The 1,078,899-nt window shown below is 31.8% G+C and overlaps 41 protein-coding genes across 75 annotated transcripts in view; 18 read left to right on the top strand and 23 right to left on the bottom strand.

The window, feature by feature from the left end:
• LOC130444637 (juvenile hormone esterase-like) overlaps nt 1–11,997 on the bottom strand; it is a 13,845-nt gene extending 1,848 nt beyond the window's left edge. The window contains exons 1-10 of one of the 2 annotated variants that reach the window (XM_056779887.1): nt 11,862–11,997; nt 4,803–4,937; nt 4,554–4,694; nt 4,295–4,448; nt 2,268–2,453; nt 1,999–2,201; nt 1,736–1,907; nt 1,449–1,618; nt 827–959; nt 235–376 (exon numbers count right to left, since the gene is read on the bottom strand). In XM_056779887.1, the coding sequence (XP_056635865.1) occupies nt 235–376; nt 827–959; nt 1,449–1,618; nt 1,736–1,907; nt 1,999–2,201; nt 2,268–2,453; nt 4,295–4,448; nt 4,554–4,694; nt 4,803–4,937; nt 11,862–11,912 (1,487 nt within the window). In that variant the 5' untranslated portion in view covers nt 11,913–11,997. The remainder of the gene's footprint in view (nt 1–234; nt 377–826; nt 960–1,448; nt 1,619–1,735; nt 1,908–1,998; nt 2,202–2,267; nt 2,454–4,294; nt 4,449–4,553; nt 4,695–4,802; nt 4,938–11,861) is intronic. The other variant, XM_056779888.1, reaches the window with a different exon arrangement.
• Nucleotides 11,998–14,326: 2,329 nt separating this feature from the next.
• Nucleotides 14,327–34,846, bottom strand: LOC130443787 (histidine decarboxylase). Of its 3 annotated transcripts, none has more exons than XM_056778617.1 (14): nt 34,794–34,846; nt 34,161–34,196; nt 31,328–31,614; nt 28,619–28,738; nt 28,271–28,549; nt 25,006–25,235; nt 21,567–21,637; nt 21,489–21,508; nt 21,337–21,435; nt 18,678–18,877; nt 18,037–18,167; nt 16,807–16,974; nt 16,589–16,747; nt 14,327–15,073 (listed from the first exon to the last, which is right to left on the bottom strand). In XM_056778617.1, the coding sequence occupies exons 2-14, from the start codon at nt 34,186–34,188 to the stop codon at nt 14,898–14,900; spliced, it is 1,968 nt and encodes a 655-aa protein (XP_056634595.1). In that variant the 5' UTR covers nt 34,189–34,196; nt 34,794–34,846; the 3' UTR covers nt 14,327–14,897. The 3 variants fall into 3 exon arrangements, with proteins under 3 accessions (XP_056634595.1, XP_056634597.1, XP_056634598.1); XM_056778619.1 differs by having other exon boundaries at nt 34,691–34,812; XM_056778620.1 differs by lacking the exon at nt 31,328–31,614 and having other exon boundaries at nt 34,794–34,815.
• A 1,009-nt stretch (nt 34,847–35,855) lies between these two features.
• Nucleotides 35,856–55,569, top strand: LOC130444407 (DC-STAMP domain-containing protein 2-like). Its single transcript, XM_056779526.1, has 15 exons — nt 35,856–36,259; nt 39,563–39,713; nt 42,641–42,800; nt 42,893–43,156; nt 44,885–45,098; nt 45,202–45,355; nt 47,588–47,756; nt 49,420–49,584; nt 51,734–51,980; nt 52,028–52,240; nt 52,626–52,984; nt 53,037–53,474; nt 53,595–53,813; nt 53,903–54,180; nt 55,258–55,569. Exons 1-15 carry the CDS (start codon nt 35,856–35,858, stop codon nt 55,567–55,569), a joined length of 3,747 nt encoding a protein of 1,248 aa, XP_056635504.1.
• Nucleotides 55,570–57,752: 2,183 nt separating this feature from the next.
• LOC130443820 (fatty acyl-CoA reductase wat-like) lies at nt 57,753–83,101 on the bottom strand. 7 transcript variants are annotated; one of them, XM_056778675.1, is made up of 9 exons: nt 78,354–78,454; nt 73,427–73,630; nt 73,158–73,367; nt 69,917–70,165; nt 68,060–68,205; nt 66,214–66,323; nt 63,130–63,559; nt 60,812–61,069; nt 57,753–57,932 (listed from the first exon to the last, which is right to left on the bottom strand). In XM_056778675.1, exons 3-9 carry the CDS (start codon nt 73,347–73,349, stop codon nt 57,854–57,856), a joined length of 1,464 nt encoding a protein of 487 aa, XP_056634653.1. In that variant the 5' UTR covers nt 73,350–73,367; nt 73,427–73,630; nt 78,354–78,454; the 3' UTR covers nt 57,753–57,853. The 7 variants fall into 7 exon arrangements, with proteins under 7 accessions (XP_056634653.1, XP_056634658.1, XP_056634654.1 ...); XM_056778680.1 differs by lacking the exon at nt 78,354–78,454 and adding an exon at nt 78,125–78,322; XM_056778676.1 differs by lacking the exons at nt 73,427–73,630; nt 78,354–78,454 and adding an exon at nt 82,705–83,101.
• A 4,807-nt stretch (nt 83,102–87,908) lies between these two features.
• LOC130443974 (cyclin-dependent kinase 10) lies at nt 87,909–92,700 on the bottom strand. Of its 2 annotated transcripts, XM_056778907.1 has the most exons (9): nt 92,546–92,700; nt 92,377–92,495; nt 92,103–92,175; nt 91,872–92,046; nt 91,610–91,812; nt 90,856–91,083; nt 90,572–90,790; nt 88,174–88,304; nt 87,909–88,064 (listed from the first exon to the last, which is right to left on the bottom strand). In XM_056778907.1, exons 1-9 carry the CDS (start codon nt 92,568–92,570, stop codon nt 88,029–88,031), a joined length of 1,209 nt encoding a protein of 402 aa, XP_056634885.1. In that variant the 5' UTR covers nt 92,571–92,700; the 3' UTR covers nt 87,909–88,028. The 2 variants fall into 2 exon arrangements, with proteins under 2 accessions (XP_056634885.1, XP_056634884.1); XM_056778906.1 differs by having other exon boundaries at nt 87,909–88,304; nt 92,546–92,683.
• Nucleotides 92,701–92,909: 209 nt separating this feature from the next.
• On the top strand, nt 92,910–95,366 carry LOC130443947 (protein TFG-like). Its single transcript, XM_056778857.1, has 6 exons — nt 92,910–93,067; nt 93,118–93,313; nt 93,859–94,098; nt 94,153–94,311; nt 94,386–94,572; nt 94,624–95,366. The coding sequence occupies exons 2-6, from the start codon at nt 93,124–93,126 to the stop codon at nt 94,829–94,831; spliced, it is 984 nt and encodes a 327-aa protein (XP_056634835.1). The 5' UTR covers nt 92,910–93,067; nt 93,118–93,123; the 3' UTR covers nt 94,832–95,366.
• A 2,440-nt stretch (nt 95,367–97,806) lies between these two features.
• LOC130444406 (uncharacterized) lies at nt 97,807–101,225 on the bottom strand. The gene is made up of 5 exons (XM_056779525.1): nt 100,979–101,225; nt 100,471–100,663; nt 100,072–100,329; nt 99,857–99,940; nt 97,807–97,853 (listed from the first exon to the last, which is right to left on the bottom strand). Exons 1-5 carry the CDS (start codon nt 101,144–101,146, stop codon nt 97,807–97,809), a joined length of 750 nt encoding a protein of 249 aa, XP_056635503.1. The 5' UTR covers nt 101,147–101,225.
• Nucleotides 101,226–104,476: 3,251 nt separating this feature from the next.
• LOC130444103 (palmitoyltransferase ZDHHC8) lies at nt 104,477–135,943 on the top strand. 2 transcript variants are annotated; one of them, XM_056779107.1, is made up of 9 exons: nt 104,477–104,720; nt 104,780–104,898; nt 105,135–105,292; nt 110,688–110,860; nt 112,657–112,851; nt 115,301–115,445; nt 117,051–117,202; nt 119,303–119,512; nt 125,948–135,943. In XM_056779107.1, exons 1-9 carry the CDS (start codon nt 104,629–104,631, stop codon nt 126,555–126,557), a joined length of 1,854 nt encoding a protein of 617 aa, XP_056635085.1. In that variant the 5' UTR covers nt 104,477–104,628; the 3' UTR covers nt 126,558–135,943. The 2 variants fall into 2 exon arrangements, with proteins under 2 accessions (XP_056635085.1, XP_056635086.1); XM_056779108.1 differs by lacking the exon at nt 125,948–135,943 and adding an exon at nt 120,809–123,599 and having other exon boundaries at nt 104,522–104,720.
• Nucleotides 135,944–153,562: 17,619 nt separating this feature from the next.
• Nucleotides 153,563–155,953, bottom strand: LOC130444277 (centromere/kinetochore protein zw10 homolog). The gene has a single exon (XM_056779346.1). It carries the CDS (start codon nt 155,760–155,762, stop codon nt 153,651–153,653), a length of 2,112 nt encoding a protein of 703 aa, XP_056635324.1. The 5' UTR covers nt 155,763–155,953; the 3' UTR covers nt 153,563–153,650.
• A 1,562-nt stretch (nt 155,954–157,515) lies between these two features.
• Nucleotides 157,516–197,796, top strand: LOC130444577 (V-type proton ATPase 116 kDa subunit a 1). Of its 5 annotated transcripts, none has more exons than XM_056779788.1 (13): nt 157,516–157,588; nt 181,665–181,804; nt 181,863–182,039; nt 182,094–182,438; nt 182,496–182,672; nt 187,433–187,645; nt 188,320–188,470; nt 190,419–190,792; nt 191,860–191,969; nt 193,384–193,517; nt 194,716–194,975; nt 195,033–195,261; nt 197,398–197,795. In XM_056779788.1, the coding sequence occupies exons 2-13, from the start codon at nt 181,688–181,690 to the stop codon at nt 197,667–197,669; spliced, it is 2,559 nt and encodes an 852-aa protein (XP_056635766.1). In that variant the 5' UTR covers nt 157,516–157,588; nt 181,665–181,687; the 3' UTR covers nt 197,670–197,795. The 5 variants fall into 5 exon arrangements, with proteins under 5 accessions (XP_056635766.1, XP_056635767.1, XP_056635769.1 ...); XM_056779789.1 differs by lacking the exon at nt 157,516–157,588 and adding an exon at nt 167,592–168,149 and having other exon boundaries at nt 197,398–197,796; XM_056779791.1 differs by lacking the exon at nt 157,516–157,588 and adding an exon at nt 167,832–168,149 and having other exon boundaries at nt 194,716–194,969; nt 197,398–197,796.
• LOC130444404 (uncharacterized) lies at nt 164,082–164,429 on the top strand. The gene has a single exon (XM_056779524.1). The coding sequence runs from the start codon at nt 164,082–164,084 to the stop codon at nt 164,427–164,429; it is 348 nt and encodes a 115-aa protein (XP_056635502.1).
• A 2,285-nt stretch (nt 197,797–200,081) lies between the features above and the next one.
• On the top strand, nt 200,082–203,042 carry LOC130443830 (charged multivesicular body protein 5). The gene is made up of 4 exons (XM_056778693.1): nt 200,082–200,267; nt 200,336–200,653; nt 200,710–200,955; nt 201,012–203,042. Exons 1-4 carry the CDS (start codon nt 200,199–200,201, stop codon nt 201,054–201,056), a joined length of 678 nt encoding a protein of 225 aa, XP_056634671.1. The 5' UTR covers nt 200,082–200,198; the 3' UTR covers nt 201,057–203,042.
• Nucleotides 203,037–204,658, bottom strand: LOC130443829 (putative lipoyltransferase 2, mitochondrial). Its single transcript, XM_056778692.1, has 3 exons — nt 204,347–204,658; nt 204,076–204,290; nt 203,037–203,349 (listed from the first exon to the last, which is right to left on the bottom strand). Exons 1-3 carry the CDS (start codon nt 204,549–204,551, stop codon nt 203,077–203,079), a joined length of 693 nt encoding a protein of 230 aa, XP_056634670.1. The 5' UTR covers nt 204,552–204,658; the 3' UTR covers nt 203,037–203,076.
• Nucleotides 204,659–204,681: 23 nt separating this feature from the next.
• Nucleotides 204,682–209,521, top strand: LOC130443828 (nuclear envelope integral membrane protein). The gene is made up of 8 exons (XM_056778690.1): nt 204,682–205,023; nt 205,078–205,199; nt 205,253–205,460; nt 206,460–206,626; nt 206,703–206,853; nt 206,913–207,102; nt 208,654–208,815; nt 209,283–209,521. Exons 1-8 carry the CDS (start codon nt 204,951–204,953, stop codon nt 209,404–209,406), a joined length of 1,197 nt encoding a protein of 398 aa, XP_056634668.1. The 5' UTR covers nt 204,682–204,950; the 3' UTR covers nt 209,407–209,521.
• A 2,073-nt stretch (nt 209,522–211,594) lies between these two features.
• Nucleotides 211,595–215,938, top strand: LOC130443768 (golgin-45). Its single transcript, XM_056778574.1, has 4 exons — nt 211,595–212,316; nt 212,400–212,599; nt 212,695–213,025; nt 213,094–215,938. The coding sequence occupies exons 1-4, from the start codon at nt 211,780–211,782 to the stop codon at nt 213,250–213,252; spliced, it is 1,227 nt and encodes a 408-aa protein (XP_056634552.1). The 5' UTR covers nt 211,595–211,779; the 3' UTR covers nt 213,253–215,938.
• An 8,554-nt stretch (nt 215,939–224,492) lies between these two features.
• On the bottom strand, nt 224,493–613,910 carry LOC130443766 (peripheral plasma membrane protein CASK). 4 transcript variants are annotated; one of them, XM_056778569.1, is made up of 21 exons: nt 613,357–613,910; nt 608,011–608,123; nt 596,634–596,739; nt 594,610–594,687; nt 575,600–575,778; nt 547,701–547,876; nt 543,469–543,594; nt 541,854–542,037; nt 520,110–520,228; nt 514,291–514,464; nt 265,323–265,514; nt 263,892–264,056; nt 262,669–262,737; nt 256,475–256,504; nt 250,424–250,522; nt 246,671–246,809; nt 234,333–234,383; nt 230,528–230,647; nt 228,888–229,010; nt 228,537–228,820; nt 224,493–224,985 (listed from the first exon to the last, which is right to left on the bottom strand). In XM_056778569.1, the coding sequence occupies exons 1-21, from the start codon at nt 613,413–613,415 to the stop codon at nt 224,806–224,808; spliced, it is 2,766 nt and encodes a 921-aa protein (XP_056634547.1). In that variant the 5' UTR covers nt 613,416–613,910; the 3' UTR covers nt 224,493–224,805. The 4 variants fall into 4 exon arrangements, with proteins under 4 accessions (XP_056634547.1, XP_056634549.1, XP_056634548.1 ...); XM_056778571.1 differs by lacking the exon at nt 234,333–234,383 and having other exon boundaries at nt 613,357–613,862; XM_056778570.1 differs by lacking the exon at nt 256,475–256,504 and having other exon boundaries at nt 613,357–613,862.
• LOC130443767 (beta-galactosidase-1-like protein 2) lies at nt 280,193–284,466 on the top strand. Its single transcript, XM_056778573.1, has 5 exons — nt 280,193–280,478; nt 280,542–280,761; nt 280,811–281,133; nt 282,460–282,573; nt 283,168–284,466. The coding sequence occupies exons 1-5, from the start codon at nt 280,229–280,231 to the stop codon at nt 284,214–284,216; spliced, it is 1,956 nt and encodes a 651-aa protein (XP_056634551.1). The 5' UTR covers nt 280,193–280,228; the 3' UTR covers nt 284,217–284,466.
• A 2,986-nt stretch (nt 613,911–616,896) lies between the features above and the next one.
• Nucleotides 616,897–623,311, bottom strand: LOC130443946 (probable peptidyl-tRNA hydrolase 2). Its single transcript, XM_056778856.1, has 5 exons — nt 623,049–623,311; nt 617,764–617,955; nt 617,530–617,706; nt 617,392–617,471; nt 616,897–617,329 (listed from the first exon to the last, which is right to left on the bottom strand). The coding sequence occupies exons 2-5, from the start codon at nt 617,854–617,856 to the stop codon at nt 617,128–617,130; spliced, it is 552 nt and encodes a 183-aa protein (XP_056634834.1). The 5' UTR covers nt 617,857–617,955; nt 623,049–623,311; the 3' UTR covers nt 616,897–617,127.
• LOC130443945 (ADP-ribosylation factor-like protein 6-interacting protein 4) lies at nt 617,920–620,336 on the top strand. 3 transcript variants are annotated; one of them, XM_056778855.1, is made up of 4 exons: nt 617,920–617,934; nt 618,564–618,914; nt 618,968–619,221; nt 620,012–620,335. In XM_056778855.1, the coding sequence occupies exons 2-4, from the start codon at nt 618,576–618,578 to the stop codon at nt 620,142–620,144; spliced, it is 726 nt and encodes a 241-aa protein (XP_056634833.1). In that variant the 5' UTR covers nt 617,920–617,934; nt 618,564–618,575; the 3' UTR covers nt 620,145–620,335. The 3 variants fall into 3 exon arrangements, with proteins under 3 accessions (XP_056634833.1, XP_056634831.1, XP_056634832.1); XM_056778853.1 differs by having other exon boundaries at nt 617,928–618,199; nt 620,012–620,276; XM_056778854.1 differs by lacking the exon at nt 617,920–617,934 and adding an exon at nt 618,189–618,491 and having other exon boundaries at nt 620,012–620,336.
• A 2,631-nt stretch (nt 623,312–625,942) lies between the features above and the next one.
• Nucleotides 625,943–631,226, bottom strand: LOC130443943 (RING finger and transmembrane domain-containing protein 2). Its single transcript, XM_056778850.1, has 3 exons — nt 630,016–631,226; nt 627,268–627,483; nt 625,943–626,656 (listed from the first exon to the last, which is right to left on the bottom strand). The coding sequence occupies exons 1-3, from the start codon at nt 630,892–630,894 to the stop codon at nt 626,423–626,425; spliced, it is 1,329 nt and encodes a 442-aa protein (XP_056634828.1). The 5' UTR covers nt 630,895–631,226; the 3' UTR covers nt 625,943–626,422.
• Nucleotides 631,227–631,245: 19 nt separating this feature from the next.
• On the top strand, nt 631,246–639,642 carry LOC130443942 (repetitive organellar protein). Of its 3 annotated transcripts, none has more exons than XM_056778849.1 (10): nt 631,246–631,260; nt 631,410–632,566; nt 633,083–633,316; nt 633,377–633,598; nt 634,554–634,757; nt 635,422–635,648; nt 635,961–636,211; nt 637,437–637,681; nt 638,744–638,827; nt 639,508–639,642. In XM_056778849.1, exons 2-10 carry the CDS (start codon nt 631,469–631,471, stop codon nt 639,577–639,579), a joined length of 2,637 nt encoding a protein of 878 aa, XP_056634827.1. In that variant the 5' UTR covers nt 631,246–631,260; nt 631,410–631,468; the 3' UTR covers nt 639,580–639,642. The 3 variants fall into 3 exon arrangements, with proteins under 3 accessions (XP_056634827.1, XP_056634825.1, XP_056634826.1); XM_056778848.1 differs by lacking the exon at nt 631,246–631,260 and adding an exon at nt 631,263–631,330; XM_056778847.1 differs by having other exon boundaries at nt 631,250–632,566.
• On the bottom strand, nt 638,228–645,593 carry LOC130443944 (apolipoprotein D). Its single transcript, XM_056778851.1, has 3 exons — nt 645,432–645,593; nt 641,924–642,149; nt 638,228–640,198 (listed from the first exon to the last, which is right to left on the bottom strand). Exons 1-3 carry the CDS (start codon nt 645,567–645,569, stop codon nt 639,882–639,884), a joined length of 681 nt encoding a protein of 226 aa, XP_056634829.1. The 5' UTR covers nt 645,570–645,593; the 3' UTR covers nt 638,228–639,881.
• Nucleotides 645,594–650,598: 5,005 nt separating this feature from the next.
• Nucleotides 650,599–663,302, top strand: LOC130443938 (beta-galactosidase-1-like protein 3). Its single transcript, XM_056778842.1, has 5 exons — nt 650,599–650,795; nt 656,561–656,981; nt 659,209–659,441; nt 660,961–661,366; nt 661,470–663,302. Exons 1-5 carry the CDS (start codon nt 650,744–650,746, stop codon nt 662,317–662,319), a joined length of 1,962 nt encoding a protein of 653 aa, XP_056634820.1. The 5' UTR covers nt 650,599–650,743; the 3' UTR covers nt 662,320–663,302.
• On the bottom strand, nt 663,295–666,450 carry LOC130443939 (zinc finger protein 761-like). Its single transcript, XM_056778843.1, has 3 exons — nt 665,875–666,450; nt 665,609–665,804; nt 663,295–664,294 (listed from the first exon to the last, which is right to left on the bottom strand). The coding sequence occupies exons 1-3, from the start codon at nt 665,884–665,886 to the stop codon at nt 663,567–663,569; spliced, it is 936 nt and encodes a 311-aa protein (XP_056634821.1). The 5' UTR covers nt 665,887–666,450; the 3' UTR covers nt 663,295–663,566.
• A 681-nt stretch (nt 666,451–667,131) lies between these two features.
• Nucleotides 667,132–667,891, bottom strand: LOC130444193 (uncharacterized). The gene is made up of 2 exons (XM_056779242.1): nt 667,768–667,891; nt 667,132–667,620 (listed from the first exon to the last, which is right to left on the bottom strand). The coding sequence occupies exon 2, from the start codon at nt 667,608–667,610 to the stop codon at nt 667,299–667,301; it is 312 nt and encodes a 103-aa protein (XP_056635220.1). The 5' UTR covers nt 667,611–667,620; nt 667,768–667,891; the 3' UTR covers nt 667,132–667,298.
• A 1,812-nt stretch (nt 667,892–669,703) lies between these two features.
• On the bottom strand, nt 669,704–674,763 carry LOC130444143 (uncharacterized). Of its 2 annotated transcripts, XR_008909915.1 has the most exons (3): nt 674,691–674,758; nt 670,365–670,433; nt 669,704–670,106 (listed from the first exon to the last, which is right to left on the bottom strand). XR_008909915.1 is itself a non-coding variant. In XM_056779182.1 (2 exons), exon 2 carries the CDS (start codon nt 670,085–670,087, stop codon nt 669,785–669,787), a length of 303 nt encoding a protein of 100 aa, XP_056635160.1. In that variant the 5' UTR covers nt 670,088–670,106; nt 674,691–674,763; the 3' UTR covers nt 669,704–669,784. The 2 variants fall into 2 exon arrangements, 1 of the variants encoding a protein (XP_056635160.1); XM_056779182.1 differs by lacking the exon at nt 670,365–670,433 and having other exon boundaries at nt 674,691–674,763.
• Nucleotides 674,764–691,281: 16,518 nt separating this feature from the next.
• Nucleotides 691,282–698,393, bottom strand: LOC130443734 (histone acetyltransferase KAT8). Its single transcript, XM_056778508.1, has 7 exons — nt 698,013–698,393; nt 697,753–697,850; nt 697,512–697,696; nt 697,238–697,454; nt 696,952–697,182; nt 694,703–694,947; nt 691,282–691,566 (listed from the first exon to the last, which is right to left on the bottom strand). The coding sequence occupies exons 1-7, from the start codon at nt 698,173–698,175 to the stop codon at nt 691,347–691,349; spliced, it is 1,359 nt and encodes a 452-aa protein (XP_056634486.1). The 5' UTR covers nt 698,176–698,393; the 3' UTR covers nt 691,282–691,346.
• A 592-nt stretch (nt 698,394–698,985) lies between these two features.
• LOC130444289 (sphingosine kinase 2-like) lies at nt 698,986–721,777 on the top strand. Of its 2 annotated transcripts, none has more exons than XM_056779361.1 (5): nt 698,986–700,020; nt 704,001–704,335; nt 712,002–712,174; nt 716,012–716,309; nt 716,371–721,777. In XM_056779361.1, exons 1-5 carry the CDS (start codon nt 699,310–699,312, stop codon nt 716,615–716,617), a joined length of 1,764 nt encoding a protein of 587 aa, XP_056635339.1. In that variant the 5' UTR covers nt 698,986–699,309; the 3' UTR covers nt 716,618–721,777. The 2 variants fall into 2 exon arrangements, with proteins under 2 accessions (XP_056635339.1, XP_056635340.1); XM_056779362.1 differs by having other exon boundaries at nt 699,014–700,020; nt 716,012–716,316; nt 716,371–716,487.
• A 5,214-nt stretch (nt 721,778–726,991) lies between these two features.
• On the top strand, nt 726,992–775,977 carry LOC130444363 (probable Na(+)/H(+) antiporter nhx-9). Of its 4 annotated transcripts, none has more exons than XM_056779452.1 (16): nt 726,992–727,474; nt 735,062–735,328; nt 739,502–739,955; nt 743,354–743,571; nt 748,451–748,743; nt 749,220–749,290; nt 754,562–754,774; nt 756,894–756,929; nt 758,161–758,299; nt 759,493–759,636; nt 762,145–762,214; nt 766,088–766,189; nt 766,339–766,398; nt 768,105–768,263; nt 768,344–768,614; nt 770,187–775,977. In XM_056779452.1, exons 1-16 carry the CDS (start codon nt 727,066–727,068, stop codon nt 770,404–770,406), a joined length of 3,126 nt encoding a protein of 1,041 aa, XP_056635430.1. In that variant the 5' UTR covers nt 726,992–727,065; the 3' UTR covers nt 770,407–775,977. The 4 variants fall into 4 exon arrangements, with proteins under 4 accessions (XP_056635430.1, XP_056635432.1, XP_056635431.1 ...); XM_056779454.1 differs by having other exon boundaries at nt 727,015–727,474; nt 766,103–766,189; XM_056779453.1 differs by having other exon boundaries at nt 727,015–727,474; nt 766,345–766,398.
• Nucleotides 775,978–777,248: 1,271 nt separating this feature from the next.
• LOC130444649 (translocon-associated protein subunit alpha) lies at nt 777,249–781,318 on the bottom strand. 2 transcript variants are annotated; one of them, XM_056779903.1, is made up of 6 exons: nt 780,863–781,318; nt 780,471–780,659; nt 780,250–780,397; nt 780,010–780,185; nt 779,734–779,949; nt 777,249–777,900 (listed from the first exon to the last, which is right to left on the bottom strand). In XM_056779903.1, the coding sequence occupies exons 1-6, from the start codon at nt 780,924–780,926 to the stop codon at nt 777,815–777,817; spliced, it is 879 nt and encodes a 292-aa protein (XP_056635881.1). In that variant the 5' UTR covers nt 780,927–781,318; the 3' UTR covers nt 777,249–777,814. The 2 variants fall into 2 exon arrangements, with proteins under 2 accessions (XP_056635881.1, XP_056635880.1); XM_056779902.1 differs by having other exon boundaries at nt 777,249–779,949; nt 780,863–781,088.
• A 3,103-nt stretch (nt 781,319–784,421) lies between these two features.
• LOC130443997 (uncharacterized) lies at nt 784,422–797,308 on the top strand. Its single transcript, XM_056778943.1, has 8 exons — nt 784,422–784,736; nt 786,371–786,433; nt 789,563–789,649; nt 790,544–790,704; nt 791,951–792,059; nt 792,176–792,322; nt 796,683–796,954; nt 797,007–797,308. Exons 1-8 carry the CDS (start codon nt 784,559–784,561, stop codon nt 797,214–797,216), a joined length of 1,227 nt encoding a protein of 408 aa, XP_056634921.1. The 5' UTR covers nt 784,422–784,558; the 3' UTR covers nt 797,217–797,308.
• Nucleotides 797,309–798,649: 1,341 nt separating this feature from the next.
• Nucleotides 798,650–804,199, bottom strand: LOC130443750 (cathepsin L-like proteinase). Of its 2 annotated transcripts, XM_056778530.1 has the most exons (6): nt 803,282–803,458; nt 801,931–802,032; nt 801,067–801,157; nt 799,666–800,001; nt 799,034–799,319; nt 798,650–798,946 (listed from the first exon to the last, which is right to left on the bottom strand). In XM_056778530.1, exons 2-6 carry the CDS (start codon nt 801,978–801,980, stop codon nt 798,687–798,689), a joined length of 1,023 nt encoding a protein of 340 aa, XP_056634508.1. In that variant the 5' UTR covers nt 801,981–802,032; nt 803,282–803,458; the 3' UTR covers nt 798,650–798,686. The 2 variants fall into 2 exon arrangements, with proteins under 2 accessions (XP_056634508.1, XP_056634509.1); XM_056778531.1 differs by having other exon boundaries at nt 801,931–804,199.
• Nucleotides 804,200–808,322: 4,123 nt separating this feature from the next.
• LOC130443929 (neuropeptide CCHamide-1 receptor) lies at nt 808,323–932,046 on the bottom strand. The gene is made up of 6 exons (XM_056778829.1): nt 931,847–932,046; nt 817,040–817,336; nt 816,000–816,226; nt 812,070–812,386; nt 809,801–810,042; nt 808,323–808,858 (listed from the first exon to the last, which is right to left on the bottom strand). The coding sequence occupies exons 2-6, from the start codon at nt 817,252–817,254 to the stop codon at nt 808,648–808,650; spliced, it is 1,212 nt and encodes a 403-aa protein (XP_056634807.1). The 5' UTR covers nt 817,255–817,336; nt 931,847–932,046; the 3' UTR covers nt 808,323–808,647.
• LOC130444396 (uncharacterized) lies at nt 890,880–891,624 on the bottom strand. The gene is made up of 2 exons (XM_056779499.1): nt 891,275–891,624; nt 890,880–891,123 (listed from the first exon to the last, which is right to left on the bottom strand). Exons 1-2 carry the CDS (start codon nt 891,622–891,624, stop codon nt 890,880–890,882), a joined length of 594 nt encoding a protein of 197 aa, XP_056635477.1.
• Nucleotides 898,082–913,462, top strand: LOC130444390 (uncharacterized). The gene is made up of 2 exons (XM_056779485.1): nt 898,082–898,135; nt 912,719–913,462. The coding sequence occupies exons 1-2, from the start codon at nt 898,082–898,084 to the stop codon at nt 913,460–913,462; spliced, it is 798 nt and encodes a 265-aa protein (XP_056635463.1).
• On the top strand, nt 915,036–917,144 carry LOC130444389 (uncharacterized). The gene has a single exon (XM_056779484.1). It carries the CDS (start codon nt 915,036–915,038, stop codon nt 917,142–917,144), a length of 2,109 nt encoding a protein of 702 aa, XP_056635462.1.
• A 16,164-nt stretch (nt 932,047–948,210) lies between the features above and the next one.
• LOC130444175 (facilitated trehalose transporter Tret1-like) lies at nt 948,211–959,145 on the bottom strand. Its single transcript, XM_056779222.1, has 3 exons — nt 958,948–959,145; nt 951,677–951,956; nt 948,211–951,012 (listed from the first exon to the last, which is right to left on the bottom strand). Exons 1-3 carry the CDS (start codon nt 959,021–959,023, stop codon nt 949,959–949,961), a joined length of 1,410 nt encoding a protein of 469 aa, XP_056635200.1. The 5' UTR covers nt 959,024–959,145; the 3' UTR covers nt 948,211–949,958.
• Nucleotides 959,146–963,602: 4,457 nt separating this feature from the next.
• On the bottom strand, nt 963,603–977,361 carry LOC130444104 (neuropeptide CCHamide-1 receptor-like). Of its 2 annotated transcripts, none has more exons than XM_056779110.1 (6): nt 977,304–977,361; nt 967,680–967,974; nt 967,262–967,488; nt 966,886–967,208; nt 965,002–965,243; nt 963,603–963,957 (listed from the first exon to the last, which is right to left on the bottom strand). In XM_056779110.1, exons 2-6 carry the CDS (start codon nt 967,904–967,906, stop codon nt 963,741–963,743), a joined length of 1,236 nt encoding a protein of 411 aa, XP_056635088.1. In that variant the 5' UTR covers nt 967,907–967,974; nt 977,304–977,361; the 3' UTR covers nt 963,603–963,740. The 2 variants fall into 2 exon arrangements, with proteins under 2 accessions (XP_056635088.1, XP_056635087.1); XM_056779109.1 differs by having other exon boundaries at nt 967,680–967,931; nt 977,304–977,314.
• A 6,793-nt stretch (nt 977,362–984,154) lies between these two features.
• Nucleotides 984,155–1,026,587, bottom strand: LOC130443864 (adenylate cyclase type 2-like). 4 transcript variants are annotated; one of them, XM_056778740.1, is made up of 20 exons: nt 1,018,284–1,018,322; nt 1,016,164–1,016,328; nt 1,015,962–1,016,102; nt 1,013,320–1,013,673; nt 1,012,973–1,013,122; nt 1,011,048–1,011,166; nt 1,007,020–1,007,164; nt 1,006,824–1,006,963; nt 1,004,602–1,004,751; nt 1,003,428–1,003,557; nt 997,739–998,148; nt 996,841–997,005; nt 994,512–994,758; nt 992,208–992,330; nt 990,599–990,742; nt 988,400–988,619; nt 987,258–987,427; nt 985,759–985,978; nt 985,079–985,399; nt 984,155–984,214 (listed from the first exon to the last, which is right to left on the bottom strand). In XM_056778740.1, exons 2-19 carry the CDS (start codon nt 1,016,314–1,016,316, stop codon nt 985,095–985,097), a joined length of 3,486 nt encoding a protein of 1,161 aa, XP_056634718.1. In that variant the 5' UTR covers nt 1,016,317–1,016,328; nt 1,018,284–1,018,322; the 3' UTR covers nt 984,155–984,214; nt 985,079–985,094. The 4 variants fall into 4 exon arrangements, with proteins under 4 accessions (XP_056634718.1, XP_056634717.1, XP_056634716.1 ...); XM_056778739.1 differs by lacking the exons at nt 984,155–984,214; nt 1,018,284–1,018,322 and adding an exon at nt 1,026,357–1,026,587 and having other exon boundaries at nt 985,036–985,399; XM_056778738.1 differs by lacking the exon at nt 984,155–984,214 and having other exon boundaries at nt 985,036–985,399.
• A 271-nt stretch (nt 1,026,588–1,026,858) lies between these two features.
• Nucleotides 1,026,859–1,065,610, top strand: LOC130443866 (uncharacterized). Its single transcript, XM_056778744.1, has 4 exons — nt 1,026,859–1,026,975; nt 1,057,396–1,057,464; nt 1,058,782–1,058,871; nt 1,065,359–1,065,610. Exons 1-4 carry the CDS (start codon nt 1,026,964–1,026,966, stop codon nt 1,065,461–1,065,463), a joined length of 276 nt encoding a protein of 91 aa, XP_056634722.1. The 5' UTR covers nt 1,026,859–1,026,963; the 3' UTR covers nt 1,065,464–1,065,610.
• On the bottom strand, nt 1,059,520–1,070,801 carry LOC130443865 (membrane-bound transcription factor site-1 protease). 2 transcript variants are annotated; one of them, XM_056778743.1, is made up of 11 exons: nt 1,070,433–1,070,801; nt 1,068,073–1,068,822; nt 1,067,557–1,067,761; nt 1,066,849–1,067,147; nt 1,064,501–1,064,880; nt 1,064,238–1,064,443; nt 1,062,908–1,063,123; nt 1,062,396–1,062,583; nt 1,061,948–1,062,231; nt 1,060,829–1,061,019; nt 1,059,520–1,060,465 (listed from the first exon to the last, which is right to left on the bottom strand). In XM_056778743.1, exons 1-11 carry the CDS (start codon nt 1,070,583–1,070,585, stop codon nt 1,060,461–1,060,463), a joined length of 2,877 nt encoding a protein of 958 aa, XP_056634721.1. In that variant the 5' UTR covers nt 1,070,586–1,070,801; the 3' UTR covers nt 1,059,520–1,060,460. The 2 variants fall into 2 exon arrangements, with proteins under 2 accessions (XP_056634721.1, XP_056634720.1); XM_056778742.1 differs by having other exon boundaries at nt 1,059,520–1,060,448.
• Between the last annotated feature and the right edge of the window lie 8,098 nt (nt 1,070,802–1,078,899).

Raw genomic sequence — 1,078,899 nt, 5'->3', positions numbered from 1 at the left:
AAAATGCATTCATTGTATTTTTCCATTGTACCTTGTTATTTCCAATAAATGACCGTTTAATCATCTTTTAAAATTAGATATAGAAAAAATCCCCTCTCTATTAAAAACTTTTAGAATATCGTGGGAAACGATAAAAGAATTGATTTGTCTATAAATAAATTTTATGTTAAGAAACTAGTATTTCCAAATGATGCTGTTGTTATGGGTTATTATTCTATATAAACAACTACTTACAGAGTTTTTGCAAAATTTGTTAATAACGTTCTATATCGAACACTAGACAATATGTCAGCAGGGGGCATTGTATCCAAATTAGAATTGTTTTTCGTTACAAACAAATATGCTAAATCATCGGCATGGTTTATTCTATCAGCTCCTAAAAATAACGTACATAAAGTAACGAAAATTATTCTACTCAATCGTAGAACAAAACAATTAGTCGAATTTGAGATACAAAATACATAAAAAGTGAGTGTGTATCTCAACCCCTTAAAACTTAAAACTATATAATAAGAGAAGCTATTCCAAGCTTTGGAAAATACTTATAAACAATACCACTTTATAAGTGATAAATATATATATAGAGTGTGGATGAAAAATGTAATTAATGTGAGTTCAGCAGCTCTGGAAAACAGACAAAATTCATTGGATATGATCCACAAAAACACCACTATCGCAAACATTTGCAGCTCTGAAATTGGATAACAGCGCGGAATAGCCAATATTCAGAAAACTGTTCAAGATAAACTGAGTCTTTCCAGTTCTGTTGGAAAAGCTCTTGAAATATGAATTGACTTTGAAGTAATAATTTATATACAATGCTTACCTTCCACATACGGTCTCCATCCAGCTAGTTCTCGACCATAATAAGAAAATTCGTAAAAATACACATCACTAAATTGTGATTGTAATTTAGCATGTTGAATAATACCTCGACCAAATGAATTATCGCTGAAGTACTTAAAGAAAAAGTAATAAAATCTTTTGTCAATACATCAATATTATTGAGAAGAAACTACTGAATACACTGTTTACACCAACACTCACGATTACAGTGTATGACTCGCGTTTCGATAACCAAGTTAACGTCTTCAGAGACTGAGTTTATGTGCAGACAGTGTAATCGTGTAGTGGTGATGTATTCAATAAGAATATCGCCAACGGTTCCAGACATTTCAGCTTAATAAGAAGAACGACATATTTTTCATGATATGTCTCAATATCTGTCTTTATAGTTATTATTATAAAATATTAACACAACTTAAAAATTTGTGTGAAAGATGAAACTGATGGGCTATGAAAAGAGAAGAAGCAATTAGTAATAAAGTATAAAATGAATCCTTTGGCTTAGTTCAATTAAAAGATGAAAGTCAATACAGCAAAAATTCTAGAGCAATGGTAAAAGTTTGTGTCAAAAAAGAGCCTTCACTAATAATTAATATCCTCACTTTGATAGTTTTTCCGGGATTATCCTGTATCAGTCCATCTACATATACTTTCCTTATCGCTTCACCTACTACTTCTCTCACGTTTTGGTCAGTTATGTGCATATCGTCATGTACAAATCTGGTTATGTTATTGTCATACATCTCACCCTTTTCTTTGCATACCGTTAAATCTAAAATATTGTTAATTTTAATTTTAGAACAATATTAATTCTCTCAAACCCTCAAAAAATTATTTAACATTGTTAACATAATCATTAATCGAACGTTAAGTTTTATCTGATACTCACTTGATCCAATATCCCAAAGTCTTTCCTCAGAACAAATACCAATAATTAGAGGTACTCTGGACATATGTCCGTTTTCAATAGCACCATATTGGTACTCTGTAATGAAAGCATCTTCATGTTCTGGCTCTATAACTGGAGAAAATAAGTAACCTCCTATCATTTGATCTTCTGTCTAAGAAACACAAGTTAGTGATCGTTTTTTTTTTATAATGAAACTATCACTATTGAAAAATGGATAAATTGCGTTTACGAAAATAACTTACAGCTTCTATCTGGAAACTAGCCATTTTGAGCTGATCAAATGTGACACTTAAAAACAATTCACGTATTGCCTCAGAATTGGTGTATTCATTAAAACTGGAATTTAGGTATCTTGCCATTTGGTAAGCGTATTTTCTAGCGTTTCTTTGATAACCCCATGGACAGAGAATAGAACCACTAAGTGCTATAGCACCTCTGAATAACCCTAAAAGATACCAATGATTCTTCATACTTCTCTGTATATTTTCATGTACTATAAAACAAATTGTACCTTTAGATTTTTGACTCATTAACTGATAAGTTACTGCAGCTGCTCCTGCACTTTGACCAAATATCGTTACTTTAGTAGGATCACCTCCAAAGTATTTAATATTCTCCTGAACCCATTTCAACGCATGTTGTTGATCCTTCAGTCCGTAGTTACCAGGAATTACTGCATCTTCGGTTGATAAAAATCCTTAAATAAATTTTCATTGAAAAATGCTCATAAATAATTCTCATGATAATAATTATAAGCCTCATTGCAAATCCAAACCCTTCTAATAAAATATTGAATTAAACTGGACCTAACCAGTTCGTCAGAGCTGCACAGATACTGTATAAATATAATTTCATTTTCTTCGTCATGTGTTTTTGGCTGCTCATTTGGTCATTCAAATCTTTCATAATTTCTTTTTCCTCACTAACGTTCAGATCCAACAAATGATGATGCGTAATGTGATGTTCCATGATAGATAATTGGAAGTGGAAAGTCGTTTATGAGATGTTAATCAATTCATTCCATATATAAGTATATTGAGTTCTAAATATTTGATATTGTTTCAGAGCCTAGCAAATTCACAACCCAATGATCACAGATTTAATTCATGATTACAATGTTTTCAACTTTAATATTGTAATTTATCAGCTCTCTTACCAAGACTTAGTTATAACATACGCACTATTGAAAAAAAATGGGGCAGTTCTTATTCACAAATATTTTTTCAAAGAACGTTTTTCCTATTCCTCTTGGACAGATATATACAGCTGTTCCACTCTTCATGAAAATATTGGAAATCTTCTAGTGATATATTTTTTCACTTTTCTGTCACAGTCTTTCAAATGTACTGAAAAGATCCAAAATGGCGTCCTTAAAAACATGTTTCAACTCCGGAAAAAAAATTCACATGGACGCAAACAAATGTAGGGATTGAAGAACAACAGAAATATATTTTGGAGCCAACAAATTACTGATGTGAGACAAGTCGATAACATCATGTATGAAGCTTGTATCAAAAGTCTGTTTTCTTATAAATCATTCTTTTTCTTAGCTTATCAAGAAAACTTCCATAAAATAATTGGTTTACGGTTTGAATTGATAGAAAAAAAATTACATTATATTATAACTTTGAAGAAACAAATCAGCTTGGTCTTTTTTGGCCATCAAATTCAACTACTCAGGTTGTTTCATCTTCTCAACATCAACATACACTATTTTGAAACAAATATTTCCCATAACCAGATCTTTTGTCAAATTTTAATATACGTCGAAAGTGTTTAATTGTCCACTTGTTAATAGAGCTCTCACACATAAAACAGTTTCGTCAATTCTAAAGTTGGATCTTTCTGAGCGACGTTGGTCTTGGTTTGCCCGTCAAAAATGTGTTGAGCTCTTGAGAAGAAAGTTTCACTCACAGCAAAAATACAGTTTGGCTAATTACACGTCCAAGTTTGGCTGTACGGAATTGAATGAAACTGGCTAGCACAAGTCAGTAGACACAATATTTCCAGATCACCTGCAGTTGTTTCGGTCTCTGACGTAGCTCGTAATCCAAAACACAGCATTTCTATATCTTATTTGGTTCTACAAAATACAAAGAAAAACTAGCAAAATCCTTACGGGAGGTATATCATGAGTTTACAGCTATTATCCAGAAAAAAGCGACAGTCTTTACAGCGGTGGAAGCTTTCTAAAGTGCCTAAATCAAATTAAACACGTCTGAGAAAGTGCAGACTGTTTTCTCTTATGAAAATATTGCATATAAGCTCCCAGTAATCACACGATCACTACGATGAACTGTTGGAAAGAGACGGTTGAAAGTAATATACTGAAGGCAATTCTTGAAACTGATTTCCAGGAACGCATCGGAAGTAGAAAAATTACTGGGACATTATCAATCAAATGAATTTTGGGAGAAACCTCGTACTACTAAGCTTATCTTCCAGAACTTTCTAGAATATGCAAATATTAAGAAACTTTGAATATAGAGATGTTCTAAAATTTGGAATAATCGTTCGAAATATTTGAAACTTTTGTACCTAATAGTCCAATTCTATAATTCAACGTCACCAAAATCACATCATGCTCCATAAAGTAGTGCGGTCCTTTAGTATTGAAAGTTCCATCTCCGACAACGAAGCCTCCTCCGTGGAAATATACTATTACTGGTAGAGAGAGTTCTTGCGAAGGATACTAAAAACATGAAGTAAATACCAATCATTATAAAACTTTTGAGAGTATAGCCACGATTTATAGAGAAATTCAAACTATTTTGAAAATTCCAATCGATATACTCACTCTAGGTGTATAAATATTGAGATATAGACAATCTTCAGATTCTACAAGAGTTGGCTCTTGTATATATCCTTGTATAACACAAACCTTGGTATTTACTGTTGCATTCAAAATACCTTCCCATCTTTCAGCTGGTTGTGGTGACTATCAAACAAAAAATCACGTTTACAATTAAGATATATTATATCTTTAGAAGGCTACTTAAGTATGAACGTGCAGAATCCACCAAATCAAAATGAAGAAACTACTTACCTGGAACCTCAAATTCCCGATAGGTGGTTTTGCGTAAGGAATTTGTTGGAAGGCATAAAACGTTATTCCTCTTTGAGAATATTCCTGTCGGCCTAGGATTGTACCGTTTGGGATATTTACTAGTATATCTGCATTCTAAGAATCATATTAACTTTATTAGTTTATGTTTATCATGATTGAAAAGTCGAAATTAGTCAAGATGTAACCAAGGGAGATTTAGAGGACGCCTTCATAGTATGATATTTCTGAATCTGGCAAAGATGGAGTTTGGCAGCTATAGAAAAGATGTGAGTTCGAAATGTCAATTAGCTTCAAGACTCTGACACATTAAAAAAATGAAAACCAGATCATTCTTACACTTTGTCGAATTTTTTAAAATTGAATGAAAATAATTGTCGGAATTAACATTCCATTGTCACATCGAGCTAGAATAATTATGGTTCAACCGTAACTTAGGTAGAACCTAAATTAGTTTTGACCATTTCCAACATAGAATAAAGTGTTTTCAATTGTCTATGCCTAGTTCTGCTATCATCTTGTGTTTTGTTCCCCAGTATTTGACATCGTTACATTCTTCACAATAGTTGCCGTTGTTACTTTTTATTCTTGTGCCAACAGTACAAAATCTAGTGATCACTTCAATAGTATTAAGTGTTTTGAAGTTATCATGTATATATCCTCATATTTGTCTCTTATTTCTGTGTCAGTAGTATCCATTCCATAGGTAGTAGCACGGCAACCGTCTCTCTCTTCGGCATCCTTTCTCATCGTTACACTTTCTGCCTGACTATCTGCTTGAGAAATCTTCTTCGCTTTATAGAGTTCATGTACCTAGGAGAGCTTTTAGTATCACGAATCCGGGAGATTACCTAATATAGCTCTTCCAATATCAATTGCAGGTCATAAAAACCCTTGCCAACAATTTTGTTTGATCTACCATAGACGTAGATATCTCATTCTATAAATTTATCATTTTTATAAATATTTTAAAAAATATGTATATCTTCTGTGATAAAGTATTTGTTATAAGGCATTCGAATCATCCTTAATTGGACGGCATTATACGCCGTTATTTAGATAGACGCACTTAATTTTAGTCCTACTTGGAACTTAACTACTTAACTTGCTACAACTGGATATTATTAGGCATGAATAGACGAGTAAAATGTACCAGCCTGTAAGGGAGTTTGGTTTAAACAGGGTACCAGTCGTGAACTGAGCTCTTTTTGTACCTCATTTGTTTTCTTTTCTCGAAAACAAAATTTCAAAGCAAAAGCCATAAAGGAAAATAAATTCTTTGCAAATAAAACAAAACTAAAAAACATTTCAATTCCAAAGTATCTTTATAAAATAATAATGGTAGTCAGAATCGTCATAAATGGAGTCATCATATCTTGGAATGGTGAAGGGTTGTAAAGTATACTCGTCTTCTTCTTTGATAACATGTTTAGCGCAGTGTTTCCAAAGCTCTTGGCGGATTGCTGCTAAAACTTTCTTTACCAGTTCTACAACTTCTTTACTCAGTTCTGGAGACTGATTACATTTTGGGAGTTCTGTTTTTACATTTGCCCACATTAACTCTATAGGGTTGAATATGTAATAATAAGGAGGTAGTATGGGAAGAGTATAATATAAGAAATTTCCTCCAACTTTAGACCTTTAATAACAGTAAGCAATTCTTTGTTTGTTGGGCCTTTTTTACGATCGCTGAGAGGAATAGGAATAGGAATATTTTTTTTTTAAATTTGAGCGGTGCAACTACTACTATTTGCTATCCTAAGGAGTTGCCACGAGTGGTAGGATGCGTTGTCCATAACGATTTCTGACTGTGGTGGAATGTTAGGTGAAGGCTGTTATCTTCATGAAAATCAGCAGCACAGTTTTTAATGTATTATATAGGTTATAGATTAGATATTTGTTTAATAGCTATCCCGCCACCTTTGTACGAGTCAATTAATTGGCTCAACAGGCATGGGGGGTTGAGGCCAGTGTTTTGGACTCGAGAAAAGACGACTCTAATACGCGGCTTTTCGTCGAGACATTTCAATAAAGACACATGGTGTTACATTTACAGTTTCGTTTTATTTTAATAAACTAGCGCCGATCATGGTATAATACATGGTGTCAGGTGTAAAAACTTGATAAAAAAGCTTGAGTAAATTTCGTACAGTCGTACTTAGACATTAGTAAGCTGGACTTTGCTGCGATATAAGTAGAAGCCAACAGCAATGGAATCATACTTCAAACCTCCAGATCCTTTATCCATTGAAGGAAGCCTAGCTGATAACTGGCAAAAATTTGAACAAAAATTCCGAAATTTTCTGACTGCTACAAGTTTAAGCAATGAAAATGATGAAAAAAAGGTTGCAATTCTATTGAACTTAGTTGGTGATGATGGTCTTGATTTATTTAACTCTTTTGACCCGTTACCGGAGGCCCAGAAAACTCTTGATAATGTCTTGAAAAAATTTAGAGATCACTGTGAACCAAAGAGAAATGTTATATATGAAAGGTTCTTATTTAACAGTATAACACAAGAAGAGGGACAAAGTTTTGATAGTTTCCTGACAGAACTAAGAACAGCGGGAAAAACAACTGGTTATGGTAATTTATTAGAAGAATTTTTAAGAGATAGGATTGTAATGGGCATCTACGACCAAAGCACTAGAGAAGAATTGTTAAGAAAATCTGATCTAAAGTTGACACAAGCAATAGACATCTGTAGAACAAGAGAAGTTAGTCAAAAACAGCTGAAGGCTTTGCAGAATGAAGCTAGTGTAAGCTCTGTAAAATCTAAGCATTTTTTGAAAGAAATAAAAGAAGGGAAATGTGAATTCTGTGGCTATGTACATCGAGAGAAAAATTCATGTCCTGCTTGGAATAAAACATGCGCAAAATGTCAGGGACGCAATCATTTTGCGAATGTGTGTAAAAAAGAGTATAATATTAATCAGTCTGAGAAGAAATGAGAGAAAAAGAAGAGCTATAGAAGATTGGGCAGAAGAAAAGTGAATAAAGTAGAAACTGAAGCTTTTAGTGATAGTGAATCAGAAAATATTGAATGTGAGAGCAGTTCAAATGAGTTATATGTTCAGTCTATAAAAAAAGTTGGTTCTGTTAGTAGTATAAAGAAACCATTGTCATGGTTGAAGAAAATTATTGTAGAAGGTCATAAGGTAACATTTAAGCTAGATACAGGGTGCGAAGTAAGCATTTTGATTTTAAATATTGTTAAAAAACTAGGGCTTCTTGATAAAATGCAAAAATCTAAAGTCAAACTAGCTCCGTATGGCAGTCGTGATTATGTATTCGCTCCATTAGGAGAAATCACTTTAAAATGTCAAGTTAATGATAATGTTAGAAACCTATTCTTTGCAGTTTGTGATAATAACGAATTGCCACTACTGAGTTGTGCTGATTGCGTTGATTTAAACTTAGTAAAAAGAGTAGACTCAATTGTTGAAAATTCTGGTCAATTTATATCACTCGATCATGTTGTTAAAAGATATCCAGTAGTTTTTGAAGGTCTTGGTTCTTTTCCTAGAGAACATCACATTACTTTAAAAGAAGATACAGTTTCAGTAGTTCAACCACTCAGACGGATTCCAATTGCATTGCATGATCGTTTAAAACTTAAGCTTGATGATCTTGAAAAACAAGGTATTATAAGGAAGATTGATAAGCCGACTGAATGGTTGAATCCTCTGGTGATAGTTGAAAAGAAAAATAAGGATTTACGCTTGTGTCTTGACCCAAAATATTTGAATTTAGCAATAAAACGAGAAAGATTTTTGATTCCTTCAGCCGAGGAAATAGCTGTTAAACTTAATAATAAAGAATATTTCACAGTTTTAGATATGAAAGACGGGTACTTTCAAATTCGAATTGATGAACAAAGTCAAGAATATTGTGTCTTTGGAACACCCTTTGGAAGGTATGCATTTTGTCGTCTACCTTTTGGAATTTGCTCAGCCCCTGAAGTCTTTCAAAAACAAAACTATGAAATATTTGGTGACATTGAAGGTGTAGGTCTTTACTTTGATGATTTGATTATAACTGGCAGTAATGAAAAGGAACATGATAATAATCTACGGTTAGTTTTGGAAAGGGCACAAAAATATAATATAAAATTTAATAGAGACAAAATTCAATTTAAATCTAGAAGTGTTAAGTTTATGGGTCAAATTTACTCAAAGGAAGGTGTCAAACTGAACAGAAATTATGTGAAACCAATTCTAGAGATGCCAAAACCCAAAGATAAAACTGAACTATTAAGAATATTAGGCATGGCTAAGTATTTAGGAAAGTTCTTGCCCAACATGTCGAAAATAACAGCTCCACTTAGAAATTTGACCAGGAATAATATTGATTGGCAATGGACTAAATTGCATGATGAATCTTTAACTAGACTTAAAGATACATTAACCAATGCCCCAATTTTGTCATTTTTTGATCCAACAAAACCTATAGAAATAGACACTGACGCGTCCAAGGACGGTCTAGGTGCTTGTCTATCTCAAGAAGGTCACCCAATAGCTTTTGCATCCAGGAGCTTAACCCCCTGCGAGCAAAAGTACGCGCAGATAGAGAAAGAGATGCTGGCGATTGTGTTTGCTACTCAAAAGTTTCATTATTTTATTTATGGATTTGATGTGAAAATCAACACTGATCATAAACCCTTGGAATCGATCATGAAAAAAGATCTAGCATCTATTTCTTCCCGCCTACAAAGGATGAGACTCCGCTTACTAAATTATAAAATAATTGTGAATTACAAACCTGGAAAATTTTTGTATGTGGCAGACACACTGTCAAGAGCGTTTTTACCAGAAACTGGGCTAAAGTCTGATCAAGAATTTAATTTTGCAGTACACTCTTTATCAAAAAATTTAACCATGTCTGAAGAGCGGAAGGAACAATTCAGGCAGGAAATCGAGAAAGATGAGATTCTGAAACAAGTTATCAACTTCCATATAAAAGGCTGGCCCAATAATAAACATCACATGTCTCCTTCTTTGAGGCATTATTTTAAAATCAAAGACAACCTCAGCTATGTTGATAAATTGCTGTTTTTTGGTGAGAAAATTGTTGTCCCAACTGCCATAAAGGGTGATATGCTCAAATTATTGCACGAGGGTCACTTTGGGATTGAAAAATGCAAAAATCGTGCAAGACGTATATTTTATTGGCCAGGGCAATCTGTTGATGTTGAAGCCTACATAAAAAAATGCAGTATCTGCGAAACTTTTGCGAAGAAACAGCCAAAAGAATCGCTATTACCATATGAGTTACCGAATCGGCCATGGGAGAGATTGGGATTAGATATTTTTTCGCATGCCAACAAAATTTTTCTCATTGTGTTTGATTCATACTCCAATTGGTTGGAAACCACTCAAATTAAAGACAAGTCGATGAAATCAGTTATTTTAGCTTTGAAGTCTATTTTTTCTGTTCATGGGTCACCAGATAAAATAACTGCTGATAACGTGCCTTTTGATAGTAGAGAGTTTAAGACGTTTGCAAAAAACTGGAATTTTGAAATCATTTTGCGCAGCCCGTATTATGCACAATCTAATGGATTGGCAGAAAAAGGGGTAGATATAGGTAAAAATATGCTAAAAAAATGTTTGAAAGAAAACTCTGATATACATACTGCTTTATTGCAATACAGAAATTCACCACTTAAGTATATTGGCTATTCACCTGCAGAGTTATTGATGAGCAGGATTTGCAAGACAAAAGTACCTATCAATTCCAGTCTTTTGCACCCGAAACTCTGTGAAGACGTTTCTGAGAAACTATTGCGAAGACAGAATATTTATAGGTCTTACTATGACAAGAAAAGTAAAGATCTAAAACCTTTGGAACCTAAAACCAATGTGACGATTTTTGACCATGTAAAGAATAAGTGGGAGCCTGCACAAATTGTATCCAAGCATAGCTCTCCTAGATCTTACCTTGTGAAAGATTCCTTTGGTAATGTGATTAGGCGTAATCGCATTGACCTTAAGGAATCCCTAAATGAGTATGTGTCTAAAAGCAACGAGCCTGACATAAATGAGAGTAGTGGTGAACCTTTAGTTCAGCCTGCTGTGTCACTCAAGAATAAAAAACCTTTGCTGGAGGCTCCCCCAGAATGTTTATTATCCAGTCCAAAAGTTTTAGATCAGGATATCAAAACCAGATGTGGTCGTGTGATAAAAAAACCGGACAAACTAAACTTATAGGAGGAGATGTATTATATAGGTTATAGATTAGATATTTGTTTAATAGCTATCCCGCCACCTTTGTACGAGTCAATTAATTGGCTCAACAGGCATGGGGGGTTGAGGCCAGTGTTTTGGACTCGAGAAAAGACGACTCTAATACGCGGCTTTTCGTCGAGACATTTCAATAAAGACACATGGTGTTACATTTACAGTTTCGTTTTATTTTAATAAACTAGCGCCGATCATGGTATAATACATTTAATATATTGAGCACATATTAATAAAGCATTAGGCACGAAACCGTCTTTGCTTCCAGCGTGTACTATTATAATGCGTTACCCTTTAGAACATGGCCCATTCAAACAGCAATTTTTACTATTGTCAACCCAACCAAAATTTACTACATCGTGACTGTCAAACCATGTATCATCTGGATAAATTATGTGTCTATTAGAACTTCGGTAATTTCTTAATCTCAAGCCACGACATTGCTTATCGCAGACTTTCTAGCAGGAATATTTCGAGGAAATTGTGAACGTACTGCTTCGGCCATGTTTTCATTGGTAAACAGTGGAGATTATGAGTCCACGTAGACTGACGGTTTGTTACATATTCACGAAATTTATACGGGTAGTAAATATTATTTTTCATTCCTTAATTTGGTATTAGTGCCGGGCGTATTTATCAAATATTGATTATTCCTCGCATAACTGTCTTCTACAATTGATATAGAAAGAAATCTAACAGCTCATTACTATTTTTGATTCCATTGCATAGGCAAAGAAGATAAAGTCAATTACGCATATTGTAATGAATATAATTATCGATATTCATATAATTTTCTACTTACCACATTTAAAAATATCAAGGAGATATACACCAAATTGGAAGTCACGTACATTTTTCCGTTTGATTCTTAGTCCAATTTTTGATATACTGAAGAAAATAAATGATCCAAAATTTGACATGGAATCATATCTTCAGATACCAAAAAAATACTTGAACAGATTAAGTTGAGAGTGCTTGAAAAAAGTGTTATTTACGATAATGATGAGATCGAGAGATTGTAGTAATGTTTACTTATTTTGAACATACCTACAATGTAATCAGGTAACATTGAAACTAGTGAATATCGAGGAAAATTAATGTTTAAATTTCAGTCAATTCATTTTAAGATTTAACATGAGACTTGAAGATTATTTTCAATCTTATTTCTTAGATAATTATGAGAGGTTCTGTTTTCAGTGTTTCAATCTTTCACGCTGGGTACTATCTTAATTGCTGTCCAATTCCACTTGCGAAATGATCAAGTATAATATAAATAAAAGTGATTAGAAAATTTTGCAACAAAAAACATTCCTTTTATAATTGAAGAAATTATACAAAATTTGTCGATTAATTACAAAATTTCCAGAACTAAACTAAAATTAAAACTCATTTTAATTAACAAAAAAATTAACATCGATAATTTTGTTATTAAATTTTAGATGGATGCTTGAGGAATGTTTTCTCATTCGTAGTGAACAACACGATCCAAATCTAGCAGGTTAATTGGAGCAGTGCGGAGAAGTGGCCACTCTAAATCTGCATATTGATTTTATTTAAGTAGGTAGTTCGATACATTCTCTTTTCTTTTTTTAATGTCTGTGACTTTTAGCTTTTTACCTTATTCTAATTCATTCTTTTCCACTGTTGATCTTATTTCTAACGTCTTGAATTTTCAATTTTCTTGGCTATCCTCTTAGTCTACATTCAGTATAATGCTAGACTTTTTTTATTTCTATATTCATTCTCATCTATTTTTCTTTAACCCTTTCGAACATTCTAAGGTTTGTACCTAATTTTTGCACTTGAATTACTGTCTCTTATAAATCCTCTGTATATCCAGTAAGTGTCAATATTGCCAATTTATATAGGAGTCGATCGTGATTGAATCGCTAATAGTGACTTAACCAAATATCGTATCCTAGAGAAATATAAGTAGTGGCCAGGAGACAGACGGGGTAGGATTGATCTTTCTCTTGTCCCAAAAACGGGGGGGAAAGAAGAAAGAGAAGGAACCATTTCGATTATCCCCCGAATACAGTTTTCACATAACTTAAGGTAATAAGTACCATAATCTTCAACCAGTACAGCACGGCAAAGATTTGCCGGTCCCTGATCCATCAAATAACTCAAATTCTATTCCAATGGAATTTTCTTCTGATGTACAATCAAAGTAAGATGAACAATATGATGTAATTCCGATAAATTACAGGAAATTTTCAACCTAAATTTGCTCCAATTGAACTTGGTTAGGCAACTGGATCTAACTAACAATATGAGAGGATGTAAAAAGTAAGAGGAAGCAAACTAAGTTTGATTTTGAGGATAATCATAAAAAATAGTTGCGAAAATGCTGAGACTTAAATAATTTACTGATATACACATAAAACACGATTACATTTCATTACATGCACTTTGAATATATTTTCCAAGTAACTAACAAGTATCAACTGTTTACTTTTCAAACAAAGTTCTTGCTAACGGATTATTGAAATTCAAATATGGAGTTATCTCACAAAATATTTTGATTAAGACAGATTTTGTAAATTAACCGATATTATGCTGATGTAGTATGAAAACTTCAGTTTTTTCAGAAATTTGTTATTTGAGATGCATTTTCTCAGGTTTTTAAGTTTAAACTGCCGCAACAAAAAAGAGTTCCAGATAACGTCAAAGAAAAACTGTCAAAATTAGAATAAGATCAACACTTAATAGTTTGCTGACATATAAGATTACTTCAAAACAAAGTTTGATGCTGTTTAGATACGATCCAAAGAAGTTTCTGAATCGTTTCATGAGAGTAAATGAAACAAGAATCCACTAGCTCACACCAGAGTCTAAATAATGGTCGCGAAATTGAACGTTAATCGGCAAAAATGCTCCAAATAAGACGAAGACTGTCGTATCGGCGGGATAGTCATAGTGATAGTCATTGTATCCTGAAATTCACAAGTGAGATCTATATGGGCTACCGGGAGAAGGAATAACACACCACCTCACACCTCCACTCTCGCAACGGTCAAATTGGTTGAGTTGGGCTATGAAGTACTACCTGATTCACAGTATTCATCAGATTTGTCCTGTGCTACTTCTGTTTGTTTCTAAACTTCTAAACACTGGACAGAAATTGAGTCCACTGAGGAGATAATCGGCATTCTGAAGGCCTACTTAGCACACTTCAAGAAAACATATTTTTTAAACCGTTCAAAGAAGTTGGAGTATATTAGAGAATATATCAGATATATATCATATCATATAGAGAATATATATATTATCAAAATGATAAGAACATTGAGCAATGAAGAATTTTACAAAATGCATTAGAAAGTTGGACTAATCGGACAACATTTTGGACAACTGCTGTAATTTCATTTTCTGTATGTTTTTTGAATTCACAACCTAATGAAATCTTGAGCTGCAAGGTTTTTGTGGCATGATGTGAAAAAATATCCTACTACTAATTATCTAATCAGAACCATCATTATGTAATATTCCAGCATCGGCGGATATATTGCCAATCTAACATAACTCTGGCAATAAAAGACAAATAATTAGCATTTTTTGAAGATTTCAGTAATCAATGAAACTGTGGGATGATCTATTTGAAATAACAAAGTTTTAAAATGACGGAATATAAATAAATGCCATCATAATATCAGCCATATCACAAAATCTTCACAAACGAAAGTTTATAAAAATCATTCAATCTGTTCTGAAATGAATGATGTATACTTCTGAATATTCCAGTAAGAAATTAAATGTATAAATTATTAAAAATGATTTCTCTATCTACGTTGTCACTTGGATATTTAAAGAAATTCAAATTACAAATTATAAATATCTATTTGTCTCTTGTTGCTTCGCATTGGTTGACAAGATGTCCGCATTTGGTACAAACTTGTTTCATTTCTATAAAGTTTATGGCTCGCTGATCCACTGATATTGGTCTAGTAATAGAATCGTGATATAACATATCCGGTTCACTACACGGTGACTGGAGACATTCAAAATCGCTTTCTAAAAAAATAACAATCAATCTGAAACGCACTTTATCCCGATAATTGGTTCTAAGTAGTTTTCAATAAACTTTCTCAAATTAAACTACTTATTTTTGAAACATACTTGTATCACCTACATTTAACTACGTTCTTGGTTATTGAATAATTTTGGAATATTTTAGTGGTTGAAAATGGTCGTTATAATCTAAGCGATTATGATTAAACACTCCACGTACTTTCCGATTTCTAATTACTCACTGTCAGCTTCGATGTTTATAAAGTAGAATGTATTTGTCCCAAAAATGGGTGAATGTTCGAAAAAAAAGAAAAATCTGATTAACCCTTTGTTGAAAATTTACTACAGAGAGCAAAAGAACAACAGCAAAACATAAAAATCTAAAGGATCTAAAGATACACCAGATTGGTTCATATAAAGTGAAAAGTGAGTGAATCATAACAGTTTCTTATTTGTACTATTCCCATGAAAAAAAAAGTTTTATACTTTCTTGATACTTTTCGTTTCCATTATAAGAACAAAATGTTCAATAAATTAGAACGATAGATAATGTTTCCGAACAAACAAACCAATTTTTAATCAAAATAATTATTCCATAATCTATTTATCTTGCTACTACTAAGTAGAATCAACTAAAAACTCTCGGAATCGTTGGAATTTGACCCAATACTATAATAACATCCTTATATAGCCTTGAATATAACGTATTCATCTTTTTTCCGGTTTATGCTTCCAATTTCCTTATTTTGAATGTGTTAAAATAATTCCCTAGTTGTTATAGAAACATATGCAATTCATAAATCCATTTCATTTCAATCATCCTAAGAAGTAATAACCATTTCACGATATTTGAATACATCTCCTGGCACATTTGAGGAGAAGGCATCTGTAGAAATTCTATGAAAAAAATTTTCCGATTCGATCCCTCCAAAACAGATTCCAGTATCGATCGCTGAATTATTTTAAATCCCGAACAAAAAGGTTACTTGCAAAGCGTTTATATTGGCGAATTCCAGAACATCATTTATGATTTCAAATTTATATCCCACCACCACAAACATACGAGTATACTATATTTTTTCCCAAATTCCCTCAGTCAAAAGTATTTTCACCCACTACCCATTAGCCCAATATATGATATCTGCAACAATATGCGTTTTGAATGCAAAACCAGCATCGAACATCGTTGATCTCGTTTTTTGTTTGTGATGAATGACTTATCATCTTAATCTTCCGGATTTTATGAATTTTATGAATTTTATGAAGTTTATGAATTCATTTGTTTAAGTAGCAGTGTGCATGACATTTTTTTTGGCGTTTCTCGCTTTAGCTTCTGGCAAGTAAATGATTGTGTACCATTTACAGTGGTAATTTTAGCAACCGGGTCAATTTTATTTTCGTAAGCACTACTCTGCAATTATTTGCAAACAGCAATCATGTTAAGTTTATACCGGAGAGTGTGAAGGTGTAGAATATAAATTATAGCCCTCGTATAGTTCGATAAGTACTCATTCTTACCAGTACAGCTAGTATCTTCACCTTCATTCGTATCTTCAAGTAACGGTAACTTTGTTTCCGATTGCTTAGTAGTTTCAATACCATGAAATAGATCAAGTCTTGAATCTAACGAGAACTGTTTGCCCGACATGAGAATGCCCTTTATTCTTCTTCGCATTGCTAAAACAGAGAAATTTTTGATATTATTATCATCACAATGTTCTATATTTTCAACAAACCTGGACTGTCTTTAGCATCTTTTCGCAACTTGACAGTTTTCATAAATTCATCCAAAACATCACCTTGATCGTATATTGCGGCAAATGAGCCGTTCACAATTTTTGGGGATGTTGGAATATTAGATAGAAGTAAACTTGTACCGAAATTTTCATTTTTTTCTCGTGTATCTAAAACAGCGAAATTACGTATGATAAATGAAGGATATCCTAAAAATGGGTATTATTTTACACATTTTGAACCCAGAAGTAATAAGCAAAAAGGAAATATGGGCAGCACAGCTCTCAAAATGATGAAATTGCTGGGCAATGGTTTGAACAATATGGAAAGAGGCATAGAAAAAACAAATACTACCGAGAGAATCACTGGATAATAACATGATATAAAAAATATCAAAAGACGCAATGTGATAATTATAGAGCCACTTGCACAGCAAAAATAGACTATAAACTTTACCCTAGAATTCATACGCAATAAGTTAGAGAAAACGTACAATATAAATTAGAGGGAAAGGTCACATTTAAACCGTACAGACAAAAACTGACAATATATTTATATATAAAGTTAACAAAACGTAGGAGGAAACATTTATTGATCGACATGCAGAATCGACACAGTAGAAAGAACAGGAAGAAATATCTGGGTGGCTGAATGATGGTACCACAAATACATACGAGACCATGGAGGCTGAAATACAAACTACAGGGATGAAATCAGGAATATCTTAGTGAAGAAAGAAATAAAACCACTATTATTCATATTACAACAGGGCACTGGAACGAGTAACTGTATTGACAAAGGATGGCAAGACAGAGACAGAAATAACAAATAAGAATAGTAAACAAACGATATTGGGCAATACACTAAACAAGGCTATACTCAAACATACAGATATGGACATTGAAGTGAAAATAAGATCCACAGTGCAATAAAGATACCAATAACAACATTCAAGACAAAATTGAAGATGGAGAGAAAAAAGACGAAGACAGTGTCAATGAAAGTCTTATCAACAAAGTGTTACATTAGGTACAAGAGGAACCAGAAGCTTCATTGGACTCCTGTAGAATTAGAAGGAGAATATTGGAAAAAAGTTTTGAAAACGCATATAAATCATCCAGCTTCCATTGCCATTTACAATTCTTTTTGCAAAAATGATTCCAACACTAAATTGAAATTGAATTTATGATATCATATATCATTTAAATGACTCATTACTATTTAATTCTTACCTGCAAGTGGTACCTTTGTTCTGGATGATATGGTTGCTCTTTCTTTTAGCAGATCATCTGCAACCGAAACAATTTCCTTCCAAGCCACGATAATATCATCAACAGTTGATCTTGGTGATGTAACAGTGAATCTAAATAAAGATGATATGAAGTCAGAATTAGATTGATGATGTTTATTTAATATCATTCAATGGACAAAGCCCTCCATATAACTCTTAACGTCAGCAGCGAGAACGTTCGTGAAAAAATAATCAATTTTCAAAAAAAAAAAAGAATTTCGATTTTCTCACTATATATGCTTTTGCCGTACTTTAAAATTTAGAATTTATCAGCAATCATAGACCTTTAGAATGCATTTTCTAGAAAATATTTTGTATTGGTGAATTCTGAAATATATTGAATGTATTGGCACTTCGTAGCGCTTTAGTACAAAAATTTTCAAGTAAGTATGAAAGTATCTATCTCAAAGTAAATATTAAATTGTGAAAATCGATAAATTCATCACAATATTAAGAGCTATTGCACAAATTGTTTTTGTTTTTCATTTCAATCATTTCTATATGAATTTTTTTATTGCAACATCAAAATTTGATGAAAGATTAATTCGGATCCTTCAACTTTTAAGAATACACTTTTTATACCTAATAACGTATTTTCCTTTCAAACTAGCTGGTACACAATGGATCTTTCCTCTCGCATTTAACCTTTTCCACAAAGTCTCGGTGATAACATTATCGCCAATCAATCTAAAAACTACCAAACCCAAATATCTTTGGCATGGTATCTCAAATCTGCTGTCGCCTGCTATAAGAGACTCGAATTTTTCTGCTAGACGGATACCCTAGAACATCAAAAACTACTAAATATTGTTTCTTTAGATATTCGGAAAGCTGTTAAGTTACCAAATTGCATATATTTCAACTATTATGTACAGTAGTGATAAGTTTGAACCCATTAAAGCCTGCAACCTGCTACTGTAGTTTTAGAGAGATAACGTTTGCAGTATTCGACATGAAATATGGATATTGAACAATGTATTTACTAAGTTTTGTTTCAAGTTGAAAAAAGAAGTCGATGAAATGTTATAATCAGTCTAAGATGTGAAAACTCTTTATGGTGCTGTGAGAGATATGAAATTAAAGTGAAAAAAGATTATCATTCGACCTCTAAACAAATAACAATGTGCAAAAAGTGGACAAACGTTCGATCAAATAAACAATTAGGATTTGAGAACGTTTATGAAAAATAACTAAGAAATGAGACGTTTATATTATTTATCATTTCAACACGTCGTATCATAAGCTTTTGATGCGCAAATTTTAGACAACTGAAAATCTTCCTGTCAGTCCAAATGCATCTTACTCAGCAGATAAAACACAATGGCAGCCATAAATGCTTCCAATTATGGATTCATTGGATAAGTGCATTGATAGCCATGGGCAGTATATTGATGGAGATTAATAAACTTCAGCTAATTAACTTTGTTTTCAGTAATTGGTTAGGTTAGGTTAGTCGCATTATTTTATCACAACTCTCACTCAATAAAGATATCTATAGAACATTCATGAGAAATGCCTCACGAGATTTGTAAAAATGCAATGATAGTCCCAAGAGTACCCGGCACAACAAAGAAAACACAAAAATTAGAAAAATATATATTTATTTTATAACGTAATATCCTACTAGCTCCATACACTTTTCCTAGCGATGTTCAATAAGTTCGATATCCTTTTTATAATAAGAATCATCAAGCTCCTCAAAATAGCCATTAACTGTCGACATTACCTCTTCATTGTTGGAAAATATATGACCATCGAGCTACCATTTTCATATTAACCAAATGTGACCGCTTTTACTGTATTTCTTATCTACAGATGGAACGGTCTTGAACGACCCACACTTCATCTATGGTTATGAGAAGGCGCAATAATTCGGCTTTTCTTATTTTGTGAGTAAATGCTGACACCATCTTGTGCACAGCATTCTCATGTCCAAAATTTCAGTTAAAATGAGATGTACCGCACTTTTTAAAATACTTACTTTGTCTGCTAACTGGCGCCCTTTCAGTCGACGATCATCCAATACCGCTTTGTGGATTTTCTTTCTGGATTCATCACCTCATTTGGTCAACCACTGCTATATTGGTCTTCACATAAAGAAGGAGCAGTCTCACTCAGAATAGAATCTAGTTCAGCTTTTATATTGTTTAGGCTGCGGCTTTTCAAATAAATGTATTGTATCACATAACGATGACCAATTTTTTCCATCCTTACAAATTTACTGAAAACGTTCACTATTGATAGCTGTACACTTTTTGAAATGCCCTACTATGTCTGCTAGCTCACGCAATTTCAGTCGACGATAATACAGTACCACTTTGTGGATTTTCTTCAATATTTCATTTGGTCGACCACTGCTATATTGGTCTTCACAGGTCATACAGCCTCGTTTAAACTCTGCTACTCAATATTTTACTGTTGATAAAGAAGGAACAGTCTCACTCAGAATAGAACCTAGTTTAGCTTTTATATTGGTTGGGTTCAAATAAATGTACTGTATCATATAACAATGACCAATTTTTCATATAACAATGACCAATTTTTTTCATGCTTACAAATTTACTGAAAACTGAAAACAAATACTAAACAAGGTGGCATGTTCAAACTTGAAACATATGCTGTATAGATTGTGAACTTTCTAATACAGTGGTATTTTTCAAGCAACTACCGCCATTTCTAGGTCGGGCCAGGTATTTTTGGGACGATCCTCGTAGTTGTTTGAGTTATGGTTACGAGTTTGTATTTTAATTTAAAGAATGAAATATTTAACGATGTCAAAATTGAGTTAAATGATTTGTATAAAATATTATTCTTAAAAACTTTTGTTCAATCTTGGAAACCTAGGGAAATAATTTGTTTATATCTAGTGGATTGTAAAAATAAATAACATCAAAATCTGACAATCTCTATCAATAGTAACTACAAAAATAATAAGTATCACATTGATATACGTTGAAAACAGGATATTTTCCGTGTATTTTTAGTTCGATAACATTTATTGGATTTCATTGAACTTATTGCTACGAACGCGTTTCCTTTGCATTCGCTGTTTGTTTATTGTTGTGACAAAAATCATTTATTCGCTACTTAATATCTAGTCATAGCTAAAAAAGTTACAAATATCTTAACATGAAAGGGATGATGATGTCTAGGTATGGGGGGCATTATTATAGTTAATAAAAACTATTGAAAATGTTATCTCGAATTGTCAAATAAATAATAGAACATAATTTATTATTACCTTCCTTATATGTTGTTGTAATCCGCTTATTCCATAGTTGCGAATAACAAACCATAATTTCAAAGCTCGAAATCTTTTACTCAAAGGAATCTGCCAATGCTATGAAAATAATGTTGAATATATGAAAGATATAAGAAGATCTGGAAACTTACCATAAAATCTATTGCAAAACCTGCCACATGAAAAGATATTATCAAATTACAATAATAATATATGAATAGAATATGTACCTGAATATTCATGTGTTAAATATAGTGGATTGACATTAAAAGCACCGTGTAAAGCTCCACTGTTTTTAACCCTGAAATTGAAAATGCATAGATGGAATTAGAAAAAAAATTAATAAGGCTAATGATACTTTGAACCAATCTTATTATAAAGAAATGCTGAATAGCATTATTCAATGTTATAAAATTTTGCACATATAATATATTTCGCTTCTGTACAATTTGTTTATAGTGTATTTTTATATACAATCCAAAATTATATGGTAATTTTAAATATTATTACATAATGATCTGTATATTTCTTCAGATTAACTTTCATAAATGTCCCTGAGCTTATACAAGTTTTCGGTATTTTATAACCATAAGCTGTACGGAACAAAAGAAAGAAATTCTGTTTTATTCCAATTCCAAGAATTTTTCTCCACAAATTTCACCCAATAGGGGTGATTTTAGAATTTTCCATTCCAAGTTGTTCACTATAGTTCCAACATGCAAAGTGCAGTATAAAGTCTAGTGTGGTTCTTAAGAAGTAAATGAAAAAACAATGATATCTAATTGTTTCAAATCATTTACAGACAAACATTTATGTAAAAGTGTTGATGACACAGTGGAATTGGTAGTGCGCTTGGTGTTGGCAAATCTACTATTTACAGAGTTTCAAACAGACAGAAAAACCAAATTTTAAATGGAAAATTATTGGGAGGAAAGTACATAGGTTCATATTTAGAAAAGAATTACCGACAGTAAGCAAAGTTCATATTACGGTTCGAAGTGATAAATATTACTCTGAACTGAGTCGAAGCGTATTAAGGAAACTTTTAAAAGAAATATTGATCAATGAAGAACATACACCAGATAAATTTTTGCGAGATTAAACTATTACAAATTGAAGACAAGCTTTTTTGAATAATTTATCTACTGTTTTATATACACCATAGATACGGAGCGCAGTCTGGTAATAGTATACATGGGCAGCTTAAACGGTTTTGTTTCTGTTTACGGATGCTTAATCATTTTATTACTTTTGTCATTCATACAAATAGACTATAGGTCCATCAAAGAACCATCCTTGGTACGGTAACAATTTTGCGCAATAGAGATTACGCGTTTCAACCGTTATACGGTTTTGTATTCTTTTGTATTCTAGCCGACTTAGGTATCGTTTGTGAACTGTTTCCGGGACGGTCTTTTCGATACTTGATTGATGGTAAGTACTGTTACCAAAACCATGCAAAGCCGGAGATTGCGCAGAAAATATCATTTTAAACGCTTCCAGACTAGCAGATTGGAATTCCATTTTGTCTCTGAGTTTCGAATGCGCGTTGGTAAAGCGTGCCAACAATTATAGCAGATACCATTCGTAAACATAAAGCCGTAGAGTGAAAATCGTTTATCAAAATAGTGGTACATTCTACTGGATGCGAAATCAGCTTAAGATTTTAAACGCAGTCGTGAAATAATACATGGTGTATTTAAATTTATGACATTGGAGGCGCAACTTGGCGAGACATCAAGACAATTTGTTACCATTACAATGAAAAAATCGTTACCAACCTGCTCTCAAATATGAAAAAGATTTTTTAAATTAACAATAGATCAAATTATTATTAATCTTTATGAGGATAACATTTCACAATACAGTATTTTAGTTTGCCAACAAACGCCAACAAAGTTTCGATGATGGGACGTGTTATATTTTGTTTATGTTTTTTGTTCATGTTTAAAGTGATAAATAAATAAAATAAGCAACAGCCATTGACATTTAACTTATGACCCAAATTTTCTATAACTATTATAGCATATTTTTTAAGTAAGTACCGTTTTGCGATTCCGCCGCCGCAACCTCAAGGTCGGCGTTCCGCACATACGAGCTGGTTACCTACATCTCATAACTACGCACTGACGCCTTTACAGTCTGATTCTTCATTGTGGACGTTATTTACTGAGTGTTTAAGATGCCTCCGACAATCGTGAGTCCCGCCGATTGTGAAGTACGGGCTGTTATACGATTTCTTAGTGCTAAAGGCGTAAAACCGATCGATATTCATCGTGAGATCTGTGATGTTTACGGACAAAACATTATGAGTGATGGAATGGTAAGGAAATGGGTGAGAGTATTTAAAGATAGCCGCACAAATGTGCATGAAGAAGATTTGGTGCAGAAAGTGAACGAAAAGGTGAGAGAAAACAGACGCATTACAATTTCATCATTGTGCGACTACATTCCTCAATATTCTCGTAGTGTTTTGTATCGCATTGTGACTGAGAACTTGAAATACTGGAAATTGTGATCAAGTTGGGTTCTAAAAATGTTGATGGATTTGCGCAAAACTCAACGTGAAGGCAGTGCATTAACTTTCCTTGAACGTTACCACAATGAAGGTGAAGACTTTAGACCAAATTGTTACTGGTGACAAAACATGGGTGGCCTACGTCACACCAGAATCGACAAAACAATCCATGGAATGGCGACATTCATCATCACTCAAAAAAGTGAAGTTTAAGCAAACAATTTTTTTCCGGAAAATCATATGCACAGTTTTTTGGGACAGAAAAGGAGTATTGCTTGTGGAGTTTCGGCCTAGTAAAGAGACAATCATGCAGTGTCTTATTGTGAGACATTGATTAATCTGCGTCGTGCAATCCAGAACAAAAGACGTGGCGAGTTGAATAAGGGTATCGTTTTGCTGCATGACATTGCCCGTCCACATGTGGCTAATCGGCCAAAGATCTCATCAAATCTTTCAAATGAGAAACTCTAAATCATCCTCCCTACAGCCCTGATCTGGCGCACAGCGACTACCATTTGTTCCTGCGCTTGAAGAAACACCTGGGCGGTCATCGTCTTCAAGACGATAACGAAGTCAAAACAGTTGTGATACAGTGGTTAACAAGTCAGACGGCACAATTTTATGAGGAGGGTATTCAAAAACTGGTGCCACGTTATGACAAGTGCCTCAATATTCACGGAAATTATGTAGAAAAGTGGATTAAGGTACAGGCTTTCATGTAAAAATAAAATTATTGCGATATCTTTGCACTACCTCGTAGCTTTAGTTGAATACTGTAATTTTTCTCAATACGATATTAGACTGTTAAAAAATTTTCCTAAATGTTTACTTACATATTTATTCTGTATCCCAATTTTCGTTTTAAACTATTAGAGAACTACAGTTTTGGTCTCAGTTTTCGAAACATATAGTCTAACAAACTAAAAATGAAATTAGTTAGCTATATTATCGATACTTAAACACATTCGAAATCAATTGCTCATGGCGTATCGATGATAATGTTGACTAATTTCATTCTCAGTTTCAGTTTATAATACTGCTTATAATCAATATAAAAAAAATATATCCGTCCAATATTATTTTCCGTTCGAAAAATATTTTCATTGAGATTTGTATTATCTAAGCTACTGAATAATATTAGAATTAATTACCACATAGCTGTGCAATCAAAATGCACCATTAACCATTTTGAAGGATTAAATGCTATTGAATCTGCCTTCTCGATTCCTTTCAACCATATTCTATGTTCTGGGCAAATAAATGCAGACCCTGCATAAGCTGCATCCACGTGACACCACAACAACTCTTTTTCGCAAATGATAGCAATTTCCTCTAAATTATCAAATGCACAAGATCCAGTAGTTCCCAAAGTAGCGCACACCTAAATTTGGATATAATTATAATGTTTAGTTTCAAATTAAACAATTATTGAATGTGCTTTTCAAAATTGGAAAAGGTATTTTGAAAGCATTTACTATGAAGCTTATATAAAAATTAAAATTTTCACATAATTCCAAATTCAGATATTAATTTTTTTAAGAAATCTTCTGATTCTAAATGACTGCATGTAGTAGTACGAGAAAAATAAATAATCATTGAAATAAAGGGTCTAATCTTATTAACTTCCGTCTTCATGAAATTTTTTGTGCGTTGTCGTCAACCGACGCCAAAACGTATTCTTTCAAACCAATAATTCATTTGATAGAACAGTCAAGTCAATTAAATAACTCCGAAAAGGATTATGGTTATGTATCAACCGCAAACAACTAATTGGAACAATCTTCTTGAAATGATCCTTGGAGATTTACGTAAAATCCCAGAGGGTGCAATTAATATCAACTTACTTTTCACCATCTGTTGTTCAGTTTTCATTCCTTCTAGTGAGATTGGGTTTTTAACAGAATGTACCAGATTTTTGTTGAATAATTATATAAAAATATTTTGAGATCGTATGATTCATGTTATCTTCAAAAAATATATTTCATGGAAAATGTAGTTGAATATTTATGTTTAAAAAATTTTCATGTGGACAATCGTACGGATTGGTGTACTTGATTAGATATTACGAGGGTTGCTACTTAAGTTTTCAGATATATCAACATTGATGTGAATATGTCATATCTGACATATTTTTAAAGGTCAACGTACTCAGAACGTGTTGTCATGCGAGTGTTATTATTTTTATTCGATGATTTTCTATGACGTTCGAGGTGGATTAAACCAAAATCAACTCGCTTTGATTTTTGGTGATGAAACACCATCTTGAGCTACCGTATTTCGTTGGTTTTTCGAATTAAATCGTAGTTTCAAGTCACTACACGATAAATTTCGTGAAATTAGTCCAAAATTTGCTATTGTGCAAATAAACATCGATGCTGTGCGTACTAATATTGCAAGATCGACGTGTTACATACCGTGAGATTAGACATACTTGGAATTAGTTCCACTCGCATACTTGTTTATTTGTTCACGTTTGATATCGCATAAATTAACAATCGGTCAAAAAAAGCTAGTGTCGATGGACTATTGCAGATTGCAGAGAAATGTTCAGAAATTCAATCGCGGTGCTCAAAAAGATCGTGACAGGAGACAAATCATGGATCTATACATATGAAGCATTTCGAAGCAATTTTTTTCGAAATAACTGGACGCCACCATTCCATAAGAGCCACGTAGAACGATCAATTCTGAATGGTACTACAGTATTTATTTACCAGAAGTGTTCGAAATAATCAGGGAAACCAATCGCAGAAGACGAATCATTCCACAATGCGAACTCTCACACATCAGCTCAACTAAAAACATCTTTGAATAGTCAAAACATCAAATTGATGGGTCATACGCTGTACAGTCCTTGATTGGCATCCAATGATTCCTCCTTATACTCACAGATCAAAAATAAATTGCGAGGTCAACGTTTTTCTACTCCTGAAAACGCGGTTGACGGTTTCCAATCACATGTTTTTGGAGGTTTCAAATGCATGCAGAAGTATTTTGATCTTAAAGGAGAATATTTTGAAAAATAATAAAGCCATATCCAATTATAAAATTTGTCTCTCTTAAAAACTTGAGTAGCAGCTCAGTTTTTAATAAATAAATCTCCAGTCACTATAATTTATAGGATCAGAATTCTGAAAGTCAAGGTACAACTAATGTTAATGTGTTAATGTGTTAATGCGTATTAGTATATCTGAAGTCAATGTGAAGAGATGAAAAACAAGGCTTTCTAATATTCTAATATTCTGATTTCTGATAGATTTACGAAAACAAAATGTTAACTAATAGTATATCATTTAACAAACACATAATGACGGCTATTACTCACGAAAATGAAATTGCAATTCAATCCGGAGGCGAGTGTTGTAAAATCTGCATGAGTAATATCTATTATACACGTATTGAATACTACAGTTTATCCACAACGTCAAACCAAATGCAATAAATTTATTATTTAGTGTGAAATGCGTTATGTTAAATACTGGAAATAATTAGATTAACAGTAATGCATAAAACAGCGGTTTTAGAAATGTTTTGTTACAGAGATAAAACCCCAAACCCAACGTATTTCATGAGAAATTTACTGATTTACCGGCTATATTAAAAGGAACAATTAGTAAAATTGGAATCAGTTTCGCGAGTTTAATGCAGATAAAATAGCTGCCAATGCACTATCTACTTCTAGCTAACGATCAAATGCTTTTTCCTGACAAAAAAGCACGTACTTTACCATACTCAAATAGCCTAACTCAATGTACAGAAAATTATATAATAATTATTTTAATGTTATTTTAATTTCCAAAATTCATGACTTTCAAATTTATAAAAAATAAATGCATGACATTAGTTAGCCTTTGGCATCAACGGAATTGAGAATGTCTCCCTTGATAATGACTTTAGAAAGACTATATTCTCTTCGATCTAATATGAATGAGATTGTTACAATAATATTTTATTTTTAAAACAGCTCAAAATTGCATGATGAACTAAAATTCGTCACTCTTTGTTCAGTGTTTACGTAATATAATCTATGGTGCTTTCGATTGCGACGTTTGTTATTTTTAAAAAACAAATAATAGGACATAAACATTAGTTTGAAATCCAGATTACGACTTTATAAATTATCCTCTAATATGGAACCAGTTGGTTTGTAGTTGAAATTGTAATGTGAAACTTTATTAATCATAATTCTACATAAAATAGTTGGAAGATTATAATATATCCTTAAGCATGAATTATGATGATTTCACATTCTTTATATCAAAATATGATAAATTATAACAAATGCAAAAATAGTACTTATGGAATACGAATTATGATATAAAATAAATTAAATACAAACGAGCGTTTTGTCTGATGCATCTAATAATTACAATAAATATCTAAAACTAAATCATATAGTCATTTTGTTCGACTCACCCAAAACGGAATTAAACCTTTATCCTTGTCTTCCTTAATAGCTTTCTCCAAAGCTGTACCCCTCATTGCATAGTCATCATCTGCATCGATATATCTAAGAGTAACCAATCCTATAAGAGCAGCTTTTTCTATGCTAGAATGTGCTTGGTCAGAGCAGTAGGCTACTAGTTTTCCATGTATTTCATGTTTACTCACATCTGGATAAAGATCCATGTATCGTTTTAATACAACGTACCGACCAGCCAGGAGACTGATCAAAGTACTCTCACTAGCTGTCGTCTGGAAATTACAATATTTATTTTATCTGACTTAGTATATTGAAGTATTTTACGAAAAAAAATCACCAACTTGTATAACTCCTCCTCCTTTTCCACCTTTCTTATGTAAATAATCATCTGGAAGTCCTATCATTTTCGCCAACCAATTCATCACCATCATTTCTAGTTCTGTACAAGCTGGACTAGATGCCTACAACATGCGATAAATGTGTGTGTATTTTCTAAGGAATAAATAATCATTGAATGTGTATAAAGAAACGTCTGCAATATTGGAGAAATTCAATGATTAGTATTCTAATAGAGATACTGGTTGAAGGACTGCCTCAAAAATTAAATATTTAGACAGGTAATGTAGCAATTCTAATTATATGCCCAACATTGTTACCATTTAACCTCCTCCTACACCATATACTCATATATATCATAATCAATTACCTGCAGCCCTATTAATAAGATTTTTCACGTAGGGACTTTCCTTACATATTTATATATTGATCCTTCATATGTTGTCTATTCTTGGCAACTCTGGTCCATGTTGTTTCCGCAAATTTTCTAATATCAGGATCCCATCTTGAGATGGGTATTTTTTGGGTCACTTTTTGCTTCGTGAGTACTATCGCCTTATTCATATGTTGCCACTTAAATGCTTTCACACTGTGGATAACTTTTGTAATCTGGGTCTTCTGTCTTATCCACTTGATCCTCTATCTCTTTATTGTTATTCCTAGAGTGCTTGGCTTCATAGATCTTTGTATTACCTGGAGGAATTTTCTTATGATGTTAGTTTTCAGTGTCCAGGTTTCAAACTAATACGCACTGGTAAGGTGTCATTCTTGATCATTATTAATTTCTGGTAGTAAAGATCCTGATTTGTGTATAGTTGACACAAGTATATGTATTCTTTTACTACTTCTAGTATCGTACTGTTTCTTTATATACCTTCTTGTTGATATATCAGTTCGTTTTGCATTACCCCTGTCTTCACTAGGTTCATTTTGAGACTTATTTCCATTTCTCGTTATATTTAGCTCATTTATTTGTTGTCGTAATTCCTTGCATATAATTTCTCTATCTTCAGTTTCCTTGTATATGTTGGCTAAAGTTTCTATATATTGTAACGTTTCGCGAGCTTGTTTGCAACAATATGATTTTTTGGCAGGCTAAGGCTAATGGTAATGATAATTTTCCTTTGTTCGGCTGATAACCTTTCTAAGTGTTTGAGTATGATTTATTGTACTGAAGCCACTCCTAACTCCAGTATGCTCTCTTGATTGTGACGCATCTAGAATCTTTTTTATTTTGTTGCTACTGGTTCTGAGAATATTTTATATACTACAGGCAGCCTTCTTCTTTACTGTCTTGCAATTATTCCAGTTCTGTGGTATCCTTCTGTTATTAAGACAGTTTTTATATATAATAACTAGGATTTATCAAGTTTATGTTTCAGTATGTTTCAGGTGGTATGTTTTGGCTATCATACCATCGTTACCTGCTGCCACGCCATTCTTCATATCTATGAGAACCTTTTCTACTTCTTCAATGAAAACTTCTGGAATGATGTCTTGTGACGGTTGTCAATATTATATCCAGTGTTTTTGGAGAATTGTATAGGTCGCTATAGACTTTATAGTCTCTAGATTAATTATGTCTAATTTGTTATTTTAATGTTGTCATCTGCTACATTTCGTTAACCATTGCCATTCCAATTAACAGTTCAATGTAGTTCTTAATATTCCCAGCAATCTTCTTCCTTATAATTGTGTGTGTGCCTGGTAAAATTTGGTATTGATCAGTGTTTTCTTTTAGCTTGTTCATATCTATTCCGGTTATTCAGGGTTTTCTAACAAATTTTACTCTTTCAAAACATGGATTGAAGAAAAAATATGCTTTAATCAATCAATGACCTCTAACTTTTTGGAATTTGTGGAAAAGCCCACATCTTTTGTTATGTCTATTTTATTAGTTATTTAAAAGTTGTAATCTATCCGTCCAAATATTTCAATAAAATTGTTATCCTTCAATTGAACTTTCCTCCAAATTGCATTATCTCACTATATAACAGCTATTCAACAAAACCTTGACAGCTGCTTTGGTAGAAAATTGAAATGTACCTTATTTATCTAGTTAAAACAAGTTAGTATTTGGGATATCTTAAAGATAAATACCAAAACACCAATTGGAAAATATTGATGGATGCTAGCAATTATATTGCATCTTTCTTCTTTATGATCAGAGAATTAAAGCATAAAGCACATTTATGTTAATTTAACATCTCACAAGTCGCGGCCCATTCGACCTAGAGGTAAATCCGTCACTGATATTTGGGTAAAATGATAAAAAAGCTACAACTTTCATTGAAAATACTTCTGACTGAAATTTGCTCTAAATCCTGATACGTTCCAAGACTTGCATACTTCTATATTTTTTAAAAAAACGCCCATAGTTTAATAATGCGATTAGACGAAAAAATGACGCTTCAGAGATTGATCCTTCTTTAGAAACCATCCGTCAAAATAAAACATTCTCACGTAAAAGAAAAGAAATGTGGTGACTTCAAAAGTATGTATGTATCTCATAAATGGATATTTGTTAAAAGAAAATTATCTAAAAGCCATATAATTCTGGTATGCCATTTCATTGAAACTATTCACACTTTCAATGAAAGCTTCCAAACATACTCGTAAATACAATCCAAAGATTTCCAAATAAGTTAATAATTAAGAGTGAAAAGAAATCGTTAAGAGTCCAAAAATAGTTTATAAACATATAAAGTATTTACCCATGTGAATCCTAAACAATTTATTGCGTTGGTAATCATTTCTCCTAACATAGAAGGATAACTATTAAGTGCAGGAAAATAGGCATGCATATGTGGACTCTGCCAGTGAGTAACTCCAGGCATTATAATTCTTTCCACATCTTCGAAAATCTCTGACCATTTCTCACCCTCAACGGGAGCCGAATCAGGTATTTGTTCTCCAATAAATCCCGGTTTTTTATCGGGGAATACTCTTCTATCTCTTATGTTTTCCAAGTAGTTTGTGATGTAGTCTATCAATACTTTTCCTAGGCAAAAAAGCAAATTATATTCCAAGAGGTAAACACCCATCATTTAATAACAGGTTTTGTAATATTTCCAACAATTCTCTATATAAAAGTAAAATAATTGTGGAAGTAAAATTCTACAAAATAAACTTATTTCTTTCTATTAACTAATTTGTTTGTTTGTTTTATAGGAAAGGTTCGATAATTTATATCGGCAGTTGCAAAATTTCCGATTATTTTTCTGATGAATCTCGTGAACAGTAAATTGAAACGTATATTTTTGTTCTTAATACGTTGATCCCCAACTTGATAAACTTTCACCTGGGCCCAAAAATTTTTTTGTGTTTATACATTCCATATGGGGTGTGGATCTAAGAAAAAATAAAGATAAAATGCATTTGAAATGAAAAGTGAGAAAAAATGATGGTTTTTGTGTGCGATCCATGGACCCGCTCTGGGCTCGAGAGAAAATTTACGGCTAAAAGTTTCTCAAGGGCCCAGATTGGTCCTATGGACCGTACATAAAAATATGATATTTTTCACTTTTCATTCTAAATAAATCTTTTCATTAGATCTATTTAAAAAAACACCCGACTTGTAGCATGGAAAAACAAAATTTAGTTTGCTTTTTTATCCTTTTAACGATGATTTATGCTTTCGTGTAAAGTGTACAAAAATGTGCGAAATTTTTCGAAAAATATTATATAAGATCAAAGTAACAAGAAGGTAGCGATTATTTAAATTATGTTGAAGGAATCAAAAAAATGTAAAGTAAGGCTTTTTGTTTTACAATGGAGTTGAAGATCATGCAAAAAAATCAAATGAACCGAGTGTAGGGTAATGTTTCAAGGACCCAGGACGGTCCAACCAAACTGTAAAACACATTTAAATACAGTTTCTTGAGCCGTGTAGAAGGTTTGAAATAAAATACGTCGTACAGTCCATAGTACCGCTCTGGGCTGTTGGGAAAGTTCAGTTGCGGGCCTATGGGCCCCACTGGGGCTCAACTATACTTTACTCCCTATATATTATTTCCAGTAGTTGTCCGTACTGAATACTGATTTTTATACCAGATAATTTTTAATCATGTTTTTATTGTTTGTTGAACTGCAATGTACTGTTGTCATTTTAACACAATTTATTTCAGTTTCTCACCAAAACTATCTCAGATAACATTAAGTATTTTATTTATTCCCTATTTTCAATACAGTTTTGTGTACTAACAATACTAACGTATGAAGTTCCATATCCGAACCGTATTAAAAACGATATACAATGGTTAAAGTGACGTTTATGTATTGTTTTTAGCAGAGAAATCGTGTCAGACAGTTTGCTCCTCAGAATCCCTATATTTTCATATTATTAAGTTTGTATACGATATTGAATTACATTCGATGTAAGGCTTAGTATAAATCTTTATATATACAGTTCACAATGTAATCTTTTTTGAAGTGATTTATTCAAAATATCTTATTTTTAGCTTCGCGTATTGATTGTTCATTATAAATCACAATTATCATCTTTCATAACTTTCATAACTAAAAAATGTTAATGAACTTTTGCACAGTATTTCTTATATCCGCATTATTGGAATTATCTATTACGTGTCTATCATGAAACATGGAGCTTTATTAACACATTGAGTTTTTTCCAAATTGAAAAAACTTCTAGCGAAGCTGATAACATGTTAACTTCTATGACCAGGTATTTACTTTGAATACCTTTTAGTATTTTTATGTGCCATTCATAAGTAAAAAGAAGACAATTGAGGATGTGAAATGATTGGAACTTCTTCAAAAAGTAGTTTCTCTCAGATAACTGGTTTAACTCTAAAAATATTTAGGCGCTGTTTGCCTTCTACCATCCTATACAGTTCGCTCGATCATTGAATTATGATTCAGAAACTTGTCCTACATAGATAATAGAGATGAAAGTTGGGTCAATAGCTGTAGCAATGAGATTAAAATTCAGATTTATACATGGAAAATTAGTGACTTGCATCGTTTAGAACAAGACCGTCAATCAATATCGGAAATCAAACTCATGGTAATGGCTATTTTCCATTCTAAAAGCTTAGTACGATCATTATTATGAATTTTATGAGGGGACAAGTAATGTTTGATATCCGAGCTTTTGAACACTTGAACTCTTTTTGTGCAGCACCATTCTACTTCTGATATCATTCTTGCCTCTGATAAGAACAGACGAAAAACGCTTGCAGTCATAGATTCGACGTTTGGAATAGTGTATTGTTAGCAAACGGCGAAACGTCTAACGAACGACAACAAATCGTGATCTTCTTATGTGTACTTTGGGTTCCTTTCCTTTTGAAATTTAAGGATAACGGTATTAGAAAATTCAACGCATAGAAGATTTTCAATACTCATTTGTGAGAAAAAAATTCAGACATTTATCATTTATTTTTCTCGTTTATTTGGATTTTTGTAGAGAAATATGTTAAACATTGATCAATATAAAAAATATTAATAGCATTTAATACTAGTCGAACAATTTTTATAAAATTTTTAATTGTATTTCAAATAGAGAAAATATCAGTTATTGCTTACCTTCTTTTCTAAATTCAGTTGCATCCATAGTGAATACTATGTAAATAAACATATATCAATTAAACATTGTTAAACAAAACTAACACCATATGACAATGAATTTTCTTAAACAGGCTTCTAGTCGACTTAATCAGATATTAGAATTATTTAAGAAAATAAACTAGTCTCCAACATTTTTGTCGTTAATATTACTAAACTTTAAATATCAGCTTACATTACTTTATAAACTTTTATACGTGTTTTATATGTGTGAAAACTGTGAATAAAAACAATACCAGTAATCGTAAAAACCCTTAGGTGTATTAGTTCTTCTAAAAAACAACCTTATTTTCAAAATTGTGTCTTGCTGAAGAAAGAATGGTCATTAAATATTACAATCAAGAGTTTGTACACCATTAAACTATTTGAAATGTTTCTAAACTTTTCCGAAAATGTCCGCACCACCTCAACTAGAGTTAAAGCAAATAGTTCAGCCAAAGAACAAAGTTATGAAAAAAGTTCTATGTACTATAATTAAGTATGTAATATACCTGGATGAAAACGTTTCTATTTCAACACTATACCTGATGAATTTGTAATTATCGAATACCTCCCACACATTTTACGATAACAAATAGTGAAGAAAACACTCACCCTATATCTTGACAAAACTGACTTTATCACAAAACCAAACCAAAACAAATAAGCCGAAGCCAAATGAAACGCAAGAATTGTCTGGCATCTTTATATAAGGATTCCCTCCACCCTTTTCCGATAGGAAGTGATTCCTAGTATCCATAATATTAGTGGCCCTTAAACAAGTATTAAACTAATATTTAGTTCACACCAACACAAATTATCGAAATGTATACAGTGTAAAAAATTATTGGATTGTAAAGTGAAATGGATAAGCACTTGATGTTAATTTTTATTCAGTCTACATATCTACCTTTGAAATAAGTTCAAGTGAAATATGAATATAAAAAGTAGAAAAGTAAGATCTTTTGTCAAGAATGTAAATTTAAACAAAATTTTATCTTAATCAAGAAAAAAAGTAGTAAATACCGAGAGCCTTCCCTTATTTATTTATTATCCACAAACAAAATTCTGCACTGCAAGTAGATAATTTGTCATCATAAGTATTTCATGAACTAAATAAATGTAGTTTAAAAAGCACACCAAACTAAAAAGTTAAAAACAATTTTTGAAATAAGTTTTGAACAGAAATGAATGAAAAATACTAGTATAATATGGAATAAAACACCACACGTATAATTACTTCACTGCTTATATATCAACATCTCATCAAAACTTGTATCGAATCATAACGGTGTAGTTGGTAAGGTTGTCAAAGTGCTGAACTCCCAATACGAAGATCGGAGATTCGAATCCTCTATCGAACGATATTTCTATCAAATAAGCCACTTGCTCTTAGTCCAAAGGAGAGTTACACATAAACAAACAAAGTTACAAACTCACATACATCTGACATCCACTTGGAAGTTTTTCATATTCATTGTTGTGAAAGTCCTTGGATTTTCTCGGTATAGGTTTTGCATTGCCGTTGCAGTCTTCTTTGCAATTTCCCCAGCAACAGAAACACAAATTATAGTAATCTACTCAGTACCATTGATACATGAATAACTATAATTTGTTTCTAAATCTGACACTCGTGACATAATCGGTGTCAGAATTAATTTAAAAATAAAATAAATAATGGCGTTTGTACGATTGCTTCTAACTTCCCAAAGACTGCAAAGCTATAAGAATGCATTAATAGAGGAAAAGCAAGAAGCTATTAAATATGAAACTACGAAAAGAAGAAGGTTCAAATTTGCCTATGTTGGAATCAAAATTCAACAACGATTAAAACAATTAAGGAGAAGAATAGGATACTGTTGTTGTTGCAAAAAATTTTGCTTTAATCTGAAACATTCGGGAAGCGTGCAGAACTATGTTTTCAAAAGTATCGTTGGGTTTTTCGGAGGATTATTTTTGACTTATATATTGTTTATGTTTTTCATTTTTCAATTGAATTTAACTTTTTCCACTGCTACTATCATATGCTCCATTTTGGGATGCATTTTGGTTAACGGATTGGCCTTCAGTTCTAAAGTCAGGTAAGTGAACACAAACAAATAATTTAATTTAATGACCATAAAAAAATATTGTTCACATGATAGGTCGTGACGAAAATTTCCTCATGAGGTTGTTCATTCATCTTTCGCGAATGTAGTGTAAATACCTATAACTCATATGTATACCATACGAAATATTTCCACAAAGGTTTTAAGTTAAGTTACTATTAGTTTTTTATAGGAAAATGAACTTATTTAAAATTATATATACAAAACGGGGTATGCAGGATTAAAACATGATGTCGCTTTCTCAAATCAAGTTCTTATTTTTAATCAATAATAATAATTTAGTTAAGGTATTGTTAACCAATATTTTATATATAGTTAAATGATAGTTAAGAGGAAACTACTATGTAGCATTAAACAAGTTGTAAAGATTACCATAAGAAGTAATTAAGATTCAATCATGTAATAACTAGAAAATATTCATTTTAATAAAGTGAAATACTTACTACAGCTAAGACAGAATAGAAATGACATACAAATATATTGAATGAAGCCTAGAATCCAGAGAGATACGGAATAATTTTTTTTATTACAATGGTAAACTGTAGCGACCAAATCTGTGCATAAGATATTGATACGAGTGACTTACATATTTATTACCAAAAGTTCATACTTTCATACACTTTCATAATACAAATGCAATTCAATAGTGACTTCCATCACTACCATTAGACAGAAGACGTACTAAAGATGTTTTATCCGAAAATATGATGATTGGAATCTTCAAAAAAATCCAATGGATAATTGACAAAACACGACAGTGTTTGTTAAGTTTTCTTTCTATGTCAAATTAATTGAATTGAAGTTCATTACTCTAACTTATTAACGTATAAATGTAACAATGGTGGTATGGTAAAGACAGCTTGTCGTCTTCATAAACAGAAAAATGATCAATTAACGTTGAGATTGAGTTCGATTTTTTGATGTAACTTATATGATATCTTACCGTAATTTTCACATTTCCCATCGCAACAGTTCTAAATCATTGAAGTTTGGATGTTTGCACTTGTTGTACATACATTTTATTTATATAATAAGCGTGATCAACCAACTATTGTAATTTTTCTCTTATTTAAAAAAACAAACCCCTTTATAAAAATCAACACAATCCCAGCCCTGAAAAGGAAAATCTCTTATGAACCTTCCACCCAAAACACAATCCCACCACTCTCTTTCTCAGAACTTATCTTAATTTAGCTTCATCTTTGAAAGATCGTGGATTTTTAAAAATCATACATATACAGAAAAGTGTATATTCAGTGCTTATTATTATTCTAACTTCATTGAATGGTGACTCAAATTAATTGCATTTATGGTAATTGCTTGTTGAATGCATTCATCTCTTCAATTATTCTCCAGCACTTTTGTTTAATGAATTTACTCGCATATTTTAATTTGAAAGGAGTGTTTGTCATGTGACTCAATTTTTACCTACTATAAATAATATATAGAACCATGAAATGATTTATTTGATACTTTTTTTCTTACGAGATATATAAATCGATTACGAAAACATCCCCATCAAGCATATTTTGCTAAAAGAACGAGACACAGCCGTTGAAGCAACTGCTTCGGCTTGAACTGTGTAAGAAAAAAGAAATTTCCGGAAGACGAAATGCAAACTATGTGTGCGAGTCGTGATTTCATGATAACTAAGTGAATTAAGTAAACAAACTTTGGTTGCAAAAAGCTATAAACCATGATATTTATTAGCAAGCTGATTTAAAAATTTGTCACTCCACTTTATTAATAGATTTTGTAGCTATTTTGTTTTAAACAACAGTAGCTCTACTTAGTATTTTCAAAAAGTGATTGTACGGACAGATAGTATAGTTGATTATATTATTGATAACATATTAATAATGGAAAATTGACAACTAAACAATATTTAAACATAGATTAAGTTTTAGTTCATTTAGTCAATCCATATCCCTTCTTAATTTCTCCGAGCCGCTAGCTAGAAAATGTGTGATTTCAACAGAATAGAGTAGGACCTAAGCAATCTTTTATAGTACCAACTCGCTAAAGATGAAATTTTTCTAAGCGAATGGATAGGACGAAGAGGTAATAAAGATTGGGCAGCTATAGATTCCCGAACCTTAGACCATTGGATTGTTTCTATTTTATGTGTAGCACAGGCAACTAGCATTTGAAACCAATCATATAAATTGGAAACATTGAATCCCAAACTTTGAATATAGTTCGAAGAGGGTTGTATGGTCACCACATGTGGGAGTAACTGGCTGTTCAATAAGAGAGAATGTTGTGAGGGTCGTCTTTTTAGTTTCTTCAAAGCAGCTTTACGTTCTTACAAACACGTGTGAAAAGTCGAGTTGATCAACTCATTAATATATTATCACTTATGATAAATTTGATCATAAAGTCTTGATTATAATTCACGTTAATCACGTTTACAAAGTGCATCAACGCCAAAAACATAATAAAAAAATACAATAATAGTAGGGTATCGTCGATTAAGCAAGAAAAATTTAGTGAAAGTCCTATGCTACTCCCTCAACAACATTTAGAGCATTTCAGAAAAATAAAAAGGATTTTATGCATCTTTTTTATGATATACGACTTGATTCTACCGCAATCCACAGCTACCGTGTTCAAAAATGAGGCAAGAAGCTATTAATATCAGTTTTTAAGGATACAAAAGTTATTTTGCTTGTGGATTATCTCCATACTGGTGAAACAATAAAAGTTATTATTGTCATCAATTGGATGTGGAAATTTGTGAAAAATATAGTTTACATAAGAAAAACAATCAATATTCATCAAGCACATCTCATCACATGGTTCAAAAAACGAATGTTATTGAAATGAGGTACAAACTACTACACTATCACATTCTTATTTGGCAGATTTGGCACCTTGTGATTTCTGACTGTTCTCCTATCTCAGAAATTCCACGCACAGACAAAGATTTCTATCAAACGAAAAATAACACCATCGTGGACATCCTTCCAGATTTCCACCTCTTGGATGAAATCCATAAATTTACACTTGTCTGTAATGAGGGCACCGAGGTTCAAAGATAGTATATTTGATAATGAAATATATTTTAAACCATAAAAATGTATTTTTCGTATCGAAAGACAAAATTTATTGAACAACTAGGTATTTGAAAATTATAAATATTTTAAATGTCACCTTGTATTCTGCAGATGATACATTATAAAATTCAATTTAAAAACTCAGCATATTTATAATTCCCCAAAATAACATTGTATTCATGGATTCAACGATTTATAAATAATTCGTTATAACTTTTAGGTGTGTGGTGTTATTAACATTGCCTCATTTTTTCTCCGAAAGAGGTCGCCAATTACTAGTTGCTTATGCTTTAATTTTGGTTGTTTCTGGTCCTGTTAAAAATATTTTAAATAATCTTGGGATTCTGAGTGAGTCTCTTGCATGTGGACAAGTAAGTATGAACCTCAGTATCCATTAAATAGAGTCTTGAATTGGGATCAGATATTTATTTGAATATTAATTACTGGTATATTATGTCAATGCCTACCACTAAAATCTCAAATTAAGAGACGTCTGCAAGAAATTGGTAAATTTTATTCATATAGATAGTGCGGTCTGTGACTTCTTAGCCTATAAAAGAAAAGAAAGGTGATAAATAAAAAATAACTGTGATTATTTATTGTCCCATCATTTCATCGCAATTTTTGGAATATATGACCAATTATGGCCATTATAAAAATATTATGCATCTTTAGATTCGTACACCGCCTCTTTAATTTCATCGTCTGTGTCAAATTTTTTATCCTTTAAATTGACCTTCAGCATCGCGAACAAAAAATACTCGGACAGACTCAGATCAGGGCTGGTGATTGTTCAATATCAGTAAAGCCACATTCGTGTTCAGAAGCCATATAAAGCCAAGCAATGTAGCCTAGACCATTTTCGTGAAACACTCGTACACCTCGCTGATTTTGACGCGCCTTTTCTCGATAATATTTTTTTCTACGACCGTGCGTTTTAACCCACTTTCCCGCACGCATTTCAGCTTTGAAAGTGTCACTTTCCCGCACTAGTGTGGGAAAGTAAAATTATGCATATTTTGACCTTATTAGATAGTTTTTTACTTCTGAGATTATAACTATTGTTACTACAGGTAAATAAATATTTACGAAATAGTCCAATAAAATTTAAACATTTTCTAGCTTTTTGTAGCATTTTTAATTTTTTGAAAATATAAAATACTACAAGATATTTTTTATATAACCATGTAATTATTACTAAAACGTCAAAGTTGTTCAAAACGTCTTGGAAGTGACCGAATAAGTGCAATCTTCTTCTAAATTAAACCACATTAAACCGAATCCGATACAATAATATTAATGGATTCATCCAACGAAGAACTTCCCGAAGCCATTTTGAAGGCTGCAAATGAAACTAATTCCGAGCTGTTATCTGCCAAATGACTTAAAACCGTTGCCGTCACCGTCATCGTCATCTTTATGCGACCTGTAACCGATGCCATCCTCATCGACGTCATCTACCTTCCAGCTGAAACCAAATAACTCCACTGGGCCGGCAATTCTTACTAGTCTACAGAATACAACAAATTGTGTTTTCAATATTAATATTTATAATAATTTGTAGTTTTTAGTTATATTTTTATAGTTTTATATAAATTTTGTATATTATTATGTTTGTGGAAATAAAATAATTTTAGAAAAATGGGTTGGTATACTTTTTTGTATATACGGTCGTAGAAAAAATAATGTTCCTAACTCATGCGTAAAGTGTCTTTCCCGCACTTGACCGCTTGCCCGAACTCCGCTCCGCGTCGTTCGGGACAACTGCAGTCGCGTGCGGGAAAGTACAATTCCCTAATACATACAATATCTCGGCGATGATGGACGCGGATTTTGCCAAATTATGCGTGTATTTGGCGATCCAAGTTCACCGGATATTAATTAAACAGACACTACAGAAGTTGTAAACATGTAACCATAACAATGTTCTTCATTTTCAAAATGTTGTTTATATATTGAATGACTGCCAGATCCATCACAACCCCATTTTGATATAAGGCACATATTTTTTTGCTCATTTTTTGGAATTGATTTTATTACGTCAAACAACGATAAAAATAACCTGTTACTGGTATGGTCCATCAAATTCTGCAGAGAAGCTTCAGCGCTAGATTCCGTGCAAACTATATTTTTGGGGTAACAGAGCTTTTTTGCTGCTATTATGGATTCGTAATTTGGGAACATATTGCAGTTAATATTGTATTGAAATTTAGTTAACTGTGCTTCAATAACTAAAGATAAAGCTTTTTCCGCAGCAAGCGTTTCATGTAATGGTTTTCTGCACCATGAAGAGCAACATCTTTCATTATGTTTACGATTTTTACTTGGCCACGAGCTCTGTACTTCACTAGCAGCAAATGCTAACTGAGAAGGTTCCACTTCTTTTCGGATAACCTCCGTTTTCCGACGTTTAGTGCGATCAGTGCAATCCTCAAAAGGTTTCAAGGGGCGTCCTCCACATTCTCTGCTCTTCCGAATAGGTTTTGCAATAGGAAAGCTGATGTTTTGTTCAATCCAAGTTTTGTTTTTTTCGTAAAAACGTACAAAATTCCTGAGATGCTAATAACCTCGATTTGTATTCCGAGATTAATTGACTCAGCAAATACTTGCTTTCAAGAGACAAATCATCTACCTGTAGGGCAGTTTGCACTTTAGCTTGCAAGTAGGCCAGTTTGGCATCGTGGTTCTTGGAATCGAAGTCCTTATAATAGCCAATAAGTGTTTTTCTGCTTAAAAGTACGGTTTCTGAATTGGATCCTGCAACGAAATATTAAGAGCCATTCCCCACATGCGCCATTTTAGATACGGGTCGCGAAAGGTCGCATGAGAATATTGTCTTATTAGTAAGTAAAAAGTGCATATTCACGTGGAAATACAATTAACAACAAGATCTAACAAGATCATTCACTTTATCTCCATACATAGATAAATAATAAAAAACCAAATTAAAATATTGCAATATTTTATTTCAACCATAAAAATTACGCTAATATTAAATTTACATAAATAAAAAAACACATCCTCACCTCCAGGAAGGCAATCCATTTTATATATACAATAGTTGAAAATAGTTTTTATAAAACAGTCGGAAAATCAAATTGATAGTGGTCTTAAAGAATAAATAAATAATACCTATTATATATTTTCCTTCTACATATATTTGTTGCCATATTTCAGTTCAGTTTGAATCAGCGGCATCACCTCAATCTCAGTGATTAAATAGACAACAACACTGCGGATTCAGCAAAAAATCCTGAATTATTTTTTCACAGATAACGAATGCAAAAATATTTTTTAGGAGCAACTTAAATCAATTGTTAGACAAATCGTGGAAGTTATAAAAAAACCATTTTATGCTCTAAAAGATGCTATTAAAAAGGTAATAGAAACTGTGAAGAAAATCATCAAAAAAATCAAAGAAATATTAATAAAAATAAAAAGAATTGTTATGGCGATACGTAAGTTTGTTCAGTGTGCACAATTATTTTGTATTACTACTATCAGTTCTTTCCTTTTTTTTTAAAATCTATCTCGATTTAAACTATTTTAGTTAGAGTGATAAAAGCAGCTTTTATGTTTCTGGCGAAGATAATAAATATTTGCAATAAAGAGCTCGGTACACCTTTTGAAAGATGTAGCAGAGTTTTTGACAACGCGATTACCGACTGCAATGCTAAACTGGGCTCTTTCTTCAGCTGGATGTGTTCTATCACATATATAGTTAAATCTGTCTGCTACTTAGTGAAGATATTCGATTTTGTCTGTATGATCGTTGATTTTTTCAAAGATTCAATTATCGGTGTAGTAGTCAGAAGTGAGTATATCTATTGATGCACAATTAGAAACCACATTCCGATTCATTTCAAGTAATGGCAGTAAATTTATATTTATTACGCTACTAATTCATTCACACCTCCAGAATATTACACTAGTGTTCTCAGACCGCATCTTTAAATTATTAAATTAGTATACTCTTATCGTTATTTTCTTATTATGCAAAGTTTCTCCTTACATGCTATCCTGGTAGGCCTGGGAACGATAGTAGTATGATTTTATGAAATTATTGTTCACCAAGTTCAAAGATTCCATTACATACATAAATACAAGTGAAGTTAATAAAACTTGTCAATAAGGTGCTTAAACTTCAACAAAACAATCTCCGATATTGGTTTCGCAATGACGAACTAATAATTAGTAGTGCACGTTCGTCAATCGTCCTGGATTTCCCGGAACAATCCCTATTTCCACTCGCTTATCCTGTATCCTGCACATTGAGAAGTAAAAATGTAATAGGAAAATTGATGCTTTGCTACTGAACCAGTTTTTTCTGAAGTTAGAAAGCGTTCAACAAGTTCGGGAGAAATGAGGTTAGACTTTCGTTTGTGCTATAACAGCAAATTTGGGCACATTAAAAACCATCCATTGTGGCCTGCGTACTGAGTATCCCTCTCTCTGTAACGCCTATGTCATATGCAGTTCAAATACACGAAGTCTAGAAACCACTACAGCGTGGCTATGAACCGAACTTCTCATAACATCAAATTTAGAGATGAGTTGCACAGATTTTGGCCTATTTGGCCATATAAAGACTTGATGTATGCTTCATGTCCCGGATTTTTCTGACCGGGAGTTGGCAACTCTAGTGTAATGTTTATCCAGTATAAAAATATATCGCTATATGTACTCTTTCTTGGACAGTTTAGAGCATAGAACAAACAGATGCTCTTCCGAGCTGTCTAGCATAATCCTACCGAGAGCAGTTTTTGCAAGACCTTTTCTTTGGAGAAATGCAAGCCTGTGGTATCAGCTACCGGCATGTCTTTCCCGAACACTACAACCTACAGAAATTCAATATCAATATCCACAGGTATCTTCACACGGCAGGCACCACTCGAGTTACTCTTGTGCTTGCTTTTTACATAAAATAGATCTCATGTAATGCATCATGTATTTTTCATATTTTTTGTTGTTCTTGAATCAGAATTTAAAAACAAAAATCAAAGTATCAATATCCATTTGGTAAGAGGATTGTTTAGCTAATTATAAGCACTCCTGCCATTAAACTTGTAATCTTTTAAAGTTTCATTTAAAAGAATTCTTGACATACTGTATACTGCTTTAATTTTTGCTATGGAGTTATTTCCCTATTATTACCTATAAATCAGTTAGTCATTGTGGTTTTCTTATGTATATTGAAATTTTATTGCTTTTGTATCTTTATTTATTTATTTTTATGTTTGTTTTTTAGTTTTTACAAGCTTTTGTTTACAAATTGTGAAATTTTTTTGATAAAAATCATTTCTCTCTCTCATTCTCAATTGATATTATATTATATAACTTCTACTATACACCACTAAAAATTATTTTGAAATTTTAATATTCCGAAAAATTCGTTCTACCATTCTTGAAATGAACTACTTTCCTGACTAATAACCCAACGAATTGAATTACATCTCCAATATGACAAAATAGAACTTACACCTTATGTTTGGTTCATTTGAATGTGTTTGGAAAATAAATTTAATATTTAAAACATTTTCAGAAATAAAAGGATTCATACGACACATACGTACAATGTTCTACGTTAGGATAAGATTTTCACACTCGTACCATTTTGAAAGTAAAGCTTCGAAGAGTATATCTGTGATATCTAAGGAAATATTGGAGGAAATAAGAGAAAGAACACGGGTTCTTTCGACTGTTTTCAATTTTTTTTCGTCGACAGCTTCGTTGTTCTTCATATTTATGATTGTGAAGTAAGAGTATTATAATTTATCTCTAAATTAACTTTGTTTTTCTATATTATTAGTAGGAAACTAAAAGCTCGATTATTCCATAAACTAGCTTTGTATGTTTCAGAGTTATCATTTATAGATACAGATTCCTGACAAATGATAGCTTCGACAACAAATTCATTACCAAAGATTTTTTCAAAATTGATATGAAAAGGGCGAAAATTAATAGAGAAACAGTTCTTCCACTCAATTCAAGGGAACGGAAGATATATGTTAATGTAAGTATAAATGCTTTTGGAAAATTATGACCGGGGATCAATATTACAACCGTCTGGATGTCGGCGAAGGTGTTATTTGGTAATCCTAGTTTGGCGTGCAGGTTCTTAGACATTTTCGCTGTGCCACATCTGTTTAATCTCAATTGCGAGATCCGCGTATTTGACTAGTTTCTCCTGGTGTTTTTTGAGAACGTATTGAGTGTTCGGTATAGCTACGACAAGAAGGACTGAATTGACTCTTTTATCAAACACTATGATGTTAGGTCTATTATTCGTCGCCTGTCTATCGGTGATAACGGACCTATCGTAGTAGAGACTAAAAATTTCATTCTCGACCACCTTCTGCGGCTGGTACTTGTAATACGGTGTACAAGTATTGAGAAGACGGAGCTTGTTGTCCAGTTTGTGGTGAATGTTGCTGCACATTTGTTTATGCCGGTGTAGATAATCGGTATTAGCTAACACACAACAAGTGGGATGTTTATGTTGAATTGTCTCTGATGTTTGTTGGTACTTTCTGCATTTGTCATATCGAGTGTTCGTATCCTCAATAACATTTTTCTTGTAGCTATTCGTAACTTGATCCTGGATAGCCATCATGAAGCCTTCGGTCTTCTGAAAGAGATTGCTGCTAGTATGCCATATGCTTGAAGCTCCCTTGTCAACATGCGGCTGGTTGAGATCGTGATGATGTCTACCGTGTAGTACCTTTCGTGACCGCTGTTCGAGCTTCTCAGTGTCCAATACTATATTCAAGTCAGATTCTGGCGATGGAGGGTTGAGGGGTGAGTAATCCTTATTCGTCTTGGATATGATATGGTGTAGGATTCAGGTTTCTGATTTCCTATGAAATTGTGTTGTTCTAATAGTGGTTAACTTCGGGTGTTGGTTGTTGCTTTTCGTCATCATTGCTTGTGTCTACCTCTGAATACATTCTAGCTCTGTTTTCGTCCACTCTAGAATTCCAGAAGAATACGTTAAAACAGGCGTGTTGTTGTGATGATTACCTGGACTAAGTTGTTTGCATTTAGTTCGGACTTCATAAATGGCTTCACTTTTTTGGTGTATTGATCCTGGTGTTATTATTATTATTATTATTATTATTATTATTATTATTATTATTATTATTATTATCATTATATGTAATTATATATTCTAGTAGGTTAATTAGAATAAACTAGTAAATTTATAAATTACGGTTAAACGTTGATTCAGAATTAATTGATATCTATCTTTCGGCAAAATCGATTAAACAATATGGACAACATTTTGTTTGTAGGGAATTTTTTATCTCTATTCTAAATTAAATGTTCATCATTAAACTGGTTAATATGTTATACATGAGGGTATTTTTGTTCTCTGAATTATTCTTAGAATTAGCAAATGAATAATCTGTTAGATAAATCTTTGTCACTAAAAAAAACATCTTATATTCATCAAGTCAAATCTTAATGAATAATTTCATCATCTCTATCCACATCTTATGTTATGTTATCCTTGAAGTACTGCAGAAGATTTCTGTCAGTCTAACATATTTAATGAAATAACGTTGCATTTGATGCTATATAAACTAGTCGAATCTGTCCATCATGTAATGTAATAACAAGTAAAAAAGTCGTCGCACTCTCGGCGCGGCATTTTTTTAAATATTAACAAAAATTAATTTATAAGTTTCTTTGAAAAATTTGACGTTTCGACCTGTTGTGGTCTGTATCAAAATAGTATACATTAATAACAACTGAAAAAAAATATTTTCATTAAAACAGATTTCTATTTTATTATATTTTGATAAAAAACGCCACAGATCAAATTTTTAATTGTCTTTAGAATCACATTTTGATTTATTTAATTAATTTTTCCCTGATAATGCTCAAAATTTCTTTCATATTGGCTCATCTAAAGCTACACAGGAATTAAATGCAAAAAACACAAGACGGTATATTCTTCCCGTGAGGAGATATCGCTGCTATAGATAGACGGACGGACAAAAAGTAGTAAATCAAGAATAACTTAATTCTGTGGGTTGTTTTATTATATTAACTTGTCTCGGAATTTATTGCCAGCCCTTTTGATCACAATTATCGACGGAAATTTCAAACACAAAACATGTCTACAAAAACCTTTTTGTGAGTTAATTTTTCTATCATAGTTTCCAAAAATCCCTATTCCCTATTAAGTTGACAAAAAAAACTGTAAAATTTCTTGCCGTCGTTTAGCAATAGCTTGTTACAGATAAAATCAACAAAATTAACTGATGTTGAGAAGAAAAAATTGAAGAAAGCTGTAACAACTTTGGCTACTATCAACATGAAGGCCGCAATTTACATTGGTATAGATTACTGTTTATACTGGATTTTGAATTTAATAAGCTATTATGGAAGGTTTCAGTCCAAGGTTCAAGGTAAATACGCATTAATATATACACATTTTGATTTTCCATAATCTTATTACAGTGTGTACATAAAGTAACGTAACTTGCTGATATTTCGTTCTGTTAGGTATTCATCAAAATGTGGTACAGGGTACAAAATAACCTAGCAAATGGTGAATTTTATTTATTCCATGGTTAGCAAAATTTTTTCTGAAATCATTTTAAGTCTACACAATGTGTCTTTCTTTTTATTTCTAATGACCAAAGCTTAAAAATTTTTTTGCAACAAAAACATATTTTCGTCGAATTTAAATTATAAATTAACGGGAAAATACAATCAACCCCCTTCTAATCTCAATAATTCTCAATTTCTTAAATGAGAAATATAGACTTGTGGTAAATCGTTTGAAAAGTCTCATCATTTTCAATTCAAAAATGTTTCGTTTCAAAATTTTTTTCAGTAATTGAGATAATAAAATAAAATTATATGATAAAAATTCGCTACAATAAAATCGAAAACTAAAATATAATGCAAAATGGAAAACATTGAAGAGAACTTTTAATATTAATGAAATAGATGTTCAGAATTTCATATAAATCGAAAAGTATAATTTAGACAATGCTATACAAAGTGGTGGTGCTCCATTGTATATATTGCACTATATTCATTGAAACTTGAGTATTTCGTGGGTCATGATATGAATTTGCTAAGATGGAATAACATCATTTAGAAGTATAACCATTCTAAAACCATGTAAACAAAGCATCTTCTACAACAAATATCAAGAGTTTATACTTGTTCTTCCCTATATTCTTTGTTAGTTGATCTTCTAAGCAATGGCAACGAGTTATTATTATTTCTACAATAATTTGTCTTTTATTGACAATGTAGAATGTTGGAACCGTTTTCTGAGTGAACTTAAATTAAGTAACACTCCGGAATAAATACACACAAATGATTGATACGTTGCAGCCTGCAGCTACTACCCTCGAGAAAATCCCCCGCCCGTCCAGATTTTACTACCGAAGGTCCAGATTACCGAAGTCCTACGTACTTCTCATATTACATACATTGTCTATAAAGTCTGTCTTTATTTACAATGCCTATGAATTTTATGGAATACTGGCGTTTCATAATTTGACGGTAATATATACAAAGTGTCATTTTAATATGTCAATAAGTAACTTTGGAGTCACGTTGGTCCTTTTATACTTCTAATCGACTTATGCGGATGTTCTGAATTGTTTGACAAATCATTTATTTTGTATATCTCACAGAAATAACATTACTTTATAAACGCATTGTATCATTTATCATATAAAGCGAATATTGTCATTCCACTATATCAATATCAATATCAATTCCACTAAATTATGATTATAAAGGCCGCTTGACATAATGTAATACAACGTGCAAGAAATAGCATGCAAGTCTCTGTAAACAGTAAAAGTAAACAAATTTCTAACCTCAAATTTTTACTTTTAATATTTTGTACATAGTTTAACGAAGCTAAGTTTTAAGAGCTGATAAATAAAAACGGCACAAAACCAATAATGTCAAGATCTTGCATGAAACAATCAGATGAACTTCATTTGTACATACTTTTGATCAAGAAATATTGAGTCTTGCGTTTCAATGCACGTTGTATTGCATCATGTCAAGCGGCCTTAAGAAAACCTAAACATTTTGCAGCACCGAATATACCTTCTCCTCATATAAGTGGTAAAGGACTATTAGCTGATCTTCTGAGAAGTATTGTTTTGGCGTTTCAACCAATGGGTTTACAAATTGAAGTCGATACAGTACCATGTTTGCCTACCCCTTTGCCACCTGATTTAGATCGCTACATTCAGATAGGTAGGTTTAATTATTATAAAATAATACGTTTTATTTCTATTATTGCTTTATCTAGAAACATTGTACAAATTCGACTTAAAACTGACCGCATATGAGCTTTTTCTAAATCTTTGATCGTATAATCATTTCAATTACTTAATATTGGTACGGCTTGTTAATATGAACCCAGCGGTTGATGGTTACGTGATAATTCTCACATAGTACTTCTGAAAATAGTTTCTAATTGAATAGTGAAATATTCTAATAGAATTTCGAATCCAGATGGAGGTCCAGCCGCTTAAAATTGAAAACTTCAATACTGTATCCTCTAAACTACTAGCAACAGAAGTTGAACTTTATTTATTGTCCGTTATCTTTTTTAAAAATAAACTTGATACCTATGCCGAAAGCTGTGTATCAATACTGATCTTATTCTAATAAAAACAAACTATGTGTTAGTGGAGCAACCAATCGAGCACATAAGTGCGTAATGGTTCAAACCCATGCATTGTTTTGCCCCTCAAACACCAGATGAGTTTTTGGGCTCAATGAGTTTCAAAATTGTATTATAAACACAAAGTGCGGAATTTGCGTTATGTGGGTTTTTATCTTCGAAGTCATTCCGATATATTATTGGATTCAGAGACAAATTCAAAATATGCATTATTACTTCATAAATAAGACTATTGAATGGTTTAGAAGGAATACGAGCATGGTCCCAGAAGTAGTCAGAGTTAGAAGTGGCGTAGCTGCTAAAATATACCACTGTAATAGAAAGTACACATCGTGATACAATACTTTTATATGAAAGGCATTAGCCCAACCAATATAAAAGCTGAACTAGATTCTACTCTTATTGAGACTGCTCGTTCGTAATCAACAGTAAAATATTGGGTAGCAGAGCTTAAACGAACCTGCGGCGAAAACCAGCATCGCAGTGGCCAACCACATGAAGTGACGACTCCAAAAATGTTGAAGAAAATCTACAAACTGGTACTGGATGGTCGTCGACTGGAAATGCACATAATGGACATTTTAAAAAATGAGGTACATCGCATATTAACTGAAAATTTAGACTAGAGAATGCTGTGCGCAAGATAGGTATCGCGTTTTCTCACACAGAAAAACGTCGCGAAGATGTTTCCAGCGAGTGTTGGCAATATTTCACAGAAATAAAGCCAAATATTCTCGTCGTTTCATAGCCATCGATGAAAAGTGCGTCTATCACTTCACACCCTAAACAAAATAACATTCAAAACAATAAACAAGAAAGGGAGAACCGACTCCAAAGAAGGCAAAGACCGTTCCATCTGCAGGTAAGATCATGGCGTTGCTATGTAGGGATGGGCGAGAGATAATTTCCATTGACTATCTTGAAAAAGGAAAAATTATCAACGGCGAGTATTATGCGAACTTATTGCAACGTTTGAGCGAAGAAATCAAACAAAAACGGCCGAATTCGGCTAAGAAGGAAATGTTGTTCCATCAAGACAATGCAACAGCTCACACATCCGTTGTTGCAATTGCCAAAATTAATGAATTAAATGTTTAATTGCTACCTATTCGACAGATTCAGCTCCTTCGCATTATTTTCTGCTTCCAGACTTAAAAAAATGGCTCGGTGGTCAAAGATTTTACAACAATGAAGAGGTGATGTCGGCGGTGGATGGCTATTTTGAGAAGCTTGACGATTCTTATTATAAAAAGGGTATCGAACCTATTGAACATCGCTAGGAAGTGTATGGAGCTAAAAGTAGGTTACGTGGAAAAGTGCTTCCATAGTATTCGTATTTTATATTCAATTAATCAGGTATCTTGTATTTCAAACACGGCAAAAAATAAATAAATAATTTGTGATATGTTTCTTCCAATTGATTTTTGTGTGTCAAGCACATGAGCGTCATCGTGCTCGTACTATACACTAATAAATTTAAACGTCAAATTTGAAAGTAAGCTTCTAAAGTAACAACCCTTCCCAGTCTCCCTATATACCTTTAATATGAACCAGTTTAGTTTTTTCTCGATTTCATTTCATCCATTCCATCCATAGATATTAAAGTTAATTCCAGAAAATTTGAAATCTATGTATTTTCTTTAAATCAGTCAGATTATCAATTTTTGCCATAATCTAATTAACAAATTTGTTATATTCGTTTATCTTATTTTTTAGCTGCGTTATTGATGCTTTGTTGGTTACTGACTCTTTTCGAACCTTATGGTTTAAGATTTAGGACATTTATAATGTGCTATTATCATCCGCTAAGAGGGAAACAAAGGGCAATTTGGTTATATAATAATATTTTGAGAAAAAGGACATCGTTTTTGAAATTTGCAAGAAGACAGCTAAGAAGAACAGTACTTTCCGACAAAACAGTTGAAAAAGTTAAGATATCAGAGTTTTTGGCAGCTAATTTCAGGTAATAAGTTAGAGGATCAATTTTGAATCTCATTGAATTATTTTCAGGTGTTTTGCAATGTGTCTGGATAAACAGCAATTAGCGTGTCTGCTTTGTGGAAAGATCTTTCGAGAAAATGATACAGAAAAACCAATAAGATGTCAAACCCCAAACTGTCCCGGTTTGTATTGCGAAGAATGCTTCGCTGATTTGAGGAATTTATGTACTGTTTGCCTATCCCCCATTGATTATGGTGATTTATCTGATTTAAGCGAAGAAAAGTTAGTTAAAATAAAGATAAAATAACAAAAGTTTTATGAAATATGTATACTTTGAAAATAATTTAATCTTATTAAAAAATGACTTGACTTCTGTGAGATATAAATAATATTCAACAAACGATAAGTTGTTTCACCACAATAGATTATATTAGTTTTACTACGATCAATATCGCAAGAAGTTAAAATAGTAGTTTCATAGTAAATGGTAGATTTTACCAATCTTCTTCATTAGTTAGTATCTAAAATCAAACGTGACAAATTTTGTAAGCTAGTAAAATATAGTTCTAAGAACAGCATTTTTAGAATGAGGTACGATGATGATCTTGTTTTTGATTAAGGAATCAGAGTATGCTGAGATCATTGAAGAATTTTATTTCTTACTTAGGGATTCTTCTGAGGAAGAAATACCGCCAATACGAGAAAGAAAAATCAAAGATGGCAAACGAAAGCAAACAAAACGTTGTATATCCGCTTTCAAAATATGTTCAAGGAAACGGGAAACCTTAGAAGAAGAACCATTGTTACCCATCACAGCTCAAGACAAACAAAAAAGAGGATTTTTTACAAGAATTTTCTGTAGAGAACAGAAAAAGAATAGTGCACAAATAGAAGATTTTCCTCTTTATAAACAAAAATCGAAAAGTCATGTATCGAAACTTTCCCAAGTTGAGTTTAACGAAGAGGAAGAAGGTAACGTAGAAGAATATTCGAGCAAAGAAGAATTGGAAGAAGCAGACATGGAAGGTTATTTTGGAATATCTTAATACTTATTAATTGATAATTATTTATTTTTTAGTCGTGAATCTCTTGGAAAGCACAGACACAGAAACAGACTCGGGTCAAGTTACTGGAACCGATACATCTACGGATTATTCTTATTCTTATCAATACTCCAAAGATAAGAACGGAATAGATCCATTGGAAATTCCATCCCGAGACGTAGAAAAGCAGTCCATTCCGGATTATGCCAGTATGGACAGTTTTAGACAAGGAATAGATCAATACAAGCAAGAATTTACTTCTGATGAAGAAAATGTTTCATTGGTCTCAAATGGAAACGATACTGATATAGAAGAAAATGAAGAACTTCAGAGACTTCTGGTAGGAACGGATTCTTCGAAAATCAGTACAAGCGACGGTACACTCGATAATACGTCTGCTCAGAAAAGTTTTACAGAGTTGACGTCTACTGAAAAAGTTGAAGAACGAATAGATATAGGAACTACTATTTCAGGTATTGTTTCCCATTATCATTATACCTATTTGTCTAATTAGCTGTCAGAAATTCATTTGAAACTTTACGTTGATAGTTGTTTCAGACATAATAAATAAAAAGTTACAATTTCTGTTGCAGGTGACACTATGGCTAGATTGAGACAAAATCAGCACATCGAGTTCATTGGTGTGAAAAACACTGACATGGAAAAATCAAAAATAAAACGTAAAAGAAAGAAGAAACCAAAAAATGATGACAGTATATGCAGTTGCCTGGATTCTGAAGATGCAATTAGATATCTGGAGAAACCATCAGCAGCTGTAATAAGAAAAAGTACTACCTTTACAAGTACCCAACGTAAGTTTTCTTTTAGTTTAAACATTTGGTATTATTCCTAGATGTTCATGGAAATTTGTGATACTGAAAAACTGGTTTATTTCTATTAGGTGAAAGACGCCCTAATAGGAAAAGAAGATTATGTGAATGTAGACAAAAAATGTGTAAATGTAATATATCATTAAGTTCTGATGAACCCAACAGTAGTGATTCTTTTCCATTCAAGTCTTCAACTGATTTAAGTTCATCACTTCATCATAAAAGAGAAGAAAATTATGAGGAATTCGAAATGAAAGAGAAGGAGGAACGGCATAAAAGCACCCAAGTTAGACAAAAACCAAGGAAACCTAATATGCTGAAGATGTTTATGAAAAAAATTAGACCAAAGGTAAATAGTCACATTATTACTACCATGAACTCTATTATATCAATTTTATTAGATGAAAGGAAAAAGTTATAATCGAAAAGGGGAAAGGGTATCCAGGAACTCAAGCTAAATTTTAGCAAACGAATAAAAAAATCATAGTTACGTTAAAAAATCACATTTATTTTTCCTTGGCGATTAAGGGTTTATAAACGTTTTAAATCCAGATAATTTCAATAAAGTATAGTTCATTTTGTTTTGAGAGGTATTTGACTGTATACCTTTGTAAACACAACCATGAAGCTTTTCACAAAAATCATTGAAACAACATTAAATGAACATGTAAACATATCGGAAGAACAACAAGGATTCAGGAGAAACCGATCAACCGTAGATGCCATCTTCACAATGAAGTAGTTGAAAAAGCTATAAAATATGGCAAGCCGGCGTATATGTGCTTCATAGATCACCAAAGCATTCGACAGTGTAAGGCTAAACGACGTAGTAGACATCCTAAAACTAAAAAAGAAATACGTTCCGAAAACCATAATAGACATCATAAGACATTTAAACTATAACAAATTCACATATTAGTTAACCAAAACCAGACAGAGGAAACACCAACGGGTATCCGACAGGGAGACTCCTTAAGCCCACAACTGTTCAGCCTAATGATAGACGAAATAATAAATCATGTCAAGAATACAGCAAGAGGATATTCACTTACAACGGGCGCAATAAAAATAATCTGTTATCCAGATGACGCTGTAATTGTGGCAGAGAGCGAAGACGACTTACAGCAGCTCCTATATTCATTGCAATATGTAATGACAATATATATTGTCATTACTAAAGAACCAATGAGGTGCAAACTCGCCTTAGAAAATAAAACCATAGAACAGGTAATGTCATTTGACTACATAGGCACACACATCAGCGCAGACCAAAACATATATATCCATATATATCCATAAAAGAAGTAAAAGCACAAGCAAACAAAGCCAGCCGAATATCAGGCGCACTCCGGGACATTATCTATAATACCAGTTTGAACAAAAGGGCAAAAGTTAAAATATACAAAACCTACGTTAGATCCGTTAGATATATGCTATAGATACAAGAGCGGACAACAAAAAAACTAAAAACATCATTCGAACAACGGAAATGAAAATACTATGCGGGTGCACACTAAGAGACAGAAAGAGAAACACAGACATAAGACACGAATGTGAGGTAGAAGACATAGTCAGATGGGGACGTAAACGTAGAAGAGCTTGGAACGAACACGTGGGCAGGATGACCAAAGAAAGATTAGAAAAGATGGCACGAGACGGTAAACCAGGGACCCGACGACCTTTAGAAAGACCTACAAAAAGATGGATCGATTCATGGACATCAACATCTCAAGGATGACAAGTTGGAAACTACAGGCTTAAGTTGAAGAAGAAGAAGATTTGAATTTATTGTAGTCTTTTGAGATAAAATTACTTCCATCTATAGTATGAACGTCAGAAATACGACGTACTTTTAAGCCTGAAATCATCAGTTACCCTTTTCTATTTGATTTTTTAAATAAGTAATTATTACCTCCAGGAGGTAAGAGGATGATTTATAATTCATAGAGTGTAGTTTTATTTACAAATATTTGATTTCTCACTTGCTTCATTACTGAAATACTTTATTTTAATAATATATTCATTTTTAGTACAAAATCCAAAAGGAAAAATAAGACTATTAGCAAGAAGAATAAGAATATTGTAATAATATAACACTTTTATTATAATATTTCAATCAGTTTTTGGTGGAAGAATCAAACAAGGTGAAGTTATTCAAATAAACCTAAATGAACAGTCATAAGAGATCAAAATGGACGGGGAACTTGGAATCATTGATATTGTCATACCACTCCTCTGAACAAAATCAGCCTTAATATCCTTTAATGTCGCCGAGTGAGGTTTTAGAATTAGAATTGTGTAAAGTGAAAATAAATTCCATAAACTTATTTAAAGCCAATTAACGTTAACATTCGACCCCACTTTCATGAACGTGGAAAAATTTTATACAGGGATTAGAGTGAAACTAAAACAGATCTTAGCCTCATAGGTGGCAATATACAAGGTGTCACAAGGCTAATGAGAAAAGTCAGGAACTAAAAGAATGTTTGTACTTTAAACAGAATTATAAGTATTGAACGCCTCAATGATCTCGGAAACGGCTTGTACGATTTTTATAAATTTTTGAGTACAAAGGTCTTGTAATACGACTGGTATTATGGTGGTATCCACATTGTTGTCAGATCTTTGCTTTTTTCGGAAAAATATTGAACTTTGTTATTTCAAATAGATCACCCTGTATATTTTTCGCTTTTCGAACTCCAAGTTTCAAAAATCGCGTTGCTTGTTGTATTTGAATGAATGGACAACATTTTGAGATATGCCGTAATCACTTTTAGTGTATGTTTTCTAAAATTCCTAATTTTTCCACTTCACAAATGTGAATCTACTTCTAACATAACCCAAACATTTGAAGATTTGTCTAGTCAAGTTGTTGTAGGTTTTCTGCGCCATGGTTTGGATAAATATTTTACTGCACCAGTTTCGTTTAACTTTCTACGAACTTACTGTTACTAGACCCTGTATAACTACGAAATTATGGCATTTAGATATAGAGAATATCACATGAATATTTCTCAAGGATTTCTTAAAACCCAAAATATATAGGGTGATCCATTTGAAATAACAAAAGTTCATTATTTTTCCGAAAAAAGGAAAGATCTGACAACAATATAGATACCACCATAATACCGGCCGTATCACAAGACCCTTGTAAACAAAAATTTATAAAAATTGTACAAACCGATTACGAGATCATTGAGGCGTTTCATACATAATAACTCACTCTGTATAAACTTTTCCAATACTGGCCCTCATTTTCGAATTATAGACATCGAAAGTTTTATTTTCAATTTTCATACTATTAATTTCATCTTCTTAAATTTTTAGTATGTTCATAAAGTTAAGTTTGGTATGACAGATTTACAGTATTGCCTTGAAGCAAAGGACGGAATAATCGTAATAGTTATAGCTTCAATTTTTTTACATGGATGACAACCCTTGTATGGAAATATTGAACATAACTTTTCAAAGCTATGTACTTTTAATAGAATTTGATAAAATGAACCGATTGGCTGATATTTGCCATCTTATTAATGCTCCTACCAATTTTCGCAAAATACAAGTTTCATCAACAAACAAAAAACTAACGTCCGACTAATAAGTGTTCAATATAAGATCTTTTCAATTCCATGCACTTTCTAAGTCTATATCTTGAAAAAATCATCGCATATTTTGTTTAATAGAATTGGACTATAGCACATCAACTCTCCCATTGATTCTAATCTCGGTGAAAAATTAAAATAACAGATAGAAGATAAGCTTTCAATTAACATTATTCAACAAAAAAAATAAAGATTATAGTTTTAATTTTCCAATTGTCTCCCTAGTTTTATGTGATCTAAAATTTTTTCATGTATGGGAAATTCATTATTCACCTAGTAAACTCCTATTAAAATCAAACGGAAATAATAAAACAATGTAGAACTTCTATAAAAATTTATTTGCATAAGTTTAATGAACAATTCTATTTACATAATTATTAAATATATTATAACATATAAACCTATTACTGAAAATAACCATCAAGTTATCATTCTCATCACTGTATTGTACGCCATAAATATCAGAAGATATTTGCTGATGAAATTTAATAGATTGAACCTAAAATCAAAGATTTTATTAAACATTTTTTTCATTCAAATATTTTCTTTTGTTTTGAGATATGGCAACACTGATGTGAATATGTCAAATCTGACATTGCCATCATAAAGTTTGACATTTCTAATGTTCTCAGAGCGTGAAAATTTTGGTGTGATGACTTTCTACGACTTCCAACGTGGATTAAATCAACAAGCAGTGTACCGATCAACTCGTTTCGACTTTTGTTGATAAAGCCACATCTCGAACCTCCCATAATTCAATCGTGATTGCACTTCGCAACAGGATGAAATTCGTGAAGGTCCTTCAAAATCGGCTGTTGTGCCAGAAAACATCGATGCTAGGCGTAAACTGATATTGCAGCATCGTCATGTGACATGCCGTGATATTGCATATTTACTTCCACTCGCATACATTCAATATTGTATGAACATTTGGCTTTTAAAGAGATTTCATCGCGTTGGATACCGCATAATTTGACAATCACTCGAAAAAAGCGCGTGTCCGTCTGGTGCAAGGAAATATTGAAAAAATCAATCGCTCAAAAGACGTCTATAAAATCGTGATAGTCTACGAATCATGGATCTATGCATATGAACATAAAACTAAATAACAGTCGACTATGACGAGCCAAATCCAAAAAGTTGTTCGCGCATGCAGCACTTCGAAGCAAATGGTCGCCTGTTTTTTCGGAATAACTCGACATGTCGCCATCATTTCATCAGAGCAGTGTTTCTCAATGTAGGCCCCACGCCCTACAGAGGGGAAATTTGATTTTTCAAAGGGGCAATTCGAAAATTGACTCGACACCAGTTTAACCCTATGATCTGTCTTAAGGAAACCAAAATATCAACGTAAAGTAAACTGCGGCAGACAATAGGCTTCGCAGGATTTTTTTCTTTATCTTTGAAAACCTAAATATATTAGATGAAGGAGCAAATAGAACTCTTGTCGATGCAAAAGCAAATATATTTGGGTTCATTACCTTTATTGAGTTGAACAGTGAAGTGACTCATACCACTTTTCTCATCATTATAAATTATTTGAATATTCCATCAGCTGATGTGAAGAAAATATTTTGTGATTGTCTAATTAATTTATTAACAGGTATAATGCAGGCAATGTTAGTGTATTTGTCAATTATACCGAATATGTAGTATCAAGAAGAACTCACAAAATGATAAATCCTTTTAAACTATCTTTAATATCAAATGAGGGTTTTGTTAAGGAAAAGAAATGAAATACTCAAATTCAACAAATAAAACTATTGCTACCGATTCCATCTTCATATTTAGCTGAATGTTGATTTAGGGCTGTGAATGATTTACTGGCGAAAAAAGAACACAATGTGAAGACTTCAGACTGAAGTTAGCAAATTGAAACCTTATATAAAATCTCTTTGCATCAACCATCAAGCATAAGGATCTGAATAAAGTAAAATAATAAATTAATATAATGAAGTTATATCAAAATTATTTGAATTCCATTTTCTCATTATATGTTTTTTTTAATTTAAGTTTCTTTAGTAATCAATTAAATTTGTTATGTGTGATACATAGGGGAGGCATAAGAATTTTAGAAAGGCTAAAGTGGAGCATGGCACAAAAAAGGTTGGGAAACACTACATTATAGCAACGTAGAACTGTCAGCTCTGAATGATACACCAGCATTTATTTACCAGAAGGGTTCGAAAAAGTCAGGGAAACCAATCGCAGAAAACTAATTACTTCACCAAGACTATTCAAGATCTAACAAATCAGTTCAAACCAAAATATTTTTGAGCAGTCAAAACATCGAATTAATCGGTCATCTGCCATTCAGTTCTTGTTTGGCACCCAATAATTTCTTTTTATTTCCGCAGATCAAAAATAAATTGCAAGTTCAATGTTTTTCTATGCCCGAAGAAGCAGTTTATGCGTTCAAATCCCATATTTTGGAGGTACCTCTATCGGAATGGTAAATTAGTTCAAACCAATGCAAATCTGTATTAATCTCAATAGAGAATGATAAGCCCAAATTCAATTACACATATTTATTTTTATTTCCCTCAAAACTTGATTAGCAACCCTCGTAGATATACTTTTAATCGACACATTACAGAATGTTTTTATTAAATAACGAGAATGACACTGTAGAATATTTTATTTTAAATTAATGAATTTTTACTAATTATCTGTCACTCTACACTATTTCCCACTTCCCATATCCAAAAAAAATTATAACATACAGACGACATTTACCAGTTTTAAGAAATAAAATATACAAACATAGATGATTAACGTTTACGTCAAATTTTGTCAACACTAATTGAGGAAATGTAATAGTTTAATATTGAATATGGTTTACAATAAATGTCACAAAATTACTCCGTTTTATTTAATTAAATTTGTATAGGGAATGCTTGACAAAAATAGAAGATACATAACCGAAGATTCTATTTGTAATATAATATACAAAATATTCCATTTATAAAAAAAAGGAAATGAAATGTTCGAGTTGCCACCCTATCTATATACTAAACAGAAATTAACTAACATTCAATCGAATACGAAGATATTACGTCGGATTAAAAAACTTTGTATAATTCGAATCAATTTCCCAAGTAAAAGATATTTATTATTTTTATCAATAACATTACTACGATAACATAACTACGATTACTCGTAGTTGCAATGTTGTAGAGATTTCCAATTTTTTGAGGTGGTCAAACCACCGAAAAACCGAAGTGCATGAACCACATCGTCAAGGGTATAGTGACATATCATCTACACACTAGACTCTGAACAATTCGTAATTTCTATTGATTTTATTTTATCATGAATTATAATTGGGTAAAACATATGATACTTATTGAAGTAACTTAATTTTCGTTTTCAACTCACCATCTCGCCCTTTTTCTAGCAGCAACCAAGGTGCTATCAGGATCCTTCAGTATATACTTTCTAATGCCTTTTATGTACGTACCACAGAAGCTCATCCAATTCACATCAGCTATATTGAAGTTGAATAGATGTTTGTCCTTTTGTTGCATTTTTTGCCAGACATTTCTCATATTGTTATTTGAAAATTCCCAAGATCTACTCGAGAAGACGTAAAGCGCTTCGTTAGCTTTGTGGATTTTTCTATAGGTACTGAACATTCTGAGAAAAAAATATTTCTATACATGAATTGCTATGAAATGAGAAATAATTTTTTGCCATAATATGACATAAACTGCACAAACAGAGCATCATTGAAGACCGCTTGAAGTCAAGTTCAATTTACTCCTCAGACACTCAGACTATATGATCGGAGTCGGATCGGAAGTAGGTATGATATATGTATCCTACCTTTTACAAGTGAAACCACAGAAGTAGCAATTATACGTCATAATTTAAGTCCTACAAGTATTAGAAAATTGACCAAAGAATACGTTTTTCAAATACTACCGTTCCTAGTATTATGAAGCATGCTACATGAATTTTACACAAGAAATTTACCCAACGTACAACTTAAATTTTAAGTTTAGGTGGGAATTTTATAGGGATCCCTTTGTTGGGATATTTTTTGACAAAATATGAACGGAGCAGCATATTTCCATTATTTATCCAACAAATCATATATATATATATATATATATATTGTTAAAACTTCACTTTCTTTGTTTCATATCTTTATTTTTATGTAGTTACTTTGTTAGGTATCTATATTTGCAGAATACAAAAAATCACACCGTTAGCAGGAATGAGACATCTAAATCTATTAGGTATACTCTAGATCAAAAAATTAACGAATATTTGTATAAGCTGGTTAATTCAGTTTCATATGACATCCTCTGCCAACTCATAGAGTGTATTAATTGGTTACTCTAAGATATTCAATTGTCTAGATAATGCGACCAAGACATGTCTTGTGACCTAGCGGGCCACTCAAATTTAACCATCTCTAATATTTCTGTCAAAAACGCGTTGTTATCAATTGAAAATTTCGCCAATTATACCCGCAAATTGTAAGTACGACCATTAAAATAAATTCCACTCAAATCGCTAATCGAACCTTTATCAAAACCTAGATAATTTTATCACAGTTACTGAAACGGAACTTGGACTAATCGTGAATAAACAATTTCTCCGTTCTCCATTAAATAACTTATGCTCTATAGTTTCAGACGGTACACTTTTGCTTGCCATTAAACTAACTACATATAACGGAAGTAATATATGAGGTAAGCACAAAGGGATTCCTTCTTGCACTAATACGAAGGTAACGGTCCTCGGCTCAAGTTGTGGTGCATTATCCCCATCCAATCGGAACGTATGAGGTTGCACTATTGGTTACAAACCGATTTCAGACGTCACTAATTACAATTTGTGTAAGTCTCACTAGGTGGGAATTTCTGGTACCGTTGGTGATATTCGTAATGATCACATTGTTTACACTACCGCTACTTTATCACCAATACACTGTCTGAGGCGCATTTTGATGACAAAGTTATCGTCTTCAGAGACTGGAGGTAAACTAAAACCTATTAACTTGAGTTACCTTTTTATACTGAATTTTCCCACCCGCCGAAAAAAGTTTATTGTTCTTTGAAGACGATAACTTGGTTAACAAAATACGCGTCAGACAGTGTATTGGTGATAAAGTAGCGGTAGTGTAAGGTGTCAGTAATGCCAGCTTAGTTAAACTTTTACTCAAATTCTAATTAGTAACGTCTGAAATCGATATCTAACGAATAGTGCAACCTCATACGTTCTGTGGAAGAAAGTTTATTGGTGAGAAAATTCAGTATAAAGCAGATAAATCAAGTTATTAGGTTTTAGTTTACCGTCAGTCTATGAAACCGATAACTTCGTTAACGAAACGCGCGTCATACAGTGTAATTATGAGTGTTGGTGTAGTGGTGGAGGTAAAAGTGTGTTATATGAAGTCCGACGTTAAGTAACTTCACAGGCAATAAGTTAGGTTAGATCTCCAAGACATATTTAACAATGAGAATTAACACACCAATAATTTTTTTTTTAAATTGAATCAAAACCAAGGCAATAAAGAAACGTAACTTCAGAAGTTGGTTATCAACTTTTTTGTAAAGGCGAAGCAAAAACATGTAAAAAAATAAATTTTATTTATCATTGTGTAAAATTGAATATTATTTTTTGAAATGGCCATTAACAATTAACGGAAATCTAAAATCAGCATACTATAGCTTTTTTTAACTTACCTTGGTTTTTTTCCCATACATATACAAAAGAAATCCATAACAACAGCGGGTATTAAATGGAAGATGAACGCTAGGAACCAATAATTATAATAATTTTGGGTCAAAACTACAAACGGTTTCCACATTGAATGAATAGTAGGATTTTTTTGCATATTGAATACATTCATTATGATAATTTCCTTCAAGGATACTGGATTCTCAGCTCCAGAAACATAATTATAAATTTGGACTTCATTTTTGCCATCAGAAATATCCCAAGCAGTAGCGATTAGACCAGATATACACATATCGGCAGGAACAATATCAAGGATTATTTCCGGATTTCCATAGTATACTCTCATTAATCCTAGTAATATAGTAGTAAATACTCCAGTTGGACCATAATAGTTATTTTTCCAGCCTGTTAATGGTTCTCTGTACGTTGATACAACTGAAATATCAAAATATTATATTCTTTAAAAGGAGAAAACGAGTTGAAATTCTAAGTTGTCGACTAATAAAAACCGCATATTGAGAAGCGAAAGGTTTTCAACCTCAACCTGAAGATGTCAGCACTTATCAATATATGTTGGGAAATATTTTATCGGATGCGTTGGGAGATTTCATAAAAATTTCAACCATTTTGAACGCCTAGTTGACAAATGGAATGCAAATGGAAAAAATTCAGTATTTATCTGTCATCAAAGATGAAAGACAATACACCTGAGAAAGTAAAAGATGAGTTAGAAACTGAATTCGGAGGATCTGCAACAACATTTAAGATCGTCAAATTTTGGGCTGCTGGATACAAGTGTGGCTTATCAACTTGACTAACGAAGACCGTCGAGGACAACCAAAAACTGTCTCAACTAGCGATATCATCGCAAATGATAACCAGATAGTACTGGACGACCGTCGGATTGAGAATAAAAAGATAAAAGAGACTATCGGCTTATTTGCTCACTTTGGACCAAAAGCGCATTGGAATGAACATTTTACGGAAACGGTTGAAGCGAAACGAGTCACATTTTATTCGTCGATTCATAACTTTAAATGCAATCTGGGTACACTCCTACATTTCTGAAATCTACTCCGAAAAAGGGAAAGACGGTTTTATCGACCGAAAAAGTGATGGTAACCGTTTTTTAACTTGTAAAAAAGCGACCATATTTGAAAAAACAAGGTGTTTTTCCATCAGGAGAGCACACCTTGCCATTTTTCAGAAATCGCCGAATTGGTTGACCATCAACCGTGTTCAAAGCCTATTTTGGCGAGAGAGACGACAACTATTACTTAAAATTAGAGCATTTCCGAACAAAATAAGAATTAAAATGAGACTATGTGGAAAAATACATATGATTATAGATAAAAAATGTCTTGCTTCTTGGTTAGTCATGAACGGAACCTTCCAGAGCAATCAAATAATAAATAATAGGGTGTCTGGTGACATAGAAGGGGTGAAGGAGTAGCGTTGGCATTGGAGGGGTAGTGAAGAGGTAACGTTGGCGTCGTCATTCGTGCGGGCTATTTAGTCGTGATGTCGCAGTGGTCGAATGAACAACGTTCGTTTGCAATCGAAGCGTATTTCAAAGCCAATGATTATGCAATTGCTTGTCTGTTCACGTTACAATATTCGACGGTTACGTGACGCCTCAAGTTAAGATTCAATTCAGTCATGGGTGGGAAAGTTCCAAGCGACAAGTTCAGCAGAAAACAACCCACGACCGAGTCGCAGCAAGTTTGTGCGATAATCCAATCAAGAGAGCGGCAACCTTGGAGCTTCCAGAAACTATAGTGCACAAAATATTGAAAAAGCATCTTAAATTTCATATGTTTAAAATTCAAATTGTCTAAGCGCTTAACCTAATGATCACAACATGCGTAAAAATTTCTGAGAGACAATGTAGCAATTTCGAACAGTGAACACTAACTTTTGTACTGAGGAAGCCCATTTTCATTTGAACGGAAGTGTAAACAAGCAAAATTCACATTATTGCTACGCTAAAAGATAAAACCCCCGCTTAAAACATCAACAGCCACTTCACAGTTCCAAAGTGATGGTTTGGTGTGCGTTGTCAAGCAAGAACCCTATTTTTTTGAAAATCTTCAAGGGCAAATAATTTCCGTAGACGATGTTGCTTATAGGCGAATGCTTAACGATTATATATATCCAACATTGAGAGAATATTCTGCTTTCACTTCACAGATATCGTTTCAGCAAGATAGCGCAACGCCACACACTGCTAGGGAGACCATGGCACTGCTTCATGATTTCTTTACTAGCAAATTGATAAGCCGTTTCGATAACATCCTTTGAACACCTAAGTCTTACCTCCATGGACTTTTTTCTGTAGGGTATCTCAAAAGTAAAGTGTAAGAAACAAGCCGGGCAACAATCTCTGAACTGAGAGAAAACATCGTTCGCTAAGTCAAAGGCATCTCGGCGGTCTTTCTTAAAGTCATAACGGTCATAGGTTTTTTGTTATATAGATTTTAAATTATGCCATCGGACACCCTGTAGATGGGAATTTATATTTTATTATTCGGTTAATGAAGAATAAGTTAATATAAAACTGTTTTTTTGTGCCTTAATGCCTGATCAGGCCATAATGTGTATTTTATGCTCGAATGGGCATAAAGTATTATTCCATTGTGTACCTTAGATGGCATTTTAGGTACAAAACACAATAACGTACTTGTTTGACATGGAATGTATTACACAATTCAATATTTCAAGGTTTATAAAAATTATTAAAAATTTAACACAACCTGATTTTTTTAGATTGTTTTTTAAACTGGAATTTTCGATAAAAACAGAACGTGATATTCGAAAATTCCGATAAACATCCCGATCTAGCTTATATTCCGTAATCAGTTAATCAATCTAATCCAGAATCACAGTTTTCGAAAAACTCTAACCAGTCTTAACCTACCGATTTTCCATGGTAAATAACCAAATTTTTGATTCCTCTTCTGAAATTTACGACATCGGTACTTTGTTAAACTCTCTATTCATATATATTTTTAAATTGTTATGACGAAATTTATTTTAATTTTCTACAAACCGTTTAACGTTCTAGATGAAATTTTTAGAATGGTACCTACCAATGGAGGGCCTAAATATTGCTATAGGTAATTCTCCAGCTACTTTTTTAATCAATGATTCAGCCATACATTTTGTAAAAGAGTATGTATTTGGCCATTTTCCTATTAATCTGAAAACAACATCGTGAATGAATTAATATTAGACAGTTTAATAAATAATAGGTGAGTTTGTATACATATAGTTGATAGTTTTTAAAATTTATGATAAGTATACTCTTGTAAATTACTATATGAAACTTGAACAATGCTACAAAATCATGTATGGATATATTTCTTTGAATGAAGTGCTAACTCCAGCACTTCGGAAGACCTTGGCGTACACACATGTACTTGGTGTGGGAGTGAAACAACGAGACCATCATATGCCAGCCAAATGGAGTCAAAACCAAAAAAATTGATCCGAAGTTTTAGCGCAAAATTCATTCAGGGATAAGACTTGATGGATATGTTAATGAACAGATTCCCATGAAACGTATCCACAACATTACTATTAAATCCAGAGAGCTCAAATGATGGTATCGTTACACCATATTATCTATAAATGAAACCAGGACTCGCTGTCAATGGAGATCGTTGTCGTGGCTTTAATAATAATTTTTTGTTTGAAAATATAAACTACGTGCTATACGCCGACTGCACAGCTATATGGCCGAAATTATTTTTAAATATTAATACTTTTCCCAACAAAAAACTAATGAATATAGTTGAGTTTTGTTAATACAATTAAAAATTCCATCTGGTTTAAAAAACTATATAAATATTACGTGTAATTTTGAATTTATAAAAATTCAGGAAGCAAATGATAATTGCACGTACAATTACCCCGATTCATGAGTGGACAGAATGTACAATTGCCTAGGAGTGTACGTGTTTTGGGGATGTAGAAGGGGCTTAAATAAAAACTTGATGATATGTAGTAAATGCGGCAAATACAAATATTCCGTATCTTCTGAGAGATAATCGACATAATCTTTATTATTTTAGAGAAGGCAGGATAATATCCCCATAATAGTACAAAGAAGATTGCACCTGTTCAGTAAATATGAAATTCAACACAGTCAATATCTGAAGACGATAACTTGGTTATCGAAACGCGCTTCAGACAAGTGTAATCGAGTGTTGGTGTAGTGGTGGTGTAAACAGTGTATTCAGTACAAAACATAATGTCAAAAAAAATTTGAACAAAGAAATATTACAAATCAAATATTACTACGAAAACTGAAAGAAATAATATACGAAGATAATAATATATATCAAGCTCAATTTTGTAAATAATCAGTATACTGCAGAAAAGTTGATGAATAAAGAAACTAATTATAGGCTGGCAAAAAGTATTGACAGAAAATTAAGGAGATATGTGCCATATGATGCCATATCATAATGGTAAATGTTGAACTCCACCGCTTTTCTCATCAGTCTTGTTTGAAATAAGGAAAGCATTAAAAAAGTATTGACGAATAAAGATAATTAATGACTAGGAGGAAGTTGACTAAATGACAAAAAAGCCTATCACAAGATTAAAACATAGAAATTGATATGTTCAAATCCGCAAACCATGAATATTGAATCAGACAAAAACACATTAAAGGCAGTCCTGAGAAAAATGAAAAATACAAAAGAACAATTAGATTGAAGGACATAATTAGAAGAACTCAAGATTGAACTTATGATATATTGTGTATTTATTTTATACGAGTAAAAAAATAAAGAAATATTAAGGAAGGGTAAAAAGAGAATGCTTAACAGAAGAGTAATGGGAGAATTACAAACTGATAAGAAGTGGAGAGAGCCACACTTACGCTATTGAGCTTGCTCAGTAAAACAACAATGTGATATGGAAACATACCTTGGGGTTATCCTTTCGATTTCGCTGTAACTCAATTTATCTAAGGTGCTTTTAAGTTCTTCATATGAGGCTGGAGATTCATAAATCATTTCTCTTATTATTTTTTGAGGGCAATTCGAGTATGCTGTAGATACGTAGACGATAGACTGAAAAATAATTAATTAATATATTAACAAATCTTCTAACTTCTCTGTATATGTATTTGTTTTTTGATCACACAATTATTGCAATACATACAGAGTGGAGTTTGATGTATGGAACGCCTCAATTATTTCGGAAACAGCTTGTACAATTTTTATAAATTTTTGTGCGCAAGGGTCTTGTGATAAGGCCGGTATTGTGGTGGTATCTACATTGTTGTCAGATCTTTTCTTTTCCATAAAAATAATGAACTCTGTTATTTCAAAAGGATCTCCCTATATACTTTGTGTTTTTAGAAATCATTAAGAAATACTGATTATTTTTCACGTGATATTCTCTATACCTAAATGCCATAATTTCGTAGTTATACAAGGTTTAGTGACAGTAAGTTAGTGAAGTTTAACGAAACTAGTGCAGAATGATAAAACGTATGAAAACTTGTTTTATTTCAAGGAATCTAGAATATAATAAGTTTTAGACAATGCATCCAACAAGCTTGAATGTACTAATACTTATGCAAAACAATGGATGTTTTCTACAACCGACAGAACTCACCAAAGAGTTAACTATAACTGAATTAACATACTGCGTTTATTTCTTGATATTTTAGATCAGGATTCTGAACAACGGTACTGTATTATCCAGATTTACTTTAAAAATCATCAATTCACGCAATGTGATTTTGTTGATGCACGCTATCTTCTATTTGAGCAATGTATCCGTCGAACTGGGGCTCATTTTTTGCCAGCAAAATTCAGCGGTTAGTGCGGCTTATAGATGTTTTCTTTTTTTGGAAATACATATTTCCTCATAAATGATTGCTATAGTATGCTTTTTGTATAATATAAATCAATTAGGATGTCGATTAGTTCATTTGTCCTCGTTATAGACATGTTCCTGTTTCCAACCAAGCAACCGTCCAAATGTCGTTGAAACTAATACAGTAATAATAAAATACAAGAAACTTTTATATTGCCAAACACTGCTTCTTCTTGTGTAAATCGGAAAAAGCCAAAAAACTTTTTGTTTTATGAATGTTAAGTCAAAGTAATTATATATTAACACATCACGTTATAACCTACTAGAAATAGCACAGGCTAGAAGCAGACAAGTATAAACCTTTACAAGCAGCAAATCTGTAGTCTTCAGAAGTTGAGCAGTTGAGGCAAATACGTTAACCTTAATGGAGGTTATGGAGAGTTGTATTCGTAAATTTTTAATTTTACATGGGTCGGGGTTGAAGCGAAGGGATCTACCATTGTCCACTGATAGATATATTATACCTAGAACAACTTAACGAATACAGAATGGATCACGAGCTTCCCGTAAATGTTTTCTCTATACATCAGATTTCTAGAAGAATATGAGGAAAAGGAAAAATTAAGTAGAATTAAATATAATGAAATGTATATGTAGATTGTTTATGACAGATAATTATGATGAGAAAATGATCTTACTAAATTTGTATCGAGAGTAGAAATTTTTCTTGCTTCTAGTACGTTATCGGCGTATGGTGTGCGTTTGCCATTAAGGTCTAGCACATTTTTCATTTGCAGAAGTATGTTTTAATGTTCTATGTACATTTATATTGAAGTTTAATAGAAAAACATTAATTCTTTGGATTTGGATCACTCACCGCATAAAAATTATAAACATTCTTCTAAACAGAATTTCAGTGAGACGTTTAGTAATAAACAATTATTGTTACTTACTTACTTTTAAATCGCGCATCTGTTTAGCTAAATCTAAAATATTCTGCGTTGCTCTTACATTTACTTCGAGAGCGCTTTTGAGATTTTCATTAAATTTGATAGTAGCAGCCATATGAAATACAATATTTATATTCAGTTTAAGGAATTCCTCATCTGTTTTGCTAATACCTAAATTTGGAATTCCTAAATCGCCCGAAATAGTTTTAACCCTGTGTTCAAATTTGGGTCTCTCCTCTTTCAACCTATTGAAAATCTAAAATAGGAAAGGAAGTAGTAGTAGTTTTTTTACTGAAATCATGATCCTAACTTTTTTTTCAATAGTAACTATTGCGCCAAACCGCCCTCATTTTACATCACGGTATCTCGTCGTTCTCGGAAAGACGGAAGTGCTTCGAGGCTGGTCCCTGAAGTACCTGGCCTGACCTATAGATGGCGGTAGTTGCTTGAGAAATACCACTGTATTAGAAATTTCACAATCTATACAGCATATGTTTCAAGTTGCCACGTTGTTGAGTATTTGCTTGACAACTATCAATAACAAACGTTTTCAGTGAATTTGTAAACATGGAAAAAATTGGTCATCGTTATGTGATACAGTACTTTTATTTGAAAGGCATTAGCCCAACCAATGTAAAAGCTGAACTAGATTTTACTCTGGGTGAGACTGCTCCTTGGTTATCAACAGTAAAATATTAGGTAGCAGGTTCAAATGAGACCGTTCAACCTGCGAAAACCAGCGTCGAAATGATCTACCAGATGAGGTGACGACCCCAGAAATGTTGAAGACAATCCACAAAGTGGTACTGGATGTTTGTCGACTGAAAGTACGGGAGCTAGCAGACTTGCCGTGTGCAAGATGGGTGCCGCGGTTGATTACCATGGAACGAAAACTGTGTGGTAAAAATGTTTCTATCGAGTGTTTGTCGATGTTTCTCAGAAATAAAGTAGAATTTTTGCGCCGTTTCATAGCCATGGATAAAACATGGGTATATCACTTCACACCCCAAACAAAACAACAATCAAAACAATGAACAAGAAAGGGAGAACCGACTCCAAAGAAGGCAAAGAGTGCGGTACATCACATATTATCTGAAAATTTGGAGATGAGAAAGCTAAACACAAGATGGACGCCGCGTTTGATCACTATGGAACAAAAACTGCGTCGTGAAGGCAAAGAAGGCAAAAACCGTTGCATCTGTAAGCATGGTCTAGGAGTAATTTTTTTGGGGTTTGCGAAGGATAATTTTCATTGACTACATTAAAAAAGAAAAAACCATCAACAGCAAGTATTATACGAACTTATTGCAACGTTTGAGCGAAGAAATCAAGCAAAAACGTCCGCAATTAGGTAAGAAGAAAATGCTGTTTCATCAAGACAATACACTAGCTCACACATTCATTATTGCAATAGCCAGAATTAAGTAATTAAAGTTTGAATTGCTACCTCATACACACCATTTGCCAGTTTTAGCTCCCTCGGATTATTTTCTATTCCCAGACTTGAAAAAATGGCCAGGTAATAAAAGATTTTCCAGCAATGAAGAAGTGTTTGGTAGTTAATGGCTATTTTGAGGAACTTGACGATTCTTATTATAAAAAATGTATCGAACTTATTGAACATCCCTAGAAAAAGTGTATGGAGCTGATTTGTTTGTTGGGCCAGGAACTTCTGGGACCTTCCTCGTAAGTTGAAATTTTGGGAACCGTTGATGATATTCATACCGAAAACACTGTTTACCTTCAGTTTTTGAAGACGATAATTTGGTTATCGAAGCAAGCATCAGATAAGGTAATTGTAAGTGTTGGTGTAGTAATAAACAATAAACAGTAAGATGGAAGAAACATTAAAGGAGCACGGAGCATCGGGGTGGGGATCGGTTAGCAACTTTATGGATAAAATTATTTTAGTGTTGCTTTAAACTTTGTCTTACAGTAGTCCAGTCATCTAGGAATTTCATCTCGTAATAAATTTATGTGATGACATTTTTTTAGACAAATTAATTCAATATATTTATACATCTTTATTTTTATCTATATACATTTAGATTGATTCAAATTTATTAAATTTTATCTCATAAATAATTCAAAGCTACTGAAATGTTAATGAAGTCAATATGAATAAATATTCAAAGTCTGCGTCCTCTACTTTATTGTCTATAATTTTGATAAGAAAGGCAAACCCGACAGGGTGCATAGATAACAAGGTATTTTCAAAAAACCGATTTTTGTGACCTATATCCTTACATATCTAAGAACTGTTACATGTTGGCATATGAGTAAGGCTGCCATTCGTTCGCGTTTCCTCGAATTTGTTCTTGTTTAACGGACTTCCGGGGAGTGTCCGGGCGTGGATTCGTGGATTTGTAGTCCGGGTTCAAGCATTTGGAAAATATAGAACCAACAAAGTTTTCCACAAGTTTAAAGAAAATTTGAAAAATATGGTGGTGTCGGATGCTCTGCACATGTCACTGGAATCTACATGGAATTCATGAACTGAAAAATTTATAATTTTTTTTTTGCCCCCACACAATAAGAATCGATGCTCAAATAATTTCATGAAATAGCTGCTGTTTACAAGTTAAAGAAGAGAATTATTATTGGGTTAAAAAAATTATCTATTTTTTTAGGTTTAATATTTTGATGAGGTTTTGTTTTCATAACATAGTATATTAATAATTTGTGTTTCATTATAGGAATGAAAAAAATGAGTATTATAACAATAAATATTAAGTTTATTTATGACATTTTCAACTGTTTTTTTTTCGCCTTGATAATATTTAAATAAAACCTGGTGAAATGTCCGGGTTCTGGGCTCTTCGTGTTTTTTATGCTTCTTGCATTGCTTGTCAAATTTTACAGATGGTAACCCAACATATGAGACACCATTTGTAATACTAAAATGAAGGTCTAAAACACCGTTAGATTCCGAATTGGACTCCGTTTTTGGTTCAAGGCGGCTTAGTTATAGATCGATTTCTTTAAATAATTTTATAAGCATTTTGATTGAAACTATATATCTTTAGAAGAATTTGAGTTGAATTTTTTTTCTTAATTTTGCAGATGGGTTCAGTCTTACTTATTTTATGGTTAATGACCTAACAAAATATCTCATAGTCGTTCCTATAACTTAGAGACCAATAATAAATAATAAATAAAATAAAACTTAAAGACCAATTATTTAATTTTGTCATATTCTTGAATCCAAAATTTTCTATGAATTTTTTCAATGATAAATGCATATTTACCTTATCTTCAAATAGAATATTTAATCTGTCCTGGACATTTTTACCTCGTTTATCTCTAACAAGTAAATATAATGTGCCTACATCTGTCGATCTAAGTAATTTTTCTATGAGAATTTTTCCCATAAAACCTGTTCCACCCGTAATTAGAACATTTGCGTTTTTGTAAAAAGATTGGATGGGCGTTTCGTCCATTTTCTTATGTCTTTAAATCTGAAATCATAAAAAGATTTTGAATTAAAAAAATATATATCGAGTTAAATGCTTCTGACCTTCACGTTCAGCAAAAGATAAGAATATTCACGGTCAGCACTTAAATTAGAATAAAAACTATTCACCAATGGAATCTACTAGATTATTGAACTTGAAAATTGGCAGCATATTAATACTTGTTTATTTTTTTTGATTAATAATAACAAGTGTAAAGATTTTTTTGAGATTAAATCCATTATTTCCGTTCCAATGATTACTGTTACCTGATAACAAAACAAACAGTAGGGGTTAAAAGTAATGCCTTGTATCGCCTTTATACTATTTTTAATTTGATATAAAATAACGAATAAATCTTATGATTATTATATAGATTGTCTCGCGAGGTTTTGCCCATTTTATAACCCGCAAATTATTTGAATTGCGATATTAAAATTTGGCAGTTTATCCCTCACTCAATAAGTCGTGTGACTAACTAAGAAAAACATTTTTTTGCCAAGAATCGATTTTATTCATCAATGTAATCTCCTTCAAGAACAATATAATCATTCCAAGGCTTCTCTAACTTCTCGATGCCGTGCTTGTAGAAGGATTGGTCTTTTGCGTGAAAATAGGCTTCAGTTTTAGCAATTGCTTCTTCATTTGAGCAAGCATGTTTTTGAGAGCAGTGAATAGCCAGTAGTCACTAGTGGCCATCGTTGCCATCGACTTGTGAATCGGTGCATTGTCTAGATGAAATAGTGGTTTTTTCTTCGACATATGAGTCCGTTTCTTCATGATTTTTGCATTCTTACGATCCAACAACTCTAAGTTGTATTCGCTATTAATTGTGTCTCCCTTTTGGAGATCGTCGATGAACAATATTCCATGTTCATCTGCGTTTTATTTCCGGAATGAAGTGATGGATCCAGGTTTTATCCATTGTCACATAGCGATACAAAAAATCTGATGTATCACGTGTAAACATTACCAAACACTACTCTGAATCATCAAGTTGTTGTTTTTGATCGACCATGAGAGCGGCACCCACTCTTACGTACTTAGAAACGATAAAGTTTTTTATTTGAAAAACAAAAAGCTAGGGACCCAAAAATATATCCTAGTAAGAGTTGATTTGGTTAAGTTAAGAGATGATTCTTTTTTGACCAAAAAACCTCAAAATCCTCGACGTAACCTTTCGTTTCAGAGAATAATATTATCAACATTTTTGTTGCTATCAAAGTCATTTACCACATTTTTACTAGATATCTGGAATAAGTAAACCTACCAACCACGGGATGTTAAAGTAATAATTTTTTCAAAATATATTTATTGCGAGATCTGACTCCTGCGAGATCTGCCTTGATAAAGGTGAATATCCGCTTAAGTATCAAGTGTGGTGAAAGATTGTGTACTTTCTAATACAATGGTATTTTTCAAGCAACTACCGCCATCTCTAGGTCAGGCCAGATACTTCTGGGATCATCCTCGTATATACGATACTCTATAGATAAAATACACAATCTGTGGTGCATTTTGGACTTATTTTTGAACATTTTTATAATCCAATACTTTATTGATTATATTGCTTTATCAATCCAAGCACATTATCGACATTTACTGACTCTATGATCGATTCTTCATTATCTTGACGGCTTTTGGGATGTAATAAACACCAATCGCAATTTATTTTTGCACATTGGGTGCCAAACAAGGACTGTATGGCCGATGACCAATCAATTCGATGTTATGACTATACTATTTAAAAACGTTTTTCTTCAAACTGACTTGTGAGAGCTCGCATTGTCGTGGTGGAGAATAATTCATCTACTGCGATTGGTTTCCTGATTTTTTCGAACACTTCTTACAAATGAATACTGATGTACCATTCAGAATTAAATCTTCTACGTTGCTTCAAAGTGCTTCGTGCGCGAACAACTTTTGTTGGAATCGACCAGAGCTTTGTTTGAGAGCGATTGTTCAACGTGAAGAAATATTTTTCACATTCAAAGGTTCATGTAATATTAAATGAATGCGAGTGGATCTAATGCCCAAATATGCCTCAATCTCACGGTATGTGACATGGCGATCTTGCAATATCAGTTTACGCACAGCATCGATGTTTTCTGGCACAACGGCCGATTTTAAACAACTTTCACGCAATTAATCCTGTAGCGAAGTACGACTACGATTAATTCAGAAAACCAGCGAAACACAGTGACTCGAGATGGTGCTTAATCACCAAAAGTCGAAGCGAGCGGACCAGCAAACAGGTGATTTAACCCACGCCGAAAGTCATAGAAAATCACAACACGTTCTGAGTACGTTCACCATTAATAAGATCAAACTTTATGATGCCAATGTTTGATTTGACATATTCACATCAGTGTTGCCACAGTTTGATGAAGTCACCACGAAATATATCAAAGAACGTCAAATTTTCAATGAAACGATTAGGCGTGAAAAAAATTTGTATAGCTATAAACTTTCATAACTTTTCACAATCAATGATTGTGTTAATTATATTGCGGGGTGTCGATTAACCACAATAAGTATTGCTTGAATAATTCAGTCAATTAGAATAATAAATTTTATATATTCAAGACCAACCAACCAACCAACCAAATAATTTAAATGCGGATTTATCTGTTATATACGACTTTCTATTTCTTCTACAATCAAAAATGTATATTTTGTGCCGGAGGAACACAATTGCTCCTTTTTCTATTCTATTCTCCGGATAAATCCTCTAGTGACCATAATGAATACACTGTTTACATTGCCACTACTCCCTGACGCGCATTATGGTCTTCAGACTTAGTTTACTTCAGAAAAAGATATGTTTATGAAAATCCGCGTCAGAAGATGTGATTGTGAGTGTTGTTGTAGTTGCTGTCTAAATAGTGTGTTCCGTATGAATATCACCAGCGGTTCTAGAAATTCGAGCATGATTATTATAGCCCCATTTTGGTTAAGTAGGTAAGATTATGTAGGTAGTTCTGAGTTTAAATGCTCTGCGATGATTTCATGAGTAAATCAACTAATTGTAGAACAGGAATTGAAAAAAGGTGTAAATTTATTTTTTGAAATATTTATTCATAAATTAAAAATCGCTGTCGATTGAAAAGTCATTACTCATATTCTCCAACATCCATGATCCTCTCTTGGATTACAGTTTTTTATCCGCGTCACATCGTTGGACATTTATTAAATTGCCTACTATAATACGATGTATATTCCATTAAAATGCAACATTTTGTTCCAACCTGCTCGTTTCTTTTTCGAAACAATTTCCAAAAACCTTGACATAATTGTCATTGTCATAATTCTCAATCTGTTTTGATTCGATGAGCAACAAGCCTTCATAGACGAAACAGTCTGCTAATCCTTTATATATTATAATAAAACGTCCACCTTTACGGGAAAGATGTTTTAGTTTAGTAGATAATCCTTCTAAGTTTGTCTGGAAAAATTGTAACGTCGTTGTCTACACACATTTTCTTTACAGTATCGCCAACATTAATCCAAGTTTAATTTAAATAATAAATCTTATGTTCATCATTATGTTCCTAATTTCACGCATATATTTTGAATGCCAAGATACGATATCTTTTCTTTTTTCCAAACAACTGTCTTCAAAATTAAAAAATGTAATATATAAGCATATATTCGTTTTTTAAGGAGCAGCATTTTTTAGCTAAAATTCAATTTCCTCGCCCACAAGTATAAGGCTCTGTTTGTATTAGGTAAATGACGATCGTTCCTAATTTCTGATAGTATGTTTTTCTAGTATTGGTATTTCAATCTCTAAAAAAAATATGTATGATCATCTCTACAGAAGTTTCTATTTCTTCAAAAATCTTTTTGAGGCACTAAATGAACCGTTGACTTTCATTCCTTCTAATATTTTATAAGCTTCGCTAAGACTCCTATAATGGAAAAACGTCATTCCCTTTATAAATCAGACTTAATAAAAACTTTTGCAACAAATTTTACACATTCGTTTGTTTTTCTCTAACATTATTGTCTTTATGAGTGATGAAAATTTTTAAAATTGTCTTTCCGAAACAGTGAAACCTTTATTTTCACAGAAGAAATCACAATTTGTCACTTCACCAGGTAACCCACTTCTTACCATGTTTAAACAGAATAAACAAAATATATGTTACATTGTTATTGGACGAAACTTTAAAAACCATTTGATATACGCTACTGATCCAATTGAATTTATTACCCTATAGGATTTCCCGGAACCTATGATCGGTTTAACCCAATCACGATATGAATGTTCGGAAACTAACAAGGATCAGTTGAATCAGATCGTAATCGTATAATATGATCTTCTCTACACTGGTAGATCAACTGACGGGTTGTTTCATTGGTCTGTGATTTTTTGAACTTTGAAAATCATTTATTATGGTGTCATAGGTTACTGAGGTTTGCGGTTTTTATACTTTTGGCATTTCAAGATCAAAATAACTTAATGGTATTAAACTGTAGTACCAAATCTGCGTGAGTGGGTAGATCGTTGATAACTGCTCAATGATGACGCATGAAAAAGTAATCGAAGTTCGAAAAATGAACGCAACGTTAGGAAACTGGTTTTTGGTTAGAATCATAGTCTCCGAAAAGCCCTAATAAGTGTTGCTTCAAACGCCTCGTCCTATTTTATTTAACAATAGACTATTGTCTTTCTTGTTCGGCTCCACGTATTTTATAAATAGAGTTTAGTAAATTCTTGAAAATATTATAAAACTTAATATAAAATAAAACTTACTTACAATTTAGAAATATTAATAATATTTAATAGGATGTTCTATTTAAATACACTTCTTCACTTCATTTTATCACCATCAAATCCTTGGTTTACCACGACACTGTTTTTTTCTTTTTTTTTTTGGTGAACAAACAAAATTGATTGCTTCAAAGTATTTCATACAAGAATAGTTTTATTTCTGCTTCTATGAACTTTTGACTAATATTACATTACTAGCGTAAAAATTTACGCACCTCTGAGATCCTTGTATTAATCACCTTTTCACGGTATCACACCTGTGATATCCATTTTTGTTTTATTAGTTTTACCTTTATCTGGTGCTCTAAGCAATATTGTATCACGGAGTTTCCGTCTGAACTATTATTATCTGCTCTGTTTATTTATTCGCGAGTTATTCATAATACCAACCACGCTTCATGTGATATAAATAGCTATTATTGTATCAGACAAATTAGGCTACAATTAAAAACGTAGACCCAATTTAACCTTACACAGCAATTGACTGTTGGAATGTTTCGAACAAAAATCTTGTGATTGATATTGAGATGTTTTTTAGAAATTTTTAAAAATGTTTTTAGAGAACGGTGTTTTAATAATTAATATTATTTTGCTCCCGCTCAAAATCCTTCATAATAATAGTGCATTGGTATTGAAATAGCTAAAAATAATTATACGTAAAAGAAAACTGATGTTAAATGCCCTGAAAGACCAAGGGATAGGAACGAAATTCAGATGACTTATAGCAATGAGTATGAAGCAATCAAAAGCTAATTCACTGTCCAACAAAGGAGAAGCTGAAGAATTCCTAATTAATAAATGAGTAGACAACAGGGCCGGATTAAGCCAGGGGCTTGGGGGGGCTATAGCTCTGGGCCCCAGGTCCAAGAGGGCCCCATCATTTGGAAATCATTTTGTATTTTTTGATATGTTGATACCACAAATCTAACGTATTGATATTATTTTGTGAATTTTTCCGGGTTTTCGAATTCCTTAAGGGGGCCCCGTCATTATTTTAGCCCCGGGCCTTATAAATCTTAATCCGGCCCTGGTAGTCAAAGTGAGTCACTATCTTCAACGCTATTCAATCAATAGCTAGAGTACTCCATAAAACCAAATTTTACAGTAGACGTAAGACTTAACAATGAAAGAAATTGATCTTTTTTTTAATAAAGGCCATATATCAAAATTCGAAAAAATAATTGAAAAACAGTTCAAGTAAATTAATAGGGAGTGAGGTTAGATTTAAGCAAAATAACGGTCCCGAGTTTCAATTTTTTTTATTTAGACTCTCAATTTGTCCTGTATTTTTTGAGTCTTTGCGAGTATTTATGCTGCGCTTAGAAATTATCTACCTAATGATATCAAAATGTTGATAAAAACGAAGTTTCGAGGTTTACGACTTAAGCCGAAGATAAAATAATACTGCTTTCTAGCGATTAAAAATCTACTTTTAATTTTTTTGTACCACGTACCTAAGGTTATTTTTCCAAAACACTGAAATCCAAAAATATATAGAAAACAAAATTAATTATTAATTTCGTATATAGCTATTTTTATAATATATTAAAGAAAATAATACAAAATATCCATACAGAAACATTTTTTTATTTTTACGTTCCTTAAATAATGTTTTGTTGGTTGAAGAAAACTTCTTTTGTATGTTTTTTTGTCACACTCAGCTGAATAAAGATCTCTCCTTAATGTTCAACAGTAATCGGCCATCGTTTTCATATCCCAGCGCTCTTGGTATATCTTTTTCATATCCAGAATATCTTGATAAAATATTTACTTTGCTCTTCAATCACATCATCAAAATTATCGGAAAATAGTCCATTTGGGAATGGTAAAAGTGAATTTTCATGCCCATATTACAACAAATAATCCTCAATTTTTTCAAGATATTTTTAACGACCTCGGCATAGTTTGGTCTTTATGAATTTCTAGACATTGATGTACAGCGTCTTTAAAAATACTCCATACAGCATGCGCACACGACATAGTCCTTGTTATATTAAAAGAAGTCATAATAATAAGTATGTTAAAGAAACTGACAACAGATGGAAAAGAAATGGGATTAAAAATAAATGAGAATAAAGCAAAAATTTTGAGATATAGCAAACAATTCAAGGAGTGAACAATAAAAATAGGAGATTATGAATATGAAGAAGTACAAAACTTCAAATATCTGGGACTAACCATTAACAGTGATGAGGAAACAAGATCAAAAATACGAGGGCACATCAAATATGATCGAGACACACGCTATAGATGGCGCGCCTGTATGATTTGAAGTTCGCGGCTTGATTATGTGTGAGCCGGATTTCTTACTAACAATGTGACACAGCTTTAATCGCGAAAGTGCCGACTGGCGTTGCGCAACATATGCTTTTTAGTATGAGAAGGCATTAGAAACATGAAAATTCTTCGGCGTTTACGAAATCAATTCGGTAGTGAGTGCCTCAGTAGGTCTGTTGTATTTAAATACCATCAAGAATGAGCCGCGTAGAACAACTCATTTTGGAGAACCGTAGGATGAATGCTCGAAAAATTTCGGATGAACTAGACATTAGTATTCATGCTCCCCTCACGTTTCTTAATAACTGTGATGGTTAACAATGGATATTCCAACAGAATATCGCACGGATTTATGTCATTTGAGAGCCATTGGACTGCTTCGAAGTAAGAAATATCGAACAATTGAAATGGCCCAAGTGTTCCCCAGAAATGAACCCAATAAAAAATATATATAATGCAGAATATCGGGTTGGTTAGTTGACATCTCTTTAGGAATTTATTGTTAATCAGAAAAAACGGAGGGCCAACCCACAATTAATTCAACAGTTTTGTTTGAACGTTTTTGTATGTGTGGAGTAGAGCAAGAGCAAGAGCAAAACTGATTTGATTTATTTGGAGAAATTGTTGTAATCGTTTGGTTCATATCTCGCAGAACTTGTAGTAAATGCTTAAAGCGGCTTCTCAGTTTATACGACTCTCTCAACTAGCGTCTCTTCCTCTTCTCTTTTGTGTTGGCTTTTATTTTGGCCGTTTATTGCCAACGTTATAACCAAAACGCCAAAATCGATTTTGGAAACTATATCATTCACAAAAATAACTCGAGATGTTAATTGAATTGTCAAATTAATTGATCGTGTAGAGGGCACTTTTTCTTAGCGCCTTACAGCTGTATAATAAATTAATACTCTTTGTCTTGATTCTAACGATTTTTCTGAACATACCTCGTAGTTACAGCTGCAAGGTATGAGAATTTACATTGTAAAATAAAAGTTAAGTAAACAAATAACGTTATAGTTTGTTTATGGTTTTACTTCAAATACTGCTGGTCTAATTTTGAATACATGACATCAAGTTAATGCTATATTGAACACAATGATATTCGCAATATTTAACATGCAGTTCATTGGAAATTGATTAAAGTAATAAAGAATAAATATCATTTTATGTAACTGTAAGATAAATATACTTACTGGTCACTAAGTTAGTCGTTTAAACGGAACAACAAAATGTGTTCATAAATTACTTCACTATTTGATGAAATATTTATCAAAAACGAAATACATAATTCGTTTAAATCAGTAAATTTGGGAATATACGCCCTTAAAACTTAAATTTGATACCGATATCGTAGTGAATATGTATCGGTCAGGAAATAAAGCCGGAACACAGATAACGCTAACAACGAGATTGAAAAACATAAAAATTGGATATTCAAAGCAAAATAAATTATTTTTAGAATATATTTGGAGTCATTATAATAATTCAAATATGATTTACTACACACACATTAGATTATATTAGGTTAGGTTAAGAACTTATCTTGTCAAGCGATTCTGCACTAATCTAGATTTTGAACAATGTATTAAACAATGGGATGAAATAAAGTTAAACTCACTTGTATTCTCGCACTTATTGACATCAAATAAACACTTGATTTATCATGAGAAATGGCAAAACTTAAGTACTTACTAAGTTTTAATAAAGTTTTTGATAGAATTTAAGAACGGCGTAACATTACTACGTCAAGTCTATATTTCTGGATAACTTCACTTTATTTGAGGAAAATCCATTTTACAAAATTGACAAGTGGTTTGATATGTCAATTTTCTTGGATATTAGAAATAACAGTTTGAATTCATGCGATAGATTGCATTGTTTATATGGCTAAAATAATATACTGATGTCATAAATGACAGTTTGATTAATTGTTTTGAAGAAGACTCTGTATTTTATATTTATGTTGATTTTATTAAACATAATCTGGAAGTATATTTTAATTTTTTTAAATTGAAAAATGTGAGGTTATAAACTTGTCCCTCTCGGCGAAAACTCAAATTTTTATAGTTTCGGGATGTTGTAAAATATCAACAATTAAATGATTATACTTAAAATAAAAAAATCATTTTTAAAAATATTTTTCATATTATTTCATTAGACATTGATTGAATTATTTAATTTAAATTGATTTTTATGAAAACTCGTGACTATTATGCATTGAATTTTCATTTTTTGGTACTGTCTTAGGTACAGTTAATTCCACAATTAAATAAAAATATTGTTGTTACTCACCTACAATTTTTTATACACAAACTAGGGTTTGTTAAATCGTGAGTCACGTTACAGAATTAACAGGTTAAAACTAACTAAGAAACAGCTATTGACAAATTGATAATAGTTATCGCACCATGAGTCGCTTATCAGATTCGTGCCATAAAACGAAATTCTAGATGGTCGAACCTTACCATTATCTCTGTCGATTATGTGGCGATAACAAATATTTATATATCCAAATAACCAAAAGTAATGTTTAAATTATACAATGTAATATTCCAGCATTGCTATTATTACACTCTGCAGCAAAATAACGCATAATTTGTTGTTTAGCTAAAACTTATGAGAAACATTTCTGTTACTTATGTTGCCGCCTATATTTCTATCGTATTTTATTTTAAATTGATAAAAGCTTAATCAATATTTTTTACTGCTATGCAAAACATGTAAATTTACTAGATAAAAGAACCTGTTTAGTTTTAATTTATATGCGAAGCAATGTATCTAATTACTCAACATATTTCTTGAATTCAATTAAAACATTAATTAAACTCTATCATATGCCACAGCTATCGCTTTAATTGGAGACTTATTACAAGTAGCACAGTTATCGATAGACTATTAAGAAAAGAAGAACTGGAATAAATCAAAGACCATTCAGGGACGTGGGTGTGTATAGTATTTTAATATTTTTCATAATCTAAGAAAATGCCTTTACTAACGAAACCATCATAAATATCGCTAAGACCTAAAAGTCGTAAATTTATGGCTATATATCGGAAGGGCATTGAGCATGGTCGCACTATTATAATACTTGGCGTTTTCTATTATAATACAGGGTATATTTGGTTTACATTGTAGTATAATAATAAAATGAAACATAATATATTAATAATAATAATAATTAATAATAATAATATATTAATACATACATGCTGGTTTTTTAAGGGAGATAATAAACTTTATATTTTTGTACATACATCTATATGAGTTCCCAATTTTTTTCACGTGATAAATAAAATTTCTCCAGTTTTCAGCGGTTACATTGTCTTTATAAACTCGATCACACTACTGTTTAAGGTAGGTGTGAACTCTAATTTATGCCGTATTAAAAATAAAAAATAATTTGATAGAAGTCGAATTATTACTTTGTGACCTGCTTCCTTTGCAATTTTGTCATAAACGAATTCCTTTAACAAAATATAACTCCTTGCAGTTTCTAGCAATTGTTGAACATTATAATTTTCGTGGAAATAAATATCATGTTCACAAGAAAAGTCTTGTATTGAAAACAAAATAAATTCTATTTATTCACAATAGGGCACTTGCATGATTTGGGAAAAAAACAGTTTTGGAAAGTTTATATACAACTTTTATTACATATTTTTTTAATTCTTTGATCAATATTTGTAGAGAAAAAAATTATTGAAAATTCAAAAATTTTATAGGTAGTTTAAACATTTCAGTAAGGTCTCCTTATTGCGTGGTTTAAAATAAATACTCAACATATGCTACAAAGTAAATACGACAGTTATTCCCTCGGTTATTTTAAAATAAGCGTTATTATTAAACTTTGATGAATCTGAAATATTCATGTTTTGTGCCAGAATGTAAAAAAACACGACTAAAACATCTAATAAAATTTTTTATGATGCCAAGAAATTCTAATTAACAACAAAAATTTGAAAGTGTTGGTCTGTGAGATGTAATTATTTTTGTTGTCAGTATCATTTTAATGTGAAAGAGATTCAAATTTACTTTATTTTGATATAGTATAGTTTATTATATTTTAATTTTCAACGTGATTATGTAATAATGTAAAAACATAACCTATAAAAGGTTTATTCACTTTATTTTTATATATAGGAATTTTTTTTATTCATACATAATGGATAAATAAAAACTGTATTATAACAGCACAATGCTACGTTGCCGGTAACGATAACTTCGTGATCATCAAGCAGACAACTGCTCAATGTTTTTATTAAGCCTATGACGTCACAACTGAGAACCAATGAGAATCGTTTTCTTATGTATTAGATATTATTTTTCAACTTTTAATTAAATATTTCACTATATGACATTATTTCATATCAAGAACTTATAAAATAAACAAAAAATTACTTTTTAATCAATGAAAGTACCCTATTGTCTGTGCTGTGTAAAACCAGCTGCAATTTGACCAATTAGGAATCTATAGTATCTTAGATTCAAATCAGTTCTCCTAGTTTAAAAATGGGGTATAGAAGTTGTCAAGCTGTAATTATTTTTGTATAATTATTTTTTAAATTCTGTATATTCTATAAGAGTGATTTCAATAAAAAATAAATTTATTTTTTCAAGTTTTAATTTCGCATTTATATAATAATTTGTTACTATTATTATGCATTTTTTTTATATTAATCAATGTAAATTATACCGTAATTTTTCTAGGGACTGTATTTTGAATTCTACTCGACCTTTGTCAAGGCACAAATTAATAGAGAAAATAAATTAAGTTATAAACGCAAAAATAACAATAATTAACTGTAATAATTTCTAAAAAAGTAAACATGTGGTATTTTTACGAAATGCTGCTACTACTACTCTCATGTGTTTTCATAAATTTGGATTTTTTATTTTAAACCGAATAAACTTTATCAAATATCAGTCGTCTACTTATTAGTATTTATAGAGCATTAATCTTTTATAAAGTTTCAAACTACCTTAATAAATTGAAAAATGGATGCTCAAAAAATGTTCAGAGAAATAAATATGATGAAAAGGTTTTGGATGCCTTGTTTACAAATCACGCAAAAAAACAAAATTCTGGTATGTTGGTGATTTGTCTTGATTTTAGGTTCCACTTCATGAAAAATCAGTATAAACTGGAAACTATGAAAAAAGTCCTGAAATCGAGACAAATCATTGTGAAACAGGGGCGGTTTCAGTATTTCTTCTCGGTGAGGGCACATGGGGGAAGGGAATCCGAAGGCAGACCCCTGAGAAGAAAATTGTGTTGATGATTTTGTTTCAGAGTATCTAAGTAAATAAATTTCAGTCAAGGATTTTTTGTTTCACCTTATCTTAGTCAATATTCAAAAATTGTTTTGACTGACTGACTTACAGAAAAAAAAGCAATTGCTATACTCAAATATATTTAAGAATATAAAGTTATAAGAATTTAAAAAACAACGTTAAAGTGTTAGAGATAGTTAAAGAGCTCCATGCCAGCAATATCATGGTGCGATTTCTTTGATCAGATGTTCGTATCAATATCAATGCTCCACCTTAAAATACACAGAGACGAAGTTTTGTCACGTACACAGATTTATCACTAATAAAATTAGGCATAACAGAATCGTGGAAAAACTCATGATTCGAGATTCAATCATCGAAATATACAAGTTAAAAAAAATTCCCAGATTCTCGGAGAAAGGGAACGAGTGTATCTAAGCTTATCAATAAAATACGAGGATGGTTCAAATATAAACCGGAATCTTTGAAACGAAAACATTTAGTCGTAAAATTGTCTGCACTGGATTTTATACTGGTCTATTATAAAGAGTAGAAAACAACCGAGACCGCGTAACCTCTGTTTTTAGTGTACTTATAGCCACGAGCAAGAAAGATGTCTAGTGTCTGTTGCGCAGCGCATCATTCATTTTTTGGTCAAAGATAATGTAAACTCAGCGGAAATTTATCGAAAATTAAGGTCGGTTCAGCGGAAAAAAAATTTCGGCTGACGAAATTCTTAGTAACCTAAAGGGGGAAAACGGTTCAAACATGAATGGCAACGTGACAACTTGGGGTCCTTCATATTGTAAATAACTGATCGTTCCCGAACCAACTCAATGAGAAGTTCATCGTCCATATTACAAAAATGAGGTACACACAGAAAATATTGCAAAGTGAATCGAGCAAACACGGATATGTATGGATAGACCTTTACTCGCAATTCGGGGATGACTACCTCTCCTAGACTCAAGTTAATGTGTGAGGTTCCACTTCCACTTCTGAGAAGTGGTGACTAGGGCTGGGCAATCATCAAAAAATATAATCGATTATATAAAATAATCGATTAATCGAAAATAATCAAAAATAATCGATTTATCGAAAATAATCTATCAATCCAAAATAATCGATTAATCGGAAATTATCGATTAATCAAAAATAGAAATAAAGCTTCAAAAGAACGATTGTGGTTTGATTCCTACAAAAAACAAGATAAAGAGCGAGTATACCATTAGGAACATACAGAAGACATTATGGTTTGATTCTCAATAAAAACAAACCAAATAATGAACCTACAGAAGATATTTGGAAGTAAGATTCTGATATTGAATTATGTTGAAATAATTATTCAGAAAATAATTTTTTTAATCTTTAAATTGATGATTATATTATTTGATTATTTTAACGATTGTACGAAAAACAATGTGTATGCTATAGCCGCCAAACTTTTTAACGACCTCACGATATTATCTTGCCTCGGCCGCAATCGGTCTCGGCCATATTTGTCGATTATTTGATTATTTTCGATTAATCGATTACCGATTATTTTTAAAAATATATATCGATTAATCGATTATTTTGCCCACCCCTAGTGGTGACAAACTTACCACGCGCGCGGCGCCCCAGAAGAAAATATATGATCAAATAATCTTACAAACTGATAATAAAAATCAAATTTGAAAATGATTTTCACAGCATTTAATTTTATTGTAGTCTTTCAGAAATTGAAATTGATTAAATCACCTGTGTTTACCCCATTTGTCGCTAGTGGCACAAGAAATCTTGAAGTATACCTGTAAAAATATTTTATTACGCGCGAGAAAACAATTCAAAAATATCATTTCTTAATAGCATTAAAAAAAATTTCAATGCCAAAGTGTCACATGATTTTTTTTAGAAAATAAAGATCACATTTCCAAAAAACTAAAATGTTTATAACAGTAGTTACTAGTAATTTGCAAGGACCCCGTAAAAAGTTTTTCCCTGGCGATGATACGTTACCTAAGGAACTTACTACAAAAAAACTACCGTAATTGATTAGATACTGCAAAATATTTACATCGGTAATAATTAATTTAATAAATAACCACGCATTTGATCCAGCAAACAAACATTGTAATGCTCTTTACATCTCAATACTTGGAAAATTTCGTTCGTATGTTTTATTTAAAATTGGGCATTTTATTATATCAAAAAAATCACATAGTCCAAAATGAAACAAATCAATGTTTAATATAAAACTTTAATTGATCCTAAGAAGTAGGTTTGTATTAAAGAAAGAACATTTATTTTAGGAATCACACAAATAAAAAATCAAATTCTTACACATGAATAAAAAGTTGTTTACATCATTCAATTCTTCTCTTCTTTACAATGGAGCCCAACTAAAAACAAAAATAACCAATATACAAAAAAGAATAAATTATATAAAATTTTTCATTAAAACATATACTTTTAGAAGTATAAATAAAAATATTTCAATTGGTGACTCACCAAATCAGATATTGCTGGCAAATTATTTGTTTGATCACCAGCTCCAGTGTTGGTAGGTTCAGGTGCTGATTGTTTATTTCCTTTAATATTTCTATGTTGAGGAAAACTTGGCATCAACTTTGGGTCACAAGCTAAAAAAATGCATTGAATTTTAATATACACACTATTCAATTTGCCTAGTTTATTAAAATTAAAAAAAAGGATATTCATATTTCCATAAAAAAACAATCGAATAATGGAAGAAATAAATAAAAAATAGCTAACCTGGAACTTTAATTCTACACCTTGAAAGGTAATAAAGAGAAGTAGATAAAGATAGAAATGTGAATTTGGAAAACATTTCAATCAATGAAATGAAAAACGTTTGGTATTTTCTAAAAATATAGATAATATCAAAGACAAAAATATGTGTATGTTATATACCCAAAACGTCAAGTTTTTCTTGCATTATTAATTAAAATTCTGATTCAAATTATAAATTCAAAATAGTATCCCATCAGCATAGATTCAGTTACCGACATTTCTCACATTAGCTACAATCACTGTGGTTGTTTCTTCCAACTCAGTATTAACTAGAAATTATTTTTTGAAAATATATTAAATGAGAAATCTTGGAAATAATAACTATTCAATAGGTGCAAACTAACTAATTTAAACTAGACATATGATGCTGATACCAGCAAGGGAGCACTATCATCTGAAGACATACATATACCAATTAGGGTGAGTTAGAACAAAGTAACAAAAAATTTCAACAAGGGTTAGAACAAACAACAAATCAGTACCACTACAAGAAAAATTGAGACATTTGAGAAAACCAATATATACAAAATCATGATTATTTAATAATAATATTGGAAATAATCGTATGAGTTCAAGAATTTTAACAAAAAACTAAATTAATACTAATATTATCAAATAAAGTGGGAAAGTGGAAACTATTATCTGGAGAATAGTATGAATAAACCAAAATTAGGTATAGATCTTCACAATGGATGACTCTATTAGACTCTCTGTCAAAATCTAATACCCTCTTTGTTAATCGATTTATTAGCAGATAAATTCATTCATTCATTCAGTCAATTCACTGATCAAAATCAGGCTATTTCTGTGTCTCTATGTTAATCAAATGGTTTTGTATAATTTGTTGTTTTCTTTCATAATTTTTTGGATAGTATCGATCAGGTATAATTCTACCTATATGTGAGATTAAAATGTTTAAGTTCAATTGTAGCCTTTCTCATTTTAATAATTTTTATTATGTAATTACTTATTGGATTTGTTTTGTGAAGTTTGATGAAATAATGAAAATGTTGAATATATAGATTATTGGAAAATTATGGACAAAATAATTGATGAATATTCATAACTTCTCTATAATGAGAAATGGTTAGATTTTGTTACACCAACAAAATAATGAAAAATATTTATTCACAGGAAAGGATAAGTTCAGAAGTGCTGTAACTTGCTGTAAAAACGCACATCCAATACATAAGTTTAGAGCCAAAGCACTGGGACATTTTTTGGTAACAAAAAAATATGCGAATCAGATTGTTTGATACACCATAGGCGTACAGTATGGAAATTATAATTATTTGATAGGACTCCTGTATAGAATTTTATTATTTAAATATTTTAGAGAAATGAAATAAATGAATACTAATATAATCAAATAAATTTTAAATGAAGGAGAGAAAGAAAACTTTTATTTGATCAGTTGTCTGAATAAACAAAAATGACAAATAGGTCTTTTCAAGAAAAACTCTATTAGTGACAACTGCCCTCCATAAGTCAGTGTATGCATAATTCAAATGTTTCAAACCAAACAAATTCGCAGCTTTTGAAAGTCTGTTTAGAATTTATATCTGAACTGTAGTTCATAGCAGACTATAATTAACTCTATTGTGATCATTTGCCAGTCAATGAAAAGGCCAATAGGAAGGAATATTTCAAAACATTTAGTTCTATTTATATATTAAGAAAAGAGAGAACAAACAGATGAGTTTTTTGCTTTCCAAACTATTTACTTTCCAGAACTTTAAAAAAAGGTACTTTTTTAGGAAGAACAAATATGACTGGAACTGTTGACAAGAATAATACTGAACACACTATTAGCTACCAGTACACCAACTCTCAAAATTACACTGTCTGAACTGTATTCCAAGAGCCACCTCTAATTGTATATGTGCAAGGCAATGAAAATCCACACTAATTAATAGATACATTAGATGCCAACTTTTCAAGATATAAATAGTTTAAGTGATTAAAACAATTTAATTATTTATTTTTCAATTTTAATTGTATGATAACCCACATCTATAAAGTGCATTATCCAATTATTTGAAAAATTATTGATTTTATGTGAGCAGTACAATTTCAATTTATATTTTATACTTACGTTGTGGTGGCTCTTTGAAATAACTACTTTGTAAACATTCTTCTGCAGTAGCCCTCTTTCTTGGATCATACATGAATAAGAAATTGAGTAAACGTAAGCCAGCAGCAGACAACCAAGGAAACCTCTGTTTCAAATTGTTATATGGCTGTTGCTTCAAACTATAATTTTGCAGAGCCGGAAGCTGGCTAAAACCTGGCCAGATAGCATCAGATGGTGTACCTAAAACAAATATATCCAATTTTATTAGTTTAAAATTACAATATTAATTGTGAATTCCAACTTACCAAGTAAATCCACAATAAGTTCAAGCTGTTGAATTTCTGACCTTCCAGGTAGTAGAGGCTTGTGTCCAAGTAATTCTCCTAAAATACACCCAGCTGCCCACATGTCAACACTTGTAGTTTGTGTAGGGGCTTGCAACAATAGCTCTGGTGCTCTATACCAAAGAGTCACAACATGAGGTGTCATAGGTTTCAATGGAACTCCAAACCATCTAGCAAGTCCAAAGTCAGCTAAAGATTGTAACAAATTATACTATTAACTATTATTCAGTTTAACATTTCACTTCAATAAAAGATCTTACATGGATTTTGCTGTACCTAACCTTTGAAGAGTCTTTTATATTTTGATAATCAGCAATTATTTTTTAACCCGATGGATCAAGCACAGATTCTTTTTAATCTACTAAATTAAGAAAAAATTCATGATTGGAATTATGTTTTAACCACTGGAAACATGAAATAATTTTTGATATGATATGATATAATGATATATGATAAAATAATTTGATTATGTTTTTCTAACATATTATATGTGAAATTTTTCAGTGAAGGTTTTGGCCACTGGTCAAATCTCAAAGATAACCTCTCAGGACAATACCACCAAAGATTAAACTTTGCTAACTGACCTTGTAAAAGACAACATGTCATTAAATGACTTGGATTTTCAATATTTGGAATGTAATACCAGCTGTTGGGATTAGTTAATGTTTGAATTTCTGATATAGATGTGTTTACATACAAACATTAATCAACTTACCAATTTTTACACATCCTTTGTCAGTCATAAGTAAATTCGAAACTTTTAAATCCCTATGTACAACAAAATTATGATGTAAATATCTCAAGCCTCGCAATACTTGCAGCATAATACATTTAACTTGTGATTCAGTAAAAGGAGCTTGCATATTATCCAATAAAGATGCTAAATCTTGTTCACAGTATTCCATAACCAAAAAAATGCTAAAATGTGAAATATTTAAAGTGTTTGAGTCTATTTAAAGTAAATAGTTATTTGAAACCTTTCTAAACTTCGGCCTACAACTACTTCCTTTAAATGCACAATATTCTCATGTTGGCAGTTCAATAATACTTGAATTTCTCTCAAACTACTAATAGGAATACCATCCCTCTCCAAATCCATTCTCACTTTTTTTAGTGCAACAATTTTGTCAGATTGTTGATCTTTTGCTCTATCTAAGAAAAAAAGGGTGGTAATGGCTATTATGGGACAAAAATCATATTATACTCACAAACAATGCCATATGATCCTTCTCCAATTCTGTTCAATTTATCGAACTCAGAAACAAACCTACACCGTCCTAACTAAAAAATAATATGCATTATGTGAGGAAGTTAAAACTATTAGGCTGGTATTAAATCAATATACTTGTAATTAAAAGATTTAGAAATCAGATAATATAACTGTTTTGATCCAAACTAAATGAACTTTTATCAGCGGGAAAACTGAACTGTCAAAAACATTTTTATGAAGACAAAAAAAATGTACAAAACCGAACGACTCACCAAATCGTTTTCGGGTATATTCATAAATTTTCCAGTTACAAACGACGTGAGGATGCCTTTTCTAATAACAGGAGCAGAGGGTTCAGCGCCATTCTCAATTTCCTTTGCTTTTTGAGGAGCTAAAATATCGAATATTATTTCAAGATACTAACAAACAAAAAAAACTTACATTTTCTCAAGACATCGGTCGCCATAGTGCAAATAAAAAAGTTGCTCAAATTAATTTCATGCGATTATCAAATAAAATCAATGCTTAAATTTGCTTATATTCTTAGGTTAACTAATCGTCAAGTTTGTTGTTAACAGTATCGCCAACAGAAGTTTGTTATTTATTATAGAGTTATTAGGGATAGTCCAAAACAGTACATTTGAAGTACACAAATAATTTGATAGAGAAAGTAATGTAAAATTGGAGATAATTAACTCATAATTAATCAGATTTTAATAGGATATCTGAATTTAGTCAATAAATGAGATAAGAATTTTATATTAAATAGAGAATGAATTTGAAAAAGTGCCTAATAACTTTTTTCGATTTGACAGCACCGGTATTTTGACAGCTCATAAAAAACTTTTGACGTTGCGGCTACATTTTGTGTTTTTGTCCATTTTTAATCGTTTCACTCACCTCCCGTTAATAAATTGTTGACTTTTCATACTATTTTTGTAAATTAAACCATTTAATGAAATAGTGAGTAACTTATTTTTCATATGATAAATGCTGAAATATTGGATTTTTAGTTTAAGATGGAGATCAAAAGTGAGTTGGATTTAAGTGGTAAATTAATAATTAAGGTACAACTAGGAGATGATATTAGACGAATCCCAATCCACAACGAATCTTTAACGTACGACGAATTGGTTTTAATGATGCAAAGGGTTTTTAGGGGCAAATTATCCGCTAACGATGACATCACAATCAAATACAAAGATGAAGGTAGTTATGCAAATAATTAATTGGATTTACTATGTATATTCTTTGTTTGTCGGATAATTATGACGAAATCTATTCAATTAATATATTTTCCAGATGGAAATTTGATATATGTAATTGGAATATTTAATAAACACAACTGGGCCAAGATAATGAAGTGGTGACAAAAGAAAAAATTGAAATTGTACAATATATTTTATGTAAATTTTAATTATAGTGTTGATTTCAGATACATAAACTAAAAATGAAAATAGTTTCTAATCAATGTTTATCATTGAAAATTATAATCAAATTATTTAAAGTTGATAAAAACATATTCAAACTATTTAAAATTATTCACCTTAAATGGAACAGTTGTTGGCGTTATAATAGACAATATTCAAATTTAGATCAATTTCCACTTTTTCTAAATAATTGTAAGAACAAATTGATGAAATATTAATGTTTACTGTCACTTTTTTTTCAATTTTTTCCTGTACTATAGATGGTGATTTAGTATATTTAGATTTATCTTTAAAAAAATGCTCACAAACTATAATTTATTTCAGACGGTGATCTAATAACAATATTTGAAAGTAATGATTTATCATTTGCAATACAATGCAGTCGTATTTTAAAATTACAAATTTTACTTAATTCTGATATGAAAAATGACTCTGGGAATGCTTTGTCATCTAATGAAGTAACTAATCTCAAGAAGCAGCTCCGAAATATAAGAGATCAAGTAAATAACCTGCTTGATACCATTGATATACAGGAAAACAAAACTGTCAATAGCGGGCATCAAGGTATAATTTTTCTGTATATGAGAGATATCAAAAATTAATATTTAAATATTACAGAAGGAGGTGAGACATCAAATATAGATCTGAATCAATCCAGTTCATCTTTAAACAAAGTTAACTCAAGTGAATTTGATCCACTTCAAGACAAAAATCAGAAAAATGGTACTGAAGATGTTAAAGATTCAAAACCATCTACTCCACAAATTAATAATGAAGGTGATTATTTCTTGCAATGTTTCAGTTGATTTTAAAAGGATTCATACAATAATAACATGGGGTGTATTTTTCAGGATCTGGTAGTAGACCTCAGTCAGTATCAATGGCAACAACTCCAGGTCAGCAATCTGTTGTAACATCAGCAGCAAATCCACATGGAATGAGCGATTATTTTGCAAGATCATCGAGCGCTACTAATTTTCCAGGAATGCAATACAGCTCTTTACCCTATCACCAACAATACAACTTTCAATCAACTGGGTAAGTTATAATAAATATTTCTGATGTTATGATAATTTTGTTTTTTTCTAGACGCTATGTTCCTCAAGTAATGGATAGCTCCCAGGTTCCAAGCTCTAATGCTTATTCAAATCCACCACAAGGTAGCATCTCATATCAACAACAACCACAATATGGTCATCCTCCAGTTGTATACCCTCCATCAGCTCAAGGCAACCCCTACTCAAAGGGTTTCACTCAACCATCCCCACAACACGGTTTCATGCCTCCACGTCAATAGGCAACCCACTTATATTAAGACTATTTTAGACTAGTCTATGGAGCGAACTTAAATTCTGTTCAATTATCTGTTATCATTCTGTTTGAACTTTATAAATTAATGTTGAGTCATTGATTTAAAATTCAGATAATAATCAAGATTAACTACCGAAAAAGATAATAAGTAGGATTGGAGATAAAAACTAATATTAATTTCATTTACAAAGTACATTAATATTATGTGAAGAATGAATATAGATTTTAAGTATGAAAGTAAATATTACAGTTTTGAATAGCTTTCAACAGTTCATCTGAAACAGGTATAGACTGGTTTATTGATAAATCATGTTTTTCATATCCATTAGCATGAGATAATTGTAGTTCATTGTTATTTGAAATTAAAGCCAAAATCTTGCTCTAATAATGCCAACTCATCTTTTTGTTTGTCATACTAAGTATTTCTCTATTTACCTTTGTTAGACACATCATAAATAGTTTCACAGAATAAACACTGAGGTGAGCCACAGTATAATGGTTTGGTTAATTTTGTCAGTATTAGTAATGATGGTCTTATTGTTATTTAAAAAAACTCAGCATCAGAACATCAAACGTTTTAGAAACCTTGTTGTTTTACCAATATATATTTTATTTAGATGGTGAAGTCCTCAAACAGATTGTTTTTCCACATTCTCTATCACAAAGATTAAACAGTTTATTTCTACTTCAAACTTATTGATAGTCAAACAAAACTTTCAAGAAACTTATCATACCAAAACAGTTAAATTCAAGTTACTTCTATGTATGGTGAAACCAGATATTAAAAAAATGAACAAAAAAACAAAAACTACCACTTTGGTACTTAGCTGCTGAAATTCTAAAGCTGATAAAAATCTTGAAATATAACGATATGGTAGTAAAAAGAATAAGCTGAATTTAAATGACATTGCCGGTTTGTATCATGAACTTTTCATAAGTTTATTTTCTCAGAATAAATACTAAATTCTTTTTATAAGTTTGAATATTGACAATACAATACTGTTTAATATAATTACTGAATTGCGAGGCTGTTCATTTATTGTGAAGAAACGTAAATTTTAGTGTAATTTACATTTATTAACTGGTTTCATTATTTCATTGTCTTCATCATCATTTTTTTGAATCATGTAATTGTCTTAGGATCACTCTTTGTATTGCAAATAATCCAAAAATATCAAAATACTGAATAAATATAATATTACAAATTTGACCTTCTGATGATATAAGGAACAAAGAAATAGATTTTGCATATCCAATTTTCGAAGATTTTGATTATCCATATTAATTTGTATTTTTTCTTGTGTTTGTTTCTGTTCCTTTAATTTGATATAAGATAGAACATCCATGAAACTGGAATAATTCCGAAACAAAGCAAAGGTGAGTTTTCTTACCTTATGCACTTTAAAGTCAATTATTCATACCATAGTTTAGTATCAGTTCTTTTAAAGCACTGGATTGAAAACAATTTAATTTGATTAGAACAATTTGTTCAAAATATATTTAATATATTCTAAACAGATATAGATAAATTGGCTTTGAAGTACCTTATTTGAAACATCAACGAAACCTAATTTGATCAATTCCCAAACACCAACATTGAAAGCTGCATTACTCTCAATTTTTTTAGTGGAGTATTGAAAATGGGTTTCTTGCCTTATGAACTTAAAGTCAAATAATTGTACCACAGTGTAGTGTCAATTTTGTTTGAAACAGTCTATATTCGTTTAGTAGAACTTTTATGTAAGTTGGGAGAACAATATTGATTTAAAGCCATTAAAAGACTGTGTAATATCCATTCTTTTATAGCACTGGCTTGAAGACATTTTAATTTTATTTGATCAATTTATTTAAAATATATTTGATATATTCTACACAAACGTAGATAAATTGGCTTCGAAGTACCATATTTGGGACGTCAATGAAACCTAATTTAATCAATTCTGAAACACCAACATTGAAGGCTGCATTACTCTCAATTTTTTTAGTGGAATATTGAAAAAAAGGTTAGTTTTTTGCCTTAGTCAAGTAATTGTAACACAGTGTAGTATCAATTTGGTTTAAAACAGTTTATATTCGTTTAGTAGAACTTTTATGGATATGTTAATTGCTGGTGATCACATTTACCATTCTTGCAAAGTTGGGAAACAATACGGATTTAAGGCCATTAAAACACTGATAAAATTTATATTCTAAAAATCACTTTTTTATTGGAACTTGTAATATTTTTGAATGAATTACTTGGAAGAGAGAGTTTGGACACAATTTGGGTTTGTTTGCACAGACTTTCTATTTATGACTAAAATTTATTTAAGAATTTTAAAAATTTTTAGTGGTCGTTTAAGAGGATTTGTATGTTAAAACTGATATTGATATTAAATGTTATTTTTAATCGTTTTATGTATGATTGCATTTTTACTATCTATTCTGATGAAGCTCTAGAAATTAAGCAATAAATAAATTAATATTTTTTGAAGAGTTTTTCTCCCCTAAGCTAAGCAATCTGTGGATATTATTTATTCAGTTTTGTGAAATAATTGATAATACAAAAATAATTCTCTGCTTTAGTTTTATGAGTGATTAAATATTTTTTTAATGTTGATGGGGATGTGGTCAACATATCTAGCAATAAAAGATATTTAGCAGCTTGATACAATTATTGTGTATCAGTTTGTTGTTTACTTATAATTTTGAGATTTCCCATTCTTTGGTTATATTTTGCCTTGTTTCATATCTGTACAAATCTATTATTTTTTTTCCAAAATAAATATCAAATTAATATTTTAAACTAATGTATGTTAAATAATTACAGATCGTTGCTTTAATCAAATATGTTAAAAAAAAAGTGTAACATCCAGAAAAAGATAAATCATATAATGTAAGTTTAGAAAAAATTTTTTTCAAATTTAATAAAGAAAATAATAGAATAGTGTATTTGTTATAGTCTTTCCGAAGTGAGTTTAATTAGATATTTTTACTAGAAGCTTGATGATTATTCGAAGCTCCAAACCCTATAGACACAAAAAACTCAAAATATATAATATAACCATTTATGGTAGCTCTGCACCAAACATCACAGACAGCGATTCCTATTTTCGCCTTCTTAATACTTTCCAAGGGAGGACGATTGCTTGGTTTTCTCTGCATGCCACTAATATAATGACCAGTGAATGCCAAGTTTTAGAAATCTAAATAATTGAAATTGCAACAGCCCGAGGATGTCAACAGTATCGGTGACAGTAAGTCAATGTTGCGGATTTTAAACAAGCGTTACATAAAAACAGGGGTGGTAGTTTCTTAACGTTGTGTTTTCGTTTCCAACACATTTTAACCTTTGTAGTAAAAAGAACTCTTCAAATAATCATTAATACATAAGGAAGATTTAAATCTCATATTGAATGAAAAGTATATTGACATGGACATGTCATGTATTAAGGTTGACAACTAAGTACTTTCTGATTGCTTAACAGAGCGCACGTGTCAGAATTGGTATGGAAATTCCATTCTGGAAATTTTTTCCTCAAAGATGAGCAGCCTTCTGAAGTCATAATTGAAAAAGATCGTTAAATAACTGTTCGAGAGGTTGAGAAAAGGCTAAATGTATCGCACACAATTGAAAAACACTTAACATCCCTTGATATTTGGGCATCTCACGAATTGAAATAAATTTATTTAACACAAAGAATCAACTTTTGCGATATGCGCCTTAAATGAAATGAAACCGACCCTATCTTGAAAAAATTATCACTGGTGATGAAAAATGAATCCTCTACAGTAACATAGTTAGGTGTTAAATTTTTTTAGCTGCTTCCAAGAAACCAAACGATCAATTCTGATGTTTACTGCCAACAATTAAAGAAAAACGTCCAGAATTGTCTAATCGGAAAAGTTTAGTGTTCCATCATGATAATGCAAGGCTAAGACCTTCAATCGTTCCTGGTTCAGTTTTTTTCTAATAAGGACCAGAAATTTTATGAGCGTGGAAGCTGAATGTAATTATTTGTTAAAAAAAGTGTTTTATTTTATACTAGAAAACCGAAATTACTTTGTTGCGAAAATACCAGGAGTCAATACATGTATATATTTAGCTTCCTGTGGTGGGAGGAAGCGTATGATTAATAATTCTAATAAATGGCGAATGGAAATTTTGTCTGCTAGTAGCTGGTAAATTTGGTTGGAAGAGAAGAAAAATAGTCGCTACTGGAGTTAGAGCTCTAGTATGTGGGAGGAAAGAGGTGCTACAAAGGAGTATCATATTATAAAAAATGATTCATGGATAAAATTAGCGCACTATAAAAAAGATATTCAAGTTTAGGAAATATATAAACATTTGGCCAAATCTGTTAATGCCTTCACCACATGAAACGCAGGAGAAGAAACTTTTCAACCCATACAGTCGCAAATGAGCTCTTATGAAAGTCCCAGAGTGTTTTTTGTCTGTTTCCAAAATGCATATTGTCTACTTGTATTCCCCACGCAAAAAGGGGTGGCTCTTCTTTTTTTCGTACAGAAAACACGAATGGCATCATTTCTATTTGTATTCCTCACCCAAAAGGGGTGGTTCTTCTTTTTTTCGTACAGAAACACGAACGGCATCATTTCTACTTATATTCCTCGCCCAAAACGGGGTGATCCTTCTTTTTTTCGTACAGAAACACGAACGTCACCTTTACGTGATTCGATATCAACCCGGACAGTCGCAACTGAGCTCTTAACATAGATGAATCACATCCTGCTCTTACTACATACACTGTGGAAGACCCAGTGTGTTTATTGTTTGTTTTCAAAATGCATAATTTCTACTGGTGTTTGTGATGCAAAGATGAGTGGTCGTTATTTTTCTATGTTTAAAAAGTTTCAAATTTTTTTGATAGATGGTGGTAGCTACGCCTTTTGCATTAATGTGTGACTATGGCATATTATAGTACTATTTTACTATCGCCGCAGAAGATATTTTGATTTTATTTTAATCTAAATGAGTTGAATAATCCACGGAAAAAATTCGATTACTTACAAATTATAACATAACCTCTTAAAGCTTCCGCTTTATATTGTCGTTGGTGCTGAGTGGAATGCACTCCTTGTTGTATATAAGGATCTATTTAAGGCTAATAAGATATTAAAAATTGATTCCATAAAATTTGTCGCTATCAATATATTTTTCTTAGAACCGATCTAACAATTAAAAAAATAAATCTTTCAAATTATTAAACACCATCTTTAAAGCACCTATCACACTCCAAATTGTAAGAAGAATAACCAACGAATTTATAGTTATTAATTCGGTGTCGGAAACGTAACTAGTAAAGCTTGATTTGTCTATTGCTAGAATGATAGATGTCATTCCAATAGTATAACACGACAAACCTAAACATGAATGTAATGTTTTTAAAACAACTGGTCGCACATAATTCTTCAATTTAGGTGAATAAATAGTTATAACTCCTGTTAATGTCAGTACAAAACATAAGATCCATGAGACCAAACCTGAAAAACGAAATTTTCAATCATGGATTGATTGATATTTTCTTTTTTCCACTTTTTATTTGTGGGTATGAGATAATGTACAACTTATTTATTGTAATGGTATACAAATCAACTTCTTTCAGTAATATTTGTTTGACTCACCTGTTATAGCATGGGTAGTTTTAAAATGATCATCTTTGGCATTAATTTGAAACGCTATACCAATAGTAAGTAGGATAAGGCTAAGAGATAATAAAACTCCATGTATCCAAGCTTTTCTACTTCTATTTATTTGAAAAGACCATGTATTTGTTTCGTTAAATAATATTATTCCTTCTGCCATCAAAGGTATATACTAAAATCCAAATAATTCTATTTTTTTAATTTTCTCGTTCGTTTTCGTAGTTGTTAAAATTTCAAACTAAAACTTATTCTATAGTAAGTAGTATCAGTCAGCTACACGATCAATAAGTAGGCAACTCACTATACATCTTGGGTGAAGTATTAAAAGTTTCCTATACATATTTGATAGAATCCTATTATATGATATTTTTATTTGAAAAGATTTGTGGAAAATTAACTGTAAGAATACTTTCTTTGAATTGCAGTAGTTATGGATATTAAATATAAAATATGAAAAAATGAAATTATAAAAGAAATATATACTTACAGCTCCAGTACTGAAAGAATAATGAATAATTCTTGTAGGATTTAGATCGTTATATTTTATTATAACATAAGAAATATAAACGAATATAATGAGGATCAGTTGATGAAAAACTGTATTACTTATGAAACCAAGCCTTTGGCTAAATTTCAAGCCGGTTTCTGCTGTCATTCTGTATTTAGAAAATGTATTTGTAAAAAACTGAGTAACAATTTACTTTTATAAAGCAATTAGTTTTATTAGTATAATCTACGTATTTCCATTTTTTGATAAGTAAATTTTCTTTTTATGATAGTTTCTACTTATTTTATTGATGTACCATATTGGAAATTGGACTTATTTTCCTGTCTAAACATTCAATTTATAGCTATCCCACTAAATTAAAATTATGTCTCTTCTAGACTATAACAATATCCAATATTTATATAAATTTTAGGATATATATTCATTAATCTTCTAAATACTGGCTGCATTTTTGAATCAATTTATTTATAAGAAATTATCTTTATTCTTTGTATCTATTGAATTTGCCTAATACAATGTACATAAGAGCATAGTTTTATATCTTCTGCTTAAGAAGTTACTAACTCTACTTAGCAATTTTCCCCCCATACCTTCCATTAACAAACCAATAACTCGTACAAAATATCCCTATTATCTTCCTATTACATTTATCATTCACAGCTATTTTGAAAAAATTTATTCATGAATATCATCTTCAATCTATTTGAGATTTTCAAACCATTTTCAAAATCAATATCAAAATACATATTATTCTACTTTCTAATTTTCACATAGAAAATATCTACGTCATTTTGGTCATCAAGTTTGTTTGATTTTTCATTAAAGCAACTAAACGGTGAGAGATTTAAACAAAGGAACAATAAGAAAACGTACAATCCTTTATAATTCGCACAATTCCTAAAATATCAACTGAAACGGGGTTGATTGAGGCTGCATTCTCAAGGTTTAAGGTTTTTAGTTAAATTACCTCTTTGAAAATACCTTTTGTGTAGCAGTTTTAGAACAGTTTTATTATTAATATCTGACAAAATCTGAAAAATGATTATTAGAAAGAGTATAATTCACCTAAAGCACTACAGTATGTCCATTTGATATTTTAATAGTTGTGTCCGCTCCCCCTAAAGTTAACGTAAGTTAATGGAAAACAGCCTAAAAACTGTATATATGAGTCAGTAAACTCATTTTGGTCGTCTAAGTGAAACAAGATATTTTGTAGTCCAAAAATGTTTTTGAATATTTTAACTATGTACTTCTCATAATACAATTTTTTTTAGTTATTCATCTAAATACTATATGTATATTTATTTCAGTAAATAGGCAATAACTTTCCTAATCTTTTGTTTTATTTTTATCAATTTCGAGTAAGATCCTTAATGATTTTTATTATATATGATTAAATTTTTATGAATCTATTGTTTACAAAAGTTTCCCAATTACGATAAATCCTATAATAAAAGTAATAAAGATTATTACTTTTTATTGAATAAAAACGATTGTTACTGTTTATATTTCAAAAAAGTTTAATAAAAAACTTTCACTAGTAGAACATGTATAGATTTGGAGATTTCTACTCAAGTTTCTTTAATTATATTTTTTAATTTTCTCTCTCGAATTTAACACATTAGTACTATGTACCTAATTAGGCTATAATAACACATGAGAATATAAATTGTTTTAAAAATTATTTTTTAATTGAATAAAAATTATTTGCTTAGGTCAATATACTGTTTAAATTATTGAAAGGAGATAATATAGCACCCAATGAACACCATATTGCAATTTTTTCTTGTAAAAAGCAATCACATGAGGTTAAACCCCATTACACTGAAGTAGTTCATGTGGTGCCTACCGTGTTCGGGAAAGACGTGCTTTGGTAGTTGATTCCCAGGCTTACACTTCTCCTAAGAAGGAGTCCCGATAAATTAATGTTCTGGGCCTCTGCATGCAAACTAGATGTTAATGAGCCTCATCTGCCTGTCAAGTAGGTCTTGGAAATACTGCTCTAGGTGGTATTATGCTGGAGAGCTCGGAAAAGCATCTACCTTTGTAGTACCTATCGGTAAAACAGAGTCAGGTCGGCAACGTTTCTTCTATGCGCTAAGCTTTCTGGTTAACTCTGGATGCGAGCAGTTAGGAGCAATACCAGACATATTGCTCCTAACCTCGACACCTAACAGGCGAATTTGCGGTGCTGGTGATATTCTATGTGCAGACAGGATCAAATCCTGAGCCACCAACCTTTTTTGTAAAAACAGCAGTTTGGTCTTTGCTGCATTCAACTCAATTAGATTGCTTCCACCCCAATATAGAATGTTTTCAGGATCGGTGTTGGCGATAGTGATCTGTTACTGCCTTCGTATTTGGGTGTTAGCAGAGTTTATTGGGGCGGTTGATTTGAACGACGACACCTGTGTGCTATTGTTGGCGAAGCTATAGATCGGGTTTGCAGTTTTGTCAAGTAGATCGTTGATGTACAGAAGAAAGAGAGTAAGTGACAAGTAGGTGACAAGATGCATCCTTGGGGAGCACCAGTGATGACCTCAAACCTCTCTCAGGTATGTCCATCGATAGCGACCTCGATAGATCAGTCTTTGAGAAAGCTACTAAGCCAGTCGATAAGTGAAGACGATAAATGAATTTATTTAGAAGGCTGGCATGTCAAAATGTCAAAAATCTTCAATATGTCCAGTGCGATTGCTCGGGATTCCCCATATTTATCTATAGCTTCAGTTCATACGTTGGTGACATAGGACAGGAGATCCCCGGTTGATCTATGTTTACGAAAGCCGAGCACGTTTCCAATCTGCAGAGAAGAGAACTCTTTTATATGACAGGAAAGAGAATTTGTATAGCGGACTTGCTGTTTTTGTTATAAATTGTATTACATTAGATTGAGAATAATTGATGTCGAATACCGTTGTTTATTCTTTAAGTAACTAATTTCTCTTTTTTAATCGTTTATGACACCTATAATCTGTGTTCAAAGCACGATGAAAGTCACTAAACTATCACCACTGACAGATTTCAGTGTCTCGGACATACTTTAATATCTATCTATCTGTATATGTGACGAAACCTTTGGACTCGATTTTCGCAGACTTAAAAATCGATTTGAAACTTTGTATACGAAAAAATGGCAACGTAATAATTAAATTATTTTGACTATGATCATCAGGGTATCAAAAAAATATAAAGTGCTTTACTGGTTGCATACTAAGCATTATCTAATGATAAATTATAAACAAGGAGAGAGAGGGAGTTTCGATGGTTTTTTTTGGATAGGTTAAGGAAATTTTTCTTGTTGAGAATGGGATTTATTGAGTTTTGCCCTGATAAAACAATTACTCCTCTGTATGGCTTGAAGAAGTATAAGCCATGGTCTTATATACAGGTCTTGAAACGAAGGTAGCGGGGTGGGTTTAATTCACAGACGCTAAATTATCTAACTCTGTAGCGTGATACACACCAAGTTCAAGAGTTCGACAGCTGGCATTGACAATGATTTGACATGCCTGTAACTAGCTTCACACCGTAGTGTTTGCTTCTGCCAGCCATGTTGACCTGTGTGAGACTGTATTTTCAGAATTTCGCTAGAACTTAAGGGTGCATCTGTTTAAATAAGAAACATTATGCCCAAGTGTGATGTTAAAACTAGATATATACCGGCTACATTTGCATGGACGTTGCTCATCGTTGCCACCTCTTTATTCTTTTATTATCCGTAAGTTATTTATGTATATGTTTGTACTTCCAAATATAGCTGTTATGTTTTACTTTTAGGGCCCAGTATTATCTCGCAGATCACCCATGGGTTCCAGCGTGCCAAGGTGTTATCACTTTCTTCGTCTTAGCGAATTTCACTTTAGCAACTTTTATGGACCCAGGAGTTATACCCAAAGGTGAATGAACACTTTGTTTTTTCACTTTTTTCCTATGTAATTTTAAATTTATCGTGGATTTCATATGCAATTGAATCATATTGTCATTCAATATCGACGAATTTTTAATGTGTATGCATATTTGATACTTAATGGGCAAATTTATATATGATTCAATATAATGAGATGTAAAATTTTCAGAAAAAAAAATGATAATTATTTTTCATGTTAATGTGAAACTTTAATTTCTCTTCCAGCACCTCCTGATGAAGATAGGGAAGATGATTTTAGAGCACCTCTTTACAAAAATGTTGACATAAATGGTATTACTGTCAGAATGAAATGGTGTGTTACATGTAAATTTTACAGACCACCAAGGTGTTCTCATTGTAGTGTATGTAATCATTGTATAGAGGTAAGTGATTAAATACATTATTAAGTAATATCTAAGTATGTTCTTTGAATTTTTAAACACAATGTACACCTATTAGTTTTCTATACATGTACAAATACAAAGTATGTGATAAAATTATATTTCAACAGTCAGTATATGAATATTTTCTCATTGCTTAACACACTTTTTATCATTAGAATCAGTAGTATATTCTTTTTATTTTTGAGGGTGTAATACTGTTGTTCTTTTATGTTGCTAAGAATATAATCACCTCATACCTCTAATTTTTTTACTTAATCTTACAAGTTTCATTATTTATAATAATATTTAGACTCAAGTTTCTATTTCATTTGAGAAAAGTATTGAATAGAATGTCAACAAAAAATCGTTGGGGATGAAAGTAACTAATGTCGTGCCAAGTAATGCATGTATGTGGACTTTGTAAACTTATTTCAGACAAATTATTATTATTTATGTTTTTCTCAAAGCCAATGTGTTCATACAGTTCACTATATCGATCTTTTTTTTTCAACATTCACTATTACTCCTAACAGAATCAAACTGTGACTTGAACAGTTCTGTAACTAGTTCAAACTGTATAAATTTAGAGTTATCATGTTACAAGACTAGAACCCTCATTTTCCTATATATCAAGATCTTCCAGATAATTTTTATTAATTAATATATACTCGCCTGCACATATTCAGTTTTAATTAACTGATATATTTGTCAGTTGAAAAAAAACATTTGTAGGGTCAAAAGTAACTATAGTCATGCCAAATAATGCACATATGGAGACTTTCAGTTGGCTTATTATAATTAAATTATTATTTATATATTTTCCATACAGTTCACTTTTTCCATATATTTTTTTAATTCACTATTATTCTCACACATACTTCAAACTGTATAAACTCAAAATTAGCTTGCTTCTAATAAAACATAATTCCATCTCAACTCTTTAATTTTTTATTTTTTTAATTGCATCAAACAAATTCAAATATAATTTTTACAGTATTGTGTGCAATTGCATAGTAATGTTATATTTTAATAGTCAATTATGTTGATAACAAACTTGGCTCATCTACTACAAAGTTAGCTAATTAAATCATGAATCATGTAAGATACTCATTTTTATAATCCATCTATTAATTTTGTAATTATAGTATAGACAAAATACAACAGAAAAGCATAACAATTTTTTCCAAATGGAGAACACATTGTAGTAGACTTTGACAACAGCTGTTGTAAAGAAGAATATTTCCTACCTCTTCCATTGTATCTAGTGAATCCTAAAATTTAATATGCCCAATTTACGTCCATCATGTTAAAATTAATATGTTCAGTTTGTTTACCAAAGTGTTTTGAGAGTTTTTCATCAATGAAGAAAAGCTTGTCTTCCGCATTAAGTTATAATTTTTCCCAAAAGGTAATGAAATCAAAATTTGTTTGAATACAAAGTTTGGCAGGGAAATGAATTTTAAAAATAAAGATTGGGAAATGAGTCATAAAATACATGAAAATTTTCATTGCATTCACCTGAAGATAATTTTTATGAAAAAAATGAACCTCAATAGAGACAAAAATAATTAGGATGAAGAAAACAACTAATTGTTTAGAATACAGTTCATTTCTTCACCTTCAAAATAAGTCATTTAACTACTTGTTCTGATTTTTGTAATACTTATTATTACTAATTTTAAAAATAAATTGAAAATAAAAACAACAAGCAACATCAAACTTCAAAATACAACTAAAACCAAAGAATTTATCAATCAAAATCAAAATATTGAGAGCAAATCAATCTAATTGAAAACAAAAGTAATCTTATATATCAAGTGCCTTGTACTGATTGTGATGCTGTCTGCATAGAGCAGACATCTCAGTATTTCGAAAAAAGACTAAAACTTTAACATTAATTCATATATGACAAAAAGGGATATTCATATTTTGCATATTTTGCCATTGTGGAATTTAAATTACTGTGTGGTTTATGATATTTATTCAAACACAAAAAATGTAAAAATGGTTATAAGAAATAATTGATCATTAAATTTTCTATGCATGGCACATCAGTAACATGAAATATATGTTTAAGATATTCCCAAATCTATTTTAAGAAAATATAGCTATTTGTGTTCTCACAAAGAAGGTGTTTGACTCATATTAACCCAAGTTACTGACTATTTTAGACTTTATACAAACAATGATTGTCTTTGTTTCATAGTTTCATGTACTCCAATATTGACTTGTAACATGACTTGAACTGTTTATACATTTACTAATTGATACTTTCTATGTAGTTGGAAGTGAAAATCTAATTTGGTTCTATTAATAATTATGATTTACACTTGGATGATTTCAGAAATTGAAATATAATTGCAATTATTTAAATACACGAACTATAATCTGCTGTGAATTGATAAAAAACAGATGAATTCACAAGAAATATCAGGAATGAATCATTGATTCGAATTAAGTTATGATTGCTATAAATACAGAGTGGGCAACAAAAAACATTTCATCTTGATATTTGGTAGTGTGTATCAAATTTTAGGAAACATGATTTTTCTCCGAATTGGGATACATTTTTTTGATACAGATATGTCATTACTTAATCATCCTCCTTTCAGTTTTCTAACTGATTATATTTAAGTAGATTATATACAATGTACGGCACATCATTATAAAGGCATGTAAATGAAGTATTTACACACAAAGATCATTGATTTGCTCCAATGTTTACAGAGTCTTTGTAAAAAAGCTATAATTTCAAGTGTCTTGTATCTAGAACTTGAAACATCTATGGTTTTCACCCATATCACTCATAAGTCAAATTAATAACTATAAAAATAGTGTATGTATTGTATTATTGTCTTGTTATATTTTTATGAATAAAACATAGTCTCACTTGTTGAGCACATTTTTATTAATCTTCACTCATTGATTTTTATGACAGGAAAGAAGGGAAATTTTACATATGTCCCACTATTTATACTTCATACAATAAAGTCATTGTCAATATTCAATGGTACCAACTTATAACTATAAATTAATAGAGTACAATATATATATATGGTTGCATATGCTTAATACCTATTTAGGTACAATCATTAAATAAAGTAGGTATCATAAACACTAAAAATAATCATAATACATGAAGACATGTAGATTATGTTACAAGGACTGAAGCAGCAGAAGAAGCAACTTTCAAACAATGATTCTACAATTGTATAGAAATCGATTTGAACATTTAATTCATTAATTTAAAATGTTTTATTTATCAAAACTTCTTACTTTTTAGGTAATTTTTGTCATATCACCATTAATTATCTTTCCTTTATTAATTTATTTTTTGTGACAGAAAAAAATGACACATTAGCAGAATATTTATGTGTTTCATTTTTAAAAGATGATGCTTCATACCTTTCTAATGATTGTATATTTCGTATTTAAAATAAAATGATGGAGAAGTGGAAGAGAAGGGTTGACAAATGTGTACTCTTTAGACATGCTTCAGAATCTCTTTCAAATCTACAGAATACTGCCACATGGAGTGTCTTCTGTAGTTGACTCTTTATATTGATAATGATAGGATAAAAGGAACTGATTAATGAAGAGTAAATGTGAGGAGGAGTATCTAATATGGAAAAAAAGTTGGAAAAGTGTCCAATTGTATACGATACATAACAATTCAAAAATCTTCCAGACTGGCACTGGTGTAGACAAAGCGTGTGGTGTGAATGTAGAAATTTTAGATAAATTCAATATCATTTTTTACGCTTTGGTCCAACTTCCATTTTTATTGAAATGAATACAAAAATATAATCTGTTTCAACCATAGAAAGATGTTTTGTCATTGAGTGTTCAATTTGAATAAAGGATCAAGTACATATCGCACTCCATTTCAATAGTGCCATATCACAAAAAAAATTAAAATTCTCCAATGTATAATTTAAGATGATGTTCACAGGATTTAATAGTGCTAAATTATTAGTACTAACAGATTCCGCGTAAGGCGCTAGTACAATGAGTTACTCGCGACTGTATGCAACAAAAACAGTGTCGTAAGCTACTATGTCATCTCATTTCGTCCAGAGATGTTACAAAAATCAAAGCTGTAGTGCCATAACCGACATTATATTTTTTATAATGTAAAGAATCTTCAGGTGAAAATCAGCAACAACTTTGACAGAGACATAATTGAAATACAAGTTTTATTTTCAAATGTCAGATAGTCAGATATGAGCAGGAAAAACCCTTTTCCTTTCAAGTGAAAACCTCCTATGAGAGAGAAGATTTCCAAAAGGTGGTGATAAGAAAAAGAGGAAGAAGAATTGACTAATGTAATTCTGATCACGGCCTACACGACTAAATCAGAGTGACGCAAATAAAAAGGAAAACTTATTATCTTTATTTAAAGCCATTGTGATTTTCGAGTCGTACCTATCTATTTTAATTTAAAATCCTCAAGTTGCTCCCCATGTTGCTCAATATCAGTTTTTTCTTACATTACGGAGATTTACTTAGTTTGAAAATAACATTCTTGGGTTTGATATTTTCGTGTTATTTTTTTAAATTAAACTAAAATACAAATAAAGATATATTTCGTTTTATGCGCAAAAGTCCTAACTCAACAAAACAACTATAAATATAATTAACATCAACAGTAGTTCCATGTCATGCCTAAGTACCGAATTAACTGACACAGCAACATTTTATTTACAATCGTTTTTGTTTTAATCTTCCTGTAAAATTAGGATTTATGAGCTAATGGTATTATTGAAATTGGTGTGCGATATTAGGGTGGTCGTTATAAAGTTTCTTTTTGATGAAAAATCACTGAGAAATATTTTTTAATTCAAAACAACAGGTGCCGATCAATTTGTCCTTTTTCAGATAAACGATCCATTGTAACTTTTAACATAAACTTCACTAATAATAATTTATTGAAATGTCAAATTTGTTATTGTGGCGGTCATAGCCCCCTAAATGTATTATTTTAACTGCAGCGGAGATACTGTAAATGTAGCTTCAACTCCGAAATTCGGTTTAGGTATAGAAAATATTATATGAAAAATCTTTTTATTTCTTAATGATTTCTAAAAATACAAAGTATATAGGGAGATCCTTTTAAAGTAAGAAAGTTCATTATTTTTCCGGAAAAAAGAAAGATCTGACAACAATGTAGATACCACCATAATACCGGCCCTATCAGAAGACTCTTGCGCACAAAATTTCCATACATAAAACTCACTCTGTACAAATAGTAACAGTATAACCTAACAATGAGATAGATAAAAAGTGTATTTGGATTATGTTTAAAATTTGACAAATCATATCACTAATTGTTCAGATAGAATGTTCCATGATCACTTGTGGTTATTATTGGAAACTATTAAATTTTTTCTTTCAGACTTTTGACCATCATTGTCCATGGGTCAATAATTGTATTGGAAGAAGGAACTACCGATTCTTCTTTTTCTTCCTCATATCATTAAGTATACACATGATTAGTATCTTCACATTGAGCCTCATCTTTATACTAAAGAATGGGGACGTTTATACTAAACCACAGCCAATTATAGCGTATCCTTTTTCATATGACTTATCATTGTATTAACTTTATATTAAGAAATTCATACTCACGAACTCTGTACTTAGTGGTCTTCACAAAGCAAAGGATTACAGGGTTATCTTTACATCTAATAATAGAAAAATCTTGAAATATTTTTTCTGTGTGATTTTATGTTTTTTACTTAAGTTTCATTTGTTCTATAATTATTTTAAATGAATTCTAATAGTATTTTTCAGGCACAGTTTTTTTTTTATTTTGATTCTATATTTACAAAAATTTATAACAGTGTCCTAGTCCAGGAAATGAAGCATTTTGGCCCGCAATTTTTTCGTCCCGTCTGAAGTAGGGAATAGCCCAAGGATCATTTTCTATATCATGTCAATGTACGCTAAAACCTTGGTGGGTGGGGACATCCCTTCTCGGTGGTAGATATTTTTTATATTCTGACTATAGGAATCGATGGAAAAGCGATTCTAAGAAAAAAATGCTCTTTACGTCTTCTTCGTAAAACTAATATTTTAAAGAGTATTTTTTTGCTTTTTATCAAAAAACTGTAGAGAGCAAAATTGTAGCTTTTGAACAAACAAATAAAATCCTTTTTTTATAATTTTTCTACGACCAACGAACCATTTAGTTTTTTTCGTTAAATGTATAATTTGAAAGATTCAAAGCCAAATAATGGGAAAACTGCATTTTTCAATGAAAATTTATAGAACTTTTTTTAGCATAATAATTGAGCGACTAATAATCAAAATAAAGTAAGGTAAATCAGTGAAAACAACCTTCTAACAACCCCTCTACTAAAAATAGATCTTCACTCTTCTCTGATTCTCTTTATATATGTATTTTTGATCAATTTAAAATTCGTAATACTAGAAATATAGGATTTTAAAGATTCAACGATTTTTTTGAAATTTCGTATTTTTCATCCCTATATCACCGAAAATACGAAAAAAATCATAAAATTTTAGCTTTTTTAATAACTAAAATTTTCCTGTCTGTGCACAGTGAGTATTTGGAGAGATATAGCCTTTAAAAACCTTTATTTACGAGCGAACACAACCTTATCGGAGCCCTTTAACTCACCTCGTTTTAAAATTGAGAGATATCTAAGAATTTAATTGACATCGTATCTCTTGAAAAGCCCCACAAAATCATGTCTGAAAAAAATTTCTATCACTAAAAATAAAGGAGCTAATTTTATAAAAAACTTGGATTGTACAGAAATCCACTTGTTCTGGGTACTGAGGTGAAGACTGCAATAATAGTCCACCACCATTAATTGAAGTGGACGAAGACGTCATCGACATCGATGAAAATAAAATTAATGACCCAGATTTCTAAATTTCATCGTATGTAATGTGTAACTATGTATGTATTTTTTTCTATGGAAATCCAAGTCAAATTTTACCCATGTTAAAGTTTAAAATGTTATTTTATAATTTTTTTCAATTAGTTCTCACTCTTAAAAAGCAAAAAAGCGTACAACAACACAATATAGAAAATGAAGTAGAGGGTGAAATGAGCTTAATCCCAAATCGATCCAGAACGAAAAAATTGCGAGATTTTCCCTTTTTTGAGTTTATTTCCTGGACTATCCTTTTCTCTCTTTTAATGATAATAGGTTCTATATATCAGTTAAAGTTTTTTAATATTTTTGACGGAGAGATATATTATTATAACAACTTATTATTCTAGTTTTATGAAAAACGAGTTACAAACTATTTGAAAAATTACCATTGTTCATTGCAAGTTTCTTTAATCTATTTAATTTCAATAGCATTAATTTTCCTTAGTTTTTCATTAGTATGGTATTAATGGCACTTGTGGCCTTACTTTCCATACCAATATTTGGGTTGACAGGTTTTCACATGGTATTGGTATCCAGAGGTCGAACTACGAACGAACAAGTAACTGGGAAATTCAAAGGTGGTTACAACCCTTTTTCTAGAGGTTGTTGGGACAATTGTTGTTATACTCAGTTTGGTCCACAATTTCCAAGGTAAGAATTCCAAATTTTGTTGCGTGAATTCAGAGTTATATTAATATTATTACACCAAAATGTTTAATAGCCCTACACTGCTGAATAAAAGTGAAAGTATATAGAGTATATACAAAAAGTAATGTTACTATAAGAAGTATCAAAATTTGCGTTGCTATCTGAACTTTTGGTGAATTTATTACGTAATCTATTGATACCTTTTGTGACATGGTAGTGATCATAATGACATCCAACTACTACTACCACTAGTACTACGGCCCTCAATGTGCCTTGGCCTCGTCTACCACATTCCTTTAGTCATCGCTGGGCATCTCCACCCCCCTCATACCTAGCTGCCGAATATCCTCTTCGACATCGTTTGTGCCGTCGTCGGTCCTCGGGCTTCCGCTATCCAGGCATACGCTCCAAATGAACTAGGCTTCTGAGTCTGGCCTTCTTGACTTCTGTCACCCGGATGGGGTCTTCATAGAGCCGGTGTTCGTACGGCTGCGCCACACGCTCTGTTCGCACACTGGTCTGTATATTCGATGTAAGTTCTTCGCTCCCAAGTGTCAACACCTAACCTAACAAAGGTCTCGCTAGCGTACATGAGAACTGTGCGATAGATCCGCTTTTTCGTTTTCCAATTCAGTAAAGGTGAATTTAGTAGTCGTTGGAGACTGAAGTATGCTCTTTCACACGTTCTCTTATTTCCATAGAGTTGGCATTATTTTCGGTCGCTAGTGATCCCAGGTATTTAAATGAATGTACATTTTAGAAAGTTCCAAGCTTCAATTCAATTTGATCAAAATTTAATAAAGAAATTCCTAGTAAAAATGGGATAGGACATATTTTTGACAAATTAGTTCAATGACTACAACGAATTCTTGTAAAAAATGTTTGTTATCTCAACTTACTGTCATTTCCATTTTTGATTTCTAGATCAATGGTAGTTAGCGATACCATAATCAAACTATTGTAATAACTGCAGAAAAATAAAACACTGAACTAATAATTGTATATTTTGAACAGGAGTCAATCTTTGATTTTGTCATCACATATTGTGGCGCAGCGTTGGTGTTTGTAGGTCTGTTTTTGCTGCTTCTTGGAGCGTTCAGTACTTCTATAGCATGTGGTACACCTACAACTGATTAATTGATTTTAGTGTAGGTAGAATTTTCTTTATTTATCTTTAGCACAACTTCAATTACGAAACAAAGACAAAAAAACTAATACGAGGTCTGGCTATTAAATAACGAGACTGGTTACGAAAAAGGGTTTTATTATAATAATTATTCTACATTCGAATGCTCCCCATTAATATACTCCCTTCTCCTCGCCACACTCTTTTCTATACGTTTTTTTTTGTGATCGAAACAGTGCTGGAAGTCTTCTTTGGTGAGGGCCTTTAGGAGCTCTGCCGCTTTTTGGTTTAACGCTTCAATCGATTCAAATTGGGCCTCTTTCAAAGCAGATCTTTTTCTAACCTTTCAAGGAAATCTGAGCAGACCCGTCGACCCATGAGCTTTTGGTCAGGAGTCAGATTTTTGGCACCAATTTCGCACATACTTTTGTCATACGTAATTCTAATTGTAATTGTGTAATTTTTCTAACCGTTTCTTTATCGGCGTTTATAGCCTCGACAATCATCCGGATGCTCATTCGATGATCTGCACGCACAATTTGGTTGATTTTGGTCACTGTTTCCGGAGTTGAAATAGTCGTAGGGTGACCTAGGTGCTGGTCATCTTTAGTGTTTTCTCGGGCCTCAATAAAGCTCCCACACGCGTACGAGATAGAGGAATGTCCCTATAGGCCTCTTACAATAATTTATAGCACCCAGTCGGAGTTTTTTTCAATTTAACGAGAAATTTGAGATTGATACATTGCTCCTGTTTTACTTCACAATTGGTTTTTGTCACGAGAAGAAAACACGTTCGTTTCAAACCTCTACTGAACAAATATTATAATAGTGACGGGAACGTGTTTTGGGACGTGCATAGACAAGATATCTAGATACCCAACGCACGACTCTGTTTTACCCCACTTGTCTAGGGCACCCTGTAGGCACGCAGCCTCGTTACTTCATAACCAGACCTCGTATAATAAAATAGGTTGAACTGTTAACAAAGTTAAAATTGAAGTCACACATTTTGTGTTGGCGCCGTTCGGCACACATAATTTTTCCGTCCCCTTTTCACCCACGGTGGTCGGCTAATTGAAGACTTGAAGGTTCGAGTAGAGCGGTAAATTGGTGTGATGTTACGACACATTATTATAGGCATAAAAAATTGTTTAATTAATATTCTCCCGTTGACAAATGTCGAAATCAAATGAAATTCGTGTACTCATAATTCTTGTAGCAATCTCACTTATAAAGCCAACACCAAAATTAGAACAAATAAAAATTAAAGGAAATGAAGTTTAGTGAAAATTAAAGATATAATGTTGTGTGTTTATTATTTTTCAGTTTAATAAAACCACATAAATATCACATAAAACGAAAGCATTGTCCACATGGTCCAATTGCTACGATTACGAACGAAAGTCAAGTCAAAACTTATATGGATAATAGTAATGGAGTTAGAAATATTAATTCTAATGCATATAATAAAGTAAGTAATAAAAAATGTGTTGAATATAATATACTAAATGCTTAAGGTAGACAAATGCAGGTTTTATTTTTTAAAAATTACATGGCCGTTACGTCGGACACATTCTTTGAACCTGACTTCAGTATTTCTTGCCACATACTTTACTTTTGAGATACTTCTACAGAAAAAAGTCCATTGGGGTTCGAGGACCTAGGTGGCCAAAGGATGTCACCAAAAGGGCTTATCAGTTTGAAGAAATCATGAAGCAGGGCCATGGTCTCCCTAGCAGTGTGGCGTGGCGCTGCGCCAGCTTGCTGAAACCATGTCTGTGAAGTGAAAGCAGAATATTATCTCAATGTTGGAAATAAATAATCGTTAAGCATTCGCTTAAAAGCAACACCGTCAATGGAAATTGCTTGTCCTTGACGATTTGCAAAATAATAGGGTTCAATTATTCCCCTTATTGACAACACACACCAAACCGTCAATTTGAGACTGTGAAGTGGCCGTTACCCTTTTGGGGGACCAATAACGACAATTTTGTTTTTTAGGGGACCAATAACGAGAATTTTGTTTGTTTACGCTTCCAGTCAGATGAAAATGGGTTTCATCACTCCAAAACAAGATAGTGATCACTGTGCGAAATCGCTCCAATATTATCTCACAGAAATTTTCACGTATATTGTGATCATAAAATAGATGAAATTTAAAATACTTATTCAATATTTTGTACAGTATAGTTTTTGGAAGTATCCAAGGTAGCCGCTCTCTTGCGAACGGACTGACGCGGATTATCGCGCAAACTTGCCGCGACGAGTTAAATGTTTTCATTTGGTCTCGTCTTCCTGCTGGGTCCCGTGGGTTGTTTTCTGCTGAACTTATTGATCGGAACCTTCGCACCCGTGATAGAATCAAATCTTCACTTGGGTGGTCACGTAACCGTCGAATATTGGAACGTGAACAATATCTTCGACGAGCAATTGTATACGAATCATTGGCTTTGAAATACGCTTCGATTGCAAACGCACGTTGTTCACTCGTCCACTGCGACTAAATAACCCGCACGCATGAAGATGCCAACGCTGCTCCTTCACCGCCTTTTCGTTCAATGGTTAAGAAGAAATTCGAAATTCAAATCCCAATTCTGCTACCGGACACCCATTATATAACTTTAAATTCCTCGGCAGGAGATTTTTTCTCTAGACTGGTATTCAGTCTCAGTTGAAGTATGTAAATAACTGGTACTCAGATCAATGAATAAAACTAAAACAATCCTCGGACACGATTATCCAAATCATTAACTGCGTATCCAAAAGAGTGCAACGAACAAAACAGTTATATATCAAAAACAACTCACTGGAACTTATCTATGGAAATCCGAGATAGTTGCAGCCCTCAACCGAATTTCCAGTTGTTGGAGTGAGTTGAATTTGTAATCTGGTGGATGGATCCTTTGTGAAGTCGTCTGAATTTACCTTCAGTCTCTGAAGACGGTAATTTTGTTATTGAAACGCGCGTCAGACAGTGTAATTGTGACTGTTGGTGTAAACAGTGTGCTCATGTTCAGTATGAATATTACCAACAGTTCCAGAAATTCCAACTCAGTTATTATTATTCTTGTTATAGATGTCACCGGGTCGTGACGGGTGCGAATTAGACATGGAACCTTCAGCGTCCCAATCTCAAGACTGTGAACCGACGCCCCCATTACAGAGGCACGGCTCAAAAAGCAATTTCTTCCTACCGTCGGCGGCTACTGTCGACGTCGAATCTCCAAGGTAAGATTTTGTTATTAGCTACTTGAATTAAAAACTGTCCTAAAAAATTTAATTATTATATTTGATGTTTTGACCTAACTTTAATCATTATCACAATATTACCTAACTTAGACTATGGATTAGTAAAGTATTTCCCAACTTCTCTTTTTCTTTGTGAAGCAAAAGAAAAAATTTGACGAGCCCTCTAAGTAGACTTAATAACAGGTAAAAAAAAAGCAAAAAAATTGATAGAATAAATATTTTTCATATTGCAGTACAATTGATTATATTATATGTGAAACATTTTAATAAAACATCAATAAGACTAAAATGATGGTTATAAAAGTTGATAACAAGATAAATTTAACAAACTGGTTCTTATGTTTCAGATCTTGACATTATTACAATTTAGTGATAGGAATTTGTATATTTATGTTAGAAAAATTGGATCATGAAGTTCAGTTACCCGAACTCGCACTTCTCAATTTTTTGTAAATATTGTTAATCTAAGGTTCAAATCATTGAATCTAATATGAATGTTCTGTGGCACAACATATGGTCGAAGAATGAAGGACAATTTCAGCAAACACATTTGAAAAATTAAGACAAGATAACTTCGATATAACATAGTTGTTGATCATTGAACTTTAATTAAAACTATTGTAAGTTTACTCTAGAATGTTGTATGAATACGATCTGCTAATCTACCCAGCCTTCACAGATTTCTAAAAAGGTTACAATACTGTAAACAGAAACTATTTGTACAACATTTTGAACGATCTTAGTATTCTAAAAAAGCATAAAAGGCTTACCAAAATGACACTTGAACATATAATAACGAAGATAAAGGCAAACCAAAAAATCAAAATGTTTTCAGACCAACAGAGGACTAAAACAGGGAGATCCTTTATCCACTACGCTGTTCAATATAAGGTTTGTTCATGAATGGATAAAATTAATTCGATCGTATACAAAGAACAATATAGTGCAGAGAGCGAAGAAGTATTTGTTGATCGTTGTATTTGAGGTTATTTGATGTGATTCAGGCCTTGTGGTATTAACAATAATGGAAAACGATTTAGTACTTTTTTATATTTTACATTCGTCCGATGACGCAGATATTGTGCCACCGTTTCCAAATTACACTATCTTGCACTGCACTTGCTGAACTGACTTTAGACCCAGTACAAGCAGTACAGACTGTGAACTGAGTGAAATAATTCTCTTGAACTGCTACTAAGAACAGCGACACTAACTCTGGTTCTGATACACTTATACACTTCTTGAGTTAGTTCTGTTAGTGCAGCTACCAAGAACAAACCTATAGTATTAGAATGGATAGTACGTAAAATCGGTTTGAACAGAACAGGGACACTAAAAACAAGGAAAATTCAACATCTGAACTACTGACATACGTAAATATGATAGTAATCCTTTCAACATCTGGAAAAGAGCTTAAGGAAATTTGCGGAGCCTTCATAGTAACAGCAGACACAGGAATCTACGAGTCAACGAAGATAAATCGAAGTTCATGATAATGAGAACACCACAAAGGAAACGAGTAATGAAACGTTTTTCATTACAATTGAACAAAAGAAAAGCAATGAACTTAGAGCAAGTTCAAAGTCAAGTATATCTTGGAGTGGTTATCAAGCACGACAGTGACGAGGGAGGAAATCTGGTAAAAAAGAGGAAGAATTATGGCTGAGAAGAACAAAAATGATGGACATAGAACAAGGAGGAACAAGAAAAAAGAAAGACCAAGGAATAGACGGTATGCAGAAGTGATGGAAGACCTAATACGGAGGGAGGAATTCAAAACTGGACAACGAAATTAAAAAATAGGAAAGAGTGGAAAAGAATCACTTCCATGCTATGGGCCTAAAAGGTCTGCACCATGAGTTTATTGTTTACCAATTAAATCCATAAAAAATTGCCATAGATACAAACAATAATGTGTCTAATTGAAAAATGTTATTCTCAAAATCTTACAAGGGCTTACTATATATTTCTAATAATTAGTGACATTGTATGTTACCTCTGATCATTTGGAAGCAATTTCGCTACTTTTACTGAGGTACATATTATGTACCGAAATTTGATTAGACTGTTTTTTTCCAGGCACCCAACACAAGTGTTGCCAACTCCAGGCAGGCCGATGCCTCTTTACACTCGTAGCAGTCCCCATCCTCGACCGAGAGGATTAGATTCGAATCGCAGCGGTACTCCCGATGCTTTAGGAGGACAACAAAGGCCGTCGCCTACGATGCAGCAGAGGATAAAAGCGTTAGGAGTACCAACACCTTTGACTCTTTCTACACCAGTCAGACGGTAAGTGTTTTTTTTAACTGCACGATATCTATTTTTTTTTATTTTGTAGATTGTTTATGTGTTTGTTAAAGCTGGAAGGTAGAATTTGCAATTGAGGAAAATATACAAATTCTTTTTTCAATTAAAATTTTGTATTTATTCTTTCAACTTTCTGTTGTGTCTTCTTATTAAATTTCTGCAAATAATCAATTACTTCTGCAAAACATCTATTTTAATTTCTTCAACCATATTTTATAATAAAGACACTTGTAGAAAGCTTTAGTGGTGTGGAGATCTTCCCTCCCTACAATAAGCCACATTGAATGAATTTATGTTCAATGTAGTAAGAAATGTTCTAAATAATGAAAATCATTGCAAATGCAATTAATATTTAATAAAGTATATGAAAGCTATTCAAAAAAAAAGGAATTTAGAATTTGTATTATAACTTATAGAATTCTTTCATGAAATAAACCCTTCAGTTTTTATGTTGATATTGTAAGTCAATAGGGATGGTATAAATTAAAAAATAATGACCAGCCAGGCAAATATACTTATAATTTTTGTGAATTAAAAATAGTATTGTTAGTTGAAGTTTTCTAAAGATAGGACTGGGCTCGGGTTAAATAGTAAATCTTAGATACATATCTAACAGTTTATGATTATTTTAATTTCTATACCTTAAAGGCATTATAGAAGATGTGAAAATTTGTTTAATACAGAAATGCTACTTATTCATTTGCTTAAGAGCCATTACTAAAATGTTTGGTTCTTTTACTGTACTGATTTTAATGAAAACGAAACTGTAAAATCGACAAATAAATTATGGGAGCTAAAAAAGATGAAAAAATGGTTTCCGTTGATTTGAAATACAAACAAGCCAGGAACTCTATCCCCTAATTTGGAATATACTTATAATTTGTGAAGCGATCAAATAATCTCCAGGTTCACCAAATTCATCTCGAATCTATTTTATTTCCAAATTAATGTTTAAAAATTTCACTTTTGTAGACTTGTATGCATCCTTACTGTTATGTTGATATAAATTGATATCGATTCTATTAAAATTTCAGAAAAGTTGGGCATATAAAAAGTGGAACAGTTTATTATAATTTAACACGATAAGTTGGTTGCATATTTTTATGTTCCTGTGTACCTAAGAGCTGGCAAGTAGAGCCATCGAATAGAGCTTTCTATATAGTGAATAGCATTTCAAAAAAAAAAACTCTTTACTTTCCTTCTTTGCGAATTTCTACATTTTTCGTGCTGTTCCTTTTTGTAATGCTAACAGTTTTTTTTTATTTTCTTTACGCTCAGGTAATGTTTCTGGTCGTGCATGAAAACAAGGAATTAGCGAATTAGCGACTGAGTGCCTATATAAAGTGATAAAAACACTAGTTTGTTAGGATTCCAAGAGCATATCAATAACTTTATAGAGACTTTCCAACTGATATTTTTCTCAATTATTAGAACATCTCCACATTTTTCAAGTATTTGTACATATAAATTTATTTAATGTATTATTAAACAGAAAAAAATTGTGTTATGTGGTAACAATGGTGAAAATCAAATTTTTATTAATACAAAATACAAGTTTTATTTTTCTTAATATATTTTTCAGTTGTTAACAGAGTTGGTATTTTTATTATTAGATGTTTTTTTAGATTTCCTATGAGTCCTTTTCTAAGATAGGTTCATGATTGAATTTTAATTACTTTTGTAATTTTTCTTATTAGTCTGAAAATATCATAGTTTCATTAATTATATATAAATCCCTATTTATTATTTATTTAAAATGAGTGAAAATAAATTAATTATTATTTTTAATGTCATTCTTGATATTATTGTTCTTCCTAGTATGTAATTTCGAATGGTGTCCGAAAAGTTTTTTAAAATGCCAACGTTTCGAACTTTTGGCCTTTATCAAATATATGGTACATTTTAACTCAAACATTGACGAAGATAAACAAGTAAACAAAAAATTGTGAAGTTAGAAGTAGAACAATAATCAATCATTCAATAGTAATATATAAATGTGCCTCCTATTCATTCTGATTATTGTTTTACTTCTAATTTCACAATTTTTTATTTACCTGTTTTTCTTCATCAACGCTTGAGTTATAATGTATTTTTAGCATTGATAAGTATCAAATGAAAAATCTGAACGTTGGCATTTTAAAAAACTCTAAACAGTTTTAACCCACAACACCGTTCGTAATTATTATCGACGTTTAATATTTTTGAAAATATTCATATTGATTACTGCAAACGTATTTTTTAAATACAAGTATTTCCATCAAAATTATATCCAACTCTATTGCCATGTTGATCATTTCTTTATAATATATTTAAAAATCTTGATTTCTAGAAATAAAAATACCAATACCTTTTCAATTATTAAATTAACTTAAAAACACATTTTTTTCAATATAAGTTCTTGATTTTACATCTATTTTAGTTAATAACGGTTTTTTTATTTATAGAAATTATTTTTGATGTGTGGACCTAACTTTGCTCATCAATATATGAAATAAAAGCAATTATCAACTTAAATTAATAATGTATTGATATGCTTGCTTCAATAGCTCTTTTATAAATTTATTCTTATGTTTGACCCTGTTTCAAGCATTTCATGGTTTGTAATCTAGATTTTTTTTTATTGTATTGATGACTTCTTAATCTATTTTATCACTTATATGAGGATATTTTGATTTTTGAAAAAAAAAATTGATTCACAATTGGTTGCAACAAATCCAAAATTACTAGAAGCATCCCTAAAGCTAAATCCTTCTCTAATTTAGATTACTTTTAAAAAAATGTGCATTTGATGTCTGTTATAAGTCCTTAGACCAATTTTGTGCCAGAACCTATAAACAATTTTGTTCAAATTAGAACCATCACATATTAATGGTGTAAATAGAATCTTTGAACCCCAAAAGAAACTTGATTTATTGCAAAGATTCTCATATATAAAATTTATTTTTTGATGTTTTGGTTAATAATTCTGTTTTATATATTTTGATGCAACTTTAAATAATTTAAACTACTGATTTTTCGTTTATACATAAAGATGGAAAATTTTGTATACTTAAAATGATATTTATTTTATTATTCATATCATGAGGGGTAATATTTTGATAAACCAAAATTTAGTCAAAAATTATTTTTGTAAATAAACCTTATTTTTAAAAATAGACCTTAAATCGAGAACATATATCCAAGAAATTGAATACAGAAAGGTATAAGAAGTGAAAAATTTAAGAAAATTACAATTCCTACATTATTTTGAAAAAAAAAATATTTTAAATAAATGCATTTATAATATCTAGTCTACCAGGAGAAATTCGAAATATCTCTTTACTGCCTTTAAATCTCATTTAAAATATTTTGAATTTTTCATGGAACATAATATATCACGATGCAAGCTTACAAATTAATATAAAATGCCTATTTGTATTAACTTACCAAAATGTCTTGAGGTTTGGTAGTGCTGCTAGCTTATTGCTAATTTATCAGGATAACGCAGCTTTTAGCTAAAGTATAATTATTTGTTACGAATAACTGAAAAAAATACAATTATTTGTTTTGTATTTATTGTTCTGTTTATCTCGAATGTAAATAAACGTTTTTGTTGCAACAATAAATTTTGGTTATTTCTAACACTGCTATAATAAATTTATGAGAATACATATTTCATTAATTCGTTTGTCAGAACTTTCACATTAATATTTCCCTGAAAAAATATCCTGTTATAGCTCCATTGAACTACTGACTAGTATCAGTGACAGATTGGTGATACTTAACTGGCTTAGATAGGTTTAAGCAACCGTAAATGGTCATTGGAGGTAAGTTGTTGCTAAACTGGGCAGGTATTCTCAGCTCACTGCTCTCACAAGCGAGCGATCACCAAAAGGGGTGATTTTATTAGCAGCGATATGCAATTTTTCAAATCAGGAATTGTTTGGGGAAATTTTATGAATGCATATCCATTATTTCCTGTTTTTTTTTAATATCTTAATAATTTTGTGAATACATCGACTCACTGATGATTGGGAGATACCCAAAAAAAATTATTACCTACTACCAGTACCAAAACATTTTAACATTTAAAGAGCATTAAGAGCATTAAGTCCATGTCAAGAAATTTTCGGAAAAGTGGAAAGAACAGAGACAATGTATGATCGAGATTCCCAAAATAGTTTCATAAATATTTAGAAAGTTTTAAAATCAATATTTGGACTTATCGGATTTTGATACTAAGATTGGAATTTAGAGGGATCTGGAACAAAAATAAGCTTAGGCTGCAAAGAGGTTGAACTATAAAAGGTATACTAATTGTAATTTTTATTTTTTTTTACACTTTAATTACGTAAAGGCTTAGTAAAACAAATCTTCAGTAAAAAATCTTGACTTTAATTATTACAAAAATTGCAAAGTAAAAAAGTAAACAGTCTTTATGGTTATAGTGGATCACACAATATCTGTATCAATTTCCTCATCAACCAATAATGTTTTCATCTTCTTCATTGTTGAGATCTTCGGCGTTTTTATTGAGACCTTCGGTTTCTTGGATTTCCAAATCTCGATAAATATTTAGCTTCTAGTGATTTCTCCACCTTGTCCAAAGTGCTTTGTTAGCAATTTCGCAACATACTTTATTTTTGCACCTTTTGCATAATCCTTTTAGATAGATTGATCTTAAAGTGCCACGAGTCCGGTTTTTTTGCACTTTATTGGATTTAGACTTCCAGTCTTTAACCAGGACAGTGACTCCAACATGACGAACGGTTCCATGTTTCTCCAGAACTTCTACATACTCTTCTGGCTTAAGAATAGTCCTTCTTTTTCAAATTTTTCTCAATAAATCCAAACACCCTGTGGAAAATAAAGCATATATGGTAAAAACTCGCGGAGGAACATGGGAAGTCATGTGACAAAAATAGGCACTTCTATTGGTCGATTTTGATTTGGCAGATATTGCAACTGAAAATGGCGTAACTCCCTTTGACTCGATTTCGAAAAAATATGGACTTGGCGGTTTTTCATTCTTGGCACCTCACGTATTAAATACCTAGCAGTTACATATTTGTAATGAGTTTATAAAAATCAGAACCAAAGAAAAAGTGTACTACTGTAGTGTTTAAAGGTTCGTCTAGATATATTCTTATTGTGTCAAAACATATCTGAAATTTTCTTTGGTTAGCCGAAATATTTTTTTAATCGGTCATCACTGAATTGTATTAGAGGGTCTCTTGAAACAACTCAATGATGCACTGCAACAGTTTCTTCTAGTTCTTCCAGCAGTCCAATATACAGAAGGTCATCCATATATACAATTCTAATTTTTAAAAAAATGTTTTAATAAAAATGAAAGGTTAGAGTTGTCTATTTAGCAGGAGCGTTCCTATTGCATGAGAACAATGAATTTGATATCACTCCAAGCGAGAACCAGAATACCAGCCCATGACGAGGGCATTGAAATTCACTGTTGTCTCGATACTCATGCCCTCTCCTTGCAATAGGAACGCACACGCCAAACGGATTGTTTTATTTCACTGTCATTCGCATGTAAATAGACAATTCTAACCTTCCATTTTTATTGAAACGGTGTTTTAAAAATTGTAATTATATGTATGGATGATATTCTGTATATTGGACTGCTGAAAGAACTAGACGAAGCTGAGGAAATTGTAGCAGAGCCCCATTGAGTAGTTTTAAGACACCGTTTCAAAAAAATATTTCGGCTAACCAAACACGATTTATATACTATAATTAAGATTAATCAAAGTTTGATAATAACGCTTATTTTAGAATAATCGAGAAAATAACTGTCGCATTTACTTTGTATCATATGTTCAGTGTTTATTTTATACCTATAACGACACGCAATATGTTTAAACTACCTAAAAAATTCTCTACAAATATTGGTCAAAGAATTAAAAACAATTATAATAAAATTTGTATATAAAAAATCCGAAACTATTTTTTTCTTAAACCATGCACCCTATTCTTGAACGGTCTTTCCATATACCAGATAGTGACGGTGGATTTTCCTGGAATATACTCACCAATATACTTTCCAAAATGGAAAAATGTATTCTTAAAAATAGGTACTTTCTGAATTTGTTGCTGACTAGGATTGGTAAAAATATGCTTTCTAAAAATGACAAGATTATTTATTGAAATATAGATGCTATACTGCAATATTTATATTCCCCAGTTCCAATAATACTGATAAACAGAATTTTATAAATACAAAACTATTACCTTGAAACATTCAAAAATAATCATGCATAAAATAACTTAAGATCGATTTATATAAGAAATTATTTCAAATGCTCTTGCTAACTGATTGAAACTGTTTATTCATATATCAAAAAACAAAAATTTAAAAGCTCTGCTTTGCTTGTGTGGACTTGTACCTGCTAGTACAGTAGTTGCTTGTGCTATTCACAGATCTAACCCAAGTACTCCGACTCAGCCTCGAAGACCAGACTTCATCGGTGTGGTTTACTCAAACCAAACCCCCCAGTACTACGACTTCCAGTCCCAGGATAACCCTGTCCAACGCCAGATGATGCCCCAAGGATACGGTAGTCCTCAACGTCGCTTCATGTCCGAAGGAGAATTGGTAAGACAAGAAGCCCAACTTTCGTACCCTAGATCAAATAATACTGTGGATAATATTAGAGAATTAGCAAATTCGCCCCAAAGAGGTGTTTATATGTGGAAAGACACTTCTCCCGGCTATCCCCCATCAGATTTTTATCGTTCGAACCCTACTAGTCCTACACAACAGTACACTACTCCTCCTAGAACCTACCACCCCGCTGCGAGAGGCGGCGTACCCGTTTATCCGCCGCAAAGTCCTCAGGTGCATAGAAAACAGTTGGGAGCGGGTACACCCACCATAACGGATAATAGAAGAAGACCAATGTCGTTTGTAAGGGCGTTGGAAATGTCCGATACAGTAGATACTTCCCAGTGCTCAAGTCACATGTCCCAAAGGCCCGCCACTCCAGATCGTACTAGTATTTATGACATGAACTATGAAATTTCGGTATAGGGTCGGTGTAGGCACTCTCGCTACGCCGAATGAGTGCATCTAGTTTCTCTGCATCAGAGAATGAGGTAAACATTCCGTTTACTGTTTTATTTTATTTTCATTCGGGTATTGTGAATTTTGCGGACGTGATTATTTATGCACCTAAAAAAAAAATAGCATTTTAGAGTAATTGAAAGGAATCACGTTAGCAAAATTCACTCAGTCTGTTCTCCATCCCACGGACCTTAAATAAATAGAGATCAAAAGTAGGGTGTGCTGGAAGCAAGTGTGGTGTATTCATATTTCAATTTAAATTTCGAATGTAATTTTTAACGGGTTTAAAATGATCGTTCTTAAGTAAACGGTGTATTCTTGGTGCTAATAATAGAATACCCACTCAACGTAATTAAATAGTTTCTTTTTCGGTGGAAGTAAGTTTATGTAGCAACAAATATAACCTGACATGACACATTTTGAAACTAACTACTAATTTTCCCCATGTATAATTAACAAAAAACCGTTGGACTAATAGTTATGTGGAAATAATAAGTATGTTTGTGATTAGGATGTCATGTACACTGCGAAGTTGGAATTTCTGGAACCGTTGGCGATATTCATACTGAATACAATGTTTACACAAACACTCACAATTACAGTGTCTGTCGCGCGTTTCGATAACCAAGTTATCGTCTTGAAGGTAAATAGTCTCTGAAGACGATAACTTGGTTATTGAAACGCGCGCCAGACAGTGTAATTGTGAGTGTTGGATGTATTGTGACCCCTTGTCATTGTGTGCCATTGGGGGTAGTCATTCCAGTGGATCTAGTAACACTGGTTAACAAATTTTAAACTTCTGTCACGCGACAATTTATACCTAATTTTGAATGTACTATGGCAACCAAACAATAATATATCAATGGAAAAAAATTGATACATCATTTCTCTTCGTCACATCAATACGTATATTTTTATAAACAATACAAAAATCACTAACATTAAAAATATTCCTCAATGTACAATAAATAACTATGATTTTCGTGAAGGTTTGGCTTCTGGTCGGTCCCTTTTAAGTCTCCAAATGTTAGTTGCTAGCATACCTGCTCTTTTTTTTCCTTGATAACACTTTTCTATTAAGGAAATGTCCTGATGATAAATTTCGCTTTACTCGTCATTAACAGCACCCAAATCCTCGGATAAGAAATCCAGATGAAAGTGCGTGTATTTTCAAATATATTATATTCCAAAGGTTTGTATGAAATTATAAGCTCATTGATTAAGTCTCTGTAAGCTTTTTGTTTATGGTTTCCTAGGCAATTTTGGACAGCATTTACAAAACATTTCCAGACGAGTTTTTCCAGATCATTCAGTTTTCCTTCAAAGTTTGTATCCTACATTAGTTCCCGTATTTGTGGACCAATAAATATTCCTTCTTTAATTTTTACCTCGCTGAGTTTGGGAAATTTCCCTTTCACTAAAGGATCATCTTTAACATTCTTCTGCCCTGGATTAAGTGATCTACGCTTGGGCGATACTTTCTCTATGTAGTGACTTTTTCTGTCTCTGCTGTCCCATACGAAGATGAAACAGCAATATTTTGTGTAACCAAGTTATAGCCTGAGCAATGACTTTAAAATCTCCACAAATCTTCCAAACATGTATTTAATTTTTCCAAGAAAGAACCTCATGATCTCGTAAGTCTCTTTCATATTAGATCCATGGGCACTGAAGGACATTTGTTCCCGATGCATAGTAACATGCTTTCAAGCTACTTTTTGAGGTGTCATTGAACAGTCTCCAATGGCTTGTTTGTGTGTGTGTATGTGCGTTTGCGAGAGAGAAAATGGCTTGGAAGCAAGTCCATCAGCCACATAATTTTTCAATGATACTATTTGAATACTAATTTTAATATCCTTGATAAAATTTACTAATAGATCTAAAGTTTGTAGGGTATCAATGCTTAAAATGTGTGTGAGGTCTAAAGGTAACCAATAGTTTTGTCGACAAGTGATTGTAACAAATTGTTTGCTTTATAAATGTGATTGCTGCATCTGAAAAAACATGATTGAGATCATCACAAGAATTATCAAAACCTGTACGCAGATTGTATAATACCCAGCTTGGCAAGATAGGGGGTGGGGTATCTCCCATGACCAGTCTTCATTCTATGTATACTTATTGAGGAAAATTTCGAAGTTGTGTATTTGAAATTATAGTTCTGAGGTGAGGGTAAGGTAAGAATATAAAGCTGTTACAAAAAAACTGGATGTGTCTGTGAAACAAAATAATATTTTTTTTTTGAATGAAGGTACATCAAAACAATTAAAAATTATCACAAAGCTCATATGACCATTGTAATTACACTCATCTTGGAAAGTTCAGGATGTGGGATGACTCTAGTTACCAGAAATCTTCGTCTCCTATTTCATACATTCATAGGTGTAAATGCTCTGAAATTCCAGAGTCTCCGAAACTTCGAGAGAATATGGATAAAGGTTTTGTTCTCAGCGTATCAGAATCTGCACGTTGCACTCACTCTATATGGGCTCTAATCAGTATCGGTGGACCATCAATGATGCAATTGTTTTGAAACAAAATCCAATGAAACAAATGACTAATAAACGGTTGTTAACATTATGACGAGCTTACTATTGTTTATGCTGAAAATAAATTCAATTTACTATTTAATTGGGATGCCTTCATTCATATTTCCAACTTTATTTTCATTTAATCTGCGTTTTCATATCAACTTCCCAATTTGAGAGAGAAGAGACTAGTTTTTCTTTTATTTTTGACAATACTGTCAATAAATATTTTTCCGATAATGAAAATTTGGCAGCTACATAATCAATATTTCTGTCAAATCCGTAGTAAGTTTAATTAAAAATTGAATACACCGCACTTAAATAATTGTTGTTCAACTCCTATGTTTATATTTTTAGTTATTATACTCTTGTAAAGACCCCGTATTCGAGGCTTGTGTTGTTTTGTTGTTTTAATGTTTTTTTTTGTTTATGTTTCCTTAGCTCTAAGAAATATCACATTTGTTTCTAATTATTAGATTTATGTACAAATAAAATTCTAACAAAAGTGAGAGGCTGAAGTGTTCCACTATATATATTTTATTTACAGGCGGAATTCTTACCGTTGACGGTAACAAAAATTTATTAAAAAAAACTTTTGTTTTAATTCTTGAACCATTAAATACAGTTTTATATATCGTGACATGTTTTTTCTATTTCTCCCTTACTACTTTTTCATCGAACCCGAATATGTTGCAAGGATAAAAATTAACAGCTTAAACAAATTACAAAAAATATGTTTTCTACTTGTCAAATTTTTATGCCAATTGGGATTCGGTGTCCTCTTCCTATGCTCTTCTATTCCTAGTAAGTATTTTCATATCCCTGGAACAGTGATTCCCAATGTGATTTAGGTGAATCCCCAGAGGATCACAAAAGACTCGATAAGGTCTAACGAAATTTCCTTCGTGAGATCTCTTTTTATGAACATTGGGATTATAGTAAACATTTAACAGCAGAAACTGGTCTATGAAAACAACCGGAGCATCTGGTCTAAAATTTTCCTTTATATGGTCATTCGGTTATCTTCTTGGTTTTCGTTCTCGCCTTTTCTTTAATTTGTCTACTTACATTATTTTCCTTGCCATTTTTTATTGGCTCTTATATCTTATGACTATTTTTTATTTATTGATGTTTGCCACTTTGCCATGTCATTTCTCGTTTATGCTCGTTTCTGATTATATTTTTTCTTTTATGTTCTTTGGTGGTAGTACGTAAACCGGGGTTACTTGAGCATCTTTTCGAAACATTTTTTCGAATAAGGCACAATGTGGTTCGATTATTTCGAAAAAAAATAGTTATACCGACATATCTAAAGGGCATCGTCAGACATAACAAAAAGGTGAAATATAAATGGATTTTTAGAAAAATGAATATTGATTGTTACCAAACTCCAAAACTTCCTGGATTCCTAAGAAAATCCTCGAGTTTCCATTGACATTTTCCCGAGAAAATGAGAAATGAGTCCAAAAACAAAAAAAGGATTACCTGCCGCGATTTTCTAATGACGGAACAAACTTTTTTTTGCTCTTAATCTGTTCTTTGTCTCGAATCTTTTAAACAGCAATCGTCTACATTTACGTGTTTTTTCCAAATATCAATCAAAAATTCTAAAAAGATGATTTTTTCCAACATTTAAACCGATTCTGAGCAGTAAATATGTAAATTAGATGCACGATATACGAGGTAAACGATAAATTATTATTGCATATTAATTTTTATACTGATCGGAATGGATTTATTTTTATTGCATGTAAACGGTGAGATTTCCATATTAAAACAACTTGTAAGATTTTTTTTTGTTATAACTAGTCATTTTCGCGTATTTTTCTTTAAGAAAGTCCTCTAGTTTCACGACCGTTTTTGCGGCTTTTTTACGGGCTAACAATTGAAATAATCAATCTCATTGTTTTTGTATAATCTTTATTACCATTTAAGTGAGCTTTATAAATGTTTTGAAGTCAAAATATATAACCAAAAAAAGTTCTAGTGACCGACGGGAAGATATCAAGTAAAAGGGGTGCTTGACGGTGACCAAGATTGCGGCGATTTTACTTATCCGAAATTAAAAAAACCAAACGGTATTTTAATCTTCATATTTGAGACTAGCGATTGAACTAGAATGAATTCTCGATTACAAAAATTGACTTTTGAAAATTACATTCTAATTTTAACTAATTTCTTTCGCTTGTAAAAAAAAACTGTCGAAGCAATCATGGAAATACTTCATCAATCGCTGGCTTATAACGTATTAAAGATTCTGTATAAATTTGATCAAGATTGGTCCAGTAGTTTCTGAAATATCGTGGTCACCCTTTCGAAAAATGATGTTTCAAAAAAACGCATTTGAAAGTTCACTCATGTGATTTATACTAAAATTTGCCACTGCCACAGTAAAACTGAACTAACCGACGCTTCACGGCGTCTTAGTCAATATTCGAAAGCGTCTGTCAACGATCTCAACTCCCTTTTACTTGGACCTAATTCGCAAAAGGTTCAGGTAGCAATTAGCTTCGTATACCTGGTCTGTTCCGGGACCATAATTCGTGAACCACTTTGAATATCGAAAAATTCTTTGGTACACATTTTGAAAATGTGATTTATAAAAAATTTTTTTCGACCCGAGAAACTGGAGGACGCCCTTAATAAGAATAATCCAAAAAAATTTTTCATTAAACAGGAAAACATTTCACGTCTGGAAATATTTGGTATTTAAGTCCATTCGACTACTATTGATCTAAATAATAAAAAAATTCATGTGAGTTTAATAAAAATAAGATAATAAATAAAATAAAAATAAAAAAAAGATAATACAAAACATACATTGTTTGGTATCATATTCTATTATGGTTTTAACTATAGTTTACCTGGTTTCGAAAGAAAATTTCCCTTCTCTTAGACTTAATTGGGAAATGCTTTAATTATGGAATTGAAAATATAGAGATCGGCATGTCAGGCAACATATTAGCATTAAGAGAAAAAATTGCGGCGTAAAAATGAATTTATTAAAAGAAATTACAAAATGGATTCGGAAAGGGTTCAAATTGATGCCTATTTTGATCAATGCATTTACGGCAACGATTCTTAACGGAGAAGCAGATCTGACGAAGCATGTCAAGATGTCTGTGAAAAGTTTCAAATTCTTCTTCAATTGCAGTTCCGGAGGTCGGAAAGGGTGCTTGGTTCTTGATACTGATCTCAAAAGAGAGTTGATGAGTTTTCAAATTATTGGCTTCTATCTTATATGGGATTTAAATAAAAAATTCAAAGTTGACACTTATTGATAAATCAAATTGAAAATTTTAAGAGAGAAGAACAAATTATGGAGAATCCGGTATATTGAAAATATCAGTTTTAAAAGTAGTAGGATTTAATGAATATTTAATTGATAAATTTGAAAAAAATTTTACGACGAAAAGAAAAAAACGAAGTATTTAAATACCTTGACTGATTCGTCAACGATTTGTGAAAACAGAAAATAAAACGAAAGAACTTAAATAACTTCAAACCATAAAAAGGACCTAGAACCAAATAAAAAAATATAGTTGCTCTACCTAATTAATGATGAATTAATCCTTCTAAATGTTCTTGATTTTAGGTTTCTTCTGTTTTAAAATTAGTTCTTTTAATAATTTTTGAAAGATTGATAAAAAATTGACCTTTCGACTTAAGAGTCTTTATCAAAATATATTTTTTTTCAATCTCACAAAAATTATTAAAAAAATCAGATCGTTGCCTGATTTATACCGACCTCTGTATAAATTGTTTACATTTCAAATCTAATTTTGCTATTAATATAATTTATTCTTTAGTTAGGTGGAGTAATAAATCTTCGCGACACTTGAAAAACCTATAGAGGATACCATTTAACTAATATTAAAATACTTTTATGGCAACGAACGTAGTTTCTAAACTTACTTGGAGCAATCAACAAAATTACTTTTGTGTGGGAGGTCTATCGCACCGTACAGTACACGGCAATGAACAATCTGATCCCCTTGCAAAGATCAGCGGGCTCTAACCAAAACCTTTTTAAGTTTCCTTGTGTCATTAACTCAAACAAGAGGAAATTAGAAACATAAATGTAAGACCTATTTTCATTAACTAAAGAAGACCTAATGGAAGATACTGGTATGTTCACTGGATACAGTCTAATGAATTACCACGTAAAAAAGATCGGAGTAATTCCCAACAGCTCTTGCCGTTTCTGCAAGAAACAAAGGAAACAGCTGAGCACCTCCTTTGGGAGAACGGGTCTTTCCATCGAAAAAGGGTACGTTACTTAAATTCACTTATATCAAATTGTAATTTGCAAAATAATAAATGAAGAATAAACAAAGGTACTTTAACAGAAACTAAGAGCCGGCGCTGAAATTGTTTTTCTGATAGAGGGCTTCGCTTTATTTTTTGAATAACTTATGTTAGTGCTGCATTTTGGCGTTTGCTGTCTTGAAAAAAATCATCACTGATGATGAAAAATGAGTCCTGTACAGTAACGTAATTCGAAAACGATCATGAAGCAAACACGATGAACCAGCACAAACCACATCGAAAGCTGAAAACCAACAAAAAAAGCTCATGCTGTCAGTTTGATGGGATTACAAAGTTGTTACGTTTTTTGAGCTGCTTCCAAGGGATCAAACGATCAATTCTGATGTTAACTGTCAATAATTAATGAAACTGGATGAAGCAATCAGAAAAACGGCCAGAATTGTCATATCAGAAAAGTTTAGTGTTCCACCATGATAATGTAAGGCATCACACATCGATGACTTAACCTGGTAATGAATTTTTCTAAATCGTTTTTGTAGCATAGTAGGTGTTACGTTCTAAATTTCTTGACTAGTTCCAGCTTTTATGTAGATTCTATCAGATTTTTTAGTATATTTTATTTAAAAAGAAGTCGAATGGGGTAAAATCAGGTGATTTAGCAGATCATGTCACCGTTTTATTTAAGAATTAACTTTTTGGAAATGTTATCATTTAATCATGTATTTAAATATTCCTATGGGTAAACATAATTTTGGATGAAAAAAGTATTTTTCAAATTCTAACTTTAGTTCACATAAAACTAGAGACGTGATTTTTTCCCGTTTATTATTGCCAAATTTTAGCATTTGAAATTAAACTTTATGAGTATTTTTGTTTCTCAATTCAATATATATAAATATAAATAATGTCATTATGTTTATATAAAAAAAATGTTAACTAACAATGTATCAATTAATTTTTGAATGGAAATTAAACGTATTTTTCCGGAAATATATTTGTCTTTGGATGTTTGTGCGATCAACAAATTACGATTATGTTGTTATATCCCTACAATAAATTCAAATTTGTTGTTAAAATTAACGAAATTATAAAATTGGTTTCGAATATCTAGTATTATGAAATTTTGTTCTTTGTATGTATATGATATAGTCAAACTTCGAAATCCGGACACTTCTAAGTTTAATTAGCCAATCCTCAAGTCTAGCTTAAAGTCTTAATCAAAGTTTGGCGAATGATGAATTTAGTTAGGCAAGGGTCGAATCTGAATTTTATAAAATACATTATAATTTTTATTGTTTAAATATTCTGCATTATAACATGGGTTACCATATTAGTAGGATGTTAAATGCTAGTAAATATTCACCAGAAGACGAAGTTCAGCATTCTCGCCATCATTTAAGTGGTCCTCCTTCTTCTGGGCTTTCCATGTTTTCCTTCTTAACAAGTCTACTGTCTCCTATTCTTTTTATATATTTGTTCCACAATTTTCTTCTCTATCTCACCCACCATGTGCTGTATTCCACTTTGCTGTTTAATATATTGATTCCGATACCTTGATTGGTATTTGTTCTTCCAAACTGTATCTTTCAGGCATCCCTAAATTCGAGCCGCGTACATTGTTTTTTTCCTTACTTCGTTAAAAAGGTTTTCAAACCTTCTGATTTCATTATATCAGTTCTTTGGACGTCCTTAAGTATTTGGTCTTCTCGGTCTTGATGAGCATGTTTAGTTGTTTTGCTTTAGTGTTAAAGAAATGTAGTAGCCCTTGGAGATTTTCTTCACATTGGCAATAGGGACAGCATAGTTGGCATAGCAGACGACGTGAAAGGATGTATTTCCCATTTTGAATCCCGCTTCTTTTGGTAGGGTTTTCTAGTATGAAATATTGGCATCATTAAAATAAAAATTCATCTTCATTCTTACGTCGTGAGCCATTTAGAATTGCACATTATATTAGATTACTCAAATTTGCATAATTTTAAACAGTGCCATTTTCTCTTAAGAATAGCGCACATCTTCGAAATTAAAAAGATTCCTTTGCTTTCTTTTATTCGATCCCTCGAAAAAATTTATCATCAATTGCTCTTTGCTGTGAATAGGTATGGTTGCAGTTTTCCTAATCACGATTTGTGGAAATTTTTGTTCAGTTAATTGTTTCATAACATTAGTGTGAGCTTAAAGTTCTTAAGTTGCCTTTGCCTTATTTATGGAAATCCTGCAAGACACATGTACACCTGTTACGATTGCAGTACAGATCTACCGAGTCTAGCAATCTAGTCCTGGAAAGTAAAATCGACAAATGAATCTATTCGGAGTTGAAATATTATGTATCTAATTGAAAATACATCGACCTCTAAAAGTTTTCCATTTTTTCCTGTAGAAAAAAATAGTAGGCATAAAAATTTTCCTGGATTAGTCCCTTCTAGGATTGTCTAAGCAAAGCCCGAAACAAAGTATTTATCTGTTGACGTTTAACATTGAAAACTTCTGAGAAATTGGAATTTCTTTGTTTTTTTTAAAGCTTTGATTAAACTTAAGGTAAATCAGTAATTTCGCGAGGAGACTCTATATCGAACTTTTACTATAACGTATACACGTCTGATTAAAAACTTTCTAATTCTCATACAGATGGTTTTAACAGGTTTGACTAAATTCAAATATTGAAATATACGAAATTATTAAACTTTTTATTAAATGGATGATGAGTAGATTTTTTCAAAGCTATAAATGATACACCGAATAGAAAAGTGAAAAACGTGAATTTCATCATCATCATCATATATATATATATATATATATATATATATATATATATATATATATATATATATATATATATATATATATATATATATATATATATATATATATATATATATATATATGGGTAGTCAGCCCACATTTTATTATCCTTATATTGTTTTCCATTTTTCTCTGTCCGGCATCTGTTTGTTCCAGTTACGTACTACCAGATTTTCCATATCTTGCACAATCTGATTTTCCCATCTTTATTTTTTGGTCTACCAGGCAATCTTTTCTCGCTCGGTCTCCATTCTGTGATTTTCCTTGTGCCCTGCTATTTTTCCATTCTTTTAATGTGCCCGTACCATTGTATTCTTTTTGCTGTAATTGTATTTACCATATCCTCAGTTTCTAATATATTCTTAATTTCATTGTTCATTAGTCTTCTATAGTCATTATTTCCAACTTTTAGTAGTCCATGAATTTTCCTAATTATTCTCCTCTCATATTTATGTATGTAACTACTGGTCTTATCGCAGTCTTGGTTTCTCTGCTTATTCTTTTGCTCTGCATTATAGTTTTGTACTTATTATATACCCTATATCCCGCATGAATTCTTTGTTTTGTCTCGTTCTCTGTGTGTTTTTTGTTGCTTATCATTGTTCCTAAGTACTTAAAGGTGTAGACTACTTCGAAGATGAGTTCATTTATGTTCACTGTTTCCTTTTTGCGGATTTCCTTCCTTTTTTCAATTTCCATATATTTTTTTTCTGATTTATTTTCAATCCTCTTTTACCTGCCTCTCTTACAATGTTCTCTAATGTGTTCTCTGGACTCTTTCGGTCTCTTGCTATTAGGGTTAAATTATCAGCATATGCTATTATTTGTATTGATTTATTAATGATACTTCCATTGATATTACATTCTCTTATTTTGCCTTCAACAATACCGCTGAGATTCCGTCACCCAGTCTTATCCCAGCATTTATTTCGATAAGACATACATTTTGTTAATACGCCATGTTTTAGTGGATAGGATTTGTCATGTCCCACTAAACGTACAATAAGACCGTGCAAACCGACCTTAAGAACTTTTATTTAGTATTTTGTTAAGGTAAAGATAGTTATAATATCTAGTAATAATTGAACGTAGAGGGAAGTAAAAGTTTATAAAATAGAATTTATGAAAGGAGCATGCGCGAAGGAAGTTCAGTGAACAGGGGCATAGACGTCTGAATGACTGACAGAAAAGCAGGCTTCCAGGTAAGAAAAGGGAAGAAGGATAATTCAAAAAGAAGACTTGGTGTGTTAACCCTAGAATACTATATTGGTTTTTATATACTTAATTACTGTACTGACGTTAATTTTAGTTTGTATTTCCATTTCTTCATTAGAGTATTATTCGACCATGTCATCAGAAATGATCCTGAACAGTTAAACTCTCTTTAGCTCGACCTTTACTGCTTGCCAGAAAATGAATATTTCTACTAGCTCTTCTTTTGGACCTTAGAGGTAATTTAGCCGACCATTCATGGTGTTTCCATTGAGTTTAGTTGAATTTAGCTGAATTTAGCGTAATTATGCTCGCCATCTTCCGAGGGTTCTTAGACAAAGGAATATCATCTTCTATCGAACTACTGTCAGTTTTATTCACAACGCTTTCTGTTGAAATGCGCCTTTCAGCAACATCTTTGGCAAAATTTGAATTTCCCTGTGTTGATGGACCTGCTATTACATCTTCGTTAAGTCCGGTGCTATCATCGTCGTCTGAATTAGGCTATTCGACTTGCAAATTATCTTCTTCCCCATCATTTCCGCTTTTACTACTTAGTTCTAAAATACTTTCTTACTCATTCATTATTCGGTCCACTTCACTTTGCAACTCAAATCCTACGAAAGTATTCTGGCCGACATTTTACTAAATGATTGATTATTACTACAAAAATGATGGATAATTGACGGCACTTTTTTAAAATCACCAATTCTCGAGACTATACCTTCACCTACGTTCACGTATATGTTACGACTAGTCAGAAGGTACTGAGAACCTTGGAATGTCCAGTTCGTCGATAGAACCCGAAAATTAGTGAATATCACCGACAGCGGTAAATTTTACTGACGAATAGTATTCTAGGGTTAAACAAGGGGGGAAACCTGTCTTTTATAGGATTGATAGATAGTTGTTGAAATTGGTTAGAATCCTAGCTAACATGTTTTGTCGTTTAATTTAAAGGTAAGTATCCTGAACTTTCGCAGTATTAGTTCAGATATATCACTGCTTTGATTTCTCTCGAAACACCGCCGTTGCTTCGGACACTTAAATCGGGTATGTTCAGCGTTGTCTCACTATCCGATTGATCGCAGATTAAATACTACAGATGTCTCAGTAAGTCGGAAAGACGAAATTATGAAAATGATTCAAAATATATTTGATTAGTACATCAAAACGCACGTACACGATTTTAGATTGAAAACAACTGTGGAATAAACTTTCACGGTCGGATAGTGAGGCAACGCTGAACGAGATTACGGCGGCGTTTCGAGAGAAATCAAAGCTGTGATATTTTTGTAGTATTTAATCTGGGGTTTTACTATGTTGTCCCTTTAAATAAGATATCTTTAGCATTTTTTTCATAATTTCGTTTCTGTAGGATTTAATCTGAGATATTAGCATCTTTATAGATATTAAATTGGGATAAAGTGTCACACAGTACTCAATATCAGCTATGATTAATGTCGTTGTGGCAATTTTCAATAAAAAATGTTCACTAAATTTAATAACTGTGATAAATTTAGGTTCAGGGTGGTCTAAGTTGTAGAGACCAATTATATTTAATTTATTTTAATGATACGGCAATAGAATTGAACTAAAATTAAAAGTCTTGAGATAGCGGTTATTCTCCCTAACGATTTGGAAATCTGAAAATATTCTCCACGATCCTCTGCTGGACACTTTTATGTGAATTTACTTTACTACAAGCCTTTAATAAGTTCCAAGTGTGTGAGAGAGCATAGTATATTACACTACAAGGAAGGAAAGTTGAATTTTCGGCCCGTGTAGTGTATACGATTTTTCTTCATACCTCGGTCAAAGATATATACTTTCGACCAAGGTATGAAAAAAAAATGGATGAAGCGAGATCTAAACTATGACGGTTGTCTGTGCTAAAAAAGTTAAGTTAAAAGGCAGAGAGTAGTTTGATAGTAGACAATTGACAGTAGCAAAATATCTGTTCTATGAATGTAATTTGTACATAAAAAAATGTGATAAAGACCAGCATAAGCGTTGTCATTTCAGCTGCACGATGTTGATTTTATGATATCCAGCTTTGCAAGATGAGCGTAATAATTTCCAAAATACCTTCATCTTTGACTGTTATTTTTACCCCCCCAAAAAAATTGGAATTGTACTTTGAAATAATTTTTTTTCCTTGATAAGGCAACGAACTAGAAATGAAACTCAAATGTACCAATTACATCTAGGTAGTAACGTTTTAGTGATATAACTCTTACTTTTGTATGCATGGGAAAAAATTACAACTAGAAAAAAATTATTGCATATATATATATATATATATATATATATATATATATATATATATATATATATATATATATATATATATATATATATACAGTGCTTTTCAGATAAAAGTATCCACCTTTAATAACTTTTGTAATACTGGTATTTAGAAAAAATCCAAAAACACGTCAATTTATGTTGGAAGGGGCAAGCATTATGGCTTATTTAAACTTACTGGAAAAGCCACCCCCTCACCCCTAGCAGCATCCCCTTTATTTTTTTAAATTACTTTTCATATTTTTTATGTAAAATTTGGATACTCCTCTTTGACCTGATTTCAAAAATGTATAATACTTGTAGGTTAAAGAGGTTAGTTTATGAGATAAACAATTTTTCTTTTAAGAGCACAAATTTTACTTATTATTTACTTTCACCTTATTTGCCTGTACTAAAATGGGTTGTACAACAGTTCAAACTCTTTAATCTTTTTAACTGTGCTATTTATTATGAAGTTACAATAAGTGTTCAAAATGAGTACCATTCACTTCCATACAATGGTATAATCTATTTTGAAATGCCTCGCTGACATTGCTTAATACGGCTGGATTTAATTGTCGACATTCATTTTCTATCCTTTCTCGTAAATCATCCAGAGATTCTGGTTGGGTAGCATAAACTTTTGTTTTTAAATACCCCCATAAAAAGAAGTCTAGGGGTGTTAAATCCGGTGACCTAGGTGGCCACTCCATCATCTGCCCCCTTCTACCTATCCAACGAGCGGGGAATGTTTTGTTTAAAAATTGTCGGACAGGCATAGCATAGTGTGGGGGAGCTCCGTCTTGTTGAAATACCAGTAAATCTTCGGAAAGGTTATCATCATTTTCTATTATTGTTGTAATACGTGGGTCAACCCCTTCCCTGAGTAACTCAAGATATGATTCACCATTTAAATTTCCGTTGATGAAGAAAGGTCCGACAATGTGGTCACCTAGGATACCACACCAAACGTTTAACTTTTGGGGATGTTGTGTATGGAATTCACGCATAATATGTGGATCACTTTCAGCCCAATATCTACAATTATGCCTACTTACTAAGCCATTTAATGACCATGAGCATTCATCAGAAAAGCAAATATTGTTTAACAATTGTGGATTGTTATTGATAATTTGCGTCATTGATTCGCAAAACTCTAGACGACGATCAAAATCATCTTCATTCAACTCGTGCACCAACTTAACTTTGTATGGGTGGTACTTGAATTTATGTAGAACTCGGAAAACTGTAGAAAACTGTAGATGAAACACCGTTCGCTCTACTTATTGTTGTCAACGATTGGGGTTGTTGAGCCTCTAAGCTGACTTGCCCTAAAATTGCCACTTGGATTGCTTCGTTATTTACGAGTCCCTCTCGCTTATGCACTTTATTGCAAACAGACCCTGTTGTGGTAAATTTCTCCATCAGTTGAATTACATACTTATGAGTTGCATGTCTTCCGTCATGTAATTCGTTAAATATTCTAGCAGCAGCTCTTGCACAATTATTATTTTGGTAGTATAAACCTACAATTTCAATTCTTTCTTGCAAAGAGTAAACCATTTCAGAGAAACAAAATAAATAATGTATCAAATTACACTATCAATAGTGACTACAAATTCTAGTTGACAACGTCAAACTTTAATAAAAAGTAGAGTTTTCTGTTGTTTGGATTTTTTAAGTAGAATAAATAGCACAGTTAAAAAGATTAAAGAGTTTGAACTGTTGTACAACCCATTTTAGTACAGGCAAATAAGGTGAAAGTAAATAATAAGTAAAATTTGTGCTCTTAAAAGAAAAATTGTTCATCTCATAAACTAACCACATTAACCTACAAGTATTATACATTTTTGAAATCAGCTCAAAGAGGAGTATCCAAATTTTACATAAAAAATATGACAAGTAATTTAAAGAAATAAAGGGGATGCTGCTAGGGGTGAGGGGTTGGCTTTTCCAGTAAGTTTAAATAAGCCATAATGCTTGCCCCTTCCAACATAAATTGACGTGTTTTTGGATTTTTTCTAAATACCAGTATTACAAAAGTTATTAAAGGTGGATACTTTTATCTGAAAAGCACTGTATATATATATTTGACAATATAATCCAGTGTTGCTTGAATTTTTGAATTTATCACAACTGGTAATAATAAAATGAAACAAATGATTACATCATTACGTAAAAATTTCAATTACCGCAACTTATTTTCTAATTGTGTTTTCTACAAGCCATATCAAAAATGGATAAAAGTCAGACGCTATTACTACACGTACACTGAAGGTCATTGCGAAGCTTAAGTTATCATCTTCAGGGATTGAAGCAAATAGATAACTTGGTTTATTGGAACACACCTTAAACCTGGGATTCTAAAACTATTATATATTTCTACCAATCTAGCCAAATCTAGTTAAATATTGGTAAATTACAGCCTCAAATCTCTGCGTTTGTTGAATTTGAAATGGTTTTGTCAAAATATTTACAACTGTACCGAAGCCTTTTTCAATTAAGTGTGGTGATGGTAAAGAGACAAGGGATTTTTAATCTGTATTCAATAATTTATTATCCCGTGCTTCAATGTTGCGCTACAACTAAAAAATTTGATAGCCTTGTTTGACCTGCTCGTCTGTACTGATCGTGGTCAATCTTTCTGGTCATATTACTTTCTCATTAATGATTTCTTTCTAATCAATTAAAGATTGTTGAACATGTTAAAGATATCAGTTAATTAATAAATATGTTTAACAACTGTTAAGATTTTTTCTTTCAAATTAGAATATTTTTCTTGTGAGTTATTGAGCAAGAGCTTCTTCATAATAAGTAGTATCATACTAAGTTCTTTTTCATCACATATCTGTGCAAATAACCGAAAGAATAAAGAAATTTATTTTAATTTTGTTGACAGCATATATAACATATTTTAAAGTGGGTTGCACTCTAAGACTCAGATGTTTTGTTACAAAATAATGCATGTGAATAATATAGTTAATGACCAATTGTCGCTTTAGGTCAACAATAAAATCATGATTAGGTACGATTGTGCATCATCAGTTGCAACATAATTCTTCCATGCTATAAATTTACCAGTAAATCACTCAAATTTAATTATTTACTTTCTTGAAGTAGATTATTGAATTTACAGCGAATTTAAAATACAAATGAACTTTCAACCTACGTGGAAGTTTGTTAAATACAGTAAAATACCGGAAACATGTTTTGACATGATCTTTATCATGATTCCGACGAATCGATTTATTCAATTAGTATAAAGCCTGCTTCATACGTATGCGTTTCGTTAGTTTTAGATAGAAACCGAAAACGAATGAAACCTTGTCACGCATTCACGGTTGTCACAAGTTTATATTATGTTCCGTTTTTTCCGTGTCTATTCAGAATAATTGCATTGTGATGATTTGTGGTGTAGAAATCATAGAAAGTAGACAAGTTACGGCCTTGTTTTTTCTATATAGAAGGAGAAATTACTTTTAGATCTACTACCTATCAGGTTGATACCGAACCAAACCATGGACGTTTCAATTGGCATATGTTCACCAAACACGAACTTAGACCTGATAAAATCCTTTCGCAATCTGTTCGTGTCGAGGAAGTATTTGGTGTTGTACTATTTCTATTAGGTACCCAACAAAGACCGAAGCATCGTTGCATACCTTGACGGTATAGACCGAAAAACAACCGAATGAAACAAGTCTAACAGGGATACTAAGCTATTAATCATTCTTATAACAAGTTAGTACACGTACCACAACTGCATTTCCGTGTTGGCGATGTATATCTGCGTTGCTTAGTTTTTCACCTACCGTGTTATCTTTTTCAACTGCTATTTTTTTACATTTTATCATTTTTTCATCTTCGTCTTCATCACTGTTTCCATATGCAAGCGTTCGCTTTCTTTTGATGTTTGATAGGCTTTGTTGTTGATCAGCAGTTTATTAGACTTAGACAGATATTAGACTATCTCTTCGACAAGTTTATTCGATTCACTAGGTGCATCGAGTCTATCACGAGCAAGTGAACAACAGAATTTACATCAAAACCCTGATTAAAACACACAAATACTGCTTAGCCCCTTTCTCTTTGCTCCTACTTCAAGCGCCGACTGTAATGCTAATGACGAACGATAAAATTTGAGTTATCGCTTATTGAACTATGCAAGGAAGCAAGAAGAAGCTTGGTTGAAAACTTTTCATATAAAAGAGGGTGCCTATATAAGCTATCTACCACCTTACTTAAACTCTTTGGAATAATTAGAAACGAATATCTATTTGGCGAATTTTTTTACTAAAAAAAGAACGACAAAATTGTCTTTTTATGACTATAGAAAAAAATAGACAGATTAAGATGCTCGACACAGAAATATGTACTTAGGATATATAATTATTTTCATAAATATTCATATTTTCCAAATATTTATTTTCATAAAGGAGTGATGTATTTACCTATATAAAGTTCTAAAATGTTATTTAAAGTGTACAGAAATGGTTTTTCGCTGATTTATCAAAATTGTATCCAGAAATTGAGTCCTTAACTTATTTTATATAAATTTTATACTGATCTTCCCCTTTTATTTAATGGTAGTGTACATTTTGTCCAATCAAATTGTATTAAAAATAAACAAAATTCAATTTATAATTGTGTGTTATATCTTTTATACCTTTTGAATAAAACCCAAAAAACTGGTATCTTATATTGTAAGTATGTACATCTTAATTTTTATATAGGTTAATAATCAAAAATATATTTCACTGATATTAAATTATATATTTACAACTTTTATTTTACTAAAAAAAGACTGTATTCAAGTTAAAATATGCAAACATAAATAAATAACACAGTTATTATATAAATTACTAATTATTTGAGATCGTTATCTGAGACTATTGGAGTCTCTTTTTGGGTCATGAACGTCGGATGCTGTTTTTGTAACTTCTACACCTTCGAACGAGTTCAAATTTTCTATAACGCATGCAGTGCCATTGTGGAACTTGGGACATGACTTCCAAAGCCTGAAAGTAAATGACAGTTAGTACGTTTTACCTACTATTCATCAGAAGTTAAATGGCACACGAAATCTTAAACAGAAATATCTTCTCAAAGATGGGGCTTGCTTTGTGAAGTGAACCTGTATAATTGGGTTTTTTATTACTGTAAAGTGGATTATTATTAAAAATGGCTTCGTGTTGAACTAATGAATTAGTTTTGCAATTTCTGGAACTGTAATATTCTGTCAATTCTGTTTGAATTACATAAATAAAATGCTAAATATTTTATTCACTTGCTACGTATATGTTTTTTTTTGTTATGATAAGTTTGTAGCATGTCTAAAATATATACTTGTATAATTGAAATTATGCATAGCAACTATTACTTTGAAAAATAATGAACAATACATAGCAGATAATTACAACCCTTAAATCAATATTTCACCACACACGGCAACCAAGACTTTGGCGACCCTACTGATTTCGTAATCTATGAAGAGTTGTAACCAACCGTCTCGTTTCACGAGGACTTCTCTTTAGTTAAATTCAAAACATAGTTGTTTGTAGTCATTTAGACAAATGCACAAAACGCAATTTTTTTAAGCCTAGACATCTTAACGTTGGTCCGTAGCAGAAATAAATGACCTTGGTGCCAATGTATAGGCACTGTATTAAAACGTTCCACGAACATAGTCGAGTTGGTACAAACGTACCTAACATTGGTTCCAATGAGTGGAACCGGCGTTACGATTAACCTGATGCAGGTACTTTAGTAGATTTAAAATCATTATATGCAGATCCTCAACGTATTAAATCGAAAGGTGATTACAAATAAAAAACACATTTGCAGAAAATTTATAAAGCAGAATTTATTTATAATATACACTCGTGGTCAAAAATAACGCACCACCTCGATTTCTGAAAATATTTTTTTGCTTAATTAATTAATATTGCTATTGTTTAACTTCTTTTCAATCATTTTGACGCAATAATAAGAAATGTGTAGTAATTTTGAATGATTTTCAATGAGTAAAAAATAAAAACATTGCAATAAAACCAAATTTTTTTAAAAATAAAACTTGCGTTCTAAACAATAATATTCTTTTTTTCAAAACGCTAATAGCGTGTATTTCCGCCTCTGGATGTAATTGTTCCTAACATTCTCCTTAGCATGCTTTCAATTAGGTGCTGTATCACTTCTTAAAGTATGTTCTCCCATTCCTCTCATTTAAATTTTGAGGAGATGGATTTCGACGACGAATGCGGCGTTTTAAAATGTCCCAGACATGCTCGATAGGATTCATAACTGGCCAGTCCTAGGTATGAATTCCTACTTCGTTCAGGTAATTCAGAACAACAACGAAAATCATCACCAATAAATGGCTCAAACGGAACGACGTGATTTTCAAGAATGTGTTATGTATCTTGCTGCGTTAAGGGCGGGTCTAGGAAGAGACACTAATTCTGTGTGGGCATCAAAACAAATTCCTCCCCAAAACAATGATAGACCCTCCTTGGAACGGCTCCCTGGGAATGATACAAGATTGCTCAAATCTTTCTCCTCGCCGTCTTCGAATTTGATTACGTCCATCTGGACCTCTTAGACTGATTCTTGACTCAGTCATCAGTAAATAAAACTTGGCAATAATTTTCTAAATTCTAATCTAAATGTTGCTTTGCAAATCTTAGTCTACAACATGATGCTGCCTGGTTAGCAAAGGTGCCTGGAGAACTCTTCTTCTGTGTAGACCAGCATCCTAAAGGTCTTATTGATCTATCAGAGATATTTAAATTCCGGGCTTCTCGTAATAGGCTGTTGAGCTCGACACTTGTCATTGAACGATTTCTTAATGAATTTAATTGCAAAAAACGGTCATCTCGAGGAGTTAAAACTAAAGGACGTCCTTGTCCAGGCCTTCTGTCTCAGGTGAACCGGTCTCTCGAAATCTTTGCATCAATCTGCCAATGGTTGTGTGGTGTACGCCAAACAGATTTGCCACTTCACGATAACTTTGTGCCTGTCCAACTAACTCGACTATTCTTTCACGTTTCGCGTTTACTTAACTGCCTAACTCTATTCATTTTTTCATTAATTAGTCTCGACTTTAACACACCTTTATTGACTTAAATTACTGCTGTCCACAAGTTGGTACAACAATAGAATGAAAGAAACATTAAAATATGCATAAAATTAAAATTCTAAAAAAACCAAAAAAAAACAGTTATTTGCCGATAAGAAATCTTGCTACATTTATCGTTTACATTTAAAATACTTTAACTTTTTGTGATAGAAAGAAAGAAACTCAAAAGATTAACATTTTAGGTTTTGATATTAAAATGAAGGGTGGTGCGTTATTTATGGCCACGAGTTTATATTAAAATTTATCACACTCCAGAAGAATGTGCCGAAGTAAGACGATTGCAGTTCTATTTGTATTTAGGGGAGCTATATTTGAAAATAGATATTTTTATAAATTTTTTATTTTTTCTGATGAAAGTACTTTTATCATAAATGGTATTTCGTCTTCCCAAAACTGTCGATATTGGAGCGAAGACAATCCCTATTATGTAATTAAAGTCAGAACTATTCCAAAAAAATTAATGTTCGGTGTGCCATATTATACCAGCTAGAAACCATACGACCTTTCTTTATTGAGGGAATATCTTAAAAATCCGGATTGATTGATAAACTTCCTTTAAATATTCTACAGACTGATATCTTTCTACGAGTATATCACGGTTGCTTTGCTCATTCTACACAAAGTATTACTGATTAGTAAGATGAAACATGGTTTGGAAGAATGTGCAAAAGAAACCGTTTATCAAGAATACATTTCGTTTGATAGTGGAAAATTAAAAAACAGAATAACTTGTGCAGTTCTATCAATCACTAAAAAAACAAGTAAAGGCAATTTATGGACAATTCCGAAAATGTATTAATAAATGTGATAGAAAGATTAGTTGAACCTAGTATTTAATTTAAGGCTTATTAACTTAACACAAATGTTAATTTTTTTAGTTAATAAATGATTTCGATATTTTCTATATTAACCTAGATATTGATTCTGTAAACTTTTCGGAAGAATTTCATATTTTCCTTATAAAATTCACATTACTCTGCAGAAAATTTATGATAATTTATGAGTGATTCAACGAGCAAGGATGCAGTGTATATTATCAATTTTGATTAATGTAACTTGAATAACGTTTATGTAGTCCAATTCAAGCTTTTTGAAAAGATTAATGAGACAATTCATTTTTAATTAATGTTCAATCGTTAGAAAGAATAGATATCTACCTAAAAATAATAATATTCTTACGAAACTATTACGTACAAAAATCATTATAGTAAATATCAATAAACAATTATCTGTAGCCAAAGATTTTTTATCAATACTTACATTTTCAGGTTTTCCAACTGGCAATCCATTTAAAAATTTAAAAACCATCAGAAAAATAACCAAAAACAAAATATTCATAGACCATCTCATCTTGGACGGGCACTGAATGAATTGGTACTCGTTAACTAGTATGAAACTGTTGCAATGAAATGCACTTCAGTAATGGAATAAGTGTTTATCTTTTATACTTATATACTTCCTATGCAGAATAAAACCAACCTAAATAAAAACATTGAACTTAAGTTGATAGACCTACTTTTGAAGAATTACTTGTTTTTGTCCTACTTTTGTAATTGGGATGTCGAAAGGTCGAAAAATTTTAAAAGGCCTTGAGGTGAAGTGGAAAAGGGACAAGCTTATTCTTAATTCATGTTTAATAAAGGTACTCGTTTCAGGATATGTAGGATATTCTAAATCAATTTCTTATAAGAGAGAGAGTAATACTTTATTGTGAAAAAATTGATACAATTTTCAGACATAAGCTTGTAAAAACTTAAAAACAAACATAAAAATATCTAAATAAAGATAAATAAAATAAAATTTCAATATACAGAAGAAAACCACAATGAGTAACAATATTATAGGTAATAATTAGTATATAAGTCCACAGCAAAAATTAAACCAGTATGCAGCATGCCCGGAATTAAATTTTATTATTAGAATAAAAGTCGTTTACTGAGTAGAAGGTACTTTTCAGTAAATATGCTCTCAAATTAGTGCAAAATGCGATAAAAAGATTATATCGAATTGATATCAATTGGCAAGTGATTGTACATTTTTTTGCATTTTAAAATATTGAGCCTCTTAACTCATTCTGAACGTGGAGTAGGTAGGTAAAAGTCGTGCTCCGCGTTCCTCCGCAACGTCCTTTCTGAAATTGGTGAAGCCTGCAGTGAGCCTTGCTGTTTAGTTCGACTAAATATCTAAGAGCTCTCTTTTGTAATTTAAAGATTCGCTGAAATTGAGTCGCACCACATGTACCCCAGAAGGGAAACTGATCTCAGCTCAAAACAGGAGAAACTAAATTTTTTAGATAAGGCGACAATATGTAACTCCCATTACAAGGAATTGTCCACAACAAGCCCTAAGAAGTTTACAGATCCAACGACTTCATGGTGGTCTTATTTAATAAAAAAGGCTGCAGCATATTTTTATATGATAAAACTATGGTTTTAGAAACGTTGAGACAGAGAAGATCGCACCGTGAAATCAAAATTGCTGCAAGAGAAACTAGTGTCGTCTGCAAATAGACATACGAGTATTTTACCACTGATGTATAAGCGATGTCGTTTATAATCAGAAGAAACAAAATAGGGCCTAGTACTGAGCCTTGGGCTTGGGGCCCTCAACATTCTATTGGCTTGTAATAAAACATCGTTGTATCAACCCTTAAAAGCTGACTTCTGTTGGTAAGGTATGACTTGAACCATGCAAGAGGTATTCCCCTGAAACCGTAGTACTGCAATTTGTTGATGAAAATAATTTACGATCTAAAAGCAGCATTCGGTTAATATTAACAATACAATAATTTTTCAAAAATTTCCAATACTACAGCATATATGTATTACTCCAAAGATAAGTTTTATAGAGAACTTGGAACTTTTAATTGCCATGGAGTATCTTATGTTTATTTTGTATATAAGAATTTTGAAACAAAAACAAAACAAACTATACCTCCCCAACAAGATAACGTGTCTTGAGTTCGAGAATATTAAGAATGATGCGTTATGACTATTATTTCAGTTTTAATTTTTGAAAAAAAATCGCTCCCCCCCTCCTTATATCGATTTTTTATTGATGTTTGTTTGAAAATGAGAGGCTTAAGTGGTATTGACTCAAGTATTAATGCAAACGGCGTCTATCAAAAATGTTTCAAATTTTCTTATACATAGAGAAAGTAAAAACTCTATGAATTAATAATTATCTATGACTTAGAAACTTTGTTGTAGAAAAACTCAACTTTAAGTCTTACGAAAATAAATTATATCACATTTATCATAAGGGGTTGTATCTTACAAATACAAAACTATTTTTATAGCAAACTTTATTTTCTTAATATTTATATTAACATAATTTACAAATTATGAACATTACAAATCATACAGTCTGGGAAGACTGAATGAAATTTATTATTTCGGCCAATTTACAATCATTATAGAAAATCAAATTCAAATTATAAATTGACTTTCTTTAATACATAAATGAGATTTTTACCTGGTGACAGAATTCAAAATTTAGAAACCCAAATGTTATTCTTGTTTTATATTTATTATAACTAAGTTTTACTTCATTATTTGATATTTTATATTTATAATTTAATTTTATTGATAATTTCAATAACTTAATTATTTAGATACCTATTTATGACATTCTACTTTACCCATAAACTGAATAAAATTTCTATGATTGACTGATGTGTAATCTTTAACATATTGCTTAGAGCTGTATTGAGCTGCATTACGTTTTTTAATATGTATATTCATCAAAACAATTCTTTGACATAAACGATGTTGTAGGTGATAGGTATACTACCTAAAGTATTAGCCATCTATTCTTATTTATATCTATTATAGTATAATTTATTAGAAAATTGCTATAGTAACAATTTCCAGAAATACCAAATTTTACAGCAGCCTAAGACACGTTAAAAAAGATGTTAATTTCAAAAAATAACTCAATATAACCTATATCTTGTATTATTTTAATTCTTTCCAATAACAAATTTGAACCCGTTCTGGCTTGACAGTCTATACTCGTTTTAGTGATATCGTATAACATATCAAGTAACATGCTATTCTGCTTCTTACGTTTTTCTTTATTTTGAGTATTCCTTTGTTCACGTATTGTGGCACAGTAGTCACTTATGATTAATTTATTCTAATATTCGAGTTTTTAAAAAAATTAATTTGTTATCAGGGTTCGGATTAAGATTTATAAGGCCCGGGGCTAAAATAATGATGGGGCCCCCTTAAGGAATTCGGAAACCCGGAAAAAATCAGAAAATAATATCAATACGTTAAATTTGTGGTATCAACACATTAAAAAATACAGAATGATTTCCAAATGATATGGCCCTCTTGTTATCAACCTCCTACTCCATTCGAGAAATTCAATAAAACCTCGGAATGTATTCTGTAATTTATTAGGTATTACATTACATTCCGAGGTTTTATTGAATTTATCGAATGGTGTAGGAGGTTGATAACAAATTAATTTCTTTAAAAACTCGAATGTTAGAATAAATTAATCAGAAGTGACTACTGTGCCGCAATACGTGAACAAAGGAATATTCAAAATTTTTGAAGAAAAAAATTTAAATTTATTAACGAAAAACCAGTGAATCAGTGAAGCAATTCGGAAACGATTACAATTTAAATAAAAATGCTTTATTAGTATGAAACACCAATTTTTATCGATCATTTTTACATTTACATGAAAGTTAAATTTTATTTTTTACATTTGGGAACGAAAAGATGCTTTGAAAATGGCGCCTCTACAATACTGTCCTATTTTAACGACTTTCGGCGTTATGTGGAAAATTTCTCAATTTGTCTCAATCTGTCAATCAAAAGATGGTATGACCCAATAAGCATTCGGTCCAAGCGCAACAACTGGAACCTTTGTAAAACAATTTGTGAAGCAAGAAACCCAAAAGATAGCTCACGGCTTTCTTATTCATCATAATAACGTGCCGTGCCATAATTTGATTTTTATTTACACGCTTTTGGTCGCTAAAAGTCTTTTTGTCTGCCCACATTCACCAGATTCAGCTTCATACGATACCGAATATGAATTATATATTTTTTTAAACACACTTTATAATGTTTTAAAAATGCACTACAAAGTTAAAAAGTACAGGATAGGCGTAGTGGCCGACAAGTTTGGAACGTATGACGTCAGAAGTTGAAACAGTTGGAAAAAATTAAAAATTTATCATAACAATACCAAGAGTGTGGGCGCTTTATGAGAAGATATAATACAACATTTAATATTTTTGAAAGAGATAAAATTTAAGCACCTACACTTTTGGTATTGTTATAATAATTTTTTTTTTTTCACCTCTATTACTAATCTCTGACGTCAGTCGTACTATCCATCACGACCCCTATCCAGTCCTTATTTTTCACTTTTTAGAGCACTTTAAAACCTTTACCTATAAGTGTGGTTTTCAAAAAAGTTTATTTTGCATTATATCTTACTTTTTAGTCTTGTAATTGTATTAGCAAAATTTTGTAATTAATATTTAATATATAATATAATAGTATAATGTTACTGTTTCCATCTTTTGGTGAATTATATACAGATTTCTCCATATGAAATAATTAACTCATTATCAATAATTTTTCAATTAATTCGTAGATTTTTCAATTGATTGGAGTAAGTAAGCATACAAAATGTCATGTTTATTGGTTAATGATAAGTTAATAAAATATTGATTACAAAATTTGTACAATACAAACAGTGAGTTCAAAAAGTGTGGAAAAATGTATTAGTAAGGAGAACGTTATCACGTCAACCCTGACGATATTACCACTGGGCAGATATAATATAATAATGTTTATTTGCTAGAACAAAATTCATTCTTTTTATTTTATTTTTATATAATTTTACAATTATTTGAAGTATAAAGAGAACAATGGAAAGGAAAGAAAACGTTGTTGCCCCATTTACATTTGAGAATATTTTAACTATGATATAACTTTTTAATACTCAATAATACAAAACCTAATCCCATAAATACTAAATGTTGCGCATGGGATTCTGTTCATTTGAGTATCTATCTAAAATGTATTATGTATCTAAATAAAAACCTAATAGCATTTCTATTGCGAATTATTTTTGTTCCTATTTCTTAATCAATAAAATTTATTAAGATCGTTTCGATCTTACACATTTCAGTAATTATATAGTTTTGCTCCAAAATAGTAATGAAATCTTTGACTGAAAGACTTATTTGTTTTGATGGTTTGTCCATTAGAACTACTTTTTGTCTTAGTATTATAGTTGTGGTCAATATTAAGTAGTATATGTTAATTTTTGTAAATAGAGATTATTAAATTATATATATATATATATATATATATATATATATATATATATATATATATATAAGTTAATCTTATATCTACTAGGTTGGCTTCTTTAAGTAATAAATTAGACGAATATAAGTTGGGTTTATTGTACATAATACTGAAGACTTTTTTTGTAATACATAAGATCAGGACTGGGTAGATGAAAGCCATTCCCAAATAAAATTTCCATCTATGGGTTTAAAGTTAGAATAAGTGCATTTCTAATTATTGACAGGAGTTTTAAGAAACGTAATCCAAATATCATGCTACATCTCCACTTTCTTTTTGATAAAATAATTCACCATATTTCTGATCATACCATGTATTATCTACATTATATTTAAATGACATAGGAAAATTTTATGAAGATATAAAAATACTATATTAAATATCAAAATAAAGAAGCCATGAAATAAAATGTATTTTATTAAAACAATTTTTTTAATAGAAATTACAAATTTATCAAAATATATAATAGCAATAAGATGTAAAAAACTTAATCTTGAATCTTAGCCAACATTGCGTCCCTCCTATCAGACGCCTTGAACAAAGCTATAATAAGTTTTTTCAGCTCTAGAGGTTTGAACTGTAAAGCTAAAGGTCCTTTCCCATCTGCCCACCTATCATTTATATCAATCAAATTAGAATTTAACACAAAACTGATTTCGTTCAATTTGTACCATAAAGGAACATAGATACTGATTTCTCTGCTATTAGTAAACAATTTGGGTCCCCTACTAAGAACAATTTGGATAACTTCAACTAACTGCTCTGCCACAACCGAAGATATATCATTAAAATTTGTAATGGATTTAATCAGACAATTACAGAGAGAGTTCAGTATTATTCCTATTGTTTTATTATAAATAGAATAGGATAACACTTTGTGCCAAACAGTTCTTAATAATTCTTGTTGTCTAAGACATTGTTTGACACATTTTTCAGTAACTGGTTGCAACTCTTTTATTATATCACCAACCAATCCACTACCTTTCATTATTTCATTGATCTGATTAATTTGTCCTTTGACATATGAACTAAATAACTCTGAACCTGTTTGTCGTAATTGGCATATTTCTACTTCGAAATCTATACTAGAAATATTTAGAGTAGATGGAAGTTTCATCAAATAAATACCATTCCATTCAGTCAGTTTATGACTAATATACAAACAATTGTTATGGAATAGTGCTACTTGTTGGGGAATGGTCTTTAGCATTTTGTTATGATATTCAGGCACAAATTTTGTATAATTTCTAAAAATATTCTGTACAGTTACTAACAGTCTACCTGCATTTACATCAGTTCCCTTAATGGCTGTTTGTAATATCTTTTCGCAATAGTTCAATAATTCTAAAACATTTTTTGACACACAACATTGTAGAAATTGATCTACTTCACAACCCAATGGATTATCTGGATTATAAGGCACTCCAACTTCTGTTAAGTTATGTAAATCTTTTTTCATAATCTGTTCAGACTCTACAGAATATTCTTTACATTTTTTATTGATAAACAGAATGTCAATATTGCTGGCATATTCTATGAGCGATGTTGTGTTTTCAGCAAACATTTTATGTTGTCTTAAAGTCTCTTCTAATTTCTCAGTTTCTTCTATAACTACTTTATAATTTTTTAAACCTTCAACTGTAGAAGGAATTGTATCTTCCAAGCAATGCTTTATAAGTAATTCTGATAGGTTGTCTCTAATATCACAACCAATATACTCTAAAGTTGTGAAAGTAGAACTTAGAGGAAAATTTAAGTTTTCAAGGAATTCTAGTAAAATTTTTAAATTTGAAAATACTTCATTATAAACAGATTTTTTGTTATTATCTATAATCTCTAATTTGATTAGAAAATAAATTTCATTTTGCTCACATTTTATATCAACAATATTGTCGACAATAGGTATAAAAAAGTTATTCCATAAAAATTTTGCTAAATTACTGAGTACAAAAATTACAGATTCATTATAAAACATTGCTAAAAGTGCTTGTTCCAACGAGTCAGTTACAGATATAATTTTAATGGTAGCTACACTATCATCTTTGTCTATGATAATTTTTTGTTTGAATACATTTTCAATTTCATTTATTAGACCTATTCTCCTCTCTCTAACGACCCCTTTTAGTTCTTCCACAATTTGTAATTGTTCATCCTGTGGAATTGCATCTAAGGTATCTTCTAGATAGCATATTATCTGTTTACACTTCAAGTATTCTTTACGAGTTTGCAGAGTTGTATATTCTATTAGCTTCTCGTTTACTTCACAAAGTTTCAATACCAGCTTTAAACTGAGGTCGATTGTTTTCAAAGTATCTATATGTTCACCAAGTTCTTTATTTGATTTTAGGAGTTCTTTTTTTGTAACATTTTCCGCATGCTTATGTAACGTACCGATTTCCTCTTCAAGATTATGAGCTGTACGAAGTAAACTTCGATTTTCTTTTGGACGTCCACTATATTTAATGTATACATTATCAGTATATTCAACTAATTCACTTTTTATCTTCTCAATAGACAATTTCAATTCTGGTACCTTTTGATTGATCTGATCTATTTCTATTTTTTCTGCTGAAAATAAAACTTCAGCAAGCAAACTCATTTTAAAAGTAGTTTTATACTCAAGCGATTTTGATTTTAGTTGACGTTTACTATTTCCTCTTCTTTTTTAATGGACTCCAACCATACGTTCATGCAAGTAAGCAAATCAATCTATATTACGTGGGGAGTTCATGAACTACTGAATTTAATTCTCAAATAAAAGCGTTGATTGCATAAATTTTGGAAAAAATAAGACAAAGAAATATCTGTTTTTAATAAAGGTGAAGTAAATTTCCAAAATTTAGTTGAGCTTCTTAATATTGTTTTATAGTATATGAATCTTGATGTGAAACATATAAATGTGACTCTCATGTATTTACAAATATTTCTATTTTTATTCTTTTTTCCTATATTACCAATATTGGAATGAACTCAATTTTTATGTCTTTTGTATAGCATAGTAACACAAGCAGCTAGTAACTTTTCATGTTTATTATATTTAAAATGTATTTTCATCACTTTTAACGCTTGTTAACTAAGTGATGTCAACAGTTTTTAATATTAAATTAAAATTTGATAGTACTGATCAACATGTTGTTTATGACAGAATTATGAATACAGCTCTTAATTAACCTCAATCTCTTCAAGAAAAAAGGAAAAGAAAAACTCAAAGCTGGGACTTCAACAAGAACTTTGCAATTATAAGAATTTCCAATCTTTCACCTGAATAGAATGATTTATCGACTCATATTTTTGCCAATATCTTATATCAAGAATGAAATTATAACATTTCCATTAACTTGTGATTTTTCACAAGAAAAAATCTTTCCCAAAAATTCTCATTACTATGTTTTAGAATACATACAATTATTCGCGAAAAATTCATTTAACGCTCTGTATGTATATACGTTTATTTGATTCAAGAATTGGACTAAGACGGCCCCTAGACAATCAATTTTATTGTGCAATATTACGACCCTTTAGGGTTAATATTGAAGATTGCACAATAATTGAACAAAAGTTTGAGTGAATTTAATTTTTATTGCATCATATTTTTCCATTGCATTGTGTAGGGTCAGTATTGCGCAATATTTTTAGTCTGTGTTTCTTCTTGACGAGAAGTACAAGCGTGTGCATAATATTATCTTATTACTAAGCGCCTTTTTGTTCAATGAAATATATTGTACAATGTTATTGTAGTGCCTAGGGGCCTCCTGAGATACAGTCGCTCTTTATTACAATCAACAAGAAAAAAATATCAACAAGTTCTACCTCACGGACAACCGTGTTATTCTACAATTGTAAATGATAATAAAGACGTATTGCCTATAAAACGACCACTTATCAATATAAAAAGAATAAACTCTACCTGGAAATATCGTTAAATTATACGGAAAAATAATTCCTTGGACTCCAAGTGTATCTATCAACTCCCTGTGTCGATAAGAGTCAAAATCGACTTGTCCACGAATAGCGAAATGTGTATTACTTCGATTGAAGTATGAAGCGCGGATTGACGATATAATTTATTTAGTTGTCACTTTATGCGATCGTTTAGTGGAAATAATAAAAAACGTTAGAATAACGACGTCAAAAATATTTTGCGGTGTTTATTTACGAATTAAGGGGACACAACAAATAGGTGAGCGTTCCAGACAAAACATTTATTTATAGAAATCGTTTGTTACCTAGACAAGATGTACACTAAACCTGATTCTTAGTTGTCCTTACGTTAATAATCGCTCCGTCTACGATGGAATTAGATCTAGTATTTTGCAAAGGTCATCAATACACCTGACTTGAATGTTTATTCAACGTATAGAAATTGTTGTGATTGCTACGAATTTCCGTGAACAGGTTATTTGTTTACAATTTATTGTGGTTGGAGTAAGTATTCATAATAGAATATTTTGATTTGTTTGAGATCTAAATTTTTTGTTTTGTCATTTTCGTGTAGTGAATAGGTATATTTCAACCCCGCTAAAAAGAGAATGGATCCTTCATACAAGATGAAGCTCTAATTTGTATTTATTTTCTTTCTAAACTGAGAAAACTAATTTGTATTACAATCGAAATAATAAGAAAATCATTTTTTATAAATATTAGAGTTGAAAAGGGTGTCTGCATTATTCAATACGTTTATTACATAAAATAGAGAACATCAGTTGTCTATATAGATATAGAGTGTGTTAAAAAATACGGTAAATGAATTTTTATAGCAGAAATAACTTACGCTTCAACTATTTTAACTAGTTTGTCTCATAACATCGGATAACAAGACAAACAGTTCTTGTTTTTCATTCTAATACCATAGCCCAGATATGGGCGATCTTTTTAGAGGAAGAGACAGATGAAACAAAAAATTATATACGCGGGTCAAACAAAAACTACGGCTTTTTGCTTTCGTTCTTCTTCAGTCATACTTTCATGAGTGGCGTTGTTATGTTTTGTCATGAAGTGTCGTGAAGGTGACCTTGAAAACGGCTACAGCTTCTTTGCAAAGAAGGTTTATCCTTCATATTATATGCAAGTAAACCTTTCGCCACATTTAATTTATAAAATGAGTAGAATATATTTTGGTCTAACAAGTTTCTGAGTTTGACAACAGAGAGTAGACCTCCATCAATCTTCCCATTCACTTTCTAAGAGTTTAGAGACGCAAAGCCTACAGAGGTAACTGAATTCAAAGAATTTGTCAGATTACTCTGTCTGGCTGAGGTACTATGGAGTGATCGGCAATCCTTGGAAGAACTGAGAGGTTCGGACGGATATTGAGTGAAACGGTTTCATTTATTATAAGAGAATAAAATTTCTTGTGTCATGCACTCGATTTGGTAATATTAACATCAGAAAAACTCAAGAATAATTGGCCGTCCACCATGTGGTCCTATCATTTGTAAATAATTAGATAAAATTTTCCCTATTATTTGAATCTGGAAATGCCAGACTGCCATACAAAGTTGTTCCATATATTGCTCAGCCGTTAACTTCCCATAAAAGAAATATAGAATAATAAATTTCCCTTCCAAAATATAATTTTTTCGGAGCGCTGGATGTGTTTTGATCGAATCCAGTGGGGGTTTTCTTAAGGCCAATAGGGAGAATTATCTAGATTTACTGTACCACTTAAACAAAACGTTTCAAAATACTATGGTATTAATTTGGATTTTGATTACAATGCCTCATGAGTATTTTACAAAATTCCTTTCTCAAGAGTTCCTGAACAAGTAAAACTTTTTATGGGTACAGTTTTTATTTCTTCAAAATCTCTCTGGACGCAGCTCATCTCTCAGATGATGATTTTTGAAATCATCATAACAGTAAAAACCATGAATTTAAAGTTTCAACACAAACCTGATTAGAAAAAGAGGCATCTAAAGAAATTTTGATTGTAGCAAATACGTGATAATATTGATAATCGTCTCAATGATGTAAATAACACAATTTTTCATCAAGCTCTTCATGAAATTACAAAAATTACTAACTGAACAAAAATTTGGGGTACAGTACAGTACAGTAGTACAAGAAAAATTTACTAAGGATTCCTGTAAGAATAATACATTAAGCGGTTACAAGGCCAATAATAATTAACGAAGCTGATGTCTCTGGCTCGTCCCTGTTAAAAAGAATCATTAAGTGGAGCCCAATAGAAAAAAGACCGAGAGGGAATCCAAATATACGAAGATCTAAAAGTACTAGAAGCCGCGAATTGCAAGGAAATAGCAAGTGAAAAAAAATGTTTTGCCTTTGGTTTCACATTTATGTATTGTAGTTAGATTGGCCTTTAGATAAATGAAGGTTGTACCAACCTGATCTAATAGACACTGTTCATGAATCCTGTTTTTATTCCCATACCATCCCAGTCAAATACGAGTTTTTCTACATTATAATTAGAAAATCTTTCCGAATTTCTATGGATAATAGACGTTATAATTTGTTGTGATATTTGGGGATTCTATGCACATAAAAATTATACGTGAAACTAGCAATGAAACTAAAAATATTCGTTACGGATATCTTGCATTTTTTAGTAATAATTAAACTGCCGATCAATACAGTTATTGAATTTCATGTATAAACATAGTCGTTATTGATTTGGATAAAAATACAATGACCTCAATAAAAAGCTAGTTTTACTTTTCATTAAATAGTCTAAATATTCACGTTGGTGTGAAAATCATAGAAATATAGGAAATCGTGAGAAATAACTTTTGGCACAGTTAGTAACTATATGTTTATGTGCAACTCATTGTGAAAATCTACCAACAAAAAAACTGGTCTAAATATTTCAAGGACACATAAACGAACTGAAAACTGTGGTAAAAGGAAGTATTATATATGCGGTTTCCGCTCAAATAAACAATACAAAAATTAGGAGTTATTTAATCTATTTGATAAATTAAATGCAACTATTTAAATTGCTTTTACAATGAATCTCCTTTAAAAAAAGAATCTTCGGAAATGGGGCACTACCTCGGAAGGGATTTGAGGCGGAAGAATTTGGAGGGAACGCCTTTTCAAATGTAATGCTAAATGCTTGACACACTTAACATGTTATACATTTTTGAGTTTTCGAAAACGCGTTGGTTATATTGGGGTTAAGACACGAGTTTTTTGTTGAAAAACTAGTATATACATAGAAACATATATACAAAAAGAAATGTATTCACTCGCATAAACATACATGCATACAAAACACAAATAGCCACCTGCACTCACGCACATACAATCGGAAAGTGAGAATGTGTACGTGTACCGGAAATTCGATGCATACATATAAGAACCTGTATACAAAGTGATCAACATATTTCAAAACAAATCTTAGTCGATGTTATGAAACAATCGTTTAAGCCACAATCTCTTTAAAAATTAAGATTTCTGTTGAAAAACGTTTATTATTAGAATATGTAAAAAAATTCAACCAAATCCCAGAGAAATTCGTCATTTATATGTGGTAGTTCTAAGCAACTAATCGCGAATGCTGCTTCAAGACATTTGCAATAATGATCTGTACCACATATACAAGAGGAATAGGTTAGCAATTGCTATTATTAGTAAGGTATGTGAGAATTATTTTTAGGTAAATTTGATAAATACACATAAGGGGACGAAACAGTAGAAATATTGACTATCGATTTACAAAAAATCCATCTTTTTCCAAAGTAACCTACTAGAATTGTTTATTATAAGAGAAAACTGATCTTGGTATATTTGTTTGAACATCAGAGAAAGATATCTGTTCAGTTAGAGCATAAAGCAGGCAGAAGTACCAAGGAAGTCAATAAATTGTGGATGAAACTATGAAAGCGCCCGTGAACAGGTTACTTTTGTAGTCTGATTGTTGTGGAGGCCAGAACCGAAACAAGAAATTTGTTTTGATTCTCAATCACATCTTGCAATATTTTTCTTCTCTGAAATAAATCTCCTTAAAATGTTTGCTTTCGGATTACAGTTTCCTACCTAATAATAATAAAATTCATCAAAACTTTTGCGCCGTCGATGACTATTCAGATGTTATGAGGTCTTTCCTTAAAAGCAAGAGTTTATTGTTAAGTGCAGATATGATATAATCCAGCAATATGCAAAAAGCGATAACTAACCATACAACTGAGGTTAATAAAGAAGATATAAGCTGACTGACAACACGGTGTTTATGAAAAAACACGTCTCACATCCACAGTATATGGAGATTTCCATTGAAAAAGCAGGAAAAAGAACTAAAACCTATCTTAATAGAACCGCCTCTTCTTTGGTTACAGGAAAAAGCACTCTCAGTGGAAAACATAACAGACATTCTTGAACTGGTTCCACAAGAAGTAAAACCATTTTATGCTGTCCTAAGATCTGCTGGAGCTCAAGAATTTCAAGAGGAACTTGAAGTAATTGGATCCAGCTTAGATTCTAAGATTGACGAAATTTATCGAGAGTTTAATTCTATTCCAAGAAAGTTTTTCCACTTACTATTAAATCATAATTACCTTGATTGAAATGTTAATCATTATGTGTTCAATTCCTTATTGCAAAACTACTTTCTCCTCTTTTCAACCATTGTTTTTTGTGTCCCCGGCCTAAGGAGTTTGAACATGCACTACGACCGGAAAGAGAACAAGATCCATCCTTTATTAGGTCTAGTCTGGATTGATTTTATATTTTCATCTTCTCAATCTATTGTGATTGTAGATATATACAATATATACAATAACTTCTGTTGACAACAACCTTAAATAAGTACCATTTAAATATTTTAGCTTGTTGGAAATAAATTATTCATATTTAAGCCTTGAAACCACGTCCTTTGCTGGTAAAATGTTTATCACGCTTATTCGGAAACAATTTTCCATGCTAGCTTGTCAATGTTGTTTACAGGGTCGACTTCAGAAATGAATTTGTTAATTCCATATTAATTAATAATCGTTCATTTGACTGCTAGAGTTATCCAGATGCAAAACCAAAAACTACACCAATAAAAAATAAAAATAAATAAAAATAAACAATCTAATTTTAGTTAGCTACATAATTTAAATCATTTAGTCAGCATATAAAGATTTGGTTCCCATTAAAAATGTTGGATAACAGTACTTATTCTGTAAAGAGTTTTGATAATTATAAGGAATTAAATCGATAAGCAACTAAATGAGTTGTGTAATAAATAATACTAGTTAATCAGCAACATGACACAATATATTAGCATCTTTATTAATAGTATTATTTTAAATTATCTGCGTAATGTTTGGATGAACACCTTCTTGCTCTTGTTTTCATACTGATTAATTTCGATTCTAATGAGTAAGTGGCAATATTGTTTTCAGGATAAAAGTTGAGAGTTATAAGCTTCCAAAGTATACCTATCCATGGTAAGAAGGATGAGGGTCATCAAACTATTGTTGGCGCTGAGTCAGCTATCCTTTTCTTCAATTTGTGATGATCGCAACATTTGACTGTTCTGTTTATGTTTACTGCTGTTGAATGTAGTGTTTTTGTACTGGTTAATTTAGATTCTAATAAGTGGCAAAACTGTTTTCAGGATAAAAGTTAAGGGTAGAGAGTGTATAAGCTTCCAAAGTATACCTATCCATACTGACTAATTTCGATTTAAATATCTATGCTAATCCAAGAGTGGAACCCCAGTAGTAAACAGCTTTGTAATGTATAGTGACGTTCAATTTGAATGCACGTTGGTTTATTGGTTAAACGGTTGTTATTGAGATTTTTATCATTAACTTATATTGCAATTAATTATCTAGATAAAATAGATATGATGATATGAATATGAAGACAAATTGTGAGATGATGTTATTTGATATTTGTTTACAGAAAACATCAATATCGTTTACATACAGGGAAACAAATTTCAAATATTCATTCATTATAACGAAAATAACGAAACAACCATTTCGACTTCAATACTCGACACATTCTGTTTTGTCTTCTATCAACTGAAATAGGGTGCCTTGGAGTGCTAATTTTACTATAGTAGTGATAATAACAATAATCCAGATCACTCCCTTAGCTCCTAGCGACACGAAAACGTGATATCAACGTTTTTTAAACTGTTTCTGATATGCTAAAGTATATGGAGATGTATCTCTTTCTTCTAGGCTCCATGATAAAGATGAAGCCTTTAACAATCGATCCGGGTGAGACAAATATTTTAATCTTTTCATCACCAATGTAAAACTTCGATACAAAATTGAAAAAAACCCTAAAACGAACTATCAAGGCTGTGTTATTTTGCTCGACACGAATACTGTGTAGTCTTCTATTGAAAAAAAAACGGATGGGTTTTGTTGAATCCTCAATTCGTATATACATAATTAGGTATAAGCTAGTGCATATTTGCACTTATTAAAAGTAGTACAAATTAATTCGGTTTTAAGTGTCAGTTTTAAATTTTATTTCGTTTCCTGTAGCATTGTAGTCTTCAGGATTATTCCATTGTTCAAGCGATTTTATCAAGTTAAAGGAATTCGAAAAGGAAAACGGTGACAGTTAGATGGTCTGAGGATATATCAAGTGACTTTATAAATATTCACGAGAAATACGAGTATTTATGGAATACTAAATGTATTGAATATATAAATGGAGATGCTAGATCAAGAGCCATAATTAATGGTTGACATTCTAGAATTAGAAATACAGATGACGGCAGGCAAGGTGAAGAACAGAATAAAAGCAATTCATGCTACCTACATGGCAGGAGTTGGTGAAGTAGAAAATATCTCAATGTGTCCCATCAACATCAATAATCTGCTGATGAAGAAACATGAATTACTCCATCTTATACAACCATTCAAAATTATTGAAATATGTAATGTTCTTGTGATCAGTATATGGAACAATTATAAGAATTGAGCTACTCCAGACTTGTATCAGACCCATCATGACGTACGGCACGGAAGTCCGCGAGGACACCAACAAGACGAAACAAATGCTGAGGGAGGCCGAGATGAAAACACTGAGAACAATAGTTGGGAAAACAAGAAGAGACAGAGTAAGAAATACAGATGTCAAAGAGCAATACGGGATGCAAGACATTGTGAGATGGGGAAGACAACGTAAGAGGCAGTGGTACAACCATGTAAGACGGATGGACGAGAACAGACTTCCGAGAATAATCCTAGAAAACAACCCGCCCGGCTCAAGGCCTCCCGGGAGACCACCTAAAAGGTGGAAAGATAGTTGGCAATCCACCTCTCAGGAAAAGATGCAGAGGCAGCTTCAGAATTAACAGATCGACAGATCTCCAAGAAGTAGTAGAAGAAGATGAAGAGCTACTCCAATGCACAGTATTCTTATGATCACTGCATAAGAGAATCAATTGTACACAAGAACAATCAACCGAAGCCAATGAGATACTATTTAGTAAAACATTCTATTATGTAACTAAATTATGTTGTTTTTTAAGGAATTCAAAAGAAGAGAATAAAAGCTTTAGTTTCTAATACTGCTTATTGTACCGATTCTAAATTAACTGATTCCAGTAAAGCAACCAAAGCTGAAAATTACCATCAAAATAACAAATTAAATTATTAGTTGAAAGACACTAAAACAGTACTTGCAGAAAATTAATAGTAAATTTAAATTAAACTAAGAATCCGTCAACTTTTAACTTCTTAGTTTAATTCCTTAATTTTGTGAGGTTATAAGCGCAGAATCCGTTAGGTCAGTCTGTGTTAGCAGATTTTTTTTGTTTACAACATATTTGTTTTTTGGGTAATTGAAATATTATTTGCGTGATGCGCCGATTTCCCCTGATATAAAAAAATAGGAAAAAGCAAAGTTTGAAACACTGGTAGACAAATCAGGAACTTTCCACGTTTTTATTGGTTTACTTTTTACTGCAGAAGCCAAAAAATACTACCAAGAAATTTTAGTTTAATTTTAATTTCAATTGAGTTTTAACTTTGGCTAAAAACAAGCTTAAGTTTACAGAAAAGGCTATTTTAAGCTTATTGTGCACCACCGCGAGTTATCCACTCTCTAACCCATATTCTGTTCCTTTTATGTTTTTTTTCTTACGCACAATCCTTCAACTAGAACTAACTTATTTCGAGAATAACTTTATCTGCAATTACTTTTACCATCTTAAATCAAATTTATTTATCTTAAGAAAATGTTTGTATCCACAATTGAAAGCATGTCACTTGACTTGATCAACACACTTGAACAGTGTAAACGCCCCTTTCAGCTGAACACCTTGACAACCGGCCAGGGCGATACAAATATTTTGCAACAATTGCGAATGCACGTATCGCTCGTCTTATTTCACAATGTAAAATTTCAAAATATACTGAAACGAAATAACGTATCAATATTAATAATAAACTCAAATTATAAAGAATAATAATTCTAATAAATAATCATTCCAGTCGAACAGATATTTTAAGTGAAAACCACAGGAGGAAAAGTTGATGTTACAGTAATTTTGGATTGCAAACACCTTGTAGAAAACATTAGCATAACTGTTTTCAGAACAAAAGATGGGGGTAGAAAGCTATAAGCTCTTAAACTAGGCAGTGGAAAAAGGATAAGGGTGTTCGTGAATGTAAGCTAAAATGTTCAGGATCCTCAAACTATTGTTGATTACACTGAGTCCGGGTGCCATTTTCTTAATGTTCTTATGGTTACGACTGATAAAAATTTATGCAATCTTCCTTTGGCTGGACGCAAAATGCTGGCAAGAAAATAAGGTTATATACTCATAAGTTTGGTGTAAAGGTGGTAAAGGCTTACGTTTTGAATGGTTTATAAAATGCTCAATATACCGTAGACAGATATGCTAACAAACGATGCAGTCCTTAACAGAGCAAACGCGGTTCGTGAGTTGGTGGATAACATTAAATGCAGGAAAATAGCTTATTTGGGACAAATAATGCGTGGTAGCCGGTTTAATATCCTCCAGTTGATTATGTTGGGTAAAGTTGAGGCGTAGAGGAATTGGAAGGAAACAAGCCTTTTAGTTGAAGAATATTAGAGAATGGACTGGGATAAGAGAAGCAGGACAGTTATTTAGACTAGGTCAAGATAGGGAAAGTTTTGCCATGCAGATCGCCAACTTTAAGGGGACTTGATACGGTACGCTAAGAAGAAGAAGAAAATTGCTTTAGAAGAACAAAAAAAAACAAAGATTTAATGACATCAAGTTATATGATGAATAATTAGCGTAAATGTGTGGCCTTATAACCTGCGAACTCGTTTTAAAATGTCTGAAAATGAAGTAAGTTTTTACGCATACTCTTATTCCTATGAGATTAGAAATGGTGAGCTAAGAGAAGTTTCTATATGATAAAAAACTTTTTTATCATTACATGGTATTTCTGCCAAGCAGGTACAAACTTGGTCGAAACGCTTGAAAACAGCAAATGCCCTAAAAGACATGTGTGGAAAACATAGCTTGACGCAAAACAAGTTGTTCTATGTTTTTCTAAAAAAATCCAGTATAGAAAATTTGATACAGGATTTGGTTACCGAGGTATGACACTTGTAGCTTTTGTGATCAGTACAAAGTCCAAATGGGAGCTCTGAACTCTCTGAAAGTTGGCAGATACCTGCACCCAACAAAGCTTTATTTAAACTCGAAGTTGGGAAGCATAAATATCGAAAAAAAGTATCAGTTAAGAAAAAGCAAAGCTTTTTATAGTCGGAAACGATCAGAAAAATTGATATCTCAGTAAGTCAATACTTATAAGTATTATAAGGTTGTTATCCAAATTTTTAATGTTCCAAAAATGAGTACCAATGATGCCCACTCTAATTTTTTTCACGTATACAGAAACATCAGGAAAAAGGGCTTTGATGAGGTTTACTCTTTGTTTTGGTAAGACGTGAGTAATCATTTGTGAAGCGAACAAAATAAAAAACAAAAATTACACTGTTTTAGGATACTGCACTCTATTGTTCATTTTATTAAATAGTATCGCTGTCGTATTTTCAATTCGATTTGGTTAAGTTCATCAAGTTTATCTCACGTTCTTATCTAGAGCTTTTTGTCGTTATAGACTGTGAATAAGTGTTGGATAAAGTTTCTTTCCATATATTATGTCAAGAGATGTTTATTTCAAAGTAGGCGAATACGGTAAATCAAATTTGTGAGAGAACATCCCCGAACGGTTCTTCACAGAAACTCGTACAATGGTTCTTTCCAACAGAGTGTTATAACTACCCCGAAGAGGAAACATCTTACAATTTTTATTTACCTTCATTTGCATATGATGGCGTTCGACCCAAATCAAAGAAAAAGTTTGAGGATTTGCAGCACCTCAAGACATTTTGTTTCTTCATTATTCAAGAGTTGTATATTGAAATACCATATGCGCATGCGTTGTGAGTATTTAGTTAGACCCTCATCCTTCTTGTACTGATTCTCTGGGCATCTTTATTTTCATGTATCATTGAAGTGAAGCAAAAGCAATAAAGTGTTTTCTGTTATACTCTCCTTCAAATTCGCAGTGCCCCTCGTATATTAAAAAGTACTTTTGTATTCAAAACACGAATCATGATCAAATTGAAAATCGAAAGTGTAAAAATTAAGTGTTCTTGCTATCCTGTACCGTAAAAGGCTATCATAAATGATTTTCACTGTAAGAATAATTAACAATGTCATAAAAATCATCACGAGGCTCGTGACGCTAATACTGAATCAACAACAAAATCAACGAGTGTGAACGATTTTTATTGATTCAATAAATTATAGATAGTGATAATATAATATAAAAAAAATCCATCCACAATCTTGTGTGAATCAAAATATATCCAGACCATATAATCAGCTTATCAAACAATTGTTTTAATTCGTATAACCTCGTCTTAAGTATACATACTTCAGCGTTGTGTTTGGAAAATCATGTGACTAAAATTCTAGTTAACCATCTCAATTCATTACAACAGCTGCTTCATAGGTGTGGTGATTTAAAACAGTGAGCTCCGTTCAATTTTTTTTATTATAAGGGTAAGCTTCGTTTATAACTACTTTTTAATTTATATATTTTTTTCTAACGAAATTTTGATTAATTTTGAACACGTCATAAATATTCGACTGATAAATATTTTAATCAAATTCATATCGAAATATATTTGATTAAATATTTATAATTATAGTAAATTTGTAAATGTAATAATTTTTTAGATCACGTGCGATGTGGGTTTCATAAATAAACTGAGTTGATACTTTACTTTAAATTCATTTCTAATGATTTGTATATTTTTTTCTTCTAATTAATAAAACATTATTCTATTATTATGTGATATCTAATATTATTTATAATGAATCTAGGAATTTACAATGGCTTCTTAAGTCACGAGTGATATACACTCCCATTAAGTAATTCAGATATGATGCGACATTTTTTTCAAAATTTAAATCGTCAATGTCAATTAAAAAATTACGATGTCCGAATAAAAATGCCACATTCAATTGCTTATAATTTAGATGACCAGATAAGAATGGAATAATTGAGTCATTAATTAACTATATCTATAACTATGAGTTTACAAATTGAAATAAAAATTGTTTTTTGTCGTCCACAACTCGCTTTGGTCATAAAGGTCATGATTTAGAGTTTTCATGGAATAACTTACTCGAATTTTAATTTAAGCTCCTTATAATTTGAAGCAACTTCTTTTTAGTCCAGTCAATTTAGACTTTCGAAGTTACATAAACTCTCACCAAGCTGAAAATCAGTTGAATTGCTTAAAATATAACTAAAAATAAAATTTGAAAGTTCTCCATCATTCCTTATTCCAAGGGTCTGTTGAGATTATATTTAATTTGAAACTATTGCAAAATAAAGGATAAAAGCGTTTTAAATTAAAAAAAGTTGTGAGATTTAATCGTCAGCAGTCATGATTCTGTGGAAAATAATTATGTATATTAGTTTTAAATGATATAAATTTGATCATTTATTCTTTAAAATCACTTTTTCTACAAAATATGTCAACGATTCTGGGATTTTATAATTCAAATCCTCAAACATGCGACCGGGTGGAGGGTAGTTGGAATTATCAAACAAACTGAATTGTTTTTCTTTTTTGTTCTTTCTTTTTTGTATTAGGTTTGATTCAAAATATTATGATGATCATCTACTGAGCATATGAATGTTGATGCTCCCGATTTGATAATAAATTTTTCATACTTCATACGTCAGTTTTAGTCGTAGCTTTATCGTTCTGTTATCTAAAGTCGTAGTTTTGCAAACATTCTATAATTCGTGACCTTGTTTCTAAATTTTAAAATAGAAACATATTCAGACCAAAAACGATTATGAGGTTGCAATGGTTGTCGTCTCGATATCACCCATGATATTTTCCAAAACGTCAAGTCTTGGAAAAACGAGACGTGAACGAGAGGAGAAAACTCGCGCTCTCGTGGAAGCTGCAAATCAGCGTTAGATTAAATTTTACTTTTCACCCATTTGTACGAGTCAAGTTGTTGAAATATTTGATAATAAATCTACAATTGTTATATTCATGTTTCCAATAGCGCCGTTCAGGAAGGTTTTTGAACTGTTATTTATCATATACAGATAAATACTTTTCCAACTTTTGTCCCATATGAGATACTCTCCCTTCTTCTTTTCACCGGTATCAGAAAGACTAGCAAACTATTCTAAGCAGCTGAATGTATCAGCTTCTTCTTACTAATTGCTTACAGTTGTGGTGATATTTTTTTATATCAATGAAATACAATTGATATTGTATTTTTTGTATAATTTATTCAAAATTGCAAATTTGTTAATGAGACTTTCATACAATTTATGGAAACCATGTCTTTATGACCAATATTTCGAAAAAAAGGAAACGAATAGTTATAAGGCTTGCGTCAACCTCAAACGTTTTTACCGCACTTATAAAAATTACTCCTTTAGCTTCTTTATCTATTAAGATGAAATTACCGAATCAAATTTTCACTAACTTTTTATTAACCTATTGTAACGTTTTTCGTATTTATTTACACTCTCTATTCGTTGGGTGAATTAATAAACACGGTCTCTTACGTTTTTAATTTATTTACACACTATACAATACACTTAACTTATAATAATTTACTTAAAAATATCACGTAAACAATTTCTGCGATTCTTTTACTAATTCAATCTTTTCACTACGACTATTTATTTAAAACTAAACTTAGTGCGCTACCTAAACTTATTTATATACCACAAATAGAATTTTATAAAGTTCTAGAACAAAAAGAAACACAAGAAATAAATAAATAGACTTCACTAGAAATTATTTAAAAGAAATACTGTAATATACCGCCTTCTATAATAAAATTTTTCCCAAAAAACTCACACTAAAACTAGATTAAATAGAAAAATTAAGTAAAATATTTTTTTTTCAAAACTACACCTCATAATGAAAATGGACTAAAAAAAGAAAAAGAAAATTTTTAAGAATGATTTATATAATGGATACTGATAATAACAAAGTTGAAAAAGTATATTGTGAACATATAGGTACAGAAGTGTGAAGGGAAGTTTTACAAATACGATCTATTACTTTCTAATAGTTACCTGAAACATCCGCTATAGAATAAAGTTAAAATTCATTGTCATAGAGACAAATCTACAATGTGAAGTTTGGAAATGATTTTAATGGGTATAATGTGTGTTTTAATATCTATTTTTTCAAAATTATAGCGGATTTTCAGCTAATTATTGGAAAGTATTATATGACCAATTTTTTTTGTACCTTTATGTTCCCAATATATTTTTTCAGCTTTGTTATCATCAGCATCATTCTCAAAAAACAAGTATACCAGATTACGTAAAGATATTTTTTCAATTTTTAGTGCATTTTAAATAAATTTGAAAAAAAAATTATGTTAACTTCCTCAGAAGCAGTGTCGTTTTCTTTTATTGTTTTAAAGTCTTTTTCATTAGTTTTTATTTTTGCAAAGTTTCTGAATCCATTACATATTCTTGGGTATTGATCTAATCGCTTGATATTGCAGTTGCTTGAAAGTTATTTATATAAACTTAACTAATGTATACGAGATAACTAAATCTCGCTCAAGAAAAAAGATATTTGTTAATGATAAAAACGAACAACTTTATAAACAATCGTAGCTATATTTGATGATGTATATCAAATATTAAAAAGCCTATGTAATATTTGAGATAATTATGTGAAAAAAATGGTTAACAACATATTTCCCTGCAACCACATTGCTACTCAAAAACAACGATTTCCATGTGAAAGAGTCTTATGAAAATAAAATTTTATCGGTTTAAATACAACAAAGGTCAAATTTATAAAGTAAATTATGTTAGCGTGCAAACGAAATCCATAAGCGTACATTTTATTGATAATATCCATCGCCAAAATTGAGCTCATGAGATTATATTGCACATAAAATCATGTGGTACGATTAATATATTAAGATGTTTTTTATGTGTAAACATTTTGAATCGCATATGACTGTTGATAAGTTAATTAGAATTCATTTTCAAAACATTTCTATACGACATAATTCAAATTAAAGGAATGGATTGACATTTAAAAATAGAATAGCTAATTAAGCAAGGATTCCACAGAAACTGATCAGTATAAATCTTGAGTTTTTTAAGTTACTTCTACTTATAAATTAATTAACAGATGTTAAATGTCTTCAATTTTGAAATACAATAATCAATAAAACTCGTATTGTTCTTTTGGCACAGAAACAATATGTCACTTGAAAGTAAAGATACATTCCACTTATTTATAATTAGATAGTTCTGATTATTATTAAAAACAAAAGAAGATATAAAAAGTCTAAATTTTACAATATAAATAATGAAATGTTCTCTAAATCTGTTCTTAATCGCTTTTGATATATTTGCAATAAAAATTAACTTATTTGCTTTACTTTACTTTACTCTACATACTTTATTATACTTTACTATAATCATTAACTTATCACTACTTATATAATTTATTTAAATTTGCCGGTTACTTTTTACGTTCGATCTGTTCACTATGACATTGAATTATATACTGATATTCTTGCTGCTAAACAAGCACGTATTTATACTAAAAAGAATTTTTCATTTCATTCTTGAAAGTAAACAACAAACAAATACAAAGGCTTTTCTGAAAACAATAGAAACAATTCGCCGCTGTATATATAAAACTTGTAAAACAATATCAAACGGTTTCCGAGAACCGGAACATTCGCCAAACATAAGACACTTCCATCACGACCGGACAGGATCTGCTTCACGGTCCATGTTGTGGACGAGTTCGTAACATTATATTTTATTATATATTTTGATCAACTTAATGAAAAGTTGGTAATATGTAATATTTTGTAAATATGATTTATATCGAAAAAAAAATTAGGTGCAAACCTTAGAGGAATCTGGAAAAAATTGTCGCTTTCTTATATTACTTTCAAACGTATAATTTTACCTCTCTAAACAGTACTATAATCACCTTAGTTATCAACAGCGTTTTGCTATCTAGTGTGCAAATTTTCAGTGCCGGACTGACAAAAACCGATTCGCTCTTGAATAAAATCTTCAATGGTTATTTTGATATCATCCAAGTTTTAAATTTTTTTTCCACCAAAAATCTGTTGAAATAAGTGGAAATCTGAGACTGCGATATGGGTCGAGTATGGTAGATAAGACATTTCTTTATTTTTTGTCTAACACAGTATGGTCTTATATTGTTGTGTTAAAAAATAACGCCTTTTCTGTGACAATCGCTAGATATTTTTTGATTAAAATTAGTTCATTCGATCCAATCGTTTACAATGAAAATCTGCATCAATAGTTTGTCACATAAAAGGGCCTTTTTGAGATGTTAACCTGGCTTCGCAGAGCTTGCTGGTGATTCATTTGGAGTGAGCAATTGCCTTCTGTTTTTTGGATTATCATTTTTCGTTACCTTTGATCAAGCGATTAAAAAATACTCTGTATAGTGCCGTTGAAACAATACGTTGCTTGTAATGGATCTGTTCTCTCAGTACAGATTATGTTGGGCCTAAACACCTACTCTGCTTATTTTTTCAATCTGTTGGTTGGTCGAAGATGTTTAGGAGATCCAGGATCGTCTAATATGGATTTGTTTCTGCACTTAGCACGTTGTTGTCTAATATTTGGCATTTACCAAAAATAGTATTTGGCTGGCTATTTCACCCCAAATTGTAAAAAAGTCTGATATCTAATAATTTAGAAGTAAACAAGGCATAATAACCTTAAAATTTCTTTGAAATGAGTTTGACTGAGCTGACGAATGATAATCAAATATCGAAATATCGAGTTTAGTGTAATAACTATATGGAATAGGGCAAGGTTTGTAATTTAACATCGTTTCTCTTTCATCTTCTGAAGAATCGTGTAGTAATAACAAGTGAGATGATAAATTTTAAAATCTAAAGAGGCTTCAGTTTCGACGATAATATCTTCATTGGCACCATATTTCTATCAGCTAACATTCTCTTGAGATCTGGAAACAGAAAAAATTTACTATGGTCAAAATGTAGGGAATACGATGGATGCAATTCGAAATCCTGTAATTTTATCAGGGTTTTTATTTATTTGTGACATGGTGCATTGTCTTGATGAAATAGAATTTTCTTCTTCAAGTAATGCTACGTAATAGCTGCTGCTTGAGATTTTTCCACTTTTAAGATAGTCTTTGGGTTATTATACCATGTGCATCCTAAAATACTTGCATGAGGCTTTAGAGTTCTTAGGTTTGCCCAGAAAACTAATAAGAATGGCAAATCTGACTTTGATTAGAACTGATATCAAAGTATTATCTGGAGGAAGGTTATCAGAAGTTTTTAAAGAATAAGAGGACTGAAGCAGGGGGGCCTTATAGGATATAGTAGATTGAAAAAGGAATCAAAAATATTTGGCCTCAGAGTGAATGGCGAAAAAACTTAATACATGGAAATGCAATGGAAAAGGAAGAATAGGGTGGAAAACAGACCTTTCGAAAACGAGGAATATCACTTTAAAAAAGTTGAGCCCTTCGACTATTTAGGTATGCTAATTACGAATATAATAGAAAATCGGATAGCAAAGTGTAGTAGAATAATGAGGTTCGTGAATAATATTTTTAAAGCAAAAACAATTTCCAAAGCAACAAATATGAGATTGTACAAAACAATTATCAGACGGACGGTACTGTATGAATGTAAGTTCTGGGTGTTAACCAAGAAGAGTGCTGAAAAACATGTGAAAGAGGAAAGCACTGGTGGTGTGAAAATAAAGAATGAGTCATGGAAAAGAAGAAATGATGAGTTGAAATAAATATATATCACTCAAATCGTCAAATCCAAAGAATCAGGTGGTTGGGACATCTGTGCAGCATGAATGCAAACATAATTGCCAATATGGAGGAAGAGGAACTTAGACGAAGAAGGGAGAGGCCTAAAAAGACATGGATAGGAAAGATTACATCAGATGTGGGAAGAGTGGGAATAACTGAGTGGAGAGGAAGAACAGAGAGGACAGAAACGGATGGAGAGTTATAGTAAAAAGAGTAGAAGAAGCAGTAAAAAATAATTTAGTCCAAAATACTGAAGTCATAATCTTTCCAGCCGACTCTTGCGTCTTTCCACGTTTTGGTTGCAATCACGTTTTTAAAGATTTACTGTATTTTATTTCATGAACGATTTACTTACTTAAATAGTATTGATAAACAAATGTTTCGATGTCGTGTTATCCGTAAGATAATTAAGCGATAAAATGTTTGTGGTTGTATCAATTAATCAACTTTACTAGTTCCTTTATTATTATAGATAACAACTACTTAACGTATTTGTAGGAACGTGAATGTAAAATATATTTTAAGTTCGTTACGTACCCATTAATATATGAAATTCTGAAACAGTTTAAACGATCAAAAATACATTTAGTTGTTTTGCGGCCGTGAAAAAGTGAACTTTAGTTGTCTGTTTCAATTTATTATTTACAGACAGAAGTTTGTTTGTTTCATTATTTATGTAGTGAATTCCAGGAAATTTATGCAGTAATTAGGTATGTGTAATTAAAATTTAACAATTGTTATTTTTACTATTTATACCATCATGTTTCATATAAAAGATCTTCGAATGAATTGTGTCTTACTCTGTAAGTCCCGTGCTACTTCTTTTGGATTGTATTGATCTTATAATTCACTCGCATTTGTTATTATTCTATTAGATAGATAATTTCTTCCAGTGATTGATCATAGTTAAGTGTAGAGAAATTTTTAATCATGAAAATTGAATAATTTCTGTTATTATTGTCATGTTTTTGTCCTCCATTTTATTCCCATATTCCATGAGGTAGTTGAATATTTGTATCGTTTATCTTTTCATATATTTACGAGTCAGTAAATATTATTTCAGTTCCATACATTTTGTCCACTAATGTTCCAATTTTACGTTACTTGATGCTAAATTCGGATAATAGGAGAGATGAAGAATCAATTTTCAGCCAATTTCAAGAAACTTTTTTCAAATTAAAATCAGTGCAAATGGTCTCCATTTGATCTTCTCTTTGGTTCCTCTTCCCATGTTTCTGTATCAAACTTTCTTTTATCTGTCTTAATAACGTTTTCAACGACCATTATTTCTTTATTTGCTCTTCTTCTCCAGACCCCTTAATCATACTGAAGTGTTTCTCAGCAGCATTTTTCCTTCCCATACTTCCATTTTATTGCTAGATTTTTCGATTTTATCCATAGTTTGGAACTAGAGCACTGATAATCTTATTGTATTCAAAACTTGTTTCATGATTCTTGCTGCCTTGCTTTTCCTTCCAATTCTTTTTCCATCTCATGAATTTCAGTATTTCTGTTTCTAATAGACAGTATTCGTTTCCATTATCCATTTTTCTTGATAAGTTACTTGTTTTCGTTTTCTGTTCATTTATATGCAGTGCTTTCACTTTTAATTTATCTAGACATTTTTTGCATATTGGTATTTCTGTTAATCATTGCTGCCTACAGTGTTAATATAACTTTATAACTTTTCCTCATAATGTCTTCTAATATTAGGTTGAACAACGACGAAGAGAGTGTATCCGAGTGCCGTGGGGAGGCAAGAGCATTTTCTTCTAAGACAGAAGGATGGCACGGTATATTTAAATTTTAAAATCAAGGCAATGGATACTTTGTATCCCCTCGATTTTCAACAATTAGTATTACAATACTCCCCTTTGGGTGTATTAAAATAAATGTTTAATAAAAATAAAAATGCGTATAAAAGTTAAATAACCATGACGTATAAAAACCCGTTATTAAAATTGGCCAAGAAACATACTTACCTTGTCCTTATTGCCTAAAATAAAAGTGATCAATGTCAAAGTGAATCAACAATTAGTTTAGTACCTAGTTGATACTAAATTATAATTTCATACAAGATGCACCATTTAAAATTGCGGTCGAACGAAGGCTTATAATTTATTACAATCTTGTAGTTATCTAATAATAACACAAATACGACCAAAGAAAGATAAAAACCTAGATTATAGTTTCCAATTGAACAAGCGAAGCGAAGAAAGTGTCCTAGCGTTAACGAGATATCTATAAAACACTGTTAAAACATCAGATCAGGAGAATTTTAGGATTATTACGTTAGAATTATTTATTGCTATCCAAAAAAAGTAACACCAAAAAACTTAACTTCCAACTCACAAGTTAGAATCAGAAAGTATGGGGAATTATTTTATTAATAAATATAGTTTTAAGAAAAATTAAAAAACACGCTTTTTAGCACATCAAACTAAAAAGTTAAAAATAAGTTTCGACAAGATGTAGGCATATATGCTGTGAAGACATTAAGAAGCAGAAAAGTGAAAAGTAAATATAGTTAAAAAAAACTATAAAACACGCTTTTAAGGTACATCAAACTAAAAAGTTAAAAACAATTTTTTTAATAAGCTTAAAACAATAATGAATGAAAAATACGTCGAGAGCTCAATGTATGAGAAATATGGAACAGAGCGCCTCACAAAATTTTTATACAATACAATAATACTAGTATTTTTCATCCATTATTGTTTTAAGCTTATTTTAAAAATTATTTTCAACTTTTTAATTTGATGTACTTTAAAAACGAGTTTGATTTTTTTTAACTATATTTGTTTTCCATTTTTTAATTTCACAATTGATATCACCCTCGTATAATGGCTTCCCTGCTCATATACCTACATCTCTTCGAAACTTGTATCGAGCCATAACGGTGTTGTTGGCAAGGTTTTCAAAATGCTTGATTTCCAACACGTAGATTGGAATCTCGAATTCTATGTCGAACTCGCTCTTAGTTCAAAGGGGAGTTACAAATAAAAAAGCTCATAAACACGCCCACATGCAGATGCAGCTAATATAAGCGTGCTGAAGTGAAGTAAACAGGTGAAATAAATTTCAAATTAATCTCTTTTGAGGTACTACCCATGCATGGAAACATTTTTGAAAGACTTCTTACGAAATAACTTTAATCTACTCTGTCGTAGCATTCTTATTTTCATAAAACTTTTACATTTCAATACATTTTTCATTATCTGAAGAAGCCAGAAGTGGTAAATCTGATAAAAGATTTTTTAAACATCCAAATAAAAAAAATTGGATCGGTTGTTTGACATGATTAGGATCAAAGCTGTTCGTTGATTCTTCAGGTCATTTTTTTTTCCCGCGAATATTAGTTTTCAGTATCCTAATAATCCATAAAGCAACAACCATGACATTAATGTTTAATATTTGATTGACCTTTTTAGGGCGAGGTGAGTCATGGTTTTCCAGTTAAAACTCTGAATGCTGGTTTCATGGCCACAAACAGAAATCAAACTTTCATTTAAGATAAAAATTTTTGTAATGAAATACATATCATCTGTTAAAATGATTTGCACGGGTCTGTATGATTCTTCTTCATCGCCCATGAATGCATCGATTTGTCCAATTTTTGCATATTTACATCTGTACTTAAGGACAAAGGATAATTCGATCGTTCTTGATCCTGTTAAAGCGGATATAGTAGCAATCTGCTAAGCCAGAAAATTAAATGTTATCACTGCTTGCTTTGAAAAATGAAGCTATGAGACATACAAAGTGAAATTAATACTTAACATATGATTTATCTTGGACAAAGGCTTCATATCAATTCTCAAAAGTATGCATTTGTGCAAAAATATCAATTTTCACGTGGAAATTATCGTACTTGTTCTACTTAATTATTATGGCTGTTTCTAGAACATTAGGAACAGTCCGGTGAAGTTCCATGTTAAGAACATTAGAAAAATTTTCGACAGCTCTTAATGATAACAGCTGAGTACCTTCTCTGTAAGTGTGAGACTGTTCATCGACTCATATTCACGCTTCTTAAAACTAGAAGAGTTAAGTCGCATAGTCCTCAAGCAGTCCGGTGAAGATCAATAAGTCTAAGTGTTAGCGAAGTAGATACATGGCTTACACCGTAGCACACCTAATCTACTCTAATCGGACCTCGTATTTTCAAGATATGAAATCATCATATACCTATATCGATTCTGTGAAGTTAAAGAAAAACTTGATATTCGGAGAAGTGAGACGTTGCATAAGAAAAACTCGTACTTCGACAATGTACCGTATGCTGTGATAATACTCGAAGTTAAAAAATCTTGACTCTTATGATGCATGATTTGTCAAAAACCAACACTATAACTAATAGTAGATAGAGGCTAGAACAAGAGCTTTCAGATACATTTCCAATTACCTAAAAGATTCATTAGCTGATGTTCTTGGTGATGTTGTCAACTAAATAATAGATTAACTTAGGTCTAGAAGTGGTTAAAGTGGTAAATTTATTTTGTTTCAATTAATGAATAAGAAAATCTATTGATTAAAAACCATTTTGACGAGTATTTAGATTGTACATATTATCACAAAATATATTTAAACCCCATGTTTGTATTTCGAAAGCTAAATATCATCTTATAGGAACTTCTAATTTTTGGGAACCATCAGAATGTTATGCTAGGTACAATTTTACAACTGATGGTAAAACGGGAGATTAAACTTAAGTTTAAACTGTGGATAAGAATCTAGTTTAAACTAAGTTTTCTGCAGGTCACAGTTGAACCCTCGCGGAAATATAATTCTTTTTCTACATACTACATTAGCATGAATTAAATCGACAATTTTGATAATTTCTTCATCATTATCTTCAGTCATTTTAGCAAAACCAGAATACTTTATACAAAGTATGGAGGGTAAAGGGAAGAAGCAATAGTTCTTATGGGAGAAAAGTTGAAAAAGTATCTAACTGTACACGATAACGAATAACTATTCAAAAACCTTCCAGGATAGCGCTGGTATAGAAAAGGATTTAGTGTATGTAGCAATTATAGATGAATTGAAATATGCCCAATTGAAAATACTAATAATATATTTGGCTTTTCGTTTGCTGGGCTACCCTTATTTAACGCATTTCGATAGACATAACATATACACAGATGGCTCTCTATCTTCTATAATTGGAAGTAATATCGTAAAACAATTAACAATTTGGAGAAGCTTGGTTAGAATTCTCAGTCATTTAAACAAGTTTGTCGATAAATGCCTTCTATAAAACGTAAAAAATCAATATCTGTGGTTTAAATGACGTTAAAACTTCACTTGTAAAATTTCCCTCAGTACATAACGCGGAAAAAAATTCACCGAGGAATCGCTGGTTAAGCAAGGAATTTTAAGGTCTAAACTTTGATCTATAGTTTGTATGTAGTACCAATTCAAATTTTTTCTATTATATCGATTTAATGAAATTTCCAAAACATCTTAAAAATTTTTATTATTTGAAAAAAAAATATTACTACGTGCATAAGGAAGTTGAAATTGATGTAATTTTTGAAATACAAACATCCTTTAATGTAACAACATGAAATTTTACGATTGCCATTAAACCTTTTAATCGGCGGAAAATAGTACGATTTATGACAAATTCTGTTCATCAAATTTCTGTCGAATAAATATCAAAAGAAATAAAGTATTATTGAAGCTTCATAATTAGTAGCAATGAGCAACAAAACATGATTTCTTTCATCAATTAATTTTTTGAAAAACATTTAATTGACAACTAGATTGACAACAATGTTCCATTTCAGATTTTCCACTTCTTATCATGTTAGTCATAAGTTTATGAATAAATGTGCTTATATCTGAAGCAGTTCGCATTTGTGAGGTTTATATGAAACATTTGCTAGCATTGTAAAGTAAATAGGCAACTCGTATCGATGTACTCACAACGTTGTTTAGGTAAACTTCCACGGATTTCTAGCATCTAGCGAAAACTATTTAACCGATCCTCATAAAACTTGGAGGTATTAGAAATAACATTTTACCAGATATAAAACAATTTTTTGTTAAAAATCTCAAAATCTAGCTTTCTCAATGCCATCTAGCATTCCAGTAATGGAGTTTCAACCCTGAGTACTGTAATACCGTTCCAATGTGTTACCAACGGTCACGTCAACATCCAATCCAATTGACTATAGTTTCAGCTGTGTGGAATTTTTCTTTATTTATTGTTATTTTTCTCTATCATTATATATGCAATATAGAATTATTTGAATTTTGAGGTAAGGTGTCATTTTTGTGGTTACATTCATTATTTTAGATCTTACTCTTTGGTTTTAATTCTTACTCTGCTCTTCTTTAAAAATGCCTCGGAATCAAAAGCCCCGTGCAGCAAAAGTGGCACGAAATAAAAAATCTTCGGTTCACGTAGAGATGAGAAGACAACAACAAGCAGAGCGACAAAGTGTTTTGAGAGCAGCTGTTTTGAATTCGTTCCGAAAGACAAGCAATCGCAGGCGAGAAGAATTCATAACGCAGAAATGCAGACCACGCGTCGTCCAAATTTCATGCACAAGGATTATTCGGTATTTAATGGTACTAGGTTTCAACATGATCCTTCAATTTAATATCGACAACATCCTTTAATTGTTATTGGCTCAATGAATAAAAAATGTTACTATTGCGATGCTTTCAAACGTAAAGATGAAACTGTTGGAATGTGCTGTTCCAGTGGTAAACCATTACTTGGTGAACCAGAAGAGCCTTTAAAAACTTTATTGTTAAGTTTTACTTACCTTACAAAAGTAACCCCAGGTATACGGGCGCAAACAAGTGTAAAAACTAACCTCCTGTCACGAAATGTCTTAACGTTATTTTCAAATTCACTTTTAATAGAAGTGCTCCACATTTTACTATGTTTTGTTCCTTTTAACTGTTCTAAACTATCATCGGAGGTTTAATGAATTATCGATCGAACAAATAAAATCGATGCCTTTTTTAACATTGATATTGGTTTTCAGTTTTTAATCTACGAGTGAGCTAGAAATAAGTAACCTTAAACTCAATTTTAAATAAACCAACTGAGTTTGGTCAGTTGGCACGCGCTATGAACCATGAAACTCAAAATTTTTCCATACTATGTTGTGAAAGCACGTGATAAGGCACAAAACAGAACTATTTCTACTGATTTCCTTTTTAAATTATTGTTTTGTTTTAGAAAGACATTAAAACCTCCACAAAATGGGAGGGATGTTTAGAAGCGAGGAGATGGCACTCGCCCAAGTCTTCATCCAACCCGAAGCTGCTTATTACGCAATTTCAGAATTGGGAGAAACAGGATGTGTGCAATTCAGAGATGTAAGTAGTAACATGATCCTAAGATAAATTCGAGAATTTATTACGATTTTTTTCACAGTTAAATGAAGAAGTGAACGCTTTCCAAAGAAAATTCGTGCAAGAAGTACGACGATGCGACGAAATGGAAAGAAAATTAAGATACATAGAGACAGAAGTAAGAAAAGATAACGTTAAGATACCTGACGTCGGAGAGTTACCGAAAGCTCCGAATCCCCGTGAAATAATAGATTTAGAGGTAAGTAATAAGTAAAATCGGTCAATTTAAATGAGTTATGTGACAAATTTCCAGGCTCACCTCGAAAAAACTGAAGGGGATATAAAAGAATTATCAGAGAGTGCCGTAAATCTCAAATCAAATTATCTGGAACTAACAGAACTGAAACATGTTCTTGAAAAGACACTAGCATTTTTTAACGAACAAGATGAAGCCAACGGACTATCCGATTCCGTTCACAAGTCACTTATACCTACCGAAGAGCACAACGTCTCTATTAGAGGCCGGTTAGGATTCGTTGCTGGAGTAATCAACAGAGAAAGAGTACCCGCATTCGAAAGAATGCTGTGGCGTATATCAAGAGGTAACGTTTTCATTCGGCAAGCTGAAATAGAAAAACCCATGGAAGACCCAATTACAGTAAGTATTTTATTTATAATTAAAAATTGTTACGTTTTCCATTAACAATTATTTCAGGGAATCGAACATCACAAGACCGTTTTTGCAGCTTTTTTCCAAGGAGAACAACTCAAAACCAGAATTAAGAAAGTTTGTGCTGGTTTTCACGCTTCTTTGTATCCGTGCCCAAGTACTTTAGCTGAAAGAAATGACATGTTACAAGGAGTGCGAACACGTCTTGAGGATCTTAATTTGGTAAGTTGAATATATACGAAGGCTAAACCGGTTGCTCCGAATATACTTCGAAACTACTTATAATGAAAAATCACTGACTTACTATTCATATGAATGCATTATCTGAAGAAAATAATTTACAACATAAGTGTGACTTTTGCAAACAGTAGGTAATCACTGGTTGTGTTATCCTAATGCAAAAGAATACCTTTGTGCAACTTCTTTTGGTGTTTTCTCTTTTTTCCGCAAACGTAGGTTTGAAAATAAATTGGTATGATAAGCACTTGTAATTATGGCCCTTCTTTGCCAGTAATCTACTAAAATTGCGACTTCAGTATACTAAAATACGATTAGCATGAGCTATTCTGTTGAAGGTTGCATCTTAATTTTTTTCTTTGGTGGTGAACCTCGATGTTTCCATTTATACGAGGATATATTGAAAAATTCTTAGCCTACTATAGAACCAAACAAAATTTCAATGTCAAAATATTTTATTACTCAACATATTCCCCTCTTAATTAGATACATTTATTATAGCGAACCTGCAACGTCTCTTTCAAAAAAAATGTTTCTTCTTGCTGTGCAAACCAGACCTCCACAACTTTTATTACTTCCTCGTTGGAAGAAAATTTACGACCTTTTTTTCAGTTTAGGAGATGATAGTCGGACGGGGCCAAATCTGGTGAATAAGGGGGTTGTTCTAGTAAATCAAACCCTAAATCACGTATTTTTTGCATTGCAATATGAGTTTTGTGTGCAGGGGCGTTATTCTGCAGAAACAAAACACCTTTGGATAGATTTCCGCATCTTTCTCTTTAATTTTTTTAGTAGTGGGTAGTAGTGTCGAATAGTAATCGCCAGTTATTGTTCTACCCTTATCCAAAAAATCAATCATGATTACTCCATGGCAATCTCAAAAAACTGAAGCAAGAACTTTTCCAGCATATTTTTGCACACTTCTTAGGTCTTGGAGAACCAGAGTGTCGGTATTCCATCGATTGTTGCTTTGTTTCTGAATCGTAGAAATGTACCCAAGTCTCATCCATAGTAACAATTCGGTTTAAGAAGTCTACATCGTTTTCAAATCGAGCACAGATCGAACGCGATGCTTCTACCCTTGCACGCTTTTGGTCAACATTCAAACATTTAGGGATCCATTGAGCAACAATTTTTCTCATGTCCAAATTGACGTGAACTATATGATGAATGCGTTCGTATGAAATATTCAGTGCTTCAGATATCCGTTTTAGCCCAATTCGACGGTCTGATAAAATCATGTCATGAACATGCATCGATATTTTCGGGGACTGACACAGAAACCAGACTTCCCGATCGGTCATCATCTTCAATGGAAAATTTACCTCTTTTGAATTTTGCAGTCCAATTTTTCACGGTCGCATACGAAGGACATTGATCACCAAGGGTATTAAGCATTTCTTCGTAAATCTGCTTACCTCTTAACCCTTTTAAATACAGGTACTTTATGATGGCTCGATACTCCAAATTTTCGATTTTCACAATTTCGGTGGACATCTTTTTTCTTTTAATTTATTGCGTAACTCTGGTTAACGTCAAACTTCACACTGATACTTCTAATAAGTTATTGTTCGTTGCTATGTTAACGCAATATTTTGTTTATGCATGGAACTGGTCTAGGCTAACTATATATCAATACATCCTCGTAACTGTGATTTTTCTTAATTTCATAAAAATCAATCACTGCAGTATTACCATAGCTCTTGTAGTATTATTATTCATCTCCTGCTATGCGCACTCTTTTGATAACCCACGTTATAATCCCGCGTTATTTGAAGAAGTTCGCTGCATTCAGTTCAGCATAAGTATATTTAATATGGTAGATAGATAACGAAAACTTTTATTTCGTGATTGTCATAACTGTCTAGCTCGTTACGACGATTTTATCTAAATAACAATATACTATAATAGACTGTGTGTGGTTTTGTATAGTATGGAAGTGTTGTTAGTAGAGGACAAATATACAAAAATAATGACTCAAGATATTTATGGCAAAAGTGATTGGATGTGTGGTTGTAACAAGAAATTGCGTTATATTGTTTTCTCCTCCTCAGTTTTGTGACATCTTAAATTATACAGAGTGATAAACTATTTTTTTAATTCATATAAAAGGTTAGAAACGGAGCAAAGAAATCCTATTCTAAGTGCTTAATATCATTTGTAGTAAACCTGTCATAGCATCTGAAAGTAAAATTAACACAAATTTAAATTCTTTACTTGGAAAAAAGAGCTTATTTTGAGCGTGTCGCCTGGTATATTTTAGCTTCTGTTTTCTGGTATGAATTTTACGAGTGAAACAATAATATTTTTCTATTTTAATTTTGTATTATCACATAAATTTTAGGAGACTGGCTATTCTCTCAGTTAACTTACTGCCTCCATTTATAATAATTAGAAGTCGATAAAAGTGGACGTTTATAAATATATAAAAGATGTGTAATAACAATAAATCTTTTCGTTAAACAGATTATTACTGAACATAACGAGAAACAGTTAGTGGATAGAAGGTGATGTTTATTTTTATTTTCGTTTACCTGACAGATTTGCCGTACGGTAAATATCAGGTAAAACAAATACAGAGACGTTTAAAAATAGCAAGTTAATATAAATTATCTAATTCTTACATTTTGATATAAGATAAACTGCAATTTTTTATGTGATGTTCCAATTTTTCAAATTCTTTCAATGTAAAGTAAATCCATTTTAAAACAAAATTTACTAGTTTTTACACTCTTGTCCATTCTTATGTGTGAATAAAGTGAAAATTCGGAAGAAAATATACCCACAAGTAATAATATATTTTTGGAAATTAATATCAAATTTTTTGTAATGAATAAAGCAATAAACAATATTTTCTGTACCTAATTCTTGTTGTGTTCATTTCTGGTACTCTCTTTTCTTAGTTTTTCCCTTTATATATTACGTTAAATAGTCTATTCCACCATTATCTTTTCTTTATTTCATTCATATTATACGTCGCTTTTTATTCGCAATGGGTATAAACTAAATTAGGTGTTGATACAAAATGCTAAAGAAGAAAATTGTTTGGTTACCTTACAACAATACCTAATCTAATATTTTTTTCGAAAATTTTTTGTGCCTCAATTTATATCGTGTGCAACTTTTCCAACGTACAAGATGTGTGACGGTGATAAGAATTTGAGTTAATCTATTTCAAAGTAGTACCTTTGACTAAAAATGTATTTATTTCAACGTTAAATCCGTGCCTAAAGGCAGAAGCCATTTCTGAAGTACTCTGTCTTCTACCTGTTATCGTGGTCTTCTCAGCACAGTTTTTATTTTCTGAAAGAGCCATGGTGCTAAATGATATGAGGAGCTCTCTTTCTTCGCATATCATTTCAAAAATTTTCTTATAAAATTCGGAGTTGTAAGTTATCCCCCCAAGAACAAAGTCTTATCTCACTGCCTTCTCAATTGAAGAAAATAATGAGCACAACCCTGATTCACGCACTTCTTTAAATCTGGGAGACTGACTGATTTCTAAAACTTCTAGCAAAAAATGTTGTGATTGTTGTGTAGTTTCGGGTTCATATGCATAGGTCCATGAATAGTCGCCAGTCACGATCTTATAGACATCTTTTGAAATTGAATTTTTTCAGCATTTCTTTGCACCATCGGCACGAGCTTTTTTTCGAGCGATTGTCAAATTATGCAGTATCCTACGCGAAAAAAATCTTTTTGACAACGAAATGTTCATGCAATATTGAAGTGGATAGTGGAAATTATGCCCAAGTATGCCTCAATCTCATGGTATATCTCAAGACGATCTTGCAATATCAGTTTACGAACAGTATCGATGTTTTCTGGAATCTGGCAACAACACAGCCGATTTTGGACGACCTCCACGGTCATTCTGCAACGAAATGTGACCACAATTGAATTCGGAAAACCAGCGAAATACGGTGGCTAGAGATGGTGTTTCATCACCAAAAGTCGAAGTGATTTAATCGGCTCACTGATTTTTGTTTAATCCACTTTGAAAGTTATCGAAAATGTGCAAGATGAATGTTTCAAGTATCTGTAAACGACTCGTATGACAACACGTATGACAACACCATTAAAAATTCCAAACTTTATGATGACAATGTTGGATTTGACATATTCATATCAGTGTTGCCATATTTCAAAACTTAAGTAGCAACCTTCGTATTAACATTTTAAGAGAGATATAAAGAAAATTAATTTTTTTTAATTTACCACTGTAAATTATTTCCTTCTGAATATGTCATGTCATTTTTTTAGAAAATTTTTCTCTTTTGCTACAATTTTTATTCTCTTTTATCCAAATTCAGGATAGTAGTTAGCCAAACTATATTTTTCAAGGATAGGATAACATGAATTGTTTAAATACCTTGAAGACCACGTTAAGTTTGCAGTCTGATCAAGATTCCCCATCACTAATTATTGTGCTATACCACTTAAAACGGATGGCCCCATAGAGCTACTACTCACTTTTTTTTATAAATATCATATTCAAATTTGATGTGAGGTGAAAGTTAATTTAAAAGTTCTCGAGGAAATCTGTATTTGAATTCTATTTTATTTTTGTCCGACTCACAAGAATTTACATGGATTCTATGTGTGGTATGAATTCGGACAACATCAATTATTATAATAATAATTTGTACCTATATATCGGTATAATATGAAATGATTTTCTAAAGTTAGAAGTTTAGTAGGGACCTTTGTATTTTACAATATAACGTATGAACTTGAATTTTCAGGTGTTGAACCAAACTAGAGATCATCGCCAAAGAGTTCTCGTTAGTGTTGCTAAAGAATTACAAAATTGGAGTGTTATGGTATGCAAAATGAAAGCTATCTATCACACGCTGAATTTTTTCAACATGGATGTTACTAAAAAATGTTTGATCGGTGAATGTTGGGTACCGAGTAACGACATCAACACGGTTCAAAAAGCTTTAGCTGACGGATCCGTAAGTATCCTCATCATCATTATATTTTAAACAGAAAATAAAACAATCATAGAAGGAGGAATTTATAGGTGAAAACAATTCTTTTTTTTTGTCTCAAACTCATACTTTTACCGGTCTCTGATTGAGACTCTTTTTCTTCTTCTTCACCTATATTATCCATGCCTTTCTGTCCCTTATTCATTTCTGCGATAGTTTTCTCTCAGAAATCCATGCATTTAGTATTTTTAATACTAGTAATCAATAAATTCTGGTTTATAAAAAGTAATAAATATATAAATGGTGTTCCATTACAAATTTTCTTTATGGTAGCTGGAGAAATTTTACCACAAAATAAGAAGAGACAAGTTACAACTCTTGAATACAAAATTCATGTTTAAACGCAAATAATGTTATTCAAAAGATAAGAAGATGATGTTTAGGGAAAAAGTAACGAAGAATCATGAAACTAATTATAACAACAATGAAATAGAGAGGGAAAATAAAGTAACTGTCATTATCAAAATGTCCTAACATGTGTGATTTGTTTGCCAAGCTTGAACAAAGAAATTTGGAAGGTATTAAAGTGATAGACTAAAATCATTTTAGAATATTTGTAATAAAATTTTGTTCAGTTACTATATGGATAATGCTTAATAAAACATCCAATTACAAATCTATAATTTTTTACTTTATAGAAAGCTTGCGGAAGTTCAATTCCATCTTTCTTAAACATTATAAACACCACCGAATCTCCTCCAACTTTCAATAGAACCAACAAGTTCACCAGAGGATTCCAGAATTTGATTGATTCCTATGGTGTTGCATCATACAGGGAGGTAAATCCAGGTAATTATATATATACCTCTTTTGTAATTATACTCTAAGATAATCTAAATAATTATAATAACATAGATACGTGCTCAAGGATATGAACATTTTATCTGTATCTAATAGGAATCGCATAAAACTTGATTTCTCAGAAATCGTTCAATATCGCCATGAAATGTGCTAATTTCCTACTACTTTTCATATTAATGTTGAATGTATAAGCTTTTCTATGAAAACAACTCCTGACAGTAATATTGACATTTACATAAGACAAATCATTTGTTAATTGCCATTGAGCTATTTTCTAAGTTTTGGAACAGAAAGTAATCGGAAAGGACCAAATCTGGTGGTAGTGACGGATGAGGCAATAAATCTTTTTTTCTAATTTCTTTGCAACCATAATGTACGGGCAGACGATTTGTGGTTTTTCTTAAGCTCGATCAGTCATAGTATTTCCTTTTGTATATAATTAATAAATATTGCACTTTTGAAATCTTCAAACTCATTATCATCTAACTTTCATTCTCCGTGTGTATCGCTATGAATGTACACACACCCTATAATAAATCTGCGGATCAATGCGAAGAACATTCCACCATCCCCTGTCTTTTCGACAGGTCCTCATCCTCGTTCGCATCGCAATTTCGCGCGTAGACTCCTTCCTCTACGTTGAGTTCTATGGGAGATTTTGGAGGTCTTATCTTTTTATTAAGAGTTAGCCTGTTGGCTATATACTCTTGTCTTCTTAGTCTGGACGTCTTCATGTGTGTGTATGTGCTTTCGCTAATCTCTGCTAATCTCTGCTAATCTCCAACCTTCTTCGGCAAGAAAAGAACTAATCCCATTTTTTTTATTTTTGTTTTCTGGTGTGCGGTTTTGTGCTTTTTTATATTTTTGATATTTTTTACTAACCTAACTTAACCTATCGATTTAGCTGTTTTCTCGACCTTTCGTGCTTCGTATAATCTTCTCTGGTATACCTGATGAGTTCCCTCAATTCCTCGTTTGAATGTGTTGCCAGTTCCTCGAACAGATGTCCAATACTTTTTGAGGTCCTGCTTCTCCGTATAGTTTCTTCCTTCCTTGTTGTGCAGTGTTATGTTTTGTCCTGTTCGACTTGTAGTGTCTCCATGCAACCGAAGCGTATGTCATAATCGGTATTATTATACTCCTAATACATCTGAGTTTTGTTTCCGTCTTTAGCTTGCTTTTTCTACCGATTAATCCTAATAGTCTTGCTCTCACTTGTCTGATTTTGTCGACAAAGTTTTTCACGTGTTGAAAATGAGACCTTGATTTAACCTTATGCGTAGGTATTTGCCCTTTTCTGTCCACTGGATTTCTTCGTCGTTATTTTCATGCGAAGAGCGATGAGCTCTTATATGTGAGGCAGAACTCATACGCACGTCTCATCGCGAGTTATCTCAATGTAACATTCAAAGTTGTGTTATATTGTGTATAATAATGTTATTCTTATTAACAAGTTTTGATGTCGTAGTAAATTAAGATCCCGGATATTCACCATTAACCGTGTTAATAGGGTCACTTTTCAAAGCAGAGACCAGTTACAAACCGTTCGGAACACTTTCAGGAAAATATTTTATCAAATTTTCTTAGGATTTCTGTTTCATCTTTCCTTGTATAAAATAATGTTAATGCATACTCGAAATTCTTTTTCTCCATATTCACTTAAACATGACAGAAATTAGGAATAAAATCTCCGTAGCGAAAGTTTACAAATTTCTGGAATGTTATTATTCCGTGAAATCGTCATAATGTCAAATTCTTGCTTCTTTTTGAATTTCGAGCTTATGTAATAATGCCTTCGATTCTTCCAACTACATTTGATAGTATATTAAGAGTACTTGCAGTATTAAATAGCATTGACATTTTCTCTGTCAACTTTTGTAAAACTAATATTTATTAATTCTATTTAAATAGTTTGAAACTGAATTTTTATCTTTAGGTCTTTATACCATCATCACGTTTCCATTTTTATTTGCCGTGATGTTCGGTGACGTCGGCCACGCAATTATTATGTTCATTTTTGGTTTATGGATGGTTATATCAGAAAAAAAATTCCTCGCTCAAAAAAATAAAAGTGAAATATTTGCTATATTCTTTGGAGGCAGATACATTATCCTTCTTATGGGTTTATTCTCCTTTTACACTGGATTTATATACAACGATATATTTTCCAAATCTATGAACATATTTGGTACACGATGGTTTGTCAACCATACTTCAGAAGAAATACTAGCTGAAGATGAGATAGATTTAATACCCAGTACTAATTATAAAGGCACACCCTATGTATTTGGACTTGATCCAGTCTGGCAGGTATGTGAATTTTAATAATTGTCATAATATTGAAAACGAATAAATTGTGTATTCTATGTAACTATGTCTGCTGAGAATTCAATGAAAAGTAACAGATGAAAAATATAATTCTAAAAACAACACGACAGATGTGCAAATGTTGGATTGTGGGGTTATTACCACTATTCTTTACACCCAAATGCGGGTAATTTTAAGTCTTATCCTAGTTAATCAACCTCGTTCAACAATCAATACACCGTGAAAGATTCTATTTAGATTTTCTTCCTACATATTGTTAAAATATTGGTCGAAATATGTTAAGGAGTAAAGAGGTGTGTAAATTTCACGAAATGTATAAGAAACTCAAAGAAGTCCAAATTTTACATAATCGGGAAAAGAAATCCTAATTGAAAGCTATTCATATACTCCCTTAAGGTATACTTTATAGGCCTTATAGGTCAAAATATTCACTTATGCTCGTTCACAAAACCACGCCTTGAGTCAGAGAAATATAATTTGGATAAAAGTGACCTTGAAACATTCACTTTAGACCACGGCTCTCAAAAACACAACACGGAAACCACGGAGAATGCACTCCATGTTCACTGCTCGTCATCGGGGTACTTATTATCCTGACGTACAATTCGTGTTTATTATACTATCAATATAAATGTAAAATAAACCAATGAACCTTACCTCACCATTAAAAATGCACTTCTGCGAACACAAATTTGCTCAGGAAACTTTTAATTTATTATGGTCATTATCAATATCCTTTTTTATCTAGACTTTATACGATATCAAAATACCGGAACGTAATTTTGAAGGTACATTAATCCATTAAATTATCTTGGTTGCCTTCTGAGAAATTTGCCTCTAAACATCATTGAGTTGTTCTCCTTTGACAGCTCAGTACTTGTGACGAGTTGGTATCAGCGTCTAGGTTAGGTTTCGTTAGTACAGTCAATCTCGATCTAGATTGATCGTTGTGCACTCGGTATCTATTTTGATTAAAAAATTAGAAATTACACATTCTATTCTCCTTATTTTTAATTGTATCGTATTAATTCAAACGCTATGATTTTCAGTCAGCCACAAACAAAATTATATTTTTAAATTCTCTGAAGATGAAAATGTCCATAATTCTAGGAATAACACATATGTTGTTCGGTGTCATTTGCAGTACATTTAACTACATGTAAGTAATTATATTTCATACTATTCAATCAACGCACTATCATTTAAACTAATGAATTACGTAACATATTCATTTACATTATCTAGCGCAATAATTTCTTGAAATAGGAGGTGTCATGAAAAAACGGTGAATTATTTTGTTAAAAACAAAGTAAAAAGTAGCAGTCGAAACAGGTTCTAATCTGTCAATCCACACATACTAAATTTACGTGGAAAGAAATCGGCTCACTGGAATTTTTTGTCCTCTTTATGATGTAAACAATATATTTTAACACGGTTTTAAAAGATGTAAGTAACAGTTACCAAAAAGGTGTCGAATGCCTTTCACGTGACTTGTAATTCAACTTAACACCTATGGGTGGTAATAGTTTATGCTATATAAAATGTGTACCTTATTTATATATAGAACATCCTATAATCAATAAGATTCGAGTACGAACATACCTTTATTTTTCTTAATTCATTTTGATTAATATTGAGTTTGAACATTATTTTTAAAATTTGGATGTTTTCTTGTTCTTTCTCAATTTATATAAAATGTTGTGATTCCATAATTTCTCCACATCCAAGTTTTCTATTACTTAAGTACAGGACCGGATTAAGATTTATAAGGCCCGGGACTAAAATAATGACGGGACCCCCTTAAGGAATTCGGAAACCCGGAAAAATTAAAAAAATAATATCAATACGTTAAATTTGAGGTATTAACACGTTAAAAAATACAGAATGTTTTCCAAATGACGGGGGCCCTCTTGGACCTGGGGCCGGGGCTATAGCCCCCTCCCAAGTTTAGTCCGGCACTGCTTAAGTATCAAAGGAGACTTCTGGAAAGCAATATTTGCTGATTCTCCATATTATACAAATCAATAATTACAATCCTTCTCAATTTTTGATTCTTTTAACTTGATGTTGATAAAATAACAATTAATGAAAAATCAAAAGTAAATTCTGCGGGAATGAGCAAAGATATTATATACTTCTTGGGATGTAAGTATATTTACTGGTCTCGAACTTAATTGCCAGCCCTCGCTATAGAAGCAATATGAAGAGATGAGATTTTAACAAGTCCTAGGTCAATTAAAGACAGCTTTGCAGCTCTGTGATATCTGTGTTTTGTGTGTGAAATAGGATATTCGTTTTTCTCCATATCAAGCAACGAAAACAATTTTCTCTATATGAATATTAAAACTAATCTATTTGTGATATTTATTTAAAATTTTTACAGTTAACACTAGAAACTTGGTGGAAACTATGAATGCAACGTGAAAGTATTATCTTTTCCATCAAACCGACCTTGTAACTGGCTAAAAATTTGTCCAGCATCTCTAATCCATATCGTCATTACTCATTTTCATCGAAATCTTCCCAATAAAATTATATTTGGTCATCAAATATCTGAATTGTTATATTTTTAGACACTTCAAGAAATATTACAGTTTAGTACTTGAATTTATACCACAAATATTGTTGTTAATTTTCCTATTCTTGTACATGGTAATAATGATGTTTATGAAATGGGCATGGTATTCTGGAGAATATGACAACTCTAGTAAGTTTCCATATAACTTAAATAATAATTTAAATTGCTGATATGTATCCTAGATTGAAGATCGAAACCCCCTAGCAACAGGCCACGTGTCGAATATGTTTGCATGTGTTTTTCCATTTAATTCTATTGTATGCATACACGCTCAGTCCACTACACGCTACCCCACGCCACGCTATCTAATGTGGGACGAATCAAAATTCACAGATGTAACCGACGCGTGTTAAGACGTGTAAATGCCCCTCTCTTGCCTATGTATGCCATTCATGTATTCTCGGATTAATACCTGAAAATTACCATGTGCTTAACGATTTCTGTTGATTTTATGGACCCAAAATCTTCTGTTTCTCTTGCAGCCGCAGCAGCACATTCTTTTAAAAACTTTAGGTCACTAGACGAACAACTAGTGCTCTCCATAACGTACTCAAAGCTACTGAAAATTTTTCTGTTCAAAATTATAAAATAAAATGATTATGTCGTCACGTGGCGTGTACACAACAATGTACCACGTGAACCGACGTTGTATGGCATTAGGTAGCGTGGTGTGGCATGTTGCTGGTGGGTTTCGACCTTAAAGACTTTCTAAGATACACATTGTTAATTGCGATTTAATCAACATATTATTTATAAATATGAAATTCACAGATATATCTGGCAAATATTTTATACAATTTTCAAGCCAATTAGTAATTTATTGCTAGTTTTTTATATTCTTTCAAGACGAATATATTTTTTAAATTTAATCATATAAATGAGTCGTTGATTTAGTCAAGGTAACAGAAACTTCCAAAAATAATAATACATTTTTAAAAAATATACTTATTATAGTCAGTTTCATTACAAGTAGGCTGATCTATTGGCATCTGTATGAGACTTTCCAGGAATTATAGTCAGTGAACACATTGCCAGCTCTTAATATAAAATTTACATTTAGCAACTTCACTACCAAAAACCGAATACAAGTAAAAGAAATCTGCGAAATAATTTTTAGTTTGCGAATTATTAGCCAAACCAAAATTCATAGTCCCAAACGAACGTTACATAAAATGTATGAACGGTATGCATATAGAAATTTTTCCCTAAACATATTATTTCCCCCAACTCAAATATTTATAATTATATAGTTAATAGGATCTCAATTTAGCTATATCTAGCTTCTTACGGAATTATTCCAATATTAACAAGCTATATTATTTTTTAGCCGATAGCGAACTTCTAAAACATAGCTCCTCGTGTGCCCCTTCTGTACTTATCTACTTCATTAATATGATGTTAATGTCTGCAAGTACAGCGCCAAATGATAATTGCGATATTTACATGTATCCAGGACAAGACCTTGTTCAAAAAATTTTAGTGTTTGGTGCTCTAATATGTATACCTGTGATGTTACTAGGAAAACCTTTGTATATTATGCGTCAAAGGAAAAATCAAATGAAAAACGGAAGCGTCAAGCTAGTAAGTGTAAGTTTCTTCAAACGATACTCAAAAATCTCCCTAATTAATAATTATTTGTTTTAGAATAAAACCAACGGTGATGTAAACCTTGGAATGGAACTGGAAGAAGTCGATAACAATCACCAAAATGTTGCCGAAACGTCTTCCCAGCATCACGAGAAAGATGAAGATGAGGAACCTATTAGTGAAGTTTTCATTCATTCTGCAATTCACACTATTGAATATACGCTTAGTACGATATCTCATACAGCTTCGTACCTGCGTTTATGGGCCTTATCTCTTGCTCACGCCCGTAAGTATGTCAATAGGTTTTATTGATAGATCATTATTCACTGAAATAATCGAAAGCCATTAATAAAATTATTTATACGTCATTTTATAGTTCTTGCAATCTGATTTACAGCTTAGTAATAATCCAGTAAGTTTTGTTTACCATGTATCTACATTATTGTCAATAGTCGTTGGTTTTTTAACTGTAATAGAGAAAAAGCCAGCGACGGATTTACAGTTGTGATTTCAAATATCATGACTGACTTAATCTCCAGCATGTGCTCACTTTTGACAACCCCTAAAAGCCGGGATAAGAATTTAGAATGAGGTAGGGAAAAAAATTTGTTCTAGAGTGCGAAATCTGATGGAATCAGAGGAACAGCAGATCAAGGACATCTGGGTTTTGCGGTAGTATAATACATTTTGTCCTACAATATTTTCAATAGATAAGTTCTAGACCACCAAATACATTCTTCAGCATCCTTTTCAGGTGACTTTTTTCTCGTAACGAGAAAGAAATATCTAAAACCAATCAGCTGATGTTCCTGGACTGTTATAAGAATTGGAAGAACCTATAATAATCTACTTTTTTGTGATGCTATTTAGACTTAGGTTCGAATCTGCTGGAATCGAACGGGTTAAGAATTTTAAATGGGGTAGGAGAAAAAATAATTTTATCGTAGAATTCGGGATCTGATGGGATCAGAAAAACCGAAGATGATGTGGGAGTATAATACATTTTGACCTTTACAATATTTTCAATAGACAAGTTTTAGACCACTAAAGATATTCTTCTGCATCTTTTTCACCTGACTTTTTCTCTTACTGAAAACAAATATCTATAACCTACCAGCTGAAAGCTATTCTAATGTTCCGGGACTGGTATAAGGATTGGAAGTATATGTATTCTAGTTTTGTGTGATGTTATTTGGACTCTGCTGAAACAAAGCAGACACGTTTTATTATAAACTCTTACTACTCTTCATTGATTCCACATATATACTACAAATTAAACATATACATTGTTGCTTACTCTACAAATATGGATAATTCCATCTGCACTTATATTTAAAAACTCATACTATCACATCTGTCCTGTGAAAAATGAAAAAAAACTTATTTTGATATAGGTAACTTTTTTTATCATCAATTCTTAAGACTGTATCGTTTAATTGTGCTTTTATGCACTTCCCTTGATTTACCTTCTATATTCAAAATGTCAATCAAACCTTTGTCCTTAATCATATAAGGTCCTTAAAACAAACTATTCAATTTATTTACTTTATTATCGTTTCGCAATAACACGTTTTTAACTAGCTGATAATTAATTTCTTCAAAATTTTTGTCAAAATAATCCTTTTTGTTACATTTTGAATCTAAAATATTATTTCTCGCATCAACCTTGAGTTCTTATTGATAATTATCAAAGTTATACGAGGGATATATACTATTTGTAACAATATTTGTTATTAGACAAGATTGTTCGAAAACGAGTTCAAATATTGTATATTTTATAAAAAGGTACCCAGACACTCTAATTAAGTATTTATATTTTTGGCAACTTTAATTCGAAGATACGCTGTTACGCAATTATTCCAAAGCATCCAATGTTTTGTGAAGGTGTACGGTGGAATTAAATTCGTTAATTTTCAACAACTGGCAAGTTTTCTGAAAAATAATTGACAAAAATTCATTTCCCTGATCGAAGACAGTATTCCGAGGGATACCAAAACCCAAATACAGTTTTCCACGAATTACTTTGCTACGGTTATCGTTTCCTTGTCCGGCAACGTATAACATTCTACAAATTGGGAAAGATCACATTGGATTATTGTATGTAGTTATTATTTTGTAAGTCCCCAGCGTTAACTGAATTCTCAAATTTACTTTGTATGCTGAAAAATATCCGTATGTACTAATTGTACAGGACTTTAATGACATAATTTTGATTTTGAAAGAGGTTTAATTTTAATACAGATGAAATTGTTTAAACCAAAACTATCTGTATTGGACTAGAAAGAATTATCATTTTTCAAGTTACATGATATTAATAAACAATTTAAATAATTTGACTAATGCTTAAAGTTTATTCGACATATATAACCAACGAATAATTCATTAAACCTTTAGATTTCTTACAATTACTTTTATTTTTCAGAATTGTCAGAAGTACTGTGGAGTATGTTATTCTCTAAAATAGCCTTACAGAGATCTGGTTATGTAGGAGTAGCGTTCATTTTCATATTATTCGCAGCCTGGTCATTTTTCACAGTCGCCATTCTAGTACTCATGGAAGGATTGTCGGCGTTTTTGCACACTTTGCGTTTACATTGGGTGGAATTTATGAGCAAATTTTACGCTGGTGTCGGATACATATTCCAACCGTTCAGTTTTAAGAGAATTTTGGAAGAAGAAGATGCAGAAGCTTAAATCGAAGAGTATTTTCAAAAATGTTAATTAATTGTAGAAAAAAAAGCAATATATTTGTAATTAGATTGTCTCAACTTGTTTTAATTGAAGTTATTTTGTTGAATAATAAATGTTTGCAATAATCAATTCCGTTTTTTATTTTAATATCCTTTTTTCTGTTATAGATTTGGTATATAGATTTTTTAATTATATGCCATAATTGAGTGTGATTCTGCACCAAAAAGTTGTTTTTAATATTTGTTTAATTTTCAAATACCGACAAAAAGGAACGAGATTCAGTATTAGTTAAAAGAAAAGTAAATGAGTTCTAACAAAAAACTGTTTATGTTTCATAAAGTTATAAAATCCCTTTTCTTTTATGCACCCTACAAAGGCTATACGTTCAGGTAGTTCCTTGAAAATTGAGAAAATCGCTAACCTAACCTAACCTAAGCAATAATTTGACTACACTTTATTTTTAAGCTGTTCAAATGAAAATGAAACTTTCTCATCGTATGTGATTTAACTTGAATATATATATTTATCTAACAGTACAATAGATGAGATCATCAATGACGTCGCAAATTAAAGCTACGTAATCCTCAAAAATGCCATTTCAGTCGTTTTTTCACGTTTCGATTTTATATTTTTGCGTGGAGTACCTACTTATCGTCGAAGCTCGAAACATTGATAGTTTTCTAATTATAGATAACGCGACTTGGTGGTGCACAATGCCGAATTGTACTGATGCTTAATTTGAACGTGTATTAGTTTTCAAATACACCAGCAGAGTACGACTAAGTTCTATAAAATTAATTTGTTCCATACCATGTGATAAAAAAACATGGTGGCTTGTAAAGCTGATAATGAAAGTACTAATAAATAAAACTACTAGAAAATAAATATAGTTTTAATAGAACATATAAAAACAAGAAATTGAACAACAAAGTATCAAAAGTGTAATGACAAATGGAATACTTCAAGCCCCCGGAAGTGTTTAATGTAGAGGAGTCACATGGATGGCCAAAATGGTAGCAAAGATTTGATATATTTTTTTAGCTTCAGGAAAAAGCACTGCAGACGAAAAGATAAAAAATCTCCACTGTTGAATATTATTGGAGAAGCTTGCTTGGATATCTATAATACATTTGAAACAACAAAAACATCTTGCCATCTTGTTTTGATGATCATTTCTTACCCAAAAGAAATGTTAGTATGGAAAAAAATAGTCAATGTTTGTACCTTCATTAATACTTATATTTGTTTGCTTCACTCAATCTCAATTACCGAAATTTACAAAAAACTACAACATAACGAAAGCTTTAAGAACTTTTTAAACCATATTATTAAAGATAATACTCGTATATAATTGAAATTTCGATCAATCTTAAAGGCAAAACACTTTTTCTTCCTCTGAGTTGGTATCGATTTTATGCATCACGCGAAAGCAGTACTTTTCAGAGTGGAAAGCATTATTGTACTTGAAATATTCAACGTTGAACATTATGCCGCATAATGCGATTTAATGCTGTAATTGGAAAACTACTATTATTTATATCTTTATTTATATCTATAATAAAACTTGTATGGACTCAAATGAAAATTGAAGTAGCAGCAAACAATGTTACTGTCAACAATGTAACGTTACAGTCGTAAATATAATATAATATAGTGAAAGAATAATTGCAATGAAATTACACCATCGAACCCGTAGATGTGATTCTAGGCCAAGATACTACTGATGAATTTGGAAATTACATGAACAACTCATATTAAAATGAAGAATATTTATTACTGCTTTCATCCCAAAAGACTTTTACTTGTTTAAATCTGTTTTGTCCTGGATACTTTTTGTTATCATTCATAATAGTTCAATAATAATATATAACATTTTTTCGTGTTGAACTTATTTGATAATTATTATTTTCGCACACCGATTTTTTCCCTTTGGACTCGCAAAGGTGTAGGTTGAAAATATAAATCACCCTAGACATTTGGAGCATTCTACTACAGGTTGCGTGAAAGATGTATACATTCTGCATTAAATTATTAGGTTCTTGTTAGTGAGAAAGCTGCTAATTCAGTTTTTACAAATACCATTACTACATGTTTCTTTCAATTACTCTTCAATATACTTTATATGGATTCATGTTTCACAGTTGGCCGAATCTGAGATAATACAAAGATGTGTATTGCAACATACTCCATGTGTACGTGTCTAGAGCTTATACATTAGATTTAGTTCTAATATTTATTGGTTTTTGCAACTTTGTTCTCTAGGATTGATGTATACTAAAATTACCAGAGGTACAAAAAAGGAGATAAATAAGAATCTCTGCGGATAACTCCATGGTTTGAGGTATAGGCCATTATCAAATAAACAAATTTTTCGCCTACCCTCGTATTATTATAATATTGAAAAAAGAAGAAAATGCTTTTGTCAATGAATTTGACAGGTGGTGACTAATGACATTAAAGTCTAGGATTTTTAAGTGAAAAATTAAATATTTTTGTTCATTTTCAAGACCTTTGTCTGAAAAATATCTAAATATGAACCGATTATTTGGTAAAGGAAAACCCAAGGAGCCAGGACCAAGCATAAATGATGTTATCCAAGGGGTAATTACGGCAAAATTCTTAACAAAATCTATTTTAGGGCGAGACTAATTAGAATACTCTATTATTAGGTAGACCAAAGAGCTGAAGCTGTAGAAAAGAAAATAAATGCTTTAGAAAATGATTTACGTAAATTTAGAGATCAAATGGCCAAAATGCGAGAAGGCCCAGCAAAAAATGCTGTCAAGCAGAAAGCTCTTAGAATTCTTAAACAGAAAAAGATGTATGAAGGTCAACTAGAAAATTTAAGGGGTCAGTCGTTTAACATGGAACAAGCTAATTTCGCACATCAAACAATAAAGGATACCCAAATAACTGTGGCAGCTATGAAGGATGGAATGAAATCTATGAAAAAGGAATTTAAAAAAATAAATATAGATGATATTGATGTAGGTTTAAATTGTGACATAAGGATCATATCACTCATCAATGTCTGGTATTTTAGGAAGTTCAAGATGATTTAGCAGATATGCTGGATCAAGCTGATGAAGTACAAGAGGCATTAGGAAGAACATATAATACAGCAGAAGTTGATGAAGATGAGTTGGCAGCTGAGTTAGATGCTTTGGGAGATGAAATAGCCCTAGATGATGATCAGGGTTATTTAGATGATGTCCTGAATGCACCTGAAGCACCTTCTACCAAACCTGAAGCTGCCGGAATAGGAGTACCAGTAAATAAAGGGAGCAAGGTAAGAATATTTACAATTTATCTATACAGCAATACTTATATAAGAGTATGTTTCAGGACTCTATACCAGTTGATGAGTTTGGTTTACCTCAGCTAAAGTAAATAAAATCATGCCTACAATCTGTGAAAAAATATTTTAACCTTCTGTGAAAAGAAATATAAAGCTTAGCTTAAGTTTGTGAATATTTCTGGAATATCTCTAATTGCTTGTTGATATTTCAGCATGCACGTTGATGAGGTAGTATTTAGTGCATTAAAATTTACATATTTTTATATTAAAACATAGTTTTAGTTGATGTTGATTTATAGCTATTCATTTCAAGATCATATTATATTACAATTTTAATAGAAAATCTATTGATATTCTACTTTCAACGCAAATTTCCATTTCTTATCATATTTTTTTATAACTTTAAATTTACACAGGATGGCCAGAAACTCTCTTACCAAACACAAACTATAGATACTAGATGTAACTTTATGTCCAACTAACCTAATTTACCATTATCTAGATGGTTCTTTGCAAGTAAGACCATCATTTAAAGAAAATGCTATTAAGTCAAGTTATAAGCATAGGTATCTTGAATTTACACTGTTTACAAAGTTTGTTCTATGAACCCACGAAGCAAGTCACTAGTATATTTGATTTAAATTTGTGTATTCTCTACATGCTTCCTCTATTCTATCCTACGAAATAGTTGTTGGATTGAATCAGCAATATTTTGGGCTAATTTACCAGCATTTCTCGTCCTATTTGGAACCCTAATGACACACCAAAATGTATTGTTCATGCATGAATTTTGTCTTGTTCATTTTTGTTTGTCAATTTTTAGTCAGTAAAGTACCCCGCTCAATCCCTATGGAAATTGGGTTTCAGTAAATGTCTCTGAAACTTACAATGATAGTTTGGAGCATGCTAATTAAGTCTCTATGGGCACTAAACCCTTCAACCTCTTCAAAGCTTCCCTTGAAGTGTCTGCAGGTACCCTGGCAGGAAGGGAATTGGTTGTGGCCAATTGTTCTAAACCTTGGCACGATGATAGTTCAAAGTAAGCTGTTTAAGTCTCAATGGGCACAAAACCCCATAAATCTCCGAACCCCCACCCAAAGCCCCCGAAGGGTCCAAGAGTACCATAAGAGGAAGAGTTTCGCCTAGTTTTTCTAAAACTTGACACAATAATATTTTGATTTAATTTGAGAATAGAAGTGCCATTTAAAAATTTTTTAAAGAAAAATATTTATGCTTCTGAAAATACAAGAACATGTAGAACACTTCAGGGGTGGTTTTAAGGTTTCCTGCCCATCAAGACTTTAAATCAGCTTGCTTCAAACTGAAATTGTTCCAAATTTCAGAAAAAATCGCCAAAGCCCCTTCTTTAATGGTACACTTGAACTTTCAGGAGTAGTTTTGGGGTTTCATCCCCATTGAGACTTTTAATCAGCTTGCTTTGATTTATCATTGTGCCAAGTTTCAGAACAATGGGCCAAAACCAATTGCCTTCTTCCCAGGGACTTTTGGGCACTTCAGGGGTAGTTTTGTCATATCATATATGCGAAAAAATGAGAGTGCTTTCAATGAAATCAAGAATTTTTTACAATACTAAGACAATCTTGATAGAAACTATTAATGCATCAATGCAATGAAATATGCTTATCAGTAAATTCAATTTTTTCAGAAATAAAAATTAAATTGACTAAACATTGAAATGAGAGTACATTTTTCTGGAAAAAACATAGTGGTTTTCAAATGTACTGTGATATTTGTCAAAAATCATATATGCAAAAAATTTTTCTAAATTTGATCTTCCCATATTGAACACCTGTGATTAAATTAAATGGGGGTTTACAGTAAACACTTTTTCCCTACAGGCTATGTACAAACTTTGAATTTTGTGAAAAGACATGCTTATAAAAAATCTGATTCAAAAAGCAGATGGTTATAAAATCGCATCTAATTTGTTAGAAAAGTCTCATCTCTGGACACCCTTCATATTTAGTTATGTGCTATATTTTGTATGATATATTTTTAAATAAATGTTAATTTATGTATTTTGTTGTTTTTCAAATAATAAAAATCCCACATATTTTTTTATATTTTTATTAAAACAAACATAACACATAATCACTTGTCAATATTACTTAAAATGATTTCTACTTCTTGCTTGGAAACTTCAACAGTATCACAATCGAATGTATTTTTAAAACATTCTAAAAACTTTGGTATAGTTTCTTCAATCGTTACAGTTCGACCTAGTTCTTGACTTAAACTGGTAACACCTTTTCCTTCAATACCACATGGTACAATGTGGTCAAACCAAGACAAATCTGTCGAACAGTTCAAAGCTAGACCATGTGTTGTTATAAATCTACTTCCATGGACTCCAATTGCACATAACTAAAAAAATAACAATCTGCTTCAGAAAAGAAACATTTTATTTTTAAGTTAAAAATGATTAACTGTTCAATTTACACAGTACTATTTATTGAGATTTTATTTTACTTTTTAGAAGTTTATAAATTTATAGCAAGTTGTTTTTGTATTTTCAAGAATTACTATTGGTTCCTCAGTTAAAATAATAGGACTGTGTGATTGATTGAGGCAGATAAATTTTAAAAAGGAGTTGTAGATTTGTTCAGTCACTGAAAAACAACCCTTTGAATATTTGTACAAAGCTACACACAGCTCTCTTATATCCACAACTTATGAGAAGAGTTCCTTTAAAACAACCTTATAGACATACTTAATTGCAGTGTAGCCTAATCTATCAGAGATGGTATAGTTGCTGTAGATTAATTTACAAGCGATCAAAAGTGCAAAACATTTGTTTTTTCCACTACTAGATCAAATTTCTTTTAGACAAATCTGACTAGAGTAGTTAAAAATCTCTAGAAACCCATAGAAAATCCGGACTTTGGAAACAAATGGATCAAGATTACACCAACAACCTTATAAAGAGATATTGTTTAGCTGTAATTGACTTTAGAGGAAATCATTATTAATGTTTGTACTTCTATTTTCATGATGAAAATGGTATACCCTCCCAAAATACTTTTCTTAACTTTTGTGAAGCATTTAAAAATTAATTCCAATGTAATTTTAAAATGAACATTGTTAATTTACCTTTCTATCCTGTATCCACACTCCTGTGTGGGGAGATTTTTCACCTTTCAAATTGAAATGTTCACATAATTTGATAACAGTATCTTCCACACTACATACATACCAACGTATACTTGGTTTAAAGTATTTTAGATTTAAAATAGGATACACTACTAGCTGCCCTGGTCCATGAAAAGTAATCAAACCTCCACGATTAGTTCTAAAAAATTCTGCCCCTAAAAAAGTATTTCAAAATAAAGCAGTATGTTACCAAAATCTATATACTATTCACCTGTTTCTTTTAGTTTCTCTACTTGGCTTTCTGTGTATTGTTTATGTCTGATTCCAGTAGTGTATACAGGGGGATGTTCAATGCACAATAAAGTATTTTTAATCTCCGTCGAAGTGTTGTGAAGGTTTGCTAAATATTTCTGTAATACTAGACCTTTGGAATACGTTAGTTTTCCTACGTTTATAACCCTCACCAGTTTTTCCATTTCTTTCCATAATCAAAATTTAGAATTCTTCTTTCAAAATAATACCATTAATGTGTCTGCAGAAGAGGTGGTTGGGATGTAAGCATAAGTAACGTCAAAACTTATGAAAGAGGCTTTTGATTTATGCCATAGATAAATTTTTTGTTTGTCTATGCGGCTTAGTTGTAATCATATATGTAATACTTCGTTGTGGTTTAATTATTTCACGTTATTGTATGATTTGAAAAATACAAACTTAATTAATAACGGGATATATGATCTATAGAAGTCTGGAACACACTATATTGGTTTGTGTAAATTAAAATTGTGGCTGTTTGCTCTTCGGTAAACATAACCTTACACAACATTGTCCTAGTTTGGCTATAAGCATTACGAGAAAATTATTTTTAGATAAAAGAAATGTTTAATTTTATTTTTATTTTTAATACATTAACTCTCATTCAGTTCTCTTCAGCAGCATATGGTAGTACTGGTAAGTCTGAAATTTATTCTTATAAGAAATAATAAAATTAACTTTGCCATTTAGTCCATTATTTAGAACATGGGGAAACATTCCATTTTGAACCGTATAGCAAGGGTCTGGAGCTGCAAACATTTTGTTACAAGGGAAGAAAGAAATCTATTATTTATATTTGGCAAAGTGTACTGGTAAGCAGGTATAACTTTGAAAATCTATCCAAATATTGTATATTCTTTATTAGTTTCAGTTAAATCATCCAAATGAAGATTATACATTATATGAGGGATCCACTCCTGAAAATGTTGAACTGGAATATTCAAAAAATAGTCATTTCTGGTCGACCAACATATTTATGGTAAAACAAAAAAGTTTCAAAATCAATCCATTTAATACAACATGTATTGGGGTGAGCAGTGGTGATTCATATACAGTGCAGATTAGTGTAATAAGTAAGTCCCAAATCAATTTTTTTCTACAAATGCTACTAATTTAATCAACCTGGTAATCAATTGATTGACAGTACAGTATTAAACAAATAGTAAATTGTTGAATTTGTTTCGACTTATAACAATGGTAATATGAATATTGAAAGAGCATTGGATAACACTACTTACTGGGGCCTTTTAAAAACGAAATTTAAAAATGTAAAAATATAATAATATTATTTAGGAATTTTTATAACATAGTATTTTAACCCTTCAGAATATCTGTGTGGCAGACGGATTTAGTTTATAGATATGGTAATAAATCTCTCTAAGAAGCAAGTAGGTTTCATATGTGCCTCTTCTTACTTTTCACAGATACCAGCTGTTCACTGCTTTTCACCAGACCAGGTTTTCCTATATTTGGCTGATAATAATTGCTCAAGTTACCTTTTTTTTTAATTATTATAACTCTCATGTTTGTCTGATAGTCAGCAATTATGTTCCACATTCTATTTAAAGGATAAATAATTTTATGATTAATAAGTTTCTGTTACCTATGAACTAAGTAACAAAAAAAGTAAGATGTGGTTAATAAATGTAAAAAAAAGAAACTAAATTCCCATATCCATCTGTGAGATGGATGTTCCTTAACATGTTCTGTGTGAAGGGTTAAAGTACCTATCCAATCTCCCAGAAAGAATAAGCTTTTCAAATTTTGAAACATTTATCATCATTGCTGTATTTCTATTGGTCTCCACATTATAATCTATAGTCTCCTTCAAGACATGAATTCAACACTAAAATATTTTTTCAATTTGAACCAGTAGTCCCTGAGATTAGCTGGTTTGTACAAAGAAACAAACTCTTCAGTTGTATAATATTTGTTAATGAAAAAGCAGTTTTATAAAGATAAAGATATAATTTTGTAGTAATAATTTTCAACTATTTGTTTAAAACTGACATTAAAGTTGAAATCATTAGAAAAATCAGTATTTTCGATTTTTCAAAATAGTCATTTTGTAGATATGGATTTTTGGAAATTACTGATGCTGGGAATTGGTACATTTATATTTTTATCTGCAGATACTCTGAGCAAAAATACATTCTTTCATTATGTAACAGGTATTACATTTGGTGTATGTGCATCAGTGTTGGTTCTAATATATTTCATAAGTAAGATATTTCCAAGGGTATGTACATTTATTTTTTATTATTCAGTCCACAACTTTTACGTAATATCATTTATGAGTTCCATTGTTATTGTAGAAACCTTTTATGTATGGAGTTCTTGGAATGGGATGGTCTTTGGTAATATACATCTCAAGATTACTATGGGAAAACATACAAGTTGTGGTAAAATATTACAAATTTTATGTTACATGGTATATCCTGTTCACAGGATTAGTAAGTTTCATATGTGAGTACTATTATCAATAAATTGAATAAAATTTCACCTACATTTTCCAATTTTTGCAGTGTGCTACAGATGGGGTCCTGTAGAAAATCAACGCACCATCAATTTGATAAAATGGTCCCTGCAATGTGTGGGGTTATGCTTAATTTTTAACAGTAGTAGTTATCAAGAAGCTGCAATGGCTCAAATAGTGATATTACTGATAAGTTACCATTTACCACAAAAATGGAAATTGGCACCTAAAACCTACTGGTACATCAAATTCTATATGTGAATCTATTCAAATTAGTACTTGTAATAATTTTTAGCTCAGATTAATTTGTGAAATTACCTACAAATTAGGGATTGAAATGCATTGCAATATTTATTGTGTACCTTCATCAAAGTTGTTTTTAGCATCTACATATCCATTTTTAAACTTCCAATGAACTCCAGTATTTGTTCTGACTTCAAGAAGATTAGATATAAATTTCTATAGGTATTTTGTCAAAGCATTTTTCTGTATATCCCTTGTGAAGTGAATGCATTCTAGAACTAGGTGAACATCTTCTGCACACAATCTACATTTATCAGTTACTGCTAAACCACTGAGGGCGAGAAGGTGAAACTCGATCTAGCGGTATCAAAGTGCCTGGGAATGCTTCTTTTTTGGTTTTCTTCTCTTTTGAAAATTCTTTCTTATGGGAGTATTTTTCTGTACTACTGAAAGGATTTGGAGCAATAATAAGAGTACCTTGCTCCAAATATATATATATATATATATATATATATATATATATATATATATATATATATATGAATTTTGAAAAGTGTTGATTTAATATGATATTATTCCAAATGGAACTACAGATACCAACAACGAATCAGTGTTGATAGCACCATCTAATAGTTATGTATAGAATGAGAAAATTTAAAACAAAGATTAGAAAGGAAATTATAGATACAGTCGGTAAATGAATTTTCTGGCCTTGAAGGCATCTCGATTAGTTCTTTAATGTTGATCCAATACTAATATGATCGCTTCTGAATAGACACCTAACATAATAAATAATAGATAAAGGTTCAGATGAAAAAATATTTGATAACATATATGAAATTCTTAATGAGAACCACAGACCGCGTAAGCAAATTTTTATTTGGTTGAATAAATATGAATATAATCATTCAGCAGATATACTGCAAATAGATTCTGTCATTCTGATATTCGACCTCATAAATATTTAGTTTCTCAGAATATCTTCGAATTTGTAAGTAAATATAATGCAATGTATTGTTTATAGGAAAAATATATTTGCTTGTAGTGTTCATCATGATTTGTTAACTTTCTCGGCTATAATTGGTCTAGGAAACAGAATTTAAATACAGATTATACTAGTGTTGTCAGGCAACAAAAAAAAGTCATCAGAGGCAAGATCTGATGAATATGGTGGATAGCCAATCAATTTCAAGTGGAGATTTGTTATGATGGAAAATCACTTTCTTTTTCTTCAATTGTGGTCACTTAAGTTACTTTGATTCCTGCGTGACCAGGAACCATGACTTATTCTTGTCTATTTTACTAAGTTTTTTTCTGCATTCCTATGTCAGTTTTGTATTAATTACTTGATAGCTCTGTGCTTTGATAGCTGCTTGACTATCATGATGTATTGTAACATAAGAAACATTTCTGATAGTTTTTTTTTCATATATCATATAATTTCAAGGTAATGTTACATAATATTGATTTATATTTCTATTTGTTCAAAAGATTTATTCCACAATCAAATAATTTTGTTCCATAACACATTTTTCTATATAATGTAGGAAAAAGAAATTTCCACCAAAGATAAAATTACTTACTAACGAAGAATATTATCAGCAAGGAGTTGTTGAGACTGCAAAAGCTTTAAACTCATTAAGACAGTACTGTTCAAGTCCCGAATGTAACCAATGGGAAACTGTTTTAAAATTGAGCAATGTGAAGAGGTAAGTACTCGGTGAAGTTAAATATTTCTCAAAATTGTGGAAAGTATAGCTACAAATCTTTATGTCCTGGATATTTTATATCAGAATGACATAGATCAAAGACACCTAGATACATATAGTTGAAAAGAATTTGTTCAACACATTGTACAATTTAATATAAAAAATAATAAAATGTTAAATATTTTATCTTATCTTATAGCCTTTCCAAAGTCAGTTTATATAGATGATACCAGGATCATCTATAATTTGCATTTAAGCCCTATAGATACTTCAAAAACTTGACAAACAAATATAAAGCTATAGACATCTGTGAAAAAATTTAATTTGCTACAAATCGAAGATGTTTACAATATCAGTGGCAGATAGGAAAATTTCTGGGTCCCAAATATGAAAATTAAAATACATGGGCGATGTGTAACTAGGAAGTTTTCGATTTATTACAATCATAAGTAAATTATTTGTTGTAGGTTTGCTTCTTTTATGGAAGGTAATTCTCATCTTAGTGACGAGGAAGTATTGGAATATGATTCATTTATTCAAAATTTGACTGATGACGAGGAACACAATGAACTGACTGATGAAGAAGATTGAAAATTGTTTATTGAGATTTAAAATGAGCCAATAAAGTATTTTTTGCATATATTTTCATTTCTCTGAGAAATAAGTTTCTAATCAATAGAATACACATGGAAAAATGCAGAACAAATTTATTTAATTTGATTGTTAATAACAGTATGTTTAGGAAGCACATATCTTATAGTCACACTGTACTTAGTAATTCATCACTTTAAAGGGTTGTATCGCTCTAATTCAGTTTTAGCAGTACGAGGTGTGGCTATTAAGTAACTCTTTCGTGTGAGAAGTCTACCTGGTCTGTAGACAAACCAGTGTAGCCGAGGCCTTCGTTTGTATAGGAGGTGTTTTTTTGGTTTGCCATATAATAGAGCTGCGCATTGTTGTGAAATTTCACATGAAACTTGAAAAAACTGAAACTTATAATTTATTGAAACAGGAGTATGGCAATGAATGTTGGTAGCAACCAAGTGTTAATAGTGGTTAAGTGGTTAAAATTTCAAGATGGCCCAGAAGATGCTGGAGCTGAAAATATAGAAAAAGTCTCTAATCTTGTTCGATCTGACCGTCGGCTAAGTATTCGTACCATTGCTGAATCAATCAGAATTGTCAAAGAACGTGGCACATTTTACATGAAAATTGTAACATGCTAAAAGTGTGTGCAAAAGGTAATAACATGAGAAAAATCAAATCTACAGTAACAAGATTTGAGTCTGTCGAAGCCGTGAAAGAAAAAGCGGTGGAGGTCCTGAAGGAACTGACAAAAAAATACTTGTTTCGAATAATGGAATATCCGCATCGATCGATGTAAGGATAGAGGAGGGGTATATATATAGCCCTTATTACAACAAATCAATAAAGTTATAAGTATAAGCATTGTATAAAGAATAGGATAGTAGGTTAACCTTATGAAGATATCATTTGACGAGGTGGACTCCACCAATAGATGGCAGTAGAGAGTTGGCACCCACAGCACATCTTTTCTTACTGCACGTCATAGCTTGAATTACATGTTTTTTTAGCTTTGGTTGCCGAATTACCCCAATATCAGATGGCGCCAAAATTATTTAAAATATTATATTCAACCCTTAAGCTGTGTTGTAAAGTTTCTTATTTTGGGTGCCTATAGCAAAGTTGCAATTTGAGTTCATTATTGTATTGTGTTCGTTGAGTTTCGTTGATTGTGCATTTGGATTATTTTTTATTTGAGAATCTTTGAACTTAGATATATATTTAATTTTTAAGGTAAGTGGATATTATTACAATTAATATACATCACTACTCTCTATAGTCAATATATTCAAATTATAAGAGGCGCTAGATTTATAAATGCTACAGCTTACAATTACGAAAAAAAAACTGTATATTTAGCAAACTACTTACTAAAATGTATTTATATAACAAATAATTAGTTGCTCAAAACGTAAATTTATAGGGAATTTCATAACACTCGTGCAATAAAATAATCATTTGTTTAAATTTCTCAACGCTTTCTTGATGTATGTGTTACGTCCCAAGCCCGATCTTGTACGGAGTCGAGCTTCGTACAATGAATTTGTACGAAGTCCGATCTGTACAAGCCATTTTGTACGAAGCCGAGATTGGCGGACTTCGGACAGAGATGATTGTACGAAGTTGACTCTGTACAACGCTGGTTGTACGGAGTCGGAGCATCGATACTCACTCGGTAATGAGCGCGCTATTAAGATGTTAGTAAACACAAACGTAGTTATTGTGATTGAAAGTATGTTCTCCGGCTAGTTGACTACCATCTATTGTTAGGTTAGGTTAGGTTGCGTGTACTACTTCGGAATAACGCGCTCATGGCTTGTACAGATCGAACTTCGTACAAATTCATTGTACGAAGCTCGACTCCGTACAAGATAGGGCTTGGGACGTAACATATGCACTAAATGGAAAGAATTTTGTAAAATTCAATGCTTAAAATCAAATTATTGCTTGTGTGAGAATTATTTATTGGAAAGCGGTTTTACAAATTTCATTAAAAAATATTTGAAGTAAATCTAATCTTCAACATATGACAATTGTTATAGAGAAAATTGGTAGTTTTGACAATCAAAAATCGTGTTTTTTTATTGTAGCTGGATCATTTAGAAAGGGCAGGTGTCAATGCATAAATATTACTTTTCAGCTGAAGAGAATAATTCAATCAAAAAAAGACCATTGGGGAATATCAAAAAGAAGAAGCGTATCGAGGTTATATTTACACATATTGGTGACATATTTTTAATAGTATTTGGTAGTGAATAGCTATACATGTTTTTATGTTGGTGTATTGCTTAACTTACGGATTATTTAAATATTAATTCATTAGTTAAATTTTGTTTAATTTATTTTTCAAATTTCAAAATATTTTAAAAATTCTAAAACATGAAAAAAATCGAAAGAACTCAAGGAGATGGAATAGATAATGCTGCACTTAATGAAACTAATCATTTAGAATCTTTGAGAAATACTTTTTCTGCTTCCCAACGAAGTATGAAAATACTAAATTCTTTAAGACCTGTAGAGCCGAAAAGTAAAGTTATTTATTTGACACCAAAACATACATCTTCCACCAAGTCAGCTCCTAATTATTTTGTACAAAAACCAAAGGAACCCAAATTTGTGCCGTGCGAACCCTATAAGGCTGCAGTTGAACCTTTATCTACAGGTAAAAAAAATAACAACAAAATTCCAAAAAGAATGGGAAGAAATGATATGGAATTACAAAATCTAGTGGTTCAGTTGTCAGAAACTAGAAAAATTGAAATGAATAAGTTAAACATAAATGAGCAAGTAGATGATATTAATCACAATAAATTGTTACTGGCATGGAAAAAAGAAAAAGAACAGTATGAAGTTGATTTACAGAATTTGCGTTCTTCAAATACACTTTTAGAGAATCAATTGAAGTTTCAAGCACAGGTTTGACACATTTTGTATCTTTGGAATGTCTTTTTACATGGAGATATGATTAGATAGTCTATATAATTATATGTTTCTTCAAGGTTAACAGTGAATTAAAAACACTCTTGGTAGCTGCGGTGGGAGAAGATCTAGAAAACAGGGTACAACATCTCACTGAAGATAAACTATCACTGGCAAGAGCATTATTAAATTCTGCAAATCATTTAACTTCACACCAAGAACAGACAGAATGGCTATCAGGTCAATGTGAAGTATGGAGAAGTAAGTTTTTAGCTTCCAGGTAGGTTTTTATTAATTTTATTTGGCGATATTTATTGTAGAATCAGGTTTTCTATAGGTATTTAAATAATATAACAAATATTTGATTGATTTTAGTTTGATGGTTGAAGAATTAGCCAAATGGAAATCTGCATTATCAAACAGAACTAATGAGCTGCTTGAAGTAATTAAAACTCTTCTTACTGAAAGGAAGAAGATTCATTCTCAACTAGCTGAACTCATGAATAATTTAGATGATATAAACAAACATATCTGTAAAGAAAACTACCAACAGCCAGTTTTGAAATATGGAAATATATTGGAAGTGACTAATGTTTGTCTTGAATTAACAAAAATCCTTAGCACTAATTTGGGTGCAAAGACAAATGAAAGAATGGCAATGCTTAATAATTTACAACCAACAGTAGCAGAAAAGACTGCGGAAAGAGTAAGTTATGTTTAGAAAAATTAATAATTCTTACATAGGTTCATAAAAATATTCTATACTTATTTTAGCTGCTCAACAATCCTATATCTATTAGTAATAAACCAGATCTATTGTGTAATGCCGTAATAGGAGCTGCATCATCTTTAGGAAATGAACAAATGTTTCTACAGTATCCTTCTCTACATTCCTGTTGCTCTCATTGTACAGGAGAACTACAAACTATTTGATATTGTATAAAAGTGTAAAAATCAATTTTTAAGTTAGCAATAAATAAGGCAGATTGTTTACATTATATTTATTAAATAAATTGGAAAAAAATGTTTTTTTTTGTATATAATCCACTTGTTGAATTGAATTACAAAACTAATGTGCTTCAAAAAACCTTTTATGTTTTGTGATATCTTGCCATATTAGTATTAAAAGCAAAGAAGATGATAAATGTATCTACTTATGATGAGATTGTAAATATTAATGTTGAATTTATATCAATACGCATATCAAGTGACCTAACAAGGTTTATTTCAAAATAAGTATCAACAACTAGATGTTGTATTATTCACTTTGTGGATTAAAATCAACAGAACAAGAGATTATTATTACAAATTCTTTTTTAATTAAAATTAACAATATTGCATTTTATAATAATCCATCTAAAATTAGCAGAAGATAGTTTCTCTATAAACGGCACTTTGGTTCAACACCTGGTACATCTGCCATTAGTCAATTTCAAACTTTAGTGTTAATATATACAAATTATATTTCAACCATAGAATGTTTTTGAATATTATGATATGTTACCAGAAACTTTTAATTATAATCAGTTTCATAACATTTTTTATTATTTGGTCCCAAGGTGATGTTTTTCCAAAAACTCCCAAAATCGATTTTGTATACTTTTTTTAAACAAGTTTAAATTTGACTGTTCGGAATATGGGAAGAAATAATAGAAACAATTATTGCTTATATAATAATTTTATTTCAGAAATATTGAATCTACAGTTTCCTATTTTTTTTTTCAGTAAATTGTGAACTTTGGTATAACTATTACTATATAAATTATCAATTTATGTCATTTTAGTTAATTGTTTAGCATCTTTAATATTTGTTTGATTTTTTTTAATATCGAAATATTGTTTCTCGAAATATGGAAATAAATCGATATAATTTGTAATATTTTTATTTTTGATTTAGTCTAGTTTTATGCTCAAAATTTCAAGTTGAGAATTTCAATCATTTTAAAACTGAAAAAATCGCATTTTCTATTTGTAGGTGTTTCTTGTTCATTATTCGACTGAAATGAATGTTTTCCTTCATTACGTCAACAAAAAAAAAGAAACACTAATAAGATCTAGATTAAATCATCAATGTCTATATTCATTTACTTTCATATCTTGAGATTAATTATTTTTCTCTTATATAATCTATATGATGTAAATTTATTTAGGATTCTTTTATAAGTGCGGGTTTTATCATTTTTATCTTATTCTCACAAATATTAAACTATTTGTATAAAAAATAATAAATACTTCAGCAATAACAAAGGGTAAACTGTGGTTTCCTCACTTAAAATATTTTCTAGTTTCTACTTAGGTAGGTATATACATACATAGAATGATCATCAAAAAGATGTACTTACATCAAGGGGCTCTAAACATTTTATTGCTATACAAACCGTTGAGAATTTATTTTTACTTGAGACTTATTCCATCTGTATTATAATATTTGAAATAACTCTCCCTTTAAATAAGCTTTCTCTAATTTGAACTAAAATTTCTTTTTATTTCAGCACTTAACAGATATATGTTAAAACAGTTTGAAAATTAATATTCCAATCCAATAATTCATATTTTCTGTTTTAACATTGAGTTCAAATAGTGAACAAATTTCACAGAGCAGTGGTTACGAAAGTGGTTATGAAACCACATATTTTCTAGCATTCTCTAATACCGAGGTATTGAAAATATGTTTCAACGGCAAAAAACACGTTGAAAAATGCTTTGAAGTCTGTAGTTTGCCAATGTACCACTGGCACTACGGCCATCAAAGAGCCTTGGCTTCGTCCACCACATTCCTCCAGTCATCACGGTCCAACGCTCGGTGTTTCCATCCCCTTACACCAAGCTCCCGAAGATCCTCTTCGACATCATCCAGCCATCGTTTGCGCAGTCACCGGTAGTAGAGTCGGTAAAACCCAAGTGTTTGTATTTCTGCGTCATACGCCCTGCTCGCACACTGGTCTTATATTCGGCGTAAGATTTTTTGTTCCCACGTGTCAACACTCAGGTATCGCTAGCGTATATAACAACCGGGAGGAGAATTGTGCGATAGATCCACTTTTTAGTTCTCCAATTCAGTAAACGTGACTTTAGTAGTCGTTGAAGAATGAAATTGACTCTATTCCCCGATTTCAAACGTTCTATTATTTCCGTTGAATTATTATTTTCGATCACTAGTGATCCCAGATACACTTTCAAACTTATACGCTCTCGACTGAGTACATCAATGTCATCAGCGTAGAAATTACTAGATGATGATGATGAAGTTAGCCAAATCGGGAACATTAACAGAAGAAGAAATAACGTAAACCGTTATTCTTGGTGCTGAGAGGGATGATATAGACGAAGATTTAAACGACAAGCCACAAGATCCACCTACGATTATATAAATATAAGGACAGCTGTAAACATTTTACGAGTAATACAGAGGACGAAGTTTTCTATTCCTTATTTGAGATTGAAAATAAAATTCATGTAGGTGTGAATGGTTTGAAACGACCATTCACAAAATAACAGATTTTTTTTGTAGAATAAAATAAATTTCAATAAATGTATCTTTAAATTTAAATTAAATCCTTAGTAAGTGAAATCTCTATAGCTTCCCTTGGTCTTTATCTTTAGAGGCTCTACCGTATTTATTTTTCTAACTATTCTGAATGCGATAAATGCTATATAAATGTTTACTAAATATAATTTTATACCATTTTTGTGGAGCATAAATATTTTTGGGAGTATTGTAATAGACAAATAAACATGGACAATTTTTTTTAGTTATCCAAACTCAACTTCTTTGTGGCTTTTTATTATTTTACAACAACCATAAAGTGAGTTATTAAATAATCTTTTTGATGACCACCATTTTATGACAAGTTCCATTTTGTAAATTAGAACTTAAATATTTTTTAACACAAATCATATATACATTTCGTTTGTCATACTATACAAATTATTCATATGAGGAGCAAATAAAAAATATTTATTCTGCCCTTTTCTAGAGATTCGACTAGTTCTTTTTTCGATTGAGGAATTTGTGTTATTATAATCTTGTAAAATTACAGTTCAGTTTTTTAATGAATGAGAAAACAATTTTCAGTTGTATTTAGTGAATATTTGTATTTGAAGGTATGCTGTAAACTCCTTACAGTAAAATTATTTATTAAGTTGCGTTTTTCCTAATACTGGATGAAACACCAGTAACTGTGAATAGTTATTCCTCGTAAAGATAATAAAAATTTTTATTCGTCACAACGTTTGAAATTTCAGTTGGATTTTTCTCTAATAGGATACAATATATTTATTTATCGGCCCCAAGAATTTTTATTATTCACTTTTTTTCCTTTGGGGACTAGTTACATCCATCTCTGTTTCTACTTTTTCTAGCTTGTAATTTCATGTCCTCTAGTATATCAGTGTCTTATTTCATCGGACTTATTTTTGCCCAAGGAATTGTCAATTTCAGTCCTCCTACTACATCCATGTTTTTTCACAAACTATGCCATTTTTATGTTCACCATTTCATAGTATTCTCTTATCCTTTGATGTTGAACCCAATCACCGTCCTACACTAACTCTATACGTCAAAATAATGAAGCGCATACCACAAATATTCATTGATGGGCCATCACTTAAAAGTAGTAAGTGAAAAACGTAATATTTAACAAATGACGCAAGCAACATGTTTTGAAGCAATAAGCCAATTCGACGTAACGTATTTTTAAACAATTTTGACGAGTTGAACACTATACATTTCCTACAACCTAGTTTATATAACAGTGGTTTCAGCACAACTTGACAAATCCAAATGATGAAGAACTAACTAATAAAACAAGTCCATTAGATATAAATTGTTCTTAAATCTTGGTAATTTTACAATTATAATTGTTTTTTAATCGAGCGAGATTAAAAAAAAGTTATTTTATTACAGAAATGATTTCTGTCTTAGTTTATTTATAATTTAAGTTCTTGAAACATTGAAAGGGGGCAGCACATCATTGAGAAGGCAAACTGAATCATTAGCTGCTTTCCATTTACATTCAAGTGATTTGAGATACTCAGTGACGTCATTATCTGAGTATAATGACGTCACTGCTCAGTGGATAAAAGGAACAGTAATTCACATTAACCACATAAAATTCACCATTATCATTGGTGATCCAACCATTCGTCACAGCAAAAAAACTAAAATCATTTATAAGATTGCAATAATATAGTATTGTGTAATTATTTTGATGACAAGATCTGACAACGTGATGTCCTCAACCTCACTTTCAATCTGAGCTCACAAAACTCTGTTAGGTCTCACTTGTGAGACTGAATAGGAACATGCATTGAACTGAGTTATGATGTCACAAGTGAGAATAATCCGAGCTTTGGTGTAAATGGAAAGCAGCTATTGTCACTATACTATATTCATAAATGCAAAAGGATAATGAATCTTTGTGATTCTTGCAAATCCAAAACATAATGTAACATACAAGTATAATTAAATTATAGTGAACAATTATTTTTCTGTGTCGGGATGGTAATTTCACTTCGAATCAGGATGAAGATAGGTTATTTTCTATGTTCAAAAGTGATTAAAATGTAATACGATAATCAATGTTGTGTGTTGGGAATGATTTATGAATAAACTACAGAAATGGAAACAGGACAAAGTCAACCCAAACTGACAACTAAAGTGAATTCTTTATTTTTGTAAAGATCACAACAAATATCGGAGGCGTGGCTAGAAGTGTGAAATTAGATTATTCATTCATTAAATTTGCTTATATCAAGGAAGGATCACCTGTGATTCACAACGGGACTAACGAATAGTTATGCATGAGTCGTATGAGTCCTAGATGATAAGAGATAATATCTGTCAGTACGTCATTGATAACAAAATTATATATAATATTCACTAAAATTATACATTAGAACATGTTGCTAGGTTTACACTTTTTTCTAAACTGATACAATTAATAAACAGAAATAGTGATAATATAATTAGTTTCATTGAGTAAAAATGCTAACATAGCATTTATTCATATAATACCGCGTTTTCTATTCAAACACCAGAAAAAATGAGTTAATGTAATTTTCAAATTTGCACAAATATATCAAGTTTATAATTTTGCTCCAAAAACAAAATGTGTTATTTTCCTTCAAGTAATTCCGTCGACAGAATATATGGCAAGGAAAATATGAGATTATATGCACAAGTGTTAGGTTATACACTTGAATAATGTTAAGAATATACTTAAGAATGAATTTATTACTAAGTACACCATGCGTCATCTACGTAGGTCGGACTGGAAGTGTCGCTTTTTTCATCGCCGTGACAAATGACATATTGTTGTGTCTAAAACACCCAACCCCGTATCTACAAGGGTTGCCAACCGTCCTATTTTCCCAGCACATGTCCTAGACATACAGAGCTAGCTATCCACTCAGATTACTATTTAGTTGTAACTATATGTTATAGTATCTAATATCTAATAGTTATAGTCTATAACCTAAGTTCCAAATTTTGTGTTTGTGTTATATTTTAATAACTATTTTTCAACTTGTATAATTTTATTCAAATATTTTTATTAAAAAGTGTTATTATTTTAATTACTTGAATTTTATTTCACCTGTTTTCACTAGATATTTATTTAACTATTGCAACTCTATTAATGCGTCCTGTTTTTAAACTGAATTGTCCTGGTTTTTTTAACTTTAAATCCTGTTTTTTTAACTTTGAGGTTGGCAACCCTATAATATACCAGAATAAAGGTTTGTTCTAGGTAGCTGCACCGGAACTATACTGAACTGGACCAGTGATGCCAGTTCATGAGTGTATAGAATTAGTTCGATCAGATACAAAGAACGATAAAGTACTGAGAGCAATGGAGCATTTGTTGATTGTTGTATTTGGGGTTATTTCGTCCGATGAGGAAGATGTAGTGCCACCGTTTCCAGATTACACTTATTGCACTGTCCTGCACTCTACTGACTGTGCAGATTAAGTGCAAATAACCATCCAACTTTAGAAATAGTTGCAGATTTATAGCACTTATATAGATTAAAGCAACAGTTTTTTTTAGAAAACTTGTGTCGTTGGTGTTAACAGAGATTATAAATATTAAAAATAATCGTTATCACCCATAAATTATTTTGAAGTTAAACAGTTGAGCCCAAAAGTTGAATCAGGCATCCAATAACTGTAAATGACTTCAGGTTAGTTAGCCTCAGTTATTTTCTATTTCTGGAACCAGTATAGTACCGACAAAAATATTTCATAAATTTTAATTTTTACATATTAAAAATTAGTTTACAGTTTGATTCATCTTAAGACACTGACGAAAATTTGAAATTGTTGTTATTTCGAGTGCAAATTTGAAAAGCAACTTTTCGGTTATTAATCGTTTTTAGTTCTTTAAAACACATACAATTTAACGTTTTTAAGATAACAGTTGAACTAAGTAACACATATACATTATCAAGTTTTATTTTAAGTATCCTATGAGCACTTTTTTTTAGAAAATCACATTATATAATAATTACGTTTATAATACTTTAGATGTATTGCTGACATTTTTAGGAAATTTGTTTCTCCTTATTTTTTTTTCTATAATGTTATTTACAATGTTGTGCGTTGTTTATACAAATTCTTTAATTCTTTCTATTATTCTATAATAATAGTTACCTACTCTTACTCAAATGTCTATATATATTATTAATTAGATGTTAAAACGAATCACCCAATTTGAACTAAAATAAGCCAATATGGATAGGTAACAGTATTTTAAAGATTTTTGTAATTGATACTGTTAGTTTATATTCATAACATTTCACAATTGTATTATAACAAACGTAATAAACAAATTAATAAATGAAAAAATTGTTATCAATACTCCTTTATTCATAGAATGAAATATTTCAATTTAGTTCATAGAGGAAAAATGCACAGTAATTGATCAGACTCAATAGATTCGTATCAATGACCTGAGATGCAACATTTTCTCAAGTAATTACTAAAAGAAAAAGTGATTTAACATTTTTCTGCTCGGATATAGAGTTAGAAATAACTACAGTTTCAGTTAATAGAGTATAGAGAGCAAAAAAGAGAGTAATTACTGATTCAGAGTTACCCTGAAAAAAGTATTGCCACATATTTCTGCTGGGACATAAAGAACTGAAAATAAGAAGATATATAGCAAAAGCACTTTGGATTGTAAAGTATATGTAGACATTATGAGTAATTTGTCTTACTGAAATGTTTTAAGGAAGTCGAAATATTAGAACTATTATATTAAATTCTTTAATTTGTTTTTCCACTACAAACCTACACTGAAAGAAAAAGTATTTTCACATATTTCTGCTGGGATAAAAAGAGTTAAACATAAGAGAATACCTAGCAGAACCACAATACCATCCTCAGTTACAATTAATAGAGTAAGAACAAAAAAGAGAGTAATTACTGATTCATAGTTATCCCGAAAGAGAAAGTGTTGTCTCATATTTCTGATGGGATATAAAGAGCTCAAAAGAAGATATATAGCAAAAGTACAATACAAACTAGTTATAGCTGAAGATGTAAATCTGATAAGGTAAAAACAGCAGAAATAGGCAGTCCTACCTTTTGTGCAAACCACAATGAGAAGAGCAAAAAGACAATAATTTTTGATTCAGACTGTTTCCCTGAAAGACAAAGTTTTTACATATTTCTGCTGGGACGTAAAGAACTCAAAATAAGAAGATGTTTTAAAGAACCACAAAAAAGTACAGCTCCAGTTTAAGATGCAATTTGATAGGGTTTGAAGAGTAAAATATCTTCTAACGAAACTAGTGATGGAACTGTAACTCTGAAAGTATTTTTAAATTTAGCTGGAATGTGAAGAAACTAAAATAAGAAGTTACCTAAAAAACTATTATATAAACCACGGTTCCAGTTAAAGATGCAATTATGAAGGTTCAGAAGAGCAATGATGTTACTCATTGATTCTTCTAGAATAAGTATTCAAATCCTTTTCTTATCTATTAATCTATTGGATTGTATAATATATGTGGACATTTGTCTTATGAAATGTTCTAAGTAAGTCGAAAAATTTGTCCTATTATAATAAATTCTTTAATTTGTTTTTGTACGTTTTCACTACAAAGCTTCGAATTCAGTTATGCCTATAAAAAAGCCATGTTTGAAATTTTTAATTATTTTTATCATGAAACAAACATAAGTATTTTTAACTGAAGTCCCTGTAGATTGATTGATCCAATGTAAGTTATACAATATATGTATTAGTATTAGTCATTTTTAAAAAGATGGAGCAATCATTTATTTCATAGTAGCTTATAGAATAACAAAATTAATTAAATAATTTAAGAACAATCTTGCAACATTGGATAAATATGATATTATAGAATGATAAGATGTTGATAATAGGTTACATAAGGTTCGTTCCAACCCATCAAAAAACCGTCCTTGGTACTATGACGATTCATACGATATTACGTCTTCCAACCGGACAGTTACCGTTATACGAACGATTCTGTTTTGCACACAATTGGGTACCTAGAAGGTACCTAGAAGGTTTGTTGTAACCCATTAAAAAATCGTCCTTGGTATGGTTACGATTCTGCGCAATAGATATTACGTGTTCCAACTGGGCAATTACCGTTATACAAACTATGGAGGGTAGAGGTAAGGAGTACCATCTTATATGAAAGCTTAGCTTAAAAACTATCCGCTTGTAAATTATAATTCCAAATTTGACCAAAATAGCGCTCCTGTCAGACGAGATGTCATATGATCGTTCAGTTCAGTCTTCCGTGTTGAAAAATTTTAAATGACTAGAGTCGTCGCTTTATTTAAAATTTACACTCATGCGATAGTGGCGCCTCCCTAACGTAAAGAATTTGATGGACACTTTCTGTAACCCAGAGATGGTTCTCCTTACCTCTACCATCCATAATATGAACGATTCTGTTTTGTATTCCAACCGATTTGGGTATCGTTTCCGGATCGGTATTTTCGAGATTTGGTAGATAGCAAGTACTTCCAATAACCGTTTCAATAGTGGTCCAGATTAGCAGGTTGGAACAAATAATTAGTCCATGTCTATTATATTAATCAGCTTCAAGGGTTTTGACTATCTCTTTTTTCTTCTTTTGCATTCGTCTTCCCCACCTATCATGTTATGTGATCATCACATTTGTGGTTGTTCTTTCCAGCTTGTAATTCCATGATCTCTAATGTAACAATTATCTTACTTCATTGGTCTTCTTTTTGTCTAGCGAGTTTTCAGTTGTCTGAAGACATCCCTCACAAATCAAGCTTGATATCATCATTTGATTATCTCATCATCTATGGACATTATTATGTCTTAAATTGTAAGACAGGGATATTTACCATAATATTTTAGTAGCAGTATCTGTTTTTCATATATTAAATTACCTATTACAGCATTTCTTCATAACTTCTTACAATGGTTGAAATTTTGATTTTTCTGTTAATGCATTGCACGATGATATTTTATGTTAAATTATGAAATAGGTAGCTTATAAATAGACATAACTGATAAATCTACGTAACATAAAATTTTTCCAATTGATCAAAATTGAATATAATGATTAAAGTGGTTGGTATTATTTGGACCGTTGAAGAAGCGTTTCAATTTGAAAAACAGAATAAAAACATTTCAATTCCATTAAGTAGAATATGAAAAATAAATTGAAATAAGGAATCATTTTATTCATTTATTTTAGTTTGGTAATTAATTTAAAATCTAGATAACTTGTTTAATAAAAAGTTTCAAATTATCCTGAATTTATTTATAAGGCATTTTAATTATTTCAGTATAATATATAAAATAATTATCATTGTAATGGGGCCATGGACAGTTTTGGGGCTATAAGCTCAAAACCATCAGATAATATGAATGTCATAACAAAAAAATGTCATTGATGTGAAGGTTTATATTAGTTCTAAAAGTTTTATAAATTCTAAAAGTATCAGTTGACCGAATAAAGATTGCTCCTTGATAAAATTTTTGTTTTATTCCAATTGAGAAGGTACCAAAACCAGACATTTCCTTCCATTCCACAATATTTTCAAGAATGGAATATTTTATAACCTTTTATGAAAAAACATTTTTATATATTTGATTTAGTCTTATCAATATTCTCTAAAGGAAGCTTTCAGATGTAGAAAGACCAATAAAACTTGTTGAAGTCTCAATCTGACTTGATACAATCAACATTCACTGATTTAAATCATAATCGACAAGGTTGTGTAGGTCTCCATCATATCGAACATCTTCGAGATTCGATGTGACGAAGTCTTTTGCTTCAAAATGAGTGTCACACATGAGACAACATTTTTTTATTGTCTTTCTAATCTCTGAACCACCATCAACCAAGTGGAGATCGACAACCTCGTTTTCAGCAAACTTAAACCATGTCTACGGTATGGTAGGTACGTTTGTCTCTTTGATATGTTTTCCGAAATTTTGTATCAATTGAACTCAAAACAAAAATTCAGGTATGTACATACATTGCAAAGACTAAATTAAAACTTTTGGAATAATACAATACGTATTTTTTTGTTTTGTTTTGGAGGTTATACTGCCGCACTCTGTAAATTATTAATTTTTGTATACATAATATGAACCATCCTTGGTGTGGTCAAAAGCGCTGCCAAAGCTGGCTCGACAGAGATGGATGGAGACGCCAGGCACGAGACAAGCGAAGGCCCATATAGACGGACCCCGTTCGTCTCTCACCAAACAACTACTACAGCTAAATAGACGCGAAATCAGATTAGTGACCGGACTTCTAATCGGACACTGCCATCTAAGACGTTATCTGGTGGTGCATGGAAGAGGACGATTATATATAATATGAACTAAAATTATTATAATCATTTCCTCAACAGTTTTCAAAATACCAATTTCCTTATACTATTTGTTCCTGAAAAATTAACAGTTGAATAACGCCTAGAAAATGTAGATCAATTGAACTTCAAAATACATATTTGTAATAATATCCTTAGTTACCTAATATTAAAATCAGTGTCCTAATATATTTTTTGTGATCACGTTGTATAAACAGCACATTTGGTAAACAGTTTATAGAGATATATATATATATATATATATATATATATATATATATATATATATATATATATATATATATATATATAGAATGGTACTACGTAAATATCGATATCAAATTAACCAGACCTGTATTTTACATTCCTTAAAATTTGCTAACATGAAAAATTGAGAAAATATTAGATGGTTTTATAAAGCAGTTTTCATTGTAGTAATTACAAATTATAGATGGATGTTGGTTTTATTACATTTTGTATTCAAATCAGATTGATTTGACAAGACAATAATTACTGGAATCTTTCATAACATTTTTATATCAAATATTCCACATATATCTCAATAAACTGTATATATAAGTGAGGATAGGCTATTGGGGAAAACGGGTTTAAAAATTTTGGTAAGATCCCGAATCCGGTGACTGCTCCTGTCAGTAGACCCATGAAACTGGAATCCATTGGGGCGTTGTTTGAACGTGTTCGATTGCCGATTCTAAAGCAGCTATCGTTTCGTCTATATCGTTATTTATTATAGTTAGATCGAAATAGTGCCCGTATGCTAGGCGGAGCATATCGGATTCTTTGGCTAATCTTTCCAAGCTACCGTCAAACTATAACAAAAAAAGAATAATTAAAATTAAGTGTTATTAATTCAGACGAAATCTAGATGGCCAAAAATCAAGTTCAAAATAAATAAGACTAAATATTAAGCGATACGTTGCAATTTTTCTAGAGTTCTATATCAAATAGTTGGTTAATGTTCAGAAATTAGTAAAATGAGCGCCAATTTTTGCTCTAGCTGTGGAGATGAAGTCATTGGAAAAAAAATTGCTCCGATGATTTTTATACTGAACAAAAATTTATTGTTTCATTCACATTTTCAAAAACAAATCGAAAAAAATAATCGTCAGCTGTATGACGAAGGAGGTTATACGAGGCATACTTTTTAAGTAAGTACCGTTTTGGAATCAAAAAAAAAAAAATAAAGAAATGCAAAAATATCGCAATAACTTTCTTTTTACATGAAAGCCTGTACCTTAATCTACTTTTCTACATAATTTCCGTGAATATTGAGGTACTTGTCATAACGTGGCACCAGTTTTTGAATACCATCCTCATAAAATTCTGCCGCCTGACTTGTTAACCACTGTATCACAATTGTTTTGACTTCGTTATCGTCTTGAAGACGCTGACCGCCAAGGTGTTAATTCAAGTGCAGGAATAAATGGTAGTCGCTGGGCGCCAGATCAGGGTTGTAGGGAGGATGATCTAGAGTTTTCCTTTGAAAAGATTTGATGAGATCTTTGGTCCGATTCGCCACGTGTGGACGGGCATTGTCATGCAGCAAAATGATATCCTTACTCAGCTTGCCACGTCTTTTGTTCTGGATTGCACGACGCAGATTGTTCAATGTCTCACAATAAGACGCTGCATTGATTGTCTCATTACGAGGCCGAAACTCCACTAGCAATACTCCTTTTCTGTCCCAAAAAACTGTGCACATGATTTTCCGGGCAGAAACTGTTTGCTTAAACTTCACTTTTTTGGGTGATGATGAATGTCGCCATTCCATGGATTGTTGTTTAGATTCTGGTGTGACGTAGGCCATCCATGTTTCGTCACCAGTAACAATTTGGTCTAAAAAATCTTCACCTTCATTGTGGCACAGCTCAAGGAAAGTCAATGCACTGCTTAAACGTTGGGTTTTGTGCAAATCCGTCAACATTTTTGGAACACAACGTGAACACAATTTCCGTTATTTCAAGTTCTCGGTCACAATGCGATACAAACACACAAAGCATTGTTATTTCAACTGACAGTTTATTATCAAAAATTGAGAGAAAATGAAATGTATCCAAATTTTGTGAATAATATTCATATCACTCAATAATGAATATAATGAATTTTCTATTGCTACGAAAGTTGCTACGAACGGCCGACGGGAAAAGAGAAAATTGGTGTATGTTGAAAGTCACCAGTGGCAGCGGTCAAACGGCAACTAAGAACGGTCTTATGCATTTCAATGTTTTTAAATTTGTAACAGCAAACGTCAGGCAACGACAAACGGAAAGTCAACATTATGAATCGACCTTAAACCTTTGCAATCGCTTAATGTTACTACAGTTGTTCGATAATTCTAGTCCTCATAATCGTAGCTCTAGATTCTAGACTTAAGTTTATTTTGATTTAGATTTAGGTATATAATAAGTAAAATAACACGAAATGCTAATTGTAAGCAACAATTAAATAAACTAATTTGGATACCAAGTATCATTACGAACCTACTATTTTAATTTGAAATAAGTAGGGCAACCACTATGTCATGTTGGATTTTTGCTACTAGATTCAGATGTTTGAAAAACACGAGATCGTACAAAATGAGAGAATCGGTAACGAATGAGTAGACAGAACGCACGTGGCATATTTATCAAAAATTAACCGATCCATTTTGGAGTTTCTCTTTCTCTTTCTCACATCAATTGAATATATCGGTTGAGTTAATTGACTCCGTTTTCAAGTTTCTTCAGGACGAATTTGTTTTAAGGTTTACTTTAACAATAATTCAATCTAATTAACTTGTACAACAGAATCCAATATAATTCTAAGAGAAGATAAAGGTTAAATCATTATTAAAACTCTCCCCACGAATTGCAAAATTTTCAGAATAATAAGTAGGCTCTTGTGTTAATTCTGTTTTCTAAATTAGGGTAACAATACCAGCTGCTGGTGAAAGTGAAATAAATTATAACATGAAAGTGAGCGATGTGGAAGGTCACTTATTAAGGAAACAAATAATACTAGAGACACGTTCTTGTTATAACGTTTACAACATGTTACTTTAATGAATCCTCAAATATTAAATGTATTTTTCATAAACAAATATATTTTTTAAATGGAATTTTAGTGAAAATTTAGGTCATTCTCTTATATTGATTTTTTTCTACTTTTAAAAACCCGAGCGAATAAAAAAATTTGAGAACAAATACAAGCATCACACTTTTCAAAAAAATTAATACCATATACCATGAAGTTTCCCTTCATGGTATACTATGAGGTAATCGTCGGTATTGCAGGTTTTCTGTGGTTTTCCTGTAACCTGGTGAACCGGTTTAACAGCCAAATGGCCGACAATGGGGAATAATGTAGCTGCAGCTGAAAGAAAACTACAAAATATATCCTCAAACTGAAAAGACCCGTCATTTTAGGCTGCAGCTATCTTTTCTTCTTCTTCGAACTACGTTTGGTCGTAGCGCAGTTACAAACTTATCACTACAACCCCAGCCTTGCAGATGAGTAACTTGATGAGTAACTGATAATAAAATTACAAAAATTAAGATAATAAAAGGAATATATCAAAACGTACAAGATTGACAGAGTTAACGATGGAAGTGCGGATGAAATGAGAACACAGTTTTAGTTCTTTACTGTTTATACTAGTCATGCTTAGAATAATAATAACAATAAAACAGAAGACAATAATAGGCTACAGAAACCTAGAACTAGACAAAATAGACGTAGTAGTATATGCAGACGATATAATACTTGTAGCAGAGAGATTCATTTGATAAAACGGATAAAAAAGTAGACACATGGAGAAGCTTGATACTGGAAGCAAATGTCAAAAAAGCTAAAGAATAGTAAAAAATGAAAAACAGTAACATGAGAAAGATGGAAAAATAGACGGTACCGTTATCCGTAGACTTTCTTGTTTCCCATTTTATTAAATAGTAGAGCAATGAATTGAATTTTGAGATTTCACATAATACTTGAGAAGACCGCATCTGAAACTTATAATTTATTGAAAGAAATTTATGATGGTAAGTATTAATCGCGTGCACGTATGTTTGAGTGGTTTAAGCGTTCTGCAGATAGCCCAGAAGACGTTCTAGATAATCTTTAGCCGAGTCTCCCTTCTACATAAAAATGGTTGATAATATTGAGAAAATCTGCTATCTTATTCAACCTTATCACAAAATATTTTACAGCCTCAATCCAGTTAATCACTAACTACATCTCGTATTTTACAGGAGATACCACTTAGTAATGTTTTTATCAATTAAATCCATAATTTTTGTTATTTTTGATACAATTATGAGATTTGAAATATATTGGATAATCTAAGTTGCAAATTAATAAAGAAAATCAATTATAAATCACTTACATCCGCTATGTTTTGCAATGCAGGGGCAGCAATGAACACAACATATGGTGAGAACTCAGCCGTACGTAACACTTTAAGTGCTTGTGGTTCGACATCAAGTATGGCTATTTTACCATCTTGATGTATTCTTCTAATCGTATCTAATTTAGTGCCATACATGGCTTCTTCATGAGTACCGTATTCCAAGTACTCGTTAGCAGCAATATCCGCCATCATTTCGTCATGAGATACGAAAAAATAACTTCTACCGTTTTCTTCATCTGATCTGGGTTGTCTCGTTGTATCTGGAATGAATTTTTTAATTTATAATCATGAAACTTATCAATATAGAATCAAAAAATATTCACTTACGTGGTATCGGATAAGCATATTGATCTGGATGTTTCGCTATGAGAGTATTTTTTATATGTCTCCTTCCAACTCCATGGGCACCCAAAAGGACCAAAGTCTTCCTCTGGAATGCTGGGTCTGTCACTGCAAATACATTAAGTAAATACTTGTATAGTGTTTGGCATTTTTGAATAAGCTAAATTTTCTTGGTGTATTTCATTCATTCAATATTATCGAAAGGGAACAAATCATATATTACTTTAACGCAAATATCTTTACAAGATAAGCTGTTTCCAAACTAGAGAATCGAAACAAACAATGGAAAAAGTGTTCCGGATATTCAGTGTTTCGCAAACAGGCCTTCTGACAGGCCTATATTGTGCCCCACTAAAAACTACTAAAAAAACACCTAAAAATGACCATATCATTGGAAAAGTTGACCAGAGATCTTAGCTTGATCATTTTAACCTCACCGAGAAAAATTATTGCTTGCCTATGTATGTATATGAATCTCATATGTACAGATACTGGGCACTAAACGATAATGTGGTCTTCAGGTTCTTCCTCCTCCATGGACCAGCGTCACCCCAGAATTGTCTGTAATGTTTATAGCATCGAGATCGACGTATCTTGTTATTTTATTGCTATTTAAATGAAGCAGTTGATTTGTAACACAAACAGAAGGTCCATCTACATCTGTCTTAGCTTGTCTCATCCAGCTATTCCGATTCATCTTCGAAAAAACTCTCTTGCGTGAAGTTTTCTCAGAGATGTAATAGCTACACCAAGAATAGCCCTTGGGCCTACTGGCGAACGGATGAGCTTTGTCGTTGCCCGAGTAGCTGGTCACTCAAATGAGCTGGTCTTTGTAGACATCACTCACCAGTTCGTATAGAACTGTTTTACACTCCAACATAAGTTAGAGCAAACTACTTCAACCATTATCGCTTTTATAATAGGTCTGTATTCCTGTAGATTGTCAAATTTTATTTAAAAAATACTCAATTTGATAGTAAAATAATAATTTATGATGCCTACAGTTATCAGTCTTTAGGAGAACTTCAGTTTCGTTTTTGCTAATGCGAGTGGCCATATACAGAGATGTTCAAATTGTTATGGTACAGCTGATTTGAAGCATCGTATTGGAACAAATTTTAAGCATTAATCAATAGTTTATGTCAACAGTCAACGCACCAAACAGTTATTCTAGGGGAATGCAATGGTTTTTGGTGTTTCAGTCGAAGGTTACGTGCTCTTTCAGATCAGTAACAGAAATTCTATCTAAAAAATGAGTCTAAAACAATGGAATTAACAGTGCTAAAATGCTCCAAAATTGTTTAACGAAATATTTTCTATGAAACAAAGTCATTATGTTCCAACTCTTGGAAGATTTGGATTTTGGAAGTCCCAATGAGGTTACCTTTTTTCGTATTGGAAGTCATACATTTTCATGTGAGCTCTTTTCCACCAGTTCAATGTTTTTCCTGCAAATAGACTAGGCTTTGACCGAGTAGTGTTTATAGCTGAAGCAGTTGTGCTAAACCTTTGCACCCAGGAACGAATTAAATTTACCCTTAGTGATTCACTTAATATAATGATACCGAAGTGAGAACGAAGCTACGGATGAACAAAATATGATAAATATATAACTGGTCACTTACTTGGTAATTTCACAACCTCCTCATATGTAACTAAATCTAATTGGTCAAAAATAGCATTATGTTTCGCCAAATATTTATCCTTGTATTGTTTTTTCTTTCGACCAAAAATTGAGCAATTCACTGAAAAAGAAGAAAAAAATTACAAAAAGTTATCCAGGAAAATATTCCTTTCTCTATATCTGGAAATGTGGTAAATTATTGTGAAATGAAAGTTGAACAATGTTTTCATTCCATGCTTAGTAATGAGAGTGTAATCGAATAACATTTTTGGCATCTTCTGAAACATTTTGTTCAGATTGTACAAAACTTAAAGCATTTAACTTTGGACGAATCATTGTCAAAAGCTAGTAATAATAGCAATAAAGCGAGGAATGAGAAATAATTTAGAATAATAGGTAGTTTAGTTGAATATAAATAAATTAAAGATAAAAAAGTATGTCGTGTGAACAAATTTATCCAATCTATTATGATAAATGGTAATTGATAAAATAAAAATGAAGTATATATATATATATATATATATATATATATATATATATATATATATATATATATATATATATATTCATTTACATATTTACGAATCAATTTATATGTAGAACATTTTGAACATAAATCTTATTTATCATTGTTGTCGTTGAGGGATATTCTCTAGTAAAATAGTTGATAAAACTGTAATATAAAAAATTGTAATCTAGAAAGGAATATTTTTAGAAAAATTTGAAAGCGATTTAGCAAATTCAATTTTCTATTTCGATAAAAAGCACCAAAAAAATTATATACTTTCACGACTATTATATGCGTGCATTTTCAGTGTATATTTCTGTTAAAAATATTTAAGGCGTTCCATGTTTGTTCCTCAACAAAAAATGCAATTAAAGAAACATACTAGAAGTTCTGAGACCATTTGCTCAATATTTTTAGTACATTACCGTAAAAGTTTTAAGAGGTTATATCAGGCGATGAATTGTCGGATGTCTCATAGAAACCCAAATTTTAATTCTTTTATTAAATATTAAAAGTGTAAAAGAAAGACATGTGATGTAATGTAATTTCATATTCACTATGTTACTTGCTATAAGAGAATTATACAGAGCAATCCGAAAGAATATTTTAAAATTACTTCTTTCAGTATTACATTAACATTTAAGTCGAAATCTAGTCTTTAAACCAACAGAAACGAAAGCAGATTTTCTAGAATGTTATCTAGACCTCAAAAAGAAAAAAAAATCGAAGCTCGAAGAGTGAAAATGCCTGACAGTGAAAATATAATGGTTGGTTAATGCAGTTCTACTTTTTTTTAATCGTATTGAGGACCTCTTAGTCTATTTTCTAAATACTGAGATGCCTGCCCTATCAAAGAAACCATAAATTCAATTATAAAGATTAAGAAATTCTTGAAACGGAATCTAATACACGAAAAAGAGAATTTTTATAAATGGTTCACATTTATAAGAACGTAAAAGCTATGATTCTTATCTATCTTTTAAAAATTAAAAAAAAAAATTTATAAAATCAAGAACATTTAGAAACATAAAAAAATTTGTGACGACATTGTCTGGTCCTGTAGGAATTTTTGAATTTCGACGAAGCGCGAGGAATTTTGAGAGGATGAATTTTAAGAAATCGAATTTCAGAGACATTTTACCATATGAGGTGAAGAGTCACTGAATATTGGAAGTTTGGGTAGTGAATCAAATGATAGCTTGAATCCCGAGTATTGAATATGAATTTATGCTTGATGAATAGAGTATTTAAAATATAAATTAGTGCCATAGTTAACTCTCCCATCAGAATACATTGTGAATAATTAAGAAAAACAAAAATTGGTAATCAAATCATAACACAAGCTAATAATAAAAGTAATAATTTCTAGAAGAATTTTTTAAACGGTGACCATACATTGTTTTCTACTAGAAAAACACGCGTGGTATATTATCGTGATGAAAATTATTGTGATTCTTTTCTAGGAAATATGATCATCATTAACAATGCAGAGAATAAGATTTATTGATCCGGAGCGCTATTTGGAGCTGCTTAGGACACGGATATGTGACCATGGATGAAACCTGAATTCACTACTATACAATTGAATCAAAACGGCAGGTATATGAATGGCCTAGACCTGGCGAAAGGCTTCCGAAGCCAACAAAATAAGATAAATATTAAGATTATAGCTTCAATTAATTAATGACACTTTGTTAACATCTGATTTGCAAATGAGCAATCTAAGTTTTACTGCAAGTCTGATGTCGATAGCTTGATTTTTTTGACTATATTTTTCATAAGGAAACCATTTTTTGTGAAAATTAGTGACTCACATTACAAATAATGCATTCTGATTAAATTTTTACTGTAAATTGGGAAAAAAACCCACGGAAATTCTTTGCAAGTTACAGTTGGAGAATGAAGGTATTGTATATAAAAAACACACTTTTGATGAGCGAAGCTGTTCAAATAGAATCTGATCCACGTGAAGGAACTCCCGCTACCACACAATCCTGAGATATTACACGAGGAGACAGATTTGCGCAAAGACGACGCCAAAAGTTCTCACTCATGAACAAAAAAAAGCGTAATGCAAAAATTTATTGTGCTACATTCAAAACTACAGAAGAAGCTGGATGAGTCGGTTGATCACTGAAGATAAGATCTGGATATTCTGTAGGAACCTGAGAATCGTAAGTTAAATCAGCAGTGGATAGAAATAGAACCACCAACAAAAGCCGATATTTCCAAGCTGAGATTAGAGTCCACGGTATAGTTCATAATTAATATGCCCATGCAGGTCAAACAGTGACTAGATAATACTATATTAGGATCGGGCTTTGCGTTGACCCTATGATACCCGAACTCACTTAGTCAGGTTAGATATTGAAGGCGTCCAACTATGATTGCGCAAGAGTTTTTGATAAAAAGAGGCATTTTAATGATGTCGCAACAACTCTATTATTAACAACAAAGAAACATATCATAGTGATAGAAAAGGTCAAAGATGTTCTTCTTAACACATTTAGTCCAAACCATTACTGATGCTTTCAATCGTTTTGAAAAGCTGAATGGAGGCTTTTGTGAGATCTATAATGAAATTTTTTGTGAATCTTGTTTATTTTTTATTAAAATATTCTCAGAACTCTTTTATTATACATCGACTATTAGCAAAAGGGGCAAATAATTAACAGTGACTATTACTATATATAATTGAAGAAACTCAAATAGAAAGAGCCGCATATTTGGAAGAGAAAAATCTCTTTCATTTCGAAATTCCTTCAGAACGCATCATATCTACCAAATCTGGCAACTATCGCCAGATGCCTCATGTAAAAAAATATTAACGAATAAGGGACGTTGGACTGATCGGATCACTCACGAAAGACTATCTGATCAAAATTTAATTTAGCTTAATAACTTGTTTTTTTGTATGATGCTAGGATTTATTGATGGTGAATATGAAATTTTCTATTGATAAACAGTGTTTCAATAAACGCAGATTCTAATATTTTACATTAATAAAATTATATTAGATCTATAATAATTGGAGTGGAATTAAAAATTTTAGAACTATACGATTGGGTTTCTCATGTTACTTCCGACTATTCAACACTCTTTCAATATTAAAATGAGACTGAGAATTTAGAACCGGAGTAATTGAAATTGATTGAATTTAACGTAAACATAACCAATTTTTTCTAATATAAATCTGAAATCTTCTATCATGTTTCAATACAGATGAAATTGCTATTAAATGTCGTACATTACGTCGAGCATGCTCTAAATCGACACTAAATTAAGGTAATCTTTATACCTGTAGTACCATCACAACCATTAGCATGAGAAGAACATCCTTTTTCCACGTCTGGCATTCAACAAAAATACAGATCACACCAAATACGTTTTTAAAGTAATTTATTTTAATTAAATTGCTTTAGAGGTGGTGGTAAGGACCGTTTTAAAAAAATTATTGACCTTGGTAAACATTGTAATTTCAAAACAAACGAAAAAGAAAAGCTTTTCATTCATTTTAACACTTTATTGATAGAAAAAATGTTTCTCTCTCTTTCTTTAGTTGAATTTTGAAGTGATTAGATCTAATATTTTCGTGAGAGTTCCATTATCAAGCTTAGAGTTTAATAAAACCAAAATTCTGTTATTGAGACATCCCCATTTCTATGATGCACATATATATGGTGTATATAAATAATTAATGTCGTTTTTCCATACTCATCAATATAATTTATTAAAATAGGAGAACAATTTAATTAGCACAGCTTGTGTGGTTTTTTGAGGATTACGTCGAGTTACAAGTAAAAAATAATAATCGATTGTTTTTGATTGTTCGAGTAGTATTCGTTGGCGTTATTTAGATAATAATTTACTTAGTAATAATATTGGTATTATCATCAGTAATTTGTGAAGCATTGAATCTGTCGAGGAGCTTGATATTGATAGTGCATTGTATTGATGTTCATTGCTACGCTGTAGCTATGTCTAAGGACTCAGTTGAAGAATAATTAGAAAGGTCTAAAATCGAACCGATCTTGCGCGATTTTATATTCCTTGGCTGATTTTAAAAAGAATCGAGGAGTATTTTGAATGCTTTTATGGCTTTAATTCTTTTATGACAATTGAAAACATAGTGGTTTTGCAATGGCGTTGAGCTACGGGTGGATACTGATAATAAATAATCGATTATATCAAAGAGCTTGAGCTATCTGTATTGGTAATGCATTAATTATGATGTTCATTGCTCAGCTTTAGGTATACCTTGAGAGACTCAAGTGAATGCCCAATAATTTGAATAATGTCTTGTTACTTGGCTCCAGATTTTGCCAAATTGCTAACAGCGGAGGATCGAGTGGAATTATTATTTTGTCCTTGATATCAATTCCAAATATTCCGGGCACCTAGATGTCTCCACTTAAAGAAGAATTTTGGTATCAAATTCCTGTCTTCTAATACAATCCAATATTTGGAGCCAAGAATAATCTATTTGTTTCGATATTGCATCTTCTTTCATTTAACCTCTTCTCTATTAGATGCAATAGACCCTTGTTTTAAAATTCCGTGTTCGGTGTTAACAATTTAGATTCAGCGATACAGCTTTCTCCTGTTTTGGAAATGTTTTGGAAAATAGGATGTAGTATTTCACTTCGTTCCTAGAAAATTCTACTACAACCGTTATTTGAAATGTTGGAACATGTTAGCACATCAATATAAGAGAGTGTTTCACACAAATTGCAGCCATTTTGAATGCTCAGTTTCTGTTTGACAATCGTGAGTCGTCGAGAAAGTTTTTCTTATAATTGAGCAAATTCTGTATATATCTGTTATTAAATATTTGTTTTTGGAAGATAAAGACAAATTGAACAAGAGGTATATACCGTGTACGGAGATTCAATATCATCTTGTGAATTTAGGCAGCTGTATTAGAGTTCCGTTAACAAAATCAAAATCTATATTGATTGGTTGAGCATTATATTTATTAAAAAATCCGTTCTTCACTCTAAAGTTCCCAATTCATTCCACTTTACTCTCCTTATAAGATTTTAAGAAAATAATAACAAGATATCAAAGCTTTATAGCCAGATATCATTAATCTCAATAAAGAAGCATCAAGCATTTACATTCTAATGAAAATTTTGTTTCCTTATTCTGTATAGTGGGTATTTGAAATTTGGCAAACAAATTGATTCTAATCAATAGATTTTTTTTACCAAACGAATGCATTAAATATTTTCTTTATATGTAGAGATATTGAAAAAAATACAGTATATTATTCTCTATTACCAAGATATCGAATTATAGTTTTTATTACAAGTCAAAATTACCAACCACCTAACCCGCAACTTTTTATAAAAAATATTTAACTAACATTTTAATCAACTTCAGGTTCTCAATCATTTTTATTTAATATGAATCATGCCGATTTCTGACTCATGAATTTATTATTCATCAATTTTTACGATTCAAAATAGAATGATAATATTTTGTTAACGTGCGTAATGAAAGCTTATTGATAAAATACCCAGGAGTCTTATCGCCAAAGCGAGACCTTTCTACCACGAATTGCTAGTTACCTAATGAGAAAATTTTATCTTCTAGTATGCAGTTGCTAACATAAGGCTCCTGCTGATAGAAAAACGATTATTGTATTACATTTTGTATTTTTGAGGAAAATCATAAATTTAAAAGATGTTGTAATTTGGCAAGATAACTGTTTAAGGTAGAATAAAAACTGGTGTTTATACTGGAATAGCATTGTCGTGGTCAGAGTTGTTCAAGTAAGCAAACAGAAGATGGTTTTTCCTTTATCAAAACACACCTGAACACAATACCATCTCCATTCATCAGTTTTTAGTAAAAACTGGCTTTCTTTTGCGGTCCTGCACACCTTAATCGCCTGACCTGGCTGATGATGATATTTCGAAAAAATTTTAACTCAATTATTTTTTTAAAAATAATTTTGATAATCCTCTATTTCGAACGGTAATCCAAGGTAAACTTAACGTCAAAACTTTATTTATGACTGCAGATTCATTTCATCATAGAACTTATCACATAAATGAAAAGTTATTATTATTGGTGCAGTTGAAAAGATATTTCATAATTCCAAAATCAGAGAGATGGCAGTAGGCGATTTTTTAATGGAAAGATGAATCATTTCGGATTGAGTTAACAAGATCAGTTCTCTGACCATATACCAATGGAATGGTAGAAATTAAGTTTGCCAAAGGAGTAAAGACATTAGTTAATGATATTAATTTTTTGAAGAACAATTTTCATAAAGTAGATAAAACAATATCTTGATTCAAATAATCACCAAGGGGGACAACACTTAAGAGAACAGAAAACGTGATGCATCGATCGACTCAAGAACATCAAAGACATTCAATAGCGGTAACTGTGATTCCAAGACTTAGTGATACTAAAACCTACGCCTTTCTAATAACGTGTGGAATGATTCTCGAAAGAGTGCCATGTAAAAAACTGAGCGTGGATAAAAATAGAAGCAAGTAAACATTCATAATCGTGTTAGTGAAACTTCAACTATTGATATCTAATCGGAATTATAAAAGCAGATTCATGAGTCAAAATTGAAGTTGGAGTTTCTGGACCCATTGGTGAGATTCATATATAAATAAAGTTTTGAGTAGAGGTACAAACTTGACATAACTTGTTTCTATACATGATGATATGAAACTTACACGTAATTCTTGTATGTAAACATTAATTATTAAATTTGGAATTAATATACTAAATCCTTATAAAAACCCTAGAAAATATAATTATTCGATATTATACTTTTGCAAAGAATACAAGTCATTTTTATACTGAAGAAGTTTTAGGCAGTTAGGGGGGCGAGAAAATCCTTAAGTGATATAGGAGGAAAATTGCATATAAAAAACATTTGAAAGAAACATCCAAATATAAAGGAGATAGTAATGGTGTAGAGAAAAAGCTACATTGAGATAAACAGACCAGAAGAAATAATCATGAGAATCGTAGATTGATAGAAAGAAATCCCAAATAAATAAATTGTCAAATGGAGCCATTACCACGAGAATACTGTTAACATACTCATATCTCCATAAGTCTTGCCCCCCCTGGTTATTTAAATGAAAAATATTTTTAAGTTTATGAAATGTGTTCAATCTTATACTTTAGTGTAGTAACAATATATGTGAAGCAAACCAAGTAAAATGTGCAAAATAGCGTGAAAATTTTTATTATGAGAAAAAAGATATAATGTAATAGAAAAACAATTTAATAGTACGTATGACCGCCTCTTATTGCAATCAATTGGCCAACGCGTCTTGGCATCCCTCGAATCAAGTTAACGATAATATGGTCAGCCATATTGCCCCACTCTTCTTGAACGGCAGCAGTCTTGAAAGGTTCCAGGTGGGTTTTCTCGATTGGATATTGCTCTGCCAATATAATCCCACACATGTCTGGTGAATTTGTTGGCCAATTCATTCTTTGGATTTCTCATTCCTCTAAGATGTTTTGTACCATTTCCGTGTGATATGGTCTGGCTCCATATTCATTCCGCAAGTGCTGATCTGTCGGTTTTATAATGTTTTCAGCGTATATGGTACCTGTCATTGTTCGATCAATGAGAATAATGGTGTACGGCGACCGTAAAATTGAGTCGTTCCTGTCTACCTGGGCCTCGCTAGACCCTTTTCCGCTGACTATCATGTGGAAACCAAATCAAGACTCGTCGGAAAAAAGAACGTTATGCCATTGTGTAAAACCCAATCCCTGTGCTCTTGAGCTCATTGGAGACGGGCAGTTATATGACGTCGTGAAAGTTTAGGCACCCTTAAAGGTCTTCTTGTCATTAGATTTGATGAATCCAATCTCCTGATGGTACTTCTCGAAACTGCCTATCGGTATGTTAGCAAAAAGTGACTTCAATCAACTGTTACCTTTATAAATCGGTTTCTTCGGATGAAATTGGGTATGTAAAGGTCTCCCCTCTCTGATGTAATAGGCAGTATGTATAATTCCAAAAAAACGGGGAAATATGTTTTTTCAGGCTGATAGAATGACAAAAATCGCAGACTTTCAATGTTTTCTAACAGTCTATTACCGACCCATCAGGCACAAGCTTATTCGTTGTTAAAGAAACAAATCAGCAAACATTTGACCTATGTTAGCAAAAAGTGACTTCGTGACTTCGAACGACCGATACCGTTATAAATCGGTTTATTAGGATGAAATTAGCTATGTAACGGTCTCTTCTCTTTGATGTAACAGGCAATGTGATGATTAGATAAACCTTCTTGATGTAAGGCCACTACTCTTGCTCGAACAAACTAAAAAATCATATTACCCGGTATTTTCAACAAAGCTTATGTGAACTCGCTGTCAAGTTAAATCGTTAAATTTGATTTCTTTTACAAAAATTTATATATTTACGGACAAAAATATTTTGTTACGTTTTTATTTTTAAGTTAAGGTGGGCTCTATATATAGGCAAACTTAAAAGTTTACAAGGGGGGCCAAGACTTTTGGAGATTTGTGTATAATATTCCTACTGGACTTATAAAATGTTTCTTTATGCCGTATTGATAAAAACCTTTATAAAGGAAATTGTACATTTTGAATAAATATAATTTTGTCGGGATAAATAGTATTAGAAATTACGCGAACCTCTGTTATAGGAATGTTTCCAAAGCTGTGGCGTAAGCGAAAGGGTGAATAGGGATACACGAAGGAAATTATTCTATAATTAAAATACCAATAGAATGATACGCGCAGCTGTATGATTGGTTGCACCACATTATCGTCACACACACGTTCTGTTTACAGATTCTAATTTGCATATTCAATAAAATGAAAACAAAGTTTAGTAATCCGGTTAGTGAAGTTTCTCAATAAAACCAAAACGATAGATAAAGTGAGCTGATTTTTTTGGAAATTCAGGATTCTCATAAATTCTACACAATATATAAGGTATGCAACAAATACGTTTTATCTATCTCAACTAGTATGTTAATGAACTTCTTCTGGCTTGTCAGTCTGACTTAAGTAGTTTAAGCGAGATCCTTTATAGAGTGTCATTAAACATGGATCTTAAACAACGCAATAACTTTTGTTTAAACTTAAAAAAAAGTGCTAAAGAAGCTAACGACATAAATAAAAATATTTCTATATGAGTCTGGAAACTGAAACGTAACCGAATATCAACACAATTAAAATCGAATATCAAGGTCATGGTCATTGTTTTTTTCGATTGTAAAAGCATGGTGCAAGCAAAGTTTGTTCCACAGGGAATATATGCAAAACATTCCAGTACCCCGTTTACAAGTGGATACTGAAATAGTAGGCTTTCTTCTTCATTGTTAGCTAGCACGTCGAGAGAGCTCAGACAGATGAAAATGAATAAGAACTACACTTCAGATCACGGGTCACTTTTGATTCCCGAATTATGCGACTTTACCCAAAAATACAAAATAGAAGATGGAATCCATGTCAATAAAAGTATCTCAGAAACGTTTTAAGTTATTCATTAAGAGTTGGGATAAGTACATTGTAGGCCATTACTTTGAAGGGGAGTAATTAACTGATTTTTTAATCACATCTCTAATATTGTCTGATTTAAATAAGAAGGACAATAATTAATCATTCAATATCTCAATTCCTTACTGTTATGGAGTTGTTATGTCTACACCTACATTACTTCTATGCTGTGTTTGCAATCATATTGAGGTAACACTATTATCAATGTTTCTTAACACCTATTGACAATTTGATTTGTGGCTGCTACATTTTCTTTTTCACTCACCGAAAACTTTTGGAAAGAGCATTGGAAAAGGAGATTGGTTATGAAAGAATGTTTTGTTATAATAATTATTCTACATTCGAATGCTCCCCATCAATATTCTCCCCTCCCCTCGCCACGGATCTTTCCATACGTTTTTTTCATCAATCGAAGTGGTGCTGGAAGTCTTCTTCGGTGAGTGCCTTTAGAAGCTCTGCCGTTTTTTGCTTTACCGCTTCCATCGACTCAAATCGGGTCCCTTTCAAAGCAGATGGTTTTTCAAACTTTCTAACTTTTCAAGGAAATATGAGCAGATCCGTTGACACACAAATCATCCGGATGCTAATTCGACTATCTGCACGCGCAATTGGGTTTGTCCATTTCACTGTTTCCAGAGTTAAAGCAGTCACAGGGTGACCTGCGCGCTGGTTATTTTCAGTGCTATCTCGGCGCTTACATCAGTCAAAAACACGCGCACGAGATAGAGAGTTGTCCCCTTTGGCCTCTCGCAACAATTTATAGCACTCAGAAAAAAGCACGTTGGTGTCAAACCGCTACTGCACAAATACTATAATAGTGACGGAAACGTGTTTTGGGACATACTTAGATATTAGATATTTAGATGCCTAATGAACTACTTGTTTTTTACCCCACCCGTCTAGGCGTGCAGTCTTGTTATTTAAAAGCCAGACCTCGTAATAAAAATAAAAGAAAAAATAAATCTCGGGCGATATAAGGCTGGGAAGGAAGAGGGGGTGAGTTTTTGAGGGTAAAAAACGATTTATCTCGATTTCCGGTAAAACTACAAGTTCTATGGACAAAAAGTAAATAGAATTTTTTTTTAATTATTATGTATAATTATGTTCATCATTATAACGTGGAATCTAAAAAATTTTTATTAATAACTAAAAATTATACGGAATTTGTCGTTTTTTGTCTTTTCTGAGAAAATTTATTATGTTGATGGTAATATTTTTTCACACCATAAGAAAATAAAGATTTCAAATAACAAAAATCTCACCGACTTTTTGAAAGAAGGTGATATCTTGACGGTAGAATTTGAAATTGAAAATTAAGGTGCTTTTTCCATATTATGTCAATTTAATGTGACAAATAAATAATTGAAATCAAATAACTTACAGTCTAGTCTATATGGGACATAAAAAAGTAAGTATTCAAAATTTCGTGGAAAAATAATATTTTTTGTAAAAAACAGAAATAAAAAACCAAAAAATAAAAATTTTTTGTTTTTTACATAAATTTTGGGAGGAAGTGAAAAAAGTGTGATTACAAAAGTTGTAGATTTTTATGTTAACCACAACTTTGCCATTTAAATTTTTTCCTTATGACGTAATTTTGTGGAAAATTGAGATAAATCATTTTTTTACCCTTAAAAACTCACTCCTTTCCCCTTCTTTAACTCAGATCAGCCGTAAATTCTTTTTTCTTTCATGTTTATTATATTTTCCTCCTTTTCCAATGAGTTTCATAATTATTTTTGTTTTCGCTTAAAAAATTACCGGCCATGGTTTATTCGTTAATAATTCTGAAAAATCCTCAATACAATATGTTTAATTGTCGAAGTATATTGCTGAGATTTTATTTTCCTCAGAAAGAAAAATGTTTTAGCAGTTTATAAAATTTTGTTTATTCCAATGTTTCGACAAGGAAAACACACCCTTATCCGTATCCCTATTCTGTAGTTCTATTTGAAATTGGTATCATACGCATTAACATATCTCTATGATTCAGTGAAATATGATTAAATCCGTGATTCAATTTGGAAAATAATGATACACGAATAGATCAAAAACTAACAATTATAAGCTTTCTCATTACAATTAATCACTTAATTAAATTGTTTTCGTTGATTAGTTCAGTAAACACATGAGTCGGAACAATTGTTTATTAGTCTAATTATTTATTTATTACTTTGGTGAAATTCCATGCTACACATATATGAAAATAAAATGCAGGTTCTCGCATTGTCAAATTAGTAGGTAGTTGAATGTACCTGTTCAACTTAATTAACTATATACAGATTGTTTCGTAGGTCATGCAAACTTTTTAATAATTTAAAAGAGACATAATTTTGAATATATTTAGCATACTTACATTTTTGTGTTATTCTAAGTTGTAATGATATTCCAAAATAATATTATAAAAATCATTAAATCAATTAGTTTTTGCGAGTTTTTGGTTCTGAATACTGAACATACTATTCAATACATTTCGATAACCAAGCTATCGTCTTCAGAGACCGAGATTTACCTATAGAAACGTGCATCAGATAGTGTGATATTGTTTTTGTAGTGGTAGAAGTGAATATTGTTTTCAGTATTGAATATCAACTCATTTGAATTACAATTTAAATAATTATGAAGATAAGTGGCTGACAACCGCATTGTCGAATTGAGCTCGATTGCTGCATCTATTTTTTTAATAATATGGTCTCTATTGGATTTCTCTAAAGAACTACTCCTAAGCACGTCTCTAAATATCTGGAGATATGGGATTCCTTATCAATCCAGATATCAGGGAAGATACTTATAGAAATGCAAGGTGCCCATTTTCCAGAAACTCTAAATAATTTTGGTGCTAAGTAAGAAATTGGGATGTACCCCACGCGCACCGAAAATTTTTTCTGAAAAGTTGTTAACATCTTCGAATGTGGGCTTGAGTCTTTATTTTAAAACTGTGCTTTTGTCTTTCCGCAATATATTTTTGAGAAACCATGGATCATCAATATTGGAACCAGGATTCCATTTTACCTATCTTCTAATCTTTAGGTTTGGAAACCTTTTAGAACCATCTTTGCCTCCATTTTCATCTGCTCTTCCATACGTGTGAAGTGCGGTATACGCCAAAATATTCAATACTGTATATTATTTATAATTTATTATTTTTTCCCACTGCGCCATTGCGTAATCAACAGTTTTGGGGTAGGTCGTAGGCATCTAGTTGCGTAAGAGCAGATGAAAATGATGGATAACGGAGAAACTAGAAATGACGCATGCTTCAAAAGTTTCCTGCAGCAAAAAATCAGTTGTTGTCTCATCCTGTTAAAACCACTGATTTTCCATCCTTTTATTCCTGGCATGAAAAAACCTGAGATTCTGGATTAATGACTTTACCATCATGTTTCTATAATGTTATTGGGTAATAGTAAAAACATTATCATCCACAATGAAAGACGCACCAATCACATTGTGTGCGGACGTTGCATACCATACGCTACATGGTTACTAGGCAGCGGTCGAAATCCAAGTGAATTGTTTGCTTATCAATATAATTCTCCAAAAGAAATTTACCAAAAATAGAAAGAATAACTACATTGTTTAGTGCCTCTTTTTGAAATTGTTTACGATATTTTTAGCCATTAATTACAAACGGTCTACCTTGTTTACCGTTTCCGTACTAACGAACGTCATGCTAAACAACAAAAACTTTTTTCTCAGTGTTAAGGCTCATTCATAACATTCATACTACGTTTTATAATGTATTTGTTGACCACTTTTTACACCACCCCTACACCAACACTGATAATTACATTGTCTGACGCGCGTTTCGATAGTCAAGTTATCCTCTTCAGACTAACGGTTCCAGAAATTTCAACTTAGAGCACTTTTCAAACTGTTCCGAGAAGTAAAAACTCACTTGTTTGGGTTACACGTTGTACTAAAGAGCTCTCAATCTAGGGGTTTTTATGAAGTATATCAGATTACAAAATATTTTGTTATTTCATCAGTGCTTAGTTAATTTTAATACATATTATCTGTAAATTAAACACTTTCTAACTGTTTTCAATTGTTTTGCAAATAATAAAATATCCAAAAATTCGTGATCCACGAGACTAAGAAGACTATACTTAAATATATTTGAAACGATGCCTTCAAAATCAACGTTTAATCAACCCACCAAACACCCTGTATATACCTAAAGATAGGATAAAATATAATGAGGGGTATGGAATATTTAATTCTTTCTAGAAATGTAGGTAACTTTATATTCAAAATCTTTGTTTGTGGCAATTATAAGTAAAGTTAATGCATATATAAAACAGGTAATTTTGAGGAATTATCAGGAACTGGAAGAAAATTATTAAAATTGTTTGAACAATATCCATTACACCGATGGAGAAAAAATACAGTGAAAATGCGAAAAAAATACGGGAAATGTGTTTTTTCAGGCCGAAGGGATGACAAAAATCGCATATTTTCAATGCTTTCTAATAGTCTATTACTGACCCATCAGGCACAAACTTATTCCCTGTTAAAGGAATAAATCAGCATACATTTGACCTTTCAATTGCCAATTCTTGGTTTTTTGGATCTTGGGGAGTCTGGGGTGCGCCATCTCAAGCTCTGGTGAGCTGTTTCCGGATTCTATTCAAAAATTCAACTCTTTTCACAAGTGATGACACATTTTAAAAAATGGGAATCACTTTTACTCGATTCCAAGAAACCTTTTCCTCCTGATATCCTTTTATTCTTACTAACTGTCCACGCGGATAATAGGGAACAATATCTCTGGTAAAATTCAGTCGTTCCTGTCTACCTGGGCCTCTCTAGATCCTTTTCCACTGACTATCACTGTGGAAACCAAATCGGGACTCGTCGGAGAAAAGAACGTTACGATAATGTTGTAAAATCCAATATCTGTGCTCTCGAGCCCATTGGAGACGGGAAGTTATGTGTCGTTGTGAAAGTCTAGGCACCTTTAAAGCTCTTCTTGTCATTAGATTTGATGAATCCAATCTTCTTCTGATGGTACTTCACGAAACTGCCTATCGGTATGTTAGCAAAAAGTGACTTCAATCAACTGTTACCTTTATAAATCGGTTTCTTCGGATGAAATTGGGTTTGTAAAGGTCTCCCCTCTCTGATGTAATAGGCAGTATGTATAATTCCAAAAAAACGGGGAAATATGTTTTTTCAGGCTGATAGAATGACAAAAATCGCAGACTTTCAATGTTTTCTAACAGTCTATTACCGACCCATCAGGCACAAGCTTATTCGTTGTTAAAGAAACAAATCAGCAAACATTTGACCTTTAAATTGCTAATTCTTGGTTTTTTGGATCTTGGGGAGTCTGGTGTGCGCCATCTCATGCTCTGGTGAGCTGTTTCCGGATCCTATTCAAAAATTCAACTCTTTTCACAAGTGATGACACATTTTAAAAAATGGGAATCACTTTAACCCGATTCCAAGGAACCTTTTCCTCCTGATATCCTTTTATTCTTACAAACTGTCCATGCGGATCTTTCCCACCCTGAATTTTGATCGTCGTCCTTCTGAAAATGCTTTAAACTTCCATAACATCTCGGTTTTTGACAAAACACTTTCTCCGCAAATGCTTGATTAATGCACTCATTTTAAGAATGAACGAACGGTTTCGCTTGTCCATGTCGTATAATTCCAATTCTTCTGTTTGAAACGATACGTCGCGTGTCTCGACACTTAATTTTCCCACCTCTTATATTACAAGCAACGAAATATATTATTTGGTGGTTAAAATAAGATCATAGCAATTGAATTGTTTGCAAATACTTAAAAGATATTGAATATTTTCTAGTTACCACATTTCAGTGAATTAATATTTTTATCATGTCACAACTTTTGATGAAATTTTTTGGACAATCCAAATTAATATCTTTTGTGATATTAGTAAATATGATACAAAAGTAGTATTTTAAAATTTCACTTCCAATTTTAACAAATTACGAGTTATGACAATCATTTTGAAAAACTCAAACGCAACTCAATAATTTTATAAAATTGTAGTAAATATTTCAAGATTTTTTTTAAAGAACACGTGCCTACAAACAAAACACAAATTATAGAAACATCATTTCCCTTATATAACACCAGTACCTTGTTCCTGTTTGGATTTTTCCATTGCTGAACAAGCAGCCCTCCACTCTTGAAGTTCAGGAGATGGAATGAGGCCCGCAGATCCAGCAGCGTTATCTTTCCTGGCTTGCCACCAGTGATGATCATCTTTACTAATTATCTGCAACAAGAAAAAACCAATAAAAAGTAGTATACGGTAAGACGAAGGCATATCCCAACCAAATCATTGATAAACACTAGAAAGAAGACAAGCTCGTATTACTTCCAATGCTAGCAGCAAGTTTGGTTTGTCCCGATCCCATTTTGAACTAAGATCTCCAACAAACATTAAAGTGATGAATAATTTGAGTTAAAGTTACTATGTGATATTTGATCTAGTGTCGCACAAATGGCGCTAACATATGAAGTATATCCTAGGCAGTTAGGGTATGAAGTATGTGGCGTCATACTCTTCTACAGTTTAAAAACAAAAAATAAACTATGAAAGTTTGAGACGAATCACACTGTGACAGCACACAGTGGTTCAATAAGTAGTTCCTCTGATGAGTGTTTCTGTAGCAACACATTATCTTACTTATTTAAGTACATTTAGAAGGGTTTATAATCAAGAGAGATGCTGATGTACGTGGTTAGGTTATTGGATATATTTATAATGTACGATCCTTTAAGTTTACGCTTAAGAGAAGAGCAAGGCATAGACGTTGATAGACCATAATATATTCACGACATGTGAAATATCAATTACTGTACCAGTGTCAATAATAGATGAACGAAATTAATGACCCATTCAGATGAACAACTTTGTAGAGTGATGAAGATCATTCGTTTTATTATGCCGTAGTTTAGTTCGTTTATTGGCGCCCTAATCCCCACTAGGTAGTGGATGTATGAGCTTCGTCTTATTTTAATTAGCTCACCTACTAAAATTCTATACTGTACTGAAAATATGGAAATCTAGATACCGCGCACTTGATACAAAGTAACTATTATAGTGAAACCACTAAAATTCAGTTAGGATAAACGTCTTCTATTATTGTTCAACGTATTTTTGCTACAGAGTGAACAGTTTTAATAGGATAGGAATATGTAGCAACAATAAAAACTCCCCAGATCTCATGGATACCAATTGATAACTATCAAAGTGAAAGTTTTGAGGATACGCCGGTTACTTATTTTTTTGTGACCTATTACCTTATTTTGTGGCCATTTTCATTTCTAAAAAGTTATCTTTGTTTGTCTACGATATTCTAGAGGTCTATAAAGCAGAAAGTTAAGCAAGTTTAGAGTTCAATGGTGTTAGAAGTGGGAGCAAATAAATAAATAGATTCGAAATAAAGGTTAAGAGACTATGTGACTTAAAAGTGACGAAACTAGAAGCAGAATTGGAAAATCTTGAGCTGGATACGTCCGGAAGAAGAAGAGTGGGTTCTAATTCAATCTCGTCGATTTCTAGTAATATAGACGAGAAAATACATAAATAAGAGCCTTACACTATTTTATTTATAGATACTGCACCGCGTGATAAAACTGCCATTTTCATTGATTGATGTTATAGTACATTACGCAAACAATGTATGGTTATATTGTACGAGAATAAAGTTAACAACACGAGCGGAACACGAATGCAGATAATTCGGAATCAAAAATTTACTATGAATCGGATGAAGAAGATGAGGACTATATCATTGAACTTGTTTCGGAAATAGAGGTCAATACAGAAAAAGAAAGTGAAGAAGATTCAGATTAAGCACAACATCTCAAGATTCGAAATTGTCCGTATATACCTCAAAATCTGGTATAAAATGGCAAGCTGTACCATTTGGCCTTATCAACCGGTCTTACGGAATTTTTCAATTTGTTTCACTTGACGTAAGAGACCTATGGAAATAGACTTTAAATGTTTGTAGGTAAAAAACTAATTATCGGATGAGGTCACCTAAGTCACCACTATTTTCTTAATCTTAAATTTTATAGAAACTCATGTTAGACATTAATGAGAATCAAATGAAATTAAATTGTTCAAGTTTGTCGAGAAAATGGCGGGCGAATATTCCCACGAGAGTTTTGACTCGTATATTACATAAAGTTTATTGTAAAAACTTTATCCCTAGTCTGTAGTTTCATTAAAAAAGTATGTCTTTTCACCCCAATGAGATTGTTGTTAGTGCAATTTAGTCTCTTTTTGATACAAAACAAATTAAGAATGTATTAAAAACAGAATTAACTTAAAAACTAATTTCTCCGAAGGTAAAAGAAAAGTAATTTGGCGAGTCATTAAAATAAAATGCAATAAGTTAGTAATATTGATGAGATGTTACAAACTATGATATTCATATTAACTGATTGTTTAGTTAAGAGTATCATTAATGAAGTTCTCACAGTGTGTTTACTAAAACAGGAGAAGAATAAAAGTGTAAAATATTTTATTAGAATGTCTGTAATGATTAAGGTGTTGACACGATTCTCTTTATTAAATATTGCTGTGACTTACGTATATTTTTTATACAGAGTTGGGGTAATTGCAAAAACAATAATTGAAGGAATTACGCAAGTAAAAGAGTTTCAATAATGAATGAAACTTTTAATTCTTTGTGGGGATATTGATTTTGTACCTTTATTATAATGATTTTAATATGATTTTGGAAGTGAAGTTTTCTACTTTAAAACATCTGTTGAACATATTTTAAACTTGTCAAAGAATATATTTGGGTATTTCCTAAAATAAAATAAAAAGAGGTTTTCGAACTACAGGTTTATATATGTTTATAATGTTTTATAAAATGTTTTCATTTTAGGAAGTAGGTAGATAAGTTCTCTTCGAGAATTAACGTTGTAAGGACATACCTCCGAAACTCTAAATGAAATAAAATAATCTTCTAATTGATAACGTATTTAGTTTTTTTTCATAAATACATACTTATCCATAATCCCAACATTCTTAAACAAAATATTGCAATAAACTTAACGTTTGAATCAGTAAATTGAAACAGTGCTCGTAAAAGTGAATCAGAATTCTCTATATAGCAGAACAATGAAAAAATAAAATTTCTTCTAAATTTCTAACATTAATCAACAATAGTAACAATAAGAGATTATTAGCTTGTTAGAGAGACAAATTTGACGCCATTTACTTCTGGCTATTTTAAGTGCGTTTGGCGATGCTTTGGTGTGCTGGGTAAGTTTTCGGTAATAAACAGTCGAGGTCTGCCGCGGAGTATCTCTTGATACTTTCTCACCATGAATATAAAAATTCGTAACTTGAATATTCAACTATATAAGGTTGCATGGGTGTCACTTCCTAGGTGAGTACTGCATACTGAGAAAGCAGAAATATATCTTTTTTTGGTTTTTTTTTGTTTACTGGACTGTGTGCTGCATTAAATCCATCTGTTTAAGGACCTTCTCTACGGATTTCTATTAGATTGATAAATTTATTTCCATTGTTTATAGCGAAAAAACAATAGTAAGGAAAACATTGCTAATTTGTGCCGTGCAGCAATCGGGATGGATTTTTGCTTCAGTTTCAGCAAGTTTTCTAAGCGTGTGTACAATAAATGAAATAAATATGGAAGCAGATAGTTTAGCGTTAGTTTCTTGTAGTAGTAGTATTACAATTAGTTAATAATATTCTCAAGAATAAATGTCATTTTTGCTGTGAGATTACAAACAATACATTAATAATAACTAACTGTTTAGTCAAGAATAAGTAGTTGAAAGATTGGAAAACAAATCCTTACGTCAAATATCTATTATGTGGAATAAGAGAATACTCACTTGGAGAATATCACCCGTCTTGAAGGCAATACCAGCTTGGGCACATGGAATAAGATCGTCTTCTAATGGATCGTAGTCGAATTGTGCTCTAACGAATATCTGTAAAAAGATGACAAAATTACAACATGTAGTACGACGAGAATATTTTATAACAATTACATCAAACAATATGGATGATGACGTTTTTAAATTGAGGTAATTTAAATTTGCAGTCTCTCAATACACCTGCTGCAGTATACGAGTTAGTCATCGTTTTACCAATAGTGAAGAATCTCAACGGTTTTAATTTACCATGTTCAAGGACAGTTTGATGGAACGGCGACTTTTCAGGAGTTGACACTTTTGCTGCGGTGATTATAGTATTAGGTAGTTTTCCAATTAAAGCACCAGAGCATACAATGCCGCATTATGCGCAGTATTTCAACCACTTTTAGTTCGTAGTGAAATAGGTATCGGATTGTTGGAACACGAGAAAAATATGAGTCTTTACAGAGTTTGAAAAATTTTTCACTAAACTAAGTTATGCTTCGAGACATAGGACAGAGCCTGAGTTGTGACGTTACAATCTATTTTTTATAGACAATTTCTTCTTTCCTTTACAGTAATTATTGTTTAGTCAAATTAAAACCCCCTCGCTTCATCGGTGAATATGTACCTATTCTGAAGAAGGTTCTTTCGCCATCCACAGAGAATGAAATTTATTAAAAGAATGATGAAAATATATTTCTTTATATTAAGTAAATTTATGGTCTCATGGAATTGAAGTTTCTACCGTGCAAATTTTTAAAATTGTACCATATGTAGAAGTACGAATTGACAATATTGATAGTTTCTTAATTTGATAATAGAAAAAAAAATTAATAAACTGTTATTAATTATATTAGCTGTGGATAAGATGCAAAAACTAATAGAAATCAAAACTAAACAGTTAAACTTAAAAATCGAAAATCTGTAAAAATAAATTCACTGTTATAAGGAGATGATGTGATAAAGGCAGCAAACATCAGAAAGTTTTGCTGAAGTTGGCTAGTATATGGTTTAAACAATCAAAAAACATAAAACTAAAGTTATAAAATAAGAAGCAAAGACGCGACACTGGAAGATAAAGGAAAAAATAACAAATAAGCAGAAAGAATACCGAGAATATACTAAATACTGAGCAAGACCAAACTGAAATATGGAGATATTGATATGAAAATGGAACTCTACAATGAAAGATACCAATAGTAACATACGCAATGAAATGGAACACTTCAGAAGAATAGCGGGGAAAACGAAATGTGAAAATGAAAAGATGAGTAAAATGAGAAAACAAGATCCGATAATAAGAAAAATAAAGCTAAATTGATAGGAACAAAAATAAGGCAATAAAAGTGATGGGAGCAAGGAATATTATACAGAAAAGAGAGGTAGACTAAGAAGTGGATATACCAAATAAAGAACATAGGAGATAAGAAAGGTAGACCTTAATTGAAATGAAAATGATATCAGAAGATAGGAAAAAATGTAAATATTAAATACAGAAGCAATCAAATATCTCCTTGGATACCTGAAATAAGAAGTATTTGGTTATTTTTGTGAATTTTACCTTTCAAAACCATCTAAAACTTAAAGGGCATAGAATAATTTCATATGACAGAAACACTGAGGTAAATATTAATTGAAAGTACCTCACTATACAATATAGAGCAAAACACAGTTTCTATCGGACAAAAGAATATTTGATCGCATTAGCGACACATAAAGTAAAAATAAAAAAATTCAATCAAGATTGTATTAATTAGTATGAAGCTAATCTGAAGCGGACAGATAACCCCATTTTGAAATCAATAACCGCTTACTTATATAACCGCGAACTTATATTATCTTATGCCATAGAGAGAACTTTCTTCTATTCCAATTCCGAAAATAAGGTTATTTACCCCAAAAGAAGCTTTTAAAGAACTTAAATCACTGAACAAAAACGAAGCAGTTGGTATAGATTATGTCACTTCAAAAATGCTTCCAGAATTACCAAGAAAAGGTATAGTACTACGTACGTATATCTTTGATGCCATCCTTACACTAAACTTTTGGCTCAAGCTGTCAAAAAATGCCATAATCATTGTGATACAAAAGCCGGCAAAATCCAAATAAAGTGACTTCCTACCGCCCGATCAGCCTGCTATTCATAATATCAAAAATCTTAGGAAAACTACTACTTTACATAATACACTTCAACCAGCCAATCTGCGGTTTCCCTCTCATCAATTTGGATTCCCACAAGGGCTTTCTACTATCCAACAAATAACTCATGTTATCAATCAGGTAATTTAACAAATTCTCTGTTGGACTTTTGTATTCTTGGAAGTAAGTTAGGCATTTGATAAGGTTAGACATCCGGGACTCCTCTTAAAAGTTAAAGAAATCCTATCGTTGAAATACTTCACTATCTTAAAGTCATATCTTTCCGAAAGATGATTCAAAACTTGAGTAGGCAACGGAACTTCAAATAAATAACATCACAAGTCATCAAAATTAGAAGTACAAAACATCACTACAGAATAGAAAATCACCCATGTATCGTGTTGCAACCACTACTTGAACGCAATAAGGCTACAAAAATCTATCAATAGATGGAGTCTTATCACGCCAATGCAGAGTAGTAGCTCTGAAGCCATCAGATTAGCGCAGAAAACATTTTAATTCTGATTGCTGATTGTACTGAATAAAACAATGTGTGAGTAACTCCATAAACTTATAGTTTTTCTCACATCCCTTCGATCTTTTAGCTGTTGTGCACAATTATTAAACAATTATTTGGATTTACATCTTAATTATTTCCACCGAAAATAAACAAAGCCCTGGAAAACAAAGAATACTGCTTTGCTCCTCGATATCTGCAGAAGTTTGATAGAGTGTCGCATCAAGTGCTGCTATACAAAATTAAAAGAACTCTTCCCCCAAACTACTATCCACTTCTGAAATCTTACATAACCAACAGAAACTTCCAATAGCATTATAGCAGCAGAGGTGCCAAAAGGTAGCGTACCAGGCCCGTTATTTTACATACTATATACATCTGATATATCAGAGAGTCAGTATACAACAACAGGAACTTTTGCTAAGGATACAGTCATCTTCTCTACTGATCAAGAACCACAAACAGCAGCAAACAATGTCCAGGCTCATCATAACCATTTACAAGAGTGGCTACAAAAATGGAGGATTAAAATTAATAAGACCAAATCAATAATTGTAACATAAACGCTATGTAAGGGTATGTGCTCGCCATTTAAGTAAGAAATACAGAAATACCACAAGCAGATAGTGCTAAATAGGAATCCCCACAAAAAATTGAACTGGAAACAACACATCACAAAAAAATTATATAAAAGCAAGTTGATAGTGAGAAAATACAAATTTTCACTTGAAAACAAAGTCCTTGTCTACAAATCTGTCATCAAGCCTTTGTGAACATATAGAATAGAGCTGTGGGGCTGCGCTTGCAGATTTAAAAAAATATTATTCAGGGATCCCAATCTACAATACTTCGTCAACTAGTAGATGCTTCTTGGTATGTATGTACAAGAAGTTATTCAGGTGAGGATCATGAAATACCACAAAACTATAGAACCTACACAAATGCATTACTAGAGAAGTTGTTAACGCCAAGAAACGCAAGAAGTCTGAAAAAAAGTTTTCCAATAGACCTAATATGAGGTATAATAGGTTACATCAATGGATATAAGCCTCACCAAGACATTATAGATGTTAGATTATCTAACACTCGTGAGGAAATTAACCCATAGAATGTATTGAATATTCTGACACCAATAACAACATTCTAATGTATCATATAATTTATAAGTAATGCAATATATATATATATATATATATATATATATATATATATATATATATATATAGTTTTTTTCAAAAAATAAGGATGACTTGTGTATTTGGCCAAGAATTGTTGTTGGGCTAATCCGATATCTTTTTCTTCGCATATTGTATCCTCTTTTTTATGTAAAAAGTACACACAAGAGGGTAAACGATATTACACTCGAGTAGTTCGAGTGGTGCCTGCATGTGGTGATGCCTGTGGATATTGACCTTCAGCTTCTGTAGGTTGTAGTATTCGGCAAAGACGTGTCTTGGTAGCTATTCCATAGGCTTGCATTTCTTCAAAGTAGTCACAATAAATTGACATTCTTGCCGGATGCAGGTGAACTCGGTGTTTATGAGCCACGTATTCTTGTCGAGTAGCTCAAGTAAAAATAGCTTTAATGGGATTATGTTGCACAGCTCGAAAGAGCCGCGGTAACAGCGTCTGCTGTGGTAAGAGCATTTGCCGTGGTAGTATCGGTAAAACAGGCTCAGGTTAGTGACCTTTCGTCTATGATCCAAGTTTCTGGTTAAATTTGGATCGCTCATAAGTCGAATTGTTCTTTTCTGTATTGATTTGAGCATCGTTAGGGTATGCTTGGGAGTCGCGCTCTAAATATTTGAGCCATACTCCAAAGATGGACTTTAATTATCAATCTATACGCATTTTCTGTTAGTAAAATCTATATTGATGAGTTTTATTTCACTATATTCAATAATTGTTCCCTCTGCAATAATAGCAGTATCTAGGGCTGCATTAAGCTAGGGGCTTAGGGGGACTATAGCCCCGGGTCCCAGGTCCAAGAGGGCCCCATAATTTGGAAAACATTTTGTATTTTTTCATGTGTTGATATCCGCCATTATTTTAACTCCGGGCCTTATAAATCTTAATCTGGCCCTGGCAGTATGCAAAGTCTTTATGATTCTCTACTTTTGGGAAGTTGTACTTTAAATGTTGTACTGTACTATAAATTGGAAATTCATTTAGTTTAGGCTAGGTAATCAAACACTACAACAGTAGTTGTTGATGGTTCCATAAATTTGGATTGAATAACTAGAAAAAGAGATATTTCATAGGTCACTATTTAGAAAAAGAACCCGTAGGTAGTTTTTATCAAATGACCCGTCTTAAAAATTTGTCAATTTTGAGAATACAATCATAAACTTTATCTAACCAGATAAGAATGAATTATGAGCAGTAATTATAATAGGAATTTAGGAAAAGTGTAGTAAACTATTATAAGACTTCATTTTCTTATTTTTTTGTTTTATTCTGTTTTGATATTTCAACAAAGTATATATGATCTATAATTACGACATCCCATGATTTGATTTTTAAGAAAATTTTAAAATTCATATTTCATTCGATTCTATCAATTTAGAAAAAAATATACAGTAATCAAAATGCCAGTAATTAAAAAAATCCATATGAATAACCTCAGAAAAGTGTATTGATGAATCGACAATTTTCACACATATTGCCGTATAATTAATATTTTTAGCAATCAATGTTATATTACTGTCTTTATATTTTCCGTCGTTTTTATCGATTTTAGTATAAACATAGCTGTTATTATTTTGAATGATTTAATAATAACTGAAAATGCTTTCAAATTATTAAATTTAAGTTTTTTATATTTAATATCAATAAATTTAAATTGAATTCATCAATCAAGTAAATACAAGTTGTTACTAGCTTTATTGAGTCATATTTGGTGATACTATTTAATTGGAATTTCGATTGATCAATTTTCGAAATACTAGACATTTGATAAATCAGGGAATCAATTGGAAAGTGATTAACTATTAACAATGAATCCATGCGAGAAAATCACAAATTTACGGATTTTCATATAGTTTTACCCTCAAAATCTATAAAAGGAAAATAATAAGCAGAATCACTAAAAATTTGGTGAAAAATATTATTTCTGCAACTTATAGTATTGATTCTTTGAATACAAAAAATGTCTAACAAATAGATGTTTATACACTAATGTAGACCAAAATTTCAAAATGCAAAATGATTAGAATCTAATAGCTAATGATTATATGTATTTAATAAACATGCAGTGATCCTAAATCTACCTGATTTTTTAGATAGAATTCTAATGGTAATGTAGGATAATGATAAAAAATAAAGCACATAATACCAGCACCAGTGAAGTATTTTTTTGGTGTACTTACTAAAACTGGCAGAGGTTTTATCCGGAACAACTAGATCAAAAATAGAAAAATGAATATAACTTTCTATGTAAAATTCTATCTAATCATCTAATTGTTTTTTAGTACAGATACAAAACTTTCTTGAGTATTTTTAATCTAGAATACTGTGGTAATTAGTAACAGCTTCCATTTACTTAATTATAAAATTTTTTCACATAAAACAAACAAAAAGTAGATTATGGAGATACCCATGAGACAATTAGAGTTAACTTTACACTAAAATATCATTTAATGGTAGTAAATATCATATACATCCCATAACAGTTATTTTAATGTGAGCATTTCCATCTAAGGGAAAAACGGCACATTATTTGAAATTTATTTTCATTAATTTTTGAGTTTTATTCGCCTTCACAAGGAAAATGAAGATATCACGCCCGCAGCGTACTGGTATCGACCTCACAGTCGTTGACTATCAACCGCGACGGTTATGTCATTATAATAATCTAACAAACAGAAAATGAAATAAGTCAGCTACATTACCCGTACATAAAAATAATTCTACTCAAACGTCTAGGAATCCGACTTATATATCATATTCTAATAGAATTATTGGTTGTATTTTCTTCTTAAGATTATAGACAAGTTTGATATTTGACGAATAGAAAAATGTATTGTAAAATAATAATTTCAAAGTTCTCTTTTGAAGATGACAATAATAAAAAAACGAGAAATAATGATGCAAATAAAATTTCTACAGACAATAAAAGTTGACAAGAAGAACACAGGCAATGTATGAATTGTGGGATACTAAGAGATGTTAACGCTAAAGATGTAGTGAGAAAAGGAGATAAAGAATAGGAAGGTGCGGCCATGTATGGAGAAGAACAGAGTTCGAAATCGTTAGTCCATTGTCATAATGTTAACCAGAGGTCTCTTACCTCTGGTTCATTGAAGAGAGGAAACACCAGTTGTAGGTAACGTAAAGGAAATTATAAGAAGATAAAACTAAGAACAGGATAGGAAAGTTCTGGAAATTTCGTAGAAGTAGTAATGGTGAATTTGCGGTTTTCTTTAAACATACTGTAAACTCGTTGAACACAAATCACGTACAACACCATCATTCATGAAGATTTCCCCCTTCCACACGACTCCTCCTCCGATGGAGCTCTGCAGCTCTACGGCTTTCAGTCTGTAGAAAATGAATCACACTTCGCAATTAATACTTTTAATTAATACTAGTACGGCTTTTTTCTTCCCGCGTAGCGTCTCCGCGGAGTGATCGAAGGTTGAAATAAAAACGGCCTTAGTATATAGTCCAATCCCACAATCTCAATTGCATGTATATATAATTGTTTAAAGTGCTTATAGAGTGAATTATTTAATCCATTTTCTCTATGTTATCGATATCAACCTGTTATCCACTAGAAAATGCAATTCCCGGATGGCGCCTTTTCGAACTTGATTTATAGAGACCTTTCATGCTAATGGAGTAACTTCATATATTTTGTAATAGATCTTTCCAAGTGTTAAGTTTGCGATGATATGGTGGCAGTCGTAAATCTAACACCGTGACTACGAACTATTTCAACGACAACGTAGTAAATGTTGAATCGATGTATTTTGATAGTTGCTATTAACAATGTTTTAATTGCAATATTATCGTATCCAATCTCATTTCATGACAGCCATAGTTGCACTTCAGATTAATGTCTGCTTGAAGTGACATCAAGCTTTATCTATTACAAAAAAAGACTGATCTTCCACACGCTATAGGATGGAATTAAGCCGGAGCTGATGATATCTACTTTCCTCCAGATATTCACTGTCACTTCCTATATGAGTTACCAAAAGTCGCTGTTCTTTGTGAATCTACTTCTAGTTTTAAACTTTCAGTAGATTAGTAGACTGCTTGTAATGGATGTGTAAACCAATTATTGTTCAACTGTATATCTAATATTTTCCCATAACTTTCTAATAGTAAGTTTTTCATTTTTTTTACCATTTTCCGAGGAAAGCCCCGTTAAGTGATTATTTTTCATTTTTTTTTATTAATACTAGTTCCTGTTGTGTTAAGTAAAAGTTAATTGAGTTTGTAAATTATTTGCTGTTGTCTTCGATTGCAGCATTATTGACGATTGGAATATTGGTACGGAATCCTAAAAGTGTTTTTCATGTACAATCATACATATCGACACATGACATTTCTGATATGCTTTAGCAACGATTTAGTGTTTCTGTACTGTAAAAATGTCTTTCTCAAATATCCGTGAATATTATCTGTATGTATTGATGTTCTCGTATTATATTCTATAATAGAAACCTTGACAGTGCCGGTTCAGTATCGATAGTGTAAGCAATGAGGCAAGTAGAGAGCAAGTATTCCTGACATTGGAAATTGTCCCAACGAAATGAAAAATCACTTGAAACCACAATTTGGAGTTGAAGCTTCAATTAATTTGAGATGCTACACTTTTAGTGCTTTATATTAGCAGATTTCAGAGAGAGGGCGAAGCTATTTATGATGGGTCTCCCGATACTAAATGCTCACCAAAACTTTCGAATTAGTTATATTTATCATCGAAAGGAGCTGGTATTGTTGTTGAAATTTCCTATTGATTGCTTACTATTATGCCAATAGACTAATGAATGTTCGAGGGATACAAAATGAATAATTTCTGGGGTATAATTATCATATCAGGTGGTTTGAAAAGTTGGACTGTCGTGTAAATGATAGAGTAATTTTCATTCACTGTTTCTGAACAGCTCCAACCAAAATTCGTTATTATTGTGGTCGATTCTGAGCTCGCACGATATCCACTTTGTACAGTTTTCTCATAGTCAAATATGCCCAATATGTCCAACGGTTGATTTTCCTGGCGCAATTTCCGATTTTTACCACATAAAATTTTTTCCTTTTCAACCATTTGTTCAAATCAACAAAAATCGTTCCACTCAAAGTACTATAAACCACAAACTAATAGTACGACAGTAGTGAAATTCCTTTTGAAGATAGGGTTAACTGGAAATCATAAGGATTCAATTCTAGTAGCACCTTCTAATTGAATCGGTTTTTTTGAACCCGCGTAAGTCCATTTTTTTAGATTTTCTGATTTTGGTGGTTTTGTAGTCTAAAGAATACATCGATTTTTGTTAAAAGAGCGATTTTATCACGAGTGCAAATGGGTCAAATTAGCATTTTTGGTTTATTTTAGAAGGGCGTAAGTCCAAAAGAGTTTTTTTTAAAGGCGTAAGTCCACTTCCTCTATGGATTCTGTTGTCTGATTTTTGGACTCTCACCTGTTATCTGCAGTCAACTGTTATTGCTCATTTTTGTCTATTGTTATTATAACCTCCAAAATTTTATAGTGAATGTTACTAAACATCCTTGTACAGCCTTTGCAGGCTTACTTTACAGTTTTAATAGTTTAGTAGTTGTAGGTGATAAGTTCACTGTTCATGAGGTTACATCACCTGAAATAGTTTCAGATTTCAAGAAATGGTAAAATTGGTTTTACAAAAAATCGTGTGTATCATAAGAAACAAAAGGGAGAAAACACAGATAAGAAGAATAAAATGTACTTTAAGATTAGTAATTTCGTTAGGTTTGTTTATGAATATAAGTTAAGAGGATGACCCTACTATAAATGGTATTATTCATCATAACTTTTTACTGGCTAGTACAAAACCAGATACTCCCTCCCCATGGTCGAGTGCCAATAAAAACTGCAAAGATGGAAGATATTAAAAAACTGAGAGCCTACATACCAGACAATGACCCATAAATCAGAAATATGGCCTCCAATCTACATCTACATCTAATTTTACTATCTTTTTAGTAAATTGTAAACATTCTCTTACAATAAAAATAACAGCTTTTGATTTATTTTGATCTATTTAATGGTTTTTTATCTCCTTGCAGCTTGATTTTTTAAAAAGGGCAATAGTTTCACATTTTTAGAGATATATAACTAAATTATGGATAAAGATACAAGTGTAAAATTTTGAATCCTGTTGTAAATTTAATTTCTTTACATGTTGACATTTTTTTAAAAATGTATGTGAAATATTTTGATTTAAACAGTTTTTTTTTAGTTTTCCGTTTACTTTCTTGGACTTACGTCCGTTTAAAAAAACCAATTCCTATCTGTCATACCACGAACTTTTCTCCTATGCATAGGAGGAGTCTGTAGAATTGAATTAAATTTTCCATAACATACTTGTTATCTACTATACGTAATTTCTACACTCTAATTTCTATATTATTAACTATACTTCAACTAATTATCTAAATTTGATATGTTTTATAAAACTAGTCATCAAAAGCTGCTTTTTGAGCCTCCCAACTTGCTTTTACCTCCATCTTTTCCATTCTTCAAAAATAAATCTTACAGATTATGTTCATGTCATTAGTTTTATTTTCTTGATAAAGGCCAATATTTGTTCAAAATATTTCGAGTTAAATTTATTAATGTGTTTATTTATTACTCAAAAAGATTTTTTGAACTTTATTGGAGTGGAAAAATTTTATAATAGAAGTACTCTTACATATGATTAGCATCAACTTGTTACTATAATATGTGAACAGATGGACTCAAGGTGACGCGTTTTCACATACATTTAAGTTATTAAAATTTCCTCCTTAATGGACACAGCGTCCTCTGAAAATAACTTTTTTATATTTAAAAAAGTTACTACCAACAAACTTCAAGCCGGATACATTGCAAAAACATGAATTTTGTCAAGACAATAATACACAAAATATTTTACGACATTAGAGGGTGAACAATGTATCAAGGCTTGAGTTTATAGATAGCAACCTTATAAAATGTGCTTGTTTGAATTACAAATCCACCATAGAATCGAACGTATTAGGAAGGCCGTCAAGCAAATATCTTCGCCTCATACGTCATCTTCGCATTCGCAACCATTCACACATCTTCATACAATCTGCACATAATCGACTACCTTCAACCTAACTGTTTTCCACCCCTTTACCATACAAATTATTTTTTCATCTATTTCAACCTAATCGATATTTCTGATCACGTTATCTAAAAGATTTTCAAAACGCGAACCATCGCATTTCTTAATATAGTTGTGCAAATATAACAAAGTTAATTAAGTTTTCAAACTGATTAATGGCAACTTATGTCGACACTTCAAACACTAGATGACTCATGTTATTATAAGTTGTTGGTTGGCTTTGTATAATTATCTCATTTGTGGGACGATATAAGACCCGCGAAAGCGTTGAAGTTTGTTTTTCACTTATTTGTGTCATAAAATTATGATGGGAAAACGGCGAATGAAGCTCCGACTTCCGGAAAATTATTCAAATTCTTGTTAATTATTAAAATTAAGCTCTTAAAATCCAGTTGTATAAGAGATACCAAGAAGTACTGTCTATGGAGTGCATTTTTAATTTGGAAATAAAGCATAAAAATTGACTAATAGCTATAGTATATTACATACCGAGCGCGGAAAATGATGTTCAACACACGAGTGGGAATGTTTACGAGATTACACGCGAGTGTTTATTACTTTCCAGCGTGTTATTATATATTATATATATTTTTCTCGCAATCCCCACAGGGAAAAGAACATTCTTTTATTCACATATTTCGAGTTTCTAATTTTATCTTATTTGTCATTTTAAGAACTGATCATAGCAGATATGATGCATCGATACGTCTTTTGAGACTTTCTGCGTCAAATATTCAAAGTTGTATTTATAGCCGTCTGTGCGATATTTGGGGACGTGGATTCCTTAACAATTCATCATCACTTAAAGCGATATCTATATTTTAATAAAATACAGACCCTTTAAAATCGACAACAATAAACTAGATCTAATAATATTAGATATTCACCGACACATTTTAATTTTAGAATTCCAAAACAACACAGACGGAGAGAGTTAAACATTAAATAAGTTTGACAATTGAATTATTTGAATTTTATACTGCGACCAGAGAAAGCGACCAATTGCGCGTGATTTTCCAGAAACCTCTACAGCCCTATAGTCGCCGAATGTCCCAAATCGTAGCTACTACAACTTTCGTAGCCACTACATATATATCTAGACATTTTCTTACAGGGTCAATATACGGATATCAATTATCTCGAGTACAATTTTAATTGAATGCAAGTTGTTTTTGTATAAAAGCTTATATGCCAAAATAAATTCAATGTAATAAATAGAACTAACTTACCTCGCAGGGTGGTGGTGCACTTCGATACGAAGGTACAATTTTGAATGTAATTGACCCTCGGGCTTCCCTCTGTAAAATAAAGAGTACTATTAAACCCCAAGAACAAGTTATGATGTAATGGAGCACAGGAGGGTGGTTACATTAGAATTTGTTTGGGTGTTTCGTATAAGTGAATAAACTCAATAGATGGCCTGTCAAAATTGATAGGCTTGAGATTGAGTTTTTTCTCCTTAGCATGATCAATGTTGAATGCCTTTTTCTTAGTGAAGTTATTGAGTATTGCTTCGAAAGTATATGGACTGGTATTGGAAAAAAGTTTACAAGATATATAGAACAAATGTTTATATATTTAAAACCAGCTCTTGACCTAGTATTAGGAGAAATAGTCACGTATAATAGGCATTGAAATTAAATTAATAAATTAGTTATATTACCACTCTTTCGAAGGGAGCACCTACAACTGCTGCATATTGTATCGTATTCTCTTCTGATGCTATTTTCGATACAACATGTTTCTACATATTTTCCAGGAATATCCTCATGAATGTTTCTTATTTACTCTAAAGTAACCTCCAGAAATCTCAACATGTATTTCATGCAGGAATATGTCCCTCTTAGACTTCAGAACAATCAACCTAGACATTTTAGATTTTTTATAGGGATTGTCCTATAATCGTTTCAGTAATTCCTTCTGAAAAGTCGAAGTCTCCCAATGTGTCCACATAGCTTTCAGAGTTTTCGTTTGATAAGTTTATCATTCCAATGTGGTCTTGGTCGGACTTCGATTTTACATCTCTTCAAATCCTCATTATTCTCTCATTATTTCATCAGCATTCCAGTTATCTGCTTCATTAGAGGTTAGTCTAATATTTAGAATACTTACATTGGACTCAGTAGTAGACTCTACATTGTTCTTTTAAGTAAAGTAACGTACTCAGTGTTTTCTTAATAATTCTATCACAAGTTCACTCAGTAATGAAACGCTAAGGAATTTTTAGATCGAAAACCTCAATTAATGAATGGTCCAAAGCATATATTAGGTGATAGTATTTTTGTCAAAAACTCTGTTCAGTTCTAGTTTACAAAAATCCGATCAAAAAAATAATAACCCGCAAATTGAGAATCTAATCTCATTGTAACATTCAGTATTTAGTGAAATTCTTGTCAAATTAGAGCTAATCCTGTTTTATTTATATACAATAAGAAATCATTGTTATACGTACGAGAATTTTTTGAAGCGCGTTGACTGATTGATTCACCACGGGCATACCATTAATTTCTCTGATTTCATCTCCGACGTGTAGGGTAGCTTGCCTATGGATCATCCCTCCGTGCATTATCCTAGCTACAAAACATTTCCCATCTTCGTTCATTTTCAACGTGATACCCTATAGTGAAAAATATTAATTAATATATTTTGGAATATTAGATTAGAGAAAATACAAAAACGGAATAGACAAACAAACTGGGCTGCTAAAATATTATTGTTAGAATGGATATTATAAATTTGAGTTACTATCCAGTACAAAAAAACTAGCATTTAAATCTTTTTCCTTTCCATCGATAATTGCTTTCAAGGTTTTTTAATTGGAAATCTCACTCTTCTTTCTGGGTAGAATTCAATCTTCTATATTAATATTCTTGGTATTTCGTTATCTAGAAGCTCTTCAAATTAGATGTTGGGATAAATTCTTCTTATTAAAAATGCTCTCACACATTTGGTACTCATGATTTAATGTAAGTTTTTAGAAAATTCATCATTATGAGCAGTATCATTATTGTGATTATTTGCAATTTTGTCTTCAGTTCCCAATGAGAAATGCGTTATATCGTTTTTCTAGTTATCCTGGGTAAACCTCTTATTTGGTGTAGGTATGGAAAAGACATAAAATAATTGTTCTTATTAGAAATCTCGTTCTTCTATCTTGGTAGAACTGGACCTTCTATAAATGATTTCCATTTCTACTCATTCTTGGCTTAAATCTTTTTGCTGCGACCTCTTCAAATTAGACGTTGGGATGAATTCTCCTTATTGAATTTGCTTTAATACTTTTGATCTATATGACTCAACATAAGTATGTAGATATTCAGTATAATAACCTGTATTATCATAGTATTATCCGAAATTTGGACTTCAACTCCCAATATGATTATTTTAACGTTTATGTCCTCTTCTATCTCCTGGAACTTGCATTCTGTTGTTCTTCTAGTTACCTTGGGGGGCTGGCGTCAGACAGATGTAGACAGAATATAAATAAAGATCATTTTGATCCAAGAAGGAAGTTTACACTGGGTAGTAAATAACCTACTATAAATAACTCCTCTTAGTACTCGTTCTTAATCTTAATCTTCTTAGTATTTCCTTATGGTTTTCTCAAATTAGACGTCGGTATGAGAAGTTGCTTTCATATTTTCATAATATATGATTTAATATATCATAATGGTTACTTGAAATTTGTCCTCAGCGTTTAATGGGATTAATTAAACGTAGTGTCTCTTAAGTCTTTCAATGAGGAATCCATTTGTTTCTTTGATTTAAAACTTTACCAAAGAAGAATTTTTATCTCGATTCATCGTGGAGTTCCAACTATAAGTAATTGAAAATTGGTGTGTTTGGGTCAAACCGACAAGATCAAAAAATATTTTAAACTTACCATTGGTTCGTCAGTATTTTTCTGAAATTGAACGAGTCGAACTCGTGTCACGTTTTCCATCTCAACTTCACCATTCGCGCCGTCCAAATCGTCACCTCCATTGAGGTATGGGAGTAAAGGTGGCGGGGTGACTCGTATTGCGTCTTCGCTGTACACTTCGTGGGCCACCACATCATGAGCTTGAAGAAGGGACTACAACAAAAAGTATATTTTCAATTTCCGATATTAAGTTGAGAGAGAAACAATATTCAACAAAGATATTCAACCTAATAATTTTATCTTAAATAAAATTGGCCTCTTTCTGAATTAAAAATAATTATTGATTATATTTGTCTATTTTCAAACGAATTTACTAAGATTATAAAAACCTAGCGAGGCAAAAAATATATATCCTGATATGGAGCTATTAGATTTGGATTTTACAACTGCTACGTCTTTTAAATACCGTCCACGAATATCCCGGAAAACCCTCATGAAAATGTATTATGTCTAATAATAAAACTCCCCAGATTATTATCATTTTTATCGTTCTTCAAGCGTATAAAAGAGAATTGATGTGACAAAACCAAAATTAAATCTGCCGGTTTTTCCTATTTACAAAATGGCTTTTTCGGGGTAGATGAACATACAACTTAATTAGTTGCACAAAATTGAATCATTTTTACGGAGGATAAAGATTTTTGAATAAAAAATGAAACTGTACATATTAGAGCGAATATCAAGGCTAGGTTTGGTTAAAGAGCAAAATAAAAGAACGGCGTGACGAAAGAGATTTCGCAAGGATAATTAGCTATCTGTAAGGTATGTACTGGGATCTCTTAATTGTGCTCAAAAGTTCGGTTACATTGAAATCGAAGCGATGTTTGTATATCTTCAAACGTAATCCAAATGATTCAAGAAAGAAAGTTTTTTCCGTGCATTTAGGTCACAGTCTTCTGATATTCCAAATGTGTGCTCCTCATTTATCACGAGGGTTGCTATTAAGTTTGTGATTTGAACGCATCAATTGCTTCTTCAGGTGTGGAAAAACATTGACCTAGCAATTGATTTTTGATCTGCGGGAATGAAAAGAAACCATTGGGTGCAAAATCTGGACTGTAGGGCGGATTACCCATCAATTCGATGTTATTACTGTTCCAAAATGTTTGAATTGCTGTGTGAGAGTTCGCATTGTTGTAGTGGAGAATAATTTGTCTTCTGCGATTGGTTTCACTGATTTCAGTTTCAGTTTCACCTTTTGCAAACAAATGCTGGTGTTCCATTCAAAATTCACCATTCTACGTTGCTCTAGTAGAACGGTGGTGACATATCCAGTTGTTCCGAAAAAATAAAAAGCCAATTGCTTCGAAATACTTAAGTGTCACGATCTTATGGCCGTCGTCTTTTAAAGCACCGCGGTTAAAGTTTTTCAGCATATCTTTGCGCCAATCGACACGAGCTCCTTTTTGAGCGGTTGTCAAATTTATATGTGAGTGGAACTAATACTCAAGTATGCTTCATTTTCACAGTATGTCACATGACGATCTTGGAATATCAGTTTACACAAGCATCGATGGTTTTAGCCTATTTGGGATGACCTTAACGAAATTCATCCTGTACCGAAGTTTGACCATGATTTAATTGGTAAAACAATCGACATTCGGTGACTCGAGATGGTGCTTTATCACCAAAAGTCGAAGCGAGCTGATTGGCACAATACTGTTGGCTTAATCCACGTCATAGAAAATCATCGCACGAGTGCACGATTAAGTCCATAAGATATTTGACGTATCCACCTCAGTGTTGCCATGTTTCAAAATATGCAATATTATGCAGATTGTGATCATATTTCAATGCTGAAAATACCGCATTTGTAGAAGAGTTTGTTCTATCTCGACAATGCACTTGTCCATATATATTATTACATAGTAATGAGGAAAAGAAAGTTAAAAACCTCAGAATAAATGTTAGGTTTCTCTAGGTCCCTGTTATACATGCGTATTTTTCAATACGTTCCCGGAATTGTCCAAAATATGCCTATACTTATTTCTTAGTAATTAACCACACTGCACGAAAGCTGTTTTTTGTTATTTCACTCATTTGGATTGTGTTCTTGATAAACTTTTTCTTTCAAACACGCTTTTTTAGCTTCCTTTTATGTGAGTTTGTCCGTGAACTTGTTTATAACTCTCCTTTCTGGCTTATTACTGTTAGTATATCCCGTCACTTTAATTGCGTTCGGTAGCCGAACGGGCTAAAGCGTCATCCTCCGGATTCGCCAGCCGTGGGTTCAAATCCCTTTCACGATGTAAAAAAAATGTTTTTTCGACATATTATCACTGCAAATTTTCTCTTTACATCGAAACAAATTTTACAACAATCTGCCCTTTGTTGGAGAATTACTATCCTACCTTTATCAGTATTACTTTAAAATTTAACACTTTAAGCTTTATTATGTTGTTCGAGAAGAATTTTAGATTCGTGGGGCCTCTGTTAGAGATTTACAATACTAATGACTATAACTTTAAGAAACATTTTATTTTTGACAATAAATCTAAAACTAAAAAGTGGAAAATAAATATAGTTTAACAACGAACTAAAAAACACGCTTTTAAAGCACATAGAAATAAAAAATTAATTGATGTGTTTCAAAAGAGTGTTTTTCAGTTTTTTTAAACTAAATTTATTATCTTTTTGAAGAGTCGTTTTACTTATTCAGGAAAAGGTTATATTATAGTAACTATTGATTTGATATGAACATGCATGATTTTTGTGAAGGCTGTAAAAGTGAATATTTAGTTTCCAATCATCTTAAGTCAATATTTTATTAATTATTAATACTTTTATTTGATGAAATCGACACGTAACAAGCTGTTGCTTCAGTTTCGTTCAAGAAATAATAGTACAATTTCGATTAATCAACCTGCCACTTATTTCCAGTCAATTAAGTAGAACAGAAACACTTTTGGTGTTTGCCCGAATAATTTTTAGAGATCATTAAATCCGTATTAATCTGCCACTTTCACTACGCTTTAGAAATAACGATGATGAAAGAAGCATTTTTGAGAGCTGCGAGGGTTTTTTATACAACAAAAATCGAGAATATCTTTGTTGCCTACTGTTCAGCTTTGAAAAGTTATCAAGTCAGATTATAGAGGTTTTTTAAATTCTTAAGGCAGTTTTTAATCGTACTTGTGATAAAAATTGCAATTGGGTTTGTTTATATGTTTTACAACAGAATTATTTATTTTTTTGTCGTTGAAAAGTTGTAACGTACTAGTCATATAATTCCAACACATGTTGCATGATGCCACTAGTTGCGTGATTTTACGTCCAATTGTGCAAATAATTTGTAGTTTAGTATGGATTATGTTGTCTATCCAATTCAAGCACCAACTAATGGATAAGAAAACCATTTATTGAAATTTAAAATTATACCAAGTTGAATACTACAAATAAATAGTGATACATTCAGATACAGCCTCAATTATCTCCGACAATACTTGTACGATTTTTATAAATTTTTGTGCACAAAGTTTTGGGGGCTGGTATTATGGGGGTATTTACTTTGTTGTCAGATCTTTCCTTTTTCCGGAAAAATATGAACTTTGTTGTTTCAAATGGATCATCCTGTATATTGTTCGCTTTTCAAAATCCTTAAGAAATACGAGTACTTTTTATTTTTATCTAATGTTCCCTACAACTAAATGCCATATTTTCAATATTAATGTCCCGAGTGCATGTCAAATTGTCGATAATTTAATTTTCTCGAGTGCGCGAATGCGCACGAGAGGAAATTATGAGACAATTTGACATGCACGAAAGGGCATTTTGGCAGACTATTTTCTGAGAAAAATTTAATTTAAAATAAACAATAATTGTTCCTTTTCTTAAAATATAAAATTAAAACCAAATGATGTTTATTAATCCTAAACGAAAATTTGGCACTAGTGCAAATTATCGATAATTTGCACTAGTGCAGTATTATCGCTGAAATTTGATCGTTGCTAGATAAACATAAAATATTACAGCTTTTTGGTTGGCTTAAATTTTTCGAAGGAAATAGTCGGAGTTATAGCTACATTTCCGTTATCTAGCTGAAGTAAAATTAATACATGCTATGACTGTTACAACAACAAATTTGAGGTTTCAATAAATTATTATTGTTGTCACAAGTTTATTGAAATTCACAATGGATTGTTTATCTGAAAAAGAACGAATCCCATAACAAGATCTATTGTCAGTAAATTAGGAAAAAAGTTTAACGAAACTGGTTCAGTGAAAGATTTATCCCATTCATTGTACAGGAAAACTGCATCAACTGAAAACAAATCTTTAGATGTTTCTGTTATATTAGAAGACTATCTAAAACTTGAGTAATAGATAAATAATTATGAGAATAGATAGTAGATAGCCTTTTGAAAGGAATAATTAACTTCTAAAATATCTGTGTTTTTACTACAAACTATCCTTTCAATATTTTCTTTAACTGTTGAGACACGACCCATTTAAAAATATCTCATTTTAAAAACTGAACGTGTTGTCACGTATGAAAAACATACGTGACTTACGTGGATTAATTTCCGTATGTTTTCGATCAAATAAAATATCTAGAAATATCCGCACACATTTTTTTACGTGACGTGTAGGAAATGTATTTAAGTTTTTTGTCACCAAAGAACATAAAATGATGACAATTGAAATCCCATCTTGAAATATGTCGTTTTTTCACAGATTCAGAGAGGGCCCTCACAAAATTATCGATTTCCTTTTCAAGAACTTTATTTTAGTAACAATTTATTTATAAAATATGAAATATCGCATAATTTTATTTCGAAAAGTGGAAGTTGAAAATTTTTGTATCGCAGATATTTTGTATCTATAACTTGGTATCAATTAAGTAAAGAAAAAACCGTCCTGGAAACAGTTCTAAAAACGATACTTAAGTTGATTGAAACACAAAACAGAATCATTTGTATAACGGTAACTGTCCGGTTGGAACACGTAATCTCTATTGCGAAGAATCATCACCATACCGAGGTGATGGGTTGGAACAAATCTATTCTTTAATTCAATGTATTACCATTGAGAATTGAATGATAATGTCAGTTTGATTAAATAAAGCAGTACATTTTAAAAAGTATCATCCGATTTAAAAGGCCATAGCTAACATATCTTGATTGATGGATTCGATGGCTTCTATAATATGGTTCTCTAGTTCAATCGATTTTTTTCCGTAAAACATCGTTAGACTATGTGCTAGGATCTACGTATCTACGCCTAAATATCTACGGAACTCAGTGTTTTGTTTTAGTTATGTTCCAGAATTTCTGAATCCGGTCCTATTTTATTGTATTGATAGAAAAATGCGGTGGATGCGCAGGGTATAATTCTCAAAAGGAACATTTAAATTATGCTTTTTATACAAAGCGGCAATTTCTTTATATTGTTTTATTTTTCACAGTATGTTGTGGCCTTTTTATTTGTTAATGGCAAATTATATAGCCGTAACATCAGTTATTAAGCTGATATCATGTACACATCGGAATACTAAAAATTAAAAAGTGCGTTAAGGATTCGATTACTAATAAGTAATAAGACTTACGGTATAGTTTAGTGTATTTAGTGAGGCAGTAAGAAACGCCGTGTGTATAAATCTACTCTACCGCTTAAAAAACTGTTGGAATAAATAAGAAACTACATTACATTGGGGCCAGGAGTGGCATAATTGAATAAATACGAAGAAAAATATTACAAAAGAAAGAATATACCATAGCCGTGTCTTTAGATTCGAAGAGAGATCTAACTATTGAGTCACTCTATTTTATTCCTATAGTCTTGTTACGTTATTCTAGTATCTCTTTAAGCGAATTGCAGAGATTATGTAATTTGGGCAAGCTTCCAAACTCTCGAGTTTACACGATATATATGAATCCAAAATAATAATATTATATAACGATAGAAACATACATATATATTGATCCATTCCAAATCCAAATAATCTACAAAATCCACGTTGTATTCAAATAAATTTTCAAGAGAGAACAATTTTTAAAGTAGCATTGTACCTATTAGTTATTATCTTTATTTGGATGACGTTGATAGAAATGGTATCTAGTGGTTTTGATGTTATCATTTACGTGATTTTTATTGGTCAAAACTAGAGTTGTTCATCAACACTTTTTAATTTCTAGCAATTTTTTGGTTTTCGAATAAATATATGATATTGTAGTATCAAGGAGCAGAGCTCGATAAATTTTTGGTTTTTCCTATAAAATAGAAATAACAAAACTTCTCCTTAACTGTTCTTCCTTTTTTAGAAGTAATATTGCTTTTCAAAGTTTATCGACCAAAAAATCTGTAAAACTTCTAATTCGACGAATTTCCATAATACGAAGAAGCATTAGGAGTGTTTAGACGAAACTATTGGTCTCTAATTCGAATCCAGTTTGAAAATTGTTTTAGTAATTACTTAATGTTGTTCGTTTTGTCAGACTTTGTAGCAAACTGGAATTAAGCAATTATTGAGACAAATAATTTGGAAAACTTTGAAAGAAAGGAAAGATATTTTTTCCTACTCGACGCCGACAAAATAGGATTTGTTTTTTTTTATTTCTTCGTCGTTTATTAAAAACATAAAAAACTTAGTAAAAGCCCATGGACCGAAAAATATCTAAAACTTTCAACTCACCGACTTTTATAAAAACTTTTTAAAAAGTTTACCGATGTTCTATGATTTTGATTCTTTTATAATTTCACGGTGCAAAGAAGCATTAGAAATGGTTTTGTCGAGCTTTGAGTGAAATAAAACTAAAATGAAAAGTAAGATATCTAGAAGACTTCGTTCAGATTAAGAGAATCTATAATATCCAATTCCAAGTAACTTCATCAAACTATTGGAAAACGTTTTGACAATTATTGTTCATATTTCATATTTCTATATTAAGAAATGTAAGAATGTGTAATAAAATAGAAATACATACTAAAGTATTAATTTAGTAAAACTTTTCGATATATTAAAAAATTAGTTTTCGTTAAAATGGGTGCACATCTCATATTTTAAGTTGTTAAAGGGAGTGCAACCAATAAAAACCTAAAATGACAACGATTTTTCACCACTTGGACTAACCGTATCTGTGAATTTGGGTGGTTCAGCCTAGATCTTCTCTAGGCTTACCACTGATAATGAGTATCAAAATCCTCTAACCACTTTTTATGAATTCCGCTGATGTTTGCGAGACTGTTTAATGCCACAGCTTGGTGCTTTCATACTGTGGGTCGTTCACGATAATATCTCTTTCATATTTGGTGGTATCAAGAATTGTAGAAGTTTTATGCTCTATAACATGATTAGTTGGGTGGTTTAATCCATAATGTTACAAGGATCTATCATCATGATATGCTTCTTGATACTACGTTGTCGTCCATATACTCACACAAAATTATCACCCAATTCGTTACATATGGGATAATTTGCTTCGTGGAGTATTTTTAATGAGCCTTTAGAAATGATGTCGTTCGATGCCTATGACCATAATGCAAAAAACCATGATTCTCTCTTGCACCAAACACTCAAAGAAATTTATTACATAAAGCTTGTCATTATTTATTGACAATTTTTACAACTGTACACAGTGACAATAGAATTGTTAGTCTCAAAAATCAATTTTCACTTCTAATTCATTTCTAAAGAAACCTTCTAACGAGACTGGTTCCAAAAGTACCTGTCCTGATCTAGAGATGACGGTAGTTGCTTGAAAAATACCACTAAAGTTTTAAGTTTGAAGACACTATGTTGTTCTGGATTTCTTTTTCAGCCATCAATAGTGAATGTTTTCAGTGAATTTATAAACATGAAAAAAATTGGTCATCGTTATGTGACACAAAACTTTAATTTGAAAGACATAAGCCCAACCAATATAAAAACTGAACTAGATTCTATTTTTAGTAAGACTGCTTGTTCGTAATCAACAGTAAAATATTGGGTAACACAGTTTAAACGATGCTGTACCACCTGTGGAGACCAGCATCGCAGTGGTCGATCAAATGAGGACGACTCCAGAAATATTGAAGAATATACACAAAGCGGCAATGGATGATCATCGATTGAAAGTACGCGAGTTAGCAGATATAGGAGGCATTTCAAAATTTGCTGTAAATCAGATGATGCTGAAAATTTGAATATGAGAAAGTTTTTTATCCAAAATTTTTGTGTATCGCGAAATTGCTGTTCGAGTTATCTAAACTACAATAACGGTTATGCATGTGGGCAAATATAGAGGCACTGTCACTGTTTGAGTTTTGTGGAACATTTTTAAGAAGTTTTAATGATCAATTGTGATTAAACGAATGAGTCACCTTTGCTAATTATCATACCAGTGATATCTAGATAAAATGAATATTTTGTAGTAGTTTTGTAGTAACTTTCACCTAAATATTTTGAAACTGATTTTAATTATGGTAAATCGAACAAAAGAGATGCCTTGGTATTCCAATAGATCATAAAATCATAAAAATCTCAATTATGAAGTTTCATAATTTTGATAGTACAATTTCTTCAACTTATCGATTTATGTCATAACAAAATCCGCGTTCCTTGGCGTATAAAGGTATTATCTTCTGCTAAACGAACTGATGAGCGGTATAAATTTAAGGGTTACAAAGAGCCTGTCATTCAAATTATAATGCGTGATAATATCTTTAAAGCCTTCAAAGGTGTCTAATGTGCTCATTTTAATCCTCAAGTCTATCGTTTATCTCGAGATTTTATGGAGCAACTAGGTCAAGCAACATGTTGTCAATATTTTGAATTAACCACCTAGAATTTTCAGTTTACATGATTTATTCTTTGAGTACAAATCAAATAGTTTGCATTACACGCAAAGTCTTCTACGTATTAACGTAAATCCTACTTCTAGGAATTCATTGTTCGTTCTTGTGAACTCAGTCATATAAATGTACGACGTCTAGAATTTCGTCGTTTATTCATTTGAATAGATGCTACAGCTCAAGTGGGAAAACATTGTGTGTAACCTACCATTAGGGAATTTACAATGGATACATGTAATAATGGTCTTAGGTAATGTGTATTCATTACGGAAATCCCTTGACTGAATTTTCATGTCTTTGAATTGCGTTTCACTGTGATTAGACGAAAGCGGGAATTCGTGACTTGATATTCCAGATTATTTTTTAGTGAGTACATGTTTTATCTACAACTATTACATACTATATGGTTCACTAAGAGAAAATTGACAAATTATATCAATTCGTATTCTTGTCAATTGATCAGTATTCGTGAACTGATGGAATCTTATAAGCAGTGTCACTTCAGTTTGCACCATATTATGGGAAACTTTATTATTGTTAATATAACGAAAAAAGTTGTTGATCTTAAAAAGTTATGCATGGTTTAAAAACTAAAATACAACCCACAGATTTTGAAATTTTCCAATCGTATATGAGGTATGATGAAAAATTCGAATTTTACTCAAAATTGAAGACCTTCATTTTATATACGAGGATATATTGAAAAATTCTTACCCTACTATAGAATAAACAAAATTTAATGTCAAAATATTTTATTATTCAACATATTCTCCTCTTAATTGGATACATTTATTACAGCGAAACTGCAACGTCTCTAGACCTTTGCCTCTTCTTGCTCTGCAACTTCTAATAGTTATTGTTCGTTACTATGGTAACGCAATATTTTGTTTGTGCATGGAACTGGTCTAGGCCAACTAGATATCAATACATCCCCGTAACTAATAATAATTCACTTATTACTATCACTTAACTAACTTAAATAATTAATTCATTTTAATTCTTCGATTGCTTTGCCAATCGTTCTTTTGACTATGACTATTTATTATAAACTGAACTAACTGCGCTAAATAAACCCCTTATATGCCTATCCCAAAAGAATTCTGTACAACTAGAAAAATAAAGGAACAAAACATGTAAATAAATAGATCTTCCTGGAAATTATTCAAAAGAACCAATGTTAATAAACCACTTATTATAAAAAATTGTTTACACACAAACAACAAAGGCGCGTCCATTTAGAATTCCAAGTATTTAGAATTTAGATCGTACATCAAGTTTGCCGCCTTCACCGAATCTTAGAATTTTTATTATAGTTGGACAGGGCCGGCCTAGGGAACCATTTCACGAACTTGTTCGTAGCAATATTGATACATTTAATCAAGTTGCCATAATATTCACATATCTGACATTAAATGTCAAATACATAATATGTTGATTATTTGTAATACATATACACACTTAAACCCATCTTTGTGTCACCCCATGAGTTTTCAGTATAAAAATCATCAACATGTGACACTTGTATTTGTTAATAATCATTCAATAAATTATATAAGCCATTACAATGGCTATTCAACGTTTAAAACCAAGTATTTTTCTGAATACCAACTAGCATACTCTGTATACATCAGAACAACCACACATGAAATATTGTGTTCCATTAAAAAGGAAATTACGAGATTTGGTAACAGCCGACACATTAAAAAATAGGAATAAATTCAGTGAAACAAAGTATACCCACATTGCGGAAATTAAATGTGACAATATTAAACTGTCGACACTGTTCCCTCCTGTCAACTTCCTACCACTGAAATTATTTCCAGTGTTTCGATCGTGTTATGTCATCAGTAGTAGAAATATTCATTTGGAAAATGGGAAAAACTCCAAATATTTTTGATCCATTTAATTTCGTTGAACGAGTAATTAAAAACACACATACGTTATTAGACAATAAATCCCAATGTGAATATTCAGGATAATCACGTGATAGACATAAATTTTTTTCCGTTGTTTTTAATGAAAAATCCATCATTTTGCTTCTTTTTGAATATATTTGGTTCACGTTGATTATTGAAAACGTGCTCTTAGTGAGATGGGTTGGAATTTGATTTGAACGAATTATCTGATGCAGATGATTTTGTATTTTATAAAAAAATCAGTCCTGGTGATGCTCTTATTCTCATCAGCAGTGTTACTCACTTTCAACGTCCAACGTTCAGAATGGGTAACCAAGTAAAATATGCCTGGTAATATGCTGGAAAGAGTTGGTACGGCAACATGTGAACGCAGTTTTCCATAGGTCTCAGGAGATGATAACTTGGTTATCGAAACGTGAGTCAATACAACAATAAGTATTAGTGTTATAAAATTAATACAAGCTGGTACGAAAGCGAGTACAGTGAGTGAGTGAGTAGGGAGACCGCAATCCAAGTAATAGAATGATCCCATTTGGATTGTTTAGAACATTATAGTGTATATGTGCAGCTGCACATGTTAGGCCATTGTTTTTTCAAATACTCACTTGATATAAAACTAACACAAATATTAAATTAGTACTACATCAATACAAAATTCATCATTTAAGAACTGACTCGTTAAAAATTATAATTTAAAAAACTGAAGACATGTTTTACTAGCAACCAAACTGAAAATCAGAGTTTTTCACATGTCAATTAGAGGTAGATATGCCTGGATAACCCAGGTATGTCCATTTTGTTGATAAATTGTGTTTTTTAGAAATTATATTTAATTACGAATTACATACCTACTGATGTGATTATGATGAAATATAAATAATTTTTTTCGATCTTACCGACATAATAAAGAAAAAGAAGCTTTTTGGAGTGTTAGAGTCGGCCCTGATATAGAAATTGCTCTTCTGTGGGGCTGGGGTTGTGGTGGTTACTTGGAGCTGTGTTTGCTAACTTTTTTGGAGGAGAAGATTTAGGATTTTTGGCTAGAAGAAAACGAAGAGAGAGCAACTGAAAACGGCTTTTCTAGGTTTGATTTTTTGATTTTTTTATAAAATCAACTAACTAGTGAGGCAGCTGTTAATATAAATAGCTCGCATATTTAGGAAAAGGAAGCACCGAAAAAAAAACACGTCAGTAAGATTCGATGGTAGTAAGGCGTCAGCAGGGGGGTAAAAGCTGCCGAATCAATATCCCGGACGGGCAATTAAATGTAATATTGAGTTGACAATCATTCTACCATTACTATCCTGCTGCCATTTTTATTATTTACTACAATGTTTCAACTACCTCTTTCATTGTTTTCAAGTAACTTGAAATCCTTCTCACTTATAGCGTATAGAATATGAAAGATTTTTTGATCAAATAAGTTACAAGAAATTGTATTGGACAAGTAAACATGTTCATACACAACATTATTGTCCATCTTAAATGTGAAGTACAATCAAAATTATGTGAGATCTTTTCAAGGATACCCATATAGGGCCCAGTATAGGCTCAAACTTGAGCCAAGTGTGTACAACTCTGGCCCTAGCTTGGAAGCCATTATTCTCCCAGACTTGCTGGGACTCTGGGATTATAATAATGCCCCTCGCCCTTCGCTTGGTATGGATCAGGCCTGGTTACCTAGATAAACCCAAGACTGGTCTGCAACCCTGGACCAGGCTGTTTGGTTGTAAAAATATATTTTTAATATATTGTTGATAAAATTATAGTTTTATGACAAATTTCTATTGATTCACTCTACTTATTGATAAACATAAAAATATTAGTTACATAATTAAACATTTGAAGAAATGATACTACTTTTTATCATTTATTTTTTATTGTCTTTTATTCATAAAAGAATTTTACTCCTAAGAAATTATTACTTTTAATGTTAAGATTTGATTTGAATACGTTTTTATTTTCTCTATTTTCTACTCAAAACAAAACTCAAAATCTTTTTCCTGGAGTCTTATTTTCACATACCGTGTAATCTACAATCCAGTATTTACTTTGATCTTTATATCCACATCAATCCTAGTATTCATTTAAAAATATACAAGTTGGGGTAATTTTTAGAATGTTTCTGGACATAAATTCCCTTTGAATGATTCTATTGATATAATTATCGTAGAGCTATTTCACACTATATGATGAGATATAATTATTTAAATAATAAATCATTTAAATTGATAATAATTGATGATAACAATTGTAATCGGTTTTTTTATTTACACGTTTTATGATAATCTGGATAAATTCAAAAAAAAACAAAACACTCACTTTTTAATCACAAATAAATTTGTTTGGGTCTCTTTGCAAAGTAGTGAATAGACTGATACCGGTACTTTTATGAATCAAAACAATTTCTTAAACAGCTTAATAATGGAATGTATTCCTTCAAGCAATATTGAAGCTTAAAGATATGTGGCTTCTCATTTTATCATTTGTTTGTGACACATTCTGTACAATCTCAACATATTGTAATTTATTTCCTCAAAAAAATGTGTAACTACAAAGAAAACTGTCTATGCTTCATCTTTGATATTATTCATACCATCAAACCGTCGACATCAGCATAATAGATTCTATCAGCATACAATCTAGGCTTCCTAGACGATTTCCCTAAAGGAATAAGATGAACCCCAGTACTTAATGTAATGAAAATGCATAATCAGTATTTGCCAAAAACAGAAAGATCTACAGTGAGAGAAATATTTTACCAGAAAACCAAAATTAGAAATATGATTTAAGACAAAATGAGCAGCAAGTAGAACTTGGGAGTGACAACTGGTTTGAGGAAAACAGAATTCCATTTTGATCAGCTTTGCGATACATAAGCTGAAATTTGGGAGTGTATTCATTTCAAATAAAGAATTGACTTGTAGCAAATATTTTAAGTGTAGATTGGAGGTACTTTAAAACCGCAAAATCCATAGTTGCGTTGGCTTAATATAAGAAGCCTATTAAACATTTGTCGTGTTTTCTATATATTGAACATATTCATCAATACCTACGGGACCTCAGATGTCCACAAACGCGCAAAACCCAAATTAGAAACATCTGGACTATAGCTCAACAGAGTAGACTAATCCTATATAATTTCTAGCCAAAATAACATTTAAAAATCCATTTACCGATTGAATTAAAGTTTCTAAACATAACATTACTTGAGCTGAAAATTCTCATCCCTTTTTTTCATCTTCCTTTTAATAGTATTATATTACGAGAATCAGTGTCGCTGGCTTCGAACCAAGAATGGTTAAAACGTAGGATTTTCATCCATTCATAAGAGTTTGTCAGTTACATGGAATGTGTATCGTGATTTCTATTTTGTAAATATGAGTGCCCTATAATTTAGCATATCAGACTATTTGTTTCCTCACTCCTTAGCTGCAATATTTTCGCTGCCCAACTTCAGAAAAAAATTCCTAACTATGTATATAATCATAAAACTTTCATGAGACATCGATGCTTGACGACCAGGGAATAAAACCACTGAAGCTAACACTTTACTAAAAGAAAATACGTCCCGGTATCTCTAATTATGGACGTTCGGGGGTGGATGGTAAGGGATTTGTCTTCTCTGTGCATCTGAGTAAAAAAAAGAAAATGTGGAAAGTTTTTTTATTGAATATAATTTGGTAGAAATATAACTAATAGAAAGTTGAACCTTGGAAACCTAAATTTCAAAATTATTCAATCACGCGTGTTGATTTGAACACCACAAGTCTGTCACATTTCATGGCCTCAAACTGAATGTAGATGATGTAGATAGAAAAGAATTGAAAAAGATATATGATGATCCCCCTGATCCTGTTTCCAACTCAATGATTATTACCATCCATTTTCAGCAACTATATTGGTATATTGACTATATAAGTGGTACCAGAAGAACTTACTTTAAAGTAAAACTTCAGTCCTTACATCATGCTAGAGCGGGTCTAAAACTGAATGACGTAGACTACTCAAATCTTGGCATGTGTCAAAAGTGGTACTACTTTCCCCCAGGATTACGTTATCGAAAGATAATATAGATAACTGCTACTGATAATAATCGGAATAATTGTTCAAATAACCATATCTTTTCAATATATATTCAATCAAACAATCAATTATTTAGAAGTATTATTGAATAGTGAAATGTCTCTAACGAAGGACATATTGCCCACTCTATACGAGTACTATGCCGAAAATGGAATCAAGGCGGGTTTGTCTGATAAAACACCTCAGTTTACTCTCAATAACAAAAATATTACAATATATAGTGGAGCTTTCCACTATTTTAGAGTTCCAAGGGCTTACTGGAGAGATAGATTGAGAAAAATGAGAGCTGCAGGACTAAATACAGTTGAAACTTATATTCCATGGAATCTCCATGAACCTCAACCAGGTTAGTATATTTAGTATAATAAATGCAAGTACGAATAGAATTAATTGAAGGGTTATTTTGAAGGTGTTTACGATTTTGGTAGCGGTGGAACAGATATGGAAGACTTTCTACACTTGGAAGAGTTCTTGAAAGCTGCACAAGAAGAAGATTTGCTAGCACTTGTTAGACCTGGTCCTTATATTTGTGCTGAATTTGAGTTTGGCGGTTTTCCTAGTTGGATTTTAAGAGACACTGATACCGTAAGATCCTCCAATGACAAAAATTATATGTCACATGTGAAAAGGTAAGTTTGGAGAATTTCAAGCTTGAACAATCAACATTCACATTTGCAGATGGTTCAATGTACTATTACCGATCCTGGCACTTCTGCAATTTCAAAAGGGGGGGCCAATTGTTGGATTTCAAATTGAAAATGAATTCGGAAGTTTAGGAAGACATGATCCGCAATATTTAGGAACCCTGCAGCAGTTGTTCATAGATAATAATATTACTGAATTATTGTATACGGCAGATTCTCCTGGGAACACTAATGGTTCCATAGATGGAGTGTTACAGACGGGCAATGTGGGTAGTGTAATAGATATTCTAACGGGTTTAGCAAAATTGAGAGAATTACAACCGGAAAAACCACTTATGGTTATGGAAACTTACACAGGTTAGTTTAAGTAAAATGTGTAGATTGCCTTTGCTAATTTCAGCTTACAAAGATGGAACCCTGAAAATCCGTAATTAACGTTTTGCAAAATTCATTTATCGATGAGTGTGACTTGACAAGTTTGTGAATTCAAAATTAAAATTGGTACAAATACACCAACAGACTCAGGGGGAAAGTTCTAAGAATAATAATATATTAACCACAAAAATTGAATTAACTAACCAAGAGCCTTTTTTTTGCAACCTACAAGCACGAACTTTTTTGGAATTCTGTTTCTTACGGTGTGACATTAATTTATCGGTCGATATTTTCTCTTTATTCTTAGTGGGCAATTACGAGGGCCGTTTTTTTCAACCTCCGTTCGTTTCGTGCAGAAGAAAGCAGACATGCTCTGCTAAGCGACTATGAAGCTCTCACACTATGCACTCAACCATTATTGACATTCAGGCGTCAGTCGGCGTTGTGCTACACGTAAACATGTCCACCATTATTAATGATCCCGCCAAGTGTGATTCATTGTCTACAGGCTGAAGGCCATAGTGCTGCAGTTGAAGATGAAGATAATGCTGAAAGTTTGAAGATGGTCGTAATAGTGTGCATGATGAAGGGGACCAAGGACGCAAATCTGTCGTTTTAGATGACCTGGTTCAACGACATGACAGAATAATTAAATAAAACGTCAGATTAACCATTACTGCTTTTTCTACGGAATTTTCAAGAGTTTCAAGGTCTGTTTCGTACTCTACTTGAATTCATCGGGGGTAACTTTATTTGAAGAGGGTATTGAAAAGCTTGTCCACAGATATGACAAATGTCTCAATCTCCTCGGTGATTATGTCGAAAAGTAACTGTAAGTGTACCTTGTGAACTTGTCCTTTATTTATAGCCTATCAAAGGTTAAAAAAAACAGGCCCTCGTATATTCTACTCCGCAGGCAACTGGAATACGACATGCGATGAATGGACGAAATAATCCAAAACGATGGATAAAAAGTTTCAGTTGAAAAATTGAGGACAGAAAATATTTGAGAGAATAACTTTGAGAAGAGACAAATTATAATTTAGATAAAGTGAAATATAATTTAAAATTCCAGAATATCTATGGTTTCCCTGCGGATTAACGAGAAACTTTCTTTTGGTTTTTTTATTTAGTTGATAATTGAAATTCCAGCAATCCAGAAAAAAAAATGAAAGGAACATCATAAACTCATTTTTTGATGAAAATAAAAAATATCATTGTTTATAAATTTATTCATTCACTTATATACCAGTTTCTAATTCCTTTATTATTGTCAATTTATTGGCTTTACGGTTTTAACATTTTCAGGTTGGTTTGATCATTGGGGAGAGGAGCATCATACAACAACAACTATTGCATATTTAGCCATATTACATACCATCCTCGATTTTCCATCTTCGTTGAATATGTACATGTTTATTGGTAAGTTCAATAATGAATAATCAAAATTAATAATGCGTCAGTACCAAATTGAATACTTGGATTGATTTTATTCAAAAACGATATCAGACAAATACAGATTTGCAGTTTATCCATTAAAATTTTAAATCATTAACGTGAAGGTCCTATGACATTAAGCGAATTGATAAATAGATCAATTTAGTTCCGAATACAGGGCGATTTAGAAACATCCTTCACTTTTGATTAGGTGTATATTTCGTATTCTATGGACAACTCCTAATCTGCCGAAATTTGACTGTATTTTACCCTTACACTTAATAATTGGATTAATGCTGCGATTCTGTTATCATTTTCATTTTCTGTGTTATTTCATCATCTCTTTAGCATTTTTACCGCTGTTCTATATTCTTCCACTAAAAAGAGTATGCGCTTATGATCTTTGATTTCCTCATGTACTTTTTCTGTAAATTTTCTTCATTTAATTGACTCTTTAAAATGGTACTTTATAATTTTGTGATTTATGTCAAGTTTGATTGTTAAATATATTGGTGAAAATAACCTAATCTACTGCAGTACAATCATGGATTTGAGAAATTTACTTGTCATTTTTTGTAGGTAGTACGAGTTATGGTTTCATGAACGGAGCAAATGACGTTACGAGAGGTACAAATAACTCAGGCCTACAAATAGACACTACCAGCTACGATTACGATTCTCCCATAACAGAGTGGGGAACATACACTGATAAATACGAATTGATTCGAATATCAATTATAACTGATAACAAAATTAAAACTAAGCTTCCAGAAAAACCTAGCGTACGCGAACCTGTACATTATTCGGAATTGAAACCAGTGGGACAGATACTTTTAACCCAAATTATTGAAGACGCCAAATATAAAATAGAATCAGAAAACTTGCTACCTATGGAGATGCTGCCTATTAACAATAACTCCGGACAAAGTTACGGTTATGTGACTTACAGGAAAAATAAACTGAATTTATTGCCAAACGCTACTCTGAAAATTTCTGGTTACGTGCGTGATACTCTTTTAATTCTGGTGAATGGTGAACTAGTATCCCCAGTACCAAGGAAAGAAACTGACATTGATGGTATTGGATTTTGGAAACTGTACAATTCAACTATTGTTCTAACTGATAAGAAAATGAATAATGCTACTTTAGATTTAGTTATAGAAAATTTTGGAAGAAACAACTACGGTGGTTTGGATCAGTTTCATCAGTTCAAAGGACTTACTGATGATGTTTTCATCGATGATTATAAACTAACAAATTGGCAAATTATTCCTTTGGAATTCAAATCCGCGTGGACTAGGAAACTTAACGGATGGCATTCTATTGATAATAATAAAAGTATCCCCGCGCTATATAAATTTATTCTCAACGTAAACGACGAACCGGCCGATTCGTTTATTGACATGAGAGAATGGATTAAAGGTATAACAATTGTGAACGGATTCGTGTTAGGGAGACACTTTTTTATAGGCCCGCAGTTTACACTTTATTTGCCAGCACCACTATTGAAAGAGGGAGAGAATGAAATTGTGGTTTTTGAACATTATGACGCACCTGAGAATTTGCGTTTTTCCAATCAACCTATTTATAAGACTGGATCAAGATCGAATCGAAGATACAGCAACTGACGGTTAGCGATATATTTTCATTTTTCGAATTTCCTTCTGGTTAGAACGGAACAGGATTCCAAACCAAAATGTTGATGTGATATTTTTTCTGGACAATGTTTAATTTTTATCTCATTGGATACCCAAAATTTCGCCGCGGTTTTGTCTCAAAATTCTGTTCACGTTTGATTTTATTTTTTATTTTCTATATAATGAATTTCTTTAAGATAATACTACTAATCGAACCAGGAAAGTATAATACAATTACTCTTTTCCTTTCAAAAGACAGTCTTTATTGACTGATTTAACTCATAGAAATAATAATAATAATAATAATAATAATAATAATAATAATAATAATAATAATAATAACGTTTATTCATAAATCTAACAAAATACAGTAATAAAATACAATTAAAATTGAATAAAGTTGAATAAACATCTAGACATCCACAGAAGTATTGTACATACTTGTATGTGGTGAATATAGGCTGGTGTGCCTAACCTAAACATTATAAAAGAAAACAAAAAAAATGCAGTTAAAACATTATAAATACATTTTTACATGATTGTGTTTCAGACATACATTTCGTACATGAGTTTACTCTCCTCTGTTTTTGTTTCAGCATTCTATCATTTTGTGTATTTTTGTTTTGTCTGTTTCTTTAACAAATGTTACTAGTTGGGTTTTGAAGCGTTTAAAAGAAGTTTCATCGATAATTCTTTGTGGTAGTTGCCCGAATAATTTAGGTGTCAAGTAGGAGTAACCTTTTTGACCTATTGTTTTATGAGCTGTTGGTATACAGTATTGATTATTCGATCTTGTCGCGTATCTATGATTGTGAGTGGTAAGTTCGTATTTATTTTTATATTGATGGCATCCTATCTGAATAATGTATAGTTGTCTAACATCCAATATTTACGTTTCAGTATAGAGTAGTGAGCTTGAATACCTTGTTGGTTTGTTAAGAATCATTCGGAGGAATCGCTTTTGAGTCACTTCTAGGGCATTTAGATAGCTCCTTGAAACTCCTCCCCAGCCAATAATGCCATAATTGAGGTGTGACTCAACCAAACTGTGATACAGTATTTTTTTACATTTAAAGCTCAAAAATTGGCTTACTTGTTTAAATCGAAATTGGATACTCCGAAGTTTTTTAGTTAAATATTCCATATGATGGTTCCATCGTAAGTGATTGTCAATGTAAATGCCCAAATATTTAATTTTTTTTTGCAGGTTTTATTTTAAAATCTTGTTGGATATTAAGATTGTATTTTGGCAGAGACGTTTCATGACTACTGAACGGTAAATATACAGTTTTGTCAAAGTTCACTTTCCAGAAAAAATAATTGAATCAGGGGAAAATGAAATTCTAACAAGAGATGTCTGAAGAATTTGTATCTAAAACATTGTTAACAATTACGACACATTACGCCACATTCCTAGTTTGGCACTGTTTTCATTGTAAACTTCTCTGTTTTTGTTTTTATCAAGTGTAGGTATTACCACCCGGGTTGAGGTCAATATATGGGTGTAGCCTATTGTTATCCATTCACAAACAATGAAAATAGTGTGCCAAAGGCGTGCCGGTAGGATGCTCGTAAAAAGGAAAGAATTTTATTTTAATAGAATAAAAATTAAGTATAGTACATAGGTACACTTATTTTTTATTGAACATTGTACAAAAAATACATTATACAGAAATTGAATTATAAAAAATCATAATATTATTCGTCATCTGAGGAACTGTCATCTCCTCTTGACGTTATAATTAACGGGTGGACGTTCTGATTGATCAAGTAGTAGTCAAGATCCCACATTTTCTCCTCTTCTTTAATGACATGCTGGACTGCTTTTCGGCAGTTCTCTGATGTCACTTCCTTAATAGCTTGATCAAACAGTAGCTTAACATCTTTCATTTCGAATGTCCTGTTGTGTCCTGTTACAAATCCTTTCACTTGCGCTCATATAAGTTCTATAGTATTTAGTTCGCAATGACATGGCGGTGTGCGCAGCACAGTTAAACTATGTTTTTCTGCTATATCTTCCACGGCGTATTTCATAAAACAATGTTTGTGTAAATTTTTTTATCAAATTATCTTAAAATTCAATACTTTTGGTGGTTAATCAGTCAATAAGTTCTATGCGTCGAGAATGATAACACTATTTACGGCTTAACAGCAAATACTGATGCGTTAAACTAAACAATTATACTTATAAAGATCTAAAAATTTTGGGTAAGGCACCATTGCCCTTGCGGCGCATGGTTAAGCTGAATCTGAAATATGGTTGCAATTAGGCAGATGCACTAATAGAAGGTTAAACGGTACCTGTTAAACGCAAAACGTAACTGTATAATCTACTACCTAAGTAATCCCTACACAATATTTCGATATTGACACTTCAGGTCAGAAAACATACTTTTTCTAATTCTCTTACGCAATTACTTCAAATTTTAATATTACAAACAATACTATTTCAAGACGCCTATGGCCGAAATCTAGCCGAACCGGACGGAATTCCCCATTTTATTACTCTATACCTTTCTGAAATAGACTATAAAAATTAGTATTGAAAGTGGGGAAATTTCATTCCTCACATATTAATACCCACACAATGAAATTCGGTATCTCAAAGTACGAAAATACATAATAATTGATACTTTGTAAATTTATTAGTCAATATAGATTGAGTTACAGATTAATTGATAATAACGTAATATCTGTGAACGTAGAAATTCAATTAATAATATCAACATGAATTTAAGTGGAAATATATTGTAAGGAAGATAGACGGATTCTCAATTGGTCTTTACTTGTCACTCTGTCTTTTTGTACATGATTACATGGTTATGGAATATTTTGGAGTGTTTTCAAGTGTTCTAGAAAACTTTTAAAGATTCTACGTGACCAATCAAAAAAGAATCGGATTGGCTATAAAGTAAGCTTTCGACATGAAGGAATAGTGGCTAGAAAAAGGTAAAATTTGTTAAATAAACTCATCATATAATTTCAGTTAAATTGTGTTAATATATAATATCAAACCAATTTTTTTTATTTTCATAATGTGCTTGAAGCTATGTATCCAATTGAAAATTCTTTCTGAGATATTCCTGAAACACAAAACAAATAGTGAAGAAAATAAACCTGTTTGAGCACTACATACTGAACTATGTGTAACATAAAAACACCCTTCTAAACAAATGCCAATTGAGTTTTAGTTCCCATTAGAGGCATGATGAATTCTGTGAAAGATTTGATCGATTTTTTGAACACAACTAGTTCTCTTTCATAGTTCGGTACTATTCCATACTTTTTTCAGAAGAAAAAAATAAAATGAAAGTACTTGATTAGCCTGGTGATTCACTATATCTAAATCCGATTGAGAACTAGTGGAGTCACTGCTAAGACGTGTTTTTGTGGTCATTTCTGCCAATGGGGAATCTACTACAAACTAATATATATAAATTCTATCAGTATAGTAACAGCGCTTATTGTCGCATTGCCCTTTCCAACACTATGCGATGTGTTTGGTTGTTTTCGTCGCTTTTATCGAAAATTTATCATCTGTCAGGTCTTCTGAGTATCCTAAACAGTTACAATGACTATAAAGCTTTTCTTTAGTCTTCTTAGGCTTTTACAACTATTATACTGACATGTACCATAAGGCATTGTAAATGTCTCTTAAGATTTTATTCATACATTTTTCTGGTTGGCATGCCGGTAAGTTTTCCATATTGTTTGTGCCTTTTTTACCATTATTGTTATGCATCTAGTTTCAAAACTATTCATTTTGTTGCATATGTTTAAGAGAGCATCCGTTCGATTTTGTTTTTCGGTCCGTCAAATCGTTTTTTTTTCTTTTAGTTTTATTAACTATATTTTCTTATTTTCAGTTTCTTAAATTGTCGAAATTCATGTGTCATTAAGAAATATGTCTTTGTTGATAAATAGATCAATTTAGTTCCGAATACAGGGCGATTTAGAAACATCCTTCACTTTTGCATAGGTGTATATTTCGTATTCTATGGACAACTCCTAATCTGCCGAAATCTGACTGTATTTTGCCCTTACACTTAATAATTGGATTAATGCTACGATTCTGTTATCATTTTCATTTTCTGTGTTATTTCATCATCTCTTTAGCATTTTTACCGCTTTTCTATATTCTACCACTAAAAAGAGTATGCGCTTATGATCTTTGATTTCCTCATGTACTTTTTCTGTAAATTTTCCTCATTTAATTGATCCATTAAAATGGTACTTTATAATTTTGTGGTTCATGTCATTGAGAAATATGTCTTTGTTGTTGATAAAGTAATTTGTTAACAATATGAGGGATCTAAACGAAAAAATGAGTTGGGGCGACACAAAATTAGATGAAAATGAAAACAACTGGAAACTCCAAATTTTTGAAGAACGTATTGAAAAGTTTGTAGAGAACTATTCGGAAAAAGTATCCTGAAAATTGGACCAAACTCTTCATTATGACAAATCGCCTCTGATTGTTTCTGTCTGTACTTGATCACTTATTTTTCATATTGAGAACGGTGCGATAGAGCAGATGGAGGACAATTCAGGAAAAGCTCTTGGGTACCGTATCCAGTCTTAGTTTCAACTGCTAGTAAACGGCAGTAATTGGAGTTCAAGTCTTCATTTTAAGACCGTTGTATCGATAGTTCCTTCATGTTAAAGGGTAACATTATGAATAAACAATGCAAAGTTTCTCTGAAGCAACATATTTCAGTTAATATGGAACTTTTGCGCATGTTTCGCAAATTCCTCAATTACATTTCTACTTAGCAGTGACATGGATTCCGACGATTTCAATTTGAACAGGACCTCGAAGGCTTATAAATTTTCATAGTAAACTGCAAAAACCTCATAGAAGGTAAAAATAAAAGGATTCGTTGTCAAAACTTCATAATGTCAAGTCTAAAGTCAATTGAATGAATTAGTTAACATCATTATTGCTTTATTTCAAAATTTTCTTGTGTCACCTATGAATTATCACGCAAGTACTGGACACTGTTGACTTTGTAATTTCTCCCATACTATTAGACGAGAGTCTTCGTTTCTCTGTTGAATGGAATGACATATACAAATGACCAAAGTTATTGCTATCAAAGCTGACCTAAATTATTTACTTTTAATTGTAGAAAGCGAGAGTTTCCAAGAACAGAAACTGAAACTAATTTCAGCAAATAATGTTCATAAATAATAAAGTTTTGGTCATTACAGACACATCATAACCCAAGATATGAATAATGAACAATAGTGACTCACATAACTACAATTATGAGAACCCATTATTTGATTAAACGCTTATGGAGTTAATTTATAATAACAATGTAGAATATTAACATATTCGATGTGTGATATAGAATGAGATTAATTTGACAAAAACAAATTGAGCTATATTTGAAAAATTGATGACGAAACGAAGTACAAACTTTTTCTTACAGCTGGGTACGTTAATTTGCAATACAATAGTGGTTACGACCTTACCAACAGATTCATTGTTTCTGTACTGAATTATTTTATAGTAATATACCTACTAATTAATTCCTAGTCAAAGTAGATTATGAAAACTGAATAGAACGGAGCACGTCAGACGGAAAGTTTCTGAATAAATTATAACTTCATCCCTTGCAGAAAGTTTGAAATATACACGGTAAAATAATAACGAGTGGATTTCCAGGTGGTGAATATTAAGAGTTCACAAACAATACCATTTAGTCAAGAGTTGTTGACGCTTAATCGATGTAAACTCAGGTAGTTGTTTATAAAAAGATGCGTAGCATGGGCATGGGCTTGACATAATTTTAAGCGATTGTTTGAATAATAATTTAAATTATTTTGCCCTGGATCTCACTCTCTTTCTTCAACCTTACTACATCCAGTATTGAATATTCTTATTTTAATTAGCACTTGTCATCCATTGTTTTCAGTGACTGCCATCAAAACTAATCTGTCCATGATAACATTTACTCTGGTCATTCTACATATTCCAATAGCTGTTTAAGTTGTTGCAATATGCCAAAATTATTTCGATTTTATTTAATTAGATGCTTCTTAATATTGAATGCATCGAATCGCCGGCGAATATTCGTTCAATACTGTTAAACAAGGTTATATACCTTATATTGGGAATTATAGTTGTTCAAATCGAGCTCTGTTCACCCTGTATTTTATGGGAGGTCAGCTCACATTTAATCACTTCTTATTCATAGCTTATTATATACAGTTTCGACTTTTCTTCTCTATTTCTTTATATCCTGTATCTGTTAGTTTCAGTCACGCATCCCTATACTGTTCATATCCTATACTGTGATCTTTCCATCTACTTTTTGGTTTTCCTGGTAGTTTTTTCTTATTTGTTCTCTATTCTCTAATGTTTCTTATCCCTTGTCGTTTTTCCGTTCTTTTAATGTATATTGTTAATTTGTTAGTTCACAAGTCTACATTTTCAGCATTAAGAATTAAGTGAAATGAATTTACGCTTTTGATGAATTATCAGCATTTAGTTTAGCTAAAATAGTCAACTACTTAGTAGAGCGTTTTACATCGGCTTAAATTTCGAATCATTTGTAGGATGAGAAAATTATTCTCAAGATGTCCCGAAGGTATACATACATTCTCTTACATCACAATAATTCTTGACACATACGAAAACTTTACTTTTGGATTTATCTCCTAGTACTATTCGAACCATGTACAGGGTGTGACCCTGTCTCTAGGATGGGTAGAGAATTGAAAAATAATTGGAATTTGCTTAGAAAAAAAATTTAATTACGCTATTCGCATTCAAGAGAAACGGCATTGACGAAACAAAAAATGAGATCAATTTGTTACGATTTTGATGAAACTAATGGCAACATTGTAATAAAATGGTTTGGGAACTAATACATTCCACAATTTTTTATATTTGACTCTCATATTAATTAATAATAATAATTTACTAAACAAGCCCATATTTTTGTCAATATTCTACCTATTCTAGAGATGGAATCATTTTTTTTATCCTGTATTATCCTTTTATCCTGTATTAAAGTATGCCAACACTGTTAGTTCTACCTAGAGAGTTTCTGAGAACACATAAATCAATTGGTTAGGTTAGGTTAGTCAAGGGTTTTAGAAAAATCTTGAAAATCCATTGTCCCTAATATGAATATTTCAGCCTCGTTTCACATAATTCGTTTCCAGTTTTTTCAATTACTCTCGAACTGGAACTTTTATGAACTAATTTATAGCTTTCTAGTGTCGGTAAGCCGGAAAATGCCTAGCTCTTTAAGTAAGTTGTTTAAAAAAGTTCTTATAAAATCAGTTTCATGTGTCTTGGAACTGTGCACAAATTTGTTCTGGAAACATGAATGACCCCTGAAATTTATTGCATAAACTGTACAAATCCTCTACGGAAATTAATTAGGTTCATTACTCAGTCATTTTCATGCCCCTGCGAGCTGTGAGTATAGAGCGGCTTTTGTTGTGAAAAAAGTACCACCGTAAAACTTATTAATACAAAATAGTAAATAAAAAAATAAGTATATCAAAACATTTTTGCGCACATGAATTATGAATATAGAATGATTTTGCAAGTAATAAAGACAAAACAATATAAGTAAAACCCTATAACACCTTATAAGATGAAAATTAAAAAATATGCGAAACTACTGTTTACAGTATGGTTTTCAATTGAATTGAATCAAAACCTTAGCCTCGGCGGACACAACCTGAAATGAACATGAAGGTCATTTAAATACCTTTCCAAATAATTTACATTGGAAACGAATTTATATAATCTGTTTACCTTCAGTACCTACGTCACGAACGTATTTAGCTAGAATGTACCACGTATTAACCGTCTAAAAATCTTCCTAGGCTGCTACTTTTTTCTAGATAGGGTAGAAAACATGTATAAAATGTCCTCACTTAGTTGTCTTGAATTGAAACGAAAGTACGCAAAAAAAGGTTCCTGAAAAATGATAACTGAAGAGGATACAACTTGAGGTAAAAAACAAATTAATAATAAAAAATAATTAGGATCTTTGTCATGAGCTATATTGATGTTCATGTTAGTTGCCAACTTATGTTTCCTTTTTTTTTCTTTCACTGACTTCACTAGAAGCTGGAAGACCAATTGGCATTCGATTGCTGTCTCTTGCGACTTCAGCTTTTCTTTTGACCATTGTACTAAGATACAAATGAATGGCCTATTCTCGAACAGTGAAGAGATACCCATAACCGCTGGTAAAAGTAAGTAATTTTAATAAATATTTCTTGATGACTCCTCCGGAACAACCAATTTGTTCGCGATTGCGATTACGTAGGTATAAAAATTGTATGATTTGGAGAGAATTCATGCAAAAGATCAAAATTTGTTGGATAATTTCAGACGACCAGTATGGTGGGCAAATCTATAAAAACACTTACGAATATATTAACGTAATCAACTCAAACCCCACATAAAATCAATTGGAAGGACTTATTAACGTCAGTTTATCAAGGTTTGTTCATTTAATAACAAAAAATTTCTAACTTTTCCTTTTAAAGAATGTATATGAATGCGGTGAGCTCTAATCCAAAGTACACTAAATTTCCTAGATACCCATTCATATGCTTTAGTAAAACTTTGTTGAATTCTTGATAAAACCGAATTAAAACTGTACCCTTATTCGTTCTCAAACTACTAAAGAAACCGCGGAAACCAATTCATAATCGCATACTTAGTATAGGGACAAAGTTTTGTAACGCTACTCACGTTAATAATTATTGTTTATTGTAGCTTTGGTACAATAGATGACGTTGAAATCAATTGTGAATAAACGTCCATTTTCTTTATTATCCCCCTTATAGTGAAGAGTAATTTGACAGTTTTCATTTTTTACTACTTCATAGGTAAATTCTTACGGAATTAGTATTTGTATTTTCAAATATTTTTCGATTTTAACTAAGTCAAGTAAATACAATTGATAATCCTCTTATCAACTTAACTTAATAATCGGCGTACACAGTTGGAAGCTTGAATAAACTTAATGTACATCTATTGGTCTATATTTTATACTCAATGCGTTTTTGACCATATCTATCCAAAACGTGTTCAATTGCGGACCAATTTGCAAGACACATTTTTGGGCTATGGTTAGTACGTAGAAGATTTTGCCTAAATGTCTCCTGAACTAATATACTTCTCGCTTCATAACCTTGATGATTTCACAAATTCTTGATCCCAAATTTAGCTTGTCAGCTTCTCACATTTTATCCTCGCCTCATTGAAGATTCTGACAGATAATCTGGTATAACAATAAGTTTAATACATTTAGCAGGAAAATTTTACTTCCATTGTTTCCTGTCTTAAACCAGTATATCATTAAGTTTATACATTTCTTTCTTTTTCAATTTATCTGTAAACTCCCGAATTTGAAATTCGATGATTTTTTAAAATTACTAGATTACAATAAACTTAATTGACTGGGTTTTCTCTCTTTTGGAAGATACAAGATTAGTAACTAAATCGTAATTATATATTTCGATTCGGAAAAGCTGTTTCTCAAAAAACCTCATGTACTACAAAACACAACATTAGATGGATTCACAAATAACAATGTAATTTGTGAATCCAATATTTCATTGTTTTGATGTGAATAAAGTTTTATTTTATAAATAGATTTACGAATTGAAATATATAATTGGCGCAGTCAGTAGAATAATTACGATGTTGGTATGGTGAAGGTTCTATGTTAATCGATTGACTGTAATTATGATTATAATTATACTGATTATAGTCATTATTTCTAGGTTAATTAAATTCATTTTTTTTATTATTATTATGTTGATAATGATAGAATTATTTGCCAATTTATTATTATATTGATTATTTCTATCATTTGTCATTGATTCTATATTATTATTTCGAGTTTTGGGCTCATAGAACTGGCCGTAAAGTTCTTCGAAATTTTTAAACTCGTCAACATAGTATAGTTTTCTTTAAATGGATGTTGTTTTTTATTGTGCCTGAACATTCTGCCACGAATGTGTTCAGAGCAGTTTTCTCACAGTGATTAGTTTGGCATTTTTTATCAGTTTCGCTTAGACTAAAATTATTACTTTGTTATTATTGTTTGACTTTTTAATAATTTCAATCTATTTTTCAAAGCTACTAAATTTCATTTTTGAACGCCCTTGTTCTAGTTAATTCCTGTAAAATACAGTCTAGGTCGTGTGTATCCGCAAAACATTGTTTGAGTGCTTCTTTTATTTTAGGCCACACCAAAACCTCAGCTTTTCCGATTGATTTCTCCTGACTACACTCCAGGTTCATATACAATTAATGACTTTATTAATAAATTTTTTAATTCTTTCGTAAGAAATAAATATTTGTATGTAAAAGATAAGGAGAAGAAAAATACAAAAAAATATGGAACATGGCACTTACAGGCGATCTGAATGCTGGCATGTTCCCTCATGGGTTGTAAGTTTTCACACTATATATCAAAATATTGAGTCAAGTTTTTTATATCGACGTTGCGTAAAAATACACGACCGCATGAATCATACTGGGACTGCGCCTATTATACATTTCGATTCGGAAAAGCTTTTTCTTAAGAAAATCAGTATTCACAAGAAAACACTAAAACATATCAGAAATTACACTATTTATAATAAATGAGTTATTTTAATTAATAAATTGAAATTACTCAATTCATTCATAGTAAGAATTGTAATTTGTGAATATAATGTTTTAGTGTTTTGTTCTAAATGAAGTTTGAGTTGAATTACTTTTAGAATAATTATTTTCGGCTATCTAAAATAAAAAATATTGGTTCTGAATTATATTCATTCAGATAATTCTCAACATTTGAAAAAAAGGTATGATAGTTTATTTGGTTTATAGAGGATCTGAAGAGGAAGATAAAATCGATGTATGCCTGTCCGACACTTCAGCTTACAAGCAAGTCTGTGTCAGTGACATCATAAACTACATATACATACAGCTGAGTGGATCAGAAGTGATCATTATTTTCTCAAAAGTAATAAATCAGTCGGGAAAGTACGCCCGCGATTTACTGAAAATTGAAAAGCGGTGATAAATGACTAGGTGTTCATCATACGAGAGTCATTTAAAAGAGGTCGATGCATCACGAGAAAGTAGAAAAATTTAAATTAGATCTGACAACTGCATGAAATTTTATCCATCTGTCGAAAGCTAAACAAGAAATTCAGAATTTGATAAGACCGTAGGTTTACTAAAGTGATTTATTAATGTTAAAATTATGTAGATTCTCGAATATTATGGGCATTAATGTGGTTTTGTTATTTTGTGAAATTTTCTTTACGCGTGTCCATGTTGTGAACATTATCATGAAATTTTGATACCGAACATTTCAAGTTCCGTCGGAGACCTGATGCAGATTTCACGTTAAAAATATATTTCATGATAAAATCATCGATTTCCTTAATTTAACCACTTTTATAACGTGATACAAATTCATTACACTGCACTTTATTTCGTAATGGCTATACCTATACTTTGTCTAGCTTTGTTCTCTTTTATTTCACTTTTTTATACTTTTGGGATCTCATAAGTTAAGATAACGATAAAGTACAGGCCACAGAACTCCACCGACCTTCCATATCTTCAATTGTCGAATAGTTTTCTTTCTGTTTCATGCGGACAGTGTTGCAGATACATATTAGATCGGCCATTCACTTCGAAACCATCAATTAATTGAAAGTTTTCTATGAATTTTTGTTTATGGAACTGAAGCCTAATGGCATGACCCAATATTGTATGACAAATTCGCCAAATTTTCCAGAAGTTTCATAATTGCTTACCTGAAAACAAATATCACTTATTCAATTGCCAGCTCATATTTTTTATTAATGTTGATCTATAACCTTGTATTTTTTTAACTGAACTGATATTTGATGGCTCATAAATTTCTGACTTTCATCTCTTTATATTTTATTAATCGGATAAACAAAACGTTAATTCCAAATCAGTTGTGATATTTTTATGATAGAGACCATGAAAAATAAATTTTATAATTAAAAATTATATAAGAAACAATATTATGTTGATTATACATTACTAAAAACCTTAACCCAAAAAAAATTGATTCAATTGTAAATGTTGATGTAACATTTTTGTGTAGGCGTAATCTTAAATTATCTCTTCATGCAAAGACGGATTGTCGCTTAGATAAACTAGACACGTGCTTCAAACTCGCTTAAACTATTGAGAGTATTAGTTGAAATAATCCCAGTAATTACTCTGCCTGGCGCGCATTCACAACAGGCCTCAGAAGACTATAGTTTGATTATCGAAAGATAATTCACAGTTCATAATTGGGTAGTTATGCACGTATACCTTATAATTGGCCCCTCGTGCACCATTTAAAATTACCAACAGCCGTTGTCCTTAAAAAAATCATTGGTTTAACCTTTTCACTTCAAAAGATAAACTTCAAGGCCTGCTCAAGTGTTTGAACCTCGCTCTTGTGGGTGCTGGTTACTCATCTATGACATGATGTGTCGTTTCTTCTTACTCCATATAACAGCGTCATTCCTGATCATCCATGATGCCTATAGTCTAGAGATGGTGTCTTAGATGACCATGTACGATGAAAAGACCAGTGACAGTCGAATTTCGTGTGTATCTAAGTGTATCAGTTGATCGATAAGAGAGGAAGATCTTCACTTGTCTCATACCAGTTGTTTCCATCCATCCCCATAATGTTTGTCTTGCGAACGGACTAGTGAGAAATGTTATAGCTATACTTTTGACTTCAACAATAAGGGGTTCTAAGCCCATTAGTAGACTAGCTGATCGGAATTTCGCAAGAGAATGCCGCTCGTTGTTGCCTTTGAGGCTCGTCGGATCTGGCATCCAAACGAGCTGAACCTTGTAGCCACTTCAGCACACCATTAGGGCTTTCATAGCAGCTCTGCTGTATAAGCAGATACAGATTACTTTGGTTTGGAAGACGATATTATGTTTTCAAGCGGGTAAAATTTACTTATTTTCAAGTGTCTTCCGCAAAATCCATTCATCCTGGAATCATCTATGTACTAGGTAATTACATTATTTGTTGTTGGTTTTCAGTGGTGTTTGCCTTCAATCCCTTATTAAGACTAAGATATTAAACTTTTACCTCCTGTCCACATTGCCTCGAAATGTATGATTAGGTTAGAAGGTGGAAGATCCAGTAGGACTTCAGAGGATAGTTGACCGTACGCATGGATCCTATGATAGTGTGACATGTGCGATGTTGAACTCTGTCCAATGGGTAGGAAGTTTATATACAACAGAGGATCTTTAGTGAAAGACTCTATGTACAACTGAAGGATTATCTGCATACTCAGAGCTCACAGGTAGCCTTCTTCATTTTGGTTCGTGACATATTATCAGTTGTTGACCTCCAGATATCTCTTGAGTTAGTGTGATTGTTTAACTATGCAAGGCAAATCGACTGAGGTGATAGTGGCTAATGAACATGTGACCTGGGATATTGAATGGAGGGGATTCTACTTTTCATAAATTAAGCGAGACTAGAAAAAAGCAGTATAGGAAGGTTGCAGATGGTACAGTTACTGTTTGGGAAGACGTTTGTTTCAATATGCTAAGTTTATTTTAACGCAGCTAAGCTGTTTGACTGGAGTTCTATTTTTAGATGGGAAAATTATGTAATGCGTTCTCGCAATAATTGGTCGTTCTATTTATGCTTTAGAACTGAGCATCAGTACACAGCTTTTTTAGCATAGCCCAACTAGATATGGTTCTATATATGAATGAGTATACTCAAATATATACCTTGATAATCTAATTATATTTAATTTTCAATATTGCAATGTCTCCCGCGTTTTCTACAAGTAATAATAAAACCTCTATGCAAGTTGATCAACTTTTATGAATGCCGCCAATCAAAATTTGTCTTCCCAGAATTCCCTACAATAACCTGCTCTTTTAAAACGTTTATTGTAATCTATATACAAAGTAAGCTAAGCTTATAAAAATAACGATTTATCCAGATTCTCCTTCAGTTCATTTAAATAATTCATATCCAACGGAATAGCCTTCGTTTTGGATTCTCTGTAGTAATAAATTTTTATAATGGCACCTAATGGATTTTTTTACTCCTTGTCTCTTCTTTTATCCCGAATTAGCATGTCAGATAAGTGTTCAGTAGCGAATAAAACTTCTGTTTTTATCGATTACAAATATGTGTTTTGAGAAAATTCTTCATAAAGTACGTCCGTTTAATATACATTTGAACTTACCAATTATAGGTAGTAGTTCTGTGAGATGATTTTTTTCTATTCAAGTACATCTAAAATCTTTAGATGATTAGCGTTTCGTTTTTTTCATTGTTCCAATTGAAATCATACTCTGTTTATTAAACCAATTGAATCAATTTGATATTTGATAGTGCAACATTACAGTCTTGCTCTTTGAGTTTTACTATGATCATATTTCAATTCCGTAATATATTTTAGTACTGTAGCCTAACTTGGGTGTTCTGATTGATTGAATTATATTAGACGAGTGGAGGCCGAGATTTAGGCCAGCAATGACTCTTAAATATCGAGATCCAAGAAATAACTAAACCTAGCTGAAAGCGCTATCTGTCGTTTCGACTGTCCTGTAATTTCATGTTCATATTCATAGGCACAACAATGCTTGAACACTACTCAACACTCTAGTGTTAAGTAATGTTCATGATCTGTCACTTTTTCAGAATTTTTAGCTCCTTATTTTGTCTTACTATATTAAATAATGCTTCACGCATACCCAATTCATTGATAGAACCAAACTGAGTATTTTTTATTTCTTCTTCAATTTTTTTTATATTCTCTATTGTAAATTATTCTGTCTGCAATATTTTTAATACGTAAATCATAAGGCTAAAATCTCAATCAATTTGGTAGGATAATGTCAATTTTATAAATATTATTAAACAAGCAGCTCAAGTACTTTATAGCGCTCTTAATCTACCTTTACTGCTTTTCTGTTTTTAGCGCAGTTTATTGCCCTAGGCACTTCGTCTCCGGTGTTACTAGGAACAGTTGTTGCTCGAACGAGACGACATTTATTCGCAAGTTAGTGGTGAAGGTGGTTAATTCCAATAAGCACTTCTACAGAGCAACCAGAACGTATTGGTTTGGGCCACTTTCACTTCAAATATCTTTGTGATGAAGAGGAAGAACCGACTTGGCAGTTTACTGTTGACATCGATGAGAGAAACGGACAGAGCATTAATTGTTATTGACCTACGATGTGTCCTTGCTTGGTTCAACTCGTTATTTTTTACAAGAGGTATCTAGCACTTGAATTTAGTTCATGACAAAGTTGGTCTTAATGGGCAAAACGGATCCCTTCAAAAACGGCAGTACTATGAGCTCAGCCAGATAATTACAGAGAAAACACAGTATATTAACGAGAAAACCAACAGCAGACTAGCCTTCAAGGAAGTGAGCCCATATCTCATCCGATGATAAAATAAATATATTAAAGAGTTCAGGTAAGATGAGTCAGAAAAAACAAAGACAAAGAAGAGTCCAAATAGATAGAATGCCCGATGATAGACTACTTGAAACAGCAAACATGGACAAAACGATAGAATACCTCGAGGTTCGGGGAGAAAATTTTATATATTCGTAGAACATTTTCTTTGTTAAAATTACCATCACTCAACTAGATTGATAGATCCTATGAGATTGTGGACCATCACTTTCAATAATAAAACAGTTGTCGAAGCCGTAGAAGCATGCAAGATGTCAAAGATTCTGAGGGTCTAATTGAGATCTCTATAACCAAAAAACAATAAAATAATTCACGATATTCTCCGTTTGGGAGAATGAGTGGAAGGGATTGTGAAAACCACAGGCATCTAACATAGTTCATTGGTTCCAATTCCAATAACAACCTGAGTATGAGAGAGCTCACTTCAGAAGTTGAGTGGTACGTTTGCTCATAATCCATCACAATAGTAATTATTTGACAACCTTGTATTGTTCCACACCATACATACTAACCGTTGGTTGTGGTATGAACCATATTGTTTGCTAGCTTGAAAAGGGTAACACAAACTATGATGCCAAATTATTAAGTCCATTTAATATAGATTTGGAAAAAAAGATAGTATTTGGCGAAGAATCTAAAAGAAATAACTCAGATATTTGGCTCTAAAGTTGAAATAATCTCATAATCAAATGCTATATAATCTCTGTTTCATTTAAAAAGAGGATTCATGAAATTTGGAAGAATCAGAGGTATGTTTTTGGATGCGATGTAATTTTATAAATATTGGAATATTATGAAGCTTCCCCAATATTAGACCACCAGAAACACAATTCTGAAAAATACGCATGTTTAAAAATGCTATTATCAATCCGCATACGTATCTTTGCTAGTTACAAACATGAAATTGGCTATGAAACAGTGAAAAACGAGTGGCTGGATATTTGTAATGAATATTAAACTCGAAATGTACGTACAAAATACGTGGTGAAATTATGGTGATGCGTGATTCGACCCTACTAGTTTAATTTTTTTTATGAGATTAGCATGTTCGATGAAGAGAAGCCGAATCTAAATACAATATTGAATAGTTCATTCTAAACTTCCGAATGTTTAGGATTGATAGATATTCTCAGATTAATATGGTGTTTAAGAAAATAGACTCAACAAGAACTCATGCTGATCAAGAGTACTTAGAAATTGCTTGGTTTACCTTCGTTCTTTATGAATGATATAATGGTAATATTTTTAACATAATATCTGGATTCCAATTTGAAACTTTTTAGAAAATGTCAATCGAACGATTATGCAAAATTTGAAATAAGACATTACATATAATAAAACTATCTGCAAAACAGGTGTCGCGAAGACTTAAAGCTGATCAAAACTTCCCTCGCCAAATCAATTGAATGTTTGGATAAATTTGATATAATCCAAGTGATTTTTTTTTGTTAAAATGTGACAGTAGATAAAACTCGGCATATCATTGTGCCCCAGAAACCAAAGTACAGTCGAGTAAATTACTTCTGACGAAAGAGCTCCCAAGAAAGCAAAAATCAGTTGTCCACGGTGTCTTGAACTCCAAATTCTTATTTATCAGAGGAAAATGAAAATTGCCCAAATGTATGCTGATTTATTGATACATTTGGATGCCGAATTTAATAAAACGTCCAAAATTGTCAAACAAAAAAGTTTTCTTCGCTATGGTTTGCAGAATTTGGATTTATTGTTGCAAAAATTAGAACTACGTTGTACTGTGTTAATTTGAGAATGGATATCAACTTCCAACCGTATTATTACCATCTATCGCGTTATACAAGTGGAGGTTGTTACAAATCATACAAAAGAAAAGAAAATTAACTGGTACTGTTTAAATAGTCGATGCTACCAAAGATATTATTCGACGAATATAAAATAAACTGTGTAAGTATTCTAATTGGAGTAACAACAATATGGTTATCATGGAATCTTGTAACGTCGAACTTCAACAAGAATATTTACGAAGTTTTGTAAGACATACTGACACTCAAACAGAAATATAGTATCTATGTTTGATATACACGACGTAGTTGAATATGGCAGGGTTTCTTTTCAATCGTTACTTTGTTACTAATCTATTGGAATTTATTCGATCCATGTTTTAATGAAAAAATGAGTATTCATTATAGTCCTCTCCTTTCTTTGCTGAAATTTATTTCCAACACTTGATAGTATCTTATCATCATCACTGAATCTCATAAAATAAAAATCTTGTTCTCTACTACGTGCCTGAATTAAATATTCATTCTACTATAAAACTGAGATACCAGCACAATAAGAAAATTCATGAAAAGCAAAAAGAAAATTGTCAAGTACGTGATAACGTCCTTCATAGTGACCAGATAAACTAGGTCGCAACGAATGTTAACGATAAAATGCGAAGTTATATCAGGATGTTGCCAAATTTATTTTAATCGAATTGTGACATTATAATAGTTCAGTTTTTCGAATAGTTTTTCGCCGTTTGCCAAAACTTCTACTATGTTAGTTTTCATGAAAGTTACCAAATCGGAGAGAATCTGTTATGAATGAGGAATATTGACTGAAAATATATAAATAATTTGAAAGTATGTTTAAAGATAACGAATTAAATATAAGAATGATTATTCTGAAGAATGTAAATAAACAGAGCAGTCTTTATAGTTTCCTCTAATCGAAAAGTTTCTCCTCATATGTTTCCTAGTAATAATATTTGATTCAGTTCCAGCGACGCATCAGTGTGTGTGAACGAGATTTAAAGAGTAATATATCTAAGTATGGAAGTCTATATTCTTCTTCTTGAATGATTTTGCAAATAACAACTCATAATTTATTTGAAACTGTACTAGGTTATCGCAAATGGCGTACAAATCCTAGTACCTGAAATCCTACAAACTTTGTTGTCTTCAGTAATATCTACAATCAGACCAAATTGATGAGGATCTGTAAAATAAGACTTGTACTGAATCAAATTTCACCATTTACTAGAGAACATGGACAAAAGAGAAAGGGGACTTGTTAAGTCTCATTAAGTTACTTTAAACTTAACTTTTGAATCGTAGGGCAAAGTACCAAAGTACAACCCAGCCTACCTGGAGATGATTCATCTATACTAGAAATAGAATTCCGACACCGACAAAACATGTCAGAGATATGGATATCAATAAAGCTACTGGCCTTGAGAGAACACCCCCAATCGTATTAAAAAGATGTGGAATTAAACTATTAAGTCCGCTATATACATCAGTTTTCTATCAAACAGAAGAGGTATTTTTTTGCTCGAGTTCAATCCATATAAAAAAAAAGAAACAAGACAGTCCCCAACAACTACCGTTCGATTGTTTTAGTCCAAATGATTGCCAAGATTATGGAGAAAGTTGTTCACCAGCAAATTTTGAGTTATTTAGAGTTCGCTAACGTTGAACGTTATCACCGACCATCAATACGGCTTTTGTAAACAAATATCAATCGGGGACCTTTCACCTGCATTACTAACGTATGAACTAAAGCTATAGACAGATATAGGTAATTGCTCTGGTTTGATAAATACATTGAGATCATAGGTTTGTTGTTCTCATTCATCGATTAAATCAATAGTTTTCTCAAAGATTCATCCCTCTGGGGAATCAAAAAAAGATTTGAGTAAACGGTGGTGTTGCCCAGGGTAGTATAATGTCACCTATCAAATCCTCTTTTTCTTCCACATCAACGATCTACTGGACCAAACTGCAAACCTGTAGTTTCAACGATAATAGCACACTGGTATCGTCGTTCAAATAATCCCTCCCAATCAACATCCAATCCCTTAGACAAAAACCACTATCATCAATACTGATCTTAGAAATACAATTTCGAAAACCTATATATTCTGCAACAGCTTCTCTACCAGTCCCAGATTCGTACATCCTTGGAGTATTACTCCCGCAACTTCGGCAATTATACCCTGAGGATGCTCGACTCACTAATTTACTTAAAGTGATCTAGAGTTGACCAGAAAAAAAGGTCGCTGGCATCATACCTGACCTGACCTACCTAGAGCAGTATTTGCCAGATCTACTCGACAGGCAGCTATAAAGTTTCAATACTATAGGAATGTCTACAATGCAGGCACCACTTTCCTATTACAGTATAATAGAGTTAGCCAAAAGAGAGAAACTAGAGAGAGACCGCTTGATTCTAAGCTTGTACAGGAGTTACTCATTGAATTGGATATAAAGGTATGATTATGGGAAAAACGTAAGCTAAATTTACACTAGGTTGCCATTATATATTAGAATCCTTTAATGATTTATATGTACTTAAATACCGATTGTCTTTAAGTTTCTCCGATTGAAGTATTTTATAATTTAGTGGTTTTTTGTTATTGATGACTCTGTGAAGTATCACTAACGTGGGGAATTCTTGTTGTCTTTGTATCTTGTGTCTGTGTCTTAGGTATCACTTTTTCTTTTGTTCCCTTCATGACCAGAAACTCTTAGAAAGGAATTTAACTTTGACAAAAAGAAAAGATAAGTAACATCTTTTGGAAGTAGATTATATAAAAAGTAGGCAGAAGATAATGGCTACTGACTTCACGGGTGAACAACTCCTGCTTCCTGTTTTTCTCATGAGTTGATATTTTTGAATTATTGTGAACTGTTTTTACTTACATTAATGACATGACATGGACATATAGTAATATCGTAAAAAATGTTATACTTCTACTGACAATAAAATAAATTAAAAGATATCAACAAAAACTTAACTGAACGTGAAATTTTCCTCAAGATAATGTGAGTTGGCAACAAGGCATCATTAGATAGTGGTCGCAAATACTTCAACGTCACAATAATACATTCTTGCGTTTCCTAGTCACGTATTCGCTGCTTTCTTTCAGAGAAAATAGATAAAAATAGTCAAAGTTATATTGCAGTGTATTTTTTGAATTATGTACAACAAAGAAATTATCAATACCAGAATTAAGAAAACATGCAAAAAAAGGAATTGCTTCGAAAGTTTTAAATTGGAAAACCGGCATACCTTCTTGTGTATTTAATCCTATAGAAATGGTTACTGCATTAGAAGTAAAAATAAGCAAATATAATCATTTACCTTAGTTTATGTTTAGTCTTACTTTTGAGACTAATACGTTGGTAAGTTGTTTCAAGATTTAGTAGAGATTTATATTTTATAAAGCTTATAATTAAAAAGGTAACAGCGAAATGATATATACAAAATCATATATCATACATAATCCACGGTAAAATAGATCCGATGGCGCAATAGCTCATGATACGGCTTACAATCCTATGGTTAGTAGGACTAATGTCATTAGGGGCGTGAATAAAGCAGTGAATTTTTCTTAAAAAAGCTTGTTAATCTTCACTCTAGAACTTCTTTGTTTTATAACACTTGCGTCGGTCTATTGTTATCATTATGCTACATGTTCCCACGCAAACAGGTTCTGAATAACTAAGATTAAAAGCCAAATATGTTAGGTCTAGTTTAAAAAGTCATTGAAAATGGTCAGTTAATCTTAGCGATTTAAAATACCTCGCAAATCATTCAGAGTGAGGATGACCCTGCTTCGAATTCAGATAATGATGATAGTTCCTTGGAGAGTGTAATAGATTATCTGTTATCTCCTGATACTCCAGATGAAACTCCCCACCATGAAGAGGTATTATCCGATGATGTTTGAACTGACAATCCTCCTACACAATTTTTATTTTATTTGACCTACCATTTCTTCGAAAGCATCATTTCTACAACCAACGATTATATCGAACATTTATTTTTGAGTTAGAGTACAAGAGAAAAATCAAAGATTAGTGAGTGGAAGCTCCAAACTATGAAGGTTCTTATATAATTATAGTTTTACATAATGAATATACAAATAAAACGTATACATGATGTTTGGAAGACTGATGAATTGTTTGACATTAGGAAACACTTGGGCTACTCCCAGAGAACCAATGTCAAGGTAGCACTCATCAATATTCTGATGTTATTAGTAGTTTTTATATATTATGTTAATCTTTGCGTTTTTAAAAAAATTTTTAAAATATTCATCTATAAATGGAATTGTAACTTTTTGGTAAATTCGTTCATCGAAAGGAAAATTTTTCTTGAAAATCCTTAAGCAATTCTTCCTGGTATCGCAAGTTGTTTCAATTTATCACAGCGCTTCTCTTCCCAACTTTTTCACAAGCAAAGTAATTAGTTTAAGGAACATTACATATTTCATTAGTTATATCAGAATTCCTCGTAGAAACAATTCCATTTAAATTTAATTTGGATAATAAAATGTGAAACTCGCTGAATTGTGTAACAACGACGGATTTTAATGAAAACTGAAGTTATAACACACTATGACGTTTGCAGTATCTGCAATCCTTTCGGGAATATATTCATAAAAGCGCCACCTTACAAATTTCATCTAGTAAAATGGAATGGTCATTGTCTCAATTGATTAATTGGCATTACTTCAATAAAATGATAGAATTTTTTTGCAGGTAATCCTATATTAACGTGTTCGCAATAAATCAGCGTTTATATTTGTTTTCTATTATCCAATTAAGTAAAAGTAATTGATTGATATACCTGACACACAGTAGTGCATCTAGGTAGAATTATTAGAAATAGCATATCCGATTTTTTTAACCAAAACATTTTCAACATATTTTTCAATGTAATGAATTAATTGTGAAATATGTTTCATTCTATTATCAGCCAAGGTCGGATCTTCTACTGATTATATAAAGAATATCAAAATATGATGATAGCTCCGAAATCTATCAATGAAAACGGAAATGTAAAAACGTGAAATTCTTGAGGTCACTGAAAATTCACCAGGTATAATTTTTATCCGTTTTTTCAGATTTATTCTTATACTAGAGATAAACCAACTTCTCAGCTGCTTCTTAATGAAGAGCTAATGTTATGTGTTTCAAGCTTAGATCCTGTGCTATGCTGATGACGCCAAATTTATGTGCTGAAAATTAAGAGGATCTTCAAAGATTATTGAATAGCTTTAATATCAAGGTAAAACAGTATAATATCACTACTTCGACTAAAAAAACCATATGCATGACAACACCAAAAGAAGAAAGTCAAATAATACAACAGAGAATGGAATACAAATACCTTGAAATTGACATTACCAGTTATAGAAACGTAAGACGAGGTAAGAGGACAAGTAGAAAGAGCAAATAAGGTCACGGGATGTCTGCAGAACGTAGCATGGTGGAACAAATACCCAAGAAACAATGACGCGAATTTGCAAATCGACAATCAGACCTATGATAACCTATACATCAGAAGCAAGATCAGAAACAACTGTTAGAGATCAAAGATATGAAAATTCACACGCTTATCTCAGAAAAAACAGTAATAGACCAAGAAAGAAGCGAAAACATCAACCGATTATGTGACCCAGATATCATTCGAATGGGTATTACAGCCTAAAAAACAATGAAACCAACCTACCTTTGAAGATAGCAAGGGATAAGTCTCCAATTGGAACATGGAGTAGAGGTCGACCACGAAAGAGGTGGAGTGACAATCTAGAGACAGAATAAGAGAAGATATCGAAGAAGGAGCAACCGTTAGACCTATTATGGAAAACATACGGTTCTTAAAATATCCAATGAAAACAATCATGATTTATACATACCGTAGTAAGTAAGGTTAATTCATTTAAAAACTCTGCACTTTCGGATAAAAAATTACAACAATAACAATTGATGAAATCCTGGCGTTTTATTTGATAAACCCAACCTCCCCTTTAAAAAAAACGTATTTAAGATTCCAATAAGATAATATTCACTTTTATAATTCTAACCTCAAATAACAGTTGTGACGTAATAAAACACTAATTGGGTTATTAAAATACGTTTTGTTCTCATTTCATTACTATTTTCCCTGTTTATCATTTTTATTTTCTAAATTCTCAAAGATACAAATGTAATAAAAACATATTTTACTACTTATTGTCTTGTACAGAATTCAACTAGTTATGCACAGAAAACTTCCTACCTCGTTCTCATAACAAGTGAAGATAGTCGTCGGGTGTAATGTCGCTTTCAACTCAGCTACGTGTACATAATTTGTGAAATTAATGAGACATGTCATGACTTTATACATGTTGTAATAACATAACTGTCAAAAGCACGTAACATGATTGTAATATTTGGAAAGCAATATAACATTTACGTTGTGTGTATGTATGTGTGTGCGTTATGAAAACGAAAAGTTCTTGGTGTCATAAGCAACTAAATTTTTTGAAATTTTCTTGATAGTACTAGCCATCTTATCTATATTATGATAATTATATTGCATTTTAAATATATTTTAAATGATAACTAATTACTCGCGGTTCTAGTTCTCTAGCGACCAAGAGTTTTTCTCTTCTATTTATACTGAAAACATCGGAGCGAACTTCGACAAAGTTAGTGTAGCGGCGGTAAACAGTGACAATCGCCTGAAGTTGAAACGCGTTCATTTATGATTTGTTTTTGAATTTGATTCAGTCATAGCTCCAACATTTTCACCGTTTAATTGCATTTGACTACATTAATATTTATCCCTCGTCAACTCTAAGATAGAAATGACAAATTTCACTTGCCAACACGTAAATATAATCCTCGATCAATGTTTAAAGTATAACATTACTCAATAAGTCGTGTGACTGACACACAGATGGCGTTGTCATCGTCAAATCCATACGACGTCTGTGGAGTACTAGTTTTAAAAAGACTGTGTGTAAAATTTCATAACATTCGATTAGTCAGAAAAAAGTCACAGCCATTTAAGTGAAGCTACTTTTGTTATTTTGAAAACAATGGATTCAAAACAATTTCGTCTATTAATGTATCATTGCTACTGTATAAGCTCAGCAATGACTTTGAAAGTCAGCTCCATCGAAAAGGTAAACAATTTGTTATTGGTTTGCTGAATTTAAACGTGGTCGTACAAATACCGATAATAGTGAACGTTCTTGTTGTCCAATTGAGGTAGTTACTACAGAAAACATCACAAAAGGTCCACAAATTGGTTATATCTAATTGTAAATTAAAATTGCGTGAGATAGCTGAGGACACAAGGATATCAGAATTGGCTTGCAATTATGTTTGAATATTTGACCATGAGGAAGGTTTTTTCAAAATGGTTGAAGCGTTTACTCACAGTCGATCAAAAACAACGACGTGTTGATGACTCAGCAGTATTTGACCATATTTACACGTGAAAAACTAGATTTTTTGCGTCGATATGTGACAATGAATGAAACATGGATCCACCACTTTACTCCAGAATTAAAGCGATCATCATTTGAGTAGACTGCAGCCGGTGAACCACGTTCGAAGTTGTTGGATTGTTTGATGCAAAAATCAGGAAAAAAAATGCCTCATATGTCGAAGAAAAAAATCACTATTTCACCAAGACAATGCACCGATTCAAAAGTCGATAGCAACGATGGTTAAGTAGAACGAATAACACTTGGAATTGCTCCCTCCTCCACCGCATAGTCCAGATCCAGATCTATTGGTCGGTGATCTCAAAAAATGCTTGTCAGTAAGAAATTCAGCACAAATGAAGGAGCAATAGCTGGAACTGAAGCCTATTTTGAGGCAAAAGACAAATCCTTTTACACGGCATCGAGAAGCTAGAGAAGCGTTGGAATGATTGTATTGCTCTTGAAGAAGATTATATTGATGAATAAAAACGATTTTTGACAAGAAATGTGTTTTTCTTAGTTATTCACGCGACTCAACCGAACTTTACATCAGAATCAAGCAATATTAGTAGCCACCTTGCTGATAGCTTTTTTCGTGCAACATATTGCATAACCGTATAGTTGAAATTTTCACGTCATTAGTAATGATTATATGAAGTCTCACTTTCAAAAGCACAAAGCATCACTTTTCCCTGGTTTCTTTGCGTACAAAAATTCTTTTTTCGTTATATTACACACATCACTACAACAGTTTCCTTAATATAATTATATATTCCTATCAGATTTATGTCAAATTTTGAGAAATGACATCAGAAACTAGGCGGAAATTGATAAAGTAATAACCGTAGCAAAAGTTTTGTGCATATCCGTAGAAAATATTTATTCTCGCGGTATGTCTACACGATATACATTAATATGAACAACTAACAAAACAACTAAAGTAATTTCGATGAAAATTGCAATTTCCACTTTCCTCCACGAACGTAGCCTTCAGCTAATGAGAACCACAGCCCAGGTGGTAAGATCTACGACACTGCAGTTCTTTAAATCATCCCAAGACCACTGGATACTCTCAACTTGACTGTGCGGTTACAAATTGCATCCTTCTTTTGATGTCCCTGTTATAACTGAACTACCCGGAGGTTGATAAACATCCTCCAGGTTAATCTTCATAGATATAGCAATAGGGTGTTAACAGCTCTGAGCAGTGCTTTGGAAGCAACAGCTATCCAAAAATATGTGAACAATTCCCCCGCGGGGTCAAGAAACAAAAAACGACAAACTTGACAAAAAGGGGTTCTTACTGTTGTAGGGTAGAGAATATTTGAAAAAATTATTGGGACTGGTGAAGATATAACAAGATTAGTTCATACAAAGCAAAAGTGTCGTTTACTACTCCCTGCTTCGGTCGTTTTTCAGCAACAATTTTAGGGGAGAAACTGCAAGGGGAGAAACATTTAACTTTTAACCACTATTGACGATGTAAATTCTGTGCCGCCACAGAAGAATACATTGGAGAATGTATTAAAAATAAAGTTGATATTGCTGACTATTTCCTTCGAAAAATTTAAGCCAACCAAAAAGCTTTTATGTTTACCTAGCAACGATCAAATTTCAGCGATAATACTGCACTAGTGCAAATTATCGATAATTTGCACTAGTGCCAAATTTTCGTCTAGGATTAATAAACATCATTTGGTTTTAATTTTATATTTTAAGAAAAGGAACAATTATTGTTTATTTTAAATTAAATTTTTCTCAGGAAATAGTCTGCCAAAATGCCCTCTCGTGCATGTCAAATTGTCTCATAATTTCCTCTCGTGCGCATTCGCGCACTCGAGAAAATTAAATTATCGACAATTTGACATGCACTCGGGACATTAATATTAATAATTCGTCAACTTTACTAAAAGAATAGTGGAGCTCTTGGTTTGAATAATACCTAATTGAGAGAACATCTACTGAAGGGAAATGACGATCTACCTTATAAATTACAGATTTAAATACATAATCAACTGTAAAATGGATTTTAAGTTACCTCAATCTGTGAATTTTCCGCCGTTGCAGAGAAAGTATATTGTTTATGACATAGACCAACAACCATCTAATCCAAGAACGTATTCTGCGCACTCTTTAGATATCCTACGATCACCCGGCGGTCTACAGCATTGGCGAAATGATTGAAATGAAAAGGTTCGCTGTATGCAATTCATTTTTGCATACTATTTGAATCTAAATTCTAATTGTTTTCTACAATATTTCAATATATTTTTCTCACGACTGCTTATACTGGCTCAAGATTCAAATCCGCCTTCCACCAGTACCTCTGTTGGTAATTTGAAACGTATCGTACAGTATGATTCGTAGCTTTGAGCGTTCAGTTCTGATCTCGCGCAATGTAGGTTCGTATATCATAAAAACCGACCACATAAATAGTCACTCATAATACAGTTCATATTATTTGAAGTTCCCAGTTCTCTGAGTACTCTCAGTATGTTTGTCCACTTGTCGGAGTAAAATGCATTTTCAATGTCAGAGATTATCATTATGCATACAGGGCGAGGTTTTTGTAACCTATCCACCTGCGACTGGAAGGAAAACGTTATCAGGCAAGCCGCTCACTCCGGTTAACTCCTTTTTCAATCGATTTTGAATCAGACAATCAATAATTCTTTGCTGTATTCAATATATTCAGCGGTGTTTAAGAAGAAGGCGTGTAGGGCGGATCCGTGCCCTTCTCCAATAACTAAATTGGAATTTCTGGAACTCTTGGTGATATTCACACACTGTAAAATTAGTTAACGAATGGAAAAGAAATTTCCCGCTGGAATTGTTTTCCGCAGGAGGAAGTTCATTAGTGAGGAAATTGATTATGAATAAGTTTTAGTTTACTTTCAGTTCCAGAAGATGATGACTTCGTTATCAAAATGCGCGTCAGACAGTATAATTATGTGTTAGTGTATTGATAGTTGAAACAATGTATTTCAGTACTTGTTCAAAAATACTAGCCTTTGAAATTTTCATCTGTTTGAGTCGTTATGAACACGTATATAATAAATTCAAAGTAGCGGATCTTTAATGGGTACAATAATGAATTGACTTCCTTGTTAGAGTACCTACTAAAAAGTTATATGTTTCTGAGCTAGAATGTGCTAAAAAGGAAATATATCAAAATCCTGATGTGCTATATCAAAACTTATTGGAATTATATGCAAAGTCACGCAAAAGGCATGAAAAACGAATAGTTTTACAATCATCTCAATTTCATGTATCTCGTATGTCTCACAAACATACATTAGATTTTCTATTTTTGAAATCAAGTTTACAAACACGGATTTATCGTAACAAAAATCGAATTTACTAAGGAAATGTAAGATATGACATCAGATTCTACAATCATATTTTTACCTAATAGTACAGGTAAAATAGGATTAATCCCGAAATTAAATTGGGCGCTTCTAATTTTCTAGATTTTCAGAGGTTTTCGGTGCATAATACGCCTGGTAACTCTTAACAAAATTACGGGCACGGGTTTTCGAAATTTTGGAACTTCAACTCAAAAAAATTTTGAAACGTGAATAACTCGAAAACTGAGAGATATTAGGAAAACACTGTCCAAACAAAAAATGTAGAACATAAAATTTTCTACAAAAAAGGTCTCCAGTCATTTTTTCGTTGGAACCATTATTTCTGAGTATATATCCTGGAAAACTACTTCGTTTTCAAAAAATTGCGAGATGGTATTTTGGCCACAGAAGTACTTGACGTTTCGATGGATATATATCATCACTCGCCATATACTCGGTTGTACGTAGTTTTCAAGTTCGCGTTCCAACTCTATTTTGTGATGGAAATTTTGAGGTTAGAATGAATTGGAACTTTTTTTGTACAGAATGTGCTCCACATATTTTGTCCCGGTAGTTTGTGTCTAAATGTCTTCAAAATATTTTTGAGTATATGAACCCATTTTAAGATGAAAATTTCCGAACAAATATCTAGGATATTTTTTTGTAGAGAATTTTGTATTCTATATTTTTTGTTACGACAGTTGTTTTCGAATTCCTCATAGTTTTCGAGTTATTATATATTATATATTATTTTTTTGAATTTCAAATTTTGTTAATAGTTAAGAGTTGCTAGACTTATTCAGTGTACCAAAACCTCCCAGAATCTAGAAAATTAAAACCGCCCAATTTAAGTATTAGCTCAACATCGCCTAATTTGACTGTACTATACAGAATTTATGTTATAAACGTACACCTGCATCTTTTGAAAACAATACGCCATTTGCTGCAACAGTGTAAAATTTGGGATAATACGTATTTACAATGTAATTCGTATGAGAAATAAAAAGAGTCTTAATCGCCAAAAGGCAATTTATCGATTTGATACAGTTTAGACATTGAGGAAATGAGAATTCAGTCAAGGTCATCTAGTGCCCTATTTTAGTTGAAGTTGAAGATTAATAGTGTCGGAAATGAATGAATTCATTTCCCAGAATTTTCGATTGTTTTCCGTACGGTTTCCTTTGCTGTTTCTCCAACTTGTAGTTTATTACCTGACTTTGATAGTTAAGAATTTATTGCCGGCTGTAAATACCTTCATGAACTTGTAACTTTGCCCACGGTTTTCTAAATACGATATAGAAAGATAAATCAACGAAACGAGTGAAAGTTTCACACTCATAATCAGGAGATATTGAACTTTTTGATTGAATATGATATTTAAAGAGTTTGAAACATACAGTGATTAATCAAATATATAAAAAATAAATATCATTCGTTCGGTTCAGTGAAATTGTCCGTAAATTATTGTAAATAGGATTCACAATAAAAAGAAAAATGTCTTGTCTCTTAGTACTACATCCATTTTTCAATCAATTCGAAAGTAAACTGATAATACTAATGCTTTCTCGTTACCATCTGAGATACGTCAATTTAAGAAACTTCTAATGTTTAAAACGATCTGTTGGTATCTTTCCGATTCGGACGAGGCAATCCAATTAAGTAAATGGAAAAACAGCATAAATAAAATTGCTACATTTTCGGCATCGTTACTTGTGTAACTTTTCAACCATTCTTGACATCTAAGGAAACTCATATCTTTCGTTTATTGTTTTATTAATAATTTAGTCACCAAAATTTTGTAAAATTATCAGAGATTTTCCTATACGTGGAATGAATTTTTAATTCTAACAATATCATCTGTGAATTAAATTGTTAAAGTTTTTTGTAGTAGATATGGTGACGAAGAAGGTATAGACTACCTAACCTAACTTAACCTAACTTAACCTAACCTAGCCTAACCTTGTCTAAAGTGTAGAATGGAGAAGATTACTTCATGGAATAGTTATTTCTATGAATGTATAAATAGATTTTGAAAGTAGTTCTTGAAAAAACATTTTTTCTGTAACAAATAAATGAATGAGACTGATATATTTTTATTTTGGTAGCAACTATTCAAAATTCAACCGAAAAACATAGATAGATAGATAACAAGAAAAGGACCAAAGTTTTTTGTAGTAGATATGGTGACGAAGAAGGTATAGACAACCTAACCTAATTTAATCTAACCTAATTCAACCTAACCTAACCTAACCTAGCCTAACCTTGTCTAAAGTGTAGAATGGAGAAGATTACTTCATGGAATAGTTATTTCTATGAATGTATAAATAGATTTTGAAAGTAGTTCTTGAAAAAACATTTTTTCTGTAACAAATAAATGAATGAGACTGATATATTTTTATTTTGGTAACAACTATTCAAAATTCAACCGAATAACATAGATAGATAGATAACAAGAAAAGGACCAAATTTCACAAGTTTATACTGGAAAATCAAGTGCTAGAGAATAACCAACCCACAAGAGTAAACGAATTTCTTGCTACTAGACTTGTGACTACAACAAAATAATGATCTTTGGGATGCATAAAAATGAAAATGAGTTGATTGATTTTGAAATTGCAAAAGATTTTGCAATTTTACAACGAGTGCTATGTTCAACCAATGTTCTAACTAATGTTAACTGCCGAAGCAGTTGTTTAAAATAACACTTCAAAAGTAGCTTCGAATCTATTCACTTTTTTCGAGCTTTTGTAAAAATAAACAACCTACAAGTTTACACCTTTGTGGAAGCTTCAAAGCTAAAAGAATCCAATTAGAATTTTGTTACGATTACAAAGCGCTTTGTTAAACAATTTGGTAAAATGTTCACATAATCAACTCGTTTTTGAAGCCTATTACAGTTGTTTATATTGGAAAGAAGTGATTGTTTTGAAAGTTGAAATGTAATCCTACCAGTTAAAGAACCAGCATACGAGGGCAGTTTGACGCAAGAGTGACTTCGCCACGGTGATTATGTCCTTACTTTCCGCCGTGTTTCTGATGTCTTTTGCCAAAATTTTCCATAAATCTGACAAATTTGAAAACTAGTTTAGTTGTTGGACAAACACGGAGGATAAAGAATTTCGAGCGCAGAATTAGCGTACATTGGTAAGGGCAACTAGATTGGTCTTGATTCACTCACACCGAGGTGTGAGCCCCGTTGTGTTGCCCTACATTTACCACAATTTGGGAACTTAGTTGACTTCCTAATTTCCTCCTATCTTCTTCTCTTTTATAAGAATTTCAACTCAGAATATATTTTTTTACTTCTTCTATCTTTTTTGAGATAATCTATGACCAGAGCAGGGAGCTGGCAGAGCAGGTGCTTTATCATTCATTCTTCTTAGATCTTTTTGTTATAATAAATAGTACGCGAAGAAGAGTTTTATAGAGAATAATTTATTTTCCTAGATTACTTCATTCATTCACATGGGAAATAATTAATTAAGATTTTCGGAAGTTTCCAATTGTATTAATTGATTGATTAATTAATATTTGAAATTTTTACAAGAATTTATACAAATTGATCAATCTTTTAAAGGCTTAACCATATCATTTTTGAGATTGAAATTGAAATACGACGGTTGTACCAAAAGTAAGATTTCCAATGAGCTATAGCTTCGAGGTAAGGTACTAGGTAACATTCAACAACTGTACTGTACTCATTGGTTCCCCCACTCTTGAGCCCACCTGTTCGGGATTTACTGCGTCGCACATTGTTTGCTCGGCACCCTACAGATTTGGCAGAGTGTTAATGGCCACTCCCGCCGACTGCGAGGTTCGAACAGTAAACCGGTTTCTCCACGCAGGAAATTTACGATTCATGGAGATTCATTGGCAACAGAATGAGGTTTATGGTGAAAAGTGCATATCCGTTCAGCACGTCCGCAAACGTTGAGGGTAGTTCCGAAGAACGGAGTGAAAGACCACCGATTTCGGATGCAATTGGTCAGAAGATCAATAGTGAACTGCATAAAGATCAGAGGGTCACTGTCCGTGAGCTTGTGAAATGCATTCCCGAACCTTCCCAATGCACAATTGAAGAAAATTTAACAGAAACGTTGACTTATCGCAAGGCTAGGGCTCGTAAGGTCCCCCGGTTGCTGACTGACAGACCCAAGGAGCAACGCCTCGACTGTGCTCGCAAGATTATTCAACAATGTGGCGGAGTAGGCAATAAGGAGAAGTTGTTCGACTTTATCGTCATAGAAAAAGAAACGCAGCCGATAGGAAAGGTTACGATGACTGTGTTTTGGGATCGGAAGGGGGGATTCCGCATCGATTTCATGCAATATGGGACGACAATAAACCGAGACAGATATTATAAAACATTAAACTAACTCCGGCGACCAATCCAGGATCGCTACAGAAACATTTAGGTAGCAAACTTTTCAAGAGCGACGAGTAGAGGCCACACGCTTTCTCCACAAATTGACAGGAGACTCCTTCGACTTTAGAATACAAAAGCTGGAGGTCTTCAAAAGTTGGACACGGAGACTATGTATGATTGATGTATGAATTGAGATTTGTGGATAAATAAAATGAATGTATATACTGAAATTGTTGTAGTTGTGTATCAATTTCTCAAGGAAAAATCAAAATGTATTAAATAATTGCAGCTGAATTAGAAAACCGTCAAATTTTTTAATAATATGATATACACGACAAATGAAATTAAATAGTAGTTTGTGACTGAATGCAATGCTGTATAATATAAGAAAAGTCAGCAAAAGTGAGAAATATTTATACGAAGTAGTCGTTAAGAATAAAGTAATTTCCTCTAGGAAAATAATGTTAGTACCGTTGAAAATAAATTCAAGAGGTTGACATTGCGGTTAGTCCCACACTTGTTCGAAAATTCACAGGAAAGTTATGGTCCTTCGGGATCTTTGGACCACAGTTGGAATTAAAGAGTATTTATCTTTAATCTAAATTAAATGGCTCTGAAGAATAATTAACTCATTGCATCCCTAGACTGAAAAATTATCGACAAAGAGGTTCAAGAAATATTTTTGTAACTATTTTCACTCAAATTAATTCAATAACCCATTTACCTATATTATTGATATGTACCTACATTACTTCATGAATGAAGTACGATTTGTTCATTTCAGGATGTTACATAATTTAAGTTTGAATTAATTTCTGGAACCTGGTGAATCCGCTATTTACACTACCATTACACCAACACTCACAGTGTAATACCTTAGAGCTTAATTTTGGAAGCCCTCTTCAATGCAGTGTCTCCCCTATTTCTACAGCCAAGGGTTCATTTCTTCTATGTCACTGGACCGCTTTTCTCCAATATGGTGTCCAATGAAAGAGTGGTATTCTTTTTCCAGCTTTTCTCAGAAATGTTCGTTTCAGATGTATGCATCAAATTATTAATGATAACCGAGACGTTTTTCGTCATGGTCAATCGTATGCCTATCATCAAACTCGCCTTTCCATTTCCAAACTTTACTATGCCACGAACTCCTGTTATGCGGATAACTCGAAAGCTATGGGGGTTTAGACACACACTGCCCGGTATAAAAATGAGCACAAAATCCTCCGTAAAATGGTTCTCAGGCATTTTTTCCTAGCCTCAAAATTTGAATATTGTAATAACAATCGACCGAGAACGAAGATAGTGTTCATGAACGCGTTTGTTAAAAGTTAGTTCATTTGACACCAAGAATTAGTTCATGAAAATAATGATAATAATACGAACAACATATCTCTCCTTGGATTTGCTTGTTTATATGGCGAGTGATAAAATATATCCATTGAAACTTCAAGTGCTTATGTGGCCAATATACTTCTTCATTTCACACAAGATTTTCGAAAATTAGTTGCTAGCTCACCCGAGTGGAAAATAGAGATCTTAATCATCATAATGCATTTTGATTTTCTGGAAACGAAATAGTTTTCCAAGAACTAGAGCTGTTTCCATGTGCGCCTGAAATGTAAATTAGATTGAATTCGCACTGGCAGGAATTCGTGGGCGGATGCTCAGGCTTTCGGCGTGAGGGAGGTTTACTCAGAAATAGTGGCTCCAACGAAAAAATGACTGGAGACCTTTTTTGTAGAAAAATTAGTACTCCACATTTTTTGGTGGGGAAGTTTTTTCGAATTCCTCTTAGTTTTCGAGTTATTCGCGTTTAAAAATTTTTTTGAGTATAATTTCGAAAATCTCTCGTGAATTTAGAAAATCAGAAGTGCGCAATTTAATTTCGGGCTTAATCCTATTTTACCTGTACTACAATGAAACGGCGGCCGTCCTGAAACTACTATATCTCATTTATAAACCATTTTATTCATTAGTTATTTAATTAGGTCGATGTAGTCTTATGGTTGCCATTACCTATGCTTAAATTGCAGTAACCTCGTCAACAATTTTTAATGTTACAGTTTAGCATCTCATTTATAGCGCGTTTACAGCTAGGCTCAGATACGGTTAGTAATTTAATCAAGTAGTAAGTAATTTAATTGAGTATCCCACATTCAATACTGAGGTAGAGGTTGAAAAACCCTCTCCCACTGCGAAGTAGTCGAAATACTCAAGAATTATGGAAAATATACTTCAATACTGACCACTCAGTTCAAATTATTTAATTTTGATATCATTGGGAACATATATCAGGATATTTGTAATATGTTTCAGTCTATTCGTCAACTTCAATAAGTCCTTAAAACTCCAGTCCTTACTCCAGTTACTCTTTATATAATCTAAGATGAATATCTCATTCTATAGCATCACGTTTAAGAGTGATTAATGATTAAGAAAGGCGCTATAAAATTCTTCCTACCGATATGTCCTACATATTCTCAATTAGAAACAATACCGGAGATCTTTAAGACTAAAGGTAGAAGATTATATACTGTAGATAGAAGATACTGTATGTGGCACTATAGCAATATAAAGTTCAAGCAACATGACGAAATCAGATGAAGTTTCAATATTTCATCGCTTGAAAGTATCGATGTGCCATATAAGCCTTGATTAAGTTGATCTTGATAAGTAAATAACGGTACTTAATACCATAACTCCAACAGTGTGTCGTAGATGTCGTTTAATTAATCGAGGATTACGACATTCGGCTTCTCTACTTCTCACTATTGCTCGATGCATGACTAGGAAGAACATAACTTATCACTGAAGTTGATAGTGTTCTATTCTGCGTCCTAACTAGTTGTTCTTGACATCACTGAAGTCAATTAGAAATAAAGTTAAGGTCGGTATGAGAAAAACCCAAACTCTCTTATCGGTCTATAGCACTTCGCATTCGAAATACCTGTCCATTTTTCGAATTGATTTACTGATTAGAGTTGATAACTTAAGGCGACGATCTTGACCCTCTTTTCTTCTGTTCACTCATTCTATGCATCTGGCTCTTCGTATTCGGCCATCTTGTTGCCATGCCTGATAAAATTTAATAGTATCCACATTTATGTTTATTCTAATAACGTTGACCCAACTAATGAAAGACTAACAATTCAACCCCTTTCGAACCCAGTCAGCTATCGATAATTTGTATTTCTCCGCACTTTAGACACGATAAACACTGGTGAATTGTTATGAGGAAAAAAAACTGTATAGTGACATAAATTCTGTATTATATCAAAAAGGGTCGGTTGGTGAAGTAACTACAGCAGGTAGCACACACTGAAAAGAACTGATATAAATATTGACTAAGCCGTATTTAAATTTTATCGAGAGTTCTCGATAGGGAGGCATACTTATAGTCCAATATCAATTGCAAAAGACAGTTCATGAGAGGAACAATCAATATTTCATAAATAGGCACGTCACTTATACCAAATTAAGAAATGAAAAATAATGTTTATCCCCCGTATAAAATTCGTTAAACATCTGACAAACCATCAGTCCACGTGGACTCATCATCTCCACTGTTTACTGATGAAAACATCGAATTGTAAATATAAATGCATTTCTATTGGCCGAAACTGTCGGAAGGCGTATGTACACAATTTCTTCGGAATATTCCTGCTAATCAGTCTGCGCTAAGCAGTCGCAGCGCTAGGTTAGATTCATTTCATTTATAAATTTCTTTAAAGAAATATTATGTTCTTTAGACCATGTGCAAATGAAGACAATGCAATTGCACAGTGTAGTGAGAATAAAGACAGGTATGAATTTGATGATAAAGATTTATATATACAAACATAGCAAGTTATTCTAAATATATTCGAATGTTTAAAAAAGAAAAAAATCATTAATCTGATAATACCATCATAATAAGAATTGCTGAATTAACTAGAGTAAATAAATTTTCCATTTATCGATAAGTCGCGAAAGGGGTTGCTGTGGATCGTTCACAGAACCAGAAAACATGCAAAGAAAAACTGAAATCAGTTGACAAAACTACTCAAGATTTTATACATAGGGCAATTTATAGTTTATATAAGGAGAACATCGGCTTCAACCTTAGAAGTAATACAGTAAAAGGTAGTAGATTATCCAGAATACAATTATACCAATTCTGAAACATTGCGTCAAGTTTTTTCAACATGTGGTTTTAAACTGAATAAACTGATGACAATAACCGAATCGTCAAGGATCGTTCGATGGCGACAAGATTATTTGCATCAGATAAAAGACTACCGAGGTTTTAATAGACACATAATTTATCTAAATGAAACATGGTTTGACAGTCATGATGTACTAAATTTCGGTTGGGTTGACAATAGTAAACATTGCTGTTTGAATGGGCCATGTTCTAAAGGGAAACGTATTATGATAGTACACGCTGGAAGCAAAGACGGTTTCGTGCATAACGCTTTATTAATATATGCTCAAAATATTAAAAACTGTGCTGCTGATTATCATGAAGATATGACAGCAGAATTATTTGAAAAGTGGTTTAATGAACAGCTTTTACCTAACATTTCAACATAGTAAGTAATCGTTATAGACAATACATCCTAACACTCGCGGCAACTCCTTAAAATACCAAAAAGGAGTAGTAGCAAAGCTGAAAAGTTTAGCATTTATGCCTGAAAAAAATATTCCTATTCCTGATAGCGATAGTAAAAAAGGCCCAACAAACAAAGAATTGCTTACTGTTAAAGGTCTAAAGTTAGAGGAAATTCATTATATTGAGAAGCTGTGCAAAGAACAGGGTCATACTCTTCTCAGACTACTTCCTTAATATTGCATATTTAACCCTATAGAGTTAACACGGACGAACGTAAAATCAGAATTACGAAAAAGTAATCAGTCTCCAGAACTGAGTAAAGAACCTAGAGCTTTGGAAAAACTGGGTTATACATGTTATGGAAGAAGATGATGAGTATGTATCATCCTCTTCACCACCCTTCATAATTCGATCAACTTATGTTTCTAGTTCAGACATTTCTGACTATCATTATTATTTATGGAGATACTTTGGAATTGAAATGTTCTTCTTTTTTTGTTTTATTTGCACAGAATTAATTTTCCTTTATGGTTTTCGATTTGAAATTTCGTTTTCCAGAATGGATGTATGGATACAAATGGGGCTCAGTTCACATCTAGTACCCTATTTAAACTAAACTCCCTTACAGGCAGGTACATTTTACTCGTCTATATTCCTTTTTATAATTTAATATTCACTTGTAGCTAGTTAACGACGTTTAATAATGGTTGTTTTCTAAGTTCCAAGTATGACTACAATTAAGTGCATCTATCTAAATAACGGAATGCCTTTTAATGAATACTTTCTCGCATGAAATATACATATTTTTAAAAGTATTTATAAAAATAAATTTATATCTACGCCTATGGTAGATCAATCACAATTGTGGGTAAGGGTTATTATAATCTGCAATTGATATTGGAAAAACTATATCATTATTTGTGTTTTGAATGAATTCTAATTCATACAAACAAATAAATGAGATTTGGAATATTATAGCACCGACAAATAATTCATAATATTCACCCACAATTCCAAGAAAAAATTTATGAATTTAACTGTACTTATAGAATTAATGTTGTCAAAATATATTTTATTTTATTGGTATCAACAAAAACCGACTGCATCTACATTCGAAAGGAAAATAAACTGGTGGAAAGAATGTAAAATTATTTCCATTCGAAAAAAAAATCAAGTTGGAGCAATAAAACGAGAAAATGACTAAAACTTCTGCACACAATGTGTAAAAAAGCTATAAATATGCCAAAGATTGATGGAACACAACATAGCTTAACACAAAAACGAATGAATTACAATCAGAACCGTTGAGTTTTTTCGAATTTCGAACTACAACTCTGATCCTGCTCATATAAATTTCAAAATAACTACAAAAAGTGTTTGATAAGATCAAATAAAATGTAATAAATTTCTATATTATTTCCATTTCAAAATAATTAAATGAGAAATTATTTGACATATTTGATTCAATTCTACCACGAAGTAAATTTTATATTTTAGTATTCAGTACATAAAATATATTTATGTCACAAAAACATCATTCTTCAATCATTTGAATTCCTAATTTCACTATAAATTGAAAATAGGACATTGTATTTCTACAGTTTCTCACCTGGTGAGGATGATGCAGTCGATGATGATCTATCTCCCCGTTGAGAAACCGATACCTGAAGGGACTATGTACAGGACAACTATTATGAAACGGACTCTCGATACTCCGGAGAGGCCCTCCAACAGGAGTTACAGGATCGGATGACCTTCCGGGTTGGTCACACCAGTGTACAGGCCCTCCCGCCGCACCATACAACGAGTGCGGATGAGAAGGCCATCCACTGTGACCGTAAGGATCCAGGTCGTTTTAAGACGTCACACTTCTATTTCAATCACGTGAAACTTTCCTTAAACGACGAAATTATAGGTCAATAGAACGACGAAGTTCTATTCGTGGTTGGCCCTAGGTGGGCGCACACCACCTGGAAGAAGCGCCAGAGCACACTGGATGTACGTTCTCGATGCCTGCATGGAGAGAAGAGACGCGGGCAGAGGCGCATAGCGTCGACGCAAAAACAGTCACGAATTTTCAAGGACTGTTTTTATCATTTTTCTCGTCGATGCTTCAATAGGATTAAACATTTTTGAATGCGAATGGGAGATAAGGGAAAGGGTATGGAAACCGAAATGATAAGGAAATTGTGACAAAAGGAAATATTTTATATTCAAATAACATACGAAGGATTGAAGAAGTTAATACAATCAATATTTTGATTTTATTTTATCGCATTTTGGTACATTATACATTGTTTATTGATGTGTGGCATTGGTAAACATGTTTGTTATCAAATTTAAGTAAATGTTAGTACCGCTCTATTACAACTAAGCTAACGATATTTTTCTGACAAATGTATAAATTAAACATTTTATTTTATGTTAAAAAGACCGGAATTTTACAGATACCCGTACACCACATCCCTCCAAATACTTCTATAACAGCTAAATAACAATTAGTACATTTTGCAGGAGAGCGAATAAAATTTTTCATTTTTAGTAATTACTTAAATTCATTATAAACAAATTATTAATGATACTCTACATTCAAATCTTACTATTTTAATTCATTGTCATTATTGTCATCATTGTCATTATTTCAATTTTTTTTGTTGATTACGACCTATTAAAATTCAAAATCTATTCAAATTTGTAAGTTACGACATCCGAAAAATGACTTACCTTGTAAAGGATCGTACAGTAGCGAAAGTACACTCTTTGTTATAATGTTACATGTGTAAAGCAATTTATTCAATTTTGAAAGAAAATAATAAATCATAAAACAATATTTATCCTGATTCTTTTCACTCTCTTCACATTTCTTTGAACTCTGAACTGCATCTTTGTATTGGATTAAATCATAAAAATAATGTGTATCTTTGAAGTTTCTTTATGTTCTGAGGTAACTCTTGATAAATGTCATTATATTTGATTTTATGAAATATTTAGTAAATACTTAAAACAGTGAAGATCATTAACTTTATCACAATTTGCCTGGCCGCAAAAATGAATTTTTCAGAATTCTCCTTCCAATATAAGTGAAAAAATAAGTGTGATCCAAGTATCCGAATTGATTTTATTCTAACCTTCATTATTAATTATATATAAGCCGTAGGAAGGTAAATGTCTCTTCCTTCTATAATCATTTCTATTAAACTATGATTAGAATCAAACTCCATTTGTTTGTGTCCTTTCTCTAAATATTTTTGTTTTATATGAACTTATTTTGATGCGGTGTTAGATAGGGCATTAGATACCTTTCGGTTTTCTTATTCGCAGCCTCCTAAAAACAAAATAATCGGTGGGACCTGTTGACTTCCATATGCCTCTAAATGTTTAATAATGTATGATGTTTATAATGAAGAAGAAGTCAGCTTCTGTTCCATTCCATACGTAGTTTTTGCTATCATAATTATCTAGATTATATACGGTGAGATTATGTATTTGTAATTTGATTTTGTGGTAAGAAAATTTGATTTCAATTGAGAATATAATTTTATTGCTTGTACATTCACAAAATAGCAGTTAGTTTGGTCTTGTGCAGCTGTTTCTCTATCATTCCCTTTTTCCCTTACTGAATTCTTAGCATTAATATGGTTTTCTCTATCTATTTTATTTTATAAGCGCAACATAATTTACATCGATCTTTTGGGTATTTGAACAATGCTAATTTTATTTCATCCAATTTCTTAGTACTTATAAGAAAAGAAGTATCATGCACTGCATGCAAATTTAGCACTGTATATTTGTGGAATACGAGTTAAAAATTAGCTGAGTCTGAGTTTCTATATCCGACCGACAACGCTCTACCACAGAGAGATCTCAATAAATGATTCATTTTCATATAGGAATATGAACCCTTACGGGACCTACTTGCTGAGATATAGAGTGTTTAAAATTTTAAATCAAAATCAAAAATTTGCCATAAATCAAGAACGTCAAATTTGGTGACCAATATGCTCCTTAATGAAGTTATATTTTGACATAAACCAATTTTGGAAAAATTCAACCAGTGGCATGCTGTTACTTTTACCCCCTATTTTTTCGCCACTGTAGCAATTTTTTTTAAATTTAGTTTCAAATTGCCTGATTCTTTTTAGTCAAAAAACTAATATTTTTTTGGAGCTAAAATGAAAGGTGTTGTAGAAATTAACAAAAGTCTGCAAGCTCGTAAGTAATTTACAAATTAATTAATTATTCATTGTATTTTGAATAATGTTTAAGGGTAAGTAGTTTGAGCACCCTATATCTCAGCAACTAGGCCCCGTAAGGGTTCGTATTCCAGTTTTAAAAATAAATCATTTATTGAGATCTCTTTGTAGTAGAGAATGATTTTCAAAATTTTGTGTGTTACCCTGGGGTTTAGAAATAAGGTATGATATAATAACATGCTGATGATTGAGGAAACAATGATGAAAATTATGGTATAGACAACTGGATTTTCTAAAACACTGTATTTAAACCACTTTTGTTGACCGCCGCCTTCTTACTGGTTAATTTTTTAATTAATGTTTATATAACGGTTATATTCAGTAACTTTGCAAAGAAAAATGCTGCGCATACAAAAAATCTGACTGTAAGGCATCAGCTTATTTGCAACAATGAATACACGTTTTTTTGAATTTAATTGTTGAATCCACCCTTTCTGGATTTATTGTATTATAACTCAGATTTTTTTTGTCAACTGTTTGCATCAGTAAATTAAACTGCGTCAAATCGATTTTGACTGGCTAGCGAGATTAAGTCATCAATGAAGTCATCATTACCATGGTGTAAAATATATTGCTGTTCTTGCCACATTTTACTATAATGTTTTGTTCTCTTTATTTCTATTGATATTATATAAGTTATGATGCCAAATAAATTAGCAACATGCTTCGTAAAAGTCGATTTTAGTAATTGATATCCGATTTTTTTATGGAAAGTAAGTAACACAACTTTCCCTAAGTATGAGGGGTAACGTTTCATGCAAACTGTGATAAGAATTGGATGAATTTCATTCAATTGAATTGAATTGAATTAATAGATTTTTGCTAGAAAATATGAAGTTTCTGAAGAAAGTTTGGAAAGAAGCAAAACTTCATGTTAAGTTATTCTCAAATTTGCCCAGAACACCGTGCCCGAAAAAATAATTACAACGTTATAATTGATAAAAACGAAGAAATGATAATTTATGTAGAATGTAGAATCATAAAGTAATAAGTTACCGCAACGTAAATTTTTTACTAAAACCTACGATATTAATAGGATTGAGGTTGAATTTTATAGAAATATTGCATCTCCAACTGAAATTGAATGTTATTGGAGACCTTCACCACTGTAAACTTATGGTAAGGACAAGAAATCTACAATAGCAAGTGAATAGTCAAAACAATCTGTATTGAAATGTTTGACACAAGATATAACCAGTTTTCTTTCTGGTTGATCAATCAAATATTAAACAACTACAAGATACAATAAAACTATGTACTGTGCATCGATTCATTATATGCTGAAATTGATGAAAAAACTATAAAAAGATCTATTCTGATATGAAATGTGTTTTGACGAATTGATCAAGTAGATGTCAGAAGCTTGAGGAAAAAACTAGAACCTGAAGCTATATCTGAAACTAGAAAATTGGAAAAAGCGGCTTTTATATCATTCCTCCATTACCTACTAGTTTCCTAAGATGTAATTTGTTTTGGTTTTATAGATGAAGTTAAATATCTTTGTTGAAAAACTAATATTGAACACTTTGTTGTCAAAAATAAAAATAAAAAGAGACAACGTTAACGAAGATACAGGAAGCCGAACAGAGAAGAACTGAAACAACATGTATTGGAAGGAAGGCAATGCCTACAAAATAGAGAATTATCTACGTCTTCGAATACAATATTTACAAATGGACAGAATAAATCATAGATGAAATATATACAAATTATATAAGTGTAGCTGATTCAAAAGAAATACAGCATCTATTCGTCTAAAATCTCAAAGATTTGTAAGTGGAACAGAAATTCTGAAGAGCTACAATAAATCATCATCTTCTTCTTCAGATGCCATCTCCATTTAATGAAGGTTGGCAACAATTTTGGCATACTTATTTCGGTTCTGTTTGATGCGAATTAAAGATGATGTGTTCATACCAGTCTAATCGCGTATGTTATTTAACCATGAATGTTGTCTGCGACCAGGTCCACGTTTTCTTTCCCATACGTCTAAGCGTATGGTAAATATGTGCACAGAGTACATTTTAAACAATATTGGAGACAAAACACAGTCTTGTCGTACCCTCTTTTCTATACACACCGGTTCTGATGCCATTTGTCCATATCTAACCGTTGCTTCTTGGTTCCAATGAAGATTTCTAATAAGTTCGTCTTGTTTGTCTAACCCTTTTTTCAGTTGTAATATCAGATGGACGGTATGATTTACTAGATCGAAGGCTTTCTCGTAGTCTATGAAACAGGCACAGACATATATCTTCATGTCTCGACATTTCTGGAAGAGTATTAATAAGCTGGCTAGTGCTTCCCTTCTTCATAAACAATAAATCATACATTTGCTAATAAATATTTCAATATTTTGGTTTTTATCATGCCATATTCATTTACTTTTATAAATTATGGTTTTATGCATATTACTTGTATAAAATGATTTCGATAATAACTAAATTCGTTATAGCAAAAGTTTTGGGTAATGTGTGACAAAACTACAGCAAATTATGTCAGGATTTGTGAACTTTTTAACAATGCAAATATTTCCCTGTTTTGGACGCGCCGACCTAAATTATTGCGGCTGTTATAATAAAGTTGTGCGGAATGTGCGAGTCCGGAATTAAGTTATTACTTTGCAACCGGTAATTTGAAAGAAAACATCCAAACTAGTAATTTGATTTTACGTTGAACATACTTGTTGTCAATAAAATAAACTTTTTAATTCCATCTCTGAACTGCAAACAACTACACTTTTTTTTTCAAATGCAAAGGTATGTCATGTGTAGGGTCATTGGAAAAAAGAATTTCAGCATTGAAAACAACGAATATTATTTTAGTGCTAACTATTAAAATCAGGCGAGCCACTATATTTTATTAATATAATATGTTCAAACTGAAATCTGAATTGACATTTATAAAACAGTATACAAAGTTATTGCATCTTTTTATGTTCATAAATATTTGGGCTCTGTGTTTAGCATTTCTTGATAAACTAGTATTTAATTTGAGTATTGAAATTGTTCTCTTCTAATCAATTGAACGGAAATATATCATCAGAGAAATAGCTTCTTTAAGTTATGAGATTGTTGAAATGTGGGAATGGAATAGGAAGGCGAATGAAGTGCGCACTTTATGTAATTTTACTGGCTACTGTTAGTAAGATCTTCTACAAATATGAATGATATAGTGAAGTAAAACAAGTGGCTGGCCACATATTTTCGACGTAAACTGAGAACGAAACATTGTATCTCAGGAGAAAGATCAACACTTATCAACGGTTTCACGCTGCGTCTTGAACGTTATGTAAAGTATTTTTTGTCCAAAATCCTTTGCAATATAATTATGACATATATATACAATTTTGTGATGAAATTATTGTTTCTTTTGAATAATTTCTAGTAATTTACTATTAGATTCTTTATTTTTCTTAAAAACCTCCATTGGATATATAAGCGGGTTCGTTTAGCACAGTTTAGTTTAGTTTATAATAAAAAGTCGTAGTGAACAGACCGAAATAGACATAATCGAAGAATTCAAATAAATTATTTAAGTTAGTTAAGTGATAGTGATAAAGAAATTATTATAAGTTAGTGTAGTGTATAGTATTTGAATGAATTAAGAACGTAAGAGACAGTGTTTATCAATCAAATCCATGAGTAGAAATCATATAAATAGAACATTACACTACTAATTTAGAAGGTTGAGTACTTACATCTGACGATCCAGGAAAATGACAGCTTACCTGTAAGTAACAGAAAAAGTTAGTTTTCCTCAACAGAATCAAGTTATGCTTTACATAGAAATTTACCATATCGTTTTTTCTATTTTATGTAAGAGTATGTATACTTTTGAAATATCTCAAAGAAGAATTGATGCCGCAGAAAAATAAAACTCTATCGGTACATAAAAATATTTTATTTCAACCAACAGCTACGTGTTATAAACTAAGAGAGATAGGTTTTCCTGAATTTGCAATTCGTTTTTGTTTTTATATTTAGTTGTGTCTAAGTTTTCATTTAAAAATTACAATAATTATATCTTCATTTTTACGCAGAGTAAACGTAAAGAGTAAATGCATCCTCAAGGCCTATCCAGTAAAAGCAGTGACGATAGAATACATTGGCGTTTACTAGCAAACAATTAAGACTTCAAGTCCAGCAGATAGTGCGTAACGTTTATGAATATTTAAGATGAACATATCCATAGATGGTAGCAGTGCTATTATAAAAGTATGAGAAGAGTATCTTTGTCTAATATTTGAAGAGCGTTGTGGCGAAATTTAGATACCACAGAGATATAATCATCTGGTGATGAAGCTACTTGCGTAAAATAGAAAGATTTTCAAACAAAAACGGAAAATTAGGTGACACGCGCGTAAATGTTGGACATACAGCTGAAGAATTGTGAGTTGACACAATCATCACAAGTGGTCGCAAAGCTGTTCTTAAAGATTTGTTGTAAAGTGTTCAAGCACTACAGTCAAAAGACAGCTGTTTAAAGTTGCTCATATATCAAATCATCATCAAATCAAAACAAATGAAATCAGTGGTTGATTGAAGGGCATTAATCCGATATTTGTATCTTGGAAAATAACTATATAATATATATATATATATATATATATATATATATATATATATATATATTATATATAGTAGATAATTATCTACTACTACTACAAACGAAAAAGCAGTAGGAAAAACACTTGAGATGCTTAGTGAAAATGATGTGAAAGTACTACTAAACTTATTAAATAATATTCATGAAACTGACTTCATTCCACTTTGGTGGTAATTCGGAAAAAGCGTATGGCAACAAAATGCAGTGATTAAAGAACTATAAGTCTTATGAGTAACATGTTAAAAGCAGTTTTAAAATAATATACAACAGGGTATATAAAAAACTTGAGAAGACACTACAAATATTCAATTTGGTTCCCATTGGGTACGCTTGAAACATTGTTAATAACTTGCACGCTTGTTTCAAACATGATGGATATGAACCACGACGTTCGCACATCTGCTGTCGATTTTTAAATAGCGTTCGTTAGAGTAAGACATGATAAGATGCAATAAATTGTATGAATGATGAAGATATACGCATTGTTGCTAATCTCTACTGGTATCAAACTGTTAGCGTTCGCGTAGAGTTCACCTGAGGTTGAAATAAAAAGAGGAGTAAGATTATGATGCATTCTATCTCCATTGCTCCTCAAGAACTATTCTATGTTTTAGAGCACGCTAATGAAAGCATCTTGGTTTATAGTGAACTTGACAGGACGCTTATGATAATTTTTGAAAATATGCTCGTTTAAAGAACTTCAGAGGTTCACAGACCATATTTTTATATTCCGCATTAACGCAGTAAACCTTAACAGAAGAAAGACTAAACTAGACAATAAAATGTACCAGAGGAGATGAAAACTTACAAATAGATTGAATAGTGGAATAATAAAATTAACCGGGATAAACTTTGTAACCATGATCTTAGCTTTGATCTGTATTTGAGGATGGCTCGATGTTATGTCTTTCCTATACTCTTATACGGCGTAGAGACATGGACGCTTATAGAAAATCTGCTCAAACGTTCCGAAGCGTTTGGGACGTGGGTTTATCGGCGCATTTTGAAGATGAATTGAGTTATAGCGTTGGAAACGCCAAGATTCTTGAGCGCATGAACGGAACTTTAGAAATAATCAACACTATAAATTTCGTCACGTGATGCGCAATCTTGTGAAGTATGATATTCACTTAGTAACGCAAGGTAAAATAAAGGGTGAGACAAGCATAGGTCGGCATACAATATCGTAGTTAAAAAATCTACGTCAATAGTTAGAAAAATCAACAGCTGAGCTATTCCGCGCTGCAGTAAATGAAACAATGATAGTCGATATTGGAGCCAACGATTGCTGTCAGGACATGAGAAACTAGAAAGATCAAACTACATCGAGCCAATTATATTCAATGCTTCATTAATGAAATAGATCGCAGATGCGGTATTTCAGTTTTATGAGCGCCATTGCGAGCTTAACCATTGATTTTTGATATGGTGTTAATATGGCTGACCAATTTGAATTTTAGTATCTATTTCAATTGAACATTTCTTCTAAAATATTTAACACAATTTATTAGCCGCTGCATTTCTTGAAAGGTGTGGTCACAGGTTCAAAGTATCTTTTAATATCGGGATGCAAAATTTTGTTGGACTTCTCAATATTCGTTGTAATAGCAAAGAAAATAGGAGAAAATTTCCGAATATTTAAACAAAAATAAGATCGCGTTTTATGTATGTATGCCGCAAAGATCGTCGATTCACATTGCCTCGAAGAACATAATTGAAGTTTACATTTGTTGGGGTAGAACAGAAAAGCTGTTACCTACGTCATATTCACTTTCAGATCTTTGTATTTCTATTATAAGAAGATTCATGTTATACAAAAGACAACTCAATAAACCTTGGCAACAATTTTTACATAAACGATGAAATACATGTCCTTCTGATAAGATTGGCAATTTTTGTGAAATAGTTTATCTCAAACTCCCTTGAGAATCACTCGTCATTTCGGTAGTCGTGGAAAGTTTCTACCCCTCGGCGCGTCGATATAAATCCCATATGATTAGGAGGATAACATCAACAATTTCCAACGAACCAGTGTAAGCCAATAAAATCGGAGCGTTCCTTAACGTGGCTAGATTGGCACTTATTACAACTCAACTTCAGTGAAACTAATTGCGAAGGAAGAGGGAGAACTTTTCTTTATCTAGGTCAACAATCGTTTATAACATTTTGTGCCGTATTCAGGATATCCGTACAAGGAAACCGTTCGTAGTTGGAATTTTCAAGAGTCCAAGTACTGAAATTAAAATTCTGACAATGACGCCTCAGACTATTATTTTTGTGCACATCCATGAAATATTCGGAAGTTCTCGAGAACAAATTTCTATTCACTTTTTCTTGAACAAAACATCCAATCTAAATTGCAGTAATTAATTTGAGGCTAAAATAGCAAAACGCTGGTTACTTACAATAAAAAGAAGTGGAAGGGAACTACTTGGATTTTGAATTAACAATGACATTTTCAAATCCTAGAAATTTAGAACATATCCTGTTGTGTCCAATACTAAACGACGTCATTTGCATTGGTATTGTAGCAATGTGCTACTTCGAAATGTAGATCTTTCCAGAACGGACATGAGAATACTTATGATGATCCGCATTCTGTTAACTATGTGTGATCAGAGATGATTAAATTCGAAACGAAAAGTTTACATGTTAGGTTACCAGGTTATTTATTGAGGAACAGAAACTGAAGAGATGTATCGATATCATAAATAAGGAGATGAGGTTTAAGAAAAAGAAAATCACAAAAGACCAAACGTAGATTAAAGTATCAGTCAAGGGAGTAACGTGTAACAACATCACTAGTCAAGAGTCAATGCCAAGTAGAGAAATTCTTAACTTACAAGGTTATAGCAACGCTATTTTAGGACAGACATGGGTTTGTTAATAGAGTTAAAGTAGAGAGAGAGACAACAATTAATGCAGTGACTTAGTGCCTATCCTAACATAACTAAATTGTGTATAACAATATAAGTAACGTTATCTTGTTACGTCTCTAAAAAGTTTCTCGGCAGTAAGCGTTTTGCCACAAATGACTGGTTATTCTCACATTATGGCAAATGTTTGAACAAACATGGAAATTATGTAACAAAAATGGATAGATATGAAAAAAATTTAACATTTATATTTTAGTGAGAAGTCGTCGTTTTTGTCAGAAAATTACGAACATTCCCGAGCTTACTCGAATATAAAAAGACATTTTTACGTATTTTAATATCAATATACAAGCACGTCAACACATGTCCATACTATGGTAAGACTAGGGTATGAAAGCCATCAGTACCTTAAGGCAATCACTTTTTATGTCTTCAATAGACTTTGGTAAGTTGTCCAAAGCAGATTTTTGAGTTTTATAGAAGAAAAACGGTCACAGGGTGCGAAATCTGGCTGGGCGATGACTTTTGAATCATGTTTGTCCAACAAATCAGCCACAAACATGCAGGAATATGCCAGCGCATTATTGCAGTGAATTGGCTTTCCACAAATTCGATTGTGTACGTAGTTCACGAAGACTCTAAAAACCGGTCAAGTAGTACTCCTTATTGACCGCTTGATTTCCTGGAATGAATTAATCGTGAATGACACCAGCACAGAAATCGAAGACCACTATGAGGATCACTGTGATTCTCAATCAACTTTGACGTGGTTTTGTCAGTTTCATCTCATTTTTAGAGGGCCATGAGATAGATTTCCACGGGTCATCGTCATAATGATGCGTTTGATATCTTTCGCGACCTCTGCGTCTGCTCGACGTTGTTTTTGTGAAAGATTGAGATATTGTCTAAAAAACTATATACAAGCATTAGCCAAATATGTTGAAACGATCTATAAAAGATGTTAAGAGTATCTGTTATCTTTTGGATGAAGACTCGACGATTTTCGTCACTAAGTACTTTGTGCCACTCAAATATTTGTGATAAATGATACTTCCTGGAACACTTCAACATTTTTAACGATTTCGTAGTTTTAGTTCTATTGACAAGCTATTATAATCGTAGACAAATAGCTGACAAACACACAGTAATCAAAATATTGTGTTCAAAATTCACACGAACATCAAAAGATACATAGGTTACCTATCAGATTCACATGTGGAGTTTAAATGTATCATTAAGGGTCAAATTTGACAAGATAAGATCAACAGATAGTTCCAGGAAGATGTCTTTATGTCTTAAACGTCAAGTATTACTGCTACTACTAAATTCAAAACTATTAATTTGCCAGAAGAGCCTTATAATTATTGTCGTGCAAGAAGATACAATTCCAAATTACTCTCCTATATCCATCTTCACTACTTCCTCATTTTAGAATTATTCTACCTATATAAGAAGCTGTTTTATTCCATATTTCAGAGGATCACAATCATAAAAAGTGGGTCATATATTTTACAATACAAAATATATTTATACGTAATAACTAGGATTACAGCAAAACCTAGCGAGAATGGACGTTATGTGAACCGCAGATCATGAATTTTTATCAAAACATTCTGGTTTCCTCTGGATAATTTATTGTTTTAAAAGCTCGTATTTCTCTATCATCAAGATAGAATTATGTTTGTAATATTTGAAATAAATATGAACTGTAAAATCTATATCCATTATTTTCTAACGAATCCGAACAATCATCAACAAATAATTAATTCTCACATTTTTAACAGTAAATGAAAACAAAATAGAATTAATTGACGATTATGTTTAAAAAAATCGAGTAAATAGGCTCTTTTTTGGGATAAAAATAGAATTAATTGTATCTAGATTTCGTTTCACATGGGAGACTCTGAAGTATCAAATCAAATCAGCAAGGCTCGCTGCAGGGACTTCATTGAAATAATACAAATTCTGACTCTTCCTTTCTTATTCATTTCTTGAATCCGTTTGCCTAATTCGTCAGCAAACTTCTCCAATTTCAGAAAGGTCGTTGCACGGCTCTCCACTTAGGAACGCGTAGCACGACCTTTTTCTACCTACTCCACGTTCAGAATTAATTAAGGGCTCAATATTTTACAATGTAAAAAATGCACAATCACATTTGAGGGCACTGGAAAGTGCCTTCTACTCTGTAAACAACGACTCCTATTCTAATAGTAATATGTAATTCCGGACATGCTACATACTGGTTTAATTTTTGTTATGGACTTATACGACTTATATACTAATACTATATACCTATTACTATTACCTATAATTTTGTTACTCATTGTGATTTTCTTCTGCATATTGAAATTCTATTTCATTCGTTTTTCCTTTATTTACTTATTTTTATGTTTGTTGTTAAGTTTTTACAAGCCTTTGTCTACAAATTGTAACAATTTTTGACAATAAAGGATTTCTATTCCACTCACAAAAAATAGTTGTACTACGATTTAAAATAAGCAACAAAGTTGAAGAAGTTTGATAAGGAAATTTTCAATTAATACTATTGTTAGTAGAGTTCGACCAAAAACACGGTCAACCTCGGAATCTAACGTAATAAGATGGATTTTTGTATAGACCTCTATTTCAGAATTACAATTGTTGTCTAAAAGTGACATATACTAAAACGTGTGAGCTTCCTCAGATATTTAAAGACAAAGGTCGCATGAATGAATTGCGAAAATCCTTGTGCCTATATCGTAAATTTTAACGCCCTAATTGTTTCCATTCACAGGCGAGTTATATCCTTACTACAGGACAAAGAAGGACACATCAAATATTAATGCATTTATGATTTCGCTCTAAAGTAATAAACTTTTTGACTTATATGGATATGGATATTGTCCCATTTTGACAGTCATAGAGGGGTCCAAGAATTAGTGTTCGTTTTTTTATGAGTTGCAGAAAATAACCTCTTTTGAAAGTTAAATAATGAGATATCAATCTAAATAAATTGTAGGAGAGACATTAAGTGAGTTTGTTTAAAAGATGTTATCTCATCGATCCAAGTATTGCTTTTAACATTACAGACCTGGAAATACTAGCTATATATCTATCGTACATTTATATTTATAGCAAGTTGGGACAGATGTTTTCTTATATAAAGGGTTCTGTTTCTTCCTCAAGGGACTACTACTTACTGAACAAGCTCATTTTTCAGTTTTAAAGAGTCTCTTGGCATAGACGGACATAGAACTGTAGAGGTTATCATGACTAATTTATGGAACAAATTAAATTTTGTAACTGATTCTATAACTATTCTAAGCGGTGAAAAAACTTTTAATGAAGCAAGTATTGAAATAAATGAATTATCTAAATATGCTATTTTCTATGAACGTTCATATTGAGTATCGAAAAAAGTACACTAGTAAAACTTTAGCGTCATTAACTGTAAGACATAAAAAAAGGAATCATATGTTAGATAAGTGTTATTATTTTGTTGCGAAGTCGCAGATGACGCAATAGATGGAAATAATCTGCAAAGAACAGACACGTTATCAGTAAAATAAGTTCTCTTCAATTCAAAAATAAGATCATGAAAAGAGTAGAAGACTTGGAAGGACTAGTGATTATTACAACAATTATTTGACCATCTCTATTTCTATCAAATTGAAATTACTAAGAACTATAGTCGGACGAAATATTACTGGAGAAGGAGAGAGAAAATTGAAGAAAAATAAAGAAATAGGAGAAGAAATGGAAAGAGAAAATATAATGAGGCACATAAAAGCACAAAGACTAAATTGGTCAGGACAGATCATGAGAAGGAAACCTACAGAAATGGTGAGGAGGATAACAAAATGGATACCTCTATGGCTAGAGGTAAGGGGGCATACCAAGAAATACCTGGATAAACCAAATTGAAGAAGATACCAGAAATAGTAGACTGGTTAGCAAAATGAAGAAACTGAAAGTAATGGAATAAGATGACAAACGGGACAAGGGGAGTAATCTACTCCAATAAAGCGATTTGTAGGAGCACAAAGCGCTAGTCATAATCCAAAAGATTAAACGGCATATTGATAATTATGAATAATGATATTTAATCAATAATTAAGTAACGAAATTACGTAATAGGTCTGATCATATTGTCATTGGTATTTGATTGTGCATAATCCGAAATCAATTCATAATGTTGAAGTGGGCGTACATTGCATTGCAAGATACATACAGGATCAAAGGAAAGGCTAATAAAAACATGTTAAAATAAGCAACCATAATGGTAAGATACTACACGTTAACTACGGTTCACTAGAGAGGTCTACATGCGCAGGTAGACCATAACGTTTGTGGCAACAGAACTGTGCAGTTTTTTGTACGTTACCAACGTTTACTTAATTTGCGGTAACTTCTTCAGTATAGTGTATGGTTTATTAAATATGTACCCTTTATAATAAGGTTTTCATTTATCGGTTAACTTTTCTGTTCTGTGTAATTTCTTTCAACTTCAATCTGTGTATTTTGATATCAATTGAAGTTTTGACAATCTATAATAGTATAAGATCCTCAGTTCTCCACGGCACTGAAAACTTAAAATACATTTTTTGAGTGCAATAGCAAATTTATATGAAATAACTCTCGCAAAATTTGTACCTTCTTTGTTATATGAATTGGCACAAAGTCTCATGAAGTATTACACTATTTTTCATCTTAAAGAGGCAACTGTCATCAAAATAGAATCCATTAGTGCGAATAATATCCAGCAATTTTATTTCTCTCATGGTATACAAAAGCGCTTTGGGACTGTTATCAGTAATACGGTGTCGTTTCAGTCCTGATTAATAGTGGTAATATTAAATTGAGACTCTCAAGTTTATTCAGTAAATAAACAAAGAATACATGGCTATGACGAGGAATATTATGGTTTCAATAATCAGGTTACCTTGAAGAATGTATGAGATTCTTGTGATAAATATTAAGTTTTCATTTGACATAAATAAATACAGATTGGATGAAAAATTTAGAAACACTATTAACCATATTAATTTAATTTCGCAGTTTTACAATAAAAAATGTGCAATTAGAATAATATACAGGGTGTTAAGACATGGCTTAACTCTAAAATAAAGTTATCCCAACTATCCCCTATATCCGTTAAGGTAGAATGCTTCAAAGTTTTTCGAAAAAGAATAAATGTTTTCATGGCCTGATAATTTGCTCGTTTTGGGACAGTTTTGATACTCATGAATCAATTTAAAATGTTTCAAACAATCATCTGGTCGTACAAATTTGATAACAACGTATAAAGAGAGCATTTCATGCTATATACATTTGGAAAAGTCACATTCAATACATCAAACATAGCAAAAAAGGAGACGTTTTTTTGGTCAAAAGTACTTGCTAACACTGAATTATGGATAATTTCAAATAAACCTGTCGTGTTTCGTATTAAACAAAGTATATTCAACCAATTAAGACAAAAACATCATATCATAAGAATGTTACGAGGTCTAGCTATTAAATAACAAGACTGCGCGCCCAGAGGGCCCCCTAGACGGGTAGGGTAAAAAACAAGTAGTGCGTTGGGTATCTAGATATCTTGTCTATGAATATCCCAAAACACGTTTCCGTCACTATTATAGTATTTGTGCAGTAGCGGTTTTAAACGAGTGCGTTTTTTTCTCGTGCTGAAAACCATGTGTGAAGGAAAACAGGAGCAATGTATCAATCTCAAATTTCTCTTAAATTGAAAACAATTCCGACTTTGCGCTATAGCGCTATACATTATTGCAAGAGCCCTTTACGGACAATTCTCTATTTCGGGTCGAGAGAGCAAATCAAAATTCAATATTGATCCTTTTTTTCGATATTAATGGTATCGTGTTGACTGAATGGGTTCCAGAGGGTCAGACTTCCAACCAGACTTACTATTTTTGAGATTTGGCAGCATTGCGAGAACGAGTTAGTAAAGAACGGCCCGAGTTGTGGAAGAACAACTCGTGGATTTTGCACCAGGATAAGGCACCTGCCTAAAACGCGCTATCTGTGAACTAGGTTTTGGCCAGTAAGCGCACTCATATGCTCGAACACTCACCGAAGTATTTGGCAGCGTGCGACTTTTTTGTTTCCGAAGATAAAATCTGCATTGAAAGGGACCCGATTAGAGTCGATGGAAGCGGTATAGCAAAAAACGACAGAGCTCCTAAAGGCGCTCACCAAAGAAGACTTCCAGCACTGCTTCGATCAATGGAAAAAACGTATGAAAAGATGTGTAGATAGAGGAGGGAAGTATATTCAAGGGGAGCATTCAAGTGCAATGTAGAATAATTTTTATAATAAAACCAGTCTTGTTATTCAATAGCCAGACCTTGTATACGATTTACCAAATGGTTATCTTGGTACTTTAGCTAATATAAAGTGAGAGCGATGTACATTTTGGCATGAAATATTATGATTTTTCACTTCTGAAATAATAGCCATAGCGGTTTCTGTTTCTTTTATTCTTCTCGAAAGAACTGTTTAGAACGAGGTCATTTTAGGATAAAAATGAATATGGTACATTTCCGAGGTAGTGAGTTCTCTCGTTTTTTGCATAAATACAAATTCCATCTTCATAAATTAGTATAAGAGCTAAATGGAAACAATTTTGATATCGACGTCTGCCGTTCTATAACTTGATATTGTAACTGTCATCACATTAAGGCAGTTTATTCACTGATACAACACGACTAAATAGTTATAGCGGTTATTGAATATTTGGATACCATTTTTATAGTATGACGATTTTTCTTCAGGCTCCAAATAGGCTCCAGTTCGGCAATAACCTCTTCATCTGCTCCAAATTACAAATCAGCGAGCATCCTCTTAAGGTTTGAGATCAAAAACAGATCTAGGGGATACGATGAATGCGGAATTTTGCCATCGTTTTCATTGCTTTTTGATAAAGTACATTGCTTCTATGATATAGCACGTTTCTCATCACTTTTTTTTTAAATGGGGCCGTTTTTCAAATGCTATACTAATCTGTTATTAGCTATTTATGATTTCCCCTCTTATAAAGATAGTTGAATAATAGCGTACCATGTGCATCGCAAAAAAACTAATGTCATAACCTTGCCAACAAACCTTTGCGTCTTGTCACTTTTTGGAGTCGGTTTACCACGTACAGTCCACACGGCTGGCTGTCGATTAGACTTCGGTATGCAATTATAGAGCCTTATTTTACTCATTGTCAAATATTGAGGCAAAAATTCGGGTTTTTCCGTTTGAACAGCTTATCAATTCGTTGTTGTTTTTGGTCGACGCTAAGCTCGCGCGGCTTTCTCTTTGAACAGAGCTTTCGCTTAACTTGAATATTCATTCACGATATATCCAAAACGTTCCATAGATATTTTTCAAGCATCAGCTATCTCAATCATCTTCCTTGGCTTCAATAGCATTTTGTTGCCAAAAAACAATTCTTTATTAACACGCTAAATTCCTTTCCGCCCATTTTTTCAAACTAACAAAAGATGCTGCTTTCAAAATGCTATAACTTACAAAATAATAGTGGAGAGAAGGGTTAGTTGGAAGGAAAAAAGCAAAAGGAAGGGAGATGAAGAAGAGAAAAGAATAGTGGCCCAACAAATGAACCCTTCTTCGCACAATGTGATAGACGGGTAGACGGATACAGCTGAGGCTGTATTTTTTCCTGTGGTAGGCCATTTGACTGGTGAAGCTGGTCACCAAGTATCTGAATTTAACAGTCAGCGAAACTCAACAACAATTATACGGTAACAATACAGAAGTTTTCTTTCTCAAACCCTCTCATCATCATATTTGTTCCCATCTCCAATTTTAGAATCTTTTAAAGTCTTTTTAAAATTTTCACTGGAATTCAACAGTTCACTTTTCTGCTTGTATTTGAAAGAATAATAAACTAACGATTTTTTTTTCGACTCTTATTTTCTCGGAAACATTTTCATTTGCGTTTTCAGACTCATTCGCTTCACATAAAAAATATCGTTATCACAGTAATAAATTAACCTTATTACAAGCAATTTACTGGAGAGAGGACAACTGAACAGTGAACGAGGCGAACTGTTCGTAAAGGAGATAATACTGTATTGATTTGATTACTAAAATGTTTGATATACAAAGTCATCGGTTTTTAACTATGCCTTGAAATATATAAAATTGATCGGAACAATTTTACCAGCAATTTCATGCCTCATTACATGGAAATTGATGCAAAATGAAAAAACATATTTAATATTTATTCAAAAGTTCAAATTTCCACTAAAAAATATAAATTACTCACGTACGGTTTCGTCATAATTATCAAATTAACATATTACAACAAATTTATAATAATTTATTGTCGTGGTACACATTGCTAGTAAAGAAAAAATGTATATATTTCGTTGGTACTTGAAATCTAATTAGCTGTGTAGTTATTATAAACTTACTTAAAATGAACATCTCTTGCCGATAGTAAAACATTAGAATTTTCATTGTTTAATACATATACCTAAGTATACAATGAACATTTAATGAATAATTTGAAAAAATCATTTTATTATGGATAAGATGACTATTTTCATAATGTTGTTGCTTCAATCAGGTTTGATGGTTACTAAATTAAAATTTACCATAGACAAATGAATAGATTATATATTATAACATTTTGAAAACTAAATAGAAGAGATATTGCAGAGTGACCATTTCTAAAAGCAAAATAGAAGGTGGGAGACATACAGGAATTATATAAAAAATATTGTTACGAACAATACCAGGACACAGACCATGAAGCCGGTCCTGTTCGGTTATAATGAAAGTATAAAATTGGACGAAAACAGAATTTGTTTGTGTTTTGTTTTTATATAAAGATTTTTTTTAACTTATTTCTATGAAGGTCTTGTTATTTATTTTTTTTTGTTTGTTCACTTTCTGGAATTCTGGAAATGTGGTTTCTGCTATATATTCGAGTTTGTTTGGAGGCGAAGTCATAATGAAAGGAACGAAATAGAAAAGTAACCGGTAAATACATTGAATACATTAGATAATTTAGTAACGTATTACTGATAATTTAGTTAAGTCTAATGTTAGTGTTTAAATAAATTAAATAAGTGTTTATAAATTCACCCCACAGATATAAATAGTGTAAACAGAGAAACATTACAATATAAAGATTACAACTGAATCATATAAGTGAAGGGAGAAGGAAGTAGCTGAAAAATACAGATACATAATAAAAAAATACAGAGAATATACTGAAAAATTCAAATAAAAAACGTTAAAGACATTGTAATCGCAGCCATCGAAGCATAGAGAAAATTTGATGAAAAGATAGATAGACAATGAAGGAATTTGGAAAATTTTCTTCAAGATTCAAAGATATGAAGGAAGGGGATATCGAACAACGTGATAAATAAAAAATGATGTTGTATAGAGATAAAATAAAGAAACTATAGAACGACTAAGGAAGAAGAACAATTAGAAATCCAGGATGAACGGTATCTAGAGCCGTACAATTGAACAAACAGTAGAGGAGCGGAAAAGAGGTGAAGCAGCAGGCTACGACGCCAATATTACAACAGAAATGTTATTAAATTTGGGAGAGTCTACGAGTACAAACGCTAACATAGCGAAAGATGAAAGAGAGAGTTCCTACAGAAAAATTAATTTTACCAGTTTTTATAAAAGGTGACAAAATAGACAATAATTATAGAGGCATAGTACTGAAAGTTCACGTAAGTATCTTAGAGAATTTACTTTGCTCATGCAACTATTTACATTTTCATTGGCTAACGAAAGCTGGGAAAGAAGTGACTGATGCTGTGATATTACGTGATATTCTCAATGTATATAATGTTAAACTCTCATGCATTAAACGTTCTTTGATGTGAAAATTCCCTTGTTATTTTGATGTTAATTTTTTGGTTGCTTTTCTCTTTATTATTTTCGTATATGTAGGTTCATTAAGCCTCAAAAAATTATTTGAAAAAGTCCAATTCCTCAATTCATTTTTTCTTTTTCGAATTATCTGATATCATATCAAAAATACCCAAAGAGTGTTGAGTGACGCATGTCATTCTTCAAAAGTACAAAAATCAATTTTTTTGGCAAATAATTGGATCACTGAAATCGTTAACGACTGTGAATCGACTCTGTCAAATAAATATGTCATCGTAATTTGTCAAAATAAAACAGATTGATTTTGCGTTGAAATATTCATGTTTTGACATTTGTTTGATTATTCAAATGAAATGCATTATTCTATTTATTTTTCTATAATTGTTTTGGCGTGCATCGGATCCCTCCAAACAGCTAGGTAGTCATGTATAAAAAGTCACTACCGTCAATTTCAGTAATTTTGGACATAGATATACGACAGTGATTTTTTCTGTGATACATGTAAATTAGACCAATTTTGGCTATAAAATAAATGAATTTTTCTATTCAATTTCGCTCTCTACACAGAGTAATCTTAAAGATATCATTAAGACTATTGTCAAACAAACAGTCGCTTTTTTCATTCTTCAATTGTCCTCTCCCAAGTAAATTTCTCGGAATAAGGTTAATTTATTACTCTGATAACGATAATTTGTATGTGAAGCGAATGAGTATCGCAAATAAAAATTTTTGCGAAGAAACTCGAAAAAAGAAATTTATTAATTCATTATAATTTCAAATACAAGCAGAAAAGTGAACGAAATAACATAGAATATGTTGATAACTAATTAATAAAAGGAAGATCAGAAAGGTATAAAGGGATGAGGTGGGAACAATGAACAAACAGGTATACAGGTAACTAAATCTGATTATTTTAAGATTTATTGTGGACCACCTAGACCATTATTTAGGGTTATAACTATCTCAACTTTCTTTAGAAGGTTTTATTTCTCATCTCAGTCAAATAAAAGTTGGTTTTACATTATTGCTTTGTATTCGTTGAGCTTTCTTTGATAGTTAATTTTCAAATAAATATATAAATGATGAAACGTTTCTTATTATTTCTAGTAATTTATATTAATTTGTAGAATCGTCTTCGGAGATAGTTTCAACGTTTAAGTTAATAGCTGGTGGCGTCAAATATAATATTATTAATATAATATTAATATAGTTATATTAGATTCAACTGATTCCAGACATTATTTTCCCAGCCTTCAGCCAGGTTACAAAATACTTAAAAAATAGATAAAAAAATAGATAATAGAAATATCGTTCCGTTTCAACCAAGGGATCAAAATTAGCTTATATAGTTGAGTCAAATTAATTGTGGTGAATAACGCCAAAAAATTATGGAAGATGCTACAAAGGAAGCTGAAAATAGAATATGAAACGCTAATGCATGCGACGATAGGCACAAGATACGTGCAAATTTAAAAAACAATGTAGAATGAAATCGATAAAACTCTGTATAAAATTATATAGATATATAAAGTTATCTTAGTTAATCTAGGAACATGTGAAGACGATGCTAATTGAGGCATTTGTAATCCAAACCAAACTTAATTGAGCCGACAGCATTAAAGCACCACGTGTTGTATTCATTATGACATACATTAATTTCCTTAAATATCTCAACCCTTCTAGTAATTTGTTTGGCTTGAGTAAATTATTTCCAAAGTTTCATGAAATTCGGATGAAGACCCCAAAAATTACATAAAGTATAATTGTAGGCTTATACGATCTCATTTTCAGCACAGTTAATTGCTGAATGTATCAAAAATTCGAGAAGCTTCCGGAACGTTGAATTTATGTTATTACCACGGTAAATATGTACAACTGACCTTTAGTTCATTTATTGGACCTACTCTCAACATATTTTGCAAATGATATCCTTTTGGTCGTTGATTACTGTGGGTAATTACTTTCGTTATAAATTTTTTCTTTCTATTAATAAATTCAATAAAAACCATGAATCATAAAGATCGTTAGTGTTGTCACAATATTATTAAACATGACTATTCGAATCACTTAATTACAAAACGACTACTTCTTTACTAAAAAGAGTATAAAAAGTATCAAAGAGTTCGGATCAAACAACGGATACACCCAATATAATATATAAAACATTACTATATATTATAATAAAAGTTAGTTAATCTAACAACAGGATGCCGCTGTAGGCGTCAGATTATATACAATACTTAGAACTTAACTATACAAATTTCGAAATAGGGTAAAAATCTGAAAAGAATACATTTGATTCATATGACTGCGTAAAGGAGTGACTGTCTACAACAGGAATTTGCTTCTGTGTCATTCGAAACAAATGTTTTTAAAACAATCGTATCATTTCGGAAATATGCTTAAACCGCCTTTTCTACCTGTATATATCGCCCCTCTACCTTTTTAATACGATGTGTTAAAATCATTGGTATTATATAAAATCGCACATTGTTTCTGTTGCCTCCACTACTGCAGGTTATCACCGCACGAAATGTAGGCATTTAAAAATAAAATAAGAATAAAACAGTATCCTACAACTAATAACCGACTCATTGTAAATAATGCAATACTAATTCCCCAAGTCAATATGGCGGCTTAGCCCGAAATAATCTATTTGACTGTCAGGAAGTAGATTGACATCACTTCCTGCAATTACTACAGTAGATTATTCAATTCGTAATCTATATTAAACGTAAACTGCAAATTACGTTCAGTATGCATAAACACAAACATGTTTACTATACTAGTAGGGAACTTAACATCCCTTAATATTCATTTTCAAACTTTCACTAGCTCATGCATATCGATCAGAGATAAACACGAGTTTGATCTTGTGTGCAAACACCAAAATCGATCTGCAATGATCCTTTTAATGTCAAATTGATAGTTTGGATATGTTTTTCATTCAAAAAACCGTTTCAAAATTTATTTTTTCCAGTTGAGAATTTGTAATTTGAAAGCTTGACTTTCGAATTACGATATGATGTCATCATGACAACTGGTTCAACGCAGTGTCCATGTTAGGGTGCAGAATGAATGTTTGATTCATATGAAGTTATCAGATTTGCTTCCAACCCCTGAGTCACTTCGAAAATACAAAGTGTGGTAACGCATCGAACACTAATTAGTGGTTTCGTAATTAAGTATTGCTCGTTATATTGGAGTAATGATTATCGATTCAATTTAAATTATATTAAGATAGTATACGTACACTTTTTCTATTGATAGTTCTAGACAGAAGGGATGCAACATTCGGCAATTAGAGGGATGCGTTGTAGGTTATTAGAGATACCAGGAAGTAATGCCATTTCTGCGCATGTAGATATTTGATTGTTATCGAAGAAATGTATTAGTAGTTCGTTAATACCAGAAATAATTCTCCTAGTTCAGATCCGGTAATTTGGATCCCTCTGACTCCTATAGATCAAGAAGACCAGCATCAGAAAACGACATAATAACGGGAGAAGTGGATTCAAACTTATGTCAAAAAATCGAGGAATTATCAAGCACTCTTACTCAACATTGGTTCACCATTCAAGAATATTTGCAGCAATTTGAAAAAATAAGGAGAGCAGGTGATTAACTCCTCTATAATCTGCTTGATCAGAACGAATCCAACCGATCCATCACATGTAATGTATTGCTTCATCGGTTCTAGATTTACGTCCTAAAAAAGCACTTATATGTGTTTGCTGATGTAAGTGCGGAATTGTTCAATTTGATATGCTGAAACTTGGAAAACTGTTGATGCAGATCTTTATTAAGGACAACTGTATCGAGTGAATCAATAATTAATTTAAAAATCCGACGGTTGGCAATAGAAAAGTCGTTATTCTGTAATAGGAAACTGCAAAACTGCACTGTGCAAGTCAAACCTTGTTATCGCACCTTAAGATTTTCATATGTTTCGATCGGTACAACATTTTCTTTGTAATAAAGAATTTGACAATTGGATGGAATCTGAAACCTAACCATCCCGAAATATTTTACTCCAAAACCAATTTTTTATTGGTCTTATATCTAAATTGGATTTTCTGGAAACGTTGCAGATATTCATACTCACACACACCACTACATCAACAAACAATAACATACAGACTCTGAAGACGATAACTTGGTTATTGAAACATGCGTCATATAATGTAATTGTGCGTGGTAGTGTAAACAGTGTATCAGTATGGTCTAGCATTAAGAATTTGCTAGAAGGCTGAATGCGGTGCTTGAATATGGTCTGGTATCAAAAATATGCATACAAAATGGCGAAATTAAGATAAGGAAAGAATATGTTGGAAAGAAATTTAAGAAAGCACTCCTTTCCGTGTCCCTTTTTGTTACTCAACACGAAATAATAAATGGAGTGCGTGTGGAACAAAATTGAGAGTTAAAAAATTGAGCTGGTTGCTAACGAATTCTTTCATCATTATTTCTGATAAATTGAATAATAAAATTATGAATAAATAGTTACATAATATAGCGAAATAAGCTACAAAATAAAAGACATGGATCCAGAGTATTCCAAAAACGGATGTGAAAATATTTTTAATGGGTTAAATAAATGATAAATGCCAATAAAAAATGCTGGGTTCAATTTTTATATTCAAAGTATAAAATTATTCAACTGCCAATTTAATCCTATATAAATCATAAGTCCTATAAATAAAACTATCATGCTGGGTTTAAAATGGTTTTGAATTCTATATTTAGCATTTTCCGATTGATTGACATTCCCAAAAAGTGAGATAAACCTTTTTATGATATTGACTGATATTTTGTTATTGTTTATTCAGGAATATTAACGCTTTTTAGATCCGAACGAAAATTTATCTACATATTTTAAAAATGAGATTTCCTTATACAGAATTGCGATGTCGATAGTTGACTGAGTTACAGAAAAAACAATTGAGGAATCCCTCAATACATTCTCCCCTTGGACAATAGCTCTTCCTCTGCCGACATTGGTCTTTTCCACCTCAATAAATCAGAAACTCTAACAAGCGTAATAGAACAAGAATTCTCAAGACTCTTAAATAAATATGGTGGCCTTTATAATGTTTACACAAATGCTTTGAAAAACAAGGACGAAATTAGAGCTGACTTGAAAAGTGATATTTTTTCGTCTTCGTCCGTTAGTCATACTTGCCGGAAAACAACATAAATGTGCAAAATGTACATTAGTTATTTAAGTGTGAAACTCCTCTTAATTAACTGTTTAAGATACTGACCAAAAGAAAAATCAACTACCACATTCACTAAAGAAGAATCTCAAGAGAAACTTATAAACTATATAAACGACAGCAAATTAACTAATGAAATCTAGAGACAATTACCAATTTACCATGAGTCCTGTATACATCACAATTTAGTGAGACAGAGAATGAATTTGTTATAAAAGTATTGGAACTAAAAACAATAAGAATAATTATTGGGAAATAGATGAATTCGTATGGATATATTGTGAGAATACAGACAGAAATATTACAGAGAAAAATAATGGAGACTGAAAAATGATGAAGTATACAAAGGAAGAACTGAATTCATGAAATTAGCGAAACAAGACTAAAAGTGGGAAAATTTCACAGGAATTCGAGAAGATAGAAAAATAAAGGTAATAGAAGAAACAGGTACAACAGGAATCATTACCAATTTTTTAGTAGTTTTTCAGTGAAAAATGTTTTAGAAGTAGTTCTCACTAGGCTTAACAAGCAAGTAGGTAATTGATTCATTTCACAAATATAAATATAGACCTAACTTCAATGCGCAATTTTTACTTTGGGGATACTTTTGTAATGTCGCATAGTAGGAAATAAATTCCTTTGTTTTTTAAATTCAAGAAACTACGTAGAGGAACAATTTTCCGTTTAATTTTCTCTTCTAAAAAAAAATTGAGTATTCCATACAACTACAATCTTAACTTTGCTTTCCTGAGAATTTGCACGACTCGCCCCCACCCTTATACCAAGCACCGATTATATAAAGGAAATGTAAGCGTAGGCGATACCGTTCAATGTAAATTTCATTTTGAATTGATTGAAGAGTCGGAGTTACGTGAAACTTCGAATGATTTTTATTAATGACTTTATTCTAACAACTTTCAGTTGAGGGTGAATCATCGCCTATCACATCAAGAAGCTCGCTTGCGCCTACTGCATCCTTTCAAAAATTGATGAATTTTACAATGAACAAGCACATCGCACGGCCAAAAAGCGACTATCATAATGGGAGATTGTTTAATTAGATACGGTTAGATAAACAAGTAACTTTCCAATCAAAAAGCTACACGGATGTAAAAAAACTATTTTATTTTTTGAAATATCTTTTCAATGCGGTTCTCTGTCATCGCCAAATAAATTAATATCAGACGAATATGGCAGATGGACAAGAAATCGTAACGCAGTAATATTTTTCTTTTATACAATTTCAGTTTTACGTTTTTACAAAAATGTTCATCGTACCCTTTTATGTTAAATGAAGTACTTGAAAAATGATGAAAAAAGTTTCAGTACAACATATTAAAGGGTAATTTAAACCCCATCTGCTCTTTTAAGAAAACAAAACAGCGATTCAAAAAATTAGAATAATGAATAAAGTTTTAATGAGTTATGGGAACAGACTTGTTCTAAACTGATAAAATCTGTTTATTTTAAGCGTGGATAACCGTTTAACAGTATTATGATTCAGTACTTATGAGAGAAAAATTAGTATCTACAGTGTGTAATCAGTTTAATTTAAACAAGAACTCGGTATTCATAACATGAGAATCCAGAGAGTTGGGAATAACTGTATTACGTACTCTCAAATTTGCCTTTTACGTTATTTGTTAACAAACTTTAGTAATAATTTGCTATATATACTTGTCTTTATCATATATTGGTCAAATGCCACATCTCACTAATGTGTTATATCCGTCTCTCGGGTATAATAAAAAGAGACAAATAAAATTACCACAATAATTCTCGTCATTATACGAATATAATATAATTAGTTTTTGTTCCTTCATTTCTTCAGTGACTCAAAATTATCGTGTAATTCATTCCATTACTTAGTCTGAGAGCTGGTCGCCACTTCGGCTAAAGTACTTTCACAAGGTTGAAACTTTTTCTATATGTTATTTAATATATTTAAAGTAGAAAAATCAACTTCTGGCAGGTTTAGCGCGGTTGCAACAATATTCACTGTTTTTGGGTATTGTAATTATTTAAAAAAAAATGTATCTTCACAAATCTGGCTTTTGAGTATAAAAAAATTGGATTTGCTCAGTTGCAAGTATCTGTAAAATGGATCGAAAGCTGCTAACACGACTGGTACCATCTTCCAAATCTAATTCCTAAAGAAAATATCTTGTAAACTATTTTGTAAAGTTAGGCATTTACAATAAAATATCATGATACAGGTAATTTCTTATATATATTTCTTCAATTAAAAAAACTATCACACAAAGTATCTTCCATTTCGCGAGCTTATTCGTAACAAAAATAAAATCGAAATAGAAATCTTTTTAACAAGAAAAAATATTTTTTCCTCTGATTCTTCTCTGAAAAATATGTGTCAGCCATCAACTAAATTATATGTAGTTGTAATAAAATTTATGAAATAGAACTAAAATTGTTTAGATCTTTAGATATCAATGATTTAAGTAGTTCGAAACATAAAATTTTCACCTGTTATTAAAAAGAGACCTAAAATCAAAAACTATTTTTAATTATTTTCCCTAATCATTTCTACGAATGCCTCTAGCTGATATACAATTTACAAATTTATCAAATCACATTTCAGTATCAAAACTGACTATATCAAACAGTGCACGGTTATCATTCAAAAGACTTGACCCCTATGCGTGTTTTCAAAAATTTGAATTTGGTCGCAGCGAAAGAACCACCACCTCAAACGAAATGTTAAAGCAGTCCATCATCTCGTATTTCAAGTTCAACCTGTGACTGTTAGACAAATACCGAATCTTAACAGATATAACACATTACTGACTTTTTTCAAAATTTAAAGAATACTGATATTCTTCAGATAATGAAGTGCGCGATAAATCGATAGTTTGCGAAGGCTCGGCAATCTTTTTTCCGAGGCACATTGGAACTGCTAGAACATTGATGGGTAAAAGGGATAATTTCAATATAGACTGTATTTGAAAAGAAAATCTATCAATTTTTTATTATAAATGAATCAGGTTCGAAGCAAAAGGATTATCCTTGTAAATAGCAAATTTCACGTTTTGTTGATTTATAATCGATTGAAGTTTCTTTGATGAAGCTTTTTGTAGCCCCTGATCCAATATAAGAAAATTTGGAGAAGATCCTTGTTTTAATTATTAAATCATTGAAAATCCTATGTTTTGTATAAATATCTCCGATAAAGTATACAAGTTTATAACAGTGTATTTACCGTTACACTTGGTAAATTTTGTTATCTGTGTAGACACATTCTTTGGGAAAATCTGGCAGTGACAGGATGTTACACTATTATCTACAAGTCGAAGATCAGAGATCACGAGGACGCATAAACTCGTCTACAAAACTCCTGAGGCTTCTGCCGAGACGTGACAAAACGAAATAGGCTCACTACGAAGCAGATCACGGAGAATTTATTCAAAAGGCGGCATGTATAAGAAATAATGATAGTTAAACCGCTCCTAAAGATTCGGAAATTCACACAAATGATTGAAAATAACCATAAATAAGCAATCAGTTACTTTATAACGTATTGTTATTTAGTAGTGTTGATAAGAATTGAATGAAGAGTATGAGTAAATGAATTTGATTTTGGATTTTTTTGCATCATTTGCGTTCTATGAAACTGAAAGTGAATATATTTCGTTGATAACGTCTTAAAATCATATAGAGCGATTTAAATAAAGCGTCAAAACGTGTCTATTCCACCTTTCTATGAAACAAGACGGCGTTGTCTCGAGAAAAGATCAAAATATCTCTTGTCCTGCCTACTTGAAGCTATTAACAAAGTTGCTCACTTTCTAATTTTCAAAACTGTATGTCCAAAACGATTTTTCAATAGAAAAAAGATAAAACAGCATATTTTGCCAAGGTTCTGTACGTTTCAATTTTCATAACCTCTTAATTAAATGTGCAATATTGGAATATTGGCTAATATAAGAAATTTGAGCACTATTGCTAGCTTATAGAGAGATAAGTAACCGTTGTTTTGTTGTCCCCATTCCTCACTCGTCTTTATTTTTAAATTTCAGTTGGTTTATACTTTGATTCTTCGAGATGTCTACGGAAAATATACTTCGCCTGCGTTTGTCTGGTTCAATTAAACTTACCACCAATTTACTGCTTTTGCATTTAAGATTCCGTATTGCTAAAAATCTATCTCTTACTTTTAGAATTGACAAATCGTTTGATACATTGATCCAAACTAAAATTTTTGATAAATAAATTACGTTATAATAATCTTTCAGTATTAAAACATTCTAGATTTTGAATAAAATTATTTCATGGATTGTCGTAATTTCTAGACCACTGTGAGGTTTTTATGATTTTTCAAAACAAATAAGAAAAATTTTGTAGGCCAACTCCTCATATGTAGTATGTTTTTATATTTTTTTGATTTTATCAACATAGAATTGGCAATTCTGGAGGATACTGTAGATATCTGGATTTCCTGCGGCAAAGGTTAAGCGATAATTCATCTTCTGGGTCTCTTAATTTCTGTCTTTTTAATCCTCCAGATACTGCTATAAAGATTGTCGACGTAAATAATGGTTGTTTAAAACCAAATATTGTGATTGTACTCTTCATTTTCAATTCAAAACGTTCATTAAGGACAAAAATTTATCATACATACATGTGAATTCTGGTTAAAGTCTTAGGTTTTACAAAGATTTGTCCAGCAGCAGAATAAAAATAAACTTTTCAAATAATTTTGAGCCTTTTGGAAAGATAAAGAGTGTCGTTTTTTAGCTCTAATCTTAAATGTACCATCATGGTATTGAATCAAAACAAGGAATGGAACGAACCCAGAACTACTGCTTCAAAGTGGCTAAGGGTTCATCCAGAAGTTAACATAAGTTTTTAGGGACACAAAAAGAATTTTGGTTGTAAATGCCATCCACATTAGTAAAACTATGAACGTAGAGAAATATTATGATATTTTAGTTCAACTAGATGAGATAATTCATGAACAAAGGTCTCCTTCATACAAGAAGAAACCATAACGCAACGTTAAAACGATTGCGAAAATCAGTGATTAACATGCACACTATTCACCAGATTTGGTTTCCTTTTACAGACATTCATGCGTGGAAAACAATATTCGTAAAACTAAAAGATGATTGTATCTGTGAAAAATTACTTAAGATTATAAATTCCCACTTCAAGAACGGAATCAACAAATTTTAAGTTCATTGAGGATACATTGAATAATAAGAGCTCTTTAAAACCTGGAGTCACGTTTTTCTTCTCGAACAAACAAATAATTTCATCAATATCAATGAATATTTTGAAGCAAATATTGATGGTAACATAGTTTTTTTTTTTAAATTCAATTCCACACTTTTCATATAAAATGAGGGACAGCTTTGACCGGTTTCTGTATCATAATAAATTGCGGGACAATTGAAGTGTTGAATTAAAAAAACAACCAAATAGATATAGAAGAATTAGCAAATATCTATCTGTTGCTAGAAAAATCGAGGTAGAGGTCTGAAGCAACGTATCAATACTTCAAAAAATGGTGCATATAATTTTAATAATGATTAATACTCATATGACATAATACAATTTAATGTTTATACATCATTGCTAGATTAACGAGGTTGATGAAATAAAAAATTTGTTATAATTGTAGTTGAAGCGCATTGAATATAGGGTGATTTTCAAGAAAATAAGATACATCTAGTAGAAATGATTACATCCAAGGATGGTAAGTTGACTTGCAACTCGTCGTCAAAAGCAATCTATGCCATTTTGGTTTTTTTATTTACGTCCTCAAAACAGTGTCAAAATGCGTTGTTTACAATATAGAGAGGAGGAGAAAGACGTTTATTTATTCTCTACAAATTTATTTCAATTTATCTTCACTTTATACAACCCTATTTGAAAAAATACGCTTACAAATTAACTATATTTATCATGCCATTTCCGTACTTCTAAACTGAACTGAACTGAACTTTTTTTTTGATACCGTTGCTCTATTTATATTGGCAATGTGACGTTCCAGACCTGATTCAAACATTTTCAATCGATTTCCTCTATCCAAGCATTGACATCGCATTTTCAGATCTCTTGGAAGAATTAACAGGACCGGACGGACTTGAAAACTTCGTACGATAATAATATATGAAGAATTCTCTGGAAACAAGCAATTGGAATTGGAGAATTGGAGAATGTGAAAAACGAATATATGTTGGGTAACAAGTGTACATATAAAATTGAGAAAGATATACTCATAAATCTTCTCGTGCAGTGAAGCTAAAACAATTTCAACTCTACTGCGGAGAATTGCACACTTTCCGTAATAATAATGAAAAAGTTCAAATTCAAAATTGTGCCTTCGTTTTATAAACATTCATCAAAAACTAATTAAGGAATCTTCTTTTATTAATGCCATTAGCAGTGAAATATTTCGCAGGAATGTTGAAAACTTCGTTATCTGCAAGTACATTGGTGAAACTTAGTTTTAATTCATCTTCGTCTACCTTTTAAATTTGTTTTTCATGGAAAAACCAGCAAAGCTAATATTAAAAATTTCTCCACATTTTCATTTCAGAAATTAGCAAATGGAACAGAACCAAATTCAATTATCTATCAACAAAAGTAAACTAGTTATTTTTCTTTTTTGATTCATCAATTTGAGTTTCATATTTCATGATTTTTTTTATGAAAAAAGGGATATGTAAATTTTTACGATTCTATTAAAGTGATTAACTGTATTTCGACTGACACGTGCAACGAACAACATGTGACTTTGGTTATATTTTTTGTGTACCTATCACTTTTGTGACAAAAGTAAAGTTTTTCACTGCATAACGCATATTTTGGATATATAAAAACGCATAATTAAACTGTATCATATAGAGTAAGTCATAATTCACGCAAATGAAGTAAATTATGATTATGATGATTACCACAAGTAGAATAATTCACTTTTTCTACGATTATGACAGTCAATACTAAGATAGCAGTACACAGAAAGAACTTGCGTGCTCTATGTGCTCTATGTGAACATAAGAAGGTTCACATTCTAATCAATTACAAGTTTTTCTCTTCCTTGAATGACTTTATTTAATATAAATACTGTACTCTTTTATTACTAATAATGAAATATACACACTGTTGACCATTTTCTGATCAATCAAAAAGGTAAAACTTCTTTAGCAGATCTTGAGATTTTGCACAATTCTCAAATATAACCACGACCGATTAATTAATTTTAGTGATTGTTAATTTATTTTGTTTGGAATGAAACTGTCAATTTGGACCTTTAGATAGATGGAGCCTCGAAATTTTATATAAACGTCAGTTGTATATGTTTGTATATTTCATAATAGAATGAAATGTATTCAAGATGTGTATGTTCCATTTTTGATCTCTCAAAACATTTACGGCCAATTTTGTCGTAAGATTTGTACACCCTGTATAAAAATAGAAGCTAGTCTACTCAATTTTCAAGCACAATTCTACAAGGAATTGAAAATGGAGCTCTATTACATGAATTTATAGCTATTTCTGGAAATTTTGTCAATAATTGAAACCTTTGAAGAATTTATTGGTAATAAAAACATTTTATTCATATTGGTGAGGTTTTTTTTGTAATATTTTCCTAACACCATTCATATGTTTTATGAAAGAAAAGTAATTTCGAAGAAAGGATACGAAAGGGCGGCTATATTCCAGTAACTTATCCCATACAACTCGAGGTGAAGCCAATAAATTACATTTTAATAAGGCATTTTGCATGAATTATATTTTTTTGGTCCCAGAAATGTCACGTGAATTACATGACAATAAGAAAATATTGATTTATAGAAATTTTTTTTGTAAAAGCAGGTCTTAGATTGAATATGTTAACAAAAACATCTTGATCTCAGGCGAATCAGTAAGGATTTTAATAATCAGTGATTTTTTAAGAGGTATAGGATTTGACTTGGTGGAGCTCGGTGGAGTTATCTACCGTGAACGCTGCCGTATCTGCGTGGTCTCGGCTGAGCGATATGAGAATGTACTTTGTTTTAGTTTCGTTCACTCTCAGATTTACTCGATTGGATTCTTTATGGAACATCCGGGATCCTCTCTAAGCTCTATTTCCCTTCTTCTTAACAGGTCAACATAAACTGCATAGGATACCTTCTATCTTAATCGGTTGAGTAGTGTTCCTCCTGGGTTGGCCTGCAGCCTCCTAAATTTTCTTTCCAAGGTCGGGTTGAACAGAATACAAGAAGGAGTATCCCCTTGCTTCAGACCTTTTCTGACTTTGAATGAGCGTGACGGTGTGCCGTCTACCATCACTTTGCAGTTGGTGTTGTATAGGGTCATAACCACCAGTCTTATTAACTTGTTTGGCACACTGGCGTTTCATAAAGGCAACTTTTTTTTACGATGTCATAAGCTCGCCAGTAGTCTATGTACAGCTGACACACTTTTAAGTTGTATTCTTAGCAGTTTTTAAGGATACAGCTGTCTTGCTCTTCCTCATCTGAAACCACATGCGTACACCTTCAGCCTTCTAGACAGTATCCTGGTCATTACTTTGAAGGTGACGTTCAGTACGGAAATGCCTCTGTAGTTGGTGTAGTTTAGTCTTTAACCCTATTTGTAGGTAGGACAGATAAGTTATGTGCTGCATTCTTCAGATATGGACTCCTCATTCCACACTTTTCTGATAGATCCACGTCTAATGTTGTTCGCCTTCGTACTTAAGAATTTATATCGATATGAGATTTTTACCAGGAAACTTCTCTCTTGGTAGGTTCAGCTACGTGGATGCTGTTTTTACGTGGAGGGGCCATTGCTCTCCTCGGCATTCTCACATCCGAGGTTGAGCAGACCTTCACGTAATTCTTCTATTACGTGGAGAAATAGGCCAGCATGATGTTTTTTATCTCGGAAATATCACTGACCCGCAATGACACCCGATATGAATCACATATATAATATGTAGAATTGAATAACTACAGAAATTTTTAGACAAAATTATTCACGGTCAACGCCCAAGGTAGCAAATGTATCTACCCTATAATCATATCTCGGTATTGGTGAATATGTTTAATTTTTTTTATTTTTTTCTATCAATTAATTAAGTCTTTATACTATAGTTTCACTAGATATCTAGACAGGAGGGATTAAAATGGGACCTAGGGAACCAGTGTGTATCACATTACAAAATAAACACATTTTATTATAATCAATATTCAAATCAAATATTTCATTATATTTTCAATATTTCTCGAGGTGGTTTTAAATTCTCTATCCTCATTATTTCCTTTCACACGCTAAAAATGACTAACAAACTTATTTGCTCTACACTTTCGTTCTGTACCGTGAAGTATTTTGTGTAAGAGTCGGCATGCATAAATCAATTTCACTATGGGAAGCGTCTCGACGCCATTACCTACCACATTTCTTTGATACGACTAACCGACTGAACCAGGACTGATAATGGAAAAAATATATCTGGATTTTTGTCGCTATTTTGTTTGGAGTAATCGATAAGTATATTTCAACAACAGTTAATATTGCGGAATAGAATTTGTGTATTTGAAAAATGATTTTATTTTTGGACGTTTATAAAAGTGATTCATGTTCATTTGCATTACAAAAAAAAATGAATAAAGTGGAGATTCACTGACGAAAAACTAAATCACACAAAAAACTGAAGAAACGATTTCATGGTGTGGGATACCTTATACCATATTTTTCTTTTAAAACAAACTGCATTTCGAAATAAATCCTGACAAGGTTAGAAATGTCTTTGAAAAGCTTGCATTATTTCAAATTTATCTGAATTAAATTGAGAAAAATCGAGCTTAAAGATTGTGAGTATGCCGGCAAGGATAAGAAAGCAAATTTACCAAATTCTATTGCCATCTGTCCTTTATAACTGTGCAAAATTTCAAATGAATTCAACGTTTTCAATTAAATAAAAATTGACGTTGAAGGTTACGCTACAGATAAACGCAATCTGAGGAACAGAACAATTAAAACACAAAACTGAACAGTCAAACACGATAATTGGTAAAATAATGTGAAATCAGTAAACTCACCACTATATACAGATGATGTGGTATTGATACGAAATACCAGAAATAAGAGGTTGAGGCTAGTGAATACACGTTGTGATTATATGTAAAGCCAAAGTAATGAAATTGTGAACAATATGAAACAAATGAAATAAAAAGCAGAAACAAGAAACTGAAACAAAGTAGTAGCGTATGAATAGTTAGTAACCATATTGACAGGATGAAAATATTGAGGCGAAAATAATAAATAGGGACAATTAATCAACGAAAATATACTTTGAATAAATTATTCCATACTCAGATATATTGATATAAAAGTGAAAATGAAGATCAGCAATTCAATAATACCAATAACGATAACGATAAACGCAATTGAAATGTAATATCTAATTGGTATAAACAGATTTTCGGAATGAATAGAGACACAAAAGAGTTGGAAGCAAGACATACAAGTAACCAAATAAAGGATATTAACCATAAAAAAAAATTTTAAAGAATGGAAGAGTAAAAGAGAAACTGAAATTTTTGTCTGACACCCAAAAAGGTTGAAAGAACTAGAAAATTATCCAGAATATATATAATACTTTTTCTATATATTAAAATTGACTATTAATTGATAGAAACTTTTTTATTTCTCTAATTATCACTTGAGATAGTTTTTATATTGATATATAATTGTTGTACTTTCGATTAGTGATTCGAAAATTAGTGAGACAATTGTATGAAAATTGCTACTGTTTTTTCATGAAACAAACACTTAAGTCAAATTACTGTCCACGTGTTAAATATACAAACATGCTAAAGAAATGGAATATGTGCATTCAAATATTCTAAAAGATTCCATAACAAATTTTTTCTCTACAATAAGGTCCTCAAGATAGTTATTATCAAATTGTCTCATTTTGTTCTTAAAAAATAGAAGAGGGAGGTTGAAAAAGTGACTTTTTAGAGGATGATAACAATTGTGATTATAGATTATATAAACACATATGATGTTGATTCTCTGGGATTGTTATTTACAGTAACTAACCCGAAATGATTAACTCAAAGCCCATATTAAAAAAACGTGATCAAGTTGAAGTTTTTCATTTATAAGTCAAAGTAGAGGTAGTGTACCCAAATCATTATATCCCAAAAACAAAAATTCATTTGGAACAATAGAACTGATACGAGCGACGAGCAATTAAAAACTGTTTTCATCGTTTATATGAACACAGTGTAATGTAACTGTGTTACCCCATTGTTTCACCATATTTACCTGATCTGGTTCCTTTTGATTACTTTATATTACCAAAATTTGAAAAAAAGTTGATAGATACCGTTTTCAGACAAATGAGAAGATACTAGCAGAGACAAATGCGTACATTATGAAACCATTTTCCAGATATTTGGAAAATATTAAAAATTCGCTGGATTGATTGTTTAGAGTTAAATCTAAATATTTCTTCGAACCGTCCTCGTATTCATAACAATATTAAGATTGTTGACTTTCATTTGTAACAGTTTTTATTTTTGTTTTCAATCTTCTTCCAGTTTCTGAAGTAAAAAAGTGCCTCAAGGAAAAGGGCTTTGTCACCCTCAGTTCGAAGGTGACTCCCAGTCATCTAGCAGCGATAATTACTAGGAACAAATTCTCTCTAATTTACAAAGTGTTTCTAAGGTAATGAGAAAAATTATTTTGGGCGGGTGGTATTTTAACTAAGTTGGAATTTCTGGAACCGTTGGTTATATTCATAATGAACACACTGTTTACATTCCCTCCACAACAACACTCACAATTACACTGTCTGACGCGTGTTTCGATAACTAAGTTATCATCCTCAGAGACTGAAGGTAAGCTGTTAATACAAAGCTTTACATACCAGTTCTTTTTCGTTGACCGTGGAGTCATCACAACAACAGTGTGTTCAGGGTAGTATTTTAGACGAAAAGTTATTATAATTTTTATGTTGATAAGTAGGTGTGCTCTATACTTCTTTTTTTATGTAAGAAAAAACAGCACCAGAGAAGACGGAAGGGGTTATATTAATTTAGTTCGAGGAATGAGAGTAAAGATCGTTGTATGTAATGTAAAACTGCGGTCATCTGAATGTAGATTTCAGGTATCGGAAATTATCACCAAACCTTGAAAAAATGTGGTGTATAAATCAAGTTCATTCACAATTGATTACCTAGAAAAATATCTCAGTTTTTGTGAAAAATATTATCTGAGATTTGACAGTACAATCTACAGTGACGAAATAGAAGAATTCATTCACTTACAGGTTAGAGATATAGATGTGACATAATATTTACCGGGATATTTCATCCATGATAATGTAAATATTAAATAAATTTTAGATCCAGTGAACTGTGTTTTTCTGTAATGCATATATGATACCTTTTGTTCAGTTTTTATCGCTACCTTTCATGGAAACGAGGCGTTACAGTAATATAACCATCAATTTCTATTATTTTCATAAAAAGTACGATTTTATCCTACTCCACGAAGAATTGATAACGGTGCGTATTTGCATCTAAATATACATACATTGTTTCAGTATAAATATGAGAAATGGCTTCACGAACAAAGAGACAATAATTCGGCTTTGGTCAGTATTATTCACGAGCTATTTAGTAACATATTCAAGCGATAATAGGAAACGTTCTTGCTAGGTTCTCGTTCGCATTTTCATTTTCATTTGTGTAAAGTACGAATCAAATAAGAAAAACAGAAACACATCATACCTGACAAAGATCGTGAGAGTATTCTCATCCCTTTTGTTCATTGAATTTTTACTACATAGGCGTGCTTAAGTTTTCCGTATTATTATTATGTAGAACATGTTTTGCTAAATGAAGCGGCAACGTGCGCGATTTTTGCGTTAGTTAAATTAGAAGTTGAACAGAAGCGGTCTCGTTTACATGGATACTATATTATTGGCAGTATTTTTCCGATGTTGCCCGATTTCGTTCATGAAATAGGAAAGGGGTAATTATATTGTGTTGTTGTACATAGCCAGCGATAAGAAATTGTACATAACGTTAGTAACTTTGTGGAAAAAGAAGCAGAGGAAGTAATTACCATTCCTTTTATAAGTTACAGGTAAACACCTAGATTTTTTAAATAAGCAGGCCTTTTCGCATAGAATAATTGAATGTGAGGTTAGTATATTTTGTGCTTTTTTAATAGCAAATCTAAGCTGATTAAGAGGTGTTTTAAGTTTTGTATTAGCTTATTTTATACTTTACATTACTTTTGTTAAAAAATATGAAATAATATTGCAGAGAAAGGACACTAGCTATTACAGGTATGTCCCAATCTACTTATCATAAAATTAGTAAGGAAGCTCGAAAAGTTGAATGGAGTGGGCAAAGTACGAATCGCCGAAAAATATTTATTTGAATTTGATACGCCACTGATCTGGCTGTTCAGAGTAAAAGAGATGGATATACGTTAAAGTAAAATCGACAGTAACTGAGTGGACATAATTACGCTAGTTTTTCTTATTCGATTTATATTTTAGTAAAGAATTCTTTATAACACTTTTGCATCCCAAATAAATTGAAACAGCAATAATTGGAATTAGATAAGTATTAAAGACATCAAAAAGCTATGAAAAGAGGAGTCAGAAATCTAGTAGGCTATGAAAACATAAGAAAGAATAGAAATGCTAAAAATAGAGCTGAAAAGGTGTAAAATGTTGATTCAAGAGATGAAATATGAAGAAGATGACACCACGTAACAAATAGAAGATTATCGAAAATATTTGGGCATTGAGGAAAGCAAGAATTGATGTTATACACACGATAAAAAGGTAAGGATGATGGGTTCTTTTGAAAGTAATAAGAAGAGATATTATTTGATTTTTGGATCATGGAAGTGAAATTATTAAATTGACGGGGAAATTTAGACAGACCCTAAATAGTAGAAAAATACCTATACAACATATATAAGAAGGATAAGCAAAGTGCAAAGATGAAAAATAAGAAACTAGCAATAAATGGTTATGTGTAATATCAAAAAAAATTTCTAAATCTAAAAAAAGAAGATAATTTTAAGAAAAACAAAGAAGTAAGGAAGGCGCAAATCCGAAGAATAACGAAACAAGGAATTTAGTTTAAAATCTAAGACTGGGATGTACAGTGGAAAGTAATGATGTAAATACTGTGAAAAAAAGTGGAAGACATCAAAAAAACAGTAAGGCAAGGCGTAAATTGGGACACGTATTGCACGTGACACAAGAGACACGACTCGTACATGCTACACGACCTGCGTGGTGATCCGCGTCTTAAATATGAAACGATGGGGTTTGGATTTAATTGGCAGTTCGCGACTAGCCGGCATTAAAAAATGTCTGACATGTTTGACAATCGAACAAAACAATTGTTGTTATTGAACTTGTGTTCCGTATTATAATCGGATAATGCTGAGGAGGGAATGTAGTTTTATTCCTTGATAAGGAAGATTTAAATCGACCTGAATCCAATTCTTCAGTTACGTCTTCATATAATCACCATTTTTTGTATCGTAAAGCTCTCTATGTTCCCTTAACGCTTCTATTAACTTTACTTCTGTCATGTTTTCGTGAAAAAATTAAAGGACTTGCCAGGCACACAGACGTGTGGCATAGCAAGCTGTGTTTGAACTACAGGTCATGATGCTTCGTCAATTTGTGTCAATGTATTCGATCTTATAGATTACAAAACTACGTACTGTGCTGCATCACCTCACACGTGCTATACGTGTCCAAATTTGCGCCTTGCCTAACAAAAGTGGAACCAATAATGGACAAATGTATTAGTATGAATATATGACAAGAATAAAAACAGGTAGATTAACGAGGACAATATTGGGGGTTGTAAATGAAGTTATAGCCCAGATAGAAATAGATAGACCAACTAAAGGAAATAGGGCAAAAGAAACAGAAAACGGTTGAAGAAATTGGTACTAGAGGAACTGGGAAAGTATGAGGAATTTTTGAAATAGCGGGAACTGGAAAATGGCAGTAAACAGACAATTAATTCAAAGATATTGAGAATGTTGAAGTAAAAACAAAAAATATTGTAAGCTGAAAATATAATTGAGGAGAAATGGAGGAAAAGAGGACAAACTTTGAGATAATTCGAGGAGAATGACAAAAAAACAGAATTACAGTTCACCAATTGGTATTGGAAGAGCTATAATCTTAAGTTTAACTATTATATTGATGAAATTTAGAAAACAGCAAACTTTTTCGAAAATTAATTATTATAATTTGAAATTATCACTAAGAGGCCAACTAAACTTTTTAAACCACAAATTAACGTAACGTTTGGAATGAGTTCATCGATTTTAGGATGAGGTTATACTTCGCGTTAAGCTGTAGTAATTAAAATTTTACTTTCAGAAATTAAAAGTTTTCCAGGAGCTAGAACATACTTTTCCATTAATTAAAGAAATTTTGAAGTTAATATCTTAAGTATTAAATATACCTATTACAGTAGCAAATTTCGAATTTTATTTATTTATAAAGTTTTAGTTTTAAATGTAGATATGCTTGTTTAACTTCCAACTAGTTTTAAAGAGAAGTGGTGATGATATAATTTGATTTAATTATTAAATATTGATAGTATATGATCACTTAAAACTTGAATTCACGTTATTGGAGAACACATCGGATCCTATGAGAATTCATTTTTCTGTGGTATCTGGTAAACTATTTGCTATATAACAATCGTTTAAAAATGCGCAACAGCATACAAATTCACGCATAGCAATATGCATAGGTTCCTTATCAGCCCTAAATTCCATCAAAATAAAATGACCAGATATCCTTCATTCAAGTCGTACATTACATATACGAACCGCTAAGACATCAATTTACTTCGGTCACCATTATATGGGTCCTTCTAACGAAAAAGCCGATTGCTTCGTAATCGAAGCACCTGACAAATCAGATGAAGTTGCTTCATCTCAACATCTCCTCCACTATATTGCCAACATTACGACACTAAATATTCTCTCTTAGTACCCATACTACGCAACGAACTTGAATGACATGTTAAATTCCGCATGTAAAGTAAACACAGTCACTTAGGACAGCTACAACTTATTTCATCTCATTATTCTGTTAACCTGAATGTTTCAACTATTTCTATGTCAATTATACATAGAATACTACTGTGACAAATTTAAGCTGGAAGTAAATAATAGTAAAATTGAAATTATGATTTTCCATAGGAATGTTAGTATGGGTCGACCACCACAAATTCGTTATGAACTAGCTATTATTGAGCTCTAGAGTACCTATGAATATTTGGGAAACATCTTCACATTCAATGGGAAATTTTAAACTATGATCTACATGTAAATAGTTTTAACACAAGATATATTGATCAAATTCAATCACAATATTTTCATAAAAACTGCTGAAGGAATTTAAATAAATATTTTAAGTACCCGCCACGCATCCTATAAACTCCTTTTACAGAATCAGAATGAAATGAGCAATTATTTACCTCTATTATATATTAAAAGACATGTCGCATAAATAACTAGCAGCTATATCCAATATAATATCTATATATGTGAATAATACCACTAAAAAAATAGTACAGTGAGTACCGTAAAATATTGAACGTATAGTTGTAATGTGTCCAATGTATACGAGCATAAGAAACTATTTTGTTAAACCTATAAATCATTCAGATAACTTGAATTCACTATTTATATTAACATAATACATTTGAAAAAACTGTACACATTTATAACGGATACGATGATAATCAGATCGTTCATAATCAATACATGACATGTACGAGGATTGCTACTTAGATTTCAACCTTTTGACCTTGACTAAACCAACAGCAGTGTGCCATACAACTCGTTTCGATTCTAGGTGAAGAAGCCGCAGGATGAATTTCGTAAATATCGTCCAAAATCGTCTGTTGTGCCAAAAAACGTCGATGCAATGAGTAAGCTGATATAGCAAGATCGTCATGTCACATACCGAGGGATTTAGGCATACTTGGGCATTAGTTCCACTCGCATTTATTCAATATTGCATGAACATTTGGCTGATATCTAACTCGAACAGATTTGTTCGAAACTAAACAACAAACGACTGTATAGGTCTTTCAAGTCCTACAAAAGTTGGTCTCTTGTTTTTTCGGAATAACTGGACATTTAGCCACCGTTCCATTAGAGCAGCGTAGAATTCTGAATGGTAAACCAGCATTTGTTTGCCAGAAGTGTTCGAAGAAATCGGAGAAATCAATCGCAGAAGACGAATAATTCTTCACCACAACAATGCGAGCTCTCACACATCAATTGAAACAAAAATATTTTTGAACAAACAAAACATCGAAAAGCCTTTGTTTGTCACCCCTTCTTAATCCCGCAGATTAAAAATAAATTACAAAGTGTATTGATCTTAATAGAATATATTTTGAAAAATAATAAAGCCATATCAAATTATAAATATTTATCTTTTTCAAAACTTAAGTGGCAACTATAGTAGGTTTGTTAATGTATGTACATAACAATTACAGTGTAATCGTTTAGTATAGGCCAACTATAGTATGTTTGCCTTCAAAGACGTTCATTTTAGAATCTCTTATACAGAATCACTGGCTCTATCTAGTGGTAATGGTCAGAGCTATGACATGCACGTTAAATAACAAACATTTTGCAAATAAAATACTGTGAGAAAATTTCAATCCGCATATTATACACTTAACATGTTTTAAGCGCTTGTAGCTTCAACTTACAAAATTAAATACGATTTGCATGCAAAAAACACTTTAGAAAATTCGTAAAATCACCAGCCTTTGGTGTAAGTATTACAAATGTCTCGTTTCCACCCCGAGAACAGTCATTTGCTGTTTTTTGTCATAACTTTTTTATAAGGTTAGTCTAGACGCGTTGTAAGAGGAGAGCGACAAACATAAACCAAATAAAGTTGGTTTAATGCAGGTTCAAGGTCCTAAAGATATGATCAGCGATTACATTTTTTCCGAAAGCAACATGAAAAAACGTATATTCCTTATATTTAGTGAATACTGCGATCGTCGGCAACTCTTTTTCATGTACTCTTAGACCATATAAGCTCTAATTAAAAATCTGTAATTTTATTAACTAATCTATAAAATTTTGTCTTGCCATTCATAATTTTAAAATTCACGCACGTATTTTCAGAGAGCGAATTAATTTTTAAAAAAGCTTTAGAATCTACAGTCTTTAATCACATATTCAAATATCTTCTTTGCTTTTGAACCTAACTGATTACTAGTGATTAGTATTTATTCAGTTTCAATGAGATTCATTGAAATAGCCCAATCACAAAATTTATTTCTAATACGTGAATCTTAAACAAATAATTTAGTGTTTCAAACTACCAATTTGTCTTTCACTACCAATCCAAACCTCTTGAATCTTTCATTAACTTATAGGATATTCGTTTATTAACTGTCTGTTATCGATGAACACAACGGATATGTGTAAGTACCCTAACAATATCAGTGATCAATTCAATATTCTTTGAAATGAATACAGATTTATAGAAATTATAATTGTCAGACTATCATCAGCAACCGAAAAACGGTGAACGTTTCTTTCCAAAAAATTTCATATATCTGTATTTACCTGCACCTATTGTTTTTTTCAACATATTCCATTCAAATGGACCGATCAATCATCCGAACAATCCTACGTACCATTTAATTTGCTCAAATAATTTACAGAGATTTTCTGATCAATCATACCACCTGCTCCATTCATGTCATCAACTATAGTGAATACGTTCCGATGATGGGCTCTAATTTGATATATAAATAGAAAATACTTACGAATAATGTTAAGTAGTTTACTCCGAATTGGAGGAGTAATAGTGAAGGTTTTTGAGTTATCGATGACAAAAAGAGTTTTATTATAATAAATGTTATTAACGAGGTATGATCAAAAAATATGGTGAAGGATTTTTCTAGCAGCAATGATTTATGGTGCATCTAATTCGACTAGAATGTTCCATACATTCATGTGTTGAGACAAGCAGTGATAAGACTATACGGGCTTGTTAGTATAGCCACTTTGGCGAGATCGTATTTACATTGTCTTTCATGGAAAATAGATTTTGAATAATAAAAATTTTGTTGTAAGTGCGTCGTACCTCTATACAATGATGCGAATGCAGTAAAAGGTAAATGTTTCGATATTCTTGACATTGAGAAGGTTACTACAGAACAGATGGAAGCCATTCCAAAAGAAAGCTTCCAGTCATGAATTCAACGTTGAAATAAGTGCATTGCTAACCAATTGCAGTACTTTAAAGGTGATGCGTTGAAGAATTTCTATCTATCCATAGCTTATGCAATCATTACATATACTCAATTTGCTCAAATATGTCAGTGAGACTTGACAAAGAAGCCAATTTTGATAAGTTCTCAAGGATACCAGTATTTTTAGTAGAAATTTCTTTCTCAAATTAAATTCTAGCGAATAAATTTTTAACGGGTTTCTATTTGAAATCAATAATGTAAACACCTTCGTTATCAACAACATTTTGCTACATAGTGTAAAAATTTTCAATTCCGGACCTATCAAAATCTATTAGTTTTTGATTAAAATATCTCGAAATGAAATTTTGGGAGAGTATGGTGTTGGGTGGCTTCCACCACAAATCGTATGTTTTTTCAAAGTTCATCTAACATTTTCATATTGCAGAATAACGCCTTGTTTATTGACAATCGTCATATGTTTTTCGATTTAATATCAACAAACAGAGGAGTGTCTTCCTGGGATTTGACCCAAGCTCTGTAGCTTTGTCCCATTATGATTCTTTTGGAGGGAATCGGTGCCTTTTGCGTTTTGAATTATTGATTAAAAAAAGTAATACAGAATATTTTTAGCCTCCTCCTGCACTCTTCTTGATACGGTGGGCCTCATCTTTCATACCATCTTTTTCTTGTCTGCCTAGTAGTCTCCGTGATTTTCCCATCTATCTGGTATTCTTTTGACATGATATATCCACCTTCTTAAAGCTCTTGGGGAGAATTACTGCCTTTTCCGTTTTGGATTATTGATTAAGAAACATCATTCCAAATTTTTAGCCTCCTCTTGAGCACTCCTTAAGACGGTTCTTAGACAGTTCTTATACCACATTTATTTTTTTGTCTATTTGGCATTATTTTGATATGATCTATCCAACATCGCTGAAGTTCTTCCACTTTTGGTATTTGCAAAGATCCATGTTATATTCGCCGATGTTAGTGCTCTCACGTGTTGAGGAGCTCAGCTTTTTCAAGTAAAAGGACGACGAATTCAGAATACCAAATGCTTGCGAAGAGGAAACACCCAACGGTTTGCAAAAAAAGATGTTTTATCTACTTAGACCGTTTTTGCGTGGTTGAATCTAGGTGTTAGAAACATTATCTTAAAAAAGAACTAAATTATGTGGGTAGAAAGACGTATATTATAGCGTAATACGTTTTTGTATCAATATAGAGAAGAAGATAAGCTACATATTCGAAGTGGTTGTTCAGTAGTGAAGTCAACCCTAATATCTATCCCATCCGAGTATATGAGAAATTTGATTTGTAAATGAACCATTATACGAAGTAAATAGGTCTCGCCAATAAAAACACTTCAAAGCAAAATATTTTTAATCACAATATTTGCAATTTTCGTTGTAATTATTGTTGTGTTTACCATTTTGATATTTATCAAAAATTCTATCAGAAGCTGTAAAGTAAAAAATGTAAAGATCAAAACACTGAACCAAAATTCTCTCAAAAATATCATATCCTCACAATTTATCAATTTCAATCATCGGCATTCTAAAGAAATCGATCTATACTCTATAACTTCAATTAACTTATCTATTATATAATAAATTCACTGCAGACTAAATGACAAGGATGCAACGTAAGAGATTAAGAGAACAGAAAAAAAATCAGTTAGTATGTGAGTTAGATACTTATTATACTGAATTAGTAGGTTACCAAGCTTTTTATGAAAAAGTAGTATAATCAAGTTATTTTCCAAATATTATGACAACAGCAATATCTCAAGAACAAAACACAATTCTAAATTTAAAGTAACAGATGCAAAAGGTATATTTATGTTTGACAAAATCTACGTTTATTCAACTTTGTCCATCGTGCGCGGCTCTCTCTATACCGAATAGCTGAAAACTTTTACAGTCGTAAAGAAAACATAATTAAATTCCACAATGTTGACTTCAAAAGGTATGTCTGGAATTTTAATAGAACCATTCGTGTTCAGTGTTCAGGTCTTCATACACCTCAACCGTCCTTATGATATTTATAATTGAAATTTATCAATTTTCCTCTTCGACGCCACAGTAATTTTGACATTTGATAAGCATCAATATAAAAATTATGTTTCTTCACTAATGATTTTAATGGTAATAATAATATTTTTCCAGAACCATTTCCAATACAAAACATATAAAATGTTATTATCAGCATCAACAAAAAAATTCCGTAATATTTCTGCACTTGTCTTTATAATCAAGCGATCATTTACACTGTAGAAACTACATGAATTTCAGAACACTCTATTGTCATCACAAGATACAGGAATCAGCCCCAAATTTCTTTTTTGATTATACTCATTCTCAATATGTCTGTATACATAGACCTATAGATCTCTGAACCAGAATGAGATTTCCCACTGATTTTTTGTCCACAGTGACTTGTTCGTCAATCGCACTATTTATCAAACTCTGCCCCGGACCACCAAAAATCTCTCGGCGGCCTTGTCAGTATAGAACAAAGTGATCATACATTATAGCAGTGTAAGATAAACTGCCATTGACTTTGGCCAAGGATTTTGCAAAAAAATGAATTATTGCCATTAAGTACATTACGAAAATTAGGCTGAGCGGCTTTTAGGAACTACTGAAATGCGAACGCTGAGCTCAATAACGGAACACACATTATTTGACTACAAGAGAAATAATGAAATAAAGGAGACATGTGACATACAGGATGTAGTGAGAGAGGCGAGAAATCGGCGAAAGGAATGGAGAGACCACGTGGACAGAATGTCAGATGACTGGCTGGCAAAGACTACAAAAGAAGAAAACCGATTACAACCCGACCACCAGGACGACCACCTACAAGATGATATGAAAGCTGGTCTTCATTATCCCAGCTGCTGTTAGGCAACCATTGATGAAAACACAGGACTGAGTCCTAGCGTACGATGAAGAAGAAGAAGAAGACGTACATTCCCCCAAAAAGAATTTCAATTGAAATTTACAACAATTCAAGGAAAGGTACTGTAATGAAGTTGTCTGGATTCGAAATTTTTAAATTTCTAATTTTTGCATTTTGTATTTAATATGAATATTTATGTAAAAAACAGTTATGATTTGATGAAGTTCATTTGTAATGCTTTACCTTTTCATTACGCCATATCTGATTCCTATCGTGATATGTTCTTTTATCCACGACTGTTGTATAACATGCCCATTATACGTCTGCTCGATTGACCTTAATAATACCACGGCAGTGATGTATCAATTACTGCTATCAAATGCTAATTATACTATTTTGTTACAAAAAATTGGTTTTCATAATTTCATCATGTAAAATACATCAATTTAGTTCTGTACACATAAAAGAAATTGAAAAAGTAAATTTTCCTAGATCAGATTCGTACCCGGGACCTTCAGTCGGTAGGTACAGAGCATTAGCACTGGACTGTCAGCGTCATGAATGTATTTGTCGTATATCTGTTTTTAAACATAATGGTTTTTGAAACAATTTATAAATTGTAATAGCTTATGAAACAATATAAATTTAACTCGAATCTGTGAACATCATTGTGTGTTTAGATTTCTCAGGGTTTTAATATTTTGTTACCTTATGTTGAAAAACCTACTAAAAATGAATATAGAAAATGAAAGTGACTTTTTCTTAACACTACCAAAAATTAGATAAGCTGCTGAAGATGCCAATATTTGTTAAACTAATACATATATTTTTTCGTTGATTATTATGGAGATTTTATACGATTGGGCTATATTGAAATAAACAATTATATATTGGTACAAAATATTTGTTGGAATAGAATAATAGTGTTTCTTATAACTAATCATGTAATAAAATTTTTAAACAAAAAAACTTATAATACAGTAAAACCTCGATAAAAAAATGTGATAAAAACTAATTTTCTATTTATTGATAAGATAACAACATTTACATTTTTTTTAAATAAACAAGCAATGTACATTACTTAATCATAGCTCTATATACTTAGTTTATGGAAGTGTTATGCAAATAAATTGACCTCAGAGTACGTTCAAAACATAATCATTACTATATTATGATTCAAATATCAAGTAAACAAAATTCGGAGTTCAATTGTTTTCAGTAATTAACACATAAACGGACTTTTTATGTTTAATTTACATATTTATACCACAATTTTTATTTGTTCTATTTGATGATATATAGGAATTTGACAATTAGTATACCATATACATGCATAAATACAATCTATTTTATTGGAGATTAACGGCCACGGCGAGCTTGCCAACTACAATAACCGTATTACAATCAAAACGAATATTCGGAGGTTTGTATTCGATTCGAGAGCAATTAATTCCAAATATTTCAATTATAATGTCGTAAGGGCTTATTCAAACCTAGAACCCGAAATTCTTCAATTGTTATAAATTGAATGTCCACCTTCTGACATTGTTTTTAATATTTAATATTTAATGGAATCTACAATTACAATGAAAATATTAATGTGGATTCGAATGGTGTTAGAAGTTTTCTTACTATGGAAGTATTGGTACTACAGAAGCGATTAATTACTTGAAATGTCTTCACATAGCGAATATGTTTATAATTTATTATTAAATAAATCTGTTGCTTAGGTCGCAATGATAATAGGATTGAGGAAGAGCCTGCAGAAATGCTGAACTGACATTCCTACGAGAAGGAAACGTGAAAGCACTTTTTTTGAAATTACAATTCCAGAAATCAAAACACACGTTATTCATAAATTAGTATATATAAAAGTATATAAATATTAGACCTGCTGTAAAGCACGACAAATTTTTTGTGCGATATTATGGAAAATGTGACATACAATCCGTGGACATAAATACCATTGGAAAATTACCAGCAGAGATTGCTCAGTATCTAAGTCTACCTAATGTTAAAGGATACACAGGACATTGTTTCAGACGATCGTCCGCGTTTACCTGATAGACTCAGGTTCGCATATTCTGAAAATAAAGCAACACGGAGCTCATTAGAAAATGAGAGAAGAATTTCAGAAAACATTCTGGGCCAAGCCACTGGCATACATGAAGGTATCACAGCTTCAAATGGAATTAACATTAGACAAGAAGTTCAAGAGAATATTCACCCAGATAATGGACTTACTTCAAATAACTGTGTTGTTTTCAATGTTTATAAATCTTAAAATTAAGTATTGAATTGAAATAATGTATTGATTGTCAGTTTTTACAGTAATTAATAACTTATTCTTTGAAACTTGGGCAGTTATGTGAAGTTTTCACTATTCAAAACTGATATATGACGCTTATGAAAAATGTGACGTTTCCTAATGTGAATGATTTGATAACGGAATTAGATAAATGTAATTTCAGGACAATGTTATAGAAATGAAATGATTGTTACGTGCGCAATCCTTTGATCTATTTGCTAAAGGATATAATAATAGGTATATTAAAGTAACATTGTATCCTTTTTTAGGGGCGTATAGTCCTTTTTCTCATATGATAAGTTTTGAACTGTTTTGTTATAGTAATGCACTGGGAGCTAATAATAATACACTTCTTACCTTTATACTCTGTCTCCTATAACACTTCGTTCTTGCTAAATAATATTTGTAGACGTGGGGCGGTAAAGATTTTTTCGTCTCCTCCCCGATCCAGAGCTCGGGATGCGGTGGAAGGAGCTGCGAAAGCTGTTGGGTCGTATGATGATGATGCGTTGTACCCGACGCCGACGACACAGGACACAAAGGCGACTTCGACGGATAATAGTCCCTGATTAACGGGAATCGACTGCTCATAACAACTCACTATCAAACTATTAATTATACCTCCGCTATATGAACGAACCGATAACTACATGAAATTTTCACAGGTGACCGTAAATGACGATCTCATCATAGAATTTTTATGATCCCCTGACCTTTAAATATAATTTGGGAATAAAAAACAGTTGATTATCCTTATTTGTGAAGTGGAGTGATACTTTTCCGCACGAGTATCATACAATATTTTATTTACGACCACATTAAGAAATGCTTAATTATAAATTACATATCGTCGGCTCAATTCTAGCACCTCGCAATCCACAAATATAAAATTTCGAAAATTGATATAAAACTGATTCTGTAATGGACATTATGTAATTCCAATAGTTGAACGGAGAAAGTAGGAGATAATTTGTTGAGAACAGAATTATAAAGAAATATTTGTTAAAAAAATTTAAAACCTAAATTACATAATTGAACAATCTAACATAAAAATTGATTTTAATCACTCAATTTAATATTTACCGTGAAATTTGGACAATTGTTCACATTATTCATAATTACATTTTATAATTTTTTTTTCACAATAACCTTGCTACTCAAAAATTGTCATGATATAGTTTCTATTTTTGAGGTTAAAGGCGCCCCAGTATCGAGAAAATCGATTTGTGTTCTGTGTCTGTGTCGAGTGTCGATTTGGGCTCTGGCTACTCCAGTGCAGAAGTTTCTGTTCTGGGCATATCTTCAAATTCTTGGCTATCCACATTAAAATTTTGTTTGCCCGTTTCTTTTTTATTGTTGAGAGAATTTTAGATGTAGAGTTCTGCGACGGTAGAAAATTTTCACGTGTCATTTAACTGCTATTCCCGAATCGACGAGTAGAGAAGTAGACAATCTATTAAAACCGTAATATGTGTAGTCCTTGATGCTGGACAAATTTAAATATTTTGCTATAATGGATGGAATCTTCTCAATCTGGTAAATACCAACAGATTGTTTGGTACATTTATTCTTGCGATGCGTCAAAAATAACGTTTATTATTTAATTATGAAGTTCGCAAAGACCCAGATTTTCTGTAAATATCCAGGAGGTTCTCTAATTGTCGTTTTATGAAGGTAATAATTTTATGAAATTTACTTTCCGTGTAACTTTTGATTTTTTCAGTGTTATATTAATCCAAAAAATCACCATATGATATGTATATTTGACTTGACGGTTTTGAGTTACCTTGCAAGCGATTTCTGCAAATTCAGAAGAAGTGCAATCAGATTCCTCTTTCATGTTTATGTAGTGTAATAATCAATCTTTTATCAATCAAAATTTGCCAAATAACGATGACCTTTCACAATTTTTAATGAGAGTAAAAAATTATCATAATTATAGAACCTTTGAGAGCATAAGGCACAAAATTATCTAAGGTAACTTGAAAAATAAACAAATTTAAAAAAGAGTTATAATGATTCTCCCATTTAAAAAGCATTGTCCTTTTTCGCACGCTTTTAGACGTATGTATACTATGTAATTACACGTATTTATATGAGGTTTTAAATGCTTTATTTCAATTGTGTTCGTAGATGAATATGTATATTATTAATTAATAGAACATATTAAAATAGAAATATATAAATTTTTCGACACAATCTGTTATCAGTTATATACTTAGATTTTGCCAGCCTTGTTTAATATATTCAACACTCAACATAGCCATCAATCGCTGTCACTTATACATTTGAGGAGGTAAGTCAAACTATGATTCATCAACCCTGACGGAATTGTTAAGTTACTGCATGGTATTTGAAAACGCGGAATCTAGTAGATAGCTGCCTATTATCAGATAATATGCAACATACTACACTGTTTGAAATGCTTCAATGTGAACTAAGCCACGCACTTTCAAACGGCGAACGGTTTCTGTATTTTCTATCTACTTGTCTATATTTTAACGTTTCACATGATGCAATTCAATTTGCAATGCAATGCAAGGCACAATATTTCTTGATAAAAAGAATGCGCTCAGGAAGTTCAGCTCATTGTTTCAAGCAAGATCTCGCACTTGCAACATTATCGGTATATTGCGTGCAAGCTGCAATTTAGTTGGCTTAACCTATCCATCAGGCTCCTAAGCCAAGGCAGCAGCAGATATGATTATTGACAGTGATCCACTAACCACGTTTTCACTTCGTTACTTACATAGTTTTGTTATCATCATTGTAAAACCGATCACAAAATAATGAATCAAATTTTTGTTAAGGTATTTGTTATACTCATCTGTACCTAATCGTTTCATTTTTTTTTTATTTTCCGTAGAGCAAAGGTGGTAGTTAGCCATGTCTTGCGCCTCTTATCTCGTTATCCTTCACAATTTTTCTTCTTTTGTTAATGTTTCCAAATTTTCTTCTATTGTAATACCAAAATTCACACCTCCACCATTTTCTGATGATAATTGGCAAAATACTTCTCCCATAATTATTGTTCCTTTTGCTGTAATACTTTGGAACTGAAAAACTAAAATATGTTACCCTTATTACTTAAGAGAACATACTATTCATCAGTGGTTAACGGCAATATACCATCACAAAAACGCTTTAAATAAAAATAATCAACAGCTTTATATCAGTTTATTTCATTATTTTCATGAAATTAATATAAATTCCTTAAAAGGCTGTTGGGAATAAAAACAGCGTAATTGTTTCATAATCAGAATAGAAAACTCCTCCGAGGTTTTTGTTTTCTCCAAGAGTTTAGTAATGATTCTATGTTACTTGACATTAAAGTCAACAAAGTTTTGTACTTCTGTAATTATTAGCGAGAGATGTACAGCGTAGCAAACTCGAAGGTTTATAAATCCCGGACAACATGTAAAACTCCTCCCAGACGCCCACTAAACTAGGAAGAATCAGGAAAAAACTCTAGGTCAGACCAGTTACTTACGAGGCCACCCAGGTAACATCATTTTCATCGTTCCAATTAAACGCATATTTAACCAGTCACTAACAGATACAAAGCTTTGACTTTGCGCTGTGTCGACTATATTCCTAGTTATGAAATAACTCGATATTTTGGGTTATTGAAATATGAAATTTATGGCAGTATGTTGCCGAGATTTATGGATGTCATCATTCACAAAAAACATGTGTAGAATTTGAACATTTGACGTTCAGTATTGCTCTCCAATTTTCATGTAATTCTCGATTCCTGTCAGTGATTTGATCGAGTTTTGTGGAAAAATAGGATTAAAAAAATGAATGAATTGAATACGAATTCGAGTTGTCGTGGAATTTACATAAATAATAGTTCAAGAAAGCTATGAAACACGCTTCTATTGTCAATGAAACTGAAAAAAATAATAATAAAATGACAGATAGGGAAAATAATGTATTATAATAATCGTAATAATAATGTATTTATTTAATATCATACAATTCATCCCAGGACTTCACAATACGGGTATTAATTATCTCATCAATCATTTTATTCTTATACTGAGAGTTATTTTTCATTATTTCAGTTGAATAATAGTAATAAGCGAAATTGATCTTGGCGTTGATCTTGCAAAAACTCACTTCTCGGGATGATGAAACCGTCTTTGCTTTTTTCATAGCAGGTTTGCCCTATGCAATCCACTGTCTTGACTGTTTCCATTTCAGGCGTTTAGTGGTAGATCTACCGTTAACCATAACCATAACCATTAAAATCTGACTCATTTTGCTTAATCCGCTTCAATGGGAATGTTCATTCGAATGCGCTTTTGGTCCAAATAAAGCAAACGCGGCACCAAACGCGCGAATAGCTTACGTAGCCATAATTTTTCAATCAGTATATGGTAAATACATCCTTCTATCTCTCTAACCTTAATCCGACGGTATTGACTTTCCAAAATAAATAGTTCGATACTCAATTTTTTGCAATTTCAGAAAAATCTCCACAACGACTCATTTATATGATTGTCAAACACAAACTTAACTTCCAAAAGGGCTGAAATTTTATGCGTGAATTCATTTTCCAATTTATATGTGTATTTATAAGTGATGAGATTTTGAAGGTTGAGGTCTTGAACTTTTCAGACAATCCCCGTATATATTCAACCGCCTAAATAGAATTTTGTTACTCGAAATTATAATCTAATTACATACCTAGAATCTACTTATACAAAGTTAACTGGATCCGTTCAATTTCATGTTGTATATGACACCTCCGCTCAAATAGTGTCATAACTCAAAAAATTAGAAATCTCTCTTATTGTACTATTGGTGCTATTAAATTTGAAAATCTTATCCAAATTATGTTACGTAAATATTTGGCCGTTGCAGTAAATTTTTCAGTTTTTGAATTATCACCCAAAAAGTAAAAAATAAAATTTCAAATGCTAATTACTCGATACTTTTTTTTGGATTATGACACTATGTTCAAATTAGTTATAATACTTTTGCAATTGCCTATGCCTCAATTACCCCATACCTGCTTCATCCCCACTAATTTTGAAGACAGGTCCTATTTGATAAAGTATATCGTATAGTTTTGGAACGTGAATTTGTGTGAATTTTCGGCATTTTAATATTAAAATACTGAACCGAAACAATAACAGCCAAAGCAGACGGGACTGTTTGAATCAATATTTTTTGTGGTATATGTCGCGAATACGCTTCAAAAGAAAAAAGAAACTGTTTCTGACTCAATTTGAGGGATCAGACTATATAAAAAATATATAAAAACTATATAAAAAATGTGACATTTGGAAAAAACAAATAAATGCCTTGAATCTGGGGAACTTAAAGTTTGCTAAAAATCATGAAAAAATTATGACAATTATTATTGAATTACTATTCTTCTATTATAACCATCACTTAAAAAGTCGTGTGACTAACTAAGAAAACACACTTTGTACAAAAATCGATTTTATTCATCAATGTAATCTCCTTCTAGAGCAATATATTCATTCCAACGCTTCTCTAACGTCTTGATACCGTGCTTGTAGAAGAATTTGTCTTCTGCCTAAAAGCAGGCTCCAGTTTCAGCAAGTGCTTCTCTATTTGAGCTGAATTTCTTACCGGCGAGCATTTTTTGAGATCAGCGGATAGACAGTAGTTCAATTCGTTCAATTTAACCATCGTTGCCATCGTCTTGGTGAAACAGTGGTTTTCTCTTCGACATATGATGCCGTTTCTCCTTGATTCTTGCATCCAAACTATCCAATAACTCCAGTATTATTCGCTTTGGATTGTCTCTCACTTCTGGAGATAGTTGACGAACAATATTCTATGCGGATCCCAAGATACTGAAGCCATAACCATCTATTGCCACATATCGACCCAAAAAATTTTATTTATTATGTGTAAACATGGCCAAACACTGCTCTGAATCATCAACACTTTGTTGTTTTAGATAGACTGTGAGTAAACGCATCACCCACTTTGGAAAGAGCTTTCTTATGGTAAAATGTTCATGCATAATTGTGATTACTCCGTCTTCTGATATCTTAATAGCCTCAGCTATCTCACGTAATTTCAATTTACGGTTAGATATAACCAATTTGTGGACTTTTTTGATTTTTTCTGGAGTAACAACCTCAATTAGACGACCAGAACGTTCACCATCATCGGTGTCTGTACGACAACGTTTAAATTCAGCAAACCAATAACAAATGGTTCTTTTCGGTGTCCTGATAACACTTTTGAAGCCATTACTGAGCGTTTACAGTATTTTTTTTTTTTTTCATAAAGAAGCAATGATTTATTAACACACTAAATTGTTTTGAATCCATTATTTTGAAAATAACAAAAGTATTTCATGAAATCTTACACGTAGTCTTTTTGAAAGTTGGTATTTCACACGACTTATTGAGTGATGCTATATTATTGAACGCACAAATAGATCCAACATACACTATAAGACACAAATAGGCACGCCCTGATATACTCCTGCAATCGGAGGAACTACCAACTGATTATAACGTTCGTAGTAAATTCCTTCAGGTAGTACAGAATTTTGTGGCGAATCGTAAAGCAGAGAAATATGTACTTGGAAACTATGCTTTGAAATTTTAATATCTTCGGTTTTAACATGAGTATAAAGTTTCATACTTACATAGCCATTTAGATCATTTTGCAGGAAACTTGTGATGAAGAACAGGGGAGAAGATTCCATCAGGATATTAAAACTATGTAAGATCAATAACAAGGACTATGGGATATTCATTTAATGGACAGTTATTAGACTATTATTCCAAACTGCACGCTAAAGAGTCTTATAAAAGAGAAATTTCAAGTGATAAGTTACTAATTTATGTATATTTTTAATGTGTTCTTAAATCCAGGTGTTTTTCTTTTATTCTGGCAATGATATATAGTTATAGCGTGAAATATATAAAGCTAAAAATTAAAAATAGTAAATATCTAAAAATTACCAGGAAAAATAGAAAAATGGTGATTAAAAATTTCTGTTACATCCTGTTACAAATATTTTCCTAACATATAGGGTTATCTGGAACTATGAACGATAACCTGATCATAATCTAAATGTTCGAAAAGTAATCCGAATTCCATCAATGTCATTCGAAAACTAAACAAAGTAATAGAGTCATTTCATATCGTAGACAATATGTTAAAAATTTACGCAGAATATAAATCATGGAAGTGAGTATAAGGTTGCTAACTTTGAATCAAATTAATATCAACGTGTAATATGAAATTCTGCCCTGAAATAACTACGAGTGATTTTCCTAATTCGTAATGAAAAAAATATCTTTATAGGGGTATGTATTGAATTATAATATTTCACTCTCATTAACTCAATTCATATCAAACTAGTAATTTTAACGACCTCATACACATTTCACCCTACTGTAACTAGGTGCATTTGAATATCATTTAACACATCATTTGATCATCATATGATTTTACGAATCACCGAAAATGCAATTTTTTGAAATACCATATTTGTCGGGAATGTTTCCGACTTCAACCTGAATATTATCAATATAAGTTGGAAAATATATTTACACATGGATCGAGAGATTTTCATCAAAATTTCAGATATAAGTATAGTAGTTTTGTAGGTTAAGTTGTAAATTTGAAATTTCCACCTAAAACGGAACGCTACGTTCAAATTGTTCTAGGTTAGGATCCGCACCTATATCATAGTTTCTGAAAAGCCCTAAAATGTATATGACGACCTGAGAAATCGTGTGCACAAGAATGTTTAGCGCACACAACTATACCAAGGTTAAAAAAACACTTGTTAGTGAATTCAGTAGTTCGTACAAATTTCTAGTTCGTATGTTGAGAAAGGTTAACTTAATAACAAAAGCAGCATATGTAGTAATGTATTTAGTTTATGAAAAAAAACAGTTACTTCATTGGGGTAGAGAAATATATATCGGGTCTAATTTGCTGAGGGATATAAAAATTTGAGAAGCCAGTGGATATTTTTAAAAATTTATTCGTATGTCATCAACTGATTTAGAGATACATCTCAATAAAATTGGGCACATCATTTCTGAAATATATCTCATATTTTCCAGTGCTGACACTTTATTTTTCTTTTGCCTTTTCCGTTCTGAAACATCCCAGAAGACTATCTATTTTCTGCTCCGCCTCAAAAGATTCCTTTTTCGAATTATAGGCAATGCTATTCCAAGCATCACTTTTTTGTTGAAATGCTTCGGGTGTTTAGCATCCTACTTTATGGGTATTAAGTTGTAATACTAGCCACGGATAGCGTTCGTGACTGCAAATGCTTCAATTAGTACTCAGCTGAAGAGTGTACACGTGAAGGTTGGGATCTAACTAATCAAATATTCGTTGTTCAGTAAATTATTGTTTAATTGCACAGAGTTGCTTATGAACTAGTTGTTAAATTATTCTTTTGTCCTATTATTGCTCTTAGTTCGAAAATGATTTTTTCTAACTATTATCTGTGATTATTTATGTATTGGTAAGAAAAATAATAATGGTTGTTTTCGTGAAAAACTTGCTATTGTCTAATTTTTCTTGAAAAAACTAACAATATCGCTCTAGTCCTCTATTGTGGTCACATTTTAATATAATGGCATTGGAAAAGTCTGGTATTTAACACTTGGTTTGAGTTTGGCTTTTTGTCTGGCGTTAATATGTTGAAATAATAGATTGGGGAAAATAATTTCGCTTGTCCCCAATGAATGGGAATATACTTTATTAGAGACTAGGTGAAGCAAATTTTCCAAAATGTGTATAATGTGACCTGGAGCCAATTTTTAAACATATTTTAAACGTTGATATGTTAATTGCATTCGATGTTTTGCTTTCACTTGTTTAGTTTTTGAGTTATACTTTCAATATCGATGTTATCATTAAATGGACAAGGCAAAATCTTCAAGCCAACTAAATTAACGAAATCTTTGAAAATATCGAAATATTTTTTATAAATATACTTCTAGACTCATTAGCCAGATTTTGATACTACTTAAATTCACCATTGCATTGTACGCATATTTATTTTTATTTCAAATTACCTTTGTTCACCTTAATATTTTAATTAGGAATATAGATTACATTCAACTTCTGTATATGAGCATATTTGTGACAAAAAGTTCTTTAAATGTAAATATAATTTAATATAATTAACCATCTTATGTCTATATGTTCACTGTATTCAACGATATCCTTACAACAAAGCGCGAGACATGTTTTCCCGTACTTTTGAACAAAATACTTGAGCATTTATGATACAATCATATAAATTTGATCAAAAGAAAAGACATTGTCTCAGGACTATACCTCTGAGCTTGCTACGACGTACTAAGTCCGATTTCTGAAAAATACTTCTTCATGATGTGAAGAGTGGATTTTGATCAGTACATGGTTAAAAGAAATTCTGAATGCCCAATTGGCCAGATGTCTTTAATTAGAACGTTATATGATATTGATTAGTGTTTGAAGTTCAAAAAACGGAATTACTATCTTTCAAAATCAATTCAAATCAAAATATTCAAGATTATTATATTTATTAGTACCGCTATTGAAAGGAAAGTGAGTTGATTAGACCTTAGTGTTGTCAAAATATTCTAACAATGAATTATGATGATTCACACTGTAAAAGCTACAAATCCAAATTTGCTTTAATTATTAGACATCAATGTTGAAACGAATAGATGTATTTCAGATATATTTCGACGGTAAAATTATCTGAGCGGCTTTTAGGTTGGATTATCAACGTATTTAATGATGTCAATTGCATCAGCAAAGCCACCAATCAATCAATCAAAACATTGTTAGACGTATTGAATTCAGTTAAACTACAGAGATGGATGGAATCGATAACAATAGTTTATACGTATATACCTAATCTGATGTCTGCTGAATATAACAACAGTCATTGGAAATGCTGAAACTGTTCAATTTTCGAATACCTGATCAATATAGATTTGCTAACTAGAATAGTATATTCAATTTAGTTACATATAAGGAATTACGTCATTATATACTGAGTGATTGAGATGTGAGATACGAATGATCAAATAAAACATTTTAGGAATCTCAGAGTGATAAAAATGAAAGCTGGAGATTTCCCGTCCTAATACAGTTTTTATATTATAACTATTAGTAGTTAAAGCAATTATTTTCAAGTAATAAGTTCTGGCTGCATTTAGATCGCTTCTTTCACAGATTAAATAGTGCCGCATACGCTTTGTCATTGAAATGTACAGTGTGTCGCAATTAAACGTGCATTTATTATGTATAGACTAAAAAAATTCATAAGGTATTGTTGAAATAAAAGAAATGATGATAAGGTCATTAAATTAAGTTTATTTTTTAAAAATAACATTATCTAAATGACGGCCCTCTCGAAGACGGCACTCCTCTAAACCCAGATTTATGAAAACTCTTGTCAATACATCTGGGGTGATTGCTGCCATTCCCTGACGGATATTTTCCTTTAGTTGACTGATGTCCCTCGGATAGTTCATGTAAAATTTATGTTTAAGATGTCTCCACAAAAAAAAATCAAAAATCTTCAAGTCAAGGCTACGTAGCGGACATAAAAATATGATTGAAAAAATTGGCTTGGACCGAATGTGATGTTAAAAAAACACAAACCATTTTTTCGGCTAATAATAAATAGGATTTAAACTAGATTTGTAAATACTTTTTTGTACGATTGTATCATATAAGTCAAAATTTACTAGATAGAACGATTAAGATCAAACCCGAGATTCAGCTAATACTGAGTGCAAATATTTAGTTCTTGTGCTATTATTAGAAACTTCAATTTACAATCATCATATCATACAAAAAACAGTGATTAGACCCAACATTCAAATCCTAAATTTAAATGCAGAGCTATCGAAACAGAAAAAAAATGATGAGGTGAAAATAATAACGCAAAAGAAATTATTATAAATATATTCAGAAGAAGAAGAGAAAAAATAAGTCATAAAAGGTATAGAATATTATGAAAAGAAAAAGATAAACTGAAATCCAAATAGTAAAAGCAAAAATATTTACATAGGACAGATATCTCAATAATTAGAAACTATATTAAATGAGCATCAATAAGATGAAAAAAATTGAACTTGATCCAGAAAAAAAAACATATAATCAATTAAAAAATACGAAATTACTTACAACAGTGTTAAATACAAAAAGAAAATTTAGAAATGGGTCACATTCATATAAACGAGCAAGTTTTCAATGATAAAAATAAAATTTGAGTGAACCTCATAATTCTATTTTGTAAAATTAAATGTAACTGAATAATTTGAATTCATGGTTGCTTCTTTAAAATGACAATTGAGTAGAAAAATATTTAGTATGGTTAAAAATGACTCTGATATTCATGTGGTTGGTGATCTACGGATCAATATAATTATACAAGTTGTAATGTCTGATATGAAATTTTAATAAATACCAGAATTAGATCAAAGCGCCTACCTATTAAAAATGCCAATACAAATGAAAAAGACCTAAAATCAAAATTTATTGATTGAAATATATAAAAAATTAATTACATATAAACCTGCAATTTCATAGTTTATAGACATAAAAACAAAAAAAAATTGCCATAAGATCAATTATGTATTCCCTAAAATTGGAATGAAATTTTTTTTGTAACTTTTTATCAAAAAATAAATTGATACAAATCTAAATAGTTTGTACTTTCTCTAAGTAATTCTTTTGCATATGACAGAGGCTGAACTCATTTTGTACTAGACGTCTGATGATCAACGAATATTTGTTCTGCCAAAATAAAATTTCATCTAATTGGTTTAATTACGATTTGCTACATAGACTACCCGATACATCTAAACATTCTCAGGAAATTTATCTGACAAAACTCGATATTTACTCACACATTACAATGTGGAATGAAGTATTAAATAAAAACTCATTCCGTGCGCTTTGCACTATATGAATTTTTCTTTTGTATATTCTCCTTCTGCAATGCAAAACCTTGTAATTTTCAACGCGATCAACGGAAACAATAACTCAAAATGAAACATTTCATGCCTCTTTAATCACGTCCGCACTATTATTTTTATTTTTAATTAGTGAGCAGACTACAACAAAAGAATGAATTATTCTTACAAAAATTTATTTACTACAATCGAGTTGTATGTGAAAATGTGTATACTTCACCATAGCAGCTATAGACATTAAAAATTAATGACATTAGAATTGCAAAACGTTTAAGTTGGTCTTGGAAACTCGTTGTTGGCATTTCATGTATTTGTGATTAATGTTGTGTTAACGTCGTTTAGGGCTTCTTTTTTGGGCTCAGTAAAATTGAGTATCTCAATTTCAACAGTTGAATTTGTAGGATTTCTACAAAATTAGGAGCGGATTTTGGTACAGTTAATTATGTCGAATTTCCAGAATATGTATAGAGTTCATTTAGTTCGTTAGAAAATATGCCTTTGTATTTCTATTAGAAAGGACTCTGTGAATTCGTATAAGAAAAAAAACGTAAGGTATCATTGGAATACTCAAATCAAAATTAGCATCGTTGAAAAGTTTGAAAGTCTTAGAAAAATATTTCTCAAAGACGTATCGTAATAGTAACAATATGTTGAAACCAATTAACAAGTTATGTAAAACAAAAAAATATAATATTCATGTTCCACTGTGTAAAATTGATTATTTACTAATCCTACCTGGTTGAAGAATAAATAGCAGCAACCTCGATTTATATTGTCGTAATTCAGGCCCATTGTGTTTCCCTTCATTTTCCACAATTTGGAAACATATTTAACTAGCTAACTATCCCTTTTATAGCTTATTTTCAAGTGTTTCTAGTCCAGAAAGAAGTTTTTTACTTGTGTTATTTCCAATTCTACTATTTTCTGAGGCAATCTATCGTGTTTCGTGTCTCTTCTTCTCCGTTACACTTTTTGTAATAGTTTTCTGTTGTCACTTAGTATTTCTGGAGTATTGTACTAACAGTACAATGTCCAGCATACGTAAAAAAGAAAGTTCTTTAGTTAGCAATATTTTTGGAAATATTCAATTCCAAGTTTTGTACAAAATAACGATATTCTCTTAAAAAATCTCTGCAATGCAACTAATACATTTGTAGCACCGGTGCTTTTAATCCGGTAATTTTACAGCTGGAAATATTTTTTAGTAATCTGTAGAAATGACTGATAGTTCTGTACTTGTTTTTAGCTTTTTACAAAAAAAGAAAAAGTGAGAGGTTCACACAAGCAACAATTATTTATAAGAATAATTAATCATAGAAACTTATTTCTACTATAAATTTGGTTTGAAAAAATCATATTACAAGAAACATTTGATAAAAGCAAAAAACATTACTTTTTGGTAACATTTTTAAATAAACTATGAAAAACCAAATCATAAACACTGTCTCTTCATCCAATATTTCATATTATAAATGAGTCTCAAAATCATCAAAACGGTAATTTTGTTATTGCATCACTTGTTTCGACTAACCCTATCTTGAATTATATTTGTTGTTCACATCAATTTAATTTGTTCTACAAACAGTAATTTGTACTGTAATTTACAAAATTTCAATGTTAAGGACAAATTTTCCTAACTTCCTTACCACCATTCTAAAAAGAAGTAAAACAATTGCACATTTTCCCTCCCTGTAGCACGAGCTTTAGTTATGTTCTCCAGGGCGGAGATGAACCGGTCCTGCTATAGCAGAATTCTAAAATTCGCCGAAGGCACCACCTTTGATGAAATACCCGGAATTCGTTTGATCTCTTTCTTTTAAATAATTTCTAGGAAAATCTATTTATTTATTTGTTTTGTTCTCTCATTTTTCTAGAACTTTTAGAATTTTTTTTTGAAAAACATGTATATATATATATATATATATATATATATATATATATATATTATACTTCTAAAGCAATAGCTCCGTCACCAGCACACATCTACACCATAATAATCAGAGAACTATTATTTTTTAATCACTTCACTTGAATGTTTTTTTTTTCATTTCAATGTTTTTTTAAGTTATTTATATAATAAAAAACATTGAAATGAAAAAAAAACATTCAAGTGAAGTGATTAAAAAATAATAGTTTTCTGATTATTATGGTGTAGATGTATGTATATATATATATATATATATATATATATATATATATATATATATATATATATATATATATTATGATATCAACTATATTCAGATATTTCTAGTCCCGCTAAGATATTGATCTGGTTTAGATCGATATCAACTTCTCTTTATTTTATTCACGAACTGCCTCTCTTGAAATACTTTACACTTTAGGTTGATAACCAATTCAAAAGCCGAATGAATAAGCAATTTCTAAAAGTAAAATGAGACTACTGTTGTATTGAAATTTATACGAGGTTCAAATTGGATGGTTGAAAATGAAGGATTTGATAATAGAAATATTTGGGAAGAATTGACTTGAAAAAATATTATTTTTCCATTAAGGTAAACCTAATGTGATCCTAGTGTGGACCTCGTAGATAACCTGATAATAAATAGTCTCCATTTTATTGAGGTGATCTTGAGTGATGCATGGATATGACCAGGAAACCATTAAGAAAAATTAATTTATTTTCAAACCTAATGTAATCCTAGTGTATACGTTGTCAGGATAACCTGATAAGAAATGTTTTTCTTTTCAATAAGGGGTTCCTTATATGGATACGATCAGGGAAGCCTGATGTAAAATTAATTTATTTTAAAGAGGGTTATCCTGATGCGCTCCTAGCTTGGACCTCGTCGTCATGTTTGCTCTAATGATGTTATAACCTCATTTTTACCTGATAAGGTCATTATATTGTTTTAAGGAAATGAGAGAAAAATTCTAGTCGGGTATTTGGTTCTAATTTTTACAATTGACTTCACTCTTTCCCCAACTAGATTTTTTTTTAATTTTATTCTTTTATTCCAATTCCTAAGAAATATTAGACACACTTGTGTTTGTTAATTATATTTGCTTTGCTCTATTCACCATAAAATAGATGCTTCAACGTTTTTTTGCACATTTATATATGAAGTGTTTCACATACAAATCACCAAGGACGATTTTTCTTTATAAGATTGTGGAAATTTATCCTACAAGTACCTCAAGAATTGAAAGTGAAAAAAAAACATTCCAAAGTCCGTTAATAGATTAATCAATCACTCCATTTTTAGTGTCTTTGTAGGTTTCCCAACTCAGGTGTAGAAAGTGACCGGTTTATTGGGCAATTTCTCTTCACTACCATTTGTTCACAAGGACGATAAGATTAATTCTTGAATCTTTCGATTTCCAACTTTGTCGATAATTCATCAATCTTTCTACACCTGTGTCCTCTTTGAGGTCAGCGTATCGCTTTATCACGTAACTATCATATACCTTTCGCCTGTTTATTCATCATTGAAATGTGGTTTCAAATATTTTTTTGTTTTTACATTAATCAATTTTATTTGTGTCTAAAAAATATAAAAGCTCAATTCATAAAATTTAAATCCAGAATGTCGTGAAATTTCAACTTTTCTTGCGTGCTTTTGAAAATTCTCATTGCTGAGAGCATTAAAATTAGACGTTTAGAAATAGAAAGGAAAATAAAGAGAGTGAACGACATTCTATAATCTAGCTAGTAGGTAACTATTTCCGCATTTTCAGGTCTGCCTTTTCCGTTCTCTTCAATGGTAACCAGATACGAAGTTCCTTAAGATTTAACACATTAGATTTTTTGTCAATACACATTGTTCTTCCAGCTGTATAGATAGTTTAAAGTTGTGGAGTAGCACGTTTCTTTTGTCAAAAGGTTTCCAAAAAGAAATCTGAATTTTCATTAGAATTTTACTATGGCCATCAGTATAAATATCGAATGTCATCATGAAAATTAGCAAACCTCAAGATATTAATAAACTCTAATTATTATATATACACAGTTAAATTTCTTATTTCAGTGTCAATATCATATTTTGATAAAGACTATAAGAAGTCAAAACATCAAATTTTCATCTGTTTTACTAATATTGAATGTGAATGTAAGTGAATGTAAGTTTGTTACGCATTCAAGCGCAAACTACTTAACCGATCACTCTGAAACTATATATACATTTTCATGGAGGTATTACAACTAACATAGGATAGTTTTTATAAAAAAAATATTCTCGAGCCTTTCAGATCAAAGCATATTTTCAAACCTTAATCTTTATATTTTTTTTTAGAATTTGGGATGGATATTTCGTTCAAAACACAATAAGTTATGGGTACTGATAAATACTTATCACAGTTCTGGAATAATAGTACCTTTAGACTAATTGATAAATCTGACTGATAAATCATTCTATTAATTTTTATTTATCAGATTTTAACATCCAAAAGAACTTATAGAAAGTTAGTAAAGAAAAACAGATTTCTGTATTGTTAGGTACTGGCTTGGTTCCGACAGTAAAGGAACTTCAGAATACTGAATGCTGTACTAGATTCTCTTTGTAAAACAACGGATATTGGAAATACAAAAGTAGCAATCATTAAAATGCTCAGGTACTAGATTCAAGCCAAACAAATTATACACCGTATAGCATTTCAGAGTCTTGTTTCCTTTGAAGAGGGTACTTGTTTATGAAAAACAAAAGAATAAGGTGGACCCTCATATTCACGGAAACATTTTTTGTTTGGAGCTCACAATATTTTCTCCACAAACGTCATACTTATATTTTTAATACTAAATCACGTACAAATATTATTTGTATAAAATTATCATTACTCATCAATAAACAATTAGCAGCTTTTTCAAATTGTCAATAATCTGTGAATCTAATCCGAGCTTTATATTCAAACTATCTATAGAAATTTCATCACAAACCATCCCCAGCGCCCAATTTCGTTCCGATGACACAATATAAATAGCAATAAAACGAAATAGGTGTTGATAGATTCCGATTAGCTTTGGGACAAAGGTAGACCAGTACCTATGCTTGTGTATCCGAACCCTTCGGGATTTCTCTATACTATAATCTCATTATGCACAAACACAGTTTATCAGTTCACCCTATTGTTATCATAACACACTGGGGTTACAGTTCGTTGTTAATAGAGACCAAGGATTTCACAGAAATCAACTTTAACGACTATCCGCAGATATTATTCAATATATTTGTTTAATATGCAACTTTTATCAAGTAACAACAAGCAGTTCAATGAAATGATAGTAAATCGTTGTGTTGAATTTGACATAAAGTAATATGGTAGATTAGAAGAATGTCTATTAGTGAATCACCAAAAAATTATATACACTTTTGTTCTGAAGACGGTATCCAGGTGTTTTTTGGTAAGTTAAAAAATTTCATTATAATTAACATCTTATTGAATAGAACGGTATATTTAACCTACTGCATTCCTAAAAACTAAAAACTACAGTACGAGTGCCTTAGCTGGGAAATTTAGAAACTCTTATTTTCAAAGAGGTCAGTGTATTCATTAAAGAAACACTAAATGTCCAGTGATGAACATATCATATATTAAGTTTAGTCCTTCCTCATTAAAACAACTATTGTTTTAAGGTGGTCATGTGACAAATGAAAGCTGGTTAATTTACTTACATACTTAATCCTAAAGCCTTTCTACCATTTCAGGTGTAAGGGATGTCGGAGTTGTGTCATTACGAGAACTCCCTTTTACACGGCAGTTTTCTATCCTTCCTATCCTGTGTTCTGTCCAGATTCTCCTTGGTCTTCCTTTATGTTTTTGTAAGTTCAGCCATCATATACCTTCAGTATTAATCATTTTCCTGTCATTTTCATAAAATAGCCAAACCATCTTAATTGTCCTTCTTCCATTTTGTTTAATATTAAAATTTTCTCTTATTCTTGTCGATTTTATTAATTACATTCTATGAATATATGGAAAAATAACTCTCATAAGAAACAAAGATTTCTAGATCATTTATTTAATTGGGCAAATTTGACGATATTCGCAAAAAGTAAATATATACATTTTCAATATAGTTGTATCATCAGAATAGCAAATGTAGGTACAAAGAGTAGGTATGAACACATTAGTTTTTATGAAAAAAACCCATTGCTATATTTTTGGAACATGAAAACACCGATTTGTACACAGGATTGATCACTATTGACGATGACATTAGATTTTATGCCTTGGCTAACACTACCTGTTTGTAAAAAACTTTTGTGTCTTTTTGCCAAAGGAATGAACGTGGCACAACGTTGTGTCTGCAATGTCATAAATTTGACTAATTATGTTCTATTTCACGACTTCGTATATTCAAATTCCTTTCCCCATTTTGATAAACGATGTTTATTCTACGGCGTGGTACAAATGGTAACTTCAATGTTGGCTCGCGAAACCAACACGCTTCCAAAGCTCAAAGACACAATAGCTTTGGTCGCGGGTCTGATTCCAAATCAATTTAGGACCCATTGCATTCTGAAAGTGCGTATTCGATTGGTCCTATAATGGTTCGGAATTTGAACCGCGCACAGAGCTAATGATTTTAGACAAAATGTAAACTTGTTTTTCAGGAGTCTACAGTTAAACCCTGTTTCACTCACTTTTGGAGATACAGCGCGTAACAAAACTTTACTGGAATATAAATGTTGAAAATTCATATTTCTATCAACAGCTGAAGCCTAACCACGTGTGCTATAAATAATGACGGGTGAAAGGTTATATCCAGCGAGATTCAACTACTTTACTTCATGTCTTCGAGTCTTTTGTCTTGAAGCATTTTAAGAAGACGTATAGATACGATCATATTTCCCGGGTCGACTTGGAATTACGATCGGATAGTTTATCACCTACCTAAAAGCGTCAAGAATTGAATATGTCGCAGTCTCAACACCGCCATTTATTTCACCTAAGTAAACTATGAAGAAAGGAATATTTCGAGAAAATAATAGATCGGAATGTATTTGTGAGAGTGAGAATAATTAGAAAATATATGCGAGATTCAGAAGAATTATTTCTCTAGCTGTACTTCACAAATAGAATAGACTAAAATTTATTAGTACGTGTCGGAGGGAGATAAATATATAGAAACAACAGACTGAAATAATTATAATCAATTATTTCCATAAAACGAAGTTAAAAACCAAAAATACTTCAAATAAATTTTAGGGCTCTCCAAAATTTACCAATCTGTTAACTTGGTAACAAAGTAGTAACAAATTCTTCGGAAGAAAAGAGACTTCTGAAATCCATCATTTTTTTTATTTCATATCAATAACAAAATTATCAATTCATGTCAGTTGATAAGCTTTAGGTAATTGATTCACGAAGAAAATGTGATTATGACTCGATATGATAATTGGAGGCGTTGAAAATTTGTAACATCCAAAAAATTGGATAGGTTTGAGCAAAAAATATTTTTGAATAGATTTTTATTATATATATTTTTCACCTCTTTGATCAATATTTATAGAGAAGTAAAATAATGAAAATTTAAAAATTTTTTAGGTAGTTCAAACATTTCAGTAAGACATATTGCGTGACGTCATAGGTATAAAATAAACATTAAACATATGATACGTCGTACGTAAATACGACAGTTATTCCCTCGGTTATTTTAAAATAACCGTTATTATTAAACTTTGATTAATCTAATCTAATATATAAATCGTATTTGTGCCAGGATATGAAAATACCACGATAAATCAACTAATACAGTTTTTTTATGATGCCAAGAAATTCGAATATACAGCAAAAATGGTTAAAAAGTGTTGGTCGTTTTGACGATCCTGCGAGATGTATTTATTTTTGTTGACAGGATCATTTTATTGTAAGTAAGATTCAAATTATTATTCACGTTATTATGTAAAAATATAAGAACTTTACCTATAAAATGTTTATTCACTTTATTCTTTTATGTAGAATTATGCTTTATTTATAAGTAACTATTAAATAAAAACTGTATTATAACAGCACACAATACGTGGTCAGCAACGATAACCTCATGATTATCAAGAAGACAACTGCTCAATGTTCTTATTCAACCTAATACGTCATAACTGAAAACCAATGAGAATCGTTTTCTTATAAGTTGAAAATTTGAAATTTCACTTTTTGTTAAATATTTTACTTTTTGACATTATTTCATATCAAGAACTTATAAAATAAACAGAAATATTAATACTTTTTGAAAATTGCTTTATTATTAAGTATTAATTGGTATAAATTCCAAATTTTTTTATTGTGAAGATTCAGAAAAATAGTCGTGTCTTCATGTTTTCCAAATTTGTGAATATTGACTTTGGAAAGTTATGATTGGCGTGATTGGCACATTTCCATGAATTGATGTGATCAATTGTATAAATATGAAATACATAATAACAGTTTAAAAAATAGAGTTGAAAACATTACTCTAAAGAGCAGAGTATTGAAAGTATACTCAGATTACTAAATGCACTCAAAAACAAATTTCCATTTTCGCGTTTTCACAATTTATTTTTGATAATTGGTAATTCTACTTTTTGTGACATGGCATTGATAATTTAGATTGCTAATGGAGGGCGCACATATTTAGTGAATCAAACCAATTTTTTGTTTTATCCAAGTCAACTATGAGGGATGCTCGGCACGTTGTTTTTGTTTATGTATATTTCTTATCGCCTGACCCTTTTTTATAATAACCGACAGCAATCAGATGCCGGCATCTTCAAGACGACGGAGAAGCATGAAGCGCCAGTACGACCCATTTAGAAAACATTTTCTCCGGATTTTTTTGTAATTTAAGGTCGTATATATCAATAATTGATAACCTTTATTATTGTTTTATAATTTAAATTGGAAAATCAACCGCTATGGTTTTTATTAAATAAAATTAATAGGATAAAACGTAGTTAAGTAGCAGATGGCAAAAAGGCGCCATTTTGTATTCAGAAATTATAAGAAAGTATTAAAAAGCATTAAATTCTACAAACAAATTAATTGTTGCTCAATTATATTACTTGATAAGTTATTAAATTAACTGCTCGGAACAGTTCGATAGATTTTATTAAAAAATTTATTCTCCAAGTGTGTCAAAGTACCAAATTGAAAAATGAAGAAAATGAAGTTAATAGCCACCACTCATTTCCATAAACGAGAGTACTTCAAATATAAATCGGAATTTTGCTATAAAAATTTTTTCATTAAGTTGGAGCGCTGAAACTTTATAAAGTTTTTCTAGATAGTCTTCGTCACTCTACACACTTACACACTTTTGCAGCCACTCCGCAAACTTTCGGACGCCTTTTTTGTAAAAATCTCTCGGCTTCTCATGTAACCATTCGCGTACGCAGGATTCTACCTACACATTGCTTTCGAATCGCGGTCCGCCATGTCCCTCTTTCTCTGGAGCACAATAATAGTCGCATGGCGAAAAATCGGGACTATACGGAGGGTGCTTCAATGTTTGTCAACCCAATTCGCTCAACGTTTCCATCGTAAGCTGAACTCATTGAGTTGAACATAAAGGAATTTTTTTTCTCTACGCAGATGATTAGCTATAATACACATAAGTGATCTAACGATATAATTCAATAAAAATATCTAATAACATTCAAAGTATTTTAATATTTTGAAATTACTACTTCTTCTGATGGTAAAGAGAAGATGAAATAACAGCAAACCATAGGCATTGAATTACATGTTGCACTTCAAATTAATCAAGATTTGAAAAAGACGGTGTGCATATTCTAATTAATACCACAACGGTGGAATACTGAAATATAAGAATCCTTTATATAATTGGTATACTGTTCAGCAAGATAAATAGAGTGAGGAACTTCATAATAATGTTAAGCAAAGATTGTATATGTACATATAATTAATTATAGAGACGAAAGAATCAACATGAAAATTCAAAATAATGTATATAACCTATAAATTAATGTTGAATATTGAATTTTATATTTTTGTAATCTTATAATCATATAAATAAGAAAGAAGAAATAACGTATACTTTCAATGTATTACAAAAAACAGACATCGAAAAAGAATATAATTGAAAAAAGTGACAATCGTTAGAAAAAAACTATAAAAACGTAAGAAACACCCAAACGAAGGTAAATGAAAAGGTTTCGGGAGTACTAGTAGTAATTGGAAAACCAAACAATTACAAAAACAAGAATTGAAAATACTAAACTCCCGAAGCGAAGTGAAACACATTGGACTGAACTGTCACCGTAAATGTAAACATTTGTTAGATCATCATAAAGCTATTAGACATAGATATGATATAATTTGCACATGTCAAATTTTGATGCTATTTTCCAACATCTGTCATCAATGACAGACACAACAATGACAATTTATAACAATCCTTTTAATATTTGATCCCGATCATTATATCGAATCAACATAACTGTTTAGGATCATCAAACAAAATTTTATTATAAAGTTTTTCACATTATTATATTTATTATATGTTAATATTATTATTATACATTGTTAATAAATACTAAGTAAATATTATGGAACACGGAAAAAATCGAAATTTTTAGTTATTAAAATTTTAAAAATATTCCCGTTAAGTTTGTTCTTATTTTTCTTTGTATCGTGTGCGATCATTTTTCACGATTGGCACTCATCGTTTTTTCTTTTATTGATATTTCAATAAATTGTTATTTCAATCGATAGATGTTACCAAACGTTAAAACAGTACAAGATATATATAAAAAATGTCATTGATGATCATTATGTCTTAATACTTCATCAAAATACTTTGCCACACATTATATATTCTGGAATTGTGTTGAAAAATGATAGACATTAAGCATTCCAACAGACGAAAGAACATAAAAATTCGAAATAATGATATATGTATAACCTATAAATTTATGCTGAATATTGAATTTTCAATTTTTGTAACCTCATAATGTTATAAATAAGAAAGAAGAAATAACGAGAGTTTACTTTCTGTTTTATACAAAAAATAGACATCAGAACAAGAGCATAATTAAAAAAAGTGACAATAGTTGAAGAAAACTATAAAAAAGGAAGAAAAACCCGTGAGTTAGTTACGAGGGTACATGAAAAAGTACTAGTAGTAATGGGAGCACGGAACAGTTGGTTACAAAAAAAAGTGTAGTGACAAGAAAAACTAAACGGGGAATTTCGGAAATTTAGTGATTAAAGGACTCTAAACGATTAATTAGAATAAAAGAAATACAATGAAGAAGTGTGCAAGGACTCGAAGTTAAGTATCCAGTACGAAGTATCAAAACAAAATAGACTCCTGAAGCGTAATGAAACACATTGGACTGAACTGTAAATGTAAACATTTTCATTGTATACACTCTATTTAAAAATAATAAATGTTAATGATAGATGTTAAATATTTTAAATCCAATTAATTTTACTTGGTATCGGTTAGAGCTTTTTCTGCAGCGCACTCTGTATGTTCATGTCAATGACTAAACATGACTTTGAGTCAATCAAAATTGATGAATTTCACTTATTTATAGTGGTAAAAAGGAAAACATTCTGTTAGGGATGAAAAAATATCCACTAAAAACTTTGAGATAGAATCAAACGATTCGTAATTTTTTTCTCTATAACGAAAAACTTTTTTGCAGTTCAAGAGAAACTTAAATTGCGTTTTCAGCTGTGTCGTGCCATCAAATGCAACGTTTAACACAATTTCGTTGGAATCAATAAATAATCCGTCGATAAATGGCCCAGAACGTGTCTGTCATCTTTATTGATGTTATTTCCGACGAACTTTCCGCAAATTCAAAATACGAGATTTTCAGTCGACATGTTTCATGGGATTGGGAAAACTAGTTGCTTCATTTTTTGCTGTTTACTCAAATTACCAATGAAAACGTTTTATCCCCAACAAAAGTTTCGAATATACCGTATCTATCATCAAAACAAATAATATCCTAAATTAATTACAGAAAATGTTAATATGAGTGTGCAATTATAATAAAACAAAATAAAATACTAAGAGCAAATGACAATCGACAAAATTTATACGAGCCACGTCTTAGGGAAGTTGGTCCTGCTACTCAAAATAAGATGACTCCTAAGAAAATAACAATTTTATACTTAACGTAAAGTTTCTGATTTATCGATAACTAACAAAACTGATGAAAGTATTTTCAAAAAGGTTCTATATTGAAATGTTTTTAGTATTTATTAAGATATAAGATAAGGGAGAACTTGGGGTGAATTGTCGACTTATAGGATAAAGTAAAGGCATTTATTAAAGTGTTAACTAGTCGTTTATAGTAAGTAAGATATAACGAATTATACAAACATTCCAAAATTAAATTTGTAGTTTGAAAGTATTATCAAGCCTATTTTTTCTCCTTCTGTTCACATCTTTGAATCAGTATTTTATACGCAAAAAAAGCCTACACATCTAAAATTCAAAAAAAAAATAAACTAACGTAAATAAAAATATATTAGAGGTATATGTTATTGATAGTAGGAATCACGTCATGATATCTGAAGAACAATCGTTTCAGAAGATTGCTTCTAAAAGAAAGTTAAAATTCCGGATTCTGTTATGATTTGGGGATCAATATCAGCTAGTGAAGTGAGAGATTTACTTTTCATGTAAGGTATTACGAATGCTGATAAATACCTTCATGTCCTTCAAAGTAACATAACCTCAAATTAAAGACATACGTTCATATAATATTAAATGTATTTCTAGATTATCAATATTAATGTCCCGAGTGCATGTCAAATTGTCGATAATTTAATTATGAGACAATTTGACATGCACGAGAGGGCATTTTGGCAGATTATTTCCTGAGAAAAATTTAATTTAAAATAAACAATAAATGTTCCTTTTCTTAAAATATAAAATTAAAACCCAATGATGTTTATTAATCCTAGACGAAAATTTGGCACTAGTGCAAATTATCGATAATTTGCACTAGTGCAGTATTATCGCTGAAATTTGATTGTTGCTAGGTAAACATAAAATATTACAGCTTTTTGGTTGGCTTAAATTTTTCGAAGGAAATAGTCTGCATAATAAAATATAACGCCCCAAGAACTTGTTAAAGAATCCCGACTCTTCAGTTATTTTTGTAGCGGCTGTCTGTGGAAACTGTGGTTTTATCGTTCTGAGAGGTTGACGGTACTGCTTGAGACATTTAGTGCTGTCTGAGTTTGTTTATTTATTTATAATTTCTATGATAACTGTATGATATCCATGGTAACTGTAAGTTTTGTATCCGTCAGATATGACATGTTATCAGAAATATTTGAAAACTTTACTGGGACATGATATAGACATATTAATAAAAAGTATACGATAAATATGAATAATAGAGATTATTAGCAAGAAAAATGATCCTCCAAAACCGTTGTAGTATTGTACTTTATTGTTAATGATCTTAAGTACATTTAGAATAGTCGCCAGCAATGAGTTTTCAAGAAAGCCTTACGTCAACGTAGATATTGCGACTATCCAGTTTTACCAAACTAATCAAACGAGGAGCCTTAAGATAATAAAGCGTTTAATGACCAAAATCATTTATTAAATTTATTTACATATTTCCTTTAATTAATGTGGTAAGTCAGCACTATTCTATTATTATTAATATTGAAATATTAAAAAGGTGTAGGATAACAAATGATGACATGTATTATTACCAATTATAGTGCAGGTATCACAAATTTGTGTATTAATTTCTCATTTATCAAAACTTATTGTGACTATAAAATCTGTTTTTACACAATTTTTTATTGAGTTATTCTCTCGTAAGTATGAAATTGATTTGTAACAGCCTCAGAATAAAAGAATATTATAATATGAAATACGAGGGTTGCTACTTACGTTATGAAATATGGCAAAACTGATGTGAAAACGTGTTTTGATATGAGTACTATTTGAGTTGGTTTTCCGAATTCAATCATGGTCGCATTTTGCTACAGGATGAGTTTCGTGAATGTCATCCAAAATCAGCTAAAAAACATCGATGCTGTGCGTAAACTGATATCGCAAAATCGTTATGTGACATACTGTGATAGATTAAGGCATACAGAGGCATTAGTTCCACTCACATACATTAAATATTGCGTGAATCTTTAGCTGTATCAAAAAAACAGTTCGTGTCGATTGGTGCGAAGAAATGCTGCAAAAGAAATGTGTAAGATTGTAGCGCGCACGAAGCAATGAGAAGAAAATGGTCGCCTGTTTTTCCAGAATAACTAGACACCGTTCCATTTGAGCATTATAGAATGGTACACCAGCATTCGTTTGCCAGAAGTATTTGAAAATATTGGGGAAACCAATCGCAAAGGACGAATCATTCTCCACCACGACAATGCGAGTTCTCATTCATCAATTAAAAAAAAATTATTTTGAACAGTCAAAATATCGAATTTATGGATCATCCACTGTTTGGTACTCAATGATTTCTTCTTATTTCCACAAATTAAAAATAAATTTCGAGTTTTTCTACATCTGAAGAAGCGGTTCATGCGCTCAAATCACATACCTAAATCGAAATGGATAATATACTTCGACGTATTGTTCAGAATGGAGAAGATTGTGTACAACAATAAAACCATATCCAATTATTAATATTTTTTTATTTGTCTATCAAAACTCAAGTAGCAACCCTCGTATGAACAGGACTATTTCCTTAGAAAAATTGAAGCCAACCAAAAAGCTGTAATATTTCATGTTTATCTAGCAACAATCAAATTTCAGCGATAATACTGCACTAGTGCAAATTATCGATAATTTGCACTAGTGCCAAATTTTCGTTTAGGATTAATAAACATCATTTGGTTTTAATTTTATATTTTAAGAAAAGGAACAATTATTGTTTATTTTAAATTAAATTTTTCTCAGGAAATAGTCTGCCAAAATGCCCTCTTGTGCATGTCAAATTGTCTCATAATTTCCTCTCGTGCGCATTCGCGCACTCGAGAAAATTAAATTATCGACAATTTGACATGCACTCGGGACATTAATATTGATAATATTTTACAAGAGCCAAAATGATTGTGTCGTATTTTGCATTGACATTTAATAAAACCTATTTTTCCAGTCTTCTCCCGATTTTCCGCTTGAGTTTCGGATTTGTTCAACTACATATAATTCTATGAAATGCATCTCATTCGGAGAAATTCAATTCTACACAAAACGTTGAAATCCAAAGGTTTTCAAGGAAACCACTAATACAGCTCGCCCACACTGTCATGGATTCGACGTTTCAGCGCCGGATTCAATTCTAATATTGTGCAATTTCATAATATTTCACTGGAACCAAAGCAGATGTGTTAAATTACATCGCGTCACATGCATATCCATACTAAATGCACATGGTTCTAGTAACAATTCATACAGATATTAGTCGAATTGTTCTAATCGTCTCGAGTATAGTCTTCAACACTTTCATAATGTACCAGGAGTATTTGTGAGTTCCAGTTCCAGAGTATTAAATTGAAAACCAGATTTTTTTTACTTTTGGTAAGATGATAGAAAAACAAATCACCCATTCACAAAGTATTTCCTACTAGTTATGAGATAACAATTTGCTAATACTTGGCATATCGCTTAGGATAGCTTACGTGTCTTTATATAGAATATATTGATTAAGAGTTCTTTGAAGTAATCAGCACCAGTCGATTAGAATCATACACTATCATTCTAAAATAATTAATCAACATATTTCATATTTATAATGCACCAAGGTATAATATCTGTCCGGATAGATGAAACCACTCTTGTAAAAAATAAAAAAATTAGATTAAAATGTTCGTTTTTAACAATACACCCCAACTTGTTTAAAGACTAACGCCTAATATAATTTTAATTCCGAAAACTTTGTAGTAGGAAGTATTTGGAAATATTCAAAAATTCTATTTTTTTCTACAGCCTTTTATGTAGCTAATATACGACAAAAAATTTTTGAAATGAGTTATTCGAAAGAAATATTTAAATCTCTATATAAAAAGTTGCATGATTATTACTTTGTTTGTTGAAAAATATCCAAACACTAGTGATTATTTGCTTGTGACCTATTTACATTATGTTTTTTGTGACATGTTTGTATAGAGATGATTCTAAGAAGGTCTTTTTGTTTGTTTACGGCACCCAAGATTCACAGAAATCGAAGATTTTAGAATGTGTTGATAGTGTACATGAAACAAGTCTCTTACAAGTATTTAAATAAATTAGTTAGTGAATAGTTGAGTGTGTTTAGTATTAGTGAATAGTTATGTGATTACTAATTGTTCAGATAAATAAGAAGAATTTTACAATAGCTACAAATGTAAGTAAAACACATTTACAGAGTATTTATGAAGCAAAACTTGAGCAAAAGATTTTTTATGGCTTTAATGGAGTCATGGCATGTTTACTGTAGCGAATTTTTGGGTTTCGAAAAAGTTATAGGAAGTCAAATCTAGTTGATACAGTAGCTGAACGATGACTCTCGTTTCGTTTTCGGCCAAATATCTACTAAAATCATTTTGAAAGGTGACGACGCATTTCATGGTGAAAAGACCATTAATTTTTTAGATCGTTTATGATGAATTGCTTCACGTAGACGCATTACAACGATCAAGTGATACTTAATGACCGTTTAACCCTCCGAATCACATTCATGGTAAACCACACCACGGTAATCTAAGAAAACAATGAGCACTACCTTGATTTCAACCGACTTTGACGTGGTTTTTTCATTTTTTACTCATTTAAGAAGCGCCAGTTGCTAGATTGTTGGGCAGTTCCGACGTCATGTTCGTTATCCCACGGCTAGTCTCGTCAGTGAGGTGATAGACGAATATGGGGTCATCAACTACGTTGAGCATCTTCTTCTGTGACCTTATTTTTGCAAAAGATTTCGGTATTTTGGAATGAGTCTAGATTAACATACTCGTATGAGGCAAGTTTTCAAATATTTTACGACCTTCACAGAATGCTTTATGCTTGCGTTTGCAATAAAGTAGACTACATTTTCAACGATTACACAGCCCTAATTCAATTAGAAATATAAAATTTTCAGTAAACTTGATGAGCATTCTTCTCATAATTAAGTTTGCTAACAAGCACACTAAATCAAATATCATCAATCATCAAAAAAGTTTGTACTAATTTATAAAAAAAGTCACCGATTCGATTTTTGCACGAAATTCGAATGCACCAGAAATTTTGTGAGTAGTTCATTTAAAAAGCAAAGTGAAAAATATATTTTAAAAACTTACATACGAATATAAGGAAAAGTTTCAACAAAAATTTACTAAAATTTACTTTATGTTTACCTTTGATGGGTGTTGTAGATAGAGGACGTTTCAGAATCGACAATGAGATTTTATTGAACTTTAGGAATTGAGTGGAAGGTCGACAATAGATTAACATCTTTAAAAAGTTGAACGTATTAGTGAAACAAAAGGAAAACGTGACAGTTACAAACCACGGGATGAATCATTCAAACATTCAAATATTTTACTCTTTCTGAATCATTTTTTTGTCGTTAACATATTAAAACTCCGACTTTTCTTCTAATTTTTCTAGAATTCACCGATAGCATAGAAGTTCTCATTCGAAACTTTGTCCTATAAAACGAAAAGTCTCAATTAACTTGTCGTTTGTAAAAATGTAAAAGGCAGCCTCATTAAGAGATACTGAATAGTACTGAGAATGAAAAAGAGGCAGGAGATTTTTTAACAAATTGGTAAATTCCGACATCTTGTTAGATGGAAAATAAATTATGAACCAGTTCGTTTGAAACACACCATCGATAGGGGGAAGTTGAGATATTAGTTATCCAATTATCAAAAAGCCTCAAACTTTCAGACGATTTTGCATAATGGGATACCTCCATGTACATAAAAGTTTGCTAAAATGTTAACAACTCTTCACCGACATATACGCAATTTTAAGATGAATAAATTAGTTAAATGTTTGTACAAGTTGAAGTTTATTATTAAAACAAGAACGTTATTCAAAATGTTGATTAAACGTTGCTGTCTTCGAGAAAATGTTTTATCTGATTTGAGCTGTATCTACATAGTGATGTACACGTAGTAATTGAGTACATTCAACCAAATTAGATGCTGGTAAGAAAATGTAATTACCAACTTCTCGATAAATACTTGTGAAACATCTCAGCATTTGAAACAAATGCAAGTTTATTATGTATTGTTAGAAAAATTAATTGTAACACGAGTATTTCAATAAAGCTTAGCTCTAACTTGGATTGCTGGCTTTAAACGGTTGTTGAAATTAAAAATAAGACCATGGTTTTTTGAAGAACATATTGTAATAGTAATCTTATTTTTGGATATCGTTGGAAATTGTAAGTCTCCATATTACTGAAGGGATAGACACATCTATTTAAATTCCGACATATAAGAGAATATATTTTTCGTTCATTATCCAGAACCTGGTTTTTTATATGCGCCAGGTGTGTGACTAAGAAAGGTATTTCGTTGCATCTCATAAACTATTGATTGTACAACGAAGGAAACAACTTTGTACCGCAAAGTTGCGTAAGGAAAACTGACGAAGATGAGTTATATTTACTACTTCACTACTAAAGGGCATAATAAAACACGAAGTGCTTAGCGATAATACCGCAAACTTTAACTCTCAAATTGAAATGTAATGTTTGATAAAATATTTCGTGTCAGTTGTCATGGTAGAACCTCATCATGAAGGGAAAAACAAATGGTATAAATTGAACATTCTAATGAATTCTGATAGAACTAAAACTTGTTTGGATTACAGGTGATTATTAGTAAATTATCAGTCACCCTACCATACCAAAATTTGATTTTGGAAAAGTTTTATGGACTAAAGAAGAACAGACATGAAACCGATAGAATTCAGTTATGCAACATACTAATTAAGGTGCCTTATATAGGTTTGGAAAATTGTCCAACCTTGAATAAAGAATAAATAAATCTGAGTACTGACGGAACACCACAGGTCTTCCAGTGATTAACCTCTTGCCAAAGCGATAGTATTTGATATTTTACAAATATAATATTTGCATGCTAACAAAATACTTCAACATGACTATAAAATCATAAATAAGCCAAAGTATGTTAAATTTTGGAGGTCCTCTGTAAGGTATTATTTTTTTATTTCATCCTTGATAATGAAATACAATCTGTATTTTTCGAGACAATAAGAATTGGGATGAATTGTGTTATCCAATAATACCCTAAATATTAAAATGCTAACATATTATTTATTCAAAATGGATATGAAATTTGCAAATAATTGTGTAACATACACAAGCACTAATCCAACACTGACGTCTCTAGGTCATACCTCTTCATTCTCTTAGTTGGCTGATAGGTGAAGAGATTTTTCTACTTAGAAGAAAACTGTTTATAGTAATGCGTTGTTCAAGATCATGTTCCACGACAGTCAATGTGAACACAAACTCAATAAAAAGTTATAGTAGCAGACTGACAAGGTCATACGGATTCAAACTAAGTAAAATTTTTTAGGTTATTCTCAGTTTTAGTCATACATCTCAACCATCGTATTCATTATGGTTTTTACACTCTCATAAACTCAGATTCCTCAACTTTTTCATCTAATTGCGATCAAGATCATCTCTGGGAATAGTAAATACTCAATAGAAAATCTAATTCAAACCCTATACCCGTAGAATAAAGATCATTTAATATTATATCATTCCATAGGATTTCAAATAGATTTTGGTTTCATATTTATTCCAGTTTCTCTAACTTCTCAAAAGTAACAATCATTGTTTGCGATCTCCCTATTTGAGAAATAGTAAATGACTATTCATACGAGATATCAAGTTTAAATCGTGCTATTTCGGATCCTATAGAAAATTAAAAAATATGCAGAGCCACGTCAGACTTATTTTGTTAGCTTATTTTCAATTAAATTACAATAGCTCTTTAGCTGGGGCTGAGACAATCTCCGAATTGCTAAATGGAAAAGGGGGTGTTGTAATACCTTAATTTAAAGTCCGTTTAAGTACATTTGAAAAAATAGTAAACAATTGATCGTTCTTTTAAGTACTTTTAGATCTCTTTTTTCCATTTAATATTCTATAAAGTTGATATATTTTTAAATGAAAATAAGCCCATCCCGCTTGAAAATAAAAGAAATGTGGTTTTGTGTATTTCTGATACGAGAACCAAAATATAGATGGTGGCCCCTTTTCAAATTGATTAAAAATTAGCCGAGTCAGCGCATGGCTTTAAAGTTTCCTTTATTGTGTTAGCTCAATCTTCATTAGTTGATTTCTCCATTTAATCCTGTCGTGTAATTGATTTTTGATAGTAAACGGCGACCATTTCTTCATTCTTCTCCAAACCCCTTCATAAAAGTGAATACCTCCAAAAGATTCATCTCAGTAATTTCTTTTCTAACGCTATAAGTTTGTTAGTCACAAATTCCGATAATATTTTTAATATTATCAGTAGAGCACTGTTGAACTAATACTGTTTGATAAACTCGCTGATAATATTTTTGAATTCAACACTGCTTTCATTGTTCTTACTAGTCTCTCCTAATCAATCAAGTGATGATGTTCTGCTAATAATACATTGTATTTGATTCTAAATCCTTGATCGGTGGCAGCCCCATCTTGTCTGAACTTCGTTTCATACTTTCTAATAATATCCTAATACCAATTTTCCAATCTTTTCCCAATTATTTTTGATGTTATTTTCTATGTTACATCCAACTTTCAGATGCCTCCATAATTTCCGCATATAATTTGGCCACCTTTCTTTTCTATTGTGTAGATAACTGTGCTGTTCTTATTTCTTGTATTGATTTTGTGAACTTTGTTTACTTTACATATTCTACTAGCTATATTTATTGCAACTTTGATTATTCCCTACTTGTACCAGTCTGTTTTCTTGTTGTCTATTTCTTAACAGCTATTAAGCAGTCTGTGACACAGCTTCAACTATTTTTTTTTCAATCTCTCTTCTATTCCTTGGTTATCTTGAGCTTGCCCCAGTTTTTAAGGAATTTCTTCTGCAAGAAAAGTTTGTATCCCATCCTCTTGTAGTCGTTGAATATAATATTTATTTAATGTTCCGTCCTAATTTGGAGATCTCTATGCAGGTCACTGCTCCGAACCAAGAAGTACCTGCAATATTCCTCAATATTCGGTTTGTTTTGGGAGTTTTTAGGAGCGGGTAACTACTTTTTTCTGGCACAGCTCCATAGTTGCAGGCCCACAGTGGATTCAAAACCTGTTTGTAAATCAAAACTTTGTTTCGAATGGATATATAATTTTATACTTTCTTCTTAATATTTTCTTTCGACTTAAGTTTCATATCTAGATCAACTCCAGGTATTTAACAATTTTATTGTCATAACAGCATTTTGAAGCTTGACTGTAATTTCGTTTATAGTTGCTCCTACCGTTATGTAATCAGTAAATGTACCAAATTTTATGTTTTCTCGTCTGGAGATAAGAATAAAGAGTAAATCCAGTGGCAGGAAATCTTTGCTTCAAGTTTGTTTTCCATTTCGAGGGTAAATGTCTACTGGAAAAAATATGACTGCAATATTCCAACCAAACCAAATATAACTGTTCTTTGTTCTTTTGTATGAATATATGGCTAATTCTTATAAGTAGTAACCTCTCAAGCAGGCCAATCTCTTTACTACCAAAATTTTGTGATACGATAAAAGGAATGTCGGGAGAAGATGCGCGATAAGGTGTAAGAAAAAGTGGGGGAATGGTGCGCTCTAGTATAATTCTTTGTTTACAATAGCGCAATTCTTTAGGTTTCAAATGTTTTTAAGAAGCTCTCGTTCTAGTTTCTTTCGTTTTTTAGTTTTTGTCTTCCTGGCGATTCTTTATTAAAACATTCACGAACAATGATTTTCCTCCCATAAGTTCAGCATTGGTTAAGCTTCTTCCTATGCCTTTAAAATTAGTACAATTATTAAAATTACTGTTTCCATCGGGATTTTATGTTAACCGATTCGGCATTTTTTGTTGTTGTTAAATATGAATGGTTTTTTTGTATAGAGATTTTTTTAAGGACCAAAAAGTGTTAGGTCTAGAGGTTGTATATGATTGGAGGTATGAGATATGAGTATGAGGTATGGCTGTTGTGATGAAACTTCTCAAAATGTGATAATGTGTTAGTCCATCCATTTCTTGAGTGTTTGTGATAAATTCCTATTCCATTTTTTTTAGAGTGTAGCAGGTAGGTAGGTATAACAGCTCTAGAAACATTGGCTAGGGGATTTTTGCAGAAAATAGTTAAGTTCCTCCTCGGTTCCCTTAGCTCCATATAACTTAGGGCAATTCTGCTGCATCTTCGTGATACCGATCTCGATTATTTATCCGGTGCAGTTATACTTTTTTACTAGCTTCAGGGTTAGCATGAAATCAATTTTGTCTCTATAGAATGAAGTGATTACATTTAAATTTATTCCTTTCGGTTATCTTATTGTTATCTGAGATAATCATTGATAAAACCATGAAACAAATATTTTTCGGCCAATTTTGTCTTCTTATTAATATTATATTATACATTATGCTGTTCGGCATATCGAAATACCGTAAAATAATATTTTCGGTAAAAGAACGCTTTCTATTTTCTTTGAAAACATTGGTTAGCGGCTCAAACGGATTGGGCTTTTGTATTTATTTTCTTTCTCTTTTTTAAGTTAGATTATCGGGTTAATACAGTCAAATGAAAAATGTGGATTTACTGCTTTGTTTTTCACCATGCAAATTTTATAAATTGATGCTGGTTTTTTTACAAACACGTGTCACTCTCTTGATATTCACTCGACATGATATTACAGTAGTGTATAGTGTTTCAAAATATCAATTACTTCAATGGGCACTATTACCACTTGCAAATTATACCCCTACTCTTCCCTAATGTCGCATCATGCTAATATACCCAGTCACAGGTGATTAATAGCTCAGGCAGGCTTCGAATTAGTCGAGTATCCACATTATTCTCTAGATTTGGCTCTCAGCGGCTGTTTCCAAAATTTAAAGAGCACTTGCCTAGTAAACGAGTTTTTTCGGATAATGCAGTAACCGGTAAATCAGTAGTTTTCAGAAATTTTCTTCCGAGCCGCATTGGCAACGCTAGAACATCTATAGGAAAAATATGTTAACGTCAATGGAGATATAATTGAGAAATAGAAATCATATTTGAAGTTTTTTATTGTAAGTTGGTAATGGACGGAGCAAAGGGATCAGCCCTCGTAGAACTATTATAATAACGTATTCGCAAAGTTACAAAAGTTGGAGGTAGACACATGGTTGATTGTTAAATACAATTTAGTAAATCACCGAAACTTCACATAATACTAAGTTAAACAATTGTTCAAGATAGTTGACTAACTAGGAACTTTATTGAATTTGGATAAAGCATATCAAGACACGGCTTGATTGAATTGTGTGGAGAATTTGATAAAATGTCAACGTTACTTCAATGACTAGTTGTTAGGCTTAATTTGATTAAATTTGGGGTTGCAATCAGTTGATGGGATCCTAAGCTTAATAGGATTGTTACTGTAATCAATATACTTGATATGTTATAATAATAGTAATTAAATATGTAGAACTTGAAAAATATACAAAAATTACAGAAAACGGATCAAATGAAAAAAATTGTGGGCGTTTTGCCAACCCTTCGTATTCATGATCAGAGCTAATTATCATGAAAGAAACTTAGTTTCTTAATAAATAAACAATAATCAAATAATCATTCAAAAATTTCACTCGCTAATCCAATACGAGTGTTGCTACTTTGAGTTTTGAGATATAGCAACACTGATTGGAGTCAAATCCGACATTGCTATCATAGAGTTTAACATTTTTAATGGTAAAAGTACTCAGAACGTGTTACGAATGCTATTTGAGTTGTTTAGATACTTGAAACATTGTTTTGGCCAAAAGCACTTTCGTGCGATAATTTTTTATTACTTTCGTCGTGGATTAACAGAGTGCTGATCAACTCGCTTCGACTTTTGGTGATGAAGGTGGTCCAAAATCGATGGTTGTACCAAAAAACATCGATGCTGTGCGTAAATTCATATTGTAAGATCGTCATGGGACATGCCGTGAGGCATACTTAGGTGTTAACCGATTCGGCATTTTTTTGTTTAAAAATTGAAGCTACATCCAATGAGTTAGATGTAGATGGTTCATTACCTTGAATTGGTGGTGGACTCGCATCGGACCCACCTGCTCAAATAGCGATTGTATTTGTATTGAATTTTTCTGAAAAAGTGTTAAGTCTAGTTTGTATATGATTGGAGGTATGATATAAAAGTGAATGGATTTGCTTACAATAATTTTATGGCTGTTGTGATGAAACTTCTCAAAATGTGATAATGTGTTAGTCCATCCGTTTCTTGAGTATTTGTGATAAGTTCCTATTCCATTTTTTTAGAGTCAATAAGATTTGTTAGCGTAAGATTCCGCATAAATTGACAATAGCTCCACAAAAGCTCATATCAATTGGTACAAAGAAATGCTGAAAAATTCAATCGCGGTGCGTCGAAAGAAATCGAAAGTAAGCAACAATCTTTCAAGACGAGACAAATCCAATCTAAGTTGTTGCGGACGAAACACCTGGTCGCCTGTTGTTTCGGCATAACTGTTCCATTAGAGCAACGTAGAATGACCAATTCTGAATGGTTCACCAGCATTTGTTTGCTAGAAGTGTTCGAATAAATTAGGGAGACAAATCATTCTCCACAAAGACAATGCGAAGTCTCACACATCATTTCAAACAAAAGCGTTTTTGAACTGCCGAAACATCGAATTCATAAGTCATCCGCGACTTCATTCTAATTTATGTTTTCTAAGTACTAAAAACTGCTATTTTTGAGCACAAAAAAATCTAATATGATTGGTTATTCATCGGAAAACGGGTTTTAAAGCTTGTCGATCAACCTAGCTCCATATTAATTAATGCGTTACTTGAATTGAACGAAACGTAATTATTTTTTTATTAGTGAACATTGGAGGGAAATTAACGACAGCTTCCACCCGATTACGCTGACGCTGTACGTCTGAAATTAGCTTTTCAGAAGAATAATCAGAGATAGAGAGAAACACGATTAATCTAGCACAGAGAAAGTTCAACGGTTAAAATTGTTTCCTTAATAATGAATTGTTGAAAATTGAGGAAAATCTAGGAATATGATCTACATATAGTTATAAAAACATCTAACTATAATAGAAACTTACAAAAAGAACCATATATTTGGGCTATTACAGTTGAAATGAAGCTGTTTACTAATTTCAAAATTATGAAATTAACGGTTACTTACGAATACAATTTATAACATACTATATTGTAATATAGTAATTATTTGTTTTTTTCCTCCCTATGTATGTAGTCCTGTACAGAGTATTTTTCAACAAAAAACAACAAAACGTAACAGAGCAAGAATCTACGAGACAGTACTACTTCCAATGCTGATCCATGATTCTGAATCCTGGGGGCTATCCAAGAGATTAAAGCAGAAAATAACAACGTGCGAAATGAAAATACGCAGGAATGACGCAATTAGACGTGATTTACATGTAGTGATTTTACTGCAAAAAATCGAGCAACAGTTGAGATGACTTGAACACTTAGTGAGAATGGAGGAGGACAGAACAGTTAAGGTGATTGAGAAACCGAAACAAACAAAGAGAAGAGAAGAGGCAGACCCAGAGGAAAATTGAACACAGAAACAGTAAGAGGACTGAGTCTGAAACACAAAGTGAATTATAGAACCAAAATAGAGAAGAAACATCATTAACGGGAGAAAGTATGCGAAATTTTAAGTGAGGTTGATTGAAAATTAGTGAAAATTTGATTCAATCCAAATATTACAATCAACGGCCATTTCACATAAAAGTTGTTCATCCTGTACACTTCATATTTTTCTGTTCATATACAATTTTTTTGTTAATACCCAGTATGAATATAAACGACTTTTTTCAGAATGAAACAGAATACTAAAAAGTGCATGGAACGTGGCAAAGAAGGTTCTTACTTCCAATTCAACAAAAAATGCAAAACTACCGATGGCCTCAAAATTCAATAGTTCTTAAGCGTATGGAGAGTAAATAGAAGCCGGTTAAAGATATCTCTTGATTTTCTATTCAAATACTGGAGCTATCAACTGGAAAATTGAAAAAAAGCTTATCATTCAGTAGATTTGAAAAAAATTTATACCAATCGTTTCGGTAAGACTCACTACAAATTGCTTTTGTTTCACTAATTACAGAATGCGAGAATTGGAAAAAATCATACTATATGAATACTGCATCTATAAATCTGGTGAGCTACCAGGAAATACTGAACAAAGAAATGTACTGAAAATTAATTGATACTTTCTAGTATTAAAATTTTGATACATTCAATTTCAACCGTAGCCTGATCTCTACGAAAGAAGAGTTGACGATTGTGCAACAATCAATATTCATTCAAAATCTTGAAGTTGTTGATCAAATTATTGTCTTACGTTGGAAGGAGTTTCAACATATTCTTGGTTATTACTGGGATACCATGGACGATTTCCTCAACAATAATCATCATACTAGGAATATAATTATATTCAATATGGATAACTCCCACTTCGAGCTATTTGAAAAATGTCATTATATGTGTAATAATGCCCGTATCTTTTCCTGGAACCTGCAAGTTTGAACCGTTTAACTTCTCGATTATGACGTATGCAAACTTGGCATTTGTTAAGCCAATCTCTGTATAAAGCAACTAATCACCATACTGGCATTCCAACTCTTCTGTTAATTATCTGGAAAGTTGTTATTGGAGTGCATGCACTCTTATTCAGTTCACTACTTTCACAAATGTTTCACGACAATGTTGATACTTGAGAAAGTATCAACAATGACTTGTATTATGTAATTGCTAACACAAATTTTGATATGTCTCTGTTTTCACGACAAAAGGCAAACCATTGCAGGAGTTCTATCCACAGCTACGCCCATCAGCTTCTACACAGGAATGTTTCTACATTCAATAAGCTATTCGAATGCTAAAAATATATCATTTCTATTAGTATTTTCAGTAAACGGCACAATCTTTACCATATTCTCTTCAGAATCTTCAATAATATTATTTTCAAAACGGCCAACTGAACTGTATCAATTATATCACTGATTCGTCAAATTGTGAAAAAAATGAGGACAAAGATCAAAATCAGTTATGACTTCAACTCTTCGAGTCACTATATTAATTGAAGAGATTTAATATCAGACATAATCCCAGCTTTTTCTTAGTTATTGAATAATGTGTCTGCAGCTTCTGAACAAGCAACTTCAATCAACTCATCATCTTCGTACAGTTTCCCATGCCAACTGATTCGCTCAAGCTACAAAGCATTTATTTTTTACTTGCGCGAAAAAGTGATCGGTTTCCCTCTCTGCATAGTAGTTATAGGTTTTTCCAATAAAAAAAAAGAAAAAGCATAAATGTAAAGGCATTAATTGAACAAACACAGCACAGATATAACATCATTCTCGATACAATAATGACTCATGGGCTGCATCCAGATTACAAGTAACTCAAAGCTGCAAAGCCGAGCTTGGTGGTGAGCTACCTCGCGAGCTATCAATAGGCAGCAATCATTTGTTTGGCGTACATTAGAGAGCAGTAATGTTAGTTGTAGTACACCATAAACAACAGATCATTTAGTTATGTATTTCAATCACTTCTAAATCAAATACTTCGATAGTCAAAAGGTTGGGTTATAACTAATAACCTACCTTCTAGCTAAATAGCTACTGTAACAACGATTCAAATATTTTATTATGTGCATGTGTTATCAGTAAACATCGGTGACAAGCATTTTATCAAATACACTTGCATGGTAATAAATATATTATTTCGTAAGTGTGCACCTCAAAATGTAGTAATTTCTTATCAGACACTTATTCAATATTCTACTATTTCCATTTTCAATAAACAAAGAAATAGTGAGCAATATCGCTATAAAAGGTCTTTAAAAACGTCTACCACGTATTCATTTGACCAAAATAAGCCGATTTTAGTAACTTCACCTCAATCCAAAGTTGCTTACGAGTAGTTAAAATTCAATACGACTTAGAAGTATTTGATAAGAGTTGGCATTTTCGGTAAGTATTATTAGGGACAACTTCGAAAAAATACTAATACCGAAAGTAATTGTAACGCATGAGGTTATGAACGAAATAATTTTCAGCGACAGAATATTAAAAAACGTTTAAATTATCACTTGCAAAATTTTCTTATTTTGATTCGTTTTCGAGAAAAACGAGGAAAAGCTGTTCGTACGTCAAAAGAATGATCCAGTCTCCTATTAATCGGATGACCACTAATTGCAAAATACCAATTTTCATTAATGTTTAAAAGTATTCTTATAATTTAAATGGAGAAAATAACAATACAGTATTTATGTAAGAAAGATGATTGAGGTGTGTTCTGGAAGGTTTCCAAATTGTCGATCACAAAGTTTACAGCCGTTAAGAGACGTTTTCAGGGGTGTGCTGTTTGCGCTGCAAGCGCTTATTATGGAAGACAACGCTTCATGAGGGTTTGGAAGTTGGATAAGAAATTTCACTCCTAAAATAGATAAAAGTTTGTCAAATCTAGCGGAATTAAATCTACCAACCTACTATTCAGTAGTGGTGTCCCTCAAGGTTTAGTTTTGGGCCCAATTATTTCTTAGATATTCATTAACGATATTACCCACTTGAAAATCTTAACCACAAAATTTTTTTCATTACCTCCTCAATGATCTACTTCCCCTATTTGGAATCACACTCATATTTACTATGAGAAGTGAAAGAAGTTTCATTCAACCAGACACGCAGTACAAAAGTGGAACTTCTTATCGGATATTTATCAATATGTTTCGCACAAAAAACCACCGAACAATCAGATTTGAGGTCTTAAAGAGCTATTTGTATGCATAAACACTCGTTAGACTTCCGACCTAATCTAGCTTCAAGAGGTAAAAGAAACAAGAAAATTCGTTACAAGTGAAAATACTTTTTATCGCCGATCAAAGAGTTTCTTGCAACAGCTCATAAATCACCTTATTTTAAATCTGCTACATGAATCCGTGGAGAGATGCACTTTTTAGAATTAACTCCAGTTTAAATGTTTCCACTTTTCGTGAATATATTTCTTTTAGGGTATTCAGTGTCTTTAAACGGTCACTGATATACTATAGAACACGATAAATTAGCGTATATTATCAAATCATAGTATTTTCTGCTAATTTCAGTTTACAAAATATAATTGAAGTTATGTAAAGTTATGAAAACGGGAAAGGTAGAATAGTGAAAGCTAAATATTTTCTCTTCATTATTTGCGATCAGTAATCTATGTTTTAGAATGTTCTCAATACGAGGGATGTCTGTAAAGTGCTTAGACTTTCTCCCAAAATTGTGGACAATTTTAGATACTTAGTTTGAATTTGACAATCGTATAAGATGAACGTTGTGAAAATTTCACTCAAAATGAGGAAAATGAATGAGAGAATACTCTCTAATCCATTATTTAGGACTGTAACAGTCAAGACAGTGAATTGCAAAAGGGGATAGTCATGGGATTGTGATCATCAATAATTTTGTAAAAACATCATCGCTTCACAAAGCAAAGGGAGAAACTGCAAAAAAGGGACCGCTTTGAATGAAAAAATATTATTCTCATATAGAATAACCTACCACCTCATACTTAGATGATCTCCATTACTAAAATTCCACTTCGAATTGATTGACCAATCACCGAATTTATTTAATCTGCCCCTAGTCCCACGGAAAATATCTATTATTGAAATTGTTATAAGGTATGATGAATTTGGAGGGTTATTTTATTAACAATAAAGTGAAAGGACAGAATAACATTTTATTAATCTCTTCATAGGTTTTTCAAAATATTAAAATAAATTTTCCATTATTATATCCACAACTGGATGCATTTCAGGAATACTGCTTTTGAAATGACTTTTATCTGCTTTGTTAACAATTGTGTTGAAACCTTCCCCCATAGAGCGCAGGAAGCTTAATTTTGAGAGTACGATAAATGTAGCAAGACATAAAGATTAGCGAATTACGAGCGATGTGTGGCACGGCGCACTACCATAAAGAAGAAAGCCATTGGTAGATTTTCAATGTCTTTCATTTTCGTAATTCCCAGTTTAACATGTAAAGGGGATAGAATTATAGTTTTTGGGATCAAGCAATGACTATTTTTGATGATCATTTTGCTCGGAGTTTGATCGTTTTATATAGGCCATTCTTTTCCTAAATAATGATACTCGCTATCCCGAAATTTTCAATTTTTGCCATATATTTAAAATTTTTTAAGCTCCATTTAAATCTTTCGTACATTTTGTTTCATAAAAAATTAAGTTAATTAATTTACGCCATTAATTTTTTACTTATTTTTTTATTGAATCATGTTTTGTCACTAAAAGCGAAAAAGTGAGAGAAATAGGATGTGAAATAAAGTGTGGTGATATTTCAGGCATGTCTAAAACTACTATCAATATATAATGTTCTATCACTATAATATAATGTCAAAAATATGACTTTGAAGCTTCTCCCTATTTATTGAATATTTCTAATTGTTTATTCAATCAATGATAAATAAAATTTGAAATTAATAAAAAACGCAGCTTTCCGTTCAGTAATAGTATATTCTAAAAAAAACGGAAAAGGATCATGCGTGGTTTTTTCTAATTCCTATATTCATAGATCGTAAGACATGTATACCATAAGTTATTTTTCGACTGATCTCTAGTCATTTTCCCAGTTATCTTTAAGTTACTTCAACTGATTTTGCAAGTGCAAGGAGGTCATCATATGACCTTACGATTTTTTTTAACATATATTTCAATCAGACTTTGTAGTAGCGATACTTGAAGTTTAACTATCTCACTGGCAAATAACTGAAAAACCCAGTTGTTAATTAGTCGTTCTAGTTCTGGTTTTGACATTTTTTGTAACATTAATTTGCACCGAGATGGAGTGACCGAGATTGTGACGTTTTTTGTAATTATTTACACTCTTTCTATTTGTGGGGTGAATCAATAAATATTGTCCCTGTTTTCAATTCATTTACAGATTATACACTTAACTTATAATAATTTACTTATAAAGATCACTTGAATAATTTCTGCGATTACTTTCACTAATTCACTTTCAGTACGACTATTTACTTAAAACTAAATTACTGCGGTACATAAACTTATTTATGTACCATAAATAGAACAAAGTTCTAGAACAAAAAGAAGCACAAGAAATAAATTAATATACTTTCCTAGAGAGTATTTGAAAGATATACTGTAATAAACCGCCTGCTATAATCCGCATATCTTAAAAAACAGATGAACAGTGCCGCGCCAATTAGCCGAATTATAAAATACCATTATAGCTGGACAGGGCCGGCCTAAGGACCCATTTCCCTATAGATAACGAGAAGCAACGAAACGAAACAAAACATTTTTCAATTGCACTCCGAACTACAAGTTGCATAAATTGTTGCCAATTAACCAAACTGTTCCCCTCAGCACCCGTGACATAAGTCACGTCACCTTAAATGATCAATTAGTTCATTCTGATCAAGACTAAGCAAACAAGTAAGCTTGCGAAATGAATTCTTGACGTTATCAAATCATATCATATCAAAACTATATTAAGAAAATCAGAAAGGTTCGATTACGCGTACCAAAGTATACTCATCGTTATTAAATTGAGGTTCCTAAATGTTAACATTGAACACACCCTCAATAATGATAAAATGAAGACTTAAAACTCTCTAAAAATACATCATATATATCATTCTTCAATATTTTGTTCTTATTATTCCATAGATTTGAGGAATATCTTTAAATATTTCCCAAAATTTAACCACTGCATCTTGTATCTTGAATCAAAGCTCTGTTTAGATATAAGTAGAATTGAATTCAGATATTCTCGTTTAGAAGAGTAGATGGAGATTTTCATGAGAAATTGAATTCTTTCAGTAGCTTCGCAAAAATTATAGGCCCATATACTAACGTATTCCTTAGAAAATACAAAGCCGTTCATATACAACATTTTTCTCCATTCATCGCTGAATGTGCCAGTGTGATTTGCCTTCATTAAACAACGCCAGGTGGCGCGATGCCTTTTAGAATTTACTTGTCAGGTATTTTCAGCTTTATACGGAACGAAGCGAATTGAATGAGATGATAAATACATGTAGTTTATTTTGTTCGTAAATTGAATTCGGTTTTGCGTACACGTTCACAGATTTGTATGAAATTTTATGGAGAGCTCTTGTTCTCGATTTATTAGACGAAACTGCGGTCCATATTTGTCCATATTAGTGAAGAATGAACTGATGAAAAATTCGAAAGCGGTAACAGATCAGAGCGCTATAAATTATAAACAATAGAAATAAGGGTAGCAATTTATAAGAATGAATAGTATTGTTTTCACGATTAGAAAATAGAATTCAGGAGGCGATGAATGCATTGGACACAGAAAGAAACGACTGGTGATAAATTAATGGAACAAAATGACGACGAAATTAAAAAAAAAGTACCCAGGCATTAAGGTAATACATTACTGGATTACAGAGTCTATTCCTCGAAATATTAACAGAAAGGAACGGGTTAAGTGAAAAGTCGGTGGCTTTTTAAATAGGAAATCATTTTATCTTCAACGTAGTCTTCTATATACTTTTCCATCTTCTCATCTTTCAAAAAATGAGATATGTTGGAGGAAAATCATCGTTAGAATCAAATATCTATCAGTTAATCCATTTGCCAGCTTTGAAAACAAAGAATATACACACAAAGTTTCGGGAATAAGCCGAAAAAGGTAGTTTTGTGGCTTTCACCACATGTGTGAACCTTTGTATGATCATAGAACTTCGTGACTATATTTTCTGACAATCCTCCTTTAATCTTCTCTGATGCCAATTGATCCCGAGAAACCTCCTGCTTTGACAGCTGTTTGGGGTTTGGTTTGTTTTAGTGGAACTCCGTTTCATCCAAGGTTACGAAATGGCGTAGAAACTCAACCATATTGCAGAAGAGTATTGTTAAATATATCGAAGAGTTGTTATAAGACTGCGTTTGTAATCGATTGTGAGCACACACTTTGCGGAAAATGTTTTCAACTTCAAATGATCATACAATCTCTCACACTCTGAATCCCTGATCTACCCACACTACATACAAATTTTGACAATATGAAACCAATGGTTGTTGACAAAAGCAGTGTAGCTTTTTCAACTGAAATCCAAAAACATTAAAACATCTCGGATTCATTGACTAGCAATTTGATACTAATATTTGAAGAAAGAGAAACAGCAAATATTGAAGCGGTCAGGATAAAAAATGTGTAAAATCAAGCTTGATATATTTCATTTGAATTCAAGCACAATCTTTATAAATTAGTGTGGTGTGTATCGGTATGAATATACTTGCCGTAATAAATTGTGTCTTTGCCAGAATAAGTTTTATTATTCAATACGTTACAATACTGAATTTTTGGCAAATCGATCAACTTTTGTGCTACCATATATTCAATATCTTCTTCAAGTCAAATGAAAGTCATATTCAATTTAAAAAAAACTCATCACAACAACACGTCGCCACACAAAAAGTATGGTTTCTTTCAATATTGTTGGATATTTTTATAAGTGGTGTTAATAACTTCATAAGAGATTGTTTTGAGTATAACTTATTTATAACGAGTGATTTTTTTGGTGGTATCTTCTTGGCAACACTGTTTTTGACAGATTACGCATGAATCGTGTCTTGTGTCACTGTCAAACTTGTTCAGTTTGGTCATACAGTGAGGACCGAAGAAAATATTGCGGCTGTATCCGCCAGTGCTACTGAGGACCGTGAAATGTCAATTTGAAGTCGTTCGCAGCAACTTCGTGGAAAATTTTGCGAAAGGATTTGGGTGTAAAGCCTTATAAGATAGGGTTGGTGAAAAAATTGGAGCCATACGTCTAACATTTGGTGAATGGGCTCTGGCAAAGTTGGAGTGAGATCTACTTTTTTATCGAAAAATTGTGTTCAGCAACGAAGCTCATTTCTGGTTGAATGCATAAGTCAACAAGCAAAATTGCCACATCTGGAGTGAAGACCAGCTAGAAGGATTGGAAGAGCTACCAATACATCCGCAAAAAGTCATTGTTTGGTGTGGATTATGCGCAGTCGTCACTGTGAATGGCCAGCGCTACCGTGTGATAATTGACGATGTTTTTTGCTCAAATTAAAAGAATTGGACATGCCTGATGTGAACTGTTCATCTCACGTTTGAGGCGCGTCAATGGACCGCCTAGAACGCATTTGGACTATTTCTAATGGGGCCATGTTAAGATTAATGTCTATAGGAATAAACCAGCAACGAGAGATGCGATGGAAGCCAATATTCGTGAAATACCGGCTAATATGATGGACTGAGTGTGCCAAAAAATTGGATCTTGCGCGTAGACTATCTAAAGCGGAACCGCTGCCAACATTTGCATGAAATTATCTTCAAACATTAAATTATACTGATCGTTCTATCGATTCCAATAAAGATTTTTTCAAATTTTTTGAGGTTTTTTTCAAAATCAAATCTTATACCTCTCAAAAAATCACCGATTATTTTAAGTGTGACAGTTAGGAGAGTGATGAAGAAGTTCGGACAACAACATCTCAAATCTTGGAGTAGCTCATCCTGTAGTAAGATTAGCTTTCTCTTGATATTGGACATGACCAAAGTCATGTTTTTTTTTCAGTAACGGGAGCCGTTTTTACGTTAATTTAGTGTATGGGTGGGAAGAATTTGGAGCCTTGAAGCGAAGATTGTCAAAAAGTAAATTTCACTGAAACTGTGATACTGTTATGGTTAGTGGAAAAATTGGACAATACAACCACAAGAACTCATCGATAACGCAATCCAAAGCATTAGAAAAAGTGTATAAACTTTAACTAGAGCTCGCGACGGATACTATTAATGTTTCTTTTGTGTTTTTGTGAAAATTTAACAGATCTAAGTTTTGAGGAATAACAGCTAAACTTTCAATTCTGGTAATTTTAGGTCAATTTTTATAATTTATTGGGGGTATCGACTTTTACGTTCCCCTAATTATTGCGGTGCGGTTTTGATCATACATAAAGACTTTCCTCTTGAAAATTACTACATGACCTTGCATACCAAAGTATTCAACTTTACAAACTTGAATATGAACAAGTTGTAACAATATAGATTCTTCTGGTTTATTTATTGACGAAATCCCCTTCACAAGGCTGACTGTTTCAGGGATAAAAGGTTTTCGTGTTACCTTTGTTAATTGAAAAAGTACCAGTTACCCTGACAACAAAATGAGTAATATTAGATGATAAAAAATAAGTCATTAGATCTGCACTCGACTAAGCAGTTAGAAATGATTTGTTTAATAAAAAAAACTTCAACGAAGAGGTGAAAATTTTGCCTGAAATGGACTCCTTATTATTTTGTTGAAATCTAAATTTTAAATGAAAGTTATTCCAAGTTCATAATATGAAGTAATCACAACGAAATTCGAGCGTTGCGGTTCTATGCGGATTCTGCCAAAAAATCCATATTCATGTTTTGAACAAAGTAGCAGTCAGATAACACCAAACTTATTCCATACAAAAGGAATTATGATCCTTGAACAGTTAAAATTACATTTTTAGAATAAAAAAAAGGTTTCATATGTCATTCGGTTGATATAATTGGCAAGGAACTTTCATGAATATAGAAGCTACGGTAACTAGATATGTGCAAATTTCATACAGTTTCTGACTATGATTCATAATATAGCAGCGTTTCAACAAATTTCAACGTTTAATGATGCCTGAAACCGTCAGAATTTGGTATTTGGTAATTTGCATGAATAACCTCGCGAATTTGAAACTAAAGTGTGAAATATACGCAAGCTGCATAGAAATTCATTTTATATCAAATTCAAACCTGTTTCATCAAACGTGGCTATGAAAAAATATATTTTTAGGAATGTTTGGTCGTTTTCCACATCTGACATTTTATAGGGGTTGTGGAATTTCTAAATATATAGTTTTTCAATTCTATCGGCACTATACCAGATGTTTCTAAAATAATCTAGAGGTTTCGATTGATTTGTATGAGTGTCAACTAGTAGTAAAAATACTTTTATCCAAAGGCAGAAGCTATGAACGTGCGTTTGAGACTGAGGTCAGAAGTAAGTTGTGACCTCACATTATTTTATTTCGATGGGGATTTGTCTATAACCTGGTACATTTTTGTAAAAAACTTGCGATAAGAAATGCTCACACCGAATAAGTAAAGAATTATAATCCTAATCTTCATTAAAACATCTATACATTTGCAATAAAAATTTCAATGTTGGTGAACGAGTAAACCAAGTCCCAAATCAATTAAGATGGTAACTAATGATTTAAATCAAATATTAGTTATGACAACTAGAAAATTCTGTTGTTTATGATTTTCGTTCGTTAAAAAATATTCAAATGAATAGGTACTGTATCCAAATATTAAAGCGAGGACTCGATTCCATCATTTATCGCATCAAATTTCTTTTTCCTCCACACTGGTGCTTAGGATCAAAGTACAGGGTGAGGCAGCATAACTTCCTTTTTTCAAATGCGTACCATTCAATCGGTTTATGTCCTAACATCGGTCTTGTTCTAGAGGAGAGGTTATAAAGTTTTGTCTGTAATCGCAACTCAGCGCGTTTTTCGCAATGGCTTTAATTTAGCCCCGTTCCCGATTGGAAATCAATTGCTATGTGAAACACTATATTTAGACTGACAATGCGACAAAACTAATAAATTCCCTTTGGTCTATTAGTCTGCATAAGAACATTGGGGCAGTGGAGGATTCAATATTGCATTTTGCCCGGGACTTTCCACTCGTTTTGTAAAAAAATTTTTTATGGAGATTTAACTTTCTATCCAAATGTCTACAAGTGTTCGATGAACGCTTGTGATGTTGTTGACAAATATAATATGAAAATGGAAGACTGTATAAACATGTTTCCACGGCTACTAGTAAGTATATCTTCATTTGACGAACATCATTTACCTCGAATTTTTTGAGGTGTGAGAGAATCCACAAGACAAAAAGCGCCAGATATGGCAAATGTTGCAATAATTCCGTTTTAAATTTCGTGATGGTTTTTTGAGCTGTTTAAGTAGGTACTTCATCCTCGATAAAAATTCCTTTCACATGGTTTGACACTTTCTTATCTGATTTTTGTACCATAACTTGTGTTAGAGCAGAAGTTTCTTTGATTCAGCAAAGTTTGCACAAAATCCTTTTTGTACTTTCCAAAAATATGAGATGCCTAATACTTACATGAAATTTCTCTCATAATCAATCACCTCGCATAATCATATTCAGAATTTTACTGTTTTCTTGTGTATCTGTCTCTGTCCTCTTTATATTCTGTCACTTCCACGAGTTTACACTCGTTTAACAGTATTTTTTTGAGTAAAACATTGAAGAGGCTGGTTTTTAAGTGAATACATCCTTTTTATGAATTGTGGAGGTTCATATTTTGGAAATTTTGAATTGCTTTTGCAAGTTCACAAATCGCTTCCATTCTTACGCAATCATCAAAACGAGCAAAAGAAATTGGTTCCCATATCCAAATATGGAAGTTGTATGAGAAACTTTTATTATCTGATTTGACTTCATAAAAGTTTTCTTTAGTAAAATTAATATTCTGCCATGGTAGATCAAACACTAAGCTTTAACATGAAGATTGATGGAGAAAAAAGGTATCCTTCAAACCTTTACTTTCGTGCACTGTTAGCTTAAACTGGCTCCTGAAGAGGTACGGAACTACTATAATTATAAGAGTGAAACACATGTTTCGGTTCCTAAGCATAGACTGACTTTTATCTTTATTGTAAATACATAAAGGCACAAAACAGCCCCTTACAAGAAGAAGGGAAAAAATAATGTAAAACAGATGCCTATTACCAAAATACCATTCATTTGAGCTACATATATACATATTCCGAACTAAATTCAACAGGTATACCTCGTACATCATAGTTTTTAATTGATTCTAGTTAATTCCTTTGAAATTTTTTCAAATTCATTGCGACTGACATTATATAAACATAAAAGAATCAATTATAAGAAGTAACGAAAGTGTGAATATACGAAACAATAATTTAATAATATCACAATCATGCCAATAACAAATAACTGGAGAACAAAATATTAGAAGGATCACTAAATTTAGTACTTACGAATTAATAAGACCTGTGATGATGGATGAAGATAATAAGACAAAGAAGAAGAAGAAGAAGAATCTAAGGAAAGTGGAACAAAGAATGCTTTTAAATCTAATAAAAATTTCCATATGACATCGTCAAACGCTCAAATAATACGAAAAGATACTTTGATAAGATATTTATGATCATCTAGATATAACAAGTTTAATTATCAATGTCTTGTAAAATTTTCTAGAATAATAGCGAATTAAGAGAGAATAATGAGTTTTGCATATTTTTTAGTCGAGTTGATATAGTAGTTCCGCGTGAATTTTCAATAAATCTTTGGAATCCGATACAACTAAATGTACATCTATTCCTACCTAAGCATTCATTAAATTAAAAGAAAAACCGAAACTTTCTTCAGGTATATTCAAAGTTTTAAATATCACAATGGGAATGAGAACGACTTTTTTGCGTTTTCTTGTGAAACTTAAATGTTGTTCACGATTACGGAAACATTAAAACGAGTCGCTCTCAACAACTAACGTTTCAAACGACGTCTTTACAGTCTCTGCCAATCAAAGCAATTATACGTCAAAACTAAGAGTTTCTCTCTCACTATTTTGCCACATCAAAGGTATTTACATAAAAGCACAAAACTTTGACAAGAACAACAAAGTATATAGATAAATGAGAAGCCGTTTTGAAATTCTGGGTATATTTTATTTCTCTTTTCTTTCTCAAGTTAAAGTGAATCAATCTGCTATATCAGTTTATTAATTTTTTGAAAATACTAGAAATTTTTTGAGCGTTTTATATATACAATCAGTATATTATCCTACAACTACGTGTAAGAAAAATTTCATCAGCTGATGAATATTCAACAATTCTAATCATCAAAAAGATAAACTTTTATATTCTTCGCAGATAATATGAATTTAAAACTCATCCACTTGGAGTTGTACTTTAATCTTTTAGGAAATGTATTGAATATCATTAGATCGCGATTCTTATAAATTTCGAAATATATGCCACCAACATACTATTATGATTATTCAGGGTTCCTCTATCTCAAAACTGTCTATCAAATTGTCGAGCAAATTCAGATAAAGATCAGTTAGCAAACAGACCAATATCTGCAGAGCATAGTATCAAAACCAAACATTTACATTTTATACATAAAATTTATAAATAAATAATCTAATAATTCTACATTAGATATTGGTTCAGAATATAGACTGTACGTAAAATTTCGAGGCAATTGCTGAATGTTTATTGGACCGTTGAGCCGTCATTGAGAATAACTATTATTACTTGACGTGTCATCATTTCGTGCGGTTGGCATTTTCAGAAGTTGCTTGCTGTTCCGACTCATTCTGACTGCCTCGGAACACAATTATGAACCTTTTTTGAAGTATATGAAGCACCTACTGCAGAATTTAATACGTGATTGGTGGACCAAGCTCATTATGAACCATGTCGCAGAAAAGTCTATTTTCCACTTTCGACTTTTTTGGTCTTGGATCACTTAATCATACCGAAGAAAAATAATTTCATCACTGGTAAAATTGCTACGAAAAGTCTTCTGCGATTGACATTCATGTTGCGTTTGCTCTTTTGAAAGTTTTTGCGAAACTATTTTTGCACTAAGATTTTTCATCGCGAAATTCAAATTTAGATTTAATGACAGTTCCTCGCTAGATATTTGGTTCTTCTGCTTTCAGTTGAACCGTTAACTAACTATTTTGGTGAATTAGGGTGTGTATATGCTACTCGTTCGTATCAGTGCGAACTTCGACTGGTCTCCCTCCGTGCACTCAATCTTCCATGTATAAAACAAATAACCGCATCCCGCATTTCGTACGCCATACTTTTCTATCTATCTACTTGTTTTCCTGGTTAGCTCTGTTGGTCTGTTCGATACTTTCCTTTTAGGTCCTTTAAAGTCTTTCTCGTCTCTATTCTGCAGTTGATGCATGAAAGTTTTCTTCGGAGACTTGTTCTGCTCTATCCTCATCATATGTCCGTACCAAGATACCAGAGCAATTGTTTAGTCTATATTCTCTCTGAAGTCGTGTATACTTGACCTCTATATATATAGATAGATAGATAGAGCAGTAGATGATGTAGTAGACGTTTCATTGTCCTAAGTTTATTACAAGCGAGGCAGAAAATCAGTCTCATTACTCGTTATAAATAGATCAAAACATACCAAATCCTAAATTAGCCTGCTTATAAAAGCCCAAAGCTTTATCTTAATATCGTTCTCAACTGGTAATAACAAAAGAGATGAACTCCTTTTGAGGATTGAGAAAATTATGTTGATAAGAACGACGATTTAGACCAAAGTCTGTATTAAAAAGAAATTTGTGATATTCACTTTTCACGGTACAATCAATGTATTGCACAAAATCAATATACTTGACAAAAGTTTTGGAAACGTGACCCAATGTAACAGGTGTTAGCTAATATTCAAGAGCTTTAGATTTTTCAGTTAATGGAATTGCAGTAACCACCAAGCCCTCTTGTGAACCATTTCCATCAATACTGGTTATTGTTCTATAAAGTTAAATGAAACTAGTCATATTGCATAAGCCGATTTAATACTCTCGTTATCCATTTAACAATGTATTAAAATGTTCTATTATCAACAACATATTTAGAAAAATGGATTTTCATAATTTTTTCGGAAAAGAAATATAATGATTCTAATTGAAAATAGGTCGTCGACTTCCATTTTCCTGAAAAGTCTCATGAATTCCGCTGAAGTTTGCGAAGCAGTTTGCAAGTAGTTTACAGCTTAGGGTACTCGAAAATAAATGGAGAATTTCTACGATAATATTTCTTTGATTTTGGTCGTACTAAAAAGTTGTGAACATCAAATTTTTATTATAAGCCTTATATCATAATAAAACTAAATTTTCAAAAAAATCGAACCTTATTCCATTGATAAAAAAATTGTTTATGCGACAAGTATAGAAAAAAATCAAAATGCTGTTATATGGAAAAATAGTTGTTCTTAAATTTTAAAAATTTAAAATGGCTGACAGATAAAGTGAATTTTGTTTAATAAGCGTTTTATGTGATATAAGTAAAATAGTAAACGAACGTGAATTTCATTTATTTCCCACTTCAATCGTCATCCGTTATATCGGTTACTGACCGTCCTCTCGAGTTTCAACTACAGTTTGGCTCTTTCTTGAAGCAGAATTATTAATATTGGGAAAGTTACATTTCCCATAAGACAAGAAATATTACGATGATAAGATGGCGGAAAGTAGAAACATTGGTAAGTTTTTGATATCACCCGATTTAAATTCCTTTATACTTATTTGGGCAGGTATAAAAGAAGTTGAATAGAACTTGCTAATATTAGACGCTTGTTGTAGACGAATCTTGTACTCTCGATATTTATTTGATACTTTACGTTGATTATACCTGTTGTTGGATTTATTGTGAAATTACGAAGCACGAATTAGTAAAAATCGAAAGCAAACTATACTATATCAAATAAAATCATATGTCCAATTGGTAGAATTGTGGAAACGACTACTGCGAAGATGAGATGAGTGAACCATCCAATGGTTAGTGAAGGAATTAGTAGCGTAGGGCAAATTGATTGTGCTTACTCTCTTATACTCCAGTCAATACTACCGAAAAATCCTGACATCCTGAATAATATTATATACGCTAACTTGCAAATAAATGTGATTGCTATGGCAATAAAATGTCAGAGTAGTTATTCAAGCTTTCGAATGAATATGTAGCCATCATCGGGGAATTAATTAATCGAGAATTGTGGTATTACAAATTTTTTATCAAATACTAAATTCATATGATTTAAAGAGCATCCTTCAAAATTACTTCTTCTTCTTCTTCTTCTCCTTCTTCAACGTATTGTAGGCCAAAAGCCTGTAGTTTCCAACTTGTCATCCTTGAGATGTCGATATCCATGAATCCATCCACATTTTTTGAGGTCTTCCTAAAGATCGACGTGTCTCTAGTTTACGGTCTCGTGTAATCTCTGCTAATCTTTCTCTGATCATCCTGTCCACTTGTTCGTGCCAAGCTCTTCTACATTTACGTCCCCATCTGACTATGTCTTCCACCTCACATTCGTGTCTTCAAAATTACATAGATGTGAATACTGCTCAATTTTTGTTGGAAATTTAAATATTAAAATGTATCTAATAGAGATCTACACATCAATTCATTGAAATAGCATCCAGACTTGGGACATATTTTTGGAATTTTTCAGCTGTGTAAATTTACTTGACATTGCTTGCCGTGTTTACCAATATTAAGTTATTAGTTGATATATATTAGTCATAATACCATAATTATTAACCCCTACAATTGAGCCAACCCGGGTAAATTCTTACCATTCAAACCCATTTGTTCCTAACAAGGTATGCGTGAAAATAAATACTCCATCTTTCTGAATCGACATGAAGAGCTTGCGTTGATACGACCACCTGGTCCTTATGCACTAGAAAAAATACGCATGAGGTCTTCCGATGTTTTTACTATATAGCGACTGTATTATAACTGTAATATAACAATATAACGAAAACATTAATTTCCAAATTGAGGTTTTCCTGCTGCTTCTGGGACAGTTCCGTTCGTAAATTTTTTTTCCAACCACTCCACAAATTTTCAATGGGATTTATATCAGAACCATTTGCCGGTTACGGTGAAGTCTCAATATTAGTTTTTCGAAACCATTGTTAAATTATGCGGGCAGTGTGGGAAGGAAAATTATCATGTTTATAAATGAAATCGGTTCCATCCAAATTTGATTTACCGATGGCAACATAATGTCTAGAATAATAAGGTGAGTTTCAGACTTCAACCTAGCTCCAATTCTCAAATAAACGCCAGGTCTATAGATACTCATCCAAGTTCAAACATATACTGAACATTTGCTGAAGCTCCGTTAACATCTTGCTCTTCGAATCTTGAATTTGGGGGTTTGTAATCGTCTGTCATTGCAGGACTTGAATATGTTTTCATTTGTGAAGACAATTCATTCTCAAAAATCCGAATCACGATATACATGAATAAGTACAAACACAACTTTGTATTGCTCATTTCAAAGCCACAACTTTTCAAATCCGAAGCTTCGATTCGTCTACATGTCCTGGGACGGGATACAGAAAAGTTTGTTGCGTTTGCAGCACTAGCAGCCGTTTCAAAGGAATGTTCTCTTGAAAATTTAATCAATGCAACATCTTGAGCGTCAAATTAAATTTTATTTCTTTCAAATTCATCCTTTCAGCGCAAGGTCTCGTCTTGTTCCCATCCGCTCTTCACTCTGGGTGCGGTACTCGCATTAAGACTTGATGAGTTGCCGGTTTGTGGATAAACCAGCTATCCTCCAATTTAGCAATAACATCAACTGACCACGAATGAATCATAGAATTGAATAGATATCACAGGATAATTTATTTATACAGCAGTCCAAGAATATGTAAATGGTATCTATTACGGGGTTAGTGTGGGATTTGATAATTCAAGTATGGGGTTGTATCATCCAAAATGAATTATTGGAGACAATAACAACAATATCCGTACCAGTTTCCGATGAATTAATGGATACTCTATTTTGTAATCGTAATAATAGATTGGTCCACAGTAAGGATATAGAAAATTGGGATTATTATGTTTGCGATCATTGTCATGAGCCAGCTTACTTCAGTGCTATTTAATTACAAAGTAACTGTATGAAGAAGGGAGAAAACGGTATTCTACAAGGATTGAAAATAAAACAAATATGACTAAAGGATAGAAATTCTCAAATATCCTGTAAATGACAATAAGGATCAAGAAGATATATTGTTCTTCAAATTAATGAAAAATTATGGATTTTAAATAGTAATAGTTATTCCATAACGAAATTAAATTGCTTGAAAATGAGTTCAAAGGACGAGGGATTTTTTCTTCAACAATTTTAATCCAATTTAATACAAAACAGACACGAGATAAATTGAATGAAGAGAGGTATCTTTTTAGACTGATTTTATTAGATTATTTCACGAACAAAGTGAATTATTATGATTTCAATTTCAATAATTTCCAAACAATCGTTCCTTTATCCTTTCAAAATTATCTGAAGTTTGTAGTTTAGCTCTATAAAAAACAAGATAAATTTTCTCTTGAATTTCGATTATTTTGTTTCACTTGTCACATTCTCACCAATATTCAAGTTAATATCCTCGTTTAAAATATAACAGAAACGAGTGATTTGACGTCTACAACTCTAATATAACTTTATCAAACTCTGCGCATCCATGGTTATGTTGAAAGTGCCAAATTTGTTAGACCAATTCCACTTTTCGCGATAATACCAGCTGTCTTTGGTTCATGATTAGTCTGATAGTGTGAAATCTTCGATTCAAGGGAAATAGCCAGTTACAATATCACGAGATAATCCATTAACGAGTGAAGTAATTTGCAAAAAATCATAAGAGTAGTTTTTTCAGGATTACGTCAAGATACGAGTGAAAAATAATAATAGAACTGATATAAATAAATCCTTTATTTTGTATTAATACCAAACGTGCAATTATTTGTAAGTAATTTGAGGTAATTATACACGACAGAATTCTTTTTATCATCTTTCCAATGATTTTAAGATGATGAACATTGATGAGCTTTAGGTTTGGCTTAAGAGACTCAATTGAATAATGACTACTAATTGAAATAACTTCTTGTAAGTTGACTCCAGATTTCTCGAATTGCTTACAGAGATTGAAATTATTAATTATTTTTATTTTTTATAATCCTAATACTTCAAGTTAAAAACAATCGATTCGTTTTGATATTCGGTGCTTAATATCTTCTGTAGTATATGCACAGGACAATTCAAACATTATTTTTTCGATGTTAGTCATTTAGATGAAGCGGAAGGGCTGCTTTCAGCCCGTTCAGTTTCGGAGAATATGGTGTTGTATTCAATACGCCCTATAAATTCACAATAAATATTGACTTGACAGATTCTACAAGGCTGCTTCATTAACATACCACGCAAGTTCAACGGCATATGTTTACAATCTTACTCATCACTTCAGATGTCAAATCTGCAGAATTGATTCTTCTTTTCTCGGCAAGTAGTTGTAGCTCTTTTTGATCATACATGCGCTTCCGACATTATCATAGAATATGTCATAAAATAGGTCGATGTCCCGAGAAAAAACTTTGAAAAAACTTCGCGGAAATATTACAATTCGTTTCTACAAATGTGTTCTTATAATCGGTGCCTATTAGCTCATTCATATGGAGAGCTGACTTTAAGAATAACTGCGAGGTATTCGATTTCCTCAAGAAATTCATATTTTCGCTCTTCACAAATGTCTAAAGCTGCTTCCAAACGCATTTCTGCGTTTTCAGCTTGATCGGAGGCATTAAAAATCCGATTGCTTTATTTATTTTTAAACTCTAAACTATTTAGAAACATTTATTTATTATTTATTTATTTTTAGACTTTTAGGATTACTATTACTTTTGTGTGCTAAAGGGAATCGACTAATTCTTTTCAGTTAATTATTAATGAAGATAGTATATAACGGACTAGCTAGGGATGTGAATTTTTAGAATTATAATCGTTAACAACAGCAATTGGATCTATTTTATGGTAGTAAGGATCGATGTGGAATTCGCTTGAAATAACAAATTATTAAATTTTTGGAATTTTTATTCAAACTCCATCTAACTCTGGAATTTTCAAAAATTCTATGGATTCTACCATGCAGATATATAGTTTTAGAAATAAATTTTTCAACATAATTTCTACATCTGATGTATGTGTCATTATAATGAGAACATATTTTACTTTATTCTACATTGTTTATATTTTGCCTTTGTACTTTTGTTTACAGATCCTTTCTCTTGTAGCAATATTATACTTTGGAAATAAAGATTTGATAATTTGACTAAGAAAATCAATAATCATTTATTCAATATACACTAATAAAAACGAAGAGTGTAAGTCTTAAGAATGTTCCTAAGAGTGATTCTTACTGAGCTTATTGAAAAATTATCTCAAATAAAAATCGAAACTGTGATCGGAAACATAGAACTTAAAGAGTTAACAAACAAAAATATATATTAAAAGTAAAAACTCGAAGAAATTTGATTACTGACGAATATATTTGACGCTATTGTGCATTTTGTATGCTCAAATATTAATTAATATATTTATGCAATACCTCCTTCATTTTCAATTAATTTAGTGTGGTTCAGAAAAAAATCACGTGCTACATATACAATGTTTCCAAATTTAGTGATAAAAGGTAAAAATTTTCATGAAAGATGATGCCTGAAGTCCCGATTTAGCCCCATTGCCTTTTTTGTGTAGTTTTAGCGATCAGTTAGATGATTTTTCTCAGAATTTCTCTAGTATTTTGTTTATAGGTTTGAATCAATGTTTCAATATAAAAAAATGTGATAAACAATGAATATGAGAATGCAGCTTCTAGAAGAATAAAACGAATTTGCTATATTTATGAAATATGGGAAAACCTGCTTCAAACTAAATTCAATTGATTGAAGATTTGACAGCAAACCACATCGTTAAATACCAGATAGATGGAAAATCGAAAATGATAATCCTTATGCAGAATATGTCGTGAAAAGGAAAGCCCATTATCTAATGACAATGGAGTAAAAATAAATTGCACTCGGCTGAAATGAAGCAAAAAAACGCCTTACAATACAGCATCCGAAGAAAATCTCGTCAGTTTTGACCTAGTTTTCATCAAAAAAAGAAGTTCGCGGCAGGATTTTTCATCTCGTAGCAAAATAGGTTTCGTATAATATCCGTATTAATCAAACTATTTGGATCTACGGATTTATCATTCGAGTAATTATAATTATAAATTTTCTTTATTAGAGACGAAGTAAGTTCCTAACTAACTAAATTGGAATATTTCCAAAGAGATCATTAGGATCATGCCATTTTGATAAATACAATTATTTCCGACGGAAGGATTCCCTTGGTTGCTAATAACTACAAATTCTCGCTGTGAATCAGATTTATGTGAATATTTATCATAATATACAGAGTGTCCTAAGTTAATTTTACATCAGGTATCTTGATGATATAAAATTTAGTTAATTCTTAATATTATTAAGAATCCATGAGTTTTTGAATCATCAATCAATCTAACGCTGGAGAACTATAAAAAATAATGTTTATCGATGTGCAAAATATTACAGATGTTTAATGAGGAAAATTCTATTCTCCTTCTACATAAATAAGTACGTCAATCTCTTTGATGTTTATTTTTTGAGGGGAAATCGCACAGCGGAATTAAAGAACGCCTAGTATTTTTTCTCCTTCGATGACGATCAGCAAAACTGCAACGTCCAGGTGCTCCGAACACGTGACAAACATCGACAATCTCGTATTGGTAAAACACCGATTGAGGGTGTGCGAGATTGCTATGATAGTATAGAGTACAAAAAATCGCGTTGGTCATATGGAATTTTGCACATGAGAAAACTTTCAACGTGATAGTAAACGCAACCATAAGACCACTCCAAAGCATAGTTTGATGCTGATACTGCTCAAGTGCAATACGAAGGAATTTATGCACAATTTTGTGACATAGATCCGCCAGAGACCAGTTAAAACAGTAGATTTACCATAAGGAACGTGCTCCAAAGTAGGCGATACTGTTCTATAGATCGGAAAGTATATTACCATAGTTTTCTTGGATTCAGAAGGTCTAGTCTACATCATCTTACTGGAGAAAAGCAAAATGGTTTCAGGACTCTATTTTGAGGCCGATTTAATGCCAAATAGAATTAAAAACGCCCTTGCTCACACCTTCGCACTCGTCACGACATATCAATCAAAGTGGATCACGAACTGCTGCTCCTGATACCATATTGTCTTGATTGTACGACTTTGTTTTGTTTCCTAACTTGAAAAGTCACTAGCTAAGCAGAAATGTGAAGAGAATGAGTAGGTTATCGCCGCCGCAGAGATCTACTGTGCAGACCTCCCAAAGACGTAGTTTTCAGAAGGATTTAAAATATATCGAATTAAGAAGAGATTGTTCTAAAAACTAAATCGTCGCTCCAGGCGAAAGAGCTTAGTGGACGAATTTTGCACCTACATGACATTTTGTAGATGACCGAGTCATATTTATGCAAGAAAAAAACAGTGTTCAAATTTATGGACAAATACAAAAAGTAAAAATGTGATTAAATTTGTTCAAAAACGAAGCACCGGAACCCGACAACATATAAATGAAGAAAATAAAATTATCATTACTAGTGCTCAAAGAACATGGTAATAAAACAAAAGATATATTTATAGTGCAACTTTAAATAGTAAGGCATTGTTAGTCATATGAATGTCCAACTATTCAAAACGGAAATTTGCATGAGGTATTTTGATAACTAACGTAAATAGTTTGTTACAATATACTTGAGATTATTTCAGTTTTCATTGTCATCGTTTTTATTTTCATTCTATTTGCGGTATTTTCTAGGTAGTCTCGTGCATGTCATGTTCTTGTCTTCAGAATAGATCTGAAATAATTATTGATAACAAGATGTCATTTCATAACTCTTCTCAATGATCGCTTAGTTATCTGTACATGTTGGTAGTACCTCATATATTTTTCTTCTTTGATTTCTATTATATCCAATTCCACTTATGATTGACGTATTCAAAAGCTTGACTTACATTCTCTCTGTTCTAGATACCTATTCAATTATAGCACTCTGAAAACGACTATTTTCTCTCTGAAACTAATGAGCAACACTTCTTTTCAAGATTATGATAACTTCCCCTCTCATATGCTGCCTCATCATCCCTTATTTTGTCTAATTCTGTTCTCTTATTTTCAACCACAATGGTGTAGCTTCCAACTTATAACTTTATATATAAATATATGAAACGTCTAAGAAATAAGAAATTGAAGAAATATATTAACGAGTAGATATGAAGCATAACGTCAAGTAAAGACATTAAAGACAACTTGCATATTTATAAAAAGGGTTTCATACAAAAAAAATATACAAACCACTAACACTATCTATTTATGTCGATTATATATACTAAAGAATCGAGGGAAGTTTCGTAATACAGCGTATAGTCAAGGCTGAAATAAAACTATGAAAGTACGCATGCTACAACTCTAAGTCAATTACAAATTGTAATATTTTGGTTATTAACCTGCAAGAGATCCTTAACTATAAGTTCATCAAAGCTACCAATCTTAGCCATTAAATTGGAATGTAAGAGTTTCGATATTTCCTCGATTACGTTTTTTTTTTAATTATTACCATACTTTTCATTGAATGTGTTTTGTTTTGTTCCATGCTTGTCGCGTTATTGAATTTTTTATATTAATTATTTTTCATCACTTCTAACTGCTACTATAAGCTTTAATCTATTCATTCAGGTTGTGTTTTCGACTAGTAGTCATATATTTTATTTTTTCCTACCCATTTATGAAACTAGTTATATTTTTTGCTCTAACTTCTCTGGACTATAAATCTTATAAAAAGACAGTAATGCCACAATATCTGGACTGGTAAATCAAATTTTGTGCACTACAGTTGTAAACCGCAGAAGAAACTATAGTCACTTAAGAGTTAGGCGGGAGTTTGCGATATGTGGTTTTTGGCAAGAGCTGTCGTTCGATACTGTGTCGTATATCCTCTGAAAGTGACAACACGAAATGCGCTTCAAGTTTGTTAGTTTCGATTTCTGTATCCGTAGGTTATAGTTACACTCATGAAGAGGTTTCAAATGGGATATATTTATTGTTAACTGGTTTGATAGGACATGAAAATAAGTTTGAAATCAATGGATCAGTTTCTCGAAATTCATTCCAATTCTCCTATATTGTTGACGATGTTTTCTTTTAAATTCATTAATTTATATTCATCATTGAATAGGTATCCCTTGCTTCTAAGCTCACATTAGTCGGAGGGACTTCCCAATCACCACGACCATAAACGTCATCAAATAAATATGAATTATACTGTATAATAAAAATGCAAAATACGAGGTCTATGGTAAAGAAGCTCATGGAATGTTAAAATTGATTTAGCGATAATTCAGTAATTTTGACCCTATATAAGCGATTAATAAATAAAAATGAGTCAGTTGAGAATAAGAAGAGGATTTACTAAACGGGAGCTTGGTGAAGGACTTTCGGTATGGGTCCGTGAAAAGCACTTCGACTATTCATTTGTAAATCAAACCGGGCGGTGAGTGCAAGATTGTTGATGGATATGAATGTTGAGTCTATAACTATACACTTGGAAAAAGAATATTGTCAATGAGAAATCAGTGGGCTACCTTGCCCTGAAATCATCCGACAATCAAATACGGATATAGAAGTTACGGTGTTTTCATATTTTCTGTTGTAAGAGCCTTGGAGATCTTTCCACGAAAAGCAATAATGAACTTGGAATTTAACAAGGAAAGAAATAAACCTAAGAAATGAATAAATGACTTTCTTCTTCATCAAGTTTCTTATGTTTACATTCGCCTTACTAGGTATAGCTAAATGCGTCTTCTGGCTCTGTAATCAAAACGTGTTTGAGGTTTTCTAAAGACTTTTTCTTCAAAAAATATAAATTTTCGTAAAGCTTCACTCATTCAAAAATGAATAAAATTAAAATTTGGCGAATTCGCGAATACGCTCTCACCATAATATGAGAAAGATCGTCCAATAGAAGTTGATGCGGTCCTACCGCTGGCATTTCTGGTTCTTAGTTTTCTAGACAAATGTTTTTCTGCAACTGGAGTATGGTTCTTGGTTAATTCACGCTGACTCCACTTCCAAGGAAAGCCCCTTGAAAATAAATCAACTTGAGAAGAGGTTTGGCCTGAGTAGAGGTCATGGATAAATTTGTTTGAGAACCTTTCCTCAACCATAAACTTTTGTGTTGTATGTATAGTATGTAAGTTTCGCTATCTTGCTGTATTTATGTTATATTGTTGCTGTATGAAGAAGAACATTAACAAAAACATTCAAATGCTAAATTGCAGATTGCAGACCTATTAACAAGAATGAAATAGAGTCATAATAATATACTTAATATAATTTCAATTACTCTGACAGATGTTAGTGATATGAGACCTGCTTGAACTAATGTTAGCTTTGACCTTTCATTTACGTATAATAAATCTTTCTACGCTATATCTGTGTTTCCAAATCAATACTTTTGTGAGATTAATATATTTCAGCAGATCAATGACTCAACATCTGCACTTTTGTGTTTCCTATAAATTTGTTCTGTGATGTTTGGTTGAATTTGAAAAATTATAAATATTAACAATTGGGAAAATATAGAAGAAATATAATCATGAAAGCTAAACCACACATACGAGGATATATTGAAAAATTCTTAGCCTACTATGGAACCAAACAAAATTTCAATGTCAAAATATTTTATTACTTAACTTAAAATCCTCATAATTGGATACATTTATTACAGCGAACCTGCAATGTCTCTAGACCTTTTGAAAAAATTGTCCTATCTTGCTCTACAAACCAGACCTCCACAGCTTTTATTACCTCCTCGTTGGAAGAAAATTTACGAACTTTTTTTCAGTTGAAGAAAGATTATAGTAGGACTGAGCTAAATCTGGTGAATAAGGGGGGTGTTCTAGTAATTCAAACCCTAATTCACGAATTTTTTGCATGGCAACATCAGATTTGTGTGCAGGGGCATTGTCCCGCGTCTTTTCTCTTCAATTTTTTCCCGTAGAGTGGTCAGTAATGTCGATCAGTAATATCGAATAGTAATCTCCAGTTATTGTTCTACCCTTATCCAAAAAATCAATCATGATTACTCCATGGCAATCCCAAAAAACTGAAGCAAGAATTTTTCCAGCAGATTTTTGGTAATGAAACTTGTTGCTTTGTTTCTGAATCATAGAAATGTACCCAAGTTTCATCCATAGTAACAATTCGGTTTAAGAAGCCTACATCGTTTTCAAATCGACCACAGATCGAACGCGATGCTTGCACGCTTTTTATCAACATTCAAACATTTGGGGATCCATGTTGAAGCAATTTTTCTCATGTCCAAATTGATGTGAACTATATGATGAACGCGTTCGTATGAAATAATCAGTGCTTCAGATATTTGTTTTAACCCAATTCGACGGTCTGATAACATCATGTCATGATCTGCATCAATATTTTCGGGGACTGACACAGAAATTGGCCTTCCTGATCGGTCATCATCTTCAATGGAAAATTTACACATACGAAGGACATTGATCACAAGGGTATTTATTTTATATATTTTTGGTTCTTAGTCCTTAAAAGGACTATTATATTTTAATTTATTGCTTTTTAGTTTTTAGACACATTTAAGACACATCGGTGCAGTTTGAATGAAAGGCCGGTATAGGCTTGATTTTATGACCTCACGTACTTGAGTTGTAAAAACGACTGTTTATCGTTATACCAAAAGTACAACCAAGCACTATGGTCTTTGTTCAAGAAAATATGTGTTTTACTTAGTATAGGTTGGACCTTGAAATGAAATATATTTTTAAATAGTCTGCGACTAAACTCTGTCCTGTGACGACTCTTCTCGAAAAGTGATTATAAAAATAAAAGATTCATAGTGAATCAATATATATTTGCTCAGTAGAAAATTTTCGGAACGCCATCCGTATTCCGTTAGAGAAAAAAAAATTATACACAATTTTTACCATTTTGCCGCAACATTATATTGAAATTTTATACGAATATGTTTTGGAAACTGAAATTGGGACTGACGGCTTTCGTTTCTTATAACATTTCACAAAAATCCAGTCTAATTTGTATAATATCTATTACTGAGCTATTGGAGGCATTAGTATGAAAAACAAAAAACAATTTGATAATGTTACGCAGTCCGACAGAATATTAACTTATAACATTTTGCAATAATATATACAGAACTTTATGGATATATAACATTCCTTATCAAGCTATATTTGAAGTTCATAATTATATCTAGTCACATTAACTCTTGTTGAAATCCATACTAGCATAGTTTGATGACAAGACAAAAATAGTTGGATGTGCATGTGCATTCAGAATACAAAGTAATCTTTACGAATCAGATTACCCCATATATCTAGCCTATATACTGCAGAGCTGTGTGCTATTTTAGACGGTCTTTCCTGGTCAAATAAAAAAGATGGAGGTGTGATTTTATCTATCTAGCTCAGCACTCTTTGCTATAAAAGTAACGCATCTCGAAAAATGAAATGACCTATTTTATGTGACATCAAAACTATATTATTAAATTTTAGTGATATTTATTTGGGTTAAAGGAAATTTTGATATATATATGGTAAGTTAATCGATTAGCTACAGATTCAGTACTTAATTGAGCTTTTTGTAACGCACCTCCAAACTATATTTTTGAATACACAACTTCAAAGTTTAATCAGCAAGTATACTTAGAATGAAGACTGGTCACGGGTGATACTTCGCCCATCTGGCCAAACTGGGTATTATACAATCATCAGCCTGTATCTGCAATGATAGTTTTTGTCCTGATTTCAAACACATTTTTTTTCAGATGCAGCAATCACATTCATAAAACAAACAATTTGTTACAATCACTTATTAACCAATCTACTGCCTACCTTTAAATAACATACACATTTTAAGCATAGATAACCGACATACTTTAGATCTATTAGTAAATTTTATGAAGGATATTAAAATTAACACACACACACACACACACACACACACACACACACACACACACACACACACACAAACGCGCGCGCGCGCAATCTTCAATTCCTTGGTTTCAAACCAAATTCTTTAAGTGCCTCGTGTATGATTAAAGAGAAATCTTTTTAAAATGTATAGGCGACAAACCACTTACGACGTGCTGTATTTACCAAATTTGCAAATATCTTTCTAAGTCACTAGAAAAACCTATAGCTAATACCAACGTTACCATAATTTTCCTGTTTGTAGGCCAGTAAAACCTATGAAAATTTATGGAGAAACATGGTAATATTCAAATCCACCAAAAAATTAGAGGCAGTAACTTCTTTAGAAGCTATGTTTCTGGCATTTTTCTATTCATGTTGAATATATAATACAATCTGAAAGTGATTTTCCAAATGTGCTTTGGGTTATACATAACTCCGAAATTGAGACTTTGAATAAACATCCCTAAATGTATAAGAAAAAATGTGAAGTTTCTAGGGAACATTTTCATTTCTTTTCAATGTATTAATACTTTTATTCAATTCAGAGAGAAACTAATTTGTCTCATTTGTTCTGTTTTAAAAGAATTTAATATTAAAAGGGATTTTGAATCAAAACACAAGTCAAAATATGAAAGCATGAAAGATAAAAATTGCAAAACTCAGTTGCCTTTATTAAAAAAGAAAATCTCCGATGAAGCAAGCGTTGTAGAAAAGATTTTTTCACGACAATGGAAGGAAAGGATGACATCGTTTTATAATTCTTATTGCCAGACCAACAAGCTTTTGAGAGAGTGGAATTTAATAGCGGATACCAAAAAAATGTTCACTCGTGGTATAGAAAATATGAGTCAAAATTTACAAAACTAGTTGCAAACAAAAGCATACTGTTTTCATTTTTTCCTAGCACATATTTGACAAAACTTTGTAGAATTTGATTAAGTAAAACTTAATACAAGAAAGATTATTTCACGTGATAAGTACAAAAATGTACAAGAAGTAGACACCCAAAATTTGGGAAAATAGTTTATGTAATGAATGTTGTTCGAAACACTGTAAACTTCTTCTGTTTCCTTAGTATAAATCATTGGGAGTTCTGATCATTTCTGTAAAAAGTAAGTAGTGATATTTTGATTGACTGATAATTCTCTTTATATTGATGAAACTGCAATTCAAGAAAATGTTCACAAAGAAATACTAAAATCGAAATATAATACTTCCTTTAAAGATAAATAAAATTGAGAATACTTGCCAAATGGTTTTTCAATGTTTCATCGACTTATCTGCTTGAAATAAGGTTTTCAAGAATGTAATGCATCGAAAATAAAAAAAAAAAAAGATTTAAGGTTACATATTTTAACCGACTACGAACTATCAGTACAAAATATGAAAGTATGACGAAGGTGCAAACACAAAAATAATTTTTTCCGTACTTTTATTTGAACAAGTCTCGATTTCTTTGTGTTATTATTCTATTTGATTTATCTGCTCTGTTCTGGTTCATTTGTTTATTTCTGAATTAATCTGCAATCTCGCGACAAAATTTTGAATTGATTTCAAATCCCAAAACCTTTTCAAACTTGAAACACCTACTTAAATAACTATTTTGTTACTAATATTCTATTTTGATTTCAATCTCTCGCACTTAAGCTACAATTTGAGTATTTTTTACACAAATATACACTTTTGAGGCTTGATATTGAACTATATATATACTATATACATACTATATACATACTATATACATACTATATATACTATGGGAAAAGATTTCACATTTAGTTTTATTACTAGAATTATTCTGCTTAATCATACAGAACCATGAATAAATTATCGAAAACTGACTATGTGGGAAGCAATTGTATTTATATAACCCATCTTTTAAAGTTAACACTGTAGCCTGATAGTTTGAAAGGGAAATATTTTCTACATGTAGGCGAGAAATTCACAATTAACGTTATTCCTTCTCTCCGTTTATCAATAAATCCGCCTCCAAACATTTTATCTGTAGAAATGTATCTAATAAAAATTCTTAGAATACCCAACACCCAACGTCAAATGATCTGAAGAAAAAAAAAGATTTCTACCACTACGAATTACGATTTCGATTATTAATACCTAATAAAGGAAATCCTTTCGACCCACAAACCTAAAGTAAGTGAAATTTCATTCGGGCAGATTCAATAACGTTTCCAAATTTTCAAATTTTGTGTTCCCATTAAAATCAGTTGGAAAATTCGGAGTTTAAGCTCCGAGCATAACGGAGATTGTATGTTTTGTGGAGTTAAACTTGTATAAGGTTTAGCTACTAATTAGAAAAACTTTTTGAAACTCATAAAATGTTTGACCTCAATTAAGTTTTTCTGGAAATAATTTACAGTGAATAAAAATTAATGTATTTATGGAATTTTACAATAGTATATAACCAAAGTATATATAGAAAATATCAAGCTTCAAATCTGTTTAGAGGTGCATAAAGTTACAAGTACTTTATAATCATCCAACAAAATAATGATATCGCGCGATAAATACCTATTTTCGAATGATGATACATGTTTCTACAAAGTGAATATGATATCCAGGAAAAAGTTATGAAATGCTGCATTCAAAAACTACACATTGAGGAGAAATTTTCTTTCCCCAGTTTTACCTACGGTAGAAAATTGGTCTCGTGTGGAATTGTGAACCGTATTTCTATATTTTATCTATATATTTCTACATTTTATCAATCACAAGATTACAGTGGACGAAAATTGTCTCTACAATTATGTAATCAAAATTAGTATTATATGGTGTTACCTGGAGCGTAGCCAGATTATCAACGCATATCGTTTTTGTGCCACTTTAATAAGGTTACTAGAAGCCATCTCACACAAATTACTCGACATACGAACTAGAGTACCATGCTCTGGCATAGCAATGCCAGCAAAATATGAGGATGGTCCCAGAAGTACCTGGCGCAACAAAAAAACACAAAAATTTTCAAAAAAATATATTTATTTGTCAACGTAATCTTTTTTCCTCAAAGTCAGCGATTTTCTTTTATCAGCGATGTTCAATAAGTTCGATACCCTTTTTATAATAAGAATTGAGAAACTCCTCAAAATAGCCATTAACTGCCGAGATCACCTCTTCATTGACGGAAAATCTTTGACCACCGAGCCATTTTTTCAAATCTGGGAATAGAAAATAATCCGAGGGGGCTAAATTTGGTAAATAGGGCGCTTTAGGTAGCAATTCAATATTTAATTCATTAATTTTGGCCATTGCAATAACGGATGTGTGAACTGGTGCATTGTCTTGATAAAACAAGACTTCATTCTTAGCCGAAAGCGACCGTTTTTGCTTGATTTCTTCGCTTAAACGTTGTAATTTGCATAATACATAATAAATACCGACATCATGACATTGTCTGCAAGTCGGCTCTCCCTTTTCAGTCCATTGTTTTGATTGTTCTTTTGTTTCGGTAGTAAAGTGATAAGCCCATGTTTTATCCATTGTGATGAAACAGCACAAATATTTGGCTTGAAACATTACTCAACATTCTATGGAAACATCTTCACGACATTATTTTTGTTCCATTGTGAGCAAACCCATCTTGCGCACAGCTTTCTCATGTCCAAATTTTCAGTTAATATGCGCTTCAAAAAGTGCGGTACTTTTTGAAATACCTACTATGTCTTCTAGCTCGCGCAGTCAACGATCATCAAGTACCGCTTTGTGGAATTTCCTCAACATTTCTGGAGTCGTCATCTTATTTGGACGACCACTACGATGCTGGTCTCCGCAGGTCAAACGGCCATGTTTAATCTTTTCTACCCAATATTTAACTGATGATAACGATGGAGCAATCCCACTCAGAGTGGAATCTAATTCAGTTTATATATTGGTTGGGATAATGCCTTTCAAATAAAAGTATTGTATCACATAACGATGACCAATTTTTTCCATTTTTTCAAATTCATTTAAAACATTTACGATTGAAGGCAGCCAATCAAATACTAAACAACATGACGTGTCCAAACTTGGAACATATGCTCTATAGATTGTGGACTTTCTAGTACAGTGGTATTTTTTAAGCAGCTACCGGCTAGCAGCTATCTCTAGGTCAGTTCAGGTACTTCTGGGATCATCATCGTAATGTCAAAGATATGAAGAAATTGTTTATATAGCACCGATTTCGTACCCAGTAAGTATTTCTTGTTTCCGAAGGTGAAACAGCATTTATCTTGCGGACTTAACGAGCTCTCGTTTTGTGATAAATACCCAAATAAACTTATTCTGAAAAGAGCCACTTAGTTCCCTTTTGTATTTTCTATCTGTTAATAAATATAATTCTGTATGCGTGTATACAGTTCGGAAAGTTCAGCTGGGAGTAATTCTATACAAAAATAAATGAAGATTTGTTGCAAAATTTCTGATGCACGTAAATTTTCATTTTCTATTGGTCAAAAGAGAATTGTTCATTTTTCAATAATTCGGTGTATTTTAGCAGCCCCAAGATAATTTCAATGGAAATGTAGGCTGGTTATTTTTTCAATTACCAATATAAGCACATATTTGTTTATTAGCAATGTTTGGAAAAAAAAGTTATAACCCAGTTTTTACGGAAAGTACTTCAAAGCTTTCATAAGATTTTACTTTAGATCCTGTAGATCTTTTTAACTAGTAAAATAAATCTTTCGTGGCAGTATCTACTTCTAACCCGTCACAAATAGTCATCGTCACTTTGTTTTGTTTTCGGCGTGACCTGGTGATCTTAAAAATCAGGAGAACTATCGTAAGAGTAGCCACTAGCTTAAGCTACACATGATAGAAAAACACATATTTGTACATAAGTTGTATTTGCTGCGCCTCTTATCTATCTATAAAACCCAGCAACCTTTTATTTATAGACTCTAGACGTTAGAAACTGATGAGTCTGAAACTATTGACTGTGACTACAATAGACGCCCGAATTCGGGTTCTCAAAGCAAAGCAGCGGGGAGATTGAATACTTACGTTTAGAAGAGATGAACCAAAAGCAAATTCACAAAGATTCGATAGATAATGAAGAAACATCTGAAATCTGACACAGTGAAAAGGTGATGTCGTGTGATGAACATGATACCATACACTATAATATTAGAAAAACAAAACCAAAATCAGATATTGGAAAATTCTCGTATGACTATTAAATTAATAGTCGAAATATTCATTAAAAAGTGTTTACGTTTGGTACCACGAAGGTTAACAGATACCATTAGTAAATTCGATGGTATTTGCAGTCGTTTTCTAACGCATCAAAGAGTAGACAGAGAAAAAATATTTTTCAAGGTTCGTAACAATATATCCATCACCATGGTGTAGAGACCAAAATTCAGAGTGTAAATATAGAGACATGAACAATCAAAATGCATTTAGCAGCGAAAATCATACTAAATGAATCGATCGTAACATATATCCAATAAGTAAAATAAAAAACCCATCTTCTCTATAATTTACCATCATATATTTTTTTTTATATTTCTACAGGGTTTTGATAAGTTAATTCTACCAAAATATTTTATTTCTAATAAGTAAAAGTGTTGTTGTAGGTGTGTTGTTTCTCAAATGACTGACTAAACGATAAGTTATTTGCTAAAAGTGATGGAACATTTCAAAATATCAATAAATATCACATACCAAACATTGTGTTTTGCAATAGTTCAATTTTTTCCATATCGATAGTTGCCCAGTTATCAACTATTGAACAAAGTTCATCAACAATGCTTCGAGTAACTCCATTTTGATTAAAAATGAACATAAGATGTTCCTCAAATTACTGATTGATTTAATTGTATTTTAAGAAACTGATAAAAAAATTTAGTAGATTATCTGCAAAACGAAGTCACCATTACAAGTTCTTATCACGACATTTTAGTTATAAAATTACGTGAGACGATAAAATAAAAACGTTTTAGGTATTTGCGTAAAATTGTATTCTTTTGCTTCAATACAACGCACTCAATTACAGCTCAAACAGTGATTACCGGCCATATTCGAAACTTATACAATAAAAAAAGTTTTAGGTTCCGGCAATACCCTAGATAATTGAAAAAAATGAGCATACTACTTCGTAATATGCTTCAAAGAAAATACTATTTGCATTGCTGTATGAACCTAACTTGACTGGTATAAAATTCGTTAGATTGGTAAGTCTACAAACCTTATTTGTATTGTCAAATAAGAGCCGTATTTTCCCACGAACGATTCACGATAATTTCTAGGCAAATATAATGAGGAATACGTACTCTATTCAACTGTGATATCTATTTCTGAGGCCGAGAGATCAAAACTCGCCTAATTACTATTCCACGAAATCATTTATATGTTTACCTTTCAAATTTATTATGTTAAGCTAAATAACTAATTGAGGTCAACAATTATCGGAGTTATAATTCAATAACAAAATTTGTTCAAAATCATTACATAGATTGTTTATGCTCAATAATTAATATCTAGCAGCTATTATAGGATATGAATAAAGGATCAGTTCAAAAATTCAATTTATATCTTCATCCAATAAGCTCTATTTCAACAAGCTGCTTAATTTCGACAGTTTTTATGAAAAGCCTGGAAATTGGATTACGAATAATACGAAATGGGAAAACTTTTCATACAGTACAAATGAATACAATGATAAATTTCGTAAAAGGCATATTCTATATATCCAATTCTATTTTCAAATACGACGTATACCATTTTTAGTTCAACATAAATTGACCGTTAGTGTCCGCGATTTTTATTCAAACTGATAAAACTATTCCTTAATCTTATTTCGTAGCAGCAGAATGAGCAATACGAATTTAACCATATTTGTTTCCGTTAAGTGAAACAGCACATTCTAAACGACGTTTTGAACTGTCCAAATTTCTGGAATTTATCCTCTAGAACTCATTTATTCCTTATCTTTACAAACTACTAGCCAAAAATGCGCCAAATCTCTTTAATGATAAAATGTATTAGTATCTCGGCAAAGTGAGTTCTTTTCTTATAATCTGGATAGAAGAATTTCAACTGACTTTTTCGAGAGGGTCACGTCTATTATGAGATCGTTTGAAACACTGCGGAATTGTTAAATCTGTTTTTAATTTATTCCCGTCATTGGAATTCCTTGTACTTTATCTGATGATGTTTCTGTATCATCGCAAATTCGCTTGTTGGAACTAGAGCTTGGGAGCAATATGTCTTGGCATAGTCAGGTGGTTGGAATAACAAAGACAGATTATCAAAAACTTCTTCTTTAACATAAAAAATCTGTATACTACGCAATAGCTTTTAAATCACTACAAGAAACAGATTCGTCCATCCTGGAATATTGGTCATACATCTGGAGCTAAGTATATTCTGAGGAAAAACAGAACAAAAAATTCGACTAATAAAGGACCAAGATCTGGAAATCTCAGAATATACAAGAAAGGTCGCTGACTTGCATTTGTTTTACCGATACTACCTCGGCCGATGCTCATTTGAGCCATCCAACAAAATCATATCTATCTAGAGAAGTATTTGCAAGTTGTATTTGGCTCATGTTCGCTTGTAAACAACCAGAACGTCATTTTATTGGAACTCTATGGAATCGTCTATCAAAACCCATTTTCCAGAACACTAAAACCTACAGAAGTTCAAGAATATCCCCAGATGTCTCCACAATACAGGCACCACTCGAGGTACTCTAGTGTGATAGGGTTTATTTCTTGTGCTTGTTTTTCACATATAAAAAAACATTTTTCTCCCAATATACTACAGGGGTTTTTGCAAAATCTAAATTAATGTACATCTATTATTCCTAATTATGCATTAACAAGACAAAAATACGTCGTCATGATGGCCGTCAAGTCGGAAATATTTTTTATGCTTTCTTTCAAAGGTCACATATATCACAAAAAACATCGGCATGATTTATAAAGCTGCACCCGCTTGTGGATGTAATTGTTTTGGTCCATGTCTTGTTAGTATATTATCAAATTACATAAATTTACTCAGGTTAGAGTAATTATGGAAGAGTATAATATAATAAGTAATTTAAAGCATGAGCTTGAACAGATTCGGTGAAATTATAAAAAAGTAGATTCAGGTATAATTCTACCTATATAAATCATGTTAATTAAGTAATCTCATTTTGAGAAAATTTCAATTTTGGTCTTCAAAAATATATTTGTTCATATATTTTTAGCTAGACCAAACACTAAATAAGCTCGTAATATTGTTGAATTTAAAATCATTGAATCAAAAACTGCGACTCATTTGAAATAATCAGTTAAAATCATTTATGGCTCTAAAGGAAAACTGAAATCACATTCTTTAGGGAAGTTATTAAGAAAATAAAGTCAACATCAGTGACTGTTTTTTCGATTGAAACAATTTATAGCACTATCTTCGAATCGATCGCTAGGACTGTTGTAGACAAAGTTGTGTGAAATCTTGATCTAATTAGACATAAACTCAGAAAAATAGGTTATAAAAATGATGCATAGAGGTTGATTACAGTTAATTTCGAAAGTAGAGGTAATATATATAAAATTACACATACAGTTTATATAGTATGTAATTAGTGATTTAATTGGAGAAAGTATGCTTAAATATACGGAGCCATCAGAAAATGACAATTATGAGGTGCAATAAAAAAATACCGTGTGAAATTTTATAAATCCCATTGTGTAAAAAATTTGACAATAAACTGCACTTGTGTAACAATGCACGTATTCCAACGTTGAATCCAGGACTAAAAGCTCTGCTCTGTCGTTGCTTTTTCGATATCAGAATTGTTTTGTTTCACTAATCTCTCGAATAGTCGAACTTCTGTTCGAACAAACAAGTTTGTTTACTTTTTGCACAATTTCGTTTACTTTTGAGATCGTGTCTCGTCTCCTCCACTTTTAAATCGTCATACCACGTGTAAACAGCTTCAAAATAACTACATTATCAACATATAGAGATTTTAACATTTCCTGAAGTCATAACGCTTTTAATTTCAAACAGAAACACTCCTATATGTTTTCTCCATAGTAAACCCTATTGAACACTATCAGAAGTGGATTACAGTCTTTTGTTTATACTTTCATGGATTTTCCATAAAACTTATATAGAGTTTCAATTTTCACATTATATTCTTTTGCAACTCCCAAGAATCAATTCCATCTATAATCGTCGTCGTCGTTAAATACTTCACATGCAGTGAATTGAATGTTTGGATAAGAGTTGGAAAAATCACATTTACCAATGTATTTTAAATCAATTAATAGGATTGTTGGAGTATTTATACCCATTGAGTAACTAAAATATTTCTGTGGTTATATAAATTGTGTAAGTAGGACTCAATGAATATGTTTAATCTCTGATAGATCCTTGCGCGTAGGGTAATAGAGGTAATACTTTCATGTGATTTCCCGATGTCAAAATAATAAAATTACGTACTGTGTTTCGATGCAGGTTACTTCTAAATCCATGCGACAAAATTCTGGAGTTTCGTATGAAATTAAGATGGGTCTTTCCTGGGTGATAAATTTTTGAAATTTATGTTAAAACATGCTGTGCGAAACATTAAAGAAATTATTCTGTTGAGGTAGTTTAATAATCTATTCGAAAAAGTTTCGATAATAGAATATTATTTTTTATTTTCACAAATTGTTAGCATTTAAATTAAAGGGGTACTGAAAATACAATGTATTATCTAGAGAAAATATCCTAAATGTGTTCATCAAACACCAGATGAAACGTTTTCATGATTTGGTCTATTAGGTGGATGTCGGTTATACATGAGAAAATAACATTTTGGAGGTAAATTTTCATGTGTGAAACCCAGAGGAATACAATTTGTTTCACAAAAGAAAAAGGTTTAAAATTTATTAAAAAATAATACACAAACTTCCAGGCAATATCCTCGACCACAGCATGATTTCACAACATCCGCCTACTTAAAATTAGACTTTAAATTGTCAATTAATTATTTACAAATCTTCAATAATCACAATACACAATAAAATTTTGTCAAAAAACCGAATAATTTATCTAATAACCGATCGCAATAAATGCAAGAACTCCACAATACAATTTTTCGGCAGCCTCACAAGTATCCAAAAATCTCAAGCAAAGTATCAATGTTTTCAGGCTGAATCCAGAATGCTTAACTACTTAATCCATTGAACATGTATACATATGTATCCCAATAATTCAAATTGAACAATAACAAAGAGATCCATCTATAAATAATTTTAGAGGAACTAAACGTCCAATTTGAATTCTGAAGAAATTTACCAATGTCAATAACTAATAAAAACATGACCTGGAAAATAGTGACTATTCAAATAATTTTACTAGCTATAGGTTAAGTGCCAAGGAAAACCCACCTAACAATAACAATCCTAAAATAATACCTTTGACTGAATTCAAATCAAGTGAATTACCCTATATCATTATACACTGAAATTTTCAATCATGCTGATTATTTAAAAATACTTATTAAGCTGTCAAATATTATTTCAATGAAATGAAAAATGACCCAATCCTACTATTGCGAAAATCTGCATATAAATACAGTGCCGATATTTAGGTCTTTATCATATTTAATCACTCAATTTCAATAAAACTTCTACTTTTCCATCGATTTCTTGGCTATATAAAAATATTACAAGCTATACTATAGTTCCAAAAAGAATTTATTATCACTCCCCCTAGTGAAATTTCATCGCTACGACGTGAACACTGACCTAAATCTTGAAGTGAAGTTTAACTTTAAAACCTCAAGACTACCTTTGCTTCCTGTCAAGTACTCATAAGTCAACGACTTAAAGAATCCAACCATTAGACTGTCATCCTCCAGAAGAAAAGGCAAATTAGATTGAGATGTTATCAAAAATAAGAATTCTTCAATTACATCGGCATTTACCTAACCAACAGTCCGGCATCGTATCAAATACTTACTGTAGTTGAAAACCCGCCCAGTTTGATCCCAATAATTCATAAATGTTCTCTCGAGTATGTTGTACATGAAAAAATTAGTTTCATTCTTCCAAAGAAAATTTAGATGATCTCTGTACCAGAAATACTTCAATTTCCAGAGCTTACACACGTCATATGCTAAGTACTTGGACATTAATAATTTTTATCCTCTGCCTCTCCAGTGGACACTGAAAATCTAACGAAAAAAGCCAAGCTAAAAAATCAGTCCGAAAATTTTCACCCTTCTTAACTGTACCACACCAAAGATGAATTTCCTGTTCTAATAAAAATATTTTAAAAAAACTGGCAACAGTTTCAAGTTTTGTTTATCACTATAATATTCATGTGTATAGTTTTTAAAAGAATAATTCATTAGTGTTCAGTAAAAAATTATTGCAAAATCCTACCAAGTAATCATCTTAATCTGGATAAAAAAGTATTTTTTTAATTAAGTTATAATTGTGGAATGATGAGATAAAGTTCCAAAAATGAGTATTTACCTAGTAAATGGATAATTGAAGAGTCTACCAATATATTCAAAACCAAATAGTAGAGGTACATATTTAACAAAATCTGTAATCCCGCTCGCAAAATTTTCACTCACGTTTTTGATAAAAACCTACAGAAAAATCTAGACAATGAGAGAATGAAGCATAAGACCTTGAAGGGAGTAATCATTAGCCACACAATGATAAAACGTTTACGAAAACAGAAATTTAATGTGAATAATAATGAGCAGTATCACGCGTATGGAAAACATAATATCCACATAAACGGAATCATAAAAAAAGTTATAAATAATATATTTTACAAAAATTTCGACATTCCCATTTCCTCTTATTTTTTCAGTTCTGTGTATTCATATTTTCAAAACTAATTTCGAATAAAAAACTGCAAATCATCTTTTAGCAAAAGTCTTACGTAAGCGCACCCGTCACCTGGCGCCTTCTTGAGACACGTCCTCGCTATTTAAGAGAAAAAAAATGAGGGAAACACCATGTCTGAGCAACCGTCGCACGTGTCAATAAGTATAGCCGCGTGGCTTAGTCGCCAGCGCCGCTACGGCAAAGCACACGCACATAAAGACCCGGAGTAACGATAGAGAAACGCGTAATAGAAAAGCGTGGGGATCGAGCCGTTTTAGAGCAGCAATCCGGGCTCCGCTGTCGTAGCGTAACTGGGAATTGCGCCGGGTGAAAAGTCTCATTGAGGAGCCACCGTGGATATGCCGCATTGAAGCGCTCTCTCTGTTAGGAATTTTGTAGATGGATAAATTGATGGATGGTTGAATAGAGGTGTTTTTTTTTCTGAACACGAAACGTCGTGTGCATTTGACCCACCGACTCAGTTATTAATTTTTGTGGGCTGGTTGTATTCATATACGGTTCATTTATTTGAAATGTGATTTATCTACTTTTATTCTTGTGTTATATAAAAAATTATAATGCGGGTAAGCGAGTTTTGAGTTGATTTAAAATGAAATTAGGACGGATGTTGCATGAAAAATTATATATTTTCTCTATGGAAATACACATTTGGAATAGTTCGATCTTTGTCCAAATCAAATAAATTATTATTCACGTCGTAAATTCAGGGTGTCCTAGGAATCTTGCAGTATGTTCAGTAGGGTGCTTGAATTTTGTTTTAACTCTAAGTACCAAAAATTTCTTCTTTGGATGCCCTCTTCTAACGAAGGTTGGCGATAACCCCAGCAAAGTCATTTATTTCTCTGGTCCTTCTTATCAGCGACTGAAAGTCTATACCGGTCCAATCGTGAATATTCTTCAGCCATGAAACCTGTCGTCTGCTAGGACCACGTTTTCCCTCGAGTTTCCTTTCGATCAGAAGTTGAAGAAGTTGAGAAAGTCTGTATTTGTCATTTCTATATATGTGTCCCAGGTACGAGGTTTTTCGAGTTTTTATTAATTCTATAAATTTCCTGTCGGTGCCTATTACTTACTCGTTACTGATAGGGAATTCTCAGCATCCTTCGAAAGATCCACATTTCAAAACTGTCTAAACACCTTATTGAGTTCACCTTAAAGGTCCCAGCTTCCGTTCCGTATAATAAGGTGCTGTATACATAGCATTTCACCATCCGATACCGGATTTTAAGATCGAGTGCTCGGGGTGTAAACAATTGTCTCATTTTTTGAAAGACATTTTTTGCTTGCTCGATGCGTGATCTTATTTCTATACCTTTTGTTATCCAATACCCCAGATATTTAAATTTTCCGACATTTGCGATGATGCCACCATTTACGTTGATAGACATGGGTGGATGATTGGATGTTTTGGAGATAATAATGGTTTTTGTCTTTTTTATGTTGATGTTAAGGCCATAATCTTCTCCTATAATTTCTATGCGAACTAAGAGTACTTCCTGTTTACTGTTTGTAATTAAGATCGTGTCATCAGCGTACCTTATGTTAGTTATTAAGAATTTTCATCATTATCATCCGACCAATACCGCTAATTATGTCGATTTATAAATCGGTGCGAGCAAAATGTTTCTTCATCAGAAAACACAATGTTATTCATCAATGTATTATTCACATCAATTTCATTCATAATTGCTGCGCTGTAATCGTTTAACAGGATCATATTCGTTTAATGCTTGGTGTAATTGCACTTAATTTCGTTAAGTATCCTTGTCAGGATATGTATCGTTAAACAAATCGGCGGCTTCTTGTAACGATCTCTTTGTATCCCCAAAACCAAAAATCATCAATAAAGTGATTCTTCCCCGTTCACTTAGTTCCGATTTAATTAATAATACATTAACTTGAAGTTGTTAAATCGTAATCCTTGATTCCCATTAAACCTAGTATCAGGAGGTAGTTTCAACAGTATCTACACAATAAAATTATAAGTATGCATTTGAAATATGATCCGATGACGTCAAATCTCAGAAATGTGGCATTAACAGAAACTATGCAAATACCTTGAGACAGTATACAAAATATTCAAAAATATCTAGAGAAATTTTCATGAAAGTCTTAGTTGAACACCAAATTCGGTGTTCCGCCCATTTTACACGATCCGATACTTTGTATAATACCATGTTTATAATAGCTATCTGGCTGTACTATAGTGAACAACAGTTTTTATCTCAGATTTACATCAAGAGGATTTGATTTGCTTGAAATTTTAACTGTAAATATGTTAAAAAGAAAAGTCTACGCCATGCCGATATGTATTTTACTCTGAAGGTGAATGTCACCCCAACTAGGGAGTGGTGATTTTTTTGTTGAAACGAACAGTAGAAATCGATAGAAAAAAGCATTTTAACTACATTTAAGTTTTTTCGAAAAATCAATACATTTTGATTTATTCGTGATTGAAATTTTGAATTTTCGTTACAGAAAACGAAGTATCTATTGGCACCCTCCACGAAAAAATCCGCGACTCTAATTTCAACCACATAGACACGGACATTTTTAAAGAAATGAGCCGAATGAAGCTTTATCTGTGTCTCTAATTTCAGCCGTGCCTGTTACAATAATAAGCTTTAACTCACGAATGAATACTATCCACGGATAAATACCAGCCATGGACAAATATTATCCATGGATACCATCTACAGAAGAAATCTGATATATACGCTATTTCGAATCCCAATATATTTTTTTCCTTCATTTAAAACGAATTATACAAAAAAAATATTAATAAATAAATTGAATGTAAGAATAAGCTTAATAATAATGAATTTATGATAGTGCTGTGTATATCTTGTAATTTATTCTCTGACTCTTATTCTAAGCTTCCTGATAGTGCACAACGTTACACGAGTGACTAATATCCGTGGCAATTGGATACGGATTATTAGGTTAGGTGAGGTTAGGCTAGTTTTAAAATTTCCGTGTTTCTAAGATTAAAATTAGACCACGTTTTTTTTCCGTTGAAGGTGATGATTTTGGATCATATGATAAGATTAAGAAACACGGAAAAAGCTTCATTCTGATCCGATTCTATACAAATTTTCTGTGGAGGGTGCCAATAGCAACACCGTACAAAAAAGTATATATTTTGAATTGATTTTTGACAAACAATTCAAAAACTTAAGATGGTATCGAATAAACTGTAAGAAAGTTAAATTGAGCTTTCAAAAAAATATTTTTTTGGTTATGGACCTGATATAAACCGAGCCAATATTTAGTAAAGTTGAAACTTTAGTGAACCCAAGATTTCGAATAATTGAAAATTGAATAAATGGAAAACGGACTTTAAGGAACTTCAAAAAACAGTTCAAATGAGTCTTTATGAGACTTCTTAATAGATAAAATAAAGTAGTTATGACGAAAATAAAATAGAATAACTTCATTTCATGGAAAAATACTTCATATCTACCCTTGATATGACCACCCTAATTGAAATAGTATGCTATAAATTTGAAAATCACTTTAATTAAATACAAATAATAGACTCCAGAAATTTGAATGGTTCAGACAGATTAATTCTGAAAAAAATTATAATTACAAAATATGAAAGTTACGTTAAAACTGCTAGAAAACTCAAAGGTCGATTGATTTTTCCAAATTTAGATTTTTTATTATTTTCTTGACTTCAGAATTAACCCAGATATAATCTTAAAAAAATTCATAGTGTGTGACTAGTACCGTTTTAAAGTTGTTTGAACGTTTCCCTGTTATAAGTAAGATTTCAATGTATTCCAAACACTTTTAACATGATAGAATATAAATTTTCTGACAAAATGGTTTTTCAATCAACTACCTAGCTCAAAAATTAAAAGAATTATACCTGAAACAATCTAATACATTATTTTAAATTTCGGATATGATAAATTTTGGGGAATAGTGTATAAGTAATACAAATCGATATGGCACTGGCAACATCTGCTTTGTACATATACATGGATATAATATGGGTTGAAATACATTGATTAAGGATTGGAAAGTTTAAATAGTATCCTAAAATATCATGCGGTCCTTATCTTAATCCTACAAATGTTTTTCCAGCTTTCTAAATGTTTTAATTCTTGTTTTATTTAATTTTGACAATAAAAGGTAGTTTTCACTCTATAAAATAATTTGCACATATTGGCATAGGATGGATGGATTTGGAAATGAATGGTAGATAGAACTTAATTCCAAAATTTCATGCAAATTCATGCGTCTTGATAGAATTCTGAGGGATACCATATTTTTAGCGTTGTTCGCTAAACTACTGGTTTTGGCAATGGATATCAATTACAACAAAATCTTTGTGAGAAGAGGCTATTTCTATAGAACACCCATTTTAAGTGTCGAAAAAGGTTTTAATATGTTAAATTAATGGTGCTACAATAAATATCAAATTTTTATTGGCATTAACCACACTGAATACACTGTTTACATCGCCACTACACAAACACTCACAATTACACTGCTTCAGTGTACATTTTACCTTCAGTCTCTGTCAGACAGTGCAATTGTGAGTGTTGTTGTAAACAGTGTATTTAGTATGAATATCACCAACGGTTCCAGGAATTCCAACTGAGCATTAACCAGCTGGAGTAATTTTAAATAACAGTGTTCAACGAATTCGTTAGTTTTTTCCGGAAGCTCCTCAAATCTGCTAAGTCTTAACTATATTTGAATCCTTGAATAAAAAAAATTTTTGGGAGTTGAATATTAATATAATTTCATTTATGAAATAGTGGAAAATTTAAGTAAGGTGTAAGTGTGAGGTGTGATGTCTATTATGTTAAGTATTTTATGTATTTGCAACAAAATTCGAATAGAAATGCAGCGAAATTTTAGATTTTGATACAACAATTATTCTCTCGTCTCCTAGTTTCAAATCTACATGTTCCTTTTTATTCCTATTTTTCTTTACTTGTAGTGATTTTATACCAATATTAGAATTGCTTTATCACATAAATTGAAAGCACTATTACTCATACTTCCATTTTCTGTTTAGTTCCAAAGCAAACTCATGAAATATCCATTTTGACTGAGATCGATAATGGAAATGGGAATACGAAATGAGACTGATGTAGTTCGCCTCTTTCGAATGAAAATTTACATGAACAAACAGAACACACGACTTCTTCATTGTTTTCGTAATAAAATTGGTATATTTATTTGCACTGGATAGTATACAAAATTCTCAGTATAAGAACGATATTCTCCGTAACTAACAGACCCTCAATAAGACTCAAACATCAACACAAAACGTGTAAGAAACAGGAATTGGATTGCACATGTAGTATTAAAAAACAAACCTCGATACTAATGTAAATTTTTCGGATTACGGCGCAAATATAGAACAATTAATATCATAAAAGTATCTAAGGCATGAAATAATAATTGTTCGTGAAATACCATGAGTATATTGAGCCATCAGCGACTTGCAATATGCAAATGGTATATCTGTTTCTTCATACACCATGTTTTGAAACAATTTAAAAATGGAAGTATCTTTAAAAACAAAATAAATTTGACTCAACATTGATGTTTGTGTGCGTAGATATCTGTGTTGGAAAAGCAACTAAAAATGGATATAGAAAATTCAAATGACTTTTATTTAACCCCACAAGAAATTAGAGAAGCTGCTGATGTTGCCTCATAAAATTTATTGCCGGATAAGTCAAGAAAAGTATATGGCCAATGATTTTTTTTTGAACCGACAAAAGGAAAATAAAACCACTTTATTTTTTGAATTGACTTACTGACTTATCCGCAAAATATAAATCTTCAAAACAATGGACCTATTATTCAATGATTAGAACTACTTTTATCTTCCATCAATGTATAAATTTAGAAAATTATAAAAAATTAGGAGCATTATCAAAATGGAAACCAACAAGTTTTCAGCTTAAAAAAGTGAAAACTTTTTCTAGCGAAGATGTCAATAACATTTGAATAAAAGCATCTGATGCTGATAGAAGTACCTGGCAACAAAGGTGAGATTTTGAGTGAATCATTCACATAGTTATTATTCACGAGGTGAAGCTTATTGTCACGAGCGCTAGCTCACCTCGTGAATAATAACCTTCATTATACACACGTGTATAATATGCTACATCAAAGTTGCCAGAATTTGACTGAAAAAGTAACTAACAACCACTACTTACTTTGTAAAAAGTCCATTTTACACATAGAAAGCAGAATAAATCCCCTTTCAATGAGAACGTAAAATAAATAAATCATTTTATTTTTTGCAATATCGTACACCTCGAAATAATTAGGATTAAAAATACTCAGGATCAAATCCTATAGATTGAGGTCATTGATGAAATGGCGGTGATTTGATTTATTATACTTATACCTTGAAAGAAAATTTAGCTTTCACTAGAGATGTTAAACTTATCATTAATAGTTTGAAATAATGAGAAAAATCTGCGAAAGCATTAAAGTCTTTTATTTATAAATTTATCTCTCATAATTAAGTTGATAAACTCCATTAACCAATTCAGTTTGAGACGTCATAAATAAAATCCCTAATTTTATAAAAGTTTTCAAAGTCTACATTAAATTACAAATTAGTTAATTTGTACTTTGCGGAGGTGAGGTGAGTGTTTTAAGATAGGTCACCCGTAAACGATTATACGGAGCTAAAAACTAATTACTATGGAGTAAACGTGGAATCTCTAGTCTGAAAAATTAATCATTAAGCGGAATAAAAACTTAATTATTTGTTAACTAAAATTCACACATAAAATGTTGCATTGCTAATATGGGCAAAGGTGGTGATGAACTAATACTAGATTTGTTTTTTATTTACAACAGGTATGATGGAATTCCGAGAAAAAAGCATAGCACTGATTGCGGTAAATGAATGCAGGCATTACGACGTATTAGTGCTGACGTCACATAGCCATTTTTAAATATACGGATTCCAAACTCTATTTAAACTTGAATTCCTAGAGATGAATAGCTTATGGATAAATTGTTAGAGGCATATTTAAATTGCTGTGCGATTATGAAAGTGGATCTAATCAAAATAAATATTTCCAGTTTCAGTCATTTTAAACTTGCCCTTATTATAAGTGTTAATAAGATAATTTCTGTATACCACGATTTTAATGTATAGTACCTACCATGGCCTGGTAGGTCCTATACACTAAAATCCAAAGTGGTGGTCGGTCGATAAGTGTTCGTATAAAAATTAAGTAACAGTACAACGTGGAAGATTAGGATGAATACAAAGAAAACCCAATCAAAATGAGCAAGAAGAAATCACCTACATGACTCAAGCCAAATACGTGACGTTTAAGACCCACTTCGACTACATAGATAAGACACAGAAAGCCAGAAAACGACTAGCAGAATTCATTGGAAGACGATCAAAACTGGACTAAAGACCAAGCTGCAGCCATACAGGACTATCCTGATCCCAATCATCAATGATAGAAAGAGGGTAGAGGAACAGCAGATAGACTTGCTGAATAATGGCATTTGTAGGATATAAGTTTAACCAAAGAAGACTTTTCGAATGTGTCACATAAGTTTGAACCATACACTAAATATAATATCACTCTCATCGAAGTATTGCTACCTCAATGAACACCAGAAGTCGTTAATTTTAGTAGAGGATGCAACGTACAGATTCTGCTACATAGAGGACGAAAACTACATCCTCTCATATTGTGATAGATTTTGGAAATCAATAGTCTCACCTCCGAGAGTATATGAGATAGAAAATGAAGATCTGCAGTAGTCGGAGCCATCCCAATTAATGAACTAATACATTAGCTAAAAACACTGAGCATCACTAGTTCCACAGCAAGATAAGATGAAAAGGAGAAGGAACACAATAAATATCTGGAGTCTCAGTGTATATAGCACACTAAATTATACACAAATCATGGTGATACATTGTCAACTCATTACTAAGAGTTCGTAACTTAGCCTGAGACAAACACCTGATATACCAAAAGTATATCTAGCGAGAGTTCTACCAAAAGAAAATATCATTTCAATAGTTAATCTTCCTCAAATCCAGCTTAGAGAACTGCCAGATAACGCTAAAGAAAACTACGCTAGACATCTAAAGTCGAAAAGACATCTAGACTTTTACCAACAGTGGAGCCAAAGAAAAGAAACAAAAAAAGAGAGAATAGAAACCAACTATTAGATTATCTGCCAATCTGTGGTACGGCAAGATCTCGAGTAAGGTCAGCTTTAGTAAGTATATCCACTCGCTAAGGTTGTTTTTAGGAAAAATAAGTTGACAGGGAGCTTTCCTCTCCTATATTAAGAGAAAATAAACATTTGATTAATACGCCAAAACAGACGAAACTACTTCAAAGAGAAAAGAGGATTGTCGGTTACGTCAACTGAACCCATGAGAGTAGGATGAGAAGCTAGCTAAAAAGAAGACTAGAATGACAATCGGCCAATTCTTTAAAGATTTGCAGCTCTACTGAACTATAGAAAAATTGAATGTTCATAGTGTGTTAATGTTGTAACTGTAGCTTTCCGAGTGGCGATAGTAGCAAAGCAGTTTGAAAATCAAGAAGAGATATACAACTCTAAAATCCAAATAGAAATGGAAAACAGTAAATTTTCTATGTATGAATTAGAATTAATAGAAATAAAATTGTAAATGAATTATATACAAAAGGAACATAGTGATCAATATCCTATGAAGATCATTAATAGAAAAATTGGACAACAAATAGTTTTCACAATAACATTAACTTTAAACCAATTTGACAAATAAACCTAAAACGAGATAAAAATAATGAAGATATAGCTCTACCGTATATAAATCAATTATCTGAAAAACTGAAATACATCCTATCCAAACAAAACATCAATATTATATCATCAATCAAAACACACGTTATTTCCATTATATACTAAATTTCAAAATAAAGCTAATAATACGAAAAAATCGCATGTTTTATACTCTATACCACTATACATATATACATATATCATACCTTTCTAAACAAGAAATTATAGTCGAAAAATAAATAAATGCGCTCCTCAAGGCTCTGTTGTTGGCGTTAAACTTTTTACTATAAATATTTTGCCATATACAGATAGTTTTAACTCGTCGATATATTTCATTCGAACTATTTAATTCGATCTGAGTCAGTTATCTCAAACAGGTGTCGCTCATTTTGTTATGAAAAAATCCGTCTTCACTAATGTTCGTAAAACTACAGAAATATATTTTGTTAACGTTTCGGACTTATTACTTTACATACTTTTTTCCAGTGCTGTTCAGTTAATTGTTTGAAGTTAGTGAACCACAGTTATTGTTTGAAATGAAACCCCAAATTAAAAGCACTCAAAATAGCGTCGAGGAGTTATTATCAACTTTTCATTGTCAAATAGCAACAATGACACCTCATTTAAAAGTTGCTTCAACACTGTCAATGCTTTTATGACTAATTTAATTTTACTACACCATCAATCTTTTAGATAGCACTCCATGCACTATGATACGCATTAATATGCTACTTACGATCGCTCCCTACGTTAATATGAACGCACCCTTGCAGACATTTTCACTAAATTGATATCTAAGAAATGTGTAAAGGCAATTAATGGCAGTTTCAGGTGTGGTTAGTTGAGTAAAGGGTTTGTTTGCGGCTTTATTCATATCCTAAGGGTATGATATAAGCGTATAATGTTATGCCCAAATGGGCATTTGAACACTAATTACGTTTGGTATCAAATTAACGCAGTAACTAATATGTAATTTTTGATTGAGGTAAAGTAATATTGTAATTCAAATTTCAAGAAAATCGAATAACAAGTGTATTTGAAATAATAATTAGATATACTGGGGAATAGTGTATCTGAATCCTGGACGACAATATTTTGTTGAGGAGATAAAATATTTGAAGAAAAGAATGACAAATAAATTAATATCATACTGAATGAAAAAATGGAGATACATAATATACTACGTAAAATAGTTCCAATTCTTGATAACAGAGCTGGAATTTTTTTGAACAGCGATGGATTTAGTTTGAAAAATAGAAAATAAGAAAAGTACAAACTACCAATTAGAAATTAATAAAAATTCCTGTAGTAACCAGAATCAATATTTCAATTAATCACTATTTCTATCATCCTCAATTTGAATGATGAATTTTGAAACCTATGAATTTAAAATTTTTACAAGGATTAATGCAGCTCAAAAACACCGAAAATCTTAATTAGTTATTATAAGTAAAAATTTTATTATTTTTATACATTTATACATATTTCTTATATTATATTTGACCATTATTTCAGTTACAGACGATGAATACATAAGTATTCGAAAGCTCGGAAAATATATTAAAGTTAGTTCACTTTGGTGTTTCATTGCCACGTTCCCAACAAGAAACCGCTCTCATATGAAAGAAACTGCAATGACACAATGGACTTGAGCTAAATATCAGCTAGACTTACTGCAGACCTTTTGCCTTATTGATCTAAATTTCATTGTCGGGAAAAGCGCCTTAAGCTGACGAATATATAGAGAAGACCGTGCAATCTTGACTAATTATTTCCATTAAATAAATTTACACGTCTCGAATAATTCAATGAAGGAAATAGAGTATTTCTACATCCTAAAAGAAATTGACAAATGGCAATAGATTTTGATGTCAGTAGAATGGAAAACTTCGATAATTTAATGTAAATTACAGGAGGACGAAAATACTGTTTCTATGTTTTAATTTCCAAAAATTCCTCCACATTTTTTCGTACCAACTCTTTTTTTTTTTGAAATACAGGTTAATTGATGATAGTTGTGTTACTAATCAATAATAAAGAAATGAAAATATCTTCAATATCCAAAATAAACATTTCCTGTTGAAAATAATAATCCTGTTAGTCAAATATACACCTAATAATAGTTTAATCAGCCCCGCTTGATCTCATACTATAAATTACTTATTATAATCTCGGAACTGCGTTAATCTCTTTTTCTATACTTGCTTCATCCCCAGTCACATGACGATCTTGTAATATCAGTTCATCCTATAACAGAGTGCGACCACGATTGATTCAGCGAAAAATCAGCCCTACGCGGTGTCTACTTCCATTTTTATAACAAAATGAAAATGTCAAGTATCTGCTAACAACTCAAATTGCACTCGTATGACAACTTTCACGTTTGAATAAATTAAAAACATAAGAGACAGTGTTTATTCATTAACCCCTCAGAAGAAATCACATAAGTAAATATGAAAATGATTACATTGTGTATTGTGTTTCTATTATCATTTATTAACCAATTCCCTGTTAATTTTGACGTATTATTCTCAATCAAATAAAAGAGATATATGACAATGAGTAGCTTATATTTTTTTAATATTTATCAAGCGGAAAATGTTTAATTAAAAGTCGTACTATTAATTTACATAGCAAATTCGGGTTAAAACGCTCCTTATGAATAATGTAGGAAAGTTACATTAAGCTCTCAAGTTTCCATTTTCTTTGATTTTAAGTTGAGGTCTGTATTTAATAAAACGGATATCGCATGCTCATTACCTTTAATTATCTTTCAATAGTTCGGTTATTTACATTTTATGTCAGTTGTTTCATGAAATTTCAAAGGCTTGTAATTTGTTCTATTTTCATATAAACAAAACTATGCACTGTATTTATTCTCAAAAAATCCATTCCACTCACCTTATTTTCTATAATTTAGATTTTTAGTTAAGGGAAAGACGATTACCTGTAACAAAAATAAATAGATATAAAAAATAGGTATAAAAATATTAGAATTAAAGTAAATCGGAAAAATTTTTAGAATGTAATTACAAAATTACATTATTGTTTACTGATCCAAGTTTCCATTTTCTTATTTTCTTGATTCCAATTATGCTCATTGGGTCGTCAGTTATCCAATATATATTATACAGGCAGTAAAGGAACACATTTTTATGAAGCTTGATTAAATGCTCATACATGTGTGTGCTTGTGAAGAGAGAATACCCTTAAGACGAATTATCCTCCCCCTTCATGTGGCCGATAGTAATTGTTTGAGCTGAAAAGGCTCCGGGTGCACGCTATAACCTACACAGATAATGTTGCACTTCTGGACATGAACCAATAAGAAATAAAATGTAAGAAGCTCTCATCTCATTAAAGAATTGTGCGCATCCGGATCCTTGGAGTTTAACCCCATCAAAACCGAGAGGAAATTCTGTAACTCCGTAGATTTATGGGACTTAATCATGTTTCTTTAGTGAAGTGCGCTCTCTCGGCGTGACATTATATGAGAAGCTCAACTGATAAAGCACATAGATAAGCAGTTTCGAAAATCAACAGTCAATTTTAGGCTTGCAGAAAAATGGTTGGCGAAACATGGGTGCTGTAACCAATTGTAGTTGAGTGACCCACAAATCACCTACTCATCACTCTTATAATGGACCTTCTTGAAAAGAAAAATAAATGTCATTACTCTTGATAAAATGTATCACCTAGCGTTGCTCGGTATAACGTTGACCCGCTATCAATAAGAGGTATCTTAAATGTAAGGATCCCAAATCTTTATTTAACAGAGAAAATTTCAGTTACGTTGTAATCACAAGAAATCTGGAGAATACGGGATTATGGTCATGAGACTATACTGAAGAATAGGACCCTCGGAGTTTTTAACCTAAAGTTATGACCGTCGCCAAATATGATGGGTTAAATACAGAACTGGTAGTAGGATCAATTCATCAAACAAAAACTCTCAAGGTACTCGAGGCGGTGGTAATCACCTCGAAGGTGTCAACAAATTAAATGCATCTCATATGTGATCCTAGATATTTTGGTATCAGAGTAAATGTGAAGTGAAGGTGTTATCCTTCTCATAACAAAGCGAGACCTCATATATCACAAGTAAATCACGAATGTAGTTTAGGTAAAATATATGGTGATACGCCCTATACAGCTCATATTTGGAACCCGGTAAAGATATCTTTGCCAACTATATTATGAGCGGTTTTTTATTGGGAAAGTGGCAAGGAAAACTAAAAGTGGACTTCAATATATTTTGCGAGCTTTCGAATACTTATATATTCATCGCCTAGGACTGAAATTATGGTCAAATACAATATAAAAAATATGTATGAATGTATAACAATAATTAATTAAGATTTTCGGTGATTTTCGATATAGTTAATGCTTGTAAAAATTTCCACTAATCACCTCTATAATCATTTCGAAACTCAATATTTCAAAAATAAATTCTGACGTTCAACGAAGGAGAAAAAACTACTTTCGTGGCTACTACCTCGACGAATATTGTATTACAACTCATCTGAAAAACGTGATGTTAATCGACTCTTTTGTCGATATTAACATCCCCAATGGCTCGCAATTGGAAGGAGAGATTGTAACTACTAACTAGTTTCGACGTCATTACGTCTCATCAGAGCAGCCTCGTTCGTGCTGAGACCCGAACTGAAGACAACGTCGCTATTTGGTTCATGTAGTTGAACATTTCCCAGCGAATACTAAGTGGCGCCATCCTCACTTCTATTTGAGTATAAGCTTTATTTTTTTTTCTCTACTTTCTTGAGCTCATAGGTTGTTTGGTTGTTGGATGATATGTAATAATCAAACATCGATTAAATTTCACATTTTTATTCATACTCAAATTGAGCGAAGTCAGAATATATGATTAAATACACATGTGATATACTTGGTTTGAATTTTGTTACTTATTTCTCCACTTATATTGTAGTTTCCTTGAAGATGGGAAGAACACTTCTCGAAAGCTTGGATTTATAGATTAATAAAGAGTTCTGACTTTCCAAAGTTTGCTGCAAACTCCAATTTATTGGTTTCTTCTGTTATTTTCGAAGATAATTTAGCCAAACTGCGTCACTATATCCAGCTGATTTGGCTACCTCCGATAACTTTCTGTTTTAAAACTTGGAAATGTCTAGGCTGAAATATAATCTTTTGGACGGATGGGAAAAATTGAAAACTCGACTGAGCATGAAATAATATATATATAAAATATTTTTTTACATTAAAGTAACTTTATTATTTAGTCACCCCTGCGTTATATTGCCCTCGTATTTCTCGGCCTTGTGCTGAAAATATTATTTCCAGAACAGCAATTATTCGAAAAGATTCCCATTTTACAGAGTCTTAACGTATTTTTATAGAATTTTTATGTTATTTTAACGACCTAGATTAGTCTGAAGGTATTAAAATACGACCGATAAATATTTTCCAACTCAGACGAAGGAAATATATCTCGATTCCCGATAACGTATCAGTTACATATGGAAAATATATAATTTAGGACGAAGCATGGAAATGATGACTATTTTTTTTCATTCGAATAATTGGCAGCTTTCTAACAAAATATGATTTTTTTGAAATCTTGTTTGGTATGTCCCCTGCTAACCAAAAATAAAGTTTATTGTTACAAAAACGATTCAATATTTCTCATTTCCTTTTCAGAACGTTACTGACACTACCTAACACAAATAAAAATAATACAAATTTACTTTAACATCAGATTGTGACTTGTTATCTTTTTATTAAATGTGAATGAAATGTAATATTAAATTTATCACAGACTTCGGTCGATCTAAAAATGGAACATTCTATCTCTATTATATAGAGAAAGTTGGTTGTATTCACAATTCTTATAAAAAATATTTCAATTATATTTTAACTGAAATACTTTCATTTGCCTAAAATATCATTCTCTTGTCGAAAGTTCACATTCTGGATGTTCTAACAAGATCTTTGATACCACTTTGATGGTAAATATACTAAAGAGCTTTCTGAAATGATTAATCGTTTAAGAATATCTCGAATAATTGATTTTTCACTGCAATATGAAGAGAGAAAATAACGGAGAAGTTGATACACAGATCTTCATATAGATGGTTCACGACGATGTTATTTGTTCCAAATAAATTGACATCGACTGGGGGGTCCCAACTTGAAGTAATTCATATTGTTACCTGAGAAAAACTAATAAATTTTTTTAAGACATTGTTACGAAAGTTACGATATATCGAGAAACCGGAAGATATGATAGAAGACCAGTGCAGATTCGGCCGTCGGCAACTACACCTGCAGACAATAGATTTCTGAATCTACAAGTTTTACGAAGAAGACTTATAATAGCAAGACAGCTTTAAAGAGAGTTGGCTAGAAGCTTGAAATGTATGAGTTTGTGAGATTTGCTATATCAGATTGCGCCTTGTCTATAAAATAAGGTTCCCACCAAATTTTCACAATAAAAAACATGTTAATCGGCATTGAATAATACATGTTCGAAAATCTTAGATTTCCCTCCATTTTTCGACATAACCGCCATTTATATCAATGAATTTTTGCATGTGGTATACTATCTGTTTGCCTGAGTGGTCTAAGTATGCTGTTGCACCGCGAAATTAGCTAAAACCTCTTCTTTCAGCTCTTCGTCGGTTGTGAAATGCTTCCCTCCCAAGTGTTTCTATAATTCAGGGAAGAGATGGTAATCACTGGAAGCCGCTTCCATACATTACCATTTGTCAGCATTTTCGAGACTCACCTTGCGCATATCCTAAGCGGTCTCTCAAAATTCGGAATCATCTCGCTGATATTCCGAACCGTCACCCTTCAATAATTGTTCAGTATTGTTTCTTTCACTCTCGCAATCACTTCGTTGTTTGGCATGGATGTCTTTGAATTCTCTGTACCATTTGCGCACATATTGTACACTTATATACTTTTCCCCGTACTCTTCACACAGTTGAGTATAAATGTCCAACGGAGGAACGTTCTAAGCACAAAAAAAAACAAATTACAGTGAGCAATTCGCTCCTGGCATAAGAATCAAATGGAAGCTCCATTTTTCACGACAAGAATTAAGATTGTGGACAACTCGCCGAGGCAGGAACTGGAAGAGAAAGATAAGCTACACACCAATCTCGCCAAATTCCACCTAACAGCCTTCCTAGTCCTTGAGAGCCTTATTTTATGGACAATCCCTGTACTTTCATGAAATGTTCTATCCAAAGCCCAATTCATTGTTATTACAGATATATTTTTTGTTTTATTAGGATTTAAACTGCGAAAAAAAATCCCTAACATTATGTTTCTGTAATTTGGAATATATTTCATAGTTCATAACTATTCTCTGCTAAAAGTTTTCGGACATGTTTATTGGTATTTCAACAACAGGAAAAGTGATTGTTTGGATGAGACATGGTATGATATTAAGCTATTTTCTTAAACGGAATTCCTAATAGAGTACAATATTTGGAGTTATTGCAATAACGAAGAGAGATCTTCGCTGGGGTTGAGTTTTTTAATACGTGAGGAGTTGAGTCAATTTTGGATAACCTTGTTATAATTCATTTCTTCTCAATTGCAGTTTCTTATATGAGTTAAGTAATGCTGGTACATTTTCATGGTATACTTTGAGTTGAGACTTCCAAATTGTTTGTAGAAACAAACTATATCTTTGTTTTTCTCTAAACAACGTCGATCTCCTTGGATCTATCTTACGTTTTCATATATTTCTCTCGTCTTTCCATACCATTTTTCCCTGTTGAATCGAATGCATCTTTCAAATCGATGAATGTAATATATAATTCTTCCCCCTGTTCTGTTTTTCTGCTCTTCTTAATATGTATATGTTATCCATCGTCAACTGAAGATGAACATATTACTCTATATTTTTCGCACATTACGTCATCTCCTTTTTTATTTGTCCATGCTAAATGGAATATCTTTAATAACCATTCCTCTCCTGTGAAAGGCGATGAAAAAAATGATTCATAGATATGCAAAATTAGTGAAATATCCCTTGTATTGTTAACTAATGGATAAACCTTTTGTACTGTACGTTTTTTATGCAGTTTTTAGTTGTTCTATTAATAAAGCATAATAAATATTTTTGATTATTTTGACAACTCATGTGAAATGAAATTGGTAAATTTTAATAATCGGTCACAAAGGATTTGAAATAAAAGGGATCTATCATATCTGAAATTCACTTATCAAACCACAATCAGGGATATTTAGCATGATATATTTTCAAATTTGGATATACCCCAATGGTATATAACTCATTTCAAAAATATTGGAAATGATAATACATCAAATTTTTATGTGTTTTATTGATAGATAAAACAAGTTCTATGATAAAGTTCTGTAAAATTCATCATATTTTTATTTACTACGTTCGATACACCGAATATTAACCCCTTGTTATGCCTTCCTCACTTGATAATCGGATCTACTCTTTTTCGATCACTCGAAATAACCATGGATAAACCGGTAGTCCGCCACGTCGGGTCACAGAGAAAATTGTATAAATATACCGATTGTCTTTACTTATTTTCTGTTCTCAGTGAAATATATACCTCACTTAACAATAAATTTCCTACGGCTTCAGTTTTTTTGTGATTTCGTTAAGGTTTTCGATTGTGTTGATATGAAATTCTGATTAACAAACTAGAATATTATGGCATCCGAGGTGTTCCCTTCAAACGGTTTCAAATGTCGAAAAGAATTGGTAAGAGCTGATAGTAAAGTTTCAAGGAAATTGCCGGCTAGTAATAGTGTACCTCAGGGTTCAGTTTTGGGATCAGCTCTTTTTTTGCTATCCATTAATGATGTCACAGACTTGGTGTCCTAGTCTAACGCAAACGGTCTCTGTTTAAACACTACGAAAACTCAAATTTTATCCTATGAAGGAGCTTTACCAGCCCTAAAACTCCATATTGACGGTGCCCTTCAATGGTTTGTACTTGTAGAAAGAAAAAAAATTATCCTCTGCTTTTTTTGCGAATAAATCCGTTTCTGAACAGTTCGATTTTCGTATTGCTTCAACAACTTGATACTCGTTATTCGAATCGCATCTTCGGTTTACCTTACTGGGGGTCTTGTAGTCTGCACCTCTTCGATTCTATTATCAAATTATAAAAAATAGCTATTCGTTATATTTTTGGTTTGAGCAGTAGAACGCATTGCGAATTCTATTTTGAAAAATATAAAATTCTAACTCTTCCCTTTCATTTTAAAATCTGTTTGGTTCGCAAAAACTTTCACAACCCAACTGAGAGACCCATTCATACCTACCCTACTAGAAGAAAGAATTTGGACATTTGCCTAACTATATGCACGTCTGATCTGGTAAAAAATTCCATCTTTTTCAGCGCCAAAGAATGATTCAATCATCTACCTTCGGAATTAAAAATGGCAAAAACATTTAATAAGTTCCGACGATTGACAAAGAGATTTCTGCTTGAAAGACCGTATTATTCTGTGGCAGAATTCTACAATTTACCATAGACTCAATAGAATCGCATGATTCAATTTAGTATAAATTACAAGTAAGATATTATATACCTATATATTATAATTACTATATTAAGTCAAATTGTTATTTCATATTTTTTATATTCTCATATTATCTAATATAATAATATATAATTTGTATTGTTTTGTTGATAAATTTGTAAAATTTTTTAATGACAATAAAGCTAATCTCTCTTATAATATGCAACGTTGCCAGCTAGTTTTGTGTCATCTTATACTACTCAAGTTGCATTTTGATTGGCCAAGAAAATGATAGGTTTATTTATTTTTTTTATACAGATTTGAAAGCTTTTCCCAAATAAGTGAATTTATTTAATAATTTTTCAATTATACTCAACTGCAATTCGAGCTTACTACTTAAGAACTATGGTATTTGAGACTGCAGCGTTGCCAGCTAGTTTTGTGTCATCTTATACTACTCAAGTTGCATTTTGATTGGCCAAGAAACTGATAGGTTTATTTATTTTTTTTTATACATATTTGAAAGCATTTCCCAAATAAGTGAATTTATTTAATAATTTTTTAATTATACTCAACTGCAATTCGAGCTTACTACTTAAGAACTATGGTATTTGAGACTGCAGCGTTGCCAGCTAGTTTTATGTCATCTTATATTACTCAAGTTGCATTTCGATTGGCCAAGAAACTGCTAGGTTTATTTATTTTTTTATACAGATTAGAAAGCTTTTCCCAAATAAGTGAATTTATTTAATAATTTTTTATTATACTCAACTGCAATTCGAGCTTACTACTTAAGAACTATGGTATTTGAGACTGCAGCGTTGCCAACTAGTTTTGTGTCATCTTATACAGAGTTGTCCTCTTATACCGTTCTATCTTATTACCTTAACAATGAATCACTAATATGATTCATTGATATAGAAAAATTAACTGAACTATAATCAAAATCAAATTTCCTCATATCTCAAACATTAAATATCATTTCTGAATAAACATTTTATATAGAAATGGGCAGCTATAGTGAAACAAATATTTGTTTATTCGATTAGGTTAGGTTCCTGAGCATTTTTCTCTAGCTAAATAGAAAAAGTTTTTCTTGAAGTTAGTACTTAAATTGTTCTCATAAAATCTATTTCTTAATGCTTTGTCGACAAAATGTGTAGTATATTCTGAAAAGAAAAACATCTAGCTTCGTAATTTCTTTCTATCTAATTTGACCTAGTTTTAATGTTTTTCGTAGATTTAATTAAGATAGATCCAATATCTGCAACGAATCAATTTATTTCTTGTATCACATTTGAAGTTAACGAGTCCAAAAAAATAATATGATAATGGAAATTTGCGGAAATTTTGCTTCAATTTTTACGCCAGAACTACTCAATTAATTCATTAAAGAAACTTATAATGAGAAATATGTGGCGACAAAGGTAAAAGATTTTATAATAATTCAATCATTTTTATCATCTATTCAATTACATCATTTCTTTTTAATTGCTTTACTCTTTCTATGGTCAGTGTACTGAATACAAAAACAAATATTGTCAGAAAATTTCACTTGTACGGAAACTTATTATACCATATGCAACAAATAGTTCATTCTGCCGATTTATTACAAACGATATTCTTCAAAATTTAAATGGGAAAATATCACTCACAAGGAGTGGCATTAATATATATGGAGTAGTTTCAAAATTTAGTGTATTAACAAAATAGATGCATGAAATAAAAAAGAAACGATAACCTTGGATAGTTCCGTTATATTTATTCAGTTTCCTGGTCGTTCAAGATAATTTCATTACTAACGAAAAGGAGTAATTAGAAATAAAATTGTTATAAGTTCATATTAAACTCTGTGAATTGATCTTGATCGATTTTTATTAGAAGAATTAAAATTTTAATTATCTTCCTTTGTGCTAGACAACCCAAACATCAAGCTCTTGTGCTCGTGGTTGCCTTTATGCTCGAGTTTCACATTTCACATTTGAACTTCGAAGGACTGCCAGCAATTTTTAAAACAAAATTGAGCTGGTAGAATTCTGATGAAAAACTTTGAATTACTTACATGCGCGACTATCCATCATTTTCCTTTACTAGGTTCTTGAATTAAAATAACGATTAATTATGAGAAATGAAATGAAGAAATGTTGAAGAGAGCTCCCTAAAAGCATTTTTTTTACTGATTAAAATCGATTCCGTCCTTTTGTACTCTCGCTTATTTAGCATTAAAACACGATTTCAACTATTATTATAGAGTAAATTCTAGAGCTCGAAAACTTAACTCTCCAATAGGAGCTAAAAGAGGTGAAGATCTATAACACTGAATCGTATAAGATTTAATGATTTCAATTCATGGAGGATTACAGTAAACTTCAAAGCCGTGAATGATGACTGACATTAGCGCTTGTTAAATAATATCCTATTATTTATGTTTAGTAGCAACAATGTTGATGAGGGAATCAATTAATACGAAAAACCAGGTACCATTTTCTACAAATGAAAAATATTGATACAAGTACAAACTATCTTACTTATGTCAATAATATAAACGAAAAAAGCACAATCTGGGGCAATTGAACATTACATAAAATTAATATCATTGAATGCAGAGAATATAGGCAGATTTCTGAACAATTTTCAATGGACGCTTAAAAACGAGTAAAAGCATTTTTCGCTCGTTTCAGCATATTAAACAAATATCGTGGAAAAATTAAATTCTTTTCCGTCAACAAGAAACATAAAATCCATTTTTCCTTAGAAAATATGCATCTAGTTTTTCATATTTTCCTGAATTTTATTTTCGTAATGATTTTGAATGCTGTCTTTATTATTGGTCTCAATGTAAAAGACTGTTCTTAGATATAATTAGTGAATAGAATGAGTTTTTCATTTTTAAATCAGCCTCTTTTCTTACTAAAGCTTACTTCAAATGTGAGGTATCATTTAGTTCTAGGAATATCTAAAATTATGTAATTTCAAAAGTTATTTGTATCAATCGATAGTTTTTTATACCTGCATACGAGGTCTGGCTATTAAATAACGAGACTGATTACGAAAAAGCATTTTATTATAAAAATTATTCTACATTCGATTACTCCCCTTCAATATATTCCCCTCCCTCGCCATATACGTGTTTTCCATTGATCGAAGCAGTGCTGGATGTCTTCTTTGGTGAGGGTCTTTAGGAGCTCTGGCGTTTTTGGCTTTACCGCTTCCATCGACTCAAATCGGATCCCTTTCAAAGCAGAACTTTTTCTAACCTTTCAAGGAAATCTGAGCAGACCCGTTGACACAAGCGCTTTTGGTCAGGAGTCAGATTTTTTGACACCAACTTCGCACAGACTTTTCTCATGTGTAATTCCTCGTTTCTTTATCGGGGTTTACGGCCTCGACAATTATCATGTTTCGGGAGTTGAAACAGTCACAGGGCAACATCACTCAAAAAGACGCACACGAGATAGAGAATAGGCCTCTTGCAATAATTTATAAAACTCAGTCAGAGTTTTTTTCGATTTAACGAAAAATTTGAGATTGATACGTTACTCCTGTTTTTCGTCTTTTTCGGCATTCAAACCGCTACTGCACAAATACTATAATAAAGACAGAAACGTGTTTTGGAACGTGCATAGACAACTTATCTAGATACCCAACGCACTACTCGTTTTTCGCAAAAAACGTCTAGGGCGCCCTCTAGACGGTTATTTGTATGTATATGAAAAGTGAAACAATAATAATATGATCCTCAAATCAATCAAATCTTTCGGATAATTTAATTTTGAGAAAATTCAAGCATTGACGAGGTTATAAATTTAACGGATTCAGAATTCTCTAGAATTTCTGGAATTGCTCTAAGTGCTTCACAAGTCTTGTGAGCCCCAAAAATCACTTCTGTCATACTTTTGAAGGAACGGTTATTGTCGACCAATATTCCAAATTTTGAATTGCCTTTTCTTCTTCTTTATTGTTGTTATTGGAACGTTAGATATCCTGATATGAATCATGGATAAATTAAAAAATATTTCTAGACGTCATCAATGTCATCGTCTATTGTATAATACCTATTTTATTGCAATCCAGTCTCGTAGGCTTTCTAAATTCACACAGTTTGTTCAGTAAATACCACAAAAGACCTTAAGTCATGCTTCTTCAGTACCGTACACTGATGGGAGGATTAATAACACGAACTTATTGAGACGTGCAAGTAGAAACTTATTTAATCATAGAAGAGTGACTTCACCTACCTCAATATAACCAAATTTCAACTGAACGTACTTTAAAATGTCTGCAATTATCTGCATTTGGGATTTAATTCTCACTATTTCTGTGAAATGTTTAGTCTAATATGAGGATTGCTACTCAAGTTTTTAGACATGGCAACACTGATATGCATATGTCAAATCTGATATTGCCATCATGAAGTTTGACATTTTTAATTGTGAACGTAGTACTCAAACAATGCTATGGTTTTCTATAACTTTTGACGTGGATTAAACCAACAACAGTGTGCCGATTAAATCGCTTCGACTTTTGGTGATGTAGCACCATCTCTAGCAACCGTAATTTGCCGAATTCAATCGTGGGGGCACGTCGCTACAGGATGAATATTGTATCAATCGTATCAATTATTGTAAAGAAATGCTGAAAAAATTCAATCGCGGTGCTTACGAAGACGTCTAAAAGATCGTGACATGTGACGAATATTGGATCTATGCATATGAAACCGAAAGTAAACAACAATCGGCTGTATGGGTCTTTCAAGACCAGCCAAATCCAACAAATGTTGTTCGCACACGAAACACATTTTGCGAAATAACTGGACATATCGCTATCGCTCCATCAGAGCAACGTAGAACGGTCAATTCTGAATGGTACACAAGCATTTGTCTGCCCGAAGTGTTCAAGCAAATCAGAAAAACCATGCGCAAAAAACGAATCTTTCTCAACCACGGCAATGCGAGCTTCTGACACATCAGTTCGAACATAACTATTTTTGAACCGTCTAAACATCGAATTTTTGGGTATAGTATTTGTTTGGCACCTAATGATAGTTCTTCTTATTCCGCAGATCACAAATAAATTACGAGGTTAACGTTTTTCTACGTCTGAAGAAGCGGTTTATGAATATTTTGACAATGAAACCATATCCAATTATAAATTTTTGTTCTTATTTGCCCACCTCATCTCACCAGTGACCGAATAAGTGGACCCCCTAATATTCTAGCAAATCAGTTAAACTAAATACTTAAAGAAGTTTCTTCACTGGAAGACACTCCTACGCATCTGTTTTTAGTCATTCAAATTAATTATTGTCCTCATTATACTGGATAGATTGTAATTATATGGGAGAAATAAAAAAAATAAATTGTCCAACTCAAAATTTATGTAGCAAGCCTTGTATGACCTTTGATACCATCCCGTCAACGTCGAAGAAGAAAAAAGAAGCAAAGTTGACATAAAAACAAATAGAGAATATGAAAAAAACAGAGAAATATACAATAAATAAAATACAGGAACAAAAACATTGAAAGATCTGAATTTGAAAATTAGAATGCCCTTGGCATTTATCTTTACTTTGTAATCTACAACATACATATCGACTTGTTATCTTCTCTACTGAATACTGCTTTCACAATAAAGTAAATTCGAGTACAAAAGTTTCAAAATGAATAACTGAATATAGAAACTGTTTAACAATCAGTCATCCAAACATGTCAAAGAAAATTTGGAAATTATCTTGTCTGATGATGATGATGATCAATGAAAATACGATGAAAACGGATTTGAGATATATTTATCGATAAGATTTGATAAATATTTTCAAAATGTCGATTTTGGAATTAACAAAATTATATCAAGCTCAACAACACAGGTCCAAGAGAACTAGATTGATAATTCAATGGATTATTTCATATTGCACCAAATGAATTTTATTTTGGATCTTTCAAATTTCAAATATCTACTTTAGTACACAATAACTACTACTTATGATTAACAGCAAGTTATTGAATCATAAACCCCATTCTACGCTGTTATTAATTGATAAAAATGGATTCATCTAACCGGAAATCCTTATAGTCCAAACTTCGTTCCAGAAAATTCCAATATTTTCGATTTTTATAAAGGTATTTGTGCTAGAGTTTTATGATTTTGTATTCCGCCCAATTGCATTTGTATATATACAATTGTAAACAAGTTTCATGTTCGTGTTTTGAGGTTAACAAATAGAAATGGAGGAAGGAAGTCATCAAGTAAGTCTAAAGTATGTATCTGTGAAACTTTGTCAAGAAATTGAGATTTAAGAAAAGTAAATTCCATGAGAGAGAGAGAGAGAGAGAGAGAGAGCCCGTTGTAGAGTTATATAAATTTGGTGTTTTCAATTTTTCCAAACTGGACATTCGATACATCATAGTCTGAGAAATACTAATGTACTTTATTTCTTCAAAATTCATTAAATTACCTTATTTTGAATGAATTTTCTTGTATGTCTTTCGTCAACTGAATATGGGAGTGTCAACGAGGTACGTGTACAGTTTCTAAAATAGATGCGTAAATTTTCACTTAGGAATATAGAAGAAAATTGTTTCTATTTAGTGACACAAATAAGTACTGATTCACTCAACTGGTAGTTTGGAACTCATTTCTAATAATAAAATATTCAATTTTAGGAACAAAATTATATCAGATTTGATGAAATATCTTCGATATTAATTATTAAACTCAATTTAATTGTTTTCTGAGTCAGATATCAATGAACCTCATTTATTTTCTTATATCATTTCTAATACACCTTTTCTAATTCTAATCTCTTTAGAAATTACTAGAGCGGGTTATGAAATCCACTTTCTCCTCGATCCAGAGAAGGCACGACTTAGTTTCCAATAGGTTTTCTTTTCTTCATTGGAAAATCCTTACTTTCAAAAAGTTTCTTTCGTTATACTTAGTTACTTGAGGATTTCATTAACAAAGAATCCAATTCAGTTACGGAAAAAAGGAGCTTTTACGTATGCTGGTGTTGTAATTTGCAACAAAATTATTACAGTAATACTTCGCATCCGGAATTAACTGAACATCAGTTAACTTGGAATACAACTTGGATTTATAATTCTCAGTTACATGTCATGCGAAATTCTTGTTTGAACTCTGAACAAATGTTTAGATACTTTAATAGTTACCAGAGCTGATTTCTTGCTATAATAATCAACTTTTTATAATCGAAACAATTATTCATCGTGGCGTCATAATGTAACCGTTATACATTGATCTCTATATCAAAATAGATCGTGTCGAGCAGCGACTGATGATTAAATAATTCCATTAAGAGTTTATCATAACTGAAACTTTAGGAGAATCTGAAGTATCAATAATAAAGTGAAAAATTGATTTCGTGACTTTAAATATGGTTTATAGAAGAATATGCAGGTGGATATCATTATCTTGTATTTGGTCCACATTACTTTGCCACAAAAAAAAATACATGAAATAAAGCTTGCACTACTTTACATCCACAAAATAATTGTTTTTTTCGTACATATTTAGGTTGAAATTTATTTGGGCTTCCAATATTCCTAGTTCCTTCTAAAGTGGAAAACATTTTTTAATGAATTTAAAATTTTATTCATGTAAAATACACAAAAAATAAGGTAAACTCACAAGACTCGCGACGATATTTCTGCTATTAAACTAAATACGTGCTGGACCAAGGTCTAACTAGCAGAGGCCCACCATCTTGCTGGGCCTCCAAGTGATATTTTCATATGCCATGCCAGAATAACGGGTCAGTGATTTTTTAAAAACCTTTTCGGCTCTAAATAATTCAGAAAACTCATTCATAACAAATATTTGTTCTCCAATGATGGAAATTTTATCATATTAGCTTACGCGAGAAAATTATTAGCCTGAAAGTTTTGTTACGGTCCTTAAAACGCATCCATTTATCAACTTTGATCCGAACCGTTTCCAATATTCGCATAAACGAGGCTTTTTTTAGGATAGGGCCAATCTTCACGGTACGTTGAATTTCCATCCAACAACAGTTTGAATGAGGTTATTTTCTCACAAAAATGTAGACATAATAATATGATACGAGAATATTCAAAATTGGTAGTTTTGGAAAAAAATATAAAATGACAATAATAATCAATATGATTTTTTGTCAATTCCTATAAAAAAATTTCGTAACACGAGTAAGAAATGTCTCAAAAGTACTGTCTCCCAACACAATTACAATTGAATTGCTTTAAATATATACTCTGAATATTAAAACAACAAATATTTTCCTCAGTACAATCCACATTTGACAGAAGTGACTTCTGAATTCTGATCTCCCAATAATGATAACTTTGGTGCGTATTTCAGAAGTAAAAAGTAAGTACAAATAAAGAAAAATAATTTTGAAGTCGTCTCTAAACAAATCGCTTTATTTTCTCATTGTAGATGAAGTAATCATGGTTTTGGGAAGCAAAACAGATCTCGACAACTAGTTTTTAAAGTGCCCAAAAAAGAAAGGAAGGAAAAAAATTATGTCCTAAAGTATTTGCTTCTTTAAATGTTACCAGTTAGATATATTTATATCAAGCGAAGTTCAGTAACGCAAAATTTCACGTAATCCACGTACCTTTTGATAAATGGGTTTTCATATTTTATCAAATAAATAATAGAAATAGTGGAAAATTTGTTGAGCAAGTTAAAAAAAATATCAAAATAAGTTACCATCATAATAAATATACAACTCTTCTTGTAAAATTAAAAGAACGGTACGTAAAAGAATAATTATCGACCCCTCGTGAGCATGAATGGACAAAGCGGCTTAAAGAGGGTCGTAGATCGATGAGAGGTACACCGACGGTACACCGACCATAGAGCACACAGCAGTAAATGCTGTACGTTTATGATTGTTGATCCGTTTGGTTGTGTGCTATTATTTTTATTTTTCATTAAGAATTCAGCAGTTTTTGGCCAATAGACATAATGAAAAGCTTCCCCAATTTCTATATAGCCCTGATATGACGCGGATTTCTTTCTGTTCCCTAAAATGAAAGTGTCAATGGAAGGGGTGAGTCGATTAGATCTAAGAAGTGAAAGGATCTGTGGAACAAATATGTGGTACTTTACGGTGATTTCTGGAAAGTTTACCACTTTCTGTAAATACAATCAAATTCAATTCCTACGTCTCGGCATATTCACGCTAGGTATAATTCATTCACTTTTGTCTTGAGTCTAGTTGAATTCTCTAGATCTTGATAAAGTGGTCTATTTGAATCAAATAAGTATGGGTGTTTTGAAATAGCACTCCAGTCTCTCGGGAAAGGGTTCTATAGGTAACTATAAGGAAAAAAGTTGGTATAACAAAACCAAAAATGCTTCGTTATAGTGAGCAATAAATTTCGCCCGGATTCCTAATCCGCCAATAATAGGAAGCCATATTGAATGTCTCGGGTCTGAAAATGTCATGCAAATTTGTTTGGTCTATACGTATTTTGACCCAAAAAATTGAATAAAATAGGTCTCAGGACTGTAACATAGAAAAACATTGTTAAATGTAAGATTACTTACACAATTTGTTCATTTTTGTTTCGATTTTATTTCAGTAAAATAAAGATATTTCCAACTTGCTTTTATTTTTTATTGAGGTTGTACACATCATTCTCTTCAGAATGAAATTTTCTGTGAGTTTTATTTAAAAGTTTAATGCATTTAGTAGACATTTAACGAAGTTATTTTACTCCAATTTTACGTCAGTTAACATAAAAACTAATTCAGTTAAAGATCCGAGACCTTTTTATTTTTAATTTCGATTTTTCAGGTCAAAATAGGTAAAGAAATTCAATATGGTTTCCTGGCTTGGTGGGCCAGGAATCTGGGCGAAATCTATCGCTCACTATAACTAGCTTAGGAAGCGTTTTCGGAAGTTTTGTTGTACCAACTTTTTTTCCTTTTATAACCCTATTAAGACTGAGCTGGTGTGATTCATTTCTTCTGCTTCGCAACAACAAAGAATTTTACAATGCTTAGCAAACTTTAATCTTTGTTTTGAGAATAATGATAACAATTATATAATTCAGCGTTATTTAATGAAGTGATTTACAAAAATAACCGAATATGAAAGTTGTTTAGAAATTTCCCTATGTTACAAGAGCAACAACAACACCATTAGGAAAATATTAGCAGATAAAAAATGATTAGAACCTCGATAGTATAAAATTCATAGTTGCTTCCAGTTAAGTCCTAAAATTGAAATTAGTGATTTCCACCATTATTTAAGATCAAAAAGAGCTTTACATTCTTTTTTAGACTCATTTTTGTACCTCTACATATATCCATTTTGATTTGTTATCTCGCCTGTTAGCACGATGAAGTACTTTAACAAAAAACGCGAGTCGCTTTCATTAAAAACTTACCATTAATCAATCGATTGCATCGTGTAACAAGTTTATTTTTAGATATCTGACATATTTTATTATTTAAAATTGAAGTCAATTCATATGAATAAAATATCATATGGAAAAGATTGATCATCATATTAACGCTCAATTCAATTCCTTTGTCTCCAATAATTTGATAGAGAAGGCTTTTTGCTTGAATTTTTGACCTTATATTTGATTCATATAATTATAATGAAAGTAATCATTTGGAAATAGTTTCATTTATGTATGTCAACCCCCAATCATTTTCCTAAATTCTTAAAAAAATTTTTTTAAAGCTTGCGCAACTTATAAGCACAGCTCAAGGCACTCAAAATTTGAGACTTTTACAGAGATATCTCTTTTATTCCTACACGTACAAATAATTGAGGAAATAAAAATTGCAGAAAATTTTATGGCTCCTAATATGAAGAAAGTTACGTTATCGCTCTTCAACAGTATTCCAGTTTATAACGATTGTATTACAATTTTTTTACTAAACGTTTGGTCTTTAAAGGTCTATTCTTTTATAATTTGAAACGAGAGTTCAATTTAATTTGTCAAGAGTAAATTACGCGAGTTGAATAATATCGCTTCTTTCATAACGTGTTTACAATACAACGTTTTATCTAATACCACAGTTTTATAATATTTAACAGAATCTTAAATTACAATGAAAATATTAATATGGAATCAAATGGTGCTAGAAGTTTTGTTACTATGGAAGCAGGTCTTGAAGTATTTTTACTTTGGAAGCAAACAACGATTTTCAAGACAGACATTTCATTTGAAGTAAGAGAATGTGCAAATGCTGCAATGGGTAATTTAATACCATCGGAAAATTACCAGCAAAGATTGTTCAGTACCTAATTTTAAAGGATTCACAGGACATTGTTTGAGATGCTCGTCAAAGTCTCTCCTGGCAGACTCAGAAGCGGATAATCTGAAATGAAATGATATGGAAGATGGAAATCAAGCAGTTCACCCGATGGCAATGTTGAGAGTTCATTAGAAAATAAGAGAAGAATTTTAGAAAATATTCTGGGCCAAGCCAATGGCCCATATATACATGTAGATAACACAGCCTCAAATGTAATTAATTAGATAAGAAGTTCAAGAGAATACTCACCCAGAAAATGAACTTACTTGAAATAACTGAGTCTTTAATAATATTGTTTTCAATGTTTATAACTCTTAAACTGCATTTCGAAAATGTTGATATTAAAGAAACTAAAAGGAATCGAGAAAAATAAAACAATTTCAAATTTTTGATCAATTTTCGAAAACTTGAAGAATGAAAATTTTGATTCAAGCAGTAAAAAAAGATGTGGAAATTTGAGTATATCCTATAAGCAGTGTTTCCAAACTGCGTTGCTGGCTTTGAAAAAATTATTTTCAATTGGGGAAAATATTTCGTCCCCGAAACAATTGAAGCAATACATATTCCTTCGTTTTAAACGATACTTGTATGTTTCCAAGTATACTATAGCCAGAATGTTCTGGAATACATATGTTTTATTTTGGAAATCTGTACAAATGAGTTTGAATTTTAAAAATTAAGTTATCTTATCATGTAGTGCTTTAAGAAGCTGTAGAGATTTTAGTTGAATTATTTTTACCTTTTCACTTACACTACTATAAAATATATGTCCAATTTATTTTCCTACATTTTTCACAACTATTTCGAAAAACAAAGATTGAAATAGTTACCTATTACATCGATAAAAGTAAACGTCTAGAAATACAATTCTAATACAAGAATTTAATACCAAACTACAGTAATCTTTCTCAGAATAGAATCGTTTATCATCTGTCTCGGCAACATACATTCATTTGAACAATATATACGTTCAATAATGAAACTACATTTTAAAATGACGAATCCCGTATGAGACAACTTGAATTTATTCGTAGTTCTAATCTGTTGGCCATTTCATGACATAGAAAACCGAGAAATATCACCTCGAAATTTATTTATTTCAATTGCAATTTTTTCAAAATATTGTTGAGGCAAGTTTTTTTTTCAAATAATGTAAAATTATCCCTTCAGGAGATAGTTTATTCCAATTACGATCTGAACAAAATAGATCAATTAGTAATTTAATTCTTAATCTACTACTTACAAATAAGGTCTGTCTCTCCAGCAATCCTTAGGTTCCAACAATTATTTACACTAATGTTTTTGTGCACACAAACCGAAATATCGCTTTTTCTCTGACACTATACACCAAACTAGCTCGAAAGGTTTAATTCTCTTTAGTCTTCTGTTCAAGTTCACATTGTCCAGGAGCTGGATTGCCTCAAAGTTGATGTAGTGTAAAAGTCGTTGTTTTTGGCTTCCTGCGAATCTTTTGATGGTTTCACTAACAAAGTCTAAGTCAAAGTCCCCGTGGAGATCACTGTTTCTTTAGTATCAAGGGGCGTTGATTATGCTCCTCGGCACTTTATTCTGGAATCTCTGTATCATGTCTAACTTGTTCTTTCGTGTAACATTTTTGCACACAACTATTGTTATAATTTTCTAATTCATTGAAATTGTTATCCACATTTTCTCAGATATAATTTATAAATATATATTTAGAACTCTTCTGTTTCTATGCGTCGCTTAAGTAAACCAAATTCACAGACTTTCTGTTCAACTATATAAGCTGAAATAGCAGGTGATAAGTATGCAATCAAATACAACTTAATTGCACAATCTATGTCAAAATTATCAGTCTGTTTCGTTATTTACGCCTTCCAAAGTATCTAGCTAAAGTACCACGAACGAACCAGTACCATGCTAGTCTTGCAAGCAAAGATTGTTTTTTATTAGAAACCATAATCAAATTTATAACGATTCAAAAATATTTGAATCGAATTTGAAAAAGTATTAGGGTGGTTAGGTCCCTCAGTATTCAAATAAAAATTGTGTCGCATAGTTACGGATTCACTTACAAACAAATAAACAAACAACAAAGCAAAGTGAAGAAAAGTACGATGAAAAACAGCTCCAAACCTCCCATATACCCTAGTACTCAAACGTAAACTTCAATAAAACCTTTCATTTCTGCCAATAAAACAAGGTAATCATAAATAAACTTATTTCCAACGCTTTTATAGGTCCAGTACCCATCACCTATGGGATATATATTTATGAATATTGCCAAAGGTGGCAAAAAGGCACGTCTCAAATATATTTTACGATCTGTTATTGGATAGTTTTGATTTCTAAGGGATTTTGCTCAATATTTCTCGGGAAATTTATCGTTAAATACAAGTCTTGCGTTCGGAATAGACTTTTAATATTAGATGATTTACGTCCTGGTTTTATAGTCAATATTTTTTGATATACAATTTTGAATGCAAAAGATATCGATCAAAAACTTTCCATAAAAGATTATTACGAGGTGGGCTTTGAAATATAATCATCTGACGTCCTCATAATGAAAGCTGTGCGAAATATACTGAAGCGTGAGGTCCCTAATCATTCACGGATAATATCAGATTCTCAAATTCTCGGAATCATTGATACGACTGAAATATTTTAATGAATATGATATTCTACAGCCTTAGTAAGATAGAGCAAGGGATATCTTAATCTCATTATTATTATTTTGTACAGTGTTAATAATTGGGTTCAAATTTTCCTTATTTCGGAAAAAATGCCGGGACACGTCAAGGTGTAAATTTAGTTTGGCCTTTATACGTACTCCAAGATAATAAAGAGGTCGGCATAAGTCAGGCAATGCTCTTGAAAAATCGGTATAAGTCCGGCAACCCTATCAAAAAAGCCGGTCATTTCGGTTTCTTCCTGTGAGGTTTTCTCGAGAACCGCGTTCTCTATGCGATGACCACGCACACTTCCCGACCTCCGAACTGCAATTGCCCAAAAGTCCGGCAACGCTCATAAGCCTGTCAGCACTGTCGAAAAAGATTTGAATGAAGCATTTTCGTGCGTCAAACAGTTTTCGAAAATTTACGTGGGCAAATGGACAACGATCCAACACTCGTGAATATCCGACATTTCATGTAGGAAGGACCTTCGCCACACTACACGTTATGTGTGCCTCAATATGCATTTCAGAGAATGGATAAGCAGACTAGATTGGAGATGATGAAGATTTGATAGGAGCAGACGATGATGTTAAGTACTATTCTTTCCAATGTGTGGAGGGCAATGCTCTCGAAAAATCGGTATATGTCCTGCAACCCTATCGAAAAAGCTGGTAATTTCGATTTCTTCCTATGAGGTTTTCTCGAGAAACGCAGTTTTGTAAGAGGACCACGCACCCTTCCTCACCTCCGAACCGCAATATAAGAAGAATTTGAAGCTCTTCACGGACAGTTTGAAATGCCTCGCTGGACCTGCATCTCTCTTTTTTATGAGTTACGCCGAACTCTGTACTATCCATGAAAACCTTTGTTATGGCAAATTCAAACACTTAAGTAGAATCTGAAGCGATATGTATTACTATTAAACAATACAAGGTCTAACAAATAAGTAATGAAACTGACGCTGTAAAAATTATCGCAATAATACTTCAGCGATTTTTCCAAGAGTTAAAACAATTTTTAAGTCTTTGTTTGGAATATTCGACAAAATTCTCGAATTAATAGTTTGAATCTCTTCAATCGAATCAAAATACGTTCTTTTTAGGCGTTTTTTATTTTGGAAACAAGAACGAAGGCGCAGTGCTATAGATAAGACAAATACTCAACTAGCAGTAACAGGGTGCGTTATCATTATGCGGTACTCAAATTTCGCGGTGTTTAGCTGAATTTTATTGACCCTTTTTCGAAGTTTAACAATTAGTTCTTCATAGAAACCTTAGATCACGGCCTGTCTATATGGTATCAATTTGTCATGGACCACACGTGGTTGTCATAGAAGCAAATGATCTTGCTTTTAAAGGGTTTTTCCGGTCAAAGGCACTGTCTACTACTACTACTTACAGACTATTATACACATATAGCTTCTGTGGTTATTTATGTGTTTATTGAAATAAATCTATACTTAAATATTTCAACTGAATGTATTTTTATACCAATAAACAGTATACAAATACATAACTACTACTACTACTGAAATAGCTTCCATCAACTGTTTCAATGCGGTCGAACAGCGTAGGATCACTTTTTGCATGTTCCGAACAGTCTTTTGCGATTGACATTCGATGTTTTTTCTTGTTTTGATAACTTTCGGAACCATTTCTACAAAGCTTTCTCATCGTTGAATATTGAGTTGAATCTGTCTAACGATTTCGCGATTGATATTTAATTCGTCCAATATCACACTACAAGCGCAGCAAAAACAAATCAGTCATAGATCATAATTTTGGAGATAAGCTCTTCAATAATTAGTGAGACAGTTTCAAATGAATGTCAATTTTTAATAACTAAAACAAAAGTAATACCTGGTTGAGTACAAATCAGGTGATCAAAATTAGAGACTCAATTGCTACATCTAGAAATGTGAAACTAGAGCAAGAATCGTGAAATTCCGAATGTTTGTTCTTTCGTACTGGAGAAAACCATACGGCGATAAACATTTCTTCACGTTATATCAAGCAAATTCTTGGTCCCACTGGAACTAACCGAATTACAAACTGCTCCTTCGATTCTTTAATGCCGTCTTAAACAATATCATAATTAACAATGCGTCAATTTCTTTCTTGAAGAATCGCAATGTAGAATATTTCTTTTAATATTGTTCTTCTCAAGTATTACGAACGATAAAATTACAAATTGATAACTGTAATTAAAGTTTCGACGAATTGTAACCAATGCAGTAACTAATTACTTAATAATTTATTTGAACGCCAAAAATTTATATGTAAAAAAAACTTCCTTCTCTGAGTATCGTTCCAAACTTTTATTGTATATATGGGCGTTCGTGTATAAACATAACTAGTGCTCAACATGATTTCGTGTTATCTGGAGAAACTGCGAAAGAAAACTATAAAAATAAGAACGAACCAATTAATGGCCGTGAAACATGTTCTAGACGTGTTTCTGTTGATTTTACGGGTTTTGGAGTTTCGAATCAGATAATGCGAGATTGGATACAGAACTTTATTCAGGAAATTCAATTTTAAGTTTCATTTTATCGAGAATCAATATTTGGGGCATCTTTTAATGAATGTATTTCTTCATTGTTATCAATAATAGATAATACATTTCATGTTCAATCAATCCGTGATCTAGAACAAAGTGTTTGTTCTCACTACTCTCAACAGAGTGAACTCAATATTATATTTACATTTCCTTTGCGTCGATTGTAGCTATAGTATGTATATCCAAAAACTTACTGTACTTCCAGGAACTATCATACGGCGTAATATCGCTTCAATTATTCATACCGTAGATCAATTGCTCTTACTTGGACCATCGATATAAATATTCTAGTTTGGTCTTGTCAAAGTGAATAGGATATAACTGTTTGAATGAACATCTACTCAATTAGTGATATTACGAGTATACTCAATTTGATTTCTCTTAAATACAAACGAGGTATGGCTATCAAATAACGAGATTGGTGCTGTAATATATTTTTTTTGTAAAGGAAATATTGTAATTTGCATTTATCTATTCCATAATTTGAAACTATAATGCCAATAGACAGTTGACTTTTTTTAAATTTAAATTTAAAATGGCACAATCAATCAGACTTTCTTCTGACTGCTATTACGAGAAGTGGATAAAGAAATAAACAAATTTAATCGAATAACGTTTTTCATATTTATTGTGGACGATTATTTATGAACACTAGCAATGCATAATTTTAATTATTTTTGACAAGAAACTGAATTAATTATAAAAATTGAATTCCTAGAAAACACACACGACATAGCTCTCCAAACACAAACAACAATAAAGGGACATACGAGGATTATCTAAGAAGTTTCCGACCTAATAAACAAACACAACATTATATTCCATGATTATTTGTATTTTTCAACTTTAATCTCCTTTTGAGTCTATAGATTTAGTCTAGCGATGCACTAACCTTTGCAGCTGTTCCAAATAATAGTTGCTGTCTTCTCCACAAAATAGTTATGGGATAACGTCACCATATGAGGAAAATCTCTCCTTAAAGTGAAACTTTAAGGTTAGGAAACAAGAAAAAAGTCGCTGAGGGGCATTTCTTATGAATGTGTGGTGGTGTTCTTCTGATAGCCTCTTTTATATCTTAAACCTTAATTCGACAGCCATCCAGTATCATTTAGTTTTGCTGTATGTCAAGCTGATACGATCTTGTTCGAAGTGATCTAATCAAAATGTTACGGTCGCAAATAATGGCCCAGAGTCACCGTACACAATCTTCTTTCATTTGGTTAGGCATATTACTTATCAAAAACGAATATTTAACGTGAAATTTTAGAACAATCAGTTGTTAAATTCTACATTTCTCCGAGAAACTCAAAAGCTATTCTATTTTAGAGTGTACATGCACATCATTTCATTTATATTTTAACAAGTAGCATCGATTTGATTCTGAAAGTGTTGAGATGAAACTACCAGTTCATTACCACAATCTTATTATTTAACCAAATACAACCTTACTTTTTGTTTTTTATTGTGTATCTGTTTTTTGGTGAGTGATCATCACAGAATCTGTAAATTGTCGGCATACTTATCTAGTTTCATCTCGATTCTCTCCGGTAAATCCGAGCTTCAAGCTCCTAGAGGAAGTTGTGGGAATGTAAATTATAATACCTCAGAAGTACATAATGATGTTAATAACACTACAAAGAGACGTTGCTGTATCGTTTAATATGGCACAGAAAATATTAAATACAATAATGGTCCGTATGAGGTAAACAGCGAGGATATAGCTGAAATTAACATCTCAAGTTTTGAATTGAATAGGAAGTAAATGAGACTGTTGTTGAAATGTAAAATGAGATATATTGAATACTGAAAATATTGGTTAAATGGAAGTAGTTGATGAAAATAATGATTTGTTATGATTAAAGATCAATAATCATATTCAATATCAAATTCTAGTTCTAAAATATTTTGAGCAAGTATTGGAAGAAATTAACACTCACATCTACTGGTAATGATTTTATTGGATACTGTTTTTACCTTTCAACGCCTTTTCACTACTCAATTTCCAACCTTTCCAAATGTGTTCCATATTTGAAAATCCACTTTCTTATTTAGCTATTATGATTTATTTCAGCAACCCTGAAGAAGTTATGTTTTGGTCGGGATTACTGGAAACCATATCAATACCCCCTTTTTCATTGAGGTCAATTTGAATGCCGATCGCTATTTGGAACTACTTCAACAACTACGATTTATGGAAATCCTGAAGTTCCAGTGAACGCGATATGGTTTAAGCATTACCATGTTACCAACACAATGTCCGCCACTACCTTAATGCCATATCTTCTAATCAGTGTATAAATGAACAAGAATCGATAGAATGGCCAGTGCGATTACCCGAACTTCCATTATTAGATATCTTCCTATTGGGATATGAGGGAATTGTGTAGAAAAATAAAGCTTTTGTTTCAAATGACTTGAAACGACTAATAACGCTGGCGATTAGGCCGGATATGTTGAATAAGACAGACAGAAGACAGTTTTATATAATGCGCTCGCGGTGAACATTCACACCTACTTCACTGATATTAATAACGTTTCACATTTAAATACATTTCGCCTTATATTTCACTTTGTCATTGTGCTGCAGCAAATTTCTGGGATCATATGATTTTATTCTATTCTCAAGTTTCAGATTCAGTTAGCAGGTTATTTAAATTTCACAGTTTTTTATTCTATTATTTTCAATTGATACACAAAATGGATAATCACAATAAAATTTCCGTGGTATAGTTAAGTTTTTGTGAATTTCTCTTCTTGTGCTTGTATCCTAATATTTATTGTACTATTCAACTCACTTCATCTGCATGAGTTATCATCTACATTACCGCATGTTCAATAGCATAGAAATGCTATTGAAAAAGTATTGCATAACGACTTTAGTCATTACTCTCCCTCGGAGAAATTTCAAATGAGTTTAAATGAACTTCCAGATTAAATCGTCTTATCAGAAAGATTTCGTATTATATTACTATCAAGAAAGTTTTGACATTTTTAAAATATTCGCATACAAATTAATTTGGGAATTTGCAATCAGTTATTGAACTGTCAATGCTGATCTTACAGCTGCTGTTTGATAAGCATATTTCAATGCCCAATGTTTATACTTAAAATAGCTTTTTTGCAACTATTTAACAAATTAATGTTCAGACACTTTGTATCGAACTAATTACTAATTGAAAATATCTACGTAAAAAGAAAACGAGTTCATTACAGAGATACATTCTCGGGTTAGTCAAACGGAATCTCGGAAAACAAATACAAACGTTTCCTGTAATTGGAAACTACCAGCACCGAACAATCAATATCTCTTGATTTAGTGTCTCCGTTTGGGGACTGGATGCAACAAATTTCGCTACCCACAGGAGATGTCGGTATTTAAGGATTGCTACAATATGAATTTCAATGGAGAATTACCACAATGGAGAAATTATTGCATAGGATGCAGAGAGCACTTTGCGAATGAGACAAACTATATAATTAATTTGATTAGATTATATGCATTGAATTGCTCGATAAAGTACCATTTTTTAAATTAATATATATATATATATACTTTTCATTGAATATTGAGCGAGCGCTGCTATTTAGTTCATGTAGTTAAATATATCCCAGCTACTGTTGTTATCAGTGCAAAATTAAAGATTCCTAACAAGAGATTGTTACGCCGCTCTGATGAGAGGCAATAACGTCGAAACTAGTCAGCGGTTACGCCTCTCTCTTTGCATCGACATTGATTTCTCCAAAGCCAATATTGGAATTTCTAAGTTTAGCTAATACCAGTCGAGTGCTCGATAGTAGTGTACTGAGTCGTGTAATCACTATAGCCAAAAGTTAATAGTAAATTTCACAAAACTAAATTAATAAAAAAGAGCAATTATTCATTCATATTTATGTACATTTAGTTTATCTCATTTATAGAATATAAAAAAAATATTTGGATGATTGAAAATGCTATTTTTTTTTTCATTGTTTTCCAGTCGCTCGAAAATATTTTAAGAATTTCGAGATCGAACTATTCAGATCCCTCTCTTATGGCGAAGCAAGCCTGCCAATTATACTGGCCATAAGCTGAAGAATATTGCGAGACATCCACGGTGTAAATCAGAATCACTCTTGCAGTTACAAAATATTATATTCGCCGTAGGTGCTTTTAGATCTGTGTCCAACGCAATGAAATTGTCCTTCGGTTACTCAAAATCATCAAGTTCGGTGCAGTAATAAGACTAATGATAAGCGACATTGGAGGCGGTACAGAAAACCACATAAAAGAATATCGTAGATCTGCCCTCAAACTTCAATAATAATTTTATATGTATTGATTTTTTTTTATCTATTTTGTTTATTTGTTAAAAAAAACACTTTTATATAGTCATTCAAACATAAAGGCATATGTCGAAGTATAAATTATTAATAGCTACTTTTAATAAGGATAATTTCTGTTTATTTTATAAAAATTAAATCACTTCGGTATGTACCTTCGAAAGAAAGGAAGTTTTGCGTTTTTTAAATATAAGGAAAGTTGTTTTATCCTGCGATGTTTCAAAGAACGGCAGTCTCTAAAACAGTTCGATGTATAAAAAAACATTTCCATTTAAGTTTATAACAAATCCTATGCTCTACATTATTTACAATGAATGTAAATGTAGAATTGAACCCATAGGAATCGAAAAATTTTCGAATATGATTTTTAATGAGATTTCAGAGACAACTTAAAGAGTTGTATGTATGTGTTCTCAACCTATTTCTTTCGTTCCAATATTGACCTCTATTTGTTCCTATATCACTGGACTATTACGTTATACGGAATTCTTCAAAAGGAATGAAATGGAAAATTTTATGTGAAAGTAGTAGGTCGATAAATGTTGTGTATTTCACTATAAGTTAAAGAAAAAAAAGTATGTTTTACCTTTTACCTAATAGAGTTTCTTCAGTCCTTTACCATTTGTATAATTTACATTTCACAAAAATAGTATTGTCGCTATCATTTCATAATTTTTTCAATTTTTTAAAGTATTTAAGATGGATAGCTTGAATTTTTTCACTCAGAAGTGGTAGACATGGGTACAGAGTGAATGAAATAGAAACTGTTTGCTTGCATCGATTATCGGCAAGTAGTCCAGTGAACAACGTTAAAAATTATGGTATCACCTCCATCAAGAAGCATGGATTTGCGTGAACTTTTGAAATTAAATTCCATTTACCCCTCACTTCAAATTCTACCCTATGCTAATATGTGCAAACTAGTGTAAGGAGGGAAAACTATCCCAAAATACAATAAAATAGAAAAAGCATTTAAAATGTTAAGCCACCATTTGTGGGATTAAAATGAGGATCGCAGTTTTAGAAAACTATTTACGTTTTTCAACCCTTAATAAATGTATATTATATTCATGTATATAAAAGTACATTGTAACTATGGTTTTTTTCAGAATCAAGCTCTCTAAAATATTCAAAATTCTTGATTCTATTATTTGTATTCAATTAAAGTGATTTGCAAATTTATTACATTTCAATTAAGGTGGCAATGTCAAGAGGAGAAATGATGTTTTTGTCCAGGCAATTTTCGTCATAACTCTCTTATTTTATATATTTCAAATTCTTATAAAGCCTCATTTGAATGGTTTTCAAAAGTTCTCTAAATAAGGTTCAATACATTTTTTCATAGAATTGATCGTTTTCCATTTATTCAAGTCTTCGGTTTACTAAATTTCCACCTTTAATCAACCATAACACGGTTTCTATTAGGTCTATAATCAAAAAAAAACATTTTTAACATTTTTCTGAACGCTACATTCAATCTGCTTACAGTTTTACTGATACAATCTGAGTTATTTGTGAAAAATCGATTACACATCTTTTTTGTAACAAATATTCAATATTTTTATTACAAATAAGACAAAAGGTATTGATTTTTGAAAAAATCTCCATACAGTAATTTGTGCTTATAATACTCCTTTCTATCGATTTCTACAGTCAGTTTCAACAAAAAATTATCATTTAGTTGGGGTGAAAGAATAAAAGCACATAGGCTAGACTTATCTTTTTAAGGTATTTACTGTTAGAATTTCAATCAAATCGATGCGTCTTGTCGGAAATTTGGGGTAAAAACTGTTGTTAAGTGTACTAAGGACACTAAAGAAAAAAGCAATTGAAAAACTAAGAAATAGTTTCGATCGAACCGGTAAAGTATAATACAAAAAATATACGTATCAAAAACAATCTAAACTATGTGATATAAAATTTAAAAAAAAAATGTGGATAATATGCATCCCTATCATATAAACCTAAGAATTTCTTGAAATGGATGTGTTGATTGATTATTTTACAACCTGTAATAGCGCAATAGCCGCTGCAGTTGACATTGTAGGTGATAATTTGTATTTTCGCCGATCATCATAATATCGAATTAGAAAACAGATTGATAGGAAGATGAGACCAAACTGATTGGCTAGATCGGTCTCATCGGCCTGTATTAATAACAATTTATTTTTAAAAGGTTGTGAAAATTGATGCTAATAAAACTCCCGAATAATGCAGAGGATGTTAATTAATGTATGACGTATTGGCATGATCAAATATTTTTACCGTGTAGAATTTTACTCAGATGATTGTGAAATTTCGGGAAATGCGGAATATTTCCAAAACAAGCTTCTCATTTTAATATATGAAAATCGGAGGAAATTATATTAAAATTCAATAAAGTTCTACTTAGCTGTTTCAATAGAAGCTTCAGAAATTGAATGAAAACTTTTGGGTAGGCGTTTTAAAAAAAAGTTTCCGTCTCAATCGTTTGTGATGGTTTCACGAACAAGGACACTTCAAAATATTATATACATTGTTGTGTAAAGTGTTGAAACACCTTTCGTAAAATATGTCAAAAGTTTTGCAATTTTTGCCATTTCGTTTTCATACAACAAGTATTTGCTTTGGGGAGAAATCAAGCGTAATACATTTGGCTCGACGCGAAAAGAAACTTCGAAAGAAATATGCTTAAACTCTATTATAAATAGAAGTTCTAAGTTTATGCTAGAAAGTATATCGAAGGTAATTTGTAAATAAATTTATTTTTAGTGAACTTTCAACTCCTACATCGCGATTAGAAAATAAAAGATTATATTGGTTTTAGTAATGGAGACTAATTTTCCTAAACTTCACCTAAAGCTATTCCAAGTTTTAACGTACATCATAATTTCTGATCAGTAGCAAGCACACATTCATCTTAAACTATTTCTCATATTTACTATAGTAAACTTAGGAATCCGTTCTATCTAGAATGTTATGAGCAAGTATAGTTTTCCTGCAATGGTAAAGTAAATGTACACATCTACTACTGAAATCTAGCCTATTGTCTTAGACATAATGTTCAAAAGTATGTACATATCTATTTTTATTAAAGTGACAGTGAAGTCCATACATAAAAACAACAGCTAACATATTTTTGTAACGTGTTGCGTTTGTCGCTCACACAAAGGTTAGAAATATATTTTGTGGATGCTGGTATCGCGAAGATTGCGTGCAGCTGGAATTAAGCGAAGGTTGCATACAGCCCAGCAAATTGAAGGTGACACAAAGCCTAACCCTATCAGCGGAATGTAAAAGGCGAAGTGTGAGTTATAAGTGGTGGAGAATGATTCGTCTTCTACAATTGGTTTCCCTTATTTTTTCATTTCGAGTTATTCCAATGAAACAGGCGGCCATTTGCTTCGTGCGCTAACAATTTTTGTTGGATTTGGCTCGTCTTGAAAAATCTTTATGCATAGATCTATTATTCGTCGTCTGTCACGATCTTATAGACGTCTTTTGAAGTATAGCGAATAAATTTTTTCAGTACTTCTTTGCGCTAATTGGCAGGAGCTTTTTTTAAGCGATTATGACATTATGCGGTATCCAACGCGAACGAATCTTCTTGACAGCTTATTGTTCTTACAATATCAGTTTACGCATAGCATCGATGTTTTGTGGCACAACAGCCGATTTTGGACAACCTGGACATTCATCCTGTAGCGAAGTGCGACGAAGATTGAATTCGAAAAATCAACGAAATACTGTGGCTTGAGATAGTGTTTCATGACCAATGGTCGGAGCGAGTTGATCGGCACACAGCTATTGGTTTAGTCCACGTCGAAAGTCATAGAAAATCATCGCTCGAAAATTCCTTTCTTGACCAAGATGAATGTTGCAAGTAACTGTGAACAATTCAAATAGCAGTGGTATAACACGTTCTGAATACGTTCACCATTAAAAATGTCAAACTTTATGATGACTATGTCAGATTTGGCATATTCATATCAGTGTTGCCATATCTCAAAACTTAAGTAGCAACCGTTATATTGTGGACGCTGTTAATTGGTTCTTATGAATCTAATCATCATCGTTAGATATTATAATAAAATGAAATGCCTGTGTTCGTTTCCCATTCTACTGTAAATATTACACCAAGATTTCTTCTCTTGCTTTTTCAGACTCAATAACATTCAAATTTTCATTCTTCTATCTCAATATACCAGTTTTATTTGTCCTTTACCCTTGTATACACTTCCACTTCTATTCATTTATGTAGCGATCCAAAAATTTTATCTTATTTGAATGAGTCATGACCTAGTTTAAAATGCAATATATTCCAAGAAAATCAATTCAAGAACATGCAGAATTGCGAAAACTTGTGTAAATTCACGACCGCTCTCAATATTAGACTTGGGCGCAATTCCTTACACAGAGTCTAATCCAATTGCAAATGATGGTGTTTGAATATCCATTAAAATAAAATTACTTACGATCCTATGTCGAAGATCGTATGTTAAATCAATGTAAATGATGATTATGACACGAATTTGTATTTATCACTATAGTTAAATTATTGAAAATTTTATAGTTTTAACTTATTTAGAAAGTGGGAAAAGAAATTATGTTAAATGGATAAAAATTGTGTAGTATTGTTCAATATATATGCATCTTATCATATTAAGTGAATTTTTCTTTTCTCAGAATTATCAGACATAAACAATCATAGATGTCATCACAGATCAATAGTGTCTCAATTAAGTTTTTCAAAAATTTTTGGGCCTTTCTACTTTGAGACCCTATAACTCTCCAGGTTTACAATTCTGTATTCCATTTCCTTTTATTGAACCCTGCAAATTTCCTCATTACTTTTATCAGCCTGAAATCAAATACTTCCTTTCCTTCCTATCAATGTAACATCGAATAAATCTTCAGATATTCGTTTTATTTGCGTAGAAAGTAAATACTAACCATGTATTGGGATATTATTCCAATGCCGTATTTCGAAATTCATTATTCAGATGGTCGAGAATCGAAACGAAATTTAGAAAACTACCTTTTTTCTTATTATTCAAAACAACACAATAATGGAGAACAGTGCATAAAAAGATCATCTGATTTAGGAATATTCTATGATACGTGAAGGTTTTTCAGTTGATCTTCTGTTGTTCAATACTGCTTCATGTAAACATCTTCTAACGGTTCAAAACTATAAAACAATATATGGAACCGCTACTCATTCAGTTTTTAACAGATTGTTGTTTATTCTTTGTATCCCTGACAAATATCAATTGGATTCGTACGTTTTCTACGATTGTACGATTACGTTTCATAACATCGACTAACCATGAGACTGGACACTTTCAAATTTTTTCCTGTAAAATTTTTCAAATCAAATATTCAGTTTGTAGATCTTATACACTCTTTAGATTTTTCTCTTTCATAAACATTTTTCGGTTGCTCACTCTATCGTTCGAGGGAGGGGGACATATTTTTGATATAAGAAAAATCTTTTCGACTCACGTAATCGTTTTCGAAATATCAAGATAAAATTTTATTTTTCAATTATTTCCTGTAAAATTTTTCGAATAAAATATTCAATTTGTAGATCCAATACACTCGTTAGATTTTTCTCTTTCATAAACATTTTTTCGCTAGCTCAAATAGTAAAAAAGTGCATTTCGGTTGCTCCCTCTATCGTTCGAGGGAGGGGGACATATTTTTGATATAAGAAAAATCTTTTCGACTCACGTAATCGTTTTCGAAATATCAAGATAAAATTTTATTTTTCAATTATTTCCTGTAAAATTTTCCAAATAAAATATTCAGTTTGTAGATCCAATACACTCGTTAGATTTTTCTTTTTCATAAGCATTTTTTCGATAGCTCAAATAGTAAAAAAGTGCTTTTCAGTTGCTTCCTCTATCATATTTTTGAAATTGAAAATTTTTGTTTCCAATTTTTTCCTGTAAAATTTTTCAAATAAATTATTCAGCAAGCATCTCTAAAAAATAGGCAACTGAAGAACAACATGTCGCATTGAATAAATATCCTTCATTCAAGAGAATCGGTGCTCTCACAGCTTCCTGCAATGTGACATTGTGTGACATACTCACAAGCGTATATTTTTAGAAAATATTTTAGCCTAAAGCAACTATTAGAAATATTCATGTGGAAAACATCTAATTATTCATGGTAGTAATTATCGTTTAATATTGATAAGATTGTGAAAATGAGTGCTGCTCTTACTTTCTTTATGAGTTTATATTCTAACGGTTTATGTTTGACTAATGTCTTGACGTAAAATTTTAGGAGATCTTATGTGGGGATTTTCAGTCACGACTAGCAATACATCATATTTCTTTTCCTCGGTTGTAATAGTTTTTGTCTTTCCGGTTTTTTATGTGACTGAGCTGGTAAAAGCAAAGGAACAAAGCGATCCATTAATCTTTCAAATACTTCCGTATTTTGTTTGAGTAAACAATTTTTCATATGATTCTGGTACTCCAATGATTTCTATTGGTTTTTACACAAAATTAATTCATTCTCAAGTCAGAGAATAGACATAAATAGGTAATTCAAGAACAGTTTGTTTTCCATGGGTTTTCTGGAATTCGTATAAAATTATTGAAAATTTGTTCAGTATTACATCAAGCTCCAATTTTACTTCGATTGTAAGAATTCAGTAGGACTCAATTTTATTCAAACAATATACTAGCATTTAATCCAAGTTGTTAATACCCTCTAGGTTCTAGGCTTGCAGGTAATAATAACATCTGATATCAAAAGGGTTTTATTAAATTCTGAATGAGGTCATATTGAAACCAAGCGAGCATGGGTAGTCAGGATACCAGATTCCATTTATTCACTATGTTGAAAAATGATATGGCAAACTAGCATCAGCATTTATGGGAACTTATTAGAAGAGTACTAATCTTTCAACTGATTAAACGATAATGAAATTATCAGAGCAACGACGTATCGAAGTCTTGATATTGCTTTGTGGTAGCAATTGAATACAAACATTTAGTAAATTCATAATACAAATATCCGAAAAATGACATTTGACAGGATACTGTTACCAGAAAGTTGACAAACATAGTAAAATGAAGGACATGCCCAGAAGCAACCAGTCATATGTGTAGGACACAGTTCAAAATTAGACATTACCCTATCTATGCAAGGAGATCCATATTTGTCGACGGTTTTATTGAGTTTAAACAAACGATTGGACGTCGTGGTGAAGTTCAAGGGCCGCGAGGAATAAACCAGAATAAACAGTATGATATTAGGTTTACTAAACTAAGGTTGGGTTTCTTCACTTCCTCATAAAGTCAACTACCAACTATTATTTACCAAAAAATCGGTCTCTTCACCTTCTAATAGAATAAGCCTCCGAGTAAATCGAGTTATTTGCCAAATAAGTTATTAGGAAGTCACAAGTATCAATTAAAGAGATTAGTAGAAACTTAATCTAAAATATTATACATCGAAAGTGATTTGTTGATTTATTATACCTGATTTGATTAGTTCATTTTTGATTGTGATTGATTTTGATGATAATAATTGATTGAGGAAATACAGAAAATTTCAGAACAAGCTTATTCCGTTTATCATAAAATTGATCATTACAATTTTTTGTCCGATGATGAAATTTTTTGACCGATTTCTTTTTCCTTTTCAATAAATTTTTTTCAATATAAACTATAATTTTCAGACCAAAAAATATTTCTCCAACTAGCGACTACTTCAACATTAACGTTAACAAAACACGTGCAAATATAATTACGCACAGATCGTTGTCACAAACACAAATCATAGGAAACCGTCAATAGAAGAACGTTTTTCAACATACCTTTAAATTTGAAAAAATAAAAATAGTAATGTCCTATTTTTTTGAATGCTCTACTTTTTCTCTTTGTTTTTCGTACTCGTTTAGTATCTTCAATATTTCGGGGATTAATAAGTAAGACCAAGTTCACTTCCAAACAATATGGAACAACAATATGCTTGAAGCATGCTAATTTTTTTGTACTGATTCGAACCAACTATGTTCTAGTTCTGTTTTGTTCATTTTACTTTTGTTTCTTATCTCATCAGGATATGCAATGAAGGACAATAAAAAGATACTATTTAAGCTTGTTTTCTTGGGCTAACCCAAAGAAGATTGTCTCCTTTTTGTTCAAAAACTTAAAAAATGTTAATAATATTAAGCAAATTCATTTTAAATTACTTCTCTGCTGGTCCAGAAACGGTGATAAATACATAGATTATTATAAAAAATATACTACCTATAAATAGGAGAATGAAATAGTTCACGGAATGTTAATAAGTAATCACTACTATACCTTCTTGATGCTGATCACAATCTTTTTGTTTTGTTTTAGTTATAAAAATTATATGAAGCTTCAGAATGGATTACATTAAATAACCTAGAACAAATCTCGCTAACACCAATTTGATGTATACCCCGAGGTTACACCAGACTTTGCAAAGTAAGCTACCTGTTTAGAGGCTATGGGGCTTACCTCTTCTGGATTTAAAAAGTTTGAATGTAAGTACTGTAGCCTCTGTTTATGGATTACCTCGCACTCACAAAGGAGATGTTCGGTAGTTTCCTTTGGTTTCTTACAGAAACAACAAGAGCTGTTATGGGGTTTCTCCGATGTTCTTCAAACGGTAGTTCATCAAACAGTGTTCAGTAAACGTACCAGTAACTCTTCTTAGCTCGACTTTGTTCAATGAAAGGGCCTTTTCAAACCAGTTGGTGAAATAGGAGAGAAATATTTTTGATTTTTCAGATCTGGGATCTTATTCCATGTTTCTAATATCGTTTCGCTATGTTGTTTTCCCATTTGTCATCTCATTTCTTCAATGTATTCTCGTGGTAATTCGTATTTTGTATCTATTTGGGAAACAGAATCATTAGAGTGAAAAGTCGGCAGCGAATTAATTTTTTGTAAAAATTCGAAAATGTAAAACGATAAAACAGAAGTGACAACTCATCCACAATAATCTATCAACGAAACAGAAAAAATATTTGGTTAAAAACATAACAAGACGATTGGGATGTTACAGTCTTTAGCATATAACTAATGTTATACGTAATGTTATTAATTGAAAATAATATGTGAAGTCTTCAACAACAAACTTTGATCAATATATTGCATTTTGCTCTCAATTTAGAAAAACGTACTTTAATAAGTTTTCAATTTATCCTTCTTCTTCTTCTTATTCATTTTTATGAACTCATGATCTGTTAGTTTTGCAGGTTCCTCTGTATCAGTTCCTGGGAGGTGGACTGCCAGCTGTCCATCAATCTCTTAAGTGGTTGTCCGGGTTCTCTTTTCCCTATTGGTTTTCCTTCAAGTAAGATGCGTGGCAGTCTAGTCTCTTCCATTCTTCTCACGAGGGCGTACCAGTATCTTCTTCTTTGTCTCCCCCATCTTACGATGTCTTGCACCTAACATTGTTCCTGATTCGATATACTTTTCTTCTGTTTCCTCTCTGGTTTCTATTCCGTATGTCATGATTGGCCTGATACAAGTCTTATAGATCTTAACTTTGCTATCCTTTCGTGCATGTATTTATTCATTCGCCCATATTATATGCCTTAAGCAGCCCGATATGGCAGTCGCTCTGTTAATCTAGCTTCTTAGGTCCTTCACTGGGTCGTGATAACTCGACAGGTCCATACCTAGGTATTTGAATTGTTAGACTTGTTCGACGATTTTGTCCTGAACTACCAGCTTACATCGTACAGACTCTTTAGCAAAGGTTATGCTTTTCGTTATTTCTGTGGATATAGTCATGTTCATGGCTTGGCTGACCTGGCAGAATATGTATTGTTGTCTCTGTAAGTCGTCCTACGTTTCCGCGAAATTAACTGCATCGTCGGCGTAGCATGCCATGCTGATTATTGTATTCTGTCCTATTCGGTATCCCATATTTAGTGATGATACTCTCTCTATAATTCTGTCCATTAAGAGATTGAATAGAAATTTATACGAGAATTATTTTTATTATATTACCACACTGTTATTGCCAACTATCTTATTTGTTTTTCGCAAATTGAGTCTTTTGAGTAACAACCGTATTGATTTTAGTATACACAAACAATCTTCTCAACTATTGATCGGTATCATAATTAAATCTCATTGGCTCAGTAATATGCAGGAAATCCCAAGTCACTATTAATCCAAGCATACAATATAGTGAATTACCTTCCACTGGCGTGGCATTCAGATATTTGCGAAATGCATATTAACACACACAATTCATTCAAATTGTGTCTCTTGACTATGCGGAGATGCCAAAAACGACTTTTAGCTATTTTAAAGGCAGCTTGACAACGTGCAAATAATTGCATGCAATTTTTTCCAAAGTCAAATATTTCATATTGGACGTGGTTTGACAAGTCTCCTACCACTGCATGATAACTGCCCTTAACTAAATTTCCATAAGTAAATTAAACAAAATCATAATGTCAAATTTTATTTAATATTTTGTGACCGGCTTGAACCAATTTAAAATAACAAAGCTGAGTGAAATGAATAAGAACGAAGTAACTACCACAGTTGAACTTCATCTGCACACTCTTAATGGTAGTAGGGATTAGTACGGTCCCTCAAGCAGGTATACTTGACTACTATTGTCAGTTCTATTGTGTCTATTAGATAGTGAATAGCACTGCGTGGGTATCTACTTGTACATTGTTTTTACTGGATAAGGAGATAGCAGGGGCGTAGCTACCGCCGTATCAATGATACAAGGCCCCCGGACAACAGAGGCCCCTAACGTGTGTAAACAAAAATTAGTGAAATGTTACCCCCAATGTCACTCAATCTTGTGATTCCCGGTAAAAACGTAAAAAAACTGTCATACTTGCCTATAGAGTTTTTACTTCAGGGTTTAGCACTGCGAATCCAAGTGTGTTATTCTTGTAAATACTTTTAACACGCTAAGCTTCTTCAATTTTAAATGCCGTACACAAACTATAGATTTTTCACACACTATGAAACGTATACAAAGTGTCTACAAATCATGTGTAGTTTGTTTATGAACATTTTACGTTAAACGCATTTTATGCGTGTTATTTTTATGAAGTTTGTGAAATCTTGGGATTTGCAGTGAGCATGGGCCCAAAAGTTGGCAACATCCTACATCGGTTATTGCGGGATTTCCCCATTTAAGTCAAACCACGAGAAGCAATATATACGCGTTATATTTCATTCCTATTCAACTGTTATTACATTGTAATACAATTCAATCTTGTTCTTCTGATTATTTATTGGTTAATTAGTTTGATTTGTGAGTGAATGAGTGAAAGGAAAAGAGAATATTCCAGTGGAGCTATGACAAAAGTGTAAACAGAAAAGGGAGGAGGTTATAAAAAAATGCCCAAAATTTCTCCATTTTTTCAGCAATCAGCTTCTTCGATGGGGCAGGAACGGCTATCAGACTTGTCACTATTGTCTATACAGGCAGAAATGTTAGAAAAACTGAAATCGTCCTTAGCTATAGATGATTTATTAAATCAATTTGCCGAAAAAAAAGCATGAAAATTGTACATTTAATTTGAATTGTTTGGCTAGCTCAATTTATAGGAGGAAGCTATAACTTATAATCAATAAATATTTATTTTAATACAATGCAAGCATTTTTGTTTCTTTTGTGAGAGAATTTTCCCCTTCATTTGGGCCCACCAACTTATTTTGATACAGGGCCACTCCAAATCACGCTACGCCAGTGCGAGATAGAATATATATTTTATTCTGGGGTACAAAGTTTGGTACTTTGATTATAATCAAAGTTAATTATAATTAACTAACACTAAAAATTTATTTTGTTCAATATTTACACAAGTACAAAAACAATATGTCCACCGTAACGAAAGTGTTGTCAACTTTTGAAGTCACTCTTCCTTGAAACCAATCATATTTTGCCTTTAATCGTTGTATATATCTTTTTTATTGTTCGGAATGGGAACAAACTCAGTATATTCTCTTAGAATGAGCAACATTTCATCGTGGTACTTTCCTCCCTTCGGGTATACTCCTAATCAAATCCTTGTACACTTTCGAATTGTATTTTCCGAACAAACAGCCAAACACATTAACCTAATTTAGAAAAGAACCTTTTATCGAACATTTTGTTTCATTACATCGATTTCCTACATCCTATGGTGTTGGTTATTTAGTGAGCTATTTTCTTTTTTCCTGTAAGTGCCTATGCGGCCCACAAAGATTCAATTTACGAACTGATCGTATTTTATATAGAATTTTTAACGCAAGCCATATTTTTATTGTGTTTAGTTCTGTACAAAGAAACATCCGTTATACAGTATTGCGGAAATATGATTCAGAAATGTAGATCCTTACATTACAGAAGTTCCATAGAGGACATTGGCAAAATGTCTAGTACGAGCTGTACAATGAATGATTTCTCAAATAATGCTAGGCATATTTACGACTTTTTTGATGATAGAAAGATTGCCAATCAGGGTCAATCAGATTGCTAACCAGCTCACCTCTCCTAACTTGGATCGTTTAGAATTTGGTATTTGGGGTTACATTGAAAGTCGAGTACTTTCCGAACCAGTTACAACAAAAGAAAATATGATGCAGGGAGTCTCACTTGCTTTCAATTCACCCGATCATTTTCCAGAATTACATCACAGACATAATTTAATGAGAGGATTCATAAATGTTTAGAAAGCAGATGATGCTAAAGATGAGCTCTCATTATACTCGTAAACTTGGTTTATCAATACAATTAGTTACTTCAGTTTTTAGGAGTTGTTTAATTAAATTATTACAAAATACCTACTAAACTTTTTTAATGATATCCAGAATTAATAATCCTTTCACGTTATTGATTACGTTTCAGTATTAACGAATTTTCACCTTTTGCTAATATTGATATAACTTAATCATGAAATCCCTCAAAAATGGTTAGATTCAGGTATAGGCAATGCCAAACGAATTGCCTAAAAACATTCAGCTGGATCTCCTCAACAAGCCCTTGTTATTCATTGGTTACAATTTCACGTCACTAGCTTCGTTATTAATCGATATATTTTTCCAGAATTTTGAAAAAAATCGCAAATACTAGGATATCGCATGAAAATTTTATATAAAATTTGAAAATAAGTGAAAATATTTGGTTCCATTTAAAATGAACAGGTTGACGTCTACTCCGGGTATAACCGGAAGTGCCATAACATAACATACATGAATCACATCATGCGTCATCCACAACCAGTTTCATGATTTCAGATTTTTAGAATCCCAGCCTACTGTATCCAGCATTACGTTATGTTATGTAAGAAGTAATATGTTGAATTTATAACGTTCAATGTTCCAATAAGTATTTTTTGTGAATTTATTTTAATATTATTGAAATATACACCCCACAAAAATGATCGCATCACTGGTATTTTAGGATATTTTTAATACTTAACTTTAGTTTTTTGGGACAATCTGTATATATATAAATTAATAGATATTTCTGGTTTCTATCATGGGCAAAAAAATATCACAATTTCTTACAAATTTTTTTGGAAGCAAAAATTCTCAAGTAAATCATTTCGGACTTGGAGAATGCATTGAGATCGAGAACTTTCTAAGCAAATTGTGTTATTGTACAGTAAAAATTTAAATTTATTTTGTTAATAATTGATGTGCTTCAATGTTTAACAAGACATGGGACGATTAAAGAAGCCGCTGGAATCATCGCGCTCATACAAGATGGCCGCAGACAAAGATATGTCGCCGGTGTAATTGGCTTTCAACAAAGCAGAGTTGTTATTCGCTACCAAGAAACAGGGCAGCTAACCAGAAGACCCGGACAAGGCCGCGGAAGGATAACTTCGGTAGTAGATTATCGTTATTTGAGGTTAACGGCGTTAAGAATTAGGCATACCACCGCTCGAAGGCTGCAAACAGATCTGTTGGCTGCTCGTAATGTCCGAATAAGCCTAGAAACAGTTCAAAATAGGCTGAGAGAAGCAGGTATAATGAGCCAGAGTGCCAGCTAGAGGTCCACGTCTTACTAGAGAACATCGAGTAGCAAGATTGGAATTTGCTCGAGAACACGCTAATTGGAATTTTCAAGATTGGTCCAATATTTTATTCACGAATGAATCAAGATTTTGTCTGTATTCATCAAATAGGCGTGTACCAGTTTATAGGCGACGTGGTGAACGGCACGATCAGGTTAATTTTGGTCAAACTGAAAGCTTTGGTGGTGGCTCTATCATGGTTTGGGGAGGAATTTCTTTCGAGGGTCGCATGGAGTTAGTACTAGAGAATGATGGAAGACTAAATGCTGAAAGATACATAACCAATATCCTAGAACCCCATGTAGTGCTCTATATGACTCATATCGGTGACAACTCTGTCCTAATGCACGATAATGCTTGTCCACACTCTGCTACAGTGGTTCGGCAGTACTTAGAAGAGGTCGAGATACCCACCCTGAATTGCCCTGCACGTAGCCAGGACCTTAACCTAATAGAGCATGTCTTAGACCATCTAGGATGGCAAATTCAGCAACATCCGGCAACAATAAGGGCACTAGAAGATTTTCAAAATGTTTTTTTAACTTCTGGGAAAACATGCCACAAGGATACGCCCAGAACCTGTTTAGAAGCCTTCAAAGACGAATGGAAGCTTTAATTATAGCGAGGGGCGGCAACACACGCTATTAGAAATTTATTGGCCGGTTTCAGTTCAAGCACCGTTCATTTTTTTATGTAGATTTTTTGTACGATTTTTTTGATATGTTTTGGTAAATCAAACTTTTTGTCCTCTGTAGATTAAACTGATATAAAATAAATGTTGCAAAAGGCGGATCTATTGGTGTTTTAATCCATAATAATAATAAAATTCGTAAAACAGGCAACACATTTGAAATATTTGAAAAATAATGAGTAATACGATAATTTTTGTGGGGTGTATATTTTGAGTGCTTCAAAGTAGAAAACAAACGATAAATCTATCAGAAATCCGATCTAAAAGTGAACTGAAAACAGTGTCGAATTTGTCCAAGTTTTCTTGTTGCAAAGAAGGTAGCAATAATCACTGTGATTTGATTTCGTGTACTCCCAATAACCATTCATATAATAAAAACAAGAATTTCTTGTAGAACATGGACAAACTATGTGTTTTTTAAAAAGAATTAATGGAGATTATTAATATGACGTGGAGTGAAAACTTTTCAGTAATATTTTGTGGGAAAAAGTACTTATTGTTGTAAATTCGTTTTTACATTTGAAACACAGCATTTTGCTGTTCCCCTTAAAAAACAACGCTCGAAAAGCAAACGTGTCAGTTAAAAATTTGCGTGGGTCTGCAGAAAAAAATGAGTTTTTCTTTCACATTTTCAGTTCCCTAAGGCTAGTGGTTTCTTGACATTTACAGATTATACCACTGAATAAAAAAAAGTAGGGTAGATGTAAGAAAATGAGTTCTAGTTTCACAATAAATTCTAAAGATATTTTCTAGAAACTCACTGTAACTACCAACAAATTATAACGATCATGTTTACAACTTCATTTCATTTATTCTCTTAATTATTTCAATTGTTAGGACAGCTGATTTTCTAAAAGAGTATAGTAAAGTTGGAACGAATATATTTCGTTCTTGGAAAGTTACTTGTTCACTTTGGAATCCGATATGTTTTTATACATATAATTTATTCCCTATATCCAATAATTTATATATCCCATCCTATGTACAATGTTCCTGATCTTCAGTTGAAAACTTTGTGCCGCTACATATTAAAATATTATTAATATCTGCTCAAAAAATTAAAACTGTGCAGCTGATTATCATAAAGATGTGACAGCAGAATTATTTGAAAAGTGGTTTAATGAACAGCTTTTACCCAACATTCCCCCACAATCAGTAATCGTTATGGAGAACGCATCCTACCACTCGTGGCAACTCCTCAAGATACCAAATTGTGATAGTAACAAATTTTAGCATTTAAGTCTGAAAAAAATATTCCTATTTTTGTCAGCGATTATGAAAAAGGCCCATCAAAAAAAGAATTGCTTACTGTTATTAAAGATGCAATTTATTATATTGACAAGCTGTGCAAATAACATGGTCATACTCCTCTCAGACTACCTCCTTACTATAGCATATTTAATCCTATAGAGTGACTATGGGCAAACGTAAAATCAGAATTACGAAAATATAATCAGTCTCCAGAACTGAGTAAAGTGGTTGCAGAACTCTTAAAGAAAATTCTAGCAGCAGACCGCCAAGAGCTTTGGAAAAACTGTGTTGAATATGTCATCAAAGAAGAAGATCATCATAATTCAATCAATCTAGTTCAGACAATTCTGATACTATGATTATCTATAAAGATACTTTGAAATTGGAATATTTTTTTCTTTTGCCTTATTTACAAATAATTTATTTTCCTTTATGGTTTTTGCTTTGAAATTTCGTTTTACAGAAAAAACTGATGGATGGCGAACACAAAGGGTTTATTTCACCTGGTACCCTGTTTAAACCAAACGCCCTTACAGCTAGGTACAGTTTACTCGTCTATTTACGTTTTATAATTTAATATTCAGTTGTAGCAAGTTAGCGAGGTATAATAATGATTTTCTTCGAAGACGAATACTGAGGAAGAGTCTCCTGCCGGGGATTTAAGGTTAAAACATTTTTACGAAATCACATGCTTGTGCAGTTTGCTTAATAGTTCAACCAGTGCACAGTGGGCCTGATGTACTATACTGTAAATCTGGCCAAATTGTCAAGTGTAGAGGAATGATTCAGAACTTGCTGAACCTGCAAAAGGGATGTTTGTGTAGTGTCTAAATTATTCTTATTGAAAAGTTGAATTCAATGAAAAAACAATAAATAGTAAACTTTATATAGAATCAACTGGAACAAAAATTACCCGCTCATATTTGGCTTTTTCGAAAATATCATAACATTTCCTTTTAATCGTAAGAACATTTGGCACGAGCTGAAGGGTAAAAATATTACAGAGAAATGTCTATATATTCAGATTGTTATCTGTAATCATTTAATATCTGAAAGGCATGGTGAAGAACCTTTAAAATCTTTGGAACATAGCATTTATCAGTGTGTTTCGCATTTTCGAAGAGGTGGCAATATAATAGAAACAAGATTTCTGGAGTAAAATGCTGCTTGGCTTAATAAATTGTTTCGGCTCGAAGTAACTTTTAAGGTCATTAGCGAGGGAACTGAAAGAAGAAAAACCAAAGTTTGTAATTCGTCCCATAGTGCAACTATCTGAAGAAGCACAAGAATCCAGGAATAAGCATATGAGTTTGAAAAGTGTATGAAAGAGGCCAGACTAGAAAATCGTCAATAATCAGTCACTAATGCAGATCTTTTTAGTATTTTACTAGTGATATTCGATCCAGTTAATACTAGCTTAAGGACATTACCACAGAAATGAAGGAAAGCATCATATTTAAATTTTAGAATATTTGGCTCCAACTGATAAAGTAGAAACATCTGTGATTTAATTATATTCTCCTCGGAAGAAGTTCAACTGACCTCACAACGATTGATAGCGACGACAGTTTTAATATTTATTTGAAAAAACACACACAAATTATATTGCATTAATTGCATTATTTCAATATATTTTATGAAACTATATCAGTTTTTAACAATAAAAATTTCATGTGTACTTTTTAACACGTTTTGATGTCATCGGGCCCCACTGTGCAGTGCAGCAAACAGATTTAATCGCAATCTATGAATATAAGTAAGGAAATATCCTGTATTTGATGCGACCTATTTACAATTACAAATTTTAAATAAATAGAAAACATTACAGCATTGTAACTGTGTGTTTCTAATGTCGAATGATGGAGTGAGACAGTATAAAGTTTGTTGTTGCACAAGTGATGTATGTACATTATTAACAAGTAATTCAATGTAATAACTCGGCTTTTCGATTCCGGTTTAACGTGTTTCATCTTTTGATTTATGAAAAATTATAATACGCGCTGCTCAATATTTCAGTATAAATATAAACTCAACATATCAACGAACAACTGGAATTTTTTATATTTTCTCGTTGCGATTGACGCCGAATTACCCATTGTGGTATTTTTACCACAGAGCTACAGCTTTAAAAATGACGGATGTAGGTAATCCTCCACTTTTTCAGGGAAGAATAACGTGCGTCACCTAAAATAAGCCGAATGAATTGTGGAAGCTACGAACTTTTTGATAAAAAATTTCGTATTTTATGAAGAATTTGGTAACGAACATTAATGGAATATGTTATTATTCCATTCATATTAGTTGGCCCATCATATCATGATCACTCGAATTAGTTAACGATTTTTACAACTCGTGTAGTCAAATATCCTTGACTAAATGTGACAATTTGGTGGAATTACTCAATTAATTGGAAATTGGTAATGTTTTTCTTAATTAGCAGAAATCAAATTTATATTATTGTGACGAACTTGTCCACTGATATAAACCGTGAAACCGGTCCTGTTCTGATATGTAATCAAATTTAAAATTTGGCGAAGGCGGCGACTATTTGTATTTATTTTGAGCTAATTACATGAAACAGACAGACAGTTTCTAAAGAAACCATTTTGGTTTGTTTACGGCAAACCAGAGAATTCCAGAAGTTGAAGGATCTAGAATGTGCTTTTGTATATATATAAAGCGATAGCCTAGCAGCCTAAGAAAGTCAACAATTTGCCATAGTGAATGTATCGGAGCAGCGACGAGTGATCAAGGAAGCTTACTTGAATAAATTAAATGTTAAGTTAGTAAATGAATATGAGTGAATATTTTAGCGAGTATTATTGAATAGTTAATGTATAAATAAATTACGTAAGCTAAACCTAATATAGGGCGTATGTCTAAATATATACCAAGGTATTTAGGATCCTGCTCTTTTGAAAGCAGAAAATTATTTCAGTTTATTCGGAAATATGAAAACGTAATGTGGACGGATTTCGTTTCATTGACTGCAAGACACCAGAGGCTAATTTATGGTGACCACTATTCACAGTTTAAATAAATTGACTTTAAATTTTGGGTTTTTGTAAATCATCAATGCTCAAAAACAACCATAGTGATACGTATTGATAGAAAAATGTCTTGTATGTATTTTTATTATATTGATATACATTTTCTACAACTTACATATAATTGCGTTTTGGTTTGGAAGATAACAAACTACTATTGCATTCGCAGTGATTGTTTTTGAGCAGACTTTAGAAGAACTTCAAAATAAGAGTTTTGTCAATGATCGCGTTACCCATGGAAAGTTATAAATTTTACAAAGTAACCAATTCACATCTAAAATGCTTAGCTTAGACTCTGTGTTGCATGGAAAGTGAATTTATTCTGAAAATATAAGAGCCACAATGATACGACACGACACGAACTGAGTAGCCAGAATTTGGAATCCTTGCGGTATTTGGGTTGAGAGAAGACTGGACATAATGGATTTGGTGAATAATTTAGAACCATCACTCCAGTGACAGCTGGGTTATACCTGGCACATGTATAAATGTATGTTGGATCGATTTCAAAGTTTGAATATTTAATTCTCTGCTTTAAATGGGAAAAAGTTTCCAAAAACATTCTACAGTTTCACATGATAAATTAAGTGAACTCTCTATTAAGAATGGTATCATATAAGACTTAAATGATCTAGGTAGTTTGAATGCCACTGCCCACCCAAACAAGCTTTTCTATATAAATAACAACTCATGCATTGTTTTATGTACACAGAAATCATTTCTCTTTGTACCTTTGTAAAAGTAAATATATAAAACTTGAATTGGCAAATCTATGAGAAAATGTCATCTATATAAATTTATTATCAACCAAACCATTTGAATTCCACAGCTGATGTTAGAATGAAGTATGTTTAGAATACACGCCGAAAAAGAGTTTTTAATACGTATATAACTTGGGTAAGCGAAAACTGAATAAGGTATCTGCGACAAATAAGCCCCGGGGGATAATAAAGTCCGCATGTGAAAATTGAAGTCACCTCGAATCAAAGTCAAACCGTGTCTTTGTTCAATATAAAAATCTACGCATCATTTCCATGGAGCTGGTAGGTATCTTCAGCACAGTTGTCCGCTTATTCGTCAACATTAAGTTTAAGTTGATAAGAATTTTTGAAAAAATAATGTTTGACGTTGTTCCCTCAAGATGTTGAAGCGGATAAAATTGTAACGCATTCGAAGGTAAGTAGTCGCGACATAAAATTATGTGTAATTTTAAGTCAGAATCTTTTACAAAATTATTAAAACCAAAGTCTCCATGAAAAGAAGGATATGGAAATGTTAAAATAACCGACATGTTTGAATTTGCTTGGTCAAAAAGTATTTGTTAAGGGGTTATTCTAAAAGGCAACATCTCTCAAAAAAGCATTTGGGGCAAACAAAACAGTGGAACTTGTTTGCAATCAACGAACTAAAGATTTACAGAACAACATTGACATAGTCAACTATTTCCTCATTTGTTTTCATAAATATTACATCACTCAATAAGTCGTGTAACTAACACACAGATGGCACTGCCATTTTCAAATTCATATGACGTTTATGAAGTACCAAGCTTCGAAATACTATGTGTTATTTGTTTTTTTCAAATCATTGCTTCCTGGTGAAAAAAAATATTGTAAAAGCTCAGCAACGACTTCTAAAGTGTTACCCGAACTCTACTCTATCGAAAAGAACAATTTATTATTGGTATGCTGCTTAAACGTGGACATACAGACACCGATGATGGTGAACGTTCTGGTCGTCGAATTGAGGTGATTACTCCAGAAAACATCAGAAAATCCACAAATTGATTATATCCAATATTAAATTGAAATTGCTAAGGCCGTGAAGACATCAGAAGACAGTATGTTTACAATTATACATGAACATTTGACCATGAGAAAAATGTTTTCAAAGTGGGTTGCAACGTTTACAAGTAATTTTTACAAGATTTTTTTGTCGATAAGTGACAATGGATGAAATCGGAATCCATCACTTCACTCCGAAATCAAAACAATCATCACCTAAATGGACTGCAGCCGGTGAACCATGTCCAAAGCTATTGATTGACCCTTCGAAAGGGAGAGACAATCTATAGCGTATACTACATAGAGTTGTGGGATCGTTTGACTGCAAAAATCAAGGACAAACGGCCTCATATGTCGAAGAAAAAATTACTGTTTCACCAAGACAATGTACCGATTCACAAGTCGATGGCAACGATGGTTAAATTCAACGAATTACATTTCGGATTGCTTGCTCATCCACCGTATAGTCTAGATCTGGCATCCAGTGACTAATGGCTAATATAATAGGAAAAAAATTCTTAACGATAAAAAAACTTGAAAGACGATAAACTTTTCTTTCGAAAGAATTGACGGAGAAACTGCTGAAAAAATATTTTCCAAAAAAATTTTCACCGTGTATTCATAACATTTATACCAAAAGAAAAGTATATATCACAGTAATAATTTTATCACGTCAGGGTTGCTCCGGGTTAAATCCTTTTGGGTTGAATACGTACGAGGATCATTTCATGATGGAAAATTTAAATATTGATTTATATGGGGAAAAGTAGTATCTTTGGAGTATACAGCTCCATCTAGTACTCTCAAGCTCAACCATTTATAATCGAAGCTCTGGAAAACTAGGAAATTATTTTTGAGGTCAATATGGCTGCAATGTGAACTATCTGACATCTAGTGGCGAGAAGAACAGTTGAATCTATGCAGTTAATACAGCAAGACAATAGATTACTAGAATATAACACCGTTTTAAATAAATTTTTAAAACATGGTGCTTATTTTAAATAATTACTGTGACTAAAGTAAATTTTTTATTCAAAACTGAATATTAGAAACAGAAAATACATCGATTTTATGTATGTACTTCAAATTTAAGAAGTACTTTTTACGTTTTTTCACAAAACGTGGTCGAAAGCCAGGATGTGAGATTGTGTTCTAAGTTTCCTGCTGCTGTGGGATTGCTGCAGTACGGGTAAATAAACTTGAAAATGATCCTAGAGAGAAGCATCAAAGTTCGTTGTGCTTCTCAAGACCTCTGATTTATTTTCCAACGCTACTGTAAAATTGGTTTTTTATAAGTTAAAAGCTAAGCTAACCTTTTTCTGCTGTCTTCTTGACATTGATGAAATTCTCTTTCAATATATACAGGGTGGCCTTTTACTGTGTGGAAGTGCAATAACTTACTTAAGATAAAATATACTAAAAAAAATTTTCAAATAAAAGTTATATTTGTACAGATAAACATTTCTAAAAAATTTTGAGGTATACTTAGGTTCAGCCTAAGCGTGACAACATGAAGTAAAGTTTTTTGAAATAGGACACCCGTATATTTGTTTACCAACGTCACATTCAGTGTTTACTTGTTTAAAAGGTAAATATTTTTGAAGCATAAACTAGAAATGCAATTTTCTTAAAAACAGTCAATTTTAGACTGTACATTTTTTTTTACAAAAAATTACAAAATTCCCATCAACCGTGTACTGGTTATTAGCGTTTAGTTAGTAAAGATTAAGTATTTAATCTATGAATAATTATTAAATTAATTTTATGATAGAGATCTGTTTCAGGTAATTTTTAAGGTAAGTAATGTTGTATTTTGGTCCTAAAATTTCACGTATTGTTCCGAGTGGTAGATTTGATGATGATCTTTCTGAGTTAAGAGATGGACATTCTGCGATTATGTGTTTTATAGTTAATTTGCAATTGCAGTTGCTACATTTTGGTTCGGGTTTCGCATCAAATAAGTAGCTGTGCGTCAGTCGCGTATGGCCTAGACGCAGACGTGTTAGAAGAACTTCATCTCTGCGATTTTTCGGTAGTATTGACCATGGTGTACATTATCAGACATAATTTGAAGGGATAAAATAGTTTTATAAGAAGGTAAAATAATATACTGTGTGTCTCATTTAAAAAATTGAAGTTTCTGCTAATTGAAATATCCTGAATGAATGTTTATCTGAAAGACACCCCGAACCCCGAACGAAACTTCTTTACCTTCGTACTTACCAAACAAGTTTAGTTACTTCTCACTAATAACGTTCACTAGGCAGCATTTATAGTGCACCCATTTTCGTCAAAACTTCATATTTCGCTCGTCACAATTTATGGAAAAGAGAAGGCAGGGATATGTGCAGAATTTTACACTAAACTCGATTGTTAACAAATATAAAGGGTGTCCTATTTCAAAAAACTTTACTTCATGTTGTCACGCTTATGCTGAACACCCTTATATCTCAAAATATTTTAGAAATGTGTATCTGTGTAAATATAACTTTTTTTTAGAAATTTTTTTTTATATTTTATCTTATGTAAGTTATTGCACTTCCACACACTAATGGGCCACTATATTTACAATTTCTAGTGACAACTAGATCAGTCTCCGGGATGTTTTTAACAAATTAACCCCAAGTACGCAGTTTCTACTTGCCGGATATATGAAAAATTTAGTTTCACAAATTTTACTCTCTTGAATGGAACAAATTTTCCGGAGTTCCACAGTTAAAGTTTTACATGAAAAGTTTCAATATTACGCTTTGGATTTAACTATTCTGATTATAGATAAAGTAATCCGGAATAGAGTATGTACTTATCTCAAAATATTAACGGGACACAACAGATAAAAAAAATATGTTGATTGAAAATTACCAAATCCATATTACTCGCTTTTTATAATCTCAATATTGTTAGCCAAAAAGCCGCCGAGATTATGGCTTTGATCGAAAATGGACTTGATCTGTGAGCTGTTACTAGGCAGGATATGACCCGCGCAGCGGTTCAAAGAATGCGCCAAGGTTATGAGAAGACTGGATCCTTTCATAGGCGACCTGGAACAGGCAGAAGGCGATTTGCAACCGCTTTATTGTGTCAAGAAGGAAAGTGTACCAAAGACCAAGAGAGCAATTTGCAGATTGCTGCTTTGAAAACTGGAGTGCTTATGAAGGTTGTTCCTGCAAGATCTGAGGTGTAATTTCTATAGAATGAGAGATGTCATTAAAGCAAGAGGTCATACCCATTATTAAGAAATTAAGTATTACGTTTTAAATTGTTTTAAAGTTTTAAATAACCCCATTTATGTTAATAGTAAAAAAGCTTAAGCTGCTAAATGCATTGATTCAACTATGTTAAAAATAATTTTCCTATATTTATATTCACATTAAAGCATATTAAATCGTCTTTCAAACAGCATATATAAGTATATTGTATGTATAAGTAATATATAAGTATAATGATAAACCAGTTCTACAGTGGCGTTTCCAAAAATCTTTGATTGGAAAATCAACGGGAGATCTTAAGTAACACAACTTATTATGATGTTTTCCAAACAAATTTTTGAGAAGACTAAATAAGTCACTATAAATTAACTATATATAATTACGATCCTTTGTAAAGAATTTGAAAAATTACATAAAAGTCTTAAAGCAAATATAATGGAATCAGAATTTTTTTCTTTGCAAAAAATATTGTATGTAGGGCTTTAGATCATGATTTAAATGCTCGGAAACTAACCTGGATCGCGTTCATTTTGTTCGCAATCTGAGTTAATCGGGTCATTTGTTTACGTTTTTCTTTGAATTGAAAAAATTATTTATTCCTTTTAAATGGCTGACTATTAATTCTCATGAGCAGCGTCATTGATTGGTTACTGAAGTTTACGGTTTTTATACTTTTCGGAATTTCAGCATTAAAATCAAGTTCATGTAGATCATGTTTTAAATTTGAAATTTATATCAGCTGATGGATGATTTACCTGACATTTGATCATTTGTTAAAAGCCTTTACGTATCACTTGTATGATAAAATTATCAGAGCCATCTTTCGAGTTATTCACATGATCTATGACTGAAATTCCTTCAATTCATTATAGATTCTGTAGACTAGTACCATCTATGGTGAAACTGTTAAAGTAAACTTACCTTAAAATGAGGTCTACAGAGCAAGTCTCTCAGTTCTTGCAGGTCTCTGTAATCGATATCTCGACGATGTTCGAGTTCCCGGAGAATATCGGCGGCGTCGCGAGCGCACTGCACCGCGTCGTTCAACGGCGCCCGAAGAGGTGTCAGCACACGATTGTCAATGCGATCGAAAAGCTGGAAAAATTTTAAAGAAATGGAAATGAATGATGAGTCGACAAGTCTGGTGAATATTAGTAGACAATATAAAGTAATTTAAAGAACAGTGATAAATGATTTTTTCCAATGCAGAAATAATGTTATATTTTTCAAATCGTTAAAGATAAATGCATAAATGAGTGATCCGATGGGTCAAAATAAAATCAGTACTTTACGTCATATTAAATTCGTTAATGAAATCAGTAATAAAAATAATCTGTTCATATTTATTTTTCAAAACGACTCTGATGTAGTATTTTAATTAATTACACTATCGTTTGAGTCATATACAGAATGAGTCTTTGGGAATTCCACTTAGAACATTTTAGTGTACGCGCTATTGATTCACCACTATGGGCTAAAAATTTCACATAATTGTAGATCTAGCTTCCGCACCTAATGAATTTGAAATAGAAAATTGTTTTGAAAATAAGTAGAAAGTCAACTCATTCAAATGAAGCTTTAGGCAATAATAAAAATCTTCCTACCACATTTTATGAACTTTATGGTGAAAGATCCATCCATTAATCTTTGAAACTCCATTATTTAGGAGCAATATCGAAATATTAAAAGTATTGAGATATAATAAAGTTAGAAAAATGAGAAAACATCTCTAAAATCCAATTAATGGATCAAAAAAAGCAGAAAAACATTAACAAAACAACTAAGAATGAGGATTGATATTTTTCATGCATATAAGTGCATAAACCATGCATTCTGCTACAATATCTACAATATAACTTTTTCACAAATTGTCATTAGACACGGAGGCAAATTTTCTGAAGGAAAGAGTGCAAGAAATTGTTTATCATCCCTCTATATATAAACAGATCAGATTATTGCATATTATCGCAATGCGTGTATGTAACGTTAAAATATGTTTTTGTTGAAATTAATTATTGGGGAGTCGATTTAATTGACCTGGTAACAGCCCTGAATAGATGGAAGAAGTATAAATAGATCGCAATGAAGAATATGCTATTGACAAAGGAAATCGCGAGATACATTGGGACGTAACCAAATTACGAGATCCAAATTATACTGGAAACAGGAAAAGCGGGAAAGGAAAATTGAGAGCAATAGAAAGAGTCATAATCAATTTTTGTCAAAAAGGCATATCTGATAGTTGAAATCATAACCGAACACTGTCTAGCGCGCGTTTCTATAACCAAGTTATCATCTTCGGAGACTGAAGGTAAACTAAAACTTATTGACTTTTTTTTCAAAACACTTGACGCGGAAAATTAAACAGTCCTTAAATAATAAACTATTGATGAGTCGTGAGAGATGGGCGCTTTATTCCTTCTTAAACTTTTCTTACCTTTAACAGTATCGAATGCATCCACCACTTTTTTTAAATTTATAACAACAAAGTGCTCTATAAACCGAACATTAACAAACCTCGTAGTTTGCCCAACATACTTCTTGTCACAATAATCACAGCTAATTTGGTGAATATCACTGTTTTCCAAATCTAGTACTTCATCCTCGGGATTACTCAACAATTGTATGTTATGTATAAACTAATTTTCTACTTACGTTTTCTAATGTTTTTGTATAAACCAGATGAAAGGTATCAAAGCAAATTTTTTGTGTTTTTCTTTATGATTTTGGTAAAAGATGTAATGGTATTATGAACAGTGTCTTCAGTATGGATTTACATTAATTAAAATTGCATTTTTTATCACAATTAACGTGTTCAATTTCAAGTTGAACCATTACTGAATATTCTTGTAGATTACAAATCTAACCTAACCAAATATGTGAAGAAAGACTTGAAAATTCCACTAGTAAATTCATTTATATTTTAAAATAGTTGTTTAATGACATAAAGTGACTTGAGATCTATAAAAGAGTTGAGAAGAGGTGACAAAACTAATAACTGAGCTAACGCACTCGTAGACACTTCCACATAAAGCTTTTGAAAATGTCGACGCTGCTAAAGGTTGATGAAATATGTTTGGAAGGATTTTTCTGCTATAGACATGAGCTCAAATAAGAAAAATATTAGATGAAAAGCCCTCGATATCTTCTTGGAGATCTTTTGTCACACGCAAGCACGTCAATTAAAAATGATAAATATTTTCTAAAAACAGAGATTAGATTTTCACGAACAGGATTTAGTATTTTTGAACGTTCACTATTTCTCATTGGTTCGATCCCATGGGTGTGCTTTTGTTTTCGTCGTGTCTATCATGAAAATAAACTTACGATTGGGGGATGGGGGATCGAAATATTACAATATTATGTTTCGCTGATGAAGCCGTTCTAGTCGCAAAAAATGAGGATAATCTTCAGAGGCTTTTACATGTGTTTAACTGCACAGCTAAATCTTTCAATATGATAATATCTGCGTCCAAAACAAAGTATATGACCACATCCATACCTCAGATGTAAGATGTAAGCTAGTCGTAGACGACCAGATAATTCACCAAGTAATGAAATTCAAACACTTAGGAATCGAGATTTCAGGATTTGGAGACGTAGAGAACGAAGTAAGAGAGCAAACAATCAAAGGCTCAAGAATAGAAGCATGTTTGAACGAAATCATATGACAAGATAAACATATCGGAATAGAGGCCAAATCAAGAATATACAATGCCACGGCTAGACCCATAATGACCTACACCGTGGAGACACTGCCAGAAACGATGAAAACCAAAACAATGATTGGAACAGCAGAGATTAATGTGCTACGCATGATAGCCGGAAAAACCCTACTGGACAAGGGGGAAAGAACTGAGAACATCAGAAGATTGTGAAAAATAGATGTCAACGAATGGGTTCTATCAAGAAAGAAAGAATGAAATAAGCACATAAGTCGTATGGACAACAATAGACTGGTCAAGATAGCGCGCGATAAATCCTCATTGGGCCGAAGGAGTACCGGCCGATCCAGAAAAAGGTGGAGCGACAACCTTGAAGCAAGATAGGAGGCAAGGATGTCAAAGATAAAACAGGCGGCTACGCCTAATACACAGAAGAAGAAGAAGAAGAAGAAGAAGAAGAAGATTTGAATTTCACATTTTAACGATATTTATATTAAACAAAGGTAATTTCATATCTTTATAATTTTTTTCCACTCGTTTATATACTTAAATTTCACTCCTACGTCTTATATGAGTTTCGGTAATTTCGTTCCTAACGCGGTGACCATTTCATCCATATCTCTTTTCCAATTTCACTTTAAACTTTTAGTTGATAACACATTTGGTTTGCATTTAATGCATAAGTTTCCGAAGAAACATTTTTACTAGTTTCTTGATAATTATATCGTGATTCAATTTTTATTTAAATCTGTCGAAAACTCCTTAGAAATTTTGCTGAAATTGCGAAAAATATTGTGTATTTTAGGTCAGGTTCAGTGAAGCGGTTCAAAGAAGGGCATGAATCAGTAGAAGACGATTCTCGTGAAAGGGCTCTTCTTACAAATCGTACTGACGCGAATATCGATAGTTTGCACCAGGAGCTGTCAGAAACGAGGATTTAAAAATGTTAAAAATATGCCAAAGTTGGTGCAGAAAGTTTTTAATCATAGAAAGAAAAAAAGTAAAAAGCAATCTCCAAGTATTTTTTGTGTTCCATTCAAAGCGATATTAGAAATTAGAAAACCCAATAAGGGCGAACATGTCTAGTTGCAAACGAAGAAAATATTGACCGTTTCTTATATCCACAATATCATTCATTGAAAATATGTTTAGTAGGCTAACATTTATAGCTCTTCCAATATCAATTCCAGATTGGGTACCCCGAAACCGCACATTGGGACCTATGTTGGTGCCAACGTTGGGCTATTATATTTAAAAGCATCCAGACATTGGAAGTTATAGAAGCTAAGCTCAGTTAGCTCCCAGCAGAGCCATAAAACTGGTTCCACTTGATAAAGCTCCAACAGTAAAACGTTTTCATACGACCATATCTCCTTGGGTGACATTATTTACTTTAAATAATAATAAAGTTATCACGACGTTAACTCTCACTTCGCAGACGAAACAAGTTAAGACGATTCCCTTTGATGTCTCGTCAAAAAACCGACACAAGACAGCCAACTCCCAACGTTCGAGCCAACAGGCACCAACACGATAAATTTCGATCCACACATTGGACGAGCGTAGTTGGCGCTATTATTGGCCCCAATGTGCGGTGCCGGCCTTATATAAACATATAAAAAAACGCTTGCCGACAATTTTGATTGATCTACCATAGGCGTAGATAGCCTATTTTATAAATTATTTTTATAAATACTAACATGTCCAACACAGTTTTTCCAAAGCTCTTGGCGGTCTGCTAGAACTTTCTTGATGAGTTCTACAACCTCTTTACCCAGTTCTATAGGGTTAAATATGCACTAGCAAGAAGGTAGTCTGAGAAGAGTATGTCCCTGTTCTTGACAGCTTGTCAATATAAGAAATTTTCTCTAACTTTAGACCTTTAATAACAGTAAGCAATTCTTTTTTTGATGGGCCCTATTTTACGATCGTTGACAGGAATAGGAATATTTTTTTTAGACATAAATGCTAAAACTATTACTGACTGTGTTGGAATGTTAGGTAAAACCTGTTCATTAAACTATTTTTCAAATAATTCTGCTGTCTTATCTTCATGATAATCAGCTGTACAGTTTTAGGCATTAGACACGAAAATATAAACTATAAATTGTCATAGGTATAAAATCTTTAGTAGCTTTGTCAACTGATTTTAGTTTTTCTTTACATATTTTCGATACTGTAAATGATCCCCAGCAACCCCTTTCGTGACTACTCGATAAATGGAAAATTTATTTACTCTAGTTAATTCAGAAATTCTTATTATGATTGCATTATTAGATTGCTGAAAATGTTCCATTTTTAAACATTCGAATATATTTCAGATAACTTGCTGTGTTTGTATATCCAAATCTTTATTATGAAATTCATACCTGTCTTTATTCTCACTGCACTATGCAATTTCATCGCCTTCATTCGCCCTCGGTCTAAATCACGCCATATTTTTAATTTATTTAAAGAAATTTATGAATTAAATTAAAATCATCAATCCACGCCAATACTTATCGCAGAATTTCTGACGGGAATATTTCGAAGAAATTGTGTATATACTGCTTCGGCCAATAGAAATGCATTTATGTCCCCAATTTGATGTTTTCATCGGTAAACAGTGGAGATGATGGAGAGTCCACGTGGTCTGACGGTTTGTTACCGAATTTTATACGGGAAGTAAACATTATTTTTCATTTCTTAATTTGGTATGAGTGCCGTGCGTATTCATGAAAAAATATTGATTTTTACTCGCTTAACTATCTGCAAATTATATTGGAAGAACTATATTGAATAGTTCTACCTTATCGTCCTGGAATGGTATAACGTCGTGAAGATAAACTGGATCTTACATCAAGACACCCATTTCATAATCCCGATATTACTCCCCTTGACTCTTTTCTTTTCTGAGATGATTAAAAAGTTGTTATAAATTGTAGAAACATTCATTGTGTGATTTGAATGGAGACTAGAGGTCTACAATAAAATGTGTTAAACTTTATTTGCTTATTTTTAATTGAGAAATTTCCGGAACCTAAATCTCACGCTTTGTATTAAGAAATTAAAGATTAGAAAATGCAGTATACCCACCTCAAGTAATACGTGGAGACGAGTGTCTTCCAATAGTTCCAAAAGATGAGCTCTCTCGTGGGGTTGCGTTTCTTGTAGACAGTATATATCGTCTAAACAGTCAAGTATTTGCGAAACAGCTGAAACAAGAAGATCATCTATCAATATACAACTAGTGATTAATTTAGATATTACTTTGTTCAATCCTTATTTGACGTTTTGGTTCAGTCTCCTTTTTTTTTAGAAAATGGGAAAATTATCTAATTAAGATTCTGTGAAAATATTAAAAATGTTTCTTCGCCAAAGCATTCTGAATATCTTCATTTAAGACTAGAAATATTCTTGAAAAAATGATTTGTATATTATTTCCCCAACTCCTATGTGCTTTTATTACTTCAATCAAAGAGCAAATTTTCGAATTATTGCAAATCATGTAGTACAACTTCTTTTTTTCTATATAAGGATAAATCTCAAGAACCAGAATGAAGTAAAAAATGATATACCGGAATTTAGTACATATGTATATAAATTAACTATGGAAAATACTTCGTTTTGAATTGTTTTCTCAAGTACATCAAAAGAATGGAAAATGTTCTCTTTGAACAGTTCCATGTTGTGCAAAAGTTTTCCCCCTTAACGTGGAAACTTGTTTGCAAACTTGATTTTCTCAATTTTAACTACAGTTGAATATTTTTCCAGGCTCGGTGCAGTTTTCGAAAACGTCTTATTTTTGTAATGTTTCTTTTTTCTTTATTTTTACGATTTCTATTCGTTGGGTGAATTAATAAACACTGTCTCACACCTTCTTAATTCATTTAAATACGTTACACTACACAACTTATAATATTTCATTTATCAATAACACTCAACTAACTTAAATAATTTATTTAAATTCGTCTATTACTTCTATTTCGGTCTGTTCACTACGACTATTTATTATAAACTAGAAAAAAGTTTTAGAAAATAAAGAAACAAAGTAAATGAATAAATAGACCTTCCTAGGTATTAATCAAAAGAAACAATCTAAATAAACAAACTGCTATAATAAAAACATTTATAAAACAAACGTCAAACGGATTCCGGGTATTTGCAACGAACATCAAAGCTGTCGCATTTCCACCGAATTTTAGAATTCCAATAATCTAGGCAGGATTGGTTTCAGGGCGGAGACGCATTCGTAACATTTTGAACGAATTACCGAGATTCATAGAGAATATGATCTTGAAGAAAACATTGATATTAGAAACTGTCAGGTATATTTCTTTAATTGAGAGTCAATCCCCAATTCTTATGTATGTAAATTTTTGCTTTTGAGTGAGTGGAACGCAAATAGTTCTTTTAAGAACAGTAGTCCTTTCTAAGGCTCCTTTTTTTTCTAATATCTACATAGGGATTGTATGATTATTTGTATTGAAGATTACCAAGCAAAAAAGTATTATTATGACTCGGGCTTTCACACTCTCTCTACTAGGGGAACATTCGGTATAACAACTTTGTGTACTAGAAATTTTTAAACAAATTGAACTGTGAATAGAAGCACCGCTTTCCATAGTTTCGAGCTCTTTGATGTTTTTCAGAAAGATCTTATTATTAGTATAATCGATTTCCTCCATCTCTTGGGTTGTCGACATGACGGCATTGTTAGACCACAGGCATACCAAAACAATTTCATTTTTTGGTCGGTTTTATTGGTTAAGGATTTTCCGAACAATTATTGTATGTATTTGTTGTTATTTCTGTTGCCGATATTAACATTGTTGTTATTAATGTTTGTTCTTGTGCCATAGTGCTATTGCCAGTCGGATGTACTTTGTTCTTGTTCCTTTCGTATGACTTTTGCATCGTTTATAATTTCCATTTTCTAGAATTTTGAGTGTAATCTAGATCTAGGTTTATGCCTAATTGATATTATATCCCCATGTAGTTTGTGCCAATTAGTATTCTGCATTCTCCATATTCCCTTCTAAACAAATCTGATTCTATATTTTCTTCTATTATTTCATCGCATATTGCTGTTATAACTCCTTTATTGTTTACCAGTGAGATAACAACAACTTCATAAAGTGAGGTAGCTATCAGGGGGCTATGCGACTTGTCTCTCCTGGTCTTAAGATATAAGTACTGGAGCTTTTGTCAATGAGCAAAATACTATAAATCAAGGAAAAACGGACTCATATGTCAAAGACAAAAACAATGTTTCACCAAGATAATTCACCGATTTACAAATCGATGGCTACGATTGTTAAATTGCTTCCTCATCCACCGTATAGCCCGGATTTGGCTACAGTGACTACTGGCTATTCGCTGATCTCAAAAAAATGCCCTCCACTTAGAAATAATTGCTGAAACTGAAGCCTATTTTGAGGCAAAGACAAATCCTTTTCAAGCACGGCATCGAGAAGTAAGAGAAATGTTGGAATGATTGTATTGCTCTTTAAAGTGATTACATTGATGACTAAAATCGATTTTTGGCAAATAATTTGTTTTTCCTAGTTAGTCACACTACTTATTGAGTGATGTGTTATTTTTCTGTTTCATATAATTTGAACAACACATTTCGACACTGTTTTGAAGACAGTGTGTACCTTTCAGTTACCAAAAGGGTATCGATTGCCCTTAACGGGTTGTAAGACAGAAACTGATTAAAACGGTTCGTAATTTCATGTGAGAAGTTCAGAATTAAATGAATACAAATCTAGAAATAAATTCTGCGGAAACAAATGTTATATACTCCAAAGGATGTAAGTACATTTACTTGCCCCGAACTCCATTGCCATTAGTGTAAGGATGTCGAATTGTTTACTAAACCACCGTTATTTTCTATTGAACTGAACTCACCTGGCAAAGCCTAAACACAGAAAGTGGCAACTGGTAATGAAAAAACTAAATTACTCTCTTAACAAGAAGTAGCAGTTGATACTTATCTCTTCCAACTCCTAACCACTGTTTTACAAGTTAGCAAACTTTCTTCTCTGTAGTTTCACGTGCGGTTATATGTACATGCAATCAAAACTCGCATTCAATATTTGACGATTGGGGATCAAAGTTACATTCAAAATCAAAGGAAAGGAACTTTGGAGAGAAAAGTTGAACAAATCAAATTTCTATGTGCTGAAGGATGTTTGAAATATGTTTCAGAACTTTCATTCAACTGAAGAATATTTAGGATGATTTTTACTTGGACAACAGGCCATAACTCCTTTACTATGAAAATTATTTAAAAAAAAGAAAAAGAAACAAAGCAAACATGCTTTTGAATAATTCCACATACGTGGGTTGTCTTATATGGCAGTGATTATACGAGAGTTGTCTGAAAAGTTTCCGACCCAACAAATAAACAAAACATTCTATTACATAATCATTTTCATTTTTTAACATAATCTTTTTATGAGTATACAGAATTATTTGGTTATTTTAGACAGACTGAAAAATTTCGCTTAAGACAAAAATATCGGATAAAGAATCTGTCATAAATCTTTCGTTCCAAAAAAGTTTCATATGTAAATGCACTTATAGCGTATCGACTTTATCCAATCAAAATTTTTAAGCACTCGAGATTTGATAGGAGATTTTTTATGTACTGAACACACTTTTTACACTACCACTACACTTACACACTCAAAACTACACTATCTGAAGCGCATTTCTATAACAAAGTTATCGCCTTCAGATACTGAGGGTAAACTGGAAATTTACAGTGTAATTGTCATTGTTGGTGTAGTGATAGTGTAAACAGTGTGTTCAGTATGAATATCTCCAACGGTTCCAGATATTCCAGATTTGTTATATGATCATCTCCATTTAAAAAAAAGTAAATGTCGCTGGGGTATTAGTTCATCATGTAAACTCAACAAACCTTATCACTCACCTCTCATATTAGTTTAGAGAAAATCCGTAGTGTATTTTGCGATTCTGAAAAAAATAAGTCGATGTTTGCATGTGGGACCTTGTTCAAAGCAACTTAATGGATTGACTGAGCGAGAGTCTGTGGAGGATAGTGTAAGTTTTGATTACGGCAATACAGTGAACACCCAGCTATAGGACTACTTTCATCTTTAAACCATTATTCAGCAACTTGAGCATCATATCAAAACGGTTTTGCTGAAACAGTTGTTTGCAGGTAGCTTGATTAGGCTAGGTAAAATCCTGCTAAAATCGCTAAAAGATTTATACTTTTGAAAAAAGTAGACGAACTCATAATAACTGACAATATTTGTGGTATTCCCATTTCATTTCTTCTTCAGATCCAAATTGAAAGAAAACAAAATTGCTCTTGTAAAACTGGTCAACGATAAAACATTCACATTATAACCAAGATCATGATTTTCATGGTCAAGAAAGTATTTCTTCTGGGTGGGAAACTCATGTTACTGATTGTAACTATTCGATTATTATTTTTCACGTAACCCAATGCCACGTGTCTAAAATGTGTGCATATATTTTTCCATTTACAACTGAACATTTTGAATCGTCCCACATGGGTTGACGTAGCGTAGCTAGGGGTGGCGTTTGGTGGGTGTACGCGGACAATTGAATTATATATTCGACACATGGCGTGGGGTGGCGTGGCGTGTTGCTAGAAGGTTTCGACCTTTAATCCCTTCTTTTTTCGAAGGATCCAACAATATATGATACGATAGTAGCCATATTTTGAAGTATATGCAATCAAAAAACGTGTTATAATCACCTCGGAAATTTATTAGTTTAGAAATAAGCGAGGCAATTGGATGTTCATCGCCTCTATATACGCAGAAAACGCAGACGCAATTAATCAGTCAGTGGTGAGCGAAACTCTGAATTTCTTTAGGAAACATTGAATACTTAACATGTATTTATGAAGGCTTTTAATATGCAGTTAGTCGTTTCTTAGGAAAGAGTTTTGAAAACGAATTCCAAGAATTTAAAGACACGGTTTTTGAGTATACGAGAAACACACATTCGGACAAAATAACAGTTCCAGAAGCGCTTCCAGAGAAAAACAAATCTGATTATGTATGTATATAATTGATTATTATTTTTCACTTGTAACTCAATGTAATCCTTAATAAGTAATTAAAATTGATTATTTGGAAGCACTTGTGACGTTATAACATGTTATATAAGTATAGATAGATATAGATAGTAAGATTGTTAAAACAACTAAATTAGTTGTTGGACAATTTTTTATGATTTAATTTGTCAAAGCGCTTCCATTTGGAAAGGCCCACCATATTCGCCATATCGCTCTGTATACCTAGATAGTTCACTAGTTGCTCGCTCCAGGATTCCCAATTTAGGGGTTTACTTAGGATATCCCACCCCTTTCCGTATATTACCCTTAAAAGGTAGTAAGTTTTGTTTTTTTTTTCAAAATTTCAGTAATACTAAAACTGGAAATTCTGTAGTTTTCGTACACTCGCAAAGCACTAACTACGGGTATTTTTTCAATATTTCTGTTACATTATACGTGGGTGAAATTGAAAAAATACCAGTGATTAGTCCTTTGCGAGTGCACGAAATTTATACAATTTCAAGTTTGTATCTTTACTGAAATTTCAGAAAAAAAAATAAAAGCTCAATGGTAGTCACTACCTTTTAAGAGTGATATCTCGGAAAGAGTTTGGATGAGCAAATTTTGTTATAAGGAAGACCATCTTAATTTCATACAAGCGATCACCTTCTGAATTTTCTCGCATGAAACGCCCTACATTTTTGCGATTAAAAATCAAATACAATTGGGACGTCTCGGCCGTTGTCCAGTTTTCGTTTAGATATAATGCAAGTGCAAGCTTTGCTGATACGAGGAAGAGAGTATTCCAAAATTTTAAATTCTCATGCCACTTTCGTATATAGTCGCAAATCAAGACTGCACCTAACGCTGCAGCGCGCTGACTCCTCCAGAGATATAAAAAGTGCCTTATTTTGTTTTTATTTTTTTCCCTCTTCATCAAATTCAGTTTTCATCATTTATTGGATTAAAATATAATGTGTTTTATATATATTTTGGACCGAGTAAAGTGATGATTACTGCTTGAGCATTAACATTTCGGCCCTTAATTTGGCACAAACAGTATATAAAAGGAAATTTCAGTATTTTATCATTACAGTAGAGACTTCTTAATAGTCTCGAAATCAATGGTTCGCGACCAATTTATTAGAGAATAGTGCCCTGAAGCTCCTCTTATCAGATACGGGTATGACACTCGATCAGATGCTTCTCCATAGTCATTGTACGTCCTACATCCAATCAACTTAATTTCAGGAATCGACCTAAATTTGATGTAATGACAGAGATACGGAGAGGTCTCATATTAATCTGCTTCCAATTTCAGATATTGCAGTTTATAATTAGCAATTGTAATAACGTAGAGGAAAACTTTATTAGTCAAGATGAGTTATTGGTCAGATTAGAGATATGATGGTATCAGCAATTGATTTCTAAATTTTTCCTTAAGTAATTTAGGTTTATAAGGCACGTTTAATGCCCACACTACTATAATAATCAGTATATACTGTTCATTTCATGCGTAAAGTTTAACCATTAACAAATTATTAAATATACAAAGTTGTTTCTGTGTTCATTCGTTCTATGATCACGTTTGTTAAATAAATTCATTATAAAAGAGAGGGAGACAAAAGATTGTGAAAAGTAAAAAACCAACATAAAAATAACTAAAGAAAGATACAAATACAATAAAATTTCAATATACAAAAGAAATCTACAATGAATAACAAAATTATAGGTAATAATTAGTATATAAGTTCATAGCAAAATTAAACCAGTATGCAGCATACCCATACACTTTCCAGTAAATATTCCCTCCAATTATTGCGAAATGCGGGAAAAGATGATATCAATTTGATTTCAATTAGCAAGTGATTGTGCATTTTTTTACATTGTGAAATATTAAGCCCTTAACTAATTCTGAACGTGGAGTAGGTAGGTAAAGGTCGTGCTCCGTATTCCTAAGTGGATAGTCTTGCAACGATCTTTATGGAATTGGAGAAACGCGCTGACGAATTTGGCAAACGGATTCAAAGATTAATACGGAATTAAGAGTCAGAATTTTTAGTCCGAGTAAATATCTTACAGCTCTCTTTTGTAGTTTGAAGATTCACTCAAATTGAATCGCACCACATGTACCCCAAAAGGGAATGGCATATCAAAGATGCAACTCAATAAGGGCATAATAAACTGTTAAGGAGGTAGATAAGTTCAGTGCTTTCTAAACTTACCTCAGCGGAAAACAGGAGGATCTTAATTTTTTAGAAATTTGTCACTCCCATTTCAAGGAATTGTCCACAACAATTTTAGAGATTCGATGGTGGTCAGTGGTCAATGGTGGTATTATTAAAGAAACAAAGGAGCAATGTATTTTGATATGTTAAAACTTTGGTTTTAGAAACGTTGAGACAGAGAAGATATAAGATTTAAGGGTGATTAGGTCAATATATATGTTCCTATGAAGTGCCGTGAGATCAGGATTTCTCCAAGAGAAACTAGTATCGTCTCTAAACAGACATATTTTACCACTGATGTCTAGATAGGCGATGTCGTTCATAAACAGAATATTGATAAGAGTATTGATCATTCAGTGTATTCGATGTAGATTAAATTTCCACCAAAAGCATCCTTGGTAACTGATAAGACAAACCGAGCCCCTTGAGACATAATTAATAAAAGATCTAGTCACTTGTTTCAAGTTTGTAACGAAATCGATCAAAAACTAGACTTTTTGATAATAAGAGGTTTCCCGGATTTGGAAAAACATATTTAAATATCCAAGGTGGCTATTCTGAGATGATGTAATTAATATTTGAACGAAAAAGTAATCAAATAGTAACATAACCAATATATGATGAAGTAATATCTCTTTCTGCAATTTATGTTGAGATTAAGATTAAGATCAAATAGAGTAATAGAGCATTTAAGAAACTGGTTTCGGATATTGTGAAAAAATAACATCGAACACGAATCCCAGATAAATAGCAGATCACAAGGTGTTTTACTCATGTCAGTTGTCGTTGAAGCTAAATTAACTCAACAGTATTATTTGAGAAAAAAAAAAGTTGAGTGGATATTATGCGGCAAATCCTACATCCCATGGATGGATTTGTAATTATTTGGTTTGAAAAGTGTCCATGTAAACAAATATGATGCTTATCGTGCGGGACAATCATTCACTGTAACTACACCAGAAATAGTTAATAAAATCTGTGTCCCTATGCCTAGGTATCGACAAAAAGAAGTGATTGAGATAGATAATTTAGTAAATATCATAATCGAATGGGTATACATTATTTTCCTTTGAACATTACATACGGAAAACCTACCCCAATGCAAATGACGCTATTGCTTCATGTTGATCAATAGCTAACTTTTGTCAAGTGATATGTCACAGTAAATAAAGCTTGAATAGGTCTATGTTATTTAACTTGGTGGAGAGCAATTCAGACAAGTTTGGTGATAGCATAGACAAACGCATATTTTGCTGATCTTGCGAATAATATTTCTTGGGTGGTTTAAAAATTGAAAATTCGCTGTATTAAGTGTGTACAATTTTGAGAAATGAGATATTTTTATGAAACCCTCGTAACACTAAATGGTTATTAGTTATTTACTTAACTTATTTTCGAGATGATGTTCAAAGTGATCTGAATTCTCTTATAGCAAATAAACTTGATTCTAAAACTAGTCTTCAGAATGGTACACATAGATGTGTAGAAGTAAATACTCAATTCACGTTTCTCTAATCTCGTTCTGACAACAATCGAACGACACATTCGAACAGTATTGAAAAATTCACAGGATATGATTGAATGAAATCCTTTGAAGTATCTTTTATATTTTTTCCATCAACGTTCCTTCCAATACAATGGGCTTTCTTACAGGGTAGACAAAAAAGTTGCACGAAATCAATTATATTGTTTGAAAGTGTTATCACAACATGATGTATATTTTTCTACTCTTATTTGGTAGCTCTGTACTGTATTAGAAAGTACACAATCTATACAGCATATGTTTTAAATTTGAAGATGCCACGTTGTTTAGTATTTGATTCGCAACCATCATTATTGAACGAAAAATTGGTCGTCGTTTTGTGATAATACTTTTCTTGGAAGGGTGAGACTGTTTTTGCGTTATCAACAGTAAAAAATTGGGTAGTAGAGTGTGAACGAGATTGTACGACTTGCGGAGATCATCATCGCAGTGATCGACTAAATGAGGTGACGAAGACTACAGAAATATCGAGAAAAACCACAAATAGCTATGGAGCCAGGTAAAAATTTGGTTAGTTATTTCCTTTCGATAGATAATTGATGATATGTATCAGAGAATTGTGTAAAAAAGCCTAGTGAACGTCAGATGTGGATCGATGGATGGGATAAACGCACGACAAAAAAAAAAGAAATTCAGTCATTTCCTCCCAGCTGAATATTCCTCTTAAGAGAAACTTGGTCGTATATTTCTGTTGCTCCCGGACTAAAAGCGGTACTGGATGCGCTAAAGGTACGCAAGCTAGTAGACATAGTACGGTACATCACATATTATCCGAAAATTTGGAGAAAGAGAAAGCTGAATGCAAGACGCTGTCGCGTTTGCTCACTATGGAACAAAAACTGCGTCGTGAAGATGTTTCCATCGAGTATTTGGCATTGTTTCATAGAAATTGTTGCAACTTTTCGAAACCTTGGATAAAACGTGGATCCATAACTTCACACCAAAAACAAAAGAACAATCAAAACAATGAACCGAAAAAAGAGAATCGGGTACAAAGAAGGCAAAAACCGTTCCATCTGCAGGCAAGGTCATGTAGTCGGGATTTTGGGATGTGCGTGGGATAATTTTCATTCACTATCTTGGAAAAGGAGTAACTATCAATTTATTATTATTAGGCAAACTTATTGTACTGTTTGAACTAAAAAATTAAGCTAACACGGTCGCATTTGGCTAAGAAAAATTGTGGTTTCATCAAGACAATGCACCAGCTTACACATCCTTTATTGCAATGGCCAAAATTAATGAATTAAAGTTTGAATTGCCACATTTAGCCCCCTCGAGTTATTTTCTGTTCCGAGACTTTAAAAAAATGAACAGAAATTTTTTAACAAAGAAGTGTTGTCGGCATTTAATGTAAATTTGGAGGATCTTGACGATTCTTATTAGGAAAGGCGGTATGGAACTAAAATGAGATTACGTTGAAAATAATGATTATATATTTTTTCAAAACTTTTTGTGTTTTCTTTGTTGGACCAAATCCTTCTGGGACTATCCTCATGAGTTGGGATGTAATATATCCTTTTTACATTTCCACCTAAAGTTTTTTCATAAAATATGGGTGGTTCAAGGGACAAGCTTAGAGAGAGAGAACATATGAATCGTTCTAAAAAAACATGTTTTTTTAGTGCTGATAATAAAACCGGATATTCATAAACACTTAAGATTTTTTAAAAGAAAAAATTTATTTCTCACAAAAAGTGACTCAAATTTTTTTTCACTTATCTTATTTATTTTTTTCTATAAGAATTACAAATTACATAATCTTATCCAAGAGGAAAAAATATTTTTTTGTAGCCTAGTGTTATCCAATAAAATTAAACGATATTCTTTGAAAAACATTTGCCAGATTGTACATTTAACTAGTTTACTGACACGACATACTGCTTTTATACAAAAAGAGGTTGGGAAACACATCTTTGATGATAGAGAAAGCATCCCTTTAATGCGGTTTAAAATCTGATATTTCCGCCGCGTTCCATTTCAAGGGAATATAATACTTTAAGTTATCACGTGAATTAAACGTCAACCTTTTGGCGGGTTTGATAGATGGTTAAATGCGTAGTCACGTTACAAGGATAGAACTCAGGCGTGAGTTTTATATATAAGGTCAGTCCACTATCGTTAGGAATTTGACACAAAAAAATTATATTTATGCAGGAGGAACTTTGTCACTAAGAACTTGAAATTATTAGTTACTGAAGATTGATTCCCACTATATATGAAATATTCTTGACGGATGAAGCTATAGAAACCACTACTGGTTAGAAAACCATCTAAATTATGTCTATCTCAAAAAGTGCAACTTAAACTTAATACAAAACTTGCTGTATTAGTGGTATGACAACAGTTAATTCTTGGCCGCAAAATTTGTATGTTTCCGAGCGTTTTGGGCTATTTTAACTTATAAAACGTAGTAGTTGCATGTCAAAGTACAAAATAAATATTATATATTCAACTTATCACCACACAAATAAAGTGTCTATATAAAAACTATAGGGATATCGTAAAAAAATTTTATTTGCTCAATTTTGAAAACATGCGATAATGTTTCGGCATATTTTTTTTAATGTTTTGTAACAAAAAGAACAATATTTGAAGCGTTTGTTGATTCAAACTTTAGCCCAAATTTGTAATGCATGTGTTTTCCAGTATCATATTTATTTCAAGTTCACTGATATACTTCTCTTCTCGAAAAATAGTGAAAAGACTTTTTCTTCAATACTTGCAGAAAATGTATTACCTGCCCAAACAATAAGTTTTTTAGTTCTATTTTTCTTACAAATATAATAATCAGGAACTAATAATCTTATTTAATTAGATGTTCAATCATATGGAGTTTTAACCAATTTTTGATTAATAATTTAAGGGCTGTTATCATTTATCAGGTGTGTGTATTTTACACAATGTTAATAGTTGTCTTATTCATTCCACTTATTCAAAAAGTTTCGCATTACTTCAAACTGAAGTTTTGCAATTTCGGGTTATGATTAGATCATTCCAACTAATTGGGGAAGGTGAGGTCAAAAAATTGACCAACATTACTTTTTGCCCATAAAAAATATTGTCCCTAATCGAAAACATATCGACTGAAGATCCACAAATTCTGTCATAAATTTCGCTGGAGCTTGTGGCGTGGCGCAGCTTTCAACTACATATTTGTGAATTCGAAAGTCGAGTGTTTTAGGCTGATAGCTCTTTCATTTTGGTTCTCACAAAAAAATTGTGAACTTTCTTAAATTGTAGAAAATCTTATGCCCTATAATATTATATAGTAGAATTAAAATGAAAGGTTAACTCTTAATTTTACTAATAATGCCAAACAATTTGAAAATTGAGAATAAAATTAAATTCATAACATAAAAAATACGAAATTATTTCTAAATAAGTTAATATTTTCCTTTGCAAAGTCAAAATTTAAGTTTTTTAAATTCTTAAGGTAGTTTTCATTTGTGGTTTTTATTAAATACTATTTCAGTAGGACATAATTATAGCAATTTATAATAAATAATATGGATACTGACAGGAGTGACGATTTTAATAATACTCCGCCAGAGATATCGAAAAAAAAACCGGAAAAGTAACTATAAATTTGTTGCCGGAAAAAAGAGTTGTCGAAAACTTTTAAGGCGTCTACACTTTGGTCACAATATTCAATGTTGCGAAGTACTATCAGTATAAAAATAACACTGATATATCCTCGTATCAGAAATTACTTTCATTTTTGAAAAGAAAGTCCTACAATTACGTCCCCAAAAAATCAAACATATTGACATCAGAATAATTACAGAGAATTTTAAACGAAGCTCGAATATCTCCTAATAAAAGAAAATTTATTTAGAAGGAATTTCAAAATAATTTTTTCCTTGAATTAACATCGATTTTTCTAATTAGTGGGTTTTTCAGTAGATAAAAGAATCAAATAATCATTAAAAATATTTCAAATTATGGTTAGGTTATGTTAGATAGATATTTGTACTTTTAACCAATACATTTAAATGAATAGTTAATGGTGCAGTGGATGATAGTGTGTCCTCTTGGACTCAGTAGTCGCGAGTTCAAAACTTTCGAGTGGCAAAAATTTTTTTGTAAAATCTTAATATTTAGATAATTTAGAGGATTTAAATTCAGCGTTACTTGTGGAATTGGATAACACGAAAACAAAAAAGCCAAGAATGGGAGAGTTTTATGAAATATATAAAAAATATTCTGGTCTTCGACCGATTGATTTGCCAGAAAATTTCCAGCACGGAAAATATACTAGACAGGTAGTTGGCATTAACAAATTCGGTAGTATGGCTAAAACAATTGCAATTTTTTTAAAATAAGAAAACCTCCATCTATACACAGGTCACTGCTTCAGACGTTCTTCGACAACAATTTTAGTAAATGCAGGAGGGGACATATTAACCTTAAAGTGCCACCAAAATAAAATATGCTAATAATCAAATATTATTCAACAGTTAAGAGGATACTTAAGTATTATTTTGGTTTTACTAATCTTAAAAATTAAATTAAATTCCATTACTTTTATTCTTTCAATTTGTGCAGTTGTCGAAAAGTATAGTGTGTATGTATAATATGTATAACATGTATGAAAAGTACTTTCCTGACTCGTGTGTTTGCGACACTCGTCGTTCGGGCTCGTTCCACAAATTCCACACTCGTGAGAAAAGTTGAACTTTTTCCACTTGTTGCATAATATACTATTAATTTACAGATTGGATTCATTAACCAAATGACTCAATCACGAGCTCAAAATTCCTTATTTCTGACAGTACCTAGCGTACTTGGTCTTTTGTTATCTCTTCTTCCACTGATTGTATTACAGCGGAATAAATTAGAGAATTTAGGAAAATGATTATGTGTCCGTATGGTTTCGATTAGAGACGAAACAGATTATGTACTGAATATTCTTTTGTATTATATTTGTCATCTTGAGTAGGCGGAAAGTACAATTCATTAATAAACTCGTTATTATTGAAATAATATAAGTTTCATTGTAATTTTTAGTTGTATCCGTATCCTTAATTTTGATATCATTAATATACTTTCTTTTGGAACTCAATTATTTGTCAAATGAATACCTTTGTCATTGATTAGCATGGATTATTTAGAACAGTGCGAACGAATCGAGATAAAACTTTCAAATAAGAAATATTACAATATGTATACCACATACCTAACTCCCTAAAGTTTCTTCAACCATGTTTTCCTCTGAGATTACGAAAGTTTTCGAACCCACGATGCCGGATTACAAGTTAAATTAGAAAATATGGTGATTGGGAACAACGCTTCAATTGATATCCATTAAGAACAAAGACGAATGTTGTAGGGAGAAATCGAAAGGTTGCTGTCGATATGGAGTCCTACTTGTACTTTCTATTAACGTTTTTCATAGTGAATAATTTAAAGGAAAACTTAAATTTTCTTATGTCAAACCTTTTGAATGGATTTAAATCGTGGAAAAGTCTAGTCTACGCTATACACAATTCTGATTAATTTACACATTTTCTTTTGTTTTGGACGTAAAATAAACGTTTTTATTTATCATATTCTTTGTTTTTTACACTGCTTAACTCTAATTTAGTCCTTATCTTACAGGTTATCTACCATTCCTGCATGTCACTACTTTATTCTTTCATCTATTCACTTTTTGTGTCTTCGGGTTTCCGTATTTTCTTCTATCTTGGTTGTATCACGATCATTACTATTTATTTCTTTCTTTTTAGTTTCTCATTTTGTTCCACATAACTCTAACTCCAATTCTAACTCTAAACAGGCATATTGCCGAATATATGGAACCTAAGAATAGCAATCCTCTCTCCTTTATATTATCGAATCTACTTCTGGAAGTCCTGATTTGATCTCCCATTAAAATAATCAGTATTAACGAATTCTCATTTTTCGTATGGAGATGAATTTAGAGGACAAAACGCATGGTAATCGGGAATACTGAGAAGGATGCAGATGATCATCAATACATCACGTTAAGAAGAGGCAAACAAAATAATCAGAATTTTGTATATCTAAGGGTATTGATAAAAAATTGGCCAGAATAGCCAAAGGATCAGAAAAGTTTGCAAGCATTGAGTAGCCCTAAGAAAAAGGAATAATGAAAAATTAGAATTTTTAAAGAACTTAGAATATATATATATTAATTACACAGTTGAATGTCTGAGACAAAAATGAGAGACTGTAGTGATGTGAATCAACAATATTTAAACCTATCGGTGGATTATACCTCTCTCCTTACAATTGCGAGCATTTGAGATACCGATATCGACCAAAAGGCGTCACATTCTCCGAAGGAGATGTAGTTCAATATTCGTTCAGACATTAGCTAGGCAAACAGGTGTTTATTAGTTCAAAGAACGGCATCTCAGGTGTTTTGAATTATTGATCTTCGAAATTTGCAGTGTCCTATCAATTTATTTCTCATTCTATAATGTCGTAACTTCAAAACACCACATCCGATCTTATTTTTTGATATCTTCTGAAAGGACTGCATAGAGCATCTTCTCAATAAATTCAGTTTTCGAGCTTGCAACTATACAAAAGAATGAGTTAATATAATTATACAATTCGAACTTATTTCAAGCTAATTTTAAAACAATAGTAAAACAAAGTTTGCTGCATTCGATATAAGTATCGGGTATGAAAAAACAGGCACTACTAACAATGTCCCTTATTCCGAAAGAACACAGGTGTGTCTTTCAGGAGCAAATTGGATCTGAAGCTCTCCTACTTTTTGTTCAAATGTTATTTATATGTATGTACACATATGTGACTGCCAGTATCGAAAGGGTTATAATAAACTCAATATTTAGGAGCGTCAATTTTGGAATATGATTCTTAGATGATAATTAGTTTTGAAATTTACGTAAATTACTATTTTTATCCAATTAAGGAACAAATTGTGCAAGTTCAAACTGAAAGTTAATTCACAAAACGAGAAATGAATTCAGTAGAATCGATTTTAGGACAAAACATGAGATTTTCTGCAAAAGAATAAAAATTCAGTCCAATTTCAAACTTTTCAATGAATACATTTTTAATACATTAGAACAGTAACTCCAATAAGTTGATTGGACATTGGCACATCTAACTAAAACTTGATTAAAATTAGCGATTTCCATATTTACTGCTATACAGAAATTAAATAAAGGGATGCATAAATACTGGTAAAGCTCAGTCGTTGGTTGCGGAAGTACTTAAATTGTGTTCAAGTTGTAGTAACATTTACTATGAAAAAAGTGTTACCAATATCAATGAGAACTGTTTTTCAAATAAGAACAAGATTTGAGTCAGTATATAGCTTTAATGTTGAAGATGAAAATTCGGTCTATCATAAGCATAATGAGAGTACAGGAGATCTTTCAAGGCTCCATCAAACAGGCAAAGATCGTAAATTTCATATATTTAAAGATCACTTGACATGATGCAATACAAAGTGCAAGAAATTGCATGCAATGTCTTGTAAAATCACAATATTGCATGACGAATATTGCATGAGTTACATGAAGAAAAATCAAGATGTAAAAATATCATATTTTGTGAACATGTGTCAGCATTTATTTTAATATAAAAAAATTCGCTTGTGAAATTAATTCTGTGCATTCAATTTTATAAAAATATTGTAATTTTGAGTTAAATAAATTTTTAAAAACATATTTTCGGACATCGAAAATATAACTCACATCGCTTGACTGAGAATGCTTGATATGATGCAATACAACGTGCAATGCAATACAAGACGCAATATTTTTTTGATGAAAAGCATACACAGATAAATTTCAGATGATTGTTTCATGGAAGATCGCGTACGTGCAACATTATCGGTTTTGTGCCATTTTTATTGTATCCAAGTAGCAATTGTATGAAAAAATCTAGTTAATTTTGGGTTAACATCTAATCAAATGTCAATCTCATATCAGCTGACTTCCATGACACTAATCATTTTGACCTCGTGAATAAATAAAAGCAAAAACGGAATCGAATTAAGGTTAAATTTACCAAGAGATGGTAATGATGAGTTTTATTAAAATCAGGTGATCTGAGAGTGACATTTGATTGGTTGTTAAGACAAAAGTAACTAGATTTTTCCTTGGAATTGTTACTTGCATACAATAAAAATGGCGCAAAACGGATAATGTTAAAGTACGCGATCTTCCATGAAACAATCATCTGAACTTCATCTGCGTATGCTTTTGATCAAGAAATATTGCGTCTTGCATTGCATTGCACGTTGTAAAGCTCTTGCTTTTGTCGAGATATTAGTTTGGAGTTATATCTGAAATAGGTTATATATACAACTCGAGCTCTTACAAATCTTCCCCGAAATATGTGTTATATCTTATGATTAATGAGTGCAACTTGCAGAGAGTTCATCTCTTGCTGAACTTGGCTTTCAAATTTTCCATAAAACTAAGAAAGTATTATATGTATCCGTTTTAACCTGACAGTTACAAGTGGAGTGTGTTAAAGGTTGGTTTAATAAACATATAATAACTTGAAAACGAATCCTTCATTCAGTAGATTTCAATAAATTCAGTTTTTCCTCGTGTCAGTACTTTCAACCGTGGATATATAATATACCTCCGTATACAGAAGAAGATGTGTATGAAGACTACCCATTTCTTCATATAAGTTTTGAAAAAAATGTGCTTGTGTGTGTGTGATTTCGAAACCAATGCTTCTCCGTGAAGGCTACGAAGCAAACGTATTTCATGGGTTTTTCCAAATGAATTCCAAATAAAACATTTCACTTACGGTAACACAAATAAAATTAAAGTACTTTTCGAAACTTTGCAAGCAACGCCTCCGTGTCAGTTCTCTATGCGTTCAAATTCTATTGTTCTAGAAGCGGCCGCACTATTATTACCTCTGTTGATAATTAAATAATTTGTTTGCGATGTTGCAAGTTGTTTAGTTAGCAAATTTTTCCTTCATACCAAGTATCATGAATTTTAATGCAGATTAAAATAAATACATTGTTCATTTCAATTTATATAGGCATCGTTTCGTATCGAATACTTAATATTAGTTATCTACAACAAAACCGAGGAATAAAATGTAAGAAAACTGCAAGACGTGAATATTAATACTTTGAAAAATTCCCTGAACCTTTTAAAAGAATTATTTAACACAGCAAACAGATGCTAACCGTAATAAATCTTGAGTCGTTCTCCAGACATTATTAATAATAAAAACAGGCATTTTTCACAGAGTCCAATAATGTTTGAGATATTTCAGAAACTATTAATTAGGGTATAAACCACGAAGATACTACTGAACGCAATGGTTGAAATACGTGAAATATTGAGCAAATATGAATCAATACAGAGTAAGAAATGAAAATAATTTAGCAGAGCATTAAAGTCCAGTTTCACATTATGTATTTAAAACTATGAATTTATTGTTAGTTAAATCAAAAGCTGGTATTTCACAGAGGGTATGTATTCGTTACGATCTGGTTATCAAGAAGTTAACTCAAGAAAATAATCAATTAAGAATACCCATTAGAACCTCAATATATTCTGGAAAACTATTCTGATAAGTTTGAGTGAGTTTTATTCGCAGGGAGAGTAGTTTTTAGATGACACTGAACAGTACATTGTACTTTATTTATTAATAATTACAAAAATTCATATGATGGCCGTTAAAAATCGTTCACATGGATATGCTCAAATCGAATTAACCACTGAAATTGTTTGTAATGGATTACATATACTTTTAGGCAGCTCCATGATGTTAACACCCCATGAGTGGAATTTCCATTAACCAACTACACCATTTGAAAGGTCACAAATTGGTGGTAATAGGTCAGTTGGTCTCATTAATTTGTCAGCGCTAGAATATTTTTTATAAAGGGTTAAAGTTTTTCAAGGTCATTGAGAAATTTTAGCACCTCGTTCGCGAAAAAATCGAGAAGCATTCGCTGATAATCAGTGTTTATATAAATATTTGGTCAGTTTAATTTAACATTAAAAAAAATTAGATAAGTTATCATTGTCGTAATGCGCATATAATACTTGGGCCGATTAATTGTATCAGGGATGGAAGAGCTTACGCACAGCTGTTTACTATGAACTAGAGGGAGTGATACAATTTCTTTTCGAGGAAATAAACTTAAAACTTCACTATTGTAAAGTGGAGGAATAAATAGAATATTTTTATAGTACGTGAAAGTCCAAGTACATGTATATGATTTGGGAGATGATGATTAAGTAACTTTTTTTATATAAACATTAATTTTTTAAAGTAGAGATATTTTATATAATATAAATGTAAATGTATACCGACTATATAACCATCATGTATAAATATGTTGTATTAGAATTAAAAATTTAAAAAGTCAATTAATGACCTGCAAATTGTCAGATTTCGAAAAATATACCAAATTTTTATTCAATAATGATAAATATGGGTAATTGTATCACCTTTTGATAGTTATCAATTCTTTTTCCACAAAATAATTAATACAAATTGAATATTAACATTTTTTTCTCAATAGTGCACTAGTGCGGGAAAGTAAAATTGTGCAAATTTTGACCTTATTAGATAGTTTTTTACTTCGGAGGTTATAACTATTGTTACTACAGGTAAATAAATATTTACGAAATAGTCCATCAAATAAAATTTAAACCTTTTCTATTTTTTATATAACCTTGTACATTCTTCAAAGGAGTTTCACAAAACAACTATCAAACCACCCGGGTTTGATATCAGTTGCTATGACAACCCAGGCATGTAATTGTGTAAAACGTGAAAGTTGTTCAAAACGTCTTGGAAATGACCGAATAAGTACAATCTTCTTCCAAATTAAACCCATTAAACCAAATAACTCCACTGGACCGGCAATTCTTACTAGTCTACAGAATGCAACAAATTGTGTTTTCAATATTAATATTTATAATAATTAAGTATTAAATTAAATTAAATAGTAGTTTTTAGTTAAAGTTTTGTATATTAATATGTTTGTTGGAATAAAATAATTTTAGAAAAATGGGTTGGTATACTTTTTTGTATATACGGTCGTAGAAAAAATAATGTTCCTAACTCATGCGTAAAGTGTCTTTCCCGCTTGCCCGAACGACGCGGAGCGGAGTTCGGGACAACTGCAGTCGCGTACGGGAAAGTATCACTTTCCGCACTTGTTAGGAAAATAACTAATTTCATGCTGTATTGTACTTGTTTTCCGAAAATTCAATATGTCTACCTTTATTTACAATGTTGTTACCTTAGTGACTTCTGTCACGAAAAATCAATAGATGAAATGAAAATTTAGTAATTTTTGTAAGGTTAGATTAGGTTAGGTTAGGTTTTTGATAAAAATGATGCATCTGCATACTTTTTTCTCAGAAACTTTTCTGTGAATGCGTCAATCATCATTACATTTCACACACAGATAGATCTTGATGAGGTCTATAGAAAAAAGTCCATGGTTCGATATCTGTTAGCCTTCCTGAGATAATAGCCACTTCCTGTATCTTCGGAAGTAAATGTTTCCGCATAAAATAGATATGAATGATAAATCGATGATCGTCAGGGGGTGGCTTATCATACTCTCATCATATTACCTAAGACTTCCCGATTGTATGCATTTAATTTTTTAATCCTTTATCTGAATTATTAATTCAAACATTTCCAAAAATTAGATATACGAGTAAATGTGAACAATAAATCTTCAATTTTTCTTCTGAATTAATTTCTTAAACACGGACGTATTTAGATACATGAGGCTCTATCAAAATTACGATGTCTAGTTATTAAATAACGAGACGGCGCGCCTAGAAGGCGCCCCAGACGGGTGGGGTAAAAAACGAGTACTGTATTGGGTATCTAGATATCTTGTGTGTTTTTTCTCGTGCCGAAAACCATGTGTGACGAAAAACTGGAGCAACATATCAATCGCAAATATAAATTGAAAATGACTTCGACTGAGTGCTATAAATTGTTGCAAGAGGCCTATGGGGACAATTCTCTATCTCGTGTGCCTGTTTTCGAGTGGTGTAAGCGCTTTAGTGAGAGAGAGCATTGAAGATGACCAGCGCCCAGGTCACCCTGTGACTGTTTCAACTTCGGAAATAATGACCAAATTGTCCCTGCAGATCGTCGAATGAGCATCCGGATGATTGCCGAGGCTGTAAATGCCGATAAAGAAACGGTTAGAAAAATTTTACTCGAGGAATTACACATGACAAAAGTCTGTGCGAAGTTAGTGCCAAAAAGTCTGACTTCTGACCAAAAGCTCTTGCGTCAATGGGTCTGCTCAGATTTCCTTGAGAGGTTAGAAAAAGATCTTCTTTAAAAGGGACCCGATTTGAGTCGGTAAAGCAAAAAACGGCAGAGTTCCTAAAGGCCCTCACCAAAGAAGAATTCCATCACTGCTTCGATCAATGGAAAAAACGTATGAAAAGGTGTGTAGCTAGAGGAGGGAAGTATATTCAAGGGGAGCATTCGAATGTAGAATAATTTTTAAAATAAAACCCTTTTTCGTAACCGGTCTCGTTATTCAACTCTACGTCGTTAAATGTTAACCAAAAAAAAAAATAAGAATAAGAACGCACTATATTCGCGGAAGAAACGGATTCTTATTTTGGGGACTCTCCATTTTATAAAAGATCCCTTAGCTGACTGCTCTACCCGTGCATTTTGTTTTTTCGAGGAATATGAAATACATAAACATCATATAGTAATTGTTTAATATTAATCGTTACATTTGTAGATGTATTTTTTGATTTCGGTCAGTATGTCTAATGTGTTTAACGAATACTCTTATGAAATTTATTGGATAGCGCGTCAAATAATGTTATAGTTACTAGGACGTTTTATAATTGAATCATTTCAAATTATTATTCCTTTTTTCTGATTAATCTTTCGTAGGTCCGTGATTATTACACGAAAAACAGTGAACGTAACCCGGATTACTTTTCTCCGAACATTTAGATTATCGGGTTAATCCGATTATAGTATATAATAATACATTCTGAACATAAACTTACCACAGGAAGATACCTCATCATCACCAAAATCAGAAAAGGAATCTGCATTAGTATCATCGTAAGGATACCATTTACTAGAATTTACTGCGCTTAGAATATAGCTTTTCAATTTTCTACGACTATTGAATTTTTTCAATTCCTCTACAGTCTCTGATAGGTGAATTTTCAATCCCTTATCGCGATCCTGAAACACGCACAAAATAGAACGTGTAAAAAATATTTTCCTATTTTCACAGTAAATGTGTGTGGCGGTAATCTGATCGAACTCACTTGATGTGCGGTTTCAAAGGTTGCACTTGTGGTTATTTTTTGAGGAGTATGTTTGTTAGTGATGTTGATAAAATTGTGATATTACAATGGATGCTGTAACCAATCATACGGTACATAATCTATTCGAACGTTTCTCTAGTGGAAATTAGCCTCGTCTCAACCAGACTGTCACTAAAAAAACCGATGAAATTTTGAAACTCATTGAAATAGATCAGAATCCAAGATATTAATATATCGCTGATGCATTGGGAGTGAACTAAAAAACTGTGTGGAATCATTTGAACCTTTCCTCGGTGGAAATTTGCCTCGTCTATCAACCAGACTGTCACTAGAAAAACCGATGAAATTTTGCAGCTCATCGAGATCGGTATCCAAGATATCAAAATTTCGCTGATGCATTGGGAGTCAACCAAAAAATAATGTGGAATTATTTGAAAAAGATTGATTATACAAAAAACTGTGGAGATGCCGTAAAAATTGTAATGAAAGTCAGTATATTGTCAATTACATTAATAATTAGCAATAAAAAAATTGTTAAACATGACAACGTTAAACGCGATGTGTTTTACCACGAGGACGCTAGTCCACACACTTTGATAACTCGACAAAAATTGACTGAACCATGTCGCCTTTTTTTCGACTAAACCAAGAACGTTCTACACAATTATGAACTGCCCAAAAATGGCAAGAAATCATAATAGCAATAATTACTTATATGTACTTGAATAGTTTACTAAAGAGAAAATGGTGATATATCAATCCTTCGAAAAAATACGGTTTTGCAGAATTCTCTGTCCCTATTATGATGTCAAATTATGTGTTGTGGTCTGCAAGCAGGGAGGAAATGCCACAAATTGAGTTTGGCTGTCGAAGATTTCCAATTTCACGTGAATAACAGGCATTGGGATTGGGAATAACTCCATATCGCGATGAGAGGCTGCAGAATCTGGCATGACACACAATTCTAGCAATGTTTAATTCAAGAATTTGGGTAAAAGAGTTTAGATGTAAAAGTGTCAAAAATAGCTAGTGAATAATTATTTATTATTATAAGATAGAATAATGTATGCATTTGTGCAAAAATACATTTTCGCGTGTTTTGATTAATTATGACTACAGAGGGCTTTTTGTTCAAAACAGAATATTAAGAACAACAAATACATCCATTTTAAGTGAGTATTTCAAATTTGAAAAGAATTTAAGATGTTTTAAATATATTAAAAATTGAATAAAAAATGTGTCGCGACATTGGGAATCCACTCAGAAACAACCAATGAACCAGAGTGAGGCCAAGAATGCAATAATTCGATCAAATTACCTATTATTTGATGAATTGAATACTCACCCGCAACCACTTGTGATTTAATACTTCTTGTATTGTTACTCTTTGTTTGGGATCTACAGCGAGCATTTGTTGAACTAAATTTTTTGCGCTATCACTTATCAATTGCCAATTTGGAGATACATCCAGCTGTAACAAAAGAAATATTAGAGAGAAGTTATTGAGCTCTGATTAAATTATTGCACATAAATTCGGTTAAAAATGAAATTTACAAACAAATAAAAATTATGTTTGGTTCTATTTTTATAGCATATTGGTAATATTTAATCATGTGATAATCATGAAAATTTTATTATTTGGAAAAAACAAAGAAGTTAGCTGCTCTATAACCAGGCCAAAGCTCAAAAGACATCTTGCTTCAGATGGTGCAATAAAACATGCTAAAAATTAGTTGAAGGTAATAGTATTTCAAGATAAGGGAAATCCAGCATGTTGTATGAAGTACGTCGAACCAAATGACCGCTTAGGGGCATTAGAGCAACGTATGACAATCAACTCTGATACACAACAAACGCAAGCTCTCACAACATTGAAAAACAAGTCATAGTTTCGAGTCGCTGGACCATATATCATACAGAGATAGTTTTGCAACCAAAAACTTCTATTTGTTCGTTCGCATCAAAAGCAAAATGTTTGGTTATCAATTTTCCAAAAGGTTAGATTCAAAACGCACATTTCAGAGTAATCTGAATCGTTAAACCATGTCCATACAAGCCATCCGAATAGAAATGTAGATAAAGTTCTAACAACAACTCAAACCGCCCATGCCTTACGATTAACCTCGAATATCCGTTGCTATTACAAATTATCTCCAGTTTTCCTGTAATTCAGTGGACTTAGCAAATAGCTACACAATTCCTATCTATCTGCATCCGTAGAGCTGTTTGGCAAGAAATGATAATAGATACTACATACTGCTCACGATACAACTACACTTTCTGACGCGAGTCTGAAACAGTAAACATTTTCTATGAAGATGTGCAGATTTGAGGGCTGGTGGCGTGAACAGTGTCTTTAGTTTAAGTATCACCAACAGTTATAGAAACTCCAAGGAATATAAAAATAATTAATGCCATAGTATTATATATAAGGTTTTAGTAATCAATCCACCATACACCCCTAAAAGGTGTACATTATACCTACACAAGAGAGAAGATTGACTAAATATGTCCTAAATATGGTAGATATTTCTCCTAGTAAGCTTGTTTAGAAATAATGATCACGATCTTTGTGTGAAACAATCAGTATACATAAACTAGATCCATTGATAAAAATATCATGTAGCGTATTATGTGAAAACTACATTGACAAGAATGAATCTTGTTGGATACATAATTAATTTTTTTCCTGGGGACGAATTTTAAATTGGATACCAAAATAACTTTACGAGCGTAATTAAATGTTTTTGGGAGTTGTCACAACAATACGATGAATACATGAAAACGAGTCACGAGCGGCGAACAGTTAAATTACTTCGTCTGACAAAAGAGGAAAATTAATATGTCCCTACAAATAGGCAATGGCAAATGACAGCTCGTTGATATATAGAACCTATGTTTTAATTTCGATGTCTATAAGATGCAGTTGATTTATAATCAATTGTTTTCATATTATTATTTATTAACTCGTATTTCGAGCAAAGCACAATGGAGAGAGAGAAATGCTTTATTTTCAGAAAATTGTTACAATTTGTAGACAAAAGCTTGTAAAAACTAAAAAACAAACATAAAAATAACTAAGATACAAATACAATAAAATATACAGAAGAAAACCACAATGAGTAACAAAATTATAGGTAATAATTAGTATATAAGTCCAAAGCAAAATTAAACCAGTATGCAGCATAGTCATTTACAGAGTAGAAGTCACTTTCCAGTAAATATGTCCTCAAATTATTGCTACATTTGAGAAAAGATTATATCGAATTGATTTCAGTTGGCAAGTGCTTGTGCATTTTTTGCATTGTAAAATATTGAGCCCTTAACTAATTCTGAACGTGGAGTAGGTAGGTAAAGGTCGTGCTCCGTATTCATAAGTGGATAGCCGTGCAACGACCTTTCTGAAATTGGAGAAACGTGTTTACGAGTTAGACAAACGGATTCAAAGACGAATAAGGAAGTGTCAGAATTTTTAATTTTTTAAAAAAGTCCCTACATTGACCCCTACTGTTTAGTCCGACTAAATATCTAATATCTCTTTTTTGTAGTTTGAAGATTCGCTCAAATAGAGTCGCACTACACGTACCCCAGAAGGAAAGGGAGCTGGATAAGTTCCGTTCTTTGGAAACTGATCTCAACGCAAAACAGGAGGAAATCAATTTCCATTCCAAGGAATTGTGTAAGTTAATATTAGCATCAAGGAAATATGAAATCGGATCATGAGAAGGAGTTATAGAATTCGAATAGTTTCTTTATACTACAGAGAATTCCAAAAAGAACTAGCTGATTTTGTAGATTTATGTTTCAAAAACTAATGATCAGGGGTAAGAGCTCACTTCTATATTGAAGGGTTACTAATTATGTTGTTTGAATATCATTGACAAGTGTTTAATATGAAGTTAATTAGATGCACTACATATGTCTTTATTGGTTCCTCATATTAGCTAGCATTTCTTGAGTGATTGAATCGATAATGGCTCTAATACACTTCTAATACGCTTCTTAAGTTTAACAAATGTTCTAAAACTTAGTGCTTTCTACAAACCGTCAGAATAAAAATCAAAAATAGTACGGTAATGTAAAGCAAATCATCAGCTCCAGTAAGACTGTTCCTTTCTTACACGGTCTATCATATTCTCAAAAAAGATACAAAAAGTTCAACTATATGGATTTGAATAAAAAACTCACAAATCTCAACATTGGAGTAATTGAAATATGTTTTGTTTCATACGCAAACGTCGGCGCAAAGTAAAATGTCGAAGAAATTTAAGTTCCTTACCAGCTCGCTCGTAAAGTGGATTTTTGCAGATGTCTTCATTGGACACATGGAGACGATCTGATGATTTGCTTTAGCAGAGTCCACCTGTATCACTATATTGTTTATACAATCTTCTAATATTCTGCCCTAAAGGAGGTTTAACATTACATGTGGTACGAAATTCAGGTTGCATTGAATGCTAGGTTCGACGTCTATAAACAAGTCATATTACTATAGAATCATAGAATGATCAATGGTTAAAAGAGACTTTTGTACACCTATGTTGTAATAAACGATAAACTGTGCGGCGATGATTTTGTTAGATATGTCCGAAATTCCAAAATCTTCCAAAACTCTATCGCTGGTTATCTGCCATTTTAATATTTCGAAGTTTACCATTTTCTACTGTCTAAAGTTAGAAAAATTAGCATTATTTCAGCAAAGTTAAACTTTATACATGTGATTCAAATATTATTATAGCAAATATTTGTGAGAATATATGAATGTACTTTATTCAGTTAGATGTTAGTAGGGTCTTTGATAAAATTGATCATTATATTATGTTGTATGAACTTGCACTCGCTACAAATTGATCTACTGCGATGATTCAAATCTTTAATAAATAATACATCTCAGACAGTAGATACAGGTAAATATATATCACCTTTTAGCTATAACTTTGGGGGTACTTCAAGGATCCTACTTGAAACCTTTTTTACTTAATATTTACATCAAAATTATATCTAAATGCTGCTTTGGTAAAAAAATATTCTTTCTTTTAATTTCGATAAATACTATAGGATAACTTTCATTAGAAAGCAATGCACATTTATTTCTCAATACTTTAATGGAAATCACTCAATTGAAAAGGTGTCACAGATGAAAGATCTAGGACTTTATTTGGGTTCATTAACAGTTTCATTAACGGGACATGACGAAACGATTGCGATCTTTATTTATGGTCAATGTAAACAGTGTTTTAAATTTAGGATCAATAACTTTGATTCCTTAATATCTTGAATATATTTATATACTTCAAAGTATCCAAAATAAACTCAACAATTACTGCAATGTTTCCTAATAATAATATATATAAACGTCTAATAAATGATTTTCAAATTATATATAAGATTTCAAATTGACGCCACGGCTATGCTGATTTGCGAGAGTATCATGATAATAGCGATCGGTTTGCATTTGCACACTTCTTCTGTAGCACCGAAAATTTCTTATTTAGTAACAATAATAACATTAACACTAACAATAACTCTCCTAATGCATTCCAATACGAAAAACCAATGTAGTTTTAAATTACTTACATGAAGTTTTCCTCTGCATATTGCATCATGTAATCTTCTTCCGCTGCCATGAAATGGCAGAGTTCCCGATAACAGGACGTGTAAAAGCACTCCAGCTGCCCATATATCAACAGGTTTTCCATATTGTCGTCTTTCTACAACCTCGGGAGCCATAAATTGAGGGCTACCAACTCTACCTGTAATGCATAAGAATCATAATTATTGCTTGAGAAAATAGTTATCATATGAAATTACTTCATCAAGCCATTTAAGGTCTTAGCCATTACCTCAACGCTCACAAACCTAAAAGTAAGATTATTCAAAGATGAAGTAAGTTTGACAATTGGAATAATGAACTAATATAAAGCGTTTTTTTTTTAATTGGCAAAAAAGGTTTCAAGAAATAAGCACTAGCACTTTTAGGCGACAAATATATTGACGATTCATTTGTAGGTTATAGTTATTAAAAAAAATATTATCGAGCAGTTTTAAGGCCGGAATAAGATTCCATAAAAAAATTGTTTCAAGAACAATTTTTCGTTTCTTAAGAACAACTACGATTTCTTCTTTGTACTAGTGTACGAGTAACTTTTCAAAAGTTCAAGTTCAAACACTTTCACTTTCCAGATGTTTCCAGATTAGTTTTAATACTTATATGGAGAAAACTCTTTTAGATAAACAAAGACACCATTTTACCTCAGAAAGAAAACTACGATCGCAATAATGGATTTCTTCCGATGAAAGCAGAAACAGTCTTTTCGACTATGTTGTAGAATTCGAAGGGTGAAATCTCTATTGATTATGTTTTGATATCAAAGTTAAAAAAACATCATGAGAAAAGATGTTTAATTCCAACATGACAATTACATTATCCCATACCGCCTTCCTCTAGATCATTTTCCCGATTATTGCCTCAGGTATGACTCCTCTCCCCCGTTGTGCGAGATCACCCCGATGCTGAACCACTTTGCACAAGAAAGTGCGATCTTCAGAAAGCACCAGAAAACCAAACAAGCCCAAATACCAACAAGAATTTCGTCAGGTAATAGTTTACATGACCATACTTCCTTTCTGCCTAGTCCGTCACGCTCCTACCGTGTGGGTCCATCGTCCTGTGGTTTCGGAGCTCCATCTGTTCAGCCTCCTTGAGATAGATTGACCTCTCTTCTGTTTTTTGCAATTTTCGTTCCTTAGTTTTGATGGTGATAAATCCTTTTCAGCTCCACTGGAGCTTAGTCTAACATTATCGTATATAATTTGAAATTTGAACAGTACTTTTTAAAGCTTTTAACCATTTTATCAATACTTTCTTTCCGTATTGGCTTGTCCGTATTATATATTGAAACTCAATAGTTGAATGATGTTTGTCGAGCAGGAAAAAAGTCTAGAAGTTTCTTGATAATGTCAGAACACGAAAAGAAGAATAGTTTTTTGATAAAGTATAAAACATATTTCTAGGATATTAACCAAACAATAGTTTGGTTAATATCCTAGAACGATTTCTTCGTTGTAACTAAGTTTTCAATTTAAACATAAATTATCTAAATATGTTTCTAATTTATAAACCCTGCAAATACTACAAAATACTCGCTAGGAGTTCACTAGATCGAAAAGGACTAAATACCTCGTATATTCGAGGTCTGGCTATTGAACAAAGAGACCGGTTACGAAAAAGGGTTTTATTATAAAAATTATTCTGCATTCGAATGTTCCTCTTCAATATACTCCCCTATCCCCGCCACACACCTTTCCATACGTTTTATCCTTTGATCGAAGCAGTTCCGAAAGTCTTCTTTGGTGAGCGCCTTTAGGAGCTCTGCCGTTTGTTGCTTTACCGCTTCCATCGACTCAAATCGGGTCCCTTTCAAATCAGATCTTTTTCTAACCTTTCAAAGAAATCTGAGCAGACCCGTTGACGCAAGAGCTTTTGGTCAGGAGTCAGATTTTTTGGCACTAACTTCGCACAGACTTTTGTCATGTGTAATTACTCGTATAGGGCGACCTGGGCGCTGCTCATCTTGCAGCACTCAAACAGAAACTTGAGATTGATACGTTGCTCCTGTTTTTCGTAGCACATGGTTTCCGTCACCAGTTCGTTTCAAACCACTACTACACAGATACTATAATAATGAGCGAAACGTGTTTTGGGACGTGCATAGACAAGATATTTAGTTCCCCAACGCATTACTCGTTTTTTACGCCACCCGTCTAAAGCACTCTCTAGGAGCGCAATCTCGCTTTTCAATAGTCAGACCTGGTATTAGGTACATTGAATGTTTGCAACAAAAAACAGTCGTACAGATCAATCAAGACGTTTGACGCTCGTCCGTCCGGGGCTCGAGGATTGCTAATTATTATTTGGGCCCAGATTCTCATACAAAAAGTGTCACAATTGTTATATGTCCTGACGACAAGAAGACTAAATTGATATGAAGTAAATTATATAAGACAGTTTTACGATGATCGATGGGATATAGTGTATAAACTCATATTCGAATTCGTTTTATATTATTACCAATATATTCCATCTAAGAAACATAGTAATAAAGTTCAGAATTTTACGGTTGTTACACGGTTCGTAATCCCGTCAAATACGAAACGTATACTTCTAAATGGTTGAAATGATATTTTAGCGTTCCGAGGACATTAAGTTGATAGACTTTTTTATGACTCACGTTTTGTTAACTTTATTTCAATTTCGATAAGTATTTGTATGATAATTTGCTATATTTTTTAATCAAGAATTTTTATCTATCATACATTCCACATCTACGTAGTAAATATAAATGTTATAGAAAACTAAGATTTTATATTCTAATTTAATTAGTTCTGATCAATCCTTTCAAACAATAATGTACGGAAACTAGATTTCAATAAGTTATCATCATGAGTTAACGATTTCGGTAACATTTTACTTTACATAAACTTGTAACGTTAAAATATGTTTCTGTAGAGATATCACTACGATTCCGGTGGTGATATAATTCAACTGAAGAAGCACGGTGGGTGGAAATCCAACACAATTGCGGAGGGTTACGTAGACGACTCAATAAAAAACACAATGGATTTAAACCGAACAACTAGTTCGACTTCAAGCCACATTATAAATGTTGACGATCCTACCAACAATCCAATAAGTACTAATACAACTATAGACGATGTTATTTCTTTAAACTCGTTAAATGTTGCCAATTCAAGTACCAATAGTAATGTAACTTCTTCTTCAGTTCAAATTAATAATGTTCACAGTTGAACTTTTAATATTACTATTACAAAATAAAAATTGATAAAGTTGTTTCGAATGTTTTTAAGTCTATGTGCGTAGAAAAAATTTTGTATGAAACTCGCGAGTAAAGTAACTTTTTTTTCACTCGTACGAAATCGTCCAACTCGCGAAAACTGTACCCACTTGTTGCATAAGTAATTATTCTTTGTCCAATAAAAAAATTACCATTTTTAAATCTACACACAGTGGCTACTGATGTTTAAATGAAATTCTACCTAGAACGTGAGCGGGATTATTATCACAAACTTTACTTAAGGAGCTTATATTTTTCATACAGTATATCAAGTAATTTAGGTATTATAAATTTAAATAAATCTCCGCAAATATATCACTATATCTTTCACAATTACTGTGTAATGAGGTGCTATCAATTAATTGTGAAGCAAATCGAAACTTTTGAATTAATTTTAATGAAATATGGATTCTGTTCATCTTAAACAAGCGTTAAGAGGGATTATTTTTTAGATATTATGTTTTGCTAGCCAAATATCTCATAATATGTAAAACTCATACGAATAATTTGATTATATCCAGTTTACAAAATACTCAAAAAGACGACAGGTGGATATGCGCTAAACGTTTAGGTATGAATTTGAATCATCTGGTTTTGCGTAGTCATTTTTGTGAAACCGTCTTTTAAGTGCATTCTTAAAATAAGTGAATTAATTTCATGCAACGATGTACTATTTATGGAATTAATGTTTAAGTAAATGGAATTGTACTATTGGAAGCGTCGCGCCGGTTTACCACTCGCTTTTTCTTTCTACTCGTTATTATAATCAAAACTTGTTATTCTCTTCCTTTGCCGTTTCCACCACACGAAACATCGACGTTATAGAGATTCGTAAACCTTCTCTTTGTATAGTAGCAGTTCTCGCAAGCAGCAGTTCAAGCCCACTTGAACAAGCTTCCTAACCTGGCTCTATCTATATATAAATGTTAATTCTAAGGTATTATCAAGATCAGAGTCGACAGATGATATACTGTGTCATCACTATTTGAATTCGTTGCAAAATGATCCCCTTTTTTGAATACGATCCGAAAACCAAACGTCAGAAAATGGAATGACGCGCTCCAGACCTCACAAATTTCTAAGAAGTCAATATTGGTTGATAGCTAGGGAATCATCAGAGTTTATCCCTTAGTAACTCAATACTTTTAACGCGAGGAAGATTGCGAAAAAGAATTATGCGCGTGATTGTACACATTAAGAACAATTGGATTTTATAATATCGCCATGCGCCTGTTCGAACAACATTTTCAATAACCTAGTTTTTAGTCATAAAAACATTCCTGTGGCTCCTTCATTTGATAACAAAATAGATAAAATTACCACATTGTAATGCTTTACAGTAACTTCAGCTACCTTTTTATTTATTCGGGGAGGGATACTGTTGGCCTTGCTATAATTATGATTGCTTGAATTCGATTGTGAATTGTGAATTGAAGTTTTTTATGATAACAATCGAATTTTTTATTCATATTTTTAACTTGATTCTTTGGTACGGCAGTAATACAATCATCTACATATCGGTAAAAATAATGGAATATTTATATCTAGTTTGCTTAGGACAGTTTCCTCAAGATCTTCCATTACCAATTGTGCTATAACACTTGAAATGGAAGCCCCCATAGCACAACCATCAATTTGTTCCTAATTTCATGTTTGTATATTTCATTTTCATACTTGAAAGATGTTATAAATGTGAGTTCTATAGCTTTTATAAATTGATCAATATAAATACGCAAATTGTAAGTGTCAATATCATATTTTGATAAAGACTCAAAGAAAATTCGAAACGTCAATTTTTATCTATTTCTAAAAATTATAAAAAAAATAATTTTAAAACAGAAGAGGCCTAAAATCAAGAACATGTATAAACATAAACACAAATCAAAAGGTCTAAGAAATAAGAAATTTCTTTAATTTTATGGCTCGTGGTGAGCCCTAGATATTTACACTCCTTCCCCTTTATTTTGCTTTTCACATCATAATTTTGCATCCGTTAGTCATCCATTGTTACTTATCTGCATTTGGTTTTTCGAGTTTGTTTGTGTACATCTGAAAATACTCCTGGTAGTCATTGTGCAGACAATTTTTTGAGTTCAATTCCTATATTATCTACAGACAGATAAACCATTATCCTCAACTATTTTGTCCAAAAGACACTTCCTTATTTTGCAACACGATATTATGGATTTATGTTTTTGAAGGCTTTTAAAACACTGGAATTATGGCGTGTATATCAGGCCCAGTGCTTTTATGAATTAGACTATATTTTCTACAGACTTTTAAAATATTTCAAATAGAAAATGCAAATTATAATGACGGTCTATATCATAATAATGTTGCATTAACTGAATACGTTCCAATTATATTAAGGAAGCAAGCAAAAATAAATTCGTAGACAAAAATGTGTATTTTCGTTTAAAAGAAAGCTTTATACTTTGCTATGAATTTTAATTATGTTAGATTTACATTCCAAACGTAAAGTTATGAAAAAAGATTGTTCCAACATTTCTTTTAAAGCATAACACAAATGAAAATTTCTAGACACTGTTTGTGTTTTCTAAAGAGGAAATATAAGCAAGAGTTGTTTCGTTTTAGAACGTTCATCAAGCGAAACAATTTGAATAAATAAATAGTATAGTTTAAGACGGTCAAATGGTCTAGAAGTAATAATATCAAACGATGGAACATTAAGAAGCACGTACAATAAATATTCCTTTCTTAAATTGTAAGTAGTGTTGGCATATAAAAATATTGAATAAATCATCCATAGAAACAATTTTACCAAGAATCACTTTTGTATAAAGTTGATATTTGCAATGAGATGTGAGTTCAAGTCCAAAACACGCTGATTAAAAGTCTCAATGGACTCGAAAACCCAAACTCCCCCTCCAAAACCTCAAAACTAACCCTTAAAAGTCCAAGAGTACCATAAGAGGAGAGGCTTTGACCTGTTTTTCTAAAACTTGGCACAATTATAGTTCAAAGCAAGCTTAAAAGTCTCAATGGGCACTAAACACCAAAACTCATAGAAGAACAACTGATTGGATATCATTAAATACAAAGCTGAATGGACTTGGATTCTGGTTAGACCTGGCACTCATTGTGCCCGAAAAAATTCATGGATTTAGGTTCAAATTATTGACACCTATTCCGTATGCTACGTTGGGGATGCTTACATATTTTTGTCTCCTTTCGATGTAACTCCTACGGTCCTTCCCAAAATATGTTCTCAAATAGCCCGGAGAGGAGCTCCATTGATCAATGCTCAGAGTAGAGTTTCCTTTACACCTTTACATCTTAGACCTTGGGCATATTGCAGTGGTCAGTAATCAACCCAACGGTAAGCCTTAGCTTTCGGCGTCACATAGCGGGGGTTCCCAGCCGTTCAGAAACCAATTGTGATCTTCGACTCATCTGTATAACAAACGGACCTTTATGTGTAGGAAATTAGGAGTGTCGTCTACGTAATATTAAGGAAAATTACTTTTAATTTGGTTCTGAAATTGTAGAAGGTGGGACGACTCTAAGGTGTAGACGATCGAAGTTATGGTGAAGAGAACAAGTAGAATCAGATCCCAAGAAAAGAAAAGCATAAAACTGGAAACACTCTGATAAAAATGATCTATATAATAGTAGATAGTAACTGCGTTATCGATGTTATTTCTTGTTTTTCATTGGGGTTGTGCTCATGACCAGAATTACCGTTTAAGTGAAATTGTCACATTTGCATTTGTAGTAATTAATTTACATCGTTAATCAAGAAAGATAGAAACTAATTATCGATCTCATTAAAAAGCGGGCTTATCATGAATTTATAATGGTATTAGAATAATAAATTAAGCATTAGTGATGTTGACGATGAAGTTTATAGTAGCGATAAAACGTTTCAACGTGATCCAGATGTATAACCAGAATTCATTATACATACAAGGACATATTTGTTTAATAATAGTTATTCATATATCAAGGCCCTAAAGTCATACTTTGTTACTAAAGGGGAGATTATTTTTTAAACATTGGCATGCAAATATAATTTATTTTCATTCATTTATATTAACGGTGATAGAATAGTTCAAATTGTTCTTAAAGCTTAGAGATTGTAAGCTGAATGACGTGTAATCAACTGCTGGCAAAAATGAAGCGGATGAAAGCTCTGTGACTTCAGTGCCTAGGCACTAAAAAGCGATGTCATTGCTTTCTATCGAACAATCGGCATTATTGTCAATTTCGAAAAAATTATATTTCCATTTAATAAATAATCCTTGCTTGGATTTGTTAATTTGATATTAGATTCTGATCCAGAAATCTATACATCCCATTTCCGAATTCCTTCAGTCTTTTGGAGGAGGCCTAAGTAAAGCTGAGTACAGAATGAACGAGACATAACGCGCTCTAGACGTTCATAAATGTTAATAATACACTTCAAATTTAAAGCTGCAGAGAATGAACGCGATCATGACGCTGGTTGGCCCGTAAACATAATCCTAAAAGTGCATGTATAACAAAGAAATTTGAACCGGGATCAACGATTTTGAATTATTTATAATTTATTATATACTTACTTTACTGTATAAAATGTGTACAGAAATATATACCAAACGTCATATAACAGGACGATGGTGGGTGAGACCCTTCAATTTGAATAGAGATATCTAAAGTTACTTTACTACAACATATTTTAAAATGAACGAATTTTTTTAACATAGAAGAATGAATCTGGGTTTATATAATCAAATTTTCTTGTATCCAGTAGACTGTTTGTTATATAAACACTCATGAGCATGTAGAAATTCTATCAGTCTTTTACTTAGAGAAGTTATGTTTCAGGGTAACTGCAACTACAAACGACACTAGAAAAATAAGATTATGTTTTTAGCGTTTAGTGACGATCAGCGGTTAACTTCGACGTCAAGAGCACGTACAATTGCGATCATTGTGTACGTTATCATATTTGTGTTTTTAGAAATCCCTAAGAAATGCTGATTATTTTTCATTTAATTTTCTTTATAACTAAATGCCATAATTTCGGAGTTGAAGCTACATTTACAGTATCTCCACCAAAGTTACAATAAATATCGTACATTTGAATGGCTCCGATTGAATAAACTCGTTTAATGTGAATATTATTCAATAATTTATGTACTACTACAAATAACAAGGTTTAGTGTCAGTAAGTTTTTTTTAAATGTAATTAAAAATACTTATTTGGATTTGTAAATATTCAAGTCAACTCAGGTATAGAACTATTTTACAATAAATCTAGGGATCAATTATTTTGTCCCCTATTATTCCAGCCTATACATTCAGTTTTTCGCGATATAGGGTGTGGGATTCACGCATCCGAAGGGGATTGTTACGTGACTAATATCTACAATTATGCCGACTCATATTTCAATTGATATAAAGAGTGACCTCATTTCAAAACATAGCATTACTTGAAAAATTTGGATCGTTTTGATTGTAATTTTTCCATCGTTAGGTCTGCAAACTCTTCACGTCTATCAAAATCGTCATCTGACACCTCTTGAACCAACGTTACTTTGTATGGATGAAACTTATTATCACGTAAAATTTTTATTATGGATATTTGCGAAATATCAAGTTCTCTGGATATTTGTCTGGGACTCAAGTGTGGATTGTCTTCTAACAGGACACAAACATCTAAATATTTGTTTTCAGTTGATTTAATTTTTTTAATTTTTAATCTTTTACTGAACCAGTTAAACTTTTTTACTAATTTACTGACAGTAGATCTTGTTATGTTTGGTTGCTGGTGTTTCGGTTACGAAATTATTGAAGATATTGAACGTTTCTTATTGACTTCTACGCCTATCACCATATCCTAATATCATTGAAATATCAATTCATTCTTTTTTAGATAAACAATCCATTGTGACTTTTAATGAACTCCAACAATAATAATTTATTAAAACGTCAAATTTTTTTGTTGCAGTCATAATCACCTAAATGTATTATTTCAACTTCGGCTGAGATAACGCAAATGTAGCTATAACTCCGAAATTATAGAATTTAGGTATAGAGAACATAAGATGAAAAATAATAAGTATTTTTTAAGGATTTCGAAAACCGAAAAATATACAGCGTGATCCATTTGTGAAATAACAAAGTTCATTACTTTTCAGGTAAAAGGTAATATCTGACATCAATGTAAATACCATGTAAATTTATAAAAATCGTACAAGCCGTTTCCGAGATAATTGAGGCGTTCCATACATAAAACTCACTCTGTATATTTATTCAGGATACTATGACAATGAGTGAAAATTAGCTTGATTAGTTACAATCAATTACTGTCCCGGATGTTCAGCATCATACAGGTTCATCTTAACAGGCAAAATTCTTTTTCTCCATATTTAACAGCTTCTTTTATATTTGTATAGAAAATTTTACATATGAGGGATTATTGAACAATTTTCAAATATATACTTAGTAACATAAGTGATTTTCAATAGAACAACATAATTATATATTTTCATATAATATTTTTTAAATAAATATTTGATATTTTTATAAAAATCAATTTTTTACGAATGTAAAAACTTCTTTCCATTCACTAGTACACGGTTCCTTAAACCAGACGATTTAATAATCTTTCTTCTGCAATAAACAAACCTCATTATTGTCATTTCCAGAATGCCTGGAGCAGTTTACGTAGTTTCATTATATCAAATAATTGGATATAGTTTTATTTACCAAGAGCTCTCTACAGTGAAACTTAATTAAAACTTTTTAAACTCTTCCATATTGTTCGGCACTGAGTCAAACTTTACAATTCTATTATCTTATTAATTTTCAATAATGCATTGCTTAAAATATACAGAGTTAGTTATCAACTAGTCCAGCCCTGCTTGCTACTAGTAGTAGTATAATTTTTTGTAAAATTGAGTGTGCCTTTCAAAAACCTATTCCTCTCTGTAGTAAGTACTATAAACATTTATTGATATAAGTTTTTTTATCAATTAAGTTGGATAAGTTGGATTTTCTGAAACCGTTGGCGATATTCATACTGTATACATTGTTTACACCACCACTACACCAACACTCACAATTACACTGTCTGACGCGCGTTTCGATAACCAAGTTATTGAGTATTTAGATCTCTATGTCAAAGTTCTTTTAATGCATATCCACTAATGGATATTCGCTATAACACTTTCTATCGCTTCTCTGTTTCTTGCGGTGTGTTTTAAGGATTATGTATAGTGTATTACTGCCCACTGCCTGATGTTTCGCAGCCAAGATATTTTCTTCCTTCCGATCTCTATCTTTCCTTCAATTTTACCTTCAATCAGTAGGTGCAAACATTGATATTTGTTGTTTCGCATAATGTGCCCTAAGTTTGACGTTTTTCTCTTCTTAATCAATTCAAATAATTCACGTTGTTTGCCGATACGTCTCAGAATTTCTTCGTTTTTCGATCTAGCCGTCCAAGGCATCTTAAGGATTCTACGGTGCAGCCACATCTCGGAAGCCTCCTACTAGTGAATCGCCGGCGTCTTCAATGTCCAGCTTTCCAATCCGTAGAGAAGCCCCGACCAAACGTACCACTTCACGATTCTCAGTCGTAGATTAAAATCTCTTTGAAACCTCAAGGATGCCTGTCTGGCTTTTTTAATGCGACATTTTATTTCTTTGTCCAGTCCTCAAGGAGCCAGATTCCAGATTGCGTTAAATGTTATGGTGGCGTTTTTAAACATATTAATGTTTTTTGTAATAATTTTAGATCTTATAAGTCTTTGTACGTGTGTCATCTGTTTCGTTTTCATACTTTCAACGTTCATCCATCAACAATAAGAATTCATCGGTTTTTGTTCTTTATTTTATAACATCATCAGTTAAGTGTGATTTTAAATTTTTTAAGTTCATTACACAAATCAAATACTGATATTTGTAACACATACAAGTTGCCGTGGAAAAAATAAAGTCCATAAAAATATTCATCTGTTTACATTTATTTAATTCGGTATTATGGAACCAGGGAAAATTCAAAATATGGTTATTGTTTTGTTCAGTGAAAAGTATATTGCAATAAAGAAATGTATTTCTCGGCATTTGAACAAAAGATTTTTACAAGTAGACCGCATTTCAAAAAAAAGAATGTTTGATGTGCCACGTCATAAGAGCTAAAAGTCATCGAATCTTTCTTTATTGAAGGAAAGTTAAATCAGCAGTCTACAGTTAAAAACTTTTTAAAAAATATTTTTTGACGATACTTCTTTATATAATCGATTGACTCATTTTTTTCCAATATGATGACTGCCCTGTTCATTCTACATAAAAAACTATCGATTGGCTAAATAATTAGTTAGGGAAATATGGAATGGGAGAATGAGCGTAATATATTGTCCTGCTAAATCCCCATACTTCACAATGATTGATTTATTTTGTATGGCGCACAGTGGAACAAAGAGTTTAATAAAAACACATTCCGAATGATAATAAGATATTAAAAAACGGAATAACTCCTGCAGTATGATAAATAACTAAAAACCACAAGCATCTTTTGAACAATAGCAAAAGTTTACCTATCCGAGGACAGAATATATAAACATACAGTATTTTATTGTCAAATGATGATAAAAACTCACTTTCCGGTTTTCATACCAGTTTTGATCTATTCTATATCAATTGACTTGTGGACAGGAATGAGTAAAATCATTTGTAGGACAATAATCAAACGTCTATTTACTGCCCTTACTAAACACTAGTGTCGATTGTGTTCCCTAACCAACAGCACCCAAACTATTACTTCTTGTGCACACGATTTCAAACAGTACACCCAATATCACGTTGGTGTCTACAGCAGTAGCTCGAAACCAGCGATTCTCTGGATACGATATTAAAATGCAGTTGTTTAATTTAAAAAATAGGAGTGTTCATCATATTCTTTGTAATTCTATTTGTTGTAGTAAATGGTGAGATCCCACTAATTCCACTGAATTGATTAAAATCATTTTCAATTACATTCCGTTGCAATAACAGCAGCGCCTTTTCCAATAATTCAGGTACATCATAAGCCTTCGGTAAATCAACTCCTTGATCGTCACAGACCGTTTTTGGGGCAATTGGCAAATAATTGGGCCTAAGTGTTTAAATCCTGGGATCAAAACTTACCAGAAGGTTATTTCGAAAAACCTCATAACCTCTGCAATAACGGAATACTTCATTAAGAACTTCTTGAGCTTCTTTGTAAAAAGTATATAGCAAACCATTATATGTTTTGCAGGAAGTTAAACTAAGATGCCAATTGTTCAAACATTAATATATACAGGGTATACTAGGGTATACAGGTATATAGGGTATATTATACACGTGAAAATAATGTAAAAAAACTCATGTGTTCTTATCCGATATTCATTTGTTTTCAAGTTATAGCATATTAACAAATAAACAAATTATCACATAAATATTTTCTTAATCACAGCGTTCTTTCAATAAATGTTCAAAAATACCGCCATTGACTTCTAAACATTTTCTGCTTCGTCTACGAAGAGCGTTTGTTGCTCTCCCAATTGATTAATATCTTTTTTCTTTAATATGGGCTGCAGTATTCTCAATTCGTCTAATTAGTGCATCCCGTGTGTCCACTTTTATTTTGTAGACTTCATTTCTCATCCAGCCCCATAAACAAAAATCTAGTGGTGTGAGTCGTGCTGATAGTACTTCTGCATTTTAATATTTACAGGAACATCCTCTAGCAGGCCTTGTTATTCATTTTGTAAAAAATTTAGGTAGTTGTCTCCTCTGAGACGATTCTCCAAAATGGAAGGGCCAATTAAATAACTTTCAACCATACCACATCATACGTTTACCGAAAACTAATGTTGAAAATTGCTTTCGACTGTTGCGTGGGGATTTTCGTCCGACCATATATGATAGTTACGAGTATTATTAATGCCATCACGGGTAAATGTAGCTTCATCCGTAAAGAGTATACTCGATACAACACGATGATTATTATTTATCCACCGACAAAACTCCAAACGGTTGGCGTAATCCTCTTGTTGTAGGTGCCATATTTGCACATTCTAAATTGGAATAAGTATCTGGCATTTTGCAACACTAACAATCACATAAATTCGAAATTAAACGTTGTTACTTTCACTGTACACTGACAGTTCATAAAAACTTGAAAACAAATTAAAATCGGATAAGAGCATATGAGTTTTTTTACATTATTTTCACGTGTATATAATACACTCCTAGAGTTTGGTGCGCTCGTTCCGACTCACCCTGTATAAATGTAACGTACTTCTCTCGTTAAATACCTAAAGTCTTCCTTTAAAAAATTTGACATGCAATTAAGTACTCGAAGTCTCCAAAAAAATACTAGCAAATATCCTCGTTTAGCATCACTACCAATTTTTTTAGTTTGGTTTCATTTCATTTCACTTAGTGAAAATTAACTGGTTATTTTAAATTATGTATAATTCATAATAACTAATATTAAAGCTTATAGGAACAATCAAAATCATAAGATACTATTTTTTACACCTTTTTTCAATTTTCTTCACTGTTTTCCATAACCACAGAACAATTCCCACGTTTCTTTACTTATAAAAAATTGACAAATGTATCAGGGATTAAGGTTAAAAAATTTTTCGCCCATATCAGAAATTTTGAATTGTTCTAACCACCTTATAAAGACATCTTACCCCTACAGTTATCAAGCGCCCCTAAACATAATCGCGATTCTTAGCTGAATACGATACTTCTCAATTCTCAGTCTTGCCGTTTACTGCATCAGCTCAAACGCTGCCTCAAGTTGCTTCAAGCTACTTAATGCTTCTTGGTACGCTTTTTTGCGTGTTTTTCACCTTCTTCAGCTTACACCAAGGCAAATTTCACACACTTTATCGTTTGAACTAACAATATCTGTACTTTCGGCTTTTGTAAACAGATCTCTTACAAAAATATTGTTTATGTTAACATGATCAAAGATAAAACGTTCATATGGGTATCATAACCTGCTTCATTCCTTCAGGGTGGATATAACAGTATTTAATAAATGTCATGTGAATAGATTCAGATCATATACTTAAAGCTGTTGAAAGCAATAGCCACGGATGAGATGATTGACTGAACAATTCAGTAGTTCTGAGGCCATAAAGAGGAAGCAGAAGATGTACAGGTTTGAATGGTATGAGTAAACATCGAAGAATCTGTTTTCAGTGCGGTGTTGAAATGTTTCTTGAACTTTTACACCAATAATTACAATGGTTATTGTTTTTGTAAACTGCCAAAGGTCCCTTATGGTGTTTTTATTATGTACAAAAAAACGTTCATTTCATTAAATTTTGAAATTTCACAGATTTCTTCATTAAAGGTTCAAAGAAATAATAAAAGACCAAATATTGTTTTTTTTTCGGCTTTAATACGTTAAAACGTTAACCATAATAATAAATCGATGAAGTTTTCAGAATTCTACGATAGGTGAAATTGTTGAAATAACCATTATTTTTCTCATCAACACAAATAGACTTTTTCCTCTAAATTTGTCTGAGTAAATCGTTCACTAACAATACGTTAAATAATCTGTAATACATTTTCTTTCTTTCTTTTCTAACAAATGAAACACAAAGCTCGTGTTTCACAAATTAAAAATAGATTGAAACAGGAATGTATTGCTTTTAGAATTACATCCGTAGAGACATTTCAAGTTCCCTCTAAATAGAATTTTTTGCACTTCATTTCTACAAACAAAGGCCAATTAGATGTTCTCATTATGGTTACTTTACGAAAGTGATATACATGTAAATGTATTGAAAATTGTTTGAAGTGGGGTTGAATGTTTCGATATTTGTAAATTGAATTGGGTAATGTAATGAACAATATGATTATTTATATTTCTAAAAATATACAATTGTTATCATCGGTGGATAAATAGTATCTCATTTAGATGAAACAAAAATCAAAAAATCAATATCAAATAAGATGAAATTGAAGATTCTTTTATGGAATGAATGTAACCATTGCTTTGTTATTATATACGCATTTTCTAATTTATCAAATAAGTTGAGTTCCAAGACAACCCTTCTTTTATCGATTGGAGAAGTTCCCTAGACTAAACTAACTTCTTTAGCAATCAAATACAAACATCTCTATCATTAAAAATCGAACATAGTAGGGGAAAAATTACTCTCAACTGAACTACTAATCAACCAAGTCCGAGATTCTAAGTCTAGGTGGCAGTAGCTTGCGTACTACTCTCAATTCATCTTCGAAAAATTTTGGTTCATATTGTAACACTGTGAGGAATTTCGAAGATATTTGAGATATATGAATTTTCTGTTCCGAAGAGCTGAAAAACTTGGTCGTACTAGAAGTAGGGCATATATCATCCAATTAAAAGTGAACTTTTAAGAAATAAATATAAAATGTTTCAAAGTATCCAAATTAATTTTTCCGTTATATAATTTCATGATATAACCAAAATTAATGATACCTACATTCTGACATATCTTTTTTGTAAGTTTGTCTCTACTATCACATCTCCAACTGTCTGTAATCGATTATCATTTTTTTAAATATGGCAACATAATGTAACAGAGGTTAGGTTAGGTAGCCAGATCATGTAATTAAAGCAGATGAGGCAATAATTGTGATGAAGATCGACACAGTGGAGGAATTGGTAGGTTAATTTTCAAGGAGGGGCAGACTTTTCTCCCTATTATTCTCTTTTTTTCGGCATCAAAACGCATCAAGCAATCAGCATAAGATTAGCCAGTTATCGTTCACCCTTCTTCTAGGTAATCAAAAATGAACAAAGGACGTTTAACTTTGGTTGGGTTAGTATTTACAGCTGATCTGTTAAACCCATTCCTTTCGTCCTCTGTGCAACAAAATCTGCACGCCGCATAATCTGCTAAGTCAAGCGTCTTCAGGTGTCTATTAAGGCGACAGCGCCCCGATATCACTCTGTTACTGTTAGTATTCGTAGATTGTTTTTACTTAGGCTCATTTCGCACCAAGCCAGTCCAGTCCATTGGCGTCTAGTCAAGTTTTGTTCAGTCAAGTCAGGTCAAAATTTGTTTTCGCACTGAATATGTCGCTTGTTGAGTTTGAGTCAGCCAATGTTGTGAAGAATTTGTGACAAGATGGATGCTCTTCTGCAAGCCAAAATTTTACTCCGATTATACAGAAGAAGGAAGATAAAGAAAAGACGAAATTTCTGTTGGGTTCATCCCATGCCTTTGGCATATTAACACAAAAATTTGGTATACTTCTAAAAGCTATAGAAACTGATGTACAATTAACGGAAAACTCAATTGAAAGTGTTTGCGTATTACACAATTTTCTCCGACAAGTTCAAAAGGAAAGTGACAAGATTCTGGAAACCGAGTTTTTGAAACAAAATTCAATCGATCTTCAACTTCAATTCTTAAGACCTACAAGTATCCACAGAGCAATACAAAGGCAATGCAGATCCGAGAGCAATTAACGGAGTATTTCATGTCACCAGAGGGTTCTGTACTATGGCAAGAAGAGAAATGTCGGGATGTTTTGTAGACAAATCTGTACCTCTTTTTCACGAAAATATACAGCAATGAAAACCTAGTTACTTACCAGTTATGTTCAATTCTATAGCTATGGATTCTCCATGCAGCAGCAATAAAATCCGATCTCTGTGTTTTGGGTGTTTAGGATCGTATATTACTTCTTTCGCTTGCACTAATACAATTAGTGCTTCTATATCCATTTTCTCCGTGCAACTTTCACGACCGATTGATTCTTAACATTTTCGACCGGCTGGGTTGCAATAAGTCTTGGCAAGTCTTGACGCGTTGGGACTTGACGGGATGCGCTTAGTATGAAACCAGGTTTACACATTCTCTTTGTTTGAATGGTAAGTTAATATTTCCAATTCAAAAGCGTCCGACTTGACTGGATGGGAATGGACTAGACTGGCTTGGTGCGAAATGGGCCTTATGTTCTTACATTCAGCAAATCTTCTCTAGTTATAATTTCCCAGGAGAGTCTTTGCCTATCTCAGCCTTTGTAAGTTGTCCCAATAATTTGTTTTGCTCCTATCTACATTCTATTTTAATCATGTCAAATGTTTGCTATATATTTTAACAAAATTCTTGGATTTATTAACACAGCAGTTTTACCAGTTTCTCAATAGTAGTTGAGTTCAATAAGTCAGTCCACTGAAAGAATTTTATAAGATCGATAATCATAAAATTAATGGAAAGTGTGGATGTAAATTTTGTCTAATAATGGAATTAAAGAGGAAGTCAAAGTCCGAGAACAGTATTATTTCCTCAGGAAAATCCATTACGGCGTCGAAAATTATATTAAGCATAAATCGGTTTTGAAAAGGGTTATAAAGCAAATTGCAATTTGACCTTGTGGTGTTATCAATGATTAATTTGTACCGGCAGCTAATGCGTTTTATAAAAACATTGACAAATTTCAAAATTGTTGAAATGACATAAAAAGTGATAATTGGAATTGTCACATTCGTTTCTTCACTTTGTTTTTAAAAAAATCTTGCAACACAAATCTAATGTGAATTTTGAAGCTTCAGTTATTATTCAGTATTCAGAATTATAGTTTCAGTAGTTTCAGCTCTGTGATAATTAACCAGTCAGTAAATCATGACGTGTTCATATTTTTCGGATTCGTTATAAGATAGTTTACCAACTGATTACATGGTAAAACTAGTGTTTTCTTTTCAAATGAAAAATTGCAAGCGACGAGAAGTGCTTCGAATCAAATTCTGCGATCCATAGAATACAATTCTCCCCATTTTCACACTAATCATCCGATTAGTTCTGTTCTTAGAGCTTCTTTAAACATTAAGTAGAGCCACTCTGGTCCGTTACGTATTGGTCCATCACTCCTTTAATCCGACCAAGGGCAAGACAAAAAACATGTTTGAACTTGACAGGGACTTTCTGCCAGACACGTGCCGTATTCCATTGTTCAATACTCTCCTGTCGTTCCAGTTCTATTCAGTCTTGTAATTGTTTAGTTTTAATCCTACGTCTTTGTGGATTTTACGAGTTTTCAGTATGTTTATATTTTAAATTGAAAGCAAATCTCTAGTTGTGAGGAATTAAAAGTAAAGACACTTTCTTCAAAGTATTATTTAGCGGTTCTAAAAATTGGACAAAAGGAAATCTATCCAGAACATTGCAAAAAAAAAATTAATTTGGGCATGATAACACTTGACGATATATCCAATGTATTGATAAGGAAATTATACTCAAGAATTGCGAAACTTTGTGGAAGCCTAAATTAAATTGTACGCATTGTTGATGTGGATTAACACAATGAAGAACTCAGTGGTGACCAAATAATTCTCTGTTTTGGATATAATGGTAAAGAAGGAGTGGAAGACCCTTTAGAATTTCACATGCAGACGCCAACCCAAAATTCCAATGAGGGGAGAAACCACAAAGATTTGACATTCATTCAAGTTTCCTGTATTTGAAACAGCTTTTTTATTTCGATGGTAATGACTGAGAGAATCTGTGATTAGTCAGAATAGTTTTTGCGGTATACAAATATATATTTTTTATTTATTATATTTAAAGAGTTGTGTCTTGGACATGTTTTTTTATCAACGAATTTAGGATACTAAGTAGTGTTAATGATTAGTTTGGAATTTTCTTAAGAAAATTTTTGTCAAACATAAATATACGAAGAAATTCGATCTAAAGATTTGTCGTAATAGTTTAATACTTGTTCAACAATATTATCGATTTCGATTATAAATCTTCAAGTACATGAATGTTCTTTACTATCTAGTATAGATAACGTTCAAGCCAACACTTTTTTCTGGTGTGTAGAGATATTTTCCCTTATTATGAATAAAGACTTTCCATCAGTGACATTCGATATGCTCCTGATATTATATGCAGGGCGTTGTTGTAAATTGTACAGAGTTTTTTTTTAAATATAACTTTTGGTTGAAGCATAAACAATAAAATCATAATCGAGTTGCAAGCGTATAAGGTTTCTATTTAACTACAGTATGTAGTTTCGGTTAGAAAGTATTCTCAGAAGATGTATACATTCCTAAAAAGATAATATCAATATTTTTCTATAGTCATTTCAGCTCAGTTTCTGATCTAGAGTTAATATTAAATATATAGTGATCATGTATGAGAAATGGTATAATTGGAAGAGAGATAAATGGTATTAGCTTACTACTATCTACTTCTCTACTGGCTATTAAAATCAAAACTTGTTACTTATGAATTGTATGAATATAATCCCAATAGATTAGAGATCTTATTTCTCTACCTATAAGCAGTTCGGGATCTGTTGAGCTCGATCCCATACCTCGTTCCCTCTCTCTATCTTTAATATTAACTCTTTAGATTCTGGCTATACACAAGGATTCTTTATTATAATAAACATTTAGTTTTGGATAGTGGAAAGTTAAAATCTGATTTTTTTTCATTGCTACAGTATCTTGTTATTTACTCCTCATAAATACCCCAGCCCTGCAGAGGGCTATATTAGGGCATACTCCAGCAAACTCTCTTCTTTTCAAAAATTCCCCTTATCCTACCAAATTTTAACTAACGACTCTCTTTCTCTCTCCTCATGTATACCATTAAAGCATCTACATTTAATCTTTGGCCGATTGGTAATTAGAAATTATTCGTACTGATAACAGATCCTTGAGGGGTACCATTTTCTTGTCATTGTTCTCACTCTAAAAGTCCTATGGTTTAAAACATTTGCAATAAATGATATGACATATAACAATATTCATTCCATTATTTTAATGTTTTCGAAAAATTTATTCTACGTATCGAATGCTTCGTTGATATCAATAAATTTAGCCAACTATTTTTACCAGATCAATGATATAACTGATTATGAATATCAATACGTTTGATTAATTATATGAATCATTTTTTATTATCTATTTTGTATATTAGTGTAATTTTAAAAAGTCATTTCTATTATTAAATTAGCTCCTAAACAAAATTATTTATTTATATTCTGTGGTTGAGTTATTAGTGGAAGTATACATTTATTTTAGATAGAACCACCCTGCAGCACCATATTGTTTTTGCTTTGGATGGAATGTACTACAAAAAAACTAAAAAGTCCCATGGGGCGCTGCTGGATATCATCCGCGTTACGACAACAATTAGATTATGAAATTTATCTGGCTTTACTAATAAAAACGGTGTCAACATCGTATAGCTGTTCATCATTGAATCTGTGAATAGGAGAAATAAGTGAGAAGTTTTTATCTTTAATTTTTTTTGGTTAGCTCTCTTCGTAATGTTTTGTTATTTGTGTTCATATCGAAGTTTTATTTTTGAATGCATTCGTTTGTTTTGAAGTTTAAAGTAGATATCACGAATGTTTCTAAAATATTTTCAACAGAAAGTTTTTTAGTGTAGCATGCGAAACAGGACCGAATTTAGGGGAGAGAGTCCACACAATAGGGATGGTTCAATGCGTTAACACTGAAATTTCATTTCAAATAATTATCGATTATATTCGTATATGATTGTTAAATGCTAAAATAATATTAATGATTTCACACTTAATTATTCATCAAAAGAACACTAGTAGAAATATGTTCATTTTACTTATATCAGAGGTGTCAAACTCAATTTTTTGCAGAGGGCCTCATATAAAATTTTGAATTCCTAGGTGGGACAGATTGAAAATAAAAAAAATGAACTGAATTATTCTAACATTTTATTTATTAAATTATATAAGTGTATAATATACTGTTGTTAAAAGATGGTAGGTAATTATGTTTAGCGGGAGGATCCAGACACATGACTTCTCTTGTTTTTCACAAGCTCATTGATGCATGACATGGTCCATTTTGAAATGTTTGGATGCCAATGATTCCTGATGAATTATACAGTGACATCCACAAAATTCCCTGATGTTTTCAATTTAGTTACAACGCCCGAATGTTTGCCAGCCATGGCAGGAGCGCTATCCGTAGTTGTGCTGCTAAGTATATTCCAGTCGAGTTCATATTCTGCTATCAAATGCTCAATTGCAGAATAAATATCATTTGCTGTTGTAGTACCTGTCAATGGAACGCGCTTCAGTAATTTCAAAGTTACTTTTAATGCCTCGTATAAAAACAGCAAGTTGAGCAGCCAGTGAAAATTTGTAAATTCCTTAATTTTCTCCTTCAGTTGAAGAATCCAATTTCGAGATAAATCACTTCTTCTTCAACTAACAGTGTTTCTTGAGAGCCAAATATTGTGAATTATTGACATGTTTGAAAAGCGGTTGCGATTCAGTTTTTTTAGACGACTCCATCTGAAAGTTGTTCGTTCTGTATTTATTTACATACCGAAAGTTGCGTTTTAAGTGTTCCATGTAGTGAAAGTGACAGTTCCGTACTGCAAAACACTTTCGGGGCGCTCTGGAGTAGACAACTTTAACTTCCTTAAATGTGACTCTAGCCACTTCAATGTCGACAGTTTTACTTCGACGATTTTGCATAACCTTAAGTTTTTAATATTCTGAAATTATTTGTTTTATCCGAAGTTTTGTCAATAATAAATAACAATGGATGATTATGAAAAGGAAAACATCAGCGATGAAAAGTTACTCGAATCCACGCCACCTGATCTCACCGAAGAAAGCAATTCTTAATTCGTTGCCGAATACATCTCGTGCAAGGTATAAAAAACAGTACTCTTTATGAAGTGGTGTCACCAGAAAAAATTATAAATAAAATTTTTATAATTCTCTATTATTTATTTTCTTTCCTCAGTGTAAATGAAAAAGTTTTGGATCTTATACGTCGTCTAAAAAATGTTGTGTACACCGCGGTTGAAATCCTACTTTGTTGGACTCGTCTGTTGCTCGTCTCGCAATTTTCAGACTCGTCTAACAAAGTAGCACTTTCAGTGCTTGGCATACAAATAACTATTTGATAGGGAAAAAAAGATACTACCATTAGCGTTGAAAAATACAAAAACAAACCATTTCTATTTTATTTGATCAAACTGCAGCCAATTAAATATATACGAACCTATTTCACAAGAAACATTTCTATGAATTATTCTTCTATTGTAGTAATCGTTTCATGTTTTCATAGAATGAAAGGAGCAGATAAACTAGTAGCGCACTTGATAGTTGGTCAAAAATCGCTTGTCTGGTCCAATACCTTTGCTATAATTGTGGATTGTAAGGTAAGTGTTTTTCAGTTAATTTCCATCAGTTTATGCTGCGTTTCAGCTGTTGTGTGATACCTGGGATTTTCAAAAGGTGTTCCTCGAATTTTTTTCTCCACTACATATTTCGCATATTTTGATTCAGTTTAATGATGCACCCATGACTCGTCACAGGTGACAATTTTATACAAAAAAAACTTTCTTCTGCAATATACGGTTGATGCCTCCATAGCTGACAGGGAGTTCTTGCACTTTGAGGCATCCATCGAACCAACACGTGCAAAGTAAGATATACTGGTACAAGCATTACGGGAATGTGCTTGATTAGTAGCATGATATCGACCTCGCTTTAATACGGTTTCAGATTTTCTCGAACAAATAATTTAATAATTATGCGTTGCTCATCAAATATGGACAAATTCATCTCTGTTCCACTTCAAGGACTATCAACTTAAACATTGGTACAAGCCAGATGATATGGTTGCCCTACTCTAGATATATCTACGACTACAAATTACCAATCATACACAAAATTGGAGTAGCTAATTTTAATGTCATTCAATACATATAAGAAAATATAAAGTAATTGATAGAAAACTTATTATAAAATTATCGATGAAGGAATTTCATGTTCTGATATATTCTATATACAAACGCTGATCCTTCTGCCCCACCTCTGTACCTTTTATAAATCGAAACAATTGTTTAGTATCACATTACATTGTAACCTATTACCTATAGAGTCACGATAACTTGCGTTTAAAGATTTGACCCCAACAGAAATTCACAAAGATTTGGTGGTGATATTAGGGGAATCGAGCACCAATCAAATGAAAATGTAATGTGATACACGACTGTCTAGTCGTGTACAGATGACACCTCAACCGCTACTACACACAAAAATGTTTTAAAAAGTTCTTGTTGAAACGTCTGAAGTGAATAGTAGAAATAGATAAATATAGTGGTATCATACTTAATATACTTATGTCGCACGGAATATGGAAAAATTGTATGCACAATGGTACCACGAATGTTAACATATAGACAAAAAATACAGACCAGTTGCTGTCATCTTTTAACGCAGTATAAAAAAGGGAATTTTCTAGAAACATGGCTGCAGGGATCATTTTGGTAGACTACCACAATTACGGCCACAATAACTCGGGAAGGCTTAAAATTAGTTGAGTATATTTTCACAATTCACATATTACAGGAGTAACGTTTTTCTAATGAAAAAAGTGATAAATTTAGTGCTTTTGGTTGTCTATGATGGTTGTGAGTATTTTAAGCGAAGCTGAGCGAGTAATTTAGTTCAGCTCAGGAAGGATTTAATTTTCTTATGAAAACTATCAACATTTACTGAAGGTCATACTCAAATATTGGTCTTCAGTTTTTTGAGGAATAGCTTGCAAGGGTTATCTACAAGTTATGAGAAATTAACCAAAACTTGCCAATATGTTTCTAAGAGCCAGCTAATCCTTACTCGCCAGATAGTAGTACCTATCTAGTTACAATAAGATGGTGAACATGATGTTCAGATCTTATTTTCCAAACTTTTTATATAAAACTAGCTGATCCGGCAAACGTTGTTTTGCCACATGAATTATATCTAGGGAATTTCTAGTGTAGAAAAAAAAATAACTAACTTATTGTAAGTGTGTAAGGATGTGGTATATGAGTGAAAGAGGCATGGAGCGTCGTGAGCGATTTCCAATATAAAAATAACAAAACACCAAACAACAAAATATATATATATATATATATATATATATATATATATATATATATATCATTAATTAATTACGACAGTAACACTAACAAACAATATCAATATCTTAATGCTATAGCGTGAATAATATTTTTTGTTAGCCCATCTTTAGCTAACACAAACAAACTGGATGGTTTACCCACTCGAGTGTATGCCACGTATAATTGTCTATTTGAAAAACATGTGTGCTCAAATCTAAGCCACAAACAGACATCGTTTGGCCTTGGGACTTATTGATAATCATTGCAAATGCCAATCTAATCGGAAACTGAATACGTTTAAATTGAATTGGCACATCTGTAGGTATAATAGGAATTCGTGATATTAATATATTTTCACCTCGGAACGTGCCATTTAAAATGCTGGCTTCGATAACCAAAAAATAAGCCACAAAACTCGCCAAGAAGGAAATAAATAATAAAAAAAAAGGCAGCACACGCATTAAAAATTTGCGTAGAACAGAACGTAGGGCTTGGTGGTAATAGGTTCAGAAAATAATGTTTGTAATCGCGTTTATATTAATTTTGTTGTTATTATCATTTAGTAAGAGTTGTTAATAAATTAGTATCTTTTTACTAAGCATCCATTGTGTTTTTTTTTCTTCTTCTTCGTCTTCTTCCTGCTGTATATAGGCATCATTGCCTGTTTTTCTTCACATCATTGCCTCTGCTTAGTCACCTGGGAGGTTGTCACTCCATCTTTTCCTAGGTCTTCCAAGGCTTCTTTGTCCTGTTGGTGATTTGTCCCTTGATATTTTCACAATTCGTTCTTCCTTCATGCGGTCAATGTGCTCATTCCATTTTATCTTTCTATCCAGTACCCAGTAATTGATGTTATCTATCCCGCATGTTCGTCTTATGTTTTCACTCCTTTCTCTATCCATTAGTGTTCTTCCCGCTATTCTTCGAACTATTTTCATTTCTGTAGTCTCCAATATCCGTTTCGTTTTAGAGGTCTCAGGTCGGGTCTCTGCTGCATAGGATTTCTTACTTCCGTCTCCACGTCCCCGTGTCCAGATATTTCGATTCCCAGATATTTAAATTTCATTTCCTGGTGTATTATTTTGTTATCCACCACAAGCTTACATGTTTTTTTTCAATTTAAATAAATAAATAAGATCAATAAACTTTTTTAACTAATCACTTAGCTGCATGATTTACGATATAAACGTTGTGTATGTAAGAGACGAGTTACCAGTTTTAGTTGTGATATGTCTCTTACATACAAGTTATACTTCGGAATTTTCCGATCATTATTCGATGTTATTGTGCGACCGCTACATACAAATATGTACCCGGGTGCAAGAACAAAATATGGCGTCCTATTAGCGTACCTAGTCGAAATTTGATTAGTGAGGTGAGATATGAGGTAAATTTCTAGTCTAATCGGATAGAAAAGTACCTATTAATATATTCTGTCGTTTTTGTGGCAAGCGGTTTATTCTTTATTATTACCTATTTATATTTTTTACGCCATCCGATTCGCTCGAACGCTTAGCGCACAATTTTGGTATTGTTGTAATAATAAGAAAATAATATTTCGGAAAAATGCCGCTAGATCAAAGAAAGACCCTTTGCGCTTTGCGACTAAATATTTTTTGCATGATGGGGTTCAGTTATTTTTTTTAGAGACATTTTGCCTGTTGCCGCCCCGTGTGTTAGTGCCGCCCGGGTGCCATAGACACCTTGCACCCCCGGGACGCCTTGGCCCTATTATTTAGGAATATAAATCTCTACATTATATAAAGGATTTTCTTTTAGGTACCTCATTCGTAATAAATGTTCTGGACAGAATTTGTCTAGAGATCCAAAACTTACCCTAACGAATACAAGCGATTATTAGAGTTCGAGGAGAAATGGACGGGGATAACTAAAATAGTTAAAACAGTTACTAGGAACAAGCTTCATAAGAGCACCAGAAAATAAAACCAGAAAAACTCTCCTAGACAAAGAGCAGTGAGATTATAACAAAATCATGCATTGTAGAAAACGATGATGATTAAAGTAATAGAACAAGCATATAAGTAGGATGAACGATCAAATGATAGAATTGCTCGCGACATCTCACTTTTACAACGTAATGGCGGGTTTACACCCTACGACAAATTGAACGACAAATCGTCGTTGACAAGTTGTAACGATTTGTCGAATATCGCATGTCCGTTTACACGTACCGACTTTTCGTTCAAGTCAGACAGTATTTTCTCCTGTGTGAGGTGAATTGTGAAGTGCTTTCCAGCAATGGAGGAATTACTGTTATGGTATATGTACATAACTTGCCTTGCAACAAGTGTGAAGAGGAAATGTTAACATTCCCTGTAATAAACTTACAAAAAAGACCCTAGACCCTGGTTCAAATGGGTTTACTAACCTCATTTATGTTTCCTTCTTCGGTTTCATCGAATGTGTTTTTGGAAATCCTTGCTGGTTCGACGTCATTCAAGAAATGGAGATGTTCGAAATATCTCAGATTTGGTTTATAAACTTCATCACTACCTGCTCCGGATTTCAGGGAGTTGTTTATTTTGTTTTGTTCCCTTTTATATACTGTTCTAAATGAGTTGATTTTTTTGACAACTGTAGATCTGTCTGCTTTTGGGTCGATCTCTTGATATTTTTTCACTAACTCGGCGTAGGCTAAGTCCTTTTTGTTTCTGTCAGAATAATCCTTGCTTTTGGTTTGCCACAAGCATGTAGAGTTTCGGTACAATTCAATGAACTCTAACAGGAACTCCCGAGAGGCTTGACGTAGGTCCGACATTTCACCGAAGCAAACTTATAATAAAAACTGATTAACAACAAAAACTTTCACTCAAAACCAGAAAATACAAAATTTACTACACTGTCTAGATGGCTTCACAGCGGCAGAACTGAGGTACTTCGCTCCAAAAATAGAACTGAGGTGACCGATTTGACGGAGTCACCGTTTACACGTTCCGACTTGTCGATGAAGCCCTCCGACTTGTCGTTGCAAACCCGAGAAGTTTGTGGAAATTTGCACCAACCTTCCAACCTGGCTCCAACTCAGACAAGTCGTAACGACTTGCGGTTTACACACACCGACTTGCATGCAACGACTTATCGTTCAGACAAGTTGTTACGATTTATCGTAACGTGTAAACCCGCCTTAAGAGTATAAGACGCCACCGAACATGACAATTTCACAGTGCCATAAGCAGAGTGGCGATGATAAAATAACAGTCGAATCGCCTAAACCAAAGCAGGAAGAAAAAAATTTGTCCAAAAAATATTTATCGTTCTTCTTCAATTAGTTAATGATAGATAGTATTAGTTTTAAGCATGGGAAATCAATATAATTTGGTATAACGAATGTTTTTGATAAAACTCCTTCGGAATTTGATTACAATCGCTACAAAACTCCCAAGTAGAGTGTGGAGGATTTATAAATAAATCGTTTTGGTGGGCAATGTGTGTTTAATTATTTGGTAATATTAATAGTGATACAGTCTTGTTCCGAAAACAACATTAGTTTATAGATCGCAAGGTATATGTTGCCTTATTTAACATTTGAACTGTCTAGTATACTGGAGCTTCTTTGATAAAGATTAACGTCACAGATTTTATTGGAGTAGGAAAATTTGCTTGATCGAATAAGTGTGTTTGTCCATTGTAGACTTTTAGTAAGTAGGTACTTCTCTAGTATTTTTTTAATATTACAATATATTAATATTTGTTTTAAACTTACCTCCGGATGCTACCAAATGCCGCTCCGGAAGCTGGATAGCTGCACCAAATCCCCCAAGTTTTACTGGAGCAGAATTTTCTTTTGATGCTAAAAGGATGCATTCCGGTTTAATATCCCTGTGGACAATATCGTTCTCGTGGCAATATCTCAATGCTTCTAAAATTTGTCTCATGTAATGACTGGAATAAAAGAAAATTAATAATCAATGTCATATTTTACGAATTGAAGTTATTTTTATGAAAAAATCATCTCGTTCTATTCATATGCTAATTTTTCTTTTAAAAAGCGAATGACTGACATTTTTTTGTTTAATTAAAATAGATGTTATAGGGCAACATAGTGTTTTGACATTCTTAAAATTGTCTCAAAAATCTCGTGTCAGTGTCTCAAGATATTCTAGATCAAAGACACACACAGCAGCTCGCAATGCAATTTTGTATTGCCTTTAAGGTAAGAAAAAATATTAGTATCTGTTAAGCTAATACTAAGAAATTGTGATAGATAAAAATAAGTAATTTTGCGAATTTTATATTTCATTTCATCAATAGCAAATCATCCCTACTTTAAAATATTTATTCGTTTATTCAGCAGTACAGGTTTGTGTTTGATTAACTGAAGTTTCTGAACAAGATTCTAAGATGCGCAGGCAATCAGGTGCTGTGTGGTCAAGAAGCACAGGCAGTAATGTGCTGTATCACTATTACGAGGGTGAATCAAATATAAACAAGACTTATTTTTTAAAATATTTATTTTGATTTTAAACGCACAAACAATCATAGTTTATTTTTCTACATAATCTCCTGATTTAGAAACACATCTTTCCCAGCGTATAGGTAATTTTTTAATTCCTTCCAGGTAAAAAGAGTCAGGTCGTGTTTGTAGCCAATTGCGCACATATGCTTCAACCTCATTATCGCTGTGGAATTTTTGCCCTCCCAAAGCTTCCTTGAGAGAACCAAAGACATGGAAGTCGCAGGGAGACAGGTCTGGACTGTATGGAGGGTGTTCCAGTGTCTCCCAACCCAGTTGCTCCAATTTTTGTACTGTCAGGGCTGCCGTATGGGGGCGAGCATTGTCATGGAGGAGAATCACTTTTCTCATTGGAAGGTGTCGTCTTTTGCGGCGATATGCAAGTCTGACCTCAGTCAAAATTTTGCAGTAGTACGCCGCATTAATTGTTCTGCGCTCATGCAAAAAATCAAGGTGCAGCAGGCCACACTGGTCAAAAAAAACGGTAGCCAAAACCGCTGGTGCGGGGTCTGCGCTCATGGCTCTCATTTTCAACACGTTCACGGCCCTCCACGAACTGTTTATGCCAAGCAAACACTCTAGCTCGCGACAGCGTCTTTTCCCCGAACTGTGCAGTCAATCTTCTCAAGATTTCGGCCGGTTTTACACCTTATGGAGCTAAAAACTTTATAACAATACGTTGCGCAATAGAGGGAGGTACCTCCTGCTCGGACATCGTAACGATGGACACTGAGCGAGTCTATGATGATAAGTCACGTGCTTCCCCCACTCATGACAAACCAACCTAACAGCCAATAACAGCGGAACGTTCTTCCATCACTATTGCGCGCGCAGGTCCAAAAGTCTCGTTTATATTTGATTCACCCTCGTATCTATCATTTGGTATCCTGATTAGCAGATAGAGCAGAAGCCGGTATAACCGTCGTGTTGTTGTATAGCAGTGTAGTGTTAATTATTGTCAAATTTGTTAATTATTTTGACTAAAAAATATCTAAAGTAACTTATGAATAGTGGGACTATCATCTTTATATACGGTGTGTCCATTTAAGTTGCCTAATAAATTAAGTCTCTCAATAATAATATTCCAAATGATTCATTGGACAGTCAATTGAATAATTTTTTAAAAGTATAACCTGAAAACAGTGGCTCAATTATTTATACAGTGTGTCTACTTAAGCTGGAACCATAAGGAAAACTTTTTTATTAGTGAATTTATGAAAAAAGTTGTTCTGGATAAAAAGTTCTGCATAGTCCAAAAGTTAAAATGCAATCATCAGATATCAATTTTTTAAAGCATTATACAAGGTTGGTCAAAAAATTTGAATTTTGTGCAGGAGTAAAGTATCTTAATTTTTCACAATTCAGAAAAATGTTATAAAGTAGTTTTGAATTAGAAGTTATATTAAAATATGCAATTAAAGCCGTATTAATTATTCTGACTGAATACAATTTATCTCCCTTACCTGTTAAAAAAATGATAACCTTTCTATTTATTACTGTTTTTGAAACAACCTTGCAATTTACATACGTAATGAATGCATAATAATTATTTATTTTAGAAATTGAAAAATCCATACACATTTAATTGTTCTTTTGTCAAACTCTTGTGTAACTTTCCGTATCATGTTTGGAGTAGTTTTTGTTTTAAGTAACCACATAAAAAAAGTCAAGAAGAGTCAAATCAGCAGACCTAAGAGGCCAAAAAATGTACTATGGATGAAAGCACAGTCTTGTTGGAACCAAATAGTCATACGTTCTTGTAACGGAAGGTCGTGCAAAAAATTACTTACTTGATATTCTAATAAGTATTGCGCGGCATTTAAGGAATGTCGAACAAAAAAAAGGTACACACCACACCATACGTTCGTTTTAAAAGAATATTGGTTCCAAGCGCGAATCCGGGGGTTCATGCCCCCCCTAAACCCTGATTAATATCCATTTCAGTATTGTTCATATTAGCATAGTTCAATTTTTAATAAATTACTTTGGTAGAATTGTCATTGTCTGTAGTCCTCAAACCCTTAGCCCGTCTACCTTCAAATACCTAATAGGATGTAGTTTTGAGTTAGAATTGATAAACGTTATTATAATTATTTAACAAATCAAAATAGACTTAATAAAAACCGCATTTTCTTCCAGTTATTCAACTGTAATGGAGAACTATCCTAGACAAAACAATAATTTACAGTATACTGACTGACGTTGTGATATATGATTCAAAGTCGATGAGGAATTGAGGTTTAAAGTAAAAATTCGTTATTATGCTGTCAAAAACAACGTAATTAACTTACTAACGACACCCCCTTTGTCAAGACCCTGGATCCGCCCTTGATTCGTTCCGAGTTTTTATTACAATGTTTGGATTACTGTTAGCGACAATTTTATGATGAAACGGTTCCGTTTAAAGAAAATGTTGCCTCATGGGAAAATATTATAGTTCTTGTAAAGAACGGGTCTTCATCCAACTTTTCTTGGATCAGAGCTCAGAATTCAAAACGAATATCGTAATCCCTTAGTAGTAACGTGTGTACAAATTGCGGTTTGTATGCATGATATTTATCACCTTTCAAAATATTTGCCGCTGTATCTTTATTTACTGAATTAGTTTGGATTGCATAGACCCTTTTTCTTATTGACTTTTTTGGGTCTTCTATTTTTGTAACTGTTGAACGCCTAATGTTTCTATGCGGATGTCTATTATTAAAAATATTTCTTCCTTTCTTTCTATGTGTTCTGTACCTAAATGTCTTCCACAATTAACACAAGCTCTATTTTTTCTTCACGATTTAGTAAATTTGCCATTTTTATTGTAATTTTATAAACAACAATTCACTTTGACATACACTGTCACATTCTTCATATCAGGGATTGCGTCAAATTTCATCCCGCCAGAATAATTGATACGGAATAATTAGTAAATAATCACAAAACCTGAATTTTCAAATAAATGGCTGAAATTGCATATTTGATTATAACTTTTAAATCACTTTACTTTATAAAATTTTCCTGAATTGTGCAAAATAAAGATACTCTTGCACAAAATTCAAATTTTTTGACAAACCTCGTATACTGCTTTTAAAAAAAAATCCATATCTGATGGTTGCATTTTAACTTTGGGACTATGCAAAACTTTTTTTCATAAAACCACTAATAAAAAAGTTAACCATATGGTTCCAATTTAGTAGACACACTGTACGTGTTGTAAACCGTTTAATGTGACGAATGTAATTTTATTTTTTAGTCGTATTCTAAATACAAAAGTGGATATTTAATTTGCAAAAAAAATATCTTTTTATTTGCATAAGCATAGAAGAATATATTTTTGTAAAAGAATAAAAAAATTCTATTTTATTTGTCAGGCAATAAATATTTTATTTCTGTCTTCACAATCTTTATGAGTTATTAAATTTGATATCAAATAAATTGTTTTATATTTACAATTTTATTCTGAAATGAGGACAATTTGAATCACTTACACAGCTTGCACTTCACTGATTTGAACATTTATTAAAAATTTATTTAATTTACAACTATAGTTTCCAACATATACAATTTTCCAGAATTTTCAAAATCCATAATGCTTTCACATCGATAGCTCTCCATCTGTTCTCTTGTTTTGTATTTTGCATAAATCAGACAATCCTTTTTTTTTCACTTTTAGCAAGTAATTATCTGTTCTTGTTAGGTTTAATTTTTAATATCATTCTTACTGCCATACTTCTATAATTTCTCGAATGTTTAGTTTCCACATCGATTGATCTTTTCCACTTGATTTTTTCATTCCTTTTCAACGACATACTCCTCATCAATTAAAAATATAATCAAATAGTTGAAAATCTCTGTTAGGTTTTGGCAAAATAGTTATTTACGTTATAAGTTGGCAAGTGACTTAGTAGGTACGAGATAGATGTTTATGGACGAGGCGATGAAGGAAGGATAGGAAAGTTTCCTCTTGGGCTTCGAGAAAAGGGATCCTCTAGTAGTGATATAGGGAGTTAGAATCGATACTTGTACTGGCAGTACCTAAATATGGACTGCTCGCAAGAGCAGAGTTTTGTAAAAGATGGTGGTATAAGGTGCAGTAGGCGTTTGCTCTTCCAAAAGGTAACAAGAGGCTGGAGTATCATGCGTATAGTTATATACGAGGATGTTTGATATCTAGTTAGCCTAGACCAGTTCCATGTATAAACAAAATATTGCGTCACCATAGCAACGAACAATAACTTATTAGAAGTGTAAGTGTTAAGTTTGACGTCAAAAAAGTAAACCAGTGTAACGCAATAAATTAAAAGAAAAAGCATGTCCACGAAATTGTGAAAATCGAAAAATTGGAGAGTATCGAGCCATCATCAAGTACCTGTATTTAAGAGGGTTAAGAGGTAAGCAGATTTACGAAGATATGCTCAAAAACCTTGGTGATCAATGTCCCTCGGATGCGACCATGAAAAATTGGACTGCAAGCTTCAAAACAGGTAAATTTTCCATTGAAGATGATGACCAATCGGGACGGCCAGTTTCTGTGTCAGTCCTCGAAAATATCGATGCAGCTCATGACATGATTTTATCAGACCGTCGAATTGGGCTAAAACGGATATCTGAAGCACTGAATATTTCATACGAACGCGTTCATCATATAGTTCACGTCAATTGGGATATGAGAAAAATTGCTGCAAAATGGATCCCCAAATGTTTGAATGTTGACCAACAGCGTGCAAGGGTAGAAGCATCGCTTTCGATCTGTGCTCGATTTGAAAACGACTTCTTAAACCAAATTGTTACTATGGATGAGACTTGGGTACATTTCTACTACAGAAACAAAGCAACAATCGATGGAATGGCGACACTCTGATTCTTCAAGACCTAAGAAGTTTCGTTTCCGAAAATCTGCTGGAAAAGTTCTTGCTTCAGTTTTTTGGGATTGCCATGGAGTAATCATGATTGATTTTTTCGATAAGGGTAGAACAATAATTGGAGATTACTATTCGACATTACTGACCACTCTACGGGAAAAATTTAAAAAGAAAAGACACGGAAAGCCATCCAAAGTTGTTTGGTTTTTGCAGGACAACGCCCATGTACACAAATCTCATGTTGCCATTCAAAAAATTCGTGATTTACGGTTTGAAGTACTAGAACACCCCCCTTATTCACCAGATAATAAAAGCTGTGGAGGTCTGGTGTGCAGAGCAAGAAGAAACTTTTTTTTGAAATGTCTAGAGACGTTGCAGGTTCGCTGTAATAAATGTAATCAATTAAGTAGAGAGGAGAATATGTTGAGTAATAAAATATTTTTACATTGAAATTTTGTTTGATTCTATAGTAGGCTAAGAATTTTTCAATTTATCCTCGTAGAAAAAGGGTTAGTAGGGAGCCTCGTGGAACCCCAGTAAGGGGGGTAAATAGTTGATATAACAATAACTGACTTTGACACTAATAGGACGGTCAGTAAGTTATAAATATATAAGTTATGATTACATGAATTATAGCAGTCGGATAGTCAGTAGCTTCTTAACAAGTCCGTCGTGCCAGACCTGATCGAAAGCCTTCTAGATATCCATGAATATTGGTGATGGCGTAGTGACTAGAGTATATTTTGCTCGGTACAGAAGTCCAAGATTCCCTCTCTGATCAGAAGTTGGAATACTTTGCCCAGGACCCTGAGGAGCAATATGGGGCGATAAGATTCTAGCCTAATAGACGCTTTACCAGGTTTGGGAAGAACTGTGTTATCAGATTTTAACATTGGGGAAGCTACGAAAATGACAAATTAGCGCTAAATATTGCTCCAAATACTCTGGTCTGCAGCTGCAATTAAGTCTACGAATTATGCATGAAACGTTATGTTGTATTAATAGCGAGCGATTTATAATTTTTTTAATAGAAAATCTACTCAGTCACTGATATATTGATTCTAAAGGATACTTTGTATTCTACTAGCGCTTTTTCGTCATTTTTCTTATTTCACATCTTGGTACTTTCTTCTTATTGTTCACTATTCTTATTTCAACCAATTTCTGCTTATTTCTCTGGAGCCTTCAAAATTTTCTCCGATTTTTATATTTAGACTTATTGAAACCATATTAGAAAAACCCAAAAAATTAAATTTCCATTTATTTAATTCCAATTCAAAGTATTGCATTTTACTAAATAAGAATAACTTTTCTTGAAAATTAGGAACGAGTTTTTATTACTCACAAAACTATTATTCATCAGAGAGAAGAGATTCGTCGCATTAACTTCGACGGACCACAAATATTGAGTTTTATGTGTTGAAATATTATCGACAAAACTACCAGCGTTCAAAGATAGAAGAATTTTCAAAAGAGAATTATTAATCTGTGAAAATTTTATTACGTTGGCTGTTTCCACATCAACTGCTATGGTTGTAAAACAAAATTGGCAAACTGGAGGAGATTTCTGCGGGAAAGTAAATTATCGAGGATAATTTTATTATAGGGAGCAACTGTAGTTAATTAATTTTGACATTGTTTTAAATAATGATCTTTTTTATTAGATTCATGCACCAATTTTGATGAACTTATTTTTTATTACTGTTAAATACGTAACACACTCAATAAGTCGTGTGAATGAGTAAGTAAGTAGGTAAAAACTTTTTCCCCCAAGAAAGCTTCAGTTTCGGCAATTGCTTCTTCATTTGAACTGAATTTCTTACCGAATAGCATTTTTTTAGATCAGCAAATAGCCAGTAGTCACTGGGGGTCAAATCTAGACTGTATGGTGGATGGGGAAACAATTCATTCAATTTAACCATCGTTGCTAACGACTTGTGAATCGGTACATTGTCTTGATGGAACAGCGCATTGTTCTTCGACATAAGAGGGTTTTTTTCCTTGATTTTTGCATTCAAACAATTCAATAACTCTATGTAGTATTCGCTATTGATTTTCTCTCGTTTTTGGATATAGTCGATGAACAATATTTCTTGTGCATCCCAAAATACTGAAACCAAAATCTTTCCAGCTAATTGTTGTGCCTTTGAACGCTTCGGACGTGGTTGCAGTCCACTCAGATGATAATCGTTTTGATTCCGTAGTGAAGTGATGGATCCATGTTTCATCCATTGTCATATATCGACCCAAAAAATTTGATTTATTACGTGTAGACATGGTCAAACATTGCTTTGAATCATCAGCATGTTGATGTTTTTGATCGACTGTGAGTAAGCGCATCACCCACTTTGAAAAAAATCTTTCTCGTGGTCAAATATTCATGCATGCCTCAGCTGTCTTGCGCAATTTCAATTTACGATTAGATTTAACCAATTCAAGGACTTTTTTGATATTTTTTGGAGTATCCACCTCAATTGGAAGACCAAAGCGTTCAGCGACCACGTTTAAATTCAGCAAACCAATAACAAATGGTTGTTTTCGATGGAGCAGAGAGAAGCTATTGCTTGTACAGTATTTTTTTTCCTCGAGAAGCAATGATAAATTAACACATGAAATTGTTTTGAATCCATTGTATTCTAAATAACAAAAGTAGGTTCACTTAAATGGCTGTCACTTCTTTCTGACTAATCGATATGTCATGATATATGAATATGAATAATCACATATGATATCATTCACCTAATAACTAAATGTCATCTATCTAATTAAAACTTTCATTTAAATAGAAAAAAAACAGTTAGATCAACTATATTGAAGATGTAGTAACTTTTCTTCCACAAATATGGCATCAAAACGTGACAATAAATCATAGTATTGGTCAGGTAACAAATTTGCAGCACACTGTGGTGTTATAGGCCGAAAAAACAAACGGTTTAATGCTTTCCTATGAGCATGTTCCTCGGATGAAGTCCAGTGCTTCGACTGTAGTCTTGTTTCTGGTGCATAGTAATGTACTTTTCATCTACTGACATATCAAAAAAAATCGCAAGGACATCCAATTTATCTAAACACATCGACATGGATGTTAATAATCATAACTCGAATAGTTACTAGATTGACTAGCGGGATTTTAGTACAATTGGACAAAGTTGAAAAAATAGATTGTTAACATATATGTTTTGAAGTTAAACACCAAATATAACGTCCACATTGGTAATGTTTTATCAAGGCGAGCATTCTGCACCATTTACTACCTTAAATTTTGAGCAACTAAATTCAAATGTGGTTGAAACAGCTTAAACGGCGACGAACGTCCGGGACAGCCAAAAACTGCGACACAAACGATATCATCGAAAAAGTTTTCCCAATGCTAGTGGACGACCGTCGAAGGTAAGGTTAACCTTCAAATATAAAGTGTATGTTAAATATAAATTATCACTTATTATATATTGATGTTTAATTCTCAAATACCTGATTAAAAATTATTTAGATTCGATTTAAGATGTTTCAGTTGTACCACGTGACCTATTTGACGTTCAAAGTTAAAAGGAAATTACACTTTAATAGCATATTTTGTATTTATCTATGATTCCAAACCATAGAGAAAATATAAGAGATAGAGATAGCGAGGTAAGGGAGTTTAGTCAAGTGGGTCCGAATGGCTGCCTAAAAGAGAAAGAACATCGGTATATCACTATATTTTTCTCTCTATTCTATTCTGATTGGATCGAAATGAAGTCTAAGTTTCAAGAGATATAAATGATGAAAGAGGAGACCAACAATTTTAGAAATCATTGGTGATTTATTCTCTCTCGTCCAACAGTACAATTTCACTTGAAACGAAAAAGTCAAAACAGTGAAATGCAAAAGGCGAACCCTCTCCGAAAAAGGTGCAACAGTAACAGTAGAGTATTTCATATCATTCCTTGATAAGATAAAGCAAGAAATTGCATAAAAGTTTTTGAAGAATAAAGTGCTTTTCCATTCACACTTCGGTGTACTTCGAGTTTGTTGGCCACTCAGCGAATTCACCAGATCTCGTCCCCAGTGACTTTTCCCTGTTTCTACGCCTTAATTTTCACTTGCAGGAGAGAGATTTTCATCAGATAAGGACGTTATCGGATAGATAAACATCTATTTTGAGGAGAAAGGTGGCAACTGTAATTTGTTGAAAAGCAAAAATATCTTGTTTCTTTGTTAGGTCGCAAAATTTTCGGAGAACCCTCGTATTATCACAAAATACATAATTTTTCACACAGAATTGTAAATTTCAACTAAAATAATTTACAATTTGTATAAGACTTGGGACCTAACCTAAGGGAGTTGGAAATTTTTAATTCTTTCGAAGAGAGTTTAGGGTTAATTGATTTGATCCTGAATCGTCTATATTTGTTACCTATAGAGGTTATGAACTTACTTAAATTTTGTTAATTAAATCGACGTAACAAATTTCAGACCAAAAATTAAAAAAAAAATCAGGCAGAAAAACAAATATTCCATGTTTGTACAAAGAATGCTAAATATTTACTCCTAGAGCATAAAAATTTGCTATCATTTATTATGAAATAAACTATTCACTATTGTAACAAAAACACCTACATAGTCATGAAATTTGATAACTCCCTAAAATAATTTTAGAATATAATAGTAGGCAAAGTTAGATAGCTTACTGATAAATACCAGGTCAATAATTCATACTTCAATAAGAAATAAGTTTCATAAACAAAATAGTTATTGAAAAGGATATTCATACCTGAAGATTCTAAAAATTCAGTCACGCCTACTTCTTGTGAAGAAAGAGGGGGAGAAACTTATCTTCAGTTAGTTTTCTTCACTGGATCAACTATGTTTGAATATTTAGTGTATTCTTCATATTTTTTAAATTAATCAGAGCGAAAAAGTCACAAGTGATCAGACTATATCTGTAAGTAAAATTTTTCTTTTTTTTTCGAATTTAATTTCAAACTGAAAGTAAGTTTTGTTCTACCACTTATAAACTCAAAGGATTCAATTATCAGTCTCCTAGTTACATGTTGTGGATATCTGCTTTCTTAAAATTATTTCTTTATTTTTATCTATATTTCTTTATCTATTTTTTATCTATATTTCTTTAATTTATTATTAGTTTAGATGCCATTTATAATCATTTTATTTTGTTTTTTCTCCTCAGGATTTATAAATGTCTCATTTTGTTTTCGAGATTTTTCGAGTTACTTCTTGCTTCCTCTTCTTTTCCAATGTGTATGATCAAATTCGTAGAATATGGGAAACTATTACCGGGTGTCTAGTAAAAATTTAAAATCAAATTCCCGTCTTTCTGCCGGTTTTTTCAGGTTGGTCGTCACATTTTCCCAGTTGAAATTTCGTGAATTTACTACACTCTCATTTTCATTAATATATATTTTACAAAATACAAGTATGATAAAACAACCAATTTATTTTTTTAATTTAACTAATTCTTGTTCTACTGCTGCAAGTTGTTTTTGAAAGTCTTCAAAGATTTAGTTTTTCTGTCCGTTTTTCTAGTTTTCTTGTCTCAGTTTCCAGCAAATCTTGTACTTTTTTCGTGCTGCACCATATCTTGAGTACGCATTCCTCATAGAGAGTATCATGGATTTTGAAATATTTACATTCTTCAGTCCACCAATTTTCTCATCTTCTTTTAAATTTTCAGTCAAAATCTCCTTATTGACAGCTAATTTTCTATTTGCTGTCTTAATGCCGTGAGAAATTTTTAGAAACTTCCACCACCTTTTTTAAACTTTTATTTTCGATATTTCGAAAATTCCATCCAAAAATCATCTAATCTATTACATCTGCAATAGTTTTTGACCTTATTTAGAGTGATCTGATTCGTCAGAATAACTTTAAAAGGCCTGTCTGCTTTTTTCAATGTAGTAGCGTTGCATCTGTTTGTAGTCCACAAAATATCAAATGCTTTAGACATCAGTTGCACGGATTGTTCTTGATCGTTGCCAGTCCTATTGGTATTAAGAAAACTTACTACTTTAGTTAATTTTAATGCTAATAGGCATTTTTCTAAAAATTTGGAAGCCACATACATCGAAGAGTTTCTTCTATCCTTGCGAAAGATCCACGTCATTATCTTTGATAATGCATTTTTTTGAAGCCGCTCCTACAGCTTACCCTAAATCGATATCTTGCACTTTTTTGAAGTTGTCAAATAAACCATAAGTTCCTGTTTTGGAAATGTCCATTTCATAAATTGGAGTGCTTTGAAGAATTTCGTCTGCAACGAACCGCATCATCAAGTTATTCAGAACCGAAGTTAGGTCTTCATGAAGAAATGATCTAACTTTAAAAAATGTATTTCTTTAGAGTGCCCTACTCATTATTCTTCTCTGTCAGATGTGAATCTGCTTTTTGATGTTTTGTTAATCGAAAAAAAAACCCTTTATAAGCCACTGAAAACCTCATAGGTAAATTCATAATTTTTCCAAAAATTCCAATTTTTGAAAAAAAATCGTAAGTCTAGGTGTGCAGATCAGTAGCTCTGGTGGTGTATGTAGGACATTTTTATCGTTTTGAACAACTTTTTAAAAATTACTCCAAATTAAATCCGTGCTCATTTTTTTTTTTTTAATTCACATTCCCTATCTACTAGTTTATTCAACTACTGTTTTAGCAGAAATAGTTATTTATGCAACTAGTGAGTAAAGTAATATTTTTTTCACGAATAGAACGGTTTGACCGGCGTCAATTCCTACTAGTGAAAAAAGTTACTTTACTCACAAGTTTCATACAACAAATTTTTCTACGTCCGTAGAATTAAAAAAACTTAAATTGGCAACATTTAACGAGTTCAAAGAAATAACATCGTTTATTGTTGTATTAGTACTTATTGAATTGTTGGTAGGATCCTGAATATTTACAATGTTGCTTGAAGTCGAACTAGTAGTAGTGGAATCCATTTCGTTTTTTACTGAGTCGTCTACGTAACCCTCCCCAACTTTGTTGGATTTCCACCCACCGTGCTTCTTTAGTTGAATTATATCACCCCAGGAATCCACTAATAGAGACGCTGAAGAGCGTTGAAATGTATGTAGTGTAGAGTAGTTTTTTGGATTAGGTAAATTCGAATATGTTGCGATAAGCGAGGGAATTTTTGAACAGGTACTGATACCTACAACTTGGCTTTTACATTTTCCATCTCTATACTGCAAAAATAAATGATCTGTTTTGCCATTTGTGGGTCGTTGGTTTTCATATTTTTTATAAATGTTTATCAGGTTCAATCTATTATCAGATATTTCATAAATAACAGTAAATCATTTGGGTCTATAGACAACTGATTTTTTTTTTCAAATATGCAATGATTTTTTAGTATTTACTGATGTCTACATCGTTATTTACCATCAGGATGCCTTTCAATTTTGGAATAAGTCGACCAAAATATTAAAGACTTCCACATTAGTTTCAAAGTAAGCTAGTAACACTCTTTCTGTGAAGCTTTGTTCCCTGGATTTCTCAGAGAGAAGATTCATAGTCGCTGCAGTTGCCGATTCAACATCTTCTGGTGTGCAATTTAAACTTTCTTTACTATCACTCTCCATCACTAATAATAATACTACACTGCTTTTAATTATACACAAAATAGATTTTTTTGAACGAATATCAAGAAATAAAAGTGTGACAGTTTATCAGAGAAACTAATTGATATGAGAAAGAAAGCTTTCACTATGCAACTATTTTGATAAAACAATTTTATAATTGCGATAAAAAATGACACGTTAAGGCACTTTTTTTAAGTAAAAGCGTGAAAAAATGAACCACTACACTATTTTTTTTTCACGCTTGTTGTCCGATTAAGAAATAACACTCTTTATGAATGCAAATGAATGAAAAAAAAAACGTGAATAATATAAGGGACGTACAAAAAATTGTTTACGTAATGTATTACTGAATTTACGAATACTTCATCATTTTATTACTCTCTCATAAAAAGGACTATATTTTACAATTTTACAATATTCGATATTAGGTTTCACATCAAGCATGAACTTTTTATTATCAGGAATTACTTTTTTCGTAATATCAATATTAAAAAAAAGTTCTACATATATGACCCGCATAAACTTTTCTCAAATTTTTTCTGTTTATCTTGTTCAGTTCTATTATTCACATAATTTGGAATAAAATATTGAAAGTTTATTCGCATTCTTCATAGACGGGAGCTGGCTACAAAAAACAGGGTCGATAAGGTGCGCGCCATTTCATCATAGTACATCACTAAACGCTACTACTTAAGATCAGCACAGGTCGAATATGAAAATGCCAGCCGGTTTTCCCGAACGAAAAAATTGGCCGAAAAACCTCATAACGGGCGCGCGTGAAGCCTTTGTAACGTGGGGTTTAAACCTCAAATAAGAGCGGAGTAATAGCGCAAGAAGTTTTGCAGACCGGAAAACCCTCGTAAGAAGTGATCTAATGTGCCGGAAAAATCATCTGAAAAACGTTATAACGTGCGCACGCGAAACTTTGTTATTAGGTTTTTGGGGTCTTAACTAAGAGCAGTGTGTAGGTGCAAGAAGTTTTGCAGGCTGGAAAACCTTCGAAAATAATTGAAGAAAATCGGCGTATATTTGAAATGCAAATTTTTTGTATTCGGCTTAATGGAAAATTATTTTTGATGTCTCCATTCAAAATATCTGTTTGAGCTACCCGAAATTAAAAAAAATCATCAGGATACGATGAAAACTCGCCTGCAAAACTTCTTGCACTTATTAATTGGTATACGTGATAACGAATACTTAATATTTTGTGTTGGGTTGTTATCCACTAATCTGACAACATACAACATTAGAGACTCAAGTAAAACGACATATTTAATAAGTGGTAATAGGACAAAGTCACCAGTTAAAATTGGAGCAGCATCATCTGTAGGATGAAAAAGAATTGCAGTGAAACAGAAACGACAGATATAACGCCAAAGCGAATGAATTTGTTGTAACATTTTCAAAAATGGATTTCGTTTTTCATGTTCATCAATAGGTTTGTTCTAACCAATCAAAAAATCGCCATTGGTACGGTGACGACTTGAGTCGTGTTTCAACCGGGTAGTTACCGTTATACGAACGATCCTGTTTTGTTGTCCTTCTTCTTCTTCTTACGTTAGGACTAGGTCCTGTATTTTCATCAAGGGTTTGCCAGGAGTAGTTGGGATGCTGAGGACCAGCTTTCATACACCTTATAGGTGGTCGTCCTGGAGGTCGAGTTGTGTCTGGTTTCTTTTCCTTTGCAATTTTTGCTTGCCGTTCATTTGGCATTCTGTCAACATGGTCTCTCCATTCTCTTCTGCGGCTCCTTGCCCATCTTACCACCCTTATTTCTTCATTTATCTTCCGATCGAGTAACGTATGTCCTGTTATTGATCTCAGAGTTCGCATTTCTGTTGTTCTTAGGAGCCGTCTAGTTGTTGTGTTCTCCGCTCTATTTTCTATTGCATATGTCATGACCGGCCTTACGTTACATTACGTTACGTTTTGTGGTCCAAACGACTTAAACAATGTTCGTAAACCGTTTTCAGGATAGTCTTCTCGATATAGTCGGAGAGCCGCAGCAGGCTTTCGGACTAATACTTGGTTCATAGCAAGTACTGTTACCAAAACAATGCAAAGCCGAAGATTGCGCAGATAATATCATTTAACCGTTCCAGATTAGCAGGTTGAGAGCAACCTAATATAAAAATATATGATTCGATTAGTTTGTGAAGAATTTAGAGAAAAATGTGTAATTGTTAAAGATGTAATGTAAATCGAAAGATGAGCTCTTACAATCTTTGATAAAACCATAGAAGTAAAAAAGGTAGTGATTGCGCATAAGTGAACTGATATGCGCGTGTAGTACGGTAAGGGGTATAAATGCCACTCGTAAAGATTCTCCTCTCAAAGACATTAAATAAAAATATGGAATCGTAAAAATTGTAATGAATTTATTTTAAATAAAAAACCTTTTAATAATTTAATATATTTATTTTCATCGATACATCAAAACATGTTTCATATCCTTTATATAATAAATAAACTTCTAAAATTTCATTGTACAATGCTAGCAATTATTTTATTATATAACTGTTTTGTTTTACTTCAAAATTAGTTTGTTTTGCAATAAAACGAAATTTAATATCTGTATATTTTTTCAGAAACTGTTTTTATTACATATGATTTATCTTAGGAAAGTTATTTTTATTTTATGAATTGGGAATAATATCAACAGAGTCAGATACAGAATTTTTGGTATACTCAAATCTTTTGATATTTCTCCTTTTATCATGTTATTAAATTAGTTATGGTTTATTTCATTGGAAAACAAGCCGTCAGTGCATTTATGATAATGAAAAAATATCAATATGAATTATTTTTAATTTTTTTGGACTTTTATCCATTTAATATTGATATTTGTTGAAAAAGAATACATTTTCCAGTCTAACGATGGATGGATGGATTCTCGTTCTCCATTTGGTTCTACCTCTGAAAATGGACTATCTTTTGTTGATACCGAAGTCTGAAATTGAAAATTTACTCTTAAATCTTATTGTTATGAATTTCATATCAACTGTAGGTAGTAATTTCGTTGTAAGTGAGCTTTCGATTAATTTACGCTGATCTTTAGAAGTATTAAAGAACAGAAGTCTTCAAAGTGTACAGAGCAGATAACAACTTCTTTAGTTGGACCTCAATCACCTCTTCCTGTAGCCTCTATCCCCAAATCTTTGAAAACGATCCTATTTGGAAATATTTACAAACAAATATTAAAGCTAGGAGAGTGTTATGAATGTTCATATGTCTACCTAGGACACAAAAGTCCGAGTCACACTTGGTTTTATTCAAATTTGAGGCCCGAATAATATTTGGATAAAAAGATAAAAATAGTTCATTGCAATCACTAGCATTTATTCCATTAGAAGCATATTTCCAATATACTTACCTTATTAGACAATACTTTCATGAATCTACTCCAATTATTAGTATAGTAATTTCATGCAATCATAACAATAGTTATAAAGCATAAATTTGAAGTAAATTTTGTAAAGTAATAATAAAAATTTAAAACTTTGGACTAGTACGGTCCTTACTATTCAGTAAAGTCCCAGGTTTAAACTGTACTGTTGTATAAGATTGTATCGTTTTTTGTCCCAGAAGATATTTTTTTACAAAATTTATCAAAGAAAATACGAAAAAATCCCAAATCACTAAACATATATACGATCATCAACGCAGTTAAAACTTTGAAAAATTTGAAAGTGATCCCTGAACTGCGCTAACTATGGCGGTTTGTGACGTCAACACTCCTGTAGTCTATTGAGTAACTTCTTAATAACTCAAGTATGAAATAATATATACATTAAGCTTGTTCTTGGTAGCCGCACTGGAACTGTACTGAACTGGACCAGTGCAGGCTAGTTTATGAGGGTATATAATTAGTTCGATTGGATGCAAAGAACGATATAGTGCAGAGAGCAATGAAGCATTTGTTGATTGTTGTATTTGAGGTTATTTGATGTGATTCAAGTCTTGTAGTATTAACAATAGTGCACTGTCTTGCACTGCACTGATCGAATTAACTCTAGATCCAGTGCATGCAGTACAGTGAACTGGGTGAACTAGTAATCTTGCACTGATACAAAGAATAGCGACACTAGCGCTGGTTCTGCTACAAAGAACGCTTTAGTGTACACTTCCTGAACTAGTTCTGCCAGTGCACCTACCAAGAACAAATCTATTATTAACTTTATTTTTTTGCACTAACTGACAGGAGAGCGACAGACCAACAAAAAGACGCTTAGAAACACGAAAAAGTGACCAGATTCATACTAATGGTTTTATATTTTCGAGGTTGCTGAATTCGAATATGAAGTTAGTCTTCAATTAAATTTGGGGGAACCTTGTCAAACTCGAAGAAAAATTTTCGATAAACATTGAGGCATCATTTTTGCGTTCAATTCGCTAAAAATCAATATTTATGTACGAAAATTTAATAGCTTATTCTTCAACTATTTTGTAAAGAAACAGAATCTGCCTGGAATTTCCAGAGCATTTTTTGGCCGAATGGGAAATTTTGGAAATTTTTTTCTTAGTATTATGACTTCGCACATTGAAATGAAAAAGTTGAGTGATACAGTTTTTAATTATCCATCACAAGTTTTTCTTCTTTCTTTTTTCAAATTATTATAAATAATTTAATTATTTAAATCGTTATAAAATTGTACCCTAGTGAGTAACGGACAGAAATACCACGACTATAAATAAATTATTAAATAATAAATAATAAGAAGCAAAGAGATAGTCAGGAAATTTATATCAGTGTTATACGATCCAAAAAATGAAACCAAAGCTGTCCAATTAGATGTCCAATTTAGCTAAATTCAAATATGTAAATACTGACAAATTACCACCATACCTTGCAAAAACACATTTTGCTATGTCTTTGGCAAATCAATGACTGGAAGCAGGCCAATAGTTCATAAAAATATAAATTTTGTGTACAAAGCAGATGTAAATTCCGAAACATTCATCGGCCATTTCGAAACATCGAAATTTTTTTCTCATTACCCTTGTTTTTTGTAAATCAAACAAAGATAATAATGCTAATTAAAAAATTGCAAAACAATTTATTTAAACAGTCATCATCATTTCTTGGATCTGTTTTATTAGAACAAGAATCTCTGCAATTACATAAATCACAACATTTCAAATTAGCCCAGTCAACGGCATAATCAGTAGAATATAGAATTTTTTTTGTGAGTAAGAACAACAAAAACCGCAAATACTCCATTGGTGAATTTCGATCGTAGTAAGCAGGAGAAATATTAACATCATTATCAACTTAGCATCCACAAGTCTTTACTTGTCTTATTAGACTATTGGCCTGCTTCCACTCTTTGATTTGCCGAAGACAATACAAAACGTGTTTTGTCAAGGCAGGTTTGGATGTTCGTAATCTTATTTGAACATAGTTAAACTGTATCTTAAAAAATTAACATCTAATTGGACAGCTTTGGCTTCATTTTTCATTAAACTATGTACTTTTAGACTGAATAAGTCCTAATCAAAACCTCATTAACCAGCAGACAAATTTATGAATTTATACCACTTAGCGGTAGTTCCAACCCCTGCGCGGTAAACGTCCAGGATGGATTCTTTGATTTTCTGTTTTGGGGTGTTAATGACTACAACTATGGAGAACTTCCGTTTTCTTTCTAGCAATTTCAGCTCAGTGTGATTTTGGTCTCCAGTAACTGGAATAGTTGTAAAAGAAACCCTCTGCGTCTGTCCAAATTCATTGTAATAGATTGTAATAATGAATTAGTCATTTTTTTATGTATAATTATATATATATTTTTTAATTCCTTTTGAAAGAACAAATGAATTTAGAATAGTTGGAACTCACCTAGCTACTGTTTCACTATATACAAATCCTTCTGATGCTCGTCTTACAACTTCGTAGCATAAATCTGATCCTTCCATACTGAAACAATAAATATATACCTCAAATATATATAAACTTCTTCCAAAAAGTGAAAACCGGAAAACAACATTTTTTAATAAATCATAAACTTTCATTGTCATGTCATTACAGTTGCTTCAAGGAAGCTTCTGTTGTAACAGAATCCATACATTCCCAATGAAAAAGCGTTATATTTATTTACCCGTTCTAAGAATTGCTAAAATTTTGTATTTTCAATTATTCTTTGATCATACGTGAAATATTGATGTTTCGTAGCGTTTTGAACATTTTTATCAACACGTGTTGATCCCTTTCCCTTAACCCATTTATGAATCAAAACACTTATCATATCATCCCGTCATATTATAACCTAATATGTATAGAATCATGCTAGATACTGAGAAGTTTGAACCTATTGAAAAAGCCCGAAATTCAAGAGAATCACATCTCAGTATCAAAATGGATCATGACGAGCAAGACGCAGTGAATGAATGCTTGATTCAAAAGAGTTGATCCCAACGCAAATTTATTTAATTTGTTTGATAATTTAAGGAAATCTGCTGAAGCATGAGTTCAATTATGGCAGAGAGTTTCGCATCAGAACGTGTCAGCAAATCAGCATAATAGTGGCCAGATATCGTTTCTCTTTTTACAAATAATCAGTAAAGATTATAGCTTATTGACCGGTTTAGTTTTCTTGAGAGTATGTTTCTCGGACGAAATCCACTATTTCGTCTGACTTTTTGTTTCAGGGATATAAAAGTATCCACAATATTAATCTACACTAACACATTGACAAAATATTCACTTTTTAAACCATTTAAGGATAACCAAATCTTTGTTTGAATTTTTAAAGGCAACTAGCTTTTGATTAGCATTAAGCGGTCCCACTTTGCAAATAACTTTTTACAAGTAACCTACAAGGGCACGGATTTTATTAACCAATTCTGTAGTAGACGTTTTGCATCATCTGTATTCATATGATAGTTTCAAGAATATAAAACCACTCACAAATCATTCCGTGGGACGTAGCAGTTTAGATAATATTTACGCAACTTTTCCATGGTTTTTCGATATTTTTATTCAAACCGTTGTTTTATATTATTTTTCTCCAAAGCAAATTTACATTTGTCTAACTAACTGAGAGACTCATCGAAACTGAGGGGATTATGCTTGTAAATAACTTGGTTATTTTCTCTTAAATTCAGTTGTCATCGAGCGCCTCTAGGAACTGGGTCGACAAATGTATATGCAAAGAATATGACTAAAGACCGCTTGACATGATGCAATACAACGTGCAATGCAACGTGCATTTTTATCTAAGTTTCAATTTTAGAGAGTAATGAGTTTCTATACTGCTTATATTACGTTTTATTTTCCTGTTGACTTTTTCAAATGTTTCTTCATCAATTCACAACTAATTTTTCTATATTTTCTCGTCTAATTCTCTTTGGAATTTTGATTAGTGGCAACTATGCAATAGTAAGAGACTTGCATAATATCAAACGACATGCAATATTCCTCTATGTAATATTTTGATATTGCAGGAATTTCTTGCATGTTATCTTGAATCAAGACAAATGGCTTTAAATCGGTAATTCGACGACTGCAATAGTCTGCAGTTTCCTATGTGCTCCTTACTTTAATAATTTGAATTGGGCCAAGAATTTGGAGAAACCGGCTTAACACGAAATAAGACACTATCCAAAAGTTCATCAAGAACAGACAATGTGGAGAATGTTAATCACTATTTCGGTGCAGTAATATGATATTCAAATGATGATCATTGCAGTAGATGTTCTATTCATAAAATATCACAAATCCTAATTTTATATTAATTGTAATTAATGTTAGTTTCGGCTACACGGACATCGTTAGAATACATTTATTCAATTATTTTTTTAAATTAAACTCTCTATTGATATTATGGACGTTAGGGGAAGTTTTCAATGAATATCGATACTTACAATTCAAAAACCATGTAGAGCATTCCTTCAGACGAATAGGTTTCTAGCAGTTCTACGATGTGCGGATGTTTGAGCATATGACATATCGTTGCTTCTCTTTTCAAATCTGAAAATTAAAGATTTATTTATAGAAATATTCAATCAATGTAATGTCGTGTTTGCCTGGAATTCAACAAAAGAATACAACCCTTCACCAACAGTTAAGGTAAATTGTCTCGATTGTCTCGATTGATAAGCATGGACTGAAAATATCGTAGACTAGCTCAACAATCTTTTTTTTATATAGAATTTGAGTTTTTTATCCAATATACTTGCCTACGAGGGCGATATAAAGATTATAGTGGTCATACAATTTTTCAATGTCATTTTTACAGTACGATTTGTCTTCAAAATAGGCTCCAATTTCGGAGACAACCTTTCCGCCTACTTTATGCAATTTCGCCAACGTTTTCATGAATTTCTGACATGGTACATTGTCGTTTTTCTGCGATTTCGTCCTTCAAATGTTCCTATGTAACCTAACCTTGGGAGGCGATAGACGTAATCCACAACATCTTGAAACAGAGGAATCGGCGCGCAAAGATGTTTAAGCTTAGAAAAAAGTTTTTGATTTGTAATTCATTTATTTTTAATAATGAAAAACTGAAATTTCAGTATATGTTTGTTTATTTATTTTTCTTGTCGAGTTTTCTATAATTATCACCCGTAAATCAGAATTTCTGAAATTTTGTGGCAACTTACTGCCTATGACACGAAACTATTTGGTAATTATTACGATCAATCTTTTATTGTGAACTCGGCAGTAAAAGCAGCATGCATTTTTTATTGTAAAATCAATACCTCACCACAATTATTACTAAATAAACTGATAATATTTTATGTATTTATATTTAAAATAAAACCAAAAATGATTTTAAAATGTTATTATTATCGACTCAGATCTATAAAAATATTAAAATTAATATCTTCATTCTTCATCGTTATCCCTCTCATCAACGTATCTGTTGTCTGCATTATCAATTTTGTCTTCTGTCTTAAAATTTTTGTAGAAATCATGATAGGTGAAAAGGTGCTTTTTTTACATAGATAGTTTTAATAAATCTACGTAGTTTTTCTTTGTTTATCTTGGATTTGGCTTTGTCGAGCTATGGTAGATTATCAATGATGGATTGATTCAGAAACCGTCGTCGCTGTGTATTCAGTGAATGGAATTATTCAACTTTTAGCCACTTCACTTTTTCCTCATTTCTGGACAAAAATCAAAAAATCTGTGTGTGCTATTCCAACAACCTTGGAATATGGTTTTCCTGGTCTAGTCGGGCTACAATGTACCAACTTTCGGCGTTAATACGTCCACCTGTTTATTATGGTGGAGTGTACAGAAACACACTCCAACTCAGATTGCTCTGATTCCATGAACTTTTGGTTTATTGCGTTATAGGCAGGCATTCTATAGCTCCTAAAACATTACAGACGCAATTGTATTACGATTCTTGTCAGATACGTTGTTTCGTCGTTTACCTCGCGAATTATGAGAGACCTAAGTTTGGTGTCAAAAGACGTAGGCAACACATACATCCTTAAAAAGCTAAAGTAAATAAATTAAATGCAAGAAATTGATTCAGATGCCAACAAAGTAAAACGGTATGCAACTAATGACTATTTAATGTGTATTAAGTCCATTGGCAATTGATAATAACTTTAGCAGGTAATTTATTTTGGGTTACTTCTATTGATCTCAGTTTCTATTAACAAATCTAATTTTCATGATATTTGTGGATTACGCCTATTGACTTTCAAATCGACGATATATCTCTCAGTTTACAACGTTCTACAAGTCTTCTTTTCCCTTGTGGTGTTTACTTTAGGACCTGTTCAGGTATTCTGGTATCTGATTTTTTTAAACGTAACTATACTAGATTAGTTGTTTAATTTTGATGTCATCGATAAATGTATATCTGACTTCCATCCTAAAATACCGATATCAAAACCTTGCCAGCCAACTGTTAAGTATTTCCACGCTTTGGAGACGGTTTATTACGTGCAGTCCACTCCGTTGCCTGTCGATTGTAGTCCTGTGTAAAATTTTTGAGGCATGTTCAATCCACTGTTAAATATTGAGGCAAAAATACTTAATTCGCTGTTGTTTTTGGTTGAACGTGAGCTCACACGGTACCCACAAACAAAGATTTCGTATATCCAAATATTAATTCACCATATGCTCAAAATGTTAGTGGCGTCTCAGCTATCTCAATCAATTTCACTTTACGGTTATCCGAAATTATTTCGTGATCTTTTTTTGTTTTCGTCGGTGTGAGCCTCTTTGAGGCGTCCACTGCTTGCATTGTCGTTGGTGTCAATCTCGTCTCGTTTAAATTTAGCAAATCACTTCTCAACGGTTGATATTCCTGAAGCAATTTACGAATAATTTTTATCAAGCTAAACCTTCAATAATGTTTCTTTCTGGTCCACTCTGTATATATGGATGCATTGAGTAATAATTTTTTCCACGTGTAGATGATCGTGTAAAAGTGAATTTACTGTTTGAGATCTAATACAAAGAATTGCCTTAATCATTTGATAGAACAAGGCTTAGCGGTACGCACCTCATCACCAAGTGATATTCCTCTTCATTCAACTACAATCAGAGGTCACTACTTCAGGATGGTGGTATTAAAAATGCAGAGTAGCACTCGTAATTCAGAATGTATATATTCAAACAACGTAAATATGTTCATTTGATTGTAAATTATAAACAGATCGCCAGACAAGAAAAATGATAAGATAATTTTATTACTGGGATATATTTTCTACCCCTATTGGTACGTAGTATGAAGATTGTACAGTTAGACTAGCATTCGATATATTCAAAATAATTATGAAATATTTACTTTTGTGTCGTGAGAGTAACTGGCATAGTGTTTTCGATATTCAATACAACATTATGTCTTGTTGACCACGGATATAAGCCGTTCCTGGTTTTTATACATTAATTTGTAACGTCAAATAATTTTTAAAAAGGTCGAAAACACTTGAAAATTCAATACAAATGAACAGCAAAACAAATTTGAGAAGTGAAAAATTTTGTTTTCAAAAGATATTCGAAAGTTTCGGGGAAAACCAAATACGGTAATTACCCAATAAAATCCAATAAATATAAAATAACGAGTTGGTTACTGGAAGTTGTGAATTATTCACATCATTACCCACCCTCGCTATGCGACACACGGTGTGTGGTTTTACATTTTGACGATATTATTCGGATTTGCCGTAAAGTCGGGATGAAGATTGAAAATTATATGAACGCAGGAGTTTTTATTATATTTCCAGTTGGAATTGGATATAAATTCGCAATGATGAGAATCGTTATACGGGGTGTTTCTATTCGACCGACAATGCTCTAGCACAGAGAGATCTCAATAAATGACTCATTTTGATATAGGAATATGAACCTCTACGGGTCTAGTTGCTGAGATATAGGGTGGTTAAAATTTTAAATCAAAGTCAAAAATTTGCCATAAATCAAGAACGCCTTCAATTTTTTTTAATTTGGTGACCAGAATTCTCCTTACTAAAGTAATATTTTGACATAAACAAACTTTGGAAGAATTTAACCAGTGGCGCGCTGTCAGGGTTGGTGGTCACTTATCCCTCTATTTTTTATGCCTCTATAGCAAGGTTTTTTTTAAATTTTGTTTTAAATTGCCTTAATATTTCTAGTTAAGAAACTAGGAGCTAAATAACCTTTTATGGAGCTAAAATGAACGGTATTGTAGAAGTTGGCCTCTAAACAAAAGTTTGCAAGCATGTAAGTAATTTACAAATTAATTAATTATTCATTTAATTTCGTATAATGATTAAACGTAAGAAGTTCAAAACAAATAAAAATTATTCATAATCTCTACTACTGTAACTTTGTCAATTTTTTTATTGTTGTAATACATTTTTGTTTGGAATTGAGATTATGAATAATTTTTATTTGTTTTGAATCACTTACGATTAATCATTATTTGAATTAAATGAATTATTAATTAATATGTAAATTACTTACGTGCTCACAGATTTTTGTGTAGAGGCAAATTTCTACAACATACCGTTAATTTTAACTCAATAAAAGGTTATTAGTTTTTTAACTAAAAATAATCAAGCACTTTCAAACAGAATTAAAAAAAATTGCTACAGTGGCGAAAAAAATAGGGGGATAAAAGTTGCAACTAACACTAACAGCGCGCCACTGGTTAAATATTTCCAAATTTTGTTGATGTCAAAATGTTACTCTTTAAAGGAGCATATTGGTCACCAAATTTTAAAAAAATTAAAGGCGCTCTTGATTTATGACAAATTTTTGATTTAAAATTTAACCACCCTATGTCTCAGCAGCTAGGGTTCGTATTCCTATATAAAACGAATAATTTATTGAGATCTCTCTGTGGCAGAGCCTTGTCGGTCGAATATAGAAACAGCCCTTACTTTGAAAAGTAATTTAATGTCGAGTAAAAATGATTTTTCATTAATCAGAACAAGTTTTTTACCAAAATTACTCTACAATTAATTTTATATCGTACAGCGATGATGTTATATGTCATTCACGTTATAACGTATTTTACTGTTAAAATGACAGGTGTTTAGATTTTGATCTTTGAGTTAGAAATAAATCACGACGATTCTCGATTACTTATTCATTGATGTCAACTAAAGATATGGCAGTTAATATATCTAAAACTAAATTAGTGTGTTTTCGGTAAACAAAGCTAATATATTATGCGGCAAATAAAAAACTCTATACTACAATATCCTTCCCGTATTATTTAAATATACAATGCAGTTCTATGTATGGAATAAATTCAATTTTAGCGTTATTACGTACTATGTCGGAAAAACCTCATACAGGTCGATTTTTAATCTTAAATTGACAATTTACAGGATGAAAATATTATCCCCCTCCAACACCTTTTCTGAATTATTAGCACCCCCTTGGAAACCATGTTGGAAAAGGATTTTAGTCCTCTTTACAGCAATAAAGAATTTTTTAAATTTGGTGCAATCATAACTGAGAAAATTAATTTTTAAGATGTAAAATTTTCATAATGTCTCTGTCACATAACTTTACGTAGAATGAACATGAATTTAAAATGTATTTTCAATGTACTACTAATTGAATTAAATGTCAAAAAGGACCACCATCCACTTCTTGACAATAACCGAGGCGATTTTGGAATTCTCGTACAACGTTTTGTATGACCTCGGGGATTATTTTGTTAATTTCTTTCGTTATCCTAACTTTTAAATCGGAAATATTGTCTGGTCTTTTAAAATATACAGGGTATTCTAAATGATGGACTCATCTTTAAAAATTCGTATTTAATAAAGTACAAATGCTACATGTTGGACTCCATAACTTCCTATACTATATGAATAATTTTTATACCAATGAAAAGAGCAAGTTTCAAAGTTTTTTTAATGTATTACAAGTGTTCGATGTGGCCTCCAGCTGCTGCACGATAATCTTCTACGCGGTAGCCAAACGCATCCCACACACGAGCAAGTGTATCTGCTGTTATTCAGTGCACGGCAGCAGTGATACGGTTCCGCAAATTGTTCAGAGTTGTTGGTAGAGGCGGGACGGAAGCAGCTTGCTTAAATAACCCCATAAGAAATAGTCACATAGGGTGAGATCAGGAGATCTCGGTGGTCAAAAGTGCAGAGGTCTTTATTTCCCCCGCGACCAGTCCAGCGCTGAGGAAGGGATATAATCAGGTATTTTTGTAACTGTTCTGTTAAACATTAGGAAAAAATCTTTGAGGATACTAAAATATGAATCAAAAAGCCAAATAAAAAATTGATATGAATCTAGTAGGCTGCTGCCGTTTAGGTATTTAAAGTTTAATTCAATTATGGCTCATTTGTCCAAGACTCAAAGAATAGACCTTTAAATTATTATTGGTTGTGGTAATTAAACTCAAAAGAAAGTTTGTGAAATTTTTAATAATAAATACCATGGTCAACACGTTTCGTAGTCTACAGTAAATTGAAAAAGTTTCGTCAAACTGGACAAAAATATTGAAAAACCAGGTTCAATTTATTTATAAGAAAAAATAAGATGTACTTCTAGAGATTGAGAGAAATCCGCATAAGACAACTCGAGAACTTGCCGCCTACAATGATGTACGTAAATTATCTAGTTTGGGAATTTTGCATAAAGTTCAGTTAGTTCGGAAGTTAAATAAAGATGATCCTGATAGAAAACAAGAATTGTGTGAATTGATGATGGACAGAATGAACGCAGATTTCGAGTTCAAAAACAAAATAGTTTTTTCTGATTAAGCGACGTTTCAATTACACGGAACAGTTAACAACAGAGAAAAGAGAAAATTCTCATTGAATGTGTGAGTCTCACACTTAATATCCTAAAAAAGTGAACGTTTGGGCTGGTATCATTAACAATAAAATTATTGGCCCGTTTATCTATATATTTTTTTATTAACTTCTTAGTGTCTACATTACAAAGACTTTTTCAAGATGTTAATCATCCAAATTAGATCGATCTATTTATTACCAATAACACGGAGCTCCATCGAATTGTTTAAAGGAGGTTTTTCCCAATAGGTGGATTGGAAGACGTAGAACGATCGAATTGCCGACTAAATCCCCCGATTTGACTCCTCTCGATTACTTCTTATGGGGTTATTCAAAATCTGAGGTACATTTTAATATACCAGACAATATTGCTTATTCAAAAGTTATGATAACGGAAGAAAGCAACAAAATAACCCCTGATGTTTATACATGCAACCATTAAATTAAGATAATAATGTCCATTGCCCCGCATATCAATTGTTTTAATAGTTTCCACGATAAATAATTTATTGCTATTGGAATGGGAATAAATTCGAAGTTTGGTGCCATTGAGACGGATTCTGTGTTTCTGGAACGGTTTGTACTTATAATTTATTTATACCATCCGAAAAAAGATCTTCGTCAACTATAAAAAGAAGGTAATAAACTTTATTACTGTGTTAAAATAGGACGGTGTTGTTTACATGCACATTATGAATGTATGGGATTTCCTTCTCAGGTTACAGTGTAACACAATTTTCATCAAATATTCAAAATGCCATGCGATATGATGACGAGATGTGTCCCAGAAGTATTAGATTCAGTAACTACAGGGTATAATTAACAATACATGAAGATAGAATCTCTTACGAGAGCGAGTCCGTAACTTGGTTTTTTCCGCCGTTTAACTGAATGCATACGTCTTGTGACTTCTGAGATTGATAGCAGAATAGCTGATTTGCGGAAAACTTTGAAAAATCGAATATCGTGTGGTAAACTAGCATTTCACGGAAAAAAAATATCGCTCAAACATTAACGAGGCTTGATAAATTCTACGGGGGAATTCTACATGTCAATAATGGAAAAGTTGTTTACTGAATATAAATGTCACCATACAAGTACGGACGCTGATATGGCGTTGACTAAAAGGAGATTGGAAGTGAGATATATTGTAGAAGGACCATGTGGCATGGTAATTTTTATAAATAAAGCCAAAGTAGGTTTCTCAGCCAATGAAGCGACAAATTTTCAGAACAATCCACATTAATGATATTAAAATTAGTAGAACAATAAATGGTGATTATTTCGCTAACTATATTTAAATGATTTCTAAAAAGCGATCGTATTGAGACAAGAAAAGTTTTAATGCAATATAACAATTCAAGGATGCGTAAATGTACATTTTCTACTTTGAAAATCCATAAATAAGATAATAAAAAGTATTTTTGGTTTCAAAGACTGAAGAAATGGTTCAGCGGCATGGGGATAATATCGAAGGATAATATCATCTACCTAACAAATACATGTTCTAATTATATCGATGAATATAATTCTAAAAGAAAATGGGAGAAACGTTATACAAAGTTATAGAGCTCAAAGGTGTCTACGTTAATTTTTTATCCAAAAAACCTGAACCAGAAATTCCGAAGTCGGGAAAGTATTTGAAATTTATTGATTCCAAATGAAACATTCTATTTGAAAAAAGGTCAAGCGATGGTGGTGCACAGAATCAATTTGTTACTCTACGCTAAAGAGTCGTTGCATTAGATATGGCAACAGCTTTCGATTCCGATAAAAGAACTTTTCTTCTCAACCGTCAGTAGACCTCGACATTTTCTAAGCCATTTATCAATCCAAAAGTGTGGCACTGACAGTAGAAGTGAGACTGATTAAATGTAGACGAAACAAGATAAAAACATAATTTTATCTTCTGGACGCAACGATGCGTTTCATTTCCTACCTTAGGGTATTTTAGTTTTATTGCTTAGAATATTCATAATTGTAATTTCAATTCTTCTTTAAAATATATTGTGTATATAAGCCGATAGAAATTACAATTGATCATAGTTACAGCGTATAGATAAGCGATTATACGCTTGACGACACGGTTTAATCACTTCGGTGTGATGAGTCGCTTCAAAATAGTTTCAAGCTCAGTTTCAAACGTATAAATGGTTTAGAAGTATTTTTCGGTATTTGATTACAGAAAATTCATTATACAATAATCGTAACAAATACCACAATTTGGAAATTGCTCATGCGATTTGGAATCAAACCCGCGAACAAAGTTTCTGAAAGTTAGTTATTCAGTTTTTAGTGGTGTTGACATCAACATATAATGAGGTATATATTATGTGGTTCAGTATTAGTGGTTCAATGTAAAAATGGCATCGAAGGCGATTGTGCGTGAATGTGTTATTTGTATTACTGTTCTTTAAAAGAAGAATTGAAAAGGATTAATAATTTGAAGTCGCAAGAAACGTCAGTTTTGGATGAAGCAGTGGATTCTAAGAAGAAATAGATTGGAAGCATCAGAAACGGTGTTGAAGGAGCTAGCATTAGAGGATAAAGAAGGGTACAAAAGTACAAAAATCATTTAAGGATGTATGAAGAAAAATTTGAGGAGGTACTGTCAAAAGTGCGGGATGTCATAAAAAAACTAGATACAGTGATGCGACAAGCAATTTCTCCTAGGTCAAAGCTGTATGTTACTTTGAGATATTTAGCTGTAGGAGATTCATTTGCAACGCTGGCCTCCGTATATCGAGTACCAAAAAATACCATTTCAAATTTTTTAGCAGAAGTATGTACAGCAATATACGATACATTACAAGATTTTTTTAAGGTAAGAATTTAGTCTATTATAAGATTAAGAGTAGAGCTGCAGAAACTATATCAGATGTCTCCTGAGAACCCTTTACGCATGTTTGGTCATCGCATGATACATTTGAATTTGAAGACTAATTTGGTGACCATGGCGCCGAAGATGAATAATACTCAGAAGGTGAAAATGTTGGTGATGGAGTTGTGCGAGACACGGACTGATTCACTAATAAAAGCTGCAATCGTTTTTGTTGTACTTTATTTTGCATTTGCAAATTTTTGATTCACGGATACGAGATAACTATGATAGAAATTGGTCAAATGGCAATTGAACAGTCACCATACAAAGCAATGTTTCGTATAGAACCTAGTAGTTATATCTTCCACTTTGCCTGATGATGTTATTGAAGATATACAAGATGAAGATGATCTTGAAAATGTGTTAATATCACAGATAGCTTCTTCCATTTTTCGTTCATTGTCATTTTAAACAGTTAATTAAGAACTGTTTCACTGTTAATTCACTATTGAACATCCCCACGTTGGTTTGTGATTTACCGCTAATAAGTAGTCATGTGTGATACGGTTATGTCGGATTCTTAGACGGGAGAGGGTCCCTTCTACTTATATTGCTCGAGTTATCGTCGTGGTAATTTTTAACGGTTTCGTAAGGTTCGTGTTGGTTCTGATTTGCTTTTCCTTGCCGTTTTTCTTGGATTTTCTTCATAAAAAATGCTTTGAAATCGATATGTACTACATAATTACCCACATGAAATTAACATTTATCTTCTTGTTTCGGCAAGTGAGTAACTCGTTCTTAATATGAATGACAATAGGATGGTTGGGATATTGTTGACAGATTGCCATTAGTGAACTGTGGAAATCTGTTTTTATAAGGATATTCAGCAGTCAGCAGAATGAAAAGATATATTATTGTTCGAAGCATCTGTGTATACTTTATAAAAGTTGTCGTATTTTTTTTCTATTGTATATTGACTGATGTTTTTATTAACTTAGTTTTAGTCTTAGCATTAGTTTTATCTGAAAATCTTTTATTTGAAAACCAAATACATCAGTTGTAAATTCAAGTTTTTTACTATAGTCTATTTCATAAAGGTATAGAGTAATAAAATGGGGAATTCCGTCCAGTTCGGCTCAATTTCGGTGTGGGTCATAGGTGTAGGTCTTGAAATAGTATTGTTTGTAATATTAAAATTTCGTAAGAGAATTGGGAAAAGTATGTTTTCTGGCCTGAAGTGTCAATATTGAAATATTGTGTAGGGATTACTTAGGTAGTAGATTATAGTTACGTTTTACGTTTAACAGGTACCGTTTAATCTTCTATGTACATAATGCCTAATTTTTATTCTATTAAAACTTTCCTTTTTACGAGTATCCTACCGGCATGCCTTTGGCACACTATTTTCAGCGTTTGTGAATGGATAATAATAGGCTAAACCCATATATTGACTCCAACCCGGGTGGAACTACCTGCACTTAATAAAAAGAAAAAGAATTTTACAATGAAATCAATGCCAAACTATGAAAATGGCTTAAATATTCGTTGGGCCACTCTGTGGTCCTTTTGCATACCTAATGAGGTTTTATTACTCTATATCTTTCTGAAATAAACTATAGGTATTTCTGCTTTTGAGAAAGGCATTAAGTAAAAACTAGTTTCGACTAGAGAAAACTATTTCTGACGCATCTTTGATTATGTATTAAGCGGTTAAACGTAAACGTAAATACATGTAAGTTTTCTGCAGTTGTGTACATATTGTATTATTATATGCAAATTATTTGGGATACCGTAGATATAGACAATGATAGACTTTGAAATAATAAATAGAAAATTGTTTGCCCCAGATAGCAATCCATCCTTGTCCATGGGGTCGTCCCAAATAATTTGCAAAATACTTTACGTTTCTGTATTACGTAATTTGACTTGTATACAGAGGGTCATACTGGTTTATACTTTTTAAAAATGATCACCATTTGACGTATTTGAAATAGAAATCGAGAAATGATTTAGATTTGTAACTCGGTGGTGCGGTCTATTAAATAGTGTGAATAAAGTTCGACTATGTGGTCACTACGATATGATAATGGTGAATAAAATGAGAATTATAATTACCGTTCGAAAGGTAAATACAGTTTAATAATAGGTGCCCTCCAATTTAGTTATATTAATTGTTAATTACATTAAATGAGAACTTACCATCTGTGCTTAAGCCTGGACTCGAAGTAAATTTCGCCACATCCACAACTTTTGCGGCAAAATGTTGACCGGTCTGTCTATGAATACATTTTTTCACCAAACTGAAGGGACCCCTGTAAAATAACAATAGTTGGAGTATTCCGGACATCAATTTGCGGCTTTGCCACATTGGTTGATGGAAACTTAAATTGCCTATTGGTATTTTGGTAGATTGTGCGATTAATTAAGTCAGCATTCAATTAACACGAAGCAAACTTCGCCAATTGTTGCCAATCTATATAACCAGTGCCGTACTATAGTATGAGGTATGGCTTTTAAAAAACGAGACTGCTCGCCTAGTGAGCGCTCTAGACAAGTGGGGTAAGAAACAAGTATTGCGTTTGGTATCTAGATATCTTGTCTATGCACGTTCCAAAACACGTTTCCGTCACTATTATAGTATTTGTGCAGTAGCGGTTTGAAACAAACGTGTTTTTTTCTCGTGCCGCAGACCATGTTTGACGAAAAACAAGCAGCGTATAACGCCGATAAAGACATAGTTAGAAAAAAATTTTACACGAGTAATGACATATTTTTGAGTTGTGTAAGCGCTTTATTGAGGGCCGAGAGTGCACTGAAGATGACCAGCGCCCAGGTTGCCCTGTGACTATTCCAATTCTGGAAACAGAGACCAAAATCAACCAAATTGCGCGTGCAGTTCGTCGAACAAGCTTCCGGATGATTGCCGCGGTTTAAACGCCGATAAAGAACCGATTAGAAAAATTTTAGACAAGGAATTACACATAACAAAAGTCTGTGCGAATTTGGTGCCAAAAAATATGACTCATGACCAAAAGCTCTTGCATCAACGGGTCTGCTCAGATTTCCTTGAAAGGCTAGAAAAAAATCTGCTTTGGAAGAGACCCGATTTGAACCTATGGAAGCGGTAAAGCACAAAACGAAAGAGCTCCTAAAATCACTCACTAAAGAAGACTTCCATCACCATTTCGATCAATGGAAAAAACGTATGGAAAGTTGTGTGGCGAAGGGAGGGTATATTGAAGGGGAGATTCGATGAAGAATAATTTTTAAAATAAAACCCTTTTTCGTAACCAGTCTCGTTATTTAATAGCCAGACCTCGAATATCAAACAGCAATAGGAATGAAGATATTTTTAATCTCATTCATGGTAAACCCCGCACAATGGCTAGTGGATATATTCTATAAATTATATAGCTTGCATTAAAAATGCTAGTTTCATTACCATCCAAAACTAGCAAATTTGGGACTATTACGACTTTTACCAAATAGTATTTGATCACTTTTAATCTCTAGTATAGAAAGTGATGATTTTCTATTGGAACTTTAGATTCGATTCTATTAGAATATATTTTGTTTATTGATATTCTTTATTTCTATCATCTTAACCATTAACTAAGCCGCCCAGTGCTAAGATACTGGTCAAAGTTGTAAAAGGACTTTAGCCACCATACGAAGGTTGTCTGAGAAGTTTCTGACCTCAACCTGAAGATATCAATATAAGATGGGAAATATATTTGTACATGGGTTGAGAGAATTTAAGCATTTTGGACGTTCTGTTGTTATTTGAAGGTCGTATGAATAAGTCGTTATGAAGATGGTGCTAAAAATGAAAAAAATTGAGTGTCGAGCTGTCATTAAATATTTGTTGATAAAAGGAATGAGAGAGGACATTATGTACAGGCACTCTGCACCATCATTTACGTCTGTAAAATACTAACTGAAACATAATGGATGCGTAAGTTATACGCACGTTGGGTGCCGACTTGCTTACTCTGGACCAAAAGCGCATTCTAATGAGCATTTTTCAAGCCTTATCAATGCATTGTAAGTCTGATTTTTTGCATATATTATATAACTATAGATACAACTTGGATCCTTCACTGTACTCCTGAAACGAAAAACAATCAAGATAGTCTATTGCGAAGGGTGAACCTGCCCCGAAAAACCCAAAGACGAATTCATCGACCGGAAAGTGGTGATGTATTTATCAGATTTTTTTCTATTTCATAACTTTTAAGTTTTCCTTTCAGGATAGAGTATCAGCAGTCGAGTATAAATGGTCTTATTTCTTTTATATTCGAAACGTTTCAGATAACCCTCGTACTTACTAATACCACGAGCATAAAATGCTACGACAGTTCAGAGTTATCGACGGTTGTTTTAAGATTCACACAGGAAATAATAAATAATGAACAAAAAATTTCATCAAAAATCAAAAAACGATGCTATTAGAAATGTCAACAGCATTAAACTTAAAACAATTTATCATTTTCTGAATCAGTCTGAATCTTGTGTTTATTTGAAATATAATTAGACTTAATTTTGTTATAAAACACTTTTAGTGTGCAAAATGGATAAATAAATACATCGATGCGAGAAAACCGGTATGTAGGTTACAACTAAAATTGGAATTTTTAATTCTCAAGCAACTGAAAAAAATGAACGGTGTGGAAACTTTCATTAACCACCCACATTTCAGCTGTATAACGAACGGTGTCATTTGTCTCCCTACCAAGGTAACAACATTTTTTCACATTATATAACTTTCCTTCACATGTTGTCTGTTTATTGTTTCTAGACCATGAAAAACTATGATTTGACTGCGAATATCAGATGCGGATACATTATTTGCCCATAAAAATCGAATCACGAACATTTCCTACGAAATCAATTTTTTTGGCAGTTTGCTATTTCAATCGTCTTGAACCGTCTGGAAACATGAGTAATAGCACTATTTGGCTCCAAACTAAGGAAACTATATTTCTCCACTATATGTAGTTTTCAAATTATGTTGTTTAAGGCAGAGTACATTTTTTGTGTAGCTTACACATTTCTGATGAATTTGCTTGCAACACAATCTCTAACGAGATATATGAGAACATCTGGCATCATACAAACTATGGGATACATAGATGGGTCTTTTGCATTTCTAACCAATCTACTGCTACGATTAAACAGGACGAATTACAATTGGTGAACTATCTTTTAACCTCTTAAGGTCATTTAAGAGGCCATCTGCTTGGTGTAGCCATCACAGACAATCTGGAATAGCGCTGGTGCACGTAAAAGGAAGAAACTACACACCACGTCAACAGTAAATGTCCAGCACACGGTGAGAGGTTGTAACACATCAGGTTTTCCAAGGATGTCGGGCTTTGATAGTTTTAAATGAGGCGCGACAGGTTTATCAGAAGACCTATGTGCGGAACGGTTCCATGACCGCCCTCGGTCATAAGTTTAAGCTATGAACAATGCTGTGGTTTGTAACTTTTTTCTGATTACCTTTTGTAAATAGTTAATAAGAGAAACTAAACTATCATACTGAATGTTAATAGTAGATTTTTTCTACAGACTTCTTCCACAAAATTCTAAGGTTTATTACTTCTTTACTAATATCTATTGAAGTTATGTACCAATCTTGTACTCGTACAAAAATATTAGCCATATATGTATTTTGTATTTTTTATTAAAATATAATGTTAAAAGTTTCAATAATTTATGAACATGAAAGATGTTTGTAATGCAAGTTTGAAAGTCGCCATTAGAACATAAAACTCGAAAAATATTAAGTGAAGTATATTTCTCGCACTTAATATGTGGCAAATTAGGATTTAAAATCTATATAACAAACAAACTACAGAACATATGCATTTCTAGTTTTAATCAATATAAGGTAGATAAATGCAGGTTTTATGTTTTAAAAATTACATCAACCAAATGTTGGCCGTTACGTCGGACACAGCTTCGGAATCTAGCTTCGGTATTTCTTGTCATTCGCTGGAGAAGTGCCGCCGAGATGCCATTGACTTCGCGAACGATATTTTCTTTCAGTTCAGAGATTGTCGCCGGGCTTGTTTCGTACACTTTACTTTTAAGATACCCCCACAGAAAAAAGTCCATGGGAGTAAGCTCCGAAGACCTGGGTAGCCAATGGTTGTCACCGAAACGGCTTATCAATTTGTTAGGGAAGACATCACAAAGCAGCGTCATGGTATCTCTAACTGTGTGTGACGTAGCGCCATCTTGCTGAAACCATGTCTGTGAAGTGAAGACAGGACGTTCTCTCAATACTGGAAATAAATAATCGTTAAGCATTCGCCTATAAGCAACACCGTCTTCGGAAATTGCTTGCCCTTGAAGATTTGAAACAAAAATAGGGTCCAATTACTCCCCTGCTTGACAACGCATACCAAACCGTCACTTTGGGACTGTGAGGTGGTTGTTGATATTTTAAGCTGAAGTTTTTTCTTTTAGAGGACCAATAACGACAATTTTGCTTGTTCACACTTCCATTCCAATGAAAATGGGTTTCATCACTCCAAAAAAGATAGTGTTCACTGTGCGAAATCGCTGCAACATTGTCTCACAATTTGAATTTAAAATAGATGAAATTTGAGTTCCTTGTTCAATATTTCGTGCACTATAGTTTTTGGAAGCCCCAAGGTAGCCTCTCTCTTGCGAACGGACTGACGCGGATTATCGCGCAAACTTGCCGCGACAAGTTCAATGTTTTTATTCGTTCTCGACGTCCTGCTGGGTTGTTTTCTGCTGAACTTGTTGCTCGGAACCTTCTCAGCCTTGACCGAATCAAATCTTCACTTGGGGCGAAACATAACCGTCGAATATTGTAGCATGAACAAAATCTTCGACGAGCAATTGCACACTCAATGGTTATGGAGAAATTCGAAAATAAAATCATAATTCTGCGATCGGACACCCGTTATTATCCTCCATACTATACTAACGCCGAACAGTCATCATTTGTTTATTTTTAATATTATGTATAGGTATATATTCTACATATATACCACTAAATTGAATAATTTATTGCATCACTATTGTGGTTAACAGTTCTTTCATGAATCACATCATGTTTAATATGATTATTACAATTGGGTAGCAGAGTATATAATATACATTCAAATGTTTATGTCACCTTTTTTAATAGGAAATTATAATAACAAAATTTCCTGTCTATCTCTATATTTTTTCTATATATCGAAAAGTTTATTTGGTAGGAAATTGAGTACAGTCCAACATTTTATCAATTAATATGTGAGTCAATGTAAGTAGAAAAGGTGAAGTCATGAGGCTAAAATTGCAATTACTTTTTTAGTACAACCTACCTATTTTTTGATACTTTTGATATTTACTTAGAAACGATATAAAAAAATGTATTCATGTTATCAAAATCAACAATTTGGTACTGTAACTTTACAATTTCGATTACCCATAATAGAAACTATTTTTCCAAATTTTATATAATGAATAGGGTTTTTCATTCTTTCTAGTGTGTATATACATGAAGGAAATAGAAAAACAAACCTTCCGATTTCCTCGCAGAGTTCATAGACTTCGTCAAAAAGTACCTCTTCTTCCGTCATTTTAAAAAAAAAATAACTCGAAAACGAAACACGATTATAATATTAAGGATGAATGCATTACAGAATTTTGATGGGTTAGCTAATAAAAGTTTCAAACGAATCGCCCGCACTATAGGTTGTCATTTGAAAACACCACAGGTCACTATGTGCAAAGTGGGTGAGGCTAAATGTACCGGGATTTATGCAAGAAACACTCCGAACCGCGATAAGTGTTGCCTAAAATCAGGCGTGAGAGTACACAATATCCCTTTAAAATGGCCGCACCTACAGTATAAACATAATCCAGTGTGTTTTTCCTTCTCTAAAGAAGCACTTTAGTGGGGTATGTGCACAAAAAAATTATAAAGATTCGATGACAACATCACGGCAACCAAAACGGAATATTTACCGAAGGCTACTAGACGAAAACACGTTTGTATTAACGAAAATCCAATGGAAACTAACAGCAGTGATCGGTGACGATTCTAGCGCGCCGGGCCCTTGTCATTATCACACATGCGCTGCGCATTTTCAAAAGTGAATTACGAATACTTTTTTAATATGTAATTTAATATTGTTTTAATACTGACACATCATCATTGCAAGAAGTGAAAATAAAATAATTTCACATATTTGCTATTGAATGGTGATAAGAGTCTACAATTACATACAGGGAATTCAAAAAATAGAATACGCCTCTTTTTATTGTCACAAAGAAAATTGGAACAAGTTGTTAAATTAATTTGAATACAATAAAAACTAAGTTAAATAATCAAAAATTATAAAATCATAAGATGAAACAGCAAAAAATATTTAGTAAGTGGAAGATTAAAAAATAGTTTCATGCAGCTATAAGTAGATATTACTTTTTATTTTTTAATAAGACAGATGATTGAAAATATTATAAAAATAATTAATAACTAATTAATATCCCCAAATTATCATAAAAGTGTACGGGCTAAATATCAACTCTATAATATGGAAAAATTTTGGTTACTTCCACTGTACAAAATTATCGAAATATTTTTAAAATATATGTGCTCATATTTCAACATCTTATTAAATTCAATCAAGTCCTGAGTTACTAAGTACGAATAATTATGGACAGAGTTGATTGCGGCAAATATTGTAAATTGTTTTTTTTCTACCTGGAATTATTATTTGATATAAATTAATTTTTTTATCGCCTCTACAGCAATAAAATAAAATTGCAATTCTCATACACTTTAGTTTTTTCAAGTAAAAGGAGATAAAAAAGAAGAACAGTGATAAAGACATTTTTGGAGTCATTTTATCGATGTTTTCACGCCTCCAATTTACATTACAGTGAAATTTTTCTACCAAATGAGTTACAGAATAATCTGTAGTTTTTGGTATGTTAGATTCTATTTAAATATCAATGTATTTTTAATAAAATCTTATTGAGATGATACTACAACTTATTGAAAAATATATAGTTTTTCTTAGTAAACGAACGCGAAGATGTGATAAAATGTATTTTAAAAAAGATTAATTATCCTTACCTTTCACACTAGTTAATCTTCATAAATTGTAATTCGGTCTCTTTATAATTAAACGCGTTAAAAAGAAAACTGTCACTACCATCAGCAGTTTCTGTTTTGGAAACTAATTCGTAACCTGGTTATTTAGGCGGTTTAAAAAGCCTTATGCAGATCCGTATTCTTAACTATTTGAAATTTTCTTCTGCAAAACCAAAATATTAAATTGGTATTCTATTCATTGAGTAGAAAAAGTGGAAATTTAAAAAAATGTACTTGAATGTGGAAGAAACTTTTTTTAGGGTTTCTCTGCGAGTTTATCCTACAGATCATTGGACAGTTGTCTGCATATGAATACTTTAGCTGTTTGTTTTTAAACATAAATGTGGCATGAATAAATTGTTCAATTAGCAAAAAAATGGCCGGCAAAATACAATATAACAAAAATCTAGAAAAACCCGAGTTGATTTGATTTTTGTGAAAAAATATGGGATCTAAAATTCAATGAACATTCTCGACAATGTTTTATAATTGATTCATACATGCAATAGGTATATACAGTAAAAATACGTTCTGACAAACTAGGACTTAATTAGTTATCTTAACATGGAAATTATGGGTTTAGGAGAAGATGGATAGAAAATTGGTAGGTATTAAATTTTATGTTTTTTTTTGATAAAAATAAAACCCAACATTCATTTCTCACAAAAATAAAAAAATATAATCGAATATACTTATACAAACAGAAAAAATTCCAAGTTAGTCAGATCATTCAGTCTATTCTCTTGTTGTCATTCTCTTAGAAGTTGTTGATGAGTGGATAAAGCATCTATAACACCCCGTCTTGCTTTTGAAAATTTTAGTTATAGTGGTCAAACTACTTTTTACAAACACCATCGAAAGTTCTTTTTGTTCTTTGAAATCACTACTATCAATATTTTGTTTTCTTCTTGCTCAATTAATTCCTTGAGCTCATTAGAAAGACTAGCTGCTGTTTCATGAACTATTTCTTCAACGTTTTCCACATTTACCTCGACTAAACCGGTTTGTTTTGCTAATTCTACTATATCATCCAGATCGACAGTGTCCCATGTTCTTCCATAGATCTTTCTGTTATCTCATTCAAAGAAATATTTGTTTTCTACAGCATTCGTGATATTGTAGTTTTTCCTCAAGTCTCTTATTAAATGCTTCTCTTCTCTGTCTGTGTTTTCAATTATCTGCCTAAATTTTCGCCTCAATTAATAAGTCTCAAAATTGGATATAACACCTTATCTCATTGGCCAATACTGGAGTATACATAGTTTCCTTGTTAATTTGAATTCAGCCCGCGCTTTCTTATCACCACTTGCTGCTTCTCCTGTAATCATTATGTTGTAAACATTATTTCATTGTTTAAATATATTAAACCATCCTCGACTAGCAATGAAAGGTTCACTTATTTTACTTGTCTCAGACTGAATGTAATTAAAAATTAATTTCCTCTATAGTTGCAGTTGCTGATGTCAGTATTTTTTCTTCATTCTCAAGAATTGTCCTTTTAGTTCCTTTAGTGCAGCAGTAATTTGAGATTTTCACCAAATTCTAATCTTCTATTCACTTGCATTTTAGTGAAATGCCTTTTCCAGTTGCTTTCTTTTCTTGTTTTTTATTATCACCCATGATAAAAACTAAAGATCATAATATTTGTCTCTGTATTTATCCCTATGGTATTATATAAATTTATACTATCACAATAATGTCAACAAATGTTTCATACAATAAAAATGCATCTGATCAGCACAACTACATACACTGTTTCTGATATGGTATTTGGAAACCTAGTGCTGCACACAATTACGAGGAATCCCTGGGTTGAAATAAAAGAGCACTAAACTGAAACAGCATTAAACAGGGTCTTACTATATGTAAAAAATAAACACTTTAATCTTCAAGATTTTCTATACCTAAAAGCCAAATTTAAAAATAATGTTAACTACACGTGTAAGCGGTTATCTAAAGCATTTTGTCATGATAAACTTTATTACAAGCTTTCATCAAATAATTCTATAACAAGATAAATATGAATATAATCATTTTCAACCCATCATGCAAGAGTTTTCAATTCAAAAGTATACATGGATTATCCTTACAGGAATAACATATGCAATGAAATTTTTTATAAATGATAAAAAAATAATTTACAGTTCAGTTGCTAACAAAATTAACATTTTGGCTACAAGGATATCAGCATATCACAATAAATTAAGTGTTCCAGTAATATGATTGACATCTTCTTCTAATCCAAATAAACTAAGAACTGTAACTGAGCCTGGTGCTATTTGAGTGTGGCCTGCATCACGAACTAGGTAACAAGGAATATCTTTCTCTTTTGCTTTTTCAAAGAGCATTTCTAAATGTGTTGCATCAATTCCTTTCAGTACTATTTTTTTCTCCCTAAAACAGATTATTACACAATTTATGGTTCATTTAATTTTAAAATAATTATCTCCCTTTACCCATAGTACTCCCAAGCTTCTAGTTCAACCTTCTTTTCCACCATGATTTCTCGAAACAATCCTAAGCAAGCATGACCTACCTAAAAAAATCCTAAATTTATGTTTTAAAAACTTGTCTTTTGATGCATTTTATCTTACTTGGGCAGCAATTTTTCCTACTCCCATTTTTAGAGAACCATTTACTACAAATATCATTTTGTAATTGTCGGAACTACCTTGTTTTGCATCAAGAATAAAGTCCGTAGATTCTTCTTCAGGGTTACTAAATACATATTCGACAGCCTCATCCAATATATTCCCTGTACAGAAAAGGGCCTAAAATTGAGTTTTCAAAATGTTGCGTATAATTACTTATTGAAACTTCTATGTTACCTGTACAGCAAGATCGTGATTTATTCCCATAGAAACTAACTGATGCAAAAATTCTTCATTTGGCTTAAATTCAATTTGACCTTGATCATTCATATTTTGAGAATTAATAAATGAGCAAATTTCAATTTCAATTTTTTGCTATAACAATGTGGCAGACTGATATTAGAAAAGGTTAGGTTCCTGTTTTTCTTCCTAAAAATCGATTTTCTGTGGCTCTGTATAACTAGGCTTTTTGAAATATAATGTTTAGTGATTTGACATTCAGTATAAGTTTCAAATTTTAAGGGACGGTTCATAAAAGATTATAAAGGTTACAATATAAATACAAGAGTTGAGTGGTAGAAAATTTATAGGGGTAACGTAAAAAATATTAGTTTGTTTATGTTCCTCAACGCTAAGATATTTAACTTTTAGTGTTGACACTTGACAAATTAAGGTTAGTTTTATGTATAATTTATACTGAATTTTCAAAATATATTGTGTTACCTCAGATTGAAAACTTAATCAAAAAGTTCAATGGAATTCGTTCAATGAAATTTTGAATGAGAATCAAATTATTCTCATAAATCATCTATAATAAAACAGCATAAACTTATGGAATAGTTTCAAATACGTACCTATTGTTTGAAAGTTATTTTTTCCTTAGTTTTGTCAATTTGATATAAGGTATTCGTAAACTTTCATGTATGGTACAAAAAATTATTGTTTATGAGATTGCATATGTAGAGGTAATATTTATGGGGAGGCTCTGAGAACCAAACTTAAGTAAATTCTTCAGAACTCTGTAATATTCTTTCCAGGCTGGTTAAAAAATGACAAAGAATAAATATAAAAATGAAAATGAAGAAAAGAACAGCAAAGTTAAAGTAAAGCAGAAAAGAAAAGCAGACAGTTCAGAAAGTGATGATGATAAAACAGAAACAAATAAATCCTACAAGAAAAAACGTAACGCAGAGACCTCAACTAGTTCGTCCTCGTCAAATTCTAGCAGTTCTACAAGTAGCACCAGCAGTGACTCAAGCACTGATCATGTTTCTAAATCAAAAAATAAAGTAAGGAAAAAGAGAAAAAAATCAAGTTCTACCTCGACAACCAGTAGCTCAAGTGAATCTTCAGTTTCAGAAGAAAAAAACAATAAGAAGAAAAGAAAGGTATTCAAAATTTATTGTTATTCCTTTAATTAAATAATTTTTGTTTACTTTAGGTTTTAAGAAAAAAACGACCGCCTAAAGAAACAGGCACATCATCCACATCAATTACAACTAGTAGTAGTTCATCTAGTGATGAGAAGTCTAAGAAGAAAAAGAAGGGAAAATTGAGAGAGACCAATGATTCAATGGATATTCCATTAAGCTTAATGGATAAAAGTAAATCACTGGCTCCAATGAGTAAGGAAGAATGGGAAAAAAAACAAGCCACAATTAAGAGAGTTTTTGATGAATCTACTGGGCGTCACAGGTAAAACTAAATAGAATATTTAGAGATCTCTTAGAAATATATTCTTACAGTGCTAAAATATGTTGAACTGTCTGAGCTCACCTGGAATTAAGTATGTGTCCAATTTTTTTGTATGAAAGAGCTTAATCATGAGACCTATGTTAAATTTATCAAAAATAAATTAATATCAGTGGTATAACGCCATTCTACTAGCATTGCCGTTTTTAAGACGGTGGACAAACTGTAGGTAAGCAAAGAAGGTCTGATCACAAGGGACATGTAAATTGGCTGTTGGGGGGGCACTGAAATGGATTACTAGTTCTATGAAATAGAGGAGAAAATTATAGTACATATCCTCTGCAATTATCAAGGAGAGAAATAGTGGAAGCCCAGAAAATCTTGAGAGCTTTCATAGACAATGATGACAAAGGGGACTAGACAAGCAATTAGGAGAGATGAGGCTTCCCATTCTTAGCATTAGTATGAAACATATAAGAAAATCGAGAGATAATACAATTGACTGTAAAAAGCAGGAGACAAAATGTGAAATTCATGCCTAAAAAGTTATAAACCTTGATTTCTGTAATTCTTCAGTTCTCTTAAATGTAAAACCTGTGGTGTGTTGGAGTATTATTTTAATTGGACCCACTTTTAAGGAAACAATATATTTGGATTGATATATTTTAATTGTATTCCATTTATCATTACGAATAATTTTTCAGCTTATAAATAGAAAATATAGAAGTATATGATTCAGATATCTATCTGTAAGTGTTTAAATACGACTTTTGAAACATGTTTTTTTTACTAGGTTGATAAAAGGAGATGGAGAAATATTGGAAGAAATTGTTAGTAGAGAACGACACAAAGAAATTAATAAAAATGCTACCAAAGGAGATGGAGAATACTTTCAAAATAAATTATCCAATACTTTAAAGAAATAGCTTTAAGTAGTTATATGTTTTCTTAAATTCGTAAAATGTTTTTAATATAGCTATTCAATAAAATGTAGTAATTAGATTTTAATCGTTGAAAAATAAAGTACTTAATATGTTGATTACTGAATTTTATTATATGAGCTCTTTAAAGTATATGCAATTCTACAACATTGTAATTATTAATTCTCTTTTATTTTAAATTATTCTGTTTTGATCTATTGACAACACTGTGATACATTTCTAGTGTCCCTTTTTTTAAATTTAGGTATGATGTTAGCAAAGGTTTATACTTATATGTGTATCTATTGGTTACTTTAAATAACTTTTTCATTCTTCTGTTTTATACAACAATGTTCTTATTATCTATATTATATAGTTTGTCTTATATACAGTGTGACCTATTCATTTATATATACATGTATAGATATTTATATTTTACCCTATCTGATTAATGTTTTACTTCTAATTTCACAATTTTTTGTTTAATTGTTCACCTTCTCAACGTTTGAGTTATAATGTATCATATAATTAAATATAAAACTCTTGGACCCACAACACCATTCGAAAATTACTATAGTGAAAATTAAGAATTGCAGTACTAGATTCTGAGGAAAATAGTACATGCTATAGAACTATTCTGGTATTATTCAAGAACTGAGAAAATTGTTGAAATGTTGCTATTTATCGGTATAGAAACAGTAATTGATATTAGAAGATATTATTCTCCTTATTTCTTCTGATATTGGACTCATTGGGATTTCACGTTATGTTTTTTACATGACATAATTACCACACATAGACAAAGTTACAATAAACAAGATTCAATATCCTTGGTATTACCCTAGATAAAAAACTTTCTTCGAAAAGCCCTATAGAAAATATTAATACTAAAAGCAACAAGGTTTTACACTTCCTAAAATAAACACGAAGGACATAGTGGGTAACCGAACCTCATAGTTGCATTACTTTCTATAAAACATATATTAGATCGATTATTGATTATAGATGTACTCTTTATGGTACCACAACGCCAAGTTAATGGAAGAAAATTGAAATTGTACAGAACAGTACCCTACGTCTTTGTATTGGTGCAATGAAATTTACACCCAATAGAACCAATTTGAGTAGAGGCATTAGAACTTCGAAGAAATTTACTAACAAAAAAATGATTGTCAAATCGTACCACAGACAATCAACAATAATTAACAACATTTCGGAATTGAATACATATGACCTCACAAACAAATATTGGGGCAAAAACTTTCACCCATTACATGCCTCTCATTCAGGGAAAATTACAATTTATGGGAGAATCTAGATATTACAAAAACATGTCACCATCGAGTTTTTGATTTCTTCATAGCACTGTACCTGTTGAAATTCAAAAATATGAACAAAATGCCAGAAATGTACTGGCATCTTATTTATGAAAATAATATAATTTTATCGACATAACGAGTGATTTTGCTGGCAACACTGTTTTTGACGGATCACGCATGAATCGTGTCTTGTATCATTGTCAAACTTGTTCATGCTCGATTAAGAGAGTGCATCGCGCACTTCCAATTTATGGACAGTTTGGTCAGCATACTGACGGAATTATTCGGAAGCTTGTGACTAATTTCTGAACCCAGTTTACATTATTGGACATTAAACCACTAACACTCAAACGTACAGTGATGATCGAAGAAAATATTGCAGCTGTATCCGCCAGTGCTACTGATGACCGGGAAATGTCGATTCGCCGATGTTCGCAGCAATTGGGCCTCTGTTACTCCACTATGTGGAAAATTTTGCGAAAGTATTTGGTTGAATGGATACGTCAACAAGAAAAATTACCGCATCTGGAGTGAAGAGCTACCAATTCATCCCGACAAAGTGACTGTTTGATGTGGATTATAGACTGGTGGCATCATGGGGCCAAACTTCTTCAAAAGCGACGATGGCCGGAACGTTACTGGCACGCGAAACAATGGCCAAATTGAGAACCGTCTTCGGTGAACATTTCATCTCACGTTTGCAGAAACGATCGATATTATTAAAGCTCTGGAATTCATTGAACGACATGGTTATAAAAAATCTATCATAATATCGGACTCCTTTTCAGTTCTCACAAGAATTAGTCAACCTTTTCATATAAATGACACTTTTGAAAATCAAACTATTCTAAAAATTAAACTGAAAGCTAATGAGCTACGCATAAAAGCACATATCAGTCATAACGAGCAAGTAGACAATCCAGCAAAAGAAGCCATCAGATACGGACTGCCAATAAATAACAAAATAATCGTGGAAAAAGCTTTAAATCAAACAAAAATAGAGTTGAAAGAAGGATGGAAGCACAACGTTTCTTTTATCATTTCTAATTACGTGTATTTAATTCAGAAATAATTACTTCCAAATAGATAATTTTGGGGAGCTATGGGATATATAATTTACAATTTTATTATATGTACCTCAAGATACCAATATTGTAACAAGAAACCAACAACATCTATACAATATCCAGATATTTCCAGTCATTATTGGCATAGGATACTGAACACACTGTTTACACCAACACTCACAATTACACTATCCGACGCGCGTTTCAGTAACTAAGTTATCGTCCCCAGAAACTGGAAGTAAATTAGTTTAGTGTAATTGGGAGTGTTAGTAGTGTAGTGGTGGTGTAAACTGTGTATTCAATATAAATATCACCAACAGTACCAAAAATTCCAACATAACTGCTATAGGAAGTATGGGTTACCTGAAAGTAACATAGTCACTAGAAGTAGATTCAACATTGGACTAACATGTTATTAAGCACACCAACTTGTGCGATAGATGTAACCGTATGCGACTTGGAACACATTTTTGGCAGCATAGAGAAGAAATGTATGAAAATCTAATAAAAAATCGATGTTTTACCTCCATTTAACTTAATGAGCTTACTGGTATTAAATAAGGTAACTGTCTTTATCATTCTACGAACGACTCCTGGGTGTGAAACATATACTGTTATAACATAACATATACTGTTAACCCATCTAGGTATCTAATAATCCAGTTTATAGCAATTAAATAATTTTTTGCGTACGATACTTTTCATCCTTTTGTTTCCGAGATTTGTTTACACTTCCTGTATATAATTTCATCCTACTAACACTTTTATTTTAATTATAAGACTGTTTATAACAAAGTCGACGTTATCATTAAAGTTTGTATTGAAAATGTGTTATAACAAATATTAATTGAACTTTGAATATAAATATTTTCATTGTAATATTGTGTAATGAAAAACGTGATTCATGTTCATACAAAAAACAAATTTTTATTCCATGTTAACAAATGAAAAAAAAATAATTTTTCTTTTTAATTATAACAATTATATAACTATATATTTCCTCAAAAATTTATACCAAAATATTATCTTAATTCTAATTAGTCTACCTATACTATTATTTTTTACTAAATACAGAAGCAACTACAGCTTCAACATTTTCACATAAATATAAAAAATAGTAAATATCCCTAGAAAATACATGTTTCTGTAAAGAATATGTTTAAATGGTAATTATCAAGATTTCGATGCGATGTCGTTTACTTTTTGGGAATGTGTCAATGAAACACCAAAGTTGACTTTAATATATATTCCGAGCTTTCGAATACTTGTGTATTCATCGTCTGGGAAAAAAATAAGATTTACGACGATGTTAAATTTTGTTAATTCTTGTGAAAACATTAAATTAATTGGTTTCATAATTCAATATTCAAAATGACGTTTAATAGAAATATTGATTCTGGTTACTATCAAACGTCATTTTTAATATTGCAAATGCAGCGGATTTGTCTACGTCTACAACCATCAACAAAGATTATAATTTAAGTGAACTAAATAAGTGCTAAAACGGTAAACATGACGCAGTCTTCATGTTAATAAATGTCAAAGATAGTTCGACTTGTTGAGAAACTGTAAAAACGCACATAATGATCGCACGTGTACGCATTCTTGACGTCGAAGTTAACCGCTTAACGTCAAAAACATAACCTCACTCTCTAGTGTAGTTTGTAGTTAGATACCTTCTCTGAGTGAGAGCCTGATATAATTTGTACATGCTCATGAGTGTTTATATAACAAACAGTCGACTGGATACAAGAAAGCTAAAATTTGGCAGAATATAGGGAATCATTTTCCCATTTGAAAATTCCACGCCAAACAGGTGACTAACTTCCTGATCTAATCTACAACCAGGTTTTCTTATTGCGTGTTTTGTTGAGTCTCTGCTCAATAAGTTCAAAAGTTGATCATATAAACCTCGATTCGAAAAAATTCGTCTTGATATATTCAAAATCGTTGATCACTATCCAAATTTCTTTATATAAAAACAATTTTAAGGTTATGTTTACGAGCGAACTAGCGTCATGCTCGCGATCATTCTGTGCACTGCTTAGGTCAGTTTTAGTAATGAGTGATGCGACGTTTCCAAAAAGTATTCATATATCGACATTTTTCTCTTGAGATATCGATGATAATATTGATATTTCAATAAATAACGATACATTGATATTTTCATCATTTTCGACATCTCTATTAGTCGTTCGATTGTTGGATTAATAACATGCATGTTACCGCTACTTTTCTTGAGTTTAAAGAAAGCTTACTCATTTTTTTAAATAAATGGAGAAATTTACATTTTTAGAGTTTAAGCTTAAACTTTTAGTCTAGAAACTAAAAATAAATGAAGCAAAAGCATCGGTATGCAAAGCTTTTAACAAATAAACAGTCGGAATGGTTACTAACTATCAGTCTTACCAAGTTTTGAAATATTATTCAATGAAAAATCTACCATTTCAATAAGTAATATCAATGGTTATGGAAGGTAGAAAACTAGAAATTATTTAGGTTAGGTTAGGTTAGCTTTCTTATAAGTTTATATTAATTTACAATAATTCTCTACTTTTTATGAGTGTTGGATCTATCACAGAAGGATAGACGCGATAGTGAGATATATAAAAAAAGATTTCCACCAAATTTCAGAGGAATCGATTTGGGTAGAACTTGAGATATCATGCAAACCACTTCAAAACAATTAGTTTCAAGAAAAACACGTTTAAAGTTTGGGAAACGATTCCAGTAGAACAGTAGAATAACTCGTTCCACTCGGCCGGCTTAGACACTACTCTCTAAATCTACTGTGTCTTCGGAAATAATGCGAATGTTTAAAAATCCATTTAAGGACATATTTTTATGGGTCTTAACTTTGAAAGTATACAAAAAAAATCTTTTTTTTCAAATTTCTAGACCAGAATACCTTCTTAACAAGTAAGCAGCTAGTATGGTTTATTTGAACTTCAAGCTTTGAAATATTATTCAATCAGATATCTACCATTTAAATAAGGAATATTTCCGAGTTTTTCTTCTAATTATGGAAGGATTTTATTAATTTAATTGATCAAAACTAGAAATTATTTATGTTAGGTTAGCTTTATAACTTTGAGACCACACTAACGAGAAATGCTAATAGTCAAGGCTTAACGCGATAATTTAACAACGGCTTCAATATTGCCGTTTGGCGATAGCTCAAGTGGCGGTACATCAAAGAGATTTACGCGAGAATTGAAGGCATGAAGCGGCGACACTACGTATTGTTAGTGTGCGTCGTGAGCGCGACAGGATCGCACGTGTTTGTCTTTCAAATACGTACTATGGTTATGGAGTGGAGTACCGAGAAAGTACACACCTTGATATACGAGGTCTGGCTATGAAATAACGAAAGGGTGCAATATTTTGATGTAGACCGAAGTCAAGATGTCAAAAACAATTTCTATAAAGGAATCAATTTTTAATGAAAACAAACTCCAAACATGTAATACATATACAAAAAAAAAATATTACATAATCACTGAATAAAATTTACTACGAAAACCAATGAATGGGGTTATCAGAATGTATTTTGTGGTGCATAATAATAAAGTCGCTAAATTATAAATAGGGTCAATAAACGTATTTTTTCAAATTTTAGGATTTTGACTAATAGTAGGGACAGTTTAGGTATTAAATAAATTATATCACTCAAAAGTTACAAATAAACTTAATTTTTTTTTCAAATAAAAAATAAACAAGAGCAAACATTTTATGCAAATGATCATTAAAAAAAACGTATCAAAAATAATTTTTTTTCCTATAAAACAATGTTAATATTCATATTACATCTTCATTTTATGAACTATGAAATATATGTGAAATGATATTTCAAAAAATGTATGCTATTGAACATCTTATTAACAAAAAAACCTAATTATTAAAACAACTGCATAAAATATGCCGTAGATCCATCCCTCCATGAAGGATCATCTACTATTTTTGCCCTACAAAGTGGACAAGTTTGTTCTCTATCAAACCAAGTAGTAACACAACTTTCACAAAAGATGTGTCTACATTGAAGTAAAACGGGTGAATCATACTGATCATGACATATTGGACAATGATCACCAGCTGTTTGGATTTGATCTTTACTGGGCGAAGATCCAATGCTCTGAAATTTATAGAAAAATTTCAGTTCTTGAAGTTCTATTTGTTTCATGAGTGTACTATTATTATTTTATGTTTTTAATCGTCTTGATTTTAGGTCTCTTCTGTTATAACATTAGTTTTTTTTTTCAATAATTTTTGAAAGATAGATAAAAATTTTTGTCTATTTTATAACATAAGAGACCTAAATTTAAGACGATTTAGAAACATAAAGATATATAAAAGAAATAATATTCAATTTAATATATAATTCTTATGCTTAAATGTATACTTTGATGCATTGTATTTCTAAAAAAGTTTTTTACGCGATTTTAAATAGTTTACATATAAAAATTGTTTAATTAAACATTATAAATGTTATACATTGTTAACAATGAATTATAATTATCATTGAAATTAATCTGCCTATTGAACTAAAATATATGTACTTGAATGACTAGTAATGTGAAGATTTATTTTAAAACCTATTATTTTTCTCATTAAGCCAAAACTCCTCTAAATTTGTTTGAGGAGATCGTACAATGATCTATGTATTAAATTTCTGACATTATCCTTTGGTAAGTATTGGATAAGGACAAAAAAGTATTTGAATTTCAAAATAAACTGGTGACTTACCACATTCTGAAGAAGTTTCAAACAAGCAACTTTCAGTAATTTCACCCTCAACATTAGGTCAGATCCTTTAGATATCATATAGAAAGCAGAGAGAAATACAGCCACGATCTTTTCAGGTCCTTGATACGATTCTAGTAAGTAGTACAACCAAGGTTGTATAGTAACAATACTTCTATACATTTGGGAAATTGCTTCTATAAACAAGTAGATTTTTCCCTGAAAAACATTTTTCCACAATGTTGTTAATTGTTAATCATACGATTATTGTATGAATGAAAAAATTGATAAAAACATTGATACCTACAATTAATATTTCACCTTTTGAAGTTAATTTGTGTCATTAGCATAAGTTTTGTCAAATTAACATTTTATTATAATTGAGTACTTTCATTCATTGTATTTCTAATAATGTTTTTACACAAGTTGTACAAAAAAAAATATTTATTTACTATTATTCATAATTGAAAAATAAAGTTACGACAAAAAATTTTGTGGCATATTTATAAGTAAGAATTATAACACTCTGCCATACATAAAATGTGAAACATAAAAGCTCAGTTTTTCAAACGTGATGTTTTTATGAAATTAATGTTATGAGCATATTTCATAACTTTTTTTAAATAATGACAGCTATCGAATTTTCAAACTTAAATGTTTATATATTTATATTTGTCTCGCCAAGTTTTCACAGTTAGAATTGCAGCGATTATATACTATACTTCAATAATATAATAATACTTTACACCAGTAAAAAAGTCTTAAGTTACTCAAATAATCAAGCTCTGAAGACAATCAGTATCAGAAGTGTTAAATCTGTCTGTTCAATATAGTACCTTAACCTGGCTGCCTGATCACGAATGTCATTTGGAAAATGAAAGGACAAACCTTCATGCCAAAAAAGGATTGGGAGAAGCTATGATAAGCTTATAGGTTTTTTTGTAATATGTCTTGTTGAAGCATCTGTCAAAAACTGGGTGTGACAGACAGTCCCAAATGTGGTGCCTCCAAACACTAGGTAAAGTGATTTATCAAATGCTGCTCACTTAAATTCACACTAGACCTTATGATCTAAGGTAATATTTGGATCAACTTATAGGGATTTAAAAACTTAACAGAAGAATGTCAACTGTACAACACAAATATTACATGGGAAAGCTGATGCCAAATTTTTTAAACCTAATTAAAAGGAGGAGCTTGGATACAGCATTCTAATAACAGATTAGAAAAATTACAACAAAACTATTGAGGTTACAGTTCAAGAGGATGTTTATAGTCCCCTTATTACACAATCTAATCTAATTTATTCTTTTATTCAAATGTAAGAAAAGACAAAGGCAATGTTCCAATTGTTTTTTTTTTTCAAATCTTATTTATATTTTATGAAATGATAAAATTAATCATTATTACTTACATAACATTTTTAAACGTTTTGGGTAAATAAGAATTTGAAAATCAAATATATTACAGTCATTTAATTGGAAATATAGAATTTACCTAGAAAGTTTTTCCAGTAGTTTTTAAAATTGGTAATTTTATAAATTTTAATGTGCCCTTTCCGAATTTTAACTTTGCCAACTTGTATTTTTACTGCTCGCACCGCCATATTGGAAAAATTGAGCCTAAAAGTAATTTTTCAGTAATTTCATTTTTCAGCAAGAATAAAATTTGGTCTGCAGCTGTTTTATCTATGGTACTTTTAATAGAAATTTTCCCCTTACCTGGTTTGATAAAATATATGTTCAATCACATAGAAAGGGCTGTCAAAAGAATAAGATCTACATCTTTGACAAGAACTATTACAAATTCAAATGCAGATGAAACACTTATTCCAGTATTCACTTAGCGTATCTACATCTGTTGTGGCTTATTTGACTATGAAGTTTGTGTATTAATTTATATTTTATGATTTAGAGAAACAGAACGAACGGTAACATTACTTTTTATCTAGCACCTATGGACTTGTAGTGAGTATAACCAATAACCTGCCTCATCCTGAACTGTTCTTATGGACTAAGCTGCCTCATCCTGACCTGTACACATGGACTGAGCTGTCTCATCTTAAAGCTGACTCATGCCCAAACTTGCATCATGTTTAAACTTGTCTCACCCTAAACTTGTGTACATCATTGACAATGAGTAATGACCAAAACATGTATTGGAGTACACTTTAAGGCGTTCGTTCGCCAAAACTATTGACTATGAAAAAAAAGTCGAAACATAAATTGTAAGCAATTGTTTCTAGTTTCATTTTGGACATAAATGTTTTTACTGTAAAATGAGTCATAAAGGAGATATTGTCAAAAAACTGCTTTTGTGCGCCATTTTTGCAATATGGTGGTGTGAGCGGCAAAATATATAAAATTACCAAAAATCAAAACTCCTGGAAAAGTTTCCACATAAAAAACACTAAATGATTGTATTAATAACACAACTTTCCATAAAACACTGCAATATAATAAAAGAAAATTGAAAAGCTCTAATCCATATTTTCTTTTAACTTAATTTTTTTGTATTTTCCTGTTAACTTTCAAATATTGCGCTATATTTTCATATGACTTAGAATGTTTATTTTTAAAATTTTTGAAATAACTATTTTTTAATAATCTGATATACAAATAAAATAAAAGATTCATTAGATAAATAAACCAAAAAATGTTCAGTTGCTTTTTGTATAAATAGGCAACTTTTTTAGTGAATTATACTGTTAAAAAAAATCGCCAGATTAATCTATCATTGAATGATACGTACCCTTTTTTTAAAATCCAACACTGCTCCAGGCAACATTGTTAATAGAATTTTAACAGAAACCGTCAATAATTTTAGTGTAAAATCAGTAATAGTTACAATCCACAACAAGTTCCAAACAGTAAGTGTGTGTGTAAATGATCTTATTAATACCAAATTCAATATAACATTAAAATCATGTAGATCATCAGCAAACACATAATGAATAAATAGAAGACACACTATAATATATAACAACTCCAGAGCAAGTGAGCCTTTACTTCTTCTTTGTCTTTTGATAGTTTCCCTTTTAACAACTGAATTTGTATGTGCAAATGTTATAAATAATACAGCTAAAATAAAAATTCCATCATGATAGTCATAAAGAGATTTGGCTATTAGTATTAAAACAAAAGGAACATATTTTGATAACACTTTAAGAAACTGTTGAGCTTCAGCTACAGTCTGATTTCTTTCATCATTCTCTGTATTGTTATTATCAGCATTATTTCCTGGGTTTATTTCATTTTCCGGTTGAATAGGAATTTCAGGATCCCTGGTCGGTTCTACTTCTAAATTAATATAAAAACTATCATTATGACTTTCATTAGCAGGTCTAGGAACAGTCTGTTCAGATTGAGGTCTACTTAGAAAGTTAGTAACTTCTGCATTGACTGATCGCGCAGTTTCCACAAGAGGCTCTAAATCTCTAATGACTGTAGTTATGCTATCCCGCAATTGTCTTGCACTTTCTACTGTTCTTCTCTGAAAAGAAGCTGGAGCAGACATTGAAGATAAGTTGCTATTACTAGTTGCATGAAAAAATGTCCTCGACTGAGGTTGAGTTAGATCAACTGACTGACTTCTTTGGAAAGAAAAGTTTTGATTCGTATTGTGCGTCATATTTATTTATCTTCTCTTATGACATAAAGTATGTATGGTATAACTCAATTTAATAACCTAAACACTAATGATCACAGTACACTACAATAATATAAATAATTTACCAAAAAGATATCTATTTATTTTTTTATATGACAGAACAAAGTTTAATTACTGAAAGTTGGACAGCCTGAAAGATAAACCAACTTATTTTTTATTGTACGTCATATTTTACAGTTCTACTACATTGTCAATGTTGTAATTTACATATTTTTCATAGATTAATATGTTCAATAACTTCTTCAACAGCATCAAGTTTGTGCTCTTAAATTCAATAATTTTGTTTTTCTAAATGTTGCCGTCTTTCTACTTCGACATTTTTGACAAGTGAGTTGCCAAGGTTCTCTGTCAAATGTTTGTTGACAAAATTTGTTTGGTATATTTGTATATTATTATGGTATGTTATTAAATATTTTTTATTCACTACTCTGGATAAAAAACTGAATTTGATTGGAATATAAACGTTACTGTTATAGGTGATGATTTCAAATAAAATAAATAGTTCATTCCATTTAGAAATCGACTGTATTACGTTATGATTGACACAGATGATACTGATGAACTGTTGTTGATTCCACCTGATTTCTTCTCCGTACAATCAAGTTCAGAACATTCCCAAATAGAAGAACCTTATTATAACGTTGTTGATAATCTCATTAAACAAGTTGGAAATCTTCGAAATAGATTAAAATCCATTGAATCTTGTGACAGTTTCTGTAGCAATTCTTTGGATCGATCTTACGAATGCTTACGAAAAATGGAAAATGGAAAACAAACTTTTAGGAAATACAGTAGTACAGATGATTTATGCACATCTCGTAGTACTGAGAACAGTCCACAAAAACCTCTTGCCAAATTTAAGATAAATTCTTTGCCCAATAGTCCAAATACTGATAGGTATATATTCAAACATTCTAGAGCTTTACATCACATTTCAAATCCTACAAAAAAAAGTAATAAACTTGATAAAGATGGTCAAGTATTGACTGAAATTGATACATTTTTATCCAAAGTAAAAACTATTCAACGAATAAATGCTGCCAGAAATTTGGAAATGGATTTTAATGATTATAGTCACGTGAAAACAGGTCAATCACCTCCAATTGAGAAAAAAGAACCTTCCAAATCCAAAACTAGCCAATTTGGAGATACTAATGAAAGTATACATGAATATGAGTCTGATATTTCTCCTAATAAAGTCAAAGAAAGAGAATTAGACAACAAAACATCAATTGATAAAGATTTGGGAGTCAATTTGGATTTTACCCAAGACTTTCTACGATATAACCACATACCTTCTTATACAGATAGTAGTTCAGATTCCACGCAAATAACAGCTTATAATAGACCACGAGGTAGTGGGAAAGCTAATTTAATGATAAATCCTATCCATTCTAATGCACTCAATGTGCTCAATGTACACAAAAAGTTACTTGAAGATTCTAGTAGAAAAGTGAAGAGCAAAGAAACATATGCAGATCACAAACAAAGGAGTAAAAACACTATCGTAGGAGATAATTTAGGGACCCAATTGAGTTTGATGAATTTGGCTGATATTTGGAATGCAAATAATCACACATTAACCAAAACCCAACTAACCCAGAAGTTACAGGAGGAGAAATACAAGCGCCAGGTATTTTCTTACATAATTTGTTTTTCAATCGTGGAATATAAATTTAGATACTGCCAAAAATGTCATTTTGTAAAGTGAGGTATCTTCAAACAGTTTTTTCTTTTGGATAGGTATCTATGTTAATTATATATTTAAAAAATTGGTGTAAATGCACTATTGGTGAATATGATCTTATATGTTTTTTTAATCCTATCTTCTCGAATCACTCTTCTTGGTGTATAAAGTTTTGAATTCAAAAGAATTTAATCATTTCCTAGTAGCGAAAAGGTATAATATAAATAATGCCCCGTGCATTTCTGTTTTGTTTGAAAACAAAAAATTATTAAGCTTTCAAAAGACAAAACTTTCTTCAAGCCTCATTAGTAGCGATTTGTGGAGACAACTATATCTGCTATAATTGATTGTATATTGCCAAATATTCACAGCTGTAATTATTTATTTTGTAAATAAACACTCATTGAGGCTCCCAAACAAATATTAATATTGGAAATGATATTTCAAATTTGATCCTTATAGCACTGTGAAGAAATTATACAAGACCTTCAAACAAAAAATTTGGAACTTCAACAGAATATGTCAGTTGCTGTTAAAGTGGATGAGGCAAAAAATGTAACAATAAAAAAATATCAAGAGGCGTTAGAAAAGTTAATTTTCAGAATAGAAAAACTTGGTAAAGAAAAGCTAGATCAAGAATTTGAAATAACCAAATTAAAAAGTAAACAAAATGATGATAAAGAAAACTTAATTCAGGTAAAATTTTTTTGATAGATTATAATATATTTCAATCATATTCACCATATTCTGTTTTAGAAAATGTCTTACTATGAAAAAGAAGTTGCAGCACTTCTTAAGGTAGCTCATGGAAACCAAGAAAAAATGGCTACATTGGAACAACGATGTATAGAACTAGAAAAAGAAAATCAAACTTTGTCTAAACAAAAAGAAGTGTTAGAACAAGACTATTTGAAGGAGTGTGATAAGTACAAGCAATTGTCTGATATATTGGCATTAAAAGAGTTGGAATTGAATGAAGTAAGTGTGATTTTGAATTCAAAAATTACATATTACCGGTTTTCTTTACAAAATTCAACAATTTTTTTTATTATGACACATTTTCATTTGGTTCATCTCTAGGAATTCTATTTGTTGAACATTATATATTTCATCATCGTACTACAGAATCTTCTACATTTATTTGGTGTTTGCCCATATAGGTAAATTTTACATATAGGCATACAAAAAATTTGTTACTATAATATTTATATAAAACAATTTCATATCAAATTTATTCATGTATAAAATGCGGCAATAAGTAACTGAAACTCACATGGAGAAACTTGTGAAAAAGGTGTTATTCTAATCCTTTTCTTTTATCTAATCAGGTGTTTGGTGAGGTTTTTAGTCACTCTAGCACTCATTTCTTTGGCTGTCTTCCTCTTTCCGTCCCCAGCTCTGTTACTTGGTTTCTCCATTTATTTTTTGGCCTTCTCATGCGTTTTTTACAATTTCATAACAAATTAATTCATGTATAAAATGGGGCAATAAGTAACTGAAACTCACATGGAGAAACTTGTGAAAAAAGTATTATTCTAATCCCTTTCTTTTATCTAATCAGGTGTTTGGTGAGGTTTTTAGTCACTCTAGCACTCATTTTTTTGGCTGTCTTCCTCTTTCCGTTTCCAGCTCTGTTACTTGTTTTCTCCATTTATTTTTTGGCCTTCTCATGCGTTTTTAAGTGGTATTTCCAGCGTCCATGATTTATCTTCCTGATCTGTTTTTATCCATACAATATGATCATACCAACTCAGCTATTTTATTTTTTTCCAGAGTACTTCTTATATTTTCTCAATTAGTTTTTCCCGCCATTCTTCTTGAAGGTTTTATTTCCATTGCTTTTATTTTCGTCTCATCTTTTATATTCCTCGCTCAATTTTCTGTTGCTAATGTTATCTTATCATATATTTTCATTCATTTTTTACTCCTGCAGAATAAAACAACTTTGGCGTCGGCCAGAAATGAAATTTCCCAAAGTAAGCAAGCCGTTGAGACATGTCAGGCTGAATTCAATGAAATGAAAAGCGAATTTATGAAAATGGAACATGTCATTGAAGAAGAACGTGCATTAAAAGTGCAATTGAATAATCAAATTGCAGATTTAACTGAAGAAGTACAATCTAACAAGAAGCAACAGGTATGCATCTATTTATGTTGAGTTGTATACTGAAAGCACAATAGAGAAAACGAATATAGATGAATTAAGGGTTGTTTTTGACTGTTTGTATTGTTTAGGTTGATTTTGTCAAATTCAGTTTTAATTACTTATTAATAAAGAGTTGAAAACTCTGCTTCGAATATAATAAAATAAAATACTAGACATGTAATTGACAACAAGTTTAGTACAGGACTTGCTGATTGTGTTTGGATTTGGACTATAAGAAGAAGTAATCATTACATGTTTATGTTCTCCATACAGTCACTTGCTCTTGTCATTCACTTTCGGTTATAGCCATAATATTATTAAGTAGAGTGTATCCTACCAACATTCTATCCCATCTCCATATTATCTACATCACTCTAAGAAGGCTATATTCTGTAAAGAATAATATGATTCCTGCTTTTTTGCTATTGTGTAGTCACTCATACTGTATATCTGGAACTGAATACTAGTTAATCTTGTGCTATTAATCTATTCTCACTCATATGTTTGTATCATTTTATTCAAAATTTGAACCTGAGTCAAGCATTTTGTATTTTTATTTTGTTTTTTTGCAATACTTCATTTCTATTTTTTTAGTTCCATTAGTCTTGCTTTGTGCTCTTCTACTAAGAAATCATAAACACTGTAAAATTTTCAGAATCTTTTGCAAGAAGAATTAGCGAAAAGCAAGAAACAAGTGGAAACCAATAAAGTAGAATTAAGGAATTTCTATCAGGGCCAAGTGGAACTTCTGGTACAAAGTAAACTGAAAGAATTTCAGTGTCAACTAGATGAAACTGAAAATAAATTTAAGGAAGAAATTAAGAAAAGAGAAATGGCAATTGCAAAATCCGCTGCAACACACATACAACAAATATCAGAAAAGTAAGATTTTTATTGTATATAGGAAAATTCAGATATTATTAAAAGGCTTTTGAAACTACATTTTCACATTATTCAAAACTTTCATACACTAGGTTAGTGATTCTTTTATTTGCAATCCCTGTCAAGTGACATTATAAAAGTTAACACTTCCCTTAAACCAAAACCCATTATGTTAACATGTCCACTACCATTTGTACCTTTGCTCGATTTTTCCTCGTTTGTATTTTTCAACTAAAATGTTTACTCATTTGAAACTTATGACAGACTGGCACTTTTTGAAATATGTTAGAACATACTGTTGAATGTATTCAGGTATTCTTTGGAAATAGAACTAATTGAAAAGAAACATAAGGAGGAAACGAAACTATACCAAATACAGATTATGCAACAAAAACAACTGGTGGAAAGTCTACAAAATAAGTTAGATCAGTTCCAAGAGAAGAGAATAGAAATTGCAAAACAGCTGCAAAAAGTTATGGAATCCCAGTGGAACGAAGCTCTAAAGATTATTACGAGTGGAAGGTCTACTGGATCTATGGACGAATCAGCATTTGCCACAATAGGTAATGGTTTTTTTATTCAACTTAATTACAACTTATCTAAGAACAAGATTAACAAGCAGTACTTTTCTATTATAATTTTGAAATAAATTGTTTTAACAAGTTTGACCTACTAGTGTAGTCTCAGTTTGGTTGTTTCAAATTGATAGTTCAGAGTTTCTACCTCATATCCAATATAGTTTTTTATATCAAAGATTCAGCTCTTCTTTTCTTCTTATCATGTTCTTTTCTTCATAGCTTCACACTTATGTCTGTTCCCAGATACTTGGCTGCTTGGAGTGTAGCATTATATGATTTTTATAATTATCAACGTCTCACCATTGTGTTTATTTGTAAAATTTACACCTTTATGCGCTTTGTTCAGTTTTACCAGCTGCCAGTACACATGTGTACTGCAGTTACTTTTGTCACTGGTATGTCAGAACAGTACCTTATACACCAGCTTTCATTGGTTTGAATATTGACCTTTGCATCTAATACAAAACATTCACTAATATAAGATTCTGAAAGTAGGCAAAATTGTTCTAGGAAAAGTTATTTGAGCTTATGCTCAAAACCTTCATGTCTATGAACTTGGTTTATTATTACTTGCTTTTCTCTAAAGACAAATTGGTGTGAGAAAATTAAATATTTTCTTCAATAGTGGGTTTTTATAAATTTATTTAAAAGCTTCTGTTAAAATGGTTAGCGATCTTGGTCTATGTGATTGAAGTTCATTTATGGGTTTTCCAGGATTATAAATTTCTGGTACTTTCCAAAAACTCAGAACTTTGTTAGACTAAAACATGCATTGCTTTTCTTGTTAAAATTTTTCTTGTTGATAGATCATAATCTAGTGATTTTTATGATTGATATTCTCATATTAGTTGTATGTCTTTAGTGATTTACTTATTTATTTTTACTAGAACTCCTGCTGCTTCTGTTTCCTTTGATTAAAATGTATTTTTCAAATAATTATGCTTTACTCCTGACGGATTGTAACCTATGTTCCATTTTCTTTTGTCTTTTTTATATTGTGAGATTTTGGTAGGTCTATTTCTTTAGTGGCAGTATCTCTCCTGGTAATGAGAATAAAGTTTTTCTTCTTAATTATTATTCTCAACAAATATTTGATACCAGAGTGGCTTGTTGTGTTTTCTCTATCAGGTTTATGTTTTTTGTCTTCTTTAGGAAATTTCTCTTGAGATTAGTATTTTTCTAACTTCTTTTGTATCATTTTTTTCAACAGATCAGCTCAATAATTTAAAAACCAAATCGTACAATAACCTAGAAGATGTTCTTTCACAACATGACGAAGATCAATTAGATAGTTGTAGGAGACAGAATAATAAAGAAGAAACTAGATCTTCTAACGACAAAAGTGAAAAGCTGGATTTTCACCGGTTTTTACCTGAAAATGATACACCTGTTTCAAGTCGATTTCCACTGAATAGACCATTGAGTGGATCCGAATTTCAACATTTTTTGAGTCTGGTATGTATAATTTCATTATTCGATGTCCTTACTTGATTTGATTCTTTTTGGAATACAGGAGAGGAATCTAATTATTTCTAAATATAAATAAAAAATGACATTTTCTTCTTTAGGGATTGAGTTACGCTTTCTTGATACTAAGTCAACTACCAAGAGTTTTAAAGAAGCTACTATTAACAATATAATCAAATATCTTGTACTTATTGAACAGAAAAAATAAACATGTGATGCCATTGGCGATTTTAGTGTTTAAATATTAAATTAAATAAAATGGAGAATTTTTTTCCTGATAAGTCTAGTGATCGGATCACATGAACTTGAAGAGATTATTTTTGATTACTAAAATTAAAACACTCTACTTAACTCGTTCTGTATGTCGGTTATGGTTCAAATAAAAAAACCCACAAAACAATTGATCATTTAGTGGGCACTCAAAGATATTTTAGTAGTATTTTGTATAATCGTTTTATGACATGGTTATATGATTATTTGTATAAAAATTTAAACGTTTTCATAGTCAGGGTGTTGTAAAATCAAACACGAAAATGTACTCTGTCCAATATATATTATTGCGAGATGTCCACTCATGTATTTATCATCGGGACTGAAATTATAGTAAAAGTATAACATAAAAAATTATATGTATAAAAGTATTAAATAACTTGAAATTCTGACTAACTATGGATATTTTCTTAATATTCCTGTACATTATACGAGGATGAAATTAGCAACCCTTGCTTTATTTCATAACAAAACTGTTTTTCAAGATGAAGTTTTATGAAATAAAAATATAATTTAAAATCCTTGTTTTATATATAAATATTTTTTATTCTTAAATTTTTTTCCCAAAACCAATAGTGGTACGGCAGCTAGGGGGGTTTCCGTAGCCGTTCATACTCCCCTCAGTTTTAGAGCATTTTCTTATGTTTTTTTACGTAGAATAGATTTTTCGGGGGCGCCGAGTCGAAATCTATCGCTAAATCCATGAACTCGTTAATGTGTAACTATTTTTTCCATCAATAACTTAGCGTGTAAGAGGTTGAACAATGTTTTTTCCTTCAGTTATTGAACAAACCACCTGGTGATTTTCATCATGAGGCCAAAGAAACTGGAACTATAGATTTTAGCAAGTTACAGTATTTTCAAGTAAGTATAAAATTATAATTTTGCCATAGTATATTAACATGAACTTACTAAACAGGTTTGATTTTGATACTTATGTGAAAATAATTAATATTTATAACTCATAACTATTAAAAATATATCAATAGCTAGACCTACACGAGGGGATTTTAGAACGATCTGTCTCTCCACCTAGATCTGTCATTCTATCTTACAGATCTGATCTGTCACGGACCAAAACCGTCATTAACTACCATAAAGATCTAGTTGTATTTCAGACTGCCAGATCTGATGGGTAAGATGACGAATCCGTTGGTAAAATCGTCGGATTTCGAAAGGTCTGGATGGCAGATCAGATATTTTATAGTTGTTTAAAATCCTGACGGAAGGAAGGACATATCGTAACGACAGTGGTGTTAAAATTTTGAAAATGAGGAAGGAAAATAGAGTGGCCTTACTACGTTTGTGTATTGTAGAAATACTCACGGAACGATAACTCTAGAGTAGAGAAAACAGATCTAGGTAAATACCACAGTCATGATCGTTCACCGATCTTGATTGTGGTTGCGCATTAACAAGCAGAAATTTTACTATAATCTCAATAAGGAGATAATCAAAAGATAAAGCCAGAAGGTGTATTTTATATTCTTTTTTATGTACAGTTTCTCATATTGGTTCAACTATAGAAAAATTATATTTTTTAGGACCAAGAAGATGGAAAGTTAAACCAAAAAGGACAGAAAGATCGTAAAGGTCCTAAACCACCGTGGAAATAGAGTTATACACTCAAATGATTTATTTATTAGAAAGAAATTTATTTTATATTAATTAAAGAATACATTTTTTTTATTTTTAATAAAATATATATGCGTATTATATATAGCTCATATTTTTTGTATTTGGACCCAGCTTGAGAAGAAATAAGTATATTTTGTTAAAAAAAATATTAATAATATTCAAAATCATTAAAAATATTTCCATACAAGATTACTAAATGCAAGATGTCAGCAGAAAATAAATTCTATTTTGTAGTAAATATATAAATTTAATGTGGAAATTACAATAAGCATTCTTTCCTTTATTCCCCATGGTGATGTTTCATAGGATGTCTTCTAGAAGACATTATAGGTCTGTCTACCAACAACGATGGTGGTATATCAATAAACGTAGAATTACAATCGTTTTGTTGCATATCAAACATGTAAGATAAATCAATATCGTATCTTGGAAGTTTATCTCTAAGATATGATACAACATTATTTCCTAATATCGGTTCTCTGCTCATAATAAAACTCGATAGATATCTAGGTACTTTAGATTTTTCAGCGCAATGAAGGAGTAGAGCCCACGATGTGTAGTCTGAGTCTAAAACATACGTATTGTAGACCCCTTCATCTAAAAATGAAGGAATTAGAAAATTTATTAAATATATTTAATAAGTTGAATTTTTTAAAATAACGATTCAGATTTGTGGAAATATTGAATGCAAATATCCATCTCTTTTAAGATATTATACTTTTATAATATTAAATTCAATACACTTTTGGAAGTAAAGTTTTCTATCTTATAACATTTGTCAAACACATTTTTAAACTTGTTAAAGAAAATATTTTGATATTTGCTAAAATCGATAAAAAAACAGGTACAAGTTTAAATATAAAATCGATAGTACAAACCCAAAAATATATTAAGTTTAGGTAGTTAGTTTTCTCCGATCCCTAACATTGTAAGGACATACCTCCGAAACTCTAATATAAATAAAATAATCTTTCAATTGATAACGTATTTAATTTTTTCTATAAATACTCCGTTACCTAGCCATAATCCCAAAAGATTAATTTAATAAAATCGCTACAGCAAATCCAAAATCCCCTAATTGGGAATTGTTTAGATTAAAATTAGAAAATGTAAAGTCTTCCGACGGAGACAGTAATACTTTGAATAAATTCATCAATCCATGTGAAAAGTCAATTGAAAAATATGGGATCTACAATGATCATGATATAAACACACATGTTTTGGAATGCATTCGGGAAAAGCTTATGTTATAGTGGGAAATGGGATGGAGTTGAATACACGGCATAAGATAAAAGAAGCAATAAAATATTGTTTTGCTGTCAGACGTGACTTAAACTGTATCCTACTGACTGCACCAATTATATATTTTACTTTCGAAAATTTATTTTTAAAAATCTTAATCAGTCACCAACAGACTGATTAACGCTGTTTATTACCGTTCTAGAAGACCTTGGACGGCCAGATTTTGATTAATCCAATGTTGATCCGATACCTTCAAAATTCTCGACTTGTTAAAGACATGCATACACAACGTATGTTCCCGAGAAACGGTATCTGCATTCACGCAATAAGCAACTTTAAGATAAACTTTTTTTTGAAACACCTTGTACTATGGAAAAATATACAAGATGAAAGTATTTCCAATACTTCTTACATTCTATTAAATATTACAAAAATTTCATGGGTCTTGACCAACTTATTTTTTTGAGTAATCCCCTTGATGCTCCTAGCTCATGGAATCTGTGGAAATTTGGTGAATCCTCCCGATTCTACTTCCTGAATGTACAACTTGAAACTCAGTTGAGGACTGCAACCATCCTGGCTTTCAGAAGATAAGCCACCAGTTCTTTAATATATATATAAGTCTGGATTGTTTTTTATTTATAATTGCTTCTTATTCGTTGTACTCTCTGGGGTAATGCTAATTTGACTACTTTTTAATACATTTATTTGCCGGTGGCATCAAATTTAATATTAATTGTTCACCTCATCTAAGTACCAGTTTTCATATACCGAATACCACTTCCAGAGGAAGATTCTCCAGCCGTGAAGTTATATAAGTAAGAACAATATGGAAAAGAAGAAAATTTAATAGATATAAATGATAGTAACTAACTCAAGGACTTTTATTGAAAAAAGGATCAAATGACGATGAAGGAAGTTTTTAATTGTATAAACAAACTAAATCAAAAGATAATATCATCAAGTTATTATTTGCAACTGATTCTAAAAAAATTGTACCACCCAAGTAAAAATCTACTTTTTATATTCAGGAATAATTTCTTATAAAAACGAATTTAAAGTTCAAAATTTTTCACTTACAAGTATCTTCTGAATGAATCCAATGAGCTGGTACTTCCGGATTAGGCATAATCCAAGATATATTGCCTATCAGTATTTCATTTATAGGATCATCTACAAAACTATAAGTGAAATTCATATTAATATTCTCGAATGTAGACATGGTGAATTCTGCCCTCATACATCGATAAGAAAGAGCTTCTTCCGAGCTTGCATAATATTCGATTACGTACCAATCACCCAGCATCTGCAAATTGAAGCATGTTACTTTCAAATGATTCGAATTGAAAGACATAATTTCAATTTAAACATTTAAAAACCAAAACCAGTTTAGAGATTGAACGACAGATCATGGGAGGGTTTTGGGTGTTCAACCTCGACCCACCGCCCCTCCCCCCCGAAATAAGCAAAATATTACCTAATAATATACCGAAACGATACGAGGAGCGAAGAGAGTTAAATTATTACATTTGAATTTATATATATAGTAGCGCCTAGCACCATCTTTTGACAATAGGTACACGCAGCTGCACCTAAACTAGTGGTCGTTGCGCACAGTAACGCCATTTATAATCGAGTAGCCGAACTATTTTGTATAGTATGGAAACTTTGCGATGTTTCTTGATTAATGACCACGCACCTCGGCTGCTATATAAGCGACGGGTGACCGCTTACTGTTCCATGCAAACTCAAAGCGAATAAAAGTGAAAAGTGGTGAACGAAAAGTGAAGAGAATTAAGTGTACCGTGTAATTGAGTAATTTTAGTGCAGTGTTATTCGGTGACCGTGTTAAGGATAGATATATGAATCATTATTACTGTTGAAAAATGGAGGGAAAAAAAGGAAGTGTGCAACAGATCATCTGTGATGTGCATTGGACGTTCTATATAGAAATGAATGTATTTTTATATATACTTTATAAGACCTAACCTAACCTAAATATGGGTTAGAATACAATCATATATGTAATACTCCTATATGGACAGTTCTTATGGAAAAAACGTCTCCAAATTACGGTGCTGACAGTATTCATTGTCTCTCTCGCTGGAGGCACTTTATACAACGTATGCTTTATGTGCGCAAAAGATGCGCAGAATTAACTGTAGCGCTCGGACGAGAGAGAGAACGATACACTATTTGCTTCATTCAGTCAGACCACCTTCCACTAGAAACTGTCCATATAGTGTAAGTGGCAGTTGTTTGTAATTGATGAATAAATATCATATGCAGTCTTGGATTTTGTTCTTTAATATTACCCTATAACTGTTTGTACTCTCCTACATTCTCTCTTTTTTTTCCCGTTTTTAAGCATTTTGACCAGAATTAGTGTATGTTACGTGTTATTCCACTGTAGTTGTTGCATTCTTCCTTGTGAATTTTTTTAGGATTGGTATGACTAATGCCTTTTTCCAATATTTGCTATACTTATGTCAGTTAATTGTTGTCTCCATGTTTTAAAATTTCTATAGGAATATTATTGTCTCCTATACTCTTATTATTCTTCATATGTTTTAAGCATTCTGTCACTTCCTTTTTTGTTGGTATTGTTATAGCTAGATTCTTACTAGGTTCTTACTCACTATCATTCCTCAATTTTTCAAAATACTGTGCTTCTTCTTTTAGCATTTCTTTATTTTTATAAGGTTCTTTAATTTTTAATAAACATAAACAAGAAACATATAAACATACACGTATTAATTCCAAAATTTTTATCGTCGTAAACCAATTTTTTTCACTACAAAATTGATAACCCATTAGTGTTAGTTTTATCTTGGTAACTTCAAAGAAAAAGAATTACTGTGTATATACATATAATCACCCAAATGTTAGAAATTAATTATTTTGTATACTTGTATAATTGTCATCACTAAAGGCTGCTTGACATAATGCAATACAACGTGCAAGAAACTGTATGCAAGTCTCTGTAAACAGTGAAAGTAAACAAATTCCTAACCTCAAAATTTATCTAATATTTTGTACCTAGTTTAACAATGAAGTAAGTTTTACGAAAGCCAACTGATCTGTTAAGCCAAAAGTAACTAGATTGCAGCTTGCACGCAATAAAAATGACACAAAACCGATAATGTCAGGATCTTGCATGAAACAATCAGATTAACTTCATATGCGCACGCTTTTGATCAAGAAATATTGCGTCTTGCATATATGTAATACTTCTATATAGACAGTTCCGACTAAGGAAGACAGAATGATAACGCTCTCTCTGTCCTCCGAGGTTCCAGCTCGGTTTTACGCATTCTCAAGCATGCACAGCCTGTACGAAGTATCTGGAACGACAGAAAAAATAGTTTAAACTGTCTTTATAGAATTATTACATATATGAATACAATAAACTGAATGAATGTCTTAGTTTGACATTCCTTTCGACCCACCTAGGGTTCTCAGGTGGCCAAACCTAATAGCCGGACCCTACATTATTGAGGATATTGTGTCATTATTAATAAGGTACGACAAAAAATAATAAGTGAAAAAAAATAATCGAAAACTTCTTTTCATCAATTTCAACAACAAAAGAACAAAAAAAACTTTTTCTGATTGAGTTGCAATATAAAAATAATTATTTATATTTTTGGTTTACCGAAACCTGCTTTAAGAGCTCATATTCATTCAAAATTTATCGTTAAATATCCTTACTTGTCAAATACAAATTAAATTCTAGAACCAACATTTTGTCAACAGTGTAAACATGTTGTTCTTTCGTCCATTGCAGACCTATCAAGAAGAAAGCTCTTTCATTGATTGCGTTATGTCCTGGAATAGCAAATTAATACTGACAACTAGTTATAAGGAATTCTGAAATGGAATCTTGACTTATCATTGATTTAAAATAGGCTACCCATTTCTTATGAGCGAACAACTTCTTGAAATCAACGTTCTCTTTGATGGTGTTTAGACGGGAGGCACTTGGGCCTGCGTGAGCGACCGACTCTCGTCGCTTGCGCTCGGCCACACTCTTTTGCGAAATTTAGAGCCTGATAAAAGCCAAACAAGCCGGACACCGTTTATTTTGGCCAGCAAAAATTCAAAAAGCTTACCTATGTCCGGCTCTATCTCGACGCCTGGCAACGCTAGACCCACCATATCAAAGAGAGAACTTAATATGAAATAAATCGGATCATTTGCAAGAGGAAAGCTATAATTTTGTGTGGCCCGCAGTGATACTTCAATTTGTTCTATGTAGCCCTTGACAAGAAAAATGTGAGACCACTGTATGGGAGCTTGTAAAATACAATACAAAATCTATATCAGTAATTTTTTATAGAAAGAAATACCGAGAAATTGTTATTTCTAATGCAAAGTTGAGCAGAAATTTTTCGTTTGTTAACCAAGGTCCTAAAATAATATTATATATAGTTGCCTGCGTTTTATTGCATCGTTGTATAATTATAGTATCAGTAAATCCAGTTAATTTTTAGAAAAAGTACCCAGTGGTTAGCTAAAATTTCTTTTATTTGGATCGTTTTATTCTCTGTACATCTCAAATTCAATTTAATGATAAAATAATAATTACCTCTTGTAAATCAAAGTTTCTTATAGCTCTAACTTCCGGACATTTTGTTTTATCTTCAGGTCTATTTCTTCTTGCAAGTGCGGTTTTTATCGTAACGATAACAAACAGTGAAAACAAAATTATTAGAAATTTGACCATTTTGAAAGATTATATGAATAAACTGGACTCTCTCGTCGTTTCCCTTCATGTCGTATTTTTGTTATCATCTGTGGTGGGCGACTATCTAAATATTTGTCAATTATTGCTCATATTTTGTATAAATAACTTAATTTACTACGGAATATCTATCGATGTTATTATGGTTTATTTAGAAATTAATAGAACAAACAAGCGATTGGTTATTCTTTAAGTAGTAATTACAAATAACAATCGAATATTTCTCTAATAGCGTCAAAAAAATTTATGTATACACCTTTATATATTTTTTTAATTTTTATCGTAATAAATTCTTTATGGCAAAATTGACTATTTGTCTAGTTTTGGAGATGTACGTAATAAGTCATCTCCACTATCTGAAATTAACTTTCAAATGAAAATTATTCAAGTGATTACCTTTAGTAACGATAATGGAGGGTTTGCTTCGAAGAAAAATTGTAGCTATCCATCTATGAAATCGATAAGACCGAACGATATACTTTTACAAAGAGTTGCTGTGAAATTTCAAGTGGATACTTTAATAGCAAAGCTCAATAGTTGTCAAAATGACATCTTCACAGCAAAAAGCGTTTTATGTTATATGCTTTGTTAATTTACACTGAATTTTTTCAGCCATAAACTCTCTCCCGGGGATAACAATTCCACCAGGACATTTTACATTCGTTCCTTAGCTACCAATTAATGGACTAGGATTAGGCCCCTTGTCCATATTTTAACTGTTCTTACATTTAAATATCGCAATCCTTTCAAATGCATCCAACAATTTAGTATTGAATACATTTAACAATCGACTCGATTTTTCGTTCCATCCATATTTTAAATGAGCTATGTGCTCTTTAAACCGGACATTAACGGATCTCTTAGTCTGCCCAACAAACTTCACGTCATAATCATTATAGCTAATTTTATAGATATCACTCTTTTCCAAATCTAGTGTTTTATCCTTACGATTACCAGAATACTTTTCGGAAATTTCAATATAAAAATAGCTTATTGGTATTAAACTTTAATGCAAAATCTGTGTAATTGAGGAAATTGTTGAAAGCTCCTTAATAACAATTATTAAACTTCTAGAATCTATTATATAACGGAATGAATATTATGGAGGCATTAACGCACGAAATAATTTTTAAAAATCAAAGATTCTTGTAGATCAGGTTTATAATTTGGAATTTCCACCGAAAATTGAACACGAAGTTCGGAAACGGATTAAAATTTCGTTCTGAGTTAGCATCCCTTAAACACATCTCAAGCCTTCGATAAGGTCTGACATTTGGGACTACTATCTAAACTCAAAAAAATCTGAAATATGACATATTTGACGAACGGAAGTATTACTTAGCGAACGAACACTTTTTAATTGAATACCAAAATGCGAGCACAGAACTACAAACAATTAAGATCTACAGTTAAGATCTACACTTTATTTGTTATATACAGCTGATATGCTTACAATACGCTTAACGACCGTAACAACGTATGCCGATGGCACCACCATGTTATCATCACACGTAGATCCAACAAGAGCATCACACAATTTACAGACTACTCTGAAAATAATACAACATTGCTAAAAAAAATGGAGAATGAAAACAAATGAAAGTGAATCAATTCGTATAACCTCCACAAATAGAATAGTTAAATGCCGTCTTGTTAAATTCAACAATAAACAAATAGGCGAAGAAGAAACAACTTGGTCTTAGTGATTAGCGAGACTGGTCTTGGTGTTGCGGTCTTGGTCCTACAACAAACGGAAGACAATGACCAAGACCAGCTTAAGGGCTACAAGAAAAGACAAGACTGAGTGTGCAAGACCAAGACCAAGTTGTGCAAGACGCTTGTTGTGAACCCATTGAAAATGAAAGGTTGCCGGTTGATTTATGGGGGGTAGTTGAGAGATAATTTTATTATTTGTTTACCATATATATGCACATCAGAAATGAAATGAAATGTTCACGTCTTCTGTTCCAATATATTTTCTATTTTTCATTTTTCTATTTTTCAAGTTTATGTGTTATATCACGTGGGTTTTGATTAATAAAAAAAGTTTTCGTAAAGATCTTGTAAGTGTTCTCAAACGCAACGCTTTTAATTTTCCAATTAACAATAATAGCAAAAGTTCTACCCCAACTATAACTAAATTCTTCTAGGGTAACGCAAAAAGAATGCGTGAATTTGAGTTGAGTAGCGGGAGTAGGAGGACCGTAGCGGAGGGGCAGAGGCTTGTTGTATTATGAGTTAGGGCGTCCAGTTTTAGTAGCAATGGCGCTGGGGACCATGGCCAATCGCGTTTTGAACGTTGTTGAACATTTCTTCAAAAGTAATGAATGGACTTCAATGTTTCCCGAAATGGTTCGATACCAGATCGCAACACGTTGGGTTACCTCTTATCGCGCAACTGGATCAGTTATGAAGATGAAGTCGTCTGGTCGTCCTCGCACGGCGCGAACTCCAAAACGCCATCTGTCTGAAGTAATCTTGCTAAAAGTGATCAGTTCACTACGAAAAGTGCATATTGATATTCGCAAATTATGCCGTATCTTTTTGGAAAACAATTTTCAAAGCTTCAAACACAGTTGTCAAACAACTGACTGGAACAAGCTCTCTGGTGATGTGGATTTCAAATTTTCTAGATTCATAAAAACACTAACTAGTCTGGCATCCAATTCTTTTCCCCTCAAACGTATTAGAAATAAGCAAAATAAACCCTGGTCCACTAAAGGTTTACGTACATCTGCAAAGAACATGGGATCTTTCACTCACCTAAGGAAATTCTCGGATAGTGTCTTTTTCAAAAATTACGTAAAACTATACAGAGAAATTTATCATAACACAATAAAAGCCGTCAAAGGTATTTATTATAATAGGAGACTTGCCAATTCTCGTAATGTTTCTAAAGAAACACGGTTCATTGTGAATGATCTAAAAAATAAGCCTTCTTCATCGAGCATAATCTCTACTTCACCTGATAACCTCAATAATTACTTTGTGAATGTAAATAAAAAATTATCAAATTCTATAACTCCTTCTAATGATCCGCTTTCATATCTTCCTGATGCGAATTATAACTTACATAGTTTCTTCTTTATGCCCGTAGTTTTAGCAGAGCTTCGTAGTACAATTAATGACATCAAAAAGAAATACTCATCTGGAACTGATGGATTTACATCAAAAATGTTTTCGAGTCTGACCGATTGCACATTAAACACCTTACCACTTTAATTAATGTTTCATTTGAAAATGGCACTTTTCCCAATTGCCTTGAGACGGCTATAATTATAATTCTGCATAAAGGAGGAGATAAAAATCAAGCATCGAATTTTCGTCCAATTGTACTCATTCCCACGTTATCTAAGATCATAGAAAGATTGGTCAAAAAAAGGCTTTTATTATTTTTGTTTAAATATAAAATACTTATTACCCATCAAATTGGGTTTTTATGTAACAATGCACAAATTATGCTATATTCTCCCTCCTTAGTAATGTGTACTCTAGCATAAACAGCCATCACTTCACAGTAACAACTTTTTGTGATTTTTCCAAGGCTTTTGATTGATCATAATATTTTAGTTAATAAATTGCAGTACTACGGTTTCACGGGAACACCTCTCGCATATTTTAAGTCATACCTTACCAATAGAAGTCAGTATCTTGCAAGCCAATAGAATCCTGAGTAAACCCAGGGCTAGGCCCTAGGTTGTTTCTTCTATTTATAAATGACATCGCATATCTAGACGTCAGTGGTAAAATATGCCTATTTGCAGACGACATTAGTTTTTCTTAAAGCAACCCTGATCTCCCCGCACTTCAGAGGACCATATCAGACCATATATGATGCGATTCTAATCTTCTGTGTCTCAACGTTTCTAAAACCTATCATAAAAAATATATTGCAGCCCTGTTTATTAAACAACACCATCATTGACGTCGTTGAATCTGTAAAATTTTTAATGCTTGTTGTGGACAATTCCTTGAAATGGAAGTTACATATTGTCGCCTTATCTAAAGCATTAAGTTCCTCCTGTTTTGCGCTAGGATCAGTTTCTAAAGAACTGAACTCATCCATCTCCTTAACAGTCTATTATGCCCTTATTAAATCGCATCTCCGATATGCCCTTTCCTTTTGGGGTACGTGTGGTGTGACTTTATTTGAGCGGATAAAAGATTAAAAATTCTGACTCTTCCTTCTTTATTCATCTTTGAATCCGTTTGTCTATTTCGTAAGCACGGTTCTCCAATTTCAGAAAGATCGTTGCACGGCTCTCCACTTAGGAACGCGGAGCACGACCTTTACCCACCTACTCCATGTTCAGAATTAGTTGAGGGCTCAATATTTTACAATGCAAGAAAAATGCACAATCACTTGCCAATTGAAATCAAATCGATATCTTTTTTTTCCCGCATTCCGCAATAATTTGAGGGCATATTTACTGGAACTCTGTAAAGGACTTATATTCTAATAATAAAATTTAATTCCGGGCATGCTGCATACTGGTTTAATTTTTGCTATGGACTTATATACTAATTATTACCTATAATTTTGTTACTCAATGTGGTTTTATTCAGTATTTTGAAATTTTTTTTAATTGTATCTTTATTTATTTATTTTTATGTTTGTTTTTTAGTTTTTACAAGCTTTTGTCTATAAATTGTAACAATTTTTTGGCAATAAGGATTTCTCTCTCTCTCTCTCTTTCTCCATTGAACAAAGTCATAATTTGGATAATCTAAACATTGTATTCATGTGACTCCATTTTGTATGTAATCAACATAAAGCAAATTATACTGGGTTCTTTTTGCGCCACCTGTTATTACCCTACGTATTATACGAGTATAGTTGTTTTAATTTTTATTGCACCAAAGATGTAGTATTTCGATGATTTCTCTTTAAAACTTTTTGGCTACTGATCATGGATGTTAATACATTTCCCGTAATATTTCTGTTGTTACCTCATCTACTTCCATGACATCATATACTCACAAAAACAAAAACATACTCGTCTTTTAAATAGTTATCAAGAGGTCTTCCCACAAAAATTTATAGTGTCAAGATTGTGAAATCGAGTTGCTGATGACCTTAAAATAGTATAACGTGCGGCGACAATAGCAGTCTGCTGCGATTTATAACGATCGCACTCACTTTAAATAACTATACAATGACTGCTGTAATAGCCGATGTATTGCCGACAGTTTATGAACTTTTCACAGGTAATTAGTAGTTTTTTTATAATATATCATTAGTAATATATATGATAAGTTATTATTACCAATTTATTTCACTCCGTATGAATATTCTGAAGGTATTAACATCTGCAACAATTTTAGTATTCAGGGTTTTAAATATTTTAAAAGTAAATTGATGGTAATGGTCTCTTAAGTTAGATACAAAGAGATTAAGATGGTTAAAGTCACCGCTATTGATGATTTACAATTTTTTTGTCTATCTGTTCAAATAACATATATATTATTCTGTAAAAATCTTAAAAAATCGAAAAATCATCCGATTTCGATGAATTTTTATTAAAATCTAAGTTTTCACGGCGGATTTATGAAAAAAATATGTCACCTGGAGATTTCATATAGTTTTATGACTTTAAATGTGATCTTAAATGCACTTCTTCGCATATAATCGTACATAACTTTTTTACAAAGCAACAAAGACAGTTCATATATTTTTTAAGTTATTCTACATAAAAAAACATTTTGGAAAGAAAAATTGTAAAATGTTTGTTTATTAATTTTTTATCTCTACACCATTTTTTTAATAGTGCAAATTTTCAATTTTTCAATGATTACTTTTAATATTGGAGACTTGATACAATAAATGATTTTAAGAATGTTTTCGTTCATATAACTTTAATGATTACTTAATAAAAAAGGTACAAACGATTATACGTGAGAAAAGGTCAATTTTAAGAGAAATTGTTATTATTTTTAATTGTAAAAACTTGATAAATCAACATTTTTTTATAAATTTCTTTCCAATTTGTTCGTTTTTTTGTGTAGATTATGAAAAAAAAAATATAACAACTTGATTATTTGGAAAAAGGTTATCATCAATTATACATGAATGAGTGCATTTTCATGAACATTTAAAGCCCTGAAACCAATATAAGTTTTTTATTTCCATTTTTTGTTCGTAAATCCGCAGTAAAAATGAAGATTTAAAAGAAATTCATCGAAATCGGATGATTTTTCGATTTTCTAAGCCAAAAAACGAGGGGACCCGTGGACTCAATTTTATCAATTTTTTCATTCACTAAGAAAACCTATAGAAAGAGTCATTAATTCGGAATTAATTCAACAATTCAAATGCTAACGGACTCCTCGATTACTATTTTCATACAATAATAATGTATACAGGGTCTAATTTATAAATATCTGATTTTGTTGATTGGCAACACTGTCATTTTGATAGTTATATCTATAAAGTATGTCAAATATAAAATTTTTATTCTTTTGCAATTCAAAAGTAATAAAAGTAATAAAGTTAAGAGAAACGAATAATCAATTAATCTTCACACATTTATAAATCGTTTGTACTTTTACGACTATTTGTCAGTTTTGCTTTCTAACTATCTCTATAAAAAGAGATCTGGAAATCTTGAAGTGTATTCAGTAAGTCATCATCAACTATCAATGATTCTGGAAATACAATATCGAGATTTTCACGAGAGGGTGTTGAGAAGAAACTATAGGATTTTTCGAAAAATATAACCCAAGTTCAGGTAGATCACCAACCAGCTAATTGCGGTTACTACCCCAGAACGAAATGCATATCATTCATTTATGAACGTCGTGTTTTGAAAGTGAAAATTTCAAATTCAAAACATGATCTACAAGAACTTGTATCACTTTTTGTGCGTTAATTCTTTCATGATGTTTATTTAGTTGTATAATAGATGTTTAATAATTGTTACTGAGCAGTTATCAACGTTTTACACCCTCACTTGAATTTTGCACAAGCAATTTAAGGGGAAAAATAACTTTTTAATGCTCCAAAAACAATAGACAAAAGAAACAATTCGTCGGCTGATTAACTTAATCAGTGTTTGAACAAAACTTAATGTGTTTCGGGTTAGTTTCCGAACTTTCAGATCATAATCGATCATAGTTTCCGAAAAGTCTTTAGATATCTACATTTTGGGAAAAAAGTATGTACAGGGCTAGGAAATTAATAGGTAATCTAATTTTTTTTGAAATTATTCGTACTCCATTGAAAGTTTCGCCAAAGAATATTAGTTCTATAACTTGATTTCTTGCAATTAATGTCCAATCATTTCCTTTTTTGAGAAATTGAGTAGCTTTACCTCAACATACAACCTTACACATAAACGTAGAATCAACAAAACTTTTCTTTACTAGGATGTTGTTCGTATCTAACTGATCCATAATTTGTTTACGAAATTGCAGTATTCTATCAGGATGATCTTCCAGTAATTATTGGAGAATTGTAAGGATGCAATTTATGTAATCCATTTGCTTTTCCAATTAGATTGTTCTTGTAATTTCCTAAATTGCAAAATTTATAAAACTTATACAGCGATTTCTATAGGATCAAAATAAGAGTCTTAAATATGCATAATCCAGGACAAAAACTAATAGTACAAAAGTGGAATGTAGAGGGTTATTCATCAGAATTAGTCGGTACATAGTTAATCCTTAACTAAACTATGAATTCGTTTATCATTCCAAATATCCGCAATTTGCAACTAGAGCTACTATTTTTTACTTCAGGTAGATAATTGAGTTTGGAGTTTTATGAATCACTTCTTAATTGTACGTTCCTTGAGGTACACTTTTTGGCGTCTTCTTTATTCATCAACCTATAATGTAGAGTATGAACAGTAGGCAACGCTCTCGACAAATCGGTAGGAAGATTTACTGTTCATTTTGAAGAATGGATAGTCAGACGAGGATTCGTTTAGTGGTCATGTGAACTAACACCCTGTGATTTCTTCCTGTGGGGCCTCCTCAAGGGCTGTGTTTTTGCAAGAGGACCACGTATCCTTAACGAACTACGAACTACAATTGAAGGAATTTGTTTTTAATCTTCCAGGTTATAATAATATGCTTAGATGTTATTATCAGTTTGATTAGTAAAGGAAAAAGAATGTTGAGCTGGTGCAAGTGTCATTTTCTCATTTACTTGGAGCCCAGAGTAGTCTATATGGAAGAAGAGTCTGGAATTAGCAATTCTTTATAGTTACCAGTTATTACAGGCTCTAGAGTTTATATACCATGGATTAGGTACCAATTTCGATAATGAATACATGACGATGTGTTCCAATTTTTTATCATCTTCAGTGATGAATAGAATTTCAACGTTGGCAGACATGTGAACACTCATAATGTGTGAATTTGGGACTCTCAACATTCTCCCACGGAGATACAAGAACAAAGAGACTCCTTTAAATTGAATGTTTTTTTTTCTTATTCCCTTGAAAAGTTTATGGTTTTATATTTTTGTAGGATACAACTGTAATTGGTACTTTTTTTGGTTTTGGATAATTTCTACCTTTGGGAGTTTGTAATGTGTTTACACTGCAGCTCATTTGAATAAGTAATTAATTATAATTAAACCAAAGGCTTAAAGTATTAATGGATAACCATTTCTAAATAATTATTACTGAAGATAATGTTTTTAGTTGACTTGCATAGGTTAATCAACATAATGAAGGGTCACATTTGTAGGCTGATACGTTAAATTGCGTTTAATATACCATTTATAATTCGTACTTTATTGTAATAAATAATATAGGACTCACTATTCATTTTGAACAGCCTGGCATTTCTGATTTAATATTTTTTTTTTGATCACACTAATTAGTTGAATAATTAAGATCATTGAACTTGCTTCAGATGTTGAAAATTATCATGATTACACAAGTGTAATTTGAATGTCTAAGTGTTTCGTATGTTATTAATTCAATAAATATAGAACCGGTTTCTAATATCAACTCAATTTAGCTTATTCATCACCACCTATTGCTATATATACAGAGGTAACTCAAAATATAATAATTTCTATAGGTCTTCTTGAATCTGATTGACGTAGACTTTTTTAAATTGTTGTTCACTTACACTTACTTAAAAGTCATCGAATTGGTGAAGAAATATAATATTTCATCAGTAATAATCAATATATGCCTTAATGATGTTAATATTCATTAGAGACAAAAGCTTGGGACCAACTGTGTGAAAAACAGAAAGTCTACTTATAAATGAGATGATGGGCCAACGTATCGAAAACAAGAAGAATCAACATCATTATTAGACAGTAAAATAATACCATTGAACAGTATGCAGAAACTGCGAACACAAAGACTTGAAATGGGATAGGAGTCTATGAGCCTTGAGCAAAAGACTTTGAGGCGTGGAAAAATTCCCAAGCAAAAAATAAAAAGATATGGTCATGTCGCTTAAATACCCATCGACGCGTTGAACTCTTCTGTGATCAGTTTCAAAATGGTTTGGGAATACTCAGGCAGGGAGAATAACATAGTTACTCTGTTGTTGGCACCAGGATACGGTGGATAAGAAGAAAATTAGAATTATCAAAGGAAGGAGCCCAAACAAATCAAAGAACAAAATATAAAAAAAATTGCACCACTACGATAACATAATAGTGCTAAGGCAAGTAAGAAAACTATGTTGGGAAGAAATTGCAAAAAACATTATCTAGAGTAAGTCTAAGTACTAAAAATTTCAAAAGAGGTTCTTATAGGACGTTGTTATTTTAATGGGACACCTCTGTCACACCTCTGCAAACTGAAACACGTCTAAACAAGTGACCAGTTAACCAGTTAGAACAGGAAAAGAAAATTCAACTTGCGGTTTCGATCCATGTAGTTATAATAGAGCTTAAACGACAACTCAGTCAAGTTGTTCTAAAAAATGTCTGAAATTGAGTTCTGCTCTGTTGAAAGAATTTTTGACTGAAGAAGGATTTGCACAACAATTGAAACTTGGTCAATGTTGTTTCGCTGGGGACGAGAATCGTTAGAATATAACCCACGTAAGGGAGTGACTACTCCAGAAAACATTAAATTAGTGAAAGAAATTGTTCTAAGTGGCCGGCGCCTGAAAACAAATGAAATTGCAGCAAGGACTCGCATTTTCACAACAAGTGTTCTAAGAATCATACATGAGAATTAAGATATAACAAAAATTAGTGCAAGGTGGATGCCTCGAATCTTGTTAACGATTTGTAGAGGTTTGCCGCGACATCCAAAAGGGATTCCACATTGCTTTGGGTTCCAAGGCTACTGTAAGCGAATGAGGCTTCAAAGAGGTTCAGCACCCACCATATAGCCCTGATCTGGCCATCTTCGACTATTTTTTGGTTAAAAAAGCTGGAGGCCGAATTAAAAGAGTAAAGGATTTAATAGCTTCGATCAAATTAAACAGCCGGAGGACGAATATTTTGACTATAAATATGCATAATCTTTAGTGTGACATTTTGAAAAGTGTGTAGAGCTAGAGGGAGAATATATTGCAGAAATTCCCAGTTTTTTTATGAAATTTTTTTCTAGTTTAGACTAAAAACTCATGGATCGCACCGATCATACATAAATAAATATATAAATAAATTAGTTAGGCGTTCTGCTTCCAAACCAGAATTCAACTATTTTACCAATTAATAATACTAATTAACTAACTTCAAGTTGAATTATATAAGCTAAGAACGCCATATTTTGCCTCGAAGTCTAAGGCAGTTTAAAAATAGGCCAGAAAAATTACTGAGAGTGTGTAAAAGAATTTAAAAAATTTAAAGATGTATATTTCACAATAAAATATTAATTTTTTTCTCAATTATTACTGAAGCTTTCTCTTTACAACGTTATTAAAAAAATTCACAACCCTTAAAAATGTCTTATTTCATTGGCCTATAAAATCTCTTAAAGAATTTACTATTGTGTATTATATTGAAAACAGATATTAATTTGTATAAAATATATTATTTTATCAAGGTGGAGGTATCCAAACTGGCCTAAATGCTGATAAGCCCTACTTTACATTAAACAATAAGAATATCTCGATATACAGCGGTGCTTTGCATTACTTCAGAGTACCAAAAGCGTACTGGAGAGACAGACTTAGAAAACTACGAGCTGCAGGCTTCAACACTGTCGAAACTTACGTACCATGGAATCTTCACGAATACCAATCCGGTCAGTACGATTTCGGCGATGGTGGTTCAGATATGCAAGAATTTCTGAACGTGACTGAATTTTTAAAGATGGCACAAGATGAAGATTTATTAGCCATCGTAAGACCCGGTCCATACATTTGTACCGAATGGGAATTCGGAGGATTTCCTAGTTGGCTTTTGAGGGAAAGGAATATTACCTTCCGTACCAGTGACCCTACTTATATGAAATACGTTACAAGGTTAGTACCAGTACGATTATATTTCAAAAAAATATCCCTCAACTAACTTAAATAATTTAATTAAATTATTCGATTACTTTCTATTTCGATCTGTTCACCACGACTATTTATGATAAACTAACTAAACTGCTCTACACAAACAAATTCCGGGTATTTCATCAAAAGCGGCGCCTTGGCCGAATTTCAGAATTCTACTACTGTATTTGAATTATATTTATAGCGAATAAAGTATTTACTACATTTAGATAGCTAGAAATTGGTTCCTTCTATTTAAAATTGTGATCTTGATAACATTTCAGAACCTAAAATGTTTGAGACTTATTTGTTTATCTAAATTTATTGGGATTAAAAAAATTACATGACGGAAAACTAACCCCTTTTATAATAGATAAACGGTTAATCTCATTCGTACCTATCATCTTTCGCAATGAATGAATCCCGATGAAACACAAACATCCAAACCACTCCGATATATACTATACAGTCCTAAAAGTACTTGCACCAACAGTAACGATACCCCAACTCATTGGAAGATCGGCGATATCTTCCACATGCCTATAACTCCAGCTCCAAATTGTTGTCCTTAGCAAAGTTGAAAAGTAAATAGCGGAAGACCGAAAATAAGCGATAAAAAGCAGAACTGGAATATGACAGCTGGAAGCTCCAGAATGGACAGTGAGAATAGCGAAACGTGAAAATACCTAACTATAAAAAGAGTGCATTTTCATTCATTCCTGTTTTGAGTAGCTTTGTACTATATCTAATTACGTGCATTATTGTTCAGGAAGTAACGCAAATATTTCGATTTTTGTTAAGAATACAAAAAGTTTGTTGAATAAAAGTTTTTTTCAAACAATTCAGAACATCTGTATGAGTTGAATCGAAGTATCCAAGTTGCACCTGTTAACATGTTTTTTATATAGTTATACACTGCATTTATTTTCAGTTTTTCATAATCTGTTAAATTGCCAATGCAACTGTCAAGACCATATAAAATTACGAAACAGGTGTATACAAGTAAACTCAAAATATTTACATTTGTATTTAGAGCCTGAAAGCAACATTATTTTTTCTACAGTCGTTCTTTTAGTAAATGAGGTGATTGAAATGATTAATATAGTATATAGTATAGTATCTTGTAGTGTTAGTTTGTTGTTTTTGTCGTCATGGCTAATCCCATCAAATTTGATGAAATAAGCTAGTGAAAGAGATTCATTTTTTTCTGTACAATCGAAAGTATAAATTGTCTGCTTTGGTCCACTTTACGATTTTATTTTATTATAAATTAGTTATTTTACGCCCGACTGTGGAAAAAATATATTTTCAGTCGTTTTTTAATGCACCATAGACAAAACAAAGAAAATTTTTATGCGAGATTAGTTACTATGGATTAGTCATGGAAAGGATTGGAAACGGCCATCTCTAAAAAACTTCAGCAGGGAAGGTCATGCTTATAATGTTTTGAGATGCCGAAGGCGTAATTTTAGCTGCCAAAAGGGGCAGCAATTACAGATACTTATCATGCCAGTTCAGTTTCATAATTATATAAACCGATAAAGGTGGAAGGCATTTTCTTGGATCAGGATGCATTCAGAGACAGATCCGCCATTGCAATAAATCAGACAAGCTTATTAGGAATTAATTAATCATTTACTGTAGTCTGCAGATTTCACCTCAAACGATTACTAAAACTCGAAGAACAATTGCGTGGTAAACGATTCTCTTCAGGTAAAGAAGTCAATGCTCTGCAGAGATTGAACAATCTTTCTTTTGATAAAACATCCATGGAACATGTGTTATATTTGATAGTGAAAATATTGTAAAAATGAAAATGAAATGAAAAAAAGAGCCGAGCAAATGGATAACCTTATCTACTTTCTCAGGTGCAGTATAGCCCATCTTAATGTAATAAGTTAACAATTATACTCATAATTTCAAACGTCTATTGCTTCAAATGATGAAACTTATGTCGTAAAATGTTGTTATCAGAAAATATTGGGCTACACAAAACTACAAACAAATAAAAATATGAAAAATATATTTTGTTGTACAATCCTTGTAAATTGAACTATTTCTGAATTTTTATTTGGTACAAATAAAATGTTAAAACTTCTATTTGAAACATCTTCGTATTACCAAAATAATTGAAAATACGCGGGGGTCAAAGCCCCATACCTACAGATTGGTCACAAATAATTACTTCACTTTGCATTGTTTTGTTTTTCAGGTATTTCAATATCCTATTGCCTATTCTGGCACTACTTCAATTCACAAAAGGCGGTCCTATAATCGCATTTCAAGTAGAAAATGAGTACGGAAGCACGGAACGTATAGGAAAATTTAAACCTGATAAAATTTATTTAAGGGAATTGAGAAATCTTTTTTTAAAAAATAACATTGTAGAATTGTTGGTCACGGCGGATGGTACTTCGTCCCATGCAGATAGAGGTACTATACCAGGTAAATTTATTTCTTCCACTCATTCAATTTTACATATTGTCTCGAAAAGAGAAATATATCTAAATTTGCCAATAACATGAATGTTCAATTTTCAATAATTTTATTAGTTTTAATTACTGGAAAGTTTCACACACACACAGTTATGATACAATCTGTTAATCAATTTAAAGCTTTCTGATAAACTATATTTGTTGTTTTGTGGTCTGTTAATACTCAAAGAAGACGGTTTTTCGATGTGCGAACACGCGACGTATAATTGTTCATGCGCGAAACAAGGAAACTCCAAGTTGATTCCGCAAACTCCCAAAGACTGTCCCTGCGATTTATTTATGGTCATCGCAAAGGCCAGACGTACCGGAGATTAAAATCGAATGGTAAATACGTTGGGATCATTAGTATATGCAGAATTAAGACATCCTCTCTTTTGTATATTCCCTTTATGACTGTTGCCTCAATGACGTTATATATTATATTCATCCAGTCTTATTCCATTACACAGTCGAGGTTGATTAATGTTAAACAGCATGATCCTACTTTTAACTGCAAATTGTGAGGTGATAATCCAGGCAATTCCAGTGAATTTAAAAACTCCGTGGGATAATTGACTAAGTACGTCATTCTGGTTTATAGCAGTGTTGACCGAATTGAAGGAAACATCTTTATTTTTCGCCGCTAATATTGCTCGTTCACCCAGCCAATTATGGTTATTGAACTGTTGCGCTATATCTGGGAAAACACTCTGAATAAGCTACTCTTTTGATTCTGTGATGTGACAGAAATCTGTGGGTAATGTGATGAATCCGGTCAGGTGTCCACTGCGACTTTATTATTTACAATATCTAACTGCTTCGCAAACACATTTGCAGTTTCCTCTTGTTGCAAAAATACTCGCATGTTAGCAGTAAAGTGTCACTATCACAAAAAGAGTGCATAACTTGAAATGTCACTATCACAAAGGATCACCGAAGAAAATTAAGCTCTCGCGCACTTAGCGGTAATCGTCAGTCACAAAGATAGAAGGGTGCATTCTTTGTCTGACGTATCGCTCAACATATTAGTTTGTTGTCAAATGTCAAATTTATGGTTGCGTTCGGAAACTTAATTTGTGACAAAACTTAAGATTGATCAATCTACATATAGTTGTTTGTCAAATGTCAAATATTATGGTTGCATTCAGAAATTTAATTTGTGACAAAACATCAAAGAAAAATAAAATTGTTATTTTCATTTCATTTTTCATATTTATTCACTTTTTATACCTTCTCTGGACTTCCACAAATAATTCAAGATAAACATTAGCCAAAGTGGTCCAGCCGTTCTCAAGTTTTAGCAAGACTAACGAATTAATTGATCCTTCGAAAAGAAAATCATTTCACGAACACATATGCATTGTCACTATGCAGCTATATTTGTAATAACAAACTTACTATCTACTTCAGAAATAAGAAAAGTAAATTTCGATGAATATTGTATAGTTTACAAATACGAATAGTTTACCATAATTTTTGGTTTTTTGTAGAATATTTCTTACAAACATCGAATTTCGGGGGAAATCCAATATACGAATTCAACAAATTGAAAGAACTTCAACCGAATCGACCAGTAATGTCGATGGAATTCTGGGTGGGTTGGTTTGATCACTGGTCTGAACTTCACCATAAAACCAGCGAGGAGAGTTTCAGAAACATTACTGAAGAAATATTAAAATATCCTGCGTCTGTCAACTTGTACATGTTTCACGGTGGTACAAATTTTGGTTTTATGAATGGCGCTAATCTCGCCAATTCCTTTACTGACAATTCTGGATACCAGCCTGATACTACGAGCTACGATTATGATGCTACGTTAACGGAAAGCGGAGATTATACAGTGAAATATGTCATTGTGAAAGAGCTCTTGAAGAAATACAATACTATTCTCACAAGGTAACTTCTACGTGACCTATCACCGATAGGTGATCGAATTAAATAGATATTTTGAATTGATCAGTACTGTAAAATTATTTTTGTATTTGATTTTTGCTTTCAGAATTCCCGAAACACCACACGAATTACCAAAAATAGCTTATAATACAACTCCAGTGCAAGCTCAACTATTTCTCAGCGAAATCCTAGATAAACAACAAGGATTTCAATTCCATGATGTCATTCCTATGGAGTACCTACCAATTAATAATAATTCTGGTCAAAGTTACGGTTATATCGTCTACAGAAAAATGTTATTAGATATACCAGCTAACTCCACATTAAGAATTGGAGGGAGAGTTTGTGATACTGTAGTCGTTTTGCTAAATGGAAATTTAATATCAAAACCTTTGAATAAAGATATCGACCTTAACGGTTTTGGTTTCTGGAGGCAAAAAAATTCCAATCTGACGCTAGGGCCTAACCATTACCAAAACGCTGTGTTGGATTTGGTAGTGGAAAATTGGGGAAGAGTCAACTTTGGTTCCATAGAACAATTCAAGCAGTATAAAGGACTCTGGCAAGACAGCGTTTACCTAAATAATATAAAACTAACAAATTGGAAAGTATTTCCGTTGGAATTTAAAAGAGCTTGGAATAGGAACCTAACCGGTTGGCACAAGCCCTCGAAATTATGGTCTGTAGGTCCAGCTCTGTATAAATCTAGTTTTCACGTTAATTCTACATCAGACACATATTTAGATATGAGCAAATGGTGCAAAGGAATCGTTATTATCAATGATTTCGTGTTGGGAAGGTTTTCCAGGGTAGGACCGCAACAAACACTCTATTTACCGGGACCATTTTTGAAAAAAGGCCTCAATGAAGTAATTATTTTCGAACATTATAATCCCGGGGAGAATATTGAGTTTTCTAGTGTGCCTATTTTCAAAACACGAACTAACAGCAAGTAGTTATTCAGTAGATATACTATGCCATTCGAAAATCTCCTATACAGTATCTTTGGAACGGTTATACATAAGCTATACTCTAAATAAAGTACATTACTCCTCACAGGAAATGACACTGATGTTTTGTCGAAGAAGTACAGGAGCCGGTGGGATATCGACATTCGCCCAGTTAATGACGAGACATTTATCAATGAGAAGTCTATACCCCTCTTTTGATAAACCCCTTCATGTAAACGTCTTATAAACGTTCGAGACGATACGAACACGTTTCATTATGTCTTCCTAACAAACCAGCAACATATCCATTGAAAATTCTTCATTTAGGAGAGTCGATGCTCGCACTATCTACTCCATTGACAAATTTCTTTGGTAGTTCATTTTTTTACTTGATATGCTCCCATATGAACTTCCAAACATGCACATAATAAAAACAATTACAATCAACAGATTGCTTCTAATGGAAACTTTTCTTTAATCATCAATTTTTAAGATAATGTTCAAACAATTTTAGTCTAAAACGAGGTTTAATACGAATTACTGTCAAAAGAAGATTACGTAATAGTACAGTTAACTTAAATCACAAGTGTCACTGTCGTATAGTAAATTATCAATAAATAAAGAATATCCAGAAAAGTGGTGCGTTAATTTTGTCCAGTTGATTTCTTTTCCAAAGACTCAAGCGTATCCTACTAACTGTGCCAGTTAGAACTTATGAAAATGAAGTTTACTTTTCAAAAAATATTCTAAGTACCAAATTATATATTGACACAATTTAAAAAACTAATCATGCAATTAATTTCTAAGAATATAAGTCTGCAAAAATTCTAATATAACTGCACCCGTCATGGTAAAGTGGCCCCAAAATTTGCTTTTTAGAATGCATGTCATGACAAAGAGTTTAAGTGGATTAACATACATCAAAAAGCAATCAACCAATTGACAAAATGGTTTACATGTAAGTTTTGAAAATAAATCAAATTTTAAATAATAATTTATTTTATTACTTCCTTACACATAAAAATGCAATATAAATACAAACTGGAACCATCTGGGTTTGAAATGGATCAAAGATTGTGGTTTTCCAGTCTCATTTGTACCTATCATATCATATAAGCTACTAGCCTGTTCATTTCAAAAGACAATTATTACAATAACTGATTTTTCGATAAGATAATAATCTCAAGTATCCAACTTACAATATTTTACCATTACTAGAGTTGTCACAACTTTTAGCATTTAGTAGTACTAAATCAAATTATAGTAAAATTCATGCCGGCTTCTTCCTTTACATTACAAAACTGTTTTTCACATTTTTTAAGATGGTTATTGAGGTGCCCTAAGCATCTAAATGTTTTCGAGCATTTAGAACAATAATGCTGATTGTTACCGTGACCCTTTTCATGATGCTCCAAATCAGTTTTGAGACTGAACTCCAAAAAACACATTTGACATTTGTACATATTATTCTCGATAGGCTCCTTTTTTACAGATTGGTCTTTATGATGCAGTTGTACATGAGTATCTAAACTCCATCTATAGCTAAATTTTTTTGAACAAAAATAACACAAATACTGTTTATCTGCTTTGTGCGTTTTTCTATGTTCCTTTAATTCATCTTGAGAATTGAAATCTTTAAAACAAACATTACATTTCAAATTGTCATTTGTGTGGTTAAGAATGTGCTTATTGAGATTGCTTAGTTGAGGAAATTTTTCTGGACATAACAAACACTGAAATGGTTTTTCTCCAGTATGTAGCCTTGAATGGGTCTGCATGTTCCCCTTCTGGGTGAACCGTTTTTTACAAAATGGGCATTCAAAGGGTCTCAAGTGATCAGGTGTTTTTACTTTCATTTCTTTAGATAATTGTTTACGAGATTTTATTGGTTTCTTAGGTAATTTCTGTATTGCTGTTTGAGCCCCATAAGCAGCAGTTGGAGGATGATATGCCAGATTTTCGATTGAATTATAAAATTTACCTAAAATAGAGATTCATTTAAATATTATCAAATTGATGGTTATTATTTGTAAATGTGCTCCATCCTATTTTTTGTTATAAAAATCAAAAAATTAATATTTTCTTTATTTTTTTTATCTTTTCGATGCATTTAAGATAAAAATGAGGCCCAAGTTTAAAAACCAAAACTTTAACAATTTCTGACCAATAAAAAATCCCAAAAAACTATAAATTCCATCAAAAATTGGACTCAAAAACTTTTTGAAAAATTATTTTGGACATGGATATTTCAAGTACCTACTTGAAATATCCATGTCAGATACTGTTGTATCTTATATTTAAATAATTGGAAATATACTATTTTGTTTCTCTACATTTTATTTATTTCAATTTTGTTTAGTTTAGCAGTATTAACAGACTGTCTGCCACTGGTATTCGGTGATGGCTTGTCTACGACTATTTTTACTTTTAAATAAAAAATGCATATAAAAAAAATCTTGAGGACATCCAATTATATCAGTTGAATTAGTACTAATCACCTAATATCTCTGCATTAATTTTGGAAGATATTTTTTAATTTTTTAAAGAAATGTCCCCACTAAGTGTCTGCCAGTGGTGCTCTTACCTTAATATGATTTTTATTGTTTTTTCATCAACCAAAAAAATGTTGAAATTTTGTTTTTTAAACTTTCTTCTCATTTTTCTCTTAAGCCATTCAAAAAATGAACAAAATGCGAAAAAAGCTTATTGAAAATGTTACTTTTTCAATTTTCTATCAATTTAGAGAAAATGATGAAAGTTTTTACCTTTTCAAAATTTTTAATAACCTTGAAAATTGTTTAATTATGATATTCAATGGTTTTTTTCAATTTTTTGTACTTTCCTAAAAAGAATACATTATTAAAAAAAATTGTATGGAGGCGCTTCAATCAGAGAGCAATAAATAAAATAGACTTTTAGGTCTCAACAATTGTTTAGTTTTCAAAGAATAAGCATTAGGTTATTATTTTAATTACACAATTATTAAAATTTTGCGTTTCGAAGTGATTGCTATTCATTTAAAATACAACAAAGGAAAGTCTTCGAACAACTGACAATTTACAACAGGTATCAGACACAAATGGGGGATTTTATGGGTTTTGGATTATTTATTGGCCAAAAAAGTGTTGAAATTTTGATTTTCTTTTATTAAACATACCAAAAAATAGAGAAAACGAAAATAAAACTTATTGTGAATATTAATTTTTCGATTTTTTATGACCAAAAACATTAAGATTAATATTTATGCATATTTATAATAATATGATACTTTTATATCAGCAACATTTTTCTATACCTGCATTTTGAAGACTATAAGTTGTGTTCATATGTTTATTGTAATTATCTTGTTCCTGTTGAAGTTTTGATTTCAATTCAGAAAACTGATTCTCCTGAACTTCATGTTTATAAATATGTTGTAAGGCAAGAGTTTTATAGTACTCATTAAAAGAGTTATTATCTTCGTTACATCTACTAATGTCGCACATTTCGTCCTAAGAAACAAAGAACATTATCAGAATATTAAAATACTATATGTATATATAAGAAACATTGTATACTCACTATATTGCACATCTTTAAATTATTTTTCACTTCATGCTCTTTATCATTGAAATCTGAAGATTAATTCTTTTTAGAAACGTCTGATATATTAACTAGTATTTGGATACAATTACACCACACATTAATATCAAGATCCTAATTAACATCAACCTACAATATTATATTGAGCAGATGTAAGGGAATATCTTACTTTTATGATTTTAATGTTTTAGAAATATTCCTGAAGTTTTTAAACACTACTTCCAAGAATCTAAAGAGCCAGATTCTACAAATAATGATGGTATAATATTTGGTTTATATATAACCTTTTTAATGTACAAAGATTTAGTTTGGTATGGCAGAACGTTCTTTGTTGTTCCATGATACCTACAACATTCGAACGATAAACATTCTATTGAACATATTCTCTTTATTGAAGTTCTAGATTTTTATATATTTAATAAAGTTGTTCTTCGAAAAAATTATTATTAAAAAAATAATTATTTGGAAAATAATTCAATTTTAGAAAAAAATGACAGCTGCGCCACAAATATCACAGAATTAATATGGAGAGTCAGCGCCACAAATATTACACACGGTCAGACAAAGGTAACAGTAACGATCGGGGACATGTTCAGTGCTCGCTGTCAAGACTTTTTTTGTTTTCCGTGTCTTCTTAGTTTTATTGTCACAACAAAGGCTGTTTTGTTTGCTTTTATTGAACTTAACAAGTGTTGCATTGAGTGGTTAATGTAGAGATACTTTGTATATAAAAAATTACGAGGTGTATTCATCACCCACCCACTTTTATATGTATATAAAAATTGTCATTATAATTCAAAACGAAATTATAGAGAATAATTCATGTATTTCCAATTCATTTGTCTTATCTTCATAAATGAATTCAATCATTTTTCTTCTAAGAAAGGTTACAATTTGACGTTTGATCATAGAACACAGTCGATATAACAAATGTCACTTCCGCCACCACTAGCACAAGTTAAATGCGCTCCGAAACATAAAGTTCGTTCCAGAACGTGTTGAGTTTGTAGCGTATGTGTCACCGAACGATTGCACTAGGTCAGTTGCACAACGGTTTCATCCGCGGAATGCGACCAATAGCTTTGTTCGAGAGTCAAATTGCGAATCAGTTTATCGCATCGCACTTTCAAAATTGTCGTTCGTGAGTCGATGACATTGGATATTGAAATCGGAAATTCAGCGCATCACTAGTTGGAAGTTCAAATTGTAATAGCGGCATTTAAATAAAATTGCATATACAATTGTTGAGAAAATTTATTCTTCATCAATATTATTTAAAAAAAAGCAAAAACAAAGAAATTTAAAAAATTCTAAACTAAAAAATCAGCTCTTAAAATAGATAGTCATAAAACATATTTTTTAAATTTTTCATTGTATCTGTATAATATTTGAAAATGTACTATTTAAAAATGTCCATTGTGATGTCTGCGGTGACAATGATCGCATCCATGAAAGTATCCTCCGTGTCCACAAGGAGGTGGTGGGCCAGACCATCTAGTATAAGGTGGTGGTGGTGGTCTATTTGGTGGAGGAGGTCCATGTCCTGGTGGTGGTGGTGGTCTATTTGGTGGAGGAGGTCCATGTCCTGGTGGTGGTGGTGGACTGTGATGGGGATGCAAAATATCGTGTATAATCTCGCCTATAATACCACGATGAGGTGGTGGGTGCGGATGATGAGGTGGATGAGGATGCCGGGGCCCGTGTCCAGGATGCATCTTTATTATTCTAAATGAAAAGAAAACAAAATGAGTAGTTTATTGAGGTTTTTATACACCACAATTTGTAGTTTCAACCTACAGAACTCTATCAAATCGGAAATCGGAGCAGTAGCATGAAAATTTCTTATAAAAAATATAATAGAAAACAACTTACTTATAGGGGTGTACGAGAGTGGATAATTTTTATTAGAAAACAATATGTTTACTGTTGAATTATTAACAAACAACACACCCAAGCAACTTTTTATAAATACTATTTGTGACATTATCTTATCTACAAAGAATATTTGCAAATATTGATAAAAGAAATTGCTTACATTTTTATGATTAATTTAAAAGAGACAAAACTATAAAATGGCGTCGTTGTCCACGTCCATAAATATCTATGCAAGAAGGGCACTTTTAGTTGACCAATAAATCAATTTATTATTTGAAAATTCTAAAAAATAATTATTACTTGCTCACTTACATTCACTTTCTACCCTTGCGGGTGTGAAGCGTGCTACAATATAATATCAATATATATATATATATATATATATATATATATATATATATATATATATATATATATATAAGCAAATTGTTCAGTGTCAATATAATATTTTGATAAAGACTTTAAGAAAAGTCGAAACTTCAAAATTTATCTTTCTTTTAAAAACTAATTTTGAAACAGAATTATGAATGTAACAATTGTAGATGAATTTAAGTGTGTCCATTTGAAAAATTGATTATCATAGTTCATAATTGAAAATGTTGTACAAAAGTAGTGAATAATATTTGGCGCTTTCTTTTTAATTTATTCTGATGCTAATGTGGCGCCATCCTTATTTAGCACATTTCAACGAACACTTTTTCATTTCATCTACATAGATTGTTCTCCTCACCACTACCCACCATATATAGGTGAAAAACGTTTCGAAGCCAACTTCAGCTCAATTCCTTTTTTTTTATTTTTATAACATTTAGATCTGAGGCATTTAACATTCTGCCCCTGGTTATAGGATTGTAGAAATCATATTTTGGTGTGTATAATCTTTGAATTTTAGTTCTAAACTAATTTTTTGGCAGAGCACTCGAGGTTTTGTTTTACTAGATACTATTTCTCTATGTAAGGAATTGTTTTAAAATGTATATAATTTAAACAATCTTGTTTATAAAGTTTTTTTTAATAATGTCAAAAATTATGAATATGGAACTTGGCATTCATACTCTTCAACAAATACTGAAAATTCCTGGTACCCTAAAGGTATCAAAGGAACGAGCTCGATATATCGTGAATGAATATTTACATCTGTTCAAAGTGATGTTGCACGAGCTCACAATCGACCAAAAACAACAACGAATTGATGATTATGAGCCCTGTTCAAAGGTATCCATTCGGAATAAACCCGTATGTTTGTTTGATATGTGACAATGGATAAAATATGACTTAATCATTTCACACCAGACTCCAATCCACAGTCAAACTGAGAGGACTGCACGTGATGAACTGACTCCAAAGCGGGGAAAGACGCAAAAGTCTGCTGACAAGGATAAGGAATCAGTTCTTTGGAATGCGCATAATATGATATTCATCGACTATCTTAAAAAGGGAAAACTATTAACAGCAAATTTTAAGTAGCGTTATTTGAGCATTTGCAGGAAGAAATTGCTGGAAAAAGGCCTCATTTGAAAATCTAAACAGATAAACTGATAAAGTAAGCTAAGGAAAGCCTTCTAGAAATACATGTAATAGAATTTAAATACTTAAGATGAATCGCGGAATAAAATTAATGCTTCAATATGAAGAATGAGGACTTTAGAAAAGTTACAGAACAAGAATTAATAAGTAGAGAAGTAAACAGAAAACAACTGAATAGATCTGTTGGGAAAGTGAACTTCAATAAAAAATAGCGATAGACAGAAATAATACAAGAAAAGTCGTTCAAAACAAACCAGGACTTTAATAGGACACTTGAAAAGGTATAAGAGGTGAAGAAGTATTTCATCAATAAATATCTAGGATCTATCTAGGATCAATTATCATGCGTGGTTAAAATGATAATTAATGCCATCACAGGTAAATGAGTTATTGATAGAATGATGTTTTGAAAAAAATATATTTATTTGTTAATTTACAAAATTATACATATTTAATATTATACATACTTTGAATATTGAAAATTTAATCAACAATAACCATTGTGATGCCTATGGTGACAATGGTGGCAACCGTGTGAATATCCACCATGTCCGCAAGGCGGTGGGGGTCCAAACCAACCTGCTGGAGGCGGTGGCGGAGTAGGTCCATAAAATCGACCAGACGGCGGTGGTGGAGGTCCATAATAGGGAGGTGGAGGTCTATAATGAGGAGGGGGAGGACCGCGGTGATGAGGTCCCAAAAAGTCGTATATTATATCTCTTATAATCCCACGATGACGTGGAGGACAGGGAGGATGATGAGGAGGATGAGGACCATGACCGGGACCCATATTTTATTTTTCAGGCGCCCTGGAAGGAATACAAACTTTTCAAACAAAGTATCATCACTATTTTGATGGTTTTATTCAGATTTCATTGTAATATATAAAACATACTCTTCTAAAGCTAACCTTAAGATGATGAATTAACAACACTTTAAAAATTGAAAGGTACATCGCTTCCTTAACTGGTCACTACGTTCTAAGTGTTTATTTATTTTCAGATAAGCCTGTACTTTCTAAATAATTCTCTCCATAATATTCATGAAAGAAAATTAGAAGTACTTACCAAAAAGAATGTATATTGATTGCCCTTCAATATTTTTCAAGACTTTATGAGAAAAATGAGGTGTGCTAGCTGGAAATCATCAATATATATATATTAATACCACTGATTCACTTTTGTATACTTTTTGTAGATTGATCTACTATCTTATCAAGAGAATTTTACCAAATATTGATTCAACACAATTTCTAGTTATATTTGATGAAGTCATTCCAAATAAATTTACTGTTGAATACAATTAAAAAATAACTTTGTTTACTATTATTATATATTATATATATATATATATATATATATATATATATATATATATATATATATATATATAATATAATGCTGCTTATTAATAATCATTTGGTAACAAAGTAATACAACACTCATTATTTGAATGAATGTTTTATATCCATATCACAAAGTATAGATATAAGGAGTCTGAACGTAATGTTAAACAAATGGTCTCAATATAGGAGACATATTTTTTTGCCAGTAGAGTGCGCCATTTTTCAAGAAGTACTCGTTTCAATTGGAAAAAATAATCAAAGAAACTTAGTTAAAATATTTTTAAAAATTACCAAATGCTGCCTATTATTTTCAGTATTACGATAAACATAATTAATGAAAAAAATATTTAAAAAATTATTGTCAAACATGTTATTTATTAAAATCATTATTTGATAGCAAGCTACAATTGTTTTCATTGTCGTCATGAGTAACATGTGATTTAGGCTCAGCTTTCTTCCGCAAATGAACTTTTTCATATTCATACATATATACACTGCCATCTTTCAAAATCAGTTTCCATTACATCTCCTGAATTAAAGTGAAATTCAGAAATAAAACTATCAGATTTTAATTTTTGTGCCAGAGCAGAGGTCTATCTACTATGCAATTCAACGTCCTTGAAAAAAATTGTATTTTTACATTCCACCAGATAAATAAAAATATATTTTTTAAATATTGAAAAACTACATAAATTTTAAAATTATTTGTTAATTGTTAATAATATAAATTTTGAATAATACTTTGAGGTTATACTTTTGGTACTTTGAATAATGCCACTTTTCCTACATTCTCACTTGCCTTTCGGCCACTAAGACAACCATGAACAGCACAACACCTTCCCATTGTTTTCTTGAAATTCATTTTAACTAAATGAATTAATATTTCATATTTAATTAATTTTAACATTTGCGAGCTAGTGCATGTTTAATGCATGTATAATAAAATAATGATAATAACAACGGTACGTCCTGAATACTTACCGCCAGTGGCAGAAAAGAAAACTATGATTTGGGTTTATTTTTGTGTACATGAATAGGTACTATAAAAAACCCTATACCGTTCAGACTCCTTATATCTATACTTCGTGATCCATATAGTCAATAGTTAATATAACTAACCTAACCTAACCTAACTGCATCAAACATAAAGTTCAACGCAATTCAAAATGCCACAACAATTCCTCATGCTAAAACAAATAGGTGGATATGCAGCAAAGATTGAATTTAAGAAATATACTAGCTTTTACCCGCGGCTTCGCTCGCATCGAATCCATTAAATAAGTATCAGAAATCATTATAATACAAAAGAACGAACTCTGTAGCTATATTAGAACCTGAGATATAGATCTTTGAATGTAGAAAAATTACCAAAAACCTACAAAAATCCATAACTCCACATTGAATGCCCGCGCCTAGCTCCTCTCCAACTCAACCGATTTAAGTGTTCAAAAACTCAAAAGAAAGAAGGTGTTTCAGCGAGTGTTATTGAGAGATATTGAGGATAGAACGTGTTTATGTGAAAAACTCCCATAAGTAATGTACGGGGGGAAATCGCATTTGAGTATAACTTGAAAATGGTGAAAATTAGATGAAATCCGATGGTTGATGGCTGATCTGTGCATCAATTCCTTTCATTGAAAAAAAAAAATAAGCAAATCGGTTGGGTAGAACGCCTGAACGGACTCGGAATGGAAATCATCAATTTTTTTAATATATAAGAATTTTTACATTAAAACGAATGTTGATAATTTATATTGACTATTGACTATATGGATATAAAACATATATAAAAACGTTGTCATTAAACATTTATTCAAATAATGAGTGTTGTACTATTTTGTTACCAAATGATTATTAATAAGCAGCATTTTGTTACGTGAGCTGCAGTCTTCTAAATATGGCAAACGCACATAATGCGTTGTGGTTGTTTTAAAAGGCCACTGACCGTTTTTGGTCTTCGGGCGTAGCAGCTATATGTTTTTCTCATGAAACTTGGCTGAAATATATATTTAGTATTGGTTGAAATGTATATTTAGTATGTAATATATCGCAAACTAAAAGCGAGTGACCAATTTTAGGTAGTCATTTCAAAAGTTATGAAACTTTTCTTAGTAAATCCTCTATACTCACTGAAACTCAAAGCACTTCTGGCAACACCTTGTGGCCGGGCTAGACATTTTATCAAGTTTCAAATTTTAACACAATAAATTAATTACATGAACAATAAAGTACGTGACAAAATGAAATGTCATTTTTTGACTTCATTATACATAGATTTAAAATTATCCATAATACGACAGATGTTTCTTAATTTTGTTGAAAAATTAGAATTGAAAAATTAGAAAGATTATTTTCTACCTTTGACAAATATATTCTCTAGGTCATTGTCAATAATACTGTGGGAAATATTAAAACGCTGAAACGCTTACTACTCTCAGTATTTTTTTTTAAGATGCATAATTTGTGGAAGGTCCATCTTGCACAAATTGCATACGATTCAACATCTACGTAGCATATTTTTGGATTGAAAGTTTTACTCATGCGTCGATTTCGCTATCAGAATAAATATTTCTTTGTCATCGTACTGCACACTTCAAATCGAGTCAATAGAAGATTCAAATGATAATGGATAATTTCACAAACATAATTTTTGTATTTTTATATTAGTATGATAAAATTCATCATAAAATGTTTTACTATTCATTAAAGCGCATCCTCTCAAACGCGTAAGTTTCTATATTCCTGTTTGTGGCTCCGGCAGATTGTTGGTGATTGAATTTCGTTCTGACATTTGTTGCTCATGCATTTTATTTATTCTTAAAACATTTGGAAAACTGATAAAATAACAAAAATTGTTTTTCATAAATACTAGGGTGGTTTAAATAGTTGTTCAATTACAAGCACAGATCGTTGATCAGTGATAATATCAACCTCTCATGTTCCAAAGCACGGTACACAACACCTTCCCCGATGACAGTATAAACTTCCCTTTAACTAGTGGTGTACCCAAATCTCGTCTGCACTGAATATTCAGTGCAATAAATTTTCTTCCTCCTCTTCAAACCGCTGCAAGAGAGGCGTGCAAACTTCCCAGCGTATAAATTTCTCTTCAAAATTCAGAAGTTTTGGCACCAATCTGGCTGGAATTTTGCGGTAACCGAGCTGTTCATGTTTTATTTGCTATGAAAACTACCTATGCGAATGTCCAATTCTTCAGTCATATGAAGTACAGTACTGCGTCGGTCTACATCACTGACGTTTTCATCGGTAACACTTGCTCTGGGGCACCGCGAATGTTGCCTGTTTGGGCCATTCACACACTTGAGTCTTGGAGAGGCTCCAGTAATCTTCAATAAATTTCCGCGGATTTTACATTATCTTTGACCAAAAATGAATAATGATGCGTTGCACAATAGACACTAAACACCGAGGTTACTCGATCCCTGTTCTCTACGCTTCGTAACAGATCAGTCTAACATCCGGTTTATATTTGAACCACCCTCGTATTTATAATGTTCTATCTACAATTAGGAGAGATGTAAATTTTCTGACAAAAATAAATACAAAATAGTAGAAGTAATGTCCTGAAATAATATGGCTGATACTTGAACTAAAATAAATCATATTTTGTACCCTCCCTAAAATTTTGAGGTAGTTTTCCCCGGTCTCATAGGGATGCCAGAAGTGCAAAAAATAAATATATCTTTCTATATCGGTGGTGTAATAGGTCAGGAATGACAAACTTTACGTTATTTACATAAAAAAAATTAATAGTTATGGTATTTGTATTTCAATAGAAAATCGCCGGAAAAAATTAATTCTCTACACGAATAAAACAATCCTTTTGTCCATCCATGACGACAATATGGTCGACTTTTCAACTCACTCGACATGATTTAACGTTGAAATAAATCATCTTACTAATACGTATAAGTGAAGGCAATTGTAGATGATATACATAAGTTATGAAATAATATATAACCAGAAGTAGCCGCTATTGAAAAATTTTTTAGGAGACATGGGTATGTAAATACTTTAAATAACTTACTTCCAATCTACCAGTGTATTAAGAAAATGTCTCTATAAATTGTAATAAACTTGACTGATTCATTGAATTTCCAAGACGAGTCTACATAAATAAAATTTTTTAAACGATAATTTATCGAATTTAAGAGATTATTTGTGATAAGATATGACCCACATAAATTAATCATAAAAATATTAGGTCATTTTATTATAATGGGGAAATGAGGTAGTATAAGGAATAAGTAAATGAATTTCTCAAACTAAACTGAGTGATCATTCAAAAAATGCGGATGAGGAAGAACATAGATAACAAAATCTTAATAAGGGCTCAAATAATCCGCCTCATTTAGTTAAACAATAACAAATTACTACTGAATACACTGTTTATATCCCCACTACACCAACACTCACAATTACATTATCTGACGCGTAAACAGTTTACCTTCAGTCTCTGAAGAAGATAACTTGGTTATCGAAACGCGCATCAGACAGTGTAATTGTGAGTGTTGGTGTAGTGGTAGTGTATTCAATATGAATATCGCCAACGGTTTTAGAAATTCCAACTTAGTTAAAGAGAATTACTATTCATGGAATTAATCTACCGTCGAAACCAAAATATTATGTAATAAATATGCTATTACATACAATTTAACCTTTTCACTGCGTCGCCCTTCTATAGTCGGGTCAGTGAAACGAACCATTCCTAAGTCGGGCGCCAGATTTTCAACATTTGACTGCGGCAACTGACTAAAATAGTCCTATAAACGCGTTTCAGAAATTATTGATAAAGTAATACTAGCAGTGAAAAGGTTAATTTCACAGTCTCTATAAAATTATCATTCTGCTTCGTTATTCACGCCTCCTAAAGCATCTAGTCAGAATACCTTGAACGGATCACTACAAAGAGACAGTAGTACATCTGAAAATTGCTTATATGCTATTATTGTTTATTGTGAGATATTTGTTTCGTAGTCATCAAAAAATGAATTAAATTTCGTCGAAAAGAAATAAAACACTAAGTATGATATATGTTAAATATCAAATATAAAAAGCTTAATTCAAGCCTCACAAGTGTGTATTTGTGCATTTTCACGTGGAAATTATATTATAATTTATTACTATACCTAAAGGGAGTTTTTTTATCAAAATAGAATATTAGGATTAGAAATATATTCATATTGAGTTGGGATTTTTAGTTTGAGGATTTGAAGTATTCACATACTTCTAAGGATTCAATCAGACAGTGCGGAATGGACGTGCATCACGACTATGGCGGAACGGAGAGAGCCAAGAGAGTCACTGAATTCCGCATACAGCGCGTGGCTAAAACGTGTGCGTAATGAAAGTGCCAAACTTCACATCCTTCAGCTAATATATAAAAAAATCAAATGTGTCATAGCTGACCGAGAAATAAATCCCTCATCTTACTTTAGAAGCATATAATAAGTACCATATGAAATTAACTGAGTTTTAAGGCAAAGTTCTATGTTCTCTTTGTTTCTTTGTTGCTCTCCAAATAACTGAATTTATGTTTTTGACCCAGTTGACGTGACGCACGTATTATGTCCATTATATGACAGCTGAAATGAAAAGGGATGTGTTACAATAGAAAAATTATTTCCAATATATTAAATTTGACTGAAAAATAATGGTTAGAAATTATCTCACAGTCATCTTTTTACCGAATACACTGTTTACACCACCAGTACATCAACACTCACAATTACACTGCCTGGGGCGCGTTTCGATAACCAAATTAACGTCTTCAGAGACTGAAGGTAAACAGTTTACCAGCAACGGTTCCAGAAATTCCAACTTAACAGTCATATTTTGTTTGTTAAAATTGTGATTGATTCTCAGTCAAATATTATTTTAATAACATTTTCACGTAAATTTTCGCTGCGCATTTAATCCGCTCCATGTGAACATAGTGGGTCAGGTAATTGCGTAACAAGAGATGCGTCAAAGTGTTGATTGTCTCTTTCCGTTCCGCAATAGACGTGACGCACTTTTACTCCTCAACGTCTGATTGAGCCCTAAAGTCAAATTACAATTGTATTGCGATATTGAGGATGCACTTCCACAAAAACACAAACAAAGTAACGAAGACTTATCTTTTAGTTTTTAAGTTGTATATAATTTTATAGGAAAATGTTTCCTGTATCCAGGCCATTTCTAAAATAAATCATACTTCCCACAAAATCGCCCCTATTTCCCACAATAAAATAACACCATGAACTTTACCCCCCTCTCATCAATATCTTCTAGATGTGTCGAACTCGTTGAATTATCCACAAACAATATGATTTTTGTTTTGATATTGATATTTATGTCGTTTCAAAATTTTCAGAGCAAATCTCGTCTTTATTTTGATAACGATCGATTTCGAACAGTTTATTAGTTCATGAAATTTACAAAGGTAGATTGGAAGTAAGTGTTTACATAAAACTTTTCCAATACTAGGTACACGTATAGTAACTTCAAGTGTTTAACACTCCATACACTCGTCTTTTTATACATCAACACACGCCTTGTATCTGGGCGGTATAAAAAAATTCTACACCACAACCATTCTATCTAAACTAATCTAGTATTGGCTTTGACATTAAACTAATGTTTCTCCTTCAATTTTTATGATACATAGATTTTTGACAAGAAAAAACCTTGAAACATATTCTCATAAATGAATAGTTTTTGGTTTATTTAAAAAAAATTCATTTTTTTTCAAGATTACGGAAATACAGTGTTCAATTCAATCAATTATTTTTTCTAAAATAAGCATTCAAAACCAGTCAAATCACATGGATCATATCAATAATATATAAGTCGAGTTAATCGCAAGTAGATTACGATTAATTTCAATTAGGGTGGTAATTGCGGTAATTATCAAATTTTTACAAAAAAGAAACCTTGTTTTTGTTATCAAATAGTCAATTCTTATGCAAAACACTTTAGACAATGCTCAATGCTAAAGATTTTCCTATGTGCTTTGAAAAAGATCTCTTAAGTTTTTTCCAATAAATTTCATCAATTTCAAGTTATTTGAAGTCAAATAAACAAATCTCTTTGTTAAAAGTTATTCATGAAAAACTGTGAAAAATATGGGTTTTTTCAATGAAAAATAAGAGTTTCAAATTCAAAAATTAGTAGAATAAAAGTTGCTTATAATTAGTCAATCTATCCACCTTCGAGATTATTTTGATGAAATAAATTTTTATCTCCAAGAAGGGGCAAAAGCACCCTTCGGCACAGGATAGATTTTTAAAAAGGTTATAAATACCACCTTCATACCAATTTTCAAGAGAATCGACTTTGATTATCACACGTGCGCTCTGTCTAGCAATCAGCACCATAAACTTCACATATTTCTTTGTGATCCGCAGCAGCTTTCTTTCCTTTACTGAAGTAGAAAAGTAAAATATGACGAAAATGTTCGTTTCTTCACTTTATTTGAAATTAATTAATTAATTCAAGTACGTTGTAAACGGGTTCCATCAGAGCCGAATATTTGGGTACCAACATAATTCCGAGACTGAAAGAAAGTCTGGAAGTAGTCGCGTGCAGTTGGGAGGCAATTTTCCGAGTTGCACTATTTCCTTCCTGAGATAATATTTGTAAGGCTTCCAGAATTACTGGATTATTTTCTTTAAAAACTCTGATGGTTTTGTATTTCTCACTCCATCTCGCAAAGTTTGCAACTATTAGGTACCAAAACTGACTCTCAAAGAGTTTATAGTATCTATGGTGGTTCCCATGGCATTTCCATTTTCTTATGAACACTTACAGATGGCATTATCCACAAAACAAATTAAAATAGTTGGTGAGATAAGGTAAGGAAGTCAATTGCTAGCACGGCCTTATGACTTTGGTCTCTTTGCGGCTAGCTACATTTGATCTCTAGTGGGGGCAACTGCCCCCCTGCCCTTCAATATAAGGGAAACTAAAATCCCGAATTTGCATACAGGAACATATCATACTCGGTATCTGAGCAATAGAGAAGTCACGTTGGTTTTCTCATCTGGACAAATCAAAGAACAATGTTGCAGACAAATATATTGGCCGTATCCTTAGCATGAATATTTGGTGAGCCTCGTCAATTTCGTTTCCCATAATAAGGCCAGCAACGCTTTTTTGTTGATGTGTCCGTCACTAATGAATTGCTGTTCCCAACTCTCAAAAATTCATCTCCCTAAAGCCCCAATCAAAAATCCCTAGAATTCTCATAATTACCTACCAGGGATTTATAAAATAAATAATTAAATATTTTTAAGTAAATAAATTTCAAACAATCAATAAATAATTTCAATAATTCTTTTAAATTATTTAATCATAAATGATCAAAAGCCTCAAGTAACAAATCATTTTCCTCAGATTCTGATTTTTTAAAATCATACATATTAGAATTTTTGTGGATTATTGAAATTTTGTTCTTGATCAACCATTCCGTTGCAGTGTGAATTAATCGATGGATTATATTTTGTAATATTTCAATCGATATTACGTTACGTAACTTATTTATTGTTATATATCAATACTTGAGGTTTTCGAAAAATAGCTCACATCTTATCCCACTAAATTTGGGGGAAAAGCCCCTAAGTTGGGAACCCTGGCTGCTAGAAGCAACGTAGAATGCACTACGACGATATAATAGGAGGGATATTCAACTCAAGGAATAGAAGAAGTAGGGTTGAAGTGCAGGCTCTGTAGTGGATGGTAACGTACCAATCCTTTCTTAAAATACGAAGGCATGTATCTGCCAGATACGAGGGGTTAAATAAATGTGTAACTATATCAAGCTGACTATGGATCTAATTTACAACATTTCATACGATCAGCAAAAACTAATTTTCAAATTTATGAGTAGTTAAAATATTTTTGATATTAAGTTATCATGACTATGAATTTGATGTAATAATTCCACCTATTTTATATTTTCCTTTTAATTTAATTCAAAATGATCGATTACTCATAAATATAGATAGCGATAAAGTAGTATCATGAATCGCACTCATATCTCAGTTATTTATTTATTCAATTGAAAAACACTTTATAGAATTAGCTAGATAATAAATTCCTATCTGTATTTTGTATTTCATTTTGTCAGTATTTTTTTATTTCGAATGATTAGAGGGTAGTGATCAAATCCAAAAAATGTCAGAATTTATGAAAATATGAGAGCAATAATCTACGTATCCCGTCATTTTATTTACTTCTATTCTCTCATCATCATTGGATTCCTAGGATGCGCTGAATAAGTACTGTATTAATAAATCAACCCATCGAAAAAAGTCTAATTTGTAAACCTTGGTATCTTCTAGCCTTAACTACTTCGTAAATAAAATAAATCTATCAGAAATATACCTGCCATTAGTCCGGTTTCTCACGCGCATTCTCTGCTCCTTCATCAATTCTTCTTCAGCCATATACTCGTATGTCAGCTCATCTAGTAATAACGCTCAATGATTGTCACCATAGCAATGTAGCAATGACTCCTGGACACGTGTGAAGAATCGATTCAGAATCAGTGCAGTGTCAGAATGCAATGATGCTAGCTCCAGCTACTGTATCAATGTGAATCAGCCTTTATATTTTTTCTTGCACTCTGGTTTCGTCTGAACAAGTTTAGCTGTGTGTATCCATGCTATCTTTGAATGCTTAATCATTCCATTATAATAAATGAGAGGATTACGTGAGAGGATTACTTGTTGGTCAAACGTACTTTATAAAATTGTATTAAAAGTACCAAAAAAAAAAAGAAAATAAAAATAAAGGGAAGATACCGTATAGAAAAATTATTAATTTGAATAAATACCCATTACCAAAATGGATATGGTGTCAAAATTAGCAAACGTATAAACAATAGAAAGCAGAAATATAAAAATAAACATATTGAAAAACACTTTTGCTAGCAATCTATTATGTAGAGATTTGTGTAGAGACTACAGAATTGAATTATAACATAACATAGTGAAACCTCAAAGAAATAACATAAAAAAACAGAATCAAGACCTATCTAAATATTATTTGAAATACTTTCATAAACCACTATATGAATAAAATACGGAAGAAGAAGAAGAGATGCAGCACAATACAAGAGACGGAAACTGTTATAGAAGAATATAGAAACGTTGATGATAAAGCTAATACCAATTTGAAGTCCAGGGACTCGGGCAGAATTATTTAAGCACCACCATATTTTCCATATTTGTTCCCCAGCGATTACTGGCTGTTTCCGAAGCTTAAAAAAATGTTGAGTGGACGATTATCTTCAGAGAAAGTCATATCTACTGAAAATTATTAATTTATAAAGGAATTTGATTCATTAGTTCTTGGATAGCAGATATAGCACCATTAAATCGTTACAAAGTTACACTGTGCTAAAGAATGTTCTATACATGCTATTAAATCTCCGTTTATATTCCAATCTACCAGTCTTTGTAGGATTTTATGTATTTGAGTTAAATTGTACAATTTTTTGAGTAATTCATCAACAGATATGATAAACATTATTTTTCGGTAGTTATTTTATTTTCATTATTCCTTTATTTCTTAGAATCATTGTTTATAATTTACAACAATTCGTAATTTATTGATTCAATTTAGAGAGAGTATTATAATCTATAATTATACTTATAGGTGGATGTTTTACCCGCCATATTATAACTGTGACTGTTGTTCTTATATTTTGGTTGACACTTTTTATGGTATAATTATTCTTGTGAATTACTTACAGAATTCCATTTCTCGTCTCTCTAACTTGTAATTTATGTTATCGTAATTTCTGTTCATTTCCACTCTACCAGTGTTTTCCCAGCTGTGATGTAACCACCACCTCTCACATAAATTGTAGCCAATGATCAACGAAATAAATGATCCTTGTGAAGTTCAAGATTTTTCAGTTTTAAAAACATACCATTGTTTGCTCATAGCAGTCAATTTGTTTATGCCAATTTTTTGTATGGTGCATATACCATTTTGGTGATTTAAAATTAAAAAGTTTAATGTGACATGATGTGGTCGGTTTCTAGAAATTTTCTAAACGATCTAGATGTCAACAATCTAAATGTCTTGTTTTTATAACATATTGACTGTAAAAGTTCCGTTGTAAACTTCTGCGCGTAATACAACCTGTGCAAAACACATTGAATTTCATTATAAACTACTTAATTTTATTTAATTTTTCAAGAAATTTAATCATTTCTATCTCTTTCTTGGTCTATGTCTTTCGGACTAGAGTTTTAATAACACTTGCAGCTTCATATAATTTTCTAGATGGTGAATAATTAAAGTAACTAGCATAGGAAAGCCTATAGTCAGGACGAAGTGTACCTTCTCCTTGTTGAAGTACTTTTCTTCTCATTTTAATGAACAGAAATTGATGAAGAGTGATAAATTTATATACATGATATATCTGACTGACGTAATTTAGTTATTTATTATAACTCTTCTATAACTTATACACTTAACTATTCACTAATATTCAATTTATGTACACACTTAACATCCATTTAATTTTATATACACCGTTTAGTTCACTTTTGAGTTCATCTATCAATCCCCAAACTATTAATTATAGTATCAATCTCGGTTTATATATTAAAATCATTTTCTAGAACCTTCAGATTCTTGAAAGCTCTAGATTGCCGAAAACAAAAAAGGTGTTCTTAGAAATTATATCTATATAAAACAATTACAAAAGAGGTGAACAGACCGATAAATACTCGGTGCACCCGCCAAACTTTAGCTTTGATAACATATTAGCGCAGGATCGGCTTTACGGTCCATAAAAGTGGGCAAGTTCGTAACAATAATATCTGATAGGCCCAATTGAATTTGCTTCAAAATAAAATATTTAACGATAAAGAAATTAAACTTCAACTGTGTAATTCATATATTGTTTCTTCATAATATATGATTTAATTTATGTCCGAATATTCAAGTTTACCCTGTAAAAATGATAACATACCTATTTCAAAGTATAAACAGAATTTGTATGAGTAATATCCTTCAAATAGAAACAATTTTAATATTTTTCTATAGTACCGACATATTGAGGCTTGGTGATAAACATCCCCTCACACCTAGAAAAGATAAGATAATAATCATTATATATAACTAGATCGTAGTTATATTTCTGCACGAGATCCTACTATTTTATTGAAACCAGTTACTAACATAATTACTTAATAATGAGTCATCACGGACATCCACCCGGACCCCATCACGGACCCCATCACGGACCACCTCACGAACCACCAATTGGCTGGCATCCTCCTCCACCACCTGCTCCTTGGGATTCCATCCGATGGGGATGTCCTCCTCGATGTGGACACACGCATTTTAAGCATGGGTGTTATCCGTGCCATGAACATAGACCGGGCTGCGGACACCATCAGTTCAATCCAGGATGTCACCACTGCGGGGATCATTTTAGAAGGTGATTGATTCAAATTTTTGAAAATATCAGTGAAATACGTAATTTTATAGTTGAAATACATAGCGTGTTCATTTATGTATTAGGTTTTGTTTGCAATTAACTTTTTTAAATATTTTTTACAAATAAAACTATAAAATTTCTCTTTCCGTTTTATTGTCCTACAAACCATTATAAATTTATTAAAGAGCGTCGAATAATATTTTTTTCAACTACTGGTTGAATCAAAACCTCCGACAACGTTGTCCGATGCCTAATTGCCACTATTTCCGGTCGTTGCAGTTCTTATCGTACACTCATTGACTTTCTTAACTTACATACATCCATGATAATCTTGGACTTCTTCTCTTTCTTAGGTCGTCCATTTCCGTGGCTTCTAATTTTTTCTCTAGTTGTTGTTCTATTGTCCAAAATTTTTTCCCTTGATTAACTTTGATTATACGTAATGTCTGGGCCAATTTTTCTATTAATTATTATTCATAGTGTTTCTAATCATTTCCTCTTCCAGGTGCAAATATTTTATCTCTAAGATATCACCTAGTGGATGAAAGTTTGATAAATATTTTGTAGTTGTTGTTGCATGAAATTAATATTTAATCATTTCTTTTGGTATATGTAATAACTAGAGATGTGCCGATACCAAAATTTTTCGCCTAGTTTGCCTGTTGTTTAAACAAAGACAAATATTTTAACAAATGATTTTTAAAAATAAGATAAATTCATTTTGATAACAATATAAACTGGATTAAAAAATCATTTTTCCGTCCATTTCCTGGTATCGGTATCGACTTTTTGCGATCGATTCTCGATACCGATACCAATGTCCAAGAATCGATGGTATCGAGAATCGACTCATCCCTAATAATAATAACTAATAGAAGACCATTGTAGTACACCAGCTCGCGTAAAAAAAAATATTATCAGCAAGCTGCTTTTTTTCAGTAGCTCAAGATTTCCGACAACTTTATGCGACTATTTGGCTGTGGGGACGTTACCCGTCGAAAATCGGAAAACAAGTTGTTTTTACAAAAATATATTTGATAAAAACAGCAGGATAATTTTATGATTACGTTATTATTATTTTTTTGCAAAACACGAAAACAATGTTATCCGATTTTTTTTTTGATTTCTAGATTTTGTCCCCCGCGTTAAATATGTCAATTTTCCGATTTCAGTAATCTGCGCTTTTTCAGGAATATTTATTAAATGCCAAAGAAACGTTATTGCATTATTATCCGATAAAATTTTTGGGAATTTTCACTAGTCTAGAAGAAAAGTTTATTTTACCGATATAATTTATTGTCTGCAAAAATATAAGGAAAATCAGACTAGTCCGACAAAAACATAAATTTTAAACATGCTAAAGGAAAGAAAGAATAATAATTATGACGATGAATGAGCTAATGGCTGTTAGCTCTAGAACGATTAGAGTAATCGAGGGTACGAATCCAAGTCAAATGGTATGCTGGATATTATTGAATGCACCACGAAATCGTACGGCTTTGCAAACGAAGGAAGATTTTTGAAATGGACAGATAACTGTATAAAAGATAATAATAAATCAATATATTGAGAGTTCAGTCGGTGAATCAAGTGAGGAACTATTGCTCAAACAATCAGGCAGATTTCGTTGCAATTCTGAATTTTAAAAACAATATCATTAGCTTTCTTCGCGGTAGATATCCCGAACGTTCTGTTATCAGATTCATGCGCAGTTTGATTGTGCGTTCGTGGTGTTAATAAAACATGTTCAGGATTAAAAATTCTATGTCCTTGGAGCATAAATTGTGCATTCATCTTATTTGGCAAATTTGTGATATTTACCACGAACTAACCTCTAACCTAGATGTTTTTCAACGTACTTGCAATTAAAAAAACGTAGTTAAGTCAATTTATACTAACAAGAATAAATCTTCGGCCAGTTAATTATATAGTAAAGTGAATATTATATACATTTTATTGCTCTCGATAGTTTTGAATTTAAATTATAATTTTTGATATTCATAAATCGTTCGTGGAAGAATATATATTCAGAACATATTTTCAACAAAGCAGGCGCATTCAACAAGTTCAGAAGATATTCATAATATATTCGGAATGTGGTTAAATTATCTACCCAGAATGAAGCTATGATTTTTAAAATATTTGATTTTTATACTAAATTAACAAAAACAAAAAAGTAGAAGTAGGATACAGAACAAAAACTAAAACACATAAAAATAACTGTCCTACAAAATAAATAATTCCTACTAAAAGTATTTGTTATTTAATAATGATTTCAATTGATATTTCGTAGTGACAATGCATAGTTATACAATAAATGATTTCACTCATTTTAAGCAAAGAACCACGTCACTAATTCAATAAAATTTATGACATATTACTGATTACCGCCGATAAAAAATAAATGCTGAGCTATGGTGCCAAAACAACATCCCTCCCTAATAGAATAGATAAGATTACAGTTAAATAAAATCTGACTGATTTTATATTTCGTGGTACAAGTTATATTGTTGTGTTGAAAGCCATATCATTTGTTAATCAGCGTTATTTATAAAATAATGAGTCACAATCCTCACGGGCCAAACCACGGACCCCCACATAGTCCTAATCATGGACCATCTCACAATCCACCTGGACCACATCACGATCATCATGAATCAGGACCTAACCCTGGTCATCATGGACCAGGACCTCATCCCGGTCCGCCAGGTCCGCAACCTGGTCACCCAGAACATCATCCCGGTCACCCAGGACCTCATCACGGACCCCCTCGTTAAACAAAGTGGAAATTACAGCGACTACTAGTGTTAGTTGTAAGCTTTTCTAATTTTCTTAGTAATTTTATGTTGTTAACGCATTTATTATATTGATTTTATCTCTATTTTATACCATAAACTTACCTTATGAATAATATGATAAAATATGAAAATTGGTTTTAGTTTTTATTGAAATAAATAGATATTTTCCTGTTTTTATTTATTGTTTGCTATAGAGAATTTGAAGCGAAAAGTGTATCGTAATCAATTATCAACTTCAGTAAATATAATATACAGAGTATGAGAAAAATATTTCCTAATATTTCCTGAATGACTGGCTAAAATGAAAACTATCAGGTACAGAACTTTTTTTATTTGACGCCGCTTGACATGATGCAATACAATGTGCAATGCAACATATATGTAATACTCCTATATGGACAATTGGTGTAGGATAAAACGTCCCTGCGTTATAGTGCCGACAATATTCATTTTCTCTTTCGTTCGAGACACTTTATCTATACTGCGCATGCTTGGGAGTGCGCAGAACCGAGCTGGAACCTCGAAGAATAGAGAAATCGTTGCCATTCTGTTTTCCTTAGTGGGAACAGCTTCCACTTATAGAAACTGTCTATATAGAAGTATTACATATATGCAAGACGCAATATTTCTTGATCAAAAGTGTGCGCATATGAAGTTAATCTGATTGTTTCATGCAAGATCTTGACATTATCGGTTTTGTGTCATTTTTATTGCGTGCAAGATGCAATCTAGTTACTTTTGGCTTAACAGATCAGCTGGCTTTCGTAAAACTTACTTCATTGTTAAACTAGGTACCAAATATTAGATAAAATTTGAGGTTAAGAATTTGCTTACTTTTACTGTTTACAGAGACTTGCATACAATTTCTTGCACGTTGTATTGCATTATGTCAAGCAGCCTTTAGTGATTTATCAATTGCTTGCGACAATTAAACAAGTATACAATATAATTGATTTCTAACATTTTGGTGATTATATGTATATATATATATATATATATATATACAGTAATTCTTTTTCTTTGAGGTTACCAAGATAAAACTAACACTAATGGGTCATATCAATAATCAATTTTGTAGTGAAAAAAATTGGTTTACGACGATAAAAATTTTGGAACTAACACGTGTATGTTTATATGTTTCTTGCTCATTATCTACCAAATATATACGCATCAACATTTTACAAAATACTAGGAAGCCACAAGAAAAAGAAACATGGTAAGTGGTTTGATAAACAATGTAAACGGGCTCTGGTAAAACATCTGTTAAACAGATGTGAAAAAAGAACAAGAATTTACTTTTGGGGGGATTTATTAAAAATTGAAGAACCTTATAAAAATAAAGAAATGCTAAAAGAAGAAGCACAGTATTTTGAAAAATTGAGGAATGATAGTGAGTAAGAACCTATAGTAAGAATCTAGCTATAACAATACCAACAAAAGAGGAAGTGACAGAATGCTATAGAAATTTTAAAACATGGAGACAACAGTTAACTGACATAAGTATAGCAAAAAGGCATTAGTCATACCAATCCTAAAAAAATTGTGTGAAAAAAGAACAAGAATTTACTTTTGGAGGGAATTATGCAACAACTACCGTGGAATAACACGTAACATACACTAATTCTGGTCAAAATGCTTAAAAACGGAAAAAAAGAGAGAATGTAGGAGAGTACAAACAGTTATAGGAGAATACTAAAGAACAAAATCCAAGACTGCATATGATATTTATTCATCAATTACAGACTTATGATACCATGAAAAGAAAAAAATGTATAAGGTAATGGAGACGTTAAATATACGAGATAAATTGAGGAGACCACTGGAAATGACGATTCGAATAACCGAGAGCAAAGTAATTTTCGAGGGCAGTAATTCTAACGAATTTATAATAGGGAAAAGTCAGTCTGACATCGAGACCCTTTATACCAACCCTCTTCAACTTAGTTCAAGAAATCATATTAGCCGAAATCGGTATTTAAGCTTTTGGAAGAGAAGGCAAGAGAATATGGATAATAAAAAAAAATACATGGTAATGGAAGACAATGAGGAAACCGATATAATTATAATTAGCTACAGATTAGAAGATGTGTAACAAATTGAATATTTGGGAGTCACTATCATAAATAAAGGTTTTTAAACAAAATATCGAAAAGCAGTAAAGTGGCAAGAATTTTAACTTTAAAAGATGTATTACGAACAGCTGAAATAAGAATAAACCAAACAATAATAAGATGGTCATTTACCTACGCACGTGAGACCTGCACAATGAATAGAAAAGAGCAAAATAAACTAGAAATATGGGAGCGCAAAATGCTCAGAAAGATTTACGGTGGAATTAGAGAAGATGTAGCGTACAAAAGAAAATCAAACAGAGAACTATTTGATTGTCTAAGCACATGGAATATAAAAGTAGAATGACAGAAGACAGATGAATAAAACGAGTACTAAAAGTTGGAGAAGGAAAAAAATAGGAAGACCAAAGTAAAAATTTTAGGAGAAGGCTAGAAGAGATTTGAGAACGGAGGAAGCGAGGGACTGTCATAAAGAGGAAATAAACACGGAAAAATGGAAAAGAAAACTTTTGTTCCACTGGATTTTCAATAAATTTTTGTAAAATTCATCCTTATTAATTTATTTTGTACCATATAATTAAAAACTTTTGTATAACATTGTCAATTCCCTTATGGATGGTAATTATACAGGGTGTTGCGAGACTTGATGCAAAAAACTTGGGAGTAGATGACGTGAAAACAATGTTGTGACACATTTTCTTATTCCCCATCAGATGACAATGTACTTCCAGTGTCGTCAACATTTATAACGAGGGGCTCAACTTCCATATCAATGACAATGTCCGTATTCCACATTTTGGTTTCAATCTTGAACACTTGAAGAAAATACTCCCGAAATATTTGCCGTTTTAGAAACAACCTTATCATCAGTCTTGTCATAATTTTCTTGAATTTCATTAATTCACAATCATTTGTTTTTCGCTAGCGTTAAAATGAGTCCTTTTTGTTCTCTTCTTGAGCATCTGACTCCATGTTAGACATATTTAAGAAAATTACGCAACAAACAAATATAAACAATCTCACTGCAGTATGGTTATACGATGCCATCCCTGTACTACACCTCATCTAACGCCTTTTTCAGCGATGCGGCGTCCTTCCCACGCGGTTTTTTATTTGTGGTAAATTATGGTGCCACTGATTTTGACCTATAACGATGCCGCATCGCGTTTCGTCGGGGACGCTCACGTGCTGATCACGCACTAATCATTGTTTTGATTTACTATTTTTCTTTTATAAATATACTAAAGCAATTTTATAACATCATATCAGTTGTAGCAAACGAGTCAAATTATTAAGGGAACATTCTAGTGTAAACTAAACGAAAATTAATACAATAGGTTTTAAAAAACTGTCCAAAAGTATTTGTCTACTAATGATCTCGTAATTAACCTTTGGTAATGACCAGATATAATTTTTATTTAGTAATGATCTCGTAATCAACAATTCTGAGACACCGGTATAATTAAATAATTGATTGCACAATTTTAAAATAAAAACGTCACCACCAATAAAATTTATTACACATATACATTTCTACTTACCGTAGATATAAAATAAAAGCAGGGCTATGATGATTAATAACATACCTCCCCCCATAAAGGAGATAAGATTACAGTTGAATTAAATAAAACCGGATCGATATTATATTTCTGTCTACAAGTTATAAATTTGTGTTAAAAACAATATCAATTATTAATCAACGTTAATTGTATTATAAAATGAGTCATCACCCTCACGGACCCCCACACGGTCCTCATCATGGACCACCCGGACCACATCCCGGTCACCATGGACCTGGACCTCATCCCGGTCACCACGGACCTGGACCTCATCCCGGTCACCATGGACCAGGGCCTCATCCCGTTCATCACGGACCAGGGCCTCATCCCGTTCACCATGGGCCAGGACCTCATCCTGGTCACCCAGGACATCATCCTGGTCACCCGGGACCTCATCACGGACCCCCTCGTTAAACACATTGAAAATTGCAACGACTACTAGTGGTTGTAAGTTTGGCATATTTTTGTTGTTGTTAGCGCATTTGTTTGATTGATTTTTGCAAACTTTATCTTTATTAATTTATTATATACCATACTTTTTACAACTTTTGTATAGCATATGTCAATTTCTTTATGATTGCTTTATATAATATGGATAAAATAAATTTGTTTTTGATTTTATAACTCAATAAATATATAGAAATTTATTTTTGTATTTTTTTAATTATTTAAAACTTAAATTTTATTAACTTCTCTATATATAGTGTTTGGGGTATGCTGTGAGAAAAATATTAAATTATGAGAATGACTTACTAAAAAACTATTAGGTATACCACTTTTTTATTTACTAATTTACTAAACGCTTGTGAAAATTTCATAGATTAACAAGTAAACAAAATAATTAATTTCAATAATTACAAACAGTCCAAGTAAAAGCTAACGTATTAAAGTATTAATGTAAAAAGTCATCTTGGCCATGGTCTTCTATTAGTTCTCTCTCCTGCATATCCCTATCTATGCCCTCTCTGCAGACTACGAAGAGTCTTCTTCTCCTTTTCCCTTGTAGTGTCCACTCTAGGACCTATTGTTGGTTTGATATTGTTTGGTACCATAATATTCCATTCATCATAGATAACTTCTCTGGCTTGTATATTTCTCTATTGGATTGATGTGTGGATTTTTCTATCTTGTGTTATTTTCATTCCTAAGTATTTGTATCCCTTGCAGTTTTTTATTTCTGTCCCGTTTTCCAGGTCGACGTCTTGTGCTGTTGCTCCGATGCACATACATTCATGTCATGCAGTTCAAATCGTCATGATCCTGTGCCCAACCTTGAATAATTTTTGTAGTTCTAGTTGAGAGCCTTAAATGGATCTGCTAGTATAACTATATATAAAGTTGGCAAATTTATATAAAAAACTTTATAATTTCATTAAATTAAATGTGAAATTAGTACAATATGTCTTTCATTTGGATTTAAAGTACATATATCGATGTGAAATTAAAGGTACTTCAAGTTTCTACACTTTTCTTGTTTCTAGAAAGCAAAGCTGGCGCCATAAAAGAATCAATCTTCAGGAAGTTAAAGTACTTTGATGAATTCAATATCTATTGTTGAAGAAATTGTAAAATATTATCTTTGTTGAATTATTGAGAGAAATAGTTCACTACTTTCAAATTTGTTACGACAGATAAGTCATCTTATTTCCAGCTTGGCGATATCATCACGCTCTGATTTGTAATATAATATAATATAATAATAATATTGAAATTAAAAGAACTTGATATGGAAAAAAAATTCTCTAAATAAATCTTTGGAACTTTATTATATGAAATGTTAATACTGGTAAACGGATTTTTTTTCAATAAAGACTATTTCTTTCCTATCTTATTATTAACGTGTCTTCTTGGAGTCCATCTCAGGGCACTACTATCGACACACAACCTCGGCCTTTTATACTGGCTGGATTTTATATGTTCATCTACTAATTTTGGAGTCACACAAATAACATGTTGGCCTTTCCAATATTTCACCATGTTCATACTTTGTAGAGTTGAGATTATATCCGTTTGGCTAATGCTAGTCATTTGGCTAAAAAAATAAACATAGGAATTGAGAAACTGTAGAAAAGGTTGTATATCTAATGCAATTTGCATATAACTACTTTTATACAGCAAATGAGCATGGGAAAATATTCTATACCAAGAATGAATAGACTCAATCCATTGGCTTTAAGAATTAATGAGCTATGAGTATGTTTATCGTTCATTGTATTTTTGAAATAACTCAACTACACTATTTTATTTAGATAAAAATATTTGGATTGAAATAGGAGCACAGTAGAATGATAGAAACTGCAACCTTCTATGTGTAATAACTTTTCATCAATTCTATAACATACACTAATAATTACAAATGAAAAATTTACATTTGTCAACTTCTCCATTTATAACCAATCCATTCCTCTCCAATATTCTTGTAGCTACATCAATTAGAAGTCTAAAATGCTTAAAAACTCAGAATATTTAATATGTAATCTCATATGAATACCAATAGTTAAAGTGGAAAATAGAAGAGGTACACCCCAAGAAGACGAAAGTCATATGTCTAAGCAATGTGTGTTGTACATATATTTAGAAGAATCTTACAATGTTAGATTTTTGGATGTTATCAATTGTCAAACCTATCCTTGTGTGGCAGTTATATTTTTCACTACTCACGAAAAACTTTCGTCGGCAGAGTTATAAGTGCATACCGATATTCAAAGATTTCTGATACCTACTGTCATCTTTGTGTAAATTTAGTTTAAAATTTAACGTGACATTAAAAAGGATAGTAGACACAATAAAGATATAATATGAAAGTGCTTACAAAATTTCACAGGGGAATTTGACCAAGAAAAAGCTTCTGTTCAAGTACTGTTTTTTCACAATGAAACAAAAACAACAACTAATTGATTATTCATAGCGTTAATTTGAGTTAAACAAAATTAAAAAAAATTTTGCATCAATACATATCCATGGATGAAACCTGCATTTACCACTACATAGTTTAACCAAAACAGCAGTCAATTGAGTGGAGCGGACTTGACAATAGCTGTTCAAAGCAAGGAAAAAAGCATTGATCAGCTGGCACAATTTAGGAATTCACGTGGCATATTTGGCAAAAGGAAAAACAATCAACAATGACTATTATTGAACCGGGTGTCCCAATAAGAATGGCTCTCGGCCATATCTCGGGAACCGTTTATAATACAGCTTCGGGAAAAAAAAATTTATAACAAAAATGACCTTGAGAAAAATGTTGTCTAATTAAGATGCATTTAAACTATGATTATCGTATTCGTCGACCCATACACCTTTTAAGAACGACTGGAAATGTAAATCTTCCTGTATTTAGAAGACGCGGCAGAAGTCGTTCAGAGGAAAACAAAATAAATGTTATGGCATATGTGCAATTTAACCCGCATTCCAGTGTTAGAGCAATAAGTAGAGACTTGGGAATAAGCAGAACAACCGTTCAACGTATTTTACCAGGACATAGGTAAATTATGATGTAAAAAGATATGTTTCTTAAACAAAATATACCCGCATAATATTATTTGCGGGCATGGTTATATGTAACATAATAATTTATTTATCATTCCGGAAAGATATTTAATAGGACATTATATGTCTTTTATATTTCATCCATATCATATAGTACTGCATCAACAATTGGTTGATCGTGATTACGACAGAAGGTTGGATTATTGCAACTTATTGTTACTACATATGGTATATGACGACCCTCAATTACTGTCATGTATTTTGTGGTCAGACGAAGCTACATTTAGTAGTGATGGTACGGTTAACCGGTTAACATAATTAACAAATTAACATAATATGCACTATTGGTCGCAGAATAATCCACTCTGGATGGAAGAAATTCAGTATCAGGGGCGATGGTCGGTGAATGTATGGTGTGGTATTCCAGATGGTCAGATAATTGGACCTTTTATTTCTGACAACGCAATTAACGGGGAACGCTAACTAAATTTTATGAGGGATAAATTACCACTTCTTCTAGAAGATATATCATTAGCAACTCGTAGGTCTATGTGTTCGGCGCATTTCTCCAGACAAGTTAGAGAATTTTTAGATAATGCTTACCCTGATAGGTGGATAGGTCGTGGAGGCCTATTTTTTTGGCCAACCAGGTCACCAGACTTAACCATCTTAGATTTCTATCGCTGGGGCCGGATTAAAGACCTTGTTTGTGCAATTAGACCCACTACTAGAGATAACATGATCGAGATAATACGAAATGCCATTCAGAGTATTTCGAGAGTAGAAATTGTGACTGCTGTTTAATCTACTCTTCAAAGAATAAACGCTTGTATCGAAAATGATAGGCGACAATTTGAACATTTAGATCGTCACTAGCAAGGTAAATTAAGTTATATTTGAAGAATACGATAATCATAGTTTAAATGTATCTTAATTAGGCAAAATTTGTAAATTATTTATTTTATAATGTTTGGTATTTAATTCCAGGTTTTTCTCGAGGTCACTTTTGTTATAATTTTTTTTTCCTGAAGCTATACTATAAACGGTTCCCGAGATATGGCCGAAAGCCATTCTTATTGGGCCACCTGGTACATTAATGGACAGATTGCAAGAAAATATCACAAAAAAATATGCCAATATGCAGAAAATAATCTCTCCTGCCAAGACAATAGTCTATTTCAATGAATTGAATAGGATTTTTTGTTAGACTTGAGAAGAATCAAATGGTAAAGTTATCAGTATAGATTTCACCCTCTTGTTTTTTGTTTACTGGACTGATAATTAACTAGTTATTTTAAAACTCATGTCACAATTTTGATCTTTAATATCACCTTAAGTAAACCTTTATCAATTATAATTAATTATCTAACTTTCTCCAAGAACAATAAATTGGTTATCAACAGTGTATCACATAGTGATTGTTGTTGTAATGCTAGTAAATAGAAAAACAATATGATAAAAAATAGCAAGACTGCCTTCTAAATTGAAAATAACAGAAAAAAGGAGAGAGTTCACCAAAAGGGATAAAATAATATCAGAATACAATACTCATTATCATGAGCTTAAGATCCAAAGTAGTTATCGTAATTTTTCACTTCTTGTTCTACTTAATAATATTATTTCCAAAATTAACGTAATGGAAACTTACCCTTGTTAGATATAACAGTACAGAGACTTACCTAAGGTCTTTGATAGACAGGGTTCCTCTAAAATCTCTTAATATTTCTAATAATACCCAACTCCAGTAACTTCTGTAACTCAACTTTCCTAAATCACTCAAAGGTTGTTCTGGACTACCTACCATACCTTCTAGCCTTGATAATTCATAACTGAATGCTATAAGAAGTTTTCCATAACCTTGTCGTTGATATGGTGGAAGAGTGAGTATGCAGGCAACATTATTACCATCAGGAGATTCTTTTTCCTGGAAAAATCAATTCATAACAATTATTATGACACTTATGTCTAATGAACTTTGTTTACATCCAATGAAAAAATGCAAAAGATATTTCGCCGAAAATAAAGGTAAATATCCCCCAACCATAATGTAACACAAAACTATAATTAATTATGGAAGGTTTCGACCAGCTGGATAATCACGTAGCCAATTATCATATTTCAAAAAGAGGAAAAAAATGGTATATTCCAATTCCGCTTTGGATAATTGATGTTGCTACAACCAATTCTTGGCTTTTGGCACGCGAATACAGTTATTTTGGCGATAATCATTCATTTATGTGAAAAGTGATTCAAGGTTTGCTAAGAAATTATGGAAAAGTATCCTCAAATCCTGGTCCTAAAGAGCTCAATTAGAAATCCACAAATTACCATGGAAGGCATCTTATTATTACCACATACCACATAGACGCATGTATGAAGTTTTTTTATGGCCTCTTCTGTGATTCCTTAGAATTTCACACTGATTCTGTCTTTTTCTATTTTGAGACAAAATAAATTATAGGAGTTGCATTCAAAGGGTGACTTTAGGGTTTTTTTCACCCCTAATCTTTTCATTCTTGCTGTATAAATCATCAATGGTAGTTGCATCTTCTTTTTCACCAAATTGGTGCAAAAATAAGTAAAGATTTTTATTTTCGTTTCGAATTTCAGGCACATAACAAAACAACTGAAGCTTGTAATTATTGTAGCGTCCATTACATGATAATATATACATAATTATTACAATTTGTAAACTATTATTAATCTTTTTTGCTTAAAATATATTCTTTTCAAAGTCTATTAAGATTTTTTTTATTCTCCAAATTGAGTTTCTTATGGAGAACTATGTTAAATATGAGCCGATAGGGGACAGTTTTTTCACAAATTTCAATGTCAAGGAAAAAAAGTAGATATACACAAAAGATCTGCAGTACTAAAACAAATAAAATAAAATATTTTGTGAAGCTCTTAAGTAAAGTCAAAGAACTGATTACTTGGATCTCAGAGGCAACCAAAAAATCAGAAGTGGTATTTGTTGCTTGCTGTGAAGGTATTATCAGATCCATTTAACTTTAAAAATAATGACCACTGCCTGAAAATATCAGAGAAAAGTAAGGGGGGCAAAGCTGGAAGATGTTTTTTTATAAATCAGCCATCTTAGTATGACTGATACATATTCTAATCTCTCCACTAATAAAATGTATACTCCTGTTAAATATTATTTGATCTAGATTCAGATAACTCAAAATATGAAACATTGTTTCAGAAACTTCATCATCCATTATACCATACATAAATTACAATATATATATATATATATATATATATATATATATATATATATATATATATATATATATATATATATATATATATATATCAATAAAACACAATATTACTTATTGTACAGAGTATGGACGGAACAATATAAAATACTTCATCAGTAGTGCAAGCAAGGTATCACTCTCCACACGCGCCTGCTACACAACATGAAATTTATGAGAATTCATCAATATTTGGTCTTTCCCAGTAAAATATAAAACTATTGTATTTGTACAAACACAAACTTTGCAGGAACAATAGTTTTAAACTATTTTGTATACCTATTAACACTCTTCATTGTGACTACTAGGGTGTTACGTAACATTTAGGAAGGGAAAGGAATACAGAAAAACGCTACGGCGCATTACATGGAGAGTGGGGTATCCAAAAATTTTCAAAAATTGCGTTAAGTAATACTTGAACTACCCCTTACCATATATAGATTTTTTACCTTTTATCCAAAATGTATATACCATGATAGTTCTGGGCATTAATGGGTTAATAAATTAGTGATATACTATTGAATTTCACACTGATAGATTGTATTTACATTGAAATTCTTATGTCACATAAAATCTTTTGCAATATTGCACATTCCATTAATTTATGGAAGTTGTTGTGTTTAACAATTCACTATAACATGAATGTGCTACATTATTTCACTTACTTTGGAGAAATATCCTACAATGTGTGCTCCTTGTTTATCAACTTCACATAAAATGTAAAAAAGAAAAGGTTCAACATCAAAATACAATGTTTTATGATCTAAGAATAATTTTGCTAATAGACAAAGATTTTGGCAATATACTTTATGGTCTTTACCATCTACTTCATAAACAGATAATGTTCCTTTCCTGTAAATTTCTTTTCCAACTGGTTGACGTTGAGTACATTCACTCTAAAATAATAAAATTAACCATAACAGCAATTATTAGCAAAAATTAAATGTTTACCATATGATATCTATAACTTTTTTCTAATCTCATATATTTTAAACAATATTCACAAATCCAAAGTTTACTTTGCCTTCCATAATCTTCAGGAAAGGGACTAAAATACCAAGTATCAATTTCAAATCTTCCAATTTGAATTTTATCTATATATTTAACTTTTGTAATTTGTTCATGTTCTTTTTCTAAAGCAGCAGTTGTTGGATCCATTTCAGCATATCTACAAAGAAAGTGAAATAAGAAGAAAACATTTTGAGTACAATTTATTTCCTATTACGTTTTTTGAATATGGTTGATTTCGTCATGCCTTCTTTTTTGATTTCTTGTGATCTTTCTGTCAGTATTATCAGATAATAAATCTGTGATAACAGGTCTGTCTTTCCAAACTTTCATATCTAACATTCCTTTTTGACCACATTCAGTCATGTTGAATCTAGATGACATTATTCTTCCTCTAGGAACCTACAAAAATGAAACTGAAAATGAAGTAATAACACAATTTTACTTCAAATTATTACCCATTCATCCAATCTTCTATTGTAACCTTCATAGTGTACATAATATTCATATTGTCTCTCCAAATCATTATACCTAGATTGAATAATTTCTGCAGGATCTGGAAAAAGACGAAGAAAATATTATGTATCCAGTTTTTTTTTGAAGTTCTTCTGCATGAACTAGCTTTTAAAATAGATACTGTTTTTGTATCCTTCATTTTTCCTAACGATCGGCTTGTTTTGCGTTGTTATCAAAATAAGGTTATGTACTAAAAACTTACGCCAAGTATCATCAGATCGTCGTACTAAATAATGTTCTCCGACGTCAAGTGGTTGTTCATCAGCACTTTCACTGTCTTCATCTTGTATATTGGATTTATTTTCGTTTTCTGTTTTCTTTGGCATTGCTTCTTCAGTAAAATCCTGTCTTTTAAAATCCGCCATATTTCACAATTGTTTTCAAATAATATACATTACTTCTTCTTCAATGATATTCGGGTCTCTTTTAAAGTCTATATTCAGTTACCTTTTGGGGATTTTATTCATTTATATATTATGAATATCATTCGCAATGCATCATATTAAAACCGTTGCATTTACATATTTTTTGAGAAAATGTAAAGCTTTCTTGTAGCTTGGGATAATTGTATACCCATAGATCAGCCGAGTATCCCTACATTTATTGTCCATCTCTATACTCAGTGATGTCAGATCTCATGATTTAACGTGAGGTCTCATGATTTAATGTACGATCTCGGATATTTGTTCCTATTTTCACAATATTTTAATTTTTGTAAATATACATATTATATTCATAGTACTCCAGCACCAGTTAGATAAATACATCAAAACAAAATTAAACATATTTTATTATTTCTACAAGGAGAAAAATTCAGTATCTATCAGTTCATGGGGCCTATTTATGAGTCGAGGGAACAGACTAAAGATGAGGCAAGTTGTTAAATTATCTGAAAGAGAACAAATAGTGCATTTTATGCAGGGAAGTCAAGAATAAGAATAGGACCCCTTAACATCACAATTTTTTCCGATATGTCAATATTATCTACATTTAATGGTGTAATAAGGCACTTAATTTTTATATTTTTGTGAAAATAGGTGAATAAATAAAATATTACCTACTTGTATTCTCTACTTCTAATCCCACTCCATGACCTTTATTTCCATTTTTTTACTTCGGATCTTACGATTTTAGCTTCTAACTATCTGGCATCACTGGTTCTAACTTCTATCTGGTTTGTTGTTTCTGGATAATCATAAGTATCAGTACAGTGTACTGTCTGACTATTTGGTAGTTTATTGTGTTATTCCGTACGTTTGGTCTATGGTTATTGTTATTGGTTGGTGATAAATAAACATAACAGCTGTTACAAGTAGTTAAATAAAAAAGAAAAAAATATGCGTATCATAAAAAATAACAATATTAAAGTCAGTTCTGTATGGTATTGCAACAAAATGATTTTTTGCATTATTCAGAAATAATCGACGGTTAAATTAGCACCAAGTTACAATGCAATTGTGAACATTGTTAAAAATCGGATACTGTGATTAATTTAAATTATGGAGATTAACAAAGATGATCAAAACTTGAATCAAATTTTGTTAGAAGAAACGTTTTATGTGTTAACAAAGAAACATTGTGTATTTAAAGTTCGTTTAACAAGACAGGGTTTGCATCTAATCAAAGAGAGTGAAGAAAACCGTAAAGAGCAAGTTATTCCAATTAAAGATGTAGTAGGTTGTCGGTGTCTTCGCAGTAAAAAGCAATCAAAAAAATGCGTTTGTCGTATTTCCCGATCACGAAGTTTGGAGGTAGTAGAAGAAACTTCTGGAGATCTAGATGTAAACGACACTAGTGCCTACCTCTACATTTACGCCTATCTATTTCAAAATACCAAATCATCTAGCAGAAAAAGAGAAAGAACCATTATTACTCTAAGGTTTAGATCTTTTGATAAATTTGAGGATAACAACAGAGAGGCTCAAAGGTGGAGGACAATCATTAAAAAATTAATCAAAGGTGAAAGTGTACCAAATTCCAGTATTATGGAATTCACTAATAGTCATAAACTCAAAGAAAACCGAAAACTACTTGTTATATGTAATCCAAAAAGTGGAGCTGGAAAGGCTAAAGATTTATTTCAACAAAAAGTGTTTCCAGTATTACAAGAAGCTGAGATTCCATTTGATTTGTACTTAACAAAACATGCTAATTATGCTAGGGAATTCATGAGGACAAACAATTTGTTCCAATGGACTGGCATAGTGGCAGTAAGTTTATCTAATTTATTGAATATCTGTTTCCAGTTATTTTTCTAAAAAATGCAATTCTTCATATTAAACTTGAGTTTAGAAACTCTTGTCCACTGTCTTCATAAAGTTCTATTACTTTTTGGCTATTTTCTTGTAGTTGTTTAGTATGTTTTGGACTATGTACCTCTCTGTATTATGATATAGATAAAATTTACTTTTATGACAATGAATTTCAGTTGTATTCTATTCACTTTGATTGACATAGGTATTGTTTGTATACAACATTCATTTTAAAAATATTGAAAACCCAATATGTGAATCTTTCTTTGTAATTTCTGATTTTAATGTTTGTAACATAGTTTGAGGAAACAAAAGTTTATTAACAAATAAACACTTTTACTATTAAACTATGATAATTAGTTTATCTGAGACATTAACCATGAATACCTTAAGAATGCTATAAGGTGTGGATATGGATAACAATACCATTTAAAAAATTCAAATGTACTGTTTAAAACAGAAAAAAATTGGTATCTCCTAAAAATTGCATTCTACTGAACTTTGATTGTTATTTTCCATAGTGCTGATAATGAAGTTGTTGAAAAAATATTTTTACTGAGTGATTGATTATCATTGGATATGACATATAACCAAACAAGGATGTTATAAAATTTATAATAATTTTTTTTCTTAAAAGTTTCTCTCTTTATGTTTTTATTATTATTTAGAAATTCTTAATTATTGTTTCTATATATTGCACAATTAAAATGAAATAACTTGTGTGCATAATTACTCAATTGATTATTGACCTAGTAAACACACTCTTACACAATTTACCAGAGAAAAAATAACGGTAAATATGAGAAAATTAATATGAAAATATATTGTTTTGTAGCTGCATTTTATACTTTTTATGTTTACTTTCAAATATATTTTAGTTCTCATTTTACATAAAAATTCCATATTTTGATTTGAGATACTGTAGATCGACTACTTTCACAAAATAGTACCACATAACTTCAGACCCAGAAATATTTAATTAAAGTATTATTCAATAGAATGTCTTGATTGGAATTGTTTTCAATTTAATAATGTGTAGACTAATAACTTATGATACATTATTCAGAATTTTAGCACAGTTACTGTCTTAAATTTTCATAAATTTAGAAGGTCATGTTAGTCAACTTTTCTAATATTTCTACATTGACATTGATATATGTTACATAGCTGTAGTTATACAAATAAAAATTAATAAACCAAATTATTTTTAATAGATATTAATATAATACAAATAAATTGCAGCTAATAAGGAATACAATTTAAAAGATTATTAAAAGTTTTAAATAAGTATGTAGGCAATGTTTTAAAACATCTGTGATCTGTAAGTATATATTTTGTATTGAACAGAAAGGTCCTTATTTCATACCTAGTAACTTTATTGAAAATCTTTGTCCCACATTTATAATATATTTTGAGAACTAGTAGGAAACTTAAAAATAAATATAAGTATTCTCCTTTATTTTCAGTTATCAGGTAGAATCAAACTGATATCAGTTGAATTAATTTCATTGATTGTATAACAATTATATGTACAGCGAATCCTTTTATTAGTTAAGTATTGTGATAAAACCTCGTGATTTATCTGATTTACTGCATACTACTTTTTATTTATCTGAATCAGGAAAACTTTGTTTCAGTGCCTGATTAATTCCAAAGATCATGGTTTTTGAACGTACATAAAACAGCCTTTGAATTTGTAACGTTCTTTTTTTAGCCTAAATATTATCGAATTAACTGGTTATTTGTGGTAATTTCTAAGAGCCTCGTGAGCCTAGGTAAACCTCTACTATTCACTTGTAGAAAAATCTCGTTATAAAATAACTACTGCCATTCTCATAATATACAAATTATAATTTTAAATATTTACACTAGAAAGTGCATTAAATTTTTTGTTGCATATTTATATCAATAACCACTAATTATCTCACTACTCCTGATTGGAACCATTAATCATCTAGTTAAGCGATATAAAGTGTCCCTTATTTCACCCTCCATTAACGTATTGTCTCAGATTACCTAATTTTTGTCTTATATTACTGTGACTGTGAAGAATCATATCACTATTGAGATTTATTGTACACTGACCGCTCCTAATAGGAACAAACGTCATAGTTAGTGACTCCAAATGTTCTTTAGACACTTGAAGTTCCATTAACGTATGAAATTACTTACTGTTTGATATTTGATCAAAAGTACTTATAATATCCCATGCTGCATCAAATAATGAGATAGATTCTCATGGTTTCTTCTTCTTTTCTTTTTTCTTCTATTCAAATAGAAGAAAGAGCTATAGAAACCGCATTAATGAAACAGAAAAAGTCCAGGCCCAGACGGCATTCTAAATGAACTTCTTGAATACGGCGGGAGAAGCTTGAAACAGCAGCTAACAGCTATAACTCGCAACATCCTATTACATCAAAAAATTCCGGATAAATGGCGCCTAAGTACCACAATTTTACTGTTCAAAAAAGGAGACAAATAGACCCGCCAACTACCGAGCCATAAACCTTCTAAATACAACCTTGATGCTAGTAACAAAGATCATGACAAACAAAATAAATGAAGTAAACACATTGAGCGATGAACAGCAACGATTCAAATCAGGAAGATCTTCTATAGATGCGATATTTGTCCTGCGATAAATAAATCAAAAATCCATCGAGTGTAACAAAACGGAGTTCATGTGTTTTATAGTCCTGGAAAAGGCGTTTAACCGAATACAACTAGAGGACATGGTACCAGTACCAGGGAAACAAAATACATGCCAAAATCAATGACATAACTACCGAAGAAATTCCTGTAAACAATGGTTTCAATAATGGAGATTTGGCGCTTGAAGATTTTTTGCGCTCAGATCGTTCACCTGCGTGGGATTTCGAGGTTACAAGGGAACAAACTAGTATTAGCATTCGACGTTTATGAGACTTCCTTGAATCTTCTAAAGATACCATACATCGCCATTAAAAATCATTAAGTAAGATCTAGAGAATTTGTTGAATAGTGCCAAACCAATTAACCGAGATATAAGCGAAACTTCAAGTAGAGAGGTGTAAACAGCTCCTTGTAGCCGTTTTATTACACGCAATGTTACTTGAGGTAGAAAATGAATTTATCTAAAAAAATCCAAACATAGAAAATTAATGGTTTGAAGAAGGATAATTCCTAGAACCCGTCGCAAAGAGAAATAGATTTGAGTGGAAAGTTTTGTGTATCTGATGGAATTAGGAAGGTTTAGTGCAATTTGAAATCATTCCAGATGGTCGAGCTATCAATGCCGAGGTATATGATGATGCGCATATATGAATTTTTATCGGAGAAATATTCAAGTTTAGTTATAGTTAGATACCTCATTTTGTAAATGTAAAGGAAATTTGGTTTAAATTCGTATAACTGTCTTCTGAAATTGATATTGGAAGAACTATAACCGACAGTGGGCAGCTTACTACAAGGCAATGCTGAACCACATAGTGCACGGAATAAGATCAAAGTACTTGGTGGTAGTGGTTTCCTACCACATTCAGCATTAATTCCGAACCTTGCGATAATCATATTACTTTTTATCCAAATCTAGGGCGTGTGAAAAAAAAATTGAATCTAAAGGAGAGGTTGAAAAAGCAGTACGAAATTTTTTGCAACTAAGCCCAAAGAAGCCCAACATCTCAAAGAGCTTGCTAGACATTGGGTTAAAACCATAATACGATGGATACTTCGAGAATTAAGTTTTTTTGGTATAATTTTTTGTTAAACAAAATGAACATTGAAAACTTCTCTGCTACCAAAGGTTTCTGATTTTCAATAGTGCCAAAATAAAATCATCAAAATCAAAGCTCTAATAGAACCTCCGAATATTTCATGTAGTAACGAGATTTGTATGATAGTAAACAAACGCAAGGAGCTGAAGACATCGCATCGTTATGATTCATATTGTTTCTTTTTAGGTAGGAGGTGATGGAATCGTTTTTGAAGTGTTAAACGGTATTTTCGAACGCTGTGATTGGTCTGACGTGATGGAATCAATTCCGATCGGTATAGTACCCGGTGGTTCAGGTAACGGCCTTGCCAGAAGCATAGCTCATTATTATTCGGAACCATATCTACCTACTCCTATTTTACCGGCAGTTTTAGCAATAGTGAGAAATCATACAGAGTGTATGGATTTAGTGAGAGTGGAAACTACTTGTCAAATTATATTTTCCTTTTTATCCGTTGGATGGGGACTGTTGTCCGACATCGATATCGAAAGTGAAAAGTTGAGGATATTGGGTGGGCAAAGGTAAGATTATCATGTATTCATAGACTTAAAGAAGTTTTTAGGTTATGCTATTGAATTGGTTTTATAAATAGATAAAAACAAACTATTTTTAGGTTAATTTTTTGTGATGCAATTTCATTTTTCGTATTAACAAAATGTAGTAGAAGTTCAATAAGAATAAAGTGAGTTAATGTGACGAAATATTTATAATCATACATTTCGGCTATCAATTCAATAATACTAATATAATTACTAGCTTTTACCCGCGGCTTCGCTCGCATCGAATCCACTAAATAAGTATCAGAAATTATTATAATAGAAAAGAACGAACTCTGTAGCTATATTAGAACCTGAAATATAGATCTTTGAATGTAGAAAAATTGCCAAAAACCTACAAAAATCCATAACACTACATTGAATGTCCCCGCCTAGCTCCTCTCCAACTCAACCGATTTAAGTGTTCAAAAACTCAAAAGAAAGAAGGTGTTTCAGCGAGTGTTCTTAAACCAAAACGAAGTCTCTATCTTGAATAGAACCTGTGATATTGAGGATAGAACGTGTGTATGTGAAAAACTTCCATAAGTAATGTACAGGGGGAAATCGCATTTGAGTATAACTTGAGAATGGTGAAAATTAGATGAAATCCGATGGTTGATGGCTGATCTGTGCATCAATACCTTTCATTGAAAAAAAAAAATTAATCAAATCGGTTGGGTAGAACGCCTGAACGGACTCGGAATGGAAATCGCCAATTTTTTTAATATATAAGATAAAATAAAAAAAATGCAAGGTGGTTGCCGTGATGGTTTAATGCCTATCAATAGTTCGCAATAAAAATGTTTGGAACGTCCAAGTGAATTTTCCCGTCGATATGTTATAAGTAGATAAAACTTGGGTATACTATTATACCCCAGAAACAAAAATACAGTAAAATATAATGAATTTCAACCGAAAAACGTCCGAAAACCGTTTTTCCAGCCAATAAGGTCACGTCTGCAGTATTTGGGAATCCAAAGATTCAAAATCCAAACTACAGCATTTTTCAAATTTTTGATTCCAAATTTTAAAATGATTTTGAGTAAAGCGATTTCATACAAATAAACGGCGTGGTTGGAAAAAATTGAAAACTCATCGTACCAACTTTCCTCAAAGTCAAACGGTGATTATAATGGTATTTGAAATATTTTTTAAATAAAAAAAACTTTTTTGACAAACCGACAATGTATCTAAGAAAATATCAATAAATTTTGGATTGGTTTACCAAAACTCATTTTTGAAAAGTTGTAAAGATGAAAGATATTTGCGAGAGCGAGCTTATTCCTAATCTATACTAATATTATAAAGCTGAAGAGTTTGTTTGAACGCGCTAATCTCAGGAACTATTGATTCGAATTAAAAAATTCTTTTTATGTTGGATGGCCCGTCCATTTATTGAGGAAGGCTTTGGGCTCAAACTGTTTATTTTTATTGAATTAGAAACATACTTCCCAGATATAATTTATAAGGCAAAACAACGTTTGCCGGGTCGGCTAGTAAATAATAAAAGAAGCTTAGAAAACGTCCATTAGATATTACCGAGGAAGTCAAAGGACGCAAACGAAAAAGTGTTTACCGACTTCAATTATCGGAAAGTGAAAAAAAGATCAATAAACGAAGAAGTATTTCTGGCATATTTATACAATGCTAATATTGAGATATCCTTAGTACTGACATTAAAAATACACATAACGGATATGTCTTAAACCACTGGCTTCTTTGAAAAGCATTGAAGGACATGGTAGATTGAATTGCATTGAACTATTAGCAATAAAACTTTCTTTGAAGGTTCTATTCCAGCTACGGTTGTCGTTAATTTTTGTTTATTCATGTGAATATTTATGTATTTCAAAACAAACAAATAAATCCATTTTCAGTGTTCTATAGTATAGTTTATGACATATAAAAAACCAAAGTGTTATTACCAAGCCAGTTGAATTACTATGACCTTATAGTAAAAATCATCTAACAATAAATAAATATAGATGATATTTTCAAATGAAATACATCAATTACATCTAAAGAATTTTTATTATAAAAAAATACCGAAATTGTGATTTTAATCAAGAATTTCGAGATATACGAGTGAATTTGATAATTTATTATATGTCTTACTTATTATTAAAGGGGTCAGTTTGTAGTGTCATGTTTTTGTTATAAACTAATTTGTTTAAACTGTTTTTCAACGTTGCGGTAAATTTATTTTATAAACAATATATTTTACTTACTAAATCTATTTCAACACTTACACTAGACTTAACGAACTTATATAATCATAATTCACTAATTTTATAACTACTTTTCTTCTTTCTTCTTCTTCTTAAAGTGCTATTTTCGGACGAAGGTTAGTGACCATCATGACTATTTGTATTATATTCACTGCCGCTCTAAACAATTGTTTTGATGTGCAGTTAAACCACTCCCTCCCTTTCGCAGCTATGACATTCTCCGTGGTCCTATACCTTTCTTTCCCTCTATCTTTCCCTGTGTAATCAATCTCTGGAATACGTATTGTCCCCTCATTACATGACCGAAGAATTCTAATTTTCGGGCTTTCATGGTAGTCAATAATTCTCTTGGTGTCGTCAATTTACGTAAAACTTCTTCATTTGCGATTCTATCTGTTCATGATATTCGTAGTATTCTCAATATCCATATTGCTAATGCTTCCAGTTTTTTCATTATTGCTTTGTTTAAAATAGCTGCCTCCATTCTCTTTTTCACTTTTCTATATCGAAAGATTTTCATTTTATTAAAAGCACTGCGAGCAATTTCAATTCTTTTTTCTATATCTTCAGTGCTGTCATTTCTCGAATTAAACCTTAAGTCCCCAGATATTTCTATTTCTGTACTTGATTATTTCCAATTTGTAACAGTGCATTCTGTTCTTGCATTTACGAAAAGTGCATGTATTTAGTTTTATTTTCATTTGTACCCCATACTGCTCGTTGACTCTTCTTACCTTTTCTGTAATTCTTTGAAGGTCTTCTATATTCTCCGCTATTAAGACAGTCTCGTCAGCATATTTCATGTTATTAACTGGGGCCCCGTTTACTGGAATCTTGCTTCCTCTTCTGCTAGTGCTTCCAGGATAATTACTTCCGAGCATATATTAAAAAATATTGCTGGTAATATGCAACCCTGTCTTACTCCACGTTTTGTATGTATTTCTTCTGTTAGTTCTCCCTCCATATTGATCTTGGCTGTCTGGTTACGAGGATATATTTAAAAATTCTTAGCCCACTTTAGAACCAAAGAAAATTTCAATGTCAAAATATTTTATCACGAATCTGCAACGTCTCTAGACCTTTAAAAAATGCTTGCTCTGCAAACCAGACCTCAACAGCTTTTATAACCTCCTCGTTGGAATGATTACTCCATGGCAATACCAAAAAACTGAAGCAAGAACTTTTCCAGCAGATTTTTGGACACGAAACATCGATTGTTGCTTTGTTTCTGGATCGTAGAAATGTACCCAAGTCTCATCCAAAGTAACAATTCGGTTTAAGAAGTCTACATCGTTTTCAAATCGAACACAGATCGAACGCGATGCTTCTACCCTTGCACACTTTTGGTCAACATTCAAACATTTGGAATCCATTTTGCACTATACGATGAACGCGTTCATATGAAATATTCAGATATCCGTTTTAGCCCAATTCGATGCTCTGATAAAATCATATCATTAACTGCGTCGATATTTTTGGGGACTAACACAGAAACTGGCCTTCCCGATCGGTCATCATCTTCAATGGAAAATTTACCTGTTTTGAAGCTTGCAGTCCAATTTTTCACGGTCGCTTACAAAGGACATTGATCACGAAGGGTATTAAGCATATCTTCGTAAATCTCCATACCTCTTAATCCTTTTAAATACAGTTACTTGATAATGGCTCGATACTCCAATTATTCGATTTTCATTATTTCGGTGGACGTCTTTTTTCTTTTAATTTATTGCGTAACTCTGGTTTACTTTTTTGACGTCAAACTTTACACTGACACTTCTAATAAGTTATTGTTCGTTGCTATGGTAACGCAATATTTTGTTTATAGATGGAACTGGTCTAGGCTAACTAGATATCAATACATCCTCGTATGATAAAGTGTGTCGATTATTTTGAAGTTTCTATAATCTATTTGTTTTCCATACGATATCTGTATCAATTCTTTACGTCGGACTATATCAAAAGCTTTCTCGTAATCAATAAAGCTCATATGAACTTCTCAGTTAGCATCAAAGCAACGTTAAATTAATACATTAAAACTGAAGAGGGCATCCCGAGAACCAAGTCCACTTCTAAAACCAATTTGAGTGTCACTCATACCCTCCTCCTGTTTTCCATAAATTCTATTGTGTACAACTTTCAAGAATGCTTGACCGTGTGAATTATTAGTGATATAATCCAATGTTCTTCGCATTTTCGGGCATTTTTTCTCTTGGGAGACTCGCACATATATTAGAAATAATTCTAGAAAGTAAACAAACAAACAAATAAAAATACTTTCCTAGAAATTAGTTCTAATAAAAACTCTTTCTTCACAAAAAAAAAACAAATAAAAGACGCCGTAATAATAAAAATATGTGTAAAAACAAACATCAAACGAATCGGCGTTTTTACCAAATTCTAGACTTCAATTATAACCGAAAAGGACCAGCTTCACGGTCCATTTCGCGGACGATTTCATAATAAATTATTTGATCTTGAAAATTTTAGTAAGTAACTCATTTTATTATATTTCGGATATATGCCTTTTCAATAAACTTCTGGCTGAAACTGTACACACAGCTGTTAACCCTGTATGCCCCAATAGTTTTGGCACAAAATATTTAACCCTATATATTGGTAATAAGCATATTCGAATCACTGCTGGTTTGAATCAAGCCCTCTGGACCTTGTAAATATAGGGGGACTATTGGCACACGTGGTAAGTATGTTGTATTGATAATGGATGATGTGTGGTATTTCCTTTAGTTGAAATGTTATCATTATTGGCAGTGGAACATACCGAAGCGAATAAAGATGTATCCAAGTTGACGGTGATCTCTGACTAGTCATTTGTGTTTAAGCGGTTTGGACGAATTTCTATATTCATAACTCCTCGGATTTGAGAAGTAAAATGAACCGATGTTTCTGGATCCATTAAAATCAATTGTGTATCAGATATTGATACTATATAGGAAAAGTGTAGAGGTAATATCGAAATTGGTAAAACAACTGCTTCTTTGTCCTAACGGAAATATGTCGATTTGTTTGGCCTATGTAGGAACGGAGGCCATCTCATCAACTGATTTTTTACACTCCTGTGTTGTTCATTGGGAATAGTATCTTTGATAGATCTGACTAGGTGGGGGAGTTACTGTTGATTTAATTTGATAAAAACCGGAAGAAGTGGGTTAAATTGGGTCTATTTTTGTATTAAGAATGATTCTCCTCTTAATAAATCAGCTTATAGGAAACGAGAATATTTAAATGTAGTAATTGATAACAGGTTTAGCTATTATGAAGCCATAACAGTCTACTGTTATTCTCACTAAAATGCCGAAAAATATTCTAATATTTGATGTAATTGATACCTTAAATTATATTTATCAATAAGAGTACCTATGAAACAATTAAATTAAATGTAATTAACTTTTAAAAACCATGTAAAAACTTGTTACATATTTATAATTTTGTTTCGATCTGTATTCTACTCATCATTTCTATATTTTCTTTTAAATGCTTTGTTATTACTAGTTACAGAAAAAATACGATTTTAAAAGTTGATAATATTGTGTGAGATTCAAAAACAATTTATCCTTAATATTTTTAAATAAAACAATACAATGTAGAAATGATTAATCACGTATTGCAAATAATTATTTTCTCACGGCAAACAACAAATCGTATTTTAGTAATGTGAGTCATGTCACTAAACTTAGTAAACACATAACTGGAATTTAGCACTAAGAAAGATAGAATTAAAATCGAAGATCAACCCGTATAGAACAGCTCTGAATTAGTCCTTTTGGGAGGACCTTGACTGGCAATTTGTTTGTGAGGAATTTTTAAAAATTATTCCTTATGCAAATTCAGATAACAGAATAGTTTGGAATTTTTACTCAACGTGGTTATTTGTAGATCTCGCACTTAAATAAGGCCATCAGGCTTAGAAATAAATTTTAAATTAAATGAAAACCTAACAAATTTTGATAATTGTATGACACTGGTAAAGGTCTGGTGATCACGCCATTTGCACTTCTACCGTTTCCTTGAAAAATTACCTCGATAGAACAATTTCTTTGCCACTCGGCTAACCGACGCTGACCCAGAGAATTGCAAGTCCTTTTTTTTGTAATTCCAAATTTCCTTTCTTTTATGATATTAAAGAGGCTCCCGCGTCTACCAAACTAGTCATATCGAAATTAAAATTTATTGGTTTTTATTTCGCATGTATAAAGTTGGCAAGTTATTACTTGTGAATAACTTATGTTAGTGCTATACTTTGCCGTTTGTCACGTGATACTGGTCACATTGACACTTTAGAAGCACGCAGAGCGTGATTTTTTTTAAAGTTATTAGCTTTGGGTTAATTTTAAATGGAGTGCAGAAACGAACATTTTCGGCATATTTTACTTTTTTACTTCAGTAAAGGAATGAAAGCTGCTGCGGCTCACAAAGAAATATCTCAAGTTTATGCTGATTGCTTCACAAAGCGCACGTGTCAGATTTGGTATGAAAAATTTCGTTCTGGAGATTTTTCCCTCAAAGATGAGCAACATTCTGGTCGGTCTACTGAAGTTGATGATGACCAAACTAAAGACTAATTAACTTCATAATTAATTTATACCAGATTAGTAAAACAAAGTTATGTTCAATACTACTTGGTACGAATTGTGTAACTAGCGCCATCTATGAAAGTTAGTTATAAAAACAAATTTCTGGAATTTATTGGATTCCAAAAGTTATTCATATAAAATTTCTTTACAATATTACTTGAGAGTTTGAAAGTTTCTTGGGCTATTAGTCCATCGAGTGGTTGGCATTTTCAGAAGTTCTTGATGCTCAGACTGATTCTGATTGAACGTAAAAAACATTAACGATTAGTGTTTCCTTTGACTGCGGACCACTAAACGGAATGGCGTTATATCGTATTCAAAGAAGAAGGCAAACTAATCAATAATACTAATAATTAATAAGTTTATCATTACTTTATACCAGCTTAGTAAAACCAACGTTCAATACTACTTGGTACGAATCGTACAACTAGCACCATCTATGAGAGTCAGTTAAAAAAACAAATTCTATGGATATATTAGATTCTAAAAGATATTCATACAACATTTTATTACATTGTTGCCAAGCAAATCTCAATTATTTTTTAGTTTTGTACATTTCCTAGAAATAGGGTCGACTTTTTTATAAACATTTTGTATGGATGCTTTAGTTATGTAAGCTTTCGCATCCATTGTTTGAAATTTTGTGTGCTATTAGTCCATCGAGTAGTTGGCATCTTCAGGACTTAGGAAATTTTTAGGCTAGATACAAAAAACTACTGAGCTAGGGGGATATCTAAACTACGAGTATAATAAATTTAACTCTAAATCGTTAATATTTCATTGTAGTATCTTAATAATTTTCTTTCACAATTAGTTAAAATGCTTTTTCAGGTTCACAATATGGTCTCTAGCCCGTTTGATTGGCCTACGTAGTTATGGCGGAAAATTATGGTACTTACCTTCAGATGTTCCAGTAGTGGATAAAAACGACGATTTAGTATTTGCTAGTACTTTAGGCAGCAATATTGATATTCCAAACGAAGTTAATTTAGAAACAAAAACAGGTAAATCTGAGAAAAAGTCAGTTTCATATGGCTGTTGGGTAGTTTGTGAAAAACAGTTGGTTAATATTCATTTGGATCCACTATCCCCTTTTTCTATGAATTACTTCAAAATAGTACATCGAAGAAATTGTGCAGCTACGCTTTTGTTCAAAGAAAACCGTACAGTAGTCAGTAGTTTAAAATAATCAAATGATAGTGAATAAATTATGTGTATAAACTTTAAAACCTTATAGCATATTTACATGGCGATATTGGACAAATTACACACATCATTTGATTTTGACAGATTACGAAGAGCTTAGGTGACAATCATCTACGAGTACTGAAGTTGAAATTTCTAAAATCGTTTTTATAACAGTTGTAAGCTATCGTCTTCAGAGATAGATTTAACAAATTTAATTACTTCTGATTAATTTGTTCTCATGAATTTTACACATTTTCAAAATTCTGATGTCAATACATAGATCGAAGAATATATCTATAACACATTGTATCATTAATTAAACTATTGTTTTCAGTTAAAGATTTTTCAATTCTCTTTTTTATCAATCTTATATCAAACCATGAACTTTACCGATGCTCCAAAAAGAATTGTGAAACTTTTTTTAAATTTATTCACAAAATAAATGAATAATTATTTTCCATATAAGATTCTAATGTAATAATTTTAGCTTGGGGGCAAGATCTAAGCCTAAACTTGAGGTCATTTAATCAGTTCCGATAGGTCCATTTTTTTATATATACATTTTTATTAAAAAATCCTACAAAATCTGATGAGTGATGGCTGTAAGATCCAGCTAATTTGAGTGCCCGGTCACTCGTGCAACGAAAGTTGACTTCACTCGCCAAATTGGAATCGGCGAACTCATCGATAGGCTCAGAACGCATCTTTGGTGTAGCTGAAAGTGTCTTTCAGCCGTCTACTCGGCAAAAATGGATGGATACACCTGGCAAGAGATAAGAAAAGGCGCATATACACCAACACTCACAATTACACTGTCTGACGCGCGTTTCTATAACCAAGTTATCGACTTAAGAGGCTGAAGTCTATTGGTTATCTAAACGAGCGTCAGACAGTGTAATTTTGAGTGTTGGTGTAGTTTTAGTGTTAACAGGGTCTTCAGTATGAAAGGTACATATAGATGGACCTTACGCGTCTCAAACCAAACAACTGCTACAACTAAATAGGGCGCGAAATCCGGCTAGTGACTAGACTTTTCACCAGTTACTGCCATCTAAGACGCCATCTCCACACCGTTTCTATTATGGACGATCCAGAATGCCGTTGGAGCATCGAGTAGAATGAAACCGTAGACCACGTCATTTGTGAGTGCCGAGCACTTTAAACACTTGGGCAAGCCTCAAAGCTTACCTAATGACATCAAAGGGTTCAAGCCTTAGCGCCTGATCGTTCTCAAAGGGCATTGGAATTTGATAACGTCGAGTGGGTCATGACGGGTCTATCTGAAGGCCTATGTGCTCAACGGCCACTTGGCCGCCTACAATGCAACTATGAACTATCAATTTTACTTAAATGTGAATTATTTTGTATCCCATAATATAATAATGAAAAAATATTATTAGTATTAGTTATCAAAGTTTTTTTATATTTTTCTATTCTCATCAACTTTTTTCTCCTTTATTGTTGATATATTTTTATTATTATATTAAAAACGGATATTATATTTGCCTTCAATTCCATTTTTATTGATACACGACACTCTTCCATAATCTCAATTTTTTTTATAAATGAAATTCGTTGAAATATAGTTAAAATTCGGATAAACATAAAAATTATCATTAGAAATATTTTGCGTAATATTTATTTTTAATAGCAGTGTCAAGTACCACTAATAATATCTCTTGATATTTATACCTGTTGATAAATATTTGCCCGCTTCAGTTAAATAATTATAATTATTTTAATTAAAAAAACAATTAGCTTTCCATATGGTGACATTTCGAGGCTAAAAATTTTAATTAAGATGACCGAGACTTAACCTCTCTGAAGCAGTTTAAAATATAATAGCTTTATTCGCCATGTCCAGCCTAGACCCAACAAATGGGGAACGCAGTAAATCTTTCAGGTCTGCACATATATACACCTCTTATATCTGAGTCTGCTTCTGGTTCACATGTTTACAAATTTTGTTTTTGGTATTTTTGATGAGTACATCTTTGTACAGTTATTTTAATGGGCTCCATTGTCTTCGCATTCTATTCTATTGTCCATATTTTCACAAAAAAAAATAAATTCCAATGTTCTATTGTTTTCTGTCAGCTTGTCAACCGTAGCTTTCGAGTTTTTTATTCTTACTGATATAAAATTATTCCACAAACTACCATTTAAAGGTAAAATTACAAATTTTTGGGAGAAAGAATCACCCCGATAATACTACAGAAGACGTAGAACGTATTTACCAATTAAACTTTTCATTTTTAATACAAGGTGTCTCAAGAGAAAGTTCAATTTGTATTTATTATTACGTGAACGCAGCTATTCGGAGGATCTCGATCTCTGTAAATCGTTAACTTGGCTCTTGGGAATTAGTCGCTATGGAGGGGACCGTGCGTTGTGCGTGCGTGAATTTTACATAAACGGTAAATCAACGACTGTAGCACGTAAAAATTTTTGCAATGTTCGTTAATTAAATAATGCGCCAGGTGCTTGACTGATTGGAAAATGGGCCGAGAACCTTGAAAATACCAGAGCAACACTAGATAAACAAAAGTCGGGGCGTCTAAGATCTTCTAGAACGGTCGAAAACGTAGACAGTGTTGCTCAATCTGTTCGTAACGAGCCTATACACATATTTGCTGCTGTACCCTTTCAAAATTCAGTTGGTGCAAAAATTGTGGCCTCGGGATGCTGATCAAAGGCTTGACTTTGTAACAATAGATGATCGAACGTTTTCCAGTGTTTACTAACATCTTGTTTTCGGAAGTTCATTTTCATCTTAATGGACATTTCAACAAGCAAAATTTACGCTACAAACACAAACATCATAAATCTCTACCTTCACCAAAAGTGACTTTATTGGGCGTAATGTCAACGCGAGGAATTAAAGGCACTTACTTTTTTAAAAATGAAAAGTTATAGTGGATTCAAGAGCGTTATGTGTTAGACGACTTGACGACGTGCTTGTAATGCAAAACTTCAATAGTTATAACCGAAGAACATGGTACCAACAGGACGGAGCAACTTCATACATGTCCAATAAGTCACGGCTACTAGTTCGTGAAATTTTTCCTGATAAATTGATCACCGGGAAAAGCGATATAAGTTGATTCCCGCGCAGTCCCGAAGAACATGGTTTCAGCAGGACGAAGCAACTTCATATACGTCTAATAGATCACTGCCACTAGATCGTGAAATTTTTTTTGGCAAATTGATCTCATGGAGAAGCGATATACGTTGATCTCCACACAGTCCCAAAGAACATGGTTCTAGCAGGAAGGAGCAACTTCACACACGTGCAATTGATCTCTGCCGCGAGTTTGTGAAATTTTTCCTGGTAAATTGATCCCCGGGAAAAGCGGTATAAGTTGGTTCCCGTGCAGTCCCGAAGAACATGTTTCCAACAGGATGGAACAACTTCAAACACGTCAAATAGATTTCTGCCACAAGTTCGTGAGATTTTTCCTGGCAAATTGATCTTCGGGAAAAGCGATATAAGTTGGCATCTACGCAGTCCCGATTTAACTTTAGTGCTAGATTAAATGAAAACCGTGAGCGCAACGGTTTATATTTGGAGTATATTATTTTTAACAAATAAATTCTAAAACAGTGGATTTTTCACATTGCATATCTTGTTTCTGATATTAATTTCATTTTAGGCAGAGGACGGGTCGGTTCTTGGTACAGTGCAAATTCAAGACGAAGTGAATATTTTTCAGCTACTGGTAGCTCTTATCAATCGACGACAGATAGTATGGATGCTACATCACACAATACTTCTGAAAGACCACGTATGTACGGTCCAGCTTCCCAGATACCAGGAGTATTAGCCCCTCTACCAACGTCATGGAAATGTATTTCAGGGAGATTTGTCTTGGTACATGCTTCGAATCAAAGCCATCTGGGAGAGGACTGTTTGTTTGCTCCAGAAGCTACGTTGAATGACGGAAGAATATGGTGAGAAGTAATTTGAAATTGATTTATTTTAAATCAACTGTTACATTTTCTCTGTTTTCAGGCTGCTAATAGTTCAAGCAGGAGCTACCAGATCTCAGCTTCTTCACTTTTTACTTGGTCTCAGTACTGGAGCTCATGCTACAAAAAAATCACAAGACGGTCTCGTTCAGCTCATTCCAGTTAACGCTTTTAGGATAGAACCAGATATGTCCGAGGAAGGTTATATAACAGTAGATGGCGAGCTAGTCGAATATGGTCCTGTACAAGCAGAGATATTCCCTTCTTTATGTAAAGTTATGGTTCCTTGATCCGACTTATGCATTAGTAGTAGTAGTAGTAGTATGAGTAACGTTAAATTTAAGAAAAAATCCAAGGTTGTGATTCTATCGTCATTTGAGCCTCTGTTGATTAGACTGGATAGTTTTTAATTTTTACTCTGTTTTGTTGACGTGTTTGTTAAAGTTTATGAAGTTTTATATCTCTTTTATAGGTTAGAAAAGGTGGTATAACATACCAAGTACACTCAAATTTTAAATCACATTTTACTTTGCTAATGTTTGAGTCCTTTTCTCTACAATATTATGATTTTTCTATACATTTTATCATGAGTCATATTTGTTGAATATCTTCTGTTTTTTTATTAAATTCTTTGCCTATTGTTGTACCATTACTTCAATTCATCAGATATTATTATTTTTAAGGCCATAAATTAAATTAGAATTTCTGAAACCATTAGTGATATTTATACTGAACACAATGTTTAACTTACACTGTACCTCCAGTCTCTGAAGACGATAACTTGGTTATCGAAACGCGCGTTAGACACTGTAATTGTGAGTGTTGGTGTAGAGGAAATGTCAACAGTCTAACTATTGAAAACATGTTATGAAACTATTTTCTTGATTCGAGGAACAGATTCAAGGAACCTAATTCAAAACTCTGTTTCAATTACTGCTGATTGTTTGAAATAATTTTTTTTTTATCAAAGTTTCTAATTTTCTGAAAATTACTCTCAGTATTAAGAAAAATAATTCTAGAATTCTACATTTCATCTTATTATAAAAACTATGAAATTTCTTCAATATCTTGTTTTTAGACCTCTTTTATATGACGTTTTTCATAAATTATCTTGATTTTAGGTCACTATCAATTGAAATTTGGTTTAAAAGCATAAAATATTGACATTTCAACTATTTTCAGTGTTTGTCAAAATATGATTTGGATGGATATGGATGTTTAGAATATTTCTTTTAATAATTTAATTTCTGATGAATTGTAAAATAATTTGTATTATAATTTATAATAGATTGTATACATTGTTGAAAAAAAGGAGATTATTACGTAATAATAAATATCTATATAATAGGATAATCTAATTATCAATTGATTATTAATTATTGTTATTAGAAAATTAGAAAGTTTTAAAAGCTGCACTAAAAATATATTGAAGTTAAAGTAAAAGATATAAAGATACTTGTTAAGTTTATATCTTTTTGTGATGTAAATGACAATTATCTTCCTCGTTTAGCAGCCTAGGCAACTTCTCTTATGGCCGATCGACTCTGGCACGCGAATCGCGAATAAGATTGCAAACAGTCTACACTCACAGTAAAGTTCGCGCTCTTGACGCGTATGCACAACGTAATTTTCTCAATCAAAGTTTATTTGTAATAGATATGGACGTGAAAACACGACAGCGGGTGCTTGACTACTTTGTGCTTTGCAAAATCGTCGTATCGAAAACACAACCGTCCGTGGCAACTGCTACTAAGCGACTGAGCCAACTGCGATTGTAGAGTCAAAGTCACATATATATATATATATATATATATATATATATATATATATATATATATATACCTGTGCTGTGGTGAGGTATTCGTGTTCTCCTGCGCGCCTTTATAGCAGGAAAAAAACCGCCAATTTTCGGGGAACGAGCAGCGAAGCCGCGAAGAATATGCTAATCGAATCCACACTCAAGCTTCGGGCCTTCCCACGCGAGTATGGATGCGGTTTTAGTCCAGAAGTATTTCCTATATTTTGCGAATCGAATCGAAATTTGACATTTTCAATTCTATTTTTCCAGTTTTTCCATGCAATTCGCAAAACTCGTTTTCATATCAAATCTGACGATTGTTGGTTCAAGATTAGGAATTAAAATTTTGGATAAGTAACAAAGTTAATACGAAGAATATGATCGATCAACATTGGTCGAAGATATATTACAGTTAAAATTAATTTCAAACTTTTATCACTTGATAGTTTCTTTTTGTGACTTACAACACTATTTGAACGGAGGTACGATATTTGTCCAATCAATTCATACAGAATAGTAGTTACAGAGTTACATTTCTTGATGGCCCATTCAGAATATTTTATAGCTTGTTTTGCGGTATAATTGAAAATTATGTTTTTTTTTCTGCAATTATCAATAATAAAAAGTGTCTGTTGTCATTTAGTTTAGAAGTCAATTGTTAATGACTTATAAACTAACAAGTCTTTTAGAATTTGCAGGATGTGAAAATTCATTTTACAGTCTCTGATAAAAGAAGAAACAAGAGCTAAAAAACTACTTCTGCTCATAAAATACTAAGGGACTAGACGGACACGGGACACCTAATGTCTTTTTGAAAAGGAATCCGTATGTTGATAAAATAAATTTTAATAAATAACTGCATGCTCCAATTAATATATAAGGGTAACATGGGAGAGCTAAAACAAATATTTCAGCTTGTTTTTCTTCACAAAAGTCGCTATATAGAAAGCAGTTATCAGATCGAAGTCTGTGCAGTCTTCACTCTCCCGTTCTTTAAAGCTCAAACATTGTATTAAATCGAAAGCAAACTTGACAAAGCTTTTTATATAAATATCGTCTTGTTCATATATTTGACATAAGCATGGTTTCCAGTTTTACATTTCGATTTTATTTATAAACCATTATTTGAAGCTACTACTCTACTATGTAGAGTGGTTTTAGCTACATTAAATCTTTCGTTAGCATTCGCGAGGTTCTTTAGTAATATATTTTATTAAATTTTTTTTTGTCCAATGACCACGATTAGTTGTGCTTTCTTTGATGTCCTGTACTCAAAATATAAAACATTGATGTCTCAGGGTATCCAAATTCTGAATTGCAAAAAATCGTAGAGTCAGCTTCAACTCAAAATACTTTCGAATTTATAATAAGAGCAGATTTTATAAGACGCAGAAACGTATTAGTTTACCTACGCAGCTACAGATATACTTCAAAAAATTATATTAAAGTAACAAATTCGTAATAAAATACAATTGTAAACCCACATACTTCCCATCACAAGTTTACTATAAGTAATAAAAATGTGAAATATTGTACTTTATTGTATTGTCCTGTGGTACAGGATTCACCTATTACTAAGTGGACAAAATAATTAGACTGAACTGAAGTTTGTATTATACAATCAAAATTTGCGTATTTTTTCTTGTAAATCTAATCTGGACGTAGATCTTCCAATATTCAATATATTATAATAGTCTAGTGAATTACCAATATAGTACTTTCTAAATTTTAGCTCAAAGTCTAGCAAACAACTAACTGTAACAACATCACAATGATATTCTCTTTGTCTCTACACAAATCAACTCTTTCATTTGTATCATTTATACTAACTTTTTTATTATTACAGCTGTACCTAGATGTGAACATAATTTCTTAGAACAACTAATGATTATATTCCCTCATTCCTCTTTTATTAAATAGAATCCCTAGTTTATAGAGTATCCACACTTCTTCCTTCCCTTTAGAAACTTTACCCTTTTTAAAAATTTAGATTTTGAAAACACATTTGTACTTTATTATTCAGAGTACATTTTTCATTGATATTTTCAGTCAGTTTGTTGAGATATTTTCTTATTTTGCATAAAATGAATTATCTAAATGCATTTAAAAACCTATCTACCGAAAATGTTGTATTTCTATAGTAAGATTGTAAAATGTCTAACATTGATAAATACAGTAAGATCCCGCTTAACGCTGTTTCGGTTTTATTTCAACTCGGGGATCCCCAAAATTGTACGCAGCGCTAGGTTTCCAAATAACAAATCAGAAACAGTGTATATAGTTGGGTTGGTTACGTAGGTGCGGTACTGTACGGACGCATTTTTATCATTGGAAACATTTATTGATATCATTCTAAGTGTATAAATTTATGTAATACCACAACGATTAATACAGTGACAAATATTGATTTTTAGTTTTTATCACGGGTGATAAAAAAAAAGAAAGCAACCAGAGAAAAAATTTCAGTGGAAACTGAAATGCAAGTGATTCGAAGATTCGTTAAGTCTCAAATTAGTGCTGCACTGAATTCGGTACCTTCAACAATAAGGACATTTGTTAAGAATAAAGTCATTGGAAACTGCAACTACGTCAAGCTCTGCAACTATATAGTCGAGTTTGGTTTATTAGATTTATTTCTTTCAAGACACTTTTGTTTTTTATGAGAATTTCGTAAAATTCATCACAATAATGATCGAAATTCACTCGAACCATCAATATTAAACTTACCATTTCGATCTGTAGTCGAAATTTTTCAGATGATCTAAATCTTTACCGAATATGTAATAAGAAATTAACAAGTAACAGTTATTTTATAAAACTTAAATAATTCAAATTTCCGTATTACTGGCTTTTCGTAAACCGACGGGACAATCCCAAAAGCCTAAAACATCGGGACTGTCCAGTTCAAAACGGGACGTATAGCCAGCTTAACTATATCTGAAATTATGGACCAATTTGTTGATATTTATCCAAAGTTTTAAAGGAGTTCAAATGCAAGGCAGGGTGTTATAGATGCTTTATCCACTCATCAATAATAACAGAATGCAAAAGAAAAACGCAAACTACATTAGATGCCTTCTTGACAAAGAGGCGAAAAATTGGAAACACAGAATGATCTCACACTTAGCATTTTATTTGTTTTTATAAGTATATTCGTTTATATTCTTTTTATTTTTGCGAGAAATATGTGTTTGTTTTTATTAGAAAAAAAAATTATTAAATTCAATACCTAACCAATTTTCTATCCATCTTCCCCTTACCCCATTTTGGTCAATGTACATTTTCAACTCATAAGCAAATAAATTAATTCGTATGTGTCATGACGTTATTTTATTGACTAACTAATGGATTGCATAATATTATTATTCTCTTTCTATAACATATTGACTCATTCTCAATTAAATTTATCAATTATGTAATTGTTTTCCAATAAACTCCAGGATACAAAAATCGTTTTGGCCTTACTAGACTTTACAATCTTACTGATAATTACTGTAGCAGTTATACATTTACTATTGTTTTTTCTTGCCAAAAATTAATTTTTAACGAGATTTAATTGAAAATAAATAAATTTAGCATTTTTTTTATAAATTTACAATATTTTGTGAAATCAATTTTATAGACGAATTTCTAGAAATAAAGTATATGCTTTATTTTATTTAGCTGTTTTATTTATCCTAGGCAACACATTACAAAATAATAATAATATGCGGTATTTGAGGGGCACAAACCCTATACGTCATCCAAAATTACCTAAGCTGAGGATCCAGAAAAACCCTGATAACATCATTGCAGGAGTCGACTCATTAATGACAATAACACCAATAAAAAACCCTGGTGGCAACACGCCGCCTAGAACGTTCCGTCGATACCATTAGGAGTAAGCTAGGACGCCTAACGGAGTACAAGAATTGTGCACAATCCAAAACTTCAGGTATATGGAATGCCTGAGCGTACACAGGGAACTAGCGAAGCAATTTTTTCACCTCGTACAGAACCCAGAAGATATTCAAACGTTTTTAGCATTGGATTCCACACATTTGCTTCCAAAGAGCTCCCAGACGGATGACCCTACTCAGTACAGACCTATCACGTGCCTACCCACTTTATATAAGATACTTACATCTTAGCAGAGGAACAGAAGAGATCATTAAGAGTGCAAAGAACAACTTATCATGGACTCTGTGATACTTCGGCAAGCACAGAGAGATCACCGGAATTTACACACTGTTTTCGTGGATTATAAGAAAGCGTTTGATAGTATTCCTGGCTTCTGAAAGTCCTGCAGTCCACCCAACTATTGCAAGCTTCCTTTCAACACCGATAAAGGGATGACTCTTCTGAAGAACTTTGGGAATTGGTACGTTTTCATGGTCCTACTTGCAATATTTCTTTAGTGTCTAGGTCTAGCAATCGAATCTCGTTGTGATCTAAAGAGGTTAGTTGTGTCTTTATGGATAACCGACAATTTTCGCAAAACCCTCTTGGCATTCAGAGACTAAATACTAGTTGCATCAACTTTATTCGCTGAAATATGTTGAATGATGTCAGTATTTTTTGGGTCTGGTTTCTTGGGTAGGATGTTTATTCTTCCAAGGCTACTTTAATTAAAGAGTTCTAGCCATCAGTCAAAAAATATGGAGTTTTTTTAAAAATACTCTAGAGACTATCAGTTATTGGTTTTATTCAGATCTAGATCACACAATAAAAAAAGACGTTGAAACAGGGGTGTCATTGATCACGTACACAAATGTGATTTGATAAAAATATTTTTTCCACATTAATATGCTCCTAAAACATTAATTAAAAAAAATAGTGGTATATATACAATGAATTGATATATACAAACTTAGTACTCACATATTTATCAAATTTATGCACATATTAAGTAAGAACGCAACTGTGCAAGGTTTGAGGAATGGGCCATAAGAAGCTAGACAGTGTTGCCACCTGGCTCACCTGATTCATTGTCCACCAAGAAATGAATACAAGGGAGGCATTCATATGGACAATATTTTGTTTGATCAATGATACTAATTATGTTGAAAGTCACCCGGATTTATGGCATGGAAAACATTCCTTCTTTGCTGGGTGATGCAACTCCCGTTTATGATCAATATTTGAAGTGGCTATCGAAAAATCGAATAGAAAGCATTAAAGAAATTTGCTGTGCTGTTTAGGTTAGGGGCCTTCAGCTGTGCTAAATATTAAGGAATATAAAAAAATTGTTAATAAGAATAATTATATTTATAATTTTCACGAATTATGTGTCTTTAAAGCAAAGGTTCAACTAACCAAAAAGAAAACTATCTCTATCTCGATCTCGAAGGTGTTTAAATAAGCCAAAAACCCACACATTGAACCATAAGTTAACTTTTGCTGTAGAGGAAATTTAGCTATAGGTAGAAACTTTCAGCATCACCAATTCTATAAATTTGATAAATATTTTCACTATACACTACTAATAATTCAAAGAAATTATCGGTTTGCCAAAATTATATTTTGTTTCAGTCAAGAAGTCTTGGTTTCCTGTCAAAATCAAATTTTCGTCATGAGCTGAGTCATTCCTTTAGTTATTTATCTCGATCAACGGGAATCCCTGTGCCTACTAGATTATAGTTTTGATATTTCACCTCAATAGAAATAGCACAATTTAATTAGGATTAAAGAGCGGTTTAGACATTCCAATATACAATTTCTTTTTGTGTGACGATCCGAATGTAACCCCAAAAGGAAGAACGTTAACAGCTTCACGAATTTGTCAAATGGAAAAAATAGTAGCTATCAGTCAACCGAAAAGTTGCCTATGAGAGTAGGACTGGCTCAGATTTTTTAAATATCCGATCAATATCTAGAACGAGGGTTATTATATGTTGAGAAATAAAAAGAAAAAATCTATTTTATAATTAATAGTTTTATGTCGTTTTAGAATATATTCTTTTGTATACTATTTAACAAGTCTTTGGGACAGACAGTAGATAATAGCTCTAAAACATAATTTCATAGGCGACAGTAAGAACTGATGACGATAAATTTACCCTGAATCACTGATAACAAGGAGAAATCATTAGTTTTGCTCCAACCTGCTAACCTGTCCTTGGAACGGGTTTTGGAATCATTTATAGATATTTTTTGCGCAATCTCCGGCTATGCACGGTTCTGGTAACTATCAACCTAGTATTGAAAAAACCGTTCGGGAAACGGTTCACGAACGATACCTAAGTCGGTTGGAACACAAAACAGAATCGTTCGTATAACGGTAACTGCCAGGCTGGAACACGTAATCTATACGACACCGTACCAAGAACGGTTTTATGATGGGTTAGAACGAACTTATTATTAGATTTCAAGTCCCATATATTTGATTTTTTGTGTACCTTATATCGCTCTCGTTCGGATTATTTATCAATATATTCCGAATATTTGATTCCTACAATAATAAAATTTTCTTTACATTAAGTTTGTTCCAGCCTGTTAGTCGGGACCCATCAAAATTTTGATTCTAGAGCAAAGGTCAAAAAAATGAGTTTCGGAAATTCGGTGAGTTTTGTCATAAAAATACCTCAGACAAAAATTGTAGATCATAAAATTATACAAAAAATGTATCGATACTTTTTTTCCTACGAGTCACCGTTTTTGAGATATAACTATTCAAAAAATTGTAAGAGTTGTAATCGTCATAATATGCTGAAAATCGCGAAAAACTCATTTTTTGACCTTTGATCTTGAATAAAATTTTTTCCTTACAGGGGAATGTTGGGGAACTTTCAGATTTCATTTTTAATTGTATTTTAAATAATCTTACCGATTTTCAGCTTGGTGGGAATTTATGTAGCTTCACTCTTATTTTTTGGTCTAATTTGACAGGACTAATTGATTTGAGATATTTATTTAATTAGCTATTTCACGTGCTTTATTTAAAACTACGCACAAGGCACAGAGTAGTTACAGTAAATGACGACGCTGGTCCACTTTCAGCATCATCCGTGTTCATATAGCTCATATTTTAACAGCAAAGAATTCGTGGGACAGAGCTCTTTCAGAATAATGTAACGTAGCTTTTCTCTATATAATCACCATAGCGAAAGTGTATTTTTATTCTTTATTTTTGAATCAAATTATATAATTTGTACAACTTTGCTGAAATAAGTATCCAATACAAAAATTACTTATATCCACTTATTCTAGAGGTGTACAATGAGACATTTCCATATCAAAATATTAAGGTGTTGCTACTCATAAACGTATTAATGATTATTTCTATGGTATGTGTTGCCGAAAAGTATTATCATTTGAAAAAACTTTTTGCATGGTTTGTTCATTATAGCATAAAGAATGTATTCATGTAATACGTAGTAAAATAAAATCATGAATGATTAACATATATGATATTTAGCTCAAAATGTTTGAAAAATATGTTTGTTCTAATTAGTGTAATCCAATAATAGGAAAATACAAATGTTAGGCATCGAAATCCGTCTCGTGAAACGTGGATTTGTAAACATTAGACAGAAACATAAGGTTAATCGGTAGTTTGTATGTTTCAACAGGTTTGTTCCAGCCCATTAAAAAACCGTCTTTGGTACGGTGACGATTCTGCGCCATTACATGTTCCAACCGTGCGGTTACAGTAATACGAAAGATTCTTATTTGTGTTCCAACCGACTTAGGTATCGTTTGTGAACCGTTTCCGGAACGGTTCTTTCGATACTTGGTTGATAGCAAGTACTGTTACAAGAACCGTGCGTAGCCGAGGATTGCGCAGAAAATATCTATAAACGCTTCCGATAACCGTTCCAAATACGGTCCCGACTAACAGGCTGGAACAAACTTAATGTAAAGAAAATTTTATTATTGTAGGAATCAAATATTCGGAATATATTGATAAATAATCCGAACGAGAGCGATATAAGGTACACAAAAAATCAAATATATGGGACTTGAAATCTAATAATAAGTTCGTTCTAACCCATCATAAAACCGTTCTTGGTACGGTGTCGTATAGATTACGTGTTCCAGCCTGGCAGTTACCGTTATACGAACGATTCTGTTTTGTGTTCCAACCGACTTAGGTATCGTTCGTTTTAAATTTTATTTTTCATTGTATTTTAAACAATTATATATGACTACACATGAAAAAGCTCCAAGATGGGTGCTGTGTTTTAGCTTGATGCTGTTCAAAAAGAATGTTTCCATATCTTCAAGCGTAGTTCAAGTGGTTTTTTACGTTGATGTCATAGTAAATGAAACTTAATTACATTATTTTATTCCAGAAATAAACATACTGTCGGGGCAGTGTACTGTATTTCTAAGAAAGTAAGAAACTGTTTGTTCAACCAAGGAGGTCATGGTTACAGTGTTTTGGGATTAACCTTTATTTATACGCATGAAAAAAGAGGAAACGATAATTGACAAATAATATACTGATTTGCTAATACATTTTGATGCAAAATTTCCACTGCATTTGTTGAAGAAAAGGGTTTAGTTTCATTACAACAAAGCGTTTTCTCGTTTGTTCGCTCTAGTTGCAGAAAAATTAGCCGATCGACATTACAATTTATTGCCTCAATATTATCACCGTATCTAGTTCATTTTCGATAATTTTTTGTTCCCAAACTTAAAAAATCGAGAAATGAGCTAAGTATATAGGTACTGTTAAAAATAAGTGTCTCTATCCTTCTACTTCTAGTAATATATATTCTGGATGAGGTAGACGAATTGGGCCCAACTCTGTAAAAGGAGAAATGATATTTGTCGAACCATCAGAAAAACGTTGAACTTCGCATCCCTCGTGCGCAAGCCGACATACAAGCGACGCGTCGGCGTTTGGACGTCCCCATCGACTCTTAACAACCGCCCTAACCCCAGTCTCGTCAGGTGCACGGTACCTGCATCAGACTGCCCTAATGGCAGTCCTTACGCGTCGATAGACCGTATGTGATGTATTCTTTGGAACATAGTGTTAACCTTTCAAGGCGAGCTTGCAAGAACAGGACACGTTACGTGTTGTTGCTATTGTTATTGTTGTTGTTGATTGGATATTGCGATTGTTTTGCCAAGCCGCCGAATCATGCTGCCGATAGCCACAAACAAACTTCTACCAACCTTGGCGCCAACTCTTATGAATATAGCAGTTTGTATAAAACTATCTCGACATCTTCGAATCAGAGACCACCGGTTGAGAACAATGCAGACAATACAGAAAAACCGATTACTAGTTTCGTCACTGAAAAAACGGCGGATAAAAAAGAGGTGACGAGATATCCAATTATATCGGTCTCTTTCCATAGAGTAGAAACTCCATTTATCATAGCTTTATGGATTTTTTGTGCCAGTCTGTCCAAAATAGGTGAGTTGTTGTTTGTATCAGCTGAGATCCACAAGCAACTAGCTCTAATGGAGTTACGTAACATATATACAGAGAGTCTAATAGAAAATTTATCTGTTTATAGCATACCGAACTAAATTATTTATATTAAATTGAAAGTGATTTACAACTTGTTTTAATTAAACGATCTTGTTTATTATTAGATTTTCACATAAAATTTGTAGTTTGAGTGTGCGTCTGTATTTGTCAGTGTAAATTTTAAATGTGCAATTTTCTTGATATTATTGATACATTTTCTTTATTTTTGGGCTTATATCATGTGCTCCTAATCAAGAAGTTTTATGTCAAATTTCTTTTGAACATATAATTATTGAGTACTTCATTAAGTACAAATAAAATTTCTATTCTAAATTTACACATGCAAAAAATAATTAGTTTATTGTTGCATTATGTTCTAATGCTATTTATGCAATCTTCCAGCATATTATTTTTGTTATATATCTGTCGTAAATTTGGAGAAAGTCAAGGTCGACGTAAAAACTTCCACCACCAATTCAGAACTTCCCAGACCTCTCACTTTCGTATATTCTAATTTTTGTTTATATTCGGCTCTGTTATAATTTTGATATATCATCATTTTTTTGGTTTACTACTTTATTGTCATCACATTCTTTTCTTCAGTCTATGATTTTACTGATATCAATAGTTTAATTAAGGAACTTGAAATCAAGCATTTCCCTTATGAATGTGAATAGCGATTATTCGTGAAATCATCGAAATATACTTGCCCATTAAGTAATAATGAGAGAAATATTCGAAAATATTCACTCCCTTTTAGATAAAATAACTGCTACAAGTTGCAGATATGTGGCGATTTGAAAGTTATAACAATTTCAGTGGGACCTCAGGCAGAGTTTACGAAATATTGATGTTTTCTTTTTGTATAAGACAGTCGTTTAGAGAAAGAAGACTATGTGAGGATAGGATGAAGGGTTTAAATACCTAAGACAAGTCTTTCCCCAGTTAAGCAATCTCAAGTTAAAGGAGGGAATTTTTGGGCAATAATATGGATAACAAACTACCAGCACCTATTTTATGAACTTTTAGATTCCTATAAATCCAAGTTATCAGAACAATGGAAATATGGTACCAAGCGCGATAGGATCCATCCATTATGGGTAATTATATCTGGTTTTTGAGGAGGGAAGATATGACGCTCCATAAAAGGAAACATAAGCTGTGTCATAAATATATTATTTAGTTTGATGTTAATAAATTAAAAACCTTTCATATCATTTTTTAAAATTAATATTGAACATAACTATTCTGTATGTGGTTCTTAAATGTAATTAAAGAACCTTATGGCTTAAACCTTTTTTCTGGTCATGAAGATCCAGACTACTATAGTATGCTACAGCAGTATTTTTTTTTGTTTTTTGTAAGTAGTAATGACTATATATTTTATTTTTGGCATCCAAAACTGCACTACTCATAAAAATCGTACTGGTGTCATTAAATAAAATTAACGATAAAATCATATCTATAAATTGGGACATCTTGTTTTTACCAGTTCTAAAAATAGGTTCCAATAGATAAATTACATTATAAATATATATAATATAATAAAAAATTGTGATATTGTATGTGCAAAAGACACAATTCTTTGAGTACACAATATCAAGTAGTATTTAGAAGTCCTGTCGTGATAAATAACTAAAGTATTCAATTCTACAATTCTCTATTACATTTTTGTACTTCTTGGCTTTAAATATTAGCTAACGACCAAATAGTTCAAATTAACACCGTTTTTATACCCTCGCTAAAATTGCTGCTAATTTAGATAATAGTTAGCTAGAAAGAGTAATAATTTTAGAAATACTTCATTACTACATAAAATTCATTTGACTTATACGAATAATAAGAAAATAATTGAAAATGACATGACTTTTTTTTCATATTTTTTGGGTCAGCTTACAATTTTTTAGATCAACAGACTCTCTGGCTCTATTATCCCACAGACAAAGGAAACAAGAGTATTTGTCAAATTCACCTTGTAAACCCAATAACAAACAAACAAAAATCATAACAAAACCGATTATAACTTTTTTTGTCACTTTGTACTTGTCATTTCAATTGAATTCTAAATCAGACATTGGATGTTGAGTAAAATTTGACGAATATTGAAATCTTGTGGAGTAGTTGAAAAAAGATTGAGTTGAGGAACATAATAAGACGTGTTAGTGTTTAATGAATGACATATTACAAGCATTTATTTAGGGGTGTAAAAAATTTTTTAAACTAGTGAAATTATTTCACCTTAACATTGTTGTTTGTGGTTTTTATTAAATGATTGATACCACAACCTACATTCCCCCGATTAAGATGAAATACAAAATGATATTAAGAATCTCCATATTTTATGACGCTTCAGCTTTTAATGGTTAACACGGGCATATTACGGTATCAAGGTCATTATATTTCTGTTCATCTATCCTATATTCTTTCTTGGAACGTTGCCAACTTGGTCAATGATAAGAAACTAACGGTGTGTGGCTGTATAAAGAAAAAATTCGATTTTTATTATGCGTTAACTTCTAAGATACCCACAAGGGAAGTCCTTAAAATTTATCATTTTATATGAGGCATCTCCTTGTTTTGTTCTATTAATGAAATAAAGAATTTGACAAAGATTACAAGTTCTGAGGTTTCAATCCAATTATTATTTATCAATAGTTTTTTGCTTCGTGGTGCAGTATTCTGGAAGTTTTTCTTGAGTGAGTCGGAGTTTTGCCTATTTCATACTTGCATAACTTACATAATCTAATCACTGAAAAATAATAAGACAATGAATCTGCAATCAAAAAGTCAACTTACAGATTTTGAACCCAAGGATTTTTCTAGCAGAAGTAATGGAAAGAGGAGATGAATTTAGAGGTAACTTGCGAAAAGCTCGATGGATGGAGAAGGCTAAATACTCGCTCAAAATTAGGTTGTTTAAAGATTAGTTTAAATTCTCTAAGTAGGAGGAATCTGGAGTTAAGTTCACTCGTTTGTGGTGAAGAATTACATTACTAGCTTGTATTACACACAATCTACTTGTTCCATAGCAAGAAATGATTGCTATCTAAGAACTTGAAAGAGTATGAGAATGTATACTTCAAGAAGCGAAAACAACTATGAGGGAAGAAAATTACAGACGATTTTGCCGTCTTCAACGTTTTTTATCAATTACCGAAATGATAAGTGCTATTGGTGTAAACACGTTTGCTAAAATCCCGTAAAAATTTCCGAATTTGGAGAATCCTGAGCTATACACAGGTCATTGCTTCTGGAGATCATCCCCAACACTTCTTGCAAATACTGGAGTAGATATCCTAGAGCTCAAACGACACAGTGGATAGAAATCGTCGGCATTAGCGGAAGGATACGTATAGCAATCACTCAATGTTGCAAAACCAATATTTCAGGTTGCAGAAAATGACAATGTACAGATACTAAGTACTAGTACATTTAGAGAAATCACAAATCAAGAAGTAGAATTAAAAAATAATTCACTACGAAATATTTATATTGAAAATTGCAAATATTGTACATTTACTTTCAATATAATTGGTACAAATAATGTTCCAGTTAAATTATTCCTAATTACTAGCTCCTAACTTTCTCAATGTTAACCGATAGTGTTAATTAGTTATTAAATATTTTGCTCTTAAATTACGCTTTTCATTTTTCTTCAGATGATTAAAACATTTTTTTCTCATGAACGTATAAAAAATATTGTACGCAACTCGTTAGATAAATTCACGTCGGGTGCAATAAACACTTTTTACACTTGTTGCATAACTAACTATTATAACAGTCATATACTATTCGTCGAATAACATTTTTGAACGCATCATCGACTTTTATTATTCTGTGGTTAAATTTCTTTCGTTTTAGAATGCGAGAAATTGTATTATCTATTTAATAATAACATTTTCTGACTGATCTCCATGTTCTCGTCTTAGGCACTAAAACATATTTAAAGAACCCTTTCACATTGGATATGTAAATCTTGATGACCAAACTCTCGGCTGACTTTGGTACTTCTATTCAACACTGTACCGTCTAGCTCAAATGCTTCTAACCTAATCAAATGCTCGCGAAAAAGCCATCAGACACAAGGAATTTAAATATTCAATAATAATAAAAACTAATTAAATTAAATTAATTATAACGTCCATTAAAAACAAGACTGTAAACCGTCACTGTCAGCAGTTGAATTCAAACCAGATGCAAATAATGCGATGGCTTCTTTGAAATAATCAGTTTTTGTTCTTTGGTGGCCATTTTATGTGTTACCGCAGTTATTACTAAATAACATTTTCTACTTTTGTTGTAGGAATGAGTGTTATAAGCGTTTATTTGAAACTTGTCCCGGTATATCAGTTTTTCGGTTGAAATTCTTTGATACTTTTACAGTTCTTCAAGTACCAATAGATAAAGTAGACCTGTCAGCATAACAAATTACAACGTTTGCATTTTTCATCCAAATGTTGCTTCTGAAAGAAAAATGATGCGTACTTCGAAAAATTCAGAAAACGATGAACTCTTAAAACGTGCATGTGTTTTCATCCTGTAGTGACCCTATTAAAGGAAGTTTTTGAAATTATGGACTTACTCTCAGACTTTTAAGAAACACATGTTATTAATGGGGAAGAAAATCAATTCTACCAGACATGTAAGGCACCATCAAATTCAGTCAAACTTGTTAATGATGTAGCCAAACCTGGGGTAGCACTCATGGTAGAATACAATTAACTTCAGATAACAGATACAGAATAAAAACAGTATTTATTATTGTTAGTTGCGAAGCAAATATATAGACTCTAAAAATTGTATATTATTGTCTTGAAGTAAAGTTGATTAATGACAAAATTGAAAATTTATTATTTTTATGAATACTTTTAAAAATATTTATATTTTATGCGAGAAAGTATTCGTTAAAATGCAATCAAATCATTATAAATTGGACGGCATTATACGCCGTTGGTTAGACAGATGAACATAATTATAGTCCTACTTAGAACTAAGAAAAAAATCATTATTTTACCGCGTTAACTTGCTACACCTGAATATAAAATTATAAAACGTAAATAGACGATTAGAATGTATCTGCAAGTAAGGAAGTTTGGTTTAAACAGGGTACCAGACGGGAGCTGAGTTTTTTTGTATCCTATTCGTTTTTTTTTCTGGAAAACGCAATTCCAAAGCAAAAACCACAAAGGAAAATAAATTCTTTCCAGATAAAACAAAATAAAAAAACATTTCAATATAAAGTTTATAACGCATAATTATTTATTTTCTCTCAATGTATTGGAATACGTCTGAATGATGGTAGTTATTCGTTAAACAATGTAAAAACTTTTACATAAATAACTGTAATCCTTTTTAACGAGTGGAAGGAAATAGGTAGGGTGCTTCGATAAAGATTGGGAAATGTTTTTTGACCAATTTTCAAGTACCGCACTAATATACACTTACTAAATTCTATCGCACAGAAAAATGCAGTACAAAAATTTTAAAATTGTATTTAGGTTGTAAATTGAAAATGCATATCAAACTTGATTCACTACAATTAACGATACAATAAATACAAGTTACAATTAAATAAATATATCAAGTATTTGTGTTTGACACTAAGTTGACACTGTTATACAAATAAAGTGCCATGAATATATGAATGGTAAAAAATAGCTTCGTGCTAACAAATATTAGGTACACCTCAACAAGAGCTTCTCATTATTTCCTTTGCGCTATAATTTATATTGCTATGACATATATAACTGATTTAGCAGCAGAAGATAAGATTATACATATTGCAATATGCAGATTAAACTATTTTGTACAATCATAGAAGTCTCGTGGAAATGAGAATGAACTAAAAACACTAATGAACAAATGGAAGATGAAATCTAATCCAGCATATATCTAATCTTTAATTTTAAGTCATATACGAACATAATATATATATACCAAAAATATATTTATAAAAGATTGGCCATATAACGCCAATTTCTCAATTAAATCTACACCTTTAATCCAGTGAGTTCCAAATTTTTTCAAATCATCCGAAAAATAATTTTTCGTGAAATAGTCGTTTGTCTCTGCAATAATCACTTCGTTTTTCTGAAATCGCTTCATACCCAGCCATTTTTTTATGTTTAGGAACAGAAAGTAATCGGAGGTAATAGCAGACCAATGAAAAGTGCATTAGAAAACGGACCTTCTCCTTCGTCCGTGATCATATGATGTGATCCATTATTTTAAAAACAATATTCAGTTAGCAGTCGAAATTCATTTTTTTCCGGATTTCGCTAACAACAGACACAGTTGACTATTAAAACAGATCTATCTGTAAGATTTATGAAAAATTTTGACCGATGATATCAGAAAGACGGCGGATACTAATAGTATAATCACCATAGCAAAAGTGTGGACCTCTGGAAAGTGACCTTTTCATAAAACTTTTCTCGTATATAATTCAAGAGGAAATGAAATACTTCAGATAGCACAGATAATAACCATGAGACTTAACAGAGACGAACACATTACACAATTCTCCAAACGAACCTCTTCATCAAACTACAAAAGTAGAGAATAGACTAAGAACTCTGGCCCAATTTTTTTTCAAACGGATACATGGTATAGGAATAATGGATAAACTAGGCTCTCTACATAACAACAATTGAAACGAAAGTATCGACAGTTTGATATGTAATAAATGCAAGACGTAAGTTATAAATGTCGGAGATAAATTCCAATTTCTTTTTTTATTATTATGTTATATTTTACACTTTGATCCGTGATTTTTTTGTTTGAAAATGAATCCATAATCTCGCAACACGATGTTGATATGAGTTTTGAGGTACATCAAACATTTACTTAAAATTTATGTGTATTTTGTTCCAAATATTCTATTTTGATTGAGACAGTTCACTTTAGCTATAATACTTAATTAAAATGACCAATACAGTGAAGCTCTTTTATGTCTGACTGTTAAAAATGCGGTCAGTTTTTTCGGTTAATTCAAATATTCTTGGGTTTTTCTTATTACATCTCATTTTAGTCTCTAGAAAACAACAGTCTTCGCTCCGCCTTTGAACAACCAACATCGAAGGTACTGGTTAGGTTAGGTCAAAGTACTTTGGATAGGCGGCAAGGGTCAATGAAGAAGTTATGTCGTATATTTTCATTCGATTTCACTTAGAATACCAAATCATCTGCGAATATTAGTTCCGTTATATGTGTTGGTTCTATCCTCTGTTTGTGTATTTAATTTTTGAATAATTAATTATATATTAAATTATCTTTACAATAATTAAGTGCAATGATAAGGTAACTTTAATATCAAAAATGAAAGATATGCAATTAAGAAGAAATGTGAAGAAAAAGGTATACGTGAAGATCTTGGGTCAAACTTACATGCAAATGGTCTACTTTTTTATTGAACATTTTTTAGAGATAAAACTTGGAACGATAGCTAATAATATTGAAATTTTGTAAATTACTGTTGGTAATATATTCTAAATTATAATTATTCATACTGGTATCTATATTTTGTTTCAGGATTTCATATGGCCCCAAAGTTGAGCGCAATATTTCCAGAATCGTGCCTATTGATATTCGTTGGAGTGGTGATCGGAGTGATTTTGGTGCATATGACAGATAGCGTCCACATGTCACCATTAACGCCAGACACGTTTTTCTTCTACATGCTTCCACCGATCATACTCGACGCCGGCTATTTCATGCCTAATCGATTGTTTTTTGAACACTTCGGCACTATATTATTGTTTGCTGTTGTTGGTACTATTTTTAATACATTAACTATAGGTAAGTTCACCACAAATTTAGTCACTTTTGATTATTTGATTCAATTGAGGTAGAACGGTGTTGATATGAGCTTGAAAATAGAAAATAATTTATGAATAATTAGCTCTACTCTATGTTCAGCCGATTTAAAAAATACAAGAACCAGACGAAAATAGTAAGAAATTATTTGAATTTTGAACAATGAAAAAATCGAATATTTCAGAAAATATTGGATAGACAGTCTTGATCAAACTTGACCTACCAATGAGAGAGTATTCTAGAAGTTCAAAAGCGGACTGGAAAGTAATGTTGCTTTCTTATATTAAATACAAACGAATGAAATTGTAATCATTATCGTTACAAACATGTTGCCATCTGGTGTTCAAATTTTCAATGCCGGACCGATAAAAATCAATTAGTTTTTGAATATCTCGAGATGACATGTTGAAAATCATCCGAATTTTAAAATTTTTGGCTACTAAAAAAAGGCTGTAGCGATCACAATTCATGAATTTTTGCACAGTGTGGTCTTGCATTGTCAAGATTTGAATCAACGCTTAATTCAGGTTTCAGCATTTCAAAATGACCATTCCGCGTATACTTCACCAAACACACAGAAGCATCTTTTTGGGATATAAACCTGGCTTCGCAGTACTTTTGCGTTTTGGATTATCATATAGGACCTATGTTTCTTTTCAAGTGAATAAGCAATCACAATAAGATTCACTATGGTGCCGTTGAAGCAATACGTTGCATGCGGTGGATAGATTGGTTTCATTCTCTTCGGGTATTTTATGCTGAACTGAAACACCCACTCTGCTTGTTTTTCCAATCTACTGCAAATTCTTACTTCCACTTTAGGCATGAGCATAATCAAAATTATCAGATCTGAACTTAAATAATCATCTCTGGCATTTACCAACGTGTAATTCACTTTCATGAACATAGTTCATATTTAAACTAAATTGAAATTTCTGGAACCTTTGGTGACATTCGTACTATTTACAATAATGTTGGTGTAGTGGGAGTGTAAACAGTGTGTTTAGTTCGTTGTTACGTTACAACCATTGCAAAACTCAAAACTCAAAATGTATACAATGACGGATATGCTCTTCAGGAATTTGGCTGGTTATTATTACTCGAAATTTCCAAAAAGTTTTCCATTTGATTATATAGAAGTGAACAACTCACAATAATCCCAAAAGTAATTTACAAATAGTAATTAAAAAGTAGTTGATAGGATGATAAAAGGAAAACAGTAGAGAAGTATAATTTATAGAAATAGCTTCCAAATCAAACCATATGCTACACATAGATCTTATTGTCTCAGCAGTTCTGATAGTCATCTATGAGAAAGTTTTTAAGCAAATGAAAATGATAACAATAAATTAATGTCACCGCTTACAGCCGTTGTCAGGAAGACATTGATGAAAGTTTCCTACCACTAGTAGTGTACCTCCTTTGATGTCGATCTTGATAACATGAATTATGGGGCACTTATTAATGACCGATGACAATACCATAATTCCATAAATCGTGCCATGATTGTTAATGGGATCACCAGAAATTTTTTTCATATTTGATTTCTGGTAGTGTTTTGTATCGACTAACAGAGGACGTGTTCAGATATGTGCAATTGCGCATATCTGAATTTATTGCAACACTTCAAATAAGGGTGGATTGATTCTTAGTTAATTTTCTAATGACTCTACTTATCTATCTAGTACCAATCAATATAAAATATTTGTTAAAAAGCTTTTATCATTTCTGTTTAAATATAAAATACTTACTACCTATAAATTTGGGTTTTTAAGTAATCTCTGTAGGTCAACATCGTTATCTGCATTCAGAACAGCATCATCGGCATAGCATAGGATCTTGACGTCTTTGTTACCCATTTTATACCCTTTCAGGTTACGAGTGCTTTTTATTACTTCGTCCTTAACGGTGTTGAACAATACCGGGATAAGAGAATCTCTTTGTCGAATACCATTGTTTACAGGAATTTTTTGGGTAGTTATGCTATTTGATTGTGTTAATAATAATATTTTAACTAAAGAATTGCAGTACTAGGGCTTCAGAGAATACCACTCGCATGTTTTAAGTCACACCTTATCAACAGAAGTCAGCTTGTAAGGGTTGATACAACGATGTCTTCTTGTAAGCCTATAGAATGTGGAGTGCCTCAAGGCTCAGTTTCTCCTGTTTATAAACGGCTTCGCCTCTCTAGACATCAATGTTTAGATAGATGTATATTTGCAGATGATACTAGCTCCTCTTGAAGCAACCCTTATCTCACGGCACTTCATAGGACTATATCAGTAACCTAATCACCTTTAAATCATGATGCGATTCTAATCTTCTCTGTCTCTAATAATAAAGTTTTATCATATCAAAATACATTGCTACGTTTCTATCAAATAACACCATCAGTGACGTCGTTGAATCTGTAAAATTCTTAATGCTTGAAATGGGCAATTTCTTGAAATTACTTTTTGCCGCCTCATCTAAAAAATTAAGTTCCTCCTGCTTTGCGTTAGGATCAGTTTCCAAAGAACTGAACGTATCCACCTCCTCAGTTATTATGCCCTTATTGAGTTGTATTTCCGATATGCCCTTCTCTTCTGGGTTACTTGTGGTGCGACTCAATTTGAGCGAATCTTCAAACTACAAAAAAAGCTGTTAGATATTTACTCAGACAAAACAGTAGGGATCACTGTAGGTACTTATTTAAAAGATTAAAAATTCTGACTCTTTCTTCCTTATTCACCTTTGAATCCGTTTGCCTAATCTGTAAGCACGTTTCTCCAATTTCAGAAAGGTTGTTGCACGGGTATCCACTTAGGAACGCGGAGCATGACCTTTACCTACCTACTCCACGTTCATTGTGGTTACCTTCTGTATATTGAAATTTTATTATATATATATCTTTATTTAGTTATTTTTATGTTTGTTTCTTAGTTTTTACAAGTTTTTGTCTACAAATTGTAACAATTAATAAAGCATTTTTCTCTATTTACATCAATGCAAATCAAGTACACCATAAATGTATGAATGATATATTTAATTAGTCTCTATCCTTATTAGAAGTGTTAAAACAATATTTTATCAAAGCATTATATAATAAAAGCAGTTTGGTATAAGAAAAGGGCTTGTTGCATGTCAGGAAATATTTTATATATCGAAATTAAAATAAAATAGCCCGTACTTGTAATTGAATTAAATGCTATACGAATGTATAAATACTTCTCCCCCAGCTAACTGAATTTAGAAATTATAGTATTTATTTTTAACGAGGTCATTGGTAAGTATTAATCCAATTAGTATTTCAGAATGGATTAATGGAAATTAAAGGCCAAATTTTTGATGGTTTATCTTCCCAAATAACAAAAATATCATTTAAGGAGCTTTCCAATTAACAGTTGGCTGAATTGATTGAGTATAAATTTTTACTACTAGAAGTTGGAACAAAAATCACTTATAATTCTAGTAAAATACCTTGCTTGTATCAAATACAAGCAAATTTTTTGGAAATTGGGATAATTGACAGTTCATAGCTGTTATAGCTATGACCAAACCAGATAATCACAGAGATTATTCAGTGGAATAATACTAATTCCAATTATGTGTTAAGATTTTTTCATGAAGATCATAGGACATCATCATAGGACTGTACAATATTCTTTACTTGAATGTATTCTTACCCACAGCAAATTTTACAAGGTGCTAATAATTGTTCAATACAAAATATGCATTACTTAGACAGAATTTCCAATATCACTACTTTTTCCAAAACATGCCATTTGAATATATAAAAGAACATATTCTGCAGAGCTGAAACTACTAAAGCTACAATTTCAAATGAAATTTTCACATAGGAAAAGACTTTTTAGATAATGTGCTGGGGTCATTGAAGCTTGTTCCAATAGCTCCATTGGGTACTTTTCCCATATTCCTCTGATGATAACTGAACAGTAATATCCCGCGATTCTAATTCATGGAGATTTCTTAGCTTTTACTGACTTAGTCTGTTTTCGTTTTCCCAACTATGGGTTATAAAATGTACTTTTGTGGTTTGTCAGGATAATTGGGAGTACATATATGATACTTAAGATTTTTTTGATTGATTTTATTGAATATAAAATCTTTTCGTTATAAAATCTATGTAAGATATTGTAAATGTTCTTGTTACAGGTGCTTCCTTATGGGCGGTCGGACTAACAGGTCTGTTTTCCTGTGATACTCCCCTGCTAGACATGTTCCTGTTTGGCTCTTTGATCTCTGCAGTCGATCCGGTGGCTGTGCTAGCAGTATTCGAAGAAATTCAAGTTAACGAGATATTGTACATAGTCGTGTTTGGTGAATCGCTACTCAACGATGCGGTTACTGTCGTGCTTTACCACTTGTTCGAATCCTACACCCAGATGGGATTGAAAAATATTCTCTACGTCGATATGTTTTCCGGATTTTTAAATTTCTGGGTGGTGGCCATCGGCGGTACGGTTATCGGTGTGATCTGGGGTATGGCTACCTCTTTAGTGACTAAATTTACGAATGAAGTGCGAGTTATAGAACCTATTTTTATATTTGTTATGGCCTATTTAGCGTATTTGAATGCCGAAATATTTCATATGTCAGGAATTTTGGCGTAAGTATTTTTAAGGTAGTGTTAATTTAAGTGAAAGTAACTATAATTGAATAATAGTTTTCGTATGGTAAATAATTTGCTGACGTTAATAAATATTTCGATAAATTATAATATTCCGTTAAAGAAATCTATCGATTAGGAACAATATTTCTGATCTTACTCCAATGATCCATTTTATACAGGCTCTAGTACAAGTGTGGAACAAAAAAATGTAACATGTTTGCAGTATAATATCTTTAGAATTGTTGAAATACTGTACGCTTTTGTCCTGTGGGAATATATCAAATCGAAGATTTATACCATTATCATATAAAAATGCATTGCAGCCTTTTTTCATTAAATAACACCACCATTGGCGTCGTTGAATCTGTAAAATTCCTAATGCTTCAAATGGGGTTACATATTGCCGCCTTATCTAAAAAATTGAGTTCCTCCGGTTTTGCGCTGAGATCAGTTTCCAAAGAACTGAACTTATCCAACTCCTTAAAACTGTATTATTGAATCGCATCTCCGATATGCCCTTTCTTTCTGGGGTACGTGTGGTGCGACTCAATTTGAGCGAATCTGTAAACTACAAGAAAAAGCCGTTATATATTTACTCGGACAAAACAGCAGGGCTCACTGCAGGAACTTCTTTAAAAATTAAAAATTCTGACTCTTCCTTCCTTATTCATCTTTGAATCCGTTTGCCTAATTCGTAAACACGCTTCTCCAATTTCAGAAAGATCGTTGCACGGCTATCCACTTAGCACGACCTTTTTCTACCTACTCCTCGTTCAGAATTAGTCAAGTGCTCAATATTTTACAATGCAAAAAATGCACAATCACTTGAACTCAAATCGTTATCATCTTTTCCCGCATTCCGCATATTTACTGGAATGTGCCTTCTACACTGTCAACGACTTCTATTCTTACAATAATATTTAATTCCAGGTATGCTGTATACTGGTTTAATTTTTGTTAAGAACTTATATACTATTTATATACTAATTATTACCTGTTACTATTACCTATAATTTTGTTATTCATTGTGGTTTTCTTCTGTATATTGAAATTTTTTTGTTTTATTTTTAGTAAGTCATTATGTTTGTTTTTTAGTTTTTACAAGCTTTTTTCTACAAATTTTAACAATTTTTTTTTAAATAAAGCATTTCTCTCTATTAAAAATTACAAAATTAATGTTTCAAAATGAATGAAGTTCAATTCGAGCCATTAGTACAGTAGATTCTTTAATCAGTAATTAAAATTAAACAGAAAAATTTGAATTCCATCAACTATGAGTAAATACAAACCATATTAGTACCTTTCTATAGATTTTTTCAATTACTGTGAAAAGAGATGCTTTCCGTAGAGTTTATTTAAGAATTTAATAGTCACAATGATTTTATGACTTTCAGTTGCCAAATTTAACACGGTTTATGTATAATATTTCCAAGATAAGAGGGAATTTATGAATAGCATTGTATATCCCTATTTGGTTTATGAGTTACACAATATTTGGCACAAGAAATATACGACGAAGTCATTATAATTACATGAGTAATGTAGAACAACAGCTCCAAGTGATCCTTAGAAGTTTTCTTCCTATATTAATACCAATAGGAATACTACTAACATGTTTTTTTAGAGCGAACCCCTTGACCAACCAGATGACATCGTAAATGCTTTTTCAATTATTTTTAGTCAGGATATATCACCTCATCTACTCCTGATTTTGAAAAAATTGATTCATATTATAATTGTTTGCCGAGTTTAAAGTTTTAACTTGCCTAAAAAAATGAAACAAACTTTTTATCTGCCCTTGATTGTTCAGCAGCCTTTCTACTACGGAACTGTGTGCATGTTCTTGCAAAACCATTATGTTATCTATTTGATATTCCGATATTGAGAAGGATAATAAGGTTATTATCGCCTTATCACAATTATATCCAATTTTTCTAAGATATTTGAAAGTCTGCTGTAGAAAGTTGTTTCGCATCAAATGTAATGAACAGTATGGTTTTTATCCTGCTAAATCTACAGTCTCGAATTTAACCTGATGAACGCAATATATGGCAGCACACTTAGATAACGATAATCAGGTTGATGTCACCTATACAGACTATTAGAAAACTTTTGATTGCTTGGATCATAGTATTCTCCCCACTAAGATGTCCAACAAAGGTTTTTCATTCAGATTTTTTTTTATCTTATATCTTACAGATATGAAGCTTAATGGTAAGTAATTGTAATATAAAAATCAAAGCAACTTCTGGGGGTCAAATTCTTGGGCCGTTGTTATTTTCAATATTTAAAAATAACGCTGGGATTATATTCTCATTTATGCAGATGATTTAAAGATATATAGTTCAATATTTAACATTGGTGATTGTCACTTAATTCAATCTGATCTAGATACAACAAAATGTAATACTTCATCTTTGATTAGAACATTTTTAATACTGTTTGATAGTAAATTAAGCATTGTTTGAGAATATTAATATTATCCTTGGTAGAGCCTTTAGAAATCTTGGTTTCGTACTGAAACTCTAGGCAACCAAAAGTAAAACCGTATCTTTATTTTTTAATGCAAAACTAGAATATGTCTTTTTAATATGGGACCCATGCTACCAAACTCATTTAAACAAAATAAATTATTGCAAATATATGTGGTATTTATCCACCACAAGGAACACATCAAAATACACAAGGCTTTAACTTAAACGAAATGACGACTAGATGTATGTGTTCTTTCTTGATATTCTTTCATAAAATTTTGAGAATAAAATTGACTATCCACAACTGCCAGGTCTTCTACGAATACTTACTCATAGAGTTGCCACTATGTCGCATTCTTTATTATACTTTCTAGATTGAATCAATATCAATGTCATATGCAGAGCTCCATTTTTTATAACGATCTTTTCATCATAAAAATTTTTTTATTGTGTTATAACTCTATCATTATTCGTATTTGCTTACTTTTTACATATCTTTCTGTATATATTATTCACGTTTCATCCAAATCTACCAGAGTTTATTTTTACTGTTTAACTTCAATTTTTATCTGTTATATATCTTTTTTCCAACTTTTAACTAGCCCTTGAACTATGCAGTGGTGTAAACAAATAAATTAATAAAGATTGAATTTCTATAATCAAATGATCTGAAAAAACCTTGACTTTATTATTTCCATTTGACAAATATAAGCTATTAGCAATACATTACATCTTCTTGCTTGCATTATGCTTCAACTGCGAGAATATTCTCTAATCTAATAATCTTCCTATTGAAATCATATATTAAAACATATTTAAATTCAATTAACAGATTAATATTCCATTTGAATGGGAAGAAAATAATTTATTCTGAATAAATTTTACGGATACATATAATAATCATTTGTTTGATTGTTTCAGAATAACTTTCTGTGGCATTACCATGAAGAATTATGTAGAAGCTAATATTTCCCATAAATCTCATACGACCATAAAATATACCATGAAGATGTTGAGTAGCTCCTCTGAAACGATCATCTTTATGTTCTTGGGAGTCGCTACTGTTAATAAGAACCACGATTGGAATACTTGGTTCGTCATTCTCACAATAGTATTTTGCTCATTTTATAGAGTTATAGGTGAGTGGTCTACATGTTAAAATAATTCACTATCGATATCATTTCATTTGAGAAATGTGCTTGAGGATGAGTATTCTTTCTTCTGATACACAATCGCATTTTTTGATATTATTAGGAAACCATATACAAATTTTTATTCTCTCATTCGGAAAAGATGAAGAAGTCATAGGTGGTCAAATTTGCCGCATACGGTGGCCGAGCAGTGACTCTCGTTTCACGTTTGGCCGAAATATCAGTCACAATTATGCTTAAAAGTGACGGCGTTTTATAGTGGTCAAAAATCCATTAATCTGACCCGCAAAACGGCCGTTTGCGACGAATTGCTTCACATAGACACCCCAAAGCCGCCGATTACTACTCCTTATTGCCAATTTGATTCTCTAGAAGGAATTGGAGAAAACGATTTACATCACCTTGATTTTTGACCGACTTTGTCTTTTGGGTTTCGGTTACGGTAAAAGTTGTTGGTGAGGAATGTCCATTAGTTAGGTAGTTTTTTTCATAATTTCCGGCAAAACAAACAATGGTAGTGTGTCTTGGAGGTTTATTACTGTGATCGCAGTAAAATCCAAATGGCGAGGGTTGTGTACTTGCCAGGTTTAGTATGTTAGTATAGTTACTATCAAAATATTCTAAGTTGTATTTGGAAATAAGTTTTTCGATTCAACAGCACTTGAAGATGTCGAAGAAGTACATTGCAAAATTTTCATTGACAGCGATTCTGTTGATTCAGATGTTGATGTTAAAGTTACTATTTCATGTAGATTCAATTCAAAAAACGTCTACATTTGTGTCCTGAAAAAATCATGTTTGCTTTAGTAGCACTTCTTAAAATGGGAAAATGTGTGATCAAGATTTCTACATAGGACGTTGAACAATCTACAAAAAGATGATGAATTGTATATTTTTACCCCGATAGAAAATTTTCTGCAGGACAAAAAGACTCAAATTTAGTTGAAAGACGAGTACTAATTGGAAAGTATTTTTTTGGAAATGAATTGGTGTAAACTAGATCCTGATAGTCTAGGACATCAAAAAACGATGCTGTCAGCTATGTTACCAACTCGTTCAGCTCTTAAAATTGTAAAAAATACTGAAACACTTCCTATTCGACAATAATTGTAAAAACTTTTTCGTTATTAATGGAGTGGATTAGTCAGGAAATTATTGGCAAAATGATATATGGATAAGCAAAACTTTTTGTTTTTTTTTCATCCTATCCATTTTCTTTTTTCTCAACTGAGAGAGCTTGGCATATTGTTTTGTTTTTTATTGTGAATTATATTAAATTTCAATTGAATAACAGGTTATATACGTACATGCATCTGAGAGGTAGAGCGCGACTAAACTCGTAACAAAATACAGCACGCCAAATGGAGGGTTAAGGGATTTTTTGTAACCAATTCAATTGATTGCTTCCTACGTAAATAAAATCCCACGTGATCGTTCGAAGCTGTCGTTGTCATGTCACGTGGAAGAAAACGTTCATTAAAGCAAAGTGGTGTTCATAAATCTTTTTGTTCCTTTCTTTTCTATTTATAGGAGCAAGTACATATTTGTCGTCATAATTGATACCAGTTATGATTCATTACATGATATGTGGGAGAAATTTTTCAATGCTTTTATTAAACAAATAATTTTCTTTTAATTATATTTTTCTAGAAAGTGCAATTGTTTTTCTACTTTTACAGAACAATGCTTTTCCAGCTTTTCTTACCAATTTTTCTCCTGAGTGCATTATATACAGGGCTGAAAACAGTCTGTAGTCGCTTGATACCAGATTGTGGCGTTTTTGATTGCTTCGGACGAGTCCACTTCATCAATTTGTTGTTGTTTGTGTTCTATAGTGAGAAACTTGGCATCCATTTGGATAGAAAAATTTTTATGCCTGGATTTATATATAAAATGCTTTCATATCTCTTCGTAGTGTATACTATCACGCCCACTTCAATGTTAAAGGTTGATTTTTCTTTAGTAGACCATAATACTTTTAAGGCTATCGTTTGAAAGATAATACTTTGTGAGTGAATATGATTTATGGTATCTTTTATGCACTAAGCCAGAGAATGACTGATCCACGGTTCTTTATTTATATTAATCAAATTACGCTTCACACCCCCTACTTTTAATTATAACAGGCTTTGAAATTTTATTTGGAAATAATTTTTATAGGCTGTTAAGATTGACTGCGAATAATAATTAGGTACGAATACTTGATATTATGTTAGCCCACATTTGGCAACAAATGTATGTGTTTGGTAAAGCGGACCAGACTATTTGCTCCTCTACCGTCCTGTCTTTTGTGTTTGAAAACCGAGCCGAAATAGTTTTAGTTTCAGTGGAGAGAAGTGTCCTTACGTGAATTCCTCTGTCATTGGTTCTGGTAGGAACTGCCTCTAGTACTCCGACTATTGCATTGTATCTGTCTTTATCTAGCTCAATAGAAGCTACTAGATCATTTCTCACTAATGTCTTCCGAGAGAATAATCCGTCGAACCGTGGTACTATTTCCACCACTAGTTTTTTGGATGACTTCCTTATTTCCAATCCTTATACTTTTTCGACTAGCATCTAATACGATCTTGTGAAGACTTGAGAAGTCCATATCCAATATCCCCGTTTCCATGATATTCGCAACAAACATTTGTGATGAATCTTGGCTTCTCCGGTCACTTCTATCCAACTAGATCCGTTCTGATGATTGAATGGGTGGTTTCAGTATCAATTACGATCTGACAAGATTTTCTTGTCATTGGAATTTTCTGGTTCTCTTCGTAGGTGCCGCACTATCTTTCAATATGTTCAATTTGCTGCTTAATGCAGTATTCTGTTTGAAGAACTTCCATTCTTTTCGGAGAACTTATTGATAAATTCAGTCAGTTGAGCTGATAATTCGATTTTCGAACCGAAGTAGTGTCGTTGGTGACACTAATTTCAAACATTTGCTTCCCAGACCTTCCGTTAAACTCTTTTTAACCGTTATCGGCAGTGCTTCAGCAATGGTGTTAATTTTGGCAAGCTTCAAATCGTGTTGCAGCTCTATATGTCTGACAGTATCGGCGACAACAACCACGCAACTAAAACATCCTTCGTTGTAGATGGAAAAGCCAATGATGTTGACACTGAATTATTGTGTTATGTGAGAATTTTGTCTTTTAATTTAGAATTAGGCCCTGTAGGTCTCCCAATCGCTATCCTAATTGCTCAATCAAGCATTCAATTTTTTTTTCTGTTTTTTTTTCCTTTTTCGGTTTTTAGTTGCTTGTTCTCTGAGTATAATTTCAATCTACTTTTTTACTTCGAACATCATGTCACTTTTCCTCCAAATATTTTCACATTTCTCTATTTCTATACTATCAATTCATCAATCACTTTATCTTTTATGTTCTCAATTTTTTAATTTCTTCTCTCAACATTTTTTCTGATGTGTCTCCAAATTTTCTTGGTCTTTTTTCAGTTCTTCTTGAATTGCCTCCAACTATTCTTGAGCTTTTTTCATTCCTTCTCTCTGTTCGTCTTAACTTGCCTTGTAACTTTTCTTGACTTCTCCTAATTTTTCTTGTACAATTGTTTTCATGTTCCAGATCTTCTAGGCTCTTCTTCATTTGTGTTTCTCTTTCAGTTCTTTCATCTTCATCGAATTCCCTTATTGGCTTCTTGTAACGGTCAGAAATATTAGGAAAAGCCACTGAAATTTCAATCTCTTTTGATTATATGGAAAATTCGTTATTTACGTCCTAAAATTGTCGGATAGTATTTCTAAAAATTTGAAAGCGGCAATTCAAGACTGTGAAAAATAGAACAGGTATATGAACGAACGAATGCGGATACTGGCAAATAACAATCATGAAATATTCATAATTCATTTCAAATCAATAAAAAAAGCTGTTTTAATAAAAGCTTATTTCGGTAAAAGCGTGGATTATGTAAGATATGTTATTTTCAAGGTTTTTGTTATACATAAATTGTCATCTTCAAGGTCTATTATACTTCGAATTGTTGAAAATATATTTCTTCTATTTTTCTAATGAAATAATATAGAAAATTATTTCAAATTCTGCTTATTGAAAGGGAATGACAAATTATTTCATTTCCTATAGATTTGACGTACAAATTTGAATCGTACAAGGTAATAAGAGAATGCTTATTGGTATGAGTCAGTTCAATCATCGTCTGTATAAAGATCTGGAATTAAAATAAATAAGAGATACTAACAAGGAAATTTTCTAATAAAAATCAAATATACATGAAATTTGCTCTCTAGAAAACGATTTATGGTACTACATGATGAATATTTTTCACATAAATGTACGTTAACCATTTTTTATCAATAACTAACACTTTACCTTTATTTTTTGTAGATGGAATTTGTTGGATCTGAAAGCCTCTATATATTTTGTTTTGTAATTTCAAATGCGAGATTGAGATGAAACTTAATAGGAAAAGTGATGATTGAGAAATTGCTCACTATTCCATTCGCAATCATATCCAATTTTTGTTGGTTTCGCTAGTTTTTAGTTGCCAAGAATTTTATTTGGTCCTGTTAATATAACCTTTACCTATTTATTTATATATCTCAATTTCTGCTTTAAATACCGATTTAAATACTAATTACCGTGCCTTTTATCGATGTAAGTAAATTATATTTACAAATAAAAAGAGTCAGTAGTAAATATGAATAAGAAGTGCACTTAGTTATATTAGTTCAAAAGTTTATGGATGAAACTTTTCAACAAAAATTAACGATACGAATAAATACTTTTTATGAACTACGTCCAAAAGAAACTAATAACAATAAAGTTTAGTAGGAGCTTTATAGTTTCATTTTATGTAGTACTTATATGAAAAGAAGCTTTTAACAACTTCCACTTTGTTTCAGGAGTAATAATATTTACAGCAATAGCAAATCGTTTCCGCTTAAACCAATTGAGTACCGTGGACAAGTTTGTTATGTCTTACGGTGGATTAAGAGGTGCTGTAGCTTTCGCTCTTGTGCTTCTCATAAATCCTAAAACGGTTAAACTCCAACCTATGTTCATGACTACTACTATTGCTGTAGTGTATTTTACAGTTTTTTTCCAAGGTATCACAATAAAACCGTTAGTGAAGATTCTCAACGTGAAGACGGCCGAAAAAAGGAAACCAACAATGAATGAGAGGATACATGAGAGGGTGAGTCAGTAAACTTGTGATAGAATTTCTATTTAAACTTTTTTTGTTTTCTTTCCTATTTCCTTTCACATTTTGCTCTATGGTCTATAGAATATGTTTTTATAAATTACTTCAATTTCTTAGACTTTTTGATATATTAATATTTCTAAATGTTCTTGATTTTAGGTCTCTCCTGTTTTAAAATTAGTTTTTTTTATTATTTTTAAGAGATAAAAATTGACGTTTCGACTAATTTTTAGTCTTTATCAAAATATTTTAAAATTAGTCGAAACGTCAATTTTTCATGAATCTCTTGAAAATGATTAAAAAAACTAATTTTAAAACAGAAGAGACCTAAAATCAAGAACATTTAGAAGCTTCAATATATTTTTATATATATTTATCAATTTTCATCCAAATGTTCAGTTTTTTTAATACGATTATTCATTATAAAATATCTGAACTAGCAGGAGTACAGTTTTTTTTCTAATTTTCAGCTGATGGATCATACAATGGCTGGAATAGAAGATATTTTAGGTCAGCATGGTAATTACCATATACGAGATAGGTATGTATAGACATATGAATCTAGTTTGATACTTAATATGGATTGAACAACGAAATATATTCTGTAATGCAAAACAAAAGTATACTCTACAGAACAATAAAATTTGTTTTCTTCTAGACTCTACATATAAACTTATTCTCCAAAAGCGACGATTTAGAAGTTGACAATCTTCTATTTCAAATGATATGAAATCTATTAAAATCCATGTAGTTGTAATTATTATATCTTGTTAGCTTTTCCGCTCACTCCTATCTGATACTTTACAAGAAATGTGATCTTTTTGTGTTGCAATGTGAGCTTTGTCCTCTAGTAGTGGAGTAGTGATTTGAAAATAATTTCGAGATTTTTCTCTCATATGAATTTGCTCCATTCAATTATAAATAAAATCGACCGTATAATTTCACATTCAATAGTCATTTTTTTTAAACTCTTAACTGTTGAACACTAAGTAATATTATGACGTGTGGAAAATTTCTCTTTTGAGTGAATCTCTAAACCATTTGAGGTTGTTGTACCAAATACTCATTAACTAGTTCCAAATCAGTCATTTGATAGTTGAACCTAGTTGTCATAGTCTATTTTAGAAAGGTATAGACTAATAAAATGGGGAATTCCGTCCAATTCGGCTCAAATCGGTGTCGGCCTTAGGTGTAGGTCTTGAAATAGTATTGTTTGTAATATTAAAATTTCAAGTAATTGCGTAAGAGAATTAGGAAAAGTATGTTTTCTGGCCTGAAGTGGCAATATCAAAATATTGTGTAGGGATTACTTAGGTAGTAGATTATACAGTTACGTTTTGCGTTTTACAGGTACCGTTTAACTTTCTATTAGTGCTTCTGCCTAATTCCAACCCTATTTCAGATTCGGCTTTTCTTTCTACGAGTATCCTACCGGCACGCCTTTGGCACACTATTTTCAGTGTTTGTGAATGGATAACAATAGGCTAAACCCATAAATTGACCCCAACCCGGGTGGTACCACCTGCACTACCACCACAGAATTTTACAATGAAATCAATGCCAAACTATGAAAGTGGCTTAAATATTCGTTGGATCCCTCTCTAGGGTCCTTTTACATACCTAATGAGGTTTTATTACTCTATACCTTTCTGAAATAAACTATAGTTCCTTTGATTTAAAACGCTTTAAGCGTCGTACCTCTTTTTCGCTGACAAATACATTACTGTAGGCACTTTTTCTGATTTTATACGTTTTCCTACAACGATTTTCAATAATAGGATTTGAAGATCTCGATCGATTAGTAGATTTGAGACGAACCATTCAAGTTTATAATTACTAACTGTACCCGTTAGCTGAATTTGATAAACCCGTAGTGGTTTTAATGTACCTATGTGAATCAGCAGCTTATTTTCCAGACTCAGTTACCATTTTCTACCAATTAATAAAGTACTCTTTCAATTTGAACTCCATCTGTTTCCATTTTGTAAATTGGCTTCATCTCTAAAAAACATTTATTGAAGATCAATCCAAGTAAATAAGTCTAGTGCATTGATTTTTGGCCATGAAGCAAAAATAACAGAGGTACTCATTCGGGTGCAATGGCGACTTGAGAATAACATATTTACTTAGTACAGTAAATGTTTGGGTTTGATAATCGACACCAAATTACAATTTAAAAAACATACAACTTAAAAACCAAGTGAGGCTTTAGCTTTAATCATTGCGATGTGGTATACGGTGGCATATTAGACAAAAGTAATACTTATAGAATTAAAAGACAATCAGACCTCTTATTTAAGACTAATTTACGCATGAAGCTCAACGAAAGAATCTCGTAATTACTAAAAGATATGGTATGTACAATACACAGTCTAAATTCTTACTACAAAAGTTTAAGAAACAAATCACCAGAATATTTGTATACAAGAGTTATCTACAGACATCTATAACTTAATTTTAATACAAAAAATGTAATAAATATACCTACACATCATAAAGAAACGTTCCTTTCCATATCCATATGTCCCTCTTTAGTAATTATTTTGATATTCCCAATTATGTGTTATGTTGCAATGCATTAAAAAAAAACTGTTTATTGAGCAACAGTAGAGAGAAAAAAATTTTCGATGTATTGTACCATTTGGTTAATTTATTTAGGTGTAATTGAGGATGTCTAGATCCAGTATTTGGATTTAGGTGTGATGGAAGTAAAGCTGTATCATTTGCAAATGTTGCGATATTTTTGTAAATATCAGAATATTTGTGTTATAAATGATTTCTCATTACCGTTAGTGGAAAATGTGTAATTCGAGACTCTTAAAATTCAATCAAGTTTACCTAATAGGAGGCTAAGGCTTTACACACATACAAGCACATGAGAAAGTTTGTTCCGTTAAGCATCCACCCATCGATACAATCCCCGGATGCGAAACAGACATTCCAACTCCCCCTGTTATTTCGACAGGATATAATCGTAATTCGCATTTGCTTCCTCTCCCTCTAGTTTCCAGAAAGTCTTCTCGTGTTAAGAAGGTTTAGCTCCAGAGGATATACACCCTTGTCTTCGCAGTTGTTTCGTCATATCCTAAAGTGTGTGTATATCTATGCATCTGTTAGAGCCTTTTTCAATAAGAGGAGCTCTAAACTGAGGATTCCTTTACTTTTCTAAAGTCTTCCCCGCAGTATAACTTGACATTCCCCTACAAAGTGCGAAGCTACCGTATCAAAAGGTATCCTCTTTTTGGTTGTCTTATTGTGCTTATTGTGTGTGCTGAAATGTTGAGGAGATCGCAAAAGACTTTGTGATAAGGTAACTAGTTTTAACCATTTTCATTATAATAATATTAGGTGAAAAATTATTATTTAAACAGCCACACATACAAATTTTTGGGAAAAATCTTGGTACAAAAGGTCTTTAAGAATAATATAAATAATAGATGTAACCTGCTGTTGGTGCTCTTAAATTTAATGAGGTAGAACCTAAAATTGATGATCATATTCACATTATCGAAAAAACATTGGATACACACACCTATCATATATAGATTTATCTAGAATTTGCAGTTTATTCGTAACAACTTTTCACTCATACAGTTAATCCGTTTATGCAGATCGTAAAAGCTCAAGATTTATCTGAATGTTGAATCTTTCAAAATTTAGAATTTGGCTTTTTAAAACTATAAATACATATATTTGAGTTTGGGATGGTAGCTGAGGTATATATGCTTACGCTATTCATTTTGACACAATTTTTATTCTCGTGAACACCTTGTTAATTTTCAAAAGCGGTTTTTATGTATACGAAAACAGGGCAGTTTTGTGGGTGTGACTATCACTTATGATTACTAAACTAACCCTAAATAGATTTACATTTATTAAGATGGAATCATATCATTCATAAAATTCAATGTAACTGTTTGGTCTGTTTTTTCTTATTTGCTTCTGTATTCTTCAGCTTCGTCGTTATTTTTCTGGAATGTCCCGATGGATCAAAATGATTGGTGTGCTGCTCTACCTCTTTCTTTGATCTTTGCTTACCACCACGGCTGCCGTAAAGCACTTTTTCGTTGTCTGTATTGTAATAATCATTTTTATCTAGAAATTCTGACATTTGCAATGAATTTTAGAGAATGACGTCGTTTACTTTCAAAACAATATTGCTAAGATACGTGACAAGAATGGTTGCTATGAACATATCTACAGTTTGAAGTCCAGTCTATAGATCTTTTAAGGAATACCTAAGTTATAGTTTGAGAAAATTCTATTACTTTTTTTTAAATAAATCAAACTAAAAAGAATTGAATTATTTAAATTAAATAATTCTTAATTAAAAAATAATTAGCTCTATTGCGAAATATAATTTTAAAATTTTATGACATTTTTTTCCTTCCAGTAATACTATTCTCATATCAAGAATTATTTTTCCTCTTTGATTTTAATCATTATAAAATCATGTTCTTCAGTTTTTTACCATAATTCTTTGCGTCTGCAGAGATTTTTTGCTAGCGCGTTTTTATGATGTCAAGTTTAATTTAACAGCGCAGCGTGTAGTTATGAAATTTTGTTTTCTACTTGATAAAAATGCTACCGAAAATAGATCACAAAGATGACGCTATATCTACTATAATAAAAACTCAAGTATAAGTATAGTGATAAATCTTTCCATGGACGCTCATAAATTGTCGAAATCGACGAAAGTGTTCAGAAAATTGAAGATTTTGTGCTCACAGGCTTACAGTGAAAATGAATCAACAAGTTTCCGTAACTTGTAACTGAATTTGTTACAATTCTGGACAATGAGTATTGAACAGTGTTCCTTCATTTAGCGTGGATTCTTTTAGTGAGAAGCGCGCTATTGTGGAGCTCTGCTCTAAAAATTCAAACGAATGATTTGGGAATGGAAACGGTTGCTACGAGTTAAGAGATGTCTTGTTATAAAAAAGCAGCTTAAAACTGATCAAAATTATCTGTCGCAGATGGTGACTCATAGTGATATAATTACAACCCAATATCAAAGCAACAATTAAGTCAATGGAAGACGCCATCTTCATCTCGTCCAAAAAAACATGTAATCTAGTCAAATAAAACATCTAAATAATGCTTAATCACATTATTGGCAGCAAGGGCATAATTCATGAAGTTTTTTTCTCTTAGATCAGAGCGTCAATCGAATATTTTATTTGGAAGTGGAAGATTGCTCAGCAGCGTTCGTAAAAAAGATCCGATATGTGGCAGACAAAAGACTGGGTTTTTCACAATATGCTTTCAACAGTTTGTGGTTAAAATGGTGGGGTTACGCTGCTTCACGCAACTTACTCTCCAGACCTGACTCCGTGGGATTTTTTATCATTTACTATGCTATGATCAACAGGAGCTATGTACTTTTATTTTAAAAAAATGAGACAACAAACTTATCATAAATAGAGGAGTTAAATATCGTGAAAAATGGAATCATTGTCTATTTTTTGATGAACTTCTCGGGACGGTAGGTCTAAATACAAACTTACATTAACTAATGTTTCAGGAACCTTAACATTGACGAGTCAAATTGTACAAAAACCTGAGTGATCAGAAATTGAATTAAGATTTGTATTTTAGGATTCATCTAACATAAATCATTAGGATTTGAGGTCTAAATTGAGCCAAATCAACAATAAATAGCTCTATAAAAATAATTTTTCATTAAAATAGACCAGGAACTATGGGTACCAGCGAGAAATACTTTTATATAATTTACTATTCCTGATTATGAGAAGATATTCATTTTCTTCAAAATTATTGTAATAAAAGTGAGATTTTTCAATAATTCTAGATTCAAACGTTTCGACAACCACTTCATCAGGCCGTACCTCTTGCGTAATCACCAAGGTGCGGAACAGAAAATTCTGGAAACTTATTCAAAACTAGCTATGAGAGATGCGATGGAGTATATGCGTCGAAATGCTTCAACTATTGGAAATATCTCTGGTACTGAAAGTATGTCTGCAATATTTAAAACTTATACAGCGGGAAATATAAATAGTAGGTAAGTATATGCGTTTTCTTTCTCATATCCCATTATTTCAAGTATGTCCTGAATATTGGAATAAGTTTAGCAATTCATATTTAATTTTAAGTGCTTTAACCTGATAACTTTCTAACTTTTCAAGTGCAAGGCTACTAGGAATTACGTGGACTCCACAACTTTTCTTAATTCTATTTTTTCCTGTCCTGTGTCTCTTTGTTTTATTTTTCTCCTTCTTATTCCCCGTTCTCCCCTGACATCTCTATTTGTTCTGTGCAGTTTCTAATCGGTGTTACTTTATTGTTATGCTCGTAGCTTTTTATCTGAATCGGTATTTCCTTTATAGCTAGAAACAGTGTTAATTGTGTTGAATAATCTTCCAGTCTCTCCATTTCTCTCTTACTCCAGTCTTCCATTATGTGCTGAGGTCATAACAATAAAACTTTTGATCTGTTCTATTTCTGATTCTTCTTTGTCTTACGTATATTCTCTTCTCGGTTAATTATCATCGTCTTTTTCTTGTGTTCGTATATTTTCATATTCATTATCTATAGACTATCATTGCATATTTTTAAATTTAAGTTACAAGTTTTCTTATCTTCAGCCAGTACTACAATGTCATCTGTCATATATTTCAATTTTTTTTCCATTTTTTTTGTATTAACCGATTTTCTATATGTCATTGAAGCTATTTGTGTAATTATGAGATTTGCGTCTGTTATTCTTTTCTTTGCTTTAAATATTTATTGTTACTTTTCTATAGTTTTTTCTAGTTCATCTTTCAGTGTTCTGTTATTCTCGTATATATCTTAGCTTAGGATACTTCGTAATGTGATTCTTCTATAATATTTGCAGTTTCTTATGCCCCCTTACTTTGTATTAGTTTAAGCTGTTGAGCGTCTATTATTTCCATTTGGTCTATTCTTGGTGATTTTCCTAGTTTTACTTTCTCTACCTCTGCTTATCCTTTAATCTATTAGCTTTTCAAATAGCTTATATTATTTCCTTCTGAAAGGTCTTGAGAATATTGTCTTTACGTTTCCTCGATATCATCTTCGTTTGTTATTATATCTTTATTTGTGTCTTTTTTGTTTATTATCGAGTTCTTATTATTGTAACTTTTTTTTCTTCCGTTTCTAATGGCTTCAAAGAATAGTTCTCGATTTTGATTTACAAAAAAATACCATTCAGGAGCGACCATGTTTTCTATTCAAATTTGACGATGATTTGAAGGTTTTTTTTAACTGTGACCTACGGTTAGATTTCAAATGAATGTTTGTTATTAAAAAAATACATATGACGAGCAGAAATATGAAAGATTGTATAGAAATTTTCCTAACAAAATTTGAATTAAACTGCTTATCATCAGTTTCTTAATCTAGGCAATATTTGTTGTACTACGTGAGATGTAGAAGAAGAGCCAAGAGAAAAATAAGCGCGAGGTGAAGGTTACATGCTCTTTTTCACAAGCACTCACTAAATTGGAAGTAATTAATAGGATGCAAGCTATCAAACCTTAAACTAACTTTCCATACGCGAGTGAATAATAAAATTCTCAGTTTGGCTACCCTATTATTGGTATTCGATTTTTAGTTAGTTGCATGTAAAAGGGGAAATACAGAGTTCAGAAAACTATTGATAAATTTTGGGGTGTATGTTGGTTAATCAAAATACTGTCTTGATTGCGCCGTCCGTTTATTACGACAAATTTCATTTTTTCTAATATTAACTCTGATTTATCAAATACTTATAAATCAGAACTTTTAGTGCGTAAAAAACGATTGCATTCTTGAGTCACAAATATCTATGGAACCAGTCAATAGTTTATAATCTCTCGTTACACGCCTGAAACAAATAGGTTATCATCTGAGTGCTGGAAAGACTGAGATCCTCGCATTTTAAAATGCATTCACTCTTATATGTATATAGACTACTGTAAAAATTATCTTTCTCCCTATTTCTTCTGATCTTCATATTAGTCGTAGTTGATCTTGTTATAGACCAAAACGAAATTGAATTAATAATTATTAAACAAGGAACGTTTTTTTCAAAATATGTACTATAAATGTTTGCAGGTATACATGAAATGCTATTCGTTATTTCGTTATTATTTTGTTAATTAGTTTCTTTTACAATGCAGATCCGGAACCGATTCTACAGGTCCTCTGAGAGAAAGGTGAGTTACTTAATTTTCCCTGTGATAATTACAAAAATTATAGAAAACGTTTCCGTTGCTACTAATAATTTATCAAGAATCTTACCGAAAAAATTACGACGTTTTATAAAGAAATAGGGTTTTTCTATATATTTGTAGGTTTAAACGTTAATTTGATGATATATTTAGTTACATAAAAAGCCAAGCACCCAGTGAAAATTAGTGCTGATAATGTGTTTTAAATGGTATGATTTGACATACTTCTTGATAATTTTGTTTGAGATATTATCTAACAGTTTAGACCAACCGGTGGAGTTTGTCAAAGCGCATCTTCAATTCCCTATTCCAGGTCGTTTTTGGAACGATTGAAATGGATTTCTTCGCTGTTTCAGTTTTAAAGGAAACACCAACTGAGTAAGATATTAGAAAAATCCAAACTGTTTCATACGTCCATAAACATTCAAAGGACAACTTCATGTTCTAGAAACATTGAGTTGTGATTTCCCTTAACTACTAGGCCTATCTTCCCTAGCTCATTTGTTCTGTACCTCCGGCTCTTGTGATCGACTTTTTAATATCATACTTGATCGCTTAAGTCATCAGGCCCCACATCTTATTAATTTTACCAAAAATTTCTAGATATTCTAGCTTCTAAGAAACCAACCATCTTTTGAATCAGGTGTACTCGAATAAATTATGTGTCAGTTATTTCAGTAATTACAAAAAAAACTAATTAAATGAAAACAGAAATTTTCAACTGACTTTGTATCTAGACTTTCATGTGTTCTGGTCTTCTTCTTTTTTTCTTTCATGTGTCTTGTCCTGATGTTGGTGATCACCAAGACAAAATTTTTACGGCCTCCTGCCAAAGCGAAAAAGTTTATTCTTACATCGATCCAGTTTTGAATATTTGTGAGCTACGACTGCTTTCCTCCAGGTCGCCTCTCGATCTTATCCTCGAGTGTGATCTGTAAAAGACGATATTTATCACTTCTCAAAATATGAGCAAGATATGATGTCTTTCGACATTTTACGGTCCTCAAGAGTAACCTTTCGCTGTTTGCTCTGGTTTGTTTTAGTCTATGTTATTTTTTTTGGATATCATTCCATTTTAGTGCAAGAAAAATCCCAAATTTATTTTGACTATTTCTTATAAATGAAATTCTCGATGATGACAGATTCAATCAGATTTATAAATAATTTGGATAAATCTAATTCCTAGAGTAATAAAATGTACCTATTCTTATTTCAGTACGAGTTTTAGTCAATTAGATTCTAGTACTTGGAATATTGATATGCAAGAATTAGAATATAATCCTTCCAAAAAAGATTTGACGGATGCCAAAATCCACCATTTGTTGGCTGAAGAATTAGGAAAACCATACAGGAGGGTAAGTTTGAATTTTATATAATGACAACTAGTAAAATTGAGATTGTGTCGCTAAAAAGGTAAGAACTCAATCATTGTCCATTTTTAATTAGCTTCATAATAGGCTGCTGTCTCACCTGAGTCCTTGAAAAAAATTGTATAATTATTAAGAAATGCTTCCAAAATATAAGTCACAGTCTGTTTGAACCAGTTTGAAGTTTGGTATGGAGAGAGCAACATGTTTGAAAAACTCTTCTGGGATCAGGAATTTGAGAGATTATGATCTTCATAAATCTGGTAGCTCCTTGGTTTCTTAATGATGAAAGAGATATTCTAGACGTATCCCACTTTTATTTGATATGTACCTTGTTTGTATATGGCAAATATTTATAATAAATCTAATTCAAATATTCAGATATTTCTATGACTTAAACTTAGCTTGATAAAATTATAAATGACCAGTTTGTTCTTAACGACATTGATAACCGTATTAATCTAGTGTTTATTTATTTAGCTGCATATTCTTATTTATTTTCAAAGATTCACTGTAATCTCTTGTTTGTACCTAATAAGGCACTCAATATTCTGGTTTGTGAAATCGCCGTTGGATTCGTGGGCGTAGCGGAAACATGGACAATAAAATTGCCGACGAGCTGGCCAAGTTTGGAACCAGTAAACCTGAAGTCGGAATTTACTCGTAGATTGGGTGGCATCTTAAGCTGTAGGGAAAAACAAAGAGCCCTGGATATAGACCAGTCATATGGTTACAGACAAGGTAAAACGTTCATAGGCAAGAAAACTTCCTCAAACTTAGAGGTGGAATTATTGCAATGAAGTAGGCAAGAGACAAAGACTTTGATAGAGCTAATCAAAAGACAAGCTAAATGTCGATTATTACAGATACCAGATAAGCAGTGCCATTCATAATTCTATGATTTGATCTAGTAGAAGAGCCAGTAATACTAGAAAGACTCAATGAGTTAAGAACGCCTGAGTTTGACAAGGGCTCCCTATTTTTAGTATTATTGTTATTATTGTAGCAATGTCTTAACTTCATTATCATCATTTAATTTACAATTGTGCCCCCCGAGATACTCACGTAAATGATTTTAATATAATGCGTTATCTTATGATTATCAATGATAACATTCAAAACACCTATTGATTGTGAATTCTTCATTGCACTACAATTTCCAATTATTTTGTTTGTTACAGCACCGCAAACTTAGTTATAGTAGACATGCAGTCAACGATCGAGATCTTTCGACACAAGTCAATTACAGGATGCACTTCAACATGCGAAGATTGGTTGCCGATAAGAAACATCACCATAAACGACATAGTAAAAAATTGAATAAAGTAAGATAATCTTATAGATAAATAATCTTAGAGTTTCGTTAGTGTATCTTGTTGAGGCAACCATCCAACGAATCGATATTTTATCCTCAGTCTTTAAGATCTGTATTAATATATAATGCTGGACTTAACAGCAAGTAAACCATTATTGGCGTCAATCAAAAGATCATGTTACAATGTTTTTCACATCAATTGCTCGGTTCCTTTTGAGAATTATATTATTCTGAACATGCTGTTATGCAAAATTAGAGAAAAATCTTCATTAGTTCTGATTCTTCGTATAACCATTAAACCATAACATTTTCGTTGGCTATAAGTATAATAGTATTATATACAAAATTATCAATCCACAACGGTATTGCAGGATAGCTTTAGGAGAGTTTTTGAATAGACGTGTAATCACTTCCGATCTTGTGTGGTAGCTCGTCGTGAAGGATCCTGTACAGTAGTTACGGAGATATGATTTTATAATGACGTCACATTGGTGGCTCGGCGAACACAGGAAGTAGTGCTCGTGTGTGCTTGGCGCCGAGTATCTATCAAATACTCTAGAATAAGAAAAACCTTAAATTTATTTTCGGCTGTGATGCGCGAGGCACTCAGCACCGCGAGGCCGTTGGCGGTGGCCCACACCGCCTATGAACATAATTAAATTATAAATTCTCGTACAAATTGTCATTGTTGTTCTTTTTTACTCATTTACCCAAAGTTGTAACTATCAGTAACACAAATTGTAAGAAAGTTCCATTTGTTAAGTCATTGTGTAGAAAATTAAGTTTTTTTAAAGTTATTCCTAAGTGTGTGGTGATACATTTCTATATATTCAACTTCTTGATACTATTATATACTGCTGAGTCATTTTCTTATACAAGGGTTGTATGAATAGTGTCCGAACAAGACATTTTTTTCTTATTTCTTATTTTTTATTTTTCAGCATAGTCAATAGGTATTCGTTTTCGAGCGATGCTTAAACCTTTTAACTTTTCAAATAATAATTGTCGTCAATAACATACGTTTCTGCTGCCCCTTTTTTGAAATTCCTCCCCTTACCATGTCAAGTAATAATGCGTGATACTCTCCTGTTTTTGTTTCACCTTTTTGAATATAGCCGATGAATACAGTCTAATGACTAACCTAAAAAACGGTTGTCATCTCTTTTTTCGCCCTTTGAAATAGTCTTTTTCGAAGCAGATCTGCTCTTTGTGATCGACTGTCTAAACTGTTTTTTCATTTCAGGAGTTTAGTGGTTGATTAAGTGTCATCTACAGTTATAAATCGATGCAAAACATCCGACTCGTTTTGCTTAAATTACGTCAATAAGACCTAGAAAATGTTTATTCTTGGTTCAAAGTGAGCAAACGCGGCATCCAACGCGATGATATCTTACGCATTCATAATTCTTCGGTCAGTTATGCGGTAAATGTGCTCGTTTGAACTGCCGATAACCTCTTCTATCTCTCTAACCTACATTCGTCGTCATCCACCACCATTTTGGGAAATATTCGATATCGATGGTTGTAACGGTTATTGGTCGTCCCAAAATATCATGATGGTGCAAAGGCCTCATATACACCGGCTAACTCCTTTCCCATTTGCGTGGGCGTATTGCATTCCAAAACCAAATATATTATTTACTGATAATTCGAGACTAAACTTTAGATTATGGACCGTCGAATTGGTTATTCATATTTTTATGGCGGAAATAAATGACAGAAATAATTTCTGTAAATGTGTGCTTTTCAGTTTTACGTGAAAAGAAAGGTAACTCGTTCAAGACGCCATTTTACATTGTGTCATGCAAGGCATGTTCAATGTCGCCATTAATCATTTAGGTGTAGGATTATGGCTTAATTTATGAAATTTTCTCGAAAATACTATTATGTTACGATGCCGTATTTCAATTCTGTTTGATATTCTTAGTTTACAAATTTGTATAACAGACTTTTTATAAAATACAAATTTCAGGCTAAACAAATGTTGATAACACTATGGCGTGGTATTTTCAAGAATCGTTTGTTCACTTACAGTTGAGAGAGTTAGGTTAGATTAGGATAGGTTGATTATTATATTGTGTTTCATTTGAAACCACAACTAACTATAAAGTTAACAATCTATAAGGTTTATGTAGACACCCACTATTACCTCAGTTCTAAATTATTTGAATAAACGTTCCCTTTAGGGAGATCTCGCAGCTCTTTCCGGGTGGGACGGGGTACTCCTCGCTCTCAATTTATACTGGTTCCTCCGATTTATACTCGATATAACCTCAAACTTTATCTTCTAATTAAAAATAACAGAGTAAGCTCCGCCAAGTCCCTTCCAGAGGGAAGCTTTCCTGCTACCCTACCACTCCCCATTAAAAATCACTATAAATCAACGAAACATAATCTAAAGCTTCACTCAGGTTGATACTTATTCTATATTTGTCCTTATTCGTCAACAAAAATCACATCTTAATTAGAATTAAATACATTTATTGCCATTTAGAATTGAATATCAAATTATTTGTAGGATGGAAAGCAGAATCATGTGAGTTTTCCTGAATTCCAGCAAAATGGTACCGCGAAACAATTCTGCACAGGTACATTAATTTGATTAATATTTAAAATTATACTAATTCCCAACAATATTGAAAATGGAAGGAGACAATAGTTCGGTATATTTTTCAACATTTCACAAAAAATCTGGATGAACCATACTTTGCTGTTATTTGTTCTATCTGCCAGAAAATAAAAAAACCACCAGTTTTCTTACTTAGAAAACATGCTACCCTCTTCCAAGTCAAAGTATTTGCTTGGATGGAATGTAAACGGGCAATATTTAATCGGTTAGTGATGGTTGCAAGATCCAGCTTGTTTGGGTGCTCGCTCACTTGGTAACAAGAGCAACGACGAGCATGATTCGCTCGCTATCTGTGAGGAAGAATAAAGTAACATAGACCTGTTGATAAACATTTTATTGAAGTATATTAGGATTTATTTGTACATATAGTGAAAAGACTAACCGATCCCTGCAAGCTGCAAAACTGAACCACGATAGAAACAATTTTCACTTCGCATGGAAACTAAAAATTCTGTTATTGTAATGAATAAGATGAAATTTTCTCAATTTGTTAATTAATGAAACAAAAATATGGTTATTACTCTAATAGTTCAAAAAGTATCAGAAAAGAATTTGTTAATTACAATTTTTCTATACCAGTTTTATAAAACATGAGATATTAACATTTATGAAAATTGAGAACAAACAACTCAAAAAGATTCCCACAAAAAAGAGATGCTTCAATTTAAAGTATGGAAAACGATGTTGCATTACTTGTGGTAATACACTGCAAGCACCCCAATAAGACAGTTTTTTCTGATTTTTCACCAAAAAATCCTCCTTTATATTCTATGACTTTTTCACATGTCTTGGCAATCAATTCATTCGTCATATATTGCTCCAACTTTCGCATAAAGCATTCCACAATTTTTTCGCGAGGACGTTCCGATTAAGCTCTTCCCACAAAAACCCAATGGGATTAATATTCGGGCTCTTAATAAGCCATACCATGTTTATTAACGCCCCTTTATACACAAAATATTCTCTGCATAATTTTGAACTATGCTATAATTAATCGCAAATCTGAAGGGACGGCATTTCACTCTCAAATTTTTTTGTACTGTTTCTTCTTCATAATCTCAAGTTTTATGGCTAGAAAAGTAGCCCCAGACCATAATCAAGCTTCCACCAAGCTTGATTGGTGATATATGTAGTCTGGCATCATCTTTTCATGGGCATTATGTCGAACGTAAATTCCTTTGGAACCGAATAGCTCAAACTTGGATTTATCGGACCAAAGAACTTTTCTTCTTTAGTCCAATCTAGATGGAAAGGGCCACCCACTGCATGCATCCGTTTTTTTCTTATTTCGTGATCTTAGCAAAAGTTTTTTCGGCCTCTACCTGGATTTCGTCTTCGATAACTTCAATTTTAAAACAATCTTCCATTCGAATTTGGACAACGACGGCAGAACACACTTCACTACTAATTTCGCGTGTTTTTCTCATTTTAAGATGTTTTCACTGCAGAAATCACAAGTTTTGAATAATTGATATTGTTTGTCAACACACCCATCTAATCTCAGATAATAATAAGTCGGAAGCACGTATTTTTAGAAGTTTTATAATCCTATTATTGACCTATGGGAAACACAAGCAAAGCAATTAGTTATTAGCACATAATAAAAATATCATTATGACTTGCTTTAACGCAACGTTTGTTGGTGTTTGCAAACAAAAAAAGTAAATAAAATAATAACTTGTTCAGATATTCAATGTTAACAATAGATTATGCAGGTGTAGATTTCTTTTGTTATCTTGAGGGGGTTCGTTACAACCGATAGATAATTATGTGGTTTTAATGTGGTCTTAAACTTTTGTTCGGCAGTATGTACCTGTATGTATGTATGTATGTACTGCTCTCGTATTATTGTGAGTCAAATTTATCAAAAAAATTGAAATTGAAATCTTACCTCTCACCGGTATGGTCGTGATAATAATTGTCTCTTTCTATTTTTATAAACTAGAGAGAAGAATATTAAGACACTTTGATAACTTTTCAATACAATTTAGTTTAATTTTTTTTCAAATATATCCCATTCCTGTTGTGTAATTATCATCCTGAAGTAAGTTTAATGAACTGTTTAATTTATTAATTATTTATGTCTTAACAACTATATTCAAGTGTTGCCGTATTATGTTAAAATGTGATAATTGGAAAGTGCAAAAATAAATATGGTATGCTCCCTCCTCTACCTCAAAGCACTGTCATAACATTTTGTAGATAAAAACAGCTAAGCCACATAATCCTGGAGAATCCTCTACCATTCTTCTATTGCTGCATCTTGAAATTGCAAAACCGTGGTCGGCGCTGGATTTCGAGCTCGGATACTTCGTTTCGACTTTTACGATCTGAACTATATGAGGCTTCAATTTGAACAAAAATTCATACCCTACGGAACCACATACTTTTCTAAAACTTCTGCCATATGGTGGTTTGCACCTAACTACTATTTCGGCCCGTCCAATACATAGCAGCTCTGTTTTTCAAAGCGTAAACTACTGTGCAAATGGCTCTCCAGCACGTCTGTGAACTTTTTAATGTCAACAGTTTCCATGATAACATATTGTTTTTGTCAAGTAGTCCATTGCTAAGTAGTCTAGTTGACATGTTCCCTGGCAACATTACGGGAAGAACATATTGAGAGACGCAGACTGCTGCCTGGTTCTCAGTTTTTCTCCTAGAAATCTCCGTCTTACTGTCCAACAACTGACAGAATCATTATCTACTTTCTGAAGTTACCACTGCAATTGAATAGCATTGTCTGATCGATTTTGTTAGTTGATTTTAGTCTTCTAGTTTGAGGTTAAGGAGTGAAGTCTCCGCTTCTTTAGTAACGCTGGTTAGTTAGTTTTATGACTAAGATCTTATATATTAAAAAAATTGATGATTTCCATTCCGAGTCCGTTCAGGCGTTCTACCCAACCGATTTGCTTAATTTTTTTTTCAATGAAAGATATTGATGCACAGATCAGCCATCAACCATCGGATTTCATCTAATTTTCACCATTCTCAAGTTATACTCAAATGCGATTTCCCCCTGTACATTACTTATGGGAGTTTTTCACATAAACACGTTCTATCCTCAATATCTCAGGTTTTATTCAAGATTTGGTTAAAGAACTCTCGCTGAAACACCTTCTTTCTTTTGAGTTTTTGAACACTTAAATCGGTTGAGTTGGAGAGGAGCTAGGCGCGGACTTTCAATGTGGAGTTATGGATTTTTGTAGATTTTTGGCAATTTTTATACATTCAAAGATCTATATCTCAGGTTCTAATATAGCTACAGAGTTCGTTTCTATCATAATGATACTGATACGTATTTAATGGATTCGATGCGAGCGAAGCCGCGGATAAAAGCTGATCTTTTCCTAAAAGAGTTACCGCTTGTGCCACTCTTTCCATATTTCTGTTAGTTTTTGGCTGTTATGATGCCAACTTGATTATGTGAACGATTAATTTATTTTCATTTTATTTAGTTTTATAACTTTTGAGAACGGTTTAAGAGAACGCCGAAACCGAGATGTTTCATTAAATGTGATAAATTTCTAAAAAAGGAACATTAACCAGGTAAATCATTGAGCAACATAAGCGATAAAATTACCTTTCAGAAGATGTATAATGAGAAACTGTTAAAGTTAAAGTGTATTATAAGAATTTACAAACCAAAGTGTGTTAATACTTTTGCTCTCAACTGATTTTTCTCTAATAACTTTCACATCATATCTTTAACGATGATCATATGTAAAATTGCTAAAAATTGATATGTGTTTTTATAAGCCATTAACAAATCTAAAGTGATTAATATTGAATAGATTTAATTTGCACCAAAATTGGTAATGTTTTAAATTAGATTACATAACCGAAGTTCTAAATGAAGACGAAAATGAATCATCGTCAAAAGCTATAAAAGAAGAATGGGATAGTCCAATTACGTTTACAGCAAAATCGTCACGTGAGTATGAATGAAAAAATTGGTTTTCTAAGCATGGCAAAATTATTATACTGAATTAGTATAAACGATTATTTTTATTCTGGTGTGTGAGGAAATGGTTTTTATTCAGAATTGAACACAATGTATACCTCCAAATGATATTCATTTAGTTACAGATGAAAGCGTATATTCGGATAATGGAAAAAGATCTTCAAAAGGATCTATTGAAGGTGAGTATTTCGAATACAAGGTTTACTACTGAAGTTTTGAGGTAGATAAATAAAAACAAATATTTATAAACGGATATGGCTTTATTCTTATTCAAAATATTCTCCATTAAGATCTATACACTTTTGCATGCGTTTGAACCAAATGTCGAAGCTTTTTTTTTATTTCGATTTAGGTGCTTCCAAAACATGTGATTTAAACGCATCAACCGTTTCTTCAGGTGTAGAAAAACCGCTAATGACCCATCAATTCGATGTTTTAGTTTGAGCTGATGTGTGATAGCTGGCATTGTCGTGGTGAACAATGATTCGTTTTCTGCGTTTGGTTTCCCTGGCAAAAAAAGCTGGTGTACCATCAAAAATTGACCGTTCTACGTTGCTCGAATGGAACGGTAGCGATATGTCCAGTTATTTCGAAAAAACAACCGACCATTTGATTTAAATTGCTTCGTGCTTGAATAACTTTTGTTGGATTTGGCTTGACTTGAAAGATCCATATATTCGATTATTGTCTTTTTAACTACAAAATATTCCTGCAATATTAAATGTATGCGCGTGGAACTAAGAGCCAAATATGCCTCAATCTCTCGGTATGTCACATGACGATCTTGCAATATCAGTTTACGTACAGCTTCGATGTTTTTTGGCATAACAGCCGATTTTGGTTAGGTTAGGTTAGGGATTTTGGATGACCTTCACGACATCCATCCTGTTGAAAAGTGCTATCATGATTGAACTCTTTTTGTAAAATAAAAAAACCCACATGAGAAAAACGCATGTAGCGCTTCTTGATGTTCTAATTGAGGATCGTAGAGTATATCTTCAAACTGTGTCAAACGACGGTTTTTTGTTGCATGTAAAAATCCATGGGAAAGAAAAAACTGTAGGAATGAAAAAGAAAGCGAAAATCTTATTGCATAAGTTGTTAATAATTAATAAGGGATTTATTCTCTGCACATCTTTGTATACTTGAAACTTCATCTTGTTGGTGCCATATTTCACTTAGTTCTAATAACAGTTCATCTAGATCACTAGGTGGATGTGCGTTATCATGTATTAATCGCATTTAGATCGGTTATCACACGATCGCTCCCAACCATATCGATATAACTGACATTTTCTGCCATATTACATTGAGCAAATCGCTTGCTAGGACGTTTGTATCCTTTCCTACCATCATTTATCACATAGAATCGTCACAGGTCCACGTACAGTTCATTGGAAGTTTGATGGCGCATGAGATTTGGGTGCGCGGTAGCAAAAGTAGGCGAGTATCCAAACATTTTGAAATGGTAGTTAGGAGAAATTTAAATTTCAACAGAAATATATTTTTAAAGTAAAGTTAGGTTAGATTCTGTACCAATGGGTTCTTTATTACTATGAACTCCTGTACACAAAAATTATTATGAATTTATAAACTTTTTATTTTTGATTTTGTATCAGGGTGTCCAATTCTCTCAATTCTGCTCCACAACCTATATCTTTCCCTCCTTCACGCAACTTTATCATTAGATCATTAAAATCATTAAGATCATTAAAATGAATATTAATTCAATAATATAAAGGTTGTGTAAACTATCCTTATAATCATTGTAGCTTTGCAGATTTTTGAAATATCGAGAGTTGTCGATATATAGAAGGTGGGACATTTCCAAATTGACAATAAATATAGTGTAATAAGGTTATTAAGATGTTTTTTGTTTTACCAGGAGACTTTATGAGAGTTTCAACGCCAACAGCCACAGAAATGATGCTTCCTTGGAAACGAGAAGAAGAAGGCTGTGTCCCCATTCTCCAGAGCGAGTTTCCTGGATGGGCGTCAAACAAGGAATACTTAGCCTATAATTCACCGTCTGCCACATTTTTGGGTAAGTGAACCAATGAATGGTCAAACGAGCCTTGGATACAAACTTTTGCTTTCGTAATTTATTTCATTTATCTTTTTCAGGCGGTCTGGAAAATCCTCGTTCATCAGTAATTGGTCTTTTTCGTCGAGAAAGTGTTGGTTCGGAACCATCTTGCAGTGCCGAATCTACTCCTCATAAGGAAAGAAGAAATTCTTCAGGTCGGAGCACTTCCTTGTTAGTAGAAGAAACTGAGAAAGATTCTGATCCGTTAGGGGTTTTACAAAAAACGTTTATGCCGATTTCACCGTTACCACAACCACCTGCACAAAGGCGTCAAGCTAGGAGAGGTTCTATGATGGAATTGAATACAGGGTAGGCAAACTAACTGCAAATTCTTGTGAACTATTATTTTCTGTTTTATTATCGTATTCACAATAAAATACCACGAATTATTTTTATAATGATACATCTTGTCACTCAATCAAAATCAGGTCAATTTATGCACGAACACAATGGAATGGCAACTTGTCTGATAAAAGTGCAGAAAGGAGATTAAACGATCAATATCAAAACACTGTCATACGAATACCATTTGCAGTGTGTTAAAGAACCACTACTGAAGGTAGTACCCTTGAGAGGGTGAAAGAGAAAGAAAGAGAGGTTTTGTATATGGGAGAACTTGAATATTGCACAGTTTATGAGAAAAGAAAATACGAAATTATTTCGTGACCGCAAGAATATAAGAATTTCAAACTTAAACGAAATTGTTCACAAAAATTGATACTAACTAAATTAACTGAAGGAGTAACTATATTTTCTATAGAGGACATTGATGATAATACTTTTTTGGCATCAAAAATTTATATTATAACATATGTTGACTAAAACTATGTTTTTGGAATGTTATATAATATATGAATAATACCAAAAAAATAAAATTAACATTAGTTCTCTTTTATATTGGACAAAAATTCCTATTCATTCTATTGGTTTATCCTGTGGGCCTCGAGTAAAACTAAAGCGTTTAATGATGCTTCTAACTTTAATACAATTATCTCCTGAAGCAGTTTGTGGAGGCTAATCTGAAGCTTTTCATTAATTGAAAAAATTTTCCGCTAAATTGCAGCAATTAATTAAAATTGGAGAGCTGGGTTTTCTCTTGGTTAAAAAAGGTTGGTAGACAGCACCCGAAATGAAACGTTGCTTACCATGAAAGCAGTAACGTTCAAATCGAAATAGAGAAATATAAGAAATGCCATTTATATTAAAACAAATACTTACGATCGAAAGTATTTTTATTGTTTTAGAAAATATTTTCAATTGGGATTAATACAGTTTTAAACCAATTATGAAAGCACATTTTCACCTCGGACTAATTTAACTCTTAAATATGTGTTACAAACCAAAAAACCAGCTGTTTGGGTGTCGACCGTGAGAAAACAAAAATAAAAAAATTATTGACAATCAAATTTAGGTGATATAAAGGATTCGTTTATTAATTCAATCCTATGGCTGGGTAAAAATTACTATGGCGAGCGGTGTTTGATTTGCCATGATTATTTGCTTTTTCGTCAACATTTTCATGACATCTTCAATGACTTTTGGTAAATAAATATTTGTGTACCAATTAAATTTGATAGTATCAAGTTACTCGAAGGTTACTATTGACACATGACCGGTAATGCAACAGGCAACTATTTACTATGATACGCGTCAAAGACCCACATAGTTGCTTGCTATGATCGCCACAACGATCCAAACAGCTTTTGGAGTTTTCGTGGGCCATTTGGCTGTTGAACGAGTTCAAGCTACAAGACAACCTGTAACAACGACAATAAAATTTTTTGGTTAAGGTTGTTCTATAATCGATACAAATTCTATTAGAGTCTAGATCCTCAATCCCAAGGAAATAAGAATAATCCCGTTTGAAATATATTTTTTTAGGTCTGTTACGAGAGACACAATTCCAGAAGAAATTTACGGAACTTCGTCACTTAGAAGACCGTCTTGGATAAACAGTAGCTCCCAAAGACGTTCAAGTTTCACCAGGCAACCAACTTTAGGCATATCGTTAATGGGTAATGTTTCATCACCTTCACCAACACCTTCAGAGACTTCTAACGAAGATACCGATATTGAGTGTTTGATGAAAGCTGGACTTTAATATAAAAATATTGAAGATCTAGAATCTAGCGACTGAAAGCTTATTGTGATTGGGATTGAACAACAGTATTAAAGTAAATTTCGAATTTCGTTTTCCAAATCACATCGGAATTTGAAACTTGTTATAATAATGTCGAGGGTAAGAGAAGATTTAAAATATTTTGCTAGCGTCCGTTTCATCGTTTGCTCATGAAAATTCATCTTTAGAAGTTATTTTAAATCAAAAGTAGTTTTTAAATAGAAAAATCATTGTTAGTATTTTCATCGCGATATGTTTAACTTGTAAGTTCGCGTCATAGCTTAAAATTAGTCTCAATTTGTTATTTCCATAAAAAAGTTGATAATTAATAATTGAGCAAAAACCCCTACGATAAACAAACTTATGAATCAATAGTTTGACTGCAAAATATAGTACCTGTCTCCTCTCTTTCGTAACCTAAGTTCATTCACCTTCGGTTCCAGGAATAAATCGATACTCTTGTATATATACAGTGACTCACAGATCAAATAATTCACTCTATAAATAAATTAGAAATTGAATTCCGTTAAATCAAGAAGTAGCAGTCACTAATAGAAATTTCTCTTTTTATTAACTGCTTCATCATGTAAATTGTGAGTTACTTGATGTTAGAGTATACCTAAATCTAAAAATTATCTTTTGTGAAACACCGTATATAGGCAAATTTGCTTTTTAAAATCTAGTTGAATACTTATCGAGATTATAACTTTAAAATCACTAATTACATCTGATTAAAATATCACTACTGTTACTGTCTAATAACGGAAAAGTTGAATGCATTTGCTGAGACAACTTCTTGTCCCTGGTTTTTTGCTTATTATGATCAACTATAAGTTTCTAGGTATACTACGACAAACACTTAAACTGCAAAGTATATTTTTAAACCTCTGATAACCGAAATTAATCTGTAGTTTCAAAATAATGAAGCAATCTAAATGTGCAATACTGAATAAATTTTAAAATGCAAATGTCTCAGTTATGAACTTTTATCGGCCTACATGTTGGATAAAGTTAAAAATGAAATACTTTTAATTAGCGAAGACCTAAATTATTATAGGATTTGTTTCGATATATTTTAATAGGTTTAGTAACAATTAATGTCATGGTTTTAAAAAGAACTTTTTGCCATTAATTGCCATCTCTTAGTAAGCTCTAAAACAGGGGTCGGCAACTTTTTTTGGCCACGGGTCAAATTCAACCAAAATGCGATTATTAAAGATATATTATATTGAGAAAATAATTACAAACATACGATGATATATTCAAATATTCTTAGTCTACTATAGAACCAAACAAAATTTCAATACCAAATATTTTATTACTCAACATATTCTCCTCTTAATAGGATACATTTATTACAGCGAACCTTAAAAAAAAAATGTTTCTTCTTGCTCTGCAAACCAGACTTCCACAGCTTTTATTACCTCCTAGTTGGAATAAGATTTACGAACTTTTTTACAGTTGGGGAAAGAGATGATAGTCGGACGGAGCCAAATCTGGTGAATTAGGGGGGTGTTCTAATAATTCAAAACCTAAATCACGAATTTTTTACATCGCAACATGAGATTTGTGTGCAGGGGCGTTTTCCTGTAAAAATAAAACACCTTTGGATAGTTTTCCGCGTCTTTTCTCTTTAATTTTTTCCCGTAGAGTGGTCTACCCTAATAAAAAATCAATCATGATTACTCCTAATCCCAAAAAACTGAAGCAGGGGCTTTTCTAGCAGATTTTTGGACACGAAACTTCTTAGGTCTTGGAGAACCAGAATGTCGTAATTCCATCAATTGTTGCTTTATTTCTGGATCTTAGAAATGAACCCAAGTCTCATCCATGGTAACAATTCGGTTTAAGAAGTATACGTCGTTTTCAAATCGAGCACATATCGAACGCGATGCTTCTACCCTTGCACGCTTTTGGTCAATATGCAAACATTTGGGGATGATCAAATTGACTTGAACGCGTTTGTTTGAAATATTTAGTGCTTCAGATATCCGTATTAGCCCAATTCGACGGTCTGATAAAATCATGTCATGAACTGCATCGATATTTTCGGAGACTGACACAGAAACAGTCCTTCCCGATCGGTCATCATCTTCAATGGAAAATTTATCTATTTTGAAGTTTGCAGTCCAATTTTTCACGGTCGCTTACGAAGGACATTGATCACCAAGGGTATTAAGCATATCTTCGTGAATTTACTTACCTCTTAACCCTTTTAATTACAAGTACTTGATGATGAAACTCCAATTTTCGGTTTTCACAATTTCGGTGGACATCTTTTTTCTTTTAATTTATTGCGTAACTCTGGTTTACTTTTACTTTTACTTCACACTGACACTTCTAATAAGTTATTGTTCGTTGCTATGGGAACGCTATATTTTGTTTATGCATGGAACTGGTCTAGGCTAACTAGATATCAATACATCCTCGTAGTTGAATGAACTTTATTTATTAATTTTCTCTACGATATCAATGGCTCCCCTGTTGTTGAATTTGTGACGTCAATTCAGTCAAGCCTAGTTTATAGTTAGTCGTTCCGCAATTCCTTCCGTCCATAATGTTGACCTTTTAAAATCAATCATTTTTAAACTAAAATTGTCAATTCTTTGATATTCAAAATACTGCAAATTTATAATATTTTCTTCTGTTTCATCGGGCTTTATTATAAATGTAAACATTTTTCCATGTTTATTAAGACTTTCAAACCGACTTTCATATTCACTTTTAATGACCGAAATCCAACTTTCGAACAAATTTAGATTGCGTACATCGATATTTTCTTCGAAAGAAATTCTGTGGTTATTTCCTTGGAGTCGAACATTGAAATCATTATATTGGTTCATTATGTCTGTTGAGAACAAGAGTCTTACAAATCATTGTTTATCATTGAGTTCAAAATCATTTTAACCGATTACGTGAAGAAATATTTGTATATCATCAAAATACTTTACAAATCTTTTAAGAACTTTGCCCGGACTAAACCATCGCATTTCAAAACTCAATAACAAATTTCCATATTTTGATTCAATTTCCTCCAAAAAACAGTTGAAGCGCCTGTGTATTAATGCTGATCGCGCTATTATCATGTTTACGATCTTAACTTTTTCCATTAAATCCTTAAGTTGTTGTGTAGATGCCTTTGCAAATAAATTTTCTTCATGTATGATACAATGAAACGATAAAAGTATACAGCCAAGTTTATTTTACATTAGTTTTACAAATCCAACAGTTTTTCCTCTCATACTTGGAGCACCGTCAGTTGTTATGGGAAACAATTTACTTTTTAAATCCAGTACTTGACCATTTTTGAAATTTGTAAACTCTTGTACTTGACCAAAAATATGAGTGCCTTTGGTGGTGTCATTCATTGAAGCTCGAACATATAATTCTTCTTTAACATTCGAGCTATTTATTGATGCAAATCTAATAATTATTGCCAGCCTACCAATACTATTTATGTCGGTACTTTCGTCAACTGCAATGCTAATTATGTCACAAGATAACAAATCATTTTTGACCTGTTCATCAATATTCTTTGCCATACCTTCAACGCGACGCTGGACTGGACTGACAATAGCATTTCTTTTATTCTCTCAAATTCTCCCAAATTGTTCGGAACAGTTTATGAATGCGTTTTTCAAAAACTTGCTGTCTGTAAATGGTTTTCCGTTGGTACCAATGGTAAGAGCTGCAACAAAGCTCGCAGACATAGCGTGATTGTTGCTGGTAAAATTTAATACAAGTTTAGCAATATATTCAGATTTATCTTTATTTGCCATTTCACTCACATCTTTACGTTTTGAAGTAAAGTGTCGCTCAATATTATTAGTCCTGACGGTAATTATATCTGTACATAAAGTACATATCAATTTGTCACCATTTTCGATACACCCATACTTTTATGTCCCACCCATCTTGAAATAATCTCTTTCTTGCTTTTTGTTTGTTCATGGTACTTTTTTTAAATAATATTCATTTCTCTAGGTCACTATTATTGTTTTACAAGCTCTATAACTATAACTAACATACAACTGAGATAACTAATCGGCCGATTCCATATCCAGTGTGGCGGGGGTGGAGCTTTAACTGATATTTTTTTTATGTTATACTGGATTCAAAGTTGGTACGTTCATACGACAAAAATTTTTTGAGAATAAGAAAAAAAATTTTTGGGTTGCCGACCCCTGGTATAAAACTAAGCTTCACAAAATTAACCAAAAACAACCACAATGGAGGTAAAATTTGCATTTTGTTCCTCTTTCGACAAAACCGATTTTTAAAGCAATTTTTTACCAAAGATGAAAAATGGGTACTTAATGTTAATCTGAAGAGCAACAATGGTTGTACAACCGTGCCGTAAATCCTGACTTGCATGCGAATGTGTGTTAGGCCGAATTTTAAAAGAATCGTTCATTATGAGCTCGTCGTTTTTGATCGGAATAGATCACGATAACCCATTACCACATACTGAGAGATCACGAGGGAAAAGCCCGTTTGGAATATAACGTTCTTCCACAACCACAATTCTCTTGTTGTCACCAGCCAGGTAGTTTAAAATAACGGCAACGATATCATTGATTAAATTGTTTTATGACTAGTGAATTAGTTTTTTATTGGTTATCTATTTTTCTTGTTCAACAACAATATCATTAAGTTCATTATTGGGTAGATTGAGGAACTTTTATGTCGAATAAGGTTTCGTTTCAGTGATGGACCTGATTCAGGAACAATTTTCTTCTGCAGAGCTGTGGTGATATGTTTGTAGAGGGATGGTTTTTTGGGGTAACGTTCGCTCAGTGTGTGTGCTTGCAATATATCATAGGGATGAGTTAAATTGAAAGAAGAGAAGCAAATGAAATAGAATAGCACACGGAATGAAAGTAGTATTGTATGGTAGAGAGTAGGTACAAAATCGGGCACAGCTGCGGCAGTATTATCCCTTTTCGTTGGCCATTTTGGCAAAAAGCTAACGCAAAGAACCTGTAAAGTGTTGTCTACACTACTCGCGAAGTTGATCGAAGTTCACTTCTAGATGCAAATTTCATTTCGCTTCGTGCAGCAGCGCCTCTACTCACTCAATTTTATATACGATATAATTTTTAATAAAATCAAGAAGAGCTATTTGACCTGTAGGGTCTTCATAAATATTATTCTCACAAAATTTGTTATTGTATCGTTTTTATATTTGGATATAGAGCAATAAAGACCCCAGAAACAATAAAACATTAAATTTGCTTCGTTTTAGGAAAAAAATATTTTTGTTTGTAGATCATTGAACACACTTAAAATATTTAGAATTGTTGTTTAGAAACATTGTTCTGATTTGAGACCTATTCATTCCATGAATAAATTTATACTTAAAGTAGTGTTATTTGAGAATAGCTACAACAGATATTATTTGGATAAACCTAACTTAACTTATCTATTAGTCATTTTGGTAAATAACTGAACTATTCAATTACAATTTTTATTTGGGATGACTAAGTCATATTAGAAGAACACATTAAATCAATTCAACATGTTTATGTAAATTGTATAATTAATAAATAATTATCAGTTTGATTTAGTTTTATTTTAATAAATAATATAACCTTGCCCCCTTTAAGAAAATGATACGATTCAATCACTAAAACTAGTATATCTCGATATCCATGAGTAGAGATGAGAATGGAAAATTTTGAAACTGATTTCGGCTACCATAGTTAGTGAAATTGTGTTTACAGTCTCTAACATACAGCATAAATCTTTAGCAACATATTAAGTTTTATTTCAAATTGAAAATAGTATCAAAGAAACTAGCAATATGTTAAAAATTATCTATAACTGTGACTTGGTGTCAGACAAAATCAATGAAAAACTATTTATGAGTGTGGGGTCAAAAAATCCGTACAAACTGTTTGTTTTCATTCATTAATTTGCAGTTTACTCAGTCCAACAATTACTACTATTACGATTACTACACTATAATTACATATATTTTATATAATTCAATCAGAACCCAGTCTTATACAAAATGATATGTGGAAAAACCTCAAAAATTAGCAAACCTCTTTTTTCTCCATTAAGACGCTTTTGATTATGCATATACCCATCAGATTTAGCATTATGACACTTCTGGCATTTTCAGAATATGAATAATGTGCTAAAAGTAAAACATGTTCGAACCATACCTGATTTTGTCCACTACAAAGCAGATGAAAGCAATTCCAAAAGATGCCTTTCAAAAATGATTAATTCAATGTTGGGATGAGAAGACATCTAACCGAGTGCAGAATTTGGAGATTGATTTCTAAATTTTGTTACTTCTTTAAAATGTTCATACAATATCGTATTTTTTGTTTGTATAGTGAAACCTTTCTGTAACTAAGGGAATTCGACAGTAATTGAGGATGAAGATGTCCAAAGATTTGTCAAAATATCAAGAACAAGCTCGAAAATATCAACTTTAGAAAGTGTAAACATTTAGAGATAACGAGAAAGAAAAAATTTAATACAAATTATCTTTTTATGTATGCAACAGACAGGTATTTTTGTGGTTTTGTCGTAGTTTATAGCAACCATTTACTTCTAAAAGAAGAAACCTCACACTGAAACACCTAAAATGCCGGTTGGTATATGCTCATAACAAGATTTTTTGTCATTTGTCAGTTTTTTGTGAGACCAGTTAACTCCATAATTAGAATTGTTGACGGAAATCACATATTTTGTTTTTTTTTGAACATTGAAATTTCCGTGAGATTCTTATTAAGAATTGAGTATACAAATGGTGGTTGGAAAAGAGGTACAGGATATGGGTAATTACACATGTAATTGAATAATAGACATTTGAATCAAATTACCCTTTAATAGTTTCTGGAAGACACCATTATGGTGTAATTTGAAATATTCACATGATATTATATATAATAATATAATCTATTGCAAATATAACAATCAGAAACACACAACACACTGAAATATACAAAATTATAAATAATTTTTAAACAATCAAAAAATACCACCTCCGAATTACCAAAAAATAAAATATGAGTACTTTACAATGGATGTCAGTCTAACTGAGTCCAAGAATTTTTTTCATATCAGTCCAATATATTGGAGATTTTTAAAAATATGAAAACAAAATTTATAATAAATTTTCAACTTATAACTTAAATTTGTGCGCTTTTATAATAAATAGAAACATAATACACAAAGCCAAAAAAGAGGTTTTGAATCTTCATTCAATATACATAATTGTTCTATGAGAAAAAAATTCTTAGATTGTATGAAAGGTGGTCATTATTAGTCTTTCCGATGATAATGGAAAGAAAATTACAATATGATTAAGTCTTTTTTTGCTCATGATGAGAGGAATGAGGTGAAAATGTCTTAATCAGTCACTAATTCATCACTACTCAGATCCAGTAGTACGTTTTACTTTTCTCTGCCTTGGGCTTTGAGGCTTGCTTTTAGGTGACTTTTGAACTTTTTCCTTAGCTGTAAGAACAAAAAATGAACATAAATACTAATTAACAATATTTGAAATCTATACAATGAAAATGTAAAAGTTTTAACTACTATTGTAAAAGATGTTCTATATAACACTGACACATAATACTGGGTTGAATTTGGTTTAAGAAAAATGAAAACATTGAAAATACAATTTTTTACAATGTGGAAACATACTCGTCGAAGTATAAAAGTTTTCACTTAGGTAGACTGCTCATTGCAACCCTTTTGAAGATATTATGTTTTCAAAAGAATTATTAGGAAGTTTAGATTTAATTTACAGCAATTTCTATGTCCAACTGTTTCCTCAGTAACTGTACAAGGAACTTTCATATTTGTCATATTAGTCAACTTAAAGAAATAAAAACTAGGTATAACAATTTGCAGACAAATTAACATTTTTGAAAAATTTTTTTAATTAATCTGAACTTGAAATTTATTACACTTTTTTATGAGCATGTAGTATTATTTATTACATTGTTCCCAGCTACACATTTAACATATTTTTTGCTTAATTCATTTTACATATATAGTAAAATTTTAAATAGATTTGTCCTACAGATGTGTGAAAACCATGTTATAAGGATGATGCAAGTTAAATATTTCTGCCGTTTTTTGCTTTATTCCACTTTTCTATTAGTGAGACATAAACAAATTCATTATTTACACATACATTTATGTAACTTCAAATCAATCAAATTCCTCAATGTAAATACCTATATTTAAAAAATCGGCAATTGTTTACACGCTATCAAAAAGTCAGAATCGAAAGTAATTTTATTTAATTAAATTTCCCATGAAAAATATGAAATTATTGGTAGTAATAAGCACAAACAACGTACTACTCGTGAGAATGTAGAAATTTAAGGTTTCGATGAATGACTTTCCTTAATTTTTTTCATTGTGTTTAATAATTTACACACATTAGAACCTTCCTTTAATGTAATACTATTATTTTGGTCATACACTTATAGGTTTGTAAGTTAAAAGAAAAATACCTTGATAAGACTTAATAAAATATAGGAACTCTTACATAACCAAAAACGCTAAAATGAATCTGATCAATCTACTCATACAGCCCAGAATCGTGGATACTTAAGATTGAAGAGAGCAAATATATTGATTCATTTAAAATGTGGTGCTACAGAAGATTGTTTAGAATTCCCTGGAAGAAAATTAATCAGTCAATATTGGAAATGGTATTTGTAACCCCCAGACTATCATTATTATACATGAAAAAAGTGTATTCTGGACACAAAGATAGAAAAGAAGAAGATACTGATCGCTTTTAAGATGGTCTGATCAAATCAAACAACTGAACAATCAAACAGACCAACCCCAAGTATCCTTACACCAGGATGAAAATTGAGAAATATGAAAGGAGACAATAAAAAGGGAATAAAGACATTCCAAAGAGGTCACGAGCCTAATGACTGGGGAAACAAGTAGAGAGAGACACACAAAGTTATAAGAATTACCATAGAAATATATGTTCAAATTTCATTTCATGTTCTAAATAACTTCTTTTGAAACTTTTTAGCTGGATTTTATTTACTGTGTTTGAAAGTTTCACTGTAAACTGATTTCATGATTATGAAAACTCAAATGATTTTGCAATATACCAATTTTCTATTAAATAGGTGATAAAAAAATTATTTATGCTATAGTTTGATACTCTTCAAGCCCAAACAGTACATTTTAGATATTTGATATATACTGTTTATTTGAGATAGAGCAATGGAAAACCATCACTTTTCACACAATTTTGATTTGTGGATATAATATATATAATCTGAAGCATTACTAATCCATGAAACTTACATAAACTAGCGATAACTTGAGGAGGTAGCCAATCATAATCAACATTGTTTGGATTGTTAGTTCCAGTTTCAACAGGGGCTGACTTTCTACTGCTACCACCACTTCCTCCACTGCGTTTTTTACCAACAGATAAAAGAGTTTGTTGACCAATAACCAAAAGTAAAACTACTCCAGCAGCCAAAAAGACATACAAAAAGAAAGTTTCTCCATCTAAACCTATAAAAACATCAATTTTTAATAAATTTTATGAAAAAAAAAACAATTCTGATAATATACCTTCCTCCAATTCAACAACTTGTACAGTTTCATTAAAAACAGCTTCTTGGAAAGGATTGCCATTACTATCATGATAATTCAACATGATGTTGAGTCCAAATGGTCTTCCAGCAAATGCTTCTGAAGGAAGAAAACTGTAATGGAAAGTAGCTTCTTTTTCTGGTGCTATTATTTTCCTGAAAATAGAATTTGTGAGAAAATGGGGACCTTATAAATGTTACATTTAATAATTAAGATTACCTGTAACCAATAGCTGAGAAATTTTGAATGTAGAAGTTAAAATCCATAGGATAACGGAAAGATGCCTCAAGAGTATCAACAATAAAATCTTGATCACCTTTATTACGGAATCCAACTAAAAACTCAACAGGAAGACCAGCAGGGATTTCTGCAACATAAATTATAAAATCAAAAACAATTATTCCAAATTTTATGATTCATTAAGACAAATTTTTACATACCCATTTGAGAGGCACCAGTTAGTTCAGGTTTCACAAATAATAATGTAGTATCAGCATATGGTGATGACAATGATTTAGTATCATCCTCATATTCTTCAGTAGCTCCAACCTCTTCCACATCAGCCTCCCCTTCAACTTCCACTTCATCTTCTTCTATTGGATCTTCCTCGGCGTAAGACACAATTTTTCCTACAATAAATGGAAAAGTATGGTACATCTCAAATCATGTAACCTTTATTTTATTTATATGCTTAAAAATGTGGTATTGTTAAGTTGTAATCAAACTTAGTTGACGAATAGAATTTACGTTGAGAGAATCTTTTAAAATCTGGAAAGTTTGTGATCATTATGATTTAGATTTCTAATAAAATTGGAATAAAATGTATACTTACCATTTTCAAAAATTAATATTAAGGCCGGAAATAGAAATAAGGCGAAAAATAATAACTTATTCATGTTTAAATTATTAATGAATTAAGTTTCACACCCTATTTGCAGTTGTCTTAAAATACAAGCATCAACCAAGTGACCGACCACCTTTTCTTACTTTCCCGATCTAGTTGTTTCGACGTGGAACAAAATTTCGTACACATCACATTGTATTCCACCTTTTACCGTTACGTCACTTTGTTAACTGTCACTTGACAACGTGTATACGTTTACACTCCACACCAATTATTTATGATAATATATTACTTTAGAACAAAAAGATAATGGGTAAATTCAATTATTGTATATTTTAACGATAATTATGTAGGGTCCATCCTTCACCCAAATTTTTGATTAGCAATTTAGTTGTATAAAAATTTGAGCCCTTTATGTAAACGTTGGTTAGTTAATATACACGTGGCTATTATTCCATAAGTTGGAAATTTGTTTCTTGTATGAAGGGTTATATATATATATATATATTAAGAGCTTCATCTGTTTTGTAATTTTTTTCATTAAATGTTTATTTGTACTAAAGTTTCTTTTTTACTTAAGCAAATTCGCTTCATTCTAAAACGATTAGCGGTAGTACAATAGTTTAAAAATATGGAACAATAGATTTTGTTGTGTAAATAAATATCCTTAAAAAATCTTACGCAATTTCAAATTAATAGTTTATATCTGAACCGATGTGCCAAACTTGTTTGTTCTACTAAGTAATAACAAATTAAATCGAATTGAATGATAGGAGCCAGTTTCTTTCTTTGGTTGTCTCTTTTCTACGACATTTCTGTTCGATCCTCACTCTACTAGGAATTAATCAAGATGAATTATTCCTTTTAGTGCTCCGGTTTCGTTTCGAACTTGTTGACACAAATTGTATAAAGACTGTTATTAGGAGTTTATGTATATAGTTCTTGTATTAAGTGCTTGTGGAAAATCAGTACTAATGAAACTAAGTATCACGTCGTCCGACTAACTAGTACAATATTATAATAAAGGATTAAATTCTTTGACTGCGTAAAAGTTGGTTGTAGGTCGATTTAAAAAATACAGTTTAATTTTATATGCAAATTTAAAGCGAAGTATATTGATGAATTCCAGTTGATCAACAAGATTTATAACCAATTAGTCATGAGAAAGTCTACTTTATTGGAATTGAAAAACTTTGCAGTGAAATATTTTGATTAAATTATACCTTATAGTTCAACAACTTGATTTTTAGTTTTGTTTGATGTAGCTGTGTTTGATGAATTGATGGATGAAATGAGCATGAGTTCTATTTCATAAATACTTAGATGGATTTCATAGGCGTAAGGGATAAGTCGGTTGTATTTTCTAGTTTTTGGAATCATCGGAAAAAAAAACGAAAGGAAAAGACACCAAAATGCTCAAAAAATGATGGAAAGGGCAATTGCTCCATTTTCAAAATTACCGAACAGTAATTTATGTACAGGGCAATTGTTGTGATGTTATTTTTTTCGCTAGTCGACAACCTAATTAGAGGATACTGGAGGAGATATAATCTTGGCCGAGGAATACGTTGATGATTCCGAAGAGAATAAGATGGGTAGTTTAAATAAAATATACTGTTATTACATTAACAACATATACAAGGATGTATTAATATCTAGTGAGCCTAGACCAGTTCCATGCATAAACAAAATATTGCGTTACCATAGCAACGAACAATAACTTATTAGAAGTGTCAGTGTAAAGTTTGACGTCAGAAAAGTGAACCAGAATTACGCAATAAATTAAAAGAAAAAAGATGTCAACCGAAATTGTGAAAATCGAAAAATTGGAGTATCGAGCCATCGACCCTTGATCAATGTCCTTCGTATGCGACCGTGAAAAATTGGACTGTAAGCTTCAAAAGAGGTAAATTTTCCTTTGAAGATGATGACCGATCGGGAAGGCCAGTTTCTGTGTCAGTCCCCGTAAATATCGATGCAGATCATGACATGATTTTATCAGACGGTCGAATTGGGCTAAAACGGATATCTGAAGCACTGAATATTTCATACGAACGCGTTTATCATATAGTTCACGTCAATTTGAGCATGAAAAAAATTGCTGCAAAATGGATCCCCAAAAGATTGAATGTTGACCAAAAGCGTGCTGGGGTAGAAGCATCGCGTTCGATCTGTGCTCGATTTGAAAACGATGTAGACTTCTTGAACCGAATTGTTACTATGGATAAGACTTTGGTATATTTCAAAGATTCAAAAACAAAGCAACAATCAATGGAATGGCGACACTCTGGTTCTCCAAGACCTAAGAAGTTTCATGTCCAAAAATCTGCTGGAAAAGTTCTTGCCTCAGTTTTTTGGGATTGCCATGGAGGAATCATGATTGATTTTTTTGGATTAGGGTAGAACAATAACTGGAGATTACTATTCGACATTACTGACCACTCTACGGGAGAAAATTAAGGAGAAAAGACGCGGAAAGCTATCCAAAGGACTACGCCCCTGCACACAAATCTCATGTTGCGATGTAAAAAATTCGTGATTTAGGATTTGAATTATTAGAACACCCCCCTTATTCACCAATTTGGCTCCGTCCGACTATCATCTCTTTCCTCAACTGTAAAAAAATTCGTAAATCTTATTATAGAAGGTCGTGAATTTTATTCCAACGAGGAGGTAATAAAAGCTGTGGAGGTCTGGTTTGCAGAGCAAGAAGAAACATTTTTTTTTAAAGGTCTATATACGTTGCAGGTTCGCTGTATTAAATGTGTCCAATTAAGATGAGAATATGTTGAGTAATAAAATATTTTGTATTGAAATTTTGTTTGGTTCTATAGTAGGCTAAGAATTTTTCAATATATCCTCGTATATGCAACCAAAACAAAAAGAAACAGTAAACGTGCATAATTCAGTTCCAGACATTGAGTTTATCGGGTTATTTAAACTTCACCGTTAATTTTACAAATGAACAAAAGTTCAAATATAATTTTATTACATTGTTGTAACTATGACAATTTGTAAATTGAGTACTTTTTCTGTACTTGTATTTCATATTTATTGTTAAAGTCGTAGATAAAGTATAAGGTTCTACTTGCTTCTACTCGATTAGTTACTTCATCTTCATGATATATGACCAACATTATGGAATTTGTTCATCATTCTTAATTCACCTTTATATAAAGATTGTTTTTACATGAGCTGTCGCCCTTTAAGATGATGCTATTATAGCCCATTCGGTTATTGTACGAAGAAACAATTTGAAAGTAATAAAAATAAGGTTAACCTTCATTATCCATTACTATCTCTTTCAATAATATGAAATAATTCATTTCACTTTCTGGTTGTTAATAATGCTATGAAATATTTCTTGGAAAGGAATCTATCGACGTAAATTTTGAGGGATGCGCATAAAATTACATCTAGTGCCTGTAGTTTACGTTTGGAATGAAAATTTCTAAACATCCTTTATATTTTCCAATTGTTAGTTTGTTTTCAAACTTCGGAACTCAATTGATTGCGAATATAAAATTAATACTGACCCAAACCTGTTGACCTGGTTATCTTTATTAACACAAAGAGTAAGGCGAAGTTGTTTTTAAGTTATTGACCAGACTTGATAGTGACAGAGACATACTTCTACCATGAACGTCCAGTCTCGTTAGTTAAATATTTCGTCTAGTCAGAGATATGAACGAAGTGAAGTTTTGGTTTTGTTTTCTATCTTTTTGGATTTATAATAATTTTGTATTGACAGTGCCTAAGTTAAGAACAGATATATGGCGTGAAGTTAATAGTGAATATGAACATGATACGAAGTTGCTTAAAAATAAATTCGTCCATGGGGATACTTCTAGATTGCCCAGGGGTATGTTTCCAACATATTACAGCGGCAATATTATAAAAAGCGAAATCTTTACTATTTTTCAAGCATTTGGAATTCATTTTTTTCATATAAGTAGTAGTAACCGAAAATGGTTAACTAAGCTGGTTAAAAAATGGTTAAATATACTAAAAATGATTTCAATTTGAATTAAAAAATGAACAATCGTCCAAATGAAGTGAACAAATCAGTTGATAAAAAACGACTAATTATATTATAAACAAATCTACTCCATATTACCAATAATTTCTAAAAAAATTAAATTGGATTAATTGTGACTTTCCTCTTTAATGAGAAAGAGGATGGTACATTTTGAAAATGACGTAGATATCTGTTTACCTTTATCTTTCAGAAACCATTAAATTTTTTCGAAGTTAATGCTTTTGACTGTTTTGGAAACATATTTTTCCGATTTTTGTTTGAAAAATGTGTGTAGTTTTTCATATTTTGATATATCAATACAGTTTTTTTAGTTATGGTTCTCTTCAGCATAGAATGTTGAAGGTTTTTATTTTCTTGATAACTCTTTGAAATAAATGAGTATTTTATTCTGAAGTCCATAAAGTAACTGTGTTAAGTACTTAGTAGCAAATTATTTTTTGTCAACCTATGAATAGTATTAAAAACCACAATAAAATTATTCCTACAATTATTGACAGCAACAATAATTGTGCAGAGGGAAACTCTTTTGCCGCCACTACTGGCAACATTGTATTGAAATTTTATACGAATTTATCTTGGAAGCTGATAGATTCAATGAATTTGTTTTATGTCTGACTCTCATAAAGGGCGCTAGTTACACGGTTCGTACCAAGTAGTATTGAACATAACTTTTTCAATATTAGATTTATTAAGCAAAATAAAGTTATTAGTTATTGTGTGACATGAATTTTTTTTGTCGAGTAAATGACACCCCATCGATAAAACGAGCTATTGGAGGCCTTAGTATGATACAAACAACAATTTGATGTTCATATATTGCGGTTCTGTTGTTTGTTCCCAATAGCTGAGTAACCATAATTATTTTAGTTTGAATTTTACACGGTAATAACATTTTCTCTAAGTTTGCCAAGGAAAACTGTCATTAATTGATAGTTATGACGTTGAGTCAATAATAATTAGATTTCCAAAACCGTGTTATTTGTTAAATTAGATATTGTTAATCAAAATGTACCGAAGTTTTGAATACACTGACATGTTATTAACCTTAGGCGAGTGTTTAGAACCGTGTGGTGCAGCTGTTACGCGTTATGTAGAAAAATTCCTTACTAAGTAAAAATATATTTTGTTTTGAGATTGACATATATTAAAATCTTTGTCAAATAAAAAAAACCCACTTTGATATGTTAACCAACTCATAAAAATATAAAAATAAATAATATATGAAAAATTAGACTTGAATTTTTTATTTACGAAAACACAAATTCTCTCGACTCGACTGTCGCCCTACTGTTTTTTGCGTGTTATGCCATGATGGATGGATAAACATGACAAAGATGGCGTGTTGCATAGCAAACGAACCATTCTGGAGTAATGGGAATTTGCTTTGCGGGGTATTCACTTTGCATGACCCTGCCCCATATATCCAAAAAATTCATATTTCTGTTACCTTTTTTCAGTGTTGAATTTTTTTCCTGTGCCCGTAGAGGAAGAATGCAATGCCAATGATGGTCGACGCAAAGGTAAGGTTAGTTTGACTAATTAAACCTACTATAGTAATAATTCCATTATATTTTGATATACATGGTTAGTTGAAACAAAAATTATTACAGAAGACTAATATGTACTATTTTGATGATAGTAATTAATACAATGGAGCCTCTCTAACTCGAAAACCTCTCCAACTCGAAAAAAAATTTTGTCCTGTGCGAAATCCTCTCGAAAACTCGAAAAACTCATTGTAAAATCACAACCTCTGTAACTCGAAGTCTGATCGACCGACAAAGTCCTTTATTTTTCAATATTTAGCCCTAATAATAAAATTTAGCCTATAACTCGAAACGACGATCACCCGAATTGCGAAAATGTAATAGTATATTACGTACCAAGAGTTGTAAGTAACTTATTACGCGGCTTCGTTCATAAATTTCATCAGTGAGTAATGGGTTTACAACTCTTGCAACTACAACACTTTTTCTACGCCCATTCATAGCATGCTACTTGGGCGTAGAAAAAGACATATAAATATACGTACGTATGAGTTGGCGTCGGTATTAACATTTCGATTACCGTCTTGGCAGGTGCTAAGAGAAAACTGAAATGTGTGAGCATTTCTGATAAAGTAAAGGTTATTGAAGCTGTGGATCGAAGTGAAAAGAATAACCAAGACATAGCAAAAGTCTTTGGCTTTCCTAGGAGCTCATTGTCAACGATTTTGAAAAATAAAGACGAAATTTTATCTCGATTCACGAAGGTGACTGGAAGTCATAAAAGAAAGAGAGAGGCTGATCATTCAAATGTTGAAGAAGCTACGTTGAAATGGTTTGAGCAGTGTGTCGGTAAAAATTCCAGAATTTTAGGACCAATCTTGTGCGAGAAAGCTGAACAATATGCAAAAGATTTATGCTGTAACAGTTTTAGAGCTAGTAACGGCTGGCTGCAGAAGTTTAAGCAGAGGCACGGCATTGTTTTTCGTCAAGTCTACGGTGAGAATGCCGATGTAAACAATGACACGTGACGATTGGAAGCTAAAACTGCAAACCATAATAAGAGAATATGACTTTGATGACATTTTAAATGCCGATCAGCTAGATTCGATAACTTTTTAAAAATTATGTTACAATAAAATAAATGTACAGATTCGCGTGCTCCTTTTATGTAATTTTAGATATATTCTATATGTGTCAATCTGACAGCACGTTAACTTTTAAGACTGAATCATGTTTTGGTGGAAAGCACAGCAAGGAAAGAGTTACCGTGCTATTAGCCGCCAATGCAAGCATGGATAACGATCGAATTGTTCACTGAATGGCTTATTGTCTCTCCAAAAACAAATGAAGCAACAAAAGCGAAAAATTTTACTGTTTATTATAATTTTACTATCGCCATTTGCTTCAAAAAAGCAGGCTTTGCAGATGTCACCTCTTTAGAATTAGAGTCTGAAACTGATTGTAATTGTCTCTAGTTACTGCGCACTTCAATATTCAACAACCTATGACTTTCGATGAGTTTGTTAATTTTGATGATGGCATTTCTGCATACGGACTATACAAATTCTGACATTATTACAAGTGTACGAAATGAAGACAAGGAAGATTCTGATGACAGGACGAGTTACACACTACACTCTGTGACAAGTCATGATGCGAAACGTGCCCTTGATACATTGAGAACGTATTTAAAGAGATCAGAAGAAATTGGTGATAATATTTTTTCATCTCTACATAGCATCGATAATATCATCTATTAAATCAAAATCTCAAAGAAAAATAACCCATTTTTCCAATTAAATTGTGTAAAATTTTTTGATCGACAAGAAGAAAATTAATTTAAAATTGTTAACCTCTGTAACTCGAAGTAAATTTATTTCACCACTTTATATCGAAGTCTCCCTTACTCGAAATAGATTGCTTGTCCCTTGAGTTTCGAGTTAGAGAGGTTTCACTGTAATAAACACTGCCGCCTTTAACAGGAATCTATCATTTGTCTCCTATCAAAATTTTGCATAATTTGGTTTGTGCTTGGCAGCCATTGATATCAAATTACCTCGTGAATTGTGGATGATCACTTGATAATGAGAATGCTTTCCTCAAGATAGATACCCGTTTTGCCCGCAGTCAACCACAAACACAATTGTTTGTCAACTAAGCAGGAGTATTTGATGTGGTTCGACCGCAATATGGACGAGTTTTTGCATTGTCTCTTAACCGTGAACAAATCTCAACCTTCAACACATCAGAAAGCAAACATTAGTCATAACAATCTGTTTCTCGGAGTTAATCCGCGTTAGAGAGGGCCAATATGGATTTGTCAGCAAAAGCAGTCGAGACGATCATTTTTTGAGATACACTCAGTATAATACCTCCAAACAATCCATGGCGAATATTATACCAACACATTGGGTTGATTCGAAGAGAAGTAGCATATATTCATGAATATATGCTATATATTTCTAGTTTCCAAACTTAAAGATATAGATGGTGGAAAGAAATCTCCCTCGAACGATGAAATCATCTCACGCAAATAAACTAAACTGGACAACTGAGTTTTATTTACAATGATACGAGCTTATTATATCGTCCTTGTACATCTTTTTGGAAATTAATGAGCTTTCACCAAAAGACCTAAACAATTGTGGCATCGAGAACTAATCTTACCTAATCCAAACGACAAAAAGAGCGAATCCTGAAAAAAGGAAATCGAGTTTGGTCAAATTAGAAGATTTTCATCAATGTCTTTTTCGATCATAGTTATCAGAGACATTATGCGTTTTGGACAGTAATTTTCATGGTACAATACAACAGCTTAAATATCAATGATGGTTTTAATAACAACAATCCTGTGATCTTGAACTCTATGAATATTGGAAAAGCTCAACACGTAATTAAAAAGGAGCCTTCTATTATTTATTATTTCAAAGTAATTTATGGAAATAGTAAAATAAGTGATTAGGATAGATCGATTTATAGTTTTTGGATGTTATTGTTTAAAACTGAAGTCAAAGGAATTAAATATATATTCACCACATTAATTTATATTGTTTTAAGTATGAAACAACAATACGTTGCTTTAGCGTGGCGTACCAATAATAAACTAATACCCACAAAACATACCTTGAAACGTTATAATACATCGAATAAAATCTTTTTCAGGAGTTTGCATGAATACATACGAATGTAAAATGAAAAGTGGAGTATCCTTTGGTTCATGTGCTTATGGATTTGGAGTTTGCTGCGTATGTAAGTGTGTAAGTTAATTCTAGGATTATAATCACTTTTTTGCATTTTTGACATAACCACACGCATTCAAAGTCCAATCTTTTTAGATGATTATCACTCTCTTTAAAAAATATTCCCTCGCTACAGCTGTCCTTATTTTAAATATTGATCATATTGAAGAAATAGCTTGATTTTTTGTTAGTAGTTCTTCATTCTATTTTTTCCTCCATATTTTCTTGACCACGTGTTACGCGTGGATAAACATTGAATTACAGCTGGTTCCAGTAAATATGCAGGCTGTTACATTATATACTTGGTATTGTTTGTTTCTAAATATCACACAAAATAATAATGGAAAGACTGTAGAATGAAAAACAAACAGTAACTACTAGTTACAAAACCAAATCAACAAATTTTCCACCATTTAAAGTAGATTTGTAATGTTCATATATTTCTCAAAAACGTTAAAGTTCCACCTTTATACAAATCTGGAAGCTTTTTCTTCAACGACTCTGGTTTCATCTGAAAGAGAAGTGTCTGCAACTTTTCATTTATCCAGTTTTGATGTTGAAGGCACTAATTCAGGCGTGTAACTTCTTCTGATATACAACCCTGGAGCAGAGGTTTTTGAATTTTTCACTTGAAGGACACCTGTGAATTCTAGGGGTTTGACAATTATACAAAAAATTGACTTTGTTTAACATCCACTATCTCTGATCTCTTTGGATCATTCATTTAATGTAGACCTATGAGTTAATGAAAAATTATCTATTTATATGAAATAGTTCACCTACTAAAGAAACGGTATTTTATTATTAAATATCATTAAATACAATAAATGTTATTTATTTACATTTAAATGTTATAATATAATTGTTATATAGTTAGTGGAAGTTGATGAATCTATTTTTTCAGTTACCGCTACATGCGACAATGCAATTTTCAACAACATCACTTATTTCGTCAATCCTGATTTTCCTGATCTGACAAAAGGCATGTCTTCTTGTTTATTGACGGTAAAAAAGATGGACGACGACATTGCTCAGATACGTTTGGATTTTATACACTTTAATTTGGTTAGTATAAAAAACAACAGAAAATTTTTTATTTTTTACAGCATATTTTCCAATATATTTCCAATTTTTTTTGATTCTGGAAGTGTGCGGTTTTGTAGTATATTCTTTGAGGTAAACTATGTCAAAGCGAAACAGTCAAAGTTGTATTGATATTGTTCACTAGTTTGCATGAAAGGTTAAATATGATGGAGCTATCTGTATCAACAATTCAAACGAATATTTGACTATTTCCAAACTCAATCCAACTAATTTTTCTGTCGACAAATCACATTAACTGAAACTACATCAAGAAATGAAAATTGAGTTGATACCATGGACATTATCCGAGGAATATGCTCACAAGAAAGCAAAAACAATTTTTTGTCCGGGGTCATGACCACTGTAAGATCTAAATGTGTTATATTTGTTGGTTATTTAGAAAAAGAAGAAACGAAAACTGAGTAATATTATGCTGCTTCCTGACTTGTTTTGATGCTGAACGGCATTTGGTGGAAAATAATCGATCGACGTTATCTACCACATTCACCTGATCTGACTCTCTACGATCACTTTCTATTCGCAACCTCAAAAAAATGGCTTGATGGAAAGCTCTTTCACATAACAAATAAAGGATAGTAGAGACAAACCCTTATTCTGCGAAAGTTTCGATTTTATTTTTGGATTGCTAGAAAAAATAGAAACTGACTGATGTACGGAGTGAAAAGGATTTTATGTTGGAAAATAAGACTTTCTCATCGAAAAGTCGCTCGACTCTTGAACCACCCTCGTCTTACAAGCTCTTGAATTTTTATTTCTACTCATCTAGTCACAATAAGCATCGAACTAATCTATGAGTGGCGAAATATATATGTAAATATTTTCATGCTTCTAAATGTTCTTGATTTTAGGTCTCTTCTGTTTTAAAATTAGTTTTATTTTATAGTTTTTTTTTAATATATTGATAAAGATTTAAAAAATTAATATTTTTTAAGTATTTTTTTCATTATTTAATCTTGCAAGGGACTTTCTGTGTATTTTCAAACGGATATTCATCCTAGTACAAACCTTGAACAATGATGAGGTATTTTTTCTTACACTTGTCATCCTATTTTACATAATGGGATCATACACTTCTTCATAATAAGTTCCATGAGGATTTTCACAATAATTTGGAAGGAGCCGTTTCCATTTTAGAGGACATTTTATCTATTTTATGGATGATTGTATTCATAGTTAATTTTTTTACCAATTTATATTTCAAATTCAGGGACAGCCTAACAGAAAAAATGGAGTGTGTGAGGACGATGTATTTCTATTGTCGACTGGAAATACTGCGAGAGATGTAACTTTATGCGGACTTAACAGTGGACAGCACAGTAAGTAAATTATTGAAATCAAGACTGTTGATTAGTGTCTTTTTTTCCTTGTGGGTGGGAAATACGTGAATATTTTTCGATTTCGATTTTAATTGTGTTTTAATTTTATTTTATAGTTTATTTCGACGTCGAGAATATACAAGAACATATAAAAATCAGTATGAAACTGAATAGAAAAGCAGTAAATAGACTTTGGGAAGTGAAAATAACACAAATTCCTTTTTCACAAAGGGCGCCAGCTGGATGTTTACAATATTTTGAAGGTAATAGCATAGTATGCAAATAATTTGTCTAACTTTGGTTAACAGAAACGGTTAGCATATTTCTTCGCGCAGGCGACCATCCTTGTAGAAACACCTTGAAAGTGAAACTTTCATTGGCATAGCTGTGCTTCTCCTGAGTATTTTGGAAACTTTTTATAACTACTTAAATTTAGTGAATCATCTGCCAACAAAAAAATGGACATAAAAACGGTAGATGCGAACGATTGCTCGATCCAAATTTCATATTTTCACACAGAAATTTGATGTTTCGAATGTAAGGACTGCCAACATGAAAAAAAGTGAAAAAGCCTTTGCACTCTCAGCTCTAGAAACGATAGCGCATTTTTTATCGTTAGCAATCGGTAGATATTGACAAAAATCGTGATTTATAAAAGGAAGTCCCCTTGAAAAATAGACCAAAAAAAAATATGAATAATTTTATTTCAATAATTTATATTATTTCTAAATTATCATTTGATTTGGTTAATGAAATGAAAAATATGATTCATAAGTAAAAGTTTCAATGTTGTAAACATCTAATTTTGCAAAGGGAAAAATCACATTTTGGTTAGTTTAATTGATTTTTTCCTAATAATACCCAAATTTTTTTTCAATTCTGCAGATCTACCGTTAACGTGTTAAATGTAAAAAACTCGAGCTCGTTATATCACCTCCCGTGAGAATATATCGCTGCTACAGACAGATAAAATGCTAGTAATACTGCATATTTTTGTAAAAAAAACTGTATCGAAACTTAGATTACGATATTTTTTTCTAAAACCGTAAAAAATTAATTATCAATAAATTTTGTTAAAGCCACGTTTAGATATTAACAAATTCAATTACTGAGAGAAACTTGACAAAGTATACTTTTCAAATAATAATAAATCTTAAATAATTGAAAATTCACTAATTAACTTTGTTAAATCTAATATAAATAAATGTTCTACTAAATTAGGTAGATCTGATCAAAAATTACTACGTTGGTCATCCCTACAAACTTATATGATTGAATGTAAAGTATACCAATCAAGCAAATGAAGTAGGGAACGTATAACGTTAGTTTTGAATGCTACTATATTAGCCAGTGATTTTCGTAGATTATTCATTTAGATACCATAACTTAAGAAACATCTCACGATAATCACTAATCCACAGTGATTATGTTAATGGTCACAGTTTATAAAATTATTTCGTGAGATAAACTATGGTTTTTTCAAATCTTAATTTCGAATTAAATAACAGATATGTTTATAATTTGAGTTTTGTTTTGAAAAATTAAGTCGAAGTACATAGAGAGGAGAATGTCCTAAACATATGTTATATTCCAATAAAACGCTTTTTATTAGTTTTTATCTCATAATTTTTCAGGGGACATTCTTTTTTTAAATACCAGCAGTGATCTGTTATCATATGACGATTTCACTGACCCTAATACCTTTCCTTCATTACTTTTAAATCCTGGTTGGGGCGCTTCCCTTGTTCCTCACTGTAGTTGCTTAAATTCTCTGGAAAGTCATCTAGATTCTTGCGGAGATATCGTAATCACATTTTCTCTCGAATCTCTGAGTTTGTCAGCATATGTTGCAAAATTCTTCATAATCTTTGTCTAGGAAATACTCAACTACCAACACAAATCTTTTCCAGGCTTTACAATCCGAAACAGACTTGATAAAATCTGTATCTGCTATCGATAGTCACAAGACCATCAAATATTCCAACTTTCAACTTTCTCATACTGAATTTTGGAAAATTTATACAAATGTTTTTGTCCAGCGCTTTGAAAAATTTCTTAATGATTTTGATATGTTAGGGTGAAAGTATGATTTTGTTTCAGCTTACAAGCAACTCCTTTATTAAATTCGTTTTATCGTTACGTTGTGTAGGCTGTAATTGTTACCATAGGTTTCAACGTTTTCTTTTTCTTCCAATATTGAGGCCAATACTTCTGATCTTTATTTTAATATATTAAATCACTGAGTTCATTTTCAGAAAATAGCTCTGGAGTAGATGTATCACTCTCAAATTCACTGAGGGCATCGAAAGTACTTTTGGAACGTAAATAGACTGTGGAAAATTTTCATCTTGTAATACAAGATATTTCGTAGACTGTGAGTCTGAATACCCCCATAATGGATTTCGATTAAAACCTCTAGTACAGAGGTGTCAAACTCAATTTTGCAGAGGGCCATATATTAAATTTTGAATTCGTAGGCGGGCCAGACTGAAAATAGAAAAAATAGAACTGAATTATTATAACATTTTATTTATTAAATTATATAAGTATATAATATACGGTTGTTAAAAATCATATCAAAATTATAAAAGGTGGTAGGTAATTATGTTGAGGTCGAGGATTCAGATACATGACATCTCTTGTTTTTCACAAGCTCATTGATGTCAGGTATCAAAATCGTTGTAGTTATTTTAAAAATTTATTGGAGATGTTTATTCGCAAGTCTTGTGCGATGTTTGTTCTTATTTATTTTCATGACGGAAAACATCTGCTCACTTAAATAGGTGCTACCAAACATGCATAGAATGCGTGTTGCATGCTTTTTTAATTTCGGATAATTATCAAAACTCTTTAAATATTGTGTATAAAATGTAAGAGCATTAATCTCATTAAATTTTTCTTTCAAAATACTGTCCGATTGAAGATCTATCAACTGGATTTGCAAATGAACTGGTGCCTGTAAAGCTTCGAAATTGAATGGATTGTCGAAAATTGAAAATTCCATTTCATTCATTTTGTAAAAGTTTTCAAAACGATTGTTGAATTCCGTAACCAAATTTTGCAGAAGTTGAGAAGTTTGATTTATCACCTGATTTTCCCACATCCTCAACTTTGTTTCAAAGGCTTGAATACATGAATCGATTTGAGTTACAATCAGATTTTTATCCTGTAACTTTATATTCAGATCAGCCAAATGTTTATTCAAATCTACTAAAAAGGCACAATCAATCCACAAGTCATTACCATAATCAATTGCTTTGTCTTTTTTTAACATAAAAGCTTCAATAGGGTAATACAAAAAATTTTTCTAAAACTAATCTTCGACATCAGAAAACTTTTCGTCCAAATCTTGTAAAAATTACCTGAGCTGTCGGTGATTTAGTACTCTGCTACTTATAAAATTTACAATTTTAATTATAGGTTGCATGACATGGTCCATTTTTAAATGTTTGAAAGCCAATGATTCCTGAAGTCTTGAAATCCCACAATATTCCCTGATGTTTTTTGATTAATTTAGTTACAACGCCATAGACTTGAGAGTACGAGTATTAAAAAACATCCGTACAGTAATCGAATGAAGTCTAAAAGTTCTAAAAAACATGATTCTTCATTCCGTGGCACATTGCGATCGCGGACCTTTTGATACGGCCCAGGGGCCGGAAGCGGCCCGCGGGCCGTATCTTTGACATGACTACTCTAGTAGCTTCTACGTAAAAATATGATTCTCATGCTCCATTCACATCATCAATACCTTATTTTAATCCAGAATGCTCTCCATTTTACCACAACTTTTAAACTTTGGTTTATTTATTGTGTCCATTTTGAAAACAAAGTATTGAGCATCAGTGTCCTTCACAAAGTCCGTGACATTTCATTATTGTTTTTATGTTACGTTAGTATCACAAATATAATAAAATAGATCATTACTGTGACCACAGGTTAAAGGACAAGATGAATATATTAGGTTGGACAGTAAACAGTGAATGAAACAAGTATTAACACCTGACAACTTATCCACATTCACGTGTAAGTACTTTTACAGGATGAAAGGTCTCAGAGTTGGGTTACAAATTGTTCCAAACAGAAGATAAACGAAAATCATAAAAATAGGAGCATTTTATGAATAAATTTTTTGTAAAGATATCTAAGGCAACAACAATTTTTATTTCGTCCAAATCTGATTAAATTAATCAATTGAAATCTAGTCAGAAATTTTCCCTATTCATATATTCTACGCACAAGTGTATATTCAAAAGTTCTTAATATCTGGAATTGAATCAAATTCCATATCCATAATATTTAATTTATCTTAGACATCTTATTTTGGAAACGACAGATATCTTTGACTATAGCTTACAAGGACAGCTTCCCATTAATGTTTCATATTGCAGTTTCTGAACATAAATTCTTTATGAGCAGACAACGCAGCAAAAGCAGCATATTTTCAAAGAAATAATCTATGAAATCGCAAAACCGATTAGTTGATACATTTTTTTTGCATTAATAATTTTCCTACCACTTAAGGTAGCTTCCGGAAATCTATGCTGTTGAGTATCTTCTTATGGGAAACTATGTACAACATCAAGATTGATTTGATTATGATTTACATAAGATAATTTTCAGGGTCTACGGGAGTTGTTCAAACATTAAATTTCGCCGAAAATGGTCGGCATTTAGCTAACCAAGATTACAATATATGCATTCGACAAGAAGAAGAAATGTGTGGTATTGTATACGAACCTTGTCATGAAAACGCTTTCAGAATTAGTGCTAATAATGGAAACGATGACGGGGATTTAGGATCAGGTGATTTTGTTGATAGCTCAGAAGGGGGACAAATGGAAACTTGTGGAGATAAAATCACCGTGCCATGTGAATCAGATGACTTATTATCTGTGAGTTTTTTAGCAATATGAAAGTATATAAGCTTATCATGATATTTTCCAGCCTGGAGATGAAGATTTATTGCAAGGAACATGTGATATCAGTCATTGTGGATCGTCACTTTGTCCTGCTGGAGAACGTCCTTGTAGGATAGAGAGTACGGTGACACCTTTCGTTATTGGTGTTCATTTCGGGCCCAGTCTCAGAGATGAATCTCCTGAGGATAATTTGGGAATGTGTTTAGTTTACAAGCAATTACCATGTAACGTTTGATATGTATAATAAATGTTGTGTTTAAAGGTTAAAATTATTTTTCCTAATTAATTTGGAACCCTGCAGCTATATAGGTATTATGAAAAACAATAATAATCAAGTTTAAATTAGACATTTGGCAATAACAGTCATTGAGTGATTCAAAAATTGATGTAAATACGTCACCATTCACTATACGGGGGTAAGAAATCAAAACTTTTCCATATTTGATCTCCGACTGTAATATCAGACTACCATAAAGGCCATATATTAGGTGCGTGCTTCTTAACTAGTAGCTAACACTACATCTTGATCCATATCCTACTACGAGATTCAGCATATATATCAATTGAAAATGATCTTGGCAATAAATTGATTAAATTTGGGAGAGAGTCCTTTGAAATATTGAGCGAAATTTGAACACTGAATTACATATTTCAAGTTTGGTATTTCCTACAGTGAAATTTTGTAAAAGCATTTTTATTGATGGACTAATCATCCACTACTGCAAATCACTCAATATCAGTTTCTCTAAATTATGATCAACTTTTATAAAAATCATCAAAACATGATATTTTTTAAGTCATTTGTATTTATAGAAGTTTATAATTTTATAAAAACTTCTCGTTGCTATTAGCGATATCATTAAAAGTACTTTTTTCTATGGATGCATAAAATATTCTACTATTCTCAACGTTTTACGGCGTTGTTTAATATCTACTCAAGTCATGAAAAAATTTTCCGGCGTTTCCTTAGCGACACGACCAAATCACCGCACAATTATTATTACTGTCAACTTTCCAAACGGGAACAGCTTCAGTGTTTTTTAATATAAGATCAATTAAATAAGTTGTTGAATTGATTATAATGGAACCCGTAGATTTTGAGTTTAAAAATACACCTTCATATACTTTTCAACAAACATCCGATGTTTGTGATAATTTGCTACCAAACACATTTATCTGCTGTTTGTTTAATTTGGGTAGAAGAACTATAGTCGAAACATTCTTCCGTGACATATTATCCTGGTGAACATGGCAAAGATGATACTACGGATTTAACAATACGGAAAAACAAGTTTGGAACCCTTGTAAACGTGTAGAAGCGTTGAGCATAAATAACACTTGTAATTTGTACTTTTTTCGCATAATATTTTAAAGCTTTTAATACTGTAAAATTATGTCTGATTTGAGACGACGGAAATGTATGGGGAATTCAATTAGTTACTATACATTTTGTCTACACAGATGAAACATCAAAACAAATCTTTTTTCGGAAGTTCCTTATATTTCGGAAAATTGCTAGAAATAATTGGAGGAAAATTCAATGACATTTATATTTATCCATCATATCAACAAACCTTGTGGCAACGTCAAACAACATATTATTTTTATGTTGTTCTTGCTCAAAAAACAGGCAACATTTAATTTGACATTCATATGAAAGAATAAAGCTAAAAGTTATTATTTTGTATTCCATTAATAATTACATTCAAATAAGTGGGTATGAAACCAAAGTGGTGATACCACATTGATTGGCGTTTCTTCTCATTCTGTAATATCCGGCTTCACCCCAGGCAGTACCCCATGAGTTCTTGATTAACCAGTAATCAACACCATTTTCTGTACCGTATCCTATGGCAAGAACCCCATGATCAATCTGGTCGTCACAAGTTGGGTCGTCAATGATTCCAGAGCCGTAGAGTTGAAGAGGATCAGCATTTACACCAATGGAAATTGGTCCAATAGATCCTGAAAAATTAACATTAAAAATAATTGAATGGCGCACTATAACGAATCTAACGATATTTTAATGAGATAAAGTAGATGCGTACTCACCTACGGCTAGTTTTAAAGCATCCTCTGTTGGGGCAACATCCTTGAAACCTTTGGTCCAAAGAACAGCAAGTTTGCTATTAGCTACGCATTTACCTTGTACACCTTTGTATGGATAACTAGATTCACTTTGAATACCATAATCTTTGATATATGCGAAAGCTGAGTCCATCAATCCACCGTTGCAACCAAGATTTCCGTATTTACTGGAACAATCAACCAATTGCTGTTCACTCAAGGAAGTTGTTACTTTATTCAAAATGATGTTTTGTCCTTCAAGAGCACCAGTCTGAAACATATTTTCTCTATTGATTATATTTGAATGGACAACTTCCTGATAGTCGATTTCGTTTGGGTTTACACCAATATTCTAAAATAACCTACTACGGTATTTTTTAAATGATAAAAAATTAAATTCTTAATTAGAAATTCAAAACATATTGCTTAAAAATATGTTAATAACTTATTTTGGAGCAACGATGCACCCTGCATACATCTAATCGACTGTTGCTGATGACCGAAATTATTAAAAAGAACTTTTATTCAACATTTTGTTTTGAAACTTAACATAAATGGGAATAATGGAAAGTTACATTACTTTATGAAGACATTCTAAAAAAATATGTGTTACTTACAGCACTGAATGACCAGCAGGAACCGCATGTACCTTGATTTTTGACACCCAAAACGGCTCCTTTTTGTCTCCAATCCATTGTATCCTCAACAGTGAGGTTTTCGGGGAAAACGTGACGTGTTGTTTTGATTTTAGGTACATTGCTTGTGCTAATTCCAAGTCTGGCCCTGAACTCTTCTTTGGTCAGATCTGCGAATTCGTTGATGGCTAATGTGTACGTAGTTTTACCAGCTGCGTATTTGGCATTATGTTCGTTGACGCGTTTCACATTTTCGTTGAAGATGGCGAAACGAACAGATTCTTCAGAAGAACTTTCATAGTTTTTATTGTATCTGACCTGTAAGAGAACATCCACTCTAGTCTTCGAAATTTTTAATAGTTCATTTCATTTAAAACTAATATGAGTTCCAAATTTAAATTGAAAGTTCCTAAATATGAAGGCGGTTTGACGTTTCAGAGGTTGACAAAACTCAACTACGGTGATTATATTGTTAGATTCCGGCATAATTACAATGTAATCTGTCGAAATTTAACATAAATCTGACAGCTAGATTAGTTTTGATACTAATATATCAAAAATATTTCACAAGCAGCATTTAGAGTATTATTTAAACATGATTTTCACGTTATAAATACAGGAACTAAAGGAAAGTTGTGTATTGTCTTGTAAAGGCTCCGTCCCAATGAATTATTTATAAGCGGTTTTTTGTTTTACAAGTGGCCATATGAACACGATAGATGCTAAACGTCCTGGACTTTCATTTACTCCAGAAATGATCAATTTGAAATCATCGAATTAAGTGAGATAGCTAATGAAGTAGATATTTCAACTGATCGGTTATGAAGAATTTTTTGCAAAAGGTTATAGATGAAAAAGCTATAATCAAAGTTTGCGCTACGATTGCTTTATATTGATCAAAGGATACCTCTCCTTTAAACGTAAATGAAACATTGGTACACTACTATGTCCGAAAAATAAAACAGTTGAAGCAATGAACTTATCTGAAAGAATAAATAATTTCCACAGTGTTTGGAAACTCCATTTATTATTTTTTTGAAAAGGGAAAGCGAGTGGCTAATATTATGTGGATTTTCTCACACGCTTTTATGTAGAATATGAAAAAAAAGACTGTAGTTGAAAAAAAGATTATTGCGATAATGCGTCCCCTCGTTTTTACTCTATTATTGCAAAAACATTACAGACAAATAAAGCGGCATTCGGAATATCCAAAAGATTATTTTTAGATGGCTTGAAAGAATTGACAATGCTTTGGAGTGAGTGTGAAAGTTTCAAAGAAGATTATGCTGGAAATAGGAAATATTTGTCACAGGTACGGTAACTTTGTCATTGAAAAGTTATTTTTCCGTCAAACCGTCCTCGCATTTTCAAATTGTAACTCACTTTGAAGTTTGCCCAGTGTTGGTGGACAGAGAGGGCGTTGGTGGCAACTGCTACGGCGGCGAGAAAGACGAAAACTTTCATTTTGATTTTTCTATAAAAAATATAAAATTTTGGATTCTGCAAATTTTACTTCATACTAAATATAGATTGTGTCGCATTTATGATGAATTGATTCACTTCCCTATTTGAAAGAATTTAAGTTTTACAAAATCATACATCAAATCATAAATTAAACATTTATACCTGGCCTATGAGGAATTGCAATTAGGTTCAGATTTTTATATTATATTCAATATTTATTCATTCATTAGAAAAAAAGTTATATATATATATATATATATATATATATATATATATATATATATATATATTGATACACTATAGTCTTATAATGACAAAAAGTACTTTTTGACTCTGAGTTATTATTTTATAAAATGTATTTTTACCCTACTTCAAAAATAAAAATCAAGCGCTGTAAGGTCGGGGATCTAGAAATGCATAAAATTATCTTTTGTCAACTCTAGTGAGACCGAATAAAAATTTTCAATATTAGTTGATTTTATTGATAAATAAGGCTCATCACTCTATATAACGGTGTAAAAATTCAAATCTGTATGTTTTAGATTAAAGAAAATTAATTTGAAAGTAACTTTGTATCATATACGACACACTGTGTGCAGATAAAATCACCTACGATTTGTTTTCTATTGATTTGAAATAAAACTAACATAGGACCAAATTTCGAATACAAAATATTACTTGATAGAATCTATTTGAAAAATGAATTTTACATATGATAAGGTATTTCTTGAATGTTCTATTTCTTATTCAAAGATTTTTGTAATGAAAATTAGTGGTACTTACCTTTTACAAGAACAACAAAATGAAACTGTGTATTTGGTTACAGCAAACATTGTTTATATAGTAAATTTTTCAATGGTACTTGACACTTTTAGAAGAGATAAGCTACAAAAAAACCATTTTCTCCAATTGTTTCTAATCATTAATCCAATTCAAGTGATACTTGAACAGATCGGTTGAAGATTTTCTTGATAAAATTTTGTACGCAATGTTTCAAGTAAATTTTTAATAATTCTTTGAACTGTGAGGGAAAAATTGGCTTGTGTGGTTTTTATTTTCAAAGAAAAAGATGATTAACAATCTAACTTAACAACCAAAACTGGGAAATTGTGAATAATATTCTTTTTACAACAAACGCAAAGTTTCATGTTTCCAATATTAAACTTTTTTACTGAATATGCTCTAGAGATAGAAGACATGTTTGCAAATGTTCTAATGGCTTCCATTGGGTTTTGTTCTAATTAGCTGGAGCTTTCCACATGGATGTAACAATAATAATATTAACATCGACTGTGAATTCTAGCATCTAAGTGATTTATGAGTAATCAAATCAAATAGTGAAGTTCTCAATTTATTTCTTGTCAGTGTATCTAGTGATCGTGAATAAATTATGTTCTCAATACCATAGTGAATGGATCATTATTTGGGTCATCTCCCAAACTGCTCTTTGCTCTATTTTTCTCATAGATCAATTTTTTTATATGTATCAGTTTATTTAACTATGAAAGAATCGATTTCTTTCATACACGAAGTCACAAAATGGCAACACTCTCATGGAATCTACGGTTTTTCTAAGAGACCTATCAACACCATTCTAATTATCACTGAAGAATAACATAATCACACATAATTTGTTTCTAAATAATGGTAAATGTTATGATTTATGATATACCACCAATTACGAGTAATACGACTTTGAATCTTTATTTGTGGGGTTAGGATTCTTTCAAGTTTTGCCATGCTCAGATTGCTTTTACTAACTTGAATGTTGCCCTTTTCATGAACTTGAGTCATCTGAATTGTAAGTATTGTACTGAAGACTTGCATTACTTTTTCCACTGTCGGCAGTATCAAATAGGTGCGATTGCAAAACTGATTACAGGATGAGTTATAGAATTTACTTGAGGTATTGAAAAAGGGTACAAAGAATTATTCATTGATAGTTACACATTCCCAATGTTCTATGTATAAAAATTTTATACGATAATACGATAAAAATTAAAAATGATATTTATTGACATTTTTCATAAATACTTATCAAAATTATGATGGATGAGTTTACAAAAATGTATTTCATTAGTTATTGGTTAATGAATATTCTCTATATACTGTGTTTATAACTATTTGAACCTACTTTTGAAGGCATTTTTATAATAGTTGAAATGATGAAAAAGTCACAAGTGTTCTTAAATTTGATGATTTCTTGGTTCAGTAGTATACATCTGATATACCTTAATATTACCCACATTTGATGATTTCACATGACTTTTAGCAGTAAGTGTAACTATAGAAGAAAGCACAACCAATCTACAAAGTGCAGATAAAAGAGAACACATACTTGTTTCGGAGTCTATGATTTCACCATCTTTTAATAGTAAGCTAAGATTTTGGTTAAATCGCTCCTATTACATAGTAAATAATGGTACATACGATTTATCATTGAAATATGAATCATTGTCATCAAACATAACAATTACTTACTACTGTTGAGGGTTCAATATTATATTCAAATATGTTTGATACAGATTGCATCTTCTATCGGAACTTTGAGCTAGTTATCTGTTTTGGGGGGGATAGGCTGCTAAACTGGCTCTTCAACCCTTCTCTTTCTCAGGGCTTGGGACCGGCACTGGAGGCAGACTACCTTGGAATTGACATAACCAGTAATGGAGACTTAGAAGACGAAGTAAGAGGACAAGGAGCAAGAGCAAATAAGATGTCTTCAGAAAGTAGTATGGCGGAACAAACACCTAACACAAAAAACAAAGACACGAATTTACAAAGCGACGATCTATAATGACCTACACATCAGAAGCAAGACCAGATATATAAAAAAAGAAACAATTCTTGGAGACTACGGAAATAAAAATTCTCGGGTGGATTTTAGGAAAACCAATATTAGACCGAGAAAGAAGCGAAAACATTAACGAATGGGTATCACAGCGTAAAAAACAACGAAACCAAGTCGAATGACAGACGATAAACTGGTAAAAATAGTAGGGAATAAATCTCTAATTTGAGCATGGAGTAGTGGTCGACCACGAAAGTGGTGAAGTAACAATCTAGAGCCAGAATGAGGAAAAATGTCGCAGAAGGAACAGGCGTTAAACCTATTATGGAAGAAAGAAGAAGAATATTGCCACTGGAACTCAATTCACATTTTGATAAATTTGATTATAGTCCATTATATTTAGGTTTATATGACTAAAACTTGTACCAAATGTCAATGAGAAAATACCGAAAGTACATATTACATTTTAAACGTTGTAATATTTTTTATAAAATTGACAGAGCAGTTTCTTTACTATGATAGATAATAATATTAAATACTAATAACTATATTTGTTTAAAATATTAAGTTGCATTAAAAGCTGTTTATCTAATACATGACATATCATTGGTTCTGAAATCTAATCAAATTTTGTCACACATGTGTGGAAAGTTTGTATTCAGATTTGTTACGATGATTGTCTTTTATCGTCGACACAAATAAATAACGGTTTCAATTCATAACAACAAAAACATTACTATCCAATCTTGATTGGAACATCTCAAGATAAGAATTTGATAACTGCGCAATCCATTTTAACTGTGAAAAACATTGAAATATAAATGGACTTCGCATTCTTTATCATTATGTAAAAACAAAAGTGTTTTAAGTGGATGATTCTAATCTATTATAATAATCCAGATTTTTCTATTGTGCTTTATTGATAGTTGTATGACTACATTAACCGTAACTTTAAGATAATATTTCTAGCATAATGAGAAATTTCTTTTATTTAGTAAAGAAACAAACGATATATGATTCAACAAACTAAAGGAGCTAAAATAGGTTGATATAGATGACCTTTCCAATATTAGGCTTCGTTTGTCTATCGGCTGACGTACCTCAGCAAAAGCAAACAAATCAAACTTTGGATTTTTAGTGTTGGTCCAACGTAAGCAAATTATTCTCCACCTGAATGTTTTTAATACACTGTAGAAAAGTGGCTGCCTATCTTTAAAGATTACTTTGGGTGGAAAACATTGGATGTTTATTAGGCTCATACCATCAAAGTGATACATACCTATCATATACCTAGTGGCTTTAACAAAGTTTTGGAATTATATTTCTATTGCTTACGGTTTTTTAGCCTCATCGTCCAACCAATCTGTTATTGGATAGTGATATCTATTTGTAGTTGGAGAAGTAAGTTTACCATATGTTATAATACAAAATACAGGGTGTTCGGGACGTAAAAAAATTCGGAAATGAATAGATGACGTGAAAATAATGCGCTGACATAAAAAAATTTCTCATACGAGTTATAGGCGTTCAAAGTTGCAAAATCAGCACTTATATTCAAGTATATTTTTTATTTCTATACTTATTCATTAATAATTTTCAATGTTCTGTTCATTGAAAAATATACGAAGCATCTCAAACAATGATCAAATCACTTTTTGCGGGCATTGATGTATTAGTAAATTGAAGCTAATTTTTGGAAGCCTTTCGTTTATGAGTACTAATTATTATATACGTATCAAGGCAATAAAGTCATACTTCTTGTCACGAGGCTGGATTGACATAAATAGAAGATGTTTCAGGACTTGATGCAAAAAATTCGGGAGTTAGTAGTTAATTTCAAAATATTGACTCCTCGTTCTGAGAACTTATTTAAGTATTTTTTATAATTTATACATTCGAACATTATGAATTTTTGATGGATGATTACGTATGTCCACGTAGTATGTTTGACGGAAGATATAAAAATAATTCTACACTACTATCTGAAGACCAGGTGCAGCTCTCCACGGAACTTATGCTCCATGGTTAACAATCTTTAAATTTTACAGGGACAAACTGTACAATCAGCAGCAAAGATAGCAAAAATTAATTTTTCAATCGATTTTTCAACAAAAAGTTGATATAAGAAAATAATTTAAAGAAGGTGTAGTTCAGTTTAATTTGTAGTTTAGTTTTAAATGAATTTTCAATATATAAAAAAGCGTTAGTTGCCGATGTCTAATTGAAAAATAATATATTCATATTAGTTAAAAATTGAATAATATCAATTCTTACAGGTTTTCTTTATTTTTCCACCTATCTCCTCCCAAGCCTCTTGTCACGATAATCTTTACTTTAAATTCTATACAAAAATTCTTACTTCCGTACTTCTTCATTACATTGCTTTTCCAGTTTATATTTGCCTTCTCGCGCCGGAATATACGAGGATATATTGAAAAATTCTTAGCCTACTATAGAACCAAACAAAATTTCAATCTCAAAATATTTTATTACTCAACATATTCTTAATTGGATACATTTATTACAGCGAACCTGCAACGTCTTTAGACTTTAAAAAATGTTTCTTCCTGCTCTGCAAATCAGACCTCCACAGCTTTTATTATCTCCTCGTTGGAAAAAAATTTACGACCTTTTAAACTTTTTTTTAGTTGAGGAAAGAGATGATAGTCGGACGGAGGCAAATCTGGTGAATAAGGGAAGTGTTCTAGTAATTAAAGATCTAAATCATGAATTTTTTGCATGGCAACATGAGATTTGTGTGAAATGTGATCTCCAGTTATTGTTCTACCCTTATCCAAACCATGACTACTCCATGGCAATCCCAAAAAACTGGAGGAAGAACTTTTCCAGTAGATTTTTTGACACGAAACTTCTTAAGTCTTGGAGAACCAGAGTGTCGCCATTCCATCAATTGTTGTTTTATTTCTGGATCGTAGAAAAGTACCCAAGACTCATCCATAGTAACAATTCGGTTTAAGAACTTTAAGAAGTCTACATCGTTTTCAAATCGAGCACAGATCGAACGCGATGCTTCTACCCTTGCACGCTTTTTGTTAACATTCAAACATTTGGGGATCCATTTTCCAGCAATTTTTCTCATGTCCAAATTGACGTGTACTATATGATGAACGCGTTCGTATGAAATATTCAGTGCAACAGATATCCATTTTAGCCAAATTCGACGGTCTGATAAAATCATGTCGTAAACTGGCCTTACCCATCGGTCATCATCTTCAATGGAAAATTTACCTCTTTTGAAGCTTGCAGTCCAATTTTTTGATCACAAAGGGTCGATGGCCCGATACTCCAACTCTGGTTTACTTTTTTGACGTCAAACTTTACACTGACACTTCTAATAAGTTATTGTTCGTTGCTATGGTAACGCAATATTTTGTTTACGCATAGAACTGGTCTAGGCTCACTAGATATTAATACATCCTCTTATGAGTTAACGCAATAACATTCTAAGGAAAATTTAAGCGTGTTTTCAGCTTAAGATGACACATCATAATAATATGTATGGGTCTTTTTGGAATAACTTGTTAAATGCTGATAAAATATTTTTTGATGACTTTGATCAGGTAAAATGGATGATCTGGTGTTTTTCGAAAAACTTTATATAGTATCTTCGATGTGAAAGTCTTAGTTTTTGAGATGAATGACGATTGAATAATATTATTTCATCGAATTTTCAATATTACGTCTTTGCCTCTGTTTTGGTGACGTGCATATTGAATATAAGAGCTACGTTGTATCAATTTTCATTAAATATAATCTATTCGTTCGGTAGGTTTCTATTAAACCCATGATTAATATAATCAGTTCAGAACACGAAATATTTCATTCTCAATGTTTACTTTAATCAGAAGACATGGATGATCAGGTGCATATAAATTTATTCTGTTCCCCCAGAGTAAAAGTTTCAATTTTTTTGGTCTATTGTTTTGTAGCATTCTCCAAATGTCCAGATAGATGTTAGGGTGAATATTTAGAATACTTTGCAGAATCGATAAGAAAGCCCTTAACGAGAACGACTTGTACTTCTTTATTTTATTAATGTTTTATGATTTAATTTCGACGTGACTTTTCACATGATAATTGATTAGTGGATATATGTAGAAAAAGTGATTTTATCATTTTCCCAGTGGATAACGTGGTACTCCAAGTGTAGTTAAAAGTATAAGATGATTGGAACTAAATTTGTAAAGCTGGGTTTCAAAGATAGTACATTTTAAACACCAGACCTCTTTGAATAGCTAGTTGAAGCTTTACAAAAGCAAAAGCTTTTTATTTGGAAGAGAAAATTTTATTGTAGGAAAAACCCTCTCCAGAAATTTCGATACTGTTTATGAGGTATGGGGGAAATGCATTAATCGATGAAGCATATGGAAACAATTCAGTTGTATTTTCTCACAATAATCATTTACATCATATATTTATAATTAAAAATCATTAATTATACATATAGAAACAATACTGAAATAAATTATTATCATAATGAATAGTCCAATTATAATTTACTTTTGTACATTTGAAATTTTGAGTTCAGTAATTCTTATTACATGCTTGATTATGCTACAATCTAGAAATTTCTATTTTTCAAACATTTTTTAAACTTTTCATTGTTAATAATCAAATTAGCACCCTATAAAACCACATCATTAAACATCATAAAAATCTTTTAAATCACTGTTAATTTGAATGTCCTGTTAAATATCATTGCACATGTGATCGTTACCAACTGCAAGTAGGGTAACTGATGTCTCTTGTACCATTAAAGGATCCGCGCGACGAATGTTCGATAATTTTTTTTTCCTACTACCCATCATAGATTGATTTCTCTTCAATGAAACTAACGATATAGACGTACCTCGATGATGATAACTCTGAGATCGTTTCAAATTTCTACATAGTAGATATCTGAAAATAGAAAATTGAATTATATAGCAGGATGAATATGAAATAATAACTCTTAACAAACGTTGCTTCGGGAAAAGCTGAAATGTCTTTCAAATCCCTAGTCTTATTGAAGTATAATGAGGTAATTGTTTAATTTATAGCAAACGGAGTGTAACTCCCAATCTACCAGTGTAAATTTGGATAGGACGTCACTATAAATTATAACAGTTGTTCACTGTCATACTTTTTGGTAAAGATACGAGACTAAATTTATTTTCAATTTATAATTGTGTCACGAAATTTGTTTTTACGTACAATACATTTACTAGTAACCACTAAACATAACTATTTCTCCCTTTAAGAATTTTTTAGTACATTTTCAGTTGTGTATACTCCATCTTTTTTCTATCTACTAAATGTTTTGTAAAAATTTTTGACCATGCGTTTCACTCACATTTCTCAAATTTTTTCAAAAGTAGTAGGCAATGGAGAAGAAGAAGAAAATGGACTTCTAAACTCATTAGGTCACGTAAAGTTTAAAATGCTTTTAACATTCCTTTTGATGATCTGTTTTTCATTCTCTATGATTCTCTATAGCTTCGTAAATGCAGTCCATCTTTCTTTTGAGGATTGTGGATCAATTATATGTCGTCTAATAAATGGTTTAACGGAAACACATCAACTTTGCTTCTGAGTTGCCTGGAAACTTTGATATTAAGTACTGGAAGCAAATCTCAACTCTTCAGAAATTGCTTTAGCAGTCCCAGCTTTATATTATGCGGTGGTAGAAGAGCTTTGAGAAGAGGAACCAAACTCCTTACTGCTTATCTGAATACTTAGAGGCAAGAAACTAATAGTTGAAATAGATGCAGCTTAAGTAGGTAATTACTGGTATACAAATTTCACTCATGATATTTTTTATCACACCTCGTGTAGAGATATAGTATGTTATTTATTTTTTACCTGTTAAAATACTTCCTAAATGCTGCACTAACGAAATAGAGTGCTATTGGATTAGCGCATGAATTAATATAGCAAAGGCAAAATCCAACTATTCTCAGATAGTGCCAGAAAGCATTGTAAACATCTAAAGATCTGGGATGGAAATAAAAAAACATCATAAAAGCATGGATTGGAGCAAAACATACTGCGAAAACTGCTACGAATACTAAAACAGTAACTGCCACTTTCTTTCTTGCCCTTATCTGCAAAAGAAAACCTTGATTATTATCTATATCTAACATCTAAATACTCTTCAATGGCGCTCAGTACTTTGAAATTGAGTGTTGATTAAATTCACCACCGGATTCAGTCGAATCCACTAAGTCCCATATTTATTCATTCATTCCATCTCTCAACTCTCGAAAATGATAAAATTTTTTCACATATATGTGTAGTTCAGTACTAAGGCACTATGGAATGTATGTGTTTACAGTTGGTCTAATGATCATAGTCCTTTCAGAGTGTTCAAGATGTGGGATGGCTAAAATAACTAGAGTTTTTCTTTCGGACTCCCTCAATTCTATTGCTTTGGTGCTTCATAGTCTCTCATATTTCAAGAGAACGTGCATAGAGTTTTTGTTTTCCACCAAGCAGAATCTCCACGTTTTATCCTCTGCTAAGCCTATGGTCAACAGATGTCTTTTGTAACGCCAATGCACTGACAATACTTCTTCTTTGGTAATAGGTTTCCAGTAGTATCTTTGCTTGTCTGAACTCCTGTGAACACAAGATGGTAATCTCTTGTTTGTGACATTTATCTCAAAAATTAAACGCAATTGTCTATTATTTGATGGCATTTCTGTTCACTTGTAATAAGTTACTTCGATTCCCATTTATTTCTATAGTTCATTTTACATGAAAAATTTTTGTCTAAATTGAAATTTTTTGGCATTTCTCGTGGTATTCAGACCAGTTCTAGTGCCCATGACCACTGACAGATACGATCAGTTTTACTATAGTATATATATATATATATATATATATATATATATATATATATATATATGGCAGGATCTTTGGGTTACAAACCACAACCCCTCAAATTTCTACACATCTACACATGAAGGCTTTTGTGGATTCACTGATTTCCTCCTACTCATGTTTGTTCCAAAGGAGATTAATATATTGGATGAAACCCAGATATTTATTCCTGTTTTCCATTTGATGACCTATCCGTACAAAAAACGATGAAAAAAACTTTCAAATATTGACCTAACCTAACCTAACTTAACCTCATGTGCGTGCTACTGCTGTAGATGACCGTCTATTCCGATATGATTGGATAATTATTGACATTCAATATGCATAAGGTGATGAGTGTTATGACTAAAAATACGTATCTCCCCCACCTTTAAAGTACTTTCGGAGCACTAAAAAACAACCCTATATGGGCGAAAAACTTGGAGTAAGTTTGAGATGGACCTCCACTTCTAAATATTTACCATTTTTTTCAAATCACTGTTCCTCTGTGGATAAATTAATACATTATGAATTCAACTGAATCTATGGCAGTTATGTCAAAGATACGGCACGCGGGTCTCTACCGGCCCCTGAGTCGTAGCAATAAGGCCCGCGATCGCAATGTGTCACGGAAAGAAGAATCATATTTTTTAGAGCTTTTAGACCTCATTCGATTTCTCTACGTATGTTTCAAATACTCGTACTCTCAAGTCTACGGATGTTTATAAGTAATTTCAAGGGCAGTGCGTGCCTAGACAAGCGAGAGAGAGACAGAATCGCCATCTCTTAGCACCAAGCGGAAATATACTATTATTTTTGTCGAGAACGATAGAATCTTACACCAGCTTCTAATCCAGACTAGAACCTTCCTTAACTATAAAAAGCGAGTGAGTTGGCGCGACTTGAGTCAGTTGAGTCAAGTAATTGAAGTGATACGGCTGGAGGATTTTAATTGTACTGCGAAGTACTGATTGTGAAGGTATTGTTCAATTGTTTGTATCGTGCGCGTGCGATATCCATAATTGTTCTGTCGAGTTCCATAATTGCCAAAAAATGTCAGGTATCTGGATTCTCGAACTCAACTTAATTACCTACCATCTTTTATACCTTTGATATGATTTTTAATAACCTTATATAATTTAAGAAATAATATGCTATGATAATTCAGCTCCTTTTTTTATTTTCAATCAATGGCCCACCTACGAATTCAAAATTTAATATATCGCCCTCTAAAAAACTTAGTTTCACACCTCTGATCAATGGTATTTACCTGACGATGCATTCCTTGCATTTCTCCGGGCACATTACGTGTACTTGTTATTAGGGAAACTGCCATGCTTAAATAAAATATACCAATTATGGTGAGCGGTATAACGTAAAGAATCAAGAATCTACTGGCGACCATCATCTGTGGATAACTTTTGTTAAACCAATCTGGAAATGGATAACAAACGAAAAACTTTGGACTTTTATCTGGTATTCCCTTAATATGAGATGCTAATGCTGCTGGAATTGCGCATATAATGGCGAGTATCCAAATTGACACGGCTATACAGACAGTAATACGAGTTGCGCGTCTACCACCACCTGAAATAAGAAGAATGCATCGTGTATAAATATGATGATTTTTGTAGAATACCTCAAGAAAAATCTCTATGGTTTCAATTTTTCATTATAATTATTGAAATAAATTCCAACGAGAGTAATTTTATAACTTTCAATAATCATCATTATTTGATATAATAAATCAAGTGCTTCTTGTATAGGTCGGCATTGCTAACTGAATAGTTACTACATCTACTGTTTTTGCTTACATGCAGATGTCTTTACAAACAGAACTATAGAAGTGAATTCTCCCATCGAAGGGTAAATTTTTAAGGGACTCTACTTATATTTCAAATTTTTAAAATTGTTTGGTTCCTTTATAACTCAGTTGATCCCTATTTAACAGTAAATATTTATTGTGGAATTCCTTTACGAGTATATATCCACAAATCGTTTCTCTACCATTATCCACATACCTTTTCAGGTGAAACAAGAAAAAACAACACAGAAAAAACTATGATGCGACTCTCTTTTTTCATATAGATATCATAAATATCTATTATATTCATATTATAATTTATGATTGAATTGAATGATTCCATTGCAGGAAAATGAATCTCAAATGTTGCTGAAGGTGGCTGGATATTAATATTAGATTGATCTTGCTTTGAGGTACGTGAGCTTGTAGCCCAAATTTATTTTATAGAATATTCAAATTCAAATATTTCAACTCACTATTCGTATACAGCCACTCCAGAAACCAGGATACAAATTATAAAAATTACATTCCGAGTAGAAAAATTTTCTGTACAAATCTTCATAGGTTAAATAGATTAGGTTGAGTTAGTACAAGAATGGGCAATCTCGATCTAGATTGATTGTGATTCACTCGAAGTTCTGAGGCCCACCATGTTACCCTTCAATTCCTACAATTCGGAAATCTAGTTTTGAAGCTAACCGTCCTCCTATCTCTTTTCTTTTTACAGCTCACTTTTAAGCATTTCCACCCCGGAATAAAATTTATTATTCTTTCTATTTTGTCGTATCCCAACCTTTCACGTCGTTTCCCCGTCAAGACAGGGCATCAGTAGCACGGATGCTCAATCATCTCTTCTTCTCCATTACACTCTTTGTGTGGTATTCTCTCCCCCAGTTCCACTATTAGCAAACCTATCTGCCTTAGAGTTCCCTTCTCCATCATAGTGGCAGGTACCCAGTAGAGGCTTACTACAATGTCACGAATCCAAGAGAGTACCTTGGCATAGCGCTATTGATTTTGATGCTATTATTTTCAAAGCTGTCTGGTTGTCCGTGTAGATTGTTGTGTTACTGTTTGATAAACCACTCTCCCTTAACAGTCCCACAGCCCGCTATATTGCATAAATTTTACTCTTTAGCGTGGATATTGACATTTCATTATCCTCTATGATGTGTTTCTTATACCATTCTTGTTTAATTTTATTTTTTTCTTGAAGTTCGTCTTTGTAATCATATAGTTAGTGTTATGAGCTAATAGATACTTTTTCCTTTCATTTTACCCATTTCCTGCAGAATAATTGTATGTTCCTAAGCTTTTTGCCGCCAAAAATTATTCTCTATTAAATCAAAGCCTATAGCTTTTATGAACAATTCTGCACGTTTAAAATGACTTCTAGTGATGCTTGCGCAGTACTTATCTTGGCTCCAGTGATTCCCAGTACTGCTATCCTCTGCACTGTCGTAAGATTCTTTGTTTTTTTTGTTCAAAAGATTTCCACCACACTACTGAGCTATAGATTTTGATAGTTATAGTTCCCATTTTTTACAAGTTATGATAATGGTGTTTGTGCAAAAATACCACTCAGATAAGCTCCTCAATTATATATTAACAAAATTAGATAGTCTTGTGGAATAAATAGAGGGTTGAGCTGATTTAAATTAATAATTTGAAGTTCTCGTTTTCTTAGCAAACGTTATTATACCGACACTTTAAATATTTAATCAAGTGAGGTTGCAGTAACTATAATCGTATCAGTATAAAGTACACTTTTCGTGATATAATTATAAATTCTATAGAATTAACTCATTTTCTTCGTGAGAAGATTATAAGTTACATTAACTTTGGCGAATTGTTAATCATGTATAAATTGAATCCTGTAATATATAGAATGGTAAGGAATTCGTTTGTGGTTGTTTGATTCCAGTAATTTCTCAAACTTCAAACACCCTAAATGCAATTATTAATTTATGGAACTGGTAGGAAGCACACGCAATAAAGTATTAGTGCTTTGTTCGATAAACCACTATGAAATTTCCGATGCAGATGTTTCCTAATCCATACTGAACATATAATTAAACAGAATGCAGTTGAACGATGCATTGTTAAACAAAGTGATGGCTGTAAGCCTAATGGATTAATGTTATTAATTGAAAATATTTGTTCACCTGAAAGAAGGCAATAACAATATATCTATATTTCAGGGATAAGAAAAAATTTTTGTTTAAATTGTTCTTTTCTATTGATTGAGGGATAAGTTATACAAGAAATCAGTAGAGTGAACTGTTATGAAAGTAGATGAATGCTCTGATTCAACCAAGAGTGGGACAAGATTCATGGGTATTTACATAATATTTTTCACTCTTCTTTATTGGAGATACTTCTTTCTCCAATTTTTTGAGCTTTGATCCCTGCTGCCTACTGTTCAGATTGTAGCTCAGTCGAGCTAGACAGGTAATCTTTGACCTATTGATCTTTTGTATCCCTGGACTGTTACCAGTCTGGTAGCAAAGATTTTGTAAAGTGAACTATCTGGAGGTTTGCGTTGTTTGGCCTGTCTATTGATATCCACCTTACTGAACAGATCAAACATCAGGTTCTTTCCACATTTCACATTTCCTATGATATTGTTTCATTACGAAGATAGATTTTATTGACAATGGGAAGGCACGTGACATAAAACCTTTTCGTACTCTGTGTATTTTTATGTTATGATTACGCAACAAAAGACAGAATTCGAACAGTTTAGTTATGAAGAAGAGTTATTGCTGCTGCAGCCTCTATCATACCTTCTGGTGACTTCTCCAGTTCTATCTGGAATAAAATCAATTTGAAGTTGTCTGTGTTGATTTTAGATTCAATACCAAGAGGTGCCGTAATGTTTCTTGGTACTCGGAGCGGCAATAAACATCTGTATTTGCGTTTCCTCCTATAAGAGGACAGTGGTTCAAAAATATTTGTATATTGATAATTTGTTGCGAATGGAAAGCTATCAATTTTTTTGTAGCAGGCTCCTTTCATTTATGTTTGATTCCAGAAGTTTCACTTTTCTAGTATTGGAAGAAATATTTGTCATCTAGAATAATTAGGAGGTAATCTATTCTTTTATTGCCAAAAATAATATGTACTAAATTTTTTGGTTTGTTTTTCAAACTTAATAATTTTGAATGGAATTTTTTGTTTGACTGATCCAGAAAAATGACAATAAGACATAAATTTAAGGTTTATTTATTTTGGTTATTATTGAATTATATGAATAATATGATATTACATAATTACAATAATTTAAAAATGGGAAAGAGTCATATTTTAACAACAGTATCATTAAACATAAAGGAGCTCTTTGAATCGTATTCTCTTATTCTTTATCAAAATTATTGATTATAATTTGTTACTTACTACTTGTATGGAACTTTTTTAATGGATCAACAATAGCAAAAAATCTGTCAGCTGAAAGGGCGGTTAGTGTAAAAACAGATACACCTATTGATATGTCTTTTGCAAATTCAGATATTTTGCATATAAGTTCACCCCACGGCCAAGATTCCATGGTATACACAATCGATGTAAACGGGACACTCGTTAAGATCACTAGTAGATCTGCTAGAGCAAGCGATAAAATATACCTAAAAAATAGAAAAAATCAATTCATTAGGGATTTTCGGAAACTGTATTAAGTAATAAGATCATAGCTTTATTATAGGATACTTTTCACTTCAGTATATCGTCGGTAAATGCGATTAGCAGTTGTTTCGTTTGTTTTCGTTCTTCTGAACGAAAGAAATCAATCCTCCGTACAAAGCAATTTTTTATCAATATTAAAACACCTAAAATTCATCAGAGAACTGAATTAATGTCTATCAAGAATGAAAAACTATAAAGTTGTAACTTAAAGCAATCAAAGTTTCCGGAAAGCCCTATAGTCTTATGTATGGAACCATTTGAAACTTCTATGTATAATAATGTACATTTTACAGCACAACACTCGTACAATTTAAATTTTTATGATATTTGTTTGTTATTATTACGTCAATTTATAACTTCAACTTATCGAAGGTTTAACATAACTTTTTATTGGTGAAAGAAATCATATCAACTATTTCGTATTTTCCTCAATTGATAAATAGAAAGGAAAAAAATATAATAAATTTTAATCAATTAGAAAAGGAGTACATCTAAACAAAAAGTTCAAGTCATAATTGTTTGCTTATTCGCCTAATTTTGTTAAGCGTAATGTAGTTTGACAAAAGTATGGAAGTATGAATGTGATAATGGTTCCAAAACGTCGATAATACCCAATACGAAAAATGAAATTTAGATGCAAGACAACGTGAAAAATACTTACATAATGTAAGTTTTATAAAATGAGGTTAGATATCGTATCGTTGAGTTTTAAGGTGATACGGCGCTCATCTTGAAAAAACGTAAATTATACTCACATGTTTGGTACATTTCTCATATTCTTATGTCGTATGAATATGGCTACGAGAGTCCCATTTCCTACTACTCCTACTACAAAAATAATGAAAAACAAAATTGGAACGAAATAGGTCTCTGGTCTTTCTTTGTATGGTATAATTTCATCTGTTTCGTTCAAATTAATCTCTCTGTTCGATTCGTTGTATAACGAGATCTTGTATATCGTCAAGTTCATGTCGTTGTTTTTATAATTTAATTCGATGTTGCATCGACTTTTTCGATTTCTTTAAGTACCTTCACATTTTCTGATCTGCTTTCTGGAACAAAGACATAATACGTAAACATGCCATCAAGAATAATTTAATGTTGATAGGGAAATATAAATACGTACTAGTAGAAAGAAAATATATATTATTTCTAAACTTATTGCAGCAGATTTTAATAGAACTTCCAGTGAAGAAGGACAAAAAAATGGCAAAATATGTTTACCTCCTTCAACTCCCTATCAAATTTTTTTTCTCCTACGAGCGATAAATAACTGACAACAGTAATAAATTCTGTAAAACACAATTTTTTGATTGGTAGAATCATAAATGCTAATTTCAAAGTGTTTATGTAGGGTTATTTTATAAATATAATTTTTTTTTAGAATGAAGTGAAAATGTTAATTAAAAAACGCTGTGATTTTTCTTCCTTATACAAATGAAGAATTTGAAATAGTTACACACCAATCATATTTAGTACTGATCTCGTTAAAATTTTCAAAATAATTCTAATTGAAATATTAATTGGATTTCTTATTTATCAAACGTTTGAAAACATTCTATATTTCCTGTCCTCACGTTTGCTCTCCTTGATATTGTGATTTATTCCTCTAAACCAGTTTCTTGTAGAAATTCACTAACTTCTTTACTCACTGCCAAAATGAATATGAGAAAATTATTTACAAAATGGTTACCACCAATTTTAACAGAAGCCAACTTCTATAACCGTTTTTAGTTGTTTTTCGATACAGTACAGATAAGACAAAGGATACAAGAATAATAACAATGGATAAGTCATGGATCCATCACTACACTATGATGTACTCGTAGACACCCAAAATACAAAATTAGCAGAAGGTTTACCACCGCTGGAAAAATACAAAATACTACCTTCAGCAATGAAAATGGTGCTGACCATATTTTGGGACACTGAAGATGTAATTCCAATAGAAGAAAGTAATTAATTGTCTTTTTTTAAGTTCAGAAAACTAGCATTTACATTGGTCTATTATTGTTATCCTTTTTTCAATAAAATTAACAAGGATTACACATTTGAAATCCCAAAGCAAGATCAAGATCTTATTGGCCAAAGAAATAATTTTTGTCCATTTGAAATTGATTGTTTCAACTGTGTTTTGATTTCTGGGATGTAAAGGGTCTTGAACTTTCATCTACTGAGATATATCGATGAAAAAATTCGCTTGTATGAAGTATTAGAGATATCTAAACATAATGCGAATCAAGCTTTGGATCAACATCAAGCAATTACTGTACCAACTTGCAGATAGCTTTTTCATAGCTAGCTTTCTATGCAAAACATTACATACCCGTTGGGTTGAAATATTTATTATCATTTTTCATTTCACATACTTTTGTATGATAATTTCTAAGTAGGCAACGGTTTTGTTGATCATTTCTAGTGTAGCTACAGTGAATGAGGACGTTCAGCACCATCTGTGTTGTGGGCCCAAAGCAGAGAACCCCATACAATCACCCTATGAGCCGGAGCACGTTGAGGATAATATTAAGATAACTTCTTAACTAGATATATAAAATATATATTCAAGTAAAATAAAAGGGAGATAATAGATAATAGAATAATATGAAATATATATGACCTAACTCGATAGGAATAAAACGCAATGTTTTTATTTCTTGGCATGCTCAGCAATTTTATCCGAGTGGAGGCAATGAAAATAATGTCAACCTTCATAAAACCGTAACTATCCCTGATAGATTCCAAAATTTCATCATCCATAAATTCATAAAGATACCAGTTGGTCAAGTTAAATGACCATTATATAAGCCGGTATATGTGGGTATCCATTTATTTGAGAAAGAGTTACCATTTGGGTCCTAAATGTTATTCCTTTTAGTCAGGTAATTTTTTCGCTTGCTAAATGGGCTAAGTATGATAAAAAAATGAAATGGTTTTCACAAAAATCCTGTGTAGAAGGAAAATTAGTAAATGTGTACCTCAATTTCTCAAAAATTCATTATAGTAAGCTAGAGCAGAGTAGAAAATAATCATTCATAGCATATTATAAAAAATATATCCATTAAAAATGAAATACTATATGTTGCGATTATGGATTAGGTATAGATGTAATTATGAAAATAATTAAAAACGTTAATAATTCGAAGTATCGGGAGTATGTCTTTACAATGTTAAGGATCGGAGAGAACTAACAACTTACAATAATTTTATTGCAGTTGTTAGTTAACTGATTATTTTGGGTCGGTATGGTCTACAGTAGAATCCCTCTCGTCCGCCCTCGGTTAATCCGATCATAGTATTATCGATATGAATAAGAACTAGATTATTACTGTTTTTGAACGAACCCACTACCCAGATTTCAAACACGAATGCCAAGAGCTCGTTTGATATTGCTCATTCAGTACATTGAGCAAAATAAACCTCAGAACCTATGGACATTTTGTGAATCAAGGAATGAAATTTAGAATGTCATTTGTTAAACAACATCTATAACTGACATTTTTTCTAAGCAATGTAAAATATATTTTACAGGAATATTAGGAATATATTCCTAATATAATCTAAGTATGTGATATGTAAATAAAAATGTTCTGTATATTTTGATAATCCCCCCTTTTTCTCTTTCCGACCACAATCCTAGTCCCGAAGGTAACGGATTAGAGAGATTCAACTGTAATCTTTAAAATTATACCTGTTTTTATGACTTGTAACTTTGTAGCTTAATCTTTACTTGAAGAAAATTGTAAAATAAATTCTTTTACAAGGTTCACAATGAGTTTACTAAATGTTTTTAGATATAAAACTAAATTATAGTGAACTAAAAATATAAAAAGTATAGTATCTTATGTCTTTTGTACTCAATATTTCTACACTATACAAAACAGTGTATTTGGATTTATACCAAAGTGTAATAAAAAAGAGTCTAGTTCTTAATACTAAAATTATTATTGGTCATTTTTTTTCGATTGTGAGGACACAATTAGATTGAGTTCATAAATAGGAAGGTAATGGATCGTATGCAGAATAATGTGCGAAAAACTCGAAAATACTCTCTGTTTCACAATGGCACAAGTAGCTTTTGATTCGCGAGTTATTGGCCACCGCATTGTTTTAATCCCTCTCGCATAGTTTCACTCTTTATGTTGGACGTAATTTTGAAATAAAGAGACAGACATACTACAGAAGTATTGCCCATGCGCCAAAAACCAACAAAAGATTACTTTTATTGTGAAACCTTACGAATACAGTCTCTATTCCTATTGTGAGCAAAACAATCTAACCGAAATCTTCATTCGCATGAGATTTGTTTCTTGTTTTGCCGGAGAATATATAATAATGAAACGTCCCATTTTTAGGAAATACCACGTGAATCTGTACGTTAAAGAATATACCTAAAGAAGTGTATGACAATGAGTGTATATCACGTACATGGTTTTTAATCAGTTTTAACATTTAAGCCTCGCCTCAATCATGACGATATTGCAAAAATCGGAAACTGTAGCAGTTGACAAAGATAACATACGAAAAGTGTTTGTCAAATAGATGCCTAAAATTTTTCGACAAGAACCTAATGTTAAATAGTATTTAAAATGCTATAGAAAAGAACGCATACTTATAGGTAGGGATGTGAGTCATGGATTGTGATAATAGAAACAAGATTTGAGTTTATTGCAGTGATGAAAAACAGAATGCGTGCATCGAGCGCATGATGGCTCAAGCGCAAATATTTTCAATCCCTGTATTTAGCTTGGAATTTTTATTACCTTAAATAAAAGAAGAAAAATTATAAAAGAGCTAATAACAGTGTTATAAAGAGTTAATACTTTCTCATCAATGCCATCATAGTTACCTAACCCAACCTTTTTTTGCCCTGAGGTGGGGTGGAAGCTAATGCCTTCCTCACAGCGGGCCTTGTGCAATGCTGTGAGTTTGTGTGGGACTCTCACCTCACTAAACCACCCTCCTCTTTTATCTATCATTGGGAGTTGTGTACGCCGGGAGGACAACAAGTTGTCATATCATCAAATTTGTATGTTTTCCCATTTGTAGGACTTCGGCAGATCAAATTTTCTTATGTGCTCGTCGAACGATCTTTCGGATGCGACATAGGTAGTGTGCGCTAGATGCACGTACGAACCTCGCACTCCACCGGAAGACAAAATTTTTCGCTTGGAAAGTTGTAAGGATCGAGTCGGGGTATATATTGAAGATGATAGATAATAAGTACTAATGATTTCAAATTAAAATATTTTATAACTTCTTCTAATTTAATATCCACACTTATAATATTCATATAAATTTTGTGGAAATTAAAATTATTATTAGTGATTCATGTAATATATTACTAAAATGATTTAAATTAACCTGTCAGTCCTTGTCGTATGTCGTTCACTTTGCATACTCTGAAAAGTCGTCATTCTCAGTATTGTTAATGTTATGGTACTGGCACTGATTATTATTACTTATAAGGATGATTTTTCTTTTCAATAATATAATATCCTAGACTTTCCCTTGTTGATGTATTGAAGTGGAGCATTCCATATTATTTATCACTCCATATATAATAAGGCAAAAACACATGCAGTGAGAAACAAAATGATCATCAATAACTTATGAAACAATTGGAATATTATTTATGTTTCACGTTCACCAGAGACAACGTCTTTCAAATGGTATCTCTAGCGTATATACGTTAACATTTCTGACATTATTTCGTGATCTTCGTTCTGAAGGAGTTTAATTGATAGAAAATTCTTTCATTGCATGTTTGGTACGATTATCTAAAAACGTTTGTTTTATAGACAAAGTTTTTGGCATCAGTTAATAGACCTGAAAATCTGTTGGTTTTTCCATAAAAACATCAAGACTTTCGAGTGTTTATTTCACATTATGCTTACTTGACAGAACAATCGGAGAAACAGAGGAAACGTTACATTGTATCGTAAAACTGTTCCGACTCATGAAATTTTTGATAAAATTCTTTGCATACTCATCAAACGGATAGGTATGTTATATATTTTTATTGATATGTTACAGTAGACGAAGCTAGGAAATACTATGCTACTCCAAAAACAAAAATATGATCAAAACAATTGACTGCATTCTATGAACGTGCTTCTGGGAAAGTAAGAACTTTTTCATGATTAACAAAGTCACGGCCGCAGTGTTATGAGACAATCATAACTTATTAATATATCAGGCATATTTTCTAAGTAAGTACCGCTTTGGAATTAAGAAAAGAAGTGCAAAGATATCGCAATAATTTCATTTTTACGTGAAAGCCTGTACCTTAATCTACTTTACTACATAATTTCTACATAATTTCCGTGAATATTGAGGCACTTGTCATAACGTGGCACCAGTTTTTGAATACCGTCCTAATAAAATTCTGCCGCCTGACTTGTTAAGCACTGTATCACAACTGTTTTGACTTCGTTATCGTCTTGAAGACGCTGACCGTCCAGGTGTTTCTTCAAGTGCAGGAACAAATGGTAGTCGCTGGGCGCCAGATCAGGGCTGTAGAGAGGATGATCTAGAGTTTCCCATTGAAAAGATTTGATGAGATCTTTGGTCCGATTAGCCACATGTGAACGGGCATTGTCATGCAGCAAAACGGTACCCTTACTCAACTTGCCATGTCTTTTGTTTTGGATTGCACGACGCAGATTGTTCAATGTCTCACAATAAGACGCTGCATGATTGTCTCTTTACGAGGCCGAAACTATAGCAATACTCCTTTTCTGTCTCAAAAAACTGTGCACATGATTTTCCGGGCAGAAATTGTTTGCTTAAACTTCACCTTTTTGGGTGATGATGAATGTTGCCATTACATGGATTGTTGTTTCTTCTTCCTCACAGATCTCACGATGAATATCGATCGGTTTTACGCCTTTAGTACTAAGAAATCGTATAACAGCCCGTACTTCACAATCGGCAGGACTCACGATTGTCGGAGGCATCTTAAACACTCAGTAAAGAACGTACACAATGAAGAATCAGAATATAATGGTGTCAGTGCGTAGACAAGGTATGTAGGTAAGCAGCGTGCATGCGCGGAACGCCGACCTTGTGGTTGCGACAGTGGAATTGCAAAACGGTACTTACTTAAAAAATATGTAATACTGACCTTCTGACACGATAGGGTGTCGATAATGACCGTATATGGTGAAGAAAAGAATTTGTTCCATCAATACATTGAGGTGATTCTGTGGAAAAATTTACTACATTTCATTTATTGCTTCATCTGCCATATTAATTTCATAAATTGCTCAAAAAATGCGTTGACGTAAAGCCACAAACGCGTATTTTGCAGAATTACTTTTGAAACTAGGTTTGAAATAATTGGAAGCTCAATGGACCAAGTTAGGTTTTTCTTTTCTTTTCCAGAGCAAAGTAACTTTTCATCGAAAAGTAAAAGTATATCTTGGCCAGTTTATCCGACAATGTACAAAAGTTTAGCGAAAATTCTTCTTCTATTATGCCTTCATAAGTTCAAGATGTTACATTACAAAAACTTTCAATTTTGTGGGTGTAAATTATAAATTCCAAGTCATTACAAAGATTTTTTATACTACAGACGACATATTTAGAGGGCCATTTTTAAACAATGGAAACCTTTACCTTCCAGCAAATGATAATTAATTGATGTGAGTATATATCATTTTCTTTACTCCATTTTATTAATATTACATTAATCGAAATTTTGTGTGGGAGTCGTTTTTAAGCCCTGAGAAATTATGAATAGTGGATGATTTTAGAGATAATGGATTGATAATTAGCGACAAAAGATTAGGCTAGGAGGAACGGTAGGCGTAACATCAACCTTCATTTCAGATTTCATTATCATATTTTGATAATAATTAATCATTACTTGCACAAAAACACACTAACAAAGTGGCACATATTATATTGATCTAAACCTACCAAGGGTCTATATAATTCATATTATATTATATATTTGAAGGTCAATATAAGCAATTTCAATTCTTCTAGTTTTTATATCGGCTATAAATTTGAAAACTAATAATGATCTTTCTAGATCTTAGATTGCCACTATTCCCGTTATAAAATGTGTTATTACAGACTATCTTCTTACAAAATATTGTAAATTTGTTATAATTTGGGAACAAGCAATTCTGTGTCCTTTCATTCACATATGTCTCTCAAAAGGGCTCTCTTTTACCTAAAACCCGATAGTTAATAAAACGTCACTTTACAAAGTGTCGTGACTATTTTTGATGAAATATTGTGAAAAATCCTCGAAAATACTGCAGTTGGTATATGAGGGTAAGTCAGCAACATATGTGTTTAAATGTGAAACGCGATTTAAAGAGCAGCGAGAAACAGTAAAAGACGATTTACCACAAGGAGCTCCAGTTATTTTCGTACCTGCAGTAATGTCGATACAGTCCGCAATAAGATAGACGAGAATTCTAACTATAAGTAGTATAAGTACCTGTGAACGGGAAGATTCTTTCGCTGCATTCAGAATTACAGCACAACCTAGATCAGCGAGGTAATCATGATTTATTAGAACTCGATATTTGGGTATGATTCTTAGATCCGTTAAACAAATCTATTCAAGGTTATAAATATTCATCGTTTTCTCATATTTATTTTGAATATGTGACTGGACAGTTCTGTTCCGCGTGCGAGTCGAAATCAACCAGATCCACGAAACCGTTATCGGTGGTTTTGGGCATTCCTAATTCACGTTGTAATCCTCATGGTATTCCATGCATTTCTCAATATGATCAATTACATCTTGAAGGAAGCCATTATAAGGAATCCAAAGAGGTATAACCGTGGTTCTAAACGAATTAACTTGAGATGCTTTGATTTGTAAAAATGTTATGTAAAGTTGTATGGAAGATAATGTGGATGCCGATGATAAAAGTTTGTGTGAATCTTTGTTTTTTATGGATAAACTCTTTTTATAGATAAATTGCCACACCTCGTATATAAGTGGACTCTCAAGATAGCGTCTAAAATTAAATTAATTATATACTAGATGGTATAATTGGTCAATCGAAATTCAAGACATGGGGAGCTAAGATCGCGGGGCATTTATAGGAGCCAGTCATTTTGGATTAATAATTTTAAGATTGGGTCTCTTCAAGCGGTGTTTTAATGAAACTTAATTTTATATTATTAACATCACTTGTTCTCTTTTGTATCTAGAGACAAGTCGAATATTATCTGATGGTATTTGACTTATTTGGTTGCCATTTAAAATATTTTGCATTTTGTTAATAATTTCATCAAGTATTGTCTTAAATATATTATTCTTATCCCGTTTAAGTTTGAAACTAGAAGTTTCTTTGAAACCACGAACAGAAAGTTTATTGATAAAAGCCCAGAATCCGACTTTATCTTCCCTGTCTGAATCACTCACATACTTGACTAATACCCTGCCAACATTCCATAAGTTGTATCAAAGTTTTCCACTCAACTTCTTGAGCATTTAAGTTACCTCGTGTCCATTAATCTTGTTTTATAATTGATAACCGTTGATTTATCGATTCGAATGATGGTAGGTGAATTAGATATTTGAAAGAAAACGCGGTTGTGGATATCAACGGAGGAATTTGTCGCGATTTAAATTGGCCACCTGGAGCATGAGCACTGGCTTCTCGTTTTACTAAATATGGGGTTGGTATCTAGCACACAAAAAGACTCCAGCTCTATTCAAATTCAAATGTATTACTATTGAAATGTATATATCAAAATTCGGTAGATTAACATAACATCACTAAATTCAATAGCCTTCAACATAATCTATTTACTGGGTATATAATAAGAAGCAAGTTAATATTTTATCAAGAAAGTTTAATTATCACAACCTTGCGAAATTTATATTCAGTTATAATATCACAAGAGCTTGAGTTGTTTTTTTAGGAGTGGAATGTAATAATCGATTATTTTCGATTTCACGAACGCTATTCGTTACGGTTATACAGGCATAATGAATAGATAAAATTTCTTCGCTTATTTTTAAACTTCAAGTTGATCCGAAGTAAAACAATTAAAGATTATATGAGAAAATTTAAAGGAGAGGGTTGATCTGGGAATACGTTTGAAAACAGAATCTCGAATTCTAGACAAATAGTCGCGGCTTACCACACCACTGTCTGTTTTTTATCTGACGTCTTTCAACTATCTTGTTGGTACATAATGAAGTGATTAGTACAAAATTGCAGTTTATTGATTATTATTTATTATATATATTATTATTCCTCATTTTTCGACGTTTTTTATAATCTTCAATTTTGTTTCATCAATAAGTTAAATTAAAGATATTGTACGAGTATGTACTTTGAGCGCATTAAAATTTCCAACCTAATTTAACTAATCTAACTAATCATCAAGCATTTGTTTGGTCTGGCGTTGTTAAGATCGTTCTATTGAACAATTCCGGTAACCTCTTTCGATTATTCTTGATGTAATCTGGTTTATTGTCAAATATATAGTACTGAATCGACCGTTTGCCCAGGTTTTATAATTTCACAGTATATAATTACACTCTAGTTCCACCTAACCATAAACGTATTACTTTATGGAGGTCGGTTTGGGTTTTACAATCCTTTGAGTCACTTCTGTTCAACATTTTTCATTACTAGCATAATTGCTCAATGGCTCAAAGTATCGCATATTTCGATTCACTTGATCAAATTTTGGGCAGTCAACTCAGGCGGCACCCAAACTTCTTCTTGAATATTCTGTCTTTTCCAAATGATTTGAAAATGTTGATTGTTCAAACGGAAACGTTCATACCAACCAACAAGGCATGAATTAGTCGCCGTAAATAATATAAATTTCTGCATGTTTGTGATGCTGACTTAAGTGCCAATCGTGAAACATGCATCAAGTGTTATTTTACAAAATCAAATCAAAATCAAATCTCAGACAATATAGATATTGTAAGTTATTTCAACCGATATTTTGTAGAACTAGGTGAAACTATTGCTAAAGAATTATCAGACTAAAAAAATAATTTGGGCATAAACGAAACATTTAGCGAATTTATTTGTCACAACTTAGTATCTAGTTAATAGGTAAGGAAAAAATAAGGAACTAAAAAGAATTCTTGGGTATGATGAAGTAACTGTTATGGATATAACCTCAAAGACTTTATAGCAGACTTAATAGCAAAACTAGTTAATATGGCATTGACTACGGGTGTTCTCCTCCCAGCAGAACTTAAAGGAAATGAAGACAAAAAATTAATAATAGGCCAATTTCTGTTATAAATGTTTTATCGAAAATTCTTGAGGAAGTAATTAAAAAAAGAATGACTCAATTTATTATTAGTAATTCACTATATGATAAATTCAAGTGTGGTTTCATATAAAAAAGTAGTAAATTGTCTTCAACTTTTGACTTTGTAGATTTTGTAATAAAAGATTCGGATCAAAAAAAGTTGCAGTCTCAGTAAATTGAAGCAAATCATTTGATGTAGTTAACGTAGATATACTTTTAAAGAAAGTGTTTGATATGGGCTTTAGAGATAAGTTTTTTGCACTATAGACTCAAATTTAAATGCCAATATGTTAAATTGGGTAAAACATGTAGCATACAGTTACATAATAATTACCGGGTACCACAGAGTTCAGTACTTGGATCGCTGTGTTATTTTTTGTATATTCTTAACGTAATATTTGCTAATCTTAAAGCACAGTACTACGCATGATATATTATTCGTGTACACAGGTGAAAATGAAAAAGAAATGGAAGAGAAAATCAAAGAACACATTAATTAATATTGCCGTTGGCTGTTTTCTAGAAAGTAAAAAATAAATATTGATAAAACCATTTATAGGTGTAGAATTCATCTTTCTCTTAAGAGTAAGAAGCAAATATACTCAGCTTTCTTTCTATCTCATCTGAGGTATCTTTTACTATTTTGGGGAACCTATGAGAAAAATAATTTCAATGAAATGAAAATCATGCAAAACAAATTTTTGAAAATTTTGTTTAATTATGAGTATATTACACCAACAAATGTTTTACATGAAGAGATATCTAAATTGAATCCTTATTGCAACTTGAACAATGTAAACTTGTTTATAAAATATTAAATAAGCTGCAAAAATGAAATAAAAACATTAATTCAAATAATGAAATACACAGTTCAAGGTGAAATACAGACTTATATCTATCGCTAAACAGAACTAACATAGGTTTAAATAATCCTGTTCAGCTCGCATCCAAAATATTTAATAGTTTGAGTAATGAAATTAAATTTGGTTGTTCTTATCAAATATTCCTCAGAAAATGTAAAAGCTTCTTAAATACTTAGTAGATTCTGTGAGAAAATAGAAATAAGTTATGTTATAACGTGCGTAGTGCGACAACTCAGGACTATTTAAGTCTCAAGCACAGAGCTTTGAAGTATTGATTTGACATTCAAACAATTGTTAATACTTTTGTAAGGTGTTTAATTAGAGAATAAAGTTGTTTCAAAAAAATTACTACAAGGTTAAATGTTTCTAAAGATCAAAGACGATTATCATATCTAAATTATACATCTAAATGCCTCTCAAATATTGTTCCATATATTGTATAATCCCTATATAAAATAAGATGCTGAGAAAATGGGAGGTAGGTGGTTCACAAAATGATAAATGTCTCTACAGTAAAAATGTGTTTTTATTCATACATAATTCTTGTTAAAAATTAGGGAGGACGGTTTTTTATACCCCCCACTCTGTATAGATGCTATTCAAGGAAAATAATTTTCTAAAAAATATGTCATGTAGTAGCTTCTATTTGGTTTTAAAATTAGAAAAAAGTTCCATCATGTAGTGTTAACTTTTTTCAAGCTTTAGCGGCAGAAAACCAGAGTTAATATTAATAAGACAAAAAAGTTAGTTTTAGCCCTCTTTCATCTCCAACTAAAAATTGTATTCTATTTTCCATTATCACTGGGTTTATTTCGGCGTCGAATTGTAACACCATTAATAATTTATATTCTTTTGAACACTTTTGTTGGATATTGTGTAGGAATCTTTTGGTATTGTGCATTTTACGATGTAGTCTCATTATTTTTTCCTCTTTCTATGGAAATGTAGTGCTTCCAATTATATGAAAACAGTCGGATATTTAATCCCATAGAAGAGAAATGTGACACAAAAAGAATACAGATACAATTGATATAACAAGTTCGGGAATTCGCAAGGCAGTAGGGTTTATCATATTATCGTAGTAGCACTTGGTTTCTGAGTCCGAGTCCGATGTAACGACGAAGAATCAAAAATAATTCATGAGACATTCTAGTCATATATAATTTAACAATAGAAAATAGAAACGAAGCAAACACGCCTGAAATAACTGCAGACGAAGATCTACAGTTTGAATTGACAGAGGTGTAAGCGGCTATCAAAAATCTCAAAAAAAAGCTAAGATCAAGATGGCATAACTAACGAACTACTCAAATACGGGCGAGAAAGCCTTGCCAAGCAACTAACAACTCTCATTAACAATATCGTGTCACATCAAAAAATCCCAGACAATTGGAGAACGAGTACTACGATTCTCATGTTCAAAAAAGAAGATGAAAAAATACCATCTAATTATTGAGGAATCAATTTGCTGGGTAGCACTCTGAAACTCACAACAAAAGTCATAAACGTTAACAGATAAGCAACAGAAAAATCACAGAAAAATCGATTGAGTACAACAGACCAGCATTTATGTGCTTTATACATCTACAAAAAGCCTTCGATCAAATACAACTAAAAGGCATAGTACAATTAATTTACGATAAACAAATCCCTTATGACTTGATAAAAATCATTGAAAATATATGCATGGACAACAAAATTCAAGCTAAAGTGCACGGAGGGCTAACGGAGCAAATAGCAGTACACAAAATAATTCGCCAGGGAGACTCCTTAAGCCATTTGTTTTTCAATATCATTATGCATGAAATAATCAAGAAATTAAGAAAGCTAAGGGGCTATCAGATGGGGGACCAAAATATTACAATACGCTGATAATGCTGTTCTAGTCGCAAAAAATGAGGATGATCTTCAAAGACTTTTACATGTGTTTAACATGCAAAGCTAAATCTTTCAATATGATAATATCTGCGTCCAAAACAAAGTGTATGACCACATCCAAAACTCCGATAAGGTATAAGCTAGTCGTAGAGGACCAAATAATTCAACAAATATTGAAATTCAAATACCTAGGAATCGAGACTTCAGGATTTAGAGGCGTGGAGAACGAAGTGAGAAGATATAAACCAAAGATGCCCAAAAATAAGTTTTCACTATTGTTAATGAGAACAAAATAAATAACTTGACAATTATAAGAGATTATATTTCCTTGCGGGCGTTTCAATAAAGATCCCTTCTTGGAAAATATTATACATATAAGGGTTTCAATCAGAGATTATTAAAGTAAACTAGTAACAGAACAGCAGAAGCCACATGTCTTTCTCCTGTCTCCATATATCTTCTAAAATCTGTAAATCCTACATATTTTCCTTTAATATATTACCTTCTATGGTTAAATGTACCGAACGGATTCCAATAATTTTGAAATAATCAATATCGAGCTTCCTTCTTTACTAATAGCAAATTCAATAAACTTTTTTGCATAAAAATCACTGGATACATAGGTAGTTTAATAAAGTTAACACACACAAATAACACTATATTTTGAGATATAATAAAACTATGAGTATTTTTTGATAAAATGATTTCAATAACATCACTACCTATCTCAATGCACCGAAGCTTCCAGAATTAAAAGCCTGAATTTATGAGTTGTTCCATGTAGAACGTATTTTTTTTTTGATTAAATAATAATCAGATATCCCACATGGCTAAATGAGGCGAATAGCGTGGATGCACAAAGACTGTTTTATTATTTCAACGTACAATCCAACTGTCTCTATGCAGTATGTAACATTAACCCACGAATACGGACTCAAAAGTTACAAGTAAACAGTTCAAGGTGTATTATTTCGATGAATTCTAGTCTTCAAGCTAAATTGTTGATGTTGTTGAAACTTCGCGAATCATAGCGATTATGGAGAAGCTGTAAAGCATCTGTCTAATGATTCGATTGCCTTTTAACGAATACCTTCTCGCATAAAATATAAATATTTTTAAAAGTATTTATAAAAATAATAAATTTATAAAACGAGGTATCTACGCCTATGGTAGATAGATCAAACAAAATTTTCAGCAAGTGTTTTAAGAAACTGCAATTGATATTGGAAGAACTATACTAATACTGATATTGAACAATACGAAGCGTCAATTTAACAATCAGTTGCGCTTCGTCAATCGCCACAGCCAACTAGGGATGATTGATCTTCCAATCTACATATTCTAACGTTAGAACGCTCGTTTCCATTCAGAGAAAAAATTGAATATTGAAAAGCATATTGAATATAACAATGTCGATTGAGAACGTAACAATTGAAATCAATCAAACGTTTCTAAAAATAAGTTACTGATCATTATTTTTGAGTGTTTATTCTTTGAATGTCTGCTTTAAAATTATAATGATGTATACAAGATAATGGTGGATATCAACAAGTATCAATGATTCGTATGGCAGTATTCATATTTTGTCAACTCATCATGCGAAATAAAAACCTATTTAAATTTGAAGAAAGCTAGATAAATACGAATATGAGATTACTTATCTCATGGGATATTACAATAACATCAAGATAAAGGAAATTCGAATGAAGGGAAACAATGGTATTGATTCGAGAAGAGATTATTATTTAGGAAGGACAATAAATGATGATGCTGAAAAATTACTATTTATAATCAAAAATACTATATTATGAATCGAGATTTATCTATCTATGAATAAGTTCAATAGAATGTTTTATGTGGTAACTAATCCATTAATTGATATTTTAAGTAATAATTTGACAGATGTATTTGACTTATTCTAAAAATGTTATGTCCAAATATTGGTATTTGCTATTAAAAATCCTGAACAATTTATCAAGTAGTCCTTTTGTTAATTTTTATTTCTGTTATAACACTATGTAAAAGAAGTTAATTGATTTGTTTAATGACGATGTCTTAAACTTTACTAGAAGAGGGATGGAGTATACGTTGTGTATAATGTTTACTAATTGTTAATTATTCAATAACAAATCGAATGGGTAGAAGATTTAGAGAAGCTGCATTATACGAAAAAAATTGTAGTCAAGAAAAAGGATAGAGGTGAAATTTTTGGACGCTTTTCCTAACAACAGATTTGAAGACATAGAAAGATTATTATCAAAGAGCTAAGTAATGAACTCTAAATAGTTGGAAATATCATTGTTTTCACATGAATCGTTTGGAATAGACTAAAAAAGCCGAAACCACTACGAGTTACTACAGATTTAAATTATCTAGTAATACATACTCACATACCTTTCAGTAAGCTTAAAATCTCAACATGGTTGTATAGCGCAAACTTGGAGAAAACATTTCTCATGAGAAGCTGTCTCTCCAAAAAGAGCTATTTGGAGATGATCCAAATATGTTTTTAGATATGTATAGAGCTGATTTTTATTATTAAATCATTCAAGATTCCGCAATTTTACTTTAGCTATTTATAGGAGTTGTCTTTGTTCTCATTTCAAGGATCAAAATAAAGAGATCCTAGGATGGCCACTTAACTTAATTCAATAGAACACTTTTCTGATGTTTTAAAAAGAAGTTCGGCATCTTCTACCTGAGCCTGGAAGTGCAGGAGCGTATTGCTCTCTACAAATGGGAAGAATTTCTGAAGCATCCATCAAAAACTTGATAATAAACTTACCTCGCTAAATACAAACAGTCTTAAAAGTTCGAGGGTACACAAATGATGAAGATGAAAATTAACGAACACAAAACTAAAATGAAAAGGAAAAGTCGGAAGGAATATATTATAACATAAATATAAAATCAAAAATAGGGCAAGTCAAAGTTTTAAATATGTTGGCATGACATTAACACAAGATGCACATTTGTACAGAAACAAGAAACCAAAATATAGAGTACAGAATAGAATTTGTAACAAAAATGAAAAATGAAACAAAATTTTTAAACAAAGTCCACTGAGAACCACCACACCACGTAATGAGAATAAAATGAGAACGATTTCTGAGGAAGATATATGAAGCACGAGCTTCGAAAAAAAAGGGAAGGGCTGGATAGAAGTACTAAGAATGGCAATGGGAAAACAAGTAAAAAAATGACAGGAGATGAGACAAAAGACACAGAAAGAATGGGAACATCTGTGGAAAAATAGCCCATGCAATGACTTCAACAAGCCTTACATCTGAAGCTAAAGTAAGCTTTTGGCCTTTTCCGGTAAATACCGCGACCAATATTGAATTACACCTTTCCTTAAGATCGTGACTTATATCAAATTTTTTATTAATATCGGCATACTTATTGGCTCCCAATTTCAAGTATAATGCATTGACTGAAAGATCGAAAGCTTTGGTCCAAACTGAAGACAACATTAGCCAGTGCTGCAATTTGATTTGTGCTACTGGTAGACGCCCATTCTGCCACCCAGTTGTGAATTATCATTTACATCTTTCAATTAATAGTCGGCGATATTAAATTCCATTGATCCACGAGGTGAGTCTAATGAATTAAATTCATATTCTCTGAGCAAGGCGACGCACTTTCATGTCTACTTTTTAATGTAGCTCTTGAAATGGCGTTCAGGCGTGCCGACATTTGGATTAGTAGAATATTAGCAGCTGGTTCAGTCTTGCAGTTAAGTTGTATTTATGCATCAGTTGATAAAACTTTTATTCTCAATTTAAATAAGATTACAGAAATTAATTATAGTTTGCTCTAATCAATATATCCCTGAGGAGAATATTGCTCGGATGGTTAAATCTCCGATGGATCTTTAGTTGTACCACAAACGTTTACAAGAAATTATTATCCCAGGTTTAATTTAGAGTGTAAGATATATTTCGTTACTGAAATTATCGTTACTTCAATAGTGATTTTTGCGACTATTGAATTTTATATGTGTGAATCATGTATTAAAAATATGTTTTCACGTACATCAACTTCAATATTTCCGAATTCTGACAAATTGAGAATCTAATTGAAAATTTACTTCGGTTATATCTTTCAAGAGCGGAACCATGTGATTAATCGTCGTTTTTCAAACATCCTAAATTCATCCCCAAAACACGCGTTTAATACAGAATTGAGTGACGATTATTCGGAATCCTCCATAAAAACATTCAAAAAGATAAAAAATAATAGCTCCCTATTTTTCTCATCTCTCCGAACCCTAAAAATCCCCGAGCACCAATAAATTTCATTCGTTCTCGTTGCCGAAAAGTGTACTATTCCAACAAACCACTAATTCCAATGTTTTTTTTATTTTCGTACTATCAGGAATTAGTGTTCTATTTTTGTTCTATTTGTTTTTATAGAGTATAAATATGACAAACATTACAAATATACCATGGATATACGATTCCATAAAATATTGATGAGTTTTTTATAGGCCCCATATTCCTAAAAGGTAATAATCGAAACAAAGGCTTTCCCTTGAATAATCAAATAAATTGAGTAATATTTATGTCATAATAAGAGGAAGTTCTTCTCTAAAAAGAATTTTAAATATTTTTAATTTTTTTAGGACATAAATGATATATTCTTATATCAAATCATATACGTGGTTTGTCCGAAAACATTTTAACCTGAATATGTCATAACTTATCAACATAAGTTGGAAAATATAGTTGTACATGCGTTGAGTATATATAGAATAGAGGATATTCCTATTTCATTTAGTTATTAGATCCGATATGTGATTTTTATCAGGAAACGAGAAGTCATTTCATTTTGGGCCCGCTATATATGTAACTGTGTTCTTGTTAACAGACAAAATCAGGCAATTCACAATAATTGTCTGTATTATTTTCAATCTTATTTATTCGTTGTAGAGCAGATGAACGGATAAACCTTTAGAAGTATTAAAAAATCACTCTTCAAAGTGAACAGGACAGATAGTATCTCCTTTAAGTGAAGCCCAATAAATTTTAAATAGAGGAGCTGTCGTTGCTTGAAATTTAACATTTAACATTCTATAGGAGACCTGATTTATTTTTACTAATAACTGCAACACACTGAAGATATATATATATATATATATATATATATATATATATATATATATATATATATATAATTATTTTACATATACGAGTGCCGTTTCTTCTCAAAATCCGATAGGCTATAAATAAAAGAAAAAAAAGAAAAGTTCATATAAAATAATGATTTTATTATTAAAAGATTGGTACACTTAAGGTTTTCATATAATAGTCGAAGAGATTCAGACATTTGTCATATCTGTTGACAAGCTTTTCAATACTCTCTTCAAAGAAAGTTGCCGCCAATGTAGCCTAACCGCTTAGAAACAATAGAGTAAAAAACAAATCTTGTCAACAATCAATTATACTGTTGAATTCATTTCTATATATTTAATTACAAAATTACTAATTTTGACTATTATTCAAACATGAAGGATTACATACTATTTTTATTTATAATCAACTTACATATTGCTAATGACAAACCTTCAATTTAACGTTGATTAATTATTTAATCAAAAATTTTATTCTGATGTATATCTCAACATATGTATAATTGTTCTGTGATTCCACAGTCAATGATTCTTCACTTGCTCCTCCAAGACGAGACACCATCGTCCTCTTGACTTCCTAAACACTTTTTGAGAAAGCGAAGAGCAAATTGAATTCTTCTAAAAAACTTCAACCAAAGAGTCGATAACAAAGATCTTTCAAAAATTAGCTCCAAAGAACCGCATAAAAGAGTCACCAAAAGAGGACAAAAGAAAGCCGCACATAAAAGAGCTTCCACCACTATGTTTCCGTTATTTATATGTTTGTAAATTTCCCCCTGTTATAACAGTCTCATTTTTTATGAAAACAATCACAAATTTTCAGTTTTTGTAATTTTGCATCAATGTCCATTTCAATAGTTAACTTATACAATTACATGATTAGTCCATATTCCAAATATTCATTTCATTCACAAGTTATGAATTTATTTGATGCATATTCCATGATCTTACTAAATGTAATCTGTAAAATTTCTGATAGCTGGTTTAGACCAATTCCTGTATTGAGGTTATGTCAATTGACATTAGCCAATAGAAAATCATTTTTATTATTTATTCATCAAATAAATAATTTTATAAAGAAATATCATTTATATTTAGAAAAATTACCTTACTTATCAGTTATTTGAATCATCTTATCATGTATACAGGTAGGTATTTTTTATCAATATTATTTTTATATAACGAAAAATGTGAAAAATTGTTTACTTATATCTAATATATATCAACTGCAATATTTTGAACAGCGGCACTCAAATAGCGTTTGAAAATTTAATACATTGCTTTGTTAGTTCTGGATATGTGAAAGACACGAAAGACCAAAAATTGTTACCACCGGAATGAGATGTAATCTCAGCCGTTCCTCAGAATCTCTACAGTGGTATACGATTAAAATATCACGCTAATACGACATTAGGCAAAATATAAAATGTATTCGTGCCATATTTAATCATACCAAAAAATGGCCGGCGATGATTATTCTATCAGCTTTATGTGAATTGGATGAACAACAAATCCGTATTAACAGATTTCTTTTTAAATTTGTGCTTTGTTGCGATAAGTCTCTTTAAATAAATTGTGATCAGGCACAATTTATATCATTGCTCCAATCGTGAATTGTATACTCTTAGTCGGAATAGGTGGTTTATAATCTATAATGAGAACTCTAATAGGGTATTTGAATGATAGCCAATCCAATTCCTGGCAGTGTGCTCGAGAGGCACTTCGTAACTCCAATATTGCGAAATACAGCTCGCTCGATGAAAATCGAGAACTACAATGTTGGTCAGTTCAATTGCTTTTGTATTTATCTATGAGGAGCTACCTAAGGTCCTAATTTAATCCTTATCATTCGTCCTCTATCTTCGATTTTTTATATTCGTTCTTCTTGGAAACGAGTCTAATAATATTTGATGAAAGTTTGCATATATCTATAGAATCTAGCAGCAATTTCTGGAACGATCATGCAGCTTCCCAAATACTAATAATTCAACCTCTTCCAAATTCAGTTGCCGATAATTTGCGTTTCTTTTATTTATTGAATTTCTGTGTCAATGAGTAATTTTACCAATATATCACTTCAACTCTCTGTTTTCAGATTATATAAACAATTTCGAATAAATCAAACTATCCATATAACTCGATTCGAATGATATATTTCGTTTTTCGGAAGATATGTATTTCCGGAAGATTTTCAGAATTTTCGAATAAATATTTTATGTATGTACATAAATCTCGTAATTCGAATATTCTCTGGAGTCGTCTTTGAAAAGGAATACTTTGCAACAAAGTCTTCAGTTTTCCTTTATGTTAAGTTTTATATTTAACCATTAAGAACAATGCCACGACCGAATAATTTTCTAGAAATGAGTATCTTTATAACAAACATTGTTTTTAGTAACTAGAGCAAATCAAAACATCTGAAAAACCACAACCAAAGACTTGACACCAGAGAGCTTTCAATAATTAGCAATAATTAGCTTCAAAGAATCGCACAAGGAGATAAAAGAGATCCGCTCACAAAAAAACTTTCTTAATAACAAACATTGTTTTGATTGACCTGAATTTTTTCAGTTTAAGTACCCATTGGATCTATTACTTTACCTCAGTATCAAACCTTCCAATTTGGCAACTTCCTTTCAACCTCGCATATTCTATCATCTCTAAACTATTCACTAAGTAGAGTAGAAATGAGTAGGCTAATCATTGGATATAAAGATACAAGTCAGTGAGCTCCTGTCCACCTGAAGACATCACTTTATTAAAACAAAACTCATAGTTAGGGATGATAGTAATAACCAGCAATTTTATTGGTTCCTAATTTTTCAGTGGTATGTTGTAACTATATGTAGGTATAAGCAGAAAGAAAGTTCACATATTTATTTATTTCCTTACATTCCATCAATACATAAATCATTTTTTCCTCATGATATTCTACTACAAAGGTAACCAAAGAAATAAATTTTTTCTAAATATAATTAAGACGATTTTTTGAGCTCCAAGTATTCGCTTGTCTCGAACAGGATAAAAAAATTATTACATGTTCTAATACATAACATTTTTTATAGAAATACATTAAGATGAATAGTAGAGAATTTCTTTGACTTTTACTTTATGTTTTTTTCCTGAGAATTATTGTTGGAGCTATAATAAAAAATTGAAAGAAGTTGAATAAGTGAGTGGAAATTCGAGCATTTAATTCAGAAACTGGGAATCGAGATAGTGAAAGGGCAGTTTGTAACAAATAACACATCATTAATTTCAGCTACTTCAGTACAAATAGGTATCAATGAGCAGTGACATGGACATTTCCAATCCGTTATTAACATTTTTTGTTCATAAATAGGTGACAAAGGTAATTAAATTGCAATAGATGTGAAATTTTAACAGGAAAATTCTTTTGCAGATTTTAGTCCTTATTGACGTTTATATTTGAGTTGTGAAAGTACGAAATATTCATTTATACATTTTTTTACAACTCCCTTTCATTCGCAATCTGTAAAATTGATAGCAATATAAAAATTAATTTGCAGGAAAATTACCAGGGGACAAGTTTCTTTCACTTAGAATGAATATAGTTCGATTGAGGGATAACCTCACAACACATAAACTATAACACTAAAATATATAAGGCAGATCACACGGAAGATGATTTCTCAGTCCCATCTCTCAGTGGAAAGTCCCATTAATTATGATTTGTTGGGTAGATATCATGAAGCATTCACAATAATTCTTAGTACTTCTGAATGAAATCTTTCTAAAGCTGCTGTTTGAGTTAGATGCACTAGTCTTGGTTGGATATTATAACTCTAGATGGGCTCTAGTTGATAGTAGCAGCTACCTATTAACCAATACCATTCACTGAGTTTTAGACCAAATTTCAAGGTATTTTACACTTTCTTTATGCAGCAGGAGAAGCGCCTTCAATCTCAAATATCTTTGGTGTAGGTAAAATGAATAGTTTTCTTTACATCCACTTCAATTTTCCAAGTTTTCAGCTACGAGGAAATATCTTCAATGCTTGTTGCATTAGCTTCAATATTATGTAAGTGAATATCAACTGCGTACTTGAGATAAAGAATCAAGTCAAATGCACTACCCTGTGGAACGCCTAACATTATTAAATGCAGAGTTGTCTTGGGATTAGAATTTAGATTTCAAAGTGCTGGGTGCAGGCTGGATTTTTGGGATTAGGAAAAAGTTGTTTGGGAGGTTTTTATAATTTTGTGTAGTGGTCAATCCTGCCAGAACTTGTCGAATGTAAGGACGATATTTAAGAAGACAACTGAACATTGCTTTTGTGACTCGATGCATGGTGTACTCCAAATTGATACTTAGGTATTAGTCGGTTGGATTTTAGAATCGACCCTATTTTTTATTAGTAAAGTTTCTAGCAATTTTAATAGAGAAAGTAATAGATTAATTGGTCTATTAGATATTTCATTTCGGTAGCTTTTCCTGGTATGAGGACTAGTATGAATCGAGCTACCTTTCAAAGAAGTCTGAAATATTCCTTTCTCAATACTGCATTGTACAATTGAATTAGATACCTCAACCTTTTATTTTATAGTTTCTTCAGGATGATAGTACTAATTAGGTCATATACGGAAGATGTTTGGGGGCTTATTTGCTGTATTGAGTTTTGGACTTGGTTTTCGGTTTAAGTTGATATGGATATTTCAGAGAACCTCTAACATCAACTTCAATTCTCAAGTTTTTTCTCAGGATTTTGGTTTGAAAACTGAATTTTCTAAATGTTCGACAAGTTATTAGTTGCGGTTTACGTCAGTAGATATTTTATAGTATACTTTTTGTTTTAGCTTAGACAAGGTCTTCTGTATTATCGCTTAGCTTCATAATTTATTATTTTAGTTCTTAAATAAGCAGCCACTATATGATGATATATCAACATCCCTTAGTTATTCAGCTAATTGGAATTTTACATTTTGGAAATTGAAAATTTAATACTCTGGAATAATCAATGATCGACTGAAACAAAAAATATTTTAAACAAACGACCGGAAAATTCGACAGGTGTCTAGATTCTCACACTTTAATCCACGTTTTGAATCGGATTTACGGTCTTTCTGCATTATATAAATGAATAAATACGTTGGAGTCGGTACAAATCGTTTTGTGGTGAAAAAAGTGATTAGATTCGCCAAAAGGTGGGAAAAACAAAAATTTATTATTACAAAGAGTGGACTGTTGAGTATATATAAATAAGTTTTATCCCTATTATACACCATGAAACTTGTGAATCGCGATTCAAAAATCCATGAGTTAAATACTAGCTGAAATTCCACGCACCTAAGAATTTTTGGATTGTTTTTTTATATGTTTGATTATTTACTATAATCTTGTAATGTGAGAATTTCCCCTCTATATTTGAATATTTGGAACTATAATTTGGTCATATTTTGTTTTGTAGTACCACAGTACAAAATTTACTTGGTAGTTAAATACTCAATTTTTTCGTTCAAATCAATTTTTTAACCGAAAATCTGAATTTTGTATACCAAATCTAGTGCATAAGTGAAATAAAAAATTTGTCTCCATTTCTTTTTTGTTTCGTAATTATTTAATAATGAGGATCACGCGGAAACTTCAGCAATGACACTAAAAACAATATTTTCGATATCTACAGACAAAAAAGTATCACCCTTTATATTTCTGCCCGTAAAGAAAATTTGAATATATGCAAAATTGAGTCACACTTATTTTTGAGGGGATTTTCAATTAAATTACTTTCAATTCCCTAGCGACGGCAGATACAACTCCTAAAATTTTAAGGGAATTGGAAGTTGGATACCTTATTTTGAATATCGCTTACCTATCTTTTAAAAATAACTAATACTCACTGATACTTTTGGAGGTATCAAGTGGAAAGATTTTGTTTCATAATAAAAACGAGAAATAAACTTTTATGTTAATTTTCGAAAATACTTTTTGCAATCGTAAAATCTGCTCTGAAACTCCTTTCTAATATTTCAGAAAATTTTTACCGGGAACTCTCTACATATAGTTGCTATTTTTTTTTCAAATAATCCTAATCTCGAAGTTGAAAAATTGGTTTTATAAGTACTTTTAGGAAGAAAAATGATAACGTTATGGATATTCTTTTGATCCCTTTGTCCAATTCACATACCAGAAAATACAGCGTTCCATTTATGTTAACATAATCCTCATTTGCAGCGAAACTAGTTGATGAAGCTCCTGTACATAAACTACTATTAATAACGTGTTTGATAATTTTTTGGTTAACATTTAATATACATGTACACACTTAAAAAACTAAATAATTTATCAGCTTCTCCTTTTCCGTTCTTTGTTAATTGTTATTTATTTTGTACACTACATTTAATGGAGTTATGTTCATGTAACATTCACTTATTTACATTTACTTTAATTTTTAGAGAAGTAAATGTAAGGATTGGTTTTATTTATAAGCATAACTGGCACTCCTATAGCTGTTGAAATAACTTTTGTCAAATAGTACATATATGGTCAGAGACAAAGTTATTTAGGTTTTGTAGTATAAAATAAAACACTTTTTTTCAACAAAGAATAGTTTTTAATCATTTATCTTCTTCTTCTTCTTCCTGCTGTGTATATGCATCATTGCCTGTTTTTCTTCACATCATTGCCTCTGCTCAGTCACCTGGGAGGTTGTCACTCCATCTTTTCCTAGGTCTTCCAAGGCTTCTTTGTCCTGCTGGTGATTTGTCCCTTGATATTTTCACAATTCGTTCTTCCGTCATGCGGTCAATGTGCTCATTCCATTTTATCTTTCCATCCAGTACCCAGTAATTGATGTTACCTATCCTGCATGTTCGTCTTATGTTTTCACTTCTTTCTCTATCCATTAGTGTTCTTCCCGCTATTCTTCCAACTATTTTCATTTCTGTAGTCTCCAATATCCGTTTCGTTTTAGAGGTCTCAGGTCGGGTATTTAGGTATGCTGCTGCTCTTGAGGCTCTTGTATCTTGGTTTCTTACTTCCGTCTCCACGTTCCCGTGTCCAGATACTTCGATTCCCAGATATTTAAATTTTATTTCCTGGTGTTAATTGTGAAAGATTGACTATTCCAGGAATTCTGGGAATGTCGCATCACTTCTCAGCCAAGATCCAATAGTTTTTCATGAGATACCAAAGATGTGTGAGGCCTTGCATTATCATGATGGAACAACTTCACACTCCTTTTCGATTTGAAAATTCCGTTCGTTTTTTTGATTGCTTTAACCAGTTTCATTAAGTGTTGACAGTTAATATCAGAATTGATAGTTTGGTTCCTTGGAAGCAGTTGGAAAAACACAACGTTGTTGTGTTTTTTTAACTGTTGCATGCTGCATCGTGTTTGCCCCATGACCGTTTTCAAACTATGTTACTCTACAGGATTTCAGTAGGCCGACCAGAACGCTGCTCATCTTTAAAGGAAAAATCTCCAAAATGGAATTTTTAATACCAATTCGTTCACTCTGTTAAGCAATCAGCAACATAAAGTTGACATATTTATTTGTGAGCCGCAGCAACTTTCTTTACTTTACGGAAATAAAAAAGTAAAATACGACGAAAATTTTCACTTCTGCACTCTATTCAAAATTAACCCACAACTGATAGCTTTAATAAAATTCACGCACACTTGCTTTACCAGTATCACGCCAAAATACAGCACTAACATAAGTTATTCAGAAAATAAAGCAAGGCTCTCTATCAGTTAAAAGGGTAAGTACTTAGTTTCCAACTTGTATTACATAGTCATTCATAATACGGAAATAAATTCATGATCGGTCTCAGATAATATGATTAAATGATTAGCCATTCATATTTTATAGCTCTTGAGGGTAATAGCAGGTGTCAGCCGAGAAGGTATAATACTTTGTTTGTTTATAATTTTTGATTTAATGAAGAAGAATGGATCTTATATTGATAAATATTTTATTTAATGTCGGCAATAATGTATGGAATACAATATCTGATAAATGTCCGCCTCTGTTAGCCTCACAAATGCGAGCCCTTTTGAGCACATTTTTCATCACATTCTCACACATTCGGTATCTCATTAATTTCATCACGAATATGTTGTTTGAATTGCTAATTACGTTACTGAACTTCAAGAAGGCGTTTTTTAAAACGAATTACACGTTGAGAAACGTTTATTCCATACATTGACAAAACAGAATTTGATACTATTACAAGTTTACAATATTTATTTGTTTTACAAAGTGCCTCGTTGGCGTTATACAATAAAGCTTAATAAACAATGTTCATTAACGTAACCTGCTACAGTATTTCTGGTTTATGATTAAATGATTAGCCATTCATATTTTATAGCTCTTGAGGGTAATAGCAGGTGTCAGCCGAGAAGGTATAATACTTTGTTTGTTTATAATTTTTGATTTAATGAAGAAGAATGGATCTTATATTGATAAATATTTTATTTAATGTCGGCAATAATGTATGGAATACAATATCTGATAAATGTCCGCCTCTGTTAGCCTCACAAATGCGAGCCCTTTTGAGCACATTTTTCATCACATTCTCACACATTCGGTATCTCATTAATTTCATCACGAATATGTTGTTTGAATTGCTAATTACGTTACTGAACTTCAAGAAGGCGTTTTTTAAAACGAATTACACGTTGAGAAACGTTTATTCCATACATTGACAAAACAGAATTTGATACTATTACAAGTTTACAATATTTATTTGTTTTACAAAGTGCCTCGTTGGCGTTATACAATAAAGCTTAATAAACAATGTTCATTAACGTAACCTGCTACAGTATTTCTGGTTTGTTTGCATAAACCTTGCTTTTCAGATATCCCCACGAAAATAAGTCCGGAGAACTCAAATCAGGCTTTCCGTGGAGGCTAATCAACCATTTCTTGAAATAACTTATAGTGGAAAGAGGTATCGCAGTAATTTCATTGTAATCCTGGCTGTATGCGATGCATTTTCAGTTTCAAAGAAGTAAGGTCCAATGATTTCTCCTGACCTAATTGCACACCAAACTGTCACTTTTAATGGATGCAAAGGTAAATGATGATGAATAATTTAAGAGTTTTCCTTTGCCCAGAACTAACTATTCTGTTTATTCACATATCCATTCAAATGAAAATGTGCCTCGTCACTCATTATGATCTTTTTATGAGAATCGGTGTTGTCATGAGCAAATTGTAACATCCTATTAGCATTTGAAATGAAAAAAATGTAAATCTTTATGAAAAATTGTAGCCGAAGCTGTTCTTTGAAGATCAAGCTCCTAAGCACAGCGTCGAATTGAGGTTGATGAATTGTTTTGAACACTTTCTTGCGCAGTAGTAAGGTTTCAGCTGATCTTGCAGGACGTTGTGGTTCATGCTTGGCCCCATCAGCTACAGACCCTCTTTCTCCGAAATCATTCACTACACGATAAATAATGCATCTTGTTGGCACGTTATTTCTCCCAAAAATTTCACGTAACTTTCTCATAGTCACAGTAATCGATGATTGATTTTGATAAAATGTTTTAACGATTAAAACACGTTAATTTACAATTTAATATTTTTCCAAAATAAATTTGTCACGTTTCCACTTCACGAGTACCAAATATGAACTGTCAACACTAATGTTTACCAAAATAGGGGCAACAAAAAGTAGTATACCTTCCCGACGGACACCTTGTATGTCAGGAGACACAAATTCTTGCTTATAGAAGAGTTATGTCAATAAATATGTAGTACTTGAAGTAAAATCGATGACTGACGCTAATAAAAGATATGATTGAAGAAGAATGAAAAAAAATTACTATTTATATCCAAAAATAAAATACAACCAGTAAAATTAGAAAAAGACAATAAGGAATAGGAAGTAGTCGCAAGGTTCGTGAATTTATGATTGTGAGATATGATATAACGACAGATCTGTAGTAGTAGTAGGTTGCTAGTTATAAATAGCAAAGTTCAAACCAAAAATAATATCGAAAGATCACATCTATTTTAAATAACAAAGTGCAATATGAGAAAATTATTGAAATATTATTAAAATTGATATCCAAAATGTATTATGTAATATTGCATAACTATTAAGGCTGATATAAGCTATACTCTGAGTAATTATAGCTGTACTATCTTGGTTTACGTGTTATTTTTTCATTAGAACTGATTTTAGAAACGTATTATTGTAACATTCTGTCATTCAGTGAATAATAATGCACAGGATAATAGTTTCACTATGTAAAATGGCTCGTCTTCTAAATTTAGTCGACAAATGTGAGACAATTTTTAATCAACGACATTCAGACCTTTTTATGAGAGACATTATTTTGGATAATTTATTTCTGAATTTCGTGAAACTGGCAGCGTGTGACGCAAGAAAACCGATCACAAAAGACAAGCAGGTAATAAATGTGTACAATTCGTTGTGTAACCATCTGTATCTAGCAGAAGTATAACAATCAATTGCAATGTAAGGCGGAAAAGATTTTGAAGATATTTAAAGAGAATTAATTCTATCCATATATATGCAAATTGTTTGAAAATCAACAGATGATTCACACAGATGAATTAATAGGAAATGAAAATATTACTACAATTCCTCAAAAAATTCCTACGTACTTGAAACATATGCTTAAACGATAAAGCTACATTTTTTTGAAATCTTCGGATTACGATCCATTAGAGATTTTTCTGTGTGGTTACCTCACATCAAATGGTTATCAAATAAAACCACTTACTACTGGTAACTTGCTCCTAAGAATAGTAGAAGAATGTGACAATAATCTTTTTACGTTTTTTTGATTTTTGTCACAATACCTTTTGTGATATCCAAGAAGCTCATTTTATACAAATGGAAAACTCAATTTATTATTTTGCATTATGAATGGAAGAGAGAGATAAAGGGAGAGTGGGGAAAGAGAGAGACATTTTTCTTGAGCAGTGAGCTTTATATTAGGTTTTGCATGAGAAGAGCTGGAGCTGTGTGGGATTTAGGATAGAAAAAAATGAAGAAGAAGAATAGAAACATAAAGAAAAGCCCAACAAAAAAACGGTTTTATGCAGAGAGTTATAGATTCTTTTGTTTATTTAGGTAAGCAGGTAGGCGAGTACATATACGGCTGTATTATTCTCTGTCGTTGGCAATTTATCTGGTGAACCCACCAGGCGAGAGGCAAATCCCAGAAAACTTGCAAAACCGAGAATACAGATTTTCTTTGATTTGGGCCGTTTAAATACTGTCCAAAGGAGCTGGTTTACTTGAAACTGTTCCCTATTATTCCCCAGACCCAGGAAGTACAGACATCTCGCTGCAAGAATTCCGATGGAGCTCAATAAACTGTCAAATTTGAATTCCTCATATATTCTTCATTAAAAAAAGGCATGAAGATGTTTATTTTGTCAAGAATGGATTAGAATTTCATATCGGAAAAGAAGTTTGAAATTTTATTCTATATTTGAATTCATACATATATCAACAATTCATTTTACAGACAGTTTTCAAGTATTTGTACGATGCAATATGAATAATATTTACGTGACTTGCGTCAAGAGCAAAGCCGTTGTAAGAACTGATAAATATATCGCTGTATTCCTTATTGTGAGAATAAGACCATGTTGCTTGGAATTTACAGCAAAATATAAAAAAATAATGACTAGAATAGTAGAGAAAAGTATAAGAAATAAGGTTAAAGTCACTTTAGAGGACTCACTATGTGGCTTTAGAAGTGGTAGAAGTTTATTTCACAATAAAACAAATAAGCGAAGAATTAATGAGGAAAGATAAAGAAATTCTTTTATGTTTTTTATATTTGGAGGAAGTCATTGACCAAATAAGGAGATAAGAGCAAACAACGAAGAATACAGAAAATTTATTACAAAAGTTGCTGCGTTGTGTTGTAAATTGCAGGCGGTTTAACAATTTAAAATAAAATTATTTCTTGAGGGTTGGCCTATCAAAAGGCAAATTTTAGAAAAAAAAGGACATTTCCTTTTAGACTTTTCTAAACATATTTTCGTACTGTTTTGATCTAATAGCGAAAAAGTTTAAGATTATAGATATTAATATTAATATCTACAGAGTATGTTAGACTAAACAAAACTCATACTAAATGATTGTTTTAGGTGTTAAACATACGAAGTAGTTGCTCACTTTGTCTATAACGAAGTAACCTAGAGCTCAGCACGTGGATGTGACTGCTTATTGAGCTCCTCCACGACCCAGCCCTACCACCCAACCTATGTAAAAACCTATAACATCTCAAGACCTTTAAAATTTACTGTTAGTAGTTGAAATTTATATTCCATTTTGGATTCAAGAGTTGGCATTGAAGTTTGTGATTTTAACGTTGCTTTTATAAGCTATCTCTTTAATTGGGCCCACTTACCGACGGAGAAGTTTCAGTTACAAGCTTCTATCTGTGTATGATAAGAAATTTTAGGGACCTCCAACTTCCGTCTCACTTGTATCGCTTCTTGAAGATCTGCTTCTGTAATATACCAAAAACCCAGTAGTTCTGTTACTTTTCTGTTATTTCTCACTTTTAGTATTCTTTGCAATCACAGTTGTTATACTTTTTCTTCATACATCTAGAATACTTAATAAACTTCCGAAGATTTTGCGCACCATCGGAGCATAAATTCCCTTTATACTGAACCAAAGTAGTGCGAATACTTTCACGATATAGTTCGTTAGATTCACTAAATTCTGTGAAGGATTCTTAGTTTCATCATGTAATCTTGATATTATAAGGTTCGCAAATATCACCCAGCTAGTATTTCTAACAGTTATCTTTGGTCAGTTCATTAGAAGCTAAGGAAGAACACTCAACTTCTGTTTCAACTGGTTTGTATTTAGTTAGGGGACATTTTTCTAAATTATTAATCGCAGCTAACACTTTTTCAGTGTCATTTTAGACATCCAGTACTACTATGATATTTGCTATTAGCAACATCTACACGGAACGGAAGGTATGTAGATTAGAACAAAAAGTTTTTAACGTTTCGACTAACATTTGGGCATCCGACGAACCCTCTAAACATAAATTAAATGAAACAAAATTTTGTACAAATAATCTTTGCACCTAAACGAAACTTTCTGTAACAGCAAGGTGTTAAGAAAATTTTTTTGCGCTCCACCGTAAAGCTTAGTACTTTTCCCCCTAGATGTAACAATATAAATTGAACCCAAAGTAGTCCGTATGAATACAATGGCAAAGACAATTCTCAGGGAAAAACAGAGATAGATGAAATAAGAAATTAGTTCAAAAAACTTTATCAATTACTCCATCGTTCTCAACTGATACTGAACAAATTGTTTTTTCCAATAATTTTTTATGTTTCATCAATCGCTTTTCGGTATTTTTTGAGAATGTTATAGAAAATATAGAATATCTTCGATTTGATTTTTAACAAGTTGACATACAATATTCACTCTACCTCTATAAAAGCAAACTCCTTCAAATAAATAATTGATTACTTCTGTTCAATTACAGTTCCAAATTAACATCTTCCTCACAGATTAAAGTGGAAACGCTTCACTACTATAAGAAATAATTCAATTTGTACCATCAAGAAAACAATAAAAGCTCTGTCAGTAATGTGGAGATATATTTACTTCCTGTACGTTGCCAGAAAGTTCAAGTCGATATCGCGAAGGGATGTGAATTCCTCCATTATTGACTTCGTTTGTTTGTATTTGACAACATTTTTCCAGTTTTCGTGATTTTTCATTGGTTAGTGGAAGTATTGGATGACTTAGGCTCTAGCATGAAAATATACAGATATACGAGGTGTATACGTTAGTAGGAAATTTTCTGGATTATTGGACTTTCAAAATTTTGTTACTTTTTTCCAAAATAGCGAAATAATATGAGTCGAGATTATCCTGAAACTAGTATATCTATGTGCCAAAAATAATCTCTAGATAAAGAAGTACCTAAAGAAGTTTGAATGACATCAACAACATAATGCATAGCTGTAACTCCTTCGAATAAACAACAAGTAGTCATCGGATACTTAGAGCAGTAGTTCAACAAACAAAATTACGCAATTTTTCTTTTCATTCCTTGCAGTAGCTCAAACTTTGACAGCAACAATGATCAGCAGCCATTTACACTTTATATGTTGAGATACCATTATATACTAGAAAAGTCAAATTATATTATGAAACTTGAAGTGTCCACGGAAAAAAGTCCAAATTAATTTCCAAAAATCCAAATTAAATTAACTTTAAAGCAGCTACTAGACTAGATTATTACTAATAATTTCGTATCCTTCCATAATAACTTGTTGTGTACAAGAGCAATGCGCTCTTCATAATTTTTGTATGATAATTGTTTGCTCATGTCCAGAGAAGAAGAAATGGAAATGGTTTTAAAAACGTTTACATTTATATAGTTTTGGTATTAAGATAACTGGAATTAAAATAATGCGATATACTTTTTTATGAAAAATTTTATAGACGAAAGGGTTTTTCTGTTCACATCATTACTTTTATCGTTCATCATTATTAACAAAACTTAATTTTATGCTTTATTTAGAAGAATACTATATGTTGTCATATGAAGAGCAATTTTGCGTGTCTCATTCATGTGTTACTCATTGGTATATACCACATCCCATAGCCAAATATTTCAATATGGGGATTGGGCTTTGAAGTTTTCTGTTTTCTTCTTTTTGAATACGGCATATGGATAATACATTTATATACCATATTAATAGCTGATAAATTGCCGTGTTTAGCTCAGAAACAAAAAAATGTGACATTTCGTTTTCTTTTTATAGACTCGTCCCTAATATAATTCATAAAATTTACTTATACATAAATAGATTCAAAATGATCAGTTTCTGTGTTTACTGTGTTTACCCACCGAACATAAATGGTAATTTTTTGCTATATTTACCGTACTGTGCTTACTTCTAACCGATTTTATATTTAATATGGTAAAATTCATAATTAATAATATTATAATTGGAAATGTATGTCAAGAACTCCATACATACTTATTCATCATTGTGATATGAACACTCAAGTTCTTTCAATGTCTACACTTTTTTAGTGCTTTTTCTTCGTAATGTATAAATGAAATGATATTTCAAAACTGAGAATAAAGAAATGAGCTCCTTCTCTTAATTCTAGTTGGAACAAGATGCAGATACGTTGTTAGATTTAATCATGAAAGTCTACCAACTCAATTGTAGGAAAATTCAAATTTATACGTAATACGTGCTCCGGTTCTTAAAGTACCTGATTGGATGGAATAAAAGATTCAAAAAATGTCATTTCATTGTGTGATAAACGCTGGTATATATTTTGTTTATTTATTATCATAAAACCAAGTATCATTAGAATTCTCTGCAAATGCACTTATTATTGTCTCAACTATTTGATTTCTGAGAAACCCAAATACATAATCCGTTCCATTTATTTTCTGCAAAGAATGGTCATATAGCATAAATGACGATAATGCTTACTCAAAGAGTAATGGTTCTGTATCTATCTAGGATCCACATCACTCTAATATCAACAATTTTGGTGATTAAAAGTCGATTGAGTTTGCATCTACCTTTTGCATTAAGGTTTCACAAAATTCCATTCTCTAATCCTAATATAATTTCTGTATTCCGAATGGATGTACAAAGATATTTGTTGGAAATTTTTGTATAATGTAATGTATAATATACAATAAATGTGAAACAACTAACTTTAACGCCATTAAATAGAGATAAAGGGTAGCCCACCGAAATGATCTTTGGAATTACATAACGATCACGCGGTCCACATGTTTTTTTTTATTAAAATAGACAAAAATTACAATCTGCATACCAATAACACAGTAAGTAATTGTGTTTTAGGTGACATTTCAGCAAGCCATTTAAAATTATATTGATATTAATACAAAAAAATTTGGAGTAAACATTTCAAACAAAATTAATTACACCACCCTGCATCAAAATCTATAACGAAAGGAAAATAGTTATTCTTCAAGCAGCTTTTCATGCTGATTTCAAAAATGGAATTCGTTTGTTTCTACCACGACTGGATAAGTTACAAATCGATAATTTTTATTAGAACGATTCATTCCTGGGCTCTAAATAATCGGACACACACATATTGGGGCCTAAACGAGAAAATTTTATATCTGGTATGAAAAACATCCTGCATGCTCCTAAGAAAATTTTGTTACCACCGATGCACATTAAGCTCGGTTTGATGAAACAACTTGTGTTAGCTTTATCAAAAGAAGGCGTCTGCGTCAAGTATCTCTTAGAAAAAATTTTTCGCGTTACCTCAGAAAAAATTAAGGCGAGAAAGAGTGTTGAAAGAAGGTTTGAAAAAGTTGTGCGCCTTTTTTTGGGTAACAATGTAACGTCAATATAAAAATCTTGGATACAACATTCCCACATAGACTATTGCCCTGAGAACCTAGGGGATTAAAGTGCTGAATGGATCCACCAAGTCATAAAAGAAATAGAAAAACGGTATCAAGGTAGGTGGAATAAAAATATGATGGCTGACTGATAGTGAAGTCTCAAGAAGAAACGACAAGATACTCAAGAGATCTCCAGGAAACCAAAAAAAAACTAACGTTTGAAAACTTTGGTTTTTTTTATCGTATATAACATACCTCCCAAAATTCCGTCATAATTTTTTTTCATTAATTAAAAATTCATTCTTTGTTAATTATTCATTTCCATTAATACATCTCTGTATACGTAAACTCATACTGGTAACAGAGAATTTTTATTGTTGATGTGTAAAGAAACGTTTTTTTCTTCATAAAATGTCATGAAATGATATATGAAATTGTACAAAATCTAGACGTAAAACACAAAGCAAATATGAAATCAGCATAAAAAACATTTCAGAATCATCTGTAAAGAAAATTTACATGTAGATTGATGTTATTATTATAGAATAAGTTAAATCGAAATATGGCCAATAACAGTCGTATTCTATTCTTTCGTTGGGACTATTGATATTAAATTTGTTAACAATACAATTGTTATATAATTATAATTAATTAATAATTATAATCTGCTATATAAATCAATAATAATAATAATAATAATTTTTAACAGAAATATGATTTTTACGTTTCGACTTTCCTTTAAGTTAAGTTCAAATCAAAAACATTTAGATGCATTAATATATCAAAAGGTCTAAGAAATAATGAATTGAAGAAATTTAAATCAAATTATCCAAAGCGAGTGGTTGACCATGCTTGATCTTAACGTTTGTGTGTGTACAAAATATGATTATTCAGCAGTCTGGACGCTTATAATTGACTCATGTAGATGGTAGGAATTATTTGAAATAACTTTGAACGAATTTTTCTTTGTAAATTCAACAGAAAGGGGAATATTAGTAAATAACTTTACTTGTAACACACGAATAAAAAACTTATTAATCTGATTAACTGAAATTACAGACGATGAAACTGAACAATTCTTACTGCTATAGGAGCAAAGTACCCAATAAATCTTCAAATTCATTATTCAACTCAAGAGAAATCCATGAGTTATGTTTCGAATAATTATAATTCTAATTGAATGATTATATAAATTTAAAACAACTATATGAATCTTTTTTGACGATATTAACAGTTCTTAACCGTTATTATGGAAATAAAGAATATCTCCTCTGCTTGAATTGTAACAAAACTGAATTATATTGTGTTTGAAAATAATAAGATATCTACCTCTATAGCCGTGTTCACAACGTGGGGCCCAAGCCCCACACGGGGGCCATTTGATTATGAAGGGGACGATTCGAAAATGGACTTGACATGAGATCAACCCTTTTGTTTTGGGCCATTCAACTGCTTTGCTATATTTCACTGCCCCATTAAAAGAAAAAAACAAAACAGGCTCCGCGTAGACTGTAAGACGCTTCAAAATTTTGCTAAACAACGCAGTTGTTCTTATCTGAATCAAAGAACTCCAATTTATGAAGAAGGTACGCTTAGGCAACTCGTAAAGAAGCTCGCAAAGCTACCATCCGACTCGGATGGTAGCTCCGGAATCAGTTAAGTTAAACAAGTGGCGCTGTATCAAGATCAGTCTTAATCGTCAAGGGTCAGTTGACCGACATTACAATTACATTTTTTAATATCAAAAATTATGTATATGGTACACAGGGGGGCATAAGAATTTTAGAAGAGCTGGGGATTGGCATGGCACAAAAAACGTTGGGAAACACAGCTCTATAGTTTTTCCACTAAAACACGTGTCAATCGCTGACAATAATGTCACGTTCCCATTTTTGTTCTGCTCAATACTCTCGCTTATCATCAACATAAAGGTAAAAATACACGTTGAAAACATGGGGAAAATAGCTACAATTTCTATGAGAAATAATACGGATACACAAAATGGAGAAAAAAAAAAGATTTACATCAAAAGTGTTGAGTAAACTCTTATAGTAGAAACTGAATGTGCGTCTTTTCTCAATGGTTTGCGGAAAGCCCTAACAGTTGATATTTAAACTGAAAACGCATGAATGAATCCAAGCTCGGGAATATTTTATACATTACCACACACAATCTTGGAAGCTCACTTCAAACAGGAAATAACTATATGGAAGAGGATTGAATAGGATGTTATTAGGTGCTCTTTTGTATATGTTTAAAAATAGTCTTGTTACAGAATGTTGTATTATTTAGGAAAAGAAGAGTGAAAATTTATTTGCGAGATATTTTCCTGCCTAGAGGAACAGATACTTATATTTAGTAGATGGAAATCATATGGAATTAAATTAGAGCTATCAAGAGTACTTGAAATATAAACAATTTATTAGTATTAATGCGTCTGTTTTCACCATATTTATGTCAATTTACAATGCTAGAATTATACACATTTTGTAATCAATATTTTACTAACTTCTCGTTATATAATCAAATTGACATTTTGCATACTTATTCAATGCCGATGACAATATATGAATCAATTGAGAAATCTTTGAATTAATAATTATAATTAGTGGTAATTATGTTAATATTTCATATAGAGAAATTTGTATACGATTTTACCAACTGATATATTTAGATTGCAATGGATGGCGCTTCTAAAATTAACAATTAATATACAAATTACGATAACTTTTAATATAAGTAATTATAATTGATTCTGGGAGTTAATTATTTGAAAAAAAAATCGCATATGTTTCTCCGAACCAAAAAGATTTCTCGAAGTTAATGAAAAGAAATCCTACATCAACGAAGCGTTAGCTGAGACTGAGACTTAGAACCTTGGTGTAAGGTTGAAAGATCTTGACCATATGTCAATAATCAATTGTGTAGCGTTTTCCAAAAATTGACGGACAAGATACGACCAAATTTATACAGTTGGATAGTCGGATCGCACTATTGAAGATGAGGTCCACTGATAAGCCACCTAAAAGATATAACCTGCTATAATAATCCAACTACAATCTACAGAATAACTGACTCTGTTGCATGAAACATTGCGACTATTCCGTTGGATTCCCATATTTGAGCAAGGTGTACTTAAAACAGAATATTTTGTTGTCATGTTTCTACAATATAGTCATATTTCGTTAATATGTATGATTAGTAGAAAAACTTGAACCATAACAATATATATGTAAGTTTGTAACCAAACGAATTCGTAGGTAAACAGATACTATTAAAACTTCTGTCATCCTTCATCCAATTTGTTCTGTTGTAGGTTACTAACCAATTCATATTCAGCCTCATATGAAACATAATTTTATTATAATTACCGTGACGATAAAGATGATCTGGTAATGTTCTCCTCTGCTTAGGCAATTTTCAAGCAAATTATCAATTAAGTAGTTGTGAATAAGGGTTGTGTGATGAACTGAATCACTATCGTGTAAAAACTAATAATGGCAAATGGAAAATATACCATTCAAGCGACCTTCAGAGAAATGTGTTCCAATCATGTGGATTCCAAAAATATCCATAATTATCGAGTATTGTTTCACACATTAAACTGTTTTTCAACTACTTTTTTCTATAGAGCAATACTTCAACATTTTCTATATTTATAATTCGAAACAAAAACGATAAAAAAGCGAACAACTATGTATAAGAAAAAAGAAAATAATATTTATGTTTATTATTCTAACCCAAAGCTCCACCATGTTCTGGAGAATTGATCAACAGCAATTAATCTACATAACTATAAAAACATGTGGGCTGGATAGAAACTAGGCTGAATGAAACTAGAGGGTGTAATTATATGCTTAGAGATACGCTTAAATACATAGAAAAATCTTATCAATAATTAAATGAATAGATAAAGAGAATATTTATATTTAATGATATTTCTGGAAAGGTTTTGGATAGATAGTTATCAAAAGTTACATAATAGAATGTAGAAAACATATTTCAAAACGAATCAAGAACGAGTACTAGTTTTCCACTATGAAATATTTGATATAGGATTAAAAATATTTTTTATCTAGTCGTTAAATAAATAATATTCGGAATATCATCATGAAATCACAAGTACTAGCTGTATTTTTCCAATTCTGTTGTGTATTTAACATCGATTTCCATTGCATTCTGAAATTGATTTCGAATTAGTAACGAAGTATTAATATTTATTCTAGTCGTATATGTATTTGTAGCTTTGGTATTTTAAAGCGTGCGGATTTTTGAATACACAAATAAAGTTTGATTGAAGATTATCAGTTCTGTTGATAATTATTTTTGTGCTATTTTAGGTAGTTACTTTTTTATATAGTGTCTGCCAGTATATATTTGAAGAACAGAGAGGATTGAGAAACAAAAATACTGGAATATGATAACAAGTTTACTACAGATACACAAATTAGTTCTTTTTTAATTATTGGAACATTCAAATTTTCTCAGTGAATTTCTTGTGTGTTTTTTTTATGCTTTTTAAATCATATACATAAAAAGCTAGCAAAGCCATATTTGTTGAAAGAGCTTGCCAAATGTTTTTTCTTTGGAAATAGTTACAAGAAATGTGAAAAATAGGGTCAGAACCGCTTGTCACTCTGAAATAAGGAAGGTATACATCAGTTCAAGTAACAACTGTAGTGGAAGTGTTATCGTTTTTTAATTCCTTTTGCCCTTGAACTCTCTCTGTTTTTCAAATAACAAATCTTTTTAAAAATTTATTTAACATTTCTAAGTGCCTACCTAAATAAAGTATGGTCGAATTATTATAAGAGAGGCCTTAATATCAGTGAGACAATTACTTTACTAAAACTGATACCACGGGATCCGAAATGGGATGTTATCACAAAATAGCAGCTTGCTTAAAATTTGTAATAGGTTCATGGCTGTCAAATTTCAATATCGTAGAGCTGATTATTAAATATTTCCATAATCCTACATTAAGTCCTCGCACAGAAATTTTATGTATTTGATTAAACACTTGCAATTGAAATCAACATATTGCCGGAAGAACGGACTTAACGTCTAGCAAACTAAGACTATTGAAAAGTTATATTCTTTAGACATCAAGGGGGTTAGTATACCCCTAAATTTATTTTATTGTTTTTATAACCCTTGTTCCATGGGATTTTTCTTATAGAAAAAGTTCAAATGGTTTTTGTGGATTTATATAATATATAAGGTCTGATCAAATCTGTATTTAAACTGCGCGCGTAAATCGAATCTGTAACGTTTTATTAATTGAGAATAATACCATGAAAAAAAGGAGAAGATGCGTTGAAATTATGGTTAATCATTAATCTTTATATATAGTTAAGAAAGATTAGTCTTTATTTAGCAGCGCCGTGAAATTTTGGGTAGGTAATGAATGACACAAAACATTTATCATAATTTCTCAAAACATATTTATATGATATCATTTTTTTTTCCAGAATGATCATAATATAACTTTACTCTCTCCTCTTTAATATCTAAAAATAATATTGCGTCCTTTGAGGAATGCGACCTCAGATCTAACTTTCAAAGGACTATACTGAAATGATAATCAAGATAAGATGCTTTTAGAAACAATGGCAGAAAGATAGATATCAAACAAGGTCAGATGATCTGAAGAGATTTAGGCTACAAAGAATTCAAGTTGTACCGGACTGACAATAATGAAATCATTCTAACGATGTCTAGGTTTATAAGTACTTAGACATTTCGTGCCACTTGATGTAGATAAATAATATTATGTTATAATGGAAGCTAAATTATCAAAATAATTGTTGAAATGATGATTACTCAAATATAAGCTTTCAAAAGATGTTTTTCAGATTATATGTCATTTATGTTGAAGAAATTCAATACTCATTTCGGGTATAAACAATTATCTCCTCGTAATAGAACTGATGCTTACCATGTACCTCAATAGCTTGTAGAAATTAATTTCATCATTTTTATGTCGATATAGTGGAAATGGTTCGATATTCGTAAAGTTCACAAAAATCCTTTTTGTAAATTATTCGTATAGTCATTGTGATCAAGATTGTTAAATCAAACCCTTTGACAAGCGACACACCCCTTTAAGAAGTTTAAAAAATCTATTTACTAGTAGAGAACATCAGAACCTTCAAGATTAACAAATAGTTTTGAATTTTAAATAGTATAGTAGCCAGTATACAATATATCCCTTGATAGTTGAAACGACCTTTGAAAGAAATTCTTATTTACGAGGTCTGGCTATTAAATAACGAGACCGCGCGCCTAGAGGGTGCTTTAGACGGGCGGCGTAAAAAACGAGTGATGCGTTGGGAAACTAGACATCTTATCTATGCACAAACACGTTTCCATCACTATCATAATATTTGTGCAGTAGCAGTTTGAAACGAACGTGTTTTTTCTCGTGCCGAAAACCATGTGTGACGTAAAACAGGAGCAACGTATCAATATCAAATTTTCCGTTAAATTGAAAAAAACTCCGACTAAGTGCTATAAATTGTTGCAACAGAGCACTGAAGATGACCAGCGCCCAGGTCGCCCTGTAACTGTTTCAACTCCGGAATTAGTAACCGAAATCAACCAAATTGTACGTGCAGATCATCGAATGAGCATCCGGATGATTGGCGATGCTGTAAACGCAGATAAAGAAATGGTTAGAAAAATTTTACTCGAGGAATTACACATGACAAAAGTCTGTGCGAAGTTGATACCAAAAAGTGTGACTCCTGACCAAAAGCTTTTGCGTCAACGGGTCTGCTCTAATTTTCTTGAAAGGTTAGAAAAAGATCTGCTTCTAAAGGGACCCGGTGTGAGTCGATAGAAGCGGTGAAGCAAAAAATGGCAGAGCTCCTAAAGGCCCTCACCAAAGAAGACTCCCAGCACTGCTTCGATCGATGGAAAAAACGTATGCCTTAATAATTTTCGGAAATACCTGTTTTTTGTTGACTAAACTAACTTTTATGGTGCAAATATGGAGAAAAGTAATTGGAAAGCGTTATTTAGAATCAACATCCACAGCCATATACCTATTTTTCAACTATCTCAGTTTTCATTATATTTCACACTTTGTTTAACTACTGGCGTAACACTAATTAATAATAATCAAATGCAAGAAAGTTGAGAGCCTCAAATAAAATGTTGAGATTCTCTAATTCTTTTCTTATATATTACGCATTTTTCAATACATTTTCGGAATTGTCCAAAAGCTGTCTGTACTTGTTTTCTAAGAATCGATCGAACTCCATTTTTTTCTCTAACATATCACTATAATTCGAAATTTGTTCTTTACAAGCTATTTGTTTTACCCTTCTCTATAAAAAATTCATTATTGTTAGGTCTGGAATTTTCACAGAAGAACTCGTTATCTCGAACCATCTCTCAACAAACTGATTATTTAGAAAATCAGTAAGCCTTTGTACAGAATAAACAGAGCAGCTGTTACGTTGAAAGAAATGGGTCTGTCGATATTTAAAGGAAGTTCATCAATAAGTCTTTGAAGAATTTGTACGTAAGTGTGTTGATTTGACGTTCCTTCAATAAAAAAGGTCCGATGATTGAACTGCTATGATACAACACACCAAACTCTCACTTTGAAATACTTCTTTCTTTCTTTAATTACGTAATAGAGATTGCCTCCATTAGAAATCGACAATTTTGAGAGGGAGAAACACCGTTTGTTCTGAAAGTAAAACTTTAGAACAAAAACGGATTTTTTTATACATAAATTATCAGTAAATATATTGTACCTATTTTTATGATAACCTACTTTCTGTTGTAAGAAATCTCTTTATCAGACGCCAAGCAGTACTTTTGTTCACTGCAGTATTTGGATACTTTTCACTATACAAAGCAATAATCATATCTGTCGATATGTATTTAAAGACAAGTCTAATAAAGTAATGTATGACAATACATTTTAAGATATTAATATTGCTAATGTTATAACTTTGTTTCTCAATTGCAATATTTGTTGAAAATATTAGGCTTTCATTCGTAAAATAAACATAAAAAAATTGAAAATTATAGTTAATCGATGATTTGATATGGTTTAGTACAGGGATCTAAATCTTTATTCTGAGTAACCTATATCAATAACTGAAATTATTTGGGAATTAGTGCTTAACCAAGAAGGACTGAAATCTAGAAAATTAACATTTGAAATGAGTTTTCTTTATCTTCTACAATAGTCATTTCACATATCAGGGGACACAGTATATAATCACATCATCTTCATGTTTAGAATATGTAAATTACAGGATAGTGAATCAAATTCAACGATCAACATGGCCGTGGATATTTCATAAGGAGGGAATGGGTTATTTTTGCTAATTAATTCACCAGCACTAGATAGTCAAAAAATTAAGCTTTGAATCAAACAATTCTGAATAGAACAGATTTTACAAAATTGTATCACATGTATACAAAAAAAATTTATTTTAAGTTCTCTGCCGGAAGAATGTTTGTAATTCAATGTTCATCTTTTCGTCAGGATTAAACAATTATTTTGAAAATTTAGTGTTCATGAAATCAAATTACTTTCGACCATTCTGCCTATTGATAAAAATTTTTTGTCGACTATTATTACCATTTGTTTACTGTAAGCACCTTCAGGTTCAAATGTACGAACCAGATTAACCCCTAATAGTTATTTGTCTGGAATAAAATGTATTTTTGATGTGTGTACAGTGAATCATCACTTAAATTTTTTATTTTTTTTCAAATTTTTTTTTCATTATTATAAACAGTGAAAACAGACCAAGACCCATTTATTGTCAGCTTTCATCCGTTAATTTATTGTATTATAATGGACCGGCCGACAGATAATCGAAAATAAGTGTGATCGTGGTGCTGGTTTTACTAAAATAAACTAACTGTGGTTTTACCACAATTTATATCTTCCTCAGTTTTTCAACATTTTAAGACACCGTTTTTTTTTATTCTTTCATTCTGAATGGAAAATCTTAATTTATTTGCTATTATGCTCAAAATTCCTGTAAAACAATTCAGTTCAAATTTAAGTACTTAATATGATGAGGTTTAATTGTGACGACGTTTTCTATTATAGTTATTTAACTTATTTTATTTTGGCAATAGAAAGTAATAGTTATTTATTCAACAAGTGAAAAAAGTAAGTATTCATTGCACACGACGTGAATTGACAACACATCAAGTGTAATAAACACTTTTTTCACGAGTTGCATATCATATTTTTTTACATTTATGAAAAAAATGTTTTATTCAGGTGTAGAAAAATAGGAAGCGTAATTTAAGAGGAAAATATTTGTTGTATTTGTTGTATTAATTAACACTATCGGTTAACATTTAGAAAGTTAGGAACTAATAATTAGGAATAATTCAAGTTAAACATTATTTGTACCAATAAAATAATATTTTTTACAATTTTCAATATTAATATTTCTCAGTAAATTATTTGGACATAATTTCGTGTATATCGATCAAATTTAATCCATCTTCAACCTCACCTCTAATGACAAAACTTCGTTCCTTGTCAGTTTTTGAACGTGGCACTTTTACAATTAATATTGAACCTACTTCTTCTATGTCTTCAATAATCAATTTTTGAAGCTCATCTCCAATAATTACTGACTTACTTTTTTCATAAAATACTGGGAATTCGGTGCTTCTTTTAGAAATTTATAAATGTGTCCTCTATTAAATACTTTTGACTTTTTTGATCGAAATCCTGTAAAGTTTTGGTTCATAAATGCCATTAGTATTTCGTAATTTTAAATATTAATATTTTCTTTTGTAATAATGCAAGGTCTCACCATTGAGTACTCAGACCAAAGTGATGAGGGTTTAATGTCTTTCGAACTTCTTGAAAAGTATGCAAGAAGCACATTTTCTGAAATATTAACAACGTTTTTATCGGAGCACCACTGTTTAAAACGATTATAATGAATTTCATATAGTTTTCTTGCTTTACTAGTTAATAAGTTTAATGACGCTGTATTTGCTATTTCACTAACTTATGGTGGAGTCTCAACAAATTCTTCTTCATCACTAAAATTTATTTTTCCAATAATATTACTTATTTTTAAACATTGTTCAATTGTCAAAATTAATTTTTGACTTATTTTTATAGAATTGCATAGTTGCATGATCCAAATCATAGTAGTAGTGATCGCGTGTGTTTGAGGCATTTACATTTGTGTTTATAAATTGTAATCATATGACATTTTATGAAAAAAAAATGCATTTTCTAGTAATTTACTAATCCGGTGCATAATAAATATGATTTATAATAAAATAAAATGCACAATTCTTTGAAACGTATAACAATCTCACAGAAAAGGACTAAATATTTCGCTCATTGGAATGTTTAGGTTTGTCTTGATTACAAACGTCTACTGACAAATGAGTGCAATAAAAATCCACTTTTCCCAGATAATATAGTTCAACTTGTGTTTATTGCATGGACTTAGAAAAATCCATTTTATTTAGTTTTGAACCTTTTATTTCAATTCCTACAAGAATCACTTAACTTAGTAACCTATTGAAAATACATAATTAAGTTAACGTAACATATTTTTACTATGTAACTTGTCACTAGTTACATTAAAAATAACTGTCCCAGCTTTGTCAAATAATTAGTAGTTCTGACAATTTCTTATCTTCTAAATTTGTAGAATTTGTACAATTCATTTCATTTTCTTCTTCTCCATAATACTTATTTCATAGAAAAATTTTTATCTGTTGAGTTTGAATGATTTTTTTATGTAGCCGGTTTTTTGATGGTCATTGTTTGCAGAATAAACTTGACGATCCGAGTTCCATAAATTTGAATTATGATAAATTGTTTCGAATCTAGAGCAGTATTTTAGCGACATTAGGTGTATGATTAATTGCGTTAATCTGACATGTATAGTGGAAGTTTAGTTATTATTTATAGCACGGTTACGGCTATTACAATAGCAAAATGCTAGCAGGTTAGTGAAGTCTTTTAAACAATAAAACTGAAGCATGTTAAAAACGATTTACCACGACCATCCTGAAGCGTTTTATTTGATTCCTTCATACGGATGAATTTTAATTCATGCCTGTCACAATGTTGATTGCAAACCACAAATCAAAGAACATTCTTTCCATTGAATACACTCATTATTTCTCACTGACAGCTTCTATTGCGTAATTAATTAGTCTTACCTTTAATCTACATTTTCAACAATAATTTATCAAAGAACGAAATTTCTTATTTTTGTCATTTTTTTATTATATAATGTCTGCATGAGGCTACACGAAGAAACGTGAGTGCGAGTGTTTGAACGGTGCACTGGCGACCTGTCGCCTCACCTCCGTGTCGGTTTTTCGGACGCAAGTCAAAGGATGTGAGGATCAAAATAAAATGAATGACACATGGAATTAGATCGATGAAGAATTAATTAATATATATTGTATTATAGCTATACAGGAGTTGAAGTCTATAAAAAATTCATTGATGGTGACTTGTGGAGGATATTTGAGAGATGTATAAACGTCACTTGAATCACGCTCATTTCTTGCTAGAAGTAGAAAGCTCCAAAACTCATGTCGAGAGACTCTAAGAAGTACCTCACGAAAGTATGGAGCAGACATTACGATAAAGTATGCAAGGAAAGAGACTTGAAAAATGATTGATTAGCTTTTTACCTCATCATGAAAATATGATCTGCGAAAATCAGTTTTCTATTCTTCTATCCTCATTCATCTCAGACACAAGATTTTAGTAACATGTAACTTCTGGCCTTCCCCGAAATTGAAGAGAGCTTTTTTGTTATCTGACATTGGTACGGCGACGTCAGAGAAGATGAAAGTAATTCCGGAAGAATCCTTTCAAGAATGGTTCCAGTTAAGGAATGATAAAATAATTCATCGTCTCTAATATGTAATCGCACAGTTTGATTCATTTCAGCGCTCTAGTCCAAAAATATTCCATCAACAAATAACATGTTTCAAACACCACCATTTGCATTAGAGAATATTTTCCAGTTTGAAACTTATGAACCAAGTCTCGAATTGCTCCGAAAAACTACAGATCGAACATTTTATTTTAACCACTTGATTTGCCAACAGTAGTAGATATTTCTTTTAATTCTTCTTTTTCTTTTCATTTCCTTCTTGTTCAGGTATCGGCAAGAGATTTCGTTTCTTTATTAATGAATTCTACCATTATTCACTAATTGTTTTGATTCCTTCTAATTAGGGCTTCTCCTTTCTATTCTCCTTTATTTTTATTTGGCCTATCCACTTTTTTCTCGATATAACTCTCCTTTCCTTGATAGTACTGCCCGTTTTCATCACTTTTCATGTCAGTCTATCTGATGACAATCTTTGCTGTTTTTTTTTCCATTTTTATTTTTGTTTTATAATCAGTCTTATCTATCAATTTTAATATTCAATATTTGTAATAGCCCGCTATTCTTCTTAGGTATTTCATTTCAATTGCGTTTATTCAATTTCTCATTTTATATAATTTTCCCTTGCAATTCAATATCTTTATGTCCTAGTAATATCCTCTCCAACATGTAGTACAGTCCACAACTGATTCATTTTCCATATTTGTTATTTTTGCCTCTAGTTTCGCATCAGTACAGAGGAAAGTGTAATGATGCTCTATATTCCAATTGTATGTTGTAAGTTGTTTAAAATTTATGATCAATTTGGTCTTACAGGTATTCTACTTCCATCCAAATTTTTATTGAACATAAAAAGATCAAAATCTCACGTAATTCCAGTCCTCACTTCATTTTTCTGAAGTGATACTCAGATATAGTCTTTAACTGATTATTAACTATTCTAAAGGAGGTAGGAAGACTATTTTAAGTGAAAGAATATCGGGTTCACAAATTTGAATTTGACTAAGTTATTTATCTTGTTGATAAATACACAGATAGGAAGGCAAAACGAAGTGTGAATTCAAATTAAAGAATCTCTTATGCACACACACAATAATGAAGTTCAACTGAATAATGAAATCCACTTAACCAAATAGTATGTGGTAGTTTAACAGAGATCTAAAATTTTATTTGTATCTGTAGTTTCACAAAGGCCGTATAGCCTTATATCATGAAAGTTTATATATTTATATATTATTTTTAAAAAAATGAGGAATTGGGAAATTGGAAAAGAATAGATTTGTCATCATCAGATCAAAATTGACGTTTTACAGCATTTCTTCAAATGATGAATACTACCAAGTATCAAGTTGGAATATTTGTAGTCTACTCTGTACATTATGCGTTGCGAGTTGTCACATTTATTAATTTTCAGCTGGTATTTTCATGACTTAGTTTACTTGGAATGCCTGTCTGATCAATAAAACCCAAATCTTATCCAATCAATATTTTCACTCCTATTCATATTCATGAATTGAAAATATTCTTGTCCTAATTACTGCTATAATACCAAAAGTTATTCAAGATAATATCGTTGTTAATTTCTTGAAAGCCTAGATGCATTCTACAATGTAAAATGTTCTGGTTTAAGGAACATAAAATGATTTTATATCGTAATAAAGTGTCTGATAAGTCTAAGACCATTTAACTTCTGAGCAGTTAAATTTTATACACCATCTTACGTTCATGATTTGAAGTTGATTCGTAGTATGATCATTATTAACATATCAAAACATTCTTTGGGACTATCTCTATATTTAAATAGCAGCACCAAATCCAAAAGGCGATAAACGATTTATCAAAGGAATAAGTTCCAGAATAAGAAAATATATTTACTTAGATTTATTTTAAGAAGGGCTAGAAATTGGGATGATTGAGTTTATGAAGTACTTTTATTATAAAGTGAAACATCGTAGCCATCATTTTCTAGATGGATAATATCCGTATTTTATATAATTTTTGCAAATGATGAAATAACGATGAGTTTGTAAGGTCATTGTTTAGAAGCATTTCATTCCTAATTGAAAAACTCATGTAGAAAAACGTCATTATAACAAATCAATCATACGTGCATTGGAATACTCAATAATCGAATAGTTTTTCATCATAATTCTTATTTCCCCAAGGGTTTATGGGTTTTTCATTTGTCTAACGAGCTAAAATGCTATAAAATAGACGTTCTATAAACCACACCTGCCTTAAAAAGTGCCTAGACACACGTCGTATTTTTAACGTACCGATATGACAAAATTTTGATTACTTATGATATTAATGTAGAAAAAATTATTTCATACCAATAATTGCACAGAAAATTCACAAATTTAATTTTGTAGTTAGCTGCAAAAGAATATGCGTTAATATTTATGAAAACAGCTAAGCGAAACTATTGAAAAAATCGTATATCATCAGCTTAAAAAACCTCCAAAGAAATTTTTTTTTATTTCAGTTTAACGTGCCTCGACAGCGCTGGTCATTGGCACACAAAAACAATCATGAGTTAAATACATTCGAATTAAATAAAAATAAAATTAAAGTTAAATACAGTTACATACAAAAAATAAAATCTGTTACAATGTATAAATTAAATTATATTTTCTTGTACAGCTTGGTGGATTTAAGGAACTGCACGGTTTTCCTTATTTCCGTCGGGTAGTTAAGTGTCTCCTGGAGGTTGGTTTTCATATCAAACTGTTGATATGCGGTGGAATATTCTCTGCAGTCGGTGAGGATGTGCTTAACTGTCACAGGAACTGTGAGAAATAGTTGGGTGGATTTGATGTAGTGCTGTAGTGCTCTTGCTCCATGTATCGTGCCAAGATTTTTTAGTGAGGTGTTTGAAAGTAATCTTCAGATCATTGTCCAGCTGTACTGGGATTTCAAGATGATTTTTTGTGGCTTCCCAAAGAAATTTGTAATTGTAAATAACTGTTAAAATGGTGGTATAGAATTTGGCGAATACGCCGGTTCGCTTAATGTTTGTTTTTATGTTTTTATCATAGCGGCGATTATTATATGATACCTGGGAGGGCCTTTTTATCAGAAGAATAGTTATAAGAGTAGAGAATAGTTAATTATACAAGTAGTGGAGAATTGTTTAAATAAATAAATAAATTTAAATAAATTGAATAAGTATAAGACGGTGTGTATAAATTTACGCCACCGTTGAAAAACCGTTTGAATTAGGAAATAAGATTTACTCCTTATCCCGATGAATAGCAAAATAATTTCTATCCATTATTTATGGAAATATTCTTAAGCCCAGTTGTAGTCGTACCACTATATAAAAATGAATTTTTCAAACATCATTTTCCTTCAATGCGTCAGTTCAAAGAACTAAGTTCGCATCAAACATATGATATATATTGTTAATTTGATATTGTGGAAACTATAAAAGATGATGAGTGGTTCCATCTTTTATCCGTTGTTGATCTGTTGTTTCAACTTCTTGACTATTATAACATTCTATGTCAGTTTAAGAACTTTTATCATCTTTTTTATTCGCCTAATATCTCAATAAACATGATGACTTAGTTTTTTTTGTTCATGAATTAGTCCATTTGCTAAAGCTGCTTATTTTTCTTTCTATCTTCTTTGCTGCCTCATTTTCTACATCACAATAAAAACGTCCAAAGTTTTATTTCCAATTTTAAATAAATAAATCTTGAGTAGAAAATTTTCTATATAAAACCAAAAGTGTGGAAAGTCACAAGTTTTTTTCAAGAAAAATTGATTTTTTATCTACTAATCGCAAGATTGTAATCCACATTCACGAACTATTGAGTCAGAGCAATTTTACATTAGAAACCTCATTTGTATTAAGGCTCATATAAATAATTTATCTCATCTATAAATATTACGATGATAAAAATGAAGAAAATAATATTCCTTATACAAAAATGGAACCAATCAAATAATGCGATTTAATCGAATAGTCCACCAGATTTCTTATTGAATCGTGGATTTTCATTCAAACCAAAGTATGTGAAATTTCTAGTCATTTGGTTAACGGGCAGTTGATAAACAATTTGTTAGAAATATCTAACTAAGTTGAATCATGTATGATGAAGTAAAGGCAACAGATATAAGACGACGGCAACTTAAAAATAGCTTCCTTGGTGGAAGAGTTAAGAGATGACACAAAGTTTGAAATTTCTTTGACTGGATTAATACCTGACTATACAAACAATATTCTTCCTTAGATATAATAAATTTCAATTTATTGCACGAACAAATTAGTTTTACATCATAAACTAGTGGAAAGGACATAACATTATATTTATTTCCAGAACCCATAATAAAACTTAATTCTTACATATTAAAGTCGTAAAAAATATATCAACGAGTGATACCATTCGAATTTAGCAATGTATTTGTAGGTAGTCATTTTTATTAAAAACTTGAAATTTATAGCGAAGCTAGGCAATAAACAAAGTCATGTTTGTGTGATGTTAAACTTGAATATACGATATTAATACCAATATTATCTACATAAAATTCGTTTAAAGGGACTAAATGGAAATGGTAGAGATATATTATGTAATGTCTTGACATATTTTTTATTCCTCACACACCAATTTAATAATAAAAAATCCAGAAACATTTGTTTTTGATTGTTTGGAAATCGTTCACTTTTCAATAATATTTACGTTTATGCTTGACTAAATGTCGTAGACAAAAATTGGGGACGGATCAAATCTCATTGCAAAATTAAGAAAGGCTCTTTTTTAGAATTAATATCATGCTTATTTAATAGTACGAATTTCTCTTTCTATAATACATTTCAAAAACAAACTTTTGGAATACAGATGGATGCTTCCTTGTCATCTATTTTAGCATCTAATATTATGCACAATGTACTTGACATGGTTATTTTATTACTATCTTGAAATCCTTTTCCCACAGAAAATATATTGATAATATTCAAAACACTATAATACAGGGAAGTAACGAAAAGTCCGCACCGTTTGATACTGAATTTTTCTACAGTCCTTCATAATTTGAGTGTTTTTTGGAACTTTCAGGTTGCATTTGTTATATTTAAGTATATCTTAGGATACGGAAATAAATGAAGGTTAGGATCTATAGATATTTTGGTATTGGTGGTCATAATAAATTAGGTCACAAGAATTTCATGATATTTTCTACCTCCTCCCGTCCTTCTCACAGCTGGTCACATTTTTGAGACTTTTACCCTCCCTAGTTTGACATCACATATTTTGCATTTAGAAATTATTGAATGAAAGCAGCGATTACGAAATCAGTTTTATTTCTATTTAAATTATTTGTTAACCAAATTAATAAAATCAAACAATTAACAAAACAAAAAACGATTAATTATATCAATTAAAGATACCCACAAAATAAAAAATATCAATAGAATTATATTAAATAAAGATATAAACTTGAGTCCATAAAGTTTATATCCACTCCATTAAATTATTTATAACTGGCATATGCCAACTCGTTTGGGTTGTTAATGTCAGGTACATTAGTTGTGTCAACCTTACAACAGCATAGTCATCATCTACACAAAGAAGTTCTCTGACACGTCTAGCAGCAAATTTTTTGAAACTTAGTGATAGTTGAAACTTCTTGTTGTCTCTTATGTAATTGCTTGTGTTGATTAGTGGCATTGTATGAAGCAAAATATGGTAAATACGGGAAAGATTAACTAAATTACTTCTATTGTTCATTTTAAACTTGTTTCGTAAGTTAAAAATCACAAATTAGCAGAACTAAGAACGACGTTGTTTCATACGCGAAACTCAGTGGTCAAATGGAATAGAAATGAATAAATCACTGCTAGACGCAATGTGTTTGGCGGCATGTATCAAAGGGCGCCAAGGCAGTGGACGCGTATAGTTCTTCCAATATTAATTGTAGATTATAAAAAGCTTCGCCGACAATTTTGTTTGATGAACGTGAATAGACGAATGAAATGTAAACAGGGTACTAGACATGAGCCCTTTTTGGACCCAATTCGTCTATCAGAACTTGGGTAATCTTTTATCTGATGCAAATAATCTTGTCGTCATCGAACAATCCTTGACGATACGGTTATTACCATCGGTTTATTTAGTTTTTTGTGCTTAAAACCACATGCTAACCAGGCTTAGTTACTAAACTAGTAGAAATTCTATTCTGGATAATTTACTACCTTTTGCTGTATTAATTCTAATGTCACAGCCCTGTTCTCCTTATATAAAGTATAAATTGTCGTACTTAAAGCTTTGTGATTTCAGTTTTTCTTCACATGTTTTTCGGTTCTGTGAATGATCCACAGCAACCCCTTTCGGGACTACTCGAGAAATGGAAAATTTAATCACTCTCTTTAATTCTTATTTATAATTGCATTATCAGAATACTGAATATTTTCCTTTTTTAAACATTCGAATATATTTAAAATAACTTGTGTGTTTGTATATCTAAATCTTTATTATTAAATTCATGCCTGACTTTATTCTCGCTACTCTGTGCAATTTCATTGTCTCCATTTGCCCATGGACTTAAGAACGCCATGTTTCTATTTATTTAAGTAAATTTATGAATTACATAAATCTCACCATGTCACGCCACTGCTTATCCCAAACTGTCTAGCAGGAATATTTCAAAGAAATTGTGTTCATACGTCTTCCGACAGCTTCAGTCAATAGAAATGCATTTCATAATTATATATATATATATATATATATATATATATATATATATATATATATATATATATATTTACTAGATTTACTAGATTTCTTCAACCATTTGAGTATAAATTTATTTTTCTTCTCTTTCTTCTAAATACATTGATTCTAATACTATGCTTTTAATAATGATTTTAAGATATCTACTAATATCTCTTATCTATTCTACAAATATTTTAGTCATCAAATATTAATTATTCTTTTGAAAATGTCCAAGGAAGGAGCGAAATGATAAGTTATACATATAAATGTGATATTTCATTGAGGTTTCAATGTTTCAAGTTCGTCTTTCAACATTTAAATTATAATAGATTTTGAAATGTGAGGTCAAGAAATTTAGGACTACTCCCACCCCCTTGTCACACAATGTCACACTTCGTCGACATCTCCCCACCTCTTAACGTGTGACGTAATTTATGTAGGACCCCTTGTATCAGGGCATTAATATGAATACAATACTTATTGGTAAATAGAATGGGTTTGATCAAACGGATCAAACTCATACTCTGAACACCAGTGATAATTCCCATGAATTTTTTATAGTTATTATTTCACTTATAATCAAAATTAACTGATATACACATTTTATGAATAGAAAAGTCACATTATTACTGCCGCATTTAATAATTTCCCACTACGTTAACTTTTTCTATTTCATTTCCTCCACTTACAACCTAAATTACAGCATATTAGAGAAAATCCGACATTCTCAGTTCATATATCCGTCGCTTTTATTCTGAACCATCACAACGGCATTTGAGGACTACAGAAATTTACTTGAAAGAAAGCGATTTATTGTATTCTTGATAGAGTCAGCTGGAATTATATACTTTATACAAAATGTTTATGTTGCTTTTTGGAGTATGCCGTTGAAGGAATATTTGAAATTTTCCCAGTCGCAGATTCAAGAGAGAATGTTGTTCCGGAGGAATAAATTTTAACGATCAAATATATTTCATGGGATAATGTCACATTCAGCAAAATCCTGATTGCATCATCTTAATAATCCAATAATCCATTTCCTTCTTTTCTATCGTCAAAAAATATGAATTTTCTTCTCTATTATTGGTTGTTCACTGCATTCAATTTATTTTTCAGTATAAATGGATAACAATAACTATTACATGACACTAGATGTAGTATTAGTTACGCGATTGTTTTTATCTGTTATAATAAATAATGTCAAAAATATATTTATTACAATCATATACTACATTTACTTGTATATCGTAAATAATCGATACTTCTTTTATCAGATTCTATTAAAAATGAGTGATATTATTACATTCTGTTTTTGTGAAAATATTATATAAAAAATTTGGAGTCTTTTTAACGCGTCGATGTGTGTAGATGGAATGCGTAAACGATACACGTTCCAAAATTTAATGGCCCTTTATCGCACAATTTCATGGACCCAAAAATTTCGATAAAATTCCTCTCTGAAAATTATTTGAATAATAGATACTGATAATGACAAAGTACAATAACTATATTGTAAACATGTAATTACACAAGGTCATATGAGAACCATTACTTCCTAATAATTAGCTGTAAAAGCCGCTATTGAGTAAAGTTTAAATTCATTTCCATGTCTATTAACGTACAATTTGATAAAGTTAGAATTAAAGACCAATTGTAAGAATATTGATGCAAATAAGTTATTAATTTTCTCAGTGCGTTTCAAATAAAATGTGGTTCTACGTGAATTCTTTTTCACTGAATTCTTTGGGTGCGCTACAACTCGTGACGATTTTTAATCCGTTGAAATAAGTTTGTGCCAACTCGAGGCGACGATATTTCAGGTAAACGAAAAGGTAGTTCGAGTACATAATACAAGAGAATATTTCCTGGAATTTAGTACTTAATCCACTTTGTGAAGTTGGAGAATCCAAAAATTGAAACCTAGAATTTCCAAATCCCTCAACTTTCATTTCAACATACCTACTAAGCAATATACAACAGAAACATAAATTTTTAAAATTAGCGGAAGCTGTAATTTGTAACATTCCATATAACATAATAATGTACACTTGCAGTTAGGTTGAGTTAGGTTAGGTTTGTCAAATAAAATAACAAAATATAAAACGGATTACTTATAGATACGAAATGTAATATTTTTTTGTGTTTTGTTATGTGTTTAGAATATAAAATATTTTTTGTTTAAATATACTGTAAATATATATTTAAATATTGTTTTTCATTCAGTAATCAAAATCCCGAACTAATCATTAGAAACGAGTTGTCTAATCTTCATGACAACCACGATCATGAATTGGCAGAAGTTGTTTCGCTGGAAACGAGAATCATTAGAAGATGGCCCACGTCCAGTGATGGTAACTGTTGCAGACAATAGTAAAGTAATGGAAAAAGATATTCCAAGCGACCGGCTCCTAAAATCAGAAGAAATTGTAGAACAAACCGGCATTTCCAAAATAAGGTTCGCTTTTCAAGGCTACTATAGACGAATGTGGCTTCACTGATATTGATATTTTTTGTTCGCATAGCTGAAGTTGAGGGATCAAATATTTAACAGAGAGGATGAAATTAAACAGCCGGTGGACGAACATTTTGGCTTTAAAGATGCACCATATTTGTATATTGGCATATAAGCTTTAGTCAGTCGTTCTGGAAAGGGTAGAAATAAAAGGATGATATAATGAAAAAAAAAACACAGTTCTTTTTATTGATAATATTTATTTTGTATGTTAACCTTAAAATTCATAGACCGTACTAAGTATATACATATAAGGATTTTCTGAAAATTGAATTTCTCATTTTTTCTTGCGTGATTCCAGCTTAAATCATTGTTATATGAAGAGGAAAAATAAGCTTGATCAACAAATGTAAAAAGAACTAGCTTCATGTATAAAAAAATATTAATGATGTCATAACTTGGACAAAAGTTCTATTTTTCTAACTTATGTCAAAATAAAATGAACTATTTTATGTGTTTTCTAAATTAAACATGGTGCGTTCTATCAAAAATATTCAAAACGTTCAATTTTTAAGTGATCATTATACACTTCGTACCCCGAATCACGGTCTTAAATAAAACGTTCCTGAATTGGAAAACTATCTTTGTCAAATTCGCACTTCTAATTCACCATACTAATTTCGGGAGAGATTAGGATCCATTGATTTTTCTCTAGGTTTTGGATTTGTAATTTTGTCATTTTAACGGTTAACTTTTTTGAAGTAACAAAGTATCAGGATTTATCAAGGATTCTTATATGATTACTAATAGATCATTTTTGACTAAATAGTTACTCTTCGGATGAGACAACTCGACAATTTTCGTCGAAAAAAATATAAGAGAGGTAATCTAGGATAAAGTATTTCGATTGGAATGTAATTACTTTGGAGAAGTTTTGAGTACATGTGAGGGAAATAATTGTAAATATCGCTTTCTACTTCAGGAATTCCTAGAATAAATAATATTTAGTAATATTTTATTTAAGATTTCACTTGTGTGACCATTTCTCAGTCATAATCATTATCTCATTTGAAAGTTCTCTCAGAAAATGCGATAGCCACTTCGATTTATAATAAAAATTTAGAATTATTTGGTATGTTGAAGTGGTTTGGGAAACCAATGTTCATGACATAAAAGAAGTAATCTTTTTCTGCTTTTTTCCATTATGTCTTAATTTTTTTAAATTGTTCCAATAAATCTTTTGAAATCAACCAAAAACATGTTATTTGTTCAGAAAGATAACAATTTCAAAAAAAAACATAACATCGGTGCTTGATTATACACAATAAAACCCTTGGATCAAAATTTTCATAACGTTTTATAAAATATTTATTCTTTTTTGCAGTCACAATCTATTTTAAAAATATTAATATGTTTTGTTATTAACTAATCTATTCAAATATGTTGTTCTGTTTTCTTAATGTAATTTAATTAGAAATATAGCATTGCATTTGAAATTTAACACGTAACTCTCTACGTCATTTTCATCAAATGACACAGTACGGTTGGCCCTGTTTCCTGGACAAGTTGAAATTTCTCAACTGTGATCATTGCACAGCATACCTCATAAATACATCTCCAATTTCTGAAATTAATGTCCAATTAATTAATTTAGGTCTTCCCAAATGCCATGTTGTACATTTATTTCGTGTGGATGGTTTGGTTGTCTTGCGGGATGCATATCATCGTTCCGTGTACACATCGTGTCAAAACGATCCATACTTAATGTAATTATTCCTTCAAACGGATGATTATAATGTTGTGTAACTGACGTTATATGATATTAACAGTGAAATGACGAAAAAGAGACCATAATTATTAAATTGAATAAAAATTTAAAAAAAAATAAGAATGAGGAAATGATAATGGATAAGATCGAATTGATCCAAAGATGGAAAGGGCATTTAAAAGAAATCTTGAATGTAGAATCAAGTAAATACTAGAAATAATACAGGGACTAAATAACGGTAAATCGTTGGGAAAAGACGAGATTTAAACAGAATTAATCGAGTACGGTGGAACTGCACAAAAGACAAGAAATTATCAGTTAATTAGTAATATATAGGAACAAAAGATAATACCAGACAATACTAAAACCGCGGAAAATAGCAATAATGAAACCAATACACAAAAGGAAAAAAGATGAATGCAGAAATTACAGACTATAGCGATACTAGATACAGTTTATGAAATAATTGCTAAAATCATAGATAGAAGTGAACAGAAATTATTTGTACAGCATTATGAACGATCTAAGGATTGCAAAAAAGCTGATAAGTCTTACCAAAACTACTCTCGAACATCGATCTTTTTATATCAACACAAGATTAAAACAAGGAGATCCACTGTCCACTACGCTGTTCAATATAGTTTTAGAATGGATAGTACTCAAAATCGGTTTTAACAGAACAGGTACACTAAAAACAAAGACAACGCAACTACTAGCATATGTCGACCATGTAGTAATTTTTTCACCATCGGAAGACGAGCTTAAGGAAACCTGCAGAGCCTTCCTAGATATGGCAGAGATAGTGAATCTACGAGTCAACGAATATAAAGTTCATAATAATGAAAACACCACAAAGCAATGAAAAGAACAAGTTCAAAGTTAAGTACCTTGTGGTTATCAAGGGATGACGGTGACGAGGGAGAAAGTTTAGAAGCAAGGATGACAAAGGGAAGAAAATAATTGAGAGCCCTGAATGCGATAATAAGTTTGAAAAAATTTTCAGAAAGCTGAAGCTTCATATATACAAAACAATAATAAGACCAACAGTGAGCTACGGAAACGAAACGTGGATTCTTAACAAAGCAGAGGAAGAAAATTTAGATGAATGTTAATGAAAATATTCAGGAGGATACTAGGAGGTAAACAGGAGGGAGAATTATGACTGAGAGGAACAACTAATGGAATATGGAGAAGCAGAATTTAGCAAAATAAAAAAATATAAAAGAATAGAGTGGCTGGTTCACATTCACAGAATTCCAGATTTTAGACAACAAAAAAAATATTGGACATAGAACAGGGAAGAACAATAGAAAAAGGCAGATCAAGAAGAAGATGGTACGCAGAAGCAATAGAAGACCTAAGGGAAAGAGAGAAGTTCGGGACTGGAAAATGGAAGCAAAAAATAGCAGAGAGTGGAAGGGTCACTGACGATAAAAGATTTACCAATTTGCAAGTGATCTAGAGATTAACACAGAGAGGCCAATCAAAGACTAACACATATATTGTGGAACAAAACAGTGGTGCTATCTCAAAATAGAATCATTAGTCGTGAGTGTGGTATGTAGCCTGATTTCAATGTTTCTAGATGATAGTAAGGTCCAAATAAATACAATTTGTTATTCATACAAATATTCGCTATCGTATGAATTCACAAATACACATATCTAGTATACGGGAAAATGAAAAAAATTACGAGAATATAATATAGGATGATTAATATATTGAGAGCGTCGTTAAAATTAGAGGTCGTTGTGCGTAATAGTCCAGTCACTTTAGGGTTTCATCTCGAAATTTGAGATAATGAGCTGGAAGCTCGTAAACAGCTTCATTTTGACGTCCTAAAAGTTGTCTCAAAAGTCTCATATTATCTCGTGTCTGTGTTGTAAGTTATTCGAGATCAAAGGTCACAAAAAACGGTTTTTTGCAATTATCTCTGTTTCTATTGTTCAAATCACTTCGACATCTATCATAAAAATTAAAGATAAAAAATTTTGCCATAACTCTTGTCTAAACTTTTTTTCTGTACGCTCAAGCCTTTTCGAGATAGAGAGCGGAGAGCACCCAGCGCTCAGGCATATATACTGTAATACAAGGTCAACCGTGAATCTCGGTGAATAATACATTGTATATAGTTACTAAATCATTCAAATATTATCAACAATAAATAATTTGTATTATTTATTAGTTAATACATAATTTCTTCAATTTCTTATTTCCTTATTTCCCTTTTGATATATTATTGCATCTAAATGTTCTTGATTCTAGGTCTCTTCTGTTTCAAAATTAGTTTTTTTATAGTCTTTTATAGACGTTTCGACTTTTCTTTAAGTCTTTATCAAAATATAATATTGACACTGACAATTTGCTTATTTATATCGATCTATAGATCACCTTCATCATGAATATCAAAATAAGTATAAAATCAACTTAGAACTTTGTTCCAATAAGAAAAATTCATTTTTCCTTCTTTTCCACATCTCAAATATATCAAATTTATTAGAATTTACAAAATAGAGCTATAAGTTTTACTTAAATTATTTAGATCTCACTCATAACAACATATTTCAAATATGAAAATGAAATATACAAACAACTTATTATCTCAAATTCCAAGGTTGACCTCTTTTTTGCTCAAAGTGACTGGATTATAAATATATGATCCCTTGGTTCAGATTCGTTTAGAGTAAACAGGAGACACATGATCGCGACGGTTCTCTTCATACATGGTAGTCCACATAAGATCTGTAGTGTTAAATACAGAAAAATCTTATAATAATGAATTATTTTGTTCTCTTAGTAGTCTCTTTTAACGCGTTTTTCATTACATCACATAAAACTTCTGAATAAACGAGGATAGTATGAGTAGCTGCCTTATATTATTAAAACATCAAATTAGGATTGTACTCAGCCATTGGCCGCAGAAAGTTTTCAATTATTGTTCAGTAAAAACCTCCCCGAATTGCTGTTATTCTCAATTTCAAGAAATATTGGCCGCACCCCAGAGTACATTTTGGTGACTACAACTGCTGGTGTGTGTCCATTAGATTACCACAGTCTCCAAAGTCCTTAATTTGGCTTGTGGAATAACCACTTGAATAGGAATGTAATTATCTGCGCTTTGTAGTAGTTGTCGGTGGCCTTGTTGTAGCAGTTTTTACAAAATTTTAATTTTGTATCTTGAAACTTCAAAAATCTACACAATTTTGTCCTGCTCCAATTGCAAAAACGATAGTGACAGGATTACCTTCAACACTTCTAAGCGTATGTTCCACGCTGTTTCCAGTGCAAATCCATCGATAAGTCTTCTTCCGGAATGGTTGGATATTGAACCGAAATCTTAAAACTCTTAAAAATGAAAGTTTTGGAATCTGATCATCTTGAATTTATATACTAATGTTTCACACAAGGATGATATTTTCTTCGTATCTTTTCTTTCTCGTCTCACTTTTTCGATACGTGACGTTTTGGAAAATATAATGGGAGATACCGAGATTACATATAGGGCAATTACGGAGTCTCGTTTCTAGTTTCATTGAAGTTTCTTCATGAATTTTACAGAATATAAAATTTGAACCATCTGTGAAATATTTTATTGTGAAAATTTTCTAGAAACTCAATAACCTATCATAATTTTTCACATTTTCAATTCAACTTGTTACCGCTTCTTATATGTATGTATTGAATATATATATTGTCAGCTTTTATATTTTAAGTTTGGAATTTTTTTTTAATCATCGATGGGTTACCTCATTTTTAGCTGAGCATATGTGTTTATATCAAACTAGACAGTGATAAACGTTTCCATTTACTACACACCTACTGTGAATTTTCTCGTATATGACTTTGTAATTACCCAAATTAATTGATTATGAAGAGTATAATATTCATAATTATTATTTGATATTATCGAGACGATATGAGACATACCCCAACGAGATAGAAGTATGAATTTCAATTTTTGGTAATTGTGGAGACCGATACGAGATTTTCGTTACTCTTCTTGATTCTTTTCTTGTGTGAAAACGTATCAAATATTGCCGAAATTTACGCTGGGTAGTTAACAAGCTTGTTAATTTCCAAGCGTTGTGTTGTAATGTGATTCTCTAATAACTTTTCAAAAATTCAATTATAATAGACGTAAAGAAAAAAAATAATTTTATCCGAAAATAAAAAAGTTTGACATTGGTAGATCTTATTTGGACCATCCGCTACTACAAGGAAAGAGGAAAGACAATTAGCAATGATAAGAAAAACAATGCTGAAATATTCGTAATAAATTACTTCTTGTATTTTCAGTATTCTGTTGTCGCTTTGCTCGCGGAATTCAATTGGTATAAACTCAGCAGCTACCCGCAAGCTAAATTTGAAAGAGTATTAATTGTGAAATTTCATTCCAGATTGATAATCTAGTTTGCAAGAAGAAATTATGTACCATTAGAAGAGTATTGATTGATAATTAATTCAGAAAACGTGTCTACGCTGTTGTAGATTTCTGAGATATCGAAAGGTGGAAAGATACAGATAACTATTATTGTACCTGTGATTTGTTTAAAAGTAAATCAGAGGTAGAGCTGCATGAACACTCCTATTCCTTAGAGTCTAATTAATACTTTATTAGATAAAGAATACTTGTAAACATTTGTTACAAGTATGATAAATTGTATCGGATCTTTATTTTGGTCTAGTTCATATGCCTTACGGATCGTATCAAAATTATATTGAAAAATTTTAACAATGAGTTAATCAAATCGACTAATAACAAAAGTTTCTTAGTGATAACGAATTATTGAAGAATAATATAGTGGTACTAATTATTTCATCAATTACCGCAGTTTCTGTGCGCAGTATTGATTAATTTTGTTTGTGACACCCCTTAACTACATACATTATAGATGTTTACTACTATTTTATATCTAGAAATAGTTCGTGGTTTCCAAACCTCATTAGTCAATTGAGTTTCTAATTCGATTGTTAAGTTAGAAGGAAATTAGTAGAAGAAAAATATCAAGTTATCATTCAAGCATAGATATGTCCCGTAGAGCTATTAATAAAGATAGATATAAAGAGTTATGGGAGGCTTGAATTGCTGATAGTGAGAGAAAAAACATCGGCATACCACTCTATCTACCTCTCTCTACTTTATTCTGATTGGATCACCATTATGTCAAAGTTTCAAGTGATGGGAACGGCAAAGGAATATCATTAATATTAACTCTATTAATAATTTGTCCTGATAATTTAAAATCGATTTTAGAATAATCAAAATATCTTGAGAATGGTACGAGTAAGTATAAGGGTCAATATCCATAAAATAAAAGTATAAATGAGTACGTACGAGAATGATCCTACTTAGAACAAACCTATTACGTGCCTACCCACTTTATATAAGATACTAGGATATATTGAAAAATTCTTAGCCTACTATAGAACCAAACAAAATTTCAATGTCAAAATATTTTATTACTCAACAGATTCTCCTCTTAATTGGATACATTTATTACAGCGAACCTGCCACGTCTCTAGACCTTTCAAAGAAAATGTTTCTTCTTGCTCTGCAAACCAGACCTCCACAGCTTTTATTACTTCCTTGCTGGAAGAAAATCCACGACCTTTTAAATTTTTTTCCAGTTGAGAAATAAGAGAGGTGTTCTAGTAATTCAAACCCTAAATCACGAATTTTTGCATGACAACATGACATTTGTGTGCACGGACGTAATCCTGCAGAAACAAAACTCCTTTAGATAGCTTTCCGCTTTCTATTCTTTTTATTTTTTTCCCGTAGATTGGTCAGTAATGTCGAATAGTAATATCCAGTTATTGTTTGTTCTACCCTTATCCAAAAAATCAATGGCAATCCCAAAGAACTGAACCAAGAACTTTTCCAGCAGATTTTTGAAAACGAAACTTCTTAGGTCTTGGAGAACCAGAGTGTCGCCATTCCATTGTTTGTTGCTTTGTTTCTGGATCGTAGAAAAGGACCAAGTCTCATCCATAGTAACAATTCGGTTTAAGAACTTTAAGAAGTCTACATCGTTTCCAAATCGAGCACAGATCGAACGCGATGCTTCTACCCTTGCACGCTTTTTGTTAACATTCAAACATTTGGGGATCCATTTTGCAGCAATTTTTCTCATGTTCAAATTGACGTGAACTATATGATGAACGCGTTCGTATGAAATATTGAGTGCTTCAGATATCCGTTTTAACCCAATTCGACGGTCTGATAAAATCATGTTATGAACGCATCGATATTTTCGGAGACTGACACAGAAAGTGGCCTTCCCTATCAATTTTTCTCGGTCGCATATGGAGGACATTGATCACAAAGGGTATTTAGCATATATTTGTAAATCTATTTACCTCTTAATCTGTTTAAATACAGGTACTTGATGATTGTCGATACTCCAATTTTTAGATTTTCACAATTTCGTGGACATCTTTTTTCTTTTAATTTATTGCGTAACTCTGGTTTACTTTTTTGACGTCAAACTTTACACTGACACCTCTAATAAGTTATTGTTCGTTGCTATGGTAACGCAATTTCTTGCTTATGCATGGAACTGTTCTAGGCTAACTAAATATCAATACATCCTCATAGATAACGATTTTAGTGTATTTTTCAGTTTTTCATAAACTAGGTATATTTCATGGATGACCGTCGAAGGAAGGATAGAGAGAGAAGAAGCTATCAGCATGTCGAAAGAACACAAAAAACAGTCAAGACAATGTATGGCAAAGGGCAAATCTGCTCCGAAAAGGTAAAGACGATTTTATCAGCCAAGAAAGTGAGGCAGTTATTTTGGCATAGTCATAGGATTGTGTTCATCCATTACCTTAAAAGAAAATAAAAAAAGAAGAGTAATACGCATGAATTTTATTTTCATCATCAGTACTCACATTCTCACCCTTGCCTCACCTTTACCACAGCTAAAATTCACGAATCGTACTTAAAGCTAGCTCGAGATTCTTTCATTAGACGAAGACGTTATCGTATGAGTATTTTGATAAAAAAGAAGTGAACTTTCAAAAGCTTAAAACATCGCGTGACTAAGTGTAAAGAAGATATGTTGGAAAATAAAAAAAAAATATTGAAACGAATTAATTTATACATATGCTGCGATATCACTTCATACCCACAAATTCGAAGAGAACTGCAAGACGTACATAGAGAATATTTGGAATGGTAATCATGGATAATGTGAGGTACGATTATATTCAAGAAAGAGTCAATTATCAAACATTGTTTAAATAATTGCACAAGTAAATGAAAGGAACAGGTTTCTTTGTAATTAAGAGGTTCGCTTAATTGAGGCAACGTTCATGAAAAATCGGAACAAGTCCGGCACCGTTAATAAGAACAGATTAAATCTGAGCATGTTCGTGCTTCCGACAGTTGTCTGTGTCATGATATCAGGCGCCCGTCGAGTAGACAGAATGAATAACCGATACAAGTTCAAGGTTCAAGAGAGAATTTTTTTCATTACGCTGCCTACGAAAGCGGATAATGAAACTACGTTTACCGAATTTCAACATTAACTTCCGAATAAAATTTCAATAAGATGTTCATAGTAGTTTAAACGAAATCACAAAATGTGTACATATATTTCTCTTCAACGCCCTTTATCTTGAATACGGATGGTGTTATGAAAATTTTTCTCGGTGCATACCTGAATCATTATTCATTTATCCTTAAGACGGAAACAATTTTTTTAAACACCCCGAAGACGGAAAATAATAAGTAATATTTTTCCTACGACCTTGATGAACCTTTTTTGCATAATATACTTTATTTTGTAGTGAAATGACAGAAAATAAATCCAATTTACTTTGCGTCAATCACAAGTGTTTCGAAATAATAGATAAACAAAATATTTGTACGTATTTCTTCTGTTTATTATGAATGCAAAAATATGATCATACTTGTTTGTATGCAATTTCTCCTAAACACTTCAATGTCACCAACTCATTTTTCCAATAATACACTGAAAATTTCAGTTATTCAAAATTCAATTAATATTCTTGTTAATAAAAATTTCATAAATTCTGAGATCTCGTTTTAACAAATTAGATTTTTCATTTAAATATCTAAAACTTCCATTGAATGTATGCTCTTTTTATATGTCTTTTTTTGAACAGTTATTTATCACATACAGCTGGACACTTTCTCAACTTTTCTTTTATAAGAGATTCTTCTTCATTGGAAGAAATTATAATTGAAATGGACCAATTAGAGAGAAAGAGACTCATAATGTAATGACTAGTGAATTTTTCAAAATTTAATTTACTTTCAATTTCACTATAGTGTCCCAGTGATATCACAAAATTACTAAAACGGAGCCGTCAAATGAAGCCAATTAAAAATCTACTGTATAATTGATATCACATTCTAAAAATTGTGATATTACGATTTTGACACTATGACGTTTATATTAAGAACGAGTAGTCTTTCCTCTAACACGTATACTGCCAAAACATGCATTATTCAATAAAGTTGTTGAAGTAGCCCTATCGATACATCCCCAAAGTAATAGTAGGCCTTTGACATTTTTAAGTGATAATTTAATCAAGGCCTTTTTTTTGAGAGACTGTTCTTTCGATGTTATCTACGTGGCATCTGATAATCATCAGTATAAAATTGGTAGATCGATTAGAAGGTTCAAAGACGGTATCACAACATCCCCTGCATGTTCCAGAGACCATGAACTTTTTATATATATTTTATTATATATGATATGATATTTGGCAGAACAAGATTGCGTTTCTAACTACTTGGCAAATCGAGATAGACATCTCTATCGGCGCCCTTTACGATTTCTATCGCATAATAATTCACGTAATGAATACTGTAAATGTGAATAATTATACAGCTTTTTTATTTAGTAGGTTTGTACAGACGTACATTGACCGTTGAAGTTGGCGGTTGGCGCAATAGATCATGTATATTGCATTATCTTTTTGCATATTGCATAATCTTTTTTCGAGAGGTAAATGGTGCGTGGGCGGGGGGCGCCTAGCGTAGTTGGATAGTTGCACTCAAGGAGTTTTAATAGCCATGAGTCACTTTGACAGAAAGCGTCGCGCTTTTTGTGTTCGCATATTTTACGAGAACGGTCGTTCATACATCTTGACAACACGACTATTTCGTTCAAAATGTGGATTAAGACACACTAATAATTCTGCTAGTGCAAATTTAATTGAAATATGGGTCCCACCTTCAAACCACTAGTAAAAGGTCGTCTAAGAACGTCTAAGTCCACAAACAATATTGAAAGGGTGAAGGACTCAGTACGAGAAAATACGCATGTGTCTACTCGGAAGCGATCGGCGGCTTTGAACTAGTCGAGGCGAAGTTTACAGCGAATTTGGAAGTTGAATAATAAACTGCATATAGCTCCAGTTAAAATAGAAATAAAAAGATACCGACTTTGGAGCATGGTTGGCATTTGTTAAGAAATGCTTAGTCGACTTTTCACTTTTGTCAACGCCCTTTTTTCAGATGAGGCTCACTTTCATTTAAATGGGTTAGTAAACCGGGGAAATTGTCTTTATTGGAGCGAAAAATCCAAAAATGAAACATCAAAAACCACTACATAGTTCGAAAGTAACGGTATGGGCAGCAATCTCAAGCGAAGGAATTATTGGCCCTTTCTTCTTTGAAGATTCACGAGGACGAAACATCGACCGCTATGTTGCGATGTTAGAAGTAATATCTCTTGGCCCCCACGTAGCCCTGACTTGATACTTCTTGTTTTTTTTTATGGAGACACCTCAAACATAAAATCTACATGAATAATCCGAGGGATATCAGTCAGTTGAAGGAAAATATCCAGCCAGGAAGTGGCAGCAATCACTCCAGATTTATTGACAAGAGTTTTCACAAATCTGCGTTCGAGTTTAGAGGAGTGCCGTCTTCGAGAGGGCCGTCATTCAGTTGATGCTATTTTTAAAAAATAAACTTCATTTAATTACCACCTAATCTTCTCTTTCAAAAATACCTTATGTAATTATTTTTTTAACCTATACTATAGCGTCACCCTGTATTTCAATACTCATACGCTAAAATGTGAAAAAACAATTTTATTTGAAAATAACTCTGCGAATGTGAGAGACATAAAAAAGTTGTCCCACTGTTTTTGGCAGGAAAATGAATTCTCTACAAAAAGGTTGATTAGCATTTTTTCGAATTTCGCTTGGTAATGAAATTGAAAAAAATTAATGAATATTTATTACATTTAAATACTCATATCTTATGAACTATGCAAAACACAGACTTATTGTAAATAGTTTGATTTTGCAAATAAAAGTTCTTTTTAATTTTTTAAGTATCTGAGGTGGGAAACAAAAAAGGGAGTAATCAGTATTGAAAAACACCAATACATATTATTATAGTTGAAGATTTATGAAAAGCTCGAATTACATGAAAAATACATATTTTATATATTTTTTTGACACATTTCTGTTAAGTATGCTGTCAAGTTTGTTGTTAGTGTTGTATCCCTTCTAGTTTTCTTAAATATTTACTCAAGTTAATTAATATTCATAATACTTCTCAGTCTACAATATGACGTTCATTTCATCGGAATTATCGATCAGTAGTTGGAATCTTATATTTTCCCTAAAACTTCTTATTCCTTTACCTGCTGGTCCTCTCTTAGCCAGATGTAACTACATTTTTAAGTTGTGAAGGAGGATGAAAGAAGCTTCTTGTTTTCCATGGCTTGGAAGGTTATTTATCACAATAATAGGTACTTTACATATATCTGTGAAAGAGTTTTAGTGTCGAATCCCGAAATATGTTCATAAATATTGAAGTGGATTATATGTATTAAAGGGTTAGTCATTTTCCAACAAATGAAAAATATATTTTTTCTGAAATTAATAATTTAATTGCTATATGTACTAATAATTACCATACATTCAATTTTGTTATACGTATCAAATTAAAAATTAAAAATAGACTAGCATTTCATTAACAATTGAAAATTTGCGACACACAGAATATGATTTTTATTTTTTTGAATTTTTACGTAAGTCATGTTTCCATAAAGCATAAACACTTCTGTATCTCCATTAAAATTAATGCCTGCTCAAGATGAATTTCTTGCAATGCTTTTCGATATCTGGGAACTCGAGTCCACAAACGAACACGCCGTCAATCAAAAAACCGTCCATACTCGTCAATGGACGATAACGACATACCAATTCACATGTCAATTGCCATGCCAATCTGCTAATGAATTTCTGCTAATGGAAGTCGTGAACATATGTTGCCAGTCTGTCAGTTTAAAGCCATCTCGATTTGTACAGTGTTGAATAACATTTTATAACAAACATATAATTTTTTCAAAAAGCTCTGTATATAAAACAATATGTCGTCATTTAATTATTTTTTGTACAGGGTGCGGCAGCATAACTTCCTTTTTTAAAAAGTTCGCCATTTAGTCGGTAGATGTCGTAACGGAGTGCTAGTGGTCTCGTTCGAGAGGGGGGACTATAAAGTTTTGTCCCGGCACAGTTCAGTCGCCATCATGCGTTGGAACAGTGAGGAGCGTGCGTTTGCCGTTGAGGTTTACTTTTCGAGCGGATGTTCTGTGATCGCAACCCAGCGCGCCTTTCGGAATCGCTTTAATTTAGCCCCCTTGGCCCCTGTCCCGGACCGGAAATCAATTGTTACGTGGATCACTACGTTCAGACAAACTGCAAGTATGACAAGACGAAGAACTGGAGTCCCTCGGCCCATTAGATCACCGGAGAACATTGAGTTAGTTAGAACTTCAGTGTTGCGATCACCACGGCGTTCTGCGCGCAAACATGCGTCTGCCCTTGGACTTTCCGATCGTTCTGTGAGGAGAATACTTCATGATGATCTTCATTTTCATCCATACAAGATGGCAATTGTGTAGGAACTTTCTGAACGTGACTTCAATTCTCGGAGGAACGCGTGTGAGGTTTTTCTGGAAGTCGTTCCTGAGGACGCTATTGTTTTTTTTAGTGATGAAGCCCATTTTCATTTGTGTGGATCCGTAAACAAACAAAACATGCGCTACTGGGCTGATACCAATCCTCGACAATTGCATCAACGGCCTTTGCATTCACCTAAAGTCACAGTGTGGTGTGCAATTTACTCACGTGGAATTATTGGTCCCTGGTTCTTTGAGGAAAATGAAGTCACAGTGACAGTGAATTCGCACCGGTATGTAAACATGTTACAGGAATTTTTTTTCCCACGGCTAGATGAGTTGGACTTAGGGGACACTTGGTTCCAACAAGACGGAGCAACGGCACACACTTCAAGAACATCGATGGCTGTTTTGAGGGAACACTTCCCAGAGCGCCTTATCTCAATTAGGGGCGATTTGGAGTGGCCAGCCCGCTCTCCCGATTTGACCCCTTGTGATTATTTCCTATGGGGTTTTTTGAAATCCCGTGTGTATGTGAACCGTCCAAGGACCCTACAAGATTTGAAGACGAACATCCAGGAAGAAATTGCCAACATAACGCCTGCTATGCTGGCAAGAGTCATGACAAACGCCAGAAATCGGTTTACGCAGTATATGGAGAATGGGGGACGTCACCTAACTGATTTGATCTTCAAAACTCAGTAAAACAAAACTTTATGTATGTGCCTGTATTATAAAAAACGAATAAAAATTTTCTGATTCATACAATAAGTTTTATTAACTTTTGAAAAAAGGAAGTTATGCTGCCGCACCCTGTATATGTATACAAGCTGGACCTAAACTGGAATTACTCATTTTTACTATAAGCATTAAGAAATTTGACATAAACTTGACTCGTTTATGAACAAAAAATGTCACCAAAACTTTAATCCTAACTGTAATATTAAACTAAATTTTCATAGTGGGATTGTGGCAAAAATAACCACGAAAGTCTACTGACTCTAATATATTTCTGAGCTTTGGGGCTTAATTTTGACTAAATTCCACTAAGAAACCGCTCATAATCATGCTGGCATATATATAAAGGTGTATTGCAACCGTGGCAGTCAGCTACGTCGAAAAAAATTAGATTTTTGATCACTATCACTAAGGGATATCATACCTTCAGTATGTTAATCATTTCACCCGTATCAACCACTTTGGGAGATAGTGAAAATAATTAGAGCACAATTGGCAATGATTTAAACGGATTTAGTGAAAACAAAGTTTAATTAAAAACATTACCTCTCAATGTTATCTGTGTAATTATACGTTTGACTTGTTTAGAATTTTAATTGTCCGATTTAGTCCGCTAGAATGGGCCGTGTAGTAGATATACAGAAACAATTGACGGTTTTACATATTTAATTCACAATTAATCAGTAGCACAGATGAAATAGTCGACTTACCACAAATAGTGGGGACCCTTGTTCCAGTATATGGTATTATTAAGTAGAACTAAAAATCATTGAATACTTAGAATACATAGAATTTAATGGTAACCTATTTTATGATTATTTAAAATCAACTCTCGTACCGAAACAATACTTCAGCTATAATTACTATCTAGCTAATCTATTAACTAATGGAAAGCTCTTGATTGTAGAATTGTTGATATAAATTTTGATTTCACTTAGACCACACAATCCAAGTTCGACTAAGAAGAGATAAAAGGAAGAGAATTAGCCTAGTGTTTTCTTTAAACTAAGTAATTTTTATGATATGGATTAATAACAAGTGCTAATGACTAAGCGGTCGTAGCTATTAATAACAACTTGTTTCAAATTTGAAAACTTATCAACTAAGAAACACATAAACTAATCAGATTATCAAGGGATCCTCAATATATAGTCCAGACAAAACTAAACAAATAAATAGAAAGTTAAATTTATTACATAAATTCATTACTCGAGAAGATTAACTGATAAAGCAATGATAAAACGTCAAGTTTTTGTTTAATTAATCATTTTAAAAGACATTTTCGTCAATCCTTATGTTTAACTTTGCCTTTGACCGCATCTGTGAATACCTAAGAACGTATTTTATTTATTTATGTTATATATTTTACAAAGAAAATGCATGTTTAAGTTGTTTCGGATCAAATTAAAGTTTTATTGGAAGGGTCAAGTTGTATGGTTCAAAAGGCAGCAGAGAATACTTTCTTTACTGAGCTACGTACTTTGGAATAATTTATTTAGAATATATGATATATAAAAGATAACCTACAAATGAGAATCTAACAAAAAATACATATATTTTTGTTCCTATGAGTTTTATCATAAGTATAATCAATTATTGGGACAACCTACAGGGGCCGAGACAAGAAAAGACTCTCAACTCACAATATAAGTAAGAACTATCTAAGAATACTAACAGGAGTTCTATCGGGGCACTGTCATCTCAACAAACACCTGAAGACGCTAGGTCTAGCAGATAATGCCGCATGCAGATATTGTTGCACAGTGGACGAAACCTCTATCCACATTCTCTCGAATTGTGAAACACTTGAAACTTCAGAGTACTACACCTTGGAGTGCTTTGGACTAGATGACGAATATTAAAGCCATCCCACATTCTAGACATTTTAAAAGGTGTGGGATTGATGGACCAAATGTGAACAGCAGATTATCCAGTGTCACAGTAAGAAAGGGGGACACAATAGATCCTTTAGTTTGCAGTGTATATGAGACCCCAAATCCATACATAAATACATAAGTATAATCGGTTTTGAACATATGATTTTATAGGTGAAGTTGGAAAATTAATCTCAGATATTGGAACTGACTATACAGAATGGATTACTGCCTTACAATAATTAATCAATGACATTGGGAAAATATTAGGTGTTAAGCGTATTAACATTATCGTATTAATTTCTAGTTCATTATTAAGTCAGTTCCAATGTCCTTGGACTTTTTATCGTCACTTGGCAAAACTTTAAGATTTACTTATGTGCTTGAATCTCGTACGTCTAACTGCTGGTTAATAACCGATGAGGTGGTTAGCTCATTCTCAATCCTCAGTTCTTCATTATTTCTATAGCTCCTGTCACATTTCACTTCTGTTTAAGTGGAACAATTGATTAGTAATGAAGGTAGAAGTCCTATATTTGTTTAGCATAACTTCTTTGATGCCAGGTGTTCCCATCCATTCAGATTGTTTTGCTAGCATACTACTCAAACATGTAAAAGCTAAATATTTAGCTACATCAAGATCGGTTCTAGGCCTACTAAACACACTGTTTACTCTACCACTCACAATTACACTGTCTACGTGCGTTTACTTTCAATGTCTGAAGACTATAACTTGGTTATCAGAACGCGCGTGTGTTATTGTGAAGATGGTATGTAGCCCTTTCCTCAAGCAAGAAAAATTTATTTATTTTGAAGAGTTTCCGCAGAAGCCTGCTCCAGCCAAGTTATTCAATCGTCTCCATAACATTAGTCTTATAACACAAGGGAAAAGGACGACAAATTAACACAACATAACATAAACAATACTTTTTAAAAGAGGTGTCGTTGTTATTCTATAGTGTCATTTGGAACGTCACTAGTGGGTTTATATTGACCCAAACAATATCATATAAGGATATCGATATCTTGCACAACTGAATTTTATCAAAATTCAATGTATATTTTTCTAGTAGTTCTACATATTGTGAATCCTACATTAATTCCAAATAAAATACGAAAGCAATGTGCTGAATAGTAAGCACAAAAATTAATTGTGGGATATAAATAATTTATTGAATCTCTAAATCAATTCTATAATAATAATTGAATTTTCGTGATAAAACAAGAATTGATAAATTGCAGTTATAGCAAATAAGTTTGAGAGATGAATCAGCAGTAAATGTTAATTGTGCAGACGAGTTCCTGTTAAATTTCCACTTTAAATCTTTCCGCTCCTCTGATTTACCACATAATGGCATTTTGGAATATTTATAAATCTCGTGTGTATCTAACCCGCGCTTTAACATCGTTTTTATTACCGTAAACTCTGGAGCTAACATTTAAACTACCAATTTGTATCTGTTAGCTTGGCTTGGGGCTATAATTAGTTTTTCTACATTTTCATACGAAAAGGTAGCTTTAAAGGAAACGTTTGGGCACAGTTAGTGTGAGTGGTTCTGAGGAATTCAAAGTTCTTGAGGTTTATATAAAATTATACTTACTTTTTTTAATTTAACTTTATTTGAATCATAGAATTATTGTCTATCCTTGAATGTCTTTTCAAAATATAACTATACCATACTGATTAAACTTTTTAATTAACGGCAAAAACAATAATAGTTTTTTACTTCTCAAAACGATAAAGATTAGAAATTCTTCTTCTTCTTCTACTTTTTGAATATCTGTCAATCTGTTAATTCTGAAGCTGCCTCTGCATCTTTTCCTGAGAGGTGGATTGCCAACTATCTTTCCACCTTTTAGGTGGTCTACCGGGAGGCCTTGAGCCGGGCGGGTTGTTTTCTAGTACTATTCTCGCGAGTCTGTTCTCTTCCATCCGTCTTACATGGTTGTACCACTGCCTCTTACGTTGTCTTCCCCATCTCACAATGTCTTGTATCCCGTATTGCTCTTTGACATCTGGATTTCTTACTCTGTCTCTTCTTGTTTACCACATTATTGATCTCAGTGTTTTCATCTCGGCCACCCTCAGTATTTGTTTCGTCTTGTTGGTGTCCTCGCGGACTTCCGTGCCGTACGTTATGATGGGTCTGATACAAGTCTTGTAGATTCTAGTTTTGCTATATTTACGCATGTACGGGTTGGACCAGATTATCTCGTAGGCATCGTGATAGTGCGGATGTTTTGTTAATCTGGCTTCTTAGGTCTTTAACTGGGTCGTGGGTACTTGATATGCCGTCTATGCCTAGATATCTGAAATGCATAATTCGTTCTATGGGATTGTCCTCCACCACAAGCTTACATCTGAGCGGATCCTTAGCGATTGTCATACATTTGGTTTTGCTGATAGAAATGTTCATATTGAGTTGGCGGCTTACCAAGAAGAACTGGAAGAGTTGTCTCTGTAGGTCGTTTTCTGATTCGGCGATGATTGCTGCATCATCGGCGTAACACACCAAACCAACTCTTGTGTTGCTCATTCTGTATCTGAGGCTGAGACATGTTACTTTGTTTATAATTTTATCCATGAGGAGATTGAACAAAAAGGGACTTAGACTGTCACCCTGTCTAATTCCTCCCGTTGTTGGGATATTTTCAAGGAATTGATCTCCTACCTTGACCTTTGTTACGTTATTGTTATTTAGGTTATGGATTATCTTCATTATGTTTGCTGGTGTCTTATTTTCCATCAATATATGCAAAATGTCTCCCAATCGGACCCTATCAAACGCCTTTGTTAGGTCAATGAAGCAGATATACGCTGGCATATTGTACTCTGTAGCCTTTTCTTTTATTTATTTTATTATGAACACTGCGTCTGTTATTGACCGTCCCTTTGTAAAGCCCTGTTGTTCTTCAGCATTCTTAATTTGTGTTTCCCGTTTGTCCTTGAGAATACTGGTGAAAATTTAGTAAAAAATAGTAAAAAACTAGTGGCTAATTGAATTTCAGATAAATTTATTCTTTAATGTGTAGTCTCCAAAAAAAATCAATTTTTGTCGTTTTGAACTTCTTATAATTGTGCTCCAATGTTTCTCAACGAAGTTAGTTGAAGAGATTAGTTTTTCGTACCATATGGCACATACGTACAACGAAACTCATTAAGAAAAATTGTTTGCACGAATATTAACAAAGGTACGCAACAAGACTCAAAATTGTATTTGCAGTTGAATTGAAAACAGTATAATTGGGACAGAGGAAAATTTAAGACAAAATTATCAATTGAGGATGACTCATATATCTATAATTATGATGCTGAAACCAATTTTCAAAGTATACACAGACAACTTCGAGATCAATCACCACCCATAAAATTCGAGATGCAACCTATAACAGGAAAGATTTTAGTAATCATATCTTGGGTTGATTATCAGCTGAAAGAAGCTACTGTCGCAGGTGCTTACTATGCCAATTTAGATCCATAACTACGTTAGAGAGAATTTTGGGGAGTCCACTTACATCAGATTAACGCACCCAGTCACAGGTTCGGTTACATAAGACAATGATTTTGAAATAACAGATATGTACAGTGTGGTCAAAATTTTAATCCAAAACCTTTATTTCGTCACTTTTTAATTAGCACCAACATTTCTCAATTTTGTTTGAACATAAATTTCATTTAATAAAATATTTATTATTTTCGAACGAAAACAATTGATGATGTTCATTTGTACATTTGCAATTTTTGACCCTCACTGCATAATTCTCAAACGTATTTGTAAAATAATATAATTCCCTGGCTTTCTAAAATATCCAGTGAAGTTCCTTTAATTAAATGATAAAAATGAAAACGTTAAGCAAAGAGGGCTAGGCTATTAAGAATGGAAATTGAATAAACTGTCTTATTTCGTTTTGTTCCAGTTTTATGTTGTGAATAATAAAAATATCAAACCGAATAATCTCCTCACTTGAATGCATATTTAATATGCAAATGAAAATGTGTATGAATTATCACACTATGAGAGTATTATTTAAAACACGTGAGGTGACTAATCACTTAAAACAATATTAGTATTGATAGAAAATAAACTTTGTTTGAACTCTAAGCAATGAACCAAACTGAAAAATTTTTCAAAAGTTTAGGAGATACAGTTTCAACGTTTAGTGAAAATTGAGGCAAATATTTTTTTGATCAAAAATATTTGCCTCGATTTTTAGTTAGTTACTTAGTCAGCTACATGATCCACTGCAGGAATAATCTTGATGTAGAAAATCTTTCTCAAATGTACTTATGCTCATCTAGCAGAATTCGAAATTTCAATGATCTAATTCTTCTTTTTCTAGAGGTTTCATCAAAAATGTCAAATTTGATCTACTGTTTGATTTTTTAGAAACGTGATTGTCAAATATGGATATATGTATCGTTATTTTTCATACGTCGCATCATCTAATATTGTGACTTAAATGTATACGCCTTGTCGAAATCACTTCAAAGTATAACAAAAATACACTCTCAGAAAAGAAAACTTTTGTAATTCTTTAATTCTCTATTTAAACGCGTATCTTGAACCATGTATTAAACTTAAGTTGTATTCCAAATGTAAGTACCAAAAAAATACCATAAAATCCCCAAATTTGTTTATTTATAATAGTTTCTCTCTTCAAAAAGTAGCGTTATTTTTGTACTTAAAGCTGTCCCAAAGCTAATCACTATAATTTTAAGTCGTTTTCTGACTTCTCAGTAACTTCAAAACGCGGTGCTATCGCAACACATATTGTTGGTCGCAATCGCTTATTCAGAAGCCGTAACTATGATTAATTCATAATTTATCGTGTCTAATGAATATGATCATTGGGAATTCAAAGGTATTGTCAACAATAATAGGGAAATCGAAATACTTCAATAAAGTTATATCTCATTCAAAAATTATACAATTTCGAAGCGGTTACAAATACCAAGAAAAAGAAATTACTTTGAATGAATTAAGTATTATAAGAAAAGTACGATTCGAGTTAATGAGACTACATTTTCCACTAAAAGTATTTCAAACAGACAAAATATCTTAAATGTATCTTTGTTTTCAAAGAGAATTCCCTAATGAGCAAAAAAAATGTAAATACGAAGATAAAATCTATTTGTTGAGTAAAAAATGACACAGACGAAGAGATATTCTTTGATGATACCCTTTAAAAGTTAATGAGTGTATAGCTATCAAGTTTTTGTCAGTATATTATTTTTTCACAAGATTCAACTTTGAAATACATAGTTATTGTTTTTATCTAATCTAATCTAATGTATCTTCAAATTCATCTCAATTCTATTGAATACATCTTGTATAATATTATGAGAGCTGCAATTTTCTTCTAACTTATTTACTTTTCTTTCCTTCCTAGATAAAACCTAGAAAGGTTAACCGATTGGAATGCTATTCATGAAATTCTAGCTTGTATAAAAAATTCATTCAATAGTTATCTGAACCAATCAAATATAAATTCAAAACAACTATTCAACAATATCTAGTTATTCAGTTTAAAAATTTGATTCAATATACTTCAAAATAAGTCATGCAGGTAATTTCAATGAAATCAAAATAACGATGTAGGTTACGGATCATATCATATATAATTGAATTTAAAATTTGTGGGATGCTCTCTGATTCTGAACAGAGTTATATTGGTGTTTTTTGTTTTTATACCTCGCCACTATGTTTGATATATTTATAGGAAAATAATAGTACCTCATCAAAACAATATGTTTTCATTTACAATTGCAGAGCTCTAAATGCAGTGATGAACACAATATCTATTTAACAATATTCCCTTATATTTTATAATCAACTAAATTGGTATAAGTGAATAAATAAAAAAATAATTACCTCCCTACCAGACTGTTTTATTTGAATATGATAATATATGTAAAATGCTCTCTATTTGTAGACCATCGGATTGTTTTTCTGAAATCCTAAATTTCAATGAGAATACCATGAATGAAGATTAATGGTTTTGCACAAACTATCGCCTAGACTCGCAGGTAAATCATCAATACAAGGACCAATTTTCTGAAGCTAGTTAACTAGACTCAGTGAAGAGGAAGTAGCTGAGGACAAACAATTTATATTTGAATCACTATTGTTAAAATTAGAAATAGATGAGGTAATATATCCTGAATGGAAATCACGATTGAAACCAGAGGTTTTAACTTACAGAGCTGTTCGATTTGCTAGGAGTTGTATTATTGGTATTTAGGTAGGTCTAGAATTTTTGAGGATCATTTACTTATCTATTATTGATATAGCTGTTGTTCCACATTTTTTATTTAAGTAGTTATAATGACCATGACTTTATAATTGTTTCTGGTATTCTTAAAATTTTTTCACAGCGATTGTTAAACCGTAGATAGTATTTTTGAAGAAACTGAGAATTGTTTTGGGAATACTTGGACCTCACTATAAAACTATTTGCAAGACATTTGGGCAAAACTAAATTAACTCAAAATTGTTATTGTTTTTGGAATTGTACATGAAAGTGAGCTTCTCAATAATGCTTTGAAGTAAACTGTTAATTATAAAATTCATCTGAATTGAAATTTACTTAATATTACATTTCAATCTTCACCTAATCCATTGATAATACGAGGCTATTATAATGTACGTGTAACTTTAAATCTTGTTTACCATTGAATGTAACAGACAAAGCAAATTACCCCTTTGCATATTCATGGTTGACCCTAGTTAAGGAATACTAACCAAACATCAGAATTTCGCAACGTTACAATTAAACAGTCTAATGTTTGATATCCTAAGAATTTGAATAAATTTATTCACTCACAACTTTTTAAAATTTTGATAACTCATTTCGCTAATGAGTTTTGGTAGCTGGTCTGCGGTTTATGTAGGTTTATGAAAGTTTTTTTGTTATGATAGAAACTTTTTTGTGCCTACCAATATTTCAAACATAAAGTTGCACCTCTCTCTTTATACAAAAGTTACACGGAATCAACATTATTAATTTAGCAAAATGACATGTATAAATAAACTTTGTTTCACAGAGGATTCGTGTTAGAAATTAAATATTTCAAAACATTACCAAGTACACCTGATAGGGCGCGATAAAAGTTTCGACAGATGTGGATATATGACATTATAAGAGGGTGGTATCGATTAAATAAATATAGCTGAGAAAAAACAAAAAAAACACGGGTTCATGGCATACGAAACTAAAATCGAGCGCCTAACACTTACAAAATTGAGTAAGTAAGTAAGATTCCATATTTGGGCAAAGCAAATTGGTCCAATTTTGAGCAACTGGAATTAATTTCTAAGTCTACCCAAATTCTGTTTAACGTAAAATTCAAAATTTGAATACTGTTCTCAAACAATACAGTTGCTTCAATTGAAGAAATGAACCTGAGGAAACGATATGGTGTCATCTTCAAAACTATTACAATAAACACAGACAGTCTGGTCTGTCTGTGTTTAGAAGTTAATGATTTTCTATTGTATAAAAGATTTTTGAATTGAATCCTTTAATAAGTTTTACTCCATTCAAATCCTTTTTATCTTGTTGATATAAAGTTTTGAAATTACTTCGAATTTCGTGAAACTCAAGATACTTCTAAGGTTCATTTCAACCTAATTAGAGAACAATTGTGTTTTGGGGGCACATGGTACCTTGGTGAACAATTGAAGTTCTTGCTTAAATAGAAACGTATAATCTCTTTGGTGTAGATACTGAGAGAATACTGGATTCAAAGAGACAAACAATTTAAATTTGATGAATAAGGAATGCGTTGCGAGTTAAGTCCATTTAAAAAGTTGAAATGCACAAGGTATTGATAATTAACATGAAAATAGAAGTCGTTTGTTTTGTTGAGTCAACAATTCATTCATTGAACTGATAGCCTAACATGCAAAATTATTTAGTTAATATGAATATTCATAATATAAATGATCTCAAATGTAAGACTGACCGTTTAGAGATATAGCTGAAAATTATTATTTCTGTTAACACGGTAAGTGTTTTATTGATATGACTTTGGACTACCTACACTCATATTGACGTACCTTTTCGAAATATTTATTATTAAAATGTAGGATCAAATATGGAATGTCAATAGAAGAAATTATCTGTTTTTGAATCGTTAACAACCGATTTGGTTAGTATGTGCTTACGAATACTAGCAGGGTTGTAATGTCAGTATACAAGTTTACTAAACATTTTGTATTCATGTTTTTTACCTTGATTGAGTAGTTGCATTATTAAAAATGTTGGTAGATAAGAATTTTGCGTATGGAAAACATGACAGGAAAAGTCTTTCTTATTAGAAATAAAATACATTAACGCATGGTGCAGAAATGTCATTCGCCAAGTTAGATGAAACAAGGGAGGGGTAAAGTTAAATATGTAAACGTAAAAAGGAAAGCGGATGGTAATACCTCGTATAGGTAGGGTTTCGCAATCTTACCACATTATGTGCTGAATTTCGATTGACCAATTATATCATCTGAAACGTCAGAAATTGGTCATAAAAGGTCAGTTGGTGTTATCACTTGGTCAGCGTTGTTTATTGAGAAATACATTTTTTCGAGGTCATTGAGAAATAAAAAACGTATATGCGATCGAAAAGCTTTAATTTAATATTAAAAATAAGTGAAAAAGTCGTCGCACTCGTGAGTAATCAGTATTAATAAAACTTTATAAAAGGAAGTTTCTGTGGAAAATAAAACAAGAAAAATATCAATAATTTCTCATACTTAATAATTCTGACGTTATTGTATCTTCACAATTCTCATACTCATTGGTTTATGAAATAATAAATCACCTCAAATGACATAAATTAACGGCTATTGAACCCAATTAACGTCTATCATATCTACTGAAGTGGATTTGATGTTGACTCACGTCAATTCATGTCATTTGGCTAATGGGAACATCTTTTGGTTAGTTTGATGGATTATTTCAATTGAAGATTAAAAAATAGGAAATGACAAACCTAATATGGAATATCAAGAGAAAAAATTATCTGTTTTTGAATCGTTAACAGCTGATTTGGTTAGTATGTGCTTACAGTTAAAAAAATGAGGGAATGATGATGGTATATAAAATGTAATTTTCCGCATGGTTAACCGATTTTTTATTAGAATTATAATAGACAAAAAATTTGGTATTCATGTTTTTATACCTTAATTGGGTAGTTTACATTATTAAAAATTTTGGAAGATGAGAATTTTGCGTATAAAAAGCATGAGAAGAAAAGTCGTTCTTATTAGTTAAATGACATCCGCCAAATTAGATTAAACAAGGGAGACATACTGTAATCAAAATACGGTGAAATAATAATATCAGAAGTACTCGTCAAGCTTACATAGAAGGTAGAGTTAAATATGTCCACGTGAAAAGGAAAGCGGATGCTAATACCTCGTATAGGTAGGGTTCCGCCATCTTAACACACTATGTGCGGAATCTCGATTGACCAATTATATCATCTAAAAGATTAGAAATTGATTAAGGTTTTGTTTTGAGAGTTAAATTTTTCGAGGTGATTGAGAAATTTCAGCACCTCATTCATGAACGAAATAAAAGACCTATGCGCGATCGAGAAGCTTTAATTTAATATTAAAAACAAGTGAAAAAGTCGTCGCACTCTCCGCGCGAGAAATTAAAGTCCATTTTTTGCTATAAGTAATCGGTAAATGTTAACAAAAATTTATAAAAATTCTGTCCTCATCTCAATTCATGTCATTTGGCTAATAGGATCAAATTTTGGTTAGTTTCATTGATTTTTTCCTAATCATGATCAAAATTTCTTTCGTTTCTCGCGCATCTTCAGCTATACAGGAAAAATCTACTGCTACAGACGGACGAAACGCTCGTAATGGCAATTGTAGTAATGTGCATGTATTGGCTCGGTTAGTTCTAATCTACTAGTAAGGCAGCAGCATCTCTACACTATGAACCAAACGGAATAAAGAAAATATTGTTTTTATCATTTTTTTTTTGAGAAAAAACTTATACTACTATTATAAAATTTAGAATGGTGGAGAAAAAATAGGATATGATCTAAGATACGTAAAGGTCGAAGTGCATGCATGGGAATTGGAGGATGATTAATTTTTTAAATTACAAATATTTTATTCGAATAAAATGTCCAAGATGTGGGATGGCAATGTACAGGATATATATTTGGATTTTTTCCATCGCTGTCTGGAAACTTTTCAGATAATAGTAATTGTCGTTGGTTAATATCTAAATAACTGATTTTCTCAGATGGGCTAAGCAGTTAGTACGAAATTGGATTCTAAAATCGCAGCTTATGAATAAAAAGGTGGTTTATTGCTGTTATCAATAGAAAAACTTCATATGAAACAAAAGTAACAGTTTTATATTGAAAACTATTATTTATGTATCTTAGAAATAAGATAAAGGATCTTATTGAGAATGATTAGTATAGCTCTCATTTATGCTTTAGACGTTGCAATTGTAACGAAAACTTCACCAAAAATTTATTTAAGTAATGATAATATTGTTTTATGGCTTTAAGAAGAAAAAAACAAACAAAAAATCAAATCTTGCTATCCAAATAGAAGGGTAGAATATACAAATTGATCTCCTTTAGTTCTGGACATGAGTATACAATAGAAGTTACGTGCAAATTAATTAGAGTTAAAGGAGAGGTAAGTTTCTAGCTCCACACTCATAACACGGTTAAAAGCTCACCATTTCCTTCGTTATTTAGTGATTAAATTGCTTCCATTTTGATGGATTCTGAAAATTCTGTGAAAAATAAAGCAAAATTTTAATAGTGATGTGTGGCCTAAAACTTACTAAGGAGACAACATGTATAGCAACAAGCATGTATATTCAATTTGCTGACGATATGAGAAAAATATACAGGTTTATAATAGATTGTTGCATAAAAATTTATGTAATCTTTTATTTTGTACTACACACTTTTTGTATTTCACGGTTAATAGACATTAAAAGAGAAATATTCCGCGTTGACTTAGTTATATCGTGTTTGTCGTAGCAATTTGTACTGAAAGAGCAAAATACTAATTGTTAGAAGCAAAAAAAAAGTGAAATAAATTCATTACCACAAAAAAGTTGCAGCATTTTTCGTTATTGAGAGAAAATTATGCCACCACGTAAATCTAATTTAACGAAGTTCACGCATGACATGAAGAAAATAATTGTGCCCAAAAGAGAGAACTAGATAAAAAATATTTGTTGTTTATGAGTGACACGCCATTGCTGTTTGATTATTCTCCAGTAATGCATAGTGGATAAAATATACTTAAACACAATTAAGGAAAAAAGAAAAGTTTATATATTTAACAGTCGTAGTCGTTCCAAAACTCCCGTCAATGTCATGTCGTCGGTAGTGATATAGGTTTGAATATATGAAACGTCAGTTGATTGGTTCAAGATTTACAGGTGAACATTTTGTGGTGTACCAATTATTACTAACTGTGCACTGATCTCCAAGGTTAATTCTTTTCACTAATTCTGTACTACATAAGAAAACTTAATTTTCCTAACAGGCCTTTGCCTTTTCTCGATTGTTGCTATTGTAAATATTCGTGTTACACGCGCAGCTTTCATGACAGGTGGGTAAATAATGTGAATGTTTCATCACTGTTACTATTTTAGAATTAATACGATATCCCACATTATTCAACATTTCTAACATTCCTCCGCGATTATTACTCTCTGTGCCTTTTGGAAATCGTTAAACGTATGTGACATCCAAGAGTAACAGCTTTTCTTACATGAAGATGATCACGTAAAAGTAAATTTAGTGTTGCGGATAATTGCCTTAATGTTTTTTGATCGCACGTCACCATACCCCAGCAGTCAGAGCTACTTAAAGAACGTGGTATCTAAAAATATAATGTTACCAACTCTAACTCCTCTAGATTCGTGGAATCTCGAATTACTGCTAAATTTTTGCTAAGTTAGGTTATTCCATAACACTGTTGAACTTTTATGGATTGTAGTTTTGAACAGAATAATCAGAATATTACCAAAATTCATTTCTTTGTATGGTAGGGGAGCACAAGCGAGGATATCGGGACTGAAGTACTCCTACAGAACACCTCTTCTAAATATGAGCCCCATATATAAACTATAAAAGATGCCATTAGTAAAAAAAATTGATCATCAGAAATTCTCGAGCAAGTCAGATTAAGAAAGGGGAAGTGAATTACATGCTAAAAAGTGTATATAGTTGTGAAAAATACGTCAAGTAATTCATGTCTAAATTTTAGTTTCATTTTGGATAAAAATCCGTTGATAATGCGTTTAATGCGTGCAGCTGTGTGAAGCCTTCATTCTCGTTTCTGCGTTCCTATTCCTCTCTAATAATCTCTCTATCCGACGTCATCTCTACTATGAGTGATATTAACAAAAACTGCTTATTTTGTAATGAAATTCCTTTGCAAAAAACAATTGTATGCTTGTCGAAGAAAAGTACAAAATGATCTGGTTTGTAGGTGCTGAATTGCCGAAAGCGAATAAAGATGTAACTATAAATCAAATGTATCTTTTCGCCAATAATTGAAAGAACAAGTTATTCATGACAAAATATTGTTGAATCTTTTAATGTTTTTCTGTTACAGATACGCAATATGAGGATGATCCAGTCAGAAGAGGAAGATGATTCTACTGATGAAGTTGATGATTAATTATTCAATTAATTTTGAAATATTGAATTTCTTGAGCATCTATATCGAATTATTTTCTTATAAATACAACTATTCTATAGTTTTCCAATTGTATGCTATTTCCTCAGTTTTTTAATTAGTAGAGTTCAATGATTTGAAAAAAGAAAAAAAATACCATATATATTTTACTCGGACGCGTTTGAGTATTTCTAAATGGCAAATTTTTGGCACATGCAATAATATTCTGAAAAGGTAGACCATAACATTTTTTTGTTCTTATTGTCTAAGCTACCAAATGTGAGGCTCGAGTTAATCCCTATTTAGCATCGTGGGCTCCCTTACTAGTAAGTCACCAGATACCTTTAAAAGTAATTCGAATTTCAACAAAGCATCATTTCTCAAATATCCAACAAAACTAAAGAGAAGTTTTGCGACTGAATTTTATTAGATGGAAAAATGGAACATAACATTTCGATAAAAAGTATCAAAAGAATCGTGACAATATGGTGTAATGGAAATATTCTTATTTGCGCTGAAAACAGAAACTAAAAATAAAATAAATAACAAGATCGTGGCACTACAGTGTAGAAAAAATATGTTGAATCCTTTTCAACACACAATATTCTCACCCAAACTTTATCAACACTAGTTTTTCATTCAGATTCATTCGTGTATTAACATTTGGTGACAAAATGTTCTTTCTAGTCTCAATACTTTCCACATTAATAATATATCGTGACATTGCGAAATATAAAGATAACTATATTCCATGCGTTGATGAAATATTTTATATTAAACATAAAGGGAAATATGTGTCTGATGCATGATTTATGCTTCGTTCTGAATAAGAATCTATATATATACAATAAAATCGATAACATGCGATATTCTAGAAGTCCATTAGATGCGTTTTGTATCACCAGAAAATTTATGATCAGAATTTAGAAAATTTGTTTCCACTCACCGTCTCTCAATATGATAGTGAAGATTCTAAGCAAAAAATTTGTGTCAACAACATTTATCTTATTATTTCTATAAAACTAATACAGAGCAAAAGTTGTTAGCGGAAAATAGATAGAGAAAACGAAGATAATTTGCTAAAAGTGTTTATTATTTATTAGGAACAACTCAGAAAACCAGAACTCAGAAGAGAAGAAAAAGATTGAAAAAAGTCGGGAAACTACAAGAAACCCAATTAATATATCGATTTAAAAACAAATATGTTAGTGTACCGTTTATAGTGTAATGGACTATGGTTAATAGTAAGATAATGAATGAAACTAGATGAAAACGTCGCGGAGGTAGTGGTAGTAATGAAAACGTACTTTAAAAATAAGAAGAGGAGGCGAAATGAACAAAGCAGAAAAATGGAGAATAGAGAAAACCTTTGATAAAGTCCAAACACGATGAACTTACAGGGAATTTAGAACTACTTACTTAGATCCAAGCGATATACGATTAATAAAAAATATCTATTACAATCAAACGGCAATATTGCGTGTTGAGGACATGGAAACAGACGAAATCGAACTTCAAAAGGGAGTTCGCCAATGCTGCGTTTTTTTCCACAACCATTTAATCTATGTTCTCAGTTTGTATTTCAGAGAGTGCTGGAGGAGAGACATAAAGGGGTGAACATCGGAGAAACATCAATCAACAACTTAAGATTCGCCGTTGATACTGGTATACTGAGAAGTGAGAGTGAAAATTTTCAAAGCCTATTAGAGAAAATTAACCGAGAATGTGAAAATGTAGGACTCATTATGAATACCGAATAAACTAAATTCAAGGTTATAAGTAAAAACCAGAATATTAATATTATTCTCACACTGAATGGAAGACAAGTAGAATGAATGCAGAGCTATAAGTATATTGGTTCATTCATAATTGATCAAATGGATTCAGATGAAGAAATCAAGATGAGTATTGAAATGGCTCGAAAGGAATTTGTCAAGTAATCTTCAATGTTTGCAAACAGAAATCTAAGCCTTCCAGAATAGGATTCATGGAATGAAAACATCTTACATTAGATACATTTTACGCAATGACAAATAGCTACTTTTACAGAACATAATATACGACAGATTAGAGGGAAAGAACGGCATCGACAGGAAGAAGAAATCCTGGCTCCGTAACATAAGAGAATGGATAAATCTCAGCGTCGAAGAATTGTTTAATGTTGCAAGGGACAGAGACGCATTTAAAATGAGGAGAAGTCGGCATGAGAAGAAGAAGAGAAAACTACAAAACTAAAAGCAGGGATAACGGTAAAACTCAATGAATCCGAAATACAAGAATAGTAGGAACTTAAAAATAGAAGCAAGTAAGTATAAGACGAAAAACAATATAAGCGGAGTAGGCCAAAAAACAACCGAGGACGATGCACAGAAAACAATATCAATTAAACATTGGATAGGAATATTCCCTCAAAAAACTGAGAATATGGGAGGTATATTTTAATTTGGACGTTGTCTATTTGTCATACATCAATAAAGACTATCGACACGACAACAAATTCAAGTAAATTCAGTGAACGTTGACCAAAAAATAAATCACTGAAAAAAGCAAGAAAAGAAATAAACTGAAAATAGGATCCCAACTTAAGGTCAATTAGATTGGAAGAAAAATATTTTCGTTTTCTCTAGAAATAGTGAAGATTTCTATTCATCGAAGAATTATTTTTCATTTCCATTGGAAATAACAGTCAATATGTATAACTTGAGCCTAATTGCAACGAAAGTTTTTATTAAAAAAATTCTACTCATAATTTTAATGAATAGATATGCAGTCTTTAATATATATAGATCGTTATGAAATATTACAACAGTTTTTCCAATCTGAACAATGATGAGAAAATCATTATGTTGCAATTCAATTCTAAAATAGGAATCATTTCGGATTCAAGAAAATTGATTGGAAACTACATACTAAATTTAGTTTTGGAGAAGTAGAACAAAGAATGATAGAACATGGAAAGAAATTGGGAGAGCCAGAATTGAAAGAAGAAAAATGATTCAAAAGGAATGACAAGATGATAGGAGTATAATGAGGGTTAGAATGTGATTTAGGAGCTCCTCCAATTACTTAAAAGTCAATAACAATTATAGCAGAATCCAAAGTACTTACTTTCAAATATTCATATATCTGTATAAAAAGAACAGCATTTTGATTCTCCCACCTTTACTCTACGTCTTCCAGTGATATAGCTTGTTCTCATTCTTGTCTTTAATTAAGGATAAAAAGAATATCACAGTGAAACCCACTGTCAATAATACTTATACTATGGTATTTATAAAATGATCGATGTTGATGTAAAACTCGCTTCTTTCTATATTAGATACTTACTTCATTGTAGTCATAACACTCGAAAGTTTCATTTTCGGATATCCTTTGCTTTTTTGTTTGGGATTATTTTGAAAGAACCGTATATCAATATCTCCAATAAGTCGCGTTATGTTATGTTAGCAAATCCGTAACTTGATTTGATGGGTTTCTCCAGTCTGGATGAATTTTATAAAATCATCCACATCCTCCACTTATCTTTCATTACTTTTTTTTATATTTATGAAATAATACATTAAAATTTCTTCTTTGTGCTTTTAGCTAAATTTAACAATGTAATAAATTATCCATATTTTTCCAATCTTATTAAAAACAACACATCCGGGTCTTTATATGTAAACTAGTGAAATTTTAGAACTCTTCTCAAAGGTACTGAAATAACTTATTCAATGGTAATAATATTGTTCATTTTTATAGAAGTTTTGATGGATTATTTCAGTAAACAGTCAAATTCAAATTCAAATTGTATGTTCTCTATTTAATAAAGAAACAGTAATATTAATTCTTAATATTCACTAAATATTAATTCAGCAGAGCTCACTTCACGGAGAGGTTTCTCTATTATCCATTTTTGAGTTTATTAGTGATGCAAAACTGAGTTTTTGTAGTGATATCAATTTTCATATGTTTCATGAAAATTATGCAGTGACCCAAAAAAGTGAATGTTTAGGAAGGGATCCAGGGAAACCACATCTTAGTTTTTTAAAATACTAACTAAATTCATTAATTAATTTGGAAATAACAATTTAACTAGTTGCGGCACTTCTGAATTGTCAATAAGGAAGTCATTTCCTTCCTCTTTCTTGCTTTCGTTTTCCAGTCCTGAATTCCTCTCTCTCTTACCTCTGCGTACTATCCTTTCCTTGGTCTTCCTTTTATTATTGTTCCCTCATATTCTATGTTCATCATTTTTTTGTTGCCCTAAAATATGGCATTCTCTTTATATGACCCAACTACTCTATTCTTTTGATTAGTTCTGCTTCTCCAAATAGATTCCTTATTTCATTATTTTTTCTCCTCAGTCATAAATCTCTTACCTTTTTACTTCCTAGTATCATTCTAAGTATTTTTCTTTCCCATATATCTAGCTTCTCTTTCTCTGCTTTGTTAAGAATCCAGGTTTCCTCTCTGTAGCTTACTGTTTGTCTTATTTTTTTTTTATAGATTTATCTTCGCCTTGCTGGAGATTATTTGGAATCTTATTTTCGCATTCGACGCTTCCAGATTTTCTCCCTCTTCACCGTCGTCCTTGATAACCACACCAGTTTTTGTAGATATGTGGCGGAAAATGAGTATATGAGATAAATATATCACACGAAATTAAGAAAAGACCAGAGCTTCAAATACTTGGAAACTGGAAACAGATAAATTAGCTCTACATCTAACTCTGTTTATATGAGACGTAAAAGAAAAATGAATATTGTAATAATATTTTTCTGGAGAAAAATTATGATTCAAAGATTCATATTGATTACATTAACCTTATTTTTTACTAAAAATAAAGGGCTGAAAGTAGGATGTAAGAATGAAGTAATCGCTCACGTTAATTCACATTTTCTCATCGCCGTTGGCTCACAAATGGAAAACGGCTTTGTGTTTCCGGAAATAAATTCTCTCTAGAGTAGATAATAATGAGAAAAAAATCTCTAACTTTGCTGTTGATGATAAAATTCGGTAGAAAACAGTTGAATTATCATTTAAATTACAATGTTTTCGAGAAGAATGTATTGAGGGAAATGAAAAATGGAATGCTGTTGATGGGTTTTCATGAAAGTGTGAATGAGTATTTATAGAAGGACTTCATTTCAACTTTATAGATTCTTAATAGGAAAAAATAGATTGTTGGCTACTTAGTAATTATTCATTGCCCTATAACTAGTCACTAGTCATTATGATTGCGCAGTTATCATCTATTCTATGAGAGTTTTAGTACTATTCATACTTCGTTCGTAGAAATTTCAAAAAATTTCGAATGGTTATGGGAACGTTTAAGAGTCTCAGTGTGAAGTTCAACAAACCTTGATTTCTGTTAGACTGGAATCCTATCGTGATAAAAATTGAAAGTCCCCCAAGCTACAATAAAAAGAAATATAAACGGAAACAACGGAATATTTTCTTCTTATTTTCAATTGAGTTGGAAGTGAGTAAATTTGGAGAGATACATAATTCCATTCCGAGTGATATGGGAGATGGAATACAAAAATGTAAACATATTTTCCTCTACCTCTGCTTTCCTTCCAAATAATCAAACTAAAGTCAGTTCATTCTCAATACGCAATATTGAGGAGTTTCTGAAATATAATTATATCTAGAGAGAGATTTCATAAGTTGTTGTATGTTTCGACCCAACCTTCTTTCAGCAAGTCATCACTCTGATGGAAATTAGTTTAGATGAGAATATCGAAGTTTCGAATAATTTCAAAATGATAAAATGTTTTATAGTGGTTCGAAAAGAACGACGTTTGTAGTAGTTGCAAAAATAGTTACGATTATTTTACCATTGAAGTTGATTTATATAATTTATACAATATACATATTCACATATACTATACAACAAAAGGACATAAGTTGTTTTTATTTTATTATCTTTATTATAGAAGTCAAACTTCAACACGTTCCATCCTAAAGAAAACCCATAGAACAGAATTTATTTTATCAACTGATGTCAACTTTGTTCCAATGTATTATCATCAGACTGAAGCCTAATCTGAATAATTATTAGAAGTATATCCTGTGAAGTAAGCAGAATGTATTGTAGTGATTTCTTATGACCACTCACAACATTCAACATCATATTAAACAAGTAACAAAAATTGGAGGAAAAATTTTTATCAGAAAAATTTCGATGGGAACTAATAAATATGTATGTACGAGTATATAGACTGTTTGCACAATATCTCAATTCTTAAGCACAATTCGACAAGTTGAGAGCATGCTCGATTAGTGAGCAAACAAAAATTTTAACGTAGTATTCACCCTTCTTATTTATATCCAGGAAATAGGAAAGTTCCAAATCATACATTACAATAATTGTTCGATATTGTTCAATTTTCAATCATAATTATTTCTTGAGAAAAAAGTTATCTATGAACATTATAGATACAATAGGAGTTTGTGATTTGGAATGAATTCAATAGTTCCACTATCAATTTTACCGGAAAACGCTCGGCGTTACAAACAAACAAAATGTGAACAAGGAGTTTTCTTTGATTTTGTTGAATGGCAATATGTTCAATACTTCTCATTTACGTGAACTCTAAACAATGGAAATTTCACATTGAATTTGTAGGTAGAGCAAGAACAGAAACTAGAGTTACGAATTTATTGATAGAAAAATATAGCTACGTGCCATACTTTCCGTAATAACCTCTGAGTAAAATAGGAAGATGATCCAGAAAAAATATGCTAGCTTCTATTAGTAAAGATGTCAGAATAAATGTATAAACAATATTTTCAAGAAAATCCTGATATCTATAACACCTATAAAGGAAAATACCATGTGCAAAAACTCAGACTTAGCACAAAGATGTAGAGCTCTGGTGAAAGCTTGTTCCCAGTTTTGGTAAAAGTCTGAAGTAATAACAATGGATAAGATTCGGCTGACAAAACTAGATCATGCTTAATTAGCAAAGCTGATCCTCGTTTCACTACAATTTCTAGTTCTGGAGTTCAGAATGACCTGACACATATCAAAAATAAGTATAGCTGGACATCAAGTATCGGGTACGAAAAAACAGGTAGGTAGTATAAAACCGAACGGCCTAAGTTTGGAGTCCATTAAATGCCATGATTGGGTTGACCACTCTTGGCGCAAGCTTGAGTATCCAATAAAAAACCAAAGATAGATTATTCAGTCTTGGCCCAAGCTTGGTTAATAATTGGTATGGCAATCAGTCTAGTCCCAAACATGGTTTGAATAGACTTCACACTTTCTTGGAATATATCGAATGAAAAAGATAAAAGTTTTTTGTTTTTGATTGTTATTTTGTTTAATGAAATCAATATTTATATTTAAACCAATATCCAAACTCACGATATATTGCATACTTAATAACATCTCTGACTAAAAATTAATCAGCCATCCTCTGAATTAATTAACTAATTGTGGCAGGTGGAGAAATTATAGCACGTTCTGAAAACAGAAACTAATTATTCACTCCCTTGATTTCGAACATCTCGTTTATTTTATAATCTTTAATTAAGGGTTCCTCAACCAACTTTGTAACTTCAATCAGCGATTGCTCAAGATGTATAGCAAAATTCATTCTTATAAATGAACAGTGATTTTTGAATGAAATATTTACTTCGACTACTTATCAAGCTTCAAATTTTTCCTAATCATAAAAAATAATGTAATTTCGAATAATAAAACTGCCAAAGAGTTTTTTAAAATATCAACGTTTCCATCTTTTATTTGCTAAAAAGACTAAAAATATTTGGAACATAATAACTCAAACCTCGAAGAAGACATTTTGAATCTTCAACCCGTAATACCATTAGAAATTACAAAAGAGGAAAGACAATAAATTCAACAATGACAAAAAATAGTTCTTTATTATATTACTTAAATAAATTTCTTAGCAACAAAATAGTGAGAATAGGGATAAGAGAAAATATTGATAATATAAGAACCGCATTATCATAGGTATAAAATGGAAAGAGGACAGTATCCTGACCGCATCGTCAAATGAGTATAGTGAAATTTCCAAAATTGCGGGAGGCTCTGTCAACCAATTCTACAAAAAATGAAAAAGACACCTTCAATTTTAACATATGTGAGGCCATGCTCACATCAAATGTATCATCAAACAATTACAAGTTTCTTTGATATATGAAGAAGAAAAATGATCACTTTTCTTTACGCAAATAGATAAATGTTATATAAAAACAGTATCGGAAATTCAAAAACATCAGATGTTTCCTCACCTCCAAAGCGTAAAGTAAGGCTATGTGTTTTGAAGCGGATTTATTGTATTTTAAATATTCCAATCAGACACAAAAAGTTATGCAAGAGTTAAATGGAAATTCAGCTGCGTTGAAAAGTGAATCGAATTTTTTCGTTTCAAAAATTAAGCCAAAACTCAAGTTTTGAAAACAATAATTACAATTACAGTCATGAAATGCGCGATTTAATTTGATAGGAAATTAAATTTAAAGCTTCCTTTAAATTTATTATGAAACCGACCGTGATTGGGGTATTTTCATCAGAAATTGATATTTCATCTACTGTCAACATCACCAGATTAGGTTGGTCGACGTAGGACTTAGTTTTTCTGTCAAGCTGCCTGTAATTGTAATTTTATTTAATTGTACCTAACAATAACATGTGAATGGGTATAAATATTACGTAAATTGATAAAAAGACTTCGCTTATGGATTTGTTTTCGTTTCATATTTGGCTTATACATATTTACAGATCATAAAAATAAGATAGAAATAGTAATTAAATCAACGTGTTTTAGTATCTCTTTGAAATTTTGTGAGCGTTGCCACATATCGAGGTAGACTGTTTTCTCTTTGCCACTATATACTAAAATATATATAGGGTCTTCCTCGATTTTTTCTTTTCTGCGGTTAATATATCAATACTTTCTTCGGCCTATTCTGATGCATTCTCATCACATGCCAACACAGTTGCTTAGACTGTATTCTCTCTGAAGTCGTGTATACTCGACCTGTCCTTCGTCGTATATCTTTATTTCGTATACGTTTTTTTTCTGGATATCTTGCACGATCTTCTCAAGTAATTTTTTTCCACATCCTATTTTCTGATGTATATCCGTCAGTTGCCAGCACTCGCATCCGTACGTTAAAATGGGCTCCACTATGACTTTGTATATTGTCATTTTTAGGTTAGGTTCAAACAAAGCAATAAGTTCAGAATTTGTGTAGCTTTTTTCCTCTGTTTCTTATATCTATGTATTAAAATTTATTGAAATAACTACAAAATGCATTTTATAATTTCTCTCTCGTCACAGGTTTTGTCTATATACAAGGTATCCCACGACGAGTTAAAACTATCTATACATGGCAAAATACTTATACGTGCTATATGACCGACTTTCCATTCTACCGGAAGTCGACTGTTATTTTAAATGTAACACCCTATATATTAATACATTTTGGAAATTTGCGTAAAATTTAAGTATACTTTTGTATAAAAACTTCTTTCGAAAAATGCATACTTTTTGAGTTATTAATTTCTTTTGTAATATATTTTACTATTGCATACTCTTATAAATTATTTTTTTACGAGGATACCCTTAAAGATATGAAAATGTTTTCTGATAGGTTGCTTTAAGCAAGGTCAGACGTATTTGAATCTATGTTGGAAAATTTTTCATTTTATACAGTGTGCGTATAAAAAGTGCTCAAATTTTATCTTCATAAATATCAAATTTTTCTATTTTCTTAAATACAACCACCCGGTTTTATCTACGTTACCGTTATCCAGATATTAAACGTTTTCTGTAAATTTTTAAAGATTCAGGTATGGTCTAAATTTTATTTTGATCCGTTGATACAAGCACTAAGAAATAAAAAAGTGTTTTCCTTTATCTTGTTAAGGTCTGTGAAAAAAATCGAATCAAATTACAATTACTTATTATATTCCAACTTTTAGTCGTTTCCGAGATATTCGAGGTTTTAAATATTATTGCATTCTCATTCGGGTAGCCGACGAGTGCACACGCATATTGTTCTATCTGGATAAATATTGTTATCTTCGTGCTAATTTCATATTAACGTTTTTATTCTACTGAAATCTATTAAAAACCAAATATCAACATGTGATCATTAAAATTCAATTTGCGACCGTTTATTTATTTTATTTTGTGAAACTATTGACTGCAAATAAAACAAGAAATCCACCAGTGTCGTAGGAGTGCAAAAGGTAACTGTTATTTTCCTACTATTTATTCCACAGGGTCCTTCTCGGACGCCTATTCCTTTCTGAACCTGAAACTTGTAGCTTTGGTATCCAGAGCTACTAGCAAAAATGACTACATTGAATAAAATAACCCAATCATCTTTATCTTATCTAAACTCATCTCATGGTCCAAAATCATATGTTGATGCAACGTTAACAAAGCCTCCTCCCCTCACTTTTCCTAAACGCGAGCAAGCAATTATTATGCATTCTATCCCCAACACCGTTTTATTCGAATACATAAAATCTATAGGAGATATCGTTTCCCCAAAAAACATTACATTCGCATCAAGAATTTCTAACAACCGTATTTGCATATATCTCTCCTCAATAGCAATTTTAGATGATCTTCTCAAAAGTCACCAGAACATTTGCATCAACTCTACAATAATTCCTATTCGAAGACTAATTTCACCAGCTAAACGCATTTTAATATCGAATGTATCCCCTACTATCCCACACTCTGTTATCGAAAATGCTCTCAAGGACATCGGACTGCAAATAGCTTCTCCTGTTTCATTTGTGAAATGTGGCGCCCAAGGAGATGAATATGCTCATATCATGAGTTTCCGTAGAATTACTTACGTCATCCCTGAAAATGATAACTTTAGCATAGAAACCTCGATTCTGATTACTCACGATGGTACCCCGTATCGTATATTTGTCTCTACTGATAAATTGGTGTGATTTCTCTGTAAACAGAGTGGACATACTGCTGACTCTTGCACCAATCCCACACCATCTGAACCTCAAAATGACATATCCTGCCACTCTCCTTCACTACCACAATTACCAGCTTCTACTTCACTCAGCGGTACCTCTTCTTCCCCCCTGTTATCTTCTGAACCTCTGTCGAATAACTTATCAATATCTGATCAAACTAATGCTGAATCACCATCTAACCCTACACTTCCTCACTCATCTCATGGCCAAAAAAGAGCTATATCCTCTGACAGTAATGTTGACACCCCCAGCCAGCTATCCCCCACAGAATCTCCATTACCAACAGACAACCAAATGCCCCCCCCCCCATCATATAAAACATCACACAACACAACTAAGCCTTGTAAGAAAAAACCTAAAACGCTAGTCACCGAAAATCCTAAACTCACTCTCAATTCTCAAATCTCTATTCAGAACCTTTATAAGAACAATCCGTCCAATCTCACGCTCTCTGAAATCCAGTTAACGGCATTTTTAGAAAACTCGCACGGTAGTTCTGATCCTCTCAACGATGCTTTAGAATTTACTACTAATATCCAAGGACTGTTAAATGATTTATCACTTCTTTATGCCGAAACAAAAGAGCGATCTCTGAAAAACCGTCTCACTCGACTCCAGAAAAAACTTAAGAGACAACTTAATCCTGAGGATCTATCTGATAACAAAAGCGTTTCTTCGGATAATCAAACAGATGATGAACACCCTAAACTATTAACTCCCTAAGTCCCCATTCAAAATTATTCAATGGAATTGTGATGGGTTTTTTCCTCGCCTGGAAAGAATCCAACAATTAATATCAGATATGCGCCCTGAAATCTTGTGTTTACAAGAAACCAACTCTAAAATAGATAAACTCCCTAAATTAAAAAACTATGAAGGATATCATTATGTTCGCACCAACTGCGCGAGAGCTAGCGGTGGCACCTCTATTTTCATTTCTAGTGAACTATTTTCCTCCCCTCTCCAAATCGCTACAGATCTTGAGGCTATTGCAGTTTCCACCTGGTGCCCAAATCATCTTACTATTTGCAACTTATATATTCCTCCTAATTACCCTTTAAAAGAAATAGAACTTTTCAACCTAATCTCTCAACTCCCCCAACCATACATTCTTGTAGGTGACTTTAACGCCCATAATACAATGTGGGGATCCAATATTACCATGGAAAAGGGAAAAACCATCGAAAACGTGATCAATTGTACTGGCTCATGCTTGCTAAATACTGGATCAAATACACACTTGAATTTCTCATCTGGCACCTTCTCATGTATTGATCTTAGCTTTAGTGACCCCAAACTTGCCCCTTCACTAAATTGGCATACCGCTAATGATCTATATGATAGCAATCATTATCCTATTATCATATCCTCCAGTATCCCTAACCAAAGTGATACTTTATCCAGAAGGTATTGGCGCTTAAACTCTGCCGACTGGACTAGTTATACGTCTCAAACGAAGTCCAACCTATCGGAATTATCTCTCACAGATGATATAAACAATAACATACTGAGGATTACAGATGCTATACTTTCAGCTGCTCATCAGCACATTGGTAAAAATAATATCTGTCCTAAACAAAAAACTGTCCCTTGGTGGAACTCCAGATGTGAAAGTGCTATAAAACAACAAAAAATAGCACTTAATTTTTATCGTAGTCATAAAACACAAGAGAACCTTATCAATCTGAAGAGAACCAGAGCCAAGGCTAGATATATTATAAAGCAAAATAAAAAATGTTCCTGGAGAAACTATGTGTCTTCCATAAATGTTAATACAAGTCCCACCCAACTTTGGAATAAAATAAGACAAATTCAAGGTAACAATTCCAATTTAAAAATTCCGACTCTCTTATATAACAATAAAATAGTGAGTGAAAATGAAGAAATCAGCAACATTCTGGCCAAAACCTTTGAATCAAAATTTAAATGTAAAGTTAACATCACACCACCCTCTATAGACAAAACTACCTACCCATGCTCTACGACTATAACGCAAGATATCACCTCTCTTAACTGCGCATTCTCCTTCTTAGAGCTTACCTCAGCCCTCAGTAGCTGCAAAAATACTGCCTCCGGTCCCGATGACATCCCGTACATATTTCTTAAAAAACTCTCCAATACAGGTTTACGCAAGCTTCTAGAAATTTACAATTTTATATGGATCACCAATCAATTCCCTAGCCAATGGCGTACTTCTACGATAATTCCTATTAAAAAGCCTGAGCAAAATGTTACCTCCCCGAACTCTTTCCGGCCCATATCACTTACTTGTACCATGTGCAAATTATTAGAAAAGATGGTTAATAAGCGGCTTCTATGGTTCCTCGATAAACATAATTTATTCTCAAAAGAACAGTCGGGATTCCGAAAACATAGATCGACCCAAGACAATCTGGTTCTTCTCCAATCCCATATTTCTGTTGCCCTTAATAAAAAACAAGAGGTCATTGCAGCTATATTTGATATCGACGGTGCTTTTGATTCTGTCAGTAGACAGTCAATTCTAAATAAACTAACTTCACTAAATATCTCCGGACATATATTTCATTTTATTCGGAATTTCTTAACTTCAAGGACATTCAAAGTCTTTGCTAATGGAATTTTCTCGTCAACCTGTGCCCAGACTGATGGTGTTCCCCAAGGATCGGTTATAAGCCCCACTTTATTCAATCTAGCAATAAACGATATTTGCTCTGATCTCCTGCCTCCCATCAAGTATGCTTTATATGCAGACGACTTGTTTATTTACTGTCCTGGCACGTCTACTCCTACTACAACTAATCTAATTCAGTCAGCAGTAAACACCCTAAGTAAAAATATAACTCGCTTAGGATTAACTTTTTCACAAACAAAATCCAGAATTATTAAATTTAGTAGACGACCATCTACATTATCTCCTACTATCCTCATTAACAATGACCGCCTTCCTGTTGTTGATCACTGTAAAATACTTGGTCTAACATTCGACTCTCGGCTCACCTGGAAACAACATATTCGAGAAATCAAAGGCGAATGCGACAAAAGATTAAACCTTATTAAAATCCTTTCGCATTACCACTGGGGAGCAGACGAAAACTCCCTTATCAAAATTTATAGGGCCATCATTCGCTCGAAATTAGATTATGGCTGTCACATATATATCTCGGCCACAAAATCTGATCTCGATCTCCTGAACTCGGTGCATAATACAGCTTTACGCCTCTGTTTAGGTGCTTTTCGATCTAGTCCTGCAGAAAGCATTTACTGCGAAGCTAATGAGCCCCCTCTTTGGATCAGACGGCAGCAAATTCTGCTTTCTTATGCAGCCTCCGTATCGGCTAACCCCCTCAATCCTGTCTACTCGCTTTTCACATCAAATTCTAACACGTTACACAACTCCTCAGCCTTGCCATTATTAAAACCTATCCCTTTAATTTTATCCCAGCTGCTTGACGGCGTCAACCTCAAACAAACTAGCCCCCTTCCTATCCCCTCTACTCCCCCATGGACTATCAACATTCCTAAATTCAACACATCCCTTATGAGATACAATAAGCATGCAACACCCAAACAATTAATTATAAATGATTTTAATGACATAATAATGAATAACCACCTTGATTTAGTGTTATACACAGATGCATCCAAAAATGAAACAGGAGTAGGCTGCTCTGTTACAACGTCACAAATTGCAATAAAATCTTCCCTTATCCCATCAACCTGTAACGTTCACACAGGTGAACTATTCAGCATTCTACAGGCCATCAATTCAATCTCTCCACCTTATAAGCTCGTCGCCATATGTACAGACTCACTTGCCTCTATTTTATCCATCCAAAATATATTTACCGAACATCCTATTGTCCAATCAATACATGACTCCTACCAGCTTATCTCATCCCAAGGAATAGCAGTTACTTTAATTTGGATACCTTCCCACATTGGTATCGAAGGCAACGAACTAGCAGACAAACAGGCAAAAATTGCAGCTACATATACCGTCACCGACAATGTAATTATTGGAAAGGATTTAAAATCACAGTTCAAAAGAAAATCCAGAGTTACATGGCAGCAGCATTGGGACACTATTAACACATCCCTACGTCAAATACAGCGTTCAATTGGTAACCAACCTATTATCTTCGCTGGTCTCTCAAGGCAAGACTTAACTGCGATTAGAAGAGTAAGAATTGGCCATTCAAGACTTACTCATGGATATCTTATGACTACTACTGCCAGACCATTTTGCTCCAGCTACAACTCGTACCTAACCATGAAGCATATTTTGACCGAGTGTCGCAAATATACCGTCGAAAGACAACAGTTTCGGCTTAGCCAGAACTACAATGAAGTCCTTAACAACTCGGAACAAATTACCTCTCTACTTCAGTTTCTCAAAGATGTACAGCTGTACCACCAACTATAGAACAATTGTGTTACTGTGTATTCATATTGTATACTTGTATCAATGAACCATTTCATATTTAATGTATTATAACCGCTCCCGTGCAAGTGGCCATAGTAGCCGAGCACGTTAATTTTAAATAAAAAAAAAAAATATTATTGTTTTTTTAACAAGTTTTAATTTTTCATATATACTTTTAGTAGGCTTTGTAATAAATGACACTTATTTAACTGTTATTAGTCAATTGCTGATACTTTCGAAAACTGTCAAAATGGTTCGTTCTCATTTTAATAACGAAGATTATGTGAATATTTTAGTTGAAAGGATCGTATCCGAAAGCTTAAACATAGAAATTTTCGTAATTTTACTGTAAGTATTCTGCCATAAACAGATAGTTTTATCTCGTCTTGGAACACCCTGTATACAAAAAGCAAATCTTATATTAAACCTTATCAATTTTTTTCATAAAAAAATCGTGTAATCCATTTTTTACGCAATGTTTCCTCGTAGCAGATGATTATTCGAAATCTTTCCCGGTTAGTATTTCCCAATTTTTCATCAATCATACTCTTCGCATTCTACGATGCCGCTTTAGCTCGACTTTGTTTTTATAATTATTTTCTCTGATAAATTCCCAATTATGGTCAAACAAGAACACCCTCTGATTATATTTGTATCATTTTTTAGATTAATCGCTTGAACCGTGGCACTGAATAATTTTAAAAATCTGTAATGTTATTAATGAAAATTTTTTGATACTGACTTTAATTAAAATATTTGAATAAACTTCGTAGAAAAAAACATTAATCAATACTTTTGCTCAATTATTTTCTCACAACATATCCTACTAAAATTGTATATAGTTATGACACATAGTTAATGCGAGAGTGACGTTTACAAACATAAACAGATTAAATTCAACAAAAGCGGTCGTTGTAACTAAATTGCTGGAAATTATTTCTTATTATGAGGGTATGAAACTATTTGAAACTCGTTTATTTCTGGCCAAGTTGTGTTAGAATAATACCTCGCTGCAATGCTGTATGAAGATGAGGAAACACAAGCGGGATCAGATCATTAAAGAGATTAATGGTATAACTAATAGATGATATAAATATATCCAGTTTTATCCAACCCTCTCTTTCAGGACCCTGCAACAAATATGAATTTGAATTTTTTCATTTGTGTGATTATGATACTCAGTGGACTCAGTTTTCAGTAATTTTGGCACTCTGTTGAATCGAATAAGTATCCGTTATTATATTTTTCATTCATTGTGCTTAAGAAACAAGGTGGACTAGTTCCATTGTTTAGGCATAGTTTGTTAAGCTTTCAGATTATTTTAAGACTTTCAAAGTTAATCAATTATCATTCTCAGGTTTGATATTACTACAATACTCTCAGAAATAACAAACGAACGTTTCTTGATTCTAATCTAATTCTATTACTATTTATATTGAGTATTGATTTGTGTAGGAGTCCTGCCCTGGCAAGAAATGAGGATAGCAGAAATAATCCTGAATTCTGTTGTGTCAAAATATACGTTAGTGCACTCAATTATTAGGAATAATAACCAGGAGTCAAATTACCCTTTATGAAATTGTGTGCAAAGAAGTTAATATTAGAAATAACAACATATGAATATACATCATACAACATAAGTTGTATTGTCCTAATTACTCTTTGAAATGAGTGGTATTGGAGAGATAAAAATACCATTTGTATTGATAATAAAATAAAATAACATCTCGAAAATGAAAATGTGAAAAAGGGAGCAAACGAGGGAAAGTTAGAAAGATAGAAGTAATTGAAGCGAGTTTCGTACAAAAATTAGAACCTTCTGACACTAAAAAAAAACATTACCACAAATATTTACATTATGTTACAGTGTGATAAGAATATCGCAGATAATTGTTAAGGCACAAATATATAATTAATGATTTTACAAGGAAAAAACGGAAACATATTGGAACATCAGTTAATATAAAAAATATATGATTTCCATATGTATGTATGGTAGAAGAGGAAGAAGGCAAGAGAGAAATAGAAAGAAGGGTTAAATCAGGAAACGTAGAGAAACAGAAGAATAAACTGGTTAAAACCTGACAGAACTTACTAGTGAACGAAAACAATGATTATAAAAATAATAATATGCTGTAATGATACGGGAATCTATAGATCGAAATAATTGAAATAAGTTTATTGAAAAGAAAATATGTTCAATGTAAAATATTATAAATTAGAAGGATTACAGTGAATCTAAAATACTTTTTTCTTAAGCTGGCAAATTTATAATTGTAACAATATCTTTGGTTTCTATAAAACATTAAAACACAAATAAAAGTGGAAAGAATGTTAGGGAAGAATTATTAATATAGAAGATTAGCCACTGGTTTCCTCAATTATATAGAGTGAAGCTGTTTGCTGACAACCTAGGGAAGCAATTGTGGAATTATATCTATGGATTTAGTCATAAACAGAGCGTTAGTGAATTTTATTTATTGCTACCAATAAGATAAAAATAATTATACATGTGTATTCAAATAAAATTAAAATAATTAACCATGTTAAGTTTCAATAAAAAATTTTTTCAATACTGTAGAGTTTGTAGATGAGGCAACGTTTTTTAGAATCGATCGACACAATTTTCACTACTGGGCTTGGGAAAATCCCCATTGGATGCAGACCAAACACTCCCAGCGCTGTCTTTGATTTTGTTATTTCCGAAATATCTATTTTTCATGTAAATATTCGTGCCATGGAAAATGACGATTTGTTCAGTCACATTATAAAATTAAATGTCATTGTATCATAAGACAAACGCTCCAGGTTCTCCTTGAGATGAGCTTGCATTAGAGTGTTTGAGCTACCCTGGTTATTCTTCAGTACTCTATGAAACAATTTATTTCCTATTTAACCTAATGCTTTCTTTGTTTTTTTGTGGATTATACAAAACACTTTTCTTGAAGTTTCACGGTTATTTTTAAATCAAATGACATTTAATTATTGTATCATCACTTTCAAAACAAAGCATTAACATTTGGCTTTCATTCTCCCAAGAGGCTCGCTTCCCTCTTTACAAACTATACATTTTCCATGAAGATGGAAGTAATGTTACAAATGCAGCATATCCATCTGTTACAACATGTCATCTAACAAACAATGCTAGCCTTGTCTTTATTCCAGTGCTAGGTAAATATAGAAAGAAATATAAAGTGTCTCAATTGAAAAAATTGAGCTGCATTTTAAATGTTGTGTACCTTATATATTATCAATTTTTTTATATAATTTTCATGATAGCTAATTTCGTTCTACTTTTGTAAAAAAATTTTCTTCGTACCTCTGTTCAGGCCCTACGAAGGGTTTATCCACCTCCACTTTAACAGGATCTGCTTTTTTATTTCTCTCCACTTCAGAATATTCTGTAATCCATTGAAAGGTAGTAACAAAATCAAGATAATCTATAAATTATAATTGAGTACCCAGAAAGTATATTCTGTTCTGGCTATAATAGGGCTATGTATGTTATTATATCAGAAAGTTTTGTATTATACAAATTAAGTTATATTGTTACGAGCTCCTCCACCACATGGGCCGTTGAAGCCAGTCCTATCCAGTTATTATGGAACTCTAAAATTTGGCTATCACGCCGAATAGTTTGAACAGCAGCGAGTTGTTTACATCATTTTCATAGAACTAAATTCTTGGAGGTTCTCTTTGTTTATTCGTTTCGCTTGTTTATTTTTAAGAAATTCGTTTTGGATATATAAAGGAGTCTGCTTATCGGAGTTAGTTTATAATAAATAGTCACACTGAACAGAACAAAATAGAAGACCAACCGGTGAATTTAAATAAATTATATTATTATATTATATATTATTATCGTTAGTTAAGTCTAGTGCAAGAGTTTAAATAAATTAAGTGAATAGAAGAAAGTGTGTATAAATTCACCCTACCGATAGAAATAGTATGAAAAAATAAGAAAAGCTTCACAATATATATCAATAAAAGGCCACTTTTCGCTGTCTTCATTTTTATTTTATTCTAGTATAGGAAGTTAAGCAGATTTCATTTGAAAAGTTTGATTGGTTCTACATCTCAAAAACTTGTTTGTTGTTCTAATGTTAACTGATATCTGAGACATTGTATCCGTGATTATTCCTCAAACGACGGTTTGTACCAAAAACAAATTTTATTATTTAACTGACTATTTTAAGGCAGGAAACTTTCTATCGCATTTTTTTTATCTGACATAAGCTCTTTACTTCCGGCGAGGTTGATTTTACAACAAAGTGACGTGACATAGCTTTTGTGATAGAGCTTCCGGGGATAAATTTCTAATGTCTGATCTATTTGTGTCACGAAACGAGGAGAATAACATTAACTTTTATGTTTGAAATTCTAATTGTGAGAATATTATTTTATGGAACAATTTGCTTTTATCTATCTTTATTTCCTTCAATTAAACTAATGTAATTGAACTATGCAATATTAATTCGTAAACTTGTGTTTAGAGAATAATAATAAAGTTTATAATGCTTGGATGATTTCGTATGTTAGGACATTAAGACGTTGTTAGCTCAAATTCTTTCACTATTATTGTTCCTATTAAAAAAATTTTACGTGATGTAATGTAGTAATGGAATATAAATATATATAGTTGAGAATAAAATTTATATTTTTCCGATAATTTCGTATGTTAACACATTGAGGAGTTTTTAGTTCTAATTTTTTCATTACAATTTTCTACAAACAACAATCATACCAATCATACAATTATGTGATTATCTAGATTGGGATCTATTTATAACTGAGGACTATTATTGCGCTCACTAGACACTGTCCTATGGAGAACCACTTGAAAAAAATCGGAACAGCTTCCAACAACTCTTTCTGCAAGAAACCAAAGATCACTCCACCTGTGACTGCGAGGTTGTCCATCCAAAAAGGTTACGGTACTCTACTACTATATTCACGCTTCCTAAACTCAGAAGACATAAGCCACATAGCTGCCTACTGGTGAACAGTCCGGCGTAGATAAATAACTCAAAGTGTAAGCGAAGTAGATTTGTGGCATTTACGTCTTAGTTCATTTCATCTGAATCTCCAATTTTTCTTATACTTATCTCATGATGTCCAAAATTTTAAATTCCTTGATCAGTTTCTTTGAACGTTTTCTCAATTTTACCGAGTACTTTCAATTACTTATCAAATAAAAATGGAACAGTTGCCATCATCAAAGTCAACTGATATAAGTTTGCCTTCTTTCTACTTTCTACCTTATATATCGGGTGGATCACCTATAAGAGTTCATTGTTGATAGTTTTTAAAAGTTGCACAAAATTATCAGTTCAAAATCAAATAGGTTTGTGTTCACTTCATAGAAATAATAATTGACCAACGGTAATATTACTTTATCATAGTATCACAAGACATACATTTCAATTAAAAAAAATTTACAATAACGTTGCCAAGTTAGAACTGATTATTCCTAAGTTTTAGAGAATAAACTTCAGACATCAATTCTCAAACCAACTCAAATGTTATCTCTTGTGGAAAATGTGATGATCTTTTTTTGGGAATTCTTACCATTGGTACTAAATGGTTACCCTATCATCTCTACATTCATCAAAGATCAACTCTATAATTAAAACCAATTCAATGAAATTTCTATGAAGCATTAAAAGATGTACTCAGGATATTTTGATATGCTTCAATTAACCGTTGCAATCTTATTTTCTATTTTATATTCACGATAATATATTGACATTCAGAACAAATTAAACGGTGACTTGGTAGAAGTGCTTGGGCATAATATTCTAAATCATCATATTTCTGTCATAAATCCAATATTGTACAACAATTACATCTCCGGAGCACACGTGTCTGAGACATATGTCATTTTCTCTTGGGTTAAACTATGTACTTTTTCTATCGAAGAGATTTTCTCAATTGTTTAAAAGAAAACACTGGATTGAAATATATAATGTATAATTCTATTTTACTGAAAATTGTAATTAATATTCATATTTGATAAATTGCTTCCGTTAGGTCCTTTCCCTTGAATACATTTTCGGTCTATATATACTTCCGTCTGTGCATAGTCGAAACATTGCATATTCTTTGTAAATTTGGTACAGTTGTTTTATGCTTTTGATATTGTTGGGAGGATTTATCTTGGTATCAGGTAATTTTTTCAAAAGGATCGTATTGAAATCTTCTTCCACGACAACAGTTTCTAATTTTTGATTTAATTTTTTGACCATCACAACGGCATGTAGGGCCAATAAAGAATCAATCTGAAATTAAAAACTAAAAATGCAATCCAACTCTTTCGATTTCATATTTTTGCTTGAAGTACAAATTACCGTCATTTTGAACAATAGCACTGAAACGTTCTCTTCCAGCACATTTTTCAATTTTGGATACAACCAGAAATTTCATAGGGCTAAAGCGAATATGGACAACAAGAAAGACTTTCACTGTTCAACAACTCGTGAATCAAAAGTGACTTGTGGTACGGGGGAGAGGTTATCAAGACGAGAAAGAAAGCCGTTGGCACATTTTCGAGTATCTTTCTTTGTACTTCGTTATGTAAACATTCCAGTATTCCCTTGTTATTTCGGAATTTTTATTTGTTCCTTCTGAAATGAACTTTGATTTTAATTAAAGGATTTTATCAAAACAAGGTGAGTCACTGATTTTCTATTGAGAGTTTTAACTTTCTCTTTTAACTTTAAGGATTCGATTCCACGCCAATTTGAACAAAATAACCCAAGTCATAGAAAAAATTTCGCTTGTACTACTTGTAAACAGTTCAAAAAACTAGTTAGGTAATAATAGCAGATTCGCTTGTTTCAAAGCATGACAGTATGGGATGTAATAAGTATATTATTGGTAGAAAGATTTATATTTGATCACACCTCGTAGTTTATTTCTAATTTATTTTTCTTACGTACTCTTTGACGAAAAATGAACATTTTATTGAAAAAAAAACAATTGAATTTATATTGAGTTAGTGACAAGGATGGAACTTTATTGAAATCCATGGCCTTGATTCCATGAAAGTTCGGAATGTGGAGGCATATATTCAATGGACCGTATTTGGAAAGTTTCTCATGTGATACATTGGGAAACGTTCTACATACTGAGAAAATTAATAAATCTGTCATGCACCCATTGTGAACTTTCATAAATTTTGTTTTCCAGCCAGAGCGTATCTACCTATTAATCTTAAATTTCAATTAAACCACCATTTGAACTCGAATTAATATATTAAGCTATACAATCACATTATTCATAGTTATAGTTTGATGAATCAATACGTTTGACATTTTCATCTTCCGAGAATAAGATCAATCCTTAAGAATCAGATTCCAGTTGGAATGTATCCAGCACTTTTAAACCGAAAAACTTATTAACAGATAACATAACAAATTATGAGAAAATGTCAGTTATCTTAGATGTTCAAATGTGATTAAAATACAAGGCGGAACATACCACCTTGCGGAAGTTGGATGAGATTTGGGTGCTTAATAACAAAAGGAGTCTACTCAATTTTGCCCATGGAAATACATTTAGTTTTTTATAACTGAAACTACTCCCATCAATAATTAATGGAAAAAAAGGAATATTTAGGGACTAATTTTGGGATTAACTTGGCATTTTTGGAACCGTTGGTGATTTTCATGGCACATACACTGTTTACACTACCACTACGCCAGGTAAACTGTTTACTTCAGTATCTGAAGACGATAACTTATCGAAACGTGCGTCAGACATTTTAATTGTGAGTGTTAGTGCGGTAGTAATGTAAACAGGGTGCTCTGTATAATTTTAGAATCTTTATACATTTTGATCAACAGTCAAGTACAGTAATCTTAGCAACAAAACCATAAGAAAAAATCATAGTTATTAAATATGTTTTTGAAAGCGGAGTAAAGATTGGCCAAAGTGACGCATGGAGCCCAAGGTCCAATAATTCTGGTATCTAGGCAAATAACTCACTTTAGATTGAATTCATCAATATATAATTATGGAGAATTTTTATCTATCATCTCCCAACAGTAAAATTATCCATGAGTGGATGCTTGGAGGGACTGGATTTCTCACGCACACGTGTGTTTTTTTTTGTGTTTAGATTAATGAGATGCAGGGGAGAACCTTCAAAAGGTACTCGCCTGGATGAACCTTCTACCTGCCAGGCGAGTTATATGGGATTCTTACCGCACTAAGCCTTCCCTAACACCTCTAACCCTACTCCCGGAACGGTGGCACTCTTTGTAAATACTACTTTGCTGGGGCGTTCTTACTGCTACTCTTCGTACGTGGTGCGGAGGTCCTTGATGATGGTCACACACGTGTGTGTGTGTGTGTGTGTGTGTGTGTCTTCTAATAATAAATGAATAGTAGAATTGATAAAGAAGAAACACGGAAGTTTGGCACATCAAATGAAAAAAGAGTAAAGGAAGGAAAAAAAATTAATTAGAAGCCAACTGCAATGCAATGCATACAGAGAAAGATGATTCACAATTTTCACGTCACCCAATGATAAATACCAAAACTAAAAAAAATTCACCAAACATTTGAGGAAGATACAGATCTTAATGGGAGTCTTAGAAATAATGCGAAGAAAATATGAATCAGTTAAATAAAATGTGAAATAATAGTAAAATTTTCATAAAACGTATCGAAATCTAAAAACTACGTACAGTTTTTAAGGCGAGTGAAGTTGTAGAAAACGGGGAGGTAATATCGTATATATGGACAAAAGTTATATACATGGTGGTCACTCCCAATTTAATGCAAGAATTATAGAAAAACTTGGCATGATTTCCGTGGAAGTTGTGATATTTCATGTCTATTGTTTCTAATGAAATCAGATACTGGACGAAGTTCTAATGCAATTATCTGTGGTTCATTTCGAATTTTTATGAATCCCAAGTTCATATTCCAAATTGTCAGTGGATGGTTTATATTTCATGAAAATTAATGATGTAGATGAGAACGATCTTGGACTTTCACCAAACATCATCGACAATGTGCAGTGTAGGGCAGTGTTTGAGCGATACTTTAAGCTATTTGCATAATCAATGAGATTATCTATGGGAAATTGAAATTTCATTTGTTAAATTTTGTTGCACAGAAAACTTTACGGTGAACTTTTCTACAAATGTCTGATGTCTCATTTTTTCGCTATCATTTTCTTTATTCAAAATTTTATCTCGAGGTTTTTGAAGAATAGCATATGTGAAGCTACAACCAAGTAGATAAGTAGATTAAGTGTACAATATTATACGAGATTTGACACAAACTTCACATACACGTTATACTAGGTACTGCTCACAGAAAAGTGTCTTCATTAAGATGAAGGTTGGTTTCTTGGTTGAGAAATATCTATGAATGGAACAGTATACGAAGCACAGGAAAAGCGCGAGATATAAATGATTGATGTATTGATAGTATTTTAGTCAGTTAGTTGTTTTTTTAATTATATCATTCTTACTGTCGCGTGTTGATTGGGAGCGATAATTTTTCATGTTTTTGGCACTAAGTTTCCTTAATATTTACGTTGTGAATGTACTATACGAGAAAGTATGTCATTACATTTGTTGAAAATAAATTAATTAATGACTTATACGATTTTCAATGGAAAATAAATTTAATGCAGACAGGGACTTTTCTAATTAAGAGGGAAGCTTAAATGAGATGGATAATGACAATATATGAATGAAGATGATGAAAGTTACATTATAGAGAGAAAAGAAAGAATATAATCTGAGTAATCTGGAAAATAAAATAAAGGCTCAGAATTGCACGAACATGAACAAGAGTTCTTTATGGGCATGAGAATTTAATCTTATTAGACGTTGATAAATTTTGGTTTAGTTTTATTAGTCAGTAAATCTCACAGCATTTCAGTATTGTTTTAACAAATTTATCTCACAAAAATAGAAGAACATCAGTACTCATATTCACACTGACGCTTCTGAATAATATTATATTTTTGTTGGCTTAAGCCAAAGCAATCGCCGCTCGAAAATTCCCAAACAAGAAGATATAACTTGTTGGATAACTTCACCAGATGCGAGATCCTGCGTGAGAACTGGGTAGGATAACAAACTAAATTTAAATTTGTAATTTACTATCAAAATATTGTAGATTATCTCATCAAATGGACAAACCATAAACTTTTTTGCTGGTGAAGTACAGTTAATATTAACAGATGTTGAAGTCTAAAAAACGTAAACTTTTTTGGGTTGGTTTGCGTATATAAGCAGAAGTTTTCAACGTTAAGAGAAAAAGTATAGGTTGATTTTTTTACCGGGGTCACGAAAAGGGACATATTCAGCTGTATTGATTGCGTTGATTTTTAAAAATATTCTAGATACACCAGAGATAGTAAAAGAATATAGAGCTGCAGCAATTCAATATTTTTATTGATTCTCATTTGAAAGTCTCAGAGAAATTGGGAGCATATGTCTGTGTGGATTAGATTATTAACTTTTCAACATAGATACGAATTTCTTATGTACATCCCAAATAAGCAGACGAAACATGGTTTAACAATGAAGCTGCTATATAGACGACAGAAATACTTCTTTGTTCAATGCTTATATTTAATTTGGAGAGGTTCATAACAACAGACAATTGATTTAGTAGTGTAAAACTTTTAACGGAGCCATAAACAAGGTATTTTCTTGTTGAATACGTTGGTAAATAACCAATATTTTGTTTTTATTTTTCAAACAAATTAAAATATGAAAAGAAACAAGTAGCCAATAACAAGAATAGAGAGAAAAATTCGATTACCCTCGTTCCCCAAAAAATAAGGTTGTGTTATTCGTTTCTTCTAAGCACCATCGCAAATTTCCTTGTTGGCTGTTGATATTTGGAAAGATACGTCCTAGCATAGTCTTGTGGCCAAAAACAGAAAAGATAAATTACTTTAGCGTTGATCTACAGTTGACTAGAACCTTGGATAGCTAAGATCATCCAAGCAGTCCAACCTAATCCCACCTAGAGCATTATTTGTAACTTGATAAGCGGACCTGGCTCTTGAAAAAAGAGATCTTCTACGGATGCCCATAACGTCATTAATCGATTCTTCTTTTGGTGAAGTGCAAACTTATGGAAACAATAATCAAGGCTCTTCTTTACCTAAGTTTACAGCCTACAGAAATTCAAAATTATTATCTACAGGCATCTCCACACTGCACGCACAGCTCGAAATAGTCGAGGGTTCACTTTATTCTGCTCACTTTACACAATAAAAAATTAGATCAGAAATGTGTAACAATTTTGCCTATATATATAGACTCAAAAATCCAAGACTTCCAAAAGAGCTGAAAATTCACCTTGAGTGTTTACTAGGAAAACTTGCTGCCCCTGAGATAAAAGTCTCTAACGATGAGACCTTCAATTCAAGAAAACATGTTATTTTTGTCCATTTAATGAGACGTCGATTTTAATAGTCGTTAGTAGATTCAGGATCATGCCATTTACCAAAAATAAAAAAATAATGGAAAGTTAAAACATTCTGACACTGTATCTGACATTGAAAAAAAATTCAAGTGTTCATGCACAAATGAATTGCTAGTAGAAGAAAGAAATTCACCTTTTTTTCTCCTCATACACCATGAATAATATGCTACGCTGAAAGTAGACTTATATATAATTGAAACTTATAGATAGTGTAATTCCATTTTGGGTCTATTAGAATTGGAGCATTTGAAGAGTAGAATTAATTACGAAAACTGATATATATTCAAAGAAAATAAAATGCTCAGTATTCAATATAAAATGTCTCACAATCATGCTTCTTTTTACGTATCGGTTCGTAGCGCATTGAAGAAACGGAATTTCCAAGTTTTTTTTCTGAAATATTCATCAATAGATAAAATAAAAACAAGAATTAAGTTATAAAATGTAGAAATGAAATATTTGAACGTGTGATGTTATATCAATAAAATTTATGTTAATAGGTTCATGCGTGCGAAAAAAAGGAATGTCTTTTTAAATAGGGACATTATGAATTTTCATAGCGTCGACAAAATAAACGTGACCAACAAAACACGCTGAAGAAATATGAATTATTCAAAAATGGAATGTACGAATGTTGAAACAAGGGTTTGATATATGAAAGTCAAGAGCCTGTATTCAAAAAAATTTTTAAAAGATTTATTAAATATGATCCAGAAGAGTGAGGAAATTTTATTACCTTCTGTAATATAAACAACACAAAAGGATTATTAGGAACGAGCTATGGAACTGGAGCATAGAAAAAACCAGAACAATGACAAAGTGGGGTCTTGGAGAATATACGTTTTTTACCCATTGTTAGGAACATGTGTTTGAGGTATTCATTTATCTCAATGAAGTGGTTTATGAATCAATTAAACATTTGCTTATAAGTTCTGGTTAATTTAGAACGTCCGATTCTTAGAAATAAATTTTTACTTTAGAAACCACCCGTATACTTTTTATACACCAATCAACATGACAACAATCAATATAACAATTTTGTACTTCCCTTGGGTTATATACAGAATAAGCCATATTATAAATAACGTATATAGTAGATTTAATCAAAATTAAAATCTTGTTCGCTCTCTGGAGTTTCCTCGGAGTTTTCAATTTATACTATGATTGAATGGACCAATACGAAATACGCAGTTCGTATAATATAAACTGCTGCATTTCTATCTACATTTATTTATCTTTAAGTAAACAAAACTTTTTTGCATTAATTGACTAATAATTTGATTTTATTTATCCAGATTCAATTATACAGATAAATATCAAAAATGACATATTGTTGATGGGATATTCTTTTATCAAACTGATGATATATGAATGAAATCACAAACTAATGAAAATGGTTATTCATGTATCAATATACTGGAGACATACTTTTGGTGACGGGAGACAAAAAGAGACTTTAGAGCCGTATTACAGATTATATTTTTTTCAAAATCGTCCAGATTCAAAAGTACTTGCGAAAATATTTGGAATTTAGGCGAGCAGAATGTTATGATATGTACATAGCTTCATAATATGATTATTTTTTTAAAATTGTCATTCGAATCTTATTTATTTTCATTTATTTATATTGATGGTAATAGAACAGTTTGAATGATTTGTAACGTTAAAAGGTTGTAAGCTGGTTGACGTGTATCGCATTAATGTTTAACTTATTATCTTATTATGTAGATAACTCCATACAGATCACGGATAATTTGAAAATCGATCTAAGCTTGTTATGAGCCATTTATGACCTTAGTTGCTGCATCTTATCATGACTTAACTTTATATAGCCTGTCTTTAGTAATAGTCAGACATTCAAAAATTCATGCTATTGAGATGTTTAGTATCCTAACCTTTACCACTTTCTTATTTTGTGCCTTTAACAACTGCCCTATTTCAATATCCATGTGTTATCTTTCTGTACATATATACTAAATTATTTATTGTTATTTGAAATAGTGACATTCACAAAGGCGATTATCCGACACTACAATATCTACAATAATAATAATAATAATTAATGTTATTATCGTGATTTTGCATTTGCATTATTGAATTCAGGACCAGCCGTACACTATGACTTAAAAAAGTTAATCAAAGTAGGAATGATACTTATAAATAGATTTTAGTATCTTGAAGAATAATCTAACTGTATTTTTGTAAACATAAAATTCATAAAATCTAACATTTAATTGTATCTAATTAATGAATACTAACGGCTTAACACCATTCTAATTGTAAATATCAATAATAATTCATCCTAAAATGGTATTGATATAGATATCTTTCTATTTCAAATTCTTGAGAAGTGAGCTTCTTGAAAGTTAATTAAATACAACAAAAAACACCTCTCAGATTATGCTCGTAGTTTATTCAGTTTTAAAAATAGTAAAGCGCTTCTGGGTGCTCATCTAATAATTGCTTCAATTTGTTTAGGTAACAACCAGAATTATTAAATATCCTACATACTATCTCTTTTTCACTAATTTCCGGTAAAACGTCGCCGATAGCTAAGAAATACAGCTCGGAGACTTTTCGTGATATGTAAATAATTTATATTCCCAAAATTGTTTTGTGAAACAAAATTTCAATTCACCAATATCTCAATATAACGTGAGCTGGTTAGAGCTTCTATGTAGAGAACAGAAGCAGCTGCTCGCAAAAGTTCGAAATCAATAAACAGATAAGACATATAGAACATCAGAACTATTTTAGAATTGAAAAAAAGTTTCAGCATATCAATGCGAAGAATGAATAATCATTCTTTTATTACAATACATAAGGATTCAAATGGATATTAATAAGACTGTTTCGTGAGGTAAAGAATCGAAAGATCATCCTTTCCAACTCTTGGACATATATAAAATTGTTTTCAATACTTAATGAGAAAACACAATAATTTGCGAAAATGATGTATCTACTATATTTTCTAGAAGTGTCACTCATACATATATTTTGAAAAATGAGGACTGGATAAACATAATTACGATACACTGAAAAAGTATTGTCTGATTTTTAAACCAGCAGCTGTGATACTATCAAAAAATTGTTACAATTTTCTTTTCAAAGTAATCAAAGTTGATTGCCCTATTTTCAAATTTATTTCTTTTTATCAAGTAAATATAGCATCGTTATAGGAACTCAAATGAATTTCAAAATCATGCTTATCTAAAACAACAATTTCCATGATGACTTACTTTGACAAGCAAATATACATGATGTATATCAAACACAAACTTAATTTGAAGTCAAAATTTTTTCACAATTTTTTTTTCGCGTGAAATTGAAATATTCTTATCTAACTTTTTTAACCGAATATGTTTGGCGCGAAGCTTCGAAAATATCTTTCCGCTACTTCCAACGTCGTTCTGAAAGTGAACAACGCGCGCCAGAAACTGGAAACTTTCCGAGGAACATGATTCACTGCGCGTCGCTAACTTTGAATGATTAGCATTCAGTCGTAGGCATGCGGCAACATTAAAGAATTTCTTGTATCTCAATTTTGGAGTCTTATAAAATGTTGTAAATTAGAGTTAACTCAGAATTCAAATGATTTTCGACAGATTTGTTCTAATGCCGTGTTCGTTCAAATGACAAATGTAATATCATACATTACACCGAACAATTTCTAAAGGAGATTGCGTGATTGTAGGCTAATTATGATTAAAATTATGTGACAAATCACCATATCACATTTTGACTCACAATTTGCTGATATAGCTCTATGAACAGATAGATACTGAATACATTTCCTCCAAGTCACAGAAAATTATTAATTTCCATTAAAGCATCATGACAATTATTGGAAACTATCTTAAAAAACAGGCTACTTCCCAATATACCTCTAAATTATTTGATACTACTTTTTTCTTACCAGATTTGTAGCTAATAAGAAACAACAATCATACGAAATTATCTTTTTCTGAAAAATGGACAAGATATTTAAATCAATTCTTGCATAGTGGATAGGAACAGATCCCCACCATCAATACCGATGCTGAAAACATTCTGGAATGGAGTAGAAGCAATATGATTAAGTTTAATATAACAAATACCTAGGCTGCTGTTTTTACAAAGGAGGATGTCACGACAGCTTAGAATTTCGTCCTGTCCACAAAAACATTGAGAAATTTTTAAGACCAAGAAGCCATATACTCCACAACGGTTCTAATCCTCCACAAGACCAATATTTGTCCATCTTTGAATTATTGCTCGCACATTTGTAGCTCGGCTCCCTGCCATAACCTATAGTATATTCGACTAAATACAAAAGAGAGCAATTCGGCTTATACGCGACCCAGAGTTGACCAGAGACTTATACATTTTAGAGCATATGAGGGAGGTCGCTGACCTGTTTTACTGATACTACCATGACAGATATTCTTCCGAGCTGACATATTTCCACTAGAGCAATATTTGCAAGACCTACTAGACAGGTAGACGAGACTCATGAATATCAAGTTTGCCTGCATATGCCAATTGTCAACTTATCGGGAGAAGTGCAACCCTGTCGGATCAGCTTCCAATGCACGTCTTTCCCGAGCACTACAACCTACAAAAGTTCAAGATCAATATCCACATGCTTTAACACATAGCAGGCACCACTCAAACTACTCTCTTGTGCCTGATTCTTACATAAAAAACACGACAAAGCATGCTCTGGATCAGCTTTTGAATGATAACCTGCATTTCATCCCAAACTAATTTAAATGTGGACTACAAGCTGGCCAAGAAAATCGAGTTAATTAAACATAATCAAGATAACTAGTAACTATCCAATCAAGCTGACCTTGAATCATGAATCATCATGAATAAAAGTTTTGTTTTCACTAAGAAAAGCCTTGACCAGTACAACAGAGTTTTTATAACCTTCGTCAAGTACCCATTCGCTTTAAAAGTCTTATTTTGCTACCCTTAAAAGATATACGATAACTGATATGTCAATACATTGAAATTTATCTTACGTTAGTTTTTGAATTCACACAGCTTATACCATTTCTACATATTTTTACATTCAATAGTGGAACAAACAGAGCTAGTTATATGGTAAAAGAAGGTAATAGACAAAAGATTTGGGGAAATGGAAACAATCAAAGGACTTTGAAGAAAAAGAACTGATTATTGAATACCGCGTTGGGAGACACAAGAGAAGTAGAACTGAATTGAACTGGGAGAATTCAGAATTGTAATATGTGAAGAAGAATCGTAAAAGCGATGAGAAAAGATAAAAAATTAAGAGCCTTAAATGCCTGTAGTACTATAAATGTAAATGTATTTGTGATATAGTTGAAGGCTCAATCATAAGTTAAGAATCCGTTGCAGTTAGCGTTCGCCCTCCTAGGAATACGGTACATAAGTGTTGCGTACAAAGAGGGTATCTAATTCACTGATTATCTTTTGGCATCTTGAATATGTAATATGAAAGGTGTGATCACAAGAAATCTTATCACTTATCACTAACTAATAATAAACAAAAATGTTTATTATTAGTTACAGTCAAATAAATTTTCAATTCTTTCGAAACAATTGAAATTTGTCTTACGTTAGTTTTTCATTTTCAGCACATGCCATTACTATATATTTTTACATTCCATTTTCATAATTGTTCTAATTTTTCTTATAAAATCAGCAACTTCTCAAACGTATGTGAATAAAGTTAGTTGAAATGGATCGATTAGGCCTATGTTTAAAATATACTAATTACAAATCTTTTCACGGTGCCAAATTTAAAGCCCCTCTACTAATTACGTCGTTACGTATCTTTGGAGACATCCTCAAATAGGGAGTAGATGACTTTCGTTCTTATCCAGCCCTAAAAATCTCGAAGTTAATCATTCCAAGGGTAGCTTCAAGATAATTTGAGATCTTATAGCGTATTAAGGATGAATCCTATTTCATGTCGTTCAAATATTTCTGAATAGATTAAGCTAGTAAAGTATGCCATAAATGCTGAACCTCCGAATACTAGTTTAAAAATTCTAGACACAATTTAGAAGAAATTTCCATTAATCGGTTGAATAGAGTAATTATCTTTCTCCTCTATCAAGAACATCTATTTTTAGTTAACCTTAGTAAAATGTTACATTGCGATACATAAAACTTGTAAATAGTCAAAAGGTTTTTTTATGAAAAAAAAAATAAATATAGTTCAAAAAACTTAAAAACACGTTCTTAAAGCACATCAAACTGAAAAGTTGTAAGTAATAAATGGAAAATAATAGTATTATTGTGAAAAAAGCGTTGGGCACTCATACATATGGAACAAAACGCACCAACCGTTTTTCATAATAATACTATTTTTCTTTCATTATTATTTTTAGCTTATTTTGGAAAATATTTTCACTTTTTATTTCCATATGCCATAAAGTTATTTTGGTTTTTTTAACCAATATTTATTTCCCACTTTCTAGTTCGATTTATTGTCAAAAATAAAATTTTTCGTTAAGTTCTAGTCATTACTATCGTAAATCTTCAACAGAGGGTGCACGGATGTAAAATTCTTTTTGATCAACATGATGAAATTTAAGGTGTTAAATTCTGAAGGCAGAACAGAGGGCAGATAGTTGTAAAAATTTATTTCGATGTAAAGAGTACATTTGCAGTGATAATTTGTTAAAAAAAAATTTGCCAAGACCTTTTTTTACAGTTAAACGGGATTTGAACCCATGACCGGAGTATTTAGACGTTGACGGTTTAGCTCGTTTGGCTAAAGAACGCAAATAAAGTGGTGGGATATACTAACAATAAAAATCCACAAGGGACAGTTAGTAACAAACCCACAAACAAACATACGGATGAAGCTAATAGAAGCGTGTTTAATTAATTGTTTAAAATCATTATTAGTTAATATTAAAGCTTTTTGAATCATGTTTATTTTATTCTCATTAATATGTTTTTCAGTGTTTTAAAGAGAAGTCATTTCGTTTGTTGATTTTTTCTCTGCCAGACTTTTTATTTGATATCTATATTTTCTTGATTGCATTAAAAACAACTAGTTCGTCTTCTTATGTGCTCTGTCATGTTGGATTCGGAGTGACTTGATTTCTTTTTCAGTTATTTTCATCAAGACTTTCAATTCAATAATATATTGTAAGACTATATTGAAAATCACTAGTCTTGGGTGTTATGTTGTGTAAGATTTAAAATGATATCACATTGCTGACCATGCACTGTCAACCAAACAAAAAGTTTAGCTAAAATTTCAACTTAATCAGTTGAAGATAGTATCTGCTTCGATATTTAGTTGCAAGAATACACCCAAATAAAAATAAATAACAAGTTCAAAACTTCAAATAAGAACCGAATTAATAATAAAAGATATAATTTTAATTTAATTAAGTATGGGATATTAATGTCCACTTAAATTGTTTACTTCTATTCATCTATCAATGAGAATCACGTCACATTTCAAACAATCAAAAGTATTACTCAATTACTCAGTATGGTGATAGTCCTACATATTTATTAACTTTGTATTTTTTCAATTCAAAATTTTTACAATAGCAAAATTAGCTACAAATACATCTAAATTAAATACATCTAAATACATCAGCCAAGTAAATTATGAATAATGAACGCTTCAACAGACTAAATCTTGCCAAGTTACTCTTGCATATCTACATAGTTGATTTTGATCTCTCACCTCTTGAAATGGTAGTAATTCATTATAAATTCATTCGATTTCATTAGATATTAGGATTAAGTAAATTGTAAATGCAAAAGCAAACACTAAATTTACATGAGATTTGGTTAATCGTAATAGAAGTCTATCTATTTACTAACAATAATAGGAGTAGCTTCAATCATAAAATACTGCTTTGATGATATCCGACGCATCCATTTCGATTTTCAATGACGACGCCCTCTGTATTCCTGAGGCTACGTTTATCGTTTAATGTGGTTTAAAGTAAATAAATCTCTTTGTCACGGATTCGGCTTGATCCAAATTTCGGGATACATACGGTTGAACAGATATTTCGAGAATTGTCGGTTTATTCAGATTTAGAAATATACGACCATAAAAATATATTGGATATCAATAACAGATTGAATATTCATGAATGTTGAAAACAAGATGATGAACAGTAGGGAGAAAAGATACTGGAAACATATATTTCTATAATTTTATGCTGTGACGATGTGAATTGGAAAACAATATGTAATTGTGATATTGGGATAAGGATTTGAACGGGGCAAACTGAATAAATATGGAAAAATTATGAAAGTAGAGAACTAAAAAACTGGTCAAAGAAAGCTTACAGTGTGCTGCAAAATTTATTGGGACAGCCTAAAAATATTTTGTACAATTTGTACAATGTTGGTCCTAATTGGAAATACTGTCTTAATTTATGATCATATTAATCAATATCAAAGATTAATGAGAAATATAACAAAATATAATAAATAAAATGACAAAATATGATAAAAATAAGCAAAAATTCGAAAAATCACAAATTTGTACACTTGTGTTCATAGAAATTGACAGACAATTTATCGTAATATATTTCAATGTGATTATGAATGTATCAGTAAGGCTTGTTCGTTAAAAGCGTAGCAACAGTTAAATAAATGGAACGTGCTTATGTGGTGATTGCAACGAAAATACCAAATTTGCATATTATTCGTTTTTATGATCTCAAAAGTGTTCAAGTGTGTTAGTTTAATGCATACTATACCACACAACCCAAGTTATTGTTTCAATCGAAAATGGACTTGGTCAGCGGACTGTTACTAGATAATTAGATATAACCCGGGCAGCGGTTCGAAGAATGGACCAAAGTTATGAGGAGACTGGATTCTTTCATAGGCGACCTGGAATAAACAGAAGGCGATTCACAAACGCTCGTGATGACCGCTTTATTGTGTCATCAACATTAAGAAATCGTCATCTTAAAGCCGTTTAAGAGCAAGGACAGCTCCGTGCAGGAAAATAAAATAACCCGACCCCTAAAACACCTGCAGTAAATCAAAAGCTTACTCCAGCTCATCGGATAGCACGCCTACGTTTTGCACAGGATCATCTGAACTGGAACAATGGGATCTGTTCTGTTCTCAGATGAAACTAGAATATGCCTCCATGGTATTGACCGAAATAGGAAAATGTACCGAAGACCAAGAGAGCGATTTGCAGATTGCTGATTTGAAGAGCGGAGTGCTTATAGAGGTGGTTCCTGGAGTGCAATTTCGACGACTTCATTAGATACGAATTTACCTTTGTGCATGACAATGCAAGGCCACACACCGTCAGACTTGGGCAAGATTACATTGCAGAAGTGGGCTATGGAGTGGCCTGCATACAGTTCTGACCTAAATCCGATAGAACATTCATGAGATTAGCTTAAAGAAGAAATCCCACTCCAAATTCTATCCTAGAGCTTATTGTTCCAATAGCTAAATTGATTAGATCTATGCCTAATCGTATAAGAGATGTTATTAGGGCAAGATGAGTTCATCAATTAACTGTTACGTTTTAAATTGTCAATAACTCTATTTATATTAATTATAAAAAAGCTTAATTTGCTCAATGCTCAATGCCTTAATTTCACTATGTTGAACATAGAAAGACTAAATAAGTTTTCATAAGATTATATTCACAATGAATGATAAATAGTTGTTTCTTTTCTTTTTTTGACCTGATGGATAATTTAAAAAAATATAGTTACAGTCAAAAGTTTACTGTGGACAGATATCTATGCACGCAAATATATATATATATATATATATATATATATATATATATATATATATATATATATATATATATATATATTTCCAAAGAATACAATTTATTTACATTTAAAATCTCCCATTATAATTTATGATAAAGTGTTTTTTATTATTCAACTTCAGTTTTCATTTTTTAATTGAACCTGACCACAGTAGAAGTAAAAAAAATATATCGTAAAGATACAATGCTCAAACTTAATTCAACAACATTTACTAATTCAACAAGTTCTTTCATAGAAGATGATGTTTCTGTTACGTGTCTAAAAGAAGATCGAAAATAGCGGGGATTCCACGAGCATCAGCAAGTCAGGAAGTATCATAAACATAAATCTTAATAACAGAGGATACTGTCGGCGAGACATGCCGAGTGAATATAAATGTTTGAATATTTTTGAAATTATTAATTGGATTTCGATCATTCTTTTTAAAACTGGGCTAAAACTTTTCTTTATGAATGCATTGAAATTTCAATACATTTATCAACTTGTGTACCGATACAAAAAACTATTTTTTACTACATGTTCGGAGTTGGTGTTACCCCACTGGTAGATATGAGCCTAAAGCAAACTCGCTTCTCTCTTTAAATAGAGCTACATCATAAATATGTCAATAAATAACTGATTTTATGATGTGTTTGGGACACTAACCACCATATCTATGCAAACATATCTTATATTTATTACATTAACCCGTTTTATAATCGTCAGTTTGTTTTACAATTGTTTCCGTACGATACAATACAATTACATCTGATCTTTTAACATTTATAATTTTTTTGCAATAAATACAATAACTTTTCAACCCAAAAACAATATTCTAATTATCAGTTACTTTCAAGGAAAAAGTATCTAATACTTTGCTGTCAATTTATTTTTTGTACCATAATAACTCGTTTAAAATTTCTATTGCCAAACTCAATTCCATTGGTTCTGTATCGTTATTATCATTAGACGAATGTATATGACGATTTTCGAAGCAAATTTAGGATGGTATGTGATACCCTTGCACCTGTCTACGAGGTTCGGATGGTAATAATTTCTTAAACACACAAAGCATTGTGTGAAACAGCGGAAAATTAATACAAGCAGGTGTTTTGCTGCTCTATGACAATCCTCGTCCATATATCGCTAGATGGACAATTGTTTCGACAGAATTTCAGAGTTGTTTGATTGTCCACTATATACCTCTTTTCTTGGTCTCAGTGATGTGAAATTCATATCTTCCTGTAAGTGTAAGGATAACTACGAAGATTTGAAGACGTCTGTCACACGCTGGTACCATTTACAGGCAGCAGAGCTCTATATTTTATATATCTATAGATATATAAAAGTTAATTTCATTATAGAAGTGTCTCAATTATATCTGGATATATCTATACGGAAAAATAGCTGAAGCATTGCTGTATTAGTTGCGAATAAATATGTTGCTGAGACTGTAAGCTCTTTTTTTCAAATAAGGATTTTTTGGTTGTATACAGCATATCTATATGCCTATAAAACTAAATGAAGATAAATACTCAAAAGAATTATAGTGATATCACAATAGAAAAGAAATAATATCAAACCAAAGTAAAAAAACAAAATCAAAAGAACAAAACACATTGACGAAACTATGATCTCAATGTTGTTTTGGGAAACGGAACTTTGTTATGTTTATATTTTTGGATAAAGGTCACAATGAATTGACTTCATTCAAATTTAAAGCAGTCAAGGTATTATTGAATATTTTCTTCATTGTGGCTGTCCACTATTCAATCTAATTCAGTTAATAATATTACAAAAAAGAAGTAAATTGTGAGTATAAATTCTAATTTTAGGTTAAGGAGGAAGTTGATGAATTTTCAGTTTTTCATTTGAGTAATTTCAAATGATTGTGTCTGCGTACACCATTTCACACGGCTATCACGATGAACAAACTTCTGAGCAGTAAAACAAATATTATCTAACCACTTCATATAGTTTCGACTGACGCTTCTATATTTTCAAAGTTCGAATTACTAATTTACAGCATCCGTTTGCATTAGTTACATATATTTTGTATTTCATTAATCTTCTTAAAGTTGGATTGTCATTTCTACAAACGATTTAATAACAGAATTCAATTTATTCTATCAAGAATTATCCAACAGAGCTGCTTTCATTATAAGTTTTCACAATAGCCGTGGGCAGCAATATGATTAAAGTCGAGGATTTTTCACGATAATTCGATAATACTTTGTACCGTTCCTCTGTGTGTTGAAGGGAAATATAAGCCATAGATTCAATTAAATTTCATTTGAACCCGAATCGTATTGTATATTATTTACGGGTTACTGAGTATTATTAGAGTGTCTCATTGTGTCTATTGGTTGGTGAATATCGATATTTTTACAATTATATCAGTATTTGAGGCAAAATTTTTCATTCTCATATAACAACGATATAAGAAATAAGCTTTGTGTTGATTGCAGACGTGCTTTTTCTGTAAAATTTAATTCTCTGTTTATTTTCTACTTACGTAGACACGAAAAAATGTTTTATGCATAAGTTGTACAGGGCAGGCCATGAATTTTGTACAATTGATATTTCCATGAAGCAAATGTTTATTAAAAATGGAAAATATAAAATATCTTGTACTCAAAAATGATTTTGTCGAAGTGACCTCAACTTCTTCGACACATAGCGCTAGGTTTGCTACCTATTTCTTGACGAATGTTCTCCTTCAATTGGACTATTGTTCTTGGTTTCTCCACTTTCGAGAGAACCCCATGGAAACAAAACAACTGGAGGTAGGTCTGGACTGTGGGGATGCCATGGAATATCTCCTCTGAGCGAGAAAAATTTGTTTGGGAACATTCCTTATACCGCAGGTAAAGTCTCATTAGATCTATGACGCTCAAAATGATGCAATTCTGGTGAGAAAATATATCATAGCAGTTCATATATTCTACAGAGTAAACAACCATTGAACAGCCGCGCGTATTTTCAAAATTCAAAGATATTTCTATCACTTTTGGATAATATGAATGTCTTAGTATTCAGTGTTTTAATTTAGGTTTTTCTCTTCTAAAAAATCTGCAATTTTGTTAGTTTATATACCCATGTAAGTGAAACTGAGAGGAAAAATGTTATTAAACCTGCCAAACCTTCAATAATCAACACATACTCATAAATACAAATACAGTGACTAATAAATATATTTAATGAAACTAAATTTTTATTAACCGGGACAAATTGATTATTTTTCAAAACCACTTTTTCTAATCCTGATATAAGCGTCATAGCGTATTTTTTATTCATCAATAATGTAATTTACTACAATAGTGTCTGGCGTTAGGATTTTTTGTACGTTCAGTCAAGACTTTCGCGTAATTCATTCAATAAAAAAGTGCCAAAGAATATATTTTCAATTTTTCACAATCACACCAATCAATCAATGTCTACATCAACGAAAGTTTTGGGAAACTTTAGCTATTTTAAATAACTAGAAATCATTTGAAAATGTTCTGTAGTAATGAAGTCTCAACAATTTTATCATAACTTATCCAAAACATTGTTATTACAGCTGAAAGCTCAGCTATTTATTTCCAAACAACTTATTCTCATTGGAATATCTCATTAGTCTAAATCAAATACTTCATCGCTATTCGTATTTTCTATTTTAAATCTTTCGAGTTTCGGTACCAAACGGAGTGGAAATCATTTAGTCATTTTATTTAACATCCTCAGAACTTTTCGGTAAACTCACTTAAAAGTTTAGCACATACTTACAAGCTGTAATCAAAATACTGTGAATAATTATATCTAAAGAATGTTTATGTCGGTAAAAGCATTAAAATATTCAAGAGATGCAGAATATGTTAATGGAAGTGAATCAATAAACAAAAATATCAGCTTCAAGGAAGTTAGTGAGATATTGCAGAGTATGTTTTATTAAAGAGTCACTATATGCGAGAAAGGTACTCATTGTTAGCTACTTATATGGATGATGAATACTAGCGGTTTTTCTTTGGTCATGTTCAAATCCAAGGAAACTCTATCGAGCAACTTGGGCAAATTAACAATCTACTACTTTCTACTAACAGAGGTAAATTTGTTTATTTTAGTACACCTACATTATAATTTCAAGCAACTTTCGTCCATTTTCAAGGAGCAGATACTACATAGAGAAAAATTTGGATAGAAATAACATCAAATAAGCCTGGTGCAATAAAGGTGAAAACTATATATGAAAATTAAGGTAGAAGAACGACAAAGAAAGAAGAAAGCAAAAAATTTTGATAAATATTGCGCTAAATAATACTATCAGCTACCTAGAGTTGTCTTAACGATGAATTCATGACTTGAAGCCGATCTAAAGAGACGTCTGGCACGACATGTTGTCTTAACGAAGAAGAAAGTGGTCGATATGTTTTTATTTGTCTCCGCTTTCTCATTATCCTTTGTGTAGGTACTCAATTCGACTATTTGAACGAATGTGTCTATCGTCTTTAACATTTCAAACCCAGTGTTTACAGCTGATCTGTTAATCTGAAGTTGCCAGATCTTCGTCTTCTGTTTCATAAGCTTCCAGGTTTAGTGCTCTGGAATCAAATGAATATAAAATGCAATCCAAAGTTTACTAAAGTAAATTATTAACTGAATACTATTTCTATGAATAATGATGTAGTATGAGTGTATTTTATCTGCGTATAACAATTTCAATAAGAATGAAATAATTATTTGATCATTCATCAATAGATGTAAGTGTTTTCTTATTTGAACCCTTCATATTACTTCCTGAGGGAAATTGAATTAAACTGCTCTATTTTTCTTTTCTACAGCTTCAACCAGATAATTAATTTGATTTCATTAGGACGTAGTTTTTTATAGAAGATTCAATAATTAGTCGTGGAACTCGATGCTATAAAAAAATTATGACCGAACTACAAATTAATCAAGTTATGAAGTATAAGAACAATAAATAAAAGTTACCTTTGTTGTAGATGAAAATTTATTTCATTCTAATATTAATATCAGTTGGATGATACACAATTTATTAAACTGGTAGTAAGTAGATGCTCAGCGAAAAAGTTATAAACCTTAGTTTTTAAAATCACATACTGTGAAGAAATTTTGTTTCCCTAAAGCGGAGGCAAATATCGTATGTGCATGGGTTGTAAAAGTTACCAAAGGATTCAAAACTATTAAAAAGTTTCATGTCGTTTCATCATGTTCCAGCCATTAAAAGTGTGCCCAATTGCACAATTGGTACAGTAGTAATTAGAAAAGAGATACAGCAATCCTATCCGACCGTCAAGCAATCATATAAGCGATTAATGCACAAATAATCATATCAGAAGTTGATTACGACCATGGAATTTCTAGAAACACTAAATAGAGTAGGGATGGAAAATGACCCATATAAGGGATTCCTTTCATCCAAATGACAAATGAACTGTGTGGAGTTAATCACTTGAATGGATACCTTAAAAATATAAAAAACTTCAGCCGGGCTCTGTAGCTGGTTTCTGACATTGAATACTGCCAGAGAAATGAAGCATTGTTACTTGAATGAACAAGTGAAACACCAGAACACATAAGCTCTGTACGCACCGAGGCAGAAAGTACCCGTACTCGTCTGGAAATTTGGGTCGATCGAGATCAAAAGTTGAAGCCTCTTCAAATAATGCTCTAAGATTATTCAAAGATAATAACATAAATATGGAGTCCAGATACTACAACAAGAGGAAACAATAAATATTTAAGGTCGTAGAATATGTACATACCTCTCCAATTTTAATCCATCCCTCTATCAAAGAATACTGAAATGGAAGGATGCTTAAAAATGGGGTTCTAATAGAAATTGGAGCATGTGTGAAAAGATTGTGCCCATGAAAACGTGTATATTAGATAGGATATCGAAAATCATAAGTCAAGTTCTTCAAAGACCAAATAAACATTGCACGATTTAAAGAAATTATTCAATGGTAACCCTGAGTGAAATTTCATTAACGCTGAAATTGAGCTGTGGTAGTTTCTGGTGTGTTGATGTGAATCACAGGCCTTATAATTTCGTTTCTATAAGCACTCATTTAATGGTATTACCAACGACAAAGACATTCAAGGTTACATCATCTACCGGTAAAATTATTATCCGCGGTGCTGTAATTTTGATCATTTAGCTTGTGGATGGCTATTTCTTCAACGTAGTCGTGTCACTTAGACAAAAGTACAAGCCGCAAAAGAGGTGCATATTGTGTAAAGTAGTCTTGTATTCTGTTATGATCATTCTGCGTGAGATGAATATGTTGTTTTATCTATGAAATACAAGTACCTTCTCTAACCAAACAACACATTCTTCACTTTGAAAATGATTCTTCTGAATTTCCTTTCTATACATACTTTTTTATTTCGTGAGTTCTGGTATGGTTAGGTAAAAAGCTTTCAAACATGCCATTAAATATTCAAAATATGCCAAAGTTAACTTTGACCATATAAATAACATTATTTTTTTAATTTATTCATGCAAAATTACTTATATTTTCATATAAAGATAAGATATTGGAAGAAGTTGTGCAAAAGGTCACGAGTAAACTAGTAATTATTTTTTTATTCTTCTAAATTCAATAACAATCCATAGTCCATATCAGTTAAGGAAATAATTAAAATTGTTTATAGAATAATGGCTCTTATGTATTTAACGCAGAATCATATATAATCATCATAAAAGTAGGTTATGAAAATTGCTAGTCTTTTATTCTTAAGATATATACATAATTTCAGTTATCAATAACAAATATTGTTTATTTCCGTGAAACGGAATATAAACAAGTTAATTTGATTTAGAGCAGCATCCAGATTTACAGCTTTTCTCTTCTCAAACACATAATTTCATTATATGAATTATGAAAATGTCGTTTAAAAGCAACAATAATATTGATAGTGTTATTTAATTGGGGTGATTTGATGGTTTGAAAGTCTTAAACATTGTATTCTTTACAACCCTTCAATATTTTTTTCTGGGTTCAAAGTCCAGATCAAACTTCATTTTTTGTCTTTGATTCGTCAGTATAAATTGAAAAATTGACGTGAATTAATTTATCTATCTTTTATGCTTCTTGTCAGAGCCGTCTTTTACGTTTGAAACTACTTTTCCGAAAGTTTTTTAATAACGATGGTAGCATTATAGGATGATGGAATTCATTTGAGTGATGATTCCGATATTAAATAGCAGGCTGATAAAATTCTGAACGATTTTAAGATATGTAAAATTTTACTTTTAGCCTACTCTACACCCAATATGGTAATGATAGACGGTCTGTATACAATTTCACTGTCAGAGTTATCATACATTCTCTTACTAAGTTGCATAAATCCTTTGTAACAAGTAGAACTTGCATCCCTTTATCATAACAATAATTGTGTACAAAACCATTTATATATATATATATATATATATATATATATATATATATATATATATATATATATATATAAGACCATTTAGGTCCATAACTTTGTAATTTCTCTCCACTTCTTTCGGTTCCTTGCTTTTTCTCTCTAGATCTGGATGTTTCTCTCTCTAAGGTCTTCTTCCACCGCTTCCCTCCACTGTTTTTTTTGGCCACCCCTTTTCCTTTTGCCCTCTGGTATCTTCCATGCAACTCGTTTCAAGAGCATGTCTTCGTCTATTCATTCTTGTTAATTACTTAGTTACTTAGCCATTGTAATCTTTTTGTCTTTTGCTTTTGGTTTTCTTAAAAAATTCTTCTTAATATTTTTCTCTCGCAGATATCCAATCTCTGTTTGATTTTATTGGCAATTCTTAGTTCGATTTCCTTTTCTTCTTGGCATTTATTATCTAGTAATACACCCAGATACACGAAATTTTTTACTTCTCCGAATTCTATTAGCGTTCCATTATGTTTATGTATTTTAAAATGGTTTTTTGTCTTACTTCCACATTTATTATTTATTTTCATAAACTTTTTTTTGTCATTATTGTCATATAAGTGTACACCTATCTCTTCTCCTGCAGTTATTAGTTGTATTGTGGTTTTTTCAAGCTCTCTTCTGTTTCTTGCTATCAACGCTACATCATCGGCATAATCTAAGCATTGGTGAATACTGTTTAATATCATGCACTTTCTGTTGACATTGTTTCTTCTGATTATGCCTTCCAAAGCTAGATTAAATAGAACCGTTGATAGGGGATCCCCTTGTCTTAATCCTTGTTGTGTTTTGAAAGGTTCACTCATCTGGTTATCAATTTTTATTATATTGGTTGTGATCTCTGATGGAATTTCTATTTCTCGTAATATTTGGATTAACTTTTTTCTGTTCACACTATCATAAACTCTTTTGAAATCAACAAAAAAGATCTGTGTTGGTATCTCATATTTATAACAACCAGTAATTATCTGTTTTATCATATAAATTTGATCGGACGTTACTCTAACTTTCCTAAACCCTCTTTAGTACCCCCTTAACAATTTTTCTACATATATTTCCAATCTTCTATCCAGAATTGATCGGAATATTTTGTATGTGATGTCTAGTAAGGCTATTCCTCTATATTTTTCTTACTAAACAAAATTGTGCTCAAACGAGTATTTTCCCATAAATATATAAGTGATAGCTGAAAACAATCACGTCAACGTATCTAGCAATTTCATGCTTGGGAATTCGAGAAGAGAAAATAAAACAAGATTTAAATAACATGACATCAATTCTGAGATCAAAAAAATTTTAGAAATAACTTAAAAAAATCATAAGAATTTATTACATCGTCATTATTACGGAACATTACTTAATTGACAATATAAAAATATTGAACAATAGTACGAAAGCACAAAGTGCTTAATAAACAATAACAGTTTGTATACATTTGATGAATATAAATTGATCAAGGGTGAAGAACAAAGTAATTGTTACATAAGTTACATAAGAGTTATGATAAAGTAAATTCATAAAACGTACAACATTCTTCTAAATAAATGCAAAAATACGGCACATAAGAAATAACTGAAACAATCGATAAAAAAGGAAAAAGACGTGAATTTGAATTTATATAGGAAAAAAAAAAATTTTAAAAAACTAAACCTTGAGGTTACCTAGTACCTAAGAACATCTCTTTTCATCAACTATTTCAATTGTTTTGGAAAAACAATATTGTATGTCATTTCACAACTAAAGTCATACCAATTTTATTATTATGGTGCCTCTAATCAAAAAAGTGATATTAGAAATTCTAATAAATAGGTCACGGCGATAGACTTGTCATGAAGAATCATGTGCTTTATTTAACGAAACGGTATGCTCCAAAATATGGAAGATTAAAAATAAGTGACAATGCAAGTTATATAATTTGCCGTCATTAGAAGACAATCCTCATGCAACTAAAAGAGAAATTTTATTGCAGTACAATATTAGATAGTCGTTTGTGATGAAAGAAAAGAAGAAAAACTGCACTCAAACAAAGTTCAACTTATTCACGAAGTCTCAGGAGATGATCTGGATAGATGTCTGAAAACTTGTAAAATCTTGTGATGAAAATTCTAATTTTTACAACAGTAAATCGACGAGATTGTTACTCAAGAAAATCTCCACTATAATCAGACAAAACACACCCAAAGCGCGCCTCCAGCAAACTGATGTTTCGGTATTAGTTAACCAAGGAAAGATTCCGAATCCAAATAATAGGGAAAACTGGGACCCCAGCATTGTTTTAATAAAATTATATGCCACCATATTGTGGTCAAACTGTTTGGAGATTCCTTGATAAAAATTTTGGAGGAATGTGGAATTGAAGACGTACATCAATCAGTAACCTGATCTTACCGCCTTTGAGTTTTCTTTGAGGACATTTAAAAAGTTGGGACTATGTTAACTGAGAGATAAATATATGATCTAAAACTCTGTAAATTACCATCGTTTTGGCAACAGTCAACACTTCGAGCAGTTTTTGTTTTAGGTTAAGAAATTGTTCAGGTAATTGAAAATTATTACTAAAATTAATGTAATTTCGATTTTTACCAATTTCCTAGTTTCTTTTCTTCTGTGATTCGAACTTATATTATTTTTTATCAAGCAGAAAAACAAGCTTTATTAAATAATGTAAAAAAATCTAGCCTCTTATTCCTAAGAATATTGATAAACTGTTTGATATTTTTCAGATTTTTTTAAAAACTGAACATTGTACGTATTATGGATATTGTGCATCACTTCATGATAACCCTACATAATATTATATATCATAGAAACAGAGATTATATAATTTGAATTATGTATGGAAAAATATTATTATTAAATAATTATTGTTATGGATATAGCAAACTTTGCTCCAGTTTTAAGTTAATATCCATAATTTACTTAGTAAATATATATAATAGTCGATTATATTTTGAATTTTGCTACATTCATGCAATGAAACCTATGAAAGAGCTCCTTTAATGATACCATATTTATTGAAAAAATTATTTCTAACAATTGCGACTTTTACATTATTAAATCTTATTTCTGTAAGCAAATAATGTAAATACTTCGATTTCTTAATAATTATGGAAAAAGCATATCTTCAACAAAAAATCGTATTTTCAAAATAACAATATATTTGATAATTAATAAATTAACAGAAATGTGTTTCTGTTGATACATAACTGGTGATACAGGAAGCTTCGACTCATTAGAGCAATTCGTTAGATATAGATAGACAAAACTATCAAAAAAGGGCGATAATGCAATTGCAGCATGGAGTACGGCAATGAAAAAGTCAACCATGGTGGTTTAAATCATAGGAAACCAGTCTAATGAATGTGGGATTGATCTATTTAAATTGCAAACAATAAAATATGACCAATATGGTATTTAAACTATATTATCCTCTTATACGAGATGTGATAAATAATACGATAAATTATTTCATTAGAAAAAAATAGAATATTAACATGAAACTTGAATCAATCTCCTTGGGTAGCACACCCAATTTAAAATGCAATCGTAGCTTTTTAAATATCAGCAATGGAGACAAACGTTTATTTTGTATAATAACCAGCAATCACTTGGTGCTAAATGTCGATTAATGTGGAAGACTTTTAGTCAGCCAAAAACTGTCGAGACAAAAATAGCTTGTAACATGGCACGTTGTTATGATAAACGTTTTCTTCAATTTTTCAGGGGTTTTTAATCGCATGGTGTCTCGCAATAACTCCCCTTGTGTACTTAAAGGTTCATAGTTGTTCCTCTTGAAGCGCACAATTAAAGTAAACAATGATCATAACTTTGATGTTCAACTTAGAGTCCCTTTAGAACAAGATAATAACAGAGAACTGGATTGCTACACCTCACTTTTGTTTCTAATGATAATTTTGTCAATGGAATCAGCATCCTTCGACATCAATGTTTCACAACAGAAGGAATTTACTAAAACGGCTATAGTAACAAGCTAGCAAGCTAGAACGGATCTTGTGATGACTTCTCGTCTCAAAAAATGGGTCCACTAGTTGAAATAGGTATCAATGTAAGTGATTGTTATTATAAAAATGCAATCACTGTATTTTATCACACCTCGTATATTAATTCCCAAATTATACATTTACAATAAAAACATTAACATTGTGTTATGTTACTCCTGAATATGCTGATTATTTCCGTCGTTTTGCAAAATTCTTTGTATTTCTTCCAACGAGTGTCCCTTGGTTTCTGGAATATAAAGGAATGTATACAAAGCCAAAATAAAAGCCCAACAAGAATAAATATAGAACGGTACAAACAACCCTGCTGCTTTAGTAACAAACTGATAGATTTGAATTGAAATTATGCTCCCAAAGATCTTCAGCCCATCACCGTAAGTAACAGAAACAGCTCGAATGCTACTCGGTGCTATTTCAGCGTTAACTATCATTGGAATGATCCCTATTCCGATTTTGAAAAATAAACAAAAAATTATGACAGATACTATGGGAATCCAACTGATTGCTTCCGTATTGAAATCGGCAAATTTGAAATTGAAATAAACAGCCAAAGCTAAAACGCAAAGTCCTGATATTATAGAAGACACCATTATCAAGATCCTCCTTCCGAATTTATCCACCGATACAGAGCAAATTATTGTCGCTACTAACATTATGACACCACTAATTATACCGGCATTATATGAATTTATGTAAATAGAACCAGCTGCTTCCAAAATAACGTGCAGATTCATTACTATAACACTATAACCGAGTAGTTGGGGGGAAAGATTCAAAAACGTTATAATCGTCAAAACTTTCCTATTTGTTTTCGATCTAAAAATATCTAGAGCACTACGTCTTTCGCTTTGTTCGTTATGTAGCATCTGTTGAATTGTTTTTATTTCATTATCGGGACACTTGTATGGTTTGAAATATATTAAAGCTTCCTTCGCCTTCTGTAATTGATTGATAGATACTAAATAGAAAGGTGAGTCGGGCATAAAAGAGAATATTATAATTTGGAACATAACGATACTACAACCTAACAGAGGAGATACGTAATAAGGCGTGCGTGTACCCAGACTATAAACCAATAAAGATCCTGCATGATCCATGACCATCATTATTCCTGAAAGTAATCCTCTGATATTTTCGTCGGATAATTCGGACATGTACATCGGACATACCACGTAAACCATATTGCTGGCAATTCCGGCAAGTACCCTAAAATAAGCAACATGATTATAAAGAGATAATAATTGATTTTTGTGTTTTGGAATCATTACAAAAAGTATGTGGAAATTCTGAAATAACAAATTAAATCAAGTTATAAATAATTGATTCCATATGATACTGCAATAAATTTGGGAACTATACCTAAACTAGTTGATATAATTAGGCTTTAAAAGTATTGACAGAGCTAGACAATAAGACCCAAATGGGAAGTGCCCTTATCAACGGTTTCATTCAATTTATTGTTACAATATACAGGTAAGTGCGAATGCTTCTGATGAATGCGGAAAAAATGAGGAAAAACACTCCAGAAAATATTAGAAAGCAGAAAACTAGGTTATGGAGAACGGGCCTATTTTTGAGTGGAAAGAAAGACATGGGAAAAATGGTGATTGGCAATAAAAACGAATATGAATAGTAAAGAATAAAGAGCGATAGCTTTATGGAGACAATGATGGTGAGTACTAGTCAAAAATCCGGAAAGATATTACTATAGATTATAATTTCCACTTGAGCACGGTGCAAATTTATTCTATGTCTTTTTTGGCCCAGATCCGATGAATCTTAGATCTTATTATTGGAGAATGGAAATTATATTATTTATATCAATATAAGTAGTCCCAAAAGTTCATATTCTCATGAAAAACCGAGTTACCTCGCTAGAAATAAATATATCATTTGATTGGCGAAGCCTATCAACAACCATCCAAATAACATCATTAAAGAAACAAAAACAAGACTTCTCTTTCTTCCAAATTTATCGACTGAGTATAGGGTTAGTGGAATCCCACTTAAACACCCGACTAAAAAGGCAGTCTCGAGCCATTCCACTGCTTCCTTTGTTGTTTTTATATGACTCTCCTCGCTGATTAAGTATAAGGTCATTGGAGATGTCCAAGCGAATGTCATGCCATCGGATATTGCTAGTATAGTACCTGAAATGGAATCAAAAAATTTTTGTATTAATTAATTAACAAATATTAAATTGTGATAATGTATCTACAAAATACCTGAACTATTTTAAATAATAAATATTATAACCTAAAGTTTAAAGTTAAACCAACTGGAGCCAAGGTTATCCTTTCCGATGAGGACACTTAATGTAGGCTAGAAAATCCAACAGACGGTATCAAGAAGAAATTTATATAAAAGCGACAAACTTGATAAAAACATATTTAAAAAGTTAAGTATATTCCAATTTATCGTTAAATACTATTTCTAAGTTAGGATGCTTATTTATAGATCCCAGTTAGTAATTATAATTAGCTTTTAACCAAAATTTGGCTATAATAAGATGGAGGTCATTAAGCTTGAGACGTACGGCAAAACTTAGCCAATTTTTTTCCAGAACAAATTGGAATTGATGGATTGAAAGCTGTTTTCATCAAATGGTTCTTGCGACTACTCGAGATGAATCCTCTAGACTATTTCTTGTAGGGTCTATCTATATTGTTCTTTTGTATATACTATTATCTTGCTTATGTTTGATTCACTCTTACCATTTTCATTTGTAAATTTACTCCTCTCCATGCGCTTTTACTAAACTGAATATGAAGGTAACGCGATATACCTATTTTTAGATTCAAGAAAACTATTGGTGAAAATCTGGTGAAAATTGGTGAAAATTTTATAACCGTAATTTTCACAACTTAAGGGCTTGAATCCAGTCATCTGTTGAAATGCTCTTAGTAAATTAATGAGTTTTTGTCTTTAGGTTACAGGATAACAAGAAATTGAATATACCCAAATAAAGAGAATAAGATTGATGAATGTCACATTACTTACACAGAAAAATTAACTGTCTGCTATACAATGTGTGACGGTGTGCATTATTGTGAAGCAATATTAACCCCCAAATATTGACTAGTTCAAAACCTGCAGGTGCACCTATTTTCTATAACTGTTAGTTGATCTTTAGGCTTAAATGTCCTCATTAATCCTGTACTGCTCACATCACTTTCTTCCAAAATCTTTGTTTGGTCATTGTTGATCTTAGTGATTCTTCGTGAATCCACACATGGTTCTACTGGCGGAATATAAGAAAAAGGTTTCATCACATGTTACTATTCTAGAAATAATATGATGTCCACCATCGTTTACCATATCTAATGACAATTTATTACTTATTCTGCCGTTAGGAAATCATTAAACGTATCTAGCACCCAACGAGTGACAATTTTTTTCACATAAAAATAATCATGTAAACTTGAATTTACTGTTTCGGGTTCGACACCAAGAGTTACATCAATCGTTTCCTAGGTACATCTTGCTTATTGGATCACTCTTTCAATATTTTTAACAGAACTGAAGAACAGGACCTACCAGCACTCGCTTCATCTCCAAGCAATATCCGCCTTCTTGTAAATTCGCTATACCAGCGAAACATAGTTGCTCGTGAAGGACTTTTATCACTTAATGCATATTGGAACAAATCAAGACTTTGTTGTCCTCTTGAAACGACATTGGAGTCATAATATAACGCTTGAATTCATATTTTGACGGAAAATTGTATGTACCAATTTTTGTCACTGTGACTGCAGCAACTCAATTGAAGTTCAAGCTTATTACTTAAGATGATAATATTCAAAAATTCAGTATTGTAGCTCATCTTTTAATTTCATGGCAGCTCAACACAATGACCCTCGTATAGTCCAAGATGAAGGGACGTTTGACACATCTATTAATTTGGAATAGATTTTAGGTCATAATAGTTGACTCAAATTCTTTTATTCGTTTATCAATGGCCTTCGTTTTTATTATTCCGTTCATAGTATTTCTGATCACAATTTTATTACAGGTGCAGAGTGGATTGTCCAGTTTTCTGACCAGTAGCCGTTTTGGTAGCGTTTCTCATTGTCCATAAATAAATATTATAGGTTGATATTTATATCCTTTTTTTATTTTTTTTTCCGTGTTACTTTATACGTCGTAGCAGTAAGTTGATCCAGAATTATGTACATTAATGTCTGTCATTTACGTCTAGAACTAAAAGTTCCGCTTTACATACACCTCTCAAACATAGTAAGAAAATATTTTAAAATTTGAATAATAAGGAACACATATTTTGAAAGTGATTTTAGGACAATAGGATAATCAATTTCATGTCACTATTCACTCATATGAATACAGAGAAAATATCTGACAGTGGATACGTAAATTTCTCATGCGAAAATCAATTGTGCGGAAATTTTTTTTTGAGACTTTTATTAGCAAAAAAGTGCTAATATTACCGTTCTCGATTGATTTGAAATTGGTGCACACATGTCTTCGTTATCGCTACATTTCTGCAAAGTGCCAAGAACATGTTTATACAAATAAATAGAAAACTTCATTAATTATTATCATACAACTAATAGCAAAAATAATATTATCCCACATCAAATTTTCTTTTTTGTTGAATGCTTAATCCATTTCTTTCATTTAATAAAACTACTTTGTATGGTTTAGGGCTGTTAGTGATATAAATTTGATAAATTGAATATATTTAAATCATTCTCGAATTATGAGCTCTATAATCAAGAATGAATATCCACCTCTTAGAAGAATTGTACACATTGTTATTCAGTATAGTGTATGTAATGAAGTACTATCAGTTATAGAAAATGATCTATGTAATTGTGGACTACCATGTACATATATATAAAATAAATATAATCATCTCATCACTTAAAATTTCTCATCGTACCAAAATCGGAATAATCAATTCTTGAGACGATCATTAAAAAAATCCGATACTTTTGTTTAAAGACGGAAACACTCAATTTTCTGTCAAAATAATTATGAAATTCAATGAACACTATCTTGGAAACCTTTTGAACTTTATATTTAATCAAAATAAAAAATGAGAGTATTGTGGATTAGATATCGTTTTAAATATAAAAATTTATTCGATATGCAATAGTTCAAGATAACGTTCGAGTTTGTTGACCATTTCTAGAGGCTTATGTTAATTAATTAACGCGAAAACACGATTGTTTTTAATGCTGTTCACGTTCTAAACATAATTGACATTACAAAACATAGGTATTCAAAATGTACACACATACTTGCTGCTGTGTTAAATGTGGATCTTTCAGACGTCCCAGCTCACACTGTCAAACCACATAATCACAGCAGAACCGTGAGGCATAATATTCCACCACCCTCATCATTTTGTGCGCTTCTTAATTAAATAAATGGTTAACAGAAATTCTCTTAGACTCTCCAAAATAATTCAGATTCTCATTGTATTAGCAACAATTCTCTTAGGATATATAATAATTATATATTTCCATAGTAGGTAGGGTTAGTTTAGGTTAGGTTAGGTTAGGTTAGGTGCACTTATCTACTGATAAGTGGTGTACTTAGAAGTTGAATTTTTTATCTCCTTAATTGTTTTTGTTTCCAGCGAAACACATTTTTAACCGATAAAGTTCATTTTATTCTTAACAAGGCAAAATAAGAGAAGAGCTCCGAACAGTTAGATTGTTATTTTTTCAGCATAAAATTATAGTATAGAAGATCATATAGCTATTGGAAAATAACATGGCGGTAACCGGAATTAAGCCAACTGCTGACAAACTCTCTTCGATTTTTGGTGATGAAGCATCATCGCAAGCCACCGTATGTCGCTGATTTTCCGAATTAAATCATGCCCGCAATTCGCTATAGAATGCATTTCGTGAAGATCGTCCAGAATCGGCTGTTGTACCAGAACACATCGATGCTGTGCGAGAACTGATATTGCAAGATCATCATGTGACATACCGTGAGATTGAAGCATACTTAGGAATATATTCAATATCGCACGAATATTTATTCGCGTTGGATACTGCATAATTTGACAATCTCTCCAAAAAACATATTTAATTATAAATATTTGTCTTTATTTGTCTTTATTTGTCTTTATTTGTCTTTATTTGTCTTTATTTGTCTTTATTTGTCTTTATTTGTCTTTATTTGTCTTTATTTGTCTTTATTTGTCTTTATTTGTCTTTATTTGTCTTTATTTGTCTTTATTTGTCTTTATTTGTCTTTATTTGTCTTTATTTGTCTTTATTTGTCTTTATTTGTCTTTATTTGTCTTTATTTGTCTTTATTTGTCTTTATTTGTCTTTATTTGTCTTTATTTGTCTTTATTTGTCTTTATTTGTCTTTATTTGTCTTTATTTGTCGTTATTTGTCTTTATTTGTCTTTATTTGTCTTTATTTGTCTGTATTTGTCTTTGTCTTTATTTGTCTTTATTTGTCTGTATTTGTCTTTATTTGTCTTCATTTTTCTGTTTTTCTTTATTTGTCTTTATTTTTCTGTTTTTCTTTATTTGTCTTTGTTTCTCTTTCTTTATTTGTATTTATTTATCTATTTCAAAACTTGAGTAGCAAATGTCGAATATATATAAAAAGTATTAAGAGCAGTTTTTTGATATACGAGGACTAAAAGTTCTATCGTCGTTTGTTTGTTTGTTTGTAATTGAATCCCCAATTTTGATTAGAATTTCGAACATGAACACCTGAAATTCTTTAAAAACTTCAGCCACGCACTTAAAATGGGTGTTTTTGCTGTTCCTAATATTCTATTTTCCTTAAAAAAGGCCCACGTTAGCCAGAATACTTAATTAAAATAAGCGGTTTAAATAATTTTCGTGTGGGAATTAATATTTCACGCACAAATATATTCCTTTTTCACCAAATTCAATTAATTCTGTTTTGACAACAAAATCATTTTTCACAATAATCAATATTGTATACAATGAAATTTTTCCACCAATTGCTCAATTGAGTTTACACACAAAAGTGTATATACACATTCAGTTTATGCAAAAAATAGAGTTTATCAGTGTTTTTACTTTCATAACATTGGTATGGATTTAGGTAATCTATATTGAGTTCCGTAGACGTTAATAATGAAGCTGACTGATAATGTTTTTACAGAATGCGTAATGAAGTTGTATGTAATTGCATACTTGATGAGTTAGTTTAGGGATAATATGAGTTCCATAAAGGGTAACTATGTAATATGAACAATGATTAAAACTAATTTAAAGAGCAAAATATTGTTTTGAAACCTTAATTGGATTGTATTGTCCTCAATTCAAAATTATTTTTCGTCTCTTACATATTTGATTCATAATATTTATTTTGGATAAATATTGACACAGAAAGATAATTTTATTATATTTGGTAGACATTCTGAAGATCAAATTTGTTATTTAAAATTATTTTATAATGTTGACTACCAACTGCATTTGACTAAAAAATGATAAAAACAATAAAAAATATAAATGACTGTAGCCAAAATATCTCCCAGTGAATAGGAGAAATAATAATAGTATATAATATATTAAATCAATTGATATCACTGTTTTTATGAGACAGAGGAATAATTATTTGAAACTTCGAGTAATATTTAATAAAAATCATACAAAACCATGATTCTCTCGATGAAGAAGAAAAATATTTATGAACATAAACTACGCTTAGAAATATTTGAAGATTATTATATATATATTATTGGACTCGTAAAACAATGGATCCGTGATAATCGGACAAACATTTTACATGACGATCGTGGATTATCGATTGTCGGATTGCTAGGACTGCCTAAGATTCTCTTAAAAATATAATAAATTACAAATCAAAAATCGATTTGAATTACGAGTCATACTACATAATTATGTACCTATATGTATTAAATATAGATGTTTTGGAACTTACAAGAGCAAAATATAAACTTATTTATGTTGATTATATTCAAAAAAGTACATTTTGTACTAAAAATAGATATGAAGATTTCACAAAATATCATCATTATTCATAAACTATTATTCAATTTATAAATAATTCAAATTTTCATTATTTTTTTTTGTTTCAAGTTATTGAAGCCAAAGATGTTTGACAAAAAGTGGTATAATGTGTTAGTCACATTCTTTTCCACTCTTAATCCTTGACACTAAATTCCTCCAAATCTTTCGAATTTTTCTTTGTTTTGGCAACAACCTGTGTTGTATGTGGTTATAATATCTAGTCTGACTTTTTGACGTGACTATCTAATAGTAGATAAGAGTCATGCATTCCAAAAAGACATAAATTGAAAGTCGAATATTTCAATTTGATTTTTTTTGGTCCTTTCTATAAAAAGGTCGGATAGGACTTTTGCTTGGCAAAATAAATAATTAGCTGATCCATTGGTTGAGTTAGTGCAATGCAATTTGATGGAAGGCACATCGCAGCAACGCATGTTAATTCTTAATCAGACGGGGCGTTTGTGAAGAAGCAATAACGTTTTTTGAACAAAAATTTTAGATTTTAAGTAAAAATCAAATCATGTACATGTGAATTAATATTTTGCATGAAAAAATGTTGGATACGTAAGTTTGTACATGATAATGTGGTTAAAAAGTCTTCACTGATCTCACATCCAGGTGTACAATTATTGGTAGATAAATCCATTGTATCATATTGGAAAAAAGTCTTGATCTATTTGCATTGTATACTTGTATAGGATTCTTTTAAGGTACGTATCACTAGAAATGTATTATAGTTTGAAAAACACCGAAAAAAACTTGCGAAATTAGTTTCAATATTCCAAAAGGGTGGGGTCTTCATTATTAATCGTTATAATTTATTACCAGTTTTATCGAAAATGAAAATTGGTTTTAAAAATTCAACTAAGCACCACCTGCTTTTAATCTAATGACATTAACTTTCTCGTCAATTATTTTATTTATATATTCAAAATATAAATTCAATAAAACTATATAAAGAAATTAATCTTTTATGGATTTGTTCTGGTAGTATCCTAAATAAATTTATATCCTCAGTTCTATTCTTTCAACCCCCGTTTTTAAAAAAACTCCTTCGTGTTTTCTTTTTTATTTTTTTTAATGAAAGTTTAGTTTATTGCTTTAATGAAAAAATTTTCTAAAATGAAACAATTGAAAATGTTACCTGAAAATGCTGCTAACACTTGTTTAGAGTATTGTCGAGCATCATGTAGATCAACATTTGTAGTATCAAAAATCATATTGACACTAACAAAAACCTTTTTCAAATATCACTTGATCACTATTAAAAACTGATTACATTAGGACGTTGACAATATTACGGGCTTAATTCGAAGTCACAATGTCAACAAACTGTATAGACAGATTTATCAAAACCGTAAGTAATTGCAAACAATGTTGTAGATTATTCTTGAGTTTTTTAAATTTACTCGTTCATGTAATAAATTAGTCAATATATTTGCGGACAGTATATCGATATGACGACATCTCCACTTGCGGATAAACTTATCATTTTTCATTTTTGTTAGTTACTTATAATGCTATTATCAAGACAAGTCTTTTTATGAAAGAAACATTGGGGGCAATATTAAGATATAAAATGAAGAGTTGGTGTACGAGTTTATCTTATTTTAGTTTAGTTTATTTTATCTGTTTCAAACAATTTGGGTCTTATTTGAACAGACCATATAAAAAAGACTACAAATTTACTTCTATTGAGTGTCTTCCTAATATAAAGTAACCTGCTAATATTCCTGATAGGTTTCCAAAAAAACTATTGAATAATAATGTATTATCAACGAGTGTATAATGAAGCTTATTATTCACGAAGTGAAGTTTATTGCCACGAGCGATAGCAAGTGGAATAAATCACTGAGTGACAAATAATTTATTATACACGAGTAGAATACTATACTTTATCCATGACTACTAAATATTTTTTTGATACTCATTATTTCTACATGCCCCTATCTCCCCTTATATTTGAAAGAATTACTCGGATTCTTACCTTTATTGCTAAGTACCTATCATTAGTTAATTCACTTAAAAAGTTATTAATATATTCCACGTTTTAAGCTGTAAAGAAATAATAGGTTCATAGTATTGAACATTTTTTATTTTGCGGATAATTCAGTGAAGTATAATAACAAAGTCGATTCAGAAAATGAAGGGGTTTTATTTTCCTCTTGCAAGTTCATAGGCTATATTATACACTTTCCTAGAATTTTTCGACAATAAATTTAATAAGACAACTTCGGCACTTTCTCTAATTTCTGGTGGTGCTAAAGAAAAGTCACTATCATTTTATATATCCATTTTTAGTTGGTTTTTTATAACAAAATTCAACACGAAATATCTTAAACACAGACATCTACGAACATAAACAATAATTTTGACAGATTTCAGTCAAATTTATTTTGTTTCAAAATGTACTTCCATTTTTAAATTGTTTCAAAAACCATTGTACGTTAATAAACATACAAATTGCGTATTCTAATTTGCTGATGAATCATTGTAGATGTTCTGTGCCTTCCAATTGCAAGGCCCGGTTCAAATCCGCTACAAAAAAATTCTCTTTTTCTTTTTTTACCAAAACGGTAAAGTTAGTAGTCGTTAATCTCATCTATGACACACTGGTCGCGCTAAAAGTTAGTCTTGATCCTGTAAACTACGAAAATAAGTGGTCTAATTATCAAATAGCTGAATGAATAGTGTCATTATTGAATAGCTATTTGTATACCTTTACAAACTACAAACTTTAGATTCGTCTCCTGGCTCGTACAGCGTTGCCACATATTGCTCTTAAGGAAACTTGATTGATTGATATTTCATATTTTTTGTATTCTACTGGATATCTTAGCGAAGGACTGTCCAATTTATTATATGTATTATCGGAAGCTTCTAGTTTCTGTTCAAGATATATAAAGACAGTCTCTGGCTGTTTAACTATAGAGGTTCTTCGAAAATATTAATATTTGAACGGCTGAAAATAATGTTGGGAAGCCCGTCCATAAAATTACACACTTATTTATCTATCCAAATCAAAATTAAATTACCAAAATAGAGAGTTGTGTAACTTTTCAAAGCAGTAGAACCGTATATCATAACTTATCATAAAAATTCAAGGACGTTGATCAAATAAAGAAGAATGAATTTCATTCTCATAGAAGAGTTATCTGGAGATGATCATGACTGTAGAATGGAGCTTTGTAAAACCATAATACAATTAGTAGATACAGATCCCCATTTCACGAGTGAGATAGTGTAAAGTTTATGTTAAATGGTAATTAATCGCTACAATTGGATATATCGGAGTAATATGACAGATGTGTATTCTGATATTGGTTCGTAATTAAAGCAAAAACTGATAAAGCTCAAACTCTAATTGCGTATCAAGATTATTATACTCAACTTAAACGCAAAATATTTTACATAATAAAATAATATTTATAGAGTATTTGGGTTTCTTTATTTAGTGTGTATTTAGAAATTCTATAGCTGTCACATACTTCATCACTTTTTATTGATACGCCTAAGAGACTATATTTTATATAAGAAAACCATCGAATAGAGAATTTAGGAAAAAGGAATATTTCTAAAGTTATTATAAAATTATTCTTAAATCATCATTGCTTCTGCCCACATGTAGTAGTAATCCCTGTATTTAGTTCAATAATCGTGAACCCAGTTGCTGCACCATTAAAATAAAGTCCTTAAATTCTGTATTTATATTCAACAATCCTCGTCGCAGCCACTAGAATCTGAATTTTCTTCTCTTTCTGATTTTCCATCGTATTCTTGAAATACTATCTCTTCTACGTGTCTGCGTTAACTGACTGGTTAACTGACTCATTTTAATTTTTTCTTGTTTCCTTTTTCTGTTTAGCTCTTTTTCTTTCCACTGCTCAACATAGAGTCCCCTGGGGTGAGCTAATCCGTTTCATCTCTGGTTCGTGGATTGCAACGCCTCCTGTTTTCTTCAAGAATGAGAAGTGACTCTGACAATTCTTGTTTGTTAGTAGCGGCAAGCTATTACTGAAATGTTTATTTTCTAGTAAATTACTTCCTAAAACTGCAAAAGTTGATGGCTAATCTTAACTTTGTTTGTTTGTGGAAGAATTGCGTTGCGAGGATTGATTATTCATTTCTATGTGCTGAACTCAGTTAACTAAAGTAGCAGATTTTGGAATTCTTTTGAAATAATTATAGGTAATGTAATAAAAACTCTTCATCGATTTGAAAAGGCTCTGTCTAGGGATTACAGGTAGTGTAATGTGTGACTGGGTAGACACAATAAAATTATGTCGTGGTCTTTACCAAATTCGGGAAATAGAACTGCAATAAAATCCTGTACCGAGCGCATGCTTTCTAAGTATTATGATTTTTCGTACTTGACCACACATGCCCATTATTCAAGATATGAATATTTTGCTTTGATATCAAGAGGATAACTTTATTTGCAAATGGAAGTGCGTTTGGAGTATTTTTAAAAAGGTGTTTATGTCTTGTGTTGTAAATTTTCTTTATTTAGATCAGACTCTCTCAAAAGTGAAAATAACTTTTTGTATCACCCAAACATCACATCACTTTTTATATCTACTATCTTTTTAGGATTGAATAAGAGACCCGAAGAGAATTTGGTTTAGATTTATTCATAAATCCTTAAAATACACGGAAAATACATTTTCTGAAGACGATTTTATTCTATTTTCATGCTGCCAGTCCTTATATTTATTAAAATTTATTTAGTAATAACGTTTATTTTGATTTCCATGGCTATAAAGTATTGGTAGTTGTTTCTGATATTAATCTATTTTCGGGCGGAGTGGATATCTACCACTGGACATTACATTTGACAATGAAAACTTATGGACCTGAAAGAGCTCAATACAATGGAAAAAGTTTCACATTTCGAGGGTATGTTTTTGACCTCATTGTACCCTGATTGTTCTCTACACTTCACTCCTATTTTTTTTTAATTTAGTGGCTTTATTTATGCTTGATAATTTATTTTAGCTCAGTAAAGTTTTCAATCCTTTTTTTAATAATTAAGTTGTAGTATGAATATACAATTTTATTGTAAGAATACAATTATGTTTAGAACTAAAATGTGGTTCTAGTTACATCATCTAAAGGATATTAAAGAAATAAAGATTCCAATCCAAAAGAAAGTTGTTAATTGAAAACAGCTTGCGTAGAGCAAATTGAATAAATACTTTAAAGTTACTAGCAAACTGTAAGGTTTGTCCATGTGCTTGAACCTCGCATGTGTGAGTTCTGGGTACTCACCATTGACATCGTCTGCAGTTTAGGTCCCGGTGCGGCTAAAAGACAAGCAGAAGACCCACCTGATTGTGTCTTAGCTTTTCTCATGCCAGATGTTTTCATCCGTATACGTAGAGACTGTATTGTGAGAGATGAAATAGCTATACATTTGACTATAGCTATAAATGGGTTCTTGTCCAGAGGTGGTTTTGTTGATCCTAGTCTGGCGATACAATCGGTACCCTTAACAATGAATTTAGATTACACTCAATTGTGCATTTCTCATATAACTATGTAATAGTTCTCATATGGTCTATCTTTATATTTCTGTACTATTATGTGCACAAAATAGTTTCACAACTTTGTCATTATCAATATCTATTATTCAAATCATTACTGAAGTATTGAGGCGAAAAATTTTATTTTTTTTTCTTTGGCGTATTATGGTTCCTGATAAAAATGGTTTGCTCAATTGCTCTATATTTTGATAAATATTCTAAGAAATGAAACCATAATATATATTTTGATTGTTTAATTCAAAAAACATTCGAACAACGACGATTTCAGCAAATCTACAATTCTATCACAATTGTCGGTTGAAATTCTAGAATAAAATGATGCAAAATCATTGTCTAGAAACAACCCCGTACTTAAAGTATGTCGATGTAACCGTAGCAAAACATCTTTGCTGTGTTATCTTATTTTTTTGCTCGAATGGCTGCACTCGACTTCATTGTTTCCCAATAGTGCCGATGTAGTCTCTTGAGTTTCCTGTGTGTCATGAGTAGAACAATTTATTGACGTTTGCTTGTCGTTTTGGTTTCGTTTAACTGAAAAAAGGGATATTGATGTGTGTTGATGGGGATAAGTATTTTGCCTCAACCTTCGTGGCTTTTTGCAGAATAGATATCTAGAAATAAAAAATACCAGTTGAAAATATTGTAGATTTTGTTATAATTTGAATGGAAAAATTGAGTGCTCTTTATGGGGATTATTCCATTCCAATCCCAATTTAAGGAACAAATAGATTCTAAACAACTTAAATTTGAAAAAAGTTCTAATTTATAGTATTCATAAAAACTTTGAAACATGAAATTATAGTTTTTATATATGCAATTGTAGAAATTTTTATGCTGTTTGATGGACGAGTGACTTTTCAGAGGTTCATAACATTTTCGCTGCGGTTATTATATTGTTAGTTTCCGTAATGATTCTGATGTTATCTGTAAAAATTTTACATAACTCTGATAAGACATTAGTTTCATTGTTCATAAAATCGGAACTATTTTCGTCAATAATTGAAATTAAATATCATTTTGAAAGTTCTTCGTCCCATGGAATGATTTGTGAATAGCATTCTTGTTTTGAAGGTTCAGAAACTTCAGTACTGTGAAGAGCAAATAGTTCAGCTGGGTGGTTACATATCTACTAAACAAAATTCAGTAGTTCAAATGAATGGATATGTTCATACATAATCCAAGTGAATTTTCCTAGGAAAATTTTATGGTGAATGGAACTTGAGTTCACGTTATATCCTTGAACCAAAAGATCAGTAAAAACAATAGACTTTATACGAGAAATGCACTTCGTGGAATCAAAAATCGTTTTTGTGGCGGTCATAGATCCCGTATTTTGAGATTCCAAATGTGCAATTAATCTCAAGTGTTGATTTAGAAAGAGAGAAAAATGATAACTGACCAATATTATGAAAATTCGGTTTTTGTTCGATCGAAAGTGTTCAATAACGATAAAACGTTTCCATATTCGTCCATTATTGTCGCAGGAAAATGCCGAACTGCATTATTTGAGTAATAGCAGAGACAAATGCGTATGTTGCAAGAAGAAAAATCATTTTTTTAATATGTGGATCAGAGTAGAGATTCAATTCTTTCACGGATAAGTCACTTTTCTCTCAAACGAAGAACCAATAAATAATTGGAATAAATATACTTACTGGTCAAAGTATTTCCTAAATGTTCCACTGAGAAAATATAAGGCAATGGGATTAGCACAATAGTTGATGTAGTTTAGACAAAATCCAGTTATTCTCAGGTAATGCCAAAACGCATTATACCAATCCTGGAAATCTGGATAGAAATAAAAAAATAACATGAAGATATGGAGAGGAGCAAAACAGACGGCGAATACTGCTACAAATATTAATACTGTCACAGCAACTTTCTTTCTAGCCTTAATCTGAAACAATCAAACAGTAATATTTTAAAACAATTTTCGTATAGGTAATATATTAATTATTAAAGCAATAAGAAGGCCGTATACAGCTGAAAAGGGACCAGACACGGGAAAAACGATAAGAGTTCTGGAGGAAGTAAAAAAGCAAGTGGTGAAACGAATAATGTTATATGTTACATTGACCAAAAGAAAACGGAAAAAACACACGACTAGAAGATATAAGAATGTTTATGTGAACATGTAGATACTGAATAGAGAGATCAAATGGAACAAGTACAATAACAAAATGGACGATAAACGAATTGGTAGGTTTGTATAGGCAACATCGATCTATATTCTGAAAGTTGATCAGCATAGATCACCTTTGAATCGTATGGGTATCAGATAACTGGGAAAGAAATGGAATATGTATAAATTGTACAATCAAGAAAATGAAAAAATTGTGAAAAATAGTCTAAATACTATGACTAAATTTCCCATCGAGTTTGTTACTTTTATTGTTAAGATAAAAAACTAAACAAAAACTTCTTCATCAAACCACTTGAAGTTGAAAATACATATAGCCAAATTTTATCTTATTACAATACTGTCTATATCAGTAATTAAGATGCAAAAATAAAAGATATTAAAATCGCTAATTTACCCTTTAATTTATTAGATTTCTTGCTCTTCCGTTCTTCTTCAATTTTTTCAGGAGTCGGTTTTTTTATATACCGCTTATTGTGTACTTTTCTGTTAAATCTTTCTGCTTTTATTCTGAAAATGTGCCTCTAGCAATTACTCTTTATTTTGTTTTTTCTTTTTTCTATGAAAATATCTCATTCTATTCCTGTTATTTTTAATTCAGCCTTCACGTTTTTCTTTGTGCTTCTGCTAGCTTCTATTATTGTCATCACATCCAAGCAACTCCATATTCGTTACTGATTTGTTGAGAAATGCTATAAGATTGATAAATATTTGAATATTTCTCGTTTCTCCTTCAGTTTTTATTCTATTAGGTTTCCTACTATCAATTTATCACCAATTATTATATGTATTCTCTTGATCTCTTTTAACGAATTTCAGAGCATAACTTGTAATCCGTTGAATTAAAATCCAATAACGCTCTATTGTATGTGGAAACATCTATAAAATGTTACAAATCCAGCTACGACATAGGATGACTATCAACGATATAGTCAAGTGATATGAGATTTATTAACACTAACTGGTTACAGAAAAACCGCAATAGAAAAATAGGGATAATCAGTTCTATCAATGAATCATATCATTGATAGAAATTCAGTCCAATGAAAAAATTGAATGTTTCTGAATCCTTCATCAATCGTTGCTGCAGTGAATAGTGCTTTGGCTAACAATTTTTTTTGATACTCATATGATATAAACTATTGTTTAAAATGTAATTACCAATGTGGTTTTAAATTTTTTAACAGCTAAACGCCCTATTACCATGATACGCTAACTCCAAAATTTGTCCGATTTGTCGCAAATAACAGATACAATAAGTTGTAACGGCGTGATCATAAATAAAAATTGTCTCTAGGCCCCAGGACTAATACTTTAACATATCGACAAACCAACCAGATAAGGTAGGTTTTTTTGTATTGTGTTCAATTAACTGAAAACAAAGTAATTATAATTATACCTGTTTCTTAAGTCCTTGAATCTCTCCTGGCATATTGTGTGTGCTTGTTATCAATGATATGGCCATTCCGAGATAAAATATTGCAATTACAAATAAAGGTATTAAATACAGAATGAAAAATTTGAACAAAACCATCACTTGAGGATAAGTATAGTTCATCCAATGAGTAGGAAAAGGATAACAAATCAAAAATTGTGTGTTGTTTTCATCGGGAATGGGTTTTATGTGAGAGCCCACGGCGGCTGGTATAGCAATCAAAAATGCTATTGCCCAAATCGAGACAGCAATACTGATAGTTATTTTTGTGGCAGTTTTAGTTCCTCCTGAAATGAATATATTCAAGTCAGCATTTCTATGTGAATATATTTTATCAAACCTCCAGTATGGAACTTTTTTAATGGATCTACAATAGCAAAAAATCTGTCAGCAGAAAGAGCTGTTAATGTGAACACAGATACAGCTACTGATAAGTCTTTGGCTGTCTCTGACATTTTGCATATTAGTTCACCCCAAGGCCAATCTTCCATGGTATAAATGATGGAAGTGAACGGAACGCTGGTCAGTATTACCAATAGATCTGCTATTGCTAGAGAAAATATAAACCTAAAATCAGAAAAATAGATTAAATAATATTGACATGCAATAGCTGACTTTGTTTACAGTTTTTTCTTCTGACAATTACTTCATAATAAGCAGCATTTGAGAAAAACTAGCACAGATTTTTCTTAGTCATCAATTTCCCCTTTGATAATAATTTCTATCCTTGAATTATATAAAAACAAATATGTACTTACGTATTTGGTACATTTCGCATATGTTCATGTTTTATGAATATAATCACCAAAGTTCCATTTCCTATGACTCCTATTACGAATATCAAGAAGAACAACACAGGAACCACATAGGTTTCAGGTCGTTCATTATATGGAATAATGAAATCCTGATTAATTGTTCCATTTTCGAAATTTTCGCATAAACTGATATTATAATTGGCCACACTTTGATTGAATGAACAATCCATTATTATCAAACACCTCAAACTGGTTCTGAAACTGTCAACAATTTCATTCCTTCCATGTTTGGACTCACCTAAATCGGAATTTCAATGATTATTTAAGAGGTAATAGCACGAAAGAAATATGCAAATGGCATACATCATATATTGTTAAAGTTCCTAAGAAAGGCTCCAATTTCGAGCATGTTTTTCTCATAAAACTAGGTAACAGGACCTACAAATATTGCTGTCCAGTTTAGTATACATGAGCAATAATATGAATTTATACAGTTATTTTACGGTCATTGATAAGTGTGAAAATTAATTCGAGGTTCTGAAGAGCTCGGAGCTGAAGTTCAAAAATTCCGTTATATACATACAAGTATATCATATAGAAAAGCTGATGAGAGCATGATTAATATGACACTGTTCTGCTGAAGCTGATAGCACTATTCCCTGGCATAGTCACGTGGCTGAATTAGCTAAGAGAGCTTCACAGAAACTTCTGTAAGACCAAAAAGCTACGCCGCAACAGCTTTGCATCCTTTACACGGCCCAGATTCGTCCACCTTTGGAGTATTGCTCACACATTGAAAGCTTGGCTCCCGAGAATATCCTTAGGATGCTCGACTTAATACAGATTCGACTTATAGGCGACCCCAAGTTGGATATTCTATAGCACATCATAGAAGAAAAGTCGCTTACATGACTCCATTTTACGGATACTACCACGGCATATGCTTTTCCGAGCTGTCCAACATAATCCCACCTTTAACATTATTTGCCAGACCATCTTGACAGGCGGACGTAGCCCATGAGCACCTAGCTCATCTGGAGACTCCCAGAACGTTAATTTTCTTTGGAGAAGTGCAAACCTGTGGAATCAGTTACCACGTCTTTCCCGAAGACTGCAGCCTACAGAAGTTCAATATCAATATCCACAGGCATCTCCACACGGCAGGTGCCACATGAACTATTCGATTGTGATAGAGTTTAACCTCTTGTGCTTGCTTTTTGCATAAAAAATATAGAAAGGAAATGATAGTTCCTTAGTTCTAAATAATTTTTTGTTATTCAGCCGCAATAATCATTTTCAGATCTACAAATTAATGGATAGAATTATAAACCGCCTTATTGATATTCCAATCATTTAAATTTCTCATATACCAAACATTAAAACATAACTTTTGATCTCAGTGAAATTATCATTTGAGACAAGGTTACAAATAACATGAAGTGCTAACTGAAGTTTCGTCCTAAGATTATTTAAGTTTCTAAATTTAGCCTCTCCCAATTTTCAGATCGTTGACGTTTTAATATGCTATTATACATAAGTTTTATGTATATATCAACTTTGTTGATTTCAAACAAATCGAAGATATTTCAAATCAACCAACTATATACAGAGGGTCATGACAAACTAGGTACCCGTAAATTTCATAAAAATATTTGTTGGAATACTTTCAAATCCAAATCACACAATTTTTCTTATAAAATAAATTATGATAAACCGATAAACATACGAGAAAAGAAGTCAGGCACCATTGAGGATAATTCTTTCAAGCGAAAACAACCAAATTAAAAAGTATGTAAAAATATTTTGTTTGTATGTGGTTATGAATGTTTTGAAAAATCTCTACGCAATTTTTTTCCAATTGTGGATGATAATCTGAAAAATTAGTACTGAGTTGGTACTGAGCTGTGTTATGTTTGATAAATATTTCTTTTATTGTGGGATAAGCGTTAATTATCACTATACTTGAGCATTCAGCCTCTGAATATTGTAGTATTTCCAGGTTTACTATAATATTGGCGCAAGTTCCTCACTGGTCCTGATCCTGGAACGTATGAAAGGGCTCGTCTCCCATACATCTTTGTGATGTATGTATCGGGGATCCACTTCCCAAATTATCATTTTCCATTTTCCAGATTTTCCTAATAAACAGTTCTTTGAGTTGCTCCTTCTTATTTTTGTCACCCACTAATATGAACAATGAATACGATACTGCTACCAAAATGCTGTGCTAGGATCTCGGGTCTTCTAAATTATATTTTTCGAAACGGTTTCCAACACTTTCTTCTACTATTTCAATAAACATGTCACAATATAGTGAGTTATCCATTTCTAATGGAACCAGTTTTGGGCATTCTTAACATTCATGCTGAAGGCATTCATAATATGTCTCCTTGTCACATTCCAAGCTCCTGATGTTAACATATTCAATCTAGAACTGAATTTCAATATCTTTCAGGAATACCAATTTTTGTTTTCTTAGTGCTTCATTTATGGTTTTTCGAACTTTCAAAATACCTTTGCCTATGCAACTGAAATATGAATGCCTCCGAATTGAGCAGGAGCTAATTAGAGATTCACCAGTTACTTCCAAGTAAATTTCAGATGCTTTTGATGACCCAGCGAATAAATTTCATACAGCCTTATATTTAGTCATAGTCATATTCAGTCATATATATTTTTTGGCAATAATTATTTTAACGTTTGGCTTTATCAATATCCCGTAATGGCATCAAATTGCACATCTCTCGTGGTTAGCAGTTGGTATAAATAATTTCAATGAGATTTAAGAAATTTGAGAATCCATTAGACAATTTAGCTTTATTTTAATGCATGCCATGGCCGTAATGTTTCATCGATAATATTCGTTATTTCAGTTTGTCACTGACAGATATTAGGCCCGAAAGGCTAGCAATTCCTCTAGCGGTCAAATTGGCCAATATTCTTTAATTCAATTCCGTTTGTCTGGTAATGTTGACTAAACTCAAAAAGAATTTCAAATTCTAAAAATGTGAAATACAACTCTAGTATTCCAAATAAATTACATAAAGTTTTTTATGAAATAGGTAGTTTGCATTTTGAATACATTTATTTCAAATAAAACGCATCTTGGCGAATGGTAATTATTAAGGGAATCTCGACAAAACTTAGGCATGAGTAGTTGCGTATAATATAAGGTTGTAAACGCATAATATCAAAAAAGTGTGGATTGACACTATAAAAAATTGTTCTTCTGAAGCCTTTCACAATCAATTTAGATATATTAGCATTTCTTCGGTATTTGTAATCTACTGTTATATATCAACGAGAACTGATGAATCCGACACTCTGCCCCTGGCTACTTTTTCAAATACAAACAATTGTTTATTATCACGTTATATTGTAACCTTTTTCCGTACAGACTCACTGTAGAAACTAATATGTCAAAACCTGTTCCTACAAAAAAAGAGCCCGAATTTAAGTAAGTAACAGAATTAAAATGGATCATGTGGAGCAGCTAACGGTGATAAAATGCTTTGAACTCAAATAGATATTTGTAGTCATCTGCAGTATGGACAAGACAAATTTTCTTGTAAATTACTAATAAGGGATGACTTATAGATTCATGATTATTATGTAGACAAAAAATGTAGAGTATGTTAATAAAGTACTTGGTTGTTATTAAAATTCCTATTTTCAATATTGTTTCTTGTACATAAAAAAAAAACTGTCCAAATATATGTGAACATTTTATATTTTCAAGTAAAACACCGTATTTTGTAAAGAGAGCTTATATTAGCTTCCTTTCATAAACATCTCATCTCTATTTGACTTTAAAGACGTTAACATAAAATTTCCAATAATGGTCTGTAAAAACAGTTTGTCTTATCTTGAGACTTACAAATTTTCCCGGAAAGCATATGAGTGAATTTAAGTATGCAAACACACGAAACATCAATGATAATATATTTGAGATTCAATAAAATGCTGCGAGATAGTTTCATGCCTTTTCAAAATTCTTCTAATTAAAATACTAATTTTTCTCTGAACAACAGTTGGACTCTTGAATTAGTTATTCTCATTGAATTTTTCAACATAAATTAATAATGTAGACAGCTTGAAAATAAGACGTTATCGCTGATTTTGTTGATTGACAACACTGTTTTAATGGCTATCTCAACAGGGTTTATAAAAATGTACATTACTGCCAAATATCAACTCTCACCTACACATTACAAGAAAACGTCAAGACTTTTGTGAAAATCATCATTTTATGGAAAACGAGCAGTCTAGATAATGTACGAAAAGACACTATTTCTGTGATTTTTTATATAGATAAACATTGATCATAAGAGAAGTCTTGGACAATATTGGAATTTCACAAATTAATGGATTTAAAGATCGAAAGTTACAAATCAATTTAGAAGAAAGAAATGATGATTACCCCGGTGGGATCAACTAGTCACGAATATCTGTTTTCTGCTGAATCTACATTTTTGTTAAATGGTGAAGTGGATCGGTGCAATTGTTGAAATTGCGCGAAAGTGAATTCACAGTAAATGAGGAAGGACCTTACTCAACATCTAATATTCTAGCTTTAACAAGACTATTTGTGAGTATCTCAATACTTATAATTAAAAGAGGACGTATTGAGAGCCAGCCAGATCTCGATATTTTGGATCCATGAGGGTATTCTGAAACCAAAGTATTCAATACAAAACTACAGATTTTAAGGAGTCAAAGGCAAGAAAAAGAAATAGATGAATGTAGAATAATTTCAACCCAAGTCATGAAAAAAGTTTAAAACGAATTTCGATTGCTTTTAGGATTTTGTCAATCAAATCATATCAAATTATTTGATAGCTCGTTTCTCATACCTTTATCCCTCTTTATTTTCTGATTATTGGTTAGGAATTAAAATTTGATATGAGATAGTTATATACGCATCCTATCAAAATAACGATTTCTCGAAATTACGAGAGGACAAATCCCAGCATATTTCAAAAAACAAAAATTCAACTTAAATTTATTAAAAAATCACAGACCCTTTTTGAGGATTCTATTAACATTATTTCGCTTTTTATACAACTTATAGTTACGCTTGAATATCTTTTTATTCAGTTCATTTATTGCTGAAAGAAAATATATTTACTCGTAGTCAGATTGTTTGTTCATTTACCCAGCTAATAAGAGTCCTAAGGTATTTCAAGAATCTTTCTTCATCTTTCGGTTAATAAAATAACATAACCTCAAATTAATAGTTATTTATAATACGAGGGATGTGAGTTACATTACCTATCCACTATTTTACGTCCGAGCGATAGCGAGGTCCAGCAATGAAGTAATATAAAAGATTAGTAAAGTAGTTACATCATGTGATATATATATATATATTAGTTTTAGTCTCGAATTGTACCAAAAACTGCTACTTCAGTTTCAGTTTATGGTGTGAACATTCCATGCTGGAGCCCACCTCATAGCTCATAGAGATAAACAGATAGCTCCAAGTATCCTAAGCTTCGTCCATGAATGTAAATAATATTCATAATTAGTATAATAGTACTATTAATATTTGATAACTTAATATTTCTCAATTTTTTGAGTTAAAACTTGATAAATAGAGGGTGATAAAATACAAAAGCATGTAAGTTGAATTACAACCCATCGTCAAGCGCAATCAATAGATTTTTGGTGATTGTTACTTACGTACTTCAAAACAGTGTCACAATGGGGAGAATAAAAAATTTAATTCATTATAGTTGAATGATTTTTTTCTAAATAACAATGATATTAAGTGAATATAACCATTTATTCGTCTAAGCATAGAAAATTAGCGTCAAAGTAAATCTATTCCAGTATTATTTCGATGATTCTTCTTCGATTCGCACTAACTTGTTAATCAGTTTCATCCATTTTAAAAAATATATTAGATGTAATCATTTAAGATTCAATATGACAATATATTTTAATATAGTCATTAAATGTAATAATGAAAAGTAAATAAGATCAACTGTATCCATTATAACTTCAAAAATAAACTTTTGTATTAAGTATTATAAGGAATTCTGTTAATTTCTACGGAAACGAAAGAATCGCCAAGATGGATGGAATCTAAATTTCGGATTTGGAATTTTTTCCTTACTAAATCGACTATATAAAAGTGTGCTAAGCAAATAATTTAGGCGTAAACAATTAGATTAATAAATCAAACAAGTTCAATTATTGTTATTTAGGAAGCTACTCAAGTACATACTCTAAATATTGGAATAAGTAACCGAATACACAATGTATGGTATACATGTATTGATTTAATTCAGCGTAGTTATTAATAATTAGCATAGATATTATTCCCATTATCTATATTATTTCCATTCCGGAAAAAAATATAGTTATAAAAAACTAAAAAAAAATAAATATGAAAATAAGTCTAAAACAGTAATAAATGATTACCTCAATTAACGTACTTTCCGAGGTATATTGAGTACTCATAATATCTTTGTACACTATCGAAAATACAAATGTTTTCACATAATGAACTTTCCACTACTTTAAACAAAACCAATATAATTGTTAAATAAATTTGTAATAAATCACAACTGCTTGTGGATACTAGTAAAAAAGCCTTGCAGCCATAACATGTGAAGCTTCTAATAAAAATTTCGGATTGCCCCTGGCGTTATATATTCCTCGAAAGATTATTAGAAGGAAACATCATCAAAAAATTTTAATTAGAATCCAGCTAACATAAACATTAAATTGAACCTGTTGTGAAGTTCTATTTCTTAGAAATCCGCTAATACGTTTGATTCAAAGATGTTTATTTCTTTTAACAGACATTGGAGGTTTATGTAATATTTCAAAAATTTGTGTAAATATACTTCAAAGAAGAAAAAGTGGTAGTTATCAGACATTGATAGAGGTGGCGATTTTTATATTGATGTTTGTATACAACTAAAATTAGAATGTTTCTAAATAATAGATTTGTTTTCAAAGATGTTTACTAAAATTTCTCATTCTATGCATTGAGTCGGATATTTTTCTTAAGGTTAATGGATAACCAGAAATCAGGCATGGCCATTAGGTGAATATGATTTATATGACTGTTATAATATTTTCAAGTAAAACTGCTGCAATGTTTTGGCTGACTCAAAAGCTGCAGGTAATAATTTATTTGTGTACCAGTTTGCTGGAGCTGTACATCAATCGGCAAGAATAATTCCTCTCACTACTGTACTACGAGAGAAAACTGCGTACATAAGTCCTTTGATTATTCGCCATTGTTGTTGTTGATGAATTTTTGTGATTCCACACACAGTTCTACAGGCGGGTAGGAATATCATAAAATGGTATGTGTAGTCCAGGCTACCAAGTTTTCACCTCCGATTTCTATGAACCTGCATCGATTTCAATGAAATGAAAACAAAATCTAATTTACGCTATTGCGTGCGTTTTTGCCCTTTTTTTTGAAAAATCAATAGTTTTTTAATTATGCGCGATTAAAAACTTGAATTTTTCTTAAAAAAACCGCGTTTGTAATCGACTTTTCATGAATAGCTCAAAGTGTTGGAGACAAAATTGAATATTATATAAAAACCAAAGAATTGGTTTTTTATATTTAGCTTAGGCATAATATAAATAGAGTTATGATTTATTGAAGAAAGAATATTTTTATCGAACGAAAATTTTTTAAAATTCAATTTCGAGTAACTGAAAAAAAATTTTTTATATAAAATAACTGAGGTATGATCTTTCAAATCGTACTCTGACGTATGACTGATACCATTTTCGAGCTCTCTAAACGTTGCTCTTTAAAATATAGAGGGCTACAGAAATCTAAAACGTTAAGAAACTTATAGTTTATGAAATTCCGTACTAATCTATTTTTTAAGCGACTAATTTAATTGAAAATTAACTGAGGTATGACCAATAAACTAAATACCATTTTTTTTTAAGTTTTGGAGCAGGTCGATTTTGGAGTGGAAGAATGTATCGTGCAAGGGTTGAAAATTTTAAGTAAATAATATTCAAGTTAAAAGAGGTAAAGAAATGTCAATTTCATATAAATATATCAAAAAATTGTAAAGTACGCCTATAAAAAACTCAATTCAAGTTAAAACAGTTAAAAAGATGTCCATTTGAATTAAATAGACTATCAAAAAGAATAAATAAGTCTATAAATATTCTTTTTCCAATATTTTTCAAAATAAAGGATGATGCATAAGGATTAAACATTTGGGATGCAAAATACTTGAGTTGAACACCAACAGAGTCATTTCAATATAAGTGATCTACCACAAAGTAATTAAATATTTTTTTTTAATTTTATATTAACCGGGGGTGCTTTATAAGGGATTGAACGCATCAAGCAGGTCTGAAAAACTATAGATACTATATTAAAGTATTGGAAAACTTATTATTCAAACCTTAAAATTATTTTTCAATTCATTAAATGCTTATATTTATGATTTTATCGATTTTTGTAATAAGGAGTAGTTTTTACCCCTAAGAGTAATAAGCACATATCGGCATAAAGTAGATTTTATATAGTTTATCTCACATGTTATAATATATTATTCAATTATATGAAAAAGTGGCAAATCACACACGAATATAAGAAAGATACTTTATATAGAATTGTATACGCAAAATGTATACAATTTCTCCTCCAAGTATTTCTCCCAATATCCGTGCAAACAGCACATTTTGTTTTATTAATTCTGTAATTTGTTTTATCAATTTTTTAGTTCTGGCAACTTTTTAATGAAAAATGAATGAATATTAATGTTTTCATTTTACTGGATGGTATTAAATTGGTATTTTCCATTTTTATCTACAATTTAGCAGATTGTTCTTTGGGATGTCATTTAAAATACTAAAAGTGAATTAAAAAACATACTAAGTAACTTATTTCATCCACCCAAAGTGTTTTAGCTCAATGCCAGGATAAAACAAAAAATAAGGGAGCATATACAAACAGTAATGCCAGCAAATCTCATACAACGTATTAGTTTTACGAAAGACTTGAGAGGAAGAAGAATTGATGATATGTGATGTGTTTCACAATTTTTGTGAACTCCGAATGTTATGAAAAATGATTTTCACATGTTTTTAGATATATCTTTCCAATATTGACCGTTATAATTCATATTTTAGTTGTCACGCTTGTGCCAAGGTCAGGCTGGATATTATTTTAGATTGATTAATTTACAGTAACTCTTAACGAAAATCTTAAGCACTGAAAATTTGGAATAAGCTTCTAAAACAATCATCAAATACTAGAGATACTAGATATGATTTCAGAATTCCAAATTATAATATCATATTTGAGTAGTTTTTTGAATTAATTTTGTTACTTTCACTTCATTTCTTTTACTACTTCTCTAAAATATGCATATTCCAACATACTGACACCTAGTTCTGTTAGAATATGACAATTTATCAGATTGTGATTCCCACAAAATTTTAAATAGAAATCATTCCCCTCACTACTTTTTCACACAAATCAAGGATACATTTCCACTATTCCAATTATGTTGCGCTTTTTTATAGTTCCTACATTATCTTTAAAAAAATATTCTTCGGAAATATTCAAATATTCTCCCATTACCTTGACAAATCGTATATAACATCGAGTTTTTCATAATCACTTACCTAAAACTTTTGCGCTAACTCTGGAAATATGAATACGGAAATTTGATAAAGAAAACACACAGCCTCACGAGCAAACTATAAAATGAACAATGAGCATCCGAATAATTCTCGTTGTAGTCGCAGTTTGACTTTAGTCAATATTTAGAAGCTCAATTAGCAAATAGTAACAACATTAAAGTAAATATAGTAAAATTAGAATGTATACACTAACGAAATTAATTTAATTTGTTCAACCTTCCTCTGATATGATCAAAACGAATTCTTATTCCAATTAAAGTGTTACCAAAATCTTTTCTTTTATTTGTTCCAAAGCTTTACTTTGAAGCCATTCAATCCAAAGAATTTCGAGCTAAATAAAACATAACCTATTTGATTAAAATAAATATACTGAAGTTTCTATGAATACAAACAAACTCTAGGCTATAAGAGAACGGTTCAATGAGAAAGTAACCTTTCAATAAAAAAACTGACTTCACAATAAAAAAATTTGTTTTACTGCTGGCTTTTAAACTACATTGACTTTTGATGAGGAATAAACGTATATTATTATTAATCAAGGTAGAAAAATGAAGAATCTTATTGATTAGAACTAAATTTCAATTCACTTGACTAATTCATTTGATACTTCCAAAATAGATGACAGGAAAAACATGCTTTCTAGATTTGTAGGAGAAATCATAAAATCGCGAAGGATAATTAGAAATATTGCGTCATCCTCATCGAAACGAGAAGCCCAAATGGATTCCACGCTGGTGGTCCAGCGGATTGGTAGAAGGAAAATAGATGTAGCAGAATTATTATTTGAAAGATTCAAGGCAATTCTCGAAGAAACAGCAGCCGGGCCACCACGCAGCCTATAGTGAAGACAAAATTCGAAACAGAGTGAAAGTCCGAAGTCCGTTAAAAGTCTACGACAGTCCAATCGGACTCTAATAACAGAAACCCAAAGTTGTTCGAAAAACAAACATCAAAACTTCTACTTGTGTCTTTTTGTGTCTTTGTGGAGAGAATCTTGAAATCTTTCTCTCTCTCTCTCTCTCTCTATGAGTCTTATCAAGGCACTAGGAGGAAAATTTGGACAAACTCACCTCCTCCCCTCACTTCATCCGTATAGAGCGAAAGTCTACAGCATATTACCCGACTAAGTCCTTAAAAAACTCTTGACCTGCGAGAAATCCATTCTCAGGTACTGCCAATACAAGTGACCAGTAACACCCTTTATGTCAATACAGATATAACCCCCATCACAAGCCGTCTAAATTACCTCCAGGTCCGTTATGTTTGTAACATCGAACCAAACAACTCTGCTGCCAAAGAAACTCACCTCACCGCCACACTCGCCAATAAACGGCTCCCCTCCTCAAATTTCAAGAGGAAACTCCTCTATCCCCCCTAAGGTTGCAAGCAACACCATACGAAGACCTCCTTGAGATCTACCTTAATTTTTAGACAATTCCCCCATAGCCATTATATAAATCACTAGCTCTAACACTTCTTCGATCGTCAGTGTCTTCTGTGGTTTCTCTGTAACCTGGTGAAACGGTTTTACAGCTAAATGGTCGACGTTAGAGAATAATGAAACCGCAGTTGTACCCGCCCATCCCCCGAGTACCCGCTCTCTTATTAAATAATAAAAAATTATGAACAAAAAAAGAAAGAAAGTGAACAAAAAATAACAATATATATAGCCAAACCTGAAAAGAACCGTTTTTTTAGGGTGGAGCTTCCTTCTCTTGTTCTTGGAACCTCGATTGGTCGTTCATTTTTTCGGCCTGAAGCAGTGCAATCACAATGCAATCACCACAACCCCAGCCTGCTGAGGAGCAACTCCTATATCAGGGTCAATTCTGAAAAACTTTTCTCTCTATAAAAATTTCCTCATCCCACCCAAAATGTATCCAACGAATAGCTATCTTTTAAGAGGTAAGTCAGTAGAAGTGTTGGTAGCAACTACCTAAGACCTCCTCGGATTGTTGAGATTAGAATCCGAGGTTAGTTTGTATTTATTATATTTTTGGGATTGCTGTTCTCCTCAGCCGAGCTAAAATTGTTACCGAAATTGATAAACGCGCATGCAGTAATTTGCTAACGCGAGATTTGAAAACCGCAGCCATCTGCAGTAAATACTCAGGTTACCAATCCAGGAGAGCATGTGAAATCTAATCAACTCGCTTCAGCGTTTCCGTCATTACTTTATTGACCTCTGGAGTATTATATATTCTTCACTGAGGTAGCCCAGAACAAGTGGAGCATACCACGATAAAAAACTGGTACCCGAGACAATCCGATACCTGAACTTTGGCGTCAAACACGTATGGACAAAAAGACGTTAGGTACATTATAGATGAATCCTACAATAATTCAGCTTTTCTAAGGTATTATAGATATTTACGATATTTTATAGTGTTTTATAGCGTTTTTAAAATGAATCAAAAATTTTTAAAAAATTTCATAATCTTCCAATCTGCAATTTTAGTATTTTAGCTGTAGTATGAATACAAATTATAAGTAATTTTCCTCTGCGATCACCGTATCCCCTCATTATGAGAATCATTATTTTATTCTATTCGGTAAACATTACTTTTTAATGTATCTAATTACTATAAACTACTATATATATACTATATACTATATATTCACTAACGATACTATGACATTCAAACACAATGACAGAAAACCTACTAATTTTTTCACTTAAACCATATTTAGTAATTTTAATTTCAAACGACTGTAAAATCAAAACTTTGTTTATGTAGAATCATATGGTTTAAGTTGTACTTGTAATTCAATTGATTATGAAATGCTAAGAATAAGTAGTAGAATATGCTACTTATCCACTGAAACAAATCGTATTGATTAATTTTGATTGTTGACTCAACAGAAATCGAAACGTTATTGAGTTACAGTACTGTTGAACACAATCTATGAATAAAAATAATTCCTAGTCTGTACAAATCCTTGTACTTCGGTTAAATAAAGCATCAGAAATACAGAGATGAATACTTCAAATTCCCCGGGCACTACACAAATCTAACGAAAAAGAGCCAATAAGAAAAATAAATTACCTAAAGTAATTAAGTATAGAAAGATGTTTTCTCTGGGACAAGTCATGCTGAAAAGTCATTATTTAGTCTGACAACTGATTGTCGATGAGAAAATAGCAGTTTGGAGCAATGTAAAAAACACAAGCTGTCTGTCTTTAAAACATTCGAGAATGGATCGGAATACGAGATGCGCGATAAATTCTACATATAGCCAACCTTCGAAAACCTATTGATATTAACATTATTGGTTTATATTAATAGTTACTTTAACATGACTCCTCTATATGTGACAGATTCATCCAATACAATACAATAACTTCAAAATATGTATATTATTACATTTGTTTTCTTCTGAACAAATCATTTTTGTGGGTAAACTGATTGTTATTGTCAATTTAATTTTTGCTTTTAGTTATTTTATTATGTATCGCGAACCGGGTACCTTTAATTTCCCTATATACCCTATAAAAACGAAGAAAAAAATGATTTTATGTCGTAATAATTTGAGATCGATTTGTTAGTTTATTACGTCTTCTATCTTTATGAACATCTTGGTATCAGTTAACGACGTTTGTCATCAGAAACATGATTAATGATGTTTTCACAAATAAAGGAGGAACAAAGAGTGGATCAACATTGCACAAATACATTAGCTTGTTTTTATTTTGAATGATTGATATCTTTTATCGAATTGCAAGATATTTCTTCCTCCTAAATAAAACATTTACGTCCCAAGACAACCCTATGAAGTAATCTTGCATGCATTGCAAAATTTTTATGTTAATATTTGGATTATTGTAGCAATATCATGAATATCTAGCAGAAAAATTGATTTATTGATTTCAAATTCTGAAGACAAACTCTTCGTTTTTGATAATGTTGCTAGAAAAAAATTTTTTTCAGTGAAGATCCAGAGGAAATTACTACGTTGATTTTTATTCAGAATGTAGGTTCTGATTTTCTTTAACGTGATGGTGTTATATCTTCTAGTTGACCAAAAACCCATTCCTCCAGTGTAATGGTTAGGAAATTGGCGATTCAGTACTTGGGAACTTTGGTTTTAGTAACATTTTTCTCAAATTGAATGTTTATTTGCTAATTACAAATTATTTCGATTTAACTGCAAACAAACATATTTGTCTAATGCCAAACCGAAACTTACCCTTCTGGAGTTAAATATAAGAGGGTGAGAGAAACCATTAGTTTTTTGAGAAAATTCATTTTATTTATTCAAGTCTCTACAACTCGAAGCAAGTCATCTTTTAGAATGCTCTCAAGGAGTTTATGAATTATTTTCCCGTGAAAATTCAAGTTTCTGTTGTGTAGTGTATGATAATATATTATCGTGATTCAGCATTAAACGGCGAATATGTACAAGAACATCAGGTAAACATTCCGTGGAGTATCTGTTTACTACGAAAGAAAACTCTGTACACAACTTTCTTTCCAACTGTTGGTGTTCGTGAATCCACGCACTGTTCTTCTGGCAGATAGGAATATCATGAAATGTTACGAATATTCAATCACCTATACTATTATGAGAAGACTACGATGTACATGATTATTTAGAGTTTCTAGTATAATTTTTCATCGTTCTGCTTTTGGAAATGTTTCATCAAGTGATCTGGTGCGGATCCAACAACATGAGTTGCCTTATTCGCTTGATAGATGCATCTTCGATCTTCTTTGATCAGGCACCTATATCTCACAATGTTTCCCACAATCACTGAATAACAGAAGGAGCCACGTGCTATCAGTCTCTTCATAAATTTGCTATTCAAGCGAAACACAGTTGCTTGATCACCAAATGTGCGTTTGCAACTATCTAAGTTTTTGTTGTTCACTCAAATCGACCTTGATCATATCGAGTCCATATTTGTACGACTAAGTCTTCTAGTTTTGTGACATCTCATAATATACAGAGTGCTCCTCTCATTTCTTGAGTAATCAAGCACATGCCATTCTTGCAAACTCGACGTCTTCTTCGGCACCATCTTTAAGGTTCCTTAATTCGAACACTTCTGATTTTTTTAATCTGATAAACCGATGTTCAATCGTTTTGCCTAGATAGACAAGTTTTGTTTATTAGTTTGATGAAAATGACGCTGCACTAACACATTGTACTATTTGTCAAGCAATAATCCAGAAAAACTAAACTATCTATGCTCAACCGAATTGAAATGACGGCAAAGGTAAGACTGCGTCTGGGCTTACACGCTTCTAAGAAAACATGAGATAACTTAGAAATGTGACTACTCAATCTTCCATTAATTTAGTAATCATATTTATTTTTGGAGTAATTGCACAAAGAACAAAATGTTGTGATGAATATCATCCACGAAACTTATTAGTACAATTTATACATCGTATGATGTGAATTTGTGCTTATAGACCCGTCTAAAAGGCGTGGGTCGAAAGTAATAGGCATATTCCATTGAGAATTAAATGAATCATAATAATTTTAAACTCCAATTTATAACAAATAGGTATTTAATTATTAAAAGTTGTTCACAAAGAAGGGTATATGTGCACAACGCTTTTATATCCTTTTAATCGTGATCCTCCTATGTTTGCCAGTGAATGAAATTTTCTACAAACTTAGAGATTACATTTACTCGCAAGTAAAATAATGTTTCAATTTTTATTTTAAGCTTAAAAATGGAATATCATTATATCGATCATTATATTGAAAATTGAAACTTAGAAGACAACTTTAACCTATTTTAGATTTTCATTATAACATAGATGAAATTCCAGCGAAATAAAATAAATAGAATGGATAAGTCGTGGAGAAAAAGAGAATCTAATAAATCGGGAAGAAAAATACTAATACCAGAAAGACATGGAGAATCCGTTATATTGGACACGTATCAAAACTGATTGTCTTATAAACCGTATTTCGTAAATAATTCCCGAGCAATACATCTTTTTATAATACATGAATTCTTGATTTATTACAATATATAGTGTATAATGCAAAAGTAGAACATTTATTGAATTATATATTTTGAATAAAAAATAACTTAATTTAAGTCATCGCGTCACAAAGAAATTATATCTGTTTAACGTTTTCTATAAAACAAATTTGTAATTATGAATACGTTGCACTGTTTTTGATGAATTTTTCCAAAAGTAGTTGAACGCATTGTGTTTACTTCTTAATACTTTTTCAATGAAGTTTCTGCCCTTGTAATGAAGGATTATGTCCTAAAACCCATTTGATGACCACTTGCTTTTTCTATCAAATGTGGCAAATTAAATCTTTAACCTTCAGCTTTCGCTTCCATGGTGAAATAAAAAGCATTTATGCTAACGAAGTGTTGAACAATTGATAGCACGAATAATAGTAGTTTTATAAAATCTAGGGGCCAACGAAAATGTTTATTTCAAAGCCTTCACTCTATTGTGTGCAAGAATTCTTCTCTCCTTTTTTTAGACGGGGGATCCTGAAATAAGATCAAGTGCCCATTATCTTGGCACAACGTCCTTGTAATTTCACATAGGATACAGATAGGAAAAGATCATATGAAAGTAACAATGCTTAACGCTGTGTTCACTTATAATCTGTAATTGTATAAATTCACAAAATATTTGCAGATGTCATACGCTAATCGACATAACAACTCATAGATGATTCAAAACGTTGTTTGGAGCTGTGCAAATGTAAATTTTTGAGACGAAATAACATGCTTCATAATATATGAAGCATGTAGTAATCACAGCAGTTATAAATCAAATAATTCGCAAGCAAAGTAAGAGGCAGCAAGTAAAAGCTGCCCAAAGCCAGCGAAAACTCAAATATCAGCTGAGACGGTTATGGTATTCATATTTTGTAGCTTGTATGGTATTTTCTTCATCATTTACTATCTACAAAAAAAACATTAACAATAGATATAGCAATGCAGAAATAAAGAAGAAATGCCTTCAACTAAAAAAGAAAGAAGAACTCAAAAGAATGCATCATTATGGTTATATGGGTCCAATGAAGGAGTGAAAGCAAAAACAAAATGAGTTTGGATTTTTACAACCGCTGACGGTATTCATATGGAATACATGGCTTACTACCAAGACCAATGTATAAGGCGCGATTCCATAACCCAGTTATCGCCTCCAAAGACCGACAGTTGGTTTTTAGCTTATATAACTTACTGTAAATCGCGTTCAATAGAGTCATTGTAGATATTGTAGAAGTGAGCAGTATGTTTACAAATAGATAATACAATTTGATTTACAGAACAGGTATTGGAAATTTATAAGATAGGAGGGAAGATTAAAGTAGTAGGACTGAAATTTAACCATCACAGCAAAATTTTTTAAACACATTTTTCACAGTCAGAGGGAACAACTTAGATGAAGTAATGCCTCCTTGTTTAACATTGATACGTAATCAAGTTATCAAGCGTTATTTAGTTGACTCGTGTGCCAATGGAAAACCTTCCTGATTCATGTGAGAATGTACTTTCGTCCTTTCATTACACTTCGAAAATATTGTCAAGCTGAGATACATGTTTTCTGGTATTTGAGATCCTTTTGGTCATATAAGTCTTGTATGATTTCCTTGCAATCATGCTACTACTACTACCAGTAACGTATCTTCATAAAGATTATTTTAGCTTATTGTGTATGTTGAATTCATGAATTTATTTGGGATGAAAATATGATTTGAATATGAAAGAAAACACCTATAATTAATAAAGTAAATAAATATAATTCCTCCATAGAAAAACTTACAATTAAATTTGTGATATCACATTCTGAAGAGACAATGTCCATTCAAATCTTGGGGGCATTTTACCAGATTAAAGTTTTCATCAATATCTACAAAATAAGTTTTGAGTAAACCCGATTTGCCTTTGACATATATATCTCCTCTTGAGGTACATTTATATCCAAGTTTTTGAATTATTTTCGCAGTATATTCCATAACTTGAATTCGATCTGGTTCACCGGTACTGTCCATTCTAGATGCCATATTCACGGGATCTCCCCAAATATCATAAAGAGGTTTTTTGCTTCCTACTACTCCAGCTGCAATAGAACCATGACATATTCCTGGAAAATCATAATTGTTATGATTGAGACAAGAATCAGAATTAACTAATCATCATAATAAGTTTTTCAGGAAATACTGTTTTGAGATACCAATAATTTCATTAGATGACTGTTTATACTACCACTACACCAACACTCAAAATTACACTGCTGACGAGCGTTTCGATAACCAAGTTATCGTCTTCAGAGAGTGAAGGTAAGCTCTGAAGACGGTATCTTGGTTACCAAAACCTTCATTAAACAGTATAATTGTGAGAGTTAGTATAGGAATATTGTTAACAGTGTGTTAAGTATGAATATGAATATAAAACTGGTAATTTCAATTTTCAATGTGCCCTCATTATATTTGTTATACGTACCGATCCTTAACCTGGACCTTTGCTGAAAAGTTCTATTCACTTGATCCAGCTTTTTAAACATTTCAGAAGCAAAAGAAAGTAAAGTACCAATACTGGAATAACTTTGATGTCGGTCAAATTCATCTTCTTGATTATTGGCAAACAAACCACATGCTACCATGTAAGTCCATTTGGCAACTTTTATTTTCTCTACGCTCTGGAATTCTTTCCTATTGGTGAGCTATGAGCAAATCATTAATATCTTAGTAGAAGATTTAAAATTATAATGATTATTTATTTCAAATGATGTAAATATATTTTTGTATAACTTTTATGAAAGTGACATTTTAGTGACTTTTAGAACCGGTAAAAGATGATGTTTGCAATAGCAACAAATGGAACATAATCATTCAATTTATGGAACTTCCAAGTTCTATTATAAACAATACACAATTTTATATTAACTATTATAATTTATGAATGGATGGTATGAGTAGAATAATTGTTGTGATTTGGTATATAGTCAACTAGCCGAGTTGGTAATTTCACCAGCTTTAGCACATTTTGAAATGAAGCAGATTATAGATTGATTTTCGTTATATTTGCTCTTGAATGTGTGATTTAGTACAATTTAGTTTGTAGGAATACCAAAAGAACGACTTATCTTCAATTTAGTATTCAGGACTAGAGAAATTAATAATTTAACTATTAATTTAATATGATCATTTATGAATTGTACATTTTTCACATCGGCAGGATTCATTTACTCCGAAAAGAGTAGTAGCTATTACCATCAAGTATTTTGCATGTAGCGCCTCATTTATAAACCTCTGAGTTTGTTGAAACGTAATTTTTTGGTACTATAATACTAATTTTCCCCATTAAAATTACTATTACTCGGAGGTATCTGTAATAGCAACTCCATTTTCAACCGGAGCCTTCGATAGAAAATTAATACACAAAGTTGACGAGCTCCATGCCACTAATTTATCTTCTAGATATGCCAAAGAATGAGTTCGCTGAACGTTTAACGATTTTTATTTTAAAATACTTGAGAAACCTAGAAAATCCAACATCATACTGGTGAGCCAATTTTTGCGGTGATTATACAAATACTTTTCCAGCTTCTTCAATATCAACAGGATTTTTTATGACAGGCTGAGTTTTAATCAGCAACCAAAGCTTTTAATAAAAATCGTGGGCTCTAAAGAACGTAGTTTGTTCACAACTCATAACTAATATGATTTAGCGTCATCTAACGTTTTCAATTTACAAAAGTGTAAAATAATTATACAAAAGAATATCAAGCCTTAATCAAAAAATATTTTATCTTCCAAAAATTATTAAAAAAACTAATTTTAAAACAGAATAGAACTAAAATTAAGAACATTTAGATGCTTCAATATATCAAAAGGTCTAAGAAATAAGAAAACTAAAGAATATTTATATAACATTTGAGTTGAAAGTAAATAAAAACTTACTTCCAAAACTTATATAATAATTAAATATCATAAACTTACTATATCAAAGCTGGTTATATACGAGTTCATAAGAGATAAAAACTCCTTTTCGTCAAGTATATCTTGCAGTTCGTTATCTGTAATAATCGATGCGAACATAACTGCAACATTACTGTGTTCCTCAAAGTATAAATCTTTCTGTTCTCTACTCACGTCTAGGTAAAGATTTGCTGGAACAATGTACGAAATTACATGATAAGACTTTGAAAATTACTTCAGTATTTTGTAATAGTTTCACTTGTAAGTTTTAACTGTAAAATGTGAAATACTAAGGATGGCATTATGGCCCAACAAACCCTTTTTATATTTCAACAAACTTCTCCTGGAGTGAATTAATATTAAACGAACTATAGGTAGACAAAGAAGAGATAAAGCAGGTACTTTGGAGTGAAGATCCTCGAAAAAAGCGATTATACCTGAAATCTTATTATGAGACTTCAAATTTGAAGTTAAAAATGCAAAGAAAATTGAAAAACTAAGCATTTCATAAATAAATATAGTGTCGAATAAACGAGAAATCAGAACATTCGAAAGCAAGATACATACATAAAAATAATAAAATCACCCAAGCACAAAACTAATAACTTATGTAGAAGTCACAGAATTGATTGCTAACATTTATGGTGGACACAAACCTATATTTTTCCATCAAGATGCACAGATCTTTCCACTCATTCGCCAATAAATAAATGTGTTTGACAATCTCATAGATCATTACTTCTTAATTTAGCGGATTTTATCACCCTGCATTATTAGCATAACAAGTGCACAAAATCTTGATGTTTCCATTCATGGTTTCTCATATTTGACCTTATGTTAGATGAGAATAATCCTTTCCGATTGTAAGTTTGCCTAAGATTCAACTTTTACGGTTAGCAGTGAACATAAGAATTTAATTGCTGATAATCCAAAGCAAATAGCTTCTGTTCAAATTTTTGATGCTGCTTTCACCAAGTAGTTTGAATTATTCTGAGAAATAGCTAAATACACCTCCATTGAAAATAAAAGTAGTGTGTTGGCTTGAAATAATTCCAACCATCCCATAGTGGCTATATTTACAAGACCCGGATTAATAGCTTTAGCATCTCTCAGATCCGATGCGTTCATGTAGTTACTATACAAATTGGAAAATAAATGCTTACCTACATGCTTCGGTAAAATATTTAACAACAAATTTTCATTGACTTTTTGTAAGAGATTTGCTTCATCTTGTTCAGATTTGAATCTTCTATTCAATAAATAATCCAGTCTATTCATGTAATCAGTCTGTCTATCGACTAAATGAAGAGTCACTATTAAAAAGACAGTTGACATTATATGCGCCACTTGCGGTTCCAATAAGTGATTGAAAGTTTCGCTGCCCTAAAAAATACGATGAAAAATATGTTTTTTGCTTTTTTTACGATGTAGTGGCCACATACATAACAAAAAACATCAGAATGATTAACACTGCTATGTTTATTTTGCCATTGTTTTATGTTGATAATATATTATAAAATTTGTACATTGATAATATAACAACACCTGCAAAAACTCAATAGTGAAAAATAAAAATGACCTAATACGAAAATGTTGTTTGTGATGACATGATCTGCGTGTCCACGTTCATACTTGTTCTGTATTGTAATCTCCTTGATGATGGGAAATATCCTTCCCGAAAGTTTGGAATAGTTGTTAAATGAAGAGTGGTTGTTTCCAAATTGTTGCAAACGTTAATATTCTCCTAATTCTGATTGTAACCAACCAGGAACGACTACCAGTATCGATGTACGAGAGTTGTCTAAAATATTTCTGATCTAACCAAGAAACAAAACATTTTTTTTTCATAATCATCTCAATTTTTCAACATCATCTATTTTTAAGTCTATACATCTTTTTCACCCTTCAAAATTATAGCTGCTATTGCTCAAAATTTGTTTTTCCGTATAAGATAATGTCTTTCTCTGATCTCTCAAATTTTAGTATGGTGATCACCGAAGTGTGAGAAGTCCAGACGGAAAACTACTTTATTTTTCTTCTAATTTGGTCGCTTGCTGTAATTTCTGTTATCAAGCAATGATTCATAATACTCTATTGTTATCGTTATAGTTTTTCGAAGATGATGAACACAATGCCATGAATATACTAAAAGCTCGTCGCCAGCAATGTGGTGGTAGAATTAGGTTTTATCTACTTATGAATAGATGCAAAAAATCCTCGTTTTGCTTTAACTGCTTGAATAAGGCCCGGGAAATATTTATTCGAATAATCCAAAGGGAGCAATCTTCTTATTCCAATTGGCGCTACGGTCCATGAAGGAACTTGGCCTCCCGGACAATCGCCCTCCATCGTTGACCGATAAATTTGGTGTAGTATAATGTTGATTCTAGAAAACTTAATTCAATAACATTTTGTCGTATTTGCACAATACAATTACTGTGGAAAAAATTGAAGGTTGATAATTTTTCATCTTTTACATTGTAATTAAATCTGAAGAAAAGAAATTAAAAGAAATACTAAAAAAACATGAAGATAGAAGTGTTGAAACATGGATATTGAATCAAAATTAAATTATCCTTATAAATACAATAGATATAACGAATATAAAGAAATAAAACAAGAAGATATAGAATGAGGAACAGAACATATGGAGAAAAACTAAAGATGGAACCAGTTATAAATATGGTTGTGACAAACATGAGGTATACCAGGAAACGTAATATCAAACTGAACGCTCAAATCCAAAATAGCAGGTTGAAATTATAGACGAAGCCAAAGAAAAACTTAGGCTCGAAATGTGAAAGAAGCAGTTGAGGGAAAGGGGATAGAATTGAATAGAATCAAAGAACAAACAAAAGAAAGAAAAACATGGAGAAAAAAGTTTAAGTCATAGCTCCTAATCAAACAGCTATATGCCTCATCCGGCTTAAGATCAAGGAATTGTTAATACATAATTTATTAAGCTCGAATTTCCTAAATTGTCCTCCATTCTCAATGTGCGTTCCTGACTTCACAATTAGATCAGAAAATTCAGGATATAGTATTATTCACTAGATCGAGACGACGATATTAGAGGAACTATTTCGATATAATGACGGAAGATCGTTGGACTAAATGGGCAAAGGTTAAACACCAGATTCAAGCAGATCTCCCAATATATGACACGAAAGGTGAACATCTAATTCTCAAGACGCTGAATAGTAGAAGAAACAAGACATAATCTTAAGAACAAGAAAAGAAAAAGGAAACAGTTAAAAATTGGTGAAAATTAAGCAAGTATTAATTAAGGAATACATTCCAGTGTCAAGTAGGAAATCACTATTTAAATTATACATGTACATGCAACTTAGGTCGTAACTTACCTGATAGTATCGTTTACCGGAACTGAGAACACAATAAGCATATAAACTAATTATTACGGTTCCTAATAATAATTTAATCCATATAAATATTCTTAGAAATAAAAAACTCATTATCACAGTCATTGCGCATGTATCTGTCATGTGCTAAAAGTTGAGAAGAATATTAGTATTGGTAAGGATATCTTGAAGACGGGAAATGTAGGGAGGTAAAACGAAATGTTAAACCAAAATTTTAAGAACCAGTGGCAAGCAAGTTTTATGTATGTGTACAATTTTGCCCAATGATTTTCTTACTACCTAAAAGCTACCACCCAGTAGAGTAGTTATACAACACATAGAGGTTATAAATGTTACTCTGTGTGAAATATCCACAGATATTAGAACGTAATCTCCTTTTGATAAACTTGTACAATCTGAGCTCATCAGAAATAATTTTTTTTAATGGAAAATCTTTGATCGCCGAACAATGAAAGTCATTCCTTGAACACTTCAAATTTATGCAAATGAAAATTTTCATTCAAATCATTTCTGATTGAAGGCAAATGACTATTGCCCAAATTCTTTCCTGGATCTAATTATTTAATCATTTAATTAATTAATCAAAAAATTACCAATTGGTAGCGACAAGTCGACAGGACAGTAATTTTTCATGGACTTTCAAACTATTGAATCAATCCATATTTCACTATTCTCTTAGTCAATTCACTTGTTTATGTAATTAGAGATGTGAGCACAAACAAATTTCTAATATTTCTGTGTTGGTAATTGTGTATAACGTGTATGAATTAAATACAGTTGCCAAGCTCATGATTTTTGAAAAATTTTTAGTATTGTCATACTGATGACGAAATATATATTTTTGTTTAGCTTAAACGTTAAGATAAGAATTTTCACCCAATTTCATATCAGTCAAATAAGAATCTGAAGGGAAATAGGATTACATTTTGTTTGTAAGTAATTTTTGACAAATATTTTTATCAAATATGATTTTTATTGTGATAAATCACTTATTACTGTCCTCTATTTATAAACCAAATGTAGAAACCAAAATTATAGAATACTGTTATTCGTAGATATGATTGTAGTTTGCACAGAAAAAAGCTCCAAGAAAAAGTACACAAAACTTCTAATCTAGGTAATTGACTGTATATTTATCTCACTTGCAAAGTTTTGTGAATATCATTTTCTTAGTCGTATATCTGATTTTCATAAAAAATATTGTACATTCTCCAACACCAAGCATATACAGGAGGTTTGATAAAAGAGTGACTTTTCAAACTTCCGGCCTTGTAGCCATCAAAATGGTTTTTGTTGTTGCGTGATAATGAAAAGAATTGTGAGCGTTAAAACAATATTTTTACGTGGTAAAAACAATTATACAGAGCGAAGCAAATTTCCGTGATTATTTTCCTAAAACTGCCTAATGAAAAGTTTTGTAAATGGTTCTTCCCTCTGGAAAGTGGTTATATGAATACGGATGTTGCTGAACGTGAAGAACTATTATTCAATGTATCTCCTCTAGAAATTATCAATAAAAATCCTATCCTTCTACTTCTGGAATTTCTGAAGTATCATATTTATTTGGTATTTGCAAACACAATTTACTTACCCACGGAAGAACACAATGAATCATAACATCATCCCCTAAGTCATTCGAAATTAATAACGACAGTAAAGTCGTTTTTCTTGAGTTGAGAGGTATATCATTAAGAATTGTATTCTTGCAGTCAACCTAAAAGAAGAATTGAATATAATTTCGAAATATGTCAATTTCGAAATTTACTCTAATTCTATATTAGTAACATCGCTGATTTCATTCTGGAATGACCATACTGAATCAACTCGATGTATTGCAACAGTATCCCATGCCTGAGATGATGGAAATGATACCAGAGAAAGCTAGTCTACAAAAAAGCTATTAGCTTAAAATACGACAGCTAGATATATAAATGGAAAGTTGATAAAGAGGCAATTGAAGCCACTCAATGTGAAAAAATTTTTTAAAAAACAAGCTTTTATTCAAATGTATTAAAAATCATAAAATAAACAATAAAAGTCAAACTTCAATGTCAACTCTTAATGTCTCTTGGGCCATCACATTTCTATACTACATACTACATCAAACTCACAATTTCATTATCTGATGCGTGTTTCGATAACCAACTAATCGTCTTCAGATATTTGAAGATAACTAAAACTAAGCCTCTGATGTTTCCTTTTAGAACTTTCTATTTTACCGAGCGGTTTATTTCCAGTATTACTTTCAAATAAGTTCTAGGAAAGTCTATTTATTTCTTTTTGCTCTATAACTTTATTTAGGTATATAAATCATTCATGTAAGTTTAAGTTTTGACATAAATGGTAGTGAATGGAATAAATTAGTGATATTTATGAATTATTATAAATAGTTTATAGTGTGTAAATAAATTAAGAACTTAAGAGATAGTGTTGCAGTATAATTCAGTTATGTTGACGATATTCTCGCTATATTTGATACGAAAGTAAGTGTACTAGATTTCATCTTAGAACCTAATTCAAAATAACCTTCTATAAAATTTACTTAGTAAATAGGGTGTAATGTATACCATTTTTAATTTATTAATCCAACAATACATCAACCAGTGTTGGTTAAACCACCCAAAGATAATGTACTAAGTTTACAAAAATATTTTCATGAAATTAGCTTCAATGGTGGTGACAAGCAGTATATTGGTCAGACTAAGACATATGTTAATGTTAGGTTTAAGGAGCACCTGGCTTATTTGAAATATGGACAGACAGAAAAATTGTGTATTGCCGTTGTTTATTTTATTTGTTATGCTATATGCAAATAAAAGCTTGTTCTTTGAGTCAATTTATGTTTTACATTTTGTACTTCCTATTAAACGATGAACAAGTTTTGGTTTCTTGAGTTTTATATTTGATATCTATATTGTATGAGAGCCTTACAAATAACTAGACCACCATCTCGGAAGGTCAGTCATGTTAGATTCGTTCAAGATATGTCTTTCAAAATAGAGTGGCAAGATTCCACCGTAATAAACATAAACATAAACTATTTAAAAAACAGTATTACGAGCTCCATATACTATTGAGGTATCTTGTGTGTTTTGACGAGATTTGAAGCGCCATGCGATATGACAAATTCGACATCTTGACAATTCACGTTCCTTTTAGCAATAGTTAATTTGACTTTTACAACTGAAAAAAAAGTTATGGAGATTGTTCAAACGAAAAAGTGATTATCTGTGAGCTTCAACTGGACACTGCTGCGTAAATATTGGTGTTAATGAAATACTAGAATGTTTTAAAACTGTTCCAATTTTTATCCAGTGATCCAACGAACAAACTCACCCAGCTCGTAATAGCAGTATAAGTAAAGGTAATGTAGTAATTTGGTGATAGGTGTCCTTGCCGCATTCACTTTTTTGAAGACTAGATTTCTTTGATCTCTATATTTTTTCCAAGCTCTGGGCTTCTTTATGGTAAATAAGTTTAATAGGCACTATTGATATATTAAAATATTTCAAAATATTTAGAAGATAAAGAGTGTAATCAAATAATTCGGTAAATTATTATTATAAATAGTTTCTACTGCCTTGGATAGCAATCCACTTATTCCAACATAGATTTCAAGGATGCAAGCACATTGTTTCGCATACATTCCACTACTCTTTCGTTAGATTCCAGTTGTTCCCCTTATTATCTTATAATTCTTTGTTCTCACCATCGAAGAAAAAAATGATCATAACTTTGATGTTCAACTTTTAATGACAAGTCTTGTTAAGGTGAGGTAAGTTTATGATTTTTATTAAGAATTCTGAATTTTCGATTAATATATTATATGACATTGGTTGAGTTGAGTGCCGATGAGTAATGATGGAATAATTGATTGAAGCAAATCTATACTCACTATTTCTGTCAAGACGCAGATTGAAAAAACTACATAGACCACCAAGAAAATAAACAACCTTACCCAGAAGCTATTCGTCATGATGGTGGATACACGATAAAAAAATCTTACTATCACATTTTTAGGTTGTTCGTTCATATACGAAGCTATATATTTATTATAAAAATGCTCCGCCCAAGATATTGGTACAATTATCAAAAGTAAGGGTAATGCAGTTGCTAAAAAGGGCCATGTTGATAAATCCCACCTAAAATAATAGTACATTATTTAAAATCATTGTGAAAGCCGCTTAACATGGCGCAAAGAGCCAAGCATAGCAAGCTGAAAAAGGTGCACAATCGTGCGCTATGGCAAGATGGCTGTTCCTAATCAAAACTAATCCATTTCTTTATGCTACTTAGTGTACTGCTCACTTCAAGTACATTTAGCCGTTATATGAGAAAATTAGAAATATCAGCAGCAAAATCACGATTTCATAGGAAGATTATATTTATCACAAAAAGTTTGTTTCACATAAATGCTGCAATCGATCGGCCGATGGTTGATTGTGAGTCAAAAAAGGACTAGATTTCTGCTTTCACTTACGATAGAAAGGGAACAAATTCGATAATGATATTTCGCGATTTGCATTGCAATGCACGCTGCTATAAACTCAAATTGCCTCCTTATTTTATACCTTCATTTGAAATTGATCTCATCTTCCTTTTAAATCATCCCACCGTTTCGTCTGTGTTTTTCATTACTTTTACTAGTGTTATTGGTATTATCAGTTCATATAAAACAGTAATTTTATTACCTTATGGTTACTTTTCGGCATAATAACCGAGGAGATTGAGACATTTGTCATATCTGTAGACAAGTTCTTCAAATAAAGTTGCCCCCGATGCATTGAAGTAGAGTACAAAATAGACCTTGACACTTCTGGAAATTCTGTAGACAAGCAGTATTGGTGAATCTGCGGTTCTCTTTAAGCATTCTGACAACTCGTTAAACCAAGTCATCTGAAACGACAGATTTGTGTCCTTTGCCCCCTTCATCATGCCCATCAGTACGGCCATCTTTAAACTTTCGACACCTATCACGCGCAACACCATCACTCATGACGATTTCTCCATACACACGACTCATTCTCCAATGGATTTCTGCAGAGCTATGACCTTCAGCCTGTAGAAAACGCATCGCATTTCGTAATTCACACTTGGCGGGAGCATCAATAATGGCGGACATATTTACGTGGCTATAACAGAACGCCAACTGATGCCTGAATGTCAAAAATGGCGGAAGTATGTTGTGTGAGAGGTTCGCAGTCGCCTACAGCGCATGACCGCTTTCTTCTGCCGCGTTGCATCGGCACGGAGCGATCGGAGTTTGAAAAAAAACGTCGTATTTATATAGTGGCAAAACCCCTTTTAGATCTACCTATATTGATTATATTTTTTATCCTTCCTGTATTTTCCATTCTGTTCTTAATGTCTGTTCAACCGATGAAGCTTCGTACTCTAGTTATCACTTATGTTTCATATGACAAAACTGGAATTGTGGCAGGTGTTATTGGGAACATTATTATTGATGACGAAGGCAATTTGAGCGTAAAATGCATAGAGATATTACAGATAGAGTAGGCATGCTATAGGCGCCCATACAAGTGGGAGCGTCTGGCCGATAGAAAGAGAGAGAGAATAATTTATGTATTGCTGTCTCTGTCTAATGGCGCATGTGCGTTGATTAGATTTCGTGTACGCACTTTACCGTTGCCCGTTGAATCAGAGACACGCATGCCCAGTACGCAACAAAAGAAAGAGATAAAAATACATAAATGATTCTCTTTCTCTTTTCATTCGCGAGACGCTCTCACTTGTAGGCATGCCTACTCTATGGTAATATCTCTATGGTAAAATGACACTACAAAATTCAATTCTGGTATCACAATAAGAATTTACTTAAATCCTATTTATTTGCTACTATAATTGAATTATTAATTTCTTATTATCCAATTCGTTAACTAGAATAGATTGAAATTCAAGTTTCATAAGATTGAATAAATTTTGTGTGTATTTATTCTAAGATATAAGATGGTTTTAACCAAATTACGGTGATTTCAATATATATGATTCAATTCATAAGTCCTTCATGAAAACCCCAGTTTAGAATATTTTTTCTTATGTTTATTGCGATATTTTCTTATAGTTCTAAAAAGTGATAGAATTTCGTTGAATAAACCACTACCAAAATTTTTTATAGATACAATATTATTTTTAAAGCCAGTTCTTGTAGATGTTCTCAGATTATATCACTGTACCATTTGTTAAGTATAGATTAAGATACTCACTGTAATAATGTTATATTTTGAATTAAATAGACACAGAATATGAGGCAAGCAGCACCAAGTAAATAGTACTTGAAAAGAGCATCTGGGATTTTCAAATATTCCATTTCAACTTTTAAGTTGTTATAAAGTAACAGAATGTTGATTTCTTTCACTTTTACATACTGCCTGAAACAAGATAATCTAAATTATACAAGATAAAAAATACTGTTCAATAATTGAGGAGAGATGAGATAACATATGTGATGAGTTTCATATTTAATGAGTTAATGATCATAATTGATATGATTCCAGAATCCTTTCCTCTTCCTGCTTTGGTTTGCGTGAAAAAATATCAGCTCTTATTGTTACAGAAATAACTACTTATATGAATTTTGAATTATATGCTTATGTTTTATAGACGTGATAGGCACTGACTAACAAACCCATCATAAAACATGGTGCGAGTTGAGCAGAAGTATTCCAAGTCGAACACGTTCAAATATTTCCCAAGTTTCCCATTTTTTGTTTTCACTACATCATTGGAACTAGGAAAAAACTTTGAAAATATAAATTGATTTGAAATATAACGAGACCTTTCTTAATAAAGTTCACCCGACTATAAACGTTTTAGATTCTAATGGAATAAACCAAATAACGAAAATTCTAGATTTTTTATATGAGAAGAGATCATTTATAAGCAAAGCCCGCAATTCAAATCAGATCATTGGCAGAGAGTGTTTTTATTGAAGCTTCAGCTACTAACTCTTTTGTGAATTAATTCCAACGTTATTTGTATTAGAACTAACGGAATTAGTAAGCATTCTGTACCTCATAACAATACAACTCAATAAACATGTATGTATTTGAGTCTCTCGTCTGAAAATAGATCAAAACCGTCAATTATACTACATATACTTACTTATATTTAGAAAATGAAATTTTTTTGATAGCATCTTCCATTTCCTTATTGACTAATACAGTTCTCTCAGAATATCTTTTGATATTGTTATTCATAAACGCTGTTCTTCTTTTCCATGAACCAGTAGTCCTTCTACTTTCACTTGCTCTCAATTGATAATAATTATTACTATTGTTTCTACTCTTCCTATACAATCTATCGTCGCTATTTCGATGTCGGTTGTGATCTTCCACAAAAGATATAGTTTTTGCGTCGTTTTCTTCTTCAATTACAGATGGTTGCCTTTGAAGCATGGATAATAGAGGTAAGTTGTTCGGTATAGATCTTTGTTTTGTGAAACTAAACGGCCTCCCTATTGGACTACTGGGTGCGCTTTCTGTCGTTGGACTCGACAGCTGGTTATTTTCTATCTACGAAAGTTAGAGTTAATCCAAAGAACTTTAAAGGATCCGATAGAACTTCTGGGAAACATATATATATATATATATATATATATATATATATATATATATATACGAGGATAATTCCAGAAGTACCTGGCCTAACCTAGAGATGGCAGTATTTGCTTAAAAATACCACTGTATTAGAAGGTACACAATCTATACAGCAAATGTTTCAAGTTTGAAGACGAAACGTTGTTGAGTATTTGCTTGGCAGCTATCAATAGTGAACACTTCATATATAAGCTGAATTAGATTCTACTCTGGGTGAGATTGCTTCGTCGTTATCAACAGGAAAATACTGAGAATAAAGGTTCAAACGAAGCCGTAAGACCTGCGAAACCAGCATCGCAATGGTCGACTAAATGAGATGACGATTCCAGAAATGTTGAAGAAAATCCACGAAACGGTAAAGTGCGTGAGCTAGCAGATATAGTAGGCATTTCAAAAGTGCATTACATCACATATTATCATCGAGTGTTTGGCAAAGTTTCACAGAAATAATGCAAAATTTTTGCAAAACCATGGTTGAAGCGTAGGTCTATCACTTCACACTCGAAATAGAAGAATAATCAAAAAAATGGACTGAGAAGAGAGAAGAAGAAAGAAGGCAAAGTCCGTTCCATCTGAAGGTGCAGTCATAGCGTCGGTTTTTTGGAATTCGCGTGGGATAATTCTCATTGACTATCTTGAAAAAGAAAAAACTATCAATGGCGAATATTATGCAAACTTATTACAACGTTTGAGTGAAGAAATTTAGCTAAAACGGCCGCATTTGGATAAGAAGAAAGTGTTGTTTCATCAAGACCACGCACCAAATCACACATCTGTTTTGCAATAGACAAAATTAATTAATTGAAGTTGGAATTGCTACCACAGGCATCATATTCACCAAATTTGGCCCTCTCAGATTATTTTTTGTTTCTAGACTTGAAAAAACGATTTAGAGGTAAAAGATTTTCCAACAATGAAGAGGTGTTGTCGGCAGTTAATGGCTATTTTGAGGAGCGTGACTATTCTCGCTATAAAAAGGGTATCGAATCTATTCAACATGGCTGGGAAAAGTGTATAGAGCTAAATGGAGATTACGCTGAGAAATAAATATATTTTTTACCAAAATTTGTGTGTTAGTTTTTATTGGGCCAGCTACTTAAACATATACTAACATGTCACCTACATCCACAACTTCTTCACGGTACGGTACAAGAGACAATTTCAAAGATAAATGTTTGAAATTTTAAGTCTCCAAAGAGACTGTAGAAGTCTATTATCCTCCCAATTGAAAAAATGGGCCAAATAGTAATAGCTAACGTTTCAACATATTTTTTAAAGCCTATGCTTTTAAAACTTAATAATATGCTGAAATAAAATTCATGAGCCAATTTAAAGAGTTATATTGTTAACAAGCTTTTAACGGAACATTATATTTCGACACTCCATTACCTTCATAATATCCAGAGTTCGAACCCCATTGAAAAAATATGAGCACTATGGAAGAATGAAAAAACTGATAACTTGTGAAAAATATCATGTAAAAAAAAACAAATACTTATGGATAAGGTGGGGGAATTTCCATTATTCCCATTATTAATTAATAATGAATATTGGAAAACAAACCAGTCAGAATTGGATAATGGAAGATAATAAGATATTTTAGATTGCAAACCATATTAGTGATACCATTATATTAATAAAATCTTCATTCAATTATCTATTTCTCTTATTCCCCCATTTTACCTAACCAAAATATATCTTTCTACACTGCTCAACAGAAAGTCTACAAAATAATTTTATATCTCCGATAGTATGGGATTAAAAATTTGAATATATGAGAGAATATTGGCAGATTTACACAATGGTAAGCGAAGTTAATTTTTGTGTACGTTTTCGGTTCTTTTCATTACATACAATCTGAAAACTAAACACTGATGGTACGTTTTTTATTGCCTTAGTTTTGATACAAATATTTCAAAAGGTACTTGATGTTTCAATTTCAATTATAAAGAATGCTTCAATGACGTTTAGAGCCCGCTCACCAGTGTAATAAGACTCGCGTGCAATCGCTTTGTGACGAATGGTGCAGCCTCATACTAGAGGGCGACAACGCAACACAACTCAAGCTGTAGACTTGAGGCCTTGCGTAATACCAATGGTACAATAATTTCAAACTATCCTAAGAAGGTTACGTATTCATAGCTAACTAGACAGCATAGTTTATTATGATGGCAATGGACTGAGGAACACTGCAATTGAACCTCCAACGAATGGAGAAATTGGTTAAGAGTAACTGCGATAGACGAATCTTGATTTGAAGGAACGACGACCAGAAGTATAATGAACAATTCAATGAACCGATAACTACTTTTGTTGAAGGTTCTTTCAACGTTTGCTTTAATATCCGTATTGAATCAATACCCCAACGATCGCTCAGATATATAGAGACATGATTATTGAATTTATTATTTTGCTATTGGTGAACATGTCGTTTTAACTGAAGACAAAGCACGTCCTCACTGTACACGTGTATTGACAAAAATATTAGCTTCACGGTATTGGCAGAATAGCGTGGCCTACTGGGTTATCAGTTTTGATCTGCGTAGAACATATCAGAAACGCAATATATAGACAATTAAATATCTTATTGCACCCTATTATTACGCTTAATGGTTCAGCAGAAAATGATATATGAGGTCGGATATGTTTATCTCACATATTAATCATGTTAAAAAATTTAGAATAGCAAATTTTTATCCAGTTTACTCCGCCGAGGCGTTAGCAATGAAACAATGCTTAGTATGGTGTCTACAAAATCTAGTTCAAACTACTGCTATAATGACAGATTCAAAATCAGTTATACAAGTTATCGAAGCGTCTCCATCAAACATTTATAATCAGGAACTTATCTTCGAAATATAATAGATAAACAACAAGAACAATTATTCTTATATGGGTTAAAGGTGATAGCGGCATTATGGGTAACGAGATGTTAGATCACGAGGCAAAAGAAGCTTGTAAATTAGAAGAGTACTTAAACTTCTTCTGCCATGCTGATGTACGAGACATATTTTTGAGTAAGTACCGTTTTGCGATTCCGCCGCCGCAACCTCAAGGTCGGCGTTCGGCACTAACGCGTTGATTATCTAAATCTCTTGTCTACGCACTGACGCCATGACAGTCTGATTCTTCATTGTGTACGTTGTTAACTGAATGTTTAAGATGCTTCCGACAATCGTGAGTCCCGCCGATTGTGAAGTACGAGCTGTTATACGATTTCTTAGTACTAAAGGCGTAAAACCGATCGATATTCATCGTGAGATCTGTGAAGTTTACGGACAAAACATCATGAGTAATGGAATAGTAAGGAAATGTGTGAGAGCATTTGAAGATGGCCGCACAAATGCGCATGATGAAGAACGGATAGGGCATCCTTCGGTCGTTAATGAAAATTTGGTGCAGAAAGGAACGAAAAGGTGAGAGAAAACAGACGCTTTACAATTTCATCATTGTGCGACTACTTTCCTCAATATTCTCGTAGTGTTTTGTATCCCATTGTGACCGAAAACTTGAAATACCGGAAATTGTGTTCATGTTGGGTTCCAAAAATGTTGACGGATTTGCACGAAGCCCAACGTTTAGGCAGTGCATTGACTTTCCCTGAGCGGTACCACAATGAAGGTGAAGATTTTTTAGACCAAATTGTTACTGGTGACGAAACATGGGTGGCATACGTCACACTAGAATCGAAACAACAATCCATGGAATGGCGACATTCATCATCACCCAAAAAAGTGAAGTTTAAGCAAACAATTTCTGCCCGGAAAATCATGTGCACAGTTTTTTGGGACAGAAAAGGAGTATTGCTAGTGGAGTTTCGGCCTCGTAATGAGACAATTAATGCAGCGTCTTATTGGGAGACATTGAACAATCTGCGTCGTGCAATCCAGAACAAAAGACGTGGCAAGTTGAGTAAGGATATCGTTTTGCTGCATGCCAATGCCCGTCCACATATGGCTAATCAGACCAAAGATCTCATCAAATCTTTTCAATGGGAAAGTCTAAATCATCCTCCCTACAGTCCTGATCTGGCGCCCAGCGACTACAATTTGTTCCTGCACTTTCATCATCTTCAAGACGATAACGAAGTCAAAACAGTTGTGATACAGTGGTTAACAAGTCAGGCGACAGAATTTTATAAGGAGGGTATTCAAAAACTGGTGCCACGTTATGACAAGTGCCTCAATATTCACGGAAATTATGTAGAAAAGTAGATTAAGGTACAGGCTTTCATGAGAAAATAAAATTATTGCGATATCTTTGCACTTCTTTTCTCAATTCCAAAACGGTACTTACTTAAAAAATATGCCTCGTAATTAGCAAACATAAGAAATCCATTAGAATCAGATGGAGAGAAGCTTACAATAACATAAGCAAAACATCAGAAAATCTTTATTTTCAGCTTCACCCAAATCTAACAAATAGCATTGCACATATTTCAATTATAGTAAAAAATACACAGCAATAATAACGCGACTAAAGTTAAATCATTGTTTTTTTCCGGTGCACCTTCAGAAATTGGGTATTTTAAAGACACCATTCTGCAGCTGCGACAACGTATCGATATGTGATTCCAATAATATTTTTCCGGAGTGCAAGAAAAATGAAGAGGCTATATCTAATCCATACATTTCTTTGATTCATCGTAACTTTCCTCTTTCAATAAATATTAGCTCTCTACTGGCATGCTCAGTTGAAGCTATTTTAGATACTATAATACACTAAATCAAGGAAAAAAGAATAGTTATTTAAATCGTGCACATCTATTAGTTAAAAAAAAATGTCTGTGGCCAATAGCCCAGTCTGAGGATATCCCTTCTCCTTCTCTCACACACGCACAGAGTTAGAAGAATCATTCTTACTAGGGATGAGCCGATGAGATATCAAATTTTTGTTAGAAAAATCACTTATTGTAATTTTTATTTTACTACCACGAGAAAATGGTATTGAAAGAAGAAGGTTTAAAACATACTTATAATCCCTGGCGATCGTTGAACAATGTATTCAATAATAATTTGTTCTATACTAAGTTCCATTCAACACTGCCAACGCAATAAACGCTGATAAACACTCTTTTTTTAATTGAAACATACCAAAATAACATGAAATTTATCATTTTTGGAAGATTTATAGAATAAAATATTATTTGGGACTCCTGGTTATATATGTATGTAAGAATACAGTTGTCTACTCACAAATGGTCTGATTAAAAAAGTTTGAAGCCCACTATTCTTGAATTGTGGTACAGTTTCACCTTTATTCGTTGGTTCAATCAAATAATTTTTCTTCAAGAGATCCTTAGTTTTATTTGTTATATGAACCATCCTATAAACAAAATAAATAATAAATCAATATTCATTATTATAAAGATAGCTTTTGAAAAAGTATCGAGAGCCAAAATATGGGCAAGTTTGGAAAGGAGAGAAATTAGAGAGAAATTACAATTGAAAATTTGTACCTAACCTATAAACGAAATTCAACCATGTAATATTTTAAAATATAATATCAGAGGTTCTTCTAACTACAGAAGTAACGGCAGGTGGTGGTTTGTACCAATCGTTTTCTTATCTTATCGATGATATAATATCTGCTCAACCAACTCAAAGAATGTATGCATTGGATATAAGACCTAACCTAACCTGAAAGTAGTGAAAATATCTGAGGGAGCATATGCTGATGATATGATCCTTATTAAAGAAAACGCTCAACCCTATTATCAGATTCTTCCTCTCTTATTCTCCTACTTTCAATATTTCCATAAATATCCTCTATTAGTAAATTTCCTCTACCTCAACATTTCCCATGTATATTCCAAAGTCTTCTTGTCTAGTATCGTCACATCGTGGTATGTTTTCTGATAACGAAACAATAAAATCCCTCCCACTTTCCACTTGAATTTCACAGACGGTTTTATGAATCTAACGGCTCAGAGGAATATTCTATCTTAGCAAGTAAAATGTTTGCGTTATATTTTCATTGTTCGCCCACCAACCTTATGATACCTTTCTATTTTTTTAGTTTGCCTTTTTATTCAACAATGTCACACTCTGTGGATTATGTTTGTTATTTTTGCCCTTGATAATTGTTTAAAAGACCACCATACAAAGTCTTTTTTTATTTACTTCTACTGCCGTCCACTTCTAGTTTTCCTCATTCTATTTCCTACTAGTTAGTACATGTACACAGTATATAACCTGTATGTATTACGTAAAGATAAAAGTAGATAAACAAAAGCGGTCATTTTCTTATACAAATAACTTTTCTCGAGTCTCTCGTTACACGTGTCAAATATAATGTGTCTTGTGAATAGAGAATTTCAGAATTCCTGTCATTACCGATATTTTTGTGAAATGTTAACTCAGTTTTTACCCTGCCTGTCCTTCGCTTTCCATTTTGTTTGCAATATCGACGTCCTTTGACCAAATATCAAATTGATATTTCACCGAACCTATAATTCCACTTATTATTCTTCCACTGTGGACTCCAATCCTCATGTTGATATTAAGATTTCTTTTTTTCCTGAAATAAGAATTGATGTTTGAGATATAAATTCAATATTTTTTTTGTCAATAAAGATATTTTTAGAGAACGCGCTTACGTTGGAAATGTTGAAACTTTATGAAAGGATCAATTTATTTTTTAGTATTTTCTGAGTCCTGAACATCAGATTGCTAACCAACAATGTATAAGATAAATAAAATAATTTTTTAATGAGTTTGGGAAAGTAGAAAGTAGGTCAACAAAATATTTTAAGTTGGATCTATTGATTTGAAAAATAATATTGAAATTGCATTATCTACACATAAAAATACGGAAAAGCCGAATGAATGATAGAAATATTAATGAAAATATTTTGTTGATGATTGATATACAATATACAGAGCTATAATAAAGTAATGCACAAAATTTGTAAAACGTTGGGGAAACAACTGTGATAATTAGAAGTGGATTTTGAATTTATGAATAGAAAAACCAAAAAATTGAGAGAATTATAACTCAAAGTAACCTAATAAGAACATCTGTTTCTATCAATTTCTTCAATTGTTCTAGTAGTCTCGCTATCGCGTCTTACCAATTATTTTATTAAATATGGCTCTTATAAATGATAGAAAATTGATAGGTTACAACGAAGTCATGAGAAAACAAGTGTTTTATTTAACGCAACACATCTTAAACGACATCCAATTAACCATGGCTGAAATGGACGACCAGGAATAATCAACGATGTAAAGTTGGGTATTTTACCGTCAAGACAATCGTCACGCAACTTCAATAGAAATTTCCTTACTTCTAAATTTTTGTCAGTCTTTGGTAGTCAAATTTTTGAAGAAAGAATACCTGCACCCATACAAAGTTCAACTTGTTCACGATTTAGACAGGCGTTTAGATATTTTGAAATTAAAATTCAAATTGTCTTAATAGTATGAATATTCACTCGACGCAACGTATTGTTTAAATGATACAGTAAAATATTCGTTACTGGGCTCGTGAATATCCCCACAAAGGACCTTCAATATTGTTCGGGTAGGAATCGTTGGGAGAAGATTTATTGATCCTTATCAATTTCTCGGAAATTAAACAGCTGAACTTTATTTGGAACATCCTATGTATGGCAATGCTTCCATACCTAAATGCTGAATTTCCGTATCCAAATAATAGTAAAAACTTTGATCCCAGTATTTGTTTTTAGCAATATGGTGCACCACCACATTTTGGTCTTAATGTCACTAGGTCACATTATCTGACCACCTTTAAATTTTTTCTGTGAGGACATTTAAAAATTCGGCTCTACCCACCTTTAAATTTTTTCTGTGAGGACATTTAAAAATTCGGCTCTACCCACCTTTAAATTTTTTCTGTGAGGACATTTAAAAATTTGGTTCTACGTTAATCAACTAAACAATTTTAATCGCTTAATGGAAGGATAACGTGTCGTATAACTCTGCAGATGATCAATAACACTGTAAAAAAGGTCTATCCTCGTCTTGGCTCATGTCATAAGCTCTATTAAATAACGAAAACAAACCTAGCTTTCTATTTATAAAACATCAATGATGGTACAGTTTTGACATTTTTAAGTTTTATTTTTTTATATGTCAAAAGATGCGGAATGAAAAAGAGAGAGAAAGATTGAGAGAGAGAAATGTTTTATTGACAAAAAATTGCTTACAATTTGTAGCCAGCATCTTGTAAAAAAGTAAGAAACAAAAAAAAATAAAAAATGTATGTTTTGTGCATTACATTATAATATTCTTTATTCCCAAGCTGTTGCGGTTAAAAACGACCTGTGTGGCCTTTTTGAAAACATTTTTTTCTTGAACAATATTGTTATTTGAATTCGACAAGCTTACTTGGCGCACGCATATTAATAAAATTCAAATAAATAACAAAAAATAAACAACTAATATTGAGATGTATTTCTATCTATACACTTATCAAATGGATCAAATACACAAAAAATACAGAAAATCCCAATGAAAAACGGAAATACCAATTTAATTATTTCCACTTAAGTCATATAACTAATCTATCTAATAAGGAAATATTTTAAATATTTGAGACTGCATAACGTAACTGGCTGGTAACATTACCTTACAGCCGCTATGATGTCTATCATAGCAAGTCCCAGATCTACACAAGCTTCTGCCGAATTTGGAGCGGCATCTGGTGGAAGTCCCGCTACACAATAATAACAATCTCCCAAAAATTTTATACGTGTTACTTTCAACTTCTGAAAAACAGTTGTAGCGAAACACACAATTGAAATATTTGAACGGTGATACTTACGGTTGAGTACTCATCAAATACGCCAAAAAGATCGTTTAAAGTTTCCAATAAATGCGTTATTTTCAATTTACCGGTCATTTCCGTATAATTTACTATATCGGCAAATAAAATTGATACGTTCTCATGTTCATCTAATAAAGAATTACTACAACAAATTATGACAATACATTTCTGTGTTATACTCAGTTTCAATAAAGCACACTTGTACTTAATATAGCAATGCAACAACAATAATATATACATAAGACAATAACAAAAAAGTTGACTGAAACCAAATTGTTATACGTGGAGACCTAAATATTATGACTCATCCCGTTAGATACTACGCATCGTGTAGTTGACTATCTAAGAAACAATGCTTCTTCAAAAATATTAATGTTTTGGAGAGGTAGAAAACTGATCTAAATTTATTAGCACTTGCTTAGACGTCACTCATAATTATTTTCAGTCAGTCAATCCCAAATTAAACTTGAATTAAAGAGAACTTTTAAACATTTTGTGAACACTTTTTGCTATAATGACCAAAATATTTTAAAAAAATTAACATCAACTGAATTTTCAGGTAAGTTGAAGTTTATATATGAATGTCAGCAGCTTTATGTACTAAATTAATTTTGTACATTTATAAGTGTTTCTTATATAATTATTATCAACTTAACAAATTGACACTGTTTACAACTACCACTACATACACTCACAATTATACTGCCTGTAAACTCATCTCTGAAGATGATTACCTAGTTATCAGAACACGCAAGTTACATGGAGAAAATTCCAGAAGATCATTTAAATAAATGCAATAGGATTAAATATCATAAACACTTTGTCAGCAATTATTTTATTATAAATACGAATGTTTGTAAACAACTTTTTAATGAATAGATGTATCGTTCTTGATTATATAGTTCATTCATTAAATTATAGTTAATTCGCTTGTGAATTTAATTGTAATTTTGAGTTAAATAAAGTTTTTAAAAACATATTTTCAGCCATCGAAAAATATAATTGCCCCAGTCATTCGGATTAGTGCGGTCGCGAATTTCACGCATAGTGCGAAAAAGTTCCGACTACGTACTTCAGTACAGCAGCACTAGATCGAAGAACGATGAACTTCAGTACTTCAGATAGCTGTAAGTGCCAAGTTTCCTTTTTTTATCTATCCTTATCAAACTCTTAGTAAGGAAGAGATAATTTATTAATTTTGATTCAATTAAGTATATGAACGATTTAGATAATTTACTTAATAAATTTTGTGATCTAAATTTGAAAGAGAATTCTCATTGCGAAAAAATGACAACAACAAACCCAAAAATTCCTAAATTGGGAATTATTCAAATTAAAATTAGAAAATATAAAATCTTACGATGGGATTAAAATACATTAAATAAATTTATTAACAGATATGAAAGATTAATAGACACGTATTCGATCTATAATGATCAAGACATGTATTGGAATGCATTCAAGAGAAACTAAAGTTTTTAAAAACATATTTTCGACTATCGAAAATATAATTCGAGAAATATTCTGTTCAATATGATTATGATCAATGGCTCCAAAAATTCCGGCTTAGTTCACAAATTGACAGTTGAAGAATAAAGATATGAATGAGTTATGGGATGGAATTGCTATGTTATGTGAAAGATCATACAGAAATCTCGGGACTGTATTATTAGTTTTTCCTATATTTCTATGTGCAAAAATAATGCGCAATCATATTATGATGCTTTTATAATTCATATAGAATGAATTAACTGAAAGTGTTGAATCGTCTGAAGCAATATATACTGTTACACACATCACTATTTGATCTAAAACATCACCAGTTGAAAATCAAACTTTGATTCTCTATATATTCTCTCTACGACAAATATTTGAACTATATAAAAATACAGAGACCAATTATTATTAATGAAACATCCAAAACAGTTTTGGCTATTGAACTAGTCGATGGAATTGTTCACCACACTAACAAAAAAAGCTATAAATATGTATATAATTCATTCAATAACAAAAATTCAAGAAAAGCAACTTTCTTGAAAACATTTACAGGGCGTACTGAACTCATTATACCAGATTATACCATTAAAACCAACAAATGTTGGAATTGGTGGATATAGATATGTGATGCGAAGAATTCAGATCCATGGGAAAAACATATTTACACCAGAATGATACAGATTCCCCTGGACGAAAAATTGTAGGATCATATTATATTTGTTATTAAGGTGTATATAATAGAAGAGAAAACGCAAAATTCGTGTTATGAAACAATTTGCAATGAAGATTTAACAGACATTACATAATGTGTTAAAATTGATCAAAAATTCAATGATTACTTATTTCGCAATTTGTGAGTTTATTGAATTCATATATACATGTAATCGCGTATTAATCAATGGATATTTAATTTTAATTTTTGAGCTTATTCATTTTTTGCATATAATAAAATATCAAATTGTATTAATTGATGTTAATAGTTTCAAATAATGTAGATGCGAAAGATTTGATAACTTGTTGAAAAATATAAATGATATGTTAGTAACAGTTTTATTGGGTAAATTTTAATCACCATTTGCCTCACTTGGGCAATCTTAAAAATCTTGAAGACTAGTTAGTCGATATACTATCAACCCCACTTAAAATGCACGAAGTATTATCATTCTGAGAAATTTTATCTTATATTAGTTGACACTGATGGCTTCTCGAAGGATTGATTATCATTAAAATTGTTAGAATTGATTTATTTTGGAGATATCTAAGAAGTGCGGACGTTGGTAACATTTTTAGCTTTCACGCACAAACAATTGTGAATTTTTAGTTGACTGCAGAATGTTAATCAAGAATTGGTTAATTTCTAATTTCAAATTTGTACTAGTTTGTGTAGGAAAAGAGATGTAACCTTTTCTGTGAAAGAAAAAGTAGAACATATTAAACCACTTATTACAAAGCACAGTCATAAAAAGTAACTCGTTCATTTTTTATCATTTTTATTTATTAATCTGAATTTTCTCATTTTTATGAGTAACTATTATGCAATAAATTATGATTTGAGGTAAAAAATAGAACGAATGATTGATATAGGCTCTGAATTTTGGAACAGACTTATTAAAATCACGGAAGAGTACAAATATATGTGTCAGCAATATATGAACGATACAAATATATCTACGGGGATGGTCCCAGAAGGATCTGGTCCAACAAAAAAAACCCACTTTAAGCTCCATACACTTTTTCTAGAGATGTTCAATAAGTTCAATTCCCTTCTTTGACGAACGAGCCATTTTTTTCAAGTCCACGAACAAAAAATGAACCGAGTGGCTAAATCTGGTGAATAGGGTGCATGATATAGCAATTCAAACTTTAATTCATTAATTTCTGCCATTGCAATAACCAATGTGTGAGCTGGTGAATTATCTTATTGAAGCAACACTTTCTTCTTAGCCAAATACGGCTGTTTTGGCTTGATCTCTTCGATCAATCGTTGCAATAGATTCGTATAATACTCGCTCGATGTAAACATCTCACGACGCTGTTTCATTGTGAACGAACGCGGCACCCATCTTGTGCACAGCTTTCTCATGTCCAAAATTTCAGTTAATATGCGATTAACCGCACTTGAAATGTCTACTAAGTTTGCTAGCTCGCGCACCTCCAGTTGACGAACATCCAGTACCGCGTTTTTTTTTCTGGAGTAGTCACCTCATTTGGTCGACCACTGCGATGCTGGTCTTCGCAGGTCGTGGGGCCTCGTTTAAACTCTACTACCCAATATTTTACGGTTGATAACGAAGAAGCAGTCTCATCCAGAGTGGAATCTAATTCAGCTTTTACTATTGATGGCTGCCATACAAATACTAAACAACGTAGTGTCTTCAAACTAGAAACATATGGTGTATATATTGTGTACTTTCTAATACCGTGGTATTCTCAAGTAAATACCGCCATCTCTAGATCAGGCTAGGTACTTCTGGGACCATTCTCCTATTCCATTCATTCGATGAATGGGTAAAAATTATTCTACTCACTTGAATGGATTATTTGTAATATATTTTCCAGACTCAATGTAAGCTTTCGTTGCTTCTATATATATTTCCTTCACTTTATTTATAACGTAATCCGGAATAATACTTTGCATTAGTTGATCCTGAAATTGATAGATAATTTAGTGAACAACTATTCAAATAAACTTATAACAGAAATTACAACAGATAAAGTTGAGTTTGAGAAATGTTTTACAACTTTCGGAAATACATGTTGTGTTTGGTTGCTGGCAATACCTTGTTATAGTCGGAATTTCTTCATTAAAATAAATATTATGTACTGTTCAATAAATCTAATTATTCTCATCAAATTGAATAAGATCTTGTTCTACACAACGCTTTTTTATGTACAATTTTATAAATATCGGATGATGAGACTCCTGTCATACTTTCACAATGAATTTTACCTGTGACAACGTGTCTATATAATAAGAGATGAGACTATTTAATAGCGAGACTACCGTACCGCCGGATCTTGCCCATATCAAGAAAATTTATTTCACTTTATTGGATAATGCATACTTTCAGCAAAGGTGAAGTATTATTGCTGTTTTTGGAATTTAACGGTATATATACACAGACAGTTATCTTTATGGAAATTGGCCTTCCTTGTTCATCTCACGACACATATTAACCTCTTTAACGTGAGCTTGTGAGACGAAACACCTCTTATTTGTGACTTATATTGGTATGTCATAGTTTTTGGAGAAAGCTCTTGTTTTCAAAAAGCCCCTTGATCACTCTGGAACATGTAAGAGCTTTTCTGTACAAAGCACAGCTATATTTCCCCAAAATTACGTTTTAGGGAATATGTCTAAGCTACGATAAGAGTTTAACCCATTTAGCTGATTACTTATTTGAAGCAGAGTTCCAAGATTGCTTCAAAAAAGGTGACTTTTGATACATGATTTAAAAACCCACAAAAACATGTTTAAAGTATGTTCTCTGTTTTTGGGTCCACGTATGTGTGAGAACAGATTTTTTCGAAAATGAAATACGTTAAATGCAAGTACAAATCTTTATTATTGATCTTAAAGCTAAGAACATCAAAATTTAACCACAATAGGATTGAAATTATAAGTACCGAACACATGTCTACTCTTCAATTAAAGGTAACATTTCTCTCAGCTAGTATACGATAGTTAGAATACGTATAAGGGTATGTTCACCTTAATAAATGTAATGTAAGGTTTTTCACTAGTATTTGCATACTGTACTTGAATTCTTACGAAATATTGTTGACTGACCAGGGAAAGCTGGACCATGGATGCGGCCACAGAGAAGAAAATTGATGCGTTCAAAATGCTACGGATGTCTTGAATGGACACAAGACAAACATAGAGGTCCTACAGCAAATGGGTAAACATGAAGAACTTCTCACGACAATCAAAGAGAGAAAGTTGCAGTACCTAGGACATATAATGAGAGGTGAGCGATATGAGATTCTCCCACTAATAATAGAAGGGAAGATCTAAGGAAAACGGTCGGTCTGCCATAGACAAAATCCATGGCTGAAAGACTTGCGCAGATGTCTACAGAAATTTGCAGAGCTGCGGATCTCGTGCGACAATAACCATTTGGATCACCAACCTCCATATGGAGACGGTGTCGTAAGAACACCAGGGCTACATCAGTTCACAATCTGGCCTTTGGCCCAAAAAGACTGGAACGAATAAAATATAAGATGCCTGCGGTAGATCGTAACCTACTTTTAATACAACGCGAGTTATCTCATTTTTTTTAATTTATGAAAGGTAAGCAGCAAAACATTAAAAAAGTCTTAGTGATGATTTCTCTGATATAAAAACAGTTCTTATATTATAAAGTAGATTGGATTGACTAACTCAATTCTATTTTGAATTAATGAAACCCATTCCAATGATTGAGAAAGTGATTGATTATTTCCTTACCACTTGTGCTTTTTCGTGTTTCAATTGATGCGTCGACATAATACAATCCCTTCGGTCCAAAAAACTTCGCCTTATTACAATTTCATTCATAAATCTGTAGTAAATTCCCTGGCAGTTCATAAACGCCGTAAATATGGCGTCAGATATTATCTACAATAAAAATAAAAAATATTGCAGCCGTTTTATTAGGGTTATTAAAATTAATTTAATTGATTCTGATAAAAACAAAATGCAGTAGTTAAATATATGATATAGAAATATGCCAAGGTTCTCAAAAGTAAGGACAATATTATGACAAACATTTTCAGATTTTTCAATTTAGCAATATTAACCGAATCTTAACTTACCTTTCTCCATATCATATCATCATTCGAGTAAGTAACAAAATATAAAGTAGATAAATGAAATATCGATATTCCAGCACCCATCAATGAGGCAATAGACAACTTCTCAATTCCCAAAAATAGATAACAAGTTACTATCAGATGAGGTGTATAGGCAGGTCTATATTTCCCGTGAGGGCTGTGGTAGATCGGAACGAAAAAATTCACAAAAAATACTAAACTAAATGCCATAAAGGCTACATAATGTAACTTGTTCCATTTGGAAGCTATTCGATCTACCGTGAACAAACAGGATATCGATAATATTATTATTATCAAATATAGTATCACGTCTGGTAGTACCTCTGATAAATCCGTCTAAAATAATTACAAATCAAATTAATAATCATTTTATATCATCATTTCAATATTGATAGTCTAGTAAATTTGAAAAACATTGTAAAATAAGTCTATTAATAGATAAGGATTGAGATTTCTGCTTCGCATGAAAACAGTATTTTGATTAAAAGGGAAGTTTCGATGCTTCTAGTTAATGGTTCTAAAGGAGGTTATGAAATACTGTTTGATTTATATTATAATATTATATTTCCAGAAATTTAAAAAGTCTTACAACAATATTGATACCATTATATCGGACATATATGCCGCATTATTAATCCCTTCTCGATTTTTGAATGTCCTGGTTCCAAACGAAAAAAATCTTTCCTCACATATGAAAGACTAAAGGCGAATTTATATATACTTACCAGCTGATCCGGCAAACGTTGTTCAACCATATCAATTACATATATGAAATATTTTTCTAGTTCAATAAAAATAACTAACTTCTATAAGTGTGTAGGGATGTACTTATAATCGAAAGTGTTGTATATGTATAGTTATTTAGATTAATAAAATATTCTTTATTAAAGGAGCGAATATATTTCAAATTAAAACTCTTCATAGCTGTCTAGACATATAGAGGTTGATCGTAGAAGGATGAAAAATTGAGAGTTATATGAAAAATAGATGTTCGATTCTCAGATCTACCCGATTTGCACACAAATCGGTCAAGCCGTTTCGGATTAGTTCAATCACAAACACAGCGACACGAGAATTTTATATACTAGAAGATTATTCTTTCAATCATTAATTTTGTTTATATTTGAATAACATTTATCTCTGTTATATTGTTTTAACAACAAACGTCATTCACATTTGAATGATTAGAGGAAAATTGATATCTTGTTAAATTGTTTTAATGTCAAAAAAGTTTTTGTGAGTCAATTTATCTTTAATAATAAATTCTCTTGATTATTGAATGTAAATCGTACTAATGAAACTATTTTTATAATTAAGTGCTTAAAGTAATTCCGTGATTCTGTGAATCTCAGTCTTCTGTACTTCTTCAATCGTTTGTTTGGATCCCAGACACTTACCTATCTATGAAACACCATTCTAGCATATTACATATTCATCAGAAACCAAAATTTTTAAAAATTACGTCACACAGTTTCCAAGATACTTAAATCTCTCTATACTCAACAATCAATAACTGTACTTAATCATTCTCTGATATAGTTGATTCATTAGCTATTGTTTTTCTATTATTTTGTATAACGCATATAAAATATGAAAGAATAGATAATACTAGTTTATAAATAATACCTAATAACAGAAAGAATAAATAATTTTTTAGTAATTTGAGTACCTCACTACTCTAGAATAAAATTTACATTATATCTCATGAATATGCAGTAATAAAAACTACTGATAATGTGTTTGACAACTCTGAAGCTAAATACACTTCTGTAGTATCGATACAGGGATGTGGTACATTTCTACTTGCGTCACCTCGTTCCAAGCAATTCTAGAATCGTGTATCAACGGTACAAGGGTCTGCGCAGATTTGTGAAAATTGATCTATCTAGTCTACATTATATCTCACATATGTTAGATGGGGATTATATCTAGTGACCATGGTAAACCTTTAACTGCAACTTCTTGAGAAAACCCTAAAGTGCAACGCGCAATATGTAGAAATGAGCAGCAGATTGAAAACATAAATAAAGCAGTTTTTTGGGCCCCCCATAATCTACTCGAGCGGCACCATACATAACCGTTTTTTTATCACTTGTTCACTGGAGACAAAATATGGGTCCTACATGATAATTCAAAATGCAAACGGCAGTGAATCTCACCAAATTATTTGAGTAAAGAAGATAATATTTTCATAATTTTCATTTCATAGCAGCTGTAATTGAAATTACCCTATTTTCATAATACTTTTTTGATTTCTCTAAATATATAAGATTTTAACATTATAAAGGGCCCATATTTTCTAATATAACAAATACTGACTATGCTTAGGCTCATTAGCTCTAGTGTTTTTATTCACAAATGAATATCATCTAACATCTGAAGTCGTTAAGGTTGGAAAGAAACCTTATCTAACTGACCTAGTACATCAGAGAATGATCTTCACCAAAAAATTTCTCTGTACTATGCTGAATTTAAAATAAAGCTTTTTCTTTCCTTTCTTATCTTTGATTTTATAATTATATATCTTAGTTCAGTTGTAATATGCTGATAAAAGGCTCTTTATAGTTTCAGTAATGCAATCATTAATTTAGTTGTTTATCAAATTCGACATAGAATGTACTTACATAGTTCCTATAGACTACAAAACTCACATGTGTAATACACAAAAAACACTGAAGTATAAGAAATAATGATAAATATCCATGGTTCACTTTCTTCGTATAAGATTTGAAAAGATCCTGTAGTTCATATGATTCAAACTGATTCTGAAAAAAAAGGAAAACTGCACATTTTACATAACTAAGCTAGAAATAATCTACAAAATACCCTCAAATGAGATAATCTCCACTTTCTTTCATCGTGTGTCAAAGGACTTTTTTTCAAGATTTGACCCTCGAAATCGTCTTCGCTCAGAAGTGATATATCTTTTAAACTTATCCTGGATAGTATGACGTTATCGATGCTATCAGTTTCTTCCATATTCAACAGATCCTGAAATCAACGGACAACCGATAAAAATGCGAAGAAAAGTCTTAAAATACGCAGAAGATTCCATGGCGTTATCAAAGTGGAAGGTTTCTTCAATATTAATATTAATTTTTTTCAAAAGATTGTAAGTAACCCTCTTAAAATTTTAGAGATGTTCCAATTGAAGTGGAAGTCTTCAGCTGCTCATTAATTACAATTTGGATGTGTTTGAAATATTTCATCTGTGTACTCTAGAACCAAATTCTCAAATAATCAAGCGTGCTTCCTTTGATCAGATCACTAGACTGCTTATGTTTCATTCGCATACACATATATTATTTTAGATAAAGCTGAAATGAGTTATATGGACATAAAATAACTCTAGTATTTATATTTTGTGCTTACAAAAGTCTCTGGACAATCTGTATTCAACATTATTACTTGTGGAATCAAATTTTTGCACATTTTTATGCATGAAAAATGCTTTCTGACATGCAAGTGTTCGTGCCAAACAGGCAGTACATGTTGCATGTCAAGTGAATAATATCAGTTTACGTGGATCTTCCTCATTTCTGGTAACTATTTGTAAATAAAGATTTTAATTTTTCTTTATTCACATGTATCTCGAATGTTAGGAATTTTCATGATTGAGATTGAAGATGTATGTCCTCATTTCATAACACTATTATAATGTTGTTATTTTCTGTTAATCTGATTCTTTTTGAAGTGAAATAATCAACTAAAATAAAATTTCCCCATAAATTTGAAAATTCGATATACGACTGTGAAATTTTCAAAGTATGGAAAAAAATGACTCGAAAGGCAAATACTAATTTGTTCCATTAGATGGAGACACTGATTTTATCTGCAGGGCCACCGTTTTCAAGTGATTTTATTCTTTAGTTGTTGTTTGTGGTGGAAATAAATCATTGCTCTCAAATATATCAATAATTCTGTAGTGATTTACTCAACATTGACAAAAGAATGAGTTTTCAATGATAAAGTTACTTTGCGGTGAAAAATATTTTTGTTCCAATATTGACTCAGGAGTTACCAATTTTCTCAAGCCACCTAAAAAATGTACGCCTAATAGACGTTTGTCTGTCTCTATTATAGCCCTATTAATTGAATACAAAAAGTAATCGGAGGAAACCAGATCAACCGAATAAGATAGATGAAGGAATAAGTCGTAGCGTAGCTCAACGCAAATTCAGACAAAACTTGTGAGAAAACTAGAATGGTATTAACCAGTTATAGCTTACCCTTTTCAAAATAATCAAGCGAAATTACACTTTTGGAATCCCAAAATACTGTACTCATGAACTTAAAGCTGAATAAACGCTTTCTTTGTAGCACGTTCCTTGGATATCCATTATTTCGACTTGATTTCTGCTCCTTTGATATTACATTTCACAACAATCGATTGAATGTTGCTTTTTATCAGCACTAAGCAATCGTGCTATCTAAGTTTTAGATTTATTTGTCATATGTAACCTTACATTCAAAATATTGCTTCCACTTAAATTTAGAATATTTACTCGCTAAGTACTTTATCACGGAGCTCATTAAACCATTTCTGGACTAGTACCGTGATTGACGGACCTAGACGTTCTGCATTATCCATCCGTATATGGCCACTCTTAAAAGCAAAACAATTTCAGTATAATATTTACGGAACTTCTCCTCCGTATCTTTCCAGGTGAAAAATAATATTTAAATCATTTTTCTCCACATCTACCCAACAACGAAAACAGTTTTCTTCGTATTAATATTAATATGAAAAGTTACAATTACGTCAAGTTGTCTACAGATGTTTGAATTAAAAAAGTTTTTATTAGTGCGCAAAAACATAACAATTTTTAAACGGATTCAGAAAAATGCGGTAAGTCTTACAAGGATACAAGCAAAAGAAAACTTACTATGTGTAGGAATTAAATTTATTTAAATCCGATTTCTCAACTAATACAACTTATTCTTACGTTTTGGTTTCGTCGATCGAGTATTTCACCTTCAGATAGGTTTTCTATTCAATAACATTCAATAACATTCACACCTTTAAATTTTTATCGTTTTGTTATCATTACACACATATATAAAATTATCGTATCAATTGATTAAAGGGAAGTCCCATCATTAATATCGATTTCGCAAATAAACTCACAAAAGGTATTATTGGAGTAAATAGTTTCAAAATGATTACTGTATGGTAGTCATCATAAACCATACCCCAGTAGACTCTTTTCAATTTACATTCCGATTGGAAAAAAAATATAGACAGTTCAATTCGTCTACTCACCACCTTTATGCAATTTAATTTGCTCAGTTGTTTTTAAAAGTCAGGTTAGAATTAGAATTGTAATAAGAAATTGTTAGAAACAAAACACCTCTATGCCGACTAGTTTATGAAAGTTTTTGTTGTGATTCTGTGTTATCCATCATCAGGGACTGAAATTATGGTTGAAATATGATGAGAAAATAACATTGTACACTTTGGCAAATACAGGAATGAATGTGAAATAGCCACTCTCGGCAATGCGCGTTACTAGATAATGGTAGTAGAGATTAGTGCGGTCCCTCAAGCAGTTATACTTGACTACTATTAACAGTTCTATTGTGTCTGTTAGATAGTAGATACCAACTTTCATTGTTTTTACTGGATACCGAGAAAAATATTTATTGGTGCAAAATAAAGATATTATTATTCTCACAGTGATATAAAATGGAATTCAAATCACAAGCGAAAAGAAAAGTTTTGACTGGACAGAGTCGAGAAATTTTGACAAATATAATTTATTTTATGCGCCGGGAAGAATCAGGTGTCAGTGGGCAAACGACTTCAAATATTGAAAAGGAGATGAGGTAAATAGAAAATGGGGAATATTCATAAGTTTCTACTCCAAACAAGAAAAGAAAAATATCAAAAACCAACGTCTCCTGAATAATTGAAGAATATTACTTAATATATATTTTAATCTGGGGTACGGAATTTAGACTATTTACCGCACTAATTCAGTAAGCGCATATCACCCTGTTTGTCATTCGAATACTTTCTCATTTTAACTTCGTACCTCTCGTACGTTTCTAGACCTTCACTCCTGTATTTGCCGAACTTTATATGAAGAAGAAGGTGGTTATTCGTTCATTGATAAGAAGTGATCCGATTCTGTAGTCACACAACTAATCAACCCTTTTTGGTTTATTCCGAGACCCCAATATGCCCACTCCTTATAATTTCACTAAGGAAATGAAAGTTAAAAAAAGGGTTTACCATCGAGAACTATCAATGCTAGTTTTTTGCCAACAACTGGAAAAAAGGATAAATAGAAATAGAGGAAATTAATTTTTTATAACATTCGGCAGCCAAACGATTTATAGAAATCTAAGAGTTCATTAACTTAATGTTTGTAGTTTCTACCGATATTGTTAACCAAAAATAACCTCAAGATACTTATGAATGAGTTAAAAGCACTAAGCTCTTGTGTATCATGTTTTTCTAAGAAATTACTTTAGCCCAGCAACTTTTCTAATTTATTATAATATAAATATCCTCCCCTAACTTGGCGTAACTTAACTGGGAAAAAACTTGTATTAGGTATTTGGATTATTTAAAAATAAAGAAACGTAACCTTCACAATGTTTTTCATTATTCAATTTATAGATCAAGTTTAATGGAAATTGGAGTCACAATAACTATTTAGGATCTACAAGAGGTACATACTTAACAATTTAAGATCCCGATTGAATTCGTACCTTTCTTGACAAATTTGCCCCACTAGTATTCATTTACTGCACTACTGTTCTACAAACTCAGAAAACACCAAAATATATTCCGTACTCTCCCTGAAGCCCCACTAAAATTGCGACAACTCTCAAATCACCACATTTCTGCCACTGGTAGCGATTGTAATTGATTTTATTTTTTTTTCTTAAAAGGAGATACATATTTTCTTCCATTGGCATTTAGAGTGACTATAAATAAGCACAATCAATACAGGCACATAACAAATTTTCCATATTGTAAAATATGGCAAACATAGTATATCTTTTTCTAAATAGTTATGAAAATATATTGAAAAATTTTTAGCCTACTATAGAACCAAACAAAATTTCAATGTCAAAATATTTTATTACTCAACATATTCTCCTCTTGATGGGATACATTTATTACAGCGAACCTGCAGCATCTCTAGACCTTTCAAAAAAAATGTTTATTCTTGCTTTGCAAACCAGACCTCCACAGCTTTTTTTACGATGGAAGAAAATTTACCACCTTTTAAACTTTTTTCAGTTGAGGAAAGAAATGATAGTCGGACGGAGGCAAATCTGGTGAATAAATGGGGTGCTCTAGTAATCCAAACCCTAAATCACGGCGGCATGAGATTTGTGTGCATGGGCGTTTTCCTGCAAAAACAAAACACCTTTGAATAGCTTTCCGCGTCTTTTCTGTTTAATTTTTTCCCGTAGAGTGATCAGTAATATCGAATAGTAATCTCCAGTTATTGTTCTACCCTTATCCAGAAAATCAATCATGATTACTCCATGGCAATCCCAAAAAACTGGAGCAAGAACTTTTCCAGGAGATTTTTGGACACGAAACTTTGGTCTTGGAGAACCAGATTGTTGCCATTCCATCGATTGTTGCTTTATTTCTGGATCGTAGAAATGTACCCTAGTCTCATCCATAGTAAAAATTCGGTTTAAGAAGTCTACATCGTTTTCAAATCGAGGACAGATCGAACGCGATGTTTCTACCCTTGCACACTTGTGATCAACATTCAAACATGACGTGAACTATATGATGAACGCGTTCCTATGAAATATTCAGTCCTTTAGATATCCGTTCTAGCCCAATTCGACGGTCTAATAAAATGTCATGAACGGCATCGATATTTTCGGGGTCTGACACAGAAACTGGCCTTCCTGATCGGTCATCATCTTCAATGGAAAATTCATCTCTTTTGAAGCTTGCAGTCCAATTTTTCACGGTCTCATCGAAGGACATTGATCATCAAGGGTATTAAGCATATCTTCGTAAATCTGCTTACCTCTTAACCCTTTTAAAAACTGGTACTTGATGATGGCCCGATACTCCAATTTGTCGATTTTCACTATTTCGGTGGACGTCTTTTTTCTTTTAATTTATTGCGTAACTCTGATTTACTTTTTCGACGTCAAACTTTACACTGACACTTCTAATAAGTTATTGTTCGTAGCTATGGTAACGCAATATGTTGTTTATGCGTGGAGCTGGTCTAGGCTAACTAGATATCAATACATTTTCGTAATTTTTGTTTCTTTGGCAAGGAATCTCCACTCCTTAAAACGGGAACCAAGAAGCTCTGAACATTACTTGGACAACCCCAAATTACTTATTGAATCATATAACTCTTTTTGAACAATCATATGTTATTCTACAAAACTGGAACCAAGCGTGAATAGTACCCTGTTTTTCAAGTTTCCTGTTATTATCTTCATAATTTTCTAAAATAATATAATCTAAAAACGCCGATGGTATTGTAAGTATACATTGTAAAGACCAGACCATGGCAGATCACAAACTTGGATATTCGACTCGGCTTTCTTTGGATTAATCTTCAGTCTCTGTCATACGAAAATAGCATTAAAATGGTTGAAAAGTTCTCGCAGTACCATTTGCAACTTCTTCTTCTGTTCCCTTTCATCCACTGATCCACTGCCACGCTACAGTTGTTATAACACACATAGGAAGCCCACTCTTTTTCTTGGATTAGGAAATCATAATACATGAAAAAAGCCTTCTTCACATTTTCAGAAAATAGTCTGGCTTATGACTTTACCATAAATATTACAAATCTTTCCACAAGAAAAGCTAAAGCTACAGCTCGTATCACTTTTTTCCTAATATACAAAACCATTAATTTTAAAACACAAATGAAAACTTAAAAAGACAATAACTAACATACTGTATAAAGTTGTTCAGCTCATGAATAAAAATCAATTTAATACACCCTCATTAACTTTTTTACTTTTAACAGAATAAACGATCTAATGAACATTTTGAAAAGTGTATTAGAGCTCAATGAATATTTTTTCTTTCATTTATAGCATTATAAAAATATTGGTTTGAACATCTCGTAGGCAAGTGTAGTTATTAATATTAAATCTACAAACTGAGTAAATATCCATAAACAAATACAAACTATGAAGTTATAAATGGATCATCGAGCTAAATTAAATGAAAAGTTTTTGTAGGTTGAGTTTCAAATTATCACCAACAACAGAAAGCGATATTTGTAAGCTCTGATAAAAATAACGTTGTGGGTTACTGGACACATTGTTTAAACTACCACTACACTAACACTCACAATAACACTGTCTGACTAAAGTTTACCTTCAGTCTCTGAAGACGATAACTTGATTATCGAAACCCGCGTCAGTCAGTGTTATTGTTAGAGTTGATTTAGTAGTATGTAAACAGAGTGTTCAGGACGAATATCACCAACGGTTCCAAATATTCCAGTTTAGTCGTTCTGGTTTAGCTGATAATACACCATCATAGTTTACCAAAAGTTCTTATATCTACTATCTAATAAACAACCACTTATTTGAATGTGATTTCTAGAAAGATAAAAAATTCGCTTACAAACAACAAAACAAGATCAAAAAAAGCATCATTTACTTTACGATTTCGAAAGGACAGATCTTCAAGTTAGATCTTTAATTGAACCCACCTTGTGCCTTCTAATTATTGATCACAGAAATTCTAATTTCAGTTTCGACCCAAATGATAAATGAATTATGATGAGTATAAGATGGTGAGAAAAACTAATATTTCAACTTTCTGATTGTTGAATCAAAAAAAAGTACTGAATAAGAGATTCGAGGTGAAATCAATCCTGGTTCGTCGTTAGAAAGGTATAATACAAATCGCTCTTTGATATCTTTACACTTAAATAATTATTAAAACTATAATTCAAATATAAAATTGATTTGTAATTACTGTGCAAATTAAGGGTTCAAAGAGTTCGTTTATATATGTGTGTTTACTTTAAACATAAATTGCAATAGTATATTCGCAAAATCGATAAAAATAATGGGACTTTCATTCTTTCATTTAATGATCGATATGATAACTGTAAGTATTTGTATGATAACGTGATAAAAAATTTGAAGGTATAAACAACATTGATTAGAAAACCTCTCTCAAGGTAAAAATATCCGAGTGACGAAGCTGAAACGTGCTCTTGAAAATTTCGTAATAACAATTAAAAATCAATTTCTAATAAATCCTAAAAAATTTCACCATATTCTCACAAAATACTATAATTTGGAGTATACCAACAAGAAATAGAAACAAATGTTTCGTCGTATGCGGTTAGCAAAATTCCCCCTGATAAGTTCTTCTTATTTAGAGAATTTCTGATGATTTCATTGATCAGTTTTCTGTGCGAAATAATCTTTATTCTATGAACATACTTGATGCCCAAATCTCGCAAGCACGTGGAGCTAGTCAAAAACTATTGGGAGTAGAATGAAACATTCCTTATGTATTGCTAGAAACTATTTTTTATCCAAATAAAGCTATTTTCCCTTACATCTCTATCATAGTAGTAGTCAAACTTATTTCTTTTTCTCCAAAAATTATATCATTCGATTCGAAATAGCACGTAGAAAGTTTTTGAAAAAATTGAAGGGCCGCTGGGTAAAATTGCAAGTGTTATAAGCAAAAAAAACGGGCCTGAAAAGAGATTCAAGAAGATCAAAATTTCCTAGAAAAAGTCTTCACTTTCGAAACTGTAGCACTAATATTTATAATTTTTGCATAGAGTTGAAAACACTTCCTAAAACGGGTATTTGGGATTGCACCAAAATATTCATAAATTAATAAATATGGAAGTGATTGGAAGTTTAAGATCACACAGTCTTTACAAACATTCTCGTATCTAGGTTTATTCGAATTTTAGAGAAAAAAAAATTATTTACCAATTTGTATGGTTGACCGGAGTAAAGTTGTTTTATCATCATAATTTCATGTGAGCAATGGCGAATTCATGAGAAACTATATATTATATATATATATATATATATATATATATATATATATATATATATATATATATATATATCTATTAATATACTATATTCATCAAAGAAAAATGAATACACTCAAGATTCATGGTGAATAAATTAACAATATGTTCATTTAAGACAATCATTGATTCTCAATATTGGTAGAAGTTTGCGGCTTTTTCAAGTACTTTAAACGAAAATTCTTTCTTTAACATCAAAACTCAATCATTATAAATTCGTTGTAATTTAATTTAATTTCAGTCGACATATTATTCGCACATACAATCTATGAATTTCTAAGAGAATACTAACAAGTCATGTGTCATGTGAATAATATTTTTAATGAGATAATATCATTCAATCGTCACATCACGTCAAAAATAAAACAACGTATTATTTTGGCGCATGTATGTGAAAGATCCTGAACTTTCCAAGGAGTAGAATGAGCATTCGGATGATTGACAAGGCTGTAAACGCCGAGGAACGGTTAGGTTAGAAACATAAAAATTTTACACGAGGAATTACACATTACAAAAGTCAGTGTAGAGTTGGTGCCAAAAAATCTGACTCCTGATCAAAAGTATTTGTCCAATAAGTGCTCTTACACGCGCCGTACTCACCAGATTTAGGACCGTGCGAATTTTTTTGTTTCCGAAGATAAAATCTGCTTTGAAAGGAATCCGATTTGAGGCGATGGAGTAGGTAAAACAAAAAACGGCAGAGCTCCTAAGGGCCCTCACCAAAGAGGACTTCCATCACTGCTTCGATCAATAGAAAAAACATATGGAAATATGTGTGGCGAAGGGATGGGAGTATACTGAAAGGGAGCATTCGAATGTAGTATAATTTTTATAATAAAACCCTTTTTCGTAACCAGTCTCGTTATTTAATATCCAGAACAAAAGCATCATTACGAGTACTCGCTCATTGAAACTTATATACCTATAGATTAAAGATAGTAGGTCTTATTCATCTGGAGGTTCGATAAGAATACTTACTATGAACTTAAATGAACTAATTGCTTGTTTTCTGATAGGGTGAGTGACTATAATGCAATCTCACTACACAACGGTATATTGGAACTTTCATTAGATAATTAAAATTAAATGGATCTCGAGAAAAAGGCTATAAAAAGTATTAAAGAAAAATGTAGTACATTCTGGCCATCTCCTGATCTGCAGAAAATTTATCTTCAAGCATTACAACCATTCCATGCATTCCTCGAAGCTGTGCAAAGAGAATTTGAGACAATTGAATAGGAAGAATGTATTGAAAGTAATGGTTCGGTCGTCACAGTCGCCCAACCTCATTTCGATTGAATTGTTGTGGGACAAATTGGACTGGGAAGTCCGAAAGTAGTATCCTACCTCCACACCTTTGAAAGATCCTTAGAAACAAATTGAACTATAAACACGACGAATATTTTTCAAAATTGTTACAAAGAGTGCCAAAATTGTGCAACCGAAATAATAAAAGCAAAAAGGGATTACATTGATAATAAATTTAGATTTGTAATAATTATAGATTGTAGTTTGATTATTACTATATTCTTATCTATATATGTTCTTTAAAATATTAATATCAATCGTTTTGTTTTTATTTATTGTGTATCACGCAACTATAGAAGGACAGTAAGCTGGTATGTATGACCAACTGATATAACTCTGGTGATTAATGAATGAATATTTTACATTTTATATCAAAGAACATTTTAATTTATTAAATGAAATCGTGTTTTTTCTCAATAATATCTCGGTACAGTAATTAGAATTGAATAGCCGGAGAATGAAAACCTTATATCAAAACCAATTGCTTCCCCATTTTTTTCAATATGATTGAGTTTGAGTGTAATTTTTTACCTGTGATCTTAGTCGAAAAACTCCCTCTTCTACACCAAAGCTCTTATTGTTTATCTGATAATTGAAAAAATTGAATATATTTTAATTACTTACGACCCACGTCGAAGAAATTTTTTAGTATTGAAAAAAATAGTATATATATACCTTCAGTTTATTGGTTCATCCAAAATACCAATAACATCAAATACTTCAAGTCAAACTGCACTACATAGAAACCATTTTTCACAAAATTTATAAACTTTATCGTCACAATCAATAACAGAAGTGATGTTTTGTTGATTCTATTTTTTCATGCACAAGTCTTTCTGTGCGCAAAAAAACATTTTCTTCAAAAAAATTTTGATTCCATTACGACAACCTATACTGTTCATAACTAAAACTTGATATTAATATCCAATAAAATGAGTCTTATTATCTTATCAATTTTTCAATCAGCTAATTGATAATTTTTCTTAGGAAGATTATTACGTAGTATTATGAGAAGATTCTAGAAAACTTGAAGATATATAGAAAATTTCACGAATTTTTTTCCTCGAATCGAATCAATGGAATGTTCTAGAAGCCTGGTGAAGAGTTAATTCAAATTATTCTTTTCTGGAAGCTATTTTATACCTCTCATTATGGAGAGGACCATATTGACTACAATAAAACAATAGGCAACCCAACTAAAACACTAGGATTGTAATAGTATATTATTCATTGAGCTTGTAATGGTACCTATTATCTATAGTAGCTTCAGTTAATTTTCCAGATGGATGTTATGGTAAGTAGTAGGGGTACTTTTTAGCATCCAGTAGAAAACCCATGGTGAGTATGAATTATACTTCTTTACTCACGAAAAATACACGAGTAACACATTTTCAAAAAAAGTATCAAGTACCTACTAAACCAGAGATGTTCATTAATTTATGTAATGAATGGATATTGATATTATCAAAAATGCAAATGGCCAAGTTGAATCATTGAGTTCAATAATTGGAAATGAACTTAAAAATTGAATAAAAAAAAGTACTTAGAAAGTTATAGATGAAATTATTTCTCATCGTAAACATCCAGTTACTGATGATGTTCTGTTCTGTTTTGATAAATACAGTCTCGAATAATATCTTATCATTGATATAAACGATATAAACAAAATAGTTACTTATACAACAAGTGAGTGTTTACGAATAGGTCGGTTCCTCCTACGAGTGAAAAAAGTTACTTTACTCACGAGTTTCATATAAAAAATTTTCTACGTCCGCAGACTTAAAAAAATTCGCCAAAACTTTGATCAATTTTAATTTTGTAATAGTAATATTAGAAGTACAACTATAAGCATTATTAATTTGAGGAGAAGAATAAGTTACATAATTATCGGTACTTGAATTGACAACATTTAACGAGTCAAAGAAATAACATCGTCTATAGTGGTATTAGTACTTATTGAATTGTTGGTAGGATCGTGAACATTTACAATGTTGCTTCAAGTCGAGCTAGTTCGCTAGTGTTCCCGTTAAAATTTTTACTGCCGAATCCATTTTGTTTTTTATTGAGTCATCTACGTAACCCTCCGGTACTGTGTTGGTTTTCCACCCACCGTGCTTTTATAGTTGAATTATATCACCACCGGAATCTACTAATAGAGGCGCCAAAGAACGTCGAAATGTACGCTCAGTGTAGTTTTTTGGATTAGGTAGATTCAAATGTGTTGCGATAAGCGAGGGAATTTTTGAATAGGTATTGATACCTACAACTTGGGTTTTGCATTTTCCATTTCTATTCTGCAAAAAGAAATGATCTGTTTTGACATTTATGGGTAGTTGGTTTTTATAATTTTTATAAATGTTTACCAAATTTAATCTATTATCAGATTTTCGCCAATAAAAGTAAATCGACGTTGAACATGAGTTTTTGTATCAGGTACTGTAATAAATAAAACATTTCCGGTATTATTGATATCATTACACTTCTTTTTGTATAATTCCTCCCTCCGCATAGCTTCTGCGATTCCGAATATTAAAGTAACCTGAAAGATGTTACAAATAACATCTAAGCTTACATTAAAATTTTTGCTATAATACCTTATGTATCAGATAATGATCGCCTGGAGTTTGCATCAGAAATTAATTTCTTTACGGTTTAGATTTTTTGAGTCTATAGCCAACTGATTTATTTTTTTAAATATGCGATGAGTTACGAGTATTTACTGATATCACGTCGTTATTTACGTGCCTCTCAGTTTTGAATAAGTCGAAGTGTTGAAGACTTTGGATTTAGTTTCAAAGTAAGGTAGTAACACTTTCTGTGAAACTGTTTTTGCCTTTTCTAGTACACCACTTCATAAATTAATTAAATTCCTTTAAATACTGTTCCCTGGATTTCTCAGGGAGAAGATTTATAACTGCTGCAGTTGCTGATTCAACATCTTCTGGTGTGCAGTTTAAACTTTCTTCATTACTACTCTTCATCACTAATAATAATACTACTTCTTCTTTCAATGCTTATCCATTAATGGATGTTCGTGATCACATTTTTCATGGCTTCTCTTTCTCTAGCGGTATGGATCAATGTCTGAATATCTTGTATACCCGTCCACTGCCTCACGTTCCGTAACCATGACACTCTCTTCCGTCCCAATCCTCTTTTACCTTCAACCTTGCCCTCGACTATCAGATGAAGGAATTGATATATATGGCCTTGCATTATATGGCCAAGATTTGCAATCTTTCGTTTCTTCACGATGTTAAAGAGTTCACGGTCTTTATTGATACGCCTGAGAATATCCTCATTCCTCACTTTGGCAGTCCATGGTATCTTCAGGATTCTACGATATAACCACATTTCGAATGCCTCTAATTTGTTGATGTTTTTCACCTTAAAGGTCCAACCCTCCATCCCGTAAAGAAGCACTGACCAAACGTAGCACCGCACAAGTCTACACTACACTCCTTTTAATTAGACACAAAACGGATTTTCTTGATCGATTATTAAGAAATAAAAGTGAAAGTTTACCGGAAAAACGAATGAGAAAGAAAGCGTTCAAAGCCTACTATTTTGATAAAACATTTTTATAATTGCGTGACACGTTACGGCACTTTTTTTAACGCAAACGCGTGCAAAGATGAACCGCTACGGTACTTTTTTTCACGTTTTTTCACCGATTCTGAAACTACATTCATTATGAATGCAAATGAATGGAAAAACATGAATATTATATCGGACGTAGAAAAAATATTTATAAACAACTGCAGTAGTAATAACTTTTCAACGGTGAAAAACCGTCGTCAAGACTACCTGCTCCACCAATCCAGCATGTCAATTGATCGCCGGAATTTTGGGGCTCATTTACCTATAGGTAAATTGGTCGCCGGGTTTTTAATATCGAAACCAAAGAGGAAAACAAATGGTAGACTTCACTCTGACTATTTTATGAATCAAAAGCAAAATTCATATAATACAACCTAAATAGTTAGGTTAGACTATTGGCAGTAGCATTAAATCTTTGATTTTTTGACATACGTTCCAATTTAACAATCTTTTAACTTTCAACTTCCGATCGATAACACTAAACTTGTGTATTCAGTATAAATCGGCTTTCGAATGCAAAAAATTATTATTTATATTTATAATTCATACTTGTATTGACACAAAAGCCATGTCATATTATGTTCATTATAAATTATTTGGACGATTGTTTTATTTAATTCTAAGCCAATTTATCGGAAGATGTATTGCTGTTCGATTGAGGATTATGGCAAACATTTTGTATCCTCTCTATCTCAACTATTTCTTTCAATCTTTTTGGTCTTCCTCTATAATTTTCACCTGCTATTTTGGATTCGAAGATTTTTGGATGATGATGTATAAATAAAGAGAGATTAAATGTAAGTGGAGAAAATTTTACAGTGAACAAACAATTAAATATTATATTTTGGTTCCATTGCTAGAAAAAAATCAGTGGCTTTAGTCGCTAGTCTCATTTCCTGTAGTATTGATAATATCTTGTAAACGTCGAAGAATGCTGTAGATGAGATTTTAAAGTTCTTTCTACAGAAAATTTCCCTATTCCTACATACATTTTTGGCGGCAGATACATGTATCCGTAAACATCTCTTCATCTCATCCCAAACATGTTTTATTTCATTTTAAATCTGGACTGCGAGCAAGCCAAACAAATATTGTGGTTTGAAGAAGATAAGCAGTGAAGTACAGTGCAATATCACGCATGGAGGTTGCTTTTTTCCCAAGAATAATCATGAATGTTACAGCATGATTAGGTTGATTAAAGACATGTTTGCAACAAACGTCCTTTTGTCAATACAAATTAACTTTGTGCAAGCTCCAGAAGAGATATTCACTCATTTTTTAACTGAATACTACTTGAATAAATATTATGTTCATTATTAGTATACTCATTATTTAGTTTTGTATTTTATTTCTGGTAATTATCTCAACTTTTTCATTTATGTAATTACTGTGGTAGTTTGGCTATCAAATACCAAAGTAGACTATTTTTAATATATATTTCGCGCTTTCGAATATTTCATTAATGGGAAATTGATGAATCGATAATTGTGGTATCTTAAATTTATATGGAATATAAAATATAAAATTTAAAATGACAGATGTGATACTGGATTAATCGGTATAAAGAAATGTAATGTTGAGTTATTTTTGCACACACAAAAGAAAACATGGATTATATGGTAAATAAACAGAAAGAAGTTATGGCGACTTAACTATGAATTATACTTAATTTCTATGTTTTTTAACAATAAGCTGTAGATTTATTTTTGAAGAAAAAAATTATCAAATGATGTTCAAATTTTAAGTATTTGGAACAATACACTGAGATTGTGTATATGTAAGAGACAGATAAAAAATCACGAGGAAACCCACATAAGCACCACATGGATTGCTTTGAAACAACATTTTTATTAGAGAAAATATAAAAATAATCTTTCAAAATAAGCAAGGTTGGATTAGACTATATGGGTTGCCAACAAGTTATAAGATTCGGCAAAATACGAGCAAAAAATATAGCAACGGAGTAGAATGCTCAATAACAAAGAAAATAGAGAACTGCAATGGTATGATCACGTCCAAAGATTGTCACAATACAGGGGACCAAAACGAATATTGGAATGCGAGATTCCAGGGAAAAGACGTAGACGACGGCCGACTATAAATTTGGAAAAGTACATCAGCCACACTTGAGAATAATAATTGAATCATGAAACATTTTGATCATTGTAATCCATAATTCTGGAAATGAAATGTCATACGACGCTATCAAAAAGTTGATATAGTGATGTTGAGATATAATGTCGATTTTAATTTATTTGCATACAAGATAAATTGCCCGAATCAAAGCTGTAGCTATTTAAACAGCATGAAATCTAATAAAAATAGATCATATTGTCAAATTTCTATAATGGTTTTTTCCAATTATCTAAAACGCGACAATCGTAGGTATATCCAGCCGAAAGTTCAATATTATGTACGAACATATGGCGACATTATGAAAGATAAATACGCGATAAGTTATGGCTTGCGAAATCATTTGAAAATAAGTATAGCTTAGTACAATTTTCTTGTTTAAACAGTTAAAAAGCAACAACACTTTTTTTAAAAGTTATCCTTAACAATGGCGACGTTTTATTATTATTTCAGACCGTGGGCGATCGTCCTCAAAGTTTTGGGTGTATTTCCTCTAGAGAATATATTCCAGAATGATCCCAAATATTTACGTTCCGGTCGATTGAATTGTTCACAATTTTATCAGTTATTCGTTTTTGTGTTATGTTTAGGATCAAGTTTATATTTTTCGCGTATAATGTTTGATATTCCATCGGCTAGAGAAAAGTGTCTTGGATTAATAGTAATACTACACATTATTTGTTCGTTGGCGTGCTTTGTAAATTTTCTCACCGTCGGTAAGAAACTATCTAATTTGATCATTATTTTAGATATATATGATCAAAAATATGACAAACTTCAAGCAGAAAAAAAATGTTGTAATTGGTTTTGTACGTTTCTCGTTTGGACAGTTCTTCCTATATTATTATCTTCTGTTTCCTATTTTTACGTCGCTTATTTTTCTGGTGAATTGGTGAGAAGTATTCTAATGCCGGATATAAGGGCTCATTCTCACGGAATATTTTGCTCTATATTTTTCGGTTTATTAATGATATGGCAAACTTACCCACTATTTATGTTCATTTACTTATCGTGGAGAATAATAGTGAATTTCAAACAACTTAATGACGATCTTGAGAAGAAAAATATTTTAACTGATTATATCAATACAACAAATCCTACTTTGAATTATGAAACTATTTCGAACTATCGTTATTTACATAATATTCTTTCGCAAAGCGTTGCTGATCTATCTCGCACTTTCGGATCATCTTTAGCATTAGATTATCCTCGAGTAGTTGTTATTATTGTGATTAACATTGCCGTATTTGTGATAATTGAGAACAGTGATAGTAACTTGTTGTTTAATTGTGGGGGCCATCTTTTATTATCTATTGTCGTGACAATCACGTCTGAGAAAATAAAGGAAGAGGTAAGTACCTTTAATAGAATAGTACAAACCAGAAATGTTGACTGGAGAAGGTATTTCAAAACTAATTCAGTCTCAAATTATAATAGGTTAGATAAATATGAAAACTAAATATTGATCTAGAATAAAATGGAGTAATATTTATGAAACAGTACAGATATTTGGAATACAACATCATTTAATCTGTGTAAGTATATCTTCTACTTTTTGTGACATTTCCGAATTGGAAGTAAGCTACATCTCATATCTACCTGTGTTGTTCACCGATATTAAAATTAACGTTGAGTTAACAGCATGAAATTAAATTAATCGTATCGAAATTGTTGTACTTTGTTTAAACGCAATTGGGTGAGACTATTCCATAAGATATTAACAACGGCCAATGAAACGTTTAATGCAAAAAATAGAGATCGACGTCAGGTGACATGGCACAAAAGATTGCGAGAAAGTCACGCTATAAAATTTTGAAATATAGTAAAATAGTGGATTCAATACCATACTGTGAACAATGACCACGCTGCAAGAGGAAACTCGATAGAAGCACTCGGAGTTGGTCAATGGAACAGTTGTTGTGTTCCACCACAACACTAGACTAAATACATCTTTGATGACTATTCAAAAATGTACATAATTCCAAATGTATCCACCGAATAGTCCGGATATCGCATTTTCTGCCTCTCATTTGTTTTAGTCTCTGCAAAACTTTCCTAGGGAAAAATCATGTAGCCAAGCTTTTTGCCGATAAATCACATTCTGTGTTTCTACATCTATACTAAAATTGAAAAATAACACTAACACCTATGTATTTAAAAAACGTCGATTTAATAAAAGAAAAATTTTATTCAAAAATTAAATTAAAATCGCAAATACTCTACTTAACATTTTAATTAAAAAAACTGATCTTTATACTCTTAAATCCCAGTTTTTCATCCAAGTAGACATAAAAAACTTTGAAATAGATTCGGAAACTTCCCGCAGAACTAATCCACGACAGTTTCTTACTGCCTAGTATATGTAGTCGATACAGTAATAGTTATAAGATGTATATTAACAGAATCACGACACATGATTATTTATTCTATTTCAAGCTGCAGCATTTTGAATTTTTAAGAAACTAGACCGAGGAATATTTTTTCGAAAATATCATTCATGTAACTGTGCTTTTCATATTACATGTCATGTGATAAAGATGATTTGATCGAAATGAAGGTTCATTTAGATGAATCTTCTTGTGTTGGTTGTTTGGTATGTTGTCCAAGTTAGATTCACAAACATAATCATTTCACATAGCAAACAAATATTTACATATACTTTTTTGTATTAAAAACAGTATAAGAAACATTTAAAATAATTTTGAATCGTTTGCTACCTTAAATGATATAGAAAAGTTGGGAAGCTTTCATTCTTTTATACGTAGGAGCAAACTTTTCAAGCGATTGCTTTATTGTTAAAAAATTGTTACAATTAGTAGACAAAAGATGAAAAAATTAAAAAACAAACATAAAAATAACTATTTAAAGATAAAACAAATGAAATTTCACAATACAGAAGAAGATCGCAATGAGTAACAAAATTATAGGTAATAATTAGTATATAAGTCCATAGCAAAAATTGAACCAGTGTGCACCATGCCTGAAATTGAATATTATTATTAGAAGTTGTTTACAGAGTAGTAGAAGGCACTTTCCAGTAAATGTGCCCTGAAATTATTAAGGAATATAGGATTTTATTTTAATTGGCAAGTGATTCTGCATTTCTTTTGCATTGTGAAATATTGAGCCCTTAACTTATTCTGAACGTGGAGTAGATAGGTAAAGGTCGTACTCCGCGATCCTTAGTGGATAGAGATGCCCTTCTTTATCCACTAAGGATCGCGGAGTGGAGATGTAACTTAATAAGGGCATAAGGACTGTTAAGGAGATGGATAAGTTCAGTTATTCGGAAACTGATTTCAGCGCAAAACAGGAGAAACTCATATTTTTAGATAAGTCTGCAATAATTTTAGTCCGATAATATTGTTTTTTGTTTTATCATTTGTGCGCATTTCTTGGTTGTGACATTTATTATATACTCTATTAGGTATGCAAGTAATTGAAGTACGACACTGACAATTGAAACCTTTTCAGATTTTTCTCAAAATAGATCCGCTCCTAAAACTCTTTAGTGAACACCTTGTATAGCAGGATAACTTAGCTGATAATACAATGTTTTGCCAAAGATTAGCAACAAAGCTCGTTAGTTGGGTCATCAATTATTGAAAGCATTAATTATAATAACAAATTGAATTACAATATTATCCTTTTCAACAGCTGGTTACATCATTTGACAGATAGTGATGATGACTGCAGAGATAAAACAAATTAAACGATTGAGATTTATCATTATTAAACAGTGTAATAAAGAAAAGTGAACAGAGTGAAATGCCATATTTCTATTACTATTTCAGACCATGGGCAGTAATCGTAAAAATTTTGGGAATACTTCCTTTGGATAATATCCTATCGTCAGACCCAAGCGATTTACGCTATAGAAAATTTGGATGGTCTAAATTTTATTCGTTGTGTACATTTTTGTTTTTCTGCTCCATGATATTCATCTTTTCTGGTGCAACTTTCAATATAACTACAAATAAAGAAAAATGTCTACAGTTGGTAGTGGTGTTAAGTGCTTTTCGATCATTTTGGTGCTTAGCAGTTTTTACAAGAGATGCACAGAAGCTTCCAGTGTTAATTAAACTTCTCCATTTTTATGATAAGAAGCAAGAAGAATTTCGAATCGGTAGGCAAAGTACATTTTTCCACAATATGATGAAATGGACAATACTTCCCATAGTATTATCTTTCTTGATTTGTGGTGTTTATACGATACTTTCCGGTCTTATAGTTATGGAAATATTAATGCCTGATATTAGATTTAAGGTGTATGGTTTTATGTCATCGGCATCTTTTGGTTTCTTGTCGATTTGGTATACGTATCCACTATTATTGTACATATACTTATCGTACAAAATTATCGATAATTTCAGAAATCTCAACGAAACTTTGTTGGAGGAAAACATAATAGGTGATTATTTGGGCTTAGAAACCAAAATGATAACTTTTGGTACTATCTCCAAGTATAGGTACTTACATAATATACTTTCTGATTGTGTGCATTATTTGGAATATGCATATGGATCAGCTTTAGCTGTTGATCAAATTTGTGTAATTGGTATTGCCGTCGTTAATCTAACAGTGTATATATTTATTCCTTCGAAGGATTTGTTTGTTTTGGAGATGACAGCAGTGTCCGCTTTTCTGGCTGTTTTGGTTATCATCACTTCAGAAAAAATCAAGGAAGAGGTAAGAAAAATATTATTTTTCAATACATCAACATCTAGAAAGCAATACAAGAAAGTATTATATAGGAGTACAAGATTAAAGTTATTCATCGTTGTATGCATCTTAATGAAATGTTTCAAATGAATCAGAATTGCCGCGAAACAAACGGATAATATTGAAAATGAGATATATTATTTATACGGGGCACTTGTACATCCATGCGACATAATTCTGGTAATTGCTCGTATGAAATTAAGATGGATTTTTCCACTAACAAAATTTCCTCAGCCTATCCCTTAAAAGGCGGTCACTAAAATTGAGTCTCCATTTCTTTTATAAAATTTCAGTAATGCTAGAAACTTGAAATTCTGTAATTTTTGTTCACTCGCAAAGGACTATCTAAGGATAATTTTTCAATAATCCTGTTACATTATACGGGGGTAAAATTAGCAACCTTCACTTTATTTCATATCATAACTTTGTTTCGAGATGAATTTTTATGAATTTGAATATAACTCAAAATCCTTGTTTTATTTAAAAATACGTTTTATTTTTGAAAATTTTTACAAAACCAATAGCTGAAGAGAAAAAAAATAAACACCATAATTAATAAATTGAGTAGAAAACAGCGAAGATATAAAGTTTAATACTATTCACCCCCTTATAATTTATTAGGAATATTGAAAAAATACCGGCAGTTAATCCTTTGTGAGTGCAGAAAAATTACAGAAATTCAAAATTCTAGTATTACTGAAATTTTAGGAAAAAAAATAAAAACTCAATTCTAGTCACCACCTTCTATAGGTCATATCTCGGAAAGGGGTGGGCTGAAGAAATTTTGTTATAGGAAATCTTAATTTCATACGAGCAATCACCTCCGAATTTTGTCGCCTGAGTTTAAATACACCCTCAATGTACCAGACTTATGGTAGAACGAAAAGAATTTGAAACTAAAAAATATGGAACAATTTAATTAATTTTTTTTAAAAAATGCTCCCACCGAAGTCAATAATATAGATATGTAACAGTTAACAGATACCAAGTTGTTTTTAATTATAATTCAAAATTCTCATTAATAATCTACCAGGTCATCACCATTCTTTTTTATTTCAAGCTTATTAAATAACTTTATTATTGATATTACCATTGAATATAATTATAATGAGTAGTGGAGGGCTTGATAAACATTACGTTACAACAATACGACTATCTCCTTCATAAGCATTATTTGCAGACATCGTTTTTCTTATTGTCGTATTCACATCTGAAGATCTAAGTCTGGTAATCTCTTCTATTTAGGCATAAACGAATGAAGCAGTATTCAACACACAATTCTCTTCCAAACTTTCACAAGTATACATTTCTAGACTTCCACTGTTATATGATTGGAATTCATTGTCCTTTACAGGGAGCGGATTAATTTTCAACCAGCTTCTATTAAGTCTTTCAACTAGTTCTAAGATATTTCTTTGTGCCTCTATAGCACTTCCAGGCTAATTTTGTACTCCAGAACTAAAATTACAACCCGGTCTTCTCTTCTTTTTAAGTAACTACTCTTATAAATAGTCCACAGTGAGACTATGAGAATAATTTTTTAATAAAAAACTGCTCCATTTTTTATTTCGGAAGTGGAAACTATTAATTCTTATAACACTAGTCAATACTAGTATGCTAATAGCCATGGCACCCTGGCCCTGATGGCTAATATCGTTTTTATTACCTACACTCAATACTTAACTGCAATGGTTTTATTAATTATTGGCATTAAATTCCTCGTTATGTCTAAATTCTTATAACCGGAAGACAAATGGTCGCGATAAAGAATCGGTAAATTAATTTCAATTCAGTCATTTATAAGTGAATGTTGTGATTGTTCGAATATACCGAAAAAATGAAATCATGATCCTCTATTCGTTATATTTGTGGAGACTTTAATTTAAAGAAAAAAATAATGACGGGCTGCACTCCGGGAGTGCCGGCAGAAGTGAAAACTTGAATATTAACGTTGTGCATTTTTCATATTTTGGAATGGTTAAGGAATAATTTTGCCCAAATTACTTTAATTATCAGTGTAAAAGTACTATCATTTATGTGGTAGAATACAATATTTATTTATTGCGCTATCGTACACAAACATTACAATTTATATTATATTAAAAAGTTTATCTCTCAGAAAAATCAACTTCCATCCATAATTTCGACGACTTTTCCACCATCATTATTACCAGAACCATCATCGCCAATCTCTAGAACTGATACAATCGGTTTATGATACCTGAAGTAAGAAACGAACAGTTTTGATTCGAATGTCTCATGAAGACCGCATCAATAATAGTTTTGTATTTCATTGTGCTAAGATTGCGATCATTTGACCTAGTTAAACCAAATTCATTCTTTAAAAATTCAATTAATAGTTGATTTTTCTCGTCTGCAAAGTTTATGTTGAAATCTCCACTCAATATCATTGGCAATTCATCAAAGCTTTTGTATTCCTGCTGTTTCGGCAGCGCAGGCATATATTTTCTCCGCGCCGTCTACTCTTCATCCGTCTTACGAATTTTCGATCAGGTCACGTGTCTTGATGTGAGTTTAACATTTTTTATCCATTACAAAAAAAAGAAGTTTTCACTTTAAAAATTTATCAAGATAAATCTTACACTCTCCATATTTGTTGCATAACCTACATTATCTGTGCCGTTTACTGTACCCATGATTTGGACCAAACCAAAACATTTCTCATCTTGTCTTATCGATATAAAATGTATTAAATAAAAAAACTCCCTAATTTACAGTCAACTAAAAGACCGGTAATCCTTAGTAAAAATTTACCTGTACCGGTTCCATCTGCATCCGTTACGATTAATGATTCACAGACCTTCACTTTGAGCGAATCTCGGGCAGTTGATGAAATAAATCTGAGTCGAAATAAATCTCAAACAAACCACACTCAATAAATCAAGAAGACCTATGCCACTTGGTTCGCGACAATTTTGTAGACGAATTCAAAGCCTCTCATTGGCATTTATTCATTGACACTTCTAAAACTAGCTCAAAGCAGTTTCAATACACACCTTAAATGTATTTCCTTCTGTATCTCTAGCCACTAAGAAATAAATCTATGAAAACGTCAAGATATTTCTGGAAAAAATCAAATACAGTGAATATTCTTTCAAAATCTTTGGTGATTTCAAAGTTCATCTCTATTACTTCATCTGGGTTATATCAAATTCAGCTGCTTTCTTTGTGAATGAGATAATCGGCACAAAAGAAGCCATTATCATAAAAAAGAATAGCCTGAGCGAATATCGTTAAATGGGAGCGAATCTTTGTATATGAAGGATATATAGAAGTAATTTTCCTCCTCCTCAAATAAGGGAGTTCAGTATTTAAAAAAAATGAGCTATCTAGTGAAACAAGCATCATATCTTTTGAAAACAGCTTTTCTACGGAACTATAAAAGTGAGAGGTATAAAGATATTTTCTTTCCAATATTTTGACAACCGTGAGCGTAAGCACAGGGAGTAGTAGTAACACAGATGAAAAAGCACTATCAGAACTGATGGAATCCAAGGATATTAATCTGTTGGATGTTGAAAAAGGGCCATCTAGAAGCTGATGATTTTCTGTAAATAGTAAATCTTAAATTATCATTATTTGTTTAAATATTTGAATCGCAATAATCGCATTAATTAATAAAATTCTAGGCCAGTAACTTTTTTGGTTATGCATTTTTACTAACAATCTGCGATCCAAAGAAACAATATGATTGAAGTTCGTGTGGCACAACAAAGTTCAAATATTTTTCCTCATTGTAATATAATATTCTATTCACTAAAAACCGTAACATTCTTAAGTATAATATGTATAATTCAATTCATTAATTCATGAGGAAGGTCAAAAATGAAATAATAATCATTAATAAACTAGTATGTTTTTATTAAGCATTTAAATATAAAATAATAGTTATTTATGCAACAAGTGAATAAAATAATAATTTTTTTTTTCACCACGAGTAGGACGGCACGAGCCGAAGGCGAGTGCGGCAATTCCTACGAGTAAAAAGATATTACTTTACTCATGATTTTCATAAAAAATTTTCTCTACGTCCGTACACTTAAAAAAATTCGACTAAACTTTTGAGCATTATTAATTTGAAGTGAAGAAGTTACATTACTATTAGTACTTGAAGTGGCAACATTTAACGAGCCGAAGAAATAACATCGTCTATAGTAGTATTAGTACTTATTGGATTATTGGTAGGATGGCAAACATGTTGCTTGAAATCGAACTAGTTCGTTAGTGTTCCCATTAAAATTTTCACTATGAAATCCTTTTTGTTTTTTATTCATAACCCTCCGCAACTGTGTTGGATTTCCACCCACCTTGCTTCTTTAGTTGAATTATATCACCACCGGAATCTACTAATAGAGACGCCTAAGAGCGTCGAAATGTATGCTCAGTGTAGTTTTTTGGATTAGGTAAATTCAAATATGTTGCGACAAGCGAGGGAATTTTTGAAAAGGTATTGATACCTACTAGTTGAGTTTTGCATTTTCCATTTCTATACTGCAAAAAGAAATGATCTGTTTTGACATTTGTGGGTCGTTGGTTTTTATATTTTTTATAAATGTTTACCAAGTTTGATCTATTGACAGTATAACAGTAAATCAATGTTGAACATGAGTTTTTGTATCAGGTACCGTGATAATTAAAACATTTTCGGGATTATTAATATAAGTAGTTACACTTCATTTTTATATAATTCCTTACATTAAAATTTTTTGCTGTCATACCTTATGCATGAAATAATGATCGTCTGGGGCTTGCAAGAGAAATTATTTAATTTCTTCACGATTAAATGTTTTAAATTTCTTGGGTCTGTAGCCAACTGATTTATTTCTCAAATAAGCAATGAGTTTAGAGTATTTACTGGTTTCCAAGTCGTTATTTATCATTATGGTGCCTTTCAGTTTTGAATAAGTCCACCAAAGTATTGAAGACTTCCACATTTGGGATTTAGTTTAAAAGTAAGCTATTAACACTCTTTCTGTGAAGCTGTTTATACTACACTCCTTTAATTATACACAAAACGGATTTTCCTGAACGAATATAAAGAAATAAAAGTGTGACGGTTTATCGGAGAAACGAATTAACATGAGAAAAAAAGCGTTCACATTTCACTATTTTGATACAAACAATTTTATAATTGCGTTAAAAAATGACACGTTACAGCACCTTTTTTAACGCAAATGCGTGAAAAAATTAACCATTATGGTACTTTTTCCACGCTATTTGATTAATTCAGAAATTACATTCTTTATGAATGAACACAAACTTATATAAAAATATAACGGACGTAGAGAAGTAATATAAATTTAATCTACAATACATAATATGAATAGAAATATATATATATATATATATATATATATATATATATATATATATATATATATATATATATATTCAACAAAAGATACTATAATAACAAAGCTACAGAAAATTTCGCATTTGAGATGAAGGCACTTCCATATTTTCATTACTTGTATAGGAGGAATAAACCCTAAATCAAAATCTCCAACTTTTAAAAAAACATTATAAACATAAACCTAAACGTACTTGTTCGAAATAGACGAATGAAAAACAAATAAAAATCTTCAAATACATAGGTAAATTAGATAGAGAAATCACAGAAAGTACTACAAGCGCAGAAAAATCATTTAAAACAATGATAAAACATATATAGTAAACAGTGGCATATCTAAGAAAATAATAGTGGAAATTTATGAAAAAGTAGTTAAATCCAAACTGACAAATGTATACAACAACAGAAAGTCATAGAGATTCCCCCAAAAATTGGGAACAAGATCCGAGTATTCCGTACGTATCATACAGACAAATAATCAATACAAAATCTGCATAGCAATGCAAAGAAGAAAATCAACTGAGATGGTTCGGATACGTCTACAGGCTGAGTGAGGAAAGAATAAGAATAAGAAAGTTCTAAGCCAAAACAATTAGAGCCAGAAGTAGAGAAGAACTGAAAGGATGAAATTAATAAAGATACTGAGAATATAAAGGAAGAAAATACACGAGGTGCTACTACATAAAATATCGAAAGAAATAGAGAGAATTTTGGAGAAAAAACAAAGTGGAAAGAAATTCTATTTCATGTCTTATATGTAAGGGTAGAAAGACGTAAGGATAATTTGAGTAAGTATTTATTTGTATTTCAATTTTATTGTATAGTTTGCGCTAACTTTTCTCATTAGAATAATAATTTTGCATTGAAATTGTACAATACTATTGATCAATGTATCAAATTATCACTTCTCAAGGCACACTAAATCATTAAAAAAAATTTGAACAATTCCATGTAATATATCAGATATTAATTCATATAACGAAAATATGTAGATATTCACCTTAAATGCGACACAATCTATATTATAGATAAACAAAAAAACTGAAGACTACTACAACATTTAAGCTCAGTTACAAACACCATAGTTTCATAATTTCAAAATGGTATTCAATTTATTGGCTGAAGTTCATTTCATGTGGTAAAAAAGTCCAATCATCTCGTAAATATGCGAATATATATTATATATAGTAGTTTTATGCTACTCTTTTATTTCCACCTAACATAATAAAAAAACTCCATTCCAAAATGCTTCCAAATTAAAATAATCTTAGATGTATCAAATAAATATGTATATGAAGCTGTACATAGATAAAATAAAAAACGTTTCCACTAGTCTAGGTTGCTATCACTACTCCACAATTAATAGAAAAATACAGGAATTTATTTGTAAGCACTTAAACTCCTGCAACTTTGAAATAAAGCCTTGTACTGAAAAGTTTCCTACCATATCTTGGAATGAAAAGAACATTAAAAAATGATACATTCTACCAGTTAATTCTTAATACCATTATGCATTTATAATCCAACGGATCTTATTTGTTTCAGTCCAATTTATATTTTTCTTGTTCATCTATACATTAATAATTTTGTACTGAAAATCATTAGACATATTAAAAAATTTTCCATCTAATTTAGGCAATTTTCTGAGAATTTTAGTATTAATATAAATAAACAGCCTCTTAATATCTTCCAAAAACCTCAAAACGCAAAAACGCAATGAAGTTCAAAGATAAGCGAAATTAGAACGTTATTAGTACTTAGTACTTATTGACGCCAAATTATGAAAAAGTTCACAAATTATTACATTATTTTGCTCTTTATAAATAATTGAATTAGCAATTTTTATTATTTAAATCACCATACTTTATCATAACATTAACAAGTGCTTTTAAAATATGTTACGAGTATGATAAGACGACAAGAGCAGGTAATGTCCAATTCAACATTTCTAATATATTGATAATTTACTCTCCATTCAAGATATTTTGTAAGCAATACTCATATTGATTATACCTAACAAAGTATCTTAATATTGGAATAAGTAGAATATCAGATGGATATATTGAGCCTCCCCATCCTATAATTTCGCGTACCCTGATTGGGGTGCTATAAAAAAATAGGAAATTTTCATTTGAAACACTAGAAGCTTGAAACGCTTTCTTTGCTGCAACTATATTCCGAAAACGATACTTAGAATTGGGGCATCTGAGAGAGTAAATGCTCTTTGAGGTTATAGGAATATGTTCCATGGCAAATATCACGCAATTGAGTAAAAATGGTTTCACAGCCTTAGCTACTATCAGCTTGATAAAAAAGTGAAGGAGTGAATAAACACATTAGAAAAGATCTAAATTCCATTATAAAAGTACGTCAACTGAAAGAATCAAAAAGATAAGGACTGTTTCACAGTTAACTGTAGACACCTAGTTGTTACTTTCAGCATATGTTAAGCTAAATAGATATAAATCTTCAATTTCTTTTAAAATAGTTGTTCCCGTCATTACTTAAATCTTCAAAAGTGAAAAAGGACGTCTCAATTTTGTCTTTTCTAATGATTTTCCTAAACTAGCAAATACGACATCTTTTAACGCAGCATAAGGCCCAACAATATCTCGACAATAATGCCTGTGAAATTTAAAGCAAGAAAGTCAAGATTGTGGATTCCATCTTACTCAAATAGGCGTGAAACTTTAGATAATTAAGTCTAGAAATAAGTCTATCAGTCTATCCAAGAAAAATTTATATGTTATAGAAAACAATAATGGAGCCTCGCCGTTTGAAAATGTTATCACATAAGTATTTAAGAAAGAATAATAGTCAAAATCCATCCATTATCTATTCCAATAAATAATTACAAGTTACACTAAATAATTATTGGACAATGTAACCTGCCACTCGACCTGTTACTTTTTTCGTCAAAAATTTTTCCAGTCTCCAGCTGGAAAGTTTAAGGTTGATTTTTTGTTCTCAACAAGAAATATATGAGAAACTCAAGATTATAATACCACCAAATTACTACAACTAAGATGTAGTTTTAAAGTTATTGTAATAGACAAAATTGAAAAGTGTACGAACTACTAAAAACGGAAATAGTAACGCTGAAGGGTAAAACAACGAAAATAGAACTGAAATCGTATCATAGAATACGTTCGCTATATGGGTGAAGAAATTATCTGAAACAAAAAAATCACATCAATTAATGACAACAAAACATAATAATAATAATAATAATAATAATAATAATAATAATAATAATAATAATTGATAAATAATCATATCAAGTACAGTTTTAGTTATAAAAACACACAGGAGATAAAATGTAATTGTGTAGGAGGTCAGTAAAACATAATTAAATATTTATCTCCATTAAATACAAAAAAATCTAAGAGATACAAATTTAGATTCTTCGGTAGTACCTTACCCTATTTCTTTCCAACAAGCTATGTAACTTTGATTTTTTACAGAAGATTTGGAAAGTAAAGAACAAGGATTGTTATACAAATTTTCATATCTCATTTATACAGCTTCTGAACGAGTCGCTTATTGTGGAATTCCATAGGTAAATAATTTTACTAGTATCTTAATCATGATAATAATGTTCACAGATAAGCGTGCACCTCGTAGCCGATTCTGTATAAATAAACATTTCGAATAATCAAATTTTGAAGAATGCTTGTTTTTCAACATACTTCCAGGTTAACCGAATCAGTTGTATAATATTGGAAACACTATCAAGACATAAAGAAGAACTCGGATCGCGGACTTTGTGTGTATAGTACACACATTTTGCTTAATAGAGTTAATAAACGGACAAAACTTTTGAAAATGATAACAGTATTGTAGAAAGTTGATATTGATAAGTGATGTCCTCTATGAATGTGAAAAATACATGAAGTAGCTTTTGTAATAGATAAAGAAGTGAACATATTGTTGTGAACGTTTGTTTCATAAAATCAGTTTCATGAAAAAATCAACAAGTAAATGAAATGGAGACATTTACAAATTGATAATAATTGAAATATCAAAATTAAATCATTAAATCATTATTTCAAGTAATAACTTTTTCTAAAACAAAAATTTAATGATTTAATGATACTTTTTCCCATTAATTCAAATAAAACGATTTAATCTGGTAACGACTTGGGTCATTGTTGAAATTGAATACTGTATAACGGTAACTAATTTCCGTTATCTAGAATAATGTAAACACATGGACGTCGAATTATTTCCTTCATCAACAAATTTCAAATATATGTAGGTCATTGGAATACACGAAACTTACAGATAATTATTTAGAAGATTAAAAATTCAACTACTACTAAAAACTAATGATATGGAATATGTACAGAATGAGTTTTATGTATGGAACGCCTCAACTACCTTATGTTCCCTATACCTAATTACCATAATTTCGGAATTATAGCTACATTTGCGTTATCTCCGCCGAAGTAAAAATAATACATTTGAGTAGCTATGACTGCTACAATAACAAATTTGTCTTTAAATAAATTATTATCAGTGAAGTTTATGTTAAAAATTACAATGGATCATTTATCTGAAAAAGAACAAATTGATATTTTAATGATATTAGGATATGGTGATTTAAGGCATTTAAGTTAACATGAAACGTTTGATAACTTTAATAATACATATCTTAACCGAAATCCCATAACAAGATCTAATATGAGTAAAATAATAAAAAAGTTTAACGAAACTGGTTCAGTAAAAGTTATCCAAATCAGGACAGAAAAACTGCATCAACTGAAAACAAATCTTTAGATGTTTTTGTCCTACTACACACTTGAGTACTAGACAAATATCCAGGGAGCTTGACAAAAATCCGTTACGAAAATTTCACGTGATAATAAATTCCATCTATACAAAATAACGTTGGTTCAAAAGTTGCCAGGTGATGTTAATTTTGTTGAGCGTGAAGATTTTGCAGACCAAATGATGGATAAATGTTACTATCAGAACGATCAAAGTTTTTTAATTAATGTTACATTTTACGGTGAGGCGACTTTTTGTATTAATGGAAAAGTAAATCGGCATAATTGTAGATACTGGTCACGTAACAATCCTCGTTGGATGTGTAAATCCCACACCAAATCCCGAAAAACTGAATGTAGGAATAATAGGCGTCAAAATAATTTGTCCCTTTTTCATAATAATAGTATTATACTTGAGTTGGCTGGGATCTTTCCGAATCCAAGAAAATATTTTCAATTACATTTTTAAAAAAATCATTATTAGAAATTTCCAGAAAATAACAATATCCAAAACGATAATAATGGCTCAACAAAATGATACCCCACCTCACCATGCGTGTGCTTAGGCGATACCTGAATAAAGTGTTTCCCAGAAGATGGATTGGTTTTATCGAATGGCCCCCGCGATTACCCGACATGAATCCTTTAGAGTATTTTCTGTGGAGTCACTTAAAAAACATCGTTTATAAAGCAAAACCTGCTAATATTCAGGAATTGAAATAGGATTACCACAGAGATAAGAAGAATTGAGCAGTCAGGGATGTTGCAAAATGTATTGTTTTAAAAATCGCATGGCTTGTTATATTGAACTAAATGAACAACATTTGAGCATCTGCTATAATCGCTTTCACTGTATGTGTTCTAAAATTCGTAATTTTTCTACTTCACAAATGTGGATATACTTCTAACATGACACAAACATTTAAAGATTTGTCTTCTGTTGTTGTAGGATAAATATTTTACTGCAACAGTTTCGTTAAACTTTTTACTAACAATAATACCCCCATAAGACCGGCTGTATCACAAGACCCTCGCGCTCAAAAGTTTATAAAAATCGTACAAGCTGTTTCCGAAATAATTGAGTCGTTCCATACATAAAACTGACTGATATGTTTGTAAAATTGATGCAAAAAAATTTAATTTGAGAATAAATTATAGTTTGTTTGAAAATGGATGATGGTAGTGTTTTTATGGGAAAGCCTTGGATAAAAAGCATCAAAATAAATGGAGTAAACTGTCCCACAGTGAACCAAGGTACAAAGTGAATCACGTTTCTCTAAGATTTTGGAATCTTAATTAAAACTAAAACTTGATATTGTTATCATGTATTGCCCTAAAATGATCAAGACTTGGCCAAAAAATCAAGGCCTGGAACTTATTCTTTCTTCTAGTATCACTAAGTACTACATATATTGTTTTCGTTCTATTTGTTAAATTCAATATCTAATCGGCACAATTTGAATTTATGTACCACATCCAATATATCTAATAAACACCAAATACCAATGTTGATGGCTTGATTACTAAGGATTCAAGCTCACCATATCTGACTTAATAGCGATTATTCCATTTTTGCATTGAAATAGCGATCAATCAAATTTTTGAAATTATAAATGTAAAAAAAGAGTTACTGGAGAACTAAAATTTAGAGGTTAAAAATGGTATTTGGTAATTGATATATCTCGGAATATTCGCAACTTAAATATCATAGAAAAAATTTTAATTATAGATTCAGATACTTACTGACTTTTCCTGGAAGTTCAAAATGAAGTTCTTGTTTTGGAATCTTATCAATTTTATCATCAGCGCCAGAAGTTACTTCGTTCTGCTTGACCAATCTGAATTGAACCATAGCACCATGATAAATCATATTCTTGAAGGACATTCTTACTAGTTTTTGATTCAAAAAGTAATTTTTCGGAATGTAAAGTTCGATATCACGATGAAGTAAGAATAATTTGAGTTTATTCCTGAAATCATTCCATGCTTCAACTAATGATACATCTGTATCAGTTTCCGTATTATTTTCTAATTTATTTTCAATTCTAGATATTTTTTTATTTTGTTCAGATTCATTTTCTTCTCTATTACCCACTCCATTTTTACCTTCGCTGTATATATCATTTCCATACACTTCGTTATCTATATCGTTTACGATATCTTCGTTTGTTGTAGTTTCAATTATTGTTGTATTCTCAATATTTATATTTTCTGAATAATTGCCATCAATATCGTTACTACAAAATTTCATGAAACTATTTATTGTGATTTCGCCTGGATAATCAATAGCTTTTTCCAAATCATGAACCCCGGCTCTGAGAATGCTTTTAAAATCTTGGGTCAAGTTCGACCAAAAAGAATGTTCAGTTATATTTGTATCTCGACTATATGATTCAACAATTATTGATAAAATTATTAGAATTATGTATTTTGACATGTTTTGCTTGTAAAGTTGTTATATATTTCTGTCGGTGGTATCTTCTCCGTTGAACTAAGTAACTAAAAATCACGGAAATATCAATTTTACAATTTTTCTCAATTATGAATATTATAAAAGTGCAAAAAGTTATTAACGTAGATCCAACAATTTAATTGGATTCTACTCGACAAATCAGTTTGAAATTTAGTTGCTCAGGTGAGGTATTATTATTAATTTGTTATCAACCTATAATAAAAATATACTTGCGCGCATAGAAACCTGCCATTGTAAACTTTTGACGTCAATTTTTTTTTTATTTTCAAATTATTCATCATATTAAAAAAATATGCTGTTTGAAAGGCAATTCAATATGCTTTAATGTGAATATAAATATATGAAAACATATTTCGACTTCCCATGTTTAACATAGTGAAATTAATGCATTGAACAAATTAAGCTTTTTTATTATTAACATAAATAAGGTTATTGATAGTTTAAAACTTAACACTTAATAACGGGTATGACCTCTTCTTGTTCTAATAACATCTCTCATACGATTATGTATAGACCTAATCTAGTTAGCTATTTTTTCTTGTGGGATGTTAAGCCATTCGTCTTCTACTACAAAATAAGCTCTGCGATCGAGTTTGGGGTAGGAAGTCTAGCTTCAATTCATCTTTTTCATCCCATAGATAGAACATTCATCCCATAAATGTTCTATCGGATCTAGGTCAGGACTGTATGCTGGCCGAAAACCCTATTTGAGGGGACTAATCTTCAAGTATACAATCTTCAAATTATAGTTGTCGCTATTGCTCTGAATAAAAATAAAATACCTATCATACAACGGTAAATCCATTAATCTCCAACGCATTTTATGCATAGAACAATAGAGTTCTTTAATGTACAATCTCCAATAATTGTTTGTTTTCAAACCGTACCAACTCTGAATTCCTCAATTGAGAAAAAACGTACAATCTCCATTCCAAATTCCATACACTCATTTCGTTTAGCAATATTTTCGGCTTATCACTGGAAATCTTTTTAATAGTCGATTGGAGTCTATACAGTAAAGTGGTTTACATTTCTTTGTATCGTCTTAATATTAGTTGCATTTAAGTTGTTAATTGATTATTCATTTAATCTAAAAGTAAACATATCACCTGTGAGTGTTGGAAGGGTATGGATCTCTACCCGTTCACCTGACCTGTGGCCATAAACCTTCTTTTGACTATATTTTGTTTACAATGGCTGTAGTAGACTTTTCACAGCAAGTTTCATAAAGTTAAGCAAACATTTTATAGATAATTTCATTCCAATACATATTAAAACGTTTAAAAAACTCTAAGCATAGTGAGAATACATTCCAAGCACATTTATGTTCTTAGTAGAAAAAAATTAATGCCAGTTTGTAAAAATGCCCAAATGCCTTTATGACAACAAGAAGGAGAAGGATTGGGCCTGACAAAAAACTATTCTTAGAACTTATATACCGATAAAAGAAAAACGTAGATTATTGGAAAATATCGAGCAAAGTGTCTGTTATGCTTTTTAATAGTTAACTTGAAGCCCGATTCAAACTTTAGAAAAATGGGCGTCGGGTATCAAAAAGACAATACTAAAGAAACCTTGAAAAAAAATGACTTTAGGCGTATTTTGAATGCACATTTATCATGGATTTCAAAACTCCGGCACTGATGTATATTCTAGGTGCGAAATTGAAAGCTGTTGTAATGAAATTTAGAAGATAAGCTCAATTACTGAGAAGGGAATTCACAAAATGACAGCCAAAGTCCAATCTACCTTCTTAAACAAAAGGATAGTGTGAAACTTTTTTTTAGATCAACAGGCATATTATTCCAGACGATTATATATTTTCAACTTTACGGTTGACGGAGACGCATCAAAAAGTCAGTTGAATAGTTCCACGGTTACTAGCTTTTGTTCAACATAAAATAAATACAGCAAATGCTCCAATGAGATTGCCTCCAACATTAATCTCATCATGAATACTTCTAACTTTAATGATGTTCACATTATTAGACTGATGTGTGATGGATGTAGGGGTCAAAATGCATCTCTCATTAGTATATGTTGCAACTGGCTCTTTACACAAAGTATTTGGTCTCATTGAAGAAGATATTTGGAAAAAGGAGATCATCTTAGTACTAGAGGTATATTTAAATATTTTCTAACAGTATGTATGGAATTGTTTCAAAGGTTGGAAAATATGTTCAAATTAAGAGGAAACTACTGAGCTCAATAAGCCGCCAGATCAGTGGTTTTTCGCATTTTATAAAATAAAAGGAGTAATAATTTCGAAGAATTCAAAAGGGAATGGTAATAGTTCTTGGAAAAAGTAAGTACAGAATAGACCTAGAGATTGGAAAACACATTATGAAAAAAGAAAAAGATTCGTAATGTGGACCCATCCATAATCAACCTGAAAAACGTAGTAAGTGAAAACAAACAAGATATAGCTAATCTCTTTACAGAGCAATTTAAATGTTTAGTTCAGTCACTTTATTATAAGTTAAATTATTTCCGTCAAAAGGAATTTCGAAAAACAGCAATGTTCCATTTCCAAAGTGAATATCCCACGATAAGTTTCATTACGTGACATATCCGTATTTATTTCGTAAATATTATTGCAAAGAAATTTATTTCTAAATTTCTATTGAAAGATTTTGGGATAACCTATTTCCAACAAATATTAAAATTTTAGAGAGCATTCAAAAAATTTAAACCAGAATTTTGTTTCGTTTCTTGTAAATCTATTAATATGCTTTGGAACTTCAATACCCTCATTTTTTCCATAAAACCAAAACCTCCGATAATATTAATAAATAAATTTACATTCAGGTATAATATTTTAAAAATTTTATAGCTTTTCGTAAACTAAACTTTATATAACAGAATTTTTCTTCAGTATAAAATCATTCACTATTCTATTAACTCAACATACATTTATCTCTTATTCTGAATGTATTTACCTTTTCTCTCGCTGTATCAAACTATTTGAACTATTCACCATAAAATTGAACACTCTAGAATCGACCAGATCACAAAGAATACTGAACTTGTATATTCCGTTATGGCCCGCATAAAATTGGAAATAAAAAAATGGTAAGGAAATCCTTAGCGGTGCTGAAGATTACGGTACTTTTATAAAACCATCATCATTTATTCTTGTAAAGATGGTAATTGCATCTTCTCGAAGATGTACTTAAGAGATATTTTTATATGTCGTGGACGGATGTGGTATACTTTTTAGATTGTTTATAATTGAATAAATTTAAAAAACAGAAGTTATAGAATTATACGAGCAAAAAGAATACAAATAAATGATGTTTATAGCTTTTAATAATTGAGACGGTGTGATAAAAAAATTATAAAACATGTATACTAGGTCCCAAAATAGTTCAAACGAATCTGTTGAAAATAAAAAATTCTTGATTCAGATATAAATTTATTAGATTACAGCGCCCTGCTTAGTTCAATACTAATTTCTAAAATAATTTTAATTTTGAAAAATTGAGTATTTCAAAAAACCTATTTTTTGACAAAAAAATTAACTTTTAAATCCCTATTCCAACGTTTCAAACTAAATTTTTTTATTCTTCAAATCAAAAATTAATATTGTACCAAAGACTGCAGTTGAAAATCGAAGTTGTATGCATAACAGTATAAATTTTTTAAATATGTTAAACTTCCGCATACTTGAGACGTTTAACATTGGATAAAAAAGTTATGGAACCAGCGAAATATCAAAAATACGGTTGATCAGTGAAAGGGATCTAAACAAAAATACTGCTTGGCATTTGACAAGACATTTCTTATAACAGGAAGCATTCGTTGCAAGATAGAAGATCTTATTATGAAACTGATGCAGATACTTTAGTTTCTTCAGATTCAATAGATACAGTTTCCCAAAATGTCACTCAGAAATCGTCGTAGTGTAGTGTAATGACAAATACATTCGCAGAGAATTCATAAAGCAAACAGAATCAATGCATACAAAATTTGTTAAGGCCGCTTGACATGATGCAATACAACGTGCAATACAATGTAATCTTGATCAAAAACATGCAGATCAACTGACTTTCATAAAACTTAGCTTCGTTAACTTCATTGTTAAGCTACGTACAAAATATTAGTAAAAATGTGAGGCTAGGAATTTGTTTACTTTTACTGTTTACAGACTTGAATGCAATTTCTTGCACGTTATATTGCATTATGTCGAGCGGCCTTTAACATTTGCATAAGGTGACGAAGCAAAGCGACTGCAGTTCTGTTTGTCTTTAGGGTTGCTAATTGTAGAAAACAGACATTTTTGCTGACTTAAGTACTCTTACCACATCTTCTCAGACTCTCTATATTGGAACGAAAGCAATCTACATAACTTAAATAAAGCGAGAAGGCAGTGTTTCAAAAAAAAAATAATGTTGGTGTGCCGTGTCGTATAAATAATAATTAGAAATCATCAGACTCTTCTTTATTAAAGAAACATGGAATCAGCTTATTTATAAATTCTGCAAAGATGAATTGACGACCTTCCTTCAAATATACGACACTCATTTCTTTCAACATAACGGCTGCCTTTCTCATTTTACGCAAAGAATTAATGATGAATCAAATAATAGGGTCACTGCAGACTTTTGTTTTATACCTTAAGTACGTTCAGTATATCGTTCTTAATCACATATTATTTTTTTAATTTTTTTGAACAGTATTTAAAAAAATAAATAAAATCAAATACATAAGTGACGCGCCAAATTGCATTTGTTGTCACATGACTAAGTGTGACGTAGAAAGTAAGTAAACAGACTTACGTAGGTAAGAAGTAAATACAGTTCAAACAGAGTTGTTGGGATTCTTTTAAAAACACACTCGCACGGCTGTGAGTCTTCAATTTTGTAGAATACAAGATGACGTATTGTTGGTGCATTGTACAAGAATGTACAAACACTAGTATAAAAACACCAAATAAAGTTTTAGTGCAAATCCATCAAGAGGAGAAGCTACGAAAACAATGGTTTTAAACCTGGCAGCCCAGTATATGTTTGTGAAGACCATTTCAATGTAAGTTTTATCTATTGGTATTTAAAAAATGTTAACTTATTGTTATTTCTTACTGTAGGTTGAAACAGATTTAGAAAATTATATGATGTAGAAACTAACACAATGCAAAAAAAAATTTAAAAACTGCTGTTTCAATCACATTCAATTGCCAGAAAGACCGGAAACGGGCATTTCGTGAAACACCTCGTCCGTTGGCATTAAAACGATAAAAAAACTTCAAAGCTATTACCTTTATGACTACATTTTAATAAAGTTCAACAAAACAAATGTGATAATGACGTTACTATAAGGAAGTCTAATTACTCTACGTATTTCAGCCGAAGTAAATAACTGATTACTAGCAAAGAACGTAGCAACCATGAATACATCTACCTTAGGTACCTTCTTGTCAAATCTCGCTTCAATTAATCCTATTTCGGTCATCATTTCGATTAGAATAGCCTTTGGAACCCTTACGCAAACAAAAATCGCAATAAACAACCAATTACCTCCACTCATAACAACAGAATGGCGTTTGAAAGACGACACGCGGTGGCCAGGTTTCAGTATTTACTTACTTTCTACGTCACAACCGCAGTAACCAATAGAAACATGTTTTCTGTCACGTGTTATTTTTCAAATTATCAACAATTTATATTTGCGGTTTATAATATTTTAAGTTATAATATAATACAATTCAACCTAAATTCATAAATAAGAAGTGATATATAAATTTTCAAATATGTTAAATACCCGAGTTACCGACCACTGCAATCACCCTATTCAATTCAATTCAATTCAATATCTATTACTAGAAAACAATTACGATTAGCTTTAAGACAGTAGTAATGAGCAAAGTATGAATTTTTAATATAATAAATAAAAGAAAATTATATAAAAAATAGATTTAGAGGTGTGTGGACCTAGATATTGATTCCAAACAACTTTTCTCAATATATTTCTTTCCTATTGCCACATAAGAGACATTTTACAGAAAAACAGATTTTTTGAAAAAAAGTATGAAAGTAAATAAATTTTATAAAAAAAAATGCGTTGGAATTACCTTCACTACACTAATGTTAGTATGTTTGGTATTCGATAAAGCAACTCCATATAAAATTTGTTTGTATTTATATACGCCTTGAACTTAAAGAGTTGTACCTAGGATGAATTTGTCAGTGTAACCCCATCTTTATTTTCCAAAAGTTTGAAACTTAGTCACCTACCTAACCACCATTCTATATTTTCTCTTCTTTAGCTTATTTTTAAGCATTTGCAAACCAGAATGAAGTTTTTCACTTTTTCCATTTCTAATTCTGCTATTTCTTCGAGATTGTTTCGTCTGAGTTTGATGTCGTTTTATCAAAGGAAATATATTATTTTTTTGTCATACCCAACCAACACTTTGCCTTTGTATATTGTTAGTAGTCTAAGGTGTGTTACTTTTTAAATTTGATGAGATGGCCTAGTTTTCTGTTATATTTCCATTTTTTTCTCAACAGAAACCTATATTTTCAGCAAAACATCAAAAAAAATTGTTAAATTTTATTTTTCATTCTGATTTTCATACTCTCACTTCTAGCACTTATTTTCCAAATATCATATTTCAGAAGAATAATTCAATTTTTAATGGTTGAAGTCGTAGTGAAACAGCCGCAATAACACGAAAAACTGGGAAAATATATTTGTTTCCATTTTATCTATTTAAACATCAGTTTTTTATGGAAACTACTCTTTTTACATCCTTATTCAAAATGTGAGGAAAGTTTTTATACTAAAAATAAAGAAAACTCCCATTTTTTATGATTTCTTAGAAATATTACCCAGACATAACAAATGAATCTACGGCTTTTTTAAAAATACCGCATAGAAAAAAAATGTTTTATGTATGGAGCGCCTCAATTATCTCGGAAACGGCTTGTACGATTTTTATAAATTTTTGTGTGCAACAGTCTTGTGATACAGAAGGTATTATGGTGGTTTTAACATTGTTGTCAGATCTTTACAATGCTACAATCAAAACGATCCAAATTTTTTAATTAATGTTATGTTTTGCGATGAGGCTATTTTTTGTATTAATGGAAACGTAAATTGGCATAATTGTAGATACTTGTCACGTAACAATCCTCGATGGATGAATCTCACACTCAATATCCCGAAAAACTGAATGTATGGCTGGATTAATAGGCGACACAATAATTGGCCCCTTTTCATTGAGGGTAACTTAAATGGGCGTATTTAGATTTATTGGAAAATAGTATCATACCTAAGTTGACTCGGATATGTCCAAATCCAAGTAATAGAAATTTTCAGACAATAACAAAACTTAGACAATGAACGAATACTGAACAATAGAATAATACGAGTATATAACAAAGTAAACATAGTAAAAGTGATTTCATTAGTTACAAGAAATTATCACCAATTTAGCTGAAATTAATTATAATATTCAAATACAACTATATAATGATGTATAATTTACTTAGTAATGGAAGTAAATACTATCATTAATAAGAAGTATAAGAGCTATAATTGGTGATGGATCAGGTCAATAAACTTATAAATACGCACGCAAATACAAACAAAAAGTTTACTGTAACCGCAGAAGCCGTGAAAAAACAATGTATTCTTTCTCGTAATTCCTCAATAACAAAGTACAATGGACAGAGGTCAAATAAGATATTTAGGATACCTAATACAAAACAAAGAACTGAAATAAATGTATGAATAAAAAAAGGGAAGTAGATTTTTGAAGTACAGTAGAGACAAGTAGAAGGAATTGAAAAAAAAACTTGGAAGGAAACTGTCATAACTTTTATGTTAAAACAAATAAATTTTTCTGCTGATCCGATGAGAGGTCATTATGATAGCTCATAATGATATATCTATCAAATATACAGTTCTGCCAAACAGATAAGGGATAATTGAGTAATCATTAAGCAGTCAATAACTTATTTTGCTTCTGAAATACTACACAATAATTATTGGAAATTTGATTTGGTATGAAATATCTGCGCTTATAATTCCAAGTAAGTGTAATTGTGCATAAAATACTATCTAAAACAATTTTGTAATAAATAAGTACCTATTATTATTCGGTGAATTATTACAAACTGATCGCTGATCAAAAAAGTGGTTCTATCCATTGGAATTTATTCAATTTATTCAGTTTTAAACAAAACGCTGCAGATTTCTATCCATTATTTTATCATATTAAAACAAATCCTTATTATATGTTTCAGAAATCGAATTTCAAGAATATAGAGTGTGTCTCAATTTCAGTTGGTATTATTCTAAGTTTGTCTTAAGCATATATCTAATACTCCTATATGGACAGTTGGTAAGAGAAAAATCGTCCCTACGTTACGGTACCGACAAAATTCATTTTCTATCTCGTTCGAGACACTTTATCTGTACTGCCCATGCTTGAGAATGAGCGAACCGAGCTGGAGCCTCGGAGGATAGAGAAATCGTTGCCATTCTGTCTTCCTTAGTCGGAACAGCTTCCACTTATAGAAACTGTTCATATAGAAGTATTACATACATATATGGTTTCAAGGACATCTGAGCTTTTGTTAAAAATTGAGAACCTTTTCAATTATTTTTACTCAAGTTTTCAAACATATTCATTTTTTACAGGGTAATGAAATAGTGAACATAATACACCGAATGCCTACAAAATCAATTTCTGAGGATTGTTTGAAAGAGGTAAGTATATTTTGTTCACATTCACTTCAAAACGAAACGACTAAAATAGTGAGTGAATCTTCAGAAATAATTAGTTCGATACTAGAAATAAAAAACTATTGAAACTACTTGGCATATTAGGAGAAAGTTACATAGAAATGTCGTCGATAAAATAAGCTTATTAATTCGAGAAAACGTAAGTAATAAAAATTGCCTTCTCGAGAATATAATTTTCAGTTTTGCAGAAATAACGTATGTGTATATAAAGTTCCCGCGGATTTGAAATTTTATAAAATATAATGTCTGTCATTAAATTTTTCTGTGAAAAATTTGTATAGTTTAAGACTAACATCTTCAGGTGTGCATTGAGGCAACAGTACCCTAGATAATTACATAATTATTATAAAACTACCACTATATCGGTTTTTTTATATTTTCTCGAATGTTTGTATGTCATTTTAAACATAGATCACCATCTTTTAATCTTTCATTGACACCTTTCAAAACTCTATTAATTTTCTTTTACATAATAATTGTATGAAACTATATTTATTATAATATGTAACAGCACTCAGATGACTGCAGTTTTGATTGAGGCAAGGAGAACTGTCTTGAATGCGGCAAAAGCTGAACAAGTGTCTGTTTGTAAACAGCAAATTATTTTTCGAAAACTCACCAAAATAGCTCTAGAGTAGCAAGTAGCAATGATACGAATTCAGCAGTTATGAAGTGGAGTGTGCTGGGTTGAAAAATTTAATATTTTACTTGACTTGTGTAGTTGAGGTAAAATACAGTCTTTAGAATCTCAACTATTTACGTAGTCAAAAATAATTTGGTAATTATGACTTTTAAAATTCTTCAAAAAACATGGTAAGTGATTTTATATAAACATGCTTTTTTTATAAACCTTGGTTATTATATTGTTGTGAATTTATTGACTTTAGTGTTGTTAAAATAGTTGATGACTTTCAAATAAGAATTGAATTTATTATCCTACTCCATTTAACTTCTGGCGCTGTTTTTTAAAATTTTGCCACTTGCTACCAAAGCGTCATAATAATTTTTTCCCTATCAACTTTTTGATACACTGAAATGGTTCTGATTATGTATCTCTACACTCCATAGATTGAGGTGTGTAGTGATCAATGCAATCTAAAGTGACGTATCGACAAAAAATCTTTTCTTTTTTGGTCCAAACAGCGCGCTGAATCATCAAAGGTGATAAATCTAGCACTTGTTTCCTCAAATTTTTATTTTCATTGAGATAATTGATATTTTTCTGATACCAAGAAAATGTACTATTTCGCAAAATTGGATGTCAACGCTCTTTCCTTTCAGTTACATACATTTATGGTTCAGGTACACGTACGCCCAATAGAAATTTCCGCATCTGGATACTTCATACTGGATAAACGACAAATATTAAACGTAAGTATACTTTGACACTTGTTGCAAATGTCAGGAACAGAAGTTAAATTCATACTATATCGAAAGTCATCTTTGGTCGAATATTATCCTTCAAAGAGAAAAAGAAAACAAATTTCACAAGTAATGTTTATTTATACTTAACATTAGAATCACTATTCACGAGATAACTATTCAAAGTTTTTCCTAACTTGGTAATAAAAATGATTGTTGTGGGGTTGTGGCAATAAAATATCAAAATTTTCTCTTTTTAAGATATATTCCGAACTTTGAGTTAGATAGCTGCTAGCTATTTATATCAAAATACGTAATATAATATTGTGAGCTTCTAAACTCTTGTAATTTTCCATAGCTTCTTTGGTCGTACCGCAGCTCAAACGAGTCACAACCATACTCCTGAACTTTCTTATGATAGCGCTCACGATCATTATGAGTCAATATCTCACTATATCCCCTCTAAAAAGTCATACTTCATCAAACAATAATTATGCTCCGATATGTCCTCGTGTCGTCCTGCCGGGACCTCGTGGATCCGGGCATAATTCTCGACCACAATGTATATAAATATATAATTACAGCGTTCCATTTTTAATAAACCAGTCTAAAACTTATTATTCAAAGATTTCTAATAGAAATAAAATGAAATTCCAATTTCAGTTGTTAATTTTTTATTTTAGATTCACCATAAAATAAAAATAAAACTATTTACATTTGATCACCATGGTTTTCTAATATTAAAAGCCATTTTCGTTAATGGAAAGAAACGTTAAGTTTAAATATTTCACAAATGTTTGTTCTTTAAAATATTCTTCTTTCAAGTATTGCTAAATAAAACATTATATAACTTATACTAGATTGATACATTTTCCATTTGTCAACTTTCTACCCTTTTGTCATCGAAGCTTTGAAGGCCAATCCGATTGTATCTCGAATATTTTGTAAGCTCTTTACACATTCAAGAATGCCAGAATATTTGATAACTGCATATAGGCAATTGTTAAATTACTGAGGAAAGGATAATAACCAAAATAATTGTATAGCCTAAATAGTCTTGTGATTTTTTTGAATTCAACTAATAATAATCTCAAATTATAAACAACTAAATATTTCTCTCATTTAACCAGAAGGCAAATTTAAAGGTTGTGATTTATACAATCAAGAACACTACAAAATGGAATCGTCAAAAAAATTTACTTTATAAAAAATATAAGAATCCGAATGTCCATCATTTCGAAGAGAAGTATATTCCCACATAATGACAAAAAAATCCGCTTTTGTGAAATATTTCGAACTTCATCTTTTGCTTCCTAAAAAATATAACTATTTGTTAGTTATATAAGTAAAATCTCAAACGGTTGAAGTGCGTCTACAATTAACGATAGATAACAATCTTTTGCACAGCTTTCGTTTCTTTGGTTTTGGTTTGTACCATTTTATGCTGTAATATATAACGATACAAGATAAAAATACGAGAAGGGTGAGGGTAAGATCGAAACTTTCGTTTTTATTCGATACATTCGACGGTTTGTTGCGCCAACTCCATTCTAAAAATTCTCCTTTGCTATCCAAACCGGAAGCATCTGAAAAATAATTTAATCTGATTTTAATTGTTGGAATGTTTCCTGGAATATTCGATTGCAGATATAATATTAATTATCCGCCTTTAAGCATATAAGTATTTCATTTTAAAAAAATCTATGTCCTAATTTAATATATTGAATTATGCCGTTGAGATCATTTTGAGTAAACTGAAATTAAATTCGATTGAGAAGTATGTATAAACATTTACTTTTAAGACTTTATGATGATTGATAAACGAGAGGGTCGTTAAAAACAGTAAGGAAATCTGTCATAATAAATCAATAAACATGCATTTCGGCTTAAACAAAACACAATATTATCATCTATGTACTTCTGTTAAAAACCTACTAAACTATACAGTTTTATATAGTTTTCTTACCTTTAATATTGTTATCTATTGGTAGAACAACGTTAACGTCTTCTATTAATGATAGCAATTTTTGAGATTGATAAAGATTGCCGGGTGCCGATACATTCAATGGTACTGGTTGAGTATATATCAAATGTGGACATGGTGGTATTGGTCGAGCTTGAGCCTCTCCCAGAACTTTTTCTAAAACGTTTGAGTATCTAAAACATGAAATTCAATAAAATTCATATCTGCCAATATTCTGTAGAGTATGTGAAATTAGTAAATTTATACCTCTAAATGATGCTAATTTGATCAGAACAAATAACATTGTGGTGAACCAACTAAATATAGGTAATCTGTGATTTCAAATAGCATGATGGTTTGAAAACATCTTTTTTATAAAAAAAGCCAGAACAAGAGGGCAAAACCTATTACACTCAAGTTGTTAGAGTGGTGCCTGCCATGTGGAGATGTGGATATTGATCTTAAACATCTCTAGAGTGTAGTATACGGTGAAGACTTGCCTTGGTAGCTGATTCCACAGGCTTGCACTTCTCCAAAGAAAAGGGTCCCAATTAATTGGGCGTCTGCAGGCATTAAGATCGTATACCATAAACTTTAATGAATACAATAAACCTTAAATTTAAGTAGCTAAATTTATAATACTTCATAGTCACATTAATATAAGACGGATATATGGTAATCCTAGAGGATACGTTAATGGAGGGTAAAAATAAGGAACGCTTTTATATTCTTCAACTAACTAATAGATCACAATGGGTCGCACCAGGGGTGAGTTAATTTACACAGAAAACATTATATCCATGTCTGGATTACATTTGTGCAATGCTTTTAAATTTAAATGGGAAATTATTATGTCAAAATAATTGATCATAAAACAAAAACATACTTTTTCCACAATAAAATAAAATTCGTGATAGTCGGATCTTTTTAGGTGTTACGTTTTCCCTCTCTTGTGAAATAATTACTAGGGGCGAGTGAAAATACTTGTGAATTTTGACAATCATAGTACCATTGGAAAGGTAAATTAATGCTCGATATTAAATTGTATCATCGTTATATTATAGTTTTTTTCATGATCGCAGACTTTTGTAATCTTTTTAGACACTTAACCTAGACATTTACCTGTACAATCGGTTTCCTTCCATTCGATGAGGAACTCCAATATCAGCTAAATCCTCCCAATCTAACAATTGGTTATCTTTGAACACAGAAGGCATATGTGAGGTTGCCGTATATTCTAACATTGCATCTAACATCCAATAACAGGCCGTATCCAAATGACTTGAATCTATACAATTTGAATCGCCATAAACGACTATTCTACCGCTCTTTTTATCTGTCGATTTAGTCTGAATTAAACCTAGAATCTGTACCGTGTTTTTGGTTGTGTCAGACTCGCCTAATATCTATAAAATCAAAATAAAAAAATATACGAAAAGGGGCGAATAATATTAAGATTTTTTTTAATTAAAATATTCGTGTAGAAAAACTAACAACAAATAAGATAAGAAATATCAAATTTCCTTTTTAATTAATTTCAAAAGCATGTTACTGAAACTATATATCTTACCTCACTTCCCTGGTCGGACAATTCTCTGGCTATTACCACCCCTTCCTTAGGAAATGTTCTAATGCTAGTACCAGAAGCGTAATATACATCATGGTTATTTAACGAAAATTTTCCTTCGAAAACTCTATCTCCTAATTGGATATCCCACAATGACAATAATTCGTTAAGAGCAGGCACATTGGAACCACCTATAAATAAAATGAATAACTAGTAATTTAGGGGATAATGGGATAACTTAATTATGAAACTGTGTCATAAGAAAAATAGAGTATCATGCAAATAGCAGTCTTAAGTATTTGATAATGTATTTCAAAGAATTGTAGCAACGCACAATCTACAATAATAATAATTAATTATATTTTACCCTCAAATTGATATGTAAAATGTAAATAACAGTTAATATATATGAGTCGATGAATATTAATATTTCACACACCCTACGATTTAAGTCTAATGAATACCCTAAACTGATGTGGAGAATTATAATTCTTATCTCCCATTATGTGCCTTACCCGTGTCCGGCATCCACCACTGTCTAGTATTTTCATCATAAAATTTTACTTTCTTCATTACAGTGACATTATACCAATCTGCAAAAACTATAACCGAAAGACCTGTATCTACGTCCCGTTTTAATTTCATTATCTCTTCAGGAAAAAATTCTTCTTCAGGATCGACGATTAAGAGAGTACCATAATGAGATGCGTCGAAACAAGTAAAAGGGGCGCCTAAAAATGTTAATTTCTATTTATCATTAACTTGTACGAGTTATTTGTCATTTGTTAAAAACATTGTTTCCTAGATAGTATCTCTTCTAGACATTACTCAACTACAAGGACAGTTGAAAAAATTTAAAATCACTTTTTGAGCATCTGTTGATAGATGTTGGCGTTCCAACTGTCTTGTCTTTCTATATGCTAGGCTCTAGTAGGACATTTACCGAATCTGCAATCTACTTGTTGATAGTTGATCTTGAAGTCACGGTTGCCACATACTTTATTGTTCACAAAACTCTTATTTAAGAATAATTTGACTTTGAACAGCTCACAACTAACTGCTGTCTAGGCACCAGAAACTCTCCTAAAAGTACCTACCTGATAATTATAGAAAAAATAATTCAAATTGCGTATTTACATTCATCATTTTCTCAATATTATTCGATTCTGTAACCGGTTTTATTTAGGAATTACAATGCATCAATTTTTGGTGTAATTTTTTTGTTTACCTATACTTTTAAACGATTCTATGATACTGAAGTTATTTTGTATGAGGATCAGGATAAGTTGTAAAGATTTTCGCTAAGTGATGACCAGCATTATAGCATCAAGGGAACCCCGTCAGTAGTGTGAGAAACGTTCTTGAATTTATTAATTCCACTACGACTCTAAAAATAATCATTTAAATTATACGAATACGGTGTAAAATGTTTATAACAATGAGGATCGAACGCTTAAGGTAACAAACTGATAGATTCATACTATAGCGGTCAAAATAATTTTACAGTTACCCCATTCTTTAAAAAATAGATTGAGTATAATAATGTACCCTTAAAAGGTAGGTATAAATATTGATTTGACAAAAGCTCCTAGACGCCTATTGATAATATCCCTACACCTTCATTATCTATATTGGAGGAAAGCGCATAAATATTTGTTCGGTAGCTTGTTACTTTATCTAGAACAAACAGACGCAGTGGACTTTCTACAATGGAAGACTAGTTATATAAAAGTTTAATCTCAACCCAATATATTCCCCTAGAATATTAATAATCATAAATCACTATAGAGTAGTATCGTTTACACTGTATATACTACACTATATTGAAGAAAATTTCAAACCTACCTAAAACTTCTACATAATACCCAGTATTTCTTAAATTTTGATACATATCCTTGAAATTCGTATGAATATGATCGCCATTCCAATCTAATGGATCGTTTTTCACTTTGAGGTTATCTCTAGGAAAATAACCTGGAGGATACCTTAAATTATGATACTGATCCCAAAGTACTCTTTTATGGCGAGGCGGTACAGGAATAATTTTCGCTCTAGAACAATAAAAAACATGATAGGATATATGATGTGTTATCATTTAATAATAATACCTAATAGGTAATTTAACTATACTTTGTCTAGTTTCTGATTCGCCGTTTCCTGGCGGTGATTCGACTGTAACAATCACATGACCTTGTGCAAATCCCTCATATGCAGATCCTTCTTTAGAAACAGACAAATGTACAGCCATCCATCCAGACCAAGGCCACAGTATTTCCGAGTAAGTAATCGCTACTTCCAGCAAATGACCTTGCTGAGGAGTATAAGGATGCCATTGTGGTTTATTTACAATGCGACCGGAAACTCCTAAGCCGTTTAAGATAGTAACGTTTACTATAACTGGTATTGAAGTGTGATAAAGAGGTTGAGTGCAATAAGGCCACATATAAGGGCATTCGCTGAGATCGATATAGCTGGGACTGAGACTGGCCTAGAAATGTTGACATCATTAATTTTTGTGACGATCTAAGAAACGTTGAAATTAATAATTTGGTTTCATGCCATTATGACAGTAGAAACATATCACAGGGACGAATAAAAATGTATCATCTTACACTTTACAAAATAATTTAGATTGAATATTTCATAATTTTAGTACAGTGTTTTACTATAGCTATCGATTTCAAATAATGAAGTCACAAAAAGTCAGAAATTTTATCAAAACGCTATACAAAGAAATTTTTATGGGTCTAATGATAATTGTTATCATTGTACCATTTGTGTGAAGCTACTTAGTCGTTGGCTTCTATTTAAATTATGAAATCAAATAATGAATACTTGAAAGTTCTCTTTAGATTCATACAATTAAGCAGATCCTGATATTTTGATCCGTTTTCTTCACAACTCTGAATACTTCAATCTTAATGATTATTTGATTGTGTTTTTATATCAAAGCCATTTGTTTTCAGATTTTGACCCAAGTATCAACATATCTTATAGTGGTTTGCCAACTAGTACAGAACTACTACATATCTGTATCTGAAAGTACCAACACAACCTTAATACAGAGTTAGTTGTTGCAATTCAAAACATCAATACAAGATAAAAATGGAAAACTCGACTAGATATATGAAAATAATTATGGACAATCAATATTTATTTTGTTAGTTAGGAAGAAAAATATAGTGTAGTTATTAGAATGTACTCGTTTAATTTAAAGAACTATTCCTCAAAATATTAAAATTTAAGCAACTGACACTCTACAGCACTAGCGGTTACATCTATTACACCTGAGGAAAATAAACTACTACTACCACTGGCACTTCGACCCTCAAAGAGCCTTGGCCACCACATTCCTTGAATCATCACGGTCCAACCCCCTCACACCTAGCTCCCGAAGATCCTCTTTGACATCATCCGGCCTTCGTTTACGCGGTTGCCCAGCAGTCGATCGTCGGGCTTCTACCGGTATGCTTTGCGCACCACCCGCTCCTCAGACACACATTCTAAGTGGCCTAGCCATTTGAGTCTGGCCTTCTTGACTTCTGTCACAAGGCTGGTGAGCCGGTAGGGCTGGATGATTATACGGCTGCGCCACACGCTCTGCTCGCTCACTGGTCCATTTTCGTTCTCCAATTCAGAAAACATGACTTTAGTAGTCGTTGTGGACTCTAGTATACTCTACTCCCCGCTGTCTCTTTTTATTATTACTCACATGTACATGACACTCTTAAGTACATACATACGATTATTTTGTATTGTATGAGCACAGTATATTTAGATGTAGAAAAAAATAAATAGTAAGTTGATACTTAGAACATGTCAATGCATTAAAAAAAACTTATTATGTTCACTTATACATTATTCATTTCTGGTCTGTTATATATAAATAATTATTATGTCATGTTTAGAGAATGGACATTTAATCATATCCAAAGTCAACAATAAGGTAATACAAATTTACTAAACTAAACTGATCAGTAAATCATCACATGTGAACCAAAAGTTCCAAGTACTTTGTCAGTATTTTGTGTTGGATAGTGTAAATCTTCTTTCTATGTTCCTTCTACTTCCTAAACTTCCTTCCTAAAAAATCCATGTCTTCAAACTCTATACTTTTATATATTATTATCTTATTAACATCAATAACTGTTTGCAGTAATTTTAATATTGTGTACTTACTTGCTTATTTTGATAACAAGATCTGACAACATAATGTCCTCAACCTCACTTTCAATCTGCAAAACTCACTAAAGCACACGGTCTCAAGCTGGTAAAAACTCATTTAAGTTTCACTTATGAGACTGAATGCATTGAACTGAATTATGAAGTCACAAGTGAGAATAATCAGAGTTTTGATATAAATAATAAGCAGTTATTGTTTCACAAATAACAAGTTCTTATTTAAAATTATGCTGCTTATCTACAAAAGTAATCAAAATGAAATTAATATACTCACTTGAGGGGTGTAACTGTTCAATATATGATAAGCTTTCATTAAATTCAGCTTCCCATGACCCTGTTCAAACATATTAACACCAGGTAATCTTCTGGCAGAAGCCATAAGAGCTTGTTTGACACTTGCTGGATTGATAACATCACCACGATGTAAAACTGCGCTAGTCAACAGAACAACAGCTCCAGCTACTACTGGTGAAGCTACACTAGTTCCAGATAATGATCGACAGCCACCTTTGATGTGAGAGCCTTTAACAGCTGAACCATAAGTTACTATATCTGGTTTAACTCGACCATAACCTATTACAAAAACCATAAAAAATATAAAGAAAGATAAATTCTAGCATTTTCACTGCTTCCATTCTGGTGTAAATGTTAGTTCTATTCACTTAAATTAACAATTAGGGAGAAAAGAAAGTCCACAATTGCCTTTTTAAATTCTTATTGATCATTAATGCCAGGAACCAGAACACTCTGGAACAGATCAAAGCTAATCAACTTAAATATTGAAAATATTCAGACAAGTCATTTCTCATTCAATTATGATTTACATAAAGAGGCATATTTGAGAACTGAGTAGTTCATAGAATAGTTAGAATGAAAAAAATATGTGATCTATTATTTTTGAAGACAAAAATTAGTGAAATCTAAACTAAAAACATTGGCATTGAAGATTAAAGTAACTAAATTTAAATTATTGTTAACATACCTTGTGGTAATTCCCATGTTGTCATACCTCTTGAAGAAAATTTGGCAATTTGGTCCTCAAAATTGATACCTCCAACCCCTATAACATCCATTTGATCTGCTGGGTTGTTCAAAGTACCATAAAGAGGTCCATCATTACCAATAGCAGATACCATTATCACTCTATTTGCTGTTAATTCCCAAACTTTGTCAACAAAGGGATGATCCTAGAATAGTGTAAATTTAAATGAATTTCAATCAGAAATCATGGAAGGGTCTTTAAACTTTTATTTAGTTCCATTTCTACAGATTTTATGAATTTCAGAGGTTAAGATACAACATTTAAAAAAAAAATGAACATTTCACAATAAAATTTTTATATCAAAAAAAGAATCTCAAAAGTTTTAAGTAAAATTTAATATATTTTATAGGCATTTGCACACATCTAAGTAAGCAAATAGAGTCAAGATTGAATAATTGAAATTTAACATGGTTGTATTGGGTAACAATTGGCAAACAAGTCTAATATGGAACTTACCTTAAAGTCTGGACCACCAATACTTAAATTTAAAACATTAATCTTCTTTAAAATGGCATAATTGAAAGCATCTAAAAACCAAGAGGTGTAAGATACTTGATTGTTGGTGAAAACTCTAAAAATGTGCAGTTCGGCATCAGGGGCAAATCCCAAACATTCTTTACTTGAAGCAATTACTCCAGCAACAAAAGTTCCATGGCCAAGACCATCATCATAAGTCTTTTCATTGGTCCAATTAGTGCGTTCTTTTATTTTTCTAAAGTGAGGATGATTTCTTGATAAACCAGTGTCAAATATAGCAACTTTTACTCCTTTGCCAGTAATGCCCATATTCCAAAGGGAATCTGCTTGCAACACTGAAGTTATCTGTCTAGGGATAGCCCTCAATAACCTCCTGTTTGTATGTCTAAACTGAGGTTTCGTATTCAAATTTGTTCTACCAATTCTTGTAAACGGACTTATTTTCAGAGTTCTAGAGACCATGCGTTGAGCAGTAACTCTCTTAACTGCTGGATGATCATTCAAAGCATTCAAGCCTTCTAGTTTATCATTATCTTCTATTATCACTACATCGAAATCACTGGGGTATTCACTAGCTGGATTTTCTCTGCTAAGGATCTTCCACTTTTGTATTCCCGATGAATTTAATGCTGTATTGATGTAATTTTCTCTTGTGTTACTTTTGTAATAAGCATTGAACATCACTATGTACTCATTTTCAACTATTTTTGATGAGTAATTGACTGCCACCTGAAAATAAAAACAGATACATATTTCATATAATCGTATTAACAAACAAGCTGTAATAAAGGAGATGAAACTAATTGTGGCCATCCTGAAAGCATCTCAACAAAGCATAGATAAAACCTAACTTGTATGAAACACCCTTGGTTGAATAAAGCCTGTATTGATACATAGAACAAGTCTAAATAATGGAGGGAAGATTTTTCTTATGCTTTCTCCGTGCAAAAGACTACAGCACATTAACATTAGCAATTAGTAAATATTAACAAAAATTTTTTATATTAATAACAGGATTTGAACCCATGCCTTCAGACATGAAAGCAAAAAAGTTACATGTAAATAAATCATATCGAAAATAGGATTTGAAACAGCGCCAAAAGAGAAAAAAATTTAGGAAGAGGAAAAAAACCTTCGCATAAAAGAAAAAAAGTTTTGGAAGGGAAAAATCACATTTTGGATAGTTTGATTGATTTTTTCCTAATAATTCCTAAAATTTCTTCCTTTTCAGACAGTCGGACAAATGGGCTAAAAATAGTTCCAAACCTGATAATGAAAAACATGTAAACATTATTGAATATTCTTGAGAGGTACAATCATAGTATATCATAATATAGAAAATGATCCAGCACTGGTGTACATAATGAGTAATTGTGTCAATTAAATAATCTTTTTATTACTATGGTTAATCTTTAACCTTACACAATGAATAGTCAAAGGTGTTTTTGTTTTTGTAGCAACAACTGTAATGTGTAGTTTTGTCAGTGATATTTCTATAAGTTAGTAATGGATATAAACACAGAAAATATACCACTTGTTCTTCATGATCAAAATTCATTCAAATCAGGAAGAGTAGTTACACAACCAAAGTGGATTAATCCAGATACATTGTTATTTATGGAAAAGCACAATTCTGATTCTATTGATAGTGAAAAATTTATAGTCAGAGCTCAACTAAATGATGTGAAAGGAGGTAACAAGTGCCATAATATTTTTACAGAGCGAAACGACATATTGGGCACTGTTTTATCCAATTTTGCAGAGTGCTTTTGTGTGTTTTTTGATTAGTATCTTTTTCATTTCAATCACTTTTGTTCAGTATGTACTAAATTACAAATATAATTTGTTTATAAAATAGTTTAAACTATATAAGCATTCAATATATTAAATGCTAGTTAAAATAACATATTTAAACTTATAACTGAAGTATGGTTCTAAATAAGTCATAAAAATGTATGAATAATAGTTCACAAATAAATGAAATTATAAATAGTGTAATGTGTAATTATTTTTGTCTTATGTAAATAAAAGATAAGAGGGAAAATATTTATTTTATGAGTACCTATCATATTCTGTATTGATAATACGTACAGACGTTATTTAATTTAAAAATTGGTAAAACCTTGTGGATGAGGATTATTGCTGATAAATTTTTCAGCTTTATTGATTACCTTGAAACTAAGAAAATATGAGCATTACACAAATAGTGACGCTAATTGTAGATATTACTAGAAACAATTTATGAGATCACTAGTTTTTTATATGAATATAAGCTCTATATCCAATTCAAAACACATGTATAAGTATGGACCAACAGTTCTAGAATTAAATATACTTACTCTTTCTGTTGTTAAGTTGCAGCATAAAGGTGATTCTATAAAATCTTCTGTTGCCGTCTCATTATAATTTCTATTTAGATACTCTGATGAAATTGTGTGATTCGAAAATAAATATATGAGAATTATATGAAGGGTGAACGTTATTATCTTCATTTTAAAGTTTTCCACTTTCTTTTCCTTCGATTCATTTTAAACCATTTGAAAAAGAACACTCCGGACTTAATATCAATTAAAACGCTTCTTAAACATCATTAACTAATTTAATATTCATTCTTTGTCAATTAACCCAGAATTTCTGTAGAATGTTGATATTTTTTAATAGGTGATTGACATTTGCCAGTGTACCGACCTGAAGATAGGTTCCAAACTAGGTTAACTGGAATTCCGACAAAGCCCGATACACCAGTGGAGTAACAGAAATTATTCAAGAGACGGTTTCCATTCAAGTTTTAATTTACCCAAATGATTTTCAACTTTAATTCATGAAGTGAATTCGATAAAAAGACCAGTATCATGACAAATATTAAGAAAATATGAAATTTTCTGTTAATACATAACAAAATGTCAAAATTTTCATAGATGTTTGAGTAAAATAATTTTGTTATTTGATGAATTTTACCATGTATTTTATTATTTATCAATAGTACTTTGGTACTCCTCTGACTTTAACAATAGGAAGGTATCGGATGATTTTCTTATCAGCCTATTAAACCATAGTTAATTGTCATTCTATCAATGACATTTGACAAATTTTGGTATTATATCTGTATGCTTTGAACATATGTAGAATAAGTTAATCAAATATTTGTATTGAGAGTTGCATAACATCTGCTGTCTGGCCAAAGTAAACTGAATAGTATTACAAGAAGAGAAAATGTTTAAAGCGGTACCTAGCAATTTCTGATAACATAATCGTGATATAAAATTGATAAAATAGGTTCAAAAATATGATATTTTCAAAACTGCAATTGAAGTAGATACCAACTATATCATCATGTAATGTAAATCGTTTTAAAAATAAAATTTACGGAAAATGCAATACAAAATATATATAATAAAAGTATAGAGGTCAATGAGATCCACTATGAATCATTTTAATAATAAAATACTACTTTCTGAGAAAGTACACGGAGAAGGAATGATAAATAAGAAAATTACAGTATCTCTGTGAAAGAACGTTTTGCTATTAAAATAAAACTATCAGATACCGGTAGTTCACTAGAATTGACCGACAATTGTTCACTAAAGATGACCTTGTAAGGAAACAACAAGATAAAATGAAGACGGTGAACATTATCTACTGTTAGTTGTTTTTGATGATTATTGTAAAACATACTTCCTCTAATAATTATATACTTATGTAATAAAACTGAGCTCTCGTTTTAGGACTTAATCTGTAAGTATCGGCAACATCGCTGACCTCGTTGATTGTTGCCCAGAGCGCCTTAGATGTACGGCAAAATACTTCAACTTGCATATCTACTTTCTTTTATCAGATAATTGTTAACAGTGTGTACAGGTATGTGCAGTGGCACATATTGTACATAAAGTTATCAGAAACAAACATACAACACATTCCAAAATAGTGGACTTCTTCGTTGAAAGGGAAAATAATCACAAAAATAAATATTGTGTATTTTCTTGAAAAAAATGTTTACAGAACTGTCTGTAGACATAAAAAAATGATTTGTCGACAATATTTTAATTTTAAAAATATACGTTACGTTCAATGTTAGCGCACAGTTTTTAGAGGAAAAATAAATACAGATGTATTGTGAGAAATTTCAAAAATAGTAACTAAGTGACAAAATCACCTGATGTGGAGCCAAGCAATGGTCAAAAAATTGCGTGCGATTAATATTAACTGCCACTCTCCAAAACTAACTATTAACTCTTCTGTGTGGCTTACAATCTTCAAAACTAAAATTAAATTACCTAAATTAATGCTAGCAACAAAAATTACAAATAAACAAAGTTAGATTTATTACAATCGATCGGTTCATCTGATAACTAACTGATTACATGAAACCGATCAAGCTGCAAGCTCGAGATCTTGCATGAGTTGAGTTGAGCTTCATCTGTGTATTAAGATATATTGCGTCTTGTATTGTGGCTTAACAATGAAGAAGCTTAAGAATCCAATTATTAGTTATTTAATCAAATCAATACAATACTGAGATTCTGTTTCAAAAAATTAAATACTTTTATACGAAGTATCAGTAGTGTTCATAAAAGAAAGTTGATGTATCTCATAGAACTATAGAATAGCACAGTTTCATTAAAGGCTGCTAAAAAAATAACTAGACAATGTACAATACAATACAAGAACATATTTTAATCAAAAGCATGCGCAGATGCAGCTAAGCTGATTGGTTCATGAAAGAATTCGTGCATGCAACTTTGTCGGTTTGGTGCAAGCCTCATTGCATACAAGCTGCAATTCTAGAGAAGAAGAAGAAGAGAAAATCTAGTTACTTTTATTTAACCAAGCAACCAAATAACAGTCGAATCAGTTAATTGATTAAAGCACTTTGGAAAAACTAACTTATGGTGTTATCAATTTTAATTTTCTTGGACTAACACTTGCTAAGAAGAAAAAAGAGTGCACCAATCAACCAAAAGTAACTACAAATGGGAATCGATCAGCAGAGCTTCATGTGTCTACGTTTGTGATCAAAGATATTTTGTCTTGTATTGCATTCCACGTTAATTCGGTCAATATTAATCAACTTAAAACGATTACAGTTTTTCAGTAACAGAAGAACGTATCCAGTAGTAAGCTCAAAGTAAAGCAGATTTTTCGAGATCAGGTGAATATGGCGACTAATAATCTAAGTCGTAACAGTTCGGGTGATTTTTCTGTAGATAGCAGGTAGGCAACAAAACTCTTCTCCAACAAATACAGTCTTTCTTCTTATGCTCAAAATCAAAATGTCTCAACTATTGAGCAAATTATTGCTCAGTTACCGTCTGTATCCCAAGTATCGTTTTCCCTTTTTATAAATTATCAATGAAGATTACATATCACAACTTATTGACAAAAAAAACTATTTTTTTGAAGAACGTTTCTCAGATGAAGTCTATTGTATAGACTGTATTTTTGTTTCATCTACTGACGTATCTACTAAAAAATTCACGTGGATCGCATTGAGATATTCGATGGAATTTCTATTCGAGCAAGTTATTGATCAGCATAAAGTAATCGCGACACCCACCTTGCAGATAACTTATTAAGGTCTCCGTGGCATAGTGGCTAGAGTACAAGGGTTCGCAATATTGACATTCCTCGAAAAAACCCTACTTTACACACTTGTTGCATAAATAACTATTTTTAAATGATTATTAACACTAAGCCATTTCTCAGATATTTGTAAAAACATGGCGATAACTAATAATATTATCAAAGTAGTGGAAGTTTTGTTATTCTCTAAAAAGTCACTTTTTTGTCTACCGCCCTCCGTATATCAAACTAATCTACCAGGAAGAAGCTGCTTCGTCTATTTTCATTTTTTGTTTAGTGTAATCAATATCTATAATTATTATTCGACTCTTAAGATGTATCGCCCTGTATTCGTGCTACTTGATTGATTGAGAAAATACTTTAAACAGGTGCCGACGACTATAATAGTACCTACGACATGCGCAGAATATAATTTAATGTAAATTAAATCTATGATAGCCATCAAATACTTTATATAAATCGCATTGGTGTCATGTATCTGGTGAAAATGACTCCGTGAGCGAGGCTAATGATCTTTGTGGGGCGTTAACTAGAACTGGAATTGAAGTAATTCTCTCCAAGAGAGAATTTACTTCCTTGGTACATACGCTACGATCTGATAGCTGACGGATACTACATACCAACACGTGGATTAGAATATATATCTAAACGTGAATAACAATCAGGATGTATGACTTCGAGGAAGGAATAAATAATAATTTTGTCGGGTAAATGTATAGGAAATATAATATAATGAGTAGTAAATATCTATCGAATTTTTATTTTAACTAAACAAATATTTATTATATCACAATAAGATATTTTATAAATCGAAATAAGTTGAGTTCAAAAGCAACTCTCTGAAAATAATTCATTATATGACGACTGAAGTAACTCTTTCTGTGGCTAAAAAACCATTGCGGAATTCTATTGAAACGATTTTTATAGAAGAACAATATTAATGTCTTTGACTTCATTATTGGAACTGGATAAACTGAGTTAGTTTCTTAAAAAATGCTGTTTGTTTGGAAAAGCTAGGATTTTCCGAGTAATAAAGAGAATATGACGAAAAATCAATATAAATTAATCATGACTTCTTTAATAAGTAGAAGACAGGGCAAGACATGTAATGGACGAGATATAGCAAACATAAGGATGAAGGTTATACAAACAGTGTGGAAACCACTTATGGAATAAAAGTTTCATGTTCCTATTTTAGAGAATTATTAAAAATTTTGATACGTCAAATTTTAAAATGAACAGGGTGTGGTTCAAATATCAATTTGATGTGATTCACATAATACGGGCTCCTTAAAACCCGATTACAATAAACAATTTCATGTATGGAATATGTAGCTGATTTGAATTTGAAAAAAGAAATGTAGTCCACCTCGTTGTGTGTATCCAACGTTGTTTAAAAGTTGATGTGGGATATTCTAAAGATTAAAGCCTAAAGCTCTGCAAAGCTAGATAGCTATGTTGCATATAATTTGTTCATCAGAAAAGCCCACAAAAAATCCAGCAGCGTTAGGTGTGGCCAATACTACTTTTTTATCCAGTCCATGTTTTACTGAAATTTCGTCTGGGTAAGTTGTCAGCATTAAAGCTTAATTTGCACCATTGTGCTGGAACCACATATTTCCATACGAGAAGCTGAGGTCTATCACGTTGGGTTATATGTTGACCAGGTTTTTCTTTGTCAATGCTCAAATATTTTTCGGTCGTCAACTTTGCATCTATAAATGTAAGATCACTGGAAAGAAAATATTGGAAAGTAAAGGAAAAACTTCAAATAATAAATATAACTGTACACAATAAGCTTATGCTTTATAAACATACAATTAAACCTATCTGGTCTTATGGTAATCAATAATTGGATTTTGCTAATCAAAGTAGTCTACAAATCATATAAAGATATTAGAACAAGGTACTAAGGAACATCTTGGATGCACCTTCGAAGTAGTAGCCTCCATAAGGATAGGAATATGGTTACTGTTGACCAAATTATAGTGAAATTTGTCACAAGTCGTGAACTATGACTTTATTATTATATCAGTTTTGAGATAATTCAGTTCCTTCACAATGACAATAGCGAAAAGTACTTTGAGGATGAAACGTTCCGAGGATTCAAAAGCAGAGTGTGTTTGTTGATGTGTACGTTGATTAGTGTACAAAATAAAGTAGTCACGAAAGTTATCGCATCACTGGTATTTTAGGATATTTTTAATACTTAATTTTAGTTTTTTGGGACAATCTGTATATGTATCAACTTAATAGATATTTCTGGTTTCTTATCATGGGCAAAAAATATCACAATTTCTTACAAATGCTTTTGGAAGCAAAAATTCTCGAGTAAATCATTTCTGTCTTGGAGAATGCATTGAGATATAGAACTTTCTAAGCAAATTGTGTTATTGTATAGTGAAAATTTAAATTTATTTTTTCAATAATGGATGTGCCTCAACGTTTAACAAGATATGTGACGAATTAAGAAGTCGCTAGAATCATCGCGCTCATACAAGATATCCGCAGTCAAAGATACGTCGCCGGGGTAATTGGAGTTCAACAATGCATCATATCCAGAGTTGTTCTTTGCTACCAAGAAACAGGGCAACTAACCAAAAGACCCGAACAAGGCTGCGGAAGGGTAACTTCGGTAGTAGATGATCGTTATTTGAGGTTAACGGCGTTCAGAATTAGGCATATCACCGCTCGAAGGTAGCAAACAGATCTGTTGGCTGCTCGTAATGTCCAAATAAGCCTACAAACAGTTCGAAATAGACTGAGAGAAGCAGGTATACGAGTCAGAGTGCCAGCTAGAGGTCCACGTCTTACTAGAGAACATCGAGTAGCAAGATTGTAATTTGCTCGACAGCACGCAAATTGGAATATTCAAGATTGGTCCAATATTTTCTTCACAGATGAATCAAGATTTTGTCTTTATTCATCAGATAGGCGTGTGCCAGTATATAGGCGACATGGTGAACGGCTCGATCAGTTTTTGTCAAACTGAAAGCTTTGGTGGTGACTCTATCATGGTTTGGGGAGGAATTTCTTTTGAGGGTCTTACGGAGTTAGTACCAGTGAATGATGGAAGACTAAATGCTAACAGGTACATAACCAATATCCCCATGTAGTGCCCTATATGCCTCATATCGGTGACAACTCTGTGCTAATGAACGATAATGCTCGTCCACACGCTGCTAGAGTGGTTCGACAGTACTTATAAGAGGTCGAGATACCCACCCTGAATTGGCCTGCACGTAGCCCGGACCTTAACCCAATAGAGCATGTCTGGGAACATCTAGGATAGCAAATTCAGCAACATCCGGCACCAATAAGAACACTAGAAGATCTTCAAAATGTTTTTTTAACTTCTTTGGTTGGTTTTAGTTTAAGCACTGTTCATTTTTTTGTATAGATGTTTTGTACAATTTTTTTGATATGTTCTATGTTTTGGTACATCAAATTTTTTTTCCTCTATAGATTAAACTGATATAATATAAATGTTGTAAAAGGCGTATCTGTTGGTGTTTTAATTCGTAATAATAATAAAATTCGAAAAACAGGAAACACATTTAAAATATTTAAAAAATAATGAGGGATGCGATAATTTTTGTGGGGTGTATATATTAGAAAAATGAGGATTCTGTTGATTTAGACCTTAGTTAGTTAGAGAGTAATCATTTAAGTTAGCTGTAAGTTGCTGATTGATAGATTGTAATATCAACACAATGCCGTGGAAAGGTAATTAGTAGAAAAATATTTCGCTTCTGTTCAGTTTATTCGTCTTTTGTTAGCTCCTGCACAAAAGTCAATTTACGAGCATATTGGATGATGTTTTGATTTTTATAGGTACTTTAGAGCTGTTATATCCCTCACGTTACTTTGACAACCACTTTGACGTAACCCTAACGATATTTTTTGCTATCTGCTCATGTCCATGTCTCTAGTTCTCTGCCAAAATGACGGCTAATTTTTAGATTATGGACCGTCGAATGGTATATTCATATTTTTATGGCAAATAGTCCATGAGTTCATATACAAAATTTTAAATCGCAAGGGTAAACCTTTGAAAAATCAATTTTGGAAAATGTGTGTTTTCCAGCTTTATATGAAACGAAACGGAAGTCGTTTAAGACACCATTTTAGATTGCGTCAGGCATGGCGTATCCAATGTTGCCATTAATTATATAGGAGTCAAATTATGTCTTAATAAATGAAATTATCTCAAGAATACTACTACAGTTATGATGTCGTACATAAATTTAGTTTCATATTTTTTATTTATTATTTTTTTTACAAATTTGACTTACTGGGCTTTTTTTAAACACTGTTTAGCCGGAATTTTGACACAAAGTCATTTTTAGTCATCACCTGATATCTGGCACATTACACTTAAGCAGTTCGATATGAAAATAAAATAGGAGGATAAATGATTAAAATGGAAATCACTTTTAAGGACCTTGGAACAAACTGATCACACTATTTACACTACCACTACACCAACACTCACAATTACTCTGTCTGACGCATATTTCGATTACCAAGTTCGTCTTCAGAGACTGAAAGTAAATTAAAACCTATTATCTTGACTTACCTATCTTATATCAAATTTTTCCACCAGGAAACCTTCTCCCGTAAAAAATAGTTCAGTGGGAAAACCTCCTTGACGGGAATCTTCATATATATTCCTTAACTACTAAACGATAGAGTGCGCTGTAAGGAATAGGATCTTTGTCTTTATTTAAACTGTTCTTTCACATAGAGATTTCCTAAACCTATGACGGTTAATTAACTTATTTCCAATTCTCTTATCATAACCGTTGAGTATAGTTAGATCCTCTCGATATTGAGTGGAAATTGGATTAAAGGATGTACCAGGAAATGGAGACTGGCCATCTTATGTTGAATACAATGGAAAAAATAAGCCGGGATCTACCTGCACGTAATGGTGTTTTTCCTAAATACATTAAATTCTAGCCTATAAATATTTTTAATTACAAAAGTGAAGCTCAAAAGATTGCATAGTTGCATATTGCACGTCGCAATTTTTGCCACTAACAAAAATTCAATAAGTGAATTAAACAAATACCTTACCTAAAATTTTATTCAATATTTTGTGACCGGTTTAAAAATGATGATAACAAAACTAAGTAAGTAACGAAGTGAACAAGTGGTCAGTGGATTTTGGAGGTTGATATATAGTTTGGTTGTTAAGCCAAAATTAAATAGATTTTTCGCTAG

This window comes from Diorhabda sublineata, chromosome 5 (genome assembly GCF_026230105.1).
Source record: "Diorhabda sublineata isolate icDioSubl1.1 chromosome 5, icDioSubl1.1, whole genome shotgun sequence".
Lineage (NCBI taxonomy): Eukaryota > Metazoa > Arthropoda > Insecta > Coleoptera > Chrysomelidae > Diorhabda > Diorhabda sublineata.
Note: the sequence above shows the minus strand (reverse complement) of the source record. Positions and strands in the feature narration are given on the sequence as shown.

Bases quoted from the DNA above. Each gene is read 5' to 3' on its own strand.
- LOC130444404 (XM_056779524.1), top strand. From the start codon at position 164,082: ATGACGTACGGCACGGAAGTCCGCGAGGACACCAACAAGACGAAACAA.
- LOC130443820 (XM_056778676.1), bottom strand. From the start codon at position 73,349: ATGGACGAAACGCCCATCCAATCTTTTTACAAAAACGCAAATGTTCTA. The intron at 70,166-73,157 runs GTAAATATGCAT...TTCCTATTTTAG, and splicing joins ATATTCTATTTGAAGATAAG to ATTTTCAATAGGTTGAAAGA. The intron at 66,324-68,059 runs GTATGTTTCCAT...TGTTGTTTTCAG, and splicing joins ATCGAAAGGATAACCCCAAG to ATTAATAGGAAAATGGCCAA.
- LOC130443947 (XM_056778857.1), top strand. From the start codon at position 93,124: ATGGAGATCAAAAGTGAGTTGGATTTAAGTGGTAAATTAATAATTAAG. The intron at 93,314-93,858 runs GTAGTTATGCAA...AATTTATTTCAG, and splicing joins AATCAAATACAAAGATGAAG to ACGGTGATCTAATAACAATA. The intron at 94,573-94,623 runs GTAAGTTATAAT...GTTTTTTTCTAG, and splicing joins TACAACTTTCAATCAACTGG to ACGCTATGTTCCTCAAGTAA.
- LOC130444577 (XM_056779789.1), top strand. From the start codon at position 181,688: ATGGGAGGGATGTTTAGAAGCGAGGAGATGGCACTCGCCCAAGTCTTC. The intron at 181,805-181,862 runs GTAAGTAGTAAC...TTTTTTTCACAG, and splicing joins GATGTGTGCAATTCAGAGAT to TTAAATGAAGAAGTGAACGC. The intron at 193,518-194,715 runs GTAAGTTTCCAT...ATTATTTTTTAG, and splicing joins TGGAGAATATGACAACTCTA to CCGATAGCGAACTTCTAAAA.
- LOC130444390 (XM_056779485.1), top strand. From the start codon at position 898,082: ATGGAATATCAAGAGAAAAAATTATCTGTTTTTGAATCGTTAACAGCT. The intron at 898,136-912,718 runs GTTAGTATGTGC...CTCTGTAAACAG, and splicing joins AATCGTTAACAGCTGATTTG to AGTGGACATACTGCTGACTC.
- LOC130444277 (XM_056779346.1), bottom strand. From the start codon at position 155,762: ATGAGTTTGCTTGCTGAAGTTTTATTTTCAGCAGAAAAAATAGAAATA.
- LOC130444143 (XM_056779182.1), bottom strand. From the start codon at position 670,087: ATGGGTCCCGGTCATGGTCCTCATCCTCCTCATCATCCTCCCTGTCCT.
- LOC130443830 (XM_056778693.1), top strand. From the start codon at position 200,199: ATGAACCGATTATTTGGTAAAGGAAAACCCAAGGAGCCAGGACCAAGC. The intron at 200,654-200,709 runs GTAGGTTTAAAT...CTGGTATTTTAG, and splicing joins TAAATATAGATGATATTGAT to GAAGTTCAAGATGATTTAGC. The intron at 200,956-201,011 runs GTAAGAATATTT...AGTATGTTTCAG, and splicing joins CAGTAAATAAAGGGAGCAAG to GACTCTATACCAGTTGATGA.
- LOC130443766 (XM_056778569.1), bottom strand. From the start codon at position 613,415: ATGACGGAAGAAGAGGTACTTTTTGACGAAGTCTATGAACTCTGCGAG. The intron at 543,595-547,700 runs GTAAGTAATTTA...CTTTTGTTACAG, and splicing joins TATGCAGAGGAAAACTTCAT to CTGGATGTATCTCCAAATTG. The intron at 234,384-246,670 runs GTACTGGTGTTA...GTTGAATGCCAG, and splicing joins AAAATCCAAACAGGAACAAG to ACGTGGAAAAAGGATGTTCT.
- LOC130443866 (XM_056778744.1), top strand. The intron at 1,057,465-1,058,781 runs GTAAGTATATTT...CTTTCCTTTCAG, and splicing joins CTGAGGATTGTTTGAAAGAG to TTACATACATTTATGGTTCA. The intron at 1,058,872-1,065,358 runs GTAAGTATACTT...ATTTGTTTTCAG, and splicing joins ATAAACGACAAATATTAAAC to ATTTTGACCCAAGTATCAAC.
- LOC130443865 (XM_056778742.1), bottom strand. From the start codon at position 1,070,585: ATGAAGATAATAACGTTCACCCTTCATATAATTCTCATATATTTATTT. The intron at 1,068,823-1,070,432 runs GTAAGTATATTT...TTTTATTTTCAG, and splicing joins GCAACTTAACAACAGAAAGA to GTGGCAGTCAATTACTCATC. The intron at 1,064,881-1,066,848 runs GTGAGTATATTA...CAACATTTCTAG, and splicing joins TGAACAGTTACACCCCTCAA to GCCAGTCTCAGTCCCAGCTA.
- LOC130443828 (XM_056778690.1), top strand. From the start codon at position 204,951: ATGTTTAATTTTATTTTTATTTTTAATACATTAACTCTCATTCAGTTC. The intron at 206,627-206,702 runs GTATGTACATTT...TTGTTATTGTAG, and splicing joins TAAGTAAGATATTTCCAAGG to AAACCTTTTATGTATGGAGT. The intron at 206,854-206,912 runs GTGAGTACTATT...CAATTTTTGCAG, and splicing joins AGGATTAGTAAGTTTCATAT to TGTGCTACAGATGGGGTCCT.
- LOC130444396 (XM_056779499.1), bottom strand. From the start codon at position 891,624: ATGAGCAACACAAGAGTTGGTTTGGTGTGTTACGCCGATGATGCAGCA. The intron at 891,124-891,274 runs GTAAATATAGCA...GTAAACAAGAAG, and splicing joins CTGGTCCAACCCGTACATGC to AGACAGAGTAAGAAATCCAG.
- LOC130443938 (XM_056778842.1), top strand. From the start codon at position 650,744: ATGACTGCTGTAATAGCCGATGTATTGCCGACAGTTTATGAACTTTTC. The intron at 650,796-656,560 runs GTAATTAGTAGT...TATTTTATCAAG, and splicing joins AGTTTATGAACTTTTCACAG to GTGGAGGTATCCAAACTGGC. The intron at 656,982-659,208 runs GTTAGTACCAGT...TTTGTTTTTCAG, and splicing joins TATATGAAATACGTTACAAG to GTATTTCAATATCCTATTGC.
- LOC130444389 (XM_056779484.1), top strand. From the start codon at position 915,036: ATGGTTAATAAGCGGCTTCTATGGTTCCTCGATAAACATAATTTATTC.
- LOC130443944 (XM_056778851.1), bottom strand. From the start codon at position 645,569: ATGGTCAAATTTCTAATAATTTTGTTTTCACTGTTTGTTATCGTTACG. The intron at 642,150-645,431 runs GTAATTATTATT...TTCAATTTGCAG, and splicing joins GAAACTTTGATTTACAAGAG to ATGCTGGGTGATTGGTACGT. The intron at 640,199-641,923 runs GTAAGTGAAAAA...CTTCATTTTTAG, and splicing joins GATTCATTCAGAAGATACTT to ATGAAGGGGTCTACAATACG.
- LOC130444363 (XM_056779452.1), top strand. From the start codon at position 727,066: ATGTATTCTTTGGAACATAGTGTTAACCTTTCAAGGCGAGCTTGCAAG. The intron at 743,572-748,450 runs GTGAGTGGTCTA...ACTTTGTTTCAG, and splicing joins CTCATTTTATAGAGTTATAG to GAGTAATAATATTTACAGCA. The intron at 768,615-770,186 runs GTAGGCAAACTA...ATATTTTTTTAG, and splicing joins ATGATGGAATTGAATACAGG to GTCTGTTACGAGAGACACAA.
- LOC130444104 (XM_056779110.1), bottom strand. From the start codon at position 967,906: ATGGATTGTTCATTCAATCAAAGTGTGGCCAATTATAATATCAGTTTA. The intron at 967,489-967,679 runs GTAAGTACATAT...TTCTGATTTTAG, and splicing joins ATGCGAAATGTACCAAATAC to GTTTATATTTTCTCTAGCAA. The intron at 967,209-967,261 runs GTTTGATAAAAT...TATTCATTTCAG, and splicing joins AAAAAAGTTCCATACTGGAG to GAGGAACTAAAACTGCCACA.
- LOC130444289 (XM_056779361.1), top strand. From the start codon at position 699,310: ATGGAGATTAACAAAGATGATCAAAACTTGAATCAAATTTTGTTAGAA. The intron at 704,336-712,001 runs GTAAGATTATCA...ATGCTTTTTCAG, and splicing joins AGGATATTGGGTGGGCAAAG to GTTCACAATATGGTCTCTAG. The intron at 712,175-716,011 runs GTAAATCTGAGA...ATTTCATTTTAG, and splicing joins TAATTTAGAAACAAAAACAG to GCAGAGGACGGGTCGGTTCT.
- LOC130443945 (XM_056778854.1), top strand. From the start codon at position 618,576: ATGACAAAGAATAAATATAAAAATGAAAATGAAGAAAAGAACAGCAAA. The intron at 618,915-618,967 runs GTATTCAAAATT...TGTTTACTTTAG, and splicing joins ACAATAAGAAGAAAAGAAAG to GTTTTAAGAAAAAAACGACC. The intron at 619,222-620,011 runs GTAAAACTAAAT...TTTTTTTACTAG, and splicing joins GAATCTACTGGGCGTCACAG to GTTGATAAAAGGAGATGGAG.
- LOC130443974 (XM_056778906.1), bottom strand. From the start codon at position 92,570: ATGGCGACCGATGTCTTGAGAAAAT. The intron at 92,176-92,376 runs GTGAGTCGTTCG...ATTATTTTTTAG, and splicing joins ATATACCCGAAAACGATTTG to TTAGGACGGTGTAGGTTTGT. The intron at 92,047-92,102 runs GTGAGTATAATA...TTTTTTTCTTAG, and splicing joins AGGATCATATGGCATTGTTT to ATAGAGCAAAAGATCAACAA.
- LOC130443929 (XM_056778829.1), bottom strand. From the start codon at position 817,254: ATGAACTTGACGATATACAAGATCTCGTTATACAACGAATCGAACAGA. The intron at 816,227-817,039 runs GTGAGTATAATT...TCTATTTTTTAG, and splicing joins ATGAGAAATGTACCAAACAT to GTATATTTTATCGCTTGCTC. The intron at 812,387-815,999 runs GTAAGTAACAAA...TTCTTATTTCAG, and splicing joins AAAAAAGTTCCATACAAGTA to GTGGTGGTAGACGCGCAACT.
- LOC130443750 (XM_056778531.1), bottom strand. From the start codon at position 801,980: ATGTTTGCTGTAACCAAATACACAGTTTCATTTTGTTGTTCTTGTAAA. The intron at 801,158-801,930 runs GTAAGTACCACT...TATTTTTTATAG, and splicing joins TTTTGTTGTTCTTGTAAAAG to AAAAATCAAAATGAAAGTTT. The intron at 798,947-799,033 runs GTGAGTACGCAT...TTAATTTTTCAG, and splicing joins TGCTTTAAAACTAGCCGTAG to GATCTATTGGACCAATTTCC.
- LOC130444406 (XM_056779525.1), bottom strand. From the start codon at position 101,146: ATGACAGCAGAAACCGGCTTGAAATTTAGCCAAAGGCTTGGTTTCATA. The intron at 100,330-100,470 runs GTGAGTCAAACA...TTCGTTTTTCAG, and splicing joins AACTACCCATGCTATAACAG to GTTTGGTCTCATGGATCTTA. The intron at 97,854-99,856 runs GTAAGTAATCGA...TTGTGTCTATAG, and splicing joins AAGAGGTTATGTTATAATTT to GGTTTGGAGCTTCGAATAAT.
- LOC130443829 (XM_056778692.1), bottom strand. From the start codon at position 204,551: ATGGAAAAACTGGTGAGGGTTATAAACGTAGGAAAACTAACGTATTCC. The intron at 204,291-204,346 runs GTGAATAGTATA...ATACTTTTTTAG, and splicing joins AGAGAAACTAAAAGAAACAG to GGGCAGAATTTTTTAGAACT. The intron at 203,350-204,075 runs GTAAATTAACAA...TTATTTTTTTAG, and splicing joins TGTGGATACAGGATAGAAAG to TTATGTGCAATTGGAGTCCA.
- LOC130443787 (XM_056778617.1), bottom strand. From the start codon at position 34,188: ATGGATGCAACTGAATTTAGAAAAGAAG. The intron at 16,975-18,036 runs GTAAGAATTAAA...TCGCTGTTTTAG, and splicing joins AACAAAGGTACCACTTGCAG to ATACACGAGAAAAAAATGAA. The intron at 16,748-16,806 runs GTTTGTTGAAAA...TCTCTGTTTTAG, and splicing joins AGATGCTAAAGACAGTCCAG to CAATGCGAAGAAGAATAAAG.
- LOC130443734 (XM_056778508.1), bottom strand. From the start codon at position 698,175: ATGGCGGATTTTAAAAGACAGGATTTTACTGAAGAAGCAATGCCAAAG. The intron at 697,851-698,012 runs GTAAGTTTTTAG...GTCTTTTTCCAG, and splicing joins ACGATCTGATGATACTTGGC to ATCCTGCAGAAATTATTCAA. The intron at 697,697-697,752 runs GTAATAATTTGA...TCATTTTTGTAG, and splicing joins ATAGAAGATTGGATGAATGG to GTTCCTAGAGGAAGAATAAT.
- LOC130444175 (XM_056779222.1), bottom strand. From the start codon at position 959,023: ATGATTTTTGATACTACAAATGTTGATCTACATGATGCTCGACAATAC. The intron at 951,957-958,947 runs GTAACATTTTCA...ATTCCATTTCAG, and splicing joins AGTGTTAGCAGCATTTTCAG to GTACTATACTAGCAATATCC. The intron at 951,013-951,676 runs GTAACTCGGTTT...TGCTTATTTTAG, and splicing joins ATATATTTATTTCTAGCGAG to GGTACTTGCCGGAATTGCCA.
- LOC130443943 (XM_056778850.1), bottom strand. From the start codon at position 630,894: ATGACGCACAATACGAATCAAAACTTTTCTTTCCAAAGAAGTCAGTCA. The intron at 627,484-630,015 runs GTACGTATCATT...AATGTTTTTCAG, and splicing joins TGTTGGATTTTAAAAAAAGG to GGAAAAATCTACTTGTTTAT. The intron at 626,657-627,267 runs GTAAGTCACCAG...TATAAATTTCAG, and splicing joins TGAAACTTCTTCAGAATGTG to AGCATTGGATCTTCGCCCAG.
- LOC130444649 (XM_056779902.1), bottom strand. From the start codon at position 780,926: ATGAATAAGTTATTATTTTTCGCCTTATTTCTATTTCCGGCCTTAATA. The intron at 780,186-780,249 runs GTAATCTTAATT...TTCTATTTTCAG, and splicing joins TTCTCAGCTATTGGTTACAG to GAAAATAATAGCACCAGAAA. The intron at 779,950-780,009 runs GTATATTATCAG...ATGTTTTTATAG, and splicing joins AGTTGTTGAATTGGAGGAAG to GTTTAGATGGAGAAACTTTC.
- LOC130443864 (XM_056778739.1), bottom strand. From the start codon at position 1,016,316: ATGGAAGAAACTGATAGCATCGATAACGTCATACTATCCAGGATAAGT. The intron at 1,013,674-1,015,961 runs GTAAGTACATTC...TAATTATTTTAG, and splicing joins TTGTAGTCTATAGGAACTAT to ACGGATTTATCAGAGGTACT. The intron at 987,428-988,399 runs GTAAGCATTTAT...ACATTGTTCCAG, and splicing joins TATTTTACCGAAGCATGTAG to CAAATCTTTACCTAGACGTG.
- LOC130444407 (XM_056779526.1), top strand. From the start codon at position 35,856: ATGGCGTTTGTACGATTGCTTCTAACTTCCCAAAGACTGCAAAGCTAT. The intron at 51,981-52,027 runs GTAATAAGTTAG...AATTATTTTCAG, and splicing joins TTTTTGGCAGCTAATTTCAG to GTGTTTTGCAATGTGTCTGG. The intron at 53,475-53,594 runs GTATTGTTTCCC...TTTCTGTTGCAG, and splicing joins TATAGGAACTACTATTTCAG to GTGACACTATGGCTAGATTG.
- LOC130443767 (XM_056778573.1), top strand. From the start codon at position 280,229: ATGTCTCTAACGAAGGACATATTGCCCACTCTATACGAGTACTATGCC. The intron at 280,479-280,541 runs GTTAGTATATTT...GTTATTTTGAAG, and splicing joins TCTCCATGAACCTCAACCAG to GTGTTTACGATTTTGGTAGC. The intron at 281,134-282,459 runs GTTAGTTTAAGT...TAACATTTTCAG, and splicing joins GGTTATGGAAACTTACACAG to GTTGGTTTGATCATTGGGGA.
- LOC130443942 (XM_056778849.1), top strand. From the start codon at position 631,469: ATGATTGACACAGATGATACTGATGAACTGTTGTTGATTCCACCTGAT. The intron at 636,212-637,436 runs GTAATGGTTTTT...TTTTTTCAACAG, and splicing joins ATCAGCATTTGCCACAATAG to ATCAGCTCAATAATTTAAAA. The intron at 638,828-639,507 runs GTAAGTATAAAA...TATATTTTTTAG, and splicing joins GCAAGTTACAGTATTTTCAA to GACCAAGAAGATGGAAAGTT.
- LOC130443997 (XM_056778943.1), top strand. From the start codon at position 784,559: ATGAACGAAGTGAAGTTTTGGTTTTGTTTTCTATCTTTTTGGATTTAT. The intron at 784,737-786,370 runs GTATGTTTCCAA...ACCTTTTTTCAG, and splicing joins TACTTCTAGATTGCCCAGGG to TGTTGAATTTTTTTCCTGTG. The intron at 790,705-791,950 runs GTTAGTATAAAA...TTTCAAATTCAG, and splicing joins ATTTTATACACTTTAATTTG to GGACAGCCTAACAGAAAAAA.
- LOC130443768 (XM_056778574.1), top strand. From the start codon at position 211,780: ATGAAAAAAATCGAAAGAACTCAAGGAGATGGAATAGATAATGCTGCA. The intron at 212,317-212,399 runs GTTTGACACATT...TGTTTCTTCAAG, and splicing joins AATTGAAGTTTCAAGCACAG to GTTAACAGTGAATTAAAAAC. The intron at 213,026-213,093 runs GTAAGTTATGTT...TACTTATTTTAG, and splicing joins CAGAAAAGACTGCGGAAAGA to CTGCTCAACAATCCTATATC.
- LOC130444193 (XM_056779242.1), bottom strand. From the start codon at position 667,610: ATGCATCCTGGACACGGGCCCCGGCATCCTCATCCACCTCATCATCCG.
- LOC130444103 (XM_056779107.1), top strand. From the start codon at position 104,629: ATGCCCAAGTGTGATGTTAAAACTAGATATATACCGGCTACATTTGCA. The intron at 115,446-117,050 runs GTAAGTAATAAA...TTCTTGTTATAG, and splicing joins ATTCTAATGCATATAATAAA to ATGTCACCGGGTCGTGACGG. The intron at 119,513-125,947 runs GTAAGTGTTTTT...TGCTATTCACAG, and splicing joins CTTTCTACACCAGTCAGACG to ATCTAACCCAAGTACTCCGA.
- LOC130443946 (XM_056778856.1), bottom strand. From the start codon at position 617,856: ATGAATGATCAAGGTCAAATTGAATTTAAGCCAAATGAAGAATTTTTG. The intron at 617,707-617,763 runs GTAACATAGAAG...ACTCAATTTTAG, and splicing joins ATCACGATCTTGCTGTACAG to GCCCTTTTCTGTACAGGGAA. The intron at 617,472-617,529 runs GTAAGATAAAAT...GGATTTTTTTAG, and splicing joins TAGGAAAAATTGCTGCCCAA to GTAGGTCATGCTTGCTTAGG.
- LOC130443939 (XM_056778843.1), bottom strand. The intron at 664,295-665,608 runs GTATAGAAAAAT...TCTCTATTTTAG, and splicing joins TTATAGTCTTCAAAATGCAG to GTAAATTTTATAATTCAATC.